This window comes from Balaenoptera musculus, chromosome 1 (assembly GCF_009873245.2).
Source record: "Balaenoptera musculus isolate JJ_BM4_2016_0621 chromosome 1, mBalMus1.pri.v3, whole genome shotgun sequence".
Lineage (NCBI taxonomy): Eukaryota > Metazoa > Chordata > Mammalia > Artiodactyla > Balaenopteridae > Balaenoptera > Balaenoptera musculus.
This window is the reverse complement of record NC_045785.1, coordinates 85404482-86557914: the sequence shown is the minus strand read 5'-3', so window position 1 is coordinate 86557914 and position 1153433 is coordinate 85404482. Positions and strand designations below refer to the sequence as shown.

The 1153433-nt window shown below is 35.5% G+C and overlaps 1 protein-coding gene, 1 non-coding gene and 1 pseudogene across 2 annotated transcripts; all 3 read left to right on the top strand.

Moving 5' to 3' along the window:
- Nucleotides 1-305657: 305657 nt before the first annotated feature.
- Nucleotides 305658-1099717, top strand: DPYD (dihydropyrimidine dehydrogenase). Its single transcript, XM_036825276.1, is given in 27 exon segments — nucleotides 305658-305809; nucleotides 344165-344275; nucleotides 417079-417161; nucleotides 501484-501571; nucleotides 520452-520613; nucleotides 536241-536437; nucleotides 542750-542831; nucleotides 551724-551811; nucleotides 653715-653822; nucleotides 655857-656026; nucleotides 671569-671779; nucleotides 693995-694179; nucleotides 726345-726560; nucleotides 779259-779423; nucleotides 836580-836648; nucleotides 845977-846060; nucleotides 867036-867041; nucleotides 895069-895093; nucleotides 895096-895131; nucleotides 895134-895181; nucleotides 895998-896050; nucleotides 896053-896119; nucleotides 962703-962845; nucleotides 996979-997158; nucleotides 1081743-1081886; nucleotides 1095293-1095433; nucleotides 1098268-1099717. Coding segments are annotated over 27 exon segments (3072 nt in total). The 5' UTR covers nucleotides 305658-305770; the 3' UTR covers nucleotides 1098439-1099717.
- On the top strand, nucleotides 417172-423944 carry LOC118881003 (annotated as a pseudogene).
- Nucleotides 659564-659983, top strand: LOC118887470. The gene has a single exon (XR_005018010.1).
- Nucleotides 1099718-1153433: the final 53716 nt, after the last annotated feature.

The following is a 1153433-nucleotide window of genomic DNA, read 5'->3' as shown; positions in this document are numbered from 1 at the left end:
ACTCAAGCTGTCCAAAGTAGAATTTCTCATTTTCCTCCAAGACCTTCTCCTCCTGCAATCATATGCATTGTAGTAAATGTAACTCTATGCTTCAGTTAACTCAGGCTAAAAACCCTGGAGTCACCCTTCACTCATCCCTTCCCTATAGACTTTACCTTCAAAAGACAGATATTTTCCACTTAACATTTGTGTTCCTGAGCATTGAGTGTTCTGCACAAAAATGGTTAACCAGGAGTCTACCTTACATTTTTTCAGTGGAAAAAATATATATAATGACTTATGTGAAACCAGAAGCTGCCAACTAAATTTTTAAAGTGTATTTATAACATTAAAAGTTGGGTTATAAAATGTTTTATAATATTTCATGGTAAATAATATTGGTCAGAAAAAAAATGCAGGCAAAAATTTACAATACAAATCAGGCAACTCCCTATAGTATTTGCATCTACTTACCAAGCAAAGTGGACACTTGAGGCTTGGCAAAGGTTGGGAAGGAAAAAGGGGAAAAGGTTAGAGCTGTCTTTGTCACTTGCTGTGGAAGGTGATGGTGCTGACAATTTCAGTGATGAATGGGCAATTTCAGGCAAGTTATCAGACTCAGAGTAACTGATAGAGATTCTCTGTCATTTGGGTATTTATAAAGACCTTTGAAGAGTTAAGACTTGAAAAAATATTTGACATGTTTGGATAAAACATGGAAAATGGAGTATGACTTACATTTCCAATGTTTTCTGAACAGATTTATAAGGGATGGGCCGTTTAAAGAAGTAAAGCTTCTCATCCTATCATCCTCATGCTTCAGGTTAATGTTTATTGTTGCTTCTAAATATGACTCTGTAATGCCTCTCAGCATCAGCAACATCCTAGATGAGTATCCTCTTTTTGACATTTGGTTGTTATCCTAATAGCTACACATGATTCTAATGCTCTACCAACCATTCTTGAGTTTCCAGTTGAGGTTTCTCCTGCATATTATATTTTTTTAGTGCTTTATTGAGTTTTGGCGACATAAATATTAACTTTTCCTGTATTAGCATAGTCTTAAAAATGTATTAGGAGATATGTGTATAGTATGAAATGTGGGTATTAAAAAACCAAGAGGGGTTCTAGTGGGAAAATATTTATTAGGAAGATTTTTGCATTGGATGTGCCTGTGTATTCAAAATCGAGCCACTTCTTTCCACGTAAAATCACTAACAACCTCTTCCTAGCACCCATCCTCTCTGCCTGGATTATCCAAGTAGCCCTCCAACTGTTCTCTTTACTTTTATTCCTGCCCTCCTTCAGCTTATAACACAGTGATCCTTTTAAAACATAAGTCAAATCATGTTGCTCCTCTGTTCAAATTTCTATAATAAATTCTATTTACTCAGAGTAATATCCCATGTCTTTAAAAGACCCATTGACTTCTCTCCTACCCCCCTCCCCCTTACCACTCTACTCAACCTACACAGGTCTCTTTGTTAGTTCTTGACTGCTCCAAATGCACTCTTGCCTCAGAATATTTGCATTTGCTATTGCATTTCCTGGGTCATTCTTCCCCTACAGGCTTTGCTCCCTCATTTCTCATTAAAGGCTTTCCTCAACATTCTATATTAATAGTAACAGCCTACCCTCCCCCATACTCTCTTTTTCTTTACCCTGTATATTATTTCAACAGTTCTTATCACCTGATGTATACAAAGGGGGACCTTATAAGGTATCACCTCCACCAGAACACTGAGAGTTACAGAGGTTCTATTCATAACTACACTGAGGTTACAAGTTCATTCTCTACTACTTTCTATGAGAACATAAACTCTAGGAGGGCAAGTACTTCATCTGTATTATTCTGAGCTGTATGACAAGATTCTTAAAGTGTCTGACACATAGGAGGTATTTAGTAAATAGATATTTACTAAATGAATAAATCAGTGAATAAACGTTCTGGTTTGGTGTCTCTTCTATTTAAAATAGAATTATAAGAACGATCTGTGAATTTTTCCCCAGGGAGCATCCTTTCCTCTCCAGATGTCCATGCTTTCTATGGAGGAAATTCAATATGGGAGATATTTCCTAGGAAACACAAAACTGGTATTTTTTAGACAAAATAAGGCTGTCAATCTTATTCTAATTTAGAGGAATTTAACTGAGACATCCTAATTTAGAATCCCATTTAAAATGCTAACCCAATATATGCCCATCTTTTAAGTAGGTAAATTATTATGATTTTATGTAAAGAATTTCTTACAAATTCAGTTTTGTGTTGCATGATTTAGTAAAGGAAAGTGTAATTTTCATGAGACTGTTATTTTTCAAATTCCTAGTCCTATGGTTTAGACTCTAGTATATTACATATCAGAGAAGTCAAATCCTTTACTCCACATCTCAGTTTCAGACTGAAAATTGTTTCATTTTTAGTGATCCTGTAGTCTCTGTCAAATAGCTGCACAAAGCTGTTTGCTCTTTTTCATGGTGCACAAAATCCTGACCTGCTCACTCTCTGAAAGTGATGATGAATGAAATTTACTAGACGGATACTAAATGACTGTAGTTCAAACAAGACCACCTTGTTTATCTGGCATGTTCTGTTTGGGCATGAAAAAAGTAAGACCGAAGTTGAAATGCCGAGGTATAATTATAGCAGACTTTAAAGGATTCACTATATTCTTCACCTGGCCCGAGTTTAAATTGAATATTTAATTCATTTAGTAGCAGAAGTTCATTAACCTTTACTGGACTTTGTGCAGTAATAAGCACAAATCATTGCTGTTTTCCCCTCTGATGCCTGTAATATTTAAAACATAATAGGACATTTTTATAACCAAAGACATTGAGAAAGACAGAACAACACAAGTAAAAAAGAAAAATGATCCTAAATACATTATGGTGTTTTTCTATAAAATGTTTTAATCTCAATAAAAGAAACATTTTAAGCTGTACTGCCTAGGCAACTATGCTTTTATTTCACTGTGAAAGAAATCTGAAGTATTATTGTGTATGTGTGCATGTAAGGCTCCTAAAGTCTTTCAGCTGTCATTTCCAGAAAGAGTTTAAAGTACCAAACAGATGGAATACAACAAGGTATATTCATTTTAAAATGCACACAAATACATGTGAGCAGCTGCCAAATTTTGTGGAAACCTTTCTGAAGCCCTATAAATCTCTCTTTGTGTTTGAGTAGAATACATGTGAATTTTGGAAATTCCATTTAGTAAAAAATAACTTCTTTAAAAATGTTTATAGGATTTTATGAGTCTCCTGATATTATCTAAAAATAATTTAAAAGATTATACCCCATTCATTAAGTTTGAGGACAAGACTTGGAAATAACTAATTTCAATAAAAAGTGACAATTACTGTTTCCACAATATAGAACTGCAATTCATATGAGCACAAACCATAACAATTTATCTTCTGCAGTTTTCCTACTGCCTCAATGGTATAACTGCTCCGTAATTAATCCCTAGTTTTAGTTGTTTTTATTGATAATTTTCTTTGCAACATCTAATCCACAGTAAATATTCTAACCTGGAACTATTAGGTTGCAAAGAACAGACACCATGAAAGTTTACTTGGGAAGATCAGTAAAGAGGATTGTCATAACAATTTCTAATATTTAATATTTGCTCCTCTCCAACTTTAACTTGCACATGATTTTGTATAGCTGTGATATTGGCACCGTTTGCAATGTTATATGACATTTGAGCTAAGGATCTAACCAATGACTGATAAAAGTTTCCATCTCTTAGTTTCACATCTTATGAAAGAGAATCTGATTTGCTTCTGGTCAAGTGACCAACCCATTTGTTATCCAATCAGAGATAATTAACAGTAATCATATGGTACATCAGGTTTCCCCTTAGAGAGGCTCTGTGAAGTTCAGATTCTCTAGAACATATTGCTAAAAATGGATAATACAAGTTAAACTAATATTTCCAGAATACTAATCATGTTGGAAGAACACTGATGCTCTCATAAAACATTCCTGTACAATATCTGTTTCAGTTTTACAGATAGAGTCTTAATCTGGAACAGTAGTTGTCAAATTGTTGTAATCCAGCACAAAAAAAAAATTGCACAAACACCCCCTCCAGTTTATAAATCATGTACATAGATTAATGTTTTATCTTAAAAGGTATATTGTAATACAGATATGAAATTTGAATTTTAAAAGGATAAAATAAAATTTTATACTAATTGAAGTTTACTATTTTCTCTACATATCCACGATCAGAGACCACATTTACTTAATTTTAGGTTTTATTTGATTATCAAACCCATATATCATGCTAACCAGGTGTCAAGCACCATTCTAAGTGTTTTTTCAGATATTTACTTATTTAATTCTCATAGCTACCCTGAGAGAAAGATACTGTTATTTTTACATTTTACATACATGGAAAGTGATGTATAGAAGGTTAATGTGCCCAATATCACAGAGCTAGTAAATGGTACCACCAAAATTTTAATCCAGACACTACCATAACTACTGCTTTCTTCTTCCTATTGAGAATCATCTGTCTCAAGAGTCACAGTGACTCATTCATCGTTAAACCAATCCAAAATTCCTAGGTGTTCCAAGGGCTTTGCCAACCATGTCTCCATAATTTAAAATTTTGGTTTTTTTATATTATACTTTACACTCTCTTCTACTCGCTGTTGCTCACAAACGCATTAATTTCTCCTTGTCTCATTAGAAGTAAGGACCTCCCACAGCATTGGCAAAACAATGGGTGAGACGTGCAATGTCAGATTACTGCAGGGAAAAAGCAATTGTAGAAAATCCTCAAGTCTATCATTGTAACTATAAACACAGAGATATTCCTTGGTGGATTATTCTTCACATGTGTATTAAGAGGAAACCCAGTGGGCAACATCTTGGGCAGCATCTTTTCCACCTTTCCTGATTATGCTGTCTCTATGGCAACTTAAGGTGAGTAACTCAAGATATTTCTTCTTTCTCTCCAGGAGCTATGAGCTTGATAGTTTACACATAATGTGACGTAAAACTAATTAGAACCTTACTTTTTTACTTTACTTTCATAGTAGAAAATACGTCAGTGTAGCTCCAAAAATGGTTAGGTGATACAATAAAGGAAGGCCTCTGTTAATCACCAGAAGAGTACTGAGAGTGTGTCTTCCATATTTATTTTTTCCTTTGTCTTTATGCCATGACTGTTGCTTTTTGTTCCTGATATTATTTCTTTGTTCTTGTGAATTCTAGCACTAAATTGCTTTGAGAAAATAATATTTATTGTTCTAAATGTTTCCATGGTCATTTGCAGTGATCCAAGTTTTCATTTGAAAGAGACTTGGCAACACTCCCAAAAGCTGAGTAACAAGTGCTTAACCTATTGGACTCACTTCCTAGCATTTGTACTGAAGACAAATTGGTGCTTCCCTGTCTGGCCTCCCTGCTGCAGAGGACACTGGACACAATTCTTTTCCCCTTCTCACAACCTCTGCTTGTTCTCATGCTGTCTGGAGCCTGTTTTTATTTCCTTAATATACCTTTTCATCTTTTCTACTTAATCTCAAAAACACCTCTCTTAGTTTCTAATTGAATATAACCCTAGGTTGTTTTGTCAAGGGCCTTGAGAATGAGGCAGAACCATTTCCTGGTGGTTCTTTAAATAATTTCTATGGCTTTTCACTCAAATCGTTTGTCTCTGAATCCTCCTTTGAGTAAACTTGATGCTGTTCTTCTTGAACGCAAAGAGACAACTCAAAGTTGTGGAATTATTTGAAATATCAGTTGAGGTAAGGAATCATTATCAGACTTCTCAAAGTTTATGGACTTTATGAGTTTTAAGTTATCCCATGTGAATGGAATTGAGCTTCTCGGGTAAACAGAGACTCATCTGTTAATCTAAGGGGAGAGAAAAGTCACAAAAATTTCTGCTCCTGCCCAAAGGGAGACTGATCCTCCTGCTTGCATTTCAGAAGGATGTATAGCACATTGTGGGGAAATAGAAACAAGCCAAGAGGGCTGGGTAAACTGACAGCTTTAAGAACTTGCCTACACGTTTTCCCTTTAGGAATTCAGCAGCAATGGAAATTGTCTGTGAAGAGGCACTGGACTCAAATCTTTGACTCTGCAAAGAGAGATTCTACAAAGCATGGTCCCCGGATGCCAGACACAGCTTCGGGGAAAGTTGCCTTTGATATGCCCATAACATGGCATGGAGAGAGAAATAATATGAAGTTCACCCTCCATTCCATACTAACATCATGCAATAGTATACAATAAACAGAAATGAGTTTTGGAAAACCCACTGGGAAGGAAGGTTGTTGGGAAATCATGGTCTTACAGGTGGTAAAACTGGTAAAAGGAAAAGAAGGTGGCTGCAATGGAATGGAAACAACGAAAATATGTCCCCCTTCCTAAGGCAAAGATGTTGAGTTTTAAAAGAAAGAGAGCCACTAATTTAAAAGCATCCAAAGCCCGTCCCCAGACATCTGAGCTGGCCAAATTCTAGTGCAGTCCCTAGGGACTGCACGGAAAGAAACTGAAAAGCATTTCTTGCAATAAGGACATCTCAGTGGTAGGACTTCCCACATATGTAGCTGATTTACACTAACAAACTCTCCTTCACTTACCCATTCAATAAACATTTAGAATTTCTAATATATGTGAAGCCCGTGCTAGGTGAAGACACAAAGATGAAAAAAACACGGTACCTGACCTGTCCTCAAGGATCTTACCCTTCCGTAAGGAAACTAACACACACACAAAGTAAGGAAAAACAATTGTTATAAAGAGTACTAAAGGCTGAGGAAACAGACTGAAGGAGTCAAGTTGACTTTCACAGATGATAGAGTACCTGTAATGAGGCTTTAAGTATGGCTAGAAATGTGTTTAGTTGTTGAGACTTGTGATTGCATTTTAACCAAAGGGACTAACGTCTACCAAAGCACAGAAAGAAGAGGTTGCCTGGCCCATCCCAGAACAGATAAGGCAGATGGGAATTCAGAGCTATGGGAAAAGAGGCAGAAGACCAAACCTTTGAAAGAATGAAGGAAATAAGTGTTCTTCAGTTTCTCATTTCAACTATTAAGTGCATGCTCCTTTATAGTCACTAAAAGTTTAATGTGACTCTGTGGTAAAAATAAATAAGTAAATAAATGAATATCCTATTCTGTGGTTCTGATGGTCCCAAGGAGAAAAAAGAAAGATTTCCAACCCATCACTTTTTCACGAAACTAATTAGCAGTGACAATGCATAACAATTCAATGACATTGTTGTTATACCAGTGAAAGAATAGGAAATATGAAGTACATTCTGAAGCACATGCCCTTTTATTCAATTAAAAATTACTTTATCCAGAAACATTTCAAACATACACAAAGGAAGAAAGTATAATGATTCTCCATGTAACCCTCAAGATTTTGCTCTGATTGATAGCACTGGTTTTTTTTTTTTTATTATTCTTTGCTGAATTATTTTAAATCCTAGAACTTCTTTCATTTCACTCATATATTTCAGTTTATATCTTTTTAAAAATATGATATTTTCTTAACAATTATGATGCCATTATCACACCTAAAAAAATAATGATAACTCACTGTCATCATCCAATGTATACTCCATAATTAAATTTCCTTGAATGTCTCAAAAAATGCCCTTCTAAGCATCGGTTTATTTGAATCAGGATTCAAGCAAGATTTACTCATTACGTTTAGTTGCTTTAAAATAAAGCAGTCCCTTCTCCCTCATACCTGTTGTCCCCCACATCATTGTTTTATTACAGAAATTGGTTATTTACCCTGGAAAATGGCTATCGTTGTGGACTTATCTGTACTTCCTTATGATGTTTTTTCTATTAATATTTTCCATTTCTCTTGTAAATGGAAGTTAGCTCTGGAGGCTTGATTAAATGCAGAGTCAACTTGTTTCATAGCAAGAACACTCCATCAGCGATGCTCCCTCAGGAACACACACTGGCTGGTCCCCCCACACAAGTGACACTTAGCTAATCGGTGGTTCAGGTGGTGACAGCTGAACTCTCACTGTAAAGGTCCCCAACAACCTTTCACCTAATTGTCTATTCCATTGAAGATCACTGTCTCAAGTAATTATTTCATTGGGGGTTGCAAGTTTATGATTTTCTAATTCTTTCTACATTCATTAGCTGGCATTCTTCTGCAGAAAAAAATAATTCTCATCAGTTGGAGCTATTTGCTTACCCTAAAATATAGTTAGTACAGTAAAGGTAAGAAAATGCTTAATTATTTCCTTTCACTTGCTATTATCAGAATAAGAAGTTAGGACTACTCATGTTTTAAAAGCAGAATCACTTAATACTGTCAAAAAAAAAAATTACTTTCAGAATACTACCGAAACAAGAAAATTTGAGCTTCAATATTTTCCCTTTCTGTATTTAACACTCCTAAGGTAAATCTACTTGGGACCAGATTTAGTGGAGTTATATGTAGATATAAACACTGAATAAAATTCTAAACCATGTTATAGATACAATTTGTCACTAAACAGCAGTATGCTCCTAATCAGCAGTTTTACCTTTCTTTCCCACTCTAGAACTTTTATAATGATTTCTATGGATGAAACCAGCCTCTGGTACCACTTTCTGTTCACAAGAGCTTAGAGGATAAGGAAGCCAGAAAATATGCTGTCCCTTTCTTTTCCTCAATTGTAGAAATTGTGAGAAAATGTAAATTTTTATATGTATGGGAATTCATAGCATGTGCTCCATACTCATAGAATTGGCATTGTTAATTTGTGATTCTAATCTAGAGAGCATAAAGATGGCCCTACTACAGGAAGAAAGTATTGGGGTGGCTTCAGAGAATGATTTGAGGACCATGCCTTAATTATATTTCTTCCAAATAGTGTCATTAATAATTGGCATTGCTGAGTTCCATTTCCACCTCTCCACAAAAAAAAAAAAAGTCTACAAAAAATAAAAAATCCAATTTGAAAACCAAGATAAGCAATTTCATCTAGGTACAAAATAGCTACAACTATTTTTTTAAATCCTGAATATTAATGTGTTGTGAAAAAAGCATGAACTCCACAAGCAGGTGGATCATCAACAAAGGGATTAAATAGGCCTCAAAAGGCTCTCCAAAGAGCCATTAAAAATTGTCAAGGAATCAGAAAATTCCATAGTAAATGAGCCAAATGACTTTGAGAGATGAAAAATAAGGAAGCTGAAAGAGCAAAATAATAATAGTACTTGCTACTTACATAATAGCTTTCTTGAGAGAATTCTGAAACACTTTCCAAACATTAATCCAATAATTTTTGTCATTAGTCTACACAGCACTAAGGGGGCCTTTTATGGTATTTCTCAGTAAGCACTTGGGGAAACTTAGGCTTAGGAAGACAAAGATGGGGCGACTTTAACAGATTTTCCCCTCATGTAGCAAAAAGTTAATGCTAGAAGAGAATTCCCAAAGAGAAAATGCCATCTGATTTTCCACTGTAATATTACTAGATGTCACTGATTCAAAATTAATTTGATATGTTAGAAAAGAGAACCAATATAAAAATATTATCAATAGTTATCTAAAACCTGGGGAATTCATTAATTCAGAGACAAGCACACCTAAAATGAAGATCTGGAGAGAATATGTACTCCACGTTTGGAAGAACAATTTTTAAATAAAAAGATAAAGAATTACATCCACACATGTATTTTTGTTAAAGAATTACATTCCATTCTTTTCTAAAATGGCACTTAGGAAAACAGCTCAATAAAATAGTTAATATAATACAATTCTAAATGAAAGTAACTGACTAATAGTGGAGGACAAACCAGGTAACTAAGACAAAATTTCAGGACGGAATCACAGCCTTCTGGTAAATGAATTCACAGCTTCTTTGACACAAACTCAGTTCAATAAAAACAGCAAAGCATCTGAGACTCACAAACTGCTGCTGAAGGAAGTAAACCAGGTAAGGAACTCTGTAGGGGAGAACAATATAAACCAGAGGTAATGGGGAAAATTCACTTTGTAGTAGAAATTGTAGCAATACCAAAGGGCATCATACAACAGACAGAACAACTCACAGTAAGGGGAAAAGAGACACGCCTCCTGTTTGTAAAGAATGGCAGTGAAAGAAAAAACCTACGTGCTTTTAAATCTTATTCCTAGGAGATAAATTCCAAATTCCTAAGGGAAATATTATTTCTTATATGTGAGATTACTGAGTACCATGAACCACATGCAGGAAGACTGGATTACATACATTAGAAAGAGTCCAGCTTAATGAGATCAAGCTTGGGGCTCTCAGTCCATTGAGTTGGGGTTCTTTTTTTTTTTTTTTTTTCCACCATTTTTCAGGGGGTGGGGAGGAATGGAGGTGCTATGTGCAGAAATTGGGCCTGGGAGTCATGAGTTTCTTCTTTCTGATTTGCAGAACCCACATTAGCTTCTTTTGAAGGGAAGTATAGGCCCCAATGTCAGGCTACCTGGCTCAACTACATACTAATATGTATTGTATTGGGATGATGAAAGAATTAAACGAGATTAAAAGAAGTAATATACATTCCAGTCTTAAAATGGTGCCTAGGCCATAATAACACTCAGTGGTATTAGGTAATTTGGGGTCACTTCATCCCACCTTGGCTGAGTTGATCAGATTCTAGGCAACACCATTCTGTCTAAACCTGGCACCAGCAACTGGAAAGCAAGATTCATTTTGGTTAGAAGAGAATTCTAGTCAAAATTCTTACATGATTTAAGAAAATGGTTTCAACTTTTCAGACTAAAGGAAGAAGCACATGCCTTTGTACTACACACTCATGGTGCCTTGCCCAGATCCCCTAGGATCCCTTTTACAAGTTCTCTGTTCCTCTCCCCCAACGCCAGCTTTACTTCAGAGGATTGCCCTCTGGCGTGGAGGAGAAGCAGAAATGCCAGGAGTTAGCACTCCTGTTTCCAAGCTCACCCCTTCCCAATACACTTCCCAATACACCGACTGGTGTGAAAGACTAAAGTCCTGTTCCTTTGTTTTATAGCTGACAAACTCTCAGGACTGGGCCGAATAAATCTGCCCCTGACTTGGCTTCTTCTCTCCTCTATCCTGCTGCCCCCATTTCCTTAATGATTTCACCAGAGAAATAAAATGACTTGCACCCCAATCCTTGGCTCAGGGTCTACTTCTAGAAGAATCTATTCTCAGACTGCCTTAATTTAAGATTATCTTGAGAAAAAAATGACAGGAGAGAGCAGAGTAGAAAAGAGAATATATATTCCAACTTGGGAAAAGCAATGATTACAGAGTCATCAGTGAGTTCAATTCTATCTTCCATTCCAATCTCACACAGTCAATTTCTTTTTCCTTGCAACACTTCCACCAGTACACAGGTAGTGAGGGGCAGAAGCTAAGAGAGTTAGGATATGTGGTGGCAATTATAGGTAATTCCCTTTCCTCTTCCAGAACAGCTGTATGGGGTAATCCAACTGACCTGGGTGATGCCGTGTGTAGGTGAAAAGTACAAGAAGACAGAAATTAAATATAAAGTTCTGTCCTAAAGAGAGGGCTGAGGTTCAGGTCAGAAAACATGTCCAAATAATATATTTAATGATGGGATCTGACACAAGAACTAGAAGCCAAAGACCAGTGCCACCATGAGTTATATAGCCTGAGATTACGGAAGGGAGGAACAAAAATTTGGTGACAGTGAACCAGAGGTGATATGGAAGAAAACTGAGTCAGGAGAGCTAAAGAGTTTTTATATATTCCTTGTCCTCTGTGGCATGGATACTTGAACTGGATTTAAGGACCCCCTTTCTCTAAAGGGACACAGAGCCAGGTTTTTATCATGGTCACTTAGCCAAACACTCTAGCATACTCTATTGTGTTCCTGATTTAGAATACACATGGCTGTGCCTGAACTTTTATCCTCAACTGCACGTGTAAGGGGTGAGGGTAGACTACAGGGAGACAGGGTTGATTATAGGTTACCTACGACAGGTGGTTCTGGTAGGACGCATGCTCTTTTCCCCTTACTGTGCGGAGCTGTGCATGGACCAAGGGAGCATGCCATCATCATCTCTCTTCCTCTCAGATGTCCTGAGGTAGGAACATTCTTTTTTATCACTCCCTGGTACAATGGAAGGGATCTCAAAAGACTCTACTTAAAGAGTCATTGATCCTGCAGTTGGTCAGGCTCAAGGTGTTTGCGGTACCAGGAAGTCAGGGAAGTAGCAAGGCTCCGGGTGGGAGGACTAAGCTGGCTATTATTAGCCAATTCTTAAGTAGCTTGATGGATGGACTAGCTATGTTGACTTTCAAATTTTTTTGACAACTGCCCATAGTAATAAATATATGTAGATCATGACCCAGTAAACACACACACAGACACAAACACACACACAGACACACTATAACCAAAACAAATATTTTACAAAACTAATACCATCCTTATTTTGTATATACAAGCTGATGTGTTCTATCTTATTCTATTTTATTATAAACATACTGGTCAAAAATCTATTAATTTGATATTATAAGCCACTCATAATTTGAAAACTATTGCTTTACTACCCAGATGAAAAATTCTATCTGAGCACCATTGGTCTTAGGTGAAGTCCTCAGGGAAGGACTAGTGGTTCACAGATGGATGCAGAAGTCAAGGGAATGGGACAGTATCTTCCCAAACTGAGATACAAACTATAAATCAAAGTCTGAGATAAGACGGTTTCTGAGATTAAGGATAATACAACAGGTGTTGGCACCCTCTAGGATGCATCTTTTGTGGATAGAGCATATCATCTTTAAAAACCCTCCTTTATCATGTTTGCCTCTCTCTAGACTTTCTTGAGTCCTTTATCCCCAAAATATCTTTCTATCTCACCATATCCCTCACTAGTTCTGAAATACCTTAGGTCTTCCTTAATATATTCCAGGTATTATAGGATAGCAGGAAGTGTAAAATGTGAAGAGTGGGTACTGTGAGAATGGATAAGAATGGGATAAAGATAAAAGTACAAAGTGTCAGTTCAGAAATGGGAAGAGCAATTTTTAAAAAAGAAACACTTTTTGAAAACAATCATTTTCATCACTAAAAATTCTTGTTAGGCATTTTAGTGTATTTGAAAGGTATCGTGATACAAAAATAAATTAGAATAAGGAATTACTATAACTACTAATCAAAAAATATCAAGTAATCACTTGGTTCTAACTTTCTAGGAACCAATTTGAAAATTTCATATCTAACTTATCTCCTGTTTCAATGACAGCCAACTCAATTAATGCATTTTTATCATTAATGACAGAACACAACATGTTTTTGAAATTATCTTTGGGGGTCTTTATTCTCCATATAATGACATATTACAGTGAGCCACCCTTATGGCCTTTTGCATCAACTATTTAAAAATCAAAGAGCCATTAATTCATATATCTATACATTGGTAATAGTATTGTTTTAAAAGGTGGAGCATGAGAGGAAATCTGTCAATAAAATCATTGAACCTTTCCAGACTGATACGATTTATATGGAATCATTGCAATTCTATTTAGAGTACTGTGATCTCAGTGGCTGGGTATAAGAGGTTTGAATTATTCATGTTTTCCTGGTCAATATACATACACACACGCGCACACACACACGGAAGTTCTTCATTTTTAGGTTGCTTGCATGGATTTCTAAGTCTGGTTCCTTTTGGAGTGATTCAGAGTCCGTCAGTAACAAGCCGCATTCTCTGCACATGGACACCAACAGAGGCTTAAAAATAGGAGCCATGTGCACAGAGCTTCTTGTGCCAACCAACAGATTCTATCTGCATCTGCTACATATGGATTGACAGGAGAGGGGCCAAGTATACGTTGGTGTGAAGCAGCTTGCTGCTTCTGTTTTGAGAAAAGCTCATCATTGTACAAGTCCTGAACAAATTAGCCTTCCAATCACAATGCAAGGATATCGAAATAGGGTGAAAAACCTAGATGGTATCAGACAGTTCTTGCCAAATTAGTAGAGGATTAAAGAGGAAAAGAGAATCATTTTAAGACTGATAATTAGTAAGACAGAAAGATGTCAGGGTATGTTCAGATATGTGACAACCTTGAATTTAAAAAAAACAAAACTTGTTGCCACTCGTTGGAAAATAGCTGGAGTCAAATGGGTACAAAATATCACAGAGCTTTGAGTTGTTCTTTGGTAGAAACAAAAGAATTTCCATCAAATCCATAGAGTCGAGGTTGCGAGGGAAGGTTAGGTAGATCTCTGGATCATGAAGTCACTTATCAAAATTCATTGAGCTAAGGAATTGAAAACCTAAGGGGAAATCCAGATCAAATAAATATTAAGACTTTAGTTATTGTGAAATAGACAGGAAAGCGCTCTGTAAAATATAAAACCATGTACAGATTTTACTTCTAGTTATTTTATGTAAACAATGTACATTATAATCCTTTTATAACTATACTACCTCATGCTGAAGGGATAACAATCATTTCCCAAGTGCCCAATACAATTAAACAAATTTATAAATCAAAGAGGGTGTGTGGACAAGGCTCATATTTTCATACCTTCTTTTGTCTCCTGAACAACTCTGTCTTTGTGAAAATTAAAATCCATATAATTTATTTATTTTACTATCACTGCCATATGTAACCTTTCACTTCATATCCCTTAAGCCTGAATGTCTATCAGAGAAGAACATACATTCTTAAGAATGCAAGCATTGGAAGATAGTTACTTGCACAGCTAGCTCACTCACTCAATTATTAACAACAACCACATGAAAATTACTGAGCAGCCACTGTGTGCTAGGCATTGTGCTAGGCACTGGGTAAACAATGCTGCCTGTCCTTTCAGAGCTTGCAGACTGGAAGCATTAACAAGATAAGAAAAAAGGCAATCGTCATAGGGTGTGGTTATGTGACAGGAGAGGTACAGGGTGACTTGGAAGCACACGGGAGGGACACCAAGCCTAGACTTTGGTGGTCAGAAAGGCTTTCTTGAGGAAAGTGACTGGATTTAAAAGTCCACCCTAAACTATTCTGGAAAGAATAGGTTATAAACCAATGTTACCTCAATTTATAAAAAAAAGAATAAATGAACAAGTGAAAAGAAATCACCATCTGAAAAAACAAGGAGGACGGCTCCCAGCCTGGAATTCACAAGCAAATGGGCATGTTTGCAGGATGAGAAGGACTTAGGAACTAGTTTTCTACTCTCTGTCTGTTTCTGTCTCTCCTTCCCTCCCAGTCTCAGTCTCTTAACAATCCCAAAGGGATGAGTGAGGAAACTATGAAGAGCTATGGGGACCATGAATCCCCTGTAAGTTAACGAATACCAACTCTACGGAGTTCTCTACCTTCTCTGCCCCAGAGAATACCTAACAGCTCAGAACTGAAACATTCCTTGCATTAGTGCACAGCACACTCTGCCACTCTTTCAATCAAGATGAAGAACTGTGTAAAATACCAATACTTGAAGTTAATAGCTAAGATATACTGAGTATTTAACATATGCCAGGTACCAAGTATTTTACATATATTATGTATTTTAACCCTAACAACAGTGTGTATTGGTCCGATAAGTATCCCTATTTTACAGAGAAGCACGGGGGTTACATAGTTTTCTTAAGGTCATTCATTGGCAGAGGTATATTTGACCCTAGATCTCCATGACTCATGAGTCTGAGCTTTTGGACACTCTACGGTCTTCCCATGCAGTAGTATCATATTGTTACTGCTATTATCATCATTATTATGATGAGGTGAGTTGCCATTTTATCTCCCCAAAATTCATTTTGGAATGCTGATAAGGTATTTCTATTCAAAAACACTAATTAAATAGAGACTGGTATTTTCCAATATCTTTTGTATATTACCTCTTGGAAAGTTGCTAATACTGCAGAGTAAAGAAAAAAAAAAACTCTCTTGTCTGAGCTAGAAGGGATACATACTGTGGCCTTAGTTATTAATTAAATGTTTTTAAACATTATTTATCAGTGTGCTTTTTCACTGTCAGAATGCCTTAGGGCTCTGCACAGCAGGTCCCCCACAGCTTTCAGGAAAGAGCTGCCAAGAGTCCTTGCCCAGTGTTCACGGCTATATTTGTTCATTCTATTACAGTATATACTGTGTCTCTCCTAGTGATTTCACTTTAATCTATGTAGCAAATCATTCAAAAAATATAGAGAGATTTCGGTGCAGTAGATAACAAAGAAGCTGAGAATATGCAAATTGGAAATTTTCTGCTGTTTCTCAAGGAAAAAAAATATTTACATGCCTCAAAAACTGGCCAAAGGAAAGTTGCATGGATGCCAAAGGGAAGTTGCACGAATGCCATTCCCTAACCTTTGCACTTTCTTAATGATTCAAAGTGACAATTAGACATACCCAGTAAAAATATGATGGCATGAGTAAATTTTAGCAGGTGGGCATAATCTCTCCTCTCTTCCACTGAGTCTGTATGTATTCCAGTAACTATTTTTGATACACGGTTTGCTTCTCACAGTGCCAATACTTTTATTCAATTTACTCCTTTGTGTTGTAAGAGTAGTGATAAGCAAGGGAAATGTTGAGCTGGCAAGCTTGTAAAATTGTAAGCTAAGGTATTATTACTGAAGTGCATACTAATCCCCATCACACATGTGACCATGTCAGCAAAGAGAAGAAGATCCAGCTCCTGCTCTAAGTCAATCCAACTAATAGGGAATTCAAGAACTTGATTTAAACAATTTGCAACCTGTCAAAACTTAGCAAGATCAAGCATTTAGACTAAACTGAAAGTTTTGGGGGAATTTATTATTTTAACATTTTTAATAACTGAAAATTGAAAAAAGAAAATAAAAGCACCTTTCTTGATAGGGGATTCTGAATTGGGAACATTCCATTAATAGAAACTTCTACTTAAAGTATGCCATGGAAGGATAAGATTACTGTGAGTGTGTGACTTATGGACACAATCCTATTCCCTTAGAGTCAAATGGTTAAAACTAAAAAAAGTAAAAACCCTATAATGCTGATTAAGCATTGACTAGTATAAAAGCTAAGAAATGATTGGCCACACAGAAGCCCTACATGAATGATGCAAATGATTAAACACTGAATAAGTTGACTGAAAATATGATGATGTCCCATATTACAGCTGAGGGAAGTCAAGACTCTTGACCTTTCCATTTAAGAATGCTTCATATATGAAGCTCTACCTCAGTTACTGAAGCTGGGCTTCAGGGAAGGAGTAGAGAAATCAAGGAGGCTGAGAAGAGATAGGAATCACCTGAATTTCTTCTTGAGTAGTGTGGCTGGTGCCTACATTAGTTTCATACCCTGTTTGCCTCTTTCCTGAAACTCAAATGCACACAGTGGCAAAGGGATTAATAGAACCTTGAGCTGTAGCACATGAAAGTGCAGTGAAGTATGCAGGAGAACCCAATTGCCCCACCAGTGATGGAATGGAAACGTTCTTCTCCATAGGTAGTAACTACCACAGTTAGATATTTTTCATATTGCTTTCACATATCGTACGTGATTTTTATATTTCCAACACAGCTAAAATGGATATCATTAAGTACTTACCGTATGACCAAGAATACTGACAGTTATAACTTTATAAAAGGACTCCTCATGTACTTATTAAAAGAATGCTTACTTTTTCCCTCTGGGCCTAGGCAATCTAAATTTAAGTTTCCTTCTTTCCTCACTCACAATATTTTCTTATTAGAAGAAAATCTTATTTCCAATAGACCCTTCCAGTGGAAAATATGAGTTCACAATGGAAAAGACCACACTTAACATATACAGCAAATGTAGTATTCTTAAAGGAAGTTTCCAACACAACTTGGTCTCTGTCAACAGGCCACAGAAAACAACATAGTGTTAATTAAGTTTAAAAATTCTCTTTCCATTTTAAGACTAATTAGCATATAGCACTTTCATCAGGTTTACTGAAAATTTATACTAGGGAATTAGTTTCACTGAACATTGCTTCATGACATAGAAAACCCCTCCCCCATAACTTCTCAGACATGGATTTAATTAGTTGTTATCTAATAGCATAAACTTAGAATGTTTTAATTCCTATCACTTCTATCCCATGTTATTGACATCTAGTATTTTAGTTCTATTTTGGTTTTAAATTTCCCTCAAATTGGTCATCATGCCATAGAGTTTACCAGGATCACTCCCACTGCTGTGTTGAGAACTGACTGTAAGACATCTGAGGAGAAGCAGTCAGGGTTGGCTGTAATCAGAGAGTGAGATAATTAAACTTGAGATTATGGTGGGTTTATACCTGTTTTAATGACAACTCTAGGATATAAGTGAGAAAATTCCTGAGGTAAGATAGAAGACAATTCCACTGAAGAAGAGGTTATTAAAGAAGAGAGAAGCCAAGGCACTAAAATAATATATTCAAATTCTCTTAGATCAAGAACTCAGAGCAGAGTAGTGTTGGAGAGAGAGACAGAAAGAGATACAGTGATCTGAAATGTTCAGGGAGTAACAGGCAACAGCTATTGAGTGCTTACAGTGAGCCAGACACGAATCTACACAAATACTGACTCTTTTAAGCCTCACACAGCTCTGTGAGCTACTATTATTATCATCGTTTTCAAGCTAAGAAATTTGGCTGCAAACGACTTAAGTCATTCGCCGAAGGTCACACAACTAATCAGTCAAACTCATATTTGATCCCAAGCTGTCTAGATTGCTAATTATATTCTTAACCACTCATTAGGCTTCACAGAACAAGTGAGGAATGACTCATGTGTTGTGTTAGACTGCAAAAGGGTTGGTAGCAGGTGGAATATTTGACATGAGATATAAAACTGGGTGTTCTGGGGGCTATGGGAAGACGATTGGTTTGTGTCAGTGAACAGCAAACAATCAAGTGATGTCTGACTCCTGACTGGAATGTTCAAAAGCGAAGAGAAAGGAGTAAAGGAGAGGTGGTTAAATTGGTCAGAATGTTCTAGAGTTTTGCAGGGCAATTATGCCTAAATGTTTCTTGTGTACCAAATGATGTCCACATGCTCTAAGAGAGCCAATGTCAGGTTGACACATAGCATGCCACAGAAAACCATTCAAAGGGACTCCAGAAGGAACTGAATGAAGAGGCAAAGAGAGCATCACTTGTCAATGAGAATGTAAGTGAACAGTCCACAGAGCTGGGGGTGGGGGGGTAGAGCTGAGTTCTCTGATTAATCCATAAAAGTACTCCAGGATAAGCTCTAAACATTCACTTAGACACAGAGAGTGATGGTGCCAGGCAAGTCAGAACTTTCCTGTCCCAGATCCTCTCATCTTTCATTCCTCCCTCCAACTCCCTTCCCAGGACACAGAAACCACAGAGTGGAAGGTGAAAAAGAAACCAATCACAATCCCTGCCCAGAACATAGGCTTGCCGCCTACAGCGGGCTTGAGCTTTGAACGAAAACTGAAGTGTTGGTTATTCTATGGGAAGGTACATTATAATTTCTGAAGTAACTTAAAATGACTCTAACATTTGTTATCTAAAAGTAATTAGAAAAGACACTGACTCAAATTTTCAATAAAGGTGAGGGGAAGAACTTCCCTTACCAAAATAAATTATAAAAGGACAGGGAGAGAAAACAAGAAAGATGCTACATGATTACACCCCTTGAGTCCTGCTTCTCCCTCATACTAGTTAAAGTAGTCCCTCTGCTTTCATTCTTGCCCCCTTACCATCCATCCTTCACCCAGTTACCAGAGTGAGATTTAAACAGAAAACACACCATGACAAACTTAAATTCGGCACTGGCATTTCATTGTACTTAGAATAAAGTTCAAACTTTTTCTGTGGCCGATAAAGCCAAACATTTCATCCCTACCCGTCTCTCTGATCTCATATTCTACCACTCGTTTCGTCCTTTTCTAGAACTTGCTAAGTTCTTTCTCCACTTAGGCCTTTGCGCTTGCTGTTTCCATCTGCCTGGAATACTCTCTCCCAATTATCTCCATACAAGTCTTCCATGGCATTTGGTTTCTCTGTTTGAAAGACTTCTCAAAGTGGCTTTCTTTAACCACTCAGGCTAAAGAAACTGTCACTGATGGTTATTCAATCTCATATCTTCCTTCATAGTACAAGAGCTATTTGAAATTATATTATTTATTTGTCCCTTGTGTCTCCCCACCTCCAAATAGAATGCAAAGATCTATAAAATCAGGGACATTTTTATCTTGATTACTCTTGCATACCCAGTACTAGAACTTTGCCCAGCACATAGTTAGTGCTCAGTACATATTATGTAAACATACATTTTGATTTCAAATGTTACATTGTATTTAACAATATTTATAATGAAAAGTTTTTATTAGAGCAGAAAACTTCTGAAAGGAGTAATATAGAAGGCATGGGAACTAGTCCTTAAGTGACAAGAAAATTGGCTGGAAATCACACCTCTGAGGCCACGTTTTGACATGACAATTACATTTGTATATCAGTCATAGTTCAATCAGAAGCAAAATGACTACAAACTGTGGGACAAAAGACTTATCATAGGAATTAGGCCTTCTGTTAACTGTGGGAGCAGTGGGGAAATGAATGTCTGAAAGGGAGAATTAAGAAATCAGACAAGTCACAAACCAGTCAATCTGAGAAACCAAGCATGCTTAGTCATCTAAGTAGAACTAAGTAGGGGAAGCTGATGGAAGAGTCTGGAAAGTATCTGGTGATGAGCCTCAGGTTATGAGCCCTACTGGTCAGTAAGGCAGTTGGCAAGATCAACAGTTGGCAAGAGAGCTGGATCTGAAGCAGTGGAGAGTTTATAGACAAGCTGGAACCAACCAGCTTGTCCTCACTCAGTCTGTTACCACAATTGACCATCACAACCTTCAGAGAGCCCTGGACACCATTCTCCTTCTACCACCCAAATCTCATGCAAGTACCACTTTTAGCCAACTCCAACCCATAAGGGAAGGAGATTCTGGGAAGCACAAACCCAGCTTAACCAAGTGAACAATAAAGTGACACCTCAGTGAGTTAGGACTCATTTTACTTGTAGTAAAAGAAACTCAATAGAGCATCCCAAGAGATACATTTATTGTAAAGAATATGTAGGTTTTTCTTGAAACACAGATATAGGAAATGTTAGAAATAAGGAACTGGAAAGCCCTCTGACCATCTCTAACTCTGTTTCTCTCCGTGCGTCTTCAGTCTTTTTGCAAAAGAGCTTCTACTTCTCCTTTCATGTGGTACTAAACTTGATCTGAGTTTGCCTCACGTAGGTAAGCCACATGAAAAGCAACTGACCTCTCCTTCCCTATCTTCCACTCTCCCTCTCAATTTCAAATTCTCAGGGAAACACCTCTGGATTTACCTGCATTACCTACATACCAACCACTAATCCAAGCAATCCTGGCCATTGAGGAGGGTTCATTAAATAAAATAGATGCCAGGAACCCATGGCTCTTCTCATGTACAAAAGGAACAGATAGTACTCAGAAAATGACAAAAGAAATGTGATAAGTATCTAAAAAGGGTGAGTACCTATTAATATGTAAATGCTGGTTTGAATATTGCATACGTGGGACAGCATTTATATATCTGATAAAATAACATGTTATGAAACTTTTTGTAGTTTTTTTTCTGCAAAATAAATAAAATTTCAAGTTTACATTTTGTGCTCCTTTCTATACCTAGATGGCAATTGTAAATATTTGTAATTAAAAGAGAAAAACATAATTGGACTCCAAGATAATATAAGTACAACTGAGATTCCAAAATGGGATAGAGAGGTGAGCAGAGCTGAAGCTGCAAGCCAGATGAGCTTTTGATTCAGAAAAAGACCTAGGGCTGGAAGTTTCCGAGGGACAATGAGTACTCAAAGTGCCTTACGTTAGGAGACAGAACAGGCTTACTGCTTAAAACCAATGGCTGTGAAGGAGCCTCTTTGTTCTAGAAAGAAATCTAAAAAAATTCTGCGTCCTGGGTTAGATATTCCATGAACATGTTGCCAGAAATATCCTCATGACAGAACCTAAAAAAATACTCTTACTGGCTTAAAGACTGGTGACATGAGGCCACCTTCTGAACCAATGGCCCTATGAGAGGCAGGTCAAAGCAATAGGCACAGGAGAGTGAGATTTAGAGAAAGAGGGTAGTGAGAAGTAAAGAGAAAGAGAATTTCCTATTTAAATGAGCCTAAAACCCATAATTACATGAACAAAAAATAGAGTTCTTAGAAAGAACTTTGAGTCAACAAAATTAACTCAAAATTTAATGCAGACTGGAGGAAATAAAAATAATATAACAGAGTTACAAAGTGTTTTAAATGAATGAGTAAAACAAAGAAATAAATGTAAGAATAACATTTGAAAAAGAAACAAGAAATCCTGAAATCAGAAAAGTAAATGAAATACAAATTGATAAATATATGTAATAATATATATATTAGTTTCCTATTTCTGAGTAACAGATTACCACAACCTTATGGCTAAACACAACATACATTTATCACCCCACAGTATCTGTGGGTCAGGAGGCCAGGTGCAGCTTATCTACATCCTCTGCTCAGGGTCTCCCAGACTGAAATCAAAGTGTTGTCCAGGGCTATGGTCTCATCTGAGTCTTGAGAGCCTCTTCAAAGTTCATGTGGTTGTTGGCAAAATTCATTTCCTTGTGGCTATAGAAATCATGGCCACTTGCTTCTTCAAGGCCATGAGGAGAGCACCTCTGCTGCTCCCATCTCTGACCTCTGAACCCTTTTTTAAATGGCTCGACTGTTTAGGACAGGCCCAGTATAATCTCCCTTTCAATTACCGTAAAGTCAGAAGATTGGAGACTTCGATCGCATTTGCAAAATCTCTCCAACTTTGCCATTTAGGGAAACATAATGAGAATAATATTCCATCACCTTTGCCATATTCTGTTGGTTAGAAGAGAGTTACAGGTCTCACTTACACTCAAGGGGAAGGGCTTATATAAGGACATGAGTCACTGAGGGCTATCTTAGAATTCTGACTATCACAATACAAAAATAGACAAATAGAAATTTTGAATTTAATATATAGCCACTGTGAGGGGATCAAAATCTAAAAAGATGGGATAAAATGTAGCCTGGATACAGGGGCAGACAGATGAGGAGAGAACAGGTGAAGTGGATGATACCACTGAAGTCTTCATCCAGAATGTAGCAGAGAGTTACAAAGGGATTAAAAAGAACAACAAAATGAAAGAGCAGTTAAGAGACATGAAGGATAGAGGAGTTTCTAATAAGAGTTCTGGATTTTTTTAAAAAGTGATGGAGACACATAATTTGAAAAGCTAATGGTGAGAATTTTTCCAAACTGAAAAAAGAAAGGAAACATCAGTCCTCAAATTCAAAGTGTCCTGGCAAGATAAATGAAAATAAAACTATACCTAAAACATCAAGGATGAAGAAATAATCTCAAAAGCTATCAGAGGGAAAAGGTAGATTATGACTAATTTTTCAGACATAATCTGACAGAATATGTATCATCAGCAGCAATAGGTAATAAATTAATATTGTTAAAGTGATGGAGAAAAATAACTGTTAGCCTCAAATTTTAAAACTGGGTTATGAAGACTTTTCAGATATTCAAAGACAACAAGAGTGTAAGTTACAGATTCTCACTGAAAGAGCTGTTGGAGTGGTATTTCCCAAAGTTTTTCACATGATGGCTTGCTTAGAACATCAAAATAATTGTATGTTCCATGGGGGTAAACAAACTAGGCTACCCTCAGCTGGTAACACCTGGTTACCTTCAGAGCCACTGGACCGTCTTGACGACTGAGATCAGTAACACCCAGTTCGTTGAAGCACACCAATTTGGAACTATTAAAGTTACACATAATGAAAGAAAATTGCATCCTGAAGAAAGGAAGAGATACTAAAAACAACAGTGAATGGATAAATTAATAAAAATGTGTTTCAAGATGTAATTAACTATTGATTTTTAAATGAAACACTTTATTAAATATATCTTAAAAATTGTAAAACCATTGTTCTAGATAACAATACAATATGGATGTATATATACGTGTGCATGTGGTATTGGGTGAGATGTTAAAGGGAAGTGAAAGTGTACTAAGATTTCTGCAACGTGTTTGGGAGGAAGAGAGAAGTACTGAATAAATTTAGGCTTTGTTAGAAGTGTTTGTATATAATCATGAATGTAAAAACAATTAAGGGAAACCTACCCTAAAATATAAATCGAATACAAATCCTGCCAACCAGCAGAAGAAATAAAAAGGAATTTTAAAATTTCTTAATGCAAAAGAAGAAGGAAAAGGAAGGGAAAGGAAATAATACCAAGAAGAAAGTATAAAATAAGATGGTAGAAATAAGTCTAAATATGCTAATCTTTACAATAAATATGAATGCATTTTTTAAAAGAGAAAGTCTAAAATAATTTCAAAACATCAAAATTGAGCTAAAAACCACTTAGAAAGTCAAAAAGAGGTGAGTAGGGAATAATTAAATGTTAATTATTATTAGCAATATTAAAATATAATTTAAAGCCGAAAACCATCATAGCAATAAAAATGGATATAACACACAAGAAAAGAGAAATCCACCCAGAAGATCTAATTATCATGTCATAAAAACAGCCTCAAAATGTCTACCTCAAAGACCGACAGAATAACAAGAAACTGACAAAAATACACCTATAAATGATACATTTTAATGTAGTAATATCAGAATCTGGTAAGTCAAGTAGACTTTTAAAAAAGAGATCATCACAATAATGAGACCTAACTACATCATATATCACCTGATACAATGCATAGGGATGAGCACAGGATCACATCTGTGACGTTCTTGCTCCAAATGTATAACCTGAATTTAATCATAAAATCATCAGGAAAATCCAAAAAGAAGGTCAGTCTACAAAATAACTTCAAAAGGATTCTTCCAAAGTAACAAGATATAGACCAGGAGAAAATATTTACAAACATTTATCTAACAAGTGACTTATATATAGACTATACAAAGAACTTTTGAAACTCAGCAATAAGAAAACAACTCTTCAACAAAATATGCAAATAGTTGAGTATACATTTCCCCAAAGAAGATATATGGATGGCAAACAAGCACAAGAAAAGAAGCTCAAAATCATTAATCATTGAGAAAATGTGAATTTAGACCAGAATGAGATATCACTACAATACAATTTAAATGGCTAATAGTAAAAAATAAACAATGTCTAGCGCTGAGAAGGATGCGGAGTGACTGGAATTCTCATTCATTGCAGAATGAAAACAGCCACAGTGGAAAACACTTTGGCAAATTCTTTTAAAGTAAAACAAACACTTATCCCTGATATTTGCTCTAGAGAAATGAAAACGTATGTTCACACAACACCCTGTCAAGAAATGTTTACAGCAACATATTCATTATCACCCCAAAGTGGAAACAACCTAAATGTCTTTCACCGGGTTAATGGATAAACAAAGTAAGGCATATCCATACAACCGAATACTTCAGCAACAAAAAGAACGAATTATTGATACATTCAACGGTGTGGCTGAATCTCAACATGGTTGAAACAAAAAGTAGAAGAAATCAATCAACATATAATTCCATTTCTATGACTTTCTGGAAAAATAAAAACTAGAGGAAGAAAGAACGGATCAGCTGTTGCCAGGATTTAGGAGTGGGTGGAGAACTTGATTACATAAGGGTAACATGAGGGAACTGTCGGGGTGATGGAACTGTTCTGTACCTTGATTGTGGTGGTGGCTACAAAAGTATACGTATCTGCCAGAGCTCATAAAACTGTTCAGAAAAAGTAATAATAACAAATGTACTTCATGGAAATTAAAAAGTACCTTTTACAAAAATTGTAGATGAACCAATTACCTCCATTTCAAAATCAGCACTAAACATTTAGAAGAAGAAAGTAGAGGAGAATATCTTAATGACATCATGGTTTTGATGATTCAAAAATCCTGAACCACAAAAGAAAAAATTATAAGTTACATAAAAAATTTTAAACTTCTGTGCAACAGTCAAGTGACTCATTGAGAGAAGTATTTGCGGCATCTATAACCAAAGGTTCATATCCAAAATATATAAAAACATCTACAAATCAATAAGGAAAAGCCAAAGAACCCAGTAGAAAAGGAACAAACAAAATAAGTAGGCAATTCACAGAAAATGGAAACAAACGGCCACAAACATGAAAATATGGCTATCCCACTAATCATGAGTTAAATACAGTTCAAAGCAGGACATAATTTTTTATACCTTTATGACTGACATAGCAAGACATCTGAAAATATGAAATTGTAGATCCACTAAATGTATAAGCCAGAAATTCTGGTTGTATGTATAACTCAAGAAAAGCTTTTTCACAGATGCACAATGATACATGCATTCATACAATGAAATATTACAGTAGTTAAAATAAATATGTATATCAACATGGATAAACCTTAAGATCACAATACTGAACTAAATAAGTACTTACATAATGATAAATCACATATAACAATTCTCTTGCAGAGAGAGGAGGAGGAAGAAAGAGAATTGTTTGTGGATATATATCTATGCAGTTACAGTATAAAATCATGAATGAGAATCATACACTTATATTTCAGAATAATAGTTATCTGGAGTAAAAGGGAAGGAACAAGGGACAGGGAGGGACACAGAGAGGATTTTAAATGTTTCTCTAGGTTTTTCATTATTTAAAAAATTCTGAAGTAAATTTGGCAAAAGGTTAGCTTTGTTAAAATTGGATGAGAGGCAGGGCTTATATTGTTATTTTGCAATAGAGATTTTTCAAAGAAATAACTCACAGAGTTGGAGTTGTACATCCCCTAAAGCTTGTTATCCTCCACATTTGAAGTCAATATATCCTTTGGGCCAGAGGTTCAAAGTATAATTCTTGCATCCCAGACAGTTTATAAGACCAATATAAAGAAAGAAATAAAATATTTGATTTCCAATTATATTTTCAACCTTTAATATGGTTTCCAATTTTTTGTGTGTTTCACAATGTCCATAATTGACAGTGAATAGAACATAAACCACATGTGTGGGGAGATGTCATAAGTTTACTAATTGGAAGGCTGATCAAATATTTGGAGACTGCTACTCTAGGTAGTGATTTTTCAGATTTAGGGTACACATGTACCACCTACGGGGAGTGTTTAACATGCAGTTCCCTGGGGGGAGCTATGAATTGAAACGCTCTATGTTTCAATTAAGTCAGTTTGGGGTTAGACCCTGAATCTACATTTTTAAAAAGCACCCCAGATGATTCTGACGCAGGTTTCAAAGGACCCTATTTGAAAAACAACTGCTCTGGAACAATACTCTTACAAACAAGTATCACAAGTAAGAATGTGGCAGCTTAATTTCCTTAAATTTCTACAATAGAGTAATCTTTATGCTTCCAGTGACAGAATGTCACATTAGGCCACCTATCTTCCATTACCACTGATATCAAAAGGATATAGCTTTTAAGATAATTTCCAGACAAAGATGTGGGTTTTTGCTTTTTTTTTTCCTTTTTTATCCTTTGAGAGAAAAAAAAAAAATTCAGTGGGACTTCCTACACTATGTATGCTCTTTTCAAATATGTCCCATGGACAAAAGGTATAAATGGCATTACCCTTATTCCCTCTGCACTGTAGGCCATTGCAAACATCTCTGTTGATCCTCACAACAGTTTTGTGAGACACAAAGCCTCATGCCATTTTACAGGTGGGAATACAGAGTAACAAGAGACAGAGCAAGAATGAACATGAATCTCAGCTGAGCAGACTTTAAAAGCCGTACACTGCTCCATGCTCCCCAAATGCTTTCCACAGGTGTGAATAACTGTATGCACTGCTGTTCCATTATCACCAAGGAAGTACATGCAGTGTGAAAATTCTACAGAAGTTCAAAATTCCTGCAGAAAGGGGTTCAGTATGCCAAGTTCCACTTTGCAACATGCTTCTTTTAATATTCTTGGGCATACCTGGGAACAGTACTTTTTGGATCCCAAATCAAAACCACATTTATTAGGAATCAAGAGACAAGATTTGGAGTACAAGATCTTTCTCTGTGTCCTCAAATCAGCCTGTCTTGAATTAAATGGTTTGCTGGCCCTAATATTCTTAGGGTTCAGCCTGCTCTGTGGGGGAAACCAGTCCTGCACATTTGGGTTCTCATGGCAGGACCTCTGAAGAAGACTACAGCTATGCTTATGGGCCTTTAATTATCACCATCTGGGAATTCTGAGAACAGGAGATGTATTTATCACCAAGCATTGTGGAGCATTTAATCAGACAAGGTTTTAAAGCATTTATAAATGCCATGCATAACAGATTACTTTGCTAAATGCTGGAGAGATCATGGTAAACAATACATAATCTTAAAGTTTCTTTCAGACTGTTGTTCGCGATGGATTAGAAAAATTTTCAGCCAAGACTCAGAATCCCTAAATTCTTGACCTACTACTACTACCTATGGCTGCTCTTATCTAAAGCAGCAATTTGGAGGGGAAATATTGATCAAGTGCAGCTCAGATTATTATAATTAACTGTGTCGTTATTTTTAAAAATACAATATTGGTAAACTTCACTGACTTGTATCTGCTATCTGACTCAAGGTATGAGAATAATCACTTTAAAATTGATCTTGGGGGCTTCCCTGGTGGCACAGTGGTTGAGAATCTGCCTGCCAATGCAGGGGACACGGGTTCGAGTCCTGGTCTGGGAAGATCCCACATGCCATGGAGAAACTAGGCCCGTGAGCCACAATTACTGAGCCTGTGCGTCTGGAGCCTGTGCTCCGCAACAGGAGAGGCCACGATAGTGGGAGGCCCGTGCACCGCGATGGAGAGTGGCCCCCACTTGCCGCAACTAGAGAAAGCCCTCGCACAGAGACGAAGACCCAACACAGCCATAAATAAATAAATAAATAAAACATTAAAAAAAAAAAAATTAAAAAAAAAATTGATCTTGGGGGATGGGGGATACATATATATGTAGGTATATATGTATATTATATTTATATATTACACATATTATATAATTAACAAAGCCATATCTCTGATGTGCTTTGCCCTCTAACTTACTAAGATCTGGACTAAAAGCAGTTATCCTTGATTGTTTTTTCCTATCCTCATACATACAAAATGGATCATTTTAGCATCCATGTTAAGAATGAGTACTCTCTTGTCTTGAATAAGGTACAAGTCAAGGAATTTTGCCATAATTATAAATTTTTTAAAAATATATTTCTCTGAATAAAAGAAGTTGAAGACCCCTATCCAATAAAGCAAGTTCCAAGAGTCCAACTAAATCAAAGAACTCTTTGGGAGAAATATGGAGTGCTCAACTTAAATTTATCATCATATGCTCTTAAAGATGTGGAATAAAGCTGTAGAATTTACGGGTAACATTGCCCTTAATCAAACAAGTGAAGAGCTGTCTGCACAGAGATGGAATGTGACTACATAATTTCTTGGTCTTTGAGGGAAGAGAATCTTGTCTTCATTATCAAGCATACATGTATTTTTTTCAAATGTCATATACTACATGATAAGACAAACAATATTCTTTTTTTAAAACTGAAGTTCCTCTGGGTCTCTTTTACTGAATTTCATGATACTGTCACAGGCTGTTTTGGATTTGATCATTGGGAGAGAAGTTTCTACTGGCAAAGAAATATAGAATTTTAGAGCTAGGTCATTATGCTTTGTTTAAGCTTAGTTTTAAATATGAGCTCTTTCTGGAGAAAAATGAATTTATTTTATCTAAAATATGCATCTTATGTGCCAGAAAAGAAAGCGAAGGCAGCAAAAAAAAAGTTAAAATGTATTGTACCTGAGAGAAATTATACATCCACGTACTTAGTTTGATAAGTATATGGATTCTACAACTCACATTTTGTAACAGATTGCTGATTTTGGAATAACACTGATTGTTCATTAAGGCTGAAGCAGGAGAAAAAATAAAGACCAAAGCAGCAAGATGCTTTATATTTTATAAAGATGACCTCAGTAATCCAAGAAATTATCTGTTGGGTATGGTAAAAAGTAACAAATCTTGGAAATAAGAAGTCCACTTGCCTCCCGGCCCCATTTTTTTATTTCTACACATTGGGTACATCTATCTCCCCTAATGATTTGCATGCTTCCTTGCATGTAGGGACTACATCATACTCATCTGTATACCTGCAATAACACTTAGAAGAGTGACACGTTGAAGTTTTATGAATGATATTGTTTAAATATCATTAAATAAAATTAAGTAAAAATAAATATTTTAAATTTATTAAATAGAAAACAAAATGAGACAAAATTTACTGTGATACTTAAAGTAGAACAGTGTAAAATGAACCCAGCAGATCAATTATTATTGGCAGTGTCTACATTTATGACATAAAAAATAACATTCAAGTATAATATCCAGTTTAAAATATTCTTGAAGGTATTTGAAGTCATAATTTTGGTTTACTTTGGTGAAGCAAACATAGCTTTTTTCTTACTAGCTTTATAACCATGTAAATCAATGGCAGTAAAAAATTCCGTTTGGAAGTTACAGTTTAGCTCTTTGGGCTTGTAAAGATCTGAATATCCTAGATGTCTTATTCAAAATAGTGTTATTAAATGCTGCCCAGTGGATGTCAGTTTTGCCTGTGTAAATGTATATTTTAAATATACATATGTATTAAATTGTTAAATCACAATTTGGAAGTTTAAATCTCACTTCTACCACAAACTTGAAAGGATGCTGTCTTACTGTGTATTGATGAGCAAAGCAGTTTATATTATATGACAAATTGATGTTTATGATTATTGGAGTTGGACATTTTGACATGCTTTTCATGTAAATAAAAACTACCTATTTCTCAAGGACGTTATGGGTGTAGAACATGTGGAATAGTGAAGAGGTTCAACAGCCTTTTAGAAGTTTATGAAAAAGAAGAAATAACTCATCATGTGCCATACACTGCATTGAATGTTTTATATAAATACCCATTATCAATTGCATATTTACACAATTCCCAGAGTTAATAATTATTATACACCATTTTATAGATATGAAAACTGAGATTAAAAGATGTAACATGAATATCCCAACGCTAGGTTGTAGATCAGGCATTTGACTCCAAGAGTTATGCTCTCTGGCTTCCGAGGCAAAGGCAAAGTTGATGTTTGTTTTCTTGTGAAATAACTAGAAAAAGCAGCAAAACATGGGATATGGAATAGGAAGAAAACTGAGCACTTTAGATGACATAATGCATGGAAATACTAGCAAAGGTTTCAGTTATGAGTGCAGAAACCATGCCAAATATAATAAAAGCACAGCATACTCCTGTATTCACTGAAATTGCTTGCATAGTTCCTGTTTTAACATGGAGTACTAAGTAACAGAAGGCTAAAGGATACATCAAGTAAAAAATGTATTTTTTAATGTGAAGTTAAAATCAAAGTATTTTACTATCATTACTGATCACACCTATCTGTCAGATTGAATTTTTTTTTTTAATTTTTCATTTGGAGTTGATACATGAAGATAAATAGCATTTAAAATTTGTTCCATGGTGTGGTTTCCTTACAGTAAGGTAAGGAAAGCAAAAGTAACATTTCCTAATTTGTATTCATTGAAAACTTATTTCTTTGTATTTACTCCTCCAGATATCTAATGAATACTTATATGTTCTTACTAGGTTTTTTCATCTGATGAACTTTGCAGAGACTAACAATTGAAAAAAATATCCAGAAGGAAGAAGAAATAAAGGAAGCACTAAAGTCTATAGTTTCCTGTGTTTTTAAACCCTAATGAAGGTACACTCTATAGATGTAGTGTTTTCCATCATTAAAAAAAATAGTAATAATAATAATAAAAACCATTTTTCTGTGCTTTTAACCATTTGTGACAATATAGCTTGCTTGAGATTTCTCAATTACTTACTTCTGTTGATATTTTAATATAATGTGAAACTTTTATGTATAGTTTCCTTATACCATCTTTGGCCCTATTTTCCTGATGAAAAAATATTATTAAAGTTGGCAGATCTTGACAAATACCATATGATATCACTTATATGTGGAATCTAAAATACAGCACAAATGAGCATATCTATAAAACAGAAACAGACTCACAGACATAGAGAACAGACTTGTGGTTGCCAAGGAGGAGAGGGGATGGGGGAGGGAAGGAATAGGAATTGCAGATGCAAACTATTATATACAGGATGGATAAACAACAAGGTCCTACTGTATAGACAGGGAACTATATTCAATGTCCTGTGATAAATCATAATGGAAAAGAATATGAAAAAGAATATATATATGTATAACTGAATCACTTTGTTGTACAGCAGAAAATAACACAACATTGTAAATCAACTATGCTTCAATAAAACTTAAAAAAAAAAAGTTGGCAGATCTTGATTCTACTAAATAGAACTTCCCTGATCCATAAATTTACAACTATTTAAAAGCAGAGGACTTTGAGAGTATGAATTTCTTTGTTTACTAGCAACTGGTTAGTTACATATGAACTGTAATGATCAGTAGGCATTTACATGGAAAAGGGTCCCATCCTGAGCATTAACACTTAACAGTTATGAATGGCCACTGGTTTCCATTAGAAAAAGTATTGTGGTCAAATAATAGATTTCATTATGGGGTGGAGAGGGAGGAACCTCAGAAGGAGAAATTCCTAATTTACATACAGTTGTTGGAAGGTGAATGTGAAAGTAGGTTGGGAACTTAAAAAATATATGCAGTCACAGTTCCCGCAATAGGTGAGATTGAGCAGTCCTTTCTGTGTCAGTTTCAAATACTTATGGTAATATCAAGAGTAAATCTGTACTATTTTATAAACATTAGAATTAGTGAGGGCATCATTGAGTATTACGAGAAAGAAACTAAGTAAAAGATCACTTTATTTGAAAAACGCTTCAATATTTTTATTTATTTATTTATTTATTAAATCTGAAGTTCATTCTTTAATCTCCTCCTTAGGAATATCAACCAGGTTCATCAAATACTACTATTATTACTATTACTATTACCACTACTGAAACAGAGCGGGACCCTGTGGGGCCCTCCCAGGCAGAAATATTTTCTGTGTCCCCCATTTCTTGTGTGTAGGAAATAGACTTCATTTAGTCAGCCTCCTTGACCTTCCCTGAGTTCCAAAGGGCATATTCAAACAGTTGCTTATCAGGGAAGGGAAGGAATGCAGAAACAAAGGAGGAGCAGTCAAGAAACAACAGTGCAGGCATTGGGCAGGGTCCTGGTTCCTCCTCAAGGAATATACATAACAATGCCTTTGAGTTCTTCTGCAGAAACTAAGGCCCCCACCCAGGTGGTGAACAGTAACTTCAGGCTGAACACAAGATTCCTGGAACACAGCCCTGTTACCTCACCACCAACCAATCAGATGAAAGTTTGCACACAGTGGAAGATAATGAAGACTCTGATTCCCCTCCCCAAATGATTCCCCCTTTAAAAACTTTCATGGTCTAGCAGAATCTTTGGAGCTGCTTTTTGGACATGAGTCCACCTTCTCCCCAGGTTGCTGGCCTCCTAAATAAAGCAACATTTCTATTTCCAACCAACACTTGCCTCTCAAGTATTGGCTTTTGAGTGGCAAGCAGCTGAACCTGAGTTCGGTAACACTACTGCTACTACCTCTAATAAAAGTACATTACTGATTTCTTATATAATTTTTATATGGAGTAAATAGAACTCTTGGGGTGCAATTACAAATAAATATTTTTTGTCTCCCAATATTTCCATCTCAAACTCATTTTGTGGTAATAGTTCTTCTACCTCTATGTAAAACCCAAAGAAATCCCCATAGTATTTCTGATCATGATCAGATGATAAAACTATTTTTAAAAACTAAGTATTATTATGTTTTCAGTTAACTTAATGATACTCAGCTCATCAACAGCTGAGTTGGATAGTTTGATAGGAAATTATGTGCAAGGTTTCTTATTATTTCTAATATTTCTAACTTTTTTACGTTTCCTTGGGTTTCTATTTTCGGGCTCTTATTTAACTTTTCAAAATTTCTCTATTAAGTTTACCTTACCAAAGGCACAGAACTTTATTACCTGTGTTGAATTTTATCTACCTGTGACTTATGATCCCATGCCAGCACCAAGAGAGCAAAGCTAATTTATCAAACCTAAAACTTATACCATTTCACAATGAAGAGAACATTAAACATGACTGGTGGTGGCATTTTTATCAGAAGTTTGCATTTCATTGACCTTTCACCATTAAAGCATAGTGTCATTTACAATGCACTTTTAAGATTTGCCCACGCATGTGAGTGGTCAGATTTTCCACCTGGGAGCACTTTTCAAATCTCAGTGTAAGAAGATAATGCCCATGTTGAGAGAGTGGTCTTGCTGAGCTGAGCCGGCAGAGATTACACTTCAGGGCTACTGAAATGACTAGAATTTGCAGGACAGGGTATCAGAGAGGTAGATGCTTTGTAAAAAAGAGCCTCAGAAGTCTGATTGAGGGTTTCTCTCATGTCATTGACTGAGGACTGAGGGTTCTTAGCTGAGAGCTAACACAGGACTACAGAGTGGCTGTTATGAAACTAAGAGCTAAATGGAGATACGGGATAGAAAAAAATATAGTTTAGGACCATCTAGAGTGATGAAATCTCACTGGGCACTTCTGGCATTCAGCTGAGCTATGATAAGACTATGACTTAGGATAAAGAGCTGTACCCTAGAGCAAGTGTCATGTCCTAAGTCTAAGAAAAAAACAGACCCAAAGCATAAAACTGACAAAGCATAAAACTAAGCCTGATGAGATCAAGGATACCCAATGGTAATTTAACTGCCTGCCAGAACAAAATTAAATGGCATTTAAAGGAAAATAGCATGATTCAGCCTCATTCTGATATATCATTAAAAATGACCAATATGCATTTAAGACTTGATAGACATATGAAGAAACAGGGAAATGTCCCTCAAATCAAAGAAAAAAAAATAACCAATAAAAATAGACTCGGAAGATAACTCAGACAATGAAATGACTAAACAAGGGCTTTAAAACTACTTTAAAAATATGTTCAAGGTCTGAAAATTAAAGATAGACATATGAGTAAACAATTCAATAATGTAAGCAGAGAAATGGAAACTATGAAAAAGAATTGAGTGGAAATTCTGGAATTGAAAATACAATATCTGAAATGAAAAACAAAATCAATGGACAGGCTCAGTAGCATATTAGACAATGCAGAAATGATTACTGATTTTTAAGACAGATTAAGAAATTACCTGATCTGAAAATCATGGTAAAGAAAGACAAAAAACAAAGTAAACAGAGTTTCAGTAAGCTGTGGGTTTCTGTGTACCCACGTTTCTTGTTTGTAGGAAAAAGGCTTTCAGCCTCCTAGACATTCCCTAGCTTTTTAAGCATGAGCTGCCTATTCTCCTTGCTTGGCCCTTGCAATAAACCTTTCTCTGCTCCAAACTCTGACACTTCGGTTTGTTTGGCCTCACTGTACATAGGTCACACAAACATGGGTTCAACAACAATACAAGAACTCTAACACAATGGATGAGAGTAAATGGAATATATTATTGTTAGATATTTATATTTTAGGGTAACTGGTGTAATGTTCATTTTAGTCACATGGTAGTAAGTTAAGAATGCATACTGTAATGCTTAGAGCAGTCACTGGTTAAAAAGTAAAAAGAGAAAGGAAATAGAATACAAAAAATATTCAATTTATACAAAAAAGGAAGAAGAGAAAAAATAGAGGAGATAGAAAGCAAAGATGATAAACTTAAACTCAACCATATTAATAATTATACTAAATGTAAGTGAACTAAACAATTCAACCTAAGTCAGAGATTTTCAGACTGAATAAAAGAAACTATATGTTTTCTACAAGAGATATACTTTAAGCCAACACTTACCACATACCTATGATGTGTGGAGTATTCTGTAACACATTTACATCTCAAAAAAAAAGGTACAATAATGTTATCACTTGGGGAACTTAAAATCCATTTGGGAGGCACCTTTGTGCGGCTAATGGCAGACTCTCAGAGGGCTCACGCAAAGGAGTACTTCCCAGAAACAGAACTTCTGCTGCCAGTGGCCTTGTCCCTGTGGTGAGGCACAGCTGCCCCAGCCTCTGCAGGAGACCCTCAAACACTAGAAGTTCCCCGACGAGGGAGTGAGCCAGTGACCCCTGCAGTGGAAGCATGGATTCCTAATCACTGGACCGCCAGGGAAGTCCCAATAAAGTAATTTTTTAATTAAGCTGTGTGGCTGACAGGGTCTTGGTGCTCCAGCCGGGTGTCAGGCTGGAGCCTCTGAGGTGGGAGAGCTGAGTTCAGGACACTGGACCATCAGAGACCTCCTGGCCCCACGTAATATCAATCAGCAAGAGCTCTCCTGGAGATCTCTGTCTCAGCATTAAGACCTAACTCCACTCAATGAGCAGTGACATCCAGTGCTGGACACACCATGCCAAACAACTAGCAAGACAGGAAAACAACCCCACCCATTAGCAGAGAGGCTGCCTAAAATCATAATAAGTTCACAGACAACCCAAAACACACCATCAGACTCAGTTCTGCCCACAAGAAAGACAAGATACAGCCTCATCCACCAGAACACAGGCACCAGTCCCCTCCAGCATTAATCCTACACAACCCACTAAACCTACCTTACCCACTGGGGGCAGACACCAAAAACAATGGGAACTACGAACCTGCAGCCTGCAAAAAGGAGACCCCAAACACAGTAAGTTAAGCAAAATGAGAAGACAGAGAAATATGCAGCAGATGAAGGAGCAAGGTAAAAACCAACCAGAGCAAACAAATGAAGAGGTAATAGGCAGTCTACCTGAAAAAGAATTCAGAGTAATGATAGTAAAGGTGATCCAAAATCTTGGAACTAGAATGGAGAAAATAAAAGAAATGTTTAACAAGGACCCAGAAGAACTAAATAGCAAACAAATAATGATGAACAACACAATAAATGAAATTAAAAATTCTCTAGAAGGAAACAATAGCAGAATACCTGAGGCAGAAGAACAGATAAGTGACCTGGAAGATAAAATAGTGGAAATACCTACTGCACAGCAAAATAAAGAAAGAAGAATGAAAAGAATTGAGGACAGTTTCAGAGACCTCTGGGACAACATTAAACATACCAACATTTGAATTACAGGGGTCCCAGAGAAAGAAGAGAAAAAGAAAGGGATGAGAAAATATTTGAAAAGACTATAGTTGAAAACTTCCTTAATATGGGAAAGGAAATAATTAAGTCCAGAAAGCACAGAGGGTCCCATACAGAATAAATCCAGGGAGAAACATGCCAAAATGCATATTAATCAAACTATCAAAAATTAAATACAATGAAAAAATATTAAAAGCAGCAAGGGAAAAGCAACAAATAACACACAAGGGAATCCCCATAAGGTTAGCAGCTGATGTTTCAGCAGAAACTCTGCAAGCCAGAAGGGAGTGGCAGGACATATTTAAAGTGATGAAAGGGAAAAAAATACAACCAAGATTACTCTACCCAGCGAGGATCTCATTCAGATTCGACGGAGAAATTAAAACCTTTACGGACAAGCAAAAGTTAAGAGAATTCAGCACCACCAAACCAGCTTTACAACAAATGTTAAAGGAACTTCTCTAGGCAAGAAACACAAGAGAAGGAAAGGACCTACAAAAACAAACCCAAAACAATTAAGAAAATGGTAATAGGAACATATATATCAATAATAACCTTGAAGGTAAATGGATTAAATGCCCTAACCAAAAGACACAGACTGGCTGAAGGCAAACAAAAACAAGACCATATATATGCTGTCTATAAGAGACACACTTCAGACCTAGGGACACATACAGACTGAAAGTGAGGGGATGGAAAAAGATATTCCATGCAAATGGAAATCAAAAGAAACCTGGAGCAGCAATTCTCATATCAGACAAAATAGACTTTAAAATAAAGATTATTACAAGAGACAAAGAAGGACACTACATAATGATCAAGGGATCGATCCAAGAAGAAGATACAGCAATTGTAAAGATCTATGCACCCAACATAGGAGCACCTCAATAAATAAGGCAAATGCTAACAGCCATAAAAGGGGAAATGGACAATAACACAATAATAGTAGGTGACTTTAACGCCCCACTTTCACCAACAGACAGACCAACCAAAATGATAATAAATAAGAAAACACAAGGTTTAAATGACACATTAAACAAGATGGACTGCTTAACTGATATTTATAGGACATTCCATCCAAACACAACAGAATACAGTTTCTTCTCAAGTGCTCATGGAACATTCTCCAGGATAGATCATATCTTGGGTCACAAATCAAGCCTTGGTAAATTTAAGAAAATTGAAATCGTATCAAGTATGTTTTCCGACCACAACGCTATGAGACTAGATATCAAATACAGGAAAAGATCTGTAAAAAATACAAACACATGGAGGCTACACAATACACTACTTAATAACGAAGTGATCATTGAAGAAATCAAAGGTGAAATCAAAAAATACCTAGAAACAAATGACAATGGAGACACGACGGCCCAAAACCTATGGGATGCAGCAAAAGCAGTTCTAAGAGGGAACTTTATAGCAATACAATCCTATCTAAAGAAACAAGAAACACCTCAAATAAACAACCTAACCTTACACCTAAAGCAATGAGAGAAAGAAGAACAAAAAAACCCCAAAGTTAGGAGAAGGAAAGAAATCATAAAGATCAGATCAGAAATAAATGAAAAAAAAATGAAGGAAATGATAGCAAAGATCAATAAAACTAAAAGCTGGTTCTTTGAGAAGATAAAATTGATAAACCATTACACAGACTCATCAAGAAAAAAAGGGAAAGGACTCAAATCAACAGAATTAGAAATGAAAAAGGAGAAGTAACAACTGACACTGCAGAAATACAAAGGATCATGAGAGATTACTACAAGCAACTATAAGGAAAAAAAAAAGGAAAACCTGGAAGAAATGGAAAAATTCTTAGAAAAGCACAACCTTCCAAAATTGAGCCAGGAAGAAATAGAAAATATGAACAGACCAATCACAAGCACTGAAATTGAAACTGTGATTAAAAATCTTCCAACAGGGCTTCGCTGGTGGCGCAGTGGTTGAGAATCTGCCTGTCAATGCAGGGGACACGGGTTCGAGCCCTGGTCTGGGAAGATCCCACATGCCACGGAGCAACTAGGCCCGTGAGCCACAACTACTGAGCCTGCGCGTCTGGAGCCTGTGCTCCACAACAACAGAGGCCACGATAGTGAGAGGCCCACGCACCGCGATGAAGAGTGGCCTCTGCTTGCCGCAACTAGAGAAAGCCCTTGCACAGAAACGAAGACCCAGCACAGCCAAAAATAAATAAATTAAAAAAAAAAATCTTCCAACAAACAAAAGCCCAGGACCAAATGGCTTCACAGGTGAGTTCTATCAAACATTTAGAGAAGAGCTAACACCTATCCTTCTCAAATTCTTCCAAAATATAGCAGAGGGACGAACACTCTCAAACTCATTCTACAAGGCCACCATCACCCTGATACCAAAACCAGACAAAGATGTCACAAAAAAAGAAAACTACAGGCCAATATTACTGATGAACATAGGTGCAAAAATCCTCAACAAAATATAGCAAACAGAATCCAGCAGCACATTAAAAGGATCATACACCATGATCAGGCGGGGTTTATCTCAGGAATGCAAGGATTCTTCCATATACGCAAATCAATGTGATACACCATATTAAAAAACTGAAGGAGAAAAACCATATGATCATCTCAATAGATGCAGAAAAAACTCTTGACAAAATTCAACACCCATTCATGATAAAAACTCTCCAGAAAGTAGGCATAGAGGGAACTTACCTCAACATAATAAAGGCCATATCTGACAAACGCACAGCCAGCATCGTTCTCAATGGTGAAAAATTGAAACCATATCCACTAAGATCAGGAACAAGACAAGGTTGCCCACTCTCACCACTAATATTCAACATAGTTTTGGAAGTTTTAGCCACAGCAATCAGAGAAGAGAAAGAAATAAAAGGAATCCAAATCAGAAAAGAAGTAAAACTGTCACTTTTTGCAGATGATATGATACTATATATAGAGAATCCTAAAGATGCTACCAGAAAACTCCTAGAGCTAATCAATGAATTTGGTAAAGTAGCAGGATACAAAATTAATGCACAGAAATCTCTTGCATTCTTATATACTAATGATGAAAAATCTGAAAGAGAAATTAAGGAAACACTCCCATTTACCATTGCAACAAAAAAAAAAAATACCTAGGAGTAAACCTACATAAGGAGAAAAAAAACCTGTATGCAGAAAACTATAAGACACTGAAGAAAGAAATTAAAGATGATACACACAGATGGAGAGATGTACCATGTTCTTGCATGGGAAAAATCAACATTATGAAAATAACTATACTACCCAAAGCAATCTACAGATTCAATGCAATCCTTATCAAACTACCAACGGCATTTTTCACATAACTAGAACAAAAAGTGTCACAGTTTGTATGGAAACACAAAAGATCCCAAATAGCCAGAGCAATCATGAGAAAGAAAAACGGAGCTGGAGGAATCAGGCTCCCTGACTTCAGACTATACTACAAAGCTATAGTAATCAAGAGAGTATGGTAATGGCACAAAAACCGAAATACAGATCAATGGAACACGATAGAAAACCCAGAGATAAACCCACGCACATATGGTCACCTTATCTTTGATAAAGGAGGAAGGAATATACAATGGAGAAAAGACAGCCTCTTCAATAAGTGGTGCTGGGAAAACTGGACAGCTACATGTAAAAGAATTGAATTAGAACACTCCCTAACACCATACACAAAATTAAACTCAAAATGGATAAAAGACCTAAATGTAAGACGGGACATTATAAAACTCTTAGAGGAAAACATAGGAAGAATATTGTTTGACATAAATCATAACAAGATCCTTTTTGACCCACCTCTAGAGAAATGGAAATAAAAATAAACTAAGGGGACCTAATGAAACTTAAAAACTTTTGCACAGCAAAGGAAACCATAAGCAAGATGAAAAGACAACCCTCAGAATTGGAGAAAATATTTGCAAATGAAGGAACTGACAAAGGATTAATCTCCAAAATTTGCAAGCAGCTCATGCAGCTCAATATCAAAAAAACAAACAGCCCAATCCAAAAATGGGCAGAAGACCTAAATAGACTTTTCTCCAAAGAAGATATACAGATTGACAACAAACACATGAAAGGATGCTCAATATCACTAACCATTAGAGAAATGCAAATCAAAACTACAATGAGGGGCTTCCCTGGTGGTGCAGTGGTTGAGAATCTGCCTGCCAATGCAGGGGACACTGGTTCGAGCCCTGGTCTGGGAAGATCCCACATGCCATGGAGCAACTGGGCCCGTGAGCCACAACTACTGAGCCTGTGCATCTGGAGCCTGTGCTCCACAATAAGAGAGGCTGCGACAGTGAGAGGCCCACACACCGCAATGAAGAGTGGCCCCCGCTCACCGCAAGTAGAGAAAGCCCTCGCACAGAAACGAAGACCCAACACAGCCAAAAATAAATAAATAAATAAATAAATTTAAAACTACAATGAGGTATCACCTCACAGTGGTCAGAATAGCCATCATCAAAAAGTCTACAAACAATAAATGCTGGAGAGGGTGTGGAGAGAAGGGAACCCTCTTGCACTGTTGGTGGGAATGTAAATTGATACAGCCACTATGGAGATTCTTTAAAAAACTAAAAATAGAACTACTATATGACTCAGCAATCCCATTACTGGGTATATACCCGGAGAAAACCATAATTCAACAAGTGTCAGGTACCACAATGTTCATTGGAGCACTATTTACAATAGCCAGGACATGGAAGCAACCTAAGTGTCCCTCGACAGATGAATGGATAAAGAAGATGTGGCACATATATCGAATGGAATATTACTCAGCCATAAAAAGAAACAAAGTTGAGTTATTTGTAGTGAGGTGGATGGACCTAGAGACTGTCAGACAGAGTGAAGTAAGTCAGAAAGAGAAAAGCAAATACCATATGCTACACATATATATGGAATCCAAAAAAAAAAAATGATTCTGATGAACCTAGGGGCAGGACAGGAATAAAGACGCAGACGTAGAGAACGGATTTGAGGACATGGGGAGGGGAAAGGGTAAGCTGAGACGAAGTGAGAGAGTGGCACTGACATATACACACTACCAAATGCAAACTAGAAAGCTAGTGGGAAGCAGCTGCATAGCACAGGGATATCAGGTCAGTGCTTTGTGATCACCTACAGTGGTAGGATAGGGAGGGTGGGAGGGAGACACAAGAGGAAGGGGGTATGGGGATATATGTATACGTATAGCTGATTCACTCTGTTATACAGCAGAAACTAACACAACAATGTAAAGCAATTATACTCCAATGAAGATGTTAAAAAAAAATCTATTTGGGAACTGGGTAAAGGAAAAATACCATTTAGAAACACATGAAGCAATTAAACCAATCAGATTCTTCTTGAATGCCAGACACTGAGTAGTTTTTGCAATTCCCTAATGACAAATGATGTTGAACATCTTTTCATATGCTTCTATGTCATCTGTATATCTCCTTTGGTGAAGCATCTTTTTAGCTCTTTGCCCATTTTTTAATTAGTTTGTTTGCTTTTTCATCGTTGAGTTTTAAGAGCTCTTTGCAATAATTGCTGTTTTAGTTTTAATGTTTTGATGCCTACTGGAGAAACTCACAGTACTCATAGGCATCCATTCTCTAACTCCACTTTGTTGTTTTTTGCATTATTAACAGCCTAAGACGGTACAGCTACCACCAAGAAACTTTTAGTAGTACCTTTGTACGTACTAATTGTAATTTCATTGCTAATCACCCAATCATGAAGCACTAAACTCCCTGGCCTCTTCTAATAAATTTTCACTTCTCCATTGAGGAAATACTGTTTAGCCTATAGATTTTGGCTGAACAGGTACTCATGTACCGCGTACTCCCAGCCAAACAGCCCTGAAAAAGAAAAGCAGAGTAGAATTATGGCTGCGCCTGGCTACGGCAATCATAAGAGATCTTTTTCTATAAGAAAGAGAAAGGTTCACAAATGGAGCAGGAGGTTATTCACCGAGTAGCTCTTCAGCCACACATAATCCATATTTTGACGATTTCATATTTTACAAGCCCCCAAATAATACTTTAAAGTGCTTTACTTTCTATCCACATCCTTATAAATCACTCTGCTTCAAACTGCTAAAAGTGAAGGGGAAAAACACAGCAGTCGTTTTTCTAAAATTTAGCTTCTTTTTCTGGTCTGTGAGAGACTGTGGGAACTTTTCTAGGCCTCTTTAACAAAGTGTAAAAGGCAGTACAGCAAAGTTGTTAGGAGTCTAGGCTCTGAGTCAGATTGCTTGGACTCTTACCAGCTATATGACACTTGAATTGTTGTAGCCTTGAGAAAATTCCTGAAGTTCCTTAACTTCCCTATATCTCAGTTCCCTACCTCTAAAATGGAGATAATAATGGTATCTACTTCACAGAGCTAACATGAGAATTAAATTATTTAACAGTTTGTCATAGGAAGAGAATACCATTCACTATCACATATGGAAACGCTGAATTTTATCCTGAAGTGAGGAAGGTCTTTGCTGGCCAGGTACAAACTCACTGAGTAAAGCAAACTGTCAAACTTTGTTAGGAAACTAGAGAAATATTTGATTATTCTGAAGCAAGAGTTATTAACATGTGCCTTGGAAGTGTGGTTTGTGTTGTAGGTCTGGATGAGAGTCAGTGTCAGCTTTGAAAATGTATTCAAATGTACACACTGCTATATTTAAAATAGATAACCAACAAGGACCTACTGCGTAGCAGAGGGAACGCTGCTCAGTATTCTCTAATAATCTAAATGGGGAAAGAATTTGAAAAAGAATAGATACATGTATATATATAATTGAATCAGTTTGCTGTACACCTGAAACTACCACAACATTTTTAATCAGCTATGCTCAATATAAAATAAAAAAAAATTTTTTGAAGTATTCACTAGAGCAAGTCTACCACTGATTGGCTAACTTTGAAGGCATAACACTGTCACTAGTTGGTTGGCTTTCAAAGACATGTTAAATGAAACAAATTGTCATTTATTGATTAAATAAGTTTAAAACCAGTTCTCGTATTTACTTGTTACCATGGTTAAACTGTCAGTTTTTTTCTTACAAGCTTGAGGAATTATTTGTAACTTAGATGCCATGCACATAGAAAGCACTCAATGAACAATAGCTACCATTATGAAGGATTTCTAACTTGATTTGGTTAACAATCAACAGTTGGAAACAATGCGTCTTTAGCACATTTTTACTTCCAGGTCACAAATTTCTAATTGCTTAGGTAGAAAGTGAAGAATTTCGGAGCCTGACTTACAGCCTCTTCCAACATTCTAAGAAGTGTAGTAGTCCTATACATTGATACAGCTAGAGTTTTTATGAAGAAGTGCCTGGCTATACAAATGAATCAGCAGGAAAGAGATGGAATATTAGCCTGGGTAAGCAGTATTATGGATTAGCACATGTCATATCATATTTACGTGATATCATCTACATGTACTTCATGAGGAGAGCAGGGAAATGATTTCCTTTAGATAGTCTCCATATAAAATGGGGTTACTCTAAACTTATCCAAGGAAAGGATTCTATGAAGCCAGAACCCAAGCTAAAGCTAAAGAGCAGATAGTGAGGCCAAACATATTATCTGTACTAAAATGTACACTATACTGTATATATTTAACATTTAATTGTATTATTATATATATTTATCATTTAATATTTACTGTAAACTTCATTCTATGAATCATGTACAAATTGAGGCTTTCCTTTTTTTTCTTGTATACAATTTTGCAAGAACACTTGATGTAACACTTTGTGGGTTAAAAGAGGAAATTAAGCAGAGGGAAGTTAACTAAATATTTATCATATTCCAAATTCCTTGCAGCCCCTTGTACAAACCAAGCACTATCTTTCTCTTGTTGCTATTCTTTGAATTCAAATATTGAAATGCACTTTATGTATCTCTTTCAAAAGTTTTCATTAATCATCATATAACCACTAAAATGTCCATTAAGATTTTCATTTTTCAAACAGTAAGAAAGTTAAAGTCATGTGGATAGAGTTGATCTTATTTCATAAATCTGAAGAGAGTGCAGATTTTTTTCTCTTAATGTTGTAAGGAAACCTATGCATTTAATTTTGTCTTTGGAAGAACATGCCTTGAAGAATTTTTTTAAAAACTAGGGGCTTCCATTTGTTTTGCACAATAAAATACGTATAAAATTACAATTTGATATCACCAGTTGTTAGTCATCCAAAAATAATTCAAAAATATTAAAAACAGAGAAATATCTTGACTCTGCAATATAGAGCAATTCTAAATAATTCTCCCCATTAACATATGTGTGTGGTGAGTGATAATGAATGTCTAAGGTGATGAAATATAACTATGATGTAGTGAGGTGTTGTCAGGATTTTTTTTTTTTTTTTTTAATTTCCAATTAGTGTTTGGAGAGTTTTCACTACAATGTCATCAGCTACAGGCCTGTGTGAAGGCATTTTCACTGTTGACGAAACCAGGAAAATATCATGTCTTTCCAAGACTTACAGAAAGTGAGAAATGTAATGTTGCATGCAGATTTTTTCAGGATGGTAAATGACATTTTAAAAAATTAACTTTTGTTCTACTGACTTTGCATTAACTCTTATAGACCATAACTGCTGCTCATCAGAAAGATGGCACTTAATGAGAGAAAATATTTTTCCTATCCTAAATTTAAAATGTTTGCTGTTATTAAATTTAGATTTTACTAATTTATAGGTAAATTTTGTCTTGCCCCTAACAAATAGACAATATGAGGAGTTGGCATCTAATAGGTCAAGAAGAATTTCTTTCAAAATTAGCTAGCTTTTGTCCATGTCTCTCTCTAGTTCAAAAGCTTGCCAGGTAGTTAAATATTGGTGATTCCTCAAATGCTATAGACCACAAACCAGACTTACAGAAAGAAAAATGAAGGTAAAATATCTCTTATTTACCAAAATAATAATGCCATAGCTATGTATACATCAATATTTCCCTTTAATCCAACAATATTAATCAAATATATAAAAATGATTGGGGGAAAACAATTTGGCAAAACCTTTCATCTTCACTTTATTTCAGGAATTATCTTTTAATTAGCAGTAAGGTATTGGGCTTTATTACTTACTTTAATATCTGAATTTTACCTCTAACCCTATTTTAATCTCCATTTCCTTTGCTACACTGCTTAGCTAAATGCTGAATACCTAAACAGTTTGTTATTCTTTAAGAATAAAATATTATTTAATGTTCAACTTGAACACGTTAGCAAAAAAACAGGAACTTCATTAGCATTTTAGATCTATTTTTTTTAATAGATCTTTATTGGAGGATAATTGCTTCACAATACTGTGTTAGTTTCTGTTGCACAACAAAGTGAATCAGCCATATGCATACATATATCCTCATATCCCCTCCCTCGAGCCTCCCTCCCACCCTCCCTATCCCACCCCTCTAGGTCATAGCAAAGCACCGAGCTGATCTCCCTGTGCTATGCTGCTGCTTCCCACTAGCTAACTATTTTACATTCAGTAGTGTATATATGTCGATGCTACTCTCACTTCACCCCAGCTTCCCCCTCCCACCCCGTATCCTCAAGTCCATCCTCTACGTCTATGTCTTTATTCCTGCCCTGCCAATAGGTTCATCAGTACCTTTTTTTTTTTTTTTAGATTCCATATATATGTGTTAGCATACAGTATTTGTTTTTCTCTTTCTGACTTACTTCACTCTGTATGACAGACTCTAGGTCCATCCACCTCACTACAAATAACTCAACTTCGTTTCTTTTTATGGCTGAGTAATATTTCATTGTATATATGTGCCACATCTTCTTTATCCATTCATCTGTCAGTGGACATTTAAGTTGCTTCCATGTCCTGGCTATTGTAAATAGTGCTGCAATGAACATTGTGGTACATGTCTCTTTTTGAATTATGGTTTTCTCAGGGTATATGCCCAGTAGTGGGATTACTGGGTTATATGGTAGTTCTATTTTTAGTTTTTTAAGAAACCTCCATACTCTTCTCCATAGTGGTTGTCTCAATTTACATTCCCACCAACAGTGCAGGAGGTTTCCTTTTTCACCACACCCTTTCCAGCATTTATTTTTTCTAGAGTTTTTGATAATGGCCATTCTGACCAGTGTGAGGTGATACCTCATTGTAGTTTTGATTTGCATTTCTCTAATAATTAGTGATGTTGAGCATCTTTTCATGTGCCTCTTGTCCATGTGTATGTCTTCTTTGGTGAAATGCCTGTTTAGGTCTTCCACCCATTCGTATGGAAACACAAAAGACCCCAAATAGCCAAAGCAATCTTGAGAAAGAAAAATGGAGCTGGAGGAATCAGGCTCCCCAACTTCAAACTGTACTACAAAGCTACAGTAATCAAGACAGTATGGTACTGGCACAAAAACAGAAATATAGATCAATGGAACAGGATAGAAAGCCCAGAGATAAACCCATGCACATATGGTCACCTAATTTATGACAAAGGAGGTAAGAACATACCATGGAGAAAAGACAGCCTCTTCAATAAGTGGTGCTGGGATAACTGGACAGCTACATGTAAAAGAATGAAATTAGAACACTCCCTAACATCATACACAAAAATAAACTCCAAATGGATTAAAGACCTAAATGTAAGACTAGACACTATAAAACTCTTAGAGGAAAACATAGGAAAAGCAATCTTTGACATAAACCACAGCAAGATCTTTTTTGACCCACCTCCTAGAGTAATGGAAATAAAAACAGAAATAAACAAACGGGACCTAATTAAACTTCAAAGCTTCTGTTCAGCAAAGGAAACCATAAACAAGACGAAAAGACAATCCTCAGAATGGGAGAAAATATTTGCAAATGAAACAACAGACAAAAGATTAATCTCCAAAATATACAAACAGCTCATGGAGCTCAATATCAAAAAAACAAACAATTCAATTAGATCTACCTTTAAAGAGTACATTCAAACCCTTCAGTAAATATATACAGTATATGCTGTTGCTCAGATATACTTAGCACTGAAATGCATGTGCTACACAGTCCTTTATTTCTCAGAGCTTATAGAATAGAAAGTAAGAACAAACATATGCAGGTGAAATATATTTCAGCAATAAGGCAAAACAGTATACTGTTAATCAACAAATAAAAAGATATGTAACTCTTAAATATTATCATTTCTTTAAGCAGGCTAGAAAGGCAACAAGATAGAAAGGAAGGAACATGAAAGGGCTCAAATCACAATTTTGCTTCTAAGTAGTTAACCTTTCTGGGACTCAATTTCTTGTGTACAATGCAGACGTGCATTTACATAGTTTGTGAGATTCCTTTCAGCTTGAACAATTGATCAATTGGAGTTGGGAGACTTGTAGAAGCTGTGCAAAGAAATTAGGATTTCATCTGAGTCATGAAAGTTGAGAAAGATATGATTAAAGAGAAGGAATGATGGGAAATGGGAACACAATTAACTCAATGCTGAAGATGCTATGGTCAGAAGATGATGACAAGCTGTGCTGGAATGAAAATGAAGGTGGATTGATAGAGAAAGATTGGAAGATGTTAAACGCCATGATAAGGGTTTGAACTCTTCCTAGACCATATAGAAACATTGAGCTGGGAAGCAATAAAATCTCTATCTTAATAACATTAATCATATGTAATGGGTTGGTTGAAGAGGGGAAGGACCAGGAAATACATGAAAAGGCAATTGCGTTTGTCTGGATAGAAAGAACTGGACTAAGGTGACAGAAATAAGAATCAACAGGGGGGCGCACTGATACCCGAAAATATTTAAGAAACAATATGTAGGGTCTGGTGACTGGGAGGTACTGAAAGATAACAAAAAGTCAAATATACCTCCAGAGGTTCTGTTGGGGGATGGCGGGAGGTGCATGAAAAAAGGGTAATGAAATTAAGGAAATGGGGAAAATTAATTTAGGGAAGAAAGGGAGGCTGGGGTGTTTTCAAACACCATGAGTCTTCATTTAGCTAACAGTCTCCGTCCCTATAGAAGGCAGCATTCTATGGGGAAAGCTGAGCTCTAGAAGTTAGGGGTGACTGTGGCAATTCTGAGGAGTCTTGGCAGACGTACAAGGCTGAACAAGGACTTGTAACACCTGTAGCAAAGTTTGGCTTACACATTGAAAAGAGGCCCTTATATTTCCCCTTGAACCACAATAAGAGGTATTTTTCCAGTCTAAAACTTCTTTTGACAACAATTATACTGGTAAAGTTCATTAATTTAAATCATTTTTTCATGAACATTTTCACCATAAAAAAAAAGTATCAAGTTAAAACTTGGCTGGTAGCTAACTACTTACTCTATATAGCATGTATTTTGTTAAGCTAAAATAAATCTACATAATTAAGTTTACTAGCAACTTGTGCCATTATATTTTGTCAAAACCAAGAGGTGACATGCAATTAAACTTACTTGGCTTTGTAACTTTTTCTGTTAAAATGGGTCTTTTAAACATGTCACTGGCAACTCTTTTCAGAAACAAGATTTTGAGCTTGTAGAAGCAAATGCATACTTGAGAAAATGATATTTGAGAGCACAGAATCTTATTACTTTGTCTTAATGAGACTCAGTCAATGTTTACCAGGTAGAATTTATTCAATATAAGACCATGAATGCAATTATATTCTCTACTTATGACACTTAAGTGATCCTCTTACTCGAGGAGGCCTCTGACTTAGAGATCTTATCAGCATAAATGAATTAAATCTTAACACCTGTAAGGAAGCTATTATTCCAAATTTTCATGTGGATACCCCAAAGTATAAAAAGGACAGCGAGATTTTTCTAGGGAAGTTAGTGTTCTCTGTCAGGACTTACTCAACTAAATAGAATAGGTCTTGTAACCCCCTTTTATATCTTTTGTTTCCACACAACACCTAAGCACAACTCTAAACACATAGTGAATGTTCAGTATTTAATTTGTAAGCTGAGAATTTTTAGGATTTTGTTTTTTGGCATTACCCTCTTTTTATATCCAGGGCCAAGCAGTGAGTACACAGTAGGTAAGAAGGTACAAAAGATATATTTTTGTTTTTATCTATTTTTTAATGAATTTTTACTGGAGTATAGTTGCTTTACAATGCTGTGTTAGTTTCCTGCTGTACAGCAAAGGGAATCAGTCATACGTGTACATATATCCACTCTTTTTTAGATTTCCTTCCGATTTAGGTCACCACAGAGCACTGAGTAGAGTTCCCTGTGCTATACAGTAGGTTCTCATTAGTTATCAATTTTATACATAGTAGAGTATATATGTCAGTCCCAATCTCCCAATTCATCCCCCCCTTCCCCCCTTGGTAACCATAAATTTGTTCTCTACATCTGTGACTCTATTTCTGCTTTGCAAATAAGTTCATCTCTACCATTTTTCTAGATTTCACATATAAGCAATATTATACGAAATTTCTTTTTCTCTTTCTGACTTACTTCACTCTGTATGACAGTCTCTAGGTCCATACATGTCTCTGCAAATGTCACTATTTCATTGCTTTTTATGGCTGAGTAATATTCCACTGTACGTATGTACCATATCTTCTTTATCCATTCCTCTGCTGATGGACATTTAGGTTGCTTCCATGTCCTGGTTATTGTAAATAGTGCTGCAATGAACATCAGGGTGCATGAATCCCTTTGAATTATGGTTTTCTCCAGATATATGCCTAGGAGTGAGATTGCTGGGTCATACGGTAGCTCTATTTCTAGTTTTTTAAGGAACATCCATACTGTTTTCCATAGTGGCTGTACCAAGTTACATTCCCACCAACAGTGCAAGAGGGTTCCCTTTTCTCCACACCCTCTCCAGCATTTACTGTTTGTAGAATTTTTGATGATGGCCATTCTGACCAGTGTGAGGTGATACCTAATTGTAGTTTTGGTTTTCATTTCTGTACCAACAGGTGATGCTGAGCATTTTTTCATGTGTTTGTTGGCCATCTGCATGTCTTCTTTGGAGAAATGTCTATTTACTTCTTCCACCCATTTTTTGATTGGGTTGTTTTTTTCATATTGAGCTGCATGAGCTGTTTGCCTATTTTGGAGATTAGTCACTTGTCAGGTGCTCCATTTGCAAATATTTTCTCCCATTCTGAGAGTTGTCTTTTCATCTTATTTATGGTTTCCTTTGCTATGCAAAAGCTCTTAAGTTTAATTAGGTCTCATTTGTTTATTTTTGTTTTTATTTTCATTACTGTAGGTGGTGGATCAAAAAAGATCTTGCTGTGATTTATGTCAGAGTGTGCTGCCTATATTTTGATCTAAGAGTTTTATAGTATCTGTAAGTACCTTACATTTAGGTCTTTAATCCATTTTGAGTTTATTTTTGTGTATGGTGTTAGGGAGTGTTCTAATTTCATTCTTTTACATGTAGCTGTCCAGTTTTCCCAGCACCACTTATTGAAGAGGCTGTCTTTTCTCCATTGAATATTCTTGCCTCCTTTGTCATAGATTAGGTGGCCATAGGTGCATGGGTTTATCTCTGGGTTTCTATCCTGTTCCATTGATCTATATTTCTGTTTTTGTGCCAGTACCATACTGTCTTAATTACTGTAGCTTTGTAGTATAGTCTGAAGTCAGGGAGCCTGATTCTTCCGGTTCCGTTCTTCTTCCTCAAGATTGCTTTTGCTATTTGGGGTCTTTTGTGATTCCATACAAAGTGTAAAATTTTTTGTTCTAATTCTGTGAAAAAGGCCCTTGGTAATTTGATAGGGATTGCACTGAATCTGTAGATTGCTTTGGGTAGTATAGTCATTTTCACAATATTGATTTTTACAATCCAAGAACATGGTATATCTCTCCATCTGTTTGTGCTATCTCTGATTTCTTTTAAGAGTATCTTAGAGTTTTCTGACTACAGGTCTTTTGCCTCCTTAGGTAGGTTTATTCCTAGATATTTTATTCTTTTTGATGTGATGGTAAATGGGATTGTTTCCTTAATCTCTCTTTCTGGTGTTTCATTGTTAGTGCAAGAGACTTCTGTGTATTAATTTTGTATCCTGCAACTTTACCAAATTCATTGCTGAACTCTAGTAGTTTTCTGGTAGCATTTTTAGGATTTTCTATGTATAGTATCATATCATCTGCAAACAGTGACAGTTTTACTTCTTCTTTTCCAATTTGAATTCCTTTTATTTCTTTTTCTTCTCTGATAGCCGTGGCTAGGACTTCCAAAACTATGTTGAATAAAAGTGGCGAGAGTGGACATCCTTGTCTTGTTCCTGATCTTAGAGTAAATATTTTCAGTTTTTCACCAGTATGATGTTAGCTGTAGGTTTGTTGTATATGGCCTTTATTATGTTGAGGTAGATTCCCTCTAAGCCCACTTACTGGAGAGTTTTTATCTTAAATGGGTGTTGAACTTGAACTTTTTCAAAAGTTTTTCTGCATCTATTGAGATGATCATATGGTTTTTAGTCTTCAGTTTGTTAATGTGGTATATCACATTGATTGATTTGTGTATAATGAAGAAGTCATGAATCCCTGGGATAAACCCCACTTGATCATGGTGTATGATCCTTTTAATGTGTTGTTGGAGTCTGTTTGCTTGTATTTTGTTGAGGATTTTTGTGTCTATGTTCATCAGTGATACTGGTCTGTAATTTTCTTTTTTTGTGATATCTTTGTCTGGTTTTGGTATCAGGGTGATCATGGCCTTGTGGAATGAACTTTGGAGTGTTCCTTCCTCTTCAATTTTTTGGAAGAGTTTCAGAAGGGTAGGTGTTAAGTCTTCTCTAAATGTTTGATAGAATTCCCCTGTGAAGCCATCTGGCCCTTTGCTTTTGTTTGTTGGAAGATGTTCAATTACAGTTTCAATTTCAGTATTTGTGATTGGTCTGTTCATAGTTTCTATTTCTTCCTGGTTCAGTCTTGGAAGGTTGTATCTTTCTAAGAATTTGTCCATTTCTCCTAGGTTGTCCATTTTATTGGCATATAGTTGCTTGTAGTAATCTCTTATGATCCTTTGTGTTTCTGTGGTGTCTGTTGTAACTTCTCCTTTTCCATTTATAATTTTATTGATTTGAATCCTCTCCCCGCCCCCTTTTTCTTCTGATGAGTCTGGCTAAAGTTTTATCAATTTTGTTTATCTTCTCAAAGAACCAGCTTTTAGTTTCATTGATCTTTGCTAGAATTTTCTTTGTTTCTATTTCATTTATTTCTGCTCTGATCTTTATGATTTCTTTCCTTCTACTAACTTTGGGTTTTGTTTGTTCTTCTTTCTCTAGTTCCTTTAGATGTAAGGTTAGATTGTTTATTTGAGATTTTGCTTGTTTCTTGAGGTAAGATTTTATTGCTATAAACTTCCTCTTAGAACTGCTTTTGCTGTATCCCATAGGTTTTGGATTGTCATGTTTTCACTGTCATTTGTCTCTAGGTATTTTTTGATTTCCTCAGTGATCCATTGTTTATTTAGTAACATATTATTTAGCTTCTATGTGTTTGTGTTTACCATTTTTTTTTTTACCCATAATTGATTTCTAATCTCATCGTGTTGTGGTTGGAAAAGATGCTTGATATGATTTCAATTTTCTTAAATTTACCAAAGCTTGATTTGTGACCCAAGATGTGATCTATCCTGCAGAATGTTTCATGAGCACTTGAGAAGAAAGTGTATTCTGCTGCTTTCGGATGGAATGTCCTATTAATATCAATTAAGTCTATCTGGTCTAATGTGTCATTTAAGGCTTGTGTTTCCTTATTCATTTTCTGTCTGGATGATCTATCCATTGGTATAAGTAGGGTGGTAAAGTCCCCCACTATTTTTGTGTTACTGTCAATTTCTCCTTTTATGGCTGTTAGCATTTTCCTTATATACTGACGTGTATGCACCTATGTTGGGTGCATACATATTTACAATTGTTATGTGTTCTTCTTGGATTGATCCCTTGATCATTATGTAGTGTCCTTCCTTGTCTCTTGTAACAGTCTTTATTTTAAAATCTATTTTGTCTGATATGAGTTTTGCTACTCCAGCTTTCTTTTGATTTCGATTTGGATGGAGTATCTTTTTCCATCCCCCTCACTTTTAGTTCTGTATGTGTCCCTAGGTCTGAAGTGGGTCTCTTGTAGACAGCATATATACGGGTCTTGTTTTTGTATCCATTCAGCCAGTTTGTGTCTTTCGATTAGAGCATTTAATCCATTTACATTTAAGGTAATTATTGATATGTATGTTTCTATTGCCATTTCCTTAATTGTTTTGCATTTGTTTTTGTAGGTCTTTTTCTTCTCTTTTGTTTTACACCTAAAGAAGTTCCTTTAGCATTTGTTGTAAAGCTGGTTTGGTGGTGCTGAATTCTCTTAGCTTTTGTTTGCCTGTAAAGATTTTGATTTCTCTGTCAAATCTGAATGATATCCTTGCTGGATAGAGTAATCTTCATTGTAGGTTTTTCCCTTTCATCACTTTAAATATATCTTGCCACTCCCTTCTGGCCTGCAGAGTTTCTGCTGAAAAATCAGATGACAACCTTCTGGGGATTCCCTTGTGTGTTATTTGTTGCTTTTTCCTTGCTGCTTTTAATATTTTTTCTTTGTATTTAATTTTTGTTAGTTTGATTAACATGTGTCTCAGCATGTTCCTCCTTGGGTTTATCCTGTATAGGACTCTCTGCACTTCCTGGACTTGGTTGACTATCTCCTTTTCCATGTTCAGGAAGTTTTTGACTATAATCTCTTCAAATACTTTCTCAGACCCTTTCTCTTTCCTTTCTTCTTCTGAGACCCCTGTAATTTGAACATTGGTGCATTTAATTTTTTCCCAGGGATCTCTGAGACTGTCCTCATTTCTTTCCATTCTTTTCTATTTCTTCTGCTCCACAGCAGTTATTTCCACCATTCTATCTTTCAGCTCATTTATCCCTTCTTCTGCCTCAGTTATTCTGCTACTGATTTCTTCTAGTGTATTTTTCATTTCAGTTATTATTTTGTTCATCACTGTTTGTTTGTTCTTTAGTTTTTCTAGGTACTTATTGAACATTCCTTGTATCTTCTCAATCTGTGCCCTCATTCTATTTCTGAGATGTTGGATCATGTTTACTATCATTACTCTAAATTTTTTTCAGGTAGATTGCCTATTTCCCCTTCTTTTGATCTTGTGGATTTTTACCTAGCTCCTTCATCTGGAACATATTTCTCTGTTGTCTCATTTTGTCTAACTTACTGTGTTTGTGGTCTCCTTTTTGCAGGCTGCAGGGTCATAGTTCCTCTTGCTTGTGGTGTCTGCCCCCTGGTAGGTGACGTTGGTCCAGGGGCTTGTGTAGCCTTCCTGGTGGGAGGGACTGGTGCCTGCGCTCTGATAGATAGAACTGAGTCTTGTCCCTGTGATGGGTAGGGCCACATGAGGGAGTGTGTTTTCGGGTGTCTGTGAGCTTAGTACAACTTTAGGCAGCCTGTCTGCTGGTGGGTGGCACTGTGTTCCTGTCTTGCTGGTTGTTTGGCCTGAGGCATCCAGCACTGGAGCTTGCAGGCAGTTGGGTGGAGCTGGGTCATGGTGCCAAGATGGGGAGCTCTGGGAGAGCTCACCAGTTAATATTCCCTGGGGCCAGGACTTGGCACTCCCACCCCAGGGGCTCAGTCTCGACCCCCTGGCTGGGGACCCAAGTCCCCACAAGCCATGCACCATGGCCAAAAAAAAAAAAAAAAAAGGAAAAGAAAACAAACAAACAAAAGCCAAGACAAATAAAAACCAAACAACAAATGAAACAAATAAACAAAATCCAAGACAAGTAATAAAAACAGAACCAAACAAGAGGAAAAACAAATTAAAAAAACCACACAGGGCTTCCCTGGTGGTGCAGTGGTTGAGAATCTGCCTGCCAATGCAGGGGACATGGGTTCGAGCCCTGGTCTGGGAAGATCCCACATGCCGTGGAGCAACTAGGCCCGTGAGCCACAATTACTGAGCCTGCACGTCTGGAGCCTGTGCTCCGCAACAAGAGAGGCCGCGATAGTGAGAGGCCCATGCACCGTGATGAAGAGTGGCCCCCACTTGCCGCAACTAGAGAAAGCCCTCGCACAGAAACAAAGACCCAACACAGCCATAAATAAATAAATTAATTTAATTAAATTTAAAAAAAATAAAAAGAAAACCACACAAACCATAAAACAACAAGAAACAAAGTAAAAAAATCAAACAAAAAACAGGAAAACAACCAAAGAACCCCAAAACCGAAATAATAAAAACAAAACTAACAAAAACAAAAAAAGAACAGAAAGCAAGCTAAAAAGAAAAGCAAGCACACAAAAAAGATCAAAAAAAGAAATAAAAACAAAACAAACAGAAATCTCAGAAGAAAAAAAAAGCAAAAACAAAAAACAAGTAAACAAGCAAAAAACCCAAACAACAAAAATAAAATAAAATAAAACATAGAAAAATAAAAATGTTTTAAAAATTTAAAAATAAAATTAAACAAATACATTAAAAAGAAATTTTCTTGCAGCCTCTGCTATCAGTGTCCTTGTACCCACAGTGAGACACAGCCAACACCTGCCTCCCCAGGAGGCTCTCCAAGACCTCTAGAAAGTTCTCTGGACCCGCTGTGGGCACTGTGGGGGCAGTTCAGATTCTGTCCTGGCCCAACTCCCATGTGTACTTGCCCCCAAAATCCACAGCTGCTATAGCTAGATTGATTCCAGTTGTGGGAGCACTCATCCATTCAGATATTCCACAGATGCTGGGTTTCCCAAGTCTATCATGGGGGTTTAGCCCACAGCTTGTGCAGCTGCACAGAGAGATTTCAGTTCCTCTTCCCTAGTTGTACAGGCCCCAGGGCTCAGCTTTGTTTTTGGCCCCATCTCTGCATATGGGCCACCCTCAGGCGTGTGTTCCCCACCCAGACAATAGGTGGCAAAGGTAGGACTGACTAGGGCACGCTTGCTCACTTAGGTGGGAGAGGCAAGAAGCAGAGACAGATTGGGGGGGGGGCATGCTCGCTCAGGCAGGGGATGGACAGGGAGGCCACACCTGGGGCTCGTGCACTCACTCCGATGCGATACCCTCTAGTGCCCATGGTGACAGAGGCCAGCAGGAGTTTGTGACACACTGGAGCATGCTCACTCTGGTGGGAGTCATTCCCAGTGCCTGCACAGGCAGGGGCTGGTGTGTGGGGATTGAGTCCACAATGGCGGCCCTGCCCTCTGCATGCCACTCAACAATGGCGCCTCACCTCTGAGGCAGACCATGCTTCCTCCAGGAGCATTCCCAGCCATGGAGCTCCTCAATCCCATTTCCTCAGGCTGTCCCTGTGCAGCTGAGCTCCTCACTTCTGTCCCTTCAGGCCGCCTCTGCACAGCCAACAGCAGTCCTCTCCCTGGGTCTGTTCTCCTAATCCCATGCTGTAGCACCCAGCCCCTCCCAGCATTGGTGGACGCTGGTCTCAGGCTGGGGCGCCCAGGGCTGACTCTCCAGGATGCCCTGGCAGGCGTGGCATGCAGGCCCACTGGGACCTGCACAGCCAAAGGAGGCCTTGGCTTGGGGGAGGGGGGGTGAGCCTGCTCAGATGGGCACCCCTCCCAGTGCCCACGGAGGCAGGGGCCAGTGGGTGGGGAAGGGGGTTGCAGTGGCAGCACCACCCTTGCATGCCACTCAACAATGGCGCCCTGCTTCTATGATGGCCCGGGCCTCCTCTGCAGTTTTTTTGTGGAGCTCCCCACTCCCTTGCCTTCAGGCTGTCTCCTCACAGCCAACAGCTGTCCCCTCCCTGGGTCCACTCTCCAAACTCAACTTTCCAGCACCCAGTCCCACTCCAGGAGACACGGGACTCAGGCTGGGGTGTGCAGGGCTGCAGCACAGACTATGTGCATAGGTCCTACTCTGTCCTGCCTTCCACAGACTGACTGCTGCACTCCCCTCTGATCCCCCAAAGGTCTCTCTCTATCCCAGATGATCCCCCTACCATGAGGGGGCCTCTCTGAGTGCAGGAACTCTCCTCTCCTTCAGGTCTCCCTCAGAAGTGCTGGTCCCTTCCCATTTCCTCTTTTCTTTTTTTCTTTCTTTCATCCTACCCGATTGCGTGGGGATTTTTTTTGTCCTTTTAGGCGTCCGAGGTCCTCCACCAGTGTTCAGTGAGAACTGTTCCATTTGTAGATGTATTCTTGATGTACTTGTGAAGAGAGGCAAATTCCACGTCCTCCTATTCTGCCATCTCGACTCCTCCCCCCGCAAAGATATATTTTTTAATAAATGAATGAATGAACAAACTTTTCTTCTAAGATAAATTTTTCTAACCTAACTCTGTATAGTGAATACCTCAGCCCAAGAGAATGATTCTAATGGCAGAAATTAACACATTTTGGGCAGATAAGTAAGATCCTTGTTAGTTTCTATTTCCACCTCGATATAGGGTAGTGTTTGAATGTAAAATTTAATATCAACCTTGGAATCAAAGCATCCCTTCTAAAGTTTGACATATCACTTCCCAACCCTTTCCATATTGCCCATCTGTGACTAAACATTCACAAAATAGCTGAAACTAGGATGTGGGTGGGACAAACCTTACCCGCTATCTACCCCCTATCTCCTACCTGCTAACTGGTTTCAACTCTCCAAGGAGGAGACTCCAGCAAGATTACTAGTTTACTGGAGTCCTAGAATGAACTCCAACCCTTAAAACTAATGAGAATACCAGCAATTCTTCAGTAGGTGAACAGAGTAAAATAAAATGTGCTTTAATTGCAGGAGGGCCTGTTACCGCCAAAGAGAAATAGATAATACATCCAACACATGCCTAGGCTGCTGAGTTGATGAGGACTGATGCTATTCCTTAGCCTCACAGGCCATGGTCTAAATGAAGAAGGACATTGTTTTGGAGGGAGGGTCAAAGTATCCAGGATTAGTGCTAGATGACAGAGCAGATAGAGAATATTAAAGGGAGCACACTAGCGTTCATTCATAATTTGTCTTCTTGCACAAATCTTCAGGAACCATGGCATCAGAAGGAGGAAACTTAATGAACTGAAAAAGCCATACCTCTAGAGGTACAACAAAATAATAATTGCCTAAAATGAGCTTCTCTCACCCAGGGGATACGTAAAACAATCCACTAGAATATAAAATAGCATGTTAGAATTTCTATTTATACTTTTTGTATAAAATATAAGAAAGTCTATATTTAATAATTTTTATTACACATCTGAATACTGATACCCACACTATGGCCATATGTCATCAGTCTCAAATCACATATAATATGCAAGTAGCCCAACATTTGTTAGCTTTCAGCACAGTGTGGCTTACTACATTTTAAAGTGATTTATGGGTCACACTGTCTTCTATAATGAATGTTCACAATTATTTGAAGATGGGGAGCATATGTAAAATTTTTTACTATATTTATGTACACTAGCTATCTTGAGACAAAAATGTATTTTTAAATATTGTCAAAATTAAAGGTTACTTATTTATATACTTAAATTTATTTATTCACATCTATCTATCCTCATCAATCTATCCAGCTATTTATCTATCTATATATCTATGAAGGAATGTTATAAAAAATGTATAAATGAGATACAAACTTAAAATGTTTGAAGACCATTGCTATAGAAAACAAATAGCACAAACTTATCCTGCATTGTAACCTCATGCTGTCCTTTTAAACAAATGGGTGAAGCGTACTTCCCCTACTTCAGGGTTGTGGCAGCATCGAGTGTCAGGAGATGTGATTTTAATACAGAGGATGTAGTATCTTCCTCCAGGAAAAACAAGAGCACTCAAAAGACATGGAAGGTATGTGCTGAGTGAGGATGGAGAAAAGTAAGACATCTCATCAATGAAATGATAATGATGCTTGTGCTGGGTGATCCTGGTGGTGGCATAAAGGTTAGAGATGATTATTTCACCTATCCAGTCCTTAACCAACTCACCCCAAAAGTACTCATTTTGCTAGTCCCAGAAATGTGAAAATGAAGATGATACATCCTTAGCTTCAAGATGTTCATGGTCAATGAAGTTTGTTTGTCTAAATAAAATTATTTTATAATATCAAGATATATCTATTTCTTTAAAACCAAAATTAAAAGGTGAAAAAAATAATGGTGATCATTCAGTTTGCCTTTTCCTTTCTAAGAAAGATGATATACATATGTAATGTGCTATTTTTATTAAAGCAAATAGAAGCTTGAAACCTTTCTTATTGCATTATTTAGAAAACAAACATTAAATAATAAAAAGTAAATCAAATGAATATTATATAAAATATTTAAGTTTAAATAGAACATTTAAATTTGTATAAAATATTATATAAAATAACAAAATTGCAGAACGCATTTTTAAACACAGAAGCGTAAGAACACCAAACATCAGTTCATAAAAACAATCACTGCCTATGTTTAATATTATAAATACACAGTTAAACTGTCATATACATTTTAATATACTTTTGGCCCTCAAACCAAGATTTCAAAATGTATTCGTCCATAAGTCATGCTTTTCCTAGTACAATTTATCAAACAATCATGTTTGACATTTAATTGAGAAAATTCAAAATGGCTTTACATGTTTTGGCTATTATTAGAGTATATTAAAATGCACTTTATAATGGAATCTTGAAAAGATACTGATCTGACATAAAATCAGTTTAAAATCAGTTCTCATACATTGAAAAAGTTAGGAATAAGTTAAATATTCATAAGAAATGGTAAGAGAACTATTGCAGGTGAAAGAAGGAAGGAAGGGAGGGTGGGAGGGAGGGAGGGAGAGAGAAAGAGAGAGAGAAGGAAAGAAAGAAGGGAGGGAGGGAGGGAGGGAGGAAGGAAGGAAGGAAAGTGGGTGGGGAGGGAGGGAGGGCAGTCGGGAGGGAGGTTGGGAGGTCAGGAGGGAGGTTGGGAGGTTGGGAGGGAGGGAGGGAGGAAGGAAGATAAAGGAAGAAAGAAGAGAAGAAAGGGAAAGAGAGGGAGGGAAGGAAGGAGGGAAGGAGAAGATGAGAGAGGGAAGGAAGGAGGGAAAGGAAATAGACTAGGAATCACTGCGCTGTAATGTGTTAGTAAGGGATATATGAGCCTAATGTTTATTGAACACTTTCTCAGGAAGTGCCAGTCTCTGCAATATAAACCTTTACCTAAATCAGTGGTTCCATATTTACTTGGGATCAGAAGTAGGTAAACTTTTTCCCTAAAGGCCCATATGGTAAATATTTTGGTTGGCAGGCCATATGGTGACCCAACTACTCAACTGTGCCATTGTGGTGTGAAGCAGCCACAAACAATTCATAAAACAAATGGGTGAGGCTGTGTTCCAATAAAATTTATTGATGGACAACAGAATTTGAAATTTCTACATCCCAAAATATTCTCCCTTTGATTTTTTTCCCAATGATTTAATAATATAAGAACCAATTTATCTAGCAGGAGATACAAACATAAGCATCAGGACAGGTTAGACCTCTAGACCACAATTGCCACCTCTTTTCTATGCTGTTATCTACTGTTGGAATTAGGGCATTTTTAAGATGTCCCGTCATATGGAAAGAGACTTTCCTTCCAGAAGTTTATTTGCATGAGATATTGAGAAACCTTATCACAGGGGGAATTTCTTCCAAAGAAAAAAAGGATTGGACAGACAAGCTTGGTCTAAGGGTAGAGGGGGAACTGATTTCAACACAATACTTTTTGATATTTGTTCACATGGCTTTGCCTCATAGGTTAACTTCTATGAACTTGTGTCTGAAATTCTCAGGAAGGGTTTAAGTGTTTAAACGAGTTTTGTTTTTTTCTCCCCTCTCTAAGAACTCTGTAAGACATCAGAGTGGAAGCAGTACTGTTCCGCTACCTAAGAGTTTACACAAAAAGGTGAATGAGATCAGCATTCTCCTCCAGTCGCCACCAAATCTGGCACTTTAGGGACTCTCAAGCAGCTGTGGTATTGTTGTGGCCTGCAAAAACAGCAGCCCATAGTGCGTAGGATGCAGAACAGGAAACAAACAGAAGGGAAGACCCTGCTTACTGCCATAAATGACAGAAATGACTGTGCTGGCATACAAGCATGTGTGAGCGCTCCTGAAAGAGCAGGTCTTCCCTGGAAGGTGAGGAAAGAGGCTGGCCCTGGAAATTGGCAGTTAGGGCACAAAAAGAGAAAAAGAAGTGGCAAACATGGCTATGATCAAAATAATCCCATTTTTAACCTGTTTGCCTATAGAAACGTGGGATTTCTCAGTTAATCTAATCTTCACAATAATCATGAGAAGCCAATCCTCTTTTTGGCCCTAAGCTAATTCTCAAAGAAAGTAAACCTAATAACAATGGCAGCAGGTCTAGAGGGAATGCATTTTGCCCTCATCTTTTTTGTCCACACTCCAATTTGGTACAATTTTGCTGGGACTTTTATGTGTGGAACTGAACGTATCTGTTCCAGATATATGCTTTGGTTTTTTTGTTTGTTTGTATGTTTGTTTTTGTTTGTTTTTACCATTTTTTTTAACCTAGTTTAACAGAGAAGGTAACAATCTGAATAAATGTTTGAAGTCTCAGTTACTATGGAAAAAAATTAACTTTAAGATTGATCTCAATCTTCATACAAAAAATTTAAAGCATGAGTTGCTAACTGAGCACTTACAACTCAGTACTTACTCCATCAACAACAACAAAAAGTATTTCTAAACACATTAATGATGGCATTTTACAATTCAATTTTGGGGATTCATTTCCTTTGGGTCGTTGTCTCACATTACCTAGCAGTACAGAATGCAACACTGCCACCTTTGAAGCTGTCACTCATGGGTGGCTTTCATGAACACAGCAAGAAGAAAAACTTCAGAGAATCTTTTTTTTAATTTATTGAAGTTGTGGAACGAATTCAGAAATGTGTCACTGTTTTCCAATGCTATGGGTGGATCTATTGTTTTCAGTTCTACAAACAGGTTTCAACAGAACCCCAGCCCCAGGCAAAGCTTTCTCATAGTGGTGTGGTGAGAAGTTCCTTCTGTGCCTGAGTCACCATCAAAACCTTCATTACTTTCCAGTTTACGGCAATCTTCACTATTGTTGCAGCAATGACATCTTTGCCCATCCCACTTGATTCTTAGCTTTCTTATAACTGAACTCAAATTTTTAGACTCCGACAATGTAAAATAACAACAACAACAAAAAAAAAAAAAAAAAAACCCCAAAACCAAGGAAATTCTTGAAGGATAAAATAATGTGGGCTTACAGAAAGTCTACTCTTTCTACAGAGGCAATCCATGTTCATAGTTTCTAGTCCAGTGGCCCTGAAGATCAGTCAGCGTTTTCTTTCCACCAAGGCCCACTGTGATACCCTCAAACTCTCTGAAATTGTGGTTAACACATACAATCATGGGATTACAAACCACTTCATCCATAACAAATTTTCAATCAAAAAACACCTAACTTATTAAGTTGCATCTCCAGCTGACTTTGTATTCCATTTTCTTCCTGCATTCAGCTGGAAGCATTCACAAATAGCAAAGTATAATACTTCCCATGTTATGTGTTGCCAGGCAATCAGGGCAGAAATAATTAACACAGAAAGTGGACTGCCAGTATCCTGCTGAATGGCTCTGGAAAGAGTTCAAATATGACAAACATTCTTAGCTGTCCCTTCTGGGACACGTGCTCTGAAATAACAGTTTGAAAGGACAACTGCCAAATCCAGTTTCAAACAGTTTGACAGCACTACAGAATTTCATTCTAAAATCTGACTCAGTTTTTATTTAAAGGAGAATTCATCTATGCACACGATGTCTGTCTTTCTGTGCCTATTCCTAAAAGAACCCTTGCTCTCCTGCTGCCTCTGTTAAAGCCCAACTGCCTAATGAAGCTAATCCTGGGCACTAGATCTTTCTATAAATGTAGAATTCATACTGAATTCAAAGGGAAACCTGGGTCTGTGAAGAGCCTTGTGTCAGGCAAGCCAAGGGGATCACAGATTTTTTTTTTAATGCCCAATCTCACTTTCTACCTAACTTTGCTCAAATAAAAACCAAGTTCAAAAGCCAATCAATTCAATAAACACCTTTCCACAGAGACATGCTCAACCAGAAGTCCCTACCACATGAAGCAATGTGATAGATATCTAAATACATTCTAAGAATCCTAGCTGAATGTATTGCAATTCAGGTCAATGCAGATTTGTTGCATACCTGTGAGGTACAAGGCCCCACGTTAAGTGCTGGAAACTGACAAGGACACAGCCAGCCTAAACGCTCACATAATTTTAATCTAATGGGAAAGACAGGGATGAATACAGTTTTTTCAGTGCAACATGGCAAATGCTTAAATAGAAATCTAGATAGGATGTAGCAGGCAGAGAAATCAGGAACACCTGAACCAATTTCCTTTTATAGATGCTAGTGCTGAAAGGGGCCATAGTGACTATCTGTACCACAAGTGAGTACAACTCACTTCTAAACCAGAATACCGCTGATAAATTATCACAAATGCTATTTAAACACTTCAGCTTAGAAAACATGGGTTCAAGTTCTGGTTCCATTCATTCTTCATTCCATACTTATTGAAATCCTGTTACGGATGCTAGGCCTGACAATCAAGGACCCTGACTTCATGGATAGACTTTGGGGATAGAAGATATTTGGTGTGAAAGATAGATATCTGGTTAACAGTCAAGAGTGTGTTGGGGGTTACGCAAGAGGAGGTACAGCTTTACGGTACCCCATTCTCGCTGTGCATTTGGGCATGCCTCCTTACTTCTTTTGGTTTCAACTCCTCATCCATAGCATGAAGAAGTTGGAGAATTCCACCTCTAAGGTCCCTTCCAGCCCTAAAGATACTATAATTTCAAGAGAGAGAGAGAGAGAGCTAGCTGCTTTGTGAGGAAATCCGATCTATTTGGAAATCACTGAGCTTTTCCAACAACTTGGTGTAGTTTTAAGAATATGTACCTCTGGAGCCCAAAAGATATGATTTAAAATCATAACACCACTACTTACTGGCAGTATGACCTTGGGGTGATCTGTAATTTCTCTGAGCCTCAATATCCCTGTAAAGTGGGAATAATAACAGATTGAGGTTTGCCAAGATGATTTTTAAAAAAGATAATACATGTAAAACAAGAAGCATAGTGTAGTGGTGGCACATAGGTACAAAATGCTGCTAGTTACTCTTTTCTGCATTTCTTTCCATCAGACCAAAATCAATCAACCTATCTATCTATCATCTATCTATCTATTTATCTATCTATCTATCTATCTATCTATCTATCATCTATCTCTTTCTTTCTCTGTCATTGAAATTTGACATTTATTGAATTTATTGAACACTGGCATTTATTGAATGCCTATTTATTTGTCAGGCATTGTGCTAGGTGATGGAGAACAAAACAGTCAATTATTTCCTGCCCTCATAAAAGAAGTCCAATTTTTCTCTATCTGTTTACCTTTTCTAAGGTAAAGCCCTTGTAGTCCTGACCTAATTCTCTAGGGTGCTCCAGGTCTTGAACTCTCAGCAATATCCTCAGTGGCCCTTAGCCATTTGCAGAAGCTGCCCATTAATGAATTGGCAGTGCTCCCACAGCAGCTCTTCCCTAGAAGGGTCAAAAGCCTTAAACCAACTTGGAAAAAATATCAAACCAACCCCGCCTTATGTAATCACAAATAAAACTTGGCTAGTTTTTGCAACCTTATAACTTAAAATTGAATCTAACTGAACAAAGTTCCCACTCTTGGATAACTTCCATCATTTAAATGTATCTCCTTTTAATGAGTGATAGCTAAAATAGCCTTGCCTCTCTGAGAAATTGGGAAAAAAAATCTGTCCAAGCACTTCTAATTTTTAAGTCCTTACAGGGCTCACATCTTCTTTCTCATGTCCACCTTTGAAGTTTCTTTGTCCAAAGTTCTATTCCCTCAATTAGTTCCCAAACAGACAAAATTATCCAGATCATCTATTTTCAGTTATGGCATTTCTAATTTCCTGAAAGATTCCTCCTGAAAATATTTGTCCTGATGGGCTCTTTCAAGCTATTTCTAATTACTGAATGGATTTTTTTGACCTGAGATTTAACGGTTAGGAGTCACTCTTTCTGAGATGGCTATGGTCATGGGTGTCTTACCCTGTTTTAGAATCACAAGAGTCTTCCTGGCTATCTGGAATCGATTATCATTTCCTCCTAATGACTTGCTTTTTTTGTTTTTTGTTTGTTTGTTTGTTTTTTTATTGGTGGATTTTTTTTAATGAATACCTATGTTGGATATGTAGGCTGCCATTTGAGTCATTTTCTTCAGGCAATACCGTTTCCATTGCTTGTGGATTAATGGACAGAGTTGTTTCCTCATTCCCCTGTGGACCAGACAATCAGTGAGCTGCTCTGGTCAATGAGCCCTGATGAAGTGTGATCAGTAAATTCTCTTATCACCATAGTAACTGGTATACTCCTTAGACAGTGTCCTATCTTGGTACCTTGGGGAGAGAGCTTGATGACACATCACTATGATCTCCCTCTACATTATTAGCCTTGTTGTTTGAATCACGGTCATTGGGGACTCTGTTTAAGCAATTACAAATCCATAAAACTGTACACATCCATAGTTCTTCATTTTATCTGCAATTATATCATAAGAAAGTTTATCAGATGTTTAACTGAAGTCAATGTAGGTGATACCCAAATTCATTAGTTTAATAATATTTTACAAAAAGAAAGGAAGTGGTTTAGCTGAATTATTCTTTAAAACCCCAAGCTGGGTCTTAGTGTTTCTAAGGGCTCACAGAACATTCGTTTAATTTATATCAGAGTTTTCAGTTTCTGGTTTAATCTTGACATAAGACAGGCTTTTCTTGATTTGATTTAAAGCTTTTCTTTCTCTATTTTCCCTGAAATGATCAATATAGTTAGTCCATTTTCCATTTTGTGTAGAAGCTGGTTTTCCATGTCACTTTCCAAGTCAGTGGATATCTTTGTGTGATATAACCCAATTAAATTTCTACTGAAACAATCTTAGCTGTTAGAATTCTCCATTCCAAGCCTTTAGAATCTCAGTGATTTGCAAAAGAATTTAGTAGGTTAGTTGTAGGTTATTTGCCAGTTTATATGACGGAGGGCACTCACTGGCCTTTAATTGACTAATCTAATAAGGTTTAGGCCTCCAATGCATTGTTTCTCAAATAATCATTTAGCAGCCTCCCCAAACCATATCTGTTTCTAAGACAGTGACCTTATCCAAACTCTTTCTTAAAGGCATATCTCTGTTGGATGATAAACACCCCACAGGTCTCAGGAGTTCACATTTTGCATGCACAATAATGTAGGAAGTGCTATACCTAGCCAAGACTAGTGGCTTATCTACTATAAACCATAGATGGGCATTGGCAAGTTTTCAGCTTTCCACCTAACATTTTCACAATTTAAGGCAGACTCTCAGCATCACTTGAATGCACTTTTTGCAGTTTACTTTATCATTATGCAGTGCCATGTGATTTCATGTCACAGCCAAACAAAATAAATAATGGAACTTTTGCATTATTATTAGCCACAAGCATAACTCAAATGTTCTGGGACTTCACCTGCCTATGTACGGTGGATTCACAGGAGATTACATTAACATTGCCAAATAAGTTGGCTCATAATCCCAAATTTAGCCACCCTCACAATTATTTCTGTGGGTCTAGGGTAGTTCATGAATGCTAATGGCATCAATCCCCTTGATGTTCCTTATCTATGGCAACTCTTGCCCTAAGAAATTTCCTTGCCAATGATGGAGTCTCTGGGATCCTCTGTGAGAAACTGTTTTTCTGCAATATTTTTAGCAAGTGCTTCCCAACGCTTCAAAAAAAATCCCTGCAGTACTCTACCGGTACCAAACTACACTGAGTTATCTTCATTCCTCGTTCCAATCTTGCAAAGGGATGCCTCACATTTAGCTGACAGCTGAGGGCTCAGCTCCAGATCTTGGGTCCAGCAGGGGGACAAAACCACCCAATCTTGTACATCTCTCTAGACTCTGATGTCCCCAAAGCTTCTGCACAAAAACAACTCCTGAAACATTCTTATTGACCCCATGCATATCAATGCATCTTAGTGGGTGGTACCAGCCCAGAGGATCATTTAGACACAATCTTATTTTATGTTCTGTCAGAACACTGTGCTTAAATGGAGAGTGCTCTTCAGCAAAATGGAGCATTGGAGAAGATGGCAAAAGGGGAATCAGTCTACCTGTTCTTCCCTTTTTTCTTCCCAGCTAGGAAGAAGCAGCTTCCTTCCAAGAATATTTAAGGGATAGTGATGCTTTGTATCTGCTTTGAAGATAAGGGTCACAGCTGGAACCATTACATGGACATCTCTTATGACTGAACCACTGTTTAGTACAGGTCTGTTTCCCAACTCCTGATGAATCCTGGCTATAGAACTGCAGAAATTCATCCAGCAGAAGAGAGGACTGCACTAATGTGTTATTTGCCCATGAGTGAATCACCTTCAATAGAGTCTAAATTCCATAATTTTGTATGATGGATGCTGGAGTGTTTTGTGACTGGGCCCTTGGAAAATCAGGATCCAATTTGGAAACATTGGTAAGGACCCTGCAAATGACTGTTGTGTTCCTAAGCACACATTTGTATACTTTAAAGCAATCTCAATTACAAAGGATGACATATGTAGGATAAAGTGATAACTGGCAAAATGACAAACACCAAGACTTAATTCATTCAGGACTACATTAGCTAACTGAAATAGTATGTTTTCTAGAATAAGGTTGTAGAGATTTCTACGAAACATACCTTAGAGAAGCAGGGTAATTTTCTCACCATCAAAGCATCTGTGGCATTGATGCCCTTGTTTTCTGAACAGAGGATCAAAAATCATACACCTTGGAATGCTCTGAGACTGGTTTTCTTCAAGGCAGATTCCTTTGTTCTCTGATCACTATTGAAATCAAGGGTAGCCAAGTCAAATGACAACCAGACAGGTATCATAAATGAGTGGAAACAGTAAGGAGAGGAAGACATTCTAGCAAACCTGAAGCGGAGTCCCACCCACTCCTACCCTCTCAGGATACATTTTTTTTTTAAAAGATGAAAAGACTATGTAAGCCCAAATAAATACGCCTGCAGGCCACATCTCAGGGCTGATGCTAGCCTACTGGGTGCCTTCCTACATCACAATCAGAGACCTTGTGCCACTCCCCACCACACCTGTTTGCAACTTCTAAATTAAATTCATTCCTATTTCCTTCTTCTGAACCAGAGATACTCCCTAAAAGGCAGGTTATGTTAATTCATTCACACCTAAAAAGCAGGTTATGTTCATTCATTCACAACTGTGAAGCAGAAGTCATACTATATTCCTGTTTTTGTAAGATTGTTTTGGGAAAATGGTAAAAAGAGTAATTAAATAAAGCTAATTTTAACTAATCTATAACTCAGGGTCATTTATTCTTTTTAATCTCAAATATGAACTTCTTCATTATGTGTCTATGCAAAAATTCTAATCATTGATAAATTCAGATGTCTAGATTTACCTAGTCCAAAAAATGCAAATAATTACTACACATAAAGCAGTTTGCTAGCAAGTGTTGGTTTCAGCTGCTAAATTGAAATTTCAGCAGCTATTACTATCCTTTATGATAGTAATAACAAGTCAATGGTTGCCTTCCAAATATTTTTTTAAAAGCTGAAAGGGTGAGGACTGTGTAAATGTACTTCCTAATCTGCATATTTCACAGATTTTTAACTAGTTATTATAGCTATTGCATGTTTAAATAAATACAGAGAAGGGATGTACTCCAGGAATACAGTTATTTGACTTCACAAATAATGTAAGATTCAGATACTGTTTTTCTATTCAAAGTTAAGCCTCTTAGAAAATAGTTAAGAATAATGAAATGGTTCAGATGGCAGGATGAATTTTTAAGAAATAAGTGAATCTACCATAAATATTCAGAATCATGTTAGCTTCACTTTTTAAACAATTTCCAAGATGTTAGCTTGCTACAGTGTAACTGCTGGTCAAATCAGAGGCATAAAGGTTAGGTTATGCTTCCTTCATTAATGATTTGGCTCAATGCACACAGCAGTATAATGTATTTTATGAGTGAGGGAAATGATATTGGTTTGAGAGGCCTCATGTAACAGTCATATCCTGTCCAAATATAATTTTGAAAACAATTCAGAGCCATTATGGCTCATACAGAAAGAAAGATAAAGACAGATAGCTGTATATGGGTTTTTAATAAGTAATTCACCCTGGGTCTTGAAACATCAGATTGCCAAGTAATTTTATTAATGTATAAGCACGTTGGTAAAATCATGTATTCTTTCCATTGGTTGGCTTTAGATGCTTCCAATGCAAATATTGTGTAAATGTATTGAATCCAAGATATGCAAATCAAGAAAGTAATTCATCTTTCAAGAATTTTACTTGATTATTTCACATGCCAAGGAGCATTTCTCTGGCAACAGTCTACTATTTATATCTAACATTTTCCACTGGTGAAATTATGCATCTTTTGCTGAATATTGGATATTAATCGTTTTAACATATTGATCACCTCTCAGTCTTTGAGGTTAGTATCCTGTGAAACTTCTGGAGTCTTCCAAAATGAAAATGTGTGGTAAGAGACTATTGATATTATTGAACTGGTTTTTTTTTGAAGGGAAGAGTGTATGTGTTCACAAATGACAACCTAAAGCAAAGACAAAAATAAAATGTCTTAGAACCAGAAGGTTTGACCATCAATCATATTATTGGAGCAGATTTTAGAGACACTCTTTCCATCTGGCCTGCTCTCCTCTCCTCGTGCTCCCTAAGACAGAATGGGTCTCTGGAATACGGGTTTTCTTCATCTTAACACTAGTGTTCCAATTTGGAACCTTAACATGGGCATATTAACCCTCATATTTAGCATGTACATATACTCGACATCTACTCTGATAATCACCTTCAAACACAGAAAAATTATATAGATTAGTTCTCTACATTATTTATGCACATGTTTATCTTCCTCATGAAATGCAAGCACCTTTGAGGACTTTTCTGTGTCATATTTGTCTTTGATACTTTGCTTCTGCCCTGCCTCCACTCAACCCAGTCTTTCGTACATAACCAGTAATCATAATAAAGTGATTTTTTGGAGTACTTCTTATGTGGCCAGGTATTGTTCTAAGGATTTATATTATTTCACTCAATACTTACAACCAACTTTTGATATAGGTTATTATTATTATTATTATAATCCCCTTCATTCTACAGATGAGGATACTGACACACTTAAGTTATAGCTCTACAGTTAGTAAACAATATAGCCAAGATTTGAAAGTTTGATTCCAGCACCTTCATGCTTAGCCAGTAAATCTGACAGCATTGACTACATTCTAAATATTGTTTAAGTAAATAACAATAATAATGGCTAAAACTTTTTTACACTTTGTGTATGCCTGGGACTGTCCTAAGACATCTTTCAAAGAATTTATAAAGGTAATACTACATAATAGTTAAGAGCTCTGCTCAGGTGTGGGATGGTCTTGGTTGAAATTCCAGCTCCACTTCTCACCAAAACTGTGACCTTGGTTAGTGCTACTGCTATCCCATTTTGCAGATGAGGAAAATGAGAAATCAGAATTAAGTAACCATGGTCTAATCAAGATCAAAGGCTGGTATCACTTTACAACATCTTCTAACTATGATTATTCAGCCTAGAGCTGAACCTGTCTCCTGATGAGAAACTCCCAAGTGCTGTAAGTGGCATATGCCATCTTTAGGTAGCAGGAACTTTTGGAAGGTTCCTACTTTATTGAGCAGAAATGTTTTACCTATTGCTTCTTCCCATTAATTCTAGTTCTATTCTATTAGGTAATGACCGAGTTTTATGTGTTGGGAATGAAAATCCTAGAACCTCCAGCCTAGCTTCTTCACTAGATGCCACGCCTTTGTCAAAAATAAAGCAAAATTAACACATTTTCTACTTCATGATTCTTTAAGTATTTGATAGCTTACATTTAAGTATTTGGATGCTTATCTTTACCAGGGTAGACATCCCTCTTTCTTCAACCATACATATTTTGAAGTCTGACTCCCCCAGTGCATTCTATAATTATTTTTTACTTACTAACCCTTGAATGACTTCTCATTGTGTTTTTCTGGCCCTGAAACTCTCCAACCTGAGTACTGCCTGTCTCTGGCTACTGGCCACTATGTTTAGCCACTATGTATTATCTGATTCTCTTATTTGATCTGTTCCTGATTGGGGTCTAAACTAAAACATGATTTTTACATCAGGAAAAAAGTAGGGACTCTCTAATATTACTTGCGTAGTATCATAGACCATCAACTTTGGTGACAGATAATTAAAAGTTTTACAGTTTAACCATTTAGTTCATATATATATACATATGGTATGCATATGAATATATACATACACATATAGATATAGTTTTAAAATATGGCTGCAGGATGCAAAACTGGACTTCTAATTCAAAAATATTTTTCATATATGCCTGTCAACTTCAAGAATCTTTAAGTAGTTGTATTAACCACTGGCTGCCTCAGTTAATTGTAATTTTTTCCTGTACTTGAAAACACCCTCTTTTCCTCTCCTTTTTCCTGGTATCATCCATCCTGTCTCTTTACCAATCACTGCATCATTTCTACCTCTTCTTCAGCTGGTTTCTCTTTAATTAATCTTCAGATTTCATTCCCTATAGTTTTCCCCATGATTAATTTTCAACTTACTCTACACAATGGCCATTACTCAGTCATGTTATTTAAAATCCATCACTATAAATTCACTCTTTTGATTCTCATTTTCAAGAGTACTTTACTAAAATGAAAGTTTTTCAGGGAGAGGAAACTGTAAAAAATCGTATCAGCTGTGAATGAGGCCATAAGATATGTTAACAGCTTAAAAGAAGGTAAAGACAAATATGGCTTGATTCACACCTCTGCCTATGGTTCTACTATCATCACAAAACAAATAAAAAACAACCAAAAACATCTAAATGATAATATCCTTCTACCTGTACATGCAATGAGTCCTGCTAAAATTACAACAGAATGGATTTAACATAAGATCTGTGTATCCTGACTCCTTACAAAGGAACATAGTTATTAAAGTTCTAGGAGGATTCCATGGATCCCAAGAATGGGACCAGAATTAAGTATTAGTGTCTCAGTAAAAGTGAGATTTACTTGGGACAGGGAAGCATAAGCAGGAGGAGCAACACTCTGAGAAAAACAAATCAGTAAAATTAATTTTCCATTTATGACACAAATGAGCACATAATTTGTATATTTTACATGTGCATGTTTAAGACTTGGTTTAGAATTTCCAAGCATTCACTGTACCACAGTGAGATAGATATATGATAGACATGCTAAAATCTAAAGAAACCCCAAAGCTGAGGCTGTAACCACATATGTAGCTTCCATGCACTAGGTGCTAATACTTTTTTGGGTTTTGTTTTGTTTTGTTTGTTTGTTTTCACAGTGCTCTTGATAGTGGATTTTATGGTCCAAGAGAGGAAAAATATTCACCCCAACATGTTATTGGTACTAGTAAAAAGCTCTCTTGAAAATAAATTTTCAAATTTCATCATAGCCCACAGAGAATTCCCTACTTTGAAAGCTTGGTAGGGAGGGATAGGAAAAAAAAAAAGATTATAAAAGATAAAAATATTGATTGCCTACATTGTGCCATGCAGTATAGATGCATAACCATATTACAAAATGCAAAACTGTCAAAGTGGTACAATCTTTCTTTCTTTAAAGTGCAGCTCCAAAGCCACCTCCTCTGGAAAGCCTCACTAACTCTCCCAAGCAGAGATAGTTCAGGTTTCTCCTAGCATCCCATGGATCTCTGTCTATATCCTCACCACCAAGAGTACTTCCCACCACATGCTGTGAGATTTACCATAACTCGATGCATTTTAATAAACGGCTACTCACTTTTGAGCTGTTAGTCCTTCCACATTTTATACATTAGAACTACAACAAAAAAACCTACTTATTTTACTCAATAATTGAAAGTCTGTGGAGAAATTTCTAAGGAAATACTGACATGAAATATCAAAGCAAGACTGTGCTGATTTTTTTTCCCCTTAATTAACCTCTTTGGGAAGCCTCAGTCATTTTTACTTGTGCAACTTTACAGATGCCCTAAATTGTGTCCCAAATTGTTGTACCTCTTTTGTCAGAAACAGAGATTCCAAAGGAGATTGATTTCACAGGAATGGAGGACAAAGGGACATATGGAGTTTCAGTGCTACATGAACTGAATGAGATGATTAACAGTGTTAGAAAGAAGACTATGGTACTAAGTGCTGTAAGTCAGACAGAGAAAGACAAACAGCATATGATATCGCTTATATGCAGAATCTTAAAAAGTTATATAAATTAACTTATTTACAAAACATAAACACAGACTTAGAGAACAAACTTATGGTTACCAGGGGGAAGGGGTGGGGTGGGGGGGCAGAGATAGATTGGGAGTTTGGTACTGACATGTACCCACTGCTTTATTTAAAATAGATAACCAACAAGGACCAACTGTATAGCACAGGGAACTCGGCTCAATATTCTGTAATAACATAAATGGGAAACAAATTTGAAAAATAATGCATACTTGCATCGGTATAACTGAATGACTTTGCTGTACACCTGTAACTAACACATCATTGTTAATCAACTATACTTCAACATAAAATAAAACTTTCAAAAAAAAATGAAAGAAGAGAAACACAAACATCTTATTTACCTCTCTCCTGGAGGTATTTAGTTCCCTATGCAAATGTGAATAACAGACATATATGATCTTAAAAGAAGTGGCAAAACTGCAAGAATACCCACAGTCAACTCATCCTACTTCTATGTGCTCAGGGTGATCATACAATGCCAGATCAACTACCTACATGTGCCCAGAGTAAAGTTGATCCTGTAGAACCTGGTCAACCATGGCTGACTCTCCAACTATGAATTTACAGTGCTCTTTAGATGTTACTGGCTTAATTTTTTCATAAAATCTAACTTTTCACTACAGAATGTTTCTCCCATTCTTTAATTTTCTGGATCTGTCCTTATGTTACAAGTACACTTATATTACATAACAACAGACTTACAAAGCAAAAATTGACTTAGCTTCTCAACCAACATTATATTTTCTAAGAAAAAATAGTTTCTTTCAAGTTATATAAGGAATTCTAGAATTTTTTAAGATTATAACTGCCTGCAATCACTCATATTAATATAACAGCAATGCTGTAAGCACAAGCATATACCATGGCAGCTCCAAAATATCATTGGGAATTATTCATTCTACAGATAAAGTGAAACTCTTATAACTGTTTAGAGAGAAGGTCTAGCAATGAATCTATGTACTTGGGAAGGGATGGGTCTGAATTTGGTACATTATGAAACACCATAGAAATGTTCTTCATTATTCAGCTAATGTTTCCTTCTTGTATCATTCCTTGCTTATTTTCCCCTAAACCAGTTAACTCCTTCCCCATATTACAGAACAATCACTGTTTCTTTCTGTCTCTGTCTCCTTCTCTCTCTTACACTCATACACACACATATTTTCTCTCATACACTCGTACATGCACACACACACATGCACAGGTTTATTGAGAGTTTGACTTTTTGTCCTATGAACAAATTAAGTGCTGCTTTCTTACATGGTTCACCACACAGGAGAGCAAAAAGCAGTTATTACTTATACCTTTAGATATATAACACTCATGGGAACTCCAGCGTAGTACAAAGAATGGTGTCACAGTTGGACTATTGAATGGTATTCATGGTAACTCACCAGCCTAGACTACAGAGTATGAAACCTTGGAATTTGAAGGTACCATTAATATCATCAAACCCAAACTTCTCAATTACAGATAGGAAAGCTGAAGCCCATAAAGGTCATAGAGCACGACTAAGGTGATAATATTTCATTATAGATTGTAGAGAGATTCGAATTCTGCCAGATTCCTTTAGCAAAGGATTAATGGCATGTCCTTGAGTCATCTCTTATGGATGGCTCAGTCCAAGAAAGACTATCTTTTTGGATATTCAGCATTATTAGAGTTATTCTTTGGATTGGGTTAACATATCTTCCAAATTGTGGTTCCTGGAGCAAGAAACCCCAAAATCACTATAATGACATCACCATAAGTAATGGATGCTAAGTTCTGCTCAGCTAAATTTGGATTTGGATTTGTGGAAATTTTCAATAAGAATAATCAGTTGGGATATTATCAGCATATCTCAAAGAGGTTGTATATGAAACAAATCACTGGGAGTACACAGTTGTAAAGCTTGTGCAGCCTTTATGGTTACCAGAATAGGCACTGGAACTTCCTTTATATTTCAAAAATTTTGTCGTTAAGTATGATGTTAGAGGAGCATGTAACCTTTTCCACCTTCCCACTTTGGGTAAGAGAAAGGATATGCAAATATTTCAAGAATAGAATAATATTTTAAAGAAAATTTTAAAAAACACATCGACTGGAAAACATAAATTCCATCCCTGTTTATTTCGGGTAAATTTTTAAATTAAAATATATCTTACCAATATAAAAAAATAAAAATAATATAGAGCCTAAGAGAAGCTGGACAGGTATCACCAGGGTCTCAAGTTCAAGAGAAGAAAACATTGCCTTAAAGCAGACAGATGGTTCAGAACCCTGGACAGTTGCCCAGTTGCTGCTGCTGCTGCTGCTGCTGTGGCTGCGCCTTTCTTCTCTGACCCCACCCCATCCCTCACCCCAACCAATGTGGTTCTCTTGGCTGAACAAATACTTAGCAGTTTGCAGTACATTAGGATTGCTATAAATGGCACCTTAGTGGTCCCAAGAGAGACAGGACCAACTGTCAAATGTGTGTTAACTTTAAAGACATTCAGAAAAGCAAGATTTTTAATCACTTGGACATTTGTATACTATCTTATTTCTATCTCCATAATATTTTATATGATAGCCTAAAGAGAGAGAGATTGGCTGTATTTCCAGAAGTGCATAACAGCAGCACCAAAAAAAAAACAATTTTTTTTTAAATTGAGACTTCCACTCTCCACAGAAAAACAGAATTCTTAATTGAAACAATCAAATAGTTTATCTTTAAATTTACTCTGCAAGATCTTTGCAAAGAAGCATTTCAGAACAAACAGCACTGAACACTTAATTGCAAGGTGAAAACTATTCAAATATATTTGTTTAATTGCATATTATAGACTATATTTAGAAAAACCTATACCATCTTTTTGGGAACACATGAGAAACCACTTAAGTCTGTCAGCTGTTTTTGGTGGTAATGGTGCAGATTACATTCATGACAGAGCTTGCACCTTGAAAGAAATAAAAGATTTCAATAATCTCAGGCAACATCCACAAATCTTGTGCAAAATTCAGCAACTAAACACAGGTTAGGAGCTATGGTTTTTTTTTGTTCTACTTTAAAAAGACTGCCTTATATATTTACCTAGCAAATATAGGATATGAATGACCTTCTGAACATACAGCTTCAATCACAGTAGAATTGTTATTTCAGTCAATATGTCCCTTATCTCTGCACATCTGAACGTGTCAGGAAAAAACAAAGTCACTGAACATAAGTTTTGTAAACAGAAAAATTACTGTCTTATAATTCTATGCTATATGAGTATTGTTACAATAAAGGCTTCTTTTGGTTAACTCAACTAAATATACTATTTTAGTCTAATAATACTGGGTGTGCATTTATTCGTCCTAAAATTTTTTAAATAGAATTAAAAAAATTCTCTTCATTTAAAAATAAAAGATCAATACAATTTCTTTGCATTTCATTAACTTTTTGGAGATCTGGTAGCCCATTTACTGAATTAAAAAAAAAAAAGGCAAAGAGGTTAAAGGTTTTCTGCAAGCTTTGGAGTATAGCATTAAATGAAGGAGCCTATCCTAATTCCTCTGCCCAAATCTAATTCTAGCCTCTTCAGCATTACCCAATCTACCCTAAACTGGAACAAGTCAGAACTGGGGTAAATCTGGGGAGTCCACTCCAGACTGACAATGTCTCCAAGAGCACTCCCCAGTTCTACATCAGTCTGAGCATTCCCAAAGACCTTTAAAAGTTATGCCAGTTTTCAGGAGCAGCTTGGGTTATAACTCCCTTTCTCTACAAGAAAACCTTGAACTAATGGTTGCTCTCCAGCCAAAGGGGACATTATTTTAGAAACATAGTGATATTTTCTAATATATCTGGTAGTTTGGTCTCAACCTGAAGTTTCAGGGAGTTTAGTCAGGAATGGCTTGATTTAAGTAAAGGTGAACCTTTTCACTCAGTTGTGTCACATGACACAGAGATAAACTGCAGAGGCTTCCTTTTCACTTTTGTGTTTTGTATGTGAGAACTGTTGAACTATTCTATGACCTATGAATTTCTTTCAAGCCAGAGATGAGTGATGCGTTAGGGCAGGAGAAAAAGTTCATGTTTCCTAAACAGGATACATCTTCTTCCTTTTCTGCTCTACTGGGATAATAAGAGGGATAGCTTATGTCTGATTCTCTGTGCAGTGTATAAAGATTCCTGATTTTTCTACTGGATGATACTAGCCATCCAGTGTGCTGGCAGGACAGATCTGAAACCATTTTTCAGACAAGAAAATTGATCACAAAAGAAGCTCGATGCATTGGCCCAGGTTCAGCAATAGGTAAATCAGAGTCAGAACTTGAACTCAATGTAAGAAAGATTTGTATTATATACATTCACACTCACATTGCGATCTGTGAGGTATTCTGAAACTCATGAGACTGTGGTGAACTATACAGTCTCGTAACTTTAATTATATGCATATTTTAAAAGGTATAAATACTGAGTAAATATTCATAGTGGGCACTAGTGTCACAACAAAAAATATATAATGTAATTTAGTTCTGGGACCTCCTAGACCTGCTAGCATGAGAATCACACAGCAGTAAACATAAGATTTAGTTTGGAATAGTTGGCATATGATGTTAGTGAGAACAAATATGTAGGTTTCATTTCTCAGTTGGGCCAGTTGATGTAATTCAAGGAAAAGACATATTCCAGAGCTGCACGGCAATCCCAGTCAGTCAATTTAAAGATATGTGACCACAAAGGAATTTAGGTTAGAGAATACTGTTAGCTCAGTGGAGAAGAGGATAGAAGTCAGTCATTCTGCAGATCAACTTCTAAGTGTCAATATTCTCTTTTGTTTTTTCTAAAAGTTTACTCATTACTTTGGCCTGTAGGTATTCGAATAATATTATTAAGTGAATTTAAGCACTTAAAGATTTCTACTTCTTGAATTCCAAGTTCCATGATTAATAATGACATCACCAAATTCACACTAGATCTTTTTCTCAATGAACGAGTGTCAGAATACCAAAGATAAAATGAATCATGGTTTATAGCTTGCTTCTAATATCACATTTTGCATGTTTCTTGAAAATTCATAGTTAAGTCTGACAACATTCAGATAAAAATCTCTCTAATTATGCAAAATTAATGCTGGAAAATTTGGAAAGAAGAAACTGTCACTAATTCTTGACCTAATGTTAATCTTAGTTTCTCAGATGAATTGTGATAATTCATTTATTTCTTCACACCCTTCAGTTATCTAACTCAGTTTTTGCCCTGAGCCATGCTGATTTATATAGCTCTTGAAAACTATTCTGCAATGGTCTTGAAAGAGGCCACATTTTTGTACTTGATATATCAACCAAAAAAGCTCAGGAAAATACAATTCTGGACATTGGGATTATAGGCCTTCTATAACTTTTCAGGTTTATGACTAATTTCTGGTCCTTCTGTAGGGAACCTCTTTTTTTTTAACATCTTTATTGGAGTATAATTGCTTTACAATGTTCTGTTACTTTCTGCTGTATAACAAAGTGAATCAGCTATATGTATAAATATATCCCATCCCTCTTGCATCTCCCTCCCACACTCCCTATCCCACCTCTCTAGGTGGTCACAAAGCACGAGCTAATCTCCCCATGTGATGCAGCTGCTTCCCACTAGCTATCGATTTTACATTTCGTAGTGTATATATGTCAAAGCTACTCTCTCACTTCGTCCCAGTTTATCCTTCCCCCTCCCCATATCCTCAAATCCATTCTCTACATCTGCGTCTATATTCCTGTCCTGCCCTTAGGTTCGTCAGAACCTTTTTTTTTTTTTTTTAGATTCCATATATATGTGTTACCATACGGTATTTGTTTTTCTCTTTCTGACTTACTTCACTCTCTATGACAGACTCTAGGTCCATCCACCTCACTACAAATAACACAAATTCATTTCTTTTTATGGCTAAGTAATATTCCATTGTATGTATGTGCCACATCTTCTTTATCCATTCATCTGTCGATGGACACTTAGGTTGCTTCCATGTCCTGGCTATTGTAAATAGAGCTAAAATGAACATTGTGGTACATGACTCTTTTTGAATTATGGTTTTCTCAGGGTATATGCCCAGTAGTGGGACTGCTGGGTCATATGGTAGTTCTATTTTTAGTTTTTTAAGGAACCTCCATACTGTTCTCCATAGTGGCTGTATCAATTTACATTCTCACCAGCAGTGCAAGAGGGTTTCCTTTTCTCCACACCCTCTCCAGCATGTATTGTTTGTAGATTTTTTGATGATGGCCATTCTGACCAGTGTGAGGTGATACCACATTGTGGTTTTGATTTGCATTTCCCTAATGATTAGTGATGTTGAGCATCCTTTCATGAGTTTCTTGGCAATCTGTATATCTTTGGAGAAATGTCTATTTAGATCTTCTGCCCATTTTTGGATTGGGTTGTTTGTTTTTTTGATATTGAGCTGTATGAGCTGCTTGTATATTTTGGAGATTAATCCATTGTCAGCTGCTTTGTTTGCAAATATTTTCTCCCATTCTGAGGGTTGTCTTTTCATCTTGTTCATGGTTTCCTTTGCTGTGCAAAAGCTATTAAGTTTCATTAGGTCACATTTGTTTATTTTTGTTTTCATTTCCCTTACTCTAGGAGGTGGGTCAAAAAGGATCTTGCTGTGATTTATGTCAAAGAGTGTTCTGCTATGTTTTCATCTAAGAGTTTTATAGTGTCTGGCCTTACATTTAGGTCTTTAAACCATTTTGAGTTTATTTTTGTGTAGGGTGTTAGGGAGTGTTCTAATTTCATTCTTTTACATGTAGCTGCCCAGTTTCCCAAGCACCAATTATTGAAGATGCTGTCTTTTCTCCATTGTATATTCTTGCCTCCTTTATCAAAGATAAGGTGACCATATGTGCATGGGCTTATCTCTGGGCTTTCTATCCTGTTCCATTGATCTATATTTCTGTTTTTGTGCCAGTACCACACTGTCTTGATTACTGTAGCTTTGTAGTATAGTCTGAAGCCAGGGAGCCTGATTCCTCCAGCTCCGTTTTTCTTTCTCAAGATTGCTTTGGCTATTCGGGGTCTTTTGTGTTTCCATACAAATTGTGAAATTTCTTGTTCAAGTTCTTTGAAAAATGCCATTGGTAGTTTGATAGGGATTGCATTGAATCTGTAGATTGCTTTGGGTAGTATAGTCTTTTTCACAATGTTGATTCTTCCAATCCAAGAACATGGTATATCTCTCCATCTGTTTGTATCATCTTTAATTTCTTTGATCAGTGTCTTATAGTTTTCTGCATACAGGTTTATTGTCTCCTTAGGTAAGTTTATTCCTAGGTATTTTATTCTTTTTGTTGCAGTGGTAAATGGGAGTGTGTCCTTAATTTCCCTTTCAGATTTTTCATCATTAGTGTATAGGAATGCAAGAGATTTCTGTGCATTAATTTTGTATCCTGTTACTTTACCAAATTCATTGATTAGCTCTAGTAGTTTTCTGGTAGCATCTTTAGGATTCTCTATGTATAGTGTCATGTCATCTGCAAACAGTGACAGCTTTACTTCTTTTCCAATTCGGATTCCTTTCATTTCTCTTTCTTCTCTGATGGCTGTGGCTAAAACTTTCAAATGTATGTTGAATAACAGTGGTGACAGTGGGCATCCTTGTCTTGTTCCTGATTTTAGAGGAAATGGTTTCAGTTTTTCACCATTGAGAACGATGTTGGCTGTGGGTTTGTCAGATATGGCCTTTATTATGTTGAAGTAAGATCCCTCTATGCCTACTTTCCGGAGAAAGTGTCATAAATGGGTGTTGAATTTTGTCGAAAGCTTTTTCTGCATCTATTGAGATTATCATATGGCTTTTATCCTTTAGTTTGTTAATATGGTATATCACATTGATTGATTTGCATATATTGAAGAATCCTTGCATTCCTGGGATAAGCCACTTGATCATGGTGTATGATCCTTTTAATGTGCTGTTGGATTCTGCTTGCTAGTATTTTGCTGAGGATTTTTGCACCTATGTTCATCAGTGATATTGGTCTGTAGTTTTCTTTTTTTGTGACATCTTGGTCTGGTTTTGGTATCAGGGTGAAGGTAGCCTCATAGAATGCGTTTGGGAGTGTTCCTCCCTCTGCTATATTTTGGAAGAGTTTGAGAAGAATAGGTGTTAGCTCTTCTCTAAATATTTGATAGAATTCATCTGTGAAGCCATCTGGTCCTGGGCTTTTGTTTGTTGGAAGATTATTAATCGCAGTTTCAATTTCAGGGCTTGGGATTGGTCTGTTTATATTTTCTATTTCTTCCTGGTACAGTCTCAGAAGGTTGTGCTTTTCTAAGAATTTGTCCATTTCTTCTCAGTTTTCCATTTTATTTCCATATCGTTGTAGTAATCTCTCATGATCCTTTGTATTTCTGCAGTGTTAGTTGTTACTTCTCCTTTTTCATTTCTAATTCTGTTGATTTGAGTCTTCTCCCTTTTATTCTTCATGAGTCTGGCTACTGGTTTATCAATTTTGTTTATCTTCTCAAAGAACCAGCTTTTAGTTTTATTGATCTTTGCTATTGTTTCCTTCATTTCTTTTTCATTTATTTCTGATCTGATTTTTATGATTTTTTTCCTTTTGCTAACTTTGGGGTTTTGTTTTTCTTTCTCTAATTGCTTTAGGTGTAAGGTTAGGTTGTTTATTTGAGATGTTTCTTGTTTCTTGAGGTAGGATTGTATTGCTATAAACTTCCCTCTTAAAACTGTTTTTGCTGCATTCCATAGGTTTTGGGCCATCGTGTTTTCATTGTCATTTGTTTCTAGGTATTTTTTGATTTCCTCTTTGATTTCTTCAGTCATTTCTTGGTTATTTAGTAGCGTATTGTTTAGCCTCCAGGTACATGTATTTTTTACAGTTTTTTTCCTGTAATTGATAGTCACATAGCATTGTGGTTGGAAAAGATACTTCATACGATTTCAATTTTCTTAATTTTACCAAGGCTTGATTTGTGACCCAAGATATGATCTATCCTGGAGAATGTTCCATGAGCACTTGAGAAGAAAGTGTATTCTGTTGTTTTTGGATGGAATGTCCTATAAATATCAATTAAGTCCATCGTGTTTAATGTATCATTTAAAGCTTGTGTTTCCTTATTTATTTTCATTTTGGTTGATCTGTCCATGGTGAAAGTGGGGTATTAAAGTCCCCTACTATGATTGTGTTACTGTCAATTTCTCCTTTTATGGCTGTTAGCATTTGCCTTATGTATTGAGGTGCTCCTATGTTGGGTGCATAAATATTTACAATCATTATATCTTCTTCGTGGATTGATCCCTTTATCATTATGTAATGTCCTTCTTTGTCTCTTGTAATAGTCTTTAATGTAAAGTCTATTTTTTCTGATATGAAAATTGCTACTCCAGCTTTTTTGATTTCCATTTGCATGGAATATCTTTTTCCATCCCCTCACTTTCAGTCTGTATGTGTCCCTATGTCTGAAGTGGGTCTCTTGTAGACAGCATATATACGGGTCTTGTTTTTGTATCCATTCAGCCAGTCTCTGTCTTTTGGTTAGAGCATTTAATCCATTTCCATTTAAGATAATTATCGATATGTATGTTCCTATTCCCATTTTCTTAATTGTTTTGGGTTTGTTTTTGTAGGTGTTCTCCTTCTCTTGTGTTTCCTGCTTAGAGAAGTTCCTTTAGCATTTGTTGTAAAGCTGGTTTGGTGGTGCTGAATTCTCTTAACTTTTGCTTCTCTGTAAAGGTTTTAATTTCTCCATCAAATCTGAATGAGATCCTTGCTGGGTAGAGTAATCTTGGTCGTAGCTTTTCCCCTTTCATCACTTTAAATATGTTCTGCCACTCCCTTCTGGCTTGCAGAGTTTCTGCTGAAAGATCAGCTGTTAACCTTATGGGGATTCCCTTGCAAGTTATTTGTTGCTTTTCCCTTGCTGCTTTTAATATTTTTTCTTTGTATTTAATTTTTGATAGTTTCATTAATATGTGTCTTGGCGTCTTTCTCCTTGGATTTATCCTGTATAGGACTCTCTGTGCTTCCTGGACTTGATTGACTATTTTCTTTCCTATGTCAGGGAAGTTTTCAACTATAATCTCTTCAAATATTTTTTCAGACTGTTTCTTTTTGTCTTCTTCTTCTGGGATCCCTATAATTTGCATGTTCGTGCATTTATGTTGTCCCAGAGGTCTCTGTGACTGTCCTCAATTATTTTCATTCTTTTTTCTTTATTCAGCTCTGTGGTAGTTATTTCCACTATTTTATCTTCCAGGTCACTTATCTATTCTTCTGCCTCAGTTAATCTGCTGTTAATTTCTTCTAGAGAATTTTTAATTTCATTTATTGTGTTGTTCATCATTGTTTGTTTGCTCTTTAGTTCTTCTAGGTCCTTGTTAAACGTTTCTTGTATTCTCTCTATTCTATTTCAAAGATTTTGGATCATCTTTACTATCAGTACTCTGAATTCTTTTTCAGGTAGACTGCCTATTACGTCTTCATTTGTTTGCTCTGGTTGGTTTTTACCTTGCTCCTTCATCTGCTGCATATTTCTCTGTCTTCCCATTTTGCTTAACTTACTGTGTTTGGGGTCTCCTTTTTGCAGGCTGCAGGTTTGTAGTTCCCACTGTTTTTGGTGTCTGCCCCCAGTGGGTAAGGTTGGTTCAGTAGGGTTGTGTAGGCTTCCTGGTGGAGGGGACTGGTGCCTGTGTTCTGGTGGATGAGGCTGGATCTTGTCTTTTTGGTGGGCAGGACTGTGTCTAGTGGTGTGTTTTGGTGTGTCTGTGAACTTAGTATGACTTTAGGCAGCCTCTCTGCTAATGGGTGGGGTTGTGTTCCTGTCTTGCTAGTTGTTTGGCATGGGGCATCCAGCACTGGAGCTTGCTGGCCATTGGGTGGAGCTGGGTCTTAGTGTTGAGATGGAGATCTCTGGGAGAGCTCTAGCTAATTGATATTACATGGGGCCAGGAGGTCTCTGGTGGTCCAATGTCCTGAACACGGCTCTCCCACCTCAGGGACTCAGGCCTGACACCAGGCCGGAGCACCAAGACTCTGACAGTCACATGGCTCAGAAGAAAAGGTAGAAAAAAAGGAAGAAAGAAAAATAATGAAAAAATAAAATAAAATAAAGTAATTAAAATTAAAAAGTAAAAAAAATTATTAAAAATAAAAAAAAAGAAGAGAGCAACCAAACCAATTAACAAATCCACCAATGATAACAAGCACTAAAAACTATACTAAGATAAACATAAAAATCAGAAACAAGTCAGTCGCAGACAGCAAACCCCAAGTCTACAGTTGCTCCCAAAGTCCACCGCCTGAATTTTGGGTTGATTCGTTGTCTATTCAGGTATTCCACAGATGCAGGGTACCTCAAGTTGATTGTGGGGATTTAATCCACTGCTCCTGAGGCTGCACAGAGTAATTTCCCTTTCCCTTCTGTGTTTGCACAGCTTCTGGGGTTCAGCTTTGGGTTTGGCCCCACCTCTGTGTGTAGGCTGCCCTTAGGTTTCTGTTCCTGCCCAGACAGGATGGGGTTAAAGCAGTGGCTGATTAGGGGGCTCTGGCTCACTCATGCCGGAGGGAGGGAGTGGTACTGTAGTTATAATTGGAATGCAGGGTGAGCCTGTGGTGGCAGAGGTCAGCGTGATGTTGCAACAGCCTGAGGCATGCCATGTGTTCTCACAGGGAAGTTGTCCCTGGATCACAGGACCCTGGCAGTGGTGGGCTGCACAAGCTCCAGGGGGATGATAGGGGGTGTGGATAGTGACCTGTGCTTACACGCAGGATTCTTGGTGGCTGCAGCAGGTGTTAGCATTTCATGCCCGTCTCTAGTGTCTGAGCCGATAGCTGTGACTCACGCCCATCTCTGGGGCTGGTTTAGGCAGTGCTCTGCCTTCTGTGGGCAGACAAGGAAGGAATCTCCTCTCCTCACGCACCCCGAAACAATGGTCTCTTGCCTTTTAGGCAGGTCCAGAGTTTTTCGCAGACTCCCTCCCAGCTAGCAGTGGCTCACTAGACCCTTCAGGCTGTGTTCACACAGCCAACCCCGGTCCTCTCCCTGGGATCTGACCTCCGAAGCCCAACCTCAGCTCCCAGCCCCCACCTGCCCTGGCGGGTGAGCAGACAGGCCTCTCAGGCTGGTGAGTGCTGGTCGGCAGCGATCCTCTGTGTGGGAATCTCTCTGCTTTGCCCTCTGCACCCCTGTTGCTGCACTCTCCTCCATGGCGCCAAAGCTCCCCCCCCCCGCCCACCCCCGTCTCCGCCAGTGAAGGGGCTCCCTAGTGTGTGGAAACTTTTCCTCCTTCACAGCTCCCTCCCGGAGGTGCAGGTCGCATCCCTATTCTTTTGTGTCTGTTTTTTCTTTTTCTTTTGCCCTACCCAGGTACATGGGGATTTTCTTGCCTTTCGGGAAGTCTGAGGTCTTCTGCCAGCGTTCAGTAGGTGTTCTGTAGGAGTTGTTCCACATGTAGATGCATTTTTGTTGTATTTGTCGGGATAAAGGTGATCTCCACATCTTACTCCTCCGCCATCTTGAAGGTCCATAGCAGGCACCTCTTCTTAAATCTAGTAATTCTCATACTGTTACTTATGTAATTCTTCCTACTGCTGGATATCAAGGAATCTCAAATCTTTTCATCACCTACCTTGTATGAACATATAGGCTTCCTGCTATCTAGAATTAGAAACCAATTTCTAAGACTCTGAGCATCTTCTGAATATGTCACTGTGCTTTGTGGTAATCTGTGCTCAGCTTACCTGTACCTGCAGGAGAAACTTCCTTTGTAACTGATATCCTTGATAATCACAATCAAATGTCTAAATCCTTTATGCTTTGGGGATGACTGAGCTATCCAGAGAAAACTCCAGATACTGTCTTTCCAAGATTTACCCTGGACTAATCAACTCGTAGTATCAACTGGAACCAAAGAAAAGAGAAGCAAAGATTTTTTTAAATGCCTTCTACATTGTTCAGTATTCTCAGAGAAATCTGTGCAGCCCTTTATTATCTAAACTTGGCTAATATTAATTTATGACTTTATCATTTAGCTCCGTTTTTGAAATACAGAATTCACATAAAAGTGTTTTCTGAGTAAAGAACACTTGCCTTCCCAAAACAAAAAACAGAAATGTTGCTTTTGGTTAGTAAATAAATTTGCTTATTCAAGTGAGCCATATCATCTTTTAAAGCATCACAGCAACATTCCCCAGTTTCTGTTTTAGAATAATGTTTGTTTTTTTCCCCTTTAACATGTCATACCACAGCTTTATGACACAACAGGGTGCTTGGTTGGTGTGTTAATACCACAGTTTGAATGCAGTAAGCCATGAATTCAAAGGAGAGAAACTACAAAGGACCAGAAAGTATATTACTGGTTGAATAAAGCACATCCTGAAGTGGTAACTCAAGCTTTATTTTGTCACTTTATTAATGATACTCATTATATTATAGGGTATTATATTACATAAAAGGAATCATATGCCCCCAACTGTATATGGATAATACTGTAATTCCATCAAGTCATTCCAGCAATGCCGTAAACTACCTGAGCAAAGCCTGAATAGCTTGTTTATTAGCACCAGAACCCTGAATGGAATAGTAGCTCTCATTTTATATACATTGGGGATACATTATACACCACAATATGTATTTATGTCAGCCAGGTATACTAAATGAACACAATTAAAATGAAATTGTGTGATGAAATAATCAATCATAACCTTATAAAGAGAATTACCACACATCCCTTTGGAGCTCCAAATCCCTTCCCACTTCTGTCCATCAAAGAATCAGGAATGCCAGAAAGAAAAAGGAAAAATATATATTCTGCCCAAATGAGAGGAGAAGAGGAATTCCTTCCCCAAGTTAGCAACCTAAATGGCTGCTGGAGCTTACAGTTTTCTCTGCTGCTTGGAGAGAACACCCAGGAGTGTGTTGGGTCTCTGCGTGCTCACTATGATGCCCAGGCAAGGGGCTTGGCTTCCCTTCTGGGGACCACGGACACTTTAAAACTTTCCCCATGAAAATCTGAGACAGTTTTACTGTGTTGAAAAATAAATCACAGGACACATTAGCAAGGACTGAGAAATAACAGCAAAGCCTTCTTTTAGTTTGGTCACAGTCTATGTTAATGCATGGAAAGGCACAGAAATAAAAGTTAACATTTACTAAATACATACAATGTCCCACACTAGGCTGAGTGCTCTCTATGCCTCACCAGATTTAATCCTACAATGCTGTGAGTAGGCACTATTATTAACACCATTTGCCAGAAGAAGAATCTACAGCTTGAAGTGATCAATGACTGCTCTATATGCCTCACCAGATTTAATCCTACAACGCTGTGAGTAGGCACTATTACTAATGTCATTTGCCAGAAGAACCACCTACAGCTTATAGTGATTACTTAGCCTGACCAGGATTACAATGCCTGTAAGGATAAGAGTCTGGTTTTCTAGGTCAGGCTGGCTCCAAAACCACTGCACACAATCATGTCCACACAAATACTCCATGCGAATAACATTTCCTCCACTTTTCCAGATGAAGATTTATACCAGGAGAAAGCTGCTATGTACTTTCATACCCCTACCTCTAAGCTTCCCCCGCTCATACTTGAATGGAGGGAAAATTCATATTATCATGAAATTATATTTTACCCTGTTTCACATTCCCCGAATTCTTGGTTCTTTGGAGAAGCTATCCCGTAGACTCACAAAACTGAAAACAAACAATCCCTCGTGGCATCTTTCTATGATCTTTGAGGGGAAAGAATGGATACTCTGATTTGGAAAATGGGGCAGAAGATTTGGAGTATAGAAGCAAAATCCGAGTGGTGAAATCCAAAATCTGTGCTGAAATTTCTGAACTTTTCAGGGAACTTAACTAAGAAGAGATACACCGTGCTTTATCCAACCAAGAATGGGCTTTTAAGATACATATACCTTAATTTAAACCAACTTCAACAAACACTAGTTATGTGGCCTTAGGAATAGTATTTAATAGTTCTAAATCTCAGTTTTCTAATAGGTAAACATTATCTACTTCACAATATTTTTATTAATATCATACAGTATAATTTGTAAAAAGTAACTTGTATGTGTCTGGCATGCTAAAGTTCCAAATCATTTAATTGTACAAATGGAAAGATGATAATCATAAGTATGTCTTTTATAATCGCTTTTTGTTCCACAAAAATCAGAGTTATTTATGCTGTATTACGAAGTGGAGAATTTAGTGAGGCTTCCAAGAGTAAGGATGCAGCCCTGTATTCAATGACAGGGCCTAACCTTAGTGCTAAGTTTGGTTTTGGTACTCATCTCCTATGGGACAGAGAGTGAATTCTGATACTCCCTTGGTTTTGACCTTGAGGCACCTAGCTGTCAAGTAATAGTAGTCTGGGCAGTGGATTTTCTGCTGGCCATCACTTGGAAGGCGATGACAAGCTTGGAAGGAAAGAAGGAAAAAAAGTCATAGAAAAAGAAAGATACCAGCAAACCTGGAGAGCAAGCTATATTTTACTAAACCAGGTTACCTATAACTGGTGCTGTCAAATAGAAATATAAAGTGAGTCAAAAATCTGAGTCACATAGCTCATTTTTAAATTCTTAGTAGCCGTATTTCTAAAAAAGGAAATTTAATTTCAATAATACATTTTATTTAGTCCAGTAAATCCAAAATAGTATCATTTCCACATGTAAAATATAAAAATTATTAATGAGCTATTTTACATTCTTTTTTTACACCATGTCTTTGAAATTCAGTGTGTCTTACACTTACATCTCATCTTAATTCAGACTTGTCACATTTCAAATGCTCAATAGCCACATGTAGCAGCACAGAAATAGATAATACGTGCTCACTCACCTTTCTGCCAGTAACCTCTAGTAAGATCTCGTTGAGGTAGGAGCCTCATCTCAGATAGGGTCATAAGATGAGAGTACCCTCACCAATCCCCACTCACTGGTTTTGGAGTAATATTACCAAGGAAGTTGCGTCCTCTGAGGCCACTGAGAGGATGCTGATACTCAATCAGGGAGAAACTCCTAAGGGAAGGTAAATGTCAAAGTAAAATGTTAGATACAGGGAGATTCTTCCTCTAGAACTCTCCTGTGTGTGAGGGAGAGGGGAGTCTGAGTTCTTTTTTGGCTAAGCATGGTACGTTTCTACAGAGTGCCATTTCATTTTGTATAATAAGAACAAATAATCTTTACATATGGCTACTTACATGCTAAGCACTGTTAATACATATACTGTATATATCAGCTCGCCTAAAATATTATTTTATGAAATTTTGCTGATGATGAAACCAAGCTACAGTGAGCTCCAGGAACTTGCTCAAAATCCTATAACTAATGAGAGGTAGGCGTTGAAATTGAACCCAGTCTGTCTGGCTCCTAAACATGGCTTTATTGCCCCAGTGCCTTAGTCATGTGCTTTACTCCCTAATTAATGGCAGTGAGAGCAAAGATATCAACAGTACATGTGGTTTTAGAATAAAAATGAGATCTCCTGATCCTCGTCAGCCTGGGGTTCTAGCCTATATATTAACTTAAATGAAATCCTAGACCCTTCACTGCATCAGCACTTTTATAAGCAACTCATTTAGTTTAAACAGAATAGGTTTCCTAAATTTCTCTGCATATATTCAAGAACACAGCTGTTACATTTGGAAGATACTTGGCAGCTAATGGACAATTTCATAAAAAAAAAAAAATAAGATTGGCTGAGGTGAAACTCCTTTTGTTCCTTTTCCACTTCAGTCTTTTTTATTGCCTCTTATTCTTTTCCTATACTCATGTTGTATGATTTTAAACTTTTGGTAGAACAGTTCCAAAGGCATAGAGACTAGAAATATCTTTAGTTAAAATTTTAGGGTTCCTCAAAACTGAACTGGAGAATAAGTGGGGAGTAAATGAGAGAAAGACCCATCCCCAGCTTGTTCAATGAGGCCCTGAGAAATTCATATGCATATCAGCATATGATTTTCATTTTTGTCTCCTCCTTATCCCAGACATTCACCAATGCCAACGTTTGGTGGGGGAAGAAGTTACAGAGAAAACAGCCTATTTTCATCCGTCTGCCTAACGTTCTAGATCCTTAGTGCCAATCAGTACTACTTTTCCTCTCCAAAGCTATTCACGGGGCTCAGTTAAGCGGAAAAGGAGTAGACTTAAGATCAATCAGTCACAGCTGATTTGAATCACTGTCACTTACTAATATTGTGACTTTAGGAACTTCACGAAAACATTCTGTGGTTCAGTATGTATTGGCTAATATGGATAATGACACCTATTTCTCAAGAGGTATTGCAAAAATCAGATGTGTATAAAATGCCTAGCACAGTGCCTTAGCTACTCTTTAAGTGATAACCATTATTAATACTTTAAGGAGGCTGAGATGAAGCATTCCTCTCCAACAGATTCTTCTGGTCCAGGACTGATATTTTGAATAAATAGAATCTAGGTATGATAAGCACCAAGAAATTGGAACAGATGCCAACCTTGGGACAGCCCTCCTGGATCATACCCACTGAACAGTAACACTGACTTTAGAGATGCAGTCGTATGGCCTTTCAAATTAAGGTAGAAGACAAAGCAGGAAAGAAAATACAAAAACCATGTGCCAGAGTCAATGAAGAAAGTTGAGCGAGTCAGCTTCTATTCCTAGTATTCTTCCACTCCTTTCTAAGCCGATGTGAAGTCCCCTTGTGTGAGGACCTAAAATAAGTACACTAAAGATACAGAAAACATTCTGTCCTATCGTCCCTTTCCATCCCAACAGGGTGTGCTAATTGCCTGACACAGACCACAGCCAAGCCATCATCTCTCCTCTCCAGGTCTTTGGGCCCATAAATTATGTCCAATTCTATCCCAGAACTGCTGAGTCACAGCCGCCACAGGCCTGCAGACCACACAGTCCTCTGATAAATCAGAGTAGAAATGGTAAAGCAAGGAGCTAGGGGTCATCACCCCTGCTTGAGCAAAAGCAAGAACAGTGTCCTGCTCTCTGCTGCTTCAATGAGTCACAAGAGTAGAGTGGCCATTTAGAGAACTGGGCCCTTTTCCAAGTTGAGGGGGTGGGGGGGGGTTGGGCCTCCTGCCTCACTTCTGTAGGCAGAGGCACATGGGCCCAGTTGCTGACCAGAGGAAGAATTAAGCTCTAAGTCTTTTTCACAATAAATTTTATCCAACTTTCAATTACCCACGTTACTGGATGGACACATCAGGACATACAATACAAGGTGTCTGCACCAGAGGATGGAGGCCTATTGATGAAATATTGAGAATTAAAAGGACATAATATTGGGTTCATGTAAAAATGCCAGAGTGAGGTATTATACAGTGTACTTGATTTTTCTCCCTCTACTTTGCCTTGTGTTCTAAATATGTCAAGTATAAAAACCCTTAATATGAACCAGAGTAAAGAGATTAAATTTTAAAAACCTTTTGTTCACTCAGCAAATACTGATTAAGGACCATCTATAGACCAAGAATGGAAATAAAACATGGGTATCTTCTTTAACTTCAGTATCTACTGGTGGAGGCGGATGCCTCTGTAAACGATCACAGTGAGAAATGGTATATGCTATCATGAAGGCAACTGAAAGTAGCTCTAGGTTAGGTTATTTAAGGAGAGTGTGAACTCTGGCAAATACCACAGATTAAGGAATGGGTAGTGGAAGAAAAGCCATCAGCAAAACAACAACAAAATATATTGAAAAAAGAAACTCCTCAAGAGTCCTCTTCCATCTTCAATAAATCACTTTCCCTTCTACTTTATTGGAAGATGGAAACCAACAAGGCTGATGTCCATCCACTTTTCATCTCCATACAAACCAACTTACTGTTAGGTTCATACACCTTTTTTCTGCCCTCCTTCCACCTCAGCGGATGAGGTGATCCTCCCACCTTCACGACTACTATTCTGACTTCTGCTTCAAGCCCCTTCTGTCTCCTCAGAAACACATTTTAACCAGTTATCCCTTCTCTCTTCTCTGCTCCAACCTCTTTCCCAGCATTTTCCCACAGCTTATAAACATGCTCAAGATTCTCATCTAACAAAAGCTCTCCCTTGGGGTCATATTCCTTTCTTCATCTGTTTTCACCCAAGATACTCAAAAGTTTAGCCTACCCTGCTGACTCACCTCCTCACTGGAAGTTACCTTCTGTTTTCACCACTTTACTGAAAATGCTCTTACCAAGCTCGCCAACGACTGTCTAACTGCCAAATGCAATGGGCATTTTACAATCACTGTCTTATTAAATCTCTGCTGCATTGCCACTGTTCAGCCTCCTGTTGGTGGAATTCTCTTCTCCACTCTCTTAGCGTCCATCGCTTTAAAACTGTTGTTGTGGCTCTCCTCATGCCCCTCTGATGGCGCCTTCTCAGTTTTCCTTCCTGGGCTCTTTTCTTCCGTCTGCCCTTTAAATTCGATGTTCCCCCAGGGTTTTGGCTGTGCTTCTAGCTGCCTGGTCTCTCCCTGCTCCTGCCCATTTTCTAAATTCCAGATTTCCAGTTGCATCTGTGAGTTACACACCACCTTTCAACAACTGCTTTTATTTTCTAACTAAATTAGCCAGAGTCAGTTTCTGTTGCTAGGAACTGAGCATGGAGGAAATATGGCTTAATAGCAGAGTCTGGTGAAAAAGAACAGGGAATGCAGTTGTGTATGAGCACAATATGAGTAAACTGCAGCCACAACACAAACAAGCAAACGATAAAACAAATAAATAAGCGCGTCAGGAGGCACAGTGTTCAGATTAAGTAACATGATATTTCCACCTTACTCTGCAGCAGCTGGAGTATTGTATCCAACTTGGTGCATCACACTTGAAAAATATATATACACTTAAAATATTTACTGGATTCTACATGAAGAATCATACTATGCAATGGAAACAGAAAGATGAATAAGATCACTGACCTTTGGAAATACACTTTAGTGGAAAAAATAAATGTAAGTGCTATAACATAAGTGTAAAACAAGTGCTGGTAGCACAAAACAGGTGTAGCCAAAGCTGCCTTGAGGAACAAGAATGGTAAACATTTGAGTTGGGTATTGGGTGATGAACAAGATGTCACCAAGAGAAGAATGAAAAGGTGATCATTCCAGGCAAAGGGAATAGCAGTCAGAGGAAACTGAGATGAGAGATGGATCTGGAGTGTAAGGTAAGGGAGACAAAGATACCCCAAATGAGAAGAGAGATGAAGGGTGGTGTCTGTTCAAGAAAGGCCAGTCTATAACTTGGTCCCTAAGCCTTCACAATCTGGATATCAAAAGGCCTTGAAACTGTATCTTACAGGGGTCAAATGAAGGAAATGGGTTTATTTTATCCTGAAAAGAAGTAGAGGGGACACAGAATGTCTCCACACAACTGAAAAGCTGCCTTTTGAAAGTACAAGTATGCAAACTTTCTGCCTATATGTTTACACAATTCAAGGAAGAAATTCCAACAGAATGGACTGTCTTGTAAGGCAACTGAGTTCTGTCACTTTTGGTATTCAAGCTGATCAGGAAAATTATAAATCAAATTAATTAGGTAGGAATTTAGGTTATATGAACTTTGAAGTTACTACTAATTATGAGGTTTCTACTATTTTCTGTATCAGTTTTGCTGCCAAATTGTTTGTGTTCTTGGGCAGAAAGTTTTCCAATGAAAAACCATTGTGCATGTGGCTATTTCTCTTATGGTGCAGGGTCAGTAACAGTAGTCGATGAAACCTACCACTCCTCTCTCCTTTAAGGAAACATTTTTTAGTCCTCAGAACGGAACAGAGACTTCCACTCAGAGTTTTAGATCAAATCTTACTACAGTAACTTTTATCTTCATTCCATTTTAATAATCAACTACTTTCAATTTTGGCACCTTCCATCATTACTCCAACTTTGAAAAAATAAGATTAATGTATGACCATAATTGGTTCTTCCATCTCAAAGTAAGTTCCTTTACCCCTTTCTTCAATTTTTGCCCTGTATATTGTGACTTGCTTCCTTTCTTACCCAACCTATTCCTCATTTTCAGAACTGGAATTTTTACTCATCCCCATCTTCAATTTTTGGGTGAAATTACCCTTCAACCAAACCCATCTGATAAATTCCCAAACTAAATTAACCCCGTATTTTACTTTCTATACTCCTGTATCCTGTCAAAAAAAGAGTTTTCTTTTCACAACAATATCAATCGATGCCACAGCATTTTCTGTGGTTGTCAGTCTTAGCTGAGTCCTCATAATGGTAATTATTTAATTTTCTTTGGCCAACCAATATTTCCCTCAGTGGATATTCTAAACTTTCTATTTCTTCAAGACCCAACTCAACGTCTTGGCAGATGATCTTGCCTTGTACCCCACAGGCAAAGGTGAAGGCAGTTAGTCCTCATTTTCTTTCCTCAATGTTCAAAATTATTTACATGCATCTTCATCCCTACCTTTCTGCACTTTTACCAAGGCTTTTACTTTAGATTATGCTCTTAATTCCCTCCCATGTCATTATTGATCTTAAAACACTAATTAACACCTTCTTACTATATCTTATCTTTCCTCTGAACTGAGAAATTTTTTTTTGTTTTTGGAAAAAAAATGCTTTTTTTCCATTTTATATAGATCACTCAGTAGGTTATAGGTCATGTGCAGAATACATCTGAGGATATAAGGTGACAGTTAAGAGGCCTTTATACTAGTTCAGGGAGGAGATTATAAAGATATGAACTAGAAAATGGGGAGGTTGAAAAGGTTCAACAAATAATTAAGAGATAAACTCAACATTGTAATTAATATTACACATTATAAAAAGAATATTCTGTCACTGCCACCAGAACTAAATTGGCCTACAGAAACCACTGATGCTCTGTGTTACAGATACCACCACCTCCTGCAGGATGAATTCTTCACTATCTTTCTTTCCTGAGTCACTAACTTCACATTCAAAGTCCTGGACTAGCACATCTGACTGGCCAAGACAAGCTGCCTGGGAACACTGGCCCAGGAAAGCAAGTATTTGGCATTTTGAATTTATGGTTGGAGGAAAACTACCTCAACATTGGAAGACAGATTAAATCCTGGAGAGAAAATACAAATGTGACTTGTGCCATGGATTTTTTTAACATATAGGCAAAATTTTCTATCAATTCCTATTTAGTAAATTTGTCAGTTTTTACCCCCAATTTTAACTTTTTTATCTTTATGCACCTTGAATGTGTCCCAACATTTTAGTTATGCCCCCAAGCTTTAAACCACCCACACATTAAATAAAATTGCTTATCCTAACACAAGCCTCTGGCAAAATTTTACCGGGCAAAGAGAAGAACAAAGCTCTGTTAAATAAGGATAAAGACCCTCTGGTTTGAAGTTGATCTTAATCAACTCCCACCAAGAGCTCTTCAGTGGGTTGTAAGGATAACTAACTATTATCCAGCCATCTATTTTCTCTTATTCTTAACCAAGTATCTAGAACTCCTCTGACATGGATAGTATCCAACAACTAAAATCCAGGTGCACCATCTTGACAATATTCTCTTGATTTACCAAGATGGTAAAACTATCCAAAATTTGGGGGGGGTGATAATTTTAGCATGGTAATTTTTCTTTTTTGGTAACGAAGAACGGAAAATGAGAATGAAAAGATGGGAAATGTTTCCTGGAGGAAATGGAAAACAGGAATAATACCATAGTACCTTAATAAAGAACGTTGAACCCTGAAAGAAATTGGGCAATCCACCAACAGATAAGCAAGAGACTATATAATCTGATAATCTACCACTTTATCCATTGGCATAAAGTGCCATGGAAGAGGATGTGTCATATATAAAGTGTAACCAGACGCCCTGGAACAAAACGTTCACCAAAAATGATTTGCCCCAAACTTACTGCTTTGAAAACCAACAGGTGTCAACTAATTCATAACTTCAGAAGGGAACCCAGAACTGCTGGCAAACAGCCCTATACCTTTAGACTCACAATTTGTCCCAACCGGGGTCCCCTGCAGCTTCAGAACTGGCACACCAGGCGATGGCTCTGTAGCAAAAGCCTTTTTCAAACTGCATATTTTTTTCAGCAGTTAAATCTGAGCTGTAACATTTGGCAGGTTTCCTTGCTAACATTTGGCAATAATTGTTTATCAAATGCTAACAAGGAATGCTGCCAAATGTAACAGCTCTGACTGAACCATCTAAAATATAATATTGAGGCAAAACTCTACAGACATGTGCTCAATCCTTTCTGACCAATCCTAGAAATAGGATCGTGTGACCTTGGTTATCAGACCTTGCTGCACCACAGCAGGGATGCACAAAGGACCAGATTCTCTTTCCTTTGCACAGTGTATTATTTCTCTTGATTTCTAAGGGGGCTCATGAGAGAGAGAGATGCCTGAAAAACACAGAGATGGAAATTTACAATAGGCTGGAGACCACATACACTATAACTTCATCAATTTGGATGCAAATTTGTGGAAGATCAGGCAACAAAACCAGGGCTAAATTACCTTTGATGGGCAAATCATTTTTCAATCATACTCATCCCCCTGTCTGGTCCCCGTTATCCCTTGGAAGACCTCATGCTTGTAAACATTTGGGCCTTTTCTTCTAGCTCTCTGTGCAGTGTAGGTCTAACCTCCCTCGTCTTTGCTAATCCAAATCTTTAAAGGTCTAGCTTAAATTCCACCTCCTCTAGGAAGCCTTCCCTACTCCACCTTCACATTATTCTTTTCCTGCATTCTGTTTATTTCTGTTTTAAACCTTTATTGACCAAAGCCTTATTTGGCATGGATATTATTCCTCATTACTAGCATGTTCTGTAAGTAATTCAAGTATCTTAAATCTTACTTAACTTCCCCAGTCGGCCAGCCTACCAACCCTTTGAGGGCAGGATCTGACTGCTTCATTCTTACATTCCTAACATGGAGCTGTATAAAATTCTGTACTTATGACTTTGTAGCTAGTCTTAGAGTACAAGTTATAGAACAAATGCTTTTCAAGTGGTTTGGAAGTACTCATTTACATCCTGATATTTGATATGCTAACTCTAAAGTATGCTTAGCTATTCATCAAAATAGATCTTTTAAGAAACTTCCTCAGGTAATTTTAGCTTATGTTAGCTAAATTTAGATAGCTAGGTATATTTCAAAGGAATCAAATTGCTTTCCTTCAGAATTCTATGATTCAAACTTTTAAACATTCAGTTATCTTTTATTGCTGTTTTGTTAGGCCCTTGGAATACAAAAATAGGAAAGATACTGCCCTGTTTTTTGCTGCCCTACTCTCATACCCTCAAAAAAGTATGCTTAACAATGTCAAAATATTATTTTAATAATAAAAAAAAATTAGTTGAGGGATAGAAATAAAATAACTCAACTTTTTTTCACATTTATGGAAGAAAAATTTTATCTAATATCTCCCCTAAAGACTCTTGAGACTATTTCCCATTTCATACAAATATACAGTCACATCAAACATACACATAAGACACACATAGTACTACAGACCAAAAGATATAGAAATTAGCCCATGGGGTAGGTAGTTAGAACAAGGAAAATCAAGGTTCTCATCTCAACTATAGATATATGACAAAAATATTTCCAAATGCAAGATTTTGGTGTTGCAGGAAAAGCATCTAGACTCTAAGCACTCTTTATTTTGCCACTTAGTAGCTAAGAGTCATTAGATAATTTAAGTTCTCAGATATCTGGATGCCTCATACATAATATGAGGATAATAACGCCTTCTCTAATTTATGTCAAAGACCTCTGCCAGATATTCTTTCAAATTCTACATATAAGACCAACAAATATCTTGCTTAGGAAAATAAATAAGAGGACAAGAGTTACAAGCAATTTAAGAGTCAACTAAGGACACACAATAATAATTTTTTAATCCTAGGTACTTCACTTACATGAATATTTCTGTTCCAGTCTTCATTTGTGCCCAAGGATAAGAGCAGTTTCCCCTCATCTACATATAAGGAGACACAGGTAGAGTTTTCCCCATAATATTCCAAAACATTGTTGGACAGGAGTCACCCAGAGCTGCCAGCCACATGGATGCCTGCCCTATGCCTTCTTCAACCTTAACTCTCATGGCAACCAGGCAAAAAAGTGAACCTTCACACAAAGGTTTTCAGCCCCAAAGCACCTAATTTAGGCAAGTCTGTTTGGATCAGGGCCAACAGAGACCGATTCATAATCTTGTCAAGGTTTGGACCTACACACCCTGTGAGGTCCTTAGTGCCTCTCTAAGTTTTGCTTCGCTTCTGACCCCAACAAAGTCCAGCTGCCATTCAGGTTACAGGAAGCCTGGTCGCCCTTCTGGTTGAGGAGAGTGGAGTTTGTATTAGGCAGAGGACACTTGGGAAATTGCCTTTTTTGCTACAAAAATGGCCATCACAGCTTACACAGTGCCTCTGCTCAGAAGAGCACCTCCTCGTTATTTTTTCAACAGCTGTCTCACTGAAGCATATTTTACTATTTATGTTAGCTTCCTGTAAAACATCTGAGAAAATTCAGAATAACAATGAAAAATGATTGTGTTCACAAAAATCAAGTAAATCCAACAATATTTTTGACAGAATTGATTACAATAATGTCAAACGCCCCTCTTCACTCTCTTTGAAAGTTATTTCAAACATAAAGATAAAGAAATATGTTGCCTGTCACTTGTAAATTGTGTGCTGAAAGTCTAAAGAGATAATTTAAAGATTTCCAGGTAGAACGACATACTTGCTTTATTTTATTTGTCAAGGAAATATATTAGTTAGGAAGTTTCTGCTCTGGAAGTTGGAACCCCACAAAAGAAGATGAGACATTTGAATTGCAATATGCATGTCTTCATGGGTCACAATTCCTGAATTGTAGAAGCTTCTTTTTACACGTGATAGGAGTGGACAGGGAGGGGAACAGATATTTAGGTAACATTTCCATAAAATTTAGATTGTTGCTGCTGTTGTTATGGTGGCACAGTTGTTAGCACAGTGGTTACGAGCATTAATGATCAGTCTTAAAAAACCTGGTATCAGAGTTCTAACTCCATCACTCACTAGCTGCGAGATTTGAGAAAGTCACCTAATATTCTGGAGCTTCTATTTTCTCCTCTGTTAAAAGAAACAACAATAATTATCTCATTGGTGTGTAAAGTGGATAAAATGTATGTAATACATGTAAATTACTTTCATGGTATGTAGCACCTAGTAATCATTCAATAATGATAGCTATTATTATATTATTATTATTGAATGCACTGGTAGCTACTATTGTTACTAGGTATAGTCCTCTAAACATATTCTTCTAAATCTCTTTTCTGTTTATCCCCGCTATTACTTTAATCTTATAATTACATAATACTTCTCACAGTCTATAGCCCTTCCACTTTGATTCCTTACTAAACTTTGTGAAGAAGAGTTTATATCCTTGTTTATCTCTTCATTTCCATTTTCCCCAATATATGTAAACTCCACATGAGCACGTTTTGATCATCACTGGCCCCTCAGAACCCAGCATGTATCTGCCACATAGCAAATGCTCAACACACAGTAGTTAAATAAATGAACGCACCATCATGCTTTTTACACAGACAAGGAAACTGAGGTTCTGAATAATAAATTGCTTAAAACCAAAGTCACTTCAATGCATAAGTGGAGGAGCTAAGATTTGAACATTGGTCATAATCAGAACTCCCACTCATTTCCCTGCACCTAACAGCCTTGTTGAGCCTAGAGCCGTACGTGGTAGAGCTCTAGAAACCTAACTCACAGTTTTTCCTAACAATTTTTCAAAGCACACTTTCTCTCTACAATATCCTTAATGGAATATCAAAGGGGGAAACTAGTAAATCTCAGTTAGTGGAGTCCTTTTGTACACCAACCACTGGCATTCAAGCAGTTAGGCAATTATTACTGCTGGAAATCCAAAGGCCCAACCTGCATGTTACCAGTGCTTCCATCTCCAGTGAATTTACCACCAGGGACAATAAAAAGGAAAGTAGTAAAATGGTAAAGTAAGTGTCTGATGGTTAAATGTCACAATAACAGATTTCTACAGCTTAATTTTTCTTGGGGGTGAAAGGGAATGTTCCTTGGGAAACAGTAGGGAACAGTTGGTAGGAAAGCCAATTTATGCTTGTATATTTTACTGTCATCAATAAAAGACATTGCCTTGATCTGATTGACAAGGTATTTTATTGCATACCTCTTTTAGATACATCAAATTAAATCTTCATTTTAATAGCTTTACCTCTGGATAATAATAACAATAACATATTTTATAGTGCTAAGACATGCTTCTCACTGCTAGTACGTGGCTCATCTTATTTGATATTCACAACATTCCCACACAGGCAGAGAGAGGTATTATTTCTCCCATTTGCCAGATGAGGTCATTGAAACAAAAGACTGAGAGACTTCCTTCAGATCACACAGACTGTGACTGAGCCAGGATGGGGGCCCGTTTCCTGACTTGCAGTCCGGTGCTCCTTCTCAGCCCTTCCAAGTCAAGTTTATACAAATAGGATTAGTAGTTCTGTTAAATTTTGACTTGGTTCTAAGCCATTTCTAATATGTCAAATGTTTGGTGTTCTTCAAAGAGCAAGGACATGAGACAGAATGCTGATTTTGCACTAGCTCTTTTTTTCTGCAGTAAATTCCACAGTTAATATCAGCAGACAGGCCACTTAATATCCTCCTCATGTTTATTTGGTAGTTTCAATATTTCTCACTCTTAATAAAATTTTATAGATTTTTAAATGAAAAACACAACACTGAGAATACTTTGGGGTCGGTCTCCAAATCTGATTAGCATCCCCAAATGAATACTTCAACTTACTTCACAGCCCAGCATTAATTGTATTTACCTTTTTCGGAGCTGGAGTGTCAAATCACTCAGGTTGTTGATGTGTGGGGTCTGCTGTGCAATCACAATGGACCCGTGGAGGAATGATTGGTATGACCTGCTACTTATTAGGCAACTACAGCATTTTGACATTGACCAGACCATATAAAATAATTCCAAAGAAAACAGGTTTTTTTCTGGTTCTTTGCTACTTAAATATAGGATGGGGCTTCTTAGAGAAATATCTAGTTTGTCAAAATATCTACAATTCATAATCAGAAAGACAACACGATATGCTTGTGAATTTTAAAATGCCACAAAGCAATGCCTGTGAAATATGGTAAATAGCTCACCTTCCTGACACAGTAGAGTTCTATTTGGACCTCTTTGTTCCATTCAAAATAGGACAGCACATGTTAACACAACCCGTCCCTGTGTTATCAATACTTTGGCTAGGCACTACATTGGGGAAACAAGATTAGAGTAAAAAGTCTGGGCCTGAAAGAAAATGTACTGTCTCTGAGGAGAAAACATTGAAACACAGAGTGCACTCAGATGCGCACAAGGGAGGATCCATTTGATGAAATATCTAGAATGTTGCTTTGTCCCTGGTCCCCCTGTCCTCTGCCCCAACAAAAGTGTTTAGTATTTCACAGTACCTTTTGTTAGTCTTACCTTTCTTGCAACCTTTAAGTCCTTTAAGGAAGCCAGTGTAACCCAGAGGGATGATCTGGGTTTTAGGGTTTGATAGCTCTAGGTTTAAGTTCTACATTTTCCACTTTACAGGCTGAGAAATATTGGACAACTTATTTAAACTCTCTGTGCTCAGGCTCCTCATCTTCAAAAAGTTGCGGACATGCTTGGGGGACGGAGTCAAGATGGCGGACTAGGAGGACAGGGAATTCGCATCTCTGCACAACTGGGGCACCTACCAGGCACTGATGGGGGACCACAGACACCTAATGGGACGGAGGAACCCCCAGCGACTGGGTAGGACGTGGGCCATGGTGGGGGAGTGAAGGGGAGGAGAAGTGGAGGCGGAACGGGACTGGCACCCCTGAGGGGTGGCTGGGGGAGGGGAAGAGATCCCACGTTGGTAGGGGGAAATTGGGGGACCACTGGGAGAGCAGAGGATCAAAAACGGAGTGTGGCCAGGTTTCCCCTGTCCACTTGGGGATCCTGGGCCTGATCCTCTGCCCACTAGGCCCCCTCCAGCCATGCAGGTCTGGAGGGAGTGGGAGGGAGGGAAGGGGGAGCCAAAGTAAAGGCTGGACCTCCGGGACCAGCACCCCTGAGGGGTGGCTGGGGGAGAGGAGGAGTTCCTACACCCAGCGGGAACCACCCACAGTTAGGGGTCCAGTGGGGATGGGGTCGATGTTGGGGGGGGGTGCGGAGGCGGAGGAATGGAAGGGAACACGGCCAGTGCTTTCCCTGTCCACTTAGGCACCAGGGAGCCTGTTGCGCTCCCAGGCCTAATCCTCTGCCCTTGGAGCCTTTATCCTGTGGTGCAGAGCCCAAGCCCCGCCCCTATACCCCCACCCAGGGCCCTACCTCTACACTTGGAGACCCCCTCTGAGACCCCCTCCAACATGCTGGGCCTAAACCCCACCCACACACCCTCACTCAGGGCCTTACCTGCAAACTCCAGAACTCCACACTCCAGAGGCCCCCTATTGGACGTGCTGCCACTCCCCTTCCACACAGGTCCTAAGCAGACGTCATGCCCCATGTTTGAACGTTGCCCTGCCTAGGCCCCACCCCACCCTAACCCCACTAAGTTCCGCCCCCCCTAAACTCCGCCCCCCATAGCCAAGGCTTTTTTTTTTTTTTTTTCCTCTTTTAGATTGGGGTTCTGTTTTACCTTGTTGTTCATTCATTGATGTTGATTCATTTACATTTTATTTTTTCTAATAAATCTTTTATTTTTTTAATTTTATTTTATTCTTTATACTTTGTTATTGTTCTGCTCCTTTTGGCTTGTTTGCTTTTTTTTTTTTTTTTGCCATGCCACACTTCTTGCAGGATCTTGGCTCCCAGGCCAGAGATTGGGCCCTAGGTCCTATGGTGGGAGCTCCAAGTCTAAACTGCTAGACTAACAGAGTAGCTCAGACCCCAGGGAATATTAATCAGAGTGAGGTCTCCTGGAGGAACTCATCTCGTCACCAAGACCTGGCTCTATCCAACTGCCTGCAAACTCCAGTGCTGGATACCTCAGGCCAAATAACCAGTAAGACAGGAATACAGCCCCACCCATCAAAAAAGAAAAATGAAATGACAAAAAAATATGTTACAGACGAGGGAGCAAGGTAAAAACCTACAAGACCAAATAAATGAAGATGAAATAGGCAACCTACCTGAAAAAGAATTCAGAGTAATGACAGTAAAGATGGTCCAAAATCTCAGAAAGAGAATGGAGAAAATACAAGAAACGTGTAACAAGGATCTAGAAGAATTAAAGAGCAAATAAACAGTGATGAACAACACAATAACTGAAAATAAAAATACTCTAGAAGGAATCAATAGCAGAATAACTGAGGCAGAATGGATAAGTGAGCTGGAAGATAAAATGGTGGAAATAACTGCCAGGGAGCAGAATAAAGAAAAAAGAGTGAAAAGAATTGAGGACCGTCTCAGAGACCTCTGGGACAACATTAAACGCACCAACATTCAAATTATAGGGGTCCCAGAAGAAGAAGAGAAAAAGAAAGGGTCTGAGAAAATACTTGAAGAGATTATAGTCGAAAATTTCCCTAACATGGGAAAGGAAATAGTCAATCAAGTCCAGGAAGCGCAGAGAGTCCCAACAGGATAAACCCAAAGAGAAACATGCCAAGACACATATTAATCAAAAATTAAATACAAAGAAAAATATTAAAAACAGCAAGGGAAAAGCAACAAATAAAATACAAGGGAATCCCCACAAGGTTAACCACTGATCTTTCAGCAGAAACTCTGCAAGCCAGAAGGGAGTGGCAGGACATATTTAAAGTGATGAAAGGGCAAAACCTACAACCAAGATTACTCTACCAGCAAGGAGCTCATTCAGATTCTATGGAGAAATCAAAAGCTTTACAGACAAACAAAAGCTACGAGAATTCAGCACCACCAAACCAGCTTTACAACAAATGCTAAAGGAACTGCTCTAAGTGGGAAACACAAGGGAAGAAAAAGACCCACAAAAACAAATGCAAATCAATTAAGAAAATGGTAATAGGAACACACATATCGATAATCACCTTGAATGTAAATGGGTTAAATGCTCCAACCAAAAGACACAGACTGGCTGAATGGATACAAAAACAAGACCCTTATATATGCTGTCTACAAGAAACCCACTTCATACCTAGGGACACACACAGGCTGAAAGTGAGGGTATGGAAAAAGATATTCCATGCAAATGGAAATCAAAAGAAAGCTGGACTAGCAATACTCATATCAGATAAAATAGACTTTAAAATAAAGATTGTTACAAGAGACAAGGAAAGACACTACATAATGATCAAGGGATCAATCCAAGAAGAAGACATAACAATTGTAAATATATATGCACCCAACATAGGTGCACCTCAATATATAAGGAAAATGCTAACAGCCATAAAAGGGGAAATTGACAGTAACACAATAATAGTGGGGGACTTTTACCAATAGACAGATCATCCAGACAGAAAATAAATAAGGAAACACAAGCTTTAAATGACACAATAGACCAGATAGACTTAATTGATATTTTTAGGACATTACACCTGAAAGCAGAAGAATACACTTTCTTCTCAAGTGCACACAGAACGTTCTCCAGAATAGATCACATCTTGGGTCACAAATCAAGTCTTGGAAAAGTTAAGAAAATTGAAATCAAATCAAGCATCTTTTCCAACCACAATGCTATGAGGTTAGAAATCAATTACACGAAAAAGACAGTAAAAAACACAAATATATGGAGGCTAAACAGTGTGCTGCTAAATAACCAAGAGATCACTGAAGAAATCAAAGGGGAAATCAAAAACTACCTAGAAACAAATGGCAATGAAAACACGATGATCCAAAACCTATGGGTCGCAGCAAAAGCAGTTCTAAGAGGGAAGTTCATAGCAATTCAAGCTCATCTCAAGAAAAAGAAAAATCTGAAATAAAGAATTTAACCTTACACCTAAAGCAACCAGAAAAAGAAGAACAAAGAAAACCCAAAGTTAGTAGAAGGAAAGAAATCATAAAGATCAGAGCAAAAAATAAATGAAATAGAAACAAAGAAAACAATAGCAAAGATGAATAAAACTAAGCTGGTTCTTTGAGAAGATAAACAAAATTGATAAATCTTTAGTCAGACTCATCAAGGAAAAAAGGGAGAGGACTCAAATCAATAAAATTAGAAATTGGAAAGGAGAGATTACAACTGACACCACAGAAATACAAAATATCATAAGAGACTACTGCAAGCAACTATATGCCAATAAAATGGAAAACCTGGAAGAAATGGACAAATTCTTGGAAAAGTACAGCCTTCCAAGATTGAACCAGGAAGAATTAGAAAACATAAACAGACCTATCACAGGTAATCACATTGAAACTGTAATTAAAAATCTTCCAACAAACAAAAGTCCAGGACCAGATAGCTTCACAGGCGAATTCTATCAAACATTTAGAGAAAAGTTAACACCTATCCTTCTTAAACTCTTCCCAAAAATTGCAGAGGGAGGAACACTCCCATTCTATGAGGCCACCATCACCCTGATACCAAAACCAGACAAAGATATCACAAAAAAAGAAAATTAGAGACCAATATCACTGATGAACATAGATGCAAAAATCCTCAACAAAATACTAGCAAACAGAATCCAACAACACATTAAAAGGATCATACACCATGATAAAGTGGGATTTATCCCAGGGATGCAAGGATTCTTCAATATACGCAAAACAATCAATGCGATACACCATATTAACGTATTAAAGAACAAAAACCATATGATCATCTCAATAGATGCAGAGAAAGCTTTTGACAAAATTCAACACCCATTTAAGATAAAAACTCTCCAGAAAGTGGGCACAGAGGGAACCCACCTCAACATAATAAAAGCCATATACAACAAACCCACAGCAAACATCAGTCTCAATGGTGAAAAACTGAAAGCATTTCCTCTAAGATCAGGAACAAGATAAGGATGTGCACTCTCGCCACTATTATTCAACATAGTTTTGGAAGTCCTAGCCACAGCAGAGAAGAAAAATAAATAAAAGGAATACAAATTGGAAAAGAAGAAGTAAACCTGTCACTGTTTGCTGATGACATGATACTACACATAGAGAATCCTAAGGATGCCACCAGAAAACTACTAGAGCTAATTAATGAATCTGGTAAGGTTGCAGGATACAAAATTAATGCACAGAAATCTCTTGCATTCCTATACACTAACAATGAAAGATCAGAAAGAGAAATTAAGGAAATATTCCCATTTACAACCGCAACAAAAAGAATAAAATACCTAGAAATACACCTACCTAAGGAGGCAAAAGACCTGTACTCAGAAAACCTGTACTCATCAACACTGATGAAAGAAATCAAAGATAACATAAACAGATGGAGAGATGTACCATGCTCCTGGATTGGAAGAATCAATTTTGTGAAAATGACTCTCCTACCCAAAGCAATCTACAGGTTAAATGCAATCCCTATCAAATTACCAATGGCATTTTTCACAGAACTAGAACAAGAAATTTTACAATTTGTATGGAAACACAAAAGACCCCAAATAGCCAAAGCAATTTTAAGAAAAATAGGGCTGGAGGAATCAGGCTCCCTGACTTCAGGCTATACTACAAAGCTACAGTAATTAAGATAGTATGGTACTGGCACAAAAACAGAAATATAGATAAATGGAACAGTATAGAAAGCCAAGAGATAAACCCACACACATATGGTCACCTGATCTTTGACAAAGGAAGCAAGAGTATACAGTGGAGAAAAGGCAGCTTCTTCAATAAGTGGTGCTGGGGAAAACAGACAGCTACATATAAAAGAATGAAATTAGAACACACCCTAAGACCATACACAAAAAGAAACTCAAAATGGATTAAAGACCTAAATGTAAGGCCAGACACTATAAAACTCTTAGAGGAAAACATAGGGAGAACACTCTTTGACATAAATCACAGCAAGATCCTTTTTGACCCACCTCCTAGAGTAAAGGAAATAAAAACAAAAATAAACAAATGGGACCTAATGAAACTTCAAAGCTTTTGCACAGCAAAGGAAACCATAAACAAGACGAAAAGACAACCCTCAGAATGGGAGAAAATATTTGTAAATGAAGCAACTGACAAAGAATTAATCTCCAAAATATACAAGCAGCTCATGCAGCTCAATATCACAAAAACAAACAACCCAATCCAAAAATGAGCAGAAGACCTAAATAGACATTTCTCCAAAGAAGACATACAGATGGCCAACAAATACATGAAAAGATGCTCAACATCACTAATCATTAGAGAAATACAAATCAAAACCACAATGATGTATCACCTCACACTGGTCAGAATGGCCATCATCAAAAAATCTACAAATAATAAATGCTGGGGAGGGTGTGGAGAAAAGGGAACCCTCATGCACTGTTGGTGAGAATGTAAATTGATACAGCCACTATGGAGAACAGTATGGAGGTTCCTTAAAAAACTAAAAATAGAACTACCATATGACCCAGCAATCCCACTACTGGGCATATACCCAGAGAAAACCATAATTCAAAAAGAGTCATGTACCACAATGTTCATTGTAGCACTATTTACAATAGCCAGGACATGGAAGCAACCTAAATGTTCATCAACAGATGAATGGATAAAGAAGATGTGGCACATATATACAATGGAATATTACTCAGCCATAAAAAGAAATGAAGTTGAGTTATCTGTAGTGAGGTGGATGGACCTAGAGTCCGTGATACAGAGTGAAGTAAGTCAGAAAGAGAAAAACTAATAACATATGCTAATGCATATACATGGAATTTAAAAAAGCGGTACTGATGAACCTAGTGGCAGGGCAGGAATAAAGACACAGACCTAGAGAAAGGACTTGAGGGCACCGGGGGGAAGGAGAAGCTGGGATGAAGAGTAGCATTGACATATATACACTACCAAATGTAAAATGGATGGCTCATGGGAAGCAGCTGCATAGCACAGGGAGATCAGCTCGGTGCTTTGTGACCACCTAAAGGGGTTGGATAGGGAGGGTGGGAGGGAGGCTCAAGAAGGAGGGCATATGGGTATATATGTATACATATAGCTGATTTACTTTGTTGTACAGCAACTAACACAACATTGTAAAGTATTTATACTCCAATAAAGATGTAAAAAAAAAAAGAAAGAAAGATTGTTACAAAGGTATATATAGGAGAGTAGCATGCCTGATAAATGCAAACCATAGGTGCCCACTGAATGTGTGTTTCCTTACTTTCTTCTAGGACATTGTATTCTTTGTATTGCCAAATATTTTGCACCTTATCTTTGTCGTCGCTGACCCTGGCATAAAGTGTAAGGACAAGAATGCCATTAGGCATCCACGAGAGTTAAGTGTCAATTTTAACCCAAGGGGGAGGCCCTGATTAGATTAATTTGCAGATACGAATATAGGCCATTCTGTCGAGATGGTCAATTATTTCAAAAGAATGTCTTCCTTTGCAGAAGGACAGAGCCCTACCAGAAAAAATTCCCTTTCATGTTGTTCTTAGCCAGGAGCAGATGTCTGGCAATATGAAAACAGAGTGGTTATTTTCACAAATGAGATCTTTCTTTCTGCAGGCAGCATTGCAAAGCTGACTGTGGCTCATCTGAGGCTTAAAGATTACTATCTGTGCAGTGTTTTTAGCAGTATTCCTATAGTTGTATTAAAAGGCACCATGACCTCTGTAAGTGCATGGAGGATCTTCTTCAACATGCAGTTGTAAGAGCTCAGAATTCATTGCTCTTTAAACAACCAGTGGGTTCTCAACTCTACTCCTCTGGGAAATCCAATTAGCTTCTAATCATTTGCATACTGGTGATTCCTCCTCCCCGCCCCCCTTTTTTAAAACCCCATAGCATTATTTTACTAATGTGAAACATATATTTAGTTTGTGGGGCCATTTTTCCTCCTGATGTTTTACATTAGTATTTATTTGGAAAAGTTTAGGTATACCCACTGCTCTTTATGGTAGTGAAGGGTTATTTTACCTGGCATTGAATATATAGTAACTTCAGGTACTTTATTAGTATATGTTATTCAATATTGCATTTTTCATTGTTTTTCAGTCCAGATTACCTAGCGTCTGGGCAGAATAAAGCAGTTCAAAGTCACCAGCCCTGACTCACAACCTAGGGTGTAGCTCAAGCAAGTTCATCAGCCTCCTCTTCATATACTGACTGAGACTGCTGGGACACAAGGCAAATTTCTTTTCTTTTTTTTTTTTTCCCCTCTCTTTCCCTCATTGAGCCCAGTCTCTGTCACAGTTTGGTTTATTTAGAGAAGCAAAATAGCTGTGAAAGAAACCAAGGAGCTCATGTTACATAGTCTTGATAAAAGGATACAGATAATTTACACCAAAAAAGCTAAATAAACATGAAGTCAAATCTAATTTTTACACTCTACTCATATTGTATTTCAGTTCAGAGTCCCTCAGTTTTACAAATCTGGAGTAACAAATACCTTTGCCATTACAATTCCTGACCCAATCCCAACTCCCCAATCTCCCACTGCCTTTGTTTTCTACTTCCGTGTGTGAGTTGTAAAAATGTTTAGATTTTTAAATACTCTATGGGTTTTACCTTTAGAACTTTGAAAAGCAAAACAGTCTAAGGAGCTGACCCTGAAGGTAGAGCTGGTAAGTCTAAAAAGATGCCACCCCTACCTAAAAATATCTTCCCTAAATTGCACAAAATGTTCACTTCATTTTTTTATACTGCCTGAAAGCCCAACATTCATTCATTCATTCAACAAATAATATTGAAAGCTTAACATATCCCAGGCCCTATGCAAGATACTCATTCCTTCACAGATTAAATTAATTTGGATTAATAAACCTCTTTTTTTGAGATGCAAATATTGGATTTCTGGCATGGATAAACTATTTAAACTATTTCCAGCCATCTAAACATTAGTGTGAATTAATTCAATCATAACACTTTCTGCTATGTCCAACTTAGATCAGTGAGTGGTGCTGATGTGAACTGTGTTAATGAAAAGGGGAGGTGAATTAGGAATGTAGAAAACTCTGAAAAGAAGGCTGGGCTTGGGATTTAGAAAACTATTAGTATACTGGGTAAATAGGTGCCTGAGCACAAGGAGACAGGAGAAAGGTATCCAAAAAAAAAGGAGGTTAAAGTATACCAAAGCCAAACTGGCTAAACACTTTGTCCAACTCAGTCTAAGAGAGGAAAGAAAAACTCTTCTTCTTCTACCAAAACCATATGTCACTCTGTTCTTAGCATTCAGATTACAGGCTAGTACTTTTAGGGACATAATTGAATTCCTTAGAGATAGCCTAGATACCTGATCATTGTTTAATTCATTCATCAGACACTTATCTTGAACTACTTACCATGTTCTTTCTATGAGAAAATGCCTTACCAATCCAAATAACACATATGTTGTATTTTGGAATCCACTCAATTTGCTAGCTACAGAATTTTTGAAGAACAATTAAAAAGATTCTCTTGTTCACCTCTTCACTCACTAGGCCTGTGAGGGTATCAAGATAAGATCTACATCAAGGGCATAAAGAACAATTAATTTATTTGTAACTTAGGGGCCTCTCTACAGATCACTAACCCTAAATTCATATGTACAAGTCAATAATGCCTATCAGTGAAGACTAATACATTCAAATGTCTACTTATTACTGTTTTGTGAATATTTATTTGAGTAACAGGACTTTAATTTGGAAGTTTCATCTTAGACACCAAGATACCCTAAGGGATGTATTCCAAAGAAACTGCCAGGCTATATGCAGACTTTAAAAAGGAATCTTTGAAAAGTAGTTACAAGACTCTTGAAAACCCTTTACTCCCACCAAGGATGTAAAATGGTAATGTTTTTGAAGACTGAAATAAGATTTATGAGGAAGGTCATTCTTTGGAGACAGGCATCAGTGTGCTGAGGGGGATTGGGGGTAGGAGATGCATTCCCTTTCTCTTAAGCTTGAAGAGAAGGGCTAAAATGTGTGCTCTGGTATGTATCAGCAGGAGTTTAGGAGGCACGGTGGATAGTTATCCGATATATCCCTTAGGAATCTAAAGGAAAGAGGCTCTGCTATCAATCTGAGGTGGCAAGCAGTGAAAGAGATCAATATGGGCTACACCAGTGTGACTCCATTCTACTGTTTATGAGGGCAAGGATTCATAACTGTGGTCCAGGTGAGCAAGATCCAGCTTGGAGCCTGTGAAAATATGGCTGAAAAGGACTGTCTGGAGGGGCAAGGTAACCCCAACTGTGGTAGACTCATGAGGGGCTGATGAGTGCAGAAGAGAATGCATCATCTAGTCCCAAATTATCCACACTTTAGGAGGCATGGTGAGAGGCTCCCAGTGGGGTTCTCTGAAGAACCTAACAAAGAGCCCATGAGAGGAGGAACCAGATTGAAACCCCCAATGCCACCTTAGGGCAGTGTCAGCCAAATAAGACCTTCTTGGCCTCTTTCTGACCCTTCCTTCCAGAACTTCAACTCTAGCAGCATCAAATATTACCATTAGTGAGGGATAAGGAGGTAAGAAAGAAGTCGAAGTGCTGGTCTGCAACCAGCCCTTGTGAGGACAAGGCGTCCCTCTAACCGTGAATAAAGTTTGAAGCTCTGATTATTACAGGAGGCCCTAGGGATTTCTAATTATTCAAGGAGAATGTGTTTGTGACTTAAAGTGGCTGCAGGGCTTTTTATTACTTAGGAGTGAATAGAAAATCTTTGGACTGCAAGACTTTTTATCCAGGGTCAGAGGAGGAACTTCTCCCCACTGAATAAGTTTTATTAGAATAGTGGGAGACAAAATAAAGTTGCTCTTGATTACATTCCATGAGTCTTGCTCACTGAACATATCAGTTATACTTACTTTTAAGACAGGAAATTGCTTAAGGGAATACATGATGATTCTTCTCAATAAACAGACTCTAATTCACAAATTTTCTAATGGTTCTTTCCTGCTAGACATTAACAGAGAAAAAAATCTGTTTGGTCATTAGCTTTAATTTAGATATAGCCTTAGAGTTACAAGGAACATCTTGAGGACAAGCAAATGGCTCTAGACTTTATTAAAACCACACTCCAATGAAACACTCTTGAAGCAGTGCCCTTTAGAAATAAATGCTGGAAATATATAAACTGCAATTCTTTCAAAATTTGTCCAACTCCAGTTGCCCTTTTCTTCCCAGCTCATCTGCATGATCTGACTCTTTCCCCCACCCACCAGTAGCCGCAAATCCCCATGAGACAGGTTCAAAGCTAGCAGCCCTAGGAGCCTACTTTTTCTTCTCTGATATTCACCTCCACCCGCTGTGCCCTCAAAAGACTTATTAAACATATATTTTTTAAACAACAAATATAAAGCAGGCTCTGGACAGTGATACTAAGATGACTGGAACCTGCCTTCCCAGAACTACCAATCTGGAAATGGAGCTATTAAACAAGTAAATCACTAACAAAGACCAAAGAAATACAAGATGGGAGCAGAAAAGCAGAGGTGATTAACTCCACTTGGAGAGGTGAGGGAAGCCATCCCAGAAGAGGTGACCATTTGATCTGAGTCTTGACAAGTGAGTAAGGGTTCATCAGGCAACGAGCAGGCAGGATAGCACTTTAAGTATTGCATGAATGTAAAACAGTGAGAAACAGCATGGGATTTCTGGGCATGGGAGAGCATTTAGAAAGTAATGAGCACACGAGATAAGTAAGTTTGGGAGACGGCAGGAATCAGATATTGACGTATATTGTACATTTTCATGGGTGGATCCTCTACCCAGAAATGAAAAGGAACCACTGAAGAATGTTCAAACTACCAAATGCCATATTGGAAGGCGGGAGAAAGTGAATGAAGGAAGTTATAACTACTTTCCATACATGGACAACACCCAAAGCTTTCTCTTGCTCTTCTTGAACTAACAGATGTGCACATAATATCAAAGTATCTGGGTATTTTAGTGAAACTGCACAATAGCATCCATCTCAAGGCTAATTCAGAAAATATTCTTCCAGTTTTTTTTGTTTTTGTTTTTGTTTTTCCCAGACATGGGATTGCCGGACAGGGCAAGTCCTTTTTTTTTTTTTTTTTTTTAATTTTTAAAAAATTTATGTATTTATTTATTTATTTTTGGCTGTGTTGGGTCTTCGTTTCTGTGCGAGGGCTTTCTCCAGTTGTGGCAAGCGGGGGCCACTTTTCATCACGGTGCGCAGGCCTCTCACCATCGCGGCCTCTCCCGTTGCAGAGCACAAGCTCCAGACGCGCAGGCTCAGCAGTTGTGGCTCACGGGCCCAGCTGCTCCGCGGCATGTGGGATCCTCCCAGACCAGGGCTCGAACCCGTGTCCCCTGCATTGGCAGGCAGATTCTCAACCACTGTGCCACCGGGGAAGCCCTATTCTTCCAGTTTTTGATGAAAATGTAAAGGAAGAAAATTTGGTTATTGTGCATCATATCTTTAGAAAGATAAATTCATAAAAGGTAAACACTGTTACTCTTTATAGTTCTCATGACTTTGAAACAAAGTACAGAATCAGAAACATAAAAATGCTGATAACTTTCTGCATGTGATGACATCTGTTTTAATATATTGAGGGAGTTATATCATGTACTTTTCTTTTTTATTGTGTCTCCCTTAGTCTTATGTCTCTCCCCATTCCTCCTGTACATTGGCACTGTGATTTGTACTTTATTAGCTATTTTGTGTATGTCAATTCTTATCAATAAAGTCAAGATTATATTCTATCCTGGGTTTACAAATGTATTATTTATTCTCACACCGTTTCCTCTAGAGGACCAAGGAACATGGTTTCAAAGATGAAAGATAATAGTTATAATTCTTTCATGAAACCCTTAAGAGATCACCAAAGAAAAACTTACAGACGTTTGAGTTTTATTTTCAAGTTTTCTAAAACTGTGAGTGAGTTTATTTAAGAATAAGAGTTAAATTAAGAAAAAGGTAAACTGCTTTTATTACATATTTAGTATCATAAAATATTTATTTTTTTAAGCCCTAATATATAAGACACTTAAAGGATATTTTATTCTGTGATTCTTGACATTCTCTTCAATAGCAGTTTACTATTATTATTTATAATTATATTGACCAAATAACATGTGAATGAATAAAAATAAAAGTTTATCCTATTATTTTATTTATAGCCCACAGCTTTTTTATTATAGCTCATTCTCTCAGTATAGAACTTTGTTTCTACTCACAGACAGCCTTTTGCTATCGTAACACCTCTTGTAATCATAATGATTTGCTAAATCTCTTTTCTTCAAAAGATTACAGGCATCATGAGGCCAGAATTCATATCCATCCCATTCATCCCTTTATTTCCATACCTAGTTAAGTGCCTAATGCAAGATAGGTGCTCAATAACTATTTGTTGAATGAACAAGTAGAAGAAAATTTTATTATTGCTTGTAGTAACACGCTGGTTCTTTGAAGCCTTTTCAGAATATCCATGGAAGTCATTACAACATGGAAAAACAATAAACAAAACAAAAACCCTCTAGATTCATAAAGAGCTGACATTTGAATCTAGAATGTGCTACTATCTACTGTACAAACATGGGCAAGTTAACCTGAATATCAATTTCCTTCTCTGTAAAATGCGAATAGCAATATGAAGTTCACAGGATGGTTCTGAGGATTAAATTAGATATCCACATAAAGTGGGTATTTTAGATCTCTAAAAATTCTAATCTAATCTATTTGTTCTTCTGCAGTGGCAAACGGGGAAACAATTTAAAGGGGCAGAGATGTAAGGAAAGGAAGGAAGGTGATAAAACATTTCTGTTGAGAGGATAGCTTGATATTAGTCTGAAGCATGAAAATGAAAATTCAAAAGGAATGCCATCACTGGTAGGTCTTTTACCCACGCCAACAATTCTCTCTCTCTCTCAGCATCATCAATATTTTCCTTTCAGATCTATTACTCTCATCACTAGATAAACCTAATAACATTCTTTCCTCATATCCCCTTCTAGCTAACATTCCATATCTCGCTTCCCCTTTTCAACACAACTTCTAGAAGGTATTTTCTTTACTGACGTGTCTCCTTTACCAAATATGATGGTCAATTTATTTCAGAGCTTACCTCAGCAACCTATTAGCAGCATTGAAAAAGCTGATCTCTCTCTCTCCTTCTCCTCTCTTTTAAAAATATGTGATTCAAATATAAAAATCATTTGTTTAAAAAAATTATTTTTTTATTTGGCTGCACTAGGTCTTCGTTGCAGCGTGCGGGATCTTTAGTTGCCGTATGCGGGAATCTTCTAGTTGCGTCATGCGGGCACTTAGTTGAGGCATGCAGGACCTAGTTCCCTGACCAGGGATCGAACCCGGGCCCCCTGCATTGGGAGTGAAGAGTCTTAACTGCTGGACCACCAGGGAAGTCTCTATCAAAATGATTTTTATTTAGTATATATTTACAACACTCACTCCCATCCCCATTCCTATCCATATGCTTCCATATCTGCCCACCATATAATAAACAGTTTTACTATTTTCTTGTATACATTTCCAATGTTTATGCACATACAACAACTGTGGGTTTTATTTCTTCCTCCCTTTACTATAGATAAGGTAGTATGCTATATATACTTTTACTTAATATTGATAATATAACATGGAATCTTTTCATACTAGTTACATAGAGAACTTCTCCTCATTCTTTTCTAGAACTGCATAATATTCCATCATGGAGATGTACTGTACGTTTCACAGCCAGCCTATTATAGATGAATCTTTTGCTATAACATAAAATGTTTCCTTGAATACTCAGTATTCATACTTTATTATTCATACATAATTCCACATTACTCTGTTATATATATAGTTTAAGTTCCTGAAAATGGGAGTACTGGGTTGAAAGATACATGCATTTGTAATTTTTATAGATATTACTAAGTCACCATCCAATACAACTGATGAGAAATAGTAGTTTTATTTTGCATTGCTCTTACTATGTCACTCCATCCTTACTGAAAAACATTCTTCACTAGGCTTTCAGAAGACAGTTCTCTCTTGGTTTTCCTCCTCGGTCATTGACTAATGATTCTCTCTCTCCTTTGCTGATTTCTATGGCCCGACCTCTAAATGTTGGCATTGCCTAGTGGCTCAGCCTTCCAAATCATTTTCCTCCCTAACCTTACTAATCTCTAGCTGAGCATTCAGGTTTATAGATTAGAAAACCATCTAAATATTCACCACTTTCAAGTTTAATAATCTAGCTAGGACCTTCCTCTTGAATTCTAGACTAATGCATCCAACAGTCTACTGAATATCTCAGAACAGTATAATACATATTTCAAATATAATGTGTCCAAAATCAATTTCTGATTTTCCTTCCACACCTAAACTTTCCACATATCATGAAATGACAATGCCATTCTTTCAACTGCTTAGAAAAAAAACTATTGAGATCACCCTCAACTTCTTTCTGTCTCAAATATCCTACACACTATCTGTCATCAACTCCTTTGGGACATATTTTTAAAATAAATCCAGAAAGCAACTATTTCTCTTCACTTCTTTGTATGACCTTATCTTAAGCTACTACCATTTCCAGCCTGGTTTTTACAGTAGCCTCTTGAACAGTCTTTCTCCTTCTACCACTGCCAACCTAGAATATATTTTCAGCATAGCAGCCAAAATGAATCTATTAAACCTTAAATCCAGTTGTGTCTCCTCTCTGCTCAAATTCTTGCAACAATTCCCATCATACTCAGAGAAGCCAAATCCTTCCCATGGCCTACAAGGCTCTAAATCATGGGCAACACCCTCCACCATCCTCGTTCATCTCTGACTGTATCTCCTACTCCTTCTCACTCACTTTGCTTCTGCCTCATTGGCCTTTTTATTTCCTGCTCCACAAATGCAAGCTCAGGAGCTTTTAACTTGCTGTTTTCTCTGTCTTTAATATTCTCATTCACTCACAACTCCAGCCACACAGACGGTCAGGTCACTTGCTCCATTACTTTCTGCAGTCCTCTGCCCAAATATTATCTTATCTGAGACTCTGAGATACCACTCTATAGAAATAGTTACTCTGGGAGGGGTGGAGTCAAGATGGCGGCATGAGAAGATGTGGAGTTCATGTCTCCCCACAATTGGGGCACCTGCAGGACACTGGTGTGGGATCTTGACACCCTAGATGATGGGAGGAACCCACAAACGAACTGGTAGGACGTGGGGGGACTGTGGGGGGAGGCCGGACAGGACCAGTGCCCCTGAGGGGTGGCTGGGGGGGAGGGGTTCCCACGCCTGGAGGGACCATTGGGGGCTGGGATCCAGGTGGAGCACGCCCAGAGTATCCCCTGCCCAATTGGCCAGAGAAGTCTGCCCAGCTCTTGGGCCAGGTCCTACGCCCTCAGAGGGCCCCTCTGGGCCGTGTGGGTCCTGGGGGCATAGAAGGAAGGCTGGGAGGAGAACAGGAGAGGCAGGCAGGAGGGGCCCTCCAGGACCGGAGGAGGAGAAGAGGTGCAGAGGGCGTCTGCCCTACCCACTCAAGCCCAGGAAGCCTGCTGGCTCCCAGGTGGGGTCCCCCGCCCTCTGAGACCAGAGGTGGGGGGCATGTGTGGGCCCACTCTGTTCCATTGAGCCTAAGACCCACCCCCACACCCCCCAGGGCCTTTTCCAGCCCTGTGGGTCCTAAGCATAGGCCCCACCCACCACCCAAACCTAGCCCCTGCTAGGCCCTGCCCTCCACAGCCAAGGACTTTTCCACATTTTTTTTTTTTCTCCTCTTTTTTACTGTTGTGGATCTGTTTTACCTTCTGGTTGTTGTTTCATCTATATTTTTATTTTTATATTTTTTCTAACATATCTGTTAGTTTCCTACTCTAATTTTATTTTTTACTTTGTTATTTTTCTCCCTTTTTTTTTTTTTTTTTTCACTCCATACACTATGTGGGGTCTTGGTTCACAAGCCAGGGGTAAGGCTGAAGCTCCTGTGGTGGGAGCTCTGAGTCCAAACAACTGGACTAACAGAGAACCTCAGACCCCAGGGAATATTCATCAGAGTGAGGTCTCCCAGAGGTCCTCATCTTGGCACCAAGACCCAGCTCTACCCAACAGCCTACAAACTCCAGTGATGAAAGCCTCAGGCCAAACAACCAGAAAGACAGGAACACAATTCCACTCATCAAAAAAAAAAAAAAGCAGCAAAAAAATATATCACAGATGAAGAAGCAACATAAAAACCAATGAGACCAAATAAATGAAGAAGAAATAGGCAATCTACCTGAAAAAGAATTCAGAGTAATGATAGTATAGATGATCCAGAATCTCAGAAATAGAATGGAGGCACGGATTGAGAAAATACAAGAAATGTTTAACAAAGATCTAGAAGAACTAAAGAACAAACAAACAGAGATGAACAACACAATAACTGAAATGAAAAATACACTAGAAAGAATCAGTAACAGAATAACTGAGGCAGAAGAAATAATAAGTGAGCTGGAAGACAGAATGGTGGAAATACCTGCCGAGGAGCAGAAAAAAGAAAAAAGAATGAAAAGAATTGAGAACAGTCTCCGAGACCTCTGGGACAACACTAAATGCACCAACATTTGAATTATAGGGGTCTCAGAAGAAGAAGAGAAAAAGAAAGGGTCTGAGAAAATATTTGAAGAGATTATAGTCGAAAACTTCCCTAACATGGGAGAGGAAATAGTCACCCAAGTCCGGGAAGCACAAAGAATCCCATATGGGAAAAACCCTAGGAGAAACACACCAAGACCCATATTAATCAAACTGACAAAAATTAAATTCAAAGAAAAAATGTTAAAAGCAGCAAGGGAAAAACAACAAATAACATACAAAGGAAACCCCATAAGGTTATCAGCTGACTTTTCAGCAGAAACTCTGAAGGCCAGAAGGGAGTGGCAGGATATACTTAAAGTGATGAAAGAGAAAAAAAACTACAATGAAGATTACTCTACCCAGCAAGAATCTCATTCAGATTCGATGGAGAAATCAAAAGCTTTACAGACAAACAAAAGCTACGAGAATTCAGCACCACCCAACCAGCTTTACAACAAATGCTAAAGAAACTTCTCAGGGTGGGAAACACAAGAGAAGAAAAACACCCACAAAAACAAATGCAGGGCTTCCCTGGTGGCGCAGTGGTTGAGAATCCGCCTGCCAATGCAGGGGACACGGGTTCGAGCCCTGGTCTGGGAAGATCCCACATGCCGCTGAGCGACTGGGCCCATGAGCCACAATTACTGAGCCTGCGCGTCTGGAGCCTGTGCTCCGCAACAAGAGAGGCTGCAACAGTGAGAGGCCCACGCACCGCGATGAAGAGTGGTCCCTGCTCGCCGCAACTAGAGAAAGCCCTCGCACAGAAACGAAGACCCAACACAGCCAAAAATAGAAAATAAATAAATAAAAAAGTGAAATTCTTTAAAAAAAAAAAAAAAATGCAAAACAATTAAGAAAATGGTAATAGGACCATATATAATCAATAATTACCTTAAATGTGAATGGATTAAATGCTCCAACCAAAAGACACAGACTAGCTGAATGGATACAAAAGCAAGACCCATATATATGCTATCTACAAGAGACCCATTTCAGACCTAGGGACAAATACAGACTGAAAGTGAAGGGATGGAAAAAGATATTCCATGCAAATGGAAATCAAAAGAAAGCTGGAGTAGCAAAACTCATATCAGATAAAATAGACTTTAAGAGAAAGACTGTTACAAGAGATAAGGAAGGACAATACATAATGATCAAGGGATCAATCCAAGAAGAAGACATAACAATTGTAAATATATATGCACCCAACATAGGTGCACCTCAATATATAAGGAAAATGGTAACAGCCATAAAAGGGGAAATTGACAGTAACACAGTAACAATGGGGGACTTTAATACCCCAATTACACCAATGGACAGATCATCCAAACAGAAAATAAATAAGGAAACACAAGCTTTAAATGACACAATAGACCGGAGAGATTTAATTGATATTTATAGAACATTCCATCCGAAAGTGGCAGAATACATTTTCTTCTTAAGTGCACATGGAACATTCTCCAGAAGAGATCACATCTTGGGTCACAAATCAAGCCTTGGAAAAGTTAAGAAAATTGAAATTGTATCAAGCATCTTTTCTGACCACAACACTATGAGATTGGAAATCAGTTACAGGAAAAAAAACTGTAAAAAACACAAATACATGGAGGCTAAACAGTGTGCTACTAAATATCCAAGCAATCACTGAAGAAATCAAAGGAGAAATTTAAAAATACATAGAAACAAATGACAACGAAAACACAATGACCCAAAACCTATGGGATGCAGCAAAAGCAGTTCTAAGAGGGAAGTTTATAGCAATTCAATCTCACCTCAAGAAACAAGAAAAATGTCAAATAAACAATCTAACCCTACACCTAAAGAAACTAGAGAAAGAAGAACAAAGAAAACCCAAAGTCACTGAAGGAAAGAAATCATAAAGATCAGAGCAGAAATAAAAGAAATAGAAACGAAGAAAACAATAGCAAAGATCAATAAAACTAAAAGCTGGTTCACTGAGAAGATAAACAAAACTGATAAACCCTTAGACAGAGTCATCAAGAAAAAAAGGAAGAGGATGCAAATCAATAAAACTAGAAATGAAAGAGGAGAAATCACAACTGACACCGCAGAAATACAAAGGATTATGAGACTACTTACAAACACCTATTGCCAATAAAATGCACAACCACAAACAAATGGACAAATTCCTGGAAAGGTACAATTTTCTAAGACTGAACCAGGAAGAATTAGAAAATAAAAACAGACCAATCACAAGCCCTGAAACTGAAACTGCAATTAAAAATCTTCCAACAAACGAAAGTCCAGGACCAGATGGCTTCACATGTGAATTCTATCAAACATTTAGAGAAGAACTAACACCGATCCTTCTCAAACTCTTCCAAAAGAATTGCAGAGGGAGAAACACTCCCAAATTCATTCTACCAAGCCACCATCACCCTTATACCAAAAGCAGAAGAATATATCACAAAAAAAGAAAATTATAAACCAGTATCACTGATGAACATGGATGCAAAAATCCTCAACAAAATACTAGCAAACAGAATCCAATAACACATTAAAAGGATCATACACCATGATCAAGTGGGATTTATCCCAGGGATGCAAGGATTCTTCAATATACGTAAACCAATCAATGTGACCCACCATATTAAAAAATTGAAGAATAAAAACCATATGATCCTCTCAATAGATGCAGGAAAAGCTTTTGACAGAATTCAACTCACATTTATGATACAAACTCTCCAGAAAATGAGCTTAGAGGGAAACTACCTCAACATAATAAAGGCCATATATGACAAACCCACAGCAAACATCATATTCAATGGTGAAAAACTGAAACCATTTCCACTAAGATCAGGAAGAAGACAAGGATGCCCACTCTCACCACTCTTATTCAACATAGTTTTGGAAATCCTAGCCACAGCAATCAGAGAAGAAAAAGAAATAAAAGGAATACAAATTGGAAAAGAAAAAGTGAACCTGTCACTGTTTGCTGATGACATGATACTATACACAGAAAATCCTAAAGATGCCACCAGAAAACTACTAGAGCTAATCAATGAATTTGGCAAGGTTGCAGGATACAAAATTAATGCACAGAAATCTCTGGCATTCCTATACACTAACAACAAAAAATCAGAAAGAGAAATTAAGGAAACAATCCCATTTACCATCACAACAAAAAGAATAAAATACCTAGCAATAAACCTACCTAAGAAGGCAAAAGACCTGTACTCAGAAAACTATAAAACACTGATGAAAGATGACATAAACAGATGGAGAGATATACCATCTTCTTGGGTTGGAAGAATCAATATTGTGAAAATGACTATACTACCCAAAGCAATCCACAGATTCAATGCAATCCCTATCAAATTACCAACGACATTTTTCACAGAATTAGAACAAAAAATTTTTCACTTTGTTTGGAATCACAAAAGACTCCAAATAGCCAAAGCAATCTTGAGAAAGAAAAACGGAGCTGGAGGAATCAGGCTCCCCAACTTCAAACTGTACTACAAAGCTACAGTAATCAAGATAGTATGGTACTGGTGCAAAAACAGAAATATAGATCAATGGTACAGGATAGAAAGCCCAGAGATAAACCCATGCACACATGGCCACCTAATTTACGACAAAGGAGGCAAGAATATTCAATGGAGAAAAGACAGCCTCTTCAATAAGTGGTGCTGGGAAAACTGGACAGCTACATGTAAAAGAATGAAATTACAACACTCCCTAACACAATAAACAAAAAGAAACTCTAAATGAATTAAAGACCTAAATGTAAGACCAGACACTAAAAACTCTTAGAGGAAGACATAGGAAAAACACTCTTTGACATAAACCACAGAGAGATCTTTTTTGACCCACCTCCTACAGTAATGAAAATAAAAACAAAAATAAGCAAATGGGACCTAATGAAACTTAAAATCTTTTGCACAGCAAAGGAAACCATAAACAAGACAAAAAGATAACCCTCAGAATGGGAGAAAATATTTGCAAATGAAACAATGGACAAAGGATTAATCTCCAAAATATATGAACTGCTCATGGAACTCAATATCAAAAAAACAAACAATCCAATTTAAAAATGGGCAGAAGACCTAAATAGACATTTCTCCAAAGAAGACATACAGATGGCCAAGAGGCACATGAAAAGATGTTCAACATCACTAATTATTAGAGAAATGCAAATCAAAACTACAATGAGGTATCACCTCACACCAGTCAGAATGGCCATTATCAAAAAAATCTAGAAACAATAAATGCTGGAAAGGGTGTGGTGAAAAGGGAACCCTCTTGCACTGTTGGTGGGAATGTAAATTGATACAACCACTATGGAGAACAGTATGGAGGTTCCTTAAAAAAGTAAAAATAGAACTACCATATGACCCAGCAATTCCACTACTGGGCATATACCCTAAGAAAACCATAATTCAAAAAGAGACATGTACCACAATGTTCACTGCAGCACTATTTACAATAGCCAGGACACAGACGCAACCTAAATGTCCACTGACAGATGAATGGATAAAGAAGATGTGACACATGTATACAGTGGAATATTACTCGGCCATAAAAAGAAACGAAATTGAGCTATTTGTAGCGAGGTGGATGGACCTAGAGTCTGTCAAACAGAGTGAAGTAAGTCAGAAAGAGAAAAACAAACACCGTATGCTAACACATATATATGTAATCTAAAAAACAAAAAATGGTTCTTATGAACCTAGGGGCAGGACAGGAATAAAGATCCAGACGTAGAGAATGGACTTGAGGACATGGAGGGGGAAGGGTAAGCTGGGATGAAGTGAGAGAGTAGCACTGACATATATACCCTACCAAATGTAAAATAGATAGCTAGTGGGAAGCAGCTGCATAGCACAGGGAGATCAGCTAGGTGATTTGTGACCACCTAGAGATGTGGGATAGGGAGGTTGGGAGGGAGGCTCAAGAGGGAGGGGATATGGGGATGTATGTGTGCATGTGGCTGATTCACTTTGTTGTGTGACAGAGGCTAGCCCAGTGTTGTGAAGCAGTTATACTCCAATAAAGATCTATTAAAAAAAAAAAAGAAAGTTACTCCCATTCCCAGCACTCTCTGTCTCCTTTATTCTACTTTATTTTTATCCTTAGTATGTATCATTACCATATATATATATATATATATATATATATATATATATATATATATATATATATATATATATATATATATATATATAATATTGTATGTTTTCCCTAAGTAAGCAATATAATAGGCTAGCAGGGGATTTTGTTTTCTCCAGTGTAGTATACAGAGAATCTGGAACAGTCCCTGCCATAGAATATATGCCCGTTAAATATGAGTGGAATGAATACAATATTTTTAGAATTCAATTCCCAAGAAACCTTGTAAAGTAATGTATAGTGACACCATTCTACAGATAAAGATACTAAAACTTAGTAAAGTTAATTAAATGGTAAAAATCACTGTTAGTAAATGGGAGTGTCTGAGTTTAGACCTAGGCCTTGTGAATCCAAAGCTAAAAAAAAAAGGAGAAAATGATGGTTACAAAGAAATGTATTTCAACAATATATATGGTGGGCAGAATTGTTAACAATCTAATTGTCCTAATATTAGGGAGTGTTTAAATAAACAAATATTAACTTGGTTGACTATTATGGATTCATTAAAATGAGCATCATAAGAGTATGTGGCAACATGAGCAATTCTGATATATTGTTAAAATTTACATTTAGATTAGGATTACAAATGATTATGAAATTAAAATAGTCGTATTTTTTGGCTAGAAGGATTATCAGAGAATTTCTCCTTTGTATTTGATTTCAACGATTATAAAGTGATACCTTGAGACATATATTAAGAAAATAGCAAAATCCTTAGGTCTGGTATAAATATATTGATATTAAGATAACATATTCTTCTGAATAATAATAATCTTATGAAAACCTTTAATTTTTGAAGCAAAGAATAAATGTTGAAATCATAATGTAAACATAACCTCACCATCTCATTGCACATATTGTTACAGAAAATGTCCAGCAGATATTGACTTGCAGTTACTTGACAAATTACCAACCTTAAATTGCAGGTCATGCACTATAAAAATCTTCAATGAATAATCACAATGTTATAGAATCATTTCCTTTCATATCAAAAACAGATTTTTTGCCTTCATGGTTTCGTTTAAACTAGCTTTAATTTGGCATCATTTTCTTCATCCTTTAATTTAATCCTCTATAAAATGTAATATTTCCGAGAACATAAAATAGAGCTTCAGTTGCTATTTAACTTAACACTCTAAAGTTTTCTAAACTAGCAAAAAACATGTAGTTAATTAGAAATTAGTGATGATATCTGTTGTAAATCCACAATTTTATATGTATATCTCTGTTCATATTGTTGTTAAAATATAGCAGAGTGCAGATGGTGATAACAAAACTGATATTATCTGACATAAATATATATTTGTCAGACAAATGTGCTATCTCGCTCTGTACTCTATGAAATAGAGGCATAAACTACAGAGACTTTTAATCCAATCAGCAAATGTTTTTTAGAGTTATTAATCTCTGGTAGAGAATCAAAAAATTCAAATATTTAAACAAGTTTGAAATCAGTATGCTTATATGTTCCAAAATGAATCCAATAAAATTGAGTAGAGTGCTACTTTCCCAGAACTTAGTTTTTGAAATACACATACAGGCAACAAACACAAAAACCCTAGACAAAAACTGACTCTGGCCAAATATCACCAAACCTATCTTCTTTATTTTGTCTCTCAAATAATAATGGAAAAGAGTAGGGTGATAAAATGTAGAAAGGGCTTAAATAATAATGAAAGACTACCTGAGCATCATTGCTCCATGAAACACCCAGTGTAAATGAGGTCCAAAAAAACTAATGTTTTTCTACATCTCAAAAGCCATCCCCATTACCTGGGCTCACAATACTCTCCCTTATCACCTCCTGAGGTATCTTAAGAGAACGGTCATCCTCTCTTTCTCTTGCATCTTGGATCTTTCCTTCTCTATGGGCTCCTTCTCTGTGTCTCCAAATGTGCATGCATCTTCCTCATTTAGAAGACAAAAATCATTTCACTTGACCTTTCTAACTCTTTTAAAGTATTAATATATTCCCTTTCACAAATTTTCACATGAATCACTTGCATTTTATTCTGAATGAAAAACGGTAGTGAGATTAAGCAACATTGCATCTTTTAATTAATATATTTAACACTGGGCAAGGTAGGGGAATTTTTCTATTCATTAAAGGAGTGTAGTAGACTACAAACCTCTCCTTCTTTACTTGCTTCTTTAAAGAATGAAACAATTCTCAAGGCCTCTTATCACTAAGTTTCCATTCAAACTAAAAATTGTTTGCTCATGCCTCATCTCTTCAAACACACTTCACTTTCTTTTATAAAAAGAATGCTCCTGGCTATCTTCCTGCATTTTGGAGTCTAGTTCAAGGTTGCTTTCATTACTCCTCTTTCTTTAGCTTTATCTGCCTGCAGATGCCTCCTAAAAATCACTCTTTTCCCCTTAGCATTTCCTCTTGTGCAGAACTCATCCAGTCTCATAGATTCTCATTACCAGCTCATTCTGCGAACACTAAAGAGTGCTTAATCTATGCATGTGTTGTCCTAGGCTGTGGATTCACAAATATGACTACGGCAATGCTCTTGTCCTCAAGGAGCTTAGAACTAAGTTGGGGAAAAGATTAAAAAAAAAAAAACAGTTATTCAGGCATAGCTAGGATAGTGAGCCCAGCAGAGGAGATAATGTGATATCTGAGTCATAAATGAGTAAGGGTGAGATGTTTAAACATACACACGCACACATACACACACACGCACACACACACACACATATGATATATGTAATACGTAAGGGCATTCCAGAAAGCAGAAGCAACATACAGATGATTTGAAGGGAAGTGAGAGCCTGACAAGAAAATTCTTAATTCTCTATGAGCAAAGCAGATTTCTTACACAAACTTAAACCTTTTCAGTGTTCCCTAAGACTCCACTTAAATGTCTTTTTGCCACATTAAACTCAACATGCCTAAACATACTCAAAATCAGTGATGTCTAATAGAAATATAATGATAGCCACATAAACAATTAAAAAACATTTAGTATCCACGATTTAAAAAGTAAAAAGAATCATGTAAACTTAATTTTGAAGTATATTTTATTTAAACCAATATATCCAAAATATTATTTCAATGTATAATCAGTATAAAATTAAGGGAGTATTTTAAATTCCTTGTTTAAACTAATTCTTTAAAATCCAATGTGTATTTTTCAATTACAGCACATCTCATTTACATTAGCCACATTTCAACTGCTCAATAGCTACATGTGGTTAGTGGCTACCCTACTGGATAGCACAGCTCTAAGGAAACTAAAACAGTAAAATATTGGCACATGAATAAAGAAAGATGAATGAAACAAGAACCACAGAAAGTACAAATATAGACCCAAAGAAGAAATGTCAATTTGCCATATTATTAGGTGGCATCTCAAATCAGTGAGGTAGAACGAAATTTCTAACAAGTGGTACTATAACAAATAGATAGGCATCAAAAGACAGCTTTGACCCTTACCAGAAAATCTCTAAATGGATTAAAGATGTAAATGTAAATGTAAGATCATAAAATTATTAGAAGAAAATATGAACAAATTTCTTTATAAGCTTGGAGGAGTAAGTTTTCTCCAATTCTGACTCAAAAAATCCAGAAACCAAGACAAAAATTAATAAGCTATATTACATTTTTTTAAAAAGCACCAGAAATAAATGCAAAAACAACGGACAAAATGGGGACAAAAATGTCAACTGATGTCAGAAACAAAGGACTGATCCCTTAATAAATATAAATGGCTTCAAGATACGGAGAAGAAAAAAACCAGCAATACAATAAGAAATTAAGCAGACGGTGTGAAAAGACAGACCTCAGTAATAGGAACACAAACGGTTCTTAAGCATATTAAAATTTCTTACATATCATATTAACAAAAATGCTAAAGTATGATGATATACTCTGTTGTCAAACTTTATAGGAAAACAGGCACTCACAAAATGCTGGTGGGAATACAAAGTGGTACATGCCTCTGGAGGGTAATTTTAAAATATCCATCAAAATTACTAATGCTTTATTCTTTAACCCACTTCTGGAACTGACTCAGATACCCTTTCACATGAACCCGATGGCAAATATACTAGGATATCATTGCAACATTACTTGTAGTAACATAAAATTGGATACAGACCAGGAGTCCTTCAATAAAGAACTGTTAAACATAAACTATGGTACATACATTCAACAGCATGTTATGCAACTACTAAAAAAGCAAACAAGCAAACAGAAAGGATGACAGTCTCTTTATAGAGACACGGAGAGAACACCAAAACATATTTTAAGTGAAAAACTCAATGTGCAGAACACACACACACACGTGTATGTATATGCATATGTATCTCCCAAGAGGACCCTCTTTCTCTCCAAAAATATTGCAATAAGAATATGCATATATATATATACACGTACATATATATGAAAACATATATGTATATATACATATATAATGTTATCCTTTGTATAAGAAAAGGAAGCACAAAAATGTTTGTTTTAATTCGCATATTATTTCATAAAGAAACACTGGAAGAGTGCCTACCTAAAGTGGGTAGGAGGGAATGGGGTAGATGAGGAAGGATTTATTATTTTAACTTCAAACTACGTTAATGTATCATCTATTCACAAGATAACAAAATGTCAAATATATATGTGCTTGTGTGTATTTGCATGTATGTTTGTGTGCGTGTACCCTACTTTTTGAGATAATAAGGAAATGGAAATCATTTTTGGCAACAAGGAAACTTTTACTCTAAGCCTGGCTCCTCTGCAATTTGCTATGTTATATTGCCTCCAACTTTTATTCTTGATTTCATTAAAATAAATGAATATTATATCTTTTAGCATTGTTATTATCATAATGTTATAACACTTTGGGTGATTATAACTGGAGATAAAATTAGGAATTTTAAAGTAAATGTGAGGTGAGAAGACATGAAGCAGGAAGAGGATATTTGAAAGAGTTGATGTGAACAATGGGAGAGAGTGTTGAAAAATGAAAAGAGTATATTTCTCAAAAATGTCGAGAGTCCATTTCAGGTTGGTGACCATGAATCTGCCCATGTGTGGTTTTCACTGTATTTGAGAAAGTGCATAGATAAGGTCATCCATTGTTGGCTTTGCTAGTCAGAAAAAAAGGAATACGGAAATGGAGTACAGGATTTGATTAGAGACTGGCTGAAGTTTTTTACTAGGGAAAATAAGCTGAATGGTGGAGGGTGGAGAAGGAGTAGTAGCAAAGAAGAAAGGAGAGGGCCAATGATGTCACTGAGTGAATTAGCTGTAAAGATAAAGGTAAGGATAAAGAATAAGGTATGGAAATTTTTCTTCAATGACACATCAAACATAGTGAGTTTTCTATTCTCCAAATTTCTGCACTTCCTACATCCTATACCCCAAAAGTCAGGCTTAATTTTGCTATCCCAGACTTTCTTGCTGCTCATGCGTCCTTAGTTCAAATCCTGGGTCTACCTTTGTGGCACTGGAAAAGCTAGTTAAATTTTTGTGTTTCAGATACTTCATCTATAAAAGAGAAGAAATAGTGAGCCACCTACTTGAGCTTGTTTCCATCTTTATTATTTTGAATCAAGGACCATTAAACAGTTAAAATATGGTAAAATGCTTTCTTACTGGTGTAAGACAAATTCTGATTTCAGAGATGTAATGTGAAAAAAATATACACCTTGAATTTGATTCTTACTGAGTTAGTTTGTTCCTTCTCACAATGGAACCTAAGACTTCTAAATTAATATTTTTAAGACCGGATTAAAGATATAGTATAACAAAATGACAGTCCATTAATGTTTATTACCAACCCACATTCCTCCCAGAAGTTACTCTAAAACAGTGATATAAATTGGCCAAATTGTATTCACCCTGAAAGGAGGGGCAAGATATTTTCAGAGCTTCTTTAGACAATACTTATTGATAAGTATTTCTAATAGAACAATTACCAGTTACAATGTGCACTGTATTCTTTGTGTTTATTAAACAACTGTAGCTTATTATGCCTGGTTATTATGACCCTTTATTTACGATACTGCAGAAAAATTAGGGATAATCATGTTAATATTCCCCTAGCCAAAAGCTTGTATGTAACAGAAGAACAAAATAAGGATTTGAAATCAAGTTTCTCTGTATTCTTATCTCACCTTTGTTATTTTATGTCTGTACAAATTTGGATAAATTACTAACCTCAAATCCTCAGTTTTCTAATTTGTAAAATGGATATAATAGTACTATTTAATAGAATTGTTATAAGGATTAAATAACATTTTTGTCTATTAAGCATCTAAACACATTAGGCTTCCACGTTTGTCCCTAATCATCTACATTGCTTTCTGCCCTGGCATCTCTAACAACATAAGGTTAAATAACAAAAGAATGCTTAGAAAGTTGGACCTATTACAAAACAGCTTTACAGTTACTAAGATTACTCTCCCCTACTTCTCCCTCCCCAAGCCCACACTATTTAGTCACTTCCTCTTTTCTCAATATTCCATTAAAAACAGTCTTTTTCTCTTTAGTTTATGATTGATTATCTGGGAAAGGGCTGGTAATGCTCTCTGTGAATAAGCTACATATTGAATTGAGAAGAAAATAGCTGAAAACAGTCTGAGGCAGTTCTAGTTGGCACACAAATCAATTATAGATCATCATTTAACAGAAACCAAAACACAGACACTCACTAGAGAACCAATTTTTATCCTCAACCTCTTCCTGAGAAAAATAAGAAATATATATCTATAAAAATGTCAACCTATTCCATTGACTTGTAGTAAGGGAAAAAAACTTTAAAATATCAGTATCACCATTATTTTGAGTCAGAAATCGGTTGTCTCTATGATATGTAACCACACAAGTTCTTCTCAATAAAATAAAAATAAAACAGAAATTAGATTCTCTGCACCTTAAAGTATTATTTTATATAACATATAGATGAAAGAGAATGGTTAAGAACTTTTGGCATATCCAGTAACACAGGTTGCAAAAAAAACGGGATGGTGCATAAATGCCTCTCGTTTCTATGCACATGCCTCTTTGCAGTATGACTCTTCTGTTCCTTCCAGCAAAAGGTAGAGTCAATTTCTCTCCCTGCTTATGGGCCTTGTGACTCACCCTAACCAGAAAAATGTGATGGGCATTATGTTATGGGAGTTCCAAGTCTATGCTTCAAGAGGCCTTCCAGCTTCCACAGTCACCTCTCTAGGAACCAAATGCCATAAAAAGAAGCCTGAGCTAGACTTCTTGATAGTTATAGGCTACAAAGAGAGAGAGAGAGAGGAGGGAGCCCTGTCAGCAGCCAGATGTGAGACCATCTTAGATCATTTCGTCCATTAAGCCTCCATATTACTGCATTCACAAGAGTGACCTCTAGTGAGACCCACAGAAAAGCCACCCAGCTGATCACAGCTAAAATTTCTGAACAAGAGAATGAGGAGCAAAAAAATGATTATTTCAGGATACTGAGGTTTTCGCTTTTTTAGTTTTCCTGAAAAAAAAAGTGGCATATTTTATTGATTCTCAACAAAGTTCTTCAGAAGATTAATAATAAAAGTTTGATATATATTATGAGCAATTATAACCTTTGGACACAAAGAAAGCCAGACTGTATCAAAATGAGTTAGCCTCTTTTCTTTTGATTCATCATCCATAACTGGCTGTACATCCTCTATTTCTAATGGAGCATGTTTTGAATTCTATTTTTCAGAGTAATGACTGGACCAGGGTAACTAGCAAAGAACTTTGGCACTTCAGCTGTAAAATGCCCTCCTCAAATCCTCTAGAGATATTTCTCTCTCTTCCCACAGAGTTGGCCATACTCTAGTTTCTAAAGTTCCTTATTGTTGTCATAACTTCATGTCTTGTTTTGTTTTGTTTTTCCTGATCCTACTTCTCCTGAAGATGCTTCTTCAGAAAAGATTCAAAGAAGTTCAAAATTGTTGCCTAAATATCTGGCTTCTTTAAATTCCAGCCTACATCTGTACTTTCATTTGTGAAAGCAATGAAATATAAGCTAAAGAAGATACTTTTGACTCCTTTAATGCTAAATATCTGCTTTGCCAGAAGAGAGTAAAATGCCACAGCTGATGTGGGAAAACCCATGGTCCTTCTCCCTAAAATTGGTTTTAATAGCTTCAGACTGGTAGAATTCGGGGTATTTTATGTTTGAATAAACATATTTGATATGTAGTTCTGGCTAACTAATGTTGAATCGTTTCCTTGGTGAAACAGAAATTGAAACTTAGCAACCATACATTTTACTTATATCCTTGTCCTACACATATGTCACTTGGTGACATAGTGACCAAGCAGACAATTAGAAAAGAGGTCTTTACACAAATTGATAAAGAGGTTTTTTTTTCCCATTGGTATGCAAATTTATCATTGTGACAGAATCACTAGCACAGCCCACAACAATGGCCACAGCTTCCCCAAGCCACCATCATATGCAGTGATTTGCTACATAGCAATAGACAACTGATATATCCACCAAGATGGAGTCAGCATATTTCAGAGAAAAGAATGTTGAAAAGAAATAAGGTAACCTGGCTTCAAGTCCTGGTTGCACCATTGATTACCCATGTAAAATTGGATAAACGTCTTAACCTCTCCAGACCACAATTTCTTCTTGTACAAACAGATTTCATTAGGCAATATTTTGTCACCTCAGCTACAAAGTTTATGCTTCTAAGTTACTATAGCTGACAGCAATTGTGGATCCAAATCAACTGAAGCTTTGGTTTCAGAATACTGCTCATAACTGTCTAGAAAGTCCAGATTCTCACCTGCTAAAGGAAGATGACATCTGTTATCTCTTTGAGAACAATGATTCTGCCAAAAGTCTAAAGGAATCTATTTTTGGAGATAGTTTCCTTTTACAAGTTGAATAAATGCAATATGATCAGGTGAATAGTACTGACCTGTATGTACAAACCTAACACGAAAGATGAACTTACAGAACTTTGTAAACTTTTCCCTATTTCAGAGCAAAATTATTTCTAAAAATCTTTCGCCATGGCAATAAATCCTCACTAGAGGAATTTGCAGAAATACAGAAATATTTACCTGAAAATGCTGCAACAGGTTTTCAGAGTTCTCATTTCTTCTTAATGTTTTCATATCGTTTATGTAGCAAGAATCAAAAATGATACATTGTGTACTAGCCAAATTCAAGTCAACTGTAGACATCATTGAATCTACTTATTTTATAGCCCACTAAACATGAATCTAGTGCTTTGAATGTAAAAATTTTTCAAATAGACAAAACACTTGTAATTAGCCTCAGGAAACACTTATGGCATCAGTGAAAGTGCACTTTACCTGGAGTCAGATAGTCATAGTTGAGTCTACAATCTGTCTCTTAGCTGTGTAACCCTGGACAAACCACTAACCTCTCTGAGCTGTAGTTTCCTGCTCTATAAAAAAGCGATGATTCAACATCAAAAAAACAAACAACCCAATCCAAAAATGGGCAGAAGACCTAAATAGACATTTCTCCAAAGAAGATATACAGATTTCCAACAAACATATGAAAGAATGCTCAACATCATTAATCATTAGAGAAATGCAAATCAAAACCACAATGAGATATCATCTCACACCGGTCAGAATGGCCATCATCAAAAAATCTACAAACAATAAATGCTGGAGAGGGTGTGGAGAAAAGGGAACCCTCTTGCACTGTTGGTGGGAATGTAAGTTGATACAGCTGCTATGGAGAACAGTATGGAGGTTCCTTAAAAACTAAAAACAGAACTACCATACGACCCAGCAATCCCACTACTGAGCATATACCCTGGGAAAACCATAATTCAAAAAGTCATGTACCAAAATGTTCATTGCAGCTCTATTTACAATAGCCAGGACATGGAAGCAACCTAAGTGTCCATTAACAGATGAATGGAAAAAGAAGATGTGGCACATATATACAATGGAATATTACTCAGCCATAAAAAGAAACAAAATTGAGTTATTTGCAGTGAGGTGGATAGACCTAGAGTCTGTCATACAGAGTGAAGTAAGTCAGAAAGAGAAAAACAGATACCGTATGCTGACACATATATATGGAATCTAAAAAAAAACAATGGTCATGAAGAACCTAGGGGCAAGACGGGAATAAAGACACAGACCTACTAGATAATGGACTTCAGGATACGGGGAGAGGAAAGGGTAATTTGGGACAAAGTGAGAGAGTGGCATGGACATATATACACTACCAAACATAAAATAGATAGCTAGTGGGAAGCAGCCGCATAGCACAGGGAGATCAGCTCGGTGCTTTGTGACCACCTAGAGGGGTGGGATAGGGAGGGTGGGAGGGAGGGAGATGCAAGAGGGAAGAGATATGGAAACATATGTATATGTATAACTGATTCACTTTGTTATAAAGCAGAAACTAACACACCATTGTAAAGCAATTATACTCCAATAAAGATGTTTTTAAAAAAAGCGATGATGATACACCCGAATTGACTATTTCCCAAGGCTATTGTGAGTATCAAATCAGAGGATTTGATGAAAAAGGTTTTTTTTTTAAATGCTCTATGGCTAATACCCCAAGGAAAGGAAAAGTGAGAGGCCTAGGCAATTCTCAAATCAGTGCAATGCCTGAGGTCTGCTGTATGTACACAAAGCTGTAAGGTTCTGGATAGAAATGATTAACACCAGAAGTAGACTTTGTGTTTTCTTTTTTACGACCATTTTCTCTTGTCAATCGATTTTTTCCCATTTTTTGTTTTTCTGCCCTTTTGCTTTTCATACTATGTGGCCCTCTCACCATATTCAGTAACTCAACCAACAAACATTTACTGAGCACCTAGTGAACACTGAAGGCGAAGATGGTCAAGACCCAATCTCTGGTTCTAGAAGCTCACATTCAAATGGAATGTCATACAAGCAACAACTCAACTCATCTCTCAGCAAAACAGTAATAACAAAAACATGGCCAAAACACTAAGGGAGCAGAGAGGAAGAACAACTATCCTTTCTGAGACATAGAGAAAGGATACTCTGGACCAGCCTCTCAAAGGAAGTGGCAATTGAACTATATCTTGAAAGATGAGAATTTTTCTAGGCAGACAAGGGACATTTGAGGTAAATCATAAGATCATAGCATAGGGCTTCCCTGGTGGCGCAGTGGTTGAGAATCTGCCTGCTAATGCAGGGGACACGGGTTCGAGCCCTGGTCTGGGAAGATCCCACGTGCCGCGGAGCAACTAGGCCCGTGAGCCACAACTACTGAGCCTGCACGTCTGGAGTCTGTGCTCCACAACAAGAGAGGCAGCGATAGTGAGAGGCCCGCGCACCGTGATGAAGAGTGGCCCCCGCTTGCCGCAACTAGAGAAAGCCCTCGCACAGAAACCAAGACCCAACACAGCCAAAAATAAAAATAAATAAATTTTAAAAATTTTTTTAAAAAAGTTCCTATCTTAGACTTGTTAAAAAAAAAAAAGATCATAGCGTATGCTAAGAGCTGCAATTAATTATGATAAAAAATAATTTTGAGAGCTAACATCTATCAAGCATTTGTTACATGCTAAGCAAGGAATTTGGACTCTATATTTTAAAGGAAAGGGAAGATGGTTGTTCATACTATTTAGAGTATTTCACATATCAAATATTCAATTCCTGATTTTTTATTTACATAATATTTTGGCATATTAATGCCGCTAATTGGCACCTCAGTACCATAATGCCCGCCAATAAAAAGTTACCTCAAGGCTATGCATTTAGCAGTTTTTAAAATGCATCCTTTAGTTCAATGCAAAAGAGAGCATAATTGATGATTATTAACAAACAGAAGTAATAATTAAATAATAATGCATTTTAGGAATCTAGTCTTACTGTTTATTAGGTGTTTAATCTTTCAAAAAATTGCAAATAAAATACTAGCTATTGGGACCATATCAATTTAACTTGCTCTTTCTCTGACATCAGTGAAAGGGTATTATTTATCACACGAAGTATATATTATAATCTTCTGTTGATAGTAAAAGATCAAAGATTACCTTCTATCAAACAGAATTATGATGCCATAACATTTTATCTTGTTACAGCTGATATCAATCACTAGGTGACAGCGAGCTGCAGAGCAGATTTTTCAGTCAATATACCTGACATGCTCAAACATCTGAAATACAGCAACCAACTTCCATGTGCTTTGTTTGTGAAAGTGAAAAACGGAGCATAAACAAATAACTGCCTGATTGTTAATATCATATATGTTGCTCAATACCACTTGGTTTCCAAGCAATTAACTGGTGTTTTTACCTAAACTTCATCAAAGGAGAGAAAAGTCAGTGTCAATAAAACAGAAAGTGGGGCATTGTTTTAAATGGAGACATGAGAGTGGTAACATCTTCAATCACAAGATTAGGGCAAAGAACCCCTCCTGGTGTAACTCTCTGGAGACACTTATATTCTTACTCTTTCATCAGAGAGCTATACAAGGCCCTGACTGAAGTCACAAATCTCCCAAGCAAATCCTCTTTCTCAAGAAGGGTCACAGCCTCTTTCCTGCATCTATTTTGAGTTATATCATGTGCTCACTCAATGGGTAATCTGGGCCAATTTTTTCCCCTCCTCGTGGTTTTGTAACTGCAGAAGACTATTCTTCCCTTCTCATTATGTTAGTAGCTTTGCTTTTTAGAAAAAGATAGAGCAAGGCCCTTGAATTTTTGCAACGTTCAGTGTGCACTCAATGTTATCAAATACTTAAGCTATAGAAAGGAAAACATTGTATTTGTAAAATCTTTGTTCATCTTCATGTATAAATTTTATAGCATGCTGATTCGTGTCAAAACTCAGAACTATATTCATTTGTCTTACTAGCTTCTTAATATTTCTTTAACTGGAATGACAGAAAAGAAGAGCTTTATTATAAATCCAAAACTTTAACCTTTCTAAGTACTGACTGTATAGTAAAGAATTAGCATTTAGAATTGTTTATATTATTTAATTTAAAAACAACAGTTGTCTACTCTGTGAATCATAAAATCATTTGCTTGAATATTTTCTTTTCTCTTTTTTCCTATGTTGAGATGCTCATACACTACATCATAGAGAATACAGCAAAACCTTCCCAAACTTGCAAAATTATTGCATGGGGACATTCATTTTTATGCAGACTATATGCATATTCATATAAAACAGTCTGAAAAATGTATCAGATATAATTAGCATGTTTATGAATCTATTTGCTCTGCTATTAAGTAACAAATTTGCAGTAACCATGGCAACTGCAACATCACAAGCATAAGTTCTATTTTTGTAATAATATGAGTACCTTTCTTAAAGCAACATTCATGCTTACATTCTACATTTTAAAATATTAAAAGAGGAGCTTTTAAAATATCATGCCATTTTTCATTACATAAGGACACATTTTATATTTTGATTTTATTTTAAATTAAAAGCTGTTTCTTTTTTGTTGTAGTGTGTGTGCCAATAATAATATTTAAGTGTAAAGGGAAAAAACATGGAATATTAGGCTCAGGTTAACACAGGTGGTTATAAGATTGTTAACTTTTACTTTTTTTTAGATTTTTTTTTTTAATGTGGACCATTTTTAAAGTCTTTATTGAATTTGTTACAATATTGCTTCTGTTTTATGTTTTGGCTTTTTGGCCACGAGGCACATGGGATCTTAGCTCCCCAACGAAGGATTGAACCCGCATCCCCGGCATTGGAAAGTGAAGTCTTTAACCACTGACTGCCAGGGAAGTCCTAAGATTGTTAACTTTTAAAAATTCCATTTCATTTGAAACAGAAAAAACGTAAGAGTTTTCCAATTTTTTAAAATAAAAGTCATATATGGATTTCCTATTTGACTTCTATTTAAATTTTCTTCTTCAATCTTAATAAGTATGTTTTATCAAAGTCTAAGTAGTAACATTTTTCTCCACAGCTGATTTAGGGAGGTATTTTAGTTAACACTTCTGTTAAATAATTAATTGAACTATTATTTGTTTTCATCATCTAAGTACCATCACTTCTAGACATATCATCCTGGGCATTTTATGTAACCATTACAAACCTCATTTTGCTGCCCTATAAAATAGACAAAGTAATAATACCAACATTAAAGGATGGTTAAGAAGGTAAAATCTGAAAATGCCAGTATGATGAACATACTTTGCTGTTCCTTTAAAATTACAATTCTGCCAGTACCATACTGTCTTGATTACTGTAGCTTTGTAGTATAGTCTGAAGTCAGGAAACCTGATTCCTCCAGCTCCGTTTTTCTTTCTCAAGATTGCTTTGGCTATTCGAGGTCTTTTGTGTTTCCATACAAATTGTGAAACTTTTTGTTCTAGTAATGTGAAAAATGCCAATGGTAGCTTGAAAGGGATTGCATTGAATCTGTAGATTGCTTTGGGTAGTATAGTCATTTTCACAATGTTGATTTTTCCAATCCAAGAACATGGTATATCTCTCCATCTATTTGTATCATCTTTAATTTCTTTCATCAGTGTCTTATAATTTTCTGCATACAGGTCTTTTGTCTCCTTTGGTAGGTTTATTCCTAGATATTTTATTCTTTTGTTGCAGTAGTAAATGGGAGTGTTTTCTTAATTTCACTTTCAGATTTTTCATCATTAGTGTATAGGAATGCAAGAGATTTCTGTGCATTAATTTTGTATCCTGCTACTTTACCAAATTCATTGATTAGCTCTAGTAGTTTTCTGGTAGCATCTTTAGGATTCTGTATGTATAGTATCATGTCATCTGCAAACAGTGACAGCTTTACTTCTTCTTTTCCGATTTGGATTCCTTTTATTTCTTTTTCTTCTCTGATTGCTGTGGCTAAAAATTCCAAAACTATGTTGAATAACAGTGGTGAGAGTGGGCAACCTTGTCTTGTTCCTGATCTTAGTGAAAATGGTTTCAGTTTTTCAATGGAACAGGATAGAAAGCCCAGAGATAAACCCATGTACCTATGGTCACCTTATCTTTGAAAAAGGAGGCAAGTGGAGAAAAGACAGCCTCATCAATAAGTGGTGCTGGGAAAACTGGACAGCTACATGTAAAAGAATGAAATTAGAACATTCCCTAACACCATACACAAAAATAAACTCAAAATGGATTAAAGACCTAAATGTAAGGCCACACACTATCAAACTCTTAGAGGAAAACATAGGCAGAACACTCTATGACATAAATCACAGCAAGATCCTTTTTGACCCACCTCCTAGAGAAATGGAAATAAAAACAAAAATAAACAAATGGGACCGAATGAAACTTAAAAGCTTTTGCACAGCAAAGGAAAACGTAAAGAAGACAAAACGACAACTCTCAGAATGGGAGAAAATATTTGCAAATGAAGCAACTGACAAAGGATTAATCTCCAAAATATACAGGCAGCTCATGCAGCTCAATATCACAAAAACAAACAACCCAATCCAAAAATGGGCAGAAGACCTAAATAGACATTTCTCCAAAGAAGATATACAGATAGATTGCCAACAAACACATGAAAGAATGCTCAACATCATTAATCATTAGAGAAATGCAAATCAGAAGTACAATGAGATATCATCTCACACCGATCAGAATGGACATCATCAAAAAATCTACAAACAATAAATGCTGGAGAGGATGTGGAGAAAAGGGAACCCTCCTGCACTGTTAGTGGGAATGTAAATTGATACAGCCACTATGGAGAACAGTATGGAGGTTCCTTAAAAAACTAAAAATAGAACTACCATACGACCCAGCAATCCCACTACTGGGCATATACCCAGAGAAAACCATAATTCAAAAAGAGTCATGTACCAAAATGTTCATTGCAGCTCTATTTACAATAGCCAGGACATGGAAGCAACCTAAGTGTCCATCAACAGATGAATGGATAAAGAAGATGTGGCACATATATACAATGGAATATTACTCAGCCATAAAAATAAACGAAATTGAGTTATTTGTACTGAGGTGGCTGGACCTAGAGTCTGTCATACAGAGTGAAGTAAGTCAGAAAGAGAAAAACAAATACCATATGCTAACACTCATATATGGAAAAAAAAAATAAAAAATAAAAAAAAGTTCTGACGAACCTAGGGGCAGGACAGGAATAAAGACGCAGACTTAGAGAATGGACTTGAGGACACAGGGAGGGGGAAGGGTAAGCTGGGACAAAGTGAGAGAGTGGCATGGACATATATACACTACCAAATGTAAAATAGATAGCTAGTGGGAAGCAGCCGCATAGCACAGGGAGATCAGCTCGGTGCTTTGTGACCACCTAGAGGGGTGGGATACAGAGGGTGGGAGGGAGGAAGACGCAAGAGGGAAGAGATATCGGGACATATGTATAACTGATTCACTTCGTTATAAACCAGAAACTAACACACCATTTTAAAGCAATTATACTCCAATAAAGATGTTTAATTAATTAATTAATTAATTAGTTAATTAAATTACAATTCTATATTCAGGTGTATTTTGTTACAAAAATCAAATCTAATCCTGAAATGGAATGTTTCAAATAATTCAAACCCTACAAACATCGGATTTCTGTATTTTATCAAAAAGTGGCAGAGGAATAACTGATGTCTGGAGAATTGGGATGATGATATTAGGTGAAGGGATTGTGTAAAAGCAACTCTTTCCTTTTTAAAAAAAATTCTGGCATGGCTTTAAGCCCCAAGTCAACCACTCACTGAGCCTCATTCCCTCAACTATATATGGAAGAGTAATATCTATTTCCTTAGATTTTTACATGCATAAATATAACATAAAGCAGCCATCATACTCTATGACACAATATTTGTCAATGAAAGTAGCTAATCTAATCCCCATCCTTCATTTTAAAATTGTAATATTGGTCAATGAAAGTATTTAACTTAATCCCTATCCTTCATTTAAAATTGTATAGACTTGAGAAAGTTTAGAGAGTGCTAAAGAGAAACTAAGAGGTTCAGACGAGTTTAGCCTTTCTAGCTATGTGCTCTGAAAAGAAAAAAACTGGATGGGAATTTCTCTGGTCAGAGTCTGGCGGAGCTGGGACTTGGTTGGCTTTGAGAAGAATGGCTACAATTTGAGCTGAAAAGGTAACACTGTAGCCCAGATGGAAAGGCCTTGCTCACCCTTTAGACAGAGGAAGGGCTTCAGAGTCAAACTAGAAGGTAGAAAGTGAGGGCAAACCGTAAACACAGGTCAGTGATACAGAACTCTGGCTGGCAAGGGAAAGGAAAACCCAGGGCAGATAGAGTCTAAATCTGTAATTGTCCTCATCTACCTCATCTCTATGTTCAACACCACCATGACCATTCAGTTTAAAAATTTCAGCCCCAGTCTAACACTCCTGTTCACCCTTACTCTCCTTTGTTTTCTTCGTAGGACTTACCATTTTGGAATATGCTATAAAATTTACTTATTTATTGCACATAGTGTCCATCTCCACTCTCTAAGATGTAAACTCCAGAGACTTGTGGCTCTTTCTTCACTGCTGTGTCCTCAGTACCTGTCAGACCCTCAGAAAATATTTGTTGAATGAGTCTTTAGCACGGTGTTTGGCACCTTGTAAACATACAATAAAGATTGTTACTACTACTATACTTTTTCTTTTTTTATTCATTTTTTTCCTCAAATTGTCTAAAAATAGGGTCTTCCTGAAGATAAAGATAATGGGAATAATGAAGATCTACCTTATCCCTTTTAGGAGAAAGAACCTAATTTTGGTTGGATCAATGACTTAAAAAAAAGATTTTAACATAAATACTACCCTAATCTTCGAAAATACTATAATCCATATCAGATTGGCTACAAATTAATCCATTAGATTATCTGGTCAACTAATTTAGTTGTTAAATCAAAAAATTATACCCAATTATCCAAATTGGATAATTTGCTGAGTGTCATATTTACCTACTATTGTGGATTCCATACACATTTTATCTCTTTAAGACTTGCTCTCTATTCATAAAAATAAATAATTTGAAGAGCCTCTCCCTTCCGTTGCATAATAACCTCAAGGCTGAGCTGCTTACTCTAGAGTAGGTACACATTTTAACTGATTTGTTATCATTTAGAATCTAGGGAGAAAATTAACGATGATGGTAAGTGTGATTAAGTCTAATTTATCTCAGCCAATGCAGTAGACATAAATTCTCTCTAGTCAAAGTCAACATTTGTCAAGCTGACCTACCTTGTCTTATTTTCTGTGTGTATTTCAGAGGCATAGAAATAGAAGTAATTTGCTGAGCAATAATGTAGTTAGTGATGTACTAAACAGGACTTATGATCTTCCTAATGACAGAAGATACAGGCTGTGAATAAAAAGGGGAAGGAGCACTGCCTCTGTCTTATAAAGAACTAGAAAAGTGATCATGTGGCAAGGTGCACTCCTAGTAGTTGGTGACACAGTCTAGATCAGATTGTGAGGTCAATGAAATAAGAGGACCATAAACCAGCTGGTTGTATTTTAGTAGACTACTTATAGGAAATTTAGAAAGAAAAGCTGTACTCTAGTTATATATATCAAAGAGAATGAGGAAGGTCTGGATGCTTATAGAACTATTTCAGTTCAGACAACTTATTTCAGTTGTCTCAATACAGTTAGGCATTGGCTACAAACCACGTATCATGATGGTTGAAAAGAATTCTGTTTAGTTATGCTACATAGTCAACTGTTTTGATAAAAATATTTCAAATGCATCATGTCTCCACTTAATGTTTATTCCTTCCTTCTAGAGAAAATGTGTTGTTAAGGTTAAATTAGATAGTAATAATATAAATTGCGAATGATCAGCAGTTTCAAAAATACTGTTAACCAATGAATAATCCAAGTATGAAGGGCCTTATAGACAAGGTAGAAAAATAAGTTTGAATTCCTCTCATGCTGTGTTGAAGGCTGTCCTTTAAAACTTCTACCCCAGGAACACTCCATTTCCTATCCTCCCTTCTCCCTTGCCTTTAGATGTGACTTTGTGTCTTTTTCTCTCCCACAGAATGTCAGCAGAAGTTACTGCTATGAATAAGATATACTACTGCCAAGGCTGCCCCATAAAGTTCCCTAAACCACCCCTCCAGGTTCTTCCCTCCATCCCATGGGTAGAAATGACAATGATCTCAGATATCATGCGTTTAGATGGTATTGTTGTTATCAACCTGGATCGTCAAATGATATTCATTCATTCATTCATTCAACAAATATATATTGAGTACTTCATATGTGCTACGTACTATATTTTTCTAATAATTTGTAAAACTGTATTTATTAATCAAAATGATTAAACTCTTTCAATAACTTGAATCATGTCATCCAACAATGTGATTTTATAACATATTTAAGATGTGAGAAATGAGTGTGATAAAATTTAAACTGAAAAAATGCAAGACACAAAGCTGTCTAGATAGCATAATTCTAATTGTGTTTGATGTTATAAGGGCTGTATAGGCTTTCTCAACACCCACTCCCTTCAGTGGCAGAGTTTCAAAATCTAAAAATGACCTTTTCTATATTCGCTTGTAGCTTGGGCCCCAGATGTAATTTGGATTCCTCTTTCATTTGAAAGAGAGTTATGCAGGGAGAGGGAGAGGGGTAGGGTGCAAGGCACCCATTCAGCTTGCACGTGTGAATCAGGGTAGTAGCAGGGAGATGGTAGAGCCAGCAGTCAAGAGGAAAGCTTCCTAATTTTGCAGTTTCCTGATCATGGCACACACAGCAGTCCTCTTGGTTCTGCTGTGGTTTCAAGTCCCTTCTGAAAGCTTAGACTAGAAGCTTTTTTTTCAGCCCTCCAAAAACTGTGATCTTCCTTTGTTCTCTAGTAAAGTGTTTCCTGCTTAAACTAGCCAAAATGGTGTGTGTGTGTGTGTGTGTGTGTGTGTGTGTACAGTTATTTATGAATTCTTGGATTAAAGATTTCTTAAAACAGTTTTTGAGCCTAATCCATAAATCCTTGGCATTTATTATTATTTTGATTATATACAAAAGGCTCATTCCCCCTAAGTATGTTAACTACAAACGTAATGTCTTAATTATTTCTGAAATTATTCTTTAACCATATTGTAGTCTTATATCACTATTTTGATAATATGGAATCACTGAAAGTCTAACTTTGTTGAAAATGTTGTTACATAAAATATTTATATTCACAACATTAACTACACTCCAAAAACATGTGACTAGATGCTTTTACGCTTCTAAAGTCCTTAACCAAGTATTAACAAAAAGCATTAATAGTGATTGTAAACTCCGAAGATTGGGTTTGGCATTGGCCCAGTGGAGTCAAATCAACTGAACACTCTAAATAGTTTTATTTTTTATTAAAATGATAATTTTATTAAAAATAATTTTATTTCATTATTTTCTAAAAAGAAAATAATCCAGAAACTTTTCTAACCATGTATTTAGATATTATAGTACATAGAGTTTTTGTAATAAAATTTATTATTATTAAACAGAAACTTGTAGTGCCTAGATCATTTATGCTGTCAATCTGAGTTGAAAATGTACTGGCTATCCTAGCACAATCACAGGCAGACTTCTTAATTAACACTTACATCATGCTGATAATATACTCGATTGGTATTTTAAAATTAGAAATACAAGAGCACATTTTCCTGTTAAAAATTGACAGGCGCCCCCAAAAGTAAATCATAATAATAACAGTAACAATAATAATGATGCTGATGACCAATTTCTTTTGAATAAGAAACAAAACCTCTGAACTACTTCTATTTCCACACTTTCTACCACCAGCTTAAAAGAACTCATGTTTTAGGGGGAAAATGCTGTAATTCATGATTATATAAAATATTGTATAGAGTTGCAACTATTCCATGTACATTTATTACAATAATTTTGTCATTTGTTTAATCATCAAATATGCATTAATTGTCTACTTTGAACCTGTCATTTTGCCCTGTACAGGTTTTACAGTGGTGAAGAAGACAGACACAGATACATGTAGCTGACAGGCTAGAGGGTAAGACAATAAACATGTAACAGGCAAATAAATATCTACTTGCAAGCTCAGAAAATCCAGACATGATGCTGCAATAAAAGGTAACAGGTCAGGATCTACTTAGATCGGGTAACCAAGAAAGGCTCTCAGGGGAGACATCATCCTAGCCAAGACCTGAAGGATGGGTAGGAGCCAACCACACAAGTATGGGAAGAAATCCTGCAAAGGGAATTGACCTTGTGGATGCTCAAGAATGAGTTAGCTTGAAGTGTTTGAAGAAATAAAATGCTATGTTATTAAAATATAACAACATATATGGCTATATATGTATATTTAATACACATATATATAATATGAACTGTTAAGTTATAACACAATTGACCTATGGTGTAAAATTTTCCCCAACTCCAAAATGCTAAACTTGCATGAAGAATGTAACTTTCCTTCTTTCTCTACACACTTACAGGATAGGCTAAATAATATTGTAGTTAAAAACAAAAACAAAATCTCAGAGTTAATTTCTTACTCTACCTGTCTTCTGGGTGTGTGAGGGATGGTAGTACGGGGAGTTGAGGGCCTTGCTCTTCATCTCCCTCACTCCAGGAGCTGGGTAAAGATAGAAGGAAAAATGCCCTGCAAAAAGTGGGGTGCATTGCACTCTGGTTCTTAATACTTCCATGGAGTAGGACACACAGCACTTTTGCTCACATTTCCTTGACCAACATAGATAACGTGGTCACAACTAACTCCATGTACCCAAGGAGAATAAGAAATGTTTGGTGAACAGCACTGATAAGTCTGAATAATGGAAAGAGAAAGGGTGGGAGAGAGAAAGCTTGATTCTGATCATGTCATCAGAAAGCTCATACTTAAGAATAAAACACTAGATTTTTCCATTTAAGGAGAAATACATAGCTCTGAAATGAGATGAATAGAAATTCTCAATACTACAAATGTACAACCTTATATTATCAAATTCTCTAATGGTCAACAGTTTAATTTAATTGTGAATTTGCTAGTTCTGTTTCATTTTAACTCTTTCTTCTTGAACTCTAGAAAACTTCAGAACTCTAAAACACCAGCAAATAAAGGTTGATAGCACCTGGAGCATATTCCCTTTCTTATTTACTTTCAATTTACTTCCATTATGTTCTTTTGAGGGAGAACAATGTCATAATCCTTGTGACACATCTGTAGTATTAATCATCCAAATATTCTAAATGTGTTCGTTATCATTGTTGCACAAATATTTTGCAATATACAACTATCTACCTTCGAGGCATTTTTATTCTCTTCTTTCCATAAATCATTCCTTTTCTTTGATTGAAATTGCTTAGGAAAAGAAGAAGGTCACTGATTACTTGGGAATGCTTGTAAAGTACACCCTTTATTGCTCAACCAGGACCTTCTACATCCATACCCAGGAAACCAAAAGGAAAGAGATAAAGTGCATAAGACCAGTAATAGTACTCTTGGGAAAGCACCACTTCTGGAAGGAAAAAGGTCCCTTTGGAGGCTTGAGGGTGATGTAAAAGAAGGAGGTAAGAGATGGAAGTTAAAGGGCCTGAACAAAGTTACAAAATCAGAAGACACAATCATCCACATCCCCAAGAGAAAAAAAAAATGAAATCAATAAAAGAAAATTAACATTACCATATCGAAAGAAGGAAGTACTCTTTTACTAATAGGCCAGCCAAACCTATCTCCTTTGTCTGCATAAAACTTACCTCTGGTCTAAGAAAATCAAACACATTTAAAATTTTTTAAAAAGATGTCCAATGATGTTCATACAAAACTACTGTACAAGGAAAATGGAAAGTGCAAATCAAAGTATTTAAGTTTATATTCTCCTTAATGAAACTGCAATAAAGCAGAAGGAAACTAAATTAAATAAACCTTAAACAAGAATTTACAAAATTTAAAAAAAATTAAATCGTAATTTATAAACTTCAAAACAGAAATGGGCAAAAAAAATAGAGATGAAGAATTGCAAACTCAGAAAGAAATGATATTTTTAAAATTATAAAAATCATGTTAGAAATAAAGACTAAATTACAAGGTGCACAAGGGAGAATGGATTAAACAACAACAATAATAGATCATAAAGGATATTAAAGAAACGCAAACATAAAGCCATGTCAATGAAAACAAAAGAAACTGGAAAAAAAATCAGAGAAAATGTAATTGATATATAAAATAGACTATAGGACATTTATCATAGAAATGATCTGATCCCCAGAAAATTTTTAAAAAATAATGAAATATATAAAGTTACAATCAAAGGAAGAAATTCTGGTAATAAAAGAAGACCTGACTCATATTAAAAGGACCCACTGTGTAACTGGGAAAACTGACCCAGACAAACTCTAATAAAACTAGTATTTTTTAGACTTTAGACTCTAAAGATGAAGAAAATCCCTCTGGGCCTAGGAAACACACACACACAACACACACACACACACACGTACCTATCTCTCTCTCTCTCTCCATCAATCTAAATTGAAACAGAAAAGCAGATAAAGAAAATGTTTACAAAATGCTAATAATCAATGAACCAAGGAGAAGGATATACCGGTGTCCATTGAATTGCTCTTTCAAATTCTCTTTAGTTTAATTATTTTTTTGTAGAAAGAGGAAAATCATCACTAGTAACAAAAAAGAAAACAGAATGAACAATTTTTATACAAATAATTTCCTACATATCATTATTTTAATGGTTGCATAATATTCTTTATAAGGATTATTACACTTTCTTTTAACCAATAACTCTTGTTTGGCATTTAGTTTTTTTTTCAGTTGCTGCAAGTCTTCAAATTTTGAACATGAGTTAAAATTTTTTAACAAACCAAAATGAGACCAAAAACTAAAGGCTGGCAGAAAGTAATGAGACTGACTTTTAAAACAATTCCAGAGAAGATGATCTTAAAACGTGTTTTAATGATGTCAGCATGAACAAAATAAATATCATCTTGAAAGATGAAATTATATTTGCTGTGCAAATTTCATAGTTTTTTAAAAATTTTTAAGTAAGAAAAGAACAAAAAAAGGCAAGAAGAAAAGAGAGGACTTCCCTGGTGGCACAGTGGTTGACAATTTGCCTGCCAATGCAGGGGACACGGGTTCAAGCCCTGGTCTGGGAGGATCCCACATGCCGCGGAGCAGCTGGGCCCCATGAGCCACAATTACTGAGCCTGCGTGTCTGGAGCCTGTGCTCCACAACAAGAGAGGCCGCGATAGTGAGAGGCCCGCGCACCGCAATGAAGAGTGGCCCCCACTTGCCACAACTAGAGAAAGCCCTCGCGCAGAAACGAAGACCCAACGCAGCCATAAATAAATAAATAAATAAATAAAAATTAAAAAAAAAAAAGAAGAAGAAAGGAGAAAATATACTACTTTATAGTCACACTCAAATAAACAAAAAATGGTAGAGCTAGGGATATATCTCAAAAGATGTCACCACTTCCTCTCAGCGTACATTTTTTAGGGAACAAGTATATATATATATATATATATATATATATATATATATATATAAAATGTTATAATATAGGTAACATAGGCTTGCATCTAACATCTATAATATAGGTAATAAACCATGTACATAATAGCTATAAAATAGGTAAAGTGTGATATATGCATAATAGCAGCCAAGAAAGTGCTGTGCAATATATTAGAAAGGAGAGAGCAATTGCTTTAAACTTTTCAGAGGATGCTCAAAGACAGTGACAGAAATAGTTTCATAAAGGAGGTGAGGCTGGGGATATGCTTGAAGTAAGAGAAGGGCTTTCCCAGGGAATTGTGGGAAAAGTCATAGAAAAAAAATTAAACAAGGCTCAGAGGCCTTTGAGAATTCTTGAGTGAATGCAGGACACAGTGTATGCCAGCACATATCCATGAGCTTACTGAAAAAATATTTATTGAGCATCCAGCATGGTGAGCCTTGACTGACATGCTCAGGACTTGGAATTTGTTGTTAGAAAATAAGGAGCATTGAAGGCTTTGAAACAGCTTGTAATGGTAATGTGATGGTCATGCAGATGGTTACGTGGCAGATGAAGACCTGGTATCAGTTCAACATATGCCATACCCTGCCCTGACTTTGTACGCTTGATAGGCCCAATTAGAGTATCTCTCACACCTGTGGCAACATGGTTACTGCCTTAAAACTCATTCTCAATCAAAAGTATAATTTTTCTTACTTTACACAATTATCCCTAATGGACATTCCAAGGTTCTCCAGAGCAGTCATATGGCTGACACGCTATAAAAATGATAGAAGGATCAGCTCAAAGCTATACCATACTAAATATACAAATGAATGCTGAATAAAGGAACCAATTGTTTTCTAAATAGCCAGCTGTTGGTATAGAGTAGATTAATCATAGTGATAGATAAATGGCTGTTATTTTTTTTTTTTATTTTTTATTTTTTGGGACGTTTGGCTATAAAGTCAGCTCAGTCCAAAGGTTTCTCCAGGCTCCTAAAACATTCTGGATACGGCTGACAAAGATATTAACTTTGTCATATTTCTTTGTCCCTTTCATTCTCAGGGATGAAGATAGTGTACTACATCAATAATCATGACTTTATTGGAAGTAAATGTGATTTTCTGGGTCTTCTGGAAAGTACTGTACATTTAGTTGCTGTGTTTACATGATTTCAATTTCAAACCAACCTTTGAATGAATCTCCTCTGGCTGAATTACTTTTAGTTTAGGCCTCATTTGATTTAGGCAGAGAAAGAAAAATCATGTACTGAAAGATAGAGTCAAATTTCCTGTGCACAAAAGTAGAGATGTTGCCCCATTCCTCCCAAGGATTAAGTGATAAGGTGCAACAAACATTGGATCGGACCAGGGACACTTGGGTTGCAGTCTCAAGTCTGTCCCATTCATTCATTCATTCATTCATTCACTAAATATTTACTGAACTTCCTATGTGCAAAGCACTGTCCTAGGTGTTGAAAAGAATAAGATGATATTTACTTTGGGGAGAGAATCTAACTTATTTGGACTCAGGCTTCTCAAAATTTTCTATGTGTGACTATCTGCAGTCATAAGCTTAAAATGATTTGAGGACCAAGTAGGGAATGTGTGGAACAAGGATGAGAGTATGATGGAATTGGTGGTGAGGATCTATGGTGTACTGGACAAACTACGCCTCACCTAAAGGCATTCAAATTCCATTTTTCAAAATAAAATATAATGGGGAAAAGCCACATTGCAGGCCCTATTTGGAGGGACTCTAGTTTCCCACCCTTGAACTATATGATTTCTAGGATATTCTCTGGTCCTCACATCCCTTTCATACTTTAAAACAAATGAATGAATGAGTGAATGAATGCACGAGTGAATCTATTTCCTTAGAGCTTAACTTCCATTTGGTTTTCTAGATGACCCTAATCAAATTCACATTTTTGGCAGGAGTATCTTCTTCTGAAAATTTGTTCTATGGGAATGGGAAGTAGACTTGGGGGAGGGAAGAAAATGGGAATGAAAAGGCACTGAAAACACACTTGGCCCACTTACCATATTAGCTTTAGGTGACCCTACCTATACACCCTTCTACTTCCCACTCAGCCTAAACCCAGAAGTACCATTTGAGTCAAAATTCTTGTCTTAGATTATGATTTAGGTTTGGTGCTAAAGAAGATACATTTCACAGCCTGTAAATTACTAAGGACAGTGTCTGGTACTTGTTAAGTGTTCAGTAAATGAGACTGTGAGTAGACACACAGCAATGTATGTAAGAGCCTTGCCTCAGGTCAGAACTTGGTTTGAAACCAAATCCCACTTTTTATAGATGAGTGGCCTTGAACAAGGCATTCAGTCTCCATAAGTCTCAGTCCCCTCAGAGTACCTCCACGTGGGGTTGCTGCAAGATGCAACGTATCTTACAGCGTTTCTGGGATGTGTCACGTATCCAGCACAATGCCTGGTAGCCAGCAAAAACTAAAGAAGCACTGGCCATTTTGTCAGCTTTTGTGAAGGCACTACTTCTTTTTTGAAAAATTTTTATTTATCTTTTTGGAAATTGATATATAAAATGAGAGCACATTATTAAATATGCTATAAAATTATTTTAAAAGAAGGAAGCCTTATACATCACTTTAAAAATTATTACACATTGGATGTCTCTATGAAGAGTTAAATCACTGCTTTATCTTTCATAAGCCTAGTGAAAGCCAAATGGCACAAGGATCAATATGAAACTTTAAAACAAATTTTTTTTTCAGACAGAAAATCTACGTCTATAGTTCAGGCACATTTTTACACATCAGTGAAAGTTCCAATCAATATTTCTGAAACTTGTTGACTGGCATAGATTTTCTTTATAGTTGGAAAATTGTCAAATGTTTAAACAAAGGGACAGAAGTTGTGCTGGTATAAAAGCAAATAATAACATTTTAATACTCTGTCAGTAGCCAAAGTCCATCATCTTTGGTCTTATCTGAATCTAGGGAAATGTATTTGATTATTATAGGTCCTATTTGCATGCATTCAGTATTCACATTCTATTCATTTCCTGGAAATCAAGAAAGGGCATTATATTCTTATGTGTGAAGCCTTATTTTAATCAACAAACAAGCATCATACTACCAATATTTTTATAAACACCTATTTAAAACATAAAATTCTGTATTGGCACATGGTACTTTTATTATTTACTTCTGTATTTTAAAGCTTGGTTATGACAGAGAAAGATTGTATGTCGTTGACTCCTTTAAGCTGAAGCTTTTTATGATGACACTAAGGGCTGCTCACCCTTTCCTCCACTCTATCCACACCAATCATTTCTGGGCCTCAAAGCAATTTCTTACATGAATAGCATCTCTTCAACATGCTATTTACCTGAACCTTAAAACTAAACACTGATAGTAAAAATAATCTCTCAACTTTAAAAAAGAAAAATCTTCGAGGTGCCATAATGATAAGGGAAGACCTCATCTCACCCTGGATTTTATTTAACTTTATTCTGAGATGCCGCTTTTCACAGCAGAAAGCATTTCTCCTTTGGCAATATTCTAAGCAAATGACTTTATTTCAATTATATAAACCATAAATAAACAGAAATAAAAGAGATTAATGAGCACCGGTACAACTGAGTGACAGTCGTTAACTACAGTTTTGCTTTATTGAAAAACCCCTCTCTGACTTTTGTTCCATTAAGATTATATCCTAATTATCTCAGTTTCATTCTGCCATTAATAACCTTATTTTCTTGGAAATAGTACTGATGGATGAGTTTTAAATCGTACTTTCACAAGTAAGGCAGAGTACAATCAAGAAAGGGGTTCCCATGTACAGTTTTGTGGGGATACATGTGAAATGATCACTTTTCCTAAATGGTCTTACAAATCAGACTTCAGCCAAATGTGGTACTCCATTATAAGGGACAGGGGGAAAAATTGAATGTTGGAGTTCAAATTCATATAGTAATTAGAAGGGACATTTATTTCAAAATGTGGAAAACTTGACAGTAAAAAAATAACAGAAATTCAGCTCAACAGTGAATTATAAATGTCAAATTACTGGTATGCATGTAAAAAAGTATGTAGCTATTAGAAACCAGACTCTGCATTCATGTGCAGTGCTTCTGCCTTTATCAGCTTCTTATATTCCTCTAAGGTGTTCTGTCATTCACTGTCAAATTTCCAGTGTAAGATTATAAGACATATGTCAGATCAGTGTCCAAAGCTTTCCAGGTTCTGGACACACCAATGCAGTCCCATATTTTACACAATATTAAGTATATTAAATGGGAAAAGCTGCTCAGTTATTAGAAGTCAGTTACAGAGTGTACTCTAGCATGTGATATCATCTACTCTAAAGAATGCAAAGTGCAGGGGAGGGGGGAGCAGCGTGATTCTATATTGTGTGTGGACTCATGATGCTGTCAGAGTATCAGCAGGATGAACAATGAAAAGAATGTTAACTAAATTTTGATGTGCAGGAACATGTGTTTAATTTGCAAGATGCTTTGTTTAATTAAAAGGTAAATACCATTTACAATTCCTCTTGCAGACAAATTTAGAGCAGCAACAACACCTACAGAGTGTTCAAATTGCCGGCAGAATTTGTTGGATGCATTTGATCAATTAAAAGGGTACACATTTGGGGAAAAATAATTATTTTTTCCATTTGTTTTCAAATAAAAATGGCTTTATTTTCTATAAACAGATTATTCCTAATGTTTAATGCCTAGCTAAGTATGGATTTAAAGATATAAAAACTATATTATTGTGGAATCTAGAAAAATGGTATAGATGATCTTATTTGCAAAGCAGAAATAGAGACATAGTCGTAGAGAACAAATGTATGGAAACCAAGGGGGAAAGGGGTGGGGAGGGAGGAATTGGGAGACTGAGATTGATACATATACATTACTGATACTATGTATAAAATAGACAACTGATGGGAACATACTGTATAGCACAGGGATCTCTACCTAATGCACTGTGGTAACCTAAATGGGAGGGAAGTCCAAAAGGGAGGGGATATCTGTATGTGTATGGCTGATTCATTTTATTGTGCAGTGAAGGCTAACACAACATCGTAAAGCAACCATACTCCAATGAAAATTAATAAAAAATAAAAAATAAAAAAAGAACTATATTATTATATACCTAGTGCAGAGAAAATAAACCTGAAGGCTAAAAGTTTCTCTTGTCACTCAAGCCCTACCTCAAAAGAGATTTTTTTCCCTTCCTCCCTTTTTCCTTTCCCTTCCTTCATCTTCCCTTTCCCCCTTCCTCCCTCTGTTCCTTCCTGCCTGCCTGCCTTCCTCCCTCCCTTCCTTCCTTCCTGTCTTTCTTTCTACAGAGAGTAGGCTCCAAAAGCTGTGTGTTTCACAAAGACCTTTTCACCCCTCCAGAAAGATAACCTCAGTCGCATCACTTGAGTGTTCCAACATAATTGTTCCATAAGCTCACTCGATCTTAAAGCAGATCAAAAAGGTCTCAGGTCTCATGTTTTTCTTCATTTAAGATTTGCTACTTTTTTCAGTGATCCTAGAGGGGGAGTATGCTATTGCTTCGTCAGTGGGTCTGTGGGCAGAAAAGTCAGAGATTCAGAGCTCTTTAATTCCAACTTCTAGTCTCAGTTAACAGGTAATAGGGATAACAATTCAACCATTTATCTCCAATGCAACACTTCGTGCAGTTGCAGTTTAATCTTGATTACACTTGGAGGCAGAAAATAGATCAGTGATTCTCCTGAGGATATAATCTAATCATTTCCTTGGTTGATACCAACACATGACATCCAGGCAACATGAAAGAGAAATTCTGCAAGAGTTCCTTAACAGTTCACAATACAGTGAATTGGATTTGGGTGGCCCTAACTATGGAACAGTCATCCGATAGTTTATTTCAACCAGTCTTGTCTATCACATGACTAACCCATAGACTGCCGAAATGCGAAACAGCCAAACTACTATTTTATTAACTAATATATTATACTATTATACTATATTATTAACTACTTTACAACTAATATGTTATATTAGTGCTTTGTTGGAACTGAGAACAAATACAAATTAAATTGTCAGGAAAGAGAAAAAAAGAAATTTCAGCGTGTAAATGTACTTTTCCCCCTGCTTTATCAGACAAAACTCTTTTCTCCCTACCCCATCCCCCCATTCTCCCCAATTCTAAAAGTTTGACTTTATATATTTGTCAAAAGAAAACTTCATTTCACTACTAGGCAAAATATGGTAAAACCCTGCAAAAAAAAAACTGCCCCTCACTAGTGGTAAATGTGGACATGAGACAATTGGCCATGGGTCCTCATTGTTTAAACTCTGACAAGCAAAATTCTTGCAGGGGACTCAGCAGGGGAGGGATTTTAGGAAGCTGCTGTATCCTAATCATTTGATAATTTTTCATTTCAATGTCCAGTGTATGTTTTGTTTGTAATGGCCTGTTCTACTTTCTGAAAAATGTTATTTTTTACGAATCTCACAGTAATGAGACCCAGGATTTTACAGGATTCAACTTTTTATACCTTGCCCTCTCCAATTATTCCACTGGGGGGGTGTGGAGAAGGGGGCTACTGTATATCATATTCTAAAAGGGGAAAGTTGAGCTTATCACAAAAACCAATTATAATAGACCCTGAGGCTTCTGCCTTAAACTCTCAAGCTAGTGCTCTCCTGGCCCTTTGGTTCATCTGCTAGGATAATCTAATATACATTTGAAAATGTATCTTTTTTAAAAACATCTTGTTGAATAATTTCCTCTTTGATCTCTTTATTATTTCTTTATGCTAGTTCCTGCACAAGTCCATGTTTTCTCACAGGCATGTAATCCCAAATCACAAGAAGACTCTGGAAAAGAATTACCCTTGATCCATTAATGGATCACCTGAGAGGGCCCTGCCTACGTGGTTACAGTGTGCTGTCTCCATTTACCAACTTCCAGTCAATTAATTATTTGGCACTAAGGATACCCCCAAATTTCTTTCACAGGAAATGTGGAAGAATATTAGCATGTTTTTGCTCCCTTACACTTTATAACACATTTAAGGTATTTTTTTAAGAAAAATGTCTTTATAAAATGTCTTTATAACCGTTGTTAAGACTGGCATTTGACTTTGTCCACAATTAAAATATACATTTCAACAAATTAAAGCCTTTTTCTGGATTGTTTTATTTTTCCTTCTGTTGAATTTCTAATGTCTAGGACAGCTGCCAAGTTCATGGCAATAACTAGTTGTTGAACGAGTGACTGAATCTCTGACAATCAAATAAAGAAGGAACATGATGCTGTGGCAATGCACTTTTGCGTTAGAGGTTGAATACAGAAAATCTGGGTTCCAGTCCTCATTCTTCCACTAAGTAGACAGTGACCTAGAGAATTCTGAATTACTTCTTAGGACGTCAATTTATCCATCAGTAAAATAAAAGGATTAGACTAGATAATTTCAAAAAGCCCTTCAAATCTAAAAATCTGTGAGAGTGTTTTGGTACAAATTCACGCAGACAAGCAAGTTTCATTACATAACATAATAGTTCCAAGCTGATATTGATACTAATGGTTTTAATGAGAGGTAGGAGAGAGAAAATTCCCAGCTTGACATTAACAATCATATTCAACTAAATTAAACCTTTGGAAAAATCACAGATCCCCAACATGACAGGAGGCCATGTGGCCAAATAATCTGCACACAAATGACTGAGAAAGATGAGACACATGGGCTGCAGTCCAATCAGTGACTTAAGGCAGTTCATCTGGCTTTTTCTGATACTTTTGAGCCCTACTGAAAATGAAGGAACCCTAAGACGATTTTATGAAGCACATTCTGTACCTGAGCTAACTTTACAACACAGAATAAATCAGTTCTACACAATATACTTCAGTGAATTGTTAAGTGTGCCTTAAAATGTGGATGCCAGTCTAAAATCTCTTGCCAATTAATTTTATATATTTTTTGTCATTAAAGTGGCCACTCCAGAGATTTGTTTTGATATTTTTACTGTAACCATTCACAGAACAAAGAAGAAACATATGAATGGAGATGAAAAGCACCAAAACCTTGTGAGTGTTAAACTCCTTCATGAACAAAAACTAGCAGAAATGTAATGTGGAATGACTTACCTGGCGTGGGGTAAGATGGGTCTTGGGTGGGGTGAAGAAGACGAAAATTGTACTCAGGCCTTTCAGATAGCTTTTTAACTGCTTTAACTGCTTTTCAAGTAAAGCTGATGTAGTTTATTTAGTCTTTTGTGATTTTTATGTCATTTAATTCACCACTGAAAACAGCACAATTTCTACATTTGCATCCTTTCAAGTATAAAAAGGTATTCACAATTAAGCTGAACGAAAGCTTACTTACTAAGATATATGAACTATGAGCTGGTAATGATTTACTGTTTAGCATTTTGAGAAAAACCAAGGCCCTTTCTGTGTTTGGACGGTGTGGTTAAGTAGAATGGACAGAGGAGCTGGAATCAGAAAATCTCGTTTCCAGGCCTGGCTGTGCACCTTGCCAGGGTAGCTAAGTCGATTCATTCTCTCAGTTTTTTCGACTGGGAAATAGGAATAGGGAATTGATGACTAGAATTTTTTGCAACAAATACTCCCATTTTATCATTATGTTTTTTTTCCAGAAAAGATTACCTTTTCTCTTTTTTTTTTATGAAAGACAAAACTCAAACTATTAGTTTATTACCACCTTGAATTCAATACAATAAGCATCATTTCTCAAGATCTCTCTCCCACTGCCTACTTTTCAGATCCCTACTTTCTGGTGACCACCTGTTGTCTCCTTAGTCAAATAAATAAACCTTTCTAAGCTTTACTTTCCTGATCTGTAAAATGAGAAACTATAATAGTACCTTATCCATAGGACTGTAGTGAGAATTAAATGAGATAATGAAGGTAAAGGCTGAAGCTTAGCACCTGGTAGTGAGTAGACACTCAATAACATGTTAGTTCTTATTATAATAATTGTTATTGTTATCTTCTGGAGTTCTAATACTCTGTGACCTGCTCAGATCTCCCGGATTGTTGGATATAAAAGAGAGGTGCCAGATCCCACTCCAAATCAACCTTACTCCCTTTCCTATTAGCAGATCAAATATTCTGTCATCCAACTGAAAATACCAGTTAAAAAAACACACCATTTTAAAAGATACCCTTCTAGATCTGGCCTACTATAAACTAGTCTCAGGGAAAGTCAAAATCCTTAATTTTCTCCCCCAAAGAGTGTGTGAAGAAAGTAGAAGCAAATAGTACTGATCTTTTCTTATTGGACTTATACTTATTATTTGCCTAAACTTATAAAACAAAATTTTTAAACCTTACTCCTTCTCCAAAGACAGTAAACATCCAGAGGCAACAGACACTATTGAAAGTCACAATAGTAAGACATTATGCCCATCTCTAACTCAAGGTTGCCTGAACAGAAAGAAACATTGTGATTTCTAATAACCTGTACCTAAGCACAGAAGAACCTGCCACTCAAAGCACATAGCCTATTTCAAGGTTAAACTAATTTCAAAACACCATACAGAACTAAGTTATGAATTGTCTAGATAAATAAAACAATCCCTTCCCCAGTTCTCTGGTGAGGACTGGGAGCAGGAAACAGGAAAAGCCCCCAAAGGGGCTGAATCTCTCTCTTCCTTCTCAGTAAGAGGATGAAAACTTTTCTGCCCATGCTAGGACTTGGGACTGAAAATAGGACTCACGTCCAGGTATGGGAGGGAGGATTAAACTAAAGGGAATCTTTCCTCGTCTTCCCTCCTCTTTCCAATCCACAGAATTCCTGGTGTTGCCTACAACCTGCAGTATCAGTAAACATTTCCTCCAACAGCTAATGAAATGCTTCCAGAAACATGCACATCAGTAGCTCTCTTCCGGACTGGTAAGTGTGCGTTTGGATGAGGGTGTGTGTGCGTGCGTGTGTGTGTCTGTCTGTCTGTGTTTGATCTTTATGTTTGCAAAACGTGCTTTCAAAAGCAGCCACGATTTATTTGGGGTGGGGTGAGTTGCCCCTTTGTCTCCCCCAGATCTCAGCCCAGAGGACCAGAGGAGGGTCAGAGAGGGACATGGGAGAGGCTGGACTCACACTTACCTTCAAGCAGCAGACGAGGTGAGAGTGGATTTTGGCGCTTTGTTTGTTTTGTTTTGTTTTCTGTTTCTTTTAAAGCGTCCTCAGCGCCGGGGGCGCGGGAGGGTCGCTGCGGGGCTGGGCGGGGCGGGGCTGCGCGGCCGGGCGGCGGGAACCGGGAGCGGGTCGCCGCGCCTGCCGCGTCCGGCCAGCAGGGGGCCCCTTCGCTCTGCCTAAAGCCGCGCTGCCTCCTCGGCCGGCTCAGCCCGCGCTGCCCACGACCCCGGCAGCGCGGCGGATCTGGAGAGACGAGGAAGGCGAGGGCTTGACAGAGACCAAACGGGGTGAGCCACACCGTGGGTTTCCCCGAAAGCTCGCCTTCCTGGAGCTGCTTGACACTTGACAAACTCTGGAGGAATCGAGCGTTTTCAGGAACAGGGTCCGCGCCTCCGCTTTACTCTGGCTCCCAAACGCCGCGGCGCCGTCTCGCTCCGGCCTCCGGCCCAGGTCGCCTTCGGCCGGGGACAGCCTTCCCGGCGAGGGTGTGAGGGGGCGAGCCGACGTCGCTGGCCGGGACGCGGGAGGCCCGAGAGAGCGCGCGGTGGGGATGCAGCGGGGGCGGCGACTCCCTGTGCCCTCGTCCCCGCGCGGACCGCACCTTGCGCTCCTGGAGCTGCAAAACGCAGGCCGCCTTAACCCAAAGAGGCAACGGTTTGTGTATCGTTGTCCGGTGTAACCACACCTTTGCTTTGGCTTCCTTTCCTCGAGCTGAGAGCCAGGGTGGAGGTGGAGTTTTCGCTCCCTTACTCTCCCCAAGGAGGCCCGGGTCCGAGCCCGCGCTGGCGGGCCGCAGCTGCTGAAACTAGAGTGGATGTGGCTAAAGCGGTGCCCTCGTCCCACGCCGGGGCGTCCGGGGAAAGTGAGCCGAGCCGGGGCCCAGGGCGGCTGGCCTTCCTCCGCGATGGCGCACTGGGCCTGGCGACCGGCGCGCTGCCCTTCGCCGCACGAGAGTTGAGCCCCGGGCCCGCCCGCGAGAACTGGCCTCCGGCGGTCTTCGGGACCCTCTCTCAAAACACCGCGAGCACTGGGACCTGCCTTTAGCTGGTCTCGGTGGAGATTAGGAAGATACTCCTATCTTTTAAGGGGTCTCTCAGATCTACCTTGTTTGGATCTGCAGCAGTAGTGATGGCCTTGAATTTGTATAAAGTTACTGCCCGAGACAACCTCTCCCCAAATGCCCTCAGGCCACACACCGCACTCCACCAAAGCTCCCACCGCTCCCACTCCATTTGCATTTGAAAACCACTGGAAAGAAGCACTTTCAGGATGAACCTACACACACACACACACACACACACACACACACACACACACGGCCCGCCAACTGGAAACTGAGTTGAGTCATAGGACACAAATGAGTAAGATTGCCTGGCCTTTAGCTTCTGAGGATAAGAATGTCCAATAACCCAGGATTCCGGCAATAACAGAACATTACAAGGTTTCAGGAACCCTGTTCGGGTCCTTTACAAACAATTAGAATAATAGTGATGATAGTAAGAGGAAGAGAATTGTGTATTTCAGGGCACTTGCGGGCCATCTGTTGCCTCCTGTGTGGGGAGAACTAAAAATCATTGCCCTTGATTCAGACCCGCAGGTCAGATGACACCATCTCTCTTTTCTGGACGCTAATTAAAAGCAACTCTGTCCATAGACTTTTGATAGACATTTGAATCAAAATAGTTGAAATTGTCTGGCTCAATAGCAGTGTGCTCATATATATATATATATATATATATATATATATATATATATATATATAAAAAATCATGTGTAATCATATCAAATATATGATATGTATTTTGAAAGAAAAATGTCCACTCAAAGACAGCTAGAAATGTCAGCTGCAGGCAACCAGTCACTCTTCTGGCTACAACAAGTTATGCAATTAATAGTCCAACAGCCTAGTCCAAATCCTCTCTTTGCTTGGATCAAGAGTATTAATGAAATGTAGAGGCAAAGATCTTAATTTATAGATGTAGTGTCCTTTTGAAATTTACCAAGCTTTAAAAATGTAATAAAACAAGGGTAGGTTTTCAGGTTTTGTTGTTTGGTTGGTTGGTTGATTGGTTGGTTTTGTTTTTAGATTTGTTCAAAATATGACATAGTCATCCGCAGTTCCTATCCCATGTTTTTATTCCAGAGGGTCTGGAAAAAGTATCAGTGAGTAGGGTAAAAAAATCCTCCAAGAAAGCCCTGAGTCTTGCCACTATCCTTATTTAAGTCTTTTGTGTGCATTTCAGAATAGCTGTAAGATAGAAGAATGCATTTCATGTTTCTAACTACTTCAACACAATGTGGAAATAATACTTCTAACATTTGACTAGGTAAAATTCTTATTGATTGCTAATTTGGCATTAAAATTAATGATATTTTGCATAATGATATCCCATTGTTCAATAAAATATGTATTTAAATAATAGGGAAATACCACTGCAGGGTTCTTTACGACTCAGTGTAAGTAGCTATATCATGACTTCGAAAATATAAAGGAATCTTCCCATAAGCCTTCTGAAATCATTCCCATAAACCTGCCCCACTTTCTAATACTGTTGAAAAGTTGACTTAATCTCTATTCTGTCAACACTAAATTTATTTCATCTTGGCGAGGTGCCTTGTTTGGAAAAGTTGATTGTAGGAGAGGAGAATAGGATGGCGGGAGCATGAACATTGAAATAACATTTCATTTTATATTCAAGAAAAACATTGTAATTGTCCTCATCATATCAGTAGTAGGAAGACTCTGAAAGGGTTTGATTCAAATGCACTTCATCGAGTCTACCAAGAGCACACTGACATCAAGTAGTAAATTACCCAGAATAATTTCTTTATCGTTGAGAAATCATAATTCCACTTCTGTTGCATTTGTTTTTAAGTTTTGCTGGAGCTTTGTGGGAAAAGGATATGAAAATGTGAAGAAACAATACTGAGTGCCTCAAGGTACTTCCTGTGTGACAACAAAGTGGGTAATCTGCTCCACCCTGCAATTCTCAGAAGGAAAACTGAAATCTTCTATCTACAAATCTCATTTCATTTTTTTCTCAATTTACTAGCTATTTCTAAACAGTTTAAACTATGATGTAAACAAACTTAAAGTTAATAAGTGGACTCTACTTAAGTATTGGGAGAGAATGAGTAACATGACTACCATAAATTTACGAGGACTTGGCCAAATTCTGCCTGCACTTTCAGCCTAACCTGCAGGGGGCAATAGCTTGACACGAATGACAACAAAGGTTGCTGAGCTATTAGACTTGGATTTCTGACTATGACCCTGGAATGTTGTGTAGGTTGGAAAGAGTGCTTAATTAATGTATATTGAAACAAAAGATCAGGTAAATTGTTTGGTTTGTCTTCAAGCTATATTTTGAGACTAATCTAATTCATAACTGTGAGTTGTTTTTTTTTTCCTTAAAGAGATGATCAAAGTTTCAGAAGACATATTCAGCTATCTCAAGAATTATCCTAAACACTAATTGTTTACTATGAATATATGTAATTTATATTCTCAAAGGCAGCCAAATCAAAATAAACACAGCTTTCAGCGTTCAAATGGATGACAAAATTAGAGGAAACGCGGCCTATTTGGACATAGATAATAAAAGAACATCACATATCTAGATAATAAACTCTATATTCCTTTTGTAATTTTAAAAATACAGATGGGTAAGTGATGGTCACTTTATTGTTTGCACTATTTTCTTTCCACATATAAACCACTAATTTTAAAAAACTGGTTTATATTTATATTTAAATATCATGATCAGCAATTAGTAAGTGATCTCTTTTATTGCCATAGTTTTTTATTAAAGATAGAATTGAATGTATTGGCTATTGGTAATCTACAGTCTCCCTCCTCCTTCTCCCCGCTGACCCCGTATCTCCACTCCCTCCCCTTCCCTATACCTCCCCCATCAGCTGATCAGGAAAGACTGGAAACAGTCCAAAAGGAATTTTGGCCAGAGGGAATAACTGTAAAATTAAAAAAGAAAACTCTCCCCATCTCCTCACTGCAATCACACTTAACGTTCATTATGTCAATTTTCAGTGATGCAAAATGTCTTGCCCAAGAGGCATCCTGATTTCAGGAAATCAAAAGGGTATCTGGCATTAAACAACATCCAGTCAATCCTGGTGGGATGAACTGGGCTGAGTTTCTATATACTGCACATGCTATAGATTTACTCTGATCACAGTAAGGAAAAAAATGATAATAGATTTTTTTTTTTTTTTTTTTTAGAATTGCTGCACAGGAGTGTTGTTTCCTTTATATGGCAGAATTTAATCTTGAAAAAATCTTTTAAAACATCTTTTTTCCTCCACTGTGGTAAAGATATGGTATCTATTTTTGCATTTCTTTAAGGAAGGAAGATGGGGTTGCTTATACTGGGAAAGAAAATTTTATTCTCCAACACCCCCCCCCATTCTACTAAACCGTTTTAGTCGACATATGTTTGTTATCAGAGAGAGGTGCTGTGAACACACAGCCATTTTCTTAGCAGCTTTTTGACTGTATGTTACCATGGTCCCACAAGGCATTGGTCCTTTCCCATTGGGAAGTCATGAATAAGAGACTATGAAGCTTGCACGTCAGATCTTCCTCAATTAATCCACCATTAGCATGTTTGGGATCCACTACTGGATGGTTAACAGCAGCTTTTGTAACTGTACGCCGACCATACCCAATTATGCTCTGCTAAAAATGAACTCTTTGCAGACCAGCCCTCTCGGGTTGTCAGTGTTTTCCGTTTTCCCTATTTTAAACGTTTGTGTATAGTGGCAGGGCGACAGATGGTGTAGATCAGATCGATTGATTGCATTAGATGATTTTTTTTCCCCCTTCCCCACTCCTTTCTGGAAGGTCGCATCAGCTGAAGGCTACCGCCTGGACTCCTCGAAGCGTGAGCAAAGCCGCCACCATGCGAAGGCACTGGGGCACAGCCAGCGCAAGGCACCGAGTCCCTTCTAGGGCTTGTTAACACTGTAACCCGGCACTCCGAGGGAAGCAGCTCCCACTGCCCAGAGCCTACCTCACTGCTCATCAGATGACTCTCTGGCTTCTACACACAGTTGGAGTTCCGCTTGAAACCTGGATTTAGAGGGTAAGCTCTTCAATCGAGATGGATTTGTGACAGTTACTTTGCTATACCGCAAGACAAATCTCAGCAAACGTAAAGGATGTAGGATGTGTGGAACAGGGAGACTATGTTTACATCGATAACTGTGTTTCTTTTTGTCTGAGAACGACAGTATTATTCAGTAAGATGTGTATAGTGTTTTTCCATTGATTGTAAGAGTCGACTATCACACTCCTCCCGATTTTTTCCCTCTCCTCGGTGTTTCCCCCTTTCTACTTCAGAGGGAAAGAGAGAGGGAGAGGGAGGGAGGCAAGGGGGAGGAGGGGAGAGAGAGAAGCATTTCTGCTTTAGCTTAATTGGCTTATTTCCTCAAACCGATTGCTTTGTCGCGTTTCTTTATGTATATTTGGTCGCAAATTACCAAGCGTTTGACTGGGATGGGTGTTGGAGTGCGGGGAAAGGGTGGGAAAGTAGTGGGGATTGGCAGTCAGTCGCGGTGGCCTTGAGAGATCAAAAGGTGCTGAAAGCCCTTGCCCGCAAAACACACCTCTAGTTATTGGGGAGCTAGAGAAATGTAGATTCTAATAAACATGGCTTGCAGGAGTCGATGAACAAAGGTACTTAATGCAGACCTAAGCCTCCGTTGATATTGCTCCGCTAGCAGTATCTAAATATTCAAAAGCAAAGTGTAAGTTGATCAACAAACGCCCTGATGGTATTGGGCTTTTTTCCCCTTTTTCCGTTTTTGTGTGGAGGGTGGAGAAGGGGGGAGGGTGGATGGGTGGGGGAAATCCGACAGCTTAAGGAGGCTTGAATTGAATATGCACCCAGCGGCAGTGGTCTCGTAGGAAATGGTGTTCTCGTAAGTCAGGCTGCCCCGCGGAAGCACGAGAGAGCTTTGGTTAGAGCTCAGAGAGTCAGCTCTGCTGCGAGTGCTGCCGGCAATCGGCCCGGGCTGAGCTGTCCACTCGTCCAGGTGCTGAAGCTGGGAGAACATTTAGGTAGGTAGGGAAAGGGCTGGCACTGACTACTTGGATAAAAAGAAAGCATATTGACTGCGTTGTTCTAGTTTCTTAAAGCGTGTGAGTCTGTGGGTCAGTGTGTGTGTGTGTGTGTGTGTGTGTGTGTGCTTTATTCCAATTGTGAGGAAGCAAAACTAAAGGAGATTACTCAGAAAGCATTGAAAAGCTGTGTGGGCATTTATGCTGTGATTCTGATATGCCATGTATTGTTGTGTATGTATGTATGTATATGCTGTATGTGTGTGTGTTTGTGTGTGTGGTGTATATATGCCTTGATAATCCTTTTTAATTCAAAAGGAATGTTCTATTTACTAAATCAAAATCTGTCCGTATAATGTGTTTCTTATTTTCCTTTTAATGTTAGTTGATTTTAAATGGAAGAGTTCAGGAACAAATGTACACTTTGCTCACAGACTATTGCATTACTTTCCCTAAGGGCTTTTGTTTCTAGGAGTTCAAGCTGAAGAGAACCTGTCAGCTTTCTGTGTGAGTGTGTGTGTGTGTGTGTGTGTGTGTGTGTGTGTTTGGTTGTAGCATCCCCAGAGAAAAGCTTCACTTTATAGCTATGTTAGGTAATGGCAGAAAATAGCACTTATTAATTTGTTTAATTGGCATCTGTCTTTTTGTGAAAGGTGTACTTAAAAGTCATCTGAAAATACTGTAAAATAGGCTACTAATTGGGCAATGCTGCTTTTCTTTTGAGTTATTTTAGGCATCAGGCATTATATACTGAACAGCTGTTCATAAAACCTAGAATTCATGTTGATTTTTCTATTTGTAAGTAACATGTCAGGAAAATGATGAGTTGGTGTGTTGGAGAAGTCATATATTTAAAAAATAACAGTAATAAGAGAAAGCACGACCTAAATGCCTTAAATTGCAACCAGGTCAGTTAGAGATGAGTTGTGGTAGTGGGAGAGATTCTGTTATATAATTATCCCTTGATGAAGAGCTATTTGCACTTACATAATTTGAGGAATCATAACGTCTATTGCCATGTTTCCATATCCCCTCCCTATTCCACTCACATGGATGTACTTCCATGTATTTGAGAGTAAAGGGAAAAGCAAATTGAGAACTTTCTAATGGAACCACAACATGTCTTGGGTAGTGACGTTGCACTTGTTCATTTTATTTAGTGAACAATAAACCCCTATTATCAGAATATTCACTGCAGGATCTTAAGACAAAGCTTTTCCAGTAAGAGCCATATTGATCATCAAAGAATCACAGAGATTCTCTCTCTGGAAACCAAAATTACAGTCAATTTGCAAATGAGTTTTTACTGTTTTTTTTTTTTCTTAAAATATTTTTTTATGAAGACAGAGCTTCAAAGGTTTTTCTGTAGAGGTGTTCACAACAACTGCACAGCAATGTATTTATACTGTATATTAAAAATGTGGGCTATGGAATTACACATTGTGGTACTACAAAACGGTGCCTAAATCATAGAAACTCTACCAGCTTGTCAATACAGTGAGTTCTGATACTATGGAAAATGAGTTTAATTATTTTGTGCTTTGAAGCTTTTTTTTTTCCTTTAAAAATCATTATGTTGTATAGCTCTAAGGCCTTCAAAGGAGAGATGCCTATTTTTGTAGATCTATAAGTATTTGATTTCAAGTAGTAAATTGAATGAGTGTTTATTTTCTGTGATCTTGGGCTTGAGAAAATGCATTTCCAAAACACACTGCTGAAAATTTCACCCATGCATGACCCTATCTTTATTTGAGCCTCACTTCTTCTTAAAGCCGTCTAGGCAAATACATTTGTAATATTTGTGTGCTTAACTATGCATGTCTCTTACAGGGCTCTCTCGCTGCCATGACACTCAATCAAAGCACCTAGAGTGGGCTGGCTGAGACCAGAGGGGGTACCAAGCAGAGCAAGGACAGAGGAAGGCACTGGGAGAGCACCAGGTAAACTAAAGGTTACTTGTCACGCCCACCCTGTGCCCAAAGAGCCTTCCCACATCCTCCTTCTTCACTGGGAAGAGTGCACTCTTCTTCTGTGTTAAGTGGTTGGTTTTGTGATTTGTCTTTCAGAACTGGAGATAGAGCAGCCATTTGGATTTGGGCAGGAAGCAGCCGAGCACAGCTTTGGATCCTTCTTTAGGGAAATCGAGTTATGGATTTATGGTCCCGGTCAAGCTCAGCCCAGCCCCAGCCAGGGGCGGGCTCAGCAGCAAGAGTTCTGGTGGCGGCGGCAGTAGCAGCGGCAGCGGTAGCAGCGGCAGCAGCAGCTTGGTCCTCTGACTCTCTTCGGTGACGGGTATTCTTGGGTGGATAATACGGATTACGTTGTTATTGCTTAAGAATACGCGTAGTCGAGGAGAGTACCAGCGGCAGGCGGGCAGCGGCCGCCCCTCCCAGCCCACCAGCTGGCCTCTAAACGCCTGTGGTTGCCAAGGTAGCACTTTTTTGATCTTTTCCTTTCCTCGGTGTTTTCGCTCTGGGTCGCGTGTTAGGTGATCGCAAGACACATCCCACCAGAAGGGCTGTGTGCGCCGCGCCTCTGGTGACCGGAGCTGTAGAATGGGTGCGTGCAGAAGGGCGGGGGTCGAGGCGGAGGGGAGGGGCGGGGAAAGGATGAGGGTCTGTTCCGAGAAGCCTGCGGGGAGTTTCTGCATCCCCGGCCTTCTAGGCTTCTCTCCCAGTTGGGGTCTGGCTGCGGGGAGAGACGCGGCCCGGGCGAATCTCGAAAGTTGGGAGTGATGGAAAGGCCTTGAGCAGTTTGGCAACGTCGCGAGTGAGGAGCTGGAGCTCAGCAGAGGGTCGCTGCGGGCTGCCTGCGCAGAAAGGGCGTGTCCGTGGGCGAAGGTGCCCCCGCAAGCCGCGGAGGCTTGTGACTTCGCGAATCCCGGGCCGGGGCGGTGCCGGAGCCCCACCCCCAGCCGTGCCCCTCCGCAGCCAGACCTGGCAGCCCGGGTGGGGAGCGGGCGGGAGACCCGGGCCCGGGTCCCCCGGAACTTCCAGACTGGAAGTGTGTTGGGTCTCTCAGGGGCCCATATTTTCTTTTCGGATTCTCCTGGAAGGGGTGGAGAATCAGCATGGGAACCGGATTGGTTGCCGTTTGGCACAGAACTGGAACCTTCCTGGAAGCGGTGGGGCAGGCAGGGACTGCTCAGTCGTCCAGTTTCTTTGGGACACCTCTTCATCGTGTCTTCCCTGCCTCTGCCGTTAGGATGAGTCTCAAACATCAACAAACCCAAGGCACGTTCCCCTTCTCAGGTCTGCTGCGATGGGACTAGAGGAAGAGAGAGCCTGTCCCTACTTCTACTTACAGTTTTTGTTTGTTTGTTTGTTTCAAATGTTAATGGACGATCAAACCCTACGGATTTGTCTAGCAGAGGAGGGGTCCTAGCGAAGAGCTAGCAACATATCTGAGGACAACCGGCGGGAGTTGAGATGCCCAAAATGGTGCTGGAAAAGATGATCCACCGGAGAAGACGCGGGCCTAGGAGGCTCCAGCTCTCAGCTCTTGTGGGCTTAAGACCACGCGGCTCTGCAACTCTCCTCTCCCTCTAGGGAGGCGCCAGGGCCTGCCCAGTGGCGGCGCTTCATAGGTGGAAGGAGAAAATGCTGGGGACTAGAACGTGCCAGGCCCCCAGAAGGTTCCACGAGGCTCAGCAAGAACCTCCTAGGACCCTAAGACCAAGTTTCTTACCTGCGTGGTGGCCACTGATTGTGCATGGGCTGCGAAGACTGAATTCCTGAGAAGTCGAAGCTGCAGGAGGGGAAAAAGAGAGAGAGAGAGAGAAGCCTGCGACGCTCTCCTTCGCGGCGCTGCCAAACCAGCTCTAAACCGAGCTACTACTCCCCAGACACCTTTTCCCTTGGGAGGACTGGCCTTTCCCGGGCGCGACGTGCATGTACCCCGATGGGTTCTTGCCCACCAGAGCAGCCCTGAGCCATGGAGACATTGAGAGCAAAGTGCCCCAGAGGAGGCAGGCGCACTCTCACACTTTCCCATGTAGAGTCTCGCCTTTCTTCCAGTATCTTGGATTCATAGTGAAGGGTACACTATGCCACTGCTCTCCCTGTCCCTATTCCTACCACGCCGCATCTGATCCCACATTCAGGGTATCAGCACTCATAGCTTTTGCGCTCAGGGAAGGTTGTTTGCAAGGAAAATGAGTGGTGGCCCTTCTCAGAAGCTCCCAGGGCTGGCGATCCCTTTTTAAGAATGAGTCTAAGTAGAAAAGAAAACACAGATACTATCTTTGCACTCGAAATTCTATCACTAGCAAGAGAATTTTTAAACTGCTGTTCTTTCCTTCATCGTTCCATGAATTACCCTCTTTCTCTCGGGATTCACCAGTTGGTGATTAAGGGCTTTTAAATATTGTGATTGTTGTGTATTTAACAGAATTCAATATCAATGTCTACTGGTGCCCTTGTTTCATTAGGAAATTGGGAAAGTAGAGAGAAGCTGCATAATCCAGTAATTCGGTGATCTTTGGAAAGTTGGCCTCATGCTGGTTGGTTAAATAAGTGTATGAGATTGAAAGGCAGAAAGGGAGTTGGGAACCTAGTGACAGAGTTTGCAAGAAATGAAAGATGTAATACTCTGGCATTTGTTGAGAGAATAAGGAAGAACTTTTGAAAAATAACCTATTTCATTCAGTTCTTTGCTACTGGTACTTTAGCTTATGGTTGCAATTGCTTCATAAATGAATAATAATTTTTTAGAGTGGAATACTTGTAAATGCTAGTGACGAAATCTAGAGGAAACCTGTACTCATCTCATGGTCACAAAAAGTATTTGATATTCTTGGTTCAAGTGGTTTAACTACATATCTCATTGCTTTCTTTCCTGTGCAGAATTATTTCTTATAAAAGTTTCCATTAGGTGTCAGTCTGACTGAGCTGGTTTCTACTTAAATTTAGAAAACAAAACAAAACAAAACAAAAAAATATGGGTTTTTACCATACTTGGCCTTTTTAGATAAGAAGGAAGAAAATCCCCAAAACTTTATTAAATTGAAATTGCTGTAGTGAATTGTTATTGTTATAAGGCAGCTTTTTTTCTCCCTCAGAAAATAGAATTTTAAATTACATCACCACTAGCCTGTTATCACTTTTGCCCTGTTGGTATCCATAGACAAGATTAAAGAATTACGAAGTGATTGTGTATGTTTTTCATGCTAGATACAAGTGATTTTAAGTAATCATAATAGGTGGATTGTTTTTCAATTGATGTCCAAATATTAGAAGGGTATGCATCCTTTTTCTAAAATATGGTTTGCTTTACAAAGGTGATACAATTTCTACCTGAGAAAAGCATATGGATACAGCTTAGACTGTTTACTTGACAGTAATACTTAAGGCACAGTGGACAGGGAAGGAGAAAACTTGTGAAAATTGCTTTTGTCTGCTATGTTTACCTTAATGAAGTCTGCCTAAGTACTCAAATCTTTATGAACACAATTTATAGCTTTTGATAAAAAAATTTAGTTTTCTCATTGAAATTTATATGTCTAGAACACTCAAATTTATAACATGATATTCATTAATAGGTGTAAGAAACACCATCTTGGTTGATGGTTTACTACTGAGTCTCAGGTAAGGAGATTGACAGAAACTGCATTTTACAAAGAATTTTCTGATTTTATTTTTTGTTTGTGAATCATGTTCTGATATTTTTTCTTGAATAGAAGTGCAGGGAATGGTGGTTTTCAGGGTTAAAGATCCATTGAGGGTCGTGACAACCTCTGTGTGAATACCAGAAAAAATTATTGTGCAGATGATTCTGACCAAGTACATTTTTAAATAAATAATCATGTCCTGGAGGCAGGATCTCTCTCCAAGTCCACTATTAGCTCTAGAATGATATGTTTCTTGGTGTTACAGCAGTGCCAGTCTAGAACTAGAACAGTACTATCAATGAATGTCCAGGCAAAGGAGAATGATGAAGTAGCATTTTGATGGGAGGAAAATTCCATAAGTCATATTACCATTTTTTTAATTATATTCCATATCAGTACTAGTAAATTTTCAAGTATAAAAATAGACTTTTTTTTTGTCTAGGTGGAGATGATGGGTATATTGGGGAGTATTTTGTGCTTCTATGTAGGACAGAGAAGGACTAAGGACACAGAAGCCAGTATAAGATGATCACAATTATTCACCAACTTTTCAATACTGTACAGTTTCCTCTGTCACTGAATCACAGAAACGACAGGATGATGGTCTTACTCTTATAAAGTAGTGTAATCTGCATGTTAGACTTACTATTTGAAAGTAAATTTATTTGATGATAAATGTTCTCAATACAAAGAAAACATATTAATGACAATACTTGAAGAGTTTTATTATCGTATTTAGCTACTACATATAGTTATTGGTAGTTATACACCTATAAACACAAGTGCTAAACATGTTTTAAACAATGAGTTTTGTAGTACAGTTTGTCTTTCAAATGTTTTGAGATTTTCTCCTCTGGCACCTATACTTTAAATCATGACTTAGAACTCAAATTTAAATTTACAAAACATTTCATGTGAGTGTATATTATAAGCTTTTTCATTGAGAAGACATTGCAATTCATGCAAAAACTGTAAGCTAAATAGATATTATGAAATTTTAAGTTTCTTGAAATATGTTTAGTACCTGGTTGAGTTTGCTGAGTGCAGCTTGACGGTGGAACCAATGTGTCCTAATATTTATATTGTTGTCCCAGATTACAAATATGTGACTACCTAAATCTTTTACGTTCTGAGTTCTGAGTTCTCTATCCTGATTAATAATGAGAGCTAAGTAAGACAGTCTGTTCTCCACAACCAATGAAAAGTATTATACTGTCTATACAAGTGTAAAGACAACACTTTTCATTTGCTGTGTTTGTGGAAATACACTTTGAGATTCAGTAACAATCCATGGTATATGAAAATTTATACACATGACACCTATAGCTGAAACTAAAAGTTAAAAAAAAAGCCAAGAATAAACTATGAACTTTAAAATATTCAAAGGATTTTAAATAAGGCTTCCTGTGTTTATTTTATTAGCTTCAAAACAATACTGAACCTCAAATTTCAAACTAAAAAAACACTTATATTGCTGTAGCCTATTTACTAATACAATTCATGGTTAAAATACAGTTTATATCATAGTATACTTTTTTCAAGTTGACAAGTTACATTACAGTAGTGGCATAATTGCATAATTTGAAAGTAGTGTCTGTTTTTTAAACTTAAATAAAATGTGTGCTCTTAAGAGACACTTTCTAAAAAATGCTTTTCATAACAATGATAATTGATATTTCTTGTAATTTTTTTTAAAAATTTATATCCAATACACTAGTGGAAATTAATTGTTTGAGGTCTATTTTTATCTCCGTGAGCAAATGTGACCAATTTCAAGAATTGCTTCAAACAATCCCAAGATAAACTAAAGTTACTTATTTAAGATTGTTTTTGTATATCTGGTAAATATTCCATTCATTTTGGGACTTCAAGAAGAATGAATGAATGCCATGCCTAATATTCTATCAGAAGCATAATTGCAAAAACATCTTTTCCTTTACAATAGAAACATATTAGGATAAGACTTAACAAATATTCTAAATTATTTTATGCATAACTTCTGGGGAACTAAATTTAAGAATGGTTACTTTATGGGTCCAGTTTCATGCACAATTTGTTTTCATAACTATTATTTTAAACAGGCTTTCACAGTGTTTACAAAGACAAAGCAAATTAGAGAATTGAGGCAGTTATTTGGAAAAAACTTGAATCTTGTTTTTTCCTCAATTATATGATACTTAGTGGAAGAGAGTGCATCTTATGGTAGAAAGAACTTTGGAATAAAGGCTGGGAAATCCGACTTTGAGTACAGGTTCTGCTGTGACCTGTGACTAGCCCCAGGGCTTGCCCAGCGCTCAGGGTCTCATCCACAACGGGAGGGCTGGATTTAGATCCTCTCAAGGCCCTTCTACCTCTCATGAATTCCATTTCCAAAATAACCTTTTTGTTTTGGCCTGAATTCTACTCTTTATTTTATATGTAGATAGACGGTGAGCAAATCGATACCACAACTAAGAAAGCAGCTTTAAAAAAGACATAAATCTTTCAAAGGTATTCACCAACATATTTTGTCTTGATATCGAACAGGAAATTGTTTTTACTTAAACCATCTTTACTTAAAATTTTAAAACATGAGCACATGGAGACATTTGTGTCACTTCTTCACCCTTTGATTTTTATTTGAAGTTTCAGTGGGAAAGAAAAGCCCTGAAAGAATGACTTACCGATTCATCCTAGTGTGTTTTTGTGGGAATGCATGTATGTGTATGTCTCTATATGTATAATATTTGTGAGGCTCTCAAACCATGGATACATCTCAAAAATATTTCAAGTTAATAAGACCAAATCACAAACAACTCTTTTCAAAGTCTGTGTATACAATAATAGTGGGTAAAGAATAAACATTGGGCCTTTTAAAATGTTTATTCTGTGTATAAATGTTTCTGCTATTAAATTTAATTACAATTTTTAGAGGAATGGGGAAATTACTATTTTTCATTCTGTTAAAAAGAAAAGGACTAATATTTGTCTAGGATATTTAATCCTAAAATAGCATAGCAATGGTCCAGCCTTTTAAAATATCTAGTCCAGTGTCTGGCACATGATAGTTGCTTTAAAATATTTATTAATTTAGTGAAAGCAACTATATCCTTTCAGGACATGTTAATACAGAATTTTACATTTTTTTCCATAGTTAATGTCATTTTTAAAAAATGGCTGTTGAACTAAATGTATTTAAGTTTAATTTAATGTTAATGTAAACTCTAATTCTCAATTTGTTTAATAGTGCTTTTATTTTTTTTAATTTTTAATTGACGTATAGTTGATTTATAACGTTGTGTTAATAGTGCTTTTATTCTTTGCTAAGATAGAAAATTCATTTTCTCTGATTCTCAGATATAACTCCTAAATAATTGAAAAATCTGTGGGAACATTTCTTTTAAGCTGGTATGCTTTTTAGAATTGCAAGTAACTGTTTAATCAAGACTCATTTCATTCTATGTGAATTCTGATGTAGAAAATGTTACCTAATATATTTTATTTAATATTAAATCTATAAATACTTAGAAGAATTCATAAAATGTTAAACAAATAATAAATAGAAATTCATTTCATCCAATATAATCATTACTGTGATAGATATATTTTCTAAGGTCAGGATCTGTGCAATATTTTTTTTTCATTATTCCCTGGCAAAGCAAATTTAAATTACAAGCAAACTTAATTTATAGTTTTATTTGAAAGGTGTGACTCTCCTGGATGTTCCAAGTATAATAAATATAAGTTAACATTTTAACCACAAAAGAATACGCCCATTTTCTTAAAATTAAAATAATATGGCTTGTCAGCTATTGTTTTATCCAGATAATTTACATAATGTTTCATCCACAGTTTAATGATGGATATGACACATCATGTCCATTTAAAACTTTGAGAATACGTTTAATAAAAGTTCTATAAAGCTTTCAAAAGCAATTGATTGCAAATAGATTTCTAGTGATAGGAGCATGAGGTTCAGAAGCCACTTACTTACACTTTAATTAAAATATCTCATATTCTTTTCTGTTGCTGGATATGGTTGTCCAAAACAGCTCTGACATTGTTTAATACTATATACTAGGACAAAGTCGAAATTCTTTACTCCACACAGGTTTTTGTTAGTTGTGGCTGCTATATTAAGGATCAGTGTTGACGTTAAATTTTTTAGACAGTTTCACATTTAGATCTGGCGATTTGTGCAGATAACAATTGGATTTGACAAGAGACAAGGGACAGTGATAGCAAGTAACCATATTAAGGATGTGAACTGCAGAGAGGATCATGCAGTTTGGGGTGATGTGTTAAAGAAACAATAATGAAATTATTTGTGACAGTTTTATTGGCAGATCTAATAGCTAGTACCAATGCACATTGAACAAATACCAATTTTTAGGAAACTTTACAAGAGATCTTTTTTATATAGTGTCCTTTTCCCAAAATATGGGAAGTTGACAGTACTGATTTTATATAGTGTAACTATGCAGTAGGGTTTCTTTCATAGTACGCAAAAGCTCTTGCTTTTATTTAGATAGAAAGTCATGCTCTAGTATAGAACTATATAGAAATGGTATAGAATCAATTAAAATAGAAATAGCGTCTGAGTAAAATGGGCCTAACTTACAGGTAGAAAATTGAGAAAGGCATGAAATCTGGATGTTTCACAGGTCAAAGGAAAGATCATCAGTCTGAAAAGACAGACTTGTGGAAAATTAAGCCTAAGGGGAACATGGCTTTAAAAAGCCTTTTTAATCCATTTTTCTATTGGAAAAGATATATTTTATATTTGAATCTCTGCTTTAGAAATAAACTTACCTAGGGGGATTTGTTTAAGACAGTATTAGCAATATTTCTCAGTATAAAATAGACACTTGTGTCTAAGAGTCTAGCTTTTCCTTTTCACTGCAATTTAAATTTTAGGGAGGAGGACTGTTTGTTAATTAACGATGGTAAAGTTATAGAAGATTGACACACTTGTTCTTCTCTGGCTTGGCTCTTGTGTCCAAAGACGTAGCATTCCCACTTGATCATTAGTTTTCTTTTGATGTAATTATTTTCCAGTCCATTATCCACACAGAATACAAAATTTCATGAGTCTTAGAGAAGCCTATAGTACATTCTTATGATTTTTAGTTGTCGTGATAATTTTCTATTTCAGATCCAGTTATTTGGTGTATGGTCGTACTTCTACTTTTTATACACGAAATCCTCACAACACAGGGAATCTAAGTAACTTCCCCATAAACAGCCAGTTAATACTTGGAACCCATTTTCTAAGTCTTCTGGATGTTTTCTTTCTAACACATCACACTAAAACTTCAATATTGAAGTTTTTCTTATAATTTTGCTTTTCCTGGTATCTGACAATAATTATATTATCCTTACTAGTCAGTGAGTCATCTGATTTAACCTTTTTCAAGCTCAAATATTGTATATACAGATGTGAATGTGCGAACAGATCCTAAAGGTCTGCAGTGTGCTTATGGATAGGTTTTTTTCAAAATCTAGGAAGATTTTATAGACCAAATTAATGTTAATGCAGAAACAAACATAAATCATAATTAAAGGAACAGCTTGATCTCTTACCCAAGTTGCAATATTTCAGTAAAACAAGGAAAATTTTAATCTCAATTAAATCAGCTCAATTTAATAAGCTCCCAGATGAAAATATTGGCTGAAAGATTGGAGTGACAAATATTTGTCATGTAGTACATTCAATGGAAAATTTAAAATAAGATTAGTAAGTAACACTGACTGATTTTCACACACCAGAACAGAAATCAAATCACATCTTTAATATACAAATTAAAATTGTATTTACTCTCTTTTATTTCAGCTTTTAAGTATTCAAAGCTATCTTGAATAAAGAAAGACAGAATGACTCTTGGATTAGAATAGAGTCAAAATAAAATTCTCAATTTTACTAAACCCTTGTCCATTGCTATTATGCTGTGTATGAAAATTATGTGGTGGGTTACCTTTAATACTAACCATTTAGGAGCCTGAGAGGGTGATTTCTCACTGTGTAGTCACCCAGCTTATCAATCAAGGAAACATACTTCTTATACTCGAAAGATGATTGTTCCCAAATCAGACCTCACTCACAGCAGGGAGAGTTCTTTTGAAAAATGCTGTAAGTAACTATTATGGTTTTAAAATTTACCAAGATAAAAATATATCTTTTGACTATTTTGTCCTCATCAAAACGTTTTCCTTTTTCATTAACTGTAAACAATAACTGTAAATAATTATGCTCATTTTCTTCAATTTTTTAAAAACAAAATGTAAACATAACTCTAAGATAGATAGAAAGATAAAGAGTTGAAACATAGAGGGAGGGAGGCAAAGATGGAGGGAGGGAGAGAGGAAGGAAGGGAGGAGAAGAGGAAGGGAGGGAGGGGGGAGAGAGAGAAAGAGAGAGAGAAGGAGAGAGAGATTTTCTTCTGATCTATTTTGGTGCCTAGTTCAAGGTAATAAGTACAGTTGCGAAACTGACTGTGAGAAGCCACACCTAAAATAATATCATTTTGTCCAACGAAAGATGTTTTATGGATTCACGTAATTTGGTCAAGAACAGAAGGCTTTAAAATTTGTAAAGGATAGATTTTAATCCTCAAACCAACTAATTAAGCTTCTTCTGTACAACATACAGCTTTAAGTTAACAGTAATTAATATAGGCAGCTTGGAACCTCAGGAAGCTAAAGCCAGCAAGTGCTTTTTGGTTCACTCGAGAGGAAGCGGTTTGATTGCTGGCGCCAGTAAACAGGTTGGGAATTGTCAGCATTGTAATTAGCAGCAAGTTTCTGGATTCTTAGCCTGCCAGACTAGTGGGCTGATGCTTGGAGCAGTTGCCCCAGGGGAGAGAGGGAAAAATAAAGGAAGGGAATTTGAGCAACCTTGCAATGCTCTGCCAGCATATGCCACTGGACCAATGTTTTTCTTGGCAAAGGTCTATTTTAAGACATCTAGCAGTGGTTTCCACAAAATATGAAACTCACCATAGCAACCAAAATGGCAAGTATCTCTAGGAAACTTTCCTTGATTGGCTATCAGGTCAAAACTGTGTTCAGAGCTATATTGCCTCCTGTGCAGCATAGGCTGTACTCTGCACGATGTGGTTAACAGTACGATTAAAAGGGTTAAAATCTGTTTTGGCAGCAATCCTGTAATGCTCCGCTATAAAGCCATCAAAGAAAAGGTTATGCAAACCTTATTAACCCTTCGTGTAGTACAAACAGAAGGAAACGTCAACCTTAATACCACCAAGAATCCAATCCTCAATGCGTAAATGATAATTTAAATGTACTTTTCTTAATTCAAAACCATGCGACTGTTGTGGAGAAAGGTTGTCGGAGATTTAAATATCCAAACAGTATTTGCAAGGACTCTAAGACTAAGGGCTACATTAATAAAGTTTATGGGTAATTTATAACCCAAACAAATGAAAATTAGGCTAGCTTTTAGAACCTATTCGATAAAAGTTCGTGTGTGTATGTGTGTGGAAAATTTCACTGATCTTACAGCAGAATAGGATCTGAAACAACATATATACTTTAAGTAGCTACAGGATAAAAGTACTAAATCTACTTACCTTGTGGCCAAAGCATAATAACAAACACTTTCTCTTTAAAGCAGCTCTGCAGTATATTAATTTTACCTTCCAGTTGAAAAAGGTCAAGGTTGCTGAGCATTGCTAAAATACACATATTAATTTCTCCCAAATAAACGCTTGGAATCATATCAAGGGTATTCTTACTGTCACTTTCTACCTTTGCCAAAATACGAGGAGGCTTCAAAGAGATAAACAGGATATAGAGAGACAAACAAAATAGCTTTCTATACTGTAAAAAAAAAGTCTCAAATGGATCAATGTGCAATTGCTGCAGGTGGATTATCAAAAGTGCCCAAGAAATGGCTGTGTAGATCTGGCACCCAGGTGTCTGGTGTTGCATTTAACGGATCTTTTGTGGGGAGAAAGATTACTCCTATTTGTTGGAGAGAGTACAGTTCTCTAATCCTCCACGACAGAATCCGTATTGGAGTAAACCAGCAACACATTTCTTACCCACTCTCCTCTAGACTCGGAGAAATTCTCTACAATTATTCATTATATTCAGTGAAATTAGATGCCTACAGGTGGCCCCAGAATGTGCCTCCAGGCATACAAACTGCTGTAAATTTTTAAGTTACATTAACTTAGCAGTATGTTGTCCTCTAACAACAGTTCGTTCAGTTTATGAAGAAAGGGAGAAGGAAGCAGAAAGAGTCTTTCGTGTTAAGCAGCATTACAGTTCTTGCCCAACCTGTTCTTTCTTTGAAGGTGGTAAAGGATATTTGCCAGAAGCAGGGCTGCTGGCGTGTTTGTTAGTCGGGGCTGCGTCTCCTTATAGAGTCACATGGGCTGTCACAGCCAGCAGGCCTCAGTACTGTGTCCTGTAACTGGTGTATTGGGGGTCAGTATTAAAAATAGACGCAGAGCAGTAGGACTTTTTCTTTCATTTTTCGTTTTCTTTCTTCCTTAAAAAAAAAAAAAAAAAAACCTTTAAATGACTTCTGTTATTAAAGTGTTTTGTCATCAGTGGTTTTTCATATTGTGTTAGAAAAACTTAGTTCAGCTTTATCAAGGCATTTGGGTTTATCAGATGTTATTGCAATTTCTCCCGTACCACACATCCTATAGGCTGTAATTGTTTTTCCTGGGCTTTTAGGTTACCAATCAGTGAGAGGAAGACAGAACTCCTTCATAACTTTTTTGTCATTGGGTTTCACACTCATCCTTTCTTTGTAATGATGTAATTGTCATTTAATGTATGCAGTTAAATCCCCCTGCATATGTTAGGGTACAATTCTCAGAACTGATGAAAAAACAAAGATGATATCTGAGTTAATATACTTTAAAAGCAGAAATTAAATTAACATTTCAGGTGCAATACACAGGCCTATTTAAACCTCAGAAGACCTAGTTCTAGGTTATAAAGCTCTTTCTCACAGCCACAAGCAGAACCAAATCTGGCTTTCACCATTCTAGTCTCCTTAAACCTGTAGCTTATACTACAAGTAACAGTGATAATATGTGTATTTTGAATATATGTTTTGTTTATACAGGGTCATAGCTACATTATTAAAAATGAGAAAACTTTTAAAACGTAGAAACAGGTTTTTATTGTAATGCCTGTAGCATAGACATGGGCAAAATGAATAACTTAAGGCCAATTTGGTATTTATCAAGTCATCTGCCTTAATGCAAGGATATTTAGACCATCCCACGTTTCATTTTACAGCTTCTGACGAACATGCTGAGATCAAACAGATTGTATAGTCAAAAGAGCTAGGATATCTTTCAGAATAAATCAGTAAATATCTATTATGCATGTACTCTTCATGAGTCATGTATTCATGGCTGTCAACATTTATGAAGCACCTACTATGTACCTGGTATTCTTCTAAATGTTGGGGTGACATTGTCCTTAAGTCATTCATGCCCTCTAGGACATCTCACAGTCCAGGCTCTTACGAGCTCTGTGGCGAATTCAAAAGAATGTAAAGTAACATCTTCCTTTCAAGAAATTTACAAGATTGTGGTTAATATAACAAATATTAAATTGTGTAAAAGTGAATGTTGCTATAAGCCATTACTGTTGTCTCTATTCACCAGAAAACACTTACCCATCACAGATATAATAATATTAAAAATTCTTTCTAAAAGGACTTGTATTTCTTTTCCTTAGAGTATAGACTACCTTTCAGAACCGAAGAGACCAAGGAAGCACCTGATAAGAAAAGAATTAAATACACAGTTTTTCACCTCAAAGCAATAGTTACTTTATTACCATTTCTAAGTTATTATAACACCATTTATAACTACACATAATTATACTGTCCTAGGAAAAATTGTTAGTGTATCTATGGTTATCAGAAATTTTATTTTAGTAACTATTAAAATGATAGTGAATACATGTAATTCCCAAATCCATTAATAATCTTAGGGTCCAGAGTCAATAAATGTCTTTTGAGAATGTGATGATAGGCTTTCTCAAAGAAGGTGCTAAGAGTACAATGCTGCAGTTAAGATCAGTGGTTCTCAAAATGTGGTCTCTTGATCGGTAGTCTCAGCATCACTTGGGAACTTGTTAGAAACGCAGGCTCCCAGATGGCATCACGGGCCCACTGAATTCAAAAATCTGGAGGTGAGGGCCTGCTAGTCTGTGTTTTAACAAGCCTGATTCTGATGCCTGCTAGAGTTTGAGAACCACTGCTTCCTATTGATTAAAAATAATTCACAAAGCCAGGTTCTATCCAACAGTGACCCAAATATCAATAATTTAGGCTCTGTTGTAGATTTATAGTAATACTTTATTATTAATTACTAATTATAGCAGATACTTTAAATTCAAAATCAGGACTTCAACTCACTGGCAAATTCTGTAACATTTGGGAAATATTTTAGGTTCCCAAATATTCCACTTTATTTGGAGATCTATGTATATGGAACTTATATAGTACTCTTATTAGTGTTATATAATACTCTTAATAGTACTCTTATTGCTAATAGCTTTATAATTCTGATAATGCATATTGAATTGAATTTTTCCAGAATTTAAACTTTTCTTTTGATTTAAGTTACTATCATTGTAGTAATTCCAATAGCTTCCCAAATTTTACTCTGGTGTTAAATTATGTCCCAGTGCAGAAGCAAGGAGAATCAGCTTCATTTTATAAAAGGCGTAAAGCATTTAATAAGTACTTTGTGTGTGTGTTATTGTCCCATGGATCATTATTAACATTTTCTCATTCATCCATGACACAAAGAATTTTTAAATTCTCATGTAAGTGAATTGCCCTGATCAAATTCTTTGAGCATTTACAAAACGTTCCAGTAAGTAATACAATAGTATAAAATAAATTTCCTAAATATGTTTATTAGAGCTTCATTTGATTAAAGTTCACTTAGAATATAGATTATTGTATAATAGTAAAAATGAATGTTACTGGTTAAACAGTTAGATTATATCAGTTCTCATTATGCCAATTGGAGACTTTCATAGAACTATAATATGTTCTTAGTTTGTCAGACCACAGCTTTTTATTCAAGCTTTCATGGAAATACTAGGAATTTAAAGGTTAGAATAATGCAGCTCTTAAGTGCAGGGAATTGTTTCTGTTTATACTTTAAATTCAAATTAAAAGGACAACTAATAAACTATATCACTCTGGATTGTAAGACCTAGAATAGTTCTCTGATCCATTAAAGTTGTCTTTTGTATTTAGCACAAAAAATAATCTCACACCACCTTTGAGTTAATGTTAAAGTAACCAATTGACAACATAACTGAAATTTTTCTCAGTCTAACGTCTTCCTTCTATTAATAAGACACTGTACTTGCTTATGACAAAGTGTAAGTTTAGTCATATGCATTATAGGATGCCAGAATATATAATGAAGGACTAATAATAATATTTCTTAGTAAAAATACAACTGTTACTAATGTATAAAGAGAGAAGGTGTAGCCCAAATATCAAAAAATTACCTAATGGAGAATATGTATAACATTAAATAATAAATTGTGTAGTATTTTACATTATAATTATAATGCATTAAAGTGTTCTATAATATCCTGTTTTCTCAAAAAAAATTTTTATAGTTGCTCCATTACTTGTCAGAATAATAGAACTTTCTGTCTCTAAAAATACATTCTGACTATGAGCAAAAGACTATAAATTCATTTTAGAATATGATCTTATTTCTTTTTCACGGTAGAGATGAGCAACGCTGTCCAGACTTAAACACTAAAGAGGGAATCTCAGTGGTGGAACAAATTATGCACACCCAGTTTAGATAGAATGATTGACCAGAGATATGTTAGAAATCCAAGTTATTCTTATGGAGGAAAAAAGAAGTCCATTATTTTGACAGTTAACATTTAAGATTAAGCACTTCAGATTATCCAGAAAGGAAAATGAAATCATTTTAGTAAGTCTGAAGTTTGATGGATTTAGTTATTAAATTAAATAGACACTAATTTAAAGGTTAGTACTTCAGACCTCAAACAAAGAAGTTTTGACTGTAAAAAAGGATACAAAATAAGTACCAAGTAGCCTATCTTTAGGCAGAAAAGATACAATTTGGAAATGTCAAAAACAGCTTATTTTTCTCTTGTATTTTTATTAAATGTTTCAGTTTATTATTGGTTCTATTTCTTAAGTTATAGGGTGGATTCAGAGGTGTTCAATTATTACATTGTTGATGTTTCACACATTCTTTTTTTTTTTTTTTTTTTTAATTTATGGCTGTGTTGGGTCTTCGTTTCTGTGCGAGGGCTTTCCCTAGTTGTGGCAAGCGGGGGCCACTCTTAATCGCGGTGCGCGGGCCTCTCACTATCGCGGCCTCTCTTGTTGCAGAGCACAGGCTCCAGACGTGCAGGCTCAGTAATTGTGGCTCACGGGCCCAGTTGCTCCGCGGCACATGGGATCTTCCCAGACCAGGGCTCGAACCCGTGTCCCCTGCATTGGCAGGCAGATTCTCAACCACTGCGCCACCAGGGAAGCCCACACATTCTTTTTTTTATGTAGCAAATGTAACTTTAAATATTTTATAAAGGAAAAGTCAGTTTGAAAATTTTGTTAAAACATTGTAAAGCCCATTAGAATCTTTCTCAAATGAGTATATGGATTTACTTTTTAGCCACATCTCATTTGGCTTATTGTGGACCTATATTGCTGATAATCTCATCATTGTGGATTTATACTTAATATAAATTAGTATGTTGATAACTGGAAACTTATCAGATGTGAGCTTATTAATTATCAACAATAAAACATTAGTGGTTTAAAATCTCTGTTCTAGAATGCTTGAAGCCTTTTGCAAAATTGACTTAGTCACATCTCGACCATTTTATTTGCAAACTGCTACCTGATGCTACTTAGAAAGTTTTTCAATATGCATATGAAAGTAGATCTATGCAGGAAATTTTAAACAATTATTCACCCGAAAACGTGTTATTTTATAGTTTTTGAACTCTAATTTTTAAATGATGTACGTTTTAAAGTTTGTAGTAAATGAAGTTTCCTAAAACACTCAAATAATATTTATATAACAAACATTTTCCTGTAAAGAAGAAAACTTGAAATTTTTAGCCATACAGGAAAAGATAATTGGAAAAAAATACTAAGGAAATAAAAGTGAAAGCACACTTTGGCCAAGTATTCAGTCCAAGTATTAAAATTAGCATGTTAAAATATGAAATATTAGGTGTAACATGTTTATTAAATCGAATTATTTCTATTACCCGTCCTTTCTGTTCTTTCTTTTTGATATATATTGATTTTAATGCCATGACTGGCTCACTAACAAGAACCAGGCCAGATCAAAATTTTAGCACTTACCTCAAATTTCATGAAAATAGAATCCAAGAATGTCATACTGCAACAAGGTCTGTTTTCTTGCGTCAAAATGAATTATTGTGCATTATAAATGATACTCCATGATGTTTTTATAATGATTCATGAAACTATGGGGCTGACATTTTAGCGCAAAGATTGCCATAGAATGCTAATAAAGCAGGAAAACTAATTTCAAAGTACTCCTAGATGATGATAAAGCAAGTTATTCAAATAATTTAAATCCTTTTCTATCACTGTGTATAATGCTTTTAAAAAAATCTATAAAGACAATCCAAAATATTTTAGTAGCTAAATTAATAGGGATTAAGAGTTTCTAATCAAAGCTAGGCCATGGTAAAAGACCATCACATGATATACTTTTGCTTTTACATCTCTTAGAAAAATATGACCACTTACAAAATGTCCAGTCTTTAGGATGATTAAATATCTTAGTCTAATGTAGAAACAATTATAAAATATATCATTTATATCCTTTTAAAATTATGATCTATTTTTCTTTAAAAAAATTTTATATCGAATTTGAAATTCTGTTCTGATTTATTAACTGTTATCCTAATTTATCTTGGTTTCTTAGTCTTTAAAAAGGAATCCCACATATCTCATATACATTAGCTAAATTTATTTAAATACATTTAAAAATGTAAAATAATATTTTAAATAACCCTCACTTGTTAGTCATACTAGCTTATTTGAAAAAACTAGGCTATTGTGTTGAGGAAGCCACTATTTATTTTCAGTCAAGAGATAAAAATCCAGGTTGACTTAAAAGATTCTGAAATGATTTCCCAAAATTATATTTGGTGAATGGTGATTACTGTTTTCATTTTCCTCTCTTTAACTTTACATGTTGTTTACCAGCAGAAAGAACACATGGTAAAAATTTGTTTAGAGAAATTTGCTTTAAAAGAATTAGCTTCATTTCGATTTCTCTCCACTATTTAGTAGGAGGGACATTTATATGGATTTGTTTTTTTACATTTATTATAATACAAAATTACACTAATTTAAGGAATGAAGTTTATATTTAGGAAAGGCATTTTCTTTATTTTATTTTCATTTTCTAATATACACAATTTGCTTTCTGTGGTAGATCCATATGGCTACAGAAATTAATTATTTTGAAAAAAATACATTAAACTGTAATGTATTAAGTTCCTTTAGTAGTATATTTTTAAGAACTATTTATGAATAATTAAATGTTATTCATACATATCATACATATCTATGTATTTGATTTACATTGATTTGTGAGGATTACTGTGTTTCCAGTTTGTCTTTACTATGATTATTATATTTTTCCCCAAGGTATTTAATTTTAACCAGAAAAGTAATTTGTCAATGTGAAATTCTTGGTATAGCAAATTTAAAATTTAAACTACAAATAGAGGTGGATTGAAGTACATCTACTTAGTGTTTAATGTGATCTTAATTTCTGTGAATTTCATGCTCTCATCCCCTTCATCTCTTTTTGCAAGTGGCCACTTTGTCATATGCTTTAACTGTAGGAGGACGAAAAAACTCTAAAAGTGCCCACCATCAGCATAAAGTGAGGCATTTTGAGCTCTACTGTGCAAAATGAAAGTATAATATTCACTGCAAAGAAGACTTAGAGATCTATTATCCTGTCATTTACCTTTAAAGGCACTTCGATTTCTGGAGTAGGTTAAACAAAGGAAATTTGGAATGGATGTCTCTTTAAAATTTAGTAAAATTGGAATCCTGAGGCTTGAAGACCTCTGAATACCTTCAGCCATGTTCCAGACAACACATGGATGAAGGATAATTTGTGATGTAACAAGCTATAAGTGTCAAAATATGTGAGCATAAAAAAAAGGGAAGCTGATTTTGTGAGTTCACTTATGTCACAGCCACCGAGGGAATGGGTTAGTACACTGAAACGTATTTCCCAGTTCTGGACATCAGTGCAGTTCTGCTTCTGGCCTTGAATTTAGGATTTCCTGCTGAAGTCAAAACTAGGTTTATGCTGTCCTGAAGGGTCAGGAACAAACTAGGTTGTGATTATAGAAGCAGTATCTCTGGGATCACTCCTAAATCCTCTAATAATCCTGGGTATTGATTTGATTGATAACAGGAACCTCACAGGGTAGAATATCTCCCCTCAAGCCTCAGTCCTGATGGATTCTGGGTGCATGTATAGGAAGGACTCTATCTTTGAACTGATGATAGAATTGTTTTCAGAGTTTAATGCTGAAAGAGACTTAAATGGTCATTTGGTACTATTACTCTTATTTTAAAGATGAGAAACAGCTTTAGAGAAATTACAACTTCCAGTCTTAATATGATACTATTTTCTCCAAGAAAAGTCCTGCTGATAGTAACAACTCCAGAGTCATGGATCACGTCTAGTTCAACATGTATGGGGTTTAACCTGCCAAGTATTTGCATGATCATCTCTATAATTATCACAAAAAATTTCTTCCTCACATAGCATATCCCTAATTGTCACATTCTTTACTCAATTACTGGGTAATTTATGAAACTTATTTAATTTATAAAATATTTCTAGGCCTTTATTTGAAGTGAAAATATTGTTCAAACATAACATGACAAACATGGGATTCTTTTATCCTTTATGAAACATAGAAACTAGAAGGACAACTCTATGTCCAGTTATTACTGTTAATATTTACATTAACACTAAAAATAACTGATTTTCACATTCAGCACATCTTCTCATTGGCATTCCCATGATGGCACATCCCCTCCTTTTCTGTGTAAATCTGATTAAGGGGCTGCCCCAGCTGTCATTTTGCACACAAAACTTCCATGCCATTTCAACAACGATCCTATTTACACAAGGACCTCAAGGTTGAACATTGAAAGAACCTAACCATTACTGAATATTGAATCATTTCCCTCCACATAAAACTGCAAATATGGTCTGAGAGCCAATTTCCCGATTACCTTGGTTGAGTAGGACTAATTACTGCTAAACTGGGTGCAGCCACGGTCTGCCACAGCAAAGCTAGATCCTTCCAATGTCAGGAGAGCTCTGCCCACCCAATGATTGTCTCATACTGTAGAATGCTGTGATTACTCATGCTTATAGTAATGATTAACTTTTAAAAGAATGCTAATTGTAAATAATCATAATAGTATACTTTATTTGAATGCCTCCCACATGGCAGGCATTGTATAAAGTATCTATTATCTCGTTTTACTTACTTCTGAAACTGTGTCAGGTACTATTACTGACATTTTATAAATAGGAAAACTGAGTTTCATAGGGATTGTCACATACCCAAAGCCACACAGCTAATAAGTTCAAGAGCCTAAGGGCTACTTTATATTCAGTTCTTCCCACTTCACTGCCATTTCCATGTTTTCTTAAAACAACCAGTGAAGATGAGTGACGCCTGAGAAGAGCATCAGTTTGGGAATTAGTAGAATTGAGCTCTATTTCTGCTTCAGCCATTAGCTGAAATGTGACCTTAAACCAGCACTTTGTGTCTCATTTCCTTCATCTGTAGAATTAAGTGATAGAACTAGCTGTAGCCTTCTGTGATTTTAAGTAATCTCAGAGATTTTTTTTTTTGAGAAAGAAAATTGAAAAAAAAATCATTCACAGTAATAATGCCATTGAACAATATTTCTCCAGTATTTCCCAGGTTCTCATCTGATTTCATGGCTTCAATCACAGAACAATCCTGTTCGTATAAAAAGAAGTCCGTATTCTGACCAGATCAGTGAAGCACAGAGAAAGATATGGAATTGACTTATCATGGGTCAGACTCTTACAGAGTTTGAATTTAGCATCATGCATTTATTATGCAGCATATATAAAAAAATTAAATGGATGATGTGAAGCAAGGTGGGAATTTAGTACAAGCATAAAGGATATTTACACTATGTGTGATGAAGCATAAAAATACATTTATCTCCCTCAAAAAGCAAAAATATTGTATATATTCATGTGAAACACCTTAGGCTATATCAAGAACACTATATTTAAATACTTAAATACATTTACATACTATTCAAGTACATATATTGACTTAATCATAGCAGCTCTAGGGATTCATGATAAGCTATGGAAATTGTCTATAAAAGATAAGTGAATAAAAATTAACTGTAGCACACCAGCAATTTCAGACGCATATACACACCATTTTGAAAATCTGTGCTTCTGCAATGTTAACAGTTTCTTATGTATTTCTCACAATGATGCATCCATATCACATATACAGTTTCCTAAACATATTGTATTTTTCTTAGAACATCAAACATCATTATGTCCCATGTCAATTTTGTAATATTTTGAAAGAACAAAATATGGTATAGTAAGCTGACATATTTTCCTTCGTTGAAATATTCTTTTGTGTGTAAACTTTTTACAGATTTTTCTCACCATTTTCTCCTTTTCTAAAGTTGACAAAAATGTAAATGATGGCAAAGTGAAAAGAATTATCATTTCTTTCAGCAGTTATTACTCTGTGCCCTCATATTGCTATTGCATAGATATTGGCAGAATGCCACAATTTTTGTATTAGAAATAATAATAAATAATTGCTCCACAGAATTTGTAAGCACCTAGAACACTTTCTTGGAATATATGATTTTCACACACACAAAAATATGTCACTTTAGGCTATTTTGAGCTAGTAGAAATTTTGGCCAAAAAAGAAGTGTGGTTAAGTTTGATTTCACTCATTTATTTATTCAACATGTATTTATTTGAACTGCTACTACGTGCCAGACACTATGCAAGGTGCTGGGTTTTGTTGCTAAAAAACACAAAGTTCATACTTACCTGAAGCTTCCAGAACAATAAGAGAGACCAATAAGCAATTAAACCAATAGAAAAAAAAGCAATTACGAATTGTGAAAACTTCCACAAAAGAAATTAACATCTTGAGGAGACAAAGATTAACTGGAGGAAGCCAACTGAGATAAGGTGAATTTCTGAGATCAGGAAAGCCAGGAATGGAACCAATCCTTGGTGAAGAGTGTTCTAAGCTAAGGCAGGATCAAGTACAAAGACACTGAGACATATCAAAATATTTTAGGAATAAATTGTCTGCTCTGTCCTTCAGTTTCATTAATTAGCATGATTCTCAGGAAAATTCCAACTCTCTATTGAAAGATTTGCTAAAGGAAGGCATTTTTTTAAAGTTGTAGTAATTTAGAAAAGTAAAGAAATTACTCCTAAGAAACAGCTTTAAGAGTGAGGGTAGATGAAGTATTTAATATCTAAAATATTATTACTTATTGGATATTATATTTTTAAGAAACATATCCCAGAGCAAAGATCTCTGCTTGAATTTACTGTTTATAGTAGTCTATAAGATAGTTTGATGTGTTTTTATAAAACGCAAAACTTATTCTGATAATTTTCTGTCCTTAGAGGAGTAACTGTTCTTATTTGTTTCTTCTTATTTAAAATGAACACAGTTGAGTCCCAAAATACACACCATATTTGGGGAAGACAGAAAAAGCTAAAATTTGCTTGTCAAAAACATCTAAAAATATTTTCATGTAAACTCATTGTTTCAGAAAAAAGACGTGGACTATCTGAAAGATTGGCTTACTACACTATCCTGTCATTATATTATACACGTACATGGGTGCTAGTTAGAGACTGCCTTACTTTATTTTGAAATATTTACATTGTATGATGAAAAAATAAATTAAATAATATTTAATAAAATAATTATAGATGTTTTTATGAAACTGAATTTTAATCAGTTTTACACACAAATTCATGATAATAATAACATATCTACCTAATGACAAATCAAATTAATAAAAAGTAACAGAAAAATCAATTAAATTGGTTTTGTACACAAAATATAAGGATTTGCCTTTTTATGACTATTCTGAAATTTGTTTAGGTCTAAATGTTCTTAATTGACTAGTACAAAGTGACAAGAATTAAATACAAAGTTGAATTAGTTCACTAACTTTGCATTTCTCTATCAGATGATAATGCCATTAGATCTAAAATAAATTAAAACTAGTATACGTCTCGTAAATCTTTAGCCTAGTACTTGAAATAGGTATCATCCAATCTTCAGATTATTTCTGACAATCCTAATTCTCATTTAAATTAATTCTAAAACATAGATATCCGTTAAATGTCATTGTTCAATCAATTTTGAAATAAATTTAGAACTTAATAGGGACTAACACATCTCTTCTGAGATGAAAGAAACAGAATCCAAATCCACTTTGAAGAAGGTAAATTCTAGAGCAAGCATTTTGTGAAAGTTGAAGATATCAAGAATTTCTCAGAAAAGCTCATAAAATACAACATGATAATCTTAACTGGAGGCTAAAGCTTGAAAGTCGAAGCTAAATTCTGGTCTCATTATAAAGGTTATAATATAAATATTCTTTACCCAAAGAATGAATAGTCACTAGGCAAGAATCATGAACATCTTTTCCATTTTTGCATGGAAAAGAAAGAGGGAATAATTAATTCAGAAATATTTCATACATGTTTTACACAGATGAGGCAAATTGGAAAGTATGTTCCAATTTCAGTTAGGGTTTGCTTGTTAAGGTTTTAAGCCTGCTGCAAATACTTCCACTTATACAACAAATGATGTCATTAAACATGCTTCAGCAAATCTTGTGTGAAAGATAAAATAAAGCAGATATTTATGTACAGATAGTGATTCAGGAAAACATGAAGATGTATTAATCTGGAATCCAACTAACAGAGTTAGGGGGCTTTCTGTGGTTTCACATCTCCTTATGAATACCTTCTGGTACCCATCGCACTTTATTGTAATTACTGGTTCACATACCGTTTTTCCTCCTCACTAAGAGCTCCCTGCGTGATTTTCTCTAAATCACCTGTTATCTTTCCTGAATCTCCAGTAGGTATTCAGTAAACTTAAAAGGAAAGGATAAATGAATGAATGAGAATGGGAAAGGTAACTGAGATGAAATTAAAATCAGCTAAGCATAAAACAGGAGTTGGTTAGGGAGAGGGGAGAGCAATTTTTTACCCCAGTCCTGTTTACAAAACCATGGAGAAATGGAGAATGTTGAAGGATAAATTAAGAAACTATACATTTTTGGTGTTCCAAATTGCAGTAAAGATTTGGCATGTTTTGGTAAGGAGGCAGAAAAGGAGGTTGATAAACCATGATCTTCTTTAGACACATTTATATTCACATGAGGATATACATCATAATTTCCTCACATCTTTACACTCTTGCCTCATATCACATCTTCGTGGTATCATTATGATCTGATTCCATTTCCGCTGATTGATCCTTATAGCTCTGTGGGTCTGCCTCATTGTCGTGCAGAAGTTTAAGCTCATATGCTTTGTTACTTCAATAGTTGTCCTTCAAGGAACAAAGATGGTCTGTATGTAAGGATGCTGTTTCCACTAAAATGTCATCTTAGCCAGTATAGAAGGGTAAAAATGGAAACAATTTTGGATAACCAACAGTAAGAGTAGCCATCTGTTTCTCAGAAAGATATGAATGTGTTTTCCTGTTTCTTTCTTTAAATAATCCATAAGATTTCATTCCTAAAATCTAAGATTATGATATATTCTCCAGATAAAATTTATATTTTATGACCAAATAATTAACTTGCAAAAATCTTGGATAAACTTTAAATAACTCATCAAATATTGTCGATGGATACTACATAGAATGATCCAGTAGCCATCTGGAGACCTGTTGGATGATCAACCTACCGTATTCCAGATTGAGAAAGCAATCAAAATGAGGAAAATGGGAAGAGTACCACACCAAATGGTGTTCCAGCTAAACTATACAAGTGTGGGTACACAGCAAATAGTGAATACTTTCCCCACTTGTTCAAAACCATATGGACGTGGAAAGATAGATGCAGACATCTGAGGAACACCCATTTCTTAAGAGAAAAAGAGAGAAGATAAATTAGGATACTAAAAGCTACTGTGTTAACTGACAGGAAGTCGCTGACTTAAATTTTTACTAAATTCTCTGTTATCTAAAATAATTTACTTTGCAATATTATAACTATGACAATATCCCATAACCTCATAAAGTAAATGAGATAATAGAATAAAAATATTTTATAGAATATGTTGAAATACATTGAATTAATTTCAACTGCATTTATTTTTTTCAGGTCAAAATTTTTAAGAAATGCAAACACTCTAAACTTTAGGTGTTATCTAGTATTTCTTTATGGTATAAATCCCACAACTTTATACTGAGTTCATAGTTGCTTTTTAAAATTTCAGTAGAATAAAGCAATCTAAAAAAAATTTATTAAAACACCTAACATTTAGAACTTATTTGGATTATAATATTAGGTTACATACACCTACTCCTGTCATTGAGAAAAATTTTAATCTCATAGAAGCCTATAGAGAGGTTTTGTGTGTATGTGTGCAAAATATAGCAGATGATTTATTTGCTATTGTCACAAAAGGTCTTGACCAATTTCAGACAAAGCAAGGAACTATATTCTTGCATGGTTTTGACCATTGAAACATGTCAGTGCCAAGTTTACTAATGTGCACCCAGTACAAATATTGGAAAACTCAGCCAAAACAACAGGACTCCAAAGTACAAAGTAAATGTATGCATAAAGAGAAAATATAAGGGGCGTGTTTTGATTTTTCCTATCTATCTTAGTTACTTTTTCCTACTAAGCATTTTATTATGAAGCTGCTTGGAGTATATAGTTATATAAATGATACATATATAGAGATAACTCCAATGATAATTGAATCAATGAAACTATTTAAACCCATGTTGACTTTTGCAGAATATTTTAGCATGCAATGCTATACTTATCTCATCTACATTGGTGTAGAATACAGGAAACAGAGAGGAGGCTTCTAGAGGTAATTTTAGAGATAGTATCTTAGATACATGTTCAAATAGTTGTTCAAGTGCAATGCAAACAACTGAAATTCCACATTTAATTTTGCAAGGAAGAAAGAAGTCAGAAATATGTTCTCCTCAAATATTGTCAACATTTCTTAAAACCAACACCCCTCAAACTGTAAGTAAAAATGTCAAACTCCACAGTCTTAAAATTTACTGACCAATTTATTTTTAAACTGAGACTACCTCAATTTTAACAGCATTACTATAATACTGAAAAGGTATGGAGCATTTTCTATGTGTCAGGCACAGTGCTTAGTTGAAATGGATTCTTTTATTTAATTCTCACAACCACCCTGTGGGATAGGCATTATTTTTTCCATCTTATGGATAGGAAACGGACACAGAGAGGTTAAGCAATTTGTCCAAGAGAAAACATTAGCAATGTCAGAGCAGGGCTTTAAAAAAGCAATCCGACTGAAGAACCCTTTCAGAAATTTATTACCATGCTATGCTGCTTCCCTTAGAATGATCCACCTAAAACATTCTGGTACTCATTATTTTTAGAAATGAAGAAAACTCACAATATTTGAAAGGAGTCATATCTTTGCTTGGTAGCTAACATTAAGATTTAGTTGCTTCTAGATGAAATTTGATATAGCTGATTTTCTCCCTAAGGGTTTGGTAAAAATTAGTATGCGAGGAATTCCTGATATATGTAAATCATTTTATCAATTCAATGAAAATTAACTTTAGTGGGGTTTTTTTTGCTTATAAACTGATCAATACATTCCTAAGGTATTTTACCCTTTACATCTAGTCTTTCTTTGTAGGAGAAGTATTGATAATGCTTTAGTCTATATGAATAACTCATATTAAAGATCTGGAAAACCTATTTCAAGTATCAGTATCAGTTGAAATTCATGAAAATTAATCAAAGTATTGGCAATCATGAATATGTAAAAATTAATACTTGCCTGCTCTAAGTTTAAATGGGTGAAATCACTTATTCGAATATTAACTCTTACCTTTCACTTGGAGAACTGACTCCCAGGTATGAATGAAAAAGGCATACACAGATTGGATGTGGTAAAATTAATATTTTTATGCTAATGAAATATTATTACACTAATGAACTGAAAACTCAATTTATAAGCTACAACTCTGAAGTGATATACTTTTTTTCATTTATGGAATCTATCTTAAGTTGAAAAACTGAAAAAGAGGAAACTACTTTGTGTCATATCTCCATACTTTAAATGGAGATGTCATAGGTCTGATATACTCTACTTCTCTACTTGTGCCTGTGTGTATATCTGCAATTGTCATTCATGAAAGCAATTAGGGCACAGGTGTTAGACCTGATTCCTGTCTCATACCCTCATAGCCAATTCATTCTCAGCATGTAAAGTTACATAATCAATGTATTTAGGGCCTTTATCTGTCTCTTTCTGTGTCTCTCTCTCACTTTTTCTCTCAAGTTTCTATTATACATGGAAAAATATTCCCCAAGATCACATAGGGGGGAAAATTCTTACGTGTTCTATGTAACTGTCCAATTTTCCTAACCTATAAAAACCAGAAGACTGCTTTTCTTTGTGGCTTTTTTTCTTCCTGATTGTAAGGTTTATAAAATTAGCCTATTGGAGACATACAAAATATGCTGTAAATTATTCTTGACACCTATTTCCTCTAATGATTAACAAATAAATGTCTTTGTGATGCTTGACTTCTGTGTCAGGCGGTATATAAATGCTAAATAATGCTGTTTACACCACTTACAAAGAATATGAATACACATAACCAACATCTGCTGGCTTCATGTAGCTATACTTTGAAAAACTCTGAAATATATATTCACATTTTGAAGGTTTCTCAAATTTTCATAATTATGTATTTCCCAGTTACAGTAGTTCAAGTTCAATGGCTATTTCAGATGTCTAGTTTAAAAAAAAGGCCTTTCCCCCCATTCCACTGTAATGCTGATTTTAAAATAAATGACCAATTACTTCTAGTAGTGGAACTTATTTTTTCAAAACAGAAAGAAAAAAGCATTTGAATATTTTAAATAACCCACAGATTTTTAAATTATATGTGTGTGTGTATATATATATATATATATATATATATATTCTTTTTAAAAATTGTGATAAGAAGACTTGACATGAGATCTACCCTCTTAACACAATTGTACATGTACAATAAAATATTGTTAACTATACATAAAATGTCCAGCAGATTGCTAGAACTTATTCATTTCACATAACTGAAACTTTATATCCATGGATTAGCAACTCTTCTTTTCTCCCTATTCCCATCCCCTGGCAACCACCATTCTACTCTTGGCTTCTATGAGTTTGACTATTTTAGATAGCTTATGTATGTGGAATCATGCAGTACTTGTCCTTCTGTGACTGACTTATTTCACTTAGCATAAGGTGTCACATATTGCAGAATTTCCTTCCTTTTGAAGGTTGAATAATATTCCATTGTATGTATATACCATATTTCTTTATCCTTTCATTTTTTTAATGGACATTTAGGTTGTTTCTACATCTTGGCTGTTGAGAATAGTGCTATAATGAACATAGAAGTGCTAATACCTCCTTGAGATGAGATCCTGATTTCAGTTCTTCTGGATAAATACCCAGAAGTGGAACTGCTGGATCATATGACAGTTCTATTTTTAACTTTTTGAGGAACTGCCTTCTGTTTTCCACAGCAGCTCTACCTTTTTACATTCCCACCAACAGTATAAGGGTTTCAATTTCTCCACATCTTCGCCAACATCGTCTTTTGATTTTTTGATCATAACCATTTTAACGGATGTGAGGTGGTATCTCATTGTGGTTTTGTTCTTCATTTCCCTGATGATTACCAATGTTGAGCATATTTTAATATACCTGTTGGCCATTTGCATATCTTCTTTGGAGAAATGTCTATTCAAGTCCTTAACCCTTTATTAAAAAATTGGATTATTAGATTTTTTTGCTATGGAATTGTAGGAATTTCTTATGTATTTTGGAAATTAACCCCTTATCAGATATATGGTTTGTAAATATCTTCTCCCATTCCATATGTTCACTCTGTTGATTGTTATTCCGTAAAGACAAAAAAACAAAAACAAAAAAAAACACCACAACAAAAACACCTATTAAACTAAAAACAACTGTAGTAAAGCTGCAGGATACAAAATCAACATAAAAAATCAGTTGCATTTCTATACACTAACAGTGAACTATCCGAAAAGGAAAATGGGAAAATAGTTTCATTTACAAAAAGAATAAAAATACTTAGAAATAAACTTAACTGAGGCAATTAAAGAAGTACACTAAAAAACTACAAAACATTGATGAAAGAAATTAAGGAATGGAATCACAGAAAAATAGGGAAATATCCTGTGTTAATGGATTAGAAGGTTTAATATTGTTAAAATGTCCATACTACTCAAAGAAATCTACAGATTCAATGCAATCCCAATCAAAATCCCAATGGCAATTTTTTTATCGAAAAAGAGAAAACAATTCTAAAATTCATATGGAACCTTAAAGGACCTCAAAGAGCCAAAACAATCTTAAAAAGATTAACAAAGTTGTAGGCATCACATTTTCTGATTTCAAAATATATTACAAAGCTACAGTATGGTGCTGGCATAAAGACTGACATATCAACCATAGGAACAGAATAAAGAGCTCAGAAATGAATCCACATATATATATAGTCAACTGATTTTCCACAAGGGTACAAAGAATACATAATGATGATGGGATAATGTCTTCAGTAATGGTGTTGGGAAAACTGGATATCCGTATGCACAAGAATGAAATTGGACCCTTATCTTACACCATGCAAAAAAAAGAAAAAGACCACCTCAAGATGGGCCTAATGACTTAAATGTAAGACCTGAAACTGTAAAATTCCTAGAAGAAAACATAGAGCAAAAGCTTCATGACATTGGTCTTAGCCATGATTTCACTGATATGCCACAAAAAGCACAAGCAACAAAAACAAAAATAGACAAGTGGGACTACATCAAACTATATATGTATATTCTGAACATATATATATATATAAACATATATATATTCCTAATGTACATAATATATATGTTCTTCAAAATGTAATTTAACCTGTAGTTATAGAGCACTAATGTTGTATTCATGCTTTAAGTTTGGCAAGCATGTAAAATAATATAAGATCAAATTATGTTCTCAAATATTTTAAAAGTGCATGACGTATATTACAAGGATTAGGAAAATAGGTCTTTTAACTTACCCTATAATCAAATAAAATAGCTGCCTTTTTTTTTATTAACTTGAAGTAATTAAATTCAAATGTAAGATCTATAGTATGTGATATTAATAATTAGCAGGACCTATTTATAACCACTAGATCACTTTTCCTATTAATATAATTCAAATATTTTCCCACCATCTGTATTCAGCATATCTAGAGCATGTAGAGATGTGCAAATATAAATTATACAATATAATTATATATTTGGAAAGAAATACACATTTCTTGAGAATTTCAAGGAGAATTGCACCAAATTAAAAGTTATGAATGTGTTGGTTTGGGACAATGAAGTTTATATTTTCATTTATTAGAGAATTGAGAAATCCTGGAGAAAGTGTAGTTTTATGGGAGTAGGGCTTCTAGGCCAGAAAATCTTCAGATTATAGTCATGACTATATTGCAAGAATAATTTATGACATAAGCTCTTTCAAAAATATGTTGATCTGCTCTAATATCACTTAGTTTGGGCTTGAAATTTAACTTTAATACGTGAGATTAACTCTTGATCCTATAAATATATGAGGTTTCTGGTTTCTTCAGAAAAGCTTTACGAAACTGATGTAGCAGTTCTAGGAACAGGAATAGAGTATGGAGAACTTTATTCCTCTCCATGATTCATGCTTTTATCTTCAAGTTCAGGGTTGTTTAACATGTTTCCTGACCTAAGTCATTTTATGTGTCGAAATAGTCATAGAGGAAAAGTTGAATCTCTGGTATGCTCGTTTGCTATTAATACTTTTAGGGTCATTGTTTCACTCATTTGGCAAGTATTTATGGAGAGTCATTTCCTGTTCTAGGGACTTTGAATCCAGATACATATAAAGTTCATGCCTTCATGTGAGCTTTAATGTGGACAATAAATAATAAGCGTATGGCAATAACTCCTCAGAAAAAAATGAAGTAGGGTAAGGAGACAGAGAGTACAGATTAGGGAGTACTACCTGGCATTTGATCAGAGAACTGACTGAAATGAGAGAGAAAAAAACATTTGACTTTCCGAGGGATAAGCATTCCAGAAGGAAAAACAGCAAGTGCAAGGGCCCTGAGATGGGAACATGCTTGATTCATCAGGTACTTTATTGTCTAAGCCCATGTCTTGGTACCTGCTGTCTCCCTTGCCTGGAACTCCCTTCACCTCCTTTTATTGATCCTTAAGACTCAGCATCATCTCCACCGCATTTTTATAAAGCCTTCAAACTGGTGCAAATGCCCTCCCTTCTCTGCTCCTATGGCGCTTGCACAAAGCTCTAACTAATTCTTTTGCAAACATTTGCATTTTCTGTTATTGTGTCTATCTTCCTACTTGATTATTAACTCTTCAAAAGCAGGCGCTTTCTCTAATTAATTTTGGTTGTCCCAGGGCCTAGTACACTGCTCAGGATGTCACAGCCCTCAGTGTAGAAAGATAATAATATTTGGTCATAAAATTATTTATACAACCTGTTTTCCTTTCCTCGGATTGTAATTGGAAAACCTTGATTTAAGTCATATCCTCAGGCAAAAACAAATAACTAGGCCTATTTTTTAGATATGTTGTCATTATGAAAGATTCCTAATCTTAAAATTCAGCATTTTTCTGGGAATCTTATATGAATAAAACAATATGTTAAAGACTATTTGTTTTGTATCAAGAGACAGAAATCACACTAAGTGGAATAAATATAAAATGTTTAAAGGAGAATCAAAAGAAGAGAACTATTCCAGATTGAATTCTTGCTTCATCAGATTTTCATAATTAGAACAATTATCAAACTAAGAAAAATTTTTCTAGGTCTGGTATCTATATTATTTAATATTATAATAAGAAAGCATGTAAGAACATGAAGATCATTAAAAGATAAATTAGTGGCATACATTTATAATTTATCTTTTTGAATGCATAGATACAACCTAAATTACATATATGGTTGAGTTTTGTAATTTATGCCTCTTTCAAGAAGATATTTTATTTGCATTTTTTTTTAAGTTTAGAACATTACTGCATTATCCTAAATGTTTTATTTCCTCTGGATATGAAGCACATCTGGCTGAATCATTTTGACAAAGTACTGCCTGGTAGGCTCAGAATCCAACCCAATCATATGATCATTGAACAAATGGCTACTGTATTTCTTGGATTTGATGCAAGTTTATTCTCCAGTGAGGTTGCTCTTTTCTCACTTGGCAGTGTACTGTCAGCTCTCAATTAACTGCACATCGATGCTCTGTATATACTGAATACTGCTGCCTTTCAGCTTTTTCTTCCTTCCAAGACAGCATCCGCCTCGCCTCATCATCCCATTCTCCCAGACGGGCCTTCTTCTCCACCTGGTTCTCCTAACTTTATTGAAATTAAGTGAATGTTTACTCTTCTAGGCACTTTGATGTGCACTGGGGATACCCACTAATTGAAAAAAAAAACATGGTCTAACCCCTTAATAAGCTAAAGTCCTAGTGATGGAGATACCAGTGTAGAGAGGAGCACATGAATGGATAACCTCATTACAATGGGAAATGTCATGAGAAGTCTGTATAGAGTGCTGAGTAGACTCAAGCAAAGATGCTCCACTCTCCTTGGCAAGGTTTCCTGGAGAAATTACCACCTGAGCTGAATCTGGAACAAATACAGCACTTAGGCATAGAGATCATTTAAGGGGGAATAAAAGGCATATGCAAAGATACAGCAGAATGGAAAGGAAAGTGAATAATCAGAGGACCATATGACCAGAAATAGAAGTCTTTAAATCCAGAAGGTGAGGAATATCTTTGGAAGGAACCTTATTTGTAACAATGCTTTATTTTAATCTCTGTTAATCCCATACTCTGCATAAATAGGCACTCAATGAGTATTTTTTTTGTTTGACTAAATGAAGATTAAATTGACCTCCTAGCAAACTCAAATGTGTCCAGTGTTGAAAATAAGAGAATTGGTATTAAAGGATATACCAAAAGGGTAGTAGACTCCTGATATTTTCGATATTTGAAATCTGAAGTTTCCAAATTTATAAACAGAAACACTGCTTTCAGTGTTGGGTTATTTCAGTTGAGAAATTCTTTCACCAGAAGTTAATCACTTTTGTTTTTGACTCTCTAATCTCCTCTTCTCTTTTGAAGACCAGTTCCTTTCCACAAAGAAATAGTTGTGTTTTTTAAACCATTCTAAGTGAGATGCTTTGTATGCAGAGATGGTTAGAGAACAACAGGCAGCACTGACGCCCAGTGAGTAACTAAATTCACATACTAGCTAAGTGATTTTCTTCAAATTACCAGAGTTGAAAAAAAAATAATTCAAATTTTAAGGTTCAAAAAATGATCACAGCTTTTAAATGTCATAAACCTTTGGGGCAGTTTGTGAAGAGTCAAATTTCAAATGGTAAATCCATAAATGGTGAGAATCTAATACAAATGACAATGTTCACATTTCCGGAGTCTTCCTAGGTATTGGTTCTCCTGTTACCTACTTATGAGAATTATTAAATCTCTCAGTCTTAAAGACTGCTGAACCAGAAAGAAAAGTCTTCAGTCAGTCGCCCTCCTTTTTGAGCTATCCTTGTTCATACTTCCATTAGGCTAAATATCCTAAATTAACTTAATTGCAATACCTAAAGGCAAGTTTGCAGTATGTGAAAGTGCTTTGGAAAAAAATGAAGTGCTCTAATATTACCAGGGCTGCTGAAAGATGAGTGACACATCAAAGAAATTTGAGGTGGTTTTTTCATGATAATTTAAGGGACTCAAAGTCCTTCTAAATCAAATCAGTCCTCTAATATATCCTCTGGTCTAAGATTCAACAAAGCACTAGGAATAGAAATTTCGTGTTAAATTTATTAGCCAACACAAACAATTAAACCATGATATGGTTAATTTTTTTCCTTCAAGGTCCTATAGAACTGTAAGGATTTAGAATAACTGGAAATACTATAACCTACTAGACCATTTTAATAATACTAGCATGATCATCACCAGATTGAAAAGACTAGAAAACAAAGAATTGTCAAATATGATGAAATAAAATGTTTGCCCATTTATGTTTTGCTTGTTTATATTGTTGTTTCTAATTACAAGGTGATATACAAATTTAATAATACCAAAATAAAGAGAATAAAAAGAAAATAGATCTTCATTCCAACCCCCTCCTCCCATCTTTCTTATAGATAATCAATATTAAAATTACATTTAACTGTGGATGCCTTATTCACTGAAATACTATTGGACTTCTGGATTTGATTTCATACTCATCATAGGGTACCTGGATTCAAGAAAGCGAGGATTTGACCAGGAGGCGAGAATTCAAGTCTTTTGTTTCTCCATAGTCAAAAGTATTTGGTTCCAAATATTTAAACGTGGGATTTTTCTATTTATACTATTTTTGTGAGTCACAGCAGCCTCAGTGACTATCTAGGAGTGTATATCTCTAACCTACACTTTAGAAGAGGTGATTTCATTTTGCATTGCAGCACATGATGCATTATTAAAAGTAACAGTTTCCTATAAACTCTTCAAATTTCCAGGCCAGTCTTCTAAGGTTACAACTACCAACAAGGGACAGGCAGTTATGGTAAATGGGTGAAATGGGTCTGCTGGAGGCTGTGCTACACTGGAAAGTACAAGTGCTATGTAGAGGGAACAGCTGCTGTTCAGTTTCAGCCAATTGTTGCCACGTGAGAATATGGGCCCAGTGTTATCAGAGCTTCCAAATTTTCAAGAGAAGCTGTAAACCCAGAGATTCATGTAAAAAACAAATACCCTGGTGTTTAAATACTGTCTTAAATTTTTTTAAAATATCAGGCAGAACAAACAACATGTTTATGGGCCAAATTCAGTCCACGGGCAGCCAATTTGCAATCTCTGCTATCCGTATATAAGCACAACTTTGTTCACACTGATTAATTTATAATTCACATGTTTGAGCATTGATCCAAATATGTCTGGGGGTGATCTCAATAATCTGGATCAATACATTTCCATTCATGTCAGCTATTTGCCAATGCTGCTCAGTTTTCATGATAAAAAGTACTTTGCCCAACTTACCTTAGTTGTGGAAACATGTTTTGCTTTTCTTTTAAATCCCAACCTCATTGAAATATTCAGATAAAAGCTTGATTGAGTAAATAACCCTTTAAAAAACTCATGATGGGATGCAAGGATAAATTTTGTACAGTTCATAACAAGCTCACTCTCCAACACAAAGAGAAATAAACATTTTCTGAGGAGTTAAACATGTCACTACCTTGACCCAGTGTTTTTCAAACATTGTTTCAGGAAACCTAAAGGATCTCAATTTCCTTAGAAGCCACATCATTGAGATAACTGTAGGTTGTCATTTGAAATGTGGATTTTACTTAAAAGTGAAAAGTTTGATAATATTTGTTCATCAGATTATAGAATTAAAAATTTGATCTGTAAGGAAAAGGTTTTTATCTTTAGATCAGTAGATTCCTCAGAAGATCCATGAGCTACATGATATGGGAATGGATTTGCAAATGGTATTTTTAAAATTACTTTTATCATATTCTTATAGGAGTTTGCAAATCAACATATGATGTTTAAAATAAATAATTATATGTGTTTAAAAGCATGGATTCTGAAGTTAGATCTACCTAAGTGGTTCATCTAGGACTAATTGCAAATTTTTAAGCCTCAGTTTTTTCATCAGTAAACTAGGGATGAAATAATATCTATTGATACCTCACTGTGTTGCAGTGAGGTCCAGATGAGATAAGCAACATAAAGGGCACAGTACAGTGCCTTACATATAGGAAGTAGTCCATAAATGTTATTACTGTTGTTCTCCTTGTTATTATTGTTTAGCAAACTGAAGCTCATATAGGAAAGGTCACAAGAAATTAACATGACATTGTTTGTAAGCAAAGTGATGCTGAAGTACAAAAGGCAGAATGACTATTTCTTCTTGGATGAGTCAGTGTAGACTTCCAGAAGATGTGCCATTTGATCTGGGTCTTGAAGATGAATAGGAGTTTTATCAAGAGAAGAGGTGGGAGAAGACCTTTCCAAAGAGGGGGCAGGAACAGTCTGGGTAGATATAGAGTATTCGCAGGGATCGGAGAGCTCAGTGAATGGTGAGAAGGTTGGTACAATTTAGTCAATAGAAGCCAGGAGTGGAGAGACAGGAAATGAGGTTAGAGAAGTAGACTGGAGTTAAAATATACAGGTGAGTGTAATTTTTAAGCAATGGGAATTCAATGAAGATTTTCAATAAGAGAATATGATCAGAATTTTAAAGGAAGATCATTCTAATGGTATTGTCTGGGATAAATTGAAGTGAAAAGGTAACTAATATATGTATGTGTTTAATATATGCCAGGAATTATATTATACAATAATTTTCTCAACAAATTTGAAATGTTCATATTATTACTTCATGTCATACATGAGAAACTGAAGCTTGGAGTAAGTAGTTCACTATCCAAGATCACATATATAGTCAGTGGTGCAGCTGCGCTTTTAATCATTTTGAAAGATTCCAAAGCCCTGTATATTTCCACTAGTCTACATGGTAGGGAAATAGGATATGAAATTATTGCCATTCATCCAGATGAGAGGTGATGTAGGACTGAAATAAGAAAGTGGCAATGAGGAATTGATATTCAGAAGCCAAGGAAAATAAGTAGACTTATATTCCGAGGAAAATAAGTAGACTTTTTTTTTTTTTTAAACACATTCAGTGTAAGAAAGGAAATAGAAAGCACTAGTCAAGGATAATTTAGAGGTTAGGTTATAAGACTGAGAAAGTATTAACAGAAGTGGCAACATTCAAGACCAAGAATCAAGTAGATGAACTATGATTTTTTTTTCTGGAAGTTAAAGTATAATTGGTTCAGAAAAAATTTAATTTGTGATGCATTGAGTTTTAAGTGTCTAGAGGACATCCAAAGAGAGTGGTCTAGTAAGGAGCTGGAAATACAGCTGCAGGTTAAGTGTCAGGGATAGGCAGCACACACTGTAGTTGAGGTCTTGAGGATCAGTGAGATTACCTGGGCAGAACATGCAGAGAAGCACTGACATCATTCAGTTAGAAAGATATGTTTATGTGCTTTCTTCACTATTAAAGGTCAAGGTCTTCAGGATAGTGCCTTTATTGTATGCACTTTTGAATACCTCAGAGATTTCACACTATAGTACACATAGTAATTGCTTCACAAATGTTCTTTGGATAAATGAGAAGAGAACCAAAAAGGAGAATCTAAGGAATGGGAAAAGGGAAGGGACCCAGAAAGGAAATTGAGAAAGATTGGTTAGTGATAGGATGAGAAGAGAAGGAGAAGAATGGAAGCCAAAGGAAAAGAATATTTCAAGATATAGAGAATTGTCCCACAGATTGAAGTGCTTCAGAGAGATGAGTTGGGACAAGGACTTAAAATCAGCCATTAAATATGACAGTGGGAGAACACTGAAAAATCTCTTTCCTAATTCTCAACTGATCACTGGAACTAATTCACTGGGACTTTGGAATACATCCTTTGATGAGCTGGGAGTCAACCTGTATAAAGCAAGTTTCCAAACCCACAGTTTAGCAACATAACTAGTAGTATAGATCTAGTGTAAGAGACTAACAGGCAATTAATTGTGCTGAGTTTCATTACAGGTGTCCTAATTTAAAATGTTTCCTGCTGATAGGAGAGGGTAAGTGTATATTAAAGGAAAAAAATGAAACAAAATATATTTTCATTGTAATTCTTTAATAATTAAAACCCCCAAACACAGACATATTATTTGAGAATGCATTGATTTGCCTAAAGATTTCAAAAAATTTGTCAGTTAACATCTTCTCACAATGAAAAATAAACTAAGAATGCAAAAATAAAGTATCACAATTATTTGAAAAAAAAATCAGATGTCTTTGATATTTCTGTTTTTGTGTTTCATGCTTCCAATGCTTGTATCTTTCCATGACAAGCAAATAGCCAATTCAGTCTGATACGAATCAGTATGCTGTTCCTGGAAAATTAAAGACTCATAAATACGCTATACCTTCCTGTAACTCAACTATTTTCATTATTCCTTCTAATCAGATGGACTTTTTGGATAATAAGTATTCAGACATATTCAGTTATGTATGATATAGTGCTGTTTTAATATTTCATTGGAATGCTTTGAGAGAAAGGCACTGAAATCTAATAATAATTGCATTTGAATAGTATTGTTTTAGTGTTAAAAAAACAGTGGTAGAAAAGTAATTGTAGTTTCTTTACAAAAATCAGCATAGGTGTCCTCTAAGCATCAGACACATAACAGTGCTTTACAATTTTATTTAGACAATGTTTTATAAAGTCCAAAAGTAACAACCAAGATTTTTTTTAACAACAAGAGAATCTGACACCTCTGAAATACTGAGCAATCACTGATCAAGAACTAGCATGACCTCTTAAAGCCTGTAATAGCTAACGAGAATATAGCTATAGGCTATAGAGTTAGGGATTTAAAAACGTCAGGCAACACTAATAATTCGTGCGTCCTGGGACCATAAAGCTAGCAGCATGTCAATAATAATGGCATGCTCTTTGGAAAACAGGTACAATTAACATGCTAGTGTTTTAAGTTAAGAGAATATTACAAAACTTTTGTAAAAAAAAAGATTTTCTCTGGCATAGGATGTTGCTGATTTTGTGTTTTATGTTGCTGCTACCTATTATGCCTCCTAGACATGTATCCCAAATGCAGGGCTACACATACTGTCAGTTGACAAAGGGCCTGACATGGCATAATAGCAAAATGTGTAGGCAATAAAAATAAATGTGCATATACACTACCAAATGTAAAATAGATAGCTAGTGGGAAGCAGCCGCATAGCACAGGGAGATCAGCTCAGCTCGGCGCTTTGTGACCACCTAGAGGGCTGGGATAGGGAGGGTGGGAGGGAGACCCAAGAGGGAGGAGATATGGGGATACATGTATATGTATAGCTGATTCACTTTGTTATAAAGCAGAAACTAACACACCATTGTAAAGCAATTATACTCCAATGAAGATGTTAAAAATAAATAAATAAATGCACAAAATAAATATCAATACCTAACAAGTCATGTGTGCTAGAGGATACAAGAGATTTCACATGCAGGAAACATTTAAGAAAAGAGATGACAAAATAATGAAAGCTATCTTTAAGAAGGCTACTCTTTTGTTAAAATAAAATTTGCTGAGATTTGTTATTTTTATTTTTATTATTTCAAGATAGCCTATTTTAGAAGCCACACAATGCTTAGAAGCAACACTTCGATTCAGTGCTTTAAGAAGCTACTTGGCTCTTCAGAAACTGCCTTCTTTTTTTTTTTTTTTTTTTCCCATGGCCTTCACTTTTGAAAGAATCCTTAAGAAAACAGCTGCATTTGAAGAGGAAGGGAGTACCGGACACAAGAGAAACGGGAAATGGTGTTTTATTGAGAGATTTTTTTATTGCCACTCTGGGAACCAAAAAAGTGGCTACGTCTATCAAATAAGTCTCCCTCAAAAAAATCTTTAGATCAATCTTTAATGAGAAAGAGAGGGGAAAAAAAATGATATTCACCCAGGTCTCGTGTCATGCAAAAAATTCTATATCTTTTCCTAACTCATCAATATGCTCATGGTTCTTAAATTTAGTATTTGAATTAAATGCCCAAGAGCCTTGAATGACATTCATCCACCCATTAAAAGATATATAGCTCAATTATATGGCATCGATGAAATCCTTGATATGATTTGTGACCCTTTAACTAACGACATTTCCTCTAAAGTGACAAAATCGCAACAAAACATAAAAAAGGAGCGCCTCATTACAAAGGAACCCGCCATACATTATTTAAATCTTTCCCTCTGAGAGGAAGAGCTAGAATGCATACTGAGTAACTGCTACTCAACATGAAATGATTCTTTTTCATAAACTCAGAGTACTGATTTCTGACTGGTCATTATGAGAAAAACAAATACCATCTGCAAATAATAATTAGAATGTAATACTATTTAAGCTTCTGAAAAGAACATAAAATATGTATATAGAAACTCTGAAGCTAATAAAAATATAATGTAGATTACTTCAAAGCGTTTCACATTTATGTTGCTCAAGCACTAATAAAATGAAACAATATTACATCCACTTTTCTTAAGTCCTATTTAAAAATCTCTCAGTTGAATCAGGAATGGTTCAGCTCACTTGAAGTTACAGCCTGGTTTAAGAAAATTGCATTTTACTGCTCTTCTATTGATTTTTAGCAAATTTAACTCTGTCACTATCTGATGATTCTGCTTATCTTTGAATTTAAAATGTCCACAGTATTTACCCAGCATTGAAAAATTACTGTTTCGACGTATTGTATTTTTAATGCAGCTCTATTTTTTGGTTTACATAGCTAGTTTGCTACCAACAGGACACTTTGATGTCATCCTCCTTTGTAGCATACAATGAAATCTCATATCTTTCTTTAATCAGCAATGACAAGTTTACTGAGAAAACCGTTTCTCATTTCCTTCCTTTACCCCGACTCCTTTTTTTTTTTTTTCCCAGTGATCAATGTTTCAATTGCTTTGCATTTGTAGTTTTCAATAAAACTTGTATTTAGTATTACTGGGTAGTTCAAAACTTTAAAATTATTTTCAAACAAATGCAACTTCAGTTTCAAATTACCCCAAGCAGAGATATCAAATTTTAGTTTCTTATTTAGCTTACTGGTGAAAATGCTACCCAAAGATAAATATATTATTCAGTTTCTGCTATCCATAAAACCACATATATAAAATACACATAAAATTCAAATCACAAGGCATTTGTTGAATGCTACTCCCATCAATTATGCTTTATTTGCCTATGAGTTTGCAAATGATTTATTCAGAAGATGAGCTTGGGGGATGTTTAAATATTCTGGTAAACAATTAATGTGCATCAATCAATATAAAAACCATAATTTTTTCTAACTCCTGTTGAATGTGATTTTTTCCCCTAAAATATACATTACCAAACAAAAGCTATAGATTCAGTTGCTAAGCATCCATTAAAAATGTAATAGCCACATGTGATGAAAGTCAGATCACTATGACAAAAAATGAAATTTACATTCTTCATGCAAATTCATCCTGATATGCAGCTCTCAGCAGTGTAACTGTAGGGGTCTATTAGTAATTTTATTTTACTCATGAAAACATATAGGGTTATTAATAGGCACATATAAAAATGTCCACTTTCCTGAGATTTTAACTAAAAACCATGGCATTTTGCCTACTATTTGAATTTACTCTGGAGATTTAAAAAATTATGTTAATCAAAATAAATTTAATACCATTGGGTTGTACACTGATAAATATATTTGTGTTTGTTTGTTTTGTATTGTTTTTAGCATGAAATCTTCCAGGCCACACTGCAGACCTGAATTTTTGACTCACCTATCAATTAAGGAAGAAACAGTGATGAAGGAGAAGGAAATCAGGGTTCATTAAATGCCTATCATTTATTCATTCATTCTACTTTCTTTTCACCTTGTTCCTATTGTGGACAGAATGCTGTGCCACAGCATGCCTGGTGCCAAGTAAATTTCATACACGTTAACTTAATGCAGTCCATTCATAAACATTTTCCCTGCCTGTATTTATTCAGTGAAAAAATGCTGAAATAAAGGTGTTAGCTGTGGTGTTTACCATGAACAAAAATCATCTCATAGCAACATTGTTCTTCCTCAGGACAAAATTGAGCTATTGTGTCTATTTCCAATTTATTCTTGCCCTAAGACCATTCTTCCATATCTGTAGTTACCAGCTTGGTGGCAATATAACAAAATGCAGTAATCATTAGTACCATGGCAAAGGTCCTTTAACAACTCTAAGACCTGGCTTTGAAATACCCTAAATGAAATTAATAAACTCCTATTAGTTTCCAAACATTTCAGACTCAAGTCCTCCAGTCAATATTGTTTATTAAAAGGCACTTAAAGTATACATTGAAATAATCTCCTCAGGAAATAATTAATTTTATAGTATATTTCATGAGTTAAAAAGGTCTTGTTCTGGGCTTCCCTGGTGGCGCAGTGGTTGAGAGTCTGCCTGCCGATGCGGGGGACACGGGTTCGAGTCCTGGTATGGGAGGATCCCACATGCCGCGGAGCGGCTAGGCCCGTGGGCCGCAACTGCTGGGCCTGCGCGTCTGGAGCCTGTGCTCCGCAGCGAGAGAGGCCACGACGGTGAGGGGCCCGCGCGCTGCGATGGGGAGTGGCCCCCGCTCGCCGCGGCTGGAGGGAGCCCTCGCACAGAAACGGGGACCTAACACAGCCAAAAATAAGTAAATAAATAAATAAATTTATAAAAAAAAAAAAAAAAAAAAAAAAAAAAGGTCTTGTTCTGTATGATTTTTAAATTATTTCTCAGTTATTATTTTCGCACCTTCTTTGGGATTTTAGAAAAACTCTCAACTCACCCTTGTTGTCTTACACTTGAAAAGGGGAAGTATTGGAAATTTTACTATACATGAAGCCAAGTGCCTCAATTATTAGTAATAATTATACAAACCAAGTTATCAAATATATCCCAATTTGTCACCCATGAGTAAGTGATGGAATGTTTTAGTATATGGGGACTGTCTGACAGTGTATTTTTGTGCTGTCAGACGGACACATCAGCTGATGAAGGCCACTCTTTCTCCATTATTAGGGGCTGAGTCTATTTTTTAAAATAAGATTCTTGTGATTATAACAATAATATCTAATTTTATGCAATTTTGAAAATGTGTAAAAGTGTAAAGAAATTTAAAAGAACACAAAGGACATTTCATTATCTCCTTAAGGACATTTCATTATGCATTTTAAATATAGTTAGAGAGAAAAATGCAGAAATAGGTACAAAATATAGTTATGCACATACATGCAGATACAATTCCTCATGAATTTATGTAATCCTTTCTTAAAGTTTGTTTTTCAATTGTCATTTTTTATTTATTTTAAAGCATTTCCCATATTATGAACAATCTTATGAACAAGTTTAATTATTTGTAATCTCTTTTCCTCAGAGTGTATTATAATTTATTTACCCAGTAACATTGTGTTGGATGTTTAAATTATTCCCATATTACAAATGTCACTGTCATAAAAGTCTTTCAATACAACTTTTAGTCAATATTCTAGTTTTTCCTTATGACAGATCCCCAGAAATAGAATTTACTACCTCAAATGATACAAATATTTTAAGGTTCCTGATGCATTTTTGCCAAATTGATTTTTAGAATTATCAATTCATTCCCACTATCCATGTTTTAAAACGTTGATCCCACTGTCCTTATATTGTTTGTAAGTTCCAATTTCAGTAAAATGTTGCTAAATTGATAGCGGAAGTGGTATCACATGTTGTTTAAAAGTGTATCCCCCATCATCTAAGGAGGAGGCCAGACTGCATTAAGATATAGGCTCACAGCAGATGGTGGGGTCCCACAAGTGATCTAGCCTGGCTAGAATTTCTCACTAATAAACGTGTAACTAACTAGACTTCCAGGTGAAGCTCAGGGCCAGACAACTCTGGAATTTTACACTGCACATGTGTTGGACTTGACCTCCAAACAAATAGCCTCTTTTGGGGTAGAAAGAAAAGAACTTTCCAAATCCATAGACCAGGATGCACCCCTTTTGTCTTCGTGTCTTTAAAATATGGACTTCATATTAAAATGTACTCCTAAATTTATAGATGAAGGAGATTCTTTGGTAGATAACCAGAGACAACCTATCCATTTATGCTGTAGTAATAATTTAGTGATAATTATCTTTGCAAAATGATATCATTCAAAATAGCAGTTTTCTAAGTAGCTGGTGAATGATTTGGAAAGAACCTCATGTGATTGTCTTTTAAAACACAAAGCTTCATCTGTAACTCTACTTTGCTTTATACAGTTTTAACTATAGGAACTGGTAAAAGCATATAACAGTATCACTAATAATCAGATTTAAAAAATCAGGAAATTATTTTGACTTTTCTACTTTCTCATGAATAACATTTCACTTATTAGTCCATATATTCAGCTACTGGCATCAGTTAATAAAATGGTGAATGGAGCTACATTTCTGAAATTAAATTTTATTATCTAAACTGAACTCACCTTAACAAAAGATCATTTAGACTAATTCTATATGTTGCCAAAATAAATTCATTCAAATTGGTTACTGAATAGAGAAAACCTTAGACCTACCAAGTTCATAGAAAAGGTAGTACTGTAATTAGCTGATAGTTCAAATCAAGAATCTAAAAAAAATAGCAAAGTTCATTTGACAGAGTTAGGAAATATGTTCAGTTAGTACTTGGTAAAAAACTGTTACAGAAGAATCATAACTCAGAAATGGCATAATTTATATCAATTCAAAATTGTAAAATGGCTTAATAGGAAACATTAGTTTAAATGTTCTGGAAATAAATTTAACCATCATATAAATTTATTCATGAGTGAAAGTTTTTTTGTGTGGGCATCTGGAATGTGTTTCTCTAACCAGAACTTCAGAAGTTACACATGAACAGAAAGACCTCCCCCCCTGCCCCCCGCAATCTATTGGTGCCCAGGATTTAATTAATTATCAATTTGGAAAAATATGAGAGTAACAATTTCTAGATAATATGTGAGATAGCACCAACTCACCTTATTTGTTTCTCTAAATGCTATAGAATAACAATAGTGTGTACTACCTATGTGTTTAATAATTTTGAGACATTTTTACTGTGTGTCAATTCAATGTTTGTAATAAAACTCTAATAAATAGTTGATATACTGTGTAAATTTAATACATTATATGTACAATTATTGAAGATCATCAGAAATGTTATAAATATGTTAGGGATAGTTGGTATATAGTTTCATGTCCTCTGCATTTCAAAACGTTGAGGAAATGGATCCATCGTGCCCTTTAAAAATGGGAAAAATCCCATTGTTTATCCATTTGAAGCACGATACAAAAGGCACAATCAAGGGACATATATGTTGAAACCAACAGTTTCTCCAAAACTTTCTAGGAGTGTGATAAAATTCAAATGTACTTCAATAAGTTCCTTAGAAGAGATTTGATGTTGAATAGTCTTCTTAAGTCATTTCAAGTACAAGAGCTGCCATTAAGATGTCTGAGACAAATAGTTGCAGAATGGGTATTTTTCTGTAATTGTGATCCAATTTTACACTAGTTTTAAGGTCATAAACGCTCGAAGGGTATTCCTGGTATATGATCTCAGTCTCCAACAGATGAGACTAGTCCTCATGAGTACATGTTGCAATGAGACTATTTTCAAAATTGAAGAGATTATTATGGAAGTACGAGCAGGTTAATGTGTTGGGAAATATACAAAAGATTATTAATAAAGCAGAATGAACATAGGAATCAATTGCTTAAGTGTCACAGGTTACTGACATCTTCATGGTGACATACAACTTCTTTTAGACTTCACTTGTGCTTTTAAAAGCTTTTGAAAGAAATACAATTGACTTTATCATGTGTACAGACATGATTCTTTTCCTTTAGACAACAAGGAAGACTTTTTTTTTTAATTTTCCACTATTGGACATTATTGCCAAAGTTTAAGGGTTATAGAACAAGTGGAATAGCTTTCATTTTATAGTTGTGGCAACGCTACCCAATCACAGTTGTAGAGCTGGTTATTCTTTAACTTCTCTTACACTCTTGGGGCCCTCTGCCTTCCAAGACATAAAAAGAGAAAATGAAGTTGCATTGTAGTAGAAGAGATTAAAGCTACATATAACAGTTTCTAGACAGGAAGAATTGTTAAATTTTGAACACACTGAGGGAAATTGATAAATCAATCCTCTCCCCCCAAACCCCTACTCTCACCTCTCTAATTGCTTTAAAGACATTTCTTTCTTTCTTTTTTTTTTTTTAAGAATGAAGGGAACAAGTACTTTTTTTTTTTTTTTAAAGAATTTCACTTTTATTTATTTATTTATTTATTTATTTATTTTTTATTTTTGGCTGTGCTGGGTCTTCGTTTCTGTGCGAGGGCTTTCTCTAGTTGCGGCAAACAGGGGCCACTCTTCATCGCGGTGCGCGGGCCTCTCACTGTTGCAGCCTCTCTTGTTGCGGAGCACAGGCTCCAGACGCGCAGGCTCAGTAATTGTGGCTCACGGGCCCAGTCGCTCAGTGGCATGTGGGATCTTCCCAGACCAGGGCTCGAACCCGTGTCCCCTGCATTGGCAGGCGGATTCTCAACCACTGCGCCACCAGGGAAGCCCAAGACATTTCTTTCTGAAGTTAAACTGGCTGGTATGCTTAATTCTGTTTTAGAGATTGTCATTGTTATACACAAGTTAGATGAAAAACATTATATCTTAAACTAGAAAAATAAAAGATATTTAAAATAAAGTAAATCAAGTTACATGGATATGCCACCTAACTCTTTTCTTCCAAACCATTAATAATTACCTTAGAAAAAAATTGCTAAGCAATCCAATTTGCTACTTTGAACCCCCAATTTTTTATTGAAAATTTCAGGAAAAAAGAAAAACCTGAGTCACTACAAACAGATTCGCTTATGCTAATTGCATTTATTTGAGACAAAACTCAAGTACTTACTTCTCATCATCTTCATCATTGGGGACATTGGAAGCAATCTATTCCAATAGAAAGCTGAGATATAAAATACAGAAATATTTCCTGCTAAAATTTTGGCTCAAGGAAACTGAAAAAAAGAAAAAAGGAACACGTAGTCTTTTTAGTGTTACCATCTCTTTAAAAGCAAACACAGAGCTCCCCAGCAGGTATGCCAATACACCCTGATGTCTGCAAACGGACTATGAGTGTGCCAGAATAGTGATGCCTGCAGCCCTCAGGGCTTCTGGGTTGGGCCTGGGGCCCAGACCTTCCCCAGCTTTCAGACTCTGCAGGAAGAAGCCTTCTTTTTGGTTTTTTTCACCCCAGTGTGCTATACAAATGCTACTTTCAATGAGTGCTATGATGTGGAAGAATTTAAGAAACCCTGTTGTACAATATACATGGTAGATGTTGATGTCGGTGGTAGTGTTGGGAATTATCCTAATTTCAATGATAAATACTTAAATGTGGGCTCATAAAACCCCTGGAAGGAAAAGAGGTAACTTCTCTTTTTAATCTACTAGTTTTTAAAATAGTTTGTGTTTGATGCAGTCATCTTCAAAACATCCCAGAAAAACATGAACAGTAAAGGAAACTATTAAATGCTTTAACTTTCTTATATTTACAGCATAGTAATTAGTAAAACTCCCTCTCACTCTAATAAACAAAACAAAAAGGATATTTATTTTGATATCCTGGCTTTCTACTTTCATAAGTCAAGTGCACCATTCCATAGACTTTAAGACCACTGCTAATAAACACCATTTTCTCATTTTATTTTTGCAACTACAAGTGGAATTTTAGGGAAATTCCAAAAGTAAGGTAGTTCTTTTGCTTTTCGGTGGGTGTATTATCTATGTAAGAGTCTATATAATTCCCATTTAGTGGCCGATATATTTCTTCTGGTCTTTGGAAATACACTCACAGAAATCACCATGACATTCTTGGCTCTTGTTGAAAATTCTTCCATTTTCCAAAGCATCCACATCTATAAAACTGTTGATTAAAAACCAAAACGAAAAACCCCCATGCTTACTATTTTGTTTTTAGTTTTTGTATTTGCAGTTCTATTTTTATTTCAGTATGGTCTTTTATTGTCTTTAGATTTAATTTAGTAGACTTCGCCTTTAGAATAATTTCCTTGTAAAAATGTAGTAATTTAATTTTAATATTACCACAGAGAAATGAAATACCAAGAAACATAAGCCTTGACTACCGCACAGGATTTTAAAAATAGAGTAGAAAACATTGTCTCAAGGCCATCATTTTAACTCACCATACTTCATAGAAACATTAGGTGTACTAAAAAGTTGACAATGTTTGAAGACACTTTTGTTATCATAAATAAATATTTACAAGTCATTGTAGCCACCTCAAATTTCAGTTTAACATCCTGTAAAATGCAGACAAATGAACACAGTAATTTTTTTTTTTTTTTTGCATGTGTTGGGTCTTTGTTTCTGTGCAAGGGCTTTCTCTAGTTGCGGCAAGCGGGGACCACTCTTCATCGCGGTGCGCAGGCCTCTCACTATCGCGGCCTCTCTTGTTGGGAGCACAGGCTCCAGACGCGCAGGCTCAGTAGTTGTGGCTCACGGGCCCAGTTGCCCCGTGGCATGTGGGATCTTCCCAGAACAGGGCTCGAACCCGTGTCCCCTGCATTGGCAGGCAGATTCTCAACCACTGTGCCACCAGGGAAGCCCAACACAGTAATTTTAATGTATAGATGTTAAATGCTAGTCAATATAACACTCTATTTTATAACTCATTTAATTTCACAGCTTGTGAGGTAAGAACAATTCTCCACACTTCACCATCCTACCTCTACAGCTTGAAATATTTATAGGATTATCAATGTGAGCAGAAAAATGCCAGGTTCAAAAGATAAAAATAAGAAATACAATGTATTTTCACCTAAAATGATAGGGCATTTAATAGTCAGAGATTCGGGGCTAGGCCTAGAATGAACTCTTCATAAGAGTTCATGTAAGATATAAACAGGTTTCATAGGGTGAGAAGTTGTGCCTGATAACCTGGATCCAACTGTTATACTTTCAGAGTTTTCAGTCAGACCAAAAACCCTCGACACTTATTTTTAACAAGGATAATGATGGCTCTTTGGGGAAGATTGTTTTCAGTTTGCATAAGAGCCAAGTGGCTATGAAAATTACTCTTAACTAGAGAGTTCTAGAGTCAAGCACGGTGAGTTGGGACAGATCACCTGGAAGAATGCTGAGATTATGTAAGTTATTGCTATATCCCAACACCTAAAACTATACCTGGCACATAATAGGTGTTCAACAAATAGTTGTTAAATTAATAAACAAATGTGGGGCTAGAGAATGATTTCCCTTAGAATCCTTGACGATTGGTCATAACTCTCCAGATCTGGTGACCCTGGACCCAGTCATTTGTTCCCAAACTCCTCCTGTCTGCATTCAGGTAAATCTCAAGTCAATTATCTGCATCTACACATGTGTAAACTGTGACCTCCATAGAATCCCAGTTCCTCAAAATTCATGGAAGGGAATGACTTTAGGGTCACATATCCCAGCTTTCCACACTGAGCAGGCATCTAGTCTCCAGATATTAACTATAACTCCAAGGGATCTTTCCCAAACCTGCCTGGACAGGAGAATCGATTCGAGCAATTATTAAAAAAAAAATTAAAGATTCTCAAGTTTTCCTTAGCAAGTTCTAATTCCAGAAATCTTCATTTTAAAAATACACCTCATTTATCCCTCCAGGGAATATGGGATTTACATATACACACTACTATATATAAAATAGATAATCAACAAGGACCTACTGTATAGCACAGGGAACTCTACTCAATATCCTGTAATAACCTATATGGGAAAAGAATATGAATAAGAATAGATATATGTGTATGTATAACTGAATCACTATGCTGTACACCTGAAACTAACACAACATTGTAAATCAACTATACTCCAATATAAAATAAAAACTAAAAAAAAAAGCAAAACACACACACACACCCACACCTCCACCTTGGATGATTTTTATCAACAGGCCCAGTGTGTGAAATGCTTTCCTAAAGCACCCATCTGCATTTTCAAACATCTCTATTAAAAAACTTCCATGAACAAACTTGCCTGCCCAAATTTTGGCATAAGTGGGCTACAATAGACATCTATATTTATTCATTTCTGCAGGGTTTATTCAACAATATTTAATGAACATCATAAGTGGAGCACTTCAGGGAGAAAAGTGAAAAGACAGGATTTTTCATATACTCCTAGAACTAAGTATTCCCAGGTAAAATAACCCTGGAATCTTGATTCATTGTGGAGTGAAAGGCAGGCTTTGAAGAGTTCTGAGCATGAGTGTGACATAATCAGATTTGAATGTTGGAAATATCACTTTGGGAGTGAAGTCAGACATAGAGTGGGTGGGGACATTTGACTTATGTCAAGTAAGTGGTAAGAAGGTTATTTCTGTGATCCAACCAAGAGAGGATGAGAACATGCACTGGAATGAAGGCAATCCAGATAGAATGGCACAGGATTGTTTCCATCCAATTTCAGCAAACAAGAATATTAGACTAAGATAATCAATCACATTGAAAGTCATATATAAAAGAAATAAAGAGATATCAGCAAGTACCTAACATTGATAAGTCATGCTAGTAGTCATTGCTTCAAAAATATTAATCAAGTACTTATATGTTTGTGGTCAGGTTGGAGATATAAAGGTGTATACAGTGCATATGACACAAGCCCTGCTTTCAGGGGTCCACTTTTAGCAAGAGAATCACAATGAGGCAGAGACAATTATCATAATATAGTATTTAAAAGAAGGGCTGGGCTTCCCTGGTGGCGCAGTGGTTGAGAATCTGCCTGCCAATGCAGGGGACACGGGTTCGAGCCCTGGTCTGGGAAGATCCCACATGCCGCGGAGCGACTGGGCCCATGAGCCACAATTACTGAGCCTGCGCGTCTGGAGCCTGTGCTCCGCAACAAGAGAGGCCGCGATAGTGAGAGGCCCGCGCACCGCGACGAAGAGTGGCCCCCACTTGCCACAACTAGAGAAAGCCCTCGCACAGAAACGAAGACCCAACACAGCCATAAATAAATAAATAAATAAATAAATACAAATTAAAAGAAGGGCTATAATGATATTATTAAAAAGTATCATCATATTAAAGAAGGGGATGCACTTAACATCTTAGAGAATATTTATGCGGGAACATATTGAATAAACGATCCTTTCAGAAACTGTCATTTCTTGAATAGTCTTCTGTAAATTATGGAATGGTTTCATATATTTATTTACAATCCATTCTCCTTGAAAAGGAGTGGTGGGTGGCAGGGTGATATTTCTGGTCATAATCAACAGCGAGAGGCATACAACTCCAACAGTAAAATTAAATCCATAAAAAGCACAGAAGACTTCCCAGAATATTATTTACAAAAATCACCATGTTTTGGATCAAACTTCTATTTAAAATTGCTTTTCCATATTACTCTATTGAGGCTTCCTACTTAATGAGATGTCTGGCAGGGAAGATTTGGAGAACATTTATTTAAAATGCCAGAACTGCTTTCCCCTTGCTAAAATGCTAGCAAGATGCTTTGAAAGTGGCAACACATTTGCGAGACATCATTGTCAAATTTCCCCTAAAGGAAAAATGTGAATAGATAGTAAGAGAGCCGTGAATCAGATTGTCAGTGCCAAGCTATGCTATTGAATTTCCACAAACATGTTCCTAATTTTGCAGTCATTTCTCCATTTCAGGAATGAATTCCACTTTTTGAATTATTTTTTACTGATGTTTAATCTCACATGACCCTTTATCCTATCATTCATCATATTCTATCATTTGTCCTACTCCTAAATAATATGTATGTAAGCAATTAAAGCAATTTAAAGATTAGCCAATCCAGCACAAAAGTTAATAAAACAAACTTGCTTGGCCACAATCAGAATGCATTCCAAATTGAAACAGAAATAGCATACTTGGTCTGCCAGATTGGATTATCCATTGGGCTAGGTAGTCTCTCAGTGACTCTACGTATTTCTATGATAGATCTGACTGCTCTGTATTGATGTTAATTTGTTTTCACATCCACATCATCTACCTTTCTTAATAGAGTATGTAATTTTGGAGGAGTCGTACTATGTCTTTTCAACTTGGTATCTACAGAAATCCCTGGCACAAAGTTATGCTCTCGATATTGTATGATGGATGACTGATTGACTGCCTAAAATAAATTAATGAGATTCTTCTCTGTCTGACTATTTGTATTGGGCTTTTATGCCCTTTTACTTATATCAGTTATTCAATTTTTGGATTGGCATAAAATTTAATTTGAAATTCTTTGAACTTATATGTGAACTGAAAGCCATGATATAAAAATAAATACTATATTATTTTTTCATTCTAAAAATGAACAAATGTATTAATCAGTTCTGAAATTCATGAATATTTAATAGAAAATATTTATCTGAGTACTTGCACACTCCTGGAATATTTTTTCAAACAGGAAGAAAAAATTACCAGCTATAAGCTTGAAAAACTGTCATGAAAAAAAAAAAGAAACCTAGAATAAAACTATTTGAAAGTAAGAGAAAACAGCTGCTGACTTCCAGAAATAATATAAGTATTCAGTAATCCATTTCCAGTATTCATCCATTTGTTCAACTGCATTTTCTTCCAGTGTTCTCTGAAGGGTAATTAGGTAAATACTTAGCATTCTCATAATAATAATAAAAAACGTATTTTGCCGCTCAGAGAAAATACACAATCTAACAAGGGAAAGAATAGTAAAGAAAAGTATAGTTATGCCAGATCTAAGGGGAGGACGAGCATAAAAGAAGCAAATAACATACTCAGCTAAGATGTCAGAATGTAAATCAGTGGAAAACATAACTGTACTTTACTCTATAAATAAGACAATAGCCCAAGATAATTTGTACAGTCTCCCCATGATCTCTGTTATCATTTATACTGAAAATAATGCCATATGAAATGTTGTCATTTGTATATGAAGATGGTGCTATGACCCACCAATAACAAATCTACAAAATTGTTTTGTTTGGGGAGTAGGAAAGGGTTGGCAATAAATTCATTCACACTCTCTCATCTGGTCCTCTTGTGAGCAATGGTGTACATTGGCAAGTTGAAGTTACAGCTGCAGTCGGAGAGCCTAGAACAAAACAAAACAAAAATCCGGTGAGTGAAAAATCAATCAGATTGTAATTAGTACATGAGGGAGATTGAATACCCTAACCTGACATACTAGTACCAAGTTCTGACCAACTAAGCTCGAATATCCATATGGTGTCAAATAATACAACTACATTTAATCCAGTTTTAAAAATAAACTGGTGTCATTATACCCTGATGAATTTCAAAAAGCATCCCCAGTTCCTTTTTATTGTACAGCCTTCAGCCTGTGCATTCAAAATAGAATGTCAGGCATCACTTAACGCTACAACTATGAGAAAATAAAAGGAAAATACTTAGTATGTCTCACCCTTTTTTGGTGGGGAAACACAACCCAAGTAATATTTTGAGTGGTCGGATCATATGGGCCAGGCCAATCACTGACAGGTGAGTTTGATGTCCCCACAAAATAAATGAATAGGAATCATTACATTTTTTGACTAAATGCCACCATCGGAATGTTGTAAGAAGGTGTGTTTAAATGTTAAAGCATTATCCAGCACAGGTTTTATAGCCAAGCAAAAATAAAAACTATCATAGCCAAGCAAAAATAAAAACTACCACTGACCCAGAAGCTACCCTATGCCTTGTGCTATACACGTTCCTTATATAATATATTGTGCTTGATCCTGACAATAGAACTATGTGGTAAGAATCATCTTCATTTTCAAGCTAAGAAACTAAATCTTGGAGTAAAAAACTTGTCTAGAGCCAAAGATAGTGAAAGCTTCAGAATTTGGCCAGAAAGACTTACTCCAAATACCATGATCATTTTTATTTAAAATAAAAATAATATAAATATAACCAAAAAACTTGATAGAATTCAGATAATTTGTATTATTTATACTAACAAATGGATATAACTATTGACCTAAAAACCCAAGTGGAGAACATGGATTTTCGGAGAACCATAATTTGTGACCAAGAGTTTTATAGATATGGGACATATTGACAGAGATATCCTATTTTCTCAGTTATTCTAGATTTATCTTAAAGACTTTGCTAGAGTGGCAGAATTCCTGGGTAGTTGCAGCATTCCAGTGATTCTAATGTTTTAAGAGATGGTTATAAACCAGAAACTAAACATCTGTTAGGCTAAAAATAAAAGCATTTCTTTTGTTAATTTACCCAAGACTTTTTAAAATGCCACTATCAGCATGGCTTATCAAGACCCCTATAAAAATAGATAGCCCAGTATTCATTGTATTAACCACATGCTCCAAGTGCAATCAAAGCAATTCTAATTTACCATTCTCCATGAATTTTTTCCGTTTGAACAAACTCGGGAACATTATTTTATTTACAGATTAGGTAGGTAGCAACTGAGAAAGAGTAAAGCTACATACTATATGTATATACACATACGTGCAAACTTTCAAATAATTGATATGCATGTATGTAAGTGAATCACAGCAAAACAATAATTTCAAAAACAATTGGAAGGTTGGTTTAAAGGTTGTCCCTCTGCATTCCCAGGACCTCCTATGAATTCTACTATATTACTTACCATGTTGTATTGTCAATACCTTTCTCCGTAACCAGAGTATGAGCTTTATAAGGTCAGAGACTGTGTCTTTTTTCTCTATGATCCCAGTGTATAACGCAGTTCCGGCATTCACTATTTACTTATTGAATAAATAAATATATAATATAAAGTAAAATATCAAATTACATAATGGCATCATAGGGTAATTCATATTTGCATCCATGGATGGATCTTTCTTCATAGTACCCTTAAATTCTTGGAAATACATCTTTAGTTCACCTAGGCACAAATTTTATAGAAGAAAGTTATATTTAATCATGTATAGATGAAATAGAATTATTACTCAAAAGCAACAGGAGCCACCTATAGTGCCCATGACAGAAGCTGAAAGGAGTTGACTTTCCTTGAATTCTAAGCAATTGTTGCATGCTGGTCCCAGGACAATAATATAAAGCCGGTAAAGTTTGTAGTTGAGGTGACCTTCACCCTCCATTTTTTGAACTTCTTTGACCTTTTGCCTCTGTTCCCAGGCATCCAGAGCCTTTGGGATGTGCTCTGACTGTCAAGACTCTGATGTTGTGGAAAAAGAGCATAAGCTTTGCCTCCACTCGAACTAGGTAACCGTCTTGGTTGTGAGTTAATTTCTCTGACACTTAGTCCCCTCAGTGTAAATTTAGAATAATAATGATGTTCCTCTGGAAGAAAAGGTGTGGGCCTATATGAAAGGAAGCAAGTGAGAATGCTCTGTAAACTATATGACATTGAATAGATATTTAATATTATATGAAACAACCTTAAAATTGGAGAACTTCTTATGTCCTCTCTGCTCTGAAGTATCTATGACCTAAATAACTTCATTCTCTCCCCTCATCTATCAGTGCAACTGTTGGGACAAAAAATAATCTGATTGTTGTCTAAATTTTTTCACTTTAAGCTAAAATACCTGATAAACATAAAACCACCCTAGCTTGTTGATATTTTTAAAGAGGTGATTGTGAATCCAGTTATTCTAGAGGCTGCTGGGGACAAGTCCCACTTTTGTCTAATCTGATTGCTAATCCCTACCCTAATACATACAGGGGTCTGAAAGGTGGCATCCTAGAAGGAAAAGACTATTCATCTCAGTTTAAGCCTCCAACACATAAAGGATGGTAATTTAATTTCCTGAAATTTGCTTGTCTGAAAGTTTAATTGACAAACCAAGACACTAAAATAGTTTTGTATCAAATATATAGAATAGTGGTACTAACTACTAGATGACTTATGTTTCTATGGTGATTGTTAAAATTATATTTATGAAAGAAACCAAGTGTAACCATTTTAGCAATTCTAGAAAGGCATACTCTAAGAGGTAAAATTAAAATTAGGGAAAATGAGACCATTTATAATGGGTCGTTATGACTCAATAAAGATGATTATTGGTTCTGCTTAATAAAACTGTCATCTAACACAAAATAGATATTAAGCTAAATTACATTACATTATCATTCTGTGATTGTACAAAATTCAATGCAAAGCTTTTTTTAAAAAAATAAATCCACAAGCAAAAAAGACTCAATATTAACCTTTTCTACCGATTTTCAAATGGTTTTATCTAAGGAAACTATGTAAAGACTTAAAAAAATGTATGCTGTAAAATGCTGCTTTTTACTAGATAAAATGACCAAACATTTATTATTTACATATTTTTTAAAGGATCTAGCTTTGATATAATACTTGATAAGGGCAGGATCAGCCTTTCTCAAATTTTTCTCCTGTTATTCAGCTTTATTCCAAAGGTCTTCTCTCCTGTCAGTTTCAACTGTCCTCTCTACTGACTAAATCACGTAGAGGAATCTTTGGTTTACCTACCTCTACTATCATTTCAAAATCTGATTACACTCAGGTAATATTTCTCTAAATACTTTCTGTACTCCCAGAATCAAAATCAAACATGTGAAAATACAGACTTCTAGACATTTTCCAAACCTACTGAATCAGAAACTCTGTGGTGAGGCCTGTAAATCTTCATTTTAAAGTTCTCCTGAAGTGTTTTTTTAATATCTCTGGTTTGAGAATCATTGTACTTGAACCACTGACAATTAGAAAGGACAACTTATCAATGCTAGCATATACTATTGCTAAGTTTATCACTTGGTTTATATTTAATCCATACTGTAAACACTTATTGAGATATACAAATTGCCAGGCTGTTTACTAGATGCTAAGGCTACTAAGATAATGATTCATCCTTTCTTGCATGCATCTTGTAGCTTAATCATAGGATTTTCCTCTCTGGAATTACTACCTCAATATTTTGGCATTATTTATTCAAGACTTAGTATAGAATCCTGAGTTCACAGCTTCCACGAGTATAAACCAAAAAAGGTTTTCAATCAAATAAAACAATAAAGTCATTGGAATAAAACAATACTGAAAAGTATATAAAGTAGACTAGACGTAGATGGAGAGAAAATGAGTGAATAGGAAGATTGAAGCATGCAAAATGCTGCACAAAGAGAGAGATGGAAAGAAAAAAAAAGACATTAAAGATAATTTAAAAGACGTGGAGACAAAAAAGCAATCAAGAAGCTCTGACATATGTCTAATAATAATCCAAGTAAGAAATAATAGTGTTCATAGGGAGGGGGAAATAGTTGAAATGATGGCTGAAAAATATCTTGAACTGAAGACAGAAATGAGTCCTCATATCAAAAAGTTAGATAAAAAATAAAACAAATTATACTTAGTCACTTTTTGTCGTGAATTGCAGAACATCAGGGACAAAGAGAAAATCTTGGAATCAAATAGAGATAAAGGAGAAATAAGTTCCTTATTTACAAAGGAACAATCAGACTGATAACAGACCTCATCATCATTAGGAGAGGCTAGAAGAGAATGGAGTAATAACTTCAAAGGCTGAGGAAATAACATTCAAAGTAAAGTTAACATTTACAAAAGAGGGTAGAATAAAAAAGTTTAAAGACATACAATGACACACAAAGTGTGTCACTTGAAAGAAATACTAAAGGACATATTTCATTAATAAATAAATAAATCCATAGAGATTTATTTATTTATTTATTTATAAATAAATAATTTATAAAGTATAATTTAGGGAGCCACTGTGCAAATAAGTGGGTAAAGCATATTGCTAAATCTAGCTAAATTTTAGGTAGAAATGACAATAATATTACAAACACTAAGTTTTATTGTTTAAATACAAACTAGAACTAAATGATAGATAATGCAAATCTTTCTTAACAAGAGATTTATAAAACCAGATTGTCAACAGGCAATTTTATAGCTTAAATTAATTTAAGGTGATATCAAGAGGCACTTGAATTAACATTAAATGTATAATCAAAAATCAGTTTATTTTCCTTTATATCATCATTTAAATAGCAACTTAAACTCTATGGATTTAAAAACAGATTTTATTGTTACTAGTTTTCCCTAAAAAGATTGTTTTGTTTTAAGCAACAATCAGTTCTGTTACATAGTTTTTAATTATTATATAATTTAGAAGGTTTCTTATGAAGTTGGATTGATGTGCTACAGATCAATTACTCTCATTTATATCGCAGCTATATTTTTTAAAAAAACACATGTTCTCTTACTTTTTTCACTGCTTAATATAGCATTTTCCCCTGAATTAAACAACAACAATAACAGCAAATTCTGAGTAACAGTTCTTGGTAAAGTCAAGGAGGTAAATTCCTTTTTTCCTCTCTACGAGATGTTTGGCCCTGTTTGTAAGAGTTTTTTCAAGAGTACAACAAGGAAATAATATGAACTTTCATATTTAATGAGAAATTCAAAGGATATTCTCAGTTTAGTATTTATTAAAAAGAAACTGTTGGCATGACTGACATCAATACGCTGTCAACGTCCACTAGAAGTTATCAAACATTTGGTTGGTTCACTCAATCAGGAAAAAGATAGTTATTAAATTCACTGAAAAAATAAGTAATTGAATCATTTTGGTGTGGATAATTCTTTTTGAATCTATTTGTGTAGAAACTGTGAAAATAAATTGATTAAAGTTTTCTTTTCTCTACTAATTGTTACAGAAATGCAATTTTTAGTCTTTTTTCCTAGATTTTTTTCTTCCTACATTTCCATGTAATTAAGAAAATGATCCCCTTACTTTTTTCTCTACAATTAATGGGTGCATTCTTCTTTCAGACTCCTTAATCTTATGTCCCTGATAAACAACTCTCTAGTTGTGCCACTACGACTTCCATTCCTGACTGCAGGTTGTAATTATGAAGCACGAAGATAGAAGTGTCCCTTTTATCTCTCACGATGCAGCATTAGAGGATTTTTTTTTTTCTGTACAATTAAAAGGCTAGAAATACACTAAAAGTGCCAACACAATTAGAAGAAAAACTACTATGAAAAATACAAACATTCTACACATAAAATGTTCAAAAACAAACAAAAAACATCTGCTGCTAATTGGGCTACATAAAACTGAAGAAAACAGGTCAATATAGATATTGAGATCAAATGGAATCCTTCTTGCAGTAATCCAAACACATTTGTATTCTAATATATCTTAGGTAATCTATGATTTTAAAAAAAGAATATAAGGAAAGAAAGAAAAGAAATTGTGGAAAATTTTAATATGTTAGAGTTATATGTGGCAGTAAGAAGCTGAATGGAAAAAGAATTGAGAAATGTTGGGAAAAAGAGAACATAAAGAAATCGTTAAGAAAAAGAGAACAGGTAAAGGGATTCCATGGTAATGAAAAGGCATTGCTCAGTTTTATTTATTTATTTAGTTAGTTAATTAGTTATTTACCATTGTCTCAATTCATAAAACCTGGGCATTCCCAATTTTTAAAAATCAGTGATAGCTATAAATATTAAAAAGCCATTTTCTTCAAATTTGGAATAATGTTTACAATGTTACTATCTCCTGGTTAAATCTTGTACTTGTGCAACATATGTTCTAATGTGAACCTGAGATCACAGACTGCCATATCCACATTTTATAAAGAAAATTTCAGGTACTGTAATCAACTAGTTGATTATTCATTTATATTTGCTTGCAGGAAGTTAATACTGTAACTTGTCATAATACAGGAAACCTGAAAAGTATTCTAAATGCATTAAAGAAGGATTTCATCACCTATAGAGTACCTACCATATCCAGGCACTATACATTTGTTGTATCATTTATTCTCACATTGAGAGAATAAAAGACATTAAATTCTAAGCACTGTGGATTTAACTATAAGGAGGATTTTCTTATAATATGAATTGTTAATATTTTTTTTAAAAGATAGATATTTATTTTAGGTGGTTTAAGGATTTTTTTTTTTCTGGAAGGATTTTGAACATGTGGACTTATTTAGGTCAATTTCAACCCAATAATTGTGTGTCTGACAGATTCTCAGCTGCTTTTATTAAAAAACAGATTTTCTAAATAATGACCATAGTCAAAAGTTCACCACTGTTTATAGTGTGACTTCTCAGAGTCTCACAGTCAGCATAGCATTTTGCCAAATTGAAACCATGTATGATACTCATTACTTATTAAGATGGTATTTCTTTGTAATAATTTTATAGTAAATTGCTTACTTATACAAACTTATGATTTCTGATTTAGAGCATTATTGAAGCATTTATTTTTCTTACCAAATGTAGCATTCTTTTTGAGGACAAGGATAGGCTAAGCTGGACCGCAGTGAATGGTTGTGTAGGTTGCTTACTGCACAATCCTAGAGGAGCCATTCACATTGTATGCCTTGCAGATTTAAGTATTTATTACAACACTCTTCTGCTGATGGCAGTATGATGGCTTCTTCTAATAAAATTAGTTTATTATGACAAATTCCTCAAGATGGACACAAAAATGTCTTGAGGAAGAGTGTCTTTTCCAAATTGTACAACGATGCCGTATGAATTAGTGGCTGGCAGCTCTGTTAGGTCAGATTGTTCAGTGCCTGGCACATAGGAAACACTGGGGAAGTGCTCGTATGTTCAATGAAGATAATTTTTTAAATTTATACAATATTTTATTAGTTTCAGGTTTACAACATAGTGATTCGATATTTTTGTAGATTATACTCCATTTAAAGTTATTATAAAATATTCCCTGTGCTGTACATTACACCCTTGTATCTTATTTATTTTATACCTAGTAGCTTGTATTTCTTAATCCCCTTCCCCTACTTCCCCCCTCCCCCCACCCCTCTCCCAACTGGTAACCACTAGTTTGTTCTCTGTACCTGGGAGTCTGTTTCTGTTTTATTATGTTCACTAGTTTGTTGTATTTTTTTAGATGCCACATATAATTGAAAACATGCAATATTTGTCTTTCTCTGACTTATTTCACTAAGCATAGTCCCCTCCAGGTCTGTCCATGTTGTTGCAAATGGCAAAATTCCATTCTTTTTTATGGCTAACATTCCATTGTATATATATTTACGCACAACAGCTCCTTTTCCTTTCATCTGTTGATAGATACTTAGGTTGCTTCCATATCTTGGCTATCAATGAAGATAATTTGAGTACAAGAGATTTAACAACAACAACTAAACTTTACTGAGTTCTTACATATAGTATTATATGTAATACATAGGTATTTCATTGTGACTAATGTTTTAATTTTAAAAAATCCACTGAATATAAACACATCTTAAATGTAATCTGACTGCTATAATGATAAAGAAAATTAAAGCTTTGAAGATATTTTATACCCATTTGCACTATTTGTATTAAGGAACACCTTGATTAAATGTAAACTGCATCCTTAACTCTCATTTTCAATCATGGTAAATTTCCGAAGTCACCAAATGCAGTTTGTTATTAACTGGGTAGAGCATTTGATAATTGAGTGGATTACTATAAGAAAATGAGGTTTTTATGGTGGCAAACTCCCCACATATTGAGATGTCTCACTTGATAATAGGCTGGGAGAAAGAGTACCACGCAAATAATCGTTTAGAAAAGAAATTACATTTGCTCTCACAGAGGAGTGGTCAAGGAGAGGTAAAAGGCTGAGGGTGGAGTGATGAGAGTGGGGTGAAATGGACACTGTGAACCAAACCCACTTGGAAGGAAGCCAGGATCAGCCTCAAACTGAAGGCAACATCTGAAGAGAGCCTTAAAAATAGGTTTTTCCAGTAAGACAAGTCAAATAAGGCAGAGGCAGTTTAGATCCTGACATTTCTAAAATGTCTTATTCTTATGCTGCAGACCTCGATTATGCTCTCAGAACTCACTGTGTCTCCCTCTGTCTTAGCATTTGCTATTTTATACTGAAATATATATTTATAGTTTCTCCCATAGACTATGATATTCTCCAGGTCAGAAGAAATACCCCAACACCTAGCACAGAGCCTTGTATCATTGGCTTGTTGAATGAGACTGACATTTGGTATTGCCTTCTTCACCACACCATCCATAATCCCCATTTCCACCTTCTGTTAATACCTGACATATTCCTTGTTAAAGCACTCACCACTTGGTGTTCAATTATTAATGTGTTCTTTTCCTAATTAGACTGTGAGATCCTTGAGAGAAGAGATTAGATACTATTCATTTTATGATTGTCATTGACTCGCTGGCACATAGCAGGGTTCCTGTTTTTTTGTTTGTTTTTTAATAGTAAACTATCATTAAGTATTTCACTATTACGATAAATGAGTCTGCTATAGGTAGGAGTGAGAGGAGGGAAGATGGGATAACATTTAAGGCTGGAAAAATATGGGGAAATTCATTGTTCGGACTAACTGATTAACAACGAGAAGCCCAGGATGACTCCTGTGTTTTGTATAACAGCATTCGCCAAGGTAAGCTCTACTAGAAGGATAAGTTGGGGAGATAATAATGAGTTGAGACATCTGTGGGACATCCAGGCATCTAGCAGAGTCAGATACATGGGTCAGTGCTCAAAAAACTGGGAACAAAGATTTAGCCCTCAGGAAGAGGCAATAAAGAATAATAACAATAAGTAACCATTAAAGCACTTTCTAAGTGCTGGTATTGTTCTAAGTGCCTTACATTTATTATCCCACTTAACACTCCCATAAATCCTGGGAGACAGGCATAACGATCCCAATTTTATAAATTAGAAACTGAGGCCCAGATCTATTAAACGGTTTACCTCGGGTCACACAGCTCCCAGCCAAGTAGGATTCAAACCCAGACAGTCTGCTTCTAAAAACCACACTTAGTAGAAATCCAGTGTGGAGATTCAGACTTTCATTCTTTCCTTTCCCATCTATGAGCTGTGTGACCTTGGTTATGTTGCCTACTCATTCTGTGCCTCAGTTTTTTCATTTGCAAAATGAAGATAATACTACCTATCTCCAAAAAGTGTTTGGTATACAGTAGCATTCAATCGATGTTAAGTCATTATTTTTATTAGCCTATCAATGAATGTTGCAATCATGGAGGAAAAGGAGATTGGGTTAATGTGGGGAATGAGAAAATGAGAGGATCCTTGATCCTTTAAGGGGAAGTTGGATAGACAGAAGTCTACTGTGGAGGCTGTGTGATCATCCCAAGGAGAAAAGGGAGGTGAGGCTTCTGGACCTGGGGCCTGGGAAGAATCTTGGAAGTCTGGTCCAGTGCAGAGGCAGTGTGTCCTCCTCTTATCAGAAGCACATTAGGTGCTGAGAGGATGAAACAGGGGGGAAGATGCCAAATAAAAAGGCTGGTATGCCATCTAAATACAAGGTCCGAGTAAAGGGATTGAGCAAAGAAAAATGAAGAAATTCAGCTTAGATGGTAGGAGGCAAAGCTTGGAGAAGTGTCTTAAGCAGGTGTCAGGGTCTTTCTAGGATGCCTGTGACCTAGAGTGTTGGCTAGAAGACAACTCTTAAAGACAGTGGTCTTACATGAACTGAGTTTGAGAGAATAGTCAAGATAATAGGAAGGAATGAGGATGAAGCATCATCACAGAGCCAAGGGAGGAAAAAGATGTTGTGACATACGTGGGGAGCTGGGAGGTCTGAGTGAGACCACATCTTCTCCAGCATCCCCAACTCAGTTAATTCCTGCCACAGCTCTATGAGGGAGATATTTTATTTATCCCCATTTTTTACAGTATAGAAAAAATTAGGCAACATAATTGCCAATATCTTGCCTGGGGTCACACATTTAGTGAACGCCTGAGTTGGGATTTGAACACAGGCAGTCTGGCTCGAGTCCACGTTTGTAATCATCTATTACACATTCCTTATTCCTGCCTGCTTTACTCTTTCAGGTGGCTCACTTTATTTCATCCCTTCTATATTTCTAATGATAGATAATCTCTTTATATCACTTCTCCTCCACCTCCTCCATGCCCAGCAAGCCTAGATGGGGGTGGGGGTGACACATTTTTAGTTTTTCACAAATTTCCCTCTCATAAATATATCTATACTCTGAGACTTCTCCATACCTCCAAAGGCTTCAGGTTTTTTGACACCAGTTTCAGAATTAAAAAATTTTTTTTTCCTGCATTTACCTCTATATTATTCTGAAATATTGACAGTTTTGGAGCAGAGTTAAGGTAGAGGAGGGAGGGTAGTGACACAGGAGGAACTTATTAAGAAAAAAAATTGGTTAGCATTTCAGAACTAGTTAATGAATTACTGAGTCACAAATGGTGGTGTTAAAAACAATTACTTTCTAAAATAATAAGGGTTAGATAAATAATACCGTTTGGCTGCTTGGTGATATCTAAAATGTAAAACATATTCCCAAATATGTGTTATATCTGTATTTAAAGAGAGAGCGAGACAAAATAATGGAATATTAAAAACTCAGAAATGATTACATCATTTGTACCCTTTCCCTCTTTAAAGCATAAAGGATTCAAAACGCTTAATGAGCTTGAAGATCTTACCAAGGTCCAATAACTCAATACTGTTAATGATTACATAGGATGTATTAAGGATCAATAAACTCTAGAATTTAAAACAATCTGATATGAAATTACTTCTGTATAAATTAAAATTGCAATTATAAACAACCAACACATAACTGAATATTAATGTTGGTTGAATAAACAGATCACTGCATAATTAGAATAAAAGAACCAGGCATAAATTACGGTGGTTTACTTTCAGGGCTAATATTCTTTTTGAATAGTTTAATCTCAGATAATTACCTATAGATTTTAAAAGTCTAATATTCTATTAAAACTAATTCTTTTTTCTATGTATATTTTCCATTAGCTGTAGATCTATTAAGTATCCAATTCTGATGCTAGAGACAGTGAAAAGATTCATTTGGGTGGATTTTATTGTTGGGGTAAATATAGTATGTGAAAATTAATCTTGAACTAAATTCAAAATTCCAATTTCCCCAGCCCACACTTTCTCTCTAGCTCAAAAGTTTTTAACTTTGGGCGTACTTCAAATTACCTGGAGAACGTTTAAAAATACCGTTTTACTGAATCCCACCCAGGACGATTAAATGAGTCTCCGGAGGTGGAGCGTTACTGTTTCTCATAATCTTCCCAGTGATTCCAGGGTGCATCCAGGGCTGTGACCCACCACTCTGGTTTTTTTTATTAGGTTTGATCTTAAGAGAATTCTATTGCTAGTCTGGAATGTTAGAATTTCCAGGATGAAGAGGTGGTGGGTAAAAGCTACTTCATTCATTTATTCATTCACTATGAAAACATGTATATTGAGATCCTAGAATAAAATGTTGTGTGAAGGTCTAGGGAACATGCAGACAAATAATAACCAAGCCCTAACTCTTAAGAAACTTACAGTCTATTGTAAGGGAGAAAAGACAGGGGAAATGTATCTTAAAAGTTACAGAATTTAAAAATAAGGCTAGACAAGTATATGTGGCCAAAGAGTAGAGGTTATTGAAATTTAAAAACAAGTAATTTAGAATTCTCATAAAAAATCATTGGAGGTTTCTGAACATGATCAGAGTTATGTTTTACAGGAAGAAAGTGAATATAGAGAATCAAGTTATATAATTATTTTGATATTTTAGATCAAAGTTAAATGAGAGACTAACAGCAAAAATGAGAATCCGGATGGGGAAGCAGATGTTAGGAATATTGTGAAGGCAAAATCCACACAATTTCTAAACTCAAGACATGTGGTGAGGATGGTGGGGTGGGGAGTGAGACCCCAGTGCAGTATTCCTGTCTGGTTTTCTAGGATTATGGTCCTGCTACCCAAGGAATATGAAAGTGTGTGGAGAGAGGAGAGAAAAGCTTTTGGACGCGTTGAGTTTGAGGTGCTGGTGGCATGTCAGGTTGATCCAGTGGGCGGTGTGGAGTGAGAGAGAGTGATTTCAGGAAAATCCTCACAGAGATTAAAGTAGGGAGAGACAAGAGCTACATTCCACAGAAGATTAGAAAACTAAAGGAAAAAAAGAAAGCGGATCCTTAGGAAATACCTGCATTCCAGGGCAAAAAAGGGAAGGAGGCAAACAAATCGTCAAAGTTAAAAGAAGTCAAGGAAGCCAAAAGAAATACATTTTAAGATAAGAGTGATAAGTAATATAAAAAAGCAAAAGGTGACTCAGAATTAGTTCTGAGGAAAGGCCATGAGTTTGCTAACTAAAGAGTCTTGCTATCTACAGCTGGGGTACAGGACGCCAAATTGAAAAGTAGCTGAGGGGCGAAATGTGTGGTAAACAACAAAGCGGTGAATATTGACCGTTCTTTGAAGAATCATAATCTTTAAAAGAAAAAGATAACTTTTTAGTAGTATATGTTATACGGATATCATATTTAATTGAAGGAATAAGTCTAATTGCTACATTGCAGAGGAGTTTATGGAAAGGAGGGATTAGAATAAGTGGAAAGAAACAAAGTAAAAGGAGAAGCCAGCTCACTGACTAAACAGCATTTGACAACCACGATCTTCTCATCACATCTTTTTCTTAAAAGAGTCCTCAGCTGAGATCAACTAGTATGGCTTGATTAATACTGAACTTCAATTGGACAGGCAATTAATAGTAAGATAAAATGATAAGCCTGATGCTAGGTAGTTTGTTTGAATATTGCTAAAAATTAATGAAAGAAAGCAAAATTAAAGAATTCATACAGTTCAAAGATAAACACTTACAAACACATTACAAAGCAAAATGCAAGAATTTATAACATGTGAATATTAAACAAATTTTAGTATAAATTATTCATAGAGTCAATTAATAAAAGTATTATTAAAATACTAGAAATGTAGAGAAAATTTAATTATTTAAGACAAATTGAAACCAAAATAAAATTCTTTGGCTTTATAAATTTGTGATCTTAAGTGGAAAAGCTTCATTCAATCCATTTTGTTGTATTTTTCTAACTGATTGATAAGCTCTTGTCACATCTACGTGGTCTGGGAAATGCTGCCGAGGAAGTTATAAACTGTTTCTACACATTTTCCTCTAATTCTTTCATTTTCAAATAATTCTACCTATTGTTTGATAAACTTAAGATCTTTTTTATTACCTTTTTTCTTTCCAGGAACTGCAGTTTTTAAAATTAAGGCAGAACTGTGGTTTCGATTTTTTTTGTTTAAACATTTTCAGTTTGTCTTTACCATCTTTAATTGTATTTTATGTACTTGGAGATTCCTACACAGAGTTACTCTCTCACTTTCAATACTGTCTTATTTATATGCCATCAGAGTAGGATGATTCTTGCAATATACGTTTGCAGCAGCATGATACGTTTGCTTATTATATTAGGCAGTGACCACTTTAGAATTGTAGATTATTTTTTGGTTTGTCATTTTTGTACAAATTGAACAAATAAATTGTTGATTTAATCTTATCATATAAAATATTCAGAATAAAAATAAAAATATTATACAAACAAAATTACTGGTAACTTGGTACTTCAAATTGGTGTCATAGAGTTGAATGTGAAATACCAAAAACCTGTATTGAAATCACTGCTTTGCTAATAATATCTTAGTTCTTATGTCTTAAAATAGTGGCATTCATACTTGGTGGACTTTTATAAGTGAGGCACTGTATGTTCAGTGGTTCAAATTTACATGATGCTCTATGATATTCTGTAATTTAATTATTATGACCCTAGTGTAAAGTAATAAAATTGCTAAGGTAATAAGTTGCTTATTAGGGGAAGCAATTCTCTTGCCATTCAGTTTTGTTCTTTACATTAGACTGTAATGTCAGATATCCACAGGAAAGAATACTAATACTTTAATAACTGTGTTTTTATTCTTTGAATTGTTTATGAGATTTTAAAAAATTATCATTTAAATTATTGTTTTACTTGAAGAAAATGGTTTATTAAATTATTTTGCACTTCCATTGTTTGCATTTAACATGTGACAGTAAATGATATTAATGTAAAAGTAATTCTATTTCAAGTGTTTCAGTTTTAATAATTTAAGATCATGCTTTAGGTGAGGAAAACTACAAAAAAATTAAGATTGCCTATTGTGATTTAATTTTTAGAATTTTTAATTTTATTTATTTTGTTTCTAATTTTATTTATTTTCTGACATCTATCTATCTATCTATTGGAATACCCACACATTTCACACACATATACATAGATGTTCTGACTCTACGCTTCTGCTTGAAAGTTGTGTTATGCCTAGAATAACCTAGTTTGTCCTTCCCACCTTTCCAAATCTCATTCATTCTTCAAGATACTGTACAAATCCTACCTGTTCTAAAAATTTTCCTTAATCACCATAGCATGAAATTCTCCTTCTTCTGAATGTCTTTAGTCTTTAATATTTATATCACTAATTCATTACACATGTACTTCTTCCTCGTAGTTCTTGGAATGTTACACTGCTAAAATATTTTTACTTAACTTTTATTTACAATCAACTAAATTGTAAAATTATTGAGAACAGGTTGTTTCCTGAGTAGATCTTTATCAATTTGATCTCTGATTGCCTTTTGCAAAAAATAGCAAATACAAGATAAACAAGCAATAAAATCTCCACTGCAGCTATATCTTATATGGGAAGGATATATATAGATATATGTATGTAGAGACTTTAATAAAAATTAAATATAAGTTAATTCTGATTAGCCTATTACAACTTTTCAAATTTATTCTCATGTATGGTCTTATGACTGATAATAACTCGGAAAGGTGAGTTTCCTTACAGAGGAAACTGATATTTAGATGATTCTAATATGACTGCAAAGATTTGATTATTATTACTTAATTAGCTAGGCAAGCACCATAGTTAGAACTCTAGGAGTCTTCTAAACCAGTGCCTATCAAAATATCTGTAGTGATAGATGAGTTTACCACCCACTTTCAATGTCACCATTATTTTTTAATAATATAATATAAATGAATTACTAGGAAAAGAAAAACCAAAAATGTATACAAAACACAAATCTAAACTTTTTGTTATTGGATTCAACGGCCATCAAATGACTTTAACAAATAGCTGTAAAAGTTCTGACATGGTTATCCTCAATGTGCTTATCATTTTGGTTGGGTAACAAATAGCACAGGGACCAGCTCCAGTCTCTGGACTACACTTTGAGTATTGTCTATGTCAGTCATGACATATTCCTTCTAAGAGAATCATTTTCATCCAGAACATCTGCCACCTAAGTGGAGATGTTTACTCACAAGTAATCTCTGCTTCCCACCATTTAGAGCTGATTGAATTGGGACCAAAGAATAGGCTGGCTGGCAATCTATGAACTGTGGCCAGGCTTGAAAAGATGATGGGCCCTTCAGTCTTTTTGTCTCTGGATTTAGATCTAATAAGTGAAAAAATGATTTTCTATGATAGCCCAAGGTTTTGTACATGCTTAAAATATGAGCTAGCAGAAACTCTGAGTAAACTGTGAAATTTGGATTGGGGCAGAGAAGAAAGAGGAAGAAGTGAAATACAGCTGAGTCATATTAATAGTGGCTCACTAAAGATTCAAAAACGCTGATGCTGAGGTACAAAAAGCTGCCATAACTCTAGAATTGCCTTTTAACTCTAATCTCTCTTAGCCCCAGGCATGAAACAGCATTTTCTTTGAATGTCCTAAGATACAGATCCCATACTTCTTGCAATGTACATATATATCCTAGCTGGCATAAATGGGTCTAAATTATAGAAGAAACTTAGCTTATCTAAGACATAGTCCAAGGCTCTTTCCCTTATTCCAAATAAGCTCACTTCAGAAACAATAGATGCCGTATTTGAAAGGCAGGTTGTTAGTGTACCCGTCTCTAATTGGCTTCCAGTCTGCAATGAGATTGTAAGCCAAACTGGGTTGGTCTGGTGGAACTTTATGTTTGCTATCAAATATCTGTCTCCCACCTACTTATCTCCTTTTAAAATTCTTTGTTTCCAACATATTCCCTCCAAAAGATTGCTTACAACATTTTCCATAATTAATTATAGTCTGATTTTTCTCAAGGAGGGAATCCTTTAAAATTTATATTAAATTATTTCAGTAATGGATGCGCCTCCACAGCTTACCTGCCCTCTGTCTGTCCTCTGATTTGCAGAACTCTTTAGAACCAGACCTCTGTCTAATGGACCAGGCATGTGCTTTTAGTTTGTATGAACCCAGACACATATCATGTGTTAGTGGCTTTTGGAATCACCCCAGAAATCAAAGGTGCAGGTTTGAGATTGAGTGCACAGTGATTCTCAAAACATGTTTTATTGCCCTGATGCTTGTTTTTTTTCTTTTTTCAAACCAACGTGTTCAGATTATTTTTAACTCCTTAGCTACATTAAAGTAGCATACTTGCTTTGTAGTAAAGAAGTATCTTTTAGTTTAAAAATGGAAACATAACTTCTTTTATTATTCTCCAGTAAATTCTAAATTTGAAATTACTGCTAAACTAAATGGTTTATATCAGAAGGTAACAATATGGGGTATTAGATTAAAACAAACTCCATGTAATCTTATTGAGCCAGTAGGACACAGAAATAAGAGAAAATGTGTTTGAATCACAGGAAAGAAAGGATGTTGGACGGATCTGTAAAATGCTTTATGTTGTGGTATCAGCTGATTGATAGCAGCGATTCTCAGAAGGGTTCCAATATTATGCCTTTTAAAAGCTGGGGATTAGTGCAACCATGGTGAACAGCACAGCGACACTCTGGCAAAGAAAAAGGGTCAGGGCTGGCAAAATGTGGCAGGTGTCAAAATAAAAGGTTAGGCTCTGTGCCTGGGGACCCATCTGTCAGATACAAGTATGATAAGGCAATTAATGTATTTATTTATATTGCTCATGACAAATCACGTACTCCATAAAAATGGTCAATTTAAACATTCTCCACTGTTCTCTAGAAGTTAGAATTAATATAAAAATAAAATGTTCAAGACAAAAAGCAAAGTCTAATAATAAAATGGCTTGTCTATATAAATAAATAAAGGTTTGAGGAATTATAGTAGTCTACATTGCAGGATAAAAACTATTAGATATAACATCTTGACAATATAGTGATTATATTCAGGATAATACAAAATCCATATTTATGTTGCAAGATAATTTCGGTGGCATTCTTTGTAAGTTCAGCATGCTTATTATTCCATTAGGTTAGATTTCATAACCTAATAATAAAATGAAACCCAGAAAAACTATGAGGAAATAGAAATTTAGAAATCCAAGATATGTCTTGCATTTTCTTTAAATGTTTAGTTCACAACCTTGTCATTATTAGAGCTTTCGTTTTCACTTTGTGACTAATCCTGACTCCTCTTTAATTTATCTATCATTTATTTAGCTTTCTCACTACTTCTGCTTTACAATCTGTTTAAACTAGAGTATGTTTAGATTCAATATTCATCAGTGATACATTTTTACATATAAAATAAATTATTGTAAATGTTTTAAACATCATGCTATTTTATTAGTCAATAAAAATCTAACCCATAATACTGAGAAAAATGAGATTTACTACAGTCTAAAGTTTTATGCAAAAACTGACCCCCATATTTTCCCCTGAATAAAATAAAGCTCTCAATTATCTTGTTTTAATAAGTGAAGCTCACACCTTATGGCAATACCAAAATTTGAAGAGAAACAACATATAAGTCTATAGTGTAATATGCTATCTAGAGGGAAAGTTCAAGTTATTTAATTGTAGGAGGAAAAAATGCCAATATGACTATATTATTGCCAAGTTGCACATTTTTTCTGCTAAGCGATGAAATTTAACAAGTGAATCCATTGGAATAGTAAAGAGAATCAGTTGGCTTTGGAAAGAACAGAGGTATTATATTCAATAGGTTTCTTTTCTTTATGTTGAGGCAGCATTTATGCCCTCATCAGTACTTTCCATTTATTAGAAGGATATTGGTTAAATTCTAAGTCAATGATTTTTCTCTCCAGAATTTCCTTCTAGCCCTTGACATTATTACATTATTAAACTACCTTCTATTGCTCATATGAAACTTGGCTTTCCATAGTATAACAACGTTAGAGTAGGAGTTGAGGAAGGAAAGTAAATTAAAATATATTAAACACAAACTATGTTATATCTTCTATTTAGTGTTCTGATACATGATTTACAAGTTATGTTTGAAGTTTAATTGTAATTAACCACTGCTTAAAATCGAATTCACTCATGGCTTCATTTCCTGATTCAGAGTTCAATGTTGTTCCTATTGCCGGTTTTATTTCATTTGAACCTCAATCTTCTTAATTAGCTCTGTTTCCTATCTATTTATTTTCATTTGCCTGGATGTACTTGAAAATGCATCAGGTCAAAAAAAATTCTTATTCACCATTCTGTACAACTCTTCAAAACTCTAGGGTATGCTACATGATAAAATAATAATTTCAACAGAAAATCGTGATATCACTGAATTTTGTTATGGAGTAACAAGAATAATACATCAAACAGAAGGTAAGATTTTGTTTTACTACTAGACAGTGAGAATTCTTCATTTTAAGTTTGTTCTTTTGCAGTATATGTTCTATCTTTATATGGGAAGAAAATATATAATGGGGCTCATTTTATAAAAAGAGAAATCACCTCAATTTGTACTTTTATTTTTCTACAGAAGTATATGAAAAAAATTTTTGCTGGGTATCCACTCACTTCAATTCAGCTATTTGAAGAAATTATGAAAATTCTGATGAGTTTTAAAATTCTCATTTTCTCCAGCATAGTATAAACATGTATTGGTCTATCATCACAGGTATGCTTTCATAAATTTCCTCTTACCAATCAGATAAAAATTCATACCAATTTGCAAAATTGTTTTCTTTATTTTTCTTAAAGCTTAACACATATGAGAATATTTGGGGAAAAATTCATTTTCTCATCTGTCATTCTTTCAATCCATGGTAACAGTAAATGGTATTCATGAGTATCTTAATTATTTTAACAAAGGATGAAATTCTTAGTATAAAATCTGTTATGCAAAGAAAATAGTGCAATTTTATTTCATGTTATGAAAAAAATGCTATCATTTTCAAGAGTCTTTTTGTTTACAAATCTTTGAGATGTGTTCCCACCAAACATCAACTGATGTTTTTCATCAGCATAAAATGATGTTGGATCTCATCCATTCTCGAAGCATCATCCGTACCGCCATTTCATACCCTGCATTTTTGTTCCTGCTATAGTTCCTGGTTTGTTTGTTTTTTAAACGATCAATCACTCATACCTCACAAGGTAAGTACTATTATTATCCTCATTTACAGATGAGGATACTCTGGTATTAAAAAAGGTTAAATAATTCTTAAAATGTGAACCCATCTTATTTTACTAGTTAGACTTCTATCCATCTACTTACTTGCTCAAACAAGGAATGCCAGAATGTTGAAGAACTAAAGAGCATAAGTGAGAAAGTTACACTATAAGGTAAGAAAAAATTTAATAAACTATGAAAATGAAAAAAAAGCAGCCAACATTCTGAAACAGCAAAAAAATTTGTTGGGGACCAAGTATATGGATATTAAGATGAAAAGTGGCAATGAAATATGAATAAGAAGCAACACTAGCAAAATGTGTGAAAGCTTAAGATAATGGAAAGGGAAGAATAATAGAAATGGTGATGGAAGAAGCATACAGTTTTTCTTGGCCTCTAACATATGATTATTGAATAATTCTAAGAGACTATTTCCTGTATTTGTTTCAATAAAATAGAGAATAAAGAAGTATCTATGTTTCTGGGATTAAAGATGTTGTAGACCTTCATGATCTTTTGTGACTTGTCAGGTGAATAGTTTATTATGTCAGAAGGCATTATTGTATGATGGTTTAAAGGATGGACTTTGTAGACAGCCAGGAGCTCAAATCCTGGCTCTCCAACTTCCTATTATGCTTATGATCTTGGCAGTGGAGTATCAGAGCCACCTCCTACTGGATCATGATAGCTGATTATGTGCATCTCTTCCCAACATCATGTTCACTGTCATCACACTGATAATTTGAAATCAGCCAAGTTGAGATTAGTTACATGGCAAAAATTGGCAAACCATATAAATCAGGGCTTTTACCCCCATGTGCCAGCTTACCAGCACACCCCTGGACCTTGGGAAATTCCCTAATCTTTCTGGGCTTTTAGTTTTTTTTTCATCTGAGAAGAAAAAATAAATACGACAGGTCCTCATAATGTTCTGCATACCTTTCCATGGATGATATATTTCACATGATGCCTGGTACTTAGTATAAACATCAATAATGGTAGCACTCTAGTAATTTAATTCAGCCTATTACATAAAACACTGAACCATTTTGCTTTTCTAACACACTAGAAAACATTTCAATTAGTACATCAAAATTCCAGGACAGGAGGATTTGTAAAAATTATTTTACTGGCTTTACAGATGGAATGATTTCTCCTATATATTTTTAGATTTTGTAAAGAAGACAATTGCTAATACTTGTATATTTCTTCTGTACATTAGTTTAGAAAAACTTCTGCTTTCTACAGTGACTCATATAGAAGCTCAAGGGCATCTTTTGGGGTTTTAACCCACCATCCCCTAAATTAGATTAAGTCAATGGCTTTAGTTCTTCAAAACTTCTTGATAAGTTAATTCAAGGACTGATGTTGGCTGTATACCCCACTGTTTGGAAAGCTCAAACAGAAAATTCTGAGCCAGAGACCACTATGTCTATCAAGATGACAGGCTGTACGTATACCTTGAAACTTTGAAGGTAGCAACTGCAGGAAATAAGGAATTTAAGAAAAGATTAAACAGTCTAGAGATAACCCCGCTTAGTTGCTTACTTTACAACCCTCTCATCTAGGTAGTCTTCAATATGGATTTATTCTTAAGATCCTTGTTTCATTTCTCTGGCCTTGGAATATAATTCTTTGTAATATTTTAAGATAAGCTATACCTATCCACAAAGTATGAAGATCATCTTATTGTTAAAAATATTAAGTTGAATTGTAATGTCCTTTAGTACTTCAAAGACTTCATGGTAGATTGTTTACAAAAATGACTAAAATAATCCCTCCTATCACTGTCTGCACACACCTTTTGCATTATGACTTTGCTGTTCCTCTCATCAAGAGCTAAAGTTTCTCTGCTCCTTCAATCTGGGCTTTATCAGATGGCTTGCTTTGGCCAATAAGACATCAGGAAACATGTTGAAAGTAGACATTTGACAAGCACTTGCACACCTGGGCTTGCTGTCTTTGCTGCCCTGAGACTGACATGTGAAGAAGCTTGAGCTAGCTTCCTGGAGGATGAGAGACCACATGGGGTGGAGATGAGCCATACCAGCTAAGGTCCCCAAGATCAACCAACCTGCTAAACACCAGGCACATGAGCAAGGCCATTCTAGATTATTTAGCCTTAGATGACCTGTCTGCTAACTGGACAATCAACTTATCATCCCACAGAATCATAAGCAAAAATAGAATAGTTGTTGTTTGAAGCCAGAGGTCAGCCAACCTACAGCCCATGAGCCAAATGTAGAACACGACATGTTTTTGAAAATAAAGTTTTATTGGAACACAGCCATAGTCATTTGTTTATGTATTGTCTATTGTTGCTTTCATACTGCAATGGCAGAGTTGAATAGTTGTAACAAAGACTATATAGGCTTCAACGCCTTAAATATTTACTATCTTCCCATTACAGAAAAAAAAAATTGCTGATCCCTGTTTTAAGCCATTAAGTTTTGGGGTGGTTTGTTAAGTAGCAATAGAAAAATGACACAGACTTATTTTCCATAAAAGGGAATATATCTCATTTCTTATTAAGCTAATAAAGTCCTATGCTCATGAATAAAATACATGCATTTTTTTCAGCGTCACTAATTTCTTTTATGGCAAAAACAATACCATTTCAGTTTGCATGTCTAAGGTACAGTTATGGGGACTGCTAGCTGTACACCAATATCTGTTTTTTTCCTTTTTCCATAGTAATACATTTGGCACCGGGCTTATAGCCACTCAGTCAGAGATTACATCTATGAGCCTGATTCTCAGTAGTGTGTGACCACAGGACAAAGTTGGCACTTCTGGGCTATGAATGGAAATGATGTACGCATTTACTGTGCTTTCTCCATGCTCCCAATTCCCCTTCCCCTTCCATTCCCCTAACTGGAATGTACAGAAACCTGATTTACCATGCAGACAGGTAGAATGCTCTAGAGAATGGAGGAGATACAATGAAAGGAAATTTAGTCAGTTAAAAACCATGTGGAGCAGTGCCACACCCCCCAACTTGGACCACGAGTTAATGTTGGACTATTAACATGAGAGAGAAATAAACTTGAATCTTCCTTAGGCCACTGAATTCTCCTTAAGAGTCTTTTTGGCAGCAGACTAATCTTATCCTAACTAATACAATAGTTTTGTGCAATATATTTTGGTACCCAAACGATTTAGTTAGTAGAACATTGGATCTTGGGTCAAAAACTCTAGGGTACTTTGATAAATTTTGCCCCAATTTTCTGAATTGGCTAGAGGCTAGTCACTTATGGGAATTGTGATTTTGTTTCCCTAGATAAAAATATACAACTCCAGATAGGCTAAGCAGGAATTTTGAAAACTGACCTTACTAATTCCTATTTCTACCAAGTAAGAGGGCCACAATAACTGGTGATTGCCCTAGGCATGTGTCATTTTAGTCCCAAGAAATGCTTATATACCAACATAGTGCCTTAGGTAATATAATGGGAAATAATCAAGGTGAGTTTTTTGGCACTTGGACAGCTAGGGATAGTTCTCCTTGAAAAGACACATATACTCCATTTTGAGGCAATGAGAAGAAAACTGGGGAAGAGGATTTTAGTTACATTCCGAATATACACTCAATGATGGCAGCCAATAAGTCTCAAACCTTAGTGTGTGAGGGGAATTGTTAAGCATGCAAATTTTAGTTCTCTCTCTTCCTCTCCTCACACTCCCAGAGATTATGTTTCAGTAGGACCAGGAGGCTTACCTATAATCTCCATATTTAAATATTACCCTAAGTGATTCTGAGATAGGGCGTCAGTGACTCCTCTTTGGAAACCACAGCCATGACAGAAATTAAATTCACGTATTAAGAGTCAGTTCCAGGAAGTGGAGAAATCTAGATGTCGCAAATAAATTGTGGAGAAAAAGAATTAAGGTTTCCAGAAGAAAAGCTTCTAGTTTTTAAATATTCTTTCATGAACAATTTTGTTGAAAAACTAATGAGGAATAATTCTGCTGAAAAACTAATGAGGAAACTAATTACCAAACACAAGAGTAAAAAGGAAATTGACCTATTTTGCCTGTGAGCTTCCTACTCAGTGTTCAGTGTCCAGTTTAAAAGTAACCATCTTTGGAAGTTATATCAGGCCTCTGCCACGTGCCTTCATCATACTCCATAATTGCTGGATCAGAGCAAGAATCGCGTTGAGTTTAGTTGTCTAGTTGCATGTCTTCCCGAGTGGACTAAATGCTCTTTAAGGAAAGAAATTGTCTCTTTCTTGTGCACCAAGTTGCCAGAGCCTGGATGGAGGGGGAAATGGGGAGATGTTGGCCAAAGGGTACATCCTGTAATTTATAAGTTGAATGAATCCTGAGGAACCTAATGTACAGCATGGTGAATATAGTTAATAATAGTGTGATTGTATACCTGAAATTTGCTAATAGAGTAGATCTTAGGTGTTCTCACTACAAAGAAACAGAAACAAAAACGATAACTATGTAAGATGAGAGATGTGTTAATTAGCTTGTTTGTGGTAATCATTTCACAATGTATAGCAAATCATTACATCTTACACCTTAAATATATACAATTTTGGTTTCTCAATTATACCTCAGTAAATCTGGGGCGGGGGGTGGGGGTGGGGAGGAAACACAACTGACTTAAAACATAATCCATCTCTCCAGATTGTTTTTAACAGAATTGTTTAAAATTTAAGTAAAATATATTATTTGCCTGCTTTAAAATTCAGGTTTTATAGTTTCTGTGTATTCCAAGCATGCCAGAGAAGAAATGAAGGACACAAATACATTAGAGAAGAAAAGGAAAGAACTTGTGAAAAAAGGTACAAATGCAGCCTGAAAAGGGTGCAAGCCAGTCCCAGAAAGCAGTTAGCCAGCTGCACGAACTGGGAGAAGTCACTTAACCTCTTCTCTACCTGAATCTCATTAGTAAAATTAGGAGAAAGGATGAAATAATTTATAAGGTTGCTATTAGCTTTAAAATTTTTATGAGTTCAGAGCCTTTAAAAACTTGGCGTCTTCAAAAAAATCAGCACTGAGAATTTTTCTTCAATATTCCTTTTATCTATAATGGAAACAAGTTAAAAATAATTGGCCTAATGTTCACAAATCCATTAAATATTTACTGCTTACTCTCTTGATGACCATTTTGATTCAATATGCATGTATAAATCATCAATATTTCCAAAATTCAAAAATGTGCACTAAGGAATTTTATAGCTTCTGTGATGGCTTTGAACTAAAATATGATATACTTTCTTGTTTGTGTAAGTGCTTTTATGCTTATCATTTGTCAGTAAGCCCTCGAATCTAAGTATAATATTATATATACATGCTAAGTGCTTAGTTTATCATTATAATTTTCATCTTGAATTGCAAATTGCATAAATTTTCTAGAGTTTCTCCATTTATTTTTTAAGTGTTAGTGTCCAGGTAACAACCAGAAAAAAAAAGGAACTTCTCCAAACCATGTGGTATGCTAACACTGAAAATAAAATGAGTGTTATTTCCCATGAGGGAAAAGTAGTTAAGGATAAAGAGGAGATATATATAGATAAGAACATTTGCTTATACACAAATAATGTGATAATTCTACTTTATAATTCTGTACATTTTTCTTATTTTAATTGAATCTATGTCCCTGCTAGTATTTTGCTTTTTTAATAAAAAAATTATTACTGATTTTTCTTCTTAATGACATACTGCCATCTTTTTTTGTATTTACCCCAAATATTTATAGAATAATTCTCTATACTAGATGTTGTACAGTAAATATTTGTTGATTGTTGATTGATTAACATTTTAAATGCTGCTTCCAACACTTCCTTCCCATCCTCAATGTGACAAATACTGTCACTACCTACCTTCACAGCCTTCCACCCCCGCTTCTTCTAGGGACATGTGAGGCTGTTGTGGCCAATGAGACACAAGACTACATCATCTTGCAAGATTTTTTTCATACTCTTCAGACAAAGGGGAGGGATGCCTTTTCATTCAATCTTTGAATAGTCTTTTGAGAAGCTATCTGAAGCTATTGTAGCCTTCTTGTAAGGCTGGAGAGAGTAACACACATGCAGAGGATGGCAGAAAAGAGAGATTCTGAACCAACTGTGTAGTACCACCCTACATCTAAAAAAGAATTCTTGACACATGACATAATAAATTTTCCTTATTGTTTAAGGCACTTTTAGTTGGGTCTTCTGTATCTTGCAGCTGAAACTGATACACTCGTTCCTTTATTTCCAATCTCCATACATATAAACATGATATTCTTATAGAGCCTACGTAGTCTGAAATCTTAGATAAGAGTAAAATAGCACACCAGTACTATTTCCTTTGAGAAAAACACTGGTCACAGGTGTAAGCACTACCTCAACTATATAATAATAATGACAGTAGTTTACAATTATTGAGCACTTTCAATGAATAAAAAGGACATTGTACTAGGAACTTCACATATTTTATATTCACAACAAACGTCTAAATTGGGGAATAACATTATCTCTATTTTTAAAATGCAGAAAATGTGGCAGCAAGATAATAAGTAACCCACAGCTAATAAGTAAATAAACTGAAGGTTTGATTGGAATCAGCTAGTTATCATTATGCTATCTCTTAATGAATATGTGTATTTAAGATATGGGGTATATATGGGTTTTTGGCAGCATTTAGGAATAAAATGAACAGACTAGCACATCACCTTGGTGTTCTCTAAGCTTATCACTCATAGCTCTGTGCACAGACTGAACTAATAATTTACAGGTATGGAAGTGGGGGGATATAGCACTGTATGTATAGCATATGTAATTCAAGGAAGAATATTTAAATGACATGTAGCAACACTAATATTTCTCTACATTAAGAAAATTTTACACGTTCACTGATAGTTTCAAAGTTATAGATAGACATACCTCTGAACACAATTAGAAAAACATGCCGTATTTCCCTGGACATACTTGATACCCCATCTATATTGAAAAAAATACTGAATTGAATTGGAAAGCAGACCATTAAGTTGAATCAGAGTTTATCATTTTAAAAATTACTCTTTTATTGACTTTGAGAATCTAGGAGACTCAGGATATAAAGTATGATTTTTTTTCTGAGTAGACCACAATTCAAGATCTACAGTGACTAAAATTTGGTATTGAAATTGTCAAAATTAATTTTCTTAAACAATTTTATCACTAACTAATGATATATCAATATTTTACTCAATAGACATGATCTTTAAGACTAATTTTTAAATTTTACATATTATTTTATAATATAATATTTGTTATATAAAATTGATATATATCAGTGAAAATATTTTATATATAAAAATCATGAAGCATGAAAATATAACAGTCATGAACCCTGCAGCCAGCTTAGGATGTAGAATATTACCCATGTCACTGAGGCTGTACATATGCTTTCCTCCAAACCCCATCCCCCTGCCAATCCCAAAAGGTAACCAATATCTTGAATGTTGGGTTTATTGCTCCTTTGCTTTTTCAAATAGTTTCTGTTGTAGATGTATCTATTTCTAGATTTTGAAGTGTATAACATGATATTATTAACTTCGTGGTTTGCAACTTGCTTTTCTCACTCAAGGCTATGTTTCTTAGATTCACTGTCTTGCATGTAGCTATAATTTGTTCATTTTCATGGCTACATAATTTTCCACTGAGTGCCTATATAACAGTCTCTTAATTCAGTCACTTAACAAAGAATATTTTGGGTTTTTTCCAGTTTTTAAAATTTCTATTAAAATATGTTTATTGTGTGTTCAAATTATCTCTATTTTTAAATTTCTTTCTTCTTAATGTATCAACAATTGAAAGGGTGACTGGAAGTCTCTATGATTGGAGATTTATCACTTTGCTCTTGTTTCAACCATTTTTCCTGTGTATATTTTAAAGATGTTTTATTAGGCACACACAATTTAATTATTTAGTATTTCTGATGAATTTTTTGACATGTATTTGGCCACCTTATTCCTAATTATGCTGTTTTATTCATTGAAGTTTATTTTATCAGTCTTTAATAAAACTACAGTGGGTTTTAAAAATTAATATTTGCCGGCTATATATTTTTCTATACTTCTTTCAACTTTTTCACGTCCTTATGTTTTAGTGGTGGCCATTTAGAAGAGGGACTCTAAAATTGTCTTTTTAGTTGCTGTTTCGTCCATGTCTTAAATAAACTTCCCTAGAAAATGGACCTTGAGGCAAAAGCTTATGTGCTATGACTTTCTTGGGTATGCAATCCCAGAGAAGCAGGAGTGAAGGAAAAACTGAGGATAATAAGGAGTATATATTTGAGCTGGTCACATCTTTGCATCACAGTTGGTTGTTAATTGTTGCAGGATATCCCAGAAGGGTTATATGTAACTATTACAACTTGGGACAGTCCAGTGAGGGGAAGGAAAAGCAAACAATTTATTTGCAGGATCTTCCGTTTTCTATATGCCCCATGCAGTAATAACTCCCCAGTGTCTGGGTTGTGTTAGTTGGCCCCTCCAGGTATATGCTGGGGAAGCCAGAGCCTCCAGGCATGTAATACAGCCAACGGGCAGGTGTAATGTCTTTATGTCAGTTGGTGCAACATGTGAAGGCTTCTAAATTTGTGGCAATGAAGGTGGCAGTGGCAGTGGCAGTGTCCGGAGCTTCATAACTGTGCAAGGTGTGACTGTTTGCTAGAGTGTCTCTCCCTCTACCCCATCACTAGTGAGGGAAGTGTCTGAGGTCTGGAGATGTAGGTGGTTTCAAGCAGATCTCAGGTAGTGCATAAACCAAGCCCAGTTTGGTCCATCCCTGGCACCACTTGGATCAGCTTGCAGTCAATCTCATGTGAGTACAAGTGCCCACACTTTTTTCTCTGAGAGCCGAGGTGCAAGTCCAATCTGTTTAGGAGGTAGTGAATTGTAAGAAACTGAAAAGCTTACAGAGTTTTAGCAAATCATAGTTACAGGCCTCGTTGCTGCAGCTGGTCCAGTGCTATAATTAAAGGATTTAAGGAATAAAAAGTGCAGAGAGTAACAGAAATGCAGAGAGAAAGAAGATGGCATTATGCTAGGTTTAGAATATTTAAAACTTGTAAGGATTCAGAAATTATATCATCTTTAGGTTTTTCTTATTTTCATCCCCCCTCCCACTAACCACATGTCAAACATTTTTCACTTATTATGGAATTGATCTTCTTAACATTTACCCCTTTATGAGTACTTTTAGAATGAAAAATACATTTTTTAACTTCTCCTAAATGCAGTGAGAATGGATTTGTTCTGTAAATTCTAACATTGATTCTACTTATGAGTGGTCCATCATGCAGCAAAATGTCAATTAGATAACGAAGTTTCTCACTATCCTACGTGATTCTTTGAATGAGGCTATGAAGTTAAGCCACTATAAAAAATATAAGAACAAAACGTAAAGCTGATTGTTCTAGACCCTATATAGAGAATGTATTTATATAATACAAAAGTTATTTGAAATGTTAACCAAAAAGGTTCCTAGGTACAACTTGATGGGATATAACTCAATACTGGAAGACAGAAAAGAAGGGTAAATATATTTTTAACAAGCTTAGTGGAAGGTGGAGGAGCATAACATTTTATGACAAGAAGATATTCCACACCTACGTAGAAATCTTCAAACTTTGGAAGGAACAGAGGGAATAAGGAAAGAAGGGAAGGGGACAAAAGGAGTGAAACCATTGGAGAATTCTGTAAAGAATTCCCCTCCTGGGTATATAGCCAAAAAAACAAAAACACTAATTCAAAAAGATACATGCACCCCAATGTTCACAGCAGCATTATTTACAATTGCCAAGATATGGAAGCAACTTATGTGTCCATCAGCAGATGAACGGATAAAGAAAGAAATACTACTCAGCCATAAAAGTGAATGAAATTTCGCCATTTGCAGCAACATGGATGGACTAGCAGGGCATTATGCTAAGTGAAATAAGTCAGACAGAGAAAGGCAAATACTGTATGATATCACTTGTATGTGGAATCTAAAAAATAGAACAAATTAGTGAATATAACAAAACAAAGCAGACTCACAGATATAGAGAACAAACTAGCGGTTACCAGTGTGGAGAGGGAAGGGGGGAGGGGCAATTCAGGGGTAGAACTGCGTTGCGTCTTTATTCCTGTCCTGCCCCTGGGTTCTTCAGAACAATTTTTTGTTTCTAGATTCCATATATGTATGTTAGCATACGGTGTTTGCTTTTCTCTTTCTGACTTACTTCACTCAGTATGACGGACACTAGGTCCATCCACCTCACTATAAATAACTCCATTTCGTTTCTTTTTATGGCTGAGTAATATTCCACTGTATACATGTGTCACATCTTCTTTATCCATTCATTGGTCGATGGACACTTAGGTTGCTTCCATGTCCTGGTTCTTGTAAATAGAGCTGCAGTGAACATTGTGGTACATGACTCTTTTTGAATTACGGTTTTCTCAGGGTATATGTCCAGTAGTGGGATTGCTGGGTCATATGGTATTTCTATTTTTAGTTTTTTAAGGAACCTCCATACTGTTCTCCATAGTGGCTGTATCAATTTACATTCCCACCAACAGTGCAAGAGTGTTCCCTTTTCTCCACACCCTCTCCAGCATTTATCGTTTGTAGATTTTTTTATGATGGCCATTCTAACTGGTGTGAGGTGATACCTCATTGTAGTTTTGATTTGCATTTCTCTAATAATTAGTGATGTTGAACATTCTTTCATGTGTTTGTTGGCAATCTGTATATCTTTGGAGAATATCTATTTAGGTCTTCTACCCATTTTTGGATTGGGTTGTTTGGCTTTTTTTGATATTGAGCTGCATGAGTTGCTTGTAAATTTTGGAGATTAATCCTTTGTCAGTTGCTTCGTTTGCAAATATTTTCTCTCATTCTGAGGGTTGTCCTTTTGTCTTGTTTATGGTTTCCTTTGCTGTGCAAAAGCTTTTAAGTTTTGTTAGGTCCCATTTGTTTATTTTTGTTTTTATTTCCATTTCTCTAGCAGGTGGGTCAAAAAGGATCTTGCTGTGATTTATGTCATAGAGTGTTCTGCCTATGTTTTCCTCTAAGAGTTTTATAGTGTCTGGCCTTACAGTTAGGTCTTTAATCCATTTTGAGTTTATTTTTGTGTATGGTGTTAGGGAGTGTTCTAATTTCATTCTTTTACATGTAGCTGTCCAGTTTTCCCAGCGCCACTTATTGAAGAGGCTGTCTTTTCTCCATTGTATATTTTTGCCTCCTTTATCAAACATAAGGTGACCATAGGTGCATGGGTCTATCTCTGGGCTTTCTATCCTGTTCCATTGATCTATATTTCTGTTTTTCTGCCAGTACTGTACTGTCTTGATTACTGTGAGTTTGTAGTATAGTCTGAAGTCAGGGAATCTGATTCCGCCAGCTCCATTTTTCTTTCTCATAATTGTTCTGGCTATTTGGGGTCTTTTGTGTTTCCATGCAAATTGTGAATTTTTTTGTTCTAGTCCTGTGAAAAATGCCAGTGGTAGTGTGATAGGGATTGCATTGAATCTGTAGATTGCTTTGGGTTGTATAGCCATTTTCACAGTATTGTTTCTTCCAGTCCAACAGTATGGTATGTTTCTCCAACTGTTTGTACCATCTTTAATTTCTTTCATCAGTGTCTTATAGTTTTCTGCATACAGGTCTTTTGTCTCCTTAGGTAGGTTTATTTGTAGGTACTTTATTCTTTTTGTTGCAATGGTAAATGGGAGTGTTTCCTTAATTTCTCTTTCAGATTTTTCATCATTAGTATATAAGAATGCAAGAGATTTCTGTGCATTAATTTTGTATCCTGCTACTTTACCACATTCATTGATTAGCTCTAGTAGTTTTCTGGTAGCATCTTTAGGATTCTCTATGTATAGTATCATGTTATCTGCAAACAGTGACAGCTTTACTTCTTTTCTGATTTTGATTCCTTTTATTTCTTTTTCTTCTCTGATTGCTGTGGCTAAAACTTTCAAAACTATGTTGAATAATAGTGGTGAGAGTGGACAACCTTGTCTTTTTCCTGATCTTAGAGGAAATGGTTTCAGTTTTTCACCATTGAGAAAGATGTTGGCTGTGGGTTTCTCATATATGGCCTTTATATGTTGAGGTAAGTTCCCTCTAAGCCTACTTTCCCCAGGGTTTTTATCATAAATAGGTGTGGAATTTTTTCAAAAGCTTTTTCTGCATCTTAGAGATGATCATATGGTTTTTCTCCTTCAATTTGTTAATATGGTTTATCACATTGATTGATTTGCATATATTGAAGAATCCTTGCATTCCTGGGATAAACCCCACTTCATCATGGTGTATGATATTTTTAATGTGCTGTTGGATTCTGTTTGCTAGTATTTTGTTCAGGATTTTGCATCTATGTTCATCAGTGATATTGCCCTGTAGTTTTCTTTTTTTATGACATCTTTGTCTGCTTTTGGTATCAGGGTGATGGTGGCCTCGTAAAATGAGTTTGGGAGTGTTCCTCCCTCTGCTATATTTTGGGAGAGATTGAGAAGGATAAGTGTTAGCTCTTCTCTAAATGTTTGATAGAATTTGCCTGTGAAGCCATCTGGTCTTGGGCTTTTGTTTTTTGGAAGATTTTTCATCAGAGTCTCAATTGCAGTGCTTGTGATTGTTCTGTTTATATTTTCAATTTTTCCTAGTTCAATCTCGGAAGGTTGTACTTTTCTAAGAATTTGTCCATTTCTTCCAGGTTTTCCATTTAATTGGCATATACCTGCTTGTAGAAATCTCTCATGATCCATTGTATTTCTGCAGTGTAACTTGTTACTTCTCCTTTTTCATTTCTAATTCTATTGATTTGTTTTCTCCCTTTTTTTCTTGATGAGTCTGGCTAATGGTTTATCAGTTTCGTTTATCTTCTCAAAGAACCAGCTTTTAGCTTTATTGATGTTTGCCATTGTTTCCTTCATTTCTTTTAAATTTATTTCTGATCTGATCTTTATGATACCTTTCCTTCTGCTCACTTTGGGTTTTTTTTTGTTCTTCTTTCTCTAATTGCTTTAGGTGTAAGGTTAGGTTGTTTATTTGAGATGTTTGTTGTTTCTTGAGGAAGGATTATATTGCTATAAACTTCCCTCTTAGAACTGCTTTTGCTGCATCCTATAGGTTTTGTGTTGTCGTGTTTTCATTGTCATTTGTTTCTAGGTATTTTTTGATTTCCTCTTTGATTTCTTCAGTGATCTCTTGGTTATTTAGTAGTGTATTGTTTAGCCTCCATGTGTTTGTATTTTTTGCAGATTTTTTCCTGTAATTGATATCTAGTCTCATAGCATTGTGGTTGGAAAAGATACTTGATACAATTTCAATTTTCTTAAATTTACCAAGGCTTGATTTGTGACCCAAGATATGATCTATCCTGGAGAATGTTCCATGAGCACTTGAGAAGAATGTCCTGAGAAGAACATTGAAAGAATGTTCTATGAGCACTTGTTTTTGGATGGAATGTCCTATAAATATCAATTAAGTCCATCTTGTTTAATGCATCATTTAAAGCTTGTGTTTCCTTATATATTTTCATTTTGGATGATCTGTCCATTGGTGAAAGTGGGGTGTTAAAGTCCCCTACTATGATTGTGTTACTGTCAATTTCCCCTTTTATGGCTGTTAGTATTTGCCTTATGTATTGAGGTGCTCCTATGTTGGGTGCATAAATATTTACAATCGTTATATCTTCTTCTTGGATTGATCCCTTGATCATTATGTAGTGTCCTTCTTTGTCTCTTGTAATAGTCTTTATGTTAAAGTCTATTTTGTCTGATTTGAGAATTGTGACTCCAGCTTTCTTTTGATTTCCATTTGCATGGAATAGCTTTTTCCATCCCCTCACTTTCAGTCTGTATGTGTCCCTAGGTCTGAAGTTGGTCTCTTGTAGACAGCATATATACAGGTCTTGTTTTTGAATCCATTCAGCCAGTCTATATCTTTTGGTTGGAACACTTAATCCATTTACATTTATGGTAAATATTGATATGTATGTTCCTATTACTATTTGCTCAATTGTTTTGGGTTTGTTATTGTAGGTCTTTTCCTTCTCTTGTGTTTCCTGCCTAGAGAAGTCCCTTTAGCATTTGTTGTAAAGCTGGTTTGGTGGTGCTGAATTCTCTTAGCTTTTGCTTGCCTATAAAGGTTTTAATTTCTTCATCGAATCTGAATGAGATCCTTGCTGAGTAGAGTAATCTTGGTTGTAAGTTTTTCCCTTTCCTCACTTTAAATATGTCCTGCCACTCCCTTCTGGCTTGCAGAGTTTCTGCTGAAAGATCAGCTGTTAACTTTATGGGGATTTCCTTGTATGTTATTTGTTGTTTTTCCCCTGCTGGTTTTAATATTTTTTCTTTTTATTTAATTTTTGATAGTTTGATTAATATGTGTCTTGGAGTGTTTCTCATTGGTTTTATCCTGTATGGGACTCTCTGTGCCTCCTGGACTTGATTGACTATTTACTTTCCCGTATTAGGGAAGTTTTCAACTATAATCTCTTCAAATATTTTCTCAGTCCCTTTCTTTTTCTCTTCTTCTTCTGGGACCCCTATAATTCAAATGTTGGTGTGTCTAATGTTGTCCCAGAGGTCTCTAAGACTGTCCTGAATTCTTTTCATTCTTTTTTCTTTATTCAGCTCTGCGGCAGTTATTTCCACTATTTTATGTTCCGGGTCACTTCTCCGTTCTTCTGCTTCAGTTATTCTGCTATGGATTCCTTCTAGAGAATTTTTAATTTCATTTATTACGTTGTTCATCATTGTTTGCTCTTTAGTTCTTCTAGGTCCCTGTTAAACGTTTCTTGTATTTTCCCCATTCTATTTCCAAGATTTTGAATCATCTTTACTATCATTACTCTGAATTCTTTTTCAGGTAGACTGCCTATTTCCTCTTCATTTGTTAGGTCTGGTGGGTTTTTATCTTGCTCCTTCATCTGCTGTGTGTTTCTCTGTCTCCTCATTTTGCTTAACTTACTGTGTTTGGGGTCTCCTTTTCGCAGGCTGCAGGTTCGTAGTTCCCATTGTTTTTGTGCCTTCCCCCAGTGGCTAAGGTTGGTTCAGTGGGTTGTGTAGGCTTGCTGGTGGAGGGGACTGGTGCCTGTGTTCTGGTGGATGAGGCTGGATCTTGTCTTTCTGGTGGGCAGGTCCGCATCTGGTGGTGTGTTTTGGGATGTCTGTGACCTTATTATGATTTTAGGCAGGTTCTCTGCTAATGGGTTGTGTTGTGTTCCTGTCTTGCTGGTTTTTTGGTACAGGGTGTCCAGCAGTGTATCTTGCTAGTCGTTGAGTGGAGCTGGGTCTTAGCATTGAGATGGAGATCTCTGGGAGAGCTTTTGCCATTTGATATTACGTGGAGCTGGGAGGTCTCTGGTGGACCAATGTCCTGAACTCGGCTCTCCCACCTCAGAGGCACAGGCCTGACACCCGGCTGGAGCACCAAGACTGTGTCAGCCACACGGCTTGTTTTTAGGTTTCACTTCACCACAAAGCTTCATAAGGTCTGAAGACAGTGAGCTTCCTTCTTATCATGGGCTGTTTAAAGGTACATCCTCGTCAGTGCTGTCCTCTACATTTTAGCGAGTCCAACAGCTGGGCAGATGGGAACCATTAAGAAATGATGCACCTCTTGGTGTCTACCTGTATTTTTCATTTTACTCATTCTGGTGGGTGAGTAATGTTATCTCAATCTGGTCTTAGTTTGCACTAACTTGATGATCAATGATATTAAGCATGTCTTATCATATTCACTGGCTATTTGGACGTCCTCCTATGTGAACTGTCTATTCAAATCATTTGCCTATTTTTCTCCTGGACTGTATGCTTTTTTCTTATTGATTTGAAGATGTTCTTAATATATTCTAGACAAAAGTCTTTTGTCAGATATCCATCTGTCTATCTATCTATCTATCATATATCTATATCTTTACCATTGTTTCTTGATTTTGATTCTATTAATGGTGTTTTTGATCAGTGGACATTCTTAATTCTATGCAGTAAACCTTACATACTTAACTTAAATATTATCCAGTTAATCATTCTTTCCTTTATGTAAACTTAATGTTGTGTCCTGATGAATAAATCTTTGCTTACTCCAAAACCAAACAAAAAATCCATTATGCTTTTTCTTAATCTTTATTGTTTTAACTTTAATAATTTGATCTACAATCCTTCTGAAATTTACTTTTCTGTATGGCATGAGGTAGTTGTTGCATTTCTACACAGTAACAATGAAGCATCTAAAAAAAAAATAAGGAAAAAAATTCCATTCACAGTAGCATCAAAAACAATAAAATACTTGGGAATAAATTTAACCAAGGAGGTGAAAGATCCATACACTGAAAACTACAAAACTTTGGTGAAACAAATTGAAGAAGAAGCAAAAAATGGAAAGATAACCATGTTCATGGATTAGGAATTAATATCTTTAAAATGTTCATACTACCCAAAGGCATCTATAGATTCAATGCAACCCCTATCAAAATTCCAGTGGCATTTTTCACAATAACAGCAAAAAAATTCTAAAATTTGTATGGAACCACAAAAGACGTCAAATATCCAAAGCAATCCTGAGAAAGAAGAACAAAGCTGGAGGCATCACACTTCCTGATTTCAAACTATACTACAAAGCTATAGTAATCAAAAGAGTATGGTACTGGCATTAAAAATAAACACACTGATCAATGGAACAGAATCAAAAGCCCTTAAGGAATACTCAGTGGGGAAAGGATAGTCTCTTCAATAAATGGTGCTGGGAAAACTGGATAACCATATTCAGAAGAATGAAATTGGACCCCTATCTTACACCACTGACAAAAAATTAACTCAAAATGGTTGATTTAAACATAAGACCTGAAACTGTAAAGCTCCTAGAAGAAAGCATAGGAAAATAGCTCCATGACATTAGTCTTGTAATGATTTCATAGATATGACATCAAAAGCACAAGCAACAAAAAAGCAAAACTTAATCAGTCAGACTACTTCAAGCTAAAAAGCTTCTGCACAGCGAAAGAAATGAACAAAGTGAAAAGACAACCCATGGAATGGGAGAAAATATTTGCAAATTATATATCTGATAAGGATTTAATATTCAAAATATATAAAAAACTCACACAATAGCAAAAAATAATCAATTAAAAATGGGCAGAGGAACTGAATATTCATTTTTCCAAAGAAGACATACAAATGACCAACAGTTACATGAAAAAGTACTCAACATCACTAATCATCAGAGAAATGCAAATCAAAACACAAGACATATCACTACACGTTAGAATGGCTTTCATCAAAAAGACAAGAGATAACAAGTACTGTCAAGGATGTGCAGAAATTGGAACTCTTGTGCACTGTTGGTGGGAATGTAAATTGGTATAGCCACTATGGAAAACCGTATGGATGTTCTTCAAAAAATTAAAAACAGAACTACCATATTATCCAGCAATCCCACTTCTGGGTATATATCTAAAGGATATGAAAACAGATCCTTGAAGAGATATCTGCACTCCTGTGTTCAATGCACCATTATTCACAATAGCCAAGATATGGAAACAACAATGTGAATGATGAATGAATAAAGATGTGATAAATCTCTGTCATCTATCTATCTATCTATCTATCTATCTATCTATCTATCTATCTATCTATCTATCTATCTATCTATCATCTATCTATCATCATCTATCTATCTATCTATCATCTATCTATATATCACATACACAATGGAACATTATTCAACCATGAGAAAGAAGGATATACTGCCATTTGTGACAACATGGATGAAACTTGAGGGCATTATGATAACTGAAATAAGTCAGAAAAGAAAGACAAATACTGTATGATATCACTTATATGTGGATTCTAAAAAGGTGAACTTTTAAAATAAGATGAATAAGTTCTGGGGAACTTAATGTGCAGCATTGTGATTACAGTTAATGATACTGTATTATACACTTGAAAGTTGCTAGGAGAGTAGATTGTGAATGTTTTCACCATAAAAAAGAAATGGTAATTATGTAACGTGATGGAAGTGTTAGCTAACACTATGGCAGTAATCATTTTGCAATATATAAGTGTATCAAATCACCACATTGTACACCTTATACTCACACAGAATTATGTGTTAAGTATATCTTAATAAAGCTGGGGGAATAACTATCATTTTTTCATATGGATATTCAATGGAACCAGTACCCCTTATTCTCCACTGCCGTGCAGTGTCATCTTTGTCATACATAAAGGGACCAGGTGAGTGTGTGTCTGTTTCTGAATTCTCATCTGTTTCTTTGGCCTATTATTTTGTCAGTACCATACCGTCTTCATTACTGCAGCTTGACAATAAGACATGGTAACTGGCACTGGAAATTCTTCCACTTTATTCTTCTACAAGATCGTCTTGACTATTTTTGGACCTTTGTATTTCTATATAAATTTTAGAATCAGCTAATCAATTTCCACCAAAAAAAAAAAAAACTCTTCTGGGATTTAAGTTGGAATGCATTGAATCTATAGATCACTTATAAGGGGGAGAATAGTTATACATTATTATATCTTCCAATTCATGAACATATTATATCCATTCATTTATTTAGGTTTTTAATTTCTCTCAACAATGTTTTGTAGTTTCTAGGATACAGAATTTACATATTCTGTTAGATTTATATCTAGATAGTTTATGTTTTATGCTATTGTAAAAGTAATCTTTAACATTTTTATTTTATATTTTCTGTATATATAGCTGGTATATAGCTATACAGTTGATTTTTGGTATATTGACCTTGTATTTAGTAATCTTGATGAATTCACTTATAAATTTTAGTAATTTGTCCACATTTTTTTTGGATTTACCACATATGTAATTATATTGTTTATAAATAATGACAGCTTTATTTCTTCCTGTAATATGATTTTCATTTCTTTTTTTCAGATATTTTTGCACAGACTGAAACCTCCAGACACTCTTGTCCCATTCCCAAACTCTGAGGAAAGCTTTCAATAAAATGGAAAAGCCCAACTGTTCCCAGCTTACACAATTCTTTTTTTTTCATGAATTGTATTTTATTTTTCCTTATCTATTGATATGATTGTATGTGTTTTCTCCTTTTTTTCCATTAAGGTCAATTATATTGATTTATTTTTGGTTGCTAAAACACCATTACAATTCATGGAATACAACTGACTCATTTTAACACACTTCACTTTTTGGTGCAGGATTTTTTTTCATCTGTGTTCATGTAAAAAAATTTGTGTGATTTTAATTTTTTATAATATTTCCAGATTTTCTGGAATTATACCCTCATAAAAAGCCCTCATAAAAAGAATGGGAAGTTTTTCTTCTGTTTTTTTTTTTTTTTTTAAATCCTCTGGAAGTGTTTCCATAGAATTGGTGTTGTTTCTTCATAAATATTTGGAAGAAGTCACTGGTGAAATCATCTTGACAAGATTTTTTTGTGTAAAATTTTCAATAATGGGTTCCATTGTTAAAATAGACACAGAATTATTTAATTTTCTATTCCTTTTCCTGATGTCTTTTGCAAATTTTGTTTTTCAAGGTATCTATTCCTTTCATCTAAACTGTCAAACGTATTTGTGTAGTCATTCAAAACATCCTTTATTATCTTTCTAATATCGATAGAACCTATAATGACATCTCATTTTTGTTCCTGATTTTCGTAAGCTGATTTTCTCTCTTTTTTTAAAAAAACGTGGTCAGGCCTGTCTCCTGTCTGTGATAATCAATTTTATTATTCAAAAACAAAAGACAACTTTGCACTTCGTTGAATTTTTCTGTTGTGTGTTTGCTTTCTATTTCATCTATTTCAACTTTTATTTTTATTCATTCAAACTATTTTTCTGTGTTTAATATGCTGTTCCTTTTTCTAGCTTTTTGAGATGGAAACTTTGATATTGATTATTAGCCCTTTCTTTTCCAATATAAGATGTTAAAGCTATAAACTGTCTCTAGAGAACATTGCTGTAACTAAGTTTTCATGTGCTGTATTATTATTTAGTTCCTAAGATTTTCTGATTTCCACTGTGGTTTTGTCTTTCAAGCATGCAAACTATATTGCTTAATTTCCAAAACTTGGAGATTCTCTAGTTATCTCTGTTATTACTTTATAGCTTAATTCAGCAGTGGCCAGAAGCCTATACTCTGTATTATTCAATTATTTGAAACTTGTTTTTGGAATTCTTTTTATTTTTATGGTACTTGCCAAGTTTAGATTTTGGTACATATTCAATATGCATTTAAAGATAATGTATATTCTATCATGATTGTATGCACTGTTCAATTTATGCCAATAAATAATTTCCTGTGTTGTTCAGATCTATATTCTTACAATGTTTTTGTCTGTTTGTTCTATCAGCTATGAATAGTGGTGAGTTAAACTCTCTCATATGCTTTGGACTTGTTTATTTCTCTTTTTACTTGCATCAACTTTTGCTTATATCTATCTATCTATCATAATATATATTTGCTATGTTAATAGGTGTATACAAATTTACAATTGTATATTCTGTTGTTGTTTTGACCTATTATTAGTATGAAATAGTTCTTTTTTCTGTATGAATTCTTCCAGTCTTAAAACCTAGTTTGTCTTATATTAATGTAATACCCAACTTCCTTTTGAATACATTCTCATGATATATCTTTTCATATCCTTTTACAGTCACTCTTTTTGTGCCCTTATACTTAAGACGTACTTCTAATAAGTAGCATAGTTAAGTTTTATTTTTTGTCTTTTAGTCAGAATATTTAATGCCTTTTTATTTAGTAGAGTTACTGAGGGGGTTGATAGGTATTATATAATTTGTTTTCTATATAACCCATCTGTTTTATAGTTTTATGTCCTTTCTTAACTTCTTTGGGGTTAATTATATTTTGCCATTCTATTTCCCTACTGTTTGTTAGTTCTATGTTCTTTTTTCTTCTGTGATTGCCATAGTTACTAAAATATGCATACTTTTCTATAAATTATTGCTTTTTCACTGCTGAGATCTTGGAATGCTTTGCCTCAATTTATTCCACTCTCCCCTTTTGTGTTATTATCTTCTTGGCTTTATTAAGGTACAGTTGAGATAAAAATAAAATTTTAAGATTTTTAAAGTGTGCAATGTTATGATTTATGTATATATTATGAAAATATTATCCTCATTGAGATAATTTTTTGTTATTATGATGCACTTAATTATATAACATTGGAAAGTGCTCAAGACATTAGTATTATTACTTAATATCAATATTCATTTATATTTACTCATATACTTACCTTTTTCCTTTCTTAATTATTTTTCCCTTCTGAGATTATTTTCCGTCTGTCTGTAGAGCTCTATTTCTTTTCTTTTCCTTTTTTTGGTTTAACTCTTCTAGCAACAAATTCTATCAGTCTTTATTTGTCTGAAAAACTATTTCATCATAGTTTTGGGAGGATATTTTCTCTGAAAATAGGATTCCCTTACAGCACTTGGAATATCATTTCATTGTTTTATGCTTTTGTTCTTTAAAGAATGATCTATCTTGTTGTTCTTTTAAGGCAATGTTTTTATTATCTTGACTGTTTTTATAACTTTATTTCTGTCTTTAGATTTAAGCAGTTCTACTATGGTGTCCTTACATGTGGTTTTGGTTATGTATAGCTTTCCCAGTTTTGGAAAAACTTCTGAACTGTATGGTAAATATCTTCCATCATTTTCTGAAAATATGTGACCATTATGTATTCAAATATTTCTGCTTCCTTATTCTCTCTCTCTCCTTATGGGAACCAGTCACATGTACATTAGATCTTTTCACTATGTCATACTTTCATTTACGTTTTTCTGGATTTTCATTTTTTCTGTGCTTCAGTCTGCATGATTTCATTAACACACTTTGCAGTTGACCCCCCATTTAAAGTTCTCAATCTGTTATTTTATTTTTCAGTTCTAAAATTTCTATTTATTTATTTTTACATATTATAATTCACTAGTAAAATTCTTAATATTTTCACCTATTTTCTCCACCTTTCCCTCTATTTAGTTTAATATATTAATCATATTAATTAAAAGTTCTTGCCTGGTAATTTCTAATATCTTTTTATCTGTTATCATCTCTCTTTTTTCAGTTTTTAATTCCTGTTTTCTTTGTCTTTTTGCATGTCTAGTAATTTATAATTGAATGTCATTCATACATACTGTAGAGTCACCTTTTGATGTTATTTTCCTGCAGAGAGGGTTCATATTTTCTTTTGCCAGGCAGAAAAGTGAGGACTTAATTTAATCAGGGGGTGGACTAAGTCAGGATCAGTTGTAACTCTGGTATGATTTTTCCTAATTCTGTTTTGCTTTCTTTTCTGCATCTATCTACTACTTCCAAACTAGAGGTTAGTTTGTTCATTTGGGTTCATTTCCCTGGTAGATACTGAAATATTACTCTTGTCTACTCATTTTAACAAGAGTGCCAAAACCACAAGACATTTTTTAGAAACTATCTTCTTAGCTCTCACCTGTGTACCTTCAGAAATTGGCAAATATCCTGCAGGGAAAACTTGCCATGTGCAAAGGTCAGTTTTCTACCCGTCCTTTCTTACTAGGCTCTTAGCCCCACAGGTCCCAAATTTCATCTTTTAACCAGGTTACTACTTTTAACTGTCCCTCTGTCCAAAGTCTTGTGTCTCCCTAGTCCTCTCTGCTTCTGTAGTTCACCAGTACCTTTAAACACATTTTTTTAATTAACAGACTTTATTTTTTAGAGAAGTTTTAGGTTTACAGGAAGATTGAGCAGAAAATACACAGAAGTCATATGCATTTTTAAAATCTCCTTCCATTGTTCTCAACAGGAATGCTGGTCTACTGCAAGATACTCTTATCATACCAACAAGCAGATGTACATTGTAAGCAATACTTCTGGAAGGGATCAATATATTAAAGAAGAAACATTAACTTAATATATACAAATTCTCCATGCTGCAGACAATATACTTATATATTTAAATGAAAGACTGGGAAAATATTTTCAGCAAATATAAAAGGCTGACTATATTATACAAAGAGCTCATAAGTTGATAACTGGAATAATACCTCAATAACTAGCTAAAGTTTATAAAAGTTTTAATGAGAAGCTAGATTTAATAGAGTGACATTTAATCTTAAACTGATTAATTTATCAAAATAAAAATGAAAAAAAGTAGTTTTTGTCCATTAAATCAGTTCTGATAAATGGTATATGACTTCGTAGGTATTGGACCCTGACCTTAATGCAGTTAGCTGGATTTTGCTTTAAACTGGAAAATGCTGCATTCAAATCCTGGTGCTATCACCGACCTGGCTACAAGAATACCATGATCTGAAATCCCTGCTGCTCTGCTTCAGTCCACTAGCTTATACTTAGATATTACTGGCAGAAAAAATTAAGTGAGTCTGCCATATCCTCTTCAGCTATGATTTGGTTTGCTCACTACTCTCCTTAGTGCCCACCCTGTAATCAAATGAATTCCCATATGCTCTCCCTCCCCATTTCTGACTTTCTTCCCTCTCTATACCAAAGTCCTATTATTCCTATGATTAAAGTACATATGGGTTATAACAATATCCACCATTTATGAGGAAGTGGTAAAATTGGCAATTTAAAACATTGATAGTGTCAGAGCAAGATTAGGCTATATTACGAAAGCAGAAAAACATAGTGAAAGAAACTAAATGTTCAAAACTAAGAGAATGGTTAGGGAAATTATCAGTTTATATATATATTTTATCCAATCAACATTTTAGTACATATACTATTTTAAATGGCTTGCAAAAGTATTTGGAACATCATGGATATAATAAACATATTAAAATCAAACAAAAATTAAAAAGCTTAGAGAAAATAAAATCAGAGATAAGGTTGGTACAAAAAACACGCATGGGTTTTGCACGGTTTTGGAAAAAAACTGCCTCTGTTTTTTGAGCTTCTCACAAGCCAAAGAGGAAGGAAGCAGTCAGTTATGAGACCACTGTCTGAAACATAATAAGTATACCAGTTGATTAGAAGCAATATGATTTGTCCTGAGATCTGAGAGAAACTTCTGCCTTAGGTAAGTTCCCTCCCACCTAGATGCAATAACTAAAAAAAAAAAAAATTTTTTTTTTTTAGCAGTAAACTGCTTTTTCAAGAGAAGTTGTATACAAATCCCTGCTATTTGAAAAAATAAACTAGATTAAATGGGCCTGCTTAGACATAAGGAACTCGAAAAGATTTTCTTAGCAAAGAGAAGTCTTAGAATGAGCAAAAGTGTACAAAGCAGTGGAAAGAACATCAGCTTTCAGGTTAGGCAGACTAACCTGAACAGACACCATTTCAATCATTTAGGTCCTGAGACTGAACAAACTACTCACCTCTTTGAATCTCAGTTTCCTCAGCTTTGAAATGTAGTAATCTTTCCTTACAGGGTTGTGAAGCTTAAATAAATGAGAAAAAGTATGTAAAGTACATGGCATACAGAATGTGCTAAAAAATATTGATTTCCTTCCTTCTTCTCTGCTTCATATTTCCAACATCTTAAGTTGATTTTATTACTATAACAGATTTATGTATTAATTACTTTATAGACAAGAGCGCTTTTTGTAGGCTAGGGCCTATTAGCTGATTAAAACTAAGCTCCTGTTACTTGTGTTAGGTGTTCTGCTAGGCACTGCACTAGGTGATGATATATGCTTTTGATTGTAAATCTTCCTTTGTGTTTGTGATTATATTCACTCTTTCATACATAATGTAAAGAGCTTGCATCTTCCTTTTTTATTGACTTGCGTTTTCTGCAGTTCGTCCCTTTTAATGGTCTTTTGCAGAGCCAGCATTTACATTTATTTACCATTCTGCTGTTTTTTCTCATTTATAAATTATTAACCTGCAATTTTATATTTATTAATTTTTCCCTGCTTTTCTTCTACTCATTTTAAAGAATTATTTCTAACTTCTTCATTTGAGTGAGTAATTCATTTTCATTCTTTCTTGTTTAATATAAGATCATTTAAGCATTCAATTTTTTTCTGAGTATAGGTATGGCAGCATCCCACCAGTTTTAAACCTGCTGTAACTATAGTTTTGATTTCATTGTGTATCTGAGTAAAGAGAATATTTTCTTCTAGATTGGCCAAATCTATTGGTTGCCCCAACATCCCAATATCTGTTATCCCCTTCTTATGTGGCGATATGTTTTTTAGCTGAGCACATGGTCACCATCCTGAAGACTACTACTTCCTAGTTGCTCTTGAAGCTAGGTGTTGCCATGTAATAGTTCCACAAGGAGATCTGAGTGAAAGTGATGGAATGATGAAGTGATATAAATGCTTACTCTGAAAATGAAAGAGTGTGCTCCCTTCTTCTCAATGTCTGAAATGCAGACATGAAGGAGAGAGGTGCTGAAGCAGCTAACTTGGACCACGATGTGGAAGCGAAAGGTTGAGGTGTGTAGAATAAGAAAGTAGAAGATGCCTGGGTCCCTGATACCAGGAGCTGCCCTATCCACCCTGATGGTTTATGATAGAATTCTTTGTGTGACAAAAATAAACTTCTAACTCATTTAAGAGCTGTTATTTTGAGGCTCTGTATCAGCAGCTATAATTATAGCATAACTAATACAGTTAATAATTTTTAGTTTCTTTGCATTGTTAACAAGGAATATAGAAAGCATAATTTCTGCCCAGAATATGTTGAGATATTTTTGGTTGCCTAATAAAATGATCAAGTTTTGTAAACATTTTCTGTATTTTGTTAGTTTTCAAAGCTATGTAACTGTGTGTGTAAGTTTCACATTATGTTTATATTTTATTCAACTACTTAATCGTATTAACACTTTCCATATTATGCTCTATAAAATACTACTTCTGCAGAATATTAATAGGTTCACCTCAAAATACAAAAGTTTAATAGTCCCTATATGCCCTGCTTCCTGTCTTTATTGTAGTGGTTAATAACACAGACTCTAAACTAGATTGTTTGAATCCTAGCTCCCCCAATTGACAGGTTGTGTGAATTTTCACAAGTTATTTAACCTCACTTTCCATGTCAGTAAAAGAGGAAAAATGACAGTACAGTACTTATAGGACTGTTCTGAGGACTGTAAGATGAATATATATTATATTGAACACAGTGTCTGGCAGTGAGTAAGCATTTTTAAAAACAGTTAGGTATTGATACATTGCATATATAAGGCTCTGAGAAGTAATGAAGTAGTGGAATCTGCTTAATATTGCTTATCCTATCAGTTCCCAAACTTGAGTATGGGACACTTTGGTCTTAGCCAGTTGGGGAAAAAAATGTATTCCATGGAATACTGGTTTTGGAAATATTGAACTAGATTATTCAGATCCACTGCATAATGGGAATTCTTCACCTTAACATAGGGTACATGTATGCAATTTGGGAGGTCTGCGAACCTGTTTAAATTGATAAGAGTTTTTGGTGTATATGCATGTGTACCTGTTTCTGGGGAAAAGATCCACGGAGTTTATCTTATTCTCAAATTTCTCCATAATGCATTTTATGTTTAATTAAAACATCAGAGACTAAAATAGCAAAAGTCATTTTCTACTGTTTTATTGTTCTTCTGTTTCTTGTTTGACTCAAGTTTATCCTCTACATCATCATTAAGCTTTTTGAGATATCAATGGATTGTTATTCTTTTAATATAATTTTTAATTTCTTTACAATTCTTTCTTATTTTAAGTCATTCCTTTACCATTTCACCTGAACATTGTCTCTCTAAATGACTTTCTTCTATTGTTTTCTAAAAAACAATGATTTCTTGCACACTTTTTTGAATGCTGATTGTTTTCTAATATTTCCTTCTGGTTCCTGCAGCAAATCACTTTCAGAAAAAAGCCCTTTCACCAGGTCAAGCAGATGCTTCTTTTCCATTGTCTTGTATTGTTATTTAATATATTCAGGTATGGCCTTTATTTTTTTGGTTTTTCTCATTATTAAACAGATGATATCTAATCCCACTTCAAATGAATTGGTTTAGGTGGTGAATAAACTTACTTATTCCAACACATTTTCCAACAGTGATTCTCAATAATCTTTTCAGATATAAAGCTGATGGGGAGGATTATATATATATATATATATATATATATACACACACACACACACACACACATACATACACTCCATACATTTCACATGAAATGTGAATTTCTATCAGATTTTGCCTATTATCCCTCCTTCATTTGAGAGAACCTTTCTATACCCAAAACTGATACTCTGCTACTTCAAAATAATGCAAATATCTCTGCATAAAATATATTTGAAGTAACTCGGTTTATTAGGTTGGCATTGCTCTGACATACACACCGGACAATTACATTATAAGAAAGACAATTTTATCTTTTTATTTTTTATTTTTTTAATAGATCTTTATTGGAGTATAATTACTTCACAATACTGTGTTAGTTTCTGTTGCACAACAAAGCAAATCAGCCATTTGCATATACATGTCCCCATATCCCTTCCCTCTTGAGCCTCGCTCCCATCCTCTCTATCCCACCCCTCTAGGTCATCACAAAACACTGAACCAGTCTCCATGTGCTATGTTGCTGCTTCCCACCAGCCAACTATTTTACATTCAGCAGTATATGTATGTTGATGCTACTCTCCCTTCACCCCAGCTTTGCCCTCCCACCCCATGTCCTCAAGTCCATTTTCTATGTCTGTCTCTTTATTCCTGCCCTGCAACTAGGTTCATCAGTACCATTTTTTTTTTTTTTTTTTTTTTTAGATTTCATATATATGTGTTAGCATACGGTATTTGTTTTTCTCTTTCTGACTTACTTCACTCTATATGACAGACTCTAGGTCCATTCACATCATTACAAATAACTCAATGTCGTTTCTTTTTACAGCTGGGTAATATTCCATTGTATATATGTACCACATCTTCTTTATCCATTCATCTGTCGATGGACATTTAGGTTGGTTCCATATCCTGGCTATTGTAAATAGTGTTGCAATGAACATTGTGGTACATGACTCTTTTTGAATTATGGTTTTCTCAGGGTATATGCCCAGTAGTGGAATTGCTGGGTCATATGGTAGTTCTATTTTTAGTTTTTTAAGGAACCTCCATACTGTTCTCCATAGTGGCTGTATCAATTTACATTCCCACCAACAGTGCAAGAGGGTTCCCTTTTCACCACACCCTTTCCAGCATTTATTGTTTCTAGATTTTTTGATAAGGGCCATTCTGACTGGCGTGAGGTGATACCTCATTGTAGTTTTGATTTGCATTTCTTTAATAATTAGTGATGTTGAGCATCTTTTCATGTGTCTCTTGGCCAACTGTATGTCTTCCTTGGTGAAATGTCTATTTAGGTCTTCTGCCCATTGTTTAACTGGATTGTTTGTTTTTTTGATATTGATCTCCATGAGCTGTTTGTATATTTTGGAGATTAATCCTTTGTCTGTTGTTTCATTTGCAAATATTTTCTCCCATTCTGAGGGTTGTCTTTTTGTCTTGTTTATGATTGCCTTTGCTGTGCAAAAGCTTTTAAGTTTTATTAAGTCCCATTTGTTTATTTTTGTTTTTATTTCCATTACTTTAGGAGGTGGGTCATAAAAGATCTTGTTGTGGTTTATGTCAAAGAGTGTTTCTCCTATGTTTTCCTCTAAGAGTTTTATAGTGTCTGGTCTTACATATAAGTCTTTAATCCATTTGGATTTTATTTTTGTGTATGTGTTAGGGAGCGTTCTAATTTCATTCTTTTATATGTAGCTGTCCAATTTTCCCAGCACCACTTATTGAAGAGGCTGTCTTTTCTCCATTGTATGTTCTTGCCTCCTTTGTTGTAAATTAGGTGCCCATATGTGCGTGGGTTTATCTCTGGGCATTCTATCCTGTACCATTGATCTATATTTCTGTTTTTGTGCCAGTACCACACTGTCTTGATTACTGTAGTTTTGAAGCTACAGATTTTTGTAGCTTGAAGTCAGGGAGCCTGATTCCTCCAGCTCTGTTTTTCTTTCTCAAGATTGCTTTGGCTATTCGGGGTCTTTTGTGTTTCCATATGAATTGTAAAATTTTTTGTTCTAATTCTGTGAAGAATGCCATTGGTAGTTTGATAGGGATTGCACTGAATATGTAGGTTGCTTTGGGTAGTATAGTCATTTTCACAATATTGAATCTTCCAATACAAGAACATGGTATATTTCTCCATCTGTTTATGTCATCTTTGATTTCTTTCATCAGTGTTTTATAGTTTTCTGAGTACAAGTCTTTTGCCTCCTTAGGCAGGTTTATTCCTAGGTATTTTATTTATTCTTTTCATTGCAATGGTAAATGGGAGTGTTGTCTTAATTTCTCTCTCTGATTTTTCATTGTTGGTGTATAGGAATACCAGACATTTCTGTGCATTGATTTTGTATCCTGCAACCTTGCCAAATTCATTTATTAGTTCTAGTAGTTTTCTGGTGGCATCTTTAGGATTTTCTATGTATAGTATCATGTCATTGGCAAACAGTGACAGTTTTACTTCTTTTCCAATCTGTATTCCTTTTATTTCTTTTTCTTCTCTGATTGCTGTGGCTAGGACTTCCAAAACTATGTTGAATAAGAGTTGCGAGAGTGGACATCCTTGTCTTGTTCCTGATCTTAGTGGAAATGCTTTCAGTTTTTCACCATTGAGTACGATGCTTGCTGTGGGTTTGTCATATATGGACTTTATTATGTTGAGGTAGGTTCCCTCTATCCCCACTTTCTGAAGAGTTTTTATCATAAATCGGTGTTGAATTTTGTCAAAAGCTTTTTCTGCATCTATTGAGGTGAGCATATGGTTTTTATTCCTTAATTTGTTAATGTAGTGTATCATATTGATTGATTTGCGTATATTGAAGAAACCTTGCATCCCTCAGATAAATCCCACTTGATCATGGTGTATGATCCTTTTAATGTGCTGTTGGATTCTGTTTGCTAGTATTTTGTTCAGGATTTTTGCATCTATGTTCATCAGTGATATTGGTCTATAGTTTTCTTTTTTTTGTGATATTTTTGCCTGCTTTTGGTATCAGGGTGATGGTGGCTTTGTAGAATGAATTTGGGAGTGTTTCTCCCTCTGCAATTTTTTGGAAGAGTTTGAGAAGGATTGGTGTTAGCTCTTTTCTAAATGTTTGATAGAATTCGCCTGTGAAGCCATCTGGTCCTGGAGTTCTGTTTGTTGGAAGATTTTTAATTACGGTTTCAATTTCATTACTTGTGATAGGCCTGTTTATATTTTCTAATTCTTCCTGGTTCAGTCTTGGAAAATTGTACCTTTCCAAGAATTTGAGAAAGACAATTTTAGACAATAAATATGGATGTAAAAATGTGTAACAAATAGTAGTTACTAACATTTTTATTTCGTTTATCTGTCCTAACATCTATTTGATTGCACAATATTTTTATTTCATCTCTGCAACGTCATCTACCTCTTGCTTCCATTCATTCTGTTATTGTCCTAGTTCAGATTCTTAATACCTATCACCTGGATTATTATAGTAACTTCCTTACTTGTCTCCACACCTTCACTTTATTCTTTCCATTACCCACTACCAGAGTTTTCTTCTTAAACCAACATCTCATCATGTTACACCAGGATTTGAGTCTTGAAAGACTTTGAACAGTTTTACAGGTCTATTTAATACAATTAATACCTCTTATCCCAACATTAGAAATTCTCCATTACTACAGTCAACTTACTTTTTTTAGGCTTTTACACCACTGTACACGCTGTATGCATGCTCAGTCAGGGCAACTCCACAATCTTGCTCCATCTTCCTTACGTTAGTACCTTTGCTATACTGTTCCCTCTATATGAAAACTTAGTGTATTAAAATCCCATTTCCTCTTCCCCAATTTTAATCTCTCCACCTTTTGTGCTCCCATGCTACTTGGTTTTAACACTTATCACATTCCACCTTCTATCATAGCTGAATATAGCACTTATTATTTGTACACGTATTTGGAACATAGCAGATGATACCAGATCTTATCTTCTTTCTATAGGTGTCTCTTGGATTTCTAATAGGATTGGAAAACTTAAGATTCTTAACTATGTCTAACGATTCTCTGTCTTCTCATCATCTAACATAGTATTGTACATACATAAGTGTTAGGTTATTAATACATACTTAATGATGGTATCAGATACATTTAGTGATAGACTGGAGTAGAGCCTGAAATCCCTTCTTCTGGACGCAAGCCTCATTTGGAAATATCTGAATTTGTTTCTCTTCTATTTAGCAGCATCTTTTAAACTGAAACTAAATCACACACAAAATGTGTGGATTTTCTGCATCCCTGATTCTGTAATTTTCTTGTCCAATGAGTAATAAAAGTATTTTTCACACTTTTGGTTAGTTCATGGCTATCCTTACTTCTATCCCTGTTCATCTTTGACCCTCTTTCTCCTCACCCAACTCCAAGCTTGCTGTAAGCATTGCTTCTCCCATTCAGTGAAAGAACTTCTTTAATGTATATACAATACCAATTTTGAATATTTAAGGACTTTTTCTCATCTAATACATACACAACTTGGGACACTAAAATTCTCACTCAACCACAAGAAATATCATTTATTTTTCCATTTACTGTAAAACAAGCAGAACACTAACCCAAATACATACCTACTCACACACACAGAGGCAACTCATTCTACCATAATTTCTTATGCTGCCTAGAAAATTCTTATTTTCAGTTTGAGTGGACATAGCTTAAGAAATACACCTCTAAATATTTCATTTAATATCTAGACACTTGTACTCTTTCTTTCATTGCTCGGGTTTATATTTTAAAAATTCATCTTCAAGAGGCATTATTGAAAAGATCAAAGCATTTGATACACAAAAAATTCCCATCAATACTTTCCAGAAATCAGTTATTTGTACACTAGAAATATAAATATTGAGTCAAAATTTGCAAATCACATATTTGCTTCATAAAATAACCAAAAATGGCACCAACATTCATACCTCTTTACTGTGTCTAATCTGTACAATAGAAAAATAAACCACAATTTTTATTAAATTCAAATAAGCAGCAGAAGATTCATAATTAGTGGACATGTTTGCATTTAGCATTCATTTTGAAAATATTTATTGAGCACCTACCATTTGCCAAGCACTCTTCAGTAGAGGATGAGTGTTTCCTTAGCAAAAGGTACCAACAATTTCAGTTTAATTTAATTTTTTAAAATTTAATTTTATTTATTTATTTTTTATACAGCAGGTTCTTATTAGTTATCTGTTTTATACATATTAGTGTATATATGTCAATCCCAATCTCCCAGTTCATCCCACCACCACCACCACCCACACTGCAAATTTCAGTTTAATTTTAAAGAGAATACTTTAGTGGGAAAAATGTAATCAATAATTTGTCTCTCAACCTCAGAACAATTAAGTTGTCCCTGTTTCCAAATACCCAACTGGAGAGTTTCCAACTTGCCTATGTCTCTATTGTAGTATGAATAATGTTTCTAACTCACTAATTTTGCTGCTAATCAAACACTGAAAAGAGATTCTTTATACTTTCAGATATGCTTTGAAAAAAAGCCTTCCAACATATGCACAAGGGAACTATAAGTTCATTAGTATACAGTTTTTCAAATTGTAGATTCATGGTTCATTATGTTACCTTAGAGATAAAAATACAATTTTACACTTATATGACAGTAAAAAGAATTAGAATTAACAGCTGATTATGAGTTTTAATCTTTGAAATTAATCTACAGGCATCTAATTTACATATCTCAAATCAAAAGCTACCTTTAATATTTTATCACAAACAATACTTAAAACCTAAATTAGATCCATTTAGAGGAATGCCTTCCAAAACCATGCAGTATCTCCAGATTTTAAAAGAATTTCCATATTTTATAGTATAGGTCCTAATGTAGACAAATCTAAAAATATATGCAGACTTTGCATTTTAGCAACATTTGCTATGCTTCTTATTTGACTCATTCTTTATTCATTTAAAGTTTGTGCCTACATATTTCAATGGGAAATGGATTATCTGTAATCCAGTGATACAACATAACACTCCAAATCACAGAAGCACATATCACATACATTCTGGCCAAGGAAATGTCTCAAGTTGTTATTACATGTCACTAAAGCCTAAATTAGCTCCGAGACCAATCCAGGAAATTTAGCTAAATACTAAGCCCTCTAAAAAGCTTTACCTAATTTGGAAAGGCTTCCACCAAATTCTACAAAGCTGTATAGAATAGAATATTCAGGTTGTGTGTTAGAAGAAATCCTAACACAGCTCATCTTCCTAGGAATATAAATTGGACAGACCTTATGGACCTGCCTTTCTAGCACTAACTCTAGCCATAACTGGGTATTGAACACGAGGCCTGCCCTTTGAAGAGTATTTGTGCATAAATGAATCTTTGGTTACAAATTTTATAAAGGTAATAAATTTTAACAAGATATTTTTCTCAGTTCTTGTGATACTCCCTATGCAATTACAAATAATAATATGAAGTATAGGTATATGTTCATAGAGGATACCTTTAAGATATTCTAAGAGATACTTTGGACTAAACTGAGAGATAGGGAGAACATTGTTCGTTTTATTTTTCATCCTGACTCAATTATTCCTTTAGAGTCCGCCTGAATTTCTTTGTCTTGAACATCTTTTTTCATTACAAGAAGACACAGTCACAATTATTTAGTGACATTTAAATGTGTAAGAAAATGCTCTGCTGTTTAACGTTTGTCAAAATATGAAAAATCATGTCCAGCATAAGAGACCGAAAGAAAAATACGTATATACATATACAAGCACTATAAAGTTTCTAAGGAAAGTCAACATAAACAAAATTGTTTGAGGATGAAAAAGGTTATGGTTGCAAAAAGTACACATCTCTTTATTTACAGTATCATGGAACAGCCCAGGATGATCATTGAAGTTACATGACCAAAGAATTAACTTTTTGATCAAGAAGATATGGTAGTCTTTCTAATTTGTTGTTATTATGACATTATATGAAAGTATTTGACTAAACAGCAAAAGTACTTATTACTATTTATTGTAATTATTTTATACTTCTGTTTTAAAAAACCTCTTTTGAATACTAGAGAAAGTTTCTGAAAACACTGGATGTCAGTAAGATTTTTCATGATTTTGTTAAACCTCTCCCTTTTCTACTCTGTCCTCAGAATTGCTGCCAAATTCATAAGTCTAAAACATGGCCTAATCATGTAATTTCCTTGCTAAGTTACCTTTGGGTAATTCCTTTAAAATCCTCTTAACCCATCCAGTGTGAATCTAAACCAAGTCTTTAAGTACCCTTCTAAGATGGCAGCTTCCCCCAGGCCACTGTGCCTCATTTAGCATGTCACACCTCATTTATAATGTCTGTCTTGTTCTTCTACACCTGGCTCACTCCAACTCTTTCCTTCCTATCAGTTCCGGGTACCAAAGTGGCTCGCACCTTTCTTGAATTGCTCAGGCAGGTCCAAATTTCTCCCTTGCTTGAATTACTGCAATAATTGAAAGTTATACCTTGAAGTACTATATGTGATGATACAGACAACACTCAGTAAACTAATGCCTTCCAAAAGTTCATTTATAAGCTACTTATTAGAAGATGAAAACTTATTCACTCACAAAAATGCTAAATATAATTAATATTCCATGCTATATTTTGGATAACCTAAAATGTAGCTAAAATATATTACTGATAAAAAAATGTAGTTTCTAAAACTTTCAGTGAAAAGATGTATAGTATACTCAAGACTGGAAGTCAATTATATGAGGTATTTAAAATATCCAAATTCATAGAATCAGAGTGGAAAGGTGGTAGCCAGTGGCTGGGGGGAGAGGGTAGAGGAGTTACTAACCAGTAGGCATAAAGTATTGGTTAAGCAATATGAACAAGTTCCAGAGATCTACTGTACAACATCATACCTATAGTCAACAATATGGTATTCTACACTTAACAACTGTTAAGGAAGTACATCTCAGGTTAAGTGTTCTTACCTCAATAAAATAAAATTTAAATAAAATAAGACAAAATAAAATAAAATAAACCTGGAAGTCAAACATGCATCACTCCATCATCTATTCTTTGTACCTCCTTGGCAAACTATGCAGTGTCAGATATTCTGTAAGTGCTTTTTCTGGTCATTCATTGCCAAAACTTACTGGCTTGAAACAACTGTTTTATTTGCTTGCACGTTTGTAGTCTGGGCTGGGCTCAGCTTCTGATTCTTCTGACGGTCCTATTGCTGGTCACTTTTGTAGGTAAATTCAGCGGGCAAGTCAGCTGTGGGCAACAGGGAGGTTGAGAGGGCTAGGCATCTCTCTTTCATGTAGTCTCAGGGCCTCTCACTCTCCTCGCTGCTTCTTATGGCCTTTCTAAAAGCATAGCTGAATTTCTTGTCTAGAGGGTCAAGCCTCCTATGAGTGCAAAAGTGGAAGCTGCCAGACTTTTTAAGACTTAGGCCTGGAACTGGCACAGTCACCTTAGACCTATTCTTTTAGTTAAGCACATTGTTAGTCCAGTCCAGATTCACAGGGAAAGGACTGCACAAGGGGACAAATACCAGGAGACTAATTCATCCAGGGCCACCAATGGAATAGACCACCACATGGCTTAACCACTACTTATTGCCTTGGCTGCTGATAATACAGAATAATGTATTCCAGGTTCTAATCACTAGGGAAAAAATGACTTCAGCATTTTGGTAACATGCAAAATTCAAGTATATGGAAAGTAAATGCTTTAGTATATACAGAATGTAACTTGGTTATACTTTTGACAAAGTTCTACTTTAACCACAACTTAAGCTATAATTCCTACCTATGGGTGTTATTGAGAAGTTTTCACTTTTTTCCATGTTAATTCATGATTTATAATGTTGAATACATTTGTGAAATACTAAGCTTTCTGAAACAACAAACCACAAAATGTGAGTAAACTTGAAAAGTACTGGCTTTTTTTTCTCCTCCCCAAATATTTGGTATGAAATTTGCTTCCATTTCATCATGTGGAGTTTTCTCAGAAACCAATTTACTAGAATCACATAGAAAAAAACCAACTAATCAAAGTATCCCAAATAATGAGTTTGCCAGGTTAATATTTAAAGATACCACCATTACTTGTAACATTTTAACCACATGCAAATATTAGTCCTAACAGCTTATAATGAATAACTTCAGAGTAAAGTGGACCTCCCTCTTCAAATTCCACCCTCTCCATATCTTTATGGGGGAAAAAAAGGTATGTTAGTTAGCATCTCTTGATTGCAAAACCTGACACTCAGGTAATCTACATAATGATAGGTGGTCAGGATGAAGATACAAAATATAAATAAGGAAAACAAGATTCTCAAGTGACCCAGGGGTCGTTAAATAGAGACTATAACATATAGAGTTCCCAGAGATGACATGACTCAAGACAGCTCTAGGAAGATCATATTACCTCTCAGTCCCAGGAAGTTGTCCTTAACCACTATTTTCTTTCCATCACTTGCAAAATTTGAACTCTACCCCTCACTTTTTTCTACCTTTTGGTTTCTGCTGACTCATACGTCTGGCTGTTATTTTCATCTGGGACGCTCAATGACATTTGAGATAGGGTGTTTCTTAATTGTGCAAGACTCTTTCACACACTGCGCAATATTGACTGGGCCTCAGACAAATAAACGCCTGTAGCACACACTGTTCGTTGTTAAACCAAAAGTATCCCAACACTTCTCCAAGCTTCCCTAGAGGGTGAAATGTCTCCTACCCACTCAGGAAAGAACGACACGGGGTAATAGGAGCTTTCTGCCTCCTCTCTGGCTAACAAATGGCTAGCTGTCATAGCTTGTAACAGGTAGGAGTTTTTCCACAAATGTTGGTCGCAATTCATCATATTTATTCGATTGAATACAAATAAAGAGACCATAGTCTTAACACATAATCCAACAATAATGCTTCTAGGTATTTGCCAAATTGATTTGAAAACTACGCTCATACAAAAACCTGCACATGAAGCACAAGAAAATATGCTCAACGTCATTAGTCATTAGAGAAATGGAAATCAGAACTCCAGTAAGATACTGCTTCATACTCCTTAGATGGCTCTAATAAAAATAATGGACAACGACGAGTATTGGTGAGGACGGAGAGAAATTGAAACTTTCATACATTGCTGGTGGGAATTTAAAATGGTAAAACTGCTTTGGAAAACAGTTTGGCAGTTCCACAAAGAGTAAAACATAGAGTTAGCATATGCCTCAGCAATTCCACTCCTAGGTATAGACCCAAGAGAAATGAAAACATATGTTCATATAAAAACTGTACATAAATATTTATAGCAGTATTATTCTTAATAGCCAAAAAGTACAAACAACCCAAACGTCCATCAACGGAAGAAAGGATAAACAAAGTATGCTATATCCATAGAATGGACTATTATTCAGACATAAAGACCAGTTAGTATTGTTACATGGTACAACATGGATGAACTTTGAAAACATTATGATAAGTTAAAGAAGTCAGAAACAAAACACAACATATTGTATGATTCCATTTATATGAAATGTCCCCAGATAGACAAAGCCACAGAGACAAAAAGTAGATTAGTGATTGCCAGGGACTGGGGGCAAGGGAGACTGTGGAGTAACTTCTAATGGATACAAGTTTTCATTTTGGGGAGCTGAGATTATTCTGGAATTAGACAGTGGTGATGATTATACAACATTGTAAATGTACTAGAAATACTTAAATATACATCTTTAAAGGATGAATTTTATGGTATGTAAATTATGTCAAAAATTTTTTAAAAGTAAGATAAAGCTAAAAATCAATATTACATATGCATGTTTACAGAAACTTTATTCATAGTCACTAAAAGTTGGAAGCAACCAAGATGTCCTTCTTTTTGTTAAACAAACTGTGGTATATCTAAATAACAGAATACTAGTCAGTGATAAAAGTAATGAGCTAGCAAGGCATACAAAAATATGCATGAATCTTAAATGCATATTACTAAGCGAAAGACGTCAGTCTGAAAAGGCTACATACTGTGTGAGTCCATCTAAACGATATTCTGGAAAAGGTAAAACTATAGATGGGTAAACAGACCAGTAGTTGCCAAGGGTTCCAGAAGAGGGAAGGTTTGAATAGACGAAATAAAGGAGATATTTTAGGACAATTAAACTATTCTGCATGATACTAATAGAGAATATATGACATAATGCATTTGTCAATCAATACCCATAGAACTTTACAACACCAATAGCAAACCTTAATGTATGCAAATTAAAAAGAAATTATTTAGGAAATCAAGAGATCCCAAGATAGAATGCAGACTGTGACAGAAGAATCTAACTGTATTACAAATGCACAAAATAACCTCACTGAAGGAAGTGGGGGAACACGTGTTAACCAAAGCAACTTTGGAAATTCGCAGAGTCTGTAAAACTAGGCAAAAGTAACTACAAAAGCAATGTATTGCTGCTTCCCACTGGATCGTGGGTTAACAGTTCTGGTACTGCTATACATGTGCACTGAAATTGAACAATTAAGTAAATGGATGGTGGATGGTGGATGGTGGGAGTCAGTTCTCTCACTGTTGGAATAAGAGGTTACAGAAGAGCAAGGGGAGAAGGTTAGATGATCTATGTAGTAATGGATTAGAGTTGAAGACATCAGTATGAACTCACATTTAGTTTAATATAGTCACAGATAGATACATAGGAAGTATTTATAGATATTTATCTACACGAGGGTTAGTATACATACACATATTTCCTTGCTCTGTCTGCTGAGAAGGCCTAGAAGCAATGACACTCCAGTAGTAGTAAGAATACCTAGTGCCCAGATCTTGGTTTCTAATACCATTCTCCAATAAAATGAACCAGGGCTCCTTGGAGAAATCGTTGCTTCCAGACTGTGCAGGAAATACACACGATGAGCCTGCAGCATATTGTAGTGCCAGAAAGAAAATGCTAAAACACACACACACGCTGTTATAGCTGAATGTTTGTATCTCCTCCAAATTCATATGTTGAAGCCCTAATCCCCAATTTGGAGATGGAGGCTTTGAGAGATAATTAGGTTTAGAGGAAGGTGGGGCCCCCATGATGGCATTAAAATCAGAGCTTACTCTTTCTTTCTCTCTCATTCTCTCTTTCTCTTTCTCTCCCCACCATGTGAGGATAAAATAAAAAGGCAATCATCTGCAAACCAGGAAGAGGGCCCTCACTGAGGAACTGAATGAGCTGGCATCTTGTTCTTGGATTTCCCAGCCTCCAGAACTGTAAGAAATAACTTTTTAGAAAAAATTTATTTATTTATTTATTTATTTTTGGCTGTGTTGGGTCTTCATTTCTGTGCGCAGGCTTTCTCTAGTTGCGGCGAGTGGGGGCTACTCTTCATCGCGGTGCGCGGGCTTCTCATTGTCGTGACTTCTCATTGTCGTGGCTTCTCTTGTTGTGGAGCACAGGCTCTACACGCACAGGCTCAGTAGCTGTGGCTCACGGGCCCAGTTGCTCCGCGGCATGTGGGATCTTCCCAGACCAGGGCTCGAACCCGTGTCCTCTGCATTGGCAGGCAGATTCTTAACCACTGTACCACCAGGGAAGCCCAGAAATAAATTCTTGTTGTTTAAGCAACCCAGTCTATGGTATTCTGTTACAGCAGCCTCCTGAGTCGACTAATACTCACACACACACACACACACACACACACACACACACACACACACACAAATGGAATCTTAAAGCAACAGAGAAGCCAACTTAAGGAGCTCTCAATGTTTAAAGCTGGAATAATTTGAGTAACAAAATAAAGTGGTACTGGATTATAACCTAAAGTATTAAATAAATATCCATGAGTCTACACTAATATAAATTAATTATTGAATAAGTAAATACATGGGAGAGAATTTTAAAAGCTTCCATGCAGAAGAATTCCAGGTAATTTATATAGATTCTCAGCCCTCAAGGAAGGGGAGCATGACTTCCCATCCTCTGTTCTTTCTGCCTATCCAAACCTACCTCTGTTTCGAAGCACAGATCAGACTCTATCTCTTTTATATACTTCTCAACCTATTCACTCTTCCCTACCAACCACTGATCTTCTTTTTTCTAAACATTAAATATGAGCTTTTATAGTGACTTCATCACTCCGTTCCCGCCCCCCACCCCCTGCAAATACAGTATGGAAAAAGAGAGAGGGAAAAAGTGTAACTTCACAGTGGAGAAACCTGACAAATACAGTTTCAGGCAAATTATCAAGTTTAATATCAAAAGTGATGTCAGAGTGATAGCATATACTCTTGATATTATGCAATGAGAATGGCATTTCACTTCTGTGGTCTTCCTCCCCAAAATCCTTAACCCAGTGTAATCATGAGAAAAACATCAGACAAATCTTCATTAAGGGTCATTCTACAAAATACCTAGCCAGCACTCCTCAAAACTGTTAATATCATCAAAAAAAAAGGATTTCTGAGAAACTACCAGAGCCAAGAAGAATCTCAGGAGACATGCCAACTAAATATAACATGGTATAGACGATGGGATCTTGCAACATTAAAAAATTTGTTAAAAACTAAGGAAATATGAATGAAGTTTGAACTTTAGTTAGTAATAGTGGACCAATATTGGTTCATTAACCTGACCTATGTACCGTACTAATTTCAGATGTAAATAATAATGAAAACTGGATGTGAGATACATGGGAACTCTCTGTACTACCTTTGCAACTTTTCTGTAAATCTAACATTTTTCTAAAATAAAAGGTTTATAAAAAAAATAAAGAGACCATCTAAGGTCTACGTAATGTCATGTAATATTAGACTTTGATCTTTCACTATGTGCTCTTTCATATTTTTTATCAGAATTCCTGCCTAGACAGCACAGTGCCTTTGAGGACTGTTGCTCCAAAGGAAGGTCAACTTCCACTTTATCTGGCTAAGTTGTGGGGGACACTTTCCACGATCCTCAAAAGTGTGAAACTTAGCACTCGGTCTTTGCAGAAACGAGCCTTCAGTTTCTAAGACCCTACCTATTCAGAGGGCCTCTACTCTGTGGAAGCTGCACTCACTTTTCTTTTTTCACACTCCTTCCCATTTCCACTCAGGACTGAGGGTCAACTCTCATTCTCACCCCACTCCCAAAACATAAGGCCTCTACTATCCCTGTCCTTTTCTTTCTCAAAATATGAATTCATATCTCAAAAAGGGCTTCTTCAGCCAAAAATCCCTCTACCAGAATGACAAAATAATCTATTTTTCTAACTTTGCTTGATGGGCAGGAGGATTGGAAAATAATTCCTTAGAAACAAGACAGAGCTTCCTTCCCAGGAGCCAGATGAAGGGAGAGAGGGAATTCACAAGTAATTCACAATTAATGAATTAACATTCACAACTAATGAATCACCTACCCACAGTGATAGACAAAATGCTTCTTCTAAAGTAACAACCAACCAACAAATGAACAAACAGCAATAATCCCCCGTTTCACTACCACCACTTCTAAAGGTATATAATAAAATTTTATTCCTAGGAACACCTGAGTCTCTAAGCAAAATTCTAAGGTTGAGAATATGATTGAGCCACACATTATTACAGGAGAAGTTTGGCTCCAGGATCCCAAATAAACACTAGACAGTCAGGATTTATTAGATAACATAGTTGCATGCTGCAGAATATGGCCACCTGACACAGAAGAAACCAGCTATGAGTACTTGGTTAGCAGATTACAGAATATCTTGATAATTTGCTATGTAGTTTTCTTTTTCCTTTCCTCTTTTTTTGCCTTTCCTCTATTTATTCAGTCAGATTATAGCCTGAAATGAGGGTTGTAAAACACGAGTAAAATGAGTCAGATTTTATCTTTTTCATTTTAAAACCTGAGATCCAGGAACAAGGTTATGCTACATCATAATATTTGGGAAGAATATGTGATCAATCTCTATATTCCTCATTTTTCCTATCAAGAATGAAAGATTAGTCACTTGTGGGTTTCTCAGAAAAGAACTCGAGCTCTGCTTGTTTTGCATACCCTCACGCTCATCCCATCCCTAACACATTCCCAATGTAGCTACCGTAGCAAAATAATGTGTTCCCTCTGTTCCATAGGCCCACAGTAGTAACTGAGAGAGAACAGGATGCTTTGGAGGCCTTGTCTTCAGGAAAGAAAAGCAAACTGTACTTACATGTGTGGACAGTGAACAAATGGATGATGGTCATCTCATCTTTTATCACAGAGAAACATGAAAATGACCGAGGACCAGGTGCCCACCCTCCTTACTAAGACGCTGGCACTTTGTCAACTGCCTAGAATTTAGAAGAAGCAACTCTGTGTGAAAGGGAAAAGAATCCTTACAAAGAGCGAGATTTTGGTTTTGCCATTTGACTGATTAAGGATTCAGAATAAAAATTAAGTTCTATTAGAGAAGAATTTAAGTTATATTTCTGGTGAACCTAACTAGGTCTGAACTCTAAGGTTAGTAACTGCTACATTTTTATCAACACTTGAAAAATGGGAAGAATGCCTTTCTTGATAATCATAACTTTGAGAAATCTCTGTTAAATATAAAACTGAAGGAATTATATTGAAGGAGAAAAGTGAGGAAGATTAGTTATATAAAATATTCCATATGTTTCCTTACAGTTTTCAGCCCCCTTGCAATTAGGAGGGTAATATAACTTGTTTTGGCTATCGGACTATGAGTGGAAATGACACGTGTCATTTCGAGTTTAAGTATTTAATTGCTAAGATGAAAATTTCCTGCATCTTTTTAATGTGCTGCAGTGACTGAGGAGGCCACATGTTCCAGAAGGTACAACCAAAGGAAAGTGAAACGTCTGGCAACTAGGTCCCAGGATGACTGTATGGAGCAGAGGCTCCGGGTCAACCCACATGGGAAATGTAACATGAGTAAGACATAAACCTTTGTGGTATTAAGCCTGTGAAATTTCTGCCATCATTTGTTATTGCAGCATAACCTAACCTATACTTAATAACATTCAAAATTTAGAATAACATGAATCTACTAAATATCATATTTTGTGTTAAGTGGAAAAAATCAGGTTATAAATCAAGGTTATTAAAATAATTCCAATTGTGTAAAACAGTTGTATAAATTGACATAGATTAAAGCATTGATGGTGGAATTATGAGTGTTACATATTTTCTCCCTTACTTTTTTTTTACATTTTTATTATCACATATTCAGAAAAAATAAATTATGAATACAAAATGATCACATATCCCTCAAAACCTCACTAGTGGATTGTATATAGTCTTAGGTACCATAATAGCAAGTAGGATAATTTTTCTTTCAAATTAAAATCAAAATTTGCAGGGCACAAACTTATGAATTTCCATAACCTGATAATTTTATTAGAACATCAGTTCAAAGCTATAAGCATATGTTGAGCATTTATTCAGTGCCCAATAATGTGTCATATGTTTTCTAAGACAAAAAGAAAATATATGTCAGTTACTGGATTATTACACTCAAAATCTTACTGGGTGACAAAGACTTAACCAAGAATTGGTCCACAATGGCACATAAGCATAACTCTACTTCATTCTACCAAATATATTAGATAAAGCACTGAGTTGAATGCATATGCATAATACTTCCTTGAAGCAAACTTGATATATTATGGTAAATCTCAGGCTAGACCTTAGGTGCTTAAATAGGCGGATCAAATCACAAAATATTAGAATTTGAAGACATCGTGGCAATACTGGTTAAGAAAATGGGCTGTGAATTTGGAAATATCTATGTTCAGCCTGAACCTTTGATATTTCTGGCAGTGTGACTTTGGTCACGTACTTAAACTCCCGAAAGCTCAATTTCCTTTACTATAAAACAAGCATAATAATATCTCCTGAGATAGATTTAAGTATTGAATGAGATAATATACATAATGCACTCAAGGCAGTGCCTGGCATAGAGTAATCTCTCAATAAAAGGTAGATATTTTTATTACTCCGTCCCACCATGTAGTTTTACTCTGGGAATAAACATAGAAGTTAAAGAATTCGGGGATTATGTAAAGTCATAAGGCTACGTGAACTCATACTATACTTGAAATGTAGTATTAAATGTACTAAATATTCCAACAAACATATGACTCTAATAAATACGGGAAAATAGGCTATGAAAGGTAATCACCATGTAGTTTTCCAACTAGGGATTCTCAGAAGCTACCCCCACCTTTTGATCTCACCTCATGACTGACACTTTCCATCTACTTTCTCCTTTATCTACTTTATTATGTCAAGGGGATGGGGGCGTCCCTGGTTATAAGCTTTCGTTGTACCCTTCATGGTTTAGAGTGGATAGTACAGCAAGTTAGGGTAGGCAGTGTCAACTAGGGGCACCAGAACCAGGGTGAGGATCCAGGTGAGATTTTGGAGTGAGAATGAGGATATGGCTCCACGGGATGTGGCTAATTAACTGTAGTGGAAGCTGGGGAAGGAGAAAATAGAGGGATAGAGAAGTTCAAGAAATATGGGAATGGTGACATTTATTCCCCCACCTATAATAGCGTTACTCATACTGGTATATTTATCATCAGGTAACTGGATACCAAGCAAGGTCAGGAATAAGAAAATAATAATCCTTAGGATTATTGGGAGATGTATCATGGAGAGGGAGAAGGAATGAGTTGAATGACTTGAAGAACTAGATTAGGTACAGAGAAAAAATGGACAACAATCCAGAAGAGGGCAACAACATGGGAAAAGGAAGACTGAAATAAATGGAGGCTGGTTTGCATTGGGGTAATGAGGATACTGCCCTAACTTTGTCCTTATTAGTCCTTCTAATCTCAAGAATTGTCAACACTGTGGCAATTGAGAATAATGGCAATTGAGAATAACAGGAATAGCTGTTTTATGACAAATAAGCTTGAGAGCACTGACACAGTTCACAACCACCTTTAGCCAGTGAAGCTACCCAACTGTGCCAGACTCAAACCAATGACCTTGAGGTGAAAAGTTCTATTGTCACAACATTTCTGATCACCAAGCTTTCCATGTTTTTTAAACTCCTTTCCTTAATATTCTACAGTGTGCTTATTTTCATGGCTATAAAGTCATCCTCAGATTTTCAGTGATATTTGCTACTATATTGCAGAGTATTTTAACTGATGTTAGTTCAAATCAATTCTGGAGAAACTTTCCAGCCAAGGGAATTGCAAGCTAGCTGGTTGACACTGGAGGTCAAATACTCCAGGGTATGTGTCTCAAATCACTTAATTCTTCACAGCAAATTAGAAATGGGACTCCAGCTGGTGCTAAAGCATAAGACAGACTTGCTGTATAAGGACAAGCTGCTGCTTGGATTTCGAGTCTTTATATTCCTAAAATAAAAAATATGAGACTCCATTTCCCTCCCCCAATCTCATTCTTTCAGAGAAAAGCTTTCTTAACAACAGCAAAAATCTGGCCAACTGATTTCAATACATAAATCTTGCCAAGGTATAAAAATAAAATATGATTTAAACAGCAACCTGTAATCTCCTGTTGACGACCAGCTGTGCCTTCTATTAGTATTAATGGAAGTTACACAGGCATAATAAGAAGGAGGGGAAAATGCCACCTTATGCTTTTTGCACACCTTAACATTTTTACAGCAAGTCTGATTACGAGGGTTTACTTGAGCAGCAATTAAACACTGATTGATTACTAAGTACAATTTGTATTCCAGGCAACATGCAAATGGCAATGAAATTCTCGGATAGGGAATGTAATAAATTCTTCTCACATCAGAGAGAGAATCACATTTTTTTAAATAGCAAATGTTTTCTTACATGCAGAAAAGAAGTTCACTGTAAGTTTTTTTTTTAATAATACATTTTTACCCAAAGACAATAAGCCTTGATTCATTTTAGAAAGAATAAATGATATAATTTCTTCAAATTGTACTTCCCAGTTCACCTTCAGACTACATCTCTCTTTCCATTATGACAAACCATACGGATGAAAAGTGTAATATTCAGTCACAAATATACTGACTTTGGCTATAGTCACAACTATAAACAACATTTTTTTTTCCATCAGATTTTGGCACTGTGGAAATAATGTCTACGTTTAAATTGAAAGTGAAATGAAAGGCTGATTTATTAAATGTCTATCATGTGCCAGATACTATACTAGGTGTAGGCACTGTAACAGAGAATAAGAAAGAAAGCAGTCTTTGATCATAGTACTCATGACATAGAAGGAGAAACTGACACTAGATGGGTATACAAAACAGATATAATGTCAGTGGGTGTGCAGCAAAGAAAAATGTTCAGTAGAAAGATATGGATGTCGATGTGTATGTCTGCCTATGTATGTCCAGGGGAAAATGACAGAAAGAGAGCATTCAGAGCTTTGTACTTGCTGTTCCCTGAGTGTGGAATATCCTCATACAACATTGTTGACTGGTCACCTGCTCAGTATCATTTTGGTATTAATCCAAGGAAAAAGACTAGGAAGAGCTAAGAAGTTGGTGTGTTGGATAAGTAGTAAGGCCAGAGTGGCTGAAGTGGTGTGTGTGGGAGGAGAGGAGAACAGAGATACAGGATGTTCAGATCCTGAAAGGCCTTGTAGACCATACTACGGAATTTGGATTTTACTTTAGTTTAATGAGAAGCCATTGATAGGTTTTGAACAGGGGAGTGTTATGATTTAACAATATTTTTCAATCATCGATCTAGTTGCTATATGTATGTAAGGAATACATTTTAAGTGGGTTCTCCCTTGCAATCTGCATTTTTCCTGAAAAACTGGCTCATATATAACTGTTTTCACTTCTTGACAATGGAATGTAAAAGACAAACTGCAGTTAATAGTCTTATAATCAGATGTGCTTAAAAAGAAAAGGCAGAAATGGGCAGAAGACCTAAATAGACATTTCTCCAAAGAAGATATACAGATTGCCAACAAACACACGAAAGAATGCTCAACATCATTAATCATTAGAGAAATGCAAATCAAAACTACAATGAGATATCATCTCACACCGGTCAGAATGGCCATCATCAAAAAATCTACAAACAATAAATGCTGGAGAGGGTGTGGAGAAAAGGGAACCCTCTTGCACTGTTGGTGAGAATGTAAATTGATATAGCCACTATGGAGAACAGTATGGAGGTTCCTTAAAAAACTAAAAATAGAACTACCATACGACCCAGCAATCCCACTACTGGGCATATACCCTGAGAAAACTATAATTCAAAAAGAGTCATGTACCAAAATGTTCATTGCAGCTCTATTTACAATAGCCAGGACAAGGAAGCAACCTAAGTGTCCCTCAACAGATGAATGGATAAAGAAGATGTGGCACATATATACAATGGAATATTACTCAGCCATAAACAGGAACGAAACTGAGTTATTTGTAGTGAGGTGGATGGACCTAGGGACTGTCATACAGAGTGAAGTAAGTCAGAAAGAGAAAAACAAATACTGTATGCTAACACATATATATGGAATCTAAAAAAAAAAAAAAGAAAATGGTCAGAAGACCCTGGGGCAAGATGGGAATAAAGATGCAGACCTACTAGAGGATGGACTTGAGGATACAGGGAGGGGGAAGGGTAAGCTGGGACAAAGTGAGAGTGGCATGGACATATATACACTACCAAACGTAAAATAGATAGCTAGTGGGAAGCAGCTGCATAGCACAGGGAGATCAGCTCTGTGCTTTGTGACCACCTAGAGGGGTGGGATAGTGAGGGTGGGAGGGAGGGAGATGCAAGCGGGAAGAGATATGGGGACATATGTATATGTATAGCTGATTCACTTTGTTATAAAGCAGAAACTGACACACCATTGTAAAGCAATTATACTCTAATAAAGATGTTTAAAAAAAAAAAGAAAAGGCAGAAATTGTTACAGTTTAGGTTATTGTTATGAATGGCAGGGAGAGATGAAAGAAAAGTAAAGAAAGAGCTATGATGTCTATAAAACAAAAATTTAGAAAAGACTACTTGAGATCTTGTTGTCCAGTAGCTTACTTTTGGGGGAAGGATGGTTGTTTATGTTCTTTGTGCAGATTTCCAGTATAAAGACTTCATATCTTCCTTAGTAATTTGTTCTAATATTTCATCACTTTGGCATAGAGGTTATTTTCCTTATAGGCAATTAAACTCTTTGATAATTTATTAATTCATTTCTTGATCTGATGTCAAAATAGAAAACTGCTCGCTATTCTTATCAAAAACCTATTTAAATGAATCATTTATTCAAATTTAGCAAGCTTTATCTTCTCTAGGCTGAATGATCTCACATTCCTTCATCTTTCTCTACTTTTATTGCTTAAGCCAATTTTTTTCTTATTCTCAGAACAATCTATTTTAAAGTGTGAATTGCTTTTTGTATCATTGCATCATATGAGTTGTTTTTAGATTTGTGTTGTATGCTTAGTAATTCAGCTTAGTGCAAATGATGGGAGAAAGATGACAATAGAGCTTATCACCTAGGCATGGATTTACTATATGTATCAACCACAAATACATGTATTTACATAGGATGTAGTTGATACATATAGTTACATATGTAACTTATATGTTTGATTCTTACTGTAGCACAGAAAAGTCACCATTTAGATAATATCGTTCCCCAAACATCAGGATTATTATAGGTCACAGGTAGACTAGACTAGACTAGACTAGACTAGATAGATACATAGTTAGGAAGATAGGTGGATTCTGTAGGAGAATATAGGCTACTATTACACTATTTCAAGATGAAACACATACTGAATGAAGGAGTCCTAGGCAAGAATCCAGGATATGCCTGGATTCAGTCTTGAGAAGATACACAGTTAATCTTACTAAGCCTCTTTTCTTTTCACTGTGATAATTAATATGAAGTTTAGCATAGTAGACACTTTAAAAGTTACTACCATTCTCCTTGAAGAAAACTAAAAATGCACTTTTTAAATTCCAATGCATTTACAACAAACAAACAAAATCCACACATTTCTAACATTGTCTTATCAATAATAACTTCTACACACACACAAAAAAAGTAGTTATCAGAAATTCCCATAAAATACATAAGCATCAGTTTCTCTATCTTTAAATTCTGATTGCTGTGATGATTAAATCAGAAATTATATCTAATATCCTAGGCATACAGTAGCTGATCAATAAAGGCAGGTATTTTTATTAGTCCTGAGTAAAATTAATGACTAAGCATGCATGGTTCAACAGAGGACACCACACAGCAATCGATGGTAGTTAAGGCTAGTACAGATGGGAAGGTGGCTCTGTCCACACATTCTAGTCATTCATTACCCAGCAACAACAAGTGTGGGCCAGGAATATCTTTCCCTAGAACAATAGTGCATGCCAAGATCCTAACTGTTCAATACAATTTCTCAGAAAGAAACATTTGGTGGCCTTTAAATAGAAAGCATGATGCCAAAAGGATGCTTTTGGGTCCATATTTTTTAATCTCCAAATTGCAAATAGTGGTGTTGAAAAATGTTTCTCGACTGAAAGATATATTCTTTAGGGGGCCAAAGTCAATCCTGAAATATGTTAATGTTTTTATATCCCAATGATGGCGCTGAGGGGGACAAAAAAATAATCTAAAACCCTTAAAAAACAAACTTTTGTGTGTGTGTAACACAGATGGTTGGAATAAATTATGGGACTCAATAAAAAGCAGTTCAATTTACTTAGTTTTAAAATCCATTTGAACATTTATCAAAGATCACATTGTGAAATGTATTTGCGCTACTTGGAAGAGTCATGCTAATCAGTATCCCTCACCTTCCCACTCCTCTGATTGAAAAAAAAAAAAAAAAAAGGAAAAGAATAAGATGATATTTAAAAGAATTTCTTTCAATTGAAGTTCAAAACAAGATAGTTGAATTTATGATTTCAGTGATGACTAACCTTAAGCAATAAATCTCAACAGTATACTGAGTGATAAAATATATCTATATACACACAGACATGTCACAAACATGTAATTATTAGTGCTTCTAAAAGAGTGTTAAAATACTTTAGGAACGATTATCCTGCCTATGATACAAACTGTTGTTGGGTAGGAAGAAATTTTCCTCTACCTTTCTAGGTTCTTCTGGCTGGTCTAAGAATTAAATTGACATAAGACAGATTAACAAGAGAAAATCAAACAAAAATTTAATAACATGCATACATGGGAGAGACCCAGAAAAACTGAATAACTCGCCAAAATGGCTGAAGCCCTCACCATAAACACCATCTTCAGCTAAAGACAAAAGAGGGATAAATTGGAAGATTGGGATTGACATATATACACTACTATATATAAAATTGATAACTAATAAGGACCTGCTGAATAGCACAGGGAACTCTACTCAATACTCTGTAATGGTCTATATGGGAAAAGAATCTGAAAAAGAGTGGATATATGTATTTGTATAATAGATTCACTTTGCTGTACACCTGAAACTAACACAATATTGTAAGTCAATTATACCTCAATAAAAATTTAAAAAATAAGAGGATATTGAGGGTGGGAGAGTCAGTTTGGGGAGGTATCAGGAAAAACATAGTAAACAAGGGTGATTGCGATGCAGATTCAAGTCACTGCTTTCTCTGCTGATAAGAGTTTCTAGATATTTGGTCATCCTCCTCTCAGGCACAGAAAGACACACTTAAAATGGAGATTCCTCTTACAAATTATGTTTCTTCCAAAAGGGCAACTCCTATGTGGTTTTCAGAGCCCTTTCATGTCTGCTGTTTCTCAGAAAATAACCAGTTTTAAACAATTAATATGCCAAAGAGACATATTTTGGGCTGGCAAATGCTGCTCCCCAACACTACCAAATAATTGTTCTCTAGCATTCTGCAAATTAGATGCAATTTTTTTTTAAAGCATAATTTGATAACATTTTCAATAGATGGAGAAGGGATTGCTCAGGACACTTGAAAAAACAAAACTAATGAAACTCTTTGAATGTGCTTAAGACATGAAATAAGAAAATGGAAATATTTTCCAATTTATTTACTTTATACAGGTGACTATATTTATCAAATATTGCCAAGTAAGTTGCTAAGACAAGAATGAGAACAGGAAACATGTTTCAGAGTAAGCTTCTAGCTTGGAGTTTCTCTGATTGCCATACATGATAAATTTCAACTTTTAAATGTCTAAGGCTGCACTGGGGCAAGTGCTACTGGGAAAATATACAAATATGCTGATTTTTAATCCATTTGTTTGTTCAATCAACACATATCTGAGCGCATCTACTTATTTCTAGACACTATGTAAGCTAAGGATTCAAAGATTAACAAGACATAGTCCTTGCTCTTGAACAATTCTCTCTGGTGGGTGAGACAGACTCATAAATGTATAATATTCAATGTTAAATGCTAATACAGAAGTATGAAAAGGTGAAAGGGGACTATCATGTACTAGCTGTATCATGCATTCAGGCAAAATATTTGTTAAGCATATACAGTGTGCTAGGTAGTAGTCCAGATACTGAGGGTACAGCAGTGAACAAAACAACTTTACAGAACTTAAGGTAGATGATGAATGGACACATAATTAATTAAAGCAAATAGAATGCTAGTTTGCAGTAAAGCAGGAAAGGGGGTATGGTGAATGTGAGAAATGGGAGCTGCAGTTTTAATTAGGTAGTCAGAATAGACCTTACCAAAAAGGTGAATTTTACATAGATGCTTGAAGCTGATGAGGGGCTAGTTGTTAGAATATCTGGTAGAATATCACTGCAGGCAGAGGGAACAGCAAATGGAAAGGCCTATCTGGATAGAGTTGGAGTGAACAAGAACAGCAGGAATTAGGGGGAGAGAGGAATCAAACAGCTAGATCATGCATGCCTTATAGGGCACTGTAAATTTTACTGAGTAAATTGGGAAGCCGTGAAGGGTTTGGAGCAAAAGACTGATGTAATTATTACTTTATAGATTAAATAAATCAATACATTCAATCAATTATTTTGTAATAGGACATTATTCAAATATTCAGATTATTTTGTCTAGTTAGATGAGGCTTAAGTAGTGTTCACTATTCGCCAGTTTCTGGCAAACTTAAAAAATAACTTAAAAAATTGTAGCCAGGACTATGATATTAATAATTCTACTTGCCAGTTTCTATAACTCTTAAAAAATTTTCATCCAGAAATACAATATGAATGATTATTTTCATAGAATGGACTGTAGAATATTATCGACACTTTTGGTATTCAGTTTTTCATATAAAATACTTCATATGAAAATTACAGAGTGCCTAACGTGTCAAGCACCATGGAAGGAGTAAGGAAGGTCTTCCTTGCACGCACATATACAAATTTATAAAAGGTATATGTGCTTGTGTATTTGCTCATGATGCAATAGAGTTTTTAAAATAACTTTTACTTTTTCCTATAATTAACTAATATGTGTTTGTTACTTATCCATGTATATTCAGACCATATAATCTCATATGTTCTTTGATATATTGTCAGTACCTTTCACTGTGGGTAAAATTCTACAACCCCAGTTCTCAAGACTGCATAAGATTTAACTGTATCCATTCAATACAGTTATCAATCCGTCACCTTTTGTAGGACATTTATGTTGTTACCTTTTTGTTTTTGCATAAACAACATTGGAATGAACCATATTTTTAGGTAAATTTTGCATGGAAGCATAACTTTTTTTTTAAGATAAAAATATAAGAAAGGAAGTTGCTGGGACAAAGATAATGCACATGTTTAAAATTTGGGTATGTACTGCTAAACTGCTGTAACTATACACCGTAAGAAATTTTTACTCATTATAGAGTCTTATGAATCCATTAATTTTCCTATGCCTTGATCACTCCTTAAATTTTCTTTGCCAGTCTGATAGGTGAAAAATCATATCTCATTATCATTTAATTGGCATTTCTTTGATTACTAGCTTGGTTGATACAATTTCACTTCTTTATCATCTGGTTGTATTCTTTGTTTTTTTGTGAATGGCCCATTAATGCCCTTTATTTATTCATTTATTACTAGAAATCTTTTCCTCTCAGGCTTTCTGTATGCTGTCAAGTTTAGAGAGAGTAATAATTAATATTAATTCCAACATATTTATGTATGTACTATTACTAGGTACCGTGTTAGGCATGAAGAATGAAAAGATAAGACACACTCAATATTAAGAAGGACCTCACAATATAGAGGAGGTGGTGATCATGAAAACAAACCAAGGAACAAGAATAGCCTGTCATTCATTATTCAGAAGATTAAAAATGGATCTTCATAGTTTCATGTTGGAAAATAGGAAGGTAGCCACTGATTGAGAGACAGAATTCCTTCTGGGGTTTAGGTTTTTCTTTCTAGACTTTGATTAAAACCATAGAGATCTGTTTCATTTTTTTGATTCCACATATAAGTGATAACATACAGTATTTGTTTTTCTCTGTCTGACATTTCACTAAGCATAATGCCCTCCAAATCTCTCCATGTTACTGCAAATGGCAAAATTTCATTCCTTTTTTATGGCTGAGCAGTATTCCATTGTGTATATATATATCACATCTTCTTTATTCATTCATATGATGATGGGCACTTAGGCCACTTCCATATTTGGCTACTGTAAATAATGTTGCTGTGAACCTTGGGGTACATATATATTTTTGACTTTGTGTTTTCATTCTCTTCAGATATATACCCAGAAGTGGAATTGTTGGACCATATGGTAGTTTTATTTTTAAGTTTTTGAGGAACCTCCATACTGTACTCCATAGTGGCTGTACCAATCTACATTCCCACCAACACTGTACAAGCTTTCCCTTTTCTCCACATCCTCACCAACATATGCTATTTGTGATTTTTTTGATGATAACCATTCTGACAGGTGTGAGGTGATATCTCATTGTGATTTTGATTTGCATTTCTTTGATGATTAGTGATGTTGAGCATCTTTTCATGTGCCTGTTGGCAATCTGTATGTCTTCTTTGGAAAAATGCCTATTCAGGCCTTCTGCCCATTTTAAAATCAAGTTGTTTGTTTGTTTGTTTATTTGTTTTTTAGATATTGAGTTGTATGAGTTGTTTATATTTTTTGGATATTAACCCCTCATCAGTCATATCATTTGCAAATATTTTCTCCCAGTAAGTAAGTTTTCTTTCCATTTTGTTGATAGTTTCCCTAGCTGTGCAAACGTTTTTAAGTTTAATTAGGTTCCAAGTGTTTATATTTGCTTTTGTTTTCTTTGCCTTAGGAGACATCCAAAAAAATATTGATTTATGTCAAAGAGTGTTCTGCCTATGTTTTCCTCTAGGAGTTTTATGGTTTCCTGTCTTACATTTAGGTCTTTAATATATTTTGATTTTATTTTTGTATATGATGTGAGAAAATGTTCTAATTTCATTCTTTTACGTATAGCTGCCCAGTTTTCCCAGCTCAATGCATTGAAGAGACTGTATTTTCACCATTATATCTTTCCCCCTCCTTTGTTGTAGATAAACTGGCCATAAATGAGTGAGGTTATTTCTGGGCTCTCTATTCTGTTCCACTAATCTATGTGCTTGTTTTTGGGCCACTACCATACTGCCTTGATTACTGTAGCTTTGTAGTATAGTCTAAAGTCAGGGAGTGTGATACTTCTTGCTCTGTTCATCTTTCTCAAGATTGTTTTTGCTATTTGGAATCTCCAGTGTTTCCACACAAATTTTAAAATTATTTGTTCTAGCTCTGTGAAAAATGCCATTGGTATTTTGATAGGGATTGCACTGAATCTGTAGATTGTTTTGGGTAGTAGAAATATTTTAACAATGTTAATTCTTTCAACACATGAACACAGTATATCTTTCAATCTATTTGTGTTGTCTACAATTTCTTTCATCAGTGTCTTATAGTTTTACGAGTACAGGTCTTTTACCTCTTTTGTTAGACTTATTCCTAGGCATTTTATTCTTTATTAAGCAATTATAAATAGGATTGTTTCCTTAATTTTTCTTTCTGATAGTTTGTTTTTAGTGTATAGAAATGCAACAGATTTCTGCTTATTAATTTTGTATCATGCAACTGTACCAAATTCACTGATGAACTCTAGTAGTTTTTTGGTGGCATCTTTAGAATTTTCTATGGTATCATGTCATGTGCACACAGTGACAGCCTTACTTCTTCCTTTCCAATTTGGACTATTTTTATTTCTTTTTCTTGTTTGAGTGTTGTGGCTAGGACTTCCACTGTTATGTTGAGTAAAAGTAGTGAGACTGGGCATCCCTGTCATATTCTTGATGTTAGAGGAAATGCTGTCAGCTTTTCACTGTGGGGTATGACATTAGCTGTGAGCTTACCATGTATGGTCTTTATTATGCCAAGGTATGTTTCCTTTACACAGACTTTGTGAAGTTTTTTTTTTTTTTTTATCATAAATGGATATTTAATTTTGTGAAAAGCTTTTTCTGCATCTATTGAAATGACTGTATAGTTTTTATTCTTCAGTTTGTTAATGTGGTGTATCACATTGATTGATCTGCAGATACTGAACCATCCTTGCATCCCTGGGATAAATCCCACTTTATCATGTAGTAAGAACCTTTTAATGTATTGTTGGACTTGGTTTGCTAATATTTTGTTGAGGATTTTTGCATCTATGTTCATCAGTGATGTTGACCTGTAATTTTTTTTGTGTGTGTGATATTTTTGTCTGGTTTTAGTATCAGAGTAATGCTGGCCTTGCAGAATGAGTTTGGAAGTATTCCTTCCTCTGTAATTTTTTGGAATAATTTGAGAAGGATAGGTGTTAACTCTTCTGTGCATGTTTGGTAGAATTGACCTGTGACGCCATCTGGCCCTGGACTTTTGGGGAAGTTTTTAAAATTACTGATTCAATTTAATTACCGTAATTCGTCTGTTCGTATTTCCTATTTCTTTCTTTTTCGGTATTGGAAGATGGTACATTTCTAGGAATTTGTTCATTTCTTCTAGGTTCTTCAATTTATTGGAGTATAATTGTTTGTAGTAATCTCTTATGATCCTTTGTATTTCTGTGATGTCTGTTGTAACTTCTCCTTTTTCATTTCTGATTTATTGATTTAGGCCTTCTCTGTTTTTTCTTGGTGAGTCTGGCTCAAGGTTTATCAATATTTACCTTTTTAAAGAACCAGCTTAGTTTCACTGATCTTTTCTATTGTATTTTTAGTCTTTATTTCCTTTATTTCTGCTCTGATGTTTATGATTTCTTTCCTTCTACTATCTTTGGATTTTGTTTGTTCTTCTAATTCCTTAGGTGTAAGATTAGGTTGTTTACTTGAGGTTTTTCATATTTCCTTGGGTAGGCTTGTATCACTATAAACTTCCCTCTTAAAAGTGCTTTTGCTGCATCCCATAGATTATCCATTGTTGTGTTTTTGTTTTCATTTGCCTCCAGGTTTTTAAAAATTTCTTCTTTGATTTCTTCAGTAATCCATTAATCGTTCAGTAGCATATTGTTTAGCTTCCACGTGTTTGTCTTTATTTGCAGTTTTTTTTTCTTGTCATTGATTTCAAGTCTCATGGAACTGTGGCTGGAAAACATGCTTGATATGATTTCAATTTTCTTAAATTAACCGAGGCTTGTACTGTGGCCTAACATGTGTTCTGTCCTGGAGAATGTTCCATATGCACTTGAAAAGAACGCATATTATGCTGCTTTTGGATGGAATGTTATCTATGTATCTATTAAGTCCACCTGCTCTAATGTGTTATTTAAGGCCAGTGTTTCCTTATTGGTTTTCTGTATGGATGATCCGTCCATTGATGCAACTGGGGAGTTAAATTCCCCTACTATTATTGTGTTACTGTCAATTTCTCCCTTAATGTCTGTTAATATTTGCTTTATGTATTTAGGTGCTCTTATGTTCGGTGCATATATGTTTAAAATTGCTACATGTTCTTGGATTGATTCCTTAATCATTACGTAATGTCCTTCTTTGTCTCTGTTACAGTCTTTATTTTAAAGTCTATTTAGTCTGATATAAGTATTGCTACCCCAGCTTTCTTTTGATTTACATTTGAATGGAATACTTTTTCCCCATCCTCTCACTTTTAGTCTGTATATGTCTTTAGATCTGAAATGAGTCCCTTGTAGGCAGCATATTACATGGGTTATTTTTTTTGGTCTCCATTCAGCCCCTCTATATCTTTGATTGGAGCATTCAGTTTATTTACATTTAAAGTAATTATTGATAGGTATGTATTTATTGCCATTTTGCTAATTGTTTGAGGGTTGTTTTTATAGCTCTTTATTGTTCCTTTCTTCTTATTTTGTTCTTTTCCCTTGTGTCTTGATGACTATCTTTAATTCTTTAATGTTGTTTGAATTCATTTCTCTTTTTTCAGTGTGTATGTATTATATATATATATATATATATATATATGATTGTTTTAAGTTGCTGATCTAATTTCAAATGCATTTTAACAACCCTGCATTTTTACTCCTCACCCCCTCACTACTACTGTTTTTGACATCATATTTTACATCTTTTTGTTTTGTGTATCCCTTAACTTCCTATTGCAGATATAGATGATTTTATTACTTTTGTCTTTTAACCTTCTTACTAGCTTTGTATGTGGTGGATTTACTACCTTTAGTGTATATTTGCCTTTACCAATGAGCTTTTTCCGTTTGTAATTTTCATGTTTCTAGTTGTGGCCTTTTCTTTTTCCCTTAGAGAAGTCTCTTTACTGTTTCTTGTAAAGCTGGTGCTGAACTCTTTCTCCTTTTGCTTGTCTGTAAAACTTTTGATTTCTCCATCAAATCTGAAAGAAAGCCTTGCCAGGTAAAGTATTCTTAGTTGTAGGTTTTCCCCTTTATCACTTTAAATATATCATGCCACTTCCTTCTGGCCTGCAGAGTTTCTGCTGAAAAGTCAGCTGATAGCCTTCTGAGAGTTCCCTTGTACATAACTCATTGCTTTTCCCTTGATGCTTTTTAATAATCTAGCCTCTGTCTTTAATTTTTGCTTTGTCATTTTAATTACAATGTACCTTGGTGTGGTCCTCTTTGGATTGATCTTGTTTGGGACTCTCTGTGCTTCCTGGACCTGGAGGTCTGTTTACATTCCCAGGCTAGGGAAGTTTTCAGCTATTAAACCTTCAAATACATTCTCTGCCCCTTTTTCTCTCTCTCTTCTCCTGGGACCACTATAAGGTGAATATTTCTATGTTTTATGTTGTCCTAGAGGTCTTGTAAACTGTCCTTCTTTCTTTTCATTCTTCTTTCTTTTTTTTGTTCAGCTTCAGTGATTTCCACTACTCTTGTCTTCCAGCTCACTGTTCCATTCCTCTGTATCATTTCATCTACTGTTGATTCCTTGTAGTGTATTTTTCATTTCAATTATTATATTCTTCACCTCTGTTTGGTTCTTCTTTATATTTTCTAACTCTTTGCTAAAAACCTCTGACTTCTTACTTTGTTCATCCATTCTTCTCCTGAGATCTTTGACCATCTTCACAATCATTATTTTGAACTCTTTATCTGGTAGACTGCCTATCTAGCTCCACTTCACTTAGTTCTTCTGGAGTTTTATCTTGTTCCTTTGTCACTTCATTTTGCCTAAGTTGCTGTTTTTATCTCTATGTATCTGATAGGTTGGTTACGCTTCCTGACCTGGGAAAAGTGGCCTTTTTTGAAGATGTTCTCTGAGTCCCAGCAATGCACTCCCTTCTCTCTGGTCACTGCAGCTATATGTTCTAGGGGTACCCCCTCTGTTGGCTGCATGGGTACTTCTGTTGTGGTTGGCTGTGGGTGGCTGCTGTCAGTCTGGTTGGTTGCTAGGCCCTGCTTTGTGTGGAAGCTGATGGCCACTCTTTGGTGGGGCCAAGTTGTGAAGCAGCTGACTGTGGAATCCCGGGGAGGGGGCCAGGGTCCCAGGGCTAGTGCTGGCTCACTGGTGAGCAGAACCAGGTTCTGGGGTGGGTGGTTGCAGGGTTAGGGTTTCCAGAGCTAGTGTTGGCCTGCTGGTGGGTGGGAACAGATCCTGACATCACTGGCTATGGGTTCTGCGGTGTCCCAAAGCTGGTGCTTGCCTTTTGGTGAGTGGGGCTGGATCCTGGGGCAGAATCAATGTAACAAAACAGAAAAAGACTCACAGATATAGAGAACAAACTAGTAGTTACCAGTGGGAAGAGGGAAAGGTGGAGGGGAAAAATAGAGCTAGAAGATTAAGAAGTACAAACTAGTATGTATAAAATAAATAAGCTACAAAGATATATTATATAGCATATGGAATATAGTCAATATTTTATAATAACTTCAAATGGAGTATAATCTCTAAAAATTTTGAATCATTATGTTGTACCTCTGAAACAACTAATATAATATTATAAATCAACTACCCCTCAATTATAAAGAAAATAGAGGGACTTCCCTAGTTGGGCAGTGGTTAAGAATCCACCTGCTAATGCAGGGGACATGGGTTTGATTCCTGGTCCGGGAAGATCCCACATGCCATGGAGCAACTAAGCCCGTGCGCCACAACTACTGAAGCCTGCGCACCTAGAGCTCGTGCTCCGCAACAAGAGAAGCCACTGCAATGAGAAGTCCGCGCACCGCAACGAAGAGCAGCCCCTGCTCACTGCAACTAGAGAATGCCTGTGCGCAGCAATGAAGACCCAACACAGCCAAAAAATAAATAAATTAATTTTAAAAAAGAAAAAAGTTTAAAAAATTAAGAAAAAAAGAAAATGGAGATCTGCTTTTTAATTATTAGAAAATAATAGATGACAATGACATTAATACATGGTAGGAAACTCACTATTTTGGTTTCTATGACCATGGTGACTATCAGCCAGGCTAACATGTGGAGGAAATGACTGAGCCCATCCCCAGAAATCACTTGCCTTGGTTGATTTTCACATATTTACCCAAGTGAGTATATGAATATGCAATTACACATACACTGCAATCAGAGTGATACTTCAAAATACATATTTGATCATGTCATTCCACTGCTTTAAAAAACTTCCATTACTTCTCATTTCTTATAGGATAATATTCAAAATCCTAAACTAAGATTAAAACACCGCAGTCCATTCTTGTTTCTACTGCCTCACTCTGGGACACTTTACCCCTAGCTTCCTGATCTGCAGATATCAGAGCCTTCTTTCCCTTCCATTAGGATACCATTGTTCTTGTAGTCTTTGCAGAGATTATTTCCTTGCCTGGAATGCTTTTGATCTCTTCTTTTTTGCCTTCTTAACTTCTAATGTCCTTCAGAAATTAGCAGCAAGGTCATTTACTCAAGGTGTCCTTCACTGATTTCCCAGTCCTTCTGATATAACAGTCCTCTATATTTTCCTTGATATTGTTATTCATAGTAAATATTATATTTTTGTGTGATTACTTGACAAACGTTTATCTCTCTAACTCACCTGCAAGCTGCATAAGCAGACTTCATTTTTTTTTGCTTACCATGGTATCTCTAATGTTATTCACTATACCTAGTATGTATTAGGCATATAGTTATTTGTGGTATAAATAAATATATGAACAAATATAGGAATATCTCAGAATACTGAAATAAATGATGAGACTTTATTATATGAGTCAATTTTTTTTTATGTCCAGACACGTGGATAATTAAGTACATTTTACATGCAATATATTTTATCAGTGAAATAATATACAGTGGTGATAATGCAGCTTAGGTCCCCTGGGAAGTGGACCTAAGATAGAAATGTGCATGCAGGAAGTTTATTTATTAGGAATTGCTATCTGGATGAGGACCTGTGGGAGTGGAGAATGAAGCAGGATGGACAGAGGGAGAAGTTGAACTCTTGGCAATTCCAACAAATGTCTCAGATGATCCCTCCAGGGACCTCTGAAGTTGGGATGGCCCCTCAAAGATATCTTGAATTTAGGCAAGTGTCAAACCTTTATGGTCCCACATCAATCAGTTACTGGATGTGCATTACCTGAGGAAGAGGAATGACCCTTAAGTGAATAGCTCTCTTTAGCCAGGGGCGATTTCCGAAGAGTGACTCAGCAAAGTCACTCTTCCACCAACATGCCCAGCAGCTGTGAGAATGAGTACCTTAGTCTTAACCTGCAGGGAAGGGTGGGAACCTGTGAGGCACATCAGACATCCACTGCAGTTGACCAAAAGAAACACTGAATAATTTCAGTAAGGTTCTGTCTCAATCCCAAATATAAACACACTTGAAACTATGAAAGAGTAAAATCTCAGCAAGAAAACCAAGAGACAGCTATTAACTGCCAGCTGCTGGGATTATGGTAAGTTTTGATTGTGAGAGACAAGCAACAAGCCTGAGAAAAAGGCCTCGAGGTAATGACAAAAATTCAGGGAATATTCATTCTAGAGGATATTTTTTTCCTAGTTTAAGTCCTAAGTCTATAAACCTCTAACTCACACTGCATTTTACCCCAAATCATTCATAGTCAACCATACCCCAGTGGTGTATTTCTGGAATATGAGCATTGGAGAATATATCTTTAAACATTTAACGTGTAAAACTGCATGGTGTTTTGCAATGTACAAAATACTATCACATATTTTGTCATTTAACTCTCATAATAACCCCATTCATTTAAATCACTTACTCAAAATCACTATGTGACAGTATGAGTTTTTGAACTAGTGGCTTAATTTTTGTGATGACAAGGATATTGTCTTTACTATACACTGGGGTATCACTAATGCCTATCTCAGGGCCTGAAACAATAGCATTCAGTAAGTAATCATTGAATAAATTTCTGACAGGAATTTATATTTTCTCTTTGTTATCTGTGATTTTTATGGCATTACATAATATATATGCATATATGTAGCACCCACATGTGTGTATGCATGTGCACATGCAGGCTTATAAAGGATACATGGCATATGCAGCTGAATAAATTATACCATGTTTATTCCATAAAATAGGACTAATATATACATTATTACCTTTTTGAGCAGGAATACTTGATATATTTGAGCCCAACTGAATTTTAGTCATTATCCTCTTGGTCAGTTTGGATAGGAGTTAATCTGGCCTTAGAAAATCAGATGGGGGAAAAAAGGTTTCATGCTAAATCAAAGGCTCTGACTTTTTGGGAGAAAATCATCTTCCAAAGAATGTTATAAAAATTGCTTAATTCTAGACTAAAGAGGGGAAATAAAAGCATATGGAAATCTAAATTTTTATTGTGTTTCCAAAATCGTAGTACTGAATAACTTTCCAGAAATGAAAGATGACTCATAAGCCTTCCTTCTGACTATGGTAATAATAATAATATTCATTTGTGTAATGTAAATTATTAGGCTGAGATGCATTTTGGTAAATTTTTACACTATTAGATATGCTGTCCCTCTAAAGCCTACAAAAAATTAATGTGGAACACCTGATATTTGACTGTGCTTCCAGACGGAGGGACAGCTTGACAAGTGCCATCATAATTTACAACTTTGAAAAAGTGTAGTGTGAATGCATTTGCAGTAAGCTTTAAACAGCTTGGATTATTTACAGGTACAACTGTGTTTAATGTGGAATTTCAATGGATTTAAAATATTACTAGATTCCATCACTGATAATGGAGTATAGGTGTGGCATGTGAGCAATGTGATTATATGCCTTAATTAAATATCTCAGAATAGGATACATCTGTTTGGTGAGATTGAGAGGATGGTAAAATAACATTTAAATTTTCTATTTGATTATTGAGCAGCACTGAAGAAGCTCTCACCTTTGGAAAGACGGCATATTTTGGGCTTTTATCCTCTATGGTGGTTTAGGAGAATAATAATCACATAAAATCAAAATGGAGATACAGTGTCAAACTCTTAAGGATAATGTGGACAACTAAAGTATGGATTGCTAACTGATAAGATTTGTATTAGTGTGCAACCTAAAACAACACATAAATCCATATCTCTGGTGGTCAGGAAATTGACTATTGAAACTTTCTGGTTAAACTGGAGAAGGAATCATACATATTAAAATTATATATATCATATTATATACATATCATATGTGGATAAATGCACACATGTGTATATACTTTTTCTCTCCTTCTAATTATGTGTATATGTATGTATGATATATGTATGCATATATAAAAAATATCTCCAAGAAAGAGGATATAGATGACTTTGGTGGTGCGTAAGGTATGGTCGTAGGACGATGAAGGAAATCAGACTTTGGAATATTACTCCATGAAAAGAAAAGTAGTTAGTTTGACACATTTTAACTAGAAAATCATTGATAGATACTATGATTTTACTTCCCAGGAATAAGTGGAACATTGAGAAGAATATATGGTAAAGTGAAACTGTAAAGTAAAACTAAAGTTTCTAAAATGAATTGCTTACTGCATAAACTAACTTCAGGATTTACTGAGTTCATTCAGTCACCTAGTATTCCTGGTCTCATGTTTCAGTCCTGGCCTAGAAACTGAATATTCAGTAGGCTACCAAGCCAGATGTGAACCCTCCCTTCCTGGCTTACATTCTAAATAGAAGACAGATATTAAACAAATCACACTCAAATAAATATGCAAATAAAATCTGACAGGGCTATGGAGACAAAAATAGGGTGCCCTGAAAGAGAACAACAGAGACAGGGTGGGTCTAATTTTGTTGGTGGTGGGGATAGGTCAGGGAAGGTTTCTCTGAAACCTAAAGTACAAGAAGAATGGAGGACATGTGTAAAGGGAGAAAAGTGGTTGGAGAATGGGAAGATTACTTTGTGGCTGGAAAATAATGACTCACGGCAACAGTAGCCCTAGGTGAGGTTGGAGAAGAGGGGAAGAGCAGGTTATTCAGAGGTCACCATGGAGTTTGTATTTTATTCTGAATACAGTGGGAACCACTGAAAGATTTATGCTCTGTGTGTCTGTGTGTGTGTGTGTGTGTGTGTGATGAGCCAATCGATACTTTTTAAAGCTCAATCTGGAGGGAAGAGGGGTAAGAGTAGAAGCTGCAATACCAGCAGCCTGGATCTTGGTGGATGCAGTGAAGATGGAGAAATAAAGAAATGTTCCAAGATGTATTTAGGAGGTTGGATCCTGAGAGCTTGGGATGCATTAAATGTGGGAGAAAAGGGGAGTCAAGAATAGTCCAAGGTTTCTATGTAACTTTCTACTTTCTCTTAATATACTATTAGATTTAAGAAAAATGTATCCAGCCTCAATCCAGGTTCTGGACGGTAATCTGATGGTTTGTTTAAAGTAGTCTTCCCAACCACTCAAGGTAGTGAACACTCACACCCCAGTTATTCTGTCCTAGTCCTCTAATCTTCCAAGCAGGCATCTCAGACTCCTATTAGTTTGCTCACTTCCTTACGCTGAGTAAAATTTCCATGAGACTGATGTGTCTTCTTGAAGATTATGGGCAGAGCACCTAACACAGTGTTTGGTAATTGAAAATGTTTACTAAATATCTGTTGAATGAATGAAAATGTTTAATAAATATTTGTTGAAAGAATAATGATAAAGATGAAATACTAGAATCCAAGGTGCTCACTATCTAGCCAAGAGGACTAAGAAGTGTGATAAAAGCCTTAACAGAAGTAAGCAGGACGAGTTACAGGAGAAGAGAGGACGATGGAGGGAGAAAAGAGGGACGTCTGGAGTACAGATACACTCAAAGATGAGGAGAATATTTTCTGGATTGAGACCGTCTCTAAATGAAATCGTTCCCCTCTCCCCAGCAAGCTCTAGAACAAAACATGAAGACCAATTCTTCAAAAGAGCTTCACATTTTAGAATAATTTTTTAAAACAGACATTAGAACGGACTGCCCTGCAAAAATACAACCTTGATTTTGTACCACCTACAGGACTTGCTACTTGCAGCTTCTGTCTGTAGAAATTTTTGCTCACTTCCATCCCGGGCCCCCTTTCTCTTCGCCCCCGCCCCCAGGGACTGTCAATTCTCAGAAGACCACTGCCCTTGCCTGCTCCCGCCTATTTGTTGGATGGCCTGAGGAACATTTACTACTACCTTATCCCTGAGGAATTCTGAAGATGCAGCTGCCCATAAGACAATGTTTCTGCACCTCGCAGGGCTCCTGCGGAAGGAGAGAAAAGGAGTAATTAGTTACTTAGAGCGCCGACTGTTTTTACCCTTAATCACATCTGGCCCCTACGTACCTAGCTCAGCCTTTAACAGTTTACACAGCAAAGGCCAGTCCCCAGAGCGAGCGCTCTCTCCCTCCCTTCCTTCCGCGAGTAGAAGGAAAACAAGCTGCTAGGCTGGGGGGCGGAGGCGGGAGACGGAGGGCGGGCTCCTTCCCGCCACTCGGCCCACGGTTCGGCGCGCTGGGAACCGCGGGGCCGAGCGCGCAGCCCCGCCCCGGGGGCGTCACCGCCCGGCGCCCGCCCCGTCCCCGCGCCGCCTGCCTTCTGCTTTCCATATCCACAGGCGCTCGGGAAAGCTGTTGCTTTGGTCTCCGGCTGGAGCCTGAGGACGCGGGGAGGGTTCGTCTGTAGGAGACTCCAGGCTGTGGGCAACGCCATGGCCGCTGTGCTAAGCAAGGACGTGGTGGACATCGAGGTACCGACTGCGCGCGGGCTCGCCTAGGGAGCGCGGGGGACGCAGCTGGCGGGTGCCCGGAAGGCCGCCGCGGCCACCGCAGGGCCGGGGAAAGTGGGAGAGGCGGGAAACTTTGCCTCCGCGGGAGGTCTGCGGGGGAGGCGGAGGAGCGAGGACCCAGAGACCCGTGTGGGCTGGCAGGGAGGGAAGTGGGGGGCCCGCGACGGTAGGGGTGTTCTTTGGCTTGGGACCTGGCTGTTTACTTCGGAGTGGGGGTTAAAGAAGTCCCTGAGTGGCAGTGACTGAAGAACCACGAGTGTTCGAGAGAGATGGATTTTCTCAAAGGAGCGCTCATGTCTCACGCAGTCTATCCCGCACCTTCCCCTTTGCCCCTGTAAGCGTTTCGCGTTTCCAGACACCTCCAGTCTGCTGCCCCACCTCCAGTCGCGGAATTCTGCATATTTGCAAAGTATAGAAATAAAGATCTGTGTGTCAGCTAGAGCAGCCCCTGCTAGCCTTAGTATTGCTTATGAAAATAACATAGGGAAGAATGGGATAAGGTATTGAAAGCATGAAAAATACAGTGCCTTCAGAAATACAAAATAAACTGTATTTTCCTCTCGTCAGCAGTTTTTGATTCTCTCTTGCACTCTCTTTCTGTAAAAATGTCATCTTTCTTCCTGTGAATAAAGTCCTCCCTGAAATACATGACCATTTCCTTTGACTTCTCCCTAAGACCTTTATGTATGCGATGAGACAGATATAATAACAAACAGTGATTTTAGACGTACTAACCCAATGTCGGCACGTTTGAGCTAAAATAAACTGCTTTGTAGTTTTTTGTTGTGTTTTGTTTGGGGCTTTTAAAAATTTGAGTCTCCTACGCTGGTAAAACGTGTGTATGTGCACGCCTGTGTTTTCCCTAGAATGAAAAAATTTTCCTTTCCTCAGTCCTTTCAGTGGCTTAAGTAAAATTTTAAAACCACCTGTTTGCAGAAGAGCTGCTTTTTGCCATTGTGTTGCCACTGTGTTATCTCTGTCAGTGATTGAAGGAACTTTGTGTTCTGTTTGGGGGATGGTAGTAGTGTTTTCTCCAGATTCCATACATTGGTTTGAAAAATCCACTCTAGTAATAAGAGCCAAAGTATATTATGTGGACATGTCTACTTAATTTACTTGTGGTTTCTCTTGTGGATAGTTTACTTTTTCATATTGATCAATATGATATATTTAACCCAATATTTATTCATGCACAGGGTAAAAGATACTTGATTTACGTCATTGTCCTTTTTGGTCCTTGTTACTTTGACTTCACCAAATGCCCCCTCTGCCCCCCCCCCCCCCCCCCCCGCCTTTTGAAGCAAAGTCAAATAGTAAGTTTCTGACAGTGTTAGGCAGTAGTGATGTACTGATTTCAGAGATAAGAATGTCAGAGGGCAGATGGCTTTTGGCTTTTGAATTTATCTGTATCTCTTTTGCAGTTGTCCATGAAATCAGTTCATAACCATATTACACTAAGGAAAAAGATGCCAGTGAAACATTAATGACCACTTAATTTCTTGAATTGTTTCAACTAAGACCATTTAAGAAAGTCAAACCCTCACATTTACTCCCCTTAATCTAAACTTAGTTGGCTCGATATTACTTGTGATATAGAATAGTGGCATTCAAGCTTTTTCACCTTTTATGTAGTTCATATATGCACCACACTTTAATCAGTAACATCTTTCATCATGCATGGGAATTTTCTTTTCCCTCAAAGTAATACCCACGATTCAGGAGCTAGAGTACCATGAAAGGGTGTGAAATTAATCATTAAAATATAATGCAGTGAGGAAAAATACATTAAATCTAGAGGAACACATCCAAGCATAGATATCTCAGGTGATCCTATTGACTCACCAAAGCTCATTTTTTTTTTTTTTGGAAGAGTCAGAATGAATTATGAAGGTTCAATTTTCTATCAAATTTGAATGTATACATTGGATTTGCCTTTTTTGAATGAATTCTTTAAAATCATTGTCTAGAGATTGATCTGCTTGTGACCATTGCCTTGTCTCAAATATGTGGAGAAGCATGTAATCTTTAAAAAAAATTATCTGTATAAAACAGTGTTCAGTTGATAAATGTGAAAAGAACAGAAGGTGATGGTGACAACCCGCTATGATAGTGACTTAATTTTCTCCTTAAGCTACCTATAGAACCTCAGGTTTCAGTGAAGCAGCCAAGAAATATTTTTGTTTCTGGGGACAAAAGTTATTGAGGTTTACAAAGTTGTTTTGTGTGCTCACTCCATATTTCTAGCCTCAATCCAATAGCGCATCAGGGTTTGAAGGGTTGGGAGCATAAAAAACAGTCAGAAGGTCACCAGACTCCAAAAGTGAAATATTCCTGGGCTGGAAGATAGGCATAGCAAGGATGCATTAGTAGGTAATAGATACTGGGCAATAGAATCTAGCTCATACACTAAAAAATTATTGTAGTAATGGTAGCAGATGTATGAGAAGTCAGACATTTTTCCAGACCTATTAATGTGGTTCAGGGCCTGGGATCTGGAGCAAACTGCCTGTGGTTGAGGTCTATTTCTACCCCTTTTTAGACAGGTGACTTTGTTTAGGTTACGTAGCTTCTCTGTGTCACATCTGCACAATCTGCTAAGTCAGGAAAATAATCATAGACAAGATAATAAACAAGATATAAAATAGACAAGATATAAACATAGACAAGATGTAAAATTAATAAATAAATGTCACAACTTCACATCTTGTTAGGAAAAGGACAAAGCATGTTAAAAAATAAAAATATAGAACAACTATCTTAGGAAAATCACTGCCTGTGAAATAACTGCTATTTTAAAGTTCATTAATGGTAGCTATATACTTTTAAAAGTTATTTTGCTTTGTGGGCTTACTTTTTGGATATAGCTAAATTTTGTCAAGAATGACTTTTGAATACAAATTCTCCTGGGAAGGTTTCAAGAAAGGTGAATATCAGACATTGATCACTTTCCCTGACCTCAGCAATACCTTAACAGTAATTCATTTAGTTTGAACTGACAACTGGTCTGTTGTCAATATCTGCACTTTTAAAAGCAAGTAAGAATGATTTTGGAAGAGTTCACTTTTGTTCAATGTCTTGTTCCCCTCCACTGACATGGGTAATTGAGAATTTACTGTAAAAGTATAGCAGAATGAAAATGTATGCAGGTACAGTGAGCTTTTAATTAATTCTTTGGATATTAGTAATTTTGGTAAGTATTTATAGCTGAACTAAATTGCTGTCTACCCCTTTACTGTTTCCACAATCCCAAGTCAAGGTCTATTCTTAGAATTATCAGTTAATGACTCATAAGGGGTTATAAGCTCATTTCAAATTTATCTTGAATAAAAAAAGGATTTCACTCCAATGTCCACAAAATCATAATGCTTTTAGAGTTATATAGAAATGGTTTCTGAATTACCGATACTGTGACTTCTATTCATTTGAGAAGATAATCTAGAATTTTCTGTGTTTATTAATTGAGAAAATAAGATAATAAAATGATGGCTTTGGGAAATGGCAGTATAATGAAACAACTTGGAGAAAGTAAATTTTCAGGAGAATTTTGAAAAAAGGCTTCTGAATTGGTAGAGATGGCAAAAGATATTTCAGATTGCCCTTTATCATAACTGCTTTTGCCCCTGGGGAGGGAGGTGGTTCATAGATCCAAAGGAGAGAATAAGGATTCAACTTTGCAGAAGTTATGGGTTACTTATTTATTTATTTAAACTTAAATGTTTTTTACTGCATCCGTTTTTGTCTCCTTCCTTTTATTGATTGGGCACAAGAAATCTCTGGGAATGCTATCTTGACTTGCCAAGGCTTTTAAAGCATTAAAAAAATTTTTTAAAAAAAATTTGTTTTGTGAGTTTGAGTTGTTAAAAATGTTATTGTTCTCCTTTTTTTAAGCTGTCCCGTGGACAATACTTAATTTTATTTTAAAGTATTTCTCCTTTCTAAGGAACTTACCTGGGCAGTAGAAATGTGTCTGATTATGTGATTTGGAAAGTTACTCCAAATTTGGAGAGTTATTCCAATGATAGCTCCTTGCAGTTTTAAGGTACTACACATTCCTATAGTTAAGAATGGTTATATATGTATTTCATTACAGTTTTAAAAAAAATTTTACCTCCTACACATGAGGTAGATGGCTAGTTTCAGTGGTTTAATTAAAAACTGTGAGATTAATGACTAATGATGAATCTATCACTAGGGAGATTTTTAGATTGGATCTGCTTAATCTTAATCATAGCAGGTAGTGTTGACTGATTGCCTCATTGTTAAAATGTGCTAAAGTTCAGTAGTCTCCTTTCTTACATTCTAGAAGGAAAACCCAGTTTTGGAAAGCTCTACATTTACAGTAAGGAATTAGTAAGAATACCAAGAAGATCTCTAGTCAGAATGCTGAGATAATTGGATGATCATTAAGCAATCATATCTTTCCTAAACTATTGGAATACAGCATTTTACCAAACTCTGTATATAAACAAGCAACAACACAAGAGCTGAAAAATAGACCTTCCAATAAGGTAAACATGTGTGGTCACTGTGGGAGAATTCTAGTAATTAGCATAAAGTTAAGTCACAAAATTAGAAACACTAAAATTGAAGACAATGAGACTAAAAAAAAATTGTCATGAAATAATGTGACAAAGGAACTGTAAGAGATTTGATATAGTCTAGGCTTCAATGTGGCTAAAGAGATTGAAAAGTAGAATTGGCCAATTTGCTTTTCTGCCTCTTAGCTAAATGGACACAATGATAAATAGGAGGAAGAAATCTTCAGTCCTTAAAACTGTAAGGAAAGTTCTGGTCATTTATATCCTGCCTTAATTAAAAAATATTTAATAAGGCATTCTAAGGTTATAAATTTATCTGATTTTGATTTTCAGATGTGACATGTTTGCCTTCTGGACTTCATTTGCTCTTAATCCTCCATGTTAAGACAGAAGGTATTTTTTGGCCTCAAACATCAATAATGTGGGTGTTCACAGATATCCTGGAGCCAATTATACTACTGATAACTCTTAATAGGATTATGTCTTTCCTGTGGTTTATAATTATTACTGCTTCCATTGCTTTTAATTAAAATGTTATACTAGTAGATATGAAACATCTGTATTTAACTCAACATATAACTTCTTTCAGACTCTTCACCACAGTTATCTATATATTGATGTTAGGAACTCATTATTTTTGTATAAAAATTTTTATTTTGTATTTCACAAAATCAAGCTTCATTTCATGGTTAGTTTGAAAAATAAACCAAAACAAACAAACAAAAATTGTGTTAAAACAGCCCTGAATCCTGGCACTATTATTTTTTTATTTGTGTGATTGTGGTCAAGTTGTTTCCCGGACTATCATTTCGTCCTCTGTCAGTTGGTTTTAATCTTAATTTATTTCATGCAATAAATTAAGGATTTAATTTATTAAGTTTAATTTTATTTAATAAATAAGGATTAATTGGAGTCATGTACATATAATGCCTTAGACAGCATCTGTCACTTAAAATATGTGCTTTTTGAAAGGTAGTAGTTATTGTAAATGTTATTATTGCATATATCATCTGTGTTATGTAAATGTCATTTGGCTAGAATGTTGTTCAACTCCAAGAATTAACTAGTGGTATCAAAAGCTGTTAAAATATGTGAAGAAAGGGAGAGTTAATGAAGTTAAAAGAATTATGAGTGAGGCTTATTACAGATTAAAAAATGTTGCAGACATGACTTATGAGAAAATTCCTGAATTCTTTTGGTCAGTATTACCAATGAGATGGGGGAGTTTTTAAAATTCAGGTCAAATTAAAGAGACCCTCTTCATTTTGAGTTTTATTTCTATTTAAAAAATTTTTTTTAATACTCACTGTATTACCAACCCTCTAGTGTAAGCTGCAGGAGATTCAAAGGAAGTATGTGGCACAGGCTTTGTCTATATAGAATTATCCACATCTAAATCTCTGGGGAATAAGACTCAGATTCAGCATTGACTGTTCTCCTACCCTCTAACCCTTGCTGTTTTACTGCAGTGTACATATGGATTGATTTTCTGGTGTTTTTCTGAGTGTTTTTGTGACTAGATCAGGCCCAAGCATTGGTGAAAATGATTTCTTGGCATTCTCAATGATATGTAGAAGGGATTGGTGTTATCCTTTTCTGAAAAGAAATCCCTATACAATTATTTTAAGAAAAAGTGTCCAACTCCATATCTCTTTGTGTAAACTGGACTAAACTTATAGTTTCTCTAAGTGAGCATATTAGCTTCAAAGGAAGTTTCTTTCTGGACTTCTAAGCATCCCTGCACACACTATATTTGTATTTATAACTTTTTTAATTCCTAGGAAGGAGGGAATTGGAGATCAACCTATTTTGCACCAGGAAAAGGTAAAGTGTGCCCTTTCTAAAGGATGACTCAGATAATAAACTTTTTATACTAGGTTATAGTAATTTAATTTCTTTGAGGATTTCAGCTTGGTTGTGTAATAGCATCCTCACTATCTTCTACCTCTATCATAATAATTAAAGAGACAATCCGTGTCCCTACCTCCCAGGTGCTTGGAAATTGATATTATGAGTGCTTATGAATGTCCCCTTGAGGCACTCCTGGCTAGGCCACTTTGAAGAAAAATCTCTTCATCAATAATGAAGCCCTGAGGGCCACTTCTCAGGGGACCCACACAAAATTACATGTCAACTCCAGGCCTGATTTATACAGATGGTGCTCAAGGATGGAGCCTGACTGCACTTCTCCCTCCCGCAATATTTTATTACCTACCACTCTCTGCTGATCCTCCCCATGCCCTTCCCCACTTTCACCTCTCTTCCAAGACTTCATCCTCCAGTTTTCAACTTGTTTTACCTACTGAAGATTGACTCATCTAAGTAGATCTGTTTGTTTAGTCTTTGTGAAATCCTTTGAATGATATTAAAAATTGACCATAGTAGCATGTTAAAACTTTAGAAATGTTAGTATGTTTAATTAAAGGCCAAGAGGAAGTCTTCAGCAAAACAATAGAAGATAATGTGTATTTACTATATGTTAATTAAGATAAGTATCCTGGGATAGGGGCCAAGCCTGGGGATATTTTTGCTCCATAAGTGAGATCCCTTGCTGTCTGACCTTGTGGAAATCATTCAACCACTGTGAAGAGTTTGCTGATTCCTCAATGAGTTTGCTATTGATCAGTCTTTTACAGATGGTTTGTGATACAATATGGCAATGGTGAAATCGTTTGGAAACGTGACCTGCTGGGTGATCATATTAAGGAAATGCAAGGTAGTGGTGTAGAGCTACTGTATTTTACATGCTAGGTAGGATTAAGTGCACCATTTATACCAGCTATATGGATTTGATATACTTATTCACCTGATTTTTAAACTTTCTTCATGCTTGCCTGCTTCCTTTTCTTTTTTAATCAAATGAATGAGTTAAGTCTAAATCTCTCCTGAGCACACAGAAAAAGTCCGATCCTTCTTTATATGTCTGGAGTTCTGTGAGGGTAATCTGGAATTAATAAATTCATATTTTTGTGTGTCTGTAGAGTGATGCTGTATTTAACTAGGAATTAAGACCAGAGATTCCAGAAAGGAATCAGTTTTTCCAGTGTGCTTTTTGACTGATAACTGTCAGTGGAAACTAGAGTACAGATAGTGGATCCGCAGCCCCACAGAAATTCAAGTTACCTTTCTCTGACTCTTTGCACCACAGTGTCCTCAAAGCTTTGGGAATCTTCTTCCAAATGTTCTTCCATGACAGATTTTGGGGAGTGCTGGTGAAAAGTTTGAAATCCTTGGTAATTCAAAGAAGAAAAAGTCATTCAGTTCTCTTCACAGATCCTTAGGATTAAAGCATAACAACATTCACAGCAAAATACTCTTTTTTGGGAGGTTAATTTTCATTAATTTTTAAAAATTTCTCTAACTTAATTTTAATTATTTTTCATGATCATTACAGAAGATTTAAAAGATGCAAAAAAAAAATGAAAAGAAGATCCCAAACATACAGTCACACCACATGAAACAGTCATGCTGATAGTAATATAGTATTTTCCTATACATGAGGTTTTTTTCCCTAAATAGTTTAATCACGTATAATATTCATCTAGGTATAGTTGATTTACAATATTGTATTAGTTTCAGGTGTATAACATAGTGATTCAAAGTTTTTATAGATTATACTCCATTTAAAGTTATTATAAAATATTGGCTATATTCCCTGTGCTGTACAATATAACCTTGTAGCTTATTTATTTTACACATAGTATTTTGTATCTCTTAATCCCCTACCCTTATCTTGCCCCTTTCTGATTCCTTCTCCCTACTGGTAACCACTAGTTCTCTGTATCAGTGACTATGTTTCTTTTTTTGTTATTTTCATTCATTTGCTGTGTTTTATTTTATTTTTTGATTCCACATGTAAGTGATAACATACAGTACTTGTCTTTCTCTGTCTGACTTATTTCACTAAGCATGATACCCTCAAGGTCCATCCATGTCATTGCAAATGGAAAAATTGGCAAAATTTCATTCTCTGTTTTGGCTGAGTAATATTCCATTATACACACACATGCACGCACACATGCACACACACACGTGTGTGCACGGCCCCACCCACCAGCAAGCAGGCTGCCTTAAGACCCCCTGAACCCACAGCCTCCCCTGGGCATGGCCCTGTCCATCAGAGGGCCTAAGACTTGATGCCACACACCAGGGAGCAGGCACTAGAACTGGGACACCCCAGCACCCTTCAACCAGAGACTCAAGGACCCAGCTCTTTCCTCCCGTGGACAGGTACTAGTTCCAGAACCCCCTGGGTCCCACCCCACCCACCAGTACTTGGACACCAGTCCCAGGTCAGTTGCACCTGGCAGCCTGCCATGGCAGGACCCAGCTCACTTACCAGCAGGCCACCACCAGCACTGGGACCCAGTGGGCCCTGACCCGTCCTACCAGCAGGCTAACACCAGCTCTGAGAAACCTTGGGCCCCTCAGCCAGCCACCCCAGGGCTGGCCACTCACCAGTGGGTTAACACAAGCCTTGGGACACCCTGGGGCCCTGCAGTCAGAGACCCTGGGACTTGGCTCTGCCCAACAGTGAGCTGGCACTAGCCCTGGGACCCCATGGGCCCTGGACCTACCTACCAGTGTCCAGCACAAGCCTCAGGCCCCGCCAACCCTGGCCCCACCTACCAGCAGGCCAATATCAGTTCTGAGATATCTTGGACTCCTCAGCCAGCTGCCCTGATTTCCAGCTTCACTCACCAGCACACCCCCACCAGGTTTGGGACACCCAGAAACCCACAGCCTGCCATGTCAGGAACCGGCACCACAAACTAGCAGACTGACACTAGATCCAGGAACCTTAGCTCTGCACACCCACTCCAGAGCCCAGCTCTGCCTACCACTGAGCCAGTACTAGTACCAGGACCCCCTGGGGTTCCACAGCCAGCTGTCTTGTGACCCAGTGCTGCCAACCAGTAGCCAGCAGCATCTGCACAAGGCAAGGCCTGGCAACCAACTGGACGAAGGGCTGGCCACGCCTACCAGGCCATCCACAGTAGTCAGCCTGCCACAACAGAAGTACCCATGCAGCCTTCATAGAGGCACCACTAATGCATATAGCTCTGGTGATCAGAGGGGAGTATACTGCTGGGATGCATAAGGCATCTCCTACAGAAGGCCACTTTTCCCAGGTCAGGAAACATAACCAAGCTACCAGATACATAGAAATAAATACAGCAACTTAGGCAAAATGAGGTGACAGAGGAACATGTTCCAAACAAAGGAGCAACGTAAAACCCCAGAAGAAAAACTAAGTGAAGAGATAGACAGTCTTCCAGATAAAGAGTTCAAGGTAATGATTGTGAAGATGATCAAAGAACTTGAGAGAAGAATGGATGATCAAAGTGAGAAGTCAGAGGTTTATAACAAAGAGTTAGAAAATATAAAGAACAAAATAGAGGTGAAGAATACAATAATTGAGATGAAAAATACACTAGAAGGAATCAACAGTAAATGAAATGATACAGAGGAACAAATCAGTGAGCTGGAAGACAGAGTAGTGGAAATCACTGAAGCTGAACAGAAAAAAGAAAAAAGAATGAAAAGAAATGAGGACAGTTTAAGAGACCTCTAGGACAACATCAAGCTCACTGATATTCCCATTATAGTGGTCCCAGAAGAAGAGAGAGAGAAAGGGAAGAGAACATGTTTGAAGGTATCATAGGTGAAAAGTTCCCTAGCCTGGGAAAGTAAACAGACATCCAGGTCCAGGAAACACAGAGAGTCCCAAATAGGATCAACCCAAAGAGGACCACATGAAGACACACTGTAATTACAATGGCAAAAATTAAAGATAGAGAATATTAAAAGCAATGAGGGAAAAGCAACGAGTTATGTAGAAGGGAACTCCCATAGGCTATCAACTAACTTTTCTGCAGAAACACTGCAGGCATAATATATTTAAAGTGATGAAGGGGAAAACCTACAACCAAGAATACTCTACCCAGCAAGGCTTTCATTCAGATTTGATGGAGAAATCAAAAGTTTTTACAGACAAGCAAAGGAAAAAGAGTTCAGCACCACCAAGCCAGCTTTACAAGAAACGTTAAAGAGAGTTCTCTGGGGCTTCCCTGGTGGTGCAGTGTTTGAGCATCTGCCTGCCAATGCAGGGGACACGGGTTCGAGCCCTGGTCTGGGAAGATCCCACATGCCACAGAGCAACTGGACCCGTGAGCCACAATTACTGAGCCTGCGCGTCTGGAGCCTGTGCTCCGCAACAAGAGAGGCCGCAATAGTGAGAGGCCCGCCCACCACGATGAAGAGTGGCCCCCGCTTGCCACAACTGGAGAAAGCCCTCACACAGAAACAAAGACCCAACACAGCCATAAATAAATAAAAATCAAATAAATTAAAAAAAAAAAGCTTCAACAAAATTCTTAAAATGTTGTAAATATACTTGAGAGGGTGGCTTTAATGATTTATAGTGCATTTCAGTTCTGCCCTTCTAACCTACAGTGATTCAACTGAATTAAGCATCTTTAAAAAGTATTTTTTAAATGGAAAAGTGTCTCATTATTGGGTACAAAGACAGAAAGGACAAAATGGAATTGGAACCAATCACCCATTTGCCTCATCCTCCCACCACTGACACAAGGCTGTGGAACACTCAGGCATCTGGATGTCCTTTCCTTTGACGTGGATATGACTTGATTTGCACTCAGTCCTGATCTGATGCGTATTTCTAGATTGTGGCTTTACTGCCTGATGATGGTTCCTTATTTTTTCTGCCCTGGGAGAACAGGATGAGTAAGGTTGGCTCTCAAGTTGTTATCTTGAATGAGTAAATCTCAGGATGTGATTGCAAATGAATAAATGTAACACCAACTGCAGATGTCCCAACATGTGACCAAGGATGGAAACTTTTATATTGTAGCCCCACCTTCAAAATCACTCTGTCAGGCCAGAATCTCAAAGGATTCTTTCACCTTAGGTCTTTACATCAGAAGAATGAGTAGTGTGTGTGTGTGTGTGTGTGTGTGTGTGTGTGTACACACAAGCACATGTATGTTTGCAATTTTTTCCTTTTTCTTTTCCTCATAGTACTTAGGAAGAGGAAAGGGGCAGTTAGTGTAACTACTTTTGCCTCAACACAGTTTTCTCACATGACAAATTTAATGAAGCAAAACTTTTGTTTTTGTCTTAGATGTGTTAACCAAAATAACTTTTTAAAAAACATTTTCTTTTCTTTATTTTTATTTTTCAATTTTTTTAATCTTTTGGCTGTGCCTCGTGGCATGTGTGATCTTAATTCCTCGACCAGATATCCAACCTGTACCCCCTGCATTGGAAGCATGGAGTCTTAACCACTGGACCGCTAGGGAAGACCCAAAATAACTTTGATTCATGCTTCATTTTAAAGCTAAAATTTACTTGCAACCTGAACTCTGAACATTGGTATGCTTAAGCCTCTATATTTTTTGAAAGAGATAAAAACATTTGTAGAAGAAAATTCTCATATGTTCATGAATATTACTGCCCATCACCTCTTCACACCAAAACTAGACAGTAATAAACAAAACTTTAAAATACTTTTATACATGTTAAGATCATATTATCATGAAAGGATTCTAGAAGAGAAATTATCCACTGCAGGTATGACTGTTTTAAGGATTTGAAATATTTTTGAGTTGTATAAATTCATATGGCTGCTATCAGTGTATGAATGTGTATGAAATGATACCCTTTGAAGGTTAATATTGATTTTTAATTTTTAAATAAACAATTTGATGAAAACTCCTGTCTGATTAGTTCAATTTGCATTTATTTGAATATTGTAAGTTTGAACATTTTTCCACATTTTAAAATAGTTTGCATTTTCTTTTAAACAAATTATGTTAACAGAATTTTAATGTAGTAATAAAATAAGAGAAAATAAATACAAATAAGAACAGTAGAAATATCACCGATTTTAAGAAAATTAAGTGGTAATGAATTACAAAATCAGAACAAAACTAATGCTATTTTGGAAACATACCATCCACTAAAACTACCCTCAGATAAATTCAGAAATGGCAATAGATCAGTAGACTTAACCTATTAAAATATTTATTGGTAATATGTAATGGATCATTATTATTTATTTTAATTGTAATGAAAGGGTAGCATGGATTAGTGATTAAGAGTATAGGCTGTGGAAGGAAAGCACTAGTGTTTGTATCCTAGCTCTGCCACTTACTAGTTTTTGACCTTAGCAAATAACTTTAACTTTCTGTTTGTTTCCTTGCCTGAAAAATCGGGGCAGTAATAGTACCTATATCATAAGATTGTTGTATGGTTGAAGGAAATAGTGCATATTCAGTACTACATATTTTTAATAGTTCTAACGCATAGCAACTGTGTAATTAATGTCAGCTTTTAAAATATTAATAATGGCTACTAATTATTGTTTTGACTCCAATGGACTTTGTATCTCTGAATATGTTGTTGTGATATTTTAAAAACACAGAAATTTACTTTTTTTGTTTTGTCCATTTAAAAATATTTATAAATTTCTTACTATGTGCTAGGCACTGGTCTAGATTTCAGAAACACATCTGCAAACAAGACCAAAAAGATTTCTGCTCTCAATAAAATTGCATTACAGTAGACAAATAACAGACAGTAAAAAAGCTTTAAAATGTGTGGTAGTTTTAGACAGTATGACGAGTTTTGGTAAAAATAAACCAGAATAAAATGATGCAGAATGACTAGTAGAGCCTTCTTTACATGTAGCAGTCAGAGCAGGCTTCCTTATGGAGGTGACTTTTGAACTCAGACCTGAAAGATCAGAAGTCTGCCATGGCTTTTGAGTTAAAAAAGAAAGCAAATCAAAGAGGTAGGATAGAACTTAGTTTGAAGAGCAAAAAGAAGTAACCAGTGTGAGGGAGATACAGGTGTTGTATCTAATGGCATTAAGTTTGAAATCCCTATTTGATATCAAAGTGAAGATATCAAATAGGCAGCTGAAAATAAGCATCTGAAGATCAGTGAAGCAGTCCTAGTGGAGATAGATATTGCAGAATTATGGGGCTAAGACCACTTAGAGACAGTGGAACTGGACAAGGGGCTGAGGAGTCTCTGGTATCACAGAGACCAGGGAAAGAGGAAGGATGTGTTAAAGTAAGCTGTCTTTATTGCTATTGAGAGGGTAAGATGAGGGCATAAAGGTTCTTTAGTTTGTTAACATGGAGAAATTGTGAGCTTGACAATAGCTAGCTTGGAGAAAGGAGCCAATAAGAGTGGACTGAGAAGAGAACAGAATATAAGGAAGTGACAGTATGACAAGTGAAAACTCTGGGGAAAAATTCTGCTGTAAAGAGGAACATGGAAATGGGGAAGTAGCTGGAAGGGGATAAAAGCATATACACATGTTAATGGAAGAGGTCCAGTGGAAAGAGACACCAGTGTTGAATACATAGGAGGGATAATTACATGTATGAAAGGATTCTTTTGGTGAGAGGGAATAGGATTGATAATATAAGCATTGGAGTAGAAGAAAAGGTAGAGAGGTGGTATATTGGGTGGTGGGAAATTGAGGTAGTTCCCATCTGATGGTTTTTATTTTCTCAATAAGCGTATGAGGCAAGATGGTTAACTGAGGCTAAGAGGAAAATGGAATATAGATTTGAAGGACAGATGAAAGTATGAATAGATTTTCTGCAGAGTGGGAGAATGAAAACAATAAGTACAGTAGGATTGTTAGTCAGTGTTTGTTTTCCATTTGGAATTTGTCAAAAATTTAACATGAGAACAGTTAACATGAGAATTGGGAATTCTCCATCCACTTTTAGCTGCTTGGGTAGCTAGAGAACGTAGTTAAAGGGCTTAATTGGGTTCAGATTTGCCTGGGCAATGAAGTTGATGTGAGAGAGTTTGGGAAGGGAGTTAAGGATGTTTTGAAGACGAGGGAAGTCAGAATACCAGGGGTGCACTCAGTGGATTGGCAGTCTCAATAAGGTCAAAGAATTTTTGTAAGGGGGAAGAGTATAAGAGGTGAAGATTAGAGTGGTGTGTTTGAAATAATGCTTTTGGAGGTGGTGCAATAATTAATAACAACAAGGCTAAGGGAGACTGGTGGCTGAAGTGATGTGGAAGAAAAAAAAATTGTTGGTGAGACTGTTGAGTAAGAGGCAGATGCTGGATGATCTAAGTGGCTGTTGAAGTCACTGGACTGCTGAAAAGAATGGAGGGTATGGAAAGAAAACTCCATGTTAAATTTTCACTGAATTTGGGCAGAGGGTGGTGTGGTGACCCAGGGGTTGGTAGATGACAGGAACACAGAGTTATAAGGAGGAGAATACAGAGGAAAGATGATGTGAAGGTACATGAGGAAAGATGGCCATATGACTACAGAGACCGAGATTGGAGTGATGCATCTGCAAACGCCAGAGCCTCCAAGAGACAACCTACAGGTTTCAGAGGAAATATGGCCAGTTGACGCTTTAATTTCAGACTTATAGGCCTTAGAACTCTGAGCCTGTTGTTTTAAGCCACCCAGTTTGTGGTATTTTTTAATGGCAACCCTAGCAGATGAATACAGATTTTAATATGAATTGCAAAAAAGCTGGGATATTTGTGGAAGGAAGCAAGGGAAGGAAGGACGAGATTTTGGAAGTAGATATAGTAAGGCTAGGGATAACTAAAGTTTGTAAAAGAGAAGATCTTTATTCACATTCTTAGTTTAAGGAAGTAATTAGGGTTAAATATCATAATATATTTTAGAGAACCCTACATATGCTATTAAAGTCCTAGTTCTGCCACTGTATAGCTTTGTCAAATTAAGCTCATTTCCTCCGTATCTATAAAATGGAGATCATGATCATTGTCCTGTCTACCTCATACTATTATTGATTGGAACAAATGAATTAAGAACAAAGGCATCTGGAAGCTGATATTATCACGACGTTCTTTAACTTACAGACATGTACAGTCCTTGTATGAGGGGAAAATATGTTTATTATCAAATATGATAAAGAACCAAATAGATACATTCTAAAATTTACACTAAAAATTAAGTATGTATTTTTCCAAAGCTAAAGTTACCAACAAGGTATATACCTTCATTCAGTTTTATAAGTAATTGTTAAGTATCTGCTATATCCTAAGCACTACATTAAGTACCATGTGGGAACTGGCTAAGAAGATAAATGCGTCTTCCCTCAATGAGCTTATGACATCAGAATGGAATTTGAAGCAAATTCACAAATAAGTATAAATCAGGACAGAAAGTGAAAAGTGCTTGGGTGTGATGGTTCAGAATTATGGTGTTAGAATTAAAGTATGCATGTTATAAATCCACATTCATGCAGCTTGGTGATTTAGTTTTACACTATTTTCATTTTATTAAATAAATGATAGTAAAGAGATTCATGTAAGTTGTGTTATAATCTTCTCCCACTTTCACTCCAATCTCCTGTCATTCAGGGGCCAAAAATGAGTTAGGTGTCTGTTTCTAGGGACAGGTAGAGGAGGGCTCTCCTGGCTGAAATGGGTCAGGTGTAAGACAGGTGTAAGTACAGGAGCTGGCAGTGTTAGAGTTAAGAAGGGTGAATGTGGGTCTGTGTACTCACAGCACTTCTTTCCTCCCTGCCTTACTTAAAAACATGTTTCCAGCCTCACAAAGATATATTAGTTTCAGAAATGATAAAACCAAGGGCATAGAAAGGTTAAATGGTTTGACTAAAGTCAGTAGTGAACTAGAAACTAAAATCTATGAATATGAGCCCAGTTTTACATTGCTCTTTATTCAGACATTAAAATACATGACATGAAAATGAGGAGTCAAAGAAGTACAGGAGTGGGAAGTCCTTCAAACGTTACCTCATTTTTTCCCACTGTATGCGTTCACAAAATTTCTCAATAAGATGTTTTATATTCAGTTCTTCAAGGAGTCCTTCACATGTGTAAATGAAACAAGGTATGAATGGCTTCTAATCCACAGGCCAGATGGTTGCAGTGGAGGGGAGCTGATGGGGTTTCATCAATCACTTCTCAACATGGTGTCAACTGACCAGTTTTGCCCTTTGCCAGGCTATGTTGATCTCTGACAGGACACAGTCTTTAATTGTTGGAGAAATTAGGAAAAATAGGCAAAATGGACTGCAGAACTGGAATTGGCTTTGGGATTCTATATATATATATATTTTTTTTCTTTAGTTTCTATACATTTAGATATTTGTTATAAAACATTCACTGGATCCCTTGACTGAAGGACATTATTCTTTTGCAATTCTGCTTTATAACAGTGATGATGCCACTGTCAAGACAATCAGTTCATATTTGAGAATTAGAAAAAAATCGTTACAAGGCTGTGATCTGTGGTTAATTTATATAAGCCTAACCATTGCCTCTTTTGCATCTTTAGTACTAATACAATTTTGAATTAATTATGCTACAATGGTAAATACTTAAGAGTTGCATATTGTGTAATTGTAATTTACTTTACAATGTTCAAAACAAAGCAATTTGTCTAGTTCTCAGTTAATCTGAAAATGAAATAAATCAGGAGTCTATGTAAATATTTCATTTCTCAATTTTAAAATAGTATACCTCCATATAAACCTGTGGTTTAAAAATACAACCTTTGGGTTTGATAACTTTTATTCTTTGAGTCAACTTTTCTGGGGATATTAAATTACATTGGCTAGTTATGCAAATGCTCATGCTATTACTCAAGCTCACCAGTGCCTTTTAATATCCATGGGAACTACTTTGGATTAATATGGAACTTTGAGTTCTTTCCATATTATTCAGGTACTGTCACTGAAATGTTATGATTACCTTGCTGCCCAGTGAATCCTGTGGAATAATCTCTGAATTATCCCATTGTTTTAATAAAGGTATCTTTAAATGTAATTTAATTAGTGTAACAAATGGACAAAATAAAAATAAAAAATAAAGAAAAGCTTTTAAGGAAATCAGTGGTGCTCTTTATTATTCCTCCCAGTGATAGGCTGGTAAACAACTGATTGGGAGTGGAGAGAGGGGGACGGGGAGCAGGGAAGCCATGATTTGTAGTGTTTGCTGATTACCGGGGGTAAATACATCCTCCACAGCAGGTTTTACACCCTAAAAACATGAAGTTGGGAAAAAATGTTAACTGTAGGCTCTCCAGTACCCGCTGGAGCTGGGTCCAGCACAAACAACACTGACTTCTCTGCAGCTCTCTCCATCTTCTCTCCATTCCTTTTCTAGAGGCAACACTTTTAGCTCTTCCTGCTTTTAATTTACCCACTAGTATAATTCATCTGTCACATTTTTGGACATTTTTCGTCTTGTCGGCTATTTGCCTAGCAGTTTTGGAAAAGTACAGTTTTTTAAAAGACCACCTAAAGGTTAAATTAAGATTTTAAAACACTAAATATTTGGATCTCTGGGTTCCTCTAGTAGAGATGAAACTAATTTAAATTACCAAATAGTGGGCTAGAAAGTGAAAAACAGTGAAATGTAAGATAGTTCCAAGAAAAGTTTTCCAAGGAATAATTTAAAAAAGATATTAGTGAACCTAAAGATATTGCTATGTTAATAATAGAATTAATGTAATAACATAGGACATTTCTACAGCCTTGCTCATATTAGATATTGCTTTGCTAGTCTAGTATGTTTTGCCTATTTCAAGATTCTGGTTATGGCAGAAGCTCTACTTTGGAACTGATTCATGAATTGTGAGAAACACCATTTTTTTATATACTTAAAAGTTGTCAAATGCTTCAGTTCCATAACCTGTATTTTTAGGAGGGTTAAATTTAATTTTATTTAAAACTTTTCTTACCTTTTCCAATAAAAATTATTATGTTCAATGTAAAAAAAAAAACAGCAAAAGAAGTCTGAGATATCTCATTCTCTGTGATAATGTTAAACAGATCATTTCTAGTACTTCAGGTTTTTATTTCACTTCATAGTAAATACTACAAGAGATGTATTAATCATCCAGCCTTTGCTTCCTTAAATCTTAACAAGTGTGTAAATAGCACAAATGTTGCTCACAATCAATTTTGTTATGTAATTATGTAGCAATCTTGTTAATTTCCATCACAGAGTCTTCCATTAAGTCAAATCCTCGTCTATGCCAACATAATAACCTTAATTACAAGTTAATATCCATCATTTTTGAGGAAAATGTTTATACCTTTGAATAAGTTTAAATGCCAGGAAGGCTTATAGAAAGTATGTGGACCTATACAGTGATGGAATTGCCTTTTATCAAACACCTGGAAGTTACTACAGTTATTTAGATTGAAATAGTAATAGATGATTGTTTCCTAGTAGTATGCCTCATTTTAGAAAAGTCTTAAAAGGTAAATGGTTCTGTTTAGTATACTCTTTTTACTAAATATTCTATGACTAAAATAAATCTCACTAGAAGCTGAATGCTACTAATTTGATAAAATTATTACTCATTACACAGCAATGTAATTCTGCTTAAAATTTATTTTCAGTTATGAATCTGTAAAATGACAGCTGAAGTGCAAGACGCTTTGTATTGAAAGTGACAGTGATAATTTACTCATCTTGAGATGAATAGTATTTCAGTGGCAATGGAAAACTTTTAATGCTTAAAGAATTATTTTAAATATGGGGATCATGTGATCTTTCCTGTGGAAACAAAAGAAGCCTAGTTTTATCCAAAAAATCTGAAACACTGAACTTCTGACCTATTATGCCTCTCTCTGGTCTTATTATTTATACAGCTCTTGATTGTTGTTCCATTTCTGCTTTTATATATACTTCCAGTCAGAAGTGTGGTCAGAGGCAATGTAAAATAGTGGATAACTCAAAATGTTTTGTAGCTTCTTTGTAGTAATATTTTTATATGAATATGGTAAGGTAATGGAATCAGGAGACTTGATCCTAATCTTGACTGCCTTTAACTTGGGTTGTTCTTCCTAGGTTCATCTGTAAATGGAGGTCCCTTACGGCTCTAACACTCTAAGGAGGTGCAATTCAATTCACTGTGAGCCTCATTTATGTTATATCTATACAAGGTGCTGAAGATACTGAGATGAGTCATAGCCAGTCATTATAGTTGATATGCTCAAGTCTTGTTGGGCAGACAGGCACATAAGTAGACTTTTTTTTTTTACAGTGTAGATTTCAGTTGGAACACATGATCTAATAATATATGTAAAAAATTTTATAAACTGAAAGTGTTAAGCATATAATTTCTATTATAATGGAAGTAGTGTTACTTGGCATTTCTAAGTTGTAAATTGTATTTTTGGTACCAGAGCATCTGTGATTTCTTCACAATTAAGGAAAGATCTTAGCTTTTCAGATAAGATGTCTGGACTTAATTCAAATTCAACAATTGAAAGGCACTGGTAACATGCTGTATTTCACTGTCAGTTTTTTTAGTCTATGTGTCATTTGTAAGATAACACCAGTACTCAAGTGATGTGTCAAAAAGAATTGAACACTTTTTCCTAAGCCAGTTCTGTATCCCAATTTTTATTTTCTGTGGTTACCCTTTCTCTTACAATCACAAATTCTTGACATGGGAGATACACTTATTTTTCTCTCTCTTACAGCTTGCATTCATTGTCATCACCTCCTTCCAGAGTTTCCTTAACAATATTTCTAAGATTTGCCTCTTTCTTTTCATTTAACCTCGAAACAGGTAATCAATGTATACCAGTTAGTTTGTTAGATGCTGTGGCTAACAGACAGATAATAGATTTTTCTTTAAGTCTGACTTGTTCATGTCTTATTTACATTGTTATATGTCCTAATACAAAACTCATTTCATTATTTACAATGAATATACAGCAATCTTTGAGTTACATACATTAAAAATAAATATGAAGCTAATATTATCACTGCCCATGGAGGAAGTAGAGTAGTGATTAACAGTATAGAATCTGAAGACACTCTGCCACTTTCTGGGCAAGTTACTTAACCTCCTTGTGATTTTGTTTCCTCATCTATAAACTGGCAATAATAATAGTAATGGCATCATAGGATCAACTTGAAAAGCACTTAGAATGGTGCCTCGTGTACTGGAAGCTCCCATTTAACATCAGCTATTATAAACAGTCGTCCAGTGTAAGAACATTAGAAAAATATGCCTAAGTATTTCTACAAAGAAGAAACGTTATAAAATTTTGAGAAGGAGGAGTTAAGCTGTCTTCTTGTTTGAAATATATATTAGGCTGAGAATAAATTCTGAAATTAAGTCCAAAAATATTGATAGAGACAGTATATCTTGGGGGCACAGCGTGTGTAATCTACCACAGCCTGGTAAGTTGGGTTTAACATGGCTTGGTTCAAGTGTGGATTGAAGGCAGGGAGTGTGCAAAGGATGGTTATGGAAGGTTTCCAGAAAACAGTGTACGAAGGAACATTGGGTAAATTTTTATTCACATCATCGTGCCATATTGTAAAAAATTCATGTCAGTTAAAATGGAGAAACCTATTAGCAGTCAATCAATGGAGATTAAAATGAATCTTTTTTTTTTTTATGTGCTGGCACAACAAAGTTTCCATTGATCATTTTTTGAAATGAGTAATTTTTGGTTTAGGATTTTTGACGTGGTGATGGATTTCAAGAAAAATACTAACTTATGCTGATGTGATTTCCCATTTTTCTTTTAAGTACATAAGCCAAATGCTTTCATTTTGATGTTTATATATATTCTGGCTCCAAATAGTTTGCTTGTTGATGGGACTATCAGTGCTTCCCACACCTAGTTGGCCACCAGAATCACCTCGGGCACTGTAAGAACCAGTTTATGAGGCATATTATAGAAAAAATTAATAAAAGTGTCTTAAACAAGACAGTGATTTATTTCTTCCTCATGTAAAGCATCCCAGAGACACATAGTGCAGGGCATGCAGCACCTTTTTCTTGTCAGCAGGCTTCTGTCTTTACACTCTGATATCCTCAAATCCACCTCATTGTTCAGTTTGGAAGTTAGAGCTCCAAAAGGATGGAGGAAGGGGAAAAGAAGGGTGCACCCCTCCCTTTAATGAGACTTCCTAAAAGACCCACACTTCTAAATACTTCTTACTGGCTGACACTTAGTTGAATATATGAGTGGAGAAATCACTTTGTTGCCATTTAGAGAATTTTTCTATGTTTTTTTGTCAAGATGCTTTAGAAAGTTAAGTTGTGTGGGAGAGAGTGACCGTTAAAATATGGTACTCTTGTCTCTACTACTTCCACTTCTGCTCAAGGTCGAGTAAAAGGGAATGAGTTTACATTTTGTGTCAGGGGTCCCCAAGACCACTGTCAGACTCATTGATTCACTAGAAGTATTCACAGAACTCAGAAGTTATTATATTCATGATTACAGTTTATTACATGAAAGATATATTAAAATCAACAAAGAGAAAAGGAACATAGGTCAAATCCAGAGGAAACCAGGCACAAGCATTCAGGTGTCCTCTCTCAGTGGAGTTATGTGGGACATGCTTAATTCCCCCAACCACAATGTGTAACCACATGTGTGAAGTGTTGCCAACCAAGGGCACTAACCCAGGCCTTAGTGTTCACAGTTTTTATTTGTCATTAGTCACAGAGGCATATAGTGCTACATGGCTGACTTCAGTTACTCAAGCACCAGACCCCCAGAGAAAAAGCAGATGTTCATCATTAATCACACTGTAAGCTTAAACTATCTAGTCAGGTTAGTGTAGCATGGCCCAAGACCTTAGGCATATAAAAGTACTCTGATCAGAGCATTCCCAGCTTGGTTCCCAGGAGTGGGTCAAGGGCCACTTCTGAAAATAGTCCTTTTCTGGTACTGTGCAGGATTTGAGCAACTCAGGCCTACTGAATGAACCCGTTCCTGCATACATTCCCACCTGACAGTAAAAAACAAATGAAGCGTATGAAACCATGGTTTTTAATAAACTAGCTATCAGGCAACAAAAGATTCTGATCCCTGAGAGACAGATAACAAAGGAGGAGAGCCCCCAATATTTGCCCAGCTTACTCTCTTGAGAGAGTTTATAAGCTTCAGCTCAGGAAGTGGGAACCCACCCAGGGCCTGTGGACTCTGGGGAGACCAAGGCCATTGGAGTTTGTAGCACAGAGTAACAGAGGAGAGTGCTTCTCAGAGGGAAACCCGGAGCTTTGCAGGGGGCCTCCCCATGAGTCTTCCACAGAGGAATGATCAGCACATGAATGTGAGAAAAGTGACCCAAAGCTGGGTAAAGAACAATCTGAGAGAACTAGAGGGAACAGTACCTGACATTTACACTGGTCTGGGAAGAATGCCTGCTCCCACCAGCCAGACTGGAACACTTCATGATTCATAGGGCATTGGGCACTTGCCTCAGTAGTGGAAAATAATTAACCCTAAACTAAATGCTGCTCAGATACCACCTCACAAATCTTAAAAGCAAGACCCAAGAGGATCAAACGATTTCCACATAACTATGTTTTAGAACAAAACTCAAGAATATTAATAGGAATACAAAAACATCCCAACAAGGTGCAATCCACAATACCTGGCATCCAATTAAACATTACTAGACATTTTTGAAAAGAAGTAGGAAAATACAACCCATAATGAGGATAAAAATGAATGAATTGAAACAAACTCAGAACTGACACAGATGTTAGAATTAGAGGACATTAAAATAGTTATAACATGTTCTATGTGTTCAAAAAGTTAAGTAGAGGCACAGAAGATAAGACAGAAGTGCTAAATTGAACTTATAGAAATGATAACTACAATATCTATGATGAAAGATACACTGGATAAGATGAAACACTGATTAGATAGTGCAGAAGAAAAGATAGTGAATTTAGGACATAGCAATAGTAAATATCTGAAATGAAGCATAGAGAGAAAAAAAACATGAGCTGCAAGTTGTGGGACAGCTTCAAGTGGCCTAATATATATGCGTACATGGAATCCCCTAAGGAAAGGAGTGGTGATGGGATGAGAAATCAGAAAAAAATTTGAGAAAATAAATCCATAGGTCCAAAAAGCCCAATGAAGCCAAGCAGAAGAAATATGAAGAAAATCACACAAAGACACATCATAATCAAATTGCTGGAAACCAGTTATAAGGAGAAAATCTTCAAAGCAGACAGAAAAAAACAGGCAAACTAGGTACAGAAGAACAATGATAGGGTAAACAGATTTCTTCTTGGAAACCATGCAGGTGAGAAGACAGCAGAGCGATGTATTTAAAGTACTGGGAAAAACACACAACTCTCAACCTAGAATTCTATACCCAGTGAAATCAGCATTTGAAAACTAAGGTGAAAAAAACTTTTTCAGACAAAAGCTGAAAGAATGTACCAGCAGCAAACCTGCACTGTAAGAAATGTGAAAGGAAGTCACATCCTTCAGACAAGGAAAATGATATCAGGCAGAAATATTGATTTACACAAAGGAATACAAAACTGCAAAAATGGTAACTGCATGGGTAAATATATGGTTTTTACTTATTTAAAGGTCATTAAAAGGTAATTATTGAAATGAAAACTATGTACTGTCGGTTTTATAATATATATAAAAGTAAAATGCAACATGGATAAAACATTGAAAACATTGTGTACAACGAAAGAAAGCAGTTACAAAAGACCATATATTGTGTGATTCTGTTTATATGACACGTCTGGAATAGGGGAATCCACAGTGAGAAAACAAATAATCCAATTAAAAAGGCAGGTGCAAATAGACGTTTCTCAAAGAAGTCATACAAATGGCTAATAGGTATATGAAAAGGTGCTCAACACCTCTAATCATCAGTGAAATGAAAATTAAAACCACAATGAGAGCCTACCTCACACTGTTAGGGCTGTTATCAGAAAGACGAAAGATAATGAGTGCTGGCGAGAATGTGGAGAAAAGGGAACTCTTGTGCACTGTTGTTGGGATTGTAAATTGGTACAGCGATTAGGGAAAAGAGTGTGAAATTTCCTCAAAAAATTAAAAATGGGACTACCACATGATCAGCAATCCCACTTCTGGGTGTATATGCGAAGGATAGAAATCAGTATCAGAAGAGAAGATACTTGCACTCCCATGTTCATTGCAGCACTAGTCAAAATAGTCAAGATACAGAAACAACTCAAGTGTCCATCAATGGATGAGTAAATAACTAAAATGGAGTACACTCACACACACAGGAATATTTAGCCATAAAAATGAAGGAAATTCTCTCATTTGCAATGTCATGGATGAACCTGGAGGACATTGTGCTAAGTGAAATAAGCTGGGCACAGAAAGGCAAAAATAGGGGCGGGGAGGTGGGGGAAATGGAGATGATTGTCAAAGGGTACGAAGTTTCAGTTATGCAGAGTGAACATGTTCTAGAAATCTGATACGTACAGTGTGGTGACCATAGTTAATCTGTATTACTTGACATTTACTGAGAGTAGACCTAAAATGTTCTTCCTACACACACACACACACACACACACACACACACACACACACACACAAAAGGTAACTGTAAGGGGATGGGTACTTTAATTAGCTCGACTGTGGTAACATTTCATGATGTATATGTATATTAGAACAACATTGTATACCTTAAATATATATATAATTTTATAATCTCTCAATTATACTGCAGTGAAGCTGGGAGAAAAGAACAGATAAATTGGTAGTCAAGAAGTAGATTAATGATTGCCTGAATCTGGGAAATGGAAAGTGACTGCTAATGGGTATGGATTTTTTTGGGGAGGGGGAATTGATGCAGTGTTCTAAAATTGATTATGATGATGGTTGCACAACTCTGTGAACATACTAAAAGCCATTAAATTGTATACTTTAAATGGGTAAACTGTGTGGTAAGTGAATTATATCTCAATAAAGCTATTATAAAAATTACTTGCAAAGTTAAAAAAAGGTGAAAAATATGAAAAAAAAGTAAAATGTATGACAACAGTAGCACAAAGAGAAATACTGGGCAACTTGTTCATCATCAGAGAGTTGACAAGAGCTTTTCTAGTAGTGATAGGAGCAGAAAATTATTTCAATGAAGACCCATTGGGTGGCTGAACATTTTTTAACTGGAAATATACATGCATTCCTCTGTGAAGTGTTTATGCCCTTTTTGTATTTATCTTTTAGCATTTTCTTGTTTTCTTAATAATTTGTGTGAGCCTTGTGTATGTTATAGATTAATGCTTTGTCATATTTCTTTGATAAATTTGATACAGTTTAATAAGTGTTTGGAATAAGATTTCTGAGTTAGGATGGGAAATCAAATATTAATATCTAAAGTCCATTCCAACTCTAATGTACTAAATCCTAGAGGCCCTGAGGAGATGCAGAGAGTTAATTTTATTTATTCCTGAAAGGAAACCAGTTTAGGTCAAGTAGTATTTAATTACAACTGAAGAGTAGTAAAAGAGGCTTCATTTCTTCATATCTTAATTTAGGTTTAAATCAAAAGTATTTAAAGTGAGATATTTATGCCCCTAGTTGGAATTGTTAGATTATGTTTGTTAAAGAATTGAGATATCTTTATCTGACTTCATACTGCAGATTTTCCATTAGCTAATACTACTTTTTTTTTTTTTTTTTTAAGAAATTCACGTTCTTTTATTTATTTATTTATTTATTTATGACTGTGTTGGGTCTTCGTTTCTGTGCGAGGGCTTTCTCCAGTTGCGGCAAGTGGGGACCACTCTTCATCGCGGTGCGCGGGCCTCTCACCATCGCGGCCTCTCTTGTTGCGGAGCACAGGCTCCAGACGCGCAGGCTCAGTAATTGTGGCTCACGGGCCCAGTTGCTCCGCGGCACGTGGGATCTTCCCAGACCAGGGCTCGAACCCGTGTCCCCTGCATTGGCAGGCAGATTCTCAACCACTGCGCCACCAGGGAAGCCCCGTATACTACTTTTTATAATAAATGGAGATCATTCTCTTAGGCACTCAAACAAAGGTCATTAAGAATACAAGATATCACTTAAGAGAAGGGGCTTAGATAGTAATTATATCCATGAATTTTATATTAATTAAAATAGTTATTTAATACACAAAATTATATCTTTCTCATGGAACTGATCTTATTTCATATATAAATTTGATTTTTCCTCCTTTTAAAAACTTTTCATAATTTTTTCTCCACATCAGTAAGTATTTTTTTAAACACGATTTATAAGTATGTATATTACTCAACTGTAGACAGACCGTAATTTAACTTTTCTCTTCTTGCCAGGTATTTTCCAGGTTTTTGTTGTTATAAACAAGAAGTCATTCTTTTAAAAGGATCTCCTTTTTATTTTAAAGATTACAAGGGAAGCACTTCAGAAATACACTTCAAATCTAGCCTTTCCTAGACTCACCTTCTGGGCTGACTTAGCACCATGCATTGCTCTATGAACATACTTAGACCACTTTATTTTTATTTTTTTGTGTCTACTTCGTCCAGTGGTCTGCATCTTCTTTTGTCATAGGGACCACATCTATCATATGTTGGAGATGTCTGTGTTGTGTAATAAAATCCAAAATTTTGACCCTAGAACATGTTCAAAGTGGATGACAAGTAATTCATTTGTTTTCTTGTCAGAACTTGTTGCTGGTGTTATATTACCACAGATTGCAAGGTTCAGTTCAAAGTGTTTCCCTGCTGCTTCAGCAAGTGAGTTGCACGATTAAACCTTCCAGTGAAAGTAGGAAAACACTGACCTCCCATTTTGGAGTAGTTAATGATTATATGGCTTAAAAATCTTTGTAAGTGCTGACAGATACTGAATGGTGTTCTTTGTCCTCTGCAATAGAATGAACACTAAGAAGAAAACAAAATTCTGTTTGTTTTGCCATCATTAAAGTTCGTTCTCCAGTGGAAGTTTTTTGCTGCTTTTTATGACTGTTTTGCTAAAGAACTTTTCTTATTAACAATTTTTTGCATAATTTTACTAATGAAAAATTATGCTTGGTTTTGAGGACAGGAGGATATATAAACTATATCATTGCTTTTGAGGGTTTTACTGAACAGTTTGATGAGAGGGCATATATATTAATAATTACTTAATATCCTATCTGATGTGTCCAATGACAGTGGCAATAGTTATCTAGAAGTTCATGGATGTGATCTAAATAGAGGCAGGGACAGTTCTTCTTAATTTTTGGAGGAAATAGTTCTTAGTTCTTAAAGGAAAGTTAGCATTTAAACTAACATAAAGTGGCTGCATCCTAGACAGGAAGTGATGTGAGCAGAGGTGTGGATGTAGGATTGTACATAGACTCAATAAACAACAAATAGGTGAGAGTGGAAGTACGTTGGAGTGGTAGGTGGTACCAGATTGAATAGCAAGGTGATAGCTTTATTGGCATTATGTATGTAATGGGGAGACATTTAAGCTTTGTGGTGTGTATATGTGTGTGTGCACGTGCATTTATATGTGTGTAGGATGTCTGTTATATAGGAAAGAGAGAAAGTACAGAATTGAGGTGAATAGTTTAATTGGGAGAGTATTATTATATCATGATCCAAGTATACTGTAATAGGATCTGCAATAGTTTGTAGAAATAGGAAATACAGAGGATGGGCCAAATGTAAATAACATTGGCATTGTGTGGGTTTAAGGAACAAAAGAAATAGTAGTTATAGATTGACCGCATGTGAAGTTCAATTTACTGGAGAAGTGGTGGTATTATTGACAGAAGTCAAGTGGAGTTAAAAAGTTGGGTGAAAAAGACAATACATTGTTTTTTGATGTGAAGAAATTGAGATAATGATGGAACATGCAAGTGGGTTATTTGGCATTCAGTGAAGTAGATAACTGTAGATCAAGACAGAGAGAGATCTCAGGGTTTGGAATATAGATATAAGACTCAGTTGCAGAAAAGAAATCATCAATAAAGGGGCATGCAGAAGAGGTCCAAGGACCCTTTATTGTGGTCAAGAGGGCAATGGAAGTCACAAAAGTAAAGGCAGTGAATAGAAAGAGAGGCCTTAAAACTCTGACACCAGAGAAACCAAAGACGATGTATTTCTGGATAGAAGAGCAAATCAACAGTATTGAATATGGCATAAAAGTCATGGAGAGTTGAGAAGTAAACTAAAGCTTATAGCATAATTAAAAAAAAAAGTTTTCAAAAGTTGCATTTTCTTGATTTTAAATAGTTCAACTCCCAAACTCACCACATCGTTGCCTCACACTTATCCTTCTCAAATTCTTACTGACCCCCTCCTGGATCGGGTGGATCCCAGCTGGGTCCTTTCCTTGCCTGGTGCTGCTTGCACCAACTGAAGGGGAGCAGGTTCGGCACAGCAGAGCAGGAAACTTTATTTATTGATTAAGGAATGAGGAAGGGAAAGCTCCGTGTTCTACTGAACACTTCTCCCTCAGGGAGGGAGGCGAGAAACTTTTAAGGGCTAACAGGTGAGTATGCCATCAGAATTTGGGAAAGGGGCGGCAATTTCCAGAAACAACCAGAGCATGAGTAGTCCTTTGGGCTTCTTTGCACGCAGCACAAACTGTGTCTCGCAAAGTGCAAGCCCCCTCTTTGGACGGAGATCTTAGCATGGTAATGAGGCAAAGGCAACTTGTGGACACTTTGGGTCTCGTCTGCACAGGCGCTGCCCTCGTGGTTGGGCTGGAACCGGTTCAGGGCGGTTGACTGTCTTGGCGCTTTCTGGCTGGGGCTGGTTCAATGGTTTTGCCTTAGTTTTTGTTAAGCAAGCACAGTTGTGGGGATAGACTAGGGGATGGTGGGGCGGAAAAAAGGAAGAAAGTAGGTTAGTCTCTGCACAGGTGTGGATCTCTTCCTGGTGGCAAAAAGAAAATGTATCTCATGATAATTCTTCATGTTAATAAAATCAAGAAATTAATAGATCACTTAAAAATAATTTTAGTTTTTATTTCTGTTATAAATCACTGGCTAGCCCATATATGTTTCCTTTTAGCTGTTAACCATATAAATGAAGGGCAACTAGTCAATCCTTGATTTATTACGATTTTGTGAACCTGAAAATCATGCTACTTGCTCAATTTAGTTAATTAAAAAAAAAAAAGTCTAAACTCAGCCAAACTCTCTTCTTTCCCCTTAAATCTTGTTTTCTAGCTTTTCCATTGGCTCTCCAGTATTGCTTTATTTTTAGCATGCTGGCATACACTTAGCCTCTCTTGAACTAAAATGACCCTTTGTCTTGTAAACACAGCTCTTTTGAGAAACAGTGTATCTTATACACAAAAGTTAATAGATTAAAGGTAAATTGTAATAGTTTTCATATTACTTAAAAAGACTCTCAAAGGCTGATTTTTGAGGCCAAAAAATTTCTGTAAAGCAAGTTTTGAGATAAAGTTACTAATTCTTCTTGAATATAAAAAAGTATAAATTCTAGAATATGAATTTTCTTAATTATCAGTGAACTGGTGAATATCTTTTGGTAATGTAATAATTCTCTTTAATTCTCTTTGTGCATAATTTTATCTTGAGATTCTGTGTATACATTCATATATATATATACAACTCTTGCTAATGTAAGATACTATTTTAGCATGAATTTTTATAGTTATGCCTTTTCCAAATATTGGTTTTTATTTAAATATATAATGCAGGGATACTTTGCAATAATATATTAAATAGAAAATAGTTTATAAAGTAGTGAAAGTTTTAAATAAAATGGGTATAGTACAGGTTCTCATCTTTTTTATTTTTTTAAACTTTGGGTTTATTTATTTATTTATTTATTTATTTATTTATTTATGGCTGTGTTGGGTCTTCGTTTCTGTGGGAGGGCTTTCTCTAGTTGCAGCAAGTGGGGGCCACTCTTCATCGCGGTGCGCGGGCCTCTCATTATCGCGGCCTCTCTTGTTGCAGAGCACAGGCTCCAGATGCACAAGCTCAGTAATTGTGGCTCACGGGCCTAGGTGCTCCGTGGCATGTGGGATCCTCCCAGACCAGGGCTCGAACCTGTGTCCCCTGCATTGGCAGGCAGATTCTCAACCACTGCGCCACCAGGGAAGCCCTTTTTATATTTTTGATACCACTTTTTAAGGGTTTTCATGTGACACTTTGTTTTCAATTCCTGTGATGAAAATATATAAACAGTACATAACTAGGTATATATGCTATTCAAATGTTTAAAGGAATAAAGGAAGATATATAATTAATGGCTAGTATTAATTTCTTTGTCAATATTGTTTTTATTTATTAAAATTTAAGCTATACCATGTAATATCTCTTTAGTTTAATCTGAAGTTCCTTCTTGATAAAATAAAAGTGTAGACTCAATGTAGTACCACTGCAATCTTAAGAGAAAAATATCTTTTAAGTTAATGCCCAGGATTAACAGCATTTGCATAGTTCCACAGATAGTAGAATCCTTTACATGGCTGTTACGGACTGAATGTTTGTGTCCCCCTTAAATTTTATGTGTTGAAGTCCTAACTCTCAATGTGATAGTATTTAGAGACAGGGCCTTCTCGGAACTGTGAGAAAGAAATGTCTGTGAGAGTCTTTTATAGCAATCCAACCTGACTAATACAGTGTCTAAGTCAGAATCAGTCACCACCTTTGGTATGCTCTGTTCTGTATTAAGAATTAGGAGATTAATATCAGATGTATAAGTTATGGATCCTGTGTTTGAATTCTTAATCTTTTCTGAAAGACATTAAAAGACGTTTTTCAATTAGGGAGCACTTAGGTGCCTAATGTGTGGTGTGTATTCTGTAAGTGAAGGAGAGTGCATACTGGACCCTGCAAAGGCAGACAGCAGCTTCACGTGTCAGACCTTTGCTTGTTGAATAGGAGAGTGACATGATGAATGTAATGTTTTAAGATACATAAACTATTTTATTTGTGTTCACTATTGGTTCAGTAGAAATAGATCAAATTTCCCAGGCATGGAATTCCCAGAGTGACTAGCATTCTGGAAGGGGTTCATTCACTTCCAGTTGATGAGTTTTTTGATGTTTTATAAATTCATCACTTTTGACTTGCCCTGTCTTTCTTGGGAAGGAAATGTAATGTGAGTTCACCTAAACATGTTGCAACCAAAGGTCCATGAGTTATATAGAGTTGTATGTATTATAAAATGATATCTACATTGCTATATACATGTACTGGATTTTAAAAATCTGTAATTGAATTTCATGACCCTTCCATTTTAATTTGTGAAGAGCATGTTGCATTTTCAGGCAATGTGCCTTTGAAATTGCAGGCTTAGGGCAAAGATAAGTTCAGAGACCAGTGATTTGGTTTCACCTGGGATACATCTCTACTTACAGTCTCATTTATAGTTATCTTTTCACCTGTTGCCTTCATCTGTTTCTATATTCCTGTATGATTCATATATACATATGTATTCAAAATTAACAATACAAGAATATGAATATAAATGGGTTGAGTGGAGTCTAAAATCTAGTCCCATCATATACTAATTGATAACATGTATTAAGCACTTTCTGCATGCACCATTCTAAGTTTTATATGTCATTTTATTTAATCCTCAAAACAACCCTATGGGGTAGGTACTATTACTAATGACCATTTTACAGTTGAAGAAGTAGAGGGACTGAGAGTTTAAGTAACCAGCAAAAATAGTAGAGCTAAAATCTAAGCCCAAATTTAATCTGAAACACTATGCATATTGCTTAGTAAATATTTAATACAATGAAAGTTGTAAAATTTAGGACTGTTAGAGACTCCATCCTTCATCAATTGTGTATTAACTGCAGTGAGTTAGTCATTGTGCATAAAGGAAAAAATGTTCTTTGCATAGAGCTAGTAAAATGAAAAATATGGAAGATAAGTTATTTGGAAAGGTAGTCCAACCTAAAGGAAAAGAAATCTGAGCCTGGACAAAGAATGAAAGTGCATTAAGAATAATTAGATTTCTTGACCGGGACTGATTACCATGGTTTTCCAAGGTTTTCAGACTTCAAGGTTATTTATATCTCAAGTGTGGGTGCAAGGTGCAAAATGGAGGCTGCATTCTCTCCTCTTCAGCTCCCAACCCAGCTGGAGTTCTGAGCTTATCCAAGAACCAAAGACACCTTTTTAAATTCCTAAGTTACTTACTTAAACTTGCCTTATACTGTGACTAGTGATAGACGTAGGAAAGGGTAGGGTAATTGGCTGAGATTGGGGCCTGTAAGCAAGAGACTGTTAAGCAAATGAGTACTGAAAAGTTCAGTTCTCCATTGATGAACATTTGTTAGATTGTTACCTGGATGAAGCAAGAGATACTTAGCAAAAGCATTAAGCAATAGTTGTTTCTGTTTTTCTGTTAGCTGAGAATATTTCTAGAGGAAAAGAATGGCAGCACAATACAATGTTTTGTTGAAATCAAGATAGTTATATCGAATTATGAAAAAATGAGAAAAGCATGTTTTAAATTTTACTTATTTTTTACCTGATGCAATGGAAAGTAGGAGACCGTTATAGAGAACTCAGGATAAGTTATCAGAGACAAAATTTAAGCATAATTTAAGTAAGACAAAATCTAATTCATTAAGTTCAGCCTGTAAATAAAAAATGTCAGTGTATGTGTATTATGTTAATGGGTCAGTAAGCAATGACCAGTACTGAAGAGGAAACATTTGCTTATAATTTAAAATGCAAAGGATGAAGGGAGCTTAATGGTGCATTATGTTTTAATAATCGATATTGTGATATAAAACAAAGCTGTGTTTTTAGAAAGAGAATATGTTGGCCAAGTGGTTTTCTGCAATTGGAATTCACGCTCTCAGTACTCAGTTCCAGTATTTTTGGGCTAAGACTTAATGCTTTTATTTGTGAAGTGAGGGCCTGTGATTGTAGGCAATACGGGCTCCTCTTTGTGTTCTCTGTGGCAGTACAGAAGGATGCTCCTCAGATGCACAATTCTAGTTTGTGTGTTGTGGCGTTCCAGCTGCTTCCCAGAATAGCACTGACAGACAGCACAGTGACAACACATGCCTCTGATTTGATCTCATGTGTAAATCTGTCTCTGGATCATATTCTATCATTTCTTAACCTAAATACAATTAGTACAATGAAATTTTCTCAAATTCTGTTTTTTGTCTTTAGAATCACCAGTACATTTTTATTGTGTTACTGAAAATGGGAAAGCCAAAGGCCAAATTCTTTGCATGGGAGAAAATCTCCCTTTATAAGCAATATGCCTTATATCTGAAGGGGTTAATGGGCCTCTTATAGTGCTCAATTTATCCAGAGAGGGGACCCTGTGACCCTTTTAGGACCTGGCTTTGGTCATTTCTTAGGAAGAACACAATTTAGAACTCTCCTGTATTATTCTGCCAGCTGCTTAGTTATTGATGATATTGACTTTTAGTTTTAAAAAGTCTTGCTTTGGAAAATTGTTTTTAACAGCTCTCAACCACTCATGTCTTGCATTTTTATTTTATATCACTTTTCATTTGGGATATTATTAAGTCAAATCCTTGGTAACCATTCTCCACAATCCAATTTATTTTTAGCCAAGATCCATTGAATTCAACTCACTGCCTTTTTGCAAAAGGTTAACCCAATATTTCATGTTGTGTTATACTTTCTACTTATGCTGTGTAAAAGAAAAGTTACTGTGATAAGCAGCCAATAAGTTGCATTCAGAATATTTATTCTCAAAGTTACCTTACTATGCCGACATAGATAAACATAATCATTTATCACAATATGGATTGTGGAAGTAAAAACTAAATGAAATACAGCCATCTTTCTTGCATATTACCCAGTTTTTTTTTTCCTTTAAATGTTGGCCACAATAACTACCTTTAAAAAATGTCATCTTTTTATTTATCAGTTTGAATTAATGTGTGAGATTAGTAATGGTTCAGGTTGAATAACTAAAAGAAAACTGCATCTATTTGATAATAAGAAAGTGTTTTCAACTTTTTTTGTATAAAAATGAGATTACTTATGTTTTCTTTCTTTTTTTTAAATAAATTTATTTATTTTTGGCTGTATTGGGTCTTCGTTGCTGCTAGTGGGCTTTCTCTAGTTGCGGTGAGTGGGCTTCTCATTGTGGTGGCTTCTCTTGTTGCGGAGCATGGGCTCTAGGCGCACGGGCTTCAGTAGTTGTGGCATGCGGGCTCAATAGTGGTGGCTCGTGGGCTCCAGAGCACAGACTCAGTAGTTGTGGCGCACGGGCTTAGTTGCTCCACGGCATGTGGGATCTTCCCGGACCAGGGCTCGAACCCGTGTCCCCTGCATTGGCAGGTGGATTCTTAACCACTGCACTGCCAGGGGAGCCCACTTATGTTTTCTAATGTTGGCTCTTATTACTAGATTGCTTTGGCATTATTTCATCATAAGGAATACACTGTTTAAAACTCATAGCTCTATTGTTCGTTTGTTGTCCAGAACACAGACATCTAAATTGATAGATTGAAGAAATATCATGTATATCATATATAGCAATTACTAAAGGTAATCTTCATTTATACTGGAATAATAAAATAAATCCCAATGATGTTTATTAGAATGAATGCAGTATACAGTGAAATCCACTGAATGTAGAATATGTGTTTATTATTATTATTTGGTAACAGCGTTATTGAGATATAATTCACATACTGTACAATTTACCTGTATAAAGTGTAGAATTCAAAGGCTTTTAGTGTATTCATAGCTGTGCTGCTATCACCACAATCAATTTTCATCATCCCCAAAGAAACCATATACCCTTTAGCAGTAATGTTGCATTTGCCCCTAATCTCCCAGCCCCTGGCACCCACAGTCTACTTTCTGTCTCTATAGCTTTGCCTATTTTGGACGTTGTGTATAAACAGAATCATACAATATGTGTTATTTTGTAACTGACTCCTCTCAGCACAATGTTTACTATGTGCATGTAAGCTGTTTGTGAATTTCCCAGATTTCTTTCTGTTATTGATATCTGTTTCGATTCCATTGTGGTTGGAGAACTACTTTGTATGATCTTAATCCTTTAAAATGTATTAAGGCTTGTTTTATGGCCTAGCATCTGGTCTGTCATAGAGAATGTATTGTGTACACTTGAGAAGAATGTATATTCTGTTGTTGGGTGGAGTGTGGTTATAGATATCTATTAGGTCTAGTTGGTTTACAATATACTTCAAATCTATTTCCTTTTTGTTCTTCTGCCTTCAGTATAGGATTCTTGGTTGACAATTTTTTTCTTTTAGTACCTTGTAAATGTTATCCTTCTACTTTCAGACATTTATTGTTCCTGATGAGAAGTCAACCATTAAACTTATTGGAGTTCCCTTGTACATATGAGTATTTTTCTCTTGCTGCTTTCAAGATTTTCTCTTTGGTGTTGACTTTTAGCATTTTTACCAATGTGCCTATGTGTGGATCTTTTTGCGTTTATCCTACTTCAAATTTCTTGAGCTTATTGGATATATATTGTAATGTTTTTTCTGTCTTTTTTTAAATCAAAATTTTAGTCATTTTACTCCTTTTATTTTTTTCTCCTTTCTTTCCTCTCCTTCTGATATCCTGTTACAATATTTTGGGGTACTTAGTGGTGTACCACATATCTTTAAGGCTCTGTTAATTTTAAAAAAAAATTATTTTTTCTCTTTGTTTGTTGGATTGCATAATCTCTCTTGAGTTCTCTTAAAATTTGCTGATTCTTTCTTCTGCAAGTTAAGATATACTATTGAGCCCCTCTAGCAAATTTTTCATTTCAGTTATTGTAGTTTATTATCTCCAGAATTTTTAAAATAATTTCTATCTCTGTATGAATATTCTCTGTTTGATGAGATGTTGTTACTGTACCTTCCTTATAATGGCTGCTTTGAAGTTTTTATTAAATCTTATACCTGGAATCTCTGAAAGGCAATTTCTGTTATCTGCTTTTTTTCTTGCATGGATCACATAATCCTGCTTCTTTGAATGTCTTATAATTTTTTTTTAATTAAAAGCTGAACATTTCAGGTAATATAGCAATTCAGGATACTAATTTCCCTCTCCCCCACCCCAGGGATGGGGACTTGTTGTTGTTTGCATATTTGTTTAGTGATTTGGTGGACTACTTTAGGGAAGTCTATTTCCCTCAAGGTGTGAACCTCCGATAGCACTCATGTAGGGTGAAGTCGTGGGTGTGTGCCCAGTAACTCTGGGATGACAGTGGTTTTAGTGGGACTCTCTGTGTCCTCTCTTTGGATTTTTTTGTTAAACTATCCACCTCTGTTGGTATCACAGCCAGCTCTTAGTCTCTATTGATTGCTCTGCTGTTTTTGACAATGCCCTGGGATATAAATTGCTCCACAGTGTGATTCAGTTAAATTTGGGCCCCTTTGCAGGGGTAGTTTTCAGGTGAGTCTTTGTGGCTTCTTGTGGCCCTACAGGAGCTGTTAGCTATTTCTTTCTGGTAAACTGTCTGCCTTATGATTTACTTTATTGCTCTCATGAAGCTACCAGTTTTGTCTTAATTGTTTGGCATCAAAATCTTTATTGTTTTTGAGACTACCCTTAGGCTTGAACTTCCTATGTATTAATTCAAATACAGTCACTTCTTCTGGGGAGAGCCGTCTGTTCTTATGGCCTGCCTCTTTCTCTGGGAAAAATCTCTGAGCCACAGCTCCAGATCTAGGGGTGGTTACAGTGGCCTGCTTCTCACAGAGTGACACTCCTGCTTTTATGAGCAGGGTCCTGGTATAGGCAGTAACCTCTGATCTCAGTTTGCTTCTCTTGGTTTGCTAACTCTAAACCATGAGTGAGCTGAGATGATGGTGATCAGGACCCCATTGTTACTGGTATGTTTGCTCCTGAAGTAGAGCCTCTGCTCTATGAGTGGGGGCTGGGTGAAGCAAAGGAGCTCCTGACTTCTCAGCTGCACTTTCTGGCATTTAGTTGCTGCATAGCTGGTAGAGTAGGGAGAGGGGATGAGAAATGTTCATGTCCTGCCTCTCTCTGGGAGACACCACAGCCTCAGCTAGAGGCTGGGGGCAGAGGGAGCTCTGTGTTCTTGGCTGTACTCACCTGAGGTAGAATTTCCGTCAGGCTGAACTGGGAACATGGAGGCTGGGGGCAGACTGCACTTCAAATGCCACAGACCCTCGCCATTCTTACCAAGTTTTAGATTTTTCCTGAATAAATATTTCTTCATTTGCTCTTTGGCTTTACGACAATTTCTGGAGATTTCAAAGGATTCTCAGTTTTACTAATTTTTGTCAGTTATATTGTTCTGCTGGGGAGTTGATCTGCAGAGGTCCTCATGTGATTGTTCTGGAAGACTCCTAGTGGTTATGTTTTAAAGCATTGCTTAAGACAGGGATTTGGAATTAATTCTTTATTCAGTTACTCAGGTGCTGCTTTACATGTGTGGTTAGAAAGGTTTTCTCTTCTACTTTATACCTCACAAAGTCACAGTAAAATATATTGATTTCATCTTTGGGTGAATTCACATGTAAGCCCAACACTCAGAAGAACTGAGTTCTGATTCATTCCCTTCCACATATTAATTGTGAGATCTCGAACAGGTTACTTAACCACCCTGAATTTATTTGATCATCCAAGATTTGGGGATAATAGTAGCTGTTTGTAAGTTAAATTAAATAATACGTTTGAAAGCAATTGGTAAAACTCTAAAAACTTAAAGTAGAGAGTATTATTACTACTTTAAATCAAATCTGGAATGAAGTGCCTCTCTTTTCCTTCTCATGTAAGAATACTAATTATAAAATTTATCTTAAAGAATTATTTGTTATATTTCACATGTTTTTGAACTCTGTATTATCATTAATAAATATTTTTATAAAGTCAGCTGGGATATCACCTAGTAAATAATTACTTTAGATAAGTTTGTTGTGGAATTACAATAGTAGAAGGGAAAAACAACATTTTTAATATATGTCTTTGGGGTATGTGTGGGGAATCTTAAAATAAAATTTGATTTTTTAAAATGCCAACATATTTACACTTGCTTATACTTTGTTTATACTGTCTTCAGAGTATCCTGGCTTTAAATCCTCGAACACAATCTCATGCAACTCTCCATTCCACTTTGGCCAAGAAATTAGCCAAGAAACATTGGAAAAGAAATCCTGATAAGAACTGCTTTGTAAGTACCACTGATACATGAGTTTATGCTGAAAATTATCTCATTCTACACACTGTAAGACCAGATTTTATATGTAGTTAGAAACATAATTAAATATGTGTAAAGTACAGCTGTGATTTTTTTTCTTATTTTAAATATTTTATATTTGAATAATCTCAAAAGTGTGTTTAACTTTGATGCTTAAAAAATCTGTTGAAATAGTTTAAAATCATATAAATTTAGTTTGGTGCCAAAATTTATTTTCTTAAAAATCTATAAAAACCTCTTAAAATCATTTTGTAATGACACAATGATACAGAAGAGTTTCAAAGTTATAAATATAATTCAGTTGAACAGGGGTATACTAATATATACAAACTGTTGTAAAATATGCTTTGGGGGAACATTTGAACATTAGGTATTCAATATGAACATCTCATAGTTCCAGGTGAGGTACAGGTGCAAAAATCTGAGATTACTGATTGCTAGAATGTTATTTAATTGGGCCCATGAAATGATTACTGGGCTGGGATTGTTAGGCCATAAATGAGGATTAAGTACAACCTTGAAGGCAATTTTAAAATGCTGTCTTAGGGGGTATAAATCTTTAAATTTGGGAAAGCAATTTCCTTTTTACCTGATTTCCCAAAATTAATTTTCTCAAAGTAACTAGTGAGCTAATTAATAGTATTAGCTTATTTAACATTAGCTCTTTTGGTACCTTGTGTATATATTCTGTTTAATACAATGATTTTAATTTATTTTTATGCACTTCTTTCCTACATGTAAACTCTTTGAGGATAGGAATTGAGGGTATGTGTTCATGTGCATTTGTTTTTATCTGATTTTTAATCTTTCTGTCACTGACCAACCAGCAAAGTTTTTTGAGTAAAAAAAGAGAAATAGAAATACGGAGAAACAACATGACTTGAGATGATAACACAGCCACTTACTAGCAGATCTAGATTTGAAATTCAGTTTTCCTTGCTCCGGCTTTGTGAGCTTTGCATTCTACTATGACATTTCTAGTAGAGGTCTCTGGAAGGACACTAATGTGGTCCAAATTAGATCAAGGAATAGATCAACTATCAGTCATGTTCCTGTATAATGATGTGAACAATTGAAGGACACTGAAAAAAGAATCACGTAATTTTCAGACTTAGAATGCCTTTAAAGATTATCAAGTCCAACTCTCTCATTTTAAATGTGATCCAGATAAATTAGATTAAATTAGATAAATCTCTAAGGTCCCCTTTATAGATTATTAAACTGTTTATTTAGAAAGAGAGGCTTTCTCTATTATTATTATTGTTATTGTTGTTATTTTATAAAAATTAGCATTTTCATTCCGTAATGTTAGCCTGTAAACTGAGTGGTGCATATTGGGTTGGCCAAAAAGTTCATTCGGGTTTTTCCATAAGGTGTTAACACAAAACTTGGATGAACTTTTTGGCCAGTCCAATATTATCATATTTTTTGTAACTGGCAAAGATACAGTGAGAAGTGTTTTTCTCCATTAAATATATATTGGCACAAATTCCTAGAAAAGCAATTTGACAGTATCTTTGGCAATATCTTTGACAATATTTGTTAATACCTGTGTTAGTTTGCTAGGGCTGCCATAACGAAGTACCACAGACTGGGTGGCCTAAAGAACAGTTTATTTTCTCAGTGCTCTGGAGGCTAGGAATCTGAGATCAAGGTGTCAGCAGGGACAATTTATTCTGAGGCCTCTCTCTGGATTGCAGCTGGCTGTCTTTGTGTCTTCACATGGTCTTCACTCTGTACTTGTCCAAATTTCCTCTTACAATGACACCAATATCTCAGATAAGATCCACTCTGATGACCTCATTTTAATTACCTTTTTAAAGGCTGTCTCCAAATGTCTCCAAATACAGTTACATTCTGAGTTACTGGGGGTTAGGACTTCAATAAATTAATTTGAGGGGATATACATACAGTTCAGTCCATAATAATACCTTTAAATTATCAAACACTTACACCCAGTAATTCATCTCCTAGTGAACTATCCTAAGGAAAGAATTAGGAATGTAGGTAAATAATTAAATAGAAAGAAGAGCATCCCAAAATTATTTATTTGTAGAGAAAAATGTGGGGGAAAAAACCTACTGAATTCCAACCATTGGGTTATGGTTAAGTGAATTGGGGCAGATCTATTCAGTGGTAAATTGTGCAACCATTAAAATTACTTTTGAAATAATTAATAATCTGAAAAAATACTTACAATCTATATTATATGAACAAGGCACGAAACAGCACTGTATTTAAGAATGATTGTATGCACTTTTACACAACCACACTTATATACATATTCACAAAGAAAAAAAGAATGAAATGTTAATAGTAATTAATATTTGTTTTCTTAGCACTTTTGTATATTTCAAATTTTCTATAATGAGCAAGTGTTAGAGGAAAAATAAAAGCTTTAAATATATGTTAAAATAATCTCAATTTATAACAGCAGATATATTGCTCTGGATGTAAACCATTTTGAAAACTCTATGTGATACACTGGATTAACAAAGAACAGTGAAATAACATTCCCAAGGGGAAATATGGAGCTAGAGTTGAAAGTTATCCTCAGTGTCATTAAAGAATGCATTTTTTTTCCTTTTCATTATTATTCTCTTTGTGCATGAAGAATTGAATAAAAGTATCACCACAAGATATGATTTATTTTTTAATTGATAAGTTTTCATACTTGAGTTTTATAATCACTCATCTAAACTAACAAGCCTTACAGGTAAAACAAACATAAGAAGATTCTGAAAGGTGAAGAGAAGGCCAACCAGCTAGGGATATGGACCTGAAACATGACACAGTGATGAGTTCCCTGGGTTTTCTTTTATCTGCCTTGGAGCTGAAGAAATTGGAAAACCAGAAATGCTAACTGATACACACACACACGCACATGCACACACACACACACACACACACACACACACACACATACATACACAGATCTCAACAAAGTCTGCTCTCTCTAGCCAAAATACCAGGAAAGGAACAGTCTAGCAACAGAAGACTTTTCGACAGTAACTGCTTTAATCTAGCCAAACACAACAAAAAAAAATTGTGACCTTATCCCAGTGCATTCATAAAGGCCAAGTGGGAGCCTAGACTTCCATCTTGTGATGAGAGGATGAGATGCTCCAATCCTTCTGCTGGGTGAAAGAGTAGGGAGTCAGGACTTTCATACCCACTAGCTAGCCGGTAACCAAGGCAGCCCACATCCCCAGTCACCCTCTCTGGTGTCAGTGGTGAGACCACTGAACTTCTACCCCTATCAAGAAGAGAAGACCCGGGGTGAGGCTGAAAAATACCCCAAAAGGAAATAATAGCTAAAAACTTCCCAAATTTAACAAGAGACATAAATCTACAGATTCAAAAGCCTCTGTGAAACACAAAGGAATCCATAGCAAGATGTATCATAATTAACCTCCTGAGAACTAAAAAGAAAGACAGTATCTTAGAAGAAGCCAGCCCGCTTGCCTCAAGGTAAGGACAGCTCCTATGGGCAGTTGTGTTCCAGATCCTTGCCCTGTAGCTTTGACTAAGACTAGACACAATCACTGACAAATGCTTGCTCAGCATTTTTTTTTCCCCTACCCTGCTTCACCCCTCCTGTATTGGTGTTTCCTGAAGAGCACTCACTCCATAATCACGTGAACCCAAATCCCTGTTTCAAATTTTGCTTTTAGGGAAAACGAACTTTAAACTGCTAAATTAAGAGCCAAATCTTGGCCTGTATCAGCAGTACTTGACATAGGCAGTCACTCTTCTTCCTGAAATATTTTTTTCACTTGACTTCCAGGATATCAGACTCCCTGGTGTTCTTCTTTCCTTATTGGTATCTCCTTCTCACTCAGCGTATTTGTTGGTTATTCCTCATCTTCTCACCCTTAAATATCAGAGTGCCCAGGGCTCAGATCTTTCTTTCTCTCTTTAGAGACTCACTAAGTTGGTGATCACATTTTGTCTCCTCATTTTAAATACCATATATAGACAGATGGCTCCTGCATTTATATCTCTTGCCTGGACCACTTTCTTAAATTCTAGTCCTCTATAACCAAGTGCCTAATGAATACCTCCACTTGAATGTCTAATCGCCATTTCAGTGTACACATACTGAAAATCCAAATTACGATCTTACCTCCAAAATGTATTATTCCTGGAGTCATGTCCATCCACCCTTTCTCTGAGAGCAAAATACTGAGTCCTCGATTTTGTTATTTCTCTCACCTTCCACACCTAAGTAGAAGATCCTTTTGGCTTCAAATATATCTAGAATCTGATTATTTCTCACCACTTCTACCACTACCAACCTTTCTAAGCCATCACCATTATCTTTCATCTGGATTATTTCAGTTGCTTTGTAATGGTTTCCATGCTTATGCCCTTTCCTGGTAGAGTCTCTTCATAATAATTCATCTGAGAAATCCTTTTAATATTCCTGTGCTCAGAATCTTTCAGTGGTTTTCCAGCTTACTTGGAGTTTGCATAATTTCCTTTGTACAGTTGTCACCTCAGCAAGGTCTTCTCCAGCCACCCTTTTTAAAACTCTAACCTGCCACCCTACCAAGCTCTCTTTAGACTTCTTTGCTTAATTTTTTTTATAGCACTCATCACTGATATACTCTTTTTTTTTACTCACTGATTTGTTTATTGTCATTTTTTTCCCACTAGTATATAAAATCCAGGAGGGCAGGGATTTCTGTTTTGTTCGTCATATGTTTTGTTTCTTAAGCTATGTCCCCAGCTTCATGAACCCTTGGTGCTTACTAAAGATCTGTTGAATGAATATGACCCCTCTTTTACATAGTCCTTACATACTAGACATAAGGATCACATATTTTCTTGTATAGTGCTATACAGTTTCCAGAGTACCTTTGCATATTCCATTTGATTTTTACCATGATGTGAACGGACAACCCAGATTTGTTTCCTCATTGTACTGATCTGTTTCCTCATTTTACTGACTATGCTGAAAATGTTAAATTATTTACTTAAACTCATTGAAATTACTTAGTGTTGGAGCCGTATCTAGAATTCTGGTTATCTGAATCTAGTGTGTCCTTTCCAGTGTATTACCTGGCCTCCTTAAAAAACATGAATAAGATGATTAGAAAATAGATACGTTAAAGTTAAGGAAAATGTAGACTGTAGTGGTGGTCACATTTGTGACCAGTAATCTTACATCATTTCTGAAGGCAGCCAAAGAGCTCGTTTTGATCCAACTCCCCAACTACCAAATAGAAAGGCTTTACTTATTTGTGTTTATTTTGTTTTATTTTCTAATGATTTTGCTTTGGCTTTACAATTCTCTGTTTTGGTTTGACTCAGATAATTACTGCCTTATCATTCTTAGCATATCTGCATGGGGCTGTGGTTTGGGTTTATTAGGGTAGAGTCCTCTCTGTCTCTCTCTCTTTCCACTTTGGTCCTTGAAGCAACCGTATGTCAGGCACTGTACTGAATGCCACTCAAGGGTGAATAAAATATGCAAAATAAGTAGTCTAAAATTGTCTATTAAATTACATCACATTTACTTTTAATAAACAAATATTTGTTTATAGGCTTTTTAGAAAATAGGCATCTGTTTTGGCCTGTAGAAGTACCCTAAGAACGGCAATTCTGAAATTTTTTACCCAGGAATTTCTTTCCTTGCCAAGTTAATACCATTCTAGCAATAATTAGAAATTCTGAATTCAGTAGGGAATTTAAACTGCCAAATGTGTTTTTACTGGTTAATGAAGCACGAAGAAGTTATTTCCAGTATCTTTCAAGCAGGTGTTCCATAACTGCTGTTTATTTTTGCCATTTTTGAAAATGTTGAACTGTCTTAATTACATAAATATTTTGTGCTCATTTTCTGTTAGCAATTTTTAAAGAGCAGAAAATGTTACAAATCAGAAAACTTATCCTGGGTGAAAATAAAAAGGAAAGGCAATTAAAGACAGCCAATTATTTGACATGTTTTGAGAATTTTAGCTAATTTGTTTTAAACACATGGCACGTAGTAGGTGCTCAAGGTAAAATAATACAAATAAAAATAAACCATAGTGTATATTAAGAATTTGCTGACTGCAGTTATATTTCAAAGTGCTTTCTATGAAGTAACTCTTTTTAGCCTCAGAACCACCCTGTGAGGTAGGTATTATATTTTATCTCCATTCACAGATGAGGGAAGCTTAAGAAACCTGTCTAAGAGTCCACAACTAAATGGTAGAACTAGAGGCTGAATCCATGCAGTCTGGTACCAGAGCTCTTTAAGTAGACTATTTAAAATAAGTAAATAAAAATAAATCACTGACCTTTTTTCTTCTAGGAGGTGACTAAAGTAATATATAGGTTTTGGTAATCATTTTTTTTTCCCCTGGGTGAGCTTCACAATCTTAGTCACTACTTTGTTTCTACATTTATTGCCTGTTTACAATGGGCCAGGCATTGTGCCGCTTAGCACTCTGGAATAAAAATGAACATGATGTAGGCCCTGCCACGAAGGTCTCACATTCTTTAGAAGAAGAAAGAAATACCAACGTATAGTCCTCTTTCAAAGGACGAACGCTGAAGGAATTTTAATTATCAGTATGAGTTGGTCAGATTTGCCTTGAGATGAATCAGTCTAACTTTCAGTATGGAAGATGGGTTCAAGGAGAAAGATGGGAGGCCAGGTCTCTGGGACTGATGTGCAAGGCTGGAAGACAAATCATGGAGACCAGGGGCAGGGGGCATGTAGGAGAGAGGATAAGCTTGAATATATTTAGGAGGTGTCTTAGTCTGTTTGGGCTGCTATAACAAAAATATCACAGACTGGGTGGCTTAAACAACAAACATTTACTTCTTATACTTTTGGAGGCTGGGAAGTCCAAGATCGAGGCACTGGAAGATTTAGTATCTGGTGAGGGCCTGCTTCCTCATTCATAGATGGCTTTTTGCTGTGCCCTCACATGGCAGAAGGGATGAGAGAGCTCTCTGGAGCCTCTTTTATAAGCACTAATCCCATTCATGAGGGCTCCACCCTCATAACCTAAAAGCCTCGCAAAGGCCTTACCTCCTAATACCATCACAATGAGAGTCAGGATTTCAGCATGTGAACTTTGATGGGACACAAACATTTAGTCCATAACAAGAGGTAAAATAAATATGACCTGGGAGTTGACTTTATGTGTATGCTTAATTGTCCATAGGATAAATTGAGAGAAATCGTGAATTCAGTTTGGGATCTTTTGAGTTTCTTGTACCTGTGGGTCATCCTGTTTAGTTTAAAGGTTGAAGCTCAGTAACGGGGTCAGGAATGCAGATGAAGAGTTTTGAATAATCAGAATATATGTGGGTAATTAAAAGCCTGTGGGCAGAGTTACCCAGGAAGGGTGTGTGGAGTGGGAAGAGTATGGAGGTTAGACTTTGGGCAGGGATTAGGGAGAGAGGAGTTAGACACTGGCCTCAGGTGAAAAGTGTAAAGGAGGCACCAAAAGACTCAATAATCAAGGTAAATAATACAAAAATATAAATCATACAAAATATATAAATAATACAAAAAAATATAAAATGTGTATATGGAAGCACACTTCTTTCCTTTTGCCTCAGGCTCCATTGTGGCTCAGCTTGGCACTGAGCACCAGGCAAGGGCAGGCAGAGATGAGAATTCAGCCAAGAAGTGCTATGATGGGTGAGATGAGAACCAGAGGAGCGTAGTGGGAGAGTTCCTACAAAGAAGGAGAGATCAGTGTGCTTTTCCTCTAATACCGGAATACCGAATGTGGCTATTTTTTCTACTTCGGAAATTATCCTTCTAGCTTGCCTTATCTGCTGAGTCCATTTTTCCCTCTCAATTTTACATGACTATTAAGAGATGAAATCCACGTAGTTAATAAAGGTTTTAGTCAACCAGTCTCATTCAGAGGGTTGCCCAGCTACTTGGCTCTGTTAAACTTGACATAGAATGCAGGTCCCAATATTGGTACATATCAAATTCACAATATGAATTTTTATTTTTAAGCTCCAAAATTAAATGAGCTTTTGACCAGATTCACAGTAAGAAAGCAATCCTATTCTGCCCTGGCCTCTTCTTACACCACAGTTTAAAACAACTTCTCAAGCTTGAGCTTTCTTTCCTGATTGCTGACAATAGCTTTCTTCCAAAAATAGACTCAATGCCTGAAGGAGTTTCTGGAATTAAAAAAATAACCAAAACCAAGATTCTTTACAACTTAATGCCTTCTTCAATAGTTGAAAAATACATGGTTTGTATACATAATACAAATATCAGACTAGAAACTCAGGCATGCAGGAAATAAAACCTCCTTTATTTTCCTATAACTGAACTTAATTTTTATTTTGAACTTCTCTAAGAGTAGAAGTTTAGTCACTGTCACTTCCAGAATTCTCTTTTCCCTGTTTGTCCCCCCACTCCCCCTTATTTCTCTGAGCTAATATCTGAGTTTCTGGGGATTTGGTGGCAAGTGTGATAGGTGAGCTGAGCCCTGCTGATTCTTCATGACATCTTTCTTCTAATAACCATCACGGGGAATGTGGAGTCATCCTTCATTCCCATTCACCGGGTCCCTTCCTGTCCCTCACCTCTCTTCTACTTTGAAGTCACTCTCGAACACATGACAATCATCCTAATGTTCTTCTCGACACAGGGGCTTGGGGAACTTCACGGTTTAGTCACCTTTTCCCAGGGCTTCATCTAGTTAGTAGTGGGTGACAGGTTCTCCAAGCTCATGATTTCCACGCACCTGGCTAGGGTTTGTCATTCCCCCTGTCTCCAGCCTGAGGAACTGAGCTTCTTTCTCTGGATCGACCATTATTCCTGGACCCTTCCCTTTCCTTTTGATCCTCATTTTGTTTTTCCATTCTTAAAATATTTATATAGTTTAGATGGGAAGGTAAGAGTGGAGGATAAAATTTGCTTTTAACTCATCACACATATCCTCCTAAATCCACACTGTCAATCACCCAAGTTCTTCCAGTTTCCTTGAAAACTTGACTTCTGAAATCCGAAGTCTCACAGAAAATCTTTGTGTCGCTGCTTTCTGCACTTACATTCTTCTCTTTAAGAAATGAAAACCAGTGGCCTAGCTGCCTGACATGTGTAAACTTTAGGAGGAAGGAGACAAAAATTACAGTAAAACATCCCCTATCCCACAAAGTCTGATTTTGAATTTGGATTTAACGGAATCGGTGATTATCTCCCATCCTTCATCCAGCAGAGTATCAAATGAGGTCTCTTGGGGTGGGAAGTTAGGGTAGGGTAAGTTCCTACTTTGGGTCAGAGAGACTAAGAAAGAAGGGCTAGGCCAGGCAAAGCCATTCAGAACCCTGTGTTGGGAAGCTGAGATAGTAATTGCAGGACTCTGAGAGTGAGTGTCTCCTTAAATTTTGTGACATAGACACCTCACTTACGTCACCATAGTACTGACCCTGAAAACTGCTGCCAGCCAAAGGCTTGCACTGTGCCGGAGGTACCAGCATGCCTTGGGACCCAGCAATGTCCCCATGAGTGTTTAAACTTGGGTAGCAACTGCCAACCTGCAGCAGGGACTCAGATGGATTTGGATGGCACAGGTGGCCCCAGAAATCCTAGCTGGCTCACTGGGTGGGCTTCCCTGGTCCTTACATTAATTTCCCAGTAATGCTACTGCATATATTATTGGATTTTTTGGAATCATTAATCTGGTATGGTTTTACCATTTATATTTTAAGAACAGTTATCCTGCTGCATTTGTTGAGAACATTGTAATGGATTAGAAAAATAAGTTTGTTTTTAAATAGGTATATTTTAAGTGATCTTTATTGGACAATCTCTTCCATATTTCTAACAAAGGTTAGAAGTTATTACTGTATAAATTTAGTAATTAACTTTATGTGTGTGTTAGGATAGACATTAACTAGAAAAAACTAATCCTTTAAAGAAAATGCAAGTTTAAAAGTTCAGCAGAGGGAAAATTTTACAGAGTTAAAATGTACTGTGAAATGTGACTGCCTAAAAATCCTGTTGTCAGAATATACAACTTTAAGAAGAACAGGGATTCTGAGCCTGAACTCTTGCTGCATGGTCATTTAGACATAATGTAAACGGTGGAATTTTGAAATTGGGATGGGGTCTTCAGTCATATGAATTTTGACACATAACCAGTATTTATTTTAATATAGTAGCATACTGCTTATGTGAAGGGCATTTTTGGTAGAAGTCTTAAAGTCTAGTTACAAATTTCTAAAGGAGAATTTTGGGCAATCTCAATTTCTTTAAGAATACAAAGTAGACTCTGTACTTAAAGTATGAAATCATTGATTGGTTTCCATTGTCTGTATATGAATTATGAACTCCAAAGAGCATCTTCTGAACATTTTTGGGCATTGATCCAATGGCTAGAAATAAGGTACTTTTTGTAGCATTGACCTCTCTTAGATAATTAATATATTGCATCACGTTTTTCCATATTTATACAACACTGATCTTGGTTGGCCTCGGCCTGCAGCGGCTTGAAGCAGGGTTTCTGTTCCTGGCCAGAGATTAAGGTTGGGTCATGGCAGTGAGAGCACCGAATTCTAGCCACTAGACCAGTGGTCAGTGACAAGGCCCTGGCCCTGCGGCTTTGCAGAAAAGAATTCCCACAAAGACGGAAAGTAGTGACACAAGTGAAGTGTTTATTAGGAGAAAAAAAAGAGTACAGTACGTGTGGATAGACACATGGGCGGACTCAGAGAGAGGGTTGCGCCCTCGTGGTAGTTTAAATCGCTTTTATGGGGCATTTCTTCCAGGTTTCCCTTGGCCAATCATTTTGATTTGCCTGGCTCAGAGTCCATATTTGGTATATCTCAGGATCCTCCCGTGTGTGCACGCATCTCTCAGCCAAGATGGATTCCACCGAAGAGACCTATGGGTAGCTTGACATAACTCCCCTTTTGACCTCCAAGGAGCTTTCTGGTCGGGAAGGTCTCCTTGACTTCAAGAATGAGAAATATATGGTCTCTTATCTTCTATCTGGGCAGGGCCCAGCCTCCTCTCTCGATTGTCCTGCTATTCTCATCTTGGAGTATCCACAGGGGACAAACTCCAATTGCTTACCCTGAGGGGGGGGGCGCCCATCTACCTCCTGCCTCAACACTACTATAGATAAATTATTTTACTAAATACTCATAGTATATTTGCTTGAAATCTGAGTTGTACAGTTTAATTAATTACCAAATATTAATGGAAGGCCAAATATGTGCCAACCACTGTGCAAAGTGGGGAAAGGGACAGATGCTTTTCCTGCCCTGACAGCTTACAGTCATTCGAACAGGCATTAAACTCATTCACAACCAAGTGTTGTGAGTATTGCCATCCATGGGACTTATAGCTGAAGTATGTAACCTAGTCTCAGGATTTAGGGTTAGAAAACAGAAAATTCTGTTTTCTCTCTTGAGAAAACAGAATTTAAGTTGAAAATGTAGATGAAGGAAGGAAAGAAGAAGAAGGATCCCACCAGAGTACAGACTGTATATTGCAGACACTTAAGATGAGGGAGGATATTGAACTAACGATATTGATACTTTAACAGTTTTAGTGCTGCATGGCTGTGTAGAATATGGGGGAAGTACCAAGTGATAAGACAGAAGAGATCAGAGGGGAGTAGTACAAGTAACAATAACAGTAAGGATATTAATAATTACATTTATTGAAAAGTTCTATATTCTGATTCTTTCACTGAGAGAAGTGCATGCCATCTCATTAAGAAAGCACACCCTGCTACCTGCTAGAATTTGAAATTTTGCCATATATTAGGTTCTGTCTTTGAAAGTATGTGTTTTCTTGGCACTTTATTCCACACGTAGAATTAGAATAGTATTGTCAGAGATTTATTCTCCAGGCAAAATATGTAATAAAATGTTAATTGACTAAAAAGAAGAAAAGTGTTAACTCTTGATTTCCTGAGGCTGTTACAAGAAAGCTTTGCTTTAATTATTGATTTCAGAATGATCACAACTTTCTCCACATCCATGTGACACACAAATTAAACTCGTTTGTAATTGTCAGCTGTCAGCCCTGTTACTTTTATTTTGTTCTTCTTTAGTTTGAAATTTTATAATAGTTAAGTGGGAGTGAAATTTTATAGTAGTTAAGTGGCAGTTCTTGTTGTTGTTGTTGTTGTTTTTAACCAACTTTACTGTTAATTAGAATGGAGTGTAGTTATCTAGTCAGGGTTTAAATTGAACTGGAAAAAACTTTCCTCTGAGTAAGGTGTGTTTCAGTTAGCTTTATTAGCAAAAGAAAGAAATCTTTCCCTTTAAAGCTAGCTGCCTTATCTTTGAGGTTGGCTTTTTATGAAAGAAGACAGTGGAACCTGAAGGGATGACTTATCAGCAGAAAGGTTGGTTTAAGAGTGAGTTACAGAGATACACTAATTGGGTTCAATTATTGGTTCTGCCATTTACTACCTATGTGCCCTTGAGTAAATTCCTTAATCTCTTCCTGCCTCCATTTCCTCTTCTGTAAAATGAGGGTAATAATAGCATCTACCTGATATAGTTGGTGTTAGGATTAAATGAGTCAATTTGCATACTGTACTTAAAACACTTCCTGGCATATATATAATCCTCTATAACTGTCATTGTTTAGCATTGATGGGTTGATGCTCCCAGGTCTGTTTCTGTTACTACATATGTAGGTCCATAATGATAGTGGGTACAGAACAGAGTAACTAAATATGGAAACAATGTGGAAGGGTAATAAACAGGAAGATATTAAGGACGGTAATGGAAAACAGAGCAGACATTTCCTGTATTGCCCAGAAATTTCTTAGCAGCAAGTTGTGTGTGTGTGTGTGTGTGTGTGTGTGTGTGTGTGTGAGAGAGAGAGAGAGAGAGAGAGAGAGAGGGAAACAACAGAGGTACCAGATTTTCTGAGCACTGCCTAATATATGCATGAAGTTGGAATGAATTATCTTCCTGTGAATTTTTTTACCATACTTTGCACTCTCCAAAAAGCTTCAACGTGACACCTTGGTCCTGCCCAGTTTCACCAGTCTATAGCTCTTCGTTGTCATGGGGATCTCGCCCTGGCCAATGCTCTGTTGTGTGAGCCCCTGTAGGGAACTAAGTGCTAACCTGAAATGTTCCTCTTCCCTTAAAATGGCCGAGAGTGAAACATTTCCTCTAACCATTTGACAAGGAAGTTTCTCTTTGGAGAAGTTGTTCATATAGATTACATATTAGTCCAGGAATATTGAGAAGGGAATCCAAAAGATCTGAAACCAAACTGATTTGGTTTGTTTATATAGAAATTCTTTGCATAGTCATAAATACTAAACTGGAATTATATGATGTATTGTAGGTCAATAAGTAGTATATAATAAAGCAGATGTGTTAAGACTATGTCTATAAAAACAGGATATGTATATTTTAAAAGATATTAATGAAGCATATTACTGTATTTGCAAATAAGAAATAACTTTGCATATGGGAAAATAGAGTGCTCTGAACTAAAGAAATCAGCTAAATTGTCTTTAGAGCCTAATGGTATATTTTACCTTTGCAAAACATTTATTTGGTGCTCATAACAAATAAATATGCGAGTTTTGCTGTTTTCCGAATGGGCATACAATGGCAGCTGTCTTTCTAATCGCTCCCCTATTCAAACACTAATCGGTGGAACCCACGTAGAATGCTAGGCGCCTGAATAGGTAGACAATGGCAGCAGCGTTTTTAATCACAGTCCTATTCAAGCACTAATCGGAGTGATGATTAAGGGACATTAGAGGGAGCACTTTGACATCTGATCCTTTGAACTGACGTCTGTGCAGGCTGCACTCCACAGAGCTCACTCGGCCAGACTGATTTCCTTAAATAAAGTGCAGTGATTTCCAATGTAGGAAATATTACATTAGAGCCTATTGAAATGATTAGGAATTGAGGAGCTTTTCTTTTAGTGAGGATTTGGTGTATGCCGTATACTCACAAAGCTAGACCATTAATATTGCATGCACTCTGGGTATCAGGGACTATAGAGAAATAGCTTGAAAAAGATCCTCCTCTAGTCACACACTTACAATTGAATATGAACAGAGATGTGAAACTCTGCTGTCATAGTCCTCCATTATGGAAGTTTATTTGGATTTTTATATAACTCAGTCAAGATCGGAACATCCTAACTGCACTGCACTTTTTTGTTTTCTTTAGACCAGGGTATTTTAGTGTTACCTCTTTTCAGTTGCTTTAATAACAACAAAAACAAAAATTGTGTTATATCCTATGCATGGTTATACTTTGATTCAGTAGTCTTTCATAAGACAGAATGGAATATTTCTTTTTTTAGTCTCTCAGAATTTCTAATATCTATTTAAATTTTACTAACCTATTCTCCAGAACATTACACAGGATTGATCCTGAAAACATTAGTATCTATTCAAGATTTGCAGATTGGATCAGTGGTTAACATTTCAACATCAACATTTGAAGATGTAGCTCCAAATATCTGTATATTTCTATATCTATCTATCATCTATCTATCCATATTTATAATTTATGTAAAAGAGAAAAAATTTTTCTTCCATCTTCTTATGTTCAATATATGAGGTCTATGAATTAAACTGGCAAAAAAACATTAACAGAAGAAAAGGTGTACACATTTTATTTGATGTTAACAGTTTATGTCCATGAAGGCTTTCATAGATAAGAAGTGAAGACTCAAAGAAGCAGTTAGACTCATGGGCTTATATACCATTTTAACAAAGGGCAGTATATTGTAGAGAAGTGACCAGAGGAAAACGGATTTGACTTCTAGGGGTGGTTAGTTGTGGGAAGGTAAGTATGTGGGGGAAACTAATGGCTGATAGGACTTATTTTAGTAAGGTTTGTTTTTGCATCTTTGTGTCAACTTTCTGTCTCCAGTGATAAGGGTTGTTCTTCAGGAGAAGGGAGGAGGAACGCATTCAGGAAGGGAAGTTTATGTCCTGCTTTTAGACAGATAGTGGAGGACAAAGAGCTCTTTCTGCACTTGCTTTTTCTTAATTGCCTTCAGCTCAAAATAATCTTTAAAAATTGAGTAAAGTAGCATATTTTGGGATAGCATACTCTGATTGCCTTCATGTACAACCTCTTAGGATTGAGTTCCCTATAGTTTTTATGTTCCTTAGTTATAGGATTCTTTTCTACAAGAGGCAAATATTTATCATAAATTCGGGAATAAATATGACTGTGGTGTATACTTTTGAGGGTATCTGCCCCCCAATTCACAGGTGCATAGGTGTGGGCCCTTGAAACTATACTTGCACCATCTGACTCTGACCCCAATTCTGGGGTCAGATTCTGAATCTGACTGAGAAAACTCACCCAACCCAGGAAAAGCAGATTCTGTCTTAGAAATCTGGGACAACAGATAACATTTCATTCTAGGTTGTTTCAGTAGAAAAAAAAAATGAAACCTGGGTGTTGTGGGGTGGCCATTTTCCACCTGCCAATTATATTAAAAGCAGAAAAAGCCAGTCTAAGGAGAGAGAAGATTGAGGCAAATGTAGATAAAAAAGCTGCCTGGGTTACTCATGGCTTTTCATCAGGAGAGTTTTGCAATTTTGTGTTTTGTGAGATACTCTTGTATCCAAATATAGTCTTCTTTTTTTGGCTTAAACTACCTAAAGCAGATTTTAGGTATAGACAACCAAAAAATCCTAAGGGGCACAGTGGTATATATCAAATTCTAATGACTTAGAAAAGGGTGTTTTAGTTTTAGGGAATATGTGAAAATTATAATTAAGTAGGAAAGGAAAAACAGAGTAAGGGGTAAGGATAGTTAAATTTTATGTGTTGGGTGAAGCAGTAGAGTGTAATGTAATCAGCTCCCACTTAGAGACAGACTGCCTGGGTACAAATCATGTCTCTGCATTTACTAACTTGACCTTGGGTACTATTCTTCACTTCTATCAGCTAGCTCTAGTTTCCTTCAATAAAAAATGGAAATACTAATAATTATAGCAATCTAATTAAATTATTTTGAGGAGTAAATGAACTAATGAATTTTAAAAGGGTATAATACAAAGCTTAGCACATGGTAAATGCTCACTAAATGGTGTGTTATTTTATTATTTTATTTTTATGTGCATATGGGGAATGTCTCAGGGTCAGATGATAAAACATTTATCTAGGATTTCTTACATCTTCAGTCATAATTTACAGATAGTAAAAATTGAGTAAAGTGATAATACATTTATTTATCCTGTGTGACTTTTTTTCAAATGTCATATACTTTTTAAAAAATTGAGGTAAAATTGGTGTGTAACATTATATAAGTTTCAGGTGTACAACATTGTAATTCTACATCTTTATACACTACAAAGTGATCACCACCAAAGGTCTAGTTACCACTCATCACCATACAGTTGACCCGCTTCATCCATTTGGGTATTTGGTAAACAAATCCAGGTTGATATAACCATATGATTTTCATGATTAAATAGACCCTTTATCATAAACTCTCTCAGTGTTCCTTATTCTATAAGAGACAAAACGTATACAGATGTAGTATTCTTTGTTTATTTCCATGTTACATGAAGTAATTGTAGTTGGTTATTTTGGATTACTTCCGTTTTTTCCTCCCTGAGCTCCAGTAAGAATACAGATAGCATTTATGGTATACTTTTGCCCTTATTATCTATTCGTTCATCCTATCTATTTTCTATCCATTTGCTTTTAGGTTTATTATGTTTCATTTTAAATTGCCTCTCATGTGTTTTGAGAATTGGAATCTATATCTATACCTCTATATTAACCTATCTATCTCTCTTTATCTCTAAATCTATATCTATATGCCTTCTTTTTAAAGTTATACTCTCTGGCTTTAAAGCCAGCAGATTTGTAACCTACAAATCAACAAGTAATCTACCCAAATCATTTCCCCACAGCACTGCCTAAGAAAGTTTGACAGTGTCGTTGTTTTTCTTGCACATATTTGGAATAACTTTTCTATCATATTTGGGTTCTTGCCATATTTTGGTTTAGTAGGGGAGGATTTAAAAGAGTGAGTAAAAGGAAGAGGGCCAGGAGGTCCAGCAAGGAGAACAGATTTTTGAATGTGGAATATGCATAGTATGTTTGGGAGGCAAAAATCCAGTAGATAATTCAGGCTCCAGAAGGGATTCATGCCTGAGAGCAACAGAAGAAGAGTTTTGGAAGGAAGGGTGGAGGTGAAAATGTCTAGAAAAGAATGTCTAGAAAAGAAGACTGGATTGAGCTTGTGAAAAAAAATTAAGTACACTTTAGGGATTTGGATGTTTTTCTTAGGGCAGTAAACTCATGATTTTGACTCAGATACTACCATCATAAAAGTAATGTTTTAAAATTAATGAGTAATCTTTAGAATGTTAATTTGGAACTTACTTTTTAGTTAGGGGCATCAGTAAAGGTGGGAGTTATGTGAATAAAGAGAATGGGATTAAAGATTCTTCAGATATTGTGAAAATTATTTAGGAAGAATGAACAGCACTCTTTGTTGGATGAAAAAATTAAATAAAATGCCATTCATCATTCATTAAATACATATTGAGTACCATAGTTGGGATATAAGAAGGTATCCATACTCGTATTAGGGAGAAACAGGCAGCAATGGCATGTAGCACTGATGTACGGTGGGAAATACCAGCTATGGTGCCATCTTGGCCCATTGTTCTCCCAGCTGGCATAGTGCCTGGCATATAGTAGGCACTCAACGATTGCTAGCTATTATATTCATCCTTGATAGATTTTTCTATCACTGTTGCTGATTTTTTCTCTTATTATTGCTCTTATTATAGACATTCAGTGGTAAAGTCACTTCTTGCTAATTACTGGTAATGTTACACGTTCTGTGGTTCTGGCTGTACCAGAATTGCTTCTAGGCAGAGATGAAAAAAAAAGAAAAAACAAGTGGAAGAGAAGATAACTTCACTCCAACCCAGAAAAAGGCTGAAAGAACTTATCAAGCCTCAAACTTTGGGTATATATTGGACAAGTTATCTGCGATGCAAGGTTTAGACTTTATCAGATGTATACTAAGCTTTGTTAGATTAAATATCGTAGCTTGTAATTTTTTCACAGAAAGTGTTCTTTTGAACACTCTTACTTATCTCCGCTATAAAAGCATTATTCCTTTTTACTGCATTTATCTTATACCTTCTTGGAAAAACAGCTCATAGTATATTTTGTCCAGCACTGAAACATTGCTTGCTTTGTGATGAATGTCATCATAGTAACCTAGTTTTAATCTTTTGAGTGGGAAATATTATGAATCAATTGAACAAATATTTAATCCCTCAAACAGAAATAAATAGAAATGGTGGCATTTCAGTCTTCTTTTCATTCATTCAACAAACCGGATTTGGACCAATGGTAGAAAGATGAAGAGTACAGGTCGAAATAAAAACAATTATATTTTTAAGATAAATCTTGAATAGATATTCTAAAGCATAGAAAAATTCTAGAACATTGGATAATGTTGGACATTCTATAAGTATTTGAGAACTAAATAACTGGATAATTATAGAAGTTACCTTTGCCAGGAGGGAATACGATGAATAACCGGAGAAGATGATGGGTCATTTGAATCTTGAAGATGCAGTGGGCCTTTAACCAGGCAGGAAAGAGAAGGGGAAAAGGAAGCAATACAAGCAGAAGAACAGCATGTGTAGCCTCATAGATTTATAAAACAGTGACATATTTTCAATGAACTGCAGATAACTACAGTATTACCAGAATAGACAGGATAATAAGGACCAGCATATGAAGGCCTTTAAATGTATATTACTATGCACCCTTTTAGAAGAAGAAATTAAACAACACCTACTTAATTTTCACAATAATTCAGTGATGTAAGTGCTAGAGTTATCCCTATTTAAAGGTGAGGGGACTGAGAATTAGAGGTGTTAAGTTCCTTGTCCAAGTCATGTAGCTAGTAAGTAAACTGTTAACACCTAGGGATGAAACTGGACATCTGCAAGTCCTAGCACACTCCAGAATATATAAAAATATGTTTATATTTTTGCAAGAAGAAAGTAAATGTTTGGAATATTTTTGTACTAAACTGAAACAAGATAGGAACAGTTGTTACGTTTACCCACCTTTTTTTAGTTGTTTTCATTACCAATATATCATTAGGCAAGTTTTACTGGGTTTGCCCAAAATTCAAATCAAGTTTTCCAAAGAAACTAATTTGCAAAAGAGTGATCTCATTATACTCAGCAGCTTGATATATCTGACAGAAAATTGTCTCAAAGCAATAATGTTATTGTACTGTCATAAGGGCAGTAACTTTAAGAAAAATAAAAATATTTTATTATTAATTTAAAAATAGATATTTTAATAATGGGAATAAACATCTAGAAAGCTACATGTGAAAGATCAGTAAAATTCAGTAATGCTGAAAACAGTGCTGAAGTGCTGAAAACAGTAATGTTGACGAAAGAAAAAAATTTTTCTGAGATTTGCCTTGTATTTGAGTCTTTCATTGGAACTGTTAACACAGTGTTGGCATCAGAAAAGAATCCAGACAGAATATATACTCAATAAATCATTTTAAAACTATCATAAATAATATCAAGATAGCAGTTCCAGTTTGCATTTATAGAATATTTTCCTCCAAGGAACTCAAAACACTTGACATTTATCTTACCACCTTGGTGAAGTATTTCTATGGTAGGTATTATTGTTCTATCATTCCTCTTAAGAGAAAATACATAGAAAGTGTCAGGAGTTGTTTTTTTTTAACAGTTACCTAAACTTTTTTCTTTTTAATAGCCAAATAAGTCTCAGTAAAAGATAACTTTATCCACTTAATTCCTCTGGCCAAAAATATTGAATTCTTGATTTCTTATTTTCTCCACACATCATATCTAGTCTGTTAAAAAATTAGCTCTCCCTTCAAAATATATACAGAAAAGACAGCTTCTCACCTTCTCCACCTCACGGGAGCTTCATCTATATTGTGATCTGTGGGTGTGGTTTCTCTTAGAATTATGTGTACAACTGCACAACCATACCTGGTCTTCTGGCTGTTACCCTGGCCTGGACATTTGTTTGGCTCAGGCAAGAATACAAATAGAGGCCCACATCTCATATATCTGAATATTTACAAGCTATTATGCAAGACAAAAAAGTGTTAAAAAATCATATTCTAGCATCCAACTTTAACAAATACATGTTCATAATGATAAAGTTGAAAAATATGTTTTTTGTTTTTTGTTTTTTTTAAAGATCTTATGTGGCCAATTTACTAGTTTTTTTTTTTTTTAATTAATTAATTAATTAATTTATTTTTGGCTGTGTTGGGTCTTCCTTTCTGTGAGGGCTTTCTCTAGTTGTGGCAAGTGGGGGCCACTCTTCATCGCGGTGCGCGGGCCTCTCACTATCGCGGCCTCTCTTGTTGCGGAGCACAGGCTCCAGACGCGCAGGCTCAGTAGTTGTGGCTCACGGGCCGAGCTGCTCCGCGGCATGTGGGATCTTCCCAGACCAGGGCTCGAACCCGTGGCCCCTGCATTGGCAGGCAGATTCTCAACCACTGCGTCACCAGGGACGCCCGAAAAATATGGTTTTTATACATGGCTGTTCTGTTGGTGGGCTGGTGATGCTTAGGTGAGTAATAAAGTAAACGTGTATAGTTTATAAAATTGCTATATTTATATTATGAAATTTATTTTTTCTTGCCTTTGTTTCAGCAGAAACAAACTGTGTTGTGATAATTGAACATGCCATATAATTTGTATTCTAGTGGCAATAATGTTTTAAAGGATTAAAATATAATGGAATTTATTCAAAATATACCAAGTTGAATATATTTCATTAAAATGTAAATTAAAGTAAATATTTAAACATTTACAAACTATTTTCATATATTTAAAACTTTTTTTCTAAAATATTCACATTATTTATTAAAATGGTATAATAAAATAATATAAACAAAATCATTCAATGAAGTAAAACAATTTATAATTATTAAATATCAAAATATTAAAAACAAATATTTAACTGAAGTTGGAATTTATATTGAACTTTTTTGTAAATGTTATCAAATATTAGTATTTGATAAAAATAAATCAATTTGAATATAAGCTTTAGTTTTCATGTCTATGGTAGTATAAAGAATCATGTTTCACATATTATATCTAGATCTATATATGCGTACAAACTTAACAGTAATATGGATTGTTTAATATTACTAGTTAACCTCTGGCTGCCACGTGCAGATTTTGTAAGGATTGTGTGGGGGAGGAAAAACACATTCCTTTCCAGGACCTGGGCCACACTTAGCTCGTGTTCTTTGTAGATATCTCTGGTGACAGTGCTCTTTCTGGACCAGGCCCTTTATAAAAATTTTTAATTGGCAGTTAAGGGGAGGAGGTTAAAAACTCTTCCTGAACCTTTTGTTTCTTTAAAGCAGTCAGCCTAAAATAATCCTCAAGCCAAAGAAACACATTTTGGGGTGGCAAATTTTGTTTCCCTACAATTATAATAACGTGTTCCTGGAATTATGAATTAGAAGATGGAAAGAATCAAGTCAGTGGACTCTTGGCACTCCTAGAAAATGATACAAGAAGCATCGAATTTATGTTATCTGTAAGGAAGGACTTTAATTCTCTGTTGTATATTTAAAGGCTTCTGCAACTCAAATCCTCCCTTCATTCCAAAGCAGTTTTTATCTCATATGTCAGTAATGACATACCCACACTTATTCATTTTATTCTCTCTTTTTGAAGGAGATAGGTTGGAAGATGTAGAGAAGTGTTCTCTGGAGCCTCAATGGTTTAGAACTTTTCGGGTTCTAAACCCTTAAAATGGTTTAGAACCCTTTTAGGGTTTAGAACTGTGTCAGCACCTAATATCAGTTTCAGAATGATAGAAGCAGGCATTTGTTCTTTAATAAATGTATTATGGGTATATATGTTTGAGAGGTAGAGGTTCTCCAATGTGACCATCTCTTGCCCAGATCTAAAGCAATATTGAACTTAGGTATTCTCCTATATGGTCTCCTTGTTTTCCCCTTTTCCTCAGACTTTTAAAACAAACAAACAAAACCTTAAAAACCCCATATTATTATTATCTTGAAACATAAAATACAGCATGTCTTCTCATTGTCTTCCCATCACAGTCGAGATAAAATACAGTGTTGTACAATCTTCAACACTACCCTTCTTACTCCAACTTCTGTTGTTCTCCCAATGACTTACTCTGGAAGGAAGACCTTGAGTTTTAAAGGAATTTTTAGGTTCACAGGAAAATTGAGGGGAAGGTACAGAAATTTTCCATATATGTACTACCTCCCAAACATGCATAGCCTCTCCCATTATCAGCATCTCTCACCAGAGCGGTACGTTTAACCGCTTTAAAAATCCTCTGTGCTCTGCCTGTTCATAGTTCTCCTCCCCTAGACCCCTGGCAACCACTGAACTTTTTACTGTCTCTTTAGTTTTGCCTTTTCCAGAATGTCATATAGTAGGAATCATACAGCCTGTAGCTTTTTCAGATTGGCTTCTTTCACTTTTTTTATGCATTTAAGATTCCTGCATGCCTTTTCATGGCTTGATAGCTAATTTCTTTTTGGTGCTGAGTAATATTCCATTGCCTGTATGTACCATAGTTTATTTATCGATTCATCTACTTAAGGACATTTTGGCTGCTTCCAGGTTTTGGCAATTAAGAATAAAGCTGCCATATATATCCATGTGCAAGTTTGTGTGTGAATAATAATTTTTCAGCTTCTTTGGGTAAATACCAAGGGGTGTGATAGCTGGAGCATATGGTAAAAGTATGTTTAGTTTTGTAAGAAACTGCTAAATTGTCTCCCAAAGTGGTTGTATCATTTTGCATTCCCACCAGCAATGAATGAGAGTTTCTGTTGCTCTACATCCTTGCCAGCATTTGGTGTTGCATAGTTTAGTCATTCTAATAGTTATGTATGGTATCTCATTGTTGTTTTAATTTGCATTTCCCTGATGACATATGATATGGAACATCTTTTCATAAGCTTATTTGTCATCTATATATCTTCTTTGGTGAAGTGTTTGTTAAGATCTTTGGCCCATTTTAAAATCAGGATGTTTGCTTTCTCATTGTGAGTTTTAAGAATTCTTTTTATATTTTGGATAATGGTACTTTCTCAGATAAATCTTTTGCAAATATCTTCTCCCTGTCTGAGGCTTGCTTTCCCATTCTCTTGACATTATCTTTTCAGAGAAGAAGCTTTTAATTTTAATGATGTCCAAATTATCAGTTATTTCTTCATAAGTGCCTTTGGTGTTGTATCTAAAGAGCCATTGCCATACCCAAGGATCATCTAGGTTTTCTCTATGTTATCTTCTAGTTTTATAGTTTTTCTTATATTTAGGTCTGTGATCTAGTTTGATTTAATTTTTGTGAAGGGTGTAAGGTCTATGCCTAGATTATTTTTTAATTTTTTTTTTTTTCATGTAGATGTCCAGTTTTTCCAGCACCCTTTGATGAAAAGACTGTCTTTGCACCATTGTATTGCCTTTGCTCTCTTGTCAAAGATCAGTTTGTGTGGGTCTATTTCTGGGCTCTCTGTTCTGTACCATTGATCTATTTATCTTTTTTTTTTTTTTTGGCAGTACCACACTGTATTGATTACTGTAATTTTATGGTAAGTCTTGAAATTGGTTACTGTCAGTCTTCCAACTTTGTTCTTCTTCTCCAATATTGTGTTGGGTGTTGTGGGGTCTTTTGCCTTTCTATGTAAACTTTAGAATCAGTTTGTCAGTATCCATAAAATAAGTTGCTGAGATTTAGACTTGGATTACATTTAATCTATAGATCAAGTTAAGAAGAAATGACGCCTTGACAATGTTGAGCCTTTCTATATAGGATCATTTATTTATCTCCATTTATTTAGTTCCTCTTTGATTTCATTCATTAGAGTTTTGTAGTTTTCCTTGTATAGATCTTGTACATATTTTATTAGATTTATACCTAAGTATTTCACTTTTTTGGCTGCTAATGTAAATGACAGTGTGTTTTTAATTTCAAATTCCCTTTGTTCAAGTATAGAGGAAAGCAGTTGACTTTTATTAACCTTGTGCTCTGCAAGCTTGCTATAATAGCTTATTATTTTCAGGAGTGTTTTGGTAGATTCTTTCCAATTTTCTACATAGACAGTAATATCATCTGTGAACAAAGACAGCATTATTTTCTCCTTCCCAGTCTGTTTACCTTTTATTTTCCTATTTCATTAGCTAGAACTTTCATTACGATGTTGGAAAGGAGTGGTGAGAGGAAGTGGTTTAGAGGGGATATCTTTGACTTGCACCCGATCTTAGTGGGAAAGCTACAAGTTTCTCACCATTAGGTATGTTGGCTGTAGATTTTTTGTAGATATCCATTATCCAGTTGAGGAAGTTCTCCTCTGTTTCTAATTTACCAAGAGGTTTGTTTATTTGTTTGTTTTTTTTTTATTGTGAATGAGTATTCGATTTTGTCAAATACTTTTTCTGCATTTATTGATATGATTGTGTGATTTTTCTTTTTTAGCCTGTTGATGGATTGTATTAATTTTTGAATGTTGGATCAGACTTGCATATCTGGAATAAGTCCTACTTGGTCATGATGTATAATTCTTATTATACATTGTTGGATTTGATTTGCCGATATTTTGTTGAGGATTTTTGCATCTATGTTCATCAGAATGTTGGTCTATAGTTTTCTTTTTTAATAATGTCTTTGTCTTGTTTTGGTATTAGGGTAATGCTGGCCTCAGAATGAGTTAGGAAGTATTTTCTCTGCTTCAGAGGATAACTCTGAAAAAGGTTGTAGTGAATAGGTATAATTTCTTCCTTATATGTTTGGTAGAATTCACCAGGGGATAGAATTCACCCTCTGGGCCTAGTGCTTTCTGTTTTGAAAGGTTATTGATTATTGATTCAATTTTGTTGATAAATATAGTCCTATTCAGATTGTCTGTTTCTTTGTGTGTGAGTTTTGGCAGCTTGTGTCTTTCAAGATATTGGTCCATTTCATCTAGATCATCAAATTTGTGGGCATAGAGTTGTTTTTAGTATTCCTTTATTATCCTTTTCATGTACATAGGATCTGTAGTGATGTCCCCTCTTTGATTTCTGATGTTAGTAATTTGTGCCCTCTGTCTTTTTTTCTTAGTTAGCTTGGCTAGAGGCTTACCCATTTTACTGATGTCCTGAAAGAACCAGCTTTTGGTTTAATTGATTTTCTTTATTGATTTCCTGTTTTCAATTTTATTAATTCCTCTCATTCTCTAATTTTGCTTAATTTGCTCTTCTTTTTCTAGTTTCCTAAGGTGGAAGTTTAGGTCATTGATTTTAGATCTTCTTTTCTAATATATGTATTTAATACTATAAATTTCCTTCTAAGCACTGCTTTCACTGCATTCCATAAATTTTGGTAAGTCGTATTTTCATTTTTATTTAGTTCAACATATTTTAAACTTCTCTTGAGATTTCTTTGACCCATATGTTATTTAAAAGTGTGTTATTAAATCTCCATGTATTTTACAATTTTCCAGTTGTTTTTCTGTTACTAATTTCTAGTATAATTACACTGTGTTCTGAGAGCAGACACTGTATGTTTTGTAGTCTTTTAAATCTGTTAAGGTGTGTCTTATGGCCCAGAATGTGTTCTGTGTTGGTGAATGTTCCATGTGAGCTTGAGAAAAATGTGCGTTCTCCTGTTGTTAGATATAGTCTATAGATGTCAATTATGTCCAGTCGATTGATGTAGTTGTTGAGTTCAACTATATTATTACTTTTTCTGCCTGTTGGATCTGTCCATTTCTGATGAGGGGTGTTAAAGTCTCCAATTATGATAGTAGATTCATCTATTTCTCTTTGCAATTCTATAAGTTTTTATGCTGACTTAGTTTGACATGCTGTTGTTAAGCATGTACACATTAAGGATTTTTATGTCTTTCTGGAGAATTGACCCCTTTATCATTGTGTAATGCCCTTCTTTTTATTTTTTTATTTTTCTAATGATTCTTCCCTTCACGTTAATGAACACATCCGTTCCTTCACACGTTTACTTTATTTATTTAGAGAATTTAAGTTCTACTCTTTTAGCAAATTTCAATTATACGTTACAGCGTTATCAGTTATACTCACCATGTTATACATGAGATGGTCAGACCTTATTCATCTTATAATTGAAAGTTTGTACTCTTTACTAACCCATGGCAACCACTTTTTTTACTCTCTATTTCTATGAGTTTGACCTTTTTTTTTTAGATTCCACATATAAGTTATATACCATGTGGCATTTGTCGTTCTCTGTCTGGCTTCCTTTACTTACCATAATGACCTCCAGGTTCATCCATGTTTTTGCAAGTGACAGGATTTCCTTCTTTTCAAAGGCTGAATAATATTCCACTGTATATATACATATACCACACATTGTTTTTCTCCATTCATCCATCACTTGACACAGGTTGTTTCCATACCTTTGCTAGTGTGAATAATGCTGCCATGAACATGAGAGTACAGATATCTCTTTGAGATAATGATTTCATTTCCTTTGAATATACATCCAAATGGATTGCTGGGTCATATCGTAGTTCTAGTTTTAATATCTTGAGGAACCTCCATATGTTCTCAATATAGTGGTATCAGTTTATATTCCCACCAACAGTATACAAGGGTTCCCTTTTTTCCACATCCTCCCCAGCATTTATTATCTTTGTCTTTTTAGTAATAGACATCCTAACAGGTGTGAGGTGATATTTCATTGTAGTTTTGATTTGCATTTCCCTCATGATTAGTGATGTTGCTCACCTTTTCATGTACATATTGGCCATTTGTATGCCTTTGGAAAAATGTCTAAGTCCTATGCCCATTTTTAAATTGGGTTATTTCTGCTATTGAGTTGTGTGTGTCCCTTGTATATTTTGGATATTAACCCTTATTAGATATGTGGTTTGTAAATATTTTCTCCCATTTCATAGGCTGCCTTTTTATTTTGTTGATGGTTTCCTTTGCTGTGCAGAAGCTTTTTAGTTAGATGTAGTCCCCCGCTTATTTATTTTTGCTTTTGTTGCTTTTGCTTTTGGTGTCAGATCCAAAAAGTCTTTCCAAGACCAATGTCAAGAAGTTTTTCTCCTTTGTTTTCTTCTAGGAGTTTTACAGTTTTAGGTCTTATGTTTAAGTCTTAATCAATTTGGAGTTGATTTTTATGTATGGTGTAAGATAGGGGTCAGGTTTCATTCTTTTGCATGTGGCTTCTTTTTCTATGATAATTTTCCTTGCTTTGAAGTCTGCTCTCTCTCAAGTTAATATATCTACTCTTGGAGGTAAATCTGACAATATTTTGGGGGCTTCCCTATGATTGGGTTCCCTGGAATTTTTCACTCTCAGACTTGTTCACATTGAGCATGCAACAATTTACCAATTACAGTTCAGCTTTTCCTACCCTGGCACTGGTTCCCGTGGCAATTTCCTCTCCTTAGTCTTTACACAGGTACGCTCTGACTCCCTGTATGCACCTGTCTGTCCAGTCTTGGGGAAAACACTTTGCTCTGGGTCCTCCCCTCTTTTACAAGCCCAAGAAAAGCTGTTGATTTTTCAGTTTGTTCAGGCTTTTTACTTGTTGTTAGGTTGCAGTAGTGACTTCCAGGCTCTTTACATGCAGAACCAGGAACTGGAAGTCTGTGTCTCCTTAATTTTTCATGAAACATCATACAGCTTCCTGCTTCATGGCATTTACACTATCTTTTTTTGTTTTTTTGTCTGAAATACTCCTTCCCAGATATCTGCATAGCACACTCTCTTAACTTCCTTCAGATCTCTGCTCATATGTAATGTAATTGGAAAGATCTTTCTTGAGACTGAAAGTCACATAGCAACGTCTCCCATCCCAGCATTTCTTATTATCTCTAACCACACTTAAGTTTCCTGTATAGCATTTATTATCATCTACATATTTGCTGGTTTATTTGTTTATTGACTTTCTCCCTCTCTAGAATTTAAATTTCTTGAGGGCAGTGGCTCAGTCAGTTTTGTTCACAACTATATCCTCGGGACCAAGACAAATACTTGTCAAAAGTATATACACAGATTAATGAAACAAAGATTCTAGAAACGAGTCCATGTTATTATCTCAAATCTAATTAATGACACAAAAAAAATACAGTCACACATGTATCAAAATTGAAGTTCACATTTAAAGTTTGGTTTTTCAAATTCATCTGCTTCTTTGAACACCAGTATTTTCATGTTGTATCCATTTTGAGGTGGATTGGAATTAGAAATATTTAGCCCCCAGTGGGCTCGATAAATTGTTTTCTCTAACCATCTAACAGTATCTTTTAGTGAGCAAAATGATTCTCAATTTCTATAAGTAAATATAATACAGCTGTCATCCTGGATTTTAACTGAAAAGACTGTTTTAGGTCATAAGAAGAGAAATATCACATAGCTTATATCTTTGGATTGTTATGATGAGAAGTTTTTATTTTGTCTGGAATTATTCTGTATAAAGGACTTGAAGAGGAGCATATTATGCTTTTTCTATGGTGCCCAAATGAAATCAGTAATAATGTTTCTTACCCTGATGCACTTAAGACCTGGACATTTTATGAAATTGTGAGATCCTTCGAGGCATACTTTGTAATATTGTTTATAGGTTAAAATTTCACAAACAGAATAATCTAGCTGAGGAGAGCACCACTACTGCAGATAGGCCAGTTTTCCCATCATTACAAATTGAGTAATCATTTAGTATAGCACTTCCCAACCTTTTTCTTTATTTTTCTTTTGTTTTAGAACACACATAGAAATATTTGCATGCCACACTGAGATACCAGGGAGTATTTGGAGGTGCATAAATGGGGCTTGGTAAATGAGTTAGTTACATTTCCCTATATAAGTTAATTTATGTAAATAAAAATATGTATATATAAGTAAATATATGAAATAAATATGTCATTATATAAAACATGAATATATATAAAGAATATAATATAATGTAGTAAAAATCAAGTACATAAAGAAGATATTAAGTATTTATAATTTATAAAAACAACCTTTCAAATAGGATATTTTTGAAATTATTAAGATCAGAAAGTTAACAGAAGGACCTGTATAGTTTTCAAATATATTTTCAAGTGTGGTAAATTTTGAATGACAATGACTCAGTTTTTATCAATACAAAAAATGTTATCACTTTACATCCATCAGTATGTCCTGCCACACCTCTAACCCATTCGCAAAAAGCCGATTAAGAAGCTCCGTTATGGAAGTCACACTGAGAGGCCACAACATGTGTGATTACTCTACATTTGCCCTCCTGTGGCATCTGTTGATTGAAACAATCAAAGGTGACAAGGTGGTTTGGAAAGTGAATGGAAAAATAAAAATTATTTTATATGTACTTTTGGAAATGCTTCTTGAGGTTCATCCTAGTTTTAAGGAAGGAAGTTTTCTATCTGTGCCGTGTAACTACATGGATTCCCATGTCTTCTATTATAACATCAGAGATGATTTGAGCTGCTTGATGATAGGGTTTGTGTCTTAGTCATCTTTGGTTCTTCTATGTCTGTATAACCACTTATAGCTCAATAATGAATAATTTAAAAAGGCAGCCCTATGTATGCTAGTTTAAAATGTGTGTCAGTGTTGATATTTTAAATTATTTTAGATCCTTGTTTATATAAGTCTTATTTTTAAAAACCTGGGGTTTTAGGCAGAGACATTATGGTCATGGTTTGACCAGAATAACTGTTTCTTAAAAAAAGCTTATTGGTATGCCCATATACAGTTCTCCCAATTACACATTCCCAAATATTGTCGCTTAACTGTAAAAAAAAAAAAGCTTTAAAACAGGAGTGCCAGTTACCACATTATAATATGGTCAAGTATTTTATAATTTTATAACTAATTTTAAAAGTAAAAGCAATGTACTTATATTGGTATGATATAGGTGAAATTTCTGGGTTACTTTTGCAATAAATTTAAGTATAACAAAATAAATGCAATGTTATTGACTCATGCTCATTTGAAATCTATCTCTTAATGCTATAACACACTTTATTATTATTTATTATTAACTTTCAGCAAATATTTTTTATTATTATAAATATTATTAACTTTCAGCAAATATTTCTTGACAGTAAATTGTGGAGAGAATGGAACTATGTAGATAATCAAAGAGTGAGGGAGGATGGCAAGAAAGAGACAGAAAAAAAAAATAGAATGAAGAAATGGTAGTGATGGAAATGCTATGATAATTTTCCATTATATAAATGAACGAATATCCAGTAATCAATAAATTATGAATTTTAGGTCTCAATATTTCTTATTCTTTGGAATAAATGTTTTTAAATATCTGCAGAAATATTTTGATATTTTCAAAGGTATTGTCCTAGAACAACCAAAACCACAGAGATATACAAGCTTGAGTACACTCCTGGAGAGAAATATTAAATGCATTTCATGTATTACAGTGGACAAGCTTACTCTGCTTGTTAAAGCTGTTTGTTTTTCTTTTCTTTTCACATCCAAATAATAGGCAGGCAAATCTTTCTCCTCACCAACTAGTGTCAATAAGTAATTTTATACTGTTGAATTCTCAGAGCTCCTGGTGAGAATGTCCAGAAGCCTATGGAATACGCTCATTTTGAGTGCAGTGCACATTTTTCCCCCTCTACCTCTGCAGCAGTATTTCCTCTTCCACATGCAAACACATAGCCTAGGCTTGTCATTTTAAAAAAATTAGTTGAAGTATATTTTATAACTAGAGGTATTCACAGATGTAACCAGCTACATCTCCTTCCCTCATCCAGACCTCAAAATCACTGCCTATTCTCTGGAAATGCCAAGCACTCATTTCTCTTTTACTCCTAAACCCTCCACAGTCTGGTTTCCACTTCCTCTGCTTGAACGAAATCACTCTCATCAAGGTCACAAATGGCCTCTGTGTTGCTAAGTCCAGGGAACATATTTCCAATCATTTTTCTTACTAGAACTCTCTATATAATTTGATATATGTATCAAATTCTATCTATCTATCTATCTATCTATCTATCTATCTATCTATCTATCTATCTATCTATCTATCATTTATCTATCTATCATCAACATCTTCACCTTGGATACACCACTGGAACGTTAGTTGCAAAATAAAACAATATTTTTACAGAAATCAGTTCCACTTATCTCTGTCTAAGCAGTCTTCCATTTATTTGATCAAGTACCTAAGATAATCTCACACCATTCAAATACTTTCACTAAATTCAATCTTGTCCTCAGGTCTCAGCTAAGATTTTATATCTTCTGGAAAACCTTCTCTGATTACTCCCTGGCCTCCCAACACCATGAACCTACCTCCAGTATAGCCCACCTTCCCTCCTTTCTGCTATCCCTTATTTTCTTTCCCTTTCTTCATTCAATCAACTAATCTGTTGAGGACTTATTAATTCCCTGGCACTGCTATAAGCATTTAGAATACAACTAGACAAAAATCTTTTCTTCATGGAACTATCATTCTTGTCAGGGAGACAGACAATAAAAACTTACAAACAAGTAAATTATATTATACTATTAGGAAATTTCTTACACTGTGTTTACATTGCTGCTTTACTTGTCACTCTTCCCAATGATACTATAAGTTCTTATACCTACTAAGTGCCTAGCATCTTACTAGGTGCTTAAAAGTTTTTATTCAGTCTAAGATCTGCCTTTCCCACTAATTGGTGAGTTCTTTTCCCAAATTAGCCTAGCCTCCATTCCCATATTCCAGGGTCCTATACAAATTAACTTTAGACTAATGTCACTTTCATGCTTTGCTAGGACCCTAAAGAGAAGTTCTTTTTGAACAGATCTATACTACTATGTTACATGCATTATTATTTTCCTTTTATTACAGTTTGGGGGTTTACTTGTTTATTGATTGCATTCTAGAAACTTAGTGTTATATATACTTTTATGTAACATTAGAACTTATACTGTTATACTGGATTTATCTTCAGGTTATAGACTTTTAGAAGAGTCTGCTGTTAGTTGCTACATATAAAACAGATTTTACCTGATTCCTGGGCAGTATATATTGATCTATTTCATTAATTTTAATGGCTACATAATATTCTATTATATACATATGTAATTACGTATCTGATCATCCTTTTTTATTTTTATTTTTTAAAATTAGTTAATTTATTTTTGGCTGCGTTGGGTCTTCATTGCCGTGTGCAGGCTTTCTCTAGTTGTGGCGAGCAGGGGCTACTCTCCGTTGTGGTGCACAGGCTTCTCATTGCAATGGCTTCTCTTGTTGCGGAGCATGGGCTCTAGGCGCGTGGGCTTCAGTAGTTGTGGCACATGGGCTCAGTAGTTGTGGCTTGCGGGCTCTAGAGCACAGGCTCAGTAGTTGTGGCAGACAGACTTAGTTGCTCCGCGGCATGTTGGATCTTCCCAGACCAGGGATCAAACCTGTGTCCCTTGCATTGGCAGGTGGATTCTTAACCACTGCACCACCAGGGAAGTCCCTGATCATCCTTTTTTAAAAGACTTTTAGTACTTCCCAGTTCTATACCATTACGAAGCACGTTGTAGTGAAGCTCCTTCTGTCTACCTTCTTTTTGCATATCTGCACGTTTCTTTTTGGCCACACCATGGGGCATGTGGGACCTTAGTTCCCTAACCAGGGAACCTGTGCCCCCTGCATTGAGAGCACGGAGTCTTAACCACTGGACTGTCAGGGAAGACCCTCTGCATGTTTATACAGTATAGAGTCCTAGAAGTGAAATTGCTCGTTCAAACAATGAATGCTGACAAATTTTCCTCCAGAAAGGGTTTACCAGTTTATACGCCCCCAAAAGTGTAGCTGCTGTCTCCCTTTCTTCTTTACAGATCTTTCCTGTGTGTGTGTGTATGTGTGTGTTTAATGTTCGTATCCTCTGTTGATCATATAGCATTTCTTTATGAGAGGAAGGGAAGTTTGCCCTTGAATCTGTAGCCTAGCTCATGTGTCTCTGCTGGATGCCCTCGTAGCATGCCACATCACATTTTATCCTTATTACTAATATCACTACCATTTTATTTCACTTTTTTACTATCACTCTGGTTTTTTAAAGTCATAACTTCTTGACTTAAATACATCATTAAGATTAAAAAATAGTAATTACAGCTTGGATAGGTCTTTAGTACAATAAGTCTCCTACATACAAACGAGTTCCATTCTGAGAGTGCATTTGTAAATCCAGTTTGTTCATAAGTCCAACAAAGTTAGCCTAGGTACCCAACTAATACAATTGGCTATATAGTACTGTACTGTAATAAGTTTATAATATTTTTCACACAAATAATACATAAAAAGCAAACACAAAAAGTAAACATTTTTAATCTTACAGTACAGCACCTTGAAAAAGTGCAGTACTACAGTACAACAGCTGGCATACAGGGGCTGGCATCAAGTGAACAGGTAAGAGGAGTTACTGACCGGAGGAGGGAGGGGAGGTGGGAGATGGTAGAGCTGAAGGATCGTCAGCGATAGGAGATGGAGAGAAAGCCGAAATTTCACTCACGTGTGATGTTGATGGCACAGGTTCTGGTTCCTTGCTGGATTCAATTCTGTCTACCTCCTGAAAAAATGATCCAGGGATGTCTGGGTAGTAGCTCCTTTTTTCTCATCATGGATGACACGGTAGCACTGGATTGCATTCTGAATGGCTGCTGCAACCTTCGTGTACCATTCTACGTTTGGGTCCTGTGCCACAAAAACTAACAGCGCCTCCTCAAAGGAAGAAAATCCCCTTGCCATTTCCTGCGTTGTGAATCTCTTTAGTTCTTCAGTTACTTCTTCCTCTTGTGTCTCTTCTCTCCGTCCTTCTCTGGGCCTCCAGTTCCATTAGGTCTTCATTAGTAAGCTCCTCGTGTTGCACAGCAAGGAGTTCAATGCTACAAGAACCTGTGACATCTACCATCTTTTTGCCTCGCTCCACTCTCAATTATTTTCACTTTTGTTTCCATCGTTATCGCTTGGCGCTTCTTGGCAGGACCAGCTACATCACTGCTGCTTTTAGACTTGCTTCCAGACATCCTGGGCTTGAAATAAAGGTACTGTACTACTGTACTCTATACAGTACTGTACCATAAAGTACACAAAAGCACAACCACTCGTAGAGAATGCATGCACGTGACAATGTATGCCAGACACGTGAACTAACTTACGTGATTGGACGTGCGAAGGCATGTTCTCATCTTTGAAAGTTGGCAACTTGAAGGTTCATATGTAGGGGACTTACTGTATGGAGTTTTTTCATTTTACTTATTTAAAACAAGTTTTTTTTTTTAAATTATAGTTTTACCTAATAGCTGTTCAGGATAATGGTTGGCGCTTTTGTCCAAATGATCGTATTTTTCTTGTTATGTTATCATTTTCTCATTATGCTGCATTGTAGTGAGAATGCCTATAAAAAAATTGCTTTTTAGAATTGACTGTAACATATTATTTTAAATTTGTGTAATATTAGGTTATTAGTTTTTAATGTCCTAAGAACAACTGAAAGTAAATATATCCCCTAATTATGGGATACCATGTGAAATTTGATATATGTTTATTAATTTAAACTTGTTAGCTGTGTTATTTAAACAATACTATCAGGTCTCTGTTTAAATGGGACTGAATACATGGTGAGTACAATTTAGTTAGGGAAGATGAGCAGTAATTAAATAGATAAAATTTTGGGTACTATAAATATATTGTGGTGAATGTAAGTAGAGGGAAATGAGAGGAAGTGACTAGACAGGGAATTTAGGTTGGATGGCCTCTGAAGAGGTAGCATTCAAGTTAGGCAGCCATATATTTTATTATGTGTTGAAACTCAATTTAAAATTTTTGCTTTGTATTTTATCTGTTAGTATATTATTGTCGCTGTTTTATTTTTGTTTGCTTATTAATACATTTTTGTGCATGCTTTTATCTTAAAAAGTTTGTTTGTTTCTGGCTTTGTTTTGTTTTGTTTCTCCTAAGTAGTATAGATTTGGATTTAATTACAGTTCAAGGTGAAAACTTTGTCTATTATTGGTGAATGCAAATGATCATAAATGATAAATTTGTTAAATGCCTTCTATTATTTGGTTTTAAAATCTTTTTACTGTTTTCTACATTTTAGTGCATATACTGAGCTATATTTACCTCTATCTTCTGCAATAATTTGGTAGGAAAATTTCCTTTATTGGAAAAAAAGGGTACTTTAATAACTATATTTAAGCTGACATTGTTCTAACTTTAAAAGTCAATAATTGAATAGTAGTAAGGATGTTAGTATCTTAAAAGTGTTTTCTAGCTATAAATAAGATATTTTAAAATACGACCTCATAAAAATATTTAGAATTTCTATTGTCTTCAATAATTATGAAAATCTAAGGCTATCTCATTTAATCTGCCAGAGAGAAATTTTAAAAAAAGATTAAATTGTTATGAATACTGGTATTAATAGTGGAACATATCTTTGTCATTTATGTCTTTCTTCTGTTTACCAGTGAGTCGATATACGGTGAAAGAAAGGTTTTGCGTAGTATACTAAGGAGACGGAAAGAGAAGGAATCCTTGTTACTGCTCTGTGTTAAAAAGGGCAGTGAATAATGTTGCTAGACCGTACAACAGTCCCATAGAGAGCATTTTATTTTAACCTGTTAATTTTTTGGTTTAGAAAGAGTACTGCTTAGGGTCATTTGGGTAATAGGCAAGAAGATATAAAGCTGCAGAATAAAACAAAGATAACAAAAAAATAAATTGCTTGATATTTTCAAAAACAGAGAAGTAAATGGTCCAAAAGGGAGAGAATGATTAAAAATTACCAGTGGAAAATAAACATAAGAAAAAAAATCAAGTAGAAATTAGAAAAACAGAAATAATATCAAACATTAACTATAGGTCACTGTAAATTCATAGAACTATAATACATGTATTTTCATTCAAAATTAGAACTAGTCACATAATATTTGTCAAATACATTCTGCATTTGGCATTAAAGATTTCAAGTATATATTCATTAAGCATATATTATGACTAATATTAAAATTGTTTTGACAGTGGTGTAGATTTGATACTTCTTAATTGAAGTACTAGACAGTAATGTCTGTTTTTCTTTCCCAGAGCCTAGATGTTTAGGTAGTTTAATATTTTTAAATCAAAGTTTATTTTGGTAAACATACTAGTTTCGCCAATACATTAAATTTGATCGCTGGTTACAGAATAAAGTTCAAGTTTCAGATGTCTCTATGGCAGGATTTCCCTTGTAAAACTCTTACTACAGCTAATGTTAGGGAAGACTTGTAAAACAGCAAAACAGAAGTACTGTCTTTATATTATCTAGAAACAGAAGAAAACAAGCAATGTACCCACAAAATTCACTTTTCAATAAAATTCATTTATAAAACATTATCCTAAGAATTGTAGTCCTATCAAGTTTCCATAATCACTTAAATAATAGCTATAAAAAAAAGGAAAAAAAATCACATTTATTTTTGAAGAAAGACAAAAAAATACTTGCCTGTGTTTCTGGATTATTTTAGTGGATTTAAAAACAAAAATACTGTAATTACACTACCTACAAATTGAATAAGATGGAAGCAATTTACATATGATTCACATTTAAATAACACACAGTATAAAACATTTTCCTATGGATTATAATCCTATCAAACTTTCATTTGAGCCATTGTATAACCACTTAATAGTAAAAAAAACAAAAAAAGTGAGAGACAGAGAAAAAATTCCTTTAGTAAAGGGAAAAACAAAGCATCTTGCTATGGTTCTGGATCTTCAGAAACAGACTCATGGGAAGGTGAGATGAACTAGGAAATTGACTTATTTCCATTTTCAGGCTACGTGATTAGAAGACAAAATTCAGTGCTTGGTATACAGACCTTTCTTGTTGTCAGGGGAGGATGTACTGAGTGAGGGAGTTTCTTCAGGGGAGTGGATTCTTCAGGAAGTTCATCTTCACTTTACAGAATTGGGGGAAGGTCAAGGGTTTCTCTTAATACCTGCCCCTGAGTATCCGTCTGTAACATCTCACTTTTAACAGAAAGACTTAGACCACCAGAGTCTGGACCAGCAACTCCACGTCAAGTGGGAGAGTTGAGCCCAAAGAAAGCCCAAAACACCTGCCAGTGCAAGGTCAGTTTTGCTGTTATGGAGGACCTGCTCTGTCAGGAAGGAGTTGCCTTGATGGAAGGGCCTGCTCATGTGGCTCTAACCCTGGGACAGGAGCACGTGGCACCTGGTCCATTCTGGACTTGAAACTCTGCAGCTGCACAACACCACAGCTTGATGCTCCTCCTTTTCCAGAGATCTGTTCATCCAGAGCATTTCCAGGTAGTCCTCCTTGGTTTCTGCTAAGTGCCCCATTTGGAGTATTGAGGATGTTAGGATACTTTTCAGAATATTTAAATTCTTAATAATTTGTCTAATGCGTAGGCATTTTGTTTTCTTATGACATCAGAGTTTCTCTCAGCCAACAGATCTCTCAATCTATTATCTGAGTTTTTTTCTGATGGAAGATAAGCTGCCTTTGATAATAGCCAATGATATTTTTTGAAATTATTTCTAAAAGGCTTTTGGCAATAATTTTATAGATGTCTATCTCTTTACATGTGTAGCTGATCTTTTCATCTCTGTTGGGAAGTTTCCCCTCCGTCTTTATGGAATAAATTCACTCTAAATTGGATACTTTGTGAAAATGCTTTTTTTTTTTTTTTGATTCAGTTCAGGAAAAACTTGAAGTTTCCACCAGAGCTTTTGCTTCTACCTTTCATTGTGTGTGTGTGTGTGTGTGTGTGTGTGTGTGTGTGTGTGTGTGTGTGTTTTCTGACTGCAATGAAGCTTTGCCAGTTTGGAAACTTTTGATATAACCTTTAAGTACATAAATTCTCCTATCTTCTTCAGTTAGCTTAGTTAGCATTTATTTATTTTTATTGAATTGGTAAATAAGTAACTTATCCATTCATCTGTTGATGGACATTTAAGTTCTTTCATGTCCTGGCTATTGTAGATAGTGCTGCAATGAACACTGTGGTACACGACATTGAATTATATCTCTTTTTGAATATACTGGGTATATGCCCAGTACTGGGGTTGCTGGCTCGTATGGTAGTTCTATTTTTAGTTTTTTAAGGAACCTCCATACTGTTTTCCATAGTGGCTGTATCAATTTACATTCCCACCAACCGTGCAGGAGGGTTCCCTTTACACCACACCCTTTCCAGCATTTATTGTTTCTAGATTTTTTGATGATGGCCATTCTGACCAGTGTGAGGTGATAACTCATTGTGGGTTTCATTTGCATTTCTCTAATGATTAGTGATGTTGAGCATCTTCTCATGTGTTTGTTGGCAATCTGTATGTCTTCTTTGGAGAAATGTCTATTTAAGTCTTCTGCCCATTTTTCAATTGAGTTGTTTGTTTTTTTGATATTGAGCTGCATGAGCTGCTTATAAATTTTGGAGATGAATCCTTTGTCAGTTGCTTCGTTTGCAAATACTTTCTCCCATTCTGAGTGTTGTCTTTTCAACTTGTTTATGGTTTCCTTTGCTGTGCAAAAGCTTTTAAGTTTCATTAGGTCCCATTTATTTTTGTTTTTATTTCCATTACTCTAGGAGTTGGGTCAAAAAGGATCTTGCAGTGATTTAGGTCATGAGTGTTCTGCCTATGTTTTCCTCTAAGACTTTTATAGTGTCTGGCCTTACATTTAGGTCTTAAATCCATTTTAAGTTTATTTTTGTGTATGGTGTTAGGAAATGTTCTAATTTCATTCTTTTACATGTAGCTGTCCAGTTTTCCCAGCACCACATATTGAAGAGGCTATTTTTCTGCATTGTATATTCTTGCCTCCTTTGTCAAAGATGAGGTGACCATAGGTGCATGGGTTTATCTCTGGGCTTTCTATCCTGTTCCATTGATGTGGCACATATATATATATATACACACACAATGGAATATTATTCAGCCATAAAAAGGAATGAAATTGAGTTATTTGTAGTGAGGTGGATGGACCTAGAGCCTGTCATACAGAGTGAAGTAAGTCAGAAAGAGAAAAACAAATACTGTATGCTAATGCACATATATATGGAATCTAAAAAAACGGTACTGATGAACCTAGTGGCAAGGCAGGAATAAAGATGCAGATGTAGAGAATGGACTTGAGGACATGGAGGGGGAAGGAGAAGCTGGGACTAAGTGAGAGAGTAGCATTGACGTATATACACTACCAAATGTAAAATGGATGGCTAGTGGGAAGCTGCTGCATAGCACAGGGAGATCAACTCGATGCTTTGTGACGAGCTAGAGGGATGGGATAGGGAGGGTAGGAGGGAAGCTCAAGAGGGAGGGGTTATGGGGTTATATATATATACATATAGCTGATTCACTTTGTTGTACAGCAGAAACTAGCACAACATTGTAAAGCAATTGTACTCCAATAAAGATGTGAAAAAAAATAAATAACTTAGCTGCATCAATTAATTTCTTCAAAATGACTTTTAATTCATCTTCTAAGAGGGCTCAATTTTCTAATGCATTCTTTATTTTAATTAAAGTTTAGTTGACTTACAATATTTTATTAGTTTCAGATGTATAACATAGTAATTCGATATTTTTATAGAGTATACGCTGTACAAAGTTACTGAAAATATTGACTGTATTCCCTTAATCCCCGTCCCCCTGGAAACAACTGCTTTGTTCTCTGTGTCCATGAATCTGTTTCTGTTTTATGCTTGTTCATTTGTTTTATTTTTTAGATTCCACATATAAGTGGAAACACACATTATTTGTCCTTCTTTGTCTGACTTATTTCACTAAGCATAATACCCTTCAGGTCCATCCATGTTGTCACAAATGGCAAAATTTCATTCTTTTTATGGCTGAGTAATATTCCAGTGTGTGTGTGTGTGTGTGTGTGTGTGTGTGTGTGTGTATCACATCTTCTTTAGCCATTCATCTGTTGATGGACACTTAGGATGCATTATTTATATTCGGTTCCGAGTTCCCACCATCTATGTTATCTTCTCCAAGAGCAGTAGCCCAATCCCTCAACTTTAGCTAGTGTTCACCCAAGGCTTGATCTTTCTTTATCTTTTAGAATTCATTTCATACACACTTTAGAGTTTTCTAACATTTTATTTTGTTTAATATGTTTGTTCCCTTTCCCTTTTCCATTCTCTGGCTTCTTGTGAAAGTAGTTTTGTACTTCCCTCAAAAATGAAATTTTTATCCAGTGCACTGCTTTTAGTGTTATCTGAAGTCGTTCTTAATTCTTCTGATGTATTTTGAAGGCTGTTTTGGTTGCAGCTACGTGAAATTGGCTGTGTTTTGATGTGTCTTCTAAAGACTGAAACTTTCTTGGAAATTCAGCTCCCAGCTTAACTTATTCTAAACATTTAGATTTTTCTTATTTTGGCTCTTTTCTAAAAGGAACTTTCTACCTGTCTATTAAAGATTTATAAGTTTGCGTATTTCTAATGATTTGTTCCTGAATCTGGCTTCTGTTAAAGTTGATTCTAGTCCTCCAAATTCTTTTTGAAGCCCTCTGATTCTTTTTGAATCAGATTAATTTTCTTAAAAATGTGTTCTTTTCTCCAGAATGTTTGTCCAGAACCAAACATTGTAATTAGGAATGTTTTTCCATCCATCTTTATTATTTCTTATTATTATTCTTTTATGGTTATAAATGTTTTTATTTTTGTGAGGATAAGGCATTTACTTCCATGTGGCCTGGTTTATTCTTATAACTGCTGCTTTTTTTTTTTTTTGAAGATAGTTTCATAAAGCACAGCAGCACTGGAAAATGGAAGTAGACTCTATGCTAACTACTCAATATTAGATAAGTCATGTGACTCGTGTGTTATCTGATGATCTCTTATTATCTGAAGACATCCTTCATGTCAGCCTTCTAATAAAAGCGTATCTGAAGATAATTGAAGATGGTGTGTAATATATTTTGAAAGAAAAATTAAATGTTAAATAAATTTTGCCTGTTTGTTTATACAGTTTAGTAGATTTATTAAACATTTTAATTCAGATAGTGTTCTAGTTTAGACTCTAGGCCAGGTGTGGTGTAGTATGTCTCATACTTGGATAGGAAAAAATCAGCCTTGAGGTTGTACTCAGCAATTTTATATAGGTTGCTGCTCATCAGATGTGCCCCCATTTGGCAGCAGAATCTTAATTATTCTTTTCAGAGTGATTCACCTAGTTCAGAAATTTAAGTATGATAATGCCCAAGGAGTTTATTGATCAAAAATTTTGAAGACTGCACATGACTAAACTAATAGCATAGAAGTTCCTGAAGAGTTGAACTAAATATAAATCAATCGTTAATTAATCCAGTAAGTGGATATTGAGCACCTACTATCGCTCAAACACTGGGTTATACATGAACTTTTATACACAGAAGAATGTTTAGTCAAGTGAGGGAGAGAAACCCGTTAATAAAGGACTTTAATACAAGAGAAATAACCAGACAGACAGATACCCAAGTGCTAGAAAGCACTTCTGAAGCATTAACCCGGAATGGGATTAATGGGTTTTAGGGAGATATGCCTGTAGGTGATGTCAAGATACAAAGAATGCACTGTGGGGTCTGGGTATTGACAGCCAATTGGTTCTCATTAATAAATTGGTAAACTATTTCTGAGGGAAATATATGGGACCAGTTCTTCCTAACTTTCAGTGTGCCAGTTCGTTAGTTTATAATGAGGAAAGTAAGTCTTCCATGTATCAGAACACTAGAAAGGAACTCCGTTAAAAGCCAAATAATAATCAGAATATTACTATGTGAGCATCAGATCGATTGAATTTCAGTAAGATGAATAGCAAGTTGCCATTCTGCAAAGCAATTTCACAATGGAGATGACCTTTTTAGAAAATGCAAGTGTTCAGTGCTCATTGGCTACAACTCCACTCTTACAATTTGGATAACATCATCATTAATAAATAATAATAATTATTATAATGCATTACATGTATTATACTGTGTTCCATTTTAAAGACGGGGAAACTGAGGTTTAGAAAATTACTAGCCCTGTAAAAAAAAAAAAAAGAAAAGAAAATTACTAGCTCTGTAATATTAGGGAGGTTATTTCCACTATCTGGTGCTCAGTTTCCTCATCTATAAAATGAGGATGATATTAATATATACTAATCTTAATAATACTAACATATAATAATAATATTGTTAGCAAATGTGACACCCTATATATGGCACATAACAAACACTATGTAAGCCATAGTAACACTTAGTTGGTATTATTATAACTAAGAGAAAGCAGAAAGAAAATTAAAACAGAGAATTAGTTTTTAATGTGAGAATTTCTGATTTTAAGAATCTAGCTAATTATAGTTTAGTCTCTAATGTTGATCCTTGAATATTTGTTAAAAGTGGCCTAATTTCCACTTCATTTCTCCATTCCTTCATTTGGTTTTCTTCAGTCATCATATAACTGTACTTCCTGACTGGTTCAGACATGCAAGATTTAACAGCTCAGTTTCTTTCAGGTGTTCAGTCCTGGTTTACCTGAATCAAGCACAAACACACACACACATAGACATCAATTCTTATTTATGGTGCTTTACAATTACAGAAAGCTTTCATATTTATTTGTCCAGCTCCCAATTATTTTTTTTTTCTTGCTGCTGGCACCATTAGCCACTGTGAAATTTATAAAAGTAGGTATGGTCTGGTTTGATATTTGCAGAATTTTGGGGACTAGGGTTGAATATCTAATTTTGATTTAAGGTCAGAAACTTTCTGTAAAACGGTGTAAATATATGGATATCTGAAAAAGACTACATAAGGGAGGGAGGTCCAAATGTCCTTGCATATTTAAATTATAATTACTCTTTCTTGAATTTCCATCATAGTATATTACCATTCAAGAATTTCACCTTTGACCTTGACCGTATATGTAGTATCTACACTTAGGTGATTTATATATACGTCATAGTTTATAGGTGAAAGGAATAATAAGTGAGGTGATATACTACACTACCTTAAAAATAAGGAGGATCCTAATTAGACCTCATCATAGCGAATACTTTTAATTACTTTGTTTGAATGAGAATATTAAATAAAGTGTAACAGAAATGACATATATATGGGAATTAGGCAAGTGACAATTTGTGTTCCAAAATTATAACTTGTTAGAGACATTATATTTTAAAAAATTTAATTAAGATGTCCTTCTCTATATATCTTTTCTATTACTATAGATATGACAGTTTCCTTTGTCAAATATTACTCTTTGAGCATCATTGCTTTGTCAAATGATAAAACAGTGATATACTTAGGAAAGACGTTAAAGTTCTATTCTGTGTTTTACATAAATTATGTTGTTTTATTTTATTACATAGACAATTTATGAAAAAAGAGAACAATGTATTTTTCCCTTTCATTTGCAAATTAGTAAGGAATCATGGGAGACATATTCTAAAAATGGACATATATTTTAAAAATCATTATTGATTTGATTTTAATATATCATTTATAGAGGAAGAGTTGGTAGAGTTATATTTATAAGCAATGAAATACAAAAATCACCTAGCCTGGTGGTTTTTAGTAGGCACTTTGCATGATTAAATTAAGTTGGAAAAAATTGGAGACTTAATTCTATAGATGAGATTATTGGTAGTTTTATTTTCCCTATGATCTCATGTATTTCTTATCTCTCATGGTTGCACAGCACCCCTCATATTATTCCTCTTCTCATTTTTCCTTTTATTCAGTCACCCTAGTATTCTGAGACTGATTTTCTTAGAGATTTAAAGCCAGATTCTGGTGTGAAAATCCATTTGTGTTAAAGAATTCATATGAAATAAAAGGACTATTGAATCAAAGCACAAAATAGTTCATTAAGAAGCATTGTAGAAGTGAAAAGTGTCCTAATAAAGAGTTTTAAACTTCATTTTCATAACTAAAATTTTAGTTAACCTTAATTTACTTCCTTAATTAATACTACTTTGCAAGTTAAGTAACAGAGAAACTGGAAATTTAACCTGCATTTTACCATTTGTAAGAGAGGTACAAAAATATTCTATACCAGTTGTAATCGTGCATGACTTTAATCAGATATTTGGAGACCTATTTCAATTGCCTGCAGTGTTAGCTATTCAAACTCAAAATATTCTGTAAGATTCCCTTATAACTTGAGAATCAGATGACTCATTTTCCTTAGACAGCTTAGCTTGTGCAATTTTAGCTGTGGAGAATGAGCTGTCCATTACTCTTTATCACCATTCTCTGCTGAGTGCATTTGCTCTTTCTTCCTTTCCATTGCTTGTGTTTGTTTATCTAATTTGGATTATTAGCATGCCATAATAGTCTATAATTTTTTCCCCTCAGTCATTTACTTCTCAGACAGGAAATTTCTTAGTGCTCCTGAGGACAACAACATGTGATTTTTTTGTTTTTGTTAAAGGAAAGTCACAAAATTAAAGGTTTGGAAGAGACTCATGTCTTTAGGAAAAGCTTTATTCAAGCATTGCTACAGAATATTTGCCCATATTTTTTCCTGTAAATATGCATAAAAGGAGATAGAACTGATCATGGCAATCTTTATATTCATCAGGTTTGTTTCTTTAATTTTTAATATAACTATTATAATGCTTTGAGAATTATAAAAGATCATTCTTTTCTTGTTTGTGGAATGCTTAGAGTGTAGTGCAGGTCCTGGTACCATACGTGTAAGGTTCAAATCTGAGCGCTGTCAGTTGCTACCCAGGAAATCTTAGGCAACAAGTTATTTAACCTCTTTGCCTCACTTTCCTCATCTGAAACAACAAATTTAGCAATGGCTCTTTTGTAATTCTTTTAAACCCTACCCTCTGTTGTAGGGTTTAAAAGAATTAGAACAATGCCTGATACAGAGCAAGAATTCAGTAAAAGTTAGCTATTAAAAAATTTTTGATAGCGTTAGAGAATTTTAGGAAATATACATAGACAGAGCAGAGCAAAGTGGAATGAATCACTTGAAATCCTACCCCTCAAAAATAAAGTCACAAACATTTTGGTGTGTTATTTCAGTCTTAGTTAATACTTCTATATTTTTATTAAATATGGGATTATATAGATACCTCTTAGTTTATAACCTCGTTTTGTTCACTTTAAATGGAAAATTTACATATTATTTTATCACATATCATACTACATATTATTTAAATGCTTCTAGTACCACAGTAATATGATAATTTATGTATTCAGTGCCCTAAAGCTGAACATGCAATTTTTATACAGGTTTCGTTTTGTTTTGTTTTATTTTTTTGCTACTGTCAACAATGCCTCAATGGTATTGATATAAAGGCCCTGATTTCACATATTTACATATTTAAGATTATTTCCTTAAAATATACTGTATAAGAAATTTCTCTCACATCTAATCTTCAATTGTTAGTTATAACTTAAAGCAAACTGAAACTGATTACATTTCAAATGTTTGGAAACGTTTGACTCATAATCTCATAATACACAGAAAAAAGTCCTTAATCTTTCCTCATTGTTTTCCTCTGAAAACTCTTTGATTTTTTATTTGAGCTTCTCCAAAACAAACATAGCACTCAAGATGCTGAGTAATGGTGATGGTACAGAGGGAGATAACACTTGCTGTTAATTATACAATACCGTTTTATAACTATGACATGAATAACACTGATTCATATCTAATTAGGCATAATTGTATAATTAGTAATTTCATATATTTGTAGATTTTTTAAAAAGACAATTTAAATGTGTATTATACACATATATTGTAAGTGTTCATATAATAATATTGTTTGATATTTATATGCTATATACACACAAAATAAAACTTTTAAAATTAGATCTGCTGCCCTAATAACGTAAAATATAATTGCATGTCACAGCCCAACCTCCTATCTCCTCTACAATGACACTTCACACATCCTCTTAAAGGATGAACTGTTTTGGATTTATTTTATTTTATCTATTCAATATGACATTTTAGGAGAATAGTCACCATTTTTAAAAGTTCTTAAACAGAAATGATATTTTCTTATTGTTAAATAGAGAATATGAAAAAGAATATGTATAACTGAGTCACTTTGCTGTACAGCAGAAATTAAACACAACATTGTAAATCAGCTATATTTCAATAAGATATTAAAAGAATGCAGATAAACAGTACCTTAAAAAAAACAAAATATGGTGTATATATACAATGGAATATTACTCAGCCATAAAAATAATGAAATAATGCCATTTGCAGCAACATGGATGGACCTAGAGACTATCGTACTAAGTAAGTCAGAAACAGAAAAACAAATACCATATGATGTCACTTGCATGTGGAATCTAAAATATGACATAAATGAACTTCCATGAAACAGAAACAGACTCACAGACATAGAACACAGACTTGTGGTTGCCAAGGAGGAGGTGGGTAGGGGAAGGATAGATTGGGAGTTTGGGATTAGCAGATGCAAACTATTGTGTATAGAATGGATAAACAACAAGGTCCTACTGTATAGCACAGGGAACTATATTCAATATCCTGTGATAAACCATAATGGAAAAGAATGTATATATATTATATATATATATATATATATATATAACTGAATAACTGAATATATATATATATATATAACTGAATAACTTTGCTTTACAGCAGAAACTAACGCAACATTGTAAATCAACTATACTTCAATAAAATAATTTAAAAAAGAGAAAAAAATAGACAAATGTCTTAAAGTTTTCCATTGATATTGACTATTTAAAAAATGTTTTGAATGCTTTGTTTCCATCTCAGTTTAATGTTACTGTATCTTCTTTGCAGATTTTACTATTTATCAATATAAAACAATCTTTTTCTTTGCATTTGCTTGGCCCATCCTATTATTTATAATTGTCATTTGATATAGAGGTATTTCTTGTTATTTTTTATTCTGAGAATGTCTTTTAATAGAGAAGCTTAACCATTTTACATTTATGTTTAATTGGTATATTTGGACTTGCATTCAAATGCTATCTTAATCCCTACCCTACCCTCATCACATCTATGATATTTCTCTTTATTTCTTCCTTTTTTGCTGAAATTTTAATCTTTTCCTTTAGACTAATAAATCATACACTGTATATTGATTCTATAAGTGTATAATATTAAATTTTTAACATATTTGAATTAATTGACTTCTCTATCACAATCAGTAAATACCAGAGTCAATAAATGGAGTGAGGCTCTCTTTCATCCCTTCATTTAAGCTGATAAATATAGCATGCTTTTATTTCCTGCCTAATGATCCTTTTTATTATTTTGTTAGGATAAACTTGTGTTTTAAATCTGTTTTATTTTTAAAGTACTATGAGACTTTTTAGAATAACTTATTTTTACTAAGCTTCATAGGTATGTTAAGGACACATTTTACCAATTGCTTATGTTTTTTTACACTTTTATCCCTCACTTATCTTTAGTTTTTACACTACATCTTTTTTTTTTGTACTTAAGAAATAAAATAAGTAGAGAGAGTTCTTGTCTGAATAATTATTTGAGATTCTTTTTTGTAGCAATTGTATTCTTAGTTTTCAACAGTCACTGCATCCCAAAAGTATTTGGTTGTTCCTGGGAAGAAAATTATTTATTTATTTATTTATTGGCCATGCTGTGCAGCTTGCAGAATCTTAATTCCCTGACTAGGGATCGAGCCTTGCCCCCCAGCAGTGGAAGTGTGGAGTCCTAACCACTGGACCGCCAGGGAATTCCCCAAAATAATTTATATTGAGGAAAAATATACAGTTCAGTGTCAAACATGTTCTAAATACCTAGCAGTAAGTTGGAAATACAGCACTGATTCTTAGTGAAAGATGAGCAGTGCAAGTCAGACCTGAGGGTGGCTAACTAAAAATGATGACTGGGACAGCCATTCATCCCTCCCTTTTGTTCATCATATTTAATTCCACAAGCTAAAAGGTAATTTATCTGTTGTGCAGTTTTTTAGAAATCTACACTTCTTGATGAATACGTGTTTTATAGAAGCACATGATGAACTAATATTTTAAGAAGTTAAAAAATTAGTAAACGAGGAATAGTGATTTAAAAAGAGAACAGAAAATATTATGTGATGATTTTCTTATGCTTTTAAGACAATGATGCTAAATAAGTATCTCCCTGTGAAGGGTTCATGTTGTAATTCCAATGAATTACAAACTCCTTACCACGGTTTAACAAGATTCTTTATGATCTGGATCCTGTCCACCTCTCCTGTTTTAAGTTCTACCATTATGCACTTTATCAAACTTTAAGGAACACTGTTTCATTTACTTGAAATTAGCCAAGTTCATAGCCATCTAAGGGTCTTTGCAATTCCTTTTTCCTCTATCATGACCTTAGAAACTAGGCCTTCCCTGACCATTCTGTTTGTACTAGGTCCACATCTCCCTCACTATCGCATTACCTTCCTTTCTTTCCCTAAAGCATTTAGCAGTATTTGAGGCTATCAGTGTTAAATGTTGACATTTGAAGTGTGTATTTTACTATATTTTAAATAGATATTTGAAATATATATTTGTATCATTTCTCTCCCCTCCTTTAAAATGTAAACTTTACGAGGACAGAGAGCTAGAATATTCAGAATAAATTCTAAAAGTACTATTAATTTATTTCTAGTAAATCCATACCAATAAAATTCATAAAATGATTTACGTATGCAAATAATATGGAGTGTCTATTTCAGAGTATTACTCACTCAGTTAATGAACATTTGACTTTTTAAGGAGAGAAGTGCAGCTATCATTTAATCTAGTTAATACACAAAGCAAGGTCAGCCTGATTGTATGCTATAAGTGTTTAGAAAATCAAGTTTACATCTCCAACTTAGCTGAGGAAATAAAAGTTCTTATGCAGCAGATATCACATTCACAGGGGGATTGTCAGAGGCTCCATAAATAATGGATTTGGGGAAGACAGTGGAATTATTCAAATCTACCATGTAATGGCACATGGGTGTCACTTTTTACTCTGTTTTGTTTTGTCTTAAAATTGTATTCAGTTTACATGTAATTGGCTTGTGCTGAGAAAAATTATGATAAAACTCTATGGAATGTACTGAAGGGAAACATTATTTGCTATGAGGGAAAATAGCTTCTTCCAGTAAATCCGTATGTTCTAGTGGGTCAAAGTGTCATTTTAATTCCTAAGAACATCTAGATTGGGCTGCTGGAGAGGGAGTTATTGCTGTAGTAAGAAGCTGTAAAGCAACATTTTGTTGATTATGTTCAAAATTGGTTAAATGCATAGAACAAGTTGTCCAGTTTTGAGCCCCATTAATAAGAAGGAAAGTTGAGAAATGCAGTGGATTCCTGAGATAAGCATGTGTATAAATTGAGAGTTGAAAACAAATCAGAATGATGAAGCAAGGCTAAAGCATTGGATTGTTCAATCTTGAGACTATAAGAATAGGGAGTTAATAACAGTCTTTAAGGATGAAGAGTTCTTACAAAAGAAAGATGACTAGCTGTTTTCCATCTTCAGTGAGAACAGAACAAGAGGATGGAGTTTAACAAATATTTATTGGACATCTCCATTGAGTGCAGAACAAGAGGATGGGACACGTAAGGACTTTAGATTAGAACTAAAGAATATCCTAAGAGTGAAGATTTTAATTCCTTGAGAGGTTGTGAAGTTTGTTTTTTGGAAGTCTTTTAAACAATATAGATTTTCACTTCATAACTACCAATAGGCAGTAGTTTCAATTCAGTTCAACAAACATTTATTGCATTTTCAAGGCCCCCTCCAGTTCAGTGGTCTCAGCAGCAATCTGTCAGTGAATACAATATTGAGCAGATCTTCGTAGAACTAGTAATATATAAGCTATTTAAGATAATACCATAATCATGTTAATTATGATAATAATAATTTAATGAAATTAGTAAAAGGTGTTAATAGTATCATTTGGTGGAGAGTTATACCAAGTAAGCTCCTATATGAATTGTAGAATATGTTTAAGTGTATGTATGTAATATATGTGTATGTAATATGTATAAAATGCTTAATTCAAGAATTAAGATATTTGGACTATTTAAATATATTATATAGATGTCTTCTGATAGAAATAACTAAATAATATATTAGTGAGAGAGGAAATTATCTTGAATTGCAGTTTAGTATGATTTTCCTTAAAAAAGTGCATTTGAGAATTAAGCCCTAAAATAATTTTTTCATCTTTGCAATTTTAACATATTCACTGACAATTTTATTATACTTGTTATTCTGTTAAGGATTGCAGCCAACATTTAATTATTCTAACAAGGATGGCAAGATATCTACTCAGTTTATCAAGTTGAAATATTTAATATGCTTAATAGAAATATTACTTTATAATAATTTAAATAATACATTACTTTATGTATTACTAATAGTCATTAAAGAAAAATTAATATATGCTTATCATCTTCCCCTGTGAAGCAAGTCAGTTTTTAAGAACTGTATCAATAAAGTAGTGCTTTTCAAAGGAGCTCCTGCATACTAGAGAAGGTCTGGGCCTTTAGCCCAGGGGAAATGTTTATAAAGTCTCTTTTGTTTAATTTTAGTATTTATGCAAATTTTTAATTCTACATCTAATATGGTTTTAATTCATTCATTGAATGCCTATTATGGTCAGGCACTGCTTGATGCCTTGCGAACACAGCAGTGAACAAAATATAGGAAAATACCTTCTCTTGTGGAAATTGCATTCTAGCTTGATAAAATTAACAGCAAACAAAATAAGTAAAATATGTAGTATGTCAGATTACTATAAGATTTTTTCATTTTGACATTAAAATATTTGAATTGCTTATGCCAAGGAACAATATTTTTCCCAGGTATTCCTTTGGATAGTCGGTAGGATGCTGTTTCAATGATCCTATCAATGTCAGGAAGCTGGTTTAATTAAGAAGTACTTATATCACATATTCATTTCAGCAACGTGGTGATTATCATTCTTTTTTAGCCTTCCCAGCATTGGCGATTGCACACAGTCATGTGGGGGAGAGATGCCATCACTTTCTTTTCCTCACTGCTTACTAAGTACCTCCAGATAATCACTAATAAGTGAGATCCAGAATCAAGTCAAAGAGGCAGTGCAGTGCAATATTTCCAGGCTGTGTTGACGGAAATTTTGATAAGTATATTTTTTGATGACAAGTGAAGCCACTTGTGGTTTATGATGGGATGAAAGGGATAAAAGGGTCACTAATCTTTTGGTCCATCTTCTCTTGTCTCTGTGATAATCTCATAAAAGGACTGATTCAGGGAAAAACGATGACTGATAATGCCATTAATTTAAAAACTGATACTGTAATTTTCATCACATGTAAATTATCTGAGCCTTGCAATCTGCATAATCAACTCTCTTCATTCAATTTTCAAATTTCATTTTCATTGCAGCATTTTGGTCATGTACCATAAATAGACTGTTTTCCTTATAATTTTTTAATGAATCATGCCCAAACTTGTAAGAATGTTTAAATAGACCAAATTTGCAAATCTGCGTATTAGAGTGAGCAATGAATTTAAGTTGATTTACCTTATTTCAGTTTTTAACCTCTGACAGAGCATCATATTCCTTCATGATGAAAATTTCTTGGACCAACGCTTGTCTCCAGTGAAGTGCAGCAGAGAAAACTATACACATTCTTGTCTATTTCATTAAAAATTATCTAAAATTACAGTTATTGATACTTCAAACTTTTAAATACGTAAAACTACCTGTTTTGCTACTCAAACCAGTCAGGAAAAAAGAAGCAAACTCATGGAGACAAAGTATAAACTGAGAATGTGGCTATAGCTCCTGGAGCATTCAAAGTAGCTATAGTAGCAGGTGAATCTCCTTGCCTTTCATGGATTTGGCATCATTGTACACATGACTCCATTCATTTTTTTCTAATTAAATACAATATTTTAAAATAATAATAAAAAGAAATAAAAGGAAAAGACTCAAATAGCTTAGTGAAATTTTCTTCACAGATTATTTTATCTTTAAATGTTTGGAAAATGAACATAGCATCGTAAATAATGGTGAAATGGTGAACATGGAAAAATTAAGGAAATTAGTGAAGTTCATGCTTTCATCTAAGAAAAATACAGTATTTGGTTAACCTCTATTCTCAACTAGTTATTCAGATGTCATTTGAATGTATTAAATTTTATGATTTAAACATAAATAACAACCCTATTTTCTGCTTGGATGCTTCTTTCTGATACAAAGCAGATCCAACCAAAATCTTACAGCCCTGGGTTTCACAAATTTATTCCCATTTCCATCAGATAAGTGTGGAGGGATTCTCTTTTCTTTTTCTCTGTTATGAATTGTTATAAATACTTTATAATTTTCAATATTTTATGATTGTTTCCTATGTTATTTCTTTTAATGTTATAAATTTTCCTCTAAAAAATCCATTTTAGCTTCATTTTATAGATTTTATTTATTGTGTTTTTCATCGTTGCTTGGTTCCTCTTTAGTTCTTCTACGTCCTTGTTAAATGTTTCTTGCATTTTGTCTATTCTATTTCCAAGATTTTGGATCATCCTTACTATCATTATTCTGCATTATTTTTCAGGTAGACTACCTATTTCCTCTTCATTTGTTAGGTCTGGTGTGTTTTGACCCTGCTCCTTCATCTGCTGTGTGTTTTTCTCTCTTCTCATTTTGCTTATCTTACTGTGTTTGGGGTCTCCTTTTCACAGGCTGCAGGTTCGTAGTTCCCGTTGTTTTTGGTATCTGTCCCCAGTGGCTAAGGTTGGTTCAGTGGGTTGTGTAGGCTTCCTGGTGGAGGGGACTAGTGCCTGTGTTCTGGTGGATGAGGCTGGATCTTGTCTTTCTGGTGGGCACGTCCAAGTCTGGTGGTGTATTTTGGGGTGTCTGTGGCCTTATTATGATTTTAGGCAGCCTCTCTGCTAATGGATGGGGCTGTGTTCCTGTCTTGCTGGTTGTTTGGCATAGGGTGTCCAGCACTGTAGCTTGCTGGTCGTTGAGTGAAGCTGGGTCTTGATGTTGAGATGGAGATCTCAGAGAGATTTTCGCCATTTGGTATTACGTGGAGCTGGGAGGTCTCTTGTGGACCAGTGTCCTGAAGTTGGCTCTCCCATCTCAGAGGCACAGCCCTGATGCCTGGCTGGAGCACCCAAGAGCCTTTCATCCACACGGCCAAGTACGTGGGGAGTTTCTTGCCTTTTGGGACGTCTGACGTCTTCTGCCAGCGTTCAGTGGGTGTTCTGTAGGAGCAGTTCCACGTGTAGATGTATTTCTAATGTATCTGTGGGAAGGAAGGTGATCTCCGCGTCTGACTCTTCCGCCATCTTGCCCCGAGTCCCCATTTTATAGATTTTATGTCATTTTTTGTCATTGCTTTTAATATACTTTAAAAACAAGCAACAAAATAACAAGGAATGATTGTGTGGCAAAATGTACCCTAAACTAGTCAAATAGGAGCAATTGTCTGGGAATATATTTATAATATAAATGATTAAGAAAAATGTCAAAGGATATGAATAGGCAGTATCTAAAAGAGACAGTATAAACAGCCAGTAAACACATGAAAGGATGCTCAACCTCATTAAGAGTCAGGTAAATGTAAAATGATTTCCAGTCTTAAGTTGGCAAACGTGTAGGAGATTAATAATATCTAGCATTAGCAAAGTTGCAGGTAACTAAGCGCTTTCATACACTACTAGTGAGTTGTAAATTGGTACAAAATTTTGGTGAAAAATCTAGTAATATATATTAAAATGAAAAAAAAAAGTCCTAACATGTCCACTACGAAAAAGTTTATCCCACAATAAGAAAAATTATCATCACCCATGTACAGTGGTACGTATTATAGTATTATTTGTAGCAATAAAATGCTAGGATAAAAAGTACATTTCTATCATTAATAAAATTACTAAAAATATGGAACTTGATGTAGTTTTTGGAATTTTAGAGACATATTTATTGATCTGGTAGGATATCTACATATTCATGTTTTGTGAAAAAAAAATTGCTGACTTTTTAAAAAGGTGAACTTTATTGGAAAACACCCGCCCCCCCCCCACCCCCCCCACACAGGAAAACTACAGCATAAAGTATATGTTTCTGTGAGCATGGAAAACTCTATAGAAAGATAGTAATTGTGCTTAAAATGACTAGTACAGAGGATTAGAATAGACTTTAATATGGGGTAGATTATTATTTTTTATATAACTTCATATTTTTTTCCAATTTTACAAGGAAAATATATTAATTTTACAATTGAACATCTAATTATTAAATAAAATTTGAAATTAAAGAAAAATTAAACTTAAAAATGCTAATTCACTTAAGCACAATTTTAAACTTGTTTTTTTTTTTTTTTATTTTTAGTTTTTTATTTATGTATGTATTTATTTATTTATTTATTTTTGGCTGTGTTGGGTCTTCGTTTCTGTGCGAGGGCTTTCTCTAGTTGCGGCAAGCGGGGCACTCTTCATCGCGGTGCATGGGCCTCTCTCTATCGTGGCCTCTCTTGTTGCAGAGCACAGGCTCCAGACGCGCAGGCTCAGTAGTTGTGGCTCAGGGGCCCAGTTGCTCCGCGGCATGTGGGATCTTCCCAGACCAGGGCTCGAACCCGTGTCCCTAGCATTGGCAGGCAGATTCTCAACCACTGCGCCACCAGGGAAGCCCTAAACTTGTTTTTTATATTGGGGAGTATACTGAGAAAGGATTGAAGCTTGATAATGTGTATTACTAAAACATTTTTAAGGAAGTTGTTGTGGAAAATGTTGATGTATTTTGTGGGAAAGAGTTTTGTCTATTGGTTGGTTTAATTGATGAGGAAAGAAGCCTGGTTTCGAAGGTTACAAACTTATTTTTCAGAAAATTGAATCATGGGAGTCTGCTGAAATCATTGGTTCTAGCTGCTACACTCCTTTTTGGGCTAGCAGTGGTCCTGTTAATTTGATGTGACTGCAGAGTTTATAATGTTAAATTCAGCAATAATACTCAATTTCCATTATTTACCAATTATTTACTACACATAACTATTTTCCACTCTGAGATTTCATGGAAAAGACATAGTATTGGATAACATGGAAAATGTGACTATTGATTATAGTTGATTGGCAAAATTTCAAAATTTTTCCCAAAATGTCTTTCATGAAATTAATGTTTCAGGAAAATATACCCTTTTTTTCACCTGTCTTTGAATACCCACAACTTTCAGCCACATGCCTTTAACTATTACATGCAGCCATTTTGATAAGTTATAGCATTGATGTATTCAGAGAACTGGAACTTTTATCTTTGCTAATTCTAAAATGCTTGATATGGTGAGAAATACACCAAAAATACTTCCTGCTATTTAGCTATTAATTAAGTATAAAGATAACGATCTAAGACTTTGGTTTTTATTATGGTTACTAAGCTTATGTCAGAATTCCATCTTTTAGTCTAATTTGTTTAATCAGAAAAAAATCAAAACACACCTGTAATTTATGATTATTGGACAAAAGGGAGAGAACTTATTATTCATTTCATACCTCCTGAAATGAAGGTTATATTTTTTTACAAGAAAGATAGAAAAATCATATATTAACAGATGATAAGAAACTTGACACATATTTCAGATACACAGATACTATGTTTCATGTGTTTCTAGTGTTGAAATTAAAAGGATATATGTCTTAGAATTTCTACTCAAATGTATACCTCTATGTGCCTACTATCTGCTATGTTAGATTTTTAATCAATCAATATTTAAAAAAAATTGTTAACACATTCAAGTGTTTAGTTCCTGAGGATGGAGTGTTCATGAGCACTGAATTTATACTTTCCATATTGATCCACTTATTACTGATACTTAAAATTTTAGAACTGATAATCACTTACTATTCTGGGCAATATAAATTATTTAATCAGTTATAAACTTTTGAAATAATTGTCTGATGTTTTAGAAACCAGAAACAAAAATTATAATAGGAGTTTAGACTATAATATATTGCTGCAAGGATAATTATTAAGGGAAAACACAGCTGACATTTTCTGATTTATGCACACAATCAGAGATGGAGTCCAAGGACTGTGACATAATTATCTTCATGCTAACAATTTTTGTAAATCTCTTGACGGAATTTTAGCTAATTTTAAAATGCCTTCTGAAGATTAGCACTTAAAATTGTTGGGGAAAATAGCACAATTTATTAGCAAGGGTATAATTGTAAACCTTCTAAATACTCATTGTGAATATCATTTAGACAGTAACTCCTGCTTTAGCAGCTGGTATATAAGACACCAGTTTATGGAGTCTTGAAACAACAGAGAGTGGAATCTAATTAAAGAGGATTACATGCCAACGAAAAATTATTAAAAACAGACTAATAGACAATTGTTATGAAGTTAGAAGTCTCTGCCAACTTCTCTTTTTGATACAAATTTATGTAAGTAACTGTCAAGTAAAAACCTTTATTTCTTCAAAACCAAAAGGATATTAGAAGGCTTTATTTTTGTGACTTAAAAATTATTGCTTTTCTGAATTTTAACTTAACACAAGAACTTAAATGATTCTATTAAACTTTTCTCACATATTTAAAATGCACGTGTGCTTTTAAAGATATATGATTAGAAATACTATTTTAGGGTCTTTTGTTTGTTTGATATATATCTAGTACCAAGCATTCCATGTTTATAGAGAAATCTTAGGCATATGTTTTTGTAAACAAAAATCAGTTTATCAATTTACTGTTAATGGAGACTTATGTTGGATTGGATTGCATATTTTTTTTTGTAATGTACATTTAAAATTTTTGATGCACTGAAGATTGTTAAATTTCAGTACTTCCAGTACTGAATTACTCCTTCCTGTTTGAATTGACTCACTTTGCTGCGATCTCAAGGGTTTTATTCCGAACAAGAGAATGAGATAGCTTAAAATGATACATAGCCAACTTTTAATTATTTTTTAATAGAATTTGAAAATAAGTGGTCCTTCCCAGCACTGGAGAAAAGACTATGTTCGTGTATGTTCACATCTGTGAGTTTACCTCATGTCTAACTTTACATCGTACATGCTATGTATGGTACTGTTGTAATACATCATGCGTTGCATTATGCAGCCATATGGTCTGTAGACATTTGTAGATTTTGACCAAAGTAAACATATTAAAGATTAAGTGCTAAACACTGAGAATAATGTGTTTTCTATGTAATTAAGTGCATGAATAAGCAGATTGGATTCAGTAAATGAGACACTTGTTTAAGATTTTTAAAGTGGATGATATTCCTAAAAACAATCCTTCACGTGAAAAACTTAACTAGCTAAAATTGTCTTTGAGATGTAGAAAAATACCACTGATGTCAGAGTAGTAATAATGGAATTATTCCACTCCCCCAACACTGTCAACCTTGACCTCAAACTTTTCCTCATCTGCTGAGATATCCCTATTCTGGAAAGAACACCCACTGCTTCTGAGATAAGCTGCCCAAGGACAAGGGATTGTTTAATTTTAAAGCCTCCAGATTATATCAAATTTTTAATTTTGAATAGGCTTAAGATCCTATATAGAACAACTGTGTACCTCTGCCATTCTAGTGGTGGTAATTAATTTAGTGGGGGCATACTGATGTTAGTAAAACTATTAGTAAATAGTTTATTTTCAAGCTTCCACATGACAAAGGTAAATAGCTGTTGGATCATGTGGTTGATGGGCATTTTAATGTAGATTACGCAGACTGGTATTGATCCTTCTCTACGATAACAAATCAGCCAGTATATGAAGTGCTTGGTACCATGAATTTATTAGTATTAAGAAAATGAATTTAATTTTTTGTTTTGGTAGAAATACCTTTTATAGAAATTAACTCATAAATATATAACACTTGAAGAGTTGTCTTTTGGGAAAGTTCTGATCTTCTTGGAATTAGGTTTTTCTTATTGGCCTCATTTAGCATAGCAGGACTCAAAATATCTACCAGAGGGTTATTTGAAGGTATACAAAGTTCTGTCATTTATTTGAAGTTCCTGGCAAGGAACTGCCGAAAGGGAGCTAATTCATGGTGAACTGTGGTCTGCATGCACTCCAGTGCTAAAGAGGTATTTAAATAGGAGGGCACATACCCAAGCTTAGGAGACAAATAAGGTGATCAAAGCTTCCATTCCTTCTGTAGCTTTCTGTCCATCTTCCACTGTATCACTGAACACAGGAAGGTCTAGTTTGGCCAGTAAGCTTTTGCCGTTCATCAAAAAAATATACACCCATGCTATTTAGTAGATATCATAGGCTGAACTGGATGAGAGTGCTGTAAATGAGCTAGGATTTGAAGCAACGTCTTGAGAAAATGATACAAATGTAGATTATGATTTGTAATCCAAATTTTTTCCCAATTTTCTTATTCTTAGCAGGCATATTCTATAAACACCATCAGTTTCTAGTACTTTCAGGGCTTTTTTGGTTTTGTTCTGCCTTCTTGTTTTTTTTCCCCTCCATTTTAGCAATTTATTAAGTACTTAATTGGAAGTCCTTGTTTTCTTACTATAGTGACTTGCAAATAGTTTTCTTTTTGATTTTTTTTTTTTTTTTGGCACCACAAAGAACATTTTGTTGTGACTTACGAGTATGTACAGGAAAAATTATCTTAAAAAGTTTGGGAGATTCAACTGGCAGATAGACTTGTTTGGGTTAGCTATACCCAAATGTCCATTAGGAGTACTTATCTCTAGAATCACAGGAGAAGATGAGTTATAAAGCTCAACAAGGGCAGTGTCTGTTCATGTCCAGTAAAGCACTGGTAATGATCTCTTTGTGGAATGCAAGAATACTCTATGCTGTCTCTTTTGAAGTAACACTTTTTAAAGTCTGATTTCTTTTCATTAGAATCTATGCTCACTAACCAACATTGATTTTTATTTGCCATTCCATATTGAATTTCCTGAAAGTTAAATTTCACTGTTTATGTTATCATAATAGCCTGGTCCATGTAACAGTTTCATGTAATAAATGACTGCATTTGCACTGTAATTTGGTATCTCTGTTTCATTTAACTTGGTTAATGTGAGACAAAATATGAAAGGCAGACTGACAAAATTAGCTGTTAGTCTGCAAGACTGAATAACCAAATTTGGACCATGAGGTAGTTGTCAAGATAAGGCTACAATGGAAGGCCTCTTGGAGGAAAGATAGCTAGCTGCCTTCACTGACATCATTTTGCACTTTTAATTGAAGCTAGCATCTGATTCATGTATGTGAAAGTTCCTAGACCATCCATTCAACAAGCCTTTAATGGTTAAGTACTATGTGGAAATGTAGTAGTAAATAAATTAATAAAAAAATCCTCTTGCCTTCATAAATAGTCAATATTTATAAATAAAAAACAACTACTTGCCTTTATGAATACAGTCAGTATTTTTAAAATACCATAACATGTAATATAATGTTAGGTATAATAAATGTTATGAAGAAGAATAGTAAAGTAGGGAAAGGCAGCAGAGAGAGTGAAGATAAATTCATTTTTAGAGACAGTGGTTAGGGAAGATGTTTCTAAAGAAGTGCCATTTAAATAGAGACCTGAATGAAATGAGAGAGTAAACCATGTGAATATTTGGCAGAAGAACATTTCAGGCAGAGGGAGCAGCATGTGCAAAGGCCCTGAGGAGAAGGGGTGCTTTTGTGTAGAAGGAACAGCAAGGAGGCACTGTCACGGGAGCAAATTGAGTTCAGGAAGCCTGGTAGCAAATGAGATCGGTCCTATCAAACAGAGCTTGAAGGTGAGCAAACTTCGCAGTTGAAGTAGTAGATTTTCATTATTTAAATTGCTCTTTGAAAGGCTATTCCCCCTCAAGATTAGGTGAATAAGTAATAATGACTTCTAAAAAGCAAATATTAAGATTTGTATAGCGATTTGATATTGGCAGTGTCTGGCACATAGTACTCCACAATATTTTTTGAAATAATGATAATTGTTTTTCATTTGGTTATCCTGTAAACCAAGTGAGATTCATTGAAAATCTAACCATACGGGGACTTCCCTGGTGGTCCAGTGGTAAAGAATCCGCCTTCCAATGCAGGGGATGCGGGTTCGATCCCTGGTCAGGGAACTAAGATCCCACATGCCTCAGGGCAACTAAGCCTGTGTGCCACAACTACTGAGCTCGAGTGCCTCAACCAGAGAGCCCGCGTGCCACAGACTACAGAGCCCACGCTCCCTAGAGCCCGCGCACCCTCAACTAGAGAAGAGAAAAAAACCCACACGCCACAACTAGAGAGAAGCCTGTGAGCTGCAACTAAGAGCCTGCGTGCTGCAACAAAGACCCGAAACAGGCAAATAAATAAATAAATAAATATTTTAAAAAAAATAGAATCCAAAAAAGACAAAATATAACCATACGTTATGTAAAGGACTATGTGGTAATTTGAATAAGAAATTAAGATTAGAAAGTAAATACTCAATCTTGAATTTTGTTTACCTACTTTAGATATAGGAATTAATGCTCAGCAGGTAGGATTCTGCAGCAGAACTGTTTAATTTTTGCTCACCTTGGGAAAGTACTAAAATATTACTTAATTCTTACCATGGATAAGAGTTAAAATTTAAAATACTTAAAGGTAATTGTAGCTAAAATACATTTTGACTTAGACTATGAGCCTGGAAATGAGATTTATTCTATCCATTTAAAAATGTATAGCACTATTTGAACAGTGCTTTCTTGTTTAGAGCATATTTTCACATACATGATCTCATTTAATTTTTCCTCACAACACTTTGAAGTGTGTGTCATTACTTTTATCATTTTCATTGATATCTTCATTTCATGAGGAAATATTTGCAGATTGAGATGTTAAGCATTTTCCTAAGAACATGTAAACAGTTTACTTGCAAAGCTGGAACTTAAAAACAGATTTCCTGTCTCCACAGCTCCTACGTCTCCTACTATATTATATTCTATTTCACTGTGACTCATACGAGATTCTCCTAGACAGGCCTTGATTGTAAGCTGGCCACCATTAGTGAAATGACATTAGCTAAACATGATTGTCTTAATGTTCACTGAAAGGATTAGACTAGTTAAGACATACCGAAGGGAAAAGCAATTATCTATTGAAATATGAAACTCTGGATTAGAACTGGAAATCGTATATTGGTATTAGAATATTCATCTGGAATTTAAAAAATCTGAATATAGTTATTATTTCTTACTTCACTCATAAAGAACTTCAGTGGGGCTAGTTTTGAGGCTTTTTCTGAGTGCCAAGATTTAAAACGTAACATTTTACTGGAAGAGTAAGTTCATCTAATTGACTCATTCTTTGGAGGAACTTAGACCTTAGGAATTTCTGACTTCATGAGAAACATAGGCATTGGTATTAACTTTTCCCTGTTTGCCTTACTGCCTAAAGAAAATCATTAAATTAATCAATGCTAAATTACCTTAGAGTTGTAGCTTTATAGCTTGGAGTGTGCTGTTTTACGTAAATTGTTCAGATTTTGAAATGTAAATTTATAATTGCCTCCATAAAACTTGTGACCTCAGTGGTGTTAATTCCCTGTGGGTCCTGCAGGCTTCCAGTCATCTGAGATTTGTAATGATCGCAGTAATATGCAAGGATTCTTCCACTGGATGTGGGACATACTTGCCTGATAATAGTTTCCTCATTGAATTATTGAATTGAAATTGTGTTTTTGAACATGAAGAGGTTTTTTTTTTTTTTTTTTTTTTTTTAAACCTTCGTATCCCCAGTGACTACCGTGGTGTATCTGGCACCTATTAGAATCTAAATAAATATTGAATGAATGAATGAGTGAATGACTTGCTTTCATTTTAGCTTGGCAACAGGATTGACTTGTGCAACATAGTTTTTATGAGTAACATGAATACTTAAACTTAAGCATCATTATCAAACAATAGAAATTTGCCAGCTATTGGACCCCTTGCTTCTCAATGTACCTGGACATTATATTTGTAACTTTCATTTCTATGTCATCTAGGTCCATTACAAAATCATCCTTCCTCATATTAAAATTTGGTGCGCATAGACATAGGGCCATAGATGGGCTTCAGGGGATCCACTGGCTCATTGAAATTGTATGTAGCATATTGTATGTATATGCATATGAATTTTTTGTGAATATTTAATTTTTTAAGAGGAAAGGATCATGATTTTCATTATATTCTCATAGGGATCTTATGATCAAAAAGCTAAAAATCTTTTTCCCATAAAGACTGTATTGATTTTACTTTATTACTCATTAGAATCACTTGGGAGACATGAAAAATGCACTTTTTTCTACCTCACTCCATAATGTCTGATCCATTAGGATTATGGTGGGGTTCATGGATACTCTTCCTCTTTCTCCTCTTTATTCTTTTCCTTTGCTTCCTCCATTTATTGAAAACCTTCTATTTGTTTGGTGTACTAAGTGATTTACATGTATTATTTAATTTTGATGGCAGTGCTAGAAGGTTCAAGTATATTTTGCTTAGGATAAACTGAGTGTCCTGCCTAAGGACCTATAACTAGTAGGTAGTAATGCTGAGGTCTGAGGCTAGAGCCAATTCCACTACCTTTGCCTTCTCACCCCTCCTCAGCCCCCCTTAATCTGGAAAATTTTGCCTCATTTCAAAGACATGTTTAGAAGTCATTAACTCATAGACATCTCTGCTCTAGGAGAGTTAATTCCTCTCTCTTCTCTATATTATCACTGGATTGTTATCAATATGGCGGTCTTTTCTTATTTACCTTTATATCCCTGATGCTTAGTATGATGCCTAACAGTAGATTTTCAAGTTTTTTTTTTCTGAATTGAAATTTAATTGATTAATTTCAGCTTTTGTTATTCAGTAATTATGAGACTAAAGTTCTAGTAGCTGTGCCATTAACTCTCTGTGACCTTAATAATATAAAACTGTTTCCTCATTTATTAAAATTAATTTACTAATTTAAAAAAATTAGGTTACTATGTAAATTTTAGATCCAATCTATTTAGTTCTAGTTATTGTGATTATTTCATAAAGGAAATGCTGTCCTAATAGAAATTAAATTATATGGTAATACCATCAATTCTTTTGTTTAATAATGTAATTTGCTGAATTTTTTGCTTCTTTCCTGCCCCATCCAGCATGTGAATCACTAGATACTTGGTTGAATTTGTTATTGTTTGGTTTAGTTTAAGCAAAGATACTTCAGTGATCGTGTTTAAACTTCTCAGCGTTCAGAGATCTTCTTGTGTGTTACTTTGCCTCCATGTTGCTGTTGATATTTTACTCATTTGTTTTATCATACTTTTATACAATCCTTAATACAGATGAGATATTAAAACACTGTAAAATCTATCACAGTTGAAACCCTAGACCTTCTCTCAACCCATGGGGATTCATTTGGCAGGAGGCCACCAAAACCAGTTCTTTTTGATGCTTAGTTTCTAGTTTCTACTTTAATTGCTGCCAAAATCTGAGCACTTGGGAATTTAATTGCTCATTATATTTGTCACAGTGGTGTCACAGACCCAAATAAAGACTGTTGCATGCAAAATATTTATGGGTATTAATTTTGCCTAAACATCTGTATATTGGATTCCTTATTTTTCTACCTTGTAAAGTATAGCACATCCAGAAAGAAATAAAACAGTATTCTGTACAAACTTATGCCCCACTTTATTTGTAAACTATTACCATCCAATCCAGTTATCTAAATTTAACAACAAACATATAGAGGAGGACCTATGAAGAACTTTATTATATTCACTTTATTCAGTTTACTATTTTGAAGCAGTCTCTGCGGGATTTGAGTCTGGTTCTGAGGACAGACTCCTTGGGTTCAAATCCCTGCTTTATCCCTTACTAGGTATATGACCTTAGGCAAGTTATCTTAATCTCCCTGTGCCTGTTTCCTCAGTTGTAAAGTATGGATCTCAATGGTTGTTGTGCAGATTAAATGGGTAAAGTTCCTAGAAAAGTGTCTAACACAGAGTAAGTCCTTCATGTTATTAGCTAGTTTACTATTAATATAATTCATCTTTATACGCCAAAAAAACTATAACATTTACCTTGGTTGCTGATATGGATTTCCAGTTTCCTACTAATTAAGTAGAGATAACATTTGCCTGTTGTAGCCAATGGAATGTCTGGTCAGCACTAAATTCAATACTTTTCATGTCCTTCCATTTTTTTCTGTGTGTTCCCACTTTCTTGCTCCATGGTATTTAGGCTAATAGGCCTGTTTTTTGTTCCAGTGTTTTATTACTAATCACTGATTTTTCTTGTTCTTGTACTTGCTAATCTGAGGAGTAGTTTGTTCATTCATTCTCTCCCTGTGTCCCCTTTTCCTTTTTAGTTACCCTTTGCCTTTCCCTTCCTTCTTTCCTACAAAATAGATTGTCTGTCTTGCATCTGCTGTGATGGTTGCAGCTCTCTCATGCAATTATCTTGGTCAAGGGAAATTACAAGGCACTTGAAAGATAGGAAGTATCAGTCATCACCACGGGTGAGTTCATTTTTAGAATTGTTTGAAAGTTTTTTACATCCTGGAAAGTCCCCTATGCCTTACTTATACCTGAAATTGTATTCTGGGATAATCCTACACTAACATATAGAATCCCCTTGAAACAGGAGGGAAGGGGGCAGGGCACAGCCTTTAAAATAATGACATAGCCATAGGACATTACAAAAACTGGTTAAAACCAACTAGGTACAAGACGGTGGATGATTTGGCTTCCAGGGTACCTTGAGCCTCATTAAACGTTCATTGTAATACATTAGCATGCTAAATGACACATGCACTAGCGCCATGACAGTTCTGAGCCCAACTATAAAAGGTCAAAAAGTGAGTGGTGGCTCAATTCCTGGAAATCCCCACCCCAGCCCCAAAATAAATGGAATAATCCTCCCACTCATTAGCCTATGAAATTACCCAGCAAGTAAAAGCTAACCACCTCATATTTCGGGGCCTCTTGCCTTCTGAGATGGCCCACACTCTGCCTGTGGAGTGTTTCTTTCTTAATAAATCCACTTCTTACCTATCACTTTGTCTTTCACTGAATTCTTTCTGCGACAAGAACGTCAAGAACCTGAGCTTCATTAAGTCCTGAGACCAGGTGTGTGATCTCAATTAAAAGACAGTGGGTTCAAGTCCCAATCTGGGTTTAGGCCAGGTTTGAGTCCTGGCATGTGGCTTCAAGTCCCAATCTGAGCTACATGGTTTCACCCTGTAATGAACAGCATATTATTTGTTATTTAAACATAAGTTTATAATTTTTCTCAGATCCGTACTCATATGAACTGGGCTGAGAATAGACTTTGATAGGAAGACATTGGCTCCATTTTACTTACAGTTGTCCCTAATGTTAGGAAAATGTTACTGATGGTGGACATGAGACTGAGTCTCTCTGCCTCTCATCTAAAGCTTCTGATGCTTAATTTTATTTATGGAGAGGATGAGCAGATAAAAATGTTAGTTGCTTGAGATGTTTATCTCATTCTGGAAGAAGACCAACATTTGTCTTAATTTGAATTTAACTCTTGTATCTCTTCTTTGGTACTTTCATATATTGTTCTTGAAAAAAAAATCTTGGATTTGATTTTTTCAGGACACAGGTATTTTTGGTGAAGGTAACAATTAGACTGTTTAAATGTTTACAAGACTTACTTATCTCCTCTGTTGTTCTGTTGGGCACAGTAAGTTTTGTGCAGACTCAGGGAGTGTGAGACATGGAGCATTCTTTCCTTTTCTGTTATTCAATACTCATTTTGGGTTCCCATTCCACTTCATGGTAAAATATGTCATTTTAAGCACTTCCAGATAAAATCACTATTAAATTTGAGGCTTCTCATCATTAAAATGAAGAAATACCTTCAGATGCTCTGGAACACTTTATCTCTCAGTCAACTCTGATATCTTTGCCTGTCCTCAATTCCTGGAGCCATAGTGAGCTCAGTGGGGCCACGTAAGGCTTCTGTGTCCAATTTTTCTCTCACTCTGTCTTCAGAAGAATGTTGTTATCTCCTATCTCTGTGGCTGGAAAAGCTAGATAATCAAGCAGTCTTTCCACCCTATTGTTTATGTATGCTAGGGATAGGCCTTTAAAAACTCAAAATCCAGTAATCTTGTTTGTTTCTTCTTTAATGTCCTTCACGAACTTGTTTCTCTGCAGCAGTGGAGACCAAAATAAAGTTTAAAACCACAATGCGGGTAGCAAAGAGGAGGAAAGTGATGAGGGATTTCAGGACCAAAAGAAAAAACAGACAAACAAGAAAGTATATGTATTTTTTCTTTATGCTCTCAATTTACCACATAGAAGGGAGGCAGATGCATTTTTCTGTAGTAGCATCTAGACTCGTTTGAGATTCTGAAACCATCTGTATAATTTTTAAAAATATAAATCTGAAAGAGTAAAATTTCCACAAGAATTCTGTTTTGAAAAGGTTGTCTACACATGGATTTTACTGTGAATTGACCTTTTCCAAAAATTGATCAGATTAACATTCACTTTTTTGAAATGATTTATAAATTATAAGAAATAAAAAAGCTTATTTTTTATTTTTGCTTTTTACATTTTATTATACAGTTTTTCCCAAGGGACTCAGAAATGGATATTGGGATGAAAAGAGGTTTTTGTGGACTGCATCGGTGTTTGCTCTTGATTCTAAGCTGCTGTGTCACAGGGTTGTATCAGGCTGCCTTAAATATTTGTTATCTATGACTTTGTTTTGCCGTGGGCATTATTGCTCTGGTCTAGGGAGTTACTTTAAATGGCTAAATTGAGATCTTAAAATTCTCTCTTAATTACAGTAGCGTGACTTTCTAGCCTTTCCATTGGTTTTAATGATTAAATCTCACATTTCCTATAGGTAGCGTGTGAGAAGACAGTACCCTAACTGAAGACAGTTGTTCTTAAATAAAGAGATTCAGATATAACGTTATTTGACTTTGTTAATCTCTGTTGGTAAAATCAAAGTTTCTAAGATTTTCTTGAAAACCAACCATACAAAACAAAAATACCTTGTCAAGGTACAGATTTATTTCTATTAAATGACTCCATTTAGCAAACACATTTGTATTTATATATGTGTGTGTATCTGTGTATATATTTATGTATATCCAAAGTAGGAGATATATTAAAAATGAAAAATATGCCCAAAACAATTAAACAGAAATATCTATTTCCACATCTGATTTGTAAACCACCTGTGGGGAAGTGATAGGTGCTGTTTTCCATATCAAGAGTCAGTAAAGTTTGAAAGAACAAGGTTATGAAACCTTTTTACAATTTAAGATTTAAATGTAAGACTCTTAGCAGTGATTCATCTAAATTGATGGGGTTGGGTTTATGGCAAACCTAGAAAAAAATAAGTATAATTATACGACCACAGGCAAAACATGCATTGTTTTCCATTAACAGTTAAATTCGGGAAAAGAATGAGATATAGGATCAGTAATCCTGAATTTGAGTATTGACTCTACCATAGTCACGTAATTTGAATATATTTTAGATGAAAACAATTTGAGTTAGATGGGAAATTAGTTGGAATGAATAATCCCAGTCAATGAATATTTATTTTTTCTTAATACTTTTTAAGCTTTTATTTCATTTTTAGCCATCTATTCTTGTTTTATGTTTATAATAGCATTAGCAACAAACAACCAAACCAAACCAAAAAGGAATTAGCTAAATAAATAATAGCACATGGGTGCAGTAGAATATTATGCAACTCTAAAAATTGTATTGCGAAGTCTGTTTAGAATCATGAATAAATACTAGTCATCTGTTATTAAGTTTAAATATATGAAAATTAAAAACAGTACATTCCAAATATTATATACCTAGTAGTTGTGTTTGTGTCTTTTCAGGTATTCGCTTAGCCCAAGTGGCACTATTTGAGTATCAGTTGTTCACATTAAGCTATGTTGTAGGTTGAATATAGCAAATAAAGGTAACTGATTTTATTATATGACTTTATTTTCATTTACTGCTTTGTGTACATCCTTATACCTCTTTTTGGGTGTGCAAAAGTAAAGAAAGCAAACTGATTGGAAACTTTTTTTGGACAATTTGAAATATTAAAACTTTCATGAACTCATTGGCAAATAATCAGAGGAAGCAGAAATCTTAATTAGTCAAGTGCATATTTAATAGAAAAAATAAATATTGGAAAAGTCAAGTCCTATCTTATATTAAATTTCTTTTGCTAGCAATTATTTTGTTGTATTATATTTTACAAAAATAGCATATTCAGCATAGAATATACAAATACTTCCAAAATCTTTAAAAAAACTCTTAATTTTTTAAATCTTGAAGTCAAAAAGAAATATAAACCTATAACTGAAACTTTGGAAAATATTGAAAACTATAAGTAAAAAAATAAACCCTTGTTTATTCAACATTTTGAGATAATCTGAATTACTATTTCATTTCTAGGTCTTTTTTGGCTTTGCTTGTTTTGCTTTCCAAAATTGTAATCATATCATACAACATATTCAATTTTATAGTGTCTTTTTAAAAAAATTACACAATGTCATACAAACATTGGCTAACTCTATCTAAACAGCATTTGTAATTAATGCATAATATCCCTCAAATTTAAAGTGCTTTATTTAACCATTCTTTTACTGTTGAAAATTTAGGATCCCCCCCAATATTTCACTGTCATAAAAATGCTGCATTGAACATCTATGAACATAAAGCTTCTAAAAAATATTATTATTTCCATAGAAATATTTGAAAGGGCACTATAATCTGTTCAGTGTAAAATTTATATTTGTCCCCCCCCTCTTTTTTTTCCTGAATAAAGAAAGGAAAACTCTGCTTTCTGCCTTAGAGGTCCAGACTAATTTTTATCCCAGAAGTACTGGGAAAGTGTTCTTCAAAGGCCATCTAATTCAAATAATTTAGTTATTCATCTTTGCAATTATAGTCATATAAATGTCATTCTTTAAGATTATCACTGTATAGAGAAAAAGTTCATAATTTAGTTAATGAAGTATCAAAAATTTATCAGGGTAAGTTACAGGAATTGGATCTTTAGTACAGAATTTTAGTAAATAATAAAATGTTATTTTATTATTATTAGCTGGTAGCTAACACTTACTGTGTCAGATACTTTGAACTTCTTGATCTGCATTCTTTAACTGTAGTGATATATTACTGCATTATGATCCCTTCACCAGAATTTGAACTCTCTTCTAAAAGCTTTTTATTGCAGTATTACATATGGAAAACTAAACACATCTTAAGTATTCAGTTCCATGAATTTTCACAAAATGAATTAAACTGTGCCCTAGAAGACCCTCTTCTGTCTCCTGTAGTCACTATCCACTAATTTCCAACACCTTGATTAGTTTTACCTACTTTTAAAATAGTAGCTTTATTGAGATATATTCACATACCATAAGGTTCACTCATTTAAAGTGCATATAATTCAGTGGTTTTTAGTATATTCACAGTGTTGTGTATTGATCGCCACTAATTTCAGAACTTTCATGTCCCCAAAAAGAAACCCTGTTGCCATTAGCAATAATTCCTTCCCTCTCTGCAGCCCCTGGCAACCACTAATCTTCTGGCTCTATGGATATGCCTGTATTCAACATTTTATATAAATGAATTGATACAATGTGACCTTTTGTATCTGGCTTTTTCACTTAGCATAACGTTTTCAAAGCTCATCATGTATCAGAACTTACCTTTTCATGGCTGAATAGTATATCATTATATTGGTATACCATATTTGCTTATCCATTTATCATTTTATTGACTTGCATTTTTTCTACTTTTTATCTGTTATGAATAATGCTGCTATGAACATTTGTGTATATATATATATATGTGGATATATGTCTTGATAACTGTAGGTTTATAGTCATTTTTGAAATCAGGAAGTGTTAGGCCTTCAACTCTGCACTTCTGTTTTTAAGAAGGTTTTGGCTATTCTGGGTCCCTTCTATTTTCATATGAATTTTAGAATCAGCTTATCAAAATCTGCACAAAAAAAATAAAGTCAGCTGGGATTTTGACAGGAATCGCATTGAAACTTTAGATTAATTTAGGGAGTAGTGCCACCTTAACAACATTGTCTTCTAATTCATGAACATGGGATGTCTTAGCATTTATTTTGGTCTTCTTTAATTTTTGTCATGATGTTTTGTACTTTTCAGTACACAAGTCTTATGCTTCTTTTGTTAAAGTTATTAAGCAGTATTCTATTTTTTATGTTCTTATAAATGGAATTGTTTTCTTACTTTTATTGTTGAACTATTCACTGTAGCTTTGCTTATTTTTGTTTCCAAGTTGTTTTTTTAAAGGTAATTTAAAACAATTTATTTATTTAATTTATTTTTGGCTGCGTTGGGTCTTCGTTGCTGTGTGCAGGCTTTCTCTAGTTGCGGTGAGCGGGGTCTACTCTTCGTTGTGGCGCGCGGGCTTCTCATTGCGGTGGCTTCTCTTGTTAAGGAGCACGGGCTCTAGGCACCCGGGCTTCAGGAGTTGTGGCTCGCGGGCTCGAGTGCAGGCTCAGTAGTTGTGGCACATGGGCTTAGTCACTCCGCGGCATGTGGGATCTTCCCGAACCAGGGCTCGAACCCGTGTCCCCTGCATTGGCAGGCGGATTCTTAACCACTGTGCCACCAGGGAAGCCCAGCTTTGCTTATTTTTGAAATTCATGTAAGTGGAATAATTTTCCTATGTGATCTTTTGTGTGTCAATTTATTTAATACTATGGCTGTGAGATAATCCATGTTATTCCACATAGATGTAGTTTGTTCATTCTCATTGCTATGTATTTTCCATTGTAGTAATATAACACAGTTGATTTATATATTCCATCTTTATGTGCATTTGACTTGTTTCCAGTCTGGGGAAATTTGGATAGTGCTACAATTAACATTCTTGTATACGACTTTAGGCGAACATATTATATATTTGTTCTGGGTGTATTCCAAGACATGAATGCTCAGCTTCTGAAAGTGCTACCAAAAAGCTTTATCAAGTGGTTTTAACAATTTAAAGTTCCACCAGCAGTGCTGCAGTTGCTTTTTATACTATAAAAACCCACTTTTGTATCATCTATCTTTTTCATTTTACACATTTTCAAAGTGTGTAGTGATGTTTCATTTTTAAAATTTGCATCTTTCTCATTCCTAATGCTGTTGAGCATGTTTTTTTAAATTAGTTATTTGTATAGTCTCTGTTATATAGTGTTTATATAAGTCTTTTGCCCATTTTATATTGAATTGTCTGTTTTATTTTCATATTTACTTGTAGGAGTTCTTTATTTATTATAGATATAAGTAATTAAAACAGTGTGATACTAGCAAAAATATAGGAAATTGAGCAGTTGGCCATTATGGACTCCAGAAACAGACCCTATGTATACTGTGTCTTACTTTATGGAAAAGATGAATTAAAGTGGGGAAATGATGGCCTTTTCAATAAATAGTACTGATTTAACTGCTGACCTGTATGGTGTGATTTTCTATTATACACCATATACAAATATCAATCCCAGATGAATTACACATCTAAATGTGAAATGCAAAGTAATAAAGCTCTGTGGAAAAAGTATAGGAAAATAAATTTATAACCTTGAGGAAATCAAAGATTTCTTAAACAGGACACAAATAGCACTAACCATAAATTAAAGCAATAATAAATTGGGCCTCTTTAAAAATAAGAAATTCTCTTTATGAAAAGATACTATTAAAAAATGAAAAGACAAGACACAGAGCAGGAGACATTTGCAACTTACATATCCAAAAAAGGACTTTTATTCAGAATTCAAATTATTTTAGATACATTTTGCTAATTTTCATTGTAAAACATATAACTGTGTTAAAAAGGATCTTTGCCTTAATTTGGCTGATCTAAAAAAGATATCAAGGTAAGATAATGGTATATATAACAGTGGGTTTTAAATTAATGAATTCTTACACATTGGAAATTATTAATCTAAATTCTGTATTTTTGTGAAATCCAGCATACTTATTTACAATTTAAAATAGAACCCATTAATGTTTAAATTTTTATTATTTAGTTTTACTGTCTGTTAAATTAACTAAAATGCTAAATCCAACTATTTTATTATTTTTTTAAATCCAATTATTTTATTACCTAAATACATGAAATCTAATGTGCCAAAAGATTCATATGGATACATTTTTTAGGCTAAAATTTAATCCTATATATTATGTTCTGATAACTTATTAGGGTCATGTGAGATTAAGTTAGTTTTACATATAAAAACATAATTAAAATTAAAAAAAAAAAACTCTTAGAAAATTCAGTCCAGTAATGCTAAGAGCCTGATGTAATGTCACAATTTTAATGATTGGACTTATTTATTTTCAAATACAGATACATATATATATATATTTGTGAACAATTTGTATATAACTGTTATTTAAAGATCTAATTTTAAAATTTTGATTTCAAAATGTTTGAACTTTTATTATTATATTATGCCTGGGCTTTATCTTTCCATATCAGTAAATACTAATATTTTAGAACTGGGTATGTATCATATACAATTTATTGTGATTTCAAACTTTATTGACTTTCTTTTGAATTCCAGTTGGCTTTGATATACTTGAGATTATTTTAGAGAACTAATTTTTAAACCTCAAAACTCTAGAAGTTGTACTACTTTTATATAATATTCATTTCTTCTATTTACCCAATTTTGAAAAATTGATAAGAAGACTTCTGTGACAGCTGTATCATAAAACGTTGTTATTTTGTTACTGTTGAATTCACACTGTCAATTTTAATGAATCCTACCCAATTAAAATGGTGTGCATATTTTTGAGTCCATAATCAATATAATCAATTATATTTTACATAATTGCATAGATATAATTTTATCTCAGGATGTTGGAGGATTAATGCATTTTTCTAATATGTTGCAGAATTGTGAGAAGCTGGAGAATAATTTTGATGACATCAAGCACACGACTCTTGGTGAGCGAGGAGCTCTCCGAGAAGCAATGAGGTAAGTCTGGGTCACCATAGCAACAGTCACAGATGTGGTAAAGAAAAAGTCATTCTTCATTATTGGGGGAACAAATGAGTTCATTGCCACCATTCAGCTCTGTTCTCTAAGGTATTAATTTGTCAGTGGAGAGACTTCCCTTGAGGCTGTACTTTGGTTTTGAAGCTGCATAAATGTTAAGCCTCAGTGCACAGTAAAAAATGTAAATGTTTAATTTGTTACTTAAAATGCTTAAGGGGTGTCTTGTTTTATATTTATACTAAACTGTGTGATTGAATGGAAATGTTGTTCATCTACATTCTGCCTGTATAAAAAAATAAATAGTACAATGGTGTTTTAACTGAGTAGTATTTTCTCCTAATTAATATTTAATTAAAATATTTTATAGGATTATACCATAGTATTTTTAAACCGATATACGTTTTCATACTATTATAAAGCATACAGATTAACTTTTTTTCAAATACAGCAGTCTGTAATGAACCTGATGGGTTTTCTTTTTTTTCCTTTTTAACATTACTATTTCTGAATATTTTTCTGAAATCTCCCTAAACTTAATACCTTTTTAATAACTTTTAGGAAGCAGTCTTTAAATCCACCTGATCAGAATCAATGAAGGCTTTTACTAGACATTGAAAATGTGTGAAGAATAAAACTTAGCATCCTTACAGCTGGAGAAATGACAACAAATGATGTTAATCTTAAAAGTTCTGAGCTTGAACCTTTGAGTGGGATAATTTCCAATATATTTGTACAGAAATAGTATATTTGCCTTGATTTAGCCTGTGGAACTAAAATTGATTTTTAAAATATATCTCCTTCTATCCATGCTCATTTTTTAAGGGCTTAAATTAAGGCTAAAGAAAAAATTTTAAATAGGAGAAAGGATAAACCTATGAAGCTCCCTAGAAGGGTATTTTGGGCACAATTTTTTTATTGCTGGCACACAGTTACCATATACTTTAGTCTAGAAGCTGCTCTCATTTAGTGACCTCCCTTTTACCACGCAAGCAGCAGGGGAAAGTAATTAAATTTAGTAGAAGCTGCCCTCATTTTGAAGCCACTTCTATTTAAAACCACAGGGGGAGGTAATTAAATTTAATGGAAACAGTAGCTTCTACACAAAGATACATGGTACTTCTATATAGATGATTATGATGTCACAAAAAGAGGAATAATATATTACTAATACTGAGAAATTACCAGCTGGAGCAAGTGAGCCTATTTTATTGTTAATGTCTTTACTAATAAAAAAGAGGGAAAAATAAAACTGAGTCCACAATAGAGAATTTGTATCTATATACAATGCAAGTGGACATTCTCAGAAAGTTAAAGTTATTGAAAATAGTCGTAAATATAAAATAAAGAGTAAAATGTATTGTGGAAAAGGCCAATGCAGAAGTCATGACTGAACTGCTGTTTTTCAATATATTCTTTATCCTCTACCTGAGGTATAAATTGAAAACATCATTTTTGTAAATGTTTATTATAATAACTTTGAATATGTTAAGCATAACATCAACATTTATTTAGAACTGTACAGTTATTCTCTGTATTTTTATATCTATTCAGTTTGAAGTAAACCCATAGACCCACAGGAAGACAAAGAGAATGCCAGCTCTGAAGCTTTGAATAAAAGGCCAAAAACATAGAAAGAATTGCAAAGGGGCAATGTGAATGAAAATGGATGTGAGTGAGGGAAATACAATGAACAAGGGAAGGATGTAATTAGTATAGAAAATTCATCATCAAGAAAAAAAACAAATTGAATTATGGGAGAACTGTGTTGGAAGAGATTATTAAATTCTGCCAAATTTTGTAATACTTGCCATTTTCGAAAATTCTGCTTTTTAAAAAGTAGAGATGAATTAATGAGAAAAACAAGTATTACCTGATTGGAGTAACCTCTCAACCACCCATGCTATGAGATAAAGCAATAGGCTAGATAATTTAAATCAGCATTTAATCATATGGCTGTGTAATGTACTTTGTTTACATTGGCAGCATATTTTACACATACATACACACACTCATAATCTCTAGATTTACTAAACACAACTAAATAATCTTGTTACCAAAAGCGTTCAACAGTTTAGTGTACTGTGGGCCTAGCACTTTTTAAAAACTTCTGGTTTTTGCCTTTAGAAAATACAGCAGGAGCTCATTCTTTATATGTGAGACTATGGAAGCATGTAAACAAAAAGTTATAACGTTATGTGACTAATAGAATAAAAGGAGAATGCATCAAGGGGCAAAAATTAATTGTTCTCTCATCTATGATCATTTTTTTTTGTCTTACATGAAGAGTGTCAAATCAAAGAAAACCATGGAGAGGATAAGAAATTTGATCTAGGCCTTGAATATGGCCAGTTTTACAGGTAGAGGGAAAGGTATTGAACAAAAGTGCAAGATGTATTTCAAGAACAGTAAAATGGTCTGATGTAAAGCAAATTTTTTTCAAGCTTTTTTGAATGTATGTTTTCCTGCAAAACTCACATAGGCAGAATTCTTTGGTAGTATCTCTCCTTATATGCCAAGAATCCTTGGGTATAAATAAAGCAGTACGAGGTTGGCAGGGATGGTGGGAACTATTCAGAATTTCAGAGTGTGAGAGGGGGCAGTGGGAGACAGGTATGAATAATTTGCCAACAATTTCAGTTAGCTCAGGGGCTGGTCTCAGGAGGCTTGTTGGAAATGTGTTTGTTACCATATACTAGAGGTCAGTTACATAGAGTCTATCTTGCCATGATAGATACTTTAAATTACTTCAAGGAGTGATTGTGGTTTTTAAGGAAGGGGATGACAGAATTAAATATATTGATAAAACTATGAAGATTATTTTACAGCTTTTTAGAACTCTAATAGGGTAAGAAAATACAATGTGGGGATAGATACGATCATTCATTTATTTAATAAACATTTATTGTGTTTCTGTAATACACCAGGTAATGGGATTACAGATATGAATGAGAGAATCTCTGCCCTCAAGGGGCTAATGGCCTAGTTGGGGAGACAGATACAAAAATCAAATGCCTGATGTGAAGACTCAGAGCCCCAGTACTTGAGTTGTTTCCCTGGTCCCAAAAATGCCATGGCATTTTTTCTCTTGGTCCATGGGCATGACATAGCTTGGCTATTGAACATCCTTTTTTTCTCACTAACTTAACCTCTGCAGCAGCCCTCAGGTGGCTCCGGGCACCCACAATGGTACCCTCCTCCTGAGTGTGTCTGTAGACTGGAGAAATTGGAGCAAAACTGGACTGAATCTGAAGAGTGACATTTTGTGGTTGCTGTGTTTGGGCCTTATCATCAAGTTGGGCATTACCTCCTTATTTATTAAGGTTCTACTACTGCTATGAGCTTAGAACAAAAAAGAGAGGTCTCTGCCCTTGCTCAATTCTCTGTCATCTCATCCAATCCCTGTTCGTGGGCAGTCTTTGCCATGCAGTCTTGGACCTGTTCTTTCATCAGTGTCCCAGCTCAGGAATCATTTTAGACCCCTCCGGTGCTTCTTCCTGATCCCAGATGTGTGGATCTAATCCTGGATGTTAGGACCTGTGGCCGGCTGTTTAAAACGTATAAGGGGCTACAGCCTACTCTGGAATGTGCTGGCTAAATGAAACAAGTATTTTATTAGGTTTTAACTCATACCCAGACTGGGAGAAAATAATTCAAAAGTTCGTTTTGGCAGTAGAGTGGAGGGTACAGTGGAGGGAATGAGAGATCTAGAGAAATCAGTGACCCCACTAAGATAAAGGTAGAAGGGTACAGAGGTCAACAGAGTAGAGTGTGTTTGAGAAATTTAGAAATATTTAGAAGGTAGATCTGATGAGACTCTGTGACTTAATAGCCTCAATATATGAAAAACTTGATTTAATCTCTGTTGCTCTGTTTAAAACCTTTTAAAGTTTTCTTATGCTTTCAGAATAAAGTCTAATTTATTTGTGTATCCTACTAGATAGTAAATCTCATGAGGGTAGGAGGATTGCTATTTTGCTCTCCTTTGTATTCTTAGCCTTACCATAGTATTAGCATATTAGGTGCTTAATAATTATCTGTTGAATTATTGATAAAGATAAAAAATAAGAAGAAGGACATTTATCAAGGGCAAGTCAAAAAATTGTTTTCACTTTGTATGCAACTTTTTTTTCCTTTCCAGTTTTATTGAGATATAATTGACATACAGCACTGTGTAAGTTTAAACTCAAATGTTTTTATTTTGAGTATTTGGATATACATTAATTGAGATAAGGAAAGAGAAAAGAAGAGGAGGATTAAGTAAGACGATTTTAGTTTTCAGATGAATTTGAGATAGCTATGATAAACTCATGTGTAAATTTGCAGTAGGCAAAGGAAAATACAACGCTGCAACTCAGGAAAAAGACTGGAGGTTGCAGACTGGGATTTGTTAAGTATTTTGATATTTGTAGCCATGGGAAAGCATCTGATTTCGAATGATAGTGCATGGAATCAGAAAGGAGGAGAGTCTAACCAGAAGCCTAAGAAAATACTTGATTTAGGAAAATATGTGTCAGAGAGAAATGTATTTTGGGATTTAAAAATTTTAAATAACTTTCTCCAACAGAATAAATTGGGACTCTGATATGGTGTGTCTGAGCACTTGAACTGTGGCTAGTGTAACTGAAGAACTGAATGTTTAATTTTATTTAATTTTTATTATTTTAAATGTAAATTGTTACATGTGGTTAGTGGCTATGGTTTGGACAGCAACGCCCCAGAGGGATGTTTTTGAGTTGCTAACATGAAATTCACCTTTCTCTCACGGATGGAATTATCATCAAAGGAGAGTCTAGGGTAAGGCTAAACCACGTTCACACACATCACACATACACATCATGCACACTCTCAAGAAATGAAGAGTTAAACTGGATTCAGAACATAGTAATGGATATAAAACCAAAATTAACAAATATGATATGGAGGAGACAGGTGACTATTATTTTCTAAAGACATGACTTGTATGTAGAAATCTCTATGGAATTAACAACAAAAACACTCTAGAAATTTATAAAAGAATCTAGTAATGTGGTCAGTTTTAAGATAAAGATGGAAATTTGTGAACTTTTCTGTGTATTACCTATTCTATGAAGATCCTATGAGGTAGTTACATTAGAGTACACCAATCATCCAGAACGTGTTGAATTGCTCGGCAAATGGTATAAGAGGCAGTTGTTTTGCTGTTTAGAAAAAAGAAATCACCTTATATTTTCACCTCACAGGTGTTAAAGGAAGTTTCGTGTATATTAAAGAGCTAAAGTAAATAAATGAGACAGCCACAGTCCAATAAACTATGAAAGTGACTATCTCTGAGGTTTGGATGGGGAAAGAGATAATAATCCAAAAAGTAGTTGAGGAAATAACTAAGATTTGACTGCATTAAAAAAGCTTCTGTATATGGAAAAAAATCACAAAATTTAAAGACAACATCAGTGTTCTGTATTGCCATGTGTGTAAGAGATTCAAAAATATTTAGGAGCTCAGTGGTTAATTGGCAAAGTATGATTAAGAAACCCTTAAAATCTTCAACTCTAATGGCAAGCAAAATATAAATTACATAAAAAGTACTAATTCTTGGTTATTGACGTTACTGCAGTTCAGCGAGGAGATTTTTGAGTGCTGGAGATGGAATGGTAAGAGCCATTGTCCTATTCTCAGAGATCAAGAGGAATTGAAATTACTTCTGCATTTAAGGAAAGGAGTGCACCAATAAGTACTAAGAACCTTGAAACAAACATACCCCTTTTCATATAAATTTAACTTCATGAAATATACTATGCACATGACATAGAAATTATGGACAATCTGAAACTGTTTCTCAAATTATAGAATATAACAGTAAACAAATTGAGTAAAACCTAATTGTCTACTATTAAGGAAACAATAAGAAAATGAAGTTTCTAGAATATAAAATAATATATATGGTATATCAATAAATATATATACATAATGGTAAATTGTGGCGTATATAGTTATATCTGGATATTAAAATGATCTTTAACACAGTGTTTTTGAGTGGCACGAGTATCATCATGTTCACTGAAAAATACCAGGAAACAAAATTGCATGTAGAACATGATCTCCATTGAATATAAAGAATAAAGAGAAAAAAGATAGGAATAAAATACAGCAAAATAGCTATTATATCTGGGTGGTGGGCTTACACATTTCTCAGGCTTGTAATTTTCTGTTCTAAATTTTCTATAATGGGAGCATATTATGAATGATTAGAAAAATAATGAGATACATAGGCGCGGACTGGCGTGTCCTTCGGATTAGAGAGCTGGACGTTCGGCCTGTGAGTGGGAACCTCTGAGTCGTGCACGGAGAAAGAACGATTTAAAAATGGGTGATGTCGAGAAGGGCAAGAAGATTTTTGTTCAGAAGTGTGCCCAGTTCCATACTGTGGAAAAGGGAGGCAAGCACAAAACCGGGCCAAATCTCCATGGTCTGTTTGGGCGAAAGACAGGACAGGCTGTCGGATTCTCTTACACAGATGCCAACAAGAACGAAGGCATCACCTCTGGGGAGAGGAGACGCTGATGGAGTATTTGGAGAATCCCAAGAAGTACATCCCTGGAACAAAAATGATCTTTGCTGGCATTAAGAAGAAGGGAGAAAGGGCAGACTTGATAGCTTATCTCAAAAAAGCTACTAATGCGTAATCGTTGGCCACTGCCTTATTTATTATGAAACAAATGTCTCATGACTTTTTATGTGTACCATATTTAAATTGATCTCATACACTAGAATTCAGATCATGAATGGCTGATGTAATATTTCTGTCCTCATTTAAATAAGATTGGCTTGTGGCTAAATGAATATGGTCAGCTTTTTGAATTTTGATAGTAATTCTGGTTCAACAAGTACTATCACTGTTTTCCCCTTCTAAAGAGATGATTAAACTTGAATAAGGAATGTTAAACTTTTCAGGGATATGGTGAATGCCTTCTCAAACCCTATAGGAGATTGGTGTTATATTTAGATTTCTATAACTGGTTATATTAATATATTTAAATATTGAGAAGCTCCCTTCACTGTCTCATAGACCAGCAAGAGTCACCTGTGTTTCAAGTTGTGTTCATTCGCCTGTTAAGGCAAGGGCTGAAGACACACTGACAATGTCCACTTTCCCTTTTTGGTCTTAACTATGCCAACTTAATTAAAATTCTCCATCTAAAAAGAAAAAAAGAAAAATAATGAAGTAAGAAGAAAAAATGGGAAGAATAAAATAAGATACAAAATCTAGGGTAAGTGGCAAAAATCAGATTTTAGACTCCAGCTGTGATTTTAGATAAATTAGTCTTTTTTAGTCTTACTTTTTTGTAAGATAAGATTAAAAACTTAATAGGATTGATATGCAGAACAGCAATAATGTAGGAGAGAATGCTTTGTAATTTATGAAACATTAAGAAAATGAAGATACAAAGTATTACAATGTTTGTATACATTATTTCCATTGAATGGTGTATAGTGCTTATTTCAGATAAATTACATATGTCATACATAATGGAATTGACTGGAAAACTTCGGTGTGGTCTTAGAATGTAGAATGCCAGAGGGAATATTTTTTGTTTAACTTATAGAGTCCATTGTAGTTCCATGGCTGTGTGGAAATACTGTACAGGATTTCTGAAAATGATGACATGAAAAAATTTTAAGGACAGAAAAAAATGTATCATCTCCAGGTGAAATCTCTGTCTATAGTATGATAATAGTGAATTTAGAGGTGAAATTCTCAATTTCTTTTCATTTTTTTCCCCTTATCTCTGCCAATTCAACCCTCTTATCATACCAAAGTGATTTGATTACTGTATTATATTTTGCACCTGTCATAGCCCCTGTAATAACTTCTAAACATCAAGGGGAAAAGTGGGACCTTTTTAAAAAACTTGGTGACTCTTTGTCACCTTTTTACTTCCCCAGGCAGTAGTGGGCCATGTGTAGTAGAAATAATGAAATTGGAAGGTACTTCAGTTGAATAACTTAAGAAAATGGGGTGTCAAAATCTGAAAGAAAAGTTACATATAGAATATAGTTCATTAAGAAAAAAATGTAAAAAACTATACGAAGCTTTCTGATAATGACTTTATACACAAAAATATAGATTGGTGAGATCTATGGATATACCTCTATGGTGAGAATATAAATTACATTTTAGAGTACAAACATAGCCAATTAAGGGTTAGTATTTTATTTGCAGAGCCATACATATTCAGTGAGAGCTGTTACATTTAGGTGATTAATCTAAAGATAAACTACCAGGACATTGTATCTCTGAAATCTATTCCTTTTTGCTCAGCTTTGTCACGTGTTAGGAATTCTGTCACTAGATGGTGATGTTGAGTTGCACAGTTTATGTTCTTGGCTTTTTTTCTGGTGTGTGTAATAGTAATAGTAGGTGTACCATAAACCCAGCCAAGTATCCAGAGTTAAAACTGAAAGTATAACTATGTAAATTAGGAAAATAATTTTAAGAGATACAGTACATTGTAAATATCATTTAAGTCGAAAGGTAAAAATCCTTTAAAGCTATTGCTTTACTTTAGACTCATAGACTTTGAGAGGTAGAAGGGATATAAATAGCAATCTAAACTTTTCATTGAAAGAGTGAGGTCTGAAGAGAGATTCAAAGACATTAAAAAGAAGTATTTTTCAGTTTTTCCCTTCTAGATGTGTTAGTCTATAAAGTACAACTTTAGTTTCATTCCTGTGTTAATATCTAGTGGTACTGAGGCTGTTTGCCATCTGATCTGAGGGATGTGTTACTCCTGGTACCTAGATATTGTTTTAGTTGCTTATTGTTTTATTGTTTTAGTTATATTAATTTTGCATCCCTTGCTAAGCATAATGGTTAAACTACACTGGTATTTCTTTAACTGGTACTTCTACATGAATTGAAGTAAAAGACTGTCTCTATGAGTAATTTTGTCCATCTGAATAAGACTTGGAGATAAGAATATTACCACTATCCTACTTAACCTTACACTTGTAGATAAGTTTGTGTGTGTATGTGTATATATAATATGCAGAAATGTGTGTTTGTATATATACATATGTCCATGTATATGTACTCTATCTCTATTAATTTCTATTTTTATTTCTATCTCTATATGAATCTCCCTGTCCCAGTCAAGGAAATCTTGCAGTGTGACAGCATTTGAAATTTGGAGATCCATTTGCTTTTTAGACATATCTGTTAGAATTATAGTTTTATGCACAACTTTCAATGAAATTCTTTTATAATGGTAAAAAAAGGGGAGGGGGAAGAGAAGGCAACCTAAATATTTATGAATAGTGAATTGAATAAGTAGTTTAGAAAACAAATCTAAGGCATGAGAAAATTTGAAGTGGTGTTGAAGAGAAGTATAAAATAAATAAAATGAGAAATTATTAAAATATTTCTCATGAAAGCAGCAGGTTGTTTAATGGTATGAAAAGTAAACACAAATTGTTTAAAATCCTGAATATGTTATATAATGATCAGTGATTATATATGATTCAATATCAGTAAGATATTTTTGTTTTCAAAGTTTACAAAAATAAAGGTAATTATAAAGCCCGTGTGTGTGTATGTGTGTGTTTTAACTACATGCAAAGTTTGACCTGTGAAATTGGATGCAGAAGCAATGTGTAAGCTTTCTATTTTAATCATATTTCTTGATCCTATAATAATTATATTTCTCCAAATTTTTTTTTTGCTAAATGAATCAGCAGGAATCTCTGGAAAACACCCCCCACCCTCCGCCCCCAGTAAGCAGGATACAAGAGTATCCTCTTTTCTTCCATGCAGAGGAGAATATCTTGTCTTTATCACTTCTGTTAGAGAGAGGCACATACTCTACTATGCACATAAGCACATGTGTCTGTGGTTTGTGTCACCTAACATAGAAAGAGGGCAACCAGGCTGAATATCTTCAGATTTTATTAAATATAAAGACAAAAGCACACCATCACTTTTTCTAGATAATGATGATGAAACTACTTTAATAACATTATTGAAATGCAGCTTAGAAAATGTAGATTAAGCATTAGGAAAATGCTTAGTTATGTAAAAATATATGTAATTAATGGCATTTGATTATATATTCCGTGTAATTAAGTTAATGTAATTTGTGTACTATGAATACATATGTATACACACAGTTTACACATGTGTGCAAATGTGCACACATGTATGCACACACATATACATTTGGTATTATCTGTTTACTGCATAACTTAGGAGTGTTACTTTCATTCATTTCAGGGATGAGTGAAAGCAAGATTTGTCATTCAGTTTCAAATGGGCCAAAGATAATTTAATTTTTTCACCGTTCATGGGAAATAGAAGAAAAGTTCTATGTTAATTTTCACTAATGTTTAATAAAACCAAATATATATGTAATACCTGTGGATTATTTATGGATTTGGTAGCAATTGGCATATATGAATTAGGAGCTATGTTAATTTGCTGTTTTTCTCTACTTTGAACTTTAATTAGAACTTGAATGTGAGAAATGATTACCTACTTATTAATTATAAATTCTGAGAAACAACAGCACAAGTAAATCAGGCATGACTTTATACAGTTATATACTTATAAAATGCATTATCATATTCATTAATCCGAGCATTGGTTCTTTCACCCTGGTGCCCACTGTGTAACTAGACAATATTTTCTTAAAAGAAATATTTACAGAAAAAAATCAAATTAATATAGTAACTGCTATTTTATGACAACTTGATACATTTAGAACGATAAAACCAAAACAGAAAATATGTATTATTATATTAGAAGTTACTATTTAAAACAACATTAGCAACAACATAAATAAATAGTCCTTAACTAAGGTAAAAAAAATTGCATTTTTCCCTTAGTAGCAAAAGATTGTGTGTTAAAGACTGCAGAGAAAGGATACAGCTTTTGTTTTGCTACTGAAGAAAAGTACAGAGCTGTCTTACTCTAGAATGCTTATCATTTTAGATACAGACTTTGAATGAGCAGCTAATAGCTAAAATTATTTAGGAGATAAAAATTGGTACTGTGAGGATTAGCTTTAATTTTAAGTATCCATAATTGAAGTGCCACATTATGATTTTAATGTTATGATAATCTTGTTAACAAGCTGTTGTGTATATACTATCATATTTTAATGTAGTTACAAAGCTTAAGTAAACCATAAAGTAAATTGCTTTTTGAATCAGGCTTTTACAAGTGGAAAATTAGTGGTTTACATGTTTTGAATACGTATTTTGTAATTATATTTGGCATTTTCTACAACTTAAGAAGAATAATAGAATGGGTTTATAGATAATTCATTATTGTTTATAAGTACATTGGTATATTTTGTTATTGCTCATTCTAATTAATTTAGATTCATTCCGCATATAACACAATAGCTGATTCTATTTTTTTCTGTAATAGTCTTCTCTTCTAGAAGATATACATTGCAGTTTAGTTTTTCTATTTACCATTTCTCATATATCAGCACACTACATTTAAAAGAAAATTTCTACCCTTTCTTATCTATTATTTCTACAGGTTATTGTGATGTATACTGAATTCTATCCATCGAGAGTTTGTGTTTACTCTATTTTTTGGGAAAAAAAAAAGTGTCTCATGCTGACAGTTGGTGAAGATAGCTAACTGGTTAGATTTACTTTTTCTGAATTTGTTGCTTCAATAAACAGAACATGGTAATTTGATAGTCTAAAGCAGAAGTAAGCAAACCGTTTATGTAGAAGTCTGGATAGTACCTTCAGCTTTCTGGGTCATATGGTCTCTAATTGGAACTATTCAGTTGTGCTGGTATAGTGCAAATGCACCCACATAGACAATATGTCATCCAACGAGTGTGGCTGCATTGTTGTGGCTGTGTTCTAATGAAATTTTATTTATGGAAATTGGCAGCCAGCTGGATTTGTCCCATGGGTCATAGTTCACTGACCCCTGGTTAAGAGCAAACTTGACATAAACCAATTAAAATAAATTTCAAAGAATTGTTTGGTACATATATTATGAATTTGTGATTTTCTCTGATTAATAGTAAAAATACTATGAAGCTCTTCCAATGTTATTAATAAGTGTGACTTAGAACATTTACTGAGGTGTCATATCTCCTAGTTTCTGGGCTGTTCCTTGAAATTGAATAAGTTACATTTCCTAGATTACTCATGCAAGTGAACAAGCATGATTAAGAATTAAATCATCAGTTGCAATTGTAAAATCACCAATATGCAGCCAACATGAGGTATCCATATCAATGCCACTGAATCAGTTAGCATTAATCTGTTATGCTTGTGGTTGAAGAACCATGTACATTATGAAACAGTATAATGTTACTCTCCGGTTTTACACTAGTTAACCACAATGAGGTACCTATGAAAATACAACATTGTGATATTATAGTTTATCAATTATTTTTATAAATGGATGAAGAATCATGGCATCTACTAAAGCACATAACATGATAGCTGATATTTATTGGAAAATATTCATTGTGATGTGTTTTTTGTCTATTTAACTCCTTTATAAAGTTTTGTACCCATGGGACTCTCTGAGGAATTACCTCTATTTTAAAATTTAATCAATCAATATTTACTTAATAAATCAGTGAATAATGAATAAATCTTTTTCTTCTAGTGCACAAAGAAGTTTTTTCTAGGATTCAGTGAGAGGCCATATGGGATACTCTGTACTCTTTTTAAAAAAATGTTCCTGATGTTTAAAATTCAGTCTTCCTAATATCTTCCAAGAAACCTCCTAAGAAATTTAGTTAATTTAGTGCATGTCCTAACTTTTAGCCCTATAGTTCTCTCCCATTTTAAGGGCCATTACTTTGGCTGGCAAATAGAAGAAATAATAGTAGTCATTTTATTTAGAAATCTTCCATAACATCAACTTCCATCAAGTTTTAGTGGAAATGGGTGCCTGTCATTGGACCTCATAGGTGATAACTTTTAGTCGATATCTGTGCTGTGTTTACAAACCAGTTATCCTGCCAGTATCTCCCTCTATCTTTGAGGAGAGTTTAGAGCAATCTTTTTTTTTTTTTTTTAGATGGGTAAGAAAAATGATTTACAATAAGGTTAAATTACTTACTGGTATTATATTTGTCATTGTCATATTTTTCCTTCATATTTCATTTCTTCTTTCATCCACTTAGATGTTGCTTATAATTTCATATTCTGTAAGGGAATATTGCTTGAGACATTTCTCACCCAGGGCTAAGAACTGTGTTGAAATTTAAACAGTTTGGATGAAAAAGCTGTTTGAGGAATCAGATTTTTTCTTTTTAATAGTGAAACAAGGATAAGAAATTTTTTCATTGTAAAGAAATAAATTACTAGTTTTGACATATAGTTAAATGATTGCATATGAATAAAATATATTAAATAATTAAAAAGCATTGGGTAGCAAGTTTGAGCCAGTTAGAACCATTAATTGAAGCCTGAGAATCATTGCTTAGGTTGGGTCATTCCATTAAAATGAAAGTCTGTTTTTATTTGGTAGTAATACAAGACTTGTCTTGCAATTCATATTTCTTCAGGATTATTCTGCTCACTTGAAATTTTTAGAGAATTGATTGTCCTTTCAGCACTTCCACCAAAATATTTACCTGCTTTTAAGGGTCATGATAAGTATTTTTGTCACATATATTTCTATAGATGATATAGTTATTCCAGAAAGATATCTTGACTATATCAATACTAATACATACTATTTGCAACCTATAAATATATGAGCAAGCTTAAGATTATCTAAACATGCTAAATTATTGTATGCCTCTGATTATTTATTATTTTTATCTGCTTATATGTAACAATAAATACATTTTATATATGATGTTGCATAGAATTAGTATATTTACACAAATTTCCAAACAGTCTATTTAGGATATGAATAAATTCCTTAAGTTTTATATTTTATATCCTCATAAGTATGTAACATGGTAGATTATTTGGACTTGACTCAATCTAGGCTCATCTGTTAATGTTACAGTACTCAGGTTTTAAAATGTACTTTGGAAAGAAACCCTCAGTGTTTGAAAACATATAACTATTAAATACACACACATACATACAACATATATATCACACACAAACACACACACACACAGAGTCACACTCACATGTTCCTTGTAGCATAATTCAATTGAATATCTTTGAATGTCTTATCACATTCCAGGTTTATCTTGTGCTCAGAAGTGATTGTAGTTATCATATATGTTTCCTAAAAACAAAAGTAAGCAAGCCTTTTTCTATTCTTGATTATTCAAATCAGTGTAATTATGGGGCCTGCCAAATACCAAGTGTGGGCTGGGTGCCAGAGTCAAGGGGTGAACTGCCCTCAACCTCTGCGTTCAGAGCATAGTGCCTTGGGGTAGGACTCCCGATAAAAGAGATGGCTTGTATAAAGTGTTTAGATAGAATCCAGCGATGTGCAGAAAATTGTGTAAGTCATTAACATGTATTTATTAATTTTAAAATCATAAGAGAAGATTAAAACAAAACCAGTGGTGAGGAGCAATGGATGAAGCTAAAAACCTAGAAATAGTCACAGTTAGGAGGTTATTGATAAGGAAACAAGTTACCATCAGCAAGGGATGATTTCCTTGTATTGGTTTTTTAAATTTCAGTTTATATACTCAGTGAGTTTTTGATCTTGACTGCTATTCTTGAAATATAGATGTATCAGGTGTTTATTTGTGGTTTTAATTAATTTCTTTAAATTAGTAACCTCAGGCTCTTTTTATTAGATTGGAAATTAAATGGTATTAGAGTTTATTAGGACTATCTGTATCAAGAATTACAGTGAGCCTTAACATAAAATTTGAATTTCAATTTATAATTTGAGATTATAATTTAGGATAAGTTATATATATATATTTGTAACATGGTTATGTTTTCTAATAGAATTTTAAAATTTTGTGTGTATATTGGAGTGTAATTAAATATACTGATTGATAGTACAATTTATTGAATTTTAAGAATGAAGTTAGGGTGAAGAAGTCATGGTACATATATACAATGGAATATTACTCAGTCATAGAAAAGAACAAAATAATGCCACTGCAGTGACATGGATGGACCTAGAGATTGTCATACTGAGTGAAGTAAGTCAGACAAAGACAAATATCATTTGATATTGTTTATATGTGGAATCTAAAAAAAAATGGTACACATGAACCTATTTACAAAACAAAAATAGAGCCACAGATGTAGAAAACAAACTTATGGTTACCAAAGGGGAAAGCGGGGGGAGGGACAAATTGGGAGATTGGGATTGACATATACACACTGCTATGTATATAAAATAGATAACTAATAAGGACCTACTGTATAGCACAGGGAACTCTACTCAGTACTCTGTAATGACCTATATGGGAATAGAATCTAAAAAAGAGTAGATATATGTATGTGTATAACTGTTTCAATTTGCTGTACAACAGAAACTAACACAACATTGTAAATCAAATATACTCCAATAAAAATTAATTTTAAAAAAAGGATAATTTTAACATACTCCACTCAATAGCTTTCCTTTTGGTGTTTTTCCGAAATGAAAATTCAACACTGATCAAAAAAAAAAAAGGAATGAAGTTATACTTTACATGCAAGAGTCTCAAATCTCATCTGTGGCATTTTAGAAGATTTGAATAAGAAAGAGGGCTTTGTTATTACACTAATTTTTTTATTGTTTTGAGCTATGTATGTATTTGTGAACTCTAGTAGCATTTATATCTAAAAGGGTGATTCTAGTATAATAGATACAAGGCCACTGAAAACACAATGACATTGAAAGTTTGTGGAGATAGCTACTCTTAGACATGGTTCAAATATTCATTAAATTCTTTTTTATTTATTTATTTATTTATTTATTTATTTATTTATTTATTTATTTATTTATTTATTTATTTATGGCTGTGTTGGGTCTTTGTTTCTTTGCGAGGGCTTTCTCTAGTTGCAGCAAGCGGGGGCCACTCTTCATCGCAGTGTGCGGGCCTCTCATTATCGCGGCCTCTCTTGTTGCGGAGCACAGGCTCCAGACGCGCAGGCTCAGTATTTGTGGCTCATGGGCCCAGTTGCTCCGCGGCATGTGGGATCTTCCCCGACCAGGGATTGAACCCGTGTCCCCTACCTTGGCAGGCAGATTCTCAACCACTGCACCACCAGGGAAGCCCTAAATATTAAATTCTTAAGTGTGCAAAGCACAAGCAGGCACGAGAGTTACAATCTTGAGCAAATTTTTATGAACTTTATCATCATAGTGTAATGAGAGAAGAGGTAGGCATTTATCAAATAACCACATAAATGTATATTAAATTGTAGCTAAGATAATTCTTCAAAGGAGAATTGTATTGGTAAGAGTGTAGATTATAGGATGATGTGACAAGGAAGATTCCCCAAGGGGGTTAATTGAGCTGAGCTCTGAAGAAGGGCTAGGAGGCTATAGGCTAAGAGAAAAGGTGAAGACATAAATGGGAAACCACTGTGGTGCACAATTCTTTGGGAATATGGTGCATGAAAGGAACCTCAGCCAACCTAGACCTCTCCATTACCACTAATTCACCTTGTAGTTTACCAGAAGTCAGGCTAGCCAAACAAGTGGGTCATTCTTAACTCTTTTTATTCTTCATTTTTCTCATACTCTGCACTCTATTAGAATTCCTCAGAAAACATTGTTTACTTTCTTTAAAAATATATTCAGAATGTTCAAACTCAGTAGTTCTGAACCTTGAATGCACATTGGAATCACCAATGAGGGGACAAGGGAAGTTTAAAAACTTCCAGTTCTTAAGCCAAACTCCAGACCAGTTAAATGAGAAGTGTGTGTGTGTGCGTGTGTGTGTGTGTGTGTGTGTGTATGTGTTGGGGAGGCTTTAGTTAGCATCAATATTTTTAAAGCATCTCAGGTGATTCCTGAATGCAGCCAAGGTTGTGGACTATACTTCCAAATGGGCTCCATAAAGTCTGTTCTCCACACAGCAGCTAGAATGACCTTATTAATTTGTCAGATCATATTTCTCCTCTGATCAAAACCCCTCATTGGCTTTCTACCTCACCTAAAGTAAAAGGGAAAATTTCTACAATTTTCCCTTTTACAAAATACCCCTTGTATTTCAGATTCTCTTGACTGCTTCTCTGACCTTATATTTTGTGACTCAGTTTCTCTCTTACTTACTTCCAGCCAATTTCTCTCTTACTTACTTCCAGCCACTTATTACAGTGGCCTAACTATTTAGAAATTAAACAACAAATTTAAAAATAACCATGGTTCAGAGGAGAAATCACAGGGGAAATTTAAAAAACATTTTGAATAATAATGAAAATAAAACTTCAAAATATGTCAGATGCAATTAAAGCATAATTGAGGGGAAAGTTTACAGACACTCTGGAAGACAGTTTCACAGTTTATTATAAAACTAAACTACCCTTACCATTTTTACTATATTTGGAAAAAAGATTAATTGACCATAGGTGAGTGGGTTTATTTCTGGGCTTTCTATCCTGTTTCATTGATCTGCATATGTTTTTTTTGCCAGTACCATGCTGTTTTTATGACTGTAGCTTTGTAGCATAGTCTGAGATCAGGGAGCCTGATTCCTCCAGCTCTATGTTTTCTTCTCAAGATGGCTTTGGTATTTGAGGTTCTTTTGTGTTTCTATACAAAAGTAAAAATCTTTTGTTCTAGTTCTGTGAAAAATGCCACTGGTAATTTGATGGGGATTGCATTGGATCTGTAGATTGCCTTGGATAGTATGATCATTTTTAAAATATTGATTCTTCCATAGTATATCTTTCCATCTGTTTGTGTCTTCTTTGATTGCTTTCATCAGTGTCATAGTTTTCAGAGTGCAGGTCTTTTGCCTTCTCAGGTAGGTTTATTCCTAGGTATTTTATTCTTTTTGATGTGATGGTAAATGGGATTGTTTCCTTAATTTATCTTTCTGATCTTTCATTGTTAGTGTATAGAAATGCAACAGATTTCTGTGTATTAATTTTGTATCCTGCAATTTTACTGAAGTCATCGATGAGCTCTAGTAAGTTTTCTGGTAGTGTCTTTAGGATTTTCTGTATATAGTATCATGTTGTCCACAAACAGTGACAGTTTTCCTTCTTTTCAAGTTTGGATCCCTTTTATCTCTTTTTCTTCTCTGATTGCTGTGGCTAGGATTTCCAAAACTATGTTGAATAAAAGTGGTAAGATATTGATTAATGTTAAATCAATTAATCAATTAATGGTCAATCTATGACAAAAGAGGCAAGAATATACAATGGAGAAAAGTCTCTTTAATAAGTGGTGCTGGGAAAACTGGACAGCTACATGTAAAAGAATGAAATTAGAACATTCTGTAACACCATACACAAAAATAAATTCAAAATGGATTAAAGACCTATATGTAAGACTGGATGCAATAAAACTCCTAGAGGAAAACATAGGCAAGACACTCTTTGACATAAATTGCAGCAATATATTTTTGGATCTGTCTCCCAGAGTAATGGAAATAATAACAAAAATAAACAAATGGGGCTTAATTAAACTTAAAAGTTTTTGCACAGCAAAGGAAACCATGAACAAAACAAAAAGACAACCTACAGAATGGGAGAAGATATTTGCAAATGATGTGACTGACAAGGGATTAATTTCCAAAATATACAAACAGCTCATACAGCTAAATATCAAAAAAACAAAAAACCCAATTCAAAAATGAGCAGAAGACCTAAATAGACATTCCTCCAAAGAAGACAAACAGTTGGCCAAAAGGCACATGAAAAGATGCTCAACATCACTAATTATTAGAGAAATGCAAATCAAAACTACAATGAAGTATTACCTCACACTGGTCAGAATGGCCATCATCAAAAAGTTTACAAATACTAAATGCTGGAGAACGTGTGGAGAAAAAGGAAACTTCCTACACTGTTGGTGGGAATGTAAATTGGTACAGCCACTATGGAGAACAGTATAGTGGTTCCTTAAAAAACTAAAAATAGAGCTCCTGTATTCCCACTCCTGGGCATATACCCAGAGAAAACCATAATTCAAAGAAATACATGCACCCCAATGTTCATAGCAACACTATTTACAATAGCCAAGACATGGAAGCAACCTAAATATCCATTGACAGATGAATGGATAAAGAAGATGTGGTATATTTATATAATTGAATATTACTCAGCCATGAAAGAATGAAATAATGCCATTTGCAGCAACATGGATAGACCTAGAGATTATCATCCTAAGTGAAGTAAGCCAGACTGAGAAAGACAAATATCATATGATATCGCTTATATGTGGAATCTAAAAGGAAAAAAAAGACACAAATGAACTTATTTCCAAAACAGAAAGAGACTCACAGACATAGAAAACAAACTTATGGTTACCAAAGGGGAAAGAGAGGTGGTGGGAGGGATAAATTAGGAGTCTGGAATTAACATATACACAGTCCTATGTATAAAATAGATAACCATCAAGGACCTACTGTATAGCACAGGGAACTATCAATATAGTCAATATTTTGTAATAACCTGTAAGGGAAAAGAATCTAAATATGATTTTTTTATATATATATAACTGAATTGCTGTGCTGTACACTGGAAACTTACATGATATAGTAAATCAACTATACTTCAATAAAAAAATTGTTTTAAATAAATAAAAAGAAAAAAGATAATGGATGCATACATCATTCTTTTAAATAACAAAAAAGAAAAAAAGACCCAAATAAAAAGATGATCTACCTGATAAGATTCAGAACAAAGCGAGAATGTCCACTCTTAACACTCCTTTTTAATACCATATTGGAAGTCCTGAGTAATGCATAAAACAAGAAAAGGAAATAAAAGTTATACAGATTGAGAAGGTAGAAATAAAACTGTATTTGTTCACAGATGACATGATTGTCTATGTGGAAAATCTGAAAAATATTGACAAAAAACCCTTCTGATATAATAAACATTATATCAAGGTTGCAATATACATGGTTAATATACAAAAATCAATTGTTTTTCTCATACCAACAATGAGCAATTGGAATGTGAAATTCAAAACACATTATGGTTTATATTAGCAACCCCCAAAATGAAATACTTAGGTATATAAATCTAACAAAATATATATAAGATCTATATGAAGAAAACTATGAAACTCCAATGGACAAAATCAAAGAAAAACTAAATAAATGGAGAGATTCCATGTTCTTCAATAGGAAGACTCAGTTTTCTTAAGATATCAGTTCTTCCCAAGTTGATCTTTAGCTTCAATACAATCCCAGTCAGAATCCTAGCAAGTTATTTTGTGGGTATTGACAAACTGATTCTAAAGTTTATGTGGAGAGGTAAAAGATCCAGAATAGCCAGTACAATATTGAAGGAGAAGAACAAAGTCAGAGAATTTACACTACCCAATTTTAAGACATTCTAGGTACAATATTGTGGTGTAGTATTGGCTATAGAACAGACAGATAAATGGAACAGAATAGATAGCCCAGAAACAGACCCACACAAATATAGTCAACTGATCTTTGACAAAGGATCAAAGGCAATGTGATGGATACAGGATAGTCTTTTCAATAAATCGGGCTGGAACAACTGGACATCCATGTGCATAAAAATGAATATAAACACAGACCTTACAGCCTTCACAAAAATTAACTCAAAGTGGATCATAGACTTAAATGTAGAATGCAAAACTAGAAAATTCCCAGAACATAGGAGAAAACATAGATGATCTTGAGTCACTGATAACTTTTAAATACAATACCAAGGCATGATCTGTGAAAGAAAGGTTGATAATCTGGACCTCATTAAAATTAAAGATTTCTCTGCAAAGACACTGCCAACAGAATAAGAAGACAAGTCACACACTGGGAAAATATTTTCAAAAGACACATTTGATAAAGGACTTTTACTCAAAATATACAATGAACTCTTAAAACTCAATGATAATAAAACAAGCAGCCTGATTAAAAAATAGGCAAAAGATCTGAACATTTTAGTGACCCTAAAGTACACTATGGACTTTGGGTGATCAAGATGTGTCAATGTTGATTGATCAATTGTAAAAGATTATGGCCAGAAAATAAAATCTCTACGATTTTAATATTTTCAAAATTGATATCTATCTCAGCATATGGTTTATGCCTAGTGAATATTTCATGTGGACTTGACAAGAAGGTTTATTCTGCAATTGTTGGGTGTAGTGTCCTATAAATGTCAATTAGAGACAGTTGATAGTGTTATCTAGATCTTCAATATCCTTACTGATTTTTATTTATTTAAATACTTACTTTTTTCTGAGAGAGGGTTGTTAAACTCTTCTAGTATGATTTGAAATTTGTCAATTTTCTCCTTTTGTTTCTAACAGTTTTTATTTCGTGCCCCATTCCCTCGTCCCTTTTTTTTTTTCTGTTTGCCTTTTCGAACTTTTTAGTCTCCATAAGCCTCCCACACACCACTAGAATTCTGCATATATCCAGCAGGGAGACAGACGTGTTTGTCCTCTTAATGTTCCACTTATAGCACCCCTTCCCTTGTGCCAATGATCACTAAAAGTTTTGGTAATTTCTCCTCAACTCATCTTGAGAACACTCTCCCTTCTCAAGATCTTTAGTTTGTGTAATTTTCCTTGCTTTTTCAGATCTCTGATGCCTCTGAAAATGTTTGTGGTTTATTCAGCTTTTTCTAGTTTTTGGCAACTCGAGCATCGATTGACCTACTGTGACCTACTACATTCTGTCTAGAAGTTGAAGTCCCCCTCTGTCTACCTTAACACATTGTGTTGGTTATTAAATTTATGTACTGGTTGAATATAAGCAATTACATGTCATTATAACTTTAGAGAAAAACAAATTTTGTTTTTCTTTTGTTTGTTTTATTCATTTCAAGCAGAATATTTTTTATTTTAATTAAAAAAATTTTCTTTTATATTGGCATACAGTTGATTTACAATGTTTTGTTAGTTTCAGTACAGCAAAGTGATTCAGTTATGCATATACATGTATCTATTCTTTTTCAGATTCTTTTCCCATTTAGGATATTACAGAATATCCTTATCCTAAATAATATCCTAATAATAGTAGAGTTCCCTGTGCTATACAGTAGGTCCTTGTTGATTATCTATTTTATATATTGTAGTGTGTACATGTCAACCCCAAATTTCTAATTTATCCCTTCCCCACCCCCACCTTTCCCCTTTGGTAAGCATAAGTTTGTTTCTGAAGCCTGTGAGACTGTTTCTGTTTTGTAAATAAATTCACTTGTATCCTTTTTTAAAAATTCCACATATAAGGGATATCATATGATATTTGTCTTTGTCTGACTTACTTCACTTAGTATGATAATCTCTAGGTCCATCCGTGTTGGTATAAATGGCATTATTTCATTCTTTTTTATTGCTGAGTAATAGTCCATTGTGTATATATACATATGTATATATGTATATATAAACATATATATATGTATATACATATATCTTATATGTATATCTTTTTTTAAACATCTTTATTGGAGTATAATGGCTTTACAATGTTGTGTTAGTTTCTGCTGTATAACAAAGTGAATCAGCTATATGTATACATATATCCCCATATCCCCTCCCTCTTGTGTCTCCTTCCCTCAAGCAGAATACTTAATCCACTTTTTTTTTTCCTATTCTCTCTAAAGTATTTTTCCTCTTGGGTCCTGTTCTCACTTTGCGTTAATGCCTTTAGTGATCTCACCTACTTATTTTGCCTTTATTCGTAGTCTGTGTGTTAGTTAGTGTCTCTTAAATCTGTATTATCTGCCACATCACTTTCTTGAACCCCAGACCCAAAGCTCTAAATGCTTATTTGACATTTGCATGTTTGTCGTGCAAAACTCAACTGCCTTAAACCAAAATTAATTTGCTTTACCTTTCAATTGGTCAGTCTTCTATACTTCCAGAGTTTTAATTTTGGCTCTGTCCCTCAGACTGACTGTAATTTTTAGTAAGCTCCTTAACTTCTATGAGCCTTATTTTTCAAAACATTTTTAATTTATATTTCATTTAAATGAATCGAAATAGAGCCCCAGGTCATTGCTTGTTTTAACAGAATATTTTAGCAAGTGTCAAGTTAGTGTTTATCTATTTTTTCAAAACCATAATAATATACATGCAGGTTATCCCAAATGTAAATGAAGTAATTCACTACTTTGATAAGAATTAGTTATTGATTGGTCTTGTCAACTCAGTTCAGTGCTCAAAAGTATAGGTTTACAAATCCTAAGAGACAAAGCTTAATTGGTTTTAATTGGGCTTTTTATATGACCACTTAAGCACTTACTTTTCCTAAAGTGACTGTTTTTACAACTAGAATATGCAACCTGTTATCTTCTAATTTCTTTAATTCCCTCTTCTTTACTCAGGAGAGAGTTCTGTATCACTGAGTATGCTACACCTGGGTGAACACAATCAAATGCCATAGACTTTGGTGTAGGAAGAGAAATATCAGTGAGATTCTGTAGGGATAGATAATGTCAAAGACACGTTGTAGGATGTGTCTAATTAAAGTTTTATGAAGTAAATGCATTTATTTATTTTTCTTAAAGAATTTGTATAACATGTTAAAATCCTCAGAAATAGTGAGTTTTGGGACAGAGCTTTAGGACATGATACCATAGTATGTAATTTGAAAAATTATATTTAGTTTTCGTTACTATTATATTCACAAGTGTCTGTTCCTGAAGAAATTCTATGTGTGCTTTTATATAAAATAAAGTTTTTTGGTATCCTTATAATCTGATCCTCAGTAAGTGCTGATAGTACTTAAGGAACAGGTGGTATTTATATAGAGCTCCAAATTATATGTTATATCCCATTATATGCACTCCTTTTTTCCCCCCTCAAAGATGTCTGCATTAAATGAGAATTAGGGTTAAGAAAAAAAACATTTAACATATTAACAAGTTTGTTTTTTCTCTAAATAGAATGTGATAAGACTTTTCATTATTCACTAGAAATAACATTTTATTGCTGTTAGCACAACTGTTCATAAAGCTACTCCAGCTTAAAAACCTTTTAAGTGAATTTTTTACTTCATTGACAAAATTCTCTTTAACGGTGGTCTTAACATGTGGAATCCAGGGAGAGATGGAGTGTAGTTATCAAGCATTTTCTAAAGATCGTTTTTAATGCTTCTATGAAGATATTAGCACTTTCATAAAAGTTATTTATTTTGGCAAAATTAACCAAGGAACACATAATATATAAGCATCACTGAATATAACCCTAAATGATAGTCTCCAGATACAAATTTCAAGACTACTTTGTATACAAGGAGACTTTGCTTTTTAGCCTTATTTTGTTTAATAATTGAAAGGAAAAAAACAACTTTGTAATCTTTGAATAGTAAGATATATGGTGTTAATCATTTAAAACATTTGGAGAAGACACTTTTTTTTTCAGAATGCTTCTTATCTCTCTATCTCTGTGTAGTCGCATTTTATAGATACTTGATATAAGTATGTGTGCCCATATTTCCATGGTCAAAAAATACATTCAATCATATTATTAGGAGCATTTGCCATTACAAGTAGTTCTAACACACCTTTTGATTAATATCTTTAAATTTTTTGTGTCATATTATTTTTATCCCTAATATAAAATAATAATTCAGAAATCCTTATATTGTATATAAAGGAAGAGCATGAAACAAGATTATTATACTAACTCAGTGATATAAAGAAGAGTATTTCCTGTAGGGTAGTCCAATTACAAAATAGTAAAACAGTAACAAAACAAAATAAAGTGTTTTTTCTATTTGTTTCAGTAAGTTTAGCACAGCAGGAATTGTAGCATTCCTCCTGGCTGGTGTGTCAAATCTGCAGTTTGAAACATAACTGCAAATAGGAGTTATTTTAAAGACATTATATATAAGCTAATAACCTTAGCCATATAAATGAGATAATTATACAGCATTTAACATATTTAATTTGCTTTTATTGTAATAATTTCATACCTTCGGTTTGAGAAAATAATGTGTTTATTTGAAAAGAATAATAAACTAGTATGTTGAAGACATGTAAGAACAAAACTTTGAATCATTTAAATGCTGCTTTTGCCTGTATCAAGTTTTTTGCAGATGTCTTTTTACTTTACTGTATCTTGATGAGCCAGTTCAGTTTAGTTTGAGAAAAAAAATGTTACTGGTGGGGTAAATCAAACAACAACAGCAACCTTAAGGAAAACAAACAAAAAGAAAAACTGATATAGGCTCCTATAGAATTTTTGAAGAAAAAACCTGAAGCCATTTCAGGGCCATACCTTGGACTATAGCCTGAGAGGGAAAAATGTGTTCATTATATAGATTTGTAGACATGTAAAACATATATTTTTTAATGGTAAAAGTTCTAGCTTTCAGAAAGATCAGTCAAGGCATGAAGGATAAGTAGACGGCTCTGACATCTGCACTAAAGAGAATATGGTCCCTAAATTAAGGATCTCACATAGTGAGTCTTGCAAAGATTAAGCTGGGAGTCTTGGTAACAGAGATATCTGAGGAATATATCTGGGACACCCAAAGGGCAACAAATGGTACTTTGAGTAGTAGAAATTGCTTCTGACTCAGTGGTTTCTTGTATATTTCTTCAAGTTCAAAGTTCTTACTGGAGCATGGATGGCCCTGAACCTGTGTGAGAATGTGCTTAGTGGTTCCTGGTAGCATGGCACGTTGTATGTAAATGTGGAGACTGTAAAATGAGTTTAGACAGAAACTTTTAGTCTTGCCCTCCGACATTTAAGCAGTTTCTTATTTAGGCAGAAGAAAGATTCGTCTTAATTAAGGCTTATGTTCATAATTAAATAGTTTTAAAAACCTGAAAGAATTCACTAAGAGCCAGCTGTCAGAATTGTGCTGTATCTGACTACAAATTTATCTGGAAGGTGTTTCACTGCCAACCTTTTGGAATATGTAATCTAAACAGTGTGACTCCATGTCTTTACCTTTCAGTCATACCGCTACCCACTACAATCTGGCTTCTTTGCATCTCTTTTTCTATTAAGCATAGTGCCCTTTCTTTACAAAGTAAAAGCTCAACTCACATACTGATGTATTTTACTTTGATTTATTATATTATTTACATCCTGCTTACTTCTAAAATAAAAGAGGATCTGTTTGCATGAAGATAAGACACTACTATTCAAATAATAAAATAAATCATGTTTATCATTTATTGCAAAGTAAACAATTAAGAAAGGCATAAAAAATTTAAAAAAAAATGCTAGGCAGTGAATAGTTAATATACATGGCTGAAAATTCGATTAGAGAGGGAGGAGGCAAACCATAAAAAGTTTCACAGAACACAGGAATTTGCCATTCTCTATGCCCTTTGCTTCCTCTCAGTCTTCAGTTCTCTCTGAAGAACTGAAATCGTACCTTCTTAGAGACACCTTCCTTGGCTGCTATCTAAACATAACCCAAGTTACATCATCAACATTTCTTATTCATCTTTCCTAATTTATGTTTCTCCTGAGAATTCACAACTATCTAATATACTGTCTATATTACTTGTTTATATTTAATGTAACTCCCTCAATAGAATAAAGCTCTATGAAGGCAGGAAGTTTTTTGTGTTTGTTCAATGTACATCCCTACCATTTAGAATTGTTCCTGGGGCATGACAGATGTTCACTATGTATCTGTTGAATGAACAATGAAGGAATTAATAATTATATTTGACATACATGCCCAAAGATAAGGACGGAGATGGGCTGTAGTGTGGAGATCTGAGAATGCAGGACATAAAGATGAAAAGTATGGAGATATAGTTGAAGCCATGGAAATGAGTGTAGAATGAGACAAAAGACCACAGTAGAATCTTGAAGAACTACAATATTAACAATTTAGGAAAGGAATGGGAAAACACAAATGAAAACAAAGGAGACTGGGGAATGACCAAAAAAGCAAGGGGAAAATATACTATTTTTAAAGTTGAAAGAAAGAGAATGCTTTAAGAGGGAGAGAGTAGACAACTTTATTGAATGCTTCTGAAAGATTAAATAGGAGGAGATCTGAAAACGTATTCTCTGGAGTGAATGGCATGGGCATACTTAATAACATGAGTGTATCCATGGAGAAGTAGGAGCAGAAACTAGACCGGAATAGACTGTGGAATGAATGAATAAATAAGTAGGCAGGAAGAAAATGGGGATGGTCAGTATAGGCAACAAACTTCTTTCTACTTTTTGGCTGTTCAAAGGAGGAAGGACATGTAGGATTCAGAGAAGAATGTTATTACACTGGAGTGACTAAAAATAATTAGATGCTAATAAGGAGGTTCTAGGAGATGAAAGGAGAAGAGGTGAAAATTGAAAGCATGTGACTTTAGAGACAGTAGAAGGAGATGGAATCCATTTACATTTGTGGGGATTCGCCTTTGATAGGAAGAGGACCAGAAACACCGTTATGATAAGGGGCAGAAGAAACACAGTGGTCATTACAAGCAGGTTTAGAGAATTGGTGACAGCTCTGTTAGGGAGCACCAACTAAAGGCTTTTGTCACAAAAATAAAAAGGAAGGTTATCATGCTGAGGATAAAGGAATGGAACAGAAATGGCTTGGCAGTCAGGAGAAAAGATGAAAGTTTTCCATAGTTGTTCCGGAGAATGGAAGAATGAGAAGTTGACCAAAGAAATAGGTCCCGTTTCTGTGAAGTCTTGAGAGCTCAGATAATTGGTGACATTGGCTATATTATGGTGCTGGTTTCTGCATGTATGTATGGTTTTCTCTGTGGGCATGAAAGTTTTCATTCAGAATATGAATTTTCTAAGAAAGGCATAATGGAAGAACTGAGAAACAAGGGGATAGGCATCTTTATAGAATGTTCTTTAAAATCATTAAAATGGAGTTTAAGTAAAAAAAGGGATGAACTAAAATAGATAAAGAAAAAATGAAGGACTCAATCATAATAGCTGTAATTTATTGCTTACTTACCTTATGCCAGGAACTTTTCTAAATACTTTATGTATGATTACTCACTTAATTCTTGTGACAATACAATGAGGTGGGTATTATTATTACTTAAATTCAAGGTATTATTCTTACATTAATTTCACAGTTAAGAGAACCATGCCTAAGGTTACACAGATAGTGAATAGCAAATCAGGGACTTGAACCATTTGATAGTCTAGTTCTGCGTGTCTTCACTTTATCTATTTTTCAACACAGAGTACAGCAGAGATCTTGAAGAACATAAAGACCAGTAGTAACTGGGAAACTGAGCAAGCAAAATGGGAGGCTAAGAGATTCATGTTGGAATTGTGGGATTTTGAATTAGTAAATTCAGAGAGAATACACTTTAAAGTGACAACAAGGTTCTAGTTTTGGCATGTGAACTTATATTTTTTCCTGCTCTCCTCCAATGGAACAATTCAACACTCCAGGTATAAAATACTTTAGTCACACTTACTGTAGATTATGTTTTTTATATATCATTTTTGAAACATAGGAGTGTTGTTGAGTCATTGAGACCCTAGTAATTTGTTACGGATTTTTAAGAAACTGGATTAAAGTATTCTCAGTGAAAACTCCATGGGAGAGCATCTTGAGGTAATAATCTCAAGAAATGGGTCAGACAGAGATAAAGACCAAAATCACAGAGTAGCAATACATGTTTATTTCACGTTATGATGGATCACATAGTTTGTACTTCACCTTTGTTATTTCAGATAACTAGCATGGACTTTCAGAAGGTAATTTTTTTTTCAGGATGAGAACTTATTCATGCAGGTATAAATTTGCCTCTAGAAGTTACTGTCATATACTCAGTAATTTCCTTGAAAATTTGCTTATTGATCACACAAATCAGGGTCACATTTTATTGTAAGGCTAGGATAATCATTTGTGATTCCTAAGAAATACTGAAGTTACTCAAATGTACAAACTTCCTGGAAACCTTATTTCAGTTGACATAATGTGCCCGACTAATCATTATATAAATCCTCTATGCCTCAATGTTGCTTTCCATGGGTGAGGGGAGGTGTACCACTGAGGTAAAGTACGTGGGTTTCCAGGCTCACCTTGAATGAATATCAAGCTTGGCATGTATGAGGACTCTGAAGACAGCAATGTGGATGGAGTTTGGTGGAGGAAGATGAGTTCTACGACCCATTGGCTATGGAAAGGAGTATGAATTTTATTCTAAAAATCAGAAGAAGGTAGTGGACACTTATAATCTCTACCCTTTTTAATAGAAAATTAAGATTCAAGAAGCTTCAGTAATTTGCAGATGAGAACTCTCTTAAGTGACAAAGCTATAACTTATACTCTTGTCTGCTTGACACCAAAATCTGTTTCTTTTCAATACCACCTTTAGTTTCTGGTACCAAGAAGATTATTCAGCAAAGGTTTTGGAACATATCCAGGCTAGGTGACATGGTAGATAAAACTTTAAGCACTGAAGTGAATATATCTTAAGTATCAATACTTTTGATGTGTTTAATATAATATTATTATAACAATAACATAAACATTTAATATGATCTTTCTGTTTTTCAACACTATGCTAAATACTTTACATGGATTATCTTGTTTCTCCCTAATAATAATCCCATGAGGTAGGTACTATTATTATACCCATTTTATGTATGAAGATACTGCGATTCAAGTGGGTCAAGAAACTTGCCCATGGTCATACACTGAATAGGTGGTAACTTCATAATAGCAAAAACTATTTCACTATTTATTAGGTTATTATGGAGAATTCTGTTAAACCATGGTTTATTAGCTTAGTTTGTGGTTAGCCTATCTGTGGTTAGTTCTTATAAAAATAAAATAAAATAAAATAATATCCTATAATTCCCATTCTCATTGATCTTTTCCAAGATATTACAGAGAGAATATCCAGAGATCTAAATTAGGAGAATAACTCTGGAGAAATAGATGTCAGGGGAGATGACTGTAAATGTAGGTTAGGACAATGTCCTTATGGGGAATATAGCCAAATAGGATTTTGAGAATATTTATTCAATTATTCAGCAAATATTGTAAACCTACTCTGTGCCAGGTACTTTGGGGAAAAAAAAATTGGTGGGTAGGGGCAAGCCAAGCTTAATACATTTCTGTCTGTGATTTAACTTTTCTGCAGAACTTGTCAGAACCTAATAGTCCCTGAAGTTAGGCTGACAGGAATCTATGATACGCCAAACAAAGGACTTTCTAGTAACTATTGACCTTGCATTGCATATATACGGAAAATATCACTCAGCAAAAGCTTATCATAAATATTAAGATGCAGTTATATCTCTAGGTACAGTTTGATCATATCAAAAGCAAAAATAGATTTTAAAATAGACTTAACTGAACTCTGAAGAATTCATATCTGAATTTTCTATCTGAAAAATGACCAAACAGTGCCAGTCTCATGATGCTTAGTTTAGCACAGACACATAAACGTTAGCTAATCTAAACAGTGTGCTCAGCCAATTTGTCGCTGTCCTGGAGTGGTATTCAGCCTACTTAGTGTTATGAAAGAAGGGGCGAGCTGGAGAATCTGCCCTTTGCCTCTGGGTTGTTAAGCCATCCAAAGCTTGGGGTGCATGGCTTTTAAAATACACATCTCTAATTCAGAATTTCTTGTGATATCATACAGTTATGCTCTTCCACTTGAGTGTATACTCTCTTCAATATTTTATGTTGAAAAAGAAAAGTAGAAATGTAAGCTACTAGAGTTTTGGCCACATGTTCAACTTTTCCTTCTGTGACTTTGAAGGTAGTAGACTGCAGATGTAAAAGATCTTCCTTCTTAAATGAATATCCTTAAGCAAAATAGTTTTAAAAGTATGCCTAGTATCTTTGTTTATACCTAAGGGTTGCCTAGCTATCAGCTGCATGCATGCTTTTCATTGAACTGTGTATGTTTGTGTGTGTGTGTATACATTTGGTATGGCTTCTAAAGGCATGTAATAATTTCAGGGGAGGAAAGAGAAAAGAGAGCAAGATAAATGTAATACATTTTTGTACTTTCTCCTCGTAATTTTTAAAGATAAGAAGGCTCTGTTACTAAATATGAACTGGTAATTTGATCATTACCTGCTATTCATTTGAACTAACTATAGTCAACAGATACTGGAGAGTGAACAGAGGGAACTCTTTTGGAAAGCCATGTAGTTTCTTCAAAGGTGATTGCTATGCTATGTGTATTTAGATAGAAGCTTTCCCATGTATAATCAGCTTGCTGCTGTCCATTTTGCTGCCAAATATTCCTTCCCTATGGTAGCATAATACTGTTACCAAGGGAATAGCTTATGGCCAACACTTACAGTAGTGCCACAAATTAATTTCACAGTTATCAGGATATAGGATGATAACAGTAACGTGAGCTACTGTGAAATTACCATTGTACCCATGGAGTTACAGTGTAATTATTACTTTTGTGATAACTAAAAAAATAATTCATATCACTACTGCTGGATGTTTGTTCTCTCTTCTCTCTATTTCTCTGTCTCTCCCTCCTTATCTCTCTTTCCCCTTCCCTTCCTGTATTTTCCTCCTTTGTTGGTTCAGAATCTCCCTGATGTCTTTTTTCACAAGTAACAATAAAGAGTAATTTTTATACTGGCATTAAGAAAGAGTTACAGTGAATTGGGGTGAAAACTTATTTATGTGAGTCATGTCCATAATTAGGATGTTTACTATATAAGTGCTAAAACATAGATTTTCCTGGTGTATTGAGAGGATATTTTAAATTTGTGATTAGTGTGGAATGAGAAATTACAGTATTATTTTCATAGAAAATTAAATCCATATGTTGAATAGAGGAATCCATTTAATGTGATTAAAAGCCCTGAAGAAAAATGAATGTTACCTAACTTCCTTAATTAGCTGTGTAATTTGACACAATAAAAAAAAAAAACTTCCTTAAGCGTCAATACTTATGTCTGTAAAATGGGGGATAATAATAATATCTACCTAACAGAATTGATATGTAGATTAAAAGAGAAAGTGAATTTTAAACTGTACAGTACAATAAAAGTTTTAAGATGTCACCATCATTGCTGTGTCTTTAATGGGGGGCATCGATTGATGAAGTACTGTTTTTGTTAGTAGGAGAAGATTTATAGGGAGACCTTAAAATCACAACAGTAACACAGGGAAAGATCATTTTTATTGCATTTTATTAGAATAATAAGTAGTATTTCATTATATCTTGGTACAACAAAATGAGACATGCAATCATTATTATAACAGTTATTTTTAATAAATAACTTCCTCAGAGAATGTAATTTCTATTTTATACTATCTTTATTGAGCATATACGTATATTAAAGAAAAGTTAAACACTCTTATGCATAGAAGTGTGTATACTATGTTCATTGTTTAAAAAAAACTGCAATGATGAATGCAAAATTTTATTTGCTATGTCAAAAAGTGAAATTGTTAAGATAAAGGTAAAAGTATATAAAGTCAAATTTATGTAGGAATATTTGTTCTGATTATTTGCTGTAATGTATACTATTGTCCATTCTACTTTAGTTTGATTTTTAATATATTTTGTGTATTCTATTAGTAGGACCCACATATGACTTACAGTTAATATTTTTCACTAAATGTTCAATAGTTGATTGCATAGTTATTTATTATTCCAACACTTTAAATTACATATCCCTAGCATTTAAACAATTGATAAATGATGGAATAAAATAATATGATCATATTTGTTGTAGGTAGATACATTTGTTGAATGAGTGAATGAATTATGATGAATATATGTAGTAAGCTGCCTCCAGTTGCTGAATCTCTTTTTAGAGAGGATAGGAAAGTACAAATAGAAACTATTTTCTCTCCTATATTTTTCTGCTACCCATTTTGAAATTACCGAAGACTGATAACTTACATAAAGGAGCGTGACTTTAACTGAGTTTTCTGGTTCTCTTATTAATCATCAGTTTTCTTATATTATTTTAATGACACTTATCTGTGGTGTGACATATTTGAGGCTTAGCTTCATCTTTGGTAAAATGGAGATGCTGCTGCTGAAATGCTGTGGAACTAAGTTAGAAAAAAAAAATATAAGAAGTATTTAGCGCAAGAACGGCCCGCTGCAGACTGAAGAGTCAGTAGCAGTATCTTTCTCTTTTCCTCTGGGAGATGGGCAAAGTACTATGACTAAATTGGTGTCAGAAAGGTATCTCTGATTAAGGTCTTCTGATAGTATAGTCCTTTGTATTTAATGGGCCTAAAATGAACAATTATTAGTTGAAGTATCTTTATACTGCATTATGACTGCATAAAAGTGTTAGCAGAAGAAGGTTCTCTTTGAGAGCTATGAAGAAGCATCAACTTAGTCCCTCATTTAAAAAATACTTATAATTTTTTGAAATCAGTTTCTTAAACCCAAAATATTATGAACACTGTGCTTCCTAGAGCAATTAAGAATCGAAAAGATTTTGTTTTTTTCTCTTTTCCCATTACTAACTCCTTTTCTATATTCCTATTTCCTTGTCTTCCCCCACAGTTTAACAAAAAAAGAAAGGTCTAATAAAATATTGATGTAGCTGAATATTTAATTGGACAAATTTCAGTGATCAGAATAGTTTTAGACAAGTCTATAAAATACTTGTTTTCGTGTTGTCCGCAAATGTGGGATACTGATTGAAATGAATTAGTTTAGTGTAACATTTAAATATTCTTTTTCTCAAAGAAAGGGGATTTTGAAGTAGTAAAAAGAACTGTACCTGGGGCCAATTGATTCATGAGCAGACCATGATATAGTTACTAGACTTAAGCCGAGTTTCCCTGTAAGCTTTCTGCCTTATCGCAAATGCAAATTTCTCACTCCTTCAAAAATGTTTAGCACAGCTATACTATAAATACACACTAGACCATAAAACTTGTTACAGTACTGCTAATGCTACAGTTGCAAAAGCAGAGTACTGTGGTTTCCAAGTTAAGTAGAGGTTTCATTGGTTTCAGTTTTGTAAAAGATTTTTATTCCCTCCTGAATTATAAAGTGAATCTAGTAATTCTTAACTGGGGGAGTAGGTGTTATTACCCCTCAGGGGCCATTTGAAAACGTGGGGAGGCGTTTTTGGTTGTTGTCACAATGATGGGTGGGTGCTTTGGCATCTAACAAGAGTGCATCACAGATCTCAGACATCCCCTGTACAAAAAAGAGTTGTTCCTTACAAAATGTGAATGATGCCTCTTAAGAAACTGTGGGTATAACTGACCTGTCATATTGGGTATTTATTTATAATATATATATATAACTCTTATTTAGACACTTTGGATGAACCAACTGCCTATTTCCTGACTGAATGTATAAACATTAATCAAGAAGTTATAAGCTCAATAGAGTAGCTTATCTACTTATAAAACATATTATGATAATTTAATAGATAATTGGAAACCTTTTGATTGCAGTTTATACTAAAGCAAAGAAGGACATTTACCGTGTGATACTTGTAGATAATCTTTAATCATGACTATAAATGTGGTTAAATGATGTATCGATTTTTTTTCCTAATTGAATATTTTGAACTCAACAGAATGTCCTCTCTAGTAATTCTACTTTTCCCAATATAAATGATCATACATAAACCTAATATTTTGAAGAATTGTAAAGAAGGGTAAAGAAGAGATGTAAAGAGAGTAACAAATAATATTCAAATGATAGGTGAACATAGAAAATAATCACACTGTTTTTTACTTTTTCAACATATGTTATTATCCACATTTTGCCAAAAAAAAAAAAAGAGTGTATTCAGGCAATTGCTCTGAAACAAATGTCAAAAAAGTAAGAGAACCATATAAATCACATTGTTGCAGAATATTCTATACCCTCCCTGGAAACATGGCACTTCTGTTTGAAATGCATAGATTCTGTAGAAAATCTGTTCTCTCCTGGGTCCTGATGCGGAATCCCTCCAGGCGTTGTACCATCCTTTTCAATATGTGTAAGAAAGAACTTTTAGAGACTAAAATGCTAATATCATTCCTCTCCCTCTTGTGCAAGGAGAGTGGCCTCTTCCAGCAACACCTTTTCTGTTTAAAAAGAGCATAATCCTGAAGTTGCTTGGGTCTATGAGTAGTATCTGTTTTGAGCCCAGAGTAACTTTGAGACAGAATTTATCACTTTTCTCCATCAACAGAAAGAGTTCTTTCTTAGAAATTGTTAGTAAGCAGTGGATAAATTACTGAAGATTTTCTGAGGGAGGTGAGTGAAGGATTTACAACACACATCCCAGCTTCCTGTCAGTGTGGATCCTCAGTAACCTCTCCCTTCTCCAAAGGTGCACCTTCCCTCTTGCACACATCCTCAGGTACTGCTGGTGTGATTCTCTGCTCTTTGACTTGATTCTCTCCCTTGCACTATTGAAGGCCTCCCTCCTTGATTTTTCAAAGCATCCATCTCTAAGTCTATCAGAGATTTAAAGAGGTATTTTTATTAGCCATGTGTTGAAGCTTTCTTGCTAATAACTAGCTGATACCAGCTGTATTCAGAGACTGAATGTGTTGATTTGGGGAAAAGAGTTGAGTGATTTGGGGACATGGAGTCCTTTGGGAGATGTATCTAAAAAGACATATTTATGTTATACTTAATTTTGTTATTCAAATATTGCTTTTCTGAGGAATTGAGAAAATTGTGAAATAACAAAAGGAACTCAGGCCAGCATGAGATCCCATGGGCTGAGAAAGAAGTGTGGGAGGTGAGAGAAAAGCAGAAAAAAGAAATGGGGCTATTTAAAATTTTGCTTAACATCTATAATAAAAAATATGATTTACTTTCTGGGAAGAAAAACCTAAAATTCATGTTCACAAACTATTTTCCCAGAAATTAAACTACTAGAATTTACCACACAGGTTTTTGTATCCTAGTGATCAATAGTAAGTATGTGAGTAATAGCTTATCATTCAGTTTTAGAAAAGAAAGAGATGCTGTTCAATGATTGATGCTCCCAGTACAGTCAGAAGCCTTATCATTAAACCATATCTCATATAAAGCATTTTTGAAGGAGGCTCAGCTTATATGGTCCTGTTATATTTGTTTCTGAAATATAATATGTGGATATCACTTTCAAAATTTTAATACTGAATAGTTAACAAATTATTTGTAATATTTTAAATTGGGGCTGTTATATGAATCTTTGCCAGATTCTGGATCACTGTGAATTTATTATTGAGTGAGGATACTAATGTGTCCCACCAAGGTAGGTCATCTTTTGTATTGGTTAATGTGATTCATATTCAGCCACAGGGTTTTGTGTTCAACTTGAGAATAGAGCATGTATTTTTGCCTTTGCACTATACTTCCATCTTGGGTGGAAATTCAGGGGAATTGGTTTTTTGTCCTTTACTAACTGATCATTCTTGGGAAAATTAGATTAGATTCTATAGGTCTATGAATGCAATGATTATTTTTTCCTTATTTTATATCATTTATCCATTGTTACATTACAAACCATCCCAAAACTTAGTGGCCTAAAACAACAGTTTACTGTTTCTTATGATTCCTTTGGCTGGACTCAGCTGGATAGTTCTGCTGTTCTTAGGTGGGCTCACTTGTGTGGTTGTAATCCTGTGGGACCTCAGTTGGCGCTGGAATACCAGAATGGTCTCACTCACATGGCTCTCCCACATGGCCTCTCATTCTCCAGTAGGCTAAACTAGCATCACATAGCGTTGTGGTTAGATTCTAAGAGAGCAAAAGTGAAAGCTGCTGGGCCCCTTAAAGCCTTGTTTCAGAACTGGTTCAGTGGCACTTCTGCCACCATCTTATTGGTCACTGGGAGTCACAAATGTAGTCCACATTCAAGAGGGAAGATCTCATCTCTTAAAGGGAGAAGTGGCATGCACATACAAGGATGGGAGGGATTGTTGGTACCCTCTGAAGAAAATCTATCACATATTATAATAAAGTACTTGTTACATTGTACTGCAATGATTATTTCAACCTTTTCATGCATATTTCCCCACTGTGGTATAATTTTTCCTAGGGGAAGACTTATTATTAAACTTTGTCTTTCAAATGTGTGCAGTAGGTGACCAATAACAGTCAATGGCAAAGTAAACTCTGTGCAGAGGTATTGATAATATCAATGTTAATGCACACTTATATTTTAGCACTTAATGTATAAATATCTTCTATTTTCAGAAAAGAGCATTTTGAGAGTCATTAGCTCTATTTTTAAAAGTACGTTTATTACCATAGTTTTACTAAATTGAACTTGTTTGTTCAGAGTTTAGCTTTTTTTTTTTTTAAAGTAACGGACATCATAAAAATTGCAGAAGGATCATTATTTTGAATTTTGTATCTTAGACTTCTAGTCTTTGCCAAGAATCGTTCTTTAAAGTGTTTGCTACTTCTCTGCCTACGGGTAAGTTGAATCTTGTAAATAGACCTCTTTCTTCTTTTTCATGTATTACAGAGTAGCAGGGGAACCTTGCCATGAAAGACTGCCACTATTCTAAATGAAGACTAGAAATGCAGGTTGACAATGTAAGCCAGCAGTTATGATATAGCATCTTGAAACTTCTTTCTTTCCAAAGTGTCATTATGATCTATTTCACTGTTTAGGATGAAGGTCTCACTTCTTCCATTTCACTTTAGATATAGATGCAATTATGACTTAACTAAGTTATGCTTTCAAATATTTTTACTGCTTATATGAAGTATCCTCCTAGGAAATCTGTGAAATGAGAGGGGAGGCTTTGTTTTCTTCTTGAATTTACATATTATTTGTCTGCATATATAACTTGAAATTTTTAGTAGTTTTTTTCTGTAATTGAACAAAATGTTCAATTTTCTCATTACTATTGTATGAAGAATAGAAGGCGGCATGAATATTTTAAGGACTGCTCTTAGTTCACAGTGACCTGTGTATTTTTTCCCCCAAAGCCAGGGAAATAAAGCATAAATTATGAAGCTGTGATTAAGTAGTCTAGAAGTTAGGAACTTCCATGCAAAAAGAGAATGATTTACCCAATTTTCCCCCTCAGCAGTTATGCCAACATTAGCTTTTTATTTCCACCCGAATTCTTGCAGGTATATGCTGTATTTCAACAAACTTTACCTTTGCAAATTTTTGCTATTTTAAAATCAAACAAAATAAGTGATAACTGCTCGTTGCCAAGATAGTGTAAATTAACTCATTGGCCTCAGAATGTGTAAATTAATAGAAGCCCTCAGAAATCACACTCTTTAGCCTAAAAAGAATGATACTCTTCAGGTGTAAACTTCTCAGGTGTCTATTCTAAGGTTCATTCAGAGACGAGCTAATAAAATGACTAATATTCATATCTTCTCAGGTAGGGACCTAATCTTGTATGAGCATATTTCCAGGATGAGGAGGATGAATATTTAATGGATGTTCCCTTGGTATAAAATAAGATAATCTCTGACAGATGGTGGTTTTAAATGAGAACATTACAGTAATTCAGAGTGGACTGGACACATTTTATCTTTCTGCTTTATAAAAAAATATTATTTGCAAGGGTGATGTCTTTTGTGTAGAAATGAAGGCTAATCACAAGTCACAAATGTAAAAATTTTTACATATTGCACTATTTTTTTTTTCATTTTTATGTTTGGAAAAGGCATGGATTTCCTTAGAAATATCATTAAATTTTGGGGGCACCAACCATCATATTTGATAGGATTGGTAAAGTAATGGTTACTAATAAACATGTTATAAAAAGAGAAGGGAATGCTTTTTAAAAAAATTGCCTTTGTTCTTTTCAGAGTAATAAGATTTAAATGCCATTCATCTTCTATGAGGTCGTCTTGAGTATTTTTGGAGAAATGCTGAGCCTTTTTTTTTTTTTTTTTTAATTTGGCTGAGGCATATCATTGACCTAAGATTTAAAGGCCAAATTGGGCACACATTATTTCAGTCAGGAGGCAGTGACCTATAAGGAAAGGTCATCTTTCTCTTTCAACTCACATAAAGATCAATTAATAAACACAGAGGTGTCTGATGTGCTTGAAACCCACTGAATATTTAGGTTCCCTTTGTGTTTAGAGAACTGCTATAAAAACACATGGCATGAAAGACTATTGATGGGTGGGCGTCATTGCCTAAATGAAAGCTTTGAATCACAAATGCGTGAGTAGTTATCTTTTTCCACTTGGAAAATACTACTCTAAATATATATTCAAAATGAATAATATGCATAGCATAAAACAATGGCCCAAGCTGCTTCATATGATACTAGTAGAGGAAATGTGTGTTATATCTCTGGTACATACTCCAAAAGATACATATTTGATCTTTCTCATATTCAGTAAAGCATATTAAAATATGGTAAATGTTATAACAGTAAATGTTATCACCAAGGAAATAGGCATATTAAATTAAATTAAATTAAATGTTTAATGGACTTCATGGTGTTTGAAGCTTGTTGGAAAGGCAAGTATATTTTTATTTTTCTGCTATATATTTTTCCCTTCTACAAAGTCTGAGTTAGTTATATTCTCTTTTAATGATTTTATTAAACCGCAAAATGTGAATCTAATTCTCATTACACAACAAAAATCTAACAAATGTCCTTGTGTTTACTAAAGTTAGAGCGCCATGTACATCATAGTTCTACATTATTTCCTGACACAAAAGTTACCAACACAGGAATTACTTTCCCAGCTTCTGTTGGTGTTAAAATTCCTCTGGACTCACATTTTTATGTATTGGCTACCTTTATTCCTGTGTACTTAACACTGTGAAAAATGAGACATTAAGAAGAAGTTGATATAGATGACTGTCAAAATCACAGTCTCATAACAATGCCACTTTGGATAACATCTGTCAGCTTAGTCAGGTAATATGAATCCCTCGCATGTTTTTCATAGAAGTAGTTAGAAAGTATTCTGAAAGGGGAGCAAAGAGAGGGGCTGTGTTTTTAAATATAAACCATCTATGAGAAACAGTGCTTCCCTAGTGCCCTTATGAGTAAGAGGAAATATATAATCTGGTTGATTCATAGCCTATTGTATTAAATGAGAACCACCCCCAGAATACATTGTGTGCTCCATTTCTTGAAGACAATGGTTTAGTCTTGTAAAATTGTATATATTTACATTTTCCTTAATACACTTAGAGACTTAAGTGTATTCTCTTGTTCTGTATGTCCTTTTCCTCTAAAGAGCTTCTTCATATATCCCCTAGAGCTTTTTGCCAGGGAGACTAGGTTACTGAATAGATATCTATACTTTCAAATGTTGTTATGAAAAGCTGAAAAATTGGTTTTATTTTCACTGTAAGAGTAATTTGAAAAAAAAGGAAAAGGAAAAGCATGGCTCATGCCTAAGGAAACACTATTGCTTGGAGAGATAATGATCACTGGGAATTGAGATGTCCTTAGTTTTGCTTTTATTTACTATTCCTTCTATATTGAACATTTTTTTGTCTCTTGGGGATAGAAATTCAAATGAGATCAAATATTGCACATCAGATTGGTTACATCATAAAGTGACTCATGTTCTTGTAAACTATTACTACTATTCCTAACAAAAAATGTAAGAGGATAATAAGGTCAGTGTAATATCAGTCCTGCTCCTTAAACCACAATTATGTTTATTGTTTCTACTCTGAACTTGCCTCTCCTAAGATATCATCTGTTGCCACGGGGAGCATGATTTTATTAGAAGTATGAGGGATTGTGTGGAAAAGCTGATGTTTCCTATTACTGACATGGGGACAAGTCTGGGATTTAGGATAAAGTACTGATCTTACGAGAGGTATGGCCTTCCATTGAACAAGTTGTCATGAGGTTCTATCTCCAGCTTTATGATCCCCAAGAAATGATGCCTTCTTATTCTTGCCTGAAAGTAAAATAGTGTAGATTCTTCCCTTGTTTATCAACATCATTCCTGGGGTAACAACCCCTTCACCTTCAACCCAAGAATGAAAGTACATCTTATTTCCTATGGTCCGAGTCCACTCGTATAAAAATATTTTTTTTAAATAAGAAGGATTTTTTTAAAAATAAGATGATCAGTACATATCTACATAAAACTGAGCCATGGAGTTCTTAATATTGTAGAAGAGGCCAATCACCTATAGTCATAATTATTCAAAAATTATTTTGTCAAGATCAAAGTTTTCTATTCTGTTTTTATATTCCATAGTCTTGATTCTATAAGAACTAGGAACAGAATGTTTGAGAAACAGGTAACACAGGAACAATAAATGTTAACATTTTGTGCTTTTCCCTTACCCCATGCTCCCCCACTCTCCAAGAATTCTTGAGAATTCAAGTGCCTGTCACATCATTGCACATTTCTCTAGGATTGTGCCTTCATTATGTTGATTCACATTTTATATTTTTGAGTCACAAAGAACCATAGCAGCACCCTGATGGTACTACCAGCTGATATTCAGGGAATATATTCTAAGGCTTGATTCATACAGACAAATGCAGAAAAGGAGTTTAGTCATTTATTCTGTTTTTCAAATGTAGCCAAGGAAAATAGTTTACTCTTTATATATGACTTAAGGCAGTTGACTAATCCTGTTAATGCTAGAGTGGGTATATATACAATAGTAGTATGATTCTGTGGCCTTTTTCTGAGTGGGCCTTCCCCACCTACCCCCTTGCCTTTGCACCACTTTCACTTTCTGTGCTTTTGTTGGAAGTTTTAAATGTAAATAGGCAACTGAATGAAATTGGAATGCAGCTTGGCAGGGTGGGAAGAAAAGTGTGTGCATGGCAGTGTCCGGAGCAAATGGGTAATTCCCAATGCAGATGTTCTACCTGCAGATAATCAAGAGCTCTCTGTGGTAGGCTTCCATTTTCCGGGAAAGAGGTAGCTACCAGGATGAGGACCTTCCATAGAGCATGTGCCAAGCAAGGCTGCAGTGACTGTCATCGTTTATATTGTTAACCACAGCAGCTATCTGGTGCCACAAAAGGAAATGGGATGATGGTGTGAAAAGAAAGGCGAGGTAAAACGACTTGCAAGGAAGTGAGGATTGTGGAAGTAGTAGTTACGAGTATATCTCCTACAGTGAGTTATGTAACTCACAGAAACCGGGCAGTATGAACTACACCTCCTGCATAGAACTTCTTTGTTTGCAGTGGTTTAATTGTGCATCATTAGCGGGAGAGGATAAGGAAGAGAGAAAGTGGAAAATAGTGGCTGGGTTTCCTGCCTCAACATCTTAAGTGCCACCTTTCTGTCCCTTAAAGTTTCCTTTACAATGTATACTGAAGAGTACATTCTAGTATTTAACTTTTGTGCCTAAAAGCTTTATCAAGGGATAAAGGACTGGAATGAGACATGGGCTGGACACAAACATGAATCAGTTAGTCAAAACCCCAGTATTCTCACTTTCTGTGTGATCTTAGGTAGCTCTCTGAACCTTTGTGAGGCTCAGCTTTCTCACCTGTAGTGCTGGGTGTAAAGATGTCTATTTCTCATGAATGATGTGGTTGTTGTATTTAAATAATGTAAAATTTTAAGCATTTGAAAAGTGGATAATATTGTTAATAAAATACTGCTTATTGTTGGTTAACCACATTAAGATATGTTATTACTGGTATAGAAAAATGAGAGTTGGCTTGCTAAAATCATTTATATAATTCTTAGGCTTTATGTAGAAGAGAAGCAAACAATTTGTGTCATTAAGAAGCTTTTAGGAAATTGTTTATACTACAGTTTAGTTTAGTGAGTTTAGTGAGAAATTTATGAATGCTCATGGGGATTCAGTGATCTCTATCACACCATCATTAAGACATCATACCCAATGGAGACCATTTACGACGTGATTCACATTCTTGATACAAATCATTCTCTTTCAGATTTTATAGGGTATTTTTCCTGCCCTAAACTAGACTTCAGCTATAAAAGAAATGTTTAGTGATGTTTAAGGAATGGCTCCGTGTAAATAAAAATGCATGGTATATGTTATATGGTAGATACTCAATTAATGTTTTTATGCGGCCATAAGAGAATGGATGGACAAATTAACACATTCCCAGTGACACCTCAGAAATAGTGAAGCTTGAACTCTAAATATTGAATAATTATGTGTCCAATTTTGTGAAAAGCATCTTATGATCTTAATATCGTAAGTAATTTTTGGTAGCAATAATATATCACAAAATTACTAGTTTCTGATCTTTGTATACATTAATGATTAAATCTGGCCACAGTATATTTAAAATTATTATGGTAATTTCATATAATGGATGGAAATAAAAGTCTGCAATGGAGATACAGGTGGAGGTTTAGCCCTAGCAGCACAGGTAGGATTGCTATATCATGAATAAAAATGCTTGTTTTCTGGTTTTCTGTGGCTGTGTGCTCCAAGCAGATTGCATCATTAACTGTTGTGAGAGATGGCTAGTCATGCAGCAGTCACAGTCATTCTGGACATTATTCAGCTTCTAGAATGATGTCTCTTATTTCTTCATTCTGATATTATGTTAAAGATACAGTCATATTGCCATTGTCTTTACATTTATTGTATTCTCTTAGAGATGTGGTGTTGTCTTTACCTGGAAAAGCATCCGGTATCTTTATTTTTATTTTAAAATGTCAGTGAAATTATTCTGAGAATTGAGTGACCAAGTATTTAAAGCTGAACATACGATACATGCAATATGATTTATATGAATTCTTTATTTGCCGTTTGACAAGTTGCATGTTTCCATCTGGCTTCTTTTCAGTTAAAAGAAGGGATAGAATGAGGTTTTGTAGAATACTACTTGCTTGGTAGAACTTAGAATCTACCTCCTTCTGAGTTGACAGCTGTTGCAGTATGTTCAAGAAGTATCCATGATTTCTTCCCTGTGGCGTCACCAGGTGCTGCAATGCCTAGAAGAGTTAACGTGGCACTAACTTTTACAGATGTCTCCACTGGTATCCACATGTAAGAACTCCCTTGATTAAAACTTTGGGCAAACAGCAAGTCAGTAACTAAACTAAGCAATGTGTTATTGTGCACAAATTCTTTTTTAAAGTTTTGTTCCTTTGTTCATAAATTTTAAACAAAAATAGAAAAATTTAGTGAATTGTCAACTTTTTCCCTTAAAACTGTAAATCAGAGTCTTTATTACATCCTTTATTTGTTTATTCTTCATTCATAATTTAACTTCAACTGAGCATTTCATTGAAATATTTTTGTTAATAATTCTGCTTAGTTCAAAAAGAGCATGAGGGTGATTATAAAAAAACAGCACAATAAGTTAATACTGTTTTTTCTAGATTCTAAGACATCACTGATTTAAAAACATCTTTTTTGAGAGAATACTACTGTATTAATTGCAATTATAAAATACAACTTGATTTCAGAAGCTTTATTGAAATCAAAATGTAGAAATTAAGTTATATAAGTAACCATTACATATCAAGCACTCAGTAAATATTAGTTATCTCTAATCATTGTCTCTAATCATTACGATAATTGTGCAAAGAAGGTATTTTAACCCTAATTTATGAATGACAAATCTATAGTTTATCCTGGAGATGGAGTAATTTATCAGGATCTTACAGCTAGTAAAAGTTAGAGCTGGTTCTGTTTGTTCAGCTTCCAAAATCCATACTCATTCCACAGTACCAAGTATATACATAAAAATGAAAGTAAATGGTACTATCAGGCCAAAGTAAAAATAAGGCAGAAAAATAAGGTGTAGCCAGGAGTGATAGTAGAGTACAAAATGCATACAATGACTTCTTATATACTTGATAAATATGAACCATAAATTCGTCTATAAGTACCTTAGGAGCTAATGCAAAAAAGGAAACAAAACCCAATACAGACATGAATCACTGGATCCATAGAGAAAAATAAGCCAGCTGCTGGATAAAAGCTTCACATTTTCTGGTACAATAGAAATTTCTACTGTGGAAACAAAAAGAGGATTCTATGTAAATCAGTACTTTAATTTGTAGTAGTAATAATACTTATTTTGCTTTACTGTAAATTTCACACAATAAAGACTTTATTCAGGTATACCGTCTTTCTTAATTTTAGTGTCTCTCTCCCCTATACTTCCAAACAGAACCATTGCAATTTTTATATCTTTTGTGTGTGTGTATGCAGTATGATAGATACAATAAGGGACTAAAGCTTTGGATATAACTTCTCAAACTATAATTGGAAAGTAGACTCAAAATTTAAGTCCATTGCTAGCATGCAATCAGTTATATCCTGGTCTCTTGAATTTAAAAATGCTTACATCATGTTATCAAAATCATTGTGTTATTCAAAATCTAAAAATATTATTTTAAATATAGCATTTTTCTCTCAGTCTGTTTTCAATAGAGCTAGGGATTTTATTTGTTTATTTTAAATTTTATATAATTTCTGTACTTCATGGTCATATTCCTGGCAAGAGTTTATTTTTAAAACAGAGTTTTCTGAAAATTAAGATATAAAAGGAATTGTCATAAGGTGGCAGTATGTTTCAATGATAACCATCAGTATAGAAAGAGAGCTTGTTGCACCAAGTGGTTCCTTAACCAATGTTGTGCTGTACATAAAAATTCACTGTACCTAAGGGTTGTTTTGGTTTTTTTTTTTTTTTTTTTGGAGGAAAATTGAGCAGCTATTTCTTAGGGAATATGTGGAAAATTATCAAAGATACTATTCTTTTGAGTTTTACCGTTGCTAACTCCAATTTGTTAAATAGGTTCAAGTATTCACTGCTGCATAAAGGGAAACCTTTCCCTTCACCCTGTCTATGCCTATATACAATGACATAACAGTGAAAAGAAATGATTTCTATTATAATCATTGACATGTTTTAGTGAGAAGTGATAGCTAAGTTTACACATTTTAAGAAATATATCTTAGGTTATAGTAATTTTGAATGTTGAGAGTAATAATTATAATTTTCATTTTGGTGGTGTTGAATACAGGAGTTTTTGGACATGGTTTAATAAACAGCATTCGTGTGTGGAGAAGTGATAGAAAGAGAAAGAATTTAAGCTTCTTAATGAAATGGACTAAGTTTAATTTCCTGCCTTCCTATTCATTAGCTTTGAGACATTGAGCCAGTTACTTTGTCTCTGAGATTTTTCTTCTTATTAGTAATTTGGAGATAATAATAATGTTTACTAAATAAGGCCATTGAAAGATTAAATGAGATGACATTATTGATGTGCTTACTAAACTTTGAGATATTTTAATTATTATTACAACCAAAGAAAATATTTTTTTATTTCTAAGTATTTTCTGATGTGACCTTACTTGGAGGACACATTTGAGGTTTATCACATTTAGTTGTCACATTTTTATGATATGGTACATAATTGCTACTTAACCATGCAGCCAAGCTAGAACAGCAACCGAAAAACAAAAGCATGTCTTGCTTATCGTCCCTCATTTATCAGCGCTTCAACATTTTTCACTTATTACCCATATTATGAAAGAGGTTACTAGGACATAGAGGACATGATCTCTGTCCTTAAATACCTTCCCATCTGGCTAGAAAAATAAAACTGGAAAAGTAATGGTAAGACCTGTGTTCTAGCCTCAGTTCTGCCATTAGCTAGCTTTGCAATCTTGAATATGTCTCTGTGGTTCTGTTCTCTCATTTGTAAATTGAACTTGATAATCTGTAAGGTCCCTTCTGGCACTTCTATCTTAAGAACATTTCATGCTATGAATTTGCAAATAAGTAAGCACTGAATTGCATGTTAGTGAGTGAATGTGCAGTAGATGTTCAAAGAAAGGAGAAATTAATGTGGGCTTGATGTTTGGAGTATCTTTGACACTGTTTCCAAGAAACAGATTTATAGTTGCTCATAAGCAAAGGGAAAGTCATTTTCATTACAAAGTCATTTTTTCTATATTGCAAGTGAAAAATCAGACATACATAATATGAAAAAGCCTGCCATATATAAATTTTAAAATATTAGTATTTTAGATAATCTGGGTTAAAAATGAATCATTATGGATTTTCACTGCCAGCTGGTAGGTGGCAAATAATGACTACCCAGGGAAGAAAAGGAAGAAAGACATATAAATAAATAATTATTAATTGTAGTTAGTAGTTTAATCATGGTAAATAGTAGCCACACTTCATGTGGTATTTAAGATAATTTTGTTAGAAGTATATAATATCTGTCAGAAAACTTGAATACTACTTTAATTAAAATTAAAATATAGCCTTTTCCAGCCTTTATGAACTCTTAAGGAGATACACTAAAAATGTCAAACCTTACAAAAACAGTGACAACTAAGTCTGATGGACAATTTAATAGTCTTGAAGAATTACATACTACATATACATCAGAAGGAATTCCCCTAAGAAAACTTTGGCTAGGTTTCTTATTTTTATTGTGCCTGAAATTTATATCATAAAGACTGCCTGAGACTGAGGGAGGAGGATGCTTCATTGCTCTAGAATCTCGCTCCTGTCTCCACCATGCCTCCTTCCTCCTTCTACATATAGGCAGATCTTGAAAGTCCTAGAGAAACTGGATAGGAAGTCTGCAAAACTAATCAAGTCATAGGATCTTCTTTGAAAGGTAGTCCCAAGATAGTCACAGGACTTGGTCATGTGAAGCAGATGAACTCTGGTAGCAATGCCTGTAACTGTTACCCATTGTCTTTTGTCTAAATATAAGTACATAGACATGCATGAACCTTGGAAGAATTTTAGGACCTCAACAGAGTCATGAAAGCATGACTTCTATGAAAAAAGAGCAGAATACAGGAAGAGATAAGATAAGGGAGAGAAGTAGGACAGAACTGCTAAGAATCTAAAAAAAAAAAATCCCACATTGGAGACAGTAATGAGTAGAACTAGGGCTAAAAAAATAAAATCTGTGATAAAAAGAAGAAATTTGAGCAGTTCTTAGTAATGCAGATGAAAATTATAATGTTTAACATGAGACAATCAATTATATTAAGGATAAAATGATGGCCCAATATATATGATTTCAGTGATTCACTCAAAACATTTATATTCTAGCTACATTCTAGGTATACTAGATCTCAGTCAATTCTCTAGGGATACAACAATGAACAAAGTAAATACTGTACCTGCTCTCACAGAGCTGACATCCTGTGGAGGGATGAAGAATTATAGACATGGGGACATAGAAATATATAATACATTAGGAATGATAAATACTTTGAATAAAAAGAGCAGAGTAAGGGAATAGAGAGTAGGGGGGCAGAAATAGATGTGCCCCAAAGAGAAAGCAAAAATGTGGAAATGAGACAATAATCAGAGGCATAATAGAAGAATATTTTATTTACCTTGCAGTAATTTCTTTTTCTTTTTGTTACTGTCAAATTATTGTACTGCAATAATTAAGAAAAGTTCTATCAATATCTAGGCCAAAGAAACAGATTATAAGAGGGGGAAATATCAGTCGGCTTCACACATCTTATTTTCAATTCCATATGTCAGAAGACAGTGGAGAAATTCTATCTATAGAATTTTAAGGAAAAAATATATTGTGTTTAATAGCTTTATGAAAAGCCAAGATGTTTATCTATGGTAGTGACAGAAAGATGTTCTTAAACATCAAGTGTTCAGAATATATACCGTTTAACCTATTAGGGAAAATTACTGGAAAATGTTTTCCAACTGAATGAAAAAAATTGAGAAATCAAGAATTGAAGTTTAAAATATCTTGTGTACAAGTGAATGTAAAAGACAAATATTCTTGAAAGAATAGGTTTTAATGCAAACATGTCAATATAATGATGATAATTTGCATGTAAGACCCCAGACTGTAATAATGAAGAATGAGTAATTATGGAGTAGGGAAATTAAAGAAGTCAAAAATATACAATTTTACTTTTAACTGACCAGGAGAAAAATAGGTTCACTTATGCTATTAAATAGAACACAAAGAGAACAACTAGAAAAATTCAAAGTCGAATATGTGCCTTGTAAAACATTGGGGAGACCAAAAAAAAAAAACAGAAAAATGTTATGTACTAATTAACACTGCACTATTTATAATGAGAAAACTATTAAAATTAGGATGCTTGATAGAAGCTCAATAGTAGTGAGAAATATGATAGCAGTAGGCTAATCAGTAAAAATTAATGAAGATATCAAATAAAAAATGAAAAACTGATAACTCAGTCTGAAAGCTGGTTTTTCAAAAAGATAAATCATTTATTTAGATAGAACATACCAAATGGATAAAAATAAATTCTATGAAACATAAATTGAGAATATTAGGAATGAGGAAGGAGATCTACCCATAGATGGAGAAAAATTATTAGTTATTGCCCCACCTGAGGCAGGGCAGGAGTTTGTTTTTAATATAAATTTCAAATAGCTCTTTAAAGTTGATAACCACTGATGGGTTATTAATATGTCTGTTTCCCATTTACTTTCCAACACTGGACACTTTTTAATACTTGCCAATCTGATGTGGGAAAAATTACATTTTGATTTAACTGTAAATTTTTTGATAAAATTAAGTTTAAACATTTAAAAATATCTCAAATGGATGGCCATTTGTTTTTCACAATTGCCAATTTTTAGTATTTATAGTGTTATGGTCTATTTTATCTACATACACACAAATGAATACATCCTATATGTATAGATGTGTATGTGTGTGCCCATATATGTTTATATTTTAGATTTTAATGTTTTAAGATGTATTAAGGATGTAATAAATAAATGTAAGAAATAGAATATTTGAATGAGACTTGTGCAGTAAATAAATTGTTACACTGAAATTTTGGATATCATATCTAATATATTTCATGTCATTGCCTATGCTTGATCTAACATTTATAAAGATTTATTTACAAGAGTATTATAAATTTTCCCAGTTTAATAAAATAAAAATGACTGTTATATTATCCAGTCATCCTAGACAGAGCCTATATCAAAAAGCTGTCATGGGGCTTCCCTGGTGGCATAGCGGTTAGGAATCCACCTGCCAGTTCAGGGGATGTGGGTTTGAGCCCTGGTCCAGGAAGATCCCACATGCCACAGAGCAGCTGGGCTCGTGGTCCGCAACAAGAGAAGCCACCACAATGAGAAGCCTGCACACCACAACGAAGTGTAGCCCCTGCTTGCTGCAACTGGAGAAAGCCCACGTGCAGCAATGGAGACCCAACTCAGCCAAAAATAAATAAATAAATAAATTTATTTAAAAAAAAAAGGTGTCATGAAAATATAGTGTGTTTTCTAGTTACTCAAAATAGTATGTTCTCATGTAAGGTGTTAGTCACTTACAATTATCTTTTTTTAAAAAGTGAACTATAGTTGCCATATAATATCATGTTAATTTCAGGTGTGCAACATAGTGATTCTACATTTAAATACATTATGAAATGATCATCATTGTAAGTGTAGTAACCATCTATCACCATACAAAATTATTACAGTATTATTGACTGTATTCCTTATGATACATTTTACATCCCTGTGACATTTATTTTATAGCTGGAAGTTGGTACCCCTTAATCCCTTTCACCTATTTCAGCAACCCCCCACCTCCCTCCCCTCGGGTGACCACCAGTTTGTTCTCTGTATCTATGGCTCTGTTTCTGTTTTGTTTAGTTTGTTCATTTGTTTTGTGTTTTATATTCCACATGTGAGATCGTATAATATTTGTCTTTCTCTGTCTGACTTCTTTCACTTAGCATAATACCCTTTAGATGCATCTGTGTTGTCTCAAATGGCAAGATTTCATTATTTTTTATGGCTGAGCAATATGCCATTGAGTATATATATACCACATCTTCTTTATCCATTCATCTATCAGTGGACACTTTGGTTGCTTCCATGTTTTGCCTATTGTAAATAATGCTGTAATGAACATAGGGGTGCTTTTTATTCCAGTGGGTATTTTTTCATTCACATGCACAACATTAATTATGCAAATATGTATTTTTGTATGTTCTAATTTGGAAAATGTTGGTACTCATAGAAAAAATGCATGCAAAAGTTTTAAAAAACTTTTGAAAAAGTTTTGTTCTTGAAAAGTTTATTAAATACATCAGTCATTTCCTTATTTACATAGCTTAAGTAATGGCATTTTATCTTTTCCTAATAGCTAAAATCAATATACACACTCATATATCATACTGCTACAAAAACATTTATTTTCATTAACTAATAGACTTTTATTAATCAACTATTGGAAATGTAGAGTTATACTGATAATAATGTTCATATAAAGCAATTAGGGTAACGTAATCTCTGAACTCAGGCAAATGCAGTTTAGTTATGGAAGTGCAGCATGAACGTGTTAATGAGCAGTGATACTTTGCATTTACAGAGCCTCCCGCCAAAACACTCTTCCTTCCGGTTCTTCTGATAGCTGGTTTTTTAATAACATTTGGACTTACTTCAAATATTGTGTCTTAAGGGAAGCCCCAACTACCTAATCTAAATGATCCTCGCTCCTATTAGTCAGTCGCTTTTTGTGTGTGTGTTTTTTGTTTGTTTCAAAGCATTTATCAGTAGCTAAAATCATACTGATGATTAATTTGCTTACTGATTTATTCCTTTATTTTTCCCAACCTCCACTCCCACTCAAAATGGAAGGTTTAAAGTAGAAGGGTGATAACTTCTTCCTAATGCCTCCTATTTTCTGCTTTATTTCCCCAGACACTGTGTTCTTTATAAGTTATGGAGAAAAATAATGTTTGAATATTTTAAAGTTATTATCCCATGTGGAAAGAGCAGCTAATTTGTGGCAGAAGTTTGAAAATATATGCATCTATATTTTAACAGCTAAGAAATATCTCTAAATTAAGTTCACATTTGACTTCGAGATGTTTTCCACAAAATATATTGAGGGTAGTCTTGAGATCTTGTCCCACACTTTGACAGTGTTAATTTTTTTTTTAATCTAAAAAATGTAATTATTTAAGAGTCACAGTCTCATAATTGTTCAAAATGAACACATCATTACTCAATGACAAATGTTTTCCAACCTGGTATGTTAAATGTTGTTTTATAACTCAAATGTATGATGGAGATTATTCTTATGCTTGAAGAATGTTGGTAAAAAATTGAGGAGTTTTTTTAAGGTAAAAAACCCATGATGAATTGGTTGAAACTTGCTGTTCTATTGCTTTAGAAAAATTTGTATAATTCTATCCAGCTCTTGTATTCTTTGAGCATGAAAATTGTTATACCAGAGAGTACTTCATTTCTTCCAAAAAATCTTTTTCCTTCCTGCAGAATAGTGCTAGTAAATGGAAATCAAGGCAAGACCAGCAATTTCTACCTAATTTGTAAGAATCTGGGACATTCTGTCAACAGAAAGATGAATGGCTATAGAAAGTCATCTTATAAGCTATAACCTAGTAAATGCTATTTTTTTTTGTAATTTTATTTATTTATTAATTTTTGGCTGTGTTGGGTCTTCCTTTCTGTGCGAGGGCTTTCTCCAGTTGCGGCGAGCGGGGGCCACTCTTCATCGTGGTGCGCGGGCCTCTCACTGTCGCGGCCTCTCCCGTTGCGGAGCACGGGCTCCAGACGCGCAGGCTCAGTAGCTGTGGCTCACGGGCTTAGTTGCTCCGCGGCGTGTGGGATCCTCCCAGACCAGGGCTTGAACCTGTGTCCCCTGCATTGGCAGGCAGACTCTCAACCACTGCGCCACCAGGGAAGCCCCTTTTTTGTAATTTTATATGAAAAACTGAATAGAGTTTTCATTTTTAAAATCTAATGCTCTTTATTTTTTATTTGGGGGGATTATGTGATATAGTTAATATTATAAATAAATTTTATTTCTTATTTCTTTTATTACTATATGACAAATATTTATCATATCTTGATAAAATAGCTTGTATTTTGTGAAATTTGGCTAAATTTGAAAGAGCTCTCATTTAACCTTCAATAAGTGGTAGACTAATATGGACTTTTCCTTATTAGGAAAAGATGCATTTTGAAATAAATATTTGTGATTTTGGGAGTCCTACAGGCATAAAAAGTAGTTTTACTTACAGCAAAAAATGTTGAACATTTATCCCTCTTGTAGTAGGAATTTAGCTTTTGTAATTGAAATATTCCCATTTTCACACGACTGTGAAATAACTGATTAACTGCTAAACTGCAAAGAAAATGACTAAATTTAGAATGTGAAAGGATACTTGAAATTTTTACATTATCATCACAGATCTTAATGTCTTCTAAAATGCCAATAAAAAGGATGAGTGAATTTCTTTCACTGTCAATCTATGATTTGTGGGAAATTCTTGCTTATAGAATGATGTTTGGCAATGCTTGCTTGCATAAAAAGAGTATTTACAATCAGCGAACATAGAAATAAATGCTGATAAGAGCACACTCAGGGTAAAAGTACATTTTCTGCTTCCCAGGACTGTAGCCCAATTACAGTGAATTTTAGAATTATTATGTTTAATACACAAATATGCACACAGTATTTTTTAGAAAACTGTAGATTATGTGTCTCCTGGCATTACAAAATCTAGAACTTTTAGATATAGAAAGATGCTTGCTCAGTAATTTCCATAATTAGGAAGGGATATATGTACATATTTGAGAGAATTCTTCTCAGATTCCCAAAACTTCAGAGGAACTGATTGCTCTTTTTCTGGGTCATCTCCTTCTTAAACTGAGCCATTATAAATTTATTCATGGAAACATTTAAGTAAAAAGTATATATTGTAATATTGTGTTTTCTCTTAACTTTGCCAAATCGCAGCCTCTCTTTTGTGCATCGGCAGAAAGAACAAAATCATAAGATGAAAGAACCTAAAATGACCATCTGGTTCTGGCCCTATTTAAAGAGAGGACTGTGGAAGTTAATTCTAGATGTTGTTAAAAATTTGGCTGTTATTTAGTCTGCATTTGAGATTTGTAGAGGATCATTGCATGTATCAATTAGCTATTGCTGCATAACAAGCAATCCCCAAACTCAGTAGCTTAAAACAATAGTATTTATTATTGTACATGAGTATACTTACGCATCCCGTCAGGGCTAAGTTGTGCAGATAGCTTTGCTGATCTTGACTAAACTCTTTCACATGTTTGAGGTCGGCGGCCTGTTGGGAGGTCTGGGTAGCCTTGGCTTTTACAACTGGACTCTCCTCCCTGTGGTCACTCATGTACTAGCTACATCAGACTAGATAGGAGTTGTTCACACAGGAATGGCAGGGTTCCAGGAGAGGGGGCATAAGCATGAAAGATCTCTTGAGGCCTAGCTTCAGAACTGGCACACGATTTGCCACATTCTCTTGGCCAAGGCAGTTCACAGCATCAGCTTAAATTCAAGGATTTGGGAAATAGATCTACCCTTTGATGAAAGGAGCTGCAAAGTCACATTGCAAAGGGTGTAGATATGGGAAGGGGTGAAGAAATTGTCCCATTTTTCTACCACTCTATTATAGACAACTTCTTGCATCAGTTACACATGTCTCTTCCCAAAGCAAAATGTCCTCACTTCCAACTCAGCACCATCAGAAATCTTGTCCAGTTCTAGTATCATGTTAATTACAGGGTCTCATAAACTACATAAAGTTCTGATGTGATTCCTCAGATGCAGCTTCAAAAAGGGGGAAAATGAGAGGCACCAAACAGTCACTGGTCCACAGTAATTCTGAAACCATGCTGGAAAAATATTATCAAGTTCCTCAACTCCAAAAATAGGAAATGTTCCTTGATTAGGTCCTGACTCTTCCCCTTGGAAGTAAGTTTCCAGTTCATTGTTCCCCATGGCCCCTTCTGAGATTTTTGCTCTGCTCTTTGTGATGTCCTTCCTAATCTGTTACTTTTCTCGGCTACTTCTGAAGAAATACTTCTCAGGTCCATTTTGGGACCAGAGTAGTTTTCTTAGACTTATTCCTCTCATAGAAAGTTAGAGGCCCAGAAGATATTTTGCAATTTGAACAATTTAAATCGCTTTTATTACAAGTTGGTGGCTCTTTTACCTATGAAACTTACTATAAAATTTTGTGGACTTTCTCTATGTCTGTTATAGTTTACTCTTCACCACAAAAGCCAAACCACAATTGTTTTCCAGAAATGCTTCTCTTTATACACTTTATTATTGCTATTTTTTTTGATTTGGTGTCTGTGAGACCACACCTTAAAGATTTCTAGAAGCCCATGTCTTCGTCCTCATCTTTTCTGTCCCCACTGGACACCACTTAATTCTTTTAGAGATCTTAGCAAAGGGCCTTACAGCCTTAGCCTTGATTTGATTGTACTCCTTGGGCCTCATTTCACTTTGAAAATGTTTTGCCAGCTGGGAAGACTAGAGATGAGAAAAATTTTATTTTCAAACTTAGCTACCCTCAGCTTCACTATATTCCCTCTAAAATCGACTTGCAAATGGACAAGTACTTTCTTGGTTCACCCTTTATTAATATACCTTATATGTAGTAAGACCAACTGCCATTCCGAATATATCACCTGAAAAGTCATCTTGCCAAGGTCCATAAATTCACTAGGTATATTATAATATCTTGCTTTAGATTTACTACAGGGCACAGTGTTAAATTTGCTGCTACAAAACACAAGTCGCCATTATTTTTCCAGCATCCCTAATAATTCCAGCACCTTCCCAACCTTCACTAATAACTCTCTTGCCATTTTTCTATCTTTTGTAAGAATTTTATGCCTCTGACTACCTCCTCATTGTAGAGCCAGTGCCACATATTTTAGGTTTTTGTTATGACAGTACTGAACTTCTAGGTACAGTTTTCCTATCAATTAGCTATTGTCACATAAAAAACCGCCCCCAGCTCATTGGTTTGAAAAATGTGCATATATTACTGCTTACCAGACTATGGGTTGGATGGAGAGTCCAATAGATTGGCATTAAGTTTGATTGATTGGCCAGTTTTTGCGCCAGTTGTTAGTATCTCCTCAAGAGTAAGGCTACCAGAATGGAGCCCGTGTTTGGGCAGAGCTGCAACTCCTGGCTTGGGGTCCCTCTCCTCTGCCATCACTGAGCTGCCCCTGAGCCCCAGGGCAAGGTGGCCTCACTCTGCTGCCAGATCTGGAGAGGTCCCACTGACTGAAGCCGCGACCCTCCTGGGGACCGCGGGCTGGCCGTGTGGCTGACAGGGTCTTGGTGCTCCAACTGGGTGTCAGGCCTGAGCCTCTGAGGTGAGAAAGCCTAGATCAAGACATTGGACCACCAGAGACCTCCTGGCCCCACCTAATATCACTTGGAGAGAGCTCTCCCAGAGATCTCCGTCTCAGTGCTAAGACCCAGCTCCACCAAATGACCAGCAAGTTCCAGTGCTGGACACCCCATGCCAAACAACTAGCAAGACAGGAACACAACCACACCCATTAGAAGAGAGGCTGCCTAAAATCATATTAAGTTCACAGACATCCGAAAACACAACACCGGATGTGGTCCTGCCCAACAGAAAGACAAGAGCCAGCCTCATCCACCAGAACACAGGCACAAGTCCCCTCCACCAGGAAGCCTGCACAACCCACTGAACCAACCTAACCCACTGGGGGCAGACACCAAAAACAACGGGAACTACAAACATGCAGCCTGCGGAAAGGAGATCCCAAACACAGTAAGTTAAGCAAAAAGAGAAGACAGAGAAATACGTAGCAGATGAAGGAACAAGGTAAAAACTAACCAGACCAAACAAATGAAGAGGAAATAGGCAGTCTACCTGAAAAAAGAATTCAGAGTAATGATAGTAAAGATGATCCAAAATCTTGGAAATACAATGGAGAAAATTTAAGAAACGTTTAACAAGGACCTAGAGGAACTAAAGAGCAAACAATGATGAACAACACAATAAATGAAATTAAAAGTTCTCTAGGAGGAATCAATAGCAGAATACCTGAGGCAAAAGAACACATAAGGGCTTCCCTGGTGGCGCAGTGGTTGAGAATCTGCCTGCCAATGCAGGAGACACAGGTTTGAGCCCTGGTCTGGGAAGATCCCACATGCCGTGGAGCAACTAGGCCCGTGAGCCACAATTACTGAGCCTGTGCGTCTGGAGCCTATGCTCCGCAACAAGAGAGGCCATGATAATGAGAGGCCTGCGCACCGCGATGAAGAGTGGCCCCCACTTGCCGCAACTGGAGAAAGCCCTCGCACAGAAACGAAGACCCAACACAGCTATAAATAATAAATAAATAAATAAATAAAATAAAAATTAAAAAAAAAAAAAGAACACGTAAGTGACCTGGAAGATAAAATAGTGGAAATAACTACTGCAGAGCAGAATAAAGATAAAAGAATGAAAAGAATTGAGGACAGTCTCAGAGACCTCTGGGACAACATTAAATGCACCAACATTAGAATTATAGGGGTCTCAGAGAAGAAGAGAAAAAGAAAAGGTCTGATAAAATATTTGAAGAGATTATAGTTGAAAACTTCCCTGATATGGGAAAGGAAATAGTCAAGTCCAGGAAGTGTAGAGAGTCCCATACAGGATAAATCCAGGAGAAACACACCAAGACACATATTAATCAAACTATCAAAAATTAAATACAAAGAAAAACTATTAAAAGCAGCAAGGGAAAAGCAACAAATAACATACAAGCGAATCCCCATAAATTTAACAGCTGATCTTTCAGCAGAAACTCTGCAAGCCAGAAGGGAGTGGCAGGACCTATTTAAAGTGATGAAAGGGAAAACCCTACAACAAAGATTACTCTACCCAGCAAGGATCTCATTCAGATTTGACGGAGAAATTAAAACCTTTACAGACAAGCAAAAGCTAAGAGAATTCAGCACCACTAAACCAGCTCTACAACAAATGATAAAGGAACTTCTCTAGGCAGGAAACACAAGAGAAGGAAAAGACCTACAATAACAAACCCAAAATAATTAAGAAAATGGGAATAGGAACATACATATCGATAATTACCTTAAATGTAAATGGATTAAATGCTCCAACCAAAAGACATAGACTGGCTGAATGGATACAAAAACAAGACCTATATATATGCTGTCTACAAGAGACCCACTTCAGACCTAGGGACACATACAGACTGAAAGTGAGGGGATGGAAAAAGATATTCCATGCAAATGGAAATCAAAAGAAAGCTGGAGTAGCAATTCTCATATCAGACAAAATAGACTTTAAAACAAAAGACTGTTACAAGAGACAAAGAAGGACACTACATAATGATCAAGGGATCAATCCAAGAAGAAGATATAACAATTGTAAATATTTATGCACCCAACATAGGAGCACCTCAATACATAAGGCAAATGCTAACAGCTATAAAAAGGGAAATCGACAGTAACACAATAATAGTAGGGGACTTTAACACCCCAGTTTCACCAATGGACAGATCAGCCAAAATGAAAATAAATAAGGAAACACAGCTTTAAATGCTACATTAAACAAGATGGAGTTAATTGATATTTATAGGACATTCCATCCAAAAACAACACAATACACTTTCTTCTCAAGTGCTCATGGAACATTCTCTAGGATAGATCATATCTTGGGTCACAAATCAAGCCTTGGTAAATTTAAGAAAATTGAAATCATATCAAGTATGTTTTCTGACCACAACACTATGAGACTAGATATCAATTACAGGAAAAAAACTAAAAAATACAAAGACATGGAGGCTAAACAATATGCTACTAAATAACCAAGAGATCACTGAAGAAATCAAAGAGGAAATCAAAATATACCTAGAAACAAATGACAATGAAAACACGACGGCCCAAAACCTATGGGATGCAGCAAAGAAGTTCCAAGTGGGAAGTTTATAGCAATACAATCCTACCTCAAGAAACAAGAAACATCTCGCATAAACAACCAAACTTTGCACCTAAAGCAATTAGAGAAAGAAGAACAAAAACCCCCTAAAGTTAGCAGAAGGAAAGAAATCATAAAGATCAGATCAGAAATAAATGAAAAAGAAATGAAGGAAACGATAATAAAGATCAATGAAACTAGAAGCTGGTTCTTTGAGAAGATAAACAAAATTGATAAACCATTAGTCAGACTCATCAAGAAAAAAAGGAAGAAGACTCAAATCAACAGAATTATAAATGAAAAAGGAGAAGTAACAACTGACAGTGCAGAAATACAAAGGATCATGAGAGATTCCTACAAGCAACTCTATGCCAATAAAATGGACAAACTGGAAGAAATGGACATATTCTTAGTAAAGCATAACCTTCTGAGACTGTATCAGGAAGAAATAGAAAATATAAACAGACCAATCACAAGCACTGATATTGAAACTGTGATTAAAAATCTTCCAACAAACAAAAGCCCAGGACCAGATCGCTTCACAGGGGAATTCTCTCAAACATTTAGAGAAGAGATAACACCTATCCTTCTCAAACTCTTTCAAAATATAGCAGAGGGAGCAACGCTCCCAAACTCATTCTGTGAGGCCACCATCACCCTGATATCAAAACCAGACAAAGATGCCACAAAGAAAGAATACTACAAGCCAATATCACTGATGAACATAGATGCAAAAATCCTCAACAAAATATTAGCAAACAGAATCCAGCAGCACATTAAAAGGACCATACACTATGGTCAAGTGAGGTTTATCCCAGGAATGCAAGGATTCTTCAGTATATGCAAATCAATCTACGTGATACACGTATTAACTAATTGAAGGATAAAAACAATATGATAATCTCAATAGATGCAGAAAAAGCTTTTGACAAAATTCAACACCCATTTATGATAAAAACTCTCCAGTAGTCATAGAGGGAAGTTACCCCAACATAATAAAGGCCAGATATGACACACCCACAACCACATTGTTCTCAGTGGTGAAAAACTGAAACCATTTCCAAGATCAGGAACAAGACAAGGTTGCCCATTCTCACCACTATTATTCAACATAGGTTGGAAGTTTTAGCCACAGCAATCAGACGAAAAAGAAAAAAGGAATCCAAATTGGAAAAGAAGAAGTAAAACTGTCACTGTTTGCAGATGACATGATTCTATACATAGAGAATCCTAAAGATGCTACCAGAAAACTACTAGAGCTAATCAATGATTTTGGTAAAGTAGCAAGATACAAAATTAATGCACAGAAATCTCTTGCATTCCTATACACTAATGATGAAAAACCTGAAAGAGAAAGTAAGGAAACACTCTCATTTACCATTGCAACAAAAAGAATAAAATACTGAGGAATAAACCTAACTAAGGAGACAAAAGACCTGTATGCAGAAAAGTATAAGACATTGATGAAAGAAATTAAAGATGATACCAACAGATGGAGAGATATACCATGTTCTTGGATTGGAAGAATCAACATTGTGAAAATGTCTCTACTACCCAAAGCAATCTACAGATTCAGTGCAATCCCTATCAAACTACCAATGGCATTTTTCACAGAACTAGAACAAAAAAATATACAAATTGTATGGAAACACAAAAGTCTCCGAATAGCCAAAGCAATCTGGAGAAAGAAAAACGGAGCTGGAGGAATCGGGCTCCCTGACTGCAGACTATACTACAAAGCTACAGTAATCAAGACAGTATGGTACTGTCACAAAAAAAGAAGTATAGAGCAGTGGAACAGCATAGAAAGCCCAGAGATAAACCCACGCACATTTGGTCAGCCTATCTTTGATAAAGGAGGCAAGAATATACAATGGAGAAAAGACAGCCTCTTCAATAAGTGGTGCTGGGAAAACTGGACAGCTATATGGAAAAAATGAAATTAGAAGACTCTCTAACACCATACATAAAAATAAGCTCAAAACGGATTAAAGACCTAAGAGTAAGGCCAGACACTATAAAACTCTTAGAGAACTACATAGGCAGAACACTCTATGACATAAATCATAGCAAGATCCTTTTGATCCACCTCCTAGAGAAATGGAAATAAAAACAAAAATAAACAAATGAGACTGAATGGAACTTAAAAACTTTTGCACAGCAAAGGAAACCATAAATAAGATGAAAAGACAACCCTCAGAATGGGAGAAAATATTTGCAAATGAAGCAACTGACAAAGGATTAATCTCCAAAATATAAAAGCAGCTCATGCAGCTCAATATCAAAAAACCAAATAACCCAATCCAATATTGGGCAGAAGACCTAAACAGATATTTATTCAAAGAAGATATACAGATTGCCAACAAACACATGAAAGGATGCTCAGCATCACTAATCATTAGAAAAATGCAAATCAAAGCTACAATGAGGCATCACCTCACACCCGTCAGAATGGCCATCATCAAAAAATCTTCAAGTAACAAATGCTGGAAAGGGTGTGGAGAAAAGGGAACCCTCTTGCACTGTTGGTAGGAATGTAAATTGATACAGCCACTCTGGAGAACAGTATCAAGGTTCCTTAGAAAACACAAAATAGAACTACTATACAACCCAGCAATCCCAGTACTGGGTATATACCCTGAGAAAACCATAATTCAAAAAGACACATATACCCCAATGTTCATGACAGCTCTGTTTACAATAGCCAGGAAAGGGAAGCAACCTAAGTGTCCATCGACAGATGAATGGATAAAGAAAATGTGGCACATATATACAATGAAATATTACTCAGCCATAAAAAGAAACAAAACTGAGTTATTTGTAGTGAGGTGGATGGACCTAGAGTGTGTCATACTGAGTGAAGTAAGTCAGAAAGAGAAAAAGAAATACCGTATGCTAACACATATATATGGAGTCTAAAAAAAGAAAAAAAAAGGTTCTGAAGAACCTAGTGGCAGAACAGGAATAAAGACGCAGATGTAGAGAATGGACTTGAGGACACAGGGAGGGGAAGAGTAAGCTGAGACGAAGTGAGAGAGTGGCATGGACATATATACACTACCAAATGTAAAATAGATAGCTAGTGGGAAGCAGCCACATAGCACAGGGAGATCAGCTCATGGTTTGTGACCACTTAGAGGGGTGGGATAAGGAGGGTGGGAGGGAGACACAAGAGGGAGGGGATATAGGAATATATGCATATGTATGTCTGATTCACTTTGTTATACAGCAGAAACTAAGACAACAACGTAAAGCAGTTATACTCCAATAAAGATGTTAAAGAAGAAAAAAAAAGAGTAAGGCTACCAGCTACTCTCCTGTTTATATTGTAAGCCCACCTGCGAGGTGTGAGTTTTTGACTAGAGATAGAATTTGGAAATTCTTGAGTGGTATTCTTATTTGGTATTACCTGCCACAGGTGCTTGTGTTCTACGGCTGATTCTGTGTCCTCTGAGCTTGCACCTGAATTTCTCAGATGTCCTACCTTAGTGTAATGGCTGTTGAGTGTAGTTACCTTGAGGTGGTCCAATAGCCTGTCTGTAGCCACGGCCCATAAAAATGTATTAAACAAAAAATTTCTTCAGACATTTTGCTGTCGTATGTTAAAATATCCAAGCAATGAAACATAATCTGCAAAAGCATTTCCTTCCCACAAACTCTATAAAGAGCTCCCACAAGTTTATGACAGTGTCATATATTAATACTTAAAACAAAAAGCAAAGAACCTCATCAGAGTGAAAGTTAAATGTTGAAGAACATTTAAATCTATCACTGAATGGTAGGGAGCTCAAGGCATTTAAACCTTTAAGCCTCAGAAAGGATGAGCCTTTTTAATGTTTTGTGGCAGGAGAATATCATTATAAAATAAGTATTTAAAGAAGATTAAGGAATTCCCTGGCGGTCTAGTGGTTAGGACTCTGTGCTTACACTGCAGAGGGCACGGGTTTGATCCCTCATTGGGGAACTAACATCCTGCATGCTGCCTGGTGGGGCCAAATAAATAAATAAATAACATTAAAAAATAAATAAGGAAAATTAGCTTGGTAGTGATAGGATAGAATGGAAGAAGCAGACACAATGTGTCAAATGTGAAAAGATTAGTTCACAAAAGAATTAATCAAAAATGCTTAAACCATTAACATCTCATTGGTATATTCATTCATTCATTCATTCATTCAACAAACACTTGTTGAATGTATAAATTGTTGGGTACTATGCAAAGAATGAGAGCTGCAACATGAATTAGAATTAATTTCAGTTTCAAGAAGGAGAGAATTATAAAATAAATGTATAAAATAAATCTTACGCACAAAATATGAGAAGCTATTCATACGTCATCATTGTAGGTCCAAATAAAGTACTATAAATATTCTTAGGAAAACCGATGTTATTCCTAGAGTTTTATAATTATTGTAAAGCATGGGCTAATTATGAATAGAAACTATTTTTACCTCTTTTAACCTAAAATATGAAAATACGATTTGACAGATAATTTTGTGTAAAGAGATAAAGTAAAAGTTTATTCTTTGGCTTGAAACTGCATGAAAAATGGTGGAAAGTATGCACTGATATTAATGTGAACATGTATATGTAATGTCGCCTTTATGCTAAACCAAAATAGATGGCTGTAATCTAAATCCAGATCTCATCTTTTAAGTGTTTTGGAATTGCACGACAATGTCTGAGCTGGAAATGGGCCAAATAGTAAAAAACTGTCTCAGGAAAGCTGAGTCATTTTATCTTATACTATATTTTAATTTCATAATGCTAGAATTTTATATATAAGTATAGAATAAATACCATATGCATCTAACATTTTTTCCCTTTCTATGCTTTGTTCTCTTTTCTTGTTTTTCTCTTCTTTCTTTCTGTATTCTTCCTTCTTGTTTCATTATTACTTTTTTCACCCCTTTATCAGTTCTCTTCCTTTTTTATTCTGTTCTTTTTGTTTTTGTTTTTCCTTTTTTCTCAACATTGTCGCCTCTTTCTTCCAGTTTCTTATTCTCCTTTTCTCCCCTCTTTCTCATGCTTTCCTTCTTACCTCAACAGATTGTCAGCAGTGTTCTTATTATTTTTTATATATAGTGTTATCTTACTTTATTTTAATTCTAAATTAATAAAATATTTAGTAGCTATTAGTACAAGCAATTATGACCTGATTGGAAAAAAAAGTAAAATCCTTGAGGATGTTTTCACACACAATAAATGCATGCTAATTAGGTTGGTATGAAGCTTTACTTTCAGAGAGAAATAAGATTCATAATAGATGTTTGAATGAATATTGAGAATCTTAATATCCTATTTGGATTTTTAAATCCTCGTTTCAGATCCCTGGCATAAATCAAAATAATCGAGTTAATAAATCATGATAATTTAAAATATGCATTATCTTTTTATGATGCATTCTACTGCTATGAAAAAACTTTTAATTAATTGGCAAGATTATTGAAGTCAGTTTAACAAACTTGAGCTCCTACTATGTGTGATAAACTAGCCTAGGAAACAGAATATATTATTGGATATGATAATTAAGATCCTTTCTCTTTCTTGATTGAAGAATTCAGAGAAGTGATAGGTCAGTTTTGAGGGAGATAATAAAGAAAATCAGTCGAAGAGGTAGATTGGATGTGCTTTTGCTAGGAGGAGGAAAGTCGAGGGGAATGATAGAAGAACAAGAGGGAGAGACTTGTAAAGGTAATTTAAGAATATCATACTGTACAGTTTTAAAAAGCATTGGTTGCATGTAGGGGCAGCAAGTGGGAGATAAATGAGATGGTAGCTACATTAATTTGTTTATCTAGCATTTATTAAGCCTCTTCTATTAGCTGGGCACTGTGCTAGGTATAGAGTGATGCAGAGAGGAATAAAGGTGGGCACTGCTCTGAAAGTTTTACAGACTAGAAGGGGAGACAGCTGGGTAAATAAATTATTTTAACCAAATACATAAACAGAGAAAGGTAAGACACAATGGGAACATTGGTCTTTTCTTTCTTGGTTAATCAGGAATGTTAGAGAATGCTGTTCTTATTGGGTATTCAAAGGGATGGGGGAGTAACATTTATTAAGCACTTACTACATTACAAATATTTAGCAAGACTGTAGATATTTAATCTCCTTTTGTCCTGATAATAACTCTATGAATCCACTTGTATAGGTTCAGAAGGTGAGGCTCACAACAGTTGTGACTTGTCACATTAATAAGTGGAAAAGACAGGATTTGAACCCAGATCCATTTGACTTTTAAGATAGTACTATTTTCTATTATCATTTTTCAAGAGTCTGCACTTCATTTGACAGTTATTAGAAAATAGTATGACTGCCATGTAATAATATGATTGGAGATATCCAATCATCCTGAAAATAAATAATACTCTGGGTAGTAGGTAGTAATAAGGCTCTATGCTAGGGGGATTGGAAGGAAAGAATGAAGATAGGAATACTTGTGGAGAAAGAATCTGAGGCCAAGAAAGAGAGGATTCAGAGAGTAACTAAAGAAGTTTTAACCTAAGTAATTTTTTTAAATATGGAAACTAACTTAATCAAGTGAGAGAAAAGCTGGGGAAAATAATGTATCTCTTTCCCTTCCTTCTACTACCTATTTGCTCATGACCTCATCATGACTTGGCAGGAATATGACAGTGACCTGTTGTTCATTCTTTATACTGACACCAGAATCAGTTCCTAAAGAATCCTCTGAATAGTAATTCCTTACTCTCCGCTGTACAATGATGTTTAAACTCCTTATCCAGAATACAAATGTATTAATCTTTTTCACTATGTGCTGCAGGTTATATGAATTCTCCAGTATCATATTACAATTGAGTAAACTTCTCTCTGACTGCATCCACTCTAGAATGTGTCCCATCTATTATACTTTCATTTCAATGACAAAACTTCCTATTTCCTGATTTTCTGTTTGGTTCTTTTCAATATCCTCCCATTTCTTTTTCATTTCTGCTTGTTTTTGTTTCATATGTTATTCTTTTGTTTTTAAGGAATGATATTTACTACTTTTTTTTTACAGTTGAACTTTTAAAATATTTTTTTATTTTATTTTTTTAATCGGGGTATAGTTGCTTTACAATGTTGTGTTAGTTTCTGCTGTACCAGCAAAGTGAATCAGCTATGTGTATACATATATCCCCTCTTTTTTGGATTTCCTTCCCATTTAGTTCACCACAGAGCATTGAGTAGATTTCCCTGTGCTATATACAGCAGGTTCTACTCCATTATTCTATTTTATTATGAGGATTATAAACATAGTAATCTTGAAAATTTCAGATTACTCTGTATTTTCACTTTGTAATAAATTCAATTCCTGATTACTGGTAGTCTTTTACATAAGTTTTTCATTGTTTTTAGAAATTTTGTGTGTTCGTGTATATTGAGTGATTGTTGTGCTTATTTGTTTTTCTCTTGAGGAAATGTGTTTTTCTTCCCTTCCCATGTAATAATTCCATGGTTGCCTCAATATGGATCTCATGTCTTTTATTGGTGGCTCTGGAAGTTATCCCATAGTAATATTGTGTTGATGTTGTATCTGTGGTAACCACATGAGTGGTGGCTTGACCCATGTCTTAGAATCAAGTCTGTGTTAGCTTCCTTCTGTCTCTCTTTGGCATAAAGCTTTATATGAGTCTTTATTCAAATTAGCACAGCTCTCAGTGTTTTTCTAATTTCTTACATGGTAAAGATCCATGATTTTAAGCAGAGAGTCGTATTCCAGTCCCCCATCTCAGGTGGGGCACTTTTGGTCTCAGTTATACCAAAAGAGTTGATTCTAGGATCTCTATGCTTGCTTCAGGGCCTGGAGCCCGTCAGACCTGTTGCTTCCAATCTGCTTGCTACTCTGTGTTTGTGTTTCTTTTCCTATCCATTGAGGTATCTCGGTTGTTCTTTAGGTTACCTCTGCACTTTTAACATATGTATATATGGAGAGAGGGAGACGGGGAGGCAGAGAGAGAGAGAGAATGTCATGTGGCTATTTGAAATGAAGATGAACTTCAAATCAAAATTTTACAATGTCATTTTAACCAAAACTCTTAGAAGACTAGTAAAACTTAGTTCTAATCCAGACTATATTTCTGGACATTTTTTTCTAGCTACCGCTTCTCAGGTACCTGTTACTCTAACCTTCCTGTAGAACAGCTTTTTCAGGAACACACCATGTAGTTTTATGTTCCATGCCTTTTCTCATTCTGTTTCTTCCACCAGAATACCCCCCCCCTTTCATTCTCTCTCTGTCACAGTCATTGTTCTTTAAGACCAGATTGATTAAAAGCCACTTTCCGTAGAATACTTCCCTTGAGTCTCCCCACTATAAACTTATCACTGCTTTCTTTTTGCTTCTGGAGCATTTTGTACTATCTTTTAATTTATCTCACCATATATAGCCATGATTAGGTGTTTAAATATTTGCTGCCCAACAATATGGTTATTGTGTAAAGTCATGGATCACATTCTATTCATTTTTGAAACCCTGGTGTGTGTTTGTCACATGGTAGGCACTTAGAAAATGCCTGATAAATAAATATGATGTTATTGCTGAAACAAATTAGAATCATGTCTGTTCTTAATAGCATCTCAGTTTAGGAATGTGAGTTTAATACAAATATATATGTATACACATATATATAAAAGATTTTACAAGGTGGCAATACATTATAAAAATTGTGTGTCTTACAAATATTCATCTAAAACAAAATATCATTTTTTTAAAAAAATTATATGTAGTGGTTTATATACAAAATTAACCAAAAATATAGTTTATTATTTGTCTTCTAAGAGAAATATACCAATGTTAATTTAGACAAATGCTGTCTTCCACTATTACGTAACTTGATGGCTAGGAAGGAAAGGAAATATCAAGGAGAGTGGTGAGGTTATAAGAAGCCACATGAATAAATCCATTGGATTATCGAAGAATAGATAAGCATAATATTAAAAGCCAAATTGGCAGTGAAGACTCAAAATTCAGGATTTTAGCAATTTTAAGAAGTATAGACTAGAGATGGAGAGAGACAGGATGACAGAAATAAAAAACCTGACCTAATGAGTAGTCAACAGATCTTTGGAGTTTTAGGGCCTTGGGAAAGTTAGTGAAATATTTCTGAACACCAACCCAGCAAAAAGTGTATGTCTGTGGGATTCAGTAATTCTGGCTTATAGCTTGGGCAGCAAGTAAACAAAATACAGGTCAAAAGACTTAGTCCCCGAGAGACATGCTTCAGGTAAGGTGTTGGTGGGATGAGTAGGAACACCAGCAAACAGAATGTGTAAGTGAATACATGTCTGTTTTGAATAGCTACTTGGCCTTCAGCCCTTCATGTACATTATTAAATTCTCATGATTCTAAGGTAAGTATTATCTCATTTTCAGATGGAAAAAGGTAGGCATAGAAAGATTAGGTGGCTTACCCAAGCCCCACAGCCTTCAAGTAGCAGTGACAGGATATAAGCCCATATTTTCTGGCCCCAAACTGTTTTCTTTTGATACACTTTCTAGAAAGGAGCTTGACGTTTCCTGTGCAGGAGACTAAAATGGCATGATGAAGATAGAAATAAATGGGAACTTCAGACTGTAGTGTAGGTAGAGGCGGTCAGTTCCTAACACTTAAAAATGGAATTAAATACCTTTCTTAAGGACTTTTTAATCCCAAATTAAGTCAGACTGCCAAGAAATACAGGGTGGAGGAGTTGGAAACATTCTATATCCTCATCACTTAATGTAGCCGAACATTTTGGACCAGATCAAAGTTGTCAGATATTTTACCATTTTTATTACTGTGGGTTGGGTTTCTTTCAAGTTCTTCACATTACTTTTAAAATAAGGGTTTCCATGTCACTAATGAAATTTTAGGACAGGTCTCACTATTGGGTTCAAACTATGTTCCATTTATTACAAGGTTCATTTCTCTCATTTAAAAAAAATTAGAGTTTAAAATTTTGGTGATCCTTTATTGACTCCCAAAACTGAAAACTGAACGGTGTTTATACTTTTTCTTAAGAATTTTACGCTCCTAGTCTCATAACATTTGAGAAACATGTAAAGAGGACATCAGACCATGGCCCTTTTATGTTAGAAGGCACTCAGAGACCACTTAATCATACACCCATACCTTTAAGATAAGAAAACTGAGGCCTGATCAGGTTAAATGATGTGATCAGGGTTATATAATTTGTTCATAACGGAATAGGAGCCAGGAGGCACTCTTTGTCCAGTGCTCTTTCAATGCAGAGGACAATTATGGATTAGATTCTTGAATTTGTCTTCCCCTGAGAGTTTATTTTTAGGTGTCTTTGCCTCATGACTGAATCACTTCGTGATGGGAAATGTCTATAATGAGATGATCAGTCAGGGGCAGGTGTTCCTTTTTCCTGGGTAGTGTATATTATGGGAATTCAGTAGTGCAGACAAAAGAAATGGTTAGTGCCAAGCTGTCTTTGGGGGCATTCATTTGGTAAGGCTATGCGGAAAATGATCATTTTTCTCCTAAAGAGATGGTACAATTTCCTCTTCTTGGAATCCACAGAGAAACTTTGTAAATATTATAAATATTTCCTCTGGAAGCAGATGTATGTAAGATGCCTATTTTTCAAGTTAGCTGCATCATAAATATTGTATTTTAATCTGAATTATAGCTCTCTAAATTACTTTTAAATATATGAAAAAGGGAAAGTCTTAAGGCAAAAATATTCATTCCTATTGATAGTAATGTGAAGTAAATTACCTTGTAAAAATTTTAATTTTCTCAAGATAGAAATAATATAAGCCCTCAAAAACCAAGCAAGTGCATACTTCTTTTTATTATTATTATTATTATTATTCATTTAATTATTCAGCAGACATTTTTTGAGCCCCTGGTATGGCTATCTGATGGAAGTCCCAGAATAAATCTGAAGTCTCCCAGCCCTTGTTAGTCACCCTCCCGCTCACTTCCTGTTCCAGGCACCAGCATCTTCCTTCAAAACCTCCAATCTCTGAGCCTCCTGCCATCTCACAGCATTTGCACATGTTTCCTTTGCCTTCTCCCTTCCTCTCCTCGCTTGGGGTAACTCCTACTCATCCTTGAGATGGCAGGAAGACTTCCCTGATCCCCTGGTCCCACTGCTCTATGCTATTATAATCCTTCTTCATCGTCAATGAAATGTTTGTTTGTTTAACCCTAAGCTACAGAAAGGAAGTATCTGTGTCTGTTTTGTTAGCCATTATTTTCTCATGACCTTATTCCTAACAGGTACTCAATCAATATTTTTTGAATGAATGAATGTCCCCTGAAACCTATCAGCTACCTGGGGATATAGTTAGTTTAAAAAATCATTATAGTATAGTGTGAAAAATGTGGGAATATGAAGTAAATGAATAACCTTTAAGCAGGGAAAGGAGGTAATTGAGGAAGACTTCTCAAGAGGAGATGATACCTATTCTGCATCCTGAAGGATGCCCAGGAATTTGCCAGACGAGGAATATGAGAGAGGAGTCATCCATTTTATTTTGAGGGAAAAGTAAGAGCAAAGGCAGGAAAATGGAAAGAATATGGCATGTTTAAATAAAAATATTGCTTTTGTATCAGCATTACCAAAATCAATACTGTACTGTCGTCTTATATATAGAACTTTACCAACACCTCTTCAATAAAAAAGGATTTATGCACTCACTCTACTGGGAGAACAGATTCATATCTTCCTAGCTTGTAAAGCAATTTCCTCTCCGTGGGATTGTTCGGAGAGGAAAAAATATACAGAAGGGAACAGGTGGGACATTTCACAGCTTGAATAAAAAGGTAGTACATAAGAAAAATTATTCTCTAAAAATATTTTTGAATATAAGTTTCTCTTCTTTCTCTTTCTGTTTAAAGTAGAAAATTTAGGTGTCCTATCGTATGAAATGTGTTCATGTATTGGAAAAATATCCATTCTAGATGTGGGAAATAAAAGAGGCAAAAAATTATACCTCTATCAGAGGTGCTTCCCTTGAAAAAGCAAGATTCATTTGCCTCCCTGCCTACTTTCACCAACCTAGGCTCCAGTACCTCTTTTCATTGTTGACATATAAATTTGCCTACACTAACTACCCAAATACAGAATTGGTTACTAACACAGTCTCATTAAAACTATTAATAATGATCTAAAGAAGAGATCATTTGGAGAAACGAGGTAATGATTGCCAAGTCATTTCTAAATTTGACCCATCATGCTAGTAGGGTATCTGTAGAGATCAGTTTATTTTTGGCTTTGGGTGTGGCTGCTGTTTTCATTATAAACCTATGGATGCACATAACACATCTTACATATTTTATTTTATATAATCTTTCATGGTTACACATTCTATTTTTATTCAATATGATACCACTTCACTTCTGTATTCCACAAACTCCCTTGAAGTGGCTTGGAAGATATTTTTTTAAATGTTTTCTACTTATCATTTATTGGGCAACATTGTTGTTGGTCCTCTTCATAACTATCTTATTTGGTTTTCACAGTAACCTGTGTGGTAGTCATTATTTTACAGTTTCATCATAACATTGTGCTTCCCATTAGCTGTGGAAAAACAGTGCTCATTTATTCCATTGCATTCTCCATTGTTCCTAGACAATAATGATTTACAATAGTGATTTACATCATTGAGCATTTATTATGTGGCAGACACTAAATGTTTTACATGTATTAATTTATGCAATCCTCCCTATAGTTGTATGGTGTCTAGTCTATAATTAGCAAGTTAGATGAGGAAGCTGGGGGCACAAAGTATTTAAGTAACTTTTCTAAGATCACAAAGCTAGTAAGTGATAGAGCTGGATTTAAGTCCAGAATCCATCAAACTATATTGTCTCTTATGGTATTGTGTTGTGATGAGTACCTACTGGCTGGTGTGTTGGTAAAAGAAGAGAGATCATTTGAAAGAGATTATGTGTTTGTGATTGAGGTGAATCTAAAAGTAATTGGGCAGAGAGCTCTATGCTACTTTCAGTAGACGGTAGCAAATACTTCCAGTTCCTCACTTTTTATATCTTCCTCAAGCCCTGTATTACTTGGCCTATCCACAGGACACACCTATACACATGTAGACACACACACACACACACACACACATCCTAGAGAAACATATCTGTTCATTGTGTCCTTAGCATTATACTAAGAAAGAGGAGTGAACAGATTGGGCAAGTATGTGCATCCCTCATCTTTCCATTACCACACCTTCGCATCATCTGAGAACGTGTATTCATTTGTCTGACTTCTCCACTGTGAGCTTCTTGAGGGCAGAACCCAAGGCTTTCTCATCTTGTTTACTCCAGAATGCAGCAGATTACAAATCCTCAGCAAATAACAAGTGCTCTATAGGTATCTGTTGATTGAGAAAAAAGGGAAGGAAGGAAATGAATGAAAAAACGAAGGAAATGATGTGTTAAGATTCCATAGACCACAAACATATTTAAGTTCTATTACTTCCACTCAAATTCTTCATTTAAATTTCTTAGATTTAATGGTGCATGTGACAAACTGTGACAGCACTGTCAGTGTTATAATGCATTTCACTAGAAGCGTAGTCAATGGAATTTTCCATTTTTATAAAAATATATGTGATTTGCCCCTAGCTTTTTATTTTGCTGTTTTTAGAGTTTAAATAATATTAAGCTGTAGGCAGCTAATTTTGATGACAATGTTCAAGATGTTATTTCTGAACATTGTGTCCTTTGGCTTCTAGACTAATTTTTTTCAAAATATTCTGATAATGATCAGACCATCATAACATTAGTTCATTTCCAAGCAGTGCTATTACCTGAAGCCTTGGTCCACCTTAAGATATGAATTAAATTAAGAAGATTAAACGTTTATATTCTTATCTGTTTTTCTCCCATATTCATTAATTTCCTGAAATTTCTGCATATTCTTCATGTGTGAAGTCAGCATTGACTCCTACGCATTAAACTCCCAAGTACTGAAATAGTGTTTAAGTCACTTCACACAAAACCTAGTGGGAAGTAATAGTGGTCTGGACAACATCTTTAACAGAAAAATTTTGGTCTTAATTATTTTTTTGCCACAATATATAATGTTCCAAATGTTATAATTATAGTGACATAATTATTTTAGGCTGGTCATGATTACAGATGTTGAATACATTTTTAGTTTATCTATTTTGACTCATAGTTGTGGTATCTGTAGGTTGTTTCTAATTGCTTTTATTTTGTCTATCTGGTATTTCTACTGAAAAGATTGATCTTAGTGATTTCTGTAGGTAATTTACATATAAGAAAGTGCTTTGTAAAGAATAACACGATCTGCAAGTGTTATTGCTGGGTACCTCGTAAAGCAAATGAGGAATTTTGTTAGATTGCATTTGAAGCCAGCCATATATGGCATATATTGTATAATAATGACTATAACATATATGGTTTTCTTATATCAGAAACTTTCTCAAGTTCTCTGGGGCTCCTGGCTATCATTATGAGAAATACTGCAGAAATGAAATGATGATACCTACAGACTGGACTTTGGAGAAAGTCACACCTGGATAATAGTCCTGAATTCAGCTTTCACAACCTGTGAGGCAAGCCCTGATATCACCATACACTATTACGATTTTAGAATGAAGTAGAAGAGAAAACTGGGAATCCCAGGACTTTAGGAAATGTCTATTAACTTAATAATCACCAGGATCATAGAAATAAGCAATAAAATATATCAAACCTAAATCAGAGAAGAAAATTTTGTGCCTTACTATCTTTAAAATGAGAATAACAACAGTATCTACCTCATCAGGTTCTTATAAAGATATAGTGAGTTAATATTTATGTCTACCTCACTGAGTGGTTATGAAGAGTAAATGAGTTAATATTTATAAAACACTTAAAATAGTACTAGCATATAGCAACTTCTACACAAGTATTTATTAAATAAATTAAACCAAATATAAATATTTTTCATTGTAAGTGTGTGTTATTTACATAAGTTTGAAAGTCAATTATTAAAATAATTTTTCCCAAACATTAAAAACAATAACTGGCATATTCCCAAAGTTCTGGTTGTCTTTTTCAGCCAATTTAAAATGAATCTATTTCCAAGCAGACCAACAACAAAGACAAGGGACCCAACCATTTTCTCACTGGAGGAGGAAATAGTAGAGAAACCAGAAAATCAACTGTTATAGTCCAATGTGTTAATTACTTTGATAAAGAAATCCACAGGGTGCTCTGGGAGATCAGAATGGTAAGAACCAGGGGGCTCCATGAGAGACAGCTGAGATGAATTCTGCAGCAGGTTTGAAGTGCGGCTCTTCAGGCAAGGGACGAGCCTGTTGGAATACATAGAGGTTGAAAAATGACTTGACCTGCTTACGGAACTGCAGGGTTCTAGAGTGGGGCAGGTGTTGCAGCTGGAGATGGAGGAATGCAATAGGCAGGGGCCAAGTTCAAAGGTCATTATATGCCAGTTCTCCCTTTAAGCAGGAGAATGTCATGATCAGATATGGGTTTTTAAAAAGATCACCAGGATTGTGTAAAACACTTGAAAAAATTTGTGCTGAATACAGTTTTCTTTTACTTGGGGTAATCAACATAGATTTAACTAAGTAAAAGGAATGAATATTTAAATTTAAATTTAATTTAAAGTGTGTTTAAAAACTTTTACTTTTAAAAAAAGAGGAGTGACATTATTTTTATGAAGTAAAACTTTTAGATAAATTTGTACGGGCTCCACACTTGAAACTGAATACTAGTTCCAACAGGAAGAAAATTCAGATATGGCATTTGCTCTCAAAATCTGTTCTTTCAGCACCTAAAGTATTGCAATCACTGTTGCACTTACAAAGAAAAAAAAAAAAAAACTGAACAAAAATCTCTTTTACATGAAGTAAGTCCAGTATATTTTTAAGTCAACATCTTCCAAGTAAGTTTCAGTAAATTCTCTCCTTTGCCGGCACAGAACTTAGAACATGGTGGCTTTTTAATAAATGTATTCCTACATTCCTGCTGCACTTAGATAGCTGAGATTTGGATAAATTTAAATACTATTATTGGCAAATACCGTCTTATAATTTTAAGACCAAGTATTTTATTCAGCTGTTGTTTTAACTTAATTAATGACTCCCTCCAGCACTTGTGCTGTCACTCACTCACTCTTTCTTTTTTTTTTTTTTTTTTTTGGCCAGACCTGACCCTTTGTTCTGTTAGCTTTGTGAACCACCCGCTACTCAGAAGTATACTTCATTGTGGTCTTCCTATTAAAACCTTTAACTGGCCCCTTGTAAAACTTAAAGAGGATATGGGAGCATCGTGGGTTGGCTTTGGCCTTGGCAATTAAAATGACCAAAATGAAAATTACACAAGATAATGTGATTTTAGTTGCCAATCAACATCTAAATCTTTTTTATATTACATGTTTTATTTACACATTGCAAAAAATTCAAATAATATAACATTGTAAAAAGTAAAATCTATCCTAAATCTTAGTCCCCATGCACTTAAGTAGGTTTACATATTTACACAAATGTTCTTTTTTCATGATCAATATATCCCACATATCTAGGAATTGTATTTTATTTATAGATTAAACTGTTTGACTTTGTTTCCCTTTTACATGTTTATTAGAAATCAAAGATCTGTCAATATTACTATTATTATTATATTTTTTCTGAAATTGCCTGCACAAAGTCATAAAATATAAAGCTTTTTCAGTTTTGAAATTTGCTGAAAATTTTGCTTTTAGAGCATCTATGACTAATATAAATTACTTTTTTTGGTTGCCCTTCCTAAAGGGGCTTCACTGACATTAAGATAAACATACAACAGGTGTTCCAAAGTTTGAAAATATAATTTGCACAGCATATGGACATGCTACGAAAAATAATTTCTTCTTTCTAAGAAGCCTGGAAGGATTCTCAGTATAAATCAAAGAGTTTATGACACTACTGGGGAAATAGTCCAGGTGAAACAAGATTATTGAGTAGTAGGAAAGCTATAATAAAAACTGTCAGTACTGTCACCTAGTTCTCTCTAAGGTCTGTAAAGGATCAAAAGTGTATTGAGCATCATGTAACAGCTGTCTAGAATGTGAGGGGAACCACAATTGTGCTGAGCAACAATATACTGGTTTGAAAAATAATTACATATGGCTTGTTGTAGTTAAAAATGGTAGGCTAGACTATAAAATGTATCGTGAATCTTGGGTTTTTGAAAACGACTACATGCTAACTAAACGTGTAACTGATCTTTATTATGGATGTATGTCGTCACATGTATATAAATGTATTCAAATTAAAGTGGTATGTAAAATATAGGTATTTTCTTATTTGCAAACAGTTACCTAAGGAAATATTTTATTTGTGCATAGATAGCATATTTTGTCAGGACAAAGTGCTACCTTACCCTAGAGGGTAAGAAATACTTTGTCTCCATCTCACCAGGTGGCAGCAATTGAAAAGGGGAAGGGAGAAATATGCCTTACACAGGCATTGAAAATACAGAAGTACTAGGAGATAATGTGTGGAGCAGGAATGAAAGAAAGCCTCTTTCATCGCATGGATTCTCATATTTGCTATTTGCTTTTGTTAGTTACTTACTCAACTATACATCCATAATAAAGGTCAGTTTACATTTTTAGTTAGGATATATCCATTTTTCAAAAGCACAAACTTCACAGTATACTGAGTTGCCCAACCTATCATCTTTAATTTAACTGATTTTTGGGAGAAGAATATGTTTGCCTCATACTATTAGCATGAAGAAACAACCAGAAACCTCATGAGGAAAGGATTCTGTATAAATGGCATTGGGTCACTGATGAGATTGACATGTATTTTAGCAGTTTGATTCCTGAAGAAGTGCATTGACAGGAATTTTCCATAAACATTTGTGAGTAATACTGAGAACCAAAGATGGGTTACATAGTCTCTGCCCTGGATGAACCCATAATCTTTTTTTTTTTTTAATGAATTGCATTAGGCAACAGAATTTATTTTCCTCTCATTCCTTTTATTCGTTCATTCCTCCTATATTATTGGGCAGGTAAAATGTACATGGTGTAGTAGCTGCTGTGTGGAATACGGAGAAACCACATGTGCATCCGTAACTTGCTCTCAATATCAAGCTCTAGTAGACTCATTGATCCATAGTAAAATCCTACTTGTTCTTCAGTCTCCAGCATAAGTATCTTTGTTTGAGAAGGCTTCTCTGATTTTCCTGAAGTAGAAATATTTTTTCCTTCTTCTGAAATCCCATAACGAGAAAATGAAGATTTAAAGCATATATTTATGTTTGTCAGATATCCACTACATTTAATGTATGTAAATAACTGTAAAACATTATACTGTGACTCTTCACTGACCCCCTTCATATTAAAGGAGAGAAAGCAATGCATAACTTTCAGAGCATTTTGAGAGTTATAGAGAATGCCTGTTAAATAACTAAAGAAGTACATACTATTCGGTGTAAGTGTATAATATTTAAACATTCTCACAACAAACCTCTGAAGTACAAATTATTATCTCCATTTGCATATGAGAAAACTGATCCCCAGAGAGGTTAGGTCATTTGCCTAAAGTCTTAACACCAGTACAGTGAAGTCAAGAATTAAATATGGGCAATCAAGATCCAGAGCTTGTTCTCTTAACCTCTATGCTATGCTTTCTGAGGTAATACATTTAAAGGCTTTGGACAAGCAAGCACATTTGAGCACTTAGTAATTAATATTAGTGTACACATAAGTCTGGGTGTGTGCACACACACGCTCTATATATCATACCTATACGCTATGTATAATCTGGCTTGTTTATGCTGCCTATATTTAGTATAACCAAGTCTTACAAGTAACCCTATCCAGGTACATGGCTTATCACCCTCTCATTACTGCAAGACAGAGGAAGCTCTTTATGTTCTTCTTGAATCTGGCCATCTTCTTCAATCCCTTTAATTACTCTCAATCCCCACCATCTTTAAGGTGGATAAAAAATGGTTTCCTAAGAGTGTTGCCAAGTGGACCATCCCTCCAGGACATAAAGCAGGACTTTTATCTATAGTATTCTCTGGTTTTCTTGATCAAAGTATACCTCTGTTGTAGCTGCAAATGACAGGGATAAAATTATATCATAGGTTTTAGGGCCTAGATATCTACTTGGCAGAAAAAAACATTTAATAAATACTTTATTCTGTGTTCATTGACTTTAAGTGTTTCTGTGTTATTGACATGTTTTTAAAACTTGTGAATGTGTAATATTTACTTTTTTTTTTTTTGGCTGCACCACGTGGCATGTGTGATCTTAGTTCCCTGTCTGGGGATTGAACCCATGCCCCCTGCATTGGGAGCACAGAATCTTAACCCCTCGACCACCAGGGAAATCCCTAATTACTTGTAATAGTTACAATATAATAACATTTTTTATTCCATTTCAACAATTCAATTTGTAAGTCATGATCTTGTACTCTTCAAAAAAATTTATAGCAGAGAGAAATTGGAAATGGGGGCACTCTTCCTTCCCTGCTGTAACCTACATTAGGCAAATAAACCTATTTTCTTTAGATTTTGGTATTGGTATTTAAATCTTGGCTTATTATTTAAAACTGCTATTTCTAGTATCTTAAAGCCCCAGTAGATTCTGAAAGCCTTAAGGACTGACCCCACTTCCTTTAATCATACTTGGTTCTCTTTTCATACCTAATTAGTTCTGTCTTATGCATATATGCATGATGTATGTTTATTTTCTTTCAGTGACTTCCTGCAGTTTATAATACATACAGATTCCATCACATTCTTCTTGTTCCACCTCTGTACAACAAAAACTTAAAGTCCCATTGGCTCTTGTAAGAAAGAGAAAAATCTAAGTTTAAGAGCAGCATTCTTCAGATACTCATGATGATACTCTCTTTGTGTAGTAAAATAGGATGATATGCTTGTTTAAAAATTTTCAGGAGGTAATATATACTAAGTTCTTATGGAAGTGTTTTATTTGCTTGCAGGACAAGATGTATGCAAATTTATGGCTTCTTATGCTGTTGAGGTTTCTGTAGCACACACAGTTTTTTCAAAAATAAGAATATGCTCAAAAAGTATCTTTCCAGTAGAAGTGGCTATAGCCAAATCTGTTTAAAGCTGTAATTGAATTAGCCTTCGAAACTGTGTAATATAATAAAGCTCTAATGTTTTCATCTTGACTTGAGAAGCCTCTTGAGGAGATGGTTAAGACTACCTTCCACTTTTTTTTTTCTTAAACTAAAATTGGACTCTAGGAGAGAGAATACTATAGCCTTTTTCTAGCTGTGACTTCTCAACTGCTTTTTTCTCAGTCTTCAAATTACTCTGAGAAGGAGGCACTAGTGTTGTCAAGAGATGAGGTCAGTAAAACATCACCTTTTAAAATTTTGAGTTGTCTTCATACCTGAATGGGCTAGATGGGTGTAAGATGGTAAATATGTTCCAGTAGTTCCTTCAGCTGCCTTGGCCAGTGGTTTCATTATGCTTCTGGGAGATTTACAGAGGCTCAATATTCTCATCTCTGAAGTGGACATAAAAGTGGTCTTATTAATTTTTAAGAATCAGTTATATATGAAGATCAAAAATGAGTATTATTTTTAACTTTAAGTTCCTTCATTTTTAACTCAGAATATGCAAAAAGTGTAAAATGCACATTTTTAGCCATTAGTGTTTGAGACAAACAATTTTTTGACACAGACTATAGAAATATTGTAGAAAAGTTTTTAACTATGTTATATTCCTAGACTCATGATCATCCAACAAAATGTTTTGAGCATTGATTGTGTGAATTGTGTACTGTTCTAAATTTTGCTTCTTTTGAACTGTCTTGGAGCACCCACATGTGAATGGAAATTTCTAGTGGATAAATAGCTTTACTTAAAAATTGTTTTGTTCTTAACCTATAAAATCAAATAAATATTAAAAGCCTTAAAACATGAACATCATTGGTGGGGTTAAAAGGCAGAATGGTGCACAGGATAAAAAAATTCAGTTATTGTAAATGATGTTGCCATAGCTTTCCAGCCCAGCGGAATGTAGAAACTGGGCCAAGATGCATATTAGGAATATTCAAAGTTAGTTCCAAATACCCTTGAGCTAGTAAGAACCTGTGGTGTAATCAGAGAAGCAGAGTCAGAAAGTATATAGGAAAGGCTGTTAATGGAATACTGAGAGAAGCAGAGAGAATTATTGGAAGCTGAGAATGGCTCTTGTATATTTAATGCATCAGAACATTGGATTAGTCTCATCATGTTTTAAAGATGCCAACCAGCTTTCTTGGGTCCTTTTATTATGACAGAATCTGGGGGCAAGTGAAGTAAGCTGTGGAACTCAGATATATGTATGACACTTCTAACCTCCATTTCTTGATTCACATGCCTTCCATTCAATCTGATACTCCATTCTGCCCAGTTTCAGTAGAAATGTTGCCAAGTTGGGGAAGGATATTAGACTATATATTTGCCTACACTGGTTATTATAGGGTGGAGAAGTTAGATCCTGTACCCACTGCTACACCTGAATTAGTTAGACCTTCCAAATAAAGGTACTGAATATCAAAGATCTGAGGAAATATAACATGAATATTAAGAAAATATTTAAATTTTTTAAGTAAATACTGACTTGCCCAGTTTGATTATATAAGCTAACATAGATTATACATAACCTGATGAAACAGTGCTGACTTGATTGAACCAAAGTCTAGCAAAAAACCCAAAGCCAATGCAATGTGAGCTTTTAAGTCTTTCAAACAGATTTGCGTGATTTTTTTTTAAACTGAGAAAGAAATTAATTATTATTTAAACTCATGGATTAGAAAATTCTTCAACAAGCATATGTTACTCTTCCAACTGCTATGTATGCTTAACAATAAAAGAAGCAGGCATCTGTTCTCAGATGTGTGAAGAATGAAATGCTTTAGTTCATTGCTCACTATAATGTTTTTTGGTGTCATACTACGGAGTAAAACTGTCCCGCCTCACTGATATTTGGGGAGAGGAATCATAGCTCTCTTTCCCTAGAGAAAGATCCTGGATAAATATATCTTTAATAGTTTTTGTCCTTTAAGTAGCGGTACTAAAGTTTTCATACATTTTTTATGGTGATGTTGAATCATGAAGGATTAACATTATTAAAGATTGTATATTTTGCTTTTAATGAAATCTGTAGTTATCCTGCCTATTAAATATAAAAATGAAAAAAGTTCATCATTGGTAAAAAATCTAAGACTTTTTATTGCTTTAAAAATAATTTAATGTACTCAGTATAAATGTAATTATTTGGGGATTAAAATATTACATAAATGTTTATCTGAATTAACTTTTGCCTCTTACAATGCATTTAAAAATAAACTGCACTATAAAAGAGTAACTTTGAAACATAAAAGGGGAATTAAATGACTGACGATAAAAACAAGTGTAATTTAAATGTTACTTCTAATGAAAAATTTATGTAGGACTGTGGTTTACAATAATTGTTGACATATTCCCCTAAGTACTGTGTCTGTGATTTTTCATGGTATCAATCATTTAAAGCAATTTAGGTAATAACATTCTGACATGCATTTCTGCTATTTTATTTACACCATTTGCCTACATCATTGTAATGCAGTACCTTTCTGATTTGGTACAGTAAATGCACTCTGTAATATCTATTATGGCATGGTCAAAGGATAATTTATTGTCAAATAGAAAAATAGGTCAACACTAATGTCACTTGATGATCAACCCCCCCCCAAGTTTAATAAAACATCTCCCCAGTATGCATTCCACTGCAGTGGTTGATATTTTATTAGGACTACCTGGCTATAGCAGTAGTGTAATTACTGAGCTGTCAAAGTGATAAGTGGGATTAATGGCAGCCTGATGCACTTTAGTCTGCAGAGCGCTTAGAGAATTGCAAGATGGTATTATTATCAGAGTCTGCCCATTCTGGCATATTCATGGCACCAAAGAAAAAAAGAATGCTACAATTCAGGTTTCCATTGCCCTGCCTCATTAACATCTGACATTTCCAACAGCTGTTATTTGTGAACTAGCTCAATAATAAAAGGAGAATTATTTGGTAAAGAGGCTTAATAACCACAACTAAAACTCCTTACGTTGTCAGTGCTGTTAAGTGAATCTGTTTATGTTGAATATAAGATTTCTCTGGAAGAACAGAAAAATACACTTTGAATTAATTTGGCTCATTCATACCTGCTGACATTATAACTTTATTTTTTAATTGCCTTATTATTCAAGTTGGGTGTTAGAAAAAAGAAAAGCCGAAAACTTGTGACTTCATTAGGGATAACCAGAATCTTCTATCTATGTATCTATATCTTTATCTATCATAACAAGTATTTTTGTTGCTTTATTCTTATGGAGTGGCAAATATTTAAAAAATTGTCAAAATGACTTTTTTACAAATCAGAAGACATTTAAGGTTGCTTATTATTTTATAGCTATTTTTATTTTAGCTACTTTATTTTACCACATAATAGGAAATCCTTTCAAACCACTATTAATGTACAACATATTTATCCATGTGAAGATAACACATATAAGTATCACCTCGTTTCAACATCAAGGACCAAATAGACCATGCTTTGTTTTCTTTTTGGATTGTTGTCCTACTGATCATACTTCCAAGAAATTCTTTTTAAACTCAGTGACAGTGTTTTAGGGGAAAAAAACCCCATAAGTATAAGAAGATAGGAATTCAACTAAATTATAAATGTGAATCTAACAATGGCATTTAGAGAAATGATAGGGGAGAGGTTTAATAACTGCATTTCAGAGAGGACAATTGATTATGAAAAGCCTTCGGTACTCATTGTGTAAAATTTAATTTAGAGAGAAGGCTAAGGGCACAAACCAGAGAGAAGAGATCAGATTTAAAAACAAGATATTAATTAGGTACTGAGAGATTGGTTCAGACAATGAAGAGGACTCTCTGACTCACAAAAGAATGACAAGGAGACCGGTACTGTTTTCTTGAAGGAAATGAACCAACGTCTTTACACATGGAAGTGGGTAGAAAATGAGCCAGCTAGTGACCTTTGTCACTGAGCAACGTGGGACTCATTCTCAGTGAAATTCTCAGAGAATTCTCGTCTTCTGACACATGTGACAATGGTATATGTTAAATTTCAGATCACCAGCTTAATTTTTCACTGCTCCCACTTTCACTTTATGCCAGACCAGATTCCATTAGTTCACCTAGCCTCTCATGTTTTTTTCTCTCCAGGCCTTGGCACATACTGTTTTTATCCTTTGTCATTTTCTTGAGTGACCCTGCACTCCAAATCCCACCCTCCTTTGCTTGCCTAATGCCCACTCATTCTTCAAGAATCCCTTTAAGTGTTATTGTTCCCAATAAGCTTTGCCTGACTCTCTCCCTCCAGGACTACTGTTCCTCTTATATGCTCCCTTAGCATGCTGTTTTTACCCAAATTCACATTGACCACTCTGACTACTACAAGTGCCTTTTATATGTCTGAACTTCCTCCAAACTGCAAGTTCCATGAGAGCAGGACCATGGTGGTCTTGTTCATCACTTTTATAACCTCATATCCCAGGTTCTGCCATGTAACAAGGGCTCATTAAATATTTTTCAAATGAATACACAAATTCATATATGAATGTACAAATTAAAGACCATTCTAACCAGTGGTTTCAGTCCTAAAGTAGTAATTATAGAACTGTGATTCTCACTGTGTGGCTCCAACCATGTTTATCAGAATCATCTTAAAGGGATTTCCCAAAATGCAGATTCCCAGGCCAATAACTCAGACTCAGGAGGGGCTTCTCTGTGGAAATTATGACATTTATCAAGCTTCCCAGGTGGTTCTTAGGAACACTGAAGTTTCAACATGTCTCTGGTCATTTCCACAGAAAGCAGATTCTGATATGAGATTAGTATGTGGGAAGTTTATTAGAAGATCCACACCTGTACAAGAGTGAAGGAATCAGGATTGGACAGACATAGCTACAATAAAGGCTGCAGTAGATCCCTGCAGACCTGTTCCCCAAGTGGGGGCAAGGAGACTGGGCCTCTACCTCCCCTCACTGACCTGTGTTTGGAAACTGGCTGCAACTGGAAAGGGGGCATGACCTTGGTTCAGCCTGTTCTCTTCACGTGAGGGCACAGCGCTGGAGGAATAAATGCTTCAGTCTGAAAGGGGGTAGATCTGGTCTATGCATTGAGGCATCTACTGCAAAGCCCAATTGCCATGTGAATAATGCGTAGGTTAAATGACATCAGAAAATTGGAGGAGGGAGGGAGGGAGGGAGGGATGATGGCAGGGGAAGAAGGAGGCTGGGGGGAGAGGTGGGTGGGAAAGTGGGAGGGATGAATGGAGGAAGAAAGGAATTTACACGTGGTAAAAAGAGAGACTTTACCTTTGTGTTTGTATAATAATTGTGGTCTAAAAGGCATATGAAACTTTTATCATAAAAGACTCCATTCTCTAAGCATTATCAGTGTAGTGAGGGATCCAAATAAGACTGATTTAGTAAATGGATGGATGAATGATGTATCTTAAATAAGTATGATCTTCTTAAACTCTAGGAGGAACACCAAGAGAAAGGGCAGTTATTAGCCTCAATGGTGCCATTTCATACACCTTAGGAGGTGTGCAAAAAGTGAAACACAAGTACTCTATGTTTATTGCTTAAAAAATTTTTGTACCTAAAAATAGTACAATTTCATTTGTTCTTACTAGACACTAACTCTGAATGGGTATAGGGTAGAGAATATTATCTCACTTACTTTATAGCTTCTTTAATTCAGTTATTTTATTCCCTAGATGCCTGAAATGTGCAGATGCCCCCTGTCAGAAGAGCTGTCCAACTAATCTAGATGTTAAATCGTTCATCACAAGTATCTCAAACAAGGTAAATTTGGATTCAGTTCTGCAAATGAAAATTAATAACAGCCTTTGATCTTGTTCTCTATCTATTATGACCATGATTAAAGCATAAAGCTTCTCTTAGTAAATTGGGTTAAAGTATTAAAAACATGATTTCTATAGGCGTGTGAAAACGTGGCACATCTTATTAAGTCTCTCCCAGTTTGTGATATGATTGTGAAATGCGTATTCACTGTTTATTGTCTTAAAAATTAGTTCATGTTGAAATTAATCATTTTTTAATACAAAGCATTCACTGAATAGATTTACTCTAGCTTAGGCTTGCTAAATGCTTATAGATAGGAACTGTCATTGATTATCAAAACACGTTAAAATCTGTGACGTATCTTTGTTTTAAAATGTGCTTTGGTATTAACTCTGGCACATTGAAACAAATCAAGGGAATTTGTTTTAAGATTTGGAATAATTCATAGAGACTGACAGAGTTGTAACCAAAAACCCTCCAACAATTAAAAAATAGAAAACAGACGTTTATGGACATGAGTAGAAAAAAAAGGAATTTTGATCTTTCAGTTTTTGGGTTTTTTTTAAATCAATGTAAGGCTAAGCCTAATTTTTATTCACTAAGAGAATAATTTATTGATTGAATAATTAATTAATAGTATCTTTTGTTTGTGAAAGGAGCATTACAAGCTCTTAGCCAAGTATCTTATCTTTTAACTGAGCAAAAGCTGAAGGAATCTTCCCATAAGGATGTAGCGAATCCTTCTTTTCACAGGGTTTAACACTTAAGTTCTAAAATGCTGCAAAAATCCAGTTGAGTGCCCCTTCAACTACTAGGTACCTTTTAATATATAAAGATCATTTCTCAATATGTCAATGATTTAAAAAATATTGTAGGAGAAAAATTATAAATTTATATAGCTTTAGGATTTCAAAAGAATTAGAGGTTATTACTTAGGTATAGGACGTGGTATTAATCTACGTGGTCAGTTTCTTTAGGATTTGAAGTCCAGGTTGAATTTTTAGATTGAACGCTTGTGAACCCAGGGAAAATTACTTATTTCTTTACCTTCATTTATGAAAGAAAGATAGCATCTGTCTTACAGGATTATGGTATAAACTAAATAATATTTGTGTGTGAAAATCTCTAATATGGTAATTATTCAGCAAATATTTTGTTGATGTGGAATTATTAACTTCCCTATTCATTCAATATGGTAAATACTATACAAGTGATTACTTTTTTTGTAGCCGGCGTTATTCATTGAACACCTACTATCTGCCAAACACAGTGACAGGCACTGGGTAAGAAAGGGTCCCTGCTATGACCTTGCCTTTTGGAAATTCATAATCTATGAGCAAAGCCAGTTACATTAAAAAACAAAGCAACACAAAAACCTAGCCATAATTCAATATGGTTAGTGCTGCAATCCATGCAGTTCAGGAAGAGTATTCAGCATATGAAAAAGCAGGAATATGGGTGTATACACGGCATATTTGGAGAAATATAATAAATTCAGTGTAGCTAAAATGAAGCCTAGATTACATGAAGAAGAGTGATGGGAAAGAGACCAGACAATTAGGTTGGGATTAGGTCGTGAAAATATTTTAATTCTATGCTCAATATTTGAGACTTAATTCTGTAGATAGTAGGAAATCATCAATGATTTATGTTTGTTTTGTAAATAAGATGGAATCTGAAAAGGGGTACTAACTTTGTAGTATCCCAAACATTTATCATCACAGGATCTCTGTCTTGTATGTGAGAATGAATAATTTATGTGAAATGTGTGCATGAAATCTCATTTATTTAATAATAACCTCATGAGAAAAGGAGTAAAGCAAAATGTCCAAAATTTGAAGTAGAAAGTGTTTTGGCTAAAATTATATCTAAGGTAGTACTCTTGGCTTCATGCATGAGGAGATACTAGAATTATGATCCATGCTAGCTAAATTTTCCTTAGATATTCTATAATTCAATAGTGATTTTGTGATTCTGATTAGTGTATAGCACATTCATTTAACGTCTACAATAGTTTATTAAAAAAAGACAAAATGGGAATAACGATATTCTTTGAAAAGTTTATAAAGTGTCTAAACAAGATCAGAATTATTTCTATTTTAGGAAAAATGTTGTTTCATTAATTCTTTACTACCTGATGAAGCATTGCACTTCGGTATTTATTTAAACAGATTTCCGTATGAAGAGAAGATATTTGGAGGTATTTAACTGAAAATGTAATCTTTTGCCAGACTTGTAAGGAACTCTGTTGTAAGTAGTATTTTGTTGAAGAATCATTACAGCAATCATGAAAGGTCAGAGATTCTTGTACTTTAAAGCCTGCAGCTTTTTAGCTATTTACCAGCTGTGTACAATGTAGGCTGTCCCACATTGCTCTGCCAGTGGACTTCAAATCAGGAGGGGGGTTCTTTCCAGGTTGAGAGGGTAATTGAATCACCCAACTCAATGAACCTTGTGCCTTTTTGAGAAAAGGATGTCACTTGTGTTGTATTGTGTTAGGTTTCTGTGATTCAGTGGAGTTTAGGCCAGTACTTCCATTCTTTACTTTCTTACAAACTGGATTACAGCTCTCGTTTCCAAAGGTACACTCAATTCTGTCGTCAGTTTTTCTCTCTTTCTCTCCTTCTTTTTTCTCTTCAGTCAGTTTTTCTCTCCTTCGTTCGTGCAGGCTGTTGTTTGCAATTGTATCTCTCAATCGGAAGTACACGTTTCAGATTAATCAAACTGTGACGACTAGGTTATAACTTTTGATAGTTTTCTTTTGAAAAAACAGTATGCATAAGGTCAATCTATAAATTTAGTGAAAAATGACTTAAAAAATGTTTCTTCGTTTCATGATGCTTTATTTCAAACAATAGTTATTTTCTCTTTCAAAATTTTATATTAAGTTGTAAAGCTTTGGTTTTTCCACAGATTTGCATATTTTACAGAATCTGTGTACTTAGATTTTGTGACTTTTATATCTAGATAAATAAATTTAATAATATACATTAGAAAAAATACTGACTAAATGACTCAATGTAAAATAAAAGACTCTTCTTTATCATAGATTCCTATTGAAAGTAACAAGAAGTCAGAGGAGCAACACAATTTAACCAGCAGAATTTATTGATAAATATTCTTGATAACAATATTTTTATTTAAATATGTTATCTTGATATATGTGTGTGTGTGCATATGCACACACATGCACAAAGGTTACAAAGCAGAAGTGCAATCAATAGATTTAGTCCATCCTCCTTTTGGGTTTGCTTTTCAATTTCAATGGCTAAGTGGTTTATACCCTTATCAAATAAAATGTTGATCATTTTCAGAATAATTTTTTAAAATCGTAACTCTAATTACGTTACACCCTTGTTCAAAAAGCTTCAGTGGCTCCCCATTGCCTAGAAACTAATGTCCCATTACATAACCTATTATGTAAGCCAATTGGGCTTTCTCCCACTATTATGAAAGAGAAGTAAGCAGATGAAAAAAAAGTATTAGGAAGTCCATAATTTATTACTCAGTAATTTAAAAAATATGAATATTTTGGATACATAAAACAAAATGTAGTGATGAGATTTTAGGTTTTCTTTGGTACACAAGGCTAGTTCCCTCACTTTTATTGCCAGATGATAGTGTGAGCACCTCTATCCATCCCAAGAAAACTGACAGAAATTTACCTACCTGCCATAAGATGATGTTCAAGGGAACACAGCTTTTAAAGTCTATGTGGTGCTCCAAGAGGACTAACAAGCCATTATCCTTTGGAGTTAAATCCGCCATTTGGTTTAAATAAGTAGTTCTGAACTTGTCTGTCAGTTTCCCTTACAGTTGAGATGCCAGTTTTTGAGTAATGTGAAAGATGTATTTTTTTTCTAGGACTGATTGTATTCTAAATTTTACAACAAGTAAATATTATGGGTCTGTGCCATTTGGGGACCTAATCTGAGTGGGTCTTGTGGCATAGACTAAGGTACTGTAATTCTAATTGGCCCCTCTCTATCATAATGTAATAATTCTATCCTTTTAAAACTTGATCAGTAGTATTGTTAGTGCTTGATTAGCCAATATTGGATTAGCCTTATTCAAATTTTTGCCAATTTTCTTCAGTTTTTTTCCCCATGTTGAGATTTCCAAGGGAAATCAGTTTACTTTTGCTTACAATAAATACTTTAAATCTTTATTCAGTAAGGGTATGGTGTTGACCAACTCTTTTTGTTTCTGAAACTGTTTATGCATTTCTTAACTCTTGAAAAATAGTTTGACTATGTATAAAATTCTGGGTTGGCAGTTATTATTTTTTTTTACCTCTCAGACAATATCATTTTAGTGTCTTTGGTCATGCATTGGTGCTATTGGAAAGTCACCAGCAGCCTAGTTATTGCTCATTTGAGAGTCATAATGTCTTTGGAGGGGAGTTGATTTAAAGATCTTTTTCTCTTTAGTGTTCAACAGTTTTACAGTGATTTATCTAAGTCTGGATTTTGTTTTATTTATTTTGCTTGGTTTTCCTTGTGTTTCTTGAATCTGTGGATTGATGTCTTTCATCATTTGGGGGAATTTCTCATTGTCTTTCTCCTCGCTTTATGGAGCTCTCATTAGATATATGTTAAACATTCTGACTTTATTCTCAATGACTCAATTTATTTTTTAAACTTTCATCTCTGTTTTTTGGGGGTTACATCTTAGATCATTTTCTTCAATTCTACTTTCAGGTTTACTAATACTTTCTTCACCAGTTTCAAACATGTTGTTAAAATGGACCACTGAGTTTTGAATTACAGTTTTATCTTTCATTTCTAGGAGTCCATTTTTTACATTAAAAAAAAATCTGGTAGCTTTTTATTTACTTTTCAAACCTATCTTTAATTTTTTAAAACAGATAAAATTACTTATTTTTGTACTCTGGGAATTCCACTATCTAAAGTATTTGTGAGCCTGATTATATTGTCTGTGATGTCTACTGGCTCCACTCATAGTGTTTTGTTTCCCTGTATGTTTAATATTTTTTTTAATTTTCATTTTTTTTATTATTATTTTTTAACTCTGGTTGCTCATTTTCTTTGAGGCTTTATCTGTGGAAGTTCTTTGAGGACAGCAATGAAGACATGTTTCTTTAGAAGGAATTTGTATTTGCTATGTTCTCAAAGGCCCTGAAAATGAAAACCTTTTTTACCTGGTTTGACGAATGCCTTTAAGATGGTTCCACTTATTTCTCTGCTTACTGCCTTGTCATTTTCAGTCCCTGGGCATGAAAGCTCATGGATGCGTTCACAGTGACTTTTTAAAACATATTTTACCTATAATTTTAACTTTTTAAATTAGAAGAGTCATAGTAGATAACTATTTCTCAATACATGTGGAAAAGTGCTATAAATATTTAAGATCTAGTGGGTAGTCTAGAATGATTGAAACCCACATTTTTATTAGTAAATACTGAAATAGTAATTGAGAAGACATATGGAAGAAACTGTTGAAAAATAAGACAAAAAGATTTGCCATCAGATATTGATACTCACTATAAAGCTACTGTAGTCAACATAATATAGAGTTGGTATAGGAATGCACATTTCTGGAACTGATGAAAGTCTGTAAATAGAACCAAGTAAGTAAGAGAACATAATATATAATGAAGAGGACATTTTAATTCAGTGGAAAATGATGAGTTCTTTGAAAAGTGGTTCTGATATAATTTTACTTTACTTTTAGAACCCTTCATCAGGCCATCTAAGATAAATTTTAGATGGACTAAGTTTTTAAATATAAAAAGAAAAAGATTTAAGGATAATTTTGAAGCTGTGAAATATGTGAGAGAAAATTTTAGTACACACATTTTAAAATGTATTTTAAAATAAAATCTAACCAAACTTGAAACAAGTGAACATTTTTTTTGCTCTGCATGTTTAGGCTAAGTGGTAACTTCTCTGTTAAATCAGAGTTCCTAAAAATTTAAATGAGAAAAAATAACCTGACCCTGTGTATGCATGGGCAAAAGTTATAAACATTAAAGAAAAGGTCATGCAAATGATTAATGACCATATTAGAGATGTCCTACTTCCATACTGGCCAGAAATATGTAAATCAAAGGGTGGGACACCAGTTTTCTCTCATCATATTTTTAAAGTTAAAAAGTTAAATAGCCTCCTATGCTATTTAGCAGAAAGGAAGCAAGAAGTCTCATACAGTAGTAATGTATATGAAAATTTCAAATATATACACTGTTGTACTAGCAATGCTTTGCTATCTGTTCTTCCTAGAGAAATAAAAGTATGACCATTTAATGGCACATGTACAATAGTATTTATTATACCAATCATAGCATTGTTTGAGGTAGCAAAAACTTGAGACAACTATAGTGCCATCCATCATTAGGAAAATTGCTATATCTATTAGGTTATATTTATATTATGGAACGTTATGAGACTATGCATTATTATTATATTTGTTGATCTAGAGAGATATCCCTATTAAATGAAAAAAGTACGTTGCATATTAATGTGAATAGCATAACACTATCTTTAAAAAAAATTCTAATTTATATATAAACTAAAAGTGGCATAGAAGGAAATAACTTAAACTTTAGATTCCTCAGTTGATTGAGGTTGAGGGCAGGGTAAAGAGGTTATTAACATTTTTCTTATAAATGTCCATATTATTTTACTGCTACAATGATCATGTATATTTTTAAAAATATCTATTTATTTTATTTATTTATTTTATTTATTTTTTTGGCTGTGTTGGGTCTTAGTTGCAGCATGCAGGATCTTTTGTTGCGGCGCATGGGCTTCTCTCTAGTTGTGGCATATGGGTTTTCTGTCTGTAGTTGTGGCGCAGGCTCCAGAGCACATGGACTCTGTAGTTTGTGGCACGTGGGCTCTCACGTTGAGGCGCGTGAGCTCAGTAGTTGTGGCGCGTGGGCTTAGTTGCCCCGCAGCATGTGGGATCTTAGTTCCCTGACCAGGGATGGAACCCACGTCCCCTGCATTGGAAGGCAGATTCTTTACCACTGTACCACCAGAGAAGTCCCAGCATGTATATTTTAAATAAAAACAATAAATTAAAATTCAATAGTAAAATAAAATAAAGCTAAGGGGTTACAGAATAACGTGTGCAGGCCTTATTCTAAGTTTTTATTTTGGTATAAAGGATGAGAGAAAGATTCAGCCTTTTTTTTTTCTAAATAACTAATAGTTCCAAATCTGTTGAATAATACATTTCCCACTATTCTGAAATGCCACATCTATCATATACTTAATTTTATATTTATTCCCCTGATAGTATATTTATTTTCAGAATATCCTAACTCTTCTCAACATGTAAAATTGGTTTTATGAAATGGAAAGAGGCTCTACAAAATAATTATTGAACACTGTGTTTGGACTCTAATAACATATTAATTTAAATTTATTAATGCAAATGTATGCTTATCTTACCTCATTCATTTATCAGTTGGTATAACATTAAATTTTCTGGAATTCAGCCTTTAATATATAGCCTCTCAGTTTTGAGTCTAGCAAATGGTAGAATGCTAAATTTACTAGTGCTAAAGACAAAAGACTATAATATTATTGTCAAAATGTCCCCTCTTTTCTAATGCATTGTACTGGAAAAGATAGATGGATGTTAAATTGTCTATTGAATCATTAATGCTTATGCAAAGTCTGTCCTGTTTCTGTTTTATAATATATGTCTTTGGGCCTTTACAAGGTTACATTTTTACTTTTAATCACAGCCAACACATGTAACATTAACCACTTTTCTTATTTCTTATTCACTTCAAAAGATTAACATTTAGTTCTGAAAACCTATAACACAAAGCATTATTAGTCAATCCATTACAAAATATAAGCAATATAAAATCTAAAAGTAATATAACTAAATGAGAAAAGATATTCATGTACATATGAAACCAATTTTATATGAAACAGGTAAAGCCACACTGTGGTTGTGTGTATGTTTGGAAACATTTAAACATATGCTATTGTAAATATATTTTAAAAATTAATTATTTTTAAAACAGAACAATGATTTATAGTCTATATATTATATGTAAATTAAACTGGAATTACGGCTTTTTTCTTTAGTATAATCCAGACAAAGAAAAATCTATATAAACACATGAGATACTACTTAGAATATTTGTCATTATTAATAAGTAAAATTCAGTGTAACAGAATCTAGACAAATGGAATTTTAATGTAACTAACCATCCCATTATATGGAGAAGAAATTTGAAATCCAGCAAGGTTAAATGATTTATCCCAGATCACACAACCACTTGATAAAGTAACTGGATTTTCCTGAGTGTGCTTTTTCTTGTGGAGTGTGCTTTTGTTTGCATCACACTACACTATTTATATGAATGAAGTATGTATATTTATAAGTCATTATTAAAATATAAAGAGCTAAATAAGTAACACATTTGATATCATGACAGAGTTTTATAAGTAGTATTAATATATTGAAGAGTGGGCAAAATGTATAACACAGTAGACGTCATCTTAAAGAAATTTGGGTTTCCGTTTTAGACAACTACTTTGATAAATTGAAGAATTTTAAGTAAATTATTATAATCAAAACTAATTATAATCTTGAAAGTAGTTTGGGTTTAAATTAATGCACTTGGAAAGAAGACTTTTCTGATAAATCTATTTGTACCCACTGTACAGATTGTAACTGACAGCTGGTTTTATGAGCCATATATAATAACACACTATGGTAGACACCAAAACACCCTGTCAGTTAAGAAATCTCTCATTTCTGTCAGTGAAGAGCAAACCTTCATAAAATAGTCTGACTTTATTTTGCTTGAATAGAAGAAAATAGGAGTGTTAAATTATAGTCTAGTTCTAATATCATAAGTAGTAAAATTTTGTCAAGTTATTATCATATATATGATGTGCAACAATGGTCACTGAGTTTGTTGTTTTAAATCTTGTTTGGGGTAAGATGATTTGGAGTGAGATTATTTGAGCTCTTTCTTACCTTCAGATTTTTTTTTTAATTTTATTTAGCTATTATATATATTTGTTATTGAAAATATAAATTTATTTTTAAAACTTGGCCAAAAACTTGATTGACTTGTACTTTTTTGCCCTTTTCAATAACAAAAGATTTTTAAAGAATAAAGAAACAACAACAAAACCTCCACAGTTTTTCTTTTTGTAGCCAAATATTAGTAACCAGTATATTTAAATTATATCCGAGATGACACAATTCTCAATTATTTGCTGAGTAGGCAGCGCATGTGATATAGCTTTGTTTTTAGTGTAAAGCCTTTCAGAAGAGAGAGACATATGAAGTGCAACAATACATCCAGATACTAAATTTCTAGTTCAAATTTTTAGACACCAAATGCCCTTTTAGTATAGAATGTGTGTATATATTTGTTTAAGTATGAAGAATCATATTTAAGCCATATTTCTGGTTACTTTTAAAAAGATGTACAGTTTAGTTGGGTTGTAAGGAAAAATAATCTCAGTAAAAAATAAAATTTATAATATAAAATTAGATAAAAATCTTTTAGCTTTTTTATGTAGTTTATAAATAGGGGATTCTATCAATGTTAATTTTACTTCACCTTCAATAATTTCTCAAATTAAAATATTTCTATTTGCTTTCAAGTTATGTAATATTTATAAATGATACTTGTAGATTTCTACTTCCACATTTTTTTTCTTAACTTTAATGATCATTCTAACATTATGATCATGACTGTAACATATGTGTTTCTATATTTGCATTGCAGTTTAGATGTAGAAAGGCATCCTATCTCCTTGAAGAAATTATATCATGAATTATGGTAAATTACTATATGCAAACTCTAGCATACACTAAATGAAATAATCTTACATTCTACTGTTTCTTTCTATGCTTCTTAATATCTCTCTAAGAATGAAAAAAATTATACCTTTGTAAATTTCTTACAAAATCTATTGCACATTTTATTATTTTCTCTGGATAAAGTGGGCTTTTTAGTTTTCACAACAGATATTCACATTATTTACTTTAAAATGATCATTCAAAACTGTGAAGTACTTTACACTTTTTGAATTTTACCTAAATGTTTATTTTTGATATTAAAAGATAAATGCTAATCAATTGAGTTTCTAATATTCTACTGCTTGCTTAGAGGAAAAGAATATAGATTAGACATGGTTTCTGAAATTTTAAAAATTAATAAAAGACACATCAGAAAAATATACAACTATCATAAATTTATATTAACAAATACAGTGGTTGAAAAGGTGTAGTGCAAAGAAAGGACATACCTGCATTATGCTTCCAGTTGGAAAATGGTGAAAAATTGATAAAGCTTTTTAAAGGAAATGTTACTTGAACAATGATATATGATATGAAGAGGATACATATTGGTATAGATGATAATTGTATTCCATTTAACCAGAACAATCTAGAGCAAAAATACTGATTCTTCATGTATATCTGGTGCTTACCAAAAGACCTCTCACAGAGTAGATGCTCGTAAATACTTGATGATTAGTGAATTGAGTACATGTACACATACACACTAAGTTGTCTTAACTAACTTGGGTAATATTATATGTTCTCAGGTCAATTTAATAGAGAAAGGTGGATAGGGTGCAAAAAATTGGAGAAGTAGAAGTGACATTTTTACATTTCTATAATGTATATAAATTATTATGCCTCTACTTACATGCCTCCATGCCATTTCTTTTTTATGACTTAGTAGATTGATGATAGTTTTTCTTTCTGTACTTTTTGCTCTTTTTTGCTGTCTTCTACTTCCTAACATGAGTTTTCTTTAATAAGTGTTAAAATCTTAAACTCTTAGAATTAACATGTTAAGAAAACCTTTTTAGGGAGAAAAAGCCTAGGGGAAGGGGTGGGGACTTAAATTCATTAAATCTGCCCTACGCTCCATAATGTACTAGGCATCTTATCTGTGTCAAGTATTTAAACAATATTTAACATAAATATGACTAATTAAGAAGGAATTTTGATCTGTATTTCTTAGGTGATGAAACTGAGGCTGAGAGATATTACATTTTCCTCCAATCATATGGTATAAGCATGATTCAAATCCAGGAGCATATGGCTCAGAAGCCCGTGTGTGTGTGTGTGTGTGTGTGTGTGTGTGTGTGCGTGCACACACTTGAATGTGTGTTTTCTAGTTCAGCATCTCAAGGTCAGATAAAAACTTTATTTTCTACAAGAATGATTTTTTTTTATTTCCTTACGCATTAAGTGAGACTAAAATAAATTCATAGTTCTAAAGTCTACACATGTAAAAATTTTGTAAAATTTAGTGTATGTGGTATGAAGGGAGGATTTTCAGAATAAAAGCATCCAAATCTATTCTTCCATCTCCATTTGTCTCTACAAGAATGTGAGTACTGTGAGGGCAGGAATTTTTGTGTATTCTGTCCGTGATATATCCCTACCTCTCCTTTGCCAAATATGTGAAGATACATAGATTGTTTATTGAGGGATGGTGAGTGCCAGAGAGATGTCCTTTTGCCTATACTTTTGTATGTGCTACTAGAGATATTTTCTATTCAACTAATGTACATCATGACACTCACCATTATATAGCTCAATCCAGAAATACAAGTAATGTTAATTCACCCTTCTCACACATGCAAACTTATTGAAGTTTAGCCCAAGTATTTTTTAAATGCAACAGATTGGAGTTTATCTTGGAAGGGTGCTTCCATCTGTGAAAACACTCATTGGAAGAAGGAATAACACTTTAAAATAAATCCACCAGCTGTATTGATAATGCTGTAGTGACATGAAGGCCTGAATATGATAGAACTATTTGTTAAAATAGTTATACCATATGAGAGAATAGCTGGCTTGTGAGTTTTTTGTGTTTCTTGATAATGACTTTAAAAATCATTAAATTGTAGAGGGATGACACTAATGAAGTTTCAAGCTATAACTTTAAAATGAAAAACAAAGAATAAAAGTTGAAGTTATCTTAAAATTAACTCACGTAAATGGCACAAGTTGTACCTTAGAATATGCTTTAAAAGTCCCAATGAGTAATAGAAAATTCAGCACCGACAAGACACTGGGTAAGTTAATGGACTGGATAACAGTCAACGCCTGTTCTTTTGTGTTGAGATAAAAACAGCAAACATATCAAACATCATTTTTGTCTTTTAGATTTTTGTTTAAAGAAGGGTAAAAGTCATCATCCTTTATATATAAAATAAATCTGTGCACAAAAGATCAGATATTTATTTTCTATCCCTCCTAACATAGCCCTGTACATTTTTTCTTTCACACAGTAGAAGACTAAAATACTTGTGACTGATTGAATAACATGAAGAAACCAGTTGAAATGGTTGTGTATTTTCTAGAAGGAGACTGCTGGGTTGTCTTTAAAGTACCCTTCTAAATTTAAATTTTATAGCCTTTACTTTTAGAAAGGTTTAAGAGCTCACAGAATAGGAGTCAAAACTCTTGTTTAGAAGGAGGGCTCAAGAAATCTTCCCACTTACTATGAGAGAAATAATTGATATTGATCTTGACATTCTTGATGGGAAGAGTTGAGGAAGTGTTCCCTTTCTAATAGGTTTCTGAATGTCTTTGACTCTGAGTACCCAGATCTCTACACATGGAGTTATCTACCGTTTCTTCAAAATTATTTGTAAGAGGTCGATTGCAAAGGTGACTTCTGAATAGTTGCTTTATGTTGGCTTAGCCCATTTTCAAAACCATGTTTCTATATTCTGTGATATATGCCAATGCTTTCCGCTTTTTAGGTTTAAATTGTTTCTTCTTCAAATTCCCTGTATTTCCACTCCCTTTCTGAGAATTTCCACATCATCTGTACAGTAGTCTTCCTAGTTAGTCCCGTAGTACTCTCACCCTTCTATTAAAAACTTCAATTAAATACCAAACCTTTAAGTTGACAGAGAAGATTCTCCATAATTTGGTCCAAACACATTTTCCAGATATATCTCCTAATCATCATTTCCTAAGTGAATGAATGAACTACTCTAGCCAAACTGCCAAGTCATTATGCCAAGACATATTTTGAACTTTTTTGATTATTTACTCATTTCAAGCTACAATGACTGTATGGCATTCCCTCTCATCTCTTAGGTCTGTCACCTCCAGAGTCATTTTGAATACCACCAATTTTAAAACTGATTCTAAACCTTAGCCTGAAATGACTTCTTACTCCGATAGCAAATCATTTTGATATCAGGGAACGTAAATTTGGCTTTAAAAAAAATTGTCATGGTGATGTTTTAATTTAAGAAACATTCAGTAATTCTTATTAATTTAAAAAAATTTTATAACCTCCTATAATTTTATTTTGATGTAAGGGTTACACTTGGAGTTATGAGAGTGCTGAAGAATTACTAGACAGCTTTATTGTCAATGATAGGCTAGGATAGATCAGGCCCTAGTAAGTTTGACAGCAGTAGCATATCGTGAGCCATAAGTGTAATTTTAAATGTTTTATTTGTTGCATTTAAAAAAAATATGTATCTCTTTCTCTTCTTCTGTCATTTTTTTATGTGCAGTCTTGAAACTAATTTGGGGCTCATAAAACAATCAGTATTCTTGTGGAAAGATCCTTAGGTGTTTAAGTAGATTATATTCTTTCTGCATTTTTTTTTCCTCAAATATCCTTAAAAGTTGTCTGCAATTGACATTTTTTGCTATGATACTCTTTTTATGTTATAAAAACTTCTAATTATGCAATAGGATTTTTTAGTCAGTGAGTCAGTAAATATTTGTTAATCAATCATGTCAGATGTTCCTGATGTGTCAAGTAAGATGAGGAAAGAATACTGACAATGACTTTGAGATTTTCTCAGCAGTAATTAACTGCTTGCTTAATTGCAGGTGCTGAGTTAGTGGATCAATGGGTTTAAGTAGGAACTAAAGAAGTTTGCTTAGGAATAGACCAATTAATTTTAAGTTCGTAACTGTTCATTATGAACAGTTTGTTTAATGCTTACCACTATTAGGCAAAATTATCCAAAACCAGACCAACGACCAATGAGATAAGTCTGTATTTGTTTACCATTATCATACTAAAGCATTTTGTAAGTAAATGCAAGGTGACACCTAAGTATTATTTAATTTTTAGGAAAAAGAACTATTAATTTGTAACATTAATTAAAATTTTAGACTGCAAATTTACATCTTTACTTTTAGATTTGTGTACAGTAGAGATGCAAATTATTTCCATTCAATAGAAAATATAACTCCAAAAGTTATGTTTTATTGCCTATTAGGATATTGTCCAGTTTTGCATCTAATTTAGCAGTCTTATTCAAATATCCCTTTATTAAAAAATTTTATTTTCTACAAGAATGATTTTTTTATTGCCTTACACATTGCCTATATAATTCCCAGTCCTGTAAGTGTACTTTTTAAAATAACAGCTTTATTGAGATATAATTCATATCCCATACAATTTGCCAATGTAAAGTGCACAGTTCAGTGATGGTGAATAAATTTGCAGAGTTACAATCGTTACCACAATCAAACTGAGCATATTTTTATCATCCCAAAATGAAACTGTATACCCATTAGCAGCTGTTTTCCATTTCTTTTCAGACCCCCAGTCATAGGCAATTATCAATCTGCTTTGTCTCTTTAGTTTTGCCTATTCTACATATTTTCTATAAATGGAATCATATAATATGTAGTGTTTTGTGAATGGCTTCTTTCACTTAGCATAATATTTTCAAGGTTCAACCATGTCGTAGCATTTATCATTACTTCATTACTTTTTATTGCCAAATAACGTCGATTATACGGATATACATTTTTTTTAGCCTTTCATCAGTTGATGGCCAGTTGAGTTGTTTTCATTTTAGCCATTAGGAATAGTAGTGCTATGGACATTAGTGTACAAAGTTTTGCATAGATATATGTTGTGAATTTTCTTGGGTGTACACCGAAGAGTGAAACTGCTGAATCTCATGGTAACTTTACTTTTAAAACTTATGAGGAACTGCCAAACTATTTTTTAAAGCAGCTACATCATTTTACAATCCCATCAGTAGCTTATGAGAGTTTCAATTTCTTCACATCCTTGCCAACACTTTTCATTGTATGTCTTTTCAACTGTAGCCCACTAAGCAGGTGAAAAGTGATATTACATTGTCATTTTGACTAGCATTTCTCTGATAGGTGATGTTGAGCGTCATTTCTTATGCTTGTTGGCCATTTGTATGTTTTGGAGAAATGTTTATACTAATACTTTGCTCGTTTTAATTGGCTGTTTGTTTGTTATTAGTGAGTTGTAGATATTCTTCACATATTCAAGATGCAAATTTCTTATTATGTATGGTTTTCTCCTGTTCTGGTTTTCTTTTAACTTTTCTGATGGCGTCCTTTTAATTTTGATGAAATCCAATTTATCTATATTTTTGCTGTTGCTTGTGCATTGTTGTCATATCTAAAAACCATTGCCTAATCCAAGGTCATGAAGATTTGATCCTATGTTGTCTTCTAAGAGTTTTATATATTTAGCTCTAAAATTTATATCTATCATCCATTTTTAGTTAACTTTTATGTACGGTGTAAGGTAGAGATTCAACTTAATTCTTTTGCATGTGGAATTTGGTTATTACAGTATCACTTGTTGAAGAGAATGTTCTTTACCTATTGAATTGGCTTGGAACCCTTTTAAAAATCAGGTGAACATATTGGGTTGGCCAAAAAGTCATTCGGGTTCCAAGTGTACTGAAGAAACATTTACATGTGTCAGATGTGACTGTTGGTTTCTAAGAAGACAAATACTCCATTGAGCAATACTCCATTGTATACTATATCTTCTTTATCCATTCATCCATCGATGGACATCCGGGTTGCCTCCACATCCCGGCTTTTGTAAATAATGCTTCTATGAACATGGGGTGCATGTAACCCTTCGAATTAATGTTTTCGTTTTCTTCATATATATGCCCAGGAGTGGAATGGCTGAACCACATGGTAGTTCTATTTTTGGTTTTTTGAGGAACCTCCATACTGTTTTCCACAGTGGCTACACCAATTAACTTTCCCACCAACAGGGCACAATGATTTCCTTTTCCCAGACAGAGGTTTGAGGGCCTGAAATAAGGTGGTAAGCACAGAAATGGAGTGGAGAGACAGATCTGAGAATAAGAGAAATATTGTTAAACCACCATGAATGCTGTTAAAACCATGCATTTAGATCTATTTTAAAATGTTTTACTCAGTTATGGAATGCCAGTTTGATTCTTTTTTAACAGATTACAATATTCTAATTATATTTTTATTGTTTCATCTATTTTGTGTGTCTTTTTAGACTGAATTTTTATTCAAATTAATTTAAAGTTTTCATCTGCTAACTTTACTTTCTGGATCACCTGTGGGTCTGCTTCATTTATTTATTTGTTTTTCTGATTATCAGGGATTTAATTCTGTCTTTTCTTATGCCTAGAAATTTTTTATTTAGTGCTGGACATCTTATATAAGATGATTGGTGTTAAAACTTAAATAAAGTCCTGGTAAAGTGCTAGGAATGTAGTAAAGAGTCAATAAATAGTAAAGATGATTGTTGTTGTTTATTATCATCAGTATTTTATATAGGAATTTGTATTTATGATTGAAGTTAGTTATGGAAGCAATGTATGTGTTTTCGAAGACCTTCAAAAGTACTTTAAACAAAAGCCAAAAGAAAAATAAATGCATTTGTTTCATATTGTTAAATATATTCTACCATCTCTTTTTTAAAAAGTATTTTTAGAACATTTTTATATTTATTAAAAAATTGTGAAGATGGTACAGAGAATTTCCATACAAAGTTTCACCTACTATTAACATCTAACACTGTATAGCACATTTATTACAATTAATGAAACATTATTAATATATTATTTTTAGCTAAGTTTATAGTTTCTTCAGATTTCCTTTGTTTTCACCTCATGCCCTTTTTCTGATCCAGGATCCTGTCCAAAATAACAGATTACATTTAGTTGTCACATCTCCTTAGGGACCTCTTGACTGTTACAGTTTCTCAAAATTTTCCTTATTTTCGACAGAATACTTGACAGCTTTGAAGAATACTGGTCAGGTCCAGTATTTTAATTTGCATTAGAGGAAAACATGCTTCTGAAATATTCAACTTATTATTTATTATTTAGTAAATGATGATGTAGTCGTATAACTTATGAACAAGTCGGGTTCCAAAAAAAAATTTTTTTTTAACATCTTTATTGGAGTATAATTGCTTTACAGCGTTGTGTTAGTTTCTGCTGTATAACAAAGTGAATCAGCTATATGCATAGGTATATCCCCATATCCCCTCCCTCTTGTGTATCCCTCCCACCCTCCTTATCCCACCCCTCTAGGTGGTCACAAAGCACCGAACTGATCTCCCTGTGCTATGCAGCTGCTTCCCACTAGCTATCTATTTACATTTGGTAGTGTATATATGTCAATGTTACTCTCTCACTTCGTCGCAGCTTACCCTTCCCCCTCCCCGTGTCCTCAAGTCCATTCTCTATGTCTGTGTCTTTATTCCTGTCCTGCCCCGAGGTTCCTCAGAACAATTTTTTTTTTTTTTTTAGATTCCATATGTATGTGTTAGCATACAGTATTTGTTTTTCTCTTTCTGACTTCACTCTGTATGACAGACTCTATGTCCATCCACCTCACTACAAATAACTCAATTTCGTTTCTTTTTCTGGCTGAGTAATTAATATTCCATTGTATACATGTGCCACATCTTCTTTATCCATTCATCTGTCAATGGACACTTACGTTGCTTCCATGTCCTGGCTATTGTAAATCGTGCTGCAATGAACATTGTGGTACATGACTCATGGTTTTCTCAGGGTATATACCCAGTAGTGGGATTGCTGGGTCATATGGCAGTTCTCTTTTTAGTCCAAAAATTCTTTTTTTAAAAAAAAAAAAAATTATTTATTTATTTATTTATGGCTGCGTTGGGTCTTCATTGCTGCCCACAGGCTTTCTCTAGTTGTGGCGAGTGGAGGCTACTCTTTGTTGCGGTGCGTGGGTTTCTCATTGTGGTACTCTCTTCTCTTGTTGCGGAGCACGGGCTCTAGGCACATGGACTTCAGTTGTTGTGGCTCGCAGGCTCTAGAGCACAGGCTCAGTAGTTGTGGTGCACGGGCTTAGTTGCTCCACGGCATGTGGGATCTTCCCGGACCAGGGATTGAACCCGTGTCCCCTGCATTGGCAGGCGGATTCTTAACCACTGCGCCACCAGGGAAGTCCCCAAAAATTCTTAATGAAATGTAAAGGATTCTAAGCTAATCTATAATAGTCAAATGTGTGGAAGGGAGTGATTAGGGATGAACTTGTTAAGGTTTAGGCCTATATAATGAGTTTTGTCTGCATATTTGGTTAATAGGATATTACTGAAGGAGGATACTCAACACAGAGTGTCACAGTACATAGTATCCACGGACAGGCCAGATGAAATGAAGGGAAATAGAGCCCTGGTTGCTTTTAATTTAGTTAAATGGAGGATAACCTGGATAACCTGAGCATAATCTTTTTTTTTTTTTTTCTTAAGGTTTAGATTTTAAGCTTGTTCAAGCAATCTACCTAACTAATCTTTGTTAAAACTGAAAAGATATTTATAGCAGGATAGAGTTAGATGCCTTGTGAAAGAAAAATAGTTACAGAACATTCATATTTTAAATTTTGACTACCAAAATTAATTATTCATTTATTAATATGATGTATATTGAATACTCCTATATATTACTTTGCTAATAATTGCTTTATAGCTCCTGATGGTAAACAGTATTATAACCTCTGCATCTTATACATATCTTGATTTTCAATCCAGTAATCTAATAGAAAAAAAATAGGTCATAATTTGAATGTTTAAAAGGTACATTGTTACATAAGAAAATTTTATTTTATTTTATTTTTGCAGAACTATTATGGAGCTGCTAAGATGATTTTTTCTGATAACCCACTTGGTCTGACCTGTGGAATGGTATGTCCAACTTCTGATCTTTGTGTAGGTGGATGCAATTTATATGCCACTGAAGAGGGACCAATTAATATTGGTGGATTGCAACAGTTTGCTACTGAGGTATGTAAGATGTATACATTGTTCCCCTCCCCACAAAGCACAAAAATCTTAAAATAACTTTAATTCTTGATGCTTTGTTGATATCCAATATTTTTAGTGTGATATACAGGTAAAGTATAAGTGTTTTGTGCCATAAACAGTATTTTTAGTCAACAACTTGGCTTCAAAAATGGAACTTTCTAAAACCATGTCAAATTAATTGTAATCCCAGAAGGTTATTAAAATACTTTCACTGAAAATTATATAAAGTGGAGGATCTGAAAATGGGATATATTCATTAACTTCACATTGGAGTGTGGCTAGGAGCCCCCATTATGAAAAGACTATCTTGCTTAACTGATTCTTTTTCCTGAAACTGTCTTTAATCTTTACAGCTTGAAATAATGCATCAGTATTCTTCTGTAATATTTTTTGAGTAATAGAGGTTGTAGAATTATCAAACACCCTGAAACTGAATAATATTCTTTAACATTAGCTTTTGTGAATTTATGGATTAAAAGCAGGTGTGTTATTTGGATGCAAATTTATAATGAAGTAATATGAAAACATTTTGTCCCTATTTATCCTGTAAGTTTGCGCCATGTCTTTCTTTTATGAATCCTTTTTAAATGACTTTGATTCTCTGGGACATCTTATTCTCTCTGGGGTCTCCTTTTTGGAGTCAACTACCAGGTCAATTCCCATGTATCATTTAAATGACCAGCTTATATGGAGGTTCCAGTAAAATTTTGTAATCCTTGGTGTCCAGTTGGCTAGAATACCAAATTAAATGCCTGTCAACACTAGATTTTTAGTTAATGACTTCCCTGTCTGATTTTGTCAACTTAAACGCAATATTTTCTTTCTTCTTAGGACCCTTCCCATAGTATCCCTCAAGCTTAAATCTCACTTTGCTTTTAGTAATAAATCAGGGTTATTCCCTTCCTGCTTTCTGACAGGTTAATTCTAAGGAAGGGCTCCTGGGAATGAGAAAATAGAAACAATTTGAGGTTGTGAGTTGTTGCAATAAATTCTTGGATTTAATTTCTTTTCCTACCAAATTCAAAATTGCATTAGGCTTACCTGACCAGTGCAAGGTATGATCTTTACAACCTGAGAAAATCCTTAGTTGATGGAGAAGATTCACTTGAATTCTTCCACATTTTTCTTTGGGGACTCATTGCCTCTTCATTAAAACAGGGCAAGCTTGCAAGGATGTAGTAAGTAAAAGGTCACGCAATATGTATACGAACTAAGACTGCATTTCAAAACAAGATGAGTTAAAATAATATTGTTAGTTTGTCAGTGACCTGACAACAGAGAGGGAGAAGGCGAAAGGGGGAGAGCGATAAGGAAAGGGAAGGGGGGGGGAGAGAGAGAGAGAGAGAGAGAGAGAGAGAGAGAGAGAGAGGGAGAAAGAGAGAGAGAGAGAGAGGGAGAGAGAGCGGGAGAGAGGAAACAGAGAGAGGGAGAGAAAGGGAAACACCATTCCTCTGAGAACTCTCACTTGGTTTTAGTGAGGTTACTACCACTGCTTTCCAAAGCACTCTATTTATTTAAGACATAGCATAGATTAGAATGGCATTAAGTGCATTTTAAGTGACTCATGGAATTTAGATAGGAATGTATCTTCTTATTACGTTCCATTTTTACTTTGTATTACTGTGGCTTCAAATGTATCTATCAAATCATAAATAAAAATATCCCAGTAGAACTATATAGAAAAGCTTTCCATTCTTTTTTTTTTTTTTTTTTTTTTTTAAGTTGACTACTTAGGGCAAGTTATTTTAGAGAGTTCTGTCAAAGGGTTGTTTACTTAAATATACCCAGCTATCAAAGTTGTGAAGGTAAGCAGAAACAGACTCACAGATATAGAAAACAAACTTGTGGTTACCAAAGGGGAGAGGGAATGGGGTGGACAAACTAGGGATATGGAATTAACAGATACAAACTACTATGTATAAAATAGATAAGCAGCAAGGATATACTATATAGCACAGGGAATTATACTCATTATCTTGTAATAACCTAAAATGGAGTATAATCTGCAAAATACTGAATCACTATGCTGTACACCTGAAACTAACACTAAATCAACTATACTTCAATTAAAAAAATAAGCAAAATACAATGAACTAATTGGCTTCCAGTGAAAAGAAAAAGTATAAATATTTTAAATAATATTAAAATAAAAATATTAAATTATTAATTTATAAATAACAGTATACAAAATACTATTATTCTTTCAAACTACTAAACTATTGACATGAATACTTAAGTCAAAGTGGGACATGATGCAGATAATTTCATGTTTTGGTTGTTTGATAAAACAATGATTGATTTTTGACCTTTAAAGAAATATAAATCTATTTTTCAGCCAAATTAAGCAAAGGTTAGGAAAGCAAAGTAAAATAGTATGATATTTTTCAAAATTGTTTTTCCTATAACTTATAAGTGATTTTTAAAATATCAACTCTGTAGTCTGCCATTATCATTTAAATCTGTACCTTACACCTTTCCATTTGAACATGGGCATATGATTTGGAGGGACTGTGGTAGAAAAGGAATAAATCACACAAAGGATAGCGTGAGGAGAATCAGGAGACCAGCTACTCAGCTACTTTCTTTTTGCCCTGTATTGTCAATCCTTTGCTGTCCTCACATCTGCGGTGACCTTGCTTCATACACTTTTGTGTGCCTGTGGGACAAACAGGCTACAGGGTGATTCCAAATCTCTCATGGAGGCAGTTTTTCCTAGTTCAGTTAGGTATAATAATAGTGCTTCAATAAAACAATTTTGGAAATAATAGTTTGCTGTGGATTTTCATATCAATTTCATCAGGGTCTTAAAAATTTCTCTACACAAATGTAACACTTGAAAATTTTATTTTAAAATGTGTTTGATCATTTAGTTAAATTTTAAAGAAATCATATATTTATCACATTTAATAAACCAACTACACTCTCATTACCTCTCAAATTTAACTAATGAATTGTTGCAAAAGGATAATGAAATGAGAATGCATTTTTCTACTCATTTCTAAAGTTTGAAACAGTATCTGTTTTTCCCAGTAAATGTTTTATGAGATTATTTTAATACCCATTAAATATACTGTTTTGTGTGGCATATACTTCTTGACACTGTACTTTTAGTTTACTTTTCATATTTTCAGTTAAGAATGGAACTGACAAACGGAATTCCAGACTAAATCAGATGACTCACTGAAAACAGAATTACTCTTTAGGTTTTTCTCTAATTGTATCTCTCAGCAGGTTTTTTATATCACCTCTCATTTGTAATACCCAGTTCTTAGCCCACCATCATATACTATTTATATACCATCATATACTATTTATATACCATCATATACTATTTGTATTTATTTCTATGTTTTATTGAGTAGGCACAGTTGAAATCAAATTGACCAGTGCTTATAATATAATAAAAAAATACACTGATATGATTCAAACAGCCAGGTATTATGAGGCTACATTAAGTAACCTAGTAAAATTACTTAAATGACATCAATATTTGTATTTTGTTAAATGCTGCAATAAATACTTAAAAGAATTGTGAATGAAGAAGGAACATGATTACTTGAGTTAGTGATTATTTTAATAGGACAAATATTATTTCTACCATATCTTCGTCTTGAACATGGAGTCACTGAAAGCCTTAAACTTTTGCCTTCTACAGGTATATCAGAGGAGAATATAGGCACACATACACTAATAAATAATAGAGTATTGCATGTCCTCTCTCAAATAATGTTTTTTTGTGATGCATCCCATCTATCAAATAGATAAGTAGAGACGAATAAAAAATATAGGCGCAGTCCTCATATTAAAATCAATTATTAAGAAAAAGTGCATAAACTGAAATGTGAGATTGGATATACTCTGTGTGTTATGTCGATTGCTTTATAAATCAGTTAATAAAACAAATGACCGAGATACTTTGGAGAGTGAATGAGAACACTATTAATAATTAATTCAGGGCAACAGAAACAAACCAGGACTATACCAGGAAAACTGGCTTGTATGAACACCCAGTGTATTAAGCTCCCACTAGGTAAGGATTCAGTTAATCAAACAAACATTGATTGAACATCGATTAGAATTAAGTATTGTTGTAGGCTGCTTCTACATACTACATGTCCTGAGAAACATTGTAGTTTCTCAGGAAATAATACAAACCAACAACGAAATTTCATAACAGACTTAATAAGGCATATGCATTTACATTAGCATCCCTGGACTAATAATCCAATCTTCATTAATTTTTTTTTGTTGTTGTTAAATTGTTTATTTGAGATTTTTCTTGTTTCTTGAGGTAGGCTTGTATAGCTATAAACTTCCCTCTTAGACTGCTTTTGCTGCATCCCATAGGTTTTGGATTGTCGTGTTTTCATTGTCATTTGTCTCTAGGTATTTTTTGATTTCCTCTTTGATTTCTTCAGTGATCTCTTGGTTATTTAGTAACGTTTAGCCTCCATGTGTTTGTGTTTTTTACGTTTTTCCCCCAGTAATTGATTTCTAATCTCATAGCGTTGTGGTCAGAAAAGATGCTTGATATGATTTCAATTTTCTTAAATTTACTGAGGCTTGATTTGTGACCCAAGATATGATCTATCCTGGAGAATGTTCCATGAGCACTTGAGAAGACAGTGTTATCTGCTGTTTTTGGATGGAATGTCCTATAAATATCAATTAAATCTACGTGGTCTATCGTGTCATTTAAAGCTTCTGTTTCCTTATTTATTTTCATTTTGGATGATCTGTCCATTGGTGTAAGTGGGGTGTTAATGTCCCCCACTATTATTGTGTTACTGTCGATTTCCTCTTTTATATCTGTTAGCAGTTGCCTTATGTATTGAGGTGCTCCTATGTTGGGTGCATATATATTTATAATTGTTATATCTTCTTCTTGGATTAATCCCTTGATCATTATGTAGTGTCCTTCCTTGTCTCTTGTAGCATTCTTTATTTTAAAGTCTATTTTATCTGATATGAGTATTGCTACTCCAGCTTTCTTTTGATTTCCATTTGCATGGAATATCTTTTTCCATCCCCTCACTTTCAGTCTGTATGGGTCCCTAGGTCGGAAATGGGTCTCTTGTAGACAGCACATATATGGGTCTTGTTTTTGTATCCATTCAGCAAGCCTGTGCCTTTTGGTTGGAGCATTTAATCCATTCACGTTTAAGGTAATTATCGATATGTATGTTCCTATTACCATTTTCTTAATTGTTTTGGGTTTGTTTTTGTAGGTCCTTTTCTTCTCTTGTGTTTCCCACTTAGAGAAGTTCCTTTAGCATTTGTTGTAGAGCTGGTTTGGTGGTGCTGAATTCTCTTAGCTTTTGCTTGTCTGTAAAGCTTTTGATGTCTCCATTGAATCTGAATGAGATCCTTGCCGGGTAGAGTAATCTTGGTTGTAGGTTCTTCCCTTTCATCACTTTAAGTATATCATGCCACTCCCTTCTGGCTTGTAGAGTTTCTGCTGAGAAATCAGCTGTTAACCTTATGGGAGTTCCCTTGTATATTATTTGTCATTTTTCCCTTGCTGCTTTCAATAATTTTTCTTTGTCTTTAATTTTTGCCAATTTGATTACTATGTATCTCGGCGTGTTTCTCCTTGGGTTTATCCTGTATGGGACTCTGTACTTCCTGGACTTGGGTGGCTCTTTCCTTTCCCATGTTAGGGAAGTTTTCAACTATAATCTCTTCAAATATTTTCTCTGGTCCTTTCTCTCTCTCTTCTCCTTCTGGGACCCGTATAATGCGAATGTTGTTAGGTTTAATGTTGTCCCAGAGGTCTCTTAGGCTGTCTTCATTGCTTTTCATTCTTTTTTCTTTATTCTTTTCTGCAGCAGTGAATTCCACCATTCTGTCTTTCATGTCACTTATCTGTTCTTCTGCCTCAGTTATTCTGCTATTGATTCCTTCTAGTGTAGTTTTCATTTCAGTTACTGTATTGTTCATTTCTGTTTGTTTGTTCTTTAATTCTTCTAGGTCTTTGTTAAACATTTCTTGCATCTTCTTGATCTTTGCCTCCATTCTTTTTCTGAGGTCCTGGATCATCTTCACTATCATTATTCTGAATTCTTTTTCTGGAAGGTGCCTATCTCCACTTCATTTAGTTGTTTTTCTGTGATTTTATCTTGTTCCTTCATCTGGTACTTAGCCCTCTGCCTTTTCATCTTTTCTGTCTTTCTGTGAATATGGTTTTTGTTCCACAGGCTGCAGGATTGTAGTTCTTCTTGCGTCTGCTGTCTCCCCTCTCTAATCTTCATTAATTTTTGATATTTGGTTTTGGAGGTGATTAGACCTTAGTACAAAGGATAGGATCAGGTAGGGGGAAAATGTAGCATCATAATACTCCATACTTGCATAGCACTTCAATCCTTTTTTATAATATCTCACTTAAAAAAAAATCTCACTTTAAAATGTTGAAAAACAACCATTAAGACATGTAAACTAGCCAATGTTTTTCCCATTTTAGGCATGAGGAAACCAAGGATCAAAATGATTAGAAAATCATAGTTTGTTAAACAAACTCCTTTAGCCCTGGACAATGTTAGGTACTTTACTTAGAACTTGACTGATACTCAAAATAACCCTCTAGGTAAATGTCATCACTCTCATTTTTTTGTATGAGTAACAAGAGGCTTACACAATTTCACATGTAATAAAGGGCAGATCCAGAGTACAAAACATCTAATTCCCATTATTTCACAAACTGTCACTTGTCCCGCCTAATGTTATAAGTCATTGATACAAAGTCAATGTAAACTTGGGTTTTCTGGTTGCAAGCTCACAGTGTTTCACCTTGTTGACTCAGCCACAAATACCTCAGTCACTGTACCTTACAACTCACAAAATGAGGTCACTGTACCTCATTTTCTGTTAGATATGAAGCAACTATATTAAAATAGGTTGTGTAAGACCAACACATATGGCTTAATCATTTTCTTTATTTATATATGTTACCAGTAAGCTTTTTCGTTTCTTTTCTTCTTGCCATTGAAGGATTATTATACAGCTAGTATTCAGGTTTCATGGAGCCTGAGATGATAAACTTTGGGCTCCTTCTTTGAAGAATTACACAAAAGTACTGCTACAAATTTAAATGCAGGGCCTTGGAAGGGACCCATGCAATTGAGAGCCCTGAAGTTTAAGCTTTTATCTGAAGTTTTATATTAATTAGGAAAACCTAAGCCTGATTTTGTGGTAACTGGTCTATAAATACATTTAAGAATGAGTCTAACACATTTATGATACAGTTTGCCAAACTGGTTAATAAGATCTGCTAGTTCATGTGTATAATCTAAGATATATTACCATGATAATGGATAGTAACCAATATTTATGGATAATAACCAATATTTATGGCTAATGCCTTGTGCAGTTCATCTATAAATAGAATATGGATTAGCGAATAGTTGTTAGATTTGATGACACCTCACACTTGCCTTATTGTCCCAAACTTGTATCAGCTTTGAATAAAATTTCTCCATACTACTCCTATTTGAAAGCAGTGTTATCAATAGTTTGTGAATACTGTTCATAGAAAAGAAAAAAAGTATTTCTGAGAGAAATAAGACGTACATGAAAGATATGCATTAAAGAGTAATAAAATCAATAGTTTGTATCAATAAAATCAAGAGGGCTGCTCTTGGGGATGCAAACACAAGTAATGTCCATACAGGCTTCATTTGTGTCTCTCCTTTTGGTCTTAATGCAATGATTAATAGAAAAGAATAATGTCTTGATAAAGATTTCGGTAAATATTTGCCATTCTTTTCCAAAAATCTTTAGAAATCTATTAAACATACTTAGTGTGGGGTTGGGGGGTGAGATGAATTGGGAGATTGGGATTGACATATATACACTCTTGATACTATGTATAAAATAGATAACTAATGAGAACCTACTATATAGCACAGGAACTCTACGCAGTACTCTGTGGTGACCTAAATGGGAAGGAAATCCAAAAAAGGGGGGGGTATATGTATACATATAGCTGATTCACTTTGCTGTACAGTAGAAACTAACACAACATTGTAAAGCAACTATACTCCAATAAAAATTTTAAAAAAATACTCAGTGCTGGCACAATGATGAATAATTAAACTGCAGTATGGATAAATTGTTAGATGATTTTCATCACATTTTAGTTTGTCTTAAAACTATATATTAGTATCTGGAGTTTTAACACATAACAATACATTCAGAGATTTGGGGCAATAACATTGAAATTTACCGAAATCACATGGTTTTTAAGATTATTTGCTATTAATGTTTTTTTTGAATTTGTTTTTTATAAGTTCAAATATATATACTCTTGTGGGCACGTTACAGTGTAGAAGGATGGACTTTCATTCGTTTGAATCTTAACAGCTTAAAAATATGTATTTTTTTCTCAAATATATTTGATGAGTAGTACTATAAAGTAGTACAAAGCAGTAATAGTGTATCAGCATGAATCACTTGTAAGAGCCATTATGCTGGGAGTTAAAATTTAAATACTCATTTGCTCCAAAGTGTAACGATAAATGAAATATAATAAGCACACAAGAAAAGTTAATAGCTGAACTAAAAAGGAAGATAAATACCTTTTGGGGCCAGAAATGGTATAGAAATATTCAACAGTAAACAGGGGACTTGGGCCACTGTCTGCTAGGCTCTGCATAAGCAAACAATCAGGGGCTGCTGGGGAGTTTGACTGGTGTGGGATAATAAGTACCAAAAACATTATGCATCGTAGAGGACTGGATTTACCTACCCCTGGTAGAAAGTTTAGAAAAAAATAGGTTCAGGGCTAGGGCTTATATGAAGCTACAAAGAGAAGCAGTGAGAGCTGTGCCCCAGTGTTTTGGGCATGTGCCTAGTGGCCCAGTAACTTGCTTCTGTGTTATCTCTAAATATCACCTGGGGACTAGAGCCCTGGGCTTCCAGTTAGAGACCTGGTTCTGCAGTGGGGTAGAGGGAGAGGAGTGATGCTGGGTGGAGGCCATCACGTACTGTACATAAGAAGCAAGAGGGTAAGTGCAAAGACAGAAAACTTTCTCTCAGAATAAGTCTGGAACAAAAAGTCCAAAGCCACATTAAAAAAGCTAATGCTGCCAGTGATAATCAAAAGACTCAACCTATAGATGATTTTATCCTAATCAAACCAAATACTACCATAATCAGGCCTTTAAAATAAATAGAAAACAATATCCATAAAAATAAGGTAAAATTATGAAAAAAACCAATGAATTTGGTATGAAAAATAGTTGATTGGAAATATTCACTGTAGTAAAAATACCAGTAAAAAGCTAAATTTAGAAATGGAATAGAAAGAGATTGGTGAAGAGCAGCCTTAAGGCAGTTATGGTAGAGAATTTTCCAAAAGAAAGGAAAGATGTAAGCCCCTCTATTAGACACACGATTATAATATTGTGAAATACCAAAGATCTCAAAAGAAGCAGCTTCCAGAAAAAGAAAAAACAGATTACTTTAAAACCAAACAACATTTAGACTGACCCCAGACTTTTCGTCAGCATCCATAGATGTTAGAAGCCAAGAACACTTTTTTTAAAGGACTAAGATAAAGAACTGTATTTCTCCCTTAACAATACAAGCATGAGTAAAGGTATTTTAAGCATTTAAAATCTAAGGTGACTTATTACTCACCTTGTTATAAGAACTGCTAAAAGTTATTCTTCAGCATGACTGAGACAAACTTGGAATGAGAGGGAGATGTAAGAAATGATGGTAAGCAAATAAACCAGAAAAATATGGTGGTAAATAAAATTAACTATTGACTTTAAGGTAATGATAACTCATTTTGGGGTGTTAAAAAAGATAGAGATAAAATTTTATATAAAATTGACAAGGAAGGTGTTGAGATGGGTGTGGTAGAGCACAGTTAAGGGTGCTAAGGGCCTTTAGTGTTGGGAGGAAAGAGATACTTGATATCTCTCTTCAATGTTTTAAAAACATTGAAATATCTATGTTAAAAATTAAAAGGTAATCACAAAAAATATAGAAATACCACCTGTAACTTCTAAGAAATCATAGAATCAAAGAGGGGTGGGTGGGTAGAAAACTTAATCCAGTGAGAGACAGGAAAGGAAAAATAAAAAACGAGAGAGAGAAGCAAATACAAAATATGGTAAACAGGAAACACAGAGCAGATAGTAGAAATACGTACAAATATATAGTTAATCATAATAACTTACATTTATTAACTTTACTTATTAAAACATAAGTGACTTTATTATGGATTAAAAATAAATACTCCAAACAGCTATATGAGGTTTAGAAGAGAAAGACCTTATCAGATAACTTGAAAATAAGGTGGTTGAAAAAAGAAACCTTGCAGATAGTAACCAAAAAAAGTTAACGTAGTGATATTCATATGTAACAAAAGTGGAATTTTAGGGAAAGTGTACTAATAAAAATAAAGAGAAAAACAATTAATGAAAAGAAGAATAAATGTCTTAAAAATATAAAATTCATAAATTTACATATATATAACAATATGGCCTTACTCAAAATTTGTAAGATTTTTTTGACTAAAGTTTATTAGATTGATTTAATAAATCCAGAAAAGTTCCTGTACCCAACTAATATAGAGTGAGTGCATATAGATATATATGTGTGTGTATATATATGTATATATTGTTTCCAAATAAATACATACAGACTGCATTTTTCTGCAACACAACTAAATTAGAAATCAAAAATAAAAATGTTGTCAAAATGAAGGCAATAGCAACAAATTTAAAACACACATTTGTAAATAGCTCATGGGTTAAAGAGGTTATCACAATAGAAATTATAAAATATTTAGACCTGAATGACACAATTTCCATTGACAACCTGTAAAATGTAGCCGAAGCCATTTTTACATGAAAATTTATTGTGTTAAGTGTGTATAACAGAAGAGATAAGGATTATATATAAGTAAGCAGGTTTCATTTCAAGAAGCTAGAGAGAGAGGAAACAGGTGGAGGAGGGATGTGTTGGTGGTAAATGTGGAAAAAGTAGAAGAAAGGAACTGAAAATAATAGAAAAATAATGAAATAGAAAATGAGAACAAAAATAATGATGATCTACAAAGAAAACCTGGCTCTTTGAAAATAGTTTAGTAAATGATTATCTGGCATATCACATAACAACCAGTACATTTCAATTATGGCTGCCTTCTAATTACTGTTCTTTTATTATTTTATTGATCTGCTTATAAGTAGTTAACCATTACTGCTGTTTCTAGAAAAATCATATTAAAAATCAGTTGAAGCTGATAGGACGGGGGAATGATCTCTCCAGTCTACCATGTCTCCATCACTCTCTGTTGCCTCCCTGCTCTCCTTTTGTCCCCAGCAAGCTGTAGCATGGATTGCCTGACCCCCGGCAGCTTTATTCTCCAACTCCAGCATTGAACACATATTTGAGTGACTAACTAGGTACTAGGCAGTGTCTGGGTGCTAAGGATACAGTGATGAACAACATAGGAATGATACTAGCCCTCAGGGAGCTTATTGCCTAGTGAGAAAGACAATAAAGCAAGCAAATTACAATGAAGTGCGGAGAGGGTGCAGTCAGACAATACTGTGGGAGCCAGTAGCTAGGAACCCTAACAGATAGTCTAGCAGGGAGGGGAAGCTGAGTTGAGAAAGTGAAATTTAATCCGAATCCTGAAAGGTGTTCATCAAGTGTGGTAAAGTCGGGAGTGGGTGAGAATTCAAGGCACAGAGAACAGCATGAGCAAATTCTGAAGGCAAATGAGTGCTTGCACTGATTAGTTTGAACCTACATATGAATTTGGATCAGTAAAGTTGCTCATAACCAAAGTACACACACCTATGTTTTCTAATTGTATTTTGTCAACTTAACTATTTAATTCAGTTGTAGCCTTAAATCACAAATAGAACATATAGTTTAATCATAATAAAAATATGAACTATAATGTAGAAAAATAAGTTAGGAATCAGTTCTGCTGTCTATAAAATGAGCAATCATACCTAACTTTAAAGATTCTTAGGGCTGGAGATATAAATGTTAAGCACCTACGAGAGTGCCTTATAAAGAGAAAGCATTAATCCCGGGAGGTTATCATCATTGATTTATTCAATCTTCACAATAAATTGTTGAAGTAATTATTACTCTCTTAATTTTAGAGCTGACATTTAGAGAGGTGAAATCCTCTCCACAATAACACGTGTCATTTTTTTAAGATTTGGCTAAGGCGTTATCTTTCTTCCCTTCTGGGATAACATTTCTTTCTCACCAGCTCCAACAGCACCATGTATAAAAATGAACCCTACACATGGACAGATTGCATTGTAATAATTTTTCTATATTTAAGACATATGAGTACCCTGTAACCCAGGGAACTACTTACTGGAAGGTCTGTGTTTGTCTTATTCATACTAGTATCTAGTGCATAGAGGGCACATAAAGATATTTACCAAATTAAGGTGGAAATTTAATGGAACAGAATATTCTGATTTCAAATTACACAGTATTTTTACCATGCCAGCGATGTCTCACAACAATGTCTATTTTAATAATAAGAAAAGAACGAAACAACATTTTTTAAGAATCACTAATGCATTAATAATTTTGATAACTAAAAATTTGCCATAGCGTGAAGTTTTCCTTATTTCTGATGTGTTTGAAACACAGGTCCCACTTTTGGTGTCCCTTGTTTAATTGTGGTGAAGAAACTGTCAGACAGCCCAGGAATATTTCTTTTCAAAGGATGAGTGCAGTGAATAGTATGTACTCAGTACTTCCTTTGACTTCTTTCACAAAAGGAAGCAAGTTACAAAGAAAATTACATAGAAGCGTCTCCTAGAAGGCATGTAATTTGAGGTAACTTACTTTTGGATGCACAAATAACAATCTCTCTCCATTTAAGCATTCAAAAGGTAACCAGGCTGTCATATTGCTAATTAATTAACTCAAAGAAACTGAAACCAGCAAAATGAAAACCAATGTATTATTTTTATTAAGGTTCCTCTTAGACCTACACTGATGAAATAGTATCTCTTTAGAAATGACCAGAAATTATGTTTTATTCTATAATAAAATCAAGTTAAATACTTGCAAAAATATAAAAGTCTTATGGGATATGTTGAATACAACTCACCTTTTACAATATATGCTTCAACTAGTGGAGATATTCTGAAATATCCAAGAAAACTTTGTCATGATTCCCCTATAGTTTATAGTTGCTATTGCTTGGTTAATAAGAACAAGTAGAGTAGTTGAGGAAGAAATATAGCTACCAAATATTTGTGTTTATTTCCATTAAGTACCATTTTAGAAAGTAAGAAAGATTTAAATGAGAAAAAGGGTACTCTCAAATTAGAATCGGTAAATATCTTTGCATTTACCATGTTATGTCCTTTTCCATTTAGAGAGCACTGCATAATTATTAGAAAATTATACTGTTTCTGTCTCCAGAACGTGAGGAGGCTTGGGGGAAAATTACATGGCCCCTCTCTGTGTCTCAGTCTTTCCATTTTAAAAATCAGGAAAATTTCCCCCTTGCCTCAAAATAATATGAAAATTATGGGGAAAATGCTAGTAAAGTCAATATGGAGTGATGAAAGAAATGCACTTTCCAGATGAGTGAAAAGTCAGAAATCACAGGGCGATTATACAAGGAAATCTATTTAAAATGTTCCTCAAGATTATTCACTTACAAATAACCTATAAATAACCATCCTTTTGTATCACTGAGGAAGAACTGCATGTGTTACTCATTTGTTGAAACCTGTCACTGGAGTTCAGGAATTTTGAAATTCATCAAAATCTTGCTGGATGCCTACTGTGTGGTACAATTCTCCTGTGCCCTGGCATTCATTACAGATGGGAAGAGAAACCCTCAGATTAGGTTTACATGTATCAACTCATTTAATCCTCATATTAGCCCTATGAGATAGATATTATTAACCCCACTTTACAGTTTGAGGAGACTGAAGCATGGAGATGTGAAAGCACTTATTCAATACTGTACACCGTGAGAATGACGGAGGTCACGACTCAACCCCAAGAGCATAATTTTAAAGCCAGACTTCTAAACATGTTGCTTTTGTGATGAAGTTTACAAAATTTCATCCAAATATTCAGTTCATCTGAAAAACTACCAAGGTTGATGCACCCTACTATAAAACTAAGGGGGAAAATCCAGTGCAATAATAATTTACAAATAACAGAACAAAACATTGACCCATCTTCAGTTTATGAGTCCATTTTTGTTCACCTGTTCAAATTACTGTTAAGTACATTTATTTAGTTTTCAATTTTAATTTTGAATTTTTTTCTTTTCTAAAATTTCTTTTATTTTTTTTAAACAAATTCAAATTTCCTGGTAAAGTTCACATTCTTATGTATTTTTTGAACATGTTCATTATAGTTATTCTAAAATCTATCTTTGATAACTACACTTACTGGATTATGTATGCATATCTTTATGTTTTCTGAGTTATTGGCAGTTCTTAGTTCTTAGTTAATGAGAGGCCTGGGCTTCTTTGATCAAAAGCCAGGCCTTGTATATGAAAATTTGTAGATGTTGCAGTTGACTTATAATCCTCCACAGAAGGTTCACCCTATCATTTGGGAGGTAGACAGGAGTGAGACCTTATCACCTTCATCTAAATCAGGCTGGGTTACATGTCTACCTCTGGTTCGCCCCACTTGCAGAGTACAGCCCTCCAGAAGTTTCAGCTGTATGCTAAGGTGTTTACTAGGACTTCTTCTTCTTCAGCTACTCCTGTACTCCAGTTGTTTCTTCTGGCCTCTCAGAGTGCAGAAAGCTCCCTTCTGCTTTATAGAGATTTGTTTTGTTTATAAACACTGTGTCTCTCTAGTCCTAGAAAATTAGCTAAAATCTCTCTTTCTGTCTCTTCTGAGCTGTGGTCATCTATCTACAAGATTCCTCACTCTGCTAAGAAGTGGCGAATTCCCTCAGGGTAAAAGTAACTCCTAAACTGTCATCTCACTTCTCTGCTGTTCCCTTTTTTCTGAGATCTTGACTCCTCTAGTCAGGCTTACTTCAGAGGCTCTCCAGTGCTTCCAACATATTTTTGAAACGTTATCCTTCAAAAGCTAATCTATCATAACCAGAAGCAGGTGTCATAAATTATCTACTGAATGTCTATGTGCCAGGTTAGTGCTCACTGCTGGTTATACAATGGTAACATGTTTCTAAAAATATTTAAAACAAATAGTTAATAAGTTATATGTGTGTGTTTTTATATATGACATATCCTCTGACTCAAGAACTAATGTTCCGCTGACTAACATGGAAACGTGACACACATGGTAAATGGCTTCGTTAATAGCATACACAGTATGATGCAGGAGCTCAGAGGAGGAGCAATTAACTTGGACCAGGGCTGGAGTAGGGAAAGCGAGTCAGGAATGCTTCCTAGAGGACCTTAGACAGGAATTTCAAAGACTGAGAAAGAGTTAGTCAAGCATAAATTGCCATTGGCTTGACCCTGTATAACTTCTAAGTATGCTAATACTTAAAATGTACTGCTTATTTCTATTAAAAGCACAAATGGATTTGAAACATTAAAAATATGTTTGAGGATGTAAAAGTTAGCTTAAAAATTTTAACCATGCCAATTGATTTCTCCGTAGGTGTTCAAAGCAATGAATATCCCACAAATCAGGAATCATTTTCTGCCTCCCCCAGAAAAAATGCCTGAAGCCTATTCTGCAAAGATTGCTCTTTTGGGTGCTGGGCCTGCAAGTATAAGTTGTGCTTCCTTCTTGGCTCGATTAGGCTACTCTGACATCACTATATTTGAAAAACAAGAATACGTTGGTGGTTTAAGGTAATGCCTACATTTATTTCATGTTCACAGTGTCAAAAATGATGGGGTAGGGGCTTCCCTGGTGGCGCAGTGGTTGAGAATCTGCCTGCCAATGCAGGGGACACGGGTTCAAGCCCTGGTCTGGGAAGATCCCACATGCCGCGGAGCGACTAAGCCCGTGCGCCACAACTACTGAGCCTGCGCGTCTGGAGCCTGTGCTCCGCAACAAGAGAGGCCGCGATAGTGAGAGGCCCGCGCACCGCGATGAAGAGTGGCCCCCACTTGCCACAACTAGAGAAAGCCCTCGCACAGAAACGAAGACCCAACACAGCCTAAATAAATAAATAGCGTTCCCTTTAAAAAAAAAAAAAAAAAAAAAAAAATGATGGGGTAAAACGATTATGAATATTGTTGGTTCGTAATCGTATAGGAACTTCAGGCTCACAGATGGTATTTTAAGTGTTCTTTTTCCAAATGCTCAAATTTTGATTTCATTATTCACTTTAAATTTGCAGTTGGCTTTAAGCAATATTTATTTTAAAATTTCTCTGTCTAGTTCTGTGAATTTAAGAGAAATCTCAGCAAAATATTTTATGAATAGAGGAACCAATCATATGAAAGTTTATTTCAGGACTTCCCTGTCTGTCCAGCAGTTAAGACTTTGCCTTCGAATGCAGGGGGTGCGGGTTCAATCCATGGTCAGGGAGATAAGATCACACATGCCTCGTGGCCAAAAAAACCAAAACATAAAACAGAAGCACTATTATAACAAATTCAATAAAGACTTTAAAAAAATGGTCCACATCAAAAAAATCTTTAAAAAAAAAAAAAGAAAGCTTATTTCACCCCTGTGAATCTTTCCTTTAACGTCAATATATATATGTGAAAATTATGCAAATTAGAGATGGGGAAACCAAACTCCACAGAATATAGGATGATTCATTTTGTGGTGTACACAGACGTTCTGTCCTGGTCACGTATTTTCATTCTCCAATCTCTTTAAGTTTTGCATTTGATTACAATTATGTTAGAATCTACTAAAAATGTTCCATTTTAATGTACATTTATGCAGTGTTTATCTCATAGATACCATATTATTATTTGCTATTAATCAGCATCATTATTAAACCAGGATTCAGTCACATAATCATTTATTCCCATGAAGATTCATACACTGAAATGGAAAGTATTCACTTTGTATCTGATTTTCAGAAATTCATATCAAGCTTAGAAATTGGATGGAGTTTGCTTTATTTAAAATAAATGGAACTCTATAGAATATACAATGGAGAAAAGGCAATCTCTTCAACGACTGATGTTGGGCAACCTGGACAGCTTACATGTAAATCAATGAACTTAAAACACTCACGCCATATAGAAAAATAAACTCAAAATGGTTTAAAGACCTAAATATAAGACATGACACCATAGAAGTCCTGCAAGAAAACAGAGGCAAAACATTCTCTGACATGAATCTTAGCAATATTTTCTTAGATCAGTCTCCCAAGGCAAAAGAAATAGAAACAAAAATAAGCAAATGGGACCTAATCAAACTTAAAAGCTTTTGCACAGCAAAGGAAATCATCAACAAAACAAAAAGACAACCTATGGATTCACAATAAGGAAATGGGATTTAAGTGAAATAGTTTTAATCATAGAAAATATTTTGAGAACGTGTGTGATGTAACACAAATTTAAAGTGTGGTACCTGTAGCATAATAAACTAAAGCAAAGTTTTATCGGAGTATGAGCATCGTGCTTTAAAAAGAATGGAAGGAGGTTGTTACTGGTTAATTCCATTTAGATGAAAGAAACATGAACATACAAGAACAATTATTTTTTTAGGTTATCTGGGCATTCCACTGATTGTACTAAAGGATTTGTGGCCACAGGGAAAATTTCTTTCAAAACTTTAGGTTGTTAAAAGAGCACGTATAGAAGAATGAAAGTCTGTTTTTATAAGTACAACAAACTTGGGAAGTAACCGTTCCAATTAAATTCCATCTTCTATCCTTGTATCCCCTTTCTCAACATGCAGTCTTGAGGGTAATCTCCCTCCCTTCCTCCCTCCTTCCTCCCTTCCTTCCTTCCTTCCTTTTTTATTTATTGATCTCCTACTATGTGCTAGTCATTGTCTCTGGCCCTAGAGATACAAAGGTAAATAAAGCAAAGTGCCTGTTCTCATGGGGCTTTTCTGGTAGTGGGGGGGTAGAAAATAAAGCAACAATAAACCAAATATAGAGTATGTCAGGTGTTTATAAATGCATGAGGGGGTTTCAAAAATGGCAGTTTAGTGCTGTCCCTAGAGCATTTGATATATGGAATAGATAATTTTTAAAATATGGTTATCCTCTAGTCTGTACAATAAAATAATCTTCAAAGAGAACTATGTAATAATTGGTGATTATAATTATTTTTATTCACTCCCCTAAAACAAAATATTAGCAATTAAAACAAAATAATTTCAATATTAAAGGTATAGTTCACAGTTTCACTATTTTAAAGTTTAAACCCAAGTTAAAAACTTCTGGTCACACAAAATGATAGAATTGAAGTAGATTCATGTTGCTTCATGTGTTATCATTTCATCAATCACAGATCAACTGTTTAAACATTGGAATACGTAGTCTTGCAGGGGTGGAGACACATGCTGCCTATGGCCATTGGAATGAGGAATATGCTTGTAGGTGAATCAGCATGTGCCAGTGGCTGCTGTTTAACTGGAGTTCTCCATATTAACTGTTCTGTAGAACTCAGTTTATTAATGAATGGGTAATAAAATTGGGATTATTTAAAGCTTACACATTTTTTTAACATCTTTATTGGAGTATAATTGCTTCACCTTCGATAGCTCAGCTGGTAGAGCGGAGGACTGTAGACCTGACACATGTGGATATTTATTTTAAAAACATTTATTACTAGAACTCTATAACAACTGTAGCCATTATTTAGAATTTAGATCCACCAAAGAGTTTTTTGGGGGGAGACAGTGTTTAGAATATCACTGACTTGTTTAGAGTTACCTGCTCATGGTGATAATACAAAAAGGCTTATTTTTGTCAGTTTTATAACTTTTTAAATCGTCTAAAAACAGTGCACCTCCTTATTGCCTGCAGCTGAACTTAGTGTGTTGCTGGTAAGGGAATAGAGTACGAGTTTAGGGGTTGAGTGACTCATAGGAAGGAGTTGTCTGAGGACATGTGTTGGGGTGGAGGAACCAAAGTTTAGTTTGGCGTATAAAAAATTTGAGATACCTATTAGACGTCCAAGCGAATATAAAGGTCTGGAATTTAGGTTTGAGGATAAAAATGTGGGTGCCATCACATATGGATGGCATTTAGAGCTCTGAAATACGGAGGAATTTGCCTGGTATCTGGGGTGGTAGTGTTCCTGTTAAAGCCTGCTGACAACCCTCTGCTCCATTGCCCATCCCCTGAACACAGCATGTACACTTTTTTTTTTCCCTCCTCCCCCTTCTGTTCCTCCTCCTTATCATTTTCGTCATCTTGAGATGCCTCTACTTGTCTGAAAGCTGATCATATGTCACATTTCACCTGATGATCTCATCTTGCAATAAGCTAATTCTCCTTTGAAACACTCTCGTTCACATTTGGTATTTTATACTTGTCACGTTGTACCACGAGAGTGTGTGTGTGTGTGAGTGTGTGTGTGTGTGTGTGTATCGCCCATCTGTCTGCTGACCTCATCTACTGGTGAATATAATTGTGTCATGTTTATAACAATCAATAATTACCTCCTTATCCCCTGCCTACTTGATTATGATCAAATCTAACTCTTTTTAGTATCTCCCATTACTTTTATTTCCTATAGAAGATGCTTGGAGATGTGATTCTCACACATTTATTCATAACACATGTGCTAAGTAGGTGTGGGCTACAACGCTTTCAGGGCAGTATGTGATTCTAAGCGGAGCTGCTCAAGCCCTAGCAGCCTGGCATTCCATTTGGTCTGCTGGTTACTTCAGCTTTCAGAGTTATACTTCCTCCTTGCTCCGGTTTCTTCTTGCTAGGTTGAGTGTGTTCTCCTTTTTTTCTGGTCAATAGAAAAATTGTTCCTGCTTCATTAACCTGCTGTTTCAGAGCTGTATCTTAAATTAGAACCATTGACCTAAACTAGCATCATTTTTTTTTTCTTACATATTGTATACTTCTATTCAGAGCCCATAAAAATCCCAAGTCAGAGGAAGGTACTCAGCCTCACAGTGTATCTGTCTGTATTTAGAGGCTCACCTTGCTGTGGTTGGTTTATTTAGCTGGAATTTTTGCTTTCCCGTCTAGCCTTTTGAGGACTTTCATCAGACTCCAATGTTAGTCCATTTTCAGTCTCTCTTCCGCAGACCCCCAGGCCTATCAAGATTGGGTGTCTGTTTGTGCCTACTTATAATCCATATTATTTAAGAATTTTTCTCCTTAGCCTCGGAAGGTACAGGGAGGGGAAAAAAATATCCTCTATCCTCTTAGGTCAGTAGTTGCCTTGTGAAATAAACTAACATAAGACAAATTAAGGAGAAAAACAGTGTTTATTAACACATGTATTGTACATACATGTGGGAGAACTCAGTGATGAGTCATTCAGAGAAGGGGGGTCAGAACTTCAGGTTTATGTAGCATCTTAACAAAGAATGATATATTTGTGGAGAAGTGACAAGACAAAGGAAAAGGGGTTTATGCTTTTAGGGACAGCAAACTGTGAGAAGGTAAATATATGGGAGAATCTAATGGAACATAAGAGTTATTTAGTAAGGCTTGTAATGTAAATTCCTCTTGGTGCCCATCTTTGGGCTGGTAAGGGTCTACAATTGTTTCCTGGTGATTAAGAGTTTTGCCCTTCTTGGTACAGGAAAGGAAGACACACCGTTGCGAATTTATGTACTGCTTTTTGGCAGATAATAGGGGACCGAAGAGCTTTTCTTGTATCTGTTTCTTCTTAATTGTCTTCAGCTCAAAATAATCCTGTGCCAAAGTGGCATATTTGGAGGGGCATATTTTGCTACCCTACAAAGGCAGAGTCCTGTGTGGTGCCCAGAGCATTATGATAACCGCTGAGGTAGTGTGGTTGGCCAAAGATCAGCTTAGGAGGTTTTTCTCTCTTAACCTATGCGCTAAATCACTCTTATGTATCATCTTACACCCTAACTAGATAGAAAGCTCCTTTAATTATAGGGCCTTGATTTTGTACTGTTCACTACTTTGCATTTTCTATAGCACTGAGCATGGTGCCTTGCTGATTGATGTATGGAAATTAATTGAATAATCAAGTTCTTAAGTCACCAAAGAATGAAAAGGCTACAGATGCACTTTGGAAGACCTTGCACTGAATGATCCAGAAAGTTCATCTTCAACAGTTATTTATTTATTTTACAAATCAATCTCTATAGTGCTTGGATATAGCTCTTTCACTGAATGTACTACATTCTGTTGTAATGATCTGTTTATATATCTTTGCTCACAAGAATGAGAGCTTATTAAAAGTGGTAATTTGGTCAAATTCACCATTAAATCACTGCAGCTAACACTGTACCTGGTACTTTGTAAATGCTTGTTGGATGAATAGATGAATGACTACATGAATTGCTATATATTCATGAACATATGTAGCCTTTTTATTGCTATAAGATATTGAAAAGTTATTTGAACTTACCTTTAATACTATGTATGAACTATTAACTCTTGAAGTGATTGTATTTGAAGACAGAAAACAATGAGCACTGATATCAAACAGGATTACTTTTTAATGACTGAATCCTTTTGGGACACATTGCTTTCATAGAAGATTGTTTCACTGTAAAAATATTCTGTAGATCACATTACGGAACTTATTCTGTAATGTCCTGAACAGCATGGTAATACAAAGTTACAGATTTGAATTTGAACAAGCTAGAGGTATAGTTATAGAATATATGTGTGTATGTACATATACATATATGTATATATGATATGTATATTAAACACTATACTTTCAAATTTTTGTTTTTTTAAGATTTTCTTTTCTTAGGAATTTATAGAAGTGTTAGTAAATAAATCAACTAAATACTGTAATAAACTTAAAAGTATAGTCCAATTGTCTACTCACTATTTGTTTTTCATTGTTTTTATTTACTTTTGCATCAGTTTCTACTGTTTCTCTTGTAACCCATATCATATTCTGTCATGCATATAAAAATGCATATAAAAATGTGATATGATATCACATTATGTGATATGAAAATACCCTCAGAAGAGATACTTATTCCTTTAATACTGATCAATAAAGACATGTTGCATTTTTTAAATTGGTGATTTTCCCACAAATGCTTCTCGTTTTTATTTTCAGTATTTCTGAAATCCCTCAGTTCCGGCTACCATATGATGTAGTAAATTTTGAGATTGAGCTTATGAAGGACCTTGGTGTAAAGGTAAGTGAAAAACATAACACTTACATGTGTATTGCTCCAAAAGAAAGGAGTAAGCTCTACACTAAAGATTAACAACAAAATGTCACACACTTTAGGAAAGAACAATTAAAAGCTACACCAGGCAGAAGCAGAAAGATGCTTCTCCTTGCTTAGGGCATTTGTCTGTCTACTGTCTGAATGCCACTAGCCTGGAAAAGGGCAATCAATAGTTCTCATCTGGCACGCCTGCATGTGATTAATTGTCTGTAAGAAACAAATTCTTAAATTGCTTTAGGGGTTCAGTGCAGCTAATAGAAGGATTTGGTTGCTTTAATCACGTTTTTTTCACGCAAGTTTTGTGCACTCTGAAACATTCGTATTTCACAATTTGGAACATAATTTCTTATAGAGGTTTATTTTATTTACTATATGCGTAATGTCAATAGTGTTACTGTGATAATCCTTTTTCAACATAAACAGTTAATCAGCAAGGTAGAAAGCAACAGCTCTGTATTTTTAATTGTTTTGTGAAATAAATATTGTGTTCTTTTAAAGATGGTCAAAAAATTAGTACATTTTACTTTCGTAATATAGCTTTAGATATTCCTATTCTTTTGTATTATTTAAGAGTATCATACTCTGGCTCTTCACTTGAACCTATTGCTATTTTTATTTCAAAAGTTTTACCTTTCTGTAATAGCTATAAAATAATAGATTAACAGAGTGCTATGATTTACATAATACATTCTGTAAGTACATATAGGAGCTGTTTTGAAAAGTGCAAACTATTCATGGCTCTTGCATTTAGAAATAAATATTAAAATAATCAATAAAAAGGGAAACACTCAAAACAGTATTTTGTGCATTTACACTTATAATTACATCTTATTTGGCAATGGTTAGGCGATGAAATATTTACACATAATCACCAAACAAAAAATCTTATAGCAAGTATGCAGTACAGATGTGCACAACTTTATGAAAACAGAATTCAAAAATAGTGTTCAAAATAGATTTAAGGGTGATTACTTGCTTTATATAAATATATTCTGAAAAGTTCTTTAAATGTATTTCATTTTGAATGCAAGTTCTTACCTAAATCTCATTAGATAAGGACATGATTATTGAGACTTCAAACTAATATATTAAGTGATACTTCAGATTGAAGATGAATCAAAAATTAAGACACCTCTGAATTCATCTTATAAGTAATTACAAAATTGCATTTGATTTCTACTGTACCAGATATATTGCATAAATTAGGGCATACCCATTTCTCTTACTAGGAAACTCAAAACATAATAGTATTCAATGCACTGAGTGCCAGAAAATGTACATTTCAGCTACAATTATGCCACTTTCAAATTTTATAGTCAGATAACCTTGACAAAGTCAATTAATGTCCCTTGCCTTGGTCAATATTTGTTCAAAGGGAAAAGTATGCTACTACAATTTGTGTAAAATATAAACATATCTGCTTATATATGCCTGGAAATATATGTGCTCTGGAAATGTATAGAATCTGATAGTATAGATTGCTTTTGGGAAGGTGTATGAAGGAGTTTATCACCATTTTGTACATTTGAATTTTAAACCCTATGAACTTATGAAATTATCAGGAAAGAATTAGAACCTGAATTAAAGAGAAGGTTAATACTGTCTTGTCCATCACTCTGAGGAGAGACAGTAATGAGGTTCTTTTTCAGCTTTGAGGACTTGTATCCATTGATGAAATACTTGCATCTTTTATGACTTATCAACTTTATTCATGAAAGGATATATATTTTTAAAAATGTTCTACACTTGTTACCACATTTTTCTCATCACCAAATTCTTCTTATAACCTGCCTTCCGTTTTTACCTCTCAACTAACACTGTATATTTTAAAGTCAACAATAATTTCCTGGCAATGAAATGAATTTTTCTCTGGGTTTATACTGTTTGGCTCCTGTGCAGCATGTGATATATTCTGATATGTATGCATGCATGTATCTATGCATGCATGTTTGTTCATGTATGTATGTATTTTTAGCTTTCATGATCTAGCATTATCTTGGTTATTATCTGATTTTTTTCTCTTTCTAATAGGTTTGTTTCATTTATTTGATAAATAATTACTGAGAATTTACTTTTGCCTAGAGGTGTGCTAAGGACTTGTCTAGAACCATCTTTCTTTTGAACTCCAGTCCTGTAATCTTAATAGTTTAATGAACACATTTATCATCCAAATAACATACACTCATCATATATAAACTTAGTTTAATTCATCATCTTCCCTCCCAACTATGTCCTTCAGCTAAATTTCTCGTTGAGTAATTTCAATTTATTTCATATCTAATAGCTGATAGATTAGTTCTTGTTTATTCTAAGACGAATTTTTCCAGTCAAATATTGTGTCACAAAAAACCCCTCTATTTGTATTTTATATATATATATATTTTTTTCTTCCACTATTTCATTGTCACTAGTATGTTATAAAAGTGGTAATGCATGGCATCTTTTCTGATCTCTGAAATAGCATTTTTATCATATTGAGTAAATGTTTTCTTTTTCTAGACTTAGAATAGTAACATATTCTAAGTTATTTTGTTTTATTTTAATGGAGGAGGGGTGTTAAATTTTTTAATTGCCCCTTTTGAAAATCTGTGTTCAGATAATGTATTGAGTTATATTAATCTTTGCATTTCTGGATTATATACATCTTGCATCATGTTTTATTATATCTGTACATCTAGAACTAGGTTTGTTCTATGAGTTTTTTTTAAAAAATTTCTTTTGCATTCACTTATTTATGCACTGAATATTAAAACTGTAAATACAACAGGGAATAGATTCTGTTGCTCGCTTTATAGAGTTTCAAAGCTACTGAAAGTCTGTCTTTGTTTTGCTTTATTTTTTATTTGTTATCTTTGTGAGTTTTGGTTATGCTATAGATTTTGGTTATAGATTTATGCTAGCTTTATAGAAATAAATTTCCAAGCATTTCATTATTTTATTATTGGTAAGAATATTGTCTTGATACTTATATTTTTGCTAAATTTGAAAATTTTATCCATCTGATTTCAGTCTTTTTATGAGAAACAGAACATTGATGTTTTAAAAAAAATCTTCCACAGTCTTTCCACCTATTTTATTCTTATGCTAATTTGGTCAGTATATATTTTCCTAGAAAAAATTTCTGTTTCATTGAGACTTTTGAATTAATTAGCATAGATTTAAACATATTATTCTAGTATACAATAAAAATACCTCATCTGTGCCTGTGATGGTATTTGCTCTCGCATCTTAAAACTTATATATTGTGTGTTCTTAACTTTTTTTCTTGATAAGACTAGATAGTGGTTTCTCTAGTTAATGTAATCTTTGAAAGAATCAGGTCTCAGAGTTTTATGTTTCCTTATTCACTAATTGCTGACTCTATTAATTCTTTCCCCCTGCTATGATTACACTTGCTTGTTATTCTTTCTCAACCTTTTGAGTTGCATACTGATTTAATTTTTATTTTTCTAGGTTGAATAATTTTTCCCTTTTAAAACAGAGTTTTTAGGATAATATTTTTATTTGCTTCTGTATTCTTGTGATAGAATTCAAATTTTAATTTTTTACTTTACTTATCAGCAAGTTATAAGATTTTCAACTTATCAAGTATACTCTCAACTAATTTCACATCAAAGGATTTTTCCTAGTATAATAAAAATATTCTTTAGAGGAAATAGCCTCTAAGCTGTTATATTTTTATAAAACTATTTTAGAATAAAAATTTCAGCATAAACCACTGTCAATTATTTTTAACCCTAGGTAGACTTTAACAAAGTCCCCTGTGATATTTGTGTCTGAAAATGTTACCAGTCTTTTAGACTAAATACTCTTTTCTTGTTTTGCAATTCAGAATTTAGGTATATATAAATATTCTTGTTTCATAGTCTTTATAATATTTCTACTGACTTTATTTTTTAAAGCTAAAAATGTAAATCCCCATAAAGATTTTATATTTTTCTAAATATGTTTAAAATATGTATATTTGTCATTTTTCAATATTTTGACAGAATTCTACTTTGATTAAACTAAATTTATAATCGCTAGGAATTTGTCTTCATAATTTGAACAAAAATATCTGAGATATCTTTCTTTTTTTTTTTTTTTAGAGTTTTTTTTTTTTAAAGAATTTCACTTTTATTTATTTATTTATTTTTGGCTGTGCTGGGTCTTCGTTTCTGTGCGAGGGCTTTCTCTAGTTGCGGCAAGTGGGCGCCACTCTTCATCGCGGTGCGCGGCCTTTCACTGTCGCAGCCTCTCTTGTTGCGGAGCACAGGCTCCAGACGCGCAGGCTCAGTAGTTGTGGCTCACGGGCTTAGCTGCTCCGCGGCATGTGGGATCTTCCCAGACCAGGGCTCGAACCCGTATCCCCTGCATCGGCAGGCAGACTCTCAACCACTGAGCCACCAGGCAAGCCCTGAGATATCTTTCTTGATAAATTTTCTACATCATCTTGTTTGTCATTATGCTTATTTGCAGCAAGCATTTCCATATTATAGGATGTTACTGAAAACTAATATGAAGTCATATTTTATGTCTACTGGAAGGCGAGAAACATGTACATTAATAGCCAACAAAATAATTTTGTGTCTAAAAAGAGCTGAATTTATTTTTTAAATTATTTTATCTTATTTTCTATGTTAGAGATTCTGGATATACTTGGTCTATTTAGCCAAATTTTCTATGAGAAAAATGTGAAGAGCATGTACATTATTATCTGTATTTTTTAATAATGGGTGTCACATAGTTCGTTTCAAAAAAGAGTTCCACACCAAAGAAGTTGTAAACCTTAATCCTACATTAAAATTATTATTATATGTATGAAGACATATTATGGATGCATAAAGAGAGTTTTTGTCAAGTCCTGGAGTAGATATTAGGTGGAACTTTGGCTCAGGGCTTATTATATTCAGCCCTTCTATTGAAATAGTAATAACTCTTACACTAAGCTTGATGTGGAGCGAATTTTATTCTGAATTTAGCTGGGATGTTTGAGTACCCAGGCATATATTATTAAAGACATTAGAGGGACGTTAATATATGCTATAATCCATATCTAAGAAAATCATGACAGAAAATATTACATATATGAAAAATGTGGGAGAAAAAGGAGCAAAAACACAAACAAAATGCCCATAATGTGATTTTTCTACCATCATATATATTTAACAAATAATCTTAGGACTTCATAGTACATCAGCCACAAAATGTTTTTGATGTCTGTAGTTGTCATATAATCCCAGTTTTAGTTAAGTTTTACACGTCTTGGTCCAATTTCCTAAGTCATAATGTAAGCAAAATTTTAACATTTTGTCAAAGAATCTTTCTCCTTGTTCTTTCTGAGAGTGAGTTTTTGATTTGATGGCAAATGTTTGGGGGTTTTAGGCTTTAGAAAAGGGAAATTTGACTAGATTCCCCAACATAGGGAAGAGTTCTTGTGCTTGCCACTCCACTGGTTATAGTTTTTATTGCTTTGTTCTCATTTGCACCATGGAGCTACTTACTGCACAGTTATGGTTATTCTCCCCCTGTCCCACAGTGTCTGGCTACAGTAAGTAAAGTCTTACTGGTCCCAGTCCCAGTAAATTAACACTAGGAGTTAAGCTACTTGTCTTTCCAGTTTTTGATACACAAAAGTATAATTCAACTTTTTTGATTCCTCAGTTGCACGCTGTTGCCTGCTAGGGTGGAAACAGACTGAGAAACGCAAAATATCTGTGCATCCTTTATGTTACAAATTCCGGGACATGTTCACTCTATCAGGGTGGAAAAATTGGGATATTTTCAATCCCGTTTGACAAATCACATAACGCCACTACTCAACTACGCACACGCACACACACATGCATGCACACAAACACTACCTCAGGAAGGATGGGGGTCTTTCTTCAATTTTTTTGCTGAGTCAATTAGTAAACCAAACCTAAAGTCAAGTATTCTGAGTATCACTTCCACTGATAGACCCATTGGCAGGGCACTCCACTGCTCAACTTTGGAAATTGTAGTATTATTCAGTTTACTAAAATTTTATTTAGAATATTTGGACCTGTAGTTTTCTTTTATGTCTAACCTTCATTGTATATTGGTATTGAGGTCATTTCAAAAAATAAGCACTAGAACTTTTTATCTTTCTTTATGATCAGAAATAGTTTAATAAAAAATCTACTCTTTGAAAAATAAAATTCTAAAGCTTCATTATCCATTACTTTTAATAGCATCTAACTCTACTAACTCTAATAGTAATACCCACTATTAGATACTTAGTATTAAGTACTTTTAATAATATGTGTTTATTTAATTGTCCAGTTTATTTCTTGGTATTTGATATGTTCCAGAGTTCTGAATATTAGTTATTAATCTCACCTTGGTTGTCCCCTGGTTGTAAACTTTCAAATGGTTCCTTTATCTGCCAATAAAATTAGAACTAGTATTTTAGTAAAACAAAAATGCCCTCCTATGTTATATGCAAAGTCATTTTATCCCCCTACTTTCTCTTTCTATTCTTTGCTTTGCACTTTATACTCCAGAAACACTACATTTTCAAGTAGTTCTCCGCATGCAGTATGTTGTTCTGTGCCTTTGAGGATGGTGCTGGTTCTGCCCTTCATTCTCAAGAGACGTTAGAGCATAGCTGTTACACGTGCTGGTTCTGCAGTTAAATTACATATTTGACTTTGGTAAAGGTTGTCAAAGCTCTCTTGTCCCTTACTATCATCATCTGTAAAATGAGGATAAAGATAACCACCTCATAATGCTATTGTGAGGATGAAAGAAGTCCATCTATGCAGTATTTAGAAGAGAGTCTTGCACTTAGTTAGGTACTCTATGCAAGTTAGGTGCAATTATTGTTTTAATGGGTAAACTTTGTTCTTCTGCTATGAAACAGTTTAGAGACTTTTGTTTTTAGGAACATGTTGACTTCAGAACTCAAAGAAACCTACCAGACATTGTGCTTCCTTATTTATAATGGTAAATGAGTGCAAAATTGCAGCAAAGTCATGTATTTTAGAGAGTATATACTGGCACATACCTGAGAAGTAGACCCCTTTACTTCACTCAAGTGGCTAGTCCCTGATCTTCATAAGGTTCATCTTCCGCCCTGTGGAGGGCAGGCATATTAAAGTCTCCGGCATACTAGCTACCCCTTGCTTATGCTGTCCAATCTGCATGACGTTCTTAGTGTAATGGATCACTATGATGTTCTGTGGTATGGCCAGATCGTTTCAGATTATATATATTATTACAGAAGAGAGTTGACATATTCCTGAGGCAAACCTGTAAATGAATATTCTTATCTTTCCCCCATGAACGTGAACTGTTTCTGATCCCTCTTCCACAGAAACATGATGAAAAGTGTGCATTCATCATATCAATGGCTACGTGCAGTGTACCTGTGGCCTTACTAATCTGCAATAATACCACATCTGTCACAGACACTGCAGTCAGGGCTACACTTTGGTCAAGCCTGCAGGAGTTTACAGTCATTCTCCAGAAATCATCTAGTCTCAGCAGGGCCAGACTGGGAAATAAAACAGAAGTATAACATGGACCACCACCATCTTTCCCCATCCCACCGACTCCAGGCTATCATTGTGGTTGATTTACTCTCTCGACCAGGGTTTCAGAAGTTTTCTGGCCTTCCCAATATTATAGCTATAATAGCTCTTACTTTGCAGACCAGAGACCCAACGTGGGGATTCTTTCTACTGACATGTATAACAATTTTTATTATACACTTGGAGACTTGGGAATAACCGCTAACTGGATCTGTGATCCCCTTAGGCCCACTGTGAACCAGACTTTATCCAGGTTCCATTTTTCACCTTATCACTGTAGGTCCCCACTCTTCAGGTATCAATGTCAGTGAAGAACCTTGTCCAGTGTCCTTGAAATGTGTGATTATTCCCCTTTCCCCAGTGTACGGTCACCTGGGTAAATGGCTATAATTCCCTTTGGAGAAGGAATAGAGGAATCATTATAGTATTTACTTGCCAGGATGCTTCAGGGTCTTTCTTTCTAGGGACCTGACCACCTCTTCAGTCAGCAGATTCAAGATCTGAAAATAGGCTCATGTCTGGGAATTGAGCAAAGTACTGTGATTTTTAATAGAAGTATCTACCCTCTGACTCTTGACTTTACTCATCTTCCCTGGACAGTGTCCCCTACCAAAATCCTATCCATTTTTTAAGATGGCTTTATTGACAGGGAACTATTTTCAATATCTTACAACAAACTATAATGGAAAAGAATTAAAAAAAGAATATAGATATACACACATATATATGTTTAACCAAATCACTTTGCTATACACCTGAAACTAACACAATATTGTAAATCAACTATACTGCAGTTTAAAAAGGGCTTTATTGAAATCCCACTACTTCTCTTTTTTCTCATCTATATGACCACAGCCAAAATGAATTTCTCCATCCCTTGAGTTCTTGTAGACATGTGCTGATCACACTCTGTTATTTATTATACTTATTTCTGTACATCTTCTGCACAGATCTTGACTGCACATTGAGGCAGAAACTGTCTCATTTATCATTTTATTCTTTAAAATGCCCCACATAGTGCCTTGAACATACTAATTAAACTGTGAAAATCTACTGACTTGATTTTAAATACACTAGCTTTTCTTCTGGTACTTAATTAAAAGGCAAAAATGCATTTAGCTATGAAGTAAAACATGTTTGTTCTATTTATATACTATTTAGTATACATAAGCCTATATACTAAAAGACAAAAATATTTTCATATCTATATATGGAATCATACATATGTGTATATGGAGTTTTTATTATTTTTGATGTTAAAGATTAAGGTTTTAGTCATTCAAATGCCAAAATACAGTTACCGAAATGTTTTTTCTTACAGATAATTTGTGGTAAAAGCCTCTCAGTGAATGAAATTACTCTTAGCACTTTGAAAGAAGAAGGGTACAAAGCTGCTTTCATTGGGATAGGTGAGTAGCTTACTTTAAAATATTTTTCTTCATAATATTTTTTTACTTCCTGATAATATCCAGAAGAATAACTACCTTCAGACATTTTCATGGTAGAAGTTGTGTTTGTTCAGGGAGGAGCAGACAGAAATGAATGGCCAAAGAAAATTTCCTATTTTGTAACGTATTGTACTGCCTCACCTCATTATGGATTGACTTTGGCAAGACTGTCTTTATCTTCCCATTCTCTCACCATACTCTCATCACCAGCGAACATCTAAGAAGCAAAGTGTTTTCAAGTCATGCCACAGAAGCTCAGAATTTGGGCTTAGAAATATCTTGATGCTGTAGCTTTCTCTTTATGATTAAACAAATTGGTTAAGTTGATATTAAAGGAGAGAATTAGCTCATTTTCTTTTTCTATTTTTTTCAATATTTTCTAAAGACTTTTCATATTTGGCTGAGTTTTAAAGATGTTTAATCATAGTTCTGAATGTCACATGGACAGTGTATAACTGCTAAGGCAATTAATGTATCTTATGGTTCCATATTTTGCCTAAATATCCCACGGAGATTGAGTTTTCTAATACTTTTCCCTTCCACTTCCTGTATACTGAGAAACCAGAAAGAGCAAATGGTTGATTTAATTTATTCTTTGTCTTATGAACTTTGTATTTATTCTCTTATATGATCATACTATGAACAATTATGGCGTATAAACTAAGTGCATCCTCATGTCTTTTAGTTTGTCTCCTCTCTAGTTCATATTCTTTGAATAGGAATGTCTAATAAACCTGCACAGAGGTGAAAACTGTTCCATCTCTTTAAGTAATCACACACTGGATAACATTTGTTTTAGGGCTCTCTTTTTTCATAGTGTTTCTGGAGTAAAATAATCAGGAATGCTTTACTGCCTACTAAATTTTCTTATCAGGACGGTATGTGTTCTCTTACTAGATAATTGATACCAAGTCTAAGACCATCTCTGTCACTCCCTTTACTTAGATGAAAAATTATGAAGAGGAAGATAAATTTTCCTGCCTTCTAGCTCCTAAATATCTGTACTGACCCTCCTTTCTTTCAGAAACTTGAGTGCCATTGTCAGCAGTATTTCCCTATGTTATCTAAGTACAATAATCATGTGTAGATACGAAGAGGAAAGAGAAAATATCTAGAGATATATTCTCTAGGTTCCATTTTTAGCAGCACTACCCTTGATTTTGGTTTTATTTTTCAACATTACATTTGTACTGAGAATTTTACTTAAAGAAATTGGGCAAGTATTTTTTGATGTATATTCTACTAATAACCAGCAAAATTGGATCAGTAAGTTGCTGTTACTCTCAACAAATGTGTATTAAAAAATGTTTGGTTAATAATAAATGAAAAATTTAGTCAGGCAATAGAGCTGAAACATTGGCAGTGTTTTCAAATAGCTATTTGAAATTCACCATTGTGGTTTCCTACAGCAGTTGTATGTAAAAGATATATTTTCTATTAATGGAGTTGTATATGCTAATGCAATTTAGTGTATCTCTATGAACTTTGTCTACAAAGAATCTCTGTACTGAAGAGATAAGGGGCCAAATAAATAACCAATACATTGAAATATCTCCAAATTAATTGCTCAAGAAGCAAATTATAACAAAATTTGGAAGAGCTGAATTTTATCACTCTGAGTGTTTTCAGCCATGGAGATATCTTCCATCTGCAAGAATCAGGAATGTTTCAGAGTTTTCTTTTCTTTTATTCCATTAAGTCCCCTTACATATGTTATTTGATAGTGCTACATCCCATTCACAATACTCCATTTGACTCTGCACTGAGGTGTGAATAAAACATTTAAAATGTGAAGTCCTTTCATATTTATGTTTCTGTGCATTTTCATGCTGAGAAGTGAATCTTTTGACATTTTGGTATAGTGATGTGTAGAATGCAGTTATGTTCTATTTCAGTATTTTGTATGAAACGTATACAAGAAAGTTTCATTTTGTCAAAAAAAAAGGATCTGTGTGTAGAAGACAAGTAGCCTTATTCTCCAGGAAGTATTTATTTGACACTCTTGATTGCCGAGTTGGGAATTTGTGACCTTTCTATTACCGTATAACTGCCTATTACTTAGACAGCCTCACATCCTTACATGCTTTTGTTCATTCACCATGCTTCTATGTTGTAACTAAACTTCACTCACTTTGTTTATCTCCTTTTTCCCACTCAGTATAGAGGAGTACATTTTGGAATAGGAAATCTACATTACTTAGGATATAGGTTTGGCCACTTTAAGAAAGGAAAATAATAGAGGCTTAAATAAGATATAAGTTTAGTTCTTTCTCATTTTAACAGTATGAACCATCCTCAACACCTAACTTCCATCTTTGGTTCTCAGGTGGCCAATATTTCCACATTCCTGCCAACAAAAATTGGAAATAAGGAAGGGGACTCCTTTCCTTTTAAGTTTATGACCCAGAAATTGCACATATCACTTCTGTTTGTATCTTATTGTCTACATCCTTGTCACATAAACATACCTGGCAGCAAAGGATGTTGGGACATAAAACTTTTAGCTGGGTGGACATAATGCTCCATTAAACTTCTATTTCTATAGAGAAGGGGGATAATAGATATAGAGAGAGGAAAAAAATACAGGTCTCTGCCATACATGTGCATCATCATTTGTATCTGACACATGGAATCCTTATTGAGAGAAATCAGTAAAGCAGTTAATAGCAAAGAAAAAACTCTTGGAACTTAGTACTTGCATGCTGGTTACATAGGTTACTTAATGATAAAAGAGTATTTTCTCCTTCTGTAATTGGGAATACCGTATTATAGCTCTTCTGTAATTATAACTACTGTCTCATCCTATGTTAGTTTGTCTAAAAGAAAAAAAAGTTATTTTTTAATTAAACATGACTTATTAAGGATAGATTTATAAATCCATTGCATTAACAGAAGTGTGTTCTCATGTTTCCTGATTTTTAGTATTGTGTATAATATTGCTGGTGAAAACTTGCTCACTTTTAGGTTTTTCCCTAACTAATTCCAGAATCCATTAAGGAAATTATCTCATTGTGTGTACATCATTGTGAGACTGAAAGAGTACGTCTCTTTACCCATGAGATGTTTAGTTTTTTCTAAGTGAAATAAAGGTAAGTGAGATAAAGCTCTGTGTCTTATTCAAACTGGATTTAGTTGTCTTTGAGATAATTGGTATTTTTTTAAAAGACTCTAAATTTTGGGTATTTTTACTGAAATAAAAGCACCGGCACAGTGTGTTACTTTCAGTATTCAGAAATAGAGTTAGAACATCCTCTGTATGAGGTTTTTTCAGAGTATTTGATGGCTTTCTTTGGTTGGTATTGAAATCAATATAATGGTTTACAACCATGATTTTTTTATTATTAAAAAATGAGCACAAACAAATAGAAAATATCAAAAAGTGTGCTGCACATTGTTGTGGTGTTACTTTGCGAAAAATATTTTTCCATCATATGTGTATTTGTTTTTGGTGCATGTGCTTGCACGTGCATACTGCATTATATGGAAAATATGTTTTTAAGATGTGGCTTAATAGTCAGTGCTTGAAAGCCACTGCTCTACGTTGTAAAGACCCTCAAGTACTAATTGCTTTTTCCCCATAGTATGCCCAACACCTCTCAATAAGCAGCTGTTGAGTGAATTAAATAAGTATTGAGTGACTACAATGTTCTAGGTATATATTTTTTTTAAGTTCTTTGGGTGATTATATTCTGGAGCCAATCTAAGCATCACTGTTCTAGGTGACTGAAGAATTGAATCCTTAATCTTTGCTTCAAAGGAGCCTATTTCTCTTCCCATTTCTGATTGTCCATTTTATGGTACTTTACCTCTTATATTCTCACAAAACATGGCAGTGATGAAAAGGCTAAGCAAGCATGTCAGGGAAAGAACATCCACTAAGACACCCTCAGAAAAATGGTAATACTTTATAGATTCTTCTGGCAAAGTATTTTTTTTTCTGAATTTTTGTTTTTAATACTTGAGAGAGGGAAGAAATTACGGGGTGAATACCAGTAAAATCCATAATTACAGTCACAGTAGATACAAAGGAAGCAGAGGCTGCAGAAAGATATTATAGAGCTGAATAGTCTCTGTCTCACCACTATATGCTTTACTTGTGTTGACTCTTGAATTCACTTCTCACTATCACTATTCGCCTCTCTTCATATTACTAGACTACTCCTTAGCCTCCTAACCAGTCTCTTTGGCCACTGTTAACCACACAACAGAAATAGTGATCTTTCTAAAATTAGATCTCATCATGTCATTTCCTCATTTAAATCGCCCCTACCCCCCACCCAATTAGCTCCCTATTTCCTTCAGGATACAGGAAAAACTCCTTAGAATAAGACTTTCAAGGCTCTTCATGATTTATTCACAACTTATGTCTTAGTCACTTATAAAATTGAGTGTTGCAAACATGTGAAATGTTTTCACTTTTACCTCATCTCAATTTTTTTAACTTGGTTTTTGGACCTGGTGTTGCTTGGATCCAGAACTGTCATTATTTTCATATTTGAGTTCTTCCATATCCTTTTTTCTACTTCATGGAGTTCTCTCTACTTGTGATGATCCACTCCCTACCTTCACTCTTTAGCCTGGATGAATGAAGCCACTTCCTTACCACCAATCCTCACACCATTATGTCCCTGTTCCCTCTCTGGATGTTCAGATCGGATTTTAGCACTTATTTCCATGTATTATAATTGACTGGTTACATGTCTGTTTCTGCTAGTAGAAGTTAAACTCTTGTAGGCTGAAGAGTCTGTCTGCCTTACTCACTGATAAATCTTCAGTGTATAGTGTAGTCCCTGGCACATAGTAGAAAGTCTATAAATATTTTTAAATTATTGATTTTAATGCAACTGTTTTGACTATTTGCCAAAATAAATTGATAAGATGTTAAAATATGTTGGCAATTCTGGAGTATTATAATATTAACCAAACACAAGGGGAAATAGCTACTACATAATTTTAAAGTTGGCATTACACTATAAATGAAATAAACAAGTAGGAATAGTGATATGACTGGTGGTGATAATGCTAGTAGTAGCAGTATTAGCTAAAATATTCCATTCTCAATTTTTAATATAATTTATGACATTAACTTTTAAAATGGCCCTTGAGGTAGATATTATTAACTCTATTTTATGGATAAGAAATAAAGATTAAGCAAAGTTAAAGAAAACAAGTAAATGGCCAACAAAACATGGAAAGTGAGTTATATAGAGAATGTAGGAAAAATGTAATAAATGCAAACATCCATACTTCGACATAAAAAGCTGTTTCAGGGGAACCTACAAGGTGGTGGATGAGTAAGACATGGAGATCACCTTCCTCCCCACAAATACATCAAAAATACATCTACCTGTGGAACAGCTCCTACAGAACACCTACTGAATGCTGGCAGCAGACTTCAGACTTCCCAAAAGGCAAGAAACTCCCCACGTACCTGGGTAGGGCAAAAGAAAAAAGAAAAAACAGAAACAAAAGAATAGGGATGGGACCTGCACCTCAGGGAGGGAGCTGTGAAGGAGGAAAAGTTTCCATGCACTAGGAAGGCCCTTCATTGGTGGAGACGGGGTGGGCCGGGGGAAGATTTGGAACCATGGAGGAGAGCGCAGCAACAGGGGTGCAGAGGGCAAAGCAGAGAGATTCCCGCACAGAGGATCGGTGCTGACCAGCACTCACCAGCCTGAGAGGCTTGTCTGCTCACCTGCTGGGGCGGGCAGGGGCTGGGAGCTGAGGCTCGGGCTTCGGAGGTCAGATCCCAGGGAGAGGACTGGGGTTGGCTGCATGAACACAGCCTGAAGGAGGCTAGTGCACCACAGCTAGCCGGGAGGGAGTCCAGGAAAAACACTGGACCTGCGGAAGAGGCAAGAGACCATTGTTGCTGGGTACTTGAGGAGAGGGGATTCAGAGAACCACCTAAACGAGCTCCAGGGGTGGGTGTGAGCCGCGGCTATCAGTGCAGACACCAGAGATGGGCATGAAACTCTAACGCTGCTGCTGCAGCCACCAAGAAGCCTGTGTGCAAGCACAGGTCACTATCCACACCTCCCCTCCCGGGAGCCTGTGCAGCCCGCCACTGCCAGGGTCCCATGATCCAGGGACAACTTTCCCAGGAGAACACATGGCATGCCTCAGGCTGGTTCAGTGTCACGCCGGCCTCTGCCACCGCAGACTCACCCCGCATTGTGTACCCCTCCCTCCCCCTGGCCTGAGTGAGCCAGAGTCCCCGAATCCGCTGCTACTTTAACCCCATACTGTCTGGACAGGAACAGACACCCTCAGGCCACCTACGTGCAGAGGCGGGGCCAAATCCAAAACTGAACCCCAGGAGCTGTGTGAACAAAGAAGAGAAAGGGAAATCTCTCCCAGCAGCCTCAGGAGCAGCGGATTAAATCTCCACAATCAACTTGATGTACCCTGCATCTGTGGAATACCTGAATAGACAACAAATCATCCCAAAATAGAGGCAGTGGACTTTGGGAGCAACTGTAGACTTAAGGTGTGCTTTCTGCATCTAATTTGTTTCTGGTTTTATGTTTATCTTAGTTTAATATTTAGAGCTTTTTATCACTGGTAGATTAGTTTATTGATTTGGTTGCCCTCTACCTTTTTTTAAAATATATATATATATATATATATATATATTTTTCCTTTTTCACTTTTTGTGAGTGTGTATGTGTATGGTTTTTTGTGTGATTTTTCTTTTACCATTTTGCTTTTACCATTTGCCCTAGGGTTCTGTCTGTATTTTTTTTTTTTTTTTTTAGTATAGATTTTAATGCTTGTCATCATTGGTAGATTTGTTTATTGGTTTGGTTGCTCTCTTCTTTCTTTTTTTTAAATTAATTTTTAATTTCTTTATTTTAATATTTTTTTATTTTTTACTTTAATAACTTTATTCTTTTCCCTTTATTTATTTATTTATTTATTTTTTCCTTTTCTTCTGAGCCGAGTGGCTGACAGGGTCTTGGTGCTCCGGCCAGCTGTCAGGCCTGAGCCTCTGAGGTGGGAAAGCCAAGTTCAGGACATTGGTCCACCAGAGACCTCCCGGCCCCACTTAATGTCAGTCAGCGAGAGCTCTCCCAGAGATCTCTGTCTCAACACGAAGACCCAACCCCACTCAACGACCATCAAGCTCCAGTGCTGGACACCCCATGCCAAACAACTGGCAAGACAGGAACAGAACCTCACCCATTAGCAGAAAGGCTGCCTAAAATCATACTAAGTTCACAGAAATCCCCAAACACACCACTGTATACGGCCCTGCCCACCAGAAAGACAAGATCCACCCCCACCCACCAGAACACAGGCACCAGTCCCCTTCACCAGGCACCTACACAAGCCACTGAACCAACCTCACCCACTGGGGACAGACACCAAAAACAACGGGAATGACGAACATGCAGCCTGCGCGAAGGAGACCACAAACACACCAAGTAAAACAAAATGAGAAGACAGAGAAGTATGCAGCAGATAAAGGAGCAAGGTAAAAACCCACCAGACCAAACAAATGAAGAGGAAATGGGCAGTCTACCTGAAAAGAATTCATAGTAATGATAGTAAAGATGATCCAAAATCTTGGAAATACAATGGAGAAAATACAAGAAACGTTTAACAAGGACCTAGAAGAACTAAAGAGCAAACAAACAATGATGAACAACACAATAAATTAAATTTAAAATTCTCTAGAAGGAATCAATAGCAGAATACCTGAGGCAGAAGAACGGATAAGTGACCTAGAAGATAAAATAGAGGAGAAAACTACCACAGAGCAGAATAAAGAAAAAAAAATGAAAATAATTGAGGACAGTTTCATAGACCTCTGGGACAACATTAAACGTACCAACATTCGAATTATAGGGGTCCCAGAAGAAGAAGAGAAAAAGAAAGGGACTGAAAAATATTTGAAGAGACTATAGTTGAAAACTTCCCTACTATGGGAAAGGAAATAGTTAATCAAGTCCAGGAAGCACAGGGAGTCCCATACAGGATAAATCCAAGGAGAAACATGCTAAGACACATATTAAACTATCAAAAATTAAATACAAGGAAAAAATATTGAAAGCAGCAAGGGAAAAGCAACACATAACATACAAGGGAATCCCCATAAGGTTAACAGCTGATCTTTCAGCAGAAACTCTGCAAGCCAGAAAAGAGTGGCAGGACCTGTTTAAAGTCATGAAAGGGAAAAACCTACAACCAAGATTACTCTACCCAGCAAGGATCTCATTCAGATTTGATGGAGAAATTAAAACCTTTACAGACAAGTAAAAGCTAAGAGAACTCAGCACCACCAAACCAGCTTTACAACAAATGCTAAAGGAACTTCTCTAGGCACGAAACACAAGAGTAGGAAAAGACCTACAATAACAAACCCAAAATAATTAAGAAAATGGGAATAGGAACATACATATTGATAATTACCTTAAATGTAAATGGATTAAATTCTCCAACCAAAAAAAGTAGACTGGCTAAATGGATACAAAAACAAGACCCGTATATATGCTGTCTACAAGAGACCCACTTCAGACCTAGGGACACATACAGACTGAAAGTGAGGGGAAGGAAAAAGATATTCCATGCAAATGGAAATCAAAAGAAAGCTGGAGTAGCAATTCTCATATCAGAAAAAATAGACTTTAAATTAAAGACTATACAAGAGACAAAGAAGGACATTACATAATGATCAAGGGATCAATCCAAGAAGATATAACAATTGTAAATATTTATGCACCCAACATGGGAGCACCTCAACACATAAGGCAAATGCTAACAGCCATAAAAGGGGAAATCGACAGTTACACAATCATAGTAGGGGACATTAACACCCCACTCTCACCAATGGACAGATCATCCAAAATGAAAATAAATAAGGAAACACAAGCTTTAAATGATACATTAAACAAGATGGAATTAATTAATATTTATAGGACATTCCATCCAAAAACAACAGAATACTTTCTTCTCAAGTGCTCATGGAGCATTCCTTGGGTCACACCAAGGTATAGATCATACCTTGGGTCACAAATCAAGCCTTGGTAAATATAAGAAAATTGAAATCGTATCAAGTATCTTTTCCAACCACAACTCTTTGAGACTAGATATCAATTACAGGAAAAAAATCTGTAAAAAATACAAACACATGGAGGCTAAACAGTACATTACTAAATAACCAAGGGATCACTGAAGAAATCAAAGAGGAAATCAAAAAATACCTAGAAACAAATGACAATGAAAACACGGCGACCCAAAACGTATGGGATGCAGCAAAAGCAGTTCTAAGAGGGAAGTTTATAGCAATACAATCCTACCTCAAGAAACAGAAACATCTCAAATAAACAACCTAAACTTACACCTGAAGATTAGAGAAAAAAGAACAAAAACACCTCAAAGTTAGCAGAAGGAAAGAAATCATAAAGATCAGATCAGAAATCAATGAAAAAGAAATGAAAGAAATGATAGCAAAGATCAGTAAAACTAAAAGCTGGTTCTTTGAGAAGATAAACAAAGATAAACCATTAGCCAGACTCATCAAGAAAAAAAGGGAGAAGACTCAAATCAATAGAATTAAAAATGAAAAAGGAGAAGTAACAACTGACACTGTGGAAATACAAAAGATCATGAGAGATTACTACAAGCAACTATATGCCAATAAAATAAACAACCTGGGAGAAATGAACAAATTCTTTGAAAAGCACAACCTTCTGAAACTGAACCAGGAAGAAATCGAAAATATAAACAGACAATCACAAGCACTGAAATTGAAAATGTGATTAAAATTCTTCCAACAACAAATGTCCTGGACCAGATGGCTTCAAAGGCAAATTCTATCAAACATTTAGAGAAGAGTTAACACCTATCCTTCTCAAACTCTTCCAAAATATAGCAGAGGGAGGAACACTCCCAAACTCTTTCTATGAGGGCACCATCACCCTGATACCAAAACCAGAAAAAGATGTCACAAAGAAAGAAAACTACAGGCCACTATCACTGATGCACATAGATGCAAAAATCCTCAACAAGATACTAGCAAACAGAATCCAACAGCACATTAAAAGGATCACATACCATGATCAAGTGGGGTTTATCCCAGGAATGCAAGGATTCTTCAATATATGCAAATCAGTCAGTGTGATAAACCATATTAACAATTGAAGGAGAAAAACCATATGATCATCTCAATAGATGCAGAAAAAGCTTTCGACAAAATTCAACACCCATTTATGATAAAAACCCTCCAGAAAGTAGGCATAGAGGGAAATTACATCAACATAATAAAGGCCATATATGACAAACCCACAGCCAACATCATTCTCAATGGTGAAGAACTGAAACAATTTCCACTAAGATGAGGAACAAGACAAGGTTGCCCACTCTCAACACTATTATTCAACATAGCTTTGGAAGTTTTAGCCACAGCAATCAGAAGAATAAGAAATAAAGGGAATCCAAATCGGAAAAGAAGTAAAACTCACTGTTTGCAGATGACATGATAGTCTACATGGAGAATCCTAAAAATGCTACCAGAAAACTACTAGAGCTAATCAATGAATTTGGTAAAGTAGCAGGATACAAAATTAATGCACAGAAATCTCTTGCATTCCTATACACTAATGATGAAATATCTGAAAGAGAAATTAAAGAAACACTCCCATTTACCACTGTAACAAAAAGAATAAAATACCTAGGAATAAACCTACCTAAGGAGACAAAAGACCTGTATGCAGAAAACTATAAGACACTGATGAAAGAAATTAAAAAGATGATAGAAACAGATCGAAGGATATACCATGTTCTTGGACTGGAAGAATCAACATTGTGAAAATGACTCTACTACACAAAGCAATCTACAGATTCAATGCAATCCCTATCAAACTACCACTGGCATTTTTCACAGAACTAGAACAAAAAATTTCACAATTTGTATGGAAACCCAAAAGACCCCAAGGAGCCAAAGCAATCTTGAGAAAGAAAAACGGAGCTGGAGGAATTAGGCTCCCTAACTTCAGACTATACTACAAAGCTACAGTAATCAAGACAGTATGGTACTGGCACAATAACAGAATTATAGATCAATGGAACAGGATAGAAAGCCCAGAGATAAACCCACACACATATGGTCACCTTATCTTTGATAAAGGAGGCAAGAATATACAATGGAGCAAAGACAGCCTCTTCAATACGTGGTTCTGGGAAAACTGGAGAGCTACATGTAAAAGAATGAAGTTAGAACATTCCCTAACACCATACACAAAAATAAACTCCAAATGGATTAAAGACCTAAATGTAAAGCCAGACACTATAAAACTCTTAGAGGAAAACATAGGCAGAACACTCTGTGACATAAATCACAGCAAGATCCTTTTTGACCCACCTCCTAGAGAAATGGAAATAAAAACAAAGATAAACAAATGGGACCGAATGGACCTCAAAAACGTTTGCACAACAAAGGAAACCATAAACAAGTTGAAAAGACATCCCTCAAAATGGGAGAAAATATTTGCAAACGAAGCAACTGACAAAGGATTAATCTCCAAAATTTACAATTAGCTCATGCAACTCAATATCAAAAACACAAACAACCCAATCCAAAACTGGGCAGAAGACCTAAATAGACATTTCTCCAAAGAAGGTATACAGATTGCCATCAAACACATGAACGGATGCTCAACATCACTAATCATTAGAGAAATGCAAATCAGAACTACAATGAGGTATCACCTCACACCCGTCAGAATGGCCATCCTCACAAAATCTTCAAACAACAAATGCTGGAGAGGGTGTGGAGAAAAGGGAACCCTCTTACACTGTTAGTAGGAATGTAAATTGATACAGCCACTATGGAGAACAGTATGGAGGTTCCTTAAAACACTAAAAATAGAACTACTATACAACCCAGCAATACCACAACTGGACATATACCCTGAGAAAACCATAATTCAAAAAGACACATTTACCCCAATGTTCATTTCAGCTCTGTGTACAATAGCCAGGACACGGAAACAACCTAAATTTCCATCGACAGATGAATGGATAAGGAAGATGTGGCACATATATACAATGGAATATTAGTCAGCCATACAAGGAAACGAAACTGAGTTATTTGTAGTGAGGTGGATGGACCTAGAGTCTGTCATACAGAGCGAAGTAAGTCAGAAAGAGAAAAGCAAATACTGTATGCTAACACATACATATGGAATCTAAAAAAAAAAAAAAAAGGATTCTGATGAACCTCGGGGCAGGATAGGAATAAAGACACAGACGTAGAGAATGGACTTGAGGACCCAGGGAAGAGTGAGCTGGGACAAAGAGAGTCGCATTGACATATATACACTACCAAATATAAAATAGATAGCTAGTGGGAAGCAGCTGCATAGCACAGGGAGATTAGCACGGTGCTTTTGTGACCACCTAGAGGGGTGTGATAGGGAGGGGATGTAGGGATATATGTATACTTTTAGCTGATTCACTTTGTTATACAGCAGAAACTAACACAGCATTGTTAAGCAATTATACTCCAATAAAGATGTTAAAAAATACCTAAAAATAAAAAATAAAAAAAATAAAAAGTTGTTCCAGATGCAATGACTGAAAATGAACAAGTTAGCTGATGACACCTGCTTACATGGAGTTGTCCAACTTAATGATCTTGAATATGGGACTTCATAATCTGCAAGAATTAGGCTTTATAGTTAGCATCACTTTTCTCATTGTTACTACCAATTGGTTTTCTCCCAGTACTGTCAGAAAAGAATGTTTTTTAAATGTGATGAAGCCCAAATATTGTAACAGTGGAAGAAGAGATAATTACAATTAAGAAAATCCATTGAGAGATTATGGTGTTAAATTTTCTATAGTGTGGCCTTTAGTTAAATCTCCTGTGCCTTCTTAGAGCCAGAATTCTTCTCTGTGAAAGTTATTCTTAATTAGCTTCTTAATCAGTAGTTTCTAAATTGTACACAATCATGTATACTTCCTATTTATTTAGAAGAAAATGAAATAGGTTTTTAGCCCACCCACTTAACTTCTGTCTACAGATAAAAACTGAAGTTGTTTAAGAACTATGCACAATTCTGAATAGATTATTTTAAAATAATAAGCCTGTCTTAATTGTAAGTGAGAAAAGGGCATGGATATTTTGCCAATCCACTTTTTAAAATTTGTAATAATGTCTAATCTAGTGTCACTTGTAAGTACTCGGGTATAATTGTGAGATGGCTCCCAAGAATTCAGAAATGAGGGAAATAGAATTCCAGCTGAGAGTTCATTAAATCATCACTTAATGAGTTCAAGCAAAGCCCCCAGAAGGAGATAAAATAGATGTAGGGCAATTAGTCTTTGATCATATTAACATATCTATAGAAAGTGCATCTTAATCTGCAGAAGCAGGTAATAGGGGCTGGTCAACTTTCCAAGCATAGAAAAGGAGAAAAAAAAAAAAAGAACCTGAGGAAATATTGGCAGTGTCTCTTTAAAGGCACATGAATCAATGAACCTGGAGTTATTTGAGCCCCTATCATGAAGATATATAGTAAGTCCATTTTAAAGATCCCTAAATCTCCTTGTTCTAATTTCAAGTTCACCAAGCTGGCACTGATTCCTAAACAGTTTGATTATATTAGGAGACCATGCTAATCATGTTGGTAAGAGTAATCCTGGTCCCTAGGATGGTTATCACTGCTTCTCTGAGTAATGTGATACTCTAATTTGAAGAACTCTCCACCTGAGATAACACTACATAAAATAAGCTATAAATGTCTCAAACATTTTTTGTGGCTGTCACTGCATTCAGAATAAGTCCAATTTTCTTAGTATGACTTTCAACTGGCTACCATAGCTGTCCAAATATACCCTTTTTTCCTTAAAACTATACCCCTTATTGACCTCTCCCACTACCACATCTCTAGCCATTCCTCAAAAGTAACCTGTACTTTTATAACTGCCATTATACCTTGGCTTATACTCTTTCCTTTACTGAGAAAAATTTTCACTCTGTCCCCGTATGGTAAAGTCAATACATATAATATTCATCTCAAATGGTACTTTCTACATGAGACTGTCATACTCATCCTGCTGAGATAAATGTTCACTCTATGTTCACACATAGCAAAATGTTTTATATGTCATTTATAGGACTGAATTTAGTTTTCTTCTTCGTAGTTTTGGTGTGTTCATATATCCACTTCTCTGCCCCATGCACAAATATGCAATATTAAAAACCTCTGAGAACTGAGATTAGTTTTTTAAATCTTTGTATTCTACAGTTTCAGCACATTTCTTGACACAGTATATCAATACAGTTTTTTGAAGTAAAATAATTGGAAGAGTGAAAAGAAAAGAGAAATAAAGGAAAAAATGAAAAGTAACATCATAACTTATTGAGAAGTTTAAAACTATACTTGATCATTTAACCTTGTTTAAAATTCATGTACTTTCCAGGCATCTTTTTTTTTGATGAAATGCAAAGACGTGTTCATGGTTTTGATTACCCACTCAAAGGCAATAAATTTAAAATTCTAACTGTTATAGTGAATGTCATTCTTACGCTTATGTCTATCATTACATCAAGTATTACACTGCTAAATTGAATATTAGGGGTTTTTTGATAAAGGCAAAGCTATTTGCTTGAGGGTGTTTAATAAGTGTTTTATGATGTAGGTGGTGATACAGGAAAATCTTTTTAAAAAAATGCCTTTTTCTGCTGGTAGAATTCCTGGAATATTGTAGGTGCTCAATAAATATCTGTTGAATTAACCATTTGTTTAATTAAAACATATTGATTGCTTTCATATGGTAGTCAAAGAGGAAGTAATTTATTTAGCAAGAGGGTTATTTTAAAATATTCTGTAGTCCATGTTCTTTTTATTAAAAAATTGTAAAATAATGTAGATTATATTTTAAAATATTGAACACATCTTTGGATTTCTTTGGATGGAGACATGGAGGAATTTTTATTATATTTCTCTCTATATATTTTATGAAACGAAAATATATTTCACTTACTGTAGTTGCTGAAATTAAAGAAGCACCTTGTTAAAGCAGTTTTTTTAGCAGTTCCCAATGGCTTATGGCCAATGGTTACATCTTTTGATGGGTGAAAATCATCATCTGAACTTGGAAGGGGATATTATTGAACATTCACTATGGGCAACACGATGGATGTTTTTAAATGAACTAATCATCCGATAGGTATGGGTTGTCCTCTAGAGGTAGAATGTTGATGTCGAAGGATAAACTTCAGAATAATTAACAAAATTAGAAGTCACTAAGATAGTGGATATTATCATAGAAGTATTAAGTAATGCCACAGTACACAACCTCCATCCCCAACCCCCCAATTCAATGAATTTGAAATTCACAACTACATCGAACACATATGTACAAAACATCAATGATTTCCAATTAAAGATGAGGCATACTACTAGATAGCTTTATTCATTCTACAAATTACACAACTCTGCATATCTTACCCTTTTGTAAATCACTCTATGTGAAAGTTGGTAAAGTAAGGGAGTCCATTATACACAGTGAAAGAGAGATTAATAAGAGAAGCATGAGAAATGATATGGAAATGGCAGAGTTGATGCAAGGTAGAGGAAAGTAGGTATATTTCTACATATGCTTTAGCATTCTTTCTAGAGATACTTTTTCCGTAGAATAGAAATGAGAAAATTCACAGGCTAATTTGTGTCTTATTTGTCACTTATTTCCTATTTATACAGGTTAGGCTATACCATCTTTGGCCAGCAGCACTAGATCAAATGAACTAATATTCTTTTCCATGGACTTTTAAACACCTTCTTTGACATAAATGCTTAAAAACAGTATGTTCTAAAGCAAGACGAGTGCTTTGAAGAGGAGACTTCATTAAGACATTGTATTTTAAGTAATACATCTATTTTAAAAGCAATTCAATTGAAATTTATATCAAATCAGTTTTTCTCCAGATCCTGTCTTTGAATCGTTTAAGGGGCCTCCAGCAAAATCATGTTCTGAATTCCCCAAGGCTCTTTTGTATGACACAGATTTATTTAAATGAATAAGTGGAAATCAATGGGGGAGAACCTAGTTTGGTTACATTACTCTTTCTTAATTTCTTAAACTCATATTACTTCGTAATATTATTTAAGTTATATAAGGAGTTAATATATGAGGAAAACAATACTTCATGATTAATTTATAACTATTAACTCAAACAACATAAACCTTTAGAGTATATTTTTAAGCATATTTGCCATGGACATTTAAGAAAACAATTTTAAAACAAAATTTTGATTTATTTACTTTCTTATCTCAAAATATGTGAGAAACTTGATGTGTGTTATCTTCTGATTAGCCATGCGGTGCCTCCTGGTGTGCAGATGGAAAGAACATTACACATCAGAGGCTCTGTTCATCAGAGGCTCTGTTCACATCCCCTACCTCCCCAAACAAAAACTTCCACGACAGAAAATTAACAGATGTTCACTTTGCTTGTGTTACTGAGATAAACTGTGCATCCAACTCTTAATTCATGTTAAATTTGGAGAAGATATTGATATTGAGTTAATCAGTCAAAGATTATGTCAGTACATCTAGTTTAGTGGAAAAAAGTCTTATTAAATGGAAAATTGCTTCTTTGACTCTTTAAGTTCCTATTTTGTACTTCTACTCTTCCTTTTTTTTATGTACATGATGGTTTTGTTTTTTGAACCTTAATATTTATATTTACTGATAAATTTATCAGTGCCAGATTAATGTATTTTTAAATTGACTGCAGTTTAGTATCTCTATGGTTCTTTCCCTTTTACTGAAAGGAAACAGTCTTTCTTTTGTATTTTATAAAGACCATACCATAGTCAGGTGCATTGCTACTGTTCTTATTCCTTTAATCTTACCATTGGCTGATCATATTTCAAAGTATATTATTAAACTTCTACCATATGTGCTAAGGATTATAGATTACAAAATAAATTTAAAGGGTTATGATTCATTTAGAAAAACAAAACTACTTTAATGCAATTAATAAATAATAATTGTGTACATATGAATATAATAAATATAGTAGCTAAATTTCTTGGAGTATTGGCTATATTCTTTGCATAAATTATTTTAATTATCTTGAAGTAATTTTGGATTGGTATTATTGACACTTTCGTTTCACACATACATAAATTGTGTCTAAAAGAAGTTAAGTAATTTTCTTAGTACTAGAACCTAGATTTGAATGGAGGTCCATCTGAAACCAAAGCCTTACTCTTAACCAATACAATAAGATGGTGTTGCTCATATATAATGGTTTAAACTTTTTAAATTCATTTTTTAAAATTGTGGTAAAATGCACATAACATAAAATGTATTGTTTTAACCATTTTTTACATGTACAGTTCAGCGACATTAAGTACATTCACTTTGTTATGCTACCATCACTACCATTCATCCACAGAACAATTTTCAACATGCAGAACTGAAACTCTATACCCATTTTTATTTTTTTCCCCAGGCAAGGCTTTAATGGGGCTCCTGAGCAAAAACAAGTAACAAGTTTCTCTGCTCATTCACTGAGGTGGGGCTAGCTGGTTCCTTATATGGGGTGAGGGTAGGGGTGGGTCCAGGTGTTGGGTCTGGAGGGGTGGTTTAGGTGATTTGTCCACCCTTTTGGTGGTGTTGTGGGCAGGGGGCATGCACAGTTCTCTAATTTTGTTCTGGACCCCCTGCTTTTGCTCAGAAGTGGCAGACGGGTTTTTGGTCTTTTTGTATCTTGTTGTCCATAATTTACCCCAACTGTGCATGTATGCACATATTTTTAGTACCTTATAGTTTCTTTGAATTTTTTTTTTTAACATCTTTATTGGAGTATAATTGCTTTACAATGGTGTGTTAGTTTCTGCTTTATAACAGAGTGAATCATTTATACATATACATTTGTCCCCATATCTCTTCCGGCTTGCGTCTCCCTCCCTCCCACCCTCCCTATCCCACCCCTCTAGGTGGTCACAAAGCACTGAGCTGATCTCCCTGTGCTATGCAGCTGTTTCCCACTAGCTATCTACTTTACGTTTGGTAGTGTATATATGTCATTACCACTCTCTCACTTCGTCCCAGCTTACCCTTCCGCCTCCCCATATCCTTAAGTCCATTCTCTAGTAGGTCTGTGTCTTTATTCCCATCTTGCCACTAGGTTCTTCATGACCTTTTTTTTTTTCTTTCTTAGATTCCATATATATGTGTTAGCATATGGTATTTGTTTTTCTCTTTCTGACTTACTTCACTCTGTATGACAGACTCTAAGTCCATCCACCTTACTACAAATAACTCAAATTCGCTTCTTTTTATGGCTGAGTAATATTCCATTGTATATATGTGCCACATCTTCTTTATCCATTCATCTGTCGATGGACACTTAGGTTGCTTCCATGTTCTGACTATTGTAAATAGAGCTGCAATGAATATTTTGGTACACAACTCTTTTTGAATTATGGTCTTCTCAGGGTATATGCCTAGTAGTGGGATTGCTGGGTTGTATGGTAGTTCTATTTTTAGTTTTTTAAGGAACCTCCATACTGTTCTCCATAGTGGCTGTATCAGTTTACATTCCCACGAACAGTGCAAGAACTTTCCCTTTTCTCCACACCCTCTCCAGCATTTATTGTTTGTAGATTTTTTAATGATGGCCATTCTGACCGGTGTGAGATGATATCTCATTGTAGTTTTGATTTGCATTTCTCTAATGATTAATGATGTTGAGCATTCTTTCAAGTGTTTGTTGGCAATCTGTATATCTTCTTTGGAGAAATACCTATTTAGGTCTTCTGCCCATTTTTGGATTGGGTTGTTTGTTTTTTTGATATTGAGCTGCATGAGCTGCTTGTAAATTTTGGAGATTAATCCTTTGTCAGTTTCTTCATTTGCAAATATTTTCTCCCATTCTGAGGGTTGTCTTTTTGTCTTGTTTATGGTTTCCTTTGCTGTACAAAAGCTTTTAAGTTTCATTAGGTCCCATTTGTTTATTTTTATTTTTATTTCCATTTCTCTAGGAGGTGGGTCAAGAAGGATCTTACTGTGATTTATGTCATAGAGTGTTCTGCCTATGTTTTCCTCTAAGAGTTTGATAGTGTCTGGCCTTACATTTAGGTCTTTAGTCCATTTTGAGTTTATTTTTGTGTATGGTGTTAGGGAGTGTTCTAATTTCATACTTTTACATGTACCTGTCCAGTTTTCCCATCACCACTTATTGAAGAGGCTGTCTTTTCTCCACTGTATATGCTTGCCTCCTTTATCAAAGATAAGGTGACCATATGTGCGTGGGTTTATCTCTGGGCTTTCTATCCTGTTCCATTGATGTATATTTCTGTTTTTGTGCCAGTATCATACTGTCTTAATTACTGTAGCTTTGTAGTATAGTCTGAAGTCAGGGAGCGTAATTCCTCCAGCTCCGTTTTTCTTTCTCAAGATTGCTTTGACTCTTCGGGGTCTTTTGTGTTTCCATACAAATTGTGAAATTTTTTGTTCTAGTTCTGTGAAAAATGCCAGTGGTAGTGTGATAGGGATTGCATTGAATTGATTGCTTCGGATAGTAGAGTCATTTTCACAATGTTGTTTCTTCCAATCCAAGAACATGGTATATCTCTCCATCTATTTGTATCATCTTTAATTTCTTTCATCAGTGTCTTATAGTTTTCTGCATACAGGTCTTTTGTCTCCTTAGGTAGCTTTATTCCTAGATATTTTATTCTTTTTGTTGCAATGGTAAGTGACTCTATACCCATTTAACAACTCCCTCTTCTCCCCTTCTGTCATTCTCTGGCAACCACCATTCTACTTTCTATGTCTATAAATTCAACTACTCTAGATACATCCTATAGGTGGAATCATACAGTATTTGTTCTTTTGTGCTGGCTTATTTAGCAAATGTCTTCCAGTTTCATCTATGTTTTAGCATGTGTCAGAATTTCCTTTATTTTTAAGGCTAAACAACTTTCCATTTTATGTATTACTGCATTTTGTTTATCCTTTCATCTGTCAGTGGACACTTGGGTTACTTCCATCTTTTGGCTGTTTTGAACAATACTGCTATGAATGTGGGTAAATATCTTTTAGGTCCCTACTTTCACTTAATTTTGGTATATACCCAGAAGTGGAATTGCTAGATCATATAGTAATCCTATTTTTAATTTTTCAAGGAAATGCCATAATATTTTGCATAGTGCCTGAACCATTTTACATTTCCACCAACAGTGCACAAGGGTTTCCATTTCTCCATATCTTTGCCAACACTTGTTATTTTCTGATGTTTTGTTAGTAGTCATCGTAATGGGTATGAGGTAGTTTATAGTGATTTTTAATACTTTTATTTACATCCTACCTATTACCAACAAAAACTTACAGTGGTAATATAGATGTAATGAATATTAAAAATATATATGATAAGTGCAGAATTAATCAAGAAGATGGATTAGCAGATAAAAACCTCTCTGAGTAAAAATGAAATTGTATTTATCTTTTTGATGTCATGAGGACCTCAATTGGATTTTAAGCCAAAAGGATGGGGAAAGAGGGCCAAATACAGCAAGAAGATCAGTTTAAAAGAGGTAAATTGGTGAGAGGAATATTAGAAGACAGAACTTAAATATCTTCTATTTGAGCTTCTATCTAGTGGGAAAAAAAGTTAAATTAGAAGTCAGCAAAATTTTTATATAAAAAACAGCAAGTATTTTACGTTTTGTGGGCTATAGGTCTCTGCCTTTATAGTGCAAAAGCAGGCATAGAAAAGAGTAAATGTAAACAAAAGAACACAGCTGGCTGTGTTTCAATAAAACTACATTGTAGGTGGAAGGCCAGATTTGCCCAGCAGATTGTAGACCAAGGAATTACTTAAGAACAGTAACTGCTTATATTTTCTCATAGTTTTGAGACAAGAGAAGCCTTTACCTGGACGTCCACATGCAGTGTAAATCAAGTTAACTTTTTTGTCTAATACCACCTAACTTGTTTTGAGAGTATGGACCTGTTTTTTGAATACTTTTAAGAACACCAATATAAAACCTGTCTTTGAAGCAGAAGATGTATCCATCACTGATTATTTTGTACTAGCACTTTAAAATAGCCGGTTGTAGGTGGGTTCCCACATTTTCGTGTTCATTAAAGCACGTGGCTTCCTCACATCTTAGGTACTATTTTAGCAAATAGCTTATCTGAAAGGTGTATCCAGAAATATTTTTCTTCCTGATGCCATGCCTATATTAATTTTTTAAAAACATTACTAACATAGGTAAACCTGCTATTTTTTTTCCTCAGGTTTAATTTTTATCCTTTTAAAGTAGTCTTCAGTAAATAAGTATATGCCTAGTTTCACAATCAAAGAAAAAACAAAAACACATCCATGAATTAAAGTCACAGCAGGAATTGAGAACTGAAATTAGTCAGTTGTCTATGAAGTGATTGATGGTTCTAAGGTGTAATCTTATAAATTGTGATTCATGCTTAGTTTTATGTTTTCTTGTCAATTTTTTAAATGAATTTTTATTGGAGTATAGTTGATTTACAATGTTGTGTTAGTTTCTGCTGTATCTCATCAATTTTTGATAGGTAAATAGGAAACATACACACACAATAAAAATATTTGTTTTTAGGCTAGGACATGATTTATTAAATATATGTAACTTTCCTTTCTACGTTATCCTCTCTCTCAACTCTCCATTATAATTTCTAACAATTAGCACCTATTGATTCAGCCCAGAAGTAACAAAGACATTCAGACCGTAATTCCTCTTATTCTTGGTACTCAGGGAAGTAAGGTGGGCATTATTTGGAACATATCCTTACATTTTTATGTAAGTGTATCCATCATCTTATACAAAAAACAGATAAGGTGTTTGTTCCGTAGCAAAGTTTATTAAAGACCATAGAAAAAGTATAACTGGTAACTGAAAAGAGATAACATTAAACTAAATACTGAATAAGAAAAGAATGTGGATAGTGAATAGAACTTATGATTTTTCTTAACTTTAAAGACAGTAAGATCAGGTAGAAATGCATTTTTTTTGTGCTAATTGGTGGGACAAACCGTGTTTTATTTTATTTCAATATCTGTTTGACCTACTGTAAAAATATATTGAATTCAGGACTGATTTATTCAATTTTTGTTTTTTCTTAAGTTTGCCTTAAACTGGATTCAGGTTTGCCTTTATGCTACTTACAAAAATGCCAAAACAAAAAAAGTATATGAAAACTAAAACCCAAATGCTACCCAAGATTAATAATGACAAATCCTATTGTCATTTTTTGGAAGGTATAATCAGTTATTATTATACTGTTATTATAAAATAGAAACCTTTTGTGTATATAGACTAAAGTTATTTCCTAAAGAATACCACTCTGATACGGTCAAATAAGTAAATTTTTGGAGTTGTGTTTGCATATGTATGTTTTCCTCTGCTATTGACTGTAGAAATGCTTGATTAATGGGGGACTCTAGGGAAAGTTGAATCACTGTTATGTATCTGTGCTTTTCCCCCTTCTAATACATATTTGGTAGCTATTGACTAGAATTTCTGGTGGGAAAATTCTGAGCTACTATAGAGTGGATCATATGGGGACTAAAGAAAACTAAGTCTCTAATGATTGGTTCAACAGAGAGGTTTCCTATTAGAGTGGTATAGATTTGGCTCTGAAGCTGTTTTAGGTTTCTTTGCAACTATTTTCCATTATATTTAAATGTGTTCTTTTTTCTTCTACATATGTGTGTGTTTCTGTGTATGGTATACACATATTATAGTGCATACACACATGCACATATAAGTTATGAAACAATCCTTCTTGGTTCTGAACAGGTTTTTTTGGGAGGGTGGTGGGGTTGTTTGTTTTGTTTTAATTCTTAGCTACCAGCCGTTTGCAATTTAACGTCAACTTTCTGAGAAATGGAAGCTTGAGGAGGATAAAGTGAGGAAAGAGTAATTTTTTCAAGGCAACATAATCTTAAGGTTATTTTCATTCTGTTGCCCCTTTTTTTCTGTGGAAGAAGAGTCAAAAAGCAGTCTAGGGGAAGCAAACCTCACTTCTAGACTTTAATAAAAGTTTTCTAAGAATCAAGACCTCTAAGAACAGGGACCAAAATGAGGCACAGATTAAAAAATGTTTTGACTCAACATCATATTAAAAAAATAGTTTTGAAGAGTTTAACATATGTAGCTGTATTTTTTACTTAATTATGCCCATGCAACCTGAAAATGCTATTTGAAAAATCTAATATTTATAAGTTATCTTTAGAATCCAACTCTGGCATCACTGGAAAAAATATCAACAGACATGTGCTTAAAGTATTAACAATAATAAATGACCTTCATTCTTATAATTTTTATAATGCTAAGGCTTTCACTCCCATTATTGCTTATATTACTTCATTCAGTTGTTCATTCAGTAAATATTAAATTCCTGATAGGTGATTAATATGTCCTTGCTATCAAGAAGCTTGCAGTTTTAAGGGGAGATAAACAAACATTTCCTGATTGTTCCCCAGGTAACTCTTCCTTTCTTTCCTACAATATGTAACATGGTGGCACAGCCTCTAAACATTGTATTCACTTACTTATATGTGTTCCTATTAATTCATCCTAGCCGTTAGCCTCTATATGAAAAAGACAAATCAGGGAACATGTAGGAGGCAGAAGATGAGGAGGACACCAGATATAGGGAATATCATCTGGAACAGCTCCATATTGTTGCTGGAGCTTTTACTGCCAGGGGTGTGTGCTAGAAAGTAGGGTCAAACAGATAGAACCAGTCAGATTCTGCAGGTGTTGCATGATATGCATGTGAGTTTAGTTTAGTTAGTTAGTGTATTTCCTTTTTACTGTGGAAGATGAAGGAATGTGATGTGAGAGGTAGGAGATGAGAAAGATTAATTTGGTGGCACTATGGAAATGGATTGGGGAAGGACAAGATCAGATACTGGGAAATTTTACATTGTACCTATTGCAATAATTCAGGTAAAATAAAATTGAGGGTCTGAAGTAGGGCTGTGAGAGCTGAGAGCAGGGAACAAATTTGAGGAAGTGTAATGAGTAGTTCTTAGCACCTGATTAGATATGGTCAGTGAATAATAGGAGCAAGAATCAGCAAGGCGGGTGCAAAATTTAAGGAATAGCTCTAAGTCAGGATGTCTCCAACACTTCTTTTGACCAATTGCATGGTGGTGTCAATTTACCAATAGAATAAGAGAGGGGAAGATTATGAGTTCTGATTTGACCTCTTACGTTTAGGATTCCTGTGATATCCTGGTGGAAAGATCCAGTAAGCCCTCAGGTATACCTGATTATGTCTGTAAATCAAGTGTGAAGTGTGGGCAGGAGAGGTAGATTTAGTATTACTTGCTGTATGCTCTAGCAGAAAAACTATAAGGCTTAAAGCTGGTCAAATTCAGTTATTATTCCACCATTCATGATTATTGGTAGTAATAGAAATAATGTAAGTTATTTTTTCACTGAAATTGGCATGTGGTAAGAATAAAAAAATGGCAATCATTAGTATTATCAGCTTATAGGTATTATGTGAAGCCATAGCATCAGTGGGATTACATATTTGTTCTTCATAACCGCCCTATGTGGCGTGAGAAACTAAGGCCCAGTGAAATTGTATGACTGCCCACGCTCACAGAGTGCGATATTCAGACACACTGCAATGACTATGTTCTAATTCTGTGTTTAGGGATATTATTTCAACATGACTTATTCATAGTTATTTTTAGTTCTGTTATTGTCCCATTCTTTTGACCTTAGCATAGATTAGATAACTCTCTGGTTAGAGGGATCTTTTGTGATAATAGAGAAAAAGTAAAGTTAACTCACATGAGTACTGAACTTCTGCAGCACGATGCTAGTATTAGCTGCTGATGTACAGAGCCAGTATTCTCAAACCTGGTTATTACTTGCTAAGGAGTTGACTTGGAAATACTAGAAATTTGTCATAAGTAAGTTGGAAATATTAAATAATTACATGAAAATATACCTTTTAAAAGAAAATTTTGTATAATACATGTATATTTAGAAAATAAATGAATTAGGAAAGAAAATTTTTACTTTAAAACGCATAATCTTGCAGTCCTTAAAAAAGCAAATTTCCTTAACAAGAATTAACATAAGATATAGTTTATAAAATTTATTGATTTTTTTTCCCTAGAGACATGTTTATCATATAAAGTGAGATGTGAGTTTACCATCCTTTTTTCAATAACCAATAAAATTCTTTTGCGAAAGAAATTCAATTTTGCCATAATTTGTTCCTGTTTAAGTTTGCTTCTTCCCTAGAGTATTCTTACTGGCTTTCTGTATTTTCTCTTTTACCAAAATATAGTACTAGTATATGGCTTAATACATTTAGAAATTCTCTTAATTACATAACTATTAAATAGATACATCTCTAAAATTAACTTTTTGCCATCATTAGAGTTCAATGTTGTATTCCCCTAACGTCTGGCAAGAAAATATACATTATGTATTATGGAAATGTGAAATCAATCCTCACAGATTCTTTTAAGTTTTCACAATGCAGAATAACTGAACATATGGTCTCCGCAAACCACGGTAGGTTGATTGGTAGAGGAAATAAAGGAGTGGGGAGGAACATCTTAGGCAAGTTATGATCTCAGGATTTATGTTTACCCTCTTGACAAAATGAATTTGTAGTAATGAGTTGCATTAAACTCTACCTAATACTTATTACTACAGACCTAATTTATGTTAAATCAAATACACAGATCTTTTTAAACATTGGTAATTGTTGTGCTAAATTCTTTTTCCCTCAACATTGTAACTTTTTAGAATCCTGGTAACAATATATAATATTAACCACTGGCATTCATTATTTGTATTCAATTTTTAAAATTACACTGGTTTTATTTCTATTAAAAAATAACTAATTTTCCAAAAATGCTTAAACCTGCTATTAGAATCACCTACCTTTCAGCTGAAAAGTGATGTATACTTTTCTTATCAAATTGGCTTTAGCAGAGAGTTCCTTTTTATTTATAACAGGATGCTGAAAGGATTCTGGGATCCTGTGGGAATTTTTACTATGTTCCTGATCATTCCACCAACCAGTGTAGATGAGTGGCAGGACACAGCACAGGCTTGTTGATCACAGGTGTGAGCTCTCCTCAAATGGTTACAATGGAAATGAACTAAAATCCTGAGCCAAGTCATTCAGAAGATTTTAAATGTCTATTAATTAGGCTAGCAAATGTTTCATGATTACTTTGTGAAGACTGTTTTGAAATGCAGCTTTTTTTATAGGGTCCTGAATCTAAGTTGTGGTAATTGCCTTTGTTGAGTGTTTTGAAAGAGCCTTAAAAGCTCTATCAGTAACTTGATAAACTTGAGAAAAGTAAGAAAAACCAATAACTCTAGAAAGTACACTTGGTGTTTTTGAGAGTTTTTCTTATCTAATGCAAATAAATCACATCTGTCACATTGTAAATGTCAACTTTGGCTTGAGCCATCAGTGCCTAAGTGCTTTGCTAACGTTTTTTTTGAATGCCTACTATGTGTTAGAGGCCTTGCACATATGATCTCATTGGATCTCATGTAAACTGCACTATAATCCCAGGGAGCAGGTGTTCGTTACATCAAATTTAATGCTGAAGAAACTGTGTCTAGGTGGAAAAGTGGCTTGCCTAAGGTCACCAAGGATCTCAAGAACTAAAGCATATATCCAAACTTTGTGGTCTTCTTACCATTCCACAGTACCCCATACAATAATCACAGGAAAGTAAGTAAAGAGTGGTAAAATGGCTTAAGGGAAGAGGAGAGGTGAGAAAGTTGTAGTTATTGCTTTAATAGAGAAATCTGAATACATTTTCTGGCAAGGCAAGAAGTAAATGGAAAACAAAAGTTTGTAATATTTAAAGAGGAGAAGGTGGGGAAGAATAAGAGACTAGAAAAGAACAGCATAGGCAGCTGTGTTAGTGTTTGAAAGTTGTAAGGATACTTTTCCTCATTGAGAGTTTGGTGATGATGGAAAAAATTCTAAGGTAGAACATGAGAGCCAAGTGAGCGGGTGGGGGAGTGGGGGAGGGAGAGAGAGAGAAGAGAAAACCTTATCTCCAGGAACACACCCAACAGAAAATGTTAAGTGGGGAAAGGAAACTCCACAGCAAAGTAGAGAAATAGAGACAAAGAATATTAAAATGTTCCTTAACTACTTTTACATTTATGGGACATCTTAGCCAGTTAACTTTTATGGGGTAGAAGGAAGAAAAGAACAAAATAAAACATTTTATTGTAACAGATGGAACAAGTGGGAATGATACCTTTATTGAACATTAGTTTTATTTTTTATTTGTATTTAAAAAAAGTAATATCTCTTGAATGTATTACAATGAAATAAGTTATTATTTTTTCAGTGGAATTCTAAGAGATCTACAAAATTGTTATCCCTTCAAGCATATAAAAATAAAACCAACACACAAAGCTGGTTTGAGCCAGTTTGTCTAGCTATAAGTTTTACTCAGCTATGAATAATTAATTGCTTTGAAAAGGAGTTAATGCTATCAGGTCACTGAATAACCCCATTAGTAACTTATTATGACAAATATATTATTTTCAAAAATGCAGGAACAGTAGTATTTTAGCAAATTACTAGTCCATAGCAAGAGCTTGTGTTTTGCTTGAGTACAGTGATGAGATCTGCCACCATGCCATTAGAGAATATTACTATTAGGAAAAACGTAGGGCATTTTGTAAGTTAAAAATTGAAGATAAATTCATCCTTAAGCGTATTATGCTATGTTACTGGAGCTTTGTAGGCTCCAGTAACCTGGATGACTAAAATGAACGTACTATATGAATGATGACTATATGAATGTACAATACTCATGTATGAGGAGGTGGAAATGGAAGAAATGAAAGTGAATGAGGAGAAAGAGACAAGAGAGCAAAATAAATGTATGTAAAATTCAATACAGAATGACCTAATTGAGCATTCATTCAAAAACTTGAGTTCTTATACTTTGTGCATATATTTCACTTTTAAATAATCTAAGTCATCTATAGAGCATAAGTGAAAAAAATAAGTTAAAAAGTCTTATTTGCTGACTTGAAAAATGAGGTAGTTCATTTTGAGCTAAGCCTTTAGGCCAAAACTTTAGGCAAAAGAAAAAAGTGAGTTCTGCCAAAGACTTACTTAGCCATATGTTAAAGAACAATAGTTCAATATATGTAGTATGGTAACTACTTCTTATTATGGATTGACCTTTTTAAACTATAACTATTCAGAACAATACAGATAACCAAAGAATTTCCATTACTGAATATATGGAGCAGATACCACCCATATACTGGTGCACAAACTGTATTATGTAATATAAAAAAGATCATTGGAATCTTTCTCCCAAATCTCCAAAGTGCCAATTTACAAGCAACCTATTTGGATGTATCTAATTATATCAAAATTTTATATTCATCCTACAGATATTTCCCATGATCTCTTTTAGCAGTAAAAACATTCCAGATTTTTTAAATTTCCAGCGAATTATCACCTGGGCCTGAAATTATAGAGGCAGTAAAGCAGTAAAAGTTAGGAGCAGGGAATTCAAGGTTAGAAAGACCAGAATATAATCCCAACTCTGTCTCATATTAGCTGTGTGGCCTTGAGTAAATTCTTTTAACTTCTCATTGTTTAGGTTTCCTTATCTTTTAAATGGAAATAATAATTTGCCTCATGGGGGTTACTCTGATGATTAAGTTAATTTAGCACAGTGCTTAGTACCAAGGGCTCAGTGGTCGTTAGTATAATTTTCATTGAAATTATGGATTTCCCTTAAAATCCTTGGGATCATTAGATAGGTTAAAAAATACTTGTGAGAAAGGAAAATTTAAAAATGAAACATTAAAATTTGAGAAAAAATTGTACTTCATTAAAATTAAAAAATGCTCTTCAAATGAAATGGTAAATACTCTCTCTATATATAGAGAGAGAGAATTTGTATATTTCCTGAATATGGTAGGAATTCTTTATGGCATATAAGATAAATAGTCCAGTTTAAAATAAAAAATGAGGCAAAAGGTTTGAACAGACAAATGAATATGTAGCACTAGCCAATAAGTATATGACAAAGATGCTAAGCATCAGTAATCATTAGAGAAATGCAAATTAAAACCACAAAGGGAAACCACTTCACACCCACTAGCATGACTAAGGTAAAAAGACTAATAATACCAAAGATCGGCAAGAGTATAAAGCAACTGGAACTTTCATACATTCCTGCTTGGAGTGTAAAATGTACTTTGGAAAGCAGTTTAGTAAATTTTTATATAGTTAAACATATACCTACCCTGTGATGCCACAGCTAGATATTTAACCAAGAGAAAAAAGAACATGTCCACAACAAAGACTCCTACATGAATATTCATATTAGTCAAAAATGGGGAAAAAAACCCCACAAATGTCCATTAATAGATGAATGGATTAAACAAATTCTGGAATATTCACCAATGAAATATTACTCAGCAACAAAAGAGAGTGAATTAGGTATACATGAAACAACATGGATGGATCTTGATAGACATTGTATCGAACAAAAGAAATTGTAGGTACTGCTTGTTAAGCATTCAGTAACGGGGAAAACATTGTACTTGGCTTCATGAAGACTAAAGACTCACGGGGTGTAGAGTAACATAATTTCAAAGCATCGTAATGTATGTAGTGACTGAGAGTTGCCCAGTTTTGTGGGCACAGTGAGGATGCCCAACATTATCCATGGCCCTGATGAATTTAAGTGTAAGAATGTTTTTTAGGGTGGGGGAAGGGAGTCATGGATACTTACTAGAGGGAGTGGCATCTTTACTGAGTTGAAAGAATGATTAAGGTAGCAGGAAAAGAGAAGTTGGAGGGAGGAAGTTATTTCTGACAGAAGGCTCAAGAGAGCAAGTTTTCAGTGAACTAGCATAATAAATCCTGAGTACTTTAGTGTTGTTGGAGTGTGTGAATCTCTAATTGTTGAGTGTTTGGGTTGGAGAGTTAGGCAAGAAGCAGATCACGGAGGGCCAGCTTAGCAAGCTAAGGAACTTGGGCTGTTATTTTATTGAATGTGAAAGACGATTGAAAGGTTTTAAGCAGCATAGTCTGTATGGATGCATTTGAGAGTAACAAGACTGGACATGTGGAGGTAAGCTGGGCAATTGTTATACAATGTAGGTAAGAGGTGATTAGAGCTTGAACTTGGGCAAAAGATGAGTTAAGCAATTAATATTTAGGTCTAAAGTCTTAGGTCTTTTTCCTTATGATTTAAAATTAGGAACCTTAATGAGGACATTGGAAAACAAATGGCCACTTAGGAAGTAGCTATTAGAATTATATATACAGTCTTTTACTCTTAAATTACTGTAGCTTAGGCTTTTCAATGTTGTATTAATCTCTATGTACATAGGATAAAAATCTAACATTCTCTTAAAAGTGAAAATCATTATTTTCACCAAATAAAGCTATATTGTCCCAGCAGTGACATTATTGAAATGATATACTTTGATCAGCATTTTCAGACTATGTAAGATTATTCTTATAATTGGTTTCAAAGCATTTTCTCATATTTATCACTTGGAATATTAAAGCTTATTAGGAAATGTGTATTTAGATATTTGAGAAGATTAATTTATAAAACTAAACATAACAACTAATTGAAATGCTTAAAAGGGCATCAACAAAAATTGAATTCTGGTATAACTAAACAAAATGTTTTCTTGATGTTGTTCTTGTGGTTTATTTGATGCAAACTGCAGGTACTGTCTGTAGAATAAAACTAATAGAATTTTATGAACGGAAATAAGCAACTAAATAACTTAATTTCTTTAGGTGTGGTCCTATAGGTATATTTGAACCATTAGTTGGCCTTAAAAATTTTTTAATATTTGTATGAAATTCAAAAGCATAAGCTGTATCTGTTTTTAAAATTCTTCAGGAATACTTCTAATTAGCCAATTGTTATAGTTAAATGAGAATGGTCTCTGAGAAGAGTTGAGGAAACAATCATCTTCAATATCCCCCATTAGTTGTATAATAAATATATTTCTATTTGGAATATATTATTGATGTTAATTTATTAGTTTTCTGATACCACTAGCAGAAGAAAAATGCAGTGTGAACTGAATTTTCTGGACACCTGTTGCTCCTTTGTTAGGGAACCATTTTTTATCAGATGTACCTGTGACTATAAGAAAATGGATGGTTTTTCATTTACATACAATGTATTAAAAATAAAACCAGTTGCTTAGTCTGTAATGGCAATAGGATGTGATGTCATTGATTGACAGAAGCCCCAACACTGTCAAAAAATAATTTGGTTTTATATTACATTGGCTTATATAAAATATTGACAACTTTAAGAGTCACAAGCATGAGCCAACTCATGGGCAAGACTGTGTATGTTAGAATTTAGAAATTTAAAAATACAAATTTTAATACTTTCTAGAAGTTTTTGTAAATAAATTTCTACAGAGAGCCATAGCTGATTTTTTTTGCCTTACGTCTTGCTTACTGGTGTGATAATTGTACAGTGAAGGTGCTAAAGAATACAGTTATGCAATGGGCTTAAGAAATTACAGTTGAACTTAAAAGTTCAAATTCATTCTTGGAATGTAGACCGAAGAGAGAAAAGTCACACCTACAAATAAATTTTCTAGTTCTATTCAGGTTATTGAAAAGAAAATAGAAAATTTTCCAAGTATTAACACAAAGTAAGATATGATACAGAAGTTCTTATTTTTATAATTAAAGTGAGACTTCTATTTGAAAATGTCAGGCTGAATACAAGCATATCCTTCTATCTTACCCTGAATTGCCACTAAAATAAAAGCAATAGAATTTTTCAAATGCCATAAACCCAGAAGAAAAAAGAGTAGGCAAGAAAACAACAATAAAACTTTAGAAGCTGAAAATCAGATGGCTATATGAGATCGGACTGAGCAGACCCTAGAAAACTGAGTCCTGAACTGGACAACAAGGAATCCACTTAAACTTTCAATATTAGTAATACCAGGCAGCTGTGAGTGTAGGAGTAAAGGAAGAGATTTGTCAAAAGTCTGTTAAAAAGCAGCTAAATCTCTTGATCCCTTGTCCACCTTGAAGAGCTTAAGAACCCCATTTGTTCAGGAGAGTAAACCCAGTGCCTAGACTAGAGGACACGAGGCAGAAGGGTACTCTAGTGAAAAAAAGGAGGATTAAGTGAATTTCTACATTTTGAGTGAGTGAATTTCTCTATAAGTTGAGAAACTTTTTATCCCTTCTCTCACTGGGCTCTCAGAGCAACTGCTTTGCAGGTAAAATATGACAGTTAGGCATGGTTGTTTGTTATATAAGATGTGTTGTTATGACTTGTAAAGAGATCAATAGCTAATGGAAAATGGTACATTAGATTTATAAGAGAAGTGGAAGTACAATAACGTCAGAGCTCAAGAGATGTTGCTTTTTTGAAAAGTTCCTTCAATCTTCTAAGTCCTCATTCTTGCAGAAGAAATAATGATATTCTTTAGCAATTATTTTTCATTAAAAATTAAAGAGGAAAATGTGTCCTTATTTTGAGTTTCCTAAGCATGCTATTCCCCCCTTTCAGCCTTATTCCCCCCCAAACAGTGAAAGCTAGATGACTCAGAAAAATATTTAAAAGTCAATATTTTTATTAATTGCCTCACAACACAAGATAACACAAGTCCATTCATATTTATCTCAAATGTGTACAATTTTTAAGTTTTGTTTTCTTGAGTGGGAGGAGATGCCAGCACTTTGTGTACTCATGTGTGTGTTACACTCATTTGATTGCTTCTTCTATAAGAAGACTATTTTTAAATATTTTAACTTTTATTATTGAATCCCAAAGGTTTTATTTTCCTTGCCCTAGCTGAGTTTTAGGAATCAATGTGTTTAAACAAAAACAAAATTAAACTGTGACACTCCATGAGAGATTACCACTCTCACTTTGGAGCTGTGATGGCTAGATGTGTTTCAGCAGGCAACATGGAAAGAAACTCACAAAAAGCATCTTCTGAGCGCTGAAACAGCAGTCACAAATGTGTCTCGCTCTATTTGAGGCTTAACAGAGTAGTGGAGCTGAGCTTCAGTGAGACCATGTTTTTAGCCTGTAAGGAAAAAGGGATACATATTAGTTTGTAACAAAGCGGTGTAGTAGTTTTAAAAATCAAATCCATGACACTTCATTGTGGGATCACATAGAATTTTATTTTCAAAATGCCTCATTGCAAAATTAATTGTCAAGATTTTTTTCTTGGGAAATACAAGTGTTTAATCATATTTGTGTATATTCAAGTAGAACACAATAGATAGAAAATATCCCTTTTATGGTAGCCCATATTTGATTTTGATTGATTATTTTTCAAGCTATTTTTATTATTGTTTGCTATTTAATATTTTATTTTTATAAAAGATATTTCTGATAGATAGGATAATATAGTCATCGAATTGTTTTTTCTAAAGGTATGTATTTGCTGCTCAGATCAGATAATACATATTAGTGATTCTGTACAGAAAGGTTATAAGGATATCAGGTTATAGCCTTACAAAGGTTATATAAAGGTTACAATAAGATATCTCACATAATCTTGAAAATTATATAGAAATATATATATATAGTTATTTTATTACAATTCCCAAGACTTCTTCAAATCTTAAAAAGCCAAGTAAAGAAATCTTATTCCTTTGGTACAGTTACTATTGAACATTGTTATATTGGTCAGTAAATTTTATATATTGATTGGTATAACAAAATTCCTTGAAAAAAAAGAGTCTCTCCTGATGAATTGGTAAACCTTCTTTCATTAGATATTGATATCTATGTAGTTTATAATCATCTCATTTTTACTCCATTGCCAGGAAACTCAGAGTTAATGTGAGTGTTCAGTCATTGTAATTATCCAATTATTAGATTATCTCAAATATTATACTATCTCAAATACATTATGAAAGCAGGAGAATATATATTATAGGTACATATCTGTAACCTATTTGGCCTTACACAAATTTGTGAATGACATCTCTACTTATCCCATTAATTTTTGAGATTGTTGGGTTAGTTGAGATAAGATGGGGGTTATAAACTACAGATGACACCTTGATAAGTTATTGTACATACAGATAGCACATGCACAGTATTGATCACTGCTCGACATTAAGTTCAGACTTAAATAGAGATCTGATTCTGATTTCTCTCCTCAAACACTTTTAAGCCCAAACCTACAATTTCACAGCTAAAGCCTTGTTATTTAGCATAAGGACAACATCATATGCTTATCTTTAGTTAAATGCATTTGTGTATGGAAGAATAAAATTTTAACACTATCACTTATTTTAAACCTAATACAAAAGTGTTTCAGATCCTTCCCTTGTGGGAAACTAAAATGAGAAGATAGAATGGATAGAGAAAGAAAAGGGAGGAGGGATTGATTTTATGAAAATGTAAGGACAAGAACATATCAAGGCATAAATAAGAAATGCAAATTTTGACTGCTAAAGACAACTTTTACCCATGTCCATTATTTTATTCAATTATTTGTCATATTTTTAACAATTATTATTGGTCTAGGCACTCTACTAGTCACTAACAATTCCATGATTATTTAGACATACTTCCTGGAGACTCTCATAATTTTTTTTTTTTTTAATCACTGTACTAATGGTAGGGTGGGAGTTTTTTAGACAGAGAAGGTGAGGTAACTCCATTGCTGGCAGAGAAGGTCGTGTCCACCACAACCCAGGAACTTGAAAGAACAGAGTGAAATTTGAAAACTGTGGCAAGTATTGTATGATGTATTCCTAAGATTCATGCTGAAGGGTTAGAAAGTATATGACAGGGATAGGGCATGACAGCAGGGCATGAATAAATTGTTATGGGTCATATCTGAGGTTAAGAAGTTTATGGAGTTTGGATTTATTCCCAAGGCGGTGGGAGGCATCTGGATTTCTGGATTGATGACATCGGAGTCTCCATGCTTTAGGCCTCCAGGCTTAAGAGCATCACCATACCAAAAAAATTGCCGTGGTACTGTTACTCTCCCCTCTGCCCTCAAATTAATATTCTGTAAGGTTAGTTGATACCTGAGTGAAATCATGGTAACATGCTTTTCATGTCGCTTTTCTTACTGACTTTGAATCCCTCAGATCTTGATCTGAAAAAGGATCTTGCAAAAATTCACATAATTGTTATTATAAATTTACTGGAAAGGGGACCGTATCAATATGTATGGCTTTTAGCACCATACCTTAATGAGAGAAAGTTTATGAATAATCACTAATGATATCGATTCATACTGGTGAAATGAAATATTTATAAAGCATTTCCTTTATGCTTAATTGGGTGGGGACTTCCCTGGTGGCACAGTGGTTAAGAATCCGCCTGCCAATGCAGGGGACACAGGTCCAGGAAGATCCCACATGCTGTGGAGCAACTAAGCCCGTGCGCCACAACTACTGAAGCTGGCGTGCCTAGAGCCCATGCTCCACAACAAAGAGTAGCCCCTGCTCACCACAACTAGAGAAAGCCCGCGCGCAGCAATGAAGACCCAACACAGTCATAAATAAATAAATAAATTTAATTGCATGGCAGTTTCCAGTTCATTAATTTATTGTCAAATCAATTTTGGTCTTTGAGTTGGCTTTGAGTTCTTATTGTTCAAGACTTGTTAGTCAAAGAGAATGAATAACATGAGACTGTGTTTTTGAAAAGAAAATGAAAGTGATACAGAAATTCTTTTTTGTAGTATCTGTATTATTGGGCTAATTTTAAGGCAGTAAAGAAATGCAGTTTACATCAGTTGTCTGTTCTTTAGGTCGTAAGGATGTTATGGGGTGTCTCCAGTGACTCATGATCCATAAGATCATCCATAATATCTTGTATTACAAGTCGATCCATTTTCCATAATGTGTTTCCCTAGAGAGAAAAAAATTCAGAAAGATTTTACAGTTGTCTCTTTGTTCCAGTTTCTTTTTGTAGGCTTAAAAATTACTGTGGGTAGACAAATTGCCCTTCATTGTCTTCTGAAATGATTTAAATAGCTTAAGCAAATTTTTAAAAAAGTATATCCCTGCACCTGTGTTCTAGAAATTTGATGTTAGGTATATTCATAGAAACACAGCATACGTTATAAATTTATTATTTTTGTGGGTATAGTTCTGAATGGATATTATGACTGCATTTATTTGCCATTTTAGATATGTAGTGTGATTTAGCTCAGGATAAAGCAATACAGAATCCAAAAAATATAATACCATTTAGGTTTTTGCTGTAAAATCTATTACACTGTAGGAGGTTTCACATTTCTAAAGTGCAAGCAGTGAGTACTGTGGGGTCAGGGACTAACCAGTGAATGAAAGTCAGAACTCAAAATGAAGTGCCTTTTCTGTTTAACACTGGGCAATGATAGAAACTGATAATGTTTGATTAATGAACGGCAGCCTTGCAGCGGGTGAAAACATCTGCAAGAAGTGATTTATTATTTCAAAGGTATTGGAAGCTTGCGGTATCTTGCAGATTTAAGTATGTGTGCCTGAGTAAAATAAATGAGATGCAACATGTGAAAAATGAAAACGCATTACTTGTAAAGGATGTGTCACAAGCAGGGTATTTTTGTTCAAGTACACTTTGTCATGGGGACTTTTAATGCTGTTCTGAATACAAATCATTTAACTGGTTCATAAAATCGCCTCAGTTGGAATTCTTGCATCTATCATCCAAGACGTAAATGAGGGTTAAACTTAATGTGGTGTAACAACATCCCTTAAATGTTCAAATTCTGCATCATATACAACTATTAAAATTGCACATATGTTTTATGTATAAAGATGAATAAATTGTAGATACTTGAAAGAACAGTCCCCAAACAGAAACAAGGTTTGAAGTCTTGAGGTCTTGACACTCATCAAATACTCTGAGTTAAGGATTTCACTGCAACTATTATAGCTAGACATTTGAATAATCTATCATTTTATGATTGAACAATTTTTAGTTAGGTGACGTTATATGATAAATAATAAAATGCAGTGAAGGGAGTGGTACTATTTTAAGCACTGCTGTTGGAGTTCTAATGTGCTTGTGTGTTGTGTATGTGAGTGTGTGTGTGTACACACCTGGAATTATTCACTGTTGCTTAGGTAAAAATTATACCTTTTCTATAAACGTAGTTACCTTATATTTCACATATACTAGGTAATTATTTCAGAAAATAAAATTCAAAATTCTTTCCAGTTACTAGTAACCTGATAATAGTCATAGTGGGTTAAACCCAATGAAAAACAATGTGACAATAAACTTGGAACAGTAGCAGAATTATGCCATCAGGACTACCAATTCCTTTTTGTGTGGTTTGTGAGATGTATCTGCTTGTTTAACACACCCCTAAAAGGCACTTCTGCAAAGTTGAGTGTTGTTACTATGAGGGACATGCTCTTCAGATCAACAAGATTTTTAAACATGTAATCACTATCATAAGAAAACTAACCTCTATGAAAGAATTTTTTTTAGTATTATGGAACTTATTATATGTTATCCTTAATGAATTAGAAAGTAAATTGGAGCAAGGTTTATGCATCCCTTTTGCCCATGGTAACTTTAGGACTGAGCATAAACTAAATCCTTTTTAAATGTTTTATTGAATGATTGAATAAATGAAGAGATTAGTAAAGAAAATATTATTCACTGGAAATTTACTCATTCATTTAACAGGGTACTGGGGAACCTGCTTCATGTCAGGCATTGGGCAGGCTCTGGAAATATAAACGTGAAGAGGACACACATAATCCCTGCTCTTAAGGAGATCCTAGGCTGATGGGAGACAAATATTAAATACAACACATACCGCATCGTGAAACAATGTTAAAAGTGATATAATGAATTGTAAAGGACTATGAGGCTGCATTCCAAGGGGACCTACCCTGCGTGGGAGACACGGGAGGGATCATGTAAGCTGAGCGGGGAGAGAGCAAAGAAAGGAGACCAGTGGCCAGAGAGGGGAGGTATCTGGATGGGGAGTGAAAGAATCAGGTCTCCATTTTTTTTTTAAACATCTTTACTGGAATAAAATTGCTGTACAATGGTGTGTTAGTTCCTGCTTTATAACAAAGTGAATCAGCTATACATATACATATATCCCCATATCCCCTCCCTCTTGCATCTCCCTCCACCCTCCCTATCCCACCCCTCTAGGTGGTCACAAAGCACCGAGCTGATCTCCCTGTGCTATGTGGCTGCTTCCCACTAACTATCTATTTTACATTTGGTAGTGTATATATGTCCATGCCACTCTCTCACTTCGTCCCAGCTTACCCTTCCCCCTCCCTGTGTCCTCAAGTCCGTTCTCTGTGTCTGTGTCTTTATTCCTGTCCTGCCCCTAGGTTCTTCATAACCATTTTTTTTCTTTTTTTCAATTCCATATATAGGTGTTAGCATACAGTATTTGTTTTTCTCTTTCTGACTTACTTCACTCTGTATGACAGACTTTAAGTCCATCTACCTCACTACAAATAACTCAATTTTGTTTCTTTCTATGGCTGAGTAACATTCCATTGTATATATGTGCCACATCTTCTTTATCCATTATCTGTCGATGGGCACTTAGGTTGCTTGCATGTCCTGGCTATTGTAAATAGAGCTTCAGTGAACATTGTGGTACATGATTCTTTTTGAATTATGGTTTTCTCAGGGTATATGCCCAGTAGTGGGATTTCTAGGTCATATGGTAGTTCTATTTTTAGTTTCTTAAGGAACTTCCATACTGTTCTCCATAGTGGCTGTATCAATTTACATTCCCACCAACAGTGCAAGAGGGTCCTCTTTTCTCCACACCATCTCCAGAATGTATTGTTTGTAGATTTTTTGATGATGGCCATTCTGACTGGTGTGAGGTGATACCTCATTGTAGTTTTGATTTGCATTTCTCTAATGATTAGTGATGTTGAGCTTTCTTTCATGTGTTTGTTGGCAATCTGTATATCTTCTTTGGAGAAATGTCTGTTTAGGTCTTCTGCTCATTTTTGGATTGGGTTGTTTGTTTTTTTGATATTGAGCTGCCTATACTGCTTATAAATTTTGGAGATTAATCCTTTGTCAGTTGCTTCATTTGCAAATATTTTCTCCCATTCTGAGGGTTGTCCTTTCGTCTTATTTATGGTTTCCTTTGCTGTGCAAAAGCTTTTAAGTTTCATTAGGTCCCATTTGTTTATTTTTGTTTTTATTTCTATTTCTCTAGGAAGTGGGTCAAAAAGGATCTTGCTGTGATTTATGTCATAGAGTGTGTTCTTCCTATGTTTTCGTCTAAGAATTTTATAGTGTCTGACCTTACATTTAAGTCTTTACTCCATTTTGAGTTTATTTTTGTGTATGATGTTAGGGAGTGTTCTAATTTCATTCTTTTACATGTAGCTGTCCAGTTTTCCCAGCACCACTTATTAAAGAGGCTGTCTTTTCTCCATTGTATATTCTTGCCTCCTTTATCAAAAATAAGGTGACCATATGTGCATGGGTTTATCCCTGGGCTTTCTATCCTGTTCCATTGATCTATATTTCTGTTTTTGTGCCAGTACCATACTGTCTTGATTACTGTAGCTTTGTAGTATAGACTGAAGTCTGGGAGCCTGATTCCTCCAGCTCCCATTTTTCTTTCTTAAGATTGCTTTGGCTCTTTGGGGTCTTTTGTGTTTCCATACAAAGTGTGAAATGTTTTGTTCTAGTTCTGTGAAAAATGCCATTGGTAGTTTGATAGGGATTGCACTGAATCTATAGATTGCTTTGGATAATATAGTCATTTTCACAATGTTGATCCTTCCAACCCAAGAACATGATATATCTCTCCATCTGTGTGTATCATCTTTAATTTCCTTCCTCAGTGTCTTATAGTTTTCTGCATACAGGTCTTTTGTCTCCTTAGGTAGGTTTCTTCCTAGGTATTTTATTCTTTTTGTTGCACTGTTAAATGGGAGTGTTTCCTTAATTTCTCTTTCAGATTTTTCATCATTAGTGTATAGGAATGCAAGAGATTTCTGTGCATTAATTTTGTATCCTGCTACTTTACCAAATTCATTGATTAGCTCTAGTAGTTTCCAGGTAGCATTTTTAGGATTCTCCATGTAGACTATCATGTCATCTGCAAACAGTGAGTTTTACTTCTTCTTTGGTGATTTGGATTCCCTTTATTTCTTATTCTTCTCTGATTGCTCTGGCTACAACTTCCAAAACTATGTTGAATAATAGTGGTGAGAGTGGGCAACCTTGTCTTGTTCCTGATCTTAGTAGAAGTGGTTTCAGTTTTTCCCCATTGAGAATGATGTTGGCCCTGGGTTTGTCATATATGGCCTTTATTATGTTGAGGTAAGTTCCCTCTATGCCTACTTTCTGGAGAGTTTTATCATAAATGGGTATTGAATTTTGTCAAAAGCTTTTTCTGCATCTATTGAGATGATCAGATGGTTTTTATCCTTCAATTTGTTACTATGGTGCATCACATTGATTGATATGCATATATTGAAGAATCCTTGCATTCCTGGGATAAACCCCATTTGATCATGGTGTATGATCCTTTTAATGTGCTGTTGGATTCTGTTTGCTAATATTTTGTTGAGGATTTTTGCATCTATGTTCATCAGTGATATTGGCCTGTAGTTTTCTTTCTTTGTGACATCTTTGTCTGGTTTTGGTATCAGGGTGATGGTGGCCTCGTAGAATGAGTTTGGGGGTGTTCCTCCCTCTGCTGTATTTTGGAAGAGTTTAAGAAGGATAGGTGTTAGCTCTTCTCTAAATGTTGGATAGAATTCACCTGTGAAGCCATCTGGTCCTGGGCTTTTGTTTGGTGGAATATTTTTAATCCCAGTCTCAATTTCAGTGCTTGTGATTTGTTTGTTTCTATTTTCTATTTCTTCCTGTTTCAGTCTCGGAAGTTTGTGATTTTCTAAGAATTTGTCCATTTCTTCCAGGTTGTCCATTTTATTGGCATAGAGTTGCTTGTAGTAATCTCTCATGATCCTTTGTATTTCTGCAGTGTCAGTTGTTATTTCTCCTTTTTCATTTCTAATTCTGTTAATTTGGGTCTTCTTTTTTTCTTGATGAGTCTGGCTATTGGGTTATCAATTTTATTTACCTTCTCAAAGAACCAGCTTTTAGTTTTATTTATCTTTGCTATCATTTCCTTCATTTCTTTTTCATTTATTTCTGATCTGATCTTTATGATTTCTTTCCTTCTGCTAACTTTGGGATTTTTCTGTTCTTCTTTCTCTAATTGCTTTAGGTGTAAGATTAAGTTGTTTATTTGAGTTGTTTCTTGTTTCTTGAGTTAGGACTCTATTGTTATAAAGTTCCCTCTTAGAAATGCTTTTGCTGCATCCCATAGGTTTTGGGGTGTCCTGTTTTCATTGTCATTTGTTTCTAGGTATTTTTTGATCTCCTCTTTGATTTCTTCAGTGATCTCTGAGTTATTAAGTAGTGTATTGTTTAGCCTCCATGTGTTTGTATTTTTTACAGGTTTTTTCCTGTACTTGATATCTAGTCTCATAACGTTGTGGTCAGAAAAGATACTTGATACGATTTCAATTTTCTTAAATTTACCAAGGCTTGATTTGTGACCCAAGATATGATCTATCCTAGAGAATGTTCCATGAGCACTTGAGAAGAAAGTGTATTCTGTTGTTTTTGGATGGAATGTCCTATAAATATTAATTAAGTCCATCTTGTTTAATGTAGCATTTAAAGCTTGTGTTTCCTTATTTATTTTCATTTTGGATGATCTGTCCATTGGTGAAAGTGGGGTGTTAAAGTTCCCTACTATGATTGTGTTACTGTCGATTTCCCCATGTATGGCTGTTAGCATTTGCCTTATGTGTTGAGGTGCTCGTATGTTGGGTGCTTACATATTTAGAATTGTTGTATCTTCTTCTTGGATTGATTCCTTGATCATTATGTAATGTCCTTCTTTGTCTCTTATAATAGTCTTTAGTTTAAAGTCTATTTTGTCTGATATGAGACTTGCTACTCCAGCTTTCTTTTGATTTCCATTTGCATGGAATAACTTTTTCCTTCCCCTCACTTTCAGTCTGTATGTGTCCCTAGGTCTGAAGTGGGTCTCTGCTTGGAGACAGCATATATACGGGTCTTGTTTTTGTACCTATTCAGTCAGTCTATGTCTTTTGTTTGGAGCATTTAATCCATTTACATTTAAGGTAATCATCAATATGTGTGTTCCAATTCCCATTTTCTTACTTGTTTTGGGTTTGTTATTTTAGGACTTATCCTCCTCTTGTTTCCTGCCTAGAGAAGTTCCTTTAGCATTTGTTGTAAAGCTGATTTTGTGGCGCTGAATCCTCTTAGCTTTTGCTTGTCTGTAAAGGTTTTAATTTCTCCTTCAAAACTGAATGAGATCCTTGCTGGGTAGAGTAATCTTGGTTGTAGGATTTTCCCTTTCATCACTTTAAATATGTCCTGTCACTCCCTTCTGGCTTGCAGAGTTTCTGCTGAAAGATCAGCTGTTAACCTTTTGGTGATTCCCTTGTATGTTATTTGTTGTTTTTCCCTTGCTGCTTTTAATATTTTTTCTTTGTATTTAATTTTTGATAGTTTGATTAATATGGGTCTTGGCATGTTTGTCTTTGGATTTATCCTGTATGGGACTCTCTGTGCTTCCTGGACTTGATTAACTATTTCCTTTCCCATATTAGGGAAGTTTTCAACTATTATCTCTTCAAATACTTTTCAGTCCCTTTCTTTTTCTCTTCTTCTTCTGGGACCCCTATAATTCGAATGTTGGTGCATTTAATGTTGTCCCAGAGGTCTCTGAGAGTGTCCTCAATTCTTTTCATTCTTTTTTCTTTTTTCTGCTCTGCAGTAGTTACTTCCACTATTTTATCTTCCAGGTCACTTATCTGTTATTCTGCCTCAGTTATTCTGCTATTGATTCCTTCTAGAGAATTTTAAGTTTCATTTATTGTGTTGTTCAACGTTGTTTGTTTGCTCTTTAGTTCTTCTAGGTCCTTGTTAAACGTTTCTTGTATTTTCTCCATTCTATTTCCAAGATTTTGCATCATCTTTACTATCATTACTCTGAATTCTTTTTCAGGTATACTGACTATTTCCTCTTCATTTGTTTGGTCTGGTGGGTTTTTACCTTGCTCCTTCATCTGCTGTGTGTTTCTCTGTCTTCTCATTTTAATTAGTTTACTGTGTTTGGGGTCTCCTTTTCGCAGGATGCAGGTTCATAGTTCCCCTTATTTTTGGTGTCTGCCCCCAGTGGCTATTGTTAGTTCAGTGGGTTGTGTAGGCTTCCTGGTGGAGGGGACTTGTGCCTGTGTTCTGGTGGATGAGGCTGGATCTGTCTTTCTGGTGGGCAGGTCCGCATCTGAGGGTGTGTTTTGTGGTGTCTGTGACTTTATTATGATTTGAGGCAGCCTCTCTGCTAATGGGTGTGGTTGTGTTCCTGTCTTGCTAGTTGTTTGGCATAGGGTGTCCAGCATTGTAGCTTGCTGGTCGTTGACTGGAGCTGGGTCTTAGCGTTGAGTTGGAGATCTCTGGGAGAGCTTTTTCTGCTTGACATTACTTGGAGCCAGGAGGTCTCTGGTGGACCAGTGTCCTGTACTCTGCTCTCCCACCCCAGAGGCACAGGTCTGACACCCGGCTGGAGCACCAAGACCCTGTCATAAGAAAAGGCAGAGAAAGAAAGAAAGAAAGAAGGAAAGAAAGAAAGAAAGAGAGAGAAAGACAGAGGGAGAGAGAGAAAGGAAGGAAGGAAGGAAAAGGAAAGAAAGTTATTAAAATAAAAAATAATTATTAAAAATAAAAGAAAATTAAAAAGTAATAAAAAAAGAAGAAAGAAAGAACAGCCAAACCAAAAAACATATCCAGCAATGATAACAAGCACTTAAAACTATACTAAAAAAACAAACAAACAACAAAAAAACCAGACAGAACCCTAGGACAAATGGTAAAAGCAAAGCTACAGAGACAAAATCACATCAAGAAGCATACACATACACACTCATAAAAATAGAAAAAGGAAAAACATATATATATCGTTGCTCCCAAAGTCCACCACCTCAATCTGGGATGATTCCTTGTCTATTCAGGTATTCCACAGATGCAGGGTACATCAAGTTGACTGTGAACATTTAATCTGCTGCTCCTGAGGCTGCCGGGAGAAATTTCCCTTTCTCTTCTTTGTTCACACAGCTCCTGGGGTTCAGCTTTGGATTTGTCCCCGCCTCTGCGTGTAGGTCGCCTGAGGACGTCTGTTCTTCGCCCAGACAGGACGGGGTTAAAGGAGCAGCTGATTCGGGTGCTCTGGCTCACTCAGGCCAGGGAGAGGGAGGGGTACGGATGAGGCCAGCATGATGTTGCACTAGCCTGATGCACGCCATGCATTCTCCCATGGAAATTGTCCCTGGATCACGGGACCCTGGCAGTGGCAGGCTGCACAGGCTCCCGGGAGGGGAGGTGTGTAGAGTGACCTGTGCTTGCACATAGGCTTGTTGGTGGCTGCAGCAGCAGCCTTAGCGTCTCATGCCCGTCTCTGGTGTCCACGCTGATAGCCATGGCTTGCGCCCGAGTCTGGAGGTTGTTTAGGCGGTGCTCTGAATACCCTCTAATCGCTCACCCTGAAACAATGGTCTCTTGCCTCTTCGGCAGCTCCAGACCTTTTCCTGGACTCCCTCCCGGCTGGCTGTGTCTCACTAGCCCCCTCCAGGCTGTGTTCACGCAGCCAACCTCAGTCCTCTCCCTGCGATCCGATCGAAGCCTGAACCTCAGCTCCCAGCCCCCGCCTGCCCCTACGGGTGAGCAGACAAGCCTGTCGGGCTGGTGAGTGCTGGTCGGCACTGATCCTCTGTGCGGGAATCTTTCTGCTTTGCCCTCCGCACCCCTGTTGCTGCGCTCTCCTCTGTGGCTCCGAAGCTTCCCCCACCCACCCACTCCCCGTCTCCGCCAGTGAAGGGGCTTCCTAGTGTGTGGAAACTTTTCCTCCTTCACAGCTCCCTCCCACTGGTGCAGGTCCCATCCCTATTCTTTTGTCTCTGTTTTTTCTTTTTTCTTTTGCCCTACCCAGGTACGTGGCGAGTTTCTTGCCTTTTGCGAAGTCTGAGGTCTTCTGCCAGCGTTCAGTAGGTGTTCTGTAGGAGTTGTTCCACATGTAGATGTATTTCTGATGTATTTGTGGGGAGGAAGGTGATCTCTACATCTTTCTCTTCCGCCATCTTGAAGGTCTCTCATGACCCTGTCATTTCTGCAGCTGTTTCAGCTCCCAGTTCCATAGTAACCAGATGTGGATACAGCCACTTTTCATTGCTCTTCCCAAACTTCGTCCAAAAATGTGTGAGTGTAGCAGACTTTTCCAAAGTTTGGTGCTTTATTTAAATCTTTCTTCTTATATTGAGGAAAAGTTGAAACCTCCGGATCACCAGTATCAACTGCTGTTATGAAGCCACAGTGAACCGCCTCCTGTGTTCACAAAGCATCTTACAGATCCCAGAATTCTTAACACTCCTGGTTCTTCTGCCTCAGACTCTTTTGTCCACAGAGGTCAGTTGGTCACAGGAGGCACGGGGCAGGTGATGGTGGCATGGACAGTGGTTTCTGAGTGCACAGGAGCGGGTGGTTTTTGGAGGGAGCCGTCCTCGGTTAAGCAGCACAAAGAGGAGACCGAGAGCAGTGGCCTCGGTCAGGAGAGGGAGGGCTGTAAAAGCAGACAGCGCCAGCTACTATCAGGTGGGCTCCATTCCGGTGGCCTCCTGCCCCACATCCCCTAAGTTTCTGATATTGGGAAGGAATGGTGGCCTCCCATTGCTGAGACCTTGATCCTTGGTAGGCGCATGTGGCCGCCTACAGATTTCCATTTTAAAGGAATCTCTTTGTCAGCTGTATAGAGGGAAGAGTAGAGGTGGGAAAATCATTTAAGAGGCTTTAGTAATAGGAACACAAGATCATGGCATTGATTCTGCTCTTTTCAGGAACGCAGATCTCTGCCTATTATAGTATCTTGACCTCTCCCCTGTCTCTCATTTTCTCTGTTCTCTGGGAGCATTCATGGCCTAAAAATAAGGGGCTTTTCATCATTACTGTTTGGTACCTCCCAACTCCCCCTTCTTATATTTAACTTAGAATTATTTATGAAATCTTAACTATCATTTAAATTAAACACAGGAATACTTGTCTGGCAACAAGACAGTCCCCCAAAATTTTTCTTTGTACTTTTTGCTTATTTTCAAAATTTTGACTCCCCTGAAGTGTCAAAAAAATTAAATACCATCTTTTAATTACCAAATAGTAATACATGGTTAATTGCATTGTGATCAGATTTAAATACATTACTATATGCAGCCACAAAATCATTCAAAACTGCAAAAGAAACATTATTTTTAAGTAACTTATGTGCAGACAAAATTATAACTAGAATAAGAAATATGAAGATTTAATAACAGTCATGAAAGAATTTCTATAACCTTTGTGGTTTCTAAAATTTGCTAACCTTCACTGTCAGGAATATTTTCCTCATCTTTTTTACTTATAAATCAGTTTTAAGTGGAAATAGGCATGATCATCTTGAGAGCTCCTTATGTAGCTGAAAATCTTCATTAAATTGACTTCTCCAGGCTGAATAATTACAGTTCCAATTAATTAAAGACTAAAAATTGCTTCCTCAATTAAACTGAAATATGTAGGCAAACATATGAAAATATAAGCCTTCTAGATTTAAGAGTTTTCTTAGAACTCCTTGCTAAGATGTCAAATATTAATATTGCCTAGCATCCTTAACATCAAAGAACATACAGAGGTATGTCCTTCTTTCTAATTATGTAGATATAACATATGTAAAACAAAATTAAGATCCAGGGCATACTTAGTAGGAATCTAATAAGAATTCATAATAAATATAGGTTTCTGGTTCTTTCTGTCTTTAAACTGGATCTGCAACCCTGGACAAGTCACACCCTTCCCAGGTCCCAAATGCAGGGTTGATATGATGATGAAAAGAAATGACACATGTGAAAAGTTGATAATTATGCATCAGTCTGTAATCCTTATAAATATTAATTGTTGGTACTGACATTGATTCTCACTTTTCATCTCCTATAAAACTGAGCACAGTTTCAGACTCATATAAATGGCATAAGCAGACTCTATGTCCTTATGTGCGTCCTTCATAAGAAAATTTGAACACCAGCCAATCCCACATTAAGATTATTTCTTGCAAGGTTTTGTACCTTCGACTTAACATTGTGGGGCATTTTTTAGGCTGGCTGTGGGGACAGAAGGTAGCACTTGGTGATTTAAACAACTAGAAGCTAATTGTCAGTATTGAGAGATTTTCATAATGGACGAAAATTTGACAGTTTACACTTTCAGTAGGGTTTCTGTTCTAGGAAAGAATCCAGGATAACAAGAGAAAGAACCATAATTTAGGTTATTTTGTAATAAAAGTATGAAAGAAATGAATACATACAAAAGGATACCTATGTGCTTTGGGGGAGATAGTTCAGAAAGTGATTGTGGACAGTGAATATTAAATAGCTGTATTAAATAGCTATTTAAATAGTCTTTCTCCATTCCTTTCTACATATACACACATATAAAGCTGTCATCGCACAATATTTTGAACTAAATGATTTTGGGATTTAAAGAGAAAAGTTGAAGTGACTAGTACTCTATAAAATCATACAATATTTTATATATGTGTATATATATATATATAATGTATATAATATTTTATACACACACACACACATACCGACACATACAGAAAGACAGAGACAGAGAAATTATATAGTATAAGCCAGTCATATTGGAAATGAGAGTAAAGCCCAAAGGACTTGAGAAAGTATTGAAAGATAGAGGGTAATAAAACAAAATATCAAGAAAGACCTAACTTAAACAATCACTGTCAACAAGCAGATTATGAAATTGACCAGTCAGGAGGAATAACCAGGATGACCAATTTTCTAATGGATTTTTGTGTTTAAAGTATGTCAATTCGCTATTGCTACGTAAGAAACAATCCCACATTTATTTGCTTATGATTCCGTGGGATGGCATTTTGATCTGGGATCAACCAGAAGTTCTGCTACACATGTTTTCAGCTGTTTATACATGAATTGGAATCAGTTAGGAGGCTGCTTAGAGGCTGGTTGGCCTGGGCTGGGCTTCTCACATGTCTCAGGTCTCAATTGGGAAAATTGGATTTTTTTAATCTACACATTTATCCCTCTTCACATGATATCCCATCCTCTAGCTCTCTTCACATGTTATCTCATCCTCAAAGAGGTTAGCCCAGTTGTTCACAAGGTAGGTTTGTTCCAAGAGAATGAATGTACAAGCTTCAAGCCTTCTTGAAGCCAAGGCTTAGAAGTCACACAGTGTTATTCTCACCCCATTATTTTGGTCAAAGCAATCGTCACAGGATAATCCAAATGCAAGGGCAGGGTCATAGATTCCCCTTAAATTTTAAGGAGAGGAATGGCAAAGTCACTTACAATGGGTCGTGCATACAAGGATGGAAGGAGTTCTTATGGCCTTCTGTGCAAACAATCTACAATCCACAGGTAGTATGTTATATTGAGAAAAAAGTAGATTTTTTTTTCCAGGTGGTTTCTCTTTCACCATAGGCTTCCTGCATAAAAACTGTTCTATGGAGGATCTCATCTGACTGAAATGAGATAGCAGGAGTCATATGCCTATGCATAGTTTCAAAGAATCATGTATTCCAAATGATTATGATTGAAGATCCCAGAACTGTAGTGCCTGGGTTTAAACTTAGTTTTTTTATTGAATGAGTTACTCAATAACTCCTTGTTTCAGTCTTCTTAACTTTAAGTCTGGAAAATAATATAACTGCCTCAATGGATCATAGACACAGTTAAATGATTTGGTACAGATAAAATGCGTAAAATAGTGCCTGGCATAAAATAAATGCTTAACATGTGTTAGCTGTTGTTATATCTTAATCCCAGTTCTCCTTACAAATGGTGAAATTTTTTGTTCTAGTTCTGTGAAAAGTGCCAGTGGTAGTTTAATAGGGATTGTATTGAATCTGTAGATTTCTTTGGGTAGTATAGTCATTTTCAAAAAGTTGATTCTTCCAATGCAAGAACATGGTATATCTCTCTATCTGTTTGTATCATCTTTACTTTCTTTCATCAGTGTCTTATAATTTTCTGCATACAGGTCTTTTGTCTCCTTAGGTAGGTTTAGTCCTAGGTATTTTATTCTTTTTGTTGCAGTGGTAAATGGGAGTGTTTCCTTAATTTCTCTTTCAGATTTTTCATCGTTAGTGTATAGGAATGCAAGAGATTTCTGTGCATTAATTTTGTATCCTCCTACTTTACCAAATTCATTGACTAGCTCTAGTAGTTTTCTGGTAGCATCTTTAGGATTCTCCATGATTCGTGTCATGTCATCTGAAAACAGTGACAACTTTACTTCTCCATTTCCGATTTGGATTCCTTTTATTTCTTTTTCTTCTCTGATTGCTGTGGCTAAAACTTCCAAAACAATGTTTAATAATACTGGTGAGAGTGGGCAACCTTGTCTTGTTCCTGATCTTAGTGGAAATGGTTTCAGTTTTTCACCATTGAGGATAACACAAAAGACCCTGAATAGCCAAAGCAATCTTGAGAAAGAAAAACGGAGCTGGAGGAATCAGGCTCCCTGACTTCAGACTATACTACAAAGCTACAGTAATCAAGACAGTATGGTACTGGCACAAAAACAGAAATATAGATCAATAGAACAGGATAGAAAGCCCAAAGATAAACCCATGCACATATGGGCACCTTATTTTTGATAAAGGAGGCAAGAATATACAATGGAGAAAAGACAGCCTCTTTAATAAGTGGTGCTGGGAAAACTGGACAGCTACATGTAAAAGAATGAAATTAGAACACTTCCTAACACCATACACAAAAATAAATTCAAAATGGAGTAAAGAACTAAATGTAAGGCCAGACACTATCAAACTCTTAGAGGAAAACGTAGGCAGAACACTCTATAACATAAATCACAGCAAGATCCTTTTTGACCCACCTCCTACGGAAATGGAAATAAAAACACAAATAAACAAATGGGACCTAATGAAACTTAAAAGCTTTTGCACAGCAAAGGAAACCATGAAGAAGACGAAAAGACAACCCTCAGAATGGGAGACAGTATTTGCAAATGAAGAAACTGACAAAAGATTAATCTCCAAAATTTACAAGCAGCTCATGCAGCTCAATATCAAAAATACAAACAACCCAATCCAAAAATGGGCAGAGACCTAAACAGACATTTCTCCAAAGAAGATATACAGATTGCCAACAAACACATGAAAGGATGCTCAGCACCACTAATCATTAGAGAAATGCAAATCAAAACTACAGTGAGGTATCACCTCACACCAGTCAGAATGGCCATCATCAAAAAATCTAAAAACAGTACATTCTGTAGAAGGTGCGGAGAAAAGGGAACCCTCTTGCACTGTTGGTGGGAATGTAAATTGGTACAGCCACTATGGAGAACAGTATGGAGGTTCCTTAAAAAACTAAAGATAGAACTACCATATGACCCAGAAATCCCACTACTGGGCATATACCCTGAGAAAACCATAATTTAGAAAGAATCATGTACCACAATGTTCATTGCAGCTCTATTTACAATAGCGAGGACATGGAAGCAACTTAAGTGTCCTTCGACAGATGAATGGATAAAGATGTGGCACATATATACAATGGAATATAACTCCGCCGTAAAAAGAAACAAAATTGACTTATTTGTAGTGAGGTGGATGGACCTAGAGTCTGTCATACAGAGTGAAGTAAGTCAGAAAGAGAAAAACAAATACTGTATGCTAACACATATATATGGAATCTAAAAAAAAAAAAAAAAAGGTTATGAAGAACGTAAGGGCAGGATGGGAATACAGATGCAGACCTACTAGAGAATGTACTTGAGGACACAGGGAGGGGCAAGGGTAAGCTGGGACAAAGTGAGAGAGTGGCATGGACATATATACCCTACCAAACATAAAATAGATAACTAGTGGGAAGCAGCTGCATAGCACAGGGAGATCAGCTCGGTGATTTGTGACCACTTAGAGGGGTGGGATATGGAGGGTGGGAGAGAGGGAGATGCAAGAAGGAGGAGATATGAGGATATATGTGTATGTACAGCTGATTCACTTTGTTATAAAGCAGAAATTAACACCTTATTGTAGAGCAATTATACTCCAATAAAGATGTGAAAAATAAATAAATAAATAAAAATGAACCAGTACAATACACTGAGATAAATGTAAAAAAACACAAATCCCAGTTCTCAATAGTGAATAAAACTATATGTCCTTATGATATAAATCAATATAAGCTATAGTTTTAATTCTATTTCTACCTTTTTTCTGTTACTTTTTACTTGTATAGCTACTTTCTTTCAGTAATTATGTTCTAAACTTTATTCTCAAAACACTAATTTTAACCATAATCATATAACAGAAATAAAGTTTATTCCCCAAGTATCTGGTTTCCTATCAAGCCCAAGACATAATATCTAATGAGATGATCCACAGACATTAAATTGCTTCTAAGCCTCAGCTCCCTAATTCCTTTTCTTATTACGTTAACACAGTCCACAGCACCTGGCCCACTTTTACTTTAGTTTTAGATTAGTTTGCCTATAGTGCCTTAGACATTCACTCTAAACCCCAGACTGATTTCCACAGTTCTATCAAAGGTTAGTTTTTCTGGATGACAGCTGCTACTTGATTGAATCCAGGATGGATCTCACCACCTAGATTCCTTACTACTATTTCTGTTAGACCTAAACTATACCGATAGTCTCAAACCATCACCTAGTAATAGCTGCAATTAAATCCAGACCTGATATTTGGTGGCCTAGTTATGATCGCAGAGTTCCTTTCAACAATAAGTTTTCATGTTTCTATGAGGCTATTGTCAAGGTGAAAGATAATGAAAATTTGATTTGGTAGTAGCAGCAGAAATGAAAATGAGAAGATGAATGAAAGAGAAAGGGCAGAGTTGACTCATCAGTAATTGGCAAAATATCAAATGTATGAATTGGAAAAAAATAGAGGAGAGTCTGAGGAGACTTTTGTTTTGGTAATCCTATTGGACATAACTTTTGTGATGATATAGTACTTGACAGTGTAATAATTTTAATATTTTATTAGGAAAACAAATATAGAGTGAATGTATATATCTTTATTTTCAGAAGTTATATAATTATACAAAGGTACTACGCAGATATAATATAGTCTGATAAGTATTTTAAGATAAACTTTCTTTGGCTTATTTAGAGAAATTATAAAGATGTAGCACTGTTGAATGAAATTATGTTCAATAGTTTATTGCACATTATAATAGGCAAATTTCCCTCTTTGAAAACATGTGTGATCTTGGATTTAAAGTTTTCTGCTTTTAGTAAGAAACACATACTATATAAGTATATATTAGAATAAAAACTGTATATTATACTGTTAGCTTTGTTTTTCCTAGTTCTATACATGGTATATCTCACCTCCAGGGAATTTGTCTTCTATTTCTAATCAGGTAAATAATTGGGCTCTGTACTTCCCATTGTTTTGGGCGACCACATATAAAATTTGCTTAGAAAAGATATATAAACTCATGTTAAAATTTAAGAATAATATACATCAATTTAATTTTCTTTATTTGTGAAAAGGACACCAAAATATTTAAACTTATATTTCCTAGTAAGTTAGCTCACATTTCTTCTTAAAGTCAACATCAATAATATCAAAAACATCCAAACACATTTTTTTTCAGTAAAATCAGAATATAGATATAATGTATACTCCAAAGTATTTTAGGAGCTGCCAAGAGCTGCTTAAATCAGACAAAAACTGTAGAAGAGAAAGTGAAAACAAATATTATAGAGTCAGAAGTGAGAGATCTCAGACAGCATGGCAATCTGCCCTTCTTTGCATAAATAAGTGTTGGAACTTGGGTGGGCAATGCTTGTAGGAAAAAACAAAAACAAAAAGCTCTTCCTGTACTTGATTTTGTTCAGCAAAGCAGAGTAAGTGAAATTACTCAAGGAATCCCACATAAAAAAGCTATATTTGCAGGAAGCCATCTGTGTGCGTGGCTGCAAAAAAAGAATAGAACCTTTGGGTTAATAATCTTGGAACGTTACCTTCTCGCTGCCTAACCACCTCTGCAGGATCATCCTCTAAATAACCAGTCTAAACGAAGTCAAAACATTAGGCAATGAGTAATAAGATATTATTCTGGCCTTAAAACATAAATACTGTAAGAAATTGTGGAAAAAAGCAAATACATTTACCAATAGATGAATCATACTCCCCAGAAACATACTGCAGTTGAACATATAAAAATAATGACTCATATTTTGCTATTTATTTAAAACAAGAAAACTTAGCGTATCATCACCTCTATGAGTGAAAGCTGTAAAGCCTAAGTGCCAGAACCAAGGCAGAAGAATAGGAGGAGCTAGAAAATAAGTTGGCAGAATATAAGAAAGATGACAAAAAAACAACATAATCACTGAAATAAAGACAGAATGTAAGCAAAATTAATAAAGATTGCAAAGCACTGTAAAGGACATATAACATGGAAATGAGAACAGCAAAAAATGATATGGATAAAGGGAAAGAATTGAAAGAGAAAATAATAACTGTAAGAAACAGTCAAAAGAGATCTAACATACACATAATTGGAGTCCTTCAGAAGAAAGCCTCTTCCTCCTCCAATGAAACAGAACAAATATTTGAAATAATAATTTAAGAAAACTTCTATGCATGAAATAAAAGATTATAAATCATACTTTGAATGTCTTGCCAGGAAAAATTACCCTGGAGTGCTTAAGGCTGTGAAATATCCTAGGAAAAGTAATGGATTTTTTTTAAAGAATAAAAAAATATATATTTTGGTTATATAGGGGAAAAGATCATGTCATGCTTAAGAGAAAAAATATTAGACTGGCTTCATACAACTCTGCAGCATTATTCTAGAACAGAAAACACTGAAGCAATACCTACAAGAGAGTCAAGGAAAGAAAGTATGAGCTAAGTATTTTATTTTCAGCCAAACTGTCCTCAGGTATAAAGTCTACAGACAAACATTTTGAACATTCAAGAACTCAGGAAAGATTGTTTTCAGGAGACCATTCTTGGTGAAACTATTAGAGAACAAACTTCAGTCAATCAGAAAAGATGCTGGAAGGTGGGTCAAAAGTGTTAGTGCTGCAAACATAACTGAAGAATAAATTCTAGAACAAATGTGGGGATCATGGTGATAGAACAGGATATGAATGATGTGCTATGATAATGCTGAAATGATAAAAATAACAGAAATATGGAGGAAAAGTGGGAAACAATGTGGGGCTTTATCTTTAATAGCTAGGTAATCATTTAAAGCTGACTGAGTCAGCTTTAAAAGTAATCATTTAAAGCTGACTGAGTCAATAGAAGTATAAGTACATTGAGCTTACGTAAGCACATTACTCTTAACATGTAATGGAAAAGCATAAGGCTGGAAATAGTATTGACTAAAGGCCAGTGGTGGAGAATGGGTGTTAGGGGAAGAAATCTTATCATTTTTCATATTAGGGAACTATTGATGCTATCTAAAATATTAGTAGGTTGAGGGTATTGTTTTTGTAAAAATATCAAAAGAACTACCCATTTTATTTTATTTTATTTTTAACATTTTTATTGGAGTATAATTGCTTTACAATGGTGTGTTAGTTTCTGCTTTATAACAAAGTGAATCAGCTATATATATACATATATCCCCATATCTCTTCCCTCTTGTGTCTCCCTCCCTCCCACCCTCCCTATCCCACCCCTTTAAGGGGTCACAAAGCACCGAGCTGATCTCCCTGTGCTATGCTGCTACTTCCCACATATATATGGAATCTAAAAAAAAAAAAAGGTGGTCATGAAGAGCCTAGGGGCAAGACAGGAATAAAGATGCAGACCTACTAGAGAATGGACTTGAGGTTATGGGGAGGGTGAAGGGTAAGCTGGGACAAAGTGAGAGAGTGGCATGGACATATATACACTACCCATTTTAAATTTTTAGGAAGCAGCTGACCAAGTGGTAAAACATGTAAAAAACAGGAAAAATAACATGAAATAGGATGACTGAGCTCACCAACTATATTGACTATATCATAAAAGGCACAAAACAAAAACGAAAACAAATCCTTTAGATTACATCTCAAATCAAGACCCAATTCTATGCTTTATTTAGTAGGTGCAGCTCAAACAAAGTGAATTGGAAAGGCTGAAATAAAAGGATGATAATGTTACACCAGGTAAATGAAAACAAAAGTAAAGCAAGGGTCATGATGCTAATAACAGGCAAGGTGAAATTCAGTTCAAAAGCAATAAAATGAGAAATAGGGCACTTTGTAAGACCAAATGCTGAAAATCACAATGAAGATGTAGTAGTGATGAAAATCTATCTATATAATGTTCATAACTTTTATGCCAAACCTGACAAAAATTGCCCAATTCTCCCCAAAAGAAAGAAAAATAACTATGTATGAGTCTTACCAATCTCACTTATAAATATTAATACAAAATATTAAATGAAATTTATCAAGCAGACTCCACCAACACATTTAAAGAATAATGCACCAGGAAAAAGGGAGGTTCATTACAGAATAGAAGCATTGTTCAACATTAGGGAAAGTTAGTGATATACTATATTAATAAGTCTAAGGAGAATATGATAATTTATATCAAAATTGGGAAGTCATTTGACAGAGTTCAATAGTCATTATTGATTTTCAAAGAAAAATACTGTAAGTAGGATGAGATGGATATATTCTTAACACAAATATATATCTATCCTAATGCATTTCTAACATAGCATTTCTCTAATGGAGAAACATTCTCAGTAAACTCAGGACCAATACAATAATAATAATGTCCATTTTCATTATTGTTATTTCACATTTACTGGAAGTAGTAGTCAGAACACTTAGGGAAAAGAAAGAAGATAGAGATATAAGAATTGTACTGGCTGAGAAAAAATATTTCATTCTAGATGAGTACCAAAGAAAAATCAACTGATAAACTTTCACAAACAAATTTCAGGAAAACTGGAGTTCAAAATTTGTGTACTGAGATCAGTAGCTTTTATATATGCAAACAAAAAATGATTCTAATTAACCTATTAGAAGATGTGGTGAAATGAAAGTATGTATTTATAAGAGCAACAGAAGTTAAAATATATTGTAATAAACCTAAAACATCATTAAATCTCATCAATTAAAATAATATGGTATTAGTGCATGAAAAGACAGATCAACAGAATAGATTAGAAAAACCCAGAAATGGACACAAATGCACACGGGAATTTAGTATATGTAAAAGGTGGTATTCCAAATTAGTGTGGAAAAACAAATTATTCATTACATGGTTTTGGTATAACTGGGATATCCTCTGCAATAAAGTTGGATCTATGTTTCACATCCTACACTAAGATAGAATAGCATGTTTCACAGAAAAGGAAATAAAAAATGACCCTTAGACAGTTGAAAAAATGCTGAACTTCACTCATAATAAATGAAATGCAAATTAACACTCCATTGAGATGCCATTTTATCTATTAGACTGGCAGATTGTTGATGAGGCTGTGAGAAAATAGACACTCTCATACCATGCTTATGTAAAGCCATCAATTCCACTTCTGAGAAATTTCTTTACACATAAGAAATGATGTGTCTACTAGTTTATTAACTGCAGTACTTTTTAAAGTAGCAAAGTAATGGAAACAACCTAAATGTCCATCAGGAGAGACTAGCTAATAATCAACAAATAAATTATGGTATATTTATACAACAGAATACTAGGAAGCTTTAAAAATATTGAAGAACATCTTTATATATCAATGGGGAAATATCTCTGAGATGGATCAGTAAAGTGAAAAAAGTTGGTGTACAACAATATATGCTGTCATTTATGCAAAAAATAGGGTAATAAGAATATTTACTTGTGTATGCATGAAAATTTCATATATTCAGTGCTATCCAAAAAAGTTAAAACAGTGAAGACAGTCGGGAAGAGGGACTGTTCACAATGTATGTTTCTGTATCTTATCTTTGAACTATGTGAAAGTATTACATATTCCAAAATGTAACTTTAAAATATTTTCCTTTAAAAACATGTGATAAGTTTCACTCTGTAGTGCCTTATCATCTGACATATATACACAAATATTTGCAACATGTGGAGCCCTGATAACTAAGGGTAGAAAGCAATGGGAAGACATTTTAACATGACATTTTGGTAGTTACACAAAGTTACAGTTTTGTTTATTACATCTTAGAGATGGAGGAGCTTGAGAGTTCTAGTTCAAATTTTATAGACAGTAATAATAAATATGTTTGCTGTGTTGTTCTCAATGGTAGTCTTCTTTGCAGAAAGCCACGGAAGCTAGCCCAGGTAAAGAGAGTCATTGTAAATATAGGACATGAGATGTTGCCAGGCCTTATGGGAAGTAGAAAGCATCAGGAATAGAAATAAAGCTCTTCATTTCTTGGTTGCCAAACACTCTTGTATCTGATCTCTTTTTGTTTCTGCTATTTTCATCCTCTACTTTTCTCTATAACTTTACATGTGCTTACTGTACGTGTCTCCAAAAGAAGTCCTTAACCTTCTGCATTACAGATATCAACCAAATTCCCCACTACAGACTGCGTATAGTATCTGGGTGGACTGATCAGAGGTTAGGACCTGGATTAAGCATTCATCCCCCGTCCAACCAGTTGTGTCCAAAGGAAGAATCATTTGGTTTATTCCCACTGTAAGACTTGGGACAGGCTAAGCAGTGACATATGTCTTTTATATTCCATGCATGTGTCAGCCAGGCAGTCATAATCTTCATCTAAGAAAGACAGGGAAGCTAAAAATCACTTTTCAAATTGAAGAGGAAAAGTGAAGCATTGACTTCATAATAAACATTTTATGCTAGAAGACCAGCTACTGGGATCTATCTCTTTAAGGGGATTGACCTCTTAAAGTCATAGCAGGCAAGAATAAACAAGATATTGAGACTAACTTTCAGACCTTAGAGCTAGAGCACCAGAGTCAAGTATGAGTCACCTTTTTCAGCTATCACTTTACTGACCTCTGTGACTTTTCTATAAAAATGACCATTTTATTCACCCAGGGAAAATTTCCATGACGCATGGCATCTGTGAAGGGTCAGGAGCCTCCAGGCAGTGACAGTTGTTGCAAATGTAGGCTGTGTCCTAACTTCTCCAAAACTACCTGGGAACCACTTACACTGGTTAGGCCATGGTGTTGGATGTTGGCCTTGTTGGCCATGGTGTTGTTATGTGACCGGTACAATTACAGACTCACATAATCTTTTAACAGAATAAATATGTCAATAAAAATACCTCTGCTAGAGGTTGAAAGCAATACTAAAAAAAAAAAAATCTTAAGTGCCTCAAGGGGAGTTGGAAAATGCCCTTTCTCCTCCTTAGGAATTTATTTTTAAAAAACAAATCAATGAATTTGTACTCTTCAAATTCTGCAAGTCACTGTGTAACCTGACTTCATTCATATATATTTAAATATTTTGATGAGTTGTCAGTTATATATGCAGACTAGATAAAGAGATAGATTCTCTGATGATTGATTGCCCTTGGGTTGCTTCTGTTTCAATAGTTAACTCCTTTTTTGTGATATCATAAAAATACAGTTTCTGTCCCTATATTTCAATTAGGTTGAGTAGAATAAGAACCAGCTTTCACATGACTGTTGACCTTATCAGTGTCACTCAGAAATCATATCGGCTTGCATAGGAATGTGAAGCATCATTTAGTGATGCATACATGTGTTTGAGGATCTAATTTGGTTATATTTTTTTAATGGATCTTAAGCCTCCAGTGGGCTCCTTAAATTAACAATGAGATAATTGGAATCAATGTCATAGCTGAAAATCCTATTTCTTTGTTTACCTACCAATTATATGAAATTAAATACACAGACATACACCACTGCAACTCAAGGACCCAGCTTCATAGACTATTTGTAAGACCGCTGTCGTTTTTAATGAGACCATTGATTATTTGATATAGCACATCACTTTAATGATCATTAGGAAAGCAGATTTTTTTAAACTTTCAGAAAATTCAACTGTTTCTTATTTGTACTTTTTAAAATGCACAGTGCTTACAAATTCTTATTTCCAAAATGTCTATAATAGATAAGAAAAAGACAGGATGGGAGGAAACAACCAAATAAATATGTGCAAAATAACAGTTAATGTTGAGTATAGTATGGTAGTTTTGTTCAGTGTCTGAGCCGTGGGACAGCAGATAACAGAAGATGATAGAACATTATTCTTAATTCAGTACACATACATTTATTTTACGACAATAGCATTATCAATAAGGGGTAAGGAATGAGCATTTATTAAATGTTTATATATATCAATCATATACAATGACTTTTTAAATCATTGTGGCAATTCTAGAATAGACAGTCTTATTCCCATTTTATAAATGGGGAGAGCAATAGCTGCACCCTGGCCACACTTAGCCCTTGGTCTGCAGACATGACACTAAGGATGGTATAATAACCAAAGAAGAGGCCGCAGGCCCAGGAAGCAGGCTCAGGCCTTTGGTGAAAGGAATTCCATCCCGAAGCGTGGACTCCAGGTGGGCACATAGCTTAGGCTCCACAGAACACCTCACCCCTTGGAGTACAGCCAAAAAATTACTGGAACATTACCGTCTGAAATCCAGAGCCAGGAGCGCAGAGAGCCTGAGTCTGAAGGCAGTGCTGTTCCAGACCTTCTCTTCAGAAACATCACTCTCAACAGATCTCTTATGGTGCTTTGTGCCTCTTCACTTTTTTGAACACCCCATCTAAGTAAACAGAGCTTGGACTGAATACATTCTTTCTTCCTGGTTATTTGCATTTTAAGCCTTTTATCTCTATCTACAGATTGCAAGGCTTTGTCTCCAGTTAAAGGAATTTCAGGCAATTGCAACTAGATGGAGGAGATTAGATTTGGTCCTGAGGGTTTTTCTTTGTCCCTAAAAATCCTGCTCTTGTCAGTTGTACTACACCCAGACATGAATAGGTTTTATTCTGACACTGTTCTATAGACCTTGTGGAAGCATAAGTGCCCACTTTGGCCACCAGTGTTAAATACTGTAAAATACTCACCTACTATTTTTTTAAATTATACTTCTCTATTTTTCTATTTTATTCTTGGAACTTCAAAGACATCTGTTGGTATCTGTCATATTGTTCCCGGTGAATTTGAGGTTCTTTCTTCATTGCGAAAGAATTCGGAGACGAAGTGATAGGTAAGAAGTGTATTTATTTAGAGGGTAACACACTCCGCAGACAGAGCGTGGGCCATCTCAGAAGGTGAGAGAGAGCCTCGAGATATGGCGTGGTTAATTTTTATGGGCTGGTAATTTCATAGGCTAATGAGTGGGAGGATTATTCCAATTATTTTGGGGAAGGGGCGAGGATTTCTAGGAATTGGGCCACCGCCCACTTTTTGACCTCTTATGGTTGGCCTCAGAACTGTCAGGGCACTGGTGGGTGTGTCATTTAGTTTATGCTAATGTATTACAATGAGCATATAATGAGGCTCAAGGTCCACTGGAAGTCTAATCTTCCATCATCTTGGACCCAGTTGGTTCTAACCAGTCTTTGTCTTGTACTATGGCTATATCATTCTTTTAAAGGTTGTCCCTGCCCCCTTTCCTCCTGCTTCAATATATTCTACCTACTTATTCCTGTTTTAGTTTTTCTTCTGCCTTGTGGATGAATTTTTCAGTATCATTTCTAATTATCTTTGTGCCATCTTCAGAGCAAGAGTTATTTTTTCATTTATTGTTATTTTATTAATTGTATTTTATTTCCATTATTTTATATCAATTATTTTTTTCAAATCTGTTGTTTCATATTTAATTTCCCCCTTTTTGTACCAGAAGTTGATGCTTTGTTAAGAAAAACCAATATATCATTTTCTATTCTAAGCATTCTGGACATACTTATTGTAATGTTTTTGTCAGAGTGTTCCATAAAATTAGTTTATTTTTTTGTAATTCCTGTTTCACATATTGACTTAGATGGTTTTCCTTCTTAACATTTGAATCCTTTGTAACATTTGTTTTTGCATATTAATTTGTAATAGAATTTAAAAATTTTGTGTTGGTTTACTTTTCTCTCTCTCCTCATCTATACCCTCCTTTCCCTATCCAGTGGTTTTGCAGTTTCCTAATCTGTTCCTCTAGAACTTTAGTCTTGAATCAGGTCTTTGAAGGGAATCAGAATATGCCTCCCCAAAATATGCCTCTTAGGCATAGGATTATTTTGAATTGAAAGCAATTAAGAATCACAGATACAGGAAGAGTACTCTGCCCTCCCCTTATCTGCCTAAAAACAGGGCATAAATTTCTCTGTGTGGAAGTGCCCCTTAGTCATGCCCCTGCCCACCAGGAAAGGAAGGGAAGAGGAACTCAATGCCAAAGATTGGATTCAACACTTGAGACGAGTTTGCATAAACAGACTTTACTAAAATAACCCTTATCTTTCTTTATTTCCCTCATATAGTTCTTAGTCATTTCCCCGTAATTTGTCTTCCCTTGTAGCACAAACCTCCTTTCCTTTGTTAAAAGAGTATGTAAGCTCCCAAGTCAAACTGCCTCTTTGAGTTTTGCTTATTTTCTGTGAACTCTTATGCATGTAACTATTAATAAAAACCATACATCTTTTCTCCTGTTAATCTTTTATTTGTTGAATTCACAGGTCCCAGACACTGAATCTAAGGATAGAGTGAACGGTTTTCCTCCTTGACATCTTAATAATGTGTCTGGGGGCTTCTTCCCACAGTGATCTAATGTCTGAAGTGGTTGATGTCTTGGTTTGATTAACAGTGAAGAGGCTGTGTCTATGCCCAGCTATCCCCTGTAGGCTCACATTTTAAAATGTCATCGTTCCAGACGGCGTGTTGGCAATGGTTTTGGCCACTTTTCCCTGGCCGGTTAGCCCAGCCCCAGACCTAGACTTTCAGGGGAAACCTGGTTCCATATCCTTATCTCATTTTTAGTCCCCTTTACTTTATGAGGGCCTTAATATTGCTTGCTGTTTTATATTTCTGTCTCATTTTCTGGCCCAAGATGACCTTCATCTTATATTTGGCACTAAGTCTTTTCTTTTTAAAATTTACTTATTGTTGGCATATCCCATCTTGATTCATAATTCTTATTAATATGTTTGACTTCACATTTTAGATTTAGCTTTCAGATCTCTTAAATATTATCACTATCTTTTTGGAAACTCTTAATCAAAAGCATGTAATTAGCAAGAAAACCAAAGAAAGTTGTGTGGCTTCAGCAAATTTGTTAGTGTTAGAAAAGCATGCCCCACAATTTTGTGTTAGAATTACTTATATATTTTTGAAACTTGGGAAGAAGCCAGGGACATTTTTTCTTAGTAATGTGCATGTTGCCTATATCCTTAGGCTTTAAAGACCAAACTAAGAATAACCAGAAACTGCAAAAATGTTGACTGCTCTGAAACCATTTTGCACATTTCACCTTAAAAAATAGCCCATCCTCAAACTTAGGTATATAGTTTATACAAGTGAAGGTAATGACACCTGTATGTATATTAAAAATTCTGGGACTATCATTATAAGACTAATGACAGCGAGCAACTATTTCAACAACGAGCGTATCACCCAATATCTGTCTTAGTCGAAATTGTGAAAGTCACCGGCAAGATTGGGGCCATTATTTGGCTTAAAAGTTTTCCAGTGAGAGTCAAACAGGATGAATAGCAATGGACATGTATGACTTATATTCCCAGAGAGATTTTTTTTTTTTTACATGTTGTGTGTATTAAAATATTTTGTTAATCTCATTTATGCCCAGCTTTTGAGTAGATTTGGCAGTATATCTGTATATCTGTAGTAGTATGACTAATTATCTCTATATGCATTTATCATTAAATAAACCTCACAGGAGACAGCAAGATTGTTTACTTAAGCAGTATAATACCAGGGATGGTAGATAGCTCTAGAACACAAGATTACATTGCCAGAATGGCACTATTTATTAAGCTATGATAACGCTAATGTTCCTCTTTGATGTATAGCATGTGCGACTTCAGCTGAACTTGTAGAGAGCCTTAAGGATGTTTCATTGAACATTTAGTATGGCAGCCAGCCAGAATACATTTAGCCTAAGCCCAGATGACGGGCTGGTAATGAGGTAGTGATTGATGACCACAGCTTCCTTATGAAAACCTGCTTGATATGCTGGGGGGGAAATGCATTGCCAGCTCTTTTCATTTCACTCCCTGTTATATTAGTTATTTTTACTATGGAAGAAGTTACATGGTCTTGTGCTTATGTACTCTTGGCATTACTTTTAGGTTACAATTGAGTGGTGGTATGGAATTTTAGAAGTCCAACCCTGTGGCTGTATTTATGTATAATTCAAGTCTCAATTTCAAAGGGGTCTTTAAAAATCATTTCAAAAAACTATAACTGTGTTATCCATAAAATGATCTAATATTCTTATTTTGCATCTTTTAATGTTACGGTTTCTCTGACTCTTTTATCCCCTTACTGTATTATAAAGATCTCTCCACAAATTTTTTTTCCTACTCGCATACCTTTAAAGAGCAAACATTTGTCCAAAATTGCAAATTGTGTTTCAAGAAAATTCCATTTTCATTTCTTTTTATATTTTAGCAGTTTGCATGTGTTTCCTTTTTCCTGAATAAAACATAGAAAAGTTATTCATTCATATCTACTTTTTTACATGAAATTCCTTCAACTTAGTTCTGAATAACAAGTTCCTTAGAAGCACATATTTTTCTGTCCATCTCTTTATTGCTTTATGCATTTGATCTCTTACTCTTTGTCAACATAAATCATTTCTCAAGTTGGTTTCACATAAGTGCTTATGATTGCAAAGTGCCACTTTCTAGAATGACCACTTTCATTGCCTACTGACCTGGGACAAGGTGGAGCAAGGCCCAAGACTGACATTTCACCCTTAATAAATCTTGCTTGTTGAAATGCCAGCAACAAATAGGGTTTGCTAGATTGACAAGAGAAGATAAACTATACTCTGAGCTGGCTTGATAGTGACTGGCTGGGCTTTCAATTTTGCCGATCAGAAGAGAGTTTATGCCTTTTCTTGACTTACAGTCTTTTGGGCTTGGAATGACTAACAGAATGCCCAGTACTCTTGATCCCACTCCCATCATTGGGGCAGCTCAGACTATGACAGTTTGAAGTGACTGGGAAATCCTTCTGGGATCCCTGTAAGCCACATTAGGTGCGGTATCAGCAAAATGAAAATCGGTAAGCCACTCTCAGAAGCCTGTTACATACCTACCTTTTTGTTGTTGTTTCAACTACCTCCATTTCTTCAATTATTTAAGTTATTATAGAACCTAGAATGAAACATATCAAGACAACAGGAGTATTAGTGTCCCATTGAGGTTTGGCTTATGTCTTGAAGCTTTTGACAGTACCGCCTATTGACAGGCTTTCTGAAGGTCAGGAAGCTGTATTACCACCGTAATTCTTTGCTTTGCTCCCCAAAACAAAAAAAATAGTAGCAAATAGTGTCGTACCAAAGTGGAAGGCTTATGCCTTCCTATTATAGAACTTATCTTTTATTAATAAGTTGCTTAGCACTAGTACCACCAAACCATACTTTCTTACTGGAGATAAATAAACTTGTTATTTACTGGGAAAAGTTTCTAGTAACAAAAACTTGACCTGAAATGAATTATTTACAGGTTTAGAAGAAAGACTTGCTAAGTCAATGCTACAGCTAAGAAATAAGCCAACACTTTCTCCAAAACAGCTTGAAGCTGACAAAACATTAAGCTCCGAGGTCCTAGAGAAGCAGCAGTTCAGGGTCTTGTTAGCTTCAAGCGGCAGGAGAGACAATACTGGCAGAATGCTCAGAGGAAGGAACAAACCCTCCAGGAGGAGGGTGGAGGGAGCTAGAAATAGAGTGACTGAGAAGTCATGGAGAAATAGAGCAGCGTCAGATTAGACACATAAGAGATGGAATACAGAGTATTTGAAGGGACTTAGGAAGCAAACAACAAAACAAAACAGACTAAAGTAAGTGGTTAAGGAAGGAAAATGGAAATGAAATAAAATGAACCGTATGGAAAACTTTAGTACAAAATATTAAAAAGTGTTAAGTATTAGAACACTGCATTTGTAGTACATTTATATAGTGCTTTATAGCATATTTGTATTATTTTATTCAATTCTTATACCCCTGAAAATAGATTTTATTATCCCCATTTTATAGGTGTAATAATAAAATTTAAAAGATTTGTATAAATCATAGTGCTGTCTAGATTCTAATTTCTAAAACCCATTCATAGAATTTGCGGAATATATTGATCTTAAACAAAAGATTGCTAACATTTGAAATAAACTTTTGACTTTTAAGGGGAGTGGGGTGCTATTTTAAATAGAATGATCCGAAATGGCATTTCTGAGGAGAGTCACTTGAGTAACTGAATTATGTGAGGATGTGAGTCATGCTGGCTTTACTACATTTGATAAAATATGGCTGTATCAATCTAAAGTAAGGGGCCAGTATGAGATGACAGTGGAGAGGCAGGATGTACCAAAAGAAATAATGCCTCTGTGAGCCGCCTTCAAACTATCACTAATGCCCCCTAAATGCTCCGGTTACCAGACCCCCGGGATGGGATAGCTCTGAGGCAAGTGTCCTACACTGGCTCCCAGAATCCCTAACAGATCTGAGCTCATTACTCATGGGTTAACTTTTTGGAAAACGCCCTTTGTTTTCATTCTTCCCTTCCCTGACTCATGTCCTCATCCTCCAAGGATGTAATCATCTCCCAAGTAAAGTACTTGCAATTGATTTCTTGTCTTAGGCTGTTTCTGGGAAAGCCCAAACCAAGTGGTAGCAACCTAAGCGGTAAAAAGATGTCAGATCTAGCATGTGACTTAGAGGTGGACAGATAGCATTTTCTGCTAGAGTAGTTATGGTCTGGGAGGAAAACAGAAAATCAAATAAATCAGTGATTTGCTTTTTTTTTGTTTTAAAGATAGCTATTAACTTAAAAGGAGCAGAGATAATATCTAATGTGTGTGAGAGTTTACTAATTGCCAGGCATTCTTCTAATTCTGTTACACATGTTAAGTCAAATGAATTATGCATATCTCCCCATCATTGGGATTCCCAGTTGAAAATTCATCCCAGGTCCTTTTGTTAGTATGTAGAGGCTAGGATTTGAACCCAGGTGTCTAGTTTCAAAGACTAAGCACATAATGCTCTTTTACATATAATACATAGCCCATAAAACAGCACAGTCATACATTAGTATTTACTAGTTCTATTTGCATATAATGAAATGAGAATCCTGAATTTTTCTCCTTCTAACCATTTTAATTTTCATATATAAATCATTTTGTAAGTCTAAGTAGGACTTGGCTATCACCTCACAAATCATGGTTGTTCTCATCTCCTAAAAATTATGAAGAGGTATTATTATTATCATTGTTATTATTGGTAAGATTTCCAAGTACTAGATTTCCTATAATTAACTGTTATTTGATACAATTGTTTGAGACTATTGCTATGTGCTTGATTGCAGGACCTAAAATAGCAGGCAAAACATATATGATGCCAAAGGCATTTTTTCTTATTACTAGTTGATTTTCAAATAGCAATTTAACCATTAATGTCTGAGAATTTTTTCTCTTTGGCATACACAATAAGAGAATCACTGTGTATACTGGGTGATATCTGGGGATGGAATATGTATCAAGATGCAGGGAGGAGTGATGAATACACATCGGGCGTGAGCTAAAGCAGGATGTGGAAATAGGTTCCTGGAGTATAAATGGAGAGTATTAGAGAGCTGGGGCAATAGGATGGGTAAATCCAGGAAGCAAGTGCTCCTGAAGATTTAGTCAATGGAAGTGACCAAAGTTTCAGAGACTTTTTCTCTCCCTTTCCTTCCATATCCAGGCAGTTTTCATATCCTAAAGAGTCTACTGCTAAATGTCTCTAAAATGGGTCCCTTTCTTATCATTCCTTAGTCCTAGCACTTGTCTTTTCCTTACTAGATAGTTACAACTCAGCTTGCAAACTGGTCTTTCTCAGGATGGCATCCAAAGTCTTTAGTGTGGCTCAAAAGGCTCTTTATAATTTTTGCCTTTTTGAACCTAATAGTATTATAATTATAATAATGTATTTTATTTGTATATATTATATATGCTATATATATAAATATATATTATTATAATTCAATGCAATTAGCAATGTAGTGTCAAATGATAATCAGTTGATAGCGCTCAATTCCCCTGAGTCATCCAGTCTGGAAAAGATGTTCCAAAACACAGTACATAGAGAGAAGGAAATAAGTGTTATTCAGAGCAGGATTTTCTGTCATAGGCAAGATGAGGATGGGGGAACTTACAAACTTGCTGGCCTTGCAACAGACAAAAGCATAGTTGGGCCTCCAAGTGCAGTGTCATAATTGGGAAGGCGAGGGGGCGTACATTCTTTGGTACCTAGAAACCTGGGAAATTGAAGAGCAAGAGGGTGATCTGGGAAGAATACCTGAAACAATGTGAGTTGCCACAGGCTGGGTCCTCACACTCTCAGTTTATAATGCAACAAGAGGTGATATGCAGGTAACAGCAGTTTACTTACTTGGAAGCGATAATTGAAATGATTATAGTTATTAAATTATTGTTGTTAATATTTACATACAAAGTTTCATTAATGCTGGAAGGCAGTGTGCTGTAAATTAAAGTATCTAGGCTTTGGAGCCAAATCCTTGATCTGCCACTTAGTGAATATAATACCTTGGGAAGTTACTTCAACATATTTAAGCTCCAATTCCCCCTTAGATAAACTAGAAACAGTAATATATTTCACTGAGATGCTGTGGGAATTGAATGTATGTCACCTAGAAAATACCTGGCACATAATATGTATTTCAAGAATTATAGTTCCCCTCCAATCTCTTCCCTTTCTATGTCTTTTCATTTTGACAGTTGTCAAGCTAATACAGAAGGGAGACATGATAAGACTTGATCCTTCTCACCTATACAAGTCAGGCAAATACTAACAACTGATAGCAACTTAACATTGTTTTAGAAGACTATTGTTTATGTTGGAAATATATACATCATATTTAGAAACAATAGACTGAAGTAGAAATGTGAGAGAGAACACAAACCCATTTTCAGTTAGGCAGAAGTTTTCGGAGGGACTTAGAAGTCATTGCTTGCTTTTTTTCCTGTCATTTGGAGTAACCAGTTATAGGCATTGGAAGTATTCACTTCCAAATTAAATTGAGATTAAAATCATCTTAAAGTACCTGAAGTAGCTGGATATCTGCATGATATTTTTCCCATTACTTTAATAATTGTTTTCTCATGTAAATTATGTTGGTATCATTGACATTTAAAAATAATTATAACTTTGACTAGGGCTTAAAACATTTTTTCCTATTGATTTGTTTCAACAAACATTAATGAAGCACTGATAAATGCAAGACACTCTGGGCTTGGCACTGTGGGAAATATAAATTCATTAGCTTAACAAATACTTATATATTTCTTGCTATGTTTCAAGATCACAGAGAGTGAAAAATAAGAAGGAAGTGGTCTCAGACCTCACTTTGCCCACAGGCTAGTAGGTACACAGTCAAGAGGACAAGCTATTTTATCCTTGATTTTTTAAATGACCCAAAGAGGGCAATGATTTATCTGTGTTGAGGGATTTATCATCTGCCACAGCCCACATGAACTTCCTCCTCCATTTTCCCAGTTACTTTTAGTGATGTCGTGGTTATTGTACTAGGTTGCAAAACTTCAGAATTGAGAATTATTGTTTTATCATTATATTAATTTTCCAAGGCTACCATAACAAAGTACCACAAAGTGGGTGGCCTAAACAACAAAGTTTGTTTTCCTACAATTCTGGGAGCTAGAAGTCTGAGATCAATGTGTCAGCAGGGTTAGTTTCCTCTGAGACCTCTCTCCATAGCTTGTAGATGGCTATCTTCTCCCTGTGTCTGTCTTCACATGGTCTTCCCTTGTGTGTGTTTGTGTCTTAATTTCCTCTTCTTATAAGGATGCCAGTCTTAATGGATTAGGACCTACCCCGATGACCTTAACGTAATTTTAATTTAGTTACCTCTTTAAAGACCCTATCTCCAAATACAATCACATTTTGAAGTATTGAAGGTTAGGACTTCAACATATGAATTTTGGAGCACACAACTCAGACCATAACAATTACTGTCCTGTATATCATCTACAATTAATCTCTAATAATTCTATATCATTTTTTTCTTCTATTGTATCTGCTGTTACTCTATTTCAGATGTTTATAAACAATAATATTTTCTCTTATAGACAAGCTCTCTGTATCAGAATTTCTTCTTTCATTTCATCCCGCCAACTAAAATTATCTTCCTTAATAATTCTTTTCATTATATTGTGTCCCTGATCAAAAAACCCCTCATTAAAATGCTTCTATTGCTTAGGGCTGACTTTATGAGGTCTTGGTAACAACTGAACGCTCTATGGTTCCAAATTTATTTCCAATTATTCTGCAGTGAATCATCTCTACTCTAGGTTGGTCATTCTTTTCACTTTCTATGACAGTCCACCTTCAATAACTTGTTCTAGTCTACCTGGCTAACGTAGTGTATGCCAGGTTTCCCCACTAATAAGTTACTCTTTTGCCCCCTTTTCATACTCTTAGGAAGGAAGTCATTATGAGCAGGCCATACTTAAGAGTTGGGGAGTTATGCTCCCCTTCTTTGAGAGTAGAGTACCTACATAAATTATTTGGAATTATACTGTGTGGAGATTTGTCTATTCTTCCTGTTTATTCATTTATCTAATCATTTATTTATATAAGTGTGAACTCAAGGATGCTTATTTTGTGCTTTGGGATATAATCTAATATTAAGCTATTTATTTTGTTGCTCTAATTTTTCCAGCTGTGGCCATTAGGAGTTCTGTAAGTTGGCTCCAGTGCTTCTTTGATGTATGCCCATCATCCTCTGTGTGTGTGTGTGTGTGTGTGTGTATGTGTTTGTGTATTTGTGTTTTAGCACTTAACTTCTGGCACTACAAGAGACTACAGGCATATCTTGCATATTTTTTGCCCTAGTCCTAGAATCAGCCATTTCTCCAAGGTCCTTTTATTAAAAACGAAGATCTCGGAGCTAAGTATGCTCATTGCTACTGCAGTGTTATTGCTTAACTGACAGAGTAAGAAAATATATATGTGTATACTCACCTGTGTACATACATATATCTATAAATATATAATCATCTGTATCTATACTAAGCTGAACATGAGTACATACTGGTGTCTCCAGCTCTAATTCATTAACACTTGGTCATTTTAGCATCTTCCCTTTATTTGCCTATATCCTCCTATGCCAACAGTGAGAAAGCTGACTCCCATCATCTGCCATTGATTTACCTAATTGTTCAATTCCAGTGTACATGTATAGTGGTATTCAAATTAACTCATATCCCTATCCTAACACATTAAATATAAAATAATATATAAGTACAGGTACATATGTTTCTGTACTACTCAAAGTACCTAGAAGAGTGATAAATTTATAGTAGGTTCTCAATGTTTATGCTAAAAATAGTTAATATTTTTATTATACTCAAATTCAAATTTCTTTGATATCTAAAAGACATTCAGCTTCTTACAATGCTGACATGGCCATCATTATGAATTTAGGTACTCTTATACGGTAGGTGTATAAATTTGCCAATTATTAGATAGTTGAGTTTGAAGCAAATATGATAGTTCTCTTAATGGGATGAAAACTTCTAACTATCCAATTTCATATAAAGCTATAGTACATTTGCAAATGGGAGGCTGATTTTTTTAATTAGAAAAGATAATAAAAATAGAACCATAAAACTCTAATTAAAATGATTAGATGAAGGCAGAAGTATGAAGGAAGCCTAAAAAGCTTAGACCTCCACGTGTTGGGAGACTGAAGAATGAAAGAGCATATACTAATAAAAGTCATACACTAGTGAACAGTATAAAAAGTAAATATGGATTTCTGGTCTAATATGGGAAACTGTAAGCTATTTGAAGCTTGAGTGAAATGTTTTGGCCAATTATGTTTGCCTGATTTTGAGAAGGTGATATGGAAATGGTTCTTATAACCAACGAGATGCTCTTAGTGAGAAATCTAAATATATTCAAATGGGTATGGAAACACCAATACATAGCAGAACTTTAAGGTAATGTCCTGTGTATACCTTGAGATAGTGATGTAGCCAAGTAGCCCTGGAATCTGAGTTTGATCCAGGGTGATAATTCCAGGGTTCCTATATATACATATATTTTTTACTTATTCTAGGGAATTTTGCCTAACTATAACAGTAAATAAAAAACAATGACTCAATTGGTTCTCATAGCATTCAGCTATTTTATATTTTGAATCAGTCATGGCAATTACAGATGTGTGAATTTGCTTTAACTTCCCCAAATCTATTTTTCAACATGAGAAAAAGCTGTCAAATCGTATAGGCACAAATGCCACTGGCAATATTTAAAAATGCTTTAAGCCTAGAAAATAATGTTGCCATATTAAAAATATCCATTTTTAATGGATAAAAATTGCTTCCAGATTTCCTAGAAACTAAGTGAAATTTGAGTTTGTATATATGGTAAAAATACAAAAGATACCAAGACTAAGGAGGAAAACTGAAACTTTTTAAAGGAATAAAAAACATAGCTGCTGGATTTTTGATGCTGGTCAGTATTGTAAAAATAGAACCAATGGTTCTAACAGTATCATTAGTTAGCTTTTCTTGCATTGATTAAAACATGGGTATGGATTGAATATATGTAACACATTTGAAAGGAAAGGAAATTATTTTTTCAAAATTCTCATGTGACATTATAAACAATTAAGTACATAAATGCGCTTAGGGGCTTCCCTGGTGGCACAGTGGTTAAGAATCCGCCTGCCGATGCAGGGTACATGGGTTTGAGCCCTGGTCCGGGAAGATCCCACATGCCGCGGAGCAACTAAGCCCGTTTGCCACAACTACTGAGCCCGTGTGCCACAACTACTGAAGCCCTGCGCCTAGAGCCCGTGCTCGCAACTAGAGAAGCCACCGTAATGAGAAAGCCCGCGCACCGCAACAAAGAGTAGCCCCCGCTCACCGCAACTAGAGAAAGCCTGCACGCAGCAACGAAGACCCAACGTAGCCAAAAATAAGTAAATAAAATTAAAAAAAAAAAATTCGCTTAATTCCAATTGCATGGAAAGTAGTTAACTTGTTATCTTTACGTATTACTAAATGCTAAAGGCAACTGAATCAATCAGAACACTGTATTTTATCATGCCAACCAGCATATCCATTTTGATCATAAACTGGTAGTTGTCAGTTTGATATAAATAAGATTCTTGAATATAATTTGGTGTAAATTGTCTAGGAATAATTTTATTAAGCATCTCTAGCAATTCTAAGAGAAATGAAAATATGTTTTGACTACCTAATTGATTGGAAACCAAACAATTGATAACATTTCTATAGAAGATTAGGTTTTGTAAATTAACAATCTGTATAAAATAAAATAATAAAACTTCGTCAAAGTATATAATCCATATAACAACCCAGTGATGTGACACATTAGTCGGTTACAGTCTGGAGTATATCACACACCAAATATAAACAAAATAAAAATAATGAAGATAAATAAAAACATCTTCATTGAGATTACATACGAGTTGCAAAACTGAGACACAAAACTACATACTCTGATGTTTCTGGTATATTGTTATTTCTTCTATGTTACACTGCCTTATGATTTGATCTGGTTCATTGACAAAAGCTAAGCACTGGTCTATAAGCAAGGAACCCTGTGCTCCGGCTGGACTGTGCCTTTCACGGGTCAGTGATGATGGTGCCATGGTTGAAAGTGGTGCTTTTGAGGCCTGACTATCTAGATTCAAATCTATTTATTTCTGAAGTGTATGACCACCTGGGTTCAAATTCTATGTGATCTGTAGCAGTGCCACGGACAGTGTACCCATAGACTGGTACCAGTCTCTGAAGTGGTTGTTACTGGTCAATAATAACCTGGTCGATAATAACTGACAGAGTAATTTCATGTATGATGAATCAAATGGTAAAATATCAGGGCATACATTTGTATGCTTGCTATTTTTTTGAATTCATATTTCTTGTAATTTATTTTTATATTGTTTTACCAAAATTATTTTTTGAAATGGATTGGAATTAAAGAAGAATGGTCCCTCACCACAGAGAGTTTTAGAAACACTGATCTAGAACAGCACTAAGCAATGCTTTAATTTCCTCATCAGTGGAATGGGACAAAAAGAAAGCAGGGAAATGATTTTTATACCATTTAGGTGACAGCATTCAAAAGGGTCTACTGTAGCATTCCCAAAATTCTTTCTCTATATACTTGCCTATTTGGTTTCTTATGCAGTTATCAAACCTACAACAGGTCTGGCTGTGGTCTGACCTATGTTTCAGTGGGACCAAGGGGCAAACAAGAACTTTTCAAGAGAAGGCAGGTTGGAACTTTTTCCTTTTTTTCATAAAAATTTATTCTTACTTCAGGGTGAGAACCGATGGTTTAATCGTACTTCTTGAACTTTTATATACATACGAATTACCTGGAGATCTGCTTCCAGCTGACTCAGTGGGTCTGGGGTGGAGGTTGGAGTTTCTGCATTTGTCACAAGCTCTAACGTGACGTAGATGCTGCAGACTTGCAGACCTTGCTTAGAGAAGCAAGGGTTTAACAAGCCTTGTTTCTCAGATACACTCTCCCACCTAAGTGTCCAGCAGCAGACACACGCCCCACTCAGAGACAGAATCTTCCTGCACATAGTCTGTAACTCTCCCTAGGTCATAAGACAAATTTCATCCTCAGCCTGGCCTCATCCTCAATAATGGTGTTTTTCACTGGACATGTAAACCACCAAAAGTTAAAGATCCAGCAAAGCTAAGGGTCTAGAAAGTCTAGTGTAAGCCTAACTTTATTTAAGTTTAAATTGTTTTTTTAATGCTAACTTGCAAATATGACTGGTCTGTTCCAGTCACCGTATCTTAGTGATCTATAAGCCTGGTAAAAGGCTTATAATTATGCCTGAAATCAATAGCCCATTGTCAATTTATTTTATTGTGGATTGGTTTAGTGTTCTTGTATAGTATTTTGTACATTTTCAAAACTGACTTCTGTGGAATCATGGTCTTGTGGTTTTGATGAAGAAAGTGTAAGCATTGTAAACATGTACATTGTGCATTTTTTTTCTTTCTTCATAGTTAATCCTCATCTTAATATGTAGGAGTTGGGCCTTTTGATCATTTATGAATTGTGAAAGAAAGGCAGGAAGGAATGGAGTGAGGGAGGAAGGAAAGGGGCAAAGATGGAGGGAAGAAAGGAGAGAAAGAGAGAAAAGGAAAGAAAGAATATTTTCATAACTTTAATTTTAGAACAAATCTCTGCTCTAATAAACTTAGAAATTTTAACACAACTGTAGCATATTCATTCTTTGGGCTTTCTTTTTGTCAATAGCATTAAAATTGAAATGAAAAATTATAATATTTACTATTGTACAAATCATTCACCTAGGACATATGTATGTGTATATATATATATATATTTTGTGTGTGAATCAGTTTTCTACTTATTGTGTCATCACAGTTATCCAAGCACTCTAATTTGAGCTGATACGTGAGTAGTGACAGTTATTAATATTTCTCATTCTTAGGTTTAAAATATTGCCTCGCTTGGAAATCTTGGTTCTAGTGCAACATCCAAACTATTTGTATGAATGATTAAGTGAACTATCCAGAGTCTCTGTATTATCCCTCTGGTCTCTGAATAGTAATCCTATTTTGTCTCAAAAAGATAATACTTTGAAGAAGAATTCTCTTCTTAAAATAATTTCTAATTTCATTATCCTAAAATTACATTTGGATACTTGAATGTTAAAAGAAAAAAAGGATGAATCATTCACATACGTAGGGAGGCTTTTTTTTTTTTTATGACGCTGAGACAAGTGTGAAAGTAAATGAAAAATGAACAAACAACTGAATTTACCATTCCGTCATTGGGCTAGTATTTATTGAATACCTACTGTGTACTAGGCAGAAAGTATACAGACAATAACAAAGCAGGGACTTCTCCTTAAAGAATTCACACACAAAAAATAAAAAATTAGAGTGTAGTGTAAAGACCGATAAAATAGACTCAAACGCTGGTTATAATAATAATAAAGAAGGGGGATACAAAGTGGGAATTTCATATCTCACTTTGGGGTAGGGAGTGACACTGGTCTGTAAATCTTCTCAGAGGAGTTGATTTATCATTTGCTTCTTAAAGACAAGGTAAGAAATAGCTAGACAAAGAAGGAGGGCATGGTATTCCAATCAGAGGGAATCAATAATACATGGAGAAATGAGAAGGAATACTCTGGTCAGGGTACTACACGATGAAAGTCAAATTAGTCTATAGGAAGTGAAGTGTAGTTGTTAAAAGAATAGGAGAGATGAGACTAAAGTTCAAACAACTTGCATAGGGCCTTATATTCCATGCTAAGGAGTTAAACACAGGGGACCGTGATATGGCTAATTTTCCATTTCAGAAAATTTTCTCTGCCAGTATGGTGGGGAACGATTCCAATAAAGATGAGCTAGAAGCAGGAAGATCAGTTTGGGAGATTATTTTTGTCAGCCAGGAAAAGGTTAGGGCCTGAACTATGGTAGTGAGTTTGAGAAGGTTAACTTGAGAAATTATTAAGTGAAAAAAATAGGATTTTGTGATTTAATAAAAATGAGGTTTGATGACGAGGGAGATATTTAGGTGGATGATTCTTACTTTTCTACATATCTGATGAGCTGGATAGTTGGTGTGTACTTTGCACTACACTTTTTTTTTTTTACATGAAGGTAACCATCAATTCAGTATTGGTCATCATAGATTCTCAGCACACGGTCAGGCTCATAGTAGGTACTCTATAAATATATGTTGAATGAATGATTAGCTTATTGTTCATAAAAAGGGGAGATAGGATCAAGAGTACATCTGGGGAGGAAAATGATGGATCAAATTTTGGACATGTTGAATTTGATGTATTATTAGGCCAACCAGTGGAAAATGTTCAGTAAGTAATTGGATACATGGATATATGAATTTTTTTAAACAAGAATCATGTCTTAATCACCTCTTTTTATTCAACAGTCTTTAAATATGTGTTAACTTGAATCATAGTTGCCAACAACATTCAACAGTATTTCAGAGTTTAGCAGCCTAAGCTAGTTCTTTTAGGCATATATGAAAAAAGTTGAAATGGTTCTGAATTTTTAAAAGCCTGAAATCTTTATCTATTCATCCACTGATAGACACTTAGGTTGTTTCCGTATCTTGGCTATTTAAAAAAATTTTTTTATTGGGGTATAGTTGATTTACAATGTTATGTTAGTTTCAGGTGTACAGCAAAGTGAATCTGTTATGCATATACATATATCCACTCTTTTTTAGCTTCTTCTCCCACATAGGCCATTACAGAGTACTGAATAGAGTTCCCTGTGCTATACAGTAAGTTCTTAAAGTTATCTATTTTATATATAGTAGCGTGTATGTGTCAATCCCAATCTTCCAGTTTATCCCACCCCCCCCTTACCCAGAGTAACCATAAGTTTATTTTCTACATCTGTAACTCTATTTCTGTTTTGTAGGCAAGTTCATTTGTAGACTTTTGTAGATTCCACATATAAGTGATATCATATGATATTTGTCTTTCTGTTTCTGACTTACTTCACTCGGTATGACAATCTCTAGGTCCATCCATGTTGCTGCAAATGGCATTATTTTGTTCTTTTTTATGGTCGAGTAATATTCCATTGTATATATGTACCACTTCTTCTTTATCCATTTCTCTGTTGATGGACATTTAGGTTGCTTCCATGTCCTAGCTATTGTAAATAGTGCTGCAATGAACATTGGGGTGCATGTATCTTCTCAAATTATGGCTATTGTAAATAGTGCTGCTAGGAACATTGGAGTGTATGTATCTTTTCAAATTATGGTTTTCTCCAGGTATATGCCCAGTAGTGGGATTGCTGGGTCATATGGTAGCTCTATTTTTAGTTTTTAAGGAACCTCCATATTGTTCTCCAGAGTGGCTGTGCCAGTTTACATTCCCACCAACAGTGCAAGAGGGTTCCCTTTTCTCCACACCCTCTCCAGCACTTACTGTTGAGAGATTTTTTGATGATGGCCATTCTGACCGTTGTGAGGTGGCTATTTTTAATAGCTGCATTGAACAGTGAAGTGCACATATCTCTTTATGATACAGATTTCATTTCCTTTGGCTATATACCCAGAAGCGGGATTTCTGGATCAAATGGTAGTACTATTTTTTTTTAATTTTTTGAGGAAGGTTTATAGTGTTTTCCCTAATGGCTGTATCAATTTACATTATTACTAATAGTGTACATTTCCTAAAGAAAACGTGATATATATGTATATATATATGAATAATATATGTATGTGTGTATATGTACACATACATATACTATCCCATTGTGTGTGTTTGCGTGTATACATATACATATATACACACACACACAATGGGATAGTATTCAGCAGTAACAAAAAAAGAAAGAAATTCTACCATTTGTGAGAACAAGGATGAACCTGAAGGGCATTATGCTAAGTGAAATAAGTCGATCACAGAAAGACAAATACTGTATGATCTCACTTATATATGGAACCTATAAAGGTCAAACTCATAGAACCAGAGAGTAGAATGGTGATTACCAGGGACTGAGGGGTAGGGAAAATGCGGATATGTTGGTCAAGGGGTACATGCTTTCAGTATAGGCTAGGTTCTGTGGTTCTAATGTAGAGCACGGTGACTATAGTTAGTAATACTGTATTGTATACTTGAAACTTGCTAACAGAGTAGATCTTAAGTATTTTCACCACACACACACAAAACAAGCAAAAACACTTGTGTGAGATGATGGATGTATTAATTTGGTCATGATAATCATTTCATTTCATATGTTTATTAAATCATCACATTTTACGCCTTAAATATATACAATTTTTATTTGTCAATTATACTTCAATAAAGTTGGGGAAAAAAAGTAGATCAAAGCCTGCCATTATAGAATAAATATGGAAGAAATAAAAGGCAGCTTTGATTGTGGAAAGAGCATCAATGTTTGAATTAGAAGATCTCGAAGTCTTAGTTTTGCCCTTAACTAGCTTTTGGTACCCAAATATTTTAAAAGTTTGTAGGCTTCATTTTCTCACTACTAAAATGAGACAGTGAGCTCTGATGATATCCAAGGTCTCTGCAACTTATAACATTAAATAATCCTGTATATTCACACTTAAACATGGTTTTTAAAAATACATTGAAAAGTGCATGTTTTGGTGAGTAGGGAAGATGTACATTTGATTTCTTTTGGTGGGTAATCATGATGCTTTCATTGTTAATGAAAATTAAGTGGCCTGAGAATTAAGTAACTGGGTCCAGACCCCAGCTTGGTCACTTAGTTGACTATGCAGTTCTGGACAAGTCAAGCCCCTTCTGGGAGCAAATCATCCTTGAAGTACTTTTTATCTCAGTTTTATCTGGTTTTATAAAAAGTTTCTATGTTTGATTTTGCTCTGTCAAACTTATGGGGTAAATAACCTCACTGTGTTGTAAATACTATATGCTATAATATCTAATAGGTGACTCTTGATCTACTGAAAACAGAGTGAAAGTGTTAGATTATCTGGCAGAACCATTGATGTTCGATTAATTCTTCTAGCCCCAAGTCTCTGTCCCTTGTAATTCCTTAACATCTTACCTGCACCTGTGTAATTTTTCCTTTGTAAACAAAATCTCCTGGAGTTATTATCCTTTAAGAGTGAAATCTGTTTCTTGTGGGAACCGGATTTGATACACCGTGTTATAAAACTTTGTTAAAAAATTTAAATCAACTTTAAAGATTTGTCTCATTTTAAAACATTTATTATATTTTAAATCACTATATTTCAGTGCCATGAGTAGAACTTTGTAGGTGCAGTATAAAATTTCCCATAGGTCAGTTATTTGAGTATTGACTCCATGAGAGATACCGCTGGGATTATAAGTAAGATCCAGTCTCTCTGGCTCTTCATGAGCCGGAAAGTTAGAGAAAAAGATGATCCAGCAGCGAAAATTCAAAGAAAATTATAATATTGTAAGTATACACAAAAGAAAATACATTTGACCCTTAAACAATTGGGGCGTTGGGGGGGCCAATCCTCCATGCAGTCAAAAATCCAGGCATAACTTTATAACTGGCCCTCGGTATCTGCAGTTCCTCTGTATCCACAGTTCCTCCGTATCTGTAGTCCCACATCCTTAGATTCAACCAAAGGTCAGATCACGTAGTACTATAGTACTTACTATTGAAAAAAAATCTGAACATAAGTCAACCTGCCCAGTTCAAACCCATATTGTTCAAGCGTCAACTATAGAGTAACTACCACTTGTATGGTACCCATAGTTCTGGCTCTGTGCAATTGTCCTCCGTACGTTCAAGGAATCTAATTTCATTTTCTTTTCTATACTGTGTATGGAAAAGAAAAGTAAATTTAGATTTACTTTCTAAATCTAATTCCATTTTCTTTTCTTTACTCATTATTGGTGTTAATTGACATGTAATGATACCCTCATTATTTATTTAATATAATAAAATTTATAAATTAGAATTAATTCATTATATGTTTATATTCATACCCTACCTCTTTAAAACTGTAATTTTAATTTGTAAATGTATATAAAATAAATGAACAGATTTAGACACATACTGGCAATTCAGGATTAGTAACAGTTGTTTTGGAAGTTTCACCAGCACCTATCAGCGTGCTCCTTCCTCTGTCCTCTCCTCCTGCCCTCCTTCCTCCAGGATCAACACATCTCTCCTCCTTCAGCTGACTCATCCTTCACCTCGACCTGCTACACAGGGAAAAACATATTTGCCATTTGAGAAATGGTATGTAATGAAAATTTCTACATATAGCATCAAAATGCTAACATTTTGTGATTGAAACTACCTGTTTATGTAAAACAGGTGATGAGCATTGTGTTAGAGGATGAACAATGATAAAGAATTTATTAAAGATTTTAATGACATGCACACTCTTCCCTAATTATTTTCAGAGAAGTATGATTGATTTCTATAAGCACACTGAACAGTTTGCCCCCTTGTATTATCAAGACATAAAATGTTTTTCCTTTGAAAGAGGGTTTTTCAGACAAACTTTATCAACTATTGACAACTGAAATTATGCTTTGATTGTGCAAATAGACTTTACATTAAATTAGTATATGATTTAAGACAAATTTAGATAAATTTTCCCAGAAGAGAACAATGCCTATCATATCAAGGCTGCTTAATTAATATTTATTGAAGGGAGGAAGGAATCTAGGGAAGGGGAGAAAGAAAGTAGGGGGAGAGGGAGGGAGGGAAGAAAAATGTCTGCCTAACTTGGCTTAACCTTTTTATTCTAACATTTCACATTTTAAGCAATGAAAATCTGATTCATAACATTCACCAGATTATTCAATACTCTACATTAATCAATAAAAAAATGTCAAAATTAGATACAATTAGACTCTTAATGGAAAAACATTCATAACTTGTTGTCTTGCCCTTGATTTTCTCAGTATTTCAGAGAAGTGCCTGCTCATAAAAAGGAAGCTTGAGGTCAATTACAACCTTGTTTAGCACTGGAGGTGGGTGGAAGGTAGGGGGTAGAAGAAACAAACCCTATTGCCATGACATAATTTGTCCTGGGGCTTTGGAAGGCATTTTCCATATAATGATTAAAGCTTAAATTAAAGATATATTAAAACCAAAATTAAAGATGTAATTTGTTGCTTAATAAATGATATATGTTTTATAACTTCATTAAGGATGCTACCTTCCTTAATTTTTGCAGACCATGAGATTTTCAGTGAGGTGCATATTAACTGCAGAGATAATAATGTTTCTATATGTTAATAATTTTAAATGAAAAACACTTGAGCTATTTTCCAGCCACATGGGAGGAATCATTTACATTCTTAAAGGCTTATTTTACCATTAACCCCTTCATTTGAGTAGAGTGGATATCCATATGTAAAGTATTAATTCTTTTTACATTAGTGCTAATGGCAAGTATTTTAGACCCACTGGTGTGAGAGGATTAAAAGCCACAACGTTAGGCATGCACCAACATTTCTGAGATTAATCCTTGTTAGAGCAACCTAGTGGGAATATGTAACTTGATTTTCTGTTTATTGATCAGATGCTTCTTGTTTCTTTTATCATGTGAAATGAAACTCCACAGAGACAATATCATATTGCATTAATATGCTGAATTTAACGAATGCAACACAGGATTAAGTTAGTCTCTTAACCCTTTCTACTTTTAATATCAATTACTATGTAAATGCAGGTTTTAAGGAGATATCTGTGGAAATAGGATACACTCTAAATATTTGGCATTATGGCCCAAATAATAGATGAGCCATTCATGCTTTTTCTACTTGTAAACTAATGCTTGAAAGTCATGTTAACAATAAATCTCTGGGAATATTTACTTTCATTTGGTAGAAGGAGGGATTAAGGAGTCAGTGAAGAAGAGAAGCTCTCTGAGATTTTGTTATATACTTTGATAAGAGGCAAGGGACAACATGTCTGTGTTTTCTCATTTCTCTGTTACTCCTACCCCTACCCCATCCCACTCCACCTTGTTGCCATGTTAGCATAGAAAATATTTCCTGGCCTCTCATCCTCATGTTCACTTTAATTTGGCTAGATCCCAGGAGTGACATTCAAATATTGACTAACCAGCAAAGCATGGGCACAGACCAATCAGGAGGTGCATCGGTTATAAAAGACTTGGTGATGAATGACTTGATTGTTTGGCTAAAACTTAGCCTGGCCTAGTGGTCATCTTATCCCTAATTTGTCTGGGTGTCTTAAACCATCTTGGATAATGGCAGTCAATGGATTCTTGGTGATTTCTATCCTATAGGAAGGTTATGAGATAAAGGTAGGAAAGGAGAGAGACCATTCTACCTAAAGCAGCAATACCTACTGATTCTTGTGAATGATTTTCAAGCTGGTAGAGGGGACAAGATAAGTCAATTAATTGTCTTATTTTTTTAAAAAAATTTTATTGGAGTATAGTTGATTTACAATGTTATGTTAGTTTCAGGTGTACAGCAAAGTGAATCAGTTACACATACAGATATCCACTTTTTTTGGACTCTTTTCCCATATAGGCCATTACAGAGTATTGATAGGGTTCCCTGTGCTATACAGCTTATTAGTGACCTATTTTATATATAGTAGTGTGTATATGTCAGTCCCAATCTCCCAATTCATCCCACCCCACCCCTTTCCTCCTTGGTATCCATACATTTCTTCTCTATGTCTGTGTCTCTATTTCTGTTTTGCAAATAAGATCATCTATAACATTTTTCTAGATTCTACATATATGCGTTAATATATGATATATGTTTTCCTCTTTCTGACTTACTTCACTCTGTATGATACTCTCTAGTGTCATACAGAATGCCATCCATGTCTCTTCAAATGACCCAATTTCATTCCTTTTTATGGCTGAGCAATATTCCATTGTATATATGTACCACATCCTCTTTATCCCTCCCCCCCAACCCTTATCACCTGGTAACCATAAGTTTGTTTTCTACATGCGTGACTCTACTTCTTTTTGCGAATGAGTTCATTTGTACCCTTTTTTTTTTTTTTTAGATTCCACATATAAACCATATCATATGATATTAGTCTTTCTGTGTCTGACTTACTTCACTCAGTATGACAGTCTCTAGGTCCATCCATGTTGCTGCAAATGGCATTATTTTATGGCTGAGTAATATTCCATTGTACCACTTCTTTATCCATTCCTCTGTCAATGGACATTTAGGTTGCTTCCATGTCCTGGCTATTGTAAATAGTGCTGCAATGAACTTTGGGGTGCATGTATCTTCTCGAATTATGGCTGTTGTAAATAGTGCTGCAAGGAACATTGGAGTGTATGTATCTTTTTGAATTATGGTTTTCACCATTGAGAATGATGTTTGCTGTGGGTTTGTCATATATGGCCTTTATTATGTTGAGGTAGGTTCCCTCTGTGCCCACTTTCTGGAGAGTTTTTTTATCATAAATGGGTGCTGAATTTTGTTAAAAGCTTTTCTGCATCTATTGAGATGATCATATGGTTTTTATTCTTCAATTTGTTAACATGGTGTATCACATTGATTGATTTGCATATATTGAAGAATCCTTCCGTTCCTGGCATAAATCCCACTTGGTCATGGTGTATGATCCTTTTAATGTGTTTGTGGATTCTGTTTGCTAGTATTTTGTTGAGGATTTTTGCGTCTATGTTCATTAGTGATATTGGCCTGTAATTTTCTTTTTTTGTGATATCTTTGTCTGGTTTTGGTATCAAGGTGATGGTGGGGATCAGGGTGAGCTTGGGAGTGTTCCTTCTTCTGCAGTTTTTTGGAAGAGTTTGAGAAGGATAGGTGTTTTACTTTTTGATAAAGCTACAATATGTTTGTTACTAACTAATACTTCTAAACCATACATATACATATCCATATGCAGCTAGATAAGTAGATATGGAGTTACTTGTGTACCTGTAGTTGTGAATATGTTTGCATGCATCATAATATATATTATACACACACATGTACACGCATATGCAAAGTCTATCCTCAGTTAAGAAAAGTTGGGTTCTGGGACTTCCCTGGTGGTCCAGTGGGTAAGACTCCAAGCTCCCAAGGCAGGGGACCTGGGTTCAATCCCTTGTCGGGGAACTAGATCCCACATGCATGCCTCAAGTAAGAGTCCACAAGCTTCAACTAAGATCTGGTGCAGCCTAAATAAATAAATTTTTTTTAAAACCCAAAAACAAAACAAAAACAAAACAAAACAAAACAAAACAAAACCAAGAGATGAGTTCTGTACATAAGCTGGCATTTACAGTAGTCAGTTTATAGCACTTTGTTTGGTCAGATAGTATAGTACTGTTAAGATATCTAAAAGAAATGTTTTTAGTTCCACAAAGCTTTCCTGAACCAGTGTTCAAGAAGTGCTACTTGATTTTGTTCTAAATGCCCTCTTTTCTGCCCCTTACCCAGCTCTGCCAGATCTGGGCTCTGAGTTTCATGCTCTTCTACCTGGATCTGGGTGTCTTTTACTTGAGCACATTGCAATTAGATTTATCATTCTATTTACCACTTGACTGGGTCTGATAGCCCCCAATTTCTTTACCATTTAAGATGCTGGCACACCCCTGAGTTCTTTCTCATTATACCATTAATTTAGCCTGGCATTAACTAGGAAAAAAATGAATGCTTGGTGGTATTACTTTCATAGAACAACTCATTAAAACTGATCAGCTTCGAGCATACATAGAACAGAATTGGACTGAATTGGCACACTGGATAGGTTAAAATGTTACTATCCTTTTCAAATCAATATATATTTTAACTATCTGGTTAATAGTCATTTTAAGAGACAGAATAAACATAATTTTCCATTACTAAAATTCACATAGAGAAACAGATCCCTTTACTAATTCACTTCTGTTGGCTGAGGTGGAGTCATTGTTCTTAAAATAAAAATGTCAAGATGATTCCCACATCTGTTTTCTAGGTTTTTTGGGTTTTTTTTCCAGAGTTTTCAAGCCAATCAAAATGTCATGGATTTCATTACATCTTTAAAATCAAATGATAAAATAAATCACTCCTCCCTGGTAAACAGCACCATACCCTGCTTTATTGGTTTTAGAATATCATTTGACTACCCCTGCCAAATTTGGGCCTTTTGAACTGATAAACAGAGAAAAGGCAGCTCCTGTGAAAGGAATCTATATTTATCCTTTACGTTTTCACTAGATGCTGATTTCTCTATGGGAGGAAACAGGACAAATGTACTTTTTGCCAGGACTTCATGTAAAAACCTTGTTACCTGCCATATTTCAATTTTTTCATCTAGAAATATTTGAAATTCACTTATAAATGTGTGCTCTGAGCTGATGACTGATTGATTCACTCTTGTTTCTTCTCTGCCTAAGGCATAACACATATCCATCCATCCATCCAGTTCTTTATTCCTTCATTCAATAAACATCTATTGACCATCCCCTATGTTAGCTGGTGTTATGATTGACACTTTATGTAATTAATTTCATTTGATCCCTATAGCAGTCTTTCAAGACAAATGTTAATATCTTAATTTTGTAAATAAGAAGGCTGATGTCCAAAAGTTAAACAGCTTGCAAACGTCAGATTGTTGTCTTCTGCTCATCTTTGTTTCCTAACACAGTCCTTTTTACATAGGGAGCACTTACTGAATGTTTATTAATGAATGAATGAATGAGCCAGAATACATTTTATTATAGCTAACACCTATTTTATACCCATGAAGCACCACACATACTTCCGTGTTTGTCTGTGTTCTCTCATTTAGTCATTACAAAAGCTCTACTAAGTTCAGTGCTATTCATGACCTTATACTTGCTTTACGGATGAGGGACCTGCGGCAAAGGTGGCAAATTAATATGCTCAAGATCAAACAGCTTGGAAGGAGCAGAGCTGGGAATTGAACTGAGGCTCTGCCTTTGGGGTCCATGTTCTTCACCACCTTGCTCTGTTTGTTTGTTTGTTTGTTTTTGTCTAGCACAGTACATGATGCATCATGAATGCTCAAAAACTGTTTGCTGCAATGATGGTGGTGATGATGTGGAATGGGAATTTTTGTCTGATGTATTGAAAATGCTATTTTATAGGAACTAGGGAATTTTCAAATTACAGTTGCCTGAATTGTCCGTGTAAACTGCAAGAACACTTTATATTTACTTTAACAATTAAATATCTTATTTCTTATTTTTATAGAAAAATAAGAATATGTCTGCATTTGTTTGTAAATGCATTATGATATATATGTATGTGCAGAGAGAGAGAGAGACATGGGTATAGATATAAAGATATAAAACTAATAAACTGGTGATGTCTTTTCTTTCTCATATCAATTTGTAATTTAAAGTCCCAAAATGTAACAGTGTACCTAAATGTAGGGATTTGAAAACAACTAATCATGATTATTTTAAATGATGATTTTAGTAAAATATGCATTCTTTAATTGCTTAAACATAAAGATTTTAACACAAAGAAGTCTGGCACAAAATTATAACCTTTATAAGGAAATTCAAGATAGAAAAAGTGATTCCACTTTAAATCATGTAGCAATAAGACAAATCACTATAAAGTCTGTTTCTGTAGTCAGTTGATCATATGTCCACAAAGACAGCTTTGCTTTTTAACCCGTTGTGTACACATTTTTCAGAATTTAGCGCTGTCGATAGAGGACCCTGGAAGCAGTGAGGGTAATGAGGAGGAATGATAGTTTAGATGTATTCTTTCCCGGAATGCCAGTTGAATTAAATCTTTCGTTCCCACTGCAGACATACAAATCTATACTCTCCTTTCAAGATGAATCCAGAATCAGGAGTCTGCATTCTTTTATTCTTGGTCAGGAGATTAAAATTGATCACAGACCACACAAGGGAGTCGGCTGTAGTGTCACAGCTCAATGCGGTTAACGAGGACAGCGCTTGCCTTCTGATCTCCTTAACTGTGCGCTTACAAGTTACAAATATTATTGATTCCAGGGGTCATCTGAGGCTGTGGGGAGGTTGTGTGACTTGACAATATTTTGCTGTTTTTTAAGGGATAAGAGCTATGAGCCTTGATAGCAACTGGAACAGGGGATAGTTTAAATTTGACAAATGAAGATTTATACTTTTTTGAGCTGGCAAAATCCTTCATGTAGAAATAATGAATGAAAATTTGAGAGTTGATTTAACATAGGTCAAATGACTTGCAGTGAAAGAAGGAAAATAACGCTTTCATTATTACCCTTTCAACAAAATGAATTGATGATAGGTTTGTCATTGTAGATCTGTGCTTTAAACAAATGAATAATGCTTAGAAAATCCCTTTTACAAGACATCATTTAAATTTAAGTAGGCATAGTTTACCTAAAATCTTTGAAAATGTAGCGTAGGTGGGATGTGTGAATAATTACCTGCTAATCTGTAAAGCATGTTTTTATCTTTCTTATGAATAAAACGACTGTATTAACATTCAGAAAATTTAAGGTGCCACAGATCATTGTATGTTAAATTTTCAAAGACTAGGTTATGGTTCCTTTTTTTCCCCTGATAATAAAGATTATAGACTATCCTAAACATATATTCTATGTAATGGTGGAAGAAACACTGTATTTAAGAGCTTTTGCTGGATTAATTCTGGCTTTGGCACTTACTAGCTCTGAGACTTCAGAAAGCTTGTTTCACTGCCTTGAACCTCAGTTTGCTCATTTTTTAAATGGTCCTAAAGATGCCTAGCCGATAAAGCTGTTGTGGAGTTCCGGTACACAAGAATTATTGTTAAGTGGCAAAACACGCTACAAACGTTAACTCAAAATATTTATTACTACTGAGCTTATATGAAGTTGAGCCTGAATTTAGGACAGGGGGTGCTGAAGAGAGCTTCTGAACTGAATTCTGTCTCCTCTCCTTCATAATCTACAGAGTACACTGGCAAGACAGCAAGTTAGAGTCACAGAAGTGTTCATTGTGGCTAGAATTTACAACTATTGGATTAGATGCAATTGCTGATATTGGTTTTACATGAACCATGCTGTAAGCAGCAGAACTCAAACAGCTTAGCAGTAGACTATGACTTATTTAAAAAAACTGAAAATATTTACGATAAGAAATGACCCTAATATCATATTTCAGAAACTGAAAAAAAAAAAAAAAATCAAACATCTACTGCTCACTTCATTAAACCACAGGCATTTGGGATAGAATTCATTATTCTATGTTGACTTTAAAAAGTGTAAGATTTTTATTGATGATGTCAAGATATATGCTTTTATACCATGGTTAGAGTGGTTCAGGTGCTTTTGAGTATAATTTAATATTTGACTGTGTGTATATTGCATAGTTCATAGGGAATTTAAATCATTTCCAAAGAGCAACCCAGAATTTCAATTTGATCTCCCTGATTAATCCACCATCCACTGTTACTGTAGTTTCTTCACCTTGTAGTAGTAAAAGAGAAGATGATACTCTTCGTCTATGTAATAGACTCCATTATAATGAAAATATTTTCAATTATTATTAAATTTCTTATGTCTGTATAAGGCTTCGTGATTCAAGAGTTCTTGGAAAAGCTCAGGGGACGAGGTGCTAAAAGCTTCAGTTTACAGAAGTAAAAGCTAAGGTACAGAGAAATAGGCTAATTTGCTACACATCACACTGCAAGTAGGTGGGGGAACTGAGAGCAAACATAGGTGTTGCTACCTTGGCCATGTATTTCACCTGTCCGGGAGTCATTATTTGGTTTTGCTTTCAGAAGTCAGAAAATTTGTTGCAGGGTGAACCACATATCAGTGGGCCCTTTTGTGGGATTTCCAAACCTACTAGAGGTGGAACAACAGCTCCCTAATTCAAAGCTTCAGTTTTGACGAAATTCTTTAAGAAACCCTCCTAAAGGCAGTTTCTAATCAAACAAATATTATACAAGCTAAGCTACATCCATTTTCTGTTATTCGCTCAGAATTTAATTAATGCAGAGTTGCCATTGTTGACTAATTTTTTCTTCTTAAAAGAGCATTTTAGTATGAATATATTCTCCACTGATACTGATTCCTAGAAAAGCATGTGATATATTTCTCTTCTAGCAAAATCTTTTCATACTTTGGCAGGCATTACCACTAGAATACCTTGCAGTGTGGGTGTCAGTATAGGGTTTATCCTGTTTCCTCTTCCTCTTCTGATTTGCCTCATTTAAATTGATTTTCATAGCTACAATACATATATTTCTATTTTGTTGTTTTTGTTCTCTTTTATGTTCTCTCTCAATATATCTCCTTTAGTTATATTATCTCCAAAAACAACTAATTAATTAATTAATGCTTTTATTTCCAAAATTATAGTATAGTGACCTTGTACTATACTTAAAATTCAAGAAGGATGAGTCCTAAAATCAAAAGTACTCTTTAAACACCTGTTTCTTGGTACATTTTTATGCACTGGAGATATATATATATATATATATAAGTCTGAACTCATACCTCTCTTCTCTTGGCTTCCAGCATACTGCTTTCTCCTGCCTCTCCTGACTAACTGATCCCTCCTCAATTCCCATTTGGGCTCCTTTTCCTCTTTCTTCCTTTAAATGTTGATATATTATCTAGGGCTCCACTGTTGGCTTTCTTTTCCTCAGGATTAGCTCATTAGCATTGATGGCTTCCAGTACAGTCTCTTTGCTGATACTTTTCAAATCTCTTGGTCCAGACCAGATTTCTCTCATGAGCTTCAGACTTGAAATTTTACTTGTTAATTATCTGTAGATTAACTCTACTAGATGTCCCACGCTCCATTAAATATGTTCAAAGTGGAACAATACTGTTGCCCCGGCATCTGCTCCTCTTCCACTGTCCTGGGCCACAGTCAGGCACACCACTGTTGAGGAACCCACCAAAACAGGAAGCTGAGGCTCAGCTGTGACCCTTCCTTTCCCTCTACTCCTTTCAACCGCGAGGTGCCAAATCCAATGAAATTAACCCTTAAAGACCTTCAGGATATGTTTTTATTCTCCTGTATGTATCCCCACTGTCAGTATCTTAGTGTGAATCCTTTTTTTTTTTTTTTCCCCATTAAAGTTACTGTAATAGGAGAAGAAAGTGAAAACATACCTCTAAGGAATCCAGAGGCACAGTTTCAAATCCCATATACAGAATTTCTTTGAAGTAGTAAAATTTTATTCGAAATTTGCATTTCATTCCTCAACATCTCCATTTTTGTCTTAATATAAACACCATCATTTAAAGTACTTATCTTTGATTGAAATTGTTGCCCCAGGAAAGTAGGCTGTGTTTGTACTGAGGCTGTGGACACTCCCTGCAATGCCATGTTAGTGGAGGTTACTAATAATCCCAGTTGAGAAGTACAAGGTGAGTGTTCCTGTCTTATCCGGATTTATGCAGCATCCCCTTACATGATCTAGTTCCTTCATTCTCACTGCCTGCAAATCAGTTCTACATACTGCTACCAATTTGTCCTTGTTAATATACAAAGCTGACTGTATCATTTCCCTGCAGTGTTTCCTCTGGGTAAAATCCAAACTCCTTGGTGTGGCTTGCATGGCCTTTTATGGCCTGGGGCCTGCCTATCTGTCAAATTTCAAGTTTTGCTATTCCCTCTCTCCTGTCTGCTTCCCTGACCACACCCTAGATTCACTCAGATTGAACTCTTACCCCTTCACACCTTTGTATATGTTGCTGATTCTTCCTCTTTCTTTTTCTACCATGGGAAACATTCATCTTTCAAGGCTGAGCGTAAGTGTCATTGTCACCAGCTGAGGTGAACTGTGTTTTGTAAGGGCTCCTGTGCACTTACCTATGCATCCGTTTGTCATAGCACTTATCTTGCTTTCTTCTATTTCTGGTTATGTGTTCTTCTCCCACTAGATTGGAAGCTATTCATCTCTGTATATCCCAAGTACCCCTGTATCCCAAGTACAGTAGGCACTCAATAGGTATTAATGAATAAGTGCTTAAATAAATGAAACATCCAAAATTTCTATTTTCATCTTATCTTAATAACAATTAAAAATCACAACTAGTATCCAAATTTGAAAGTTGAACAGGATAGACTGTAGTTTTTCTTGGCTTTTTTAAGTAACAGAAATTTCAGATATGTAGTGGATGTGGATATGTAGTGAATATACATTGAATCTGCCAAGTTTTATATGGTTAATTACCCATATCAAAGGAAATTTCAATTGGCATTAAGTTTTTAAAATTATCTGTAGTTTTGGTGGTTGTTGTGGTGTTTTATATTAAAATTATGTTAAGTATTAAGAAAGAAAAATATCAAGGAAGGTACAAGTATGAAAGTAATAGGATTTTGGAAGTTAAAATACATAAAAGCCAATTCATTTACTAGTATTTACCACATGCTAGTCACTGTGGTAAGCATTTATCATATTATTGAGATATATTATCTAAATTAATCTATCTGATTTCATAGTAAGGAAATTGAGACTTGAAATTTAAGTAACTGTGATTATGCAGGTTATACAGCCAATATACAGTGTAGTAAAAATATGAACATAGTTATGTCTGACATCAAAACTATAACTTTATTTTACCAGACCTTAATATATTTACAAATTCTTATATAAAATGGTATTTATATACTTGTCAGGTGTGGATAATTACATTGCATTTTGGCATTTGAGACCACACTCCATGCACTTGGAATGGCAGCTGGATAAGTGGTATGGTATAGTTGAATTAATCTTAGTGAATGTGATTCTTTAGCCATTTTTGAGTCACAGGCTCTGTAGGGGGTATAATGAAAGGTATGGACCCTCTGTGCACATACACAATAAAATGCACACATGTACAAAGATACGTTTTCATAGTCTTGGATTCCTTGAAAATCACAGGCAAGTTTCAGAATTTGGTTTCTAGATAATCTGCCTATTTTGTGGATGAACAAACTGAGGTTCAAGGTCAACCATATGTTTCTGAAATGGTTGACCATGTCTATCCATCAAGAGTGTCTTTGGAAAGTGATTACTTTGTGGAATTTTCTGAATTCCTAGAAAAGTATTCTAATTTCAAGACTCTAACTCAGCAGTGTGTCAGTAATACTAAGCACATTCCAAGTATATTTAATCATGGAAATAATTTAATATTTTTCTTATTACATAAACATTTCTTGAAAAAAATCTACTAAGTATTTTCTTGTAAGGTTTTTAAAAACTACAGCAGTGACTTAGAATAAGATAAATAAATTTGCACAGAAATGTATCATTTGAGTAAAGAACAAAATGCATAATTAAAAGATAAAAGAATTATATGGTAGCAAAACCAATATCTATGATTGTGAATTGCATTTTCTACGTGTAAAATTAAGTTGTTTCAGCAGTATAGAACTGTACTATGCTTACTTGTCCACATAACAGTTCTATAAGGAAGTGCATTTTTGTAATTCTTCTAATTTTAAAGATGAGGAAACTGAGGTTTAAAATTTAATGACTTAGGCATGAGCTTATAGCTAATAGCTAAAAAGTAGAGGTCAGGAGTCCATTAGAAGTCTTTTGATTCTGAATCAGGCAGCGCTCCATTGTTTCACAGATAATGCCTGGGGAGAATCAGGTAGATGCAGAAACAAGTTTCAGCAGCTGAGAGAGTCACCAAGCACATTTGGTGCATGGTCTTTATTTTAAGGCCTGCCACTTGCTTCCTCAGACTTGTATTGTTTCACTTTGCAGAGCTCTGAAGGCCAGAGCGTACTTGGGTAATTCAGAATGATTCTTAGCTTTCATTTCAGTTTTAATCCATGACCTTAACTCTTGCATTGTGTTTCACTCTTTTTATTTCAGTACTATAGCAAAGGTTAGCTTGGCTTTAAAGAAAACAGTTTAACTGCATTATCTATTATAAACGCATGTTATATTAAAAATTTTTTACATAAAGTTTTTGATATACAGAATACTTTAGCCTCACAATATAGCTGTAAAATTCATTAGAACGATTACAAATAAAGAGGTTACCAGTACGTATATTTAAGAATTTACTTGAGTAAAAAATTTAGAAGTACAATTAATAAATACCTTTGAGAAAGTAACTAATACAATACAATGAATGTATGGTACATTTACTGGTGATTAACACATTAGTAATACTTTTGAGATTACATTTTTAAAGGGGTGTTCTCCCTTCTACAGAATGTGTGTTTACGGTGGCAGCTTTAACGCTGTTTCCTGCTGTGCAGTTCAATAAAGTATGGTTTTAGGTGGTTGGTTGAGGGTTTTTTTCGTAATGTATGTCGATGGAGATAAGTGTTTTAATTACTTTTTTAATGTCTGTGCTTTTGTATTTTTCTCCTCTCTTCTCTTTTATTTCCTGCTGTTGAGATTACTGCCTCATCTCCACAGCAGGTAGCTGTAGCAAATTTGTTTTCTTTGTAAACCTGGTAGATTTATTTTGTAATATAACTGTTCCTTTTAAGTATTTTATTATTAATGATTTATTTACTTTAGAATATAGTATACTTACATAGTCCTAAATAGTAATTTTCTAACACCATCTAAGAATTCCAGTCATTAAGAAAAAAAAAATCTTTGCCTGAGGCATATTCTTTGAACTTTTTTGCTTACCCTTACTTCATGATGTGAGGATTAAAATTTAAGGAAATTGTTTTATAACAAAAGCCAAATGAGAATGAGAAACAGAGAAAAGAGAAGGGAGGAAAACAAATAGAAAAGGCCCAAGAGATAAAGCACACTTTAATAAATAATACCAAAAATCAAAAGGATATGTATAATTTTGTGACAGAAAAAGAAAATTACATTAACATATTTTTTCTAGAAGAAGGATTTTAATGAGATCTTATTTTTATATTAAAATTAAATTTTAATTAGTAAAATAACTTCTGCTAATTACAAGAAAATTGGATTACAAAAATATAAAGAAAAATAGTTCATCTTCTTTTTTTTGGTCCAGGATTTTGTTGTTTTGGTTCCTTCATATGTCCCTTTATATAGAAAGAACAATAGATAAGGTGGATCCTGAATATAGAAGTTATTTATCAGGAAAGTAAAAAAACACTCAAGGATATTTTATCCATCTTTGAGTTCTTGGACAATATTTTATTCATTAAAATAAGGTCTCTCTCTCTCTCTCTCTCTCTCTCTATTTTTTCCAAATGTGTAAAAGGAGTAAAAATTATGAGACTACAAATGCATAGTGAACCTTATTCTCATTTTGTTATATGAAATTGCTAGATATTTTATTACAGATTAAAAATCCTCTAGAAGAATTTTAACCACTTAGATTCAATTTACTTCATATGTGTTGATCTTGTGAACACATTGATTTATTAATATGTTTATATTGTCTGTCACCCATACAAACTCTAAATTGGAGCCTGATATTAAGCTCTAATACGAAATTTTATGAACTGATCTCATTGGTATAATAGAACTTATACATATTTTCTACATGAAATCATAAAAGCAAACTGAAATACGTTTGTAACTTCATAGGAATTATTACATTTGCTTACTTTATTCTCTTCTCCAATGCTTTTAAAATTCTACTGTTTTCATAATTAAATACAAAAAGAAGATCTTAGTTCAGCGTCTCTCCGATTTTCAAAATTGTATGAGTGTTCTTTACTCCTCTTAGTTCTGGATGTCATTATTGTTATATGTTTCTGTACAGAAAAGTACCTTGTGTAATGGGAAAAAATATGATTTGAGATGGTGATTTCATTCATAACATTTTTTAAAAGTCTTCATCTTGTTATGCTCTAACGAATTACATGATCCATACAATTAATGCTTGTGGTCACATTGAGAGAGAGAGAGACTAGACAGCAGTTATACAGAACATATATTTAATGGGGATTTGAAAAATCAATGAAATGAATACTATTGTGATATATGGTGATCTGATTTCATATGTGTTATATTGAATCACTCCACTCTTTCTGAATTCAGTCTGAACACTCAAGAGCTAAACGCATTTACAGTGGGTTGTCAGAAAAAGATGGGGAGTTTTATTGAGAAAAGAATCACAATAGGGCATCATTGATCTGTTCTCTTTCTAATCCATATATAGATCCTAGAATGATAACCCTTATGGCACTGTTTTCCCTTGGAAGTAAATCCTTTGAGTCATATAAGTGATCTTTAAGTGACAGATGAAGAACTTTATAATCCATTGTGAAATTGTGGAATGCTTAGGCCCTTGAAAAGAATATTTTATTTCCATATTGTAATCTCAACTGTTTGGGCTTGATATCGAAATAGTTTACTTTTTCTAGTAAGTATATAAACACATATATCCATAATACATGTATTTATGAGTTATACCTACATTTACATATCTATATACAGCCATTTAAATATCTTCTTATGATTAATTGCAGTATCTTCTGTTTGTGAAAGTGTATAATATGAATCTTTTATAATGTGACTCTTTATTTTCCATAGTTTTTATATTTTACCCAAGACAGTAATAATGACTTACATTTGAATGTTGTTTTAGATTTACCAGAGTGCTTTTATGTGCACTTTTCCACCTCATTTCAGAACAACCCTGTACATAGGTCAGAGATATCTTCGTTCCAATCAAGGCAGTTAACTCGACTTACTGTGGTAATCATTTTGCAATATATACAAATACTGAATCTTTATGTTGTACACCTGAAACTAATATATGTCAATTATACCTTAATAAAACATAATTAGATAAAATAAAGGAATTTGACAGCCACAGTATTAAAAGTAATTTTACCCAGTACAGCTAGAAAGGGGATATAATGAGACTAGAGCCCAGTTCTACAGACTCCAAGGTCAGTGGTCTCTGAGGCAGGATTTTAACTAACTGATGCAATTTGAATGATGCCTTAACCAATAGAGAGTCTTAACCTTGCTATTTCCTGGTCTTGAAGCACGTATGGTTTGCGTCCATTGTAGTCTGTAGAATGAATGAGGTTAGAGGAATACCCTTGTCTTACCACAGCCTTTCATTCTAACCAGTCTGTCCAACACTGACCGCTTAAATGTGCAACAGTGTGAATTGTGTATATCATGGATTAGATGAACATTTAATTTATGGCTATCCAAATGTATCCTTTCATTATATCAAACAAAGGCTTTTAGGGAGAGAATGCAAATAAAAGGAAACGTTTATTTCACATCTATGCAAAGAGTTTTACATATATTGTTTTCATTTTACTCTCCTAACAACCCTATGATGAGGCCGCTGCTGCCCAGAAAGAATAATTTACTTGCCCAAGGTCAATGGCTAGTAAGAGCTAGAATGAGAATTTTAACGCAGAAAGTCCGACTTAGAGGTCTCACTCTTATTCAGTACGCTGTATTTACAAATGATAGAAATAAGTCAGTTGGCATTAAGATATTTTAAAAAGATTTAATAAACAGAAATAAAGAAAAACAATGGTTACACAGGGACATTTCTTACAAAGACACAACTGCATAGCTGTGGTAGATAGCCTCGTGTCCCTTAGTGAGAGTTTGTTTAATGAATCCACGTTTAACCTTCACATGTTAATATTCTTCCTCATGCGGCACCATTCCCCAAACCAGGCTTAGCAATGAGGACTGAGATCACACAACGTGCTTTCTTCTTTGAGAAGACAGCAAAATCTCAAACACAAAAGTACTTGGAAAAGTGAAAAACTTAGGACATTTGCCATCAACTACATTTTGCTGTGCTCAGCCAGTACACTTGAGAGTAGGACATAATCAGAGGGATCTTATATGTCTACTAAAATCTTCTTATTGAAAAAGCACTCGTGTGAAATAACGGGACGGTATACCTGCAGAGAGAGTTCAGAATACTAGAACATTGCCCATTTCCGTAAGCCAGGAACCTGAGGCAGTCTCACAATGTTCTGTGCTGTCTTCTCCACTTCTGTGGGATGTGTGAGGCTGTCTCCCGTGGCATGTCTATCTGATCACCATCTTCCGCATGACGGCTTAGCTGTCATTCAAGTGAATGCCTTCAAGAATGAGAGGCGTCACACAAATTGTTGCTCAATTCAATTAGCACTGAATGAGTGGACTCAGTGAAGTAACACATGCAGACATTATAAAATCTGAGAAATTCTTAAACACGTCCTACAATAGCTATGAAGACTCAGCCTTAGAAACTTATTCCTCGTCTGTTACTTACTAGATGATAACACAAAACAGAATATTTAATATCTTGTTAATGTTAATTGAAGTTGTGCAGAACTTAATATGAGTACAAAGAATTTACTAAATACACTGCTGTTGTTTATTCTGTAGTTGTTTCAGAGGGAGGTGCTTTGGAAGCAAAGGAAAGATACAGATTTCAAAGAATATCAAATATTGAAAAATAACGAGCAGATACCCAAGGGGAATGCACTTAAGAAGGAAGACATTTTAGAGAGGAATTGTGCTCGAGAAAAGAATCGCAAAACAAAGATGCAGCCTAGGGAAGCAGCCAGTCTTTTCTCTACCACTAGATTGGAACATTCTGTGTTGTATGCGTATCCATAGCCTTACAATGAAACTTAATACATATACGTTGAATGATTACTTTAGACATCACTTGTTATGTAGCAACACATTATAACAGGGCTTAATTTTAACCTTATACATGGCAAAGGCAGCATTTTGAAGTTAAAGCATACACTCTACAGCCAGACCATCCAGGTTAGAAATTGGCATTACTACTTACTTGTTCTATGACCTTCAGCAAAGTTACTTAATCTTTATGTGCCTCAGTTTCCTCATATCTAAAATGCAGATAATAATGCGAGTTGTCTTATAGAGTTGTTTTGAGCATTAAATGAGTTAGTATATAAAAATCACCTACCTATATGTCAGACACTTAGAACAGTGCCTATAAGTAATCAATACATGTTAAGTTAGATTTTCTGTAGTATAAGCAACATTTTAGTTCTTTCTTTTCTTTTTGGAGAACTTGAAAATGATAATCTTTCAGTACTTCTTAAGAAGGTGTTCCTTTGTATAAATGCATGCTGAAACACCAAAAACTTCAGTAACTATTCTAGGGGAACAAAGAAACTATCTGGCCTTCTTGAAAAACAAAGAACACTATACGTATACTACCCTGAGCTGTTTTGTTTGTCAAATCTTTGTCAATTCCTCTTTATTCATAATCCTCCTTCTTCCCACTGAAAGGTGAATTAAAAAGTCATTTCAGTGTCATTTTGAAATCATCCTGGTATAGACACATACCTTATTTATTAATATGCCACCTACTCTCAGGGAAATCTTCCTTTGATAGATGGGTATTTGCAAGTTTCATTATCTTTCATATTTCACTTAAGGTTGCTTCATTTTTCTTCTTTTGTAGCACTTTGTTTAAATTTGCTAAGGTTTTAATACTTTACTTTGATTTAAGCTTTATTCTTCCTTGCCACAAGATGTTGAATTTGAAAAAAAAATTATAAACTACAGAATAATAAACCTATCATAATATTAATAGATAGTGTTTATTGAGCATTCACTATGTGCCAGGTCCCAATTCTTTATATATATATGTATGGATAGATAGATAGATAGATATTCCTTTAAGTCGCACATCTGTGAGAGAAGAGAAATATAATTATTATCTCTGTTTTAGAAATGCAGAGGTGGAAGATCAGAGCAATTAATGAATTGTTTCAGGGCTCTCTAGAAAGATAAAGCCTTTAAGAGATATATAAAATAGATGAATAGGTAGATAGATAGATAGATAGATTGAGTGGTATGATTTATTTCAAGGAATTGGCTTATGCAGTTGTGGGAGCTGGCAAATCTAAAATCTGTAGGCCAGGCCAGCAGACAGACAGAATTTCTTCTTTCTTAAGGAAACCTCAATTTTTTTCTTAAGACCTTTGGACTGATTGGATGAAGCTTATCCAGATTATTGAGGTAATCTCCTTTACTTAAAATCAACTGATTATAGATATTAACCACATCTATAAATTGCCTTCACAGTAATACCTGGATTAGTGTTTGATTGGATAATTTGATGTGTGTACTTAGCTATGTACACATAAAACTAACAGTCATAGGAACTTACAGAAGATCACAATCAGATAAATGGGAGAGGTAGAACTCACACCAAACTCTGTCTGATGACAAAGACCCTGTTCCTAATCACCCAGCAGCATCATGGTTAGCAGAGAATAGGGTACTTCTGCCAGCTGGGCTGGACTGCCAAAGAGTATGTGAGCAGAGCTTCACATACATGGTCCTAATAGATGATCTGCCACCCAGGTAGGGGAGAAGGGCTCCGTGGACACTGGGAATCTAAAAGTGAGCATGACTTGAGGTGTGGCTAAATAGGCTGCAGAGATAACCCAATCATAATCATCCCATCCAGTTACTGGCTCATTTTTCCTCTCCTCAAGCCAGTATCTATAGGTCAGAACATTTAGCTGGTGCCCTCTTGAACATTTACAGGGAGAATCTGACCCAGTAAATGTTAAATTCATTACAGTGATAAATGCAGAGTGGGGTGAAAGCACAGGAAACTCAGTTGTCCTTGTCAGTGTATGATTCAAGTGAAAAACTGAAATTTAAATTTTACCAAAGCTTTTTTCTTGTGAAATAATTCTTGCAGGAGACAAAAAGTCATCTCTATGGGTCAGGCGGTGTGTTTAATACGAATGCCTTGCATTTCTTTATATAACAGTTATTTTAGCAGTGGGTCTATAGAAAATAAGCACAGATGTAAATCTCCCTTTTACCTTAACCATGGCAAGTAATGAAAAAGCTCAGATTAGGAATTAGTAAAGGAAGGATCTTAGACTTCATTACCAGAAACTGTAGAATTCTTATCCACCACTTACATTCTCTGTGCTTTGTTTTTGATCTGTCTTAAAGGTTTTTGCTTATCATATCACCTTGAAATTGCAAAACCCTTCACATTGTTTTCCTTGTTGTGGATTTTTAACAGGAAAATGGGAAAATGAAGTACCATAGAACATATGTAATCTCTATAGTATAGTAATATGAAAGGGGAGACAGGTCCTTATTATTTAAATATGTATATTTTATATATATATATAAAATGATACATGTTGGCTTGACTAATCAAATGTAGCTTAAACTACAATCATCTTTTAATAGCTTTCAAGAAAAATTGTTTTGTCATTAGACTCTTCAAGTACATATTCAGCTATATTTATGTAACTGTAACCACCCCCATCTCAGTCCTTCGAAAAGAATTGCATTAATATATATAACCACACATTTATGTAATAGTTTCCATGTTACAAATAGACTAAGAGATATTCCTCCGTGTCAGAAAATGAAGAAATAAAGTTATCCCCGTTTTGTTTATAGAGAAGCCAGAGCAAAGACCAGTCAAATGACTTGCCTAACTCTCTTAGATAATTAAAATAATTTTAAAAAATGGTCTTAAAATAACCTAAAAACAAAGGGCAAATCTTTTGGGGGGAGGAAATGAAAGAGGTGCTAGACAGGAAAGAAAAATGTTTGATTTAATTTGAAGGGACAGCAGTGGTTTATTGCTGGCTACGCACTCAACCCACCAGCACCTTCAGTTTTCAGGTCAGATACAGTATCAACCTTATCGCACACAACAAAACTCATCTCCTGGGCCATGCTTTTTACTCCGAGTGTCTACCAGCAACTACCATTTGCTTTCATTTAACTATGAAATAAGCTCCTGTTTCTCTGGAATGGTCTATTGGTAGACTGAGATTTGGATAGTAAATAACATTAAACTATAAATTTCCCCCTTATGGAATTGAGATGAAAAGCTTTCCTGTAGTGGGGTGAAAGCTATCAGATTTGCTTCATTTGTAGTTTGAAAACATTTTAACCAGCTATTCATATTCTTTTCAAAATGTTGGCAATTATTTCCTAATTAGTTGATACATGCATGTTATAGAACATTTGGAAAATAAGGAAATAATTTTTAAAAACCCAGAATATCCACAATCTTACCACCAGAAATGATTACAGTTCAGATTATATAGTTTATATATTTTTATAAAACTTAAATCATACTATACACAGTGTTTTATGTCCTGCTAGTTTATTTAACACTGTATTTTGACTACAATCTGTTACCACATTTTTCAAATGTTTGTTTTAATGGCTGCATTTTGTTCTGTCATGTTTTTCATCTCTTAAAGTAAAACTGGATTATTCATTCTGTTGGCATTTTGATATTCCTCCACCCTTTCTCTCTCTCTCTTATCTTTTTTTTCCACTGACCATTTTTGTACATCAAACCTTTATTTGCATGTCTTAGTATTTTCTTATGATAGATTCAAAACTGTTTTTTAGAATTAGATACCAGTTTCTACCAAATTTCTACCAAAAGAGCATAACAAATCCCATCTTTAACCTTGCCATATAGTGTAATTTTCTTAAACCCTTTACTTTTTAATAGAGGAGAAATCATATCTCATTGTTTTAACTTGCAGTTCTTAAATTACTAGGGGATTTAAGATTTTTGGTGCTTATAAACTATTTATATTTTTTGTTATCCCAATTTTTGTTACCCTTTGTTTATGCTTCTATTGAAAAGTTAATATGTTCCTCATTAAAACTGAGAAATGTCTTTATATAGAAAAGACATTTTATTTGTTAAAATATTCTTCTAGCTAATCACTTGGCATTTAATTTGTTTATAATATTTTTGAAGTGTAAAACTAGCTGAATTTTTGTGGTAAAATACTTTTTTTTCCTTCGAAATTTTTTCGTCTTTCCTCCCCCCCTACCCCCTTAGAAAGACCTTCCATATTCAGGAGCTAGATAAACATATATCCATATTTTCTTTTAGGTTTTGTGATGAATTTTTTATATTTAGCACTTTAATACACCAGAAATTTATTTTTATTTATGACATGAGGAAAGAATATAACTTGATTTTCCCCTTAACACTATATGTGAGTATCCATGTTTCTGTATATGTACATGTGCACATGAATGTGTGATTTATGATGTATTCTTAGTTATGTATTAAAGGTATACTCTGAGGTCTGTTACATTGTGTTATGTACATTCTTTTATGTTAATTTGGTTATAGATTTTTTTCCTCTAAGAACCACATTATCTTAATGATTACAGCTTTCTACTTTCTTTCTAATAGTCGGTAGGAAAAGTCACTCCTCCTGCTAATGATATTTTATAAATTTTTTTACTTAGGTTTGCCAGAACCCAAAAAGGATCACATCTTCCAAGGCCTGACACAGGACCAGGGGTTTTATACATCCAAAGACTTTCTGCCACTTGTAGCCAAAAGCAGTAAAGCAGGTATCACATATTGTCTTCTGTTCCTAATGTTACCTATGTTGTTATGTGTATTATGAATGTATATTAAGTCCAGGCTCAGTAGGAAATTGTCCAGATCTCCAATGCATCCTTTTATAACACCAATGTAAAATGAAAAAAAAAAAATCTGATATTACTGTTAGCCAGAATCATCTATTTGTCCATCCTCCCAATCAAACATCATCATAAGGATTTTTCACTGTGTTATATACAGGTCTAAACTGCATTATGAAAAGTTGCTTCAAAATAAGAGTGCCCTTAACAAACATCAGAAGATGTTCTTAAAAGAAAAGGCAGGAACTTCACTTTGGGAACTGTTTTATTTTTTTGTTTAAAATAGGACAAGTGACCATGTCTTCCATGATTTGTATCCACACCAGCAGAAAGATTCAGTCTCTTCTTGAACCACAGTTTTATGAAATTAAAATAAAACACTTCGATGGATACCCTAATACCTAGTCTCTGTGTGAAATCACTTCACACACCAAAGGAAGAGCAACTAGAAGCTATGCCTGTCCTCTGCTTTGACTGGGCTAGAGTCATCGTCTTAGTGTTAAAGAATCTATAATATATTCCCTAAAACCCGATAGTCAAACTCCTTTAAATATATATTTTTAAAGAATTCTGGGGCTTCCCTGGTGGAGCAGTGGTTGAGAATCTCCCTGCTAATGCAGGGGACACGGGTTCGAGCCCTGGTCTGGGAAGATCCCACATGCCGCGGAGCAACTAGGCCCGTGAGCCACAACTACTGAGCCTGCGCGTCAGGAGCCTGTGCTCCGCAACAAGAGAGGCCGCGATAGTGAGAGGCCCGCGCACCGCGATGAAGAGTGGCCCCCACTTGTCGCAACTGGAGAAAGCCCTCGCACAGAAACGAAGACCCAACACAGCTATAAATAAATAAATAAACAAATAAATTAATTAAAAAAAAAAAAGAATTCTGAACTTCAGATAGTCTAACATCAATTACACATGGAAAAGATAAGAATCTACATTTATTCTCCTAAAATTGAAAAAGATAAGAAACTTTCTCTCTTAGATCAATCTGTAGAACTTTACAGCTAAAGTTGTGTACCATCTTCGTCCTCTTCCTTCCAAGAGAACATGATGCTTGCTAGGGAAGATCATTGTACACATAGCATGTATTTGAGAATTACAAAAGGCTAATTATGTAATCCCAAATACAAACTCTTTCAAGCAAAATGATTATGCTATCTGTGGTGCCATTTCAAAAATTATAGTAATTTATCTTGTCAACGGTTTTATTTAATCCAATAATACAGCGCTACCTAATACATAGTGAACACCTGCATTTTACTTTTTAAAGAATCTTCATATGGGCATCAAATATTCATATAAATGCTGTTGAGAAATGTTCACTTGGAGAGTCATATTTCTTTTATTGCTCAGTTTTACAAACAAAACCAGGAAAAAAGCAGTAAAAGGGAGGAAGTTTTATTTTAACTGTTTCAAGAAAATAGTTCTCAGAAATTCTTCAGTTACATAAAGGGAACATATTCAGCATGTTAATTTTCAAAATTTACTAAATATACTATGCAGCAGGGCTATATGTTAGAAATCTTATAAGATGATTTCTAAATAAAATGTTTTAATCAAATACTGCAGATTATTAACTTAGATCACAAGGATCACTTTTTTTCTTCTAACAAACAAATTTAATGACAATAAGTTAAAAATACATATCACAACTTTGACAGAGAGTTTAAATTGATTGATTCCAGTTTATTATGACCCACACTCTTCAAAATGTGTTATAGCTATCCTTCTAGAAGGAAAAAAAGAAGTTAAAGGTATTGACTATGAAATTACATGTATGAGCATATTTTTAAAGTGGGAATAAAACTGTCTTTCAATGAAGCAGAATAATTTGATAGTGACACTCCATCCTCGAAAACTGCAAGATGCAATTTTACACTGCTTTGAGTACAAGTATCTTTTGAGCTGTCATGCAGAAATGGTTTCTCTACTTGAAAATGGGGTCTTCCTTTCATCATTCAGGAATGTGTGCCTGTCACTCTCCATTGCCATCGATACGGGGAGCCGTGATTGTACTTGGAGCTGGAGACACAGCTTTCGACTGTGCAACATCCGCTTTACGTTGTGGAGCCCGCCGAGTGTTCATCGTCTTCAGAAAAGGCTTTGTTCATATAAGAGCTGTCCCTGAGGAGGTAAAATGGAACCATCAGAAAATATGGAGTTGTCATGCAACAAATTTTAGAAGATGTAACTGTTAATGTGCAGTCTCCTAGTTTAAATCATTAGAATGTTCTTCAGATTGTGAGACGCACATTTAAAAATTTCTGGGTTACCCATAGTTGCTTTTTCTAGTACAGACATTCAAAGTAAAAGAAAATTATTTTATAATACTGATTTGGATACAATGAGAAGTTTATCTTTGTCAATACACAAGTGCTTCTTATTCTCAGGGTTAATGTCTTTGAAAGGTACTGTATTTAACTAGTAACAGTGGAATGTGCTAAGTCTTGCATATCCAAATACTAGATACTCTTCACAAAATATATGGATATTAATTAGGAGAATGTGGTAGTTAGAGACATTCGGAATTTTCCATAAGTCAAATTTACAAGCTGCATTCAGATATATATATATCATACTTATAGTTAATTCATTCTGCTATGAAGGCAGTAGAACAAAGAGGTTTCCATTTATTTCTTAAAAGAGCTCTAACATAAGCATTATTTAGAATTAATAATTAGTTAACTTACTAAAAATGACAGATTTAAAATCATTTCATTCTAACAGGTGACTGGTGACTAATCTTGGGTGAAACATCAGCTGGGTACATGCACCACAGACTTCTCAAATTTTAACATTAAGGAAGATAATGCCTTATAAAGGGTATTAGTTCTGAGAAAAGAACCAAATGTATTTATAGAAAGATAAATTACTCATTTAATCCAAATCAGTATTATGAATTTGATTTGCTTTAGAATGCCTGAACATATTTGGAGTCTCTATTCTAGGCAAGAATTATAACTGTAGTCAATAGGTAATTTGTCACATATAGACTAACCACATTACAGATTAATCTCACTAAAATATCAGAGTCACCACTGGTTCATGACTGAGTTAAAAATGTCAACTTTATTCTCCAGATTTTTCTCTATCCACTCTACCCTTTCAGACTTTTCCAAAATCCAAGGTGGAGATAGTCTTGTAATCATAGGAGTTTTTTCTGGAGCACCATTTTATTTTACTTATTTTTTATTTATTTATTTATTTATTTATTTATTTATTTATTTATTTAAACATCTTTATTGGAGTATAATTGCTTTACAATGGTGTGTTAGTTTCTGCTTTACAACAAAGTGAATCAGTTATACATATACATATGTCCCCATATGTCTTCCCTCTTGCGTCTCCCTCCCTTACACCCTCCCTATCCCACCCCTCTAGGTGGTCACAAAGCACCGGAGCTGATCTCCCTGTGCTATGCGGCTGCTTCCCACTAGCTATCTATTTTATGTTTGGTAGTGTATATATGTCCATGCCACTCTCTCACTTTGTCCCAGCTTACCCTTCCCCCTCCCCGTGTCCTCAAGTCCATCCTATAGTAGGTCTGCGTCTTTATTCCCGTCTTGCCCCTCTTGCCCCTAGGTTCTTCTGACCATTTTCTTTTTTTTTTTTTAGATTCCATATATGTGTGTTAACATACGGTATTTGTTTTTCTCTTTCTGACTTACTTCACTCTGTATGACAGTCTCTAGGTCCATCCACCTCACTACAGATAACTCAGTTTCGTTCCTTTTTATGGCTGAGTAATATTCCATTGTATATATGTGCCTCATCTTCTTTATCCATTCATCTATTGATGGACACTTAGGTTGCTTCCATGTCCTGGCTATTGTAAATAGAGCTGCAATGAACATTTTGGTACATGACTCTTTTTGAATTATGGTTTTCTCAGGGTATATGCCCAGTAGTGGGATTGCTGGGTCGTATGGTAGTTCTATTTTTAGTTTTTTAAGGAACCCCTCCATACTGTTCTCCATAGTGGCTGTATCAATTTACATTCCCACCAACAGTGAAAGAGGGTTCCCTTTTCTCCACACCCTCTCTGGAGCACCATTTTAGCCATCAATTAGTGCAATCTTATCATGGTACAAATAAAAGGAAAACAGCTGTACTGGAGTAAAGTGACTTGCCTAAGATAAAAAAAGACAGAAGCTAATTTGATTCATCTTTGTCTCCTCATGCATAGCATAGGACCTCAGCAAATAATAAGTACTTGAGCAATATGTTTTGAACTAAATATTTTAAATCTTATTTTTCTAAATCTAAAGTCAGAGAAGTTTTCATTATGAAAGGCTGCACCTTGAAAGTTGGAAGGGAAGACACCCCTGAATGACAATGTCAGTTTACTTCATACTTTATATTATAGTCATCTTGCATTGGCAAGGGTCACTAGAAATGAGTAGTGGTTATTTCTTCTGCATAAGTAGAACACACATAGACGCACAAAACGAGACCAGATAATTAATTACTTGAGAAGGTAGAAGTTTTGTTTGCTTGTTTGTTTTTTTGTTTGTTTAATCAACCTACATTTATTGAGCATCCACTGTGTTTCAAGCACTGCTTTAGGCAATTGGAATACAGCAGTGAACACATCAGATAGAAATTCTTGCCCTCATGGAGCTCATACCTAGTAAGGAAAGACACTCAACCAAACAAATTGTCACATAAATGTATGTTGAACAGTGGTTAATGCAATGGAGAAAATAGTTAAAATAGGAGTAAACAAAGTGTGAATTTGGGGAGAGGGTATGGTGGAAGAGGAGACAGGACTTGCCATTTTAAATGGGGTGGTCCAGGAATGCCTCTCTAATATGATGACTTTGGGGATAGAGATGAAAACATTGAGGGAATGTAGACATTTGGGAGAAAAAGGTTCCATATCAAGGTAAATGCATTCATCCTTGATTGAGGAAGGCTCTTGGACTTCTAGGAATAGGGGAAAAAAAAAAAAGTCAGCGTAACTGGAACAGAGTATGAGAGGATAGTATGTGGCAGTATGTGGTGAGGTCTTGTAAGTGTTCATAAGGTCTTTAGTTTTTACTGAGTGAAAGAGGAAACAACTGAACTGTTTTGAGCAGACAAACATCAAGATCTGAGTTAAATTTTAAAAGGACTGCTCTACTGATAATTGACTAAGGGGGATTGGGTCAGAAGCAGGGAGGCTATTCAGGGGCTAATTGTTAAAGCGGCTGGATTATAGGAACGAAAGGATCAGAGTCCAGGCATGGCTCAGTCAGAAGACCAAAGCTTGGTGGGATGAACTGTGTTTATCAAAGTATTGGGAGGAAGCAATGGGTTGGTGGGATAACTTGTCGTACGCCTGCAGTTGAGCTTAGTAGAACTCAGGCGGATCTGGGGCTTAATTAAAACTAGAAGAACAAACGTTTGGATGTTTATTGTTAGCTTACAAGAAACTAAAATGTTTACATGGTCTTAAAACTACTGAGCTGTGAGCTCTATGAGAACAGTGCCTTGATCATCACTTTTTTCTTCCCCTGCCTAGCACAATCGATGCCACATAAGAAGTGTTCAACAAATAATTGTGGAATGAATGTTTTCTGGAGAGAATAAGCATCCAGGGCTTCTAGCATTAAAAAGGCTCATAGTTTCCAAGTTAGATAAATGTAATTACTTGATTTGGTATACATCAAAGAGGTCCACTTCCGCCCTTTCACCGGAGGGAGAGCGGCGTGGGGTGAGGCTGGGTAGAACTGTGGCGAGGTGTGTGGAAGGCGCCTGCGGGCTGAGTGTGTGAGTGGACGCGTGAATGTGTGAGTGCGCGCGTGGTGCGTGCAAGGCGAGTGCGTGCGCCCGCCCCCGTGCCCCTCCCCCGGCCTACACCTTGATCTTATTTGATCGGGTTGTGACTCCAGCCCCGCCGGACCAACCCGAAATGAAAAGCTCCCCTCCTGCGAAGCCCCTTCTTCGGGGCGCTGTGCAGCGAGGCCCCTTGGGCGGTGGCAACGCTGCGGTCCCGGAGGTCCCGGAGCTGGTCCTACTGGGCCCGGCGCTCAGAAGTGATGAATTGATCAGATAGACGAGGCTGGGCTTGTCCTGGGCCACTGATTATCGAGGCGATTCTGATCTGAAAAAAAAAAAAAAAAAAAAAAAGAGGCCCAAGACATGGTAGTGCTAACACTTATGAAACTGGTAAGTCAATATCATGTATCTACTTCAAGATACAGGTTTTGAAAGAATGTTCTCAGACAAATTTTCAACCTATATGAAGAATTTAATATCAAACCCAATTTCTTTGTATTTCTTCTATTCCTCCTATGCTTTCTACCCCCAGTACACACAAACTGCAATCACACTGGTTTCTTTGAAGTCAATGAAGATTGACATTTAGAGTTTTTCTCAAATATGTATATTGTTTATTGGGCTTTGGCTCTTTGATGGAATTTGGAAATAACATAATTTGTCTGTTGGTAAAAGGCCTTACTGTCAGGCATGTCAGCATGTATATATCCAAATCTGTGGTCTAATTCTCAAGTGATTTTTGAAGGGGGAGGGAAATACAGAACAATATAAAGTTTTCCCATCATTTAGTGGCAAATATGAATTATTACATAGGCCAGTTAGACTTAACAAGGAATTGTTACATGGTTAGTAACAAAGAACCATATAATTAGATCCAGAAATGTTTTAATCTACTAAGTTAGGAGGCACCACTGATAGATTCTGCAGTGACAAGCGCATCCCATTTCTCTAATGCAGAGGTTTTCTTACTTCAGTGTGCATCAAAATCACCTGGAGGGCTTGCTCAACACAGCTTGCTGGGCCCTAGTCCCAATTTCTGACTGAGTAGCTGTGGGATGGGCCTGAGAATGTGCATTTTTAACAAGTTCACTGGTGATGTTGAGGCTGCTGATCTGCTGCTCTAGTGTACCATCAATGTGGCTTCCAGCTGTCTAATTAGAGCCATAAGCAGTGTGGTGTTTGGGGGCACTTTCCATCTTAGTTAACGAAGCATTAATGCTACAGGATATAAGGTTTGATGAAATGAAGACATGGAGGCATCATCAGCATATTGATGTAATTCTGATTCCAAATGTCTTTCAGTCTCCCTTGTGGCCTCACACACATGCTAAATAGGACGCTACTGACAAACTAGCACTGCTCAGCCATGGGTCCTTAGGGAAACCAGCCAATCATTCAGCACTGTCCTCTAAGAAGATGAGGGAGAATCTGTTAATAATTCCCTCCAGAACTTTCTGCAAGCTTAAATAGGTGAGATTAAATTTCACAGGATAACAGAATCCCCAAAAATGCTGGTATTAAAAGTTGTTGACAGATCAGATAGAACTGCAAGAATGCTTTAGGCAGTTGGGAATCCCTAGAAGGAGGCATGAAGGTCAGGACTCAACAGACCCTCTTGAGTTGATAAATTTAAAGGATAAGGTTAGGGAAGGACTTTGTAGTTCTTATTAATTATTACTGAGAAGAATATGGTACAAAATTATTTTAATAGCATAGTCCCACACACAGAGAACATACCAAGAATCTATTGTTCACATAGTCAATTTCCCAATGGCAGCAAAACATGACAGGTCTTTAATTCTGCTATATTTTAAACGGGCTCTCTATCTTACTCCCTAGCACCCCCTGGCTTCCCCCCTGTTTATTTGCCAAAATGATAACTGATTTAACTTTGATGATGCCTGTTTCTATGTATTTTAGCTATTCAGATGGTCAACTATTTTGATAACGCTACTTTATTATTTTTAATAATAAAATAACAGAACCAGATTGCCTGGTCTGTTAGTCAAAAATTTCTTCAACTATTATTACAACTCTGAAATAACACATCTTAGTGTGAAAAAATATACCTTTTAATTGAATCCTTCTGGTACCACACAGCATGCCCCATTATAGATCATTCATGTGGCATGATCCGTAGGTCTCTCCTCAGATATTTTTAATATCAAATAATCATGTTAAAGCTACATCCGTAGATACTTTCATCATCTAAATATGGCTAGCTAAACATTTCCTACCAGTAGCTAACGTTTTCTAGTTTTTTAGTTATGAGAGATATGACCGTGGGACTATTTTTAGAAAATAAACTTTATAAGGTGGCAAATTTAATTTTACTTAGTAAGGGTGATGCTTATAGCAGCTCTTCAATATTTGTCACCTGCACATCATTTCGGTTGACGTTCTCCATGGAAGGTAATCAGAGACCTGTTAGCATGGTTGGAGATATGAAGGTACCTGCAAACAAACACACACACACAATTGTCCCCAGGAACACAAAGTTAATTAATGGTAGTTAATGACTCCCTTGGTACTAAGATATTAAGTATGCCTTTAATAATTTATGATGATGTGGGAATGACATTCTAAGGATCTGTATGTGTTTACATTTTGAAAAGCCTGAAATTTCAGTGTAGTATGAGAGGTAGAATGGAACAGTCAAAAAGGAATTAACTAAAAGTTGAAGTACTTGGTTCTAGGTTATATATTCTAGTCTGATGTGCCCATCTGTAAAATCAGTGTTATAACTATGCTTCTCAGAGTTCCTTCTATTTCCCCAAGTTCTGTATTTTGAACATTTAGAGAAAGATCTGTGAATGATACGGAATCTGGACAGGAAGGCTTTATCTCTTCATAGAATGAGAGCAACTCTGTACTGAAAATTTTAGCAATATCTATAAATATTACACTTGAAACGAGTTGCAATTAATGTTTCCTCAGTCAGTTGGTGAGGTAAAATCTGCTGCACTCAAGACATGGATATCAAAGAAGCTGACAGGTGTGGTTGTCAGAATTCTACACTACATGTGATAATTCAGATGGTGAGTGGAAAATAAAGGACTGTAAGTAGGCCAGGAGCCAACAAATCCTGTGCCCATTCATGATTATATATTCTAAATGCTTAATTATTTTCAAAAATCCCAAGGGGGTGGCTGCATTGTGTTGACTTAGGAATATCTGTAGAGCTAAAAACTATGTACCTTTTTTTACCAACTTTCCAATGTACATATATATACTATATATGTGAAAAAAATATATATACACATACATACACACAGATTCATTAACAGTGAACATTTTAAACTGGTATCAAGTCACTATCAAACCTTATTAAATAATGATATTTTGTTATTACTCTATTAAACTTTATGTTGCTATTACTCTATTAACTTTTATGTGAAATTTAGAAGCGCCTCTCCCATTAATAATATTCATCTCAGCTTTCCAATATCTTCTTTTCTTATATATAAATTGAAAATATTAAAAATTAATTTGTATAATTTTTTAAACACATGTTCAACATGCATACAATTTAAAAGATAAAAATAAATGAAAAACACGCATGGATTAATGCAAAAACCAAAAAAAATTGTCATTCTTTTTTTTTTTTTTTTAAGATTTATTTATTTTTTTATTGATTGGTCGCTATGTTGGGTCTTCGTTTCTGTGCTAGGGCTTTCTCTAGTTGCGGCAAGCGGGGGCCACTCTTCATCGCGGTGCGCGGGCCTCTCATTATCGCGGCCTCTCTTGTTGCGGAGCATAGGCTCCAGACGCGTGGGCTCAGCAGTTGTGGCTCACGGGCCTAGCCGCTCTGTGGCATGTGGGATCTTCCCGGACCAGGGCTCGAACCCGTGTCCCCTGCATTAGCAGGCAGACCCTCAACCACTGCGCCACCAGGGAAGCCCCTGTCATTCTTTTTAAAGTGATTTTTTTTCTCTTAAGAGGTGAGCTCATCCTTCAAGGACTGCTCTAAATGTCATTTTCTCTTTGAAGGCTTCCTTAATCCCATTCTAATTAGCCTCTCCCTCCTGTGAGACCTTATATCTCTTTATGCTTCCAATATTAGAGCACTTACCGCATAGGGTAGTTATTACTTTATACTCATCCCACAAATTAAAGTGCAGTCTCCTTCAAATGGATTGGCTCATTCAACTTGGGTCTGACTGAAAGTATAGAGTAGTGCTTGATCCAAGACAACAGATCAATGAAGCATGTTGAATAAAATATTTTAGGGACATTGAAAACCTTATAGGAAGACTTTAAATGAATATGAAATATTCAAAATATATAATTTATATTTATATATATACATATACCTCAAAATTACTTCTGAGAGCTTTTAAATAAGTAGTTATTGTTATTTAATTATTTATATTTTAATTTAAATTTTTAAAATGTATTATATTACAATATCTACCTAGTATTAAAAGTAGATTGAAAAATGTTAATTGTTCCTGGTCTTCAGTCTCTTAAAAAATAGCTGAGAATTTTTTTTAAAAAAAGGAAAAAAAGAAATTCAACCAAGCAATGTATGAAACCAAAGGAAAAATGAATAAAAAGTTGTAGAATCAGAGAGGATTAACGAGTTGCATAAAACAGAGGATCCTGATTTGTACAGAATTTATATGAAGAGGCATTTCAAGATGGAAGAAGGTACTGCAAAGGCACCAAAGTTATGCAGAAGGTAATTTTGTGAGATACTCCAATAGCCAGGAATGCTTGACTGTAGCAAAATCTAAGATGAGGAACAATAAGAGCTAGTCAGATTTAAGAAAATGTTGTCAATCATAAATGAGTAGTGTTTAAAAATACCCTCTTCTTGTTAGAAAAGATGTATTTTATGATACCTGTGCAAAGGCATTTTAAGCCTATAAATTATGCATGCATTGCATTTCTGGTTTTTGCAGCTCAGTCATGACACAAAATAGTTAAGGGGCAACTATATTAAATGTGTAGTACAACTCTCATGTGAAGAAATGTTTCCTTCTGTTCAAGATTCTTCAATTTTAAAAGCTTAAAATTAAAAGAAGCCAAATGCTTGTAACACCATAGGAGGTACTAAAAGAAGGAAACTCAACTTGTGGTTTCAGCAAACTTTTTTGCCCAAGAAAAGAATAATTGCAGAATTAGCTTGTAGATTCCAGAGAGTGGTAAGCATATCAAAATTGCTCTGCATTCCACCACAGACTGTGAGTCTGTATAAACCAAAAAGTACAAAATACATTAGGAAGTTTTTAGTAAATTAAAGATGAGATCAAGAGTGGATCGTCAGAGTTTACTGACTCTTTCTTTATCTTCCTTCGTCTCCTTGGTAACCAAAATAACCAGAAGATTGGATTGTGAAATCAAACTCATATGAATTAGAGTTATAACTTGCATCGAGCTTTATAAATAATTTCAAGGATATAAGTAAACATGAAGTGTGGGGTAAACAAGAAGAGGTGAAGACCGCTAGTACAGTTCTCCAGGTCCCATCCTGCTGCATCAGGGTGTGCTTTTATCCAGAATAATGTAGGGTCTCTAAGTAACATTTGTAGCTCCATCACTTACACAAAAAGAAGCTGTTTTAACTATAAAACATCTCCAGTTTATACTCAGATAGTTACATAGTTTATTTGACTCTTTAGAGAGAGCCTTGCTGTATAAATCCATATTTCCCAGGTTTTGTTTACCATAGCAATCCTAGACTAGCAGGTATATCTTGCCAAAAGCTTTACGCAGATAAGGGCTCTCCCACTTGCAAATGCTGGTTGATAGTTTGTTTTCCATTAACATGTTTACAAGGGGATTTAACCAGGTCACTTTCCTTTCTTTCTTGAGATTAACTCTTTTACCGTCCTACATCTTCCCTCACCAAAGGAAGATAATCTATTCCGTACCAGAATTTCTCAGTAACTAATTCCTACTCATCCTTCAAGATTAGTTTATGCTGTATCTTTTCCAGGCTGACCTTTCTTGACCTGCACAACTGCTGTGTAAAATGCCCTTTTATCTGTCATTAGAACAGAAGGTGTTTATATGTTATCACACAATATAATTGCAGATTTGTCTGCCTCTATGAGATTTTTGAAAGTAGGGATTATTTTATTAACTGCAGCACCTAGCACCATTTTTGTACATAATAAGTACTTAATAAATGTATGGTAAATTTATAAATTAATTGGACTCATTATGCAGTATGAATAAATTTAACAGTGATGAAATAAAAGATAATATTGTCCAGGATTATCACTGGCCAAAGCAGACTACCAGACAATTTTGATTTGAAATACCATCTCTGAGGTCCTCATGTTCATACAGAATTGATAACTTGTTAAATGTCTAGCTATTAGAGGATAATCTTTACAAAGAATATAGTTTCTTCATATCGTTTCTCAAACTTTGGCAACTAGAATTTAATGTATGCTAGTTTTGAATTCTGCTAATTATGGTTTATAACCTATGCTTACTTTGCCTATATGCAATCTAAAAATGAGTTGACATCATGCTTTTAATTATAGTAAATTAAGTTGTTTCATAATTTCCACAGTATGATGCCTGTAATATTAATCAGACCAAATCATCACATTACATAAAGTTAATCATTAACATGATGATCATTATTGCATGTTATAGCACTCTATTTTTATTTCACTCTGCATCAACCACATATTTTCCCTGAATATGGAGATAAAAATCAAAGCTAAGAAGTGTTTTTTTTTTCACTTTCCTCATACAGTATGAAAAGAAAGTAACAATTTGATTTATTGAACCTCAAAAATGGAACCTTATAGATGCTTTTGTCTTTTATTCCCTTGAGTAATTATTGGTGGAGAAAAAGACAAGAGATATTTGTATGTTTGCTTGATGTACCAGTTGTTCCTCATGAGAACAGGCTCCATCAAACAAGTAAATAAATACGTGTGCCATGAACAGAAGTGTCCATATACCAAACTCTGAGCTGCTGATTATTAATGATCATTAACAAACATTAGGTATTAAAAGGCACTAACACTGACATCTGTGAACTAATTAGCACAGAAAGGCTGATTAATTTGAACAATAAAATATTAAGACCCACTGCATGAGGTTAGACCACTGGTCACTTTGGTCCATCATTTTCATATGGCAGTGTAACTGACATACTGAGGAAAAGTACCATTTGCTTTCTGATTTCAAACTCACAACATAGGATGTTCTGGTCAGGTAGCATGTCTTTTGCATGCTCTGTGTTCCTTGCTTTGGGATGGATGTTTAGTAGCTGTTGACTCCACATACTACTAATTGGTTTTCCTTTTGTTAGCTTGAATGTCCTCTGGGTTTTCATATTAATCATTCATTCTGGTAAACAAAATGTTATTCAGTGTCTACTGTGTGCCAGTCATTTTGATAGATACTGATACGGCTGAAATTCACTTGATAACCTTCCATGTGGCATATCAGCTGGAGTATATCCTGATTTGCCAGGCATCTGTCTGAATGTTCATTTGTGTGTGCTTATCATTTGTTAAATATTCGAGTGTCACTCCTGGACACTGGGGATAGAAAGTTAGTAAGATATTCTTTCTGTACTTAAAGAGTTTTTTTGAAGTTTACTGTCTAACAAATAAATGTATTTAAATTCTATTTTAATTTTCCACCTTTATATCTTGAGATAATATGTTTTATGTCTGTACTATTTGCTTTATGAAGTAGTACTTCTTTGTTCTAAACGTATCCTTCCTCTGGATTCAAGGAGTCTCCATGAACTAATTTACAATATTGGGTTCATAAGTCCATCACTTGGTTCCTGTATTTCATGATTATATAGTACCTCTAAACTTACTTAGACTAGGAAGCTTGGATTTCCTCTTCCCACTGAAGGCAGCCTTTATCCAGCCAACTCCTTACCTTTAATTTGCCTTTGGCTGGATTCTTTCCTGTTCTAATTCGCCTTGTTTTGAGAGTCAACAACTGGAACCATACAAAGTCTCATTATTTCAAATATACCACAATTTCTGCCTTTGAATAAAACTGAATACCACAGGATTTTGTTCCAGCCATATCAGGATTTTAGCTAAGCTTTGCCATCTCTTAATATACCTTTGGTTTCTCTGATCCTCAGTTTCTCTTCTGTAGGAAGGAAATAATACTTCTTCCCACAAAGTGTTGGTTGTGAGGCCAGCAAGCAGCAGAGTGCCTGAGGTCGGTTGATAAATCTGTAAATCATGATGATATCCAGGGTGTTATTGGCTTTTTGAGCCACAACAGGGAGAAAAACTTGGTTTCAAGAAATACTTAAAAAATAACTAATATATAGGTGTCATATCTCCTGTGTGAAAATTAAAATGAGTTATATATAAAGCACTTAAAGGGTAGCTGCTATATAAGTATTTATTATTATTATTTTTGTCTTGTCAGACAGATTTCTTAAACAGTGAAAGTAAATTCCTCTGTTGTCCACAAATAATGCAAAGGATATTTCACTTAACATATGGCTTCACTTACTTTCAATTCTCATTTTCCTAATTTTCCCCTGTTGACTAAGATATATCTTATTATCTCAGTTCTTTTTTCAATATAATATCAATACTTTCCAAATAATTACATATGTTCGTCATGTCTTTCTATCTTTCCTTTAAAAGCTTTTTCCCCTCTTTTATGTAAAATGAAAAATCTAGGTACCTAATAGCAAAATAGCAGGAAGGAGTGTGATTTGTGTCTGCTGCCCAATAGTCTAATCTTAAATGTTTGAGAAAGTAAATAACATTGGAAGTTTCAAAAGCGGAATTTTAGAATAGTCTCTTTGGGGGCCAATGTATATACCTGCTGACTTCCGTGCACTGTCAGATAGCTGGCATGAATACTAAATATTTGGTATCAACCCTGGCATATATGGAAAATTATGATATGAGCTAAGGATACATTAACATATGGTTTCTTCATGTTCATAACTCTACGTAGGTTTTAGACTATAGGTTTTAGTCAAAAGCCATGGTAAGAGTACTACTAAAGCATGTTCAAGCATAAATCATTGGTAACCTTATTTAAAATTCTTAAAAGTTTTGATTTGTTTGCAGTGTTCAATTTTTGTTTCTAAATTAAATGCCAAATTTGGCAAAAAGTATGTGAGATTATCTACATATAATAGTATATACTGTCTAAGTATTCATAGTTAAGAAGAGTAGAATGGGACAAAACAGACCCTAAATCAGTCTGAGACATGCTCCCAATATGTGTACAGCCAAGTTCAGGGTTTTATTTCTGCCCTCCACAGAAAGGAGTACTATTATAAATACACATCATGTATTGATTTATTCAAACGATAAACATTTGGCATTGTTATCCAGTCAAGTTTGGCATTATCATTAAAATTTAGCATCACTTGACATTTTTGAAACACAATAACTGGTTTATATTGAGCTATAAGGCACTGCATTATGCAAATAGGACAAAAATGATACAGAAAACATATCATGGTATGTTTTATTTATTTTGTAATTTGAGGTATTTAAGGAATATTTTGCTTTCCAGACATCACACATTTTTATTTTGTAGAAAATTAAAGAGTAGTCCAAGTTTCTTGGGCCTTTCCTTTTTTTACCTTTGTTGTTGGGCTACCTTTCTATTGGAGTCATAATCCTATTGCTAAGTGGTACTAAATAGATGGAAGAATGATTTGGGGAAAAAGTGAATTCAGAAAATGACAACTACAAATAAATTGCATTTATTTTCACCTTCTACATGTTAAGTTCTGCTTTAGGTGTTTTACATTTCTGAATTGCCTTAAACAACACCACATACCAATTAGTTAGGTATTGTTATCCCCTTCTTATATATAAGGAACTTGAAGGTCAAAGAGATTCAGCAACTATCTCAAATAAGCAATGGAAGTGGGTTTCAAAACTGATTCAGTTCCACTTACTTCTCTTTTCCTTCTAAACCATGAGCAGTTTGAGATCCACTGTTCTGTATACTTACCACCCACACTACCCACTTATGTAGTACTTTTGCTATTGCTAACCTCTTAATTTTATAATGCAAAGTAAAATATTGTGTGATAATAGCTTAGGTAGTTCAATTTTTAAGCCATTAAAACCAGTATTCGGGCTTCCCTGGTGGCGCAGTGGTTGAGAATCTGCCTGCCAATGCAGGGGACACGGGTTAGAGCCCTGGTCTGGGAAGATCCCACATGCCGCGGAGCAACTAGGCCCGTGAGCCACAATTACTGAGCTTGCGCATCTGGAGCCTGTGCTCCGCAACACGAGAGGCCGCGATAGTGAGAGGCCCGCGCACCGCGATGAAGAGTGGCCCTCACTTGCCGCAACTAGAGAAAGCCCTTGCACAGAAATGAAGACCCAACACAGCCATAAACAAACAAACAAACAAACAAATAAATAAATAAAACTGTTAAAAAAAACAAAACAGTATTCAAAAAATATCCTAAATAAGATGTAGACTGAAATAGCTTCATGCCAATATTTGGCAATATATTGCATTTCTCAAATTAAAAAAAAAAATTATCATCCCTCAAAGGAGTCATTTTAGATTCTTTTTCTAATTACCCCCACACTGTTATTTTAATATCCTAGATATTCTGTATATCTGTTTATAAGCTATGGCTCTATGCTTTATGTTATCTAAGAATTTTTCTTCCCCAAGAATCAATTTTGCTCCCTTATGGGCAATATTAGTCTCATGGAGAATACATGGTATAGATCAATTAAGTTCAGAGACAGCTATAATCTAAAATGACAGTAGTTCACAAAATGCCACTTCTGGACCAGCAACAAAGCATCACCTAGGAATTTGTTAGAAATGCACATCCTCAGGACTCATCCAGTCCTACAGAACTAGGAACCTTAGGGGTGGGCCTATGTAGTGTTTTAACAAGCCCTCTAAGGTGATTCTGATGCACTGTAAAGTTTGGAACTGCTAGTTATGGATAGAGTGCTGAGAGATGGGTCCATGGCTTCAGAGCAACATTGAGCAAGTTACTCTATGGCTCAGTTTTTTCATCTTGATGTAGCCCAGATAATTCCTGGTTTGAAGCCTTACACACAGAGCTTTCTCAGCCTCACTTGTCAACTGACAATCTACCTGTCTTCCATGGGGTAGGGAAAGAATAAGACTCGACACCCTCTCAACCTCTTTAGTGGGATGTTTTTACATCTTTTGAAAAAGACTACTCAACATACTGGTTAGGATCACATTACCAAATGCCTGGATTTCCTCCAAAACAGTAAGTGGAATAAATAAATATCAACATTCTGTCTTAATAGAAATCCCTTTATGGGCACGAAAACAAACAAAAACTAGGGTGTCTAATTTTATGGCACAATAAATTATGTGAGATATGTGGAATAACTGGGAATTTGTCAAGAGGAGCATACTTGTTTCCTGAAATTTTCGTGTATATTTTTACACGAAAAGTAAAAATAAATCTTATTTATTTCTTGTTTCTACAGAATTCCTCCAATCTATTTTCCTACCTACCATTCTAATCACTTACTTCCAGAGACTGGCTCACCCACTTTATTGACTTTTTTCCAGCTTAGATATATACAGTCTGGTAATAATAATAAGAATTTATTTTCATATAATGCAGGATTAAAAAGAGAACTTAACCTACAGAAATGAAAGCGTAAAGAGACCAGGCTACTGTAGTGAGAAACCTCACACATCACCAACCGTAGGGCATGCACAACCTAAAACTTGAGAAGTATCTTGTGATGCCGTGATCTATAAAATTCCACATGACAACTTCAGTCTAAGACTCTCCTGAGTCAGTGATTTATAAAATGTGAATAGCTGATAACTGAATCTCAGCTTTGGTGAAAGAAAAAACTTCACGTTTATTTAAACATTATAAGCTTTAGCATGTATAATTGAATTAAAAATCAAATATTAAATAAAGAAGAAACATTTTCATGTTTTTCTCTCTTCTGTTTCATTTTAGATGGAGCTTGCGAAGGAAGAAAAATGTGAATTTTTGCCTTTCCTGTCCCCACGGAAGGTTATAGTAAAAGGCGGGAGAATTGTTGCTGTGCAGTTTGTTCGGACAGAGCAAGATGAAACTGGAAAATGGAATGAAGATGAAGATCAGATAGTCCGTCTGAAAGCCGATGTGGTCATCAGTGCCTTTGGCTCAGTTCTGAGTGATCCTAAAGGTAGAGTGCTCGGGAGCTGAAATGTGTTAGGCAATTGTCTGTTATTTTACTTCCATAATGGTTTCCAGCTTTCAGAGAATTGTTTTTCACTTGAACATTCATTTCCTTCTTCTAGTATGGAATGCAAGAAATCTTGATTTATAAGACGTAGAAATGGTTAATGTTTATAGAGAATTATTTTTAAAGTAGTGGGAATTGAGAAGAACATTAATCTTTCTTTTAAGCTTATAATCAAAATACATGTTCTACTTTGTAATAATTTTTGCCTTGTTTCCTCTATAAGAATAGCTTTTTCTTCAATTAGACCTAGAGTAAGAAAATGTGACAGATAAGTTGTAAGAGCCAATCTTCAATGATTCAAGCAAATTAGGATCTAATGAATAGTCAAAAATAGAATTCATGTTGACTACTATCTTCATGCCAAATCATCACTAGAAACATCAAAATTATCAAATTAGGAAGTTTGAACTCCTGTCATTTCATTTAAATGGCATAAATGGACATGCTAAGAAAGAACAAAATGCTTAAAAAAAAGATAGTGAGAAAAGGAAATGTTTTATATAGCATTCCAAATGAATAATAAGTCAATCAACTAAGACTATTTTGTGTTGTTTTCCCCACACACAGTGTTTTTGTGGGCCATTGTATATAAAGCCTTGGTACCTCCATGCCTTCATTTTGCAAATCTTTTACCTTTTACTACACGCTGTCAAAATGACAATTAACTATTTTATTAACTAAAAGGAAAATAAAAGAAAGACGTTTCTCTAGGTCAGAGATTCATTAAGAAAAACAGTAACCAAAGAAAAAAAAATCTAAACCTGACGATTCCTATAACTTCCTACTATATCCATGCTAAAATTACATTTTGTGTCTGAAATAGAAAGAGATATATGCTTGCAAATGTGCATATTTCTGCAACAGATAAGTGAAAATTTTAACCACTCATCAAGATATTTTATCTGCAGGACATCAAACATCTTGGTATTTGGAAACATCCAGATGTTTAATGTCATCAAGATAAATGTTTTTGAATAGCTGGATGATGGCCTGAATTTGTCACTTTTCATCTAGACGTTTATGTGATATGTAGACATAGTCACAGTGTGGTTTGTTATTTGTTGATGAGTTCAGCAAGGAAAAAAAGAACAACGTATAAATTGCATTCTATTATCTAAAAAAATCATACTGTTCTTACTGCTCTGCATATGACCAAAAATTGAGTAAAAAGTTGAATCATATTTAACTTGCAATTCTGTTGATTATTTGCCTATCAAAAAATAATTTATTTTACCATCTAAATTTATGTTCCACAACTGACAACTCTAATATTAAGAAAAATATATCTTTTCCTAAGCAAACTTAAGTAGATGTGACTTAGAAGATCATAGAAAACAGCTTTCCAAAGCTTATGTTCCTGTGTGTGTGTGAAGAGTGAAAGATTTAACTTAGTATTTAAAATATGAAGTAGAAGAAAAGAGAATTTGATTTATTTGTGCTTATTTGACAAAGTCATTTAAGAATTTATTTGTGTATTTTATTCCAAAATTTACTTGTGTTTGTTTCTTCCAGTGCTCTACATGTGTTACGCCTTATACATTAGAGAAATCAAGGAAAAATGGTTCTTCACTTTCCTTTCTTACCCCCTCCTGCTGACTTGAAAAACAAACTGCTTGGAAAATTTTTCCTCAAATAGAATTACTTGCTTTACGAGGGCCCTTCAATATTGACATTAATAAGAGCTACTTTCAGGTTAGAGGGGAGCTGGAAGAGCTGGAATATTAAATAGCATTCATGCCTCTACTGCTTTCTAAATATATTCAATATTGTTTTTTGAATGGAAAGCATTTAAAAAATAGTAGAGAGAATCATTATTTGTTAGAAGTTGATCAAGAAGATCTTATCTAAATGGTATTTAAAATCTTAATCATTTCAAAGAAAACTTTCATGTGCACATGTATCAGGTATAGTGAAAATCAGTTTATAGGAAGCAAGTTGTCCATTTGGGTAAGAAAAGAAGATATTCATGTCTCTCTCTTCTACCCTGAATATTATCCCATCTTGATACCCGTGTGATGTGATTTATGTGTGGTACCTTTGTGATTATTACATATGTGGTATGATATATTTTAATATATTTACTTATAATCTCTTTACTTAAACATCAACCTGCTTTTCTACCCTTCTTGTTCCATCCTTCCCAACCTCACTTTGCACAGGCTCCAGTGAACTTCATGCCAAACTCAGTGACATCTTTTCAGTCCATATTCTATTTTCTGCATTTGACAGTGTTAAATATTTCTTTCTGTTTGAAAAACTCTCTTCTGAGTCACTTAACCTTTCTGAGCCTCAGCTTTCTTCCTCTATAAAAAAACAATGATAATAATATATACTCTTCCTACCTCTCAGGACTGTTGTCAGAATTAAAATGAAATAATGGGAAAGTGCTTTGGAAATGAAACTGTAACACATTATTATTGTTTATGACACTCCATTTTCTTTCTTTTTTTAAAAAAAATTATGTACTTTATTTATTTATTTTTGGCTGTGTTGGGTCTTCGTTGCTGCAAGTGGGCTTTCTCTAGTCGCGGTGAGCCGGGGCTACTCTTCATTGCGGTGCTCGGGCTTCTCATTGTGGTGGCTTCTCTTGTTGCGGAGCACGGGCTCTAGGCGCATGGGCTTCAGTAGTTGCAGCACACGGGCTCAGTGGTTGTGGCTCGTAGGCTTAGTTGCTCCGCGGCATTGGGATCTTCGCAGAACAGGGCTCAAACCCGTGTCCCCTGCATTGGCAGGTGGATTCTTAACCACTGTGCCACCAGGGAAGTCCAACACTCCATTTTCTTGCTTTTTCTTTTAATTATTCCTTTCCTACTGTCACTGACTGCTTTTCTTCCTCTAGCTTTCCAAAGTTCAGACTTTGCCCATTTCTCTTCTTAATATATTTATTCCTTCACTGAACTGATTCATTCATTCATTCATTTATTCATACATGCATTAATTCCTGTAAGAAATATTTAATGAACAACTTCTATGTGCCAAGTAATAGCTAGATTACAGTAGGCACTCTTGCACTTCTGTGTAAAATGACTCTGCAATCTCTTTCTCCACTCTCTGTGTCTCAGAAGACATTTCATCATATATTTATGCTCATGCATGTAACAATGATTTAGTGAGTTTCCAGTGAATGCCAGGTACCAAGTTATATTCTGGAGAGTACAAAGATGAATGAGGCATTCCTTATACTTAAAAACCTCACAAACTGGTGTTGGAGGCAGACCTGCAAACAAATAGTTGTTTTATCAAGTTAAGAATACATTTAGAGAGATATGCCCAAAGTAAGGAAGGATCACCTCATCAGGTTTCCTTAAGGCAGATTTCTTCTCAAGTTCGCTATCATACCATAGTTCTCCTATCACTGAAGTCCAAAAATGGTATCCCAGATTCAGATATCTAATTCCAGTTTTACTTTTCATGAAATTCAACAATTTTACCCTACACAATAGGATGAAGCGCCTACTCCTTAGTACTTGAGAACTTCAGCAAATGATTTTATGTATACTACGTGCCTGACTTTACGTTCCACTGTTCCCTGTTGAACTGTTCCTCCCAGTATCTAATACAGGGTGAATTCCAAAGCGGTTAATTTAGAAAGTCCTTGGTGAATGCATTATGTAAATATATGCTGAAGAATTCAAGGAATGAAATAAACTTGACAGAGTACATATAAGGTACAGTGATAATTTATACTCAGCATTGTCTGATTACAATAATATTTTAAATGAAAATAGTAGTGAAATGAAATTGTAGTGTCTCACTTATATCAATAATAGGTATTTGTAAAGGTAAACTAAGTTGGGAATTTGCAGAAAATTAAATTTTTAATCTTATTTTTTTCTGATATACTGCATCACTTTTGCAAGTCCCTTAATTTGTGTGTTTCGCAAAGGAGAATATAAAATAACTTTATTTAGTATTAAGCACCCAATATATCTGTAATAAATATTTCATGTCAGAAAAATTGTAAGTGCCTCAATAGCTTAAAGAAAAGTACGTCAAATTTATAAAACAAATTTGTATAATATCCTTGGATTACAGTTGCTAATTATTTCATTGTTCCTAAGGCTTGTAACAATTATAAGTAATCATCATTATTTTATTTAATTCTATTTTATTTCTCTTTTTCTTGGATTGTAGCAGTAAGTGGGAAATAAGAACAAAAGACTCTGTATTCCACATCCCTGTGCATGGAATATATGTGTGCTTATTATGAGCACAATTTAATTGAATCCTTCATTAACTACTGTCCAAATTCTAAAGGCAGTGTGGTGTCCAATTTCTAATTTGATTGGTATGATAAAGTCTTAGCCTTATTTAATATGTTTCCTATGAAAAACTGAGAGTGGTTCCACATTTTCAAAATTCTCATCCATTTTCTCTAAGTATGTAAGATTCCAAATCACCTCAAATTTGGATTTTAGTATTGAAGACTGATTTTAAAGGCTGTCAGTAAATTAAGCACAAGCTACCTTTAACTGGCATTTCTACTCCACAAATATTGCCCTTCACTGGAAATTATTAAACATTTATTTATTTGTTTTAAAAGTGTGTATTTCATAATATAGGAAGTCTCCTCTTCTATTAAACACCAACGTCAGTGTTTATGGAATTGAATTTTCCCTCTTTTTGTTTGTTTGGACAATGTCAAGTTTAAGAGACTTTTTCCTTATTTTATTCCCTTCTCTTTCTGCTTTGAACCAAACTGCCAGTTGTGAAAGCGTGCATATCTTCACTGTTGGTTTGGAATTGATAAGGAGAATGCGTTACCATTTTCACTGACCTCACAGTTTCATTTTTCCAATGGAGGTGATAACAGTCGCCTTGTCCTCACATTCCTAGGAGATCTAGTTGACATAGTTTTATGTGTCTTTGACTATGCTTTCAGACAACTGAAGGAAGGCACTTTAGCCTATGCCATGACCTCTGTGCCTCTTTCATACACTACACCACGTCATCCTCTCATTCTTTTGAAATGTCCACTTTGAAAAGAGCTATTTTCATCTTCCAGATGTTTTCATCTTCCAGAACCTATTACAATTTATCTTCCAATTAGATTGTAAACCTCAAAAAGGCATAGACTGTGCCTTTATAGTAAGTTGTAGTCCCAATAGTGGCCAACATATTATTGTACCCATAATAGATGCACAATATATATTTGTGCATTTGGCTTGACTTGATTCATGTTAAGATATTAATTTTATTACACCTAGTTGTTATTTTTTCCTGTTGTGGGGTCAGTTTGGTTTACTTTTCTTAGAAAGCATAAATGTTAGACAAGTTGTTCTGTTTTTCTATTCCTATTGATTTTTTTCCCTGTTTTGGCATAAATTGTTGCACTCTTTATAATCCAATAAATATGACACTAATTAGAGTCCGTCTGGTAGAGCAGCTTAGAGCAGGGGCTCTGGAGTCAGGCTACCCAGCTGGAAATCTGGCTCCCTTAGTCTCTTCATACTCCGTGGTCTTGTGGTCTTGATCTTTTAAGAGGGAAGATTATAGCATCTACCTTCTAGAGTTATTTTAAGAATAAAAAAATTAATAATATATGTAAAGCACTTAGGTATATGTCAAGCACATAGTGAGCAAGCATCTCGCACATTTTAGATATTATGCTTGTGTAACAAAGTCATATTTTAATAATTAAATTGAGTTATATTACACCCTTATGACGTTATGAATGTTGTCTAGGAGTAAAAGCATTTGAAAATTAGGACTTCATTTGGGGCCCCGCAGGCTTCGTCCACATGTCTTTATAAAATAACTGAAGCAGATGCTCTTACAATTTATGATTTTTTAAATGAGAAAATGTTTCCTATATTTGGTTACTTTTACTTACAGAAAAAAGATTACACAGCTTGTAACTGTATCACATGTTTTAAAAATGTTTTATTATCAATTCTGATGATTTTCATACCACTGAGAGGAATTTTCTTTCAACTAATTTTTAGTAGTTAGAAAACTCCATTTTGGGTTTTCATAAATCAAGTACATAAAGAGCAGAGGATATGTTTAATATCTTTGTTTTTTTCCTCTTCAACATGGTAAAACTGGGCCAGATTTTTGGTTTGTTTGCTCACTTTTATCTTAAAGTGGAAAGAGAAGCACTTTAGAGGATACTAAGTTTGAGCTCTTAAGCATTTGAAAATTAGGGTATGAGATAACTAAGATTAAAAACCTTTGTTTTTGGAAGGAAAGGTAGGATGAATGGTGTGTAAAGCTGACTCAGGATAATGCTGCGCAGCACTGCTCAGGAGAGCAAATCACAAGGTGACTGAATTCTCTGGGCATAGCAGGGAGTGCCTGGCTTTTCTTCTAGGAAAGGAGTTTATACACTTCACCCAGCGCCTACATTTTCTTCCTGCTCATCTCACTAGAGACAAGGAAACACGAAGCCCAGTTCTTTCTGAAGATTTAAGGAAACCCTCAGAAAGCAACTTCCTTCATAGCATTAGTTGCAATTAGTTCCATAAGGGAGTGAGGTTTTTTTGGGGGGGGGGGCGGGGAGGGGGATGGTGGTGGAGAGGCTTTAAAACTGCTTACCAGTTCCCTCAGAAAATTATTTCAAAACCTCATGGGGTAAATAAAAGGTTCTGCCAGTACTAGCTTCAAGTGTAGTTTGATTCACTTGCCTCCTACTCTGAGAAAAGATGCAGGCCATGGGTTAGTTTGCCTTGTTCTGGCCTAAGCCAGAGCTAGAAATTGCGAGGTAGGCAAGAAATGGTGTGCATGAGACTGAGACAGTGCAGATATTCAGGAATTTTTCAAGTGGGCCCATTTTTTCCTCAATTATTTTAGGTGTTGGGAAAAACCTAGAAAAGGTGTTTTAAACTGAGCACTGGATGAGTCAAGTGCCCAATAATAATAGTTACCTGTGCTTGAAAAGACATGGCATCAGTATGTTTGATTTGTTTTTTTCCTTATTAAAATGTTACTTATATGCTACTTCTCTAATGGAAGTGGGAACACTGAGGCATTTTAATAACCCCTTTTTTTTTTAACCAATATGTTTCATTTTTCAAACAATAAAGTATGTCCTTCAGAAGCCACTCATGGCACTTAGAGATTCAGCAAACTTTTCTTTGAACAATTGTCCACTCTTTGTGGCCCTCAGCTTTCATCATTCCTCTTCTGCCTTACCAAAAATAAAGAGGAAGGGGAAGGAATGGAGTACCAAGTTGAAAATGTGTCATAATTGGTCAGATTATCCCTGTTGCAGGCATTTTTATAAACAGAAATGTTTACAATATAGTTTCAAAGAACAGGTTAAGGAATACTGTACTTTATTGATAGATCGGACAACTTTTTAACTAATGGCACAAATGTTAGAGGAAGGGCCTCACTAATGATTAATACAACTAAGAATGGATGAGAAAGAACTGAAAAATAAAGTTGTCAGTCCAGTGTAACTTATGGATATGTTACAATACAGTAACTTGCGTTGAAGTTTTCCTTACATACATTTCCAAACGTGCTGGAAGGGATTTAAGAGATAATGTATTCTAGACTCCTAATTTCACAGATTTATTTGTTTAGCTAATGACTTTTTTTTTTAAACATCTTTATTGAAGTATAATTGCTTTACAATGGTGTGTTAGTTTCTGCTTTATAACAAAGTGAATCAGTTATACATATACATATGTTCCCATATCTCTTCCCTCTTGCATCTCCCTCCCTCCCACCCTCCCTATCCCACCCCTCTAGGTGGTCACAAATCACCCAGCTGATCTCCCTGTGCTATGCGGCTGCTTCCCACTAGCTACCTATTTTACATTTGGTAGTGTATATATGTCCATGGGGAGGGGGAGGGGTGAGATGTGACAGCGTGAGAGAGTGGTATAGATAATGACTTTTGATGGCCTGCTATTCCAGGCCCTGGGCTGTATTCTGGGGATAACGTGTGGAAAAGGTGAATGCAAACTTTGCCTCCAGGAATGCAGTTTAATCAATTGTGCTGGGAGAAGTTTAGAGTCCTAGGGAAGCGCAAAACATAGTCTGAAGGTTCAGAGAAACTTCCTAGAGGAAGTGGGTTGTAAATTGAAGGCTGAGTGATGTGTAGGAGTTTCCAGGTGGAATGGGGGTGGAAGGGAGGGAGCCACGGGGAGATTATGCAACTTGCTCAACACCATACTGTTAGATTAAGTAGTCATTTTACAGTCATTTTTAAAAGCTATATTAAAAAAAACAGCATGTCTTTAGAAAGTTGTCATCAGCCTACTTATTTCATGCATGTTCTCATCTTTATAAATGAAGGTCTGAATTTTTCATTTTTATTTCTAAAATTGAACTTTTAATTTTATGATTTTTACTATTCATTCTCTCATTATTTTTCATGCAATGAACATTTTATAATATCCAAATATCTTATAGGCCCTGTCCAGGCACTAAGAATACAAGCATGAGTAAAAGAGAGTCTTTGCCTTCCAGGGACTCAAGGGCTAATGAGAGAAACAGGCTTGTAAATACATAAATTGTAGCATAATGTGCTAATTTGAGATGATATTTGGACTGGGTTTTAGGGCTTGAGTAGGAGTTTCTCTGTTAGAGGGAATATTCATACACAAAGTACAAGCTGATGAATGGCCTCAGGTGACCAGACAATAGTGAGAAAGTCTGTTTAGCTGGAGCAGATGCTGTATGATAAGATAAGGTGGGAAGTGGGTAGGGGTAAGATGGCAGGAAATTTGGCTACAAATTTATGTGGAGTTAAGAGACTTATATGCTAAGCCAGGGGTTTTGAATTTTATCCTATAGACACCCAGGTGACAAATGAGGGGGTTTAAATATGGGAGAGATTTTTTTTTTTTTTTAAAGAAATCTCCATTTTAATTTTTCTTTCTTTCTTTCTTTCTTTATGGCTGTGTTGGGTCTTCGTTTCTGTGCGAGGGCTTTCTCTAGTTGTGGCAAGCGGGGGGCCACTCTTCATCGCGGTGCGCGGGCCTCTCACTATCGCGGGCTCTCTTGTTGCGGAGCACAGGCTCCAGACGCGCAGGCTCAGTAGTTGTGGCTCACGGGCCCAGCCGCTCCACGGCATGTGGGATCTTCCCAGAACAGGGCTCGAACCCGTGTCCCCTGCATTGGCAGGCAGATTCTCAACCACTGCGCCACCAGGGAAGCCCCTGGGAGAGATTTTTATGTTAATGAGGTAATTCTGGTAGGTGATGGATCTTCCTTATCTCTGCTTGGGTTTGCAGCATTTGTAATATTCTTCAAATAGTTGGGAGTTAGAAACCATGAAGTCACCTTTGAGGTGGTTCATATCAGAAGACAAGTGTGTTTCCTAGTATTGGATGCCTGAAATAAGCAAAGTTACTCACCAGTCACAGGTAAGATCCAACAATTGCAGGTGCCCTGTTGGGAAGCTGCAGCAGTAAGATTTTCAGTGTTCAGGGAGGGAGACAACCTGTGCTCACCTGGGCAGCTGCCAAGCTATAGGCTTGACAAGGGTGTGTCATGCATGCCTAATTTCTTCTTCCAGATCCACTAATTATAACTACTGAATTCAGCTTTTCTAAGAGAGGTGAGTAAGATACAGAGAGACACCATGAGTGTTATACCAATAATTGTTTCCCCACATGGAAGGAAGCATCAGGAGTGTGGAATAAACATGTTGCTCCAAGGTGGCCTGGGATTAAGACAGAATAGTATCGATGAAACCAGTTAAAAGACTGTTTTCGTCAGTTTGCGTGGCTACTAATTAAGGCCCAGATTAAGTTAAAGGCCATAGAACTGCAGAAGAACATTCCGAATCCAGACATATTTTTTACGTAGACAGTCAGGGTTTGGTCATCTGATAAAGGGGTGGAATATGGAGTATGTAGCATGGGAATCTGATCAGATGTTCATGATGCCTACAGAACTCACAAATGCAGCAGACAGAACAGATCTGAGGGAAATGGTGATGTGTGTCATTTGGATTTGCTAACCCATTCAACAACTGGAAATAGGACTAGAACTAAGAACATTCTGATTGAAAAGAGACATTAGGAATCATTATCTATCATTTGTCTGTCTTTTCACTGTCATAACCTAGTGCCCAGAACCGTGGTTATTCATTGATTGAATTAATGAATAAAAGCTGTTATAACTTGTACTTTAGATAACAACTTCTTAAAAGTATGATGAAAGAGGACATGTGGTATTTGGAAATCCAGAAGGATCTCACCTACCATATTATGAAGAGGAAAAAAATCAGCTTTTGTTATTGCTGCCTTTTAGGTGGTAAATATCTTTGGAGGACATGGCATCAAGACAGTTTTAATCCATGGTTCTGTACCTTCCCCCTTTCACTAATGCATTTGGTTCCTGATGCTACCGTTTCATTTCATAATGCCTGAGTAATAAAAGATTGGTATATCCTTTGTATCGTTGGCCCAGTGATGAGAATGAATCCTTTTTTAGTCTTCCCTGTACATTGTCTGGCTTTTAACTGTATTTTAGGCAAGAAGCATTCTCAGGAAACCAATAGTAAAACTGTACATATTTTCTTAAAAATTGTCCTAATTGTCAGATTTTTTTCTGGCTGAAAGATTTATTGTCTTTCTATTATAGAATACACTGTGCAGAGTGAGGATAAAGTGGTAGGATTTAAAGCAAGTACTGGCATTTCTGCAGAGTAACCATACAAAATAATGGAATCTTTGCACAGTTTTTCTTTGGAATTATTTTAAACGGGTGAAGGTGATGAGGAGGGAGGTCAAACTGATAACAGTGTTGAAAGTGATTTGGACTCAACATCACATCACTTACAACTGCCTTAGACATCCATTTGAAGCACAACATGATATTTCTGTAATTATTTTACTTCCCTCTAATAACTGCATAGGAATAGGTTTGTTTCCCCAGTGAATAGCTCTGTTCAGAGCCTTCCCTTATCTTTGTTTTCCAGGTTTCACTAGTGGTTGATATCATATGCATTCTTACAGGGAGACAGTGGATAAATCAGTACTTTTCCATCAAATCAAAGATTACATACAAGAAGTAGAGCAGTGGCATGTAACAAGTTTTGCTGGGGAAAGAAGGTAGAAAATGGACAAAATAACATAATTGTTTCAGAGAACAGAAATCTTAAAACATAGGAAAATGTTATTCAACATAGAGTGAGTGTAATACATGTCCAGAGCTTTGTTTACCATAGCCTATTATATTTGTCTTTTAAATACTAGTTAGCTTATGGTATACTAAAGGTTTATTCTGAAACCTAATATTCTTGTGAAGTGTTAAACTACAGTAAGCTGCTGCTGTGAGATGTAAAATCAAGATGTAAAATATAGTGAAATTATAAATTTAGTAATGATGTATATTGTATACTAATGTTCTTAGTAATATGTATTTGGTATAACAGATTATTTTTGTTAATTACTTTGCATTTGTATTCTTGGCTCAAATCACAAGATAAAAATAACAATATACCTATTTAAAATAGTCTTTGGTTAAATTAGATATTGACCTACATACATGTAAGTTGTAATTTCATCAGTTGGAAAATTACGTTGAATCATATTTAATAGATAGCCCCCCAATATGGAAGCTACCCAATTCAAATGTAATATGCACATGTAATTTATTAGGTGTCTCGAATGTGCTGGCATTGCTGGAGGAGAAAGCCAGCACTTACTTGAACATAAATTCAGAGGTCTCGCCTAAGCTTTATATGTTCTAATGCTATCCAGTGCCAACCTTTTTTCCATGCTAGCCATTCTTATAATATTTTGTAATTATGAAGCTTTTTAAATGTTTTCAAAGGACTTTCATTTACACAACCATTTTTTCCATACAAGTGCATGAAAGAGTGTCAAGCATATTATGTTGAGCGAACATCCAATGATTTTCCAAGACCTCTGAAAAGCGTATTGACAATTCACTTTGTTTAACATGGCCCAATGTTTTCCCTGTATTTGCACACTGCTGCCAAATGAGCTACTACATCACCAGTATCATTGCATTACTCTCATAGTTTAGAATCTAAAATTATTCTCTCCTGATGGTGGGATTGAAACCAAATGCTTCAATTTAATTTTAACACCCTTCTAATCCGCCCTCCTACATACTTGTGGGACCTTATTTCCCATTCTTTCATTCTATATTTATTGAGTTTACAAGATTCTGGGTTAGTTTCTCCTGGGTTCACACACACAAAAAAAATACATTGTCCCTGTTTACAGGAGCTTGCAGTCTAATAGAGAGGGAAAAATGCAAAATGCCATTAGATAGACTCAAGGAGAAATAGATAAACTGCTAGCATAACACACAGGGTGGAGAGATGACTTCCAGTTGTAAGCATCAAAGAAGTTTTTATGGAGGCAGTGGCACTGGTAATAGAGATGAGGACTGGGCAGGAATTAAGAGACTAGAGACGGGAAAGCACATTTCATCACAGTGAACAGGCTAGATACCTACAAGGGGTAATTCCTTTGGCTAGATCACAATGCACACAACAAGAAATAGTAAAGGTGGAGAAATGTATCATTGCTAATTCACAAAATGTTTTAGTGTTAGGCTAAAGTATCTGAATTTTATTCTAAAGTTGGTGGGTACCGGAAATCTAAAGGGCTATGTCAATAAAATATGTTCCCCTCACACACAGAGGGAAACATATAATTAGTTTTGTGTCTCCTTTTTGGCTCCTGCTCTTCTCCTATTTCAACCTATACACCTTATATACTCTAAATTATGTTGACAGTAGGACTGCAGGGTAACTTATTCATATTTTAACCCTAAGTACCCAGCACAATCTCACGGGTTCACTGAATGAATGGATAAATGAATGAATGAAGAGATGGATAAATGTTGGGATGAATAGAATGAAATGATTGCTTTATTCTAAATACTCCAACAGAAAATTCACAGTTAAGACAAAAGCATATGAAAGCAATGTTTATGTAAAGTATCACATGAAGGCCAGCAAGTCCTCCTTCTGTTGAGGGAATGGTCAGATGCTTGATACTTTCACTTGCATTGAAAATAGTAGCTTCCTCACTGGTCACCCTGCATTTACTCTTGCTTCCTTATAATCCTACCAGAATCAGCTTTATAAACAGGAATTACATCATTTCATTCCCCTGTTCCAAACCCTCTAGTGGTTCCTACTTTATTTAGAATAAAATTCTTCCCACAGCTTATGAAGCCCTCCTTGATCAGCACTCTGCCTATCTCTAGGCCCCCTCTCCTCTTCTCTTGCTTGCTTTCTTCCACTCACATAAAGCCTCCCTTCTAATCTTCAAGTACATCAACTTCAGCTCATTCTAACTCCTCTGTAACAGTTCCCTCTGCCTGGAATGATCTGCCTCAAGGTCTTCACATGCTGGCTCATTCTTATCCTTTGTTTTAGCTCGGATGTCATCTCATCAAAGAGCCCTCTGTGCCCCTCCATCCCCACCATGATCTTCCATTTCTCAGCCCCCTCACCTCATAACACTCTCATTGATATATCTCTCTTCATAGCCATTTTCACTATCATATAGTTCACTTACTTGTTTACCTTTTATTTTTTATCTTCTGCCAACTGAAATGTACATCCCACAAGGACAGTTCCCTTATCTATGGTTTACTACAGTGCCTACAGCTGGATTTAGTACACAGCAGACAATATTTGCTAATTGAATGAACGAATGCAAGCTAGTACCGTATTTTTTTCCTATGCAATCATTATTAAAGTCCCAGAAGAACATCCTGTATGCACTGCCTTGCTGTCTGCCAGATCCTTTCTCCTTAACCCCTTTTATTCTGCCTTTTGCCTTCATCATTTACCTGCACATGTCATCTTTTTACTGCTCATTGAACTCCAGATCCCCAAATCTGGTTACCTACCTTACATTTCTCCTGTATCTGACATTTCTTGAAATGATCACTTCTTGGCTGTATGGGTCAGAAACATCTTGATTCTCATGAAACTCTGATGATTCCTCTTCTGGCTTTAGTTCAGGTTGTGATTGCTGCCACTTTAAAAAATAAATGGTTCATTCTATTTTAACCCAGGTTTGTGTTCTTTCTCTAGAATTTCATCCATCATGTGACTGTATCTAATTCCAAGGTGTAGGGCCCTCTACTAAGGTCTAGGTGTTTATCTCCAAATGCCTCTGAAGGTATTCCCAGTTGGTACAGCTGTGGCAGATTTGTAGTTAGGTTCAAATCCTGAGAATGTGATCTGTGTAACTTATCTCAGTCTCAGTTTCCTCAGCTATAAAATTAAAATAATACCTATTCTGTGAAGATCCAGAGAGATAACATATACATTGCCTCATCCCAAACCAACCACATGTTCCTGGGGCACTCGATAAATGTTTGTCATTATTATCATCATGAATTCTATTGAATATAGCCTTTGTCAATACCAAAGATAGTTCTTGACTGCATGGTAATACAACCAGTACTCTATATAAAGAAGCTGTATTTTTGAATCGTGCATTTACTTATGTGCTAAAATTGTTTAAAATAAATTCTACTGTATGTTTTAAGTTTGCACTGAAGTATGCCTACAGCCGATTGACAAGGAAAAAAAAAGTCATAAGATGGATATCAAAAAGTAACATTAATGAGCTGCTAAAGCTAAAATTACAGGAACTTATGAAATTGGTTAAACATAAAAACCATTAAACTGTTTACTGAAGCTTCACAGATATACTGCAGCTAATGAGCATTTCTGCTATTTAAATAAGCCCAAATTGAACACACATTACATGGATACATAATTAGTCATGGCAGTCAAACACACATAGACTTACTTTTAAAGCTCTATTTAGGAAATCTTTTCCATTTGATTTATTTTGTTAATTAAAATATTTTTCAGTATTCACTTATATTTTAATAATATTGTTTTCACAAGTAGTGTAATATACTTCTGGCTTTCTATTTGTTTTTATTTATGCTTTAAATGCAGCAAATGAGGATTTTATATTAAACATTTTTTAACCCCTTTCTGTAATTATTTATATCACTTGATGGTATCATCTAGCATTTTAAAAAGTTCTTTCACTGAGAAGTATACATAAAATATTTCAGTAGCCTTTCCACTTTTTTCACTGTCTCCTAATTATCAAGAGGTATTAGGCACCCAAATGTGCATAGAATTATGATGATTATGGTCCAAATCAGATTAAAGGATGATCTATTCCTTCAAGGAGTTTGTAGTCTTAAGTAGATGGTATCATTGAATATAAATAAGCAAATCAAAGTGCAGCATTTGGGAATCCAACTGAGAATTTGAAAACAATCCCCATATATTTTCCTCAAGGACACTGACCTCCTTGAGGAGATCTCTTCCAGAGAAAATGAAATCAGATCTTCAAGGAGTTTAGTGTTTTAAATAGACGGAATTATTGCAGAGAAATAAGCAAATCAAGGTGAAGTGCTTAGACAATTTTAATTCTGAATTGATTAGTTGGTCAGTTTAGGAAATGAGAATGAGACTCCCTATAGAATACAAGTAAAACAAAAGGAGTTGCTACAGGCTATTATTGACATCCATCTTTTGTATTTAACTTGGAGAGCCTAAGCTTGTCTTGGGCATGGAGGGAAAGAAAATTAAATCTGTACTTTTACACTGCCTGAATTCTACAAGCATATCCAAACTGAGCATTATTTAACCATAGCAGTAGGAAAGTCAAATAGTTAAATCAATCAAAAGAAATTAGCCAAGTGCCTATTCTTCTCTAATCAGTGTGTTTGTCACCGTAGAGACTTTCTTTAGAAGCTTTGGGAAGCTTTTGGAAAATACTTGGGTTTCTTCTCTACAATGAGCTGATTCTCTAATTGTGGAAATAAGACCTACAAGAAAGATAATTGCTGCCCCTCCAACCCCAATCTGCTTCATTTAAATTATTCCCATGGTTCCCAAGAGTGAAACTTTAAGAGACTGTTTTTGGCCTATTCCTGGCTTTTTCTTTCCCTCACACCAAGGGTCAGTGGCAAGGAGAGCTTTGGCGTGAGAAATAACTGGATTCATATACTGGCTTTACCACCTCTTGGTTGTATTTAGGATGCTAATACCTACCTTAAAGAGTTGTGCTGTGGTCTAAATGAGACTACTGTATGGAAATATTCAGCATCATGTCTGCCTCACACAAGGGATCAATGAATGCTGATTGCTTTCCTTAACATTCTTCATTAGGTGAGGATGATATAAATGAGATGTAAGAAGTAACTAGGAGAGAATTTCCTTTGGTTGAATTGTTAGAACATGGTAACTGACTGCATGCTGAGATAAGTGGAGAGAAAAGATTCAAAGATTATGCCAAGATTAAGATCTATTTCTAGGTTTTTGTGAGAAGGAAGAATAGGAAAAAGCAGCAGTGAAGGTTAAAGAGTGATCATGGAGGCAAATGGAAAAGCGGAAAGTGTGGTGTCATTGAAGCCAAGATAAGGGACTTTTATGAGGAGGAAGTGGTCATCTGTTGAATGCTACTGAGAAATCAAGGAAGACCGTGCCACGCGTAGGGTGAGACAGTTGAGGCACCGACCTGCCCTTGCACGATCTTGAGCCTAAGGACCTTCTTAAATCTTGTTCTCTGGGTGTCTCACCCCACCCCACCCTAGTTCCTGAAGTGAGGTGATGACGGGAAGGGTCACTGCATGTGGCAATCTGGATCATCTTAGTGATAAGAGTTTCAGTGAAGCTTTGGTGGTCACAATGAGTAGGAGACGTGAAAAAGCAAGCTTACTAATAATTGTGAAATGTGAAAATCCCAGAGGAAGCTTGTGAACTGGGTTTTAGATGTGACCATTTAGAAGGGACAGTAAGGCATCCACATTGGAATCTCTAACAGGCAGCTAGAAGTGTCAGAATAAAAAAGCAGAAGGTAGTGTTTGAGATCACTTCCAGAGAGATGAAGTTAAAAGCACAAGACAACTATATTTTCTGACACAGAAAAGTGTAGTAGACAATATTTGAGAGCTGGGAAGAGGATGATGACACGATGAGGAGGAGCCAGATAGAGCCTAAGGACAGTTTAAAAAGAAGGAGAGTCCAGATAGAGTAGCATTCCGCAAATCAGAGAAGGAGATCAAAATTACCGTGATTCGGATATTGGATGCTATAGAAAGGCAAAAAGGAGGAGAACTGAAGTCACGGAATTTGGTGACCATAGAGACCATATTTTCATAAGAGGGATACACTGGAAGGAATAATTGGGTGGTAAAAAATGTACGTAGTGTAAATTACTCCAGAAATTAGATAAAAGAAGATGTAAGAATGGCAGTGAGATGAGAGAACCAGGTTAAGATCAGTTTTTCAACATAGAAGATGAGAGAGGAGAATATGAGAAAGACAATAGTCTAAAAAGAATCAGAGGTACTTGAGGTTCTGTAGGAGCAGGAAGGTACAGTATCAAGGTTGACTTTTGAGGGGTTTACAGAAAGAAAATGATGAATTGTCATTGTCCGCTCCATTGTGTTTGGGAATGGACAGCATATTGATTCGAATACTCAGAGGCAGAAGGGAGGTGTGAGAACAAAGCTCGTGCCAACCGGACTTGATATTCTTAGTTGAAGGCATTCTGTGGTTCTGTCCCCTCCTTACCCCAGGTTATTCTGTTTAAACACAGCTCTGATATCCTGGCCCTGTAATTAGAATTTATTTGCTCTTGCTGAGATTTTGCTTTCAGCTCTGATTTACTGAGATTATTGCCTCAGCTCACCTTTTTGTTTCATTGTGCTTTGGTCCTCTTGGCTAATACGTTATGTAAAATTAAACAACAAGCACATTGATGAATTCATCTGTTTTCAAGATATCATTTTATTATAAATGTTGAAATTTTTTATTCCCCCCATTGTTTTATAGCATCTCAAACTCTCCAAAGAATACTAATAATCCTTCTTCATTATGATTTCTGTTGTATTGTTTATGGAGAATTCATTTATATTTATGTACTAAAATATAACATTCTTGACATCTTTTTATAAATACTGAGAAATATACTTGTCATATGCTTGTGGGTTTCTCTTCTACATATATGACAGCACAGCTACATCAGTTTAATTGACCTTGGCAATCTGCATCTGCCAGTGATGTGTCCCTGAGGGACGGTTTCTGCAATTTTAAGCTGTGGCTTATTGAAGAACTTGTGTGTCACAATACAGTTAAGTCTATATGAAAAAATCATCTCATGCATAACATTAAGTTGACTAAAAGTTCCTATTTCAAAACCATTTCTTGTTTTAAAGCTACCTCAGAGTGTCTTTGTTTTTTAAGTAAGCTCATTCGAACATAGTAGTGATTAAAGCAGAAAATTAACATAAATCTTGAATGTTTGGTATGAATTAAGGATGTTTTCATTCCTTTTAAAGACTGCATAAAATTCCAGGCACCATAACATTTAACACATTTCTATCCCATTTGCAGAATAATATAGACTGTGAATAAGCACGTTTTGCGATTCTTTTTCAAGTTCTTTTTCTGTTCATCTATGGAACTACCAGGACATATGCTGCAGTCTCCAACAAGATGCAATCTCATGGAAATCTGTGGGGAAACTGTGTATGATCATAACAGAAAATCCCTCTTCCCCCACCCCCATTATTTTATAAACAAGAAAGAAAATAATACAATCCTTCTATTAATATTCATTTAACACTTCATAGGATATGGCAAGCAGTTATTTGGTTTGCAAATGTAAATATACATTTTTCATCCACTTATGCTTTCATTCCTTCCAAGCTAGATAAAGGCAAAACAGAAGATATCCTTCTGAGACTTATTTTTATTGTATTCCAAGTTAAACGTATCAGCAGAGATGTCAGAGAGCTGTGAGGAGTCCATAGAAGGATAGTTACAATGACGAGGAGGATGAAAGTCCCTCTAATAAGAAGCAGCTAAATAAATGAACTCCTTCCTGCCAAATTATGAATAAAAGCATATAGATTTTTTTCACTGAATCCTTAATTTGAGTTCTAAGTTAAATACTTTGGAGCTTTAAAAATATGATTAAGTAATAGAAATAACTACATTTCAAAAGAGTCATCGAAATCGTGAAAAGTGTTATTAGGATCCACAATCAGAATCAACAAAGTTTCAAAAAATTAATTAATCCCCTTTCTCTGTCTCTCATGTTTAAATATTGAGTCCACTGTGCCTACAGGGAAACGATCCTAATCATTTGATGTTCAAGTTGTAATGAATAGTCATTCTTGTGTTAGCTGCTTAGTGCCACTGATTGAAAACATTTCTGACCGACTAAAGCATCACTTATATTCTTATAAGCTGTCCATGTTCTATTTTTTCAATTTTTTCTATTTTTTCTATGATCCTTTATCGTTTGGACAAAGAAAAAGTTAAAATATTAGATATTAAAATGCAAACAAATGATCTCTATTTTGATTTATGTAAGCTTTGCTATACTATTTAATAACATCATAACCAATTGCTTGATCTCTCATTTTTTCTATTTATTTCTTAAATGAAACTATGAACATGTTAAACTTGAAGCCCTCTAAAAAGAGTAGGGGGAAAATTAAATAGGTGATTTTCAAAAGGGGGCTGAGATAATTTTTGCTGTGAGAGAAAAGTTCTGTTTTGGAATGCAGTGTCATAGTTATTTGATTATTTGTGAGGTTAGTTGGATGTTACAAATGATAGAAAAATTAAAAGTTTATATTCAGGTCTGACTTAAAGTTATAATTGAGTTAAATATTGAGGAAAGAAAGCACATTTTAAAAAGTAAACATGAGTATGTATGAATGTTCAGAGACATAAAGTAATACAAAGTGTATCCAATGGAAAGACCCATGAGTAGAATAGTGCTTTTGAATTCACAAATAAATATTCCTAGGTTGGCTTATAGTGTTGGTGCTAAATATTTTAAGAAATGCAAGAATTACTTATTAAACTTCTAGTAACATCTCCTATTTATTGACTGAGTTAGTGATAGAGCTCTAATATTAAAGTGAATCATACCATATGCATTTGTAAATCATAAAAAAGTTATAAAGCACGTTACTCATGAACTTCAACTTAATTCAGCAAGCATTTATTCAGCACCTACTATTTAAGGTGCACTGTACTGAAGAGTAGATTCAAGTTTTGCGAGACCTGAAGCCTATATAACTTGAAGACTTTCTATAAAAAAGAAAAAAATTACAAATTCAAATTTAGGCCTTGAAAGAGGCCCATGCAAGTGAGGGACCCTGAAGCTTAAGCTTCAATAACTTCACAGTATATATGTCTTTGACTCTAATAGCTGCTGTGGGAAATCAAAGATAACTAAGGCATAATCCCTGCATTGCTCAAGCTTAGAGTGAAATCTGTGCTAATCTTCAAGGATATTCTTGTAAAAAAATGAGGAAAATGTATAAAAGAGCTTTGATCTAGTGAAATAATTTTGAATTCCTTCTCATTTAAAAACCATCTTTATTTCAGATCTCTATGTAGGACAAGGTTGTATCAAAGTCTTGGACAAATAAGGTCATTTCTTATATAGGAGAATTATTTTTTACCCCTTGCATGTGAGTGTGTGTGTGTGTGTATGTTTCTATACCATTCAATGATGGTGTGTTACAGTTACCATTATTATAATAGGTTGAATTGACGAGCCATGCTCACTATTGACGTTTTGCAACTCAGGTAACTGTCAACAGATGGTAGTGATGATCTGTTATGCAACGGGGAACAAATGCTAAAGGTCTCTTTTCATGTGACCTTTAAAGACAATAGAAAAATCTTCTTAGAATGCCATTCTGTATTGAAAATAATTACATGAATATTTAATTTTACTCTCAATGAAGGGTGAAATTGCATCAGAGGTACAAACAATAGAAGATTTTTAAATAAAAACCTGAGCATGATGGCATTAATCCATCTACTCATCCATCCATCCATCCATCCATCCATTGAATTGAGTGTCTCTTATGTTTTAAGTGCTGTACGAGGCTTGGTGGCATAGTGGTAAGCAGCATAGCATGGACACATTCTTGTTCTCATGGAACCTACAGTCTTGTGCAGAAAACACAGTCAACAGTAGTCCCTTAATAGTTTTCTAGAATTCTAATATTCTTCAAGTATTCTTCTAATATTCTACAAATATGCACCTGGGTTTATTTTTATGCTTTTTTTCTATTATTGCTCAGAAAAAAATAATTTTAGAATAACATGGTTTACATTTGGCTATTTTATTTTAAACAAATTATTCATCTATTCAACAACTAATTTTTGTATTCTAAGAACTTCCAATATTTTCTCCTTTTGTTTATATTGTTATATTTTCTTTTCAATTGGAGTAAAAAATAGCTCCCTTAGTCTATCTTGAGAAGCTGTGCTTAAAATTCATGATATGAATACCTGGAAAGAACATTTTATCTTAAACACTGGCTCAGTTTGCTCCATCATATATGGTACTGTCTACCTTTCTTCATTTCTTCTCTAGATCAACCCCTTACTCTAACTTAGTTTCTTTTATCTCTTTCAAATATCCAGATCGTGTGACGAGTGAGTTTCCTTTAGGTAATTTTTCTTAAAGGGACTGAACCTCTTCCTTTTCCTGACATGTTTAGATTCATTGGAACACAGCATATTTAGCAGATAATTTAAATCTCTTTTACAGAGCAATTTCCACACGGAACTAATGTTAATGGTTGCATTTGTAGATTTTTACAAAATAAAACAGAAATTGCTGGCTAAATGTAACTGTATTCTGGGTCCATTAAATCGCTTAACATTAAGTGTAAGTAATTTGATGGAAACGTAGAAGATATTGTCTTGTTTTGTTCATAAAACTTGCTGTGAAAGGAAGAGATTGGCAGTTGATTCAAATTCACAATATAACTTACATCTATGTTACACAGGAATAAATTTGGGATCATATGAGTAATAACAAATTTGTGAAAATAATGGTCATGGACAAAGTTTTACAAAATGCATTTTATAACCATTAGAATATTTAAAGGACTGTAGTCTGCCAAACTTCTTACACATAAATACCAGATCTGAAACACTGCCCAAATCTGTGGTCTTTAACACCTACATGTGAGTTTTATTTTGAATTGGTTAAGTCAGTACACTTTGAATGTGTTGTTAACTAAGATATTTCATTAACTTTCCATTTTTATGGTTCATTAAAAACGGTTGCTTGAATCCCTAGAACAATAATTACATCATAATTTTTCTTAATTTTCAAATTATTGTTATGTGATGCACAGATTAGTCATTGCCTGTTGTCTTTCACTTTTTTCCAGTAAAAGAAGCCTTGAGCCCTATAAAATTTAACAGATGGGATCTCCCAGAAGTAGATCCAGAAACTATGCAAACCAGTGAACCATGGGTGTTTGCAGGTGGTGATGTTGTTGGTATGGCTAACACTACAGTGGAATCCGTGAATGATGGAAAGCAAGCCTCTTGGTACATTCACAAATATATACAGGTAGGTGTTTGCCATCAATTTCAGTTAATTTTTTTCCAATGGATAAGTACATCTTTATTTTTGCTACTCATTCATATGAGCATTTCTATAAGGTATATAGTAACTATATATGCAATAGGTCACATACATATTTGCTTGGATAAAATTTTTTAAATGTGGACTGGATAGCAGACCTGTTTAGGTGATTGAAAATTCATTTGTGCATTTCTACCAGTGGAATACTATGAAGTTATTCATCCTGTATTCAAAATATTTATCAATGCTTAAAGACATAGCTAATACATTTATCAAATCTGGATGATATGCAGTATGATATAGAATCTATATTCCTAATAATCTAGCACAGTCCAGAAAATTATGTTGTCTGTCCACATGGATCAGTGAGTTCCTATTCAATTCCTAAATTATATGCACCTAATTGAAAAGAAAACAAATATTTTATAAATTTCAATTGTAATTATTTTTTCACTATTTACTGTTGTGATACAAATGCAGAATGTAAAAATGATAAAATACAAAGTTAAACATACTCTGGTACAGTAATTTTGTGCTCTTGGGGAAAAAAGCCATATCTACTAGATTTCAGTTGTCTTACTTTTTGACAAAATGCTCTGTTCTTTTCTTGCTCTATAATTTAACTAAAGGTAGACACAGTGACCTCATTTACATAAAATGTTTCTGGAAAAGTTTGCTCTCGTAAATAAAATCCTTATTTTCCTTTCCTATTCAAGAAAGGCTCTAAATTCACGATATAATTCCTGCCTCCCTTCTTTTGGTTTCTTTGGTTGCTCACATGCTAGCAAAATTCACTTTGTCTTTAATGTTTCCTTGAATATTTTTCTTCCTCTTTGTCACCACCATTTAGTCTATTCTGGTTGTTCTCTACTCTTTCTGTAATTCATCCATGACTACTTACTTACTAGGTAGGGCCTGGACTTGGTACTATTACATCATATTTTTTATGTTGTTAGTTAACCAACCTACTCCCACCTCACCTCGGCATCTCTGAGTAGTGGGGCTTGAGATGTTGGGATCTGGGCCAGAGTGTGGTGTGGTGTCCCATAGAAGTAAAGCTCTAAGAATGGGTGTAAACCACAGCCTATTGGTTGTGCCTAGAGACAAAAGAAGCAGTGTTTTGGGGAGATGATAAATCTAAAATTAAGAATTCTGTCCAAATCATTCATAAATCGAAAGGGACTAGGCTAGGAAGAAAAGGGGAAAAGGAATGCAATTTTAACAGACAGAAATCTGGGAATACAAAGGAGACATGTCGGTAGTGGTTTTGGCTCTAGTTGCTGCAGCATCTGTATTTTGGAGAGTCCATATGGCCTCAGAAATTCACAGCAGGAACAGTTCAAGACAACTACCCAGGATGGACTCCTGCTTTGGCTTTTTCACTTTTTCTGTCCCAAAACTTATCACTCTTTTAATTTTCTCATTCTACTCTTATTTCTTATTTTCAGAGTGTTCTCCCAAGGTTCCCAAGTGCGTAACTCCCTAATCTGTATCTCCAGTAGGGCATTCTCTTCCATGATCCAGCTGTCTGCTAAACATCTTCACTTGTCTAAACTACATTTCAAATTCAGCACTCCATTTGGATATATATCTTACCTACACTTCAAACTCACTGCTTTTAAACCAAACATGATCTCCTAAACTTGTTTCATCTCCAGTATTTAACATTTCTGATTCCCAGAGTCAAATCCTCTACATCAATGGTACTCAAACTCTGGATTACTCAGACTAATAAAATTTTCAAAATCAATTTGGAAACCAATATAGGGTTGATTGCTTCTTGTTTTGCTGAGTAACAGCATTAAACACTCAAACACATGAAATTATAATATTTACTCGCATTTATTAACAAGAAAGTTTATGAGAAAAGTAGGAAACAGCACAGTCTCAGAATAGAGATAATTCTTAAGAAAACACAGTTGAAAGATTTATGCTAGTGTGTTCACACACCTATTTTTCTCATATAACAGCACTGCTGTACACACCCTTATTTATGAGTTATTTATCTAAATTTTCTTTTCTTCTCTCTCTCATATATGCCTGGTCAATTCTATCCCTGTAAAGAATTTCATACACTTATTTTAATTTGCTTATTTTTTGTGTGAAATACGATTTTTGGTTGACTAGACATCTTACTGACCAGTCTGTTAACTCCTTGAAGAAATGAAAGTAGACCCAGGAGAAGGGAAAAGGCTTTTGTGCTACGCCAGATAAAACCTAATGAAGATGTGAATTCAGTTTGCGGAAGTGAAAATGGTGGGAAGGCAGAGATGCTAGAGAGATTTGAAAAGGTAAAATTGAACATAGGCAAGTGGAGAATGGCGTGTGTTATTGTTTTCTAAATACTTAAATCCATTTGTAGCTTTTAAATTAAAAGACATAGAGAATGTTTACTGTATTTTATGATGATGGTGGTTTTGTAGTGCTTCACAATTATCATTCAGAAAGATTCTTAAGGGTATTTTTTTTTTTTTTTTTTCACTGTTATCTTTCTACTTCCCTGAATCTGATAAATGTGTGCTGATAAAAATGAGCAATCATTTTACTTAGTTGCCACTTACTCATGAAAAGAAAGACACAGACTCTTAGGTATTATGAAAAAAAAAAAGTGCATGTGCTTTAAATATGTATTGCTAGGAATGATAGTGTTTAAAATATAAAAAAATTAAAAATTTGTGACCAGTAAAAGTTTTGGGTTTGGCTGAAGAATTCAGACTTGTCAAAGAAAGTATTGAATGGCATTTTAGAATACAGTAAAAACAGAAGGTAGATAAAATCTCTGTCAGGTAAAATGAACACTTTCACTTTCCTGCGAGGGTGTTGGATACAAAGTGCTAAGCACTTATGAGACTAAAAAGGAACATATAGACAAAGTAGGATTTTTCTCTCTTTACACTGTCAGTAACTTAGTTCTGGCCTCTATCACCTCCTAAAATTGCCCCCAATTTCCCCCTGTCAAATCCAAGGCCCCTGTGCTGCAGCCAGAGTCATCTTTCTAGAATACAAATTTGATCCTAATTTCCTCACTTAAACCCCTTCAGAGGCTCCTCTTTATACTCAAGATAAAGCCCAAACTCCTTAGCTCGTGATACCAATTTGAATTTCCCCCAACACATAAAGATATCTCCTACATCTGGGCCTTTCCCGACTCCACCCATTTCACCTGTCTGTATCCCGCTTGTCCTTCAGGTTTTGCTTCCTTCTCCTCTTCCAGAAACACTTTCCTTCTAGTGTGTTCTTTAGCATCCTATGTTTCCCTGATTGAAGCCTTCTTACTAGTCTGATGCTACACAAGCCAGTGGCGTGCTAGTTTACTAATATACTCTCAAAATAAAGAGTGTATTCATCATTAAATAGGAAAAAACGTAGGGATAATTGATTTTAAAGGAATTTAAAGAAGAGTTAAGAAAACTAATATATTTGTTATATAAGTTAATTAGCACTGTAAATAACTAGTGTTTTCTTACCAATGTAGCATTAGTTTAGAAAAATTTATATAATGCCTGAAGTGTATTCGTGAATGAAGGTTTATAACACCTTGTCTTATGTTATACTTTGGGGAAACATGCAACACTAGATAGTGGACTTAAAAAAATGATTTTATACATACATTATAGTATTGATTCATACATGCAATCATTGAATTGGATATTTAGAATTTCTTTGAAATACACTTTTTCAGGTAAATGAGATTATTTAAAGACACACATGTTGGGATTTCAATAATTCCCATAGTGATCTGAAGTGAGCTTCACTTAAATTTTATTAGTTAATTTAATCAATTACCACTTATTGAGTACCAGCTGTTGGGTCTAACACTTGACTTTGAGAGGGTACCAAAGTGAATAAATGAGGAGAAGTATAATAGAGTACTTAGAAATTTGAGCTCTGAACTAAACAGATCTGATTTCAACAATACTTTCAAAAACTGTATGAACTTGGGAAAGTCACTTCATTGCTCTAAGATGTGGTCTTCTTAGGAGTAAAGAAATGATTTATTAATAAAGGAGCAATAAGAAAGTTCCTACCCTTTTGGGTTTCAGGGAAGAATACATAAGGGAGTTTATGGAAAGTTCTTAGTAAAGAGTCTGAGCTATAAATATTTATTGTTTGTGAATTATTAGAGATTATTCCCTTTGGACTGTTAAAATGGTATCAGAGAAAGATTATAAAATAGGAGATTTGAATAGAAAGTCAAAGTATAGTATTTTAACAGATGAAGATTGAAAGAGGCTGTTTCAGGTCATGACAAGAACATTTTATCTAACCATTCATTTATTCATCCATATACATCCATCTGTCTATCCATGTAGTCATTCATGCATGGATTCATTCATTCATTCATTCAGTAAGCAGTAGTTTTTTAAAATGGTGCTTTACAAATAGCTATGGAAGCATACATATAATACAAAATAACAAACGCAGTAATAAAAAATGTAAAGGCACGAGGCAGTATGGAAGAGATAATGATTGATTCTGCCTGGAGGTGGGTATCAGGATATGGAGTGAGCAGACTTCATAAAAATCAAGATACACGTAAAGAGGGAAGATAAGAAAAACTGGAAGAATGCTGAGTGATTTGAATCGCTGGAACTTAAAGAAGCCTACTGGATAAGATTGCATAGCTTGCCCACTGTGCAAGGGCTACCCAAACAGGGGTACCAGTTGGCTGAAATCCAGACCAAGCTCCACTCACCAAACAATGGCATCTTTTGCTGTGCTGCTTCTATTCAGAGGCAGGAGTGCCTTCCTTGAATTTTCACAAAGGTGCTTTCTGCCTGCTCCCTAAGCCTTGCACCTGTGCTACAGCTTTTTTTTTTTTTCACCGAAAGGCACTCTGGGCTAGTGGAGGCCCTGAACATGGAGACTATATAGGAAAAATGGGAGAAAGGATCTGGGGTTTATTATACTGGGGTTAGAACATGATGAGAATACCCAGTTTGGGAATTTAATTTGGAGTATGTAATGAGGCAGGAATGTGGTAGGAACTGTTTGAATAAAGAAGTGATAGTGTCAGATCTGGAATTTATAGAGAGAGAAATATTTTTCATTTTGTCAACATTTTTCTCCTTGTAAGTCATTATTTTAAAATATTAAACTTGCCCTTCTTTAGTTGTACTAATAAGTGATCCAATATGACTTCACCTTACTTGTTTATAATACTATGATATTAGTGGAGTCCAGGCATATTTGAGTTTTCTTCTTTCACTTAAATGAGAATACTGACTATCTAAGATAATTTTGACAGTGTACCCAAAGAAAGAGTATGTAACTGAAAGAATGACTATAGGTAAACAAAAAAATTCTATAAATTTTCAAATTTGCACTTTTACTTGTATCTTTGTAATGGATTTATTTAACTAGTGTGTGTATGTGTCTGTGTGTGTGTGCGTGTGTGCATGTATGTGGACAGGTGGATAGATAAAAAGTTCTGTAATAGGAAAAAAAAGAAATTAACCACATTAACCCATCAGCCTTTCTTCTCTAAAGGAGCTTATAATGATGTTTGAATTCAATTATTTCATCCATGTGAAATAGTTAGAGAAAAATATATATGACGTAATAGAAAGCTAAATTTACTATAACAAATAAATGCTAAATTAGTCAAGGAACAGAAATCAATGTTTACTAGAATTATTAGAGAAGACTCAGAAGAAGTAGTCCCTGATTTTTATCCTCCCTGGAACATGCCTTTTATAGTCACTTGTCAACCGTTGAAATAACAGCCACTAATTGTTTAGCATCTATCATACATCGTACAGTTTTTGGTTATAATGACCCTGTTAAACAGCCATCATTATCTATGTTTCATAGCTGGTAAAAATACTTTACCAACTTTACCTACTTTACTTTAGGCTCAAATGATAAACCTATTCAAGGTCAGTATCACGTTAGAAATGAAGCCAAGATTTGAACACACAAATGTCTAGATGTTAAGTTCCCCTGTACTGAACTACTTCCCTGGTACTTTTCAACTCTGGAATCTTAGTTTTCTTGCCAATTAGCAGCAGTCCTTGATACCTTCCCCTACAGTATGTGTTAAAATTTAAAAATATAATAATGCAATAGAACTTCTCCTGAGAGTTCCTCTGTAGTTTGAAACTGAAATTAGAAGATTGTGATTGGAGGCTATAGTCTGTGTATAACTTAATTCTGGTTAAAAATATACCTTAACCAGAATGATTAAGTGTATAGAAAAGTTCTAGGAATTTGAACTTTCCAGAGAAAGAAAATAGAGGGGCAATTAGCTCAGTTAGTATGATTAAAGACTATTTAATTATTAATTGGAGTAAAAATTAGACATTTAATTATATAGGTAAATCCAGAACATTTATCAATGATAAATTGTTTAAATCCAGAACATTTACTTAAAAACACAGGAGTACAAAAAAGTTATCTTGTCCTATGAAACAATAATCAATAATTTTTTGGTTAATCCGAAAAAGTTAAAATGGGGATGTATAAAAAGGATATATACATATATTAAGCATATCATTTTATTTTAAAGCATTTAGATATTTTCTCATTTTCATTTCTCTTAAAAAATATAAGCAGGGCCAAGATCTTTTCAATCCAGTCACTGGAGTTCTAGCATATTTCTTATCTAAACCTGTCTATAATATATAGTCTACAACTTCCATTTTTGTTTTTTAAAGTGGAGCCACATTTTCAAGGAACATACATAGCAATTTTCTGGGTTTTTATGATTGCCCTGAAGTCATTTCAGTTGTTTCTGTCACACTTAATTTGACAGCAACTGTTTTTTAGTAACTCACCTTTTTATCATATCTTTTGAAAACATTCAACTTAGTTTTCACAGAATCAACCCTCTTTCTTTTCACATTCGTATAGCTCATCGATTTATATAATTTTTATTTACACTTTGAGCCAACACAAATGGGGTAAAGAATGTACAACTGACTCAATAAGCACACAACTCAACAGGTAGAGTGGAAGGTTCATAGGCACACAGGAGCACCCCACCCATTACAAAGATTCAGTACTCCTTGGCCTTCCTTTGTATATCTCAGAGAGGAAAAGGAGAGAAGAAACTAGTCTAGTGAATCTGTTTGGTGTAACCAACTTGGTTAAGAGAGTGTAAAAGATGCCTAAGGTCCTACTTTACCAAAGAGGACCTTAATACCTTAATACCAAATGTTCTTTACAAAAATACAATCATTCAGAAGATTCAGCACTTACTTTGTTCTAGTACTGACAGACAAACAAAAATTTAGTCACAAAACGTAGAGGGAAAAAATGCTATATGGTATCTCACCATGCTATGCCCTTCTCTGAGAACTTGGAGATAGAATACAAGCTAAATTCTTCTAAGTCTAATCCTAGATCAGAAGTTCATTTTTCCTAAAGTAATCATGGTAGTTCTCAGAAAATGATCTTCTAAACATGAGACATTTTGTCAAATAAAGCAATCTAAATATATGGAAATTATCTCAAAAGTCACTGGTTTGATTACATCATTAGAGTGATCCTTTAGTCATGTCATTATTCTGTGATTCAGAATTCTATTTTAAATTCACTATCTCTTATATGTAACATTAAAAAAAACACAATATTTATTACTGGTAGTGGAAGGGTTTATCTAAATATACATGCTGCTGCTATGAAATCAGTTGTGGTGGTACAAAGATAAATATTGAAAGGCAAAAGACAAGAGTTATTAGTGGAAGGATAAATATGGAATGAATAGAAACTCAAATAAAGGACAGAATTTGTATAGAGCTTATTCAACTATAGGCAAGAAATGAAAAGGATAACACCTGGTTTCTTCTAGGTAGAATTCATGAGAAACTGCAAAGGGTAAGGAAAGAGGCATTGGGTCATTAAACATTAAAAAAATGTTTTGGTTACTGAGTTTACAAGTGACTTTAGGTGTCACTGAATACTTAGTTACAGAATAGTTGAAGTTAAATAGTTACAGAATATTGTTTATTGGCACAGCATTTGAGGTCAAATTTCTACAACAACAAAATGTTAATTTTGTTATTGGTTTAGTTTCAGTGTTCCTTCTATATACATGAGTTTGTCTACATGCATGTTCCCAAATGATATTCTTTTTTTTTTCTTTCTCAAACTTTACCCTTAATTAAATAAGCTGTATTCCTATAATAAGTATCCATGTTAAAGTGCCTGATACTGTTATGATTATTTCATTTATGATTATTTCTTTATGTTATACTTTCCATTTTGTCAATCCCTCCTGAAACTAATTCTTGTGGCAAAATTATCTTAGAATGTATGTACAAGATACACACATAAATATTAGAGCATCATACTAGATCTAAAATGTCTTTCCTAACCCTGTAAGATCACAGAGCACAGGTATCTTTAAGTTTTAGCTTTCTACAGTGTTTTTTCAGCTCAACTTTCTACAGTGTTGTTCGGCTTCAGTGAAGCTTATATGATATTTTAATAAAGGTTATAATGAACTTCTCTCACAGTTAATGTGATTCTACTTAGTTGTGTGTAGTATATGGGTATATTTTGAAATAGGTGTTTGTAAAGTTCTTCAGAACTATCAGATTCCTTGCATGGATGACCTGCTTCTCTACTGCTTGAGGTTTTTGTGTATTTTCTTTTGGTTTCATTGAGGCACAAAAGAATAGTTAGTTGTTGAGAGAACTAGATCTCTCAGGGGGTTAGTAATGAGATACAGAGCCTTTAACCTTTTGGTCACTAGTTCAGATCTGCCCCAGGTCAAGAGTGACAGAAAGTCATTACCATCTATCTGATGGTAGTTCAATAGGCTATGTGAAACAAATTTGTGATTTCAGTACCTAGTGGAGAGAGAGACATGCCATAGTCCCACCATATAGTGAGTACAACATGGTAGTTGTGATTTTAGTTTGAAGAGAAAAGAGTCATCCAGTCATTGCTAGGTATTTCATTTTCTCTCTGTGAGCTGAGACTCCTCTTGGTGGATTTGTTAATGGAATGTTGTGAGAAAGCTAGGTTTGTGTTCGTGTTGTTTTGTGATTTGGGGCCATGAGATTCCCATCCAGAGAAATCCCTATCTGTCATTGTCGCTAATAGGGTAAAATTCAGCCTCACTAAATTGACTTTTAAAAAGTGATTTCAGTCTCAGATGGTGATTAATTCAAGATTCAAAGTTACATCATTCATGTCTGCTGTTTCTTCAATGCCCTTCTGCATATATTTTTTAAATGTTTCATTTTCCTCTTTAATCATTAATTTTATCTACATTTGGACATATGACTGAACATTTAGAGAGGCCTATTCATTCTTGTGAATCTTTCACATGGGAAATACTGAGTTAACAACCAAGAATAGAAAATTGTAAGGACACTTTGAAGATGGGGAATTCAAAACTGGGCACAGTGTAGAAGGATCATTGCTATAAAGCTAATTGAATTATGTGCATTCATATCAATAAATGAAATCTTTCACCTTCTGCCATCTTTAGGATTTGAGATTATGTGAAGGATTTTATCTACCTAATACCTTTAGTGAACTGTCAGGTTATTAAAACTTTTTGATTTGGGGGTCTCTTCGAAAGGTCTCTTTCTAAAGAGAAAAAAGTCCTATGTTTATACTTGAAAGATTTATAAGATCACAGCCTTTTCTTAATACTGGAATATTTACAATTTTATTTTATATTGGGGTCAATGATTTTCCAAACAAACCCACACTGTTGGATTGTTAAAACTTTAAACCTATCTCTAATAACATCTATGATGTGAAAATAAAGCCCAAAGAATGGTAGTGACAGTGCCTTATGTTTAAGATTTCTGCGCTGGACAAAGATGAACAGTTGCTAAAAAAACATGACAGTCTGGGATTTTAGAAAACAAACTTAGAAGAAATTATCTATGTCCAAGTCTCTCTTGCTTAGAAGACCTTCAGTGCCAACTTTAAATAAAAGGCACTTATCATCATCATTGCTTAAAATATCACTTTAATTCCACATCTTCAAAGGCATTCTTTTGCCCTGAAATATACCAGTGGTTTCTACAGTATCTGAAGAACTATGATTTGAGAATTAGAAATTTAAATCGCACAGGCTTAATATTAGAGTATTTCCGTTACCCTTTGCAGGTTTTGAGGCAGCTTATTCGACCTTACAGTCTCACCAGGACGCTAATGGGAAAGCCTTGCAGCAATCTTCACAGGAAAGTTTCCAAATGTCAAGTGTCATCTTTCCAGCTGTTAGATGAATGGGTAGCCAAGAGGCATTTATTTGGGTGTGCAGCCCCTGTGAAATCTGGGTGAGGCAGGAGAAAAGGCTATAATTTGGTGGTTAGTTTACCAGCATTGGTATAGTTGCAAATATCTTAACCAGGCAAAGGACTTCATTTGTGGTTTAATGATTGACAACCAGCTACAGTCTTCTTCTACTTAGGGAATAAAAATGCCTTTCAAAAAAGGCATCATCAATATGTCATACTAATTTTTGAATCCTCCACTGCTTCAAATAAAAACAGGCTTATCAAGGGAGCTGGTTTCTTCTCTAAACACTTCTCCAACTGAGAGGAGGTAAGGCTTTTCAAATGACAGCTGTATTAAAATCTGGAGGCCTATTGAAAAAGTGTCCTTTAAGATATATTTCAAACTCTTTAATTCCTGTGTTAAAAGAAAATTGGTATAAATCATTGGCCACTGTCAGGTTGAAAAACAATGAATATCAATAAAAAGACAGTTTTAAATCATAATGGATTTAGTTTGAGATAGTGATAGCCTCTGAAAAATAATATTGAAGTATGTCATGGCTAAATGCTGTTTCCATGCTAAGTTTTTCCATTTGGTCAGGATCACAGTATTGAGACGACTTCAGCCCAGTTTCTCATTGGAAAACTGGGCCTTTAGACTGAAAAAGAATCAGAAGTGCATGTGATCTCATTTTTATCCCTTTCAATGGGAAGTAGTAAAGTTAAATTTGCTTACAGTTATTGAAAAATAAAGTCCATTTTAAGTGCTTGTAAATAAGCATACAATAAACCCTATAGTGCTATCTATAGAATTTGCCTTTGATGGTACATTCATGTTAATTTTTGGTGTATTCCCTAGCTAATGTTTAAGGTAATTATTAAGTATCAGAGACAATACTTTTTCTATTAAAAATTCAATTTTAATAATGTGTAGCTTTTTGTATATGAAGGGGGATTTATTTTTTATATCATCTATATGTTGTAAAAGGAAATCAAGGAAAAAATGAGGAATGAGCCTATATCTAATGGAGCTATCAAAACAAAACTATCTAGTTGGTGATAGGGGAAGAAAATGCCATGACTAATAAGTAATTTTAACGCCTTTTATTGACTTTGTATAAGGTTCCAAACCTTATTAAATGGCAGCATTTGACCTGAAAAGTAATTTAAGATGAAATTGTCTCCATAAAGGCAGAATATTTCCTTACCAATATAGCAGTAGATTGCTACTTCAGGCAGATAACTCAAGATTAGAATGGGTAGAAAAAATAACTCTGAAAAATCTGATCCATGCCATACAGAACCTGATCTCAGCATGTGCTGATGTTGAATGAAAGGACTTAGCCACTGCAGTGTCACTTGGTCCAAATGGGCTATAGGTGTTAAGAATTCTATGCCGTATCTTTAACACCTTAATGCCTGGAGCTGTATGGTGCTAAGGACAATATCACAGTAGAACAAAGAACTAAAAATCTTTAGTTTACTGGGGGAAATTCAAATGCAAAATAACTCAGTTGAAAATTTTAGCTAGAATTTTATTCTCTGCATTCAGTGATTTAGTAAAGTTGACTCTTATACAAGTTGTAAAGAATCCGAGTTTGGGATTGATATGTACACATTACTATATTTAAAATAGATAACCAAAAAGGACCTACTGTATAGCACAAGGAACTCTTCTCAATATTCTGTAATAACCTAAATGGGAAAAGAATTTGAAAAAGAATACATACATGTCTATGTATAACTGAATCACGTTGCTGTACACCTGAAACTAACACGGCATTGTTAATCAACTATACTCCAATATAAAATAAAAATTAAAAAAAAGAAAATTATCCTGATAAGGTGATGTAATGGAAACCTAAAAGTCAAGAGACCTGGGTTCAAGCCCTGACTTAATTATTCATTAATTCTCCCTTCAGACCTTTGGGAATGTCACATTGCCTTTTGGTTATCTCACTAATGGCTCTGAGGCAGCACAATATACTTATAGAGGTGGAATTCCCAGTTTAAAGACTTGAAACCTGTTAAAGTTTCTGATGTGTTATCTTGTGCCTCACTATTTTCATCCATAAAAAGGACAAAATTATAATTTTTTTATGGTTCTGAAACCCAAATAATACATGTTAAAAATAAAGAATCTAATTTACTGAACACCTGCTACATGCTCATTTCCTTTTTAGGAGCTTAACATTCATGTTACACTGAAAAATTACCTCTGGAGTAACCATTTTTCCCCCATTTTACAAATTAGCAAACCTATGCTGAAGTTGGTTGAGAGAGATATGAATATCATCTGATTAAACCCCTTAATACATAGGGCAGGAAGCTGAGGAACAGACTTTGAAAGATTAAATTCAAGTTATAGGAGAATTGAGTAATAGAACTATCTTCTGAAAGGGCTTTAAAATAAGTATGTTAAAGATCCTCAAAGAGATAAAGACAGCAAAAAGATCCACAAAAAAGAACAGGAGAAATGTCATGCCGTCGTTAAGGTGTTGAAACTGTGTGATGGCCATGTTGGGGCTGTAGCCAAGTTTTTTCATCCTCAGCCCTGCTGTTCATTTCAGTAACTGTCCAGCCTCTTCCTCGTGGTGTTCTCTTGGTTGAACTTTAGCTGAGCTTGTGGAAGGCAGAACACGTAGGTAAGTTCCTGCCAGTCATCAGAGAACTCTGTACCAGAGTGGGGATGAGAACAAGGGTACTGGGCTTTTGTAATCCATACAACTACCCCTCGAAATGATGTTATTTCATTTTTGGATGACTTAGCATATATTGCATAGTCACTGCCTGCAGGACAACATCCCATGGGAACGTAGCCTTCAATGTGATGTTTTGTCAGTTTTGTTCTCTATGGTATCCTCGATGCCTAGAACAACGCCTGTGTTATAGTAGGTGATTGGACAACAAACGCCTACCATATGGTAGGTACTTGATAACTGTGGTTGAAAAATTGAATGTGCTGAGGATTACAGGGCACATGAGGTTTAGGAAGTAGATTTTACAAATTCACTTGGATCATTGGTGATAAATACTACTTTCAACTGCTAAAACAGGTGGTGGGGTACAGTTAACATGGAAATGGAAGGGTGAAAATGAGCATAACGGTGTTACAATTTTTCTCGTTTGATTCCCACAACATCCTTCACAATCGTTGTTTTAAAGATGAGACAAATGAGTTTTAAAGAGACCTAACTGACTTGTTGAGGGTGGCACAATAACCTCTGAGAGACTGTACTGGTTTTCTCCCTGCATCCTATCCCCGCCTTAGCCTATATCAGAGACTTTTCCTCCCAGAAATACAGAGTTAATAGCTTAACACAAAAGCAGGGATTGCCTGATAGGTTGTTGACTTACAATTTTGAGCTTTTTATTCCAAGTCTTAATATTTAACATTGCTGCTGTCACCTTTCTTAAATGTCAGCTTCTGTTATTTACCTTCATCACTCTCACCTTGCTCATACTGACTCCTTTGTACTACATGAATTTGCTGTCAGGCACCACCTTGTGCTGGTCACCAGGCTTTTCTTACACTAGTCATTGACATCTTGTCAGTAGTGTTGCCGCATTTGCCCCTGGGCCTGTGAATATGGCAATTGTTACCTTCTTGACTGACACTTTTGAAAATTTGTCAACATGTGATTTATTATTTGGGAGGGATCCTTGGCTAACTTAGAAGCCATTTCTTAAAGTACTGTATTATCCTTTTAACTGACCCTTATGGTTGTATGAAGTAGAGGTTCTGTGTAATAGTCTACATGCTGTTTACTTTTCTAAAAATTAATTAATTAATTTTAAAATTAATTAATGTTATTGAGGTATACTTGATTTACAATGTTGTATTAGTTTCTGGCGTACAGCAAAGTGATTCGGTTATACAAATATATATATATTCTTTTTTAAAATTCTTTTCCATGATAATTTTTTACAAGATATTGAATATAGGGCCCTGTGGTATACAGTAGGGTTTTGTTGTTCATCAGTTTTATATATAGTGATTTGTATCTATTAATCCCAAACTCCTAATTTATCCTTGTGCCCCTTTCCCCTTTGGAAACCATAAGTTTGTTTTCTATATCTGTGAGTCTGTTTCTGTTTTGTAAATAAGTTCATTTGTATTATTTTTTAGATTCCACATATAAGTGATATCATATGATATTTGTCTTTCTCTGTCTGACTCCACTCAGTATGACAATTTCTAGGTCCATCCATGTTGCTACAGATGGCATTATTTCATTCTTTTTCATGGCTGAGTAATATTCCATTATATATACTACATCTTCCTTATCCATTCATCTGTGGATGGACATTTAGGTTGCTTCCATGTCTTGGCTATTGTAAATAGTGTTTCTATGAACATTAAGGTGCATGTATTTTTTCAAATTAGAGTTTTCTCTGGATATATGCCCAGGAGTGGAATTGCTGGATCATATGATAACTATATTATTAGCTTTTTAAGGAACTTCCATGTGGGTTTCCACAGTGGCTGCACCAATTTACATTCCCACCAAGAGTGTAGGAGGGTTCCTTTTTCTCCATGCCATCTCCAGCATTTATTTTTTGTAGACTTTTTAATGGCCATTCTGAACAATGTGAGATGATACCTCCTTGGAGTTTTGATTTGCATTTCTCTAATAATTAACGTTGAGAAATTACCTATTGGCCATCTGGATGTCTTTTTTGGAGAAATGTCTGTTTAGGTCCTCTGCCCATTTTTTGATTGGGTTGTTTTTTTTTTTTGTTATTGAGCTGTATGAGCTGTTTGTATATTTTGGGAATTAATCCCTTGACAGTCTCATCATTTGCAAATATTTTTTTGCATTCCGTAGGTTGTCTTTTTGTTTTATGGTTTCCTTTGTTGTGCAAAAGCTTATAAGTTTGATTAGGTCCCACTTGTTTATTTTTGCTTTTATTTCTATTGCCTTGGGAGACTGATACATTCTATTTTCTTAATGGATGATATTATACTTAGTAGAAGGTAGAAACCAATGTTATCGCTGTAGCTAAATTGATAAATTGGGCCATTCATTTCAAAGTCATAAAAAGGGTATACCAAAACTCTGTTGATACACACATGACCCTTTGCTCACCTCCTTCTGGTATCTGCTCAGGTGTTACTTTATTAAAGAAACCTCTGTGGGTACCAAATGGAAAACTTCCCTGACCCCAGCCATACTATTCCCTAACCCACATATTCTGCATTCTGTTACTGAGGAAAAACCACTTTAAGACACAATATTTTGGGTCCCTGGACTTAATACCAACAGGTGTGTGTAGAGGGGGAGTGGTTCTGTACACCACCAAGCAATGCTCAGGACCCCAGTTGGGTATCCTACAGTTTAACTCAATTCTGACACTGTGTACCTGGGGATAAGTGTCATATCCCACAGGGAAGAGGTCAATCCCACAAGACTGACACCTTCCTCCCTTCTACCACTTCAGATACCAGTCACCAAGTCCAGGTTATCACATGTGTTTCTGACTAATAGGCTATAGATTGGAGGTTCCAGCGACCCCCCTCTATCTTAGGATGCCAATCACAAGAGCAGGTTGTTACCTGTACTTCTGACAGGCTATAAATCAGATGTTCCCATGATCCCCTCCTTGGGTTCAATTAATTTCCTAGAGTGGCTCATAGAAGTCAGAGAAACATTTTACTTACTAGATCACTGGTTTATAATAAAAGGATATAACTCAGGAACAGCCAGATGGAAGAATTATTATGTAGGGCAAGATATGGAAAAAGGGCACGGAGTTTCCATGCCTTTACCAGGCACACCACTCTCACCCAAATCTGGTGTTCCTACCTTGGAAGCTCTCCACATCCTGTTCTTTTGGATTTTTATAGAGGCTTCATTACCTAGGTATGATTGATTAAATCATTGGCCATTGGCGATTGATTGAACCTCCAGCCCCTCTCCCCTCCACTGAGGTCAGGGAGTCAGGTGGGTAGGACTGAAAGTTCCAACTTACCACAAGGTTGATTCTCCTGGCAACCAGCCCCATCCTTTGGTTCTTTCCAAAAGTCACCTCATTGACATAGCAAAAGACACTTTCATTGTTTTCATCATTGAGGAAAGTCCAAGAGTTTTAGGAGCAATGTGCCAGAAACAGGACAAAGACCAAATATATATATCTTTCATTATGAATCACACTATCTCACACACACACACACATACACACACACACACACAGAGATACACTAATCTATGTTTGTGTTTGTCTCCCACCCCCTAGCCCCCATTACTCTGTATAAGATCCATGAAACTAGAAAGTGTAATTTGTTTACTGCTGTGTTCCTAGACCTGGTCACAATGTCTACCATATAGTAAGCACTTCGTAAATATTGTTGAAAAATTGAATATGCCTAGGAAACATTTTAGGTCATGGGACACATGAGATTTAGGAAGCACGTTTTACAAGTACACTTGACTCATTGGTGATTCTACATTGGGTTGCTCTATTATTCAGCTCAGGCCACCATAACAATATACCATGAAGTGGGTAGCTTAAACACCAGAAATTAATTTTCTCACAGTTCTGGAGGCTGGAAGTCTGAGATCAGGGTGCCAGCATGATTGGGTTCTGGTGAGGGTTCTCCTGGCTTGTAGATGGCCACCTTCTTGCTGTGTACTCACATGGTGGAGAGTGAGCTAGAAAAAGAGAGAGAGAGAGAGAGAGAGAGGGAGAGAGGAGCGCAAGTGAGCTGTGAGCTAGCTCTCCGGTGTCTCTTCCTATAAGGGCACTAATACCATCGTGAGGGCCTCACCTCCATGACCTCACGTCCTCATCTTAACCTAAGTAACCCTCAAAAGCCCAGTCTCTAAATGCCATCACTTTGGGGGTTAGGGCTTCAATATATGAATTTGGGGAGAACACAGTTCAGTCCATAGCAGTTGCTAAAAGTGCTGGTACTTGGAAATGGGAGTAAAGTTTTACATGGAAACTGAAGAATTAAAGAAAAAAAAAAAAAACATGCCAGGTAGAGAGAAGAGTACATGCAGACCCCCAGGGAAAGTTAGAGTTTGGTGGAAGTCACATGTGACTGATATGTATATTTATATAGAGAGTGGAGTAAGGTAAGTTTGGATAGGGACACAGGACCAAATCATGAAGGATCTTGTAGACTATAATAAAGAGTTTGAATATTAACAAAATGCAATGAGAAGCCAATGAAAATTTTTAAACAATCAAATTTATGTATTTAAAAGGCTATTCTGGTGCAAAGTAAAGAGTGGATTTCAGTAGGAGGCAAGGTAAATGGGGAAACTGGGGAAACCAGTAAGAAATAGTCCCAGTAAGAGATAATGGTGGCAGTGAAAATGGATGGAAGTGCTTGGATTCATATATTTTGGAGACACTGACATTAGATTTGCTGGTGGAAGAGAAATGGGGAATGAGAGAGAACAATATCAAGAATGATTCACAGATTTTTGGCTTAAGCTGGGTAAATGGCAGTGTCATAATAAAGTAAATGGGAAAAACTAGGGGAGGAATAGTTTTTTTTTATTGAAGAACAGAGGAATGTTTGCATGATACTACTTTAAGTTGCTTAACAGCTGGTAGTTAGGGGTGGAGGTAGGGTTTAGATGGAGAAAAAGATCACATTGATTTGAGTTAATATCATTTAATTTTGTAGCCTTATTTTGTGTTCAGGTTACAAATATCTTATTAAAAGCAATGTGAATATAGTCCTTTAAATAAGTGAATAAAATGGGATCATTATTTTTTAGAAACTTTTTATAGACTCATATCTTTCTAAAATTTTCATTATAAATAATAATTTCTCAAAATGGAGAAATGAAATCTGATTTTATGTTATAATTATAATCGCTGTACCTAGGCCTTTCCATCATGGAAACAGCTAATCCAAATTAATTTCTGCTTTGTAAGTTTTTTCCCTCAGATATTTCTTCAAAGGGCAAAGTAACTGAGCTGGAGTTAATTAATGCATTAATCCAACCTATGAATTAATCTAGCTGTAAGTAGCTGCACAATGTTATTTATTCTTTGCCTTAAAATAATCTCAGAATGGATGCTTCTAGAGCAGCTGTACCCCAAGATAGGGACCATTATAGTTATATCACAATGAAATATAAATAAAATGAGTAAGTGAAAGCTGTTTGAGGATTTTAAATAGGAAGCAACAAAGTGATAGTTATTTTCTCTTTTTCAATCAAACATAACACTACCAATAGTCCTGCTTTTAACAGTGCTTTCTTAAAAAAATCATTCTACTAAAGCAAATTAGGGAAAAAGTGAAATTGGGATACATAATTATGATGTGATTTGCTTTTTGCTCAACAGAATAACAATTATGTATGCAAATTTCTCTGTCTGATTCCATGACCCAGCCAGGTATAATAGAAGAATACCAGTGATAAAGAGTAATAATAAAATAATAGGTCATTGTAGTGTAGCATTGTACTTGTTTTTATTTCTATTCTCAAATGAAAGGCATTATGATTGATTATCTCATTAATATCTGACTGGTATATACTTTTCTTTCTTTTTTGTTTTTTTAATTTGGACCTTAGATATAAGAGTCTGTTCACCAGTGTTGGTTTTTTTTTTTTAAATTAATTAATTAATTAATTTTATTTTTGGCTGCGTTGGGTCTTCATTGTTGTGCACAGGCTTTCTCTGGTTGCTGTGAACGGGGGCTACTCTTTGTTGCGGTGCGTGGGCTCCCCATTGCGGTGGCTTCTCTTGTTGTGGAGCATGGGCTCCAGGCACATGGGCTCCAGGTGCATGGGCTTCAGTAGTTGTGTCATGTGGGCTCAGTAGTTGTGACTCACGGGCTCTAGAGTGCAGACTCAGTAGTTGTAGTAAGCACGGGCTTAGTTGCTCCGCAGCATGTGGGATCTTCCCGGACCAGGGCTCAAACCCATCTCCCCTGCGTTGGCAAGCAGATTCTTAACCACTGCACCACCAGGAAGCCCTACTTTTCATTTTTGATAATAGATTTTTCAGTGCATGTGTACATGTGTTGTGTATGTGTGTGTGCGCTTAATCAAACCATCATGAATAATTTTTAAGTCAGTTTCCTATTTTGAGGGCATTAATACTTTAGAAAAACAATGTTTATGTAAATAGGGGCAACTTGGTATAATGTAGTAAGGGAAAGCTCTGAATGCAGATCTTGCTCTACCATGTATTAGCTGCTTATCTTTGGACAAGTAATTTGCTTTCTTTGAACCTCACTTTTCTCATCTTCAATAGGAGAATGATGCCTAACTTGAAGAGTTGTGATCAAAAAGAGAGAATAAGTACAAAACACTTATCACTGGGCCCAGCATAAGTATTATTTGCAAATAGACAAGTATCTTGTTCATTTTGAGAATAAAGTAGTGACCTATTTTTACAGTGGGCCTTAACATTTGGAAAATGTATTGATGGTTGTCAGAACTAATGCCTTTTAAGCAGGTAAGCACTTTTTAGAGTATGTGCCCAGCTTATTTGAAAAATGTAGACATTTAAGATGATGGTGGCTAAACTTGAATGTCTCACTTGAGAATAAGAATTAGGAGAAGCGTTAATACGGCTGAAGAAATGATTTTCAAGCTTGGATGCACAGTGCAATCTCCTGGAGAGATTTTTTAAAATTACAGTGCTTGAGTCCTACTCAGAGCAATTCTGATGTAATTAGCATGGAGTCTCTCTTGCCAAGACATCAGAATTTTAAAAAACTCTCCAAATGTTTTAAAATGTAAAGTTAAAAATGACTGGGCTAGACCTATAAAATATCAACCATTCTGGATAATGAAGCAGAGGAAGTCAATTTGCAGAGACAGAATAAACCTAGATGCACACAGAAGAGAGAGCAAGAGACAGATCCTATGGCTTTCCATGAGGATTCCCAGCCCTTCCTGGATGCCTTGCTGTTTTCCTGCTGAGTTACATGAGATACTTCTATACCCTCATAATAACCTTCTGAACCTAGTTTCTGTTACTTGGAAACAAAGGAGTCCATTTGAATCTGGAAGTTAAAAGTCATGGAGGGCCGAAAAATGTGTTATTTTAATCTGGATCCTGGCAAAATTGTGAGGTGAATCTTTATGTCACTTTGTGTGACTGAATTATAGAATACCTGTATTTACATAGGAACTCGATTGCCCAGAACAGTTATTTACCATTCCTACTAGATGGCTCTTTTGAGAGCCTTTGCTAAATTCAGTAGTCTTCCAGAGGTAAGAGTTGAATGTTACTCTACATTAAAATAGTAGAATATTGGACTTTTTTAATATCTGGAATACAGTTAATGATTATTTCATCTAAACTGATTATCATCTTATGGGAACTGATGTAAAAAGAGGCTAAGTCCCCGTGGACAGTAGTCTGATGCATTCAACAAATATTTTAAGCATCTTTCTGCTAAATCTTATGCTTGGTGCTGAAAGTAAATTAGATGGGAGACACATACATGTAAGCAGCCAAGTAACAGTGTGATAAGGGAATAATTGAGCTTGTGGATAGCTGGGGAAGTTTCCTGGTGGAGATGACAGCAAGACTGACTCTTGCAGGATTAGTTGGAATTTTCAGAGCAGAAAAGCCAGGCAGGAAGTAACATTTTAGGAAAAATAAAAGTCATAATGCATAGATGCATTAATGATATTGTTTTGTTTGAGAAATTATAAGTGGTTTAATAAACTGAAGCATAAGATGTTGTGAGGGAATGGTAGTAGATGAGATTAGAAAGTGTGAAAGATGTGATTAGAAAGAGTAGGGAAAGGAAAGAGCCCAGATAACAACTGGAATTATATAGTGCTGAAGAGATTATGCTGTATTCTGCAGGTAGTGAAGCTCCTTGAAGGATTTTGTAGATGGAAATGAAATGAGAACATTTAAGTGTAACTCATATAAATTTGGGAACTCTCATGGTCTATGCATGTCATCGAGTTATTTTTTTTAGATTGAATTGTAAGTAACTAAAATCTTTTCTCAGTCTCCCATAAAAAATTCTGAGGGGGAAAAAGCAAATTTTTACAAAAGTCATCTTTAGACATCTCTCTCATTCTCAATATCTCATATGGGTGACAATGGCTTTTATAAAAGAAGTGTTACTCTTTATTTTTGCTCTCTAAAAATCTGCTGAATATTTAGTTTTTCCTTAATCTCTATTTTTACCCTTGCCCTCCATCCTGATCTCAGTTCTTTATCACTTCAGCCTCTTTTGATTCTGTAGTTTTCTTTAGGTTTCTATTAAGTGCATTTTGAACAACCAGAGAGATTGTGGTGATGTCCAGATTATAAATTGATTCCTGAATTAGAGAGCAGAGAGGGGGGAAAATTTTTTAAATTCAAGTTTCTGTATTTAACCCTTTTAACTACTTTAGCAGACTCCTCAGTTTCAGAAAATAGAAGGTAAATGAGATATCCAACAAAGGACAATGAGAATGTCGAAAAGCATTGTGTATTAAAAATAATTATAAAGATATAAATAATGAGGGTTGCCTTATGGAAAAGTGATTTTATTTATCTTTGTCTCTACAAGGGGCAGAGTTGCCTTTAAGAGTAGGTATTTTATATATAATATGATATAATGTAATCTAAACATATATTTTGCAAATATTTCAAATTCTAATGGGCATACTAATTTGAATAGGTTATAGTCACTGCCCTCAAGGAGCTTATGTTCTGTTTGAAGAGAAAATCAACATGTACTGCACAGTATGATGACTACTGAGGTACAGCCATATTTTAAATGATAAAATATCAAAGAAAAGAGTCAGCTACTTTAGACAACTATATGAAGTCTATTAAGGAAATGCCCCAGGAAGCATATTCTTGCATGAATGAGTTGAGTTTGGAAGGATGATTAGGAGCTTGATGGGTGAAGAAAGTGTTAGGTTATATTTCAGGCTAGTCGGAATACCTAAGATAATGCATGGAGACAAGTGGCAGTGTGATGAATGATCTGTGGTTTTAATTTTGTGTTCAGTTGGTTGGTTGGTAGTTTTATTTACATTTTTCTGTATGTAATCTCCAGAGACCTTGTCTGTTTTGTTCATCACTAATTTTTTCACTTATTACAGGATAATCCCTCTTCTATGTCAATACATTCTTTTTTTCTGTGTCATTCCTGATGCCAGTATAACATTCTTTGTACAGTAGTATCATTGGGGAGCTAGTCCTCATTATTCAACATCTAGGTTGTTTCTTACATTCATTATTTACTAACACTATCAGATGACTGGAAAAATAATACAGTCTGAAATTGAAAATCTGAATAACATATTCTTTAGAAGGGAAAGTACGATGAGGTACATTTTGAAGGAGTTGAGTTTGAATTAACGACAAAGCATCCACATCCAAAGGTCTTGAAGTCTCTTGGAAATCTGAATTTGGAGGTTGCAATTTGGATTTGGGAGGAATTAGCCTTGTGGTGAGAGCTGAAATCTGAGATGCTTAAGTTCCCTGAGGAAGGGTGCAGAGGGGAACAAGCTTTTAAATTTCAGAAAATGAAGCATACGTTAAGCCTTGAGTATAGTGTGAGGTTGAACAGACTGGTTTGCTGTAGCACCACACTGTGGTAAAAAGTCACAAAGACAAAACCAAAATATAGCCCTGTATGTACAATATGAAAAAAGACTGCCTATTACAACTAAAGATTTTAGGTTATGTCATATCTGCATATACATCAGTAGTAGTTTTGTCAATGAAATAAAGTATACATTTTTATAAGAAGGTATACTTCTCATTTGAGTTTTGTGTGTATATTGATTTTTTTATCATTTGTTTTGTTGTTTGCTTTTCGTTTTTCTTTTGAAGCTTAAGGAAAATCTTGCAGAGTTTGTCCACATCATTCCCTTTCTAAATATTAAGGCAGTAACCTTCTTAAGAATTCCAAAGCAATGCTTTATGTATTTAACACTATGTAAATTAAGAAATGCAAGTTGAACTACATGTATATATCTACGTTCTTGGGCTATTGTCTAATGCTATATAGCTATAATTATTGACAAACCAAAATTCATCTGTGAGATTGAAGAGATCAGTTATTTCAGTACAAAGCCATGAAGAAAGGAGAAAATGTAGTGTCATTCACCTCACCTAGTAATGAACATGGAACCATAAGTATTTCTGCTATCATCATCAGATCAAAGATTGCCCAAAATTTCTAAGGCTCCTCAAACATGGAAGGCGCTTCTAAAATTTCCCTGGTGTTAACCAAATTGTGGTGTCAGGAAATTCTTCCATAGTCTAACCTTGAAGTTCTTTGATTCAATTTAAATTATGATTATTCAGAGCTAAGAAAATCTTACCGAAGGTGTTTATTTCCTCACCTATCCCTGTACATACTCACACAGACACAGACAGACACACACCTCAAATTAACATGACTCAGATTATCCCTCACTTCCTTATAATATACATTATAACTTTTGTCTTTGCTAATAATCCTTTTAATAGTATTGCCATCCACGTGAGAACAGAAGACATTATGCTCACAATAGGACTGCACAATATTCAGAAATGTCCCTTGAAACCCAGAACATTGTTGGCAGAAGATGCCTTCCACAGCTGAAGGCTAGATGCCATCAGGTACCTCTTTGCAGGCACCAGAGACACATTAGTCTTTCAATTGACAAGTTTGATGCTTTTTTACATATTACGTGAACTTAACTTTACATTATAAATGGTGGAGGTCTAGAAATAATTTTTATTCAGGTCGTGGCAATCTTTATCTACATAAGACACACTCCTGTAAAATTAAAGTTCTGCTCAAACAACTTTTGAGTGATGATTCACAAGACAAAAGAGTTCTTACTTTAGAATTAATTAGACCTGTCCATTCAGTAACCACTTTGGCTGAGAAAATTCATCCTCTTTATATTTGCCAGTATTATTTGTCTTTCAGAGATAAACAGAGAGAAAGGGAGGGAGGAGGACAAGGAGAGAGACAGAGACTTTTTTTAAAACATTTTTATTGGAGTCTAATTGCTTTATAATGGTGTGTTAGTTTCTGCTTTATAACGAAGTGAATCAGTTACACATATACATATATCCCCATATCTCCTCCCTCTTGCGTCTCCCTCCCTCCCACCCTCCCTATCCCACCCTTCTAGCTGGTTACAAAGCACTGAGCTGATCACCCTGTGCTATGCGACTGCTTCCCACTAGCTATCTATTTTACATTTGGTAGTGTATATATGAACATATATACACTACCACTCTGTCACTTTGTCCCAGCTTACCCTTCCCCCTCCCCGTGTCCTCAAGTCCATCCTCTAGTAGGTCTGCATCGTTATTCCCGTCTTGCCCCTAGGTTCTTCATGACCATTTTTGTTTAGATTCTATATATATGTGTTAGCATATGGTATTTGTTTTTCTCTTTCTTGACTTACTTCACTCTGTATGACAGACTCTGGGTCCATCCACCTCACTACAAATAACTCAATTTCGTTTCTTTTTATGGCTCAGTAATATTCCATTGTATATACATGCCACGCCTTCTTTATCCATTCATCTGTCGATGGACTCTTAGGTTGCTTCCAAGTCCTGGCTGTTGTAAATAGAGCTACAATGAACATTGTGGTACATGACTCTTTTTGAATGATGGTTTTCTCAGGGTATATGCCCAGTAGTGGGATTGCTGAGTCGTATGGTAGTTCTATTTTTAGTTTTTTAAGGAACCTCCTTGCTGTTCTCCATAGTGGCTGTATCAATTTACATTCCCACCAACAGTGTATGACGGTTCCCTTTTCTCCACACCCTCTCCAGCATTTATTGTTTGTAGATTTTTTCATGATGGCCATTCTGACCGGTGTGAGATGATATCGCATTGTAGTTTTGATTTGCATTTCTCTAATGATTAATGATGTTGAGCATTCTTTCATGTGTTTGTTGGCAATCTGTATATCTTCTTTGGAGAAATGTCTATTTAGGTCTTCTGCCCATTTTTGGATTGGGTTGTTTGTTTTTTTGTTATTGAGCTGCATGAGCTGCTTGTTAATTTTGGAGATTAATCTGTTGTCAGTTGCTTCATTTGCAAATATTTTCTCCCATTCTGATGGTTGTCTTTTGGTCTTGTTTATGGTTTCCTTTGCAGTGCAAAAGCTTTTAAGTTGCATTAGGTCCCATTTGTTTATTTTTGTTTTTATTTCCATTTCTCTAGGAGGTGGGTTAAAAAAGATCTTGCTGTGATTTATGTCATAGATTGTTCTGCCTATGTTTTCCTCTAAGAGTTTTATAGTGGCTGGCCTTACATTTAGGTCTTTAATCCATTTTGAGTTTATTTTTGTGTATGGTGTAAGGGAGTGTTCTAATTTCATTCTTTTTACATGTAGCTGTCCAGTTTTCCGAGCACCGCTTATTGAAGAGGCTGTCTTTTCTCCATTGTATATTCTTGCCTCCTTTATCAAAGATAAGGTGACCATATGTGCGTGGGTTTATCCCTGAGCTTTCTATCCTGCTCCATTGATCTATATTTCTGTTTTTGTGCCAGTACCATACTGTCTTGATTACTGTAGCTTTGTAGTGTAGTCTGAAGTCAGGGAGCCTGATTCCTCCAGCTCCATTTTTCTTTCTCAAGATTGCTTTTTCTATTCAGGGTCTTTTGTGTTTCCATACAAATTGTGAAATTTTTTGTTCTAGTTCTGTGAAAAATGCCAGTGGTAGTTTGATAGGGATTGAAGTGAATCTGTAGATTGCTTTGGGTAGTAGAGTCATTTTCACAATGTGGATTCTTCCAATCCAAGAACATGGTATATCTCTCCATCTATTTGTATCATCTTTAATTTCTTTCATCAGTGTCTTATAATTTTCTGCATACGGGTCTTTTGTCTCCTTAGGTAGGTTTATTCCTAGGTATTTTATTCTTTTTATTCCAATGGTAAATGGGAGTGTTTCCTTAATTTCTCTTTCAGATTTTTCATCATTAGTGTATAGGAATGCAAGAGATTTCTGTGCATTAATTTTGTATCCTGCTATTTCACCAAATTCACTGATTACCTCTAGTAGTTTTCTGGTAGCATCTTTAGAATTCTCTATGTATAGTATCATGTCATCTGCAAACAGTGACAGCTTTATTTTCTTTTCTGATTTGGATTCCTTTTATTTCTTTTTCCTCTCTGATTGCTGTGGCTAAAACTTCCAAAACTATGTTGAATAATAGTGGTGAGAGTGGGCAACCTTGTCTTCTTCCTGAACTTAGTGGAAATGGTTTCAGTTTTTCACCTTTGAGGACGATGTTGGCTGTGGGTTTGTCATATATGGCCTTTATGATGTTGAGGTACGTTCCCTCTATGCCTACTTTCTGGAGGGTTTTTATCATAAATGGGTGTTGAATTTTGTCCAAAGCTTTCTCTGCATCTATTGAGATGATCATATGGTTTTTCTCCTTCAGTTTGTTAATATGGTGTCTCACATTGATTGATTTGCGTATACTGAAGAATCCTTGCATTCCTGGGATGAACCCCACTTGATCATGGTGTATGATCCTTTTAGTGTGCTGTTGGATTCTGTTTAATAGTATTTTGTTGAGGATTTTTGCATCTGTGTTCATCAGTGATATTGGTCTGTAGTTTTGTTGTTTTGTGACATTGTTTTCTGGTTTTGGTATCAGGGTGATGGTGGCCTCGTAGAATGAGTTTGGGAGTGTTCCTCCCTCTGCTATATTTTGGAAGAGTTTGAGAAGGATAGGTGTTAGCTCTTCCCTAAATGTTTGATAGAATTCGCCTGTGAAGCCATCTGGTCCTGGGCTTTTGTTTGTTGGAAGATTTTTAATCACAGTTTCAATTTCAGTGCTTGTGATTGGTCTGTTTATATTTTCTATTTCTTCCTGGCTCAGTCTCAGAAGGTTGTGCTTTTCTAAGAATTTGTTCATTTCTTCCAGGTTGTCCATTTTATTGTCATAGAGTTGCTTGTAGTAATCTCTCATGATCCTTTGTATTTCTGCAGTGTCAGTTGTTACTTCTTCTTTTTCATTTCTAATTCTATTGATTTGCGTCTTCTCCCTTTTTTTCTTGATGAGTCTGGCTAATAGTTTATCAATTTTGTTTATCTTCTCAAAGAACCAGCTTTTAGTTTTATTGATCTTTGCTATCGATTTCTTCATTTCTTTTTCATTTATTTCTGATCTGATCTTGATGATTTCTTTCCTTCTGCTAACTTTGGGGTTTTTGTGTTCTTCTTTCTCTAATTGCTTTAGGTGTAAGGTTAGGTTGTTTATTTGAGATGTTTCTTGTTTCTTAAGGTAGGGTTGTATTGCTATAAACTTCCCTCTTAGAACTGCTTTTGCTGGATCCCATAGGTTTTGAGTCGTCCTGTTTTCATTGTCATTTGTTTTGAGTTATTTTTTGATTTCCTCTTTGATTTCTTCAGTGATTTCTTGGTTATTAACTAGTGTATTGTTTGGCCTCCATGTGTTTGTATTTTTTCCAGATTTTTTCCTGTAATTGATATCTAGTCTCATAGCACTGTGGTAAGAAAAGATACTTGATACAATTTCAATTTTCTTAAATTTAACAAGGCTTGATTTGTGACCCAAGATATGATCTACCCTGGAGAATGTTCCATGAGTACTTGAGAAGAAAGTGTATTCTGTTGTTTTTGGATGGAATGTCCTATAAATATCAATGAAGTCCATCTTGTTTAATGTAGCATTTAAGGCTTGTGTTTCCTTATTTATTGTCATTTTGTATGATCTGTCCATTGGTGAAAGTGGGGTGTTAAAGTTCCCTACTATGATTGTGTCACTGTCGATTTCCCCTTTTATGGCTGTTAGTATTTGCCTTATGTATTGAGGTGCTCCTATGTTGGGTGCATAAATATTTACAATTGTTGTATCTTCTTCTTGGATTAATCCCTTGATCATTATGTAGTATCCTTCTTTGTCTCTTGTAGTAGTTTTTGTTTTAAAGTCTATTTTGTCTGATATGAGAATTGCTACTCCAGCTTTCTTTTGATTTCCATTTGCATGGAATATCTTTTTCCATCCCCTCACTTTCAGTCTGTATGTGTCCCTAGGTCTGAAGTGGGTCTCTTGTAGACAGCATATATATGGGTCTTGTTTTTGTATCCATTCAGCCAGTCTCTGTCTTTTGGTTGGAACATTTAATCCATTTACATTTAAGGTAATTATTGATATGTATGTTCCTGTTACCATTTTCTTCTTGTTTTGGGTTTGTTATTGTAGGTCTTTTCCTTCTCTTGTGTTTCCTGCCTAGAGAAGTTCCTTTAGCATTTGTTGTAAAGCTGGCTTGGTTGTTCTAAATTCTCTTAGCTTTTGCCTGTCTGTAAAGGTTCTAATTTCTCCATCAAATCTGAATGAGATCCTTGCTGGATAGAGTAATCTTGGTTGTAGGTTTTTCCCTTTCATCACTTTAAATATGTCCTGCCACTCCCTTCTGGCTTGCAGAGTTTCTGCTGAAAGATCAGCTGTTAACCTTATGGGGATTCCCTTTTATGTTATTTGTTGTTTTTCCCTTGCTGCTTTTAATATTTTTGCTTTGTATTCAATTTTTGATAGTTTGATTAATATGTGTCTTGGCGTACTTCTTCTTGGATTTATCCTGTATGGGACTCTCTGTGCTTCCAGGACTTGATTAACTATGTCCTTTCCCATATTAGGGAATTTTTTGACTATAATCTCTTCAAATATTTTCTCAGACCTTTTCTTTTTCTCTTCTTCTTCTGAGACCCCAATAATTCGAATGTTGGTGCGTTTAATATTGTCCCAGAGTTCTCTGATAGTGTCCTCAGTTCTTTTCTTTTTTTTTTCTTTAATCTGCTCTGCAGTAGTTATTTCCACTATTTTATCTTCCAGATCACTTATCTGTTCTTCTGCCTCAGTTATTCTGCTATTGATCCCTTCTAGAGAATTTTTAATTTCATTTATTGTGTTGTTCATGATTGTTTGTTTGCTCTTTAGTTCTTCTTGGTCCTTGTTAAACGTTTCTTGTATTTTCTCCATTCTCTTTCCAAGATTTTGGATCATCTTTACTATCATTATTTTGAATTTTTTTTCAGGTACACTGCCTATTTCCTCCTCATTTCTTAGGTCTGGTGGGTTTTTACCTTGCTCCTTCATCTGCTGTGTGTTTCTTTGTCTTCTCATTTTGCTTAATTTACTCTGTTTGAGGTCTCCTTCTCGCAGGCTGCAGGTTCATATTTCCCCTTGTTTTTGGCGTCTGCCCCCCAGTGGCTAAGGTTGGTTCAGTGGGTTGTGTAGGCTTCCTGGTGGAGGGGACCAATGCCTGTGTCCTGGGTCGATGAGGCTGGATCTTGTCTTTCTGGTGGGCAGGTCCACGTCTGGTGGTGTGTTTTGGGGTGTCTGTGACTTTATTATGATTTGAGGCAGCCTCTCTGCTAATGGGTGGGGTTATGTTCCTGTCTTGCTAGTTGTTTGGCATAGGGTGTCCAGCACTGTAGCTTGCTGGTCATTGACTGGAACTGGGTCTTGGCATTGAGATGGAGATCTCTGGGAGATTTTCACCATTTGATATTACGTGGAGCTGGGAGGTCGGTCGGTGGACCAATGTCCTGAACTTGGCTCTCCCACCTCAGAGGCACAGCCCTGACACCTGGCTGGAGCACCAAGAGCCTGGCATCCACACAGCTCAGAATAAAAGGGAGAAAGAAAAAGATTTTTAAAATAAAGTTATTATAATAAAAAACAAAAAATAATTATTAAAAAAAAATTTTTTAAGTAATTAAAAAAAAAATAAAGAAAGAAGAGAACAACCAGACCAAAAAACAAATTCACCAATGATAACAAGTGCTGAAAACTATACTAAAAAAAAAAAAAACAGACAGACAGAACCCTAGGACAAATGGTAAAAGGAAAGCTATACAGACAAAATCACACACAGAAGCATACGCATACACCCTCACAAAAAGAGAAAAAGGGAAAAAATATATATATATCTTGCTCCCAAAGTCCACCTCCTCAATTTGGGATGATTCGTTGTCTATACAGCTATTCCACAGATGCAGGGTACATCAAGTTGATTGTAGAGCTTTAATCCGCTGCTCCTGAGGCTGCTGGGAGAAATTTCCCTTTCTCTTCTTTGTTCTCACAGCTCCCGGGGTTCAGCTTTGGATTTGGACCCACCTCTGTGTGTAGGTGGCCTGAGGGCGTCTGTTCTTCGCTCAGACAGGACGGGGTTAAAGGAGCAGCTGCTTCGGGGGCTCTGGCTCACTCAGGCGGTGGGGGGGAGGGAAGGGTACGGATGCAGGGCGAGCCTGCGGCGGCAGAGGCCGGCGTGACATTGCACCAGCCTGAGGCGCGCCGTGCATTCTCCCGGGGAAGTTTTCTCTGGATCACAGGACCCTGACAGTGGCAGGCTGCACAGGCTCCCGGGAGGAGCAGTGTGGATAGTGACCTGTGCTTGCACACAGGCTTCTTGGTGGCGGCAGCAGCAGCCTTAGCGTCTCACGCCTGTCTCTGGGGTCCGCGCTGATAGCCGCGGCTGGCGCCCATCTCTGGGGCTCCTTTAAGCAGCGCTCTTAATCCCCTCTCCTCGCGCACCAGGAAACAAAGAGGCAAGAAAAAGTCTCTTGCCTCTTTGGCAGCTGCAGACTTTTTCCTGGACTCCCTCCCGGCCAGCTGTGGCACACTAACCCCTTCAGGCTGTGTTCACGCCACCAACCCCAGTCCTCTCCCTGGCATCCGACCTCCGAAGCCCGAGCCTCAGCTCCCAGCCCCACCCGTCCCGGCGGGTGAGCAGACAAGCCTCTCGGGCTGGTGGGTGCTGGTCAGCACCGCTCCTCTGTGCGGGAATCTCTCCGCTTTGCCCTCCGCACCCCTGTGGCTGCGCTCTCCTCCGTGGCTCCGAAGCTTCCCCCCCGTCACCCCACCCGCAGTCTCCGCCCGTGAAGGGGCTTCCTAGTGTGTGGAAGCCTTTCCTCTTTCACAGCTCCCTCCCGCTGGTGCAGGTCCCGTCCCTATTCTTTTGTCTCTGTTATTTCTTTTTTCTTTGGCCCTACCCAGGTACGTGGGGAGTTTCTTGCCTTTTGGGAGGTCTGAGGTCTTCTGCCAGCATTCAGTAGGTGTTCTGTAGGAGTTGTTCCACATGTAGATGTATTTCTGATGTATTTGTGGGGAGGAAGGTGATCTCCACGTCTTACTCTTCCACCATCTTGAAGCTCCTCCGAGACAGACATTTTACAAACAAAAGACCTGATGAAATGTTCAATAACCTCTGCAGTCAGAGAGACAACATTTAGCAAGCACCTACTATGTTTCAGTGGGCCATGCACTTTGTAAAGGGTTTTTTGATTGAATCTTTCCAATTATGTAAAGTTGCTTTATTACTATGTTCATTTAACAAAGGTAATTTTACAGTTTTGAGAGATTACAGTTGAAATTTCTAACTGTTTGGTACCTGTTAGGTTTTTGAAGAAAGTCCCCTCATGCACATGAATACATTACCCACTTTCCAAATTACATGTCTCCCTGTGGCTTTTGATCTCCTGCATTTTCCAGTATCCCTAGGAGGTAGGAAATTAGGCAACCGGCATTCATGCTGCTGTACTGAAAATGGTAAAGGAGAAAAGGAAAGGATGTGTTAGGTGGCTTTCCTAAAATCTCATAAATAGAGTGAGGTTACTGGAAATTGAATTTAGGACTCCTGACTTGCTGTTGCCCGTATCTCTGAGCACTAAAGACATTTCTACAAATTAAGTACAAAAAGGTTGGGCTAATGGGACCAAGGAGATACATTCTGAAATTATTCCCTTTTGTGTTTGAATCTCAGAATGTTTTAAGTGTAGTTTTTTTGTTTATTTAATTGATATTATTTCCATTAGTACTCTCTAAACTACCTTTTAAATTAGAAAAAGATGATATTATATGAATTTGATTCTCTGCTAACTGACTTTTGTGCTAGTTTTCATCATTCCAAACAGACTGATGTAATCTATATTAATTTAAATGCTGTGTTGAAGTGATTTTTGTAAAAGATGATATGGAAAAATCAGATATGATACAAGAATAATTATTGGCTGTTTGTTTTTTTGCAGTCACAATATGGAGCTTCAGTTTCTGCCACGCCTGAGCTACCCCTCTTTTATACTCCTATTGATCTGGTGGACATTAGTGTGGAAATGGCTGGATTGAAGTTCACAAATCCTTTTGGTCTTGCCAGTGCGACTCCAGCTACCAGTTCATCCATGATTCGTAGAGCTTTTGAAGCTGGATGGGGCTTTGCTCTGACCAAAACTTTCTCTCTTGATAAGGTAAGAAATTATTTTTGAAGTCATGTTTCAATATCTATCATATATTTTAATTAGGGCATAAATATTATAATGGAAAGATTTTTGTGACCAATAAATAACAGTTATTAAACTACTGGATAAAACCTATTATTACAAATGAGTCTTTAATTTCCTTCCATTCCTTCTGTCCCATGGAGGGGGAATGGCATAGAGTTTTCATTGTGTTTTGTCTAAGAAGCATCAAAAATATAAATACTACAGAGTGTCTATTTCATTGAATAATCACAAACTCACTTATTCTTCTGTCGACATTATTAATTGTTTCGTGATTTCTGGATGTATGTGAATGAGGACATATGCCTCAACTCAAAGTTAGAGAGACAATGAATTTTATTTGCACATAATCCTGGAATCCAAGTCGTGTCAAAAAAAATCACTTATTGTAACTTACTGGTGCTGGGAATAAGATGCTTCTTGAATTTTTAAATACAGAAACCTTTCCCCAAATACAATACCTGAGTTTAATTTGACATTATGACGTTGTACTCACAATGCAAGTGGACATACTTAGTAGAAAATAAACTACATATTAAAGTTCAGATTGATTCTTTAAAGTACAGAAAGCATATAAGTGAATGTTTTCAAAGTGGAATAATTTATGCAGTGGAGGGTTGCATCCTTATACGGTTTTGTATTAGAAAAAAGCAGCAAAATTTAACATTTTTAGGCCCTTTATTGACAAAATTGTAAATGATACACCTATCGATATATTTAGTACTTACTAGTAGTTAGTAATAATTAATGTATATGAATGTGTGAATCTACTGACTGAGAAAAGAGTATCATTATTTAAATCAGCCTTATCCTTAGGCAAAGAAAATAATACACAACAAATATGCCCCATTAAGCACATTCTCTTCTTCTTTCACCTCTTACTAGGATCAATAGTTGGCATTATTATGGCTAAAACATCACAGCTGTTTTATTCTGACAGCTTTACAAGATGCTATGTGTAAGTGTGATCAAGAATATCTAGAGAATCCTCAAAAGTTAGAAAACTAGTGCATGAAAAAAAAGTTAAATATTTTTATGTTTAAATAGCTAAAGGGAGGCTTTTTTCATAAATTGGCTGAATACTTAGAAATGCTTTGGTTAAACAAGGTGTAAAAATAAACAACATATTGGATTTAGCTTTAGAATATCATTAATCAATTGTTTACAACCTTGTAGAATATTGACATTACATTTGTTTTTATTTCAGTTCTTCCTTTAAGAATTACTTGGAAGCTATAATCAAATGTTTAATCCGTTGAGAAAAACTGAGTCTCTGATATCACTTAATGACTACTTTAGTTATGCTATTTAAAAAATTGTATATGTAAACAGAAATAGGGTGGCTAATCAGGTATAAGGGAAGAATTGTAGGGGAAAAAAAAGTGTTTGCTTTGAACTTCCTGTTTGCTTACAAAAATTGAATTCTGATTAATCAGAGACATCTGTCTTTACTCTGTTGGTGACATGCATTGATTTGTGAAGCTATCTCTTTCAATAACCTAAGAGCAGTTGCCTTTATTAGGATCACCAGCAGAAATAAATGTGGGAGCTAACTTCCTTCTGAACCTCCAATTTGAATTTAATCTACCAATTCAGAAGTCTGTGATGCTGGTTCAAAAGGAGAGTTATGGACAAATGCAAATTAAAGTTGGCACATAAAATATAATGACAGGGGGTTTTAGGAAGCTCCACTTTACTTACTTTGATGGTGCGTACAACAAAATATTTGTGCAAAAACTATTTTAAATGTATTTGTGCAGATTGTAATGACATAAATAACAACACCACCTTGGGCTTATATAATTCTATTTTCAAAAATGATTTTTTCCCGTACTTGATTTTGCAAAGTAGTCGTTTTGCTTCATAGAGATCTACTTCTTTTCGTTTTGTGTTCTTATATTGTCTCTAATTAGTGATTACATTTTTGTGAATTTATTATCATCTTATGAGTTTTGTGCTTTCTTATTGGTGAAATATTGTAGTATAAACACATGTTTTTCACAGCCTCTTACTAAAGACATCTATTAAAGTATTATGTGTACTATACATTTGTGTGGCATTATAGCATACCAATTTAGATTAGCCTTATTACAGTTTAGTATGTGATTTCAAGAGTCTACTTAAAATGTATTAAAATTCAGAGTCTTGACATTTGAAATTTGGATGCTCTTAATATGACAAAAGTTATTCTATGGAGTTTTGTTATCATATGAAATATTAATATTTCACAATACAGTTTTGATGAAGTACAATTTGCCGAGCTTGCATATGATAAAGAAATTAAATGCTTGCCAAGGGAGTTCAGTAAAAATTAGAGCTCTGCCTGAACATCTGCTGGAAATTTTATTATCCTGTCCTACTGACAGTGTGGCTCCCTCATTGTTTTTCTAGATTGACAGCTGAATATTACACTGATTTCTGCAGCAAATATGTTTAGGTGAACTTTGTTTCCCTTTTTTTATTTTTTTGGGGAGTTTGGAACATGCTTTGATTTTCATCCTACATATATATTTTTTATACTCTTGACATTTGTAGATGCCAGATTGAGGTCTAATATGCTGTAGCAACGAAAGACCATTGACTTACAGTGAAATGCCAGTTGATATCTCAGTAAACAGAAATATTATTATTCTTTACTGTGCAGTCTGTATAAAAGCTGTATGTGCTTTCTTTAGGGAGGCAAATGATAAGATTTTTAATGTCAAATATAAAAAGATCTATGTTTGCTCTTGTGTTAAATAACATCAAAGGTGGCTTTTATTAACTATATTTTTTCTTCCCAAATCAGACTTTCCTAGAGTGTCCCAAAATACCTAGCTTGCTTTTCTTGAGATTCTGTTTATGTGTTATAAAGACAATATTTGAAATATCATGATAAAAATATTTAAAATATAATTGTAAATTTTAATATAAATATATATTGAGTTCAAGTTTAAAAAGGTAGGGGAGAAATCAATCTGTCAAGCTTAATTAAAGCTAAAGTGTCCTGACAAACCAGAGTAATGCTCTGTTTAACTGGGAATATTAGAAATTGTTTAGATGTCACATAAAATAACCTCCTGACCTGTGTTTGCATTATACTGATAAGAAATAGATAAAACACTTTGTTTTTGCTGATTATATCATAAATTTTTTCTCATAGGTAGCCACATATTATATACTGCAAATATGGAATATCTAACTGCAGGGTGCATATATCTTCATCACTACACAGATAAACTCAGAAGTGTTTCTAACTATCATAAATCAAATTCAAACCTAAGCAGAAGTTCACTTCATTTATAAGCTACATATAGCTATTACAGTACACTTGTAATTTATTTTTAGTAAGAAAATGTCTTGAATGCATATATTTTGTTTTAATAAGTATCAAATAATTAGGTATGTAGGTATACAAATAATGAGTTTCTCTCAACATAAAATACTGAAAACTAAAATCTGAGAAATATTTAAGGTTCTTCATTATTTCTTTGGCATCAAAGTATTGATTGTAACTGTTTCCATAAAATACAATCTTATACCACATAGCACGGTGCTTAGTGTGTAGGAAGAGTTTGATAAATGTTTTATAGATATTCTTTGGATAAATGAATTAGTAAATGAATACATAGATTTCTTGGCAACAGCATATTGAGTTTATTTTTCTTCCAGCCATATGAACAGACAGTTAACACATAAAAAATGGATTGTTCTGATTATTGATCTCAATCAAGGGAGAAAAGGCCAATTTAAAATTTTCATATCCCAGGTCGCTTTTATAGTACATGTATACATGTCTAAAAATGAAAATGTCAGTGGAATTTCTAAATGCATGGATTGTGTATTAAGATTTAGGTTGTTGACCAAGCCTTTAAAATGCAGAGAATTTTTGAGAAAACGGAATAAGTATTGTACAGTATTAGGACGGGAAATAAAAATTATCTGGCCAAATTATGTGTCAATAGCCCTGACAGAAGAAATGTAGCCTGTTCTTGAATGCCTTTAGTGACAGAACATGCTAGATCTTTAAGGCACTGCAGCCTGTTATAGCTATAGAAAGATCTGTTTTAGAAATGTATTCCTTTTATTGTCCCCAAATCGGCCTTCTCATAAGTTGCATCCATATTTTATAGTTCTGCCCTCGGAGACATCATGACATAAATTAATCTAACTTATTAACATAAATGAATTGTTGATTTTAAAATATGGTGTTCTTTTCTTTTTTCCTTCCAAGTAAATAAATACCGTAGAGGAAGGCTAACAAGTATGGCGAGGCAGTGTCATCTAGGGAAAAGAAATTTGACCTGGGCAACAACAGTCTCTGTCCAAAGTTGCTTCTGCATCACTATCTTGAACATGTTGTTTGAAATTGCGGGTCGTTGTTATGATTATTATTTTTATACACATTACTAACTACCATTTATCAATTACTTAGAATGTATAGATATTGCCAAATACTTTTCATAAGTTATTCATTGAATCTTCACGACATCCCTATAAGATAGATAGTATAATTTTTTTAGATGAAATACAGCCCACCCTTGAACAACACTGGTGTTAGGAGCACCAACCCCCTGCAAAGTCAAAAATCTGCTTATAACTTTATAGTCAGCCCTCCGTATTTGTGGTTCCACATCTGCATATTGGACCAACCATGGGTCCATATAGTACTGTAGTACTTAATTACTGAAAAAAATATGCATATAAGTGGATGCAGTTCAAGTCTGCATTGTTCCAGGATCAACTGTAATAGTCTGAGAAAGCTAAATAAGTAGCCCAGGAGTTGGAACAACAATTATTTATTCACTCAGTTATACACATTGGTAGTTTGGCTGAGCTCACGTGGGAAGTTCTTCTGCATCACATGATGTCTGCTGGGCTCATTCATGCATTTGCAGTCAGTTGGAGGGATGCCTGGGGACAGGCAAGATGGCCCCACTCATGTGTCTGGTCGGAGTTGCTGTAATTGCTGAGATGGCCGGGCCCTTTTCTCCATCTCTTCATAATCTCTCTTGTCTCTTGGTATCTCAACATCAAGGAGAGTATCTTGGGCTTGTTCACAAGGTAGCAGTGTTCTAAGAAGGCAAAACTCGAAGCTGCAAGGCCTTGCTGAGACCTCAAAAGTCACACACTGTCACTTCCACTGTACTTTCTGTGACAAAGCAAGTTACAAGGTACAATATACATGCTGTATTCAAGAAGTAGGTAAATACCATCTGCTCATTGATGGGAAGAACAGCAAAGTCATATCACAAAGGGGCATGCATACAGCATGGAAGGATTATTGCAGCTGTCTTTGTAACTTGCCCTCTGGTCACAATAATTCACATCCCTTCCACGTGCAAAATGCATCCACCCCATTCCAAGACACTCAAAATGTCATCCAATCATGATTTGGGGCTCAATGTCTATGATCTAGTGATCTGTATCAGGTCCTAACCCATATAAGGCTGTTCGGGTTCAGCTTCACTTTATCCAGGATTCTGTGAAATAGAAAGACAAGTTGTCTATCTGCTATACAGCCAACATAAAATGATATGGTCATGAGAACCACAGCAGATACTCTCATTCAGGAAGAGAAGAAATGGAAGGAAAATAGCAATCACTTGTCCATTGCAATTTTGAAATTCAGTTGGGCACATGTTGTCAGGGCCCCTTGCTTAATTAAGATCCAGTTCTACTCTCTAGTAGTGGTTCCCTAATCCATTGTTCCTATCCACTATTGGCCCTAACTTCTGGGATCTTGCTTCTGTCCTCTGAGTTTTGTTTTGCTTTGTTTTGTTTAGAAATGACCACTGATGGTCCATGTTGGCAGTTGAGTAGCCTTTTCAGCCTGTTTCTGCCCATAGAAAGTTAGGAATCCCATTCCTCGCTTTATTTTGAATTATCCCTTTTAGTCCTAGGTCATAGTGATGTCACCACAAAACTCTCTTAAAAACTTTTCAGATCTGTTAAGGGCCGACTCCATGCCCCAAAGCCACATCCATAAGTCTTTTTGAGACAGACTTCTCTTCATTTTGAATATGTCTTGCTGCTGTGACACAGTGTCCTAAAGATTCTTAGAATTGATATTGTCTACTTGAAAGAATCTACTAGGACCTGATTGAAATCTTTGTAAAGTCCTAACAAAGTATCATATAGCAACGCTCTTGATGTGATCTTTACCCCAGGGTCATTTCTTATTTGGAAAGTCTTTTTCCTTCCAGGAGAGATGAAGTGTGAAGAATAGCTTTATTTTCCAACCCGGCAAGTCCTAGGCTCCTTTGCTTTACTCACTCTAAGTTTGCTAGCAGTCAAATATATCCTTATTTGGCTCTTTTCTATCTTACAGTACCTTACTATACTTGGGCAGAAACACTCAACTGACACTTCCAGCATTCTGTCTAGAGATTTCTTTAGTCAGATCCACAAATGCATTATATACATTTTCTATCTTCTGAATGATCACCAGCGACATTCTTGCCACGTGTTCTGTCACTGCATAATACAGGCCACTCTTTTTTTTTAATTAATTAATTAATTTTATTTATTTATTTGGCTGCGTTGGGTCTTCGTTGCTGCGCGCGGGCTTTTCTCTAGTTGCGGCGAGCGGGGGCTGCTCCTCGTTGCGGTGCGCGAGCTTCTCATTGCGGTGGCTTCTCTTGTTTGTGGAGCACGGGCTCTAGGCACACAAGCTTCAGTAGTTGTGGCACGTGCTCTCAGTAGTTGTGCCTCGTGGGCTCTAGAGTGCAGGCTCAGTAGTTGTGGCGCACAGACTTAGTTGCTCCGCGGCATGTGGGAATCTTCCTGGAGCAGGGCTCGAACCCGTGTCCCCTGCATTGGCAGGCAGATTCTTAACCACTTCGCCACCAGGCAAGTCCCAAGGCCACTCTTTTCCCAGTCTCCAATAGCAATTTTCACACTGTGTTTCAAGCCTCCACTAACATTCTTCCAGATTACTAACAGACTACTCTTGAACTTTCAAGAGAGGCCTGCTGCCTGCCTCTCAATCTGAGATCCGGTGCTGCATGTTTTCAATTTTAGGCTAGCAAATATTTCTGTATCATTTATCAGTTGCTGTATATCAAACCACCCCACAATTTAGTGGCTTAAAGCAACAAGTAATCTGCTCTTGATCCTATAGTTTGGTAATCTGGTCAGGGCTCAGTTGGGTAGGCCTTTTTTGCCCCATGTGATGTTACTTATTCTCACTAGCGCATTTGTGGCCAGGTGACAGACAGCTTGGTGGCTGGCTTGTCCCTGATGGCTTCATTCACATGCTTCGGTCCTCAGACGGGACCCAGGAGCGTGGGAATGGTTCTACTCATCCAAAGGCTTAAATTTGCCATGCCAGGTTTTGAACCAAGGTCTATTTGGTCTATTTCAGGCTCTTTCCTCTATATGATGCTGTTTCCTAATTTATCCTCACTGGACCTCATTACTTTATGTCTAAAATGAAGGCAGTTTGACTCCATCCGCGTTTGGAGTTCAGCTGAACAGGTGCACTGAGGGCCTCCCACCCCCTGCTTCAAGCAGAGTGTCACTTAGGATTTTATGTCTATTTTGTTTCTATCTACCATTTCACTGAGAGAGAGAGAGAGAGAGATCGAGAGAAAGAAAGAGAGAGAGAGAGAGATTTATGAAAAAGCTCTGGGAATCCATTGTCATGGAAAGCCAATCTTCCTGTACCATCCTTCTCCAGCCACCCTGGCCATCCTCCTAGTCCTCCAACATGGTAGGCTCTGCCTGGAAGGCTCTGCCCTCAGCTTTTTATACAGCTACTCTTGCTTCTCATTCAGTTTTCACATCAAAAATTCTCTCCTCAGAGAATTCTTTGCTGACCACTCAAAACTCATTCTGTCTGTCCCCCATTTCCCTGGTTGTTTTATCTTCACCGTGCTTGGCACCATATGAAATTACCATGCTCTTAATCATTTATTTATTTACTTGTATATTTTCTGTTTTAGCCATTTGAAGTAAGCTTCATAAGAAGAGAGATGTTATCTTTCTTGTTTGCTACCGTATGCCCAGTGCCAAGAACCATGTCTGGCAGATAGGAAGGATGCAATACATACTTGTTAGATGAATGAATAATTATAGGATTCTAATTTAAACCACAATTCCACATGACAGCTCTTCAGTTACGTGGAGACAGCTCTCATGTCCTATCTGCAAGCCTTGTCTTTTTCCTTTTTAAATAGTCCCATTTTCCTTCCCATAATAAGGTTTGCAGACTTTTCACCGTGTCGGTTGTCGGTTCTCCCATGTGGATTTCCAGAAACTTGTTTCGATCCACATTATGTTAATGGAGAGGAAGTTGCCTACATTTGCACAAATTGCCAGCACCTATGAACCAGACAAAAATCAGGACTAACATTGTCAGGACTATAAATGCAAGAAATAATATTTAAAGGTGTTAAGAAAAATTTCACAAATATGATACATAATTATATTTTAGAGCCTAAGTAATTCTCTTTGGATTACAATACAGAAAATCACAGTTTACGCTTATAACTCCTTTTGGAAGGCCTTATGAGAAATAAAGGTCTGAATTTTTAAAAGATTATATCAAAACTAATATATTTTATTATTATTGAGCTTCTACATTACTTTATCATGAAAGTCTATGAAACAATGAATGAACAACATTCCATTGCATTATTTTCACTGCTATAGTTCTGGCTTTAAATTTAGTACATAAATAGGTTTTTTTTATGTGTAGTATTATTCTCCTATTGTATATCTAACTATACATTAGCTAAGGACTATAATTATTTAAACACATTCAATATAAGCTTTTCCTCCGGGAAACTTTTAACATGCTAAAACCATAAGTGATTTCTGTGTAGTAATAGTTTGATTTTCACTGGTTAGGTTCTTTAATTGTTATTTAGATGAACTGTATTCATAATTTTGACTGAATTCATAATTCATAAAATTGACTCACCCTCAGATTATAAAGAATAGGTTTTTTAAAAGGCTACAGTTCACACGTAGTAGTCTTACGGGCGATTTCATCCAAATGTTCACTTCAGGACTGTTTAGCAAGCTCTTCTCTGAAGCAAACTTGATCGCTTCAACAACAAAAGAATGTGTGTGTGCTTGCATACCCATTTGTGTGTACACTTGCAATAATGAAGCTAAGTCTTGCAAGTTAGAATCCAGTAAAAATACTCCCTACCTCTCCCCAAAGTTCTAAATGAATAATTTTCAAGCATGCCATGTATGCCAGGCTTAGTTTGTTCAGTAAAATATAGATTATGATGTTTCCAAACAGGTTGACATACTTCTAATATTAAACATAACTCTTTTAATTGTAACCAAAGTAGCATTTTTAACCAAGTATATTATTAAAGTTATTTAAATTGTTCTCAAATTTTTTTGCCTTCTATTTCACAATTTGGGCTAGTCGACTATGAAGGAGACCAATCAATTTTCCAATATAATTACGTCTTCACCTCTTTTCCATTTCAGGCTGCGATTTCACACTTGTTAATTAGTTAATCATTTTGGTAGAGTGGACAAGGTGAGACTCAAATAGGCTTTTTGATAATATAAATTGATGTGTACAATTTTGGTCTGGGTTAGCTGGTAACAGAACCTAACTTGTAGTGGAAAATACCTCTTATTCAGCTCCTTTTTTCTTAAGCAACTAGTGTCAAGGTTAATGGAAATTCTCATAATTATGGCTAATGGAAATTTCCTTAGAGTATAGCCCTGCTGTTGGGAAACTGATTTTACCCTCATCCCATCTCACTTAATCTTTTTGCAGATTTTAAATTTAACTAGTTGAAAAATATCCATATTCTGGGAATGTTTGAATGATGCAGTCTTGGTTGAAATTAAGATGACTTGAATTCCATAATACCGTCCTTGGCTTTGTATTTTCTTTATTGATTTTTAACAAGATTCTAGTCATACTATATAAAGATAGTCTTTAACCTTCATTAAAAAAAAAACCACTTTAAATATAAAACCCAGTGATTAGCTCACTGTCAAATTTTTATTAAAGATATACCTACAATGGCTATTTTGTTATAAGAATTTATTCAGTTTTAAATTGCAGTTCTATTTGTGTTCCTTTTTCTTACGTGACTTGCGATGAGCTTCATGTTCAATATTCGTCACTTCACATTCACGACTATTTCTGAAATAAGGTGTCACTAGATGCTTAAGGAAATAACTGTTTTTTTAGAGAAACATTCAGCCAAACTTTCTTTTCATACATCAGTTACCTTTACTTACCCGACTTACCCATCTGCTTCTTTCATTTCAGCTAAATCCCTGCCCTTTTCATCCTGCTCTGCTTATTCATTTGCATGTTTTCCCACAATATCCCATATGTTTGGAACAATTTATCATTAGCTTCTGCCAAATTCACTCTATATTAAAGTTAAAATTTATCTAAAAGTGTCATAAGTGTCACTTTTAGGTATACTGACTAGACTGGATGTATTTTGAGAACTGTTGTTGTCTTTATATACACTTTTTTTTTCTCATTCACTCAAACATTTGTTAGGCACTGACCATTCATATGGTGTGCATGTGTGTGTGTGTGTGTGTGTGTGTGTGTGTGTGTGTGTGTATGTGTATAAATGGTTTTTGCTCTACAAGATTTAAACTCGTTCAGAATATACAACAAAAAGATGCAGGAAGACCGACTAAATGTTGACATAAGGCAGCAGAGATTCTTAGACTAAAAATGTTACTTCAAAAGCAGTATTTTCCTCAGTTTTTTAAAAAGAAAAATAACTCCACATTTGAGCTGTATCTTTATTCTAGGCAGAAAGGATAGTACACGGACATCCATGGTCTTGAGAGTGCCAAGCATATTTAAGATTCAGCAGCTGAATCTTAAGTGAGATTCAGCATAACGCATCACAGGGTGGTATAAGTATCTGTGGCGACTATGGGAAAGGCCTGTTAGGCTCGGAATTTAAATGTGATTTTATAGGCAACAGGGAACTAAAGAGGTTTTAAGTAGAGGAATTACATAATTCAATTTGGAAGTCACTATTAATCACGATGTAACTCCCATTCACCATTTCAATAATGACTTCCACTTCCCCCCAACAGTCTCTTTTTTCTGATTAATCCAGTCTAATCACGAGGCTTATGTTTGTATCATCTATACCTTATACTTACAATATACATCTATACTTCTCTAAACCTTCTGTAAAACAAGATGAAAATATCTGTTTTCCCTTCTTTATGGTATTCTAGTGAAGATCAGTTTGAGTTAAAAAAAGAAATTGTAAAAATGATTTTTTAACATGTGAAATACTATATCAGTAGAGCTGTCATTATTGTCACCACAATCTGCATGCCAAACTAAAATGTTAATAGTTATGTAATCATTTTTTAAAGCATAGAAAATCACTATATTTTTGCCCTTCTCATTTAAGGTCTTATCTCCACTAGTACCACCCACATCTAAGCCGCCACCATCATTTCTCACTGAAAACTACGCCAGCCTCCAAACCACAGTCTAAGTGATCTCTTACAACCTAAGTCATATCATGCCCCTCCTTTGCTTAAAACATTCTAATGGCTTTCCATAGCCCGTAAACTAAGATCCAAAATTCTTGTACAAATCGCTTTATCATCTAGCTCTTGCCTGTCTCTCAGACCTCATCTCGTTCTACTTGTACCAATTAAGCTACAGCCACAATGGCCTTTTCTAGTTTTCTCCAATGAGCCAACCTCATTGTCACCTGTTGCCTTTCACTAATTGTTCTTCTTGCCTAGAATTTTTGGGCCCTTACATTCAAAAAGAAGAAAGAAAAAAATCATTGCTAATGGGGAAGTGTAAATAATATAGGAAAAAATCTATTGTAATAAGTACTTTATGTTTATTGCAGTTTATCAGATAACAGAAAATATAGAAGACAACTGACCAATTAAACTGTGAAGGAATGGTCACATATTCTTCATTTCTGTTCCTTTCAAATAGCAGAAGATTTGTGACTTTTAAATCATTCAATAAAATTCATCTTTAATATTTCTGAAAAGCAAAACAGATAAAGAATTGTTCTTTCTTATAGCTGTTGGAATCTCATTAGTTACCAATCATAAAATCCCCCCAAAAAGGAAAGGATTTTATAAGGATCAGAAATTGCACTGCAAAGAGCAGTGGATGTTATGTAACATACACACGGGCTCAGAGAAAAACATTTTTAAAAACGCTTTTTCATCTAAACTTAATAAGTATTAATGTAAATGTTAAAACACCAAGCTGTGATTCCTGATTTCTGAACCTGTTTATAATTCACTGAAAACTAGAAAATGCTTCCCAACTCTAGAATGCCTTCCATCAGTGTGTATGGGGTTTGTATCTATAACTGCTATTAACATTAATAGGATTTAATCGAATAGTTCTCTTACACGCAGATCAGAAAATTCACTCAAATTATTATAGGCATAGTCAGTCGTGGAGCATAATTCATAGTACATGTAATTTGCAGTGTTTTACATTAAAACATGAAATAAAACATATTAAGAAGTTGCCGCTATAGCCATTTTTGGAGCAAGTACTTAAAGTATATTTAATATTGAACTTTCAGTATTAAATAAAAGACAAGTTTATAAGCAGTTCAATAATTGGACAGACTACATATTGATTTTTTCCTTTGTTGTATAATATTACCCACTTCTCCATCCAGAACCATGTCGTACCGGGTTGAAGAGTGCTAGAAACAGGGTCGCTGTTGTGTATTGGAATGTGGAGAGACGGAAAGGCTGTCACAGCAGTCAGTAAGATCTGAGAGGTGTTGACTAATTGCCTGCTAATTACACAGTAAATTGTCTAATTAAGCTGATGGTTAATTAGGGTACGCTTGCACAGCAGTCTTGTGGAATTTGTGTCTGATGTCTGGGAAGCAGCTTGTGTAATTGGCAAACTGGTAAGGACTGGCAGAGAACATGACTGGAAAACTCATGCCAGTGGATGACAGAATAAGGATTTTTGTGGAAACAAAGGGGTTTTCATTTTTATACTGAAAGTTTTGTTTCAGTTCTGCAGCTATTCTGTAGTGAGCAATTGAGAAATACATTTGAAGCCTAGATTACGTGAGCAAAGGAAGGCTTAAAGTGTGCTTCAACATGTTAAATGTGCTGTTTGCTTGGCATTTATCAGCTCTGATACACTATATCATATTATATTAATATACACATTGTGTTTTTACAGTTCCCCCTTTTAACATGTTATTTGGTGTTCGTGTGCAAAAAAAAAAAAAAAAAAAAAATCCCACGCATTTAAGGGGAAAAAATGCCTCTTTTATGAAAATATGAGATGACAACAAATATGACTGATTAAAAGACATTTGAAGTAAGAATTTTGGGTTAATTATTTAATTTTTAATTTATGCTTCACCAAGAGCCATAAAATATTAGACATACTACAGGTATGTTTGGATATACTTTTAAGAAATAAAAAAATTTTATTTGTAATGGGAGAATTTCAGTTTTATTATTTATACAATTTTACCACACAAATGGCTTTTGCTTAAATTTAGTAAAATATAAGAACAGAGTACTTCGGTATTGAATTACATGTATTTCATTTCTGAATGCATGTGAGTACTGTTGGAGTTATAACTTGCAAAATGTTAGTGCCTTAAAAATAAAAGATCTAGAAGTTTGTTTTGTTGCTATTGTTGTTCTTTATAGCTGAGGAAGTATAACTTTTTATTTCAGAAAGTTATCTATGGTTGAAATACAAACATGAAAATTCTCCTTGTAAATAAACTAAACTAATCCACTGAAGAATACAGGCCCTTTATAAATGAAGTTAGGTATACACATACATCTCCCTTTTAAAAGAGACCTGAATACAAATGATTGTTTCTGCCATTTGCCTCTAGATTCCAACATTTTTGAGGATTTTGAAATAAGATTTTGAATAGAACTTTAAGTTGCAGTTGAAACAATGGATCACAGATGCATAATAAATCTTGGATTTATACTTTTATGTTAATGAAAAAAGATAAAATTTTAAGTGTTTCAAAACAAGATTTCTGAAAGAGAAGGTCTTGATTAAATTATAGTGTCAACATTTTTTATTGCATTCTTAGCAAATAAAATGCATGTATGCCTGTGATTAGATGAATGTGTATGTTTTTTATTCTCACTGTTTTCCACGGAGGATTTGAAGTTGTGTGTATGCTATATATTTTTAAATAGAAAGAGAGAAATACACATTATATACTCTGTAAAATATCTTTGAATTAGCATTAACCTTGGAGATATATACATGGTAAATGAAAATATTTGCTATTTTAACACAAAAGGTATTTTTCAACCTGTCTTAAAGCAATACCTTAAAATATTAAGTCACAGATATTAATAAAAGATGTAAAATAAAATTCTTTATTTCAAGGGTAAAGAAAAATCATATTCATTCCATTTGGAGTCTTAGGTTATGAAGTCTTTATAAAGAAATTATGCAAGATAGAAGAAAAGTGAATTTACCAAAGGAATACAAGGCTAAACACTGAAATTGCTTATTTAAAGGTATATCTCCTGAGGGAGAGAAATCAGATAGAGGTCAGTGTTGCAACTCCAACCATTCTACATTTTGATCTACTCAGTTTTTCATTTTATTCCTTAGAGAGTAATATGAAAAGTTTATTTATTGTAAGTGATATAAGTTTGCATAAGAAGAAATCACGTATATCTGTCTATCATTGTTGATAAAGTTTTAAAGAAGAATTTTTACAAAACACAATCTTCAAAAAACCTCATTTACATTTACATTTAAATTTCAATGTTTTTTCTATTAATTCAAAAGCTAGATAATTTCCATTTATATATAGCTATCACAAGAATAAAGTATATATATGTATATCATGAGATTATGTAGTTATCTGTTGAGAACTTATAATACTTTACTTTGGTCTAAGTATATTATATAAAATATGTATATTTTATATATATATATATGTGTGTGTGTGTGTGTGTGTTATGTAATCACAGTTTTTTTTTTAATTCTTTGGAAAGTTTTATCCCTGCAATTAAAAAAACGAAATACAATATTTAGCAACCTTAGCTATCAACCTCATTCTAGAATTCTTTTCTTTTACAATTTATATATCATAAAGTTCACTCTTTAAAAATATGTATTTCCACGTTTTTTAGTGTATTTAGTGTATTCACAGAATTGTGTAACCATCAACACTAATTAATTTCAGAGCATTTCCATCACTCCAGAATAGAAACTTTATACCTACAAGCAATGGCTCCCTATTCCCCCCACCCCCAGCCCCTGGAGACCACTAATATACATTCTATCTTCATGGATTTGACTATTTTGTACATTTTATATAAATGGAATCATACAATATGTGACCTTTTATGTCTGGTTGCTTTTACTTAGCATGATATTTTCAAGAGATCATCCATGTTGTAGCATGTATCAAAACTACATTCCTTTTTATGGATATACTAACATTTTGTTTATCCATTCATTAGTTCATGAATATTTAGAGTCTTTTTCTACTTTTTACTTATTATGAGTAGTATTTTCTTGAACATTCATGGATAAGTTTTTGACTGGATGTATGTATTCAATTTACTTGTGAATATACCTAGGAGTAGAATTGTTGGGTAAGACGGTGACCCTATATTTAACTTTTGTTGAATCACCAAACTTTTCTCCAAAATGGCTGCACCAATTTGCAATGCCACCAGCAGTGTATGAGGTCTCTAGTTGCTTCACATACTCACCAACATTGTTGGTTGTCTTTTTTATTATAGCTATCAGAATGAGTTTGAAGTTGTTTCTCATTGTGATATTCACTTCTAGTATAATTGATAACTAAATAGTAAAAGTATGAAAGCCTAATAATTGCCTTAATATTCTTTTTTTAAATTAATTTTTATTGGAGTATAGTTGATTTTCAATGTTGTGTTAGTTTCTGCTGTACAGCAAAGTGAGTCAGTTATACCTATACATAGATCCACTCTTTTTTAGATTCTTTTCCCATATGGGTCATTACAGAGTATTGAGGACAATTCCCTGTGCTATACAGTAGGTTCTTATTAATTATCTATTCTATATATAGTAATGTGTATATGTCAATTTATTTACAAAACAGAAATAGAGTCACAGATGTAGAAAACGAACTTACGGTTACCCAGGAGAAAGGTGGGGGGAGGGATAAATTGGGAGATTGGGATTGCCTTACTATTCTTAATAACATATCACCATAACAACTAGTTGTCATAACTAGCAGTTAAAATAGCTGCCATTTTTCACTCTTTTCTCTTGATCTAGGAAGTGCGGTCATCAGGAAAGGCTGATCCACTTCCACTGCAGGCATGACATGAGAGCAAGTCTTTCTGAAAATTAAGAGTTTAGGGTTGGGGGTAGAAGGCAGCCTGTAAAGAATAGCCAGTTTATATGGGTCCCCGGCCTTTGGGAGACAGTGTTACAGGATGTCATATATTCAAAGAGTACTCTTACTGTTTGGTTATTTATATAGTTCAAGGAAATGGATAAATGTTCCAAGCTATATTATGAGCATAACTTACTAAATTAGAAGCCTAAGGAGAAACATTTAATACACTCTAGATAGCAAGACTAAAGAATACATTTAATACACTCTAGATAGCAAGACTAAAGAATATCACTCTAGGAATCTGGAGCAAATGTTTTTCCCTGCTCTCTGCTACCCTACTTGGTACTTTTCTCATTCTGTGCAAGAGGGGGAGGATCAATGTATTCATTCCACAAGTATTTATAAGCTACTCTATTTCCAAGTGCTGTACGTGGACCCTGAGGATAGAGTGGTGAGGAGCATGGCAAGGAACATCCAGTCTTCATGGACTTTACAGGAGCATTCTACTGGAGAAGAAATGGTATTGGCCCAACGTTGTAGACTGAGTAACGTGAACCTGTATAAAATGTATAAAGGAGACTGCAGTAGCAGCCTTAGTGACTGATTGCTTGAAGCTAGAGATGGGGAGGGACAAGGCAAGAATGACTCCCAGATCTCTGACTTGGCAGCTGTTTATGGTTGCCCCATTCATAAAGAAAGTGAAGATAGGAGGAGAAAAACGTGGTTTCTGTGTTCTGTGCCAGTCACTGAAGTAGGACTTTTCAATAGCAAAAGAAAATTGTCAGTGGGTACTTTCATTCTCCAGCTATAATTACTTCAAATATTTGGAAGGAAAAGGTCACCCTGCTAGAAGAATTGCAGTTATTAAAATTGAACTGAAAATGTTAATAATTTTTCAGATGAGATATATGTACTAATGTAGAGTTTGAAAGTTTGAACTCAATTTAATTATTCTAAAATAAGATCTAAAACTAACATCTACAGGGGAAAAGTTAACAGAACAGGTTGTTAAATCAATATGATTAATTAACTTGATATAAATAACTTGAGTATTGCTATGTTTATCTGTAAATCATTTATCATGGTACCAGCTGTAAAAGAAAATCTTAATAATAATGATAATGATGTGTGTCATCCTCCCACCCATCAGAGGTATCATGACAAATTGTTAACAAACTGTCTTAACAGCACTTCACGGATTCAAATGCTAATGTAATAATAATATCAATAATAATAAAATCAACAATGGAACAAATAACTTTGATGCAGCTTAGGAAGAGAAATTTATTAAAACTTTGAGTTCACAAGTGAATAAAGTACCAGCACAGAACTGTTCATCCATTTAAGTCCATATCTGCATTTTGACTCTTGATTTTCAATGAAGGAAAGAGGGAGCAGAGAGAAAGGCATGAGAAACATTTTTACAGTTTATTAAGATGTGGAAACTGATCGATCTCTCTCTCTCTCCTTCTGTCCCTCTGTCCTTCTGTCCCTCTCCCTCTCCCTCTCTTTCCTTCTTTCTCTCCTTCTTTCTCAAATGGAGTGTTGACTATTCCCATAGAATCAGTTACCAAATCCAGAACACTCCATACACATTATCTTCCATCCCTGCTCTGACTTTCCTTGTTCAAGGCCTCATTTGTCCTCACTTAGAACATTTCATGAACCTCTTGAAGGGTCTAATTTCCATGGTCTCTCCCAATAGAAATTAATGCGATTATTTTCAACCAAATTTATCCCCCTAAAGTATATTTGGGCATGTCACTATCCTTTCTACCTGTAGGAGAAACTTCATACTCCTTACCATGTCATACGAGGCCCTCTGTCATCTCAACCCAATATTTTCTTAGCCTTGATTTCCACTCCACCTTTTAACAAAAAGGAGGTTTAGTAACAGAGAGTCTATGATTTTTTTAAATAGAAATGTTCCCTTTGTATATACAATTATACAATTTCCTATAATTGTATAATACAATTGTGTAATATCTCATACAATTTCTCAGACCCCGTGTGTTCTTTTTATTATCCAATCTACAGACTATGCTTGTGCACAAGATTTATAAATTGCTCACTGCTCTAGTCACACGTGCCCGAGGGCACCCTCACTTCCCCCGAAGATGCCGGGTGCTGCCTTTCCCCAGCACTTGTTCATGTGGTGAGCGTCCATCTGAAGACCCCTCCCCAGTATCTTGCCTGTGGGAAACTCAATTCAGCCTCAGGAGCCAGTTTAGATGTAACCCTCCCTGGAAACTTCCTCCTCCCTTAAAATTGCATAAACCTTTGGAATACTAGAACTGCCTGTTTTAATAGGAAGAAGACGAAAATTGCAATGGAATTGCAACTAACACACTATGTAACCTTGTAAAATGAGGTAGGTGAACCAACTTATTAGCCAGCTCTTTTCTCTTTTACCATGCTAAATGTTTAATTAGAACATTTAAAATTTTTTAGAGTTATCTGAGTTCCAGATTTATCTTCCTCTGAAAAAACTAGCATTGGGTATTTCTTATATATATATTATATGTCAGGAGTTCTGAAAGCCACATAATTTACATTTTGTTTTTTACTACTCACAAATCACTACAGTAGATGTCATAATCCCCACTGCATGGATAAACTGAGGCTTAACAATTTTTTTGTTTTCTAAATTTTTAACCTTTTTTTTTTTTTAATTGAAGTATAGTTCATTTACAATGTTGTGTTAGTTTCAGGTGTACAGCGAGGTGATTTAGCTATATATTCCTTTTCAGATTCTTTTCCACTATATGTTATTACAAGATATTGAATGTAGTTCCTTTTCCACTATATGTTATTACAAGCAATAGGTCCTTGTTGTTTATCTATTTTATATATAGTAGTGTGTGTATGTTAGCTTAACAATTTCTGTGTCCCCTTGTTCTTTGTGTCTGCTACAGTCATAGTTCAGTGCCACAAACACAGCCGCCACTCAGCAAAAGCCAAATTCCCCTCTTCTGTTTTAAGTTAGGATTTTTATTCTTCCAGATGGAAATATGATGTAATTTATCATTTGATACAAACTGATCAATAATATTTTTTTCATAATTTAGCTATAGGTTGAATTTAAGTTGCTGTAGGTTTTTAGGAAAGAAATGAGAAACTTATTAAAAGATTTACTATCGGTCTCTTTTTAACTATCTTATTTTATGGGACAAGATTTCTCCCTCGTAAGTCCCCCTGCTCTTGGGATCATGTTTGACTATTCATTGGTCATCATTGTTTTGTTGGTTTTATCTCTCTGGCCCTTGTTCCAGTAAGATGTTTTACACTCCATGAATTCCCAGTTCTTGGACAAAAATGACTCAACTCCAACATTCACCCAGTTTACTAGCAACGTTTTATGTTAGGTAGAGCTCATTTAAATCCAGTGCCCGCACAGGGAAGGTGATGACCCTGGACTCACACCTTTATTTCTTAACATTTTTAAACACTGCACATAATTTCAGAGGCAGCAAAAACGTTTCTTCTGAATTGAACTCCTCTGGGCTCTGGATTTCCCTGGCTTTCTTCATTGCTTATATTTTAGTTCAGTGGTATGAATAGGAAAACCGTTAGTACTAGGCGAATATCCTCTCCCTAGTGCTCTGTGCAATATTTAAAGGTGTCCTGACATTATAGATTATGCTGAAATAATAGAGCCTACTTGGTATAACATTTTGTATTCATATTTACTATAAAATGTATTGCTATATTACATTCCTTAACTTCCTATAGAAAGAAGGTAATGTACAATAGAGAAGTGCATTTTTTAGAAACACTGAAATGAAAGTTGTTGATTTTAAAAGACATTTTGTCACAGATGAGTGAGAGAGAAAGACATCAAACCAGCAAGTCTAGCCAATCCAGGGTTTCATTCGTGCATCTCTTCTGCTTAGTGCTTTCCCCTTCGGTATCATTAGCATTTTCATTTCGAAAAATGACAGTCTGCCGTAGAAGAAGTAAAAATGTTCAACCTGTGGTTTAAATTATTGATTTTTTTAAAATATTGAAGCAGTATTTCAAATGGATTTTGTTAGAGATACTTCTGGGTGGGGGGTTTCAAAGGTAATTTGATATCCAAAAGCCTGTATATTTCAAAGACTTTTCATTCTTTGAATTTATTTAGACTCTGGTTGATGGGATAAAAATGTTTATTGTCTTCAGGGTTGTAAGTAGCAGATCATTGCTGCTTGAACTTGAGACATATCTTTGCAGGCTGTGCTTTTTGTGATTTATGCTGTGATCAACTGGCAAAATAAATCTTAATTTGGAAACAGAAGCTGCTTTTAAAATGAAGGAAAATGTACTATGATTTGCATGCATAGAAGTTCAACAGTGGTAGCTAATTTATTGTAATAAAGCATCCAAGGTGTGGTTCTGTAAGAATGGATTTTAGTGAGGCTCCTCAAATTGTGTTATGCTAATAGGGAGTAGAGTGTGGCTACAGAGGTTTTCCTTAAAGTCTTTTTAAGTCTCTTGACGACAGTCAACACTCCCATATGAACAGAAAATGTTTTGACAAGGAGCGGGATTACTGACTGCTGTGTGTTATGCTATGCAGGTAGTTTGCTGTTTGCAGCATGTTTCTACTTATGGAAAAAAGCTACTTAAAAAAATTACATTATATCAAAATGGTTTGATCTGCAATCATTCTACAAGTCGAAGCGTTATTGAAGTCGGTGAGGGCTTGGAGTGCAAATTTATGACTGTGTCGAGCTTAATATGTGGAAAGTTGCATCATCTTTTGTGATGTGAAGTATCACACAGCAATGGCATGACACAAATTTGAAATAAAACCTGATAGTCCCTCCTTGGCAAGTGGAAATGAATCAAAAATACCGTATCAGAAGAGCTCCTTTTGAGGCATTGGGACATAAAAGGGAAACCTGCTACTGAATGCTGAATACATGAGATATATCCATAATAGTCCTGTTGATGTTTCAACCAGCTTAAAAATGCATTCCCAATGGCAGTGCTACCATGAAAGTTGGGTGGAGAATCTGCTGATGTTGCAACTTTTGGGGAAAAAATATTTAATCTGAGGATGCAAAACTCTAGGATCAAATCTTTTTGTAGAGCCTACCTTCCTCTAAAAACTTGATACAGAGGAAAATATGACTGAAACAATTTATGTATTACTATGACATAGATCATCTGATTTAATCTTCATGACAGCTCTTAGAAATAAGAATGTTATATCTTTTCATATTGTTTCATAATACTGTAATTAAGGAAACAAAATCCCAAAGAAGTAAGTAAACTATTCAGGGTCACACAGCTATTAAATGGTGAAGCCAGAATTCTTAGTCAGGTTTACCTAACTCCAAAACCAATGTCTTTCTACTACACAGCACTATCTCCCCTTATTCTTAAAAAATGTTACTCTAAAAATGGCATCAAAAGAAACTTAAAAAAATAATGATGACACAGAAGAGCAGTGAGCCCTCACAATTGCACAGTATATATGATATTTAATTATTTTTTGGTTTCAGGGGCAAAGCCATTCATACCTGCTCCATTCCCCCATTCATTAGGACCTTACCCAATTGAAAACAATTCTTGTGTGTTTATATTCCAGGAGCTGTGGGTTAATGCACTCACTAAATCTCCACAAGGCTATGCAGTATATATTAATATTAGTCCCATCCAGTAGATGAGGATGAGACATGGAATGGTTGCTCTAGTGAAGCTGTTAGTAAGTGGTAGAGCAGATGAGAATATCTACCATAAGGAATTGTTGTGAATAGTCACTGAGTTGATGATAGTGATGATGATGATAATGTACTAGTAAAGGTACTATAATTATCAATACTTTATAGAAAGGAAACAGAGTCACAGAAAGGTTAATGATTTGCCCAACCAACATCATGCCTTGGTGGTTGATTTGGCATAGTGATGAAAATACTAGATACATTTCTTGGCATCTAGTAAGTGGTCAAAAAATATTAAGGGTAACATTATTAAGGTGCATGTTTAGAGCAAGAATCAAAATTTTGTTGAATTATAAACTAATGAATAAAGCCCAGTTCTGCTTTATTCTGATTCACCAACCAACTTTAATGGTAGCACTGCCATTGGGAATGAATTTTCAAGCTGGTTTAAACACCAACAGGACTTATTATGGGTACATCTCATGTATTCAGTAGCAGGTTTCCCTTTCATGTCCCAATTTGCTAGGGGACTCTGTGCAAGTTATTTCAACTCTAAGTTTCAGTCTCCTATTTGTAAAGTTGTTGCAATGAAATAGTAATAACTATAATTTACCGAGTTCACCCATGTGTCAAGTACATTTCTAGCAGGTAATAGAAGTAAAACCTTAACAAGTGCTGAGGGCATAGTAAGCGCTCAACAAAGGGTAACTATCATTATTGACATATTTTCTCATCTTCATGATAGTAGGAGAGGATTAACCAGGACAATGACCTCAGGTCAAGCCTGTGATGTGTCCTAGAGTAGCTCTAGCACATGTGGTTGTGATGTGAATAGACCCCTCAGGGACAGTCTGAGAATTACTGAGTTAGGATTTCCCTGACTTTGCTGTGCTAATTTCATCCAGTTTTTAGAACTGAGCTTTTGCCTTGATGTCAAAATAAGAACATAAGCTGTAATCTTTTTTTTTCTGTTTCATTATATTCATTTGTTTGTTTTAGTTTTTAGATTCCACATATAAGCAATATCATACAGCATTTGTCTTTCTCTGTCTGACTTATTTCACTAAGCATAGTACCCTCCAGGTCCATTCATGTTGTTGCAAATGACAAAATTACATTCTTTTTATGGCTGAGTAATATTCCACTATATATATACACATATATATATATATATCACATCTTCTTTATCCATTCATCTGTTGATGGGCACTTAGGTTGCTTCCATATCTTGGCTATTGTAAATAATGCTGCTATGAACATTGGGGTGCATGTATCTTTTCAAATTAGTTTTTTGAGGAACCTCCATACTATTTTCCACAGTGGCTACACCAATTAACATTACCACCAACAGTGTACAAGGGTTCCCTTTTCTCCACTGAAGATTTGTACAAGTGTGAGATGATATCTCATGTGGTTTTGATTTGCATTTGTCTAATAATTAGCAATGTTGAGCATCATTTCATGTGCCTGTTGGTCATCTCTATGTCTTTTTTGGAAAAATGTCTATTCAAGTGTTTTGCCCAGTTTTTAATTGGGTTGTTTGGTTTTTGATATTTAGTTGTATGAGCTGTTTATATATTTTGGATATTAACTCTTTAGTGTAGCACATGCCCCAAACTCATTAGTTCCTTAAAAATATATTTTTCCTCATAATAATTTCTCCTAAAAATAGGGTGTCCGATATCAGCAAGTATAAATAGTTTCACGAAGCTATGGATTGTCTTTTCAACTAAGTTTTATGTGCTCAAACAGTGGTATCGTCTAGTCAGAGCCACTGTTTTTCAGACTTTACACCTGTAGGTTCATACCAATTTGTGGTTAGCTTATGGATAAGAAATTAAATTTACAATAGGCACAAATATTCTTTTGATATATATAATCATTTAAGATGGGGACACAGATTGAGATATTACAGATTTTCATAGGACCCGTTTTGAGTATCTGAAAGGGATAGCAAAGCTTAGTATTCATGTGATATTAAAAAATTTAATTACAGAAAATTTCTAAATGTAAAAAACCTGTCCATCCCCAAGCTACAATAATTATAAGTTCAAAGCCAACTTTCATCCATTTTTACCTCACCACTCTTCCTGTTCCCGATTATTTTGAAGTAAATATCAGTTGTTTTATGATTTAATTGGTAAATATCACAATATATATCTCTAAAAAGATTCTCTTTTAATATGAAAACAGTACTGGAATAACAACTAAAAATAATTAACAACAATTCCTTAATATCATAAAATATCTAGTCAACTTTTGTGTTTGCTTCTAATTTTGTTTATTTGTTTACTTGAATTAGTATGTCCAAATAAGATCCCTAAATAGCAATTGTATGATATTTCTCTTCAATCTCTTTAAAATTTTCCCTCTTTAAAATTTTTTCTGTCAGTTTTTGTTAGAAAAGCCAGCTGATCTGTCCTTTAGAGTTTTTTAAAGCCTAGAGTTCGTTGATTGCCTCCCTGAGCTTTCATTTAAATTATCCCTAGACCCTTAGATTTATCGTAATGTGGTGGTTAGATCTAGAGGATTGATAGTGTTTGTTGTTGTTGTTGTTGTTTTGGCAAGAATATCTAGTAGGTATCTATCCTGATCTATCAGGGTATACAAAATAGCCACTTTTCTCTATTGATGATGCTTGTAAGTAACTATTGGTCATCTCAAGAAATCATACATCCCAAAGAACCCAGGTTACATATGTTTTTTCCAGTGTCTCAATAGTACACTGATTTAGAAAACAAATTTTGTTATTACTCTACATGGATCTGTTAATTTATTTGGGATTGCATAAGCATGATACTTTAATTCTATCTTACCTTCTTCAAATGTTAACTAGAATTCTATAAAGAGTAATTTCCTACCATGAATTATTTGGTTACACTGAGCTAGAGTTCATATAGGAGAAGCAGGATAAATGCTTTATTTTTTTCCACTTATTTATAAGCTTTCACATGACTCTAATATGCTTGTATTTTTTGACAGCTGCCTTGTTTTTTGATGGGACAAAATGTTCTAGGCTCACTTTGCTTACTTCCTGCCCTGAAGTAGAAAGTCATTTCTCTGAGTAATCTGGTTCCACTTAATAAAAAAATAGTATTTAGAGACCATAATCTGGGTCCTGGGGCTGCCCACTGATGCTAGGTTGGTCATTGCTTCTAGGCTTTTTTAGTAGACAGCGATCTGAATATTGTTTTAGCATAAAATAAATAACGATACTTATTATTTCCAATTCCAGTTCAGAGCTACATGATTTTTAATTGACATTGTCAATGTTACATCTATACTTTCTTTCTTCTATACTATACACAGCAAAACCACTATCCCAACAAGTTTAATACCGGAAAAAAATTTGACATATATTTTATTTTGTTTTGTTTGCCATTATTTTTGTCCCACTGGAGATGTACAAATCACAGTGCTTTAAAGTAGCTGTGTTGTGTAGCACCTCTCTGTGTGGTTATGCCACTGGCTGCTTTTAAATTATGTAAAATATGTGCCTGGTCCAGAGTCAAATGTATACAAGATATAGTCAAAGAAGTCAAGCTTGTATTTCTGTTATTTCCCCCTATTCTCACTCTATCCCAATATTTACCTAGTTACAAACATAAAAATATTGATTGGAGATTTAACTGAAAATGTGTTCAGATATGTTGGGAGGTTGGAAGAGGGTAAGCTTGCATGAGAGGTAATATAAAAAGAACTAAAATCTTAACTTTCGTAATGGGAAATTATAGTTGAAGGCAGAGGCAGGTGGGGGACTTTTTCTGCACAAAGGTGACTGGCCTATTCTCAGTACCCAGAAATACAAACTTTTCTTTTAGTTGCTACTCCTATTATGAAAACTAAATTTGCTATCGTTGATTGCCAATAAAATAATAAAAATTCTTCCTTGTTATTGCTAATGAAACTGGCCTGCACATATCCTTTATTTATCCAAACCAGTTTTTTACCCATGTGTAACCGAATCTGGTTCAGCCTTTACCTGAAGAAAAAAACAGTGGAATTTAAGTATATATTTTCTATTAAAGTACTCACATGGAAACGGTATCTTTGCCTCAAGTTCTTCACCCTAAATAATCTAATGAAGTGAGTCAATACTTATAGAATTGTAGCAATCTTAAACTCTAATGGAGAAAGAAAAATATAGGTGTCTATGATGTGTGCATTGATTTTTAGCAGTTCATCCTTAGTGGAAAATGTAATTGAATGTGTGTTCAGGTGGATAACACCACTTTAAAGGAGGAATAAGGCAATTTAATGCAATGGGAAGAACTGGATACATCCACATATTAAATAACTGTATAGTTCACTGATTGACAGTAAATCTTTATATCTAGATTTTATACATATATCCCCTAGACCTTTCTCTCAACAACAGCACTGTGCTTCGTCAATTGTTGTCGACATGTAGTATCACTTTTATAACTTTCAACGTGATAGACCTTTGCTTCTCCCACCGCCCTCACCACCCCACAATAGGAGAAGGTAATGCATCTGCTTTAGTAAAAGCTATACAGAAAAAAAAAATACTTTCAAGGCAATGATGATTTATAATCCACTATCAGTAATTTCCTTCTCTAGGAATGGGTGTGTGTTTCTTAATATATCTATGTGTGTGAATGATCATACATATACAGAGAGAGAAGGAGAAAGTGGAGCTCATACAGTCTTCTAAGAGGAACTGGTAATTTAAAATACTTGTTAGATAAAAATATGTGCCAACGCAGGTATCAGTTAGATAAATGAAACAACCAAAGGAAGCGTGGCTTCTTAACTTTAAAAAATAGCTTTAACTTTATCAAGATTTTAAGGTTCTAACAAGATGGTTATATTAATTTATGCGGTTTTATTTATCTGTTTATGGTCTACCTCTCAAAGTAGAATGTAAGCAAGTTCACTCATTTTTTTAAATGGCTCCCTAATTCTCATAGTATGGATTGGATATAGCAGGATTTATTCAACTATTTTTTTCTTGATGGACATTAGGGTTTTATAAATTTTTGTCACTATGAAATGTTCATATTTGGTGTTCTGGGCTATTATTTCTCTAAACTAGATTCCTATAAGGGGAATGTTGATTCAAAAGTATATGTATTATTTAATTTTGAGAAACACTGAAGATTAATTTTCAAAAATGTCCTAGCAGTTCACACACCCAATAATGTAAAAGTATCCATCTTCATCGTGAATTTCAGCATTGAATGTTATATCAATCTTTTCAACTTTTTGAATGTCAACGTTTAAAACATAAAGGTAAGAAGTTTAGCCAACAAAACAAGTTTATTTGGGAATAGCAGAGGAATTGCAATTCAGGACATGCCGACTATGGGTGAACCACAGACGTGTCTGAAGAACAAAGTAGACGAATGTTCTTTCATAGAGGAAAGGAGGGAGTTGGGAGGGGCTGTTTGAATGAAAGTTCATTGGAGGAGAACAAGAGTTTAGGGTAGTGGCAGTTTCTCATTGGTTGAATGTGGCTGTGTCTCATTGGTTGGACTATTGCTGGGCAAGGAGAAAATCTTGGGAGTGGTGGTGCATGAGAGCTCCCCCTTCAGGGCTTCCCAACTTCATTTAGAATAAGGTTTTCTTTACTTATTTTCACACACCATATTGCAAAATCCTATGGGTGAAAAATGGCATCTCCTGGTTATCATGTGCATTTTCCTGACTACTGGTAAATTTAAGTGTCTTTTTACATTGTTATCAATATTTACCTTCCTTCCTCTATGAAATGACTGTGCACTTCCTTTAACTATGTTTTTTCCTTTCTTTCCCCAAGCTTTATTGAGGAATAATTGACAAATATTGACTACTTTTCTATTGAGTCATATGTCTCTAACGTTTTGAGGGGTGTTTTTGCACATAGAGTATAGTAATCTTTAACATAGTAGTTTTTATACCATATTTTCTTTTAGTCTACTTTTTATAACTTTTTTAAAACAAAAGTTTGCTGTTAGCAAAGTAATATGCGCCCAAAGTTAAACCTCAAATAATACTAAAAATATTTTTATGAAATTCAGCTCTTCCCTGCCCCACCTTTTCACACTGTTTTTTCTTGCTATTGCAAAGCAACTACTTTCAATTTTTACCGTTTTTTAGGTTTTTTTAAAAATATGAGTCTAATGCACTTACATTGCATTTTTTTAGTTATACATTTTCTATTGACTTCCTGTTACAGTTCCTAAGAATTTCATTCTCAATTATTAATGTTTACCTTACTTTGTCTATGTAAATATTGTTCATTGTTGACTCAAGTTGTGTGTGATGATTGTTTCCTTTGACTTACAAATGTTTGTTTTACATGGATTTAATAATTACACCTTTTAAAAAAGTTTTATTTTTTATATAACTCATTATTTTTTCCTATATATTTTACCTGATTTCTTACATATGCATAAGCAGTTTTTCCACGAAAAGTTCCAAAGATTCAGTTTATTCATCTTATGGAGACCACCCACTCCTGTTCTAACCTATACTCATATCTCTGAGTCCTCAATTTACTTTACGCTACTCTCCATGTTTCCTGAATCCCATTTCTTCCTTTCTTGGTTTGAGCTCTTATTTTCCTAAAACCAGTCCTCCAGAAAGCTCCACAGAAAGGGTGTATAGTAGGTACATTTTAAAAATTCCCATTGATTTAAAATTTCTAGCTTAAAAGTTATTTCTCTTCAAAAAGTTGAGGCGTTTCTCCTTGCTTTTTATCATTTAAATGCTGCTATTGGGAAATATGTTTTTCAGGCAGAAAGAAAGGAAAAGCAGGAAAGTGCAATGTCTATATCAGGAAGCAAAGCTTTTTCAGAAATTCTCAGATTACTTCTCACTGACCAGATCTATGTCAAATGGCCTCCCCTAAATGGAAGGGAATATACAGAGGCAAGTCTTAAATTGGGCACATTTTCCCCTAAATGATATCAGGATTCTGTAAGAACAAAAATAGGACTGGGTATTAGATAGGCAGTGAACAATGTCTGCTGAATTTGGTTTTGATATAATTTTTTTTCACTTATTATTTGACATTTAAGGCTGTATTTAATTTATTTGCTGTTACAAATAATTTCTTTGCTGTGCATTATTTGTATACACATATTTTGTATTACTTACATTTGAAATAATATCCCAGAAATGAGATTATTGTTGAAAAAGTACATTTTATTTCACCTTCTGTTGCTAAATTCTTTCAAGCTTTCCAATGTAAACTCCATGAAGTTTCCTATTCCCTCAAGTTTTACCAATACACAGTTTTATCATTAAAATAAATTCTGATTTGATAGGTATATAATGGGGTGTCATTTAAACTTACTTCTTTGATTACTAATGAGGTAAAACATTTTTATTGTTTCTCTTTTTATTTTTCGTATGAAATTTTATTTTGTCAGCTGTTTATTCATATTTTGGGGCCATTTTCCTATTAGAAGGTTCATCTTTTTCTTAGTGATTTAAAACCCTTTATAATCACACATATATTTTACTCTTCCCAGCAGCAGTTGTCTTTGGATTTGGATTGACAGTCAAGCTCAGAGACTCAGTATCAGGTTTACTTAGGTTTGAAAAAGATCTGGGACAGGTCTGTTCAGCATGCAGAGTGACAGCAGAGTGGAAGTGGCATGAGTCTCTGGCAGAGTTTCCAACATCCACAAATCATTCTGCACTGTGGACTTCCATGGTTACTATAAAAGAGGCTGCCTGGGTGAGGACTCTCAGTTCAGAGACACCATCAGCTCTCGGATCCATCCAGTCTTTTTTACCTTGCTAGTTTATGGCTCTGTCAGTGGTAGGTACATCCTTTGATGTAGCTGCATCTCATCAATTAATTAATTAATGACCAAACTCAAGAACAAGGTGCAGCCATCCAGTGAGTAGAGCATAACCTCAGCAGGACTCTCATTTAACTTGTATGAGATATACATTCTTTGAATTACTGTTGCAAGGAGAATTTGGCCAGACGTCAAGTCTTTAGGCATCTCTGAGGCTAGAACAAAGGTCAGCAAACTAAGGCCCACAGGCCAAATCTGTCCCCTTGCCTAGTTTTGTAAATAAAGTCTTCTCGGAACACAGCTACACACATTAGTTTATATTGTCTGTGGTAGCTTTCATGGTACAATTGCAGAGTAGTTATGACTGAGACTTTTGAACCACAAAGACTGAAATATTAACTAAATAGCTCTTTACAGAAAAAATTTTTCTGACGCTAGAGCTAGAAGAAAGGCCACAACTCAGCTGTTAATCCTTTCCTTCTAATAGATGGAGTATTAATCCAAGCTCTCCATGCTGCAAACATTTTCCCATGTTTTCATTTGTATTTTTATGATTATATGGTATGGAAGTATAGATATTTTAAATTTTTATTAAGTCTAGTTTGTCCTATTTATTTGTTTCTTTGTTTTCATTGCTTTTATACTTAGAAAGTGTATCAACATATAAAATTGAGGTACACTGTAACATATATTTCTTCTATTTCCTCTTGTTCATTTACTTATTTTTACTTTATAAAATTTAGTGTTTATTTTGGTGTATGGCAAGTCATAATTATTTTTAGCTTATTTTTCACTAAATGATTTATCAATTGTCCTAGGACAATTGATGACTAATTCATATTTTCCCATTAACTGAATATTATAGCCTAACTATCCACCATATTCACACACATGCCCGCATACACTGGCTTCCTATTTTGCTCCATTGTTCTTTCTGTTTCTTCTTGCAACAAAACCATACTGTTAAAATTACTGATTTTTATTATATGTGTTAATTTTACTAATATATATTATTGCCCTTTTCTTCTTTTTACATTTCCTTAGCTATTCTCGCTACTTTATTTTTATAGGTAAAATTTGGAATCATTTTTTTTATAATTCCAAAAGTCAATCAAAGGAATTTTTATTGGAATTGCATTTTATTCATGATTTATAGAATTTATACAATAAAAATGATGTCCAAGATTTGTTATAATTATATTATATATGTTTCATTCAGGCTAAATAAAAGATTAGGAAAGATATTCAAAATGACAAAATTACGTCTGTATGCATTTTCTACATTATATACCACCATAATATTTTGTACCTAAATATGAAAAACACATATCTTATATGTTTATTATTCATTTGAGGGTTATTTATTAATTTTAATGGGAAGTAACTGGTACAGACTAATTGCCCTCTAAATTTTTACTGAATGAATGAACAGTAAATATATTCAAAATTTCTAGTATACAATTACTACAAATAAAATTAATCTGTACATTATTTTAAGAAGAGAGTTGACTTAATACCTAGACACTAATCAAAGAACACCAAATATCTAAAAGTTATTAGAGATAGTCCCAGAAATTTAAAATGTGAAATAACGTCTATTGGAACTCCCAATCTATATCTAATTCGAAATATATCTTTGGTATGTTCTCATATATGTAATCAAACGTTGAAAGTATATATACCTGGGCTGTATTGGCATTTACACTTCATTGTGTTAATGTCCATATTTACACTCAGAATTTGAAATAATTATATTTCTATTCTTTCTCCCTAAACTGCATTGTTCATCATTAGAATATTTTATTACAACTTCGACTTGTCATTTCAGTGACCTGTGATCAATACTTAACATCTGTTCAAAAATTCAGTATCTTTTTTTAGATTTGTTGAACTATAATTGATAGACAAAAAATTGCACACATTTAGTTTTTACATTTCAATCAGTTGGGACATATGCATGCACCCATGAGTGATACTATCATCACAACCGAGATACTAAACATATTCATCACCTCCAGAAATTTCCTTGTGTTTTTTGTGGATTTTTATTTTTATTTTTTGGTAAGAATACTTAACATGAGATTTATCCTCAACATATTTTAAAGTGCACAATACCATACTGTTATAACTATAGGTACAGTTTTTTACAGCGGACCTCTAAAACTTACTCATCTTGTATAACATAAATTTTATACCCATCACTAATAATCAGGGAAATTTGGACCTAAACCACAAGTAGATATTACCTCACACCTGTTAGGTTGGCTGTTACTAAAAAAACAAAATCATATAACAACTGTTGGTGAGGATGTGGAAAAAATGGAACCCTTATACACTGTTGGGTGGGAATGTGGAACTGTACAGTTGCTGTGAAAAACAGTATGGAGGTTCCTCAAAATATTAAAAACAGAACTACTATAAGGTCCAACAATCCCATTTCTGGATATATACCCAAAACAGTTGAAATCAGGATCACAAAGGGATATCTGTGCCCCACACATTCATTGCAACATTATCCACAATAGTCAAGATATGAAAACAATCCATATGTCCATTGACAGATGAATGGATAAAGAAAATGTAGTATATACATGCAATGAAATATTAGCCTTGAAAAAGAAGAAAATTCTGCCATTTGTAACAACATAGATGAACCTAGAAGACATTACGATAGGTGAAATAAACCAGTCACAGGAGGACAAATACTGCATGATTCCACTTATGTGAGTTATCTAAAATAGTTAACTCATAGAAGCAGTGTATAGAATGGTGGTTGCCAGGGACTTGGGGGGAGAGGGAAAATGGGGAATTATTTCTCAAAAATTCAGTATTTTAATGATTTGGGGAACATTTTATCCTATTTTCTTCTCTTTTTAAGGCCATGTGAGCTAACAAGATTTGGGTAAATGTTGGGGTTTGTGATAAAACTTCTAAATCCCACCCTTAAAAATGGATGTTTGTTGAAAATTGGTAACCACAAAAATGCAAACTGTCAGCTGGAAGAGGATTTGCAGGTTTATTTGCTGTCATCTGCCTGTTCCATCGTTATCAATTAGTATGCTTACCAATAGGTATGTTAGTTTTGTTATGCTTGCAGCAACTTAAGTCTAAGTGAGAAGTATATAATGGGATGTCCTACAAGATCCCAAAGACAAGAAATCAGTTCACCTAAGGAAGAAAATGTAATTAAAAATTGCAACCATGTCTGGACTCTCTTTAAAATGCTTGCCCCCAAATCAATCTAAAGTTGTGTATAGGGCTCCCACAACCAAGTGGATGAAGGAGAGTAAAGACAGTTCTCAGAAAAGAAGTGCTGGGTAGATAATCTAGTAGGTGTCTACTACATTATTCTCAAATACTTCAGTTAAGAGGAACTCTCTAGAGACAAATAATTGCCTCTTTAAACAGCTTTGGACGTTAGAAAGCATAGTTGAAATGCTTTTGAATAGTTTCTAATTATTGTGCAAGTTATTCCTTCTTAAGGTAATTTGAGAAAAAGTCTAAACCTCCTTTATATGACTGTCCTTCAGATAAATGATCAAAGCTTTTACATATCTCTTGTTTTACCTTATCTAAGCTAAATATGCTTACTTCTTTGAATTACTCCTCATATGATATCATTTTAAGTCTCTTAACCAATTTTTGTTGTTGTTATTTTTTAATGAAAGTGTTCAGTTGCCCCAAACTGGAAGCAGTACTCTGAACAGCTCTGAAAAGAGTGGGACAATCACATCCCTTTTTCTAATACAAATTTACTATTAATATATTCACTATTTTTTTTGTGTGTAGCTTCCTTTTTTTTTATAACCATGTTGAAATAAAAGCACCATAGTATTTTATTTTTTTTCCATTGATGAACTATGCCTTTTCTATCTTGTACTTGTGTATTTGGAGTGTTAGATCCAAAATATAATTACTCATTACATGCTATTTTGCTAAATTAAGTCTATCATTCTGGCCCATCAACATCTCTTTGGAATTTGATTCTGTATCCAATATATTGGTCTCCCTTTCTGACTCTAGCTTTTTTTTTTTTTCTTGTCCTGTCTTGGGACTGTCCACCTTAGTCTTTATGATCTCCCTTAAAACATATTGAAGGTAGAGGCAGTGTAATTTGCGACTGTTGGGGAAACTTTATTGATCTCATTATACACATTTGCAGAAGTGAAGTAGGCATCTCAAGCTTTGTACAAAGTTTTTTTTAAAAAGAAAACACAAAAATACACATAGCCATCAGAGAAATGACACTATAGTCTATGTAGACTCTGAAAATCTCCACCATACGCTGAGAGAGAAAGGATGTGTAAAAGGCAAGTATATACAACGGACTGTTACTCAGCCATAAAAATAAACAAAATTGAGTTATTTGTAGTGAGGTGGATGGACCTAGAGTCTGTCATACAGAGTGAAGTAAGTCAGAAAGAGAAAAACAAATACCCTATGCTAACACATATATATGGAATCTAAACAAAAGGTTCTGACGAACCTAGGGGCAGGACAGGAATAAAGACGCAGACCTAGAGAATGGACTTGAGGACACAGGGAGTGGGAAGGGCAAGCTGGGACAAAGTGAGAGAGTGGCATGGACATATATACACTACCAAATGTAAAATAAATAGCTAGTGGGAAGCAGCCGCATAGCACAGGGAGATCAGCTCGGTGCTTTGTGACCACCTAGAGGGGTGGGATAGGGAGGGTGGGAGGGAGATGCAAGAGGGAGGAGATATGGGGATATATGTATATGTATAGCTGATTCACTTTGTTATAAAGCAGGAACTAACACATCATTGTAAAGCAATTATACTCCAATAAAGATGTTAAAAAAATAAAGGGTATGTATGACCTAGATCTTTGCCACATTGTAGCACTCACAATCTCCAGCTTAAATTCTTTCCCTTTACCAGGACAAGCAGTATGGCATGTTATCAGGAGACCTAATTCAGAAATCTTATAATCCTTTTGTGGGTCCAATTGTGTCAGCTAACATGTGCAGCTTCAGTAAATTAGCAGAAGCCCTCCTGAAGACCAGAGTTCTCCCAGTATCTTTGTGCAGGTGTACTACTCAGAGCGGTGCACAACCTCCCCAATACCCAGTATCAATTCACCAAAATAAGATTGACATCAATATTATATCATATATATTGGAACTAGAGGAGGGTAAAGAATGTTAATGCACAGAAGACCATTGAACTATAATAAATGTTTATATTTTATCACATACTGTTCCAAGTACTTTACATGTACCTTGTTTTACCTTATCCAAGATAACTTTTTGAAATGTTATCTCTGTCTTCATGTTACCAATGAGGAAAGTGAAGTAGAAAGAGGTTGTAACTTGTCTAGGTACCACAGCTAGTAGGATGAAAGAATTAGGATGTGAACTAGGTAGTTTGACTTTATTCTTTTTAACCAATACACCATACTGCCTCTTCGTATTAAAAAAAAAAAAAAAAGCCTCTGAAAATGCCAGGGGAATGGGTGCAGTAGGTTTATGGTAATCAGTATTGACCTGTGTCTCTTAGTCTGGTCTCTTAGTCCATTGGAGTAATTTCTTCTAATTCCCCTCAATACCATCAGCACATTTAATAAATATGATCTCTCTATATCTGTATTCAGGTCTTTATATGGCTGCCATCAGTTATTTATAAAAATGATGATCATGACTTGGCTGAAAGTGGAGCCCTTTTGTTCAATATTAGAAATCCTTTTCCATGTGAATAAGCAAATATTTAAGTTTTTTTTTTTTTCCTAGCTCATATCCTTCATCTTATCTAAGGGAACAATCAGATACCTTACTTGCTGTGGTTTAGGTACTTGGGATCTTCCACATTTCTCTATATATTAGATTTGTAACCATTTCAAAAAAGAAATAAGATTATTTTGAAATTACTCCCATTACAAAATTGATCCAAGACATTGCAATCCAATTATAAGATTGTTATATGGTGCTGTGGTTAGTATCTACAGTCTAAGTTGTGAACTGTTAATAGAACTTAATTTTGTTATAGAAACAGAAACTTATCAATATGCTAATGAATGAAATTCAACATTCTCTTGTTTATAACTAGTATTAAACTGTGTTGCCTGTAACTACTGTTTTATTTTTGCTACCGGAAAATCAGAAATAATAATACTATTTTTTAAAAAATCAACCACAACCAAAAAAGTTTGTGAGGAAATAATGGCATTTTATTTGTGTCCTTTGTCTTTGCAATTGGAGCTTCCCCTTAGGGCTATTTTATCACACAAGTTGTACATCTGTAGGCCTGCAGTGTATAAATTACTCATTCTTTAGCCTTTGGTAATCAGAACCATGAGGTTTTATTATGTTTACATATATCAGATAAAAGACTTCTGGAGATCTATGATGTTTGTGTAACCCTCACCTAAATTTGAAAATAATTATATGTAGTGCTATGAAACATTACAGATGTTAGCAGTGCATTTTGTTCCTAATGAGGTTGATATATTAAAAGGCCGTTCCTTTGTATCATTTTTGCAAGGACAAGTGCAACTAGTAAACATTGGTGCTGACTCTCCACAGAGGGCCATAAGGACCATGGAGCTAGCTCTGACTAATCTTGGAGTTTCCTGAAAACTTGTCAAAGTGGCCATCATTTTAAAAAACATTTTGGAAAGTATTCCTCTATACATTAATATTTTGGACTCAGTTATATATTGACCAGCTGTATTTCGTATTGCTGCTTACTGTCAAGAAGCTTAAATGTCTTAAGCCTACTAAACCTTAAGAAACAGAATCATCTTTATCTAATTATTTGTGTTTCACCCTGTAAAGCATTGTAGGAAAATCAAAATGGTGCTTTCCCTCATCCCCATCCTTTGCTTTGCGCTTTAATCTGACCCTTTACCCTTAGGACAAGGGGTCTGGAAACTATGGCCCACTGGCCAAATCTGGCCTTCTGCCTGTTCTTATACAGCCCATGAACTGAGAATGATTTTTACATTTTTAAATGTTTGGGGGGAAAAAAAATCAAAGGAAGAATAATATTGTAAGTAGTGAAAATTATATGAAATGTATGTAAGTAGCAGTAAGAAATGAAATTCAGTGTCCATAAATATATTTTCATCGGAACACAGGTTGCTTTGTCATTACATTTTGTCTATGACTGCTTTCATGTGACAATGGCAGAATTGAGTAGTTGTGACAGAGATCACATTGCCCGCAAAGCCTAAAATATTTATTACCTGGCTCTTTACAATAGAAGTTTACCGACCTCTGCTCTGGACAATCTTCCTGTCCTTTGTAAGATTTTAAGCTTTCTCTCTGGACAGGTTTTTCTTCTTTCTGTACTCCAGAGAGATATTTTTCAGTGCCCTCCTGTTCACTGTGAGTTCAAACATCCCTGAAGCATTGGGATATAGTAAGAAAGTAGGAAAGTATTTTATTTTTGCAAATTATTTATTTGGAGATGACTGGTCAAATGTTTGCTCTTATTGATGTGTACAAGATAAAAAATTTTAAAGACCACTGCCATATATGTATATCATAATCTGTTTTCTGTAAAATATTAAAGTATGCAGGATATTAATTGGCAATATGTGAGAAAAAGTTTCAGAGTCCTGTGGGTTTGTGAGATAATGGATTATGGAAAGGTTGGCAGATAGGTTTAGTACTGGATATCTTATGGCCTTTCATATGCTTAGGGTGCATTGTGAATCACCAAGAGGAGCTATAACTTTGATGTTTTCCCAAGGTGGTATGGTCAAAGAACTTCCCATCCATACCCAAATATCCCAGCAAGCACCCTTGGGAAATGTTTCATTTCATAGGACATTTAAGAGCATTAAATTTTATTGTATATGTGAAAGCACAGAAGATATTGTAGAGCACTATACAAATATGAGGTATCGTTTGGAGGGGCTTTTACCGGTCTTGGCACTTGGACAAGCATTTAAGTGACTGAATTAATTGCTACTTAAAATATATTCATTGTTATTATTATAGTTATTTAATTAATTAATTTTGAATATACTTAAAGTCAGAACATGATTACAGCCCAAAGGAAAACTGAGCACTGGATTGTTCCCTCTAACCATCTAATGATCTCTAAGGCTACTTCAGCAAGCTAGTGGTAGACTCTCAAATTAGTATTTTAGTCAAAGTGATGGAAGATTTTGATTGTAACATCTCTACCAGGAATCAGTTTATTTTTAGGTCAACCTGTAAGAATATTTTGTGGTTATATCCAGCATTTGCATCTGCCCACCACTTTGCTGTTATGATTTTGATTATACCATTTTCAGAATTAATAACTATTATGATTAAAGTAATTCATTAAGTAATTTAAATGGTGAAATTCTACAGTTCATGCTGTCTTCTGAAGGATGAGTGGACAAGAAAGTATATTATCTCAGAATACTGGGTTTGAACCAACTGACAAATCCATTTCTAGGGAAAGAAAAAGTTTTCCTGGACCCTCGTAGGGTCCCTGGCTGGGTTCTGAAAGTTAAACTGACAAAGACAGATTAAGAGACGAAACGCATACACATTTTGTTGAGTTTTACTTGTACACAGAATACTTCACAAGACAATGAAGACCCAAAGAAGTGACCAGAGCAGGAAGCTTTAATACCTTTTAGACAAAGAAACAATAAATTTGTGAAGAATGGACAAGACAAAGCAGTTTGGACTAGGGGGTAGTAAGTGGTGAAGAAATAACTAGGAAGTTAAGGGTGAGTTTAACAAGGTTTGTTTGTACAGATTTCTTGGCCCCCAATTCCCCGTCTCTGGTATAAGAATGTCTCCCTCCTCCAGGTACAAGAAGGGTACTTTTCACATGAAAGTTGTATAACGTGTTTCAGGAGAAAAGGGTGAGAGGAATGAGGTCAGCATGACCTTTCTGCTTCTGCCATTTTAAACAATTTCTTCAGCTTAAGGTGTTAAATACGCCAACGTGCCATATATTGGGGTAGCATGGCCTGAAACCCATCAAAGCAAAGACTTTGCCATTCAATTTTCTTTTTTACAATAATGCCTAAAAAGTGGTCCTGATAATTAAAATAGAGTGCTACTATGAATAACACATTCTGAAGTTCAGAATTCTCAGTTTCTTTGTTTGCTTGGTTATTTGTTCTTGTTTTATTTTATTCTAATTTGTAAAGCCTTTCCCTATGAAGCCGTATCGACCACCTTTTAAGTGTAACATGAATGATTATTCCTTATGAAACTAAAAAAAAAAAAAAAACTTGAAAAAACTAGAGGACACAGACAGGAAGTTTTTCAAATGTCCTTCAGTTTACTTGTATGCATTTCCTCAGAAGAGACTGGTACAAAGCAGTTTGGAGTTTATAATAGCTGTGAAAGCATTTATTGTTCCAAGGCTAATTTTAACCTGTGATAAAGATTGCTTTTTGTATTCAATTGAATGTGATATCCAGTAATTGTTTGTCAAGGCTAAGTTCTGTAGGACATAATACATTTTTTTAAACGGTGTTTTGTAATTATAATGCAAGCATCTTTATGGCCTAATATATGAAAGAATGTTATTGAGTTGGGGTGTAATAATTATGAAAAAATAGACTTTAAACTTTATTATTTCAATTATTAAATCTCATGGCTGCTTAACGTACATTTAGGGGAGTTTGACTGTATATTTTCTCAGATGAATGATCTTTTGTTAGCTGATTGGTTTCACAGATTCTTGGCAGAAATAAACTTCTTTTTTCTCCCTCATATTGTGTCTTCTTATTTTAGTCAGTAGAATATTGGTGGGGAGGAGTTCCTAAGATAGCCACAGCATGTGTGTGTGTTACCTAAAGTGGTTTTAATAATGAGTTTGAGATTATCCAAAAATCATAAATTTGTGTCGTGGATAGAAAACGTTCAGATAGTAACATTTCTAATCTGAAAGATTTGCATGTTGAATGTTTTATAGTTTTATGGATAAATGACTTTTTGCTATCCTAATCAGTGGTGGCAGAAAGTGATGGTAGGGATCATGTCATACAACCTCATTATTTTCTTAGAGGGACACTAGAACCAGTATTCTCTAAAATATCATATATCAACAGAGGTGTTAAGGTTGAGGAAGAACACACCAATCTTAGAGTTTTAGATGACTTACTCTAGAATACTTCCACCATCGGGTCTGCATCCTATCATTTTTTCTTTTTCCTGCTTGATATTTTTTTTGGTTTTTTTTGTTTTACTTTTTTTAAAACCATGAAACATAGCATGCATACCAAAAAAATATGTGTAATTTAGATATATAGTTTAAGTAATAATAAAATGAGTTTATTATTTCTCATTTCACAAATTAAGATGTAGAATATAAGACATTTCTGTACCTTTGACTCTATGCACCCCTCCTCAGTTGCATTCCTTTCTCTTTCCTCTAGAGGTAATAACTTAGATTTGGGGATAATCACTTTCTTGCTTTTGTTTATGTTTTGCCACATATGAATCCCTAAATAGTATATTTAGTTTTGCCTGTTTTAATACTTTATATAAGTATGATCACACAGTTTATATTCTTATGCTTTTCACTTATTGTTTAATCTTCTGGTTTTTGCATTTATTTTAGTTGAATTAGCATTAGTTCATTCATTGTCACTGCCATATACTATTTGCTCATCATTCCTTTTATTTGAAAATGTCTTTATTTTATCCTCATTCTTTTTTTTTATGTTTTATTTATTTACTTATTTATTTATTTATTTATTTATTTATTTATTTATTTATTTTTAATTTGGACTTCTCATTGCGGTGGCTTCTCTTGTTGCAGATCACGGGCTCTAGGCACGCAGGCTTCAGTAGTTGCAGCATGCGGGCACAGTAGTTGTGGCACGTGGGCCCTAGAGTGCGTGGGCTTCAGTAGTTGTGGCACATGAGCTCAGTAGTTGTGGTACATGGGCTCTAGGGCACATGGTCTTCAGTAGTTGTGGTGCGCAGGCTTAGTTGCTCCGCGGCATGTGGGATCTTCCCGGACAGGGATCAAACCATGTCCCCTGCATTGGCAGGCAGATTCTCAACCACTGTGCCACCAGGGAAGTCCCTATCCTCATTCTTGAGTTATAATTTTGAAGGTATACAGTTATTCTCAGTCAACATTTCTTCTTTATAGAAAATAGGTTACTCTCTTCTGACTTCCACTGGCACTGTCAAGAAGTGCACTATCGGGCTTCCCTGGTGGCGCGGTCGTTGAGAATCTGCCTGCCAATGCAGGGGACATGGGTTCGAGCCCTGGTCTCGGAAGATCCCACATGCCGCGGAGCAACTGGGCCCGTGAGCCACAACTACTGAGCCTGCGCATCTGGAGCCTATGCTCCTCAACAAGAGAGGCCGCGATAGTGAGAGGCCCACGCACCGCGATGAAGAGTGGCCCCCATTTGCCACAACTAGAGAAAGCCCTTGCACAGAAACAAAGACCCAACACAGCCAAAAATAAAAATATAAAAATAAATTTAAAAAAAAAAAAAAAAAAGAAGTGCACTATCAATCTGCTTTTCCTTGTAGGTAGTCTTTTTAACTTTGGTTCCTTTTTAAGTCTTTTCTTTGCTTTTAGTGCTTTATTTACTACAAGGCACTAATTTTATTTATTTATTTATGAAGTAAAATTAACCTACAATATTATATTAGTTTCAGGTGTACCATGTACTGATTCAATATTTTTATACATTATGGAATGATCATCATGATAAATCTAGTTACCATATGTCACCATACAGAGTTATGTTATTGACTATATCCCCTATGCTGTACATTACATATCTGTGTCTTGTATATTTTATGACTGTAAGTTTGTACCTCTTAATCCCCTTCCCCTATTTTGCCCATCTCCCTATACCCCTTGCCTCTGGCAACCACCAGTCTGTTCTCTGTATCTATGAGTCTGTTTCTTTTGTGTTGTTTGTTGTTTTTTAGATTTGACAAGTAAGTGAAATCATGCAGTATTTCTCTTTCTCTGTATGATATTTCACTTAGTATAGTGCCCTCTAGGTGCATCCATCTTGTTGCAAATGGCAAATTCATTCTTCTTTATGGCTGAGTAATATTTCATTGTATATACACGTCATGTCTTCTTTATCTATTCCTCCGTCAGTGGATACTTAGGTTGCTTCCATAACTTTGCTATTGTAAATAAAGCTGCAGTGAACATTGGGGTACATATATCTTTTTGAATTAGTGTTTTTGTTTTCTTTGGTTAAATATCCAGAAATTGCTGGGTCATATGATAGTTCTATTTTTAATTTTATGAGGAACTTATATATTGTTTTCCATTGTGGTTGTACCAATCTACATTCCCACCAACAGTGCATGAGCGTTCCCTTTTCTTCACATCTTCAACAATGCTTGTTATTATTGTCTTTCTGATAATAGCCATTCTGACAGGTATGGGGTGATATGCCATTGTCATTTGATTTGCATTTCTCTGATGATTAGTGATGTTGAGCATCTTTTCATGTGTCTGTTGGCCATCCATACACCTTCTTTGGAAAGTGTCTATTCAGGTCCTCTGCCCATTTTTTAATCAGGTTTGTTTTTTGTAATTGAATTGTATGAGTTCTTTATGTATTTTGGATATTAATCCCTTATTGGATGGGTCATTTGCAAATATCTTCTCCCATTCAGTAGGCTGCTTTTTGTTTTCTTGATGGTTTCTTTCATCTGTGCAAAACTTTTTAGTTTGATGTAGTCCCATCTGCTTATTTTTACTTTTGTTGCCCTTCCCTGAGGAGACAGATCCAGAAAAATATTGCTAAGACCAGTGTCAAAGAGCTTACTGCATATGTTTTCTTCTAGAAGTTTAATAGTTTCAGATCTTATTTAAGTCTTAATCCATTTTGAGTCTGTTTTTTATATGGTATAAGATAGTAAGTCTAGTGTCACTATTTTGCATGTAGTTGTCCAGTTTTCCCAACATCATTTATTGAAGGGACTATCTTTTCCCCATTGTATATTCTTGCCTTCTTTGTTGAATATTAATTCACCATGTAAGTGTGGGTTTATTTCTGGGCTCTCTATTCTTTTCCATTGATCTAATGTGTTTTCCTTGAGATTTTTGGTGTCCCTGGATCTGAAGACTGACATCTTTCATTAATTCTATTAAATCTCTGACAATATTTATTGAAATACTTTCTCTTCTGATTGTCCCCATTATCTTCTTGTGAACTCCAGTTAGATTTCTCCTTTAATTCTCAATCTGTGTTTCATGTCTCTTTACCTCCATCTCATTTGTTTGTGCTACCTTTCAGGTAATTTTCCCAGATATATCATCAAATTGACTACTTCTCTTCATCTATGTCTAATCTCTTATTTACCCCAAACTATTAAGGTTCTTTTTTTTCCCAATTATTACTTTTTTATTTCTAGAAATTCTTTTTTTTATATTTTAAGTTTTTATGGTAAGTTTTGAATTTCTTATTCTTTGATTATACATTCAAGCCTCTCTTTTATTTTTCAAACATACTAAACTTTTACATTCCGTATTTGAAAATCTCAGTATCTGTGGGGGATTTTTGTTTTGCTTTGTTTTGTAGATTTGATTTTATAGCTTTTTCTTCCTACTGACTTTAATTTATGATGCCTTTTTTCCCCTCATTTGATTAGTAGAAATCTATTGTGAACTCACATCCCTGGGGTAAAATTTCCTCCAGAGAGATTTTGATACTGCTTCTACTAATTATCTGAAGACACTATGGCCAAGAGCCTTTTTTTTTTTTTTTAATAAATTTATTTATTTATTTATTTTTGGCTGTGTTGGGTCTTCGTTTCTGTGCGAGGGCTTTCTCCAGTTGTGGCGAGCAGGGGCCACTCTTCATCGCGGTGCGCAAGCCTCTCACTGTCATGGCCTCTCCCGTTGTGGAGCACAGGCTCCAGATGCGCAGGCTCAGTAGTTGTGGCTCACGGGCTTAGTTGCTCCAGGGCATGTGGGATCTTCCCAGACCAGGGCTTGAACCCATGTCCCCTGCATTGGTAGGCAGACTCCCAACCACTGCGCCACCAGGGAAGCCCCTTTTAAACCAAATTTTCAACTTGTGGTTTTGGGGCCCACACAAGTTTGTATTCTTAGGAGAGATATTTTCTTTCTCATCCAATATTTAGGCTCAAATGGACACATACCCCATCATTACTCTATAGTTATTCTTTAGCTCAGAAAATGAGAGCATAACTTTTTGTTGGTGCTACCGTTATTTGGAGGCTTCTTGTCACATGACCACCATGCTTGTACCCTGACTATGTGGCTCTATCAGATGTTTCTAAGCCATTAGAACTCAGGCTGTAGGCCACCTGGGACTGGCAGAAACCTTGAGGGCAAATATCACCCTACAAAAGGTTTGCCTTGTGGATCTCTGCTTGGTTGTCATTTCTGATCTCTGAGAAATTTCCTTATTTTGACACAGGTACAGTTGTGCATCTTTTGCTTTTGCTTTTTCATATCCTGTCAGGTATTTTTAAATGCACTATATTGTGAGGGCTTTCTCTCAATATCTTATTAATCATAATGCAAAAATGGAGAACTCCTGTCTGATTCTTTTAGATGTCCCCTTCCTTAAATAATAGCCATTTCATTTACAGTGGCTTCTCAAGTAAGACCACAGCATTTATACAAGTTTTATAAAAAGTAAAGTTTTTTTTTTTAATATTTATCATTTTCAATGAAAATCCTGCCCTAATACTTGAAGATGTTTAATAATTATTAGAAGTGACTCATGCTTATACCTTCACAGCTGCTGTTTTGGGCCCTAAAAGATTTCTTCAAAGCATATCACATGATCATCTTATGAGCAGGCCAGCAGAAATTTCTAAGTTAATTACAGTTTGGCAGAGTATATCCAAAACCTCTTATCTGAACAGTGAACCCAATAATTTAATCAGTCTGTCTGCTGATTAATCACGTTCTAATCCATCTGATATCAGCACTGAAAAAGCTCTTCATCTGTTTCTTGTAAGACTTATCTCTGTGAATGCACAGCTGCTGTGAGCTATTGGTATTAATAACTTGAATAAGAGACAGAACACAATGGATTCTCAAAGCCTGTGAAAGAAGTTTGAACTCTTTAAAGCAGTCATTCAAGACTCTCTAATTTGACCTAACTATATGCAATCTTCCCATCCTAATTTCCTGTTGAGTGCCCAGCTTCAGCCCATGCACAGTTGCCTGAACTTCCACAACTTCTACTTTGTCTCTAAAGTTGGTGAATTGATGAATGAATAAATATTTATTTATCAAATACCACATGTCAGCCATGTGCTCTATTATGTCATGTAATATCCTACAGCCTCTCTGTGATATAGTGAAGCCATTTTGATAGATGAAAAAGTCAAAGAGCAAATCAAATTACTTTTTAGTGTCCTGTTTGCAAAGTTATAAACTCCTTGAAAAGGGGCAAGAGGAAAGACAAAAGGCTACAAATCTGTGACCCAGAATTTTACCAGTCAGACATGAATAAAATTCAAAAATTAAATCTCCATATTTGTGCAGTGTGAGAAACCCAATCTTCTAGATGTCTGACACTATCCAAGAGGAGGAAGACATTTGGCTCCAGGTGTGCACTAAGAGCATGTGAGTAAAATTCCTTCCTTGACATAGACATTCAGTATATTTAGTTTCTGTTCATCATTTCCTTTTTAAGCCTAAACAGGTTCTAAATTGTTTCCCTAATTATTCTACTGCACAATGTGCTGTTGTTTGTTTGTTTTTCCTCTTGCTCCTTCCACTCTCTTACCTTCCTTACAGAGGGTAGCCATCAGTCAGTTCTGTCCAGCCCAAGATTGAGATTAAGTGCACCCCAGGCCATTTGTGTTGACAGTCGTCGGCACACCAGCACACTGGAAATACAGAATTCCCAATGTGTTCTAAAACATGAGAAGGTTTCAAAGGGTTCTTAGGACTTTGATCTTGCAAAGTTTGGGGCCACAGGAATAAGAAATGGATTATCAAGGTTGGTTCAAGACTATGGAAAGTTTAATTTCACTAAATGATAATGATTTTGTCTTTTTGCAGCCATTTTCCAAATTAATGACACTTTATGAATGCCCATATCGTAATTTCTTCTTTCTAAGGTGAACCTGCATAGACTAGTCCTGGGTAGAAGACTTGTTTAATAAGACTACTTGTTCAGCTCTCAGTTACTACATCTTTGTTTACATGAGCATCTGTGTGAATCCTGATTAATTCTACCCTGCTAGATACAGTTAATTAGACAAACGGTGACTATCAAACCCAAGTTATGCGTGTCAGAGTCTCCGCCACAGGAGTTGGTGGGCCTGAGAGATTACAAGTTTTGGGGAGAGACTATACATCTTGTAACTTGGGACCTGTCACAGACCTGTGTTCTATCATAAGAACTGAAACAGAGGAAGCCCTCTGTAGAAAGAGAAAAGAATGAAGAGATATGCAAATAGAAGCAGAGAAAAGAGACAGAGGAACATTCCTAACATTCTGGCATTATGTAATATATTTCTTTTCCTTAAAGCTCATATGCCACATCCCACTTTTAAAATTTAAGTTGTTCAAGTTGATTTATTTTTCTTGCAACTAAAATTAGTCCTAATTATTATCATATACATCAAATGTTAAATCACTAATAATTTTATTACTCATATCACATAAATACATCTAGATTCTAGTCTCATCTCTAATGCTCATTAGAGCTGTGCAACAGTGGACAAGTCACTTTAATTTCTCTAAGACCTGGTTGTAGCATTAACTGCATGATGACAGAGTTGTGAAGATCAAATAGATGATCTATGTGAAAGATCTGTGCTATACAAATCTAAATTATTATTGTTTCTGCATTTTCAACACCACTGTTTCTCTGATAAATTATTTTGTATTTGTAGGATAACATTGTTAATCTTATTTACAGTGTTTTCCATACGGATAGACAGATTTAAAGTTCCTGATGACAAATGGGTAAATTTTGTCACTAATTTAGGTTTTTGAGTGCTATCATTGTATAAGATACTAAGATGGAAAATTTATGTATTAAGAACAAATTCTCATCCTACCCATGTCACCCCTCCAAAACAACCAAGTGGAAATTATTCTGACCATTATAAAGTTTATTTTAGGGAGTAATCAAATATTAATATACTTAGTTCATGAAGAAAATAAAATGTTAGAGGGTTCTTTCATAACAGTGGAGTTGCACTAGAAACTGGGCCACTGTTGAATTTTATTTTACTTTTTGCTATTACCAGGGTAACAGTATGCCAGATTTATAATGATGGAATCATATTATGTAACAGGATATTTGTTAGATTTATCTGTAAAGTGAGTCTACTCTTTTATGGAATAATGAATACTTAAATCCCACTTATATAGAAGATGATATCTTTTAGAGGATGATTTTTCCTGCAGTGCATTACATTTTTGAAATTCTAGTTATTAAAACCAAATAATTAAAAGATTTTTTTGGATAAAAAACAACCAATTCACAGCAGAATCTTGGAAATTAAAAAGGAACAAATATCCCTAAGATTTAAGTTGCAGGTTTTCAGGTAAACCAACAAACCTTTAGTGATAGCTTATAACAGTATTCACTATGCTAGCACAAAGCTCATTAAACAGATTTCTCATTCTACCATGTGTTTCTACAGTTCAGGAATAAAGCTTCTTTGAAATTGCATATCACTACTTTTAGAAAGCCTTTGTTGCTCCTCCATCTCCAATTTCTCCCCCAGCATCTACCTACTCCAAAAAGTAACAAAAGTAATTGTTTTAAATTATTCTCTTACTTATTTTTAATTTCATCACAGAAGTATGTTTTAGGTATCATATTCTATATTTTTTTACATCTTGCTCTTTTCACTCAACAACATATTTTTAAAATTCATCCGTTGTAGTATAGTAGCTGTGGTTCACTGTGCAAATTTTATTTTTCATTTTCAGCTACCATTTTTAGACCCCAATTCTTTTCCTAGTTTTTTACCAAGTCATCTCTGCAAAGTTTCCTTTTCCTATTCATTGAGCCCATTGTGACTATCTTACTCCAGAAGTAACCATGGAAACAGCATGGTTTTTTGTTTTTTTAGGATAAGAGAGGTCAAGTAAATGAACTTAAACAAACAAATATAATCAGCCTATTTACCATTTCAATCTCTTTACTAGTGCTGAAAAGTCACTATCATCACTTCAAATGTTAAGAGGTCACTAGCACTCCATTTTATAATGGTAATTACAAAATCACATGAAGCAGTGATATCACCTAATGATTTCTTATAAATAAACATCAATTTTTTAAAAAGTCTGAATATTGCTAATGTACTGAACACTAGAACTATGGTAATTCATCTTCTTTGTTATAGAGAATAAACTCTTATCTGTTCTAACTATTCTTGAATATGTTTATTTTGTTATATTAACACCCTTAAGCAATGCTCATATGATTTTGCTGTTAAATATTAAAGCAAAATATCATCTTGTAAAATCATACTCAGATTCTAGTATTCCCAGGTCAAATGCTTTAGTAAGTTATTGCCCAATTATTGAAGCTCTAACTTTAATCAGATAACCAAGGATAATTTGTTGTATCCAAGTTTTCATTCATCTTTCACTTAATTTAAAAAGTCTAAGTCTCAAGTCAGTGGAGAAGATTTTTGACAAAGTAGTGGTAAATATGACTGAATTTGGGAAACAAAACCTAGAATAAAATTTATATTATTGATTTATCACTGGATGACCATATTGGAATTTTGGCACTTTAGTTGAATTTGGAATATGCTGAATTTTTTAATTGCTGTGATGGTAACAATTGACTCATGGATAGTTGACAAGTTCTACACAACAGGTGGCTGTAATCTGGGCCGTTATTAAGGATCTTTTTCTTTGCTTGAGTTAAGGAGAGAGAAAACTGACCTGTATAGAGAGGCACTACCTGTCATAAATCAACATAAATGAGTAAACAATCCCTGTCATACAATAGATAAAATTTCCCTTTGATTTGCCTTGTACTTCCTGTTGGATCTTGGTTAAAGAAATCATTGATAATCCTCCCACAGTATATTTACAGTTTAACATTGGATTATAGAAGAGGAAAATAAAACAATCCCAACATTAACAGTAAATTCAACTCACAGTACACAAAATCTCTAATGGAAGAATTTGAGGTTTTAAGGTATCACTGAGGGAGGACATTTGAAGAAAGAAGCATTTGCTTGACTGTCCTCCAATTAAATGTTGTCATCTTATTGACTCTTTTGGCTGTTGTGAGTTCTTGGCCGAATTGTTATTAGGAGGATTACTGTAAAATAGCATATGGCTTAAAATTCCTGGACTATTGAGATTTTCCTTATTCAGTATAGCTGTGATTCTTCCACTCATGTCTTTTTTATTTTATGATATTAAAAAAATATCTACACATTCTATGAAGATATGGGCACAGCCTAGGGCACAGATATAAGAGACAACTATAGTTGGTTAGGGTCCTGATAGGAAGAAATCATCTTATCAGGACTTTAACCTAAGAAATCTCTTAACCCAAGAAGTCCCCTAGGTGGCCATGGACCAGGTTAGGAATTCTTATCCACTTGAACTGGAAAAGCGTAAGAGTTGGTTTATATCTGAATGGGGCCATTCTATTTGGATCCTAGAGATCAGATAAATCCAGCAACTTAGGGTCAACAGTCAAAAAGGTCTTAGAAGCTACAGGGTGATCAAGTTCAAATATGCTTTCTGTCATCAAAGATCTGCAGTAGGCTAGGATGGGGAGAAGTGGAGTAATGGGCAATCTGCATCACTGCATGCTGGTATCAGGATCTAGCCATAGTGTGGGGTGGGGGAGTGTATTCAAAGAAGGGGTCCCTGAGGGATCAGGGGAAGCAAGTAAATGGTCCAGTAGGAAAGGATTTAAGCAAAGAACGAGTTCCTAAAATTTGACTATAAGCCCAAACCCATTTGTTTGTTCAGCAACAGAATGAGGCCAGCAACGAATACCTTATAGTTCCTGCCTCAGGACAAGACCTATTCTAGTGCCTAGGGTTCTAGTTTAGGTTCCTTCATAATACATTATTTGAAACAACAAGGACCTACTGCATAGCCCAGGGAAGTATATTCAGTATCTTGCAATAACCTATAATGGAAAAGAATCTGGAAAAGTATATATACATATATATGTGTGTGTGTATATATATATATATATATGTATATATATATATATATGTATATGTGTATATATATGTATATGTGTATATATATGTATATGTGTATATATATGTATATGTGTATATATATATGTATATATATGTATATTTGTATATCTGAATCACTTAGCTCTACACCCAAAACTAACACAACATTGTAAATCAACTGTACTTCAATTGAAACAAAAAAAAAAAAGAAAGAAAAATACATTATATGAGCACTTACTAAAGGCCAGGCTAGAAGCTGGACATGTAATAGTAAACAAGATATAGTTCCTTCTCTTCAAAAGTTTACACTCTACTGAAAAGTACTGACAAGAATATAGACAATCACAATACAGAATGTAAAGAGTACCAAATGGGGAATGGTACTCTTGGTACCATTGTTATTGTTATGATGGTGTGAGTCAGAGCAGATTAAGACTTAATGGTGCTGGAGAGATCAGAAAAGATTCCTAAATAGACTGAAGTCTAAGCTAAGACCTGAAGAATGGGCAGGAGCAGGGAGTCTAACACACGAGTCAGTTTTGTTGAATAAGCAGAAAGTGCCACTTCCAATGTAGGGGTTCAGAATTAGCATCCCCAAAATGTGTCACTTTGGCATGAAGGTTACTTTGAGATAAAGGCAGTCAAGATAAAGGCAGTCAAGAGAAACTACTGCCCCTCCTTTAAGTACCTAGAATAATTTAAATTTGGGATTTTTCCCTGAAAAGAGTTATTTACCTAGGTGTCTCCATCTATTCAACAGGGCAAACATCTAGTTACCAAACATCTACTCTTCTTCTTATTGTCCTATAATGACCCTTCTGTTCTTGGAAGCCCCAGATCCCTATCTCTTTCCTTAGCTCAGGATGGCATTTATACTTCATTTAACCTTTCTGTCTCTGAACCTCTCATGTATGTGGGGACTCTGACCCTCTCATGTATGTAGGATTCCTGTACATATGAAGTTAAATTCCATTTCTCCTGTTAATCTATCTCATGTCAATTTAGTTCTTAGACCAGCCTGAAGAACCTAGGAGGGTAGAGGAAAGTTTTCTTCCTCCTCAACACAGGTCAATAAATTACAAAATGGTCATTTAAAATAGGTGCCCTTTCATTTGTGGAACTACCCATTGCCAGGGCACATGACTTGGTAAACTGAATATGGACTCTCTTCACCTCCTTGGTCCAGTTCTCCTGTGCAGAGCACAAACTGTGACCTAGATTGGACTTATCTAGGTGAAGAAAATTTAGAGTAGAGGGGATAGCAGAGGAAAGGAGGAACTCAAGGCTTAAATGTATGGCTCTTGAAAATTGAAACATAAGAGAAAATCAGCCTAATTTGAATGAAACATTTCTAGAATTGTTTTCTCAGACCATGACAGCATGAGAGTACCTACCTGGGTGAGCTGCACAGAAACCACCTGCAGGTACGCATTTAAGCATTTGCCAAGATAGAAATTGGACCCACTAGGCTTGAGCTTCCTGGAGTGACTCTACTTGTCATTTTACCCATTGAGATCGCGTAGCATGGTTTCACAATAGCAAATCAAAGTAAGGCTGGTGGTATTCCTACGATTACAATAAAAGTAGAATGGCTTAATTAGTAAAACATTAACTGGCAGGATTCCTATAAGTAAAAATGTACATATTTAAGGTGGCTTATTGTAACATTTATAACATTTATTTTATAATATACTAATTCGTATGTAAAAGTGAATGTAAATTGCCAGAAATTAACATGCAATGTGAAGAAAAGTCCTTTTATCCTCTGCAACTGTAGCATTTGGCAGATTCAGGAATAAATAATCTTTTGTGGCAAGGGTATGCCTTATCAAACATATGCAGATCAGCACTAATTAATGCTAATTAAGGTTTCCTGTCTATCTAGTTGGAAAAACGTCCAAATGTTATGAAATCCAGTTAGTATGCCTATTACGCTAATTGTTTTATATGGGGTGGTTCTTAATTAAAATATGTAAATTGACCTTAATTGCTATATACTAATGGGGGTTCATGTTATCTCACTAAAAGTGACAAGATGGTGAGGAGGGGTACTTAAAGGAATAGTTCTGATAGCTCCTTAACTAAATGACCTTTACTCAAAATTAATTTTAATTGGAAGCTGGCTAAAGAAACATTTTTCTGTCTTTGTTTCTTTTTAGTTTTTAGCAATGTAAGAATGTTACTCTTCTTTGTTAATACAGCTTTAGAAGCAGTATGGATTGTTAATTACACTTAACAAGCAAGTTAATTTGACTGTTTACTGTTTATAGTTATCAGGAAGTTATTGATATCCTCATTTCAGTCTTGGGAAAAATTAGTTCTCATTGAATGTGAATTTATAGTTAGAATCATATAGGTAAGTCAACCTAGTTAGTTTGTTAGAATGTGTGTTAAAGTTTGATGAGCCAGTTTTGCTAATATGTACTCCTTAGCTGATTTATATTGAAATTACTTTTTAGAAAAAAAATTTTTTTTCTTTACAAACATTAACTCTTATTTGAGTTAAAATCTCATTGGAGATGCTTAGATTAAATAGACTGAAATGATTTTCTTACATTTTACTTATCGCGTTTTTATTTATTATTTAATTGCAGACAAATTAAAGTGTGTATGCCCAAAACCAGTGTAAATGAATTTACATATTTTTCCACTGTGCTAACCTTACAATTATAGGAAGTAATTTAAATAAAGCTAACAAATATTTTATTTTACTTTTTCATTTGATAGTAGTTTATTTTCAACTGTAATTTAAAATATATTAAAAATGTGAGGCAGGACTTAGTAGAATACTGTCATATGGAAATGAGCATAGAATGAAAATAACAGTTTTTCCTTTGTAGAAAGGAGACCCAATATCTTTATTCTTTCAACAGGACATAGTGACAAATGTTTCACCCAGAATCATCCGGGGAACCACCTCTGGCCCCATGTATGGCCCTGGACAAAGCTCCTTCCTGAATATTGAGCTCATCAGTGAAAAAACGGCTGCATATTGGTGTCAAAGTGTCACTGAACTAAAAGCTGACTTTCCAGACAATGTAAGTGTGATTTAACGTCTAAAACAAAAGAATTGGCATAAGTTGGTGAATGTTTATTTAAACATCCAATTCATAGGCTTATAAATATTAATGTGTATAATATATTTTATTAAAGAATCTGCCAGTTGCTTTGCTGATGCATAGAAAGATAAAAAAGAAAGAAATGCTCAAGAACTCATAAAAATGTGCACAATGTGAGGCTTTGTTATAAATGGGTGCCATGTAGATGGAAGAAGTATCTACATAAGCAGGAGGAAGAGAAATGAAATACTCATTTTATTGAGTTGGTTTTCACTGTATGTGGCTAGTATTTATGAAGGTGATGACCTTAGGAAGAAATTGCAGACTGTAAATCATTTTAAGTATAAAGCTGAGGCAGAAGCAGAATTTCTTGTATAGTTTAGATTTTTTCAGTGGGAAATAATTCACCAAATAATTTTAACACCTTTATTCTGAATGAGTTAACTGTCTTTTATAAAACGTTTTTTTTTCTTCTAAAGTACTATACACAAACATTACAGTAATATCAGGCTTATGTATGATATTTCATTTTTTGTGGATTTTTATATATTGCCTATAGTTTTTTAGTCCACAGATAGTATTTTCTCTTCAATAATTGGTTAGTGTTGTCTTTAATGTCATTCATTCATTCTCCTCCTCCTCCCCCCAGCCCCCTTCACCGTACACACACATGCACACACACACATTTCTCTCTCTCTCAGTGAGCTGGTGGTGAATTGAGGTTGAAGTTTGGGGTGATGTATGTTTGCATTGTAGAAAAGATTTCAAAGACAAATGAGAACACTTCAAGTATTCTAATAATAAATATTTTAAAATCTAATGAAATTTGTGGATGTTTGCCCACAAACTGATAAATCAGGAAATTTACGAAGGAACTTTAGCTATCACACTATCACCTAGCTCATCAAGTTTCTTTTTCTGTTTTAGAAGGCTCTAATTGTTTCAAAATTCTCTCTTATCTTGAAACAAAATATAATCACATAAGATACAATTTATCTTCCTCAATTCAACCCTTCAGATGTGAAGGGAACTATAAAGGCCATCTGAAATCTATAGCTTCTGGTCAGGAATTTTTCACTTTCTGAGCTTGATGTTGCAATTATTTGTTTGCACGTTATATAATCAACTCTAGTAACAATTTTGTTGGACTATTTGTGTTTTAAAGAATCCACATGTTTTGGGAAGTTTTTCTCAGAATGACAAGGACAAAAAGTGGGCAACCATAGAAATAATTATTAATATATTTTTAAACAATCTACAGTGTTAAGTAATACTATGCTAGGTACTGAACATTCAATAAAATAATAATAAATGGTAATAAGTGTGAGCACTTACATAGTATTCACTCTGTGCTAGTTATGGTTATAAATGCTTTATATATTTTAACACTCATTTAATTTTTCAACAACTTTATAAGATAGGTAGTATTATTTTCCCCATTTCACAGATGAGGAACTGAGGCACACAGAGTTAAGTAGCATGCCCAAGGTTCACAGCTATTATATGGTGAAGCCAGAATTTGAACTTGAAATTTGATTTTAGCATCCATGCTCCTGTCTAGTAATAGTGTTCACTAGTGCACCTGCTTATATTGCAATATCATTTCAGGCTCAGTGTTACTTATATTAATGCAAAATAAGAACAGTATGAAATATTCTTTCAATAGTATTTAGATGAGCCAATGTATCTGAAAAAAATCCCTTTCTCTGGAAAATAACACCTACCAATAACTTGTCTTAAGCTCACATGATACTTTCTACCCTCTCTTGAGGAGGAATAAGATGTAATAATAATGGCCTCCAAGAAATGACAGTAAGTAGACAAGAAAGTTGAGACAAAACCCTTGCTTTGTGATCCTACAGTCAAGCAGAAAGACTTGAACCCATTTAAATGTTCTTTTCAATTTCCCTGGAAATAATTTTCTTCTCCTATAACACTTTTTCTTCTGAGAAAACAATGCAGCTTTTCTTGTTTCTAATTCTTTCACCATTTAGATTATATTCATTATTCTTTTTCTGTGTTCTTAGAATTAATTTCTAACATTTTTTCTCCCCATATCAAAGATAACATTTTAAATACAATTAAAATGGCATTCCCATTTGAACCCATAGAAATAATATGTGTGCACCTAGATATTGCCATGCTGAGAGTAGAATATCCCCCACTGTTTTGGAATTACTCTGATACCATACCCAATGAGCTGAATGAAAGAAGGTGACCCTTCCTTTTCCACGTTTAATTATCACTCTCACTGGAGTTTTCCCACATCATTCTCGAGTGTGTGGCTGCCACCTTTAATGGCGGGGATCAGATAATTCAACCTATTATGGCAGCTTCTAAGCAAGGGCTAACTTTTCTGAAAAAGGAATTGTGCCGGGGAGCATATAGTTCAGCTAACATCAGCAGCCAGTATCTTTCTTTCCAGAGAAAGTAGGCACCAGTTGACCGTGAACTAAAGGAGACAGCTGGAAGAACATGTTGAATATAAAGACATTAAGACCCCCTGAAATATATTGTAAAGGCTTGTTTCTTAACTGTCACAGAATTATACCAAAGCCTACACTTATACCAGATTTCTGCTTGGCTTTCAAGGTTTCCTTTTATTTACCTGTGAATTAAACTTGGCACACTGATCATTGTAGTGACAGTTTATTACTAAGAGTTTTGGTTTTTTTTTTTTTTTTTCTTTCCTAAGCTGAGATTTTGCAATGCTTATTATGAAATGTATTGTGTAATTAGGGCTTACAGAAATCAATTTTAAGTGACTCCTTTAATTCTCACTGCAAAAACCTTAGACATCATACACTTTAGGCTTGCAAAAATTTTTTACCAAGAAATACATGCTGCATTTTGTCTGAATGCACTGAATTAGCAAGCAAAGACTGGCATTTTCTATCATTTGTGGCAGCTAAAGTGAGAGTTAGGCAAAAGATAGGGATTCATCAGTGAATCAGCTGGTGAAGATAGAAAAGGGAATGATGGCTTTGTTAGAGAAATTAATAAGGGAAGAACAATTGGTATGTAAATATACTTCTATTATAAGACACCTCATTTCTACTGAAACCCATTCTCAGTTTATTACTGAGAGATCGGCATTGCACACGTTATGTTCAAAATGACTCCAAAGAAGTTGCTCTCCGTCAGCATTCTGAAGATGCTTTCCTGACCAGTAGCCTCTAAATACAGAGTTCTTTTTTTTTTTTTTTTAATAAATTTATTTATTTAGTTAGTTAGTTTTGGCAGTGTTGGGTCTTCGTTTCTGTGCGAGGGCTTTCTCTAGTTGCGGCAAGCGGGGTCCACTCTTCATCGCGGTGCGCGGGCCTCTCACTATCGCGGCCTCTCTTGTTGCAGAGCACAGGCTCCAGACGTGCAGGCTCAGCAGTTGTGGCTCACGGGCCCAGTTGCTCCGTGGCATGTGGGATCCTCCCAGACCAAGGCTCGAACCCGTGTGCCCTGCATTAGCAGGCAGATTCTCAACCACTGTGCCACCAGGGAAGCCCTAAATACAGAGTTCTTAACCTTGTGTGTGTGCCATGGCCTCCATAAGCACCCTGGTGAAGCCTAAAAGCCTCTTTTAGAATACTGTTTTTCAATGCATAAAACAAAATTCATAAGGTAATAAAGGATTCCCATTATATTAAAATAAAATTCTTGAAATATTTTTAAAAATATGATGTAGCAAAATATGTTACTCTTTAGTAAGGCACTAAAAATACAATCTAATGGCAGATCTAATACCTACTGCAGTCTTGATATAATGGTGACTCCAACTGATACCCTGAGATAGCTGCAGCAACTCTACATCTCTATGTGATTTTCTCTGGTTTCTGTTGGTGCAAAGTCATAGGTATTGATAGTGTTACACTGTTTTGTTGCTTCATGATGGAGGAAGTGCTAAATTTCAGTGAAAGGCTAGTGAAAATAAAGATCCAATTTTTTTTTTCCATCCAAGTTCATGAATTTTCTGTTTTCTATCAAGGGTTCTAAGGACCTCAGATTAAGAACCTGTGTCCAGCGTTTCTCAATTCTGGTTGCATATTAGAATCTCCTAGAGAGCTTCAAAAATGGTATTTATGGTTAGGCCCTATACTAGTTGAATCATTTTAGAATTCTGGCATGGATAGAGTGAATATAGATCTGTGTGTGTGTATGTAAGTATGTGTATAGATATGTATATGTGTATGTGTGTGTGTTTATATTTTTTATAAAGTTCCTCAATTGATTCTACTACATATACCATCAATGTCACTCATGAATTTTGACATATATCATTAAATATTTATAAAACTCCTATACCAGAACTATTTACTGGGAGCTGTTTATATGTGCTAAGGGTTTTATGTATCTGTGAAACAGAGATTTTCCCCATTTTACAGATGAGGGAACTGACATTTAGAGACATTGCATTAACTGTTAGTATGTAAATGTTTTGGGACTGGAAATCTTTCCATTACACCATGAAGAGGTGTTCTATTTGACCATAAAGAACCTGAGAAATTAAGAACATACGTGTTACAATCCTCCCTTGTCAGCCCACTCAGATGGGCCAATTAGATTGAGCTTTCTCAACTGCAGACTGTCAAAAGAAAAAAACACGAACAAACAAATCTTTTCATTTGACAAAGAAAGTTCTGTCATCAGTCAATCATTATCTTGTCATTAGTTCCAGTGAAGAACACTTTATAGCTCAGCTCTTTTTGCTTTGTAGGGATGTAGGTGTCTATAGAAAACAATGCCAGTGACTCAATGTGGACGTGGCCTCATTTTAAGTTCTGTATTTGAAAATAGGGAAGTCGAGGGACTGAGTCAGATCTAGTTATCCTCCAAGCAGGAGGATGCTCACTACTTCTTCAGTGGACATTCGTCACCCCATTACTCCTGCACAGTCTTCTTACAGGTGCCACAAAGGCTGACTCAGCAGAAGTGGTCTTCCTTTTCTTTGAAGTATGTATAATTAAGTCCAGCTAATTAGAAATAGGGGATTGTGTTACCCATTCAGTCTGTTCAGATACATTTGTAACAAATGGAACTACAATAAATGTATTGTCAGGAAGCAATGATCAGTGTAAGTTCATTACTTTTGCTTTCTGATCACAGAGCTTACAAAGCACAAACAGCACCTTAGCTCTTCTCTCCTCCTATCCCAAAAAGGGTATTCACCAACAGAAACGTAAGAGTCTCTGCAACTGGAGGCATTCCTTCTTTGCTCCATCTGGAATTATTTGAGCTTATAAAGTCCCTGTTTCTATAAATGTCTACATATTCCCATGCTGATTTATTTTAAATAGATTAGAAAACTGCTGGATCAGGTATTGAAGGGAAGCCTAGTATATCCTCCAGGAAGCTCTTCTCTTTTTTACACCACAGCTTAAGTAATGATTTTGTAATATTGTTCGTGAATTCCAGAGGACATAGATATTTCCCAGCCTCGCTTTTTTGCTAAAATCCAGGACAATTATCTAGTGGCATTACTTTATTATTTTTTTGAAAAAAGATCTGTCTAATGTACAAAAATCAAAATAAATCCAAAATGATTCACAATTAGCCATAGGCCAAGCACTGATTTGGTTATGCCCAACAAACCTTAAAGACCAGACCTGAAAGGATAAAAATATGTCCAAGTAATTTAATTGCAACTCAGGAAAAAGCTCAAGAATATTTTTAGGAATACAAAATATCTAGTACCAAGCAAGATAAAGTTCAATGTCTGGCATCCAATTAAAAATTACCTAGTATGTAAAGAAATAGGAAAATAGTCCCAAAATAATAAAAAAAATCAATCAGTTAAAACTGATATGATGTTAAAATTAACAGGCAAGTACATTAAAACTGTTATTCCATACGTTCAGAAGGCTAAGTTAAGCCATGGAAGATAGATAAAAGACCTAAATCAAAATTCCAAGCATGAAAACTACAACAAAAGGGATGGAAAACACACTGGAAGTTATTATCAGCATATTGGCACTGAAGAAGAAATAATTAGTAAATTTGAAGATACAGCAATAAAAACTATCCAAAGTGAAACACACACACACAAACACACATACACACACACACACACACACACACACATACACACAGAGGTTGAGAGAGAGAGAGAAGAAAGTAAACATACCATTCGTGAGCTGGGAGAAACTTCAAGTGGCCTAATATGTACTGGAATTCCTGAAATTTGAAGAAATAATAGACCAAACTTTCCCAATTTTTCTTAAAACTATAAGCCTCCCACTATGCAAACAAAACAAAAACAAACAAATAAAAATAATAAACAAGAAACTTGATGAACTCCAAGCACAAGAAACATGAATAAAATTACACCAAGGTAATACATCATAATCAACTTAATTAAACCAGTGATAAAGAGAAAAACTTCAAAGCAGTCAGGGACAAAAAGCGTGTTCCATACAGAGGAACCTAACATAAGGGTTACTGCTCTGATTTGTCATCAGAAACAGTGCAGGTTACGGGCTCTGCAGCTCAGAACTGGGTCCAGCTCTGCCTCTTCACCGCGGGAACTCTGGAAAGACACCTCTCCGGTTGTCACTTCTTCTTCTATAAACTGGGTTAGCCACAGGTGGTTCTGTTTTTAATTTGCCAAGGAGCCTCCATACTGTTTTTCCATTGAGGCTACACCGTTTTGCGTTCCCACCAGGATGAACGTTGAGGACATGTGCTGAGCGGAATAAACCAGTCCCAGAAAGACAAATCCTGCGTGATCCGACTCATATGAGCTATCTTACATGGTCTAATTCATAGACTCGAAGAGCAGAAAGATGGTGGCTAGGGGCTGAAGGGTTGGGGAGATGAGGAGTTATCATCAACGGGCAAAAAGCTTCAGGCGAAAGGCAGATGAACGAGTTCTAGAGAACCTGAGTACAGCACTGCGTCTGTAGCCAACAGCACTGTATTGTGCCCATGCTAAGAGGGTAGAGCTCATGCTAAGTGTTCTTCCAAAATACAATAAGATTTTTTAAAAAATAAAGAGGGATGAGCCATCCATCCCTGGCCCTGCTGGCGGTGGGGTGATTCGTGCTTGTGGATGGGGCACCTTTGCCCACCAGGCACACCGCACGGGGTGGGGTTCATGTCATCGGAGGGGAAAGCCTGACTGGCTCTAGGTTCTTCGTCAGACTTGGGCCGAGGGGCCTTTCTCTCACTGGGAAATTTCAATGCAGTTTTGGTGATTAGAGCTTGAGAGAAGCCCCTGCTCTCAGGGGTTTAGAACAGGCTTCACTGGGCAGCACACCAAGGGCCACAAGTCTGGGTCCAAATCCTGCTTCTGCTGTGAATCAGCCGTGGGGCCCTAGGCGAGTCATTTCCCTTCCTTGGTCTTGAAGACTCTTCTAGAAAAATAATGATGTCTGAGGCATATTGAGCCCTAAGCACTATGCATACATGATTTCATTACTTAATTTTCCTAAGGCCTACGAGGCAGGTACCGTGATTATCACCCCCATCTCACCATGGAGGATTCTGAGGCTGAGAGGCCCTGAGTAACTGATGAGTTACCCTCTCTGTAGAGTGTCGGCTCAGAGACAAACCCATGCTTTATTCTAGCAGGTGAGTAGATAACGTTCCCGTAGTCTGGGATTCTAGCCCGATCATGGAGTTAGCGTCACTGAATAGAAAAGTGTCCTCCCTTGAGACAGGGTTGGTTTTTGGTAATTCACTTCGTTTCTTCCTCCCTCCCTCCCTTTTTCAGGTTTATTGAGGTATAATTTATTATTATTGAGGTATAATTGACATGTAAAGTTGTAAGATAATTAAAGTTGTGCATTGAGGTGAAAAAAAAAAAGAAACAGTGCAAGTTAGAGATCATCTTAAAAGTGCTGAAAGATTTAAAAAACAAGCAAACAAAAACTGTTAACCTAGATTTCAAAATTCAGTAACATATCTTTCAGAATACAGTGAAATAAGTACTTTTTCAATCATAAAAAGATGGAAAGAATTCATCACCAGGAATCTGCACTACAGGAAATGTTAAAAGAAAATGTTTAGGTTGAAGGAAAATGATGCCAGGTTGAAATATGGATCTACACAAAGGAGTAAAGAGCACCAAGATTTGTAACTACATGGGTAAATAATTCTTTAAATTATTTATTCACTTTAGAAGAGAATTGGTTGTTTAAACAAAAACATATTATAAGATAGTGTGGGGAGTTTTTAACATACATGAAGGTAAAATATATGACAACAATAGTGCAAAAGTTGTGAGGAAGAAATGGAAGTATACTACTGTAAGCTTCTAAAACCTTATGTAAAGTTTTATATCCCTTGAAGGTAGACTGTGATAACTTAGAGATATATACTCTAAGCTCTATACAACCACTAAAATAATGTGACTTAGTAACAGATAAAACATGAACAATAAAGGTGTAAGATAGAATTAAACAAAGTACTCATACCAAAAGAAAGTAAAATTAAACCTAACCATATCAATAGTCAAATTAAATGTAAATGGTCTAAACATCTCAATTAAAAGGCAGAGATTTTCATATTTGGTTAAAAAAAAAACAAGATTCAACTGTATGCTGCCTACAAGAAAAAACAATTTAAAATATGAAGAAACAAATAGGAGAATACTGAAGCAGTGGAAGGAGATATACAATGGTAATTCTATTCAAATAAAATATCATAATACTGATAGCAAAGTAATTGTAAAAGCAAAGAATATTATCAGGGGCAAAAAAAGATCAACTTATAATGATGAAAAAAATTCATCCAGAGTTGATAACAATCCTAAATGTTTTATGACTTAATAACAGAGCTCAAGAAACCTGAATAAAAAACTGATAGAGCTGCAAGGAGCAATGGGAAAACTCAAAATTATAATTGGAGATTTCCATACCTGCCTGTCAGTAATTAATAAAACAATAGAATGAGGCTGTTGAGGATTTGAAAAATGCTATCAACTTATCTAATTGAAGTTTATTGGACACACCATCCAAAGGCAACAGAATACACAGTCATTTCAAGTACATGCATAATATTTACTACAATAGGCCATATTCTGAGCCATGCAAGTCTAAACAATTAAGAAAAAATTTAAATCATCCAAGGTATATACTCTGCCCACAACAGAATTAAATTTGTAATCAAAAACAGGAATGTATTTGGAAAATCTCCAAATATTTAGAAAATAAATAATATACTTCAATAACCCTCAGTTAAAAGAGAAATCACAAGCAAAATTAAAAATTATTTTGAATGGAATGAAAATTAAAATACAAAATATCAAAATTTGTAGTATATCATACAAGCATTACTTGAGGGAAAATCTATAGCATCAAATACATGTATCAGAAATGAAGAAAGATCTCAAATTAATGACTACAACTTCCACCTTTAAAAACTAGAAAAAGAGAAAATTAAACCCAAAATAACATAAAGGATATAATGAAGATGAGAGGAGGAAATTGATGAAATAAATAACAGAAAAATAATAGAAAATGTCAAGGAAGGTAAAGCTGATTCCTTAAAAGACAAATAAAATTGATAAAACTTTAGCCAGACTGATCAGGAAAAAAAAAGGAGAAGAAACATAAATTACCAATATAGGGAATGAGAGAAGTAACACCACTGCAGATTTTACAGATATAAGACAGAAAATTACAGAATATTATGAACAATTTTATGCAGATAATCAACTTAGGTGAACTGGACAAATCCCTTTAAAGACACAAATTTTCAAAGTGTATTCAAGAAGCAATGGATAACGTTAAAGAAATTGAATTACTGGTTTAAAACATTTCCATGAAGAAAACTAGAAGCCCAGATGGCTTCATGAGTGAGTTTTACCTACCATTTAAGAAAGAATAATGCCAATTCTACACCTACTTTTTCAGAAAAGAAAAACAGAGGAAATACTAACTAAATCTGTAATGCCACACTTTGATATCACAACCAGATAAAGGCAGGACAAGAAAAGAAAACTATGGACCAGTGTTCCTCATTAACATAGATGCAAAAGTTCTAAACAAATTTACAAATATTAACCAACAATATATAAAGAATATAATACATCATGAACAAATGAGGTTTATTCCAGGAATTCTGGTAGGTTTAACATTTGAAAATAATATAATTCACATAAGTTGCAAACTAAATAATAACAACAACACAAACAGGAAAAAACATTTGAAGAAATTCAAAAATACTTTCCTAACTTTTAAGTAATTTCAGCAAACTAAGAATATACAAGTAATTTCTTAGCCCTCTAAAATGCATTTTAAAAAAATCCCTAGAGCTAACATTCTAGTTAATGGTAAAAGACTGAATACTTTCTTCCTAAGGGAAATAAAATAACGATATTTGCTTTTGCCATTTCTAGTACACATTGTGCTAGAGTTCCTGTACTGTTTAATAAGAGAAGACAAATAAAAGATACGCACATTGCAAAGGAAGAAGTAAAACTACCTTTATTCACAGATGACATGATTATTTATGTAGAAAATCTGACTGAATATACCAATAAAAACCACTTTATTTACAAAAGCAGGCAGCTAGCTTACAAGTTACTGTTTTCAGATTTGATTTTTTAAAGAGTTGCATTAAAATGCTGTTTATCTTCATTACTATCTTGTCTTGCACTCCGTTAAATTCTGCACTCCAGGCAAATGCCTAACGACTCAACCTGGCCTTGGCCTGCCAAAATACAACTTTAAATAATAAATGAGTTTAGCAAGATTGAAGATACAAGATCAACTTTTAAAAATCATTTGTACTTTTTATATACTAGCAATTAACAATTGGAAACTGAAATAAGTATATCTTATCAATATATCAGTATAGCAAAAAAATAAAATAGGGATAAATTTGACATAAGATGTGAAAGATGTGAACACTGAAAACTACAATATATTACTATAGAAATTAAAGAATTAAGTAAATGGGAGGCTATATCATGTTCAGTGATCAGAAGAGTATTGTTAAGATGTCAAGTAACCTCATTGTTTTAAAGGTAAAATGAAATTACAATCAAAATATTAACATGATTTTTTTGCAGAATTTAACAAGTTGATTCTGAAATTCATATGGAAGTATAAAGAACTTACAGTAGCCAAAATAATTTAAAAAGAACCAAATTGGAAATCTAAAACTTTCCGATGTCAAGACTTATTTTAAAACTACAGTAATTAGGATAGTGTGGTATTGGCATAAAGATAGATAGACAAATAGGTTAATGGAGCAGAATAACAAGTCCAGAAAACAACCTACAAATTATTTATATGAACAAATGATTTTTGACAAAGATGCTAAAAGGAAATTCAGTGGGCAACATATAGTCTTTTCAACACATGATGCTGGTAAAATTGGGTATCCATATGCAAAAAATAAAAATAAAATAAATGACTCATGTCTGACATGACATATAAAAATTAACTCAAAATATTCATAGACCCAAATGACAAACCTAAAACTATAAAACTCCTTTAACAAAAAAGGGGAGAAAGTTCTGTTATCTTAGGTTAGAGAAATACTGAATATTTCTTAGATGCATACCGGAAGTATAGTCTTTGAAAGAAAAAGATGATAGATGTGATTTCTTTCAAATTAAAACTTCGGTCTTCAAACCTGTTGCTAAGAAAATGAAAATACAAACTACAGACTGGGAAAAATATTTGCAAATCATGTATCTGGTAAAAGACTTGTATCCAAAATGTTCAAAGGACTTTCAAAACCCAGTAATAAGAAAGCAAACAACCCTTCCCACTTTGAGCAAAACATGTGAAGAGACACTTCACCAAAGAAGATCATGAATGACAAATAAGCACAAGAAAAGGTGCTCAACATCATTAGTCATTATAGAAATCCAAATTAAAGCCACAGTGAGATATACATCTATTAGAATGTCTAAAATTTGAAAGACTGATCATATCAAATGTTAGCAAGGATATGGAACTACAAGAACTCTCATACATTGCTAGTGATAAAACCACTTTTGAAAATAGTTTGGTAGTTTCTTAAAAAGTTAAACATACACCTACCATATTACCCAGATAATCCACTTTTGGCTATTTACCCAGGAAACACCAAAACATATGTCCATACAAAGACTTGTACAGAACTGTTCACAGCAGCTTTATTTGTAACAGCAAAAAACTGTGAATGATTCAAATGTCCAGCTGAACAGATCAACAAATTGTGGTGTATGTATACAATAAAATACTACTTAGTAGTAAGAAGAATGAGCTATTTGATACATACAACATGGATTAATCTCAAAAATTATGCTGAGAAAAAAAACCCAGCCCCTCTTCCCCTCAAAAAATACATATTTTATGATAAAACTGTAGAAACTGTTAACTAATCTATAGGGATGTAAAATAGATTAATGGTTGCATCATAGACAGGGGAGGAGTTGGAGGGAGGGATTATAAAGCATCACAAGGAAATTTGGGGGCATGATAGACATATTCATTATCTTGATTGTGATGGTAGTTTCAAAGTATGTAAAATTGTAAGCTTTAAATATGTGCAATTATTATATGTTATACTTTATATAATATATAGTATATAGAGAATTATATTTCAATAAATCTGTTTTAGCATATTCAATAGGTTAAATTTAAAATTATAAAAGCACTTTTCATGGGATGTGCCCTGGGAATTAATCCCAGGTTGGATTAAATGGCTAAACCCCTGTCACCCGGCTGTTCAATCCCTACCCATTGCCCAAGCCACCAGTCAGTTATTACCTTCTGTGAAATTTTCTAGTGTTTTGATTGTATTCACTTTGATATGGAGACACGGGAATTAACATGAGGTTAAAAATGATGTTATGCAGTGTTAAGAAAGAAAAGAAATGTTGGGTTTTTTTTTTAAGCTTCTGCTTTGTGGGAGATTAAAATGCTAGGGCTTTATCTCATTCAGTAAAGGAAAAATCTTAAGAAAATCCATCAAAGCTTTTAGTCACTTTATATATACAAGTATTAACTGCCTGCAACATACTTTTTCTCAAATTCTCCTCCACTTTGTAATTTGTCAGGCTGCCTTTTGGGTAACAATATTGTCTCCTCAGTTTGGAAGTATAGCATCCAACACACTGAACCATGTTGAAAGAGACCCTGGGGATGGCGATGTTGCATTGAATTTAGACTCTTTCTTGGTTATATACTAGCTCATGAGAGAGGCAATGGATACAATTTATCAATTATATATGTTTGCTACATAACCAGACCATGTCATAAACTAAAAACAAAGCCCATACTCAAACTGCTGAAGAGGTTTGCTCAGTGGACTCATTTACTTAATATCAATTTGGTAATATTTCACATCAGTCAGTGTTCTGTTTTTGTGGAGAAATCAGCTCTAATCATTCTTCTCTTAAAGTATTAGGGAAACTAGGAGAGAGAAAGGAGAAAGTAAAACCTCTTACTGCCCCTGACCCCTCAAGTCCCTAACTGTATCTTTTTTTTTTTTTTTTTTATCTTGAAGGGTCCATTTAATTTATTAATTTTTTAAAAAGCACCAACGTTTTATGAGAGGCTAAAAGTTGGAGATTATTAAATAGAGGCTGTTATTTAACATAAGATACTATAGTTATGTGTGTTGCATTAACTTTGTTACAAACTACTTATTCTATTTTACTTTTTCTTTTTTTTTTTGCCACTGGGCATTTTATTCTTTTACACTGTACCCTACAGGGAATATTCCAGAGATTTATTTTTCACAAGGAACAAATTTCATATTTTTCCCCTTAGGTCTTCTAAGGTATTTACTTAAAATTATTCTGTTTATTCTTTAAGACAGTTTTCAAAAAAATAAATACTTAGTACTATTTTAAAGGCCTATAGACTGCTCTTTAACAACTGTCTTTCTATTTCAACCATTATTTATGTTTGGGTAATTGATTCAATTTAATCAGAATTTAAAACTATATCTGTGATGCACAAATATGATCTAATTAATTGTAAACAATATAAAAGGAGAATGGTCACGGAGGCACTGGACTTCTAATTTAATCACTAGGCAAATTTAGTACTTCATCCTTAAAATATCACAAATGAGGCAAACTTTAATAGAACAAACATGTGTAAAATGAACCGTCTAATTTACTTAAAATTTCACTCTATGGGATGTGTCTTCATTTTAAAAATCAAAGTCATGAAAATATACATTAAAATGAGGTCCATTCATACAGGTAACTTGTGATTATCCATTTTAATAGCAGATAGAGAAGAATTATGAATGAAATACAACAGTAAAGATATGATATTTTTGCCAGTAGCTTCTACTTTTCTACCAAGAGTGCATTTCATAACTGTGTTAAGAGAAGAGAGATTTTAAAAAAAGAAGGAAGGAAGAAAAAAAAAAAAAAAAACCCACATTTTTTGGCAAGGAGCCATTTCCCAAGGCAAGCCCTGAATCTTAACAGAAGGAAAAGAAGCAAGAATTTGACAAAGAGATTTTATGAATTCAAATAACCTTGTAAGGAATACATGAATATCATCCCCATTTTGTATTAGAATCTGATATCCAGATGAAGGTAATTTCCCAAGGATATTTCTCAGACTGTTAGTGGTAAAATTTCAAATTGATGACAGAGGTCTGATGTACAAACACTCACAATAGAAAAAAAATATTACTTTTTAAAGTCAAGCTTCAGAATACTTAAAAATGTCCATGTATGATTCACTTTTTCTTTTCACCTGGATTTTCCTCCCCTTCTGGTGGAGGTGCTAAAGGGCAGAGAAATGGGAAAGGTAATCAGCCAGGGGGAAGAGAAGAAGCAAAGACCTAGATAATTCACAAACTGGAAAATGAGCTCCTAACTAATCAAGACTAGATTGTAAATAAGATAGAGAGAATTTATGCATCCCTGGTATTGGCCTGAATAGCATTTGCACCCAGTCCAAGGAAAGTATTTGTGAATTTCACAGTTGGCTATTTTTTCTCCCTTTGAGATTTTTCCTAAGCTAATTATCCATTATGTACATGAAGCAAAGAAATAACTTATCATTAAAGTCATTTTTGAGGTAGATACTTCACTTTGCATGTTGTTAAAATGCCTAGAGTATTAATAAAGAATGAGTTAACTATTAATACAGCTTCTTTGGGGAGTTTCTGATCTATATACTGATCACCCAAAAGGAAATTTTGTGTAATATTTTATTCATGAAAAATTTAGAGAAGTAACTAGATTAACTAATCTTTCCATAATAAATAATTTAATTTAACTTTGTGCTGCTTTTTGCATTTTAATTTTTTCATAATGTGTCCTTTAAAATCCCCAATATTAAAATGATCAGTAACTGTTTTGTGGTTGATTTAGTTTAAATTGTAAATTTAGTTATGGCTCTTGGGTTGCAAGGTTGGGGGGGAGGTGTCAATATAGAAAATGAACACATTTATAGACTGGAAAACTTATGTATGCAATAAGTTTTTAGATGAATTATTAGAAAACAGATGGGAAATCAATGTGAAAATGACATATAACAGTAATTTTTGTTGTTACCCAGACTATAATTACACCTCAAATACTTTACATTTAACATACTTTCCTACTTACTATTCAGTAAGTTTTTGTATCATGTGTTACGACTCAGAGTTTTTGCCTTATTTCTGCTTAACACCTTCCAAGACCTTCTCAGTTCAAACTCAGCTAGGATAGGTACAATATAATTAGGTTGTGTCTTTGAATTTCAGGCAGGACTTCTGCTTCTAGTTAGGAGATAGAAAGCCAGAAGAGATTACACTCCCACCCTAAAAACCAGAGTAAGTCAGATAATCAGCAAAATTGGATTTTTTTTTTTAACCCATGCAGATTAACCCAAACGAAATAAATTCCAGAAAGTGATAAGCTCTTTTGGGGAGAGGAGAGACTCTTGACTGTTTTGCTCCCTGGAGGAATGGTGGGAAGGGAAGGAAATCACAACAGAGAAACCAGTAAAGATTTAAAGAATGTTTAATGGATGTGTTTGGAGCGGTATGATGCGTGAGAACCTCAAGGAGCCCAGGCAGAGAACTTGTCAGCCATTAGCAACCAACTCTTTCCCATGTTATTTCATTGAGCTGCCTACCAGATGTGGGGCTGAGGCAGCAGAGCTCAGAGAGATCATCCTGAAGGGAATCAGGACCTTCTCCAGTTACAAGGCAGAGGCCTACTGAAGCCTGGGGTGGGGAAAGAGCCCTGAGAGAAATTCTCCAAGGCATTCTAGGCCTTCACCAGTTGTATTGCAGTAGCCCTTTTGAAGGCTTGAGGAAGGCATGCTCAGCAGAAAGATGTTCTGAAGCACGGAAGGCCAGTGTGGAAGTAGAGAGCAAAAAGAACTCCCCGGCAACACAAAAAGCTAGCAGCTGGTCTGCAGGCAGCAAGAGACATCCCATGGTTTGGAAAGTTGGTGGCTGGACTAATCATAATAAAGAGACTCTGGAGTCTTTCTGGGGCTCAGTTCCCAAGTCCTACTGAAGAGAAATTTCTAATCCAACACTCAAACATTTGAAGCCAGTGGAGAACTAGATCTAGTAAAATCAACACAAAGCCCAGACTCAGCTTAACTACAGATTTGATCAACTCAGTCTCCTACATTAGCAGCCTCATAAGAAGGGGTACACCCTTTTCTGAGATAAGTTTTATTTATTTAAGTCTCTACTGTTCTTTTACACAAACTATCAGACATACAATGAAAAGTTATAAGGTTTGAGGGAAAAAAAAAAATGTGACCCAGGTCAAGAGAGTTTTCTCGCAAGTTGTTTGTAGAAGCATATTGAAAGATAGAATTGGAATTATCAGATAAAGACTCTAGAATTAACATGATAAATGTGGGAAAAAAAAAAGGTCTAGTGGAAAAACATTCATGAAAAGATGGTAGAATTTTATCAGAGGGTTGTAAAATATTAAAAAGATCCAAATAGACATATATGAAGGATACTATTTCAGAAATGAAGAATTCATAGTATAGGCTTGAGGGAGACTGGATATAGCAGAGAGAAGAATCAGTGAAGCTGAAGACAGAGTAAAAGAAGTTACCCAAACTGAGAAAACAAAGAAGAAATATGTCACAGTGTCTGAGGTCTGTGGGACAATATCAAATCCTCTAACATTCATGTAATTGAATCTTGTAAAGAAATGAGAGATTCTAGCACAAGTTATCTATTCGAATAATACCATCTTACAGTGGCTTTCCTTGACTGTCATGTGGAGAGCAGTCCCCTATCACAAACTCCAATTGTACTCATTACTATCAAAATTGTTCCCTTTTTTTATTCTACCAATATTTATTGAATATATAGTAAGTGTCAGAAACTATTTTAGAATATAATATTCAACTAGACCGTATATTTCAGTATTTCAGTATATATTCAATAATATATTTGTCCCTTTTCTCACAAAACTTATTTCTTCTCTAGAGTGTGAATTTCATAAGGGTAGGGACCTTTTTTATTTTTCCTCATTTGTTCCTGAATCTCGACCTTCTAGAACAGTAGCTTGTGCATAGTGGGACTCAATTAATATATCTCAAGAAAAATGAATAAATGAATTTTTCTAAGGGTTAGTTCTAAGGCCCTATTTTATAGTGTCTTGCCAAAGATTGTCTGACAAAAACTCATAAGCCTGTTCTGCTATGTACTATTTCTCTTTCTTTGTTCTTTCTAACCCCCAGGCTCCAGGCTCCACTTCTACATTCTCAAAAGGATTGATTCACATAGGCACATTTTACAGATACAAAAAGGTGTACAGATGTAAACCAAAATTTTTATAAGAGGAACTAGATATGGGAGAAGGATAATAGTGCTTCTATCAATGCATATATAACTCTATCTTGTAATTATTTGCATATAAGTCTCTGTTCCCTCCAGATAGTGGTCTCTTGGTATTCCTAGGGCCAAGGCACATGCCCAGCCAAGTTCAATTGATTCTCTGTCATATACATCATGATACGTTATTTAATTTCATGTGGAAGTGGGCATTTCTTAAATTTTTCAATAATTTATAGAAAATCAGCCATATAATTAAAGGACTCATGCCGTGAAAGGTTTTTTTGTTTGCTTGTTTTTTTTTTTTTTTTAAGAAAAGGCAACTGTCAAAATACTTAGCTTAAATTATTATTCTTATTTAAAAACCCATGTCCCCTAGGCCATGTTGGCCGAGTCTAACAAACAGGTGACCAAATCTGTCTAAGTCGATCAGTGATTGATTAGATAGGCTATATCAAACCACACACTTGAATTTTCCAAGGGTAATATTCCTTTCTCATAGTTCTAACTAAGGAACGTCTATGCATCTCCTGTGATGTTCTGATTTATATTAAGATTTACTTCCAATCATCACTGAAACAGCCTTCTAATCTTAGAGAGAAATCTGATGATGGTAGAAAAAAAATTGGAGTCGCCATTCTTTATCATTCTCAATAAATGTAACTGAATTGTTAAGTCATAGGGTCCTTGAATGTCAGAATCTTTGAATCACTAATTAGCAAGCATCATCTGGCTCAGTCTGTTTACTAAGGAGAAAAATGAAGTTTAGAGATATTGGTACCCAAGTCATGCAAACTGGTGTTCAGTTTGTCCACATTTATTAAGCACCTCATGCCTCTTTTCCTAAATATATGTTTTTTGGTTATTGCTAACCTTCCCTTCCCCCCACCCCCAAATAAAACACACCCAAGAGAATACTATTAAAACCCAGATGCACATCCTTTAGACTTATATGTTGTCAGTATCTATTAGTCAGGGTATGGTAATTAACGATGACTAAATTAATTAGTAATAACTGCCCATTATTGTGCAAGTTGCTATGCTGAGTAATACCTACTTTATCACTAATGCACATCACAATTTTAAACAAAGTATTTTCCTCACTTTACAAATGTGCATACTAATCCTAAAAAAATAAGTAAATTACCTAAGATAAAAGTGCTAGAAAGTAGCAAAGCCAGGAATTGAACTTCAAAGCTTTCAGTCTCACCAATATGCAACACTTACCTATAACAATATCTACTTAATCATACCTCCTGACCAGAAAGCAAAGCAAAACAAAACAAAAAGGAAGAAGGAAAAGGAAAGACAAGAAAAAGAAAAAGGAAGAAATTGCAGACCACAATGACAGATATTTCTTTGTATTTAGGTTTAAGGCAGACAAAGTTATGCTGAATTTATTTCTTATATAAAATATTTTCACCAATATATTATTGATTTACTGAAATTTAAAAAGCATACAAGTTAATTAAGTGAAATATAAAATCAAATTATGTGAAATAAAACAAGTTATAAAGCATACCAATCTTTACAGTCATATACATAGCACAAATTGTAGTCCACATTAACTCAAATTTACCAAGATCTATATCATGTTATACCATTAATAGTCCCAGCTAAACATTTAACATTTCTCTGTATAGTTACAAAGGTGGCATAATAGTTTGTATTAATTCTACCAAAATCGAAATTTATGTCTAATGTCCACTTCTAAAAATGCTCACTATTTTACTAGGTTTTCCTGAACTGATATTCTGATGCCATTTGCATCCTTGTAAAATTTTCTAAATGTTTTAAAATTTTAATACTCTATTTACCAAATATTCTGTTTAGCAAAGTAAACCATTTTCTCAATCAAAATTAATACTGTAATTTAATCATAACCATATGAGCACTTTGAAAAGAAACCTTTCTTACTGGTGCTCACATGAACAGACTTAAAAACACCTAAACACACTCAGAAAAACTTAAGGACTTGATGCATTTTGAACGTGTTCATTTTCAAATTATATGAATCACTTATTTGTGTAAGTGATGTTTTCAAGTGTTTTTTAAGGACCTCAGGTAGATTTTGTTGTTGTTTAGCTTTTAGTTTTTGTTGTAGTTCCTTGGCTGGTTGATTGGATGTCTGTCTTAACTGTCTCCTATCACATGGTCCCCTTGTTATTTTAAGTAATGAGCTCAAACTCTTGAAACTTCCTTGTGTAAACAAAACCTGCTGCTTTTCTACCTCTACTGATTCCACCTTATTAATTTTGTTCTACAGTGCCTGGCACATGGTAATCACTCAAATAAATATTTGTTGGCTATTAACTTTTTGAATTGTTTTTCCTTTTCAGGTTTAGAATTTGAAGAACTATTTTTCTTTCCAAAATAATTTCAAGCAACTGATTGAAACTGAAAGTAGGGAGTCTGCAGCTTGGTGGTGGGGGGGAGTGGGGAGAGGAGGATGAGTTAGGAAAACAATCATGGAGTGTAGGGAATAAATGAATAAATGATGGGCCCAGTCTGCGAGAACTACAATCTTTTGCAGCTCTGTTGGCAGCTATATGACTTGGCCAAATCACAGTCTCATCCATAAGCAAAGAGATGGAGTGATGCTATCACTGCCTTAAAGATACTACATGTCTGGCAATGATTTGATTAAAAAGATCTCTCACTGAGGCTGAGAAATCTTATTGTACCATATAACCTACATTGCAGTAGTATTTGTTGCAGTGGATATTGAATAATAGAAGAAAGAGCTTTTACATTTTAACTGAACCATAAATACTTAGTCATCTTTTTAGGCATCTTTGAATTGCACATAAGAGAAGCCAGTGGGATCTCATGCTCAGAAAAGATATGAGATCATTCCAGAGGTGAATACATATTATTTTCTATTCCCTACTCCATTTTAGTCATATGTAATGAACTAGTTTGATGGGAGCAACATAGAAAATTACTGAGAATTTTTATATTCGGAGGTTTTTTGACTATTGGCTGAGTGGGCAAAGGGGCAGGATTAATATCCATTCCTGGAAAAAGAAATTTGAGATGGAGGTATATTTTCAGAGAGAAATTTTTTTCTTCTTGCTTCATTGGGCAAGAAAGCTTTATCTTGTCTGTGAGGTTAACTATGGGAACAGGCCACTGCTGGGAGCTGGGGAACACACGGCAGAAAGAGGAAGGGAGAGAATGCTCTGTTAGTTTCCTGGCTAGACAGGTCACATTGCACTTGGGGCATGAAGATGAGGGTAAGAGTTTTAAATCAGCTGTGAAATTATTTTGGTATCTAGTGTAGAGTGAAGGATTGGGGTTATGTTTTCTTAGTAGTTTCCTAGAATAGACAAACAGGAGTTTTGTATTATAGTTTATATGTGATGCAGGTATAGATCTTTGGACACACAAAAATGTCAGTCATTTGACCAAGCAGAAATAGGAATAGGTTCATGTTGGCTCTTGAGATAATAACCAGGAAAAAAAATTGAGAAAGTCATTTTTGTCTAATTCTCAAGATTTCCAATATCAGAAAGCTTATATTTTGACTGGATTTACCAACATATAGATAATTAACTTCAAAAAACAAAGGACAAAGGCTTGGCTATATGCCTTTCCTTTTGCCTCAAAGTATTCCAAGTCAGTGGTTGTTGATAGAAATTTTCTCAAAGAATGTATTTGAGGATTAAATATGAAATAGTGCAGTATCAAAACAACTTAATTCATATATTAAATGCTGCATAAATGATGAAATTCTTCTGCCAACTCTGAATCTGAAATCTCTCATGCTATAGGAATTTGCAGGAACATCATATAAAACAAAATCCTAAGTAGTCGAAATGGCCTAAATAGTGACATCTACATTATAGCTATAGTAAAGAAGACATGGGTTTTCTTTTTCAGTTAGCTGAAGCCAATAGATATAATATGTATGAAAGTGTGCAGTTAAAATGCAAGAAAGGAATGAAAGTTGTGAAAAGGGGAATAATTAAAAGAATGCTGCCAAAGGTTCAAGTAAGAATGTTTTTAGAATCGAATACAGAAGGATTTGACCAGAGTTGTAGGATTGGCTTGACGCCATAGCATGTTTGGATGAAGGCTCTTTTGTAAAATGTCAAATATACTTTTATCTCCATTGAAGTTTTTCTATAATCTAAGAGCATAATCATGTGTGAAACCTTACTGATCATAGACATCTGTTTCTGTAAAATGTCCCTTCTAAATTTTCCTCTGGAGTAACAAAGAACTGGATCATTATAGGAGATTAGAGTTTTCAAGAAGTTGTAGTCATAGAAGGAGAGTAGAAATTTCCAATTCCCCTTTTCTTCTGATATCTTTATAGTTTTATTTTTAGTAATAAAATATTCCTAATAATTAATAAGACAATATGATAATTCTACCTTTACTTTGAAATTGTTGCTGTCACACTGAAATATCTTGATTTGCCTAATTGTGTTCTACCAAAACGTACAAATCATCAGTTTATTGAAGATATCAGCTTAATAATCTATTGTACTGTATTGTTGTAAAGAGGAAACTAAATAGTTTTCTTTGTTTTTCTTGAGAAATATTTTGGTAACATCTAGTTATCCTGCTGATTTTAATATACACTTAATAAAAGAATTAACTATGTATGCCAAATATATACATATTTATCGTCTAGGGATTTCAAATTAATTTTATCAGTTTTTTATAATACACTACCCTAAGCATAGTCATGATATGCCCTAAAATTTTTAAGGCAGACTCGTTATCTATGTAATCTATATTCAATAAACGTGGTTCAATTCTTTTAATTTATATGTTTTTTAATATAAGGAAAATTTTAAATCTGAAAAACTGGATTGGTTACTTGATGCATTTGGAACATATTAGAATAAAGATAATGTGGGATGCTGGGAATGGCCAATCTAAGAACTCTTAATTGCTTGGTTTTTATATTTTAGAAGAATCTAAGAAAAATTTAATCTTCACTAAAACAGCATTTGGAAAAGGGTTTTATTCACTGTGGGCACAAGAATTTCAAATACAATACTCAAGGGCCCACTAGGTCATATACTAATATCAGTGTCTGGAGAAGAGGAAGGCTCTTTCAAATTGATCTTATGAAGGTGACAGAAGGATCCTGGAAGAATTACTGAGCCCAAACTCAGTAATGAGTGTTATGGAGAATTTCACTATAAGTATTTGCATAACAAATAATAAATGATGCATAGTATCATAATCAATGTTCATTTCCTCCTTTCTATAGTTCTGGTGATATAGTTTAACCACTGGGGCCAAAGAATCTTTCTTTCACAGTCTAGCAGGTCGTTCTTATCTGAGCCACATGTCTCTGTTTTCTTTGCCAGTAGTATTCTGACTACCACTCTACTTTCACTTGTTTTTTCTACTTGTGTGATGAAAGACTCATTTCCATCTTGTCCATCCAGCAGCACCATGACTGTTTCTGAATAAACCACCCTAGCAAAAGTTCTGGAGTGTCCCCATGTAACCACTGAACACCCATTATTATAGGGACTACTTTCCCACTGGTATTTTGGTTGAAAAAGTATTAAATGTTTCCCAGATATCATTTTTATTAGTTTCATGAACCACTCTGGAAGTGTTTTTTTAAAATCCTCTTTGACTATGTATTTTATTGGAATTATCTCTTATCATCAGTAGATAAAAATAAATGTAATAGTTATTATTGATATATACTAAGAAAGTTCCACAAGAAAAGACAAACAGATATGACATAGTGTTGGTTAATTAAAAAGGTACAAATCTTAGAATCAAGATGCCTAGCTATATTTCTGGTTATATATCTGGTTTTATTACAAGCTTATAGGCAAGATTTTGTATTCATAGGTTAATAGAAAGATAAGCAACACTGTGCATATCTTGTTTTAAAGTCAATGTCAAAGAAGATTTTCAGCACAAAGTGCCTGAAAAGAGAAAAGGACTGGAAAGTAAAGGGCACATTAAGCTGGAACCTGAAGTGACAGGGCTGTGTCACATTGCAGGAATCCTACAGTATGTCAAAGGGTTGGTGATTTAATTGTCTGAATGCATGATTTGGTGAGTCAGTTTAGACTAGAGCAAACTGGACCTGTCACTGAAATCACAATGGGCCAAAATGGACCTATTCAATCTGCCTCTCAATACCCCAAATTCTTCCTGGTTGTAAATTAGAGCTTCTGGACAATACATTAACTCATTCGGGTCACCAGGGTACTATGTCAGCTCAGTGCTCACAATTGCCCATGACCAATTCTGCACTCTCCCCAGCAGGAGGGATGCAATGTCATTTTGTACTCTCTTCTTCAGGATAAAATCAGGTCTGAAAGGAAAGGAACAAAAGAAGTTGCTGCTTTCCTTTCACCTACCCCACTTAGCCATAATCATACTCCTCCTCCCCCTAGGCCAGATGACACACCAGACAGAAAAAGAGCTTACAGTATGGATGTGTGGTTACCTGCAGACTTGAATGAAATCAAGAATTCAGTGATGTTCAACTCCACCCTCAAGTTGAAAAAGATAGGCATACGGGCAGCATGGGAGAGCTAGAGAGTTTTCTAGCTAATTCCTCGTAAGATCATCATGGTATGGTTTCTTTTGCTGGAACCAACATTTTACTGTGGTTACTGTTTGCTTCCCTGACAGCATCTTATTCCGTTCCCTCCTGTCGGTACCATCCAGCAACACTAGTCTTCTTTTATGTATTTAAACATGGCTAGTTCTCACTGCATCTGGGTCTTGATATATGATAGTCCGCTTAGTTGAATTTGGCCATTTTTCACCCCCCCAATTCCACTCATCTGTCAGATTTTCAATTGCAAGTCACTTCTATGGGTAGACATTACCTGAAAGGATTATCTATGTCAAGTGCCCATTATTTTATGTATGTATGTGTTTGTTTGGATACCATAACAACCTACTTGCAGCACTCATCACAATTTGTAGGCATACACCATTTTATGTTCTTTGAGTGTCTCTATTCCTCACTAGACTGTAATCGTGAGGTATGTATGCTGATATCACATCTGTTTTCTTGACTATTGTATACCTAGAACCTAGCACAACTCCTGGCAAACAGTAGGTGCTCAGTGAATGAAGCACCAGAGCCTACCACCCTGTCATGTGCTAAGACTCTCTATTCTGACCTGCAGGATCTGAGGCAACGCCACTGACCTAACAACACCATGCAAGTAGGAAGTGGGATGTCTTAGACCGTGATGAGAAAAGTTTATTGTGCTTTACCCCGCCTTTAGTTTGCTGACTTCAGGGTCTCCTACCACAATCCCTACTCATCAGTGGACATGTTATCAGAGGAAGTCTGCAAATGTGACCTTAATCCCCTCATTTAATATCATTTTCCCTTGTCATTTGCCCTCTATCCAGTCATTTTCATGGTGCCTTGATAAGGACTAAATAATCAAATTGTGAAAGCCTTCTTGCGTCAAATTGTAAAACTCTCCCTAATGAATGTAATATTTGTTTAAAATGTGCATTTTCTAAACTGTATCCAAATAGTGGTACTTTTCTTAATATTGTAAATTATAATTTAAAAGTCAGATTTATTTTTTTAGTTTATTCATAATACCACTTAGAATTAATGGTGAGGAGAATTCTATTTCTCTCCCTTTTCCCAAAGATAAAACAAGGAGTAAGAATGAATCAGAATTTCAGGAGCATTTGACTCAGAAGCAGCACTCAGTATTAACACCGAACTCCAATCCCCATTGCTTCTATGCTCTATCTCCTTGCTCCTGTCCTCAGTACTTTACATGTCTTACTATTTTAGAACCTCACCTCTTACAGAAATTCTTCCTGCTTCTGCTCTTGGAAACATTCTTCCTATTGATTCTGCCATCAGGTTTTCAAAGCTGAGGGAGAATTTCCCACCAGAGATAGCAGTTTTTAAGACCCTACATTGTTGCCATGCTTTTTGAATAGTGTTTCCACCCTCCTGAGGAGTTGCAATAATTTCCCAGTCACTGACAATGGGCTTGTGTGGCACTTTAGGCCACAACAGTGGTTCATATCAATAAGCAGTTTGTGTCCCCCCAACCTAAGACATATACATTCTTCCACCAAGTATTATTATCCCCCGTTATATGTTAGACACTCTTGTATGCTATGGATTACACAATGAACAATAACTGACAAAACAAGTCTACCCTTGTATTTCTCTAGTTACCCAGAGATTTGAACAACCACTTGTTTCTTTTGTTTGTCTAGAAATCTTAAATTTGATGCCCTCAGGAGTTTTAATGTCAGGCCTCAAACCTTTTCACATTACTCTAGGGAAAGGTAGTGTTTTTTCATGCAAATAGTCGCTGTGAACCTCTTGGAAATGGAATCCTTGGTGGTTTGATATGATACGTAAACATTCTGGAACAAACAAGATTAATGACTAACAATTTATTGAGTGCTTCTATACCAGACATAGTGCTAAAGGTTTGGCAGACTTAAAGCTCTTTTAACTCTCACAACAGTCGTAAGAGTGAGGCGCTAAGATTACGTCCATTTTATAAGCTAAGGAACTTGGAGAAATGAAAGGACTTTACCAAGTACACACAGCAAATTAGTGAAGGCCCCAGGACTCACACTCATCAGACATCAGAGTCTCTGCTCTATACCAAAGAGGAAGATGAAAAAATGAGCAAGCAACAAGCCCTGCTCTCAAGTTGTTCACAATCTGAAGGGGAGGATAAGCAAGTAAACAGGTTCAGAAAACTGTGTGCAAGGGAGAAATGCACAATGTCACATAGAGGTTGAGAGTACCGAATGTCTAACTTTGCCAAAAGAGATTTGGTTGGGAAGAACCTTCCAGAGGTAGGGACTCTGGAGTGGCATCTTGAAGAATGAATAGAAGTTGACCATGTGTACAAAGGAGGAGCTGGCTTTGCTGACCAAGTAATATAGTCACATACAAGTGTGAGAAAATGGTTCACAACTGGGAACTGCAAATCGCTCAGCAGTGCTTGAGAGCTGAATACAAACGGGCAGTTTTTTGGTAGCAGGCATGATGGCTAGAGAGATGGCCCCAGACCACAGGGGCCCAATTATGAAAGCCATTTATTCTTGCCTAGGAGTTTGAACTTTATCCCAGAATAATGGAGAACTACAGAGAGATTTTATGCAGAGAAATGGCATGACCCCTCTTACATTTTGGAAAGATCCCTGAGTAGCTCTACCGAAACTTGTTGGAAAAAGAACAAGAGTAGAGACACCAAAACCACTTAGCAAAGGAGTATTTAATAGTTCAGAAAGCAGCATGACAGAATAGAAATACCCACGTGCTTCAACATTATGCACAAACCCTTTTTAACTTTCAACTCTGGAAAATTATAAGGTCCGGTCGACATCATCAGTGTGCTGCTCAGATCCACTGTCCCCTTTCACACCATATCTGGATCTGGAAGGCTGACCTGCATCAGTGGGCCACCTTGTCCTCTGGCTTCCAGCTGGGCTCAGTCAGGAGGACCAGAGAGATTGTGGAAAGGTTGGGAGCTCCCTCCCTGAAGAGTCACTGTGAGGTGGCTGTGAATGCCACTAAATCTCAGCTCCTGTCTGATGGCCCTCCCTCCTCATCAGCCTTCAGGTCTTGGGATGGTAATGGCTCCCTACTGGCTCCTTTGGTATCCTTCACTGTCCCTTGTGGTTTTCTGCCACAAGCCTACCCCTTTGTAAATAGCCCTTTTATTAATCTTTACTCAAATTACCCAAATTGAGTGTGCCATCTGTTTCCTGCCAGGATTCTGATTAATAGAATATGGGAAAATAGGCATTTTCATATGCTGATAGTGGGATTAGTACACACTTTCTACAGAAGAATTTGACCATAACAATAAAATTTTGAATGCAAGTGCCCTTTGACCGAGAAATCTCTTCATTAAGATTTTACTCAGTGGATATACTCTCCAACATATGTGTACAAAAGTAGTTTTTGCGGTATTGCTTAATGGTTTTTGAAAATTTTGAAAAAATACATAGAGGCTGATTTAATAAATATCAAAGATAATTTTGGAATTGAAGTTCAAGTTGCAGAACCATGTGCGTAATATGATCTCTTTGGTGTGAAAATGTATGTTTTTAAGTAGATAAGTAACATTAATAGTGTTCACATTTGTGGAAAAAGGGCCTAGAGGTAGAGAATAGAGTTAGAGGTAGGTTTTTATTCTTCATATTGCATTTTTCTAAACTGTTGCAATTATCTAAACTTTAATACAAGTTATTTTTAATTTAAAAAATTCTTTAAAATGGGCATATTTGTGCCTATGTCATAAAATTGTTGTGAGAATTAAAGCCATAATGTATCTTATGTAGCTATTAGGTACCAGCTCTATAGAAGGACCTGACATAGGTAATAAATGGGAACAACCTGGACAAGGGCAGTGGACATGAAAGAGGTGATAAATTTTAGAGGGTGTAAGAGTTGGAATTGCCAGAGATAGTGACTATTCAAGTAGCAAGTGTAGGGCTTATTGCATAAAGAAATGAAGTATTATAGAATGATTCTCAGTTCTCATTTACATAAGTGTGTATTTGATGGCTCCATTCACTAAAGATGGAATGTAGCAGGAGACACAGATCTGGGGAGGGAAATGGTGAGTTTGGTTTTGAGTACATAGTGTTTCTGGTGCCTGTTAAGATATCTAGCTGGGTTGCCCACAAGGCATTTGGACAAGAACACGTCGAATGATCTCATGGCAAGTTAGCCCTCTCTTCACCCTGGAATATAATCGTCTGGGGTGGGGACGGTGGGAGTAATAGTTCAAAATCAGTTGGAAATTTCAAGAACCTTTTCTAGAATCCTTACTTCCACCTTGAACTTCTTTTCCCCTTATCAATATGTGTTCTTCCTTCCACAGTTTTTAGGCATTAAGGATGTCATTACTTCTAGGTTTTGGCTAAAACTTGTGTCCATTAATGCAATTTAATATGCACCAGCAATCTAAGATACCAAAACATCTCAGTAATTTTACAATGCAACTGAACTGATTTCTTACTTTCTGCTTCTTCTTATAATGTATTTTTGTACTGAGAAGATTTTCATTCTTTTCTAGTACTGTATATTTGATTGATATATTTATACTTATGATTTTTACTTTTCTTGTCATATATTCTCATGGGAAAATGTATGACACATTTAATGTAAAGAATCATCTTATATCCATCTGAATTAGAACTAGAGGCAATTTTAATGCAAAACAGCAGAGGTAAACTATGTTTTGCAGAAAGCTTGCTAAAGCAAAGAGCTGAATCAATACCTTATATCTGCTTTTTACATCTCTGTAATTATTAATACTTCATTCATCTAAAACCTCAGAATAATATTTTACATGCAGGTTATGTTAAAGCAAACAAAGGAAGAAGAAGAAAATTTGTTAAATTATTTACTAACCCCTTCCACAAAATATTTTTTTAAATAAAAGGATTATAGATCAGTAATGTCAAGATATTCTGCGTAGCTTGTCTTTATCAAAATAAGGAATCTTTTTATTAAGGTATCCCAGAAAGGGTAGATTTATGGATTGAAGGGAGTATGTTTAATATGTCCGTATCCATCTGGATTGACAGTTCTCACAGACATGAATTTCCCCAGAGAGACAGTGTTACTGGTGTCAGTGGATGGCATCATTTACTTCAGTGTTCCATTATTAAATTGATAACAAGATAATTCCTTTGCTTCTCAGAGACATGACAGGGTTTACAATGGTTAACACTCTTACTGCATGGGATTTGATGTTCTAGGTAGTTTTTAATAAGACGCATATTTGTATTTCAATATTGAAAAAAATTGAAGTAAAAACACACAGTAAAATAAAATCAAAATCAAATTTACCAGGCAACAGACTATGTCTATTTAAAGAATATTCTTCTTACTATATGTAGTTTTGTTTAAAAGAAATGTAGTTCCTATACTTCCTTCAACCATTCAGTTAATGCAATTCTCCTGCTTAAAGGCATGTATTGTAATATGTTATTTGTTGAAATTGAAATTTACATATTGGATTTAATATTTATATATAAGAAATATGTGCTAATTTTAGATAATTACAGAGGCAAAGGAGCTAGCTAATACTTTTGGGGTGTTTTATGTTTATCATTTAGAAATACAGGTGTAGTAGTAGAGATGGAGATAGGATTAGAGAAAGCGACAGAGATGGATATAGAAATAGACAAATAAATAGAAATGCTTTCCAAAAAATAGCTCAAGAATTCACTAAGGCAGCTATTATTAACCCCATGTTACAGATAAGGAAATTGAGTCTCACGGAAATTACTGACTTACCCAAGGAACTAAGAAATTTACCTAAGCTCCACATCTAATAAATGTGGAAGCCCAAGCTCTTTTCACTATGTCATGTGACATCCCTTGTAGAGTTTAGGGATGTATGTTTCCTGTCAGTGATCAAACAGCTAACAAGCAAGGGAGACAGGAGTCAAAGATCTTTCCGAACACACCTTAGAAAATTTAAAATTAATTAATTAATCTTTAGTGGCTATATTATATTAGAGGGTGAATGTTGAGAACCAATGGTAGGAAAATACGAGTCAATAAGAAATCTTTTGGGCTTGAGATGAAGCCAGGGCCTAATTAAAGGGGGGATTCAGTGACCACCTCTCAGTTAAGGATATCCCAGAAGGTCTGGATTAATTCCATCCGAATGATGAATGGAGCAACACTTTCACATTTGTTTAAATTTGTGTGGGGTTTGCAAATAGCTTTATAGGTCATGGACCTCTAATGATTTCCAGATAGAAGTTTTCCTATTTCACCAAGAATAATGTGACGTGTTGGCAACTGCTAACTACCACAAGACATACGTCGAGAGAAGTTCTATGCCAGTTGCTTCAAAGTATTCTAGGATCCATTTCTGATAGGAAAATGTTGCTGTATAGCTAGAAGCTAAAACAAAATAGTGTCTTTAAAGTTAAAAATGAGGGAGGTCCAAAATTTGATACTTATGGATACGGCGAATCAGAGAGTTAAGCATTTACTCAGTCAATGATTCTGGAAGGATCTAGCACCATGAACAGTCACTAGATACATTTCCTTAACATATTCCAAATTATAGCTCTACATGAACCATTGACAAGACAAGAAGTTTCTGCACCACATTACATGAGTGATGAGTGAGAGTGACAGTCTAATGAGTGAGAGTCTAATTCATGTGAATTTAGACCTTATAGGTAGATGTAATGACACAGTTTGAAATCCTTTCAAAGCTATAAGGAACCTTCAAGATGGCAGAGGAGTAACACATGGAGATCACCTTCCTCCCCACAAATACATCAGAAATACATCTACATGTGTAACAACACCTACAGAACACCTACTGAATGCTGGCAGAAGACCTCAGACTTCCCAAAAGGAAAGAAACTCCCCACGTACCTGGGTAGGGCAAAAGAAAAAAGGAAAAGCAGACACAAAAGAATAGGGATGGGACCTGCACCTCTGGGAGGGAGCTGTAAAGGAGGAAAAGTTTCCACACACTAGGAAGCCCCTTTGCGGGCAGAGACGAGGGATGGGCAGGAAGGAAGCTTCAGAGCCATGGAGGAAAGCGCAGCCACAGGGGTGCAGAGGGCAAAGCGGAGAGATTCCCACACAGAGGATCAGTGCTGACCAGCACTCACCAGCCGGAGAGGCTTGTCTGGTCACCCGCTGGGGTGAATGGGGGCTGGGAGATGAGGCTTGGGCTTCGGAGGTCAGATCCCAGGGAGAGGACTGGGGTTGGCTGCGTGAACACAGCCTGAAGGGAGCTAGTGCACCACAGCTAGCCAGGAGGGAGTCCGGGAAAAAGTCTGGACCTGCCTAAGAGGCAAGAGACCATTGTTTTGGGGTGTGCGAGGAGAGGGGATTCAGAGCACCGCCTAAACAACCTCCAGAGACAGATGGGAGCTGCAACTACCAGCGCGGACACCAGAGATGGGCATGGAACGCTAAGGCTCCTGCTGCAGCCACCAAGAAGCCTGTGTGCAAGCACAGGTCACTATCCACACCTCTTCTCCTGGGAGCCTGTGCAGCCCACCACTGCCAGGGTCCCATGATCCAGGTACAACTTCCCCAGGGGAACACATGGCACGCCTCCGGCTGTTGCAACGTCACACTGGCCTCTGCCTCCGCAAGCTCACCCCGCATTCCGTACCCCTCCCACCCATGGCCTGAGTGAGCCAGGGCCCCCTAATCAGCTGCTCCTTTAACCCCCTCCTGTCTGGGTGAAGAACAGATGCCAGAGGGCGACCTACATGCAGAGGCAGGGCCAAATCCAAAGCTGAACCCCAGGAGCTGTGCAAACAAAGAAGAGAAAGGGAAATTTCCCCAGCAGCCTCAGGATCAGCAGATTAAATCTCCACAATCAACTTGATGTAGCCTGCATCTGTGGAATACCTGAAGAGACAATGAATCATCCCAAAATTGAGGCGGGGGACTTTGGGAGCAAATGTAGACTTCGGGCTTGCTTTCTGAATCTAATTTTTTTCTAGTTTTATGTTAATTTTAGTTTAGTATTTAGAGCTTATTATCATTGGTAGATTTGTTTGTTGATTGGGTTGCTCTGTTCCTATTTATTTATATATATATATATATATTTTTCCCTTTTTCTCTTTTTGTGAGTGTGTATGTGTATGCTTCTTTGTGTGACTTTGTCTGTATAGCTTTACTTTTACCATTTGTCCTAGGGTTCTGTCTGTCTTTTTTTGTTGCTGTTTTATTTTTTAGTATAGTTATTAGCACTTGTTATCATTTGTGGATTTGTTTTTGGTTTGGTTGCTCTCTTCTTTCTTTCTTCTTTTAAATTACTTAAAAATTTTTTTTTATTTTTAATAATATATATATTTTATTTTAATAACTTTATATTATTTTATTTTATTTCTTTTGTTCTTTTTTCTCCCTTTTCTTCTGAGCTGAGTAGCTGACAGGGTCTTGGTGCTCTGGCTGGGTGTCAGGCCTGAGATTCTGAGGTGGGAGAGCCAAGTTCAGGACATAGGTCCACCAGAGAATTCCCAGCCCCACATAATATCAAATGGCGAAAGCTCTCCCAGAGATCTCCATCTCAATGCTAAGGCCCAACTCCATTCAACCAACAGCAAGCCACAGTGCTGGATGCCCTGTGCCAAACAACTAGCAAGACAGGAACACAACCCCACCCATTAGCAGAGAGGCTGCCTAAAATCATACTAAGGTCACAAACATCGCAAAACACACCACTGGATGCAGTCATGCCCACCAGCAAGACATGATCCAGCCTCATCCACCAGAACACAAGCACCAGTTCCCTTCACCAGGAAGCCTATACAACCCACTAAACCAATCTTACCCACTGGGGGCAGATGCCAAAAACAATGGGAAATACGAGCCTGCAGCCTATGAAAAGGAGACCCCAAACACAATGAGTTAAGCAAAATGAGAAGACAGAGAAATACATAGCAGATGAAGGAGCAAGGTAAAAACCCACCAGACCAAACAAATGAATAGGAAATAGGCAGCCTACCTGAAAAAGAGTTCAGAGTAATGATAGTAAAGATGATCCAAAATCTTGGAAATAAAATGGAGAAAATACAAGAAACATTTAACAACGATCTAGAAGAACTAAAGAGCAAACAAACAATGATGAACAACACAATAAATGAAATTGAAAATTCTCTAGAAGGAAACAATGGCAGAATAACTGAGGCAGAAGAACGGATAAGTGACCTAGAAGATAAAATAGTGGAAATAACTACCACAGAGCAGAATAAAGAAAAAAGAATTGAGGACAGTCTCAGAGACCTCTGGGACAACATTAAATGCACCAACATTCGAATTATAGGCGTCCCAGAAGAAGAAGAGAAAAAAAAAAAAAAGGGACTGATAAAATATTTGAAGAAATTATAGTTGAAAACTTCCCTAATATGGGAAAGGAAATAGTTAATCAAGTCCAGAGAAGCACAGAGAGAGTCCCATACAGGATAAATCCAAAGACAAACACGCCAAGCCCCATATTAATTGAACTATCAAAAATTAAATACGAAGAAAAAATATTAAAAGCAGCAAGGGAAAAGCAACAAGTAACATACAAGAGAATCCCCATAAGCTAATTTTTCAGCAGAAACTCTGCAAGCCAGAAGGGAGTGGCAGGACCTATTTAAAGTGATGAAAGGGAAAAACCTACAACCAAGATTACTCTACCCAGCAAGGATCTCATTTAGGTTTGATGGAGAAATTAAAACCTTTACAGACAAGCAAAAGCTAAGAGAATTCAGCACAACCAAGCCAGCTTTACAACAAATGCTAAAGGAACTTCTCTAAGCAGGAAACACAAGAGAAAGAAAAGACCTACAATAACAAACCCCCAACAATTGAGAAAATGGTAATAGGAACATACATATCGATAACTACCTTAAATGTAAATGGATTAAAGGCTCCAACCAAAATACATAGACTGGCTGAATGGATACAAAAACAAGACCCATATATATGCTGTCTACAAGAGACCCACTTCAGACCTAGGGACACATACAGACTGAAAGTGAGGGGATGGAAAAAGATATTCCATGTAAATGGAAATCAAAAGAAAGCTGGAGTAGCAATTCTCATATCAGACAAAATAGACTTTAAGCTAAAGACTACTGCAAGAGACAAGGAAGGACACTACATAATGATCAAGGGATCAATCCAAGAAGAAGATATAACAATTGTTAATATTTATGCACCCAACATAGAAGCACCTCAATACATAAGGCAAATGCTAACAGCCATAAAAGAGGAAATTGACAGTAACACAATCAGAGTAGGGGACTTTAACACCCCACTATCACCAATGGACACATCATCCAAAATGAAAATAAATAAGGAAACACAAGCTTTAAATGATACATTAAACAAGATGGACGTAATTGATATTTATAGGACATTCCATCCAAAAAGAGCAGAATACACTTCCTTCTCAAGTGCTCATGGAGCATTCTCCAGGATAGATCATACCTTGGGTCACAAATCAAGCCTTGGTAAATTTAAGAAAATTGAAATCATATCAAGTATCTTTTCCGACCACAACCCTGTGAGACTAGATATCAACTACAGGAAAAAATCTGTAAAAAATACAGACACATGGAGGCTAAACAATACACTACTGAATAGCCAAGAGATCACTGAAGAAATCAAAGAGAAAATCAAAAAATACATAGAAACAAATGACAATGAAAAAACGACGACCCAAAACCTATGGGATGTAGCAAAAGGTGTTCTAAGAGGGAAGTTTATAGCAATACAATCCTACCTCAAGTAACAAGAAAAATCTCAAATAAACAACCTAAGCTTACACATAGAGCAATTAGAGAAACAAAAGCAAAAATTCCCCAAAGTTAGCAGAAGGAAAGAAATCATAAAGATCAGATCAGAAATCAATGAAAAAGAAATGAAGGAAATGATAGCAAAGATCAATAAAACGAAAAGCTGGTTCTTTGAGAAGATAAACAAAGATAAACCATTTGCCAGACTCATCAAGAAAAAAAGGGAGAAGACTCAAATCAATAGAATTAAAAATGAAAAAGGAGAAGTAACAACTGACACTGTGGAAATACAAAGGATCATGAGAGATTACTACAAGCAACTCTATGCCAATAAAATGGACAACCTGGGAGAAATGAACAAATTCTTTGAAAAGCACAACCTTCTGAAACTGAACCAGGAAGAAATCGAAAATATAAACAGACCAATCACAAGCACTGAAATTGAAACTGTGATTAAAAATCTTCCAACAACAAATGTCCTGGACCAGAGGGCTTCAAAGGCAAATTCTATCAAACATTTAGAGAAGAGTTAACACCTATCCTTCTCAAACTTTCCAAAATATAGCAGAGGGAGGAACACTCCCAAACTCTTTCTATGAGGGCACCATCACCCTGATACCAAAATCAGACAAAGATGTCACAAAAAAAGAAAACTACAGGCCAAGATCACTGATGAACATAGATGCAAAAATCCTCAACAAAATACCAGGAAACAGAATCCAACAGCACATTAAAAGGATCATACACCAAGATCTAGTGGGGTTTATACCAGGAATGCAATGATTCTTCAACATATGAAAATCAATCAATGTGATACACCATATTAACAAATTGAAGGAGAAAAACCATATGATCATCTCAGTAGATGCAGAAAAAGCTTTCGATAAAATTCAACACCCATTTTTGATGAGAACCCTCCAGAAAGTAGGCATAGAAGGAACTTACCTCGACATAATAAAAGGCATATAAGACAAACCCACAGCCAACATCGTTCTCAATGGTGAAAAACTGAAAACATTTCCACTAAGATCAGGAAGAAGACAAGGTTGCCCACTCTCACCACTATTATTCAGCATAGTTTTGGAAGTCAGCCACAGCAATCAGAGAAGAAAAAGAAATAAAAGGAATCAAAATCGGAAAAGAAGTAAAACTATCACTGTTTGCAGATGACATGATACTATACATAGAGAATCCTAAAGATGCTACCAGAAAACTACTAGAGCTAATCAATGCATCTGGTAATGTAGCAGGACACAAGATTAATGCACAGAAACCTGTTGCATTCCTATACACTAATGATGAAAAATCTGAAAGAGAAATTAAGGAAACACTCCCATTTACCACTGCAACAAAAAGAATAAAATACCTAGGAAGAAACCTACCTAAGGAGACAAAAGACCTGTATGCAGAAAACTATAAGACACTGATGAAAGAAATTAAAGATGATACCAACAGATGGAGAGATATACCATGTTGTTGGATTGGAAGAAATGACATTGTGAAAATGACTCTACTACGCAAAGCAATCTACAGATTCAATGCAATCCCTATGAAACTACCAAGGGCATTTTTCACAGAACTAGAACAAAAAATTTCACAATTTGTATGGAAACACAAAAGACCCCGAATAGCCAAAGCAATCTTGAGAAAGAAAAGCGGAGCTGGAGGAATCAGGCTCCCTGACTTCAGACTATATTACAAAGCTACAGTAATCAAGACAGTATGGTACTGGCACAAAAACAGAAATATAGATCAATGGAACAGGATAGAAAGCCCAGAGATAAATGCAGGCACATATGGTCACCTTATCTTTGATAAAGGAGGCAAGAATATAAAATGGAGAAAAGACAGCCTCTTCAATAAGTGGTGCTGGGAAAACTGGACAGCCACATGTAAAAGGATGAAATTAGAGCACTCCCTAACACCATACACAAAAATAAACTCAAAATGGATTAAAGACCTAAATGTAAGGCCAGACACTATCAAACTCTTAGAGGAAAACATCGGCAGAGCACTCTATGACATAAATCACAGCAAGATCCTTTTTGACCCACCTCCTAGAGAAATGGAAATAAAAACAAAAATAAACAAATGGGACCTAATAAAGCTTAAATGCTTTTTCACAGCAAAGGAAACCATAGACAAGACGAAAAGACAACCCTCAGGATGAGAGAAAATATTTGCAAACGAAGCAACTGACAAAGGATTAATCTCCAAGATATACAAGCAGCTCATGCAGCTCAGTATCAAAAAAACAAACAATGCAATCCAAAAATGGGCAGAAGACCTAGACCTAGACCTTCTCCAAAGAAGATATACAGATTGCCAACAAACACATGAAAGGATGCTCAACGTCTCTAATCATTAGAGAAATGCAAATCAAAACTACAATGAGGTATCACCTCACACAGGTCAGAATGGCCATCATAAAAGAATCTACAAACAATTAATGCTGGAGAGGGTGTGGAGAAAAGGGAACCCTCTTGCACTTTTGGTGGGAATGTAAGTTGATACAGCCACTATGGAGAACAGTATGGAGGTTCCTTAAAAAACTAAAAATAGAACTACTTTATGTCCAGCAATCCCAGTACTGGGCATATACCCTGAGAAAGCCATAATTCAAAAAGAGTCATGTACCACAATGTTCATTGCAGCTCTATTTACAATAGCCAGGACATGGGAGCAACCTAAGTGTCCATCGACAGATGAATGGATAAAGAAGATGTGGCACATATATACAATGGAATATTACTCAGCCATAAAAAGAAACGAAATTGAATTATTTGCAGTGAGGTGGCTGGACCTAGAGACTGTCATACAGAGTGAAGTAAGTCAGTAAGAGAAAAACAAATTCCGTATGCTAACACATGTATATGGAATCTAAAAAACCAAATGGTTCTGAAGAACCTAGGGACAGGATGGGAATAAAGATGCAGATGTGGAGAATGGACTTGAAGACACAGGGGGTGGGAAGGGTAAGTTGGGACAAAGTGAGAGAGTGGCATGGACATATATACATTACCAAATGTAAAATAGATAGCTAGTGGGAAGCAGCTTCATAGCACAGGGAGATCAGCTCAGTGCTTTGTGTCCACCTAGAGAGGTGGGATAGGGAAGGTGGGAGGGAGACTCAAGAGGGAGGAGAAACAGGAATGTATGTATATGTATAGCTGATTCACTTTATTATCCAGCAGAAACTAGCATACCATTGTAAAGCAATTATACTCCAATAAAGATGTTAAAAAAAAAAGAAAAAACTGTAAGAAATTAGACTGCCCTCTTTTTAAAGCATCCTATATTGTGACATGTTTTTTCAGGTTCTCAATGAAAAGTGATTTAATAGCAAATTCTGACAAAATGGGAACTGAAAAAGTTAATGGTCCTTAAACATCAATATGACTGGATTTCTCTTTCTATTCTAATCATTTCCTTCATCTTTTTTATAGTAAGACAGGTGATATTGAATAGTTGCCATATCTACTAATCAGAAGTACAGCAAATATATGTAAGACACCCTACCTGGGAAAATAAAGCATATAAGGGTCCCTGCCATCAAAGGTGTATACACTTGGGAAGACACGACAAATGTATCCAAAATAATTAATTTAAAAGAGACTATTTTATAAAATTCATATCTTCACAAGCTGTAAATGCTACTGGAGTAAACACACACACACACACACATACACGCATACCAGATAGTGTAACTCTATCAAAGAAAAGGGATGATGCTATAGGGATGTCAGGAAAAACTTTGTCAGTATAAGGCATGGAAGATGCCATAATTGTCTGATGAGTTATCTCATTGAAATATGGAACAAACTCAGGAGCCTAGTGGTTTTTCTTGCCTTCTTTTCTTTCTTTCTTTTCTTTTCTCTTTCTTTCTTTCTTTCTTTCTTTCTTTTTTTTTTCTTTTTTTTTTTTTTATTTTTTTTTTTTTGTTTTTTTTTTTTCTTTTTTGTTTTTTGGTTTCTTTCTTTCTTGTCTTTCTTTCTTTCTTCTTTCTTTTATCTTCTTTCTTTCTCTTTCTTCTTTCTTCTTCTGGCTGTGCTGGGTCCTTCGTTTCTGTGCGAGGGCTTTCTCTAGTTGTGGCAAGCGGGGACCGCTCTTCATCGTGGTGCGCGGGCCCCCCACTATCGCGGCCCTCTCTGTTGTGGAGCACAGGTTCAGACGCGCAGGCTCAGTAATTGTGGCTCACGGGCCTAGCTGCTCCGTGGCATGTGGGATCTTCCCAGACCAGGGCTCGAACCCATGTCCCCTGCATTGGCAGGCAGATTCCTCAACCACTGCGTCACCAGGGAAGCCCCTCTAATGGTTTTTTTCTTATTGTAATGAAGTGTTGTTTCTCAAAGATGGAGATTATGGAAGGATTACTGATCAGTTTAGTTAGGATGGATGACTGGCTATAACACTAGCTTCAAAGGAAGTCCTTGAGAAAATATGTAAGACTGATAGTAGTTTCCCCCGTTTTTTTCATTCTGCAAGTCTCCTAGAGGTTTTTTGTTTGTATGTTTTTCTTGAAGTTGTTTTCTTCTTCCTCATAGCTTCAGGAAGGGGTAGGGTGGCTTCATAGGAAGTAAAAACCAGCATGCTACTGGCAAAGACATTTTAATTTGGTAAAGAAAATTTAGTGAAAAGTAGGGGAAGTTGATGAGTTTCGTTAAAAAAGAATGAGATGCCTAGTTTATAAAGATTCTTTAGAGTGATTCTAAAAATGTTCATTGACTTTTTGATATTGAGCTGCATGAGCTGCTTGTATATTTTGTAGATTAATCCTTTTCAGTTACTTCCTTCGCAAATATTTTCTCCCATTCTGAGGGTTGTCTTTTCGTCTTGTTTATGGTTTCCTTTGCTGTGCAAAGCTTTTAAGTTTCATTACGTCCATTTGTTTATTTTTGTTTTTATTTCCATTTCTCTAGGAGGTGTGTCAAAAAAGATCTTGCTGTGATTTATGTCATACAGAATGATGTAAGTCAGAAAGAGAAAAATAAACACCATATGTTAACACATGTATATGGAATCTAAAAAAAAAAAAAAGTGGTTCTGAAGAACCTAGGGGCAGGACAGGAATAAAGACAGAGACGTAGAGAATGGACTTGAGGACATGGGGAGGGGGAAGGGTAAGCTGGGACAAAGTGAGAGAGTGGCATGGACATATATACACTACCAAATGTAAAATAGATAGCTAGTGGGAAGCAGCTGCATAGCACAGGGAGATCAGCTCGGTGCTTTGTGACCACCTAGAGGGGTAGGATAGGGAGGGTGGGACGGAGACGCAAGAGGGAGGGCATATGGGGATATATGTATACTTACAGCTGCTTCACTTTGTTATACAGCAGCAACTAACACAACAATGTAAAGCAATTATACTCCAATAAAGATCTTAAAAAATATAATCATTGACAAAGTTATTCAAGATGAAATGAACAGAGGAAGAAGCTGACACTTTAAACCAGACCAAAGGCCAAGTCAGGCAATAGAAATGCTTCAATACTGCTTGCTGTTAGCATGCATAGTAAGATACAGGTTGTGAACTAAAATACTTTGCACCTAGAGAGACTTGATTCTTAGCAGTTTTATAGATACAGCATACTTAGTGGAGAGTGATGGCTTTTCTGCAAATAAATAAGAAGACAGTAAGAAATGGAGTGGGGCAGAGTATCTGTATATGAGAAAAAAAACACCATTGAAGCATAAGTATTTTTAGGCGATGAGCATCTTGCTCTGCCAGTTAAAAAGCCCAAGTTAATTTTCCACCATGGGTCCCTTCTGATGCACATCAGTAAAATGACACCATGAAACTGATACCAGACCAAAACTATACATGTCCTTTAATACATGAAATGTAGCCACTAATTTGCTTTGAGTGAATTTTTTCTAGCAGTTCTTAAGACCAAAGTATATGATAGAGATAATATTCCATATAATGAGGTTCTCAGAACCTATAGCTTATTGGTTAAGGTATTTTGATACAATGAGTCCTTTACCAGAAATTGCTTGTGCACTCAACCAAGGCTGGTAACCAGTTGATAAAAAGACTAATTGTAATAAATCACAATTCAATAAGAAGGACTTTGCCTAGATAGGACAAAAATTTAAGGTTAAGGATTTTTCCTTTCAATTTATAGAATTTGTGTGTGTGTGTGTTTGTGTGTGTGTGTGTGTGTGTGTGTGTTTGTTTGGCTGAGTAATTCAGGCTCATAGGTGGCTGGATCATTGTAGAGTTATTGGGGTGGTTGATTAAGGGGAAGTGTATGTGTATATGTATGCATATAATATATATATGATTTCTAAGCATACATATGTATATATTATTTACATAAATAATTTGGGGGAATATATTATACATTTAGCCAATGCAGTAAATATCTCTGGCTTGGCTGATTAATATCTACTGAGAAATAATACTCCAAGTCATTAGAACATATTAAAAGAGGAAAGGGATTGCTTAGCCTGATTCAAGAGGCATACCCAAGAGTATCTTGAAGGGGGAAAGGAAAAAAAAAAACTCTTGACAGTAACTTCCTACTTACTATATTGTGAATTCTTCCTAAAGAAATAATAAAAATTCATGTTACTTAAAGTATACTGAAGGAAGCATTTAATAGTATACTGTAGCAAACAGTTCTTTACTAAGCAGAAGATGGATTGGGTAACACATGAGGTCTACATTTGTATCTCTTTTCCTTCCTATCTGTCTCTCATTGAACACTTTTGTCTCAAGAAAAGAACAGCATGGTGCCCAAAGAAGCTTGCACTCAGTCTTTACAATTCTGCATTCATTCCTTTATTTAGTAAAAATGTAAGAGGTTTTTGTTTTGCTTTTATGCTTTTTGTTCCATATACAAGGCCAGGAGCCATTTGCCCTTTGTTCTTGGTTGTTGAAAAATGTAGCATATGGTAAACTTTTTCACTGAATAGGCATTCATGATCATGCATGTGAAAATGCATTAGAAGAATTTATGAGACATGTGGGGACATGGGCTGCATCTGATACTAAAATCCTCATCACGTGCTTTTATGGTATTCTACTGTGATGACTTGTTTGGTGGGGGAGGTAAGGACACCTCACTATTCCTTTGTTAACTGACAGAACAATTGGAGGTAGTTGTAAATAATTCCAAAGGTCTAAACAGAAATTTGTTTTTTAAATCAAATTATTATGGAGGCTGTTCTCTGCCATATTCTAAGTAATTAAAATAATCAGTGCTATAGTTTTTACAATGCTCTTTGAAAATATATAGTAATTATCAAAACAAAGCGTTTGATGACCCAAAATTTCAGTCTTATGCCTTTTCCCCAACTCTTAACTGTGTATACTTTTATACAGTAATTCCTAAGACATGTGAATGCTTATAAATTTATTTTTTAAATAAACTTTCAAATTGGCAAATCTTATATAGTAGGGAATATGTATAATCTACCTTTAATATAGAGGACTACAAATTCCAGCCATACAATTACTTTATTTTGAAAGGCTACTTTTATTTGTTGTGAAAGTTTCAAAGATCATGTAATTATATGTGGGATATGGGAGAGAAAAGATTACAAAACAAACACTTCATTGCTGTTTCTTAAAAACAGCATTTATATCACATCTGTGCAATCATGAGCAAGCTGGAAAGTATGAACAATGAGCAAAAAGAACATTTAAGAGAAAAACTTCTTAATTTTTAAACTTTAAATATATTATTGTGAAAAAACATCAAATTTTAAACTCTGAAAAGGTCCTTCAGAGTTTGCTTTGGATTAGAAGTGCTAATACATTGATTATTGACAAATGTGACTTTACCTCAGCCGTTGAAATAGCTAATATTGATGTTAGAAATATTTTATGAAATAACTCACTAAAGCAAAGAAATTTGGGGATTTTTTCCCATGTGCTTAATGAGATGTATACCCTTTTCATGCATTGTAAATATTAGTGCATATGTATTATCTTAGAGGTATATAAGTACGGCTTGAATAGCATTTCTTGATTTGAATTAGGCTACTCTGCCTTTTCGTATCTTCATTTAACAGGTGATGTGAATTTAACAGGGACTTTGTTGTACACTCTGTTTTATTTTTATAGTATGCAAATAAGTTCAAAATGCCAACACATTCATTATGCTGTGTAAAGTTTATACCGGAAAGGTTCCAATCACTTTGAAAAAGATCCTGTCATTATTTCTGTCGTAAATCACTATGCCAAGCTTCTGAGAAGGAACATTTTGAACTGAAATTTGAAATATAGATGAAACCCAAAGATGTTTACAAAATGTGGAAATATCTTTGGTTGATTCCCAAGTATCAACAGCATATTAAGGCAGGGAATCATTTATCAAAATTCAATGATACAATGAATGTTTTATTAGTTGAGTATCATTAATCATTATCCTGAAAAGTGCAGCATGTTAGAGGGTTTGTTTCCACTGCTGTTTACCAAAGTGCCCCTTGTTGGCAGATGCGGCTCCTCCAGGTGGAGGAGGTGGAAACACATGAGTCCCCACATGGAAATAGCTTCCTGTTCAGAAAGGTCTGATGAGGTGAGGGAAACTGTGGTGGGGATGGGATATGATGAAGAGGAGAAGGAAAGCAGGAAAAAAAACTGAAGATGGCATCATTTGTGTAAACAGAGAGTGCACAGGATCATTAGTTTATTCAGTCATCTGGCTTTCCCTCAGCGCCTTCTCTGTGCCTGTCTCAAGGTGGGCACTGAAGCAGGTGGTTTCATGGGGAGAAAGGTGATGACTGACTACTTACAGAAGTGCATAGGGGAAGGGCAGGAGCAATGGCAATACACGTGTCTCATGCAGAGCATGGGTGAGGAGAAAAGCTTCCCGCTTTATGGTCTAAAGTGTGTGTTCTTCAGACGTCTCAGGAAAGGGGACGGCTGCTAACCCCTCCCCCACTCTCCAGACCTTCCTCATTGCAGCACACTGCTCTATCCTTCACGTGCTACCTGTTGGCAGTATGGGCCCTCTTTGGGTCTTCCAAATAGGGAATCATACATGTCTGGGGCTCAAAGTTCTTAGAATTTTTTCTGAGTGAGTAGGAAAAAAATTTTAATCTCAATTCTGATAAAACAGTTTAAGCCAAGAAACAAAATTTAATGAAAGGTGTCCTAGATATTAGTGAATTTCCTAATATTTCAGTGAAATCTAAAAAGAATTTTTAAATATCTTTAAAATGTGAATCGATCTATAAAGTTTGATCCTGTGGATCTGCCTCTTTTTTTTTTTAAACTGCATTAATTTACAAATATGCCCACAAGATGACACTACCAAAAGATCAAAGGAGCATATAAAGATGATGCTTTCTACCCTTTCCAATGACATATTTTTAAAAGTCTTATCAGTGGATGTTTAAAACCAAAGTGGTGCACTATTTCAAAATGTCATTGTTTGCACTCTAACTAAATTGTAGAAAATGGCAAATCTGAATATGGCATTATTCTCTTAATCATAAAAAACCATTGAATTTCACTGAAAAGTATTTAATGTCAAATATATAAAGCCATGTTATTCTCAGAATAACCCCTATGAAAAAAGCGTGGGAAGCCAAGTTATTCCCATTTTATAGATCAGGTAGCTGATGCAAAAAGACATTTAAATGACATGTTAGTATTTGATTATTCATTTCACAAGTAAGGGGCATCACCATATATTGCCAGCACTGTTCTGTATCCAAAACAAAGGTTCTTACTTTAGTGGAGCTTACATTTGCACTGAGGCAAGAAAGACATTAACTATATTAAATAAAATGATATAATGGAAAGTTCCATGGGAAAGAAAATAGAGCTGGGAGGGGATGGTTTGCAGTCTTAAGTAAAGTGTCACTGAGGCAATGACATTGAGCAGAGGAATGGAAGGAAGTGTGGGAGAGTGCCTGTGGATGTCTAGGGAAGAATATGTAAGGTTGAAGAAGTCCCGAACAGAGTCAGAGTCTCCAAAGGGTGGGCAGCATGTTTCCACAGTGAACTGGATTTAGGGCTTCCTATAGAATTTCTGTGAGGTAATAGCATATAGTTGGGAAAGAGTAAGTTGTTTGTTTTTAGAAGTCCCTGACTTCTTAAAAACATTGCATTTGGGCTTGCCTGGTGGCGCAGTGGTTGAGAATCTGCCTGCCAATGCAGGGGACACGGGTTCGAGCCCTGGTCCAGGAAGATCTCACATGCTGCGGAGCAACTGGGCCCGTGAGCCACAACTACTGAGCCTGCGCGTCTGGAGCCTGTGCTCCGCAACAAGAGAGGCCACGATAGTGAGAGGCCCGCACACTGCGATGAAGAGTGGCCCCCGCTTGCCGCAACTAGAGAAAGCCCTCGCACAGAAACGAAGACCCAACACAGCCAAAAATAAATATTAAAAAAATAAATAAATAAAACAATCTTATTAAAAAAAATTGCAACTTTAAAAACAAAACAAAACAAAAAACATTGCACTTAACAAATATTTATTGCATTTCAGCTATTCTTTTATTTATTTCTACACTCAACAAATATTTTGTGAGTTCCTAGTATGTGTCAGGTACATTAGTAAACAGAACAGGCAATCCCAGCCCACAAGGGACATAGGCTGAGATGGAAGACACAGCCAACGTCCTCCAGAAGCTTACCATCCAGAACTTAAGACACAATACCACTAACTCACACAACAGGATTATCTAATTGAATATGCATTAAACGTGCAATCATAGTTAATGAGAGCAAAAGAGCTACATCTCATAAAATAATTACAATAACAGTATTTACATAAAATTTTCATTTGGGATTTAAAATCTTTACAGAAAATGTTTCCATAATCTTTATAACGCCCATGTGTTATATGTATAGTATTGGAAGAAGCGCCCAGACTATTTAAGGTAGTGCATTATTCCATGTAATTATCTTGAGAGGTTTTTTTAAAATTAATACTTTATTTTTAACCTCTTTTTTAACCTCAGATTCCTATATCACATTTTAATACTGTATTTATTAACCTTATTAATTTATGAAGGCATTTCATTAAATGAATATTTGTTATAGCCTCTAAATAGAAAAAGTTTAAAATTGGAATACAGATACTTTATAACATATTTCAAGTCAACTCCTTTATGTGCCTTTGAAAGGCTGTGTCCCTGAATGAACCACATCAATACAGGCAACATATCATGACCTTTTAAGTAAAAGAAAAATCAAATCTCATTCACAGGTTTTATGTAGGTGACACCATTTTTGTGTACAGTGAATTCAAATTTTATGACTTCAGTTGACTTACTGCAACCTCAGTGAAGGGTCAACAGTGATAGAACAACCTAAATCCAGTTAGACATCATAGGTTAAAGCCAGTGCCAAAATCATGCTATGAAGACAGTAAATGGCTTATAGGTATGAAAATATACGGTAGTCTTGGTAGTTTCATATATGAACTTTTTCTCCATTGTTGCAGCAAGTACTATAATCTTTACAAGGATGAACTGGAAAATTTTTTTAAATTAATAAAAAATAACAAAAGGCCATCTTTCCTTCTACAGACATTTGTTAAATTCACATTAGGTGCCATTCAGTGCTGAACCAAATGATAAGAAAATGAAGGTGAATAAAAATTAGCATGTTTTCCCATTGAGTGGAGTAAGGGAAGACAATGGTATAAATAAACATGCATCTGTGATATAGTGTGATAGGAACTGAGGTAGATGCATCACACTCAAATACCTAGTAAACACAGTAATTCTGTGTCTGAGATCATTGAGGGCAGTATGATAGAAGTTAGCTCTGTGTTAGAACTTGAAGAATGAATAGGAGATATACTGTCAGAGAAGTAGGGTCAACACAGGGAAAAGAATGGAAGCCAAAAAAAGTCTGGTGGCCCGTATATATAGTGTATTCAGTTTGGTGTGTCAAGATAAGGGGCAGCAAGGTGATTTGGGGCCAAATTATAAAGAGCCAACACTACCCTGTTTTCATTCCTTAACATGTTTAGGTGGTTAGGAAACAGCGATCATCTCATTGGGTCTTTCTCACTTGATCTTCCCTTTGACTTCATGATTTCCTAGGCAGTTCAGTCTGCCTATCTAGCTTAGATGGTACTTATGGAGTCACAGTGAAATAATACATTGAGCAAGAACACAGAAATAAGGTTAGCCTCTGAAAATAAAAGTAATAAAAATTGGCACGCATTGAGTGAAATGCATCATGTATAAAGATAAACCCACATAGTTTTCTATAAATGTGTGTTTAAGGAGCAAAGAAAAATGATTCAGAGAAAATATATTATAGGTAGAGAGTTTAAGATTTATATTTACTCTTGGTAGCTGTACAATCGTGAGTACTTAACCTCTTTAAATAAGTTTTTTTCTTTCCTATCTGTAAATTGGGGCTGATAATTTCCACTTTATCATGATTAGAGATAATAATGAAATGCTTAACATAGTGCTTGACACATGCAAGTACAGAGCAAGTGCTAATTCTTGTTGTTCTTGTTAAACTTAATAAAAGTGGTATCAGTTAGCTTTGGCTACATAACAAAACACCCCAAACTTAGTTGATTGAAGCAACTATGAATTTAGTTCACAATTCTGCATGCATGTTAGCGATTTGGGCTGAGCTAAGCTGTGTGGTTCTTCTGGTCTCAGCTGGTCTTACTCAGTCTATAGTCAACTTCCAGGTGGGCTATGTGCTGGCTGGTCCCGAGTGGCCTCAGCTGGATGGTTCATCCCTGTTCCATGTGGTCTCTGATCCTTCAGCAGGCTGTACTAGCTTGATCACATGGCTAGGCGGGATTTCAAGAGAGTAAACAGAAGAGGACAAGACCTCTTCAAGCTGTGGTTTGACACTGGCACAACATCACTTCTGTGATATTCTGTGGATTAAAACAAGTCACAAAGCCCACATTCAAAAGGCAGGTAAATAAATCCCCCACTTTATCAGAGTAGCTGCACAGTTACTTTGCAAGGGGGTATGGATACAGGGAGGGGAACGCTTTCTTTCAAATAGACTACCACAAGAGGGTTGAGGACACAAAATTAGCTAGAATCTCTAATGTAAATTGAAAGGATAGGAAATCAATATGGTATAGTCTTGATGTAGTCAAGAGGAACTTGGAGTCAAAAGACCTGAGCTTAATCCCTGCCTCTGCTATTGATTTACTTTATGCTGGTAAAGTAAATTATCTGTGCTCATTATTCTCAATATAAGGTTTTCTAAGTTCAAAATTATTATGTGGAATAAATGAGATAATGTATGTGAAAATGTGTATTAAGTGTAAATCTATAAACAAATATAATGGATTCTTATTCATTGATATAAAGTATACTTTATAAAATGTGAGAGGTTCTTGAACTTCTTACCTTGTACCACCTACCTGTCCTTCTCATTCTCTCTGTAGAATGTAGAAATTTACTTACATTTAGATATTGTAAATGTAATGCAATACATTATTTAACTGCTTGGATTACTTGCAATGTGTGTTACTTGCGCTTTCTTTTCTCAGCTACCTATTTCATTATTCCTTTGAGGCAAACATTTTTGAATACTAATTAAATATAAGGTACAATACTAGATACTAGATATATAGAGATGAAAAACTGGGCCCTGTCCCCAAAAACTTTGGTCATCTTTTGAAAGACATACAAACCACAGTTTAATACAATATAGTAAATGTTATGATAAAGACATGCAAAGGGTGCTATGGGATCTCAGAAGACAGGTGTCTGACACAGGGGAGGAGGGGTGAACAGGTAAGCCTTCCTGGGAAAGGTAATGGGCAAAAGAGGAGCAGGAATTTACTAGACAAAATAATCTAAAATTCAAAGCCAAATGCTCAGCTGATTAGAAACCATTGTTTTAACCCCTTGCCTGAATAAATCTGGTTTCAACCTATGCACCCAGCTCCATTGCCCTCGAAGTGTAGCCATTCATTTCCCCCAAAGCTAAACTGAACTCCTTGATATTCCTTAAGCAGAGCATATTCCTTAAACACAGCACCCTGTGCCTTTGTTTCTGCTGCTTACTACAACTGGAGTACTCTTGGCCTTTTCATTTCTAATCAGTTTCCAATAAATACCCATGGATGATTTCATAGTCGATTAAGAGTTCCTTTTCTCTGAGGCCTTCCCTGATTCACACAGATACAGATAATCACTCTTTCCTTTCTGCTCTCACTGTATTCTGGTTCATACACTATAATTATTTTTGTTTCAATTTACATATGTCTCCTTTATTATTCCATATGAGCACAAGGACCATTCCTTATTCATTCAGACAAAAGGAGTAGACATATGGTCAAGAGATTGCAGAATCCATGTTACATTCAGGAAGCAAAGTAATTCAGTGCGGTTGGAGCAAATGTCCCATTGTGGTATTGTATAGCATATTAAAGAGTTAGATTTTATCTTGAACTTGGATTTGAAGCAGAGGTGTGATATGATCAGGTTTGTCTCTTAGATAGATCTGGCAGATGACATAGGCTGATATCAGAGATGGGGAGACTAATAAGGAAGGTACTTCAGTAATCCAGGGGAGCAGTGGTGAAGGTCTTAACTAAGACAGTCGTGATGAAGAGTCAGGAACACCTAGAAGAGATATTTGATGAGTAAACTAGAGCAATACTTCTCAGACTATCCTGCATGTTAGAATTATCTGGAGATCCTTGACAAAGCACTGATCCCTGGGCCTAACTACATATAGATCTTGGGGTTATGTTTTTAGCTCTCCAGGTGATTTCAGTGCTCAGCCAAGTCTGAGAACCAGTGGACTAGAGAGTATTTGGTAAGTAATGGGATGTAGGCAATGAGGGAGAAATGAAGAAAGAATATCTCCTCCGTGTTTTCTAACTTGGGACAAAAGGGTAGAGTATAAGCAAATTTAATGTGGGGAAAATGCAAATTCAGGGTGGAGAAATTTAAGTTTGATTTGGGGCAAGTTGAACATAGGTGCTCAAAGATAGTTGAATATGCTGTTCTTGCACTCAGGAGAAAGACACAGGTTGGAGGTGTTTACTTTGTGAATTTTCTGCATATAGGTATTCTCTGAATTCATTGTGAACATGATGTCTATGTTAAAAGAGGACCATGAGTAGAACCTGGGGACATCAACGTGGAAAAGGTGGCTAAAGGCAGGAGAGCCTGAGAAGGAATTGCAAAAATAGGAAAAATAGGGATAAAAGGAGGTATCTCCAAAGCTCATACAGAGGAGGGTCTCAGGAAGCTGGAGGTGGTTACCTGTCTCAGTGCTGGAAAGAGTTCCAGTATAGATTTGGGCTGAAAAGTATCTAATAATTTTGCCAAGGTTACAGCTGACCTAGGGTAGATCAGTTGCTAAATACAGTGGGGACGGAAGCTACATAAAAACCTAGCAAGAAGTGATGAAAAGGAGAGGAAAAAACAGCAGTTACTGTAGTTCCTGAATAGTCTACAGTGGTTTTTTATTTCTTGTTCTAGTGGAAAACATCTCTGATTTTCTATGGACACTATGTGCATATTTTATAGCTTTGAACCTGACTTTTCTGTATTAAGAATAGTTGTGTAAGCAAGGTAGTTGTGGGTCCCAAAATAAGCAAAGAAAATGATAAATTTTAAAATAATATAGAAGACAGCTTTAAGAGTACTATTCTCATTTGCAACCATTAAATTAGCAGTAACCATATAAAATTTGAAGAGCTTATAAGTTTTACTTTTAATGTTCTACTCTCAATGTGTACATTTCAGGAAAATTGTACCAATCTCACTTTAGTATATTTGTACAGTGGTATAAAGAACATTTACAATTTGAATGTTGTACAATTAATTAATATTTAGTAAACATGTTTTCTTAGTTTTAAATGTCTTTGAAAATCACATGTCCCATGCTATTTTTCCTCCTCAATATAATATAATCCCAGTAGTGTTAGCAATGATTTTGTTAAATTGTTTGACAAAACCTAACTCGGCCACTTGTAATTTACAATTGTTCACCTTTGTCACTTTGCAGTTTTTCCGTACTAAAAAATTTAGGTTGTCTGGAAGCTGAATTGTTGACTGAATTTCCAATATAGTTCACAGTATGATTACAGAATACCAAATCAGTGTTTCCAACCTGTGTTCTAGGCATAGACGGTAAATATTTGGGAATTTGACAAGACGGCCTGCTGGTAACTACTTGGAAATTTTATGTTGCTCTTCACCTTAATTTCTGATGTGCAGACTTTACTGTCATTCAGATTGAAAAAATAAATACTTAATAAAATCATTTATTCCATAAGGAAATGAATTATAAAAAAAATAATTTGACTATGAATCGTGATTCTTTAAAAGTTTGGAAGGATGACAGTTGAAGCCATTTAACACTACTTTTTCTTGTTGCAGAGTAAGTGTCCTGTCGTTTTTAACCTTTGAAGTATTTTTCAGGGAGAAACAACACCCAAAATTTGATTCATAAATTATTATAGATTCATCATCACCTCTTGCCTTTTCAACAGCTTCTTCCTCTTTTCCACATCATTTCCACCGGCATAAAAACATACTCAAATATAGTCCATTTAAAAAAATATATATCTCACTAGACCTCCCACGGCCCTTCATCTGCTGCCTCATTGCTCTTTGAGCTAGCCCACAAAAACTATTAGAGAGCTTTGTGTATCCGTTCTCTCACTCCTTCATATTCTGTTCATTCCATCGACTCCAGTCTGACTTCTGTCTTCCCTGTTTCACCGACACCCTTCTTGTAAAGCTTACCAATGGCATCTGTACTGCCAAATCCTGTGAACACTTCTCTGTTTTCTTACACCAGCTGTCAGAAGCATTCATCCGTGTTGATTGCTCCTTACTTTTTGGAACACTTCCCTCTCTTAGCATTTTCATGTGGCTCTGGGTTAATCTTCATCTCTTTCATTTTCTCTATTTTATTCTATTCTGTTTAGAAGTCACTAAGCCAGGTAGGTTTAAATACCATTATATGTTGAAGTCTCTACAATGTTCACTTTCATCCCTAACCTCTTCAGTGAATTCTAGACTCATGTATCCAGTGGCACACTTGATGTTATCACTAATGGGATGCTTGCTAGACATTTTATATGTAATATATTAAAAATTGAACCTCTTAACAGTCCCCCACTTGTTACTGCACTACGCTTTGTTCCATCTTGGTGAAGTCTCTATGCTCCACTCAGTGGCTCAAGCCAATAATCTAGGGATCATCCTTAATTCTTTCTCTCCTCTCACCTCCTGAGTCTAACCATTGATTCGCCTTGTTGGTCTTAGCTCAGAATTCCACTTCTTGGTATCACCATGAATATTATGCAAGCCACATTATTTCAACTCAACTGGACTCTTTGCTTTTACACTACAGCCCCTCATTCCATTCTCTATAAAGTAGCCAGAAGCATCTTTTGAAAATGTAAATCGGATCATTTTATCACCCTCCTTTAAACCTTTCAGTGGTCTCCCATTATACCTACAATAAAATCCAAACTCCCACAGGTTTCAGCCTCCAGAGATATGGTTACTGCCTGCTTCTCTCGTCTCCTCTTACACTCTTCTTGCCCTGTCATGGAATACCATCTACAAAGGGCTTCTCTTTTTAAGTATATCATGCTCACTCCTACTTCAGAGTCTTTGCACGTGCAGTTTCCTCTACCTGGAATGCCACTTTTCACTCAGGTCCCAATCCATTCTTCTGTGTGAGGTGCCTTCTTATCTTTTGATTTCTCAACTCAGAGAGCCCTTTACTGACCATCATCTAATGAGGCTCTGTGCACCCCTGTGATTCTCCATCTTGCTCTCCTCTATTTTTCCTTAATCTTGACCTGGAAATAGTCCTAATAATGTATTTTTTAAATGAATTCTTCCCTCCCTAAAAATGTAAGCTGCAGGAAGGTAGGGACTTTTCCTCTTTTGCTCATCACTTTTGAGTTACAGTTACTGGCGCATAGAGGGTCTCAAAAAATACTGGTTAAATGTTGATAAACAAAGACTCTGAATCAATATCTTAAACTCCTCTGCATGTCATCCAGTGCCTACCACAGCAGATGCTCAGCTTCCATATTAATTGATTAACTGGCATTGTTTGAATCTCTCACTAGACTGTGTATCAAAAAATGTAGGATATAGTTATGTATAGACTCATCCAATAATGTTTTAAAATTTAGCCATGAAAAACGGAGCGCTTAGAAATGGCATAAATTAAATGAAAGATAGGGAAATGTTACTTGATTTTAAAAATGTTTCATTGGGTATTCATTTCTAGTAACATTTCATGATGTTTCACAATGTAAAATACACATCAATTCTTTTTTTTTCCACAGGAAAAAAGTAACCTATCTTCCTTTGTTTGATTAAAAACTAAGCACAGAAAAACACTGAAGGGCTTTCTAATCATCAAAGAAAGATTAAATTCTGTCCAGTGTTCTTTTAGTGTTAATGTCTTTTAGCCTGACTTTTCGAAAAATCCTAATATCTTTTAATAAAAAATAAAATAACTTGGAGTCATCATTATTCCTCTGAAATAGAATGTTACCGTATATTTTCACAAACTATCCCTTGGTTTTAGATAAAGATTTCTAGACTTCTTAGATAATTTAACATTTAAAAATAGTGTATAAAGTTATTTTTCCCTTAAATTTACTTGACAGAAAAAAAATGCTTAGGAAGTTATTTTAAAAGTGACAATTTTAGTTTTGCATGTAGTAGTAATTGTCAAGACTGTCAGTGATAGAAAATAGAATATAACTTGGGTTTTCTTAAGCCAAAAGTGGTATTTATTGGTTCACTTGTACAGGCATGTTAGTGGTACACCTGACTTAAAAGGGGCGGAGACATCTCTCCATCTTGCATCTCTACTTTCCTCTGTCTCTGCTTTGTTTTTACCTAGTTCAGTTAGCTTTGGGTAGGAGTGGGAGGGTTGGGTTGGTTAAGTAAGCTGTCAGTGATTACCAGCTACTCTGAACATACTTCATTCCAGTTCAGGGACCAAAGAGGAAAAAAGCCTTTAACTCCCCAGCTCCATTGAAGGACTTTAATGAGACCAGAGTAGTTGATCACTGTGATTAACCCTGTTGGGGATATTTTCCCAGCTTTTTGGGCCGGAAGGTAAAGTCTGTTTTTAGATGATGAGGAAAGAAGGAGGTAGTGCTCGGCTGCTCAGAGCGTACAAATAAAACTTGTATTTGTTCAACATAATGCATCTCTCCCACCTGTGGTCACCCTTCCCCAATGACAGTGTGCCCCAAATCATATCTAGTCACTGCGTTCCTAGGCATTTGATGGCACCAGTGTTCTCAAAGTTCAGGAAAATTCTCTGGGTGATACTTACTTCTCTCCATCAAGCTCAAGTGTAGTGCCTCGTGATCCTCAGACCTTATAAGGCAAATGACGATTTTAACCAATCCAGACACAATCAATATATATTTGAAGCAAAAGCAGCTTTATCAAAATAAAAATCGCCATTCAGTAAAGAGGAACTATCTTAGTCACTAGTTGAGAGCATCTATCATATCCAGTTGTCAGTGCTAGTAAACCTTACTTCCCTGGAAGTGGCTTTCTTGGTCAGCCCGTCTGCCTACCTGGATCCTGCCCAGTAGAAGCCTCTCCCCTGTTGTCCTCCGTGGCACCCTGAGAGGGACACTGGGGAGTAGGACACTGTGCTGATTTAGCAGCTACTTCATATTTGTACAGGAATGTGAACTCGGGGATGCTTTGTCATAACTGGAGGCATGTTTTGTTTTTGTTTTTGTTTTTTGTCTGTCTTGATTTGCTTTGAATAGTAAAACTCCCTAAAATCCTAGGTCTATTGTTTGTCTCTTTCACCACAGGAGAATTAATATTTAATGCTAAAGTCGTTTTTTAAGTCTGAATCTTTGGAGCTAACCCTGCCCTTGAAGTTTTACCAACAAGCTTGGGGAGTTTGCTCCTCCCCTAAATCCTTAGGTTAACCATTTTAAAAAAAATGTTTGTTTGTTTACTTGACGTCGAGGCCACTGAAGACAATAGGAATCTGTCACCTGCCCGCAGCCTTCATCCCAATTGATTTTCTTTTCAAATGAGGTCCCCCCCCCCTTTTTTCATGCAAGGATACACACAAGATGGTATTAATCTAGTCCCAGAAGATCTGGTGTCCCCTTTGGAATTCCTCCCTGGTCTGTCTTCTACCTGGAAAGTGGGGCAGATTGTCCCCAAGATCTTAGAGCACGTGGAAATGGCAGAAAGAGCATCTATTACTGAAGATGCACAATTAGGCTAGTGACCCTTTTTTGCTTGCAAATGGGCAAGTTTGGAATTTGACTTTTCACTTTCTTTTAACCCCTAGAGAAAAGGCCAAGGATCACTGTTAGGTATTTCTCTCAAATTCTTTAAAGCTGAATCCTAACTGGACACAAAAGTTGAATCCTGAACTCTGTGCATTCTTAATTTCCCTCCTCTATTCATCATCTACTTTTACTTTTCTCTCTCTACAGAGGAAAAGTAGAATCTGTCTACAGAGGAATCTCTTTGAATATACTGTTTCTCCTGGCTTCCTTTTTTTCCCTCATTGTTCTACTTTTATCTGACTAAAGTTCTGAGATTTTCTCAGTAACTCAGAATCAGCCTCTCAGATCTCTTGATTCTTCTTTCTTAATTGCTCCTTCTAGTTCACGAGTTCTATGTATTTTGACATCTGACCCTTTTTTCTATCGCCAAGACCAGCACTCTCAACTGCCCTGCTCACTCTTCACTCTGACTCGTATAATAATTATTTGCCAACAGTTTTCACCAATTGTTTATTTTTTTCCCCTTCTCTAACTCATGGTGTTCATGGTGTTTCTGCTTAATTTTAAAAGGATGAGCTGAAAAAGCAACTCTCTGTTCCTAAACCTTTAGTGCCCTCGTACGTTTATTCACTCAGTTTTACTATGTGCCAAACATCATGCCGGTTATTGTAGATAAAATGATGCATGATGCAGAGCATTCCAAGCACCCATGGAGATTACAGTCTATCAGGAGAGAAAAAATTGACCCAATCTTAAGGACAGACTTATTCAGTATTTCGAACTCTGGTATTCAGAACTCTCTCCAACGTATTTTCTGTCTTTCTCTTAATATTAAAAGCATTCATCTGACTTGTACAGCATATCTTTGTTTTGTTTTATTTTTTAGACATACATTAAAAAGCTGTATGTGGTAAGAGCCCAGTGGCTTTTAGTGGACTCTTCCACTGGACTCTGTGACTTTAGGCTTGGCACAAACTCTTTGTGTCAGAATCTCATAGTCTTTAAATGGTAATAATAAAAAGAATTACTGACATATATTGAAGATTTACATTAGGCCAGCAAAACGTAGTGGTCAAAAGCACAGACTGTCAGTCAAATTTCTGGGTCTGAGTCCTGGCTGTGCTCTTTATTAGCTCTGTGACCTTTACATATCAGTGCCTCAGCATCTTCATCTGTAAAATGGGGAGAATACTGTTGAGAATGATTAAGTAAGTTAATAAAGTAAAATCCATTAAAACATTACCTAGCACATCATTAGAGCCATAAAATCTTAGCAATTCAATTATCACTTTTCTAAGTAGGAAGGTACTATTGTGCATATTTAACCAGTGAGAAAACTGAATATCTTGCCCAGGGCCACACAGTTAGTGGTAGAGTCTGAGCTCTGATCTAGACATTCTGGCTTCAGAGCAGATACTAGTAAATACTACTCTTTGTAGCCTCCATTATAAGGTTACTGTAAGACTGTGGTTAAATAATCAATATTTAACAAACTCTAAAACTATAATTCACTCTGAATATGTAAGGGGTTATTATCCATACTATAATAAGATATGATTGAAGAAGACACTAATTTACTTCCTTTCCATACCTTGAAACCTTTTAGCTATACCAGTAATTATATTAATAAATATTTCTGTGTCCTTGTATAATTTAAACAACCCTTTCACATACACAAATCCGTGTAATTCCAACTATCACTTTTTGAGGTTGGCAAGGTCAGGATTATTATCTCCATTTTAAAAATGAGAATGCTGAGGATCAGAAAGTAACTTGCTCAAGTATTCAAAGAGAGTAAATGAGAAAGTCTCTAACGTAAGTCTGAAGCCCCAGATCTCATCCTTTGCTTCACTATAATGCCCTGCTGTTTTTTTAATGATTTCTTTCAACAGATGGAAAACCAATTTTTATAATATAGTTTATCATTATAAACATATATATATCATATACCCTTGTGTACAAAGGCATAACTATTTGATCTAATATTCTTTCCTTTCTCTTTTTAAAGATTGTGATTGCTAGCATCATGTGCAGTTACAACAAAAATGACTGGATGGAACTCTCCAGAAAGGCTGAGGTAATGATATCTTTCTAGTATATTTATTTTATTTCTTCTCTTCTATTTTTATTAGTTTTAAATAAAGAGCTGTCATGAAAAATAACCCAGTAGAAGTAAAATTGAATGGAAAATGGTAACTTAAAACATTTCTATTAAAATTTGTTTACACTATGTTTTCATTAAAATGATGGAAATGTAAATTTAAAAGGAATCTATTCTATAAAAGTGGTCCCTTGGATTTCACACACTGCCTAAAAATCCTTTATTCTTTGAATCCATATACTCTTTATTTGCATATTAAGCAAACTGTATATTATGATGGATGCCATGATAAAATTTAATTCTACCTTTGAGAGTCTAACTTGATCTTACCTTGCCTTTAGGCAAGCTAGTTTGACAGCGAGAAAAGAAATTTTGAATATAAAACTCTTGAATATTTAAAATATAAAAGGTTCATTTAATACTATTCTAGTTTGAATACAGACATGCATAAAATGGTAGGACAGAATGCTCCTGAATGGAACGCTAGTCAGCAGGTTTTCTATAATATAAATTGAATCTTGCACAAATGCAAACAACTAACCATGTGCCTCAAATTTGTATTTCAAATGGAAAAATACATAATTAAAATTGTATACTTATGTCCATCGTGTTGTCATGAAAAATACTGTAGACAGCTTGAGCTGGGGTTTTTTGAAAACCTCTCAGAAATATAGAAGACTAAATCTAACAATACTTATGAACTAAGGACTCTACATTATAAAATATTATAAAGCTTTCTATAGTGTTCAAAAATATTGATTGTACATTTTATTTGGATATCTTAAACCTGCGAGGGCAAAAATTATTTCTGGGGCTTGGATGGGTGAAATTAACATGATTAGTAATTGGCTTTATGATCTTTGTAGCTGGGTCAATTTTATACATGTATTTGCCTAATTGACCATGAAATCTTCCACAGAGCCCATGTTTGGCATGAGTTTTGCCAATTTAAAGCTTGACTATGATGAATGGCTTTATCACGCTACTAGCTTCTCTGCCTTCTGTAGAATAAAATACTTAAAGAATTTTCTTCAGTAATGAGCATTAATTTTTAAATAAGCAAATTTTACTTTTAAAAAGTCAAAAACCTTTATACATGTAACCAACTTAAAGATATTTTTCATATTTCTCCCATCCTATTCTTTAATTGTAGTTTAAAACTACAATTCGATATCATTTTCTAGGTTCTTATCGCAATCAATCAATCAATCAATAAAAGTAAAAGGGGAAGTAAGGAAGAAAAAAAAAGGAAAACATTAAAAAAAAAGAAAAAGATATGCCTTCCATTCAGTCATAACAGTCTGTGGGATCTCTCCACAGGAAAGCAATGTACATATCAAGAAGTTCAATCCATAGACGGTGACAATTAAAAAAAAACACTTCCCTCTAATCTTAAAATATGGACCAACTCAGGGTATAGCACATGAAGGAACTATCCCCAGGTCTTCACATCCCCCTGGAGGGCAGCGATAGGCAGCATGATTCCATCACAGCTTACATGGGAGACACCCAGTAAAGCTTTGTAGAGTCAGTATTTGGTTTTGTTTCTATGAACACATGCTTCAAAACAGATTAAAACAGATTTTCTTACAATGGAAGAGCCCACATTAAAACAAATCAACAAAAACAAAAAGTGTTCAAGCCAAAGTTACTATACCACTTAGATGTACATTTCTTTCGGGGTGGTGATAATGAGGGGTAAGAAATCTGAGATAACACACCAGCTGTTGTAACAAGCCACTGCTTTTAAGTTCGGCAAATCACTTAATGTGGTGATGGGTATACTTTAAATTCATGAAGTTTCTCTCCTTAGAGTAGATTAATTCTTGAATTACGCAGTAGGGAATTGAGGAAATCTGCTCTTTACTATTATATCTGAAAACAGGAATGCACATGTGTAACAGCAGAACAGATCCAGTTGTATAAGAACATGAAAAAATAGAGACAGAAACTCTATATCAGAATGAAAATTTGCACAAGAAGGGATCATTATTAGTTGTTTCACCAGGGGCTACCATTTTATTTCACTATTTTGAATAAACATTTAAGACCACGTGGGTGGTTAAAAAAAATAAAGAACCTAGTACATTCTTAAAATATGGTAAATTCTACTAAATGCTGTTTTTAAAAGTTAATGCACATACAGTATATCTTTTTTGTCACATGCATATTCTGGGAAATAGAACCATGTTGAACCAAACCTTCCTTTTCAGTCTAACCCTAGACTACCCACACTTTTAATGTCTTCTTTTATGCATTCCTCAACCTGGTTTTCATATGTCTTGTCTTTTGAACACCATAAGACAGAAGCAGCCTCTGGAAAAGTTTTTACAGCTTGGTGTCAAATCAGTAGCATGGTTAGGCTCTGCTCAATTTTTTTTGGTTCAGTTATCTGATCACACATTATCCTACTTTTCTGGGACATTGATAACCTATTCCAATTCCATGCAAGGAAGATCTATGAAGTACCTACTATGTGCAGAGTCCCTGGCCAGCCAAAACAAAGGTGAATAAGGTAGAGCCTCAGCTGTGTAGATATGTTCACAGTTTAAACATGTATACCAAATTGAACCATACACAATAGTAGGTCTTAGATAGATCTTGAACTCATTTGAATAGATTTTTGAATCCATTTCTTTCTTAATGCGCGTTAGCTTAGAAAACAGAACCTGAGTCAAAATTAATGTGAAGATGCTTCATTGAAGGATTCAATTCCAGAGCAGTAAGAGTGAGGGCGGGGAAAGGCGATAGGAAGAAGGGAAAGCAGAGAGAGCATGGTGCATTCCAGAGCTGGCTGCCACTTCCCAAGGAGATGGAGCCAATCGCTCAGTCGTGTGGGATGGAGAGGGCTGTATGGAATTGTCCTGCCTCACAGCAGTTTAGAGGAGAAGAAGGGGGAGGGAGCTATCTACTGGTTCCTTCCTGTCTCCTGTCTCTCATTGGTAAAATTTTACACTACAACGCTTTACTTTCTTCTGCACTTTTGGGTTATGTGTCCTTCCCCATTTAGGTAGCTGCTAGGGAAGTCAAATCCCACAGCATGTTGAGGGCACTGACCCTCCTGGAGCTCCCACTTTGACAGGTACAGTGGAGGCTGTGACAGAGCCCCACTCTCATCCTGAGGGAGCTGTGAGAGCTGGCAATGATGGGAGATGTAGGATAGCACTTTTTAAGCTAGTGGCAAAAGCTTGGGTGGCAATTAAAGCCATCAGATTTGAGGAGACATATAAATTAGGTGTGGCTCAATAAGCATTGCTACCATCCTAATCTAAGTTTATCTCAGGATGCCCCACTAATCTCTCCCTCAATCAATCCACAGTCTTCCCACTACCTTTCTTAAGATGCAAAACTCCTGACTTGACCTACATGGTATGGTACCTTGCCACTTCCCCAGTGTCACCTTGGGTTTGTTCTTTACATTCCAGTCCCCGATGGCCTTCTTTTACTCCTCCAATACATTTACACCTCAGAGCCTTTGCTGTTCCCCTGGCCTGGAATATTCCCTCTTCCTCCACTCTGAGCTCCCTGACTAGTAGGTTAACCCCCTGTCCTACTCCTTCTAAGATCCTGTCCTCAGAAACTGGTTTACCATAAAGCTAATGAAGGTTAAGTTTCAGAGCTCTTACTTGTACAAGCTACTTCCATGCGCCTGTACTAATTTTCTGTTTGTCATTTTTAAATTATTTTTCATTTTTAAAGCAGTTTCCCCAAATTGTACAAACTTCAGGCTCCACCAAATCTGGGTCTACCTTTGCTTGTACCTTTTTTCTGCAGAATTTAATAAAATGGTGATTAACAGTGGTGTCATCAGCCCTGTAACCTATCTTCCTTATGACAAAGCAAACTCAGGGGGGTTAGAGACCCCCATCTGGTTCACTGTTTAATTCCCATTTCCAAACATATGGCTTTGCCAGCCAGCGGATAATCCTCAGATATTTGTTGAGTGAAGCAAAATAGAGGCACAGAGCTGGCATACTGGCATGTAACGAACAAAAAGGAAGCAATTATACAATAAATGGGAAGAGTGCACTTTATTGGGCACCAATGAACTTGAGGTGATTAAGATCCAAAGCTGAAGATTTTAAGTCAGGGACTTGATGAGTGATTGCCAAGGGTCTGGCTGTAACTGTTAGGATGTGACAAGGAAGGCCCAGCTGAGAGGCATAGATGTCAAAACCAGGCGGCCACACTATTCCAGGCAGAGAGTCCACGTAAACCACTTTGAAGCCAGGTTCATTTTTGACCTGGATCTGGGCTAGCAGTATTTTGTAAAATTAAATAGATGTTGAAGTTAGGAAATCTCAAATAGGCTGAGGTAGAAAGCAGAGAGGCGCATTACAGAAATACGTAGGACCAGTTGGATATAAGTCCTGGAACACAAACAGTAAGCAGGACAGAATGGAATCAGGGAAGATAGACACCTAGTTGGAGACAAGAGATAGTCACAGACTTTGTGCCCAGTGGGTCCCAAGCCAGTTCAGTGTTTACCTGTGCCACATCCACTTCAAAGTGGTTTAAGATCCCAGAAAACTTGTGTCCCCAGTTTTGGATAGTTGAGACTAGTTGGCACTGTTGCTACATAGAAAGTTGGCCGTGGACCTTGCGTATTCTTTTAACAGAAGAAATTAAGAGAGAATCCAAAAAGTGTAGCTTCATGCCTCTCCACCCTGCTTGGGCTCTGATGTCCTTTGCCTTGTCCCCTGATCCATGGAAGATTTCCCTTCCCACTAGGGCTCTGATGCACTACACCAAGCCACCCTCCACATGTCTGTCCTTCTCACCGTGCTCGGGCTCTGATATCCCACACTGGACCCTCGTGGCTCTTCCTTAGATCTTCCTAGTCACCTACCTTGCTCTGCCCCAACCAATGACTTTAGAACTACATTGATCGGGAAGGAAGGGAGAGGTAAGGAAAGGAGAAGGGAAAGAGCTGTGTACCCGATTTTGCTGTATATGTTGTACAAGGGTTTGTGGTTTTGCTTCCCTAGTTTCTCTGAGAGTTTTTATAAAATGATTCAGAAGATTTTAGAAATCACACTACTACCACTACTCTGAGAATTCCTTAGAATAGTTTTCTTTTTTCCCCCTGAAGTATGGATAGCTACTCTAAATTTTTTTCAGATCAAAGCTGAGGAAGGGCAAGTTGGAGATTCTAATTGGATGGATGGATGGATGGATGGACTGAGAGACAGGTAGATAGATAGCAATTGTTTATACTTAACATAGTATTTAATGTAGTCCAGGCACTTTTCTAAGTCATTCACTTTGATTAAATTTATTTATACCTTAGAAAAGCAACCTTACGAGTTACTTTTATTGTTTTCCACCTTTTAGAAGTGAGGAAACTGAGGCCAAAAGTTGTTAAATAATATGCCCAAACTCACACAGCTAGTATGTGGTAAAAGTGGGATTCAAACCCATGAACTCTGGCTCCATAGTCCACACTATTAACATATCATTCTACTTCATGCCGATAGATGGGTGATAGATAATATATGAAATTAGAAACAGCAAATTTTGTCACTGCCTTCACTAGATTACTTTATTGTATAATCATTTAGGTGAGGCAGAATAAACTCTGGGCTAAGTGACTAAACTAAAAAGCTTGTGACTAACAGGAGCATGCCCAGTTTCAGTTAATTTAACATTTCATGCTAATTCAGCAATTAAGGCTTTTTGAATGCATATAGTTGCTTGGAAATAGAATTAACTACCTTTTAAGGTGGTGTACATCCTATGACAGAAACATTCAAGCAGAGGCCAATTGAATATTCCCCATCTCTTGGTGTTACCTTGAGCAGGATTATCTGTTTTTGAAGCCTAGATGCTCATTTCAAAGGTCTTTCCAGGTGTGTTTGGTGGGTCAGTGTTTGTATACGTGTATAACACTGGGGACATTTTTAGCAATTAGACACTGAACAGACTTTAAATTGGATAAGTGGTTTTACAAGATTTTAATATTTATTTAAAGTTTAGAAGCTTTGAGGATGTCGAGTTGTAATGTTTTGTTAACACACTGAAACAACTCCAGCCATGGAATAAGTGATTTCTAATCAGTTATGATAGTGACTAAGAATACAGGCTCTGGACTCAGAATGCTTGGGTTCAAGACCCTGCTCTCATTTACAAGCTATAGAACAATAAGTGAGTCACTTGAACTCTTTGTACTTTGGTTTTATCACTTGCAAAATGGGGATAATGGTATATCCCATTACAAAGAGCCTAGTAAAATGTCTGACATATTGTAAGTACTCAGTAAATGTTAGTTATTATTGTCTACTATGATAGCTAATTGTAAACTTGCACTTAAAATTTAGTAAATATGTATAATGTAAATATGTATACAAATGGTACCTAAAACTTATTCCAAAATGTTGTTGAATTGATTTACTATTAATTGCTGCAATTCAACTAGCAGTCTAAATGAAATAAGTCTAAAAGAAGTATTTGAAATAACAAAGAAATAATAAGAAAAGCGCAGTATTGTATATAATTACAATGTACAATGTTTTAATTAAGCTGGAAATTCCCACATGACATGGTTTTGAGATAGGTCATATTATCTCTGGTTTACACTTAAATAGATGGAGACAAAGAAAGTTAACTGACTTGCCCAAATTCCTCAGCAGCTCTAGGATTAGAGCTCAAGAGTTTAGCAGGTTGTGCTTTGTCCGAGCTTACCACCAAACCAGCGGGAAAAAATGTAGCATGATTCATGGTAATTTTCAAAAAACATGAAGCATTTTAAAATTAAATTAAAGAAACAAAAACCGTAATAAAACCATGTTAGAAAATAGGCTGAATGAGCAAATGAATTTTCACAAATGTACAGAAGAAAACAGCAGACTCACTAATGAATAAAGGTAGGTAGGAAGTCAACCAAGAAAGAACTAACTAGAATTTTTAAGTTTGTTGAGGTCCTATTTAAAATTCATGAAACAGGAAAAAATAGGCTAAAATCTTGATCGATTAGGAAGAAAAGAGAGACTTGAAGAAACTCTGTTGACCTAAAGAAAGGTTTGGTACACCTAGAAAATAATGAACTTTATTGTGATGCTATAGACATGTTATAATATTATGGGAACTGATTCAAGCTTCTGGTTTACCTTACTTAAAAGGAAATTGTGGCATTGGAGGAGTTCCAGAAGTTAGGGAAAAGGATTGTTTAGTTTATCCTCCATTCCTCAAATTAAAAAGTGTTCTATTTGTTCTTAGAGTTTTTACAGAAGACTTCTCAAAAATTATGTTTCTCCAATTATTATAAGAATGCTTAGCGTGAAATTTTTTTTTCATTTTTGTAAGACCCATTTGTATACTAATGAATTAATGAGTTAAATAAGAAAGATTCCTGTTTAATTATTAAAGTAAGACAAAATTATCTATACTTCATGTTTCTTAGCATGGACTTTTAAGAAATACAGTAAAGTTGATTATCAGTTAAAAAACATGAGAGAAATAGGAGAGAGAGATTAAGAGGTACAGACTTCTTATTACAAAATAAATGAGTCATGGGTATGAAATGTACAGTATGATAAATATAGTCAGTAGTAGTGTAATATCTTTACATGGTGACAGATGGTGACTAGACTTACCATGGTGATCATTTTGTAATGTATAGAAATGTATAGAAATATTGAATCACTATGTTGTACACTAGGAATTAGCACAGTGTTGTAGGTCAATTATACTTCGAAAATAAACAAACAAACAAACTCATAGAAAAAGAGATCAGATGTATGGTTATCAAAGTCAGGGTATGTTGGGTGAAGGCAGTCAAAAGGCATAAACTTCTGATTATAAGATATACAAGTATTAGGGATGTAACGTACAACTTGACTAATATAATTATCACTGCTGTCTGTCATATGTAAAGTTGTTAACAGAGTAAACCCTAAGAGTTCCCATCACAAGGGCTTTTTTTCTTTTTCTTTTATTTGGTACCTATATGAGATAATGGATGTTCTCTACACTTCTTGTGGTAATCATTTCGTTATGCATGTGAGTCAGATCATTATGCTGCACACCTTAAACTTATATAGTTTAAGTTTATAGCTCATATAGCTCTATGTCAGTTATATCTCAATGAAACTGGAAGAAAAAAATGAAAAATATAAAGAGCAAAACCAAGAAGAAAAAAACAGCCCGATGCATGTGTTATATGTATGTTTTACTTTTTTTTTTATTAATTTTTTTTTTTAATTTTAGTTTTATTTATTTATTTATGGCTGTGTTGGGTCTTCGTTTCTGTGCGAGGGCTTTCTCTAATTGCAGCAAGTGGGGGCCACTCTTCATCGCGGTGCGCGGGCCTCTCACTATCGCGGCCTCTCTTGTTGCGGAGCACAAGCTCCAGACGCACAGGCTCAGTAATTGTGGCTCACAGGCCTAGTTGCTCCGCGGCATGTGGGATCTTCCCAGACCAGGGCTCGAACCCGTGTTCCCTGCATTGGCAGGCAGACTCTCAACCACTGCGCCACCAGGGAAGCCCTACTTTTTTATATACATAGAAAAAGTAGAAAATTACACATTAAATTGTTAACATTGATTACTTTAGAGGTAGGAAATGGAAGGAGAGAAGAGAAAGACTATTTATATTTTTCTGTACTTTGGTTTAATTTGAACTGTTACCAAAATTTTATTTTACTTTTGAATTTTTTTAAAGCAACATAGAAAATAATGAATGGTGTTCCAGTTTGGGGAATTAACATGCTTGAATGCTCTGAAGCATATGAAAGCAGTATTAATGAATAATAAAAGTTAATTGATAAAAGAAGAACATTTAAAATTTTACTCAAATTCATTCCAGCTAGCCTACTACATTTTTCTTTGCACTGCTACCTCCAGTACCAATTATCCAGAATTAGTAAGATTTGTTTCTATGAAAATAGAAGCTGTGTAGGGCAGAATCAATGTGATGTCAAACAGACCTGAGTTAAAATCTCTGCTGTGGCATTTGATAACCAGGTTTGTCATTTAATTCCCTTGAGCTTCAGTCTCCTCATCTGTAAAATTGGTACCCTAATAATCCAAAGATTATGAGAGTCAGAGATAACAAATATAACTCACATAGTGCAGTGAGTGTCACCTTATAAGCACTCAATAAATATTTGCTGTTGTTATTATTATTGCTGCCATACACACTCTCATTTGAGAGAGTCAGAATATACCTCACAAGGTAGCCGTGGTGCAGAAAGCAGAGTAGTTAAAATTTGGCAAATGTGACCTATGTTGAGTTATCAATGGTGAAACCTGTCAGTACACGAATAAAGCTTTGCCTTTACTTTCATTTTCCTTCCACATCTTAAAGGCTTCTGGAGCAGATGCCCTGGAGTTAAATTTATCGTGTCCACATGGCATGGGAGAAAGAGGAATGGGCCTGGCTTGCGGGCAGGTAAGGACCTCAACAGCTGCCATTATGTATGTCTGTGTGACAGAACAGGCCCTGTACGGAGAGTTACTATACCTTAGGCAGGAAGATGGGAGGATCAGATGAGTGGCTTGAGACTTCCAGGTCTGCATTGTTTAAATATTTAGTGCTTAAAAGGTGGAAAATGGGAGAAGTTGAAATTACAGCAACTGTTTAGGTTTATTGAGGAAAATATCACATTATGTGCTTGACAGGAGGTAATATCATAACAAATAGTTTTTAAAAGCGCTGAAGCAGAATTAGCTGATTTCAAATGCAATGTTCTTTATTCATTCCTGATGCTGATCCAGTTTCCCTGGAGCAATATACTGTACAAAATGCATTGTTCGTAGTGATTTTGTAGTAAATGGGGCACAGCACAAATTGCATTTTACATTTTTTAGCATATGATCATTATTCCCTAACTGTGTTTTGGGAGTTGCAAAAAGTACTTTAATGCTATTTTTATTTTTGGATACAATAAATGGAAACTTCATGCTAAAATACTTTCAAAAACCTAATGAATAAAATGTGGAAATATATGTTAATATGTAGAAAATATTGCATCTTTGTGTAACTAGATACAGTGTTATACTTTAAGGAACAATGTAAAAGCTTAATGCTAAAAAGGGGAGTATTTTGCATCTAATTTAGCTTTTAAGCCCAGAGGGAAATGATGTGAATTAAATAATACAAAATGTTGTAATTTATGACAAATTTCCTAGTCCTAGAAAGTTTAGTTTTATTTCCACATCTGACACAGGGCCTTGTACATAGTAGGTGCTCAATTCTTCAATTCTGTTTTTTTCAAGTCATAGAATTATTTGAATTAAACTCAGAGGCCAGAGGCCCTTAACTTGGGCAGAAATTTCTGCTTATTCAAATGAACATAGGTTGCTCTTTTCATATTAGCATTCAGGGAGGATTTTAAAGTACCTTGTAAATATTTAATTAACATTCAGAATAGATTTGTGACTTAGGAAGAAACCATTCTTTTATGGCAGCAGGAAAGGATGGCCTAGTCAAATGTTGTTCAAGTACATTCTCTATTCCACTCACAACAGATTATCCAGAAGTGTGGTAATAGAACGAGCCTCAGAATTACCTGTAGAGGAAAAATACCGTTATATTAAATCATAACTTTTATAAGTCATATGATCAGGCAGCAGTCAGTGTGTCAAGATGTGTAACTTCGTTAAAATGAGGAAGGTTCCTAAAAGGACACCTGGAGCAGGGCCTGAGGGAGTCGAGTTTCTCTCTTTACCCCTTTCCCAGTGTCTGAAACTTAGAACCAAAATATCTTTTAGTTACATGGATTAAAACAGCTATGGAAAATTTAAATCTATTGACTAATTTTTAAAAGAAAGATGCATTTTAATATATATTCCTTGCCACAAATATGACAATTATTTTGAAAATATTGCCCAGCTTTGAGTTTATTTTTTAGAGTAGACTTTTGCTCTGGGAACACCTCTAAACTTACCCAGCTGTTAAGTGTCTTAGGTGTATCCTCTCCAGAAAGTTATTTAGCCACACAAATTTTCTCACAGCCTTTGGCTGAATGAAGATGCAAGTGCTAAAATTTTGCAGTCAGTTATCATTAAGATTTCTAAAACTCATGGAAAACATATGTTCCAAAAACCATTATATCTTAGACTATAGGAAACCTAGAACCATTTCCATTTCACTTGTTAGTTATAATCTCTAAAACTATAACCAATTCTTTCTGTTAGCCAAGTTTAGAAATTTTCTTTTGAATTATATCCTCAAATTATATAATAGGAAAATAAAGCTAATTTAATCATTTTGCTCCAACATAATTTAAATGATTACTCTGCCTCGGGACACATGAATGTTCAATATTTTAAATAGCAGGAAGGAAGAATATTAGTGCATTGAAAAAAAAATCTTTACTATAACTCTGAATTTTTAGAGTGGGCACAAAACCATCTGGGGCTTATTCATCTTTTCTTTTATTTCCTTTTTTCCTTTCTCTGCCTCCTGTTCCCATTGGCTCTTCTTCCCTCCCTAAGGTTCATAGTTTTAAACACTTGCAAGTTGGTGGGATGGGGAATTTGTACTCAGTGTAGGGGGACTGAGGAGCCATTCCAATTCATTTTTCCCATCACAGTGTGATCCTGAATCCCATCTGCTGAAAGCTCCCTTTGTGCCAAGCACAGACCTGTGTGTATAGCCAGAGCCTGATAAATGTTTGCTTCATGAATGAAACAAACTGACCTTAATTCCATGGCTAGAATATTTATCCATTGGAAACACTCTCTTGTACTGTCCACATTTCTGGTGTTTCTAGAAACAATAGTGATTTTAGCTCCTTAAGATGAGGTAAGGTATCATAATACAGTATATTTTCCTCTCTAAACATCTGTTTTATTCTCCTTTATCTCAAATATTTTCTTGCAAATATCAAATAAGTGAAAAATACTGCCTTTGTACCTAAGTGCTTTTAAATTAGCTGTATACATTTAAACATATACATATATATTTAAACTCTTTATGTTTCCATAAGTGACTAAAAATTGTGAAATATATGAATAGAAAAGGCTCTAACCTTTACAGCACAGAGACATCATATACATTTATGGAATTTATAGAAATAAATGATATCTCAAGCCAACCTTGGGAATTTGAATTGTATATTCCCTGCATGGTGAAACTTCATATAAAATCTTAAACACTTAGCATGACACTTTCTAAGTGTTTAAAGGCAGTCTCATTCTTTATTCTTTCCATCAACCATCTGTGTCACCTTGATCAAGCCACTTACTCTCCTAAAGCATCAGTTTCCATCTCTATAACATGGAATTTGAACTAGATGATCTCTAAATCCCCTCCAGCTTTAATGTTCTTTAAATGCTAACATTATAGGCAGCAGGCTAACATGAAATTTTTTAATCTACCCATAAAGAGCATTGGTAAAGCAAGAACAACTAAAGAAATAAATGCATATCATGTTGTTCTTTTTAAAAACATTAACATTTTCCCTGGCCTGCATAAAATGCAACGTTTTACTTATTGCTCAAGTAAAGGTGAAAATGTGCTCTAGTTTGGGTTGTGTATACTCCAAAGAGTCAGAGTTATATTACAACATGAAAATTTTTTCTGTCTTCTTCCTTTTGCTCATAACAATCCTCTGAAGTAGGATGAGTTATTATCCCATTTAACAAATCAAAAAATAAGAAACAAAAAAACCTGAGCTTCCATGTTTCCCAGGTCACAAAGCTGGTCAGTGGCCCCTGGGGCCTGAGCTTTAATTAGCATGTAAGCCTGAATATAGGAAAGGCACAGAGAACAGTTCCTAATAAATCAGTACTTGAATATGAGCATAAATATTATTGTTATTAATTTAAAATTAAGTGCAGGACTAAGTCAGCTCTAAAGTCACAAACAAACCTGAACCTACTATTTAGGTGTTCTGTCTCTTGGGAATAAGGAAGCTTCTCTGATGTCTTGACATTCAAATTTAAAGTTGTCTACATGCAATCTGTGTAAACCAATTTCCTGTGGCAGCATATTACTTTATAAAGGTACTTGAACTACAATAAATTCTGTAAAGTCCAGATGAAATGGCACCTCTTTGAGGTCTTCTCCTTTTCTGAAATGCTAAGTGTTCATAGGGCATTGAGTGAATATTCCTCTTTTGTCCTTTTAGAATTATACTGAATATTTTTACTTCCACCCTGTAGAACCTCCTAACCTAGATTCACATAGAAGCTGAATAGACCTTGAGTAACTTTCTACTGTTGTTGTGGTTGTTTTGTTTTTGAAATTATTACCAACATTTTAAAAACAGGTGGCTGGACAAAAAAATTCTACTTCTTATGTCTCTTGCAATAAGGAAGATATGGCCACACTTGGCCTGCACTGCCATGCAGCAATGAGGAACTAGAGCTTAATTAGGCTCCTTTAACAACATATCTGGTACATGTAAACAGCAACAAACATTTGACCAAGGATAAGTGCTCATTCGCAACATGGATTTGATCAGTATGTGCCTGTCTGGTTCAACCTTTAAGTATTGAAACCAAGCCTTCCCAGCATTTTTGCTAATCCTCTGGGTTCCTGACATTGAAGATTCTCTAGGCTGCCTTCTTCAGCCAGCAGTGCCTTTAATTCTTAGACCCTCCATCAGCTACCGAAAGAAAAATAGTTGGGGGGGGGGGGCGTGGTGTATGGGATAAGTTGCCTTGTCTTCCTACCTTCCTATTTTATCTTCCACATAGCAAAAAAGGAGAGCAAGAGGAAACATGCTCCACAGGACTTTAAAATACTGGTTACGTAATCCCCATGATTTTTTTGTCCTTGCCATCAGAAAGCATACATTTTTAAAGTCTTTTCTTGAGTTACTTTTCACACCAGCTGTTTCCTTCTTTGCCTTGAGTCAATGATGTGGCACAGACTCCCAGAACTGAGAGGAACCTTGAAGATTTCCCAGTTCAGCCTCCTTATTTAGAGGACAGGAATTGGGGACTGGGAAGTGATCTAAATAACCTTAGCCTGAGGTAACCAACTAACAAGGCTCAGAGCCTGTGATGCCCTTGTCATTGACCCCCATCCGGTGTTCTGTCCAGTATTTTCTACTTTGTCATTTGGGTGTAACCAAATCTCTAGTCAACTGAATAAGTCAGTCAATTGCCCTGGAAACTTCTTACTCCGTACCTTTTTGAATACTATTATTCCCTCCTCCTGGAATTCGTATCTTTTCAACTGAAATTATTCAAATAAAAATCACCTGTCTAATTCTATTTCAAATGACATCTAATTCATTAATTGGGTATGTTTTATCAATCAAACAAATTTTCCATGAGAAAGGAAAAATAATATTTTATATATGAACAGGTTAAAGATAGAAACTAGGTACATACTCTCATTTCAGTCTATGGTGACCTAGAGATTGAATCACTGTCAATGAATTTGGATTTCTTTACCTAACAGTTCTCAGAGGCTACAGAGATGTTATTTATCTGGCCCTTGGAGGATTCTCATTGTTCAGTGTTTTGGATGCCATGGTTTGGCCTTCATTGTGGGTATGATTGCTAAATAGTGCACAACTAGCTTGGTAACAATTCCTTTGGATGGAAAATTCCAAAATGCTAGTATGTAATTGGAGAGAAGACTACTCTAGCTTTACAGGCAAAGCAGAGTCCTGAATAAAGATGGCGGTGCCACAATCATCACCTGCTATGTCTTTCTATCTCACAGCCCCCTCCATTTATTTACATACATTCTCTGCATAGAATTTCCGAACACTGGATTATTCAACTAAAACAGTCTTAACATTAATTTTCTCATCAGGAAATACATATACAGTCCTGCTTTTTATGATGATTTAGCTAAGCAAAACAAACTAGTTTACAAGTGGTAAATCTTAAAATGTTCAGTGATCTTAAATAATTGTTGAGTTATATTAAGGTCACCTAAAGCAACACTTTGATATTTCCCTCATGATCTGTTCTGTGTCCAAATTTAATTTACATAAACTCTGTATTTTTATTTAAAAAAGAGAGAAAGGGTTTGCTTCTGTTAAAACATGCCAACGTTTTTCATAAAACACAGATTATTGCTCTTGCCCTTGCCAGACAGCAGATGTCTGTCACCAGGAAGAGAATCCAGAACTAAGTGCGAGGATCACATTGCCCCAGATGTGCTAGCACTTCCCTTAGGAAGTAAAACCTTTTTCCAGCGGCTGGGCTAGACAGACCCTCTATCTCATACGCAATACAAGGTCTAGGGAACAATGACCACAGCCCTGCCTCAATCTGGTCCCCATTGAATGTCTGCGGAGGGGACAGTATAAAGATACCTCTTTTAAAGCCAAAACAGCTGACAAGTGATAGCACTTCCTATATTTCCCAGAGGGGTGAAATGCAGGAACTCAAGAGTATGAGAAATCTTAAAGGTTAGAGAAAGAAATGTGGGAGCCCCACCAGTGGTAAAATACAACAAACTCAAGTCCCAGTGACCTCTCTGACATCTCTTGGGGGAATCTAAGGTGAGGCTTACTGCTGAGTTAAATTTTCTTTTTTTTTTTTTTAATTTTTTTTTTATAGCTACTTTATTTATTTATTTATTATTTATTTTTGGCTGTGTTGGGTCTTCGGTTCGTGTGAGGGCTTTCTCTAGTTGCGGCAAGCGGGGGCCACTCTTCATCGCGGTGCGGGGACCGCTCTTCATCGCGGTGCGCGGGCCTTTCACTATCGCGGCCCCTCCCGTTGCGGGGCACAGGCTCCAGACGCGCAGGCTCAGTAGTTGTGGCTCACGGGCCCAGCTGCTCCGTGGCATGTGGGGTCTTCCCAGACCAGGGCTCGAACCCGTGTCCCCTGCATTAACAGGCAGATTCTCAACCACTGCGCCACCAGGGAAGCCCTAAATTTTCTTTTTGATACTGATTAGGTATGTGCCCACGAGACCTCCTCTGTTTAAGGTTCTTGATTCTTCCCATCCCTTCTGACTCTAGCCCCTCTAAGAAACATGGGTGTCAAAGTGTTGCTTTGTCCTGAATGTGGTGTTTAACTTTGCTCTAATCAACATGGACGAATGTAAGTTCGGGCTAGGAAATTGTTCTTGAGGTCTATGAGCTGACTGGCTAAATGTGGGCTAGGCTAGGTTAGCCTCAGTGGGTTGAGCCCCTGAGACATCACAGGTTTGGAAATCACTGCACTGTAAAATAACCTCATTCCTGGAAGACAGACAAGAAACGGATGCATGGTATAAGCTTCTGCAAAAGCGACTGAAATCTGATATTACCCAAATACATTTTACTATCCTGCCTTCTTTTATTTTTCCTTTTGGCGGTATAATTTTGGAAGTGCCTTAAAATCAATTATTAACTTGGTTATGAGAAAGAGTATCTCTGATTAAAAAGAAATATTTGCTTTACACTATATTATGTTGCCTAATTTTTTATTTGATTTTAATTCCCAGACATTTGCATAGACATGGGTGCTTGGATTAGTAGACAACTACAGGAGATCTGTAAGAGGCATTTACAGAACTGCCAATATTTTGCCTTAAGCTGGTTCTCTATGAGGTTTTCAATTTTAGTTATTAATGTTGGTTAATGATATAAAAATGATCCCTTTCTTTTAAAAATAATAAATTTTAGTAGAAAGCAACACCCTTTAAATCTAACTGAGATACTAGTTCTAGATCAGGAAGTGTCATTGTTTTTATCTAGAATAACAATCATGGGTCTGTCAGTTAAAAAAAAAATATATATATATATACATACATATATATATACATATATATATATGTATATTTAGTACAAATAGGTGGACCACCCGGTGAATGGTTGCAGGAAAAACATCTAAATATGTATTTTCAAACTTAATGTGGTTTTTACTACACTCATCATGTTATATTCCTGAAATAAAGCAGCAATAGCATTTCAAATTGTTTTAAAATCACTCTCAAATGATCACATCACAGTGAATTTGAGAGTTTTCTATATGTCTGTTGACTATAGCACAAAGATGAACCAAAAATATGTTTGACCTAAAGAGAGAGATGTGGGAATGAGGTGGGGAGAGGCTATGATCTTAGTCTGTGATATCATGCAGTTTGTATACCATAATGTCACACCAGAATAAATAGGTATCAGCAGTGCAGAATAGAAACAAAAGTTGGAAACCAAAATTACTAAGATAGAAATATTGGCAATGGAATGGCAGGTCCAGTCATGGGATCCAACTAGCCTAGAATATTTGAAAGAACTGGCAAATAGGACTTGAGTCCTGCATTAAAAGGGACAAAAGACCCAGGAGTAAAAGGACACTACATTTTGGGCTAGAAAGCAAGCTTGGACCAGAAAACTAATAAGAACTCAGGAGCTAACATACTCGGAGGCAGCAGAGTTCAAGATAAGGCAAGAGAGAGAATAATGAATAAGGCAAATCAAGGGAAGGCGTAAGAGGCACTACTTTTAAGAAGACCGTAAAATTAAGGCAACTTCTACTTCAGAGAGAAAGTTTTTACACATTTCTCGCTGGGGTAGAAGTAATCTTTTAAAGTACGATCAGTTTAAGGCTTCCAGCTGGGAGTAGGTGACCAATGTTAGGAAGGAGGCACATGGGTTTATTTGACTATAGAAGAAAATATTGCCCCTCCCCCCCCCCAGAAAATTAAGTCAAAGAAAATAGATTTATCAAACTCATAGCATTTTACAGCCTAGGAGTACTGATTCAAAATTGAAATTTCTATGGCTTTTGTTACCATGGTCCGGCAGTCACATTCCCAGGGAACTATTACATCCCCCATCCCCTGAAACACACGAGGTGGTCCTTATGGGGAATCACGGATTTTACACAAACATGAAGTCTGTCTTGACATTGATTACATTGCAGAAATCTTAATGACAGTCATGTTTGGAGCTAACATTGTTTTTGTTCTTTCAAAAAAAAGTCAGTTTATCAAGTAGCAATATGATTAATTAATACATACTCTGAAAAAAAGTTTTGTTTAAAGAGATACTAATTTAAAGCATGACTGTCAATTTTAGCCACTTTGAGATGTCTTAAATATCTTTGGTTCTTTCCTCGTATTACTTGCTATTTATTTTTTCTAGAATTGATAGGTTGGGTGTTTATTCTTCCCTCCCTATCTGTTGTTCCTGGGTGTATTCAGCTTTAAAAGTCCTCATAGATCAAAGGTAACTGCAAATTCAGTTATATTTAATGTATGTTAATCACTCATCAAAAAAGAGAATGCAGATTTTTTTCTCTTATTTGTAAAATTTCTAGTCCTCTATCAAATGAGATTTCTGTTGCCAGTTTTCCATTGCCAACATATTTCTTTTCTTGACTACACAAGAAGTTGTATGGCAACATAGGAGGCATTCCACTCCTGTTTTTTCTATAACTATGTTTTGCCTAATATGGGAGAACTCGGTATATGAAGGAACAGTTAGCTCCCTTCACGTCTAGTGTCTGTTCTCTATTCCTCTTTCCTGTGAAAGGAAAGGTCAAGGAAGGATAACTTCCTGAAAGGTCAAGGAAGGATAACTTAAGGAAGTGATATTTCATCTGATAACTAAAATATTTAGAGGATTTTTAACCAAGTGAAATGATTGGTGTGGGTTAGAGCATTCCAGGCAGTGGAAACAACATGAGCAAAAGCCTTGTGGCTGAAACACCTCCTGTTGAAGGGCAAGAAATAAGAATGGGGTACTTAGAGCAGATGTGTGTGGCACAAGACGGTATTGGAGAGGAAAATATAGGTCATGCTGTCTAAGACCCCATAACCAGGCCTTGTTAAGCATTTTGATCTTATCCAAACAGCAGTGGAAAGCTAGTAAAGGGTTTATTGAATATGTGTGTGCATATGTACATGTGCATGTGTTTGGTGAGTGGAACGGTGACAATGGTGGGTATGATAGGATTATATTTTCATTTTGAGAGAATAGAATAGAGGAGCATGAGAATGGACTTGAGAAGACCAGCTGAAATCTCTTGCAGAAAGTAATTCAAGTAAAAAATATCAATGGTTTGTAGCTTAGATGAGGAAAATGATGGTAGAGATGGAGAAATGGATATGCCAAAGGTAAGGAGTATATTGAACAGCAATTGAGGATGAATTGGATATGGGTTTTAAGGAAGAAACAAGTGGAAAGATAGTTCTTAGCTTTCTGTCTTCTGCAGATGGAGGAATTATGGTATTATAAACTAAGATAGGTATATTAGCTTATGTAACTGATGGTACAAGGTTGAAGTTGACTTCATGATTGTATGGATCCAGGAAAACAGATGATGCCTTCAGCATTCACACTCTCTCCAGCTTTCTTGTCTTTGTTCCATGGTGCAGTGAATGACTCATTCTTACCCACAACAGATAAACATTCTTTATTCGTCTGTTGACCTAGCCTCAGACAAATCCATGGTTTATAATCCCAACTATCAGGGGATCTTTACTTTTCCAATCCTGGACCATACACTGATATCTGTGATTCTGATATTTTCAATATACTTTCTCCAATCCTTATCACTAAGCTCTTATTAAAAACTTTCCTCTAAATGGAGCCATCCTTATTTTAAACAATTAAAAACTTACATATATAAAATTTTGGATATTATATATATTAGATATTCACTCTCTCTATAGAAATGATAGATTTAGGGTAAAGTGAAATACAGTTTTCCCAATAGATAGTAAATAAGGAATTATATTTTTGAGGTGGCTACAAAGAAAGTTACCATGATATATATATATGTGTGTATATATATATATATAATAAATATATATATATACACCAAGATAATAAATTCATGAAGAGTTTTTATGAACAATAGAAATTGAGTTTATTCATTTAGTGCCCATATTATTCTAGGCAATTTGCTAGGTCTTTCTATACATGGGATCACATCCACTCCTCAATCAACTTTGAGGTAGAAGATAGAACATTATCTATATTACAGACAAAGGAACTATGGCTAGAGTGACTTGCTCTACATTGAACCCCCAAGATTAATGTTATTCTGACACATGCTATGTTCAGTAAATATTTTTTGGACAGATTAATAAAGGTATGAATGAATGAGTGAATGAATGAATGAGTGGATGAATTAAGCCTTCATACAAAGTGGTTTTTTGTGCCATTTGCATTGAGAAGATCTGGAGCAGCACATTATTTTCTCCTGTCTCCATGCCCACCACCTAATGGCAGACAGTTCTGGATTACAAATGCCTCCTGCATGTCCCCTCACACTTTATTTGAGAGCAGGTACCATCACTGACACCTGCCAGGCTCTGATTCAAGGTCTAACTCATGTAATCCTCACCACAACTCTATGGCATATGTACTATTATTAATTCCCATTGTACAGAGGGGAGAGTCCAGAGACTGAAAGTGTAAGTAATGTGGCAGAGTCACATAGCAAGTAAACGGCAGCATCAGGATCCAAATCCTGGGCATCTGAATCATGAACCTCTGCTCCCAACCTCAGGCACTAGTGCCCCTCAAAAAAGAATTTTAAAGAAGTAATCCCTGGCTTTACTAATCATAGAAATGGATACATATCTTAATGATGCATCTCTCTTTGAAGATAGTGCTATTTGTGGAAGTAATGAAAACTCTTCTGTATAAATACTACTGAAAAGGCCATGCTCCTGAAAATGATGGGTAAAAATAATTTGAATGATCTTTATTTTTATGTCATATTTATTTTTTCTGTATCCAAGTTCATTTCTAAAAAGAAGCCCTAACAGTTCTTTTTTAAATCTCCAGACGTGATTAAAATACAGTGCAATTTTACAGCCATGAATGTTCATTTTCAAGTACTGTTTTTATTCTAAAAATCCATTTTTTTGTTGTTGTTGTTTCAATTTAACATCATCCCTCCCCTAGAGGAGGCAATATGTGATATTGGGCATTCAGAATCTACTCCTGATAGATGGTGATTATTCAGGAGAAGCTGAAGAGGGGTGAAAAAACTCCCACAGAGGTGCCCCAGAGTTAATTCGCCCTTTCTTCACAGGGTAGAGAGCACTAAATATGCAGAGCACCATCCTGACCATAAGTGGTTCTGTCCTTGCTGGCCATTCCACAGCCCTACCCCTCTACAAAGGGTGGATCATTAAGCCATCCAACGGTGGGGAGTATTTTCATATAGCTGTTGCCCTTTAGAACAGCCTGGCAGCGAGTGACCATAATAAATTATGCACTGTTCTCTGAGGCTGTGACACAATGCACTGGTGGAACAGCAGGGGTGATAGAAAATCCATTATTTGAAATTTTTGTTTCTTTTTCTTACTAGATTCCATGCTGCTCTTTTCCTGTCATCTTGATCCTTTTTTTCGTATCTATTGTTTTGAGGGTTTTGTGTCTGACAGTTCTTTTCTACTGCTGGTTTTGTCCTTTTTGTTACGTTGTTTCTGCCTTCGTGGGCTCCCCCACCCCCTTTTCTTGGTCTTGTATGTCGTGAGCCTCGTTCTTTTCTGTCACACAGTCATTTGCTTTACTTTTCTTTCTCTTTCTGCCTTATTGTCTCATATAACGCAAAAACAAATTCTCTTTTTGTTGGCATTCTTTTACATGGTGTTATGTGGTTGTCATTTTCCCTTCAGGATAGGTGCACTTTACTGTATGTGATATTCGTTTTGGTTCCAAGAATCCTACACACACGTCCAGAGGAGTGCCAAGGCTGATGACAATAAAAAACAATCAAAGCAACCAGTAAGAATTGTTCTTTGAGAACAGTGCAGACCTATTTCTTCCCTGTAGATCAATTCACATAGAATCTGTATGTTTTTGTTCCTAATTTTCTGGATTATTCAGGGTTTTCATCTTTTTCCAAAAGTAGGTCTGTTATTCCAAAGTGGCGATTATGTTGACACTATTCCTGGCAAATCTACCTATTTGCTTTTACTTCATTGTTTCTCTATTGATGAACACAGCCTGAAAAGATAGTCTGGTAGTTGAAACATCCATTCATTCAATTAATTAATTAGTTATTAATTGAGCAACTATCATGTGGCAGGAATTGTGCAGGTGTTGAGGATACTGGATACCATCAGCTTTGTTTTGCATTTTTGCATTCTTTAATTAGTCATGTCCCTTATTCCCAATTTCTTTCCTCTTTCTGTGGACACCTCATTGCTGTCTGTTTTTCTGCCTTCTCCATTTTCTCTTCCTTGATCCTTTTGGACCTAGCACTCCTATTCTTTATTTAGATTTATTTACAAAGAATTTCTGATTTTCTTCCTAAATTGGATTAGAAAGCTCAAATTTCCTTGGCAGTGAATATCCGAGAATATGCCAGATTCTTCAATCTCATTTTCGAGTTGCATTTAAAGACAAACATACACAGTATCCTCACCTCTGGTATGATTATGGATTTTTGTAATATTTGCAGTAGCTGAATTTAATTGTATTAATATGTATACTTATTAAATATTAGTGTAATTAAATAAAAATCTATAATTAAACTCTTCCTTTTGTAGCATTTAGTTCCTTGTTCCTTTTAAATGTTTTCCCCTCTGTTTGCTTTTATTTGGTTGTTTATTTTCTCTTTCTGTAAAATTACTATCTTCTAATTTGGTTTCTCCTGAATCACGTTTGGTTTTCTGTTTCTATCTCTACTGTATTTTTATATTTTCATTCTCTATTTTTTTTACTTTATTGTATTCCAGGGTTATTGCTGTTTTTATTTTTTTTGTACTTGATATTTTAAATAAGAATTGCTTTAGTAGCTCAGAAAAGCTAGTTTATTGTTTTTTGCCACTTAAATGATTTTCTTCTATCTCTATAATCATTTTCTTTATATTTTTCATCTCTCCACTCTTCCTCATGTCTCCAAATTTCTAGTTAAGTGTTTCCTTCATTTTGTGGTTTCTTTTTCTCTTTTCTTGACACTTTGAATTCTGCCCCTTAACTTTTTCCTATATCAGTTTTTTGTTGTTTTTTTTTAAAGAAACACTGGTCCCTTTAATATCATTTTACAAATGCCGTTGGAACAACTTCTCTTATTTTTACTAATTGGCCTTCAGAGTAAACTCTCAAACTTGTAATATAGTGCATTTTATGCACCCAAAAGAATAAGTCAGTTGTCCTGTCAGCTTCCAGATGCAGTAAAATGCTCGTGTTATTTTCTCATATATTTCACACTTCCATTTTTAATATTGTCTTTCTTAGTTGGGAGAAGAGGGAGGAACATATATAAAGAGCTATGAAGATGTTGTAAAAGTGAAAGGGAGATAATAAACTGAAAGTAAATAAGCAAATGTGGTAACTAGGACACTTGCATCCTTAAAGGATGCCATGGGGGAAATATTTTTGGTGACAAGATAGAAGATGAGAAGTTCAGGAAACCTCCCACAGATTTGTTCCTAAAAGCAGGGCTTTGGTAGCTGATTCCACCAAACAAAACTGACTTTTGTATTAGGTGAACCCAGTTCACCCTCTGTAGTTTTATTCATCCCATTACTAAATGGCTCAGCCTTGACTAGGCATCACTCCTGTTTTGTGTACCTTTGACATGATGTCCTAATTTTTAAAAGTCAACAGTATCAATCTCTTTTGAATCTCCTATTGCATTTTTATCAACCAGATTCCACTTATGACATAAACCATTGACTAAATGATAACATTTTTAAAATCAGCATATAAAACAATCCAAAAGGGCTTCCCTGGTGGCGCAGGGCTTGAGAATCTGCCTGCTAATGCAGGGGACACGGGTTCGAACCCTGGTTCTGGGAGGATCCCACATGCCGCGGAGCAGCTGGGCCCGTGAGCCACAATTACTGAGCCTGCACGTCTGGAGCCTGTGCTCCGCAACAAGAGAGGCCGCGATAATGAGAGGCCCGCGCACCGCGATGAAGAGTGGCCCCCACTTGCCGCGACTAGAGAAAGCCCTCGCACAGAAAGGAAGACCCAACACAGCCCAAATAAATAAATAAATAAATAAATAAATAAATAGAAACCCTTCTTTAAAAAAAAGGAGCTGCATTTAAAAAAAAGTAAAAATTGGGAAAAAAAAAAAAACACAATCCAAAAATTACATCATACGTTTTCTCCTGATTTTGTGACTTATAGCACCATCAGTAATTGAAGTTCAGTTCTTCCTGTGCCTTCCTGGACTGGTGTCAGTCTTAATATAAAACCTGTCATCTTTAAAAAAAAAAAAAAAAACCTCTCCAAAATTAAACTATTAATTTACCAGTTAGTTTATTTGGCTGACTCCTGTACCCAAACTTTCAGATCACCTCGAATTTGTTCAAATGGAATAGTTACCTACAAAAGTTATCCAGTCTTATATATAGATTAGTAAATATAAAATTGGCATGGGCAACACACATTCTGGTATAAGTTGTGAACATAAAAATAGAGAAAGCAGGTAAATTTAGAGGGCTGTATTATTATTTTTTAAATGTTTGTATACAGTGCTACACTTCAGATTAGGAAGCTGTTTAAGTAACATATTTTGGGCTAAATCTTATGACTTGAATATTTAATTTCTTCCTTCTCACCACCAATACCCCAGTCAGTATTATAATACAGTTCAATTTACTTTGTTAAAAAGGAGGTTTTGATTTCCTCATGACTCCCTTTCTTCTGTGGTCCCCTTCCCTGTCATTTCTACCTCTCTCTCCTGCTCTGAAGAGGAGCAGTCCCAGGTCTGAGACTACTTTCATCTCACAAGATTTAAAAAAAAAAAAAAAATTCTCATGGTTTACTTTCTTTTATTTATTTAATTGTATTTTTCTTCTTTTTCTGCTTACTTAGCATTTTTCTTGTTTGAATGTGTCTTATGGTTTCTGATTCTCATAGAATCATCACTAATTTTTTGATAAGAATTTGTAGGATTGGCTTACATTGCTAGCAACAAATAGCTCTTGTTTTTTTGAGAGTTTATTATATGCCGGGAAATGTGTCAACATTTTACATAGATTATATTATTTAATCCTCAAACAACCCTCTGAGCTAGTGTTACCATGTTCCTGATTTTTGCAGATAAAGGAATAGAAGCATAGAAAGGTTAAGCAATTTGTCCAAAATCCTGCAGCCAAGACATGGCCAAGCCAGGCCTCAGAGTCAGGATGTGTGACTACAGGCCTGTACAATTCACCACTACTCCATAGCTCCTCTTCTAAAGTGATGCCACGTTATATTAATTTGTTTTTAATCTTGATGTTAGAATAAGCGATTTCCTCGTTGTATCTTTCTTCATCATTAAATCTGATGAGAGCAGAACTATATCTATATGGGAGGTTTGAATCCTGTGGTGTTGACATCTTGATCCATATGCTTCTTAGCATATTTTCTTGGCTCCTTTCTGCCCACCGACCACATGAGATTAGTTAATGCATGAAAGTGACTTTTGTCCTACCTCCATTTCTAAAATAAGTATTTTCTAAGGGCAGGTCTATATCACATTCCTTTTCATATCCTCCTCATTGCCTTGTACCTTAATGGTTTCCAGATAAAGGGTCAAAATTATAAACCCTGCTGTTCAGTGCTCATCTTACAGCAGATGAGTCTTCTCACAGTACAGGAGAAAAGAAGGCAAGGCATCATCCTTCCTTCAATGTAGGCCAAAGAGAGAAGTCTCAGAGTCCTTCCTAAGTGGTCTGTTTTGCAAGAATGTCATTCAGCTTTACACATTTTTATTTTCTTCGTTTACTGGAATTGAGTACAAAAGAGGAAGCAGGATAACTTGGCTAAGCAGTTAACTTTATAGAATCCAAGAATCTCATATACTTGAAAAGGTTTCGTAGAATTTTTAATAAATACTTCCAAAGAGCTTATGTTTTTATTTCGAATTACAATTCTACAACATTTAATCCCTTGTTATTGCTTTGTCAGACTTTTAATTGAATTATTCAAAACATGAAACAAAAGGAAAGAGTTGTAGATAGCACAGTAATATTAGCAGAATTACCAGAGTGCTGAGAATTATTAAAGAGGACATTATGTTTGTTAATCGGGCATTTAATTTTACTTCTGTTTATTGATGGAAAACATCCTCTTGGAAAGGATTTTTTCAAAAACCTTAATTGTGACAATACTGTCTTAACATCCATGAATATACTGTACAACCAAAAGCTGTTTGAAACCTAATTAGTCAAAAAGACTCATAATTTTCATTTTAACTATAGAATGGCTGACCAACATTACAGTCAGATCGGTCTTTTGTGCATAGGAAAAAGCAGCCCTTCCAAAACTAGCTTCAAAAAATGGGAAGTGTTTGGAGAAAAAATTTTAAAGTATTACAGACTATAGCAAAAAAAGGAATACCCCCCTCTCAACTCATTTTATAAGGCAGATATAACCTTGATATTGAAAGGTCAGTGTGAGAAATTGCAGGCTAATCTCACTCATGAGCATTGATACAAAATACCAGACAAAATATTAACATGTTGAATCCCACAATGCATAAAAAATGTGAATATAGCATGACACTTGGGGCTTACCTCAATAAAGCAAGGTTGGTTTAACCAAAAAAGAAAAAAATTAATTAAGGTAAATCATCACATAAACAGTTAAAAGGGAAAAAATTCATATGATCATCTCAATAGCTACAGAAAAAATGTTTGATAAAATTCAATATTCATAATTTTAAAACCATCTTAGAAAACTATGAATAGGAATGAATTTCCTTAAAGTGATCTAACATGTTTACAAAATAATTGCAATATATATTATTTTTGTAATAATATATATTGCAAACTTAATGGTAAGCATTTCTTTAATATCAGTAGTGAAACAAGGATACCTGCTATTTGCATATCTGTCCTACATTGTACTAGATATAAAATGTCAATGCAGTAAGACTAATTAATTTTATATTATAAAATCAATTTATAATAAAATAAAAGTATAAAAATTTTAAAATATAAGGATTAAAAAAATTAGATGATATATATCTTCTGATTATCTATAGTGAAATTCTAAACTAATCCACTGATAAATTATTAGAATTAAAAAGATTTTAGAAAGTTTCTAGGGAAAAAATCAATATGCAAACATCAATTCATTTCTATACACTAGCTACACCAAGTTAGGAATGTATTTTTTTAAACTATACACTATTGTTGCATTAAAAATATAAATAAATAGATTTAATCTAACAAAAGATGTATATAATCATTTTGTAGAAAATTTAAAAAATTTTTATTGAAAGACATTTTAAAAAGATGTAAAAAATGGATAATATCAACTTCAGGAATTAGATATTGCTATATAAAGATTTTCATTTTTTTCCAGGTAGATCTCTATGTTTATTACAAACACAATCAAAATCCCAGCAAAATTATTTCATTGAAATAGACCAACTGAGTCTAAAGTTTATATGGATGACAAAAAAAAAAAAATAGCCAAGGCATTCAATAATAATAATAATAACAAAGATCCATATAGCATTTATTCTGTTCTAAACATTGTTTTAAGCACTTAATATACATTGAGTTGGCCTTAACCACTATCAAAAATTCTTATAAAGCTATAGCTCTTAGGATAGTGGTTTTGGCACAGGTTTAGATATTCGAGCAAAGTTACAGTATAGAGACTTCATGAAAAAAACCCAAGCACATATGGAAGCTTGATTTAAGTGAGCTGTAATTGCAAACCAGTGCAAAAATATTGAACTACGAACAAAATGGTACTAGGACAATTGTTAGCAATACACAAAAATCAAATACATGTAGTTAAAGGCCTAAATGTGATAGGCAAAAAACATTTACTAAAAACTTTAGAAAACAATGTTGAAGAATGTGTTATTGACCTCATGATCTGGAAGCTCTCTTTAAACAGGCAGAAAAAGCACAAATCATAAAAGAAAAGATTGATATCAAAAGATACCATGAGGAGAGTGAAAAGGCAAGATACAAACTGGGAGTAAACATTTGTTCTACAAACAATTGACAGAGGAGTAAAATTTAGAATGTATGCATTTCTTCAAATTTACAAGAAAAAGACAACTCAATAGAAAAATGGGCAAAAGAATTGAACAGCTGCTTAAGAGATAACATAAAAACTATAAACAACCAAACACCCATCCACAATAAAAAAGATAGAAAAATCTGTAATGTAGTTATACAGTGAAATACTATACAGCAATAAAAAAGATTGGTACACAGCTACATGCAAAAACATAAATGAATCCTAGGAATTTGATATTGAGCTAAAAAAGAAAGTTGCAGAAGAATAAGTAAGAAAGAATATAATTCCATGTATATATAATGGCTTGGCCAAAAAGTTCACTCGGGATTTTGTAACATCTTACAGAAAAACCTGAACAACTTTTTGGCCAACCCAATAATATAAAATCATTTAATATTAAATTATATGTTTTTTAGGGATGTAAATGTATATGGTAAAACTAATTTTAAAAAAGCAAGGAAATGAGAAACACAAGTATTTTTATGTAAAAAAATATATTTTATAAATATTCTTTTGTATTTATTCTATTCAGATTGTCATACTGAGTGCAGTAAGTCAAAGAAAGAGAAATATGTCACTTATATGCGGAATCTTAAAAAAATGATACAAATGAATTTATTTACAAAACAGAAACAGACTCACAGACTTAGAGAACGAACTTACAGTTACAGGTGGGGAGGGAAGGGTGGAAGGGAGCGAGAGTTAGGGAGTTTGGAATTGACATGTACACATTGCTATATTTAAAATGGATAACAACAAGGGCCTACTGTATAGCACAGGGAACTCTGCTCGGTATTATGTAACAACCTAATTGGGAAAAGAATTTGAAAAAAAGCAGACACATTTATATGTATAACTGAATCACTTTGTTGTACAACTGAAACTAACACAACATTGTTAATCAACTATACTCCAATATAAAATAAAAGTAAAACAAACAAAAAGACAAATAATGAAAAAAATCCTTACGTTCAAAATCCCTGCAATGGGAAAAAAGTCTTGGGAAAAATAATTCACAGAACACCAATCCAAGTGCAAATGATTTCACTGCTGCTTTTGTACTTCCATTAGGCAGGTTGCATAGTCACTAAGAGCACAGATCACAAAACTGGATTACTGGATTCAGTCTGTATGCATACAATATGCTATATAAAGCAACTGCCTTTGCATTCAATTCCTCTTCTGTAAAATGGATTAATAATAGTATGCATCCTATAGAGTTGTAGTGAAGATTAAAATACATGTAAATATTTAGAAGAATAGAGTCTGCTTGCGTATGTAATTGCAATTAAGATTCTTGTCACTTTTCTTCCTGCTGTTTTCTACTTAGCAACTAAAAGGCATTTTCTTGCATTCCCACAGTAATCATGATCCAGTACAGGATATGAGTTATGAGAGGAAGCTGATTGAGCAGCTCGGCTTTGATTCAACTTTAATTTTGAGTTGTGAATGAACATTAAAAGTATAGAAAAATGCCAAGGCTATGTCGTTGAGTGAATAGAAGAGGTGACATAACAGAGTGGACACAATTATTCCATCTCATCATTCATGCTACTGACAAAACATATGCCAGAAATATTCCTCTCTGTGTGGGTAGCAACATGGACAGCTTTAATCTTGTTTTCGCCTGTATGTATTTTCTAAAGTGAGCATGCCTTATCCATATAAGCAGGGAGAAAAGAACATTAGAAAAAAAGATTTCTAGCCAATTAAGAAGAAGAGAACAACCCAATAAAAATGGATCGTCAGTTCAAAGAAGCAGAACTGCAAATGGCCAGTAAACATGAAAAGATAGCCAACTCAGTAGGTCAGCGTGGAAATGCAAATTAAGGCAACACAGACACTAAATTTTTCATCAGTTAAGTTGGCAAAGAGTGATAACCTTCTGTGCCGTTGTGGATGTGGGGGAAGCAGTCACTCTCACATCTTGCTAATGGGGAAGTAAATCGTACCACACTTTGAGAAAGTGTTATGCTGAATCTGAGTAAATTTCAGGGCATGAACTTTTAGGCCCAGTAATCCAATTCTAGAAATCTATCCTATAAAAATCTTAGCACATGCATAAACATGTTGAAAATAGTTCAGTGCAGCTCTATTTGTAAAAACACAAAAACTGGAAACAACTTAAATGTTCATCTTTAAGGGACTGGCACATCCATACAACAGGATACTGTGCCATTATTAAAAAGAACGAGGTAGGTCTGTATGTTTTAATCAGGGGGAAGAAGTGAACATGTCACATATATCAATGTATGTGGTGTGTGTGTGTGTGTGTAAACATATATATGTATATACATATATAGAGAGAGAGAACAAAGCAAACGATTACATTTTTGTTAAATAACAATAATACATAAGTATATATAGATAGGCCTATATAAACATAGGGTAAAAAAATGAAAAGAACACACACTAATGTTCCTACTGGTTAGAAACTCTGGGATTGGGAAGGGAGAAATTTTCTTTCTTCTTTTATACAATTATATGGGAACAATTGTTAATTCTTGGGTGTTTTAAAATTTCAGTCAGGTTTCAAAAGGATATTATTATGTTTGAGTGCACAGGATAGGATCCTGTAGTTAAAATAATTTCACTACCACTGTTGTTATTAAGCTATGAAATGCTATTGCATGACATTAAGTCAGGCCCAATGTTTATTCTATTCAAAGAATAAACCAGGTTTATTTGGAAATATGTTGCTTCATTTCCAAAATTCCTTAGAATGATTACTAACAACCACAGGTTAACTTTTAGGAGGAGTCTCATTTTTTTTTAGAAATAATGATCTACAATAAATTATCCTAAACTCATTTACTTGATCTAGAATTCCTGTCTATGAAATAGTCCAAAAATGACTAGTTTCCATCTAATGAGAATTATAATTTGATAGTGCTATATAACTATTTAATGATAATATATCAATAAATAATAATTAAAATTATTGGAATAATATTTTTAAAATAAGGTACTTGTTAAAATTTTTACAGTGGACACAGCATATGAATCTTTATTTACCATTCATAAATAGGATAAATAGGTAGTGAGTCATGATATAAATATAAGCAACTTGAAATTGTAAAGACTTGTAGACTTTTAAAATTTGCCATTGCTTTTGTGAAGATTTATAATATCTTACCAGCTATTTTTTGCCTATTTATTATAGTAAAAGGACTTTATTCTTTCATACCTACCCATGAGAGAAAGCCATCTGTAGCTTCAGCACTCATATATTAAAGAAGTTGTATGCTTTCCTTTAAAATTCCTCATGGAAGACATAAACTTAATCAAACCTTTCTCCCCTCTAGCTGGTAACCTCTGCATGAACTAAGGGACTGAAATATTGTTTAATCATGCTACATACCACTTTTTACAGTTATGAGAAACATTATTTTGCTGCAATAGAAGCAACAAAGCAAAACGTTTTTACTCTGCGCAAAGAGAAATATATTTTTAAATTATTTATTATTTTAAATGGCTTGATTTCTTATAAAACTACATTTTCCTTTTCTGTATTTCGACTATTACTTTTGGGAGAAAGGCACGTTTTAAAAGGGTGATAATATACGTGTAATCTGTGGAACACAGACCCTCATACTGACTTGTGACCCAGAAAGGAACAACGTGCTAATTTCAGTTGGCAATCTTTACTTGATTCCTTCAGTCCAAACTCAACTATTATTAACCTTTGTTTGTGACAATTGAAGAGAATAATGGTTGAATTTGGGGCCTTTAATGTCACATGGAAATCAATAGCTGTAAATGGTAGTTGCCACAGTTCTAACTGATCTGTCACATTCGAACAAAAGAAGGTCTTTCTCGGTTCATAGAAGATAGCTGAGACAATTAAACACACACACACACACACACACACACACACACACAGGAATCTCAGAAGACCTTTATAACATTAAGGAAATGCACTGATTCTCAGTATTTTTTATAAGGCTTTTTTTTAAGTTGTTTGGTGTTATCTTTGGTTGTTGTTGTTTTTTGTTGTTGTTGTTGTTTTTGGAGGTGGTTTTCTTCACTTCTTTAACAGTGTTTATTAAATACCTGAAACTGTAAGTCAAATACAGGGGGTAGCAGACTTCATCCAGACCTCAAAAACTGGTCTCTGTCATAAAGATAAATTGAATTGTCCTTCTTAGAGTGTTGATGACAGTGAGTGGTGGGGTGCTAATGATAAGCCCCTTCATGAGCTGGCAAGGGCAGAAATTACAAAGGCTGCTAAATAAAAACAACTCAAGCCCCTTAGACCAGGGCTCTGCCTCCTCCTGACAAGCCCCTTATCATGACTTCAACTCCCAACACAAATCCCTCTTAGACTTCTGCACATTCATTGGTGTTCAACTTTCGGCGCTCGGTGTTGACCTTGTCTTTACCTTTCTTACTTTTCTGGACATTTTGTGGATGAAAATTAAGGGCTTTCAGTTCACGTTCCCACACATGACTTTGAGAAGCACTTGTGCCCAGTCTGAACCTAATACTGGTTAAAATCAGCTGGACATTGATTAATTCCATTAAGAACATAAGTTCACGTCTGCTTAGCATTATTAAGTTGTATGAAGTAATAAAAATGTTTCGGTGCTTTATCAGAAAGAAAAAGCTTTGGTAATTTTTTTTTCCCCCATAGAATAATAACAGGTCTCCAAGTTTTATTAAGGCATAATATGAAAATTCTTATTCACTGAAATGCCATTCTAACCATCCTTTGAAAAATTAAATTAGTTGTTCTTGGAAGTAGAAACTAGAAAGATTCACTACTACAAGAATATAGGAGATTAAAAAGAGGAGAGTAGACAAGATCATGTTTTTAACTTGCCTTTAGCAAAAGTACAATTTTTTCTAAGCTTAAAATTTTATAAGATGATTTTTCAGACTTAACATTTCTTAAAATTATTAGTTTAAGGACTCCATGACTTTTTAAAAAACTATACTTCTCAGAAATAAATTCATTTACTCAAGCGGAACATAATAAGTTTCTGAGAGGCCTTTTTTCTACTTTATTTCTTCCTACTAGAGCATGAGATTCCAAACTTTGTCAAATCGGCTACCTGGAACAAAAATCAGTAGTGTGCTGTTAAACTAGCTCTATGGAAAATGAACCCCTGATCTATAGCATTTGTGGTTTCTGTGGTATAAATGCTCCCACTATGGCCAGTTTCAAGCTACACCTGATGTCACTGACTATAGAGTTGGCTCCAGCCCACCACTGGAATAGTTAGGCTTCATCTATGAAAGACTTAGTTCTGCAGCCGCTATGAGTACTACTAGAACACTGACAACAGAAAAAGATGTGCCAATCTTTATCAAGGAGTGAAACACAGAGTGATAAAGTGGCTGACCAAGAAACCAGCTGTTCTTATCAGATCATCATGCTTATCTGCTTTGAGATAAAGGAAATGGGAACCATTAACTTTGTAGGTAAAACAGAAAAGTCTTTAAGGTAAATTTCACCTTTTTAAATTCTAAGCCAAAAAACTCAAAATGTTTATTTTAATGATGTAGTCTGTGTTCAGTGAAAGAATTTAGAACTTGAAAATTCCATGGGTTCCTAAGTATACTCTATACTCAATAAATTTTTTTTTCTTAAATTATGCTATTCTGGGGAAGAAAAGGAAGGTTGATGAGAAAAGTCTAACTTGTCAAGCCTTGTGCATGTGGATATAAATCTGAGGATCTCTGCATTAATTTAGGGCCTTTGTAATTCAACATGACATAATTGAAGGTGTTTGTATAAGTTCAATATACATGTTTGCATGTATGTGTGGAGAGAAAGAGGGAGAGAGAACCTTGGGTTAGTTGGCCCTTTTTTTGGATGAAAATATAAACGCTTAAGCCAAATGAGGGAAATGTTGACTTGAGCCAAACCACAGGAATGATAGTACAGCTGACTCAGGGGAAGAGTGGAGACAAGAACTTGACGCCTCAGTACCCTCTCTACCTCAGTACCCTCTCTACCTCAGTACCCTCTCTACCTCAGTAGCCTCTCTATCTATTGAGTCAGTTTCTCTCCATAGCTCAGCTTTGTTATCAGTCTCCTACAGTGTCAGCAGTGGATGAAGAAGTGTGGTAGGTCATCGATTAGTGGTTGATGCATAAATTCATTAATTTCTAGTCAAAGAACTCAGTGAGTAAAACCACTATTTGCTGAGGTGTTCTTCTTGTGGCCAGTTGTATGCCCAGTGTATTCACATTGCTATCTGAGAAAAATACATGTGCTAGATTTGTTACATAATTCTACAATTATCTATTAAATCAAGCTTGTTAACTGTATCATTCAAATTATCTACATCCTTGCTTCTTTTTCAGTCAACACCTAAAAGACATCTATTAAAATCTCCAATTATCATTGTGTTTTTATATATTTTCCTATTTGTTTCCTAGGGTTGTAAGCCTTATGCTAAACTCATGCCTTAAAGTTATGTTATATGCCTTATCTTGTTTGCCGTATAGTTTATGCATATAGTTTTGGGAATCATGTCTGTTATCACTATATAATATCACTCCTTATCTTCATCAATGCTTTTGGTCTAGATTTTCACTCAAAACTAAATTGCTCTTCCTACATTCTTTTTTGCTTTTTGTTTTTTGTTTTCTATTTTAGCTATTTGATTTGATTTTTTAAACCCAACCTGGATATTTTTTACTTTGATAAGGAATTCAGCCTACTCACACATATAGTGATAACTGATCTATTTGATTTAATAGTTCATATTATTTTGTGTTTACTATTTGCTTACTTTGCTGAAGTTTTCCCCCATTGTTTTATTATTTATTTATTTATTTGTTACTCTAATATGGACTTTTATTCTTCTCTTCACAATGATGTGTAAAGCAATATTTCTCAATTAGTATATCAAGTTCAATAATATTATATGTCCTTACTAGAACAGCCTGCTTGCTCATTTTACCCTGAAGTCTTCCTCCTTCTACTTGTTTTTAGAGACCATTAGGCTTCGGCCTGCCTTTCTCCCTCTACTTTCTTCCCTCACAATCCTGGGTTTCCTAGTAGCTGAAAAACTTTAGTTGCAAGTTTTATTAAACTTATTTAAGACATATATATATACACACACACACACATATATATCTTATTTTAAGCATATAATTTTAAGAATACACATTTCTTAAGAATCCTGTCATAACTTCTATTCTAAATCTTAGTTGTAGAATTGTCATCATATAAATTAAAACAAGTGGCTTAACACTATTCATTGTACTGTTCTTCTTCCTCTTCTCAGAAAGTAAAGATTGCTTCTGGTTGAATTTTTACGAGGTTGGGAGTACTTCCTGAGTATTTTCTACAGATAAGATATCAATACATGGGTGGCATATTTTCTGAATCCCTGAATGTTGAAAACCATTGTGCTTTTTCCTTAACATTTGAGTATTATATTGGCTAGTATAAAGATTCTTGGATCATAGGCCTTTTCTTTTAATAGCATAGTCAGATAATCTTTCCTTTGTAAGAAAACTATTTTTGTTTCTGGGTAGAAGAAAGAATTTTTTTCATTAGCATTGGAGGTCAGACATTTCCCCTGATTATGTCTAGGTGTGTGGCTTTTCGTAAAATTAATCCTGTCTGAGTCTTAGTGAGCCTATTCATTCAAAGGCACAAGTCTTTCTTCAACTCAGGGAATTTTTATTCTATTATTTCCTTGATTATCACTTCTATTCCATGCTCAATTTTTCCCCATCTGGAACTCCTCTTTGCATATTATGTCACCTAGATCTTCCTCTAAGTCTCTTATTTTATTGCTAATTTTCTTTTTTTTCCCCCTTTTATTTGATCATCCAGACAACTAATTCAGTTCTCAGCAGCGGCTACACTCTTTTTCAATTTCTCTATTTGGTTTTAGAATTCTGAAAATCATTATTGTCACTTCAAGTGATTATTATTTTTATTTTCTAATTGCAGCTCCTTGAGAATACTCATTACATGTAAGTTAACATTCTTCTCTGTCTAATTCATTAGCTATTCTTTAATAGTAGCTACTGGTTCAGCTTGACCTCCTTCCCACAACTTACAGAGTCTATGAAATAGGTAGTAATTCTCCTTTGACTTCCCTATAATGTAGATTTTGTCACTCAAGAACAGGCCAGGATTTGAGGTTCTCTTAAACAAGTGGAAGGTTGTGGATGATGCAGAGGTTTTGTCTTGTGAGCTAGTGATCACACACTGGCATACCTCAACCCCTTCTCTGAGAAGGTTATAAGACCAGGTCCTAAGACTCTATAGGTGAAAGTAGGAAAAGGTCAGTTCCTCCTAAAATATGAATGGTTGGAGCAATTTATTCCACCTATTCCCCACCCTCCAACCCTTCCAGGTCTGTCAGCCCTAGCAGGATTATGTAGCCTCCCAGAGGACCATGTGAAATATTGACAGATGTGCAAGATTGGAGCATCACTGGCATATGTTGGCTGAGCCCTCTCCAGTGGCAAAAAAAAAAAAAAAAAAAAATCTGCTGTGTTAACTTCAGACCTAGTGGGACTTCTGCTTGTCTCCCCTTCCCAAGGTTAATGAAGCCTCATACTTGCTCTCTTCTCTGGGGAGCTCAAAGCTTCTTTAGGTGTTGTGTTATTCTGGCAACTTTCTATCTTCCCAGAATCTGTCTTCACAGTTTTAAATATTGCCATCAAGTGTAAAGTTTTAATGTTATACAGTTTTTCACTTTCACAGTTATTTTGTTTGGGTTTTTTTCTACTGAGTCTAATTTTCCCAGAGTTACAGTCGAAATATCTTTTGGATTAAAATGGCAGGTCAAAATAATGGGATCATGATGTCCTACTACTTCATCTACAAAATTCTTTAATACAGTAATTGCCGTAATTAGTAAACAGTCATGGAGGAGCCACCCATTTAGAAAAGTGGAAGAAGGGAACCAAGATATAGCTGTCAATGGAACTAGCAGGGCCCACCTTCTGCTTGCCGATTTAGTGGTAACTCACTTCCTTTGAAGTAAACCAAGTCTTTATTTAGCCAGTGTGGCTGTCATGGGTTCAGATTCTGTTGCTGGGAGATAGTTCTTGCCAGTATTGACACAGCCAAGCTTGTTAATATAGTTAAGTGGTATTTAGCTATTAAGCTATCCCTTGCCATTCTGCCAGACTGAGAGATTCTTGGCCATATGGTCCTTCAAAATCCTACTCAGCTCTGTATTAATTTCATTTGAGGCACTCTCTTAGCTGGAAACCAATTCCCAAAAATGTGTTGAGTCATAATTCTTCAATTCAGACTTGCCTTAGTAGTTTCTTTGCAAAAAGCCTAGGAGTTCAGCCCATCAGCTAAGATGTCTTTTAGAGGTCTTCTGCCTTAGAGCAGTGGGAGACAGTAGGGATCTGTCCTGGAGACCTAACTGAATAAGTACCGTATACCATAGAGTTGGGCCTGTGGGTGGTGGTCTCAGCGAGGTGCAATGAGTACTTTTCTTGGAACAGAGAGTACAACAGGAAATATTTGGTAGAGGCCTGAGGAATTCTGCCTCCTCATTGCTCTGACACTCCTGGAAATGTATCTTTCTAGTCAGCATTCTCCTTTAACCCAAATGTCAGATAAGAGTCCCTCCTCCTTTCCAAGACAAACCCCTCTGCTCAAGTGCTTAATCCCAACCTCATCTACTTCTTTAATATCTCACTCTCTTCCCCATATTTATATTTTTCATTCCTCCTTCACCTTGGCCCCTTCCCCATCTCCTACGTGCATGAACAAAATCCTGAGATAAACCCTGTTCCAATCCTACCACCCTCTCAGTACACCTGTCTGTTTTTTTTTTCTTTCATCCCTTCATTTCCAGTCATCTAGAAAACTGTCTTCACTTCTTTGCCATTTATACACTCCAAACTTCTGTCTGATTTTCCTCTCACTCTAGTCAAAATACTATCAGAAATGTCACCAATAACATTTTCACAATCGTCACCTTCTTATCTCTTGCACAGAATTTGACCTTATTTAGAACCCCTTCTTGAAATTATTTCCTTTCTTTTAAAAATTGTACTTTCTGGTTCACTTCCCATCTCTCTAAGCACTTGTTTCCCCCCTTTTGAGGTCCATTTTCATCTTGTTCCTAAGCTCGAACTCAGGTTTCCTAGCTCCCTGTTCAATTCTCTTTTTCTTGACATTATTTAAATATGTTGGCGCAGTTCTTCATCCTAAAACGCTTATTGAGCACCTACTAGTCAGGCTTAGAATAGTCTACAAGGTGTAATTCCAGAGACACTTTTTAAAGGCGTACTTGCTCAAATGTATCTTTCCTACTATTGTGCCATGGTGTCTGAACTATCCACCATCATTGAGTCATTCTATGAGGTGGAGACATTATTACATTGTTGTTTTCTGGAGTTATCTTTTAAAATGTGGCTATTCTTTATAAGGAAAAAATCATTAATCTACTTATAACTTCATGATTTAAATTTATGAAACCAGTTACCTTGAAGAGAGAGAATGAGATGTAAGACAGGGACATAAGGCACTGAATAAAGAAAAATAGCCCGTGGGAGTAAAGGGAGAAGGAGGTCTGGGTAGCCTCAAGTCACTAGGATGAAGGTAGAGGAAGGCAAGAATAAAGAATATTAGAAGGAGTACACTGCGTTGTGTCTTTGCCTCAAAAAGTCATGTGTACTACTTTTAAGAGAGCAGCAACTGCACTGTTATATTTTCCAGTATGTTATTTTAAAATGTAAGAAATTTAGAGTTATCCTTGGTCCTTTCTGTTGAATTGGCCAAGTGGGAGGTAATGCAAGACTATGGGGACCCACTGGGTCAGACAGAGCTGTGGTAAATAAAGTAGGCTTTTGGGTATTGACAGCTCTACAATTAATCGACAAGGTGACATATTCCATTATTTTAAGGAGAAATGTACAGTTATCCCAAGGAGAAATAAGCATGCTATTGTATCCTGAACAGGTTGACTATCTTTGACCCGCATTTTAAAGAAAGAAGGTATGAGCTACAAGTTCTCCCCCAATCATTTTCTGAAGATTAAAATCACCGATGAAACTCTCTTTAAAATGTGCATGGACCCCTCTTCCCTCGATTTGTCCAGAAGAAGTCTGGGCCCCAAAGCCTGTGTGTGTGTATAACTCCACAAGTGATTCTGATGCACAGGCAGGTGTTGAAAACAGCTAAGCTGGAAATTTGAGGAGCTGAGTTTGATTAGATAAAGTGCAGTAATGGAAGAAGAGGGGAGGCTCTGCTTCTGTGTTAGGAAGCATCTTCTAATTAAATTTAGGAGGCAGCCTCTACAAAAAGCTGACAGCAGAGCTTCCTGTGCATGTTGCCAAGGAAAGTGTGATGAAAACAAAGGAAGTACCCTCTCTAGAAGCTTATCACAGAGATAGGCAACCTGTCTTTCTTTCAAAATCTAGTTTTGATCTGATTTCCCCTCACCTGTCCACAGAACCTCCATGTCGCAACACTTATACACTCTGCTTTCCCCAGTATGCACCCCACTTTCTTGTTCCCTGCAGCACCTTCATTTGTGTTTGGGCCACAGAACAGATTTCCTTCCACCATCTGCCCAGTCAAGCTTGTTTGTTCTCCAAGGATAGAGTCAAATATCTCTACTGACCACTGCTGCCCAAAATGACCCTTTCCTTCTCTAAACTTGGCAGCAGTTTGTGCTGCTATCTTGTATGTCGACCTCCTGCTATGTGCTTGGTACCTGTCACATAGCTGGTAAGTGACAGATCAGGAAAACAGAGGGTTAGCTGCCTCCAATCCCATATTCTTTTCATTATGCCATCATGCTGCCTCTAGCATCCCATACCAGCCTATACTATGATTACATGCTTTGCTTCCCTCTTAGACTATAAACTACGTATGACCACAGACTGTGTGTGAAACCCCATAAAGTCTGCCATCGTTTTCAAAAATGAGTCAAAAAATGACCAAACAGCAGGAAATCAGCAGCTGGGGCTATGACTTTAACCATGGCCCATGCTAACACTTGGACATTTGGAGAAGTTGCAGTTCTTAAGGTATATTAAGTCCTAAGTTTCCATGCATTGTAGTGTCAAATTTAACAAAAACTTTCAAGAAAACTCTACACCTTCATAAAGAGTTCCATAATAAGCTGAATAAGCCAATTTTAGCAGTTACTGAAGAATCAACAAGAAATTATAGCAGAAAAGTAAATCGACAAGTGCTGAGACTTAAATATTAATGAGGGATAGGTCCCAAGACCTTCTCAAATCCCTAAGCATCACTATAATATATAATTTTCCTCATAAAAGCAGTAAAGTGTAACTGAAATATTTAAATGATCCCTGTAGACCCTAATGATTCTATAGAAACAGAACTAAAGTCATTTATAATGCTATTAACATAAATTCTGAATTGAGCACCGGCCGAAACGTTTTCAAACATCACTTTTTCTTGTTTCCCATATAGAGCATATGGTTACTAATTTTTGCCTTAGTCACCACCAAATTTATACAGAACTTCTATTTTCTAAAAGATGCATCAATTTTATAAAACTTTAACTTTTTCCTTATTTCCGTCATGAGAATTAACAATTGGCTTTCTTTGGGGTTCACTCTACACAAAGTCTTTTGACATGTTAAAAAATTATTTTGTACTACTAAGTATAAAAAAAAAAAAAAAAGTTCAGCCTGCACCTCAGCGTAGGTGCTAGCTAGAAAAGCTCTTAAAAGTTAGGCTTATTCCTGGCCAAGTGACTCACACGAAGCTCACAACATCATCCAAGTTTCATATAAAAATATATATTAATATTTGCTCTATGGGATCGTTCACAAAGAGTTGAGACTTCAAATGTTTAGCCTATGAATATCAGAGACTTACTATATTAAGTAGTAGTTTTAATTCTTGCTTTTTCTGTTTTTCAGTGTACATCAGTAATCATAAGGAATTTATTTATTCATTGACTCCTAACTTACAATTTATTTCCCCAGAGCTTGTGATTTATATTACTGCTTATAGTATGCCAGGACCCAATAAATGGTAAATATTTAGTCCCTGTCATATGATACATCACCACTATCATTTGTTGATGACTATCCTGAATTATATTCATGCTCAAACGTGGAAGACAGGGTATTTGGCTTGGAGCAGATGAAGATGCCTTTAAGACAGAGAATCAGACAAAATGGTCAGGTCTTCAGAGATAGAATTCTTACTTCAAAATTTTGCCTATTTTACATTTGGTAGTGTATATATGTCCATGCCACTCTCTCACTTCGTCCCAGCTTACCCTTCCCCCTCCCCGTGTCTTCAGGTCCATTCTCTATGTCTGTGTCTTTATCACTGTCCTGCCCCTAGGTCTTCAGAACCATTTTTTTTTTTTTTTTTGAGATTCCATATATATTGTTTAGCATACAGTATTTGTTTTTCTCTTTCTGACTTACTTCACTCTGTATGACAGACTCTAGGTCCATCCACCTCACTACAAATAACTCAATTTCGTTCTTGAAGCAGCCACATAGCACAGGGAGATCAGCTCGGTGCTTTGTGACCACCTAGAGGGGTGGGATAGGGAGGGTGGGAGGGAGACGCAAGAGGGAGGGGATATGGGGATAGAGGTATATGTATAGCTGATTCACTTTGTTTATACAGCAGAAACTAACACACCATTGTAAAGCAATTATACTCCAATAAAGATGTTAAAAAAAAATTGCCTATAGTGATGCTAGCCCCTAGTCCTACTTTCATATTACTTCCACTATAATATGTTTACTAAATATATGTGGTTGTATATATATATATATATTTATATAAGTTGTAAAACAGAAAACAGGAGAACTGGCTCAAAGACCTCATATACAGACGGGATGTGTCATCATTTTAAGGAGGCAGCTGAGACCTCAGAACGCCAAATAGCACAGCAAGGCAGGAGGGGTGTATCAAGGCCTAGACACACCAACTGTATTCTCAGTGTTCCTAGGTACACAATCAGAGGTTAATTAACAGTGATTATCTCAGTAGCATCTCAGATGGAATAAAGAGGACCTGGAATATTAAACTTAAAGCTGAGAGAAATAAGGTATTCTTTCTTCTGATGTAAAAGTTCCTAGATAATATAAAAGAATACCCCTTAGAATATTCCCTTAGTACTATGGAATTGAATTTCTCTGAACACCTGCTCTAGCATAAGCATTATGTAACTTTAAGTAGAACTTAAAGTTATTGTCTTAATAAAAGCAGGCATTCAGTTAATCTTATACTATTCTATATCTATGTCTGAAAAAGTAAAACCACCCGTTCTTAAACCACTCTAAACATATGGCAATATCATTTAATTTGTAACAAAAACCAAATACCATGATGCCTTGGAGGAGTTAATTCAGTTACTTAGGTCTAGTCTTCTTTAGCCTGCCTGCCCGCCTATGTGCTTCCTTCCTTCCTACCTTTCTCCCTTTCCTCCTTAAATCTCACTACCTAGCCATAACCCATTTTAACATGAGTGTGAACATTTGCAGTTTTAACTAGTGGTGAGTGATCTCATATAAAATATAGCAGTGTATAGTTTTGCAAGGAATTTGAATTGTACATTAAGGTTAGTGTAAGTGAATCACTTAGCTAAGAATTAGTCTAACTTTACAAGCATTCTACCAGCTAACATCTGCATCTCAGTTTCCTGTTATTGTGTTAAACATAAAACTAGGTAATAGAAACAGGTAGTGATCATATAAAATCAACATAGTATTTGCTCTGAAGTCACATCTCATTCTAATAAAGTTTTATCTAAAGTGATGAATATTTAGTCAATGATTAGTACATCTATTGTGCCTGTTGTATATCAGTATTATGCTTGCCTCTATGGATGATATTGCATGATGAAAAAAAAAAAAAAAAGGTCCCCAACTTGAAACAATTCAAAATCTAGGAACAAATTTTAAAAATTAACTAAATGAAATTAAAATAATTTTAAGGAACCATAAAAGCAAAGTGATTATTTGTTTTGGTCATAGAATATACATAAACTTAAATGTGACTTCCTCAGGTTTAAACCAAGCAACCCATCTTCAGTTTACCATACCCACAGCCCCGTCACTCTTTCTCTCCTTATCTTCTTACCATGCTCTAAGTTTTCTATTACCTACTTGAAATTGTGTTACGTATTTATTTCTTTTTTCCTTATTGTATTTCTCAGTTGAATGAAAACTCCATGAGAACCATAACTTTGCCTTATTCACTTTACTTATTTACTTATTTACCCCAACAACTAAGATAGTAGTTGAATATATATTTGTTGAATGAATGAATGAATGGATGAATATCACCAAATAAGGAAAAGATGGTTACAACTGGTTACACAACACACAACCCACTACTATGCAAATAAGTTGCATATGGCTGATGATGCCTTATTGTTTACCGTGGTGCAGATTTTAGTTATACAAGTTCACATCTTCATTAAGCAACAACTGTGACAATAAACGACAAGAAAATAATAAAAAAGAAAATAGACTGATCGTCTTTACAGTTTCTTTAGAGCTGCTGCGAACTCATTTGTTGACATGGGACTCTGCCTGATTTCTTTTATAAACAGGAAAATCAGTATTTATTTTCAGGTCTTCATTTTTATATCAGGATGAATTATAGGATATTTAATGTTCAAACAGTTGTCCATTTTTCCATTTCCTATTAAGAAGAGAGGAATATATGTAAAATGTTCTTTGTATATTAAGATTTTATATGTATAACTAATAATAAAATTTATACTAAAGCTCTGATTTGAAATTTTTGGAAAGTCTAAATACATTGTCAAGTGTTCTTGAAACACATAGTGTACTTTTGGTATTGCAGAAGTTATGGGAAATACCATAGAAATAAAAGATCATAGTATGTATATTCTTTTGTAAACTTGAATATGCTAATATTTAGTATTGATCAAACTCACAAATATGGTATAAGATAATCTGATAGTGTATTTTTTTTAACATCTTTATTGGAGTATAATTGCTTTACAATGGTGTGTTAGTTTCTGCTGTATAACAAAGTGAATCAGCTATACATATACATATGTTCCCATATCTCTTCCCTCTTGCGTCTCCCTCCCTCCCACCCTCCCTATCCCACCCCTCTAGGTGGTCACAAAGCACTGAGCTGATCTCCCTGTGCTATGCGGCTGCTTCCCACTAGTTATCTATTTTACATTCAGTAGTGTAGAGTAAGATATTTATTTAGTGTCCCATTCATGCATGTGACTCAAAGATATTTCTTACCCTTACCTGTTAGTAACCAGCAGAGTGCTCACCAAGCATCACTTTAATCCAGGATTAAATACTGGAAATAAAGAAAGTTAAAAGTGTACATTTGTAACTGTGATTACATCCCAAAGAGAAATATACTTGCTTTTGAATTTGCTTATAATATAAGTGGCTCTTACCAGTCCAATATGGATAATTCAAAGTTAATGGCATAACCATAAAAATGAATTTATGCATACTTCAAATTGGTAGCAATTCCATATTCCAAAATATATTTTAGTTAATGCTCATTCCTATTCGTACAATTTTAACAAAATTCAGATTTACAACTATTCTTCTTCTTTTCTCTTGTTCTTAAATAGCTGTTTTAGGCTATTAAGTCATCCTACCAAATTGCCCAAAAATCTAGGAAGTAACATTTAAAATTGTCTCTTACTCAACTTGGGAAACGGTCTCTTTAATTTATCACACTTTAAACAAATTGTTAGCTTTAATTAAATGTGAAATAAAACAAAGATATAAACTAAAAAGCCTCTTGGTTATGAAGAACTGATGTAATAAAACTAACCTAAGAATTTATAAATGATACCTCTTTTCTGTAAGGATTGATTGCAACATAATCGCAGCAAAATTTCAGCAAATTTTAAGGAAATTTAATTGTATAAAAGTAAATATATGATTCTCAGATAATTAGCAAAAGATTACATAAGGATGCTTTATAAAAGCATGCCTGTATTTAATGTAGTTTGACCTTTTTTTTTTCCCTTAGTAGTATGTAGTCCTACTTTTTTCTAACTAATGTGTGTTTGGGAATGTATAGCCCTATTGACATTTTAAAGTTTTTTTTTTATCATATTATCCAGTTACATAACAAATAATATTCATTCATTCGTCTAATAACATTTCTATTGAGCAATCCAAGTACAAGTATATATAAAATCCTAAGGAAAGATAAATGAGGAAATTAATTCTCTCAAGGGTTGGAACTAATGTGTGTGATATGAGTGGGGAAGTATATTGTGGATGGAGGAAGCGTATTAACAAATTCTGGTCTGGTAGTTAAACATAAGTGGGCTAACATGACTGTTCTAAAATTACGTAGTGACGATTTTGACTGTATATCATGGTTTATATGTACAGCATAGGTTATTGTGTATTTCTTAATTATTTAGAAATGACTGTGGCCACAGTATAATAGCATTATCATTTTATCTCTTAATAGGGATATCTGTGGTATATAAGGTTCAGGAAAATCCCATTATGAATAACATTGGCTTAAATTAAACATTGTGGAGAAAGCAAATTGTACATGTGCTAACTGAAGAGAGATCCATCTGTGAGTGAGACATGGAAGCCCTGTGTGCTGTAGGCCCGGGGCGGCGGGGGGGTCCTGGGGGGATGGGGGGGGGGCTAAAAGCTGATTGTTTGATTGTGGTTGGGCTCTCGCCTATTTTGCATCAACTGAAAAATCCAATTCTGTCTCCCTCACCAGTTGCTCCCATGATAACATATAGCAACATAAGTTTCCACTAGTGTCAGGCCCAGGTCTATTGACTATCCAGCTCTTCTAAGGGGTTATATATTCTAAATGTCTGATTTTGTTTGCTTGCTTTAAGAGAATTCATATTTTATCCATAAACACAGCACCTAGGAACAAAAACAAAGGAGTTAGGAGCACCAATCACCAGAAGAGATTTAGTTCAATGTTATTTATAATGGGAACTGGACATATCTCAAAGTGCAGAAATTGGGAAATAATTAAGTAAAATAGGGTATATCTATATGATGAAATACTTTATGAATATCAAAATAGTATTTTTAAAGAAATTGAATGACATAGGAAGTGCACATAATATAATGAAAAAAAAAGGATTTACAACTGTAAAAATGGTAAGAATTAACTTTTGAGGGAACTGTATTCTACTCCAAGAAAATAGAAGGAAATAAACCTTTTTAATAGTGCTGTTGTTTGGTTGTTTTATTATGAGTAATTTTTATTTTTCTTAGTCAATAATTTTTTAAATAATTTATTCAAAAAATTACTCCATGATAGTTATGAAATCATCCTTTCATAATCATGGAAAACTTCTTAAAAATAACATTTGAAGAAAGATTTAATGCAAGGATAGTGTATAAATTATATTAAACAATTTTTCTTTTTTTCTTTCAAGGTAAACAGACATATATGATTTTAATTTGTATTAAGATGCGAAAGAGATTTGTGTGAATTTGTCTTCAAATGTTGTGAGAAGTGGGTCTTACTGTATCTCTCACTAGGGATAACTTGATAGAAAACAAAACGTAGAATGATTTAAGGATAATTAAGTTATGATGTGTGAGAGCACTTGGTAAATCACTGTGTTGTATGTTTGTTATTTTTAATATTGCCTGAGAATGGTCTAAATAACCTCTTTGAGTCCTATCTAGGCCTGTGATTTCAATAAGATATTTAATTAACAAGCTAATTATTTAGATCTCAGACTGTCATGGATTTCACATTGTTAGAATTCAGAGATATTGTTTAAACTATAACCGATTCCTTTAAAAATGTCATATAGTCTCCCTTACATATATGTGTTGCCTCATAACATAGCAAATGATCTTCCACTGTGTCATTAGTTCTAATTGTGATAACAATAAAATGATAATTACTCAACATATTCATTGCATACACCTTTTATGTCAAGCACAGTTCTAAGCTCTGATAGATCAGATTAAATTTATTATTGGTTTTCTTGGGCTGTGTGTATCTATAGCTATAACTACTTAACCCATTGTATTCTGCCTCCATCCCTATTATGTTTAGCTATATGTGCCATAAATTGCCAGTGGCTTTAAGGGGTATAATCTATTGCCTACATTTCAGTCCTCATCCTACCTGATGTCTTTGGTGTATTTTATATCAAGAACTACATCTACATCTTCTTTATTGGAGTTTCCCTTCTTCCTTGGATTTTTCCTCATTGTTCTCTTCTCTCTCTGACATAGCAAGGGTTTCACAAGACTCCAACTACCAACTACATACTAACAACTCATAAATCTATGATTTAGTGATCCTGTGATCCAGATTCCTATTAACTCTCAACTGGATTCTTTCAGCTAGGTGTCTTATAAGGGACCTCAAACTCAATGTATCTAAAATTCATCATTTTATTGCCAAACCTGCTTCTCTAGTATTTCCTCACTTGGGTGATGAAATTACTATTCCTCCTACAATGACAAACCACAGAATTATTTTTGATTTTCATTCCCCAACTCCAATTTGTACTAATCTTGAAAGTTTTTAATATTCATCCTTAAATGATGTTCTAGTCCACTTGAAGTTCTTGATTTTCACTAGCACTAGGCCTTTTCTCTCTTTCAGATTGGTGTCCCTGCTTGCTCTGTATCTTATCCTACTCAACCCACAGACATATATGGAATTATATTTCTAAAACATGGATTTAACCATGTGGCTTTTCGTGTTTTCTTATTGTCTAAAGGATAAGGCACAGAATCTGTAGGAAGCTGACTCTAAACTCCAGTTGAACCATTTAACCATATCTCCTCTCTGCTCCCTTCATAAGCAGTAGTTTGGAATTTTTTTCTATTTCCCATCGCACAGGGCATTCCCATGCTTTAGAGTCTTCCTATGCCTTCCTTACCCATGTGTTTCTCCACAGGCCCTAATCCAGTTGCTGCCATTTTGTGACTCTTTCAAGACTCCAGTCCACCCCGCCACACACACACACACACACACTTTAAAAGTAAATAAAAGTAATCATTCTACCACTAACTTCCCACTTTCTTTGTACACACTTCAAGGAGAGCAAATTGCTTGGGGTTGTTTTTATGTCTTTTTCTTATACCAAAATGAAACCATTCATAAAGTCTTTGTGGTTAACTGCAGGATGATTGCAAATGTCCAGTAAGGTTTAGATTCAATAGTTTTTGAATTCCCACAAATACCTTACATAGCAGAGAAAGGATAAAGTAAGAAGTAACTGTGTCACGTTTGTGATTTCAACTGTTGCATGTTAAAATCTAGGAATATTAGCAACTGGAAATGTATGAGTAAAACCTTTTTGTGATGCTGGATGCTGCCTTTGCCCAATATTCTAAAAACCTAATTATATGCTGCAACATCTAGATGTTAATTACATGGCCCAGTAAGGTTGACCACACTTATTATTTTTAAGTGGAAAAAAAAATGCAAAGTTTTAAACTATCTAAGTTTAGCAGTTCTTTGGGTACTTTACATTTCTTGAATATTACAAAAGTAAATACTCACCTGCTTTTAATACTAATACGATTTTGTGTATCAAGCAATTTGAAGCTTTTTCCCCCCATGCAAGCTTCCTAACTGTTTTATCAACCATGTAGGCTGCAGGCACCTTAGTAAAGTTGAGTTGGGATAAATGAAAGATCCTTGTCAAATTGGTAATCATGCAGGTATTCAGAGTGAAAGGGAGATCATATTTTAAATTAATTTCAGGGCCTCAGGATATTTTTTCTTATGGGCTATATTACCATTCTCTGTTTACATATCCATCTTTTAAGAACTCATAGCTACTCTTAATACATTTCAAATCAAGCTTTCCTGTACCTGGGTGATATGTATTACTTCTTTCTGCAAGGGTCTCTTGAATTATATGACATCTTGCTTATTATGACACATTCAAATGCTAAATGATTTATAGAAAAATAATGACATATACTAATCCCAAAGGCCATTTATATATTCTATTGACTTTGACCAATTTTTAGTGCCCTAAGTGATCTAATTTGACTGTATTTGAGGACAAATTAATACCTTATTTTTTGTAATTTTCACATTTCATGGAACGTTTCAGGTTAATTATTAGGAGCTAAATAAAAAGTGTTATTTATTTATTTATTACTATACACAATCCACGTAGCTAAGGACCTGCCACACCTAAAGCTCCTTCCTAAAGGGAAGTGACCAAAAGCAATATCTTGTATACAAGCTGTCACAAAAAACATGTGTCCTTTGACCACAATTCATTGGACTAGATATTGTATCCTGAGCAAAAAGTGACCAGCTGTAGTCTAAATAAAAAGAGATCAGTAGCCTTTCAGGGAGTGTGCCTGAAGGGAAGGCAGGTACAACAGGCTTAGAAAAGGGTCAGAAACCAAATGGATCCAGAGAATGGGCAGCAAGAATTGCCCAGATATGCACAGCCTGTACCAGTGCTGTTATCTGCCACTACTGCCATTGTTGGATACTGTCAAGAGACATTGCACCACACACTACCACAAAGAAACTTCAGCCACTTTTCTGATTGTGAGATTGAAATTTTGGCTGGAGCATCAGTTGGCCATGCCTAGAATTATGTAATTGTTTCTTGGTTGCCAGAGAATAGAGAGACAAAAATTTTCTTTTCAGTGGGCTCCATAGTGGTGATAGTTTCTGTGTTCCACCAATACTTCATACAGTGGGAATTTAACAAAATAAATGGGAAGGGTGTGAAATAGGAAGGACGGCCAAAAAACAAAAACAAAAAACAAACAAAAAACAAAACAAAACAAAAAAATTATTCTGTTTTTATCTGAGGATCTTCTCTTGTGGGTTTGGTTTTGAAATATATAGATTCTCCGATGGATTGTAGAAAAACTGAATGGGAGAACCAAAAAGGCAATATAGAAAAAAGAGAAAGTCAGTAGAAGTAGAAATGGAAAAAGAGATACTGCAAAGTAAGAGCAGATTCATTAGTATCACAGAGTTTCTAATCCTAAAAGCAGTAGACACCAGCTCTTAAAGGAAAAACAAGAAAGTAAGAGCTGCTCTTTGTCACTGATTTCACTGGTGGGTCACCAGTGCTGCTGTCGTCTTACTTCTCCATATATACTTGTAATAAGCCCTCAGTAATGGGGGTGGGGGGGCGGGGGTAGGCTTGCCATGGTTCCTTTCCTTGACACCTGAAAGACTTTAAAATAGAGAATCCTCTTTTTACACACACATGTGCATACACACACACCCACACACACACACCTTATGATGTGTACTCTTATAAACCACATGAGTATAAATACACTGATAAAGATTAAGTTAGGTTCAGATTGCTCAAAATTTGGGGTAAAATCTAACATCCATGAATTTTCTATCAAGAGTTTGTTAATATCACACTTACAAAAGGTCATGTTTAATATCTTCCCCATCCCACATTTTCATGCAAACATTTTTCAATAAAGTCACCCCACTTTTAGTTATCTCCAAGTCCTTTTCAGCTCAAAGAGGGAAATCAGTCTACTGAGCTGGCAAAACAAACAAAGGCCTAGATATTTCTTTCTAGCTCTTCTAGCAGCAGTAGGAAGAAATCCCTTAAGGAACTGTACCAACTTGTTATGGATGAGCTCCCCTTAGCTGAAACCATTCATTGCCAAGGGATTGAGGTTTTCTCTGCTACGTTATTTAAAATTGCCTCAGCAGTTATTCCTTCTTTTTTTTTTTTTTTTTAAATTTTTTTTTTTTATTTATTTATTTATTTATTTATTTATTTATGGCTGTGTTGGGTCTTCGTTTCTGTGCGAGGGCTTTCTCTAGTTGCGGCAAGCGGGGGCCACTCTTCATCACGGTGCGCGGGCCTCTCACTGTCGCGACCTCTCCCATTGCGGAGCACAGGCTCCAGACGCGCAGGCTCAGTAGTTGTGGCTCACGGGCCCAGTTGCTCCGCGGCATGTGGGATCTTCCCAGACCAGGGCTCGAACCCGTGTCCCCTGCACTGGCAGGCAGATTCTCAACCGCTGCGCCACCAGGGAAGCCCAGTTATTCCTTCTTGCTTGGATTTCATGAAGTTCCCAGGACAGAAGCATGGCTTCCCTAGACCTCTCTTCATCTTAATGTATCAGCATCATGGGTGCTCCAGGGCAGAAGGCTGTTTTACACTAGTCTCCTCCCTGTGTCGGTCAATCATTCACACGAATAGGGGATTATAAAGATACTGAGGTTTTATGCTTCTGGTTGTTTTCTAACTCTAGCACTCAAAAACATAGGCTAAGTGAGTAGACCAACAGATGTATAAAATATCAATTGTTACACTGCTTACACTAATGCTTTGCATTAAGAAAACAAATGACAAGCTGCCTAAAGTCTGCAAAGAATAAAAACTCCATATTATACACTTAAATACTTACTTGCCCTTATCTAAAATGAATCCATACACAGAAGTGCAAGTGACGGCTGGCACTTCATTACCCACTGAAGCCTTTTTGGTGTGTTCTGAGCAGTGATGGAGCAGCCTGCTGAGTTTCAGTTTGGCTCAGCTGGTCCACAATTGTGAACCCCTGCCGGTGGTATCAGCAAAGCATGTTCATAGCCTATTTCTCCACATATAAGATTTTTCAGGTTACGCTGAATAACTTCATTAACAGACTATGGACAGCACTTTTTCTGCATCATGGACAATACTAACCTTTGAATTCACAAATAAATAAATAAATAATAATAAATAAGAGCCTCCCAAGACACTCATTGGCTAGAATAGCACATGGAACTGTGAGCAGGAGATGTTCATTGGCCTGACTACTGAAGAGGTACTTCTCCAACTCTATTGCCATGGTCAGTTGAGGCAGTGGATTTCTAGATGGGATTAAGATAGGATCAAGATAATCTGAGGAAATCTGAATCTGCTTCCATAGGGACAAATTTTGGAGGGGAAGATTTGAAGTTTGAACCATTTTCAGAGCTGACCTCCATCATTACATTGCCACTTGGGAATAAAGAAGTGAGCTAGTGGACTAGAGGGAATAAAGAGGGGCTAGTCATCAGAGGGGATAAAAATAATGACTCAAAGAATACCTACTTCTTAAGAATTATCTAAATAGTTCATGGCAATTCTCATCCATTTGTTAAAGGTTTAAGCTTCTGAAACGAAGTGTGTGGGAATGAGGAACACTGACACTAGGAATATCAGAGGAATGGTTCGCTAGGGAGATGCTGTCTGAATGGAAGAAACAGCAGCGTTAAACCATAGTCACAGGAAATGGTATTTAAAGGAATGCAAGTTCCCTTTAACTGGCACAGCTATGGATAGACTTCCCCACCAGGCCCCAGGGACCAAGGACTGGGACTTGAGGCAAGGTTAGGAGTGCAGACTGGAAAATCTTCAATATCCTAAAGATTTAGACAGAAAGGGCCATGGGCAGTCGGGACCTCAGGGAGTTTTTACTGGATTGCCAGGCCACAGGAGGAAACAGCTGTCTTCCAAGCAGTTCAGCTAGCTGGTAGAGAACAGCGAAAGACTGTTTCCAAATTCCACTGGCTTATGGAGCAAAAACTACTAATATCTCCGGGACAACGGAGCTTATTTTGGCTCCACTGAAGGGAAGGGACAGTTGTTTTCTTGCTCACTGTGGAAATTGGATCCACATTTAGGAGTTCTTCATTCTTTTGTTCAACACAGTATTTATTATCTTTAGTGTCTTAGACTCTACATGAGAGGATCAGGATAAAAGAGTAGGGTATATCCCCTAAAAGACTAATAGTCTGGTGGAGACAGGGAAGAAAAAAAAACATGATTATAAAACACTGTGATAAATGAAGTAATGAAGAAACATTATGAGAGTATTTAAAAGGGAGTCATTATTTATTAATCCATCCTGTGTTGAGGTAGGATGGAAGTGATGTTATCCAAGGGACAAGAGATGAAGGACATTCTGGGCAGAGAGAGAGAAAGAAAAGCCTGAAGCAAGAATCAGAATGGAAGAGGCTACGGGTGCCTGGGGAGGAGAGAACACACAAGCAGTTAGTTCTGTGTCATCTTCAACTTGAAGCACAAGGGAAGTGGAGGAAAAAAAAAAAAATATATATATATATATATATAATATTTTATATGCATATACAGATACATTACTATAGACTTATAGCATTTTATGTTCATATTATATGTTTGTTATATGCATTTCCCCCCTGGATTATGAAGTGTTTTATTTTGTTTTGTTTTTAAGAATAGGGATAGTGTATTATATATCTTTAACACCATTGTCTAACATAGTGCATAGTGCCTGAAACAGTTGTCTATTAGGTTATCTTGGAACCAGTAATTTTATACTCCCAGGTTTCTTCTGAGTAAATAGAAATAAGAAAGTCAATGTTAATTTATGCAATGTGAGCTCTATCAAGTCAACAGTATTTGTTGAGTGCCTACTATGTGCTGAACTCTGTGCTACATGCTCTGAAATACTCTGAAATAAGAGAGCATATCAAGATCTCCTTTTTTATACTTAACATCCAACATACATGTTATTTATGTGCCTGGGTTGTACTTCCTAGTAGACTCTGCCTTCCTTGTCCCACTCATCTTTGTCTCCAGCATAGGCTAGTTGCAGTGCCTTGTCGTCAGTAAATAAATTTGTTAAAAGGATAGAACCCACATTGCCTAGAATGCCACTGGCTTTAATTTTTCTATTTATATTTGAACACCCTTGGAATTATTTTAAAATTTTAAATGAAATTTGTGGTGGTATAATTTACTTATAACAGAAAAAAATACACTTAAGTATAGAATTTGATATGTGTTGACAAATGTCTACTCTCATGTAAATACCATCACACTCAAGATACAGAACATTTCCATTACCCTAAAAAATTTCCTTGTGCCCTTTCCCACTTAATCTCTTTCCCAGCCCCAAACCTCAGTGACAGCAACCAATGCTCTGCTTTCTGTCAGCGTAGCTTTTCCTTTGTGGAATTTCATATAAATGTAATCATGCAGCATGTACTCTTTTGTGGACTTCTTTAACTGAGAATAATGTTTCCTTGATTAAGTCCAAGTTGTTGCATGATTCAGTAGTTTAGTTTTTTTTTTTTATTGATGAATAGTATTCCGTTGTGTAGACATGCCACTTCATTCACATACTAAATGGATATTTGAGTTGTTTCCAATTTGGAGCTATTTTGAAAAAGTTGCTATGAACTTTTGTGTGCAAGTCTTTGTGTGGATATATATTTTCATGTCTCTTGGATATATAACTCAGAGTAGAATTGCTGCATGGATTAGTAAGTGCACATTTACCTTTAGAGGAAACTGCCAAACGGGTTTTCCAAGGTGATTATGCCATCGTTAGAATTCTTAAATCAGGAAAACTGGGTGCAAGAAAGGACACATGCTAACATATAAGTTAATTAAAACATCCCCATTCTGATGCCTCGTCTTTGCATTTACTAATAATTCTACCTGGTGTAGTTAACTCTTTCTGTCTTACTTTACTACATAGAAGGATTAAATAAATCACTTTTGCCTATTACTCTGAAGCTACAGCTAGTCTTACAGGTATAAATTTGAAAGTAGAAGCCTTTTATAGTTCTAGTTTACAATTGATGGCTGCATTTTACTTTAAGGAGCAATTTTGCTAAAGAAGATGATGGTTTAGGACATGATAATGGGAAATAAAATTAAGAAGGTGAAATAGGTACTCAGATTGATCTTTGGACCCCTAGTTCTGTCTATCAGAAAAGTGGACATAAAAAATGCTAGCTTACTTCCTAGCATGCCATGTGAATTAAGACTTCAGAGTCCTTAGTAGAAAACATTTCATAACTGGTAAAATTTTTCAGTGGGTTCATTGAAATGCCACCTTCTAAGAAGCCATTTTGAAAAGAATTGTGCAGAGTGGAAATTACAGGGAAATTGGAGAAAATGTTTCTCAAAGTCAAAATTTCACTAGTAATTTAACTTATCAAGAAATTCTCACAATCTCATTCTCTGTGCTTATTCCTCTGTACAGGGCATGAAATCAGTGAGAATTTGATTGGCCCCTATGGTAATTGTTTGATGGAAAATACCTGTCCTACAATGGAGAGGTCATTCTAAGGGTCCTCCTAAAAGCAGCAGGTGCTGCATCATATATAGAACCCCCTTTAATGTGTAAACTAGAGACATGCTAGTTAATAGAATTAAAAATTATTATCTGCTGGCCCAGCTAGAAAATTAGCTTTTAAAAGCAGCCAGTTTTGGACAATGGAAATTTCTGCCACAAGCAAGCTGCTCAGAACTACGTTTTCTGCTTTCTTGCTGTTGTCACTGTTGTTTGGTTTTTCATAGGAATCTATTCCAGAGTGTATTAATTGCAGGACAGATCAGGGTTGCTCCTCATTAAAATTGTCAGAGGCCACCATTTATCTCTAGTTTTGCTTTATCCTCTTCTTAGCAACCTCACAAGCTTGATATGTTACCCTCACGTCATGTAGTACCCCCAAGACCACCACGTGCTCCCCAGACCTGTCACTCATTCCTTTAAGGGCTTCACTGCTTTCTTGCTAGTAATATCACACACCACCATCACAGGAAACCCATTCTGCTCCATCACAGGAAAACCCATTCTGCTCCCTCACAGCTTTCTTTGGTGATCATATAAATAACAAAAGGGTTAACAGGTATTAAAGTAGTATATACACACACACACACACACAAGCAGTTGCTATGGGAGAGATTACAAATCATGATCAGGGATGGGCATTATGAATATCTGCAGGAAGAGCCAGTAAAAAATTGGTGATACAGGTGGGCTTTTTGTGGACTAGACACTTTAAAAGACTTGTTAAGCTGTTCTTTTTTCCATGATTATCTACCATTTTTCTTCAGAATTTTTCCTGCTTGTAAAGAAGTCTTAGTGAATTTCACCCTTTTAGACAGTATCTATCATAAAATATATTTGTGTTTTTCTTAAACCCAAACATAATCTATAAATTGACGGATACATAAAGAAATAAATTGAAAAATCTGGCAAGTTTTCATTAATCTTCTTTCATTGACACAACAAATTTTTTGAGTGCCTACAATGTTATATGCCTAGAAGTAGAAAAGCAGTCCAGAATTGTCTTTTATTTAATTTTTGTTGATGTGGATAATGTTAAAGTCTCAGTCTGTCTGAGAGGTTGTAGTAACTTTGTGTATTTCCTATTCTGAAGACTTTTTGGAGGGGAGAATTAGAAATTGTCTAAAATTTATTCATTTTCAATAAGATTCTAAAAATTGGGCTTGTTAGGAAGGGCAATACCACCTGATGCTATCACTAGCAAATGAGAAGGTCAAGATGCAGAAGCACTATTAATTGTTTTTAGATCTCGATCATTCATATCAAAAATGTGAGGAAATTAGGAATGTGTGAATAGTTTCCCCAAAGTATACAGGTTCATTTTTTCATGTTATTAGCCTCACCACATTTCTATTTGTATTAGAATATTCTCTATTATGCCTGTCAAACAAAACTTTGCAATTTATGGAACAGTCAATAATTTTTACAATAATGTGGCTATAAGTTGTCTTTAAATTCTCAGGTAATCAAATTGTGTTTTTCAGCTGGGTATGAGGATTAGTAAACAGCTGGCTTAACTGAGTATGAGACAGGTAAAATATATCTGAACACCATAAAACCTTACACATAGAACTATCGGAGGATTAAACTGTGGTATCTCAAAATAGCAGATGATTCAAGTAAATAAAGGTAACCAATGGACCATATTTTTTTACAAAAATCTGAAAAACTCTGAACAAATTTCAAATTGTTAAACAATGTATTGAGGCATCCATTTAAAGTATTCAACTAGTGAGAATCAACAGAAAAAAGTGTGAAAGATGTTCAAAGTAAATATAAAGACACGGTGGTCAATAGTATTGAAAGCCACTTAGAAACCTATATCAGATTATTAGTCTTTACTCTATTGGAACCAGATAATATTTTAAATTTGTTTTACTAATTCTTATCAGGCTACCTTCCATGTATTATGCAGTTCAAGTGATCTTTAAATTATCGGCAAATTCTACCCTAAAGAGAGCTTTCATAAAGGACATGCAATTGATGTCATCTAGAGTTACTGTCATTTCTAGGCTAAGAAGTCCCATGGAAATTCATAACTTAAAAATGAAAGTCACAAAGACGCAACTGTCTTCATAATGCCAATGCAGTGGTTATAAATATTTCATGAACATTGCATGGGCAGGGGCAGATCTCCATTTTCATGAGTTAGAATTTGTACAGCTAAGTCTCCAGATTTTACTATTCATAATACACAGTATGCCCTGTAGATCATTCCATATAGTGCTTTTTTAATATTTATGTTTAATGAAGAAAATTACTGTTCTGAAAAGAGAACAAGCCAAGTCAAGATTTCTTGTTGAAATTATTAGTTTGCTGAATAGCGACAATAACAATCGAAAGAAATTACCTCATCACAGTGTCTAGCACAACAACCACGTAACTTGTAGAGGTAATACAAGATGACTGATCAAGATACATGTAACCTAAGTGAAAAGGTTCTTTTCTAAAGGTTATAACATTAGAAATCTCATCTTAAAAGAATTCGAAAGGTTAAAATGCAAAGAGCAACTTCTTTACATGTAAAAATATTAATTACAAATGAAATTTCTGCCTACTGTTTCATAGTTTAAATATATGCATTTTTCTGGGTGGATCTTTTATTTTTTAAAAAAGAGCATTTTTAACTTCCTAAGATAATATTACCAAGTTCAATAATGAATTGCTATGGCATATTTTAATGTAATTTATCAAAGCACATTATCAGTACCCTAGCTTTCAGAATAAATTTGCACTAAAAGTAATGAAAAAAAGGACTATTGTATGTGTTGAAATCAAAGAACATTACTACTGCTAAGTTATTTTCAATGGAAAGGATAGTGATTGCCCTCTACATGATACTTGTCCCATGAGAAATAGAAGCCTGAAAAATCACAAGAAACAGGGCAGGAAAAACACCTATTCCTTGCTTTTAAAAATGAGCGTTTGATATTTTGTTTCATTCTTTGTCATTTTGATCAATTCTTTCAAGTTGACCAATGTGTGAAAAGTGCTACACAGCTTCGTTGGCAACATTTGCACAATTAAGCTAAAGTTACTGATCAGATCCTGTGTAACCTAAGGCTGAATTATCCATATTAGCATATACTATATACCATAATTAAATTGATTAGGAAGTCACATATTTTCTTTTGAATACACTTCAACAAGACTAAGTGTTCTAATAATGAAACACATAGACTTCAGATTTCATACCATTCACATGGGGAGTCAGTATTCAAATATTTTTGTTAGGCTTAAACAATGAGGGTCGTTAGAAATTCTGTAATGGTTCCAAACTTATCACCAGAAGTTTATGTTTTATTTCTGACATTATTTAACTGGAAGTGGGAAACACTTTCTTCCATTTGGTTCTTTGTAATTTTATTTCCAAAGGCTCCCTTGAGGAATTTAACCTTTATGTGATGAATTTGCAGTTTCAACTTGAAGTGTGTTAACCTTAGTTCCCTAATGAGTCTAGATGTAATACTGAGGAGGAATTTGAGAAATATATCATTGTTGCTCATTGTCAAGTTGGATTTGTCTTGCACATCTCCAGCTTTGCTGTTGTTCAGCACACATTCTGATCACAATTCTTTAATTATGTTCTATATTTAACTGACCTATTTGAACGGATCCAGAGGCTGGTGCGAAACATCTGTCGTTGGTTAGGCAAGCTGTTCAGATTCCTTTTTTTGCCAAGTTGACCCAAATGTCACTGATATCGTAAGCATCGCCAGAGCTGCAAAGGAAGGTAGAACCTGACTTACATCAATTGCCTCGTATGTAAGTATGGGCCTAAATTTCATAGCCATACTAAAGTATATCTTTATCCAAATATATGTGCATATCTCTCTTTAAACTTTAGAAAAGTATTAAATTGAGCGCTTGACCTCACAAATGTAACAGATCCATACCTATACTCAAGCTAGTAAGTGGCCTGGGAATACAAAGAAATATCTATCATTTTTCCTAATAAACACCTGGTTACACACAAACAATTATGAAACGAAGCCACAGTCACAACAAAACACTCCAAAATGAATGACCTTCCCAATATAACAGTCCAGGCAATAGCACCTGAACCTTTAATGAAACTTTTTAAAAAGATCGCTGCTTCCACAGGTGAAATTTCTTATGAGTTCCCTTTATATTTGATGGGATCTAGTACACTGCCTTAAACACATGCTCAATAAATATCTTGAATACATAAATCATACAGTCAATGCATGATTTTACAAAATCATATATGCTTGTGTGCTATCCATGGAAATTGCAATCCTGATTGTAAAGATATTGTAAATTACCTGGAAAAATAACACTGAGTACAAAACATTTGGCATCCACAAATCTGTTATAATAATTGGAAAATAAAGTGGTGGTAATTAAAAATTTTTATGTCTAGCATTTTTAAGTATAATTATAGGAATGAAATTAGTGAATATATTTGAGGGGAGGAAATGTTCTCAAGAGAAAGTAGAGTGTGCATTTTTCTGGGTTGTGTGGGTTTTGAATGGGTTTAGCAATCGTCCCTTTAAGAACTGCAGAAAAATGTTGTGTTTTTTCATAGGTGGCGCAGACGGTGTTACAGCCACCAACACGGTTCTCAGGTCTCATGGGATTTTAAAGCCGATGGCACACCCTGGCCAGCAGTGGGCACTGGGAAACGGACTACGTACGGAGGAGTGTCCGGTAAGTGTTACCCTCTCCTTGCATTTTTGCTCCGCCTTGGAGGTTGGTGAAAAATCAAGAGATCAGGTTACAAGCAAGAATATTGTGCCTTTTATGATCCAAATTCTTATAAACTCATTGCTGGTCAAAACTCCTAATAGTTATGACAGATGGAACAGAATTGATCAAGTGACTGATAGCACAAGAGGAGGAGTATACCAAGATAGGGTTTCATAAAAATTCTATTCTCTTGCAGTCTGTGCATTACTCAGAATTTCTCATTGTCACAATTGTCTCATCATTAATTAGTAAAGGCTAATAACAAGGCCTTTTAAAAGAAGAATATAAGCACCCTGATTTTAATATCTTTTTTCATAGTCTGGGTTAGTTTCCAGTCTTCCTAGAAGTTTGAAATCTACCTTCTTCAAAAATCTCACCTTCACAACTGTGAAATAAATCATTAAACATTACAGCTTACAGCTTCAGCTGAGCAAGATATTTGCAGACCTCATACCTTTGCACACTTTTTCTCATCATAAAACACTTGGATTTGGAACAGAAAGAGAAGCTCTAATCCCAAAGTCCTGTTCAATATCTTTGCCCTGTGCACTCTGTTGCTGTGACAACATGAACTTGGTCTTGCAAAGACAATGCTGTGAGGTTCTTGACTGTACTGGTATGGGGATTAGTCTCCTGGTGATAGAGACTGTGGTTAAATATACATAACATAGCAGGTCCCACTGTTCAAGAAAAGCATTGCTGAATCAGACCAAAATGTGCTTTTGGAAGAGGCTGCATAGACACAAATAAAGCTCTCTCCATGCTGAGGTATTATGTTTTGAGAGCGTGGAAGTGTGTCTATGAGCATGACTTGAAAAAAAAAAAAATAGTATATCTGCTTTTAATTGAATGCCATTCCCACAATGTCAGAAAGAGGAAGGCTGACGAGGAGCACCTGCTCAGGGTCCAGACAGAACTCCCTTTTATCAAGAGCTATCAAACAGGGCCTTAAATATTATTGTAATGCAGAATAACATGGAGCAAGTTAGCATGTGTCTCAGAAAGAGAGTCGAGAGATTCCAGAGTTGGGCTGTAACGTGCACTATGTTTTCTGTCAGCCCATTTCAATTTTTCCAGCCTGCCATGTTGACAGCAAGAGAATAAAGGAGGTCACAGAGGGTGCTGAACATTAAAAATTAATAAAAGAACTATTGCAGTAGTATTTTATATAAGTAACACCATTCACGTTTTCTCATTTAAGCTGCAGTTTCTGAATATTCTCCCATACCATAACTCAGTCTAATAAACTGATGGAATTACAGCATTAGAAAAAGTCTTTTGTGTTGCAGTCTTTTAAGCATACACACACTGGAAATTATAGCAATATCTGCAAACAAGTTTAGCTGTACCTCAGGGCCCGTTAACATTTCCATAAAACTCTATTTCTAAGATTTATAAATTCATCTATAAATATTCACTTGGGTTATAAACTCAACCAAGCCTGGGTAGAACTTTCATTTTAAACAACAAAATGTCCCTAACATTTTTAAGGGTTTGTACCTCATTTCTAATAGGTTCTATATTAAGTCCCTTCACATTATGAAAAATTTGTTTTGAAAATAGACTCTCTCCTATTGACAAAATTAATAGTTTTTCTCCTTTAAAGCAATGTTTGCTTTAATTTAAAGGTAATATAATCTGAAAAGCAGTTTTAAACAGGCAATGATAATATATTTTAGGGACAAGAAGTAAGTTCTATAACAAAGTACCTTCAGAATGAGTTATAGCAAAACCATAGCCTAACAAAATGTGTTAAATAAAAATGGCTTCAACTTTAGGAGTGATGAAAATATCAAAATGGCTAAATACCATTTCAGTTTTATCAATAATGCTGCTTCAATATAGAAAACTACACAAAATATGCCAGGTATTTTTACAAAATTTAAAAAAAAAATTCCCACAGCACAGTGCTAATACTTACCCAAGTGTTCTCTCAGAACACTGGAATATCTACTTTTAGAAGAGCTGCTTGAATCATAGATTTTTTTTTTTAAGTGAAAGCTAAAAAGAGTTCAGTTTTGGATAGCCACCTGAAATACAGTACATACTTTTCATTACCAGGGAAGGCTATTTTTCTCTTTCAATACTTTCTAGCTCTCTATCAGTCTTTTTTTTTTTTTTCCCAGAATAAGATCCCTGCTATTTGAAATGAATATTTTGTTTTGTTTCAATGGGGAAATGGTGAGGAACTAGAGTAGGGCACGTGCTATAGAACAATGGTCACATTTCAGTAATGCCCTTCTTTTAAAACATATTAGCCAGTAAGGTGCAGTGACTAGCTTCAAAAACAGAACCTCAGCTAAGGAATGTCAGTTTAATTATTTCAAATATGATCAGTCTGGATTCTAGAGTATTCTAAAACAATGTTTCTCAAACTTTGGTTCCCAACTTATGAGTGTATTATGGAATCAAGCTTAATGAACTCTGAACAAATTTTTTACCTTAATGAAATAGAACAGAAAAAACTCTCAGAAGGCTTTGCACACAGTTGGGATAAACACTGGTCAAACATCTTTTTTTAGTTATACATGTAATGTGCACATATATATATTTCTATACTAGGTCATGATGTAAAATGAATTTTTTATTGTGGTTAACTTCAAAAATGTCGGAAAGCTGCTGTTTTAGAGGGAGGTCTCTTTGTTAGATAAAAGATGTCATTATGCCTGTAGAAGTCATTAAGTGAGGTAACTTCTACTTGTTGAAGTTTAAAATTTGTATCAAGAGGGAGAGTTAGGACTTCATTCCAAGGTCTCATCCTCAGCTTTGTTATTTTAGAAAACTGCATTTTCCAACTCACCTGTAGGTCATTGGAGTGGGGAAGGTGGGTCAAACACAGGAATCAAATTCATAGTAAAATGACTTATAAACCTAAATTTTAATTGTAGGAGAAATGGCTGGCAAGATTTGTGATAACAGTAGGAGTCTATTAAAGGAGATTTCATAGTGAGAACAGTATCAAAAGAAAGCTTGTTCAGTATTCATAAGGAATATTTTCATGAAACTAGGATGACTAATTAAGCTCTCCACCATACAAGTACTTACGTCTAAATCATTGCCTCTAAAGAATCAATATTCTCTACTTTTCTTTGGACAGTAGAAACATAATACTGTAAGTTGTTACCACCTAACTTTCTTTTTTTCTAGAATCCATGCAGAACACTTTTTTAATATCAAACAGCAATTAGTTCATGTATCACTACACAGTTGAATAAATTATTGTTGTTTTTTTGTGGAGGAGGGGAGAAAATTCCTTGGCTTTATTTATTTGGTTAGAAGGAACACTAATCTCATCAGGAACATTATTTATAAACTCTGTCCTCAAGTGGATTACTCATTATTTTACCAAGTTTTAGTTTGGTAATTTTTTTTTCTTGATTTAGTTTCAGATTTTGACCCTTTTCTTGACCTTGTCCCCAAATAATAATGGTGTCTTAAGCTGGCCCCTAACTCCGTGATTACTATCACCTGTATAAATGGTGTTATCCAGCTGTGGTGGGACATTTTCACATGAAGTCCTCCCTGTAGATAAGATTCTTTTAGAGATGGTTAAAAATGAGTCCTGCATGGCATAACTAAAGATATGTCTTTCTTGCAACTGACTTCACAAGGATAACTTTTATTCACTTATAGCTGCATCGGGAGAAATAGTAATCAAGCAATGGGGTAAACTCATTTGAAGGAGTTTTTGTTATTGTTCCTTATTGTGTTTTAAAAGGTTCTTTTTATTAATGGGGGATGGGCATATTCCTTAGGTTTGTTGTTATTCCGTTGTCCCGCACATATTTTGTTTGTTTTACATGAAAACACATACACACACACCCACATATAGGGAAAAGTTCTGAAATTTCTCTGCAGAAGGCACTTTGAGATGATGATAGATACTTTAGGCTCAATATAATTTATTTTCTACAAGGTTGAAAAATTAACTCGTTTTAAATTATTTTATTTGCTAAATTTGTTTTATTTTATCAAAAAAGGGAAATTCTTGTCCTTAATCTCAAATTTTAGACGTTTGAAATTATTGATTCTGTATCAACTTAGTTAAAACAGTAGAACGCTATTATTACTCACTACTAATACTTATAAACTTTATACTGATTTCTGAATAATTCATCAAAGACGGAACCCATATTTTATGAATATGGGTTTACTAATATGTTTCAGGAACCCATATTTTACTAATCATGTGAAGGATATTACAGAGGTTAAGAAATGATTGTGTATTTCTCAACAAATGATAATGGTATACTCCATAAATGCTCTTACATTCTACAAATAAATGATACATGATTTGAAATCTAGCTATGTGGGCTATTGGACAGTGCACACTAACTGAGCTCTTATAGTTACAAGCCTAAGGGTGTTTTCTTTGTAAAATCAACATGGGAATTACCAATAAAAGAAGGTGCAAGTTAGAAATTTGCTAGTAATTTGTAACTCCGTGACAATGTAGGGCTAGAAATGAGTACAAAGTGTATAGTTCAGAAAAACTTGAGGGAATCGATGTATCAATAATGTATCAATAGTAGCTTAAAAAAGAATCTTAAGCATTGGCTCCACACTGCATATTAATGTTTGTCTTTAAATAGTTACTCAAGAGTTGCCGGGACTTAGTAGCATGCCCTCAGCTACTGGGCACTACATAAACACAAATCCAATGAAACCCGCTCTAAGCATAAACTTAAACTTATTTTGTTGTATTTATTAGTGACTATTGTGTAAAATGGAGAAGATGACAAAACATACCACTAGATTGGAAACTCAGAAGTTTCAGTTACATTTTGCTTTGAATAACTGTTTTCACACATGCAAGCAACTGAAAATTTTGAAGATAAGATTGCTTTAAGTTCTTATACTATACGTTACCAATTATATCAAAATGCAGTAGTACTGGTATTTTTTATAGGAAGTAGTTTTTAATGGGCTGGATTTTTTATGTGTCAATCACATGATACTGATGCATAAAAAGCTTTCAGAAAAACCACACCTACTATCCGTCATAAAATTTCAGCTATCTATTGTAACCATCTTTATCAATAAGAGCTTAGATTTTAATACTGAAATATCTAAAATAATCTGTTAAAGATAATATTTCAATGAATAAAAAAAGCAGTAATAATCATGCCAAAAAGAATAATTAAAAGGAGAGCCTTCCATTTTAACTCACTTATCTATTTTCTTTTTTTATATGTACCAACATAATGCAAAAAATTCTAGTCTATTATTCACATATGTAAAAACATTCTTAGACTATCACAAGTTTAACTGATCAATTCTTAAAGAACTTGTTTATATAAATATATGTACTATATTTGCAGAATAGTCAAAAGTAGGCATATCAAATAAAGATGTTGAATTACAATTTTCATTATAAATTATCAGTTTTAGTTGAGAGGAGCTCACCATTAGAACTATTCTCATTTAAATAATGCTTATTTGAATATATTCATGTACAGGTTGACAAAGAATCCCCTTCTGCATTATATTGCTTTTCCCGAAGCCGGAGTTTCTCACTGTTTGGCTGTCGTTGGTCTATGCAGGAGATCAGAGCCCTAATAATAGACTTTTGACAGTGAGCTCGCCTGCTACCTGCCCTACACAGATCCTCACTGCTCGTGTTTGCTTCACGGCAACAAAGCAGACAGAAGGAAAATGCCAAGTGCTGAGTTTGAGGTACAGCCTTGCCTTGGCTTGACATTTCAGCAGAATAGCAGTTTATGAGATGCATAATTTTTCATCTGGGACTCAGCTGCCATATTCATAGACGCTTACAGCTCATTGACAGACTGGAGCAAGGGCAAAGGTTTAAAGCATAGATCAAGGTCTATATTCTTTCCTTAGGTATTTTAAAATAAGTGCAGATAAATGATAAAATCGAATGATGTTTAAGAGCCAAAAAATTCTTGGGTATCTGGATAGTATATATGTTTTCTTTGTTCAAAATTAGGAAAATAATGTCTGTTACCAGCTCCTAAGAAAATATTTGATAGACTTCGTAAACTAAAGGACACTGACAAGCATATTAAGAAAACTTACCTTTGCAGCAGTGGTAATGAATTATTAAATTTCTTTCTTCTGTGTGTGTGTGTGTGTGTGTGTGTGTGTGTGTTTTCATAAAGAAAGATTTCAAGCTTGAAATTAATCAAAAAGGTTCTATTATGAAAGTAAAACTAGAGAGTATTTTGTCACTGTTTGAGCTTGAATTTAAATATTCACAGATTCATGCATATCTTCTGTACTGAAAATCAGTGTAGGTACATGTGAGTGACTGTTTAATTTAGAGCCACACATCCCTGTAAGCTTCAGGAACAGTTCACCATGTCACACTCTCATACAGAACAATGGTACAGTACATTGGATTAATTAAAGAAGACTTGCAGAGAACTGAGTTCTCAGTATGTCAAGATTTCAGTTTTATGTTAAATATTTTCTAAAGGCCAGACCCTTAAATCTCAGGGGCTGTACCAAGCAGTGAGCTGTGAATTTAACCATAGGCTAACTGCTAATGATAAGGAAAAGAGTCCTAGTTGAGGCAGCTGTAATACAGTCATTGGATTAGGCTATCAATCACTCAGCTCCCTAAGGAAAAGGGGAAGAAGACCAAACAGTGAAAAGGGAAATTAGGAAAGGAGGGCATGATTAGAATGAGATTCTTCACCATCTTTATCCATTCATTGGTTTAAATCCATAAACATTGGTCCAAACTCTCCAGCAAACTCTGACTATAAAGCTAACACATTTATTCCTAACATCCAGAGAACTATCAAATTGTCATTGGTTCTCAGTAGTTAAAGATCTTGAAACCCTCTAGAAGCAAATGCCTGATCACATAATAGAAAATAGATTAACCCTTAATTGTTGGACTTAAGATTTGTATATATGATTCCTTTATGTATTCAGGATTCATGAATGTTGATAAAGGAAATATTTCTATTTAACTTCTAAACTGTAGCCAGTTTTTACTTATGGAAGTCCTGCTGGTGAGGTGAGATTCCAGGAGATCAGTGGTTCTCAAACTTTAATGTGTACCAGTACCTGGAGGACTTATTAGAATACAGATTGCTGGAGTCTTCCTCTTGAATTTCTGATACATAAGTATGGGAGGGCCTGAGAATACGCATTGAACAGTAGATGAAGTACAGTTAGTGTCACTGAGCATTTTGGTTTGAATAACTTACTTCTCAAATAACTTAAAAGGCTTTAATCCAAGGTAAAATTAGAGAATCATGGTATTCTATAAATAAATGCAGAATCTCTGCCCACAGTTAAGTATCTGAAACAAATTGTAGTTAATAAGGTCAGAATTAATTCCTAGAAAAAGTATAGAGCACAGTATTTGATGTTTCAGAATAGAAAGAATATGTCACCCCATTCCAGATTAAATGTTGACTGCAAACCATTGTTTATGCGAAGAGAATACATTCTGAGTGCCACTAAAGACAATTTATGGATATTAGTAATCCTTTGAAGGTGTCAGAGGTAGACAAGGGTAAAATTAAGCTCACGACTGTGAAATATTATGTTTTCCTTTTTGACTTTGTGCAGATACTAACATACTGAATAATAACAGTTTTCTCCCAGGACAAGCACTTAAATATCAATGATCCTAGTTACTTTCTCAGACTCTTAAAATATAGAAGACAACAGTATTGGTAGCCTTCTGTTCTCTCTTCACTTACTTCTTTCCTGTCATCCCCATACAATGGTATCCTTTTATCAGTAAAAGGAAGGAGATAACCAATGTTGCGGAGATAAGCTATTTCAGTGTACAGTATCCCTGCTGTTTGCATGATTACACTATGCACTGAGAGTCTTCCAAAGTCATGTTTATAGCCTGTTTGCCATAATGCTCATCAACCATGGAAGCTGCCTACAGCCTTCTTGGATGGAGGAGTGTCCTGGTGTGCAGCCCAGACAATTTTGTATCATGTGAATACCTGATAAGTTCCAAGAGGTCCTTAAGTGTCGGGCATGGTAAACCTTTGAGAGACCCATGCAGTATCTGATGCATTAAAGGTACAGACTGCCAAGATGATACAGGAGTGATGGTACAGGAAGAGCTAGGATTGGAATAGAGGAGGCAAAGGAATCTGGTCAGGCCAGCTTAACCTCTTTGCTATGCTTTTGCAAAAGGTCCAGCACTTTGATTCAGTTTGGTGCAGAAAGTATACTAAGGATTCTATACACATTATGTCTGTGGTCTTCAAATTTTTATGCTCACAAATACCCCACATTTAAAAAATTATATACCATGTACCATTCACTCATTTTAGGTTGACCTTTATAAATTTTGACTATAAGTTTACTTGATAGCAAAAGACAGAATTTCCCGAGTTCTGCAAATATTCATTCTTAAAATGAAATTGCTACATCATTCTTGTAAATAAACCTAATAGAGTCTAAAGACCAGTGACTTTATACTCGTCATCTTATTTAAAAATACATAAACAAGCTCTAAATAATAGTTGAAAGTTTTACATAGATTTTTTTCCCTTGAACTAATATTTTTAATTGAACTTCTCACCAGATTTTATTCTGTTTTATTCTGTTTTCATATATTTTTAAGCTTGAGCTTCTTTTATAAGCCCCTCTATGGAATTTGTCTTTAACAAAATATATGTCTATAACTGGACATTTATATTTTTTAAATTTCTGGGTTAAGACTTTAAATGATAAATGTTTTTCTTTCGTATTGTTAGACTTTAAAATTTATACTTTATCATAATATAAATGTATTATAAGTTTTGATTATTTTTCAACATGAAACTAATTTTATTGGAAATGCGTTTCTTAATGGGAAAAATATGGCTTTTTTAAAAAAAAATCTGATCATGTATCCATTGATGCATGTTATTCCTAAAAATGCCCAGGTTCAGCATCATTCTATCCTGCTTTTATTTGTAGATGTGAACATTGAAAGTCCTTGTTCATCTAAATAATTTTAATTTTAGAGTGGAAAGAGTTTTATAATATCATAGTCATTTCACTCAAATCTTTGGACACCTTTCATGTTATAAGCTAAACATTGCTTATTGATCTTAACCAAAAATACTTAAACAATTTGATGAGTTTCTCTTTCAGTTTTTTTGAAGCAATAACTTAGAAGTCATCTGACTTGCAAAAATAGTTTTTACTCAATCATAGACCAATGCCAATATTTTGAATTATCATTCCATTTGGTACCCCAGAATCTTTACACCACAGGGCACTATACCATTGCAGTATTTGAGATCACTGAGAAATATGCTTTTTTTCTAAGGTGGAAAGGACTGTTGAGACATGGGAGTTGGGAACAGAAGAGCCAGCATGATCTCTTGACTGTACTCTATCCCAGGCAATATAACTTAAGAAATAATACATATGGAAATATGAGATCTAGAAAGTGATTCCCTTAAAATCAATTTACCCATGGGATACATACTGCCATATGAAGTACATCACTGCGTATACATACTTTTAGGACAAGAGTGCTAGCTTATTTCATCTAATCTTTGCACAACTTTATGACAACAAAACAGTACCTTGGTTTTATTACTTTTTATGTAAACTCGACTATGTCTCTTAAAGTAGCACCAGGAATTCTGAGAAAATTTCCTTGCATGGGTTAATAAATTTCAGTATATAAGTTAATATGTGCTAATGGTGGTATCTGAACATTTATGCTGCTAATCACTTGTGTTACTAGCAAAATTGATCAGCCTTTCTGCACTCCTCAGCCCCGGCAATTCAAAAAATGAGTAACAGCTGTGTGGAATATCCAGGCCTTTTTAATAATATGATCTTTGGGTGCCCAGCACTGTATTGAACACTCTAAGTGCATTCTTATTTAAATAACCCTATGAGGTGGATTTTACTGGGCCCATTTTACAGACTTAAAGACACAAACTCCAGATGGTTAAGCAACTTGCCAAAGTTTACATAGCCAGGTCATGTCATAGTTTGGATTCAAACTAAGATCTATCTCCAAAGATGAACTGCTAGGCATTTTTATCAATGTCTTCATCCAAAATCTGCCACAATAAGTCTAAATGGTATAACTATGGTATACTCATTAAATTCTAATAGGCTACAGATGTCACTTAGTAATCTAAAATTTATTCTACGATTTGACAGTCTGTGAACATTGTCAAAATTATGTCCCTTATTATCTATATCACTTCATCTCCACATGGGAAAACTGAGTCAAATAGGTGAATTAGGGAAAAATTCTTGAATTTATTCCAAAGAACAAAAAAAAAGACAGGAAGGGACTTCCCTGGCGGTCCAGTGGTTGAGAGTTCGCCTTCCAATGCAGGGGGAGTGAGTTCGATCCCTGGTCAGGGAGCTAAGATCCCACATGCCTCGTGGCCAAAAAAAAAAAACCAAAACATAAAAACAGAAGCAATATTGCAACAAATTCAATAAAGACTTTAAAAATGGTCCACATCAAAAAAAAAAAAAAAAAAAACAACACAGGAAGCATTCAGGCATTTTTCTTAAAATGTAAGCATGCAGCATTCACTTGAAATGAAACTGTCATCAATATAGCCATAAATAACCTTATTTGTTACTGGCTTAGATAAACTGTATGAGGGCTTGGTCCAACTGTGATGCTGAGAACAAACTTTGGGGTCCTTCTTAATTCCTTCTTTGTAATCTTCAGTCAGTTACAAATGACCATGTATTCCTGCAACTGTCTCACCTTCTTTTTGGACAGATCCATCTTTTTCCCCAGGAGCAGTATCTTCTCCTTTATAATTTCAACTGAGCTTGCAAAAAGCACTATTAAGTAATTCAGAGATGTTAGTTTTTCATTAAGTGGGGAACGTGAAAAGGACATTTTGAAAGTAGTGAGGTGGGGAAGATATTGGGCCAAAAAACCTATGCTAAGCCCTTACTGAAAGGGAAAAAGTAAACTACACTATTTCTCACTTTCCCTGGTTTAAAACAAAAGAAGATAAAATATAATTAAAATAAGAAGAAGGTGAAACCCTCTTAGTATACATTGGGCATCATATGGTATGAGAAATTTTAATCAGTGTGAATTAATTTGAAAAACAGTACATAGATGTAGTCAAGAGTCCAAGGAATATTTCTTGGACATCTTTGTTCATTTAGCACATCTGTTTAATTATTGACCTATTTAGATTATAAGCTTCTTAAAAGCAGGAGCCATTACTGTTTCTTCGTTATCTCCACCAAAATGTAGGAAAGTTAGAGGCACATTTTAGACCTGCAAGAAACACCTTTTGATTCTTAATTTTCAGCTGTGTACAATTCAGAAGGTTTTGGAGATCAGACTGTCTCTTAATCTCTGCCATCCACCTTGACTTGCTGGTGAGCTTTTTGTAACTGAGTAAGAAATTCTAATAGACTATAGGCCATCTTACTATGCACCAGACACTAAGAACTTTTCATGTGTGATGTCATTTAATCATTACAACCTGGTCAGGTGGTCTCAGTTAGTGACCTGTTTTACTGAAAAAGAAACTGAGGCACAGAAAGGTCAAGTAAATTCTGTAATGTCACACAGCTGATATCTAGGTATATTGGGATTCATGCTGTCTGACTCTAGATATTATGAATTTAACCACTATGTTATAGCAACTTTCCTACCCCAGCTCATTCTGTATTAATTTACTCTATTATGCTTTTGTAATGTTCTTAACATATTGTAGGATGAAAATACACAGAGACCCACTTTTGTATTTCTTTAACAACAACAAAAAAATTAGACTGAAAATAATCTATAAATATGCCACTAAGATTAATCACTGTTTAAAAAACATCACAGTAATGACAGGTCACAATTATACTGTAAGTGGTCTAGTAAACCTCTCAGTATTACTATTAACCTCTGTGCTTCATGCATTTCTCATATTAATATGCTGAGAAATAACACAAAGAAACATATGTACTTTTCAAGGCAGATGCCAAAGGTTTAATGGATCAAATTATTTCTGTGCTGGATTTTTATTCACTAGCTCCAAACATTTGGTCTTTTACTTTAGCCCAATGTTAAAATGGGATTATAAATTTCTGTCTGAAATAGTGTAAAATAAAACATAATAGAAAAGAATTGGACTAACAATAATAGTTTGAGTAGCGGAAATATCTTTTTGCCTTGGCCCTTCTAGCTCCCTAAATCCTTGTTTTAATAGCAGGTTTATACTTGATGGGGGTATGGTAACTTTTTGGTAGAAATAATGTGTGTGTGTGTGTGTGTGTGTGTGTATTTGCATGTTTGTTCCTTATCCATTATTCTAAATCATTCCCAAAAGACTTTTCTTTAGTTTCACCATTTTTGTATAGGTTTATAATATAGCAGGGATCACCAAAGTGTTTAGTGTGATAGTAGTCACCCAAGGAGTTCGTTAAATATGCCACTTCCTGGGCCGGGAGGGCATCTAATTCAGTAGATCTGAGGTGAGGCCAGGAATACATACTTTTCTCAACAAGAATCTCAGAGTATTCTGACACCTATGATCTTCAGTCCCCATTTGGCACAGGGTTGGCGGGGGCATTTTAATGTGGGGAATGTCACCATTACAAGGTATAATACTTCGTATAAAAATTTGAGATGTTCGTTTTAAGGAGAATGAAGTGAACCAATATATCGTTGATGGTTCAGTTTAGTCATTGATCTTTCTAATAATAATTTAGATTTTTAAATGAGTAGACCCTCAGAAGGATTCTCCAAAATTCTCACTAACATTTATGAACAAATAAAGAGTGACAAAATTCAAAGGAACAGCAAAATGTTGACTTAACTCATAGCCAAATGTCACACTTGTCAAGCAATTTTTACTAACTTTCTATTTGGTGAGCTTTACGTATAGGTATTAAATTTGGGGTGATGGGATATATATTTAGAGGCCATTCTTTGCTACTCCTATAGGATTCCTGACCAGGTATTTCTGAGAATGTGCATATGATTGGATGTATCAAAAGAGCTGTTTTTATGATAATATTTTGGATGATTTTTTTGTTTTTCTAAACCAGGAATAGATAAAAACAGAGCCAAGAAGCACTTTCAGCACTTTTATACCTACTTTAAGGCAAGCAGCATTGCTGTTGTTCCAGTGCCCTAAGATAGATTCTAGAATGAATGAAAACTTCATATCTCTCTCTCTGTGAGGGGTGGCCAGGAGTAGCTGGAGGCAATGCCTAATGTTTAAGAGCTCTAATCCTCATAAGCTAAGATCTTCAAGTAGAATTAGAGACTCGAAGACTCCTAGTATCAGTTCACTGGGAATTATGTAGTTTTACATATATTCCATCTGTAAAGAGTGCCAGAGATCAAGGCAAGGAGAAAAAAATAAAACTTTCCCACTTTAGTCTCACAGACTCCCATGATCTGCTAGATTCTGCCAATTTGCCTTTGAAATGTGAACATCAATGCTGCACATACCTTTAGTCCTGAAGAGGGGATTTGCCTAACCATGCAGACAGAAAAAGCAGGGGCAATTCATGCTGGACTGAGATGAGAAGATGCAGAATGGATAGGGAAATAGTTGAGAAAAGGAAAAATAGTAAAAAAGCAAAAATACAATAGCACAAATAAAATCCACATTGCTTTTATGACAGAGGAAAATTGAAACCATGGAAACTCAATTCAGTGTTGTGAAGGGTGGCCTTAGGAATCTCTCCAAAATGTAGACAAATAGGACAGAGAAGTCAATATCATGAAAGAGAAGGTGATGGACATACAGACAACCAAAAACGGAATTCTTGATGAAAGTAGCAGGATGGGGGTGGGGCAGCAGGTAATTAAAGAAAAAATACCAGTCACTATTCTAAGCTTACTTTCTAAATTTTAGTTTCTTTAATAGGCACTTTCCATATGTTAATTCATAATGAAAGGCATATATTTTTAAACTTTTTAAACACTTTCCTAAATTAAAAAATAAAAAAAGAATTCACTGATTACCAGAAAAATCTGTAAAGAGACTTACCTAGCACATTCTACAAAATATTTTGAATTACAAGAATAGATGGATAAAATTAGGCTAGCCACAGGTATGGTCTCAAGAACACTAAATAGCAGAAGAAAATGGAGTGGCACATATTTTTAGAAGAAAGGGTAATCAAATATCCAAGTTGATATTAATGTGTGAAAGTTCTCAGATATACAAGGGCTCAGAAAATATATCATTCTTTAAAAATATTATTGAAGATATATGTACTAAATAACTGAGTGATAAATTACAACAGTGGTTTTCAAATTATGGTTTCTGGACCAGCGGTAAGCATCACCTGGGAACTTATTAGAAGCACAGATTTTTCAGGGAGAACCCCAAGACTTACTAAATCAGAAATTTTGAAGTGTAGGGCCCAGCAGTCTGTTTTAACAAGCCCTCCAGGTGATTCTGATGCACACTAAAGTATGAGAACCATTGAATTAAATTATGATTCCAAGAGTTAGGAGGACATTGCATAAATGTTAAGCTTTTAAAATGTTAACCATATATGTAGGCCTAAATATTTATTGGAAATCGAGTTTCAAAATTAAATGCCTGTGTCAAAACTTAATCCTGAAAAAGAAGCCACAAATATTAACAAAATTTTAAAAGGAAAAACTTATATCTAAATTCCAGATTATTTTAACAAAGGATAATTTGTGAGAAATAACAAAAGTAGGTGGGTGGAAATTCAGGTGTGCAAATTTCTTATCCTAAATCGGAGATGTTTTTTGCTTCACTCTTGACGTAGATAATTTTAAAAACTTGAAACAGCCTTTTGAAAAACTTAAGGATAATTATTATTTGAAGTAGTGAAATTTAAAAAGGACATATACTATAAAATGCCTAGGAATAAATCTAACTAAGAGGTAAAAGACCTGTACTCGGAAAACTGTAAGACACTGATGAAAGACATTGAAGACAACACAAAAAATGGAAGGATATACCATGCTCATGGGTTGGAAGAATTAATATTGTTAAGATGGCCATGCTACCCAAGGTAATCTACAGATTCAATGCAATCTATATCAAAATACCAAGTACATTTTTCAAAGAACTAGAATAAATAATTTGGTGGAAACACAAAAGGTTCCAAACAGCCAAATCAATCTTGGGAAGGAAGAACAAAGCTGAAGGTATCATGCTGCCTGGTTTCAAACTCAAAGCTATAGTCATCAAAACAATATGGTACTGGCACAGAAACAGACACATAGACCAATGGAACATAATAGAGAGCCCAGAAATGAACCCACACTTAGATGGTCAATTAATCTACAACAAAGGAGGCAAAAATATACAATGTGGAAAAGATACCCCCTTCAATAAATGGTGTTGGGAAAACTGGACAGCCACATGCAAAAGAAGCAAACTGGACTACTTTCTCATACAAAAATAAACTCAAAATGGATTAAAAACTTAAATGTAAGGCCTGAAACCATAAAACTCCTAGAAGACAACATAGGCAGTACTTTTGACATTGGTCTTAGAAATATTTTTTTGGATATGTCTCCTCAGGCAAGGGCAAAAAAAGGGAAAACAAACAGATGGGACAACATCAAACTAAAAAGTTTTTGCACAGCAGAGGGAACTATCAACAAAACAAAAAGGCCCCCTAATGAATGGGAGAAGATATTTGCAAATGATATATCTGATGAGTTTCATATGCAAATATATACAAAGAACTCATACAACTCAACATCAAGAAAACAAACAACCTAATTTAAAAATGAGCAGAGGAGCTGAATAGACATTTCTCCATAGAAGACATACAGGTGACCAATAGATACATGAAAAGATGCTCAACATCAGTAATCATCAGGGAGATGCAAATCAAAACCATAGTGAGATATCACCTCACACCTGTCAGAATGGCTATTATAAAAAAGACAACAAATTGAAGATATTGGCAAGGATGTGATGAAAAGAGAACCCTCATGTACTTTTGGTGGGAGTGTAAATTGGTGTAGCCATTATGGAAAACAGAATGGAGATTCCTGAAAAATTAAAAATAGAACTACCATATGATTCAGCAATTCCTCTCCTGGGTGTTTACCTGAAAAAAACAGAAACACTAATTCAAAAAGATATATGCTTCCCAATGTTCATAGCAGCATAATTTACAATAACCAAGATTGAAAGCAACCTAATTGCTCATCGATAGATGAATGGATAAAGAAGATGTGGTATGTATATAGGGAGTATTAGTCAGCCATAAAAAATGAAATGATGCCATTTTCCACAGCATGGTTGGACCTAGAGGGTATTATGCTAAGTGAAATAAGTCAGACAGAGAAAGACAAATACTGTTTTCACTTATATGTAGAATCTAAAAAAAACAAAACAAATGAACAAACAGAAACAGATTCATAGATACAGAGAACAAACAGATGGTTACCAGAGGGGAGGGGATAGGGGAAGAGAGAAATAGGTGAAGGAGATTAACAAGTACAAACTTTCATTTATAAAATAAGTGAGTCATGGGTATGAAATGTACAGTGTGGGGAATATAGTCAATAATGTAATATCTTTGTGTGATGACAGATGGCAACTAGACTTATCATGGTGATCATTTTCTAATGTATAGAAATATCGAATCACTTTTTTTTGTGTATCAGGAGTGAACATAATGTTGTAGATCAATTATACTTCAAAAACAAAGAAGCAAACTCACTGAAAAAGAGATCAGATTTTACCAGAGGTGAGGGGTGAGGAGATGGGGAATTAGATGAAGGTGGTCAAAAGGTACAAACTCCCAGTTATAAGATAAATAAGCCCTAGGAATGTAATATACAATGTGATTAATAAAATTATACTGCTGTATGTTATATATGAAAGCTGTTAAGTAAGTAAATCTTGAGTTCTCATTACAAAGAAAAAGATTTTTTTTCTTTTTTTTTGTGTCTGTATGAGATGATGGATGTTCACTAAACTTACTGTAGTAATCATTTCATGGTGTATGTAAGTCAAATCATTATGCTGTACACAGACTTACACAGTGCTGTATGTCAATTATATCTCAATAAAACTGGAAGGAAAGAGGACACATATACTTATTTATAATTCTTTTAATGTTTATTATCTTTAATGTTTTAGAATCTATAATTATTAGCCTCTTTCATTCCTATTATTAGTAATTTGAGCATTATCTTTTATTTCCTTGATAATTCTACTTAGAAGTTATTAATGTTGTTGATCTTTTCAGAGAACCACCTTTTGGCTTTATTGATTTGTTCTAGCTTTTGTTCATTTTCTCTTTTCATTTCTTACCTCTATTATTTCCTTCCTTTTGCTTATCTTGGATTTAATTTGTTCCTCTTTTTCTAGATTCTTAGAATAGAAAGTGGATGTACAGATAATTGGCTTTATACTTTTTTTCTCTTTTAATATAAATATATAAAACTATAAATTTCCCTCTAAGTGTTGCTTTAGACACAGCCCACAAATGATTTACTTACTTATTATGTTTATGGTCTGCTACTACTCAGTAAAATGTAAACTTCCCAAGAGCAGAGATATTTTACTGTATTACTTACTGATATATATTCTGTTGCTGGAACAGTGGCTGGCACATAGTAGGTGCTCAATAAACACTGTTGAATGAATGAATATTAAAAATTGGGACCTGACATAAAGAATGGTGGTCTTGCAATATAATTAGAAAATAATATTTTTGAAAGTCATGTTAAGCAGTGTAGTGCTCAAAAGCACAGATTTTTAAATTAATATATTTTGACACCTTGGGAAACATTTATCTCCTGCGTTTTCTCATCTGTATAATAGGAATAAGAATAATGTTTACTTCAGAGGGTTTTTGTGATGGTTAAACTAAATGATATGTACAAAATAAATGGTTACATTTATAAGGTGCTTCCTCTTTGCCAATACTACAAAAATAGTACCAGAATATTTCTGTAATGGACGTTATTATGAAACTCAGCACACTAGAAAGTTGATTTTTTAAAAAGCACTAAATAAAAATTTTGGATCAGTTTCAGTTATGAATCTAAATGTACATTAATTACTAAGAAGTTAAATTCAATACTATATTAAAATATCCATCTTGACCAAAGAATAATACTCCAGGAATGCAAGGGTGGCTTAATATTATGAATATTATTTATATAATATCATCAGATTGTTACTTAATGTTGTTCTAGAAGTTATGTGTAACATACGTTACATGAAAAAAAGGGATATGAATTTTTAGAAAATATAGTTACTTATCTGGAGGTGCACTGCTCATATACCTAGGAAATGCAAAATGAAATATTAAATCTTAGAATTAATAAGAGTATAGGACAGTGTAATGACAATGGTGGCACTAAGATATTATATAGCAGCTACCTTTTATTAAAGGGCCCCTTAGTGCCAGGAACTGAGCTAAGCAGCCTTTACAAAGAATCATTTCATAAATGAGGAAAATTGTGCCAGAGACTCAGGTTCATTTTTATTTGAGGCCAAGTCTGACTGATTCCCAAGCCTATGCTCTTGGGGCAGTAAGGCCTGCACCACACAGCAGACATACAAACATGAGTTGCTCTCTTATACACTAACATTCACACTAGCAAAAAAAAAAAAAAACTTAAAATATTCATCCTTAACAAAGAATATATGGGGGCTGAAAGGAAGAAACAACATAACTGCAGAGCATGGAGAAGCAGATTTGAATAAATGACAAAACATAGTACACCCTTGTAGTAAAATAGGGGTCCCCAAACCCTGGGCCATAGACCAGTACCAGTCTGTGGCCTGTTGGGAACCAGGCCTCACAGCAGGAGGTGAACAGCAGGTGAGCAAGTGAAGCTTCATCTATATTTACAGCCGCTCCCCATCACTTGCATTACCCGCTGAGCTCCACCTCCTGTCAGATCAGTGGCGGCATTAGATTCTCATAGGTGCGCAAACCCTACTGTGAACTGTGCATGCGAGGGATCTAGGTTGCGTGCTCCTTATGAGAATCTAATGCCTGATGATCTGAGGTGGAGCTGAGGCAGTGATGCTAGCGCTGGGGAGTGGCTGCAAGTACAGATTATCATTAGCAGAGAGGTTTGACTGCACAGAGACCATAATAAATCAACTGCTTGCAGACTCATCAAAACCCTATCAGTGAGTGGCAAGTGACAATTAAGTGCATCTGGTGGCAGGCTTTATAGTGGCAAGTGAGTTGACGTACTTCAATTGTACAGCTGCATCTGGTGGCAGGCTTTAAGTCAGAATCTGACACTTATTTTAGTCTTCACGTGGCCCACGCATTATTTTATTTACCACTTCCATCCATGCCTCTTTCCTGCACTGTGCACTTGTCTCAGTCACAGTTTTGGTAAGCCCACAAGCTAACGCGAGCCAAAATGAGTAAAAACCTAATGTCACTGGAGAGCTTCTTTGAAAAGGGGGAAAGACCCAATGATGAGACAACAGAAGACTCTAAGACTGCGCACAAAAAGAAAGCTGCATTTAAAAGAAAATACCAAGAGTCCTACTTAAATTATGGGTTCGTTGAAACAGGTGATTCGCATTCTCCAAGCTCGCTTTGCATAATATGTGGCGACCGGCTATCCAATGAAGCCATGAAACATTCAAAACTGCTTCGCTACATGGAGACCAAGCACCCTGCATTAAAAAACAAGCCTTTGGAGTTTTTCAAAGGGAAAAAATGTGAACACGAAGAACAGAAGCAATTATTGAGGACCACCACTTTGTCAAATGTGTCTGCGCTGAGAGCATCATTCTTAGTGGCTAACTGCATTGCTAAAGCTAAGAAGTCCTTCACTATTGGTGAAGAGTGGATCCTGCCTGCTGCTAAGGACGTTTGTCGTGAACTTTCAGGAGAGGCTGCAGTTCAAAAGGTGACATGTGCTTCTCTTTCAGCTAGCACCATAACTAGATGAATTGATGAAATAGCAGAGGATATTGAGGCACAGTTGTTCAAGAGGATTGAGTCACCATGGTACACAATCCAGGTTGATGAGTCTACCGATATTGACAACAAAGCAACAATGCGTGTTTTTGTTCGATATATTTTTCAGGAGATTGTGCATGAGGATATGTTATGTGCACTTTTGTTGCCAACCAACACCAGCTGCAGAACTATTCAAGTCTTTGAATGATTACATATCAGGAAAACTGAACTGGTCATTTTGTGTCGGTATATGCACGGGGACAGAGCGGCTGCCACGACTGGACGGCTTTCTGGTTTCACTACTCGGGTCGAAGAGGTCGCTTCTGGATGTGAGTCTACGCACTGTGTCATCCATAGAGAAATGCTGGCTAGCCGAAAAATGTCACCTGAACTTAACAACGTTTTGCAGGATATGATTAAAATTATCAACCACATTAAAGCACATGCCCTTAATTCACGTCTGTTCACGCAGCTCTGTGAGGAGATGGACGCAGAGCACACACGTCTTCTCTTATACACAGAAGTGAGATGGCTTTCTAAAGGTAGATCACTGGCCAGAGTTTTTGAGCTATGAGAGCCGCTCCAGAGATTTCTTTTAGAAAAACAGTCACCACTGGCAGCACATTTCAGTGACACACAATGGGTCACAAAACTTGCTTACTTGTGTGACATATTCAACCTGCTCAATGAACTCAATCTGTCACTTCAGGGGAGAACGACAACTGTGTTCAAGTAGACAGATAAAGTGGCTGCATTCAAAGTCAAACTGGAATTATGGGGGCGACGAGTGAACACTGGGGTTTTTGACATATTTCAAACATTAGCAGAGATTTTGAAAGAGTCTGAGCCAGGGCCTTCTTTTTCCCAGCTGGTGCATTATCACCTATCTCAGCTTTCAGAAGACTTTGAGCATTACTTCCCAACCACAAAAGACCCCCAAACTGGGAAGGAATGGATCCGTGACCTATTTGTGAATAAGCCAGGTGAATTGACTTTGTCCGTGCTAGAAGAGGATCAACTGCTTGAGATCGCAAATGACGGTGGCCTTAAAAGTATGTTTGAGACAACTTCAAATCCCCATACGTTCTGGATTAAAGTCATGGAGGAATATCCAGAGATTGCCACAAAAGCACTGAAAAGCCTGCTTCCATTTCCAGCATCCTATCTTTGTGAAGCAGGGTTTTCTGCAGTGACAGCAACCAAAACGAGATTACGGAGTAGACTGGACATAAGCAACACACTTCGGGTGTCACTGTCTCCCATCACCCCCACATGGGACCATATAGTTGCAGGAAAACAAGCTCAGGGCTCCCAGTGATTCTGCATGAGAATGGTGAGTTATGGTGAGTTGTATAATTATTTCATTATATATTACAATGTAATAATAATAGATATAAAGTGCACAATAAATATAATGTGCTTGAATCATCCCCAAACCATCTCCCACCCCCATCCATGGAAAAATTGTCTTCCACGAAACTGGTCCCTGGTGCCAAAAAGGCTGGGGACCACTGTCACAAAAGACTCATTACTGTAAATATGGCATTTATTTCAAATTAAGTTGTATGTTTAATGCAATTATAGAATTACAATAAGCTTTTTTCTAAGACATACAAAACTATTTTAAAGTTCAGAAGCAAGAGAAAATAGGAAAAAAAAGTTACTAAGTAATATTTTCAACCAGAAGAAAGGTGAAAAAGGACATACACAATTGATGATACAAGACAATTGCAAAATTATGATAATTTTAAAATGTTTGCTGGCATAACAATCAATGAAAAACCAAGGAACCAAACAGAAAACCCTGAAACTCTGTATTCCAAAGAACATAACATATTATAAAAGGAGACTCTCAAGTCAATTGGGAAAAGATCTTTTATTAAACTTATAATGAATGGGTAAATTAGCTCCTTGGGAAAAATAATCTAAGTATCTCCTTTCTTCATACTATACATCAAGATAAGTTTTATATTAAAATCTAAAAGAAGAACTGTACTAGATTAAACTATTGAAAAAAGAAAAACGATAGGTGGATAGTTACCCTATTTGGGTAAATGGAAAAGAAAAGCTTTCTAAAGATGAAAGAAATGCAAAAATATCACAGTGAAGACATTGAATGTATCTGCATGTAATTTTAAACATCTATATATTTTTTAAAAGCATGAACAAAACTAAAATATGAATGTAAAAAGTGTTTGTAAGATAATAACGCAGTTGCTTCAGAACCAAGGTGCATGCCTTCTCATTAAGTGAATACCATATAATATAATAGTTCTATCCTCAACAAAAGGCTTAACAGCCAACATGCTATCACCAGTGAGTTGGCTTTCTAATGACATCCCTCAGTTTATAGCATAATATCCAGGTGTAAGTCAAAAAAGCAGCTCTTTTCTGGTCTGTCTTAAACTAAAGGTGGAGTTTTAAAGTTCTTTGAGCAAAAAAGGAAAATAAATAATAAAACAAGGAAAAGAAAACTTTTAAAACTCAGTTTACAGAGACGTGCAAAGTGAAGCAGCAGTGAGCTATTTTTAAGTATCAAATTGGTAAAATATTTTAAAGGTAATATTTAATTCAAAAAATGGTGGTGAAGTAGAGATGTTGACACTCGATTGGTAGAATTGTAACTTGATATACATTTTCAAAACAAAACCTATGCCCTGTATGCCTATTTGATATCATTTAGGAATGCCCCTTAACTTAGTACTTGTGTTGGATTCTCTATTTCTGTTTCCTCCATGTTCCTCGTTCTTAGTGTAATTACTTAGCATATTTTTCTGGAACTTAGCTTGAGAACTTCCTGAGATAGTCTAAGCATACTCATAAATTTTCAACTCATGCATATTTAAAAATATCTTTATTCTATTTTCATACTTAATAATTTGATTGAGCATAAATTTCCACATTAAAGTCATTTTTAACTAAACATTTTAAGCCATTATACTGATTTATTCTATCAGTTGAGAAATCTGATTGCAATTAATATCTGCTCTTTTAAGATTATATATATTATATATATATATATTTCCCCCCTTTCAGATCTCTTTACCCCTTGTGATCTGATTTTTGCAGTGAGGATTTTCCTTTCAATTTATTGTTTAGCTCTCAGATCTTTTCTATCTGAAAATTTATACCTTTAGATCTAAGAAACTTTCTGGTGTTATTTTGTTATAATTTGTCTTCATTTTTCTCCAGTCTTTTTTAGTCATTCTTCTTGCTAATTTTCAAAAATCTTTTTTTTCCTACTTGAATCTTACTGTTCTCTCTTTTGGGAGATTTATTATTCTATCTTTTGGGATATAATTTTATATCATTTTTAATCCCCTAACCTATTATTTTATTGGTAGTTATATTTTAATTTTCTTAAAATTCTTTCTTGTTTTCCAATAGTTTCTTTTTCTTTTTTTTTAAAATTAATTAATTAATTAATTTATTTATTTTTTGGCTGTGTTGGGTCTTCATTTCTGTGCGAGGGCTTTCTCTAGTTGCGGCAAGTGGGGGCCACTCTTCATCGCGGTGCGCGGGCCTCTCATTATCGCGGCCTCTCTTGTTGCAGAGCACAGGCTCCAGATGCGCAGGCTCAGCAATTGTGGCTCACGGGCCTAGCTGCTCGGCAGCATGTGGGATCTTCCCAGACCAGGGCTCGAACCCGTGTCCCCTGCATTGTCAGGCAGATTCTCAACCACTGCGCCACCAGGGAAGCCCCCAATAGTTTCTTTTTTATTGCATGCTGATCTTTTGAATGCAATGCCTTATCTTACTCTTTCTAAGGATATTAACTGTTTGTTTTTTTTCTTTCAGTTTTCCTTCAATTATTATATGCTTACTATTTCCTCCTCATTATTCATTCTTTTATTTATTTTGATGATTTGTTTTGGTTTCTCTAGTTCATGTAGGAGACTTTCTGAAATGTCTGGGGATCCAGGGCTCTTTTTCTTGATTTAGTTTTGAGTGTGAGACACTAAAAAGCTGACTGGAAGCTTTGAGTTTGTGAGTGAAGTTGAGCAGTTATAGAGTTTAAATGTAGAATGAATGAACAGTAAGCTGTCCTTTTCATTGGGGCTCATACATATGGGGTCTTTTCTCTAGGAACAAATAGTTTCTTAGGAAAAGAATCCTCAAGTCTCCTATCATGGAAGTACATGTCCTCTGATATAAAAGGAAAGGAGGGTGAATGGTGGTCTCAGTGTTCAATATGCAAACTTTGATTTCATTTCCCTACTTTTCATTATCATCTCAATCACAGCCTTCCACTAGTTTTGATATCTGGTGTATCTCTAGTACACTTTCTCCATAAAAATAAATCTCTGGTCTTTAGCGGACTACTAGAAACCTGACTGCAAAGAGTGGGAGAGGGGACCTGGGGTCCTGCTGATTCTACATATCAATCTTCACATGATGTTCCCTATTTTAGTCCCTTGTGGGCCCTTCATTCCACCGCATTGCTGCGTTCCACAGTCCTGAGCCTTTCTGGGAGTTCCACACCATGCATGTTCGTAGGTTTCTACTACGTCAGTTACCACTTCTCAATTCACTTTCCAAGTTCCAAAATTTTTCATCTATAGAAGATACCTTCCTTACTCTCTTTGTCTCCATGAATCTGTGCTTTTTTTCTTTTAATATTTACTTTCTGTCATTAAGGTGGGGTTTTCAGGAAGGAGTGTATAGGTGTGGTGAATCTGCAATGTTTCATAAAAATATGTTACATTTTTAGATAATTAAAAAACAATCCTTTGAAAAATTTCAATGTAAGAACCTTGATACTTAGAGATTCAGCATGTCACATTATATTTTAAATATAAATTCTTGCCATTCATAAGCTCAAGTTCAATGTCTACCAAGAGCTATGGAAAAATTTCTGTGAAGTACCATTGTCTTATTAAGAGTGTAATGCATATGTATGTGTATGTGTGTTGTTTTGTCTGTGCGTGTGTACACATACACACATAATTAAAACTGATACGGAACTAGTAAATTTCCTTGTGCGAGGAAAATATTCTCTGCACAGAATTCAGGATTTTAGATTTCTCTAGCTTTTTGCGTCATTGCCAAATGACAGGAAGCTATTTTTTTTTTCTTAAATGATGCTTTCTTTCCAATTATGCACATCAAATTAGCCTGATTTGGTTGTCCTCATTTTCCTCTACACAGTTTTAGAGGAGAGCAATGGCAGGAAGTCGGCTTGGGGGTTAGTAATACCACCAGGTAATTCAGCATAATTGGAGTCCTGATCTGTGACTTTCTAAATCTGGGCATTGAGTTAAGAACATTGAGGAACATTTAACTAGTGCAGCTTAGTCATGTGTTGTTATATTATCAACAACAATTGTGTATCTCTTTCCCTATCCACTCACCTTCTGGAGTTTTTGGTTGTCCTGCCCTGAATTGTAATGTGGTAAAGGGGCAGTCAAGTAGTAAATGTTAACTTTTAAAAATTGGAACCTCAAAGGACACTGCTCTGTTATAGACTGGCACACTACTTTTGGCTTTGAAGTCCCTGAGTAGGCAGACTTTCATTGACATTACACGTCATTCAAGTCAGAGGGGAATACATCTCTGAAGATGAAAAATATTAAGCCACAATCAAAGAGAAATTAATTTTCTTTTTGATCTTTGCATTTCCTGGAACAGGCTGAGTCATGAGATGAATGACAGTAAACACTTACATGGCACATTAGTCAGAGTTAGTTACGTAAATTGAACTGAACAATAGCAAACTAAATACATAGATCAACACCACCAAAAGAAAACATGTTGAAGAAAGTGCCTTACAGAGGAAACCTAGAAGGTAAGCTATCAGCCAGGAATGTTCAGTTAAATTATGAAGAAAAGATTGGTGGATTAAGAGACAGTTGAGCATGATCTTGATCAGACTGCATCCAAATGCTAAACTGGCCCATTACTTGAAATCGGTTATTCAAATATATTTATAATGCCTGTTTTATTAAACATGTATTAATTGAATATTTATTCAATAAGTATTCGGTCTTGCTATTTTCAGTTGCTCAGGAATATAGGACTGCACAAGGTAGATAAGCTTTTTTGCTGTCACGAAGGTTAACATTCTAATAGAGAAGAGAGGGAATAAATAAATAGGTAAATAGATACCTAATGCAATATAGTGATAAGTTCTGTAAAGAAAAGATCAGAGAAGGGGCAAGGGAAGTATATAATCACAGTTTTAGAAAGTATGGTGGTCAGAAAAGGCTTGAGTTAAATGTGGGCACAAGCCATGTGTTCACCTGCAGAGGCAAGCACAGCACACAGGCCCTGCGATGGCGGGGTGCTTGGGAACAGCAGTGAGGGTATGTGATGTGAAGCAGGGTGAGCAAGGAAGAGAGTGTTTGACAATACGATGAGAGGGGGAACCAGAGGTCATGTGGGCCCTCTATGGATTTTGGATTTTATTCTAATTTTTAGGGTAGGCATATGACCTGCTTTCCATTTTTAAATCAAATGTCACAGTAGCTATTCTGTGGCAGACAGAATGGAGGCAGGGAGAGCATTTTGCCAGCTAATGCAGGAATCCAGGCCAAAGATGATGGTGATTTAGACTAGTGAGGTAGCAATGGAAGCGATGGAGGGTGGGAATGTTGCATTCAGGGTATATTTTATAAGTAAGTCAGGCTGAGGGATTGGGTTTTGGAAATGAGAGGAAGGGAATTATAGACGATTCCAAGTAGTTTGGGTCAAGGATCTGAATGAATAATGGTGCCACTTAAAGTGATGGAGAACCCTGAAGAAGAACAGCTTTATGGCAGGAGAGTGGGGAAGAAGATCAGTAGTTCATTTTGGATGTGTTGGATTTACAATGTCTATTAAAAATGCAAGTGGAGATGTATAGTCACTGATTGGATATTTGATTATGAAGCTCAGGGTAAAGGAAGAGCTTAAGACATAAATAGAACATTCGGACTGTAAACAGTGTATGGTATTTAAAAATCATGGGACCTGACGAGATACACTAGAAATGCATACAGATCAGATAAAGAAAAGAAGAGATCCAAAGACTGTTTCAACATTCTGTGATCAGGAAGAGTAGGAGGATCCAGCAAAGGAAGCTGAGAGGAGGAAGATTAGAAGCCATAGTATGGCAAGTACCATGCAATAGCTGTGCACGTGTGTGTGAATCAAGAAGAGGGGAAGTAACGCGTCAGGGAGAGGGACAAAGCAAAGGTTTCCTGGAAGAAGTAAAGATTGAGATTAATCTTCAAGGTTTTAGGCTTATAAATAATTGGCAAACTACTGTCCACCCCTCCTAGAGTCTAATTCTTGTCCCTTTTAGAGGTGTGTACATTCTTATAGGAAATACATGATATATACTCAGATAACTCAAGTAACATTTCAGAATTTCTAGAGCACTTTCACATACTCACAATAACCCTGTGTGGTAAATGCTTATAAATATTGTTACCCAGAATTAATAAGGTTAACAAATTTCTCCAAAGGCACAATTGAGAGTAGACCTCTTGCCTTCTGAGTCCTACTTCCCTATTCTTTTCACTCCACCACCTATTGCAAGAGAAAATGTGGTGAATGCCAAAAGATCAACTCAAAGAAAGCTCTGTAGGAGCTCCATGGAGAGAGAGCTCACTTCTCTCTGGAAGGATCAGAGAAGGTTTGTGGGAGAGGTATCATTTTTAACCAGAATTTATAAAATGGATAGAATTCCAGGATAAAAATTGCCTTACAGTGGCATCCCAGGGCCCTGCATGATTTTTTCCCAGCCAAGTCAACCTCATCTGTTGTCATTCCTTACAGCTACCCTGGGCCATGATCAACCATGCTGAGCTACTCACACATCTACATGATGCCAAGCTCTCTCTTGCTGATGCACCTACAAACATACTGCTCCCTTAGACATACAGGCATTCCTACCGTAAGAGCCACTCTTTCATGTATTCTTCAAGACAAAGTCCACTGTTTTACTTATATGCCCCCAAACACTTTAGAAGGCCCTCCCCCTGAGCCCATGCATACCGTGCATCTCTCTGTCACGGTTCTATGGTATTCTACTTCTAATTTCTTGTCTGTCTTCCTTAGACTGTGAACTTCAGGAGAGAAGGACTTGCCTAGCATGTAATTGATGCTAGTCCCACATACTGGATACAGTGGTCCCTAACACTGATCACTCCTTGTCCCCATGGGGCTTCTAGCATAGCAATCCTTAGTAAATGCTCATTGGACATTTAGTTATTATTATTATGATCATTGTTAATGAGTATATGTACTTTGTTCATATAGTTCCAAATTACTTGCACTTAGATGTATGTATCTGAGCTAATGTTTATTTTACTTATTTTAAAGTAAAGTTTATTTTACTTCATTTTATTCTTTAAAGTATAAGCTTCTAAAATAAAGATTGCCTTAACTTTATGGTGTATAAAGTCTCCTGTGAGCAAAATGGGCATCCAGTAATAATTCACAGGCTATGATGACAATAATTTAGTCTGTGCTTCCTTCAAAATAGACATTTTCTCCAACTTTACTCCTAAAATTCAACAGGAAAATTGAAAAGATTGCTTGTGAAGTTTTTGTTATATGTATGTTTCATTAGACATCATCTTATCCTTAGAATCTTATTACTAAATAATTTTGTTCCTGACCTGTACGGACTCCAAGAAATTGGGGGGCTGCAGGATTCCAAATAATGCAAATGACATATATCAGACAAATAAGACACCTGCATTTTAATGTATGTGAATTCATACAAGAAAGAGGACAAGAGTGAGAGAGCTGGATAAATGTTTCACCAAAAAAAGCAATAAACACAGAAATCCTCCAGGAAAACTGGTATGGTAATTTAATCACATATTGACAATATATATTCCTAGACAAATGCAAAAGACCTTCCAATTTATAAATAGCTTACTACCTTCCTTAGTCCTCTTCAACACTTCTTAAAGCCCTGCCGGGTAAACACTCAAAAGTAAAGATTTACACTTTAAAGCTTTAACTGCCATTTTGCAGTCACTATGGAGGTAATTTCACTGTATTAAAAAATGATATCTTGTGAGAGGGAATAGTTTATAGATGAATATCAATGTTGCCCCATTAGTATGTTAGTATAGTTTTTAAACTTCTGTGTTGATTTTCTGCATTCCTTTTTTTGCAAAGATTTCAGGGATCAGAAAATATTGAGTTTTAGCCTTAGCCCTGTTGGGCCCATGGCAAACCATGTTTTGAAAGGCTTGATTATGTTGGAAAATTACACTTCTTAAATTCACCTCTTTGCTGGAAACTACTAGCTAGTTTGCCTTGAAACTGACTTTAATTCTGAAATTGTACATTATGAATTTAAAATATAGTCACCTACGAGTTATTTTTTGAAATAACTATTTTATATTTACTGAACGGGAATATCAAGTATTTCTGTTTTTTTAATTTTGTGGTACCACATGTAAAATGCCCTTATTTTGTCAGGTAACTTTAGGGTTAAAGTCTTGCACATTGATTTTAGCTCAAATATAATTTAAAAACTAATTGTCACTCCTTCAAAACTGATGAGAAAAAGTGCACTTTGTTTATTTTACTACAACCGAAAATAAAGACCAGTGATAGACCACATGCAATTTATCTGATCTCAGAGACACCTTATAATCAGAAAGTTCAAGGTGTTTGTTGTTAAATATTCTAGAGAAATTATCCCTGTAAGTCTGGTCGGAGCGATAGCTTGTAAGTAAAGTATCTTTTCCACAGTCAAAAAAAGCTTGAAATGAGTAAAGATCACTACGTCATTAATCTACTTAAAGATTAACCTTTTAAACAGCCAAGATTTGTAACATACTTGTTCTTATTCAAAGTTCAATTGTGTTCAGCACCAAGGAAAGTTTTATGATTGAGTATATGTAATTATAGTGTATGAAGATTTAAAAATAACTCAAGGGATTGGACAAAGTTTTCCAGTAGTTAATCATTAATGAAGATCTTAAATCTGTGCTTTAAATACAGACAAAACTACTTATAATGATCTCATTAGTGCCTTATTAAGGTTATCTATTTTAGTATTTGTCAGGAGAATTCAGATGGAAATGAACTCCTTAACATATTTAGAAAGGGTTGTTGATCATTTACTCAGATAAAAGACATACTATAGCTGATTAATTGTTGTGTAAATAAAGATTCAAACTAGAAGCAACAGAATATGCTTCTAGCTAAATGTAGCCCTCTCAAAAAAAATAAGCTTCTATGCCTGTGCTCTCTGCCATCTTTTAATTTGTTTTTATTAATTTAGTCAGGAAATAATTTTAGAATGTAGTGGAAGTTGGAGAAAAAGTAGAGAAGAAATAAACATGACTGTGAGTTGGGGTTTTTCTAGGACGTGGCGGAGTGTCAAATTGAGTTGAGACCTTTCACAGATGTTCAAAACTTGGGTTTTTAAAAGAGAAAAATGTGCTTGTTTGCCTTTGACAAAATCTGTTGCCCTAAATTCAAATTGCAGGAAACAAATCATCTTTCAAAAAGAGGCTCACAGTTATCTCAGGGTACTGGTTTGCTCTTAAAACGAACACTGTGATATAAGGGCCAATGAAGCTACAGTTACTCATATAAAAACACTTCAGAGAGAAGAATACAATGAATGTTAAATCCTAAGAGACCATGCTTGAGGTCAATTATTATTATTCAAAGTGTGGAAGTCCTTCGATTTGAACACCGTGATTCAGTCGTTCACCAAGTGGGAGAATGGGGAATACAGACAATTATTTTGGAATGTGGTGAAGTAGAAGGCAGTGGTGAGTGGGCAATAAGTTGAAAAATGGTCTGTATATTTATGCTTTAGTAATTTGTTCTCTACATTCTTTTAATCAGCATTCATGAAATTTGATGCTTTCACAGGGCTTTCAAAATATAGTATCATCAGAGTGTGGAAAATATGCAGATTTCTTGAAAAATATTGAATTTAAAAAGACAGCCTCTTTGACTTGTATTACAATTTTACCTTCAATGCACATTACCTCTTCCAAAATGATAAGAGGAGGCTATGATAAGATTACCATATCTGATTGATCTCTAAAGCCTAAAAAACCTACTTACTTAATGTTTTTCTCAGCTGGTCTTTTTCTTCTAACCCCCAAGACTATCGCTGACTGGGAATATTGAAATAAACTCCCACCTGATTTTACTTCCATGATTTCTCTCCCATCTTCTGTCTATTCTTTCTTTACACTACAGACAACTTTCTTTAATCTTCAAACTCCTTACGCCCACAAACTCATCCCTAAGCACGTTTCTAGCCTTAGTTTTTTCTGCCTGCCCACCTCCCTAGACTCAGCTGTGCTCCAGTCACAGGGAACCACTCTCTGGTCTTCAAACGCTCCCTAGTCCCCATGCTTCTTGCTTATCTCTTGCTTTTCCCCTGTCTGGGGAAATCCCAGTTTTTCTTCAGTGTGCAAACAAATCTTCTCTGGGAACTCTCTAGCTAAATTAGATGTTCCCTTCAATGGCTTCCACATACTCTCCATGTGCTTCTGTCAAAGAAGTCAATCATTTGTGTGGTTATTATTTGTTTACATCTCTCTCTTAGTAGTCTGAAAGATCTTTTAGCGCATAAATGCTATATTGGTCAATTTTTTTTTAAATCTTCTATTAGCAAAGTCGCTGGTATGTAGTAGTAGTAGTAGATACTCAATAACAGTTTAGGGAATCAACACAAGAGACAGATATTAAGTAAAGAACAGAAATCTTCCTGACTAAAATTACTCAAAACACATAAAACAGTTTGTGAGAGAACATATATAACTAATTCCTTTAAAATGTTCAGCATAGGCAGGGCTGTACTCTAGAAGAACTTAACTAGACAAAGTTTTTGTTTCTCTCACTTTTACTTCCTCTTTTAGCAGACAAATTCCCAGTGTCCATATTGCCTTTCAGTGTTTGAGCCCAACTTTTGTCTCCCAAGCCCCACCTTGAGGTAGTGATTGCCTGTATTCCAAATATTTTCTGGCCCCAAACTCACAGCAGAATTTACCTGTTCTATGTTTTATCCCCTCACAGACATCATAGCTGTCCATGTGAGTGAGCTTTGGCGTAAATGGCTTAGCTAATTAACTTCCACAGATAATGTATGTATATTTTAATTAGATTCTTCTGGAGATCTGTGATGTAACCCAAAGGAGTAGCTCATATACGAGGAGTGTCAGCACTTGGTTCAGAAATGCAAGGAGGCAGGTTTGGTGAGAGAGGAGGATGGAGATTTAGAGTTTGTAGACATTCTTCTGCAGTAGCATTCTGTCTTTCAACACCACAATAGCATAGATCCTTGGGGAAAGTGAAACTCATTCTCCCACTCTTTATGAATTCAGACTCCTAGTGGAAGATTATTAGGTGCTTAGTGATTCTGCTGCTTCTTGCTAACTTTTCCAACCTCCTTTCTTCCTTTAAGAAATATATATGCCAGGCAATCTGCTGGAATGAAGTGAAGGAAACATGTACAGCCCCAGGCCTTCAAGGTAATGGGAATAACCTTGAAGTAAGGGAATAACTCTTGAACATTTAGAAGATAATTGCAATTGTGCTAAGTGAATGAAGAAAACTATCAATTAGATGAGCATCTCTCTCCAGTGTTTCAAAATAATATCCACAGAGTTAGTGTTAAATACTATTTTTTGTGTAGTTCACACACTACAATTTTTGTGGATTAAGTGTCTGGTAAAGGCAGTTTATGTCCAAATACAAGGTGCCTAGGATTATAAGGCAATCCTCTATTTTGAGTGAGATGATTGAGAAAAAAAGCTTTCAGCCAATTTGAATAAATAAATTATACAGATGTGAAGAAAAATTTCAATTACTTAATAATAATATTTAATATCATAATTTCCTTATACATACATAAAAGTACATTGTGTATAAAATAATATGTTAATTTGGAAGTAATCTTTCTCATGTTCATTTCATGAACAATCTTATTCAAACTCTCACACACACCATCAATAAGTGATTTCTCATCAATGAAGCTACTTTTTAGTTACCCAATACAGTTTTCCTAAAGACATTTTTACTTATATCTAATATATTTGCCATAAAACAGTTTCGAAATCATATGTAATTTTGTCAGTGAAAATTTTATATCACGCTACAAATGCCAGTTCACCTAAATTTTGGTCTTTTTTCCCCTTTATCATGTACGGATACATTCATGATCTTGACAACTTTTAAATTTTAAATTGATTTTTATTCTGATATCCAGCCTTTTCAGTTGTGAGGTCATTCCCCACCATGCAAGAATAATGATTAAATAATTTAAAAAATATTTGCCTGCTTATAATTCTATCAGATAAATACTGACATATCCAAAATATCATATTAAGTTGTTTCCTTTTCAAAATAAGTTTATTGGGAGAGTACAGCATAATTGAAAGACTAGCAGGGCTTGAATATAGGTAACTCTCTTCTGAGTGGGATAATTTGAGGAGTTAACAGTTCATCTTCAGTTTGAGTGCTTATGTACGGTTGAATACTTTAGCTCAGTTTAAGTGAATTATTTAACAGTGTGTTGAATTATGCCCCCCACGCCCCCAAATTCATGTTCACTATGAAGCCCTAGTTCCCAGTGTGTTTGGAGACAGGACATGTTAAGAAGTAATACACTTAAATAAAGTCACAAGGGTGGTGCCCTTCTAAGAAGAGGAAGAGACACCAGAGTGCTCTCTCTCCTCCATGTGAGGACATAGCAAGAAGGCTGCTGACTGAAAGCCAAGAGGGGAGCCCTCCCCTCCTAAGGAATTGAATCAGTTGGCACCTTGATCTTGAACTTCCCAGACTCCAGAACTCTGAGAAATAAACTTCTACTGTTTAAGCCACTCAGTCTATGGTATTTTGGTATGGCAGCCCAACCTACCTGATTAATACAATGAGTAAGTACACATTTACAGCAGGCAAGCATTAATGGTAAAAAGCAAGTTGTCATAGAACAGCATCTGGGGGAAAAGACATAAAATGCTCCTCCTTTTTATGGCTAACTGTGGTACCCTTGGATGGCAGAAATTACATCCATGCATTGGTCCCAGTTGAGGCTGGGAAAGAGAAGAGACTTAAGCAGTGAGTGACAAGGCTACCAGTAATATAACAAATAGTCCTCATACCAAATCATTCCAAATTGTAATAATCTCAAAGCCAATGGCTTTGACACTTCCAAATTATTATCAAAACAGACATTATTGTTGAAAATTTTTACCTGAATAATAGAGGAATATGTAAAAAAGAAGGTAAAAATCAGTAATTCTATCCTCTATTCACTATTAATATATGTGTGTGCATGCATACATTATATATATGTATGTGTATACACACAAGCAATTTATATTTTATCATCATAGAAAAACACTATATATTCAATTTTATTTGCATTCTTTTTCACTTAAAATTATGTCATCATAAGTACTTTGCCATGCGATTAAAAATTATCATGATTATCATTTGTAATAGTTGCATAATATTCCTAGATTGCCTACAATATAAGAAAAAAATGGCAAACACACTGAAAAGTTATTATTAGCTCAAAGATCTAGCCTTTGGAGCAAGTGGGGAGCCAGCCAGAGCTGTTGACAAGTATATTCTTCTTGAGGGACTAATGGTGACAATTCCCAAAGAAAAGACAACTGCTGAGTCAGATTTCTCCTTGGCACGATCCTTGTCCAGAGCACAAACATTGAGCTCCCCCAATAGCTAGTAGGGACCTTGTGCTTAGCTAACAAAGCTGACAGAAAAGCCAAAGAATGTGCCTCCATATGACACTCAGACCTCCCAGGCTCTTCTCTCACTTAATCCTCTGAAGAATCCTAGTGAACACCTCAAGATAACAGCACCAAGATTCAGACAGGGGAAGTGGTTGTCCATGTATGCTAAGTGATGAGATCAGAATTAAAGGCCTCTGATGTGATGTTAAGTACAATATTCTTTCATTGACAATAAAGCTTCTCCTCAGTGGCTTAGCAGAAAGCACACTGCTGATAAAAAGGAATCTAGCACCTGATCTTTCGGACTGGCTATGGAGTTTTGTGAGGTTGTTTTCTAACTCTGCACTTCTTCAAAGCCAACAGACATGAAATCAGGTCTTAATCCTACTTATCCTCACCAAAATTAAAGAATGATCTGGAATATCATCCTTTGCAGCCTACAACTTCAGGCTGCCTTGAAGGCTTGTCCCAGCTCAGAGAGGAAAAAAAAAAAAAAAAGTGTTCCCAACTCCATCTCTCTTTTTTAAATCAGCATTTGAGCTAAGATGCTGAGCTCTTCAGGAACTTTCTGCTGTGGGTCAGTTAAATTACTCTGACCTAAATAAAACTCTTGTTTCTCACTAGTCTGCTAAAGGGAGGGGCAGAACTAGATGATACAGCATTCATCTGAAATATTCACATAAAAGATGAAGAAAACTGCAAATCCACCAGAGATCCCTTGACAAGGTATAATGAAGTATTGAACTGAATTGCATGGGAAGGCCAAAGATCCAGGACCCTGAATTTCAGGCCACAGCAATGTTATTTAATCAGGTACTGGGTCACACTCCTAGAGTCTGTCTGGATGCTTCCTGTGCACTCTGTCTGTGGTGCAGAGATTTCTTCTCCTAGCAGCTGAGCATTCTGAGCACAGCGGCACTATTTTTCATTCCCTGGCTAGTATTCTCCCTTGACATCCTAAGCCAAGTGGAAGTTGCTGCCTAGGGACATTTATTAATACCCTTCTGAACTCGGACAAATCATACAGATTTTATAGCACAGTATTTCTCTGAAATTCATATTCTATTAAAATTATTATGAGCTAATTCTTAGGAAACAGATTAAGTTCTTTATTTCTGGATATCTCCATCTTTTTTAGCTTAAAAAATCTGGTAATTGGTAATAACTTTATTCAATACTGCTATTTGTCTAAATTCATATGACTTAAAAGTAATTTTTACTTTTACTCGAAGTACAATATATTACTTTTCTCAATAAAAATGTTGTAGAATACATCTGATATGGAATGCTTAATTTATAAAATTCTGAGTGGAGGAATCAAACTTATACTATAATAAAGAAATGGGGTTTTCTTAGAAAACTGATCATCTAAATGAAGAATACTAAAATGTTCTGACTTATGAATAGATAGGTTACATGTTTGAAATTGAGCTAGTCAGTAGGCGACCTGAAATGATTAAATAAATATTGTGTTTAAAAGTTTAGTGGAGGGCTTCCCTGGTGGTGCAGTGGTTGAGAATCTGCCTGCTAATGCAGGGGACACGGGTTCGAGCCCTGGTCTGGGAAGATCCCACATGCCGCGAAGCAACTAGGCCCGTGAGCCACAACTGCTGAGCCTGCGCGTCTGGAGCCTGTGCTCCGCAACAAGAGAGGCCACGATGGCGAGAGGCCCGCGCACTGCAATGAAGAGTGGCCCCCGCTTGCCACAACTAGAGAAAGCCCTCGCACAGAAACGAAGACCCAACACAACCAAAAAAGAAAAAAAAATTAATTAATTAATTTAAAAAAAAAAGAATAGCTCTTTAAAAAAAAAAAGTTTAGTGGAAAGATTAAAATACCAGATTTATCTCAAATCAGTATTTATATTAAAAATACATTACATCATAGAAAATAGACAGTGAGGTTGTTTATACGTCACAGTAACACAAATTCTGCTATGATTAAATTCCCAGAGATGGGGCTGATAATGACAAATGTTATTCTTAAAAATATTTTTGTGGGATATATTATATTTGGATGTTAAAGAGACTGATTCAATTCTTTATCCTTTAAACATATTGTTAGAGAGCCTACCATGTGCTAGGTACTGTTCTAGACTCTTAGCAAACAACAATGAGCAGGACGGGAGGTGAGGAATAAACAATAAGTAAGGATAATCTCAGATACTCCTAACTGTTATGAATATAGAAAAACTAGGTGATATACTTTTGATAGAGGAAGAAAGGGGTGGAGCTTTAAATTGGGGCTCAGAGTAGGTGCCTCTGAGAAATAACATTTGAGCTGAGACTTGTGTGAATAAAAGGTGCCAATCATGCAATCATGTGGATACTTATAGCACCAGGCAGAGGGAAGAGGGCATTCAAAGGACCTACTACCACAAGTTTAGGAATTTAAGAAACAGTAAATACTAGTGAGGCAGAAGTATGGTGAACCACAGCAAGAGTAATAGGGTGTAATTTATAGTTAGGATTCCCAGCATCCAATAAGGCAGTGCCCAAGGATAAAAGGGATAGTGAATAAAAACTGATTTGCCATTGTCATCTACTGGGGGGAAATTGAAGTGGTTTTCTAAGAAAAGACAACACACAATATAACTGAAAACCATAATGTTTTATCTTTCCCTAACTAAATCTTTGACACATGCTGGAGAGTAACGTTTCTCTAAAAACAAAAACATTTTTAGGTCCGGAAGTCTCATCATTGTTTGTATGCAAGCTTTGCGTCAATCAAGAAATCTCTGATACGTTGATAAAGACAGAGCCCAAGGTTGTAATCAACAAAACCAGGTTCAAGTCCTGGTTTAAATACTGGTAGCTTTCTGGTGCTACCTTGTGCTTACTTGATCCATCCATCTATAAAATATGATAATAGCTATGAGGGTCAATTGACATTTAGGAAGCTTAAATTAGGGACAATGATGGGAAGATTTATCACTACATAAAAGCTCAAATAGAATTTAAGAATGTATCTCAGACGTTTGTCTTACCTTAGTAAAACAAATATGATAAATCAAAACTGTATTGTTTCAATGAATCGTCAGAGTTTTCAATTCAGAAACTTGTAGACTGAGAAGAGAAATTTGCCATTTGTGTATTAAAAATCAGTATTGTCAATCACAGCTGTCTATAGCTAACCGAAAATAGCTGGATCATGGTCTGGTTCTGGTCGTTTCAGCCTGATTCTCACTAGTGCAGCATTGATCTGATTTCATCTTTAGTCATTATTTGGGTAAAAAACTAAGATAGATGATATCAAGGCCATTTCCTGCTATGTTATAAGGACTTGACATATATAAAAATTTTGATCACCAAGTGAAGGGGGTAATTATTCAATTATGTGAGATATACGTTTAACATTTTGTTTTTATTTTTGCCATAATCTTCGTCATACTCAATTTCATAAATGCTTTGTCGGGCTCAATAAAAGGGAAATGTAGATTGCTAACCTCTATCTATTAAACCAGAAAAGTCAGATGGGAAAGAGAAATGTATTAGTTTAGGAAAAAATGCTAATTTTCATATCATGTTTTATTCTTTTTTTTTTTTTTTAATTTATTTATTTATTTATTTATGGCTGTGTTGGGTCTTCGTTTCTGTGCGAGGGCTCTCCCCAGCCGCGGCAAGCGGGGGCCAATCTTCATCGCGGTGCGCGGGCCTCTCACCATCGCGGCCTCTCTTGTTGCGGAGCACAGGCTGCAGACGCGCAGGCTCAGCAGCTGTGGCTCACGGGCTTAGTTGCTCTGCGGCATGTGGGATCCTCCCAGACCAGGGCCCGAACCCGTGTCCCCTGCACTGGCAGGCAGACTCTCAACCACTGCGCCACCAGGGAAGCCCTCATGTTTTATTCTTAATCACCATAGAGGATGTAGGTTTTCTTCATTATAAGATTGATCCTCACTGTATTTTCTTAAATGTAAAGAATAATGGCTACAGAAGTCTAGAAATCTCATAGCATCATTGTAGTGGAAGATTCCAAGTATAGAGTTACTAAATTGCAAGCCATTTGTTTTTAAGTTTGTAGGAATCATTACCCGTCATCTCATCTGTTTTACATTTATTTCTCAATACAGATTAACGTTTTTTTCCATACTTTTTCCCATTTGTAATCATGGTGGGAAAATTCTATTTCAAATCTCAGATAAAAGCCTTATAGTGATTTCATGTGACAGAATTTTATCTGGGTTTTGAGAAATCCTAATAACAGCATTTACAATTCTTCTATGCAATTTCTCCTCTTCTTCTTACTGTAGAAATATGGAAAACACGTTCCTGGTTTAAAAAGCTAGAAGAAAAAAAAATCAGCAGTTTAATCTGAGTGTTAGGAAAAGGATCACAAATCCTCCTATAGTATTTTGTATTTAAGCTAGTTTCTGTAAAGGCCCCTGACATGCCCCCTGGGAGCTAAATATTGACAAGCATGCTTTGGCAATCAAGATCAAGCTTGTTGAATTAACACAGCTCAAGTCTTGCATTGACACTATAACCCAAGACTGAGAACTCTTATCTTACCCCATTTATTTTGGCTTTATAGGTGATACTGTACACTTGAATTAGGGATTTTCACTGTATCTTAAATGCTACAACTATAGATTAATTTGATTTGAGAATATACTAGTCCTTATCATTTTCACAGTGGAAATCATAAATGAAGTGGAACATTCATTGTTTTCTCTCCCAGCATGGATCCAGAATAAAACTGACTATATACCTAAGTCTGATATCTTTACTACCGGAAAATGTCTTATGATTTCCACCTCCTAAAAGAGAAAGAGAAATAAGAAGCTTAATATTGTCCTTTATGTATCTTCTAGGTAAAAGTTAACGTACCCCAAATTACTAATTCTTTCGAGGCTTTGATCAAAAGTTAAGACAAAATATAAATTATAAAAGAAATAAAAGTTAATGTATGTTTCATCATGACATTTAAAACTCAAATGGCAGTCGCCCAATGACAATCATTTTTATAAAACTTAAAATTGTCTTCAAGTTTTAGAGGAAAGCATAACGCTTTTCGATCTTTTAGGAAGTTAAGGAATGAATTTTCTAGGAATAATGATGGTAGTGGCAGCGGTGGTAAGAAATAACGCGCGTTGGTGGCTTACAGTGTGGCAGGTTCTATGTGGAACACTTTACACGCAGTTTCCTGTTTAACCCTGGGGGGGGGTGGGTTTTTCCATTGGCCCCATTTAACACATGAAGAAACGGACTGAAGAGAGCTTCATGAACTCATCCAACCATGCTCAGTGTTTCCTAAAGCTTCCTTTCATTTTCTTTCCCATGGATACACCCACAATCAAGGTAGTAACTAGATTTTTCTGCTGCCTTTACAGAGCTCATACCACAAAGGAAGAGGCTTGCATGCCTGTTTGGCTGTCATTCAAGGTGATGGCTGCTAGGGCTAGAGGGAACAAGAAGGAAGGAATGTGGTGATTGGGGACGATCCAGGAGGGCCCCCCAAAGGATATAACATTTCATATGGGCCTCAAAGGAGGAATAGGAGAAGAAGGTGAAGAACATTTCAGGTAGTGAGAATAGCAAGAGAATTGACACAGAGATGGGAATAAACATGATCTCAAGAAACTGCAAGTAATTCAGTGTTTCCCGAGTTACTGAATGGAGGCCACATAAATGATGCAAAGAACTTACTGAGTTTAAACGTCAAAAGCATACTTATCAGCTGACGACCTCTGTATCTTCACTGGGAATTGAAGATAATACTCAAAATCAGACCTACCAGAGCTGTTATGAGGAATAAATGAGATAGTGCATGCCGAATGCCTGGCCTACTCTTACTTCTCAATTCTAAGAACACTGTTATCTTCTCAAGTAAAAGCATACCCTTCACAACCTTCAGAAATAATTTTGGAACCACCTTCTGAAACTAATTTTTTAAAATAAAACAACCACTTGGCACAATTTTCCTTCTAATTTTCCTCCCTCTTATAGCACGGTAGGAGAGAGATGCAAATTGATTCTTTCTTGATATATAAGTTCTTCTTTTATCTCTTTCTCAAAGAGGGTTGTCATAACTTCATCCCCATGAGCAAGCGTCATTTAGTACTAAACTTTCCCATATTTGTGCGATTGGTTTTCTAAAATAATTTTGAATTGATGTGATTTCAAATACATATATTAATAATAAAGTATAATTATAAGGATGACATATTTAAAGTCAAAGCTGTCTATCACACTGCCCAACATATAGAGGCACCCAGTGAGTTCCCCTTCCCTTTCTCTCCCTTCACCTTTATATTAAAATCCCCTACAAAATCTGCTCAATGCCACACAGAAAGAACTCTGTGTATTATGCCAATGTCCTGTTTGTCAAACTTCTTAGTCATCCTAGACTACATCTCTGCAATCTAGCAAGCATTACTTCCCAATTTACATCTCAGTGATCATTTTACACGCTGTCTACCCAAGGTGAATGCTTATCTCCTTGTTCCGTAAAATCAGTGTGTACATTCTCACTTCCATGCCTTCCTTTAAAAACTTTCTGAAGTTTGGAATGCCTGACGTCCGCTTATCTCATTTTGTACTTTGAGGATCACTTTCTCCCAGCACATCCTGGAATTCACCAGCTCTTTAATCTCCTTTAGAACCGTCCACTGTATTTCTTTGGCATTTAGATATGTTACATTATATAGTTAGGTTCAGTCTGCAAACCCTCTCTCCAGCAAAATATAACTCAGTTTAGGTAAGGGACCCACTTTCTCTATGTATTTGACACAAAATGAAGTTTTGCTTTTGAAAATAAAAATCATCATGGTTTTTACCAAAGAGCACATTCAATAAAGTATACGTATCTATTTCATAAATTGCTTAAACTTTTAACTTCATGTAATTGCAAGATGTATCACAAACATTCTTACTTCAAGTCCATACTTTTGCAGTAAATTAAAATACTCTCAAATGATGCTTTTAGTAATCATTAAAATGGGGTAGTTTTCAGATTAAATGACCTAGAGCCACCACACCTATCCAGAGTACTTTCATATAGTTCTTGAATATATTTCTATATCTTATTTCTTATGTCAGTACAGAACACTGCCATATAAGTTTCGTTACAAAAAAGATACAGAAATCTTAAAAACTAAATATTTAGAAACTGATGTAACTAGTTATAAAACCATAATTATATGAGAGTGTTCTTTTATAACAAGAAGGCTTCACATCTGTCATCCAGTGTTTTCAAGCCTAGCATACTTCTTAGCTGACTATTTCTATTGTTACCATTCTACAAGCAGCTGCCATTCTTGAAACTGATTGATGTTTAGGAATAAAGCACATTTATTACATCGTGCCCACTTCAGAGGAGCAGTCTTATAGCCTACAGTGCTTTTTGAGAAGTGATGATACCTTATATTTCTGGAACTAATCACTGCTGAAGAAAGTAAAAGGGTGAAAACATAATATTTTTTTTTTCCTGTGAAGACCTTTCATTGCATTGTATGCCATTCAACTATAAAATGATTATAGTGTTTTACCTGCCAAGAATGACAGTGGTGAAAGGCAGGCAACTTTATATATATGTAGAGGTATGTGTACATACCTATCTATCCATATATGCCACTGTCCAAAGCTTGTTGAGTTTTAATGCGATCAAAAATTAATGACGTTCATATAATTGTTTTATTATTTTACTCCTTCCAAATTATTGCTGTACGGTCTTCAATCACCATTCTTTGAAGTTCTGGTCTTCTTTATACCACCTCGACTTTTTGCACTGACCTTGCCTCAGTTATGCCACTTGATCTCATCTACTGTCCTTAAGTCACTCTCTCACCTTGGTTGAACACTTTGGTCCTTGGTTCATTGGTCTATCACTCCAATTTCTGCCATCATCATTAAGGGATAATCATTATAAAGTACTTAAAGATCTAGCTAGCAGATAGTAAGGGTAATAGATTTTAGCTTTCATCATCATCATCATCATTCTCAGAAACATCAGAATCCATGTTGCTATATATTCATCAATTTCCAAAGCTATTTTTAAAATGATGTGGTAACTAATATTTGTGTAACACTTTTACTGTTTCAAAGCATTTTCAGAATTTCATTTGATTCTCACAACCACCTTATGAGGTAGGTGTTGTTAGCTTTATTTTTAGAGTGCTTAAAATCCAGCTCACAGTGGCTATTAAGAGAGGAAAGCAGAATTTATACCAAGGTTTTATGACACTAAAGTCCATAGATGGTTTTTCAACTGGACAACATTTTAGGAAATGCTTTGCAGTAGTCAACACTGTCACATCCTCTTTCAGCCCTAGGCTACTATATATAAATAAGACATTTACAGAATCCCAATTATACAGTGCACTATGCATGGCAAACCAAAATATAAATAATGGACTGTATTTCATGTTCCTAAGTAGCTCAGATGTTTTCCATCTAGATAACCTCAGGTACTCACCCAAATCCGAATTATTATCTTCTACAAACACTAAAAATTATCATAGTTAATAACATTAACCTCCCAGCCTCTTATTCTGTATATCTAATTAATCACAAGGTACAATATGGTCCATCTCTGAGTGTGACAGAGCTCTTTTACCTCATTTTCTGTCTCTATAACCTTGATTTAGTCCAAGACCTGAACTTACAGATGATGAACTTAATTCTTTTTTTAAAATCATGTCTGTTTTAGCCACTATCCAATCAGAGAGCAGTGTACACTTTAAGTAACTTCGTTTCACTGCAGTTACTATTATTTTTAGTAGTTACTATTTTTTTAGTAGCTTCCAATGGATTTTTTCAAAGCTGATGTTAAATATGTGGAGAATAGTTAATTCCACATGTTTTTCACCAGCAAACAACCTCGCGGAACTCTTCTACAAAGATACACTTATTGCTTAATATCACTAGTTTGGGGCTCATTTGTTTGGATTATCTCGGATGCACAAAAATGGGTCTTCAGTCACAAAACACTATCATGATTGGTCCATGAATGGTACTCTTTTATTTGCTTATTTACTTATTAATTCATTATTTCATTAATATTATAAGTCTATGATCCCACTAACCCAATGTAAGAACTAGAATGTTGCCAATAACTGGCACTTACCTGCTCTTCCCTATCCCGTTCTCCTGTCTCACACTCAGAGATAACTACCATCCTAAATTTATCATTATGTTTACCAAGTTCTTGTTTTTTCTTTAATTTTATCGTGTGTGTGTGTGTGTGTGTGTGTGTGTGTAGTACACCTAAGCAATATGATATTTAATTTTGCTTGGATTTGCACTTTATACAAAGCAGATGCTACTGTATAGAGTATCTTTGGGGACTTACATTTTTTACTCCAACAGACTTAATTCTTAAATGACCTTTTAATAATCTCTTCACTTTCACTTTCATCTCCTTCTGATCCTTATTTAACACCACTACCATTTATAACTTCTAAAATACCATCTAATCTGGTGACCACTCTGCTCAAAATTCACAGAGGCTTTCCTGCTCCTGTAAGAAAAAGTCCAGAATGCTGAGTGGAGTACAGGACCCTTCACACACTGGCCCTGTTGTAACTCTCACTGCCTTAGTTTGAGTTCTTCTGAAAGCTAACCCCGAGACAAAAACTTGGATGCAGGTTGTTTATTTGGGAGTTGATCTCAGGAAGCAGGCGTTAAGGAGGAAAGAGAGTAAGGCAAAGAAGAAGCAAAAGCCAATTAAGAGTGTTATTTTGAGATCACAGTTGCAAACTCCTGAGAAGTATAGAGACGGCAGAGGGTCTTGCTGAATTTTCCACCTGAAGGATGGAAAGCCGAAGCATTTATCCAGTGGTGCCCATCACCCCCTACTTGAAAGCTGTCCAGGGAATTTTAACTGCTTGGCACTTCTGTGGATGCAGTTGCGCAGACCTGGTAGGCTTCTGCTGTGTCAGCAGCAACCCTGGGGCACAAAGAAGAAAGAAGCGTAGCAGAACTTAGAGTGGGCCTCTGCCTTCTTGGGTTAATAATAGCTGGCATGGAATTGTCCATGGCAGCAACAGTTGAAATCGGAGGTGGTTAAGGAGGTGAGATGTGGGTCATAGAGATACCTGCCACACCCTCCTTTCAGACTTGTCCCCTTCCTGTCCCTCCTAATCCATCCTTTACTCTAGGCCTTGTTACACATCTCATGTTCCGATTACTTCCAGATCTTTGACCTTTTGCTCATGCAGTTCTTTCTATCTGTGATTCCTTTGCCTGCCTTCTCTGTCTTCTAAAATGCCACTTCTTCTTTAAGATTTAGCTCATATTATCTTAAAGATGACCCAGCAAAGTATACTACTGCACCTTCCTCTGAGCTGTCATGGTCATTTGCTCAGGTTTTTCTGGAGCCATTAGCATGTATTACACGCTAATGTTATTTCACCACCTCCAAACATAATAGCTACTTTATAGTTAGCATTCAAGAAATGTCTGGTGATTTAATGGATGAAAATATTTGAATACTTTAAATGTATACTTTAAATTTGTATAAAAGTTCATTTTTAATTTAAACTTTGTTTTCTGGTTGAAGGTCTGAAACTTTTCTTAAACTGAGGAAAAGCTGTTAAGATATTCACACTCAGACAACATATATATATATATTCCTTATTTTAGTCCCAGTAGTAAAAAAAAAATTTGTTCTCAATAATAATTCTTAAATATCAGGTTTCTTTATGGAAAGATAGATCTCATTCATCTAGTATATGCAATATATGATAGTTATCAAAATTATACTATTGAAGTATTAGTTTATATTCTAATAATATATCAAATATAGAGATTTTAAACATATTGGTATATATTTTAATATTAACCAAATTGTCATTTGAAAAAAAATCCTACACCTCTTTTTGTGAAATACATTTCATAATTTCTCTACACTTTAGTTTTCTCTTTTGAAATGCCAGATACCCCTATAATAATCTCTCTAAGAATTTTTTTCCCCATTGTGGTATGTTAAAAGTATGTTCTTCATATGTCACAATGCCCTCTGTCTCCTGACTTCTTTTTACCAATTTTTGGCCTTGAGATTGTCAAAGGGATTGGTTGGTGTTATGGACTGAAAGTTTGTGTCCTTCCAAAATCCATATGTTGAAATCCCAACCCCCAGTGTGATGGTATTAGGAGGTAGGGCCTTTGGGAGGTGATTAAATGATGAGGGTGGCGCCCTCGTGAATGGGGTTAGAGACATTATAAAAGAGACCCCAGAGAGATGTTCAGAATATGAAGTCTACTGCTATTGAGTTTGCTTGAAAATGGAAACATTTGCCAGCATTTTTGCCTTGAGGCCATAGAAACATCCTAGAGGGAAATAACTTAGTCACTATCAGACATTCTCATTTTAACCATAGATGTTTGACCTTTTGTAGGAAAATAAAATCTTAAAATAGGCAAAACTGAAAGAATTCATAACTATCATCAGTCATCAGTCAATACTAATATCTTATAGAAACATCATTAATTATTTGTATTTATATGTCTTATTTGCAAAGGGGAGAAATTTTCGCCTATTTAGGTTGGCCCTGCCTGAAGATGAATTGATGAACTGGACAACTTCTCAAGCTTACATAACTTCTAGACCATAACACAAAATAGTCTGCTATCCTATTTCTAAGAGACAGCAGCCTAGCCCAGGGATGAAGTGTGGGGACTCTGGTGCTAACTGCTTGGGGTAAAATCCTGGTGCCACCACTTACTGGTTTCTCTTGGATTGGTTACTCAACCACTTTGTATCTCAATTTTCTCATCTGGAAAAAAAAAAAAAAAAAAGACTGAAATAAGAGAACCCACCTCTCCAAATTGTTGTGAGGATTACATTAGTTGATATTTGTACAGCACTTAGAATGGAGCATGGCATATAAGAAGTGCTATATAAGCTTTATTATACTTATGAAACGCTGCCTTTATTCTTGGAAGCTTTGTTTCCTGCGGAGTTTGGGTTACATCAGACTCTTCTAATTAGTGGAGACATGAAATAGAACATATGTTTTCTTTGTAGAAATACCACCAAACAGTACATTTCATTTGCAGTTTGATGCTCAGGCATGCCTTGAAGTCTCAAAATCAGTTTAGACAAATGTGATGTCTAAATGAAGTCAATGTGGGTGATGTTGCTTACCACAAGCATAGAGCTTTTACCAGGTGTGAAGCATCAAACTTCCCATCGTACCTTCTGGTCTAGCCTCTCCAAACCAAGAGCTCTAACATTGAAACTCCAATTTTAGCCTCTGTGTCTTGGCCTCTTGACATATCTTAGCAAAGGAAATCTTTCCTTTTTGTCTGGGTGAGCTTTCTTAAGTAGAAAGTGTTGAAATAAATGGCTTATGACATGTATAGTGTTGAAATAAACGTTTATTTTAACACTTCATAAGTCATGAGCCATTTATTTTAACACTTTTCACTTGAAGTGTTTAAATAATAGGTTTTATACAGGGATGTGTCATCCACTCTGTTTAATGTAAAAGTGAATATGTAAATATATCCATCTATCTAATCTGGATTTTACACCCTTTGACTGCCAAACAGCCTGGTTGCCATAGTTTCTGGAGTAACCTGAAATTAAATTTTCTGCTTTTTCTTTTTCAGTTGATAGGTAATTTGGTGATACATAAGGTGATTGGACATCAATCCATTAACGAAGAAATGGCTAAATATAGATTTTTTTTTTTTTTTTTTTTTTTTTTTTTTAGTAACCTGAGGAAGTGTCAGCAAAGACTAGAGTTGGCAATGAAATGCTTTCATAACTAGAACAGCTTTTACTAGAAAACGTCAGGGTGTTTCCTTTTGTTTTTAGGACTAATAGCAACTTGTTTTCAGGGTTACTTTTGAGCACTCTTACAAATATGTAACCTAGTACAGTGCCTGGAATCATATTAGTATGAACGTAAGTACACACAAATGCTAACTGTTTGAAGTGAGGCAACGTGGAAAGCAGCACTGATTTGGGAGTCAACAGATTTGAGTGGAAACTAAGATCTTTCAGTTATTATTACAAGGGCAGGGTATTTAATCACTTTGAGCATCAAAAGTAATAGCTCCTAAGGATTTTCTGAGATTTAAATGAAACTATTTAAGTAAAAGCCTTAATAGAGTGCTTTGCACATAGTAGACAGTTCAATAAAAGATATTATTACTATTATTTCTTAATAGGAAATGGCAATTAATAAAAACAACTATAAGTACTGTGTTTTTAAAAAACTATTTCCAGTATGCACAAGTTTGTGTCTTCGTTTTTGCCAAATAATGTAGACAAAGTGATATTTTTGTAAGAGCAGGAAGAATCCAAGTGCTGTATAAGGGATTTTTTAAAATAAACTTTTTGTTCTGAAATGATTTGGGGTTTAAAGAAAAGTTGAAAAGATAGTACCCAGAGTTTCCCTATACCCCTCACACAGTTTCTTTTATTTTTAATTATAAGGAGCATTTTAATTTACGAATTTACCAAGGTAATATCTTGTGATAGAAAGCATTTGTGCCAAAACCTTTATTTTGACATGCTAACAAAGAGTTTTTTGAATTGAAACAAAGGGAACAAAGTGAGATTGGAGGCTGAGAAGGTCATAAGGGAGAGAAGCCAAAAGGGACAAAGACTAAAGGAGAAAACTTGGGACAAACCTTAGTTCTCATGAAGACTTGTCACTTTCCTGTATATAAAACAGCTCCCGACAAATCTGAGTCTGTTGGAAGAGTTAATTGAGACATGAAAGGGCAAATGTTTGCTTTTGCTTTTAGGTACTAGGAAATCTTTTAAGGAATAATTAAAATCTGAGTAGTGAGAATGCTCCAGAAAGAATACAAGCACTGGCATTCATTTTCCATTTGACATTTTCCAATGTCTATAAATGCTATTGATTTCAAATTCTAAATTATTTCACTTCTCAACACGCCTTGTAGAATTATTACAATGCTGTTTGTGTGGGCTTGTAATTATTGATTGCGGCATTATACTCTCCATAAATGTGCCATTGTGAATAATTAAACTTGTTAGCATTTTGTTTGCCTACAGTCTTTAGAGTGCTAGCCCTTTTTGGCAATCACAAATATGTTTCTCTAGTTCAGTTTGTGCTAGATATGGGACATATATTATTTTTTCTTGAAACTTTTTATAGTTTGCCATTTTAAAATTTCAAATTTCAAGAGCTGCCCTGTAACAATTTAGCTTTTAGTAAATAAGAACTCTGGGAGTCTTATGATTTGTATTTTGGAGTTTATAAATAAATGATCTTCTAGAATGCAAACAGGAGACCTTTTCCAAGCCACTTACTGCCTGTGAGCATGCCATTTCTCACACCTTTTTCTTATTGCCTAGAGTAAAACAAATATTAGTGTTAGAAAAGAGAAATACACTGTGACTGCTGGCCCTATTTACACCCATTGCAGATATACTTGAAAAGATTTGAAAGATTGGTATAGTCCTATATGATTTCTGTCAGCTTCTACACAATTACAAAGAGTCTCTGAACTCTGTTGAGAAAACAATATATAGCAGTTTTGGCAAAGGTTACTAAAAAAGTCTCTCCCCTTGAGGCATGGAAACCATGTTCTAGCCATGCCACTGTAGCTGGATTTAGCACATCTGTGATGCCCAATGCCCAATTCAGAATGGTCCAATGCTATTTGGAATCATTATGCACAATTTAAGCATTTGGTTGATGAAACACTTACGGCAACAATATAAACTGAATGAGCATCTATGAATGAGGAAAAACATATGCATCCCATTTCTGCTTAGATACGTGCATTAGATACTGACTATATATCTTTTTTCCACCAAGTTGGTCCTGATAATAGGCTGTCTCCTTTTCATGCATGCAGAAGTTAGCTAAATGCCATTTGGCAACGAGTTGAATCATCCGGGGTTGCACACTTGCCAATTCAGTCTAAATAGCCTTGCCAGTCTACAAAGTAACGACCTCAATTTGACAAGAGCCTGAAATTTCATCAGAAAACATAAAAGATTGGAAAAGCGGCAAATAGGGAGAGGATTTTTTCATTGCAAACCCATCATAGACTTGACATAAGCTATAAGCCAAATATTCTTTAAAGATTCGGCTGGGAAGATCAGTTTATGATTACAAGGTTTTAATAGGAATAACACCCTTGAGTGCTCACTCTCTTGTTTTGGAGAGGTAAAGATATACTCAAACAGCAATTTGGGCATAAAGGGCAGAAACAGAAACTCTCATTATATGTTAACAATATTTGTGATCAGTTGATGACATTTTTGAAATTTGGCTCTGGGGTCTTAACTTAGTACAACAGTCAGCAAAGGGCCAAATTGCCTTTGCAGCTTACTGGAGCTGTGTCCTACATGGAGCGGTGCTTACAATGCCTGGGCTAATTCAGAGGCTGTGCTTTAGATCTAGGGTCTGGCCGTAATACCTGTCTTTATATTTGCATCATTTTTATACTCTATGTTATCTTTATTCTTAACAATCAGTAATTTATCACTGACAGTGTGTATATGTTCCTGTACATGCTTATATGGGATATATATGGCTTCTTTAAAAGCACTGCTTTCAAGAAAATTTCATGGAGATTACAAGCATTGAAGAGGCCAACAATATCATAAAAAGTGCTTCTGATGGGTCATGTAGTTCTCCGGATTTCTTGTTCATGATGTACTGCAGATATGATCTTTAGTCCTATTGACCTTTAAAATATAAGATTCACTTTCTCTTGGATGTAGTTTCTGCCCGCTAATGGGAAGATGCTCTCATATTTTATAAAATGAAGTCTTTGAGTGATATGACCATCAAAGATTTCTTAGATGTGGATCCAACTGGGAGATGCTTACTTTTAAGATGGACATTTTTGCTACCTCTAATATGTATTTACATATTTTTAATTTTTTGAATGAAGTGTATTTACATACAGTACAATGCACAGATATTAAGTGTTCAGCTAAATTAGCACTGACAATTGTATACATCTGTAGTAACTACAGTTTAAAATAATATAGAGTATATTTCTTTCATACCAGAAAATTCTCTTAAGACTGCTTGGCAGTCAATTCCTTCACCATATTATATATATATATGTCACTGTAGATATATATAGATATTGACTATTCTTAAAGTTCATATAAATGAAATTATTCATTCTCTCTCTCTGTGATCTCTGTCTCTCTCTTTCTCACACCCCTACCACTGTGTGTGTGTGTGTGTGTGTGTGTGTGTGTGTGTGTGTGTGTTTACTCTTTGGTCTCATTTACTCAACATAATATTTTTTATAACCATCTGTGTTGTTTCAGTATCAGTAGGCAAGTCCTTTTTATTGATGATAATTTTCACTAAATTAATTGACCACAATTTGTTTATCCATTCTCTTGTTGAAGGACATTTGGGTGGTTTCCAGTTTGGGGCTATTATAAGTAAGGCTGCAGTGAACATTCTTGTACATACACTTTTGTAGTCTTGTTTTCATTTCTCCTGGGCAAAAATCTAGGAATGAAATGGCTGAGTCATAGGGTAGATGTATGTTTAATTTTTAAAGAGATTTTCAAACAATTATCCAAAGTGATTTTCTCATTTTATACTCCAACTAGCAATATATGAGAGTTCTACTTGTTCCACACTCTTGTCAACGTTTGGTGTTATCAGCCTTCTTGATTTTTACCTATTTTCTAACAAGTGTGAAATGGAGTCTTACGAAGGTTTTGATTTTATTTCCCTAAGATGGAGTACTTTTTTATGTACTGATTGCCCATTTATATGTTTTCTTTTTTGAAACGTCTGCTCAAGTTTTGCTTATTTTAGCTATGATTCATCTTGTAATTATTGTTTTATAGGAGCTCTTTATACATTTTAGATATGAGTTCTTTTTCAAATTTATGTGTATAAATATATATTTTTTCTAGACTTTCGCTTCTTTATTGATTTCTTATAAAATCCAGTTTATCAATTTTTTAAAATTTAATAAGTGCTTTTATTTTATTTTTTTTAACACCTTTATTAGAGTATAATTGCTTTACAATTGTGTTAGTTTCTGCTTTATAACAAAGTGAATCAGCTATACATATACATATATCCCCATATCTCCTCCCTCTTGTGTCTCCCTCCCACCCTCCCTGTCCCACCCCTCTAGGTGGACACAAAGCACCGAGCTGATCTCCCTGTGCTATGCGGCTGCTTCCCACTAGCTATCTATTTTACATTTGGTAGTGTGTATATGTCCATGCCACTCTCTCACTTCGTCCCAGCTTACCCTTCCCCCTCCGCATGCCCTCAAATCCATTCTCTACGTCTGCATCTTTATTCCTGTCCTGCCCCTAGGTTGTTCAAAGCTTTTTTTTGTTTTGTTTTGTTTTGTTTTAGGTTCCATATATATGTGTTAGCATACGGTATTTGTTTTTCTCTTTCTGACTTACTTCACTCTGTCTAACAGACTCTAGGTCTATACACCTCACTACAAATAACTCAATTTTGTTTCTTTTTATGGCTGAGTAATATTCCATTGTATATATGTACCACTTCTTCTTTATCCATTCATCTGTCGATGGGCATTTAGGTTGCTTCCATGTCCTGGCTATTGTAAATCGTGCTGCTATGAACATTGGGGTGCATGTGTCTTTTTGAATTATGGTTTTCTCAGGGTATATGCCCAGTAGTGGTATTCCTGGGTCATATGGTAGTTCTATCTTTAGTTGTTTAAGGAATCCCCATACTGTTCTCCATAGCGGCCGTAGCAATTTACATTCCCACCAACAGTGCAAGGGGGTTCCCTTTTCTCCACACCCTCTCCAGCATTTATTGTTTGTAGATTTTTTGATGATGGCCATTCTGACTGGTGTGAGGTGATACCTCATTGTAGTTTTGATTTGCATTTCTCTAATGAGTGATATTGAGCATCCTGTCATGTGCTTGGCCATCTGTATGTCTTCTTTGGAGAAATGTCTATTTAGGTTTTCTGCCCATTTTTGGATTGGGTTGTTTGTTTTTTTGATATTGAGCTGCATGAGCTGTTTGTGTATTTTGGAGATTAATTTTTTGTCAGTTGCTTCATTTGCAAATATTTTCTCCCATTCTGAGGGTTGTCTTTAGTAAGTGCTTTTCATATTCTTTCCAAAAAATCTTGCTTAACTCCAGACTACAGAGATATTCTCCTATGTTTTTCTCCTAGAAACTTTATAGTTTCAGGTTTTACATTTAGGTCCTCAGTCCATTCTGAATCTTTAAAAATTTTTTGTATGAAGTAAGATAGCAACTAAGGTTCTTTTTTTCCCCTTTTTCTTACAAATATCCAGTTGTTCCAGCACCATTTGTTAAAATGATTTTTCTTTCCCCCACTGAACTAACTTAGTGACTTGGTCAAAAATCAGTTGACTTTATATGTAGGGACTATTTCTGGATTCCATCCTGTTCTATATTTTTATACTGTTATCTTGATCCTGTAGATTTATGGCAAGTCCTGAAATGAAATAGCATCCTTGAATTCTGTTTTTCTTTTTCACAGTTGTTTTAGTTATTCTAGTTTATATTTTTATATAAATTTTGAATCAGCTTATCAGTTTCTTCAAAAAGAGTTTACCAGAATTTTATTAAAGATATTTGGGTCTATATTAATGAAGGATATTGGCCTATAGTTTTATTTTCTTTCAGTGTATTTGCTGGGTTTTGGTATCAGAATTATACTGGCCTCATAAAATGAGTTGCGAATTGTTCCTTCTTGTTCTATCTTCTGCAAGAGTTTGTGTAAGATTGGTATTATTTCTTCCTTAAGCTTGATAGAATTTACCAGTGAAGCCATCTGGGGCTGCAGTTTGCTTGGTACAAATGTTTTTTATTATGATGATGATGATGAATTCAATTTTGGTGATAGTTATGGGGTTGTTTTTATTTTGACTTTCTGTTTTTTGTTGTCAGTTTTGGTTAGCTGTGTTTTGCTTGGAATTTGTCCATTTCATTTCAGTTGTTGAATTTATTGCATAAAGTTGTTCACAGTATTCCCTTATATTTTTATTGTTTTTAAAATCTGTTGTGATGGTACTGCTTTAAGCACTTAATATGTGCTTGTCACTGTGCTACCTGCTTTACATAGATTATTGTATTTGATTTTACCTGGTTCTATTTAGGTCCAATAGATGTTCTTTCCCACTATATGGTTATCCAAGTAGCTGCTGGTTTCTAACTCCCCACTTGCCTGAGGGGCATCCTTGCTTATAGTCCAAAGCCCTAAAATATCAGGGGCCACGTGGATAGGCACATGTTGAGACTAGATGACCAGTTTTAGGCCCCTAGCTGCCCACTGGCATGGTAGAAGAGGTTACCAGAGTGATGCACATCCCCAATGTCTAGTATAGTATGAGAGCTCCTCTAGGTAATACTTTGGAAGATCTTATCTGAAGTAATGTAATGTTAAATTGTTTTCCCTTTCCTAATTGCTTGATCATGTGCTCTATTTTATGCTTGCTGCAGATTTCTGCAATATTTATGATGTTTGTTAAGAGTATAAATGCATTTATGAAAATAAAAATGTGCGATACTGGTGACAGTTGTTGAATGGTTGAATGGAACGGAACTTGTACGCTCTTCCATTACATAAGGTCTCTACATTGTAGAAAGAGGAATCTTACTATTTTAATTGTAACCTTTGTCTCTTCTGACTGATAAAAATCCTATTACTTTTTAATTATTTATTTATTTATTTATTTTTTGCTGTGTTGGGTCTTCGTTTCTGTGCGAGGGCTTCCTCTAGTTGCGGCAAACGGGGGCCACTCCTCATCGCGGTGCGCGGGCCTCTCACTATCGTGGCCTCTCTTGTTGCGGAGCACAGGCTCCAGACGCGCAGGCTCAGTAGTTGTGGCGCACGGGCTTAGTTGCTCCGTGACATGTGGGATCCTCCCAGACCAGGGCTCGAACCCGTGTGCCCTGCACTGGCAGGCAGATTCTCAACCACTGCGCCACCAGGGAAGCCCCCTATTACTTTTTAAATCAGACTGAAAAGATCCTCATGATCTATATAAAGGCTATAGCCAGGGACATGTACATAGACTATATATTCTGTTTAGTTCCCTCGGAGAAATATTTTTTATTAACAATGAAATAAATCTGGACTTCTTTCATTTTATTATATCTTTTGTTCAGACACTGTTGAAATTCATAAGAATTGAAGGATTCTTATGCCAGGTCAATATTTTAAAAATCATTTTTTTTAATAAAATATCATACAGAAATTTATGATGATAGCTGGGGGAGTGGGGGAGGGGCTGTCCCTCTGCTCACCAGGTGACACCTCTCCCCACCCAAATGAGTCGTATACCATATCCCAACCTGAGAGGCTGCTTTAGTTTTGCTATTAACGTTGTGTCTCACAAACATGAATTGTTCATTACTGTATCTGCAGTTTTGCTCACCTTGTCCCCAACCCCTGCCAGAATTTTAAATATCCTAGTTCTCAACCCCACACCTACCTATCCATCTTTGGAGAGCCCAGTTGACATCCTGCATCTCCCACAAAGCCTTCCTGAACCACTTCAGTCTCCTGGATCATCCTATCCTCTGAGTTTCAGAAATTCTTTAGTTTGCTCCACATAATCAGGATGTGGGCATGCATTGCCCATGTTTTCATCACATCTATTCAGTCTCATAAGCTTGCTGAGAGGAAGTACCTTTAAGTAACTGACATAGTGCTGGGTACAAGCAATACTTTTGACTAAAAATGATTTCTCGTTTTTTTACCCTATTGTAATTTAGGAAGAAATTTTATTGTCAACTAACTGAGAGAGCAATTACTAATCAGTAGAGCAAATATTAATGAGTGGAGCCTCTACTTTCCTAAGTGCCTAGTCAGTTTACAGAGAGCATTGGTACTCAGAGTTCTGATCAGGTCCACCTGGAGATGTCCTCGTCCACATTAATATCTTTTAACACCTGCCAGAATGCTATCATCAAAAAGTCTACCAATAACAAATGTTGGAGAGGATGTGAAGAAAAGGGAACCCTTGTACCTGTTGGTGGGAATGTAAATCTGTGTGACCACTATGGAAAACAGTATGAAGGTTCTTCAAAAAACTAAAAATAGGACTACAGTATGATCCAGCAATTTCACTCCTGAGTACACATCTGAAGAAAACGAAAACACTAATTCAAAACGATACATGCACCCCATGTTCATAGCAGCACTATTTACAATAGCCAACATATGGAAGCAACCCAAGTGCCCATCAAGAGATGAATGGATAAAGAAGGTGAGTTATACACAATGGAATACTACTCAGCCGTAAGAAAGAATGAAATTCTGCCATTTGCATCAACGTGGTTGGAGCTAGAGAATATTATACTTACTGAAATAAGTCAGACAGAGAAAGACAACTACTATATATCACTTATATCTCGAATGTATATGCAAATGAGTGTATATGCAAAACAGAAACAGACTCACAGATGTAGAAAACAAATTAGTGGTTACTGATGGGGAGAGGGGCAAAATAGGGGTATGGGATTAAGAGATACAAACTACTGTGTATAAAATAGATAAGCAACAAGGATGTATTGTATAGCACAGGAAATTAACTGATTCTCTTCTGATAACTTTTAATGGACTAAAATCAGTAAAAGTACCGAATCACTGTGCTGTACATCTGAAACTAATATAATACTGTAAGTCAACTATACTTCAATAAAAAAAATGTTAAAGCCCATTAATATCTTTGAGAGATGTCCAGCCCAGAGGAGAGAACAAAACCTCAGTGCTTGCTGTACAACCTGGGTTTCAGCAGACTCTGTGGAATGCAGCCTTATCACAAGGCCCAGAGATTTACACATGTAATTCATTGTAAAGTGAAAAAGAGAATGAGAATAAAAGGAATAGTTGGACAGTAGGGCAAGTGCTACCATGGACACCCTGACCATGGAACCACCCACAGTGTAAACAGAGTACAGAATTTCAGAGAGGAAAGAAATCATGGCTTTGCAAAGAAAGAGATAATATGATCCTAGTGGATGTGGGAAATTTTTTGTTATCTTTTATGTCTTCAGAAAAATGCACCCTTCTAATTGTCCTGGGTTCTCCAAGAGCAAAGACTAGTTCTGGTCATCAGCATTATCATCGTCATTTTAATCTTTCTCTTTCTCCTCTTCACATAACCATTTTTGAATAGACTGTGAGATTTTTATGTGGTATGATGACATTTGCCCTGAACATCCTTAGGCAAAATCTTATGAGATATGTTTATACACCAAGTTTGCTAAGTCTGTCATGGTTCAGAATCTCTTCTCTAAAGAAATATGTGTATTTTTTAAACAGTCATATATTAATAGGTAAATTCATTATATTTACAAGCTTACAGTACTGCCAGAAGTACTTATAAGGGGGGAACCGAGGCATATGGTAATCTGGAAATAAAGAAAAGCCCTCAAATTCAAACCCATCAATGAATTTTATGGTCACATTGTGAACTAATTGTTTTATTGCTATAATGTGTTATTTTACTACACAACCCTGCCTTTCTTATATACATATGCTGTTTAACTTTTTTGAGCCTGAATTTCTTCATCTGTACAAGGAGGATAATGCATATGTGACCTGTGAGCATATAAATAATGTGTAAGTAACTTAGCAGAGCACCTGGTATTCAGTAGGTTCTCAGCATTATTTCCTTTTAGTCGTAAAATGATATTGTCATTGCTTTTGAATTCTAGTTGTTGTTTTTTTAAAAATTTTTATTAGGGTATGGGTATAGTTGATTTGCAATGTTGTGTTAGTTTCAGGTGTACAACAAAGTGAATCAGTTATTCATATACATATATCCACTCTTTTTAAAATTTTTTTCCCGTATAGGCCATTACGGAGTATTGAGTAGAGTTCCCTGTGCTATACAGTAGGTCCTTATTAGTTATCTCTTTTATATATAGTAGTGTGTATATGTCAATCCCAATCTGAAGACCAACAGCTTAAAAATTGTGACGGTCTCAGAGAGTTTTATCTCTGGTAACTCAGAAACACACTATGAGCCCTCATCAGTAGGTCTTATATTAGGGAACTGAATAACAAGGAAGAAACTGAGATTAGAACCCTGGTCCATTTTAAATGCTAAATACCATCTGAGATGTAAAAGCCATTTATAGTTTTTCCTTGATGACTCTACTTTGAAAATTTGTACCATTTTGTAAGTAAAAACACAAATACATGAAAAATGAGAGTAAGAAAAATTCCCTACTTGTTTCTTGTGTGTGGAGGTTACTGAACAAGTAATATGATGAGTATATTTTACATATTCATAGATTCATATGATTTTAATTGACACCATCCAATTACATGAATCAATTTACAAAACTCTCCATTCTTGTTTCCAAAGAGAGTACATATGTTGTAGTATCTACTATGAAAACTAAACCAAGTTGGAAATAGCAATAATGTACTTATTTCAATAATCCTTTTTCTTTTGTCTGTGTGTCTTTCCTCTATGTTAACATGTCTGGATTTCTTTCTAAATCCGAATGTCCTCGCTGGCCATATTGAAGAATGTGCTTACTGTACTGTTTCATTAAACTGCTGTGTTATCGGGTAATTGTTTAAACACAATGCCATAGCACTATCAAAAGGAAAGGTGAACTAATGGCATTTGCAAATGTCAGGGATTATCTTAACACTTTTATTATAGTTTATGAAAAAGTAGGTTCAGGGCATTTCATGGCAATTATTTCTACAGAAATTGGTTATTTAAATAAATTGCTAATTATCTGAAGATGACAGTATTGAAAATGCTACTAATGAGTTGTTTAATAAGTGTAGCTTGTGGTGGCCACCTACAGGTTGAAAACAGAAAGAACATATAGACTAATTATGCCTAGATATCACATATGAATGCCATATATTTTTCCCTCTAGTAACAAATTCAAGGAAATTTATCTCTTCATGCCATCCTTTGAGTCTTGGAAGGTGTAGTTAGTTTCTAAGTTTTTCATAGATTATGGTTTTGTTCTAAATCAACTTTCACTTTGCTTCCATAATTATCTTTGTCCTATAATTCCTAGATACAATTATCATTATAATTGATTAACCAAACTAGATTACTTTTAGAGTGAAAGAGGATGCTGTTTATAATTATATCATGTGATTATAAATAAATATAGGTGTGATAAACTGGAACTCTCCTGGGTAAACCAGGTCATATGGTCTCTCTAGTTATACCAATTACTAACTACTATTGTTTCTATCTAGTTACTAGCCAACAATTAATATAATGCCAATATTCTTGGTTTTATCATACGTGGACAACATATCTTTATTATTTATAAAAATTATTAACTCCTCTCTCTATAACTTAATCAATATGCAAACAATTAAAATAGGAAAGAAATATAGTATTGTGGTTAAGAGCATGGTATTAGGAGTCAGGTAGACCTAGATTCAAATACTGGACCCACACTGTCTAACTGAGTGATCTTGAGGGTGAGATATTTATTTCTTATGATCTCACTTACATATCTAAAAATATGAGGACAAAAAAATACCTAAAGTAATGTCACTGAGACAATGCATGAAAAAACACTTAAGAAAACACCTAGCAATTAGAAACCACTCAAAAGAGGAGTCTCTATAATGAACGTATTGCATGTTAAAATTTCACTTTAACTCATACTTAATTCTTTTATAAGTTAACTTCATCACTGATATCTACTGGGAAACCCCAGAGCATATAAAATTGCTCCTTAAAATACCATGACAAAGTTCATATTATCCTGGAATTTTGAATTGGAAGAGATCATCTAATCCAATATTTTCTATAGTACAGAAGTCTTTTTTATTGCATCCTACCTGCCACTACCTGCCAAATATCCATTTAGGTTTAAGGGATATGGGCATCCAAATGTAGCTACTTCTGTTGCTGAATTTACAACAAATTAATGATAAAGATAACAATAATAAAACCAATAGTGTGTGCTTAACCATTTGTTCTAGTTGTCTTTTGAGGAAAACATAAATGAAGCCTTTCTTTATGGTTATCCCTTAAATATTTGAAGACAACTATTGGGATTGCTTTCAGCCATTTTATACATACACACATATTATTTTAAAAAATTTTTATTTCAAAATCAATCTTATTGCACCATAACAGTGGAATTAATTGTACATAATAAACTATTTATATATAATATATGTATACTATATATACATATATATATACATATGCATTTTAAGTTATGGGGAATAAAGTTTATTTTGGCAGATAATGTTAAAATAAAAGTTTCATACACTAGTAACATAACTCAACATCCTTAATTTGATACGTGTGAAACACTTTCTTGCTTTTCTGTGCTCTTCTAAATCACCATATCCTAAACTACTTCAGAAAACTGACATACTGAAATTTCTGGTTTTGCTTACCCTTTGATTCCAAACAAAACTTTTCATAGGCTTTTTCCATCTCTGGGTCCATCCCGTTATGTGTGTGTATGTGTATATGTGTGTGTAGCAGGGCGGGGAGAATGAGAGGAAGAAAGAGAGAGAGAGATCATTCTATTCACCCTGTTTTGGATATATTCTAAGTTTGTTAATATTTTACTTAAAATATTGGATATAGAACAAAATGTGCTCTTCTGAATGTACAGAGGGTAGAATCATTGCACATCCCATATATAAATGTTTCACAGCACAGAATCTGAAAATGCCTATTCCTGTATTGTTTTAGAAGCATTATAAAAAATAGTCACTTTTCATTGCAGAAGTGAATCATAAACACTTTCTTAACTAAAAGAATTAAATAATATGGACGTATAGATATCAAACTTGAAAGTTCCTCTTCAACCTGTTCCCCAGAAATAACTATTAGCAGTTTAAAACTCAACATTCTATGCATTTACATGACCACATACTAAATGTAATCATACATTTTTTACCTAAAATGGGACTACACCCTATATGTTATTCTGCTACTTGTCATTTAACACATAACATCGTATCCTAGAGATATTTCCACGTCAGTTTTAAAGGTTTCCTGTGATATCATACATACATGGATGAACTATAATTTATTTACTAGCATAACTGCTAGTGATTATTTAGGTTGTTTTCACTGTTTTGCTATAAGAAACAATATTTCAAGGAACATCTTTGTACATGTAACTTTATGTCTATGCACTAATGGATTAGATTTCTCAAAATAGAGTTTCTAGATAAGACATATACATTTAGATATTGCAATTGCATTATAAATCTAATAAAGAGTTATTCACACAAATATATGCATTTACAATCATAGACTCAAACTATAATTTTTAGAAATGAAATGACTTAGGATCTCCAAATTTAATATCTAGGAGATTAATTAACACCCCTTAAGTATTAAGTGTTTATCCTCACATGTTTATAGTGAATGCTTATTTTTCTGATCAATTTTCTCTGGCTTTGAAGTAATATTAGCTTATATATACTATGAACCAGGCCCTGTGCCGAGTGCTTTCCACAAATTGTATCATGTCATAGTCCCCAAGTTGCTATGATATTATTGTTATTGATGTCCCTGTTTCACAGATAGGGAAAACTGATGTTCTAGGAAGCTAACTAAGGAGCTTGCTCAGAGTCACAATTGTGTAAAGTAATAGAGCAAAGACTTACACCTAATTGGTTGGACTTTAGAACCTGCACTCTGAGCATTAGACCACAGACGATACTGATACTGGTTTTCTTAGGCAAAGACAACGTGCAAGTGATCCTCGTCATCATTGCTGCACTGTCGTTTCTCAGTAGCAGCTGAAAAGTATGGACTCTGATAGTCACAGAGACTTGGTGTTTAAACTTTTAAACTGTGGCATAAAACAAGTTTTATTCAGCTTGAACTTCCATTTCTTCACATACGAAACAGAGATGATAGCATGTACCTGCACAGCACTCTAAGGGTTAAATCACACACTGTATGAAGCCCCAGTCTCCGTGTCAGGCTATGGAAATCACTCCAAGAACAGATGCTCAGAAAGGAAAATGGCCCCTTCTCTGGTAAATAGTATTAATTCTATTGCTTTAAAATAAAATGCCTGGCACATGCTAGGTACCAAATTATTGAATATGAATTGACTATGAATATATTGAATACGTTATGAAGCAGATAAACAGCTATAAAGATATGAAGACTCAGAAAAAATATCTTGAAATATTCAACAAAAATTAAAACGTTTTCATAAGAAACTTTTTAGCTTTTTCAGTAAACCTAAAATAACAACGTAAAATAATTGGTTTTCTTTCTCCCATTTCTCCTCTTTAGATTTCATATCTCTTGATATAACCCTGTATCCTTGTAGTACTTCAGTTTCTAGTTGAATTATGGTAATTTTCTCAGGGGACTTTAATCCATGTGTAAAGATGTATTTTTAAATAGCTGTGCTTTACATATTTATCAGTATGTTAAGTTCATTAATATTTTAAAGTTGTTTTAAAGGATAAATTTTTGGTGCTTGATTTATGTTTATTTTATAAAAATCAATCTCTCAACTCCTAAATCCTTGAAATTCTTGATTTGCTAATATTTTCTTTCTTCTGGGTGATGTTAAAACTGTTAACAATTAGACAGTCAAAGTTCAATTTCTAAGGAATTTGTTATCCACTTAATTCATTATATTTTAATTAATGTAAGCAAATTAAAACTACATTTTCTTTTTGTATACACAGTGAGCATGAGTGAGTATTATAACCCAATTCTGTTTTATTGCCAGCTAGAGCCATTATCAGGGAGTTTATTGTGGACTTAGCTTTAACAATTAACTCTGTAACAGTAGCTGTCTTAGGAGTCAAATGATTAAGGAAAAAACAAACAGAATTAAACTCAATTATTCAAAATTTCAGTTATCCAAAATTAGCATATGTTCCACACTATCTTGCCCATTAAAAATGTCTTTTCTCTTCAAGGATTTAGTCATGCTAAGTAAAGCTCTGCCTCCTTCTCACCAATAAACTCAACTTCTGATGTTGTCATTAAAAGTCTTGCATATTGATTTAGTGCATGGACCTTTTGATTCTCAAAATAAAATCTTAAATATATGGATGTCTGCCTTTGAGATTTTTAGCTTTGGAGTCAGTTAATCCTACCAACATTATGACACCACTAAATGAAATGTGCTGGAGAGGGGAAAAGGGAGAGGGAGATGTGTGGTTCTTCTAAGGGAGCAGAGGTTATAAAGTTTCATCATCCTAGGCATCATGATCTTGTCTCCAATAAAAAAAAAAAAAAGTTTCTTTGCATTACTAAGCACACAGCAACAGCATAAAAGGCACAAAGTAAACTAAATAAATGCTCCCTCTGAAATCAATTGTCCTCCTAGGTAGTACAGGTTATAATAGCAAACATCTGTATAATCTTTATTATGTGCTAGCCCTTTATATATATTAAATAATTTAATCCTCAAAACAGCTCTATGAAGTTGTATAATTTTATTATTTTATAGATGAAAAGACTAAGAAATTTTCACAAGATTACAGAGCTTGTAAATAGTGGAGCTAGAATTTGAACCTAAGCAGTTGGCCCTGTTGTCTCTCTGATGTAACTAATTCATCCTCAAATTCCCTTCTTTCTAGAATTTATATTAATAGTAATTATAAAATATATGATGTTTAAATGAATGTGGAGTTTTCCTAATGGGATGTGTACAGAATGAATAACTGAACTCATATTATTTACCTTGAAACTACCTCCTAAGATCATTGAGACTGGTGTTTTGGGTATCCACCCTGGGTGACAATATGGTTACAACATAAACTGATTAACTGAGATTGTCTTTTAAGCTTTTCCAATTCAGTTACAATTACCTCTTTTTTAAAAGAAGGCACAGGTGCTTAATATTTCTTGAATAGACAGATGAACAGATGAATGGATAAATGAGGCCTGAGTAAGGAACCTAAGTCATAATACATTAATTCTTACTTGCATATCAATATGTAATACTACTACTAACGGTAGCATTTTTGAAATTGCAATTAAAGTATTTTCTTTAGAAGAAAAAATCATCGAATTCAGATTGGTTACCTTTGAATTCAACATCTCTGGCTTACTGAAATGTTTTTCTAGATCATGAATCAATCAAATGTAATGTGAAGTTTATCAAAGATCTATGAATTCAACATACTGATTTGCATTTTAGGATGTGACTATATGGAGGGCCTAGATTGATTAGATACCAAAAGTTCATTCTAGTCCCCCAGGTTTTCCGCTAGGGGGAAAACAGTTTAGTACAAATCAGGACTCTTCACAGCAATGTTGGAACTCAAAGGTCTAGTTCACTGTTTGTTTGTTTGAACCTGCAGCTTGTTTCAAAATGTGGGGATTCAGAATGGCTGACTTTCATTGGCACCTCCCACACTGTTGAAACAGAAAGGCTTGATGTAATTAATTTCCCATCAGGTTCATCTGGTTACCCCATGTAGATGAAGGCTTAATTTAAATTGCACATTGCCTATTAATTAATTTAAGCTTATAGGATTTCATTTTTTGATTTAAACCTTGTTGTTTCCTTTAGGATGGAGTCCACTTTTAATTCCTTGAGCTTCTCAACTGGCTTCTTCCTCCCTGGTCTTTGGTCTAAAATCATTAATTACTGTAGCAGTGACAAAGTTTTAAAAATTCTTATCTCAATAACTGTGATTCTGGAAATCTGTATGCATTTTAATTAACATATGTACAGTCTCGTATGGTATTGATATATGTATTTCTTTCACACCAAAAGTTTTATTTTTATATTGAATCTATTATTTTTTCATTTCTGTCACTTTAAAACTAAAAAGAAATTTCTGTATAACAATTTAGAAAGATCCTTTTACATACCTTCAGTTTCCTTCCAAAAACCTTTCATGGCGAATAAAAGTCATTTTTAAAATCTATTCCCCATAAAAATGCTGAGAACAGGTAGATTATATTTCATACTAAATCAATTGAGTTATAAAGAAAACCAATCAAATGGAATTTATAATGGAAATTAAAACTGAATTTACTATTACCCAGCAACAGAAGGATCCATTTCTTCATTTTTGGATCCCATTTCCTCAGAGAACATAATTACTCTTAATTTTTGAAAAGATACCTTTATTAGTTTGAAAGGTTTTCATGTTCATTAGGTAAATTAGAAAAGTTTTAAAAAAGAAGAAAAACATCAAATAGAAAATGTCTCATTGACCTAATTGAACATCTTCAAATGCCACTGAGCATTTGCTGATGTTTTTTAACACCTGTGTAATAATGTTGCCCTTTAAATGTAACTGGTTAAATTTTCAAAGCTGTGTTCTGGGATTTTGCCATTTGATGTCCATTAATATCAATTGGAATATGTGGCCAAATCCCTGTGTACCACTTTGAAATTTTACCCCTTAGTGTTAATGATAGTCTTCTAACAGTGCAGTTAGAAATAAATTATTTATCTGCTTAGCAAAAATTTCCTTTACTCTCCAGGGTCAACTAAATAAGAAAAAAAAGAATCCCAGTATTTCTTTATTACTTCAAAGTAGCATGTGTGTAAAGGAGCCATCAACTTAGCATATATGGAACGTATCAGTTATATTATGCCAAGATAGCTGTATGTCTGTCTAAAAGGTTTATTTAAGTTACAACTTCCCTTAAAAATACTTTCCTCTAACTTTTACTCTCGAATTTCTTTTTAGTATAGCTAAAGATAGGTTTCTATAAATATGTGTGTGTGTATTCTTTCCATGCATTCTCCTGTCCACTATGTTAATCTTTTTTATGGTTAAAACATATAGACTAAGAAGAAGTCACTGATAAATATTTTGAAATAGAAATAGAATCTTGACGTTCAGTTTCTAATTTGCCCTAACTTACTACCTTGTATTTAAATGTCAGTTATGGAATCCTGAAGTGTCAGCATTGAATATTCTTGACTAAGAAACTCTACTATCTAGAGGAAGATTTTTTAGGTGTGGGAGCGCCAAGGAGACATTTCCACAAACATTTTTGGTGTTGAGTGCTAAAGCATTAGTTACACGTAAATTTAGTTTCATCTGAAATGAACAGGATAAAAAGAAAACCACCGATTTTAATGAAAGCTCTTTGTGCTTCCTTAATAGGAGCACCAATGAATACATACTGAGAATGCTGGTAAGGATGCTTGTGGTGGTGGAGGAGATGCCAAAGTACTCACCACATGAGGCTTATTTTACCCTTTGCTTGTTTTGTTGTTTGTGGAGCCCTTATTTGAGGCAATGCCACATTGTTGCACAAAAGGAACTATTTTTACTTCAGAAAATGCCTTTAAAGGACCATTGACTTATGAGTGTACATCAGAAATATCAAATTATATTACTATGTTATGAGAGCATTAATTTACTCCCGATTGGGTTAACCCTTGAGAGTCTAAGCAGCCTTATACAGTGTAATCATGTAAAAAATGACCTCAGAGTGTTCTGTCCATCCATACAACCTTTATTACAATTGGCAAATAATGTATTCGTAATGTTTGGTTAAATAATGTATACAAACTCAAACGCATACTCTAATTACTGAATTCTAGTAAATTCTCTTTAACTTGATTAAAATTTTCTAACGTATGAAAAATTAGATTAGGCTCACTATATTTGAGTAAAATCACTCTCAGATTTTGGGAAATACATGTAAAATGCAATATGGAATCTGCTAGTTCATCAGCACCTTGCTTGTTTTTGCAGTATCTCTATTCACACCAGCTGCTTTATACTTCGCGGAAACATAACAGAGCTGTATGTCTATTTATGCACTGTATGTGATTGTTTTTCTTTTACAAAATCTGCTATTCCTTGTTCTTTTTAAAACAGATGCTCAAGTGTTCCATACCATCTTTTACACATTACTGTATATCAAATTGTGATATGTATGTATTTTATGTGAGAGTTCTAGAGTTGCTATACCCACTTGCATAACATGCCTGCATGCAATAATAGCATCAAAGTCCTTAAAGTAAGTACACATCCATTTACAAATTAACATACTTTGAAACATAGCAATGCTTGTATCTTACATACGTGTATATCTTAAGTAGAGATAAAATTGAATTTTGTCTAGTACAACACTGGCATCACATGATAGTGATTATAAGGCAATATGCTCAAGTGGTCAATATACTAACCATTGATCATCCTCATTTTCTGTAGGCACAGCCATCAGACCTATTGCTTTGAGAGCTGTGACCACCATTGCTCACGCTTTGCCTGGATTTCCCATTTTGGCCACTGGTGGAATTGACTCAGCTGAAAGTGGTCTTCAGTTTCTCCACAGTGGTGCTTCGGTCCTCCAGGTAGTACTTGTGTTTGTCTGTCCCTTCACAAAGCTCCGTCTAACAAATAAAGTGAAAATTATGTGACAACAAGTATGTTCTTGTAGGGTCTCTTGAGAAAGAGGCCTTGCAGGATCAAAAGGGTGGCACTCATTAAATTTCTATTACGAGTTGAGAACAAACCAGAGGTTCATTTCCTGTCCTTTTGAGGGCTTACAAACCCTCTATTTTTTTTTTAACGTATTTGTTCACCTGTATGTTTCTAAAATAAATGAGATCACGTTCCAAAATGCATACTGTACTACTGGATAAAAACCAAATATATGAGGAACTCTGGGTAAAAGTAAAATCTTGATTGAAAAATAAAAGGAGTCAAGGGCAAGGCCAATACACAAAATCTATGCCATATGGTACTGGAGGCATTAACAAACTTGACTCTGAACTTCCTAGTAGCCAAAGCAAAGAAATCACAGCTTTCAAAATATAGAAATAAATTGGTTGTTTACCTTCTTGTGGTACAAAGCTGAGGGAAAATCATCCATTGTCTTCATAAGGTGATACTTTGAGATGTAGTACATCATACTCTTATTAACCCTCTACAGATAACTTAGAAATTACTTAATTTTTTATTATTTATACACTTGCTTTTTATATTATAATGTTGTTCAGCATAGATGCAGTGCAGTGCCTCAGCACTTTATAGCATAAGCATTTCTCTCAGGGACCAGATATGCAGGTTTGGATGGTCTGACATGACCCAGGTAAAATTTTTCATATGAGGACTAGACTGTGACCGCTGAGGTAAATCCCACTTTAATACGGCTGCTTACTACCTAACACTGATGGTAACTGGGGAGCAGAGTCTGTAGCATCACTTATATTCTCTGGCAAGAAAGTGGAGTGCAGTATTTTGTGTTGCCAATTTAACAATCAGAATTAACATCCTGTTATGAAATATAAATTGGAAATAACATATATCAAAATGCTAATGGAGGAGGACTTCTGCTTCCAGGAAGATGGAGTAGGTGTACTTTTCCCTATGCTTCTGAGTAAGTACAATTAAAAACCTTTATATATCTAGAATGAACATAAAGAGATTCTGAAAGGTGGGGAGAAGGCAGTCTGGCTAGGAATCTCAGGGCCCAAGGCACAACACAGTGGAGAATTTCCTGGGTTTTCTTTTGGCCTCATATATCCCAGACTTGGAGCCAAAGAAGCCAGCAACCCAGAAACAACAGGTGCAGACAAAAAAACCTGTACTCTTTCTAGCCAGAGAACCAGGAAAGGGCAGCCTAGCGAGACAGAAAACTTTTAGACCATAACTGTTCTTCTCTAGCCAAACACCACAGCTAAAAACTGCAGTGTCACACCTGTCCACACAAGCAAAGGACAAGCACGGGTCTTATACTTCCAGCCTCAGGAGGCTGTAACAAGGCACCCAGCATCGCTCCTGGGCTATAATGAGCTCCCATATGTAGGAGGCATGGACTTCCACCCCACTGACAGTAATGAGGTGTCCCTTCTCCTTCCCCCCTGGGGTCTTGTCAGAGGAAGTCTAATGGAGAGTCAGGACTTTTATCACCACCCAGCGGTAACAAGGCCATTCTGTCCGCCCCATCACAGCCCCCTGGTGTCAGATGAGGCCTAGACGGGAGCCAGAACTCCTATCTTCTCTTGGCAGTAACAAGGAGTTATGTCCCTCAGGTGTCAAAGGAGGACAAGTAAGGCATCTGGACAGTAATGAGGCAGCATCCTTGCCCTCCTCTGCCAGAATGGTATCCAAAAAAGCCAGCTAAAACAAAAGGTTTAAATAAGATGAAGAGTCCCTTAGCATAATACCCCAAATGTCAGTGTTTCAATTGAAAATCACTCATCATACCAAGACCCAGGAAGACCTCAAGCTGAATGGTAAAAGACAATTAATAGATGCCAATACCAAGATAGCAATAACAGAGATTTAGAATGATCTGATGAAGATTTTTAAAGCAGACATCATAAAGTTGCTCTGAGAAGCAATTACAAACAGGCTTGAAGCAAATGGAAAATATGGAAAGTCTCAAAAAAGACATAGATATAAAGAACCAAATGGAAATTTCAGTACTGAAAAACATAATAACAAATACAAAACTCAGTTGATGGGCTCAACGAAAGAATGGGGAGGACAAAGAAATAATCAGTGAACTAGAAGATAGAGCAGTAGAAATTAACCAATCTGAAAAACAGGGAGAAAAAAGACTGAAAGGAAAAAAATGAACAGAGTCTCAGGGAACTGTGGGAGTGTAACAAAAGTTGTAATATTCATGTTATCAGAGTACCAGAGGAGAGGTCAAAGATGGAGGGGATGAAAAAGAAATAATGGAGACATGGGTTCGAGCCCTGGTCTGGGAAGATCCCACATGCCGCGGAGCAACTAGGCCCGTGAGCCACAACTACTGAGCCTGCACGTCTGGAGCCTGTGCTCCGCAACAAGAGAAGCCGTGATAGTGAGAGGCCCGCACACCGCGATGAAGAGTGGCCCCCGCTTGCCACAACTAGAGAAAGCCCTCGCACAGAAATGAAGACCCAACACAGCCAAAAATAAATAAATTAATTAATTAATTTTTTAAAAAAAGAAATAAAATCTGAAAACTCCCCAAGTTTTGTAAGAGGCATAAACCTACAAGATTCAAGAAGCTGAATGCATCTCAAACATGAGAGATACAAAGAAACCCATACCAAAACACATCATCATCAAACTTCTGAAAACTAAAGACAAAAAAGGCCCTTGAAAGCAAGAAAGAAAATGACACCTTACCTATAAGGAGCAAACAATTATAATGACAATAGATTTCTCATCATCAGAAACCGTCAAGTCCAGAAAGTGAGACAAAATTTTTCAACTGTTGAAAGAAAAGAACTGTCAACCCATAATCCTATTTCCTTCAAGAAGGAAAGATAAAACAAGACATTCTTAACTCAAGAAATACTAAGAATTTATTTCCAGGAAGCATAACTAAAAGAATGACTGAAGGAATTTCCTTAAGAAGAAGGGAAATGATAAAAGAAGGGACTTGTGGGCATCAGAAATGAAGGGAGAATACAGAGCAGTATCTTCAAGAAGAATCTGGAAGATAATGGATGTCTAGGCTTGAATATCACCTGAAATTATTTTCATGAACATGGAGGAATACATGAACTCAAGGATAAAAATGCATTATGAGTGGGTTCCAGAAAGGACTCCTGCTCATTTCCAGACATGTGAGCTTGGGCGAGTCACACATGAGGGGTGGAAATTGTTGACTGTCTACCATGTGCTGATTCTAGCTACTGCTAGATACAGTATTTCCATGCCTACCTGAGAGTGAAATCATTTTATACTTCTTTGACATCATCTGAGGCTTGGAGGATGAAAGTAGTGTAGCCAAAGCCACATGACTAGTGCTAAAGCCAGAACTAAAACATTGAGTTTCTCGACTGCAAAGCCAAAGCTCTTCCAACTGGTCATACCGCCTGCCCCCCTCCCAGAACCTCTAAGGTGGAGTAGCAGTAATAGACAGATCTTCCCCATCTACTCAAAGCTTCCATGTTCAGGCTACAAGTTGATTCTTAGAGTAAGGATTCAAAGAAGAGAAGAAATGTGGGAACATAGAAAAATAAATAACATGATATGTTCCAAACACAGATGTGCACTCAGTTTATGGACCCTGGTATATAAATATATAGAGTACTTTGTGTCTTCATACAAACATGCGGTGAAATAATCACTCAGATGGCAGTTTCTGCTTGGGCTCATCTTGGATCAAGAAGCAGAGACTCACTCAAACTACTTGAAGAAAATGAAGCCTCTTGTATTCTATATGTGAATGGAGACGGGAACTGCAAGAACCAATGGGGCAGTTCTGGGCAGAGACCTTTTCCATCTCTTTTGTGAGCCATGTGATTTCTCCCTCAAAGGAATCTATAGCTCCGTTCAGTCCTTTGTCTCCAGGACTTACTCCTTGTTCCTGCCTCCTCTGAACTTCTGCCTAGCCCGTGCTCATCATGGACCCATTCCACATGGTGGTCTTTCAGCTCCACCTTCTACATGAAATACCTCACCAGCTTCGTATCTGTTGGCTCAGATTTTCAAAAGAGGAAATCTGTTTGGCTCAATGTATCTTTTCATGCCAGGCCTCATCGTAGAACACTGGTCACCTGATGTATTGACCAGGGTATAGGAAAAACACATTAAATATTTGTTGAATGAATTTTTTAAATGAATATGCTCGAGTTGTCATTTTTTTAAACCAGATTATGAAGAGGGGATGAGAAGGTCAACATCGTATTAAAAAGTGGCTGCCAAAGCACTGCCCCTTCAGCTCTGGCTAGGAATGGCCCGGAAACTTTCCAGTCATGGAAAATATTGACTCCCAATTGATGTTGTTAAAAAGGTAAATTTCCACACATAGGCTTTTACTGATATAAAATTACAGATTATGTATCAATTATGTGTCTTTAGCTTTAGTCACGTTTTAATTCAGCCAGAAGATATTTTTAAACCAATTTTAGCTAAAGTATGAACTAAAATCAGTATTAAGATATATTTAGGACAGTTATGAGTGGGAAAATCCTTGAATATACAATTTTGGCTTGGCATTTGAATGGGGTGGAGAATGTATAATATTTCTATCTCTCTTCCATTGTAACTGAATTTTACCCTGTTCCACTCCCTAGTCCTGGGTTAATCTAAGCTTTCATTTTCTATACTTCTGGGATGCTGAATATTATTAGAGAAATTCAGGTAACTTTGCCAATTGGATTTACTCCAAATTCACAGTGTTTAATGTCAGCTGGGCCTTGGTGTGCTAGTAAGTATCAGTTTTTATTCATCTTTAAAAAAAAATTTCCCATCAAATTCCCTCTGGCAGTTGGTTCAAATCTTTTTTGTACACCTCCCTCCATCATCACCCTCTCATTTCTCTGTTGCCATTTGTTCACTGGTGCTTACTGCCCACCTCATGCCCCTTCTCTGGTTCTACAATATTTCCCTTGAAGAGCTCATCTACTTACATATCTTAAGGTGGAATACTATCAAATCTATCTTTCTGTTTCTACTCAGATGTAAAGTATGTACTGACAAGATGCATTTTTTTACAAGACATAATCAGACAGATGATAATGTATTTAAATAGTGTGATGGTGCTGATATACTGGAGTTTAGAAAGAGAAGTAATAAACACAGAAATAGTGATATAAATTAAACATTTTGATTCTGATTTTCTTGATGCACATATATAAACTATGTAGGTAGGCGAGTGTACTACTGGAATAAGGATTTATTCTCAAAGTAGCAACTTCAAATTCAATTTTTAAGTGAATTTAATAACCATGACCTTCTATGTGACTTTAGAAAAAGTATTGACATTTCAAAAATGGAAAGCTAAAATTTTTTTCATAAGTTTGATAAGTGGGATAGAACATTCTTTTCTTGTTAATCAGTATGCATCACAGAGAAGCATTCATTCATTTATTCATTCAGTAAATATTTATTGAGAATCTACATGCCTAGCACTATTCTAGGAATTTGGAATACATACTTCTGTGAGTAGAACAGACAAAAGTCCATTACCTCATGGGGCTTACTTTCTAGTGAGGACAAAGATATAATATAATAAATATGAAACATAAGTATATTATCTGGTATGTAAGATGGTATATGCTGTGAAAAAGGAAAAAAAAAGAGGTCTCATTACAAACGTAGTATTTGTATAAAAAACTGAAGGCGAGGAATCAGGGAAATTTTTATTGAATTAAAATACTTAGGTTATAGCATCACTTGCTTAAATTTTTGCTAATTGAGAGTTTGACTGAAATATAAAAATCACAAGATATTTTAGACCACCTTGCAGTTTATAAATGGAAAATGCCTTTTAGGTTTCAGGTTGCATTTTAATGGGCAATTTTTTGCTGTTTGAAGTCTTCTTACAATTTTTAGGAATGTACCATTTCTCATTGGCACTGTTTATTTCTATTACCTTATTTTACAACTTGCTTTGATGAGGATTTTAACATTTCAATGGTAAAGCATCCAATAACCCTACCTTAAAAATGCTTCAGTTAATGTTTTGTATAAAAACTAAGGAGTTAGCTAGAGAATAATTTGAGTATTCCAGATCATTTCCCTGGAACAACCTTGGAGTAAAAATGACTATTACAACAGAATCAGATGCAACACTCTGGCCAAGAAATAAGGTTCAAAACTAATTATGGGTGTGTATTCTTGGGTAGCTGCTCCTATTACTTTGTCAGTCAACCCAACTGACTTCTAATTTATTTAAGTGAACCCCAGTGTCTTTGAAATCTTATTTTTCATCTTTTTTGATAGGCTCTCATTAGTTAGAATACTCAAGTTAGATCTATAAAAATTCTAAGTGAAAATTATTATTAAATTTAAGATACCGAACACTGAAATTTATAAATACCTCTTTGTTAAATTACATTCTCAAACTCTTCATAAACTCTTGAGGTCTTAAATCTTTTGAAAGGCTACTCTGAAAAAAAGAAGTTTGCTTCTGGCTGCCAATTAGTTATTCAGGAAAGGCATAAATAAACAACTTGAATAATTTCCCTTTAAAACAGTTTGAAAAGATTACTTTAATAAATTAACACTGGCTTTTTTTTAAACTTGTAGTTTAAGTTGTTTGTCCCAGATCTAGCCTTCAGAATGAATTCTATATCCCCTTCATCTGATTTAATTACTAGTCTACAATTTCTGTTAATAAAAACTATTTAGGGATTTCTATTGCAACCAAAACCCAGACTGAGTCAGTTGCTTTTAGTAATAGGTTTCATCACAAAATGTTCACTCTCCTCTATTGTATATAGATAGAGGATATAAGTACTATACTACCTTTTTTTTCACTGAATTACTTTGGGTTTCTATAATTTAATTTAATGATATTGCCACTACAATTCAATCTTTTAAGGACTTTGATTCAGGACATCAGAAATTATAGGAAGTTCATTCATGTACAATTATGACCTGTGCCTTCATTGAGATTGTATGGGTGGTTTTTTTTATTCCATTTCTTTTGTATGGGTTTGTCACTGAAGTTAATAGAAAATCCTGAAATACAGCAGAAAGAGGGAGTATAGTGGGCATTTGCTGTGAGTCATGGTCATGTGACAGACACTCACTAGAGTTATATAACCAAATCAATTTTTGACAATAATTAGCTGCTCTGATGGAGCTATTTCAAGCTAAATGGAATTTTTTAATGTGATCAAGAGATGTATTATTTCATTGAAACTAGAGAAAAAGAGGTAATTGAAGCAGCACGATGACACTATTTCCACATGAGTGCAGATGCGTTGTGGACATTCTCTCTTGGTCATAATGCACAGGAAGACTGCAGTGCTTCAAATATACAGATGGGGGTCTTTAGATGGTAAAAATTTTGCATACTATATTTTAAATTCTTATTGAGTAAGTGGGAAATATATTTATTAAATTATTTCTTATTTTTTATTTAATCATCATTCACTTTAAAGTCAGTGTATGATACACGAAGGAAGAATAGTTGATACCATTCAAAGTTATTTTAAATGGCATCAGAATTATTTCACATAGCTATTTAAAATAGACACATTTTTCTTTCCACTATGCAGTTTCTTGTTTCCTAGCTTTAATGAGTGTTTCATGTACAGTGTTAAGAGCAATATGCAAGTAATATTTTAAAAAATAGAAACCCTATATTCGCAGAATAATATATAGGAAAAAAATAGTATCCATTCAGTGAAATTCAAATTACTGTGTCAGTTATTACATTATTTTAAATTACTTTAATGGATGGTGTCTTTAAAGGAAGAGGTTTTAATTTTTGAAAAGTATCTTGATTGCAGTGCAACAATGTTGTTTATAAGCAAACAGAGGAAATTAAATGGAAACCTGCTAGGCTTTCGAATGATTACACACTCGCCACTTGATAGAAAGATTAATATCTAGATTCAAAAGAAATTAATTGAAATTAAATCTAATCTTTTTGAATGACAGTTTTACTATAAGAAAAAGTAACTCTACCGCACAATGACTATTTTATGTGAGAAAATAACCATGAGTTAGCCAAGATGTTTGCAGTTAGCCATATGAAATTTCTGATCTTGTATAAACTTCCTTGGCTAAATTTCTTCCTGACTCTGGCCAGATCCTTTATATTGTCTGTTCCTTTTTGCATTGTATGCAGAGCTATGGTTAATTACTAGTTTCGCTTCTTCATCAAAGAATCTTCATATGTCTGACCAAAGTTTTAAACTACTATTTACCTTTTTATTCTTCAGTTTAAAAAAAAAATCCCAGTTGTTTAGATATTCTTATTTCACATATTATTTTCCAAACATTGTGTTTTCTATGTTGGTTTTCTCTGAATCTTTCCAATTTATCAATTTATCATTTGAAATGAATTGTGATTTAACATAACTAATTTTTTAATAATCATTCCATAACTTATCCACCCAAATGACTATTAGAAATAGTCACTTGGGAGCTAATGTGTTTTCAATACCATCAGTAACTACTCTTCATACTTTGAGAATGGATCTCATTTCCTGTAAACAAAGCTAAAGACAGCCAAGTCAAGTGAGCAACGTTGGTTACTGAACTGAGTTAGGTATACAAAGTCATGAGTCTCCTTTTCTGTCAGTCCATAAACTGACTTTAATAAACTGTTCCAAAAAATGTGTAACAAAATTATTCTGAGCAGTGCCAACATCCACCAACATTATTATTTTGAAAAACCCAAACTAATTTAGCTGTGTATAATTGTGTATTTGTTTAAAAATCCACCTCAATATTTTAGAGACTCGTTTTGGTACTAAGTTAGGGTTCAGAATTCAGACTGAATAGAGAGTTATTAGAAAACGCTAAGCCATAGCAAATATATTGTAAAGAATATTAATGATGAATTACCATCTGTTTTTCAAAAAGTCCTCTCTAGTTATTAATTCATTTGGCTCTTACAAAGCTAAGGGCATATCAATAAGCATTTTTAACCCTATTTTGTAGATTTGCAAATTTGTAATTACCTTAACTTTGTTTCATCAGTTGGCTAACCGGTGTGATTAGAAACCATGTTTCCTGATTTCTACCCCATGATTTGTCTTTGCATCTCCTACCATCCATGTTATTGTGCTCAAGAAATGTTCTAGAAAATGAAAAAGAAATTCAGCATTATTCACAAACACGTGAATGCATGCTCTTTCCTTGACTTATTAACTGATGATTCATTCTCGACTCTTGAACTACACCTGTGTATCATTTGTTTACCCCAGTCTTATAATTTTCCAGGTGAACTGCTTACTCCTTATTAAATAATTTATCCCTGAAGTCTTCAGTTTCCAAAATTACTTTAAATTCTAATAAATTTTCTCATGTGCTGAGTAAAGGAAATCATGAGATTTCTAGAAAGCTGGCTAACTTAGGGCTCCTGAGTTCTGTTTGGGGGAAACATAAAAATCCAGTTGATCAAATTTTTAAGTAACATGAAATAGGGAGGCACAGTAACTTCCACTGTAACTTCAGGAAAAGCAAGAGACACATATGTGACTCATACCATATAAGAAGATAAAGCTGGTTGTTGATAAATATAAAGTCCCATCCTTGGGTGCAAAAACTTAATTATACTCTATAATAGAGGTAACTATGGCAAAGAAAAGATTTTGTGGAAAAGCTGTGAAGGGATTTAATTCACAATAAGGTCAACAAAAATAGCATATTGATGTAGCTTCCCAGTAAACGTTGATGTGATCTTAGTTGTATTTGAGATACGATATTTAGTAAAAGGGAGATGATGTCCTCAGTGAACTCGCATCAGATGACATCTTCGTTTATCACGTGGTGGGTGCCCACTGTGTGCCAGGCATAGTTCTAGCCCCAAGGGTACAAGGATGTTTTCAGACAACTGGGAATGCTTTCAGGAACCTTGCATGCTAGAAGCCCCCTCAAAGGAGTGATAAGATAATCGAGCCCAGATTTGGATGAGTAAAAAAAAAAAAAGTCAGCCATGCAGAGGTCTGGGAGAAAAGTGTCCTCCTGGCAGAAGGAAGAGCAAGATCATAAATACAAAGGCCTGGCACACAAGGGTGAGAGCAGTCTTGTCTTGTTTCAGGACAGAAAGACACAGCAGAGATGAGGCTGATAGGAGATGAAGGGGCAGTCACAGGCAGGGGCGGATCCTGTGGGGTACTGTAGGCCACGATAAAAATTTTAGATGTTATTCTCTGTTTAATGGGAAGCTATTAAAGAGTCACAAGGTCTTTACATTTTCACAGTCTGACACCATACCCCTTCTCTCTCTCCACAAATCCAGGAGCAAATAAATGCTCAGTGGGCCCTTTCTACTTTGAACTTCCAGAGCACATGGTTCCCTTTTAATTTATGGTTTTTATCCTTTGTGATTCAACTCTCCTCTCTTTTAGGGCTGCAGCCAGCCTCCCTCATCCTTGCCTTGCAAATATTTTTTTACTGTTTCCAAGGATGATGTTCCCCAAAGTGTGTTTTTATCAACACAAATCCATCACTTCTAGAAAAAAACATATCTCCCAGTACATGTTCTGTTAATGGTAGAACATCATCGTCAACTTTCTATACAACAAAAATGTTATTAAATATGAATCCAAAAATCAGACTAACACAAACCCCTTTCCAGAATCATTCAGTTCTATCACATGCTTAATATATTTGAATTTTTTCCCCAAGAGCTCAGATCAGAATAGATTGTTTGTGCCATTCTAAGTATTTCTTTTACAAGAAAAGAATGAAAGTACAGACCACAAAGATTCTAAATATGAAAATACAGACCACAAAAAGACATTTCACAGTTGGTTTCTCATAAGTGCCTACCCCCCCCTAAGAGCTTCCAGGCCTGACATTCAATTTTGTACTCTACTATTTTGCTTTGTATGTGCTATCCCAATTCTTCAACACTTTTCTTTTCTTTTCTTTCTTTTTTTTTTGGCCACGGTAACCTGGATTTATTTACATTAGAACATTCCAAAAGACATTTTACTCTGTGAATCAAAATAAATCCTACAATTTTGCAATTTGTGTATTTAACAAATTATTTTTACTTGGAGCATACTACAGAGTTAATTTTCTCCTTTGTGAGAGAAGAAATAAGTATGAAGAAGAAAATGCCTTTGTGCACTACAAATAATTGTCATACACATATGAATTTTCACCTGTCCTGTTTATTAAAAATATTGTTTTGGGTATAATATGCAGTATTTAAAATATGAACACCTAGCTCATTTCTTATGGAGTAGCCTTGAAAAAGTCTTATTTCTAACCATCTTCGAAGATTAGAAATGTGAAGATTTGTTTATTCACTTTCTGATCTTCATACAGGATGTGTCTAAGGTAGAGGAAGAGGGAGGACGACTCCGTTAGGCAGTAGCTGCACTACAGGACACCTAGGGCTCTGCACCAGAGACATAACTGAGCTCTGAGAGCCGCCTTAAGAAGGTTAGTGGGATCTCTTCCTAGTGCGGTAAAATTGAAGCTGAACAGTTCTGCCTTATACCTCTACATCATTGTCTAATATGTGGTGTTTTGTTTTGTTTATCTTGCCAACCAGTGTCTCAAGTTCCTTGCTCTTCATGCATTCAGTTAAGAAAGCCTGTTGTTGGTCCCTAACGTTTTTCAAAATCCTTTGTTTATTCTAGTCTTGAAGATTCTTGACAGTATTTGTGTGCCTCTGTTATGTATCCAGATCTGGTTGTATTGCCATGTATATTATGGTAGTTAAGAGAAGGAGATTTGAAGTTCTACAGTTCTTTGCTCAACTCCTGGACTCACCACTTTAGAACTAAATAAATTTAAGCTAACTATTTAACCTCTGTAAACCTTGGTTTATTCATCTGTATAATGGAAGTTATAGTATCTACCTTATTGGGTTGTTGTGAGAAATATTTAATATGTTAAAGGCAGTATCACAATTCGGAGTCCCCGTACGTCTAGTGCCTCCCTCCTGCTCCAGCCTCTCTGGTCCTGCCAACCTCTTGCCATCCAGCGATGCCTGGCACATCAGGGAGGCTCCAGCATCCTGGTCCAGCTCTCAGATTGGTTGGAAAATGCATATCAACTCTTGATCGTGTTGGTCTCTCATTATAAACTCCTAGAAGAAAGAGTACCAAGATCATGTAATTTTAGTCATGTAATTGACATTTATTAGAGGTTTTCTTGCTACAGATGATAATGATTGACTGAGGATTAAAGAATAAGCAAATAATTTGGGTGCACATTTATTTTCATAGTATTGATTAGGACTCATGCAAATAATGATTATGAAAGAAATTACAGTAAAATATCAAAGTTCTTATAGGCCTAAAACTTTCTTAAAAAACTTTTATTAGAAATCACAACTATGTCTCCCATTTAGAAGTTTTTAAAAAATCAGTGATAAGTTTAAGGTGTATGAGATGTACAGGAAATTTCTGTCAGGAAATTTCAGTCTCCAGTTCAAGTGACTCCTAATTCACAATTCGAAAACCAGGCTTAGGCCAGATGACCTTTGTATAAACTAGGAGCATGACCAAATTCAGCATTGAAATACAAGCTTATGATCAGTTCCACTCGGTAGAAGAATTTTTATCAATTGAGTTTGCCACAAACAAGAGGAAATCTGGATTCTGTCAGAAGTATTCTGTGCAGATGTGTATAAATATTTACTGGATTTTTGCATCTTCCTCTCACATTTACACTCCTTTAAAAAAATGTATCTGATAGAAACTGTTTACTTATATGTTAAAAGTTTGCTCGAGGAAGGGAAATCACATCATCAATGCTCCCAAGCAAAATGCTTTTAGGGGAAAATTTTGAATATTTTATTGCAGACTATTCAACAAATTGTAATTTCAGGTAGAGGACCAAATGGATTTCTGTTTTATCTAAGTTTTTAAAAAAATCATTCAAAAGCTTGGCCTTCTAGAAATATGTATCTGTGCATCATGTACGTGTTTTATGGCATCAAAGTTACAGTTCAGTAGATTTCCAAAAGCCTTTTGAGACAGAGACATGAATTTTTACAGATTCTAATTACAAGTTAGAAGTCATCTCGCTGTAGGAAGTTAAAAATGGAGACAATTAGAGAAAATTCCAGTTGAAAGAAAAATGCGTTATGGAAAAAGCAATAAAAGCACAAAAAAATAGGAAAATAAAATCACTTCTCAGTAGTTCTTCTATGATTCAATTGTAGATCAATAGTGTGTAGTTAATGCATTACCAGGAGAGCATTAATTTGCAATTATGGCAGGTGATCTGATCCTCTGTGTTCTTTCCATTGACCCAGATGACCTTTTGTTGAAAGAGATTCTGTGGTCATTATTTTAAATAGAGCAAGAGGAAGGCAAAATGAAAGTATAGGTCACTCTCAGCTGTAAGTATCTTACACAACACAAAGTAGGAACCTTTGTAGTACAGCCCCAATAGTCACATAAGTATAATGAGCCTGAGCGTGGGCATGTCTGTTTGTGTGCAGGATGGATGTAATATGCACTGTATGATGGTGGGTAAAAATGATGCAAGGTGAAACTACAAATGCCCTGAATTAAGCATAAAATAAAAGTCTGTTTTATTACAGGTCTCTGTAATAAACCTCTACGCAGGAAGATATGAGAAACTTTGGTGCAGCCAAGTGTGTGTTTTACGATGCTTCCTTTTGAACGTGTGAGCTAAGTAGCCTGGGAGGTAGAGAGTCTGATGCCCCAAGCACGCATTCTTGAAAGCAAGTGGACCTCAGCTCTTTAGCGACCACATTCTAATCATAAAAGTGTGGCAAGGACCCAAGTGGCCTTGTCCAGAGTCGGCTACACAGGCAATGATATCAGCCTCAGAATTGCCAGCTAAGCACAGGGGACCTCAGAAGACTGCACCTTACTGATGTATGTTTCAACACAAATGAAAATGCATCAGACTGCTTAGAGTGAAATCCTAGCTCTGCTGTTCGTTAGCTATATGACCTTGGCTTTAATAGGTGTGTGAACTTTTTATACTTCAGTTTTGTTATCTGTAAAGTGGGGATAACAGTAATACCTACTTCGTAGGATGGATGTGAGGATTAGACGTTATCACATGTAAAGCACTTCAAATAGTACCTGCAAAAAAGTACCCCACAGATGTTAGATAGGAAGGATCGTCATCATCATCCCCCACTAGCATTTTTATACATTTACGAAGAATTTTAAAACAAAACTTACAGCCCTCTATTCTAGCTTTTGACTAGCATGTAGCTAGTCTTAGCTCAGGTTGATTGAAAATGAGCCTGAGGGAAAGGTCAAGTGCTAATGTTTTGTTGGAAGGTAAAATCTAGGATAGTTAGAGTAAAAGAAACTAGAAATGAGACAGAGGAAGATGCGATTTGAATACAAGTTAATGTGTTACTGAGTTGGCCACTGCTTCACAAGATGCAAAGAGAAGCTACAGTCAGTTGGCCACATGGACTGCCTCCAGACAGACTAGAGAAACAGTGCCTTGGGGGAATTCCTGGGCGGTCCAATGGTTAGAACTCGGAGCTTTCACTGCAGTGGCCTGGGTTCAATCCCTAGTCGGGGGAACTAAGATCCCGCAAGCAGCATGGCGTGGCAAGAAACAAACAAACAAACACAACTGTGCCTTGGGAAAATCCATCACAGGGAAAATGAAGAAAAAATTTATCTGCCATTCCCTTTGGCCTTCTCTCTCCCATTGGTTAAAGTTCATCCTTCTGGAGAGTTAACTCTCCCTCCTTCTGGGTTTTATCACCCTGTGAAAGCGGGCTCCTACAAACTGTAGGGTGGCCCATTGTGGCACTTCATCCAGGATTCTAATCTCTTCTACACATCTGGTTATCAAGCCTCTATATTCACAGTGACAGATAACTTATTACCTTAAAGTTATCCAGTTAAAATTATAAACAAATTCTGCCTCATATTGTGGAAAATCTACTTCCATGTATCTTTCATCCATTGGCCTTACTACTTCTTTTTAAACAGAATATATTCATCTTATTTTGTAAAAGCATAGAATTTCAAAAATGGAGAAAAACCCTGTCAGTACAGAAACAGTTAAATGTTATATTCATACTGTTAATTTCTTTGGTTATAACCATAAGTGGTAATATAGGTAAGTGAAAATAGTGTGCAATTTTATAGTAATATTTTTACCACACTATAACCTAGATCACTTCACTCCCAGGATGAGACACAGAAAGCTAAGAAGTTGGGTGCTCTCAAGTAGGAATAGCTTGCTGTGAGAGAATTAAATGGGTACCCAAAGACTTTCTGGAACCTGGAGAAATTAGGACAGCAGTGACCTAAGCATGCAGAAGTGATTCCTGCTTATACCTGGAAACCCAAGGGAAGTGCTCTGAAATGCTTTCAGTAATATTTAAAAACTGAGTAGCATGCGTGCAAAACACATTCTAAAGTTATTAATCAGAAATATACCTGATAAGAAGATGGGACTTGTTTCTCTCTGGAAAAGTGTCTAAAATGAGCATTGTAGTGATTTGAGAAGGGAGAATATCATTCTTTGGCTGTTTCTCCACTCATTCCTTGGTTGAAGCACGCAATGATTCATTAATCATCCAAACAGTCAAGCAAAGGAAAAAAGGAATCAAAGAAACAAATATACAGGTAAAGAAAAGGGAGGAAGAAGGTCCTTATGGTCAAGTAATTGAGAACTGAATGCAACTTTATATAGGAAAACAACTTGTCTATACTAGTTTTTCATTTTTTTTCATGGATAGATACATTTTATGAATAAATGAAACCACTGCTTAAATCAGTCTAAGTCCCAATTTTTAACTGAAGTTGTCTGATAGGTCATTCTGGCCATTTGGAGTCTTACCCATTCTAATTATATGTAAGATCTTTAGTTCGATTTTTATAAAACTTGACATTCTAGTGCCTGGATATTGTGATAACTATCTTAGCCCAACATCATATAAGAAACTCTTAATGAAGAGAACATAAATAGCTTCCCAAAGCCTCACTATAATCCACAAACAGGCTATACGTACATTATAACTTTGCAAATCATAATAACAAAGCTATTATAATGGCTAATGCTTACACAGAATTTACTATGTGTCAGATACTTTTGTAAGCTATTAGTTATATTAATTCATTTACCCCTCCAGTAATCCTCTGAGATGGATATTAGCATTGTCCCCATTCTATAGATAGGAATGTTAAATAACAAGATGGTAAATGGCAAAGCTGTCATCTAAGCCCACATAATTTGGCTTAGCATCTCTGATCTTAACCACTATGCTATATTGACATTTTTGCCCACTAGAATGACTATTTTCAAAAGACGGACAGACAGTAATAAGTGCTGGTGAGGATGTGGAGAAACTGGAAACCTCATGTATTGCTTGTGGGAATGTAAAATGGTGCAACTACTTTCGAAAACAGTTTGACAGCTCTTAGAAAGTTAAACATAAATTTACCATACAATCCAGAAATTTCACTCCTAGGTACCTATCCAAGATAAATAAAAACATATATCCGCACAAAGACTTGTACACAGATGGTTATGGCAGCACTGTTCCTAATACCCCCAAATTGGAGAAAATCCAGATTCACATCAGCTGATGAATGGATAAACAAAATGTGGTACGTCCAATGGCATAATATTCAGCAATGAAATTAACTGATACCATAACAGCATAGGTTGTTTTAACATGTGTAAAAACATTATGCTAAGTGAAGACAAGCAGACACAAAGTACTGTACTATTTGTATTACATAATTCTATTTATATGAAAATGATCCAAAGGGGCAAATCTCTGAGGACAGAAGACAGATCAGCATTTGCCGGCAGCTTGGGGAGGAAGTGGGAGGATGACTGTAGAGGGCACATGGGAACATTTGGGTGGTGGAAATATTTTTTAATTGGGTTGGAGTGATGGCTGAACAACTCCGTAAGTTTACTAAAAATCATTGACTATTACACTTGTAATAGATAAGTTTTATGGTGTTAAATTATACCTTCTTAATGCTATTTTTTAAATGCACATACCTAGAGATAGATTGCTTGAGTACTGTATGTAACAAAATTGTTAAATATAAAGGTTTGAAATCTGGATTAATAGTGATTCACAGTGAAAAACCTGGCAGGTAAGCACGAGGGATATCAATAATGCTTAGGAGTTCTATTTCTTTAATTTTACTGGGAAATGAGACATAATACCTTTTATAAGAATCCACTAATATTTATACTAATATTATGATCTCAAATGTAATCAAATTAAATAAATGTTTATGAGCCCTGCCTAACTTAAAAGTAAGCACATTCAAATGAGTCTGCCTAATCAAGGCATCCTTGGCAGAGGCATTCCTAGATTCCACAAATGTGTTCTATGCATTAAAGTATTAAAATTAGACCATTTTCCTATAAATAAACATAGATCATACTTGGTATAACTGTTTATGTCTGATGCAAGTATTTTAATTTTTAAAACTCTATGTTATTTAGGAAAAGTGAAATACATCAGGGAGAGATTGGCTTTAATGGTATCGATAACTAACGCGTTGAGAACTTCAGTCATGAGATTCGCGTTATCAAGCCGTGTTAGGTCGTGGTTATAAATAATGTCCATTCATTCTCTGAAGAGTTAATGAGCATCTTATAGGTATCAGACACAGTAATAAGAAACAAACATATAAGGAAAATACCACAGGTAGTGAAAAGTGCTAGCAGAAAACTTAAAATAGAAAATAGTGACCGGGTGGCTGGATCGTCTGCTGGGGGAAGCCCTCTCTGGAGAGGTGACATTTAAGAGGAGAACTGAATGAGAAGACTACCCAGCCATATGAAAATATAGAGAAGAGCATCACAGGCAGATAAGGCAAAACCCTTAAGGCGAAAATAAAGGCATGAGTGACAAAATAAAAGGCGTGCCATTTTTTGGCATGCTCAGAAAAGGCCAATGTGGCTAGAGCATATCGGGCATTAGTAAGAGAGGTAAGCAGGAACCAGGTCATACAGGGCTTTGTCAGGTATTATATCAGGTGTTCCCATTTTTTCAAAGTGAGATAAGACATTTCTGGTTTTAAGCAGTGTTGAAATATGATCTAATTTATATCGTAAAATAATCATTCTAGTTGTTGGGTAGGTGATTAATTTGGAGATGGTCAAGAGTGGAAGGTGAAAACTATTCCTATGGCCCAGGTGAGAGATGATGATGGACTTGAAAAACAAAAAACAATGGACGTGGAGAGAAATGAAGCAATTCACAATATATATTTGAAGGAGTGCAACAAGACTTGCTGAGAGATTAGAATTTTGTGGGCAGGAATCAAAAGGAATAAGGGATGATTCCTAAGTTTTGGACTATTGGAGAAGTAGGTTGTAAGGAGTGGGAAAATTAAGAATGCTATTCTGGCCATAGTTAACATGCCTAGGAGACATCTCAGTGGAGATGTCAGATAGGCAGTTGCATCTCCTTTTCTCTATCCTACTTTCCAGAGATGTACCGAGCCTTCAAATGCATGTATAACCCATAAATGTATGTCTTCTCTCTCAGCTAGGATGTATATTCCTTTCCATTTCTTATGAATGCCTGGTAGTGATTAGTCACAAAGTAGATACATGGATACATGCTCGTGGATAGATGCTGAGAAATGAATGGGTAGATGTCTCTATCAGTGAATGTTTAGAAATAGACAAAAAGCGTCTGGGTGTTGAATAGTTCAGAGGGCAGTTTCAGTTACCCCTCATCATTCTCAGATATATATATATATATATATATATATATATCCTGAAGCTGAGTTCTAGAAGATTATGTTAGAGGAAAAGATTAAAAGAAATGAAATTTGCATCAAATGTATATTTTTAAATAAAGTAAATAAAAGGTCTAGAAAACATTTCCTTCCAAAGGAAAAAAAAGCCTAAATTTATTAGCCTTTAAAATCATGCTCATCCATTTTCCTAACCCATTTTCTTCAAACATTCAGGAAATATTGCTTCTCTGCTGTGTTTAAGTGGTCAGATTTCCCACACATTTAATGTTCTTGTGACTTGTGGGTCTTTTGAAAACTTTCATACCAGATTCTCCTGGTCTGAAACATACATATTCCTAGTTAAACACTTAAACACCTCTCTTATCCTGTTTACTGATCCCGCCCCACAAAATCAGAGGAAAGAGAGACAGTGATGGTTGTTTGCTTCTTTTGTTTAAGCTGACAGATCTGAACCAAGAGGACCTAAAAACTTCTTGGAATTAAAAATTGGGGTATGCAGATATAAACCTTCATTATCTCCGAATCAATTATGCTGTGTTTGTAAGACAAAGAAGATAGTATGTCTAAGGATCAAAATATCAACCCTGTTTCGGATAGCTGGCTTAATCCCACAGTGATAGACGTGTCAGATATTATAATATTTAGCATATTTCCTCATGTGGAAAAGGATAGGATTTCAGTTGTCATGCTTTAAGGGCATGAGCCGTAATCCCATTATCATCTCCCTAAATCAATCACTACCTATGTTAACTCCATCCTAATGATACCAGATGCAATAATATATATGAGGTGAGAGAAAAGTTCCGTGACTCATCACGGGACCTGAAAACAATGACGCAAGCTAAAAATCAGTTTAATCACTGGTGAATTCAGCATGGCCAAATACACCACACGTTGCACATGCCTGGTTTTACAGAGCTAAATTAAGAATAATGTTGCATATTCATAGGGCATGATGTCTCTGAAACACACAAAGTAAATGTGAGTAATCTAAAGAGAGTTAAAAAAAAAATAAGCCAGTTCTATTGCATTTTAGAGCATTATGTAATTAGGGACTGTTCCTTATAACAGCTTCAGGATGTAAGCAATAGTTTAACTCACAGTGTGACATTTTATAGATAAGACTGAAATGTAAAACACATAAAATTCACTTAACCTGCATTTACCTTATTTATCTTTTTCTTTAATTCATATACATATTCTAATTCGTATTCTTAATTGATTTAAAACTTGCAGTATGTTGATATGTGGAGAGGGGTTGGCAATCAGATTTTAGTTTATGTTGTCAAAGCATGAGAGTTGAAATTCAGTTATTTCTTGGTCTTCACATTTTATCTTATATATTCATCTGTGTGTGATAAGCCAATTGCTTACAACATAGATGTGATAATTTTAGTCCTGGGGCTCAATGTAGTAACTTATCTTAGAAATTAATCATTATGGAAAGAAAACTCAAAAGGCACTAGTTTCATATCAAGATACACAATTAAAAACTTGAATAGTTATTCTTACCTCTGAATGAGACCCACTGTGTCATACATATAACAAGAAATCCTTCCTGTATATAGTTCTTCATAATTTTTATCTCATTTGGTCCCGACAACATCTTTTTGAGGAAGGTTCATTCTGATAGATATAAAACAAACAGCATAATCTCAGGATGCTGCAGTCAGAAGTTTTGTTTGATAATAGAATTTGAAAAGAAACCAGAGGACTGGTTCATAAATTAGTATCTTTGAATGAAAAAATAAATGAATGAGTGGGTAATTTTTGAGTGAAAACTTTTTTGAAGAAATGATGTCATAAAACTTCTCTCTTATGATTAAAATTCATAATGATCTATTAAACACTCCTGGCTACATCCCAAGCAAATAGAGAGAAAAGGTCTTTACTGGGAAGATGCAGCAATTTTGCAGGATATATTTTAAAGGAGGGCAAATTGTTTTAAATGCCAGTGTTTCCACAAATCTGTTCAGTAGTAAATTTGATTATTTACCTTGAACTACTTAGAGTAAGTTGATGAAGTTCTGAACTTTAAATTTAAAGGATGAACTTGAAATAATCAAAGATAGAGAAAGAATTCTTTAGAATGGAAATATTGGTCCTGATCCAAGGAGCCAACTGGATATAAGAGTGATGCAGAAACAAAAAAAATTAAATAAGCGAATCCAGGCACAAATGAACTTAGAGACCTTTCCCTTAGTTTCTCCTGGCTCTATTTTATCTGTTCTTCACCATGGCTAGCATCTAGATTGCTATATATAAACACTTCAACATATATGCATATATGAATGAAAATTAGTAGTTTAGAACATTGCATAATTTGGACATGATACTATAAGTTCAGTCACTGTTAAATGAGGTCTTTATAGAATAATAAATTACATGTTTATCCAGTTGTTATTAAAGGAGACTACTAGAAGAGAAAAATCAAATGACAGCTGCTATCAACATTCAGGTATCTAGAGTGGGACCACCAGATAAGTAATAATCCAAATACAGGCCGAGTTCGGCTGTGACAAACAGTAGGCTGAGTATCAAGAAGAATGCTAGAGAAGTAGAACTGCTTCTTTGCATCCTAGAAATACATTGGTATTCCCAGAAAAGAGTTAAGTGCAAAGAAATTAATGTTTAATGGTGCAGTGAATGGAACAGACTCTAAATGCAATAGAAATTGAAATAAAAATATCTTATTTTAGAGGAAGAGAAAATGAATTATTGACAGAAAATGAAAGAGAACTATGCTCATCACTGAGTGCTGTTACTCTGATATCTTTATCTTGCTTCATTCATTTATTCATTGAACAAATCACATGCCAAGCACAAATCTTTATGTGAGTGTGCAGTGATGAACAAAACAGATATAGTTCCTATCCTTTTATTGTGTCTCTGAAAGCTGGTGAATGAGATCCAGACAATGACACCTACCATACACGTACTTTAGGTACTGACCCAGATACTTACATATTTTATTCGCTATAGTCCTCACAAGAGTTCTATTTTAGATAGATGGATAGATTCATAATATATGTATATAAATATATATATAATACAAAATTTATTTATTTATTTATTTATTTATTCATTTATTTATCCCTGTTTCCACATGAGTGATTGTAGTGGTTACAACAGAAAAGCAAGAGTACACAGTAGTTATGAGAAAGGGTCCTAGAAGCAGACTGACCCAGGATTTGAACCTTTGCTCTGCTATTTATTAGCTGTATGATCTTAGTCAAGGTCCTTAGTTCTCTGACCCTCTTTTACCCATCTGCTAATTGAAGAAAATAATACCACATTTCATGGTGTTATTGTGAAGTTTAAATGTGGTGCTACACATGAACTTGGAACGTAATACCCACTAGGTGAATTTCAAAGCACAGTAAGCCTACAGGAATTTGGGTAAAGTATAAAGAAATGATAGCTACAAAAGAACAGACTGTTAAATATGTAAAGTACATCAGATTTTTCCACCCTTAAGGGTGGTTTACAAGATTCTGGCTTATAAGATTCAGATTTGGGACGGTCCTTATTGTTTCTATTCTTCTTGAGTTCTTCTTCTGCCAAAAGACCCTTGGAGGCCAAGAGGGCCCCTTTAACCCTAGGGCTATCTGGATCAGGTCAGCTATCCAAGACTCCAAATTCCCACCTAAGCAGTAAAGGCACTGTGACTTCAATCCATTGTTAAAGTTCTGAGGCCTGCATAAGTACCTGAAGGACCAGAATATTAAACCAAACCAAAAGTGACAGAGCATTTCAGAACACATTCCATGAGGATAAGCGAAAATCTCCCTCCGATCTAAACATGGGGGAAAAAACCTTCTAATAGGTGAGGAAACCATAGATCTAGGTTTGTCTAGGACAATTTGTTTTTTTTTTAAACATTGTCTTTTTTTTTTTTTTTTTTAGTTAGTTAGTTAGTTAGTTATGGCTGTGTTGGATCTTCGTCTCTGTGCAAGGGCTTCCTCTAGTTGCGGCAAGCGGGGGCCACTCCTCATCGCGGTGCGTGGGCCTCTCACTATCGCGGCCTCTCTTGTTGCGGAGCACAGGCTCCAGACGCGCAGGCTCAGTAATTGTGGCTCACGGGCCCATTTGCTCCACGGCATGTGGGATCCTCCCAGACCAGGGCTCGAACCTGTGTCCCCTGCATTGGCAGGCAGACTCTCAACCACTGCACCACCAGGGAAGCCCCAGGACAATTTTAATTTATGCTGATTGTCCTGGTGTGTTCATGAATAATTTCCCTGTTTACTCTCAAGTGTCATAGTTTCGATGGTAAATCACATGATCACCTCTGAGTATCCTCCTAAAACTCTCAGCCTAGAACTTTTACTGGTGTTTGTTATCTTCCTTCAGGTTAACTCTCATACTCACAAATCATAAAATATGTGCCCTTTTAGTGAGAAATGCAGAAATAAAACTGCTTGTTTGGTCATTGCATTCATTCATCTGTAACCATATTCCAGCAATCCATTTGTGGAAGCTTGAAAACCAGGCATTTTGTTTTCAGGTTCTTGGTCTTCATTAATTTAAAAAATAAAAACCTAGTATACAATTTATTTCCCTGGTCTTTCCACAAAGTCACAAACTTTGTGAGCCTCATGTTTTCTACCTGTATAGTAAAGGAATTAAGAACAAGTCTTTAATGTTCTTTGTCTTTAGGTCTTTAATGTTTAAAAAGAACACATCTTTTTAAAAATACAAACCTTTTTGCTTTGCTTCTCCAGCCTTCCATCGGTGTATACGAGTGCTTTCAGTATATTAACTTGAACATTGGTAGGGTTTTTTTCTATAGCACTTAACTCTGTAAGTATTCACTCAATCAGCTGAAATTTGTCTAACTTTTTTGTCCCAGACTATATCGGCAACTCAGTCAAGATTCTTGACTCACTGATACTAGCTACACACTACTCTCACAAATTTGTGTTTTCATCAGTAATACATTAACCATAAAATCAACTACTGAATTGTGAGGGCTTTGAGTTAAGAAGTGGACAGTATTATTTGAGATGCTATTTTCACATTAATAGCATTTTTCTCGTTGCAGGCAAATAGTCCTTTTTTCTTGGAATGATGAATGTCTGCTTATATTGTTGAATAACCACATACCTTTATCCATCTTCAAGGTCCAGAAAAAATTTTCCATGGGATAATTTGCCCAATAGACATTTCCTTTCTAGGCATTATGACTTATTCTCCTTCTGTCATCCAAACCCCATGTGGTATTTTAGTAAATGATATTGTAAGTCAAGTTTTCACAGCTGTGTTGACTGTTGAAAAAGAGAGATTGCCTAAAATTATGGATTTTAGTCATCTGACAGCTATTGTTTGGATATTTAGTTTCCTTTTCTTGCCCCATTTTGATCATGCGAGGTGCTGAGCTTGCACAATGCTCTATGAAACCCTTGCACCACCACCTGTGTTACTGCAGAGTAATTGAAAATTACTGTGGTAACTGATGCTGCACCACAGCAATAGCCCAGGATGGTGAGATTCTTTTTTTTAGTAGAAAAATCCTACTGCTTCTGAAGCAAAAGGGACCAACCTTCCTCAAACTGCAGCCACAGCCCCTAACTGAAGAATGGGCTACATAAGACCCTGATGTGCAGAAGACTCCAGGCCTTGCCTCGGGTTTTTTTGTCTTGTATTTATGTCTGTGGGGAAGCATGGCCATCAACAGCAATGTCTTTGAGGAGGCAGGTGAGCACTCACCATTCTTTGGCCCTACATGTTGTGCCTGGCTTACCCATTTTATCTCTAGCCCCTCATAAAAGGCAGACAGCGGTGCTGTGTCTCTGTATGATTCTTTTCTATTATTATTTCTTGGTTCAGGTCATAATTGAGATCTGAATCCAGTTGGAACTGACTTTGTAAAGGACGATATAAGGAAGGAGACAGAGGCAATCTCACCTGCAGGGCACATCCCTTTGACTAATCAGCCCAGGCCATCTTCAGTCAAGTTGTGTCATCAACAAAGTACAAGTGAGAAGATCAGTCCCACAGTGCTGTTCTGAATAATAGTCGAGGGAGTGGCCCATCACCTGTGCTGCCTGTAAGAAAGTACTTGGAGAATAGATGAATATATTCTGGTTGGCAAAATGTGGTCTGAATCTCAGTATAAAATACCTTGGAAACACTTTATTCTCTTTAGTCTGTCTTCAGCTGAATGTGGGTTAAGAAATTAATCAGATAGAGAATGACCACAGATGGACATTGAAAAATAGCCTTTCAAGCTCCATGAAATTCCTTCCTTATTGGGAAAAAATAGGTATTCATATACTTAGAATTTGTCAGAAAATATGTAATTTAAAAGGCTAGATAAGAGGATAAGGAATGTAATCGACAATGAAATAGATGACATACAAAACAAAAATTAAGTGACTCCTATACCTTTAGGATTTATCAATGAGTAGCAATTAAAGGACAACTTTGAAAAAAAATTAGTAAGCTTAACTGCTTATCCATTGGGCTTTTTCTGAACTGAACCTTCGCAAAAACAACATCTGTGGGGCTATTTGTTTTTTGTTCTTTTTTCCCCAATCCAATTTGCTATGGTCAGAACATAGAAAACTGAACTCAAAGCCAGATTTCTTAATAGGATGGCATTTGGATAACTATTTTACTTAGTGATCCTGTGCAGTTTAGTACCAAAGCTGAAATAAGCCCTCTCCTTTTGGGGCAAACAAGACGGTATTCTGCTGAATGCTAGAATTTTATCACTTTGAAAAAAAAAAAAAGCTGCTTGAGAGACCTAAGAGTATAAAAGCATTTGAGATCTCAGAAGGAGTTTAAATCAATGCACTGCTACAGTTACAGAGCACATGAAAGAGCCTGCTGTCTCAATTGCCAGGAAACTACTTAGAAACCCTCACTTTGATTTCTTCACGTAGTCCATTACATTACTGCTAAATGCAGTATATAGGGACGTCACAACTTTGATGTTGTACAGCTCCAACAAATGGAAACTAATATGATAGAGCTACTAAGATTTGTGGTTTTATGTGGATATGCAAATATATCCCTATCTAGCTCCCTATGTACTATGTATCTCCAGGGGCTGTCTTTTCACCTATAGCTTTATAAAATCATAATTTTGGTGTTTTATTCATGAATTCTAGTAAGCAGTACCATGTTTATGTAGTACCAAAACCTCACAGGAGGATATTGTTATTCTGAATTATTACTTTAGCAGTATGTATTGTACACAGGTTTCAAAAGTACAATGTAGTTTTATACATGTTTATCAGTACTGGTCAGAACTCAATTCAGTGAGGAATGACTGATTCCATGCCTTCGGAAGATCTGATGTTTTTAATCAGTGGGTGTGGACAGATGGGATTGGAAACTGCATTTTCATCCAACAACAGTAGAGGTCTGTTTTCCAGTTTTAGTAGTAAACCTTCAAGTAGTCCTCCAATTATTAGGATGCTTTTAAAAATCTGTGGATTTCTGCCATTATTGATTAAATAATAAATTTGAAATCATTGTTCAATAATGTGCTTCTTCTTATGAAAATTATAAATATGAGCATATTGAACCATGGAAGACACATTACAATTAAGATTTCGGAATTTAGAGAAGTAAGATAAAAGCAGAGGTCAGAAGATCTGAACCTGACCATTGACTCAACCACCTACTAATCTTCTGAGTTGGGACATTCAATGTTTAGTTTCCATTTCTTCACTCACTAAACATTTAATCACACCTTCTCTGTCTTCCTCTCCGAATTGGTGTATGGACTAAGTGATGACACTTGAAAGGCAGTGCCTTAGCCCAAAAGCTTCAGACCAGGTGGGGAGGCCAGCCCTGCCTCCACCTGTGTGACCACAGACAGTTCATTCAACCTTTTTGGACTCCTAAGCTGTGAAACAAGGAGGCTGGTCTGAAAAATGTCTAAATTCCCTTTTGTCTTTGAAAACAATAAAGCACTATGTAAAATATTGCAGGTGTTTTACATTGCTTAAACAGATTAACCCTTTATCAAAAGAGATTAGTAAAGAGAGATCATAGGATCACTTTTTTCTTCTTTTTCTGGGAAATCTTTTAAGAATTGGATGGATAATCCTCCTTATTCAGTGTTTCATCTATGATTCGTTTCATGGGAATATTCTTGAACTTCTTCCAGCCACATAAGACTCTGTTATTAGTATATTTTGGAATGTGATAAGCATTGCAGAATTTCCATTTTTGCTTAAATGTAGTTACCCTCCAGTATCCCTCTTACTAATGAATGTACAGAAACTTTGAGACTACTTTGGACTTAAATTGTAAACATGTATTTTACTTGCTTACAGTCTGGTGGCACACATTTCTGAGACCTGGAGTGTAGTTTGTCCACCTATGTGGTAAGAAATGAAAAGGAATCATTGTGATCATGAGTTCATCTGAGCTGTGTCTGATACGTCAAGATCTCTATTTAAGAACCTTGTCCTAATGAAACTGAAAAGCTTTTGCACAGCAAAGGAAACCATAAACAAGACCAAAAGACAACCCTCAGAATGGGAGAAAATATTTGCAAATGAAGCAACTGACAAAGGATTAATCTTCAAAATTTACAAGCAGCTCATGCAGCTCAATAACAAAAAAACAAACAACCCAATCCAAAAATGGGCAGAAGACCTAAACAGACATTTCTCCAAAGAAGATATACAGATTGCCAACAAACACATGAAAGAATGCTCAACATCATTGATCATTGGGGAGGTGCAAATCAAAACTACGATGAGGTATCATCTCACACCGGTCAGAATGGCCATCATCAAAAAATCTAGAAACAATAAATGCTGGTGAGGGTGTGGAGAAAAGGGAACACTTTTGCACTGTTGGTGGGAATGTAAATTGATACAGCCACTATGGAGAACAGTATGGAGGTTCCTTAGAAAACTAAAAATAGAACTACCATACGACCCAGCAATCCCACTACTGGGCATATACCCTGAGAAAACCATAATTCAAAAAGAGTCATGTACCAAAATGTTCATTGCAGCTCTATTTACAATAGCCAGGACATGGAAGCAACCTAAGTGTCCATCATCAGATGAATGGATAAAGAAGATGTGGCACATATATACAATGGAATATTACTCAGCCATAAAAAGAAACAAAATGGAGTTATTTGTAGTGAGGTGGATGGAGTTAGAGTCTGTCATACAGAGTGAAGTAAGTCAGAAAGAGAAAAACAAATACAGTATGCTAACACATATATATGGAATCTAAGGAAAAAAAAAAAAAGGTCATGAAGAACCTAGTGGCAAGACGGGAATAAAGACACAGACCTACTAGAGAATGGACTTGAGGATACGGGGAGGGGGAAGGGTAAGCTGGGACAAAGTGAGAGAGTGGCATGGACATATATACACTACCAAACGTAAAATAGATAGCTAGTGGGAAGCAACCGCATAGCACAGGGAGATCAGCTCGGTGCTTTGTGACCACCTAGAGGGGTGGGATAGGGAGGGTGGGAGGGAGGGAGATGCAAGAGGGAAGAGATATGGGAACATATGTATATGTATAGCTGATTCACTTTGTTATAAAGCAGAAACTAACACACCATTGTAAGCAATTATACTCCAATAAAGATGTTAAAAAAAAAAAAGAAAGAAAAGAACCTTGTCACATTTTCAAAATATCATTTGAAAGAGGTGCTACTCTGTTGCACAAAAACAAGTGCCAGCCCCACAGTTTTCTATTTCTATAGAACTCTTCTTGGCCAAATTATTTGCCTGGGATTAGTATTTTTAATCCAGTTTGAATTCTGTTTGCTAGTTTTCTAGTACATTGTCTTTTATGTTTCAAGGAGTTTGTTTTCCTTTACAGGCAAAAGTTTCCATTTTGACCTCCACCAGGCCCTTTAAATTCTAGATTACCTGCTAATAACTATGAGGTTTGATACCATTCTGTCTGAATGGTACTATAATTTCCACAGCAGTTCCACCTACATGAGGTAATTGAATCCTCACAGTAATGAATTAGCTATCATCATCCACTGTTTTCAAATTGGGAGGTGTGAGAGGAGGAATCAAAAAGCTAAAAGACTAGCTTCAGTCACACAGGTGCTGAAGGACAAAGCTGGGTCTCAGACATGTCTTCTGACAACAAGACCAGAGCTTTTTTTGAGGTCGTTACTTAATGTAAATAAAAATAATATCCGTGACCTTCTTTTACTGCATTAGACCAAAGAAGTATAGATTTAAAAAATTATATTCTGCCTAATTCATGCTCTAATCATTTATTCATGTTATGAAATTTATTTTTGGTGCCAATCTAGCTTACTAAGTGCTAGCTACTAGTTTATGCACTTAAATACGTTGCCTTTTACGTTGCCTCTCCTATGTGCTAAGTATTTAATCTCCATTTTTAAGTGAAGAAAGTTGCTCATACTTAGGCAGCTAAGATGCAGTTTAAACCTGATTCTGCCCAACTTCTACATGTATGCTCTTAACCCCTAGGCTATACTACTTGCTATGGCATAAAAACCACTCAATTAGACTTTAAGAAATAGTTCTTCAAGTCCAAGCTCTTTCCATTGTTAAAGTAAAAATACTACCCTCTCCCCTGCCTAATTCACAGTTTTATTCGGAGTATTGAAAGTAATCGTGTATGTAAAGGACATTTTTAAAATATAAATCACCATAAATAGGTAATTTACTATTAATATGGTTAATCTCATTTAATGAGAAATAATGAGAAAGGAATAGCACCCCTCAACCCTCTGTCACCTCCCTGGTATTTTTACAGTCGCTTTACGTAGACAGGCTTCAATTAAATGTGGTTGCACCTAAAGTGAAAATTCAGGGCCCTGTGTCAGACCTCTAGAGGATACTGTTCGGTGGCCCCGGGAGCTTCACAGCACACCTCAAAACACGCTGCCCAGGGGGTCACCACCTACTCAGCCCCTGCACAGGGCTGGCCCTGCTGAGAATCCAAGGGCTCCTATCTAGAACAGCTCACCGTAGGGAGAGTCACGCTTATGGAAATAATTAATGGTGGCAATGATCCTTATAATGGCACCTGATGCCCTGCTGCGAAGAAAGATAAACCAGCCTTCACCATAAAGAACTTACAAATTATACTGAGCAAACACGTTAACAGCTATTAAGAGTCCTAATCAGAGCTGTTAAACAAACAATTAAGAGATGTCATATAAAATACACCCATTTAGGAATAGCAGCTACATGTTTGGAGTTTTAAAAGGAACCATTTACCTTTGAGATAGAGATAAAGCCCTCAGTGCAGGTGAGGCAAGAGCGAGGCACCTTTCTGAGCAAAACCATTTTCTGAGCATCAAATCCCATGGACAAAGCTCTGTTCCCAGTGGTGTGCTTGCATCCTAAGTTTATTTTGGGTCTCATTACTATTTCATCAGAAAATTACTCTCGTTTTCTCAGAGGTGACTTACTATTATAAGTAGTGCTGCTTTAAAGGGCCTTGAAAATGTTGCTACAGTCTAATAGTAAAAATCAAGAAATTATTTGTTTGGAAGAAATTTACTTTGCAGACAGCATTTCAGGATAAGATGAGATTCATCCCCACCAGTGCTTAAATCCTTGCTCTTCTAAGTGTAGACCAGTGACATCAGCACCACCTGGGAGCTTGTCACAAATTCAGAACCTTGGACCTCACTCCAAACCTACAGAAACAGAATCTGCATTTTAATAAGACCCTCCTATAATATATATATATTAACATTTTCAAAGAAATATCAGTGTGAAAGCTTCTGTTATCAGAAATTATATCAGAAAATTAATATTTAATCTTATGGATAGTAAAAGGTAAATTACTCACTTTAGGAAGGTATATAAATAGTGTGACATTTGCTTGATGATGAAACATATCTGAAGTGGTCCCCTCTGACACCCATGCCTGATGGTGGCGTCCAGGGTTTCCAGCATATCACACCATCCCAGCCATGTTCAGTCGCCATCTGGTAGTCTCTCCTCCCTCTTCAAGTTCTGTGTCCCCTTCACATGCTCAGTGTAGCTCCCAATTATGTGAAACACTAGCACTATAGGGTAAAGTGCATACAAGAGGGTGGGAAAAGAGGGAGTCTTTTTAGTCTTTAGCCTCACATGTTCTTCCACAGTTAAAATACACAAGTCTACTTTTTGATCACTCCAGCACCACTTGGCTGAGTCTACTCTATATAAATTGTGCCATGTTTGTGGATTAAGAGAAGTAGTGGCTCTTGTATCTTCTCATTGGAAAAGTTAGGGAGGATTGAGATTCAACTTGACTATTCATACACTGCAGAGTATCTAGAGTCCTTTTAGCAGCAGGTTTTCACAGCAGTCATGAACATCCCATAAATTACATGATGTGATGTGATTTTCAAAATCTGATTTCTTATGTTCATATGGGGAACTATTTTAAGACTATAGTAAAAGTATACCCATTAACATATACTACAAAAAAAACAGAATCTCACAGTGAACAAAGAAGATTAAGTAAAGCATCAGTTGACTTTTACAGTTGAAAAAAAAATCCTGTGGAGGAAATTATAATGATGTTCTTTATAATTGTTCTGAAAAGAAAATCAACTCTAAGAAAGTTATAACAGGCCTAATTAATGCTTAAATTGTTCCTCCTGAGAAACAAATTTTTTTATGTGATATAAATGGACTTCCTAGAAAATATTCTTGTCTGTATTTAGTGGTTATTCAATGTTCTTTCCTGCACTGTGGTAACATACAGCCCTTCACAATAGGAAATGAAAGGTTTTTATTTCTGCTTTTTGGTTTTGCCTTGTTGTTTTTACTCATAGTGTACAAGTAAGAAGTAAATAAAACAGGAGGACATTGACAATTTTTATCTAGCAGTATCGAGTTTTCAAAACAATAGTTATATTTGGGTTGAAGATAATTGATCATTTAAAATTGTATATACATGTGTTTGGGTCATGGAAAAGATAATTGTAGTTACATGAAAAGAGTTTTCCTCCGTGAAGGTCTACACCTTAGTCACCTTAGACTGCACGGTCATGAATTATGCAGTATAATCCACTTTCTAACCATGTGGCCTGCCTGGGGCAAGTCTCTGCATCTCACTTCCCTCATCTGTAAAATAGGGCTAAAAATTAAACCTACCTCAGCGTTATTTTGAGGACTAAATGATATAACTTCCTTATGGAAAAACCGGAATGAACTTTTTGGACAACCCAATACATTAAAAAGTGTTTAACAGAGTGTGTGGCCCATAGTAAGAGCTCATCTCATGTTAGATATTACATTGTTTTCTTCTTACCACACCATCATTCAGCCAATTTTGACAGAAATTTAATATACAGAAGCCATTCTGTCCTATTCTGAAATATAAAATGTCCACATTCCCCTAAAACATAGCTATTTCCATCCTTATTAAAATAAGATACAAAATTCTCCCACTTATACCCCTAGCTCTCCTCTTTCTCTTAATAGGAGCAAAACTTCTCATCAGAGCAGTCTGACTTCATATCGTCACATCCTCAATCCTCATCCATTCTTCAACTCGCTATAAGATGGCTTCTGCCCTGTTGCAGAGCTTCTCCCCCATAAATGCTAAAGTCTTTTGATTGGTAAATTTAACGATCACTTTTCACCTCTGATGTTACTGACCTTCGTGCAGCATTTGATGTCTTCCATGATGCTGTCTTGTATCTCTTCTGCTTAGTGTCCTTCATGGTCTTCCTTAGCCTTCCTTTTAAATGCTCATATTCCCAGAATTCCACACTTGGACTTCTTTTTCATATATATGATGAAATCACTACCACTTTTTGCTGAGAACTCTTAGGTATATATTTTTCTTGCCCTTTCTCTGTCTCTATTTACTTCCCATTCCTTGTTCTGGAACCCCTTAGTGTGTTTTCAATAAATTTTCTCAACCAGCCTAGCAATAGCTAGGTATCAGGTAGTGCACTAGGCATGAGGATTACAATAAAATGTATTAATTAAAGACTCAGAAGGCTTTAAGAGAACTTGAAATAGAATATGATTTATTCTATTTTCAGGTATTTCTTCATCTACATTCATGTATGACATGGTTTTTCTTTATTGGCTGCAATCACCAGCAACTATGTTATATGCTAAGAATTTAACATCTGGGAAGATGGGATAGAAGTGAGTTTTGCTTTGCTTAGTTTTGTTTGGATGGCTGTTTCTCTGGATTGATTTGAAATATAGATGAGGAGAGGTGTTGAATTCTATATGGTAAGTTTTGAATTTGAAGTGATGATGGGCCATATGGGCGAGGAGGTCCTACTGGCAGTTGTAAATGAATCTCTGGAGACTATGTATGGTATCAAAATTGGAGAAGTATCTTTGTAAATAATCAACCTGGAGTGTTTCTCTAAATCCACTAAATTCAAGCTCTAACTCAAATCCTAACACAGACTCTCAAGTATATTTTTATTTGAATGATCCTAATTTCTCAGAATCAACCTTCCTTAACTCTAGAATTAAATCTCTATTTTCTAAGAAATGTCACTCACATTTAAAAAATCTCTTCTGAATTACGCATTCATTCAACATATACTTATTAAGAGCAGAATAAATGACAAACTCTGTGCTGGTCCCTGGGGATAATAAGTTGACCAAAATAAAATAGCTTCTTCCCTCCTGAAGCTTCAGTCTATTGGGGGAGGGAGCTGTCAATCAAATAACCTTGCAAGACTTAGAAGTCAAAAATATATGAGCTAAAGAAGGTCTTAACTTATTTTGGGCTCCTGGAGGCCTCCTTGAGGAAGTGATAATTCCCATGAGACTGAAGCTGGGCTGTTAGCCATACGTAGAAGGGAAAGACCTTCTAGGCAGCGAGATCTCATGAGGTCTTAAGGCAAAGAAAGAATGTGGCGAATTCGAGGAAAAGAGGAAAGATCTGGGTGACTGGAGCACAGTGAATGCAAAGGGAGACAGTGATAGATGAGGCTGAAGAGGCAGGCAGTGGTACATGAGGGCTGAGTTCATGGGTGAGCCGCACTCCAGCTCAGCAGGACCACCTCCTCGCGTGAGAACCACCTCCAGGCTGCACGTCTCAACGGAGGGAGAATGAGAGAGTTAAAATGTCCATTCTCATGTTGTGCTAAATTTCACTCCTTGGAAATTCTTCTGGTTGGACCTAATTTTTTACAGCCATACTGACTATACCTGCCATACAGTAAACCGCACGTGTTTAAAGTGTACCTTCTGATGTTTTGAAATATGTGTATACCTGTGAGACCATCACCACGTCAAGCTGATGAACGTATTCACAGTCCCTGAAAGTTTCCTGTGCCCTTTTGTTGTCCTTCCCTCCCTACCACTCCCATCCCCTCCAGGCAACAACTGACGTGTCATGCTTAGAACAGTGCCTGGCACATAAAATAAATTGTGTTGACTATGTGAAAAGTGAGGCTGTTTGGAGAATTAGCTCTTAGTTTGACTTTTAGTTGGTTGCTCCACCTTTTCTAGGTATGCAGTGCTGTTCAGAATCAGGATTTCACTGTCATTCAAGACTACTGCACTGGCCTCAAAGCCTTGCTTTATCTGAAAAGCATTGAAGAGCTACAAGACTGGGACGGGCAGAGTCCAGCCACCGAGAGTCACCAGAAAGGGAAACCAGTTCCTCGCATTGCTGAACTCGTGGGAAAGGTATGTGGCCACCTCTCCTGGGTTGTCCTTGAGAACTCTGCCTTTTCCACTTTCTATTTCAGGTCTTGTTTGCCCTCCTACTATCTCACTAACAGAGGAAACACAGTGCCCATTTGATGTGATTTCTGCTGTAGAATCGTTCTGAAGGAGGCTTGAATACAACTCTATGATAGGTCTCTGAGTTACATTTTTATGAAACCAATATAACACAAGGTCATATAAAAGAAAAAGATTGAAGTTTATAGTGTAAAGTGCCTCCAAATTCTTGCTTACTGTGGTGATGACTGGCATTCTTTCCAGTGGGAGGCTGGAGATTTCTTTACTCTTTAACAAGCTCTGGAAATTATAACATTACCTTTCTATTTTCAAGACAATCAAATCACTGGAGCCCTGAATAATATGATGAAGTTTTTAAAATTAAAATCTAATCAGTATCTTTTGTAACTGCTTCTGCTATGTGGTTAAACCTGGGCTCAAAAGGTTATGTCCCAACTTTCTCACTAACTGCTATTTTCAGAGAAATATACACTACATTTACATTTTGTATAATACAGTGATTTTAACAAATCTTTTCTAAAACAACATTCAGCATTTCGCCTTTGTATTTCCTTTGTATTATTCTAAATAGATAACCATTGTCAGAAGACGTTTCTTGAGTCCTGAATGAGGGGAGGAAAAATTATAATTCTTAGTCTTTTCAGCTTGTCACTACATCAATAATTAACTTTAAAAAAAGAGAGGCAAGTAAAAAGATTCTTTAAGGAAGAATTTAATAATTCAAATGAATTTTAACTTGAAACAGGTCACATGAAAAAGAATGGAAAACAAAAACCCTGGGTACTCTGCCTTGGATGGCAGGGTTGGGTACTCTGCCTTGGATGGCAGGGTTAGGGACTCAGAAAGAATAAGAAAAACATCATATAACAATTTACATTTGGCTAGTTTTAATGGGAAATATCACTATTCCTCTCCAAACAGATAGCCAAAAATAAGGGCTTCTTGGAGAATAATGTGTATCCCTGCAAGTCCAGTGATGAAAAATAAAAGGGAGAAAGAAATAAAATCTTACAGTGTGGATTCCAGAAAAATATCGTGATGAATGACTCCATGAGTGACAATCAAACAAAAAGGCTGGGTGACATTAATATTTATAATATTATAATTAGCAAGACTGTGCCTAAGCAGCATTATTAGTGTAACTAATCATATTATCATAAACTGAGTCTGCAAGTATTTAGACAGTGAGTGTTCTTGCCTTTATCAATGACCATCAATATCCTAAAATTGTTCATAACTAAAAAAAAATTACAAATAACTTTACACTCATCCAATGTAGATGTATAAAGTCAATTGTTTCTGACATGGTAGTTTTGATAGTTTATGACTGTCTATAAAAGCATTGTCTCAAATGTATGCAGTCACCATGCAAGCTGAAATGGAAGTAGCTGCATTGCACTGTGCCATTTTTGTCTTTAAAAGACTTCCACACTCATTTGAAAACTTACATATTCAAATAAAAGATGGATAATGATGGAGACACTTGTGTCAGTGACTTAAGTGGAAATTGATTTTCTGATAGTTTGAATCTAGATTCAGACTTTATTTTAGTAAGTCCAGCCTTCATCAAAATCATAAGTGTAATTTCCAGCATTATCATTTGTTAAAAAAAAAAGAAAAGATTTTGCCTATGTGATTATATTAGCAATTCATTTCTCAGCACTAAGTTGAGGAACAAGCAGATGGTCTGGTAATAGATCTATGCTCCAGAGTCTCTGGTGAGGGCTGACATGACTCAAACAATAGGTGACTATCCCCTTTAGGTTAATATCCCTAATAGTGAATCAAAGCACTGTGGCTTCCTAGCTGTTCGTTCCTAGTGTTGCAGGTGTGTGTGTGTGTATGTGTGTGTGTGTGCATCTTTGAAAATAATTCATATCATATTCTCATTAGCTAAAGAATAGGATGCTGGTTCTTACCCTGTTTTCATGCTAAAGGGACAAGAGAAGTTGCAGACCCTTTTTAGAAAGCTCCGCTGGAAGTAGCTGGCTTCTTTAGACAGGAAAAATTTGTTTGGAAAGTACAACTGTTACTCTCTTTCATCTTTCACTCAGATGTCAGGCTAGAATAAATTAGAGTAGAAATTTCGAAGAAACGAATTACAGTACAGTGTTTGAAGATGGAGGAAAAATGAGACTTGAGCCATGGAAACAAATTAGTTTGGCCAAATTAGTCATGTTATCTTTCAAGCAATTAGTATATTTAATATATGTAATTAGTATATTTAATATAGTCTCCCTAATGCATACCTCACGTATAAATTGATTAAACTTCCCAAGCAATGTTTCTTCATGTGACTTTGGAAGAGCAAGAAATCAGGCATTTATGGTTTGCTCTGGTCTTACGGTGCAAGTTGTATAAATTCGTGCCCGCAAGCATGAAAGCGGATCCCACAGGAAGAGCAGTCATCACCTCTGCTACACCACAAAGCTATTGATCTCCAACTCGTGGTGCTTAAAAACCATGTGGCATGCTTATGAAAATGTAGATTCCCAGGCTCCGCTCCTAGAGATCCTGATTTCATTGGTCAAAGGTGAGTCCAGGAATCTGCATTTTAACATCCTGATTCTGATGGAAGCATACAAGGATCCACATTGCCAAGAAGAATGAAGGCAAGAATAGCAACCGAATATAATCAGAGCTTGAGAATGGGAACAACACAAGCTTCTCTTGAGGGAGAAAGCTGGTAAGAAATGATTTTGAGCTGGAAGAGAAATGAAATAGAGAGTCAGGAGAGGAAATCCAGAAAAGCAGCACACTGGGCTCTGAATGGCCAGTGGTTGAAAATACCCATTGAGGAACCAGGGGCAGGGAGTTAGTTCAGCAGCTGGGTCAAAGACATGTAAGCAAGAAGAATTGTAAGGACAGATACAGTTCTCAAAGCATGACATCCAGAGTCCACGCAGACAGTCAGCAATGAGGAAGTCTGTGAGGATAGGAAGGGGAGGCTATTCACAGTATCATCAAAAAGGAGGCGCATCGGTAGCAAGGCACTCTTATTGTATACTCAGTTACCTTAATCCCCTCTTCTACCTGGTGAAAACCTGGTGACTTAATAAAAGTGAAGTGTTTGCTTGCTACGTATGGGACAGTGGTTACCAACAGATTTCTGAGTAAGACTGTTAGGTTTCCATGATGCTTCCTTACTTACTAGCTAAGCAACTTGGACAAGTTAATTAATCTCTCTAAATCTGTTTCTAAAACTATGAAATGTGGATAACCACAATACAAGTCCACCATCTCTCATTAACACTTCTGAAACCCAAAATGCTCTGAAACCAAATGTTTCACATAACTCATTTGGCAGCAAACCCGGCCTGAACTGATGTGAGGCTTTTATAATCTTTATTTATTACTCTTAGACTGAACATTTACGCGTGTACTGCAGAGCGACGAATGTGTTGAAGTCCAGGTTGCCACACCACATCTTGCTGTAGGTGCTAGGGAAAAGGTAGTATGTGTACCATTTTTCTTTCCTAAAGTCCAAAAAAAAATTCTGCATTTTGAGCTACGTTTGGCCCCAAGTATTTTAGATAAAGCGTTGTGAAGAATACTGAAATGAGAATATAGCTGCAATTATACCTTTATCCACAAATTCTTCTTTAGAGTTGGAGACAAAGTATATATTTTAGTGACATTAGAAAGTAAACTGTTAGTATTTGGCATTTTTAGGTGTGGAAATAAGAATTATGTGGAGATTATTTGCTTGAGAAACATGAAAGAAATTGGATGCTCCAATATTAGAACAGAAAATGTTACAGTCAGAAAGCATGGGAGGAAATGACTTCACTTCTTTGTGCCTGAGATGAAGGATTCCTAAGCAAGAGCCTTTGAAAGGGAAACAGCACAGGACAACACTACTGATTGCTTGGGCTCTGTGTTCATTTTCACATGCTGTTCCTTACATCTGAAATGTCTTTCCAATTCACTAAAGAGTAATGAAAGCATCTGCTTCTCTTTGAGTTATCCTCTGACCTCTACACCAAAATTAATTTCTCCTTCTCTTCTTCAACCTTAGTTGCAACCAGTATCACACAGCATTTGAATTTTTGCATGTCTGTTTCTTCTACCAGACAGTCTTCTTCACCTTTGTATCCCAATTCCTGGGGACCCACTGATACTCAGAAAGGGCTTAATAAATGATGCTCAAATAAGTAACTGGGGCTTCCCTGGTGGCGCAGTGGTTGAGAATCTGCCTGCCAATGCAGGGGACACGGGTTTGAGCCCTGGTCTGGGAAGATCCCACATGCCGTGGAGCAACTAGGCCCGTGAGCCACAATTACTGAGCCTGCGCGTCTGGCTCCGCAACAAGAGAGGCAGCGACAGTGAGAGGCCCGCGCACCGCGATGAAGAGTGGCCCCCACTTGCTGCAACTAGAGAGAGCCTTCACACAGAAACGAAGACCCAACACAGCCATAAATAAAATAAATAAATAAAATAAATAACCCCCCCCCAAAATAAGTAACTGAATGAATAAATCAATGTTGTAAGAAAACAGCTAAGTGGTAGAACTAAATATTAGTAGTCAATGACTTATCAAGCCATCACTTTTCCCATGACATCGGAAATGAAAAAATGTAAAAAGGAAAATAATAACTTTGAACTTAAAGTTCCTTTTGGTGTATAAGTCTAGTTTAGTAAAATGAAATGGAAAGAAGCCAGAGTGGAAAGAGTGAGATAGGCAAGTGAGCAACCTGCATTCCTTCTAGGATTGGCAAAATGTACCTAGAGTATAAGCTTCTTTAGGGCCTAGACCACACCCTGCGTGCCAGTGCCTGACCCAATGTCTACCATGTAGGAGCAACAGCGTGGTAGCCGAATTGATGAATGATATATTGATCACTCTTTTTTTTTTTTTTTAAGATCTGTCTTAAATGTCACTTACTTTGTGAAGCCATCTATGACTCTCTTCCTCTTCCTCTGGGAAAATTGTCACTCCTTTCTCCTACAGCCCTTTGTTCATACAACTGCTATTGCAGTTATGACATTATCTTCTAGTTAACATTACTTCTTGTCCATCGCTGAGCTCATTATGAGCATCTTGAAAACAGAGATCATGTCTTACACTTGAGTTTTCAAGCACCTAGCACAATGCTACATGTTTATAGAATTAAGTTGCACAGACTATCTGTGGTGTCCTTATTTAGAAGGAAAAAAAGGAAGCAAATTTATAATTAAAATTCCAGCCAGGCCTTTCAAAAATAGCAGGCATTTTAGAAGAAAACAGTAAATGTGCCAAATTACTTTCAGTAGGTATTAAAATATGATGAAATACATATCATTGATATTAATAAGTGAACATAATGTGTACTCATTAAAAAGCTTTCATTAGGATAAAATCAGAGAAACTGTCGTGGTGCTTGTATAATGACTCATAAAACAAGGCTTTATTTTGATGATAGAAACCAAAATTGGTGCATCTATATGACCAGATGCATCATTCTCATGTTTTTAAAACCAAAAGTAATATGATTTTGTAAAACTACTGCTATCTGGTTATGGTGTTTGATATGTAGATGTCTATCATTTATTTGTCTCTGGTATATTATCCAACACAGAGAACAAAGACGTATCCACAAGGAATATATAATGTCATAAGCATGACCATCACAAAAGTCCTAATAATAACAGTCTCAGAAGAGGAGAGTGGTATCTCCTGTTTACCCACAACTTTAAAAGTTTTATGTCTTCATGCTATTTATTTTTTCATGCTTTTTATGTTTCCAAATTGAGATAAAATTTACATAAAGAAAAAACGTCTGTCTTTAAAGACACAGGTCTTAAATAAACCATTTGATGAGTTTTGACAAATGATATACCCATGCAACTCTTAATTCTGTCAAGATACAGAACATTGTCAACACCTCAAAGATTCCCTTTTGCACTCTCCCAGTCATTAGCTCTCCCTCCTCCTCACCACCAGAAGCAAACACAATCTAATTTCCATCAACATAGATTAGTTTGTTCATACTCTTTAGCATCGTATAATTAGAATTCCACATTGTATGTTTTTTTGTGTGTAGTTACTCTCACTCAGCACAATGTTTCAGAGATTCATCCATGATTTGGGGAGTGTTAAGTAATTCATTTTTTTTATTGGTAAAAAATATTTTATTGTATAAATATACCACAATTTGTGTATTTATTCAAAATGACATTTGGGCTGTTTTCACTTTCCCATTATTATAAATATATCTGAAATAAGCATTCAGGCATAACTGGTTTTGTGAATACATATTTTCATTTCTCTTGAGTAAAACCCAGGAGTGTAATATCTGAGTCATAAAGTGATTTGTATGCTTTATAAGAAACCTATAAACAGATTTCCAAAGTGGTGGTACCATTTTACACTGCTACCAACTGTGGATGGGTGTTTTGGTTCTTCCAGCCAACATTTAGTATCCTCTGTCTTTTTAATTTTAGACATTTTAGTACATGCACATTGGTATGCCATTGCAATTTTAATTTTCATCTCCCTGAAAATTAATGATTTAAACACTTCTTTGTGTCCTTATTGTCCATCGATATATCTTCTTCTGTGAAGTGTCTGTTCAAATCTTTTGTCCACTTAGAAGTTGGGTTTATTTTTAATTAAACTTTAGGAGTTCTTTATATGTTCTCAGTACAAGTCCTTAGATGCAGGAAAAGCATTTGAAAAAATCCATCATTTACTCATCATAAAACCCTAAGCAATCTAGTGGGAGGAAACGTCCTCAATCTGATAAAGGGAATGTACAAAAATTCTACAGCTCATTTCATATGTAATGGCAAAAAAATAAACTTTTTCTCCTAAGATCAAGAACTAAGCATAAATGTCTATGCTCACTACTTATATCCAGTATTATACTGGAGGTCCTAACTAGTGCAATAAGGACATGAAAAGAAAAAAATGGCATCCAGTTTGGAAACAAAGGACTAAGACTGTTTTCATTTGCAGATAGTAATATTGTGTACATAAAACATCCTAAAGAACCTATAAAAACACTATTAAAGTCAATAAATGAACTAAGCAAAGTTTCAGGACAAAAGACAATATACAAAAGTCAGTTGTATTTCTATATGAACAACAGGAACAATAAACAATCAGAAAATTAAATTTAAAAATGCCATTTACAATAGCATTTAAAAACTACAAAGTACTTAGGAACAAATTAAAATATATGCAATAGCCACCCACTGAAAACTACAAAGAACTGTCGAGAAAGATTAATGAAGAAATATCAATGGAGAGATATGTTAAGATCTCAGTTCTCTCCAAATTGATCTGTAGAGTTATGACAATCCCAATCAAAATCCCAGCACACGTTTTTGTAGAAGTTGATAAACTGATTCTAAAATTTACATTGGATTCCAAAGGTGCAAGAATAGCCAAAACAATCTTGAAAAAGAACAGACTTAGATGATTTGACCTATCTGCCTTGAAGACTTTCTATAAATCTTCAGTAATCAAGCAAGTGTGTTTTAGTGTCAGGATAGACAAATAGATCAATGGAAAGTCCAGAAGTAAACCCACACATATACACTCAATTGATTTTTGACAAAGGCACTAAAGCAATCCAATGGAGAAAGGAAAGTCCTTTTGATAAATGGTGCTGGAATTAATGGATAACCATAGATATAGATATATATTAATGAACCTCATACTTTCCTCACACAGGACACAAAAGTAATTTTAAATATATCATAGATATAAAAGTAAAAAGTAAGACTATAAAATTTTTAAAGAAAATATAAGTAAATATATTTACTTATAAGGAAAAATTTTTAGATAGGATACAAAAAGCACTAACCATACAAGAAAAAAAAAATGATAAGTTGCACTTCAAAAGGCAAGTGCTCATCAAAAGGCAAGTTAAGGAAATGAAAATTTAAGTCACAGAATGAGAGAAAATATCCATAATACTTATATCTCACAAAGAACTTGTGACCAGAATAAATATATGTAATACTTTATGAAAGTAAACTGGATTTGAAATAATTTAATCTTATCAACTAGTACATGGAATCTTACAATGAAAAATCCACTGTGAGGGAGCCCGTGGGCTCTTGCAGCGAACTCCCATCCATGACCACTTGCACAGCTAGCCCAGAAAAGAGAGAGAAAAAGTGATGAAAGCCATTTTCTTTCAACTTCATCTTACGGCCTCGTAGATCTTGTCCATGCTATTTTCTCTCATTGCAGCTTTGTCCCTGCGGTTATGTTTTGGGGATACATTATACAGTTAGAAAAGTTCCAGATGACATGTTACATTTCTGTCAGTTACTTGGGTAACGATTGAAATAGAAATCAGTATTATTGCTTTCTATGACTGATTGCATGAGGCTAAATATTTTTTATTGTTTTAGTTCATTTCATAGAACATGGCAAAAAAAATAAAGCATCAGTTCCTGGAAATTCAAACTTTCCAAAATTACCAAATGAGCCTACTGCATAGATATTATGGGAACTTATCTACATCTCTAAATATCATCAGATGGTTTGAGTAGTATCTTAGGTAGAATGCTGAATTGCCAAGTATCCTTTAAGAATAGGGCAATCACCTGATTATTCCTACTTATAAGCAAAAAATGTTGGATAAGATTTGATATCCCCCTCTTGTAGTCCTGAGTGTCTCATCAGCTCATTAACGTGTAAGGATCCCACAAAGGAGTCAATGTGCTGCTGTAGTAAAAAGAGCACTGTGTTTGGAGTCCAGCAGGTCTGGGTTTGAATCCCACCTCAGTGTCTTACTACTGGGTGAACTTGGGCCAACCACATGAATCCTACAGTTCTCCTTTGCTGAAATGCCAAAGTGAGATAATGATACTGATTTCATGGGTGCTTTGTGAGGACCAGAAATCATATATATGATGTATGTAGCACATAGCAGGCATTCAATGCATGGCAGTTATTTTTATAGTTAATTCTAACATAGATAGATTGGGGTAATTTGGATATGTGAGATATCTGTATCCAAAATATATGGATAACCTTAGGGTAAGCATAAACATTTGAGCAATGCTTTATGAGTGGATTTCTTCCATCTTCTGTGTAGATTTTCCAGCTGATACTCATACATTATTTTTATACATTCTCTTGGCTTTCTATTGATAACATGCCCTTATTAGGTTAATTTTGTTTGATCTGCTTAAAAGCCTGCAACTTTGTCCTTTGAAGCACTCCCTTTCATACACACAGAAAAGCTCCTAAACAAATCAGAAATGTTTGCTTTCCAAGCAAAATGGAGATGAATTTGTTAATTTGGGGTTTGGGCAGTAAACTAGCATGAATGGTTCACCATTGGTCCTAAAATAGGTGAAAGGGAGGGGCCTACTTTGTTGCCAAATCAGAGTAACTATATCAGAATTTAATATCAACAGTTACAGGAGGTGCTGGTAGAAGTCTCTCATGTTATGGGAAGAGATAGTTTTGCATTGCTTATAACCAGAATAGTGTGTGTCCCTATAAACCTTCCCAGCTTGTTTTCTCTCCCATCTCAGGCGTAGGTGGGTTCATTTCACAGGGGAACTCTGATATTTGGTAGCAGTTACTGAGAGCACTTTGTAGAGGAGAATTCTAACTCAAAGCCAAGCGCAGCGGAGGTATGTGATCAATTGGTAATGCCTGCATGGGCACCGACACAGAAAGATGTTGCAGGATATGTATGGCTTTCCACTTCCTGGAGTGTGGAGCACTGACAGCTTGACTGGTTTAGGAATTTGGGCAGCAATGAGCTCTTGAATTTGTAACCATTATACCTACCTTGTTGCAGTCCACCACCGTGTGCCTGAAATAAAATATAAGCCATACAACATTTTTACTGTTGCCAGCATTCCATCATGCTTTTAAACATTATGATTCCCTATTTCTTCTCACTCATTAAATTGATATCTAATCGCCAAGTACAAATGAAATTATTCCCTTTGTCACTTTCATGAAAGTAAGTGGTTCAGTATAATTCCTCATACTTCATCAAATATACTACTTTAATCAGAATGCACCTCATTAATATTAATTATATACTTAGAACTTGTGTAAAAGTGCTTTTCATCTTCAACACAAGTTACCCACATTAATTCTGATGGTACTTTTAAGCCAGGAAAAAAAATTAGGATTTTTCTTGTTCTGGTGGGGACTGAGGATTTGTAAAGAAACCATTAGTATAAGCATGTAAGATAAAATCTGAATTCAAATACTATCCTTAAACTCATCTCCTATCCTCCCTCCTAAGAACTCTACAAAGTCAGTGAACATTTATCGCAAACCAGTTAGCTTTGTTCCTAATCCTGATTTTATGGAATAAAGCAAAATCTCTCTCTGTAATTCTGAGCTATGCCCCTGAGATTCCCCTGAGAAAAAAATAGGTATTTGTTATATCTCTGTTTAAGCTCACTGACCACTTGAATAAACGGAGCATTATATAAAAGATATAATATTCTGGTATTAAAGGAGTCAAAGGAGTCATTTTGATAATGCAAAGAGTCAACAGAGATTCTAATTATATTCAGCTTTATGACAATTTATCCTAATCTAAGATTTGAGAAAAAAATTAAATGTCTGCTATTTGAAATTCAAAAGAAGGATGTGATTTACCCCTTCCCCAAAAACATCAAACAAGACAAACCATAGTTCTTTGGTTTTGTTTTTGTATTTTGGTTTTGGTTTTGGTTTTGTATTTTGTATTTTTTTACCTTTGAAATTATATGCATGTAACTGCCACTGAATAGCATTACCAAAACCCTGGAAGTTTAGGAAGGATAGGCCAAGATATCTTCAATTGTTCTGAATAATTGGCAGTCTCCCAATTAACTAAATCCATTTAGATATCCAGATGAAATATCTATCCCTTTTCCTCTTCTCCTTAGAAACCCGATTACTCTGTTTGGTTGCCATATTGACCTAATTAACCACCTAATTTCTAAATATCCCCTCCGTTTCATGCTGTATAGATATTGGAAAGCAATCTTATTAGTGTCTAAAATCCATGCCCTATATTAGTCTGTGCTTCATGGCCACGAGTGACCCCTAGAAATGTGTTTGAGAAGATGTGACTACAACCTGCCCAGAGAACGTGACTAAGGCTACATAGAGAATTCTTTGACTTGCAGCTTCAGGCTCTGTCTGTGAAGTTGCCTCATAGACTTGGAAGTGCCCTGAAGCCTTACTCCCATGCTGGCCCATCTGTTGTGGATTGTTCCTGGCAAACCACGTCAAGACCGTGCCTCCTGAACCTCTGTTGCCATATACCTTTAAAGCATTTTTCTTGTCTTTCCTGCTTATCAATTTTATCCTATTTCATCTCAAACTAGAGAACCTTCTCTAGATCCTCTGCTTTCAATTATTCTCTGCATATGCCCATTCCAACTGAGCTATAGAATGTCACCCATCATTTCAGGGCTATCAAGCCGGTTATCTTTTGGAGCCTAAATGTTACCAAATGTTACCTAAATGTTTCTTTACACTTAACATAGGTCCCAAGTGAAATTAATGAAAGTAAACATATGGCATTTGTGGTAATCCGGGCCTCCTAAGAAAATAGAATTATCAGGACTACTGTATACATTCTTCACTGAGATATAGAACAAGCCTGCAAGATTATCCTTCTCTGTTCATACCCTCAGGGTTTGTGGTCAGCATTGGTGGTGCTCACTAATATTTCCTTGTTCTGTAAGAGAAGTAAACCTCCTTGCCTTTGGATGCTTCATATGACTAGGTGACTAGATCTCGTTGATGCAATGTGAGTGAAATGTGGCATGTGATTCTGAGTGGAAACATTTCACAGCTGGCACTCAATTCTCTAAATTCCCTTTCCTTTGCCATAGCAAACTCTGAAGTCTCATGTTGAGAAAGTGGCAACATAAAATGGATGGCCTAGATTGCTGACCACCACATTGAGGATATCCAGAGACACAACAGGCTTTTTTTATGAGTGAGAAATCAACTTTTATTGTGTTAAGTCACTGACATTTCAAGTATGATTATTACCAGAGTACAACCAGCCAGTGAGGATTAATACAGAATTGCAAATAACTTGTAGCTGTTGCCAGAGGACTGAAAGCTCTGTAGCCCTTTGAAAATTGTAAAACGGAAGAGCTCCTCTTTAGTGACCTTCATCTTCCTTTCTGCACCTCTTTCCACGTGCTGGCAGCTGGTACCATAATGCAGTTTTCCATTACATCACTCCACCCTGGGCCTGATCTCTTGGCAAAATGCCGGAAGATACCAGATAGCCTTGTTTCCAAACCATACAGCAAAAATATTTATTCCTGCTTTGTAGCTGGTTTTAAATAGGTTATTGTGAAGAGATCCCACCATTGGCTTAATCCAACTAATGAAACTGAGCAGAGTTTATGATTTTCACCTAGCTTCTTTCTTGTTAGTAGTAAGGCCTTGGGCAACTTACATACTTTCCTCTTAGCCACCATTTCCTTGTTTATAAACTTGGGATAACAATAGGTATCCCATAGGATTGTTGAGAAAAATAAATAACAGGGTCTGAATTTTTCTTCCTTTCACAGGAAGAAAAAAGCGCTTTTCTGAAAGGAAGAATTTTTTCTTCCTTTCACAGGTCAGGTTCCAGAAAACATCACCTCTACTCATTGTCTCTCATTCCTTACTTGCTTTACTATCTCCAACCCATCAAAATTAGATTTCTATCCATCCCCACCCCCCAAATCACTAGAGCTGCTCTTTTTCAAGTTATGTGATTTAGTGATCACCAAATCCAGTAATGTCCAGTCTTGTCTTTACTAGATCTTGTTACGTTCAACAATTGACCACTTCTTCCTATTAGAAATTTCTTCTTTGATTTTTGAACACTCTTTTCTCCTGGTTTCTCCCTTACTTTTTATCAAGCAAACAATTGTTAGCACCTAGTATGTGCCAGGCATTATAATGCTGCCTTCTTTAAAAGGATCACAGACTAGTGTGGAAATTAGGCAATTAAAGAGTTATTTATATAATACAGTATGATAATTACAGTGATATAGAGATATGCACAGAATAGCAGGGGTGGCAGGGCACTTGAGAATATTTTCCAAAATAATCTGAAATTAAGGTCTAGGAAGTGTGGGAAGGCTAAGGCCGAAAGTATGGCAGAGGCTTGGGGTCAAACAACATTTCTGTGTCTGAAGAGAAGCTTCCTGGACTTAATCTTTTAGAACCCCTCCCCCTTTTTGGCCCTCACATAACATTCCGCTGTCCATGGCTCTTCTATTACTGTCTGTGCTCATCAGACCCAGAAGCCAATTTTAATCTCCTTGCTGTTATCATCCAAATTTGTACTCTCACCAAGACCCCCCTCTGGACCCCACACGCCCATCTCTCCAGCTTTCTGGTGGACTTTGCCACCCAGTAGCCCAGTTCAGTGCTCTTCCTGCAACCTAGGAATAAAACAACAGTAGTGATTATCCCTGACAATTATATAAGCACTTTATAATTTACAAAGCACTTTGGCATACATTATCTCACCAGCTGCTTCCTTAATGTAATAGCAGCAGTGGGCAGAAAACCGTGTCACTGCCAACAGCACTTTTCTGACCTTGGTCTCCCAACCCCACCTACTAAAAACACAAGAGCAGCTGGATGGGAGCTGATTAGAGGCTGGAAGCTGACCTTGTTTGGGGACCAGGGGAGTGTGACAGCAGTAGTTGCCACCTCCACCTTCTCCATCTCCGGAGGGGTGACAGAGCAAGCCAGAGGTTTCATGGCAAAGTCTAGCAGCCTGCACAGAGCAGCAAGGCTTTTCATGGGCTGCCTAAGCGCAGGCTGAGGGTGGCAGGCATCAGCTTGTGGGAGGTTAAGCACTTATCCACTCTCCCCCTACGTTTCAGATTTCTCATTTCTTACGTGCATTAACTATCATTTTGAAAGTTTCAGTGGGTTAATTAAATTCTTCTAGTGTTGACGCTAAGAAAGCTGAAAGATTTTCAACCGAGATCGACACCTACTCAAGACACAGGCTTCACTGATGTTTGTTCAGTAACACTCCAGTATGTCACAGGATTGCTGAGAGCACATCTGAGAGCTGTAATGAGCTAAAAGTCAAGTACAGGGGAAAATGTGTTCCAGACTGCTGCAGATGTTCTCAAATCAAATCATATTTCTGTGAAATGCCATATAGAATATTCGGCAGTTGAAGGATGCAACATGAAAGGACAGTTCAATTGATTTGCACTGTGTTTAAAAAATTTATTTAGCCTAAATTGTATGAAATGTGGTGGGTGTTTTTCACTTTAAATCAATTAATAAGAGATACACTTGATTCTAAGGAGCTTCAAGGATAATTTCTGTGGGCTAAAGAGGAATGCATTAACTGGTTAGGTAGGTGTCAAGGCCTAGAGCAGGCAGTAATTGAATAAAAGGAACAAGGTAGAGTCCAAGGACAGACATTCTATAGCCCCACTTCCTTGCCCCACTCCTTTTTTCTTCCGTTAGTCCTTTGGCACCAAAATTGAGCAGACTTCTGTTTAATTAATTTACCAAAAGCCTAATAAGCCTATCTGTGATGGTGGTACATTCTTCCCCTCCTGGAAAACCCAAAGGAAGCTTAGCAGGAGTGAGTCAAGGAAATGTTTTGGTAGATGCATCTTTTGTCATCACCAACTTATATTCTATCACACAGGTGACCTTGCACATCACCATAGTTTAGGTAGCCTGACCTGTGATTAGGAATGATATTCTCCTAAGTAAAGGACAGCACTAGGTAAGAACTGACAAACCTGGGTAAGGAAAAACAGAAAAACTTAGGTGACATTAAAAAGTGCAGCAAAACACCACAATGAGATACCTCTTCACACCCACTGTAATGGCTAAAATTAAAAAGACTGACGATGTCAAATGTTGGCAAGAATATGGAGCAACTAGACCTCTGTATTTTGCCAGTGGAAATATAAAATCCTACAACCACTTTGTAAAACTCTTTGGCACTTTCTTATAAGACCCAGCAGTTCTCCTCCCAGGTATTTATCAAAGAGAAATAAAAACATACCTCCTTAAAGTTTGAGGTAGATGAATTTCAAAAACATTATGTTAAGAGGGAGAAGCCAGACACAAAAGAGTACTTATGAAATAATTCCCTTTATGTGGAATTTTAGTATGGGAAAAATAAATCTATGTTAGAAATTGATGCTGAAAACTTGGCCTCTGTGCACCGGTGCTGTATTGAATCTTGGAGACAGAGTTTTGTGTGAAGTAGCACAGAATAGCTTTATTGCTTTGCCAGGCAAAGGGGGACACAGCAGGCTCCTGCCCCCAAACTGTGTGGTCCAACCCCGGGGGATTTGGTGAGGAATTTTATAGCAGTGGTTCAAGGGTAGGGTTGCTGATAAGGATTAGGGTGTGTGCAGGGCCTGTATTCCTTTCATCTGTCCTCAGGTGGTTTCCTGATGAGCTTCTGTGATTCTTGAGGTTATCAAACTGTGACCTTCTCTCTGAAATGAAGAATGTTTCATCAAGTAGTTAACATCTTCCATTCGTTGGGGGGTTTGGTTCTGCAGAAGAGCTCAAAGATATTGTTATGTGTATGCCTTGAGGCGGAAGCAGGACCCTGCCCCAAGGCTGCGCTATTGTTTTTGGACTGTTCCTCCCTTGTCTGTCTCTGTGTCCCCTCCCTTCCCTGATTAGCAACAGTTTGAACCTGCCCTTTGGAATTCAGGGAAGGTCATGGAAGCTGAAGCCTATTCCCTATAAACAAGAAATGGAGGACATAGAAAAGCTTCCGTGCCCGGGATCCCCACAGGGTCCTACTTGATTTCAAAATCACAACAGTGATAAGTAGAAATTGACTGGAAGAAGGCACAAGGGAATTTTCTGGAGTGATAACAAGGTCCTATACCTTGATTAGGGTCTTAGTTTCATGGATATATTTATTTATTCAAACTCCTCCAACTGTCTACTGTGTATTTTACTGTGTGTAAATATACATAAATACGTTAAATTAACTTTAAAAAAGTAAACAACTAATTCTGAAAGAAACTAGAGAAGAAGCATTCAGTAATATTTCTAGGGACAAAGTAAGATATATCATACAAGAAATACTAGAGACACTTTTTATGTCCAAATTACTTTGATCAGGTAGCCTTTGGGAACCTAAAACCTTATGAATTTAACTATTGGAAAAGAATAACTGGTACCTAGATAACAATCTTGGCTGGAAACCAGCTTAAAGAAAATGGATGGCTGGGGGCATAAACAAATGTATTTCCCTCTGCCAACTCCCTCTGCCAACTGGGCATGGAATTGGAATACTTTAGGCCTTGCACATCAGGGAGGTTGGCTAGGGCTTAGAAATCTAGAAGGGGAACAACTGGCTCCTTGAGGAGTGACACAGGTAAGGGATGTGGCATCACAATGCAAATAAGAAGCTGTTTCAGAAAGATGGAAGATTTGATTAGGTCCTTTGGTAGGCCTTCAACTTCCTTTACTTTGTATGATCAGCCAGTGCCTGCAGCCTCTGTTAAGAAAAGCTGGGCTTGCCTGAGGCCACAGCTCCCAGAACAGAACCTTAAATTGATTGCTGATAGAGTGTTACATGCAGGGCTGGGCTCCTTTGCCCTAATGTCCTACCCACCCTTATACAGACAAACCCAGTGGGACATTTGTCTGGAAATTTAAGGCAAATACCTTTCTGATGCTTTAATATATGCATTGACATTTTGTCTTGTAATAGCACCATTATTAATAGATAATAAAATTATAACATTTATAGAAATAAAGACAAAACTCTTGAGGTTGAATTTCCATTCACACGTGTACATTTTGTGCATTTTGTGAGGCATTACTATGGCAAAGTTGTAAAAAGTTCAAAACTATATTTTGATGCTGGTATTTTTTTCCTTCAAGTTTCTGCTTTTGTGCTTCCTATTATCTAAGATGCATCTCCTAAAAAATTATGGCTGAAAACAAATATCACATATCTTTTCTGAATTCATAACTTTTGTGACAGGTTTGATTTTCGGTACTAACTAGAATTTATGTCTCTCTGCCTAGCTCAGAAGCTTTAATTTGAGTTTGGCTTTTAATCATTTAAACATATGTATATTCATTCAACAAATACTGAGTATCTGTTACATACCAGGCATTGTGGTAGATAATTGAGATTGAGTGATGAACAAGATAAACCCTTTATCATCAAGGGATGGTCAATTGCAAAAAAAAAAAATAATAATAATAAGATAATAGTAATAAATTCATTAAATGCTTTACATAACTATCTACACATATACATATACACATGCATTTACTTATATATATGTACACCCTCATTTTATAAAGGTGGAAGCTGAGGCTTAAAGAGGTTTAGTTATTACTAGTGGAAGCAGGATACAAACCCAGTTCTGTTTATTGCAAAAACTGTGCCTTTAACCACTAAACTATACCTCCTTTCAACATAACTGCTATTATGATACTGGAGTTATAGAAGCAGAAAGGAACAAGTGTCCATCTCAACCTGGGAAATTAGGAGCAATTGGGAAAGGACAGATGAACTGTCTCGAGGGTGGAAAATGGTAGTATAAGCTTTATGTAAATGTCCTCATTAATTCCAATCTATACTAAGCAATGGCTGTGGCCAAATGATCACTTGTGAAAACTGCTGCATTTTTATTTATAGCAGAGAAAGAGTTACAAATCTGTTAGATAATTAATTCCATCCTCTGATAGGGTACAGGCTTCATTCTTAGCTTGTGTTTTTGGGTGCTGTTGTCTTTTAGCATAAAACCCATCAAATCTTTGTGAGTTTTGCTTTTACATTTCCTTCATCTGTGACGAGAAGATTCTATTAGCAGCCCTGGCACCTTCCATTAAAGTCTACAACTTCCAACTGCCAGGAAGGGATAATGAAGTGATAAATTTAATTTGCTACCAAAATATGTAAGGCAGAGATATCTATATGAATTTATAGCGTTAGCTATGTCTTTCCTCTTAGCATTAAGAAAAGTTTTATGGCAGGTTATCAAAATCAGTGCGACAAAAACAAATTTATATGAATTTCCACACACAGAAACCAGATCTATAACTCTGTATCAAATCATGTCTTTCCCTCTCCTTAGCATTTCTAGGCTCATCAGAACTTAATCCAATGAGTTTGAAGTACTTTATTTGTTACTTGAAGGATGTCCAATAAAAACTGTTAGCCAGAGTAAGACACACTTTTTACTCATTAATATATGTACTCTAGAGTTTATAAAATACAAATCCCCTTCTCACACTGACTACTAGAGACTCTAAAGGCTACGAAGAAAGATAACAGCATCATCTACCTATGATTGTGACAATGAGGGTGCTTCAAATTCTATGGGACACAAAATCTACTTTCACCTGATTCCTTAATTCCTGTGTCATGGTCATAAACACAATGATTCCTTAGCTTGAAAATTTTCTTACATCTTCTCTAGACGTTAATATTCCCATTTCAAGAATTCCTTTGTTCCAATGAACTTCCTCTTACATGGTCTCATCATCCCATGTCTTGTCAGTGGGATCAGTCTTGTTATTCCAAGGGGCCAATGATGCCCCTCAACTGCACCCACTGAAGGCACAGCCTGGCTAAGCCCTGAGTCTACCATTCAGTCACGTATGTGTTCATCTTATAAAACAGACAAAGCTGTTAGAGTCAGTTCATGACTTCCTAGTTACTAGCCCAAAGAAATGTAGAATTAATAATTATGATGATATGATAAAAATACTTTCAACTGGTTGCTGTATAGTATTGTTTTGACAGCTTTGTATGTTACCTACTTTCATCCTTATAACAATCCATGTAAGGTTTGAACCATTATCCTCTTTTTCCTGCAGAGAAAAGGGACTCAGGGAGGTTAAGAAAGTTGTACAAGTTCCCACGCTAGTACAAGCAGAGACAGCATTCTAGCCCAGGTGTATGTGCTCACAAAATCTGCACACTTGCCCACTATGCTCCACTGCCTCTACTTATCATTCTGTGCTGAGACAATCACTGTTTCTAATGCTTTAGATTTGAGCTGGGTTGACAGCAGATTCAGATTCTATTAATCTGTGGACAAAGTGGTGAACTTTCTATCTGCCTTCCAGTGACCTATGGTAGTGGATTGTACTGGGAATAACACGACACCTGCTTGCTCACCTGTGTTCAGTGGACTCAGGATAAATCATTACTTTTGCAGGCGCATCACCTCCTTCCCTAGGTCCTTCACTGCTGGCATCAAGATCGTTAGCCACATCGCCATCCTGCCCACTGGCCTGTTCCTCACCATGTACTCTGTTTACAGGCAAAGGTCACAAACCCATCTCTTCCTTCAGTTCTGTCTCTTTATTTTGGATTTCTTCACTTTGAGCTCCTCTACAACAACTCCAGTTTGGGTTATGAATTTAGGTATTTATTTATATGCATATATTTTCCCCACCAATTGCCTTAATGAATCTAGTCCTTCTTGTCTGCTGATTTATGTCTTTAAGCGTGTTTGAGATAAAGAGAGCTGGTGGGTAATGGAGAAGAGAGAGCCTTCAGACAATGGGGAGGAGTCTGCAGACTTCTTTGCCCGCCCCAGCATCGGGCCTCTCCTTCAGCAGCTGCAGTGCCTGTCTAGATTTGTGTGCACGTCTGGCTGGATGCCCAGCCGAACTGTGAACACTGCCCTCTTTCTCTCTTAAGTCATCTCAGTTCCATATAAAATCAGCCATCTAGGCAGTAACTGGTATTTGAATGGACTTTAGACTCTCCTATGGTACACAGTCTCCTATGTGCTTCTAGTGCCCTTCACCGTTCAGGGTACCAGGCAATGACTGATTTATGCTTAATGGTAAGCAAACCCCTACATACACTTGCCACGAACATTAGAACATTTTCATTATACTCCAGGCGCAGCTCCCATTCATGCAGTCCTTATTCAAGCATTGTGGTGCATGTCGGTCTGCAGAGAACCAAAATTAAACCTACAAGTGGTGTTTGAAAGTACCCTCGATCTGTATGTGGGTACTATGCCCTAGCTTTACAATGCTTGTATATTTCCTGTGTTTACTCCTATAAGGTTCTTTCTGGAAGTCCTACAGGATACCAGGCCTTATATTCTTGGACCTAAGAAAAATTCGCAGGAAAACAATTAAAATTTTTATCTACTCCTTATTTTTAATTTGGTGTGACAAGGTATAGCATGCCAGAGCTCGGTGGGGTGAGGTGAAGCAGCAGCAGGATTTGGGGGTTGAGGGACAAGCTTCAAGGTTGTCTTTGAGATTTCATCATAGTGATTGTACAAAGTCAAGCGACAATCCCAGGCAGAGCGTAATTGGTGTATACAAGAGTTACACCATCGGTCACCATCAGAGAGTGTTTTTGAGGTTTTTTTATTTATTATGCCAAATATGTACGCCTGTTCTAATGCAGGTTAGAACAATATAACCTGATTCAGTAGTGATTAACTGCTGCAAGTTGAGAATAGAGTTCATCTAAAGAGCAAAGTATGGCAGTGTTTCAAAACTTAACCCAATTTGTCCAAAAAAAAAAAAGAAGAAGAAACTCTGATCATTATTACAGGCATTTGTAAGCACATTTTCATACTAAGGGTATTTCCCCCAACTGTTTTGCCTTGGAAAGAAATAAATTCTTCATCTAAGACAAAATGTAAGAAGATTGCTAATATGTAGACATTTTAATTTGGAGAGAAAAAAATAGAGTAATATGGATGGTATCCATCTCATCAGTAATATTTTTTTTAGAGCTACCAGATGAAAACGGTAGTGATCAGACCATTTCTTAGGAAAGTAAATGTAAAATTGTTAAGTGTTTACAGGCGACACACAGTTGACAGAACTACTCAACTCCTATTTTGTTTCCATCCTGTCCACTAAGAAGGATCATCTCAGTCTGGAAAGAGCAGAACAAAAATCACTAAATGGAAATTGAAACCCTGTTTTGATGTGAGCAAGTTTAGTCAGGTAGTACTTAACCACTTTAAATGCAAGTCTCCAGCCCTAGACAGATTGCATCAAGGGAACTGAGAGAGCTTGAAAATGTGATCGAACACAGTACTGGTCATCTCTGAGAAATCATCACCCCTGGGGGCAGGGCCAAAACTTTGAAGATACATTGATTTTACCAAAGGGAAAAAAATGTGAATTCTGAAAATTTCTGAATATTAAAGTTGAATTTGGCCCCCTGGAAAAAACTTGAACTAACTGGTTTTAAATATATATATAATTGTGAAAAAAAGAAAACAGTGTTCTTTTGGAAGCGGAATTTGTCTAATGCAATGCTCATGGGTAGGGGTAGGGAGAAATGAAAACTCGATAAGAACAATTCATGCCAAATGAACCTAACTTCCTTTGGATATGTTTCTAGCAAACAGATAACAATTGTTAACATTCTCCTGGTTCCTACTAAGTACTGTGTGCTGGACTGAGTGCCACATTTAAGCCTCAGACCAACCTGTGAAATAGGTCTTGCTGGTGTCCCTGCTTCACAGATTAGAAGACAGTCAAGGCTAGTAAATAGCCAAGCTGGGATTTGAACCCAGACAACAGGAAATCAGAACACAAACCCGAACCAGTCCACATCCTTCTCAAAAGAGAAGAATGGCTGCTGGTAAAATGTACTTTGATTTCTGGAACTCATTTGACACTTGACTGTGATAGCCTGTTGAACACTGTAGGGGTGACTGTCACAGAGCAAGATAGGTATTAATTAGGTAAGCCTCATAATCTTATTTCCCTATGAAAAGCTTAACTTGCTGGTTGGAGAATATCACGCTTGTAAAAAGGTTTCATATTCTCAGAGTTCCTCAGATTTACAATTAGAATCTGTGACTATGTCACTGAAAGAAAAAGTTTAAGCTTATCATGCACTATAGAAATCTGTCATCCAAACTTGAAAACATAACTCTCTCAGGATATGATCATATTGAATTAAAGTTATATATTTGTGAATATTGAATAAGAATAGTGGACCTCTGAAAGAAAGGCCTAGAATTTTTCCGGAGACTAGTAATGAAAAACTACAGACTTGTAAATTTGAGATATAACTAATTAAAAATGCAGGATGTTTAGTCATTAGTAGCTGTAATATACCTTTATGCTATTTCATATAAAAAGGACTGCTTTGCTAAACAAATTATCAGTATAAACACATTGCAAGAAACTGTTTAACCTACTTTAGATAATTAACAGCTTTCAAGTATGCTATCAAAATGCTTATGAAAACCAACAATGTAGGTACTGTTTTAAATGAGCACTTGTTAGTGGTTTCTTCCAGTGGATGTGCATTTCTTTCCCAATAATCTATAATTCAGACTTTTCACCAGCTCGAAAGATCTCTCCACACTATTCATCCAAATCAGTGAGCTTTTCATGTAGAATTTTATGGAATACAGAGAGCACCATATTCCCTGCGGATATAATTTGATCTCAGTTATGTAGTCATTGTCTCATTCTATCTGCTTCTACCAGGAAGCTTTCATGAGCTGCTTACTGACATTACTCTAGGGACTCAAAGTAATTACGTCCAAGAATTGTACAGTGTCAAGAAGTGGTAACTTACAGGAAATGGAGTGATACGGGCTTTAACTTTTAAATCTAATAGCGGGATACTAAATAAATCCAGGGAGTATATAAATATGAGGTAGATAGTCCACAGAAGTGTTTATTGCGCTCTTCCTGTGACAGGAATAATTCTAACTTTTATCCTGCACTAAAACTCTTGATAAATATAAAATTTCCATTGGATATCTGCTGAGAAGAAAAAAAAAATGCCACTCTAAAAACTTAACGTGTAAATCTGTTCTTCCATTTTTTAATAAATCTAAACTTTTGCTATCAGAAGCATTCCCATTATCTAATTTAGCGTTAATATACTCTCTAAAGTTATTGAAAACATTAGTGGTAATAAAAATTACTAAAAATAAAATATAAGGAAAATTTCCAAATGCTCAGATAATGTGGAACATAGGTAATATTCCTGTATCTGCAGTTAATTCTGATTTTTTTTTTTAAACTTTAAAGCACAAGTTTTAGCTCATTTGGCAAATTTCTGGATTCTTGCTTATGTCTGGAGAGTTCTCAATACAAAACGTAATTCCTGGTAGGTAATTCCTGGTACCTCTGAACTGGGAGGATAGAGAAGTTTGAAAGGAGTAGGTAGCTAGGTTGATCAGCTTCCAAAGGCTGAGGGGATAGCACAGGTAAACCACCAAGCATCTTAAGGAAACCCCAAGAGGAAAGTGATTTTTTTTCCCATTCGAGTGAAGACTCAGTTTTACTATACAACTTTTTAACCTTCCACTTTTTTTTAAGAATCAAACTCTAGGAACCAGAAACAAGTGAATACCACAACTTTATCCTCTCAGCCCTGTTTCCAAAGGAGGGTGGTCCCATTCCTCTTATACTGTTCAGTGTGTGGACTTGGTTGGTAGGTTGTTTTCTTTCTACTTGGAAAATCACTTTAACTACACATGGTTTCGATTTCATGTTGAATTTAACATTAAAAAGGAGAATACCTCTACAGATGCCAAATATATAGCTCTTTCTTGACTGGCTTAGAAATACCCTCAGATCCCTCATGATTGCAGCACCTTTCAGAAGGTGAGAGTTCTTCTTTACAGAGTCTTAGTTTATTGGAACACTGATACTGTTATTTCTTATACTTGTATCAATGTAGAATAATGATGAATTTCCAGGCTCTTTTCTATGACAGAGCTTCTAACATTAAAAATGAAAGTATTCAAAGATAGTGGTGTATTATATAGCTGGGTTGTTTGAGACATTCCCTGCAGCTGTGTATAAAAGCTGCTTTATTTAAGGAAAAATCCTTGGAGAAATTAATTGATATGAGGCAGAAGTTGTTCAGCCAATTTAATCGCTAATCTGCTGTTGTTTCTAAATTGCATGAGATACAGAAGGAAGTCTGCCTGCCTCCAAATCAGCCAATTCAAGATAGGAACGCAGGATGGAATTTAACCACTATATGCTAAAATGCCTGCTTGAAATTAAATAGGCTTTGCTTGGGGTAGGGATGAGGGAGAGACTGGCCAAGTTGTTAAACATGCTAATTCATTTCTGAGGGCATTTTGCCAAGTTAACTAAAGCTATCCTGAAGCTATTTGGAGAATTAACTGGAGAACAGACAGTGACCAGGTCCAAATTTATGTTTTCAAAATTTGTTAAGAACTGGGCTTTGAAAAAAAATGAAAGCAGTAATTAAAGAAAGGCTTTTATTCAGATACCACATTATTGAATCCCAGTAATGGTACAGTCTCTTGTAGACGAACTAAATAATTTGGGTGGTACCCTTCCAACTATGACTGATTCTGTGTGTAAGGCTGTTGTGTTCTCTTTGAAATTCAGATGTTCAAAATTGGTGACAATAAGGGAAAATTCAAGTACCAATGAAATTGTAATTGAGTTTAAACCTTGGGAATTAGAGGGGGGCTGATAGAAGGGGGTAAGTCTCATGCAATCTTTCATTTCTATTTAAAGAGTTAGCTTATGTCTCAGAATCAGACACCCCATCATTTGGCCTTCAAAATTCTGCAGGACCTTTAATCTCTTATTTGTCAGGTGGTACATTAAAGAGACATCCATTTTGAACTCTCTTATCAATATTATAGAAAAGCTCCAGGGCATTGGTTCAGTTGAGGATGTATAATTAACATTCTACTATGAGTAGTGTAGAGAAAACATTCTATCTTGCATTTTCAGTATAATTTCCCAGTCACCGTATTCTAATATTCTGAATGGTTAATAGAGAAAAGTTGCTTGTTATTTTTCCTTTATCACCTATTTTCACAAAATAATTTTCTGTTTTAATTTCATATCTTTTAAATAGAAATTATTTTAAAATCATCTTAGAAAGCCCAGCACTCTACTCTATAATAATTGTGGAGAAATTAGTTAAATATGCAATATTATAAATATAAAACTATTGGTTATCACAATAACTCTTGACCCAAATAATAAAGTGTCATTTCTTCCTCAATCTAATGGTACCAATAAGAAAAACTATGTTCTTTGCCTTTCTCCAGGATAAAAGGGAGAGAGGGAAGGAGAGAGAGAGGGAGAAAGTGAGGAAGGGAGGGAGGGAAATGAAAGGAAATCTTAGAATTTATTTAAGTGGCATAGTGACTGAATAATATTATTTTTATTTAGTTATCTAATGGATAATTCATTCTTATAGTACTCCTGTTTAACATTCTAATAATAGATTTAAAAGGAACAAAATGCATTTCTAGTTCATTTTTGTTATTTTCCCATTTTTCCATATCCCCTTTGCTACATTTTTCTCCAAACATATTACAAATTCAGAGTCCCCAAATTTTTCCCCAACTTGCCCCCTACATAGTATTAAAATGTTATAAACCTTCAAAAATCATCTATAGTATTTATTCAGCTTAAGTTTCTCTGGGCTTCTTGAATTTGTAAATGTATGCATCTTACTAAATTTGGGCAATATTTAGTTACTATTTCTTCAAGTAGTTTTTGTGTCCCATTCTTCTTTTCTCTTTTCTGGGACTCCAATTAAATATTTATTAGAGTTTGATATTGTTCCACAGGTCCCTGAAGTTCTTTTATTTATTTATTTTTTCAATTGTTTATTTTCTCTATTTTTCAGATTGGATAATTTCTATCGATCTCCCTTCATGTTCACTGAATCTTTCTTCTTGTACCATCACCATTATGCTGTTAAGCCCACCTAGTGAAATTTTTTTATCTCAGATACCACATTTTTCAGTTTTAGAATGTCTTCTTGGTTTAGTTTTATAGATTTTCTTTCCTGCAAGATTTCTTATCACTCATTATCATTATATTTTTTTTATACCCTGAGTATAGTTATGATAGCTGCCTGAAAATCCTTGACCTCTAATTCCAATATCTGGATCGTCTCAAGATTGATCTACATTGACTGCCCTTTCTCTTGAGAATTGGCACAATTTCCTGCTTTTTCATATGTCTGGTAATTTTTTATTGTTTCTGGACTGTGTGAATGATACGTTGTGGAGACTCTGGACTCTATTATTTGCTACCTAAGAGTGCTGACTTTTGTTTGTTTCAGCAGACAGTTAACTCATGTGAACACAAACCCCAAGCTCTGACCCCTCTGCACTTAGTGGAAGCTGAAATATCTTTTCAGCTATTTCAGTTATTTCAGCTTTGGCTGGGCTGCTTGAAGTCCGCCAAGCACGTGCATAGCTCAGAAGTCAGCCAGAGACTTGGGTCAAGTACACATGCAAAATTCGATGCTCTCTGTAGCTTTCCCCTTTCCTAGAAATTCCCCCAGTTTCTAGATACTTTGATGGCACTGTACTCTGGTTTCTCAACTAGTAGGACTGTGGATTTCTCTCTGAATTTTAACCTCCCTGCTTGATACCACCTGAACTCATCCTCAAGCAAAAAGAATGGTGTTATTCATTTCTTCCAAATATCAACCTCCCTTCAGTTTCTGCTTTCTTTTAATCATTCTTAAATCCTTTTGGATAACTTCGTATGTGTGTGTGTGGTGAGTTACCTGCAGAAGTTCAACACAAGGTACTTTGCCATTACTGGAAGTGGACTCTCCAAAATTCATCTCTAGTTAATGAGGAACATGAAGAATCCTCATAAAAAGAACATTCACCTAGATATAAAACTTTCTGAAATTGCGAATTTGTATAAATTGAAGACCTAAATGTTTTTTGCTATTGTTGTTTTTAAATTCTCATCCAATGTACTGCTATCTCTAAATCAGAGCAATGAATTCAGTGGTTGTGAGCAACTTGACATGATTTGTAGAAGCACAAAAGGCCCTGGGGAATTAGACTTGGTATTGCTCACTTTTAAGCTAATAAAGAGAAAACCCCACAATCAAATGCAGTGAAGGGTATAATTGGTGCAATACTGCTTGCTATCAGTGTACTTTTCAGGGTCATTTTTGTTAACTTCGGAATGAAGTAAAGCATTTTTAAGCACCCAGCGCTTCAATAAGAATATATATGGTTACCCTGAGCAGTCAAGTCCAAATACATGATGCCTGATTACTGTAGAAGCACCTATTCAACACTGCTCATTGTAAAGAATCTTATTCTCTGGTTGCAGATATATATATCACCTGAAATCAAGCCATGTCTAGAAAATATATCACTTTTAGCTCCATGTACCATTAAGTGTAAATAAAATTGTCAAAAATAAAGGAGAGCTTATACACATATTACAGGTATGAGAATGCTTGTACAACTTCAAAATATATCCATCAAGAGGTGTGGGCAGTTTTCACAGAAAGTGAAATATTTCAGAAGTGATACTCCATTCTGTGCCATGGAATACATATTTCCTAAGTCTGGAGAAATTTCAAGCCTCCTTTTTTCTGTCTCATATGCTCTGGCTGGCTCCTTGTAATCATTGCTTCTTCATTCAGTCACCATGGAAATGAGAGGGACTTTGTTGTCCTGCATAGAGAACTGACTTAATAATAGGAAATTACAAATAGGGATAACTAGGCATTTGTGTTCCTCAGGGGTCAGTAATCAAACCTATCTTATTTGAGGAATAAAATCCCACATAAGTAGATAAATCTCCCCAATAAGCAAAAGGCAAGAGGATGGCAATACACTGAAAAGGGATCTCTAAAGTTATGTGAATGGGCAGAAAAGGTGACATGTGATTGAATGGGAGCAAACACTAGGTAATATAGCTTACCATCAAGAAGGGTTTGAAAGAACCACATAAGCATTTTCATACCCCAAAGCAGAACCCTAGATTCTGAAGAAGGGAAAATCAAATCCTAATCACCCTCTTAGGCCATATGGAAGTAAGATCCTTTCTCTAATACAAAGTCTAATACAAAGAAATTCATCTCAAGTAACCACCATTTCAAATAAGTTCCATGTGTAAAAACATGAACAGTTTCCTTAAAACTTTATTTGAAATCAGTTAGGTTATTTATGTTATTTGCATGAACTAAAATTGTCTAGATAAATGCTCCTCAAAGCATGGTACATGAACCAGCGACATCAACATCACCTGGAGCTTGTTTGAAATGCAGAATCTCAGGCCCAACCCCAGATCTACTTAATCACAATCTGTATTTTAACAAGATCTCCAGGTGATTGATGTGTATGTTAAAGTTTGAGAAATACTGGTGTATATAATACAATAAAGTCATATCTCAAAGTAGGAAGGATTTTGTATGTCTCATTTAATGAAATCATTGGAAAATGAGGTCAAAAGAACAGTAAGGAAATTTGTAGATGGTTATAATTTGAGAGCCACTTTTCAATTCTCAGAAAAAGCTGACTTCTACAAAAGAATCTAAAGAGGTTACAAATAAGGACAAAGAAATGAAGTGAAACCTGGTTAAATGTAAGATATGAATCTGTGAAATCATAATGCCAAATAAGACATTTAATAGACACAATTTAGAAAACAGATTATCAGGAGACCTAGAACTGGGATGAAAATGAAGAACAAATTATAGTAAAATCAGGCTTTCAATGTATTAGGATAATAAAAACAGCTAATGCAATTTGGGGCCTCCTATCCAGAGACAAACCATGGAAGAGGCAGATAATGACTCAGGTGAAAATTCAAAGAGAATAGTTGGCCACAAAAGCAGAAAGGCTCATGCTTCATACAGGATCCAGAGAACAACAGGTTATAAAATTTGATAGATGAAAAGAGCTATGAATAGTTTAAATGATGATTCCAAGGTCAGACGTATGACAGCACACGGAAATATGAAATGCGAAAAGCCTTTGATTTTAGGAAGCATGAAGTTTGACGTATAGTAGTGAAATCAAACAGAAAACTATGTCCCAAATGTTACATCCCACATACCTAATAGTACCCAGCCCAAGTCTGGGTACTCATTCAGGCCAGGTAAGCCTTACCCCACACAGAAGGTAACCAGTAGAGGCCAACTTGCCACCTCACTACCAGGTCTTGAGAAAAGTTCAGTCTAATACAGCCCTAGCCTGTTCCACTTTCGTGATGACACAGGTAAAAACACATTTAACTTACCTAGGACAAGGGTACCTACTGCGCAGATTACCTAGACACGTGCTCTTAACACTGTCTTCACTACGTTCTACGGCCTACAGCCAGGCCTTAATTCACCTATCGTGCCATGTTACCAAATAGTCCACAAAAAAGACAGTGCTAGAAAAGGAGTGTGGATGCAGTGTAGCTGTTATTCTCTTTCCCCCTCAGCTGAACCTAAATCCTGTTCTTCTGGCTTTTAATTCTGCTCATTAGGCTCTAAACTAATTTTGTTACAATAGCAATGCAAAAAAAATTTTTTTTAAATAGGCTGTTATCAGCTATCAGATTAAGCTGCAGAGCATACTACAGGTTTGCCCTGCAAAAGAATACCTCTACTATATGAACATCAGTAGTTAAAGCACAGATAAATAAATCACTGATTACAAAAGATTTTCTGACATTTCAGAAGGCTTCTCTGTAGGGTTTCTTTTAAAAAACGAACTCCTCTAGTGTTTTTAAGTGTTTACAGATCATTAAGTACATGACAGAGGGGCAGTGAGAAGGGATTTCTAAATTTAATGAACTAGGAAGCACTCCAATTGAGGACAGGTAAAAATAAAACAAGTTATATTTAAAATTCTACTTTATCAGTGGGAAAATACAATGAAAATCATCAAACATAAGCTTAAAAAAGTATCCGTTTCTTAGTCATGCTATACCTGAGAGAGTAACAAATTGACCAAAAAAAGCTGATAGTGTTAATATCATATAGATAATTATATATATTAATATATATAAAATATCATATGTCAATATCGATTTTGTATTGTATATGTCAATATCTATTGTATGTATGCCTATCTGCATATATTATATATAATAGCATATATTATGTATACTATATAATATATTAATATCTATTAAATATGAGTGTCTGTGTATGTATATGTGATATCACACCATCATTTAATAGATACACTAATAGATATTAAATATGGGCCTCTGCATATGTATGTGTTCATATATATGTATACACAATATATGTGAGTCAGTCATCTTCTAAAAAAGTGAGAACGTCAAACTTCCTACCTTTGCTTTTAAAACCAAATTTGATACTGACACTGACCTTGCAAATCTCATTCGTCTGAATGTAATGTAGCCCAGCCATACATTCACTACCAGCTTTTTTTTTTTTCAAGGCATAATAGTTTTATTTGTGAACGCAAATTTATTTTGTACATGAAATATTTTACTTAACTTGAATATCTTTTATATTTTCATATATATATTTATTTATTTGGTTGCACTGGGACTTAGTTGCGGCACGCCGGCTCCTTAGTTGTGGCATGTGAACTCTTAGTTGCGGCATGCGTGTGGGACCTCGTTCCCTGACCAGGGATCAAACCTGGGCCCTCTGCATTGGGAGTGTGGAGTCTTAACCACTGCACCACCAGGGAAGTCCCTTAATTTGAATATATTTTATTTATTTATTTTTTAAACATCTTTATTGGATTATAATTGCTTTACAATGGTGTGTTACTTTCTGCTTTATAACAGAGTGAATCAGCTATACATATACATATATCCCCATATCTCCTCCCTCTTGCGTCTCCCTCCCACCCTCCCTATCCCACCCCTCTAGGTGGTCACAAAGCACTGAGCTGATCTCCCTGTGCTATGTGGTTGCTTCCCACTAGCTATCTATTTTACATTTAGTAGTATACATAAGTCCATGCCACTCTCTCACTTCGTCCCAGCTTACGCTTCCCCCTCCCTGTGTCCTCAAGTCCATTCTCTACATCTGCGTCTTTATTCCTGTCCTGCCCCTAGGTTCTTCATAACCATTTTTTTTTTTTTTTTTAGATTCCATATATATGTGCTGGCATATGATATTTGTTTTTCTCTTTCTGACTTACTTCACTCTGTATGACCTCATCCACCAGAACACAGGCACTACTCCCCTCCACTACCAGCTTTTAAACTCTTAAATCTCATTTAGAGACGGTTTAGGCCAGGAAATAAATCCTCCATATCCCTGGAAACTTGGGCTGAAATTGCACAGTGTAATCTCCTATAGAAAGTATTGAAAATATTTCCTATGAAGTGAATGCTTTACCAAGTTGGCATAAGGAATTTCCTGGAAATACCAGTTTAAATATCCGCAACTGCATTTTGATGGAAAACCAAGAAATCATAATTAATACTTTATCCATAAAGTTAAATCAGGCTAGAAAAAAATTAGTTCTTAAATAACTATAATGTTAATTTAATACACTTCTTTTTGATGGGGAAATGTTGAAGAGGGCTTAGTAAATAATACTAGACCGATTCCGATTCAGATAATGTACGATCGTAAATCTTCTTCATGAATTAACTTTTTGCTATTAAGTTCTTCCATGGAATAGTAGAATATGTTCATCAAAGTGTTTTGAATTTAAAATGCTTTTTATATCTGCTGTATTTGTTAAACATAGAACAGTAAAATAGAAAGAACAGGAATCTGAAAATCTGAATTCTGACTCTATCATTAGCTGATTGCATGGTCATAGGTAATATTTCTGAGCCTCAGTTTTCTCATCTAGAGAATGGAGATAACTAAATCTTCCTCTGCTGATTTCACAGAACTGTTATAGAGAGTCAAAAGAAAGTTTACACATATATATTTATGTCTATAATATATATTATATATGTAAGCATAATATATATATAATAAAAACATATATATAATAAAAAGCTTCTAAATGAAGTAAGGTGCTATATAAATATATATAAAGTATTTTAATGTTTTCTATAGCATTCAAGTTATAACTGGAATACATTTCATAGAAGACTATTTTAAGAATGTAATGATTTTTTATTTTGAGCATAAGATAGCTGGATTTGATATCAATATTAATTTTCCATGTATGTACTGACTTTGCTGCTTATCTCTTAACAAGAGGCCATAATCCTAGCATAGTTTTATTCTATTGACTTTATTACTTTGTCAAAGCTAGTACTAATACTTCTAGTATTTCCAGGCCAACAACAAAAACAGTTGAACATAATGCAATGAATATTGCTATGAAAAACATTTGTCATAATAATGTACTAGAATTCCAGGAAGAGGCAATATACTCTATTTGTGTGTAGTTTCTTAAAAACGGCCCTAGTTCTATTTGAAGCCAAAGAAGGACAAGATGGCTAGTGAAAAATAACAGCTCATTGTTCTGAAATAGAATAGAAAATGGGAAAGAGAAGGCCCTAGAAAGAGGCATTATATTTCAGACCACCCAGGAGTCATGAAAACAGATGACGAGGGAATGTACTTAGTGCTGGGTCCTATTTTGTATAACAAAAATAAATATTAATAAATGCTCATTATCCTGAGAAAATAGCTTCTTCCTGGGTACAGAACAGAGCCTGGTACTCCCCCCTCCAAATGCCAGAGTGAACTTGTATATTTCTGGTTGCCCAAGCAAATTACATCTTAACTTCATTAAAAGAATGAGCAAAATGTCATTGAGCATTTGAATGAACCTTTCATTCATTCATTCATTCAACAAATGTTTATTAAGCACCTATTGTAAGCTAGGCTCTGTGCCAGATGTTATACTATGGTGAGTAAGATAGACTGGGCTCTGGCCCTCTTGGAGATTACAGTCAGATAATGGAGAGAAACAATTTTAATTTTTTAAAAAGTTAAAGTTTGTGATAACTATAATGAAGGAGAAAAAGGTGTGCTTAGGAAAATATGTGGAATGTGTAGCTACTTTGGTTTGGGTATCAAGAAAGGGTTCTCTGAGGGAGTGATATTTGAAATGAGATCTGAAGGATGAGAAGGAGTCAGGGAACAGCAGTCCACTGGGAGAGAAAAGCATCTGTGATTCAGTTTAACAGACTGAAAGAAGGCCTGTATGGCCAAAGTTAGAGAAAAAGGGTAAAAGTCACACCACATAGGATTAGAGAGGCTGGCAGTGACCACATCATGTGGAGCTTTATGATAAAGAATTTGGATTATATTAAGTGTGCAAGGGGAAGCTGTCAAATGGCTTTGCCCAGAAACAATGATGTTATCTAAATTTCATTTTAAATACATCATTGTGCTGCTGTGGGAAAATAGAAAATATGCAAAATCAAATCAGAGAGATCATTAGAAGACTATTACGAGGGCCAGCTTCACGGGTGTGTGACCTGTGCAGTCTCACAACACTCCCCTCTTCAGAAGAGTTCTGCTCTTGGTTTAATGCCCTGCTCACTCCATCTTGAAGTTCTTAATGCTTTTTAAAACAATGGGCCTTGCATTTTTATTTTGCACTGGGCAGGTGGGACTGGCTGTTAGAGAAATCTAGTTACAAAACGATGTTGCCATAGACTAAGATGATAGCACTGGGGATGGAGTAAAGTAATCTGTCTTTTGCAGGTGAAATATAGTTAGAATCCAATATCATATTGCCACCAATATGAGCTTTCAGTTTGGTCCTTGTAAAGCATTTTAATTGTTTATACAACACTAACTTATAACATATATTCCATCCATTTAATAAATACTAGTTTTCAAAAGACTGCTATTTTTTGTCATCCTCTGTTAGCACATCTGCATGTTTCTATAATAGAGAGGAACTCTGAAAAGTGTGAAACATTTAGATTTACCTTTCTATTCCACTAATATCTATTGAGCCCAAAGCACATGAAAGGCTCTGTGCTGTGAACTTAGAGTGATGCAGGTGTTATCTATTGAGAACTTATAGTTTAGTTGAAAGGTAAGATTTAAATAGCTATAATGCAAGGAAGAATATTCAAGAAGAATATAAAGAAAATATAAGCAATGCACTGTAGGGGATTCCATTTACGTAGAACAATCATTAGAAATTTTATCAAGTGTTTCTGATTATTTAACAGGTGTTCAATGATTTTTGTCATGACATCAGCATGTGGAATGATATTATTGAGACAGATATTTCCAGGGATCTCATAGTAGACATGTCCCAGTATGTAGTAAGTCATAAGATACCCCTGGTATATTTGAAGATTCCATCTAGAAGATAAATATTATTGAGGTCTTTAAAGAAAAAAATTCATAATACTTCTTATTCCCTACAAAATGAAATAGAGCTATAAGTAAAATAATTCTTAGTATTCATCATCAGAGTTGAAAAATAAAACCAGTATTTTGACCAGTAGATGCAAATCTAATGAAATTAAAAGGTGAATGAAAGCATTCTGGTTGCCGTGCAGTGTGTCTGTCTTCAGTTTAGCAAGTTACACAAACTACAGGCAAATGTGGATGTTTTCTCTATCGGATGGTGCTCTCACCAGGGAAAAGCCTAGTTTGATGACCAGACTTCAAAGCAAATATCCCAAAGGAAAACACACATACATACATGTACACACACACACACACACACACACACACAGATACACCCCAAACAGAAGACTTGAGCAATGGAGGGATGTATTAGTGCCCCAGAGACAGAGACCTCTGGCACTGAAGAGCTTAGCTTGTCATGCATCACAGCTTTAAGACTCCAGACATTACATCCCAGGACATTTGTTACACTTTCAGGCTTCCATGATTCAACTGTGGGCAGAGAGCTTCTAGCTTGTATCTCCTGAGACAAACTCGGGGCTCTGGTTTGCCTTGCACTTATCTTCCTTTGCAGACCTGCACCTATAAAATAAAGTAGTTATGTCCCCAAAGTGCTCACACTTTTAAACATTAAAGCACAAGAAAATGCCTACTAGCTTAGGCTATACCACGTCACATAGACTCACCCTTTTGGTCCTAAGCATTCTCAAAGTAGAGCTCAAGACCGGTCTCGTGCTCTCCAATCACTGAGCCTGAGACAAGGCACAGCAGAGATGGACATGAAAACAAGATGGACTGATGGCTGAGGGCACGGAAGACATTGAGAAGATATGATGCAACTTGGGGAATATGTGCAAGCCTCACAGTAGAAATATTTCAGAAAGAATGGGAGCACTTGGATGAGCCCCATTTATCTGACTCAAATATCAATATTCTAGTTTAGGTTTTTAGGACCTTTCTCCTGCTCTTCAACTGTAGGTTTTCTTCTCCCAGCTTCTCCCGCTCCAGCCCTCTTATATATCACTGCCAGTTTACTCTTTCCAAAACTCATTTTCCTGTTCAGAGCCTTCAATGACACTGGTTGATCAATAGACGTAAGGGATTCTTTTATTTGGCATTCAAGGCTCTTTGGGATCTCACTGCAACCTGTTACACCGATCTTACTTTTGTTACTCCTCTGCACATACAGCACCATCTCTGAGTCAAGTGGTCCTGAAACATGCCCTGCTCCTATCACAACCTCAATGTCTCGGCTTACGATGTGCAGTTAATTCCCCTGACTCGATTCTCCTTGCCTAATGAAATCCTACTCATTCTTCAGGATGTCATTACCTACTTCAGGAAGCTTTGTTCATTTTTCCTCACCAGCAAGGATATTTCTCTCCTCTGAACTAAGGGACCATCTGGTTTATACCTACCTGAACATTTACTATGTGTGTACCTGTTTGTTTGAGTCACTGTGGTACTTGTCTTTAACCATCTTTCCACCCCCAGTCCTGTTTATAAACACCATGAGGACCATACTTTTATAAATTGCTGTCTCTCATAGTGTCTGCTGATCAAATAAAATGTGTTTAAATGAGTGGTTAGAAAAGAGTGGAACGGTGGATTCTTCTCCCTCTTCTGCAATTGTCTTCCAGTCATTGTACTTCTAGCCAGACTTTATGGAGAGTCCATTAGCTGAAGGCAAAAACAAAAACAAAAACAAAACTCCTACATGTTTAATGCAGTTTGCCTAAAATAACAGAATGTGTTGTACTGCCTTTGGTCACTGTGAGTTTCTTTCACATTTACCAATCCAAAAACCTACAGTTAGGATAATCGTATAGGCCAGTTTGCCTGTGACAAACCTGGTTTTTATGCCTTCAATTGTTGATACCCCTCTCCCTTTCATTCTCAATTGAGTTCTGGTTTAGGTGATAAATTATATGGTCACTCTCCCTAAGGACCATTTTTATTGACAAGTGAAAAGACTTGCCTTATACACTGTATTGGTTTTCTTAAACTGGCTAGTGTGGAAGCTTCGGGTTAATCCAAAAAGGCAAACCAACAGACAGACAGACAAAAAAGCAAGAAACAGACAAGCAGATACAAAACCCAGGGAAAAAAAAAAACCAAACAAACAAAAAACAAGCCCCAAAGCTTAAGCCATTTGAAGTAGGAAAGGATAAAACATAAGGCATCATATCATTGGGAGAGATTTTCTTATCCTTCTTTTTTTCCTTTTGTCTCCAAGGGATTCTTCATTAGACTCAGTTTAAGCTTTGAGTTTGAGGTTTTGTATTCTCTGTTGGTAAGCACACCTATTAAAAAGCAATGTATTCACGTAAACCCCCTGGCATCAGAAGGCTCTGTGTATACACTGCTAGCAGTGGACACCATGCCAGGAGAACCTGACTCCTGGTGCAAAAGGATTAAAAAAAGAAATCGAGCAATGCCAAAAAACAAAAGAAAACAAAAAAAAAAACTACCGCATAATTCTTTTCTGTACTCTGTGGTTTGTTTTACTTAGGAAAACGGCCTGGTTTTACCCTGCAGCACGCATTCATTACTGTGATCTCTGACTGGCAGATGCACAGTAATAGGATGCATATTTTAGTGCTTATTATAATACCCTGTCCAAAAACAACTTGACAAATTTGTGATTTCGACAATATCTCATTTTGCGGGCTGCAGTGCTCTGTGATTGTCTGGCCCACGTGGCTTCCAGATTATGCATACCACCAATACTTCTCATTAAAATGGCCACAGTTCACCAGTTTCGGTAGCTTGGAACGAACTCGGAATGAATGATTATACAACAAAGAGGCTGCTGTCATGCAGAACAAAAGACAAGCAAAAGAGAGCTTTGGCTTAATGAGGCTAAGTGAGTGTCTCCCCTGCATCACAGCTACTTGACGGCCTTTGAGCATGGATTTTTTTCTCCACAGGCCAAAACCTTTGGTCTATTATTTTGTGTTTATGCACCTTGAGGCTAATATACATTTTAATATGCTGCACATGGAGAAAAAAAAAATCAGCCATTAGATTAGAACATGTGCACTCCCTGTTAAATTAATGACAACCGAACATAGAGATAAATTTAGGTTTTCATATTTAATTATAGCACACTGCAGTACGTTTAGCAAGGATAAATTGCACTATTATTATGCTTCATTTTTTTTTGACATCTTCTCCTATTAACGGTGCACACTTGCTCCCCCACCACCAACACCCTGTACCATACTAGCATCTCTCTACGTATCATCCTTCCCTCAACATCACTGAATCTTAGCCACTACATTGAAAGGTATTTTATTTTATTTGTTAAATTTGCTGAGAGAACGAGTGCTGTTTTGGCGTAACTGTAGAATGAATAAGAATGTAATTTGTAAGAAAAAATGGTAACTCGTCTAAGACTACTTCAGTTGTCACTCCTCTTTGCTGCATCAGATTGCGGTGATGGACCCAAGTTCTCTCTTTACCTGATCTACCAAAGGGATAAAGCACAGCATGTGACTCCAAACAGGTGATATTTCACTATGACTCAAAAGACCTCCATTATAAAGAAGTAAGCGTAGCAATCTCAGGAAAACCCAATAACTTTGTCACTCTTTGGAACTTTTCTCTGTTGATTTTAATCTATTTGTTATAGAAATGAGAACACTTCAAGTAGTGAAAAGTCGTAGGTTAATAAATATCCAGTGGTCTTCAAAAAAATTAACAAGGCTGATAGTAGAGACTATGAATATTGCTGTTCATTCTTCCAAGGCCACCAAAGCAGGAACAGATTGTTAATACAACAGAAATGTCAAAATGGACTTTTCATGTAGAATGACCTGATAACTTTTAGTTCGTTCCATTTGTGGGCTGTGACTTTACCTTCCATGGACTGAGTGCATTTGTTCCCTATTACATCTGGAATATATAGTTTAGTTTACTTCCTCTACCAGTTAATAGAGTTCTGGTTGGTTGCCCAGAATATAAAAGATTCTTCTACTATATTTGTGCAAAGCAGAAAGAAAAACACTTGCCTATGTATCTACTTTAAGGAAGCATACCTATTTCTTGTCCTTCTGCTTTAAAAAGTCACTTGAATTATCAAAGGCCTTAAGATCAGAGAATATTGTTCCGAAGTCTTGAGAGTCAAACGTTCAGCTCTGGGGTTCTCCTGAGACAATCGTTTATTTGACATTTGTTTCATGGTGATACATACTGGGGTTTGATGACCAGAAAAGCAAAGCAGGAATAATGATTACCGTGTAGGAAAGGTCTGTAACTGGGGATACTGCATAGACTAGAAGAATAAGTCGGCGTGTGCTGGGGGATAACTCTTCTTGATGACACAGAAAAGCAGCCTTTACACACTTATTAAGAATAACTCTGCCCAAATTCTGGTAGAGTAAAATTTGCAAGATGACATATAAGAAATGGCCCTACAAAGATGGGTTGTAAATTTTCTTTTCAGAATGCTTTTTGGTTTATAATTGTACTCACCTCAGAAACTAAACCTGTGAGGTAATGAATAGCTAAGTTCCCTGGTAATATGCTATAGGAAAAAAATTCTTATGATTAAAAAGAACTCATTTTTAACCTGTGAACGCTTGACAAACTTAAATTCTAAGAAAGTACTTGTGGAATATAGATGAAGATTGTATTTGCTATTTTGTAGATAGCATTATAAATGTATGCATTATATTTACTGAGTTACTGCATAGAAGGGTTTACCTAATTGCTACAGTCACTGGATGATGCTAAAATGCCTTACTCAGGAGTCTATGTCCACTCATCCCTGAGGTTTCTTTCCACTGTGGACAAGAGAATCAGATATCTCAATCAGTAATAGTGGTCCTCAAATCACTTTTCTGGGTTTATTTACTTTGCTGTTCAAGGAATTTACTCTAATTGGTCAAGTGTTCTCAGTTCCAAATGTGCTGGCCATATTTCAGTGTGTTTAAAGCAAATGCTGAGATACCCCACTTCTTATATAACTGTTCTACCAAGCAGGATTTCAAAAATATATCTTGTTATAAACACCCTTGGTAGAATGAAAGTGACTCCTTTTTTAAATAAATATAATATTTAAAAATAATGTACACTGTACCTAGGAAATGCTCGTATTAAGTTAAAAAAAAAGCAGGAAACTAAATGATATCTAAATATAATTCCAGCTTTGTTCAAAAAACATGTATATGTGGACAGGGAAAAAAGCAATGGAGATATCTGTATATTAACTGGCATTTCTGAGAGCAGGCATTCTGGGTGATTTTGGTTTCCTTCTTTTTCTTTTCTGTATTTCCTTAATTTCCCATAGTGAACATTTATTTTTTATAGTAACAAAGGCTAAAAATGAAAGTAGTAGCTTTAGAAGGTTTTGTAGGAGTCTCTAAAGAATATTGATCAAATATTTCATCAAAATAGCCCTGGAAGAGCCAAATTTAAAAGAATCCAGACTATTCAAGTGCCAAAAAGCAAAATCAGGAAGGGCATTATTTAGCTTGTAGACTAAATTAAACTTAGTTTAGCCAAAAAAAGAAAGGTTGAAGAAAAATTGTTACTTTTCTTTTATAAAAAGGATTATTATGTAAAGTTTTTTTTAAAGGAGTACAGTTTTCTAAGTCTACCACCAAGGAAGGGAAATTAAACCAATATGAGGAAGTTAAATCTGATAGAAGTTATGAGAATAAACTATTTGAAGAGGACTGAAATAAAAATCCCTAGAATCTTTTCTTTTTCTTTTTCTTTCTTTTCTCCTTTTTTTCTTTATCTCTTTATTTTTTTCTTAGGTCTTTGAGAAAAAGAGAGATTCTCATGTATCTATAATTCTAAATGTGTAGAACTATATGAAAGATGTGAGTTTCTTTTCCTTCCCTAATGTTATATGAAGTTTTCTTTAAAATGCATTCACCAGAATTCTCAAGTTAGTTCTTCACACTAACACCAGAAATATTTGGTGAAGTCCTACTGAAGACAGATTTATTTATCCTTAATGTGAAGTTTGATTATTTTTGACCAAAAAAATGCTCCTGTGTTCTCTGAGTGCAAGTTGATTTGAAGAACTATCTAATCTAAATTGATTCCATTTCAATATATTTTAATTTCCAATGGTATCTAAATTCCTATCCTCTCTGCATTATATAGGGATAGCTCTCAAACCTTGAGTACCTCTAAATCTAATTTAGTAGACCCTGCTTCCAAACAGCCAAGGAGGAATTCAAAGGAGCTCTTCGACCTGCCATTTGACTTGAGAGTCCCTGAGTAGTTCTCTTTTTTTTTCAGCTTTATTGAAATATAACTGACAAATAAAATTGTAAGATATTTAAAGTGTACAAGGTGATGATTTGATACTTGTATACATTGTGAAAGGATTCTCCCCCCATAGAGTTAATTAACACATACCTCACCTCACATATTTACCTTGTTTTGTTTTGTTTTTTTTACTTTTGTGATAACATTTAAGTCTTACTCTCTTAGCAAATTTCAGATATACAATACAGTGTTATCAACTATAGTCATCATTTATACATTAGATCCTCAGACTTTATTCATCTTATAACTGAGCTTGTACCCTTTTACCAACTTCTCTCAATTTCCTCCACCACCCTCCCCCCAGCCCCCGGCAACCACTTTTCTACTCTGTTTCTCTCAGTTTGTCTTTTCTTTTTCCTTTTTGTTTAGAGTTCACGTGTAAATAATACCATGCAGTATTTATCTTTTCTTGTCTGGCTTATTCCCTTTAGCATAATGCCCTCAAGCTCCATCCATTTTGTTGCAAATGGCAGAAATTCCTTCTTTTTCATGGCTGAATAATATTCCTCTGTGTGTGTGTGTGTGTGTGTGTGTGTGTGTGTGTGTGTGTGACACAAGTTGCTTCCATACCTTGGCTATTGTGAATACTTCTGCAGTGAACATGGGAATGCATATATCTCTTCGAGAGCCACTGAGTAATTCTTGAATGTGATTTTAGAATACCCAGGATGCTGGCTTTTGGTAGGAGGTCACGGATATGCACTGCAGCTACTTAGCATAGGAGTCAATAATTCCTTACTCGCCCTCAGCATATATTCTGTGATGCTTCAAAGGGAATTCAGTTCACATGGCACAGAAACCTAAGATAACTATCAAATCCCTGTTTGCCAGACATTGTTCTAGACAGTTAGGACACATCAATAAAAATAAGTCCTACCCCTGTAGAACTTCATAAAAATGAACAATAGGATAAGAAGTGATAGTGTGTTAGGAGGCATGGCTATGTAAATGGAAGAACAGAGCAGGGTAAGGCAGTCAAAAGTATGGGAGTCAAGAGACAGGTTGCAGTTCATTGAGAAGGTGACATCTGAGCACAGTGGTGAAGGATGTGAATAGGCCACGTGGATGCCTGAGAGGAGATTTCCAAGCAGAGGAACAGGCAGTGTGAAAGTCTTAAGGAACAGCAAGGAGCAGTGTGTTGGAGTAGAATGGTTAGGGGAAGTAACAGGAGATAGTGTTGGAGTAGAATGGTTGGGGGAAGTAACAGGAGATAAATTCAAGGAGGTAAGGCAGAGTGGAGCAAGGGTGCCCATCTTCATGCCCTAACTTAGTTCCCTTCTAACTCAGGAACCTGCTGGCCACCTCCTGTGCCCTTCCGCCCCATGGTCTCCCAAGCTTCGAAGTTCTGTCTGATGTGCATGTATAGAGCTTCCATTATGTGCCAGGAACTGTGCTAGAAAATGCAAGCACCCTCTTCCATGAAACCAGGTCCCCACAGTAGCACTTCCCATTCCACCCTGTTTGGGATGATAATGACAAGGTTTGCAGGTGTAATATCTACTCAGAAGGGAGCTTTCCCTACCCTCCACCTGTTTGCAAACCCATGTGACTTAAGGCCCACTCTCAGCTCACACTTATGTTCACCTTTGTAGTATAACACAAAACTAAATTACCTGAGATTTGGAAAAACTGATACTACAGTTTAGTGAATGAGCTTCACTTTCAGAACTAGCCAGGAACATCTCTATTCTCTCTCAAACCCACTAGGTTCTTTTCTTGCTTTTGGATAAAACCCTAGGCAGATCTCAGAGCTTTTCAGGTCACTCTCATATGTTAGGATTAAACCCAGATTCTAGGGAGAGAAGTTTTAAATACCAGAAGTCCAAGATTTTTTTTAAATCCAGGAATAAAACCAAGTCTTTGGCTTTGGCACTGTTTCATTGTTCTGTTGCATATCTGGAAGTTGTATTATTGGGTTTTTCATGATGTTTTGACTTTTCTTTGATTCATCTTGTGATACCACTTTAACAGTAAATATTTTTATTTTTATAACTTGTTCTCAGAAGAATGAAAAGTACCTTGCAGTTTTCTAAAAATCCCATTTACTTGATCAGTTGTAATTGGGAAGATCCTGCTATAGCCTCAGAAATGAGGGAGAAGCATCTGAGGCACCAGGACCTGCTCAGCACTAATGAACCAGAGCCGGCATGGATCAAAACTGGACAAATGGAATTTCAGGATACCTAATTTGGAGGTATCTCAGGAAATTAATCTATATTTGAATAAGATTTGTGAACCCACAAAGCTTCAGAAGAAATACGCAATTGTGACAGGTTTCTTTTTTTCAAAAGGACCAAACTAAATGACAAAATTTCCAGATTTCTGAAAAAATGTTAAAGTGGAATCACCTTGGTATTTTATTCTGTGACTAATGTGACTATATTACTGCCCACGAGTTTTTGTTGTGAGAGTGAAATGCATCTAACCAAGTCAGCCATGTGAGTAGAATCAGTGAAAGCTAGTCACTGCTATTGCATTATAACCCATGAGTGGTCATAAAATCAGACGGGCTCTGGGTTTCCTAAATCCCTGGAAAATGCATTGCCTTAATTAGCAGACACCAACTTGAGCTCCTCCCCCCAGAGACTCCCAATTAACTAAGCTTCTAGACTAGCATCATTAATGCTTCTCTCTTACTAGTTACTACGTATATACATATATACATACACACGCACATATGTGAGTGTGTGTGTGTGTGTGTGTGTGTATATATATATATATGTATGTAAAATCAACAAACATTCTCAACACTTTGTCACCCTAAAACCCAACCCATATGAATATTTTCTGGTAGTAAAATGAGAAAGAATGAAACGAACGCAGTTTATTAAGCAAGTAATCTTAGAAGCAGCACACCACACAGTTGCTCCCAAGCTCACCAGATTATATTTGCTGCTGTTTTCAGTCACTTCTATTTATACTGCTAACCGGACGAACTCACCATGCCCTCTACTGCTTAGGAGCAATACTACCACAGCGTGTAGCACAACACAACACACCCTGGTATTCTCTAGAGATTTATTCCTGGCCATATGCTATCTTTCAGAATGCTTGTTGAACAACGTTGTTTGTCCCCCCTTGGTCACCAATGCCAGGATAAATCTGTGGAGTCATGCTGGCAGGAGAAATGGCCTCCAATCGGCAACAACAAACAAGTTCCTTATTACTGACCCCGCCATCTGTTCCAATTTCCACATGCCACACTCATATAGGAACAGGTTTCAGCCAGGCCACATTCAGTGTGCAGCCGACATCCACCAGTAGGGTCAGCTTGAATACCCAGATTGCATCTGTGCTTAGTCCCATACCTAGCTAACATCCTTCCTCCACACTGGAACGTGGTTGGTGAACCCTGAAAAAACCTTTGAGAGCTCCACTGCCGTTAAGAAATGTGTTCACTAACATCTTGGATCAGGGATGTGTACTCAGTGAAGCCATCAGTCTCTCTGTGGGAAAGGCAAGAGTTGATGTTATGCTATGTTAAGGTGTGTACGTACCAAGACCACTCTGCCTGTAGGCAGTGAGTACAGAAGGAGTGCTGCCTGGCACATTAACTATTAGCCTTTTAGAAAAAATTGTGTAGAAGAGCCAGACGTATCCCCAAGATGAAATAATTTCCTAAAGGCTCATTTTATAAAGAGGTAGATGAACCTACATGTTCTCCATTTCAGTCTCAATATTAATCAGTCTCAATATTTATCCCCACTTGCAGTGTATCTTGAATGCTCAAAATATCACATTTGGTGACAAGGATAAAAAAAGCAGTGCTCTCAAACCAGCAATCCTAAAGTAAGCGTGCCAAGAGCACATTATGGAAAAACTGATAGAGATACAGAGCAGGCAGAGTGTCTACAGAGGAGCACAGTGAGAGCAATTGTCTTTTCCTGTTACCATTATGAGAAAGCTTACAGAAAAGTTGTTCTACTTAGTGTTGATTCCTCTGTCTGGAATTTAATGCTACACAATGAACTAAATAGTTAAGCTTCAAGAGAGATGATAAACCTGGAAGAATTACATTACTACCCAAAGTATTGGTCATTGTACAGTGATTTAAAATTTAACAACCACATTAAACACCAAGCTAAATCAATAGTAATATTTTCTGTCTCTCCAAGGCAGATGATTAAATATGCTGAAAGCATTGATGGGTTGTGTGGCATGGTATTAGCTGGCGCATGTGTGATTGAGGCTGGCATCTAGTAGAGTCGGCTCCGGGAAGGCACTGCCCTCTCAGCATTTTCAGAAGGCCCTCTATTCCACAGCTACAAAAAGACCCACAACCACTACACAGAACTGTGGCACCAACAGGTGAACAATTAATCTGGTTCAAATTGAACTATTTCCTCAGCATTTGCCACATGATTCCTTAGGCTTCATCAGAAACATTAGCAGGTGATCACCTTTGGCAAATATCATACTTACGGAATGAAGTGGTTAGTTAGCTGAGACTTTCTCTGATATGTGTCACTTTGAAATACTATGGTGTTAGTTGTCCATTTTAGCTATTCTTTCTAGTCCAAGACAACCTAGTACGCTACTCTTTACCGGTGTTGAGGATGGCATAAACAAAGAAAGGATCCAGTTGCTTTCACCTTAGATTCCTTCCTTCTCTTCACAAATTTGATTCCTACATTCTTCCAAGGTACTCCTTAATTGCAGCATCTTCTTTTCACTGACTTTTGAAGGAATTCAGATGATTCCTCCCCGATTTGTCTGAATACTTGGTGTTTTCTTGAATTCCAGCACTACTTGTGACTTCAGTGCTGAAGGGCTGAGTATGAATTCCTGTTTTGATGTCAGGAAGTTTCCAGGGAAAAGGCCTAAGTGGGTAGGAATTAAGAATTCTAGTAGAGGATTATTAGGGTAGCCCAGTCTGGCTTAAGAAAAAATATCTACCTATCTAAAAAGGAAAGCATGTACTGTAATGGATTTGTGAGGCAATACTCATAGTAAATGAGAGCTCAGCTCAGCTGAATCTTGGTACTAAGCATGGGGCCTGACACCCATTTTCTCATCTGTAAAATGGGAATAACAGTAATACTTACATCGAAGGTTATTGTGAAGATTGTATGAAATAATAAAACATGTTTAACACAGGGCCTGGCACAGTGAGCTCTCAGAACTTTGTTATTTGTGTCATGACTCCTAGCACTTTTAAAGCTTAGAGTTTTATGAATGAAGATTCTAATTAAGGTCATGCTTGATTTCAAACCTTAAAATGTGTGCAAGTCATTCTTACTGTGTGGATGTAGAAGGTGAATAGATGGATTGGCCTCAGATGACTCAACTGGAAAATGAGAAGCCTTAATTCCAGTCTTGACTTTCTAATGACTTCACATGTAACCTTTGCAAATGATATAAAGTCTCTGGGCCTTGTTTTCTTAATCCCTGAAATAAAGGAACTGGACTCTGTCAAAATCCCTTCCAGTTTAAAGAGTGGTGATCCTGGATATACTCTCCCTTACATATAGAAAATAATCATAGACCATTGTGGAGTAATTTGAAAATAACAGAAAGCCTCTGTTGGCTCAATATTTCTATTAACCCATCATTTTTTAACAAAAATTAGACATTCTCTTTTAAAAGACAGCTATCAGCCAATCAAGTTATTTATTGAGTACCTATAAGTGAAGGGTGTAGAAGGTATAAAACAAGAAATCCTATCCTGCTGTAGGACCTTGAAATTTACTTGGAAAGAAAAAAAATTACCACTGGCTTTTAAAAATTAACATTTAATAAAGGTCTAAAGAGGAATACAGATAATAACTATTTCATTCATGTACCTATATGCTTTTTAAAATAGCTTATAGATTTAAAATATTTAAGATAATACCATTTTTTTTAAATTTAAGAGTGATCAGGAATCATTTAGGAAGTAAGAAGTACTTGTATCAGAAACCAAAGATAAGCTGTACTACTGAAACAGGACACCAAGTTTAGCTTTAAACTTAATGGTAGCCAAGAAACTAAAGAAGGTCATGGGCTTTGCAGTGCTTGTGGTCTGATAAAAGGAGAAGTCTAGGTTTGCCTTAAGAGACAATATTTTGCTCTGACAGGCACTAAATATTGGGAAATTTTGTTACATGGATCCATATTTAAGAAATATTCCTTAATATAATGTACCATGCCTATAACTGCTGTTTTGTGAAAGATACAAAAATGTCCTTCAAATAACTATACCATGTCAATTCTTAGTGGAAGCTAAGGATTAGCTAAATCAACTAAGTAGAAGTGTGTGTTAGTAGAGCTAAGCTAATAACTGTAGGATTATTGCTTCATGGTGACCAAATTTAATGCTTAGAGAAACCCAGAAAAATAGTGGATTAAGCTGCCCTTTAGGGTGATATTTTTAAATATCAATTATTTCTGAGACACTTTTTAAATAAAAAATGTACATAAGATCCTGCCTAAAAGAAGTAACCCACTAGCTACTATTCACCTTTGTGTAAATTATTCTATCAGATCTTTTACCATGTATACTCTCAACACCGGGGTACTCTGAGCACTAGTTCTACCGAGAGGAGATAGCTGTCAAAGGCAGCATTGACATACTTCATCATTAGGCCTAAGACTTCTTTGAAAAAAAAAGGCAAAAGATTTATATGATCTGAAGAGAAACCTATGCTAGAACTTCTTTGAAAAAGCAATATTCTACTTGTCCCAGCAGAGCTGGGCAGAACTTTCTAAAAGTATGTAGTAAAAATTCTCTGCTAAATCGGCAACCACCAGCTTCCGAAACTGGTGTCAAAATGGAAAATTCAAATAGTGAACGTCTACTTAATGTTTTAAGATTTAGCCAAATGATAACCCTTTCTAGGAAACTTTTGTTAACACAGTTTCCCCTTTTCCTCTAAAACTAGGTAAAACAATATAAATATTCGTTCAATCCTTGTAATAACCCCAGGAGGTAATGACTGTTATTATTGTCATTTTATATATGAGGAAAGTAGTGCACAAAGAGATTAAGTAATTTGCCCCAAACTATCCAGCCTGTCAGTAGCAGCCGAGAGAATTATACTCGGCTAGTCTGGCTTCAGAATCCATGCTCACAATACTATGTGATGATACAAGATGCAGTTTTATTTTAAACAGTTTATTTACCAAAGGAAAACAAGCATTTATACTCAGATTTAATGAGAAAGGTTATTTTCATTTTGGAGATAGAATAATAACTTAGTTTAAAAATTGAAGGCAATATTCTCATTTCTTGAAAACTTATGATCAGCCCAGTGCCAACTCTACAAAGTTCCAGCTTGGTCAAAAGTCATTCCCTAGAAGATAAAGAAATTATCAGTGTAATGTTGCTTCCCGTAATTATCATATATTATCAATGTAATTAGCCCTTAACGAATAGTCTCTACCTATATGGAATATAATTTTTTAAATTAAAAATAGAACCTTGTATGTATAATAAGTTCTATGAATTCTATGTATCATAGAAAGTTTCATACAACAGTGGGAAAGTATTTTTTAATTAAAATGTATTACATGATAATGTATAGCAGTTACATAGAAAAAAAATCGAAAATGTCTCATACCGTACACCTAAGCAAATTCCAAATGGATTAAATAGTTAGATATAAAAAACAAACCAGAGAACAGGTAGAAATTAAAACTGAATATTTATCAAACTTCTGTAGGTAATCAATTTTAAAAAGCAACAAAAAGGAAAAATATACCAACAAATAGATTTCTCTGTATGTTAGCTATAAACTTTAAGAAGTTAGAAGAAAATAAAGTATAATATCCCTGTACGTTATCACTATTGAAAAGCAATTTAAAAATAAAATAAAGGTAATACCAACAATTATAGAATCCATTTATTAATATAAATATAAATTATAATTTATAGATTTATATGCATAAATTAAAAAACCTGTGTACATAATATATAGCCTAAATTAAAAAGGCTAACAATAGATTAGGGAGAGTATAATAAATGTGGCAGAGTTACTATTTTTATTTAATAAAAGGTTAAATTAAAATTTTAAGAAAAATATCTTGATACCTCTGTAGTCAAATACATGAACAAAAGTACAACTAATAAAGAACATAGAAAAAATTTTCAAGCCCACTGCTTTTTGAAAAAAAATAAAAGAAAGATAAGGTCTCATTTTTATATCACATAACAAATAAGCAGAAAAATTACAATTATGTATATTAAGACAATGTCAAGTATTGGTATGAAACTGGTGATCTTGTAAATATTGATAACTTTGGAAATAGTTTCAACTCTTTGGAAAAGAAATCCTATAATCTAAAGCCTTTGAATTAATTCTAAGGAAATATTCCCAAATACATTTTTTTAAAATGTGCACACAAGTTCACTTCATCATTATTTAATAATCAAATAATACTAACTATAAAAACTTGGAAGCAATATGGAAAATTGATTAAATTATGGTATATCATTAAAATAGAGTGTTTCAGTTTCTAGGCAGTGATCTGGCACACTCTACATGATAAAATGCAAAGTGAGCAAACATATTCTAACAGTAATTTTACATCATCATGACTTGCACATGACAAAGATGGAAGGAGGACCCATAAGAATACCAATTTTAGAGCGCTGGATTTGTGTGTGTTTTTTTCTTTTGCTTTTCTCTCTGTGTCAGTTTTTTCTATAGTATTATTTTACCTTTATAATTGAAAAATATAGAAACAAGATGTTTTATGCATATTTCTTATGCTATAAAGATTTCCTGCATCTTATCCATTTCCTATCCTAGTAAACTATACTATAGCCAAGGTAATGAACGTGGAATAGATTAATGAAATGATATATAATAGTAGTTTATCTGTAGGGGCATTTTCTATATCACTTAAGGGAAAAAGTTCTTAGCATTATAATTTTTTATTATAATGTAACAGCTCTCGCACAGATGTGTTAACCTCAATCATGATGTTCCTGTTGATGAAAGCATTAGCAGTGATTTGACTGATTGACCTAAAGAATGCTGAGATGTAAGAAAGTCTGATGAGGATAATGAAGGAATTACATTTTGTGTGTGTGTCTTTAAAAACATCTTTAAAAACAATTTTTTTCCTCGGCTTCTTTCTCCATGTCCCTCCCAATTTTAGTTGTGTTCACTCTTAATAGCATGGTAATTGTGAAAGTCACAGAAATCTTTTCAAATGTATTTTAAATTGTAGACACCTTAGCAACCATATATCTTCATTTAAAAAGCATGTAATAAAAGATAAATAAGTGAATGAAAAGTTTTGTAATGTAAAAAAATAAAATAAGGTAACCCTAGAAACTAAAATTATTCAGTTTTTAATGATCTTTCTTCATTGCTAGTCCAACTGAGCATAATATGAAAAGTGTGTTCATGGATTTCCTTCCCGTTATGACTGGATCTCTTGGCTTGCTGCAGTCTTATTCTTCAGGAGTCTATACTTTGAACTTCTCAGTAGGGGCATCTTGATTTCACCTCTGTATTGAGTCATATGTGATCAGGTCATGAAAACTGACATTTGTACTGAGGTTTCTTCAGATCCTATGAACATTTACACACACACACAAACACTTGTCTCTTCAGCTTCCACTGCTCTTGACCTTCTCAGTGTATTTCAGTTGTCTTGCTCTGACATATAGCAGGGACCAGCAATCCATGCTCCTTGCCCTTCTTCTTGTGTACATCCCATAACACTAACCTTTCTCAGGTGGAGGTAAGAGAAATATTGATGTCATTTTTGTGACTGCTGTTTGAGTTAGCTGATATAGTGGTGCCTGAGTATTAGTACATGCATGAAAAATACCATTCTCTTTCAGATCCTCTTTATGAGGATTATAGTAGGGAAAAATACTGCATATGTTGCCTCACTCTTTTTATGTAAAATTATGAAGTATAGTCACTATAAATACATGAAACCCAACAATGATGAGTACGATATTATTGTGTTCAACTTTGACCAAAAGCCTATTTGGGTTCCTTCTAGTGACTGATTACATCTGACCTATAGCCTTTTTCTCTGGGATTTTTCAGTGCTTTGAAATTCTTTGGGTTCAGTCAGGAAACCCTTGAGTACCTTCTACAAATAAAGTACTATCTTATGTAGTTTGTATGAAATAGAAATTTCTAAAATATTTTTTTCCTCAACTCTGTTCATATTTAAAACTTCTTACAATGATTTTCAAGTTATAAGTAATAACTGGATAAGTAGATGATAGATAGATGGTTAGATAGGTAGATGTTAGAAAGGGAAAAAATCAGAGGGTAGATATTAAAGTGCGAAAAATAAAATGGAAAAGGAATGGAGTTAGTAGCCATTGTCTATGAGTGGCCTTATGTTCGTTAATAAAGCATTGTTGAAAATAAGATTCTAAACTGCCTAGCAACTAATGCAAAAAGTGGAACAATCACATATACAATTCATAATACCTATAGGTATAAACCAACAGAAGTGAATGAAGCACAGCTTTTTCTGGTAAGAATCCCTCAAGAAATGTCTGTTATATCCTTACAAAGATACTGTGTTCTAGAGCCACATCCCTGATACAAATGCAATAGTGGGTTTCCTAGTGCAGAACTTCATACTGTCCTTCACTGTTGACAGTGATGAGATTTTTTACAAAGGACCATCTAGTTAAGTAGATCTCTAAAACTTGAATTTAGAACACCTAGAAATAAAATTTAGAAAATCTAGAAAAATTTATCCTTCAAACCATTCTCCTTGAATATTTTATTTTCAAATCTGTTTGATCATCACTGAGTGTTACTAACGCAGATCCATGCCATTTTATCTTACCTGTTACTAGAATATCTACAAGGAAGGCTGGGTCATTTAAAAATGTCAGAATATAGACCAAAAAAGTCCTCACGAGTAGAGCCAATACTTTCTGCAAAGATAATTTTAGGTCCACTTAAAACACACTGTCAAATGGGTAATGGAGATGCTGAAGAAGACAGGAAGATGCAACTCACTGGGTGCTACAGGAATTAAAGTTACAAATTCTAATAAAAAGCAGAATAAAAATGCTGCAATGGAGATGCGGTAACAATAGTGTCAGGGAGCATAGAAGGGAGACTCTTTCTAATTGGAGAAATCCAGGAATACATACAAGAGTCTTTAAGCCACATTTGACAGAGGAGCCGTATTTCAGAGGTGAAGAAGTTCAAGAGGATTTAAGGTTGAGTAGAATGTGCAGAAGACCCTGAGTTCATCCAGTGCTGCTGATGTAAAGAGTGTGTGGAGCAGTGCAATCCCAAAGTCCTCTGGGACTTAGTAGCCAGGAGGGAGGGGGCTGTTGTTTATTTAAGGGGCTATTTAAGGCTTTCTTAAAGGAACAGTCATCCTATGGTGGCATGTTGGAGGGTAATCTGAGTGGGAAAGGCTAGAGTCGGAAGAGATCAATTAAGATATGACTGAAGTAGGCCATGGGAGATAAGGTCAAGGCCTGAAACTAGGGAAGAGCAAAGATGGAGGCGAGAAGTGGGTAGGAGAGAACTGAGAGGAGAAATGGCTGTACTTGTTGACCAATTAGGGAGCAACTAGAAAGGTTAGAGACCATGCTAAGATTTCTAGACTCTGTGTCTCCATGGTTATATGACTGTGATGAGAAAGACAAATAGGGACTCTATATCGGAGGCAGCTCAAAATTTGAATCGAGAGCTCAACAAGTGAAGCATTTTAAGAACACAAAAGAGTCTTTCAAAACAAGAATCTGTAGGCTTACAAAAATGATTATGGAAGGACAAGTTCTCCAAGAACTAACTGTGGCCTGACAAAGTCTTGGGGGGCGGGGGGCTCCAATGGGAGAGGACAGTAAAATTGTATTTGGTTTCATACCTCTGTCCACACGCTAAATTCCTCTCCTTCCTAATAGATATTATTCTATAGCACACAGAATTTAAGTACCATTTAAGGAACTACTGACTTCAGTCTCCAGCAGGAAAAACAAAAAAACAAAACAAAAAACCCCTAAAAGCATCAAAGTTGGCATAGTACATTCCCAGACTTCTGTTCATTGCGGAAACAGAAGAGCTCTGATTCAGGTTGCAAGAGTCTGATATACTGCAGTGTCCCTGCCATGCAGGCAGGCAGTAATCCCTCCCCAAGTCCCGTAGGAGCACTTTACATTTTCTTCCCATCTTTCAGCTCATAAACATGTTTCTCTTCAGAACACACACCATATGCCATTGGAAAAGGGTTGTAAAGTTTTATAGATATATTTGAGAGTATTATAAGAGTATAATAAAGCAAAAGTAATGCAAAGGAATGGGAATTATTGAACAATGGAATTAAAATATTAGGTACAGATAACTCTAAGCACATCCAGCTTCTGTTTGTTTGTGCAAGTCATAAAAACCCAGAACTCTTGTTTAGTTCAAAGATATGAAACCTTTGAGGTGGGCTTTAAAAAAAATCAACAATGGCTATATTTTATTGAAAGCATATAGGCCAAGCATCAGTAAATGAGAGCTAAAGTGCATTTCTGTATTATCTTAAATACCATATATGAGGCTCTGAGTATTTTGAGGTGAGAAAATTTATTCTCTTTGGCACTTCCTTGGGATTTTTCCACAGCATTCCTTTTTCTGAAAGGATTAATTACATTCATTTCATTAGCATTTGTTGAGTGTCTGTACCAGTGAGAGTAGAGGAGGGTGTAGAATATAAAAATTAATTCCTATTCATAAGGAACATGTATTCCAACATGAATCAAGATTCATTCCATTCATTTATTCACTAAGCACTTATTAAATACCTACTACTATGTGCTTGATTCATGCAAGATGAGCAATACAGACCAGGTTTATTATGGCAACATATAACATCATGTGGGGGGGGGGTTAATGACTTCTATTTAATATGCTTTATCCATAATCCAAGACGTCCAAGGGAGCTTGGTCGTGAGTTGGTGTTTCAAAAAAGAGAGACAACACAGAGGTATATAAGACAAGGAAATGGCTCCAGAAATGGAAGAGTTGGAGTCAAAGGTCTCAAAAGGACCAGGAAAATGTATAGCAGGTAAATTGGAATTGGAAGGATGCCAGCAGGAAACTACAGAAGAGGCTAATTATTAGGATTTTTAACTTGATATAAGTAATAAAGCTTAATGAGGATGGGGGAAAATAGTTTGACATTGACCTTTCCAGCAGCCTTCAAGTGGGGCTTTTTAGAAGAATCAATTACTATGTCATAAAATAATAGGAAAAGGAACAGGAACAGGATGAGAAGTATTTCTGTGGCTTTGTAGGAAAAAAAGTTAGATACAGAAATATTGTGTAGGAAGATGAAGCAAGGCTCAACCAGACGATGAGAGATTTACAGCTCTGCTCATAAGCTTCAATAGTCCCCTTTGTCTGCCAAAAATCTAACTCTTAGCTCAGCATTCAAGGATCTCTACTATCTAGACCCAGGCTCCCTTCTCAACATACCATCAGTATTGTTCCAATTCTTCATAAACCCTGAGCTCCAAACAGATTTTGTCTGTGTTTACATGCTCTCTGTTTTCCTCTTTCTTCTTTGCACACATTATCTCATTGCTTGCAATGTCTTTTCTCTGTATGCCATGATGTCCAGACCCTGCACATGCTTTAAGACCTTGTTCATGTTTAGGAAGACCTGTCTTATGTCTCCAACTGAATACATCATTTCCTTTCCCTGACACTATTCTCTACTTTGATGATAGTGTTCTTTATGCCAGTCTTTCCTTTTCTATTAGACTGTAAACTTTTTGAGGGCAACACCCAAGTATGATTTCTCTTGGAGTTCTTCTCACAACCTTGCAAAATGCCTTGTACATAAACAAAACTCAAAAATATTTGTGAATGAATAAATGATTGTCCAGGTAGAGCAAGGCAGAAAAGTTCCAAAGAAAACAGAGTATTTGAGAACATTTCAAGGTAGTATTTCCAGGAGAAAAAAAAGAACTGAAATGGGGAAATCATGTACAGAAAGCACATTAAAGAAAAGATGATGTTTTCACTGCCCACTCATCCTTTCATTTATTCAACGAATGTATTTGAGCGCAGCTATGTGACAGGCATTGTGCTAATAATACTGCAACATTCAATCCTTGCCCTTCGAGGAATTAGCCTAGGGGGAAACTAAGGTACTCAAGGTAGCAGAGGAAATGCTCTGAATGGGTTAATCCCAGGTGCTATAGAAGTAAGTGTTGACAGGAGTGCTTCCTAGAAGAAACGATATCAAAGCTTAGACCTAAAGAAATAGTCTTAGTCTTCACAAGACTAAGACTATAGAAAAGGTATATAAGACCCAGAGAACAGTATGTGCATGATGGAGAGGCATGAAACATAATGGAGCATTTGGGGATTGAAAGAAGTCTAGTGTGGCTGCAGCTTAAGTATGGAAGGGACCAGGGAAGCAAGTCAAAGCAAGTGCTTGTTTTGTTAAGATCCAGAGCTTTCAGCAAGACATTTGTATACAAATGCTTTATAATCTACAGATAATAAAAATTACTAGGATAGAGTCAGGTTTGTCAAATATTCACATTTAGAAGTTCTACTCAAGCAAATTTATCAGATTTATATATAGATATTGGTATCTAAAGAGAAGATATCCCAAACCAAATCAACTGGGAAACTTGTGCTGAAAGTGGAGAAGTAGCTACTGCCTCTCAATTTCTCCAACTATTGATATTTATCACTTAAGACCACATCTGTTAAAATGAGAGCCAAAGAACAGTTCTGGAAAAAGTCTCACACATACAGTAAATTTCACTCATTGTTATCCCAAAAATTGAGAATCTGTGACAAGTCAGACAAGAGCAAGGCTAAAGTTGATCATTGTACTAGTAATCTCAAAAGGGTTTATAAAACATTAATAGTATCAAAAGAAAGGAATGGTATAAATTATATCTCCACTAAGCAGAGTGAACTATTTCCAAGCATTTATATAAAAATAATTTACTGCTCATCATGGTTTATTCTGTCATGTTCAGTAAATTAAGGCTCTTAAACCTCAGGCCTATGCAAGTATTCAGCATAGTTCTAATAAATATATGTACTAGGAAGTTATAAAACTGGAATTTCTCTTTCACACCTATGTAGATGATCTGGTATAAAACCGAAATATACTTTACTTTCTGTGGTAAAATGAGATGCTTTGATGCTTTGTCTAAGAATCAGAATGTCTAAGATGCAATACTTTTTTGGTTTGTTTGTTACAAAAAAAAAAATGAACTCATGCGGTTGAGACAGTCTTTTGAAAAAGAGATTCATCCACATAAAACAGGAGACATAGTGATACAAGGTCAGTTTCCATTCACCAACGAACCATCCTCACCTTAGATAGGAAAATGTGATTATTTTAAAATATTTCCTCTTTTCTGAAAATTTTAATCTAAGAGCTAATTTGGGAAGTTACTACTACAGGGTCCTAAAATCATTTATTACTTCCAAAAATAAGTGGTTTATTTCTTTCTCACTAGTTAGTTTATTCTAAAAGAATCCTTTTTAAAGATTTCAAAATTAAGGTTAAAACAATATTATAGAAGTTGTGGTTTTACCTTACTGATTCATTTCCTCCAGATGTTATTTAGGATGAAACTGGAGTTTTTCTTTCACACCAAGTAGGAAAAAGTAAGGGCCCACAGATAGAAGGAGTTTCCTAAATTCATAAAACAGAGATTGTCCAGCAAATCATTAAGAGAAGAGCATGCAAACCATTCTATTTTCTGTGTGGATATACAGATATTTGGGACAGGAGGAGAGTAAGAGAAGGATCATACAGGATGTCCAAAGATGCAGGCAAATTTTAGTAGCATCTAGTTTTTCTCAGTGGGCTTCTATCCATGGAAACCAAATACTTTACCCCTAGTATCTGTCCAAATATGGAGGAATAAATTCCAAATGAACCATGGAAAATATATTTTCTCATCCTTGAGAGACACTGAAACAAGTTGAAGGAAATAATATAAAATGCAAAACACAAATTCTAATGTGGACATTGACCTATGGAGTCTGTGCTTGGAATACATCTAGTTCTTTGGTTTCCCTTGGCTGTCTGTTGGGAACTGTGCCTCTCTGTGTTTTTAAAATTACTGAGAAAAGTTACTAAAAGTTATAATATTAAAGCATTGTGACCCAGTTAACATGACTATTTGCCTTTTCTCATAGCAAAGTATTGAGAGAAATAAGTAAGTTAAGGTTTAGGAGAATTATTTTATTAGGGATTAAAATCTGTCTGGTCCAACTAACGATATATTAAAATGCCAGAAATATGTGCTATTTGGAGCAGGGCAGGGGGAACCATTTGCTTCAGTAAAATGATAAGGAAGGAGTTCATTATGAAATTTTTTTCTGGTTCCTACATATCAGGCATTGTGTCATTGTAAACCATAAATCCACCGATTGATCAGTGACTTTCACACAGAGATTGGAAGTGTGAAATACTTCTTCCGAAGTTGTTTAATGAAACAAAATCCAAGGAAAAAGTGAAATGCAAGAAACTCCAGCACGATTTAAAATGCAGGGATGGAACTTCACAATGGCAGATCATATTTGGCAGGGACACAGATTCATTACTGCATATTGACTTCTATATGCTGAGGGCTCAGAACCTTCATCGTCCTGACAACTCAATAAAAGTATCCACCTAAGCCCAGCAGTGGCTTAATATGAAATAGGATGCTTAGGATGTTGTAATGTAGCTTTCTAAAAATCTGTTAAAGATTAGATAGGAAATAAAATAGAAAAATTAGGGAACAATGAAAGAATAAAAACACAAAAGTAAATATTGATATACATTCATGTATATTTTCTTGGTTAATAAGTGCTCTCATCCATTTTTAAAGCATCTAGGTTTCTTATTTTCTTACATTCAAAGGACCAATAAAGAAAAATTTCGTAAATAAGCTAGTATATAAATGTGATGTCAAGGAGCATATATATTTTTCTTCATATATTTACTTTTTTTATCAGATTTAGAAAGTAACAGAGTCCTCTGGGCTATTGAAGGTGCTATATTTCAAACCCTATTCAGTTGAATTTTTACTGGTTTTCTTAAATTCACTTGATAGTACCAATTTCAGAGGGTAATAAAGGACCAAGTCTCAATGAACTGGTCAAACTCCAACCTTATTATTAGAGGCAGAATTTATTAGAAAAATAAATTTTATCTACAGGAACTGTGGTAAACTCTTTGTGTGTATATCTTAGTACTGGCTGGTATGCAAGGCAAATATGTTTCTGATATGTAAAGATACCCAGAATTTTCAGAATGTTATTGTTGGCATTAAAATTTTCAGTCTATATTTTATCAACTTAAAACTGAGAGTTTTACCTTTAAAACAAATTAATATGTCAAAACCATGTTTCCCTGTTCCCTGGTCACGTGGTAGTTAACCTTTACTCTGAAGATAACGGAGGATGATCTGATCTAACTAGGTGTGAGTATAGAAAAAAGAAAAATCTGAGGGTATAGGCAATCTTATATTTAATCAGACTAATCAGAGCAATGCAATTGAGGACTAAAAAGTCAATCAACGACATTAAACAGTCACAAAATGATCATCCACTAGTCTCCTCAATAGACATACTCTTCTAGGTACAGTTTTAATGCCAATCTTTGGAAGGAAATAGAAAGATAGCGAAGAGACCTAAGAGTTTTGTTCTGTTTTGTTTCTTTTCACTGAAGGGATAAAATGAGTGACATTAGGAAAGATTAAAGCAACAAGGTTTTTAGAGAACAGTAGATTATTTCAACAAAATTTACTTGCTTACTCTCTTCAGGCATATAGCAGGCTGACTTTTTGTATGGCATATGGTAATTCTCTGTATACATATAGGATGAAGTCAGATAAAATTGGCTATAATGAAGGTTAAGAGGTTTGGTTTGGAAATAAAGAAGAATTTCTTAACTGTTCAGAGTACTAGAAAGATTGATGAGCAAAGTTGCAAAGTCTCTATCTGGGAGGTCTTTGAAAAGCAAATACATGACTCTATTCTAGAATATTCTTTTATCAAAGATTAGAAGTTGGATGGATTTCATAGTTCTTAAGTTTTATAGTTCAGCACTCATAAATATTTATTTACTTAACTAATTATGTTTACCACCACCCCATTACCCCCACAAAAACAAAATAAAATAAAACATCCTGCCTAAAGCACAGACTTCCGAAGGAGTCTGCCCTCTCCTTAAAAGCTATTGGTGGTTCCCCAATAAAATAATACAACTTATAAAGCCTATCTCCAATATAATTAGCCACCGATCTTTCTAGATTTATCTCCCTTTTCAGTTTCCCTCCAGTAAACATGTCTGCAAGGTAAGTGGATTACGTGATTGTTATTCCTCAAATGCATTCTGCTTCTCTTAACACCATTCCCATTACATTTAATGTCATTCGTCTCATCTCTGCCACGGGAAGCACTGCCATTCTTCAAGATTCAAGATAGTAAACCCCATGTCTTGCTCTGGACTTGAAACATAAGCTAACTTCTATACGTCAGAATCAACTTGTAGACATAGGCCAGCTGCTGTCTCCTCTGCAGTGGCTGGCATGGTACCTATACCATAATGGCCCTCACTGAATGACTCTGCTGAAGCGTGCTGGCCCAGTAGCTGAAGCCTTGTATCAAACTGAAACCAGCTAGGTTTGTCTCTACAATTCCCAAGTCCCAGGATCTGACTATTTGTAAGCCCACACTTGGGCTACTTCCTTGATCTGGTTTGGAGTTGGGCTTCCTCTCCTCTACCAGTCTCAGTTCTTATGGAAGTCCTGCGGGTTCTCAGAGCAATAGGTGATTTTCTTCCCAAACGCGTCCATGATGTGAGTCAGCCTCCAGGAAACCCTCTACGGCGGGCCTTGGTCTGGGGTGACAACAGAGGTGCAATGCAGCCATTCCCACACCCAAAGGACAACTTGGCAGATGCGGGCCTGTAACGTTTCTTTGGGAAACGTAATTACTGAGCACATACAGTGTGCCAGACACTATGCCATGCTCTGAGGATAATTTAGTGAACAAGCAGTCAGGGCACTTAACATTTTACCTGGAATGGAGGTAGATAATAAATAAGTAAATTATAAAGGAGGTTGAAAGTCACAAGTGCTAAGGAGAAAAAAAGAAAAAAGTTATGTTAAGTGGTCTAGGTAGGGCTGGGGAACGGCAAGAGGCAGGAAAAATTCTCAATTTAAATTGGATGTTTCGGAAGAGTCAGATTTGAACAAAGACTTGAAAAAGCAATTCCTTTGACATGAGATTCCTATTGAAAAGGCAGCAGAATCCACCTCCCTTGTGGGGTCTGCACCTCTCCCAGGCCCCACTCCTGCTCATCCCACCGTGGCCCTGATGGCTGTGTGGCGTTGAGGTGGCCTCCTTCCCCTACAACAGCGCGGCATCCAGAGCAGAGTAAGGCTGTGTCTGCCGTCGTTCTCAAGCTCATTTTACGGTGCCCTAACAGAAAACACAGTGTTGTTCATTACTTAGAACTCTCCCCAAGGATGAATCATGATTAAACAGCCCCAGTTTACTAAAATGACCAGGCTTCACCACCACATACAGACTGCAGATACTTGGCATCTTATTTCCAAAGTGTTTCACAGGCATCTTTAGCAAAGCTAACAAACAATGTAGGCCCAGATTTTTTTTTCTCCCTAGAGACCCTCCACATTTCTCTAACTTGCTGCGCTCACATTGATTTCAAAAGGAGCTCTGCACTCACAAGAAAATCACGGAGGCCTCAGTATGTGACCCATGGTTTTTACAGCCATACTATTTTTAAAAAGGGAAGAAACTCAAAGCGTTTTCACATTTTCACATTGACAGGAATTGGCTGTTTTGACAAGGGGAAGTCATGGCATAGGATTTTTTAGATAAATTAACAGAATGAAACTGCTAAATTAAAATTGCCACATTGATTTCCTTTTTAGCTCAGCTGTGCATTATATAAAAGGGTCAGAGGAAGGATTTATTATGGGCGATGAGTCTCTGTCGTCCACTAAGAGAGATCAGTGTAGAAAATAAAGTTGTCCATTTCAGACACCCTTTGTCTTCAAGGAACGCTGTCTAGGGGGCCCACGGGTGGCAGAGGCGCTGAAAGGAAATGGAAATTGATAATCGGTCCTGTTAGGCTGATTCTCTGCATGTTCAATTCATATCCTTTTGAAAAGAAGAGATTAGGATGAAACCTCATTGAGGAATACACATTTTGAAGAAAATAGAAACAAAGGTTCTGCGAGGCTATTTCAGTTGGTGTCAAATGTGAGAACAAGGAGACACAAACTTATATGAAGAAAGGGCATTAACAAAATCCCCAGACAAAGAAGGAGCTAATAGCAAATATATGCAGCCGTCTTTGCGGTTGCTCACAGGAGAAGTGGTACAACTTGATTTACAAAGGACCTGGATAATTATTTGTTACTTGGAGCCAACCCTGCTTCTCCCTCTGCAGAGGGCAGGCACTGACCATCTGCGTGTCTTAGTTTTGCTTTTGTGTGGATGAGAATTAGCCACATTTTTGTGTCTGGTAAGTATTGCACGAAGAGATGTTTGAAGCACTGGCTTTGTTTTGTTCTAAATCTTTAAACTGTTCCCTCGGCTTCGGTCAGAGGATTATTGCACATCTAACCACAAATAAATTGAAATATCAGCTGAAGAGAGCGCGTGTTGCTCGCTGATGGAATAATGGACGGCAGGTGGTAGAGGGTTTTGTTTTCAGAAAAGCACGGGAGGCTAGAGGTGACAAGAGTGATTTTGTGAGAGGGCTGAAACTGTCAGGATGAAGTCATGGGGGTCAGTAGTGCCTGAGCTGACCTTTTTAAACAAACCCTGAGAAGACCTTTTACTGGATCCTCACAGCAGTAGAGTATTCATGCCAGAAAGGTTGCTCCTCCCTCTCGATACTGAGAGCTTTAACAAAAAGCCTATTTTCTATGATAGGGCCCATGTCCGTGGCTTCACTCACCGGGTAGCCGACACTCCCTCTGCTGTCAGCGTGTGACTCGCGATCCTAACTGCTCACCTATTCCTTAACACCTTCCTTCAGCCTTTGATATCATCTCCTGTCAAATCATGGAAATCAAGGGACTGGGCCGCAAAGTGGGACACGCGGTGTGCTGATTTCCATGTCGTTGTCTTCAGCGGTCTTCTCGTGCAGGGCTGTTACACGGAACTCCTACCTGACTTCTGGGGACACGCTGAAGGGATGAGATGTGTTGTCGATGGCATAAAATTGACGTCTTACTGGTTGTGAGCCAGAGTTATAGAATGCACGGCATTGGTCTTTCTTTTCAAATACTCTTCTGCTTGGCCTCTCATACGTCACTAGCAATCACAATAAATAACACACCTAGTGTGCTTTATACTGAAGGCTTTTTATTCAAAATTGCCAGGACCTGAAGGCAAGAACCTTTTGTCTCCAAAGCCTGTGAAAAACAATGAGGAGTTTTTTTGCCTTTATTGCTAAATAATATTACATTATTTTTTGTCTCATTACATCTTTTTGAAATGATGATAGTTTGTCTTACATACATAAGAGCTATCCACTGGGGGAGCTGTGCTCCTTGCCCAGGTCAGTGTGCAGATAGCAGGTTCATCCCAGAGTCAAAGATCTCCAAAGCCACGAACCTAAATTGAGAAACTTCTTTTCCATTTGCAACCGGCACAGTAATTTTCTCACTAAACTTCAATCCTCAGATGACCTGGTCTAAACCACTGAAAGGTAAATTATTAAAAATAAACAAATAAGCTTTTACAAAGTTTTGAAGCAGATTCACCGGACCATAAAACTTACAATTAGTTTTGTTGTTGTTGTTGTTGTTTTGTTTTGTTTTTCGGTTTGGCTGTATGTACTTCTCTAATATTTTGAGTAAAAAGAGAGAAATTTGGTAAAAGATCCCTTAGAGAAGCCTTAATTTTTGAATCTGGCAGAAAAAAATAATTTAAACAAAGACCTTAATCTTCTTATCTGATTCCAGGCTCAGTATTCTTTTCAGTAGATGCTGCTGTTTCCTGGTACTTAAACAGACAGAAAACCTAATAATGTCACTCATTATTGCTGGATCTAATTTTTTTTTTATTTTTTTATTTTTATTTATTTATGGCTGTGTTGGGTCTTCATTTCTGTGCGAGGGCTTTCTCTAGTTGCGGCGAGCGGGGGCCACTCTTCATCGCGGTGCGCGGGCCTCTCACTATCGCGGCCTCTCTTGTTGCGGAGCACAGGCTCCAGACGCGCAGGCTCAGCAATTGTGGCTCTCGGGCCTAGTCGCTCCGTGGCATGTGGGATCGTCCCAGACCAGGGCTCGAACCCGTGTCCCCTGCATTGTCAGGCAGATTCTCAACCACTGCGCCACCAGGGAAGCCCTGGATCTAATTTTTGACGCCCTTGCCATCCCTACTTCTTTGCAGAAGCCAAGAAACATGGGAATCTATTTTATAATCATCTACTGCTTTCTACACATGTACATTTAAATGCTCTGTATGCTGGGAAGCCAAAGTTTCTGGCCTGAAAAAGAAACGCTGAAAAGAAAGAGTAATCTAATGTTAAAAAGAAAGAGCATCTAGGCAGAAGGTTAAGGACAGGGGCAAAATAGACGGGGAAAAGAAAGAAGGTGTTTTCACAATAGAACCTGAAGATTATAAAGAGAGCTCAGGATGCTCAGAGAAGGGAAGGTCAGCCTGCAGCAGGGGGAAATACACTGGATCTACAAGGAATATGCTCTTCTCCTGGGTGTCAGCAAGGACTGTTTGGGAAATAACCAAAATTAATTAACTAATTAATTAATTAATTAACTAATTAATTTTTAAATGACATTTGAAAAGAAAAAGCCAATAAATAGATAAAATTACTATGAAAACTCAAAAAGGAGGAAGTAAAAATATATTCTGTAAGAATGAAAACAGAAGTAACCTCAGATACAGGAGAATTAGAGAATAATGTGTTATGTATAACTCTTTGGCCATAAAATCTAGAGAGAGTAGCTAATTTCTCATCAAATATAAACAAGAAAAATTTTGAAATATGTAACCAGTTACCTATAGAACTGGAAAGCAAACTTTAAATTTTACCATTAAAAATATATCAGGCAAGAGTAGTTTTGCAACTGAATAGCTGATAGTTTTGTCAGAGTTTCTATGTTATTTAAACAATCCCTGCTTATAGAAAGATACAGAAAACCCCTCAATAAATTTATAAACCTTGATCAACTTTACTACTAAAACCAGATAATACTGCAATAAAAAATTATAGACCATTTTCAACTTATGAATAAAGATGCAAAATTCTAAACCAAATAATATCAAAAACTGCATCTTTGACATTACAATGATACTAAAAGTTCCAAGCAATGTATCTACACAATGGATTAACTTTCTCCTCTAATCTCTGTATTAGCTTTCTAGAATGTGGATAAACCCCAGTATATAGGTTGAGTCAGTATATGAGAAAGGTGGTAACAGTGCTTGATCTAGCTTCCTTTGAGTGTCCTCTGCAATTATACTACATTAATAAAGCTTCAGCTGATGATTCTGAAGTGATCTTTTAGTGAAGACTGTTCGGGAAAAAGTAGTTCATCCATACATTCACATATACTTGAAAGCATCAGATAAATGAGTGACTCTTGATGATGATAAGGCATTTAATCAATAAAGGTTTTAGTGGGGAAACCTATAGTGTTAGCACATTCAACCTGTCATTATGCTTTTTATCCCACGGGGACTTGAGTTACTTGTTCAAGCATCTGCTGGGATAGATATTAGAAGACAATAACAGTAATTCATCTTCACTACAAAATGCTGCAAGAAAGAGGTTCTGTACAGAAATGAATTCTGTGAGAAGAGCTCCCCTGCATCCATAGCAGATCCAGGGTTGTCATTTCACACCAGCTGTATGTCTCTACACCTCCTAAGCTGGTGTCTCAGTACAATACAGCATAGCCGCCTTTAGAAGGTGTCCATGGTGCAGTCAGCCTGAGTCTCCTTGCTGAACAGTGAATCAGTGAGAGAGGGCAATGCCTGAAAAACTGTAGGTTCTCAGTAAACATTGGTGTAACTTAACTGGATTATTTAGACAGAAGATTATTCAGCTTTCAAATGACATCCGATGTCTCAGCATTTGCAGAGTTTCCATAGCTACTTTTTCTGAACTTCATTATCATATGCAATGGGAAGATTTTATGGACTCATTAATATTTTCCTTCATTTATCTTTTTTTAGATCACGTGCACATGCCCAGTTTCCCTTTTATGCATTTGTCCTTTGCTTCCAGAGGAAGATGGAGTTTAAATTACAGTTGGCTTCTCTCCATGTGTACTTACGTGTGTGTGTATACACATACAATATATATATTTATATAGTATATATTGTTATATATTCATATACATGTTATATATGTGTGTATAGCAGGCCTTAGTGAAATACAGATACCCGCTTTTAAGTGTTTGGGAAGTAGATATCACCTTAATGGGTCTTCAGTGCTTGTAAAATCCAAGCCTTCGCTGTGTCTCACCAACTGTTGTTTACGATCCTCTCTCTACTGATACCTTATTTTTCCAGCATCAGTGTATTTGCTTCTATGACCTCTAATCTATGTATAGTCTTTGTTTCATATTTTTAGAAATTGGTTTTATTATTCTAGTGAAACTTCTCTCATACTCACTGACTTCTACATAAAAAGACTGGCCTACAAAACACATCACTAGCCAGTCAAAAGTGTTCTTTTTCAATCCACAAATGGACCCATCGACACTGAATGTGAGGGTAACTCTTAGCTTGATAGCTCTTCTCAGCTCCGTTCAGTGCAGATGATACTTGCCACCAAAGATCCTTCTGGAGATGCAATATTTTTAGGCTCAGGGACATTCAGAAAACTACAGTTGTTTAGGTAGCTCAAAGTTTTATTCTGAGTGTGTGTGTAAATGTTTTATATGTACATCTATCTAAATGTATGTGTTCCTTCAGAAATATAAATTTAAAATAGCTCACTCTAATAAAAGCTAGTATTAGAATTTTAATTCTTAAAAAGTTTACATTACAGTTTAATTCTTGGAGGCACATTAATTTGCCAACACCCCACGTAGGACAGAAATTTAGTCATGTATTCAGAAATAAACACCTCTAACCTCAAATGTGCACAGTGCTTTGCTGGAGTGGATGAACATTTCCGATTTAATATGTATTTAACAATATTTTAGAATTTGGCCTGAGGTCTGCTTATCATATTTCTGTCTCATCATTGCTTGTGCTGTCTCCCACAACTTAGATTTGCATGGTAGCTACAGTTCTAAATTAATTTTTGAAGCTCATAGTTTTAAAAAAAGAGAACAATTTTTGCCATAATGATAACTGTAATTTTATTCCCACAAAGGTTTTTATAATATTTCCCATTAGTATACCTTTTAAGACAATATTTGTTTTAATAACATTTTTCTGATTATAAAAGTAATATGTGTTCACTGTAGAAAATTAGCAAAATACATTGAGTATAAAAAAGATCACTGCTAATCTTACTACTCAGAGATCCCAACTGTGTGTGCAGGTGTGTGTATACACATACAAACAATAATTTCTCAAACTAAATTAGTATCCTACTGCATATACTGCTCTAATTCTGCTTTTTATTTCTCTTATAAGCATTTTCTATACTTCTTATAATCCTCCTGTATATGATTTTCTATTTAATGGCCATCTAGGATTTTGAGGAATGAATTCCAATTTAGCCAATCCACTATTTTGCAACTTTTAAGAAATCAAAATCCATTTTGATGACAAAGCAAAGAACTTACTGCAGCCAATCTTGGCCCTCTGGGACTTTTCTCTCAAACGTGAAATGTAAGACCATATGAAAGAAGTAGGAACAGAAGGGGACCCCAAAGTCAGTGCCCAGCTTTGATTCTGTGTGTTGACACGAAACATTGCTGAAGGCGCGCGAGCAGTGAGGCTCCCCAGATTGTCGTATGTGTAATAGAACCTGGACCATTGTATAACCAGTAATGGCTTCTTTGGTCATAACTCGAAGACATCTTATTTACACTAGGGTCCTTTTTTCAGCAGTGAATAGATTGCTTTTAAATTATAAACTTGGAAAGGTGAGGTAAAAAGATTACTGAGTATGAGAGATGAATGAAGAAAAGCAGTAAAGCCTGTACAATCAGAAGGATAAGCATCACAGTTCAACTGACATAAGAGATGGATTACAATGGCTCTGAAGTGAGGGATGGTTTACTTAGGAATTTAGCAGTAATTTACATTTAAGGAATCCATTAGTGCCATCACATACACAGTTCCATCACTAGATGACTAACAGGAATGTATGGTATTTGCTTATGATTTTATTGAGTCTAATAAAATATGACATTATCTTTTTGATTCATTTTTATTCAGGGAAAACCTACTTTCCCCGGACTACTGGCTGACGTAACCCACACCAGCCGTTAAATGGCATAATGATGCTGTATCTTTTGACATTGTCTTGTGTATCTTTCTCCCTGTGGCTCATTCTGTCCTAGAAAAAATATCTCCAAGGGGCTGTGCTAGAATTATTCCCTGAACTCTGATCAACAGGAGTTTCTCCTGGAAATAACTAAGTCTATCAACTGCTCAGGTATTTAGCTCATGCAAAGACATTCATAAGAAATAGAAGAGGTGAATTTTGCTTTTTAAAAAATGGTCAGATGTCATGATTTTCTTTGAAGGAACACTATTGCATATGATCATTTCTTCTTGAACTCACATTAATCTTATTTTTAAAATGGCACTACCTACCTCTAGAGTAGATATAGGGGGAAAATAGAATTCAGGAAACAACAGATACCTATCTCAGAAGCATTCAGATCTGGACTCCACCCAAATCAGAGGCGTCCAGTGAGTTCTCCTCTCTGCCTTCTCTTTCTTTCAGATACTCACATTGTTTTCTGGGATAAAGCTGGAAATAAAACAATATTTATTCCCTGCCTTTTTCTGATGATAAGGTTTTTGTTATTGTTTTATACTTCTAAAATTTGGACGTTTATTTATAAATAGAATTTTAGGGATGATGGTGTAATTTTCACACAGCATTGCTCTAGGAATAATGAAATACCATTGTTACAACTACTAACAGTGATGAGAAAGAACCTTAGAACTGCGCCAGTAAGTATTTGGGGAACATACTGCATTCCATCAATTATAAGACATGCATTTTTTTCACATTTTAATACCTCTGAATCAGAATGTCTTGCGATTAATTCATGGCATCTTTAAATTAGCAGACTCTGAAGGTGTAAAAAGTTTTATTAATATTTTAAACAATTTATTTTGCTTATATTTTTCCTCTTATAGTATACATAATGATAATATAACATCTTAAAGGTGATTAAATACAACATTGTGCTTTTAATCTGTAATAAATAAAGATAAAATTATCCAGTACTTATAACTGGCATTCTAATACATCAACATAGACCCTCTCCCAAACTCCACTAGACAGAGAAAAACACATTCTCTTGGAATGATCTTCCATAAAAGGAAATTCAAAATCTCATCCTCATTCTGTTTAAAAAACTCACTTTCTGAAATCTAACTAATAGGCCATTGGGCCAGGATGGATTAATGAATGCTATAGATAATCCACCAAAACTCAAATTATTCATTAATATATTATTCATAAATATATTCCCAAAGCTTGATGGGTAACCAGATTAATTAATTTGTTATATATCCTTACCCTTCCTTTCTGATAGTCAACAATGAAATAAAAATCCAAAGTCAAATAGAAGATGCAGCACAAGAACCCAGATAATCCCTAAACTGAGTAGCCACTCCTGGACAACAGAGAGCCTACTATGTTTTACATCCTTCTATAGAATTCAAAATATTGCATTAGAGTATGGATGTCATATTTATATGTGTGTGTGTATGAATGTATATACACACAGTATGCACATACATATTTAATTTCATAGTAATATGTATTAAAAAGGCTTTGACCATTATGTTCTGAAACCACTGCTAAGAAAGCAAGAATGTACATGTTGAAATCTCTTTCTGGTTTATTGGATGGAGATGAGGGGAAAAGTTATTGGGGTTTGAAAATTTATTTTAAACAAAATCTTAAAAAACCCACTGACCTACATTTATTGAAAGAAAAAACAGTCAACTCCAAATGTAATTGTTATCTTGTCAGGTATTTATTAATAGACAGACAGCTGTCATCTTTGTTAAAATGCGCTGAGTTGACAGAATTTCATTTACATAAATGGGTAGACAGTCCTTTTCTTACTTGTCCAACAAACTGGAGACAAAGTGCCTGCCAATGTTTTAATTTCTTTTTCATGTTATGGTTAGAGAGTGAGAAGAATGCTTTCACTCCACAGTGTCATGAATATGATAATCTATGGAAATCACGGAAAGCAGGTACTTAAGTTAAGCATATACTGTACTATGGGATTCCCTGATGAATTCAAGTCTCTTCTGTTTAGAGAAGATGTTGTTGCCTGTGAAGTGACAGACTGCCAGATGTTCGTGAAGTAGCGCGGTAATGGGCTCAGATCTTAGGATCTTTCCCCAACCCCTACAGATGACAGCATTCACTTTAGGCTACAGAATGGGCTTGCCTTCATTCTTTAAGCACTAGTGTTTACATTTACTTCTCAACTATCAAATCTTCATTTCCTTAATTTTACTTACTTAAACATGCGGAGCATAAAATTATATAACTATGTGAGCAATTCTTACTTTATAGAGGGTATGCAGTCTGGATGTGAAATAAACAATTTTCCACCATGTAAAACATGCTTAATCCATTGACTTTCCTTGTAAAAGATGGAAAAATAGTTTACTGGAGGGAGGGGAACGTCAATTCTAGGGTAATGGTAAGCCCATAGCAAAATATGCTAAAGCACATGTAAGATAATAATTGAAAAAACTATAATACACTGCTGGAATTTCTATAATAATGATGATGTTGAAGACAAGGACTAACATTTATTAAGTGCCTGCTATGTACAAAGCTCTAGCTTCATTTTATATACAGTGTATAAATTATATAATCCTTACTACAACCCTACGAAATATTATTCCCATTTTATGAATGAGGCAGCTGAGATATTATGAAAGTTAAGCAAAATTTGACTAGGTCAAAAACCTAGTAAATAATGGAACCAGGATTGGAAGCCAAGCTCAGTTCAAGGACTGCACTGTTTATCCTAAATATACTGCCACCCAGTACCTTCATTCACTAAGAATATACAATGAGTCAGTCAGGGTTCAAGGTTCTGGGGAAACATCAGTGAACAAAATTGATGAATGACCTATTCTGGTAGTTTATACCTTTTAGAGAGGATGGAGAAATGAACTTATTAATTAATTAATTATAGGATTATTATTCAAAGGGAGATACGCAGAGTGTGATTTGGAGGGCCTACTTTAACTGTAAAGTCCCTAAGCCTATAGGAATTTATAAGACTTGAGAAAAGCAAGACCAGTGTGCCTGCAGTATAGTGAATTAAGAGGAGAACAGTAAAAAAGAAAACTGAAGAAGTAGTCGGGGACCAGATAAATCTGCAGTCATTGTGAAGCTTATAGATTTTATTTTAAGTGTGCTGGGAAATCATTGGAGAATTTTAAGCAGAGGAGTGACCTGTTCTCATTTGTGTTTGAGATAACTGCTCTGGTTGCTATGTGGAGAATACATTATAGCAAGTCAAAAGAGAAAGCAGGCAGGTCAGTTAGGAGGCTATTGCCATGTTCACTGTGAGAGACAGTGAAGCCTTAGACTAGTGCCATATCAATGAAGATGGTGAGGAGTGGGGAATTTGGGGATGTGTGTTGGGGATGGAGCCTGGAGGTTTTGCTGAAGGATTAATCTACACAGGATGGTAAGGGGAAGAAAGAAGCCAGAATAACCCTAAGGTTTTTACTTGAGCAAATGGGTGAGCAGTCACTCCATTATCTGAGATGGGAAAGATTGGAAAAGAAACCTATTTGGAGTGAAATAACAAGGAATCTACTTAAGACATGTCAATTTTTGAGATTGCTTCTCAACATTTACTTAAATATGTTAATTAAGGTGCTGGACATAAGAGTCTAGAGCTCAGTTTAAAGAATAGAACTGGAGCTATAAATTTGAAAGCCATAGTTTAAATGATATTTAAGACCATAAGACAAGATTAAATCACTTGGAAAGAGTATGTCAACAGAGGGGGAAAAAAGAGTGCCTAGGACTGAGCCTTGGATATTCTAAGTTTCACAAAGAAAGATTTAACCAGCAAAAGAAATACAGAAGTGATGTAGGAGGAAAAGAAGGGTAGTATTTTAAGAAGGAGGGAGGGCTTATCTAGGTTGAATATTTCTGAGAGATAAAGTAAAATGAGCACAAAAATGTGGCCATGTAATTTGAGAAATAAAGGTGTTTGTTGACCTCATTACCAAAGCATTTCCGTGGTTTGGAATGGAGGACAAATTCCTGAAAAGAGTATACTGAGGAGCAAATGGGAGGTGAGGGTGTGAGGGCAGACACGATTAACCATTCTTAAAAGAAATTTAAAAGGCAGTAGATAAATAATACCTAGAAGTGGCTGTAGATTCAAAGGAGTTATTTTATTTGTTTTATGTATCTGTTTTCAGGATGAGAGATTAAAGCACATCTGTGTGTTAATGGAAATACTTTTTTAAAGTGAGAGTGAATCATGGGGTGGGCAGAGATAAAAATTACAGAGGCACATTCCTTCGGATGACCAGGCAGATGTGAGATAGAGCCCTCAGTGGAGCCTTTGAAAGAACCAGGACGCTTCCCCTCATAGCAAGAAGAAAAGATGAAGAATGATAGTACAGATGGGGTGGATTTATAAAATTTAGAATAGAACAATTACTTCAAAAATGTTAACCAATAATGTAATGATCTTTAACCAAGATCATCAACTAACAATGAGAAAGAGTGGCAGTTTTGTTTTTAGGAGGAGAAAGAAGGTATAAGAATGTCATTTTGTAGTGAGAAAGCTCAAGAATGACAGTGGTAACATACCAAGGCTTACTGAGTACTTAGTGCCCATTTGGGGGATGGAGAGCAGTCATATTCTCCAGCCATATTCAGTTTTCAAGTGTAAATATAGAATAGCTGGATAATTGAGTTAAATACGGGCTAAGATTTTGCCTGGTGAGTAAAGCAAAGGGTTAGAGGTTGTTGTCTGATAGGATTAGACTTTAAACAAATAATCAGATAACTATATATCATTGAAAATTGTGATAAATGTTGTATATATTCATAGGATTATTTATTTATGTTTAATCCTATTACATGACAAACTACTACAAACTCCCTGAGGATAGGGATCATATCTATTTTGCCCTCTGTTATATCTTCAATGCTTAGCACATAGAATGAGCCTTCCACAAGAACACATTTTATTAGATCTTTCCCTTGGTCAAATGCCAAAAACCATACAGTAATTTTAGGTGAAATAGCAGCCAAAAAGCTTGGGAAGGACATGGCCAGTCCATATAGAGGAGAAGGGGCTAAGCTTGGAGTTGGGAGACCTAGGTTTGAGTTTGCTCTGCTGCCTACTGTTATGTGGACTTGGGCATTAAGTGTTTGCCACATCTGTGGGGCCTCAAGTTTCAGCAATATTATAATAATCATGTATTGTGGAAATTGAGATAATACACAAAAACAATTTCTAAAACCATAACCGCTATGGTTTTATGGTTTTAGAAATTTAGAGCTCCATAAGAGTTTTAGAGTTTGGTGCTAATGATTCTTAGGACATGTGATATTCAACAATTGGCTGATGTCTGATGAAGCTCAGAAAATTATGTACTAATGGCTGGTTTCTTTGACTGCTGTCCTCATTTTGTGGTATTAGCCAATGCAAAGCATTAGGCTTATCTTTATAAAAGACTATGGCAGCCAATGGCTGGGGTAGGGGGTCAAAAGAACAGTAGCATGTACTGCGCAGCCATATGGCCTTCGTAAAGGCCACAGAATCAAGTGGATTATTCTTTTCCTGAAGCTGAGTATTTGACTTAATGTGATAATTGCCTAGATTCACAATTGTTCAAAGTAAATTTTTAATAAAATAATGGTTTTTGTGGCTATGGTCCATAAAATGTTTTGTTGTTTGATTTTTTTGTTATGAATAGGAAAATGAAATAGTTGGTCATTACTATTTTCTTGATAGAAAACTTTAAACAAAGAACCTGGAAAATACAAAGAAATTATTTGTATTGAGCTCTAAGCCATTGAATCTAAATTGATTGCTGGAACTATACCTTACAATACCTTATCACTACAAATGCTATTTGTTTTTACAATTCCCTGTGATTATCAGGGATTGGTTTATGCAATATTATGGACCAGGCTAAATTTTATTTGCCTGGTCATTAGGCATTAGATCAATCCCACTCTTGCCCAGCATTGTGCATAGAGAGAATCTTTCTGAATATTTTATATGAAAAGTGTTTAGACTAGATCACTTATTGTCATCATTAAGCTGTGACCACATATGGTTAGCTGAAATTTCTTGTCAGCACAGCTTTCTGTTGATTTTAATCCTTCATTCATTCATCAAATATTTAATTAAAGCCAACTATATGTAAAGAATTAAGAGGAATGATAAAACATGTTAAAAAAGTATCCTGTTCTCAAAATGTTTATGATCTATTCAGAAAAATAGAAAATACATAAATAATGATATTATAGTTTAGAAAGTGATGTGGAAGAGACAGAGAGGAAAATCCAAATCTGTGGGGCAAGGATTGCCTTCAGTAGTGACCTAGGTTTGGATATGAGTCTGATGTTACAGATGGGTGTTAGCTAGTGTTTTCTATTCTGTATGCAGAAGCTATTGCTTATGGAGCACTTTGCCATGCATATAAAAGATTCTTTTCCCACGTTAAATACTTCCTACTAGCATGGTAATTAATTATGTTAGAAAAGTCTTTTCCTTTCAACTAAAAACTTGCACTTACTTTTATTTTCTCTCCAATATAAATCTCCTGCTTAGCATAGAAACCCTAAAAACTGACTTTCAAAATGATGATCTTTTTTTCCGGTATGTCCTGAAATGTAACTCCAAATAGTTTTGATTGTATCAAAATGTAACAGTTTTTGTCTTGTGCCACACTTTGAGGTAAGAAGGCTTAAAGCAGTAATCCAGGTGTTTCTGTGTAGGGAAATATTAGGGTATCATATTGAATAAATATGGAAAAGATTGATTAATCTTCTACTCTGGCTCCAAATATAGCCTGAATCCTGAATGCATTTTTTATATTTATAGCAGTCCCATTTTCTTCATCACTCCATTTTTCTGTTTTCCTTTGCTTCCATACCATTGAATGAAGTAATTTTTATTCCATTTTCCCTTATTGGTGTTTGCCCTTGACATTCCATGCAATATTTAGCCATGAAAGCAGTAGCATTTTGAAGGTGGATTTCAAAAGCCAATTATTTCATTCAAGTCGTCCTAAAGCATTGGAAGAACTATAGCTCAGGAAGTCTTTCTTCATGTGTAGCTAGTATTTTGTGACATTTTTATAATTCAGCATACTTCATCTTTATATTGTTTATCATATTGAGCATAAATCATATTTATATTCAATATATTAAAAAAACACTTGGGTTCTACGCTGCTTTATCGTTTTTAAAATGGTAAAAGCTGTATTTTAGTAATCTATTAGTGCCTTCCTATTTCAAAAAATTATGAAGAGTAGGGAGGAAGAGTGGTCATTGTTATTTCTGTTTTACACAGATGACAACTGAGGCTCACAGAGGGCAGGTGATTTGTCTTAGAAACTAAGCGTCTTAGTCTCTGCATCCCAAGACGAGTGACCATTCTGTATATTGCACTGCTTTTAGTAGAAGGGTCTATTTTCCCTTAACAACCTAAAACTTTGAATATACACAAATGCAGTCGAAGTGTATTTGTGTTTTAATCTTACTCACTTGGCAATTTCATGCCTGTTATCACTTATATCTACTTCTAATATGTGTGTAGTTGATTTTGTATAGAGTATGTCTCAGGTGAGTTTGTAACTAGACATCAAACTTTGTAAAGATACTTACAGTGTAGTGTTAGTTGTGATCGTAGGAACTTCCCAATTTATACAGATTATAATAGCTTTCTTTTTAAAATTGTTTTTATTTCTGTTAATTATCTATACAGATTTCGTTATTTAATAATGAGATAACATAGCAATGCTATCTGTGGTTGTACTGATGAAGCCTAAAACAGTTTAACTCCAACCTTAGGAGTTTGATAAACATTATTTATAATATCCATATTTTACAGCTTCAACAGATGCAGAATGTTCTATAGTTAAATAGGAGGGAAAGAGGTATACATCAATATAATTTATGACTCAATCCAACGTTTCCTCCACAGACTATGTGATGCTACCTGGGCAGAAGCCCTAAGGATTTCTAACTGAATTTGAAAACAAAACAAAACGTCACACTGGAAGGAACCTTATACATTATCTGGTCCAACCTCCTCATTTTACAGATAAGAGAACTGAGACTAAGAAAGAGTCACTGCACTGCCATAGGTCACAAGGAGAGCTGACAGCAAGGCTGAGATTGGAGCCCCATCTCCCAACTCGGAAGCAAGTGCTACTTCCAATGTATCACATTATTTCCCCCAGAAAGATGCCTCCCACGGGGCGCTGCATCTTGAGAATGAAGTATATTAAATTCACATTTGGCCGCTAATCATTTTCTCAGCAGCTCTATGGTATTTCATTAACCGCTACATGTAACACTCTGGCCTTTCACCTGTATTAACTTGAGCTCATTAAACTTGAGGCCAGTAATAAACAGGACTAAACTAATACAGATATTTTGCATGGCATGTGTTCAGCATTTTCTTTAATGATGTCTACTGTGTGAGGTGTTTTTCACTTCACAGTTTGTGGAAAAAGAAAAACAGGAAGCATAGATTTCAAGGAATGGAATGTGTGAGTAGTATGCTTCTTTATATCAATCAAAAATACATTAAATACTCATTTTAATAAGCTTTGTAAGTACTACATCGAAATATGAGTGACAGCGTAGCAGAGTCTAGCATCTGGCAGACTAGAATTTGAATCCTGGCTCTGCCATTTATTAATAAGAGAACTGGAGCAAGTTATTTAGCCTTTCTGAGCCTCAGTTTTCCCATCTGTAAACGGGGACAAGAACAATACCCACCTCATGGGGTTGCAATGAAGAAGAGATTAGGTACTCATGCGCTTTGCAAAGGACTTGGTGTATAGCGGTGCTCAATAAATATGCTGATTTTGATGACGATAATAATGATGGTGCAGTTCCTTCCTGTATAGGACTTACAATCACCTCTCACTAGAGGTATTGTTGAGGAAGTTGATCTCCTTCACTTCTCCCCCAATTCATCATCACTACAAAACACAAGCAGGAGTCCTCCAGCATGCACGGAAAGAAAAACCAATCCTATTTCATCCCTCCCAGGTTCCCTACCGCCATTGTTTTATGTTCATTTTCACTAAGGTGTAACTCTTCTGTAGTTCACAGCCTATGAAGCCACCCATGAACACAGTTCCCATGTGATTTTGAAAATGTTTGAGACTCTGATTGAGCAGGGGATGGTGAGAGAGGAAGGGTCATTTGCAGAAAGATGAGCAGCAAAGAGGTAGAGACAGAAGTTTGTCAGAGAGGGTTCTGTGTCAGAAAGAATGAAAGCTAGGTGGTTTCAGGCAGGAGTCCCTGTCAGAGCAGGGGTGCAGCAGCTGGGGGGTTGTGAGGGAGTGAAGATCAATGTGTACTGTTGGAGTTGGGATGTGTAGTCAGTATTGGCTGTCTATTTTCCAGAGTACTGTATAATCTTTTAAAAAATGTTATGTCATCTATTTCCCTTTTCTGCTACAATCGGAATCCCATCTCCAACATTCTGGATCATTCTCCTCTTTTTTCTAAAGCACCTACCCACAATTCATCCTTCTTTCTGCCACCACAAAGCGCTGACTACATATTTTCAAATATCTGGTGTTTCCCTACACCCTGAAGAATAAAAATCCAAACTGCTTTGCCCAGAATTCAGAGGCCTTCATAGATTTCCCAGCTTTACCTGCTACTATTCCTCAGGCACTTACTCTGTTTTAGTCATGTAAGAATAAGTTCATTCTGTAGTTTCTTAATGTTTCAACCCTTTGCTCATCCATTCCTTTCTCTTTTTTTCCCCCTTTCCAACACCACACACTATTTCTCCCTTTTATAATCTTTCATCACAATTTAAATTCCTCCTTCACTAAGAAGTCTCTTAGTTGGAATTAATTGCTCATTAGATCAGGGTTACATCAAACTGTGTGTGCATCTCTTCCTCTGTTTATCCCTTTCTTCCTTATAGTTACCTACATAACCCAAATGTCACCTGAGATCAACCAGTCCCATCCTTCTGGATATTGCTACAAAATTCCTAGAGATTATGTTCTCTATGTCACTTCTGGCAATAAATTCCTATTCCCACTGATTTCTGAATCTCCCTCAAATCTTATCTCTTGTTGGTCTCTATTCTTTGAGAATATATGCCAATCCAACCATGAAACTCAACCCTATTTCCCTGACTTTCTTCCAAATTTCTCTCCAGGATATGTAAGTGGGTAGGAGACGTTTTTAAAGTTTTAGGGGTCATAGAGGAGGATTTGGATTGCTTAAAATTGGGTATTAGCGCTTCCTCTTTATAGAAGTACTCCAGTCATCACATCAATAGGCTCTTCTCCCTCTACATCTCTCGCTTTTCCTTCTCTTCCTGCACGTTCCTCTTCCCTGTCCTCTCTGCTTTCTTTTTTTTTTTTTTAACATCTTTATTGGAGTATAATTGCTTTACAATGGTGTGTTAATTTCTGCTTTATAACAAAGTGAATCAGCTAAACATATACATATATCCCCATATCTCTTCCCTCTTGCGTCTCTGCTTCAAAATTCTTCTGCATTTCTCATGCATAGTGGTTTGACCATCTCTTTGGTTTTGTTTCTCTTCAGTCATGCCATCAGGGCTTAATCTCCCGAACTCCAAGCTAAAGATATTGCTTTAAAAGTTATCGCTTTAAGCAATGAAGTTTATTTCTTTAGAGGAATCTGCTATACATCATTTAAATGATATTTCAATATAAAACAATAACGTTCTCACCTCAGTTCCACTGAATATGAGTCAGTCTTCCTACAGGCCATAAACTGCTTTTGGAAAGAACCACCTCCTAGTTGTCTTTGCAGCTCCAGCACCTGCACAGTCCTTGGCAAAAAGCAAGTCTTAATCTCCTTCATCCTTTGCTGGCATTCCATTCATGTTAGCTTTTCTTCTCTTGGTTGACATTCTTCCTAACATACATCCTGACTTTATCACTTCACAACAAAATGTGCTCTGCTTCCCCTTCACGGAAGAAGCTGCTCACCCTTTGTATCTTATGAAACACGGAGCAGAGGGTCAGCAGTCTGCTGGCTCCCAGCATCTCTTCCAAAGTATCACCCTTCTCCCTCTGGTGTTTCTTCCACTTGGAGGATTTTCCTCCCCTCTCCTGACCCTCACACCTCCAACTTCACTACTTGCCAACCGACTTTCACCCTATCCTTCAGAACTCAGCTCGGATGTCATTTCTAGAAAAGTTCTGTGCTCTCAGCCGGGATTAGGGGCACATTGTCATTGTTCATCTGGCATCCTGGGTCACCTGTGCCACAGCCTCTGTCTTGCAGAATTGCAATTGCTATTAACTACAGGCTCTTTAAGGAGACAGATTGTCTTTTATATATAAATGGTAAGTGTCTTGCACTCTACAAGTGTTTTTTTTTTAATTTATGAATCACAGCTGTTGTGTAAGTATGATATAATTTTTAATTTTAAAGAACCTATTTCTGTAACTTAATTTCTTTCTGAAAGTAATTGTTTGGGATTGTCTGACATTTCAAACCACCAGCAGGATTTTTAAAATACATTCAAGATATTCATGCATGCATTCATTCAATAATTTTTCAAGTTTTGAAAAACCTATTGAGAAAAAAGCTAAGCAACAAGCCAAAAACAAGGGGGGGGAAAAAACATATTGAGTACCTGTTACGTGCTGGATCAAAAACTAACTAGGACCTCAAGTGGAGAAGATGGAGGCAGAGGCGAATAGTGATAAGGCAGTGGCATAAGTGCGAGGCTAAAAAGTGCCCATAGTGCCCTGCAGCACTGCAAGGGGCCCCTAACACTGGGGACAGAGGGGAGTCAGTAAAGGACATTACTGCAATGCTGTGAACACCGAGCTGAGAGGAAAACGCCAAATGGGCGTGTACCAGGTAAAAAAGACAGGGTGGGCTCGTTGTAGCATGAGCAAACGTGGAAATACAGAGCCTGGTACACAGTGCAACATAAGCAGTTAAGGCTTGTGGGAATAAATTGGCAGGCATGCACTTTACAAATATTATTCCATTTAATGCTTATACCAAGCATTAAATGTATCGTGAGTTAGATACTATCATTCTCATTTCATTGATAAGGAAAATTAGTAGCAGAATGGTTAAGTAATTGGCTCATAGTCACACAGCTAATGAGTGTAAAACTGTGATTTTAATGCAAATTTGACTTCTAAATCAGTATCCTAACCACTATGCAAATGCTGGCTTTCTGCTTTCACTATGAAGCATGAGTTATCTTTGCTTTTGACTGCTATAGACGTTGCATTTTTGATCAGAAGTTGTCCACTTAAATTTATGAGGTTAAACTAAGAGTTATATTTCATTAATTTCATATATTTTGCATGTCCAACTCCAGTGTCCCAATTTGCACCACTGGGCACCACATAGTACTACGGTAATATAATGTACAGACGGTCCTTCTCTCTTTGTCTTCTTATTGTTTTCCACTGTCCAAATCTGATAATATCATGAAAAATGGCTTACTGTTATATGAGTGATTAAGTATTACAAGCCAGTTATTCATGGGGAAAACCTGAGTTTCTGAATGTAAGCCATGTGAAAGCAGATTTTGGAATAAAAATCAGGATCAAATGTAAGTAATTGATTACTGTCATAATTGAAGGAAGGGAAGAAGAAAAGTAACTGAATTCAGACAGAACAGAGCAGAGACCTCTCATGTCTGTCTCCCACACTTCCTTGCATCACGCCAAGTGCACAATGATTGAAATTAGGGTGTGCCCGGTCAGAATGGCCATCATCAAAAAATCTAGAAACAATAAATGCTGGAGAGGGTGTGGAGAAAAGGGAACACTCTTGCACTGTTGGTGGGAATGTAAATTGATACAGCCACTATGGAGAACAGTATGGAGGTTCCTTAAAAAACTACAAATAGAACTACCATACGACCCAGCAATCCCACTACTGGGCATATACCCTGAGAAAACCATAATTCAAAAAGAGTCATGTACCAAAATGTTCATTGCAGCTCTATTTACAATAGCCAGGACATGGAAGCAACCTAAGTGTCCATTAACAGATGAATGGATAAAGAAGATGTGGCACATATATACAATGGAATATTACTCAGCCATAAAAAGAAATGAAATTGAGTTATTTGTAGTGAGGTGGATGGACCTAGAGTCTGTCATACAGAGTGAAGTAAGTCAGAAAGAGAAAAACAAATACCGTATGCTAACATATATATGGAATCTAAAAAAAAAAAGGTTCTGAAGAACCTAGGGGCAGGACAGGTATAAAGACGCAGACGTAGAGAATGGACTTGAGGACACAGGGAGGGGGAAGGGTAAGCTGGGACGAAGTGAGACAGGGGCATGGACATATATACACTACCAAATGTAAAATAGATAGCTAGTGGGAAGCAACCACATAGCACAGGGAGATCAGCTCGGTGCTTTGTGACCACCTAGAGAGGTGGGATAGGGAGGGTGGGAGGGAGGGAGACGCAAGAGGGAAGAGATATGGGAACATATGTATATGTATAACTGATTCACTTTGTTATAAAGCAGAAACTAACACACTATTGTAAAGCAATTATACTCCAATAAAGATGTTTAAAAAAAAAAAGAAAGAAATTAGGGTGTGCTAGGAACACACTCAGAGAACCCAGGTTCCCAGCCATCGTGCTCCTGCATTTTTTATTTTAGGTATCCAAGAGTACTCCGTTGCCTTTCTGAGTTTTGTTAAAGATCAACTCTTTGAAAGTTTGTTTTCTTCACTTTTCTCTTTGTTGGTCATTTGATTGAGATTAAATAGTTTTCCAAGGAGCTTTGTGTACAATGCCTTTAGATAACTGCAATAACCAGATATACTTGACATATAATTCAGCCTGACACCACCCCTTAATGAATGACAGGAGATACTTATAAAATTAGTCGCAATGATAATTACACACATTACGTATGGAAATTATTCAACCTTTAATGTAGGGAAGAACAGTTCCTGGCCCAGAGTAGGCATTTGATATTGTATATGTTGAATAAATGACAAAAGATAGATAGTGTAACTAAGTCATATGTGAACATGTTTTTGTAAAAAATATAAAATAAATTCTTAGTCGTGAAGCATACTATATCCTTTACCTCTAATTTATTCTTCAATCTGTCAGTGTATACACACAGAAATGAGACATATATATATTTGGATTTCAGGTTTATACTGAGTGCAAAATATATATACAATTTAAAATACACACAGATATATATTGCACTCAGTGTGTGTGTGTGTGTGTGTGTGTGTGTATATTTACAGTATATGCACTATATATATACATATATATATCTCGCACTCAGTATAAACCTGAAATCATTTTATCTTTTAACTTCTTACCATTTGAATATCAAAGAAATTACTTTTCTTGCCCTCATTGTTTCAAATCAGATGAGAGAGTATGATTAGGAAAATAAGAGTTGATCTCTTACAACACTATAGACCAGTACTATTAGCCAACTTGCGGCCATTCTCATAAAAATTATGCAATTTAAACTGGAAGATACTAGTGCCTGCTTCTATTAGAAACAAGAACCCTCTTCTACTTCATAATATGCTCAATTACCTTTAGATTGATCCATGAATAAATTATAATCCAAATAGACCTCTTTACCTTAAAGCTTTGCTGGCTTAAGGTATCCTTGTTGATTCATTTTGTTGTCACTTTTCTATCGGCAGTGTAATGCTTTTAATATCTGGACAGAGACAGTTTTAGTGTGAGATACTGTTATCTTTAAATGAGTAGGATTTAGCTTTTCTGGTGAGGACAAATTCATCAATGATGAATCCCTGGAGAAAGCATTGAAACAAAAATCACACCATTTCTGAGCTTTGTTCAGCTCATCAGTTACAAAGCAGCTTTCGAGAGTCCTAAAGAACTTTTTCCTTTGTTTAAGAAATATAGCATGACGCTCAAAACTGCTCTCTTTGAGTTACCGCAGGCTACAACTTTTTCTGCAAGAAAATAATGAATGAAGAGGAAAAGCTCCTGCTGCTGGCCCTGTCAGGCCCTGCTGCTTCTCCTCCTGCAATAGGAAATCAATTAACTATATGTTCAGACAGAGATTTGAACTAAATGCTTTATTAATCATCGCTGATTGCACACATATACAGTGGCCTGCTCTGCCTTCACCTTCACTCTTCCTTATTTTTATTTTGACCAGGTTTGTTCCTTTGGCAAGATCTGAACACAAACATATGCCTAAATGTAATATGTGATCCTCTGGTGCAGGGGAGAATTGATCTTTTTATTTGCAGAAAATTTAACTTTTCAAATGTTCAGTTCTCAGCTCTCCTAGAGGCATTCTAACGTGCGATATAATAATAATTTTTTAAAGGCAGTGAAATTTCTCATACTAATGCAGAAAGCAAAATGACTATGGCAGGCTTGAAGTTTTGGAACCTGGTACTACAACACTTCGGCCTCTGGGATCTCCATATGGCAGTGAGAAGCTACATGCAAATAGACCCTCTTTGATTTGGAGGTAAATGGCAGAACGGCCAGGGGGCAGTCACTGATATTCTGTGTGGGTGTGCTTTCAATTTAAAGAAAACTTTGGCAACAGTTTTCTTTTTTTTCCACTGATTCTTCAACCCACACACAAAGAAAATCCTATAGGAATCTCTATGTTAAATTGAAAACCTCTCCTTAGGACTAGTTATAAAAGATTAGCACATTAGAATCATAGCACCTTTAGTTATGGAAAGGCTGCATTAGTTAAATATGGTAAATGTGGTCAACCATGGCAAAAAAGTTACAGAAAACATCAGGTGGTTGGTGTCTATTCAGACTGTATTCTATTCTGAATCAAGGGATTTCCTATTATTAATTATTATTATTATTATTACCATTATTGGAACAATTTGAAATCATCACAGTTTAAATTTAACTGCTTTATTTCTCTCTGGATAAAGAATAATCTAAATGGAAAAAAATATCTCCTCTGGTCTATGTTTAAAAGAAGATAGATTAAAAAGTTCTGAGAATAATTTCTTTTGAATAATTTTACAGAACATTTAGGTGGAATGAGATAGTGTTGAGGAAGGTAAGGCCTCATCAAGGAATCAGGATAATGGTTCAGATTTTCATAGAGCTTGCCTTCATCATGAGGGATCTGCTAGACTCAGAGGTCATGTGTTTCACACTAAGAAGTCTTGATAATAATCTTCAAGGATATAAGATTAGGGTAGAGGTGTCCTTGATGTGTAAGAGAAGTGTGGGGAGATTGATATTCTGACAAGATTTATATCAAGTGGAGGTGCATTCACCAAAGAAAGGACCCTCGGGGCATTTCTTTGGCACAAAGTGTAATCCGTAACACCTCACCTGCCCTAGGAGAAGAATCATTTCATAATAGGACAAGCAAGCACTGTCTTTTCTGCATTAAAGGGGCTTACATATGTGATAATATTGAGGATTTGTTTTATACTCTATTTTATGCTTTTTAACAAGACAGCATCACTTATTTTACGATAAAATAGATACAACATATTCATATATTTTCTCTCTCTGTCATATCATTTCATAGTACTGTAATCATTAAATATTGTAATTTAGAAAAGCATTAAAGTGCAGAGATGAAGTATATAGTTCTGGTTTAATTGTGTGTATTAATTTGGCATTCATAACATTGTTTCTATTTGCTCAACTTGTTGACATAATTACAGTAAATTGGTAATGGAAGTAACAATCTTAGATAGTTCCACATGAATATTTTTTGCTAATATAAATTTTCAGTTGCAGATTGGCCGAATTGGGACACAGTTTAAGTTTAGTTTACCTACCGTAGTGACATCTCTAAAGGACCAGAGAACTCATATTCCTAGAGTGTTATGCAACCTGGTAGGTAGAGGCCAGCGTTTTAAAACAAGTGTGATTTTTTCACCTAATTACTTGCTAGGGCAGAGATCAGGATGACCTTGGAATGCTGTAGTTTTCCAAGCCTTCATTGGCTAGGTAAATCTGCTTTATTCTGCAGGAGAGCTGGAGGTGGTGGTGGTATTTTTGCAGTCTTTGAAAAGAGACTTAGCAATTCCAGGTTCCAGGCAGACACAGAACATTTGGAATTCAGTGGTGTCTATCACCAGCAGTATATGTCAGTAAAAGTGAAGATCAAAGGTTCTAGAAGAGAAGGACAAAGTGAAGAGGAAATAATTGTAGGATAATGAATAGTGTGAGGGCATATTCGTGTTAACGTGAAACCACTTAGCATTTTTCCATGACACCCAGGTATCTTTCTAAATGAACTTTGTAAAGTACAATTGAATAACCTTGAGATTTAAAGCTCCATAATGTGATTTTGAATACTGAGGGAGTTTGTTTAAGCACTGTGATATTTCCTCTGCTTTTCATTTCTATTTTTGCCTCTTTCATGCAAAATAAACTTTATTTTCTGTGCAGAGAAATCAATATTTTTACCCTTTTGTTTTTCAGCTATTCCAGTAAACTGCAATCAACATTAGTTACAATCTTTAAAGAGATGTAGTGAGAATTTGAACACAATAAAACAGAGATACAGATTTGAACTTTGGCAAAGTACCTTTGCTATTGACAAAAGCATTTGTCAGAGACTAGGCTGTGTCTATATTGTGCTAAAAACCTGATGAAGAGGAAAAAAAGCATCAATAGGTTTCACCTTCTGTCTATATGAACTAAACAAATGGTTTAACTAATAGCTATTGTTTTAAGTGAATGGTTTGGTTTACCATTGTGAATTTTATTCTGTTTAGAAATGTATTTCAATTAATATTTGTATATCTAATACATACATATTTGGTAAAGGTGTTGTGCTATTGTGTTCTTTTTAATAATTAATGGACTCTGATACGTAGAAGACTATAGTGTCCAAGAATGAATGAAGACCTTGTTACAGTATACGTGAAACAGTCTCAAAACACACATTTGTTTGTTTATAATATTTGTGTTTATATCCTCACATTTTTCTCTTCTGTGAGCTAACATACTTTCTTATTTGTGTGTTTTCCTATTAGAAACTGCCAAGTTTTGGACCTTATCTTGAGCAGCGCAAGAAAATCATAGCAGAGGAAAAGATTAGACTGAAAGAACAAAATGCAACTTTTCCACCACTTGAGAGAAACCATTTTATCCCCAAAAAGCCTATTCCCACTATTAAGGTAAAGATTAAACTGTATATGTAAGTATGTCTATTTTACTGTTTACTTTGTGTTTATTTCCTGTTTAAATGTACCACTGATTTTGTTTTTAAAATATATTGAGCTTTAAAAATTCTGTCTGCAGTGACAGGATAGCCTCTTTTATTTGTATATTTTATACTTTTTAGAACACTGTCAAATATGTGTTTCATACAAATTTTGGATGTATTAAATAGGCCATAAAATATTACAGTGAATTCTTTGTCTTCTTACACTCATTTAAAAATTACTGTAATCTACAATTAAATCGAAGAGGTATCTTAGTCATACAGTACAACTAAATGATCAATATGCACCATCAATATCAACATGATACCTTACATTTTGGACAGACTTTCTCTGGTTCAACCTTGGGAAAGCCTGTACAAATTTGGGTTTCAGGAAATTATTTTCTGGATAATATCAAAAATCATCATTAAGATGGAATTATGTGTGCATTATATTTCTTATTTTTCTTCTTTAACTTCTTATTTTGAAAAAGATGTAGATTCACATACAGGTGTAAGAAATAATACAGAGAGGTCTCATGTACGCTTTACCCAGTTTCCCCAATGGTAGCATGTTGTAAAACTGTAATACAGCATCACAACAAGGGTAATGACACAGATACAATCTACTGATCTTATTCAGATTTCCCCAGTTGTACTTCTACTCATTTGCATGTGTGAGCACACACGTGTGTTTAGTTCTGTGTCATTTCACCCCATGGGTAGGTTCCTGTGTCCACCACCACAGTCAAGATATGAGTTCCATCAGCACAAAGATCCCTCAGCTTGCCCTTTTATAGCCACACCTACTTCCCTCCTGCCCACCTCCCTCAAGATGGAATTATTTTAAAGTAATCATAATTTAAAAAAAAGAAAAAAAGGAGTATTACAGGCCCACATTCTCTCTGAAGTCACCATCAGGGAATGTGGTTTTCAGTCACTGAAACTTACTCTTCTCCATTTAGTGACTATCTCCATTTCCTGGTTGAAGCATCAGCTGAAAAGCTTACTCTTAGGAGCGCTTTGAAATTCCTCTTTAGTAGTCAAACAGGAGTTGGAACCCTTAAAAATCCCCTCTATCTATGAGAAAGAAGAAATGTGTCCTATGCTAAAAACAGTGGAATTTAGACGATGTTGAGAGGGCTAAGTTATTCAGAGTTCTGAAAGGAAATATGGAAGTGGCTGAACACAAATTCTACCAGCACGTGAACGCCATAATTCCAAATAAAGTGAACACTTGGGACTTTCAGCAGTATAATAGCCCCAAAGAGTCTCTTGAGCTGTTTCCTTTAAATTATTTGTGTGATACTAGAAGGATGAACTGGACACTGAAGGTAAAGAAGAAGCGAGATCCTTTGGCTCTTATACCCCCCACCCTTTGGCTATAACTAATATATGATGTGGGGTTAAGTGGGAATTGTCCCTACTTGTTTTTTCCTACTTAATTAATTTGAAATAAATGTAAGATCTCCATTTTTTCCTTATGTATACAAAATTCAAAAGAAAAATATTATTTATATTTGAAATAAAGGAAGAGCAAGGTGATTATAAAAGCATTGCAGCCTTTTGTAGGCTTCTATTCTGTCAGGGAATATATTGATAACCTAGAAGCAAAACCAAAACAGAACAAACAAAAAACCTGCTGAAGTTGAATTAAAGCTAGCCGATCACTAATCCAAATAAAATATCAAACTCAGCAGAATTAAATAAACCAAAGAAATGGGAAGTCAGGAAAGTAAGTAAACATTTTTTAAAGTCTCAGGGAGAGATGAGGAGTCTTATTAGAAATAGTACAGGCTTACATTCCTCTCCTAAATTGTTACTTCAGAGATGATCCAAATTGAAGTACCCCTGGTATTACATTACATAAGCCTCAAGACACCATTGACACCATCTTTCCATCACTAAGACCATAACAGTGCTGACATATTAAGGGGCTGCTATGGTAGATTTTTCTCAATGTCCAGTGGATTTTCCACTACCTTGTTTTTCTTCCCAGGGTGTCTATACCCATTCTATAATACCTGTTGTCATTTCTAGGAATATGGTGTGTCCTGTCAGAAAGCATAATGGTAGCTGATAATGGTGAGGTTTTTCTGCAGAGAGAGGGGGAATTTTCACCAGTTAAAGGTGCAACTATTTCTGGAAAATGAGGAATTACATTTGCTATGACAATGACTGCTCATTTCATCTTGCTTTCTATAAGGCTTTATATTTCTATAGAGTGGGGCAGAGCTTATGTTTTAGAGGAAGAAGGAAGATAGAGATCTGTCCCTGTCCCAGAGATATTCGTGGTGGTATTAGATGACACTTGATCTCTAGAGCCATGATGTTGTTACCAAAAGTGAGCTCTGTGTGTGTGTATGATTGTATTTTCAATTCGAGCAGTTGTCCTCTAATAAATTCACTTTTACTCATATTCCAGTATGATTTTCCAGAGTAGGAGAGAAATTTCATCTCCTGAAAGCATCAATGGAAGTATGTAGCAACCAATAGCTCTAATATGCCAATACTGTTCCAAGTGCTATACATATTTTATCTCATTTAATCTTCACAATACCTGTGATAGGTACTATCTTTATATTCATTTTACAGATAAGAAAATTGAGGAATTAAAAAACATTAAATAATTTGATCAAGTCACATAGTAAACAGTGGTAGAGTGGGGGATGGAGGTGAAATTGAGAATTGTTGGCTTAGGATTGAAAAGATTGGCTCATAATAGGGACCAAAATGTTTGGATCCATTCTAGAAAATATACAAAATATACCTAGAGATTGCTCATGGAAGATGAAGGTGTCAGTATAGAACAAGGAGAATAACATTTAGTAAGGGAATTGTGACACATGGGTTTTGTCACCACTGTGCTACTAATCACTTGATTTGGGGCAGATATCTAATGAGAGATCTGTAAGAGGAGACCACTGGACAAAGAAGTCTCTTTTCCTTTCTGCTTTTCTTCCTCCTCCTGACCTTCTGTAGTTTCATTTGCTTGTTTTGTTTTGTCTCTGTTAAAAGCACAAAGATTAATCTAAAATTTACCCATAATCCTACCACCTCAACTTAATCAGTATTAAAATTTAGATTTATAAAATTCTAGTTCTTTTTCTAAACCTAAATGTAATACATTAAAATAAATATAGAATACTCAAATTTTCCATATAAAAACCTCATAATTATTTATATATCACTCTAATGGTTTTATAATATTTCATAATATGAACTTATTAACTTCTAAAAATTAACCTATTGTTGAATTTTTAGGCTATTTCCAGAATTTTTTACAAATAATGCTATTATAACTATTGTTGTACAATAATCTTTGTGTAGATCTCTTATTGTTTTCTCAAGAGAAATTGCAGGTGAAATTTTAGGGCTTTTGATACATAGTGCCAAATTGTTCTCCAGGAAGAACATGCAAATTTACATTCTGCCAAAAAATGTAAGAGAGGACTCATATTCTTAGACACCCATCAACAATAGATTTATTTTTAATTTTAACTAACATAATAATCAAAAAAGTATTTTTTGTTTAATTTCCAGTGTCTAAATAGTAGTAAGATTGGTATGATTTTTTAATATATTTTTGACCATTTCTTCTTTTGTGAATTTGTTACTTATTTCTTTTGACCAGTTTTCTGTTGTAGTATTTATCTTTGTTTTATAGATTTTTTTAAATAAAATTTTTATATATTGCCATTTGCCTCATAATTTGTATGATGGTGTTTTTAGATATACATACAGAAGTTTTACTTTTATGAAATCATATCTGGCAAAAGCTAGTTTTGTGTTTTCTCCCTTTCTTTATTTGCTTAGTTTAGCTTTTTCTACCTTAAGATTATATGGATTCACCCCATATGGTTCTTTTGGAATTTACATTTGATTATTTAATTAATCTAAAATTTGTTCTGCTCTAAAGTATCAGATATGGCTATATCTTTAATTTTTTTTCACAAATAAGCAATCATTCCAAGATCTCAATATTTGCATTTTAAAGTGGCTCCTTCCATCTCTCAAGTTATGATTCAATGACAAAAAATGTATCATAAATTGCATGACTTACTTTACATTTAAATGTCCAATGTCTCAAAATTCGCCAAAACTTTTCAAGAGTGAATCAAAAATGGGTTAGACAAAGTTCTAATAAGGATGGCCAATTTCTATAAAAAGTTTCATACCTTAAGTAAACCTTTGTCTAATAAGGAAGAGTTTAACAAAAAACTTTACAAATAAAAACTTCTGACAAAGTCCAAAATTCTTGGCTATAAGCCCCTCACTTGAAACCAAGACCTTAGTACTACTTTTAACATTTCTGTGAAGACAAAAATGTTTCTTCTACTACAGTGCTGATTCTTTACTTTGAAATATGTTCAACATAGTTCCTTTTTCTTCTCGATATTAACCAGATGGAAAAGGTAGCAGAAGGTGGACCTTGAGGGGAAGATTGATGAGTTCAGGTAGCAGCATGTAGCTTCACATGACAGAAGCAGGTGCAGGTTGGGGTACAATAAGAGAAGAGGGTGGAGAGAGAACATGATGATGGTGTCTGGACTCCGCTCTCTGCTCCCTTCTTTCTATATCATTTCCGTTTATGATTCATTTAAACTTTTCCTATATATCGACTCAACTATCTTCTATCCTTACCTCTTTTTTTTTTTTTAAACATCTTTATTGGAGTATAATTGCTTTACAATGGTGTGTTAGTTTCTGCTTTATAACAAAGTGAATCAGGTATACATATACATATATCCCCTTATCTCCTCCCTCTTGCGTCTCCCTCCCACCCTCCCTATCCCACCCCTCTAGGTGGTCACAAAGCACCGAGCTGATCTCCCTGTGCTATGCAGCTGCTTCCACTAGCTAGCTATTTTACATTTGGTAGTGTACATATGTCCATGCCCCTGTCTCACTTCGTCCCAGCTTCCCCTTCCCCTTCCCTGTGTCCTCAAGTCCATTCTCTATGTCTGCGTCTTTATACCTGTCCTCCTGCCCCTAGGTTCTTCAGAACCTTTTTTTTTTTAGATTCCATATATATGTGTTAGCATACGGTATTTGTTTTCCTCTTTCTGACTTACTTCACTCTGTATGACAGTCTCTAGGTCCATCCACCTCACTACAAATAACTCAATTTCGTTTCTTTTTATGGCTGAGTAATATTCCATTGTATATATGTGCCACATCTTCTTTATCCATTCATCTGTTGATGGACACTTAGCTTGCTTCCATGTCCTGGCTATTGTAAATAGAGCTGCAGTGAACATTGTGGTACATGACTCTTTTTGAATTATGATTTTCTCAGGGTATATGCCCAGTAGTGGGATTGCTGGGTCGTATGGTAGTTCTATTTTTAGTTTTCTAAGGAACCTCCATACTGTTCTCCATAGCGGCCGTATCAATTTACATTCCCACCAACAGTGCAAGGGGGTTCCCTTTTCTCCACACCCTCTCCAGCATTTAATGTTTGTAGATTTTTTGATGATGGCCATTCTGACTGGTGTGAGGTGATACCTCATTGTAGTTTTGATTTGCATTTCTCTAATGATTAGTGATGTTGAGCATCCTTTCATGTGTTTGTTGCCAATCTGTATATCTTCTTTGGAGAAATGTCTATTTAGGTCTTCTGCCCATTTTTGGATTGCATCTCTACCTCTTTTTATGCTTCAAACCTGTGTCACCCACTGTCTTCTGGATACCTCCACCTGGATAGTCTAAGCAAGGTGCATAAAGGCCATCGTACTTCAAACTAAACTGATTATCATTCCTTCTAAGCCTGATCTTCCTCCTGAGTCCTGTGTCTCAATGAACAGCACTCTATCTACCCTCTTACCTAAGCAGAAACCTGAAATTCGGCCTAGATTTCATCCTATGACTCATCTCACTCATGAATGGGATCATGGACATTCACCAATGTCCACCATTTTTATCTGTCATGTCTTCTTCCTCTTCTGCTCTTCCCTACTGCAAAGGTCTTAGGGAAGTTCTTTACACATTCTTTCCTGGAATTCTGAAATATTCTACAAACTGGCCTCCCACCTTCTTTTCTCATTCTTATCTAATGTATCCTCCAACAATTATGAAGTATTCTTTGTTAAATGCAAATCTGATTGTTTTACCCTTTGCTTAAAATTCCCACATCTTAACCATGATCTTAGGGTAAACTCCTTAGCATAAACATCAGACCTTCATATTTTAGCTTATCTTGGCCTAAGCAGATTCAGTGGAGTGGTGAAAAGTAGAATCCAGCAGGTGGTAAATTGAAGAGTGGATAAAGGTTTCAAAATTAAGGACAAGGCATATGGAATACTCTTTCCTGAACTTGAGAAAGATCAAAAGGAAAGTGACAAGAAGAAATGTAGTAGAGGGAAAGGTTGGTTTGTATATGTTAGGATACTCTAAGCTTGCATGTGTTTATACGCTCGGAAAGGATAGCTAAAGCTACCAGAAAGGGCATGATTAAAGAAGCTATATCCTTGGCAAATAAGGAAGGAATGGAGTCCAGACAATACATTAAGTCATCTTGGATAAGAGGTGACATATGATTTTCTACCTACTGCAATGCCATAGGCATTTAATGAAACCGAATTTGGGCTTACCAGTGTCATTTTAGTAAGTAGCCCGTGTTTGAAGAAAGTGACTGCTAGAAAGTCTTAAGAAGCTATTTCCTTCATTGAAATATGTAGCAAGGTTTATAAGATTTTAGCAGATTACATTTATGGGAAAAGAGTTTCCTGAATTAAGCCTGGAACTACTCTGTTATGCTGCTTGGGTTCAAATTATGCCACTGCCATTTAGCAGCTACATGAACTTGCCTCAGTTAACTAATCTGTAAGATGGACATAATTAAAGAGTCTGCCTCATGGGATTATAAATTAGGTAGTGTGTGAAGTGCTTTTAGCCTGCACCAAACATATCCTAAATACTGTATATGTTACCTACTATTAGTTATGATGTTAGGAATGGACAGCTTGAAGGAGATAACACGTTAGGGTGACCCTCCATTTCCATATGTCCAGTAAAGTGAACTCAAGAATGTTAGTAGGAATACATAAAGCTCTGGAAGTCAACCAAGTTGGAAGTTTTGAAGAAGTCCATATATTTTTCAGGAAATCTTTATCATATACCTACCATGAGACAAGCAGTGTGCTAGGAATTGAGCATCTATAGTACAAAAAATAAAACAGACACAGCCTCTGTCCTCATGAAGCATACAGAATAGAGAAAGAAACAGGTATTAAAACAAAGAATCACACTAATAATATAAAGCTATATTTGTAATACAAATTATAAAGAAAAATACAGGATGTATGGAGTCTCTTTCATAGCAAGACCTAATTTAGATGGAAGGAGATGAGGAAGGCCTCTCTGAGGAACTGGCGTTTAAGGAGCCCTGTAGACTGGGTAGTGATTAGAAGGGTAAGTGGAAAAAGGGATGTTCCCAGTGATTCATAATGTGGTCCTAGATTTGGTGAGTGGCCATGGTTATGGAAACAGAAGCAGAGGTTAAATTGATGAAGTCTTGATAATTCTTCCTCTAAAATTTGATGATTCTCATTATATACTGAGGTATAAGGGACAGTAAGGAGTTGAAAATAAGGAGACTAAGATGATTAGATTTTTGATAGTCCCACTAACTGAGATAAAGAAAAATGAAAGATAATGAATCAGGGTTTTGTTCTTGGTGTTTTAGGTTTGATGAGTTCTTTAATGTGGGGTGAAAAAATTAGATTTGAGCATATTGAAATTAGTGAACTCAAGCTAATTTTGCACCTGTGCTGGATGATATAAAGAAAAAAGAACTGACATGCTGACTGCCTACTGGGTGCCAGACACAAGACAGAAGCTTCACGTATATCTTCTTCATTTCTTGCTTAACCTAATACCCTATGAGGGAGTAGGAAGTTCTGGGGAAGCAAATGGGAACAAGTGATCAAAAACATAAGAGAATAACCAGAAGGAAATGATGACGTGGAGAAAAAAAAAGAGGAAGTCTTAAGAATGAGGAAGTGGCCCACAGGTCAGAAAGCACTGCTCATCTTGGCAAGGACATCTGGTATTGTTTCATTTTGTCTTTCACATGTAACCACTGAGATTCCAATTTCCAGTTGGCAATAATTGTCTTATTCACCCATACATCCATTTTGTCATTTATCCAACAACTATTATTGTCCACCCACTATGTTCCAGCACTGCTCTAGTCACTAGCGATTCAGTAGTGAACAAAACAAAAGCCCAGCTTTCATGGTGTCTACATTTTAGTAAGGAGAACAGACAATGAACAAATGAACGAGTGGGTACATACTATGTCAGATGGTCACAGTGCTGTGGAGAAGATACAGCAGGATTAGGAGAAAAGTAATTGCTGGAGAGGCTGATCAGGAGATGCCTGCCTGGTTAAATGGCATATGAGTAAACACTTCAAAGAGTAAGAGAGTGATCAATGCAGATAAATATCGGGGGGAGAACGTTCCGTTCAGAAGGAACAGAAAATGCAAAGACCCCGAAGTAGGAAAGTCCTTGGCAGGAAACTATTGAGGCTTTTTAAAAGGAAGAATGATGTGATCTGACAAAATTTTTCAGAGGCTCATTCTGGCTGCGGTGTTGATACAAGATCCTAGATGGGCAAGGACAGAAGCAGGAAGACTGGTTAGAAGGTTATTGTAACAATCTAGGTGGGAGATGGGCAGGAAGGAGAATAAATACTAGATAATGTCAGAAGACCTCAACTCCATTGTTCTAAATGAAATGATGTGTGTGAAAGTATTGCACGAGGCATAGTTCTATTCAAATGTAAGGAGCCACGGTTGTTGTCATTTTCGTACGAGCCCCTTGCCCCCTTGCCCATTATTTTAGACTCCATCTGGATGATGCGGCCGTGTGGTTGTTCAGTCCCCATTGAAATTAACAGCCACGTTCCCTTTAAGAGTCATTTTCTCTCTGCATGTGAATCAGATATTTCTTCTTGTGCTTTTGTTGTTTTATCGTACCACACTTACCCAGGCACGTTACGTACTTCCCTCTGCTGCTTCATCATTACTTTTGTATTTTCCCGACAGTCTTTCTTCTGTTCTCCACATACCATTTCTCCATCTTCCCTTTTTCCTGAGGGCCTGGGTTATCTGTTTTCGTGCTCAATATTTTCCCTGTCCACCTATCTGTTTATTTTAGCGTGTTTCTTCCCTCCTCGCTGCTGGCCTCTTTATAGATTCCTCTGTTCAATAGTTTAAACTCTGTGTCACTGCTTTGTTTATCCTCTCAGCTAGCACAGTATATTATTCCCCATCTGCTATAGAAAGGGCCCCAGTGTCCCACAAAGTTAACTAAGCCCCTCTTGTCTGAACAAGTTTTTCAGTCATGCATTCAAATTTCTAATCTACCCCCATCTTCTCTGGTTATGAGTGTGACAATATTATTTCTAAGCAAGCCATGCTCAGTAGATCTCATCTTTTGTTCTTCTTTTCTTTCAAATGCCTCAGATAAGACTTAATGGTCTGCTGCTTCAGAAGTAGGCAGTTTAACATGCCAGATATCATGCCAGATATCAATCACAACTTGAAAATACTTCAATCACCTGTAAAAAAAAATAGGCCAAAACTAAGAAATTCATACTAAGCCTAATATATTAAGTATGATGCAGCAGGGATGGGATGGGGGCCCTCTAGTTCCTCACTTTTGATCCCAAACTTTATATCAAACAGAAATATTGACTGATCTAGTTTTAAAAAATACTTTTGATTATCCCAAACAAATAATTAATTGACAAAGATGTGATTCTAGAATTCTGTACTACTTCCCAACATTAATTTTGGGAAAACATATTTAAATCAAATGTATCACCTACACTTTAAAGAATTTGGCATCACTTTTCCCACATACACATTCACACATAAACTTTTCCACTAATCAGGGATGGCTATAGCAGATCACGCGACCTTTGTATATCCACACCCTGCTTGGAATAATGAATGTAGGTACCCTAATCTCCACAGGTATGTGTCCAACAGGGACTAGACTAGCCATATGTGCTTTACTGATTATATGCAACTTTCAGCAAACTCCAAATTCCAGAATGTGTACTCAACGGTATTTATAAGCTGGCAGTACTACCTGAAAGCTTTGAGTTTTAAACAAATGTCCACGTTTTCTGCCACATAGAATGATAATTCATTTTCTTTGATTACTCTTTACAAAATAACTTAAAATAGTTGCCATTCTTTTATCCTCTTCCAGATTAAATATATATATATATACATAATTTTCTTAAGAACTATGATGAATGAGGGGTGATTTTTAACACCATGTGTAAATAATTTTTAGAGGCTCCAAGGACTTTGTTTTATTTAGTTTCACATTAAATAAGGATGTTTTAATAGATGACAACAGCAAATCTCCAATATAGAGCAAAAGGCATATTTGATATACACAGAATGTGAATTTGCTTCCTACAATAAAATCTCTTAGAAATATGCATTGTTTCTTTGGAATAAGCCTTATAAGCTGGATGACCATCTAGGGAGTTTCCTGTTTAATCATCTTTTGAATATTTACTGATGATTTCAGTCAAGCCATGATCTAATTCAATGAAACAACTGCTTTGACTAATTTGTTTACTAGATTGAAAACATTATTTTCTATCACGTATAGTCTTTTACAGCCATAGAGTGACCTCATGCATTTACTGTCTTAAAATATTAGAAAATATTAAACATATCCAGATACTTTGACTATGATTATTTTGTATTTAAAGAGGTACTCAAATCTTTTTGTGAATCTCATATTAACAAAAGTATTCGGTAAATCAAAAAGTAGCTGTTAGCTCATACAACTGTGTGCCTAATATTTTGCTGAATATTTAGTATATAGAAAAACTAAAGGTACATTTATTTTAACAAATATTTGAGTACCCATTATGTTTCAGTGATCTGAGGCGCAAGATACACAACATGAGATACAAAGATGAATAAAGCCTACTAAGAGACTGCAAATAAGGAGCTAAATGTAGAAAATATCTACATCATGAAGTAAAATTTGCTAAATAGAGAAATAACAGATGAGCCAGTAAAGCAGAGTGCTTATGATCATAGAATTTGAAGTTAGGCAGCACTGGTCTGAATCCCTGCTTCATCATTTACTTAATTTTATACCTTAAATGTCAGTAATCTCATCCTCTATAAAATGTGTGAGATTTAAATGAGAAAATGCTTAAAAATTATGGCACTGGCCTGATACATAGTAAGAACTCAAAGTAATCTGTAACCATTAGTTCCACATAATAGATAAAACACTATAGGCCATTGCATTGGTAGGAGGGGGAGAGAGAGAGAGGATGAAGAGGGGAAAAGGGCAGGAGGAAAAGATGTAGGAGACAAAGGAAGAAGAGAATGAAGAAGAGGGAGACCACATCTTCAATTTGGTTAGGAAAGGAGAAGGAAGAATTAAGGAGATTTTTATGAAGTAGTGGCATGTGAGATGTCTTTGAAGGATGGACGGGATTTTTCAAAGTGAAGATGGGAAGGAAGGGTATTCTGGACAGAGGACTCAAGATAAAATTAGGTGCCAGAGGAGTTGACTGACAAGTGTGTTCAGTGTAGGGCATGTGTCCAGTGTAGCTAAAGCACATGGTGTTTGGAAGTGAGAAATAAGACCAAAAAAGACTAGTTGGTAGAAAGCCTTAAATGCTAGACTTAAATGTGAAACTGTATTTGATTCAACAGATTTTTGAGTAAGGTAGTGAGAAAATTTAATCTGTGCTCTACAGCATAGATGAAGATGATAACACTGCATAAGGTGGAAAGGAAAGGGAGAATACGAGGATGAGACTTAGGTAGGCTCTTGTAACTACATTAGAAGTAATGGGAAATTAATTAGTAATGGTTAAAGATTATAGTAGACACAGAAAGAGGATTCAAAACATATTGCAGATCCAGAGCTCAGAAGACTTGGCAACTGATGAGATTTTGGAGTAGGGAGAAGTCAGAGTGAAATACAGCTCTGAAATTTCAAGCCTCAGTGACTGAAGATATCCTAACAGTGTTAATAAGACTAAGGAAATCAGAAGGAAGATCCAGTTTTGTGATGCTAGTGAAAAATTCAGTGAGTGGTGAACTTGACATACCAAATTCTAATGACAATGCTCATCATGCAGCTGATAAAAGTAGATCTTAAGTTTGTGAGAGAAATTCAGAATGGAGATATTGATTTGGACATCAAGTGCCCCCCCCCCACAAACAGACTGTGGTATCACTGAAATTATACCTTCAACACACTGAAAAGAAAATAGTAAAGACAGTAAGTTTTTGATCACCTTATTTTTTTAGAGACACACGAATGGTATATAATGATGTAAACTTTGTTTCAGTTTAAAAGCTCAAAGTCATGAGCATATTGTCATTTAGAGCTGAAATAGGGAAAAAATAGAGTAAAAAAGGGTAACCAAGGTCATAAAAAGAAGAGCAGAAAATAAGATAAGATAGAGAATGTAGGAAGATGGCTTTCAATATGAGTCAAACCACCTTGAACACGGACCTTGAATTCAAACAAAAGATTGTCTTCTTAAAAGTTAAAAACAGAAGCAGAAAATCTTGACAGCATACTAATTTGACAAACATTGTTACATTCTTCTGTTTTGTTTTATGAAACAAAGTGTTTCTTATTGTTGATGAAACATCTTCTGTGCTTCACATTTTAAGCACACTTCCAATTAATATGAAGAACAAAGCAACGTGTAACAGCATGAAAAACCTTCAGTGGTGAATGAAGAAAATCCTAGTTCTTTAATAGTAAAAGAGCATCTTATTTAGCTATTAAATTAACCTAATAAATTAACATAAATTAGAATTTTTAAGTAATGAAATATACTCTTCAAGGCATGACAGGTGGGTATGCTATCAAAGCACTCTTCTAAATGAAATCTAGACTCCAAATGCAGTGCTATAAATGCATAGTGTCCACATTTTTATTCCCCTCATTCCTAGCAGTCTAAAGTTTTCTAGTATCAGTGCATTACCCTTTGTCACTTTTCATTACTTTTGGATCATTCAAAGTCCAAAATTGAGAAAAAGTAAGCCACAACCACTGAAAAGGGTGTCATTTCTTCTGTCCACAGAAACACTGATTTAGATCATTTGTAGAAAACCTGTTGAATGCAATTAGTTAGGTCTTGTGTTTCTACGCTAGATATATAGAGAAAGCCCATCTTTCAGGAGACAGAAATATGTAAGCTACAATTATAAAAAGTATATCTGTGAGAACTACAATATCCAAAAGCTTCTAAGTTATATAATGCAGCATTCTATAAAAACAGGGAAATTTGGACAGATATTAATCATCCCATGGTAATGTTTTACAATGAACACTGTAAGTAATTCCGTGCCTATCTTTCAGGATGTGATTGGAAAAGCGTTGCAGTACCTTGGAACATTTGGTGAACTGAGCAACTTCGAGCAAGTTGTGGCTGTGATTGATGAAGAAATGTGTATCAGTTGTGGCAAATGCTACATGACCTGTAATGACTCTGGCTACCAGGTAAGAATCCTGCTGCAATTAGGCTGCTGTGAGGCATGTTTCTTCTTGGCTTTATGTAGCAGAAAGCATCTTCTGTCACAAAGTGTGGGATTCAGACCAGACGTGCCAAACATTGCTACTTAGCAGTGACATAGCTGTCTGTCCTCTCACCCTCATAACATAGTGTTTTTTTTTAAAGAGACGCCATAACTCATACTAAAAATACTACCATTCAGTGCACAGTATTGTTTTAGTATCATTTCATCACTCATAAAATTGGAAGGAAAAATTCAAACAAAAAAAGAAATTCACACAATTATGGCCATGAGGAAGCATTATGCTCTCATGCAGAGGGAAAAGAACTACAATTTATTGCCATGACCCTGAAAGGACTTGCTTCCTTCTACCAAAAGAGAATGCCCTTCCATTCAGTATTGATTGAGCTTCAGTTAGAAAGAAAAAGCATTTTCCCACCAACTAGGTGGTCTGGTTGGGACCAGAAATCCTCTATAGCTAGAAGAGCCAACAAGCTGTATTCCTACCACATGAAATGATCCAGAGATTCTTCCCAGTTCATCCTTCAGCTGAGAGTCTGCCATGGAACAATAAAGAAAAAATGGGCATTCAACTGTCTTCAGGCTAAAAACTACAGAATAATATTATTTTCATTAAATATTTCAAGCTATACAGAAGTATAATGAAATAAAATAAGATCCCTTTAAGATGATTAATGAATTTTCAAAATAGATAAAATGGCCATTGTTAAAAATTGTAGTTCATTTACCTTATTCGGCTTGGAGAAAGTTCCTATTTGCTTGTGGTACGATATTACATATTCTTCTGATCACCTAATACAGGTATGACAGACATAATTTTAATTTTTAAAAAATCTCTTCTTCCTTAATTTAACACTACTTCTATACCAAATTTTCACCCATTGTATCACTTTTTTTTCTATCTGAGAAGTGTCTCTAATGGTTACTTTGAAAATGCTAATCATATCACATGCATTTTCATTTCCTCTTTTCTCTAATTAACCAATCAGAGATAAGTAAGGAAGTTCCGTCACTAAAATCACAGCATCAGGGTTCTAACATCTTAAATCTTAGAGGTTATGACACCCACCTTGGAATTCTAGCCTTGGTACAATTTTTAGCAAAAATAATCTTATTAATGAGGGGAAAAGATCACAATTATACATTTAAAAAGATTTTAAAAGTCCTTTGACTCTTTTGTCTCTAAAAGATAAAAAATAGAAAATCAGAATCTTCAACTGAAAAGTTTTACATGTTTGCATATTTTCAAAGTATAAGATTTCTAAAACATAAGTATTATTTTATTTTCATCAATTGTTTCTTGGATTTCTATTTATAAAAGGGTACATAAGGAAGAGAAATAACTTTTACTCATTTAAACAGCCATCTGAGATGTTGTTTTACAAAACATGGCAACAATTTGTTTAGACAAATTTTCTAATAGTTTGTCATAACTACAGTTCTTGTTCAGATATATGATTGTTTCCTTAAAGATCAGAAATTTTTTTAAAATATTAAGCAGCCTGACATAATTTACTCTAATGAGACCATTTTCATTTTTATGTGCATAAAAGAGAAAAAAATTATAGTTACAAGTAACCTCATTTGGGGGAGGAAAATTTTAAACATAAAAAATATTTTGAATTGGATTATATAGCATGTTGTATATGACACAGGACAAAAAAAAAAAAAAAACAACAGAATTCAGTAATTATTTCAAAATGTAAGATTTGCAGACCTAGCCTCAAGGAGTATCTGGAGTGAGGCGGGGACTTAATGACCCTCATAATTTTTCTCAGCCCCCTAGCTCATCCCTCCAAATTAGTGCACCATCTGAGTGAAAACATCGAATTGTTCTGCAAGATTCCAGACAAGTCCTCAAGTCCCCTCTGCCCCCACTTCAGCTACCCTGAAGTCTCCCCTAGATGGAAATTCTTGCATGTTGTTTCCACTGTTGAAATATCTCTCTTTAACAAATAATCATCATGACTTTAAATAAAAATCTCAATTGTAAATTTCACACTAGGTATTTTCATTGCATATTATAGATTGCTTCATGTTAAAAGAAAGGAAGGAAGGAAAGAAGGGAGGGGGAAAAAATGGAATAAATTATTGAATTTCTCAAAATCCTGAGCAGTTTTAGAGCTGGAAGCCTTATCCTGGTTCTCCCAGCTGAGGAGTGTCAGGCCAGGACCGGGAAGCCAGGTGTCCAGGCTCCCACCTTTCAGTGATTTTTCCCCTTGGTGGTCGGGTAATGCCTAGAATCAGCTTGGAAATCCTCAAAGCTGAAAGCTGGCACTTAAGCTAATTTTTTTTCCTATTGCCTTCTTCTAAACACTACACACATAATTTGAAATCGAAACAAGTGCATTCATTGCCCCATCTGACAGTGACACTTCTCCACTGTCGAGAACCATGAGTGTGAGAAGGGCAAGGTGTGGAAGCACCCTGCCCCCCTCAGGTAGCCAACACCTACCCAGTCATGGTCAGACTGACAAGACCTACGTTCTTCTCAGAACACAGGACACTAGAGAGTTACTATTTTATGAAATATTTTCCTCACACAAAGAGAGAAAAATACCTCTAAGGAATTTTAAACATTGTGTTTCTAATTTTAAAAGCATTTCTTTTCTGTCCTTTTTTTTTTTTTTTTCCCCTTCTCCCTGGCAGCTCAACTGTTGCTATAGCTGCACCACAGTGCTGGGCGTAGTTGTCTCCAAGTGCAGCTCTCCTGCAGTGGAAAAAAACGTTGATGCTAAAATGGGGGCATTCTTGACCTTTGTGGGCAGTGACAGCAAGACTCTTTATTTCTGTTCGCAGGCTATCCAGTTTGATCCTGAAACCCACCTGCCCACCATTACTGACACTTGTACAGGCTGTACCCTGTGTCTCTCCGTCTGCCCTATTATCGACTGCATCAGAATGGTTTCCAGGACAACACCTTATGAACCAAAGAGAGGCTTGCCCTTGGCTGTGAATCCCGTGTGTTAAGGTGATTTGTGAAACAGTTGCTGTGGACCTTGAGGTCACCTACTTATGCTGATCTTTTTAATTGTGATTATTATGCTCAGCTCTTTCTAAATTCAAACAAATATATAATTTCGAAATAAAAAAAGATAATTTCTAAAGAAATTTCTAAATTTTAAAAATGGCTACTGCCAGTGACCATTCAATTAATGGTCATAAAATAGAATAATTCTTTTTTGAGGAGAGTTGTTAAATGTAACTGTGTAGCAGTTAATTGGATGTTCACCATCAGTTGTCCATTATGAAAAATATTAGCAGTTTTGTGGCAATTAATGCTACAGTTTCCAAATTGCCCTATGCTGGGCTCTGTCTTTGATTTCTAATTGTAAAAGAAGTAAGTATTTTAGAACAAAGTACAATTTAACCTATGAGCAAATGTTTCCAAGGAAACATTTTATAATTAAAAATTACATTTAATTTTAACTCTATTTCTAAGCAAAGGTAATTAGCTCCATAAAGCTGCAATGAAGTCAAATAATAATTTACTGTGGCAGGAAAAGAAAGCCAGCAAGGGTTTGGGAAACTTTTTTAAGGCCACTTCACTGAAATAACTTCTTTTTGGTGCTGGATACTGAAGGGGAGAGTATTTAGTAACCATTCATATCACGCTGTGCTATTCATCACTCACTCCTGAGATGGGTGTCCAAACGCCACCAATGAATCTACATGACATTCTTCTTTAAATATTTAAACTATGTTCCTAACAAAGTAAGACGCGTTAGGACGGAACTCTGGTTAAAACCACTCTTTTGCTGTGCACAGATCTGTTCTATCTGCTTCTAATAGTAACCTTCATGATTACAGCAGTTAATGTTTGAACACAACCCAGATTATACAAGAGTGGGTCATGTGCTTCATTTTTCAAGAATGAAAAATATAGTATTGGAAATATATATTAAATGTGTGATACCACTTTACCAACTCTTTATTTTAGTGTTTATGTTGAATTTCCAAAGTAATTAAATAAAAAAGAAATATTTTCTGTTATTGCCAAATAATATTTTCGTATTTCTCTATTTTCATAATCAGCAAATAGCATCCTATAAATCAGTTTATCTCTTCTTTGTGGCATATTTTAATATGAATCCATAAGTAGTAAATCTTTATGTAATCACCTGTGGCATATTTCTATGACAAATGCAAGATCAAGAAAAATTAAATGTTTGATTATGCACTTTTAGAAATGCACATTTACCATAAAATCTGTATGATTGAATAATACCAAATAAAATTTTATAAAGCATTTTAAATAACACGGTCTTTTGCTATCTCTTGGTAGAGCAGTTTGGGGTTAATTCTACAGCAAATTCCATTCACAGTCAGTCATACATATCAAGCTAGTTCAAATCTAATGAAGGTGTCCTTAAGATTTCTTCCCACTCTTGACTCTGATTACCCCTTCTACACAGATGTGCTAACATCTGTACCTCCAAGTTGGACTTCTATCCATGTATCTGACCACTTGCTGTATTTAAGCATTTCAAACTCAATTTCAAAAGTCAAAATAGTTACCTCTCCTGCTTTTTGTCTTCCCTGCTTTCATTCAGTCCCTTACCATGTCCAACAATTTTACTCCTAAAACATTCCCCAAGTCTTTCCCCAGCTCTAAATTGTAGAAACTGCCATGGTTCCTTCCTCCAATGTGTATTATCCAGCTCTTGTAATACCTCCTAACAGGCCATCCAACATGCCCTCCCACTTCTTCAGTGCTATTCTATTGATAGATTACTTGCCAACATGAATGTCCCATCATATTTCTCCACCACCATAAAAACCTCCAGATCGTTTCATGTGTTAACAAATTAAATGCAGTCTCATTAAAATGGAATTCAATACTCTCCTACTAAGAGCCTCCACTACTATTCCAAACATATGTCCTTTACATACTCTGGGCTTTAACCAAAGTTGGAAGATAATTGCAGTCTTTGGAGTCTGATACCTGGCTGTCACTTAATTGCTTGTTACCTCAGACAACCAAACTTCCTAATCTATTAAATTGGTATTAAAATAGTTTCTAATTCCTAAGGTTATTGTGAGGATAAAGCAAAATAATACAGGTTAATTAAATAACTCTTATTGAATAAGTATTCAATTTTTTTTTCTCATTTAAAAACATCCTATAGTGAAGCAATTTAGAAAACAAAGATGTGTTTTGGATACAAATCATCTTCTGTCTCTTCTATTATGTATTGTTATTTTAAAATTAAAATGTTTATACTGGAACAAGTTGTAAATCTTACTGGTTCCCTTGTTAACAATGAGTTCATTAAAATCTTTAATGTGTTCACTTAAAAATATGTTTATACTAGAGCTCATATAATCAGGTTATACTTTATAATAAACACAGAATTTCAATAATATAAAAACATTCAGTTACTAAGATCTTATCTAATAATGTCTGAAGAGACCATCAGCGGTCTATCTTGTACTACTCATGTGAGAGCCTTGTCATTACAATAAAATAACTTAAAAATTCTTGTTGACTTTGTATATTAAGAAAAAAAAATTACCTGTAAATATTGTTTATATAAGTCAAACATTTTTTAATGCAGAACAAATTCTTCTACCATTGTTTTAAAACTCTATCAACCAAAGTGACAGCAACAAACCAAAACTAAAATGTAAATAAAACATCTCATTTAAGCACACAGTAATGTGATCAGAATAGAGATTATTAGCCCCATTTCACAGATGAAAAACCAAGGCTCAAAGAGTTTATGCAATTTGCCCAAGACCATACATTGAAGAGGGCAAAGTCCATATTTAAACCCAATACTCCACTCGCCCACTACACAGCCCACAGTGCATGTTCCCCAGCTTCACTTGCACCTCCCAAACCTTCCTACAAATATGAAAAAAGTTATTCATCTTACACACAGGTTATTAGAATCTGGATCTGCTGCTTGCCAAGTACATGAACTTGGATATGTTAACTAGACCACTGAACCTCAATTTATTCATCTGTAAAATTTCATCAGAAGATGATAGCTTTGCATTTAATACATTAGATATAATTATAATTTCTGTTGCTACTATTTATGAACATAGAAACTTCAAATACACTTTAAAGAGATAAAAGGCTACTAGCAAAAATCTACATTTGCTAGACTCAAAATCAGACTGTCTTAGTATTAACTGGTGGTATGACTTCCTAAGCATTCATTCATCACCATAGCAATCTGGAAAAAGATATTCCAAGCAGTTGGAAGATCAAGATTCTTTTAAAAAGAGAGTAGGGTAGCTAATTCTAACAAAAATGAAAGATCCCGGTAATGAAACTTAACATATATATATCCAATTACCATATTTAGAAATGAAGCTCAGCTGACTTGACTTTCAGACGATGCCCTCTCTTCCAGATTATTTTGCTAAGCGGGTATTATCTATTTTTCCACCATATGAATATTTGGAGATTCATTATTCACTTTTGGTGGTCTTAGGATGCCATTTAATGGCCTGAAGAAATTATGAAATAACCGTTGTCTGAAAGGGCTAAGATACGGTCCTTAGAAATGAGCTTATTACATGGCAGGATCTGATCTACTTCTAGCCTACGAAGTTAATTCAATTAACTGGAAAGCCATTAGACATACTATTATCCACCCAGAGCTGTAATTTTTCCTCTTATCCACAGATGCATACAATTCAGCAAACTGCCTGCAGAGTGAAAATTTGGACCAGATCTTTAATGATTCTGGGAGGTTCCTGTAGTCTAGCTCTTTTTTTATTAATTAATATGATAACAATAATTAATATAGTACCTCTTTTATTAATTAGTACAGATTTTCTGCTTAAATTTTTTTAATTACAAAATGACATTTTTAAAGTGAATAGTCCCATTCAGGTTGGAAACTTGCATGGCTAATTGTCCCTCTGAGTATGTTAGCCTTTCATTAACTGATCTATAGCATTTATAAACTCTGATATTGTCTATCATTGTTTTCATATTTACTATTCTTCTAATATGCACTATAAACTTCTGTGCCATCAAAGAAACCAAGCCATCCTGTCACTGGTAGATAGATAGTCTATGGTAGTGAGTCATATTGATTAATGTATCTGTGCAGTTATTTATTTACAGAATTTATGTAGTGCTTTTCCATATGCTGTGTTCCGCAAGCACCAAGAGTCTTCTGTGTCCCTGCCTTCTCTATTCCACTACCATTGATGAATTCAAATTCATATACTGCTGGAAGTTTTTGAAGATTTGCATTAGTCAACATACGGGTCAAGACCTCCTCTCTTACCAATAATTTTCCTTCCTGTGTTTCTGTTGAAAATAAGATCTACCTGCCTGTTACTAGTGCTGGCTTATTCATCTTTCCTGGCCTTCTATGATTTTATGGTATCCAGCTTCATGGAATCTAGGTATTTGGTCAAAGATAAAATGCCAAGTATACACACACATGCAAACACATGCACACAAGTGTGAGAAAGACACACGTATGTTAAGACTCAATTATTGAAAAGGTTAAGTCTGCATATTTTCTTGGAGGTATAAGAACCTGAGTGAAAGATAAGAAACTTTCAATTCAATTTATGTCTTTATGTAAGAAACTCAAAAATGCTTATTTTCTCTGTTTTAAAAGAAACTCTTTTGAGTGAAAGGGAGAGGGAGGGCTTAGGGATTTGGGACAGGACTGTAGGAAGCTAACCATAATTTTTTTTTACATTCCCCTTTTGTTTTGCAACATTTGGGAGACTACATCTTGCTCTTCCTTCGTATAGGTTGTGATGTTTTGATGGGGCTACATATGTGGTTGGGGGGGCATGGTGTATTTAATAATGAAAGTTCGTTTTCTCTTTTGAGACTACAAGCATGAGTAATTTTTATCTTACTGCAAAGGCTTGCCAACAACTATGGCCAATGGCAATGCCTCCTATTCCAGTATTATTCTGAGCTAACCCTTAAAATAAAAATCTTTGAAAGTTTCCTGAAGACAAGAACATGGCAGCCTTATGCTCTCTTCTGCTAAAGACAGCAGTATAGGAGTCCAAGGACCTAGCAAAGAACACCATAGATAAAACATCTACATTAAAGATAAGAGGAGAAAGACTGGTGACTCCAAAGTCTATGTGTCATCCCCACTTCTCTGACTTTCAAATGTGTATATCAGAGTGCTTGTTGTACAATGGATATTCAGTTACAAAGCCTAACTTTGGATGCCTAAAGTCAACTCTTATCTCCTCCTTAGTTCATCTCTTCCCATCCTTCTTCATGTATCATAGCTTTGCTCCTCGTCTAGTCACTCAGGATTGATCCAATAAAATCACAATAAGCTCTTCCTTTCCTTCCTGCCCCATATCAGTTAGGATGCTTAATTTCAAGTGACAGAAAATCCAATTCAAACTATTTTAGGAAAAGAAAGAAGGATGTTATTGGCTTACATAACTAAAAACCCAGGGGTAGTATTTATTGGATCCAGAGTTTCAAATAATGGCATCAGCAGCACTCAGATTCCCTTCATCTCTCTGTTCTGCTCTCTGTGGCTTTATTTTCAGGCTCCACATGTGACCCCCGGAGCTCTAAGTTCACATCGTCTTTGTTGTACCATAACAAATATATTGTTGCGTGATAGACAAAAATGTCCCCTCCCCAAGCTGCTTATGTCCTAATGCCTGGAACCTGTGAATTTATCATGCTACATGACAAGGGGGAGAATAAATACCAGATTGAATTAAGGTTGCTAATCAACTGACCTTAAAATAGGGAGATTATCCTAGATTATCTGGGTGAGCTGAATGTAATCACAATAGTCCTCAGTAAGAGGGAGGCAGAAGAGACAGAATGTCAGTAATGCAATCGAGAAATACTCAGCTGGTCACTTAGGGCTTTAAAAATGGAAGGGGGTCACAAGGCAGGGAATTCAAGCACCTAGAGAAGCTAGAAAAAGCAAGAAAATGGACTTTCCCCTAGAACCTCTAGAAAGGAAGGCAGTTCAGCCCATCTTTAGTTTTTAACCAATGGAGACACTTCTTAGACTCTGACCTCCAGAACTGTGAGATGATAAGTATTGGTGTTGCTTTCAGTAACTTAGTTTGTGATAGTTACAGCAACAATAGGAATCTCATATATTCTGCGAGGATCAAGAGCCTCTGCTGTTACCAAATTTGGGTAAACGGATGGACCAAAGAATAAAAATCAACTACAGTCTGTCCCACTGCATTCCTCCCATCCTTTGCCAGTTTTTATCAATTCTACCTCTGAAATAAGAAGTGCTTCTGTATCTTCTTCTATTCTCATTGCCCTACTTCAGGTCTTTATCAAGGGACTTAAAGATAATTTTTAAGGTCCATAATAGTTCCATGTTGCTAGAATCTAGTACCTAAGATATGAAAAAAAAATTTGTCTGAAGTAGAAACTTACATGACCTTAGAAGTAAAAACAAAGCATTCATTTGTGCCCAAAAATATCAGATTACACTGATATATATAGGAGATGAGACAGGAAAATGTAGAGCCAAGTATTCTCAAAAAGAAATTTAATATGATTTTTGTCTTATGTGCTAACTTTATTTTCATAAACTTCTTTTATTAAAATATAGCACACACAGAAAAGTTCACAAAAGTCATAAGTTTCAGCTTATCACACAAAGAGAACAATAGTCATTTCATCCCCACCCAAGTCAAAAATCTCCCTGCATCTCTGAAATCCTCCTTGGACCTCTTCCTTTCTCCTGCAAAGTAACCACTGTCCTGACCTCTAACACCATGCTGGTTTGCCAGCATTTTATATAAATATTTTTGAACTTTATATAAATAGAACCACACAATAAGTTTTTTTTTTTTTTTTGGCCACACCGCACAGCATGAAGGATCTTAGTTTCCAGATGAGGGATGGAACCAGTGCCCTTGCAGTGGAAGTCTTAACCACTGGACCACCATGGAAGTCCCCCACGATATGTATTTTTTTTAATAAATTTATTCAAATTATTTTATTTATTTATTTATTTTTGGCTGTGTTGGTTCTTCGTTTCTGTGCAAGGGCTTTCTCTAGTTACGGCAAGCGGGGGCCTCTCACTATCGCGGCGGCCTCTCTTGTTGCGGAGCACAAGCTCCAGACGCGCAGGCTCAGTAGTTGTGGCTCACGGGCCCAGTTGCTCCGTGGCACGTGGGATCTTCCCAGACTAGGGCTCGAACCCGTGTCCCCTGCATTTGCAGGCGGATTCTCAACCACTGCGCCACCAGGGAAGCCCTGTATTTTTTTAAATGATTGATTTCTTTCACTCAATATTAGCCTTTGGAGAGTCATATACGCCATTGGATGTAATGGCAATTTGACGATTTTTATTCCTGTGTAGTATTCCAGTGCATAAGTATGGCATAATTTCATATCTATGTTATTATTGAAGAAAATATAGGTCGTTGGTAGTCTTTCTTACTATTACAGATAATGCTGCTATGAAGATTCTTGTGTTTGTATTTCGGTGCATAGATGTATGCATTTCTTTTAAGAAATAACCAGGAAGGGGATAGCTGAATCATAGGAATTGTGTCTTTATTATTATTTGTGCTACTGAAATGTTTTGCAAAATGATTATAGCCATTTACACTTCACCAGCAGCATTCAAGTTCCTCTTCAACCTTGTTAACACTTTATATTGGAAGGAGGGGTGTTGTTAGCAATCTGATGGGTTCATAGTGGTAAATATTTAATAAACAGAAAACAAAAATCTTAATCATGAAGGAAAAAGTTGATAAAGACAACATTAAAATTAGGAGTTTCTGGGAAACTCCCACTGGTGATCCAGTGGTTAGGACTTCTCGCTTCCACTGCCGAGGGCCTGGGTTCAGTCCCTGGTTGGGGAACTAAGATCCTGCAAGCTGTGAGGCACGGCCAAAAATTTAAAAAATTTTTTAAATTTAGGAGTTTCTTTTCATCAAAAGGGCCACTAAGAGTATGAACAGGTAAGTCACAGAGTGAGAAAATACATTTGCAATACATATAACTGACAAAGAACTCACTTACAAAATATTAAAACACCTACAAATCATAAGAAAAAAACAGACCACCAATAGAGCAAATGGGCAAAAGACATAAATAAATGCCACACAAAAAGAGGATATTCTAACTGTAAACAAATGTATAAAAAGGTGCTTCAAGGTATTGAAAACTAAAATATAAGGTACAGCTCCACTAGATAGAAAAGAAACTGAAAGAATTGTGTAGTAAATAGAAAATACTGAAGCTGCTTGGCCCCTAACCAGATTGTGTAATTGAGCAGTAAATAAAATTTAGCCTACCAGTTTCATGCTGAGGCAAAATGAGAAATGAAGTTTTCTTAATCTTTATGCATTGTAAAGGATTTGTTATTTAGGAAAGGAAGTTTATTAGTTCCTGCATCAAGTGAGATTTTAATGAATGAATGACTGTCAATTTCAGAGAGTTTAGAAGATACCTTCCTTAGAGAAGATGTTCATTACTACATACAGACCCATATGGAATTTGTCGGGTGGTTGAAAAATCTTAGATGGCTTGTTTGGTACAGCAACAGAAAAGAAAACCATACTTTGCATATTATCAATAGTATTGCATCAACCATTTTTACACTCAGCCAGGAGGTGTTTACAAATTAACTCTTCATTACCATGCCTTAAATAGCAGAGACAACTCCACATTCATCAAATAATAATTATTAAGGACTTTCAGGTGGTGGAGCTGTCCAAATTGTGAAATTATTGGGTCTAATTATATATACATTTAGCTTCAGATCAATTTTATCAGCAGGGAAACTATAGAGTCTTTTGATTGCACAGACAAAGGCTTACTAAGAGTATCTCATATCATGACATATGGTGACGAGTATGGTAGCACAAAGTTTAATTACAGTGCCCTTACAGCCACTCAAACAAGAAATTTTGAGAACTTGAACTGATAAGGCAGCAATAGTGGGGTTAGAGAGGAAGGAATGGATTGAAGATATATTTAGCAGTAGAGTTGAGAACACCATAGATTTATTAATAACCAGTAGATACCGGCCACTGTGTAAAGTAATGGAAAAACACTAGAAATACACAGTAATTTTCTTCTAATAGAATGTTGATCGTGCTATTATGGAAATAATATAAATGGATCCTTAAGTCCATCTGGGAAAGACAAAGGATACTTCACAGAAGATATATACCAGGTGAACAGAATCTTGTGGACAGGTGACACGGCGTAGTGATTTAGAATGCAGATTCTGGAATCAAACTCCTTGTGCTTGAATCCTGGCTCTGCCGTTTAGATGTGTCTTCTTGTGGAAGGTACTTAATAATCTCAGCCTGTTTTCTCAGGAGAAAGGAGATGACTGATGACAACTAACATTTAACCAGTTGGCGCTACATGCCAGGCACTATTCCAAACACCGTACATCCTATAATCTTTTTAACCATCACAGTCTTATGAAGTATGTACTATTATTATCATCTGTTTTAGAGCCGAGGCAACTGAGGCACAGAGCTACTAAACAATTTGTACAAGCCTCACTGCCGGTAAATAGCAGAGCTGAGATTTGAACGCATGCCATCTAACTCCTGAATCCATGCCATCAACCAATACACCACTCTCTCAGGGATCAACTTCTCAGCACTATTGTGAGGTCAAAAGGAGATACTGCATGCAAAGTGCTTCGCTCAGTGCCTGCACGTGCAAAGTGTGTAATAAATATTAGTTTAATAATACAAAATTATAGTATAATATCAAATATTTTTTTAAATTAGCTTTTCAGGATGGTGCCCCTGGCAGTAGGATCTGCTGGCTGGATGTTATAAAGAGTAAAAAGGAAGGAAGGAAGCAGCTGTCCTGAAACATGAGACCAGGGCCTCCATCTCCAACTTCTCTGGGTGTAGGTGGTGGCAGTGCCCATGCTCAAGGGCAGGGCTTCCTAGCACAGTCTCTTTGGGCTTGACAGGAGAGCTGGGTTCATTCCATCAACAATCACTTTCCAAGGACCAGGGATGGGCCAAGCCTTGTGGCAGGTTTCTCAGGGGATGCAAAATAAAGGAGTGGCTAAAAGTTCAGTTTCTGGAGACAGAGTTCCCAGGTTTGAATCCCAATCTTGCCACTTAGCTTTAGACTTTGGACAAGTTACCTAACTTCTCTGTGCCTCACTTCCCTTGTCTCTAAAGTGGAAAAAGAGTAAACAGACCTTATAGGGGGGCTGCTGCAGATGAAGTGAGCTGACGCACAGAGGTCCACAGTGAGGGCTCCATGAACATGCCCCCTGCGTGGCCCTTGCCCTCCATTCCATCACACACTTTCGACCAGAACTGACATCTTCCCACTTCTCATCAATACTAGAACAATTGCCCAATGAAGTGCTTTCTAAACTTCTTTATTTTTCCCTTTTTTAGCATAGAAGTTTAAAAAATGAACCCTATACCAAAATATATAAAACACCCTAATGCTTTAGCATGTGCTGTTTCCTTGTTCTGTATTGCTCTTCATACAAGGAGTAATTTTTTTTCCTTTCTTCAAAAACTAACACAAGACGTTGGGACCTCTTCTCTAGGGCATCCCCAGACACGAGAGTTAATCATTCCCTCCTGATAATATCTTTGCTCCTTATGCATCTGCCTATGAGTGCAATAAGTTGCAAGCACTTGCCATATGCATCTTTGCATTCCCAGGGCCAGGTTGAGGGCCTGGCATATTGTGGGCTGGGTACACAACAGATTATTTTTTTAACAGCTTTACTGAGGTATAATTCACATAGCATAAAATTCAGCCATTTAAAGTATAAAATTCACTAGCTATTCGTATATTCAGAGTGGTGCAACCATCACCACTATCAATTTTATCACTCCCCAAAAGAAACCCCATACCCACTAGCGGTCAGTCCCCATTCCTCTCTGCCCCAGCCTCAGGCAAACATCAATCTACTTTCTGTCTATGGATTTGCTTATTCCGGACATTTCATAAATGGAATCATAAAATATTTGGTCCTTTGTGACTGGCTTCTTTCACCTTGCATAATCTTTTTAAGTTTCATCCAACTTGTAGGATGTATCAATACTTCATTTCTTTTTGTGGCTACATAATATTCCATTGTATGATATACCAATGTTTTCTTTATCCATTCATCAGGTGATGGACATTTGTTTTCATTTTTGGCTAATTAATAAAGCTGCTATAAACATTCATGTCCAAGCCTTAGCGTAGACATGTTTTCATTTTTCTTGGGTGTATACCTACGAGTAGAATTGGTGTGTCATGTAGTAACTATGTTTAACCTTTTAAGGAACTACCAGATTGCTTTCCAAAGTCACTGCTGCACCATTTCACATTCCTACCAACAGTGTATGAATGTCCAGTATCTCCACATCCTCACCAACACTTGTTATTATCTGTCCTTTTGATTACAGTCATCCTAGCAAAGTGAAATGGTATCTCCTTGTGGGTTTTTTTTTAAAATTAGTTTATTTATTTATTTTTGGCTGTGTTGGGTCTTCGTTTCTGTGCGAGGGCTTTCTCTAGTCGCGGCAAGTGGGGGCCACTCTTCATCGCGGTGCGCAGGCCTCTCACTGTCGCGGCCTCTCTTGTTGCAGAGCACAGGCTCCAGATGCGCAGGCTCAGTAGTTGTGGCTCATGGGCCTAGTTGCTCTGCAGCATGTGGGATCTTCCCAAACCAGTGCTCGAACCCGTGTCCCCTGCATTGGCAGGCAGATTCTCAACCACTGCGCCACCAGGGAAGCCCCTCTCCTTGTGGTTTTGACTTGCATTTTCCTGATAGCTTTTTGTTACGCATTTTTTCTTGTGTGTATTATTTTTATCTCTGCTTTGGAGAAATGTCTATTCATATTCTCTTCTTATGTTTAATTAGGTTATTTGTCTTTTTTATACTGAGTTGTAGAGTTCTTTTTACATTCTAGATAAAAGCCCCTGCTCAGACAAACAATTGGTAAAAATCCTTTTCATTCCGTATGTTGCCTTTTCACTTTCTTGATAGTGTCCTTTGAAGCACAAAATTTTTTAAATTTTGATGATGTCCAATTTATCTACTTTATTTTGTTGCTTATATTTTTGGTGTAATATCTAAGAAACTGTTACCTAATGTAAGGTCATAAAATTTACACCTATGTTTTTGTCTAAGATTTTTATATTTTTAGCTTTTACATTTAGGCTTTTGATCCATTTTGAGTTAATGTTTTTAGATGGTGTAAAGTAGGAGTCTAGCTTCATTCTGTTGCACATGGATGTCCATTTGTCCCAGCACTATTTGTTGGAAAGACCATTCTTTCTCCCGTAATAAAATTTTAAATTAAATGGCATGGCTCCTCCCTTCAGGGAACTCACAGTACGATGATGGAGACTGGTAGGTACACCAGAAAATCCTATAACAGTGTGTAAGCCCAGAGGAGTGCAAGGGTCAGCTGGGAATCTCTTCTTCTAGGTTTCTAAACTAAGCCCTGATATTGAACATAGAACTACTACAAACAATTGTTCTTTCTTCCTCTGAGATATAGTTTAAAAAGACACCTGCATAATATCTGGATTTCTGGGGGGGCACTAGTCTTTCCACCTCATGGGAACATCAATTAGTAATCACCAAGATGCCTTTAATGACATCATCCTGGCCATTGTTAAATCGATCCATTCATTTTAAATAGGAAGCCTCCACACTTCCTTTTCCCACCCTCTGTCTCCTTCTCCATTCTGAATCAGGTGCCTGGCTTCTCTGCAGACATTGCTAAAATCACCAAACTCGGGCTTCCCTGGTGGCGCAGTGGTTAAGAATCCGCCTGCCGATGCAGGGGACACAGGTTCGAGCCCTGGTCCGGGAAGATCCCACATGCCGTGGAGCAACTAAGCCCATGCGCCACAACTACTGAGCCTGTGCTCTAGAGCCCGCGAGCCACAACTACTGAAGCCCGTGCGCCTAGAGCCTGTGCTCTGCAACAAGAGAAGCCACCTCAATGAGAAGCCCGCGCACCACAACTAAGAGTAGCCCCCGCTTGCCACAACTAGAGAAAGCCCGCAAGCGACAACGAAGACCCAACGCAGCCAAAAATAAATAAATTAATTAATTTTTTAAAAAAATCACCAAACTCAATTAGGGAGAAAGGTCTGCAGGCCCTGCTTTAGGATGTCTGTCAGGGTGTCACAAAGGGTCTGGTGAAGGCCAAGAGATTGAGCAGAGTTTTTCAATCCTGGCCTCTAATTTCAGAGTCTGCACCAAGCTTTGGACTTGATACTTCTAAGATGATAAAGAAAACTTTGACATTAAATGACATTATTCATCAAAATGTTGCCATTTATCTCTCAATTACAATAAATTAACAATGTACTAGTACCATTTTCTTTCCTTAATCTGACATCATGGTTATGGGTGTGAACAAATACATATATGCAGTGTTCCATAATTATGCCTTTCCAATAAGAAAAACAATTTGTAAATAATTTTTACTCATTGAATAATATGGAGGTTTCTAAATCCTCTAGAATTTTACCCATAAAGATCTAAAATATTCTTTGTTACACAAGAAGTATCCTAGGGGGTTATCGCTTGCTTTAACATGTGGCACCACTTTGCTGATACCTGTGGAAGATGTGCTTGCCTTGCCAGCATCTGGCTACCTGGCAGACTCCAAAGGCAGCTGCGGAAGAAACTTCAGAGTTGCTTCTGGGTCTTCCACATAATTAGCCTGTTTATAGGCCATCTGGGTTGCTTTGATTTCACCATCGCCATTTCTTTCTGTCTGAAGAATTTCTGTGTGTCTCTCCCTTTGGGACTAAAATCATTAATAAGTCCTTCCTTAGTCAGGGACACTAGCTTCTTTACTGTGCCTGGCAGCTCTCTGTCCCCCTGGATCCATCTTATTATGAAGCCCCCTACAGACCAAAGGAGGGTGGTGTTGATGCTTGAGAAGGCTGTCATCAAATTAACAGGACTCATTAGAAGGAAATTACAGATTTGGGGCTCCCCAATAGAATAGGTTTTTAGAAACCCTCATCCAAAGAATTGCGAAGCGTACTTAAAGAGAACTATTGCAAGAAGGGCTGAATTTTAGTGAGGACAGCTCCGATGGGGACACATGCTGAACTGTCAGCCCTGGGCTAATCAAACAGTGCTCATGTGAAATGTTCACCTGATTGGAGTATCTTCAGGCCTCACTAGGTCACTGTGTGGACCAATGAGGTCACACTGACATTACGAAATAAATGTTCACAGCCAACCCTCACCTGCAAGCCTACCTATGTCAGCCGTTTTTGAAGAGCACACCCTGCTCCCAATTTCCAACAACAACAAAAGGATTAGCACCTGTCTCCAAGGGGCCATGTGCTCCCGCATCCTCTTGCACACTAGCACTGCTCCTGGAGACACCAGGGTCCCATCACTCTAAACCTGGATCCTGCTCATTCGAGTTTCCACTTCATCATTAACATCCTCTTATTCACATCCTGTCAGTCCCAGAGCCAACAAAACTCTCAGTCTTCTTAGTGTGACATCAGCTCTACTTTCAGGTAAAAAGAATAAAAGCTGCCCCCACTCCTTATATGACCTTCTGTTAAAGGGGTCCAATGAGTTGGCCCTGATATTTACGGTGCCTGGAGCAAAAGTACAAATGGAAACTGCCTTCCCAGCCTAAACCTTTCTCTCTGCACTCTCTCTCTGTCCCTCTCTGTCAGTGGCCTCAGACACATGCCTGTGGACACCTTAGTGCAAATATTCAGGTCAGTGGGAAAAAAAAACCCAAAAACTTCTTTTCCTCCAAAGAGCCTGTCCCACATCGCACAGGACACGTCTCATGGGAGGATCTGCCTTTGGAAAGGGGACCCAGGGAACAGGCCTGGGCAAGTCCTAGAAGTGACGGTTGGGAATTCTGGGCTCCTGAAGCATAGGCTCAAGAGCCTCTACTTGCTAGATGATTCTAATCTCAGCTCAGGCTTAGAGAAGACACCCTTATACAGGGATGTAGCAATAACACTATCGTTCTCTGAGTTTTGCTGCAAATGTCACAGAGAAGATAATGTGCTTTTGTGAGGAGGCAGTGACAGGCACTGCAGGAGCTTCCAGAAGGATAAAGCAGATGCAAGTGGAATTGCTCTGGTTGAAACAGGCCATGAATAAACGTCCTATGTGCCTTCCTCCCTTCCTTTATTTATGTATCGATATTTATTCGTTTAACAAATACCTAGTGCATATTCTAGGACTTGGTGATTTCAACATAAAGACAGACAAATCTCTGCTCACAAGGAGCTTATGGTCGCTTTCCTAAATTCTAGAGTGCCACAAGACACATTTTGAAAACCCCAGCTACCAAAGAGGAAAGGACATGGGCATTGATGTTAAACCGGCTTTGAGTTTCTGCCACTGCCACTTAGCAGCAGCAAGCTACTGGACTTGGAGAATGAGGGAAGACTGTCATATTTACTTCACAGGATTGTGGTACGAATTCTGATACCTTAAGGAGCAATTAACATATAATAGATTTCCTTAGATGTTCCTTCTCTCTTCTCCCTCCCAAGTTGGTATATATAGTCTATCTGGTCCCCTTTGGGATCAAGAGACACATTTGCAGAGTGAGCGACCAGTCAGGAGTGGAGTTTGACTCCAGACCAAATGGAAGTTGTCTGCCTGTGTAGAATTCACTAATCTCTACTACAAATAATAAAGCACCCATATCAATGGAAAATGGACAATGAGTGAAAAATTTTGCACTTATTCCTAATAGTAAGCTGGCCTAAACATCTAGCTTGTTATTTACAAGTCCTCTTAACAGGTCTTTTTATTATTATTAATCCAGTAGCTATTTGGTGATTCCTCTGTGCCAGGGATTGTTTCAAGGACCTTTACAAATAATAACTAATTTAATCCTTGCTATGCAGAGATGGGAAACCCAAGCCTGGGAGGTGAGGTCATTCGTCCAAGGTCTCACAGCTAGAAGATGGCTTTAGTGTTTATACCCCTAAACCACCCACCACGAGCACCTTCCGTTCCCTGATCGTCCTTCTCATGCTATTGTTTTTATTAGAAAGTTCTTCTTTCTCCTCATCAGCTGTCAAATCCTGCTTATCCCCAAGCCTATATCAAATCTTACTGAGAGTGAACAAATTGGCTGCAATGGGGCCATAGAAATGATTTTGCTTGGATCAGATGGCATTAAAAATTTTACTGAGTAAACATCTTAAAATCAAAATACGTCACATCACGATCCTGATTTCTAAATCCTTTTGAAAACTCAGATCCAACAACCATCAGTTCTAGAGCAGGGGTTGGCATACTCCAGGAGCCACACCAAGGCAGCTTCTTTTTGTAAATAAAGTTTTACTGGAACAAAGCCACATCCATTCACTAACCGAACCGTCTATGGCTGCTGTCATGGGTAACAAGTTGCATAGTGGGGTTGCAACAGAGTTTCACAGTCACAAGTTATGACAGAGGGAGTACGGCTGAAATATTTACTATCTATCTGGCACTTTCCAGGAAAGGTTTGCTGACCCCTGTGCTAAAACTGGAAGCAGCTGCCCCTTCAGGCAGGGCTCTCCAAGTGGACAGACCACCTCCACTCACTCCTCTCATTGCCTGCCTGGCCCCTGCAGATATGCAAGTGTCTTCCCTGTTTACAAGTTTCTAGAACCTCTCACCACCTCTTCTCACACCTCTCTCCCCCTCCTTTAACTAAGTCTGTCCCCAGTTCTCCCCACTGTCAATCAAACCAGCCACAGTTACCTGCCCTGGTTTAGCTGCAGGAATGGTTTCGTCTTGTTTAAAGCTTGTTTGGAACATATCTCCCCTTCTTTCACACACCCCTAAGGCCTAGCGCTGTGAGGATAAAACAACAGACGCTTAGTAAATATTTTTATTTGACAAACTGTTGTCAACCTGATATACCCTAACCTTAGAAAAGAATAAAGAATACCAAAATAGATGTTTCCTTCAGGAAGAAAACCTGGAGGGGAAGATGCACATTTCCCATCTGACAACTAGGGACGTTACCCGTGTCAGCTTCTCCTAATCACCCATCCGCTCTCTGCAGGCAAAGGCAGGCAGTCTCAGGAAGGGCTGCCACCCGCCTACAAGAATGCCTCCAGGGTGGTAGCTCAGTCTTGGGGGCTTATTAGGGCACACAGCAGACTAGCTCCACATCCTGGGGTAAACTCCTATCACCTCCACACAGAGACACAGTTCTATGAAACAGACTGTGCAATAAGAACTAGGACAGCCAAGGAGCTTGGACTCTCAAGGCTTTGGGTCAACATTTTTTCTCTCTAGCAAGGAAAACATAGGAATAAAGTAAAGGGAGTTGGTTAGATGGTTGGAATGTTCACTGACATTACTTTCTAATCGTCCAGAGCACCTGGGCTGGTAAGTCACCTCCCCTGTCCAGAGTCCCTTCCCTCCAAGGTGCTTTAATGATTTCCATCTGTGATCCCATTTCTAGGATTTCATTACTAAACAAACACCTTTCCAATTCACATTCCTTCTCTAGAATATTTAAGTACCAAGACTAGCATCTATGTTTAGTCTTTCTTCAACATGACCTTATATGTCTGCTATGATTTGTTAGATACTGATAAATCTCAGAGGTAGTGTCTTATTTTCAAGATGAGTGGAAAAAAGAGGGAAGGCGTCAGCCCAGAGTGGTCCCAACGTACTAGCTACATTACTGAAGTGGGGGCAAAGTGTGGATATCTCACTACGGCAGGAGCTCTCAGCACCAAACTGAAAGCCAAAGATGGGAAGGAGCCCAAGTCTCCAATATACAAAGGCTTTATTGGAACTAGAAATGTTCGACCCACAAGGCCATATTCTAATCTCACTGGGGGGGGGTCACCCTTCAGATTGAATTCTGATTGTCCAAATAGTCTTTAAATTTTGACTCCTGGCTTCAAAAAAGTGGGGACGGGTTGCTTTCTCTAAGGCAAGAAGTCGCCACAGTCAGGCCGTGGCTTCAGTCTCGATGGCCTCCCTTCTCTTGGTGAGCCCACCAGGGCCGCATGGAGATGACAGATGCCTCCCCAGGAGAGGGCACTCAGAGGTAGTGGCCCAGGGAGGAATCGATGGATCACACTGGGTCAGCTCACCCTACCAGATCAAAGTGAATCTGTGAGGAGATGTAGTTCTTAATCCTTTATCCACAAAGCTTGGGGCCACACGTGTTTCCCATTTCAGAATTTCTCACATTTTAGGAAAAAATGCGTATGCATATGCTGAATATCATATACATCCCTAGAAAGATGAGGGCAGCGCTCCATATACGAGGTCATTCATATTTCTGGATCAGTGTATCCACTCTAAGGGCGATGATGATGTTACAATAGACTCACATCACATCAGTTCAGATTTCACCCCCAAATGAGTGCAAGTCAGGTTAATTTTACTGGCAAATGATAAGTTACTAAAAAACAAACAAAAACAAAAAACCCCAAACCCTCTTGGATATTGGAGGTTTTGTTTAGAATTGTGGAAAAAAAGATCATGGACCTGTATTTCCAAATAAAACTGTGAATTGATTACCACTGACTCTTGACTCATCTTTGGTGCTCTCTCAGCACAGTGGGAAACACGGTCATGTCCCAGGACCTTGGCTCAGGCCAAGATCTCCCATGACATTCTTTCCCCCCAAGATGAAAGCCTGAAAGGCTTACACCGCTTCCTTCTATCTGTTAAGTAGGACACGGTGATCTCTAATGTTTGAGGATACTTCTCTCCAGAAGGCCAATGTCAGTTCCTGATCACCCCCAAAGATGAATGCTCAGCTCTTTTCATTTTACAGACTTTACCCTAAACATTACAGAAACCAGAGAGGAGTTATCCATAATAATAATAAAAGTGGAAAATAATAGTATTAACAATAGTACTAATAGTAAAACTAATATTTATTGAGCCCGTACTAAGTGTCATCTATTGTCCTAGTGGATTGTTTAAATAATTTGATTTAACTTCACAATAAGTCAATGACAAAGATAGTATGATTATCTTCATTTTCTAGACAAGGATATTGAGGCAATGGTAGGTTAATTAACAAAATTACAAACTTTAAAAATTCCTGTCTTTATTGATGAGATGGAACATTACAACTGGGTTAGAGTTTGGGTCTCGTTTTGTTGGTTTTTAATTGTTGAGGATAAAATTATATATCATTCTTTCTTCCCTCCAAGAACCCTCTTCTTCAATCATTAGGATTTTAAATTATGGCAGAACAATAGAGGCCACCTTTCCCCCCAAGATGGTAACTGATTTCTTCCAGGGCTTTCTGTCTGTGTGAAAACCGTTGCTGTCTCTTTCAGAGTTTTCTCATACAAATGTAAGCCAGACAAAGTTCACTGTCGTCTCCAAGACTTTCTACAGTAATGCCTATCAGCTGCTGGAAGAAATTAGAAAACTTGGAAAATAAGCCTTGTTGTTTTTTAAGGAACTCTATAACCAGTCGTCCTGTAGAAGGACGAAAGAATTATCATGAAGCAGCTGGTAAAGTTTAGTAAATGTAATAGGGCAATGCATTGGCCAGATTAAGGGGTGATCTCAATTCAATTTAACACAAGTTAACAAGCAGTTCTGAATTCACCAATAATTAGACAACAGCCTTGTGTTCCCCAGAAATGCATTCCTGTCTGGAAAAGCTAAAGATTATAATGTGCATTTTCTCTATTTGCACTCCAAAAAATGTGTGTGTTTTTCTGTCTTCAAAGTTGTTACCAAATGTATCAAGGTGCATATTTCCACCCACAGGTAGTGATTTATTCTCAAAACTGAAGACAGAAGCTAAACTCAGAGGAAACTAGTGTTTGTAAAAAGTCCCTACCCTGTAGAATGTTACCATAAAATTAAAAATGCTTTAATCTCCCATCTTAAATCTTGATACTAAAAAAACCTGCCTGTTAAGTATGATCATAAAAGGAAAAATACATCCCATGACTAAAATAGTAGTCAATGATCAATTTATCCAGATAAAAAATCCTTCCACACTCCCGATTGCCTTTTCTATTTACACATGAATGACTACATAACTAGAATTTATCATCTGCTGAAAGAACATTTTCTTTATTCATATGTTTTGAGACTTCTTGCAATCACCATTTCTATTTGCCCTTATTAGAAAACGGTTCAAACGTAGTAACCAATAATGATATATCTAATATCTTGGAGTTAATGTTTCACAGGAAATGAGTTACCAGTATCATGCTGATTAGAGAGCCTGAGGATGAAATCATCCAATTTGATTATACAGATAATGACACTGGTGCCCTGATTCTAATGACTGAGGAATACATAGACAACATCTATGTAAAGAATGATCGTAGTCTTGTTAATAATTAAGACATTTAAACTGACTTGAGATCTGATCTGACCACTTCTAATAAAGAAGAAAAGGAGATAGCTCCATGCAGACATCTGGGGCCCCATTTTTATTTAAAGATGAACTCTCCTAAAAAAAAAAATGAAAAAAATTTTATTTGCCTGATCCCTCTCCTTTTAGGAGTCATCAGCTCTGCAAAGGCCCCAGAGTAACAGCTCACTTGGTTGGGTCACTCCAAACAAAACTCTGCTATAAACTTTTCTCAGTCTTCTATCAAATTCTCATTTATTTGGGTTGTCCGCCTTCATATTTATTAAATAAGTTAAAAACAAATAAGCAAACAAGCAAAAAACCCTCTCAAATAAATGGATAGTGTATCTGAAACAATGGCACTAAAAAATGCAAGGCTCAATTTTTATCACTCCATTTCATTCATCAGTACACTTTTTTCAGGTAGCTAGTAAGTGCTAGGAATCCTGCTAGGCACAGAGAATATAGAGATTCGTCCATATACAGTATTCTGCCTTTCATTTATTCAACTGTAAGCTACTTATTTGCAAGGTCTGTATTTCATATATAACTTGTGTTCCCAGTTCCAGGCATAGTTCCTGGCACATTGTAGGTGCTCAGTAATATTTGCTGAATGAATTCAATCAAATTTTATTGTGCACTGACTATGTCAGATACTGAGCCAGGTTCTAGGAATGCGAAGATGAAAGACACAATTAAGTTCTTGTCTGTGTTTGATAGATGTGCTTATGCTTTATTTTTACCAAAACATAATCATGTAAAAACTTCTCCTATTTAAAAGAAACCATTAAGAAAATGATGGGAACATATTGTATGTGTATAACTGATTCACTTTGTTATAAAGCAGAAGCTAACACACCATTGTAAGGCAATTATACTTCAATAAAGATGTTTAAAAAAAAAAAAAAAAGAAAATGAAATGTCAAGCTATAGACAAGGAGAAAATATTATGTAATATTATGTAAATATTACATAAAACATTATGTAATATTGTATAATACATACATAAAACAGAACTTGTTTCCAGAAAAAAAATATTTAATTCTTACAACTCAAGAAAAAGAGACAAATTTAAAAATGAGCAAAAGATTTGAATAGATACCAGAAAGATAAACAGATGACCAAGCACATGAAAAGATGCTCAATGTCATTAATCAACAGGTAAATACAAATAAAAACCACAGTGAGATACCTCTACACACCCACTAGAACGGCCAGTATTGAAACGAATGGCACTATTAAACTTGGTAAGACTACAGAGGAACTGGAATCTCATGCATTGAAGATGGAAATGTAAAATTGTTCAGCCACTTTGGAAAACAATTTGGCAGTTTCCTATAAAGTTAAACATACATTTACCAATCAACTGAGCAATTCTGCTCCTAGATATTTACCCAAGAGAAAAGAAAGCACGTGTCCATGCAAAGACGTGTACTTGAATGTTCATAGCAGCTTTATTAATATTAGGCAAAAACTGGAAATAACCCAAATGTCCATCAACATGTGAATAGATAAATTACTGAATAATGAAGTAGAGTACCACTCAGCAATAAAATGAAAGGATTATCGATAAAACAACATGGGGGAATCTCAAAATCTCTGTGCTGGAAGAAAAAAGCCAAACACAAAAAGCACATGCTATATGGTTTCATTGAAACTCCAGGAAAGAAAATCAAATCTATATTAATAGAAGGGAAATCAGTGGTTGCTTGGGGCCAGGGGTAGCAGTGGGATTAACTAGTAAGGGGAGCCAGTGAAAGTTTTGGGTGATGCAATATTCTTTATCTTGATTGTGACGATGGTCACATGCTAGTATGCATTAAAAAAAAACCCATCAAACTATACAATTAAAATGTGTGCATTTTATAGTACATAAATTATACATCAATAAAGTTAATTTTAAAAACTTGAATCACATTGAACATACTGTTTTTTCACCTGATAGTAACCTAAAAAGATAGCAGTAAATATTTTCTGTATCAATACATGTATATCTCTGGCATAGTTTGTAATGGCTTCAAAACATTCCATATTGCGTCTATGCCACAATTTATTTAACTAAATTATTTAACTATGGGACATTTAATTTTTTTTTTTTGCATTACATATAATACTATGCTGCCCACCTTTGAAAATATGAGTTAGATCTAAAATTATAAAGCGGAGAGTATTAGATGGAGAAGCAAAAAGAGACATTCAAATTAAAGGAAGAAAGAGTTGTAAAATGGCACAGACATTGAGAACATATTGCCCATTTGGAAAGCTTCAAAAGATCTTTTTGGCCAGAGATGAAGATGTGCGGCATCACAGGAGATGAGAGTGAAATCACTAAGGTTCAGATCATGAAGCACCTTCTAAGAAGGAGATTCTGCCCTTTGCAACAACAGGGATAAAACTGGAGGACACTATACTAAGCGAAATAAGCCAGACACAGAAAGAAAATACTTCAGGCTCTTACTTATATGTGTAATTTTTAAAAGTTGAAAACACGGAAGCAGAGAACAAAATGGTGGTTACCAAGGGCAGAGAGGTTGGGGAATGAGGAGATGTTGGTCGCAGGATACAAAGCTGCCACTCTGTAGGATGCGTTAAGTCTAGAGATCTAGCGAACGGCCTGACTGTACTTAATAACACTGTATTATACACTTGAAATTTGCTAAGAGAATAGATTTCAGGTGCTTTCATTACCAAAAAAAAAATGGTAACTATGTGAGGAGATGGATATGTTAATTAGCTTGACTGTTGTAATCTTTTCCCTATGTATAGGTACATCCAATCATCAAGTACACCTTAAATATATAGTGTTTATTTAAAAAATAAAGACAGATGAATAAATAAAGAAGTTTGGATTTTTTTTCTGAATATAAAGGGAGACTCTCTGAAAGATTTTAAGACAAATGACACAATTTGATTTGTGTTTTAAAAAGATCACTCTGACATCTGAGAAGACATTAAATTGGGACCCATTCAGTTATTAGAGTAATGCAGGGAAGGCACTATGAGTACCCGAGCTATAAACATGGAAGAGAGTGGAGAGAATAGTTCTGATAGAGACCCATGAGGAGCAGAGATGAGGAAGACCAAGAAAGCTAGGACATCTTCCAGGAACCAGAAGGTGGAGAGAAGAGGTTTATGAAGAAAGATGAAATATTACATGGGTCTTTATCAGAGTCCAAAATTGATCTGCAGTCCGGGGTGGATTTACTGGTGTGATTATTCAGCGAATTGAAGTGAATTCACTTTCACACAAACAACACTGATGGGCCTGGAAAAAAACTCATTCACTTATTATGTTCTGGTGAGTTTTAAAAATTGAGTTACTTTTGCTGTTGCATTGCTGTTGTTGACAGTGATATTGTTATCTCAGATATAATACATTCCTACTGACTGGCTAGATAATAATGTGTTTGATAATTACTCTGATATCCCATTTGAACATATTTTATTTTTTACAATTTCCACTCAGTAAAGGTTTTTATTTTTCCAGGAGCATATGTTTACCTTCCAGATCCCCTCTTAAGATTGAGCACAGGTAAACTTCTTTTACAAGGTTTATAATGTACAAACATATATTCCTTTTTATGCTACTTGTCTATTTATTGGATTAACTGGGAGGATTTGACGTGAAAGCTTAGGATGATATTGAAAACACATCACTTCTATTGTAGCTAAGAAAATCAGCTTTAGAACTAGAGAGACCTTGTATTGGGCATTATGTATAGACCTTTAGCTTTTTTATCACAGCTGTTCTTTGTTGCCATGACAACAGAATTAACCATTTCATTAATATCACTGAGAAAAGACACTTATTTATGCATGTCTGACTTCGAACCTAGTCTCTGTTCAGATTTCAAGGTCTTTGGCATGGCTATGTGCTTGTTTTTATCCCTTAATATTTTGCTTAATGCTTCTACAGGATATTTAAAGCAAAGCTTTGTATTTTTAAAGTTAAATTTCTATTAGCTACATTGGTTTGGCTGCTTTCAAAGTGTCCCCGGAGTGGCAAAACGGGCTTCAGACTCTGAAGCTGGGGAAAGCAATAGGGAAGGAAATTTAATACAAAAGAAAGCAGTTACCTGGTATAAGGAAAGTCACTTGTTTGTTTTTTCCTTCTTTTGGGCTCCACTTGGTGAAATGGGTGTTACTATAAATACTGAAGAGTAATCCCTCATCAAAATGGGTGATCCAGCTGTTTCTGTTGTTGTTGACAGCAGGTAGTGTGCTGATTGCAATTGTAATGAAAAGGCAGAAAAAAATTCCTTAGACAAGAAAAATCCATTATTTTGAAAATAATACCTGAAGAGAATAATTTTGTCCATTCTCCCAAAGCTGTGATGACTCCTTACATGTTTCTATCTAGCTTTTTTTAAAGGAAAAAAAAATGCATCTTCATATTGAACTCTCTAGAAATATTCATATTTTTAAAAACCAAAGCAAAAACTCCCTAATTAACATTAAAGGGGCTTGAGGAAGCTAACTCTTTTCTAGAAATGTACTTTAGTTAAATAAACGGAATTGTTTCCTTCAGAATTATTATTAATCTTTTTGAATATCTATCATGTGCTAAGCAACTTTGCAAAGTGCTTTAAATGCATTATCTCATCTAATACACGAGAGAACAGCTGTGTGAAGCTGTCCCCATTTTACAGCTAAGGAAATTGAGACTCAAAAAGAGGACTTGTGCTAGATTTCACAACTAATAAGCAGGATTTGAATCTTAATCGGTCAGACCTCAAAGCCTGTGCTCGGATCTGTTAGGGCAAAGTGCTGCCCTTGGCTCTTTGTTTCTGCACATATAAATATTGTAACAACACTTAAAATATTTACATTCCCTGCAAGGCATTTTGTCCTGGAAGGGGGGAAAAATGTCTGAAGGAATATTATTCATAATAATTAAACTCATAAAACAAGAAGGCAGATTTGAACCAGTGACATAAAATCTTTAAAAACCAAGGAAGGTTCTGTGAGGCTAGCTGCACACATAAGAAGAGTTTTGAATGCCAAATGTCGGACACTGACAATAAAGGAAAAGACTTTGTTACAGAACACAGTGGGCAGGGTTTTTTTTTTTCTTTTTACCTTTTTTTTTTTTTTTTAAATAACAGCTTTATCGAGATGTAATTCCAATACCATACAATTCATCTAAAGTGTACAATTCAACGGTTTTTAATATATTCACAAAGTTGTGCCACCATCACCACAATCAAGTTTAGAACAGTTTTATCACCTCCTGAGGAAATCCTGTGCTCATTAATAGCAGCTCTCCTTTTCTTCTCTCCCTCTCCAACCTTTCCTCTTACCCCTACTCCTAGGAAACCACTAATCTTACTTTCTATCTTTATAGGTTTGCCTATTCTGAACATTTCATGAAAATGGAATCATACATTATGTAGCCTTTTGTGTCTGGCTTATTTCACTTAGCATAATGTTTTCAAGATTCATCCATGTTGTAGTAGGTATAAGTACTTCATTTTTTTTATAGATGAATAATATTCCATTGTATGGATAAACCACATTTTTTCCACTGATAGACATTAGGATTGTTTCCATTTTTTTGGCTATTATGGTTATTATGAAAATACTGCTATGAACATTTGTTTGCAACTTCTTGTGTGGACATATGTTTTTATTTTTCTTGGGGCTCTTTTTGCTTTTAAGTCATTCTTATCTTTTAAAAAGATGGAGTTCGAACATCATCCGACGACTAAAGACCTCATGGAATTCTAAAGTGTAAGCCACATCAAAGCTTTACTTCTCCATTCTGTGAGTTATGGGTTAGAGACAGAGTAATTAATTCAGATAGCATGGTTCAGGATTCTTCATTGCTCATACCTTTCACAGATAGTCAACTAATTCTTTTCTAAATGACAATAATTATTTGTTAAGTTCTTTAAAACCCTAAATTTAAAAAGTACAAGAAAGCATTTGCATAAAATAAAACATTATTAAAGTATCAGATAGAAATAATCCACTTATTATCTACTGCTATTATCTACTATTATCTATCTACTTATCAAAGATGAATTTTGGAATCACTACTTCAGTGAAACTAAATACTTGGAAAAATAAGACCAAAAAAGGGTGGGAGAGTGTGTGTGCTCTATTTTTCACTTTTAAGTGCTAATTTTGGAAGGATTTTCCAAGTTTCTTCTCTCCCTCTGGTGACAAAGTCAAGAACCAGCCTTCAACAGACCAAAAGGAATAATTCTGACTTCATTTTTATTTAGTTATATGACTCTGTTTGTTAACAGATCAGAAGATTTAATAATTAGAAATAAGCACATCATTTACTTATTTTTTTTCATGAGAGAATATTTTAATAAAATGTAAATACAGATGAATGGATAAAGAAGATGTGGCACATATATACAATGGAATATTACTCAGCCATAAAAAGAAACAAAATTGAGTTATTTGTAGTGAGGTGGATAGACCTAGAGTCTGTCATACAGAGTGAAGTAAGTCAGAAAGAGAAAAACAAATACCGTATGCCAACACATATATATATGGAATCTAAAAAAAAAAAAAATTTGTCATGAAGAACCTAGGGGCAGGATGGGAATAAAGACGCAGACCTACTAGAGAAAGGACTTGAGGACATGGGGAGGGGGAAGGGTAAGCTGGGATATTTATTTTTTAAAAGGGGAACCATGTAGATTCTTCCTATTAGTGGGTTATTTTCTTATATTGAAGTGAAAGTTTACCTTTGGCCCGAGTTGTATAAAAGAATTATGAAAATCATAATTCATTTATAAAGTACAAGGAGTCCAAAGGAAGGTTAAGAGTGGCTTCTTAGTATTTCTAAATGATGATTTGCGTGTGCCAAGCAAAGTCTTAATGTTCATTTCAGTATCCAACAGTAATTGCATCACTAATAAGGCAAATGAGGTTTTTAAACAGTTGCTTCTCATCTCTGCACAAGAGGGCAGCCTCTCACCAAAACCAAGGAAACAGTTGGGCAGAACTTTTTGTTAATTTGTATGGAGACCCCTCCAATCATAGAACTGCCAAGAAGAAGAGCTCCCTTGCTGTGAAGAATGAAGAAATTGTGAGACAGTTAATACCACGTGCTGTCAATCCCAGAAAATAACTTCACATCTAGATCACATACAAATGTTCGCAGTTTAAGTGACATTTTGCCTTTTTTGTTATGTAAATGTTTGGATTTCTTAAACTGCTGTGGACAACTAATGTGAAATTAATGCTAGAGATAAGCTATTTTTTAAAACTGCTCCTAAATCGAATCACTCAACCCTAAAAGATAATATTTTATTGTCTCTCACATGAATTTTTTTTATTGGTTATCCATAATCAGATTTCAAGGTTTTAAAATCAAATTGCCAAAATCAATTCAAAATGAGTGATAATTCATATTGGAACAATTATAAATTTAAATGATAGAATACAGTAGAAGAGATTTACCAAGAAATTAAGAGAAGCCAAAAAGAGGTGCTATAATGCACACACTTTCAAAATAATTAACCATGCTTGACAGGAAATATGTGATTTAAATGTATTATGATGGGACTCAAAATGCTATTTAAAAGGGGGTTAGAGTTAATTTGTCACACAGGAAGGTAAATGTAACTATCTTTATGTCCAAAACTTTGGATAATATTTTTGTAAAGTATAAACTTTACAAAATGTAAAGTTACAAAATCACAGTCCTTTTTTTCTCTTAAAGTTTATGAAACTTTCAACTAAATATCTCACAGGAAATTACTGCCTCCAAGAATATAAAGGGTTTTATATGAAGGATGTCGATCAGTTGTTCTCCATGGATACAGAGAAGCAAACAAGCAGAAATTGTTTTAATAAAGCAGGAGGGATTTCAACTGGACACAAAGCAGGACTTCTGGACTGTCATGGTGATAAAGAAAAATGGGGGAACCTTTTCAATATTTTTCAAAGATAACTGTCAAAAAATATCCAGTGAAATGGATAGGATATGTCTTTACTTTTATTACTTATATTTACAAAACTGAGGACGAGGCAAGGAAATTAATATATACCTAATAAAATTTCTACCATTTTATTTATTTTTCAACAAAAGCAGTCATTTCATATTAGTTCATCAGCTATTAAGGTAAACAAGTAACAACATTTCAATCTCCTTCAGGTTCAGCTTTGTAAATAGATACAAGTATGTTTCCTTGTAGACCCAGTGAAGAACTGGGCAGATACCTAACTTTCATTTTCCTCTAGATAACATTTACTGGTGGAGAACAAAAAGGATAGCCAGCAGAAAAATGTTCTTTCATTCTCACTTGCTCCACAAATTTTACTAAATTGAGAGCTCTTAAATTGTACAGTAGGTATCAAGCACACTGCCAGTAGAAACTTAATATCGGTTTACTGAATTATGTCTCCAAAAATTGCATTTTTTTTCTGATCATTTCAGGATGAAACTCTAAGCACTATTATCATTTTCATGGCTCACAGCCATACTAGAGACAGAGCTAAATCTACAGTAGAGGTGTGCTTGACTGTTTGTAAAGCCTGTTCATAATCTGCAGGAACCTACACTACTTTTCACCTGCTTTGTAGCAAATCATACTAACCACACACAGAGTCTTACTTCACTGACAGTAAACTTCATTCAACAACAAATATGTATCTAACATTTACTATGTACTGGAGAGTGAGCCAGGTGCTAGAGACATAGCCATCAATAACCTAGGCATGGTTTCCCCTCCTGGAGCTTACACTCTAGAAAAAGTAGGCAAGTTAAGTTGGAAGTTAAGCATTTCATTATTTAATTACAGTTGCAATAAGTGCTACAAGGGAGAGGTCCAGGGTGTTATGAAAGAATATCATGGTGGGCGGGTAATCAGAGAACCTACTGATGGTAGAGAAAAGGCAGTAGATTTGGATGCTATTGAGAATTGATTTTATAAACTGAGATCCAAAGGATGAGAAGGAGTAGCTAGGAAGGGAGTTAGGGGAGAGTTTGGGGGAAAAAATTATATTTCAAGTATAAGGAAGACGATACGCACAGACGCAAGTCAAGGAAAAGCATGGTACCACAGAGGGAAGAAAATAAAGCCAACATGGGCAGACAGGGAGAGGGAAGGGAAGTTTTCATCGAAAGGGCAAACAAGACAAAAATGAAAGAGATGAAAGGCCAAATCAAAGTACTACCTGCTGGGGAGAGGTTCACTCCTCATTGGTCTCTCCCTTATTCAATACCAAAACTACTTTTTTGTCATTCCTCCACAGCGGATTTCTACATGCCCCACCATCTTCCTAACCGTGTGTCAGCTCCTACACTCTAGGAAAAGGGATGGATACTCTTGTGCAATTATTTTTATGGAATTTACTTGTCTATGGAAGCATCCCTTTGAGGATTTAATCATAATGTGGAACATTCTCTATCAGAGCAATGCTGAAATGGGAGGCATAAATGATGCATAATTCCTGAAAAGCCCATTGTAGGCTTGGGTCTTTATAACAAAATAAAAGCTCCATATTAAGCTATAAGGCATTACACTTCTGTAAAATATATTAAATAAATGACCAGCAAGGGTGTTTTACACAATTTATTGGTGCCCTCTGCAGTCAATGCTACATCTCATTAGTGGCTCTGTCACTCATGAAAAATGTGGCACCCATCAGCATCACTCATTAACTTAAAGCATGTGCCCACATATCAAATATATATTTTTTAATTATGGGAACATGCTATAAAGCAGATGTGCGTGTGTGCCATGAACAACAAGGACCATTCAAACCTCTCCAATCCTCTTCTGGATTTTTTTTCTTTCTACAAAAATGGTGAATGAGATACTGTTCTCATCCTTTCAAAGTTTTTTTCCTCTCTACTGACTTTTTCTGCTTGCATTCATTGCAATAGTCCAGACTTTGCCAATTTTTTTTCCTTCTTGACATTTCATTTTTAATTAAAAATGACATTTTAATTAAAAGGAAACATATGTAGAATAAACAGAATAACTCACCAACAGCAGAGAGCTGGGGCTGTCCTTTCATCACAGTTTTAACCTTTCTGGCTCATGAAAGGCTGTGCGGGGCTTCTCCACAATGCTTGCCAAGGCACATTCTGGATAGAAAGAAAGGAAAAAAGAAAAATTTAAAAAGATGGTCATTGAACCAAAATCCACCCACATTCAGAAAGCCCTAGGAATTACAGAGGGTGGAGAAGGAAGAAGGTATACCCACTCCAAACTAAATTGTTTGGGACTCTCCGGACCGGAAAAATCATTCTTTCTTCTGTTCAGAATGTTAAAACTTATCACTTTGGTGAAAGACCCCAGTTTTACAACTTTTCATGTTTACAGATGGCCTGATTTGGCAATCTTAAATGTTAAGGGAATTAGAAATCTGGCAGGAGGTAAGCATAGCCAAAAGTAAAGTATTACAATTAAAACTAACCACTCTTCTTTGAGCATCCATAACTTAGGACAGTTTGTGTCTTCCAGAGCCATCTTGCCTCCTGTATCAGAACAGGTGCTCCTGGGGTCCACTGTCTGTGGACGTTAACCCTCTCCCTATAGTGATTTGATTCCTTGCACAAAAGCATATTGTGGTGTGGAAGACATTGCGGTAAAACTGAATAAAATGACAAAGAAAGAAGCCAACAGTGGGTAAACACTGCATGAGGTGCCAGTAAGTGCTTCTCTAAACAAAAACACCAAATACCATTAATTAGCCCATGTCCTCAGAAACCAGCGTGACGATGAGAATCAATAGAGATCAACGTGGTGACCCAACTTTCACCACATTCAGTGCACATTTTTGGAAAAAGATTAAGGACATTGGGACAGACTGAAATCAGTCATGGGCAGACACTGTAATTATAACCCAGCATGAAGGAGAAAGGAAGGGAATATAACTTTGTGGCACTTACTAGATGCCAAGCAATTGATCAGTCATTCTAGTTCAAACAAGAATGCCATAGGTCAGTGTTACGGGTTGAAATGGTCCCACCAAGAAAGATATGTTAAAGTCTTAATCTCCAGGATCTCAGAATATGAATTTATTTGGAAATAAGGTCATTGCAGATGTGATTAGTTAAGTTAAAATGAGGTCATACTGGAGTAGGGTGGGCCTCTAATACAATGTAACTGGTCCTTATAAGAAGATGGCCATGTGAAGACATAGACACAGGGAGAAAACATGTGATTACAAAGACGGAGATTGGAGTTACCCAACTGCAAGCCAATGAATGCTAAAGATTGCCAGCAACCCACCAGAATCTGGAAAGAGGCAAAACTGCAGGTCTCAGAAGGAGCATGGTTCTGCTAACAACTAAATTTCTTGCTTCTAGTTTCTAAAACTGTGAGACTGCCATCCAGGTCATGGTACTTTGTTGTGGCAGCCCTAGGAAACAAACAGGTAAGTATAATTATCTTGGCGTATTATTGAGGGAAAACAAGACATAAAAAGCTAAAATATTTTCTCAAAATCTCATAGTTATTGAGAAGCCACAATCAGTCTGTCTCAAAGCTTATGCTCTTCATCATATATTACAACTGGGGCAGAAAACTAAGAAGTTAAAGAGATGGGGCAAAGAAGAAAACCCCTAGAAAGGAGACTAAGAAGTAAAAAAATTGGGAAAATATCAAGAGAGTTAGTTATCATGCAGTCCAAAGGTAGAGAGTATTTCAACAAGTAAGAAAGGGTCACGGGGCTAAATACTGCCCAAATCACACACACACACAAACAAGATTGTGGGATTTACCACAAAGTGTCCTCCAAAGAAGAGCTAGTTCAAATCTAATTAATCACAAAATGACTTTATGCTTCAAGCTGATTTGATTGCTCTGCAATGTACATCATCGACTTTGGGGGCACATAATTCTGACTTCTTAGAAATGAGTGAGCCTGGCTGATAAAGAATGAAGTGGTTTTCATGAAAATAAACAAAAAATGTCGTGAACTAAATTACATAGTGAGGAGATTGGCTTAGTTTAATTTTTTTTAAATAAACATCAGCTTTCCTGGAGCTCTTTAATTATCAAACTTGTTCCACTGTATTACCTTAAACCCTGATCAAAATGAGACAGCAATATTTTTTTTTTGGTCATTTCATAATCATCCATTAAAACAGTGGGATCATTTATGCGATCATTTAATTCTCATCCTGTCTCCCACAAGACTATGTGTCATATCCCTGGCTGCTAAACAAAAGCTTTTCTCTTAGTCACTTAAATTTCTTTGGTTTTGCTTTTAAGCAAAGGGATTTATCAGTTTCTGGGTTTGTTTTGCTTTTGAAGCTTAGGCACTTTATCAGCTTTAGATATGCTCAATTTGTTTTTGAGCCATAGCTTCCTAGAGAGGCAAGACAATTGACTGAGTGATTTGCCTTCTATGACCAAGCAAGTTTTGGTTTTCTCATTTTTTCTCCTCCTCTGGATGGGCAAACATAAAGCCAACATGTGAATGTGAAAGTTAGATCACTTAATGGTGGTGGCATTATGCAGACGCTGCCTGATTTACTGACCTTAGGAAATAATTTTGACATAGGCCAAATCATCCTTAGTAATCCTGGAGCATCAAGACTTTGTTTAGATGTGAATTGAACTCAGTGACAATTATCCAGAAACTACCTAGGACCTCTAGTAGCATTTATTAGTGTTTGATGAAAGAATAAATCTATCTGATGGTTAAAAATTATTGCTGTGGAGAAAAATGCTAAATATATACCTTAAAGAATAAAGATTATCAAAAGTCAATCAAGAAATCATTTAATTAGTATTTTTGGCCACTCACTAAGTCTAAGCCATTGTACCAGCTGGTGAGGAAGGGAGATGTTAGGGAGAGAAGAGAAGTGCTGTATAAGGCAGCTTCTTTCCTGAAAAAGTTTAGAATTTGAGTCATCTGGGACAACTGTTAGTTCGATGCATAATGCCAGGTTATCATTAATATAATATCTTTTATAATGTATTTTAACAGTCCTATGTGTAATACTACGTATGTGTGCATGTGTGTGTGTGTATATATATATATATATATATATATATATATATATATACCTAAAATACACACAATAGAGAACAAGAGCCTCAAGGGAATAGATTAGGAACTCTGTTCGTATTTGTATCGAAAATGCTAATCCCAGTGCCTGGCACCAAATAATTACTTAAAAAGAGTTTGTGGAAGGAATAAATGATTGCATTAAACCATTTGTGTTCTTATTGTGATTGTTATTGTAGAAATAGAAAAGATATTAAGGATAGGTAAGTAATTGATTATCAGTTACCTCCAGGAGGGTACTAGAGACTAGTATCAATAAATCTACATCATTGTTTTTCTTCAGGTTCCACACTAAGAGCATGGTGACTCTAAGGATGCTAATAATAGCATTCTTCCCCCACAAAAACATTTCTTCCCATTTAGACTCTGTTCGTACTTTATATTCTGGAGGTTGTCTGTGGAGTTGCTACTAAATGGCTTCATTTGAGAGCATTTTTAGGCTACATAAAATGGTCCCACTCTCAAAGTGCTGAGAGCTTTTTCTGCTGAGGTGTAAGCCACAGTACAAGACTGTGAACAGTTTTTAGAAGTCATTACACAAAAATATTATAATTTTTAATACACAGTGAAATTTATAGTTTAAACTTGCCTTATACTTTCAATTTTAAGTACAAACAAAACAAATGTAATGCAGGGGAAAGTACTACTAGGATATTTGAAACCCATTCAAGACCATGCTTTTCCTCTCCACCCCTTGTAACCTTAGTCAAGTCACTTAACATGTTTCCTCATGTGTAAAACAGGATAATGACACCTATTTCACAGGATTTTTGTGAGTATTAAATGAGATGTGTGTTAAAGCTCATATTTAACTACATTTAATTCATTTAACATTTTGCTAGGCACTATGTGAAAAGTTCTCTCCTTTCTGATATGTGTAATGTGCCATTAATCAGTTAGATAGGCTCTAATGCCATTGTTTTAATGAAGCTAAGATAAAGTTACCTGAGTCATCATATATATTACATGTTTAAGTAATATAGGAAATTACTCAAAACTAAGGCTTTTGTGTATCATAGTTAGAGTAACTGGAGATGTGTGTGTGTGTTTGTTATAAGACTTTCTTTAATGAAGGTCCAGAGTCTGAAAAATTGATAAAAATTTCTTCAGAAAACATGCAAGTGATATTGAAATGTGCCAAACATTGAAAAAATCAGCAAACTTTTCTCTTGGCTTCCCTGAAATTACTCCCTGGATTCACTTTTCTTCTCTATCTTGGTCACAAGCTCCTTTCCTTCCCTCCTTGGATTACAATAATAAGAAATAGGTCCATTGGCTAATGAAGAGCCTGAGCTAGGGAAATCACCATCGAGCCATGTTTCCTCACACCATGGTGTCCAATCCCTATAACTAACAACAAATCCGTCTTTTTGACACCATGATCAAGTGGAATTTATCCCAGGGATGCAAGGAGGCTTCAATATCTGCACATTGATCAATATGATATGCCACATTAACCAACTGAAGAAGTAAAATCATTTGATTATCTCAATAAATACAGAAAAAGCTTTGGGCAGAGTTAACTCATTTATGATAAAAATTTCAACAAAGTGGGTATAGAGGAAACATATCTCAACATAATAAAAGCCATATATTACAAGCCTGCAGCCAACATCATACTCCACAGTCAGAAGCTAAAATCATTTCCTCTAAGATAAGAAACAAGACAAGGATGACCACTCTTGTTACTTTTATTCAACATAGTATTGGAAGTCCTAGCCACAGCAACAAGACAAGAAAAAGAAATAAAAGGAATCCAAATTGTAAAAGAAGAAGTAAAATTGTCACTTTTTGCAGATGATGTGATACTTTATATAGAAAATACTAAAGATGCCATCAAAAACTACTAGAGCTCATCAATGAATTTGGTAAAGTTGCAAGATATGAAATTAAAATGCAGAAATTTGTTGTGTTTCTGTGCACTAACAATGAACTATTGGAAAGAAAAATTAAGAAAGCAATCCCATTTACTATTGCATTAAAAATAATTAAATATCTAGGAATAAATCTAACTAAGGAGACAAAAGACCTGTACTTGGAAAACTATAAGGCACTGATGAAAGAAATTGAAAACAACACAAAAAAATGGAAAAATATGCTGTGCTCATGGTTTGGAAGAATAAATATTGGTAAAATTAACATGCTACCCAAGGCAATCTACAGATTCAATGCAATCCCTGTCAAAACACCAATGTCATTTGTCATAGAAGTGAACAAATATTCTATAAAAAACCAACACAAAAGACTTAGAATAGCCAAAAAAAGAAAAAAGAACAAAGCTGGAGGTATCACGTGCCCTGATTTCAGACTATTACAAAGCAACAGTAAACAAAACAGCATGGTATTGGCACAAAACCAGACACATAGATCAATGGAACAGAAATAGAGAGCCCAGAAATAAACCCAAGTCTATATGGTCAATTAATCTATGACTAAAGGGGTAAAAATACACAATGTGGAAAAGACAGTCTCTTCAATAAATGATGCTGGGAAAACTGGACAGCTTACATGCAAAAGACTCAAACTGGACTACTTTCTCACACCATATACAAAAATTAACTCAAAATGGATTAAAGACTTAAACATAAGACCTGAAACCATAAAACTCCTTGTAGAAAACATAGGCAGTATGCTCTTTGACATTGATCTTAGCAATATTTTTTGATATGTTTCTTCAATTAAGTAAACAAAAGAAAAAACAAATCAAACTAAAAAGCTTTTGCACAGCAAAAGAAACTAACAACAAAAATGAAAAGGCTGCCTACTGAATGGGAGAAGATGCATGCAAATGATGTAGCCAAAAGAGGTTAATATCCAAAATATACAAAGAACTCATACAATTCAATATCAAAAAGCAACCAGATTAAAAAATGGGCCAAGGCCCTGAATAGACATTTTTCCAAAGAAAACATACAGATGATCAACAGACACATGAAAAGATGCTTAACATCATCAAGGAAATGCAAATTGAAAACACAATGAGACGCCACCTCACACCTTTCAGAATGACTATCATCAAAAAGACAACAAATAACAAGTGTTGGTGAGGATGTGGAGAAATGAAAACCTTTGTGCACTATTGGTGGGATTGTAACTTGGTACAGCCACTATGGAAACAAAATAGAGGTTCCTCAAAACATTAAAAGTAGAACTTCCATGTATCCAGCAATTTCACTTCTGGGTATTTTCCTGAAGAAAACAAAACCACGAATTCAAATAGATATATGCAATTTTCATTGCAGCATTATTTACAATAGCCAAGATATATAAACAATCTAAGTGTCCATTGATAGATGACTTGATAAAGGAGCTGTTATATATATATATATATATATATATATATATATATATATATAAAACAGAACATTACTCAGCCATAAAAAAAAGGAAATCTTGTTATTGCAACAACATGGATGGAGCTAAGTGTATTATGCTAAATGAAATAAGTCAGAGAAAGACAAATACCATATGATCTTACTTATATGTGGAATCCCAAAAAACAAGACAAAACAAAATGAAAACAGATTCATAGATACAGAGAACAAAAGGGTGTTTGCCTAAAGGGTGGGGTGTGGGGGCAGTGTGAAACAGCTGAAGAGGATTAAGATATACAAACTTCCAGTTATAAAATAAATAAGGCACAGGGATGTAATACACAGTTTAAAGAATATGGTCAATGCTATTGTAATAACTTTGTATGGGGACAGATGGTTACTAGACTTATCATGGTGATCATTTCATAATGTATGCAAATATCAAATCACTATGTAGTACACCTGAAACTAACATAATATTGTATGTCAACTATATTTCAATAAATAAATTAAATAAAATTGTATATCCCTCCCAAGAAAGGGTGGGATGATTGCATCTTTAATCACTTTGTCTCCATCAACTCCTCCCCTCTGACAATCACTCTTACATCTATTCCATGCTTACTTTGAAAAGCTCTCCTTTTTAAAAATACCTATAACTAATCTCATCCTTGCTCCCCAGGCCCTCAATACCAAATTTCTCAAAAGAACAGGCTTCACTTACTGTCTTCACTTTTTTATGCCCTATTCTTTTTTTAAGTTTAATCAGGAAATCATGTCCATGCACTAATGCTTCCATGAACCACTCAGAAATACCATTGATGTTCTAGTTATCAAACATTTTTCTTTGCTTTTTTCACCAGTCACCCTATTTTATATCTCTGTTGCTTTTGATACCACCTTCTGTTTTGGAAAGTCCAGTCTTTTTTATGGTATCAGGAATCCAACCTTCTTCCATCTTCTGGCTCCACCCTCTTCTACAGCTTCAAAATTCTTCTCAGTAAAACACTCCATCCTAGAAGAAAAGCAAGAAAAGGTCACAGTCAGCTGTCTCTGTGTTACTTTACCATCTGTGGCTCCATTTCTTCACACGTAAATTGGGGATAACAGTAGTGCCTACATCATAGGCTTGTTGTGAGGACTAAATGAATAACTTATGTAAAGTGTTTAGAAAGGTTCCTGGCACACAAAAAAATCCTATGTAAGTGATTATTATTACTTTGCTATAATTATTCACATTCTATTATGTGTATATTAGTTCTAAGTCTTATCCCAGTTTAATTTATATCATAGTGAAATATGTACATGGCAAACTCTATTGAAAATTTCTTGAAGACTAACACAGTGTCTTATTTACATATCTCCCTCAATGCCTTGCACATTGTAGGCTGCAAGTAATGTCATTTAATTGAATTGTTAAACTGCTTGCATTAGTAAAGTTTTACCTTGTATTTCTTTTACTTTTTATACTTCTTGCTAAATATTTCTCTTAGAGGCTCAAATGTAATTCATAAATTAGGGTTACGCATAAAACTGCTGGTTCTTGAAACTTAAGCCCTGGATGTATTTTAATTTTATTATGAAATCAAGAAGTTGTGTCAATTTTTTTCTAAGAAATTAATTCTACCTTTAGATGAGAGGTTAGCATAGTGTGGTTTCTAGACCACTGATGGCCCACAAGTGCCCTCTGAGTGGTCTTCAGGCTCATTGCTTTGCAGTTTGCAGGTTTATAATAAGACACCATCTGTGCTTTTGTTGCTGCCATGATTTCATAATCTATTTATGACGGTCAATAAAATTCAAATATTACTTCAAGGGTACACTATTCATGCCGTTAATTCTAAAATTTATTCTATTCTTATGCTGAGAGAAAGTGGGCAGATGAGGGGGTTCACTGCATTTTATGTACAGCAACTGACCTGAAGATTGGTGAAGTGTGATAACCATTCCTTCAGATAGCCTCTGGGCAGGAAAGGTTGAAAAGGCTTTAAGACTTTCTCACTTAATCTTTCTAATCACAAAGTAAAGGTTTACTGTTGACTAGCTGCATATAATTGGATCCTTCTCTTTGAATCAAAGACAAAAATAGATATCAGCCATCGGTAACAAAAGACAGAAACCAAAAACTGAGAGTCAGCTGAGGCTACTGATAGATTACCAAGACATGAACTGTGTTCTCAGTTCTGTAGAACCTTCCCAAATAACTCCAACTAACCAATGTCGTGACTAGTATTATTTATTTCCCCCATTTAAATGGAAGCCCTAGTTACTCTAGAAACCAGCTTGATAATGCATAACTTCTCCATTAGGAATATTTTTATGAAGCCCATCGTTATGAATTCATTTGCTATTCACCATAATAGCACATATCGTAATGAATTCATTTAGTATTCATGGAGATAACACAAACACCATTTAGCGACTGGTTAATGAACTGAGTGGGGCTCTTTATCCTTCCCGGGTTTTATAAGAAACAATTCTCATTTATTTAAATCATCAACTTCTTTTTCAGCTTCATTTTACATGAGCTCCCTTTTGTTCCCCAATGTCCAAGTACAATGCTGGGGTATAGAACATCTTTCTCTGGATAACAGAAAACCAACAGCTAATAGCCAAGAGGCATGGAGTTAAGGCAATAAAGTGTAATTACATTCCAGTTCATTGCAGGCCGGTTTTGACAATTTTATCTTGAACATTTTAAATCATCAAAACAATAATACTGCTCATGAGCCAGGCTCTGAGCTAAGTTAAAAGTGTCATTTTGGGCCCATTTTACAGATTAAAAAACAAAAACAATAAAGTACAGAAAGACTAAGTTACTTGTTCAAAACCATGTGGCAAAGAAATGAAGAATCTGGGGTTCAAACCCAAGAAGTCCTACTCCAGATCCATGGCTTTCACCATGTGCTAACCCACATGCCATCTTAGTTATCAGAGTCTCAGCAATCCTTCTGTAAAAAATAATGTTACATGTGTATCCTGCTCACTAAAGTTTTTGTTGTAAATGACAAAAACGCTCTTGAAACTATTTGCAAAATTAAAATGCGAAACCCCTTCAATAATCTATAGTAAATTACTAAATCAAGGACTGCATGAGCCAGCTACATTCTGTGGGTAATGTGGCTTGCAATAACCAATTGTTTTTAAGTAAGGCACAAACTGAGTAATTCAGGAACAATTTTGTCCGGAGTCCATCTTCTCAACGTAAAATATGACATATTCCAAAATAAAATATGGGATATTCTCAAACAAAAGAAAAGAGATGTATAGAGAAGAGAAAAATATCAGACTTCACTAGCAAAATTAAGACCATAAGGGAAAGTCAGGTATGATATGGGGTACGAGTTATCACTGTAGATTTCTTCTTACCAGATAGCGTAGAATAACATCTGCAAGCCAAACAGAAATCCACATGCAAAAATTAGAGGTTGGGAGAGGAGAAAGAGCCGACGCCTCTCTCTTTGTCCACGTGCACAAATTATGAGTCGTTGATTTTACGCAGGAGATAAACGGAGACTAAGAAGGCGAGTGAATGAAATGGCCTCTGGAGGAAATGGTATCTGTGAGCGCTAAGAAGTTAGAGAAGCCAGAGGAGGGAGGAGAGTTGTTTACTAATGTATACTCTGAATTTTTCTAGAGAGGATTTGAGGTAAATATCATAAAATAGAAAAATCTGAAAACGTTGTTTTTTAAACACCAGGATCTGGGATAATAAAATATACATTGTAAGCTGTAAAGACAACTTCAGTTGCTAGAATTGAGATTTGAATTTGACTGTAAGTTTCCTAGATGCCAATATGAAATAGTGGAATGGCTTTCATACATGAGCCACGCTGAATAATGTAGCAGGCAATGTCCGCAATAATATTCCTGAACAACTAACACAATGGTGTGATTCATAAACATTTTTCTTATAGTGTCCCTCAATGAAAGGGCTAATGGCCTCAGACACCAAAACACCTTTCAATTAAAGAGTCAGGCTGACACGGTCCATACCACTAGTATTCAGGACGGGTAAAAGCATCTAGTCTATGTCTTTTTTAATTTAGAGATGAGAAAAGAGAAAAAAATGTGTTTAATTTTTTTGTTCTCTTTCTCAATCCTCATGGACTCCACATTTTGAAAGATGTAATTCCCAGAAAAAAATGTGTTTATAAGTTGATTCTTTTTTCCCATTCTCTCTCTCTCTTATTAATGCAAGACATTTATAACTCCTCATCAGAGCTGCTGATAAACAGGAAGCAGACAGTTTCTCTACACTGAGTTCACCTAATTGGAGTCAAAAGAAAAGAAACAATGAAGTGCTATTACAGATCAATTTAAGACTTCCCTCAGGCTCTTGAAATACTTAAATATCCTTAAGTATATCCAATACAGCCCTTGCTTGAGACTCACTGGATTGGGTCACAGGCAAAGGTGTGCATATACTATGTTATTGTTAGGAGAAAGAGAAAACTAGACAGTAAAGAGGAGAGGCGAGGAGAGGAGAGGAAATGGGACCAAAATGAAAGAGATAATAAGGAAAGAGAATAAGAAATGTACAAATAGTTTCCATTTGTGGAGTGCTGATACTATGTAGCCATTCACTAGACTAAGTGCTTTATAAATGTCATCTCATTTATTCTTCAGCACCAATTAAGACATGAGGAAACTAAGGGAGAAAAAAGGATAAGAAACTCGTCCAAGTCGGCACAGCAAGCGTAGGGCCAGGATTTCAATTCCTGATCTGATTCCAATGTGCCTTGAAACAAGACACGATAATTTTCCCCATGAACTTTAAAAGGTGAGAAGGAAGAAATATACAAATGGATGCTTTTAACAACAAGGCCATAGGAAGGAGTCAGGGATGTGCAGGGGCAGGAAACAAGACAAAAGCTGAGCTGGCAGCCTCCCTGGCCTCCGGTTACTTTTATTGTATCTCTGCCTTATAAGAAACTCGAGGTTTCCATTACAATGGGTAATTGATGGTAGATCATATGGGAATGGGCACGAGATGAAGTATACAGATAAAAATAAATATGGTAAGAGGTTTCTGAAACCTGTCTGGCTTCTTAGCTCAGCACACTTTAGATTTGTCTCCCATTTGGGGCAAAAGATCATGGCCTAGCTCCATTTCTAAAAGTCACCTCTTTGGCCCAGAAGATGTCCTGGCTTTAAATAAAAGATATGAAAGGTACTTTTCTATTTTATGTGAAATACTCCAAAGTTTAGAAAATGCAAGCAAGACACAAAATTCCATTCTTAAGGTAAACCTTTAATGGAGATATATAGGATTTTTGGAGGCGGAAGATAACAAAAATCTGTCTCTCATCTTAGTTGGGTGAAATAATTCTCTGTCTTGTTTGCTCTCCATAAAAGCCAGAGTTTCAATGGGTTTATTGTAGCATCAGTGCTGAAAAGAGCTGTCAAAGATTGCCAAAAATAGAAATAATCCTTAAATAAAATAAAAACATAGCCACTGTGCAACTTTTGATTTTGAACATCTAAAAGACAGTGAGCAGCATTGATATTTGGCTAGACAGTTACTATAAAAAATGTAAAATCAAAGACAAGCTGACAGGATTGGAAATGTTCCACCGTGGTGAGTGTACACAGCAGTGAGAGCTGGACAGGAGCAAAGCCTTTATGTTAGGGTTGGCAGACTTCTTGGAAATCCATTCTCAGGGTTACAGAAAATCTTTTGTTCCAGAGACTTCAGATTTTTGCAGAGAGAGCTGGTGTAGGATTTGGGACTTAACCTTGGTCAAAGAGCCAAAGTAATCACTGTCTACCTTATATCTTCCAAATCCTGATGGCTCAAAATGTAAGTGGTGAGCCCACCTTGCATCACTCTACCTTACGAAAATATTACTCCGATGAAAAACACAAAAACTTCTGCTCACCTCTGCCTGGATGACCATTTTTATGATGCTGGCAGGCTGACAAGCTACTCTGCTGTTATGGGCTGAGTTGTGTCTCCCCCAAATCATATGGTGAAGTCCAAACACCCAGTACCTTAGGATGTGACTGCACTTGGAGATAAGGCTTTTAAGGAGGGGATTAAGAAAATGAGGCCGTTAAGGTGGCCCTAATCCAATCTGACTGGTGTCCTTATAAGAGGAAATTTGAACACACAAAAGAGACACCAGGGATGTGCAAACTCAGAGGAAATACCATGTGAGGACACAGAGAGAAGGTGGTCATCTGTAAGCCAAGAAAAAAAGCCTCAGTAGAAACCAACCCTGCTGACACATTGATCTTGGACTTCCGGACTCCAAAACTGTGAGAAAATAAGTGTCTGTTGTGTAAGCCACCCAGTCTGTGGAGTTTTGTTATGATATCCCTCATACGCTAATGCACGTGCTAGTCTATCTGGGGGCTTTAGGCTAGGTTGGAAGGGACAGTGGGGGTCCTCTGTCTGCCACCAACAGAGGGGTGGATGAACAGCTGGCAATCTGATCTCCCTATGCTTCTCTCTCCTTTCCTCTCCTCTCTCCCCTCTCACCACTCCGATGCTTTGCCTCACCCTCTTATTCCTTCACTAATACTCTAATAACCATTTGTTACTTTGAAAGCAAATCACTCCTTTTCCTTCCATTCTCTGATGTCTACCACTGTTCACTCTTTTGCATACAGAGAGATGCTTGTAACTTTTCCAAAAGAAAAAAATAAATCATTCCACCACTGACGAGAAAACTTTAGTTTGGATATAGGTTTCCAGCTGAACCACAAGTCATCATCTGCAGGAGGTAAAGAAAGCAATGATTTGGGGCAATTTTTTTCTCTGTTATGAGCACAAATCTAGAGGCACCATCTCATTTCACATCACATTATATCTTGATATAATAAAAATTAGAACAGCCACACATATGGACATACTCCCACATTTATGCTTTTCCTAGTTTATTCTTTGCTCTGTTCCTGAGGGATTTGTTAGAAATTTTTTTTCTTGGAGTTGGTTGTGTATTTCTTGAAACATTTCCAAAGGATGCAGGGGGTAAGACCTCTAGGTTCAAACCAGCTTTAAAATATAACATAAGTCATTGCTTCTAGAGCTCCCGTTCCTGTGTCTATGGTCTAGAGAACAGGGGGAAGAGAGAATGAAAGTCTCTACATGAAGGACATGGATGGGAAGAAAAACAAAGATGAATCTAACCGGAAGTTATTTTTTTCAAGGTGCAAAATCAGGAGGGTGTTGATCAGCTAGAGTCCATAACCAAGAGCCTGTGAAAGTGTGTGTGTGTGTTGGGTGTGGTGGTGGGGGATTTCCCTGAGATTGTATGCGAAATGTGTTATATGTGCAGAGATACACTGGTTGAGGATAAAGTCTACAGCTTTTGTCAGGTGCTCATAGAGGTTCCTGGCCCCCAGAGGATCTGAAGAATAAATGTTATAATGGAAAAATCATTAATGTAACACCAGTTAGTTGGGTAATCTTATGAAGGATGCACAGGCATTCTGGGACTCAGCTTACCCATCAGTAGGAATGGTAGTTACGACTTTGTCACTATCTTGAGCAGTCCATTACTATCCCTTGGTCAAAGAGTTATCCATGATCAGACAACGTTAAGGCCATTCCAGTGAGTACTGAAGCCACGAATATGACCAGGATGTGCATGTGCGTGTTGGGACAGATTTTTCTATCCATAAGTGAGGAGGGGGAATTAATGACTGAGTCATAAATAATAGGAAACTTTATTAAACGGTTGCTGTATAGCAGGCACTATGGTAGTAACATTATATGGATTTGCTCATTTAATCAGAATAACCTTCTCAAGCAGCTTCTATTCTTACCCACATGCTGAAGATGGTAGATCTGAGATTTAAAAGATTAAGTTGTCCAAGGTCACACAACCAGTCAGAAAGATTTTTGAACTTAGACTCTACAGCCCATACTCTTGACCAACTATATATTAACGCCTTCCAATGGCAGAATGGGTAACGAGTCATAATTCTAAATGACCAAGAAGCATGCTGGATTTTCTTTCTCACAAATTATAATTCTAACATCCTATTTTCTTTTTCCTCTGTGTAGAATCAGTGTCTGTGATTATGTATAAACACACTTTGTTTCTTTTTTTTAAAACTTTATTTATTTATTTATTTATTTTTGGCTGTGTTTGGTCTTCGTTTCTGTGCGAGGGCTTTCTGTAGTTGCGGCAAGCGGGGGCCACTCCTCATCGCGGTGCGCGGGCCCCTCACCGTCGCGGCCTCTCCCGTTGCGGGGCACAGGCTCCAGACGCGCAGGCTCAGTAGTTGTGGCTCACGGGCCCAGTTGCTCCATGGCATGTGGGATCCTCCCAGACCAGGGCCCGAACCCGTGTCCCCTGCATTGGCAGGCAGACTCTCAACCACTGCGCCACCAGGGAAGCCCATACTTTGTTTCTTACCAATTTCACACCCTTCTTGCATTTTCCCCACCACATCTCATCCTTCTGTTCCCTCTCTCCCCATATATACCATCGTGTCCCTTTCAAGCTACTGAGATGGCCTACTATCACCGTAAATTAGTGTTTACATTTGTTCAATCTTAAATTGTCCTTTGAACTTGCTGTGCAAATGTGCACATCTACTCCCCCCCAAAAACTGCTACAAATTGATATTAAGGTTCCATCATCATGCTCCCAGAGTTAATGGTAGATGAAAGAGATTTTAAAATATTAACTATAAATCTAAACATAAAGTACATTTTTAAAAAGCATTAAAGCTAAAACTTCCTGCTATTCATTTTTCCAAATGATGGAGTTCAGAACTGCATGCGCCCATCCACAGCACATTGTTTCTCACACTCACTCAAGCTGGTCAAGGAGAAAGGCTTCAGTCTGACTCCCACATATTTTTTTTTTAAATGGCAGATCTGGTATTTATTTATTTATTATTTTTTAAATTGGAGTATAGTTGCTTTGCAATGTTGTGTTAGTTTCTACTGTACAGCAAAGTGAATCAGCTATATGTATACATATATCCCCTCTTTTTTGGATTTCCTTCCCATTTAGGTCACCTCAGAGCATTGAGCAGAGTTCCCTGTGCTATATAGTAGGTCCTTATTGGTTATATTTTATACATAGTATCAATAGTGTATATATGTCAATCCCCATCTCCCAATTCATCCCATCCCCACCCCTGGCATCCATACACTTGTTCTCTATACCTGTGTCTCTATTTCTGCTTTGCAAATAAGATCATCTATACCACTTTTAAGATTCCACATATATGCATTAGTATATGATATTTGTTTTTCTCTTTCTGACTTACTTCACTCTGAATGACAGTCTCTAGGTCCAACCATGTCTCTACAAATAACCCCATTTCATTCCTTTCCATGGCTGAGTAATATTCCACTGTATATAGGTACGACATCTTCTTTATCCATTCCTCCATTGATGGACATTTAGGTTGCTTCCATGTCCTGGCTACTGTAAATAGTGCTGCAGTGAACACTGGGGTGCATGTGTCTTTTTGGCTTATGGTTTTCTCAGGGTATATGCCCAGTAGTGGGATTGCTGGGTCATATGGTAGTTCTATTTTTAGTTTTTTAAGGAACCACCATACTGTTCTCTATAGTGGTTGCATCAATTTACACTCCCACCAACGGTGCAAGTGGGTTCCATTTTCTCCACACCCTCTCCAGCATTTATTGTTTGTAGATTTTTTGATGATGGCCATTCTGACCAGTGTGAAGTGATATCTCATTGTAATATTGATTTGCATTCCTCTAATAATTAGTGATGTTGAGCATCCTTTCATGTGTTTGTTGCCCATCTGTATGTCTTCTTTGGAGAAATGTCTATTTAGGTCTTCCACCCATTTTTTGATTGGGTTGTTTGTTTTTTGGATGTATGAGCTGCATGAGCTGCCTTGTCAATTTTGGAGATTAATCCTTTGTCAGTTGCTTCATTTGCAAATATTTTCTCCCATTCTGAGGGTTGTCTTTTTGTCTTATTTATGGTTTTCTTTGTTGTGCCAAAGCTTTTAAGCTTAATTAGGTCCCATTTGTTTATTTTTGTTTTTATTTTCATTACTCTAGGAGGTGGGTCAAAAAAATCTTGCTGTGATTTACGTCAAAGAGTGTTCTGCCTATGTTTGCCTCTAAGAGTTTTATAGTGTCTTTAATCCATTTTGAGTTTATTTTTCAGTATGTTGTTAGGGAGTGTTCTAATTTCATTCTTTTACGTGTCCAGTTTTCCTAGCACCACTTATTGAAGAGGCTGTCCTGACTCTCATGTATTTTTAAATACATAAAGTCTCACACGTAAATTTCTTTTTCTCACTTAATATGAGTGAGACAGAATGATAAGCTTGTCCTTCACATCCTGATTCTTGTTCAATGCTGAAAATGTGACCTCCATAAGGTACAAGCCTTTATTACTAACATAATTCCTGAGAACACGCTTGTGTAGAAGCATCTTTTACTCAGCACAGTGACAGCAATGGAAGGCAGGTGTAGCTACACCAGTGAAATCTCCCTCTCGAAAACTACAGATTCTTCTAGGAGCGGACTCAGGCCCATGTCTCAGAATCATGTTACTTAAAATGTCATGTGTATTAATTCTATTTTGCTTATTTCATTAAAAAGCACCAGGTGGCATTAGACTATGAGGAAACATCTGACACGTCAGTCCATAAACAGTGCCCGTCCACTTTGCTTCTGAGCTTAGTTCCCTCAGCGCAAGTCCCAGACTCCTCCAGAAGGTCATTCGGCAGGACGCCACAGCTGTGCTTTGAAGAAAGGTGCTTCTTATACCCGTTGGCTTCCCATTACAATTTTATCTCACTCTAAACTGATATGAAAATCCAAATTAAGGTTGATATTATTTACTGTAATAACATTACTTTTGCTGAAATATTTATAATAAAAGTTTTCCAAACAGTCACTTATTTACTGGATTAACACAAATTTGATTTGCACACCATTTTTTCCCAATGTGTAAAGCAAGAAATAAGTTTTCAAGTTTTCAAGCCCTCTTTCCAATAGTTTTCTATAATTTAATGCTAACTTCAAGCAAATAAATTGAGTTGAGTTTTCTTTCATAACCATTCGGTAAGGGTTGTCTATCACTCCGTCCCTTTTTCCTGGGAACTTCTCGCTTCCTACTCCATCCACATACTTCTGTGGACCTAATATGTTTTCAAATGATCCAACCCCTCTACCCCTAGTCCCATTTTATTTGTTCCAGGGAACAAACTCTTGGGAAATCAAACCAAGTTGTGTCCATAAAATATATTGTCTTAGATTCTTGAACTGGACATGAAGAAAATGAGAAAACTGTCTCCCTTTTGTGATTAAGATGTAAAATGTAAAACGTGTAAGCTATGGTGCTTCATGTTTCCTGCCATCTGGAAAAGGCCAGTTAACAATAAGGGAAAATGAATAAAAGGAAAAGCAGATGAGGACAAAAGATATCCAAGAGGATTAGCTTCTCTGTATTTTTCCATGACTTCACTGTTCTGTAGATCTTTGGAGATCATGACCCAATAATTTTTTTTTCTTCCTTAAGTTATAACAAGTTAAATTTCTGATACTTGCAGCCACGTGTCCTAAATAATATTATTTTTATTAAATGGTCTTTGAAATTATATTTTGATTGTAAAACAAACAGTAATGTGTAATTACCCTGTTCTGAAAAGTAGGTATAGTCCTTTTAGGAATCGGAATCAGATTGTAAAACTGCTAGAAATCAATTCAAGTGCTTACCAAGGGGACTGATTGTAAGACTGGCTGGATGTAGTTGTAGGTCAGCAACCAGCTTCAAGTACTCAGAGGCGGCACATCCTCTTCTAAGGAGGGAAGCACTGGTAGAAATGGCCACTGTCACAGGGTCACAATTTGATGGTACAGTATAGCCATGATCATCTTCTCTTCTCTTTTTACCAAACTGAGTAGAAAGGAAATCCGGTTAATTTTATACTGCATAGTGGTTAAGAGCTTGGACTCTCAAACCAGACTTTCTGACCTCAAGTCATGACTCAGTCACTTACTAGTTGTGTTTTCTAGGCAAATTCCTTAACCTTCCTGTACCTCAGTTTCCTTAACAGTAAAATGAGGATAACAGCACATTTGTCATCAGGTTGTGATAAATGGTAAATGAGTTAACTGATACTAGTGCCTGTACATCTTTAAGCATTTGATGAATGTTAGCTATTCAATCTTAGTATTCTGTCCTTATCATGCTTATAGGTCCCCTCTAAAGTGATGATATAGGAGAGAATATTAGATTGTGAGAATGTGGACCACCTGCTAGTTGAAGGAGAAATCTGTGGTGGTCTAGAGAATCTTAGTTAAAAATTATAGGACCATGAATGGATCTTGATTTTTGTTTATGTTGAGTTTGAATGTTTATAGTACCTTTTTCTGGGAAAGGGTCCTTTCAGAATCTACTGAAATCTCGGACCTACAATAACATTAAGAATCCCTACCAACATAAAATAAGTCATAGAGGTTTGAAGAAATTAGAGATCTTAGAGCTGAGAATACGCTACATACAAGTTTTTTAAGTCTTAATGTTTCTCTTCTATCTCAAAGAGGCTGTCAGGGTGATGCTAAATAATGTTCTGTTGAGAGTTAGTAGTGGAGGGGAGGTAAGGGAAGGGAGAAAAGAGGAAGAGAAAAGAGAGGGAGCAAAGAGAAGAAGAACGTGAAAGATAGCTATTTAAATAAAGCAATTAGGCCAGCAGTTTCGGCAATTTCACTCAGTCCCTATAAATCTCAGAGAGAATTGTGGATGGAGTGTGAGAAGATGAAAATCTGTTCCTTCAACCTGCCCCGGTTCTTACATGCCCCTCATCATGTGACTGTCCTTGCTCTGTTGACTCAGACTCTGGTGCTTATACATATATCCTTCTTGTGCATTATGGCCCTAAATAGATAACATCTACTGCCTCTGGTGTGCACAGAAATCTGATCTACACAACCTGGGAGAAAACTGGCAGCTCTGGATTTCCTAAGAGGGTGTCTAGGTCTTCGATAGGGCAACTTCCTGAGGTCTTCAAGAGTAATTTTGATGATATGTCTCTCACCCTTCGTGATTATATTAGAAGTTATCACTTAGAAACAGCCCACTAAGTCCTGTCTCAGAATTTAGTGTTCCACATTTGAGAATAACAAAGAATTATTGTCACGTGTTCTCTATAAGTTTATGTGCAATTATTTTCTGACCTGAGCACTGAGAAATCAGTCTAGGCCTCCCATTTCACAGCAGCAGAATGTCACCTATGTTGTTTCTTCTCCATCTCATAAATACTTGTAACACATGACTCTCATAGACTCAACAGTCCTAGCACTGATGGAACCCTTTGGGAGGAGATAAAATTATAGCACATTATTCTGTTAAGGACCTATTTGTCATTTTACATTTTGTCCTTGACATCCGGTTGTAGTAAGATCTCATGGAACATTTCTAGGAATGACTTGTCCAGTGTTTTTATTGTGATATTCATTGACAACCTAACCTCTGGCTGAGAAGCTTCAAGCACTTAAGATTTTCAAAGTTTAAACCTGAAATATCCAGTGCTCCTCATCTGGCTTCTTCTCTCATCCTATAATTGATCTTAGTTTCCCTTTCATTAGTTATATCCCCAAAGCCACATACAGTACATAATGTGATAGACTCCATTGAAAATCTTTCTTCATAATATCATAGCATCAACACAGAATCTGCCCACATGTCCCAATTCCCTTAGTCAAACTGAATACTCACCTTCTGAAGCATAAGCATATTATTTCTGGTACTAATTTGCTTAAGAATATAGGACACAATTCATCAATATACAAATGAATTGGGAATTCATGTACTCAACCAAGAATTCACTAGTAGTGAGTCAGTGTCTTCTAACTTTTTAAAGAAAATGTTTTATAGCTAAGTATGCAGCTAAAAAACGTGAAACAAAAACTCATTAAAATCAATATTAAATTAACATGAAGCAGAAGAGTGACTTTAGAAAGGTTAACCCCGAAAGTGTGTTTTTAAGAAAAATTTATTGTTTATTTGAATATGATATTTTAAATTCATGTATAACAGAAAATTAATAGAAATGCTAGGAACGAAGTAATTTTTCAGCACTAACATCACTTAATCACTACTGTCCATCAATAGTCCATGCAATAATACCATGCAACATTTAGCCTGACCTCTTTCCTTTATGTGTAATTATCACCAGGAAAAAGTTCTACCTGTATCAGTTAACAGTTTTAAATTACCTCTATGTGATAATTTATGTTAATAGCATAATAGCATAACAATGATGGATAATGTGTACCAACATTTACAAATTGGTGGCAATGCGTTTCAATTACAATTCTCTTCATATCTCTGATCAGCAACAAAATCAAATTAGCAGTGCAACCATTAGTTAGTGAATTATCCTCACATGTAGAGTCTTTACTTGGACACCCTTTTGTTTGCAGATCTGCTCTAGAATTCTGAGTGTAGCAAAACTGGCAGGTGAATCAACCAAATCATGCACAGTACTGCTAATGATTTTTTTTTGTGGACAGGGGGAGCAAGAATGAAAATAATTAGGAGGTAGCACTGGACATCTAAAGGACTCACTGGTTCAGGCCAAAAAGAGAACGCTGTTGGTATTACTCCGGAGTGAAATGGATTGGTGATGTGGAGTGATATGGAATGAATTGAAATAAATGAACCAATGGCTCATCCATCTCCTGTGTCCTGGCCACAGACCAAGGTGAAGTATACACGTGAGTCTCCAAGGGCAGCGTTTCAACTGGTCCTTATTGTATTAGGTTCCTTGGGAATACCAGTCACTCAGTACTACCTCAGATACTTGCAACATCTCAGAATTCAGGGGGAACCAAGACTCATTGTGAGACAGGGCTAGACCTAATAGGAGCAAATCAAAACTTTCTACTCAAAGGCATCCCTTGAAATGTCTAGTCCTTGATCAAATGCACCATCTACAGAAAATGCATTTATAGAAAATGTCCTACAACTGTGTGTGAAGCTAACAAATGATTGGCGGGTACAGCAGCACTCCTTACTCTAGGTACAATCGCCAGCCAAATGGTTTAATATAGCGAACCCTGCATTCCTTTGGAGTGGAACCCTATCTCCTTCTTAGGTAAGACTTAAAACTGTGGGTGGTACCAGTTCTGGAAACATCTATTCTATTACCACCACATGGGGTAAGAAAATCTTTATGTTCATATCTCTTACAAGTTGCAATTTTTTCATGTATTTTACACATTCAGAATATTTTTGTTGCAAAAGGAGAAAATGTGTAGCTACAATAGATTTAGGATTTTCCCCCAAATTGAGGACTCTTAGATACTCTTGCTAACAGGGCAAAGTAGCCTGAAAAACCAAGAAGTTTATGTATCATAAATCAGAGGTTTCTAGCCTCTCCTCTGGATTGACCTGATGTTAAAAAATTTCCTTACTGCTACTTCTACATAAAAGCTGTCTCTCAAAGTCCATGGCCAGAGTGGTTAAAAGCACTGGACATGTTTCCCCTCTACCACTTACCCTGTGACCCTAAGAAAATCACTTAACCTTGCTGTGTTTTAATATCCTCATCAGGAAATTGGGACAATAGTAATGCTACTTAATAGGATTGCTATGCTGATTAAATGGACTAACATATGTAAAGCCCTTAGAACCTGCCTAGAACATAGTACTCAGTAAATACTAGCTTATCTGTTGTTCTACCAAAGAAATACACAATATACCCAGGGCAAGAACAACTTAAATATTCCAAACCATAGCTGCATTTTAAATAAATTACTGGAAAGCTCTGGGTCCAGAGTTGCAGATAGAAGGAAAGCTCAGGTCTATGGTAGAGGAGGGGCACCAATGAATCCCTCTCTTTTGTTGTTGCTCCCAAACCCAGAGCCACTTGGAATCCAATATGGCAGCCCCTGAGAGCCTTGGTAGGAGACGATGCTCCACATGTGATAATACAGCGTTCTGAACCACCACAGGACCGAGGATAAACCAAATACACCTCGAATGACAAGTCTCTGTATCCTGACTCCATCATTCTCTAAAGACATTTAAGTCAGTGAACTGCTCTCATTCCTGGCAGATTAATACAAGCACGGTAACACATAGAGTTACTATACTGATATGCACGCATCACACACAGGTTGAAGGCTCACCATGTATTTTCATTATGTGCAAAATACATGCAGTCAGAAGCCCTTAGATTTCTTGGCTGGGAGACTTTGGAGGCCAAAATATGTCCTGAAGCTAGTGAGTTTCCATTTTTAAAGCATTATGCCTGTTGAGTAAAAGATAACATGCTTTTATACAGTCTAGGAAGTGCTGTGCACTCTGCAAACTTCCTTCATTTATTATTGCTCTAATCAGCAATCCAATGTACACAAGACCAGATTCCAAACTAAAGAATACTCCTTAGTGTCTGTGCTGCTACCTGAGGAGTTGTTATTAGGATAGAAGAAAGGTCTTGGGTTTTGAAATGCTTCTGTTTGAATTTTGGTGGTCATCGATTCTCAAACAGATAAATTTAGCATTTCTATTAATTGAAGACAAAGATTGTTATAACTGTCAAAAATAAGCAGGAGGCAGATTTTGTGTTTTTATCATGTATCTTTCTGGATGTTGTGCATTGGACAGGTTTGGAGAAAACAAATCATATTTTAAAAGCCATCGCGGAACTACTAGGAGGCACAGCCGAGTTCCTGCGATGTTGCATGTGCACGCTGACAGCCCCATCCGATCTCCGAGTATTAGCTGGACCAGCTAAGTGAGTGATGCTGCATAAAGATGAGGGCTGGGGTTGTTACGAATCACAGCTACCACAATATAATTAGTAACCCATTCTTGGTCCCACTCCCAGGTGGAAAGAGAAACCAAAGGGACAGAAAAAGAAAAATGTTTCAGATTCCGAAATAATGCTGGTCGTTGACAAGGTTTTGCTATGAGGAAGCTCCCCACAATCTCATCCTCCTGACACTGGCATGCAGCCAGCTGGCATTTCTGTGGCAGCTTGAACTTGAGAACCAGTGAATACCATGTGGGTGGTTGTCAACATTAGAAACAAGAAAAATAGAGAGGAAAAATGCATTGAGAGTTATAATGTCAACTTTCAGGGGCTTTTAATTTCTACCCAGATGGCACAAATATTCCTAGGTATTGGTACCCACACAGTAGGCATCCCAGAATGATAATTATAAAAGCTTTAAAGTTTCCAAAGTGCATGCACAGGCTCGACTGTGAAGGCAGGACTCTGCAGCCTGGGATCTGATGCGGTAGTGGTCAGGTCCACTGACCTTCTCACATAGCTGCTGGGGGTTTTGTTATTATTGTTGTTGTTTTAGTTTGCACGTAGATCAGGGCCACCTGAACTAGTACAAGAGTCGAGTAAAATGGGAACACTGTGGTCTTCTTTTGACAGTGATATAACATGTACCTGTGTGATACAGCACATGATGTGTTTACCACTATTTCTTATGTTAGAATGAAACATTCATTAGTTATATACAAAAGTCAGAAGTCTGTTATGGGGCCATTTTGGCCTCTGCACCACTGGAAGATATATAGCCTGAAACAAACCTGACTTTAAGTCCAGACATACCACCTATCACGGTGCAGTTTAGGATCACTTGCATTTATTCTTCTCATTTTTGACAGGAGGACAAATATAATACTGATATTTATACAGCTGATATTTATGGATCGCTTACTATGGGCCGAGTGTTTTTCTAGTTTCTTAATATGTCAAATTTTGTTTCTTTATATTATCACATTTAGTCCTTGAAGCCACTCTCTGCAGTTGGTACCCTTATTATCCTCACTATTACTATTCATATTTCTCAGATGAAAAAAATTCAAGAAAAATGGGGATCCAGATCACACAGCAATGAGTGATGCTACCAAAATTCTAACCCAGACAGTTTGGCTTCAGAGCTTTGGCCCTAACCACCATGTACATGGCCTCCCAAACCCCACTTCATGTGTATCTGAGATAGACAGGCAAAGAGATGAACATAGTGACCCAGAACATAAGAAGATATTTAATGAATGGTAGCTGTCAATATTAGCATGCTTAACATCATTACTGCCATTGTTTACTAACCTGTCTCCTATACTTTGCTCAAGCCTCTCAGAAAAGAAGACTATGTTTATTTCAAGAACAAGATAGACTCTGCAGAATCAGCAACTGAAAACAAGTCAGGAATGACAATGGACCTGTGGGCACCTCAACAGAGTGGGAGTTTTATATTATGTCAGTGATGCAGAGGAGATCGGTCCACGCACATCTACTTAGAAAGATGGCGTCCATCCCCAGTGATAAGAAATAGAGCATTTGCTTCCACTGTCATGTCTGAACACACGTGGGGAAGATGGATGTGTGAAGGAGAGGTAAATGTGGAGGTAAATAGAAGGAAAGGAGTGAGAGGTACATGCCTTAAATTTCTCCTCATCATGAAGCATGAGT